The sequence below is a fragment of the Anser brachyrhynchus genome (assembly GCF_964034855.1).
Source record: "Anser brachyrhynchus genome assembly, chromosome: 4".
NCBI lineage: Eukaryota > Metazoa > Chordata > Aves > Anseriformes > Anatidae > Anser > Anser brachyrhynchus.
In genome coordinates, this window is record NC_137698.1 from 4,952,064 (window position 1) to 5,927,438 (window position 975,375).

Sequence of the window (975,375 nt, forward strand, 5' to 3'; positions counted from 1 at the left end):
TTTCATCAGGAGAGAAAGAATCCTCAACACCAAGAAATATTTCAGATCCATGCTAGAAGCTGCACAATTTACTACATCTTAAAACATCAAGTGTTTTATAACTAAAAGATTAGTTAGTGAAATAAACAATGAGCTGAGAAGCAGAACTTCTCTCCTGCAGCATGTCATAAGTATTTCAGGCTAGGCAGAGATAGCTTACATACTTTCTAGGTTAATAAGGTTTAAACAAATAGTTAATTCCATAGAAACCTGAGCCAACTAGGACAAGGTTCAGTATATTGTAAGTATCACAGCACTTTGTTCTCGTTTCAAGAACTACTAGCAATAGCTTGGAGGAACTGCTCACAAAAATTTAATAATTTTTTTTAAAAAAAATCTATAAGCATCTCTTACCCGATGTTTTTCTTGTAGGGGATATTATGGATGAGAACCAGTACAGCTGACAGCAGACATGCATCTGTACTGTTAAGCACTTCACTTTATAGTGCCTTTATAGTGCCTGTTACTTTCCAGTCGTACATTCTTCACAGCACTATTGCATGTAATTTAATTCTACCTTACTTGGAAGTTAACTGTAGTGGTAGCTCAATTTCTTGTAAAAAAAAGCAATAGTACGATCACTCCAATGTATTCATCTTCCTTACTTTTTCTTTTTAAGTACTACAAACGCAAAGGCTTTCTGTTCAGTCTCAGTGTCTTGGCACTCTTCTCTCCCTTGCACTGGAAAGCATCATAAAGTAACATAAGCAGCTTAACTTACAAGCAGAATTACTTCGGTGGCATGCTGGGACATTTTTATGTGCACTTAAGCAGCAACACATTTGAACAGTGGCCAACAGAAGTATTTATTTTTAAGATCCTTTTTTCAGTAACAGAATTTAAGTCCCATTAATTTTAGTGCCCAGTATGGAGAGCACTTCAACTTGGAATTATTCAGTCTTACAGTAATCATTTTAGTGTTGCGCACCTACAGAAGACTCCTAGGCAAGTCCAAAACATTTTGTAAAGGACAAGGTACCAATGGAGCTTTACAGCTGTGAAGCCTGCCAGAAATGAAAACTAGTTCCAAATATTTGTTCAATGCACCCACTAGATTGAGCAGGTTTGTAAAGTTACCCCATGAATCTTTAAGACAGCTTTGGTAAGTTAAGAAAAAGATGTGGGGAAAGTTCCTTTAATAGTAAATGGGCAGACTTCATCTTGCACTGAAATTAAATGGAGCTGATCTCCAGAGTCATAAGTTGTACTTCATGTCTGCTGAAAAGAGACAAAGGATTTGGTTCAGTACCAAACTTAGGCAGGATAAGTTATCTACCCAGATACTAATGATGGGAGAAAGTCAGAGTTTGAACGGATTGAGATTTAAGATGTGGGTAAGAGGATTTGCAGTGATCTAATTAACAGAATTCTCTCTCATGTCTTAGAAGTATTCCAGAACTCACAAGTATTACTGAGCTTTGTTTCTCAGTTATATGAAGGATGTATTATCTTAACATAAGAGTCTTGATTTTCCTCCCTCCTTTGAAAAAAAAAGTGCTACAGTTCATAGCAAATGTTTAGCACAGCTTTTTGTTACTACCCCAACTGTAGCTATCTTTCCAAGAACAGGGGGGAATGATTAGCATCCAGTACCGTTTACATCCACAAGGGAGTGCTAAGCACATAGCAGACATCTCAATTTACAGTGCTTTCAAGTGTTAGTCATTTCTGACATCGGAATTAAGCATCTGCAGCATGACAACATAGCAGCACATTTTAAATGCTGAGGTTACGCTGTTAAATGCAGTTTGGCATTTGAATTTCCAATTAACATTGGATTAAAGTTAGGCAGTGCAGAGCACCCAGCAGCATTCAAATCATGCTGATAAGCCAGGTGTTCAAGTGTAGCTTTTTGTTAAGTGCCTAGAGTTCAACATGTAGATGCTCTTCAGTAGAGAGAAGGAGCATTTTATTTATAGTTATAGTACAGGTGCAGCTCATGACATCTAAGATTATCATAACTCCAGGAAAAATAAATAACATACTGCTAAATAGCAGGGCATATATAGCCCAAATATGCCTAGAATCAAGTGACCAATAAGTTACATGAATCCCAAGATCCTCCTGTTCTTCTCACCCACTGCAATCCCCTTCCCTCTTAGAACTGCTTTCAGCTTCATACAGTTCATATACAATAATCACTATGTTCTTAAAGTTTTTATGTACCAGCTGTTTTGGATTGGATAGACTACTACTGCAGTAAGCACTACCATGTAGCATTACTTACCCCATTTCATCACCATATATATAGGCCCCAAAAGTCTTCAAGCACATCTGTGTTAAGTTTGCAAGAACAATTTAAAGCCATAGAGATAGAGGATTTTTTTTTTTGTAAATTAAACACACACCCTTTTGAGGTGTTTGATACAGCAGAGAAAAGTTGAGCACTTAAGGTGGGATTGAGCCAGAACAGGAACCAAGTATTTTGCGCTAGGGCTGCCACTTACTTTACTTCTGCATTACCATAGAAGTTTCTATCAAATTCAGCAGCACAATGAAAGCTCACGTTGACCAATAAAAGCAAAATCTTTTCATTCTATTATGTTTTCTCCTTCCATCAATAGGAGTTTCCTGTGCAAAAAAAGAAACCTAATCCTGCATGAAGAAATTCTACTTGGCAGATGTTTTACAGAAAACCCACTGAGACACAGTAGTGGCTATGCAGATGATTAGTTACCTATGTTATCAAAGCATTTGTTATTCAGCCACCAGATGAAAGCCACTGTTTAAGCTCCTTACTGGAATGCTTTGCATCATGTTATTTTCAAGGCATGGTTAACACTAGTGAAATTCATTCACGATTTTCTAGAAGATAGTATTACTAGACGTGGCTTAACATGAACATATTTAAGATATCAAAGCCTAGAGTTCAGCTTCAAAAAGATATTATGCTCTATGAAGTTAGTGATCCAACAAGCATCTTGGGAGATTTATAGACTGTCACTGAACTAATTCAGTGGTAAAATAAGAAAAGGACTTTTATGCAAGTGTTTTGATACCAGCCTTTTAGCAGCTCAAGATCTACAAGGAGCAAGCAAATGACTGTGTAGGTATGTCCATACACACGCAACTTCCAGGGGCATGCTAGAAAACTCTGAGAAGCTTATTTAAAGTAACAAAACCAAACATCAGCAGAATTTCTTTCTTAACTAAGTTTTGCCAAGGATATATTGTAAAGAACATTGTTTATTGTATTTTACTTTGATAACGCACAAAAATATTTGAAATGCACATTAATTCTCATGTACAACTTAGTTATTGATCCCCTTAACTAAAAAAATCATTTGAATACTCTGTATTGCGTTTTAATACTTCAACTGGATTCTTTTTAAAAACAAGTTGTCATTATTTAAACTATGTTCACACGTGTTACTCAGTTCAAGACATTCTTAAAATAAACACCATTTCCACCTCAACTCTTAATGCAGTTTTTGCTTTGCTATCAGGATTAATTGAAGACTTGGAAACGAAACTGAGTTAACTGCAGAAATGAACACAGACAATGAGTTGTTAAGCATGGTATGCTAGTTTTCTAGTTTGCTTTTTTCCCCAACAATACAAAACAAAAAGCAACAAGAACCAGGTAGCTGTTAATTTGCATTTTTGTTACATGTTTACACCATGGTGGTTTCCTACATTCTCAGCCAACAAGCTCATATAGCTATTTTAGTTGGACTAAAACCCTGGGGGAAAAAAAAAGGAATTCGCATGAGTTATACCCCAGTGAAATTTATTATGAAATGGTTTCAGGTAATAATTGAAGAAATGCTACTGTTGCTTTTATTTACCTTGTGTGTTTTTTTTCCAATTAAGTCACAGAAATATGTGCCAACAGGTAAAAAAATAAATTCGATGCGGAACTATGGCTCCCAAGCAAACTTGCTACATAGTTTCAGCAGGAAATAGCTACTAAAATTAAAAGTTCATTTTAAATATAGCCCCATTTCAGACCCGGTCTCTCAAGCAGATGAGGTCAACAGGACTTTGCCTGAATTATCAACAGTATGATCACTCTTTTCATATGAGTAGTTTTGGTTAACATGTTTAACTACACAGTGTGTGCTTTTGTGTATATGCATATACATACACCAACAGTCACTGTATAGCTCTATACACAAGGCCGAACTGCAGTTAGAGACTTAGACTTTGAAATTGCGTCCTTTCTAAAAAATAATGTTTTAGGCTCCTTGAGCTCTGATGTTAGCAGCTATTCCTAATTTGCAAAGTTATCCGGTAGCACAACAGTTTAAATATAAAATATTAATAAAAATGTAAAAATTGATATATAGTAGAGTATATGGAAGATAATAGTGGTAGTAGTATTTTAGGGTCGTAAGATATTCATGCCCACAGCATGTAGAAAATATTCAAGACTCGCCTCCAGCTCTACTAGTCACGTAAAGGTCTTACCTTCATTAGCAAGGATAGTGCAAACAAACCACTTCCCACAATTGTGTTATTTTTTGTATACTTCAATACACTGATATCGTGCTTTTACAGTTTAGCATGTGTCTGCCCTTACACTCCAGATCTCTGAAGATGACATTTTTGGGTGCTTCTGTGGATGAGCGATAGTTAGTAATGAAAGTGTTAATGTGGTCTTTGGCACCTCTATCTCATTAGTAAAGCAAAGTCCTGCTCCATTTTCTTTCAGGAAAAGTCCCATCAGTGGTGCATTCTACTAGCACTGAAGAGTAGAATAGATCTGTACAGCGTGATGATAGGAAAACATTACGAAATAGCAATATATTCATCTACAATTGTCTTTCCAATCAATTGCACAGAAGTTTGGTCCACTTCTTCAGTTAGCATAGTCCTCTTAAGAGCTTTGGTTACAGCATTAAAGTTTTGGTAAAAAACAGAGCAGATGCTTTTCTTCAAGTAGATTTTTCATTGTCTTCTCCCGTCTTCTGAACCCGTGAATACTTTTTGCATGAAGATTTGAAGCAGCTGGGAGGCCAAGATATTGGCCAGGAAAAGCTGCAAGGAACAGAGCCTTGCACATTCTTCTCGAAGAAATAAAATATTGGGTACCACCACGCTCGAGAGAGAAAGTTTGTCTGCGAAGAGACCTTTAGAGTCTGTATTGACAGAAGTAGGTAAGGAGAAAAAGGACACAAAGAAACAATCAGTTTAAAGCACTAATGATCATTTAAGACCAAAAAAGGCAATATTAACATGCCTTTGCAGATATGCACGTGGTCTTGCAAAAATGCAGGTAAATACATTGCATTTAGCATGGAAAAAAACTGATGAGTACTCAAGTAGGCTATAATACAAACATACTACAAACCGAGCACCTTTAAGAAAGGGATACTCTAATGCTATACAGTTTAGGGAGACAAAGCACTCAAGTCTTTTTGAAGGAAAGTCCTTTCAGGCATGTCATGTTTCCATTGATGACTAGTAGCTGAAAACCAGATTAAAATGTCAGTTCTCAAGCCCTTTTATGTTCCTACTTGAAAACACTGAAATAAATGAAAATATCTTCTGAATAATATACATTTAAATGACATTTACAGCAGAACTGCCAATGGAATTTCAAGGTGGTCTAGGTGAATGATATTTCTCTCACCAACCTAAATTATCTACCGTTGATTCATAAGCTTAAATAATCAAGGGCTATTCTGTACATCCACAACAGCAATAAAATATTAAAGTTCAAAAAAAAGTGTTTTTCTGCCAAGATATCAGGAATGTTTTTTAGAACTTAAATCCCAGATTAAAAACAGATTAACAAAGCATTAAATATTTACTTAAACCATAGTAAAGTCAAGCTCCTTGACAAACTCACTTAAACTTCAATACTGACATTCTAATTTTTATTTCAAAATTAAGTTTTGGCCAGTCAGCAGAATTAACAAATGCAATACATTGATTCTAAACTTATTTGCCACTCACCTTTTCATTAGCCATTGAGTGGTACCACCAGAAGAGCCGTGTGGTGATGTAGTAAGCAATGATGACATCTACAGTGTAGTGTTCATGAGCAACAAGGATACAAATTATGCCAGCAGCACTCATCAGCCAGCAGATTAAGTGATACCACCAGAAATGACGTGGTGAATCTGTAAAAACAGGGAGGTAGAGGGAAAACAAAAGCAAACATATTACTATAGCAATCCGCAGTGGGTTAAGAAGGAAATTAAAAAAAAGTAAGACTACTAAATTCTAAAGCATAAAATATCTACGATGAACTCAAGTGAACCAAATATAAGCTGCCACTAGAGGCAGACGGACCATCACCTGTTTTCTAGTCAATTTAAGTTTTCCAGTTAACACCAGTTCTATTTTCCACATATTCTAGAAAAAAGTTATTTTACTTGGCTGCTCTGAATCTCCCATCCTTTTTTAGTCTATACTTGAGGTAGCTTTCATTGAAGTCCAATGTCTAGAACTGATGTAAACTGAGCAGCAAATCACAGATGAAATAGGAAAAAGACACCTGTACTTTAACTCCTAGGTTTTAGCTACTTCACTGAGATGTCTACTTTGCAAAACACTACACAGTACAGGGAATAACAGTCCAAATTTACACTTTTTCATGAGAGATTAGTAAGTGGGAGCAAAGCTATTCTTCAAAATGTATTTAAGCCACTTCAGTGGCACAGTTCCCTTCCCTTTCTCTCCCCACTGAAGAAGGTCTTGGGTGTCACAAAGACCATTCATAACTTCTGACGGGCTAACAGGCTTCATTTCACTTGCAGTGGGAGGTTTTGGCACCCCTTCCCTTGTGGTCCTATGGTCAGTTTTTAATTTTACACATCAGCAGACTAGTTATTGATCTCAAACCTACCCAGCTACAGTTTGATATAGGCCTGTGCAAAGCAGCGGCTGTAAGACTTGAATTTCGGTGCATATGCCAGAACAGTAAGCTTTCAAGTCCCCCTAAACATTACAGACAAATTCTTACTTACTGATTAAAAAAAGAATCGGAAGCCAATTCATTTCAATAAGTTGAAACTAGCCCCAAGCAAGACACACAAGGCTAGAAATATAAATCACTATTCTGGGCAAAAAAAGTTGGAGTATGGGGGAAATAAATGAGGCAACAGCAAAGGATAAAAAAATGCAAACAAATCCACTAAACTGGAAATAATAAAAGCCTCATAATGCATCTAATACTGAAATATGTCATATCAAAAGAATGAGAGAGCATCTCATTGAGAGAGAACCAGTTATAGAGCACAATCCCACAGAAATATGTGCTTAATAGTTAGGCAGCAAAGGACTCATTACAAGAATTTGCATGACACAAGTCTTCAACCCTTTGTGATAAAAGCACAAGAATTACACTATCACTAAATAATGTGTTATCTGCATCTGTCCTCGTACTAAATACATTGAAGGGTATGTGAACAGCATTCAGCTGCAGTTACATCCACAAACTAAGACAAATTTGGTTTTAGGCCATTTTCCTAATACTGTACTGGTAATTTTGATGAGTTACATATGCCATTCCCTCAGTACTATTCACTTTACACAGATGACCAAGGCCTAAGAGTCAGGAGACTAATTAGTTATCCTAAACCTCTTATAAAATCTTATAAAACCATCTTGCATCTGCAGATTTCAAGTTTACAATATTAAACTGGCATTTTCAGATGTTTTTAAAGGCAGAACGCAGCATTGCAACACACCTCTCCCTCAGCATTTTAACAGAGGGAGGCATTCAACTGATGCTAGCTAGTCCTATTTGTTTCAGTGAAGAGTTATACATTTACATGTGCCAAGCTAGCATTTGTGTAGTTTGGGATGTGACACCAAGACGACTCCAGTTCCAAACATGCAAACTGAAAAGGAAACTCCTCACTACTCATTTATAAGCAGACAAATTACAAGGACAGACGTATTGCTTACCATATATCAGACTCCAAAGTTGGCGCTCAGTTCCACAGAACTTCAACTGATTCTGTGTGAGCAGCACAGATAGATTCCTCACCCTCCCCATGCCCAATAACACTATAAAGCAGAAGGGGAAGCCGTAACCCTATTATCTCCTGTGTGCTTGCCAAACTCTTATCAAATTCAAAGTCATGAGGAAGAGGCTCTAGAAGACAACATCCGAGGAGCAAAACAACCCACACCACTTTCCACTGTTTGATGTAACTAACATACTGCACGCTTAGAAGAACACTGGTTCTGTATGTAGAAGCAGTGTGCAACGACTGTATGCTCAAGCCACAAAAATCCCTTCAAACCCAAAGCAGTCAACCTGCACAGAGCTAGTCTGCAGCGTGTTTTAGCCAAAATTTGAATAACCTGTCAATGAATAACTAAATGCTGGCTTGCTTCAACCAATCAGTCTATATAAAGCTAGAAGTGAAACGTCTAGTCCCATTAAGCCCTTAAAACCCACGCCACTTTTACTATACCTGCATTCCAGTTCCATTTTCATTCTGCAAAGTCATGACTCGTATTTTCAAGCATCTAAGTGTACAATCTGTGTGGAGTTGACCAGTAACTTTTGGAGGGCAGTTTTACATGCACTCCTATCACGTGCTTTCCCAGTGCAACAGATATGAACAACAAAAGTGTATTAAATATGTCATAACTTACACTCCTTGATGAACAGGTAGATCAGTGTCAGCACTACAGTGTGACCACTAAACAGGAAGTCTCCACAGAGGATGTGAGATCCAGTTATGGACAGACCACCACCAGATATCAGTCGCAGGATCCTCTGCAACTTTGCCTGAGAATCTCCATTCAACTAGACCATCAAGAAAAGTAAAACAAAAGTTAAGATACAGTGTAAATTACCTGAAAACATTTGCCGATAAAGTTCTTATGCAAACTTACGTTGAGTTGGGGAGACAGGAAGAAAAGGACACACTTATCTTTATTTTCTTTACGTTCCCCCCCCCCCCAGTCTCTAAATTTAGTAAATATAAAATTGTTTGAGTTACAATCTAAGTCACAATTTACTCAGATTTAGAGGCTTTTTTTTTAAAAAAACATGCATTCAGATCAGGTCTTTATTTCACGCAAATATTTGGCAAATACTTTTACTCAGTTTCACCTAAGGTGAAGGTTAATTCTAGAGGAAAAAATAAAATAGCTCAAGGCTGAAAGAGACCGTAAAGATCATCTAGTTCCAACCAATAGTATCATAAAGATACGGGGATTTTCTTTTTTCAAAATCAGAGAAATATTCACATGGACAAAAAATCCTGAAGAGCTATCAAGTTTCTCAGAGTTTGAGTAAACCCTCGTTTCAATGGCAGCAAAGTGTCTTTGCTGAAAGAACGTTTAAGATTCCCTTTGTTTGCCTCTTCCCACCCTTTGATAAAGCCTGCAGGCAAAATAATTGTGCAAGCTATTAAAGCAATATAGATATAGTTGAGGGACTCTGCAACAGTGATGTAAATTAAACTTTTTCATAACAAAAGAACATAGTGGATGAACTATTTAAGTCAAGTTTTCCCAATTGGAAAGAATAAAACTGAATAGACTGTTTAAGGTTGATGAGATCCTACCCAAAGAGGTGACAAATTCACTTTAGTATTTGCTCTAATAAGCCATAATGACTCAGGCCGAAATTAAGACAAGAATTAGGAAGTAAGAGCTCTTACCTTTGGCGCACACTGAAAATGCATTCCAGGCACAGGTAAAGTGGTAACATACATAGTAATACAGCGGTACAGGTACAAAGTTCCTATTATAAAAAAAAACCTGCGTCCCACTATTGATCTGAAAGTAAGGGAAAAAAGGATTAACTACAAAGGCCACATGCAGGATACACATGTAAGAGTTAGAGCTCTAGCTTTATTAGATAGCTAAATACACGGAATTAAAGAGCAGCTCCGTACACTGCTCCTTGCCTAAGCAATTCTCTAAAGCACTACTTTAAGTCAAATACTAAAAAGTCTTTCTTGATCATAGTAGGATACAGCAAATACCACAAAGTTCCCAGCAAAGCTATCTAACTATCTTAACATGGCCTCAGTCTGATTTAGGCATGCAATTTAGGCGTGCTGTCACGTATAGTTTCCCTTGACTCAATGACCTTCTATTTTCTTCTCATATTTGGAAGTCGAGTACATGTTTATCTTAAACAAATCAAGACAAAAGAACAAGCTTCTAGTCTAGCTGTAGAAGACAGTGGCTTCTTCCTCAGATGCATAAAAGGTTTTTTTTTTTTTTTGCTTTTTAAAGTATCACTGATTTCCTCTGTTTAAATGTAGCCGTTTCAGTAATCACAACTCTGGAAAGCCCAATCCCGTAGTAAGTTTGAGGAGTGAAAGTACACGTCAAATTCCAATTTAAAAACACTACATGATAAACAGGAGAAAGCCACATCTCTGTATCCAGCATGGACACTGGAGCATCTTTCTAATAGCCATCCCTTCATCGTTTTCTGCCAGACCTATTTTACCATAAAGCTACAGATTCTACTGTAAGCTTTCTTCTGCTACCCGAGTTAAATGACAGAAACCAATGCTTTGGAAACAGAGAGAAAGAAACATAGCTACTTACTTATATCTAAGAAATAACCACTGGAATATCCATAATCCAACTAGTATCATTCCATTTATTTCTGATACGGAAAAAGCCCATTTCACACGATCAATATAATCAAAAAATTTATCAGGCAAGGGAGGGCTAAGTTCCTTCGGAGGTACTCTCTCATGGACCACAGTGATCATGACAGTTGTTAGAATCAAGTTGAAGAGAGCATAGACAAAGGCAATGCCTGTTTTCCACCATTCCAGAGGAAATTTGTTCCTTGACTCAGCAGGCATAGCAATCTGGATGTAATCGGGATATTTCTTTGCTGTTTTTCGCAAGCCATTGGACAAGCCCTTTGGTTTGCTATTGCCATTTTTGTTCTCCTCACTGACTGAGAGAGTAGGTCGTGTGTAGCCATTAGAAGCATCATTGTTTTGACCCTCCATATGGTCTTCAAGCTTTGCTGTCTCAATGGTATTCATTCCCAAGCTGTATGGCCCAAACCTGGGGGGGGCGTTCAGTAACTGTTTTCCAGGCTCTCTTTAAGGTCTCTTGCTCCTCAAAGTCCAGTGTTCTCGTTCCTAGATGATTTTTGATTACTGGTAAAATTCTTAAAATGAGTCCATTGTGCTGAAAAGATACTGTAAAGCAAGTTGTGGAGACAACTTTTTCTCTAGAGCTGTATCATCTGCAAAAAAAAATTCAGGACCTTCAGAACTATTAATGTGACAGTGAACAAATCTTAGAAATGCTTATTATACATGTTTACATCCATTTTACATATACAGTCAAAAAGAAACTAAAGGTGATACTGTAAAATAATTCAAGATTAGACTTATCAAGTTACAGTTTAGGCTTTTTCTTTTTTAAAAGGAAAAGATGCACAGACTTTAATCATCACAGGTCTCACTTTAGTTGTCAGAATTAAGACCAATCCACATGTGCAGCAATTCTGAACTTTACCACTCTAGGGCATTTTGTACAAAATAATCACTCCTGTTTGCAATACGGTTACTGTATATTAACACGGTTTATCCATATAGATCAGCCAATCTCGTTAGTTGAGGTGATGAGAAAAGAGAAAGCCACTACAGGATTTCATTTTGTAAGGCATAAAATCAGATTATCTAGAAAATTCACTCATGGATAGTTCAATTAAATATCCTTGGAACTAGAAGTATTTCAACCATAGCTGTTGTAGTACCCACTAAACATCTGGATTTTCAGAGAACTGAAAAATACTTCTGGATTAGATTCTTAGTTATGGTAATCTATATGTAGAATAAGATATGAGTGATCTGTATTTTTCCATTGGTTTACATAAAAAGGGGTCTAAATAGATGTTTTAAAAATAAATGAGTAGCAAGATTCACTATTGTGCAGAATTTATTTCAGGCTGTATTTATCAACTCAGGAAAATCCGACAGTTAAAGGCACCCATTAAAGTTCTCACTAGGTAAGTGAAAGCCATTTTCTATACTACTCTCTACAGGGAAAGAAAACGTAGTTCACCTCTACAGAACCAAAGTAGTTCTAGTTGAAGCAATAGCCAAGTTTTGTCTTTAAAGTTCTGTGATACTGCTTGCTTATAGTTGTAGCATGCAGTTTTTATTCTGTTCATTTCCCATTACAAAATAAATAATATACAAAGTGTTCGCTGTCTACCTGCTAATTTTTTTTATTGCTTCTCTAAGAGGAAAGCCCAACACCACCACCACCACCTCACACCTGCATGCCAAAACAGGCTGCTGCTGTAATGCTATGCTGTGTGTACAATTCAGTGATTAGGATGGTAACTGGAGCTGCCCATCTCCCCGTTCCGTCATAGACCTTGTTTAAGAGAAAACAGTCTGTTTAGAAAAAGCTTGTTTAATAACTCATCTCTTTATAGCAAAGAATCTAAACTCAAGACAGTCTGGAAACTTTTGGTTTGGTGTTTTTTTTTTTTTAAAGAAAGCTATTTAACATGGTCAGCACATAAATACTACTGATATTCTATCTACTCTTCTTACAGCCTAACGACAAAATGGCTTATTAATTGATGCCAAATAAGATTCATACAATTAATCCCAAAATATTCAAGAAGTATTTCTAAATCAACTTCTCAGTGGTGTCTCCAGAATTCACTGTCACTGGTTGGCTTTTTCTAAATCCCTATCAAGTGCATGAGAAGCTACACACAAAGCAAACAACTCCCCCACCTGCAAAAGTGACAACCTGAAGAAGACAAGTGATTATTTCTGATGCTTTTTTCCTCCCTCTTATTCTGACAGTAAGTTCTGCTTTCCTAAGAGAAGGGGATGCTTAAGCCAACAGCTGGGCAACAACTTCATTGTGGTGCTTGTCAAAATTAAGATTATTCTTTCAGAGCAGATGTTGAATCAGTAGTCATACTAGAGTAGAAGAGCATTTCAACTTTCACATGTACTCATCTTAACGCATTCCTTCCCCTGTCTGCTAAAGACAAGGATAAGACCCAAGACTTCAGTGATGATACAGAAAAAACACTTCTGCTGTAGTGTCACATCTACACACAGATAAATGGAGATACAGCTAGAGTTAAACCTTTAGCTACTTTAATTTAGCGTTCAAAAGTCTTACGCCATCGGTAATTAAATTATACCTAGAAAGTAGTACCCTTGCATAACTATTTCTTTAGACTGGTCAAATCTGCATTCATATGTATGTAACGGTACAGAAGCGTCCTGATGTTTTATCACAGCCACACAAACACACAGAAAAGCTCTCTCCTCAGTTCAGCTGTTTCCAAGAACAAGGCAAAGAGACATTTTACCGTTAACATTTAATTTCTGTGTAAGTCTTGTACTCTTCTGTATTCGAATCCAAATTCCAAGGAGAAAGAACAGTTTTTCAGGTTTTTGGAACTGTGTGTGAGCATTTGGAAGGAAGGAAGGAACAAAACCTGATCTTCACACACAGTCTAAATCCCAAATTGTAAGAGCAAGATCACTAGGGAGGAATCTGTGAGAGCATACTACAACTTTCCCCTGTTTAAGTTAACACTGTACATGTACTTTGATCAAGATACATATCACCTGTTGTTATGAATCAGTAAGTTTACGGGAACCAGCTGCAGTGAAAAGTTAAAAATCAAGCTTGAGAGGACAAGGGAAAACACAGCCTACTTGATGCCTATTTCAAGTTTATCGTTGTTTACTTTCCCAGTTTTAATGGGATCTGATTCCAGAAGCAAAGAAGCCTAGCTCCAATTAGGCTGGTCATCATACAGCAGGTTCCTTTCTGTTCACCTCCTACATATCTACCCTCTAATTAAACAGGTTAGAGACAGCAGTCCATTTCCAATGGCTAACACCTGAAGACCAGCAAGAGAAAACAAGCTTTTATATGCTCTGCTCCAAAAGGCATTATTTCATAGAAAAAGCAGTTTGAGTTTCATTAAATAAAATTACTGTGAGATAAACATGGTGTCGTTTTGTTCCTGCATGATTCTTGATTTAATTGCAAGCATCATAGCCCAAGCAACGATTTCTGTCGTGTTCCCAGAAAATAGATGGGGGAAAATGAGAAATCATGTGCCAACTGTTGCCCTCCATTCCAAAAGCAATGAAAAAATAATCTTCTCTTTTAATGAACAGAGATCATAAATCTCTCAGGCTCACACAATTTTTAATAATAGAAGTATACTGTATGATAGACTTATTATTCTATAGACAGAATAGTTAGAGCCTAAGCCTCTTCATTTATGAAATCTTACTAGCTGACCGTTCCTTCCTGATTCTCAACAGATGTACATACGTCTGAGAAGCATGCACATCCCCAACCTGAAAATATGAAGCATACATTAGCATTCACTTAAGACCATACAACATGCATGGGAAGACTGCGTTCCCCCCAAAACACCAATTTTAATCCTCAAAATACAACATTAGATAAAGCTCCTTTTAAGAAATGTAGTCAGTCATTCAGCACCGGCTTTTCCCTTCAGAGCTTTAAGGTAACACCAGACCTTAACGGAGCATTACACTAATGCAGTATTCATAAGTGAAGTCATCCTTTTGTTTCCTAACATTTAATCTTCATCTCATATACCTGTTTCAAGGATCACTAAATCACTGCAAGCAACCTACTCTGCAAGCTGCAAGAAGTCACGCTCCTTTTGATCACTGAAGATTAGAAAGAACATAATGTCTTGAACTCAATACATCGAAGAGAAAAATGAAGAGTCATAGGTCACAGAACTAAAAATTTAACTTGGCAGATTCACTTAAGAAGCTATCCTACGATGGAATCAGTCAGTTTAACAGGTAAATCTGTCATATCACAAAATTCTTAGAACTGAAAAAAGCACTCCCTGACTCAACTAAGAAAACATTACAAGCAACCTGTTTCATGGTACCTCTTCAGTGGTTGCAGCAAGAGCAGCAAGAAGAATGATGTGGCTGGACTCCTCGTTTCTCCTGAAGCCCACCTCCAAACACTTCCTGCTTCTCCAGAAGGGGTTAGTACAAGCAGGAAGCACTCAGATGTTCAGACATTCCTGTTAAACCTGTCTTGAGATTTCTCTTAACTAGCACCGTGGTGCAATACGATCCCCCAGTGGAAAGGGTACAGGGATACTCAAGAAGCTTCTCACTTAAAAGCAGGGGAAAAAAGGTTCTGCAAAACCTTGGCTTCCTATAACCACAGTCTGAGCTACAGCACACTTTCTGAGAGTTCAAAGCAGTGACTGCACGGTTGCTATACTAAGTCCTCTTTGTTTACTTTATGGATTAAAAACCCAGTATCGTTGAAATGTCTTCCTGGGTGAGGCAAAGTCCAGTTCCAGCTGGACCAACAGACACCTGCAGTTTCATTCCATTACCCTCACTTCCTGCAGAGACCAAACTAAGCTGTTGCACAACTCATTTTTGCCAGTGAATTACATGCATTTTGGGACTCTACAAGCAAGAGAATTTTTTTTAAAGAAGGAACCATCAGTTCCACTTAACTGAAAGAGAAGATAAAGGCAAAATATTCCACTGCCATGCCAGTAAAGGTTCTGATTTGTATCTTCTTTCAAATGTAACTTCTTGAAGCATCTTTCAACATCAGAAGTATCTGAACATAGGCAACATTATGACTCCGAGATTCAAGTCCACACAAGCCACCCCATTCTTTGTAGGCCTTCAGGTTTTGAAAATGCTTACCATTGTTGTTGTCAGCTGACACGACATAAATATTATGCTAGAACAGAAGACACTGAGAAAAATGTTTCTATTTCTGTCACACTCGTGGTTTATTTTCATCTTTTCTCCCAGTTTCAAGCTTGCTTCGCTTTGTGCCTGATGTTGCAGAACAGTTTACAAAGGAAAGTGTGTTTTCCGTTTCTCCTCCAAGTCAGATTTTAGCTTCACCCCTCCAACCAGGGGTAAAAAGATTTAGAGAGATGCAGCGCTCAAGGGTTTCTTTTAAAATCATACGTAAAATATCCAGTCTTGGAGAGTACCTAATTCCATTCTCCTACCACATACCTAACCTCAGATTTTTCTTTCAATTTTTATACTTTCAAATTATTTTTCCAATTCCTGAAAAAAGTCACTTAGATGAAAACACATTGAAATGAAAAAAATCAATTTTCTCTCAGTTAGAGAGATTGATTTCCACTGGATGGACAAGAGCCCCAGTTTAATTTTTCTATCTATAGACTTTCACAGAACTGGTTCATAATCAACTAAGTTTGTGCAGCCCTTCTCAACATGTGTCACAGCAGCCACTGATGGGGAGATCAGCAATCAAAACCAGATGCATTTTGTATCCTGAACAGTTGAAACATCTGAAGAATGATGCATTTAATGAAAAATATCAAGTGCTTCACAGTATGCAGTTGACTTACTTGTGGGCAAAAGGAGGAAGCTACTTACTACCACTAGTAATTTCAATAAAGGAAGACTATTTTCAAACATTTAATGACACCCACATAAGCCTTAAATATCAAATGGCATCTGAACAACAAAAGAACGATAACCTAACAACCTAGCAGCAAAGCAGCCTCCAGGTTTTTATATTAACTTATTAAGCAAAAGCAATTATACCTACAGCTTGCAGGAAAGAGCGGTGTTCCTTCCTGGTACTTTGACAGGACTGCAAGGCTTATTGATCCATCATTTCTGATGTCTCATCAGGATTATTTCCAGCTGAGTGCATGCTGTGGTCAAAACTTTGTTTACACTGAAAGCTCAAGGTGCTATATCATCTGGTCTGTAGGAACTCAAAGACTTTCTTTCCCTCACAGTGCCTTCTCAAGCTATTTTTCTCTTATTCTGAAAGAATGCAGAAGCCTTATCGATGAGGAAAACAAGAAACAAAACCAAAACCCACCCTTGCTGGAAGCTTTTGCTCCCTTACTGCCAAGCTGACAACCCAGAGAAGTAACAGAGAGGACTAACAGCGTAATCATCCTGTGATATTGGCTGTGAAAGGAACTCCTCAGAAGTACATAGTTTTTTCAGACCAAAAGGAAAAAAAACACAATTAGCCCCCTTCCCACACCCCCACAACTCTCACATCCACAACTCCCCCAAAAGGGGGTATTCCTTTTGGCTTCCACATTGTCCTTACACTAATTTAATTAAAATACCATATTCCTTCTATCGTGGAACCTGGGACTCCCCCTTATCAAGAAATAGGAGGTGCCTATAAACCACCTAGGGGTAGAATTAAGAGTACTTCAGTAGCTAAGCAGCAAGCACCTGCTTAGCTACAGGGCCATCCTGAAAACATTCAGCGTTTGGAGAAATAAGTTAAAAAAAACTAAACAGTTACTCAAAGCTACCAAACATTCACTGGGAGTGGAGGGGACATGACTCAGACTTGAAGACAGCCGAGTAACCCAAACGGATAACTGGAATTCCTGTGAGGCACACACCCAGGTGCTAAGAACAAGGTTTCTTTTTGGAACAAATTTAATATTTTCTAAAGATAGACACGTACCATCATCAAGCAGCACAGCTTTTCAACCAGAAACATTAGAACAGAAGTAGCAATTGCTAAAGTGAATAAAATAGAGTGCACTCTCAGTAAGTTTGCAGATGACACCAAGTTAGGTGCATGTCGATCTGCTCGAGGGTAGGAAGGCTCTGCAGGAGGATCTGGATAGGCTGGACCGATGGGCTGAGGTCAACGGCATGAAGTTCAACAAGGCCAAGTGCCGGGTCCTGCACCTGGGGCGCAACAACCCCAAGCAGTGCTACAGGCTGGGAGATGAGTGGTTGGAAAGCTGCCTGGCCAAGAAGGACCTGGGAGTACTGGTTGGTAGTCGGCTGAATATGAGCCAGCAGTGTGCTCAGGTGGCCAAGAAGGCCAACGGCATCCTGGCCTGTATAAGAAGCAGTGTGGCCAGCAGGGCTAGGGAAGTGATTGTCCCCCTGTATTCGGCTCTGGTGAGGCCACACCTCGAGTACTGTGTTCAGTTTTGGGCCCCTCGCTACAAGAAGGACATGGAGGTGCTCGAGCGAGTCCAGAGAAGGGCAACGAGGCTGGTGAGGGGTCTGGAGAACAAGTCTTATGAGGAGCAGCTGAGGGAGCTGGGCTTGTTCAGCCTGGAGAAGAGGAGGCTCAGGGGCGACCTTATTGCTCTCTACAGGTACCTTAAAGGAGGCTGTAGCGAGGTGGGGGTTGGTCTGTTCTCCTACGTGCCTGGTGACAGGACGAGGGGGAATGGGCTAGAGTTGCACCAGGGGTGGTTTAGGTTGGATGTTAGGGAGAACTTCTTTACTGAAGGGGTTGTTAGGCATTGGAATAGGCTGCCCAGGGAAGTGGTTGAGTCACCATTCCTGGAGGTCTTTAAGAGACGTTTAGATTTAGTGATATGGTTTAGTGGAGGACTTGGTAGTGTTAGGTCAGAGGTTGGACTGGGTGATCTTGGAGGTCTCTTCCAACCTGGATGATTCTGTGATTCTGTAATACACTGAGGAAAAATGTAAATGGGAAAGATACACAGCGAGCAGGGAATCTTAATGGGTTTTCTTCCTGGGCTTCAAATTGCTCCCATACCAGCATCTCCTTTATTTTTCTGCACCCACCCCGCAACCTCAATTATTATTTAAAGGAAATATTTGACTGAGGGTACAGCTTTAAGACAAGCGTAAGAAAGCTTGTCTACATTTGGCTCTTCCTGCTAGAGCTTAACAGGTAGTTTTATTTAGGTTGTTAGTCGCACGATTTTCACATAAAGATCATTTTCACATAAAGTTAGCTCACAATTACTGTCTCTCACCCAATGTTTGGAGCTTTTGTAACATCCATCAAAATATTTTAACTTCTGGAATTTATCAAGGACCGATTTGTCACAATTTCAGCAGGTTCTCGAAATAAGTAGTTCTTAATGTGCTGTTCCAAAACTGAACACTCATACTGAACAAGAGTGTTCAAAATAATAAGATTGATATACTCTATCATTAAAGATATATACACTCACGTACAAGATGCCAGTTTCTAGGTAGTAGTATTTTTAAACTTCATTCACTCTTATTAGGTTTGGCTCAAACATTTGATAGAGCTGCAATATATTCTTGTCTTTGGTAGTCACAATAAAAGGATCGGGAGGTAAATTACACCGGAAGTAAGTTAAGCAGCTGGAGATAACACAAGAGAAAGTTATTACATCATATTACTACCTATATCACAGTTAGCAGGAAACAAGTGTTAGTAGTTGATATTGTCTTTGGTCAACCAAATTTTTAGGATTACCTTTGGGGATCAGAACAAGAAAAGAAGCTGGGTATTCTCTGCTACCTTCATAGCAGTGATTTAAGATTTAGTTAGTTTTAAGCATTCCAGGTCTCCAGTTTTACAGTAGCACTTTCTCCATCCTTTATGTATGCCTCAAACTGCACATAGATCACAGAAAACACTCCTAAACCAGATCTGAGCAAAGTACACTTTGGTATGAAAAATAGGACTGAGCTTAATAGATTTACTTATTATACCTATTTTGCTACAGTAAAAATATTCCCAGAGCCAAGCTCATCTTTCAGACGTACAATGTTTATGCTTACACTACGTTAACACATGCAAAAAGTGGATTGCAGTTTGACAATCTGGAAGTCGGAAGCTTATCTACATTCTCTGATAGGCTGCCAACACACTTGTCACTCGTGATTCTGAAGAAGCATGAGATAAAGCTGTATTACAGAAGTACTGCTCATTCAAACACTCTCAGAACAGATTATCATATTGTCACTTGCGAGTCTATATCAGTTTTTCCTTAGAAGCACTTACCAGGACCCCAACGGCAATGCAAACAATGGAAAAACATCTGAGCTCTATCATTCTGAACATCACTGAGTAGGTTTGCCTTAATCATTTGAAGGCATCTTCAAGATCTTCAGCTGTTTGGTCCCCAGACTCCAAAGGATCCTACTTGCTGACCAAGATCTTGTTGCCCTTTAATGGATGCTTCTGGACAGAACAGCATGTTGAACTGAGTTGATAGTTAAGCTCCCAGTCAGCTGCTTTCAAATAAATACAAAAAGGTACTGAACGACTGCCTATTTTGTAACATTGCAAAGCAGCACTGGGCTTGCATCCTTTTTTCCGTTCATTAAATAAAAACTTTTTATAAACACTCCATAAAAAGTAGAAGCCACTGTACTACCTCAGTCTTATCAGGCAAAAGATAACTTAGGAAAAAATGCCAAAATAAGGCTCAGGATCATCATGCTCTTATGTAGTTCACTGTCTGAGTGTTTCAGCCCTCTCTGTGCTGATCACTTATTTTGCTCTAGCCTCCTGATGCTGTCAAGGAACCACTACCCAAAGAAAGATCCTTCCCCAAAGGACACAATAAAGACTTGTTGGCAGCCTAGCAGCACATCTGACGTCCCACATCTTCTCTAGATCGCAGGAAAGTTGCGGTTACCAGCCACCGGGAGCGACACAAGAGGCAGCAATGTTTCATAATGTTTTCTAAAATCCTCCACCCAGTTACCGAGGGTAAAGGTTGTGCTTCACCGTGGAAAGTCAGACAGAGAGGTTAGTCACCACTTTCATCACAGGGTGGTGAGCAATCACACTGACTAATGTGTGCTTTAAAGTGACACTGCTACAGCTTATCAGGCAAGAGGCAGTTAGAAAGCCACACGCTTAGGGGAAACTTATCAGTGATACATCCTAAAAATATTTCGGCAACTACTGAAAAGATAACGCCTGACAAGTTTTTCCCTTGTGCTACTCCCAAATAGAAGCATAGCACCAGTTGCAAAGTAAAAGGTCACATTTATGAGAACATTCCCAAGTATTCCCTGAGGCAATAAAAAACCCTCTTCCTAAGAGTTTAAAGAGGATAGCAGTTGCTTAAATCCACAGAGCACTTTACAGTGTTAGCAGGTAATAAGCCAGAAGCACATGCACAAGTTGTACAGCCCAGACAAAAGCTATTTTAGCACCTCAGTACAACACAGAGGCTCATCCCTCACAAGTCGTGTTTAATAAAGATGCAGTACAGATATTAGTCCTTGCAAGGCATATGACTTTAAAAAGATACCCAGTAACTACAGTCCTCAGAGACAGCATAAAGACACCACATCTGAGGACAGGACACATTTAAAACTGGTTAGCTTCATACCCTAAGTTAGTTTCACATATCCCTCAGTCCTCGTCACACGCCACATTACAAATTAGAGACCTCTCCATAAGAGCAACACTCGTAAAGGCCCAAGCAATGAAAACATCCTTTTTCAGAAACAGTAACATCCCACCTATTTTTCCTTCCCTATTTGAGTGTATCCCACACATGCATCCTGACACATTGTACCCCATGTGATATATCACACCACAGTGCTAAACAAATCTGGAAGGGTGTGTTTCACTGAATACCCTGAGCACCTTCTCTTTTCCCTCTCCCACACCCATACCCTAAATAGCTTTCAGTGTGATCAGCTCTGGTCCAGCTGCCTAGAAAGCCTCATGAGTAGTAACTGGGAGGGATGACATCCACATTACATCCTCTGTCACTAATGGTAAAACATGGAGATCAAACGGAGCAGATGATGAACCACAGCCTGCTCCCTGCTGCAGTCCTCCCTCTGTCTCCTCACTCACCTTGCCCCTACCACCAGGGGCTCCCAACCCCACCTGCCATCAGCAGCTTGATGCTCCTGCAGCACAACCAAAACTCCAGTGAGAGCCAGCAATACTCAGCCCTCTTTATCAAGCCAGGTCACCAGATGGAATCATAGAACCCTTAAGATTGGAGGAGACCTCCAAGATCATCTGGTCCAACCGTCACCCTACTGCCAACGTCACCCAATTAACTTTGGAGAAGAGGGCTTCGCCCTCACAGCAGCCCTCCAGCACAGGTCTCACCTCCCAGCCCACCTTAGGAGCACAGGGAAGGGGAGCAGCAGAGAAGGGCACAGGGAGGCCGCTATGACCGAGGGTGGGGAGCAGGAAACAAGAGAGCCTCGCATCAGCACGGAGATGGCGCGGCACAGCACAGCAGCCATTACACGATGCCTCCCACCACGTGACACCTCCTCCCTCACGCGGCTGCCATTACGTGACCTCTCCTCCCTCGCGCCACCTCCACTACGCGACACCTGGTCCCTCACGCAGCCGCCATTACGTGACATGGCCGCGCTTCTGTTGGTTTCCCCACCGCCATTTTCTTCTCTTACGTTTGCAACTTCCCTTGCCCCAGTATTTCAGGAGTAGTCATCTGGTTTTATTTCTAACGCAGAAGTTAAGACTACTGAACAACAAATACCACCGTTAATATACACAAATGTTTATGTAGGAAATTAACAGGAATCTGTGCTGTTGTGCTGATTTATCTTTCTAGCTGCTAGTTTGTCATAACTGAAGTTATAACTGCCATAACTGTTTCTGTTTTTTCCCCCTACCAAAATGCTACCCATCATGTTTAAGTACTATACAGTTAAAGTCATCATGATTTAAATTTTTAACCCAATCCCATGGTCTTCCTTAAACTTGTTCAACTGTTCCACTAGCTCAAGGTCCTCTATTAATAGAAGAACATACTTTCCACATTATGCTGACAAGAAAAAATAATTCCTTTTAATATTTAGTCATGGAAAATGACACTGTTTAGCTTTAAACACTTAAAAGTGCTATGTACTTCAACACTTCCTTCTTCATTTTTGTTTCCTCTGCAGACTGATGAACACAACATGCTTCCTTTGAGCTATCTGTTCTTCTGGCTGTCACACATCTCCCCACAGCACGGGGTAGCAGTGATAAAAGTTTCTAATGGATGGTAAGAGTGGGGCAGCAATCACAAGTGCCACTGAAATCTTTCTGCAATACCTTTCCCAGACATTTCGCCATCTCCATTTGAGGCACCACCCTAGAGGTGGGCAGGTGTTGAGAAGGCTGAGAGTACTATTAATGTGTTTTTACTGCCTCTCAGAGCTGTTTGCCTAAGTAATTAGACATCTCCAAAATAATACAAACCTCTCTCCATTATTCCTTGCTATACTGCAGCCTTTGATATGAAGTATCTTCTGTCCTCTAGCATTTAACAACCCCACGTTGAACATCACTGCAGTAATGAAATCTTTCTGTCAAGCCCCTCATGAGACTTTCATTTAATCCTTTCATGTATTTTCTTCCCCTTCTCACCTAATAGTTTGAGAAGTTTACTGCCTAAGGCTCTTAGAAAGGACTTAAAGAACCACGCTCATGATGCTCACTCTGAATCCCTATTTACTAGATGTGTATATTGTTCATTTTCCATTTCTTTGTTTAAAGACCTGGCCAGTAACATGACTATCACTAACTTGAGTCAAGATACTTTTTCCACAGTAGAAAACAAAACCAAGCTGGAACTCAAATCTCGTTCTGACATTCATCTTACTAACCATGAAGAATACTCCCAGTTCTGGCCAAAGGAAAATAGCAAGGTCAAGATAAAGAAATCTGTGACTGAGCAAACAAAAATTTGAGAAAACAGACTTGGAGAAGTATATTTATATCTATATCTCACCGTTCAGCCACATTTTCATGTGTGGTCCTAGAGCTCTCAAACTTGATTCTGAATAGAATTAAGTAGAAATAGAAAGCATTTTATAGACGTGATTCAAAAAGCATTTTAAAGCATCCTATCCCATGACCCACCAGACATCTAAATGTGCATTGATTTGGAAAGAAGTAAGAAGAGACTTGAAGGATTTTTTATGTAGGCTAGCTGAAACTTGGAAAGACAGTAACTATAAACAAGGTGACAAACATGGTTCTGGAAAAAGTTCTCCCCCAAAAGACACACTGCAGCAGCCAGAGCTCCAGCTGACAAAACTGTATGTCATCTCCAGACTCACCAAGACAAGTGATGTTGTGTGCGCGTGCCAAGTAACCACAGCGGATAGTAAATAAGTGGTGAATCTCAGCTGCGTAACAAGAGAAAGAACTAAGTGTTCAACTGGAAATTATTGAATCACTTCTTCTAAAAGAATAGAAAGTAGAACTTCAGCAAAATTAGGGCACAGTTAAAAAAACAATTATTCTGGTCTCCCAACTGGTGTCTTCTCATGAGGAAGCACATCTGCCCACATACTAACATTTCTGTTGTGCTCCTGCATGTCTTCCTCAAATATCTCAATTATGGCAAAAGATTTCCATGCATCAGCAAGGGCAGTCCAAGCGCTGCCTTGCAACTGGCCTTATAACTTTAGGGCAAGTCAAAATAATAAGTTACTGTCTGGAGAAGAACCTGAAAGCTAGACCCTGTAATGGCTTCCATTTCAGGATCTCTTGTCAACATAGCACTACAGCAATCCAGCCCACTTGCTAAGGTACCTACCTACACCTAACAGATGCTCGATGCTACACACTCTTGTGCTGGCCTACTAAAAATCAGCTGTTCCAGGAAATGCTGTTCTACAGCCATTTTGTAGCTACATACAGCCACTGCACATGCCTCTGCTCTTAATGAATCTCCTCAGGCAGGATATCTTGCCACAGGTAGGCCAGTGCATACAAATATCAGTGCAGCCAAAGCTACCTTTTGCATGCACACCTGTTCTGGAGAGGTGGCAAAGGGCATGAAGGAAGTCTCACACAGACTTGATCTAAAAGGTGGATCAGGATGACTTTACCTGACAGTCACCATTTCAAGAAGTTGTTAGCTTGTCAAATTTGTCTTTTGTGTTCCAGTTGTGTAGCTATAACACAACCTGGCAAGGATAACAACAAATGTGTTAATACCAACTGCCTTTCCAGGACAGACATTAAAAATAAGAAGCACCTCCACAATAGCAATTACAGTGCCACAAAGGAGAGGCAGAAGCTCTCTAGACTAGCAGAAACAAATTGGGAAGAAAACAAGACCCATGCACGTTAGACTGCAATCCTAGCATTTCAGAGTTGTACCAAGATGTTAACAACTGCTGGGCAGCCTAAGATGACAGCCTAAAGCATTCTGCACTAATCCCTGCTCATGCTCTCTTAAAACCATTTCATCAAGACAAGATACAAACACGGACTGGTTCAGGACTTGTCATACAAGCTGCCACCCACAAGAGCATCTTTTACTTAGCTGGAAGCAGAAGTCAGGCTGGGATATTAGCAAGTTCCACCCTGTGTTATGCTGCTCCACTCCTTTCAAAGCGGTAGTAATAGAGTTAGTTCCTGCAAGAAGTCTAGGCTATGCAAATTGAACTCATTGCAGGTCAGTGTTAATTCCATTGAACTGCATGAAGTACAGTTATCTCTATTCTAAGTCTGTATAAAGATAGTTGAACACAAATTACTCATGTGTAGAGTGATTTTTTAAGTAGAATTAGATCATCTAAAGGCACAGACCCAATCTATTTTTCCCCTTCCTAATACTTTGACTTTTAAGAAGTCAAAGAATCTGTGTTTTTATATATATGTAAATAACTAGAAGATCTTTTAATAGCATGCACATATGAAAAAAGTTTAAAGAAGCCATCTAAAAAAAAGTCTTCATACCACAAGGAATGCAAAATGCTGTACTGGCACAAGATACAAATTGAGTTAGAGTTAAGTTGCTTAGGTCCTCTAGAAAGCAGGCTCTATGCTCTACAGCAGATAGATAATCCATTCTTAGAACTTCCCAGATGACTTCCCATCTTTCAGTGTCCCGTTGAAGAAGGAAAAATACACAAGAAACAGCTCAAGTAGCAGTACTAGTATTCCAGCAAATACTGGCAAGCAAGTGAGGCCTGAAAATCATCTCCATCCCCTGAGCAAGACTGATTTCCTTTTATTTGGAATAATGCATATTGTGAGCTGCCTTAATTATTAGAGTAGTGCTGGTCATACACAGAAAAGGAGTGTCCCATTTTTTGGTGAAAGACATCTTCCAAAGCCAAAAGTGTTTCTTCCTACATTCCTAGTACAGTTACGCTAAAACATACACTCAAAAGAGTAGTAGCATCTTCAACATTAAAACAGTCCCATTCCAACAGAGTAATTAGCTGTCTTACTCTAAAAAGGGACTGTTCAGAGAAAGCTTTAGGAAGCTGAGAGCTCTCATGTCTGTCAGTATGACTTACGAAACTGAGCTGGGCAGAATAGAGGCCTGTTCACCTCTGCTTCTATGGGGCAAAAGCATAAGCACCAAGATCACACAGACTGCTCTCTTACTCTGCAAGAAATCGAGGCAGTCATCCCAAGGGGCCTGGCTCAAAATTCACAGTAAGGTATCTTGAGCACATTCAGACACCAGAGCACTGAACGCCCTACACAGAGACATTCTCCAGCAAGAACTCCAGTTTCTACTAAGCCTCAACATTTGAGCTGAAACATGGACTTCAGTGACAACTTGATCTAGCAAACAGGTTACTAGTCCGTTTAACTACAGGTCATCACCACACATTCAGGAGGCAGCACAGCACAAGACAAGGCATTCACACACAGATACTTTCCCTAAGGTGTAAATCCATCCTGAACTGTTTGGTAAGAGGCTAGTTGTTTCACATATACTAATGCAAAGACTTATTTGAAATTTAGCTTGGTTATCTGCAGGCATACTTCATGGACAGCCTGCTCTACAGTTGCTGCCTGGGTAAGAGGCAAATAAATGAAAGTGGTCTTCTCAAACAAGAAGAGAAGAATGGACTTAAGGGTATATATTTAATATCGGGACAAAACTGATCAGCCACTTCTGATGTCCTGACAGGCCCTGAAGAAGGCCCTGTTGAGCTCAAGTACAAATCAGTTCCAGAGTACACCTGGCCTACATGCCCTCCAGTCTCCAAACAGACCTGCTGCAGGTGAAGCATTTCACTCTGTTCCCTCAGACCAAGTCTGACACAAACTCATTATAAGCAGAGTGTCAAAGATGGTGAGATATAGTAGAGAAACAAGCAGTAGCCACTTCATAATTCAAAACTAAGAAAATAGAGGGAGGTTTTCTAAATGGACTTGTCCATCCTGTTCAAATACCTGAAATTAAAGAGTGACAGCACTAGCAAAAAAAATAGAGGCAGCAGAGGCGGCTTTTGCTCTTTAACTCCATCTACCAACTGCCTTAAACTTACAGGACTCACGAAAAGAGGAGGTGAGAGGGGTGAAAACAGTGCATGTTAAAGCCCTAGTCATAACAGCAACAGGACAAACAAAAGCCATTTAACAATACATTTTTCACCCCCTATCTGCTGCATCACACTGCTACAAATATACAACAAAAATACTGTCCTATAGTTTACAGGCCTTTTGATGAAAGGAGAAATGATTATAATGTGATTTTAACTGAAAACACTATAGATTATCACTACAAATGCGTATGTAAACAGATTTCTTTCGTGTTTCACTTTTAGCAACAAGTAACAAAAGCATAAGCTACATAATATCAGCCCAACACCTGCTGAGTAATACAACCTATTAAAACTGGATTAACTATTTTTATAAGTGTTATGGAAGATTAATCGAGGTAGCACTTATTTCAGCCCCAATTACAACATTGCTCTCGCATCTGCCCTAGTAGTTGCAATAGTTATATACGACTCAATGTACAATTACTTCCATAATTAACAGCTCATTCCTGTGCATTATACACATCAATCAAGTTTTGAACAAACTGTGTTGCCTAAAACACATGTTCTAAAAAGGCTTGCAGTGCTAAAGGATTTGTGCTTGATTTCACTACAAGAGGGTGTAGGGGGAGAATAGGAATAAATATTCATGACTTCTTGAAGTGTGTGTAAGGAAAAAACAAGGTTCAAGAGTTTGTCCTTAATGCAACAAGATGGAAGAAAGTGCTCATGCTTTCCTACAGCACCCCTCCCCACTACGTTCCTCCACTCCCCCTCCAGAATCTCCTGTCAATGTCTCAGTTTAACTAACACCACTCAGATGGAAGAGGGTTAAAGTGTTCAGTCTGAAACCAAAGATGTTGAAGCAAAAGTTTAAAATAAACTCTAAGTCCAAATTAAAGAAATAAAAATCAGAAACCACTTGTGGAAGCGTTCATATTGCAGAATAAAACTAAGCCAGACAGCTACTTATCTTGTTCAGACTATCCAACGACTAGAATGTGATGTACACTGGAAAGCATAAGCTGCCTATGATCTGTAGAGTAATTATTCTTTTTAAAAAGAAACCCTATATATAAGTGAAAAATATTTTTAGAGCAAGAACTGTAATTATTTAGCTTTTTCAATAGAGCTTCTTTAGTCTAACTACTTTAGCTTTGGCATTTGACAAGCATCATGCCTTGCCCTGTGACTGATCAGCTGAGGTGTAATTTTATTCATCTTTAACTTTTAGAAGCCAGTACAAGTTACTTTGACTTTTACCATAGATGAATACATTACTCCATCTTACTTTACACTGACCAGTACTACACCAAGGAAGTGACTTGGTCATAATTATGCCTACTTGCGCATATGGGAGCAGCTTATTCAATTTTTAGGAACTGCATAGATGAAACTAAAAACCATGGTTACCACAAAAAAAGCTACCCTCAGTTAAAAGGGCTTTCCATGCAGCTATATAGGTTGTGTAGTATTCAGTTTCAGTTGTTTGGTAAACACCACTAAAAACAATGAATTTTAGAAGCGTCTGCAAATTCAGGATCCAGTCACTGCAGGATACAGTAGTATACATCTGTAACACTCAGCTCTTCAGTAAGTTGTCTTCATACTGACATCTAAGTTTGCTGTGGCACCTTACGAGGAGCAGCGTCTTTAATACCCCTTGCTTCATAGCCAAAGGGGATGGCATGGCCCTTCCTCTCAAGACTGAAGTTCTTCATGGATGTTCACATATTTCTGGGAAAAACAGAACGCTGAAAAAAGTTTTTTTCCCCCCCCCGCTCCATTTTAGTACCTGATTGCTTTTACTAGTAAATATAGGATTCTGACTACTTCAGTCAATGTTCCTTCTCACAGGACAGGAAGACACAGCTCTACTTTGGAGGACCAGCTTTAGCATGCTGGCATGTTTTCTACATCATGCAGAGTTGTTTTTTCAAACATTTTCCAAATCACTCATAGCTGTGTGCACAGTATACATCAGGACTGTAACAAAACCATTCTGTGAAGATACAGCAGACTGAGCAGCTGCACTTCTCCAGTAACTGCAGCTGAAGAAGCATCTTAAGCCAGCCTCGTTACTTATCAAGTAAGGCCAAATTTTGTGCTCATAATGAGCCTCTACAAGACCAAGGTGGTATGCCAGAAGAGAGAAGTTAGTTCTTGTCAAATGACATACTCAAAACAATGTACAAAATCAGACTGAAATCAAATGAAGACAAGTTTGTGTGTCCAAGAAAGGCACTGTAAAAGAAGGGTAAGTTACAACACTCTTACACAGCATCCTCACAGATTAGTACAGTATTATGAAAATAGGAAAAAAACTTGGGTAGGAATTTTGTCAGACTCCTAAAACACAGCAACTAAAAGAACACATTAACTTTTTAAGCTAAGTACAAGTACCAGTGTAAGATACTGATAGCTTCTATATACACTTGAAGCACATAAGTTACCAAAAATACTAAGTACAAACTAATCCAAAATCGATCTATAGCAGTGAATTTCTCTCAACATTGAGCAACAAAAGTTGCCTTCAAAAATTCAGTTTAAGGGCTTATTTTTATATTGAAATTATAATGCATAAATTCAAACCAGAATAACTGGCAGAGGATCAGATGACAGAATCCTACAATACTACATCAAGTATGTTTTCAACACTGCTAAGACAGTAACACAGCATTCCAGCTTTTAAAGTGTCCTTTTGAGGCAGCAGCAGTGATGGGAACAGTTTGCCTCAATACAGTCTGTGTTCAGTCTCAAACTGAAACATGGGCAGTGGCATTTGGCACTTTTATAAAGCATCTACAAACAGCAAGTGCTGTTTCCCATTTACAAGGTCGATGTGGGGGAAGGACAAGAATCAGATGAGCTGTAATTACTGTAGAAATTTATTAGAACTATCAACCAGATATACAATGTATCATGCCCTCCATAATTAAACAATTAACAGCTATGAGGTATGACCTTCGCTACTGTTGTTTCTCTTTACCGAATTTTGTTACTTTAAACAAGGAGAATCTGTACAACTGCTCCACTAGCCAACTGTTCAGCACTCCAGTAAGCAGAAGCAGGAACTTGGGTGTGTGCATAAGCAAACATTTTGTCACCGTTAGGTACAGTTCACATAACTTACTGTGAAAAGTGAGTCACTCATCACGCAGCAGCTTAAGATCTTAAGAGACTTAGTGTAGTCACACTATACTACGTATAGTTGTAGAAGTAACTCAAACTAATATTTGAACTCAAAAAACAGTAAAAAGCAGATGACTTCTACAGACAGGTATTTTACTAAGGATATATTGGGGAGGTAATATGGCAAGAGACTTCTAACAACACTTCAGTAAGGAGAAAATATTACCTTCTACTGTGGCTTTAAGCTAGAGCTTACAGGACCTGTGTCATAGACAATCTCTGCCAGAGGCTTGTTCTTGGAGGCTGGAGGGAATCCCATACTGATTGAGTTACAAAAGCCGTTTAATTTTATAGGTAGCCAAGACTTGAAAAAAAGCAACCAACCAAATTTAAGTTCTACTTAGAGGCAAGAGTGCCAGAGATCTGTGACTGAACTCAAAAGAGTTTGTTTTACAAATGCAAACTGCACCAAGTTTTGCAAGTCCTGATGGCAGTGTTGCAGAGAGAAGACTGAATAAGTGCGCCTAAAGCACATCTAAAACATACTAGCATTTAAAACTTCCTTTTTGGAACATTTGTTCATGACTGTAGCAAGACTGACCTGGGCCTAAGATATCAGCAGAGACACTAAGCAAAAAGATCTCCTCTCCCAAAACACCGCAAGTTACATAGATTTATCTGGACAAAATGCTTTACACAGAAGGAACAGGTAAGCCAGCCCCTGCAATTTCATTTTTCACCAAGAGCATTACTAATCGCCAGGGGAGTTTCTGGAAAGTAGTGATTACAAACTGCTGTAGGCAGCTTGTAAATTCTCAGATGGCGGATTAGAATGAATGATTTAAGAGATTTGTTAGCTTCCTGCTTTTGTTTTGCTCACTTTTCTTTGATTTCTTTCATGATGTCCGCCTCTTTTGCCATTAATGTTACTGTAACTGAAGGCATACATTGAACCACTACTTGTACTCCCAGCTTCTCTATTCAGCCATAACATGCTTGGGTTGTATCTAGGCAAGTGAATTCAACCCTACACATTTTATTTCAGTATTGCAGATTTAGTACTGCTAAATCAAAAATAATTTTGAATGAATTTATTTTACGTTCACCCATTCTTAAGCAAGCATCCATAAATGCTCTGCGCCAGTTCAGTTTAAATCATTTAAGCTGATGCAACTTTCCAAAACATTCAGTGCTGTACCCAAGAGGCTTGGCACCTTTTCTCAAGGCCACACCAGGCCACTTTGTATCAGTAACCATAGACACAGAAACACTGCAAAGCCTTGCTTGAAGCTTACTGCATCGCCTAGAATTACGGTAAGATTGAGCCTAAGAAAGTCTCAATATATAGAGAAAACAATACTACAAGAGAGAGCAGCCAGAAGTTTAAAGTCAGCAGTATTAAGGCATTGCTTTGTGTGCCAGCAAAATTCACCCCCTGGAAGTTTCACAGTTCTACTGATAGCAGCAAGTGAGTTTCTGTTTACAAAGTCCATAAAGAATTAGTGGGATGTCCTTGAAGCAGACACTGCTGTGGCAAGTTAACCTACATAAACTGAGGGAAAGCAAGAGATCTGCAATTTTGTTCGGATGCCTTCAAGTGAACAGGATGTTCTTGGGAGTTACGCATCTGGGAAAGGGACAGTTATGCTGTTCAATATTACTTTATTTTTTACTATAATGCTGTCTTGCCTAAGCTTCATTACTGCAAGCAAGTTTTCCTCCAAGTAGTCATTCTGAAGAATTTCCTCCATGGAGGACTTACATCCAAGCAGTGTTTTATTACGAACCTTTCTATTTGCAATGATTAACTCAACAGCTTCAAAACCTCCAATGAGCTACTTAACTTCCTCATCCATAGAAGAGACTAAACTTTAATTTTCTCACACCATCAGGCTGCAAACAAGAGGACCCACAACTGATACTGCGTATTTTGAAAGGGACTTAGCACACAGTAAGACAGGAAGATTAACTCAGCTACAAGCACAGCCTCAAGGCACAGCAATTTCCTCGTTTCAGGCATATACTTTACCTAGAGGGCAGCAGGTTTTCCTGAAGCTGATTTGGTTTTATAAAGAGGTTCAGTCCTACTAGAATTCAATAAATATATGACAGACTTCCAAGCCCAACTATATCAGTAAGAAATACTTGACTCCCTGTATTACACATCCCCACACAGCAGCTATCTTGGGGAAGAGAAGTAGCGATAACATCAGCAGGTGCCCTGGTATGGGAGAGGCTTGCAGAGCCTTACTAAAACAGCAGGGTCCAGTATACAGTTAGGAGATGGCATTGGAACAGGTGCAAGGGAGATGGACAGAGGGATCTGTGTTACACTAACCCTTCCCTTCAGCAGCTCATAAGGTCCTCAGCATCTGCTGGGACAGTGGTGCCTGCGTGCCCGACACACTGAGCATCCCGCAGCATCCTCTGGGACAGTGGTGCCCATGGTACAAACAATTCTCCCAGCAGACAGAGAGCTCTGGAGACAGTGGACCTAGTGTTGCACTAGTCTTCCCAGCATCTGCTCAGACTACTGCAATACCATATCCATACTAAATAAAAGTGTCACAGCATCCGTATTGTCCACTCCCCACAAATAATATCAAAGAACAACGTAGGCTGACAGCCTATCAAAATTAGAAAGCAAATCCAAATTAAAAAAAAAACACATGCAGTATTATTACAAATATCTGCATCTTCAAACCCAGTTTCTATACTGGGAAAGAAAGTCATGAAGAGTTATTTCTTTAAAAGCCTTCTTGCACATTCCCTGGTCCTTAGGAAGGGAGGAACTACTCCTTTTTTAAAGCCCATTACTTGTTTTAATAACTTTTTCTTTACTAATCCTTAAAAACAAAAATCAACACAATATTTTTCAGTCTTTGTACTTCAATTAGGTACACTAGCACATAGGATTCAAAGAATTAGCTGCTTTTTAGAATATAAAATACTTTACATGAAATCTTATTCTGCTCTTCTAGAGACATGGAGGTGATTTTTTTTTTTTTAATTTATACAGAAATATGAAGTCTTTCTTAATACTGCATACATGACATAGTATTTCTGGTGTCTACCTAGAACAGACAGTTTTAATTCAGGGGGAAACTAGTTAGTTCATGAAAACGGGATTGTTAGACCCCGACAATGACTTCTGTATTTTACAGTTCCACAATCACAAAATACTTTCATGATCCACAAAACAGATGCTCAAAGTGCAAGCCATGCCTCATGATTTAAAATATAGGGGTACACAAAGTTACTCTGAATTCAGATTACCAGCCTCAGAGTAGAAGAAATTCTCTTTCCCCACTTCAAGTTCTCATTTCTCCATTGTGGGTATGTTCACCGCAAGGACAGTACAGAAATCAATCTCATTAGGGACCATTGTCTACATCCTATTGTCATCACCTTACAATTTTACTCAAAGCCCCCCCCCCCCCCTTTGATTTTCGCACACATTACACATTGTACCCTTGAACAATGCTTTCCAGAAGGACAGAGACAATTGTGTTTTTCTCTGTAATCACATTTTGATAACATTTTAATTGAAAACCAAAGTAAATCCTACCCAAAGGGAAAAAAAAAATGAAGCAATTGCACTGACCTCTAGTAAATCGAATCCTGGATCATTTAAGTCAAAATAAAAAAGTTACTGGCTTCACCCAAAAGTAACTAAGGCTATATGGTGTCAAAAAACACCCACCAACAAATAATAAACAAAAGCAACTTCATTAAAAACAAAACACCAAACAACTTGGGTTTTAGACAAACCAATTAATAAATGCAACAGCGTAAAGCTTGCCAAAACTGCCGTGAGCCCCCTAGACTCAGAAAGGAGCACAAACAGAAACAGGTGTACTTATGGCAGTACCACCCTGGAGCCATTCTCCTGGGTAACGAACAGCTACCCACTTCTACACAGTTAAGTAGCTTCAGGACAGATATTTAACTTGCTCAGGTCTTGTAAATAAAAAAAAAATAAAAGGATTAGAAAGGTTAAGCAGAACAACTGCTCACCTATACTGTGTTTTAGGATTTAAATCTTGCCAGAAGACTCATTTTCACACGGATTTTGAGCTAAATTCAAGCCAGAAGCTGTGCAAGGTAGTGGAAAAGTACCTCGTCCTAAGCAAAGAAGTTGAGCTGCACTTCAGAGTTTAAGGCTGGCTTCGATAAGCGGACATACGGCAGCGCGCCTTTACACCGCGATGACCCTTAGCGCAACCCTTCACCCTCCAGAGCCTTAAGAGCAGCCTGGAAGCCTCCTGCTCAGCGCCCTGAGGGGCAGGCTCCTGCCCCCAGCCCGGGGGCACCACTTCAGCAGCGTGCCCCCCGCACACACACACACACCCCTACCTGCCAGACAAACCCGGGCAGCGGCTGCTCTCCTTAACGACGCGGCCTCCTCAGCAGGAAAACGTCGCGGGCAGCCCGCCCACAGACCCCACGGGCGGGCGGCGTCGCCACCTGCACCCTCCCCTATCCCTTCCTCCGGAGGCTTCCCCGCAGCCTCGGCGGGCACCGGCGGCTCCCGGAACGGCCCCGCACTCGGCAGCGGCGCCGCCTCAGCGCCGGCGCTCCCCGGCCGCAGGGCGGCTCCGCGGCGGGGGCGGCGCTGGCTGCGGGCCGCCGCCGCCGCCGGCCTCACGCTCCCCGGCCGCCCCCGCCATCGCCGCGCCGTGACTCACTCACCCCTGGCGAGGCGAGGCGGGGCCGGGCGAACCGGCGGGGCCGCCCGCAGCCGCCTAACGGCCGCCCCCGGCCGGTAACGGCAGCCCCCCGGTGCCGCCTCTGCGCGCGCGCGGCGGCAACGGCCATCGGTGTCCGGCCCCCCCCCGCCGCGTTCTCCTCAGCTCCCCTCAGCGCCGTGAGGCGGCACCGGGAGGCGGCTGGTGGTGCCCCTCGGTCACACACAGTAACGTGTCTTTTCTCAAAATGCCTAAACAAATAAACACGGAGAGGTGCCAGAAGCACCTCGCTGCCCGTAACTGGTTACGGAGATGCACGCACATGCCTCATTCCACATACAGGGCTCTGCGGAATGGGGTTTGACTTGAAGATGTTATGCAAAGGGCAATGACTGACGGATGGAGGAAGGGTTAATGAGGAGGAGATGCAGCTGTGAGGGGAAATCGTTTCTACAGGCAAAGGCGCACAGCAAGTCGTAGATAGAGGGTGCCCACCCCACCCCCTTAAGTTCAAAAAAAGGTAAGGGAGTTCTGGCCATTTTGCTAGTTAATTCAGATACAACAGCCACCTGAAACACTCTCCTTCCTCTGTTATTTCTCTAAACACTACTCTGAAGCACCCTGTCTGAGGGCAGAAGATAGGACACAGCCAGCTCCGCTCAAGGCCCCTCATCCCACCTGCCCGACATCCCTGGCTCAGGCACAGGGCTCCTGGTGGCCTCAAGAGGCTCGCTCATGCAGAGCAGCTTGCAGGAGAGGGTCTGTCTGACATGACTCTTGTTTGCAGGAGTCTTGCTCCCAAAAGGTGGTCGCAACGTGAGTGGCATGTTCGGGATGTCACAAAACTCAGCGAGGAGTTGGCAGCACACCTCTCTGTTACATTGCTTGGCCATAACAGGGTAACCTTCACAAAGCTCTCTTTGGATAGGAATAAGAAGGAAGAAAACTTCAAATGGAACAGTTTCATGAGGGAAAAGAAACCTCTTGCACACTAAAAGTCCACGGGGAGAACAACGTTCAGATCACGTCCCTCCCGTCCCCCAGCAGGGCGACGGGAGGGAGGGAAGAGAGGAGTTTTGAGGAAAAAGTTACTGTTTGCCTCAGCTGGAACAAACCCAGCATCTTTTTCATTACTGTTTATTTTTTTCTCCTCTTTCATGAGATCAGCAGGGATATTATTGGAAGCAGTAATTCTATAAACGAACACAGCCAGCCCGTGCATTAAAATTCTCTTTCTAAAGAGACACCCAGGCAGTTTTCAAAGGCAGCTGCTACCAGAACCCTGCTCAGAGCCATGCATGGTACAGAGCTAAATCTACAGAAGGGAGTTCATGGGGCCGGGCAGGAATAAGAACCACTTTGGAATTTCTAGTTCAAGCTAACTTTGCAGTTTATAGGAAGAGCAAACACCAGCACGAAAAGAGAAAGCCTACTTGTGTACCCAAGCCGTGGCAGACATTTACACAGGAGTTAGATATACCAAACAGATACACAGCTCTTTCCTATCGAAGGAAGTTCTGGAACTACTGAAATACATGAATACGTATATACTCTATGCCAGGGTAACCCCGCACACTGCCTCTGCTGTTGTACTGTATGCCCTGGTTCTCACAGCAACCTCATGCCTCAGAAGGCACAAGCTAAGACTCCTACCTTGAAACAGGTGAAGCAACTCCTGAACGATTTGTTGTTCCCAACCAATTAGGAATAGATACACGAAAGCCAAGCACGTGTAAAATATCAGTGCTCAAAGAGATTCTTCAACAGCATTCACTCACAAAGGACTTAATAGAACTAAGTAAGTTGCATGGTTCTGGAATTAAACAGCTTTCAGGGATGACAAGAGTTCTGTTTCCACCACTTCTTAAAAATTAGTTCACTAGTTCCCATTTATCAAGGGGATTAGAAAAAGCAAAAACAAACAACAACAACAAAAACCTTTAGCTTGTAGGTTCACCATTAATAATATTATTATTTTTGTCAACCAAGCAAGTAGACCAAGAGATAACCCACGAGCAAGATTGTAAAACAAGTTTTTCCATTACTACTTACATCAGAGCTCAGAAGCACACCATACTGCCCAACAAATACGGTAAGAAGTAGTTATTTATCCATTACCATAGCTGGCACAACCAGAAGCTTAGAGAGCAAGCCCACCCCAACAAGCCAGGAAAGGCTGAACCCAAGCCCCACAAAGTAGCAGGTTACAAGGACAACCAACCACTCCTTTACTAATCACACAAGCTTCAGGGACTCCAACCACCTCCCAAGAGGACCCAGAAGCAAAGAGCCCCCCCAGAACTTACACAAAAGCCCCAACTCCCTCCTGGCGCTGCCGGCCCGGCCGTCCCCGGCTTTCAAAGGAGGCGGCTGGTGGCCGCCGGGGGCGGGACCGCGACCGGCACCGGGACCGCTCCGCCCGCAGGTGTGGGACGGCCCCGGGGCGAATCCGGTGCGAATCCGGTTCGAGTCCGGTGGGGTCCGCCCGCTGCCCTCAGGCGGCGGGGAACGGCCTCTGTGCAATCCCCCTGGGAAAACTCAAATGCTGAAGCTTTGCTGCCCTGCTAAAGCTCATGGGAAAGTGAGGAATAAACTGATTTAGAGTACAGGGATTTTGTTAGAAAATAAAGCAATTGCTTAAACAAACAAGCCCACAACCTTTTATGCTTTCTTCTCAGTATTTCAGCTACAAAAGCAGAAAAAGACATATCACAAAGTTACTCTTCCTTCGGACACTCCTGTGTTTTGTTTAGTTTCTGGTGTTTTGTTTCGGGGTTTTGTTTTGAGGGTGCTGTCTGCTTGTTCGGGTTCGGTGACGCTTTTAGTGTTCCGGCCATCTATTTAGAAGCTGTGAAATAAGAGGATTGTCTCACTTTCTTTAAACAAGTTCCCCTATGACTGAAGCCAAAAATTGATTGTCTATCTAAAAATATGTGCATCCAAAATCACCGGCTCCGGCTTCAGGCCACTTTCTGTACACAATACCACTTGAAGACACACTTTTCTTGCATGAAAGAAGGCCTTGGAAGAAATAGTACGATTGCAGGTACTTACTTGATAAAGGGTGTAGAGGGGAAACAGGAAACTGAGGAAAAATAATTCTAGTTTATCTTCTGTATTTGCAAGTCAGAAGATCAAGATGTTTCTAGGAAACTGTGTCAAGCAGAAGCGTAGGAAATATTCTCAGCCTCTTTAGGAGAGAACATTTTTGGAAACAAACAGTAGATCACAGGAATAATGCCAGGCAGCTGAAAAGGCTTATTAACGCTCTTCTCTAGCATCATAAGAATTTCTGGATATGACATTAAGTACATGAAAACTAGAAGAAGACTGTGTGGCTGTAACAACTACCGCTTAGTCAACAGGCAGCTCCATCAGACCATTTTCTTTGATACTCAGCCCTATCTACTTTATCTTCTCATTATGCTTCAGAGTGGTTCTCCTCTCTAACTCCTCTGATCTCATCTTTTCCATATAAGTTTCTTTTCATTTCTCAGCCTTAGGATTTTACTTTTTTTCCGCAGGCCCATCTGAAGCAGAACAGTTTTGCTAAAGCTTTCACTGCTAGCAACCATCCTCTTTGACAAAAAATAAAAAACACCAATTTTGTTTGTTTGTTTTTCCCCACAGTAATGCAAAACAAAAAGCCTCTACATTTTAATACAAACTAGCGGTAGCTGAACACGGGAGTTGCTATATGGTCTCTTTTTGTCCGTGTGTGTGTGGTTTTTCTATGAAGGACAAATTGATCTTATTCATCTAGGAAAGGAGAAAAAGAAAAGAGGGAAATGGAAGTAAGACTGAAAGGTGAATGAGCAATCCAAATGTGCTAAGCTTTACCACACTCCATTGAAGTATATAAGCTGTGTAATTTTTATCTCATTATCTTACGTCTAAGGATTCTATTAGTATGAAGATTATTTTTTTTCAGTAAAAATTATTTTTAAACCCCAGCAGCTGACACAATTGCATGAGGGACAACTGGCCTACTTAAAAAGATGTGACTGCTCTTATCAGCTGAGTGTAAACCCAGTATGAAACACACAGTGAGAACTATCATACTAGGGCACCCTATCTAATGTGCTGCCCTGGCTCTGATAGCAGGCAATGCAAGAAGCTTCAGAAGTGGTACAGTAATATTCTAGCTGCTTATCTATTCTAGCAGCTTATCTGCTTACTTTGAAAGGTACGCAATTTTTGTTTTCTTTCTGATAGCAAACCAGATTTTTTTTTTCCTTTTAAATAAAAGGACCAACAACCACCTTAATGAAGTTATGCACTGAACAGCAGAAGATTGCTGCTCTTTATTGTTATTTTGTGTGTGTGTGTAGAGTGTGATGCTCCTCAAAATGTAAGATGTTAACCCAATCCTATGCCCATTTCTCCAATAATTTTAAATGATGTGGGGGGAAATACTGGAAGATATACAAACACTCTGCAATGAAATCTTACTATTAGTTTGGGCAGACCTGTAGAATCTAATCTGAAAGTGAAGTAACGGCTAAAGACATTGTGACAGATATCCTTCAAGTGAGTGAGTCATGAATTGCAGAGATATGAAGAAGCAAAAGACAGAGCTGACTCATTTATCAGTTCTGAATTTCAAATATGACATGCTTCTTTTGATGTTATTCTATGGATTAACAGGCCTTTAACATGTCTTCTTTTGCAGAGGATTCAAAAGATATGTGAATTTAGTGAAAAGATGCACGAAAGCCTTTGTTCCATCATATCTGAAACATACCAGAAGTACTTTTGAGCTTATTCTTACATAGAATCAAAATGCCCTCATTCTACTTACAAAAAGTCATGGCCAAGAGATTTGGCGTAAAGGCCCCAGCCAAGAAAAAGTTGATTAATGGATGAGCTTCTAGACCGAAAAAAACCCTTCCTGAAGAGTCTCTATGCCAATTGGTGTGTATCATCACACAGATGTGACTAGATGGCTTATGGTGGGCATGAAGCCAAAGTAAAGGGATCTGGGTAGTGTTATGTCCTGACAAATGTACGTTTACTGTCGTAAAAACGTGTTCTAAAGTGTCTTTTCCTTTGATTCATATTTTTAAATCGTTTTCAAGGAGGATGCAGACAGGGTGAGTCATAATACAGGGAGAAGGGTTCTTCCTATAATCTGATGAGAAAAAAGACCAAGAGTAAATTAGTTTGAGAAGAGGGGCAGATCTTAGAAGAGATGACGGGGCTGACGGTGTTCCATGAAGCCTCTCAATGGAAAACACCATAGCAAAATCTTGACTTCAGGTACTGCAAGTCGATATTTAGGCAGACTTTTGGGATGTCTTCATTGTGAAGAGGGGAGATTCTTGTTCTTCTCCTATAAATAAATCACAAGGAGGCATAAATGGAGATGTCTCCAGGGCTGCACACACCAGGAAAGATAGTAGAAAGTACAATGGCAATGGAAGACTGTTCTGCAAGCTGAAGCTGATGGGCCTATTGCATCCAGTATTAATCTAATCAATACTGATAAATTATGCGTGGAGCTGAATTCGCATTGTGCCAATTCAGAGATTGGCATAAAAAGTATGAAAGTATGAAAGATCTACAGGGTGATAGGCTTTGAAGAAGGAACCTCATTGGAACAAGAAATATGAGGATTCTTAGCTGCCTTTCATAGTGTGAAGAAAGTTAAAGCACATTATGCTTTGACTGGAGATAGTGCTCCTTTCTGACTCAGCAATAATTTATGGCAACACTGCTGATTGGTAACCACTGTGAGAAAGTGCTGGCATCCACAGGCCTGACAATAATACGCTTAGTGAGTTATTGATCAACTGTAGTCAATGAAAAGAAGCTTTTTAACATATTTCCTTGAACCAAAGTAAGCCTCTTTTCAGCAAGAATAAAAGAGTTATGTTTTACATACCATAAGGGTGGTTGTGTTTCTTTTTTTTTTTTAAGTGTTAATGACAGTTTTATTTATTTTTAGTGTTTTCAATCCAACTTGAAAGATTAATGTGTAGTGGATATTCAGTTGATTGTTCTAAGTATTCAGTTATTAATAATATAATGTTCAGTATTTTTTATCTATATACATCCAGGCTTGTTTTAGAAAGGAAGGTATGTACAATCATCTGAGTTATAAAATTAAAACAAGAATGTACAGTGGTGACTTCTCCAACATTCGGCTGCACATCAGTAACGGGAGGAGGATTCCTGACTTCAGATCACTGATCTGTATACTGCAAGCCAAGGTCACACCATTTTCTATCAGTGGGAAGTCTAGAGTGTCTAGAATAAATAAATCTTGAAAATTCAAAATAAGCCCTGAATGCAAACATAGTAGTAGCACAGGGAGTGACTGTGTGAGCACTTGCAAAGATTCAAGATCAGACCTCTGGTATACAAAACAACAGAAGGAACCTCAGAATCAGAAAGTGCTGGAAAAATCCTTTTAACATGACCATACTAAAACATTGTTCGAAGAATGCTACAGGAGGAAAGAAGGTCACATAAGCCCACAGTGTTATGCTAAATTTCATTAGCCTGCCAAAAAAAAACAAACCAAACAACAAAAACCAGCCAACCAAACAACTGTATAGACTATTAGGAACGCTGTATGTCTAGTGTTTATCTTGGGATTTTTAAATAGAAGATGAACTCTATTTCTAGGTCTTCATTGTAACATTGGGCAAGTTGCTTCTAACTATATTTTATGCGTGTTCACTGGTTTTTGACAATGCAGTTACAAGGGACCTGAGATCAGCCTCCTCTGTCAAATATTTGGGGGATTTGGGATCGTATTTTGAAACCCTCAAAAAAGGTCAAACGTATATAAAAATGCTCTCATTTATCTTTTATAAATCTTTTTCTTAATCTACAGAAATTAACTGTGTATGAAAAGCTGCAGAGACCTCTTTACATTCCAACAATATATCCCCTACAGTTTCTAAAAAAATAAATAATCTTGACATCCCTCATACTAAGTAACAATAGCAGTAATAAGAGGAAAAATGTGGACTAACCCATAGTTCCTTTAGCTATTTAAATATTTCATAGGTTTCCATTTGAAAACTCATGTTGTTCAGGTGTTGCACGTGTTTCCTAAAATTCTATTGACAGAAGCACTGAAAAAGCGGAGATTCACCTTGCTAATGACCTCTGGTTTTGGCAAGATAATAAGTATGAGGAAAAGAGAAGATCTGTTCTCACTGTAAACAGGAAAAGAGGCTTTATAACAGCAGCATTTGCTAGCACCTCTAAAATTAACTCTGGGTCAAGCTTTCCATGATAAATGCTTATTTTAGAGTTAATACAGAGCAGCTGAGCCTATAAACACATGAAAAAATATATTTCAAACTAGTCAGTTTGGGAACTAAGTTTTAAAATAGTACATGTGGAAACAAAAATATAAATTTATACTGAGCATTCATTTCCTATTATAAATTGTCTGGCCTGCAGTATTTCCACCTCTTCCTGTGATTGAAATGTAAGGTAATTTAGGGCACAGACAGATAACTGCAAATCCTAGCAGAGCTTAGGTTAGGGGGCACCCCTGGCGATCATGCAGTGCAACCCTTTATCAAAGCAGGGCTAAATTCAAGCCTCTGTCAGGTTGCTTAGGGCTGTCCAGTCAAGTTTTGAACATCTCCAATGATGTAGATTCCATAACTTTTTTGGTCAAGGAGTACCACTGTTTAATCACTTCAATAGGACATTTTTCTCCTCTTATCTATTTGGCACTTCCCTCTCCAAATTCTAACTGCCCCTGTGAAAATGTTTATCACTGTTGACCATAAAATTGTGTTAGACAATATAAAGAATATTGTCAGGTAGTTAAAACTGAGAAAACAGCTCTGATAGACATTTTTGACATTTTATAACTGTTGCGTTGTCTTATTAAAGTTGAAAATACTTGTTTGGATTCCATGGTTTCCTGAAGTGGTCACACATCAAACAGCAAGAGAAGATCTTAATGAATAGAAAAAAAAGACACTGAAAGCAAGTATACACAAAGCTGTGTATACATTTAGTGTATAATTTGCATACAGGTAGTACAGGTAGAGAAAGGCAATTTACCTTCTAAAATTGTTCAGTTTTAGCAGTTATTATATACATTATAAATGTGATCGGTAAGGAGGTTTGCTGGACTTAGGCAAGTTTCTCAAGTTTTATCAGTTGTTGAAAATGTTCTCATCTCTAAAAAGTAGATGCAGCGTAAAGGTAAAAATACTTCCATTCTGCATTTTTTACCCTCAACTAAATTGACGGTATAGTTTCTGAAGGAAAAAAAAGAAGATTCCCATCTGCAGAGAACAAACAATGCTCCTAGTGCTGATGTCTGTTTCCATATTTTTTTTTCTAAATTATCAACTTTAGCCTTTACTGCAAGAGCATGGGTGGCTGAATCAACCCAAACTTGTCTTAGAGAGTAGAAACCCTCCTTCCGCCCACCACTTTTGGCCAGTGTAGGAAATTACATGCTGACCTCTTCTGTCCTCCTGCCCCCGTGCTTTTGTGCTGACAGGAACAGTGCCACAACTGTATGCCCATTAGGGCTTCGGATACTGCAGCCCTACAGCTATGTTGTGCCACAGTGCCTGTAAAAGGGGGCTCCTGAGATGCAAATCTTCTTATATTGATATAGAAACAGCACAGAAAACAGAAAGTTAGAAAATGTAGGAAATTATTTCTCCCTAATATTCAAGAAACAACATTCAACACTCTTATATGCATTGCACATAACTATCTTAGTTGAAGGTGGTTTAGCACACTGCGGTACTAGAGATAACACATTTTGTAATAGCTCAAGTGAGATATAAGGAACTTCTTGAAGGTCTATCAGACTACGGCAGTGTAAACTGAAGACTTCTCTAGTCTTTTGATATCTCATGTTTTAAAATATTTTACAGTTGTTATAATGGAAAAAAAAAAAGTGGGATTCTTTATTTTGGCACATTGGAAGGTGCATTTTCTGCCCTTAGAATAGGAGTTTCCAATGGCAATTTCTGTGGTATGTGCAGTGCTCTTGGTCAGTGAGCCATTCCAAAATCGTGCACAATGCTGCACAGGGACGAGAGCTGGCACTGCCAGAAGTAGACTGCCTTCGTTGCTGCTGGTTCCACAGCCTCTGATACCTCTGAACCCCAAGCACTGAAAAGGAAGTTAAAAAATACCTTCCAAAGCCATACACTTCTCCCATGACTTTGCAAATGAAACTATTCAGCGTGAAGAGAAGTGGGGTTGGGCTTTTTTTATTTTTCCCTCTGCTGTAGATAACAGGAAGAGTTGAAATTGAAAAATGATTCTAAAGGACATTTTTAAGTTTTAAAGGAAAAAGAACAAGTTAGACACATCACTAAATCCTAACAGTAGCTGCCTAGGTTTTAAAGCCCTGTACAGGAGGGTGCTGAGTCATTCTAACATTATACAGAGCAGTCCCCCATAAGGGTAGCTGGAGAACATTGGTTTTAATCCAGACTATAAAATGCACTAGAGAATCTCTCCGGAGCAGAGGGAGTGGAGGAATGTAGTTTAAAACACTGAGAGCAGGCAGGGTCAAACAAAAGTGTAGGTGCATATTATTTTGTTATTTAAATTTTAACAATAATGGCCAGACCTAGGAAGGGTACATTTGTATTATACTCCACATATTGGACATCACACAAACTGTTTACCCTGAGGGTAAATCCTGTGTTAATTCATCACTGAAAACAAGTTTGGAAACAAAGAACTAGCAGAACCTGTCAGACTTGGAGAGTCTGGCAAAATTTATGTTTTGATTATAAACTACGCGTAACTTCTAAATATTTATTTTCTCCAAAATTAAAGACGGAAAAGAAGATACATTTTATGTTATTTTTAGAACCAGGCAAATCTTGGCTGCTCTGTTATCTTGTACTGGTGGGTGGCAAACTCTGCGTATTCATATTCTAGAAAGCAATTTTGAGGTTCCACAGTAAAAACCACAAATGCTGGGTTTATGGAAGATGTTGCTGTTTACAGCAACCAACCACTTTCACTGGTTTCTGTCCACTTTTTGAGGTTAAGCATCTAGATTCCAGTTAGATATTAATGCCAATTAAAATTTCAGGTTAAACACCAGGGCATCGATGTACTGTAGATTTCCCTTAGTTCTGTTCATGTAAATTGCGTCAGGTACATAACTTAATTCTGAAATGCAGAACTTTCAAATCTGATCCAAATCATTATAGATGGAGCCAACTATAATAATTTACATCAATATTAGCTTCTGAAGCTTACCTATAACAGCATGAAGACCGATTTGTATTTTGCAGAACTTGGATGTTCAGACAAATGCATTTCTATTAGAAACCATAGAGCCAAATGAGCATAAGCCAAATAAATAACAGCACTTCCCGATGTATGATTTTTATTTGTGCATAATAAATTCCTAAAAGCAGGAATATGATAAAATATGTATCAAAAACCCTGCTGCCCCCATCTTGGATACACAGGTTCTAACTATCAACATTGCTCCTTATTTTAGCTTATCCTATTTTTTCCCAGCAGAAACTTTCAGCAGTTAGAGATTTTGTACACATTTAAAATAGAAATGAATCCTGAGAAAAGAATACCTATTATCGTTACCTATGCTGAGCACTGAAAAGCAACACTTGTGTTTTTTTCAGTTGCTTTTGGTTTTTGTTTTTGTTTTCTTTTTGGTTTTGGTTTTGGTTTTCTTTTTGGGGGTATCTGACTTTGTAATTAGAAGAAATGTAAAAGAACTAAGAATCACTCTTACCTACCAAATTAATGGATAGCTTGTATGATTTAAAGAAAATAATCTGTATTGAATCAGTGTATATGTTTGCAATTTGTTTTTTGAAAAGAACAGCATGGCATTTTGCAGTAGCTGGCATATACAGTAGTGGGTATGTTTTATATCTGTATTGATCCTTTATAGTGTCTCATAAAAGAAGTCTGTAAATTATTCATATCTAAAACAAATTAGATGCTGGAAAAAAAGCTCTACTGAAATCCATTTTAAGGGCAGCAGAACTCTAAAGTCAGCTGGCTTAGCTGCAGTGATTTCTAACAATCATTCAGTTGCTAATAATACCTTAATCACCATGTAAAAACTACCCTCAGACACTGAATATAAAAGCACTGGTGAAAAGTAAGTTTAGGTAACAGGCCTCAGAAGGCACTTCAGTGGGATATCTGTTTGCCCCAGAAATGCTGGCCTGTTTCTATTGCTCCAGGGCAGGAAACAAAACCATGTGAATATTAAATGACCAATCCTAGATGTTTGATACTAGCACACTTCAACACATTGCATAGTATCTTACCACATATATATTCCCCTGAACTGGGTCTGTGCTATAAAGCAACTTACTGAAATGGTCCAGGTTTGCAGTTTTCAAGAGGAATGGAGTCAGGCCTTCTATGAACACCCTGAAACAATCCTGCCAAAGCTACTATTCTTCTTGGACTCCTTAGTGTATCAGTGCGGAAACTAAAATGAGTTTGTAAAGTGATCGTCTGAATAATTGGATGAATATGTAAACATCTTGTTTATGGAAAACATATATATACAAGAAGCAGTACTATTCACTGGATACACGGGTTATGACTAGAGTAGTGGGGAAGGAAAAGTAACTGACAGCTCAAGGCTAGGCATAAGCAACTGTTACAGTCTCACACTTTTGACTAAGAGATTACCACACACATGCTTATAAATAACTAGTATAGGTTTTTTGTTGTTGTTGTTGTTGTTGTTGTTTTTGTTTCGTGAGTGCTTCTTGGCCTGTCATGCGAGGCACCAAGCAGCCAACAGGCACAGCGCTGCTGTCTTAGGCTGAGGCCTTCCTGAGTGGCACATAAGCTAGCTAACTAGTAGGACTGTTGTAGCACAAGAACTCTGCCAGCAAGTTGTCCAAATATTTACTTACCTTAACAGGCAGATTTTACAGCTGACGCTGAACTGCATGCTGCCATGGCTACGCTGCTTCCAGTAGCTGAGCTAGTTCATTTGAATGTAGCTCTTGTTTCTCTTCAAAACACCATAGACAGTCTATGGCTTGAGTTACCGACATATATACACATATAGATATTTCTGTTTACCTTCCATAGCATATAAAATATTGGAGGATTTGGCTATGTATATCAAACTTTGCATATAAAACACAATTACTCCATGACAACTGTGAAGGGATTACATGCTAAAGCATATGAAACCAGCTGGATTTAAAGGTGTTTCTCAAGAAGCCTTAACTCCATTAACTTCTCAGGAAACACTCAAGGCATTCCAAGACTTTCAATTGTGCTATGGGGAGTCTTTTGGAGGTTAGAGTCTGCAAGTAAAACCTGCGGTTTTTGTTTTGTTTTGTTTTTAATGTACATTCTTGTAATGAATTTCTCCACGTCTAGCATAACCTTTCCTACATTTAACACACTACAAGTCATGTTACTACAAGTAAAGGTGTGCTGTTGAATCAGTAAATTGATTAGATACTGGAAAATGGAGTTCAGTTTAGACTGTTTGGTTTCAGATTGCTACTCTGTACCAAATCCAGATATATTTACTCACCCTCCATTTCAGTGAAGCACGTCTGAAAAGACCTGTAAAGAGAAGGAGTCTAATAAAACCTATCTCAATAAATACAATAGAAACCCAACTGTTTTCTGTTGTCCCATAAACTCCAAAGGATTAAGTTATTTTTAAAGCTGTGTTCCAAAATTGTTAATCTTTGTATGACAGAGATGCAGACAAGTTTCAGATGATGAAATTCATTTTGATTGGTTTAGCTTTTTAGAACTTTGGTTGGTAATTTATATACATCACGTAGACTTTCTTTAGCTGATCTAAAAAGACAGAAATTAACATACCCACCAAAAAAAAAAAACCAACAGTTTTGATAAATCATTTCTCTTCTCTTCCTTATAGCTGTAGAAGACTAGACCACTTAGTTCTGATGTATAAACAACTAAAATTAAATGAGATGAATCTAACCCTATTAGACCATATGGACTTCTCTGAAGAACGTGTTAAAGGTAGTTTATTTTTTGTGTCCTGAAAGAGGCAATGAGGTACAGCTTGAAGTTAAAATAGTCTGACCCTGAAATTAGTGAACAGTAACAAACAAATTTTCACTTCAAATTTAGTGAGATTTTTCCTTCCTAATCTGTAGCACTCACTCAATTTTTGGTACATTTTGGGAGGAGACCTATGATCTGGATTGCTGTCAATGGTGTTTTTTGAAGAACCAATGCAAAGCCTTTCTCTTGACTGTTATTCAAGTGGTGAAGCCTGCACATACACACCACTTAATGTTTTGGTTGCTCTGATGACCAAGTCAAGAAGCTTTTAGACAGTAGTTTTTGGAGGAGTATTAAATGAAATTCCAAAAAAGTCACCTTCTTTGGGCATCTAACAAGGAACATTTATAGATATAAGGATTTTTTTTTTTTCCTGAAGCCTTTCTTTCTACTTTATGGAGCATCTTATTTCTTCTAACTTCATTGCTACCATTACAAAAGTTCAAATATTCTTCAACAATTTTAGGCAGTGAACTGATATGCTGTATTAGTAACATGCCATAATTACATTAAGCCAGTTTTGAGTCTAATATATGGTGTAGGGAAAGCAATGCAATGGGAAAATTATTACATGCTCTTCCTTTGAACCTTAGAGGTGAGAACATCGAGGGGTATGATGAATCCTATAGCACGTATAAGGCCCAAATACCCACACTTATGCCCTTGGGTAGTCTCAGTAAATTGCTCAAGTAACTGTAGTTGGCTTTGTGGTTTTAACTGGTTTAGCATTTCTCCCTTCTTGTCTAAAATTACAGAAGGCACAAATTGTGTATTCTTTGCTAACTGCAACTTTCCATTGCAGAAGCACTGAAATTCAGGTTGGCTTGCCTATAAATATTGACTTTCAAAAAATGTTTGTGGTGTGTTCACACAAAGAACACTTTACAGCTTCAGTTATCCCACTTCATACAGCATGCCTGGAGCACACACCTAGCAATACTGCTGCACACCTATCCATAACGCATTAAGATTAAGACTAATTCTTAGGTGCGTAATACTTTAATGAACAACTGCCAGAACTGTTTAAAATGAAACAACTTAGCTTCTATTAATATTAGGAAGAAATTATTACACAGCACTATGGAATTATATGCACTAAGAATCCCATCCACCACATAGTACCCACCTGATAGAAAGACTTGAAATGCACTGTTAGCACATTTCTGTAGAGACAAGGGTTCAAGCAGGCATTGCCAACCCAGTGTGGTTCCTACCATAATTAAAATATTATCATTTAATGGCAAAATATTTTTGTTCTTGTTCCAAGAACACACCACTGCAATACAGTTGTTAAACCAAATGTTTTCTTTTAGCTTTCCTCAAAACCGTAGTGGCCAAACTACACGGACTTTAGTGGATTCTGTTCAAGCTTTCTTATATAAACTGAATGGCTTTCTTGTAAGTGTAGCAAAGAAGAGAAGCTGCATTACATAGTAAAAATCAATGTAGTATGTCTACCTGCAACTTTGCTTAGGGTGGGAACATCACAGAGAAGTGCAGAAGAGATATACTTTGGAAAAACAGATTAAAACACATGGCAAGCAATAGAAATGGACAGATTCCTAACTCAAAATAAAGTAAAATAAAATAAAATAAAATAAAATAAAATAAAATAAAATAAAATAAAATAAAATAAAATAAAATAAAATAAAATAAAATTAGGTCTTCAGAAATAATTCCATCAGCTGCAGTTATAGAATCTAGTTTTGGAAGGCATGAGATGTAGATGATGGAGAATTTAAATAAGGAAATCATCCTAATCCTAAGTATTGCTTTGTTATATCATTTGGCTAAATTAAATCATCTGTACCAACAGCTGCTTTCTGTGCACTCCCTAATGAGCACAAATAACAATATTAATCTGTCTTCTTTTGTTTTGTTTTGTTTATTTAATGGGATCCAATGTCAAAATCATTATTTTTTTAAAATCTTGCTAGAATCATAGGAAAAACATTCAGTGGGAGGAAAATAATTAAGGAGAAAATAGGCATATGAGATCAAAGATTTCCTTCCCCCCCCCCCAAAATAGATTAAAAGCAGGTCTTGATTTCATCATGTAAGTCCAAGATACATTGTTAACAAGAATTTGCTTTAATTTAATGTTTTTATAATACAAATATCTTGAAAATACAACTCCCCTTAACCTTATGTACTTCTATGTAGCAAACAAACACATTTAGAAACTTGGTGAGGGAGTGGTAGCTGGCTAAATAAATACATAGAAACTCCAGTGTTTTGTCATGTAACAAACTATAATAACACTTCAAAGTTTTGGACAGATTTCCTTATATTATTGGTTTAGGGTGTAACTGTGTGGAAAATTGTAAATGTTGTCTTTCGGTATTTACTTTACAACCCTTTGTAATCTTCAGCTATATTTATAGCTTAAAGTGGGAAGAAATCAAAATTAAAGAGGCCTGCTCGAGCATCCTTTGTAATCAAATGCTTTTCCCATTTCTGCTTAAAATAAAAGCACAGCCTGCACGTTTGGCTGCCTTAGGTGACCACCCGAAGAGTTTACAAGTCATGACCTAGAGCAAACTATCACTGTGGAAGAGTATTAGCTTCAGGAACCTGCAGAAAGGAGTCATGGATAAACTAGGCCATTTTTGTGGGGAGAATGGGGGCTACTTTGTTTTGAATAGGAAGATTTAACCAGAAAGAAGAGGGAAATGGGGAGTTTTTCCGGCCTAGGGATAAAACATGAGCAATCAGCTGATCCTAAGGCACTGGGATTGACGCTTTCGTAGCTCACCAGTGCACCAGAGCAAGCCATCCTCACAGCCCGCTTCCAGCCAGAGCTTTCAGGCCTCCTTGCAAGGCCATGGTGGCCCCATGCCTGACTGTCCCCTGCTCCTGGTCCCCCCGCTGGCTCTGCCATGACCCCTGGGGCTCTGAGGGACTCCCACAGTGCCACACAGGCCTCTAAGAGGCCCTGTGGTGCCTGCCGCCATCTTACGGCTCCTGCCCCAGCAGGGCCCGCAGTGCTGCCCCAATGGCCGCCCCAACTGCCACCCAGGGCCTTTCCCTGTGGGAAGCCATGATATCAACCAGCAAAAGAGCAGCCTTGCCACCAGCAGTTGACAATCAAGCCCTACTGCTGACACCTTCGGCTTGTGGCAGAGTCATAGGAACCCCGAAAGGTACAGGGAGGCCCCGGAGCCCCTGAAGGCGAGAGCCTCAGAGCTGCTGCAGCAGGCTGTGGACCTGGCACAGGCAGTGGACCAAATTCAGCATGCCCCTGTCTCACCCGTGCTGGGGAGACAGGAGGAAAGTCTGTCTGATGGAGTTACTTCAGTGACATGCTCCATGGGAATGAGCAGTTACCGGCTGTGGTGAAGGCAGTGCAACTGTGCAAGTTTGGTTATGACCACAGCTGAGCAGCCAGGCAAACAAAGGAGCCAAAATGCAGAACCCAAGACTTGGTGTAATAAAATTGGTGGTAAGTTACTTTATTTAGACTTTTGAAAATTATTTCCACTATAAATAAGGCGGCCCGAGAATTGCTTTTAGGTTTTGTCTTTTCCCTGCTGTTTACAAGATGCTCCAAGCAAAGTTTTATAAAGAGAAGGGGTTTTTATTAGACTAACTGCTCACATTGGCAAAAGTAGCTAGGCTTTAGGGCACACAAAACCTTTAGGTTTGTGCAGCTGTAGAAAGGTGTCATAGGTACATAAATTACAAGAACTCCATTCTGCCGAAAACTCTTGGGCTACTACTTGAAAGCTGTTGCTACTGAGGGAATACCCCTGGGGAGCAAAGTGGTTTTGGGGATAGTATAGAGGAGCCTTACCAAAAGAGGTTCCGGCTCTAGTCTTTCAGTATAGTGAAAACAGGTCCTCATTTGCTGCAATAGAAACAAAAGTAGAACTGCACAGACAGGACACAGATCTACCTCCCACAGCTGCTTTGGAAATGTCCCAGAAGTGCTTGTAAGAGCAGCTGGGTATGCTGCAAAAGAAACAGAATAGTAAAGTTTTCCAGAATGTCAAGCTTATTGCTGGCTAACCTAGGCTCTGGTGATCAGATCACAGCTGCATTTCATTTAAATTTTATTTGTTTATATTTTGACTGAACTCTTATTGTTGCCGACTCATCTGCTTTTTCCTAGACAGAATACATCGTCATGGACTATGGAGTCCAGCTCCTGCCTGAAAGAGTTAAACAGGTCATATAATCCCATTTATAAATTTTTCAAACTTTCATCTTAAAAGAGTTTTTCTTTTCTTCCCTTCCTTCCATCCATACTCTTCTAGTGAAGCCATTGCAGTACTTAATGTCCCTAACAATTTGAAACTTTTCTAATTTCCACAATAAATTTTCATGGCAATATACTCAGGTGACCTTACCGTGATTTTGAGTTCTTCTTTAAGTAGCTTTCCTTTTGATGTTTTTCGTATCTTCCTTTATCCCCAGTATGTTTGGAGAGCAATGATACACCTTTTCTCAGATTTTTCTTAAATAAAAAAATAAGGTAATAAGCTAAATACATTGTATCTTTTTAATCTGTTCTATCAAGATTGTCACTCATATTATTTCAGAAAAGGTCATAACAAATTCTTACATAATATCTTGCACAGTTGCCTGTCTGTAGGAAATGCTAATTTTATTCATAGCTTAATCTCCATGGTAGTACATAATTCAGGTTCAACAGAGGAATATATATATTTTTTTTTTCCCCACCTAAGTTTCTTTTCTAAACCATGAACTATTAGCTGGTAGTAAAAAAACCCTGTTAGTAATTCCAAAGTGTACAACCTTGCACTTTGTACATTTTAACCTCATCCTCTTTCTGTAACTGAAGTTCAATGACCTTTATGATATTCCAAGCCTTTTCTAGTTTGACATTGCCTCCAAACTTTGTCATCAGAAAATGTCATAAGCACACACTTATGCTGTGCCAAAATTAGCTATGATACTATCCACTATTTTTAGTCTCCATATTAATCCTAGAGAATTCTGCTGGTAACTTGCCTCCAAACATACACTTCGCTTTTTAATGCAACAGGTTGAATCTTCGCATTTTTGCCCTGGTAATGAAGACAGTACAAACTATCCAAGACAATGGAATTTGTGTTTTTCTTTATAACTTTGATCTGATTCCAGTTCATTTCCCACCTCTAAATTCTTATTTTCTCTTACAGTGTAGGCTTTTTCCCATTGTAGGCTAATTTTTCATATATCAAATGGTTTAATAAGGTCCATCAAAGTTAGGCTTACTGTGTTTCTTTTAACTGGAAAAATAAAGAACTGTTTTGTATTTGTTTGAGAAAAGGCAGGTAGTTAGGTCTCACACAGTCTGCTTCCCATAACAGGGATTTTTCTTACACAGGATTACAGCATAACAGGATTTTCCTTACTCTTCACTTTTTTTTAAAATATACATTTTCCTTGATGTGTTAATTATTCCTTCCTATGCTGTGTTTTAAAACCCTGTATACTATCAAAGTCTGTTTAATAGTCTTGTAGTTTACTTGGTTACTTCCTCTTCTCTTCCCATACTGTATTTGCTGATCTTTAGTAATATTATACAATACTTGCCTTGTTTGCTTTATTAACCAGCCTTCTGCTTTTCAGTTCACTATTTAAGACACTGTAACAGTTTTTTTTTTTTTAATTGTTACTCCAAAAATAAGCTCTGAAAGTAGTACTATGCTATTAGGAGGAGAACTGAGCTGCCTAAAGAAACAACTATACAAGCAAATTATGCCAGCTAATATATGAGGAAAGATTACCTCACTCATAAGTGTACATGGCAGGAGAGAGGGAGGAGCAGAGAGATGAATGATGGTCTCAGTAAATGTCACTTTTTTGTTGTTCACATTATCTTATCTTTCTCAGACATGTTTTCTAATTAACGCATGCTGGTTTGTCTTGTTTCTACATGAAAACACAGAAGATGATTAAACTGCACAGAAAACAGGAATGGTAATGGCTTAGCTGGTTCAACTTCAACTAAAACAACCCAAGTACTGAATTGCTCTAACATCTTGCTATCTACAAACAGGGGAGGTCTTGCTTTGTCTTCCTTCCATCTCTTTTCCTTCTTCCCACTGATGCTGTCTTCTCTCCTTCCACCCAGCTGCTCACAGCCAAGCTCTGTTTGTCCGTTTCTTGTCCTTGTCCTAGTGCTAATTGGACTCTTTGTGAGCAGGTACTGATCACTAACATGGCACAAATCCATCAAGTACACTTTCTTCTCTGCCATACTTCTCAAAGTGGCGTGTATGCAGTCTGAGATCCAAGAGATTCACTTTTTTTTTTTTATTAAATTAGTTCCTTTTTTTTTTTTTTTTAAGGTGAATTAATTTCAAAATTAAATTAGAAAAGCTGGAGAAGACGTACCTTAATTTATAAAAACAGTCATCTACATTTTGGTTAAAGGTAGACTTTCTACCATTAATGGTAATGACATAAATGGTTTAAAAATGACTTTGAAACTCCTCTACCTTATTTAAAGCACACTGTTTCTTTCTGAAAGGAACTTAGGAAAGAAGTGCTCTTTTAAAATTAGTTATGGTAGAAAGTTTACTCTCTGTGAGTGGTAATAAGGACATAAATAGGACTAATTTGGCTGCTTGCCTAATGGTCAGCAAATCCACTGGCGCTGTATCTAAACTAGGGAATAAAAAGAGGAGGCTCGCTGTAACTGTATCTCATTTAAGTTAATCGCTGAATGCCCTGAATGCTTGTTTTCTTTGCTATTGGAAGTCACTTTGATTTACCATAACAATTACTAATCAGCTTAGTTTGAATCATTCTTCCCTGTCATACGCTATGTTCTTAAAAGATGTCACTTTTTTCAGTCGTTTATTATTGTCTTGACCTTCTCAGATACATTTCCTAATTAACGCGTGAGGTTTTTTTCCCATTACCTACCCCAAAACAAGACCGGAAAGATGCATCAGCTGCACAGTGTTTTACTGAACAACTTTCTGGAGACTGTTGTCAGAATTTGCAGAGAGCACAAGCAAAAACAAAGATCAGGGCATTCCCATAAGGAATGGTACAAATCCTACTGTGTAGCAGATATCTGGACTTGAATTTTTCCGTGTTGGCATAGCACCGGAGAACTGAAATCTCTAGGGCACCTGAAACTGTCTATATCTATTATTCTATGTGCATATCTATCTGCATATCTATTATTTTATGTGAAATATAAAACTTGTGTTTTAGGTCTTCACAACATCCACCTCAAGCTAATTTTGAAAATACCATTCCAGGGTGAAACAATAAGTTCATTGTTTGTCCTATGCTGTAGAAAGGGATCATGAAGGAGAACAGCAAAAATTTCAAGAAGGAATCTGAACTCCTGCTCGTCGAGAAAGGAGCTGCATTTTCCCTTGCTGTATACTCTGTAAATGAAGTCATTTAGCATTCCCCGTAATGACTTCAGGGGAATCTGATTTCTCCTTAGCAAAGAAGGCACTTCAAGGTAAAATTGCTGTAAAGCAACCATTTATCTGGAAATATGGAAGGCCTTAATGTTCCCACTAGGCTCTGACTCTCCCATGACTGTCTTGACATGCCTGTCAAAGCCTTGGCCCCAGATACTTTGGAGCAGTTTCTCCTGAAGCCAGAAGGCCCGAAAAGAAAGCTCTTCTTGTCTGATGCCTTCCCTTTTTAACAGTGGTATTCAAGGAGATACAGTGACTTATTCTACATCTTTGAAAACAATGTCTCTTGGATGATGTTTTTTGGTTAAATTCCTCCTGAAATGTGAAGAGATGGTCAATGTCTACCCTGTTTGCTATTTCAGGGACATGCCTATTAAGGCGGGAGAAGGTCTCTCTTTTCAGGGGCATCTGTTAGGCCGATCAAAAGGGCCACAAGCCTGTGGGTTTCCATATTGCCAAAGAATTCATTTTGCTTCAAAGTTTTTTTTTAAACCACAGTGAATCAAGGGCTTCAAATATAAGGTCTGAAGTGAGAGATTACAGATTCTGAAGGGAGGGCTGTCTTGCCTAGATACACCACAAGGGTTGCCGTAAATGTTAGGTCTACAACGGAGTCTTTCGAGCTAATGGCCTGAAAATTGTGGTCTTAGATGGAAAGGGTGAGGCCGAAGAGCGGAGCAAAGGAAATTATCCAAACCTGCCAAACTGTGTACTAACAAGTACCAAGTGTGGAGAAGTGTGTGTGAGCTACTTTGGATCAGGACTGCTGATCATCACCGTGTTTCCTTCAGTCAGAAGACGCATCACTCTGCTGTCTCAGAACAAGATCATTCCACTTTTAGTTCTCAGAGCTGCGACTCCTCTCCTGCGTGAAGCTGTGGAAAACTACCTGCTGGATCTCGGCTACATTTTTCTGAGTAAACAACATGAAAAGCTTGCATTGTTTGAAGTGCAGGGGAAGGTGGGAAAGTCTGTGAGAAGTTTGTTTGTGTTCTCCATGTCAAACAAATTGTTCTTCTGTAGGAAAGAACTGGCAGCCAACATTGTGCCTTGAGCCCTCTCATGACATAGTGTCTGTAGGGAAGAAATGACTGGTTTTATAGTTTGGTTGAACACAAAAGTTCAGCTTCTATATCTATACCTCCCTATATACGTAAACAGACATAGAGACGTTTAAAAGACAAGCATGTAAATTACTTATCTTGGCTTTCTCTTCTCTTTTCTTCTGTTTATGTCAGGTTAGCCCATCCCTGCTTAGTTACATCTCTGGGAAATTTTCCAAGAAATCGACAAAATTCTCTGAGGAGAATGTGTTCTCTGAGCTAAAAAAGCTACATTAAACTGTACTTCTACAATTTCAAATTACACAGGAAGATTGTGGAGGACATTGTCATATGTCAGATCACAATAAAGCTTTATAGGCTGCTGTGTAAATATACACAGACTGGTTCTTGATGTGGTTTCCCACAATAGTTGCACTAGGCTTTCATCTGGTGTAATTTTCGCTGAGTGCTGTAATGACAGGTTCTACAGAGCTCGCCTCATTCATTTTTAGCTCTGCAAAACCAAACTAGAAAAAAAAATCAGAAGAGAACAGCCAGTAGCTAAAAATGGACTCTGAAAAAAACAACTTTCGCTGCTAAATCCTCTATCTGCACACTAGGGACTGGTCACTATAGCTCTGCTGTAAAACTGTATGTATCGACAAGTGCGTACGATGCAAGTAGATGGAGACTGTTCCAGCCACATGAGGCAAGGTGAACGTGAGTGGCAGCAAGAAATGAAGTAATTTTGTGATACGGGTCAGCTGAACCAGATCAAAGCTACCAGACACAAAGGCTCACGATCACATGGAGCCACCCCCACAGCAGGTAGCCAGCTGTTCATACACAGCTTTGAAACCACGCTCTGGATGAAGTCAAGTAGCGGCTTTACCAAGCTAAGGAACTCAAATCAATGTGAGCTGAAACAGTCTAACGTGTTTGCTATGAAAATACTATTGCTCAATCAAAAAAAATTTAGCAGAACAGTAAAGATGCTCTAAAGAATAAGTAAAAACTTAACAAGCAGGATTAAAATGATTCATTTAGAAGGAGCTTCATTTCCATCTCTGTCTGAATGTATTTTTCGTTAATTAGAGGAGTCTGAGATAGTACATAACATAAATAAGAAATAACTTTATTGCCTGTCATGACCCTTGAGTGATAATTGCAGGTTTTTCTGTGAATTTTGCACTTCTGAATTTTGCACTTTTCTGTGCAAAATTCCACGTGACATTCCACCTCTCCCACTACCCTCCCAAACACCCTGTTTGTTGAAACATGGATAAAACAGTCCTTTGGCAATATTCCACCCTGTTCCAATAACAAGATCACGATCTTCACTCTATTGCATTGCCAAGCTCCTACAGAGGGAGCCTTACCTCAGTGCAGTCAGTACAGTTATTCAGACAAATTATTGGGGTCAGAGGTCAATGTAGAAGCACTTGTTTATTTCCCTAAATCATCAGTGAATGTGTTAACACTGGAAGTGTTGCAATGATGTTTATGGAGTACTGACACTTGTCTCTAAAATTTAGTTGGGAAGAACAATTTTCCTGGAAAGATAACTATATATGAAAGCCTACAATTCAAGTAATTTTCTCTTGATCATCTGCTTTGATTTCCAGACTAACAGAAGATGGAGATGGAAGGCAGAAGATGGAGATAAAGGAAAATTTGGATATGAATACAGTGATGATTCTGGCAGAGGTACACCTCACTTTACAAACTCAAAGCTTTCTTTGTTTTCTACCTTATTTAACTTCTTCCATTATGCTTCATTGTCCTTCCTATCCAAATGTTCTCTTTTTTCCAGTTACTCTGAGCTTTATTTTTCCTTCTCTCATAACATCTTGAAAGATGATTCTGCAGCACAATTTTCTAGAGAACAAAAGCATACTGTTGAAATGTTCTTTTTCTTGCATGGTTGTATTTTTTTCCTATCATTACAATCCAACTCTGAGTAATAATGTTAACGTGAAAAATTATTCATCGCAATAATAAACCTCCTAAAATTTCTCTAATTACTATTAAACATTCTGCTGCAAATTAATTGAGTCCTTTGTAAATTAACATGTAAATTAATATATTTTAAATGCTGAGCATGGATTTTAAAGGCCATATACAACTATAATCTATATAAGAATTTAGAAATGCCAAGCAAAATGCGGTCACATCTGTCAGGACCAACTGAAACACAATGAAATACACAAGGCAACGCTGCCACAAACCAGGTCAGTCTGCTCCTTGGACACTTACCAGACTGTGCTGTTTGCTCCCAGTCCACTGGGCCTGGTATGTGTTAGGTTTCTGGAGTCTGAAGAGACTCCAGGTCCTTCACTTGTGTTTGTATTGTGAGGTGCAAAGTAATGCTCCCTTTTGAAACTGAACATACAGTTCAGCAAACTGTCTCCTGTGCCTATTGTTGACTCTTCAGACTTCTTTGTTGTTTAAACAAACTTTCAAGAAGAATTTGTTTTGCACAGACAATTTTGGATCGTGTTTTAGTTCTTTGGGCGTACATAGATGTGAAGGCAAAATCTTAGTGAGCTACAAAAAGAACTAAAATATGATCTGTCATTACTTATAAGGTACCAAATTTATTTGTTAGAAAACAGTATCTAAATGCAGTGTGCTTTTCTCTTTCCCATAACTAGAAGTCTATCTGTTCATTGTGACTGGACTCCCTCCAGCAATTGCTCTACCTACTTTGGATCAAAATGCTCATCAAGTAGATTAGTTCTTCCTACTTTTTAAGCTCTCAACCGCTCTGTGATAAGACTTTTTGTCTTTTTCACCATCTTCTGCAACCAGGTGATATGTGGTTTAAATGCCCCATCCTTTTCTCCCTTTGCAGACTAGAAAGGGTGTATTGTCATACAAGCCTCTCCTTGTCCAAAAGATAATAGCCAAAATGTTATGATCTTATGCCAACTTCCCTTGGAATTCTGCTTCAAAATGCAGGTAACGAAATGACACGTGGCTTAGAATTAATGTTTGAAGTCCAAGATAAGCACAGCTCATAAACAGAGAGACTACTCAAATCCTTGTAACTGCTACATGAGTACAAACGTGCTCCAAATGGACATTGTACATTCATAGTGATGTTTAACAGTCATACAGATTATCAGATTGGATTCTTTACTAAAGGAGGCCGAGCTTCTTATTTCAGGCTGTATACATGCCCAATGGCTCTAGGTGGACAGTGAAACTGAAACTGAAGTTATCAGGCTCAAGCCTTCGTTATTTTGTCCTTTCTTCTTGGTATGAAAGTAAGTTATTGCATTTTGTGCAAATTGGCAGAGCATTTTGTTTGTTTGTTTGCTTGTTTTTGGTAAAAATCTGTAAAAAATGATTTGGTAAACTAACCTGAAGGCAATGAACTGAAAAATATGCTGCTTCCTAAGTTCTGAATGGTAAAAAGACCAAAAAGATCAACGTGAAAAACATCTCACAGTAGTTGCTGCCTGAATATTCATCAGGAAGCCAGAACTCTATTCTGAGTGGAGCCAGTGAATAATTTTGCAGCACAACTCTAACCATTTGATACTGGGGAGAAAGCCTGATAGAATCAGAAGTGGCAGGAAGGTTATAACAACAAAGAAAGGTTCATAATAAGGACACAGCTTACAGTAATGATTCATTCTTACTGAGATATGTTACAGGCTGACATTTCAGGAAAATTTTCCCACCAGCTATATACCGTACCTCTTAGTTTCTTTGCCTCCTTCTCTCTCTCCATTCTTCACACGGCAATGAAAGGAGCTCTTTTTACCCTTCTCCCATCTCACTGTGTTCTGTTCTGAAGGTCTCCAGGGCATCATTCCTGGGGCTATGTTTTTCAGGATTTCTTCCCCCAGTTCAAAACTGAAGCTTTGCTGAACAGACAGGTACCAGCCCGGAAACATAATCTGCTGTCACTGAATGAAATGTCAGAATCTGGATGCAATCCCATTTGGTTTGCTCACTGAATAGCTTGCCCAAGAGATTGCTAAATCTATTTCAGACAGTAACAACAACTCTAGATCTTTTTCCAGGGGTCACCCTTGTGATCTTGTTTAGCTCTATGGTTAGGGACCTCTAGTGACTCAACAGATTATTCCAATGTGATCTCAAAGCTGAAAAGGATTAAAAGGTCCCTGTTTCGGAGACCTTTATAAAACTCTCCTTTCCATTTTTTACCTTGTTTATAGCCGTAAGAGAGAACTTGTAAGGAGACAGAGAGGAGTCTGGGTCACTAGATAAATGGTTTTGACTAAAATTGACTGTGCCCTCAGGAGGAACTGCTAAACTGCTTGTGCTTATATTGTTGTTTTTCTGCAATTTCAGATCTGCTGGTGTGTCTGTCAGCATAGAAGCATATTGTTCTTGAACATCAAAAGGAATAAAAGGATATAGACGATTACTCCAGCATTTAGAGATTGATCCTTAGCTACTGGGCTGAAAGCCTCTTAAAAACGGCTAAAACCTTCAGCTCCTTTTGATTTGATTAAGTGCACTACTCATCTATTCCAACTTAAGTCAGGGAGAGATCTGGGTGCAAATGCTTCACAGGCTGGTCTCTGCCTTCCTCTGACCGCAATCTGAGATGAGAACCTGTCCTAGGCACTGAGGTGGAAAAAGTGGGTGTGAAGTAACACCACAACAGCCTGCAATGGTTCTGCCATAACCTGGGTTGGTAAAGCATCCTGTTGCAGACTGAGGCAGTTATGTTGGTAACATATGAGTTCTAAGTTCCCTAGTCTTGAAAAAAGACTTCCAGTTAAAGCTGCTTCAGACTTGCACATCTGGCAAATATTTTTTTTTTATTATTTTTTTTAACCTTTATGAAAATGTCTGCAGTTCGATTAAATATTTTAGAGTACAGGAGAGTTTTGCCTGTTCTTCACTTGAGCCTCTGGGATTAAATGCCTTATGAACTATATTAGAAATGTGTTTTGAGTCTCTGTTAGCTTTGGCCTTTGGGTGTTCTCCACTGAAATATATTTTATAATTCACTACTAGTAAATGTCATCACAGTGGGATAACTTTATTTAATGTACTTGACATAATAATAATATTTAGGATATAAAAAAATCTCCAATTTCAAAGCATTTTTCTCAAATTAAGGAGTTACAAAACAGTAAAAAGAATTATTATTCATGTGTTACAGAACAGGAAACTGAAACAGAAAGATAAGCTCAAAATCTTTAGAGTCAAGTAGTAATTTACAGATCTATTTGAAGTGGTCTGTTTTTCAAGGATGGTTAGCAGCTATGTGGCTTTATAGGTTCTAGATGTTCCTCCAAAATGTACGTCAAAATGTCTGATATTGGACAAAAAATAATGGAAGTATGATGTATAAATGTCTTTTTCCCTGCAAGTATGCATTCCGTGATCTTTGTCCTGTTTTCCCACAAGTTGATCGTGGTCTTCTTGAATCCTTTAATGTACTTTTTCAGTGAAGATTGTTATGAAGCTATCTTTCAAAGCCTAGTGGTTCTGTGGTAGCTCACCAATCTGTTACAATCCATGTGTAGAATGCCTGTAGCTGTGAAACTTTCACGCAAAATGCTTTTTCAATCTTTTAAAGTTGTTACGGGCAATATTTGATTCTGAATCATTTCGTTTCATGCTAGTTCCATTTAGGAATCATTAAAGTTTGAAAGTCTGTGTATTTGCCAAAGCTGCTAAAGACAACTATGATACCTTTCCTTAAAATTTCTTCCAAATAAATATTTTTTGGGGTAAATATCAGTTCAGTCACAGTCTTGAAATATGCCATTGTTTCCTTGGCAAACAGTCAGGCTGCTACTGTTGTTTCCAACAGGTGGGTATGGCTGTGACACAGTACTCTATTTAGCAGTCCAAAAATGTTTTCAAGTTGAGATGGAGATTTTGCTCCTAAACGTCTTATACTTAGGAGACGGATTTGCATGTGGAGAGTAATAAATTATTGAAAAGCGCTCTAATGGTTCACTCTCCATTTGCAACAAATCAAATGACTGGAGAAGAAATTATATTAAAATGTTCCTGAAAAAGGGCTTTACTCATTAAGAAAATCCTTTTGTATTCTAAAGGCAAGAACTATTATTAAGCTAATGATGCAGGTAGTGAGTAGAAAAGTGCTAGAATTGTTGTGGCTGGTGAGAAAACAACTCAGTTGCACAGAGACATAGGAAATTACTCGGCAATGTACAATTTATTTACTTTAGTTGAAAACCATCTACTAATGGGAAGAACGTCCCTTTCAACAGTACTGATTTGATAAAACATTCCTAGGGATATTATGTCCTAGGTTTGTTGGTAAGTGTGGAAGTCCTCTGTGTGTCCTCTTTCCTGTGAAAACAAGCTGTTCAGGTTCACTTTGTTTCTCAGCTCATCTTTCCTACTAGTCTCAGAGCCCAGAAGAGCTGGTCCCTTGGCTTTAGGGTAAGAACCACTGCATACCTTTTCTTTGTCTCTTGTAACTGCTCACCCTTCTCCCACTTTTCTTCCCTAAGCACATTCCTATCTTCCTGACCGATAACCTTCTTTTGCTCCATTCCTAATCATAGAGATCCCACCAGGTCTAGCTTATTTGCCGGATTACCACAAGCTTTTTTTTTTTTTTCTTTTTCTTTTTTTTCCCTCTGCATAACATCACATTCAGAGATGTGGGGAAAAAAACTCAAATTAACTAGCACCCCTTGAAAACGTGAAAATGTCAGCACTCACCTAGGCCTATAGAGTACAAGGAAAATCACTTCCAAAGGCAGTTATCTTTAGAAATCCATTCTTAGCTCTCCTGTAATGTTAATTCTTTATGTTGTTAACAGCAAAGAACAAAACAAAACAAATAACCCCCAAACCAAAAAATCGCCAAACAGGAAAGCAACAGCCTTAAGTATTTCTTATTCGTTGAATGACCTCTAGTGGCCATTCTCTAGAGGCGTTGTGTATTACTTTTTTTCCAAAATACGGAGCATGAGTATCAACTTTTCAAACCTGTGCACTATGCACTTTTGCTCTACACCTGGAAGGCTTCCTTGTCGTACTGTTAAAATTGCATTTCAACTTTTCACTGTACAAAGTGAGCACTTACTGCCCCTGTGGGAGTTTTAAGGCAGGTTCTAGTAGCTGTTACTGCCCCTTGCTAGCCAGTACCTCCCACCATCTACCTCTCCTGAACTTTGGGAGAGACTGCCTTCTGTAGGACAGCACAGAGTTGCTGTCTGTCCTGTTACCTTGTATGACATCTGTTTAGCTTCTCCTAACATCGCTGTATTATCTGGCACCGGCAGCAGCCGTATTCTCTCGCTGCTAGCCAAAACAGATCAAGGCTGACCACTTCATTCTGAACGCTGATGGCACATGGAGTGAGTTTATCTGTTGAAAGAGCAAACTCAGCAGAGGGCATACTGGCAACATAATTGGGCAGAGAGCTCTAATCCTCTGTATTGTGGGACATGAAAAGAAATCTCAGTTGAATGTTCAGCAGCACATCGGAAAACAAACGGCATTCTCATCGCCAAGGATTTTTATTAGCAATTCTGCTGATCTTTCTGTGGCTTCTTTAAAAAGCTGGGCTGGATTGTTCTTCTGCTGGACATACTCATCAATCCAAATACTAAAGAATTTATTAAAAGCTTTTGCTGAAGACAGAGAGCAGGTTCCCAGAAACATCTCTTGTATTACCATCTCTCTCAAGTATGGGAGTTATACGGGACTCCTGCATTTGTGTATTTTGTATGTAGGTGAACATATGCTGTCTGCAAACACAAGCTGCATTACAAATGAAGTACCCAAACGTTAATTTGGGTAATCTCAGGTAGCAATTTAAAGTTGGTTTTGGTTATCATCTTTTCCACTGCACAAACCTCGTGGCAGAAGAAAAACAGCACCTCCAACAGGAGACCACTCAATAAGAAGCAACATGGTTAAGAGCCATTAGAGGTTGTTGCTTCATTGCCCCACTTTCAGTGTTGAAAAATACTTGAGAAAAGCTTGAAAAAAGCACTTTATCTGTTTAAAAGGCATTCTGAAGTTCTCACCAGAATGGTGTCAAAGAAGAAAGGTTTTTGTGAGAAATAAAGTTTGGAAACAATCGTGACAGAACAGCAGTAAGTCTTTTCAATGTAGGCAGCATCATCTATATTAAAGGTGATAACTTTCTCAAATAAACTGCAAAACTGCAATCTGCCTGCAGGACTACTGAGTCACGCTTGAATATACGCATGTTTATGTGAACGTCATGTCATTGGAATCTGATCAGAATGCTTACCGGGGGGGGGAATTCCAATATTTAAGGAATTTTTGCCCTAATTGCTCATTTTATTGAAAGTGGCTATAGTAGGTGGATTCTACAGAACCCTTCATTAATGCTGTTTTCCTTCTTAGAAATAAGGTAATATGCATTTTGAAGATAATATTTCTAGCTAACACATTTCTGGTTTTGTAAATCAGTCATACACAAACAGATGATCAGTCTTTAACAGCAGAATATTTTGACTCTAGGCTGTAGTCAAGTCTAATTGAGACATTCCTTTTATATTATAATTGATGACTGGAAGCTTCTCAAAATACTTGTCTATTTCTGGACATCTTAAAGCCTGATTTAGCTGTGTTGCTTCAATTGACATATTGGGATAGTTTGCCTAGTGAAACACTGTATTAAAAATATCAGGCATTATAATTTTTCAATATTTTGAATTTTTTTTTTTCAGAAAAAAAAAAGCTGATTCTTTCTCCTGCATTTCTTTGGAATATAACCTAAATGAAAACAACTCACCTTTTTCCTAATGTTGTCAATAGCTCAAATTTCCTGACGATTAAAACTTTAGGGTACCTATATTTCTGTTACGGTATCGCGTATCTCTGTTAGATAATGTAGTACACACTGAGACTTATACTATGTGTTTGGGATTGATTGGTATTAGTATAAATGGCCATGCAGAGCCTGGCTATAGATAATTATTCTCTATGGCATTATTGCTATGTAAAATTAAAAGGTTTTCCCTATGATCTGCACTGGCCAGCATTTCCACATGTATAATTTGCTCTGGGCTGACAGTGGCATTATATGGGTGCAGGATGCTTTGCCTAAAACCTCACCTGTGCTCAAAGCCTCTTTTTCTCAACCTTCAAATCAGAAGCCAACAGGGTTTCTGTAACTAGCCTCTGTGCTAGACTCTAGTAATTACCAGATTCTAGTAATTTCATTTTAACAAATACCTTCCTTTTTTATATAATTTCCCTTTTTGAAATTAAGCATAACAGTGGTGGATGTTTTGTTTTTGTTGCTCCTGCAAGAACATTAAATTCAAATTTATTATGGCAATTTTACAGAGTAGCTCTTTGGCAGAAATATTCAGCATCACAATCAAATCAAGAATAACTAAATCCTGGTGGTTCTTTCAGAGAAAGAACCTTCTTTCCTTCAAAGTCCTTTTGGGGTCTCAGACTGGCCAAAGTTTTAGCCCATATTGTCATTTCTGCCCCTCGTTCTCTTACCAGACAACATTTAGCAAGGACACAGGTGTACTGCACATTAGATCCATAGAGAACAGTTGCAAGAACACCTGTTACCATGAAAACTGTTTTTGAACTCAAGCAGATTAAGAAATAATTTATCAGCAATTTATCAGAGATTGTTTGTTAATTTGAATTTCACTGAGCACTCCCATACAAATTTGCTTTTGAAGTCCTGGAAACACGTGGCTTGCATATCTAAATCAATCCACTGGGAAAGGTTTCAGAAAAGTGGAACTGGAACTTATGCCTTAATAGCCACACAGAGCTTACACATAACCTAACAAAGAATTCAGATGCTCTGCATTTTCTCCAAATCTTTATATAAATTATCACATCTTCACTTCCTATATTTTTCTCATCTCCTAACAGTTTAAGAAGGTTAAGAGGTTAGAGCCAAAATTCATGGGCCATTCTGGATGGACTTCTATATCTATCTTCTGTACATCAAAAAAAAAGTCTACGTTTTCACTGAAACAGTGTTGACAAGAACTGAGGAAATGTGGCCCATGCTTGTGCCATTAGCCTCAGTAAAACATGTAAATATTGGTGATTGCCTGATCTACCTAATCTACATGTGTGGCTTTATGATATCATTAATATCTTAACATACTATATACACATACATGGGTATACCTTATTTTACAATGTTAGCATAATCATAAAAGGTGATCTATTTTAAGAACTGTTCATAAATGTGTTTTTATTGCCTTCAGTATTATGTCATTGCTCTGATCACAAGTGTTTGTATCTGCAGTCACACCTCATATTTTACTACTATATGGTCCATTCATAAGTTTTCCTGCAATATATTGCGGAAGGGATCACGCAGTTCCCTGCCTTCAGCCTGTTTGAGCAGTATTGTGCATAAAGCTCGATTAATACAACTCCATTTTATTGTCTTGCGATTTTCCAGGCTGCAAATACAGTTGCCTAAAACTTAATCTGTGCTGGAAGCCTCCCTTTCTCACCCTTCAAATCTAATCCAACACAGTTTCTTTGTTTCTTTAGAAACTAGCTGGAAAAAAATACAATAAAAATCCCCTGATAGGATGGAGCTACTTGCCAGCAAACAGCTGGGCAAGGCAAAACCCCTAAGGAGAGCATTTAAAAAAGTTCAGTGTCTTGCTCCCAGTCACTATGTGAGTATCACAGGGGAGCCAGATGTAGCTGTAAGAAGTCATTTGCATCGTTAAGTGAGCTGCCTGTGTTTTCTGATTAAATTCACAACTTTTGCAAACTACTGTCTTCCCACTAGTGTCTCACAGACTGCAAAATGAACAGTACCAACCTGTATTAAATACAGTCAGAACAAAACAGCAGAATCTGAAACAAAGTGTGTGATTGCATACAACATTTAGAATTACTCTTAAGCCACAGAAAACAGTATTATGCAAAGCGCAGTTAACCAAGCCTGCCTTAAATACAACTGAATAGTCAACAGGGAGAAGCTCCCAACTCACTGTTCCACAGCAGTACACTAGTTCTCTTTCCATGCTTGGTAGAGCATTGTATGAGAGATTTTGCTAATTAAAATCCAGGCCCCGTCTCTGTCACTGTTTGTCACGGTCCGAATGTTCCTGTACAGGGACGGATCATCTGTTGAACGATTATTTGCAGGATAGCATGCTGTACAACCTTCCCACTCAAGTCAAGCCTGAGCAAATAACTGCAATCACCATATATCTTAGTTAAGTTGTGATAATTATATCTGACCTTCAAACTACCTGAGAGCATTTTTTTTCCTCGTATTTCAGAGAGGTCATTTACCTTGCACAAGGATTTTAAGCTTTCAATACACATTAAAAAAAAAAAACCAACACCATAGTATCTTTGGAAAGATGTCTTTCTAATACAGCAGTAGAAAAACATTCAACAACATAGAGGGCCTTTTAATTTCCTGTTTAAAACGTCAAAGAACAAAAAATCTACAGACTGTAAATGGGCTAATGTTTGTACAGTAAATGCAATTGGTGTTAGTCAGCGCAGCATCACTTCCACCTTGAGATTAGCACTTCAGTGCTAAAGCAGTTCCTTCCCTGAACTAATACAAATGGGGTAATATCTACACAGTGAATTCCAACTCATGTTAGTACGACATCATCTCCACCTGAAGCATCGCACCTAAGCAGTTCCCTTCCTGAAGTAAGAATCCAAGAACTTGGTGGTTGGCATTTCACATCAGGAGCCGTTTCCTAGAGCACAGCACAGCAGTGGCCTTTTTCGCTGGGGCATCCCTGTAGGGTGGGAGATTCAATCGAAACAATCCTTGCCTTCCAAGTCACTCATGGCTACATTGCCACCAGTGTCTACTGCTGCTGCTCAGAGTTCCCTTGCCTCCATGCCAAAGCTTTGCAGCAAAGCTGTCTTTCTTCAAAGAAAAGGAAAGGAAGGTGTGGGGAGCTGGGTGTTGGCCTCTTCTCACAGGTAACTAGCGATAGAACTAGAGGGAATGGCCTCAAGTTGCGCCAGGGGAGGTTTATGCTGGAAATTAGGAGACATTTCTTCTCAGAAAGAGCAGTCAGGCATTGGAATGGGTTACCCAGGGAGGTGGTGGCATCACCGTCCCTGGGGGTGTTCAAGGAAAGGTTGGATGTGGTGCTTAGGGACATGGTTTAGTGGGTGACATTGGAGGTAGGTGGACGGTTGGACCAGGTGACCTTGAAGGTCTTTTCCAACATTAATGACTCTGTGATTCTATGAAAGACAACAGACACAGCTGACACCCACCCTGTGCCCACTTTTCCTGATGGCTCTGGGGGGCTCCCACCCTCTTTGGCTGTTGGAGAAGACAGGGAGCTCTGGGTGCTGGCTGAGTACAGGCAAACAGCCTCTTCTTGCTGGAGTTTTCTAGGCTCCCACAAGAGCAGGACTTCTTGTGCAGTCTTGTAAGTAAGCACGACTGTACCGAAAGCATTTATTTGATTTTCAGTCACTCTGGGCTCGGACAGCCTGTGATATCCTGGATTTCGCCTGGTGCTGCAGCCAGAAGGCCGGGTGCTGCCTTCCCCATCCCTCACCACATCCCCACAGGGCCCACAGCTCGGCCCCCTGCAGACACAACTCTGCACCTCGGAGCCCCCCAAACCCCTTTTCAGTGTGTTTACAGATATTTTAACACGTAGAAAACACACAGCTCCTTTCCGTCTGTTTACAGACGTAGAAAACACTTTAATTTTTATTTTTTGGCCATTCAGTCACAACGGGGACGGAGCTGCCGGCGCTGCGGGTTTGGTTTATTTTAACCCCCAAGGAAAGCAGCACGGCAGGGCCCCTCGGGGCACAGCCCGGTGCCCGCCAGGGGCAGCCGAGAGCGGGGCCGCCCGTGCCGGCGGAAATGGCGGCGTCCCCTCACCGCCATCTCCCGCCCGTGGGCGCGTCATGGCGCCGCGCAAGCGTGTGGCCGGGCTCGCCTTCCCCATGCACCTCCCTCCTTCTCCTCCTCCTCTTTCTCCTTCTCCTCCTCCTCCTCTCGCTGCCTCCCGGCTCCTCCCTGCGCCACCCTCGGCCGGGCAGCGGCGACAGCGGCGGCTTGGTCCGCCTGGAGCATCCGAAGGGAACGCGCGTCCTCGCCCTCCCTCCGTCCTCTCGCCGCCCCCGCGGCCATGGAGCTGCCCGAGAGCCAGTGCAAGAAAGTGAAGCTGAGCAACAGGATGCCGAGCTGGGTGAGAGGGCGGGCAGGTGGGCGTGCGGGGGGCAGGCGGAGGGGGAGAAGGAGAAGAAGGAGCGGGCGAGCCGCTGGTGGTGATGTGGCAGCCGGGATGAGGGGCTGCCCCTGCCCCGCTTCTCGCCCGGGGCGGCGAGGGATGGGGAGGGGACGGTGCGAGCCGGGACCCTTAACGGGTCGACCCCGGGGGGCCGAAGGGGGCGGCTGCAGCCCGGTCCCCCCCGTCCCCGCCGCTGTCGCCCCCGGCGCTGCGGAGGAAGGAGGGCTCGGGAAGGCGATGTACAATGCGGGCTTTCATGAAGCCGGCGGGGCCAGAGACTGAGGTCCTTTGTGCGGCGGGAGTCGGGTGGAAAAGTGTCGAGACAGGGCTTTAAAAAAAATATAACCAAAGCCTTCATTCTTGTGCTTGAGGATGGGGGAAGATCGGTTTACAGTGGAGACCAAAATGAAGCTATTTAGAAGGCATGTTGCAGGCCTTTACTGAGAACATTTGATACTTTTGGTGATGCAAGGCAAGTAAGGAGGAAAAAAAAAAAAAGAGAAATAGATGTATGATCATTTTCAAACAATGCTGAGCTGAAGCAGACAAGAGATAAGGTCCGGAAGATGTATGATATGTAAGTAACAGTGCAGAACCATCTTTGAAGCCTTGCTGTAAGTCGTACAGGCCACAGCTTTCTTACTAAAAGACTAAGGAAAGAGTCACAACTGTCCCCTGAAAAATGGGGAAGCTGTTACCGTACTAAAAGTTGTTCAGTAGATACTGTGCCATGCCAGTCCTCTTCCAGAGCGAGCGAGTTCAAACTTGCTGACAAAAGAGTATTTGGTAAATTACATTCTGTCAGTTTCTGTGAGGAAAAGGTGACATCAGATATTATGAAGAAGATAGTGAAGTAAATCATTTCTGGGTGTAGGTGATGAAGTATATTCAAAAGATACTGTATATCGTTTAATTTGTCAGAGGCAAAGTCGTGATGGATTTGCCCAAACCAGGGAGGTGACACATTTAGAAAAGTTGATTAACTGTTTGCTGAGCTCATCTGATGCTAGCGAGCCCTGTAGGATACGTGGCAAGCAGAGGAAGTCTTCCACCTCTTCCTTTTTCTTCAGAAGACCTCAGCTGAAGTGCTCTTTTTAATCCAGTAAATTTACTGGAAAAAAATATCCTGCTGATTCACACACTCCATAGAAAAATGTTCAAATGTGCTGGCACTTCTGACTCCGCATCTGTTCGTCTGAGAGCAAAGTCAAAGCAACCTATTACAGCCCGATGGAATCAGCAGCCATTAGGGGAGCCAGCAGAGCCGTATCTTCTGAACTTTGGGCATCTGGTACTATTCAAAATGCCCCTCTCTGTGGAACCCTCTGCGTGTGTTCGCCTGCTTGCCAGGCCCGCCTCTGAGCACAGCATACCCCGAATTACAGAGCAACACACAAGAGCACAATGTCAGTGTTTGTGGCTAGCTTGGCTGCAAGACTTGTGGAACACATTCCTGAGTGTAGCTCAGACTGCTGAGGTGCTAGGATTTACCTGTGAAACGGGGCAACAAGAACTTGCTCTGTGATTTGTTTCTGCCTGTGTACCCAGCTGAGGCATTGCTGGCTGTCAGTGCTTCATTTTGGTCTGTTCCCTCTGATGCCAGCTAATGTCTCGACTCCAGCGGTGGTGAACAAACTGCTTGTGGTGTTGCTGCAGCAGTTTGCAAGTAAAGGATAAAACTCCTTATAGTATGGTTATCACAGAGTTGCTTATGTACCCAGTGCTTTAGAACAGTTTCTCTTTTTTCTGTCACTGGTTTTTGAAACTGTCCCAGCATTAGAACGTCTGGCAAAGAAAGTCTAGTGTAAATCAGGTCTGTGGAAGTGGCAGGAGAGCATGCGTTTGGCCAGTTGGGTGCTGCTCTGTGCAAAAGTGCTTAGATAACCTTACCGTATCAGCATCACTGTGGCAGTCCATGCTCTGGAGAGCAGTTATGAGGATAAAAGTAAGATTTTTTTGCTGTAAATGTAAGTGGGATAAAACATAACGCTGTAAGCCATGGCAAAAAATGGGTTGATGACTTAAAGTTTCTTAATAACTATAAAAGTCTTGTTGTTTGGGTATCACTTAAGACTGGTCCTTTGTTTCTAAGCACAACTGTCCAAATCAAAGCACAAATTTGCAAGCCAGAATTGGAGATGGTAGTTACCAGAAGGCGTTATTGGCAGATCTTTTGGCCAACAGGTCCTGAAACCTCATCTAGGTAGGTGAACTCAGGTAGACTCTCAGCTGTAGTGCAGTTGTTCTAGTTTTTGTAGTAGTAGAATTGTATGTTAGAACTGTTTCTGTTTCATTTTTTCATTTTTTTTTTTTTCATTCCTTCCTTGTGTTTCGATGTAGACAAAGAAAATGGGAAACGTTCTGTCTGCTTAAGTTGCTGCCTCTATATTAAAGTGAGTGGGTTGAAGGGAAGAAGAAAGACGCCATTTGTTTGAGTGCTGGATAAATGCTATAAATGTCTTAAAAATGCGTTGTTATCAGGGAATCCCTGACTTGTAAGGGACAGATGGCGGACAAGTACAAATGGCCTAGAAAATATCGGGAATGATTGGGAAATGGAAAGACATTAGAGATAAGATTGCGTTATGGAGGTGATGCTGAATGCATTGCTATTGTTAGCTTGTGGGAATTTTTAGCCTGGGGAATTCAGTGTCTTCTTAGAACAGAAGACTACAGAATTAGTGTGAGCTTCTTGAATATGTATGGTTTATATAGAAACTGCGCCTGTTCTTTATGCTGTTCTGATGTTTCCAGCCTCAAAGCTGATGGTCCGAAGTTGGTGTTGTAGCCCAGGGAGTCCCTACGTGGCATTGAAGCTTTGCTTCCTGCGCCAAAGGTCTTGTGTTGTGGAAAGTTAAATTTGCTGAAAGGTGGCTGTTGAAGCATTGTTTCATAATTGCTCTGAAGTAATGAAAAATAAATACAGTTTATGTCAGCGTAGTGGTCTGTCCGTTAACTTTGAAACAATTAAGCAATAATCTTTCCTTTCTACTGTCTTTTGGTCTTGGTGTTGCAATTTGGGCTTGCTCTTCTACATCTGGGTGTCTGATCAGAGCCCTTGTATCAAAGGTGCTTGGCATCGATAGTTGTAACTTGGCAAAACATCAAGAATAGGATAAGAAAAAAAAATACAGTTCCTGTCTATCTTAGCAAGTCTTTGCATAGAGAAATTGGCAGCGTTAGTGCTTCCTTTTGGTCCCCATCTTCTTTTTCTGTTCTGTTTCCGTAGTTCTTAGATGTCTGTATTTATTTCTCTGGTCAACTGCCTGTAATGCTGAAAGGCTATCCTTGTGCCGAAGAAAGTAAGCTGCAGAGTCATCCTTCCTTGCTCTCTTGTCGTTACAGCTCTTCAGTGCACATCCATGAAAGGCTTTTTATGTTAATACTCCTTTTTTTATCCTTAGTACAAAGATATTAGCCTGTTACGGCGCTTCAGATTTCATGTGAGAAACAAACTAGCACAGAGAGGGAGGAGAAAGGAAGGACATGTCAGCCTTCCCAGCTGATAATACTGTTACAACGCAACACAGGGGACTGAAGCATTACTTTTATTTAACGTGGTGGGCAGGGAAAATATTAAAACGTAGTGTTTTTAAAAGTAGTACAGAGGCACTTAATGTGTAACATGGGGAGGAAGAAATAGTTTTGTGGGCAAATCAGAGAGGAAATTCCAATGGATGTGGAAAAAAAAACCAGATAAGTGGACCTTTGAGATTGATAACCTTTTTTCATTACCCTCTTTAAAAAAAAACTGGTGTGTACTTTCAGTAGAGATTATTATAAGGAAAGTAATTAGGCTAAGCGGTCTAAAATAGCTTTTTTTTTTTTTTTAAAAAAAAAGTACTTGCTCATCAAATTGAGTTTTGCTGTTACTCATTTTCTTATGTTTCGTTTCCTTTAACATTGGTTATAGAGTTCTCCAAGGTGAGCAGTGCTTTGCTCTAGTATAAAATGAAATGACTGCTCTTTATTTCTGCTGTCATTTTGGATGGCCATTACATGTCATCAGCTGATACTCACCAAATTTTATGTACAGGAAATTTGAAGACTGGTTAAATAACTTAAGAGCACAACTGATGTCAGCCGTTGGTTTCTACTCCTAAGTACCCTTCTGTGCCAGAGCAGTATTTGCAGTAAGTGTGTGTGTCAGGGACAGTAATAAAATTTAGATTGTTGAGGGTCGAGTGTTCAGTTTGTCTGCTCGGTGGTGGTAGTGGTTGGTAAATCATCTAGTAGGAAAGTGAGCACAATTAAGAAACACTACTGTTGCTTTTTTTTTTTTTTCAGCAACAGAAAATGACTTGTTAAATGGTTAATTCTCCAGGGCGCTTCTGTGAAAAGCTCTTTGCTAGTGGAGTATAAGAAGCATTTGGCTACAACCTTGCCAAGGAGTGGGACTGAGCTGTTGCATTTATGTGCTGAGTGGTGCTGCTGGGCATGGGAGTGTCTCTGAATGCATGCAATCTGTTTGGACACCTTAACATTAGTTTTTAGATGTCAGCTTGTTAAGTATTTCCTAATACATGTGCTTATTGTCCCACCACTGAGCTTGCTGGCTGCTCTGTTGCACTTGTGTGCCTTCAGTTCTGCTGGCCTTCTCGCTGCTGTGGTGTGACGTCTCTCCCATCTAATTCCTTACTTAATGCCTTTTTGCGTTTACTTCTTAAACTCGTATCTTTCTCATTATTTAATGAATAAACTCTGCCTGCTTCTTCAGGGCTTGGTATGTTTTGTAAGTGTAGTGCTAGTAAAATGCCTGGATCAGTTTCACTGCTGCTTTGCTACTTCTGGAAAACAAAGGAAACTGATGCAATTTACTGAATACAGGCTGGAAGAAGTCTTGCTGGGTGAGGCACTTGACCTCTAAAGTATTTGTGTATGATAACAGAGGTAATCCTGTGTGTCAGAAGCAAAGCGTGTGTTGTTTGTTTGTTTTAAATGTAAATTTTTTGTAGGATGCTTTCTTGGAAATTTTCTAGTTTTGGAAATCATTCAAGTACAGGCAAAGCTCTTGTGTTAGGCAAACTGAGATACCTAGTGTTTGAAGCTGGGGGACACGTTGCTTGTTACGAGTATACTGCAACTCTACTGAGACGGTGGCAGGGGAGCGGTGTTTGGAGACCTCAGTGTGTTACGAGTGGAATTAATGAGAGAGAAGGTTGCTATTAATGTATTAGTTTGAGTTGCTGTGTACATTCATTATACACAGTGTCTTTCCTTTCAATTGAAGGGTAAGTCCTTAAATTATTTTCCACGTTTTTAATTCCACAATTTTTGTTTGTTCACCACGATCTCCAATTTTATGTAGCATGTAATTGTTTCTACTACAAGAAGCCTCTTTGATTTTTGGTTTTAGTTAGCTTTATTGCACTGACTTTATCTGCAAACAGTATTGTAGGAGATAAGTTATTTGAAGATAATGCAATCGGGTGAGTAAGTGTGGCTATAACCTGTGCAGGTGGTGGTTTCTTACGGGTTGATTTTCAGTTTTCCTTTAATTTTAGGTGCTGGGCTGTCACCATGGAGTTAGAGTTGTTTTATTTAAAAATGTGAACATCTGTTCCTAACTTGAGTTTCTATCCATATCAGCTACAAGCCCAGCTGTGTACAGAAGTAGGGACAGATACAATTGCTCGTATTCACACATTCCTATTGAGTTATGGATAAACTAAATTTTGAGATGCTGTTCTACAGAAGAATGATACAACAGCATTTCTTGAAATTATAAGTAGATAACATTTTTCTGTTAACCCTACTTTTGTCTCTCATACAGCTCTCTGCTAGTACTCAATAGATGAATGCCCTTCCTCCTTTTTTTTGATTACGTGCTTTCCTTTCCAGCTAGCACTGATAAAATGATGGAAGAGAAGATAATGCAAATACCTTGCAATATGTTTGTAAGTGAGAGAAGTCAAAGCAGCATTACATAAGCAAACGATTCCACCCCCCTCCTCATTTTTTTGAAGACTTCTTTTCAGTTTGTTCGCTTGTTCGTGCTTGGTCTGGTTATCTAAGGTCTTGATCTTTCATGAACAAAGTTCATACAATCAGATACCAGTGAAACTCAAGGGAATGTTGGGGCTGATCTTCCTGTTCCTTTGGCTTAGATTATGAAACGCGCTTGACAGCAATGTCATCTTATGTAAGATGATACAGCAGCTTATTATGATGAATAAATAGCTTTAAGAAAGTCTTAACTGGATTTTTTTTAACAGAATTTTATCAGGAAAATCACATCTTTGTAAACATTTTCTTTAAAAAGTCACTTTAGAAATATTTTCTGTAAAGACTCAGAATATATCATAACTGTCTCAATTTTGGAGACTGAAGATACAGATAAAGGCAGAGTGGTTCAGAGGTGTGACTGCTGAACTGAAAGGTGGATCACATGCATAGTTTGCAATGAAAAGGTGTCTTTTTATGAGTTAAAAGTGAGCCAATGTTTGGCTGCTTATGACAGAAACCTTCATTTCTGTGAGAAGAATCCACTCGCTCTCCTTAGATTTAAATGACTTGAATAGGAATCAGGTCTAGCAGTTCATCTCTCTCTTTGGCTGATTTTCTTCAACTGGTTGTATATGAAAACAATTGACTAACCTGATAACCCAAGTTTCAGAGGAGGGGCACAAGGTATGTGGTTTGCTGTGGGTGTTTAATTTCCTTTGTGTCCTTTGACACTGCAGTAGATGGATTGGGTATTGGTTTTACTTTCCACTCACAGGTCTCCAAGTCCTTCTTTGTTCCTGTGAATAAGTCTTGATATACTTTGCCAGCTTATCTTTTCAGAAGTTAAAGACCTAATCATCTGCTATTTCTACAGGGAATGCAGAGGGCAACCAACGTTACCTACCAAGCTCATCATGTCAGCAGAAATAAGAGAGGCCAGGTGGTAGGAACAAGAAGTGGTTTTCGAGGATGCACAGTCTGGTTAACAGGTACAGTTTTGGATTTCTCAGGATCCTTGTGTCTTGTTTTAGTTTGTCTTCTGAAAAGCTGCTTAGCTGTAGCTCTGTTTTTCTTCCAAAGTTGAATGTTCGTGGCATCTGAGCCCTTGATGCAATTTTATTATTATTTTTTAGGCTGACTATCAAGAAATTGCTCTGGGACAGATAATAACTTGAGAATGCATTTTGTTCAGTGCTCTAGGAACGTTAAATTAATCACTGTCCACTGATTAATTCTTAGAGTGTGTTGGAGTGTGTTTTTTTTAACCACATTCTTGCTCTTCTTACTGTCCATTTCAACTGCTAATATATAAAACCTTTTTTATACGGTCTACTTTTCTGAAACATTTCTGTAAAGGTCCCCTCTTTATAATGTTCATATCTTTTCGGTTGAAATAACAATTTGTTGTAAACATATGCCTTTGGACAGCAATTGCATTTTGAGACAATGCACAGCAGGGCTTATTCTGAAGTCAGCGTGGTCTTTTTCCACTGAATTGTTTTGATTATAAAAAAAGAGTGTTAAGTAAATCCTGGAAGATAGCTTTGTTTCATAAGTGTGATTTTTTTGTTTGTTTGTTCTGGGCTTCAAAGTACTCTGAAGCATTAACAGACTAACTTCGGAGTTTTTTTAGTTATCATTGAGAAAAAATGCAGCCAAATTTCTTGTTTAATTAGTTTCCAAACCGTTTGGAATACTGTTATATTGCAATACAGAAGATCTTCACAGAGTATCAGAGAAACTTAGTACAAGTAAAATTTGTTTCTGCTAATGCTGATGACTTGTGTTAAAGGACTAATGATTACAATCTTAGTTACTAAGAAACTACTGAGAGCTGTTCCAAGCAGAGAGTGTTAGAGATTGAAACAGACCATAGGTATTAAAGTAGGTATTCTAGAACTGTGTAAAGGAGTCTTCAAAGCTCTGCTAGGTTTTAAAATAAAAGCTGGAATTGTGGTGGTACATTTCCTTCAAGGTTCTCTCCTGTTGTCAGCAATTATGGTATAGTAGTGTAGGAAAGGTGTATTCAGAGATCAATTTTCAATTCTAAAGTAAGATTTATTTGAGAGTGAAATTATAACGAATGTCTTCTGCTGTAAAGTTAGAGGCTCATAGTGGAAAACAACTGAGAAATGTATGAAAAATATGGGAAAGTGTTACTTTCATGTGTAAAATAATGTAATACAATTTTTTGAGTAAGTTATTTTAAAGACTTATCAGCTCAAAGCTGATTTTTATAAATCATTGTTTAATGACCTTAACTTTTACATTCCATTACATGTTGGAAACCAGATGTTACATGGAACACTGAACATTTCAGTGAATAGCAAGCTAGATGCAGGAACAAAATTACAAACCACAAACATGAGCAATCAATGAGAAGTAAATGGTGAGTAGCTGAAATCTTAGTTTGGGTGGCCATGCTTATCTTCTAGGATGGGGACTGCAAGTTGAGGGAGATGATTCTGCCCTTGTGCGACCCCACCTGCAGTACTGTATCCTGCTCTAAAAAGGCATGGTCTTGTTAGAGTGGCTCCAGAGGAGGGCCACAAAAGTGATCAGAGGGCTGGAACGCTCCTATGAAGAAAGGCTGAGAGCACTGGGGTTGTTTAGCCTGGAGTGGAGAAGGCTCTAGGGAAACATTAGTGTAGCATTTCAGTTTAAAGGAGGCTTATAAGAAGGAAGGGGAGAGACTTTTTACTAGGGCTTGTAGTGATAGGACAAGGGGTAATGATTTTAAAATAAAAGAGGGTAGAAACAGTTTAGATAAAAGAAAAAAATTATTGACTGTGAGGGTGGTGAGGCACTGGAACAGGCTGCTCAGAGAAGCTGTGGGTGCCCCATCCCTGGAGGTGTTCAAGGCCAGGCTGGATGGGGCTTTGAGCAACTTGCTCTAGTGGGAGGTGTCACTGCGCATGGCAGGGGGGTTGGAACTGGGTGATTTTTAAGGTCCCTTCCAACCCAAATCGTTCTGACTCTAATTGCTGCCGAAAGAACATTGTTCTGTTCCCAGCCTTGCCCTACTTTCACCCCACCCAGTCTGACCTTGAGCTGATTCAACTTGCTCAATCATCAGTGAACTTAACACGGCAAAAAAAAATAAAAATAAATAAAAAAGATTAGCAAACTGAGTTGGCTAATGAGCACCGGAGGTGGTAGAATAATGGAGGTAGGATGGTGTGAGTGAAGAGAGGCAAGAGAGCAGGACCTCCCCTTTTGGCAAGCTGTTTCTGGCCTAAGTCGCAACATTCAGCTTCATCATTTTTAGCTGTTGCTCTTTTCAAGCTAGACAAGTAAGCACTGACAAAAGAAACTTGAGTTGTCTGACTGTAGATAATTTTTATAGATGATAAAACATTATTCACACCTTTGCAGTCGTTTTCAGAGACTTGAGTATGAGCTAAGCCATGAAGAAATCAGAGATGGACAGGAGGGCTTTTATTCAGAGGGGAAGAGAGATACAGGTGTTGGCTTAGGTTCTTGTGTTGGTCTTGACCTGGGATACATATTTTCAATAGACTGCTCTGCATCTTGTGGATATTAAACTGAGCAAAGGATGAACCAGTACCATGACTCTTAATCTTTAAATTGCCCTAAACTATTACAGGTCTCAAGGTTTGCTTTGCATTTTCTTACTAAGTGCTCGTTTAGTCTGATTGTCATCCTTTATTGTAAAGGTCTTTGAAGTAATACTAAACTGACTGTTGTTTTGTGTGATTTTTGTTTCTTTCTCTGAAAACTAAAATAAATCTTAACCGTCACTAATAAAAATCAAAGCAATTTTATTCACTCAGTAGTGTTACTATTAGTATTTCTTTTTTTGTTTACCATTACCCTTACCATTTTTCTTACACAAAGGATTAAAGTTGCCTTATCAAGATTTGAGTTTGTGTCCCATTTAAGAATTGATTGCCCTGTATTAAGCTTAAGCACACACTTCATATAAACTCCTAGATTCTAGTCTGGAAAATTACTTAAATGCATTCCCAACTTAAAGCGAGCAGTAGACTTAGTGCAAGCAAGAACATTCTGCATTGTTTGAAGGTTTGTTGCCTAAGTTTCTGAACTGGACAGAAGTTTCATATTCAAATTGCCTTTGCTTGTTTTTGACGCATTCTGCTTAGTGGAGCATGACTGCTGTGTGTGAGTCTTGAGAGAGTGAGTTTTGCTCTGTGTGTGGTAATCTAATTCAGTGCTGTTACGCTGCAAGGGGTAAGAACAGTGTGACTTGGTCTGAGCCCCTTCTGTTGACTGAAATTCACTTGACCGTGAGAGCTTCCTCTTCTAATGTAATTGTAACTTCTCCTTAACTCTGTTTTGGATTTCTGAATTTAGCTTGCTCAGGTGGAAACAACTGCCAGCCACAGCAGCACTGGGCAATAGGTACCACCTCTGTGAACAGCAACAGCTCTCAAGGCCAGACCCTTTGTCTTTTTCAAACAGCACACTTAACTTTGTGCCTCATTCTCCCTGTATCTGTTGTCTGTGTAAAAGGCACTTAGCTTGTATTGTGGGTAAGCATCTCCAAAAGGCGGAACCAGGCATTGCTGTTGTTGCCTTTTTTTTTTTTTTTGTACTGGTAGTAGTACATGTGCTACAGTTCACCCCAACTTGTTTTTATTCTTACAATACCTATTTTAATTCAATATCTTAGGTCTGTCAGGTGCTGGGAAGACTACAGTTAGCATGGCTCTGGAGGAGTATTTAGTATGCCATGGCATTCCATGCTACACATTGGATGGTGACAATATTCGCCAAGGCCTTAATAAGAATCTGGGTTTCACACCTGAAGATAGAGAAGAAAACGTCCGTCGGATTGCTGAGGTTGCTAAACTGTTTGCAGATGCTGGTTTGGTGTGCATCACTAGTTTCATCTCTCCATATACTCAGGTAAATGTGAAAACCCTCTAGATAGAGTGAGGGAAAATAAAAAATGCAACATGTCACTCAGAATTTGGGTTACAAGAATCTGTCACTGAACTTAGCCAGGATGAAATGCTTGCTATTTTTTTTTTGACATTCATATTTTCTAGAGATGATTGTTCAAACTCCAGAAACACTAAACTTAAGTATAGAAGGAAGTTGAGATTACTTCTGAAACTGGGACCATGTGAAGATCTGTGAAAAAAATGATTTAGCTGGTGGGGCATCAGTTGATCAAATTGTGTTTCTTTTTTCAGACTTAGAGAATTTGCTTACATTTTACTATCAGCTTCTTTAAAATGAACTTCAAAAGCAGAAAAGCAATACCAATGTTATGTGGATTCAGTCTCTTAGTACTTTTTTTCCTGTTTTCTTTCAGGATCGTAATAATGCCAGACGAATTCATGAAGGGGCAAGTTTGCCTTTTTTTGAAGTATTTGTGGATGCTCCGTTGCATGTCTGTGAACAGAGGGATGTTAAGGGGCTCTATAAGAAAGCCAGAGCTGGAGAAATTAAAGGTGAACCTAAATGTAGTTGTGTCCTTTCTACATAGGTGAAATGTTGTAACTGGACTACACGTAAGTGGGTGTGCTCGAGTCTGTGAGTGTGTCACTTTTCCAAATGGCAGAACTGGGGATAAGACTGAGCAGAAAAATGGGATCAAATTCTGTCTGGGGCAGCTGACTATTATAAATGCATAGGACAGTAAAGGGGCAAAAGTGCCTATCCTCACATCGGAACTGTGTAATCTGCTAATCTGCTCAAGGTTTCTCAATTGCAAGCTCTTAGAATTGAGGAACAGTCTTACCTGCTTTGTGTACCTATTGACTGGTTGAGAAAAAAGAGCCTGATACTTTTCTTAAGTCTTTAAAGAATTGTATTAATATGAATTACCCTGTTTTCCTTCCAAAATGTAGTGTCACCATCTTTCTGTAAAGAGACTAACTTTTTTATTTTGAAATCAAGGTTCAGTGCTAGGGCCCATGAGTATAATTTCCTGTCTCCAGACTTAGTTAATACTCTGAAGTACAGCCTGCAATTACTTAAAACAAACAAACGAACAAAAAACCAATGTCCCCCTCCAAAACAACTAAAAGTGTGATCACTTGTTGAAAATACTGTTTAAAGAGCTTCTTCGCTCCCTATTATTTTATAGCTAGAAGAGGTTGATAACATTTTTCACCTGTATTAAGAAGCAAAGTAATTTTTAAAGGTTTCACTTTCATGGGTTGAGTTTGCACATGCTATGATGATGACATCACTAATAATCAAGACTGACACAAAATTCAAGAAACCTAAGATACTCCACATGACTTGGTTGAAGCTCAGTGCTTCTAGTACTACCAAATACGCAGTGAAGAATGGGCAATAAATACAGCTGTATTCACAGCTGTATTCACAGCTGTATTCAGGTTTGCTCAGAATCATAGCAAGATGTCTTGAGTGGGAAAGATGCAAGGATATTGTACTGTACAGAATCCTTGTTTGTGCTACAGAGCTTTCTTAATGTTTTGTTAATTTTTACAAAGCCCGCAATGGAATTGTGTAACTTCAGAAGTGGTAGTGAGGTATTCAGTGCCTACAAGGGAATCTAGCAGTGACTGTGTCTTATGAAATACTTGATACGAAGGCTGCAAATTAAATGGACATGCCTGTTAACAACAACTTCTGTTATCTTCCTTTTCTCTAAGAATGGTAATGGGACAGGTTTTTTTTCCTCCTATTCCCATTCCCCAGTCATTAGATACTTTTGAAGTATACAGGTTTTGGAACAGATACTGGCCTTTCTTTTTCACATTAGGTACTGCAGCAATTGGTATTTTTCACAGATGGGGAATAAAGCTACTAATTTAGAGAATATTTAAGTCTGAAGTGCAAAACTCGAATTACAGTGTTTGCATTTACAACTATGGAGGATGTAGGTGTCCAATTAATAGAGCCCAGCCAATGTCTCTGCTGGAGATGAGATCTGTAGCGCTACATGCTTTGACACTGAGCTTGACTTTCCTTTCTTCTTGTTCACACATGGTTAGTTAGAATCTCCTCTGTTTCAACGCAGATTGCTAGCTAACTAGGCCAGAACAGGTGCCACCAGTCACTTACATGGTCTGTGAAAATAGCCCTTACAACCATAAGGGTCACACATGTCTACCTTACTTTAAGTAGCTGTCTTACGATGGGTATGTGAGCTAAAGTAATGTAATAGATGATGCAGTTCCCTACTCTTCAAGGTATTGCTGGCATGGGTGTGAATTCAAATATATACTCGTTCAAAATCAGGCTTTGTGTTCACATGCAAAAAAAAAATAAATCATGGCTACTAATGAAAGACAGCTGTTGGATGTGTATCTACTAACTCTGTTGAAGTGCACAGCTCTTTTGCTAGTGCTACCTTTTTTATTCACAGAGTAAATCAAATAGCAACAAACGTATACAATGTACGTGCTGCAGAATGCTGAAGTTAGGTGCAGTAGTGTGGTAGGATTAGCAAATAGCCCAATGAAGAAAAAAGTAGGTGATTTCCCTAAGAAATCATCTGTTAAGGAAAGTAAAGCTTTGTGCTCATGCCTTGTTTATGTCTGGAAAACTGTTACGTGAACAATCTTAAAATGCAGTCATCTTTTGGAAGAAGTCATTTAAGATTTTTGTCTTCTGTTCTCTAGGCTTTACTGGAATTGACTCCGAGTATGAAAAACCAGAAGCCCCAGAGCTTGTGCTGAAAACTGATTCCTGTGATGTGAATGATTGCATACAACAAGTTGTGGAACTTCTTCAAGAGAGGGTGAGCAGCAATGCAGCTGTATCTTAGTAACTTTTTCAAAGCATTGGTGCATGAAATGTGAATGCATGTACTGGGAAACTCAGAATTTCTGGGTTAAAGACTTAAGCATTTTTAAATTCTAGCTTTTAAAATTGTCCTGCTCTCAACCTAAATATTGCAACAACGTTGGTCTCCAGGTGAATTATCTTTAGACAAGTAGAAAATTAATTTATATTCATTATCATAACTGATAACTTTAAGGGAGAGAAGTTGTCTCAGTTGTTACAGAACCAGCAGTGACTGTCAACTTTTAAATTGCTGACTAGCTTTTGTAAATCTCAATTTTTTTACTTTGTCTCTAAAGCATCTTTATTAATACATACTGCAAACATGAAGAGACAGGGATGCAGTACCACGGTAATCTGAGCTGACAGGGGCTGCCGTGATTGTGTCTGTCCTTCCTTTGCATTGTTTTTCTTACAGTAGTAAAAGTGATCTTGCAGTTGTGTAGCAACTGCTTCAGGAAGCTGATCTTCCTGATAAGGCTGAATTAACTCAATGGTGTATAGCTTCTGAAAAAGCAGGTCTATTTCCTCCCTCACGCAATCTACACCATCCCTTCTGAAGCTCTAGTGTTACTCCTGTTGTCTGGTAAGTGGATTCAGTTCATTACCCAACCTGAAAAACAAACACAAGCCCCAGAAGTGGTGGCAGTCATCATGAGAAGGCTTTATAGTCATGAAACTGTACCCCAGTCTTTTTTTATTCTCCTTTAGGTGGTGTTTTTTTTAATCACCTACACTAGTTCGTTGCATGAGACGTAATGACTTGACGACCCAGAAGAGGTAGTAGTATGTGGTCAGGAAGAAGGAGGCTGGTGGCATTTTGAGAATGAACAAAGTAACTACTGTCTTCAGCTCTCAGCTTTGATCTGTCAGCAGCTCATATCCTAACGGAGATGTTCCTTATATATGTCCTGAACTGCTGCCATTCTCATTCTAATGTTTTTAAGCTGTATTAACCGATAGTGTTATCTAATACGCTAATAAGCTGGCTTCTACAGACAGTGTCAAAGCCTTCATATTGAAAAGAAAGCAGAGCTTAAGGTTGGTGACTGGTGAATTTTATTTCTGGTATGGGATGGAATTTTATATGCCATTCTGCCTTCCCTGATAGGGTACGGTAATCACTCAGAGGGAGAAGGATCAACATGTCAGGGTAACAACAAGTTCAGCCATCTGGCTTTGGTTTGCCTCTTTTCCTTAGCCTTCACCTTGATAGGAAGGAGTTTGCTAATGTTTGTGCAGAAGGAGTTTGTCTCCTTACATTCTTACCTGTAGTCAGTGAGTAGCAGGATGCCATTTCAGACCGTGATTTTAATTTAGATGCTCTAACAGACAGTTCCTCATGCTCTTTGTGAGGTGGATGTACGGGAAACTGGAGGTGTATGCAGTAGCTTGAGTAAAGCTCCACCAAGTATTGAAGCTGGTACAAGCAAAAAGACCTCATCGTATAGTCAGCATTGAGTTCACTGTAGCTTTCTGTCGCCAGTACAGCTTCAGAGAGATTTGTTTTTTTCTAAATTTTCAAGAAAACTCTGTTAACAGTTCACTGCTTGATCCAGGTTGCTCAGGAGACCTGACACAGGAGAAAACCACATCAGAGTGCTAGACTTGTACCCTAATACTCATCTGAATATTTTTTGGAGGAAAAAAGGGCTCATACAGCTCTCTCCTATCTATGGGAGGTGGCAACTCCTTACTGTGGGAAGCCCTGAGCCTCCTGTTCAGAAAACCAGTTCAGATTTCACAATTCTAGAAAGCTGCATCATGGGTGCCAACAAGCAACTCTTGCATTAGTACATTTGGTACACAATGCTGAATGCTGGCTTCTGGCCCAGTCAGCTTTGCTCTGTCCTTTGCTTAAAGCACATTTTAACATTTTTTTCTTTGGAGAGAGCAGTGCAATGAATGGCAAGATGTCTTGGTGGTTGCTTACTGTAGGGAGACAATGAAACCAAGGCATGGCTGAACAGGCCACATATAACCCAATGGTATCTTAAGTATAATTCTAGTAGGTTTCCCTTAGCTGGAAAAAGCTGTGGTTTTGTTCATTAGTAATTGCACTGGGTTATTAAGAAAAGAACTGTAAGACAGCAGCATTATAAATATATTTTTTTAATAGCTGTGCAATGCACTGTAAGGAAGTCCACTTGATGTTGATAATCCTTGAGTTTCAAGGGCTCTTCTTCTATTAGTTCAGAAAGTAATGGTAGTAAAAGACAGCACAGCTGAAAAAATGTGTGTATATTGAGATAGATGCAGACAGATGGATATACACAGACATATATTAAGAATATGAAGCGTTTATTATTTCATGGGAAATGGAAACTTGGTTCTTAAAACTTTTTCATAATATTTGCAAAGAACTCGCAAACAAATTTTTGAGGTATTCTCCAGAAATATGTTCAATACTTTATGGAAGAAAAGGGAGGAAACTGCACGGAGGAGTAATAAGCAGCTGGTGAATCTGGAAAGTTCTTGTGTGGTGTAACTCAGTTTTGAGGGGCACCTGGATAGGTTTTTTTTGCATGTGAATGCAATAAATAAAACACTTCAAAGTTCTTTTCAGGGACCTAGCATGTGAGGTACTGTATCTCCTAAAGCTGCTGATCCTAAGTCGTATGAAAAGTTCCTTTCAATACTGTACAAATGAGTCCTTGCTCAATCCATAGTCAGAAAGGCATGTGTGGCTTTGGGCTTGATAAGTTTGGCTCTTAGTCTGCTGATACCGTCCAATATGCTGTCAAGCAAGCCTACTGCAGATGTTTGGCTATGGAGATTTCATTGTTTTAGTTGTTTTTTCCTGTCAACAAATGTAGCTGATCTCGCTAATGACACAAAGCTCATATTCCCCAGTAATGAAATTGGTTCAATATTTAACCAGGGAAATATTTTCTCAAGAAGTCACTTCTCAGGAATGCCACCTTTATTGTTAAGGAAGTGCCAAAGGCGTATAAGGAAAGAGTTGCATTTCTAGTACCTAACTTTCAATGTACTGAGGAAAAGTGGCTTTTAACTGCTTTTGTACAGAAGTCCCATTCTTAGGGGCATAAAATTACAGCAGCTCTGCAAATACCACAAAAGAAACCCACAAATGTTTGGAATTTGATTATGTACTTCTACTATTTAGATCAATCCATTGTGAGTGTATGTATAAACCTCTCTTTTATTCCATCTGCCACCCATCCTTCAAATTATAGCCAAAGGTTGAGTTCTTATCTAAGCCTGGGAACATTCTCTTCTGAGGCTCAGTATTATACTTGCATTTGGGGAGGTGGTCCTCCTGGTCTTTGAAAGCATTGATTTTTGTAACTATATTCACGCAGTTCCTTGCAAGTGTATTCAAAATCTGTATTTTGGAGCAGCGAGAATTTCGAGCAAAATAGAAATAGAGGGTAGCAGTTCCTGGCAAGTATGTGGAAATGGATTCTGCTGTTCTGTATAATCTGTACATATTTTTTTTCCCCTCAATTATACTGCACAGTTAGCATCACTGTAACCATAATTATTCTTTATGGATCTAGGACCTCAATGTTATCTAGGTCCTCACTGGCTTATCAAAACTGTGATTAAGTGATACTGTGTGATCGCCTTGGTTATAAGCTTGAATTGCAGCAGGCCCCAAACCCATCTTTCAATGTTTTTTTGAGAAGCCTACCAACATGGGAGATAAGTATTTTTAATATCTGTAACATTGATGTAGAACACGCATGGCAGGTCTTTGACCTTCTTTTTCATTATTTGACTGTAAATTACTCCCTCAGTAGAGTGTATTTGACAGTTGATTATACCCATCTGCTGGCTGGGTATTGAGTCATTATTTTACTTGCAACCTTGTTTTTTGTCTCCTTCTTTCAAAATGGCTTCAGCAGAAAATTTGTATGAATACAGCTGTTTACTTCTTTGTTTGAGCGCAGTGTCCAAACCAAATACTTACACCAAAGGGTGTTTGAATGGGACCAACTGGGATTTGTAAGACCAAGCGTAGACAATGAGGATTTTATAAATAGCTTGTGATGTTGCAAATAAGTGTTTTTGCAGCTGCCTGTGCAGCAAAGAAGGCCAATGGCATGCAATACCGTATTAGCAAAAGCAGGTTGAGGAAAGTGATTAGAACAAGTGGCCCAGAGAGTTTGTGGATGCTCCATCCTTGGAGTTACTTAAAACTTGATTGGCCAAGTCCCTGAGCTAGCCGACTGCAGCTGGTTCAGTTCTGAGCAGGAAACTGGACTAGATGGCCTCCAGAGGTCCCTCTGTGATTCTGTGATAAGGCTAATAGTTATTTCATGTGAGAAGCTGGGGAAAAAGCAAGTGCTGCATAAAGGCCATGCAAGACTATACTAGTAGTTTTATACTTACAGCAGTAAATATGTAAGCCAGAATGACCAGAAAACTTCATAAGCTTTTAAGTATAACCAAAAAACCCCACACACACCAAAAAAAAAAAAACCCTCAGTATTAAATTTCAGTCATTCCCACATCAATATACCACTGATTTCTTCTCATTGCTTAGAGAAGTAAGGAGAATTGTGTATTTTAAGGTAGGGATTTCCTGATTCTGAGGTGTGTGTGCTGTAGTTACGATTGTTGTTTTTTGAAAATATACTGCTGAATGGTATTACAGAAATGGATATCACCAGTTCAGATTGTTTTTTTTTCTTTCTAGAAAGCATGTATATTTTTGTGGTTATTAAAGAACAAACTCCAGTTACATTGAATTGTGTAATAAGATACAGTGATGGTGTCATTTTTGTTGCAGCTGTATGTCTTTTGCTTTCTTCTCTGTTTTTTACCTTCTGTAGTTTGGGAAAAGGGACAGGCAAGATTTTGGTTCACAGACATTCTGTGTTAGTCATGGAGACTCCGGTTGGGCAGTAATCACAGAACCACAGAGTCATTTAGGTTGAAAAAGACCCTAAGATCACCAAGCCCAACCATCCACCTAACACAAGTCCACCACTACACCGTGTCCCTAAGTGCCATGTCCACACATCTCTTAGATACCTCCAGGGATGGAGGCTTCACCACTGCCCTGGGCAGCTTGTTCCAACACCCAACCACGCTTTCCATGAAGAAACTCTTCCTGACATCTACTTAAACCTCTGCTGAGGCAACTCGAGACCGTTTCCTCATGTCCATCACTTTTCACCTGAGAAAAGAGACTGACACCCTCCTCTCTGTAACCTCTTCTCAGGTGGCTGTAGAGAGCACTAAGGTCTCCCCTCAGCCTCCTTCTCTCAAGACTAAACAGTGCCAGTTCCCTCAGCTGCTCTTCTGAAGTCATGTTCTAGTCTCTTCACCAGCTTCATTGCTCTTCAATGAAGGGGTTCAAACTTCCTGCTCCTCCAAGCAAGGTCTGTATTTATAGCTGACCTACAGTGGGCCACACAGGTGAACCCTTCCCTTCTTTACTTTGTGGATGGGTAGGTCATAGATAGGACTGAAACTTTTGATTAGTCCTACTTCAAGAATTTTTATTTCTTTTAACTCCTCCCAAGATGATGTAAATTTGTTTTGGTTTATACAGCCTTCTGGAGAAATAAGCAAGTAGCTTTGAAAGAAACTTCTCAAGCTCTATAAAAAAAAATATTAGTCCCACTTTCCAGAATTGTTTTTTAACTGTACTGTTTTCATTGCAATTTGAAAATTATACTGTTTCTGTCAATATCCAAACTCACAAACCAACTTAGAGGGGAAAAGAGCCTCAAACCCTATAATGTTTTGCTGATGAGCTGAAAGTAGTTCTGTAATCGATCATAGTATCATGTTGAATGTAGTTTTCATAATCTGTTCAATTTTTTTATTTTTTTTTAATTTTTACCAAATATAGCATCTTCTAGAAATACATTCATTTGAGAATTTCTCATTGTAGAGTACAGTTAAACAGATGCTTTAATCCAGTGAGATTTATACTCAAGCTGAGAATGATTTATGTATTTATTCTTTTTGAGGGTAGAGTTAGGATGTTTCAGCTTCATTCCAAATGAAGCAACTAGTAGTGCAAGATTTTATGAGGATGTATTTCCTTTAGATCACACTTGTTTTATGCCAACATCTCATTTTTCATACTGTATGAGTAGAGTGCTTAGAAGAAAATCTTTAACGTTGGTAGTACCATGAGCCATAATAATTTGTACTGCATATGCATGAAAGCTGTGATCATTGTTATATTATAGTTTTGAGAGCCAAGTGTTAGTTCTCTTTGTCTGTTCCTTCTGGTCCTATACCAAAGCAGGAAAAATCAACTGTGTTTTGTGCTTTAAGTTATATGCCAGTCATTGTTTTCTTTTTATTTGCATCATGGAAGATTCAGGCTTAAAGCCAATAGAACCTGAGTGCAGTGACATAAACAAGCCCTAATTAAGTTTGAGAAGGAGCTCATATCTCAGAGAAATAAGATGCCAATTAGCCTGAATGGTAATCCTGTCGCCACTGAACAACCAAATGCTGAAAACTGACAGTTTTACTTAAACTGAAGATGGGATGAGGATGGAAGATGAGGAATAAAGTTAAATGGCATGTAGAAAGAGGACGCTTAAGGGATTTCTGATTTAGAATTTTATTTCTGCAACAGCTATTCACATAATAGTGCATTTACACCCAATCCATTAGTTACATTACTTCAAACAAACCATCTTTCCTGTAATGATGAGGGTACTAAGCATGCTGTAATCTTGATGTGTCACCTGAGAAAATGGCCTCTAAAAGTATGAAATGTAAAAAAATATATTGTCAACCTAAAAGCAGTCAGAAATGTTATTTAATACACTTTAAAGAAAAGATCTTGAATTCAACTGGTTATAGATTAAGATTAATACAGTGAAAACAATTTATCAGTTTACTGAAAAGGTGATAGAACAGAACTGATGGGAAGAGAAGAAGCAGAAAATCTTACCTCCCTTTTTTTAAGATCATAACTGTCATTGCACTTTCCATTTTTTCCTTAATGTATTGACAAACTTCCTTCCCTGCAAGCTGTAGATACCAAAACATCAGTGATTACAGTCAAGCAAACACTGCTGTTTGCTTTTTACATATATAAACTATTTTGTGGCCTCACACATCAATTAATATGAACTTACATTACTGAATAACCGGTCTTATAAATCAGATGGTGCCTGTGAATGCTTATCTACTGGAAACTCGCCTGAGGGCCCCTTATTTACAGCCTGTTAAGGATGTTTGCATCAGCAAGGAACTGGCATCACAGTCTAAGATAGCACACGTTCCAATAAAGCATCCAGTTTATATTTTATTATTTTGCAGTTATTTGTTCAAATTTAATGACAAATTGTAAGCGTAGAGGAATATTGTGTAACTTGTCTGTTGGTAGAATGAATCTTTGATTAACTTTGCCGTGTTAAAGTGGTCACTAGATGGCCTGCTAGCCTAGTATTTCCCTAAAATTCATTCAGTTTAAAGACCTATGAATTCCTCTTGCTGCTATTTAAAATCTATAATACTGTTTTAAGTACCATTTTTGTGTCTGCTAGGGAGTCTAGATTTACTAATCCTACAAATTATCTAGATATTTAACTCATTAAATAATGTAATGTGCCATAATCATATTTATGTTGCGCTTTATTAAAAAAATAATCTATGAAACAACAACAAAAATAAGCCCATCTCAAGCCATACAATCTCTGTGGTTGCTCTAATAGGGGCTTAAATGACCCCAGATTAAAAGTATTGTCAAGCTGTGTTTGGCTGTTTCTTCCACTTGGGTAGAAATACCAATGCTTGTGTGGCCATGGCTGTGGTCGTCACTGTTTTCTACCAGATTCTTTAGGCAATGGTGGTGGGGATTCAACTGCTTTTCTAACAGGGCTGGATTGCCTGCTCTGGTTTTATGGTCTGCTGTCCTTCAGCATTGTCGGAGCTGCCTTCAGGCTGTCTACATCCCCATAGTGAGGCAGAGAGGTTGGTTACAGAAAATGCATCGTCAGACCTTTGTTGTTTCCATTGTTTTGCCCGTTAGTGGGACACTAAAAGCAGAATAATATTTGGAAAAAAAAAACTTTTAATAGCCACATTTATGTAAAGCTTTTGATGGTTTGTAGAACTTCATAGCATGGTAAGAAACTAGGGTCCAGAGCAGGATCTTCTGGGAAGCAGCATAATGTGTACCCAGTCACTATACTTTGCTTGTAAAGTCTGCTATTCGTAACAGCAGGCAGTGCTTTTCTGTGGTTCTGGGCTTACTGCTGCGGGGAGTTTGCTGCAGCACTCCTGGGCTGTAATTTTGCTTCTGTAATACAGGGCAGGTTTTGCCTAAGTTACTATCTAAAATAATAATCACTTCCCAGTTGAAGTCTGATACCTAATGGATTCAACTTTTCCTTATACAGCACAACTTCTAAGTGCTAGTTTATTTACTTTTATTTGTCTTTGGAGACACAAATAGGGTAAGAGCTAGCTAGACTCACCACCTCTTTACATTCCTGCCGTCATTTTGTCTCCCACTTCCTTTCATCGTCCTGCTTCTTTGACTTTCCACTGAGTTGGTGCCTAATGTCTGATAAGTGCTTGGATAAATGCTTTAATGCTCCTGGGCAAACTTTGCCTTTCCTATAGGCACACCTCTTTACTATGGATTGCAAATATTGGAAAAATAAAAAATAGCTCCTTGTGTTCTTGTTAAAGGTTTATGTATAATTTGCTCTGTGGGTGAGCTTCCTCCTCCCACTCCACTTCCAAAAGATTTACTTTACAGAAGTAACTTAAAACCCCGTTTTAAAAAAGAAATACGTCTGTCAGGAGACTCTTTAAAGTTTTGTCACGGATGACCTTCCCTTCTCTTCCCCTCTCCTCAGAAGTGTGCCTTTATCCTTATGAGGGGTTTAAGATCTAGAGTATAGTGAAATGAGAAAGTCTTGAGAAGGTGTTATTTAAAACCCAAGGAGGACCCCCCCCCCCCTTTTTTTTTTTCAGTATAAAACTGATATTCTGTGGTATTTGGGTTATAATTAGGACACTGGTGTTATTTTACTAGCTGTAGGTGACACATTCAATTTGTACTTCTGTATTAATGACTTTCAGTTTACTTCCCTATTACTATTGCTAACACATCTTGTATGATCAGTTACTCAAGTTTGTAAGTTTGTTCAGTCTCTACAACATTTTTTTACTTCTTTAGCATCTATAAAAGCATACGCTCATCCTTTCTGCTGTAGCTAATATAGGCATTAATCAGTCATGAAAACTGCACTTAATTCAGTAGTTAAATATTTACAAGGTAAATGTTATAACTGTATGAGGTACTTAGTTTAAAAAAAAAACTTCTTGCCAGAATGTTTCACTGTTATTACTCAAGCCAGCAGCGTTGCTAGCCATATATCATAATCTTGGATCAATGTTGTTTTTTAAATGAATAAAAATTGCTTAATGCACATATTCTTGGCACAGAGCAGTACAGCATAGAATTTTACTTCTTGACCTTGTGTTTAGTGTCCAAGAAGCATTTGGACCAAATGTTGCATTCTGATTATTCCTTTTATACAGGACATTGTACCAGTGGATGCCTCTTACGAGGTGAAAGAACTTTATGTGCCAGAAAACAAGCTGCAGTTGGCCAAAACTGATGCGGAGTCTCTGTTAACCTTGGAAATAAATAAGGTATTGTGTGTTCAGTTATCTCATTACTGAAGTTGAAAAAACAGTCTGCTGCTCGGCAGAACTGTGTATAGTCAAAATACCTGTACTAGTTACAGATTGTAACTTGATAGGCTTTTCTCTCTTCTTCTTGAGAAACATCACGGCATTTGTGTTTTCTTCGTTTGCTTTTTAGAAATAACAGTTGAAACTTCATAAGTAATGCCTGGTATTTCAAATAGTGTTACTTAGTTAATCCTAAGCATGGTGATTAAATTTACAGTGACTTTTTTCCACCCTCATCCACAGACTAAATCATGCCTTGCATACCTTCTACGGATAGTTGTTTCTAGAAGAATTTTTAGCTTACTTACATAAATATATATATTTTTAAATTGTAATGACCTAGAAATATGGTGGAAATCAGTTGCTGCTGCTTCACTCTCCTTGTTGGTAACCTTCAGGTTAAAGTAGTAACCTTATATATAAGGCTTATACAGTTGCAAACTTTTAGAGGTAACTGATCAGGTACTTACACAGGTAGGTGACCAGATCTAATTTATTAGTTTTTGTTTCGTTTTGTTTTCTGGTTAAAATGAGTTCATGCTACTTTCTGGCTTCCAGCAGAGAATACTTGGAAAAGCATGGATCGACTTAATTGACTCTGTTCTTACTTCGGTTAAATGCAGTATTTTCCAACTTGGAATTTAATTAGACAAAGCTGCTTCTGGCTGTTTATCTGTTCTTCCTGGTAATCTTTTTTTTCTGAAGAATTACGTCTAAACACAGATACAATGCATGAGTTTTTTCACTGACTTTAACAGTATTATTATGAGCCAGTGGTGTGCCTGGCAGCTGATGACACTTGGGTTGTCCAGTCTGGGGAAAAGGAGGCTGAGAGGTGACCTCCTCACTCTGTGTGCTTCTAGATTCTTTTCACGTGTATCTGTAAAACTATATATTGCTTTGCTGTGGAATAAATTTGTAGGGTCACCATTATTAAGTTTCTGTAGTGTTGCATTGTGAATTGCTTCCCATCTAGCAAAACAAATTCTTTCTTCCTCTACTCCTAACCAGTGTTTTGTTAAATATCAAGTAAGTATATAACATCAGCTAGGGAAGAAAATTTGTGTTATGCTTGTCTCAACATGTACTAAACAACGTAATAAAATTAGTCATGCTTTTTACAAGAGAAACTTGCACACGTGAAGTCAATGGACTTTGTCCTTTGTCGAAGACTCTTGACCAGGTCTTAGTAATGCACATGCAGAAATAATAAAGGCCACACACTAAGTCATAGTGTGACTCTTTAAATGGTAAGGAAGGAAATTCCCTGTAAGATGATATATCCTAAACTAAAATAAGTACTAGTCCTGAGAGAATTTTACTTCTGGATTTTTCTCATTACTTTCCGCAATAAAAACTTCCTTTCTAATATGTTTTAAGATTTGACCTGTTAGTATTCATTCGCCCCCTCCCCTCCTTATTCTGATATTTTTGTGGTAACTGTATGTGGTGTAGGTTTTTGTTGCATTTATTTTTTAATAAAGCAAGGTAACCAAGAGCTTAAAATAACTAGAGTTCCACTTTTTTATTTAAGTTGAGCTTTTTCAAACATTTACAAATGAAGCTTTTTTGTGTGTAACAAAATGATATTTGATGTTATGTGTGAGACTGGAAAATAGCTGAAGTCATAAACAGTGGTTCTTTTTTTTTCCGTCTAGAGACTTTGAACTTTTTGTGATTAAGACTATAACTCTGAGAAATCTTTCATTTACACTGTGTTTTATGGATAAATCATGTTCTATTATGATTAACATTAAATGTCAGTCATTGAGCAACAACTTTTATCTTCTCTATTTCTCTGTTTCTTTGCAAGGTGGATATGCAATGGGTGCAAGTGCTGGCAGAAGGCTGGGCAACACCCCTGAATGGCTTTATGAGAGAGAGAGAATACCTACAGTGCCTTCACTTTGATTGTCTCCTTGATGGTAAGATATTTCTGTTAGTAAAACTGAGGAAATTAACCATATTTCTGGAACATTGTTGATGCTTTGCTGTCTAGTGATGGTGTAGTGACACTTTTTCATGTTTGTGCACAGTCTGAGCTAAGAGAATAGGATACTAAAATTGTTACTTCTAAACTTAAGGCATTTATTCTTTTTATTCCTACCACCATATTAGTTTGAAAAATCAGTGCCTTACCTTTTTTTGCCTTTACAAATTATAACTTCTATTTTGGAAATGTTTTCGCTTTTGAAAACAAACCTGAAAGCCACATTTCCAATTTGTTTTGAAGAAATTAATTTTAGAACTTGAAATTGCAATTTAATTTCTGTTTAGCTCTGTGAGGAATAGCAACAGATTTGTCCTTCAATAGTGATGAAGGAAAGGACAACGAAGTGACTTGCATGCTAAAGTTGTTGCAAGTATGAAATCAGAATTTGAGAAGGGGGCTTGGTTATGTACAATTGTCACATGCAGTTGAATGACTCTACTGTAACAATTACCCTGTGATGATTTAAACAAATATATTTTATTTTGTATTAGTAATGGGCTAACAATGAACATTAGTTAAGGTAGCTGACAAGTGATAACATTAGGTTTTAAAATTTGAGTTTGATTCTGTCATTTATTTGATTTATTCTTCTTAGAAGACTGTTTTATTCAAACATTTAGGTTTTTTTTGCACGCTATATGAAAAAAGAGATGGTAAAGATTCCTGTCTTCCTGTTTCCTTCTGTGTTACTGTTCTCTTACTGGAGACCAAATAGCAGGAAAAAAATGTCACCTGTCTTTCACTTCTATGTCTTTCACTTCTTCTGTTGTCTCCAAACTTTTCCAGTTCCCCTTTTCAGAAGTCTCTGAGGTACTATCCTAGGCAACATGAGGGCATCCAGTTATTTTGGAGTATCTCAAGTTTGCAATAGCTTTTTGGGCTACTTGTTTGGTTTTCATTCCATGTGCTCTTCTGAGTGTCAAGCCAAATGCATTGTACCCTGCAGTTGCTATGCATTTAACTGCTAAAATAGCTTGTAGTTCCTGCCCTGTAATCTTCTGTAAATCAGATTTTTCTATAAAGCTTTTAAAGCATTTTATAGGTATTTCAGATATAGCAATATTAGAAATTTGTAAATTTCTCTTGCAGGTGTTTTTAATACCTCTTCTGGTGCTACAAATAAACTATGAGCTATGAAAAACAGATAACAGTAGTAGGTAATTTTTTCCTATGAAGGAAAGAATTTTCAGTTCTAGAATAGAATAGTCACGTTCCTCTAGAAGCGACCGGATTTTCTCTTCTCAGGTATCTACTGCAACATTCATGCATGAGAATCTTTTTAGAAAGATGTGATTGGCTTAAAGCTACTTTGCTACTTGAAGCCAGTGACAACAGTTAAGTCAAAACATCCTGCAAGTTTCCTTCCTGCTTGGTATGTTAGTGCTGGAGTGTCACAGCAGCAGTAATTTTCCGGGGTTTTGATTCTGAAGAGGGAGACAAAATACTGCAATGCATTTTGTCCTTTGAGCCTTAAATGCAATATTCACATGGATGGACTTCTGCATTATGGAGATTGATACAGGTGTGCTGATACTCTCACCTTAAAGCTTAACTTATCTGAAATAGTCTCAAGCTGACGCTATTTTCCTCTGACTTTAAATAAATAAAAATAAACAAAACAACAACAGAACATGTCACTAAACTACCTTATCTCCGTTTCCAGTTAGTTCATTGGATGAAGATGGGTGTTAGAGAGAGATACTTGTTGTTGCAGTCTCACAAAATTTTAATAATTAACCACTTGGAGATCTCTTCCCAGTTGGAAGTGTTTATTTTCTTACTGCTAAAGCAAGAGGTTTTTACTAAGCATCAAAGTTGGAGTGGCAAATTGCCATCCCTGTGACTGTTGTCAAGCTCAATTTTAAGATCCAGTTGTTTTGAAAATAACTCTGAATGGTGAGACTCAGTTTAGGAGAGGATATGCAGCACACTTTTTCCCTTTGAATTACAAAGGAAGGGAGATAGAAAGAATTACTTATCTTTGTTCTCTTATCCTTTTCACCCAGCTTCATTGTTTTTAACTTCCTATCATGCTTAGAGTATGATTAAGAGAAGGTTTTAAAATAAGTATTACTTAAATTATGGGCAAACCAGCCTTATTTAGAGCCTGTCTCCACTGAAGCCAATAGCAAAACTCAAATTACCTTCAATGGGCCTATGACTTTTCTCCTGGAGAACACCCAAGAGTTTTGCACTCTGTTGTTAAATCTGTTTTTATTATAATTCAAGCAATTGTATGATAGTTGCAGTATTTACTCCACTGGTTTCTTAAATCTTACCCTCCTAGTCAAGAAAAAAAGACTTCTAGCATCTAGCCGTGAAGTAAATGTTTAAAAACGAGGACCACATAACCTTTAAATTCAGATACATTGGGTTATTTTCAGAAGTTAGTAGCTGGTAAGCATTCAGTTGAACAAACTATGCAAAATGTCTGCCTGATTCAACTTTTTTTCTGAAATAGATGTACACTTGAGTCTGTTGTATGATAAACTTACAGCCTGGGCTGTAACTTTTTAGGAGGTTAGATTTCCAAAATATAATTGATGACCATTGCTATGGATAATGGCTTTTTTCTTTCTGCAGGTGGAGTCATTAACCTGTCAGTGCCTATAGTGCTAACAGCTACACAGGAAGACAAAGAGAGACTGGATGGGTGTACAGCAATCGCATTAGTGTATGAGGGTCGCCGCGTGGCCATTCTCCGTAACCCAGAGTTCTATGAGCATAGGAAAGAGGAACGCTGTGCGAGGCAGTGGGGAACGACGTGCAAGGAGCATCCCTATATTAAGGTGTGTGTTTAAAAGTTGAAAAGCTAGTCCTGTTATCTGTCCTGTCTGCGGACATTTCAAGTTGATGTCTATAATTAGTGTATTTTGACACCAAAACTTCTTGGAGAAATAATTAAAACATCTGAGTGGAAACAAAGGTGCTTTTTTGTTTAATGCAGCTTAATGAGTAGTCTGTACTCGGCGTGAAAATCTAATGTCAATAAGTACACATGAAATGAATTTAGGATGTAGAATCTGTGCTACAGAGGAGTGTAGTGCCTAGGAAATCTATTCCCCTGTGGACCCAGATGGGTCATCAAAGCTCCTTAATCAGTGGATACATGCATCGCGAAAGCAAGAAAACTTCTTTTCTGCTTGTATGTGGAGCACGTGAGAATTGCCTGATTTAAATGCCCTTGAAACAAGCACCCTTCCTGGAGAGTTCGTAATTTAACTCTCTGGGGAGTTACTTTCCATCCGTTGTGCTCAGTATGTTTTATTGTCTTGACCTTATGTGTATGTCATACCGAAGTATTTTAATTGTAACATTACTTCTTGTGTTGTTGAGTTTAGTTTTGAAAGATGATGTGAATGTTACATTATAGTTCTGTGGAGCCCATGAATATGTTTCTTTTCCCATTTCTGTCTCTATAATATCTCTTATTTTAAGTCGTATATGTAAACACAGATAAAAGGAAATAAACCTCAAATTATGAGCTTGTAATTAAAAGGGAAAACCTTCGGTGTTTTCTAAAAGCAGCTGTATGACTGATAGTTATACCTGTCTGAAAACTGTTTTTTTGAATTCTTAAAAATTTTGTTATTAATGTGTAATGACATCTTTCACTGACTGAAGCTTTACAACTCCAACTATACAGTTAAGAGTATATCTGGAAAAGGACATACCCTGCTAGATACAAGTAAGAGTATTCTGGAAGATGTCCTCTGTGTTCTGTGCTGATGAACGTAAGACTACCCTTTTATTGAAAACTTGAAGTAACACAAATGTAAGAAATGCTAAGAAAATCTCATGCAGAAAAGATTTAAATGACTTATAATATATTGGCAATATCAGAATGACACGGCTGATACTGATGTAGAAGATGAGAACCCATCTTCTTATGTCTGTACTGGTGTGTATAGTAGTATCATGACAGCATATCAATGAATATGTGTTTTGTAGTATCATGACAGCACATAAATCTTGTGGCTTTTCTGAATTCATCAGAAATCCTTGGGTGTCTGAGAGCTAATGTAGTGCCGATTTTCTCATCTTCATGTTTTTCTCACACTTTTCCCTCACACCTTGGTAAGATGTCAAAATCTGGCATTTTCTTGGGGAATGGTTTGGTGACCGCAGCATCATTTAACTCCAACAGCAGGTCCTCTATCTCAAAGTAAAAAAACAACAACCAAATAATCAAAAAAAGAAAAGAACAAAAATGACACTTAATTTTAACATCTTGACTCGTGGGTTTGGTACACACAAACTCTTCTGTTGTATCAAGGAAATTTGTCATCTCTAAATGACATCAGGCTGAAAAATGACTGGAAATGTATATGAAACTTGAAAGGCTTTTTTGTTCTTGTCTTCAAAAGCAATGTGTTGTCAAAAATCACTCGTTGATTTCTGTGGCCATTGATAGATTATGTTCGGCAGCTTGCTCTAAGTATTCTTTTGATAAAGGGTGAGGTGGTGTTGGAAGATATTCAAAGAATTGTAGTGAGTGTACAATACATGTTGCCTTGATAAAGTGCCGAAGTGAAACAAATCCAAAAGCTGTCTTACTTTAAAGATCTGATTTTATTCGTAAATTAAATCAGATGAGTAAATTAGAACTGTTTTATTTGATACATTATTGCTGACCAGAATCATGTGAACTGCAGCATAATACTGGAACTACGTTAGCTTTGACCAAAAACTGTAAAACATACAACTTCATTCTACTCAATGTATTAACTTTTCCAGCCAATATATTTTTTTGTTATAAAATAATGTTGGTTAAGAACATGGATTACTTGCTTTTCTATATACTGGAGGAGATGTTGGAAAACCAATAAGTTTTGTTCTTTTTAAAAGAAAGGCATAAGTGTGCCATGGATTAGTGCATCTCTTCTGCATCATGGCATAACATGTTTGGACTATGTTTCAGTGATTTTTTTTTTAATATTGGTGCTTGATTTCAGACTGTTAAATGCAATTAACTCAGAACTCTCTCCTTTGTAAATATTGTGCCCCCTTTGTAGTGGTTTCAATGCTCAGAACAAGCTGATAAGCAATCCCAGCATGGATTTTCATTTCTTTTCTTAGATGGTTATGGAGCAAGGGAACTGGCTGGTAGGTGGAGATCTACAGGTCCTTGACCGTATCTATTGGAATGATGGACTTGATCAATACCGTCTCACTCCAGCTGAGCTAAGACAGAAGTTCAAGGAAATGAATGCTGGTGAGTAATTTTTTCTTGTTTTGTTTCTTCCTACAAAGATTTATCCAAATGCCTGCTGCCTCAATACTGCAGGGGCAAGCCTTGTTACAAGGAGAGAGAATCTCAGTGCTCTTTTAAGTGGTATTCTTTGCCTTTTACTAGAACTAATTTTTATAACCTCAGATACTATCTTGCCGAAATGCACAAGAGAAGATGGTAACCCCTGAGGTTCTGATTTTATCTTTCCATGCACACTAGACATGTTATTAATGCAAGAAAAGATAAAGTTAAAATGTGGTAGAAAGTGATTTAAATATCATCAGATTCAACTTGATCTGTAGAGGTGTGGCTGAGTGCTGAGCTTTCATGCTCTTCTGTTTTAAGTCTATTCCATGCTGCTTCTGGGGAACAAAGCTTATGACAGCCGTGCAAGTAAACGGGTGCAAAGTGGAATGCATCACAATTAAAAACTGAGCTAGTTGCTAACTTTATATTGTGGAAGAAACAAAACAGTCTTTCACACTTAAGCAGTTGTTAAGCAAATAAATAAGAGGCTGAGTAATACCATAAAGCAAAGAAGAATTGATCATTACTCCCTTCAGTGTGGCAGCAATTGGCAGGCACCTGCAAACCACTTCTAAGTGTGAAGGAAGGGTTTAACATCAGCAAACTGGTATTGGTCCCGAGTTCCTGACTTTTTTCAGCATGGTCATTATTTCCAGGATCTGCTGGTTTAAGATACCAGTATAGCTTTAGCTATTCTCCTAGTAAATATATTTGATACCTGAAAAATATAAAAACCTGTTTTCTGGATTTCACAGGCTGTGTGAGGTTGGAAGTGACTTCTGGAGGTCATCTTATCTAATCCCGCTGCTGAAGCAGGGCCACCTAGAGCTGGTTGCTCAGGACCATGTTCAGGCAGCTTTTAGTATCTCCAAGGAAAGATATTCCACAACCTCCCTGGGCAACCTGTGCCAGATTCAATTCTGTTTGACTTTAGCTTTCCTAGCTTCATCCCTGAATGCTCAGAAAATGTCTGTGTTCTTTCCAGGTTGTGTGTCCTTGCTTCCATCCTCCCTATGCTTTTTTTTTTTTGGTGTTGTTTTGTTTGAGTTTGGCCAGGAGCATGTTGTTCGTCCACACAGGCATCCTGGCATTTTTGCTAGACTTCCTACTCATTTGCGCTTGAGTTCGGAGGAGGTGATCCTTGAATATTAAGCAATTTCATCGGTTGCTTATGGGAAACCACTCAGTTTAGGCAATTTTGCTGTCTTGTAGGGTGCCTTTATTCATCTTAATTTGCAGAAAGGAGAAAACCTGTTGCATCTTTATTTTTTTTAAGGGTTTTGTAACACGTTAGGATGGCAGTTAATTTTGTTCTTACTGAGCCTAAACTCTTCTAATCCATTTGGGTGAAGGAGATTTAATAAAGCACATTAAATTCCCTTATATTTGTTTAGTTGCAAATATCCATTTATTCTCCTGATACATTGAGCCTTAAAGGCAGGTAACATAGTTAGGTTTTCTACTGCAATTTAGCTGGATAATAAGTGCTCATGCAACTGAAAAATCTGAAGAGATCATTGCTATTGGAGAAACTAAAGCAACTCTGCTCAAGTTTCAAAAGTGGAGGAAGCTGATTAATGGATTTTTAGTACCTTTTTTTTTTTAAGATTTGCTTATTGAGTATAACCATGTATAATAATGACCTGTGACTACTACTATTACACTTAATAGAATTGAGAGCAAAGATTATACCATCTGAAGATTTTTCTCTTGTTGTACAACTCCTGATAAAATAACTTGCCTTCCTTATCTTTTGTCTTTTTATTTCCTCTGTAGATGCTGTCTTTGCATTCCAGTTACGCAACCCAGTGCACAACGGGCATGCGCTTCTAATGCAGGACACTCACAAGCAGCTTTTGGAACGTGGCTACAGGCGCCCTGTTTTGCTCTTGCATCCGCTTGGAGGCTGGACAAAGGAGGACGATGTTCCTCTCATGTGGCGCATGAAGCAGCATGCTGCGGTACTGGAGGAGGGAATCTTGAATCCAGAAACAACAGTGGTGGCTATATTTCCTTCCCCCATGATGTATGCTGGACCAACTGAGGTAAGTACATCAGGAGTTTAAATCAACAGCAGCAAAACCAGAACCTTTTGCTGGTGTGCCTAACCCCTCTGATAGTGCGCTAAAATATTTTGTTTTGTGCTATGCCTGACATTCATGGGCGGTGCTTTTTTAGTGGACAGAGAAGACTAAATTTGTTGGGAAATCAAACTGTAAAAGATCCCTCTGTTATCAACCAGAATGTTCTATATTGAAGGATTTTGTTTGGAAAGGGCAGAAGACAACGTTGTTCTCGTGCTCGTTTTCCTTAGAGTTAGAAGGGCATGGCAATGAATTAATCTTTCCTTCTTTTTAGGACCTGTTTCAGAAGGAGTTCCAAGATCAATTACTGCATCTTAGAGTTGTCCTGAATGTTCAGATACTTGAGTTGATTACTATTAAGTGAAAAGTGTGTATGTTGGAGGGCTATACACAAATTAGGAAAAAAATAAAAGGCTTTGTTTATTTTTTGGCAAACTTAATTTAGAGAGAATTATTTCAAGGCTTTTATAGGAAATAATTCTTTGGCAACACTTTATTTAAAAGCTAGGACTTGGGTTGGAACCCCTAGAGTTTGTGGAAGTTCAAATTCTGACTAGGCTCAAGTGGTTAATTCTGTGGTAGCTTTGTGATAGATAGGAGATACCACTGGTGGAAATAAATTAGACAGAGGGCACTTACTTTCTAGTGGCTGTTTGACTGATCAAGCAGAGCTTGCAGTGCCTTTCGGTCCAAAGGAGGGAGGTATGTGAGTGAGTTACTGTAGGGAATCTTGCAGTGTTCCCCATAGACATTTTATGAGAATTCATAGAAGTCTACTTCAGTCTCATACTCAGGAACATATGAGAAGGAATGAAATCCACAGTCCTTGTTCTGGATAGAATAAGAATTTTCTCCAAACCTATACAGCATTACCAGTGACCTCAGAATACAGCCTGTCAATAATGTGTGTATCCAAGAAATAAGAGATTCTTCCTTTAATCATTTTCTGTACGTTATGTGAAAGACATTGATATCAGATTTATTTCTGTAGTGCAAATGATTTACAGAGCAACAAGCTGCTGTTAAGTCAGTATGGCTATCAACAGGATGGATATCACCTTTCAAATTGTGAGATTTCAAATGACATGCTTCATAAGCACCAATTTAGTGTTTTTCTGTTTTTAGCATTCCCAGTAATTACCTTGAAAGAAAAGAAACAGTTCTACAGGGAAAATCATGTATCAGACTGCAGTGAATTTAAATCCTTACTAAACCATTACAGGTAATTTAGTGTTGTTGAGACTGCTTTAGGATGGCAGGACCTAAATCCTCAGTTTATGCTGTTCCAAACACTAGTAAAGTAAGTAGTTTTTTAAGCATCCTACTATGCAAGTGAAACAGGAGCATGGTATGTCTTAGCTGTAAGTTTGGTGATTCACATAGTTGATTCTATGTTGTGGTGTGGCTCCGTAGTGAAAAGAATATCTGTTTGATTGGGGGGGAAATGGGGTAGTTACGCAGTGCACACATTTTAAAGGTTATATTTTTAACTGTTTTCTTTTAATTTTTTCCCTTGTATGTGTTCTAGGTTCAGTGGCACTGCAGATCACGGATGGTTGCAGGAGCTAACTTCTACATTGTAGGGCGAGATCCAGCAGGAATGCCACACCCTGACACTGGGAAAGATCTGTATGAACCAACTCATGGTGCTAAAGTGTTGACAATGGCCCCAGGCCTCCGAGCACTGGAAATTGTACCCTTCAGAGTTGCAGCTTATAATAAGAAAAAGAAGTGCATGGACTATTATGACTCTGAGCAGTAAGTTGTGTTTTAGTTCTAAAACATTTTGAGCAGCAGCTGCCTTTTCTTCCTCTGCACCCTCCAGTAATAAAAGAGTAGTTTTTAACTAATTTTATATAGCTAAAATATACCAGTCTTCAGAGGCATTTTTAGACCACTGATGCAACTTGACTTCAGCCATGATTTGGGTGCAGTTTCACAGCACAACTTACCTGATCCAACTTTAGTTGCCACTGGAAGCTCCCATTTTCCTCCCAGGTACTGGATTTTGTGTAACTCTGGAACAAACTGGCACAAGTAGCTAGGTCCGCATAAAAATATTGTTACTCGTTTTAATGGAAGGATTAGCTTTCTGCTGGTTTATCTTCCTAAATATTGCTTGCTTGGTGTCAGGTAAGCATCAGATATGATGCAAGAGAAATAATGGGAGACTGCAGCAGGGAGAAGATAGTGGACAATATACTGGCAACTAGCTGCTTGCTTAACAATAATGCAAAATGGTGCCCTAAATCCATTGTATAACCCAGGAGTTTTTGACTGGTTTTTGTTTTTATGATTTAGTTACAGGACAGTTAATTTCATCTTCTGACTATTCCAAGATTATTTGCATGTGGCATAACAGAGTCCAAAACTTACTGCAGGGGTTGCTGTGGTGTCAGTGAGTGGAACGGGAAAGGCGATTTGTCATTTTAGTTTAAACCTCTTTATTCAGATTATTGAAACTACTTTTAAGTCAAACTGCAGTTGAAGTTAGTACTGAAATAAAGAACTGAAAATTTTCAGCTGCTTATGCTACAGTTATACTGAGTATGTCTCCAAAGATGTCACTGGCTTGTGGCAATCAACCAACATATTTTATTCAGCATCTTGTGTTTCTCACAATTAATTAAACTTTAGTAGATGTTGTGCTGGCTTAGCCTTAGTCACAAGTTATGTGAATACTTTATATTTCAGCAGTAAATTCCAAGCACCTGAATTGGTCTGCTTTTATTTTTGAAAGCTGTAAAGTGTTATCTTCTCTTGCACAACTAAATCTAATTTTATGGTAAGTTCTTGCGTTGCTTGGAAATAAGAAGCAGCAAGACAAAGGCAAATTTGCTGAAACCTGACAAGAATTAAAATAGCTTTGCTGTGTGTTACTCTACAATGTCCATATGTGTTTGGAAATTTGATGATTTACTACACTGCAGATGTTTTGAAATAGAATCTAATCAGGGAGGCTTATTTAGCAATTGTAGTTTGCTGATGTTGTTCTTCCTTCCTCTTTCCTCCCATTTAGGCATAATTCCAGTATAAGGCTTCCCTCAGTGCTCTGAAGCATCTCTTTGGATAGTATTGCAACCGGGTGTCCTTTTTTCTTTTTTTTTTTTTTCAACCAAGCATAGCTTTGGGTAGCAGCATCAGACCAGACCTACAAAGTGACGCAGATGGTACTTTTATTAGGAGGAATAAAATCAGAGGGAAGGATACTCCTGACATATGACATGAAAGTCTTCCTACACTTACTGCCTCTTAGACAGCTAGCTGTTGAATACTTCACTACCTTTGTGCCATTCATTATTTGAGATGCACCTAGAAATCCTCATTGCTGTGCACAATAACTAAATTCTGATGTAAATTTTGCTAGTTTTGTCCCAGCTTGTATGCATTATACCATAATAGTCAAAAGGCTGTTGTAGTAGATACTACAGGTATTTGTCCTGTTTGTTTATTGTCCAAGTGATTAAATAGGTTGGTGTGAAAGATTACAAAATCACAGAATTGTAGGGGTTGGAATGGACCTCGAAAGATCATCGAGTCCAACCCCCTTGCCAAAGCAGGTTCCTTAGAGCAGGCTGCCCAGGTAGGCGTTCAGACGGGCCTTGAATATCTCCAGAGAAGGAGACTCCACAACCTCCCTGGGCAGCCTGTTCCAGTGCTCCGTCACCCTCATCGTGAAGAAGTTCTTTCGCATGTTGGTGTGGAACTTCCTGTGCTCAATTTTGTGGCCATTACCCCTTGTCCAGTCCCCATAAACCACTGAAAGGAGGTTGGCCAAATCCCTCTGTCTCCCACTCTTCAGGTATTTATACACATTGATGAGATCCCCTCTCAGTCTTCTTTTCTCCAGGCTGAACAGACCCAGGTCTCTCAGCCTTTCCTCATAGGGAAGATGCTCCAGGCCCCGTAACATCTTTGTGGCCTTCGGCTGGACTCTTTCCAGGAGACCCCTGTCTTTTTTGTACTGGAGAGCCCAGAACTGGACACAGTACTCCAGGTGAGGCCTGACCAGGGCCAAGACAAATACAACAAGACCAAAGTGAAAGAGTTCTACTGGTGTGTCACTTTTTACTATGTTGAAATAGAAGGGAAGTAGCAATATAAGACACCAGAATTCCCATTGCATGGAACAGAAAACTTTTAAAGGATGTTGATTCTGTAATTATTGATACGGTACTCTTTGCAGGATAGATTTGATTTAGATCCAGGGGACTAAAAGTGTACCTCTGTCATTAGCCAGAGTAAATGATTAAAAACTAACTAAAACAAACAGAAAAACACACCAAAACCTCTGGTAAGAGGTTTGCCTTTAGTTTGAGGCATTTTTTTCTGTCATTGTCTTGGAAAAAAGTTCATACTGCTGTTACCATGCAGCTTTACCTTGCTGCTGTCAGAATGCAGACCGTTTGTCCTGTCGTTCTCTAAATGCTGTTTGTAAACTACGGGGTAGACTGGAGTGTGGCAATAAACCTCTAGATGGCAATGCAGATGCATGCAGACTCCTTGAAGAGAAAACCATTCTTGTTCCTGCTCACCATAGACAGAACACTGTGGTAGGCTCCAGACAGAATTAGAGCTTGGGTGGGTGCAGCTGGCTGCATTTCAAGATAGTCTGTGTAACGCCAAAAACATGGTAGACTCCTGGACCATGTGGTGTTCGGCTCTGTAAGGAGAATGGCAGGGAACAGTGGGTTGTCTGGAAACATTATAGTGTCAGTGCTGCTGGAGCACCCTTGGGTATGAAATAGTCATGTTCGTGTAAGTCTTTCCTGAGCTCACCACTTATGTGGTGAAAAACACAATGTGAAAACGTGGGGAAGAGGGTTGTATGCATAGAAGCATTGCTCTGGCTTGTTTTGGAAATGGGTAACTTGATTTCTATCGCGTCTAATTCAATTCCTTGAGGCTTGGATAGTTGACACGCAATAGGCAGTTCAAGAATTTACATCACTAACAGAGGCATGGAAGTTTGCATGAAGCATTTATTACGTGGGTTTCCCCCAGACTGAGCTGTAGGTGAGCTGCATGTCTTAGCTGCTGCCCCCATGACCTCCCAGTTTTACAACAGCTATGTGTCATGATGCAGACTTTTGAAGACCACCACAGATTTTATATCCTAGCTTCGGATCTGGGAGACTTAATCTTCTGAGCTCACAGTTCTTGTCCTACAAGCGAGAACAGTTGGTACGCTCGGGCCTTGAAATCCCAAGTGCTGCCCTGCAGCCCTCAGCTGCCGACTGTCCCTGCCCCAGAGGAGTCATCCACCAGGAATCCGGTCATCTGTAGGGCCACATCACTAAGCAATAGCCAAGGGAGCTTTTCAGAATGATGCGTGACCTATGCATTGGTAACTGCAGGCAAAAGGCTTAAGTCTGTCGTTTCTTTGTCATTGTTCTCTTCACTGTGCCATTTCCACAGTCTTGGTAAATCAAGGGAACAGATCTCAGAAGGCTGGCAGCTGGGTTCTGAGGTGGGGACTGCTGTGAGAACAGAACTCGTTCCGGTTCCTGGGTTTTCTAAGATCCAAATTTGGTAACTCCTTGTGCCTTGGTAGTCTAAATGCAACCACTCCTGAAACAGAACTGAGTGTGGATCAGTAACTGAAGATGACCAAACATGTTTTGGAAATGTTTACAGAAAGAACTGTAGTTACAATGGAGACCTTCCAATAAACATCTGATCTGAGAGCCACTATCAGACCGAAGTGTAAAAATTAAAAACAAAAACCCCATAAACAAATACCTAATGCTGAAATCTGTTCAGAAAAAGTTGGTATGTTTCTTCAGCCAAAAAGGCCTCTCAGTTACCACAAACAAGTGTAATTTGGGATTGGTGGCTTAATAGTTGTTTGGGTGAGCAACGATTCCTAATTCTTTGCTGAAGATCAGTCCTAAAAATGCAGCCACAGACTGCTGCTGAGGAGAAAAATTAAGAAAGGAAATTAGTCTGACAATTCAACACAAAACCCAACAAAATACCCAACACACATACAGCCAAAAAATAATTAAAAAAAAAAAGAAAAACCTCCCTGCAGTGTCTGGAAAAAATAGCTTTTTTTTTTTTTCATCCTTGAAGAAAACCAATGAGATCACTTCAGCTAAAAGGAACCCATAAGTAAGGTTAGCGTAGCAGGCTGTTCATGCTTTCTGTAAAATGCGAATGAAGCATGGGTATCTGAAGAGTAGTGATGATTTTGACTTTAAAAGTCCTGGGAATAAACTATGAAATACGGTTGTCACAGCTGCTTGTATACTATCAAGTCATACTTACAGGTAGCAGTTTCAGGCAAGTACGTACTGTTCCGAACTTGTTTGATGTGATGTCTGATTTTAAAGTGGCAGCAAGAGGTTGAAATAGGCACACTTGATTGTACGCCTTAATTTAGTTACGTGAAATATTGTTTCCCAGTTAACATTAGTATATCATTTAGGATACATTAAAGCACCACAGCAGCTCAAAATACCTGAACCCTTCTGCCAGTCAGAAAGGCAAGGAAAGGATTTGCTTTGCTTACGATGATATTAAGCGCATAGGTTATGTTTTGCTTTCCCGCAGAGTTTTTTCATAACTGGTTCGGTTTTGAACCTAGTGGATACTAGCTGGTTCACTCAGAATGACAGGGTGTTCCCAAGACATTAATGTAGACTGACATGACAGAGGCTAACACTGTAGGGAACAGTGCTCTGTCCCTGTTGAAGTTCTAGTGTAGGTCACGACTTGATACTGCAAAGGCAAATTTCAATCCAGTAGAAATCCTCCTGAGAAGCATTATAAGGTTGGATTTCACCTCCTGACAGATTATGTTCAGGGCATAAGAAGGTGGAAAAGGGGAAGTGTTAAAAGACAACCTGAGATAAAGAGGTCTGTGAATTGTCTTAGGAAGTAATTGGATCTGAAAGTTTGCCAGCTGAGTAGAACGTGTTTTGAAGTCCCAACAGAGCGAAGTCATGTTATTGCTCTATTTCTATATGTTTGCTTCCAGAAAAACTTTTTTAATGAATAAGTGAAACTGTGAGTGCATGGGTCTTTACTGTTGTCGTCAGTCTTGATTTTAAGAGTAATTTCTTAAGACCCTCAGATTGCCACTAGAGACATTGCCCTCTGCAGGGAATGGGAATTTCAGGAAGGTCATTTGCACAGTGCCAGATACCCTAGGAAAAGGTTAGGATTCCCAAGAATCAATGTGTTTGTACTCCATCTGGCTGGAATAGCTGGTACAGAGGTAGTATAAAGAACACTTATTGGGAAGAGACTTTTTCCCAATAAATGATAAGCGAAAATCAGCTGTATAAAGTGCACTATACTTTGAGTAAACCTTTAAACCTGTAGGGAATAATTGCTGAAGAGGAGAGTTTTTTTTTTTCCCTTCGGTTACTGTTTTAAAGTACTCTATGGACACCTTGAAGACGCAGCAGAGTCGAGAACCTACAGGTTTCCTATAGGACTGTGGGCACCTACATGCAGTTGTTTCCTACGTGCAAACTGGTGATAGATAGCTTGCTTGTTTTGTCATAAGAACTACGAGCTTGAAATCTTAGCCTCGAGCACTGCTCTTAGCGTTTAAGCTCATAATGAAGCTTTGAGAAAGCTTTTACTTGTGTAGGCACCAAATATTACATCAATACTAGTCAAACTTGATTGATAGTAAAAAGTGAAATCATTTTTACAGGCATTTACTTGTTTACAGTGTGGCTCAAAGAAAGCTACTTCCAGCAGCTATTGAATACAAATCTGAAAGGCACTTAAATCCCATGCTCAAAAAAAGGTTGAGTTGATTTTCACTGAGATTCATTCTAAATTTCACTTGAGAATGGAATGGCTGTTGCTTTTAATTCCATAACAGTTTTGATGGTCAGACATTTCCCCCCACACACTTCCTGTTCTGCTCAAGTCCATTTTATGCTGAGAAGCTCCCAGTTTCCTCAAACCTCACCGGACAGAATTATTGGACTCTTCATTTTGTTTTCTTTTGTTAAGAAGTAAGTTACTCATAGTCACATTTTGTTTCAAAGTGCTTGTGTTTCATATCACACTACAGCATTTCTACATAGTAGACATAGCACTTTCTGATACTCAAGAGATTTATTTTTGCCATTGGTGAAGGCAGTATTTAGGTGTTATCTTAATAACACCTAAATACGGTGGAAATTAAGCTGGAAACTTGAACAGAAAATTGAAAAGGAAGGAATTTACAAAAAAAGGCAAAAATTACTGGACCATTTCAATGGACAGTGTGTATTGCCAAAGCTCCATGTGAATCAGTTTAGGGATTACTAATTAATATAATTTTTAAAAGTAAATCCTATTTAACAGAAGTTTGGGAAGGTGTCACTTAGTACTTCTGTACTTTAGAAATGATTGAAAATGACTACTTAAGAAATATTTTTATATCCTGAATGTAGTATGTTTCTTAAATGACCCTTATTAATGTTTTCCTGTCCTTTTTCTAAGGCTTATCTAGATTTTCGTAGTGGATTTTTCTTTTTTGGGTGGTTCTCTATCTCTGATTCTTACAGCTGCTTCTTGCACAGCCACAACTAGGGGTAAGAGGAAGATGAAGGAAATGGGGTCCTTATTGAAGCAAACTTCTGTGGTGCATGTAAATTTATTGCCTTGGTACCGTTATTTCACTTGTAGGCCATGGAGGAATTTGAGTCGTTCTGAAATCTTAACAGGCAAGGAGGGAATAAAACAGACAATGTATTCTTGGTGTTTGGAGTTTGGTGTTGCAGAAAGCATGGAGAAACTTTATAGCACTTGCTTTACTCTTATGTTCCCAGTCATCTGAAGACTTAATTATTTTTTTCTAGAATATTAACCAGGCTTCTCATTTCACCACACAGGTTTTGTAGAAATAGTTCCTAAAGAACTCAAGATAACTTCGAGCAGTGTTAGTGAGTATTGGGCATCTCTGTACCAAGGAACAAAATTTACAGGTTCTTAATGGTGGTGACATTATTCTTTCTCTGATGGGCTTGCATCAGCTTAAAGTTTTCATTTTTGTGTAATTTATATTTTGCAAAATTGAAGCACAGTAGGGTTTTTTGCCTTGTTGTTGCACTTCAAGAACCTAATTCAGAGATTGCTCTCTGAATTAAGAGCAATAAGAAAAGAGCACGTATGGCATTGCTGCTGTGTAGATGCATACAATCCAAATCAAAAAGTTATGGGGTTAGTGGTTTTGTGAAAGGGAACTGTGGAATGCTTTCTGCATCTTGCTAACTTCCATACCCTACTGAGCATAGCTCAGCACTTAGAGCCAAGTTCTGCCCTCTGATGCACACACTTGGCTCTTGTTTCTGTCTAAGGCATGTGCATCTGAGATCAATACTTGGCTTTTATTTCAAACAGACAAGTAAAGAATGAGTAATGAATACATGTTGCAAATTGAACAAATGGCGTAAGTAAAATTGCCATATTTAATTTAAGAATAAATCATTTTTCTTTGGAACACTTGGTAGAATTGTGGCATTCTTGTCTTGGTTTTACTGTTTCACTGTTGTGAGGAGTAGGAGTTGAACTTGACTGGAACTTTTGCTGCTTATCACCACTTACCTGAGAAGTTGATTTTAATTTAGATTGTCATGTTAATGATGATCAGTAATCCTGATCTGGGTTCATTTGTAAATCTGTCCAGATTAATTTTTATTTTTTTTTAAGGAAAAACATCTTTATGGAAAGGTATTTTTATTATGCTTCCAGTTGAGGTTATGCTTTTTTCTTTATTTTGAACTGTACGTGCCACGAGTACTCAAATGCACATATATATATATGTATATGTAAGTGCATGCAGAGTGGCTTGCAGTGGCCCAACTGCAAAAGCTATGGAGCCTGCCTCCAAGGCTTTTACTTTTTGTTCTGCAAATTGTCCTTCATTATGAGATTTTCTGCCATGTTGTTCTTCCATTCTCTAGTGCACTGAAATGATCTTCTTTAACTAGTACTGCAACGGCTACCTTCTACCAGCATGTGGTGCTGGACTGCTGCTGGGGCAGAGAGGATGAGGGTACAGAATAGGATGGCGGCTGTTGTTGACAGAGAACTGAGACAGGAGGTGGAGGAGAGAGTTGTCTCTCAGCAGAGTTCCTCATAGAGAGAGAAAGCCAGGCTAGATGAAGGCACAGACTCGATTCAACTCCCAGAAGATGAGTTGGACCAAGCTGCTAAACCTCAGGAGTTACCTAAGCTCGATGTTGTAGAGGGTGCGTAAAGATGTACTGGCATTGATGGACAAATGTCTGGAAATAACGATTACTGTCAGATTATACTTCCGAGAAGAACTTTCATTAAATTATCAAAAAAGCAGAAGAATTGTGAGCAACTTTGCATTCTTTTTAAATATATATTTTTTTCTCCCCCTACCTGTTCCTCTCCCTCTCTACCCTTACTCCCACCCCTATCCTCTCAGCCACGAAGACTTTGATTTTATATCAGGGACCCGCATGCGCAAGCTGGCTCGAGAAGGACAAAACCCACCGGAAGGCTTCATGGCTCCTAAGGCTTGGACTGTGCTGACAGAATACTACAAATCCTTGGAGAAGGCTTAGGCCTCTTATGAACCGCAGATCAACGTTTGACGCCTGATTTATTTACAAGAAGGGGACCACACAGTCACCGTTCATGTTACTTTGTTGTGGTGTCGGTCAGGAAGTTCTTCTCTGAAAACAGACTCTTTCTCCCTAACTTAGCATCATTCTTTGCCTGTCCTTATGGGTTCTATTATGTCCTGGCACCTAACTAGCTGCTGGTTTTAATGTCTTCTTTTATTACAGTTAATATTCTTGCAGTAGGATTTTTAATTCTTGTCCTTTTTTTATATATTTTACTGCCTCTGTCCTATGAATTCTGCAGCTGTTAAATAGATGCAGCTTTTTTCATGTTATTTAAACTGATGGATATTTTCTGTTTTTAGTAGTTTGTAGGAGAAAATGTAATAATTAGACCCTTAACTATGGATAGGTGCTCAAGAAATGGAAAAAGTAACAGTTTTAAAATTACTGTAAAAGTGTACTCTATTATTCTCCAGAAGCTTTTAACATTAATTTTTCAGTATTTGTAATTAAAAAGCAGAGTTCTTTATGCAGCATAATTAAACTTTTTTGCTTTCTTTGTTTAGTTTTGGAGTTCATTGAGTTATCCAATAGTTTCCTTCTGCTGTGGAGCTGTAAAGATGACCAAGTAATGAGTAAAAAGAAAAACGCTTTACTCTTTTAATTGATAACTAATCCATATTTTTATGTGCTTGTTGCCTTAGGTGTCAATAGGGAATGTTTTATCCCGTTTGATTTCACTTGCCAGTGTTTGGTTCCAGATACAGTCATTCATCTTACTTCAACTTAAAGAAAAAAAAAATTTATGGCACACTGACCTCAAATTCATGTTTAAGAATTATCGCAAGAAAAACTGAAGTCTTTAGATCTTTGCAGTTCCTGTGGTAGAAATGCTTAGTCCTGAAGGTTAAGTATCTGTTTTTCAATGTCTCCAATGGCAACATAAGGGTAACGTCGTTGTCTTCCTTGACAGACAAGGCATATTTGCTTCTACTAGGATTCCTCAAAAATCCTGAAGGTGGTTAATTCAGTATGTGAAACATTAACTGCTGAAGAAAAACATGAAAAATAAAAAGTAAAATACTTCTCTAAGTACACAGTAATGGGATCTTTACACAGTAATGGGATCTAAGTACACAGTGGGATCTTTTCAAGTATTTGCAGGTAATCAGTGGAACAGTCATAACTGTTCTTAGCCTTTTCACTAGGAACTTCCCATATCCTTCTCATAGAAACTTATTTTTCTGTTGTTAAGAGGTATACAAAGGACAAAACAGGTCAAAATATTTTTCAGAGTGAGGAAACTGGCCTGCTACAGAGCCTGGATGAGGCATGTTCAACTAGATTTTTTTTTTGGATGGTGGGAGGCTGTGATGAAGGGACCTGTATGATGAATGGGATGAACACTGCTTGCAGTCTTTGTTTACTTGTTCACAGTAATATTTAAGACAAATGCTTTGAGAATGACTTCCTTCTCTTTTCCTCCTCTATTTGAAGAGACACAGAGAGTAACTTCTACTGGGATTTATATGTCTGTAAGAGGCAAGAAAGTAAGACGGAGTTGTGAAAAGACAAGAGGCATGTTCACCAGTGAACCATGACAATTGAAACTGTTTTTGTAGTGTAAAGCTTACTCCTCTAGAATCGCTGAACAGATTTTCTTCAAATTTGGCTTTCTTTTTAGATTGCATCAATATATAGGACATGCAGAATCCAGAAGCAGAAGTCACTTCCTGTCTATGCAGGTGTACGTGCAAAATTTCAAGCTTAACTATGAAGGTGGACAAGAATTATCAGCTGGTCAGAAGTGATTTGCTGTTGAAAGTTGGAGTTGAGACTCTTTGCTGTCAGGTTTGATTCTTAAAGTAATTAGGATGAAAGATACAAAAAATGTTTTGGCAGAATGGCAAACATGGGTGGAAGTGTGCAGAAGTAGATGTTTTATAAGTGCTGCTTGTGCTATATGAAGTCTGGACAATATGTGGAGTGGTAAGCACGAATGTTGAGTCATTCTGTAAAGTTAATTTAGAAGCAGGAATGTCTGCAAACAAATTAATACAGTGATAAAAAGCAGATCTAGTTTTCATACTTAACTCTTTTGATGCTGAGGCTCTGTTGTTATAGTGCTTCTAGAAAGTATTCCTTGCAATGCTTGGTATTAAAGAAGCCTTCAGGTTTATTCTAACTTATTATTTATTCTACAGCATTCCCAGGGGAATTTCCTGACAAAGAACAAGAGCATCTGGTCAATTTGTGGGCAGAATGTGCTCTGTACAACAGCAGTTTTCCCATATCATGAATGTTTTCATTGTAGAATTCTAATTTTTCCTCTCCTGTTAGTGTCTTCTGTAAGGAAGTTGTATTTTACACGAAAAAGCTACTCCAGAAATGTTTCCAAAATGTTCCCCTTCCCTCCCACTTTCTGCCTCTGCATTGGTATACATTACAAGTGGTTCTTTACCTGCTGCTCTCACACAGGATAATTTATGGATATTATCCATTGCTTTTTGTATGGTCCCAGGATGATTGCTCACTTCTAACTGATCATTTTGATGTATTGGGCGTGTGAGATACGAAAGCAATAACACCCATCCATATGGCTGATGCAAGGACAGTCTGGACCCAGTTTTCCAAAAGAGATGGATTAATGAGGTAGTTGGAGATTACCAAACCCTAATCCTTGGAGTTAAATAAATGCTAGAAAATTACTACCTGTCCTAGGTGAACTGATGAATTCCAGATGTTTTTGATTCCTGCAGTACATATGAGCAACTTGAGAAAAAGGCAAAAATATTTTTTTTTGTAAAGAACCACACAGCTGAGAATTCTGTTTTCCTATGTGAGATCCCATATGCCTGTGTTCAACTAACGTGAATACTTGGGATGACTTTTCAAGTAAGGATCTGAGGGTCACAATGGAAAAATACTGGATATCTGCTAAGGGTGCTGACTTTTACCTGATTTTGTTCCTTTCAGTAGGGGATCTAAACACTAACAACTCAGTAATGCATTAGACACACAAAATGGAACGTGTAGAATAGGTCACAATTTTTTTTAGACACAGTTTGGAGATAAGCAAGCTTCTCCATCTGGAATAATTCAGTAGAAGTCTGCAGGGGGAGGATATGAGTGGATGTCTTGGCGTGGTGGTGGTGGAAATAGAACAGGGCTACTGTGGACTGTGTAGACGGTACTGTAAGTGGCTTGAGTTTGGACCTCCTTTGCATTTCGTATTCCCTTAATTTCAAGAAGTTCCACATGTGGGTCACACAGAGGGTTAAACTTACTGCCTTTCCATGCTACAAAAGCAATAAAAATTACTTTGGGCATCCTGACAAAATACTAACAAAGTAGTCCAGATGCTTTCCCTTCCTGATGGATTAAAGGTGCTAATCAGTATATTATAATCAGTATTTTACTCCCTTTCCCAGTAAAAGCTGGCAGCTTCAAAGGCAAGTATATGTGTGTGTCTGTTACTGTATTTACACACATGGCATCCCTTGTCATCTCCAGTCATGAACCTTTAAGCTTTTGTGCTGTGCACTGTAGGAACACAGAAAGAAGCTCTCATCTCTGTTATAAATTAGCTTTCCTGTGAGTCAGAAGAGAATTTTACTGCGTCTATGGCACCATCTCCAACAGCAGGGAAAGGAAAAGCTATTCCTTCTCTTATGTAGGAGAATTCACAAGAAAAATTGAGATGGAAAGTGACTTTTTTGTGTAACTTTGCAGGGATGTCTGTTCATCTACAGGAATGGGATTTACGGTGGTACCTGAACACTAGTCAGGGGTGTGTAGGAAAGGTATTCTAGTCCTCAAACCTGATGCAGAATTTTTCACCGCTAACCATAAAAAAATAGGAACTTCAGGCTGGAGAGAGTTGGCTGAATTGACATTTCAATGAATGCAACTGATAGCTCAGAATTAGTGTTTTTTTTTCTGGTTTATGAATTGGTCTCAGAAACTTAAAACTCAAAACTCTTAATTTAGCTGCTGTGAAAGAGAGCGCTGCTAGTTCTGTTTTTTTCATGTTTAATGCTGCAAGCTGGACCTGATAAGCTAGGTTGCCAAGGGTAACTGTAAAGCTTTCCATGTCCAGTTTATTGGATATGGGAGTTCCCTGCCAACAGCGAAGCAGGTGTTGGGTAAACATGTGATTTAAAGGAAGTCAGTGCTCAGGTTTCTGCTCAGTTGTATTGTTTTACCTTGAAGAAAGCCTGAGGGCTGGAGTAGCAGGGCCTCTTTTAAATTTGCCGTCTCCTTTCATGAAAAGTTTTTTGATTATGAATATAGCTCGATTTTTAGTGGTCTTTTGAAGTGTCCATTGAGGGGTTTTCTTTGTGTCTCCTGCAAGCTCTGTGTCTGCTCTTGTGATATTGGAGAATTTTTTACCTGTATCCCTTTTCATTATTTAGTTTTTATTAAAATCACTTTTTTCTTTATGGGAGGGTGTATATGTGCATGAGCCAGAGTCATGCCTTCAACATTTCCAGAACTGTTTGCCCTAGAAACCTCATCTTGATATCATTTTGAAGTTGAAGGGGGAAGGCAACTACACTGAAAGCTAGAAAACAGTGCTTTAAAACCACATCTGGAATTCTTAGACAATAAATGGCTCCAACTTAAAACAGAATGCAGAGATTTTAATATGTCATAAAACTCGAGGAGCCTTGGATTCGGTATAAGGACTGTCACCCAACCTTCATGTTAAAATCCACTACACAACACTTTGAAGTATGACTGTAGACAGAATGCTACCTGTCTGTGTATAAAAGGAGAAAAAAAAAACCAACATATTTTTCAGCATAAACTTCAGTGGAATGGAAATAGTGCCTGCATCTTTCTTTTATCCTCTGCAAGCAGAGCTGTTTCTTCTGTTGGAGTCCTACACTTACCAGTCTAAATTTCACCTCATGAGAAGAATAAGCATTTTGGCCATATCCACATATTTTCATCTCATAACAGCAGTTACGATGTCAAGTAAAAGGCTTGCAGTCTGGGCTGTGAGTTTTCAGGTTTTCCTGAGCACCTGCAGCTCTCCGGGCTTTCCACCCAGATGGCGTTTGTCCAAATTTCTGTGGACTAAATCAATTATTTCTGTAATGATTGATAGTTAAGTTTGTTGCAATAATTATGATGAGACAGAGAGAGAAACCAGTATCCACATGTTAACACTCTCTGAACAGTGTTGTTGCATTTGATTTGTTACCAAACATGACATTTCAGGAGGACAAATCCACTCCTCTAACTTGGAAATGTTTCCCTGATTTCAGGAGTGCTACTCAGAGAAAGAGAAAAAATTTAGGCTCTCATACTATTAATTTGATTTCATTGACAGCTTTCTCAAAGGCTTAAGTGGAAGCAGAAGAGACTCCTTGATCCTTAAACATTGGGCTCAAAAGGGCTGCCTGCTGGAATGGAAAACTACAGTCTGATAGTCTGTGGAAGGTTGGTTGCAGAACTGATAATGTGTCATCAAGGTCTGCTTTGTTTCTAGTTGATGAACACAATATTCTACCACCTATGAAAAGCATTATTTTGATCATTTGATTAATTTTTTTTCTGGACAATAAAGACAATCATGAGACAAGGTCATGTTTATACATAACTTCCCAGTAGGAAACAGTTTACCACTATTATAGTTTATATTTAAACTATGATACAGTCTGAAAGAACCAGTGTTATAATTATGTGAGCAAAAATTTCCTATCGTGCTATGTGACAGCAGAGCAATAAACGTGCCATCAGTGTCAACATCAAAAGTACAATGCAAAATGCTAAATATTATTGACACTTCTTCATTAGGGACAGTTATTTATAACCCCTTTGTTCATTATTTCTTCAGGGAAAAATACTGCTTCTTCCTGAAAACTGTAAATCTGTTTGCCTTACTTGGTAGTTAGACACTCGGAATGACGGTGGCTCTTCATAATTTTTACTATTTTACTGTATTTTTGAAGGCGTGCTTCTGAGCTCCATAGCAAAATGGCTTTCTAAAGAATATTACAGGTTTATAGTTTTTCTTTGTAAACATTCTTGGCTATTTTACTTACTGTACTTCAGATGTTTTTCCCTCTGTTAAATTAAAAAAAAAAAAAAAAAGTCATATAAAGGTCAACTTATGTAGAGTTTGGGTACACAGTTTTTTATCAATTATTAAAACTACTCTAGCTGGCTTCCTGTTCATACAAACTTTTGGTTCAGGGTTGTCCTTTGTGTTGTGACGATTTCTTGTGAAACGTTTGATACGCTGGAGAAAAGTGTAATTTGGGAAAGATGATGAGTTGGTGGTTGACAATCCCAGGATATTATCCTTCAAGCACTGATAATAAAAGACTATACCTTGTAACATGTAACTCTTTCAAAAGAATATTGTGCCTTTTCTATAATCATTGTCAGGATATAAATGGAAATTCAAAACAGCATGTTCTGTCTGAAAGGTGAACAGAAAGAGATAAACATTCTTTGGTCAATTGTTTTCTGGAGGTAAATAGGCAGCTTCCTTTTCACATTTTTAGTGTATTTAAAAAAAACAACACATAAAACAAAACCACATGAAACTCCTGATCTTTCTATTTCCATAGATAAAGATGTCTCTTGGTGAGGACCAACTTGTTTTCTGAGCTTCAAACAGTTGCATTGTCTTCAGTTTGAGGATTTGCTGAATATTGGTAATGAAGTGCAACTAATGGCCTACTTAGACCCATCTTACAATGGACAACTTCAAACAAGAAATCTCATATTTTCCCTTAAATTTACTTTTACATAGGTGAAAAAAAAAAACCATACAGCTTGAAACAACTCCTCATTTCAGGTTTTTCCCCATAAACACCTAACTGATGAAAGAAAGTTGAGCCTCTTTATCCACTCTTGATTCAATTATGATCCTACATGTGTCTGTAGATCTTGGAACTAATGCTGAGGATGTAGGTGCCTTTCCGCATTGATTTTATGAAATTACCTTTGGAAAACATTTCAAAAGGATTAAAGTTAAGCTAATGTGAACTTGAAGAAATATCTGGCTGGCTATGGAGAAATCTGGTTGCATTAAGAATCTGCAGAGTACGCACTAATTCTTCTCTATTTAATCCGTGACTGAATGTTGGAATGCACAATCTTTTATTGTGGTAGGAAAGAAGTCACTGTTTTCTGAAATGTGACAATGCAGCTTGCAAAAACAAAACAAACAACAACAACAAAAAAACAACAACCCACAAACTAAAACTTGACTAGCCAAGTAATAGCACAGGCATAAGGTAGGAGATTTCTAGCCAGTGGCTTTCAAAATGGTTAATACAAGTCAAAGAAGGACTGCCCACTGAAACCCAGAGATCTGTGCCTGTGTATTTCCACTGGGAGACTACCACTGCTGCGAGGAATTCCAGCGTGGAAGAGGAATCTATGCAGCATAATTTTTTTATCCATTTCATGGTTTCTGTGGAATTTTCAACGTCTGCTCGATCTCCGCGTGTAATTTTAATAAAATATGTGCTCATAGTACATTCCACTCAAGTATCTTTTCTTCCGTTTCTCATAAAAGTATGCTCTTTTTGTTTCAGGCTGAGAATCTTCTAGACTTGAATGTGAGAAGGAAAGCATCGCAGTTTGCAAGGGAACTCATGCAGTTTACGCTTTCATCAGTCAGCTGTGAAAACTGTGAGAGAAGGGGCTGGAGAGTGTTGTGTGGCAACGGAGCTTCTAGTTCTGGTCAGGGCCAGTATAATACAGTCCTACAGTCTTTTTCACTTTGTAAACCACTATAGTTTATGGGTGATGTTATTTTAGTAAGAATTAGTCAGACTATGATCTTGTTGTCTTCTGAGTTTCCCTTAGTAGCCTGTGAGCTTTTCTGGGAAGTGCAGCTCACAAGTTTAAAACCATTGCTCTAGTATAGCAGCTAATAAGTTATCATTAATTTTATCTGTATAAAATTATAAAGTATAGAAGCATTCAAAGAAACAAGAATTAAAGGGAAATAATTTTGAAAAGGTTTATAAATGAAGTAGGCGATTACCGAGGGGCTTGTGTATTCCTGTTCAGGCCAAACTCCATTTTACGCCCATCACCTACAAGAAAGATGATGGTGTGTGCTGGCACTCTGGGTTTGTTTACTGCTACAAATGCAGGTGAGAACCCAGGGAAAGCAAAAACAGCTCAAAACAAACAAACAAACAAAGCCCCCCAAGCCTTAGAAGGCAAGCATCTGAAGCAAAGAAGTGAAGCAAAAGAGGAACTGAGACCCTGAAATTTGGGACTGCTTCTCTTGTGCAATGGATATGGAGTTGGAGCCAAGGCAAATGCCATTTGTTTATCTGGTGGAATGTTAATCTAAATAGGAAAGTTAACTCTGTCCCAGCCAGACCCAGTGTACCTTTGCTTCCTAACTGGAGCTGAGAAGGCTGGAACAGCTGCAACTCCAGAAGTATCAGCTGATTTCACATCAGGGAGAAACAGCTCTTTTGGTGTAGCCAAAGAGATGGTAAAGATAGTTGCAGTTGCTTGTGACTGCTCCACTTCTGTATGTTTCTATCTATGGAACTCCAAGTGGGAATGTCAGTGCCAAGGATGCTGAAAGAATTTGTGCCAAATCTGGAACTAGAGATGTGGAATTATCTGTAGGAGGTTTTTTCTTTTAGCCATGAGATACCACTTTTTTAGTACAACTGTCAGAAAGGCTGTATTTCAAGGTAAAATTTTAACTTCTGGTTGTGAGGAAAGCCTCCTTGTTTGCAGTGTGACACACTGGAGCTGCATCTGGTAGCACATCCTTTGCAGGATGTTCACAGAGCTGTTCTAACAACACCCATGCTGCTGATGGCACAAATTGGGAAATTATCAGAAAGTCATATTTGTTACAGGCTTCATTGGAAAAAAAAAAAAGCAAAAGAAAAGCCCGTTGTTCTTCAAGCAGGAACATTACTATTCGGGGTTGGGGAACACTAAAACTTCAGCACCGGAAAAGACTACAGGAATTAAGTGTTTTCACTAATTTTGATCTTATGCAGGGGTCTTTGCTGAAGAGCTGACTGTATGAAAACTGCAAAACCAAGCTCATTCTGAGCATCACGATTTCTTGCTTTAAAACTGAATTTCAGTTATCCAAGAGCTGCTAAATCTGTTTTAAAAGAACTTTTAAGCTTTGAGAGGGCAGGAACAGGAAACTTCAATTGGAAAGTGGTAAGTTTCTTTGTTTTAGAGTTTCCCTTGTCTGGTACAGTAAGTGTTTGCAATCCAGTGTGAAAATACAAAGCTGAATCCTGCAGATTGATAGTTATCATATGTAAGTACTCTGTCACAGCCTCTCTGGGGGCCAGTTGACCTTGCACTAATTAGATGTCATTCCCAATGGGATAATGACATATTTGCCTTTATAGCACGTGCTCTGGGATTAATTTAATGGGTCCAGTGCAAAATGCTCTGTAGGCTTCTGTGAGAACAGGCTGCTGTGCTTGGGCCTTCTTTCTGCAGCAGTCGGCGCTGGCAGATACCCTCTTGTGTTCTGAGGTGAATCTTGTCCCTGGCAAAGTCATTTCGTAAGTGGGCAAAATAAATAAATAAATAAATAAATAAATAAATAAATAAATAAATAAATAAATAAGGCATCGCACAGTTTCACTGCAGGAGTTGGACCTTGATCTTTTCCTGACGCTGCTGAACAGGCTTGCATACTAGAATGACTTGATTGCAATACTGTCTGAAAACTTCAGCGGTTACTGAGGGATTTTTTACTCCCCTTCTGTCCTATGTGGTAAGAACGAAGGTTGCCTTTAAATCTGTGCGGAAGGGTAAAAGGCTTCACTTTGCAGAGTTCTGCTGAACAAGCAGGACCGTAATGGTCTTCCTCAGAATTAAATACCAGCCAGTCCTGCTGTTCATATGTGACACACTTATTTGCATTTGCTCTGATCTTTTGCCCAAATAAAAAAGCAGGAACTGAATAGAATTTAATTACAGGCTTATTTAAGCTTTCTTCTATGCAGACAGTTGTGGAGTGTATTTATCTGAGTTGAACTGAAACACTGTCCTTCCTGCTGCCCATTTTCTCTTTTTAAGAAAGAGATGGCCAGCCACTGATGTTTGGTTTGTCGGTTTTCAGTTTAGTTCCTTCTGATGGAAGCCTACATTTAGTGTAATGACATCAGGCTATCTTTGCCATAAAGAAAATAATGAATTAAATGATTAATTTTTATCTCACTGTAACTCAGTAGTAAAAAAAATTGCATACTGATTTGTTTGCTTCTGAGATACCTAGCTTTACAGAGCTCTGTTTCATCTTGAGGAATTCTTTTTCACCAGAGCATGAGGGGCATAAAATTAGATTATATTCTTTCTATTGTTAGATTGGGTTTTTCGTCCCTCCTCAGAACAATTTGTCACATCTGACTTCTATCACTTTTCTTATTTTTGGATTCTCTGGATTTATACCTAGCAGATTCTTATCCTTATCAGTAATAAAATTAAGTTTTATGTGTGCCTTAAATAGTTCAATTAACATTAAAAGCTGATGTATATCTTCAGCCATCTTAGAAGCACTTTTTTTTCAAACTGAATTTGCATTCATTTTTCATGTTGTGATGATTTTTTTTTCCATTTATGGGGAATGTGCGTCAGAAGTGCTAGCCTGTTTCCACAGGACAAGTTGCCTGATGGTGAGCAAAGTGGACTCAGTATGATTAAATTGTGTTATTAGATGAGTTTTATCCTAATTTCTGATCAGGAGGTGAATTACTGATTCTTTCTCGCAGAATTAGTTCTGTAGTGTAAATGTTTAGTGGGAAGCAGATCATGGGAAATATAAAATAACTTTGAAAACTCTGCTTGTAAAAAAAAAAGTATCTGAAAATGAGGTGACTTTGTGAAGGACATTTTTCTTTAATATTCAAATTCAAGAGATAATAAAGTATTTTTTTTTATAAATACATGCATAGATGCAGAGAGAGATGTGAAAACAGAGAAAGTATCTTAACCACGACATATGTTTCCATTGAATTTCATCTGTTTTCTTCAGTGACAAAGCCACATGATTATCTTTGTTGGGATTGCAGGCTAGCACAGATACGGAAGAATGAGCCGGATGCCATATTGCTTAATAAGCTTATTCAGGTTGGTTAGCGCGGTTGTTTTGTGCAGAGGACAGGTGCATAGCCTTAGGCAGAAATAATATGTGATTTTTCAGATCTTTTGTCATTCTTCCTCTGTTACCAGTTAGGAAAAGATATATGCCACACAGCCAAGCTTTGCATATTGAAAGTCAGTAGTATGAAAACCAACGAGGAAGAGCAAACAATATCTTTTCGAGGCTTTGAATGTTTCTTTGAGGTTTAGGTAGTATGCAGGATATTATTTTAAGCGCTTTCGGGTTACTTACTTTAATTGTAAAAGTTACCTAGCCAAATCTTCATGTCATCAATAAAGAAGAAGAGAGAGGCACTGACTTCTCTAAGTGGTGATCCAGAATGCAAGCCCTGCTTGGAATTGCCCTCTGAGCGAGGTTTGTATTCTTGATGACTTTATAGGAAGAAAAGGTGTTAGCTGACTAATGTGACCTTATAAATAGGTACCTCTAGGTACCTGAAGTTGGAGAAATGTCTTTAACAAGAGCTCTTTGTTGTGTCAATGAGTAGTAATATTTCCAATGTCAACACATAGCACATAAATAAGCTTTTTGGAGTTCAGCATAATAATCTCCCTGCTCAGAGAAGCACACTCTGTGTGTCTTTGCAATACTTTAATGGCACATGTACAATAGCAAAGAACGGGTAGTTAATACCAACCACCATGAAAAGTTTTCCTGTTAAGCCACAGATGAAGAGATTTTCGCTGCTATTAGATTTTATTGCTGTTCAGGATTCCACAAAGGCTGTTCTAAATTTGAGCAAAGCTGTTGCTTTTTTTTCCTCTTGTAATACATAGAATAGAAAAATCATGGTTTTAATTAGCTAGATATTCACAGAGAACATAGTGAGAAAGAGTCCACTGTTAACTTTCCTTTAATCACTTGGTGAAATTCAGTTTGTTGCCATTTTAAGAAATTAATTCTACTCCATATCACTGAGGAGTTCTGTGGAAATTAACCTTCCAAACAGATACAATTTTACTCAACATTTAGACATTTTTTTTCTATTTAAACCATTGGCAAGTCTTGAAGACTATGTCCCTGAAGATACAAACGTATTTTTCTGTTTCCATTTTTTAAATTGAGCTACAGCATAAATGAATGCTCAAGACTTCACAGGTCTTGATTGTCCATTTCTCTTCAGCAAGAGAATGTGCTGGCTATATTAATGAGAAAATGCTTCATACCTGAAGGAAGCAGTAAATAAAAAAATGAAAGACTGCTGCGAAAGAAAATTCACAAATGTACACAGTCTTTAAAAAGAAGAAAAAAAAAGCACAAAAAACAACAGCAACAAAAACCCTGTTCTTTTGCTATATAACAAATTAAAAATAATCCATTAATTGATTTGGCAGCTCACCTCTGGAAAAAGAAATCAACTTAGTTTCCTGGAATTAGTTTAGTTTTTGATACTAACATTACTCTTCTGGATAAGTCCATCAGTGGCTCTTTTCCACCATATTTTGTTGATACTCTTCTGCAAACCCCACTTCCCATTTTATTTTGATATATTTTGTTCTAATGATTCTGTGTTTAAAACTATTGTGCTTAACAGATAGGAAACCTGTTCTTGTGCATGGAAAAAAAAGTATTTGCTGAAGTAGTCTTTTGTATTTGTTTAAGTGCTAGCACTTAATGTCCTTAATCTTATTTTACTACTTTAAAGGATTAGAGCATGTTATTTGAATACATAGTTTTTGCAGCTATCTAATCCCTTTATTAACTTTTTGTCTATATGTTAATCTCTGAAACTGGATAATCTCAGAAAACCTTATTTGTTTAGCAATGATGGCAACAGAATATTTTTGGAACCGAAGTGCATCGTGACCAGTGGGGGTCAGAAGGGAACTTTTCGCTTAGCTGCATGGTGTTTCACTATCTTCAAGCACAAAAGTAAAATCTAGCCCTGTACAGAAGGTCAATGTAAGGCTTGTAAGGCGCTTGATCAGAAAGTCCACGCTGATGGAAATGGATGTTCCTCTGCTGACTTCTTGGGAGCAGTGCAAACTTGCGCATTTGGATTTGGCTCAGAAACTTGCAGTGATGCAGGTCCTTGAGAGTTCAAGTGGAGAACAGGCCTTTTTGCCTGGTCTTTTGCATAAGTCTGAATTTTACCACGGTATATGGGTTATCCTACATAAAAGGCCATCCTTCATCAGCTTTTACCATATGGTTAAAACATATATACATATTTTTTCGGTTACCTCCAGGCACTGTGAAGCAGCTGGTATTAATGAATAAAAATAGCCAGCAAAATCATGGCATGTGGTTGCTAGAAGGAACAATTTATAGCCAGGAGTCTTGTAGGTTACTAGAAAGAAGAAGAAAGGAACAACCCCAAAACACGTGACCCCTGAAAGCATGTATGAACTCTAAATATCATCTGTGTTTTGGTCACCTGTACTGCTCAAGGCAACAGAATATGGGAGTGATTAGAAGATGGTTACTCTATTCCTACTGCTAAAAATTACAGGGAAGGGAACTGGAGATTTGGAGGGTGTGGTGGTTTTTTTTTGTTGTTTTTTTTTTTTTTAACACCATTCCACCATTCCTGGAGTTTGTCTTCTAATTGACCATTGTATCAAAGTATTTGAAACTTCATGGAGAGCTTTGGAATCAAAGAGGACATTCGTTTTGTCTCTCAGAATAAATGAAATATACCTTAAAAGATAAGCATTGGAAGGTGGATCTTACTGTAATGCAAAACTGAGCTGTAGTAATTTGGTTCATAGCTCTAGGTTAGATTTTTACCTTTTAAAAAAATAAAGCTGATCTGCCCTCGTATACAAAGAGCAATGACAAAATGCAAGATTGTGTTTCAGAAAGTGACTCTTTAAGAGGTTTTAGTGTTTCATAACTAATAGTTACCAAGTTCAGTGAATGAGCAGCAAACTTTCTTTATACCTTCATTGAGGCCCTGCTTGTGTTTTGGTTTTGTTTTGTTTTGTTTCCATGTGGGCCAGGGACTTCATCATTTACTTTCCCTAAGGGCTATGGTTCAGACAGTAGGAAGGCCAATACAGAATGAAAATTCTTTAGGGTAGGAAGGCTGAAAAGGTTTCTGGTGGTGTAGTAAGAAAAACATTGAAACTTAATTTGCGGTGAGACTCTAATGGCTAGTGCAGTTCTTGATTGTTATAAACGAGGAGCAGCAGCAGGAAAAAGCAGGGGAGTGATTCTGTTCTACAGGACTGGAAAGGGTAGCATCAGGTGCCATCCTTATGTTTCCACAGGAAGAGGTGGGGGGATGCCGCATTAAAGGGGACTCAGCAGAGTCCAGCATTTGCCTGTTTCAGAGCCCTGCTAAGGGCTTTCTCTGAGACACTCTCACAAAGTTGAACGTGTTTAGTAAGGCGACAGATATATCAGATTTGGAATTGCTGCTGAGAAATCCACTTACTGCAATAATGCTGATAGATCATAATAGTGCTAGCAAAATGCTTTTCCAGGTATTCCTCACCAAAAGGTGAAGGCACAGAGCTTACCAAGAAGGTGGCCCTGCCTTGGTGGAGAAAAAGCACAGCCTCTTATAGGTTTCCAATTTCTTCTTTCTCCCATAGCTCTTCTTTTTCCTCACTCTAACTTCATCTTCTTCTTTTCTTTTTTTTTTTCCTTTTCTTCTTCTCCTATAATTTTATGCTAAATCCTAACACTCTTCTATATCCTAACCTCATCTATTCCCTCCATGGGGTGACATTTAGCATGATTTGGGTGAAGAGTTGAGCACTATAGCCATATATATTTCGCATGTACTTCTTTAAGCTCATTATCATTTTCGGGAGTGTGATAGTTAGGTTAAAGTTATTCCTCAATCTAAAGAGAAAAACAGCAATGACCAGTGTCTCAAAGCTAGTCAAAGAAATTCAGATGAGATACAGGGCTGTATTTTGTAGGGGGCATGACTGCCAGTTGGAACAAATTACCTACAGAAGTGAGGGTTTCTTTCTCTTGTTTTTGCAGAAAGGCCATATGACTTTGAAAGTTGTTCCAGCCCAAACTGGGCATGATGTAGTTATGTCCAGGTAAAATATTATAGGTGAAAGGAGGGACCGTACAGACGTGTACAGTTGGTCTGCAGGAAGGACCCTTCTACAGAATATATTCATCTGTACTCTAATTTGTCCTGAATGAGAAGTTCCCAGATTGCATATGGCGCTCTGACACTGCACTGACAAAGGAATGTGACTTGCACAAGGATTCATCTGTAACCAAATTCTTCTCCCTTATAAGGCTGAGGGGAACATAAGTAGGCCAATGATGTCAAAAGAGGAACAACGTATTTCCTGAATACATCACTTGATGGATCTGTGAACTACAGAAAAGCCAATAGGGGTAAATGCCTGGTGGTTTTGTGGCTTCACTGCAGAAAAATTTTTGAAACATGGAAATAATAAACAGCCGTAGTTGGGGTACTGTGATTCTCTTGGCAGGCGAGCAATTCTAGCGAGAACTCCGGTTTCACAATTAAACTCCTAAACTATTTTAGGTCTTGTAATTTATTTCAAAAGACTGCTGCTTACTATTGTTAAGTTTAGATTTTTGTTTACCCACCAGTGTTGGTAATGGCATATTAAAAAGTTGGAAATATGTGTATTATTAACTGGAATTATCCCTTGCGCCTTTGTCTGGCAAATGGGAAATGCATAATGTGTGCAAAGTGGTTCTAATCCACTGCTTTGACTTGGAGTTGGAAAGAGCTGATCCCCTACAGTTTTTGCTGGCTGCCAGTGACTAGTGTCAGTAAACATTTGCTGTGAATATCAGGTGAACTTCACCGTGGGAGGAACAGTGACCAGGAGAGGCATACACTGATTTCATCAAGGAATATATGAAGATGGAAGGTGCCTTTAGTTTAGCACTCTTCAAAACCTAATTATAAAAAAAGATACAGTTGCAAAGAAAAAAAAAATTAAGTCTATTAGCCTTTATTGTAACAGGATGTTAGTACAAGCCTTTAACAAAAAATAGTTTGTAGCTTATAAAGATGGAAATAAAGATCCGTGGTAGTGCGGGACTTTAAAACCTCTTAGAAAAGAAGTGTTTGCAAAATTGCTGCATTTTTGCTAAGCAAATTTAATTCCTCAGCTCCCACATGTGAGGCATTTCTAATTATACCCAGCTGGAATTTAGCATGCCAGCTGCCAGCCCTGATTGCTATGTTTTTTGTTGCTGGGGAGAGGGTTGGAACTTCTCATTTTTGGAAAATTCTTGCCCATAAATCGCAAATTATTCCTCATTGTGGTTGTAAAAAGAAAGAAAAGGAAAAAAAAAAAGGAAGAAAAAAGAAAAACCCTTCAGTGTTTTATATCAAACAGTGTGATTCTTCCTCTCTTAATATATTATTGGTACTAATGTTTTTAAGTGGAACTGCAGCTACATGACAACTTGTAGTATACAAAGTGTTTTCCGGAGAAAAAGATGATTCACTCACCGAGGTCAATGGTGCAGATTCGCAAGCTGGTTGTGGAAAGCAGGGATGTTAACACATAGAGCAAGCTGCCCTCTGGAAATTGCTGGTTTGCAAGTTCTTAACTCACCTGCTTCATGGTAAGTTACTTTTCTTTCAGAAGAAGTACCCTGTGTTAAGTGTTCTTTTGGAGTAGCAGACTTGTTTTAACCACATAGACCAGCCCCTACCAAAATAACCTTGTTATCTCTGGTAGCATTGTAATGTGTAAAAAGCGTACTCTCCTGTGCCCATATGATGTTATTGCTTGTTACACCAAGAGTTTTAACAGTATAAAATAGACAAAAGTGGGGAGCAAAATATCTCCTGTTCTTGGCATGCTCACAATACTTTTCCTGTTTGATCAAACCAAAGAGTTCAATACATTCTTGCATTGCAAACACTGTTTACAAGGAATTTAAGTATTTGCATTGCTGACCTATAACTGTGCTTTGAAAAAATTGATATTTAGTCAGAGTCCTTTATCAAACTCCCAAGAGAGTTCTGAAGTATGGATTTGATTGTCACTGTAGGTGCTACTAACAGGCCAAAGTGTGTGCATGTGCACACACACACACACAAAAAAAGAAAAAAAAAAGGGCAAAAACACTGCACTCCAAATACACCCAAGCTTGAAGACAATTATTTTTCAGATGGTTTCAGGCCTCTTGTATGTATTTGTATTCATGCATACAAGCCCATGCATTCACAGTCACAAGGCTGACATTTAAAGAATGGCAGCTGATCATCAGCTGGCCAGAAATGAAATATATGTAAAATCACACAGATATTCTCATCAAATGGATATAGTATCACACCATTCCCTACATATAGTCTCCTCACACATGAATTAGTATTAACTATCCTGTTCTGCATGCTTGCCCAGAAGTGCTACAGTTGTACATACATGCTGCTAATTCTGAAAAACATGAGCTTATTTAGAATATTCTATGCCATCTTTGAAATACAGAGTATTAGGATAGATATAAAAATATAAAAACTCTACATAAAATGATGTTAAAAATCTATATGGCAATTAAATAAGCTATGGTACAATTTTTAAGTACATTAACTTAATATCCCTCTTTTTTTATTTTTTATTATTTGATATATTGGGATATCCATCCGGGGTATATGGGATACTATATCTATTCATGCTTTTAAATCAACACCTGAAGATGATATTTTAAAATTTTATGGTACAAGGCATGCTATTGTTACATCAAATTGTTGAGAGTGATAGGAGTTACAGAAATCTCTATGGCTGTTCTGTTGCTGGCATACATTGCATATTGCCTGCTGAAATGAGAACAGTGTAGGCCAACCTAAAGAGATCCTACAAGAAAGCAGGGGAGGGACTCTGTCAGGGAGTCAGTGACAGGACAAGAGGTAATGGCTTTAAACTAAAAGAGGGTAGGTTTAGATTAGATATTAGGAGGAAATTCTTCACTCGGAGGGCAGTGAGGCACTGGAACAGGTTGCCCAGAGAAGCTGTGGCTGCCCCATCCCTGGAGGTGTTTAAGGCCAGGTTGGATGGGGCAACATGGTGTAGTGGGAGGTGTCCCTGCCATGGCAGTGGGTTGGAACTGGATGGTCTTTTAGGTCCCTTCCAACCCAAACTATTTTGTGTTTCTGTGATTTGAGTTAACTGGGAAGCAGTCTGTCAAGAGCTTACAAAAAAATCCAATGTTAATAAGACATCCTGTGATGAAAAATAAATGCTGAGTACTTTTGGTGTCCCATCTTCAAAACTATAGACTTTTTGAATTCTTCCAGTCTTTCAGTGCTTGCAACGACTGCACTGTCATTGACCCCAAGATCAAGGTCTGAGAAGGTGATTTGTTTAGCCTTGACAAATAATATTGTTGTTGGAGCTAGTCAGACATTTACATGAAAGGCATCTTGGTCCATTAGTTTTACTAAAAAAGCACTTTTTTTTGTTGATTTTTTGTTCTTGTTGTTGAAAATATGTAGTCTTCTCTGATACAGGAATTTCATATAATTAAAATGTTTAAAAATACATCGCAAAAACTTCTTAAATCTTCTAATGACTAATAGAAACTTCGTTTTTCTTTTTTCTTTTTTAGTTTGTATGGTGAGGGCAACTGAATCCTTTCCCCAGAAGGCCTTTCTTTTAAAAGAGTTTCCTGTTAAATTCCTCCTGTGTCTTGGTATTATGTAAGCTAATAGGTCCCTTGGCTATAATAAATACTGGTTAGCTGACCTTTTTAAAAAACATTTTAAATAGTTTGGTTTCAACCCAAAGTTATTTGTAAATGAAACAAATGCAGCTATTGCTTTTATTTATTACTCACATTGAGTCAATTCATTTTTCCTTAAAAATGAGATTATTAAGATCTGACATTAGACTGAGAAGTAAAAATAGCAGATTCATTATTCGTCATGCAATGTTATGGTAGCGTAGCCCAATAACACACGCAGCAATGCTAAAATTGTAGTTTGTATATTCTAAGGATGTTTGTAAGTCTCTGAATCTTTACCCAGTCATCTTTTTACAATTTAAGACCCCCGCATCAAAATCCAAGCTCTTTAGGAAGAGAACCAATAGAGTTCTAAGACCTCGGTAAAGCAAAACACCAGGATCTCTCACCAGAAAGCCTATTTAAAATTACAAATAAACGTTAACACTTTTTTTGTTGTTGTTGTTGTTTAATTAGGGTTAAGTGACAACTATGCCAAAAAGAACCTGGGGTGCCTGATGGACAGGGAGAAGATGTGTCGGGCGGTGTGGCCGTACCTTAACATATTGGGGCAAGCCGAGCAAGCCCAGAGTGGGGCCACCAGGATGGTCAGAGAAATGGAACACAAAGCATAAGGAGAGGCCGAGAGAGCTGGCTTTTTTCAGTCTTTAAGAGAAAGCTGAAGGGAGACCTTGTTTCTGACTTCAGAAATGTAACGAGAGGATTTGGAGAAGAAAGAGAAAGACAGACTCTTCTTGGAGGTACATAGCAATAAATAAGAGGCAACAGACACCAGTTGCAACAAGCGAAATTGTTAGTTTTAAGGAAAAAAAAAATCACAATTAGGGTTGTCAAATATTGGAAAAAGTTGGCCAGAGAAGAAGAGGTGGAATCTCTGTCTTTGGGGGTATTCAAAACAAAACTGGACAAGGTCCTGTGTACGCTGCTTTGAATAGGGGGTTGGATCAGGTAAACTCTGGAGGTCCCTTCCAACCTAAATTATTCTATGAACCGTGGAGGAGAAAAGGGAAGAACAAAATGTTTTAATAACAATAAAAAAATCTGATTGTTCTGATGAAAATTGATCGCTTGTTATAATGTTAAAATTGACCCATGAAAGAAAATCTGGACACTTCTTGCAGGACATGCTTTGGAATAAAAATGCTTTCTTTTCTTTGTTCTAAAAAAGCTGGATGTATGACTTACCACCTGCATTAGACAAGACAAAATATTTATCTTTGTATTGTATCACCTTCCTCATCTGTAGAAGAACATCTGTTCCATATGAGTTACTATCTCTTCATTAATCTATATCTTCAAGTGGTGAAAAAAAATGAACTTCGAGAAAAGCTAAAGAAATAATACTGTCTTCTCAATTGTTTTCTCACTGTGGTCTTTTACTTTAAGGAAGAAAGGTATCCTTGCAAACTAAGAGAAGGGAAAAGGTTTTGAGGATTTTGAGGAAGATTGCTCAGTATTAGCATACCTTATACCTCCTATTATTAAAAAAAAAAAAAAGTCTCAAATGACTTAAAGCTCAAGGCTAGGTTTTACTACAATAAAAATTAGATTACTCAGAAAGTCAGTTAAAGTAAATGAGAAGTGATTAAAAGGCATGTTAGGTTTGAAATCCCCCCCAGTTCTCCTGCCTGCTCTATTTTTGTAGGCTGGACTTTTTAAGAAGGCTTAATTGTCAATTCAGTGACCACCTCCTTTCTGAAGCTTTGTGCTGCAACTGTTCGACCTGCTGCATTTTGTAATCCCTCTGGCCTTCTTCCATCAGTCTCTCTTTGTGTCTGCCAAGAACAATCTTTTACACTCCTCTCCAAGGTGTTTACCTAATTTCTTGGAGTAGTAATGAAATGTTTAAAATAATAACAATAATATATATATATATACATATATATATATATATATATATATAGCTTGTCAGAGGTTTTAGGGATAAATCCAATTTCTTTTAGCTTTTTTTTTTTTTTTTTCTGTAAAGAAGAGCTTGCAAGAGAGCACAGCACTGTACAGTTCCCATGAAGAGAGAAAGGACGTGAGTCTACCATCTTGATTTGTGGGCAGTGGAAGGAACCTGAATTTGAGGAGGGTTTACTTTGGCTGCTGGACAGTTGACTTTATGTACCTGTAATTCAAAAAGAAGTGAATGTTCTGCTACTTGACTCCTACTATAAATTCATTGTATTCAGGGAGGGGAAGAATAGAAGTAACTCCCTTCACCGATATTCTTATTTTTACAGGACAGTGAGCATCAGGTGTATTTTGTATTAGAGCCCAACTGTGTTGAATAACTATACCCAACATTTTATTATTTCATTTTTTTTCTCTTGCCCCTTTTTATGATTCTATTGTTTCCAGATGTGTCCATTCCAAATAAGTATTTACCAACTTTCCTTGGAGCAGTCAGAAACCTCTAATGAGTTGTTATATATCATGTATGTCAGACTACTACCTGTTTTCAACCAAATTCCCAGCTCTTCTTATTGCATTTCTTAAAAAGCATCTAATCCAAAGCGGCACTGCCTATTTTTGACTTCTGATGAACTCAAAGATAGCTACTCAACATCGTGCAGAATCAACCTCTTGAAGATATCCATAGGCATTTACTAATATATCTTCAAAATGTCTCTTAGAGACACATTTGTGGCACAGAACAATTGAAGGCTTAAGTCTTGCCCCAGTTCATGTTGTAGAACAACAGACAAAACCAGAAAGATCACATCCTAGGATGACTACTCTGGGTGAGGATGCATTTTTTCTTTTCCACTTATTTCTGTTTCTTTGAATGTCAGAATTGGTCTCTTCGCTGGGCTGACTTTGACTAACTTCTGTCATGCATATGCTCTTTTCACTGCCACTTTCTTCGCATCCCACAGGCGGCTGAATGGGTTACATGCCAGAAGCTTATTGGGAACTGGAAAGAGCATGAAAGTGTCCTTTCTGGCTTTATTTCAATATCTTTGCCAGATCCTGATGTTGGGTGGAACCCGGAAACTATTCACATAGAAAAACAATTAAGAAAATACTGTGAACAGTATTAATTTGATTTTTTAATGTGAATTTATCTGACTTATTTGAGCAATGTTTATTTCAGAGACCCTGAAATACTATTTTTTTCTTAAACTGAGTAATGAAAATGTTCCACTTGCCTTTTTTGTAGGAGCTAAGCAAGTTGGAAATAAAAACTTCATAATTCCTTAAATTCAGTAGGATGAATTTGGATTCAGAGTAATGAAACTGGTCCTGTGTTGTAAATATTGTTTTCTTGTTTCTTATAATGGGGTTTACATTTTTTCTTTGTAATAAAATATGTACCAATAACTGTTTTATAACAACGTATTAATCTATGGTTGAATAAATGCTTCAAATGCACGTTGATGTAGGTGAATTGGTAACTTCCAAGGGTAATCAAAAACCTCTGACTGCTTTGACTAAGACTGATCAGAAAGGGATAAATAACGTGTATGGGTGTGTTGGAGACTGTAGAAGCACAGCATTATAATAGGTATAGAATTCTTTATTGTAGGATTGCAGGGCTTGACCTTTTTCAGGTGTTGCTCATCTGCCTTTGCCTTTGTGACAGTTTTGTATTTCCTTCATTTCTAGCTCCTCAGCTGTTAATTTTCTTTACCTCATCTGCTGCATTTGCCTTACAAAAAAGCATTTCCTACCAATTGTCTCACCTTTCAGGCAAACGACAAAGTTCACCAATAATAATGCTTTTTGATTCATTTTAGTTATGGTGAGTATAATTCTTTCTTAACTGGAGAACTTAAGGTTGAATTTTGCTTAAGAAGGCTTCTCTTGAAACAGGAACAGTTTGGCTGAGTAACGCTTCAGTCACGGGGTAAGAACATAATAAAAATGTGAATAGATTAATCAGATCTAACACTTATTGTGGTAGTGCTTAATACAGTCGAATTTACCTTTTCAAGATTCTCTATATTTGTTATGAAAAGCGTAGACTTGTGTCTCAGTGTACAGACTGGGAATTCTAAAACTAAAGGCAGACTTTGGTGTCAGATTTTTGTCAAAGGAGAATTTACTGTCTTGACAGCGCTCATATTACACAGATTCCAACTGCTAAAGGTGACAAAATGAACTAGAAACAATCGCCCCAGGAATGGGAATGTAAAATGCCATAGATCTATTTCTTTTTCCAGAAAAGTGAGTTCTTTTTAGAAAAGGTAAACCTGCTTGTTCATTTTCAGACAAGTACGTTGCAGAAGCATGAAGTCCAAGTATGATCTCATCCCTTCCTGAGGGATTGTTTTAGCATATATCTGGTGATTAATCCATTTTCTTAAAAAAATAAAATAAAAAAAAATAAAAAAGATGTCTTTAATGGGGCTTGGGGGGCCATACTTGAAAACTTGGAGATGCATTAAGTGAATTCACAGAATAATTTTATTCTCACTTGGTTTGGCTGTTGCTTCCTCATTTTGGCTATTCTGATATATCATGTCTTTTACCTTCCTGCTTGAATTTTGGCCAGGTGAGCCATAGTGTAAATTGAATTATGTCTTGGAAAAACACCTGTTCAGCATTTGGTGTCCTTAAAGTAAGGCAAAACTAAATTGGTGTTACACGTGAAGACTGAAAATACAGCACTTCAGCTATCAGTTATTCTGGCATTAAGTGAGAAATCATTGAAAACACGTTGTGAATGCTGTTGCAAATAATTTTAGGCACCATTTTACTGAGACAGAAAACATGCTGCTGCTGTAGGAGGATTTAAATGTAGAAGTTGTGCTGATAAACTTTTCAATATAACTTAGAGCAAGAAAGCTGAAAACAGAGGGGAAGTGAAAAAAAGTAAACAGTTTCCTAAATAGTGAGGTACAGATTGCTGTAAACAAGCTTTTTGGATTAGTGCTGATAAATAGTTATAAATTACGTTATTACGCTATTTTGGCAAAACGTCCTACTTGTTCCACAGTGACTCGTGGGGACCAAACCATTTGCTTTTGTATTTTGCCAGGAAACCTACTTACCCCAAACCACATCTATAATTATTTTTCCACTGACAGCAAGACACTGTCCTCATCAGTTGCACTGAGTATTGTATTACTTTACAAGTAATATGGGGGAATACTAATTGAATAAAGAGATAGAATTTAGTGAGTCACATATAGTTCATAAAGTTATTGTGCAAGTTATAGTTGCACAAGACTTTAGGTAACTGATACCATATATATTGATAAAGTAGTAACTCCCATTTGCTGGACAATGTGCATTTAACCCTTCTGAATAGTTTGTACCGAGTGCCTGAATGGTTTTTGTCAATGTGTGTGAATGCCCTATGTATTTACCACAACTGGTCCTTAGGTGGTGTTTATTTGTACTATTAAAAAGATGTGAAAAATAGATGTTGTTCAAGAACCAGAAGGTTCATCAGTTATCAAAAAACTGTTCGGAAAGTTGATGACTTGTAGCCCCAGAAAGCCACAGTGTTGTCAGCGTTTGAGATAAGGCAGATAATCCCCACTCATTTTAACTTGATATGGATCCTAAGACCAGTAACAAACCCGATACTGAACTCCTTTCTCAGTCAAAGCTTCCACTGGAGTCTCTAGTAACTTTACCTGAGTGAAGGCCAGAAGACGTGACATCTTTCTGATCAAACTCAAGATTTATTTAAAAATCTCTCCCCCCAGTCTTTGTTAACTTTACAGTTGGTCCAACTACAAGATTTTCCTTTTAATAATTTGCAACACGACAGCTTCTTTTGGATCATTCATACCATTGGGGAAAGGTTATAGCAGTGGATGTACCTTACTGGGGTGTTTTTGTATCCTTGGAGATTTGGAAAATTAAATCTTTTTTCATCCAGAACAGGTAGAAAATATTGGAGGAACAGCAGTCTTTTTGTGGGAGTGGACCTGCGTAAAAGACTCTCAACTAGCCAGCATTGCACTAAAATTGTATGTTTAAAAGAATTAACGTCAACGGTTTGTGTTTTTTTTTTCTTTTAAATATATGTAATAATCTAAAATAATCTCCAGTCAGAAACCCAGTGCTTAGCTGTGGAACAAGAACAAATTGCCAGACAATCAGCTGAAGCAGGAGGTTCCAATTTTGCAGAGCTTTGGGGGCTCCTGGCAGAGAGGAAAGCTGTGTTATATACATGCTGACAAGTACAAGATAAGCAAGCTTCCCGCTTGCTGCAGTCTTGTCAGTTTAATTACCCTCCAGTGTCTATTTGTGATAGCCACTTGGGAAGTCAGTACTGAGGATACAAGTTTGTCAGATTCCAGTAGTTATCAAGTAATTGCACGTTTTGGCAGAAAAAAATAGGGCTTGGCTTAAAAGGGGTGAAAACTACCACAGCAGTAACATACAAAACATTTCCCTTTAAACTTATTTCTAAATGACCAGCAAAGCTCCAAAACCAAAATACCTCTGTGCAAAGGGAGTCAAAACTACTGGAGGTGTAAACAACTTTAGGTCATTTGCCTAAACTTAACCAACAGCAAAGTTTCTTGCTATCTGCTTTCATACACATAAATATACTTAAGGATCTGTATTATGCATTTAAAAATTCAACCTTATATTAACATAACCTCATTTCTGATTCATGTAAGTTGAGATTGAGGCAATTTCTATAACAATTTGATGATTTTTTTTTCCTACAGTGATTAAGTTATATGAGGAAATGCTACATATTTGGTGAAGCAGTTATAATTTCCTATTCTTGGATATGAAGTATTTGATCTTGTTATGCAAGAAGAAAACAACCTAATTGCTACATTAATAGTGTACATTGGTATGTTAATACCATAGAGTTTTGCCCTTGAGGATAACATTTTATTCATGTTAATTATACTTAATTGTTTATTCGCTACCTTTCAAAAGTACCTCTGATATTTTCAGTTCAAATTTCCCAAATTCCCAAGTTTTAACTGTGCATGTTTGAGAAGACCTTTGCCTTTGTTTTAATTAAATATTAAAATGCCTTTACTATTTATCACTCTCAATTTTTTGATGTAAATTCTCCCGAAGTTATTGTTCAGTCTCAAATTTGAATTTCTTTCCCATTTCATGATATTATTCCCAACATATAACTGTGAAGGGCATGGAATAAGAGGGCACTGTTAACAGCTGTGACTTTCTATGTAATTAACAGCAGAGGACCACCTCGTTGGTCTATGACATGATGTAACTTTAAGCCATGTTTTTCTGATTTGTTGTCAGGGAAGCCTTTGGAGACTGGACTCTAGCTGTTTTTTACTGTTGTTGATATTTGCTTGTTCATTTTAAATTTCTTTTGTTGTGTTCTATGCACTGCCTAATGCGGTAGGGCCATGATCTCAAGCAGGTCTTCCAGGCACTGTTGCAATATAGATATGTAATAACATCAACTCTTTTTGACAATACATTCTTCTTCCAGTTGACTATTGGTGTTATGAATTACATTTTCTCCAACTGTACTGTTCCACACTCCTCCACCCCTCTGTATTTTATTTTGTAATTTGCAACTTTGTTAGGAATTTTAAAAGTGATTTTTCTATTGTTAGTGGGGTTCAGAACATGACCCAGATTAATATAGTCTTCAATGTTTTTCTTTATTGTTGTTAACAAGTAAAAAGACAAGTAGATTATTAAATATAAAATTGGGGTATAAAACATTCTTATCCACTGTGATACTTTCTGTAGTTGTGGATTTTTTTTTTCTTTTGTTTTGTTCTTCTGGTTCCTTGAGGAATTCTGTTTACAGCGGTAGAGACTTGATTAGGATGTCATACAGGTTGGCTGTTATCTGCCTGAGATTAACATGCATTTGACCGCTTTTGGAGAAAGGATACTGGCCTCAAGGGTCAGTTGATGTGACCTGGTCTGCTCTTACTTTCTACCAGTCATAAATTTCCTACATCTGCATATCTGTGCGAAGGAGGGAGAGAAGTTTAAAGGATAGTATTGGCATATTTCCAAAGACTACACTTTTCTTAGTCTGCATTAAAGTTCACATGAAACAAAGAGGTAAAAGCAAGCAAGAAAATAGAAATGAGAATATAGAATCTTCCAGACTGAAAAAAAGTGAAACTTTTCTTGAAGAGAAGAGTGAGAGAGAATGAGCATTGGATGACATTTCTCCCAGAGTTTTTGAAAAAACTTACATGAAAACTTCATGTATAATACCAAGCTTTTGTAATGTCTGTCTAGTCAGATTGTCCCCTAAGAATATTTCAGGAAGCATATATGTTTGAAGCAAAGCAAAAAGGGAACTGGGAATGATTATGAATTTCATTGCAATGTTTTTAAGTATTTTGAAAAAAAATGGGAAAAATGAAAGAATAATTTGAAGACAAATGGAGTACAGAATTAAGTACAAAATGGGTTTACTACATGTAGGTTGCTGGCAACTAACCTGGTAGAGTATTTTGGAATTGTATTACGTGCCAGTGCTACAAACTCAGAACCCAGTAATGATCTTCCTGAGGTCAAAAACTGAAAAGTAGACATCAGACTGTGTTGGCTCAGCCCCAGAGTTTGTTTGACAATGATCGTGCAGTTCTTTCTGTTTGTCATTAACAAAAATAAAGTTGTCAGGACAGTTTGCTCTTTTGCTGCTGTTGGGTTTATTGGCTTTCCACTGTTATGCTAATAAAACCTTTTGTCAGCAGATGCAAATGAGACCTAGTTTAGCAACAGCAGAACTTTTTAACACAACTTTTTTTTTTTTTTCCATACAGAATTACATTTTAAGGGCTGAATGGAAACCACATGAAGAAGGCAGATATAAATGTCCTTAATGCAAATCTGCAATACTGTTTTTGCTGACTTATTTTCCCCCTGCTTTCATGTCCAGCCAGGTATGTCCTATTAATGTAAGAGTCTAGTCTTCTACAGATCCTTAGAAAACTCAGATGGTATCTGAAGGATAAAAATTTGTCATTTTAATTTGACTAAGGTCAGTTGGAAAGAAAATGCAAATGATTCTAAACAAAATTAGAGGATCTTCCTGCACTCAAGATCCAAACTTAATTGCTTGGGCCCCTATTTAAATGCCCTGAGAAAGGTTTGGAAGATATGGTTTGTTAAACAAAGAAAAGCTTCCTCTTTTTTTTTTTTTTTTGGATAACTAAATCTCTTTTATTATGTCCATAAAAGCACAACATTACTGAGATTTGAGATTGAAATTCTAGGAAGCTATGACTGGGTTTGGTTACAACTGCATAGCTATCACAAGCTGCCAGGGCTTTAGCCTTTAGCTGGAGGGCTCAAGGCTCGTACTTCAAGAAGCAAGTCTTATATATTGTTACCATTTCATTATGAAGTTCTGCACAATATTATTCTTGTTTGTATCTCATTTATTGCAATAAATTTACTGAACCCATGTTGGTAAATATAATACGTAGAAAACTGTCATGAACTGCCTGTTTTGTATATGAAGGCATGGTAAAAAGAATAATACGGTTTAAGTGTCAGAAGCTGAGCTGACAATAAGAAACATATATGAAATGAAGAGCTGGACTGCAGTCACTCCTGCTTTCTTCTCTTCATTCAGGCAGGAAAACCACAAGTAACAATGTTATCTCCATTTCATTTGATTATCTTTATAATCTGTCCTGCACACTGAAAGCACCGGTTGTATCCTTTGAAAGACCACCTAAATTACACTAACATATTTCTGTTCACAGAGTATGAAATTGAAATGTAACAGGCTTCAATGTGAAGAACATCAGAAAAGCTGAAAAATAAGTAGGACTGCCACTAGAACTGACTGAATGCACTGATATAATGGCAAATCCTAACAGAAGTTGTGCCACAGATTGTAAAAGAATTATGCCAAACAGTCCATATGATCCATGACCTGCTAACCTTTTCCATTTTACTTTGGAAAATCAGTCCTCTAGAGACTAAAAATTAATCCAGAAAACCCCCAGACATTTTATCATTGCTTAATTAGAGCATTCTTTAGTTGTTACATCTTTAACCAGAATGGATGCTTCTGGTCTTATTTCTTTTGCTCTCTTCTTGTCAGAAGTCAAATCTTTTAGGGAAAAAAAAGGTTTTATTAAAGAAAATGCTTTTGTGTTCCTTAAGATTCTTAAGTTTTAAATACATATAGGAAATGTTTTTCATTAGATGAAGAATAAAAGTGGCAAATGTTATTGTGCATGCCCATATTTGGCATTTGATGATAAGCAGCCAAAAAATCAATGTGACCCATATGTCCAAACAGTATGCCACTGGGGCGTGTTTTCTGTAATACACCGCAAAGGAGATCATGTGTTGTGTAGCTAGCATATGCATTTATTTCTCTCTTATTTGCCTTTGTAGAAAATTACAAAGCAACATTTTTCAGAGTAGTGTAATTGTTTTTTCTTCTTTGTCTGCATTAGTCTTTTGCACAGAGGTTGGAAGTAATGCGATTGGTCCCCTTCCCCTTCATTGCAGCCACTGTTGGCAGGATGGATGAGAAGTAATCATTGTGAATTATTATCTTGTTTCAGATTCTAGATTATGAAAATAGAAACAGCTGGTGGATAGCAGAAGAGATATTCTATGTGTGGCAGTTATGTCATACCTCTTAGTCGTTATCTCTGTCATGAGTGTTTCTCAGGAAGATCTTACCTTTGAGAAGAGCTCGCTGATATCTGCTTGTAGAAAAAGTGCGAACCTTCAAACTACAGGAGAATGTGAGAGAATTTTTAGGTGGTTTGTTTGACAGAAGCATCCTTTATTTCATCTTGGTCTCTGTTCCCTTGCAACCCATATTTCAACAGCCATGTTCAGCAGATGTAGTTCAGGTAGAGAAGTTTGCAGAGGCAGTGGCCATTTCTCAAATGTGACCAATAACATTATACATTTTATCTTTTTCAGCAGGTCTTACTTCTTGCTCTTCTATTAGTAAGGTTTTACTCTAATTCAAGTTTAGATTAGTTAGTGACTAAGGAATTAGGTGTTCTATGTGTGGAGAAGAAAAACAGGTCTGGAAACCCACACTTGTGTAGTGAATGAGTTGAAGCAGTTGTTGGTAATGCTGTTTATGAAGTTTATAGTGACAAATTGTATTTTCTTTTCATAAAGTAGGTCAGAAAGTTTAATAATTCTATTGCCTTGGATAATAATCAGGGTCTCTATGATAAGATTCAGGCGTCTAATTCAGAGGTTTAATTCTAATTTAAGTTTACCTAGTGGATTTGAAAATAGAGCCTTTTAATTAAATGCCTTAACATGGATTTGTACAAACAGCTTTTTTCTTTCCTGATCAAACTTGATGGGCATTTCTTGAACTTTGTCTTCTGGCACTTTGTGTTACGTCATGAGTATATGTAGTTGTATGCCTATATACCTGTGTATGTGAGCTGTCCCCTGTATAATCCCTTACTGTTTTGCAACGATTAACCATGGGATTAAACATAAACATCAGGAACAAAGATGGGGAGGATTGAAGGTCAGTGAGTCATTCACACAGCAGCTTTCAAACTTAGATTGAAAAGAGCTTAAAGTGGGATGGAGTGAGATCTCAGGGGACAGTGGCTAGAAATACTGTACGATGCACTACAGTTGGGCATAAATCTTGATATATCTCTTTAGCTGCATTTGATTTTTGACAAGGAAGAAAAAATATTGCTTTCAGTTGCGCAATTTTGAAAAATTTTGAAAAAAAATAAAGAAAACACAGAAGCCAGAACTGGATGACGTGTTCCCTTGTGCTTTGTTAAATACAAAGATGAGATCCTTTCTTTTCTCCCACTCATCGTTCTCTTGTTTTATATTTGAAAGGCATGGCAATGTCTTAAGTCACAACATATCCCTGGGAAGTTGTTTGTTGTTGGTTGCTTTGGCTCCTTGTTGTTGGCCCTCATTTTGTAGGTGTGGCCTCCACGTTGTGTTCCCAAATACTTTGCTTTGTATTTCACAGAATTGAAATGAATACTGTCTGAAAACCTGCAGACAGCTAGGAAATTCAGATCAGTTTATTTTACAAACCTGTCTTCCTTGTTATCTCAGTATTTCACTATATCTACTGTAATTATCATTAATGACTTCTGGATGGTATAGAAAATGGTATATTGTGTTCGTGATTTAAACTGAATGTGATATGGAATGAAGTCAGAGGTCTTGTAAAAGTCTGTATCTGTTACATCTGCACAGTTACTTTCTCTCTAAAAACCCTTGTGAATGAAGTCAGGTGTCTTTGATAAGACTATTCCTTTATAAAACAGTATCAAGTGGCATTTATGTTCATAAATTATTAGTTTCAGTAGTTATCAGCTGTACGCAGGAGTCTAATGACTGAGTCTGCAAAGACAGACTAAGAGGAAATTAAGTGCATTGTCAAAGGGCTTAAATGCACTGTTGAGGAGTCTGAGAAACATTGCGAAATATGTGTGCATCTGGAAATTAGGAAAGACAGAAGACTACTCTTTAGCTCTGTATTAAGTTAAATCCACATACAATTTTTCTTTATTGTGTCCAGGAGTGTTGTCAAGCTTCTGGCCTGATGGTACCTTGTTGTATTTGGTACACTCCACAGAGAATGATTTTTTTTTCTTTTTTTCTTTTTTTCTTTTTTCTTTTTTTTCTTTTTTCATTTTTCTGTTTTCTTTTTTCTGTTTTCTTTTTTCTGTTTTCTTTTTTCTGTTTTCTTTTTTTTTCCATTTACAAATGTTTCAAGATTAATTAAAAATATATTATCTCAGCATCTATCAAAGGACTCTTGTAAGAAATCTCTCTTCGTTTTAGTACTTACTGGTTACTTCACATTTTCGTTGCTTTCTGAAGCACTGGCTGATAGAAACACAGCAATCTAAATTGCTGATAATTTCTTTATATCCATCTTGGAAAAACTGCACTATTTTCTTTTGTTCTTCAGCTATGGCAAAAAGTATCCTTTACAGATTAACCTTACAATTTTGCTTCCAGAAACCTTGGTTACAATGGTTCAATAGTTTAACAAGCAATATTCTTTTGTTAGAAAATATTCAGCTGTAGTTGCGTTCTGTTTGACTTCTGTTTTTGAATCTCGCTTGAAGATGTTTCAGTTTTCTTTTCTTGCTTCTAAATTCCTGTTTTGATGTTTTTATGACTTTGTAAGTATCTAGCGCAAAATGCTGGGAAATATGAGTAGATAGTCTTAAGACTATTACTTTGATTTTCTGCATATTAAATTGCTTGGTTTATTCCATCCTAAATGATATATATTTCCAAGTTAAATGCTAAAATATGAACGTGATGTTTAACTGAGGACTCAACAAAATGTTTAACTAGATAAGTTTTCAACTGCTCAAAAATGTGTGAAAAACTACTTCATGTTCACTAAACTGTAACCCTTGGCAATTTAGTCCAATATATCACTGAAAATAAGATCAGATACTAGTAGATTTGTTTTGTTTTCTTTTTCTCCTGCTAGATCTTACTCTCTTCCTTATCATCTCATTTTATTGCTTTCTTCCTCTTTATTGTTTGGCCTTGCAATTCCAGAAAACTATTCCTTAGGATCACTGCACTCAGATCTTGTGTGTCTGTACTCAGATTCTTGTTTGCTGAGGTTTGGACTGGAGGAAGCTGCTTAAAATAGAATGTTCTTAGGTTAAGTTCAATGTAGCAGATGTAATGTGTAGCTCGGGGAGAAGGGAGTAACATGGCAAGAAAGGATATAACTGTAAGAGAGAGAGTTGAAGAAAGATGAAAATGTGCAAAATCTGAAAATAAATGTAACTGTCCTGAAGTGGCAAAAAAAAAAGAAAAAAAAAAAAGGAAATTAATGACAGCAGATCCCATAAAAAGATAAGGTTTGAGAGTAAAAATTTGCACCTAGATCCTGGCTGAAATCAATGCCAATTGAGCCTGTGAGCCTGCTCACTTATTCAGGTTCACATTTCCACATTTGAGGCCAGACATAGACAAGATCAGTCATTCAGAGCCTTTCAAAACTGGTACCTCTGGCAAAACTTGAACAGCCTGTCCCTCCTTCCTCACCAGCAGCTTTCTGGTGCAGCTACCAAGTGAACCATCATGTACCACAGGCTTCCGTTCTGCTGTATCTCCTGCTTCAATTTAATAGTCACATAATTTCATTATCTTCTCCAGATGTGGCTTCATTAGGTCTGGCTAGAATTCTGTTTGGCATAAAGTTCTGAGATTTTGGAACTTTTGTTCATTCAGCATTGGGTGAAGACCGAAGGGATGAGGACTTAAAAAAAAGACTCTAAAAGAGTGTCATGATAGAGAATAGACAAATACGCCACCTTCTGCAATAGAGGGAAGATGTACTTTGCAGTTTGGACTTCCCAAAGGTTGCTTTATAACCCTTGGCTGCAGAGTTGGTTTGATAAATTGATGTTTATTTGCACAAAAAGGAGTTGCTCTAGTAGAGAAGATGAACTCCATAGTGTAGGTCCCTTATTTTAAATAAAAGACAAGAAGATCCTGGGAGCCATTTCCCCAGCAATGAAACAGCTTTCCAACAGTGAATGGTAGGACCAAACACATGCCTCTGTTCAGGCGTTTTTTTGTTGCTTGATATTTAGTTTAGCCAGTATGATACTAGAGACATCACCGTGACTTTTATTACTTCAAATCCCAAATGAAACTATTAAATAAGCATTGACTTTGTTGCTGTTCCTCTAAACGTTGTAGTTTATTTTTGAAATATAATGGTTAAACAGGGTGTAGCATTCTTTATGGCCATCTGTTTTTTAAATGTTCTGGCAAAAATAAAACAGATATATGTATATAGCTAAATAGTAGAATCAGTGTTAACTAAACATCCAAAAAGATTCAAAGGCCAAAAAATTACTTTTATTTTCTTCCTGTGGGTGAGTCTGCTATGTCTCCTAGAACATAGAGGGACAATGTATTTTTCTATATCATTATACTGTAGATAAACACCTGTTTAGGCAGCCACTGTGCAGTGTTTGTCAGGTTGTTGTAACCCAATCATGAAAAAAATTCACTGCACCCTTCCTTATTTAAAAATAAATAAAATTTGTATCTATAAATACCCCTGAAAAATATATATGTTCCCAGTTTTACTTGGACATTCTCCTAAGACTTCTGTCTTGTGAAGATTGTGTTTCTTCATTATTTAAAAAAAAAAAAAATAAAATTGTATAGAATGAGGGAGTTTTTTTCCCTATACAAACCACAATAAAATTGGAAGGATGTCCATTCTTATTAAAGCTGTTTCAGGCAAAGTAATTTATTACAATCACAAAAGTACTATTGATACACCAATTGTTAGAAATGAAGTTTTAGAGACATCTCAGGGTTTTTCACCAGCCACAGAGTTCAGGGGAGACTAATGTAGTGCTTTCACTTCTTTTGGAGGAGAAAAAGAAAATAAAAGTAAGCTTTAATATTATTATCATTGCTTATCTGAGAAACTGAGAAAAATTATGCTAAGCCTAAATATCATTGAATTTCGCTTTCACGGGATGAAATCCAACTAGAAATTCTATTTTCTCAGCTGATAATGGGTAGCTCCATGTAATATGCAAACACCTCCAAATATTTGTCTCTATTCATTGTGTTTTTAATTTTACTGAAGACTTAATGCAAGTTGATGACTTGGAAAGGAAGTGTTTGTAAAATCTGCATAAAGTTATTGTGGGATGGCAATAGTTGTATTACATTCCTTTCACAATAAGGTTAAATCTGTAGTTGTTTATTTTTTATGGCCCTCCTAAATTTTATTTATTTATTTTAAGGTCTAAACCAGTCTCATTTGCTTTCAGTCCACTTTTACGATACATTCAACACCTCAGAGTCAAACCGATCATAATCACCAACTTTAGGGAAGGTAAAACGTGTTGTTGCGCCTGCAGTTACGACATTCTTTCCCACGGTCTCCTTCCACTTTCTTTACCAAAAGCCTCAATGTCTGATCCAATAAGCATAAAAATATATGTCAACTTCTGAGCCATGAGTACTTCAATGATAAAGAAATATCTACCTCACTTTTATAAAGGCTTTTTTTAGAGCCTTTCAGAGCCTATTGCATTTACTTACTGTAAAAATACTTTCCTAAGCTCCAGTCATTTTTATCATGTTGGTTGGAAACTGAAAGAGGGTAACAAACCTCCGGTCAGTAACACTTTAAGTGCAAGTGGTGAGCAATTAGAACAATATCAGAGGAAAAAGGAGGAAGTCTGGATCTCAAACTATTATGGTTTTAATCAAAACAGATTTATGTAATTCTTGGTCAGTGTAAACTGACCCTGCTGTTTTGAAGTCAACAGACCTAGACCATTTAACTTAATACAGGAGTAGGAATTTATTGCTTTCCATATATGAAGTGCCATTTATAAAAAAGCAAACATCCAAAAAAAAGCCCTGATCCCAAGAGACCATCCCTACCATCCCTTTTAAACTGCTGGTTTACTTCTGAAGTGTTCTTCAGTCCATGTCACGTATTAGCTGCTTTCTATCTGCCTGTACTGTGAGGACAAGCTTACGAGTGGCCTCCGACCCAAATGCACGTGCATGGCTCCCAGTCTTGGTAGCTGCATCGCTCCAGGGACTTCGCCGTCAAAGCAGGGAACAGGACAACCTATCACCTCTGCTGGTGCCGGGTGAACCTTGACCCCGTATAAAAGAGAGAAGTTGGTGGAAGAACAATTTAGGTGCATTTGGGTGATGACCAGACTGCCATGCTTTAAGCCAAAATGTTCTGATGTGGATGGGCTTTCGAGCTGAAACCCTTTTGTCTTCTAGTTGGTAGGACATGGAAGACTGCAGGATGGGGTTAGTGAGTTGATTAACATCTGTACTCCCTTCTGGGGCCTTGTTCTGGTTTTGAGGCAAGAGTAACTTGGTGGCTATTCAGCTGTGCTTTCCTCCTGCCAAATCAGGCTTCCCTGAGATCCATGTCTTACTTACTCATCACATTCTACTTTGTGTTTGTGCGTTAACATTCCTTGCTGAAGCCATGCAGTATCGCATCCCACATGTCAACCAGGGTGTTGTTCTCAGTGTGGGAAAATAATGGAAAATGATTTTTTTTTTTTTTTTTTGGCATTCAAAGTTTATAGCTGAGAAACCTGAGGTAAATGGTATGTTACTACTGGGCCAAGGGGTCACCCTGTCTCCATAAAACTGCCTCTTGCAATGTGATATGAGCCGTTGTTCAACCCTTGGGACAGACAGAGAGTTAAAAGGTGAGGCTGTCATCCTCCTTGCGTCCCCTAGGTGCAGAGTGTTACAGAGACAAATGCACATGAGGGGAAGATTTCTGACCATGAAAGACAGAAGGGTATTTCAATGTAATTAGAGTTCATCAAATCTGTCAAAACTGTGTAGACCTGTGCAACTAAAGTGAGTGCAGCTGTGCTCTCTGCATTGCACTTCATGTTGTATTTCATGGGTAGCCATAACTGTAGGTTACAAAGCTTGTTTAATTTATACTGGCAACGCTGAGTGTCTAGGAAATAATAGTATAGTGGTGATGTGTGAATCTCAAAATATTCAGAGGTTTGTTCTGGTTTGGATAGCAGTAAAAAGCACAGATGCTGATCTGAGCCTATTGGATCTCTCAAAACAGGCTGGGGACCCCAGTACAGAAGAAGTCTCCTAAGTTTTTTGGCCACTGCTAGATTTAATTTTGAACTGGATGGACCACTGCCCAAGGCAACTGCAACCAAATGGTAGCAATCAGCAGCAAAGAGAGCCAGAGAGAAATGCAAAAGCTACACAAGTAATGTAGCCGGGTTTCATTTCAGTTGAACTCTGGCATGCTTTTTCTTATTGGCTCTGAAATGTCTTGGCATGTAGATCAAGATATCCAAGTGTTGCGGGTTAACCCCAGTAGGCAGCTAAGCACTACACAGCCACTTGCTCACTTCTACCCATGGCCCCCCAGCCCCAGAGGGAGAGGGGAAGAGGAAAAGAAGAGGAAAAGCAAGAAAACTTGGGGTCACGATACACATTGCTTAACAAGCAAAGAAGTGAAGAAAAAAAGAAGGAAAACAAAAGAATTGATACAAAGCAGTCACTCACCACTTCCCATGGGTAGACCAATGCCCAGCCAGTTCCCAAGCAGAAGATGTCATGACATTATTTGGCCTTGAATGTCTCTTTGGTTAGTTCAGGTGATCTGCCTGCTCGTGTCCCCTCCCAACCTCCTCTGTGCGCCCCAAGTCTGTTCATTGAAGGGCAGAGGGAGAAGCAGGGAAGGCCCTGCAGCAACAGCTAAAGCTTGGGTGTGTTATCAGCATTGTTTTGGTCGCAAATCTAAAACAGGACCATACGAGCCTTTATGAAGAAAATTAACTCCATCCCAGCCAGACCCACTGCACCAGGCAATTTGAGCAGAAATTTACTTTGTCTCTTTGGAAATACTTTATGCCTGCAGTTCAGGAAGTTCAACAGAAACCTGCGTCTTCAAACTGAGGCTCCAATGTCAAGCTAATCTGTTCCCACACATACCAGTTCCACCGGAGCAGGTCTGCCTTCAGATAGGTCTGCCTTCAGATATTTTGCTCTTTTCAACCTTGAAGGCACTGAAGGAAGGTAATCTGCTGACCAGTGTGGAAGGAAGATGCTGGGGCAGAGTCATCTTGTCTTCGTAGCCAAAATAGTTGGCATAAAGGGTTTGAAACGAGTAAAAGTGAAGGTACTGGATCAGAGATGAGGAGCTTGACTACAAATTTCTTTTTTTTTTTGGCATTTCAAGTGCTTGCATTTTATAGAACAATATATCCCCAGCTTTAATTCTGTTTTACATAAGCACTTCTATTTAAGAAGTGCCTTTACCTTTACTAAAAGGGCAAAACTAACTGAATAATGTACACTTCTAGGTGTAGTGAGACCTGTATTGCATCTGAAGTTCGCCGGAGAGTGACAGCTCCTACGAGGCACCACATTTAGTTCTCAGGAGCTTGCCAGTTTGTAACCAGCATGAAAAAAAGAAGTACTGGGGGCCTCACAGAAGTTTTTAAAATTTGTTGGCATATCCTGTGGGGCTTGCAACTTCTGTGAGTACCACGTTTCATGCTTAGATAATGAGGCGTAGAGGTTTTTGGCAAAACTTGTGCCTAAAAAACACCCTAAAATAGTTTGCATGTGGTCAGAACCTGGGGTCCCTAAAGCAACCACTAATCAATTCTGTGATTCTGTGGTCAGAGAAACCCTTTTTTATTCCACAACACTCAAGGAAAACATTGTTATTTAGATACGGTATCTTCTCTATAACAGGAAGTAGGACCAGGAGTTCATCAGAAATCTGATTGTCAGTCTTTATTCCTGTATAGCTTTTGCTGGCGAAGTTATTTGGTGTAAAAATCCTGTTGTTAATCCCTGGCTGGATTAGATTTATTTTTAAGTGTCAAGTAAATTGATCAACCCTTTCTTGTTTTTATTACTGAACTTTAAAAATTGCCAGATGCTGCTGTTGAGTGGTGGTTTATGAGGCTTCTTGTCAATAGCCTGAGGCAGGGCAGAAATAGAAGGGCAAGGAGGTTATTTTTGGAATGTACAATGTGATATTTTATGTTGCACATTTATTTTAAGAGAGGCAATGGGCTGTGAAGGCATTTTAAGTTTGCACCTTTCTCTCCTGATAGTTTTGGTTTGTTGTAATTAGAGGAAAAATGGTGACTGATGATTGTCAGAAACTTGTCATTGGTCCCCTTAGTGCTATAGATCGCATAGCACTGGATAGCCCAGAAGAAGCGAACAGGTCTGTAGGGCAGTAGCATCACTTCTGGGGGTGTATAGTTAAAGAAACACGTGGCATGTTTACAAGTTGAGTGGCTGGTTATATGTTCTAATTTACTTCCAGAATGAAAAGTTAACAGATCACATGCCTGAAGTTAGGCCCCAAGTATATAAGTGGAAATATATTTTTTCAAAGATGCTGAGTACGCAAATAGCTACCATGATTTAAGTGGCGCAGGAGTTGACCAGCAGCTGTACAGAAGCAACGTGCTACTATTCACGTAAGCAAACGTTCTTTAAGGTTAAATGTGGGCAGGTAAATCACAAATAATAAAAATTCACATAAGGCATGGCAAAGTCTTTAATATTTGTCAAATATGTCAGGGAAGCTCTTGACCCCTGTGCCAATCATGTCATACATCCCCATTGATTATTATTTTTATTATTTTTTTTGAAAATAGACCTTTGTGTTAATTGAGGGCTGGTTTGCAAAGGAAGTTTTTAATCTCTGGAATTCTTTGTCCTTTGAGTAGGAGAGAGGGGGCAAAAAGAGGAGTAAGGAAAGGAGTGCAATTTCTAAACGGGGAAAAACAAAAGAAAAAATGTCCAAACTCCAAAACTTAGTATTTTTCAGTGTCTCATAACTACAAAATGGTTTGTTTGATTGTTCCACGATAAATATCTTCCTCTGTGTATGGTCTAGACAGCAGATATTTTAAATGGAAAGCTGCTTTTCTTTCCCTCTGTTACAGGAATTTAGTATTGGGATTATGGTTTAAAGGAAACTCTTACCTTGACTATGGAGTAGTTAGTATAACCTCATTACAGTGTGAGGGAAAGGAATTTCACTAGTTGTTATATTCAGGAATTTTTCTGGTCCCTCCACTTTAGGGAAGGAAGTCAGTTGCTCAGGAAACCTGGTGACTGCAGTGCAGAGGCTGGTGGGGATAGTCCTGATCTAGTTATTCTGGCACATATGTGAGCAGTAAGTGATGCAAATGAGACATTCCAAGAATAAGTGATAAATTTGGCAACACTCATGTGGCAAGTCCCAGTGAGGGAAAACAGACATCAAAAAGCCAGAACTGCTTTATTTAGTTATGATGAATCTCAGATAAGAATCTTCTAGTTCCCCTAACTTAAATGCATTTAAAAAAAAAAAGTATGATGTATACATATATGTATGTATGCACACACACACCCGTTGGAAATGTAAAACCAACGGCTACATTTCTGCTTCTTAATCAGATTATATATTTAACTGAGGGATGTTACATATATAAAAGCTCATCTGTGTTAAGTTAAAGGGGCAGAATTTTTCATTGCCTTATTTTCTATGGTATAAGCTGTTAACAATGCCAAAGGAATTATCTGTATTTCTGAAAACAGGAGAACGGTTCTGCCTCTCTGGCACAGGAGAAGATGAATTACTTTCTGCCAGTAAAGTTTGAAAGATAAAGTTCCTTTTAAAAGTGTCTCATCTCCATTGAGAAATAGCACCGGTGGTATTTTGTTTCTCTTCACAGCTACCTGCCCTATACAGTCGTGGTTTATTCATTTGTCTTTATTGCAATGTGGCCATGCTTTACCTATATACTGTACATCCATCTTGATTTAAAGCTGTGTATCGTACTTTTCATCTAGGATTTGATATTCTTAACTTTGCTTGGGAATATCATTTCAGAGGGAGGACAAATGCTCTTTTATGAAGATTTCTGGTCTCAGAATCAACTCTGGAGTGCAGACTGACATCTCATTGCCTTCTCTTTAAGTTCTAACAACTAGGTAGCAACTTCACATTGAAGCTCAATTCAAAACCAAGTCACTGGAATAAAGAATTATCATTTTAGTGAAAATGTCACCATCTATTAATCTATCTATTAGATTTAAAAAAAAAAAAAAAGAGCAGACCAGTTGTTGATTTTGGTTGTTCCTATTTGGTTGAAAACTTACGAAATTTTTGTTTAGTGTTTCACACTGCCATTATTTATAACTGCGACTCACTGCACTTTAGTCGCTTTAAACAATCTGGTTGCTAGAACCAAAGACAATTCCAAACCATACAGATTTAAATGTTTAAGCAAATCAATGACATTATTAATTCATAAATCCCTTGTTAGCAATCTGTAGAAAGAATGTTTGCTTTACCACATGCAACTAAACGATACAGATGGATATGTAATTTCTGCTAAAGCGTGATCCTCGTTCAAGTGGAGTTTTAGCATTTTTGTGTTTATCTTTTGTCAGCACATTGCAGAATGAGTTCAGTTAGTTCACAAATAGCTGAAGTAGTAGTAGTTCAAGCATCTTTTTAAGGGATTATATTTTTATTGTATGGTCAGTAATAAAGATTTTGACATTATATACTGTTCAGACCTATGTATGTTCAAAGTCCACAAGTCCACACTGTGAAATTCTGCTTTTATTCTATCTTCTTTTCAGTAAGATTTCACTGAAAAAAAAAAAAAGGAAATATCTCAGTTACAATATCAATAATGTCCATGAAGCATGATGTGTATTCTTGCATTTGTCTTTGAAAAGGGAATGGTCAGGTAGGACTTTGCATACACACCTTATGAAATAGTTGTTAGCAGCTGTTGAATGAGAGTGTCGGGGTGCAGATAATTGCCAGTAGGGACAGAACTAAAATTTGAATTTGGAGACATTTCTTTTCTAAGTATTGCATGCTAAATCATAGACTAAGATGACTTATGAAGATAAGTTTTCTCTGAAGGTCTTTATGGACAAAAAAATGTAGAGAAGAAACAGAACATATTGAAAAGGTAATCAAAACTATCTCTGTGAAGGTTCTGTTAATATGAGGTGCTCATCTGAGACTACACAAACAGGATCAACAGGTAGATGTTTACTGAAAGCAGAAGGTAAATGTACAGTTACATATGTTCTTTCTGCATTGTTTTTAGGAGAAGAACATTCCTGGTTGTAGATCTTGAAGACAAAACAAAAGGCTGATACTATAGACTGTTTGTCCAATTAACATACCTGTGACAAGAAGGGAAAGGTAAGACTAGCCACAAGCAGCTGTCTTAACGGAATTGTAACATGCTTTTGATCAAGATCTCGTAAATCCTCATTGTGTTCATAGGCAGTTGTATTTTGGCTTGAACAAACCTAAGGCCTTCATGTACCTAAGGTGAGGGAAATAGGATTTCTGTCCCACATTATTCTCCTGTGTGGCACTGTGTTGGCCGTTGCCACCCACGGTGCACTGCTGCATAAATAAAGTCTGAAGAGGAATCCCCCAGAGTTTTGGTTAGTCCATATAATAAATCATATACAACGAAAAGAATATTCCCTTAAGCCAAAGGGAAGTGATAAAGAGTAGACTATGTGGGTCCATCTGGTCAGAATCTCATAAAAATGTGTTTACTCTTCATTTTACGTACCCTCTATGTGTTGATATGACATAATTCTCTATAAAGGTAGGAATACTTTGCACATACAACCACGAGTTTGTATGAGATACAGTGAATATCCCATGAGAGAGGGAACAAAACATAATTTAAAGTTGGAACCAGGAGTGATTTATGAAGATCATTGTCTTACTGATTCAGATACTTTCCATATGTTGTAGAAACCACTTTTTGCATGGTATGCCTAAAACATGTAGCATATCTGCCTCCTTTAAAATGTTTTTCTTAAAATGAAATTATTATTATTTTTTTTAAATCTCCATTCTGTGGTATCCCACCTTATTTTTATTGAAAGGACACTTTAAAATGAAAGAGATTGTGAGGTGGCTGCTGAAGTTTGGTATGGTTGACAAAAAAACTAGAAGTACTTTTGATGCTAAAACATCCTATTGCACTGTATTTATGGCTTGACTTCTGTATCACGCTTATCTGATACATAATATGCCCTGTATTATGCTTAACACCCTGAAGGTACTAGCCTAGTATGGGAGGAACAAATTTATTTATTTGTTCTTACAGCTGTAGCACCTTATAATTATATATCTCATTTTATTTTAGAAATTATTTAAAGATATGGACCTAGTTGTATTTAAATTATGTGATGGGAACATGATTACTAAAAATCCATTACTGTTTGAGGCATTAAAACACTCCATTGAATTTATTATAATGCATAAAATAATTTTATTATGTGTAGACTATTTCACTGGTTGCTTAGTGAATGAAGGGACATGTATTAATCACATAAATCAACACCACCTGTGGCAACTTGCCCCCCTGAAGTACCTGCCAAGGAGAGATGGATGAACAAAGCATGAGGAAAAAATTATCTGGTGTGTGCTGTGCCTTTTTGCTTGCGATCTTCTAGAATGTATTTGTTTGTTCACCAAACAGTGCCTGCAGAGTAGTTTGGCTTGTAGCTTGTTTGGAAGCGATTTGTAGTGAGTATCAAAATATACTTCCAATGAAGATTATTTATCACTAATGGAGGGACCCTTTTTTTTGTTCTTTGTGTTTGATCCCTTCCTTACTTAAAAAGTCCATGGATCACAAATGAGACATTGCAGTGTTACTGCTGTACAAATTAATAACAGTATGAATCACCTACAAATACAATAGCTTTACTTTGGACCCTTTGTAATGATCTCCACAGACTTCAGGGATATTCAGAACAAACCTTAGAATCAATTTCTCAGCACGGACATATGGGACTGCCACTTTAAAATATATTAGGCACACTTTCTGTAGTCCTTTTTTAAAATTCCTTGTTTCAGTGGCTGTCTCCCATTAAACTTTTTGCTAGGGAATCTGTGGAAAGTGAATTATAAAGAAGATGCAAAGCCACTTGAAACTAATAAAGTACTTGAACAAATATAATTAAGAAATTGTGAACACTGTTTTCCTGTAACTGTAATCCAGGGTCTATGTTTTTAGACGCTTTCCCCCATGTTCCTATTTTGTAAGTCTTATATGTGTTCTACCATGAGATAGCAGAAGAGTTCTAGCAGAAGAGTTGCATAAGATAGCATAAACCGGGCTCATCAGTACCAAAAGCTCACTTTGAAAGTGTTTAAAATGTTTTCAGAAAGATAAATCAACATCAGTACTAAAAATAGTAATAAAAATTCACTTTCCTTGATTAAATGAATCAAAAATAGGTGTGCAACTTGAGCAAAGATTGCATTTATTTATTTATTTATTTATTTATTTATTTATTCTTTGCTTCCTTGATGTGCAGCCATGCACATCTGCTCAGTGCACAGAAGGCTTGTCAGGAGCACGCTGGTGAGTAGCACGGTAGCAGGCCTGTGGACATCCTTTGTTGTGTCCTGCGCACCCTGTACGTATCAGTGCCACGTTGTTCTCCAGACTTCCGTGCTGTGCGAGCTTGCTGCTGGGAGGGGAGAACAAATGTGTCTATAAAGCTTTAACATCTGTTGTAACCATGAGTTTTTTGCTGGATGAGCTCACCAGCAGGTAGGACAGCTCGTTCCTCTGGTCTGCTATCATTAGCTAGCCACCGTTGCTGACCCTTGGAGAATTGTTAATGCATCTTTTCAGGCTTGAGAAAAGGTTAGTCAGCCAAATAGGTATTTTCTGCATGGCCTAAAGGGAAGGACAAACAACTCTTTCCAAAGCAGCTGTGAAAGCAGCTTCTGCATGTATAGGATAGAAGACAAATGTGCTGGACAGGATTTCTGTTACTTATTTTCATTTTTATATTTTCACAGAATGAATTTTATGCATGGGCAGGGGACTGAAGAAATGTGTGTATGACTGCTCTACCCTCAGAAGAGGATCTAAGGTGAAAATGAGAGGTGAGTGGACAGAATACTGGCTCTCCAAGCAAGAATTAATTGTATATTATTGTCATGTGTTACTCTATTGCACTTGCCTACAGGGGAGTGGTAATGAGTCAGTGTTTGTCCATAGATTCAAGATTTATGAGCATGTTGGCAAATTCAGAACAAGTCCACAGTTGTCTGTTCCATGTTTTTCTGGTTGCTTAAAACAATTTATCATCAGATGCTTTTTGCTGCTTGTAGGATCACTGGAAATCCCATCCCACTCTATTGTTCTCTCTCTAATGTCAATCGGTTCCACTTCTTTTCTTTCACTGGTGATATGGCTAATTAGAGAAATGGGAACGTGTACTTCATAGCACTGGTACAGCCTCTTCCAGAATCTTTCCTAGGCAAGGACTGCTCTTCTCATCACTTGCTTGGACTTACCGTTTGCCTGTCCCTTCTCTGCTTCAAAAAGCTCTGTGTAACTCTCCCTTTTTCTTTTGAGACACATGGGCATGCATCAATTTTTCTGACTCTGTGATGGGTCTGCTTAACTAAGTTCATTTAGGTTCTTCATCAGGAATGAAAGTGGAAACTAAATGCATCCTCAGGATGGAATAACCCCAATTGTCCCAGCTGAAAAGATGATTAATTTCTTTTCCTTGAAGGTGCACTGTTCATTCATGAAGCTGGTAGCCAAGCCTGAGGCAGGATAGTCAGAGATTAACGTTTTCCTTTCCAGAAATGCAGTTTGTATTTAAGTGATATACAGCAGAATTGTCTCTAAGAGCTGCAACGCGTGGAAGATATGTAACACAATCTTTCCTTCGCTCATGTATCATCAGCTGTTTACTAGACTCTGGTTTCAAAATCTTTGTTAGCCACGGTAGTGTAGGGGAAGGAACAAATAGCTTGAGCTTCAAATCTGAAGCTGACTTTACAGCACTGACACTTAGGTATGCAAACAATTACAATTTTTCCCCCTTTGCTTTGACAGTTTGTCTATCGAATGATAAAACAGTTGAAGCTGGACAGGCCTGCAGGAGGTCAGTTTTTTCAACCCTATGGTCATATAGATAGATAGATATTCGTACATTCAGAAGGACAGCTGTATTTTGGATTATTTGCTTCCACAGTGTGTATCGCCCTCATCCACAGCAGGTGGCGCTTGAGCCCCTGAAATGCACCATTTATTCAGCGATTCTTGTGGTTTTACACCACAGGTTCTGGACAAACTGTGGAAGACGCTCTGGTAACATCAGTATCCTCTGATACCGGTTGCTTAAAATCAGAGTGATAGCCCACAAAACAGGATACAGGGTGAGAAGCAAGAAGGGAATTTTTGGAATCAGTTAAATTAACTTGGGCATAAGGACAATTAATGCTGCAGTTTTCCACTCCTTGGAATGCCATGATCCAGGAAACGATGTGATTGCTGTTTGGAACATTGTATTCTTAGTAGGAAGCACTTCCCAGAATTGGGAACTGTGTAAACAGCAAATGCATTTAAATATAACAAAAATGTATATTAACCTGAATGAAATCAGCATAAGGAAATAACCGGTTCACAGACGAGCAGAAACAGTGATGCTTTTCTTGCACAAAAGCCAAAAATGTTATTTGATTACAGTCACATTTTTGATACTTTTTATCTTATGCAGGAAAGGTGTTTCAGTCTGCCTGTGCCAAGCACAACAGAATTTCATGCTGCTAACTTTTCAGTTTAATCCTGCAAAAGCATGACTTCAGTTGTTCCTATCTAACAGAACACAAGGATTTTGGCAGAGGTTTTACACTTACACTGGTTGCCTACTCTAGGGACTAAAACAGAGTCAGACAACTCTAATATTTAGGACTGTAATGTACAGTTTGGAGCGTTAATAATGCAGGCATGATAGACTTTGGCTCCCTGTGCAGTTAATGGAGGAAGGAGATGCAATTCCTCAGGTACAGGACACCGTACCATGAGTGCATATTACAGAAGCATCTTTTTGTGCGTTTTTGTTCTCTGAACTAGTGGTCAGTGCCTTCCAGTGCTTGATAATCCTTCCCCTATTTATTATAAAGATGTTCTGTTGTTTTTCAATATAGCCAGAATCAGAAAGGAGAAAATGTGAATGGAAAGGCTTGAAAAGTTTTAGGAAAGTGAGAATAGACATTTAAAATCATGATGAGGAAGTAAGATCTGTCTTTCTGGATCCCAAAAAATCCAAAACACTACAAAACATTTGCAAGCAGAGCTAGTGACAAAAGTACTGTCAGGACGGGGTTTCAACTGGTGTTAAATCGTTATGGGACCATCAAAGGTCTCTTCTGTTGCTGTTCTGCCTGAGTGCTTACAGAGCCCCTGTAACTAGGCGCCACCTCTGTGGTCATGAAACTAAGGGAAGTGGGAAGGTTGTGTGTATGATGAGGATACTGACGATGAAGTGAGTTATATGTCATTAGCCATCATAACAAGTGGGATTCCAGGCAGACTGTAAATCATCCACTGAAGCAGGATCATTCTTGTAAATCTCTATATAAAAAAGGGTGACGTGACATCGGACACGCTACTGAAGGGAGCCAATCTGTATCCTGGTTATGAATGTTAATTGTTAATGAACCTGCACGTTAATGAACCTGCCAATCCACTGAAAACAAGTTATTACTGGTCATTCCCCCTTTAGAGAAAAAGGAGCAAATAACTTTTACTTTGCTTTTCCTATATTCAAGAAAATGCACTTAATAACTTGGTATGGCCTAGAAATGCTGGGCTCAACTCTCCCCTGCTCTCCATTCTGTGTAGATACTACCCCTTGTGCCAAGAGGTTTTAACATACTGATGTGTCAGAAACAGTGGCATTTTAAATCTATTTGTCAAAAGAATAGATGGTGGATAAAACATATCTATTAACTTTGAAGATGGCTCTTGCTCAGTAAGGACCTCACCCAGAGCCATAATATTGAATTAATGGTGTAAATACAATTACAGGACAAACAACCCCCAAAACTGTGTTCAAACATACAAACAAAAGTGACATACTACATTGATGAGTCACTGATACATTTGCTGAGCTGAATAATCCTTTGTACTACCCTTGAAGGGAAATGAAGTAAAAAGCCCTATCTGTGGCCATTGTGTGTTATCAGCATACATTGCTAGTCAAAAATGGCTTTGGTATAGAGAAGAGTCTTAGAGTAAGTGTTAATAAATTCCAACTTAAATATAAACGCTGTGCCAAACAAATTGTATGCTATGATGTACAGTTGAAACTTTGAGCCTACCGCAAATCCCAGTGGCACACATTCCCAAAACAAGTGCTTTCCAGCAAATACCAAACAAAAATAACTTTTCAACAGAAGATGTCTCTGGAGTATAGCAAAATACCAGCCCTCTTAGGACAGTCATGCAGGAGAAAGTAAGTAAGTAGTCATCATAAACTCCAACTTCTTCTGTGGAACCAGCCAATAACCATCATGCCTGCGTGGTGTCAAGAAGAACGAGATTATTTTCATCTTCTGTATGTGACAAATTCCTCTGTTCTCCAGATTAAATGAAATAAAGGCCTTCACTGCATCTGGTGTAATAAAGTTATGCCATTTCCCCCTTCCATTCCAGATGAAGCAATCAGAAATGAGCATTTCTCCCTTACAGCTGCTGCTGCTGCTTCTTTTGATCAAAATTGCTCTGTGTTCTTAGTAACTGTAAATCTGAAGGAGGAAGTGTTTTTAGGAGATGGAATAGACATGAATTACCCTCTTTGGTAAGCATTCAAGGCTTTCTATTCTCTAGGGACTGCAAAAAAAAAGTTCTGTGTATTTCAAGGTCTCAGATGTTGTTCCTTATTTAAAGGATTTTCCATAGCAAAATCTACAGGCATATCATGAATACTATTCTTCCCAAATGAATTCACAATTAAGAGTTCAGAGTAAAACCCGGGATTTTTTGAGAATCTTAATAGATCTCACATTACTAGGTTCTGTTGTCAGGCCAATCCACAAGGGAATGAATAACACTTAAACTATTTAGGCACCAGAGTTTTTTAGGAAACGGAAAGCATCCATCCTATCTAAGAAATCAATTCCACAGAATTTGTTCCATTGTCAAATGGTCTGGGAAAGCAAGTCTGTTAGGGTTCTTTTAAGTTAGCAATATTTTATCAAGACAGCTACCATTTTAATTGTATAATATTACGTAAATTATTTCAAAAGAAGTTGACCTAAAACATGGATGTATTCAGGGCAAGTGCTGGTACATAGGCTTCATTCACAGATAACTACATTCTTGCTTCTAAATAATTTGTGGTCATGACCCTTTCTTACTACCTACTGTAATACCAACTCAAGCTATTTTTCTGGATCTGAGATTCTGGGTACATGTTATGGTCTGAATGAAGATAGAATCGCAATTTGGCAGGAACCTGAAAAGAGGAAGATAAGAAGAAAGCACTCAGTATAGCCTTACAGATTCATACTGGGTAGCTTGGATTTCAGAAAGTCCCAAATCAGAAGGTAATTTAGATTATCTTGTCATTTCTCTGGTTTATCACAGGAGATACGCTTCACCCAGATATCCTTTTTGAAGCTCACCCACTTTGTATAAAGCATTTCAGACTGAGCAGGAGATTAACTTGGGCCAGGGAAGAACAATGTTTGAGGTTCTCGTAGTGTTAGGAACCCAAGGAGATGTTAGGCTACTTGTTGATCTGCAAGGCAGAAGAACACTGTGTTGATCTGTAAGGCAGACACACTGTGCATTCACTACAAGAAGGTTATTACCTTGACAATCTAGGCAGAATAGGTTTTGTTTCTATTTTACAATGAGGAAATTGATGTGTACAAGTCCCTCATCCTAGATCATATTTGAAAGCTGCATGTGCATCGTAAATACATGATATTTTAGAAACTGCCCAATTCCATATCCAAGTTAAGAAGTATTTGTCTTCCTTCTACTCAGGAAATAGGTAGTAAATCTCAGTGATTAGCACCGATGAAATGATTTCAGTGATTATTCTGTGATATTCATGGTTCTTGTGTCACTTTGGACACGAAAGGCACTAAAGTGATCTCACCAGTTTGCCAGAAGTGAAAAGTCACAACTCAAAAAGATGACTATAAGAATTTTGCAATTCGGGTCTGAATCCAGACTCTGCAAAGGTGAGGGGTCTGTGAACAGGAGTCTTGGTTCTGACAGTGAACAAGAGGTAAGCCAAGAGTAATTCTGTTGAGCTCAGTGGGACAATGGTTATAGAAAAAAAAAAAGTAAAAGAAGATTCAAGATATTTCCATTTATGTAAAACAATGAATTAGTTATTGAAGTGATTAGATGCATTGTTTTCATACAGAATGGATGCTTATTCTCTTGTCTCAGTTCCTTCATCCTGACCTTAAAGATCATCTAGTTCTATAATGTGGATAGAATGCCAAGGAGTTTCCTCCCTTTTCTTTGATAAGGAGAAAAATATCAGTGATTTATACCTGTGCTTTCAAGGGAGCAGAGTTAAGTCTGTACCTTTCCCTCCTTGGTGTTCCAGAAACTAGCAAATTCATGCGTGCTTTTACTCCAGGGCCAGCAACATTGCTCAGGGTTTTACAAGAAAAAAAAAATATATGATGGCACAATTAACAAATTTTGGAGTAGTTTTGTGGATGGTTATATTACAAAAAGGAAACAAGAAATCCATACTCAATTTTTGTTGTTGTTAGGATCTCCTGTAGAGTAGAAGAGGAAAAACATTTGTTGAAAATGACAGGGTAATTGTACAAGAAGAAAGAAAAACTGGTCTGAAGAATCAGGCAGGTAGACCAGGAACTAAGTTTATCTTCTCCAAAGTATTTATTAGATTTTAGGGTTATGGTGACTATCTCGATTCTGTCCAATGTATATGGTAAATGAGACACAAATGCAGGTACATATATTTATTTTGTTGCATCTGATATAAATGTATGTGTGCATACATACTATAGGAAAGAAAGAATAACAGCTTCCTTACTATATGAGTTGTAAACTTTGAGGCAAAAATCATTATGTTGCCTGTGTGTTTAATGGACTGATTCCATGAACTGGAAAAGTTTACATATCTTTACATGAGGAAGTTTTATATTTTCTGTGGTATTTGCAAACAGTGTAAACTAAATAATTTAAACACTTAGATTAAATTAATCAAAAATCCAAAATCCCCAAATGAAGTCTTTTCATAATAATCATCACAATGAAGATTTCAGGCAAAACATTTACAGTTGGCGGCAACATCAAATTCTAAATGGATAAATCATCCTGCAAAGTGCACTGCTAAAGGTCTATCTTGAGACCGCATAACTTTACATAAAGGCTACTTATTTTTCCTCCTCAGACTAGAGCAGGAGCTCCTACTGCTAATATAAAACACTCTTCTGTCTGTTTCAGGGAAAATGATGAAAAGATGGAAAGCGCAAAGCCAGTTCAGATCAGCTCCAACTGTATGCATCTATGTGGTCTTCTATGTAAGTAATAGTCCTCTGTAGTTAAATGACCTTGTGTCCCAGGAAACTGAGCAAGGAGGAGGCTTGTAATTAATAATGAAATCTGCACAAAAATGGTTTGGAAAAACCATTAAGGATGACAGATAACTGCACTGGAGACATAAAAGGAAGGTAGTGATTCCTTTCTTAGTGACTGGTTGTATATCTATAAGAACCTAACTTGTCCTGAGTGCTTAACATGAGAGTACTTCTGGAGTGCCTGTGTATTGGGGAGAAAATGGGAAAAATCCATTGATTTTCCAGAAATGGCATTTGAGGAAGAATGCACCCTCTTTTACTGTTGCAATGTTTCAAACGAAGGAAATGACAATTCCAGTATGATCTGGAAGGCAAAATCATCCTAGATTTTGACCGAGACTCAACAAATGACATTCGTATGTTATGAGAGCCTTTGTGATAAGGAGATGTTCACGGCCATAGAAAACTGAATGTGCAGGCTGAAGCAGGAAACTTTAGTCTTTGAAAAAAAGGGAATAGTTTTTGCACCAAGCCACAGGTAATTTTTCAGTGGTCTAATCTGAGGATTATTACTGTGCAGGAAAGAAAACATGAACCTTTCAAGCATCTTTACTTTTAATTTTTTGCTTTCTTGTGCCATTGCTTTGTATTTTTGCACAATTGTTGCACAATCTTTTCCTTTATTCTAGAACATGAGTCCTGGAGATATTACTAGAATGACAGGTAGTCAGGGACATACATCAGAGAGGTTTTCCAGCCTGATTTTCCAAGGCAAGCAAATGAAAAGGTAGGCAGTAGTTTACGTGAAGACAATCCTGCTGAAGGCAGTAGGTGGAGGCAAAGTGCAATAAAAATCCCGATGTTGTACTATAGCCTTCAGCCCAGGGGCATCCGTGGCTATTTGAAGACACACTGCTGTATGCTTTGTAGAAAAAAATGCAAGTTTGTCCCAGTGGCCAAAAACAAATGGAAGACTAGTACTGAAGTGTTTTCTTGGATAAAGAAAAGGGATGGCTTCCAAGTTGGCTTGCGGTACCTGCTGTCTACACATGCCTCTCGGAAATACAAAGAAAATAGAATTTTGCAGAAAGGGAGAGATGGCTGGGGTAGTAAAAAGTTCATGGCCCGGCTGCCTTTTTTCCTATGACTTGACAGCGGAAGATCAAGCTGGCTGTTGCATCTGCGGAATGATTTCTGGGGTATTGACAGTTACTGGAAACATTGCTGGGACACGTTATCCAGCAAATTAAAACTAGGAAAGCATAGGGTAACCTGTGTAATATGTGTGTTTCAAAAATGTTGTCTTGGCATATATGTTAAAAAATGTATTTGACAATGCATTGTAAATGTGTTCATAAACTTCACATTTTACCCTGATTTTGCAGATAACAGAAGAGATATTTGGATCAATTCAAATATAGTATGTTTTTTAGTCAGAACATCTACAGAGCAAAGGAAACAGAGGGTTTCTCAGTCTAGCCAGGGGAGGAAGAGTTTTCATCGTTCTCCTTTTGCCAAATAGCTCATAGGGTAAGGAATGCTTTGAAGATATTTTCTCCTGCAAGTGTGATGTAACAAGCAAGCTGAAGTAGGCTGACCAGATTACAAACAAATAGCTCTGAGAAACTGTGGTTTCTGGAGAGTAAGAGTGGTGTGACAACTCCTAGTAGGTAATACCAGAGATACCCTTGTAATGACCTGCTTAACCTTTATGTTCATTCTTCTCCTGCTGTTGGGAATGGCTAAATCCCAGACTTGCAGGTTTGGGTTAGGAAGATCAAACCGTTGGGGAAGTGGAGAAAACGTCCTAGGCTGAACATCCAAATAGCGTCCCCAATGTTTGCAGAACAACAGCTAAGGCCCTGTGGGGCAGCTTACAGGTGAGAATGGGTAGGTTTCAGCTGGCAAGGGGAGACCAGCTGTTCCCCATATCCGTTCATGGCTTTCAGCTGCAACCAGTGCAGTGAGTGGTGCAGTGTGGGAGGCTGAGCTGTGAGGAAAGGCTTCAGATGCGTGCCAGGAGAGGTTTGTTGGCTTTTACTTTTGCTTTTCTTTAGTTCCTCTGTGACTCCTTTGGGTGGTGGAAAGGCGTCTGTCTCTCTTTATACTCTGGAAATGAATTAGGAAACTCTCCCTAAGACTTGTTGAAGCAGGATGGCACAAGAAGATTCTCCATTAGCAGGGGCTTGGGTCTGGTCTAAACCTGGGCTTTGCTATATGTTTCTGAAGGCCAGATTCTGTGCTCTTAGATCTGTGGAAATTATTTGGGTCTTTCCAGTGTTTGAATAAAATGGAGAGGGGAAGCTAGCCAGACATTCTATTTTATTTCCCTTCTAGCCCCATGTTTTATTATTTTTAAAGTGATTGACTGGAAGGAGTTTAAAGAGGATATATTAATATTTAACTGTGCTGCAACAAATAATTGATGTTTTTAAAGTTTTCTTTCATTCAGACTTGTCTGGAGCTCCCCAGCCTAGTTTATTTTTGATTATAGAAATTCATTTCAGTTAAATCATTCCTTTATCGGCAGGATCTGCCCACATTTGGTTAGACTAAATAGCTCTAGAAACCACAGTGTTTTTTTCTATTGCTTTGAATCAAAGTTGCATTAAGGCAAAGAAAAAAAAAAAAAACACACCACACCACTCTTTTGCTGAAATTGGGCTGGATCTCATTAATACAGAAACAATTATATTAAGGAGTCTTTAATGTGTAGCTGTGATGCTGTGCTAGTCACTTAAAGCTTCATCTCAGTTTTGAGAACAGACTATCCTGTTTCTTGAGTTTTTCCACTTGCAGTTGTGTGTGTGTCCATGACCTGGAAGCTTCCACCTGCCCTGTCCGTTTGTGACTCTTGATAATCAGTAGTCTCCATTAGTTCTTTTGATGCCTTATAAAGCCTTATGCTTTTGGCAGGTAGAGCTAACAGGTCAGAAATGAGGAAAATAAATCTTATTTTGCTAAATAGCCATGTTTATGTTGTTGATACATCTGCTTTTATTGAATGGCTTCCTGCTGATACACAAGGCAGGTTGTTTGCTGTTAGCAACGATTGTTTTATGAATCCTTTACTGGGCTTGTCTGATCTTATTCATAATTGTACATGCTACTGAACACTGGGTGTTACTGGGGAGGGGATTGAAGTTGCATGGTTGTAAAATAGGGTGACTTTTTTTGTTTTTGACGGTAACGTTTTTTGCAAATTGCTCCAACAATAGAAAGGGAAGTGCAAGTTCATTTTAAGGCCGTTTTAAGTATAACTCTTTGTCAAAGAAATGGCGTGAGACTTTAAGGTTTGTGAGATGGATGTCTCAGTGAGATTTAAAAGCTTTTTAAAAGGTACTCATAATACCACAGTCCTATATTACCACCCCAATATATGAAGAAGTGATATAAGTGTTCCGTAGATTGATAGGGATATTTCTCAACTGCAGGCTAGCTTCTGAAACCTTTTGCTCCTGCCAGCAATTGCATTCAAGTATTAGGTGACGGATTTACACAATTGCATTTTAGCTCTTAAGAACAACAGCCAGATGTCATAAGACATCCCCACAGACATTTATTAGCTTATTTCTTTCTAATTTATTAGCCTATTTATTCTCAAGTGCTTTTCAAGTTTTGCATAAATAAATGCATTGACTATGTTCTTTTGCTTACAGAACTCACATGTTTTATTTGTGTATCTGACTAGTTCCTCTATAAGACTGTATTCCTAACTCACATCCCATGTATCTGCTACTGGTTCTAGTTTGGAACTGCAGAAATGCAGAAACATACAACTTCATGGGACCACAGATTATTTATTAAAATGATTCCTCATGCTTTTGTAACACGCTCTCCTGTTCTAGCCGATGAATACATTGGCTAAATTCCTGAATTACACACTACTAATTCTTAAAATTTATTCCAGGTAAGAAAGGATTAGAATTTCATGAGTTTGAGACTGATTCTGTAAAGCGTTAATATATCAGTAGAGTGAATTCAGGAACTCACTCTTCAAAATTTGTTTATAAAGGTTTCGAATTCACTTTATGGACTTTTAGCATGAAATATTTCTTCATATTACTTAACCGCTGTGTCTGGTGCCCAGAGAGTGGGGAACACTACATGGAAAGCATTCAAGAGAAATTCTGAAAAATTTATTGAATCATATGTGGCTAATTTGAGAAAAATCTCAAATTATTTTCTTCAGACAGGATCTTCTGTGAAGCTATTTTATTTTGCGATTGCAATGGCGGACATCCTGTCAATTAGGAGCACATTTTAGTAAACAAATCATAACTTTTTATTCCCTATTACCCGACACCTGATCGCCTCCCTTTTTTCCTCACTGGCTGAGTACTACAGGTTCACAAGCTACTCAATGCTCCTCTATACCATATATGTACAATTTTTCTTTTTTTTTTTTCAACCCTTTAATTTCTCCTTTTTCCCTTTTTTCCCCTTTCTTATGTTTAGAGAACTTGTGATCTTTGTTTTACTGTTCTCACACTGCTCATCCTATTTTTCCTCAAGCTTCCACCTTATTTTGGAACAGTGAGGCCTTCTACTGTCCTCTTACCTACTTAGCGTTTCTCCTTATTATGACTACACAACCACCTTTGAATACAGAAAATTAGTTCTCTACCGCAGAAACACAACTTAGTTTCTCACACTAAGTACAGCCCTCTTATCTTTTATTACCCCTTTTAACATAGATTTCAAGTTGGGAAAAGGAATAAAGAATCATCACTCTGTGTACTTCTCACTGAGACTTAGTTTTGCAGGCATTGGCTCTGCCCTGGGGTAACAGTGCAGTCCCACCGAGTCACAGAACATCCGGAGTTGGAAGGGGCCCTCAAGGGTCAGTAAGTCCAGGCCCTGGCTTGGGGCTGTGACTGCTGCCCTGGGGAGCCTGGCCCAGCGCCCCACCACTTCTTTTGGTGAAGAACCTTTTCCTAACATCCAGACTGAACTTCCCCTGATGCAAATTCTTGCCATTGCCTCAGGTACTGTCGCTGTCCCCAGAGAGCAGAGCTCAGCGCCTGCCCCTCCGCTCCCCTCGTGAGGGAGCTGCAGGCCGCCATGAGGCCTCCCCTCGGCCTGCTCTGCTCTGGGCTGAACAAACCAAGGGACCTCAGCTGCTTCTCATACATCTTCCCTTCTAGACCCGTCACCATCTTTGTGGTCCTCCTGTGGACACTTTCTAACAGTTTTATGTCCCTCTTATACTGTGGTACCCAAAACTGCACGCAGTGCTCGAAATGAGGCCTCACCAGCACAGAGTGGGGCAATCACTTCCCTCAGCCAGCTAGCAGTGTCATGCTTGGTGCACCCTAGGGTGCAGTTGGCAATAACATGACAGAATTAGTCTGCTGAGTGGTGGGTCCTCTTGCAAAACAGTCCTTTATTTTGTTAGCCAGATGTAATACTGTGTAAGAAGCATGTAAACCGCAAATTTCTCCCTTGGTAGTCTTAGCATTTCTAAGAGATGGGCCATTCAGGTGGAGGAAGCAGAAATCCTTGTGTGTGAAGAAATGTACTTGAGTATAAGAAGGTTTCTTGTACTCACCAGCACACAAAGGGTTGCGATTTTACTGGGAGTTGTTTGAAATGGCAGTATTTCACAGGTGAGCCAGATCTGAGTCTAAATGGACTGCTGTTACAAGAATATACATGGCACCTGTGGAACATTGCTCTTAAGTGTTGTTTTTTTTTTTCTTTTCTTAGTTAAAAAGATCAAAACTGGTATCCTTTTGTTTTAATATACACGTACCTATTTCGTTTGTTAGTTTGCACAAAGTATATATTAGTTTCAGAATCTCCATCCATTTACTGCACACTAGAACTCTGGATCCTTCTATTCCCTGCACTAACTTCCTCAAATCCAGTTTTGCATCTGAAACTCCATGGATTAGAGTCACCCTCAAATCTGAACCCTAAGTCTATGCGTATAAAAAATGTATATATATGAGTTTATATAATTCTATATACACACATACAATTCTCATACTCTAAGAGGAAGAAACAAAAAAATCTACATTTTCAGCTAGGGCTGGTTATACCCTGCTGTGATCAGAGGAATGATTACAGCTCATGACGTATCTAAGCTATCTAACTAAAACTGGTTTATACATGCACAGCAGTAGATTTGCAGCAGAGTATACGTTGGCTACTGAATGTATGCTGGGACTTAATCAGTCTGCTGCACTATTGCATTTTGCTACCCTGGCTAAGATAAAGCTGGCTGCTTCAGGTGCATCTAAAGCAGGTTTGTCACAGCACAGTATTAACATGCTATGTTGAGGTTTCAATCTTATAAGCTGTTAATATTGCATTAATTCTTGCAACACTGGGTTCAGCCTTGAGTTACAGTGCTTTTAATGCCCAGCCCCTCCAAAATACATCCAGATCTGCGTTCTGGATATTCAGTTTTCCTCTGTTTTGTGAATACCTGTTCCTATACGATCAGCCTCTAAGATATCTGCTTTCTCTCCTGTGATGCTGACCCTCTCCTTCAGATCTCAGAACCATCCATCATGTAGGCCTTTTTTACCAGCCCATACATCATCGGTTTCCTGTGTGTCAGCCATGTGGAAACTACCTGAAGTAGTTAGGGTTAAGTGCTTCAAACCAAGGGGATAAATTGCTTTGTTGTTTGTTATTCCTCATAACCAATCTTCTGTCTACGAAAATATTCTCCTAGGGCAGTTTTGAATGAGGCCTAATTATGCACTTAGCTGGAAAAAAAATTGGATGTTATCTTAGACCATCTTCTTCCTTGCATTTTTTGATCTTTACTCTCAAATACAGCCCGTGAAGAATTAAACATGCTCAAGAGAGTGGAAGAACATGTTAACGAGGAAAGATAAAAACTGAGCATGGAAAGTTTGGCCAAATAATTTCCAAGACGGACCATGATGACTGCATTTTTTATGTGCAAATTACAAAGAGGGCAAAAACTCCAACTTGAAAAAAAGATGCTATAACTGGGAATAGTGGATTGAAAAATAATGAAAAAGTTTTAGACAGAACATCTGGGAAAAAAAAGATGTCCTAAAGGTGAGACGTATTGGACTGTGGAAGTTTCTACTGATTAATGGCATGTATTAACCCACCAGCTGATCTGGATGCTGAAGTGAGAATTGCTTTCTACATTTTAACAAGAAAGATTTATTTCCATAAAAAAAAAAAGTCACCTGCAGTTAAAATCTGTAGTGTGATCTTTCTGAAGATTTGGTTCAGGAAAACAAAATAAAAATAATTAGCTGTCATGGCAATAAGAGAATTGACTTTTATAGTAAGGAAAAAACACTCTGTGTCCACATTCTTTGGGCTATTTTTTTCTTTTTTCTTTCACAGGCATGACTCCCATGCTACATACCACAAGCAGTCCAACCTCACTAACAAACCACATTTTGGGATTGATCTAGGAGTTGACTCTCCAATGTTATGTACAATAGGAGCAATGTAATAAAACACACTCTAATCACTATCTGAAATTGGCATCTCTTACTCAAAAATCCTTTCATTTTACTTTGGACCCCCATGAAAGTCAAGTTTATGGAATAATGAACTCCAGGAAGGAGCTGGAGCTCATTTACTATTTGAATAGTACAAAACCCTTCATAAAATGTTGACATTATTCAGTATGCAGCAAAATGCAGCTGGTGTAAAACTTTTTTTTTCCCTTTAAATAAATACTTCAGTTGTTTGTTACCACGAGAATAAGAGATTAATTTACAAATTGTTCATCTTTCCTGCTCATCGTTCCAGAACTGCTAGTCCACTTGTCTCTAGCTACTGTGTGCAATTACTGTGCAGGCTGCCAGGAAGAGAAACATAATGAAATAGTGTGTTCTTCTATTAACAATGGCAGATCAAATGGAAAGTATTACTCAGAAAACATTTCTTAGTGGTTCTTCTCCAGAACACACAAAGTACGATTAGGAACAAACACAGAGACATCCTCTCTGGTGACTATTGCAGGGCATAGCTGCTTGAAAGAACCTGTTTAGGGTAAGAAATTATCCCTATAAAATAAACCCCCTGCTGGTACTTTTGGTTCCCAATGCTTTATTATTTAATGTGCAACTTTTTGCGTACTTATCCTCCCAAGAGTGCCTAGAGATAATGAAGTGCTATTTTTGAAAGCCTGTTGAAGAAGATAGAGAGGTGCAGAGAGGTCATAAGGGACTGGGAGAGCAGGGAATGGGAGCACAGCAATTCCTAGTGTAACAGCTCAGAGCCATTATCGGTTTCACTCCTCAGCTCTCTTCTCTTTCTCCCTGTGGAAATGACAGCACAGATAACATGGGGACTTGGGTACTCTGCATCTAGGTAAAGCTGCGGATTTGTGTAATCCATATCCACCTTGAAAAAACAAACCAGCTTCATGTGGAATAACGGGTCTGTTCTAGGATGCTGTAGCCCTGTAGACTGATAACAGTGTTATTTGTATGTGGTGGTTTGGGTCTCTCTTGGTATAGCTTGGCTATATATGCGCTGTGGTAGCTCTGGCAGTAATGCAGGAGAAAGTAAAAAATGCTTCAAGAACTGACTCTGGAAGCTATGCAAATTAGATTTTAAATGACGAATACCAAATACCTGTAGACCTTTCTTCATGGGCCAAAGAGTGCTGTCATGGAGGCACGTTAAGGCTCCTTTGAAAGGGCAGGAAAGTCAAAGGATCGCAGCATAGTAATACAAAGGCTATTCAACTTCAGAGTCAGGAAGAGACCTTTTCATTCTCTGTGTTCTCTGCTGGGTATTGCTTCCTCTTGCATAAAACATAACGTTAGTTTGCTATAGTTTATACAATTGTCTAAAACATAGGCTTAAGGCAGAAAGTGAAGATATTATGTCTGCGAGAGAAGAAACAATAGCATAAGCTTCTACTGCCGTACCCATTGACTCAGGATCTGCTACGCTCCCTTCCGCCTTTCCAATTTCACACGCCTGTCGTCTTTCATCTCATTCCAGCTTTCAGGGTGGTGGTCTGTCCTCCTCCTTCTGATTCCCTCCTCTCTGCTGGAACTGAAGCTGTACCAGAAAGAAGAGTCTGAATACTCTCTGGGAGGGATCTTGAATTTGTAGAAAAGACATCTTTGTTGCCTTTTTTATTTTCTTCTTATTGTAGCTGTCTACTTTAGAACTTGCAAACATGAGTGAAAACAGTTTGGGAATGACATTTCTGTTCTGTACATGAAACTCTGTGTATTTGGTATTATATTATGTACAGAGCCCAGAGTCTGCTGGTGTCCTGTGGGACATTTCGGAAAGATAAGTGGTCTATTCATGTTTCATGTCTCTAAAAGCTAAAGCTAAGCATGTCCTTCCAATTGTCATGTTTAGCTATTGTTTCTCCTTGTGACTGTCACTCCTATGTGACACTGTGTGATCTGCTTTATGTGAATTTAAAAGTGAATGAGATGACTTTTTTTGGATAATATTGGGTGTCCGTATGAACCTATACACAAATTTCATGGGTAGAAAAGGTAACTAACAGTATCTTTGTAGATGAAAAGTTTGTATTTGTGATTACCCACCTGCAACATAAAATGGCATGTCAGCCATGGAAAATGAAATCAAAACAGTGCCCACATTGATTTTCCTAAAAATATCTTACAAGAATCTTGTCTTCCATAGTTTGATTAAATCCCTTATTCTCTGTATAAGAAAAAAAAAAAAAAAAAAACACAAAACACAATAATATGTCATTTCGTAGGATAAGAGTAATCCATTTGATTTTTTTAGAATCTGTTTTTTAAAGAATTTATTTTAATCTGAAGTACAGAAGATGATCGGGTTTAGCATCCTTGTGGTTGAATGAGGTCATGTTTTAATAATTTCCTTGTTCTAAGGTTCCCTCAGTCTAATGACCTAGTTTACTGAAGTGAATGCAACTGTAATAATCTCTAATTATTTGTTGTGTTCCTTTAGCTACTTCATGGGATTTTGTTAGATTAACTGATGTTCCAGTTTGACTAACACCTTGTGTGGAAATGACAGTGTTTCAGTTCTTCTGAAACAATTTCTTAGCACTGTGATGCTTGCCTACCTTTACTCACTGAATGTTTTTATTAAATACTTGCAAATGGCTTATGTGCAGGTTATACCTTAGGTTTATTTTAAAACATCTGATCCTTGATGAAAGACTGTAGATCAACTTTGCTATTCAGAGTACATCATTTTGATCAATGCCACTGGCAGTTGAAGCTAGAAATGATTCATCAAAAGACTTTTAGCAAAATAAAGACATTACAGTGGCTTAACTCCAAAAGTTTTCACTGTCCTTGCAGCTGTTGTTTTGCTCCATTTCATTTTTTCAAAGACCCGTTCTATCTGCAGATATGACGCTGTTAGGTTCAGGAAGAAGCGACACCTCATTTACTAAGAATGTCTCTGCTTTTCCGTTACTAAATATTATATTATCCTCAGAGCTGCAGGAGAAAATCTGCTTGGATGAATATACATCAGAGCATATGATTAACGAAAAGCCAAGGACAAATGTGGGTGCTTCCCCAAGTCTGACAAACTTATCTGATTTTTTCCTACTCTTTATCTGCTGGGTCTAAGATATGATTGCTTACAAATCTGTTCTTCTGCTTGGCTATGGCAACAGCGATTGGTGATTGAACTAGGGATTGTTTATCTTGTGCATGACCAGATTGTTTGTAATTACTCCAGGGAGACTGTTGGAAGAGTCAAGGGTTTTCTAGCGTCATCATTACTCTGGGAACACTCCCATGGATGGGCTACAGATGCCCAAGGAGTCCATGCTAGAGCTCTTTTTCTGTGGGGCTGAATTGCTCCTTGGGTACCAGGCTGTGCACCAGAAAGACTTATTGGGCAGGAAGGCTTGAACAGTGATAGCAGATTTCCTTCTAGTAGTCTTGCAGGTATTAAAGTATGTTGTGTGTGAGGAAAAACACAATGTAGTGGTGACAGATAAATGCCAAGTTCAGACAAAACCCTAGTTTGGGAGTGCCATGAGGGCCTTAGGAGTACCAGCTGGGCCGTGCTACTGATGGACAAGCAAGGGGCTCAGGTGTTACTGTCAGTCCTTCTGTACTTCAGTCAATACCGGTAGTAATAAAATAGATGCTACTTATAACATTAATGTTGTTACTAGAATTGGCATACTTCAGACTGTATTAATTATTCAGGCTTTACTGCCCATGCTAAAATCAATGCTTAGAGTATATACATTGAAATGTTTTCTCTGTTACAGTATCATAGAAAGTAGGCCTAGAAAGCACATGAAAAAGTAATCTACAGATTCATGTATTCCAAAACAAGGTTGGCTATACCCTGAAATGTTCATTACATATTCATCCAGTTCTTTAAAGCCTCCAGGGATGGAAATTGTACAGCCATTTCCAAAAGTCTGTTTCAGTTGTACACACTATCCTCCTGGCCTGCACACAAAACCTCGTAGGTCAGGTAATACTCACAGTTATAGATGCCAGTGAGCTTCCTTGTTGTGGTCTTGGCTCATCAGAATTAAAATTTCAATTGTTCTGATAAATCATATTGTAGAGAAGGATTTCTCTCTTTAGACGTGAATTTATTCCATTGGAAAATTTCCCCATATCTTGAAAAGGCGTTGATACAAATGTAAACACATAATGCTGAGCTAAATTTAGCTCTTGGTGATGTACTTGTTACGGATACCTATATTCAGCTCCAATTCAGCTTTCAGTCACGTTTGTGACCCAAAATTTCAGTTCTATCCACTGTGTGAGCCTGGATTTCCAGCTGTATAGCTCACTATGTTTTCCTCAAAATATTCCTCATGTAGGGTTGAGCAATTGTCCTTTTACCAAAACTACAGGAATTATTCAGTGTATTTCTACAATAATTTTTTATTTTATACAAAATGTATGCCAGGGTAAAAGAAGTCTTTCTTTTGTTTAGTGGTTGGTGTTCTATTTTTTTTTTCTTTCAGCTTTTTGTTTATAGATTTTAGGCAACTGGAAGCAGCACTTAAAATTTTGCATGTAAACAAAATAAGACCCAAATATCCTAGGATCCAAGTTTATATCACATCTTGTTTGTCTTTCAATAATCCTAGAATGAAACTTTTTCCTCAAAAAAAAACCACCCACAAACAAACAGAAAACCTAGATGGTAATGTTGCAGCCTGTTTTGTTCTGATCAATTGCATTTTCTCGACCATTTCTTTCCCTGCCCCCCCCCCCCCTTTTTTTTTCTTCACTATAGCAACAGTTTCACTTAGTGTCTGAGTGGGGTTTCATTGTTATGTGAAATAAAATAATTAGACAGTTCACCTCCATCGGTGATACCAGATTAAACCTTGCGATTAAAATCTTTTACTAAATGTGATGGTGTTTTTGCATGGCTGAGGTTTTGTGTACCAGTGCACATGTCCAAGTTATCAATGCACTATTTAATAAATTATGGCTTACTCATCTTAATCGTTTGATATTTAGCATTTTGCTCTGGTTTCCTAATTTCACCTATCAAAATTCTATTGCAGTTAATCAAAATACAATGGACTAAAAAGGCTTTTTGAACACATCAGTTAGAAAAAGAATGAATTTCTCTAAAAATCTGGCCACAGATGGGGCAGTGGACTCCAGCTCTTTACAAAAGACCTGTAGTTTTTCAATTACTTCTGACTTCTTGTTCTGTATTATATAATATGGCAGAAAAAGAACAGAACAGGGTGCCACCAATCTCCAGTGTCACCACACAGAATTTATTGGGCGAAAATGTTCAGATCATTATAGACATTTATTAGACACTGCCATTCTGTCGGCGGTGCAGTATTAAGAAACGGCTCATTTTAAGAAGGACTCAAGCGTGCTCCATCTAAAGACTGAATAAAGGAGCTGGAACTGGAAATGCTTATCTGAGAATATTGGCTGGTTGTATCTTTAGCTGTACTGCATTTGTCCAGCATACCAGTGTTGGGCCATAGATAATGCAATTTTTAAGCTTTTTAATAATAATTTGGAGGGAGAAAGTACACTAAATTGTAGCAAGACATTTAACTGTTGACTGTTTTGTGTAGCAGGGTCAAGTCAGGTGTCTGACATGGTGATGGTTTTGTTTCAACAGGAAAAGAAAATAACACCTGGGAACAAAGTGATCGGTGCTGGTGAGTTATAATTTTAATCATTTTTCTGTAATGACATTTTTTCTTTGCCTTTTTGTTTCTTTGACATGAGTTCTGCATTGCAAGTGAAATTTTAAGCAGTTTCATCAAGGTTATTGTTATGGTTAGGAGCATCTTCCACCAGATTCACAACCATTATGTGTCAAAAGCACAAGCAGGTTGTATAATCTTGGGTGTTTTCCAGGAAGGTACTGCACACTATTTTATTAAATTGCACAAGGGAGCAGTCCAGCTGTGCTAAATAAATGATTCGTTACCAGCCGAAAGGTTCATACGGCAGTGATCAGGTTTAAAACAAAAGAGACTGGAATGTGACTTGGATATACAGACTGCTGACGCCTACTTTCACAGCTATCTGAAATGCACAGCAAATACTCCAAAGCAGCAAGAGATGTTGCTCCTTCTGTCAGTTGTTATCACCTCTCTTTCCGCTAAGAGTGCCTGAGTGTTATTGTTTGCCATCTTTTGGCACGGATTATGACATGACAAGGATTTTCCTTTAATGTTGACAGAGGGAGGCCACTCAGGCCAAAACTGTCGGAAATAATTTGGGATGTTACTCTGCTTTTGGAGATCCCTGCGCGGTGAACCAGATTTGAACCTGGTTTGAGGGAAAGGTGTGGATGTTCAGGGTTTTTTTCTTGATTCCTCACGCACGTTACAGCAAAGATCTCTCAACAATTTGCCATCTTTGAAAGTTAAAACTTAAAATAGTATTTACTAATTCATTGGTTATGTTGTTACACTAACAAACATAGGGTTACATTCACACTCACTATGCAGTATAAGTAGCCATAATTTCGAGTCCTCAGCAACATTTGTTCCAAGAGTGTAAAACGTATAAAATAAAACCGTAACTTGGTAATATCGCAGGGCTGATATTTCTCAAAAAAACCCAAAGCAGTATCTATGTAGAGTTGAAATACTGGAGATGAATTAATTGGGTGAGCACTCTAGGGGCACCTTTTCTAGCATTTGCTAGAACCCAGAGAAGTTGTTCAGCATGGCTCTGTATCGTAGTACTTTTCTTAGAGAATGTTCTCCCCATTATTCAGGACAAATCTGGTGCTGAAGACAGTGGGAAATTTACCCCAAGTAGAAAAAACAGTGTTACAAACTTTATCTGCATGGCACCTGAATAATTTTCAAGCCTTAGTTTCTCCCTAATAGCTCGTGCTGTTACACCCTTTGTGTTGCATTAATAAATTTGTCTGTTAGGGAGTAATTGTTTCCATTCTGATAAAACACCATGACTTTTGTTGTTACTTTTGGTTCGTGAAATTACTGTTTGTATGTTTCATAATGGGAGAAGTGGTGACAGTATGGTGCTCTTTATAAGTTGCTAATATTCACTGAAATATCCATATTTTAGGTAGGCTAAGGGTACAAAAATCTGAGTTTCTTTACAAAAGAAATCCTGAAAAATGTTTAATTTCAAGATGTGTCTGAGTGTTCTGTGATGAATATCTTGTTAGAGACGGATCTGAGCATCAAATCTTATGTGTATTCCTAAATGCTAGGGAAACTATAGTCTGATTTTGGCTTTTGCTGCAGAGGTCCAACTCTAGTCAAATGTATTGAAAAAGTTATGGTCTCAAGGTAGGCTTTATGGTTGATTTATATTTAGGTTCTGAAATGGTCTGATTTTGGCCAGTACTGAGCTTGTAACAATAATGTTTCCTTGAAATATAGCTGATTAATTAACATCTGTTAGTGAAGAGTAACGATGAAAAAATAAGCAAGCAAGCAGTTAGGAGGAAGGCAGAAACAGGATGTGAAACTAGAAACAGCAGTTGCAACACATCACAAGCGTACTTGTATGTGCTCTAGGAAAAAGTTTGAAAACTGAAACTTTACTAATACTGATAATTAGGATAGGTTGATTAAATAGAGCTCAGGACCAAAGCATCAGTTATTTAGTTTATAAACCTAAGCCTGCTCTCTTGCCTAACTACAGTTTAAGACTAGTTCAGATTGCTATTAGGTAGCATAGATAAATTTGAACATATTCTTGTACCGTGTCTAAGTGTTTATCTAACTGAATACATTCTCTTCGCCTCATCTTCTTATTCATCCTCGTCTTATTTTACTTAAATTTTTTAGTGGTTTCATTTAATTTGTAAAGTAGCTTACCTATATGCCAGATGACTAACCACTTCACATAGAAAATAACATAGGTAGAATCTGGTTTTAGCAACCTACACAAGCGATGTTTTTCCAGTGGTTCATATTGTTAATCCTATCCTGTATGGTTTCTTTAGGTTCCAAAATGGCACATTTACTATTCTGAAGTAAGAGAATGAGGTTTTTCCTGAGGTTTTCATTTTAATGTTCAGTAACATTTATGGCTTTGTAAATCTCATCAGTTGGCTATATTTTTCTCTTACACATCTTTCCCTTAAATTTTAAGAGAGTTCACAATTTGTCGGGTAGGTAAGGAATGTATCATTTGGCACAGAGGTTAGGAAGTCCTCTTGTATGATGGCTGTTCTAGTTATTCAGAATTGTTGGGCACAGACTTGACTGTAGGATAGTTGCAAAAGCATAAATTTATTTGTGTTTTTGAGAGGATATAAAAATAGCATGTATGGTTATAAGACAGTGATCTGTAATGTTCACTCAAAAATTCTGGCTCCAGCCAGAACTGATACATCCTCCCAGAAATTCTGGCTCCAGCATGCTGCTGGTTTGTGAGAGGTAGCGTTAGCAACTGAAGCGAGACATATAGCTAATTCCTCACTTTCTTTGTAGTTTTTCCTCAAATGTTTGTAAAACTTGCTGTTGCAGTAATACCGAGATTTCACGGTTACCAGTTCTAACCCAGAACTCTCATCGATCACCACTTAAGAACATCGCAGGGAGTGCAACATACTGCTTGTTTTCATTAGGCATTTCTTGCATGGTTGTCCATGACTCTGGAGACTAGTCTCAGCACTAGTTCCTTCTGTTTCTCTTTTTTCTGAACTCTAGGAATATATTTTCATTTTACACCTCCTAAATATCAGTCAGAACCTCTTTTCCAAGGAGCTTTGTCAAGCAGCAACAGTTCAGGAAAAAGCTGTTGTACTGGATTTTGATTCATTCTCTGTTTTGTTGAATGTGCAAGTACCTGTTGTTCCCATATTTTTGAACATGCAATTTCATGAATGTATTTTTCACAATTTATTCGCCTGATTCTTTGTGTAGTTGCCCTGTTGCAGAGAATCTGCAAACACAACGACAATGGCTCCTGAGGAATTTCTTTGACAATGGAAAAATTCCCAAGTGACACAAACCCTTCTCTTCCATCCTTCAAGTGCTCCTAGTCTGAGTGTTTCCAGTGCAAAGGGAACACAGTCTATTACCTTTGTGATTTAGCTAGTCTGTCTTCTGGAGCAACTTTATTCCATAGCAAATTTCTTCTTTTATTCAGAAATTTGCAGTCTACAGACACAAGAGGATTAAATGACCATCCTTCCCTTTCCATTTACACCTCCTAATGGTTTTATATGCAATGTAGCAGTCTGAAAGGATGTTTTTTCAGTTGCATTGGATGACAGTTCAGCAGGCAGAGTGTAGTGGTATGATATAGAGTGGTAAAAACGAGTTTCTGAAGAGATGAAGAAAACTGTAGGCACGTAGGAAATTTAAGCATAAATGGAATCATTAATGAATCCAATAGACTACTGAGTATTTTCTGTTCTCCAAAGAATTATAGCAAAGTGTAGCTGCATTTAATATAGATGTTAATAACTTGTGTTGCTTGGCCTAGGGACATCAAGATGTTGCTGTAGACAGTTTAGTGTGCAGCTGTGTTTGCAATTGTAAGCTATACACTACAACATACAGGAGTGAAGGATCATATGGAAAATATTAAATGTCTTCATAGAAACCTACTATGCTGTATCATTTAGGATAATGCTTTGTGCTAGTTATCCTGTGGAAAATTGTTCATGCAAATAAAAGAAATCAAAAATGAAAAGGCTAGGATTGTTTCCTGTAGACAAATCTTCTAATTGCAACTAAAAAGAGCTGCAACAAAACAATCAAAAAAGAGGGGTTTCAGAGAGGGTCATGCAACAAGGGCACATTCATGAAATTTCAAGGAAGCAAGTTCAAAACTGATGAAAAGAAATACCAATATAATGTGTGGTTCGCCTGGAAACTCCACCATATGAGTCATGGAAGGCAGGAATTTAGTGAGTCAAAAAGTAATTCGATATTTTATACAGATAACAGAATGACTTAGAATTATCTGAATTGATTTTAGTAACTGTGGAAGTTCTGTTCCCTGTTCAAGAGATTATTTACAATTTTGCATTAAATAGTAAATGGATGAAAAAATCCTGGGAGCATGAACCTTGACAAGGACAGCACTTCTAGCTATGTGCCCAGCTATTGTTTTTTCTTTTTATATGCCACCCTTCTGGATGCATTCTTTACTAGACAGAGGACTGGCTTCAAAGAGATGGCTGGATGGCTCCCAACTTAGGTATTAGGGCACTTTGCTGGGAGGAAGGCAGTGTAAGTTTGAATCTTCTTAGACTCAGGAATGGATTTAGGGTAGGTTTCCCAACTTTTCGATAACCGCTTTAGTCTCTTTGCTCTTTTATGGCAATTAGATAACTCTCCTGTTTTCTTTATGGAAACTATTTAAAAATGTTAGGATAAGTAAAATTCTCTAAAACAATATTTGTTGCAGCAGGAGTTTTGTGGATGAAAGGTCTCTCTCCTTGATTCAGATATCTGAGTCCAGGAGATGAAGAAAAAAATTTAGTGTGGAAACAATCTGTCCTTCATAACTCCTAATTTTGGATTCTGTCTTAGGGGTGAGACAGAAGGGAACAGATGCAGAACAGTATATTATTTGTGGGTGTCCAGAGACTTCATGTGAGCTGGTCCATCCTGTGGGCAGCTGGTTATCCTATATGTAATTTCTTCAGGGCTTTGGACTGCTCGCTGCTCTATCAGCTGCTGGTGACTGCAAATGTTAGGATGCTAATCAGCTAGATTTTGGAACCAATCCTACACTCCAATGTATTTAAACTGCAAGTCACCTGCTCAGTATAAACTGCAGTATAATTTAATTTAGCGTTTTGATGTGCATATACCATGACACTAAAATCTGACATGAAACCAAATTCAAAGCCAATTCTTTCCTCTTAATCTAAATCAAAATGAGGTGAAATCCTTGGTATGGGATCTGATCCAACTTTCAATGTACTCACTGCCAATCTTTCATTGATTTCAGAGGTAGTTGTGCGACATAAGTCTACAAGAGTAAGAAAAACAAAACAAAACCTTTTCCTAGTTAAAAAGAAAAAATGTATTTTAACATTTTTTTCTGTGTCACGGACAAAGCAACAGTGAAAAGAAAATGAATTAAGATTTTCTTATTACATTTTTCATTTTTCATTCTTTATTTATTTCTATAGTTAGTTTTAAGCTGTTAAGAATTATAACTTAGTTATAAAGTACTTCCAACCAAACAGTTTAATTTACAACCATAAGGTCTTTTATAGAAATGGTTTCTACCATCGGTTGATAATTTTCTTGTATAATGTTATTCCTTAATGGCCAGGGTTTTACTTTAAGCACAAATACAGACTAGCAGCGGACAACAAAAAGAACCTAATAGCAGATTTATCAAACAGCAATGTGGATAAAATAAAATCTCCATTTGGGAGTTTGCACATTTCTACAGCCTTGGGGCTGCAGTATACATTTCTGTCAGCGCTGTTTATGTGAAAAATAGCATTGACATAGTGTAATTGGTACAATAATGTAGCAGTAACACAGTTATGTACAATAACACACAATCTTACAGCCATATTCCTGTGAAGAAATGAAATGTAAAACAAAGATACTTCATTTGACGATCCTGTTGCAAGTTGTGCGTCAAGTACTTTCATGTAGACCTAGGTGTCTATATCTGTGCTCACCCAAGATCAGCCTCATGTTGTCAGCCTCTGCACTTTGTCTGCTAAAGAACACATTGGTTGTAGGTTCATCAAGAGCAGTGTGGGTGAGCTTGTGTTGCTTGTGTCAAAGATTTTTAGTCAGATTTCAGAATTTCATATTGTTCACCGTCTCAGCAGGAAATCGAGTGGGGGGAAAAAGCCCATGCCAAAATTTTACTCTTTGATACAGAATATTCAGAAAGTATTGCTTTCTTTTGGATGAGTTTGTTACCAGTTTCTTTTGGTTTTGTTTTTCAAATCGAAATGTTTTAATGTAGAAAGTGGCATGCTCCAAGATGGGAAAAGTGGGGCAGGTGGTGTAGTTTTTTTTAAAATTTAATCATAGCTGACCAACATGCTTTATTCCTTCTGTACTAAAAAAGTCAGCTGTTTAGTACGGTTAGCTGCACTAAAAAAGTCTAAAAAAGTCAGCTGTTTTTCACTTTTTATCAGTATTCCAGAAGGCTTTCATCCATGTTAGTGCTTTGTTCCCCCTCCCCTCCTTATTTTTTTTTGTTTCCCAAGTAGGTCGGTAGCAAGGGAAAAGACCACCAAAAATATCAATGAAATAAAATGATGTAAAACTTGGCACTAAGTAAGACTGTTGATGCTCAGCAAGTCATCTCTTTTCTGGAGGAGGAGGAACAAGAGTTGCTTATTTAGCATTTTTTTTCTTAATCTCACCTTTTTTGGCCTGCAGCTGGTTTCTGAAAAGAACCATCGTCTTTATAAACCACAAGACACGGAGCTTGGAGAGGGAGGTGTAGGTGTGCACCATAACTGCTTGTGCTCAGGGCTGGCTGTCCTCATTTATTTTTAATCATCGCTTCCTACATGTAGATTTTGGGCTGTAGTTTACCACTCCATTCACATGCTTTCCAGTCTTTTCATTCGTCAGCTATTGTCTCAACACCAAAAGAAATCGTGGTGCGCTGCATGGTCTGTCTCATCCAGAACATATTACTTTGTCCACCTTATGTTGCTTATAAAACATCTAACCTGTTTTACACTTCATTCTCCACTCTTTCATTAATCTTTATAAAAATGGGCTCACCCCCAAATAGTTTTCCCACTGTTCCAGAAAAAAATATATATAGCTTTCTTTTTATAGAATATCACATTTCTACAGATTTTTATTTTTAGGGTATTTTTTTGAAATGCACATACATTTTGGTTTCATAGGCTACTTTTGCTAAAAGTTATGCATTTAAATACTGAAACACTGTAGAGATGGTGAGAATATATGCGTGTAGTCATACATTTTGACAATTATGTCAATATTATTGAGTACCCACGTAATTCTTCACAGACAACAAGTGTATGTGCTTTCCAGTTCTTTATTGATATTACCTACATATACCTGCATATTGCTATTTTTTGTCCAATCCTGTTCCACTGATGTCAATCATTACTTGGCCTCCACATATGAATAAACTCTGATACTTGACTATAATTTGGCAATATCATAATTATGCCTGAATCTTTAGAAGCGTTTTGGAGGGAATCAGGAAGCTATTTCTCACTGAATTTCTGTGGGATTTTAATGTCTAATGCCTTGTGGGCTCCGCTGAAAACCTCAAGTTCTTTCACAATCATGTCATGTTTTTCCAGGTATTGAGAGAATAGGAAGACAGTTAAGACCATTTGTCAAATACATTTTATTTTCATCTACAGAAAGCATATGTGCTAACCAGCATTCTCCATATATTATTCGTATTATTTAAGGGTGGCAGGTTCATTATACTTACAATATATTGTAACTGCTGGAAATGTTTTTAATATGCAACAATAATATATTGCATTAAAAATACATATTTCTTCCACATGCATTTTTGAGAAGCTAGTTGGACACTATACATCAGGATTCATCACTGTCCACACTGTGGTGTCACAGCCAGGCAAATGTGCCTGATTTGGCTGTTTTCTGCAGCTGCGCTATGCTGAAACCGAGTGAGGTTCGTATATATCTAGTTTGATGTCACATTGGCATTAACACAGGTGTGAGCCTGCAGAAATGTATCTGTTTCTACTTAGCAGACTGTCTTAGAGCCTATCTGAAACAGCTTCTGTATGTATGTGTTTTTTCTGCATTCACACAGACTGATTTTTCAGTGTTCCTTTTAGAACATGATCCTTAGTACTTTTTACTTATTGTATACAAATGTTCCCTTGTTCTGCAAAATGGAGAAAGAAACTGGAAAGGCACAATAGGTCAGTTTACCCTTAGCATTGCAAGAGTTTCATCAAGAGAAGGGTGATCCATTTTATAGCAAATAATGTATTCAAATGTTACCCTTTTTTTGGTTTGTGGTCTATTTAAGTGCAAGACCTTTTTTTTTTTTTTTTTTAATGAATTTGTTCTTTGTTTTGAAACTGCTGAGAGAACATTTCAAGCAAAAGTTTCCGGCCTGTAATTTGTTTGCAAATAATTTATTTAAATTGTCTTTCACTATTCATTATTTATGAATTGGTGTAAATTCATGCCTTCATGGATAAAGCTTCCATAAACTCTGGGAGGGAAATCGGTGACATTTCCCAAGGGGACACAAGCACCTCTGGGCTGAACTTTCCCAAGAGTATGATTCTGATGACTTTGCCGAATCTACGAGTAGCTGGTGTATTCTAGTTGGCTTCATTGTGTTATAAGACTTCTTGATCGTCTTAGTTGTTTATAAATCTCTTTCAAATGTGTTTCGGCTGCTTCTGACCAGGGTTTCACCACATTCCTCGCAGACCGGGGATACCTTTTGGAAACTGAGATGGAAATAGTTTGTGACAGTGGGCTGAGAAACCTAGGTTTTATTCTTCCTATCCGGAGGCAGGAGGTTTGAAGCAATGGAAAATTAATAAAGACAGAACAAAGAGGCCAGATGTTGTAAGGCGGACTAGAGGAGATTCAAAAAGTACTTTCAGCAGGAGTAGAGAAGATACAGGCATGCTTATATGACAGGAGATGGTTTTGTCGACCAAGGTCAAAGACTGTGAGCTCAGTTGGGCTGAACAAATTCTTTCAGAGAACAAATCCTAAAATATTTTAGGTTGTTTCATATCATCTGGGGACTTTCTCAAAAATACTGCTGTGTAGAAAGTAAAGATGAATGATGTTTGAATCCTGCTTGAAGCCTGTTTATACCTCTGGCTGGTTACACGTGCAAGGCCATCTAAAGGAGTAAAATAGCCCAGAGGAATATAATCCAGATTATTCCAGAAGTATAGGGTTCTGGAAGAAAGTTAGCTAAAATTTCAAGGGTATCTCTAGGACCTTCCTAGGATGAGATCTCAGAAAGGAATCCATGCCATGGGAATAAAAAGGTGAATGCCACGCAGAAGCCTACCCTACACCTGGGGAGTCTTAAAGTATTTACAGCCTTGTGGACTGAAGAATTTCGCCACGTTACAGATAGAGTCCTTCAAATTTTCACGAGTACCCATGTAAACGTTCACCTTGCTTGGCACTCTGTTTTGGGGGAAAATTAATAACAAGTGTTACAAGCAGACTAATAGTGTATAGTTTTAATTAAACAGCTTGTGAGATTTTTGGAGACCATGTTTTGCTTTTCAGTGCCTTAGCTAAACCCTTTGTTTTAGAGTTTTTTTGCTTGCCATTTATTATGGACTGAAACTTTGCCTACAGGTTAGCTTTGCCATACTGCTTAGTATCACAAACACATTTCTAGGTCTTCCACTCATTCCCTTATCTTTCCTAATTTGAATCACTTCTGGTGGGAGGCGGTACTTTGAACATGTATTATGCCCACAGGAGTTAGACAAAGGCTGCAATATGGGAGCCTGTCAAAGCTTAGGTAGCCTTGCAGCCTTCTGTCTCTAATGCCTTATTATTTTCTAAGGAATTCAAGGAACAGCTTGAATTGTAGTTGTAGTTGCTGCTGGTCATATGTGCAATGTGCTCATATTGAGCTACTTAGGTTATGACTAAGAAGTCCTAATTCCGGAAGCCTATGAACTCCACATTCATCGCGATAGGATTCTGGTTTGCTTTTCTCAGAGGTACTGATCTTTCTTTGGGGCTTTCTGTGCTTTTCTTTAGCAGTTGTTAATACCTAATCAAATGATTTATTTAGTTGTTCTGCAGGCTACTTCTGGCCGGTCTCCCTTACTGCATGCATCTTTTATGAAACTTCTTGTAGGCCAAAGAAAATGTAGTCACATGAACAATATTTGAGCTGTACTCAATTCTGAGAGCTATATGCAACCTGGTGATCCCTCTAGCATTTGAAGGATGTTGCATTGTTAATTCTATGTTACTTTTTATAGAAAAATATTCAGGGGACATCAAGAAATCAGTGCAGTTTAACTAAGACCTTCCACTCAAATTGACAAAAGGACTTGAACCATGGAAAGGACTATTTTTAAGCTGTAATCTGTTCAAGCAAAATTAAATTATTTCATCACTGAACAAAGCATTGATTTTAGATAATTTATCAGAGATGATGCTGTAGTTTTGGAATTGCAAGCAGATAACTTCTACTCTCAGCCCTGCAGATCTTGCAAGATATTTTACTTTGACATATTAAGCTAATCCTGCTGGAGAAATCCATGTCTTTGGGTCAAATGCATCATTTTCATCAGGTGGATAAAATTTGCTTGTATTAATTACCTTGCGATTGAGTAATTTTTCCAAAATAAGATGGCTTCGGGAACTTCTGAGGGTAACCCGGTAATAATATGAAAATGAACAACATCTGTAAGAATGCATAATGAAGACTAAAAGACCGGCATAATGGCTTGTCTTTACCATCTCTGATATAATCATTACTGTATTTAGCAAGTGAAGGGACCCAGGCTAAATTATTCCTTGTTAAAGCTGTAGTTTCAGTGGGATTTCTGTGGATTCTTACAGATTGTGATGTGAAACCAGTTTTTGCCAGCTGATACTAATAGAGATGTATTGAACAGTTTGACTGCTCTACTTACGTTTACATGTGAATGATTTTTTTAATCAATGAATTATTTTCTCATATACCTTGCAGAAAATGGAAATAGTTTTTCAAGCATGTATTTGGACTATAATATGAAAAACAAAAGATACATTTAAGAACCATTTACCTTTTTATTCCAATTGGCTATATTTGCTACCTGGGATTTTTCTTTATAATAACTAATTCATTCTGACACTAAATGTATGTGTTGAACTATTTTGTACTCTAATCACCTTAAAAATGTCTTCTGTCACTTAATAGGGCACCTGGAAAAAGAATTTAGTTTGCTGGTAATATTTTAAAATCTCCTTTCTTTTACAAAAATTATGTTTATATGCAGATAGGGACTTACAGTTTAACTGCCTGTGTCCTGTTGCTTTATTATTTGTGATGTCCAAAGAGTACTGATGGAATACAAGATACCCCAAGGGCAGTATAGTTACTTTTAGTGGAGAACGAGCAGAAGAAACTGATAGTTCAGTTTAGACAGAAAGTCTGATTTTTAGAAAAGGACACATTTCTTTCTTCTCTTGTAAGCGAGTACTGAGGAGTTTGGGTGTTTAAAAAGGGGGGGGGGGCAAAAAAAAAAAAAGAAAAGCAAGGGATTATGTCCTTTTGAGAAGTGCTCTAAATCAATATAGTTTGTATACTTTTATGATGCCTTCTAGCATATTTATCAGCCTTCCAGTGAACAGCCCCCCTCCAATCCCTCTTTTTGGTCTCATGTCCTTGCCATGCCCCTGGTAACATTCTGCATGCTGTGCTTTGTATTGTGGGGTCAGATGCAGAGTGCTTCTACAACGCAACATAAAAATGTGAATTCTTTAAAATACTAATTGCTAATAAGCTATGGGAAAAGGGGTGAGGAGAAAACACGAGGTTAGTATTTTTGTACTTTTCCAAATCAATTACGAACAAGAAGACATTCAAGGAGCATTCAGTAGCCATAGAATGTCAGCTTGAGACGTTTCAATGCAAAAAATGTTGCTTATTCATCCATGCACAATGAAGGTATTCAGCAAATTTGGTTTTGAAAACATTCAATTATTATCCTGTTTTCTTTCTTTGGTGAGCTAGCAAGCAAAATATGAAAATACAGAATTGAGTCTGTGATACACAAGGATTTTCTGTGTTTAGATGTCACTGTGTTGGCAGTGAAAGAGTCCCAGAGCCTTCTGTTGCCATCACCATTTAACAAGCATCACTTCTTGCTCCCCTTCCTCCCTCCAAAAACCCTGAGTTGTGAGAGGCATATGAATTTGGGCTCTAGTCCCTTTCAAATGCTCGTCTTCTGACTGTGGGATTTCTCTAATAGCAAAGCTGAAAAGAAAGCCTATGAAACTCGCAACTGAAGGATAGGGACATCAAATTCTTAAAATGATTTAAAAAAGTGTGAAGCATTTACATGGTTAATAGGAACAGCAGCAAGTGTATTAACAAGAATCAAATAAGTAAGGAATTGAATTATTTTTCTTTATGACAAAGGCTAAAGGCAACAACAACCTGTGGGCTGACCTTTTACCAATGCCACCATCTGAGACATGTCTCCAAACTATTTCCAGCTTCTTGCTTGGGTCCTGCTCCTGACTATGCAGCTATAAGAATCTGCGTTGGTTGAATTAAAAGTTAGTTTGGTTATTTGTACATGGAATGTAGTCTGAATGTGAATATAGTATGAATTTGCTCTCATCCCATTTTCTGCTAGGTCTTTGAGTTCACCAAACAGCATCACAAGGGAGATAACCGTCAGATAATTGTTACTTTGAGTGACACGCTGGGGTTGTTCTGAATTGAAGGGGTATAGCTTGAGCTCTAGCCAGTTCTTTGAGTCATTCAATTACTAATTTCATTAGCAAAAAGCTAATAAATAAAAAGCTTTGAAATAATTGCTAATTTTTGGAAGTTAGTAGGCGACAGAGTTGTCAACATGTAACTGCAGAAGATGAAGAGTGTTAGAGGACTACTCTTCTGTTAATCCCCCATTGCCTGCAGTTAGGACAATGACTAATTACAAGTTTCTGGACTAATATGCTAGCAGTAAAAAATCATATGTACTTTTCCTTTTGGGCTAAGGACAGATATACTAGTTTGTGCTTATTAAAGAATTGACTTCTGTGCTATGCATAGTTTTAACAAGCTTATTTTATTTATTAACCAGGAAGATAAGGCACAAGCTCTTGGTAAAACTGTTACCAAGTTTTAATCGTGAAAATTACATGAACCCATATAACTGTCTTTTATTCCATTAAAAAAAAAAATACAATGTTTGTATTAGAACTACTGTATGTTGGGTATAGAAAATTTCTTCCCTTCTTTCTTGTGTCCCAGGACTAATATTGAAAGAAAATCAATTGCTTGGGACTTAGAGTAGTAGCTAAATCTAGTTTTCTATCTTTCTTGATAATTTGTGTAAAAAAGAAGTAATGGGGAAATAATATTCCATAGTCATTTCTTAATTGCCAAGGTATGATAATTTGGGTAAAATGCTCTCTAAAATATGTGGGCCTAGTCTTTAAAATACTTTTATGTGAAATATTGTTCTTTTGGTTTGTGATCTGTAGCTGATAGTATCTGTATCAAATCTGTGCCTTGAACTGATCCTTACTTTGAATTTTATAGTTAGAGATTGACTTAATTTTAGTCAGTGCCCTCATCTAGCATTAAAAATGGTATGAGTTCAAGGATAATCTGTTTATCTCTATATATTTTTTGTGTATGTTTGCTTTTAAATTATGTGTGAATATGCGATTAAGGAATAGAAATGAGAGGAGAAAATGGAAATGAACTACCACTTCTCTAATTCTTAGGGCTCACGAATCTTAGGTAAAAGTGCAAAGGAAAAGGATTCACAATAAAGAATATGATTAAAAGGTCTGGTTTAGATTGCTGTGTAAGCAGGAAATGATGAATCTTGGCAGCCTCTCAACTGTGAACCAAAGCAGTGAAGAAAGCTGATGCTGATAGTTTGGATAGACAGGAGGAAAAAAGGAGACCCAGAAAATAGGAAATTGCAGACATATTTCATTTTGGCAGAGCCTGAGAAATTGGTTATCTTTATCACCATTGTATGAACAATTAGTTATTATTTGTCCTGAAGAAAAACAGAGTTAATTCTCTAACCAATAGGCTGAAAATAAAGCCAGTGATGTGGGGATTGAGTGTTAGCATAAAATATTGCTAGACTGCCTGTCCTCTGCCTGAAGAAACATAATTTTAAGGGGGAAATCACATACATGTTATTAGAAGTAAAAAGCTCGGAAAGCCCGTAGGGGTTACAGTAGGCCAATTTAGCAGCTGATGTGCCTAATCTGAGTTAATCATCATCCTTACCAGTGGAGAGACACTCAGAATGAAATACTTACTTCTAAATCTACTAAGCGTTATTTTTCTCTCTTTTTCCTTTGCTTTTAAGAAAAAATGAGGTGGTATGCAGATTGTTCTCTTGATTATTAAATAGAGGTTTGTTGCTGCAGACTAAGGAAACTCCAGACACTCTCAAAATAAGGAATAGCCAATGACTCCTCATGACTTCAGGCCAGCTCCAGTGCTTGCTGAAACCAATGGAAGAAGTTTTTCTGCAAGCAGTAGGAAATGTCGGAGTTAAAGTATTCTAACAACATTTTTTCTGTTTCTATTACATGTGGAGGTTCAAACTGGTTATGTTCAAAATCAGACGATGAGCTATGTTGTGAATCTGCTGTTAGATGGGCAAGCTTCACGCCTGAAGCTGCGCACAAAGTGAGGCATACCTGAAAATATAGCTGTAGAATATTTATTCTCTGTCTTGATGACATTCACTACTACTAAAAACCTCACTTTGACATGCTGTGTTTATTTTACAATTTGTTTCTGAATGCAGTCATCTTTTAATCTATACTGGATGGAAGTGGCTTGATTTTATTGGTCATTACACACACCCTGTGTGAAAATGTGACAATTTTAGTGCTTGTTTACATTTTTTGACCTAAAATATCCTTGATGTATGTAAGAGAGTATTTTCAGTTTTGTATCTTATGTTCAGGAGCTATGATTTCCTTAGAGGACATTTGTTGACATTCACATTTTGCAGGAACCACCATTTTTCATCTTTCTATGAAACACTGGGCTGAACAGTTCTATCCCATTATGCAGGAGTGCTGGTTTGGGATAAATCTCTGAAATATGCGGAACCTCCTTGTATGTGAGAAATGAGTGCTGAATGAACCTTGGGAAAGTCCCATCTTCATCAACAACCTCTCAAATGTTGAATACTCATCTCTCTCAGCCTAGATGCAAGTGCTTCACAGATCTGTAGAACAGACCTGAACAATCTTGCAATAGCCTTTCAACTTTCCTGTGAGGCAATGGAAAAAAGCGTGCTGAGGAGATAGGGAAAGAAGTCGTTTGAATGTCTGGTGTGAGCTGTGAGGTGAAGTCCAAAGGAGCTTGGACTTCCCAACTGGCTCGTGTCCTATCAGCTTATACCCCCGGTGCCCACCCCCAGTGCCAGACTGACCCCTGTTACTCTACTGCTGCCTTCCAGCCTGGATTTTGTTTGTAAAAGTATTTCAGCTAGATCTTATTTATTTATTTATTAGTCTTTCAAAAATGCAAGGGACAGACTTGTAAAGCTTTCCACCTAAAGGACACGGGTGTGATTTAGCCAGTCAAAACCTAGCTTTGATAGGAAGCTGATGTATTTACTGCGCTGCCTGGAACAGTCTTTGGTTGTGTCGGCATCACAAGTGACTAGACTCTTTTCAGTAATGAAGATACAAGTTTTTCATTCCTCCTTGTTTGTGTTTTATGAAGAGTTTAATGCTGAAAACCTCTGTTTCTTTTTCTGTAGAAGCCCTTTCTCCCAGCACTGTGCTTGCTGATACTCTCTTCTCCCCCACACAGGAGAAAAGCTCATCAAAGTACATATGCAAAGTTACCTATCCCTAGTGCAAAGCTCTGTTTGCAACCGACAACCCTACCCACCCAAAATTCACACATAACAGGAATGTTTCCTTTAGTCACAACATGAGCTTGGCGAGCTTTGTTTAGCATTTAACTTCTTGCTTCTTAATTGTTTCTGCCTGTTATTGTATAGTAACTGTGATTTGCTAAAAACTAAGAGAGGTTAGAGTCCTTGGCAAGTCTTCTCCTCTTATTATTTGAAATCTTTGGATTGGTGTCATTTAATAGGAATTTTAGAGGGCCTAGCCTTGAACGTGGCAGTGCTTTGGAGCAATTGATCATTGTATTCCCACTATTGTCTTAATGGTGTTGCCTTGAGCTCTGTTACAACAGAAGCCAACTGGCTCTTTAAAAGAAAGAAAAAAGTTCTTGAATTCAAAAGAAACCATACCAGCTCTTTACAAGTCTCTCAGGGATTTTATGGTTTTATGTAGAACCCTTAAACTGTGTCTTTGAGAAGCAGCTGCACTTGCCACACTTAGAAATCATTCCTGTAATTTCACTACTCATGCCAAGCTAAAATAAAACACCTCTGGTGCTTCTTCTGAAACTTTCCACTCCAGATAAGGCCAATAAGTATTTTTGGAAATGTTTCTTAGAAAGGTTGGTATAATTAGGCTTGCTTTCTTTTTTCTTCCGTCTATTTATTTGTTTGGCAAAAGACCATTTTTCTGCATTGATCTGAGAGGGCAGTATTCCATCTGGCCTCAGACTCGGCATTCACCCCTATCATCGATCTGATCTTGAGAAACTGTCTTGTACTGAATGTGAAAAATGAGCCTAATTCGTCTCTATGTTTATAAATAGCTGCTTTCCAAGCACTGCCTTGTAGTGCGTTTACAAGTACAGCAGGTACTTGCTCGAGAAACAGATTTATTTACCAACTCTTCCTTTGCAAGCTCTTGTTGTTGCCCTTGTTTGCTGGTTACTCTTGACATTAGGGCAGCTGAATCTGCCACCTGGTGATGTGAGCATGGGTGCTGATGCAAGTTGAGCTGATGTCAAATGAGTGACCTTTTAGTGCCCCTTCTGCTCTGGCTGAAGTAAAAAGGGAAAGTGAGCATCCTCCAGGCAGTACAAGAGGATGTACATTACAAGAAGGTTACCCAAAAAATGTCCCTCAGGGATAAAGTTTTCATGAAGTGTAGGTTTTGGGCAGCAGCAACAAATCCTTGTGCCGCTTGAAAGTAGCCAGGAAACAATGTGACTCAAAAAGTCAAAATCTGCCTTCTGGAATGCTCTTGTTCTATGATTTCTGTACATTGTCCAGAGCTGGCTTTCATGCAAGCCAGGCCATGCCTCACAAAGCGTTGCCTGTTATGAATCGGAAGATACATCTTGTCATAGTGCTGGCTGGGTTTCCCTTAACTGATGCTGCAGTGCTACATATCGTGGTATAAATGGAGGATAGATCTTTCCTTCCCCAAAGCTGGGTGAAAAAATAGTCAGATTACCAATTTGTCTACTTTTTCTTCTGGTGTCCTGTGTAATTCACTGGCCTTCTACATGCCTAGAAGGTTTCTCTATTCTACAAATTTTCATGTAAGCAGTTGTACTTTGTGCTGTTCTGTATAACTTCATAGCTTTCGTCTATGGCCCTCTCAAAATAACATTTTTAAAAGAAAGGAATGAGCGATTGGGATAGTGAGGGAGGTAGGTAATATTATAACAATATGGCTTTGATTTTTCTACTCTAAAGTTGTTTCTGTTACCTTTATTTTGGGAATGGGATTGGCCTAGCCAATTCTTTCTTCCCCACCTAGACAGAGAGGAAAACAAAGAAAGGAAAAGTTAATGAGAAAAGGTAAGGCTGAACAGTAGAGGGAATACTACTAAGATAGTAGAGGACTTTGTAATGAACTTGCATGTTGCCTGAACTCAGGGTTCTGGTCAAAAGTTTCTTGTGAAATGACATTTTGGATCGTAAGGGAGAATTACTTGCCTTTTATCAGTTTTTTTTGGAAAAATGTGTGGAAAGAGGGTGGGTCAGTAATATTTTGTAGCCAAGTAACTGCCTCTCCATATACATTTAATTCCAGCAATTTGAAGCAATTCCCCTTGGTAGGAGCTGTAAGAGAAATTAAGACCTTTGATTTGGTGCCTGCATGCAGATTGAGGTCTCTAGTGTTAGTTGCCCAAGTCTGAATATTTTGGATTAAGGATTCGATCTGTGAAAACTTTCAAATGGAAAAAACCAAGTGTATTCTACTTGCCTCACCAAAGAGCCTCTTAACCTACCATCCTGAACTCTGAATTTTGTCTTTGCAACTTCAAGAATTCCTCATTATGTCATTTTTCCTTCACCTTGCCATCTGCAATCCTCTTGCCATCCTTCCTCCTCTCTTGTCTTTCCCTCATTTCCCATTCATGCAGTCTGCTCATGCTCACCAGAAGGTATTGCAATGTGGGTAGTGAGCAGGAGATGAGATGGGCTTGACCAGTTGTGCAGTGCTGGAGAATGGAAACAGCTGGGAAGACCTGACAGTTCAATTTGCTTCTCTCTGCAGAACTAAGCGAAGGTTGTATTGAATAGTGCAAGTCACTCATGTAACCATCTGGGTTTTCCTTTTTGAAATCACATTGCCACTAGTGAGCAATAAGTTCTCACAACAGTGAATTCCACCTCTTTTTCCAAGTCTTTTTGCTTACTGTGGATGGTAGCATTTCCTTTTTACATGTTACTCTTACTTAGTTTATACTGAAACGATTGATAATGACATGCCTTACCTGTATTGTCTGAAGTGGCATAATTTAGAAACACAGAAATAAAACCAGAAAAACATCAGCTTTGATTTTTGTTAGCATTTGTGTGGTTGAAGCCATGCTCAAGATTTGATAACTCCTATAAATCTTGTTGAGCTAAGTCTCTTTGACTTATTTACCTTTGTAGTTGTGGCTTTGTTCTTTTCTTTGGTGAGGTATTTTCTACATCATGCACTCCCTAGTCTTGGCAGATTAATCCAATCAAAGAAGATACTCTATATTATGATTACAGCAGCTGCTCTGCAGATACCTATTTGTCCTGGCCAAAGTAAAATCACCAGTCATGAGCGAGTAGCATCAAGTCTGGTTGTTTTGTAGACAACATGAAGCTCTTTCATATTCAGTGGTCGTATGAATGATTGATAGACCTCATTATTTTGAAGAACTATTGCATTGTAATGTTTCCAGATGTTCTCCAGTGGAAGCTTGTGTTATTGCTATAGTGAAGTATTAATCAGTAAATAACCCATGTCACTCGTTGCCCTTCTATGCAATCACAGTGTTCTGATCTTGTGGTTTGGCTTCGTTTACAAAAGAATCATCGATTCAAATGGATTATCATTCTGTATGTTACAATTCAGACCAGCAGAGGGACAGTTTGTGACATGATCAACATGATCAACCTCCTATGAGCCAAGTGGAGTCAGCTGTGATCAGTACTCAGGTGAAGAGTCATCAGGGAAAACCCAAATGCTGCAAAAACCCTTTCTTGTGAGTCAACATAGAGGACAGTAGACCATCCATTACTCAACATTTGCTCCATGTTGTGCTAGAAGGCATTCTGCTGTCAAGGGCTCTTCCTTTCATAAAGCAATTGTAGTGCTGTAACCAGAAGATACGAATTTGATTTCAGCAGCTTTTCTTATTTACTAGAGCTGGCTTCGATACTGTGATAGTGAATGTAATTTGATTGCCAGAATGTTCTGATGTAAGCCAGAAAAAATGGATGGATGCATTTACCCTCAGAGTAAGAAACAAAGGCTAGAGTTTTTTGTTGTTTGTAGAACATACCACATTAATATGGACTTCCAGGCTGCAATTAATTCTAATAAAATCAGTTAAAACTGTTGCTTTACAAATTTTTGTTTAAGAACATGTATAAACAGTAACACCAAACCTAAATGATGATTTCATCCAAATTCATTCAAAACATGGATTGATAATCCTTGCAATTTTCATGCTAAATTGTGTGATATTCAGTGATTTTTTTTTAAACCTTTGGTCTTCAGAGTCATCTTTTAAAAGGACATCTGAAGATATTTTATAGAAAAAAAAAAAATCAGTCTACAGTATCAGAGAAAAATGCCACTTACATTTTCCAGTTACCTCCAGGTTCAAAACCAAGAAAGAGAAGAAGAAATTGAAATGTGCTATGGTGAGAAATCAGATTCATTTTCCCAGTTGCACAGTTCAGGAGAGGAACCTGGCTTATGACTTTGCAGCCCTTGGAACTGGCCTTGCAGAAACTGGGTGCGGGGCAGGGATCTGCATGGGCTCACGAAGCTTCCTGATGGAGCTGGTTCCAGGCTTCAGCTGTTCTGCTGGCTGAGTGCCTATGCCAATAGTTAGCATCCTCTACAAGGTGCAAAGAGATATGAGTGAGCACTTCTAGACACGGTGTAACTTTGGATGCTTTACTATCTTAGTTTGCCACTTGGCTATCTCTGGGATTTGCACAGTGTGAAGCTTTTTTAAAACTTTTTTAAGTTGCACATTTTATAGTCATATTTAATAACCTATGCTAAGCAATTTCCTTATTGGGCTGATGTGTATTTCTTTAACGTTGCTAGCATAACTTTGCTTGGTAGCACAGTTTCTGACTAGAAACAGCCTTTTTGATCAGCCTTTTTTTTTTTTTAATACAGATTTGTCAAATTCCCAAGTGTCTGAAATTAATACAGTGATTGTATTTACTTAGGCTTTTGGAAGGTCAATTTTCAATGTTAATCTGCCTACCTTTATCTCAAACACATCTGTACTTTGGAGGATAATGACAAGCAGAAGAATGGCATAATCTAGTATCGAGGTGTAACTTGGATGTGTTTGAGCACAGGGGCCAGGGGATATACCTGTAGTTGGAGGATGACATACCCTAAATCTGTTAAAGACTGTACTGGTGAGACGGTAGGGAAAGTAGAATATTTGGTCTTCCAAAATTGTAGTCTCCACCCTATTTTCCCCCAAACTTAATGTTTTTCTTAAAAAAAAAAAAAAAAAAAAAAAGAAAGTCTGGGGCCATTGATGCTCTCTCTCAGTTGCAGGTTCTTGCTCGTGCTAAGAAGTGTTGACTGATAAGATGTTATCTGGATTCATTCAGCAGACAAAATGATTCTCCTGCCATGTCTGTTCTTCACCAAACTTTGTCAGTTCATCATTGAACTCGATTGTCAAATGCAGCTTTTGTTACATGAAGTTTTCACAGACGTATAAGAGTTGTTGTTAGAGGGAATTTACATATGCACATGCTGAGGACTGAGAACTAATGTGGGAGTGCTTGAGTATTTGGCTGTGTTCAGTATGAATGTACGAAGTCCTCTTTTTTTTCTTTTTCATTGCTTTTTTATGGTTTACCTCAAAGGAGCTCAGCCTCCTGTGTGTTGGGAAACAACTGGGCTGAGAGCAGCGTGGCTCAGAACATAGGCAGTTGAAATGGTCGAGGTGACCTTACCTATGAGACATCTGTCTGCATCATAAAAACTCTGCAACATCTGGAGCGCTTGTTTTGCTGGACGTGGCTAGATTTAGGAAAATTGAAAGATGTTACAAAGGCTGAGCTCAATAAGAAGAATTTTCATTAACAATAATCCCTGAACAAATATTAGTGTATGGGCACAAACTACTTGAAACTCCATATAAATGTTCCTTTTCATGAGACCTTTTCCTTTTCATATTGCCTTTGAAGTTTCTTAATAAGTTTAGAACTTTGTTCCCTCTGAACCAACTGGGGGCAAATGCTGATTTCATTTACACTGATTTACTAATATTACTTTGAACGAAACTGATACACCATGTTTCTTTCGCAAGAAGCGTTTTCCTAAGGTATTTCATTACTTCCAGAAGGGATGAAAGCCAAAAATTAAATGGGTGCACACACGAGCAGCCCAATCAGCTATTCAAATATGTCAGAACCTCACAATGTTTTAGCTTGAAAAAAAAGCAGTGTGGGCTGTTTCTCAGAAATAATGGTGCTTTTGTTTTCCCTAAGTTGATTCACATTTCTGTAACGAATCTCTTTGTTGTAACCCTGCACTGGGTTATCATCCTTCAGTTGCTTCTTGGGAAGGTTTTATCAGCTTGTTGATTATTTATTTATTTATTAGGTTGTTTTACAGAAAGCAAAGTATTTTAACTTTCCTACCACAAGGACCTTGCTGGTTCTGACCCTGGTTTTGTTAGCTGTCTTTTCTGTATTAACTTCTGTATTCCCATCTTGTCACAATCTCTTTGGTCCTTGGCAGTGGCAATATCTTTTCTTTCAGGCATGCTGACCTCTCCCGTTCCCTTTGAAGCACTTATGATCATATCCAAGAGCTGCATTCCAGCTGTGGCGCCTTCTGAGGTACTGAATATATTAAGATAAAAAGAAATAAGCTGAGCTATATTAATAAGAAGCTTAAATGTTTATGCAGGCATAAGCTTTGAGAAATTAGATACCCAGAAATAAGGCTTTAATAGGAATGATGAAGTAGCTAAACTGGAAGTCCAAAGAATGATGCTCTTTTTCAGTGTGTTCTGGTCCAGTCGGTGGTCATTTAACATTTATTACTATTGTAACTATTTTACTGTCTAAGTGAAGGACACTTTTCTTACAGAACATACCATGAAAAAAAATCAGATTCTTTAAAGCATCCATCCTTTGTCTTAATTTTTAAGTTCAGGAAAGTAATTGTGACTAACATCTATTCTCATACCTCATTTCTCTTAATATTTCTCTTATGCATTATAGAAACCTAGGTAGGGGTAACCTTTTGTATAATCATAAAAACAAGGGGAACTTTTTTTTATTTTTAAAGAGGAGGCAATACAAAGATTGTACACTAATCAGAGTCATCTGGCTGCAGAATTGAGGTAGATACGACACCAAGGAGGAGTGAAAATGGAGTGGTTTAATAAGATGGCAAATCCAGTGTTAGAGTACATAGTACAGGGTCAAATACGTCATTGGTAAGTGATGTCAAGGATCAAACAGAGGATCATTTTGCTAGTTGAAATGTGGTTGGAGAGGGTAGCTTTGCCCTGGTGGGTTTTATATCAGAATAGGTGTCATCTGTCCTTCAGTACCCATCTCGAAGTGTGTATAATTTAGGCTCTGGCTAACTTGGGAGAAGTGTAATTTTTGTGCTCACGTTGATGGTAGAGCAAGTTTGTGCTGTTCTACCAAGTGTTATTTTGTGATCTGGTATAAAATGTAAGAGACTCACAAACATCCTCTGTCTATAACCTTTAGGGTGTCCCATGGGGAAGCACAGGGTTTGCAGGTTCTTTGGGGCTGTTATTGCTGACTCTCTGGGTCCTACTTTTGTATGTTAATGTTTAGAGAGAGAGAGAGAGGTGGAAAATTGCCTGGGGCCCATTTTTTTTCTTCAGCATCCTGGATGGCTAACAGGAGGCTCACAAATGGTCTTCCTCCAGTACAAAGCAGTGCTCGAGCCTCCTTTTCTCAACGCTGCATACAAACACTGTTATTTCTACAGTGCAGATAAAGGGCTAAAACAACAAGAAGTGCTTCTGTGCTATGGCTGACTTTGTCATCTTTGGCCACCTTGGCAGATATCATCTTTAATCACGTTTGTAATTGTATCTTATTAAATTGGTCAAAAAAGATTTTTTTTTTTTTTTTTTAACTCAATGCAGAGGAAAGTTACATATACCCGGAGTTCTTGTTTGGGGATAATCTTGCATGAAGTCAGCAGAATCAATTCATATCCTTAATGTTATGTACATGTTTGGGTGCCTCAGCAAACTGCAAATTTTCAGTATTTCTGAAACAGTTTTCAGCTGGAACAGTGTTCAAATTGATGGTGTTTAGTTTCTATGCTTACAAATGGCACTGTTATATTTTCACCCTAGCAGAAGTGAACAAAACCAGAAATGGAGACTCCTCTGAAATCAGTTGAGAGGTGATAGGCATATCAGTGGGACATGCCAAAGTTGTATTCCAACTCTGTTTGACTTGAGAGAGGATGATTTTCACAGTTGTTTCCTTGGCATCATATCTGTTCATAGACGCTTAATTAGATTTTTTTTCTGCCCCAAACATTCGTTCTGGGAGCTCAGCTAGATGGATGTTAAGAATAATTCCTTCTATAAAAGGATCATAAGCATACAAGCAACAGGTGAAATTCAAGTAGTGTATAGGCCAGTACGTACCTCTACGTCTTTTTTAGCTTCAGGTAGACCCTGTCTTGGTGGTGTGAACAATGCCAATGGCCTGAACGTTTCTGTGAATTTTCACGTAAATGGAGCATGAGCAAACAGATAAGGGAATTGAGCAGAGAACATAAAACTTAATAAGAAATAGGTTTGCATATTGCAAAACAGATTTATATGTTTTTTGTCTGAGAGAGAACTTATTTTTTAATTCTGTTTTGGCCACAAAGGACTTTGTGCTGTGGAAGAATGAAGACCTTAGACTTCAGATGTTGCCTTCTTTATTTCATTAATGTTAATACAGGAAATCAAAAAAGATCACAAAAACACTATGTCTCATTATCAGGATGTTTCTTTTGATTCTGAACATGCCAGCAAAGAATGCTTGATCCAGCAACATCAAAAGATGAAGCCATTTGTGCTTAGTTGGTTTGCCTTAGATTTTTTTTTTCTTCAAGACAGAAGGTTTAGCTTTTTTTCCTAAACTCCAAAGCATGAGACTGCAACTGTACATCTCTTATTGCATCTGTATTTTATGGGAATATCTTACTCAGAGCACAACAGATGGACTCATTTTAGCTGAGACACAGAATCTTCAAATGTTATAGTATTAATATGTAGATACATAGGCCTATACTTTTATTACTGAGAGGCAGAGGCTGTTGATTTTAGTGCTTCTATGCTAGGAAAAATAACTAGCAGCAGAAAGCCTGCAGCATTAAATTCTTTATAGCTTTTTAATACCAAAGATGACTACATGAAGAATAGTTGCTGAATCAATTATTGACTATTTTTATATAGCTACTGTGTGATATATTTTTTTTCCAACTGATCATATACAGGTCACTTAAAATTGTTTTGATGATTCTAGCTGTGCAGAAGTTGTCAAAAATTCCCTGTTGGGTTTCAGCCAACACACACCCCACTGCATTAAAACATAGAAGAAAATATTATAACTAACACATTTTAATTATAGCAGTGACTATGTTTTACTTCAGACCAGAAGCCAGTGGCTGTGTTTCAAGTTTCAGTCAGAGCAGCCTTGACATTACTGTAGATGGAAATATGTTCGGTTTTTACACAGATGGCATAACAGACCTGGGAAGTTCCATTGTACAGGTTTTGTTGATAGCTTGTAGTGAATTTGTGTCTTAGAAATGAGCTGATACAGTTTGGTTACTTTAACTGCCCACACTGCACTAAAAGATGCACTGCGGACTAAGTATATGGCATATAAACAGGCAATAGTCTTACTGCAAAAATATGTATTTTATAACACCAAATATATTGAAATGCGTGGAATCTTTGTTTGTGTGGTTTGACCCTCGATAAAGCATAAAACCCTTCTGACAGGCTTGCTCTAGATAACTTCAAGTCAGTGACAGCTAAACTGTACAGGGAGACACCTGAGAGCCAGTTAAACATGATGAAGTGTTGTTTTGCATATTTTGCCAGTTTGGAAGATATATATTTCACCTCTTGAAAGTTTTCCTATAATATTCCACATCTGATGACAAATCCAAGGTGACAGTTGGAAGGCTCTTTCTATTGTTTCATGCTTTCCAGTATGTTTGGAGTGGATCAAGGTTGTAATGAATTCCAGAAAACCAAGAGAATTTCCATCCTGCACAATATCCAAATGTGGATCTGTACTCAACAATAAATGCAATAATGGACGAGTCTGTGGGGCTGGAGAGCACGGGGGATTCACAATTGGGTATGGACCCTCTTGTTCACCTTTTCAAATTTAGACCAGGTGAGCAGCAGCTAATGGATTTCCCTGTTAGCTCCTGGGTGGTCTTTGTCAGAAGGTAGCTGCAAGGAAGAAACACCCAAGTGGTGAGACGGAGGATCCAGGTGATCTCAGACATATGCTGCACGCTCTTCTGTTGGTGGACCCTGAGGGTCACAGGTGGTTTTGTAGGGACCAGTACTACTGCGCTGCACCCTTCTCTGCCAGAAATGGTTGTTTAGGAAGCAGCCGGTCTTCTGTCTCCCATACAGCTTATGCAGGGCTGGCTCCAGGTGCATACAAGACAAGAAAAGGGATGACTTCCAGCAGCTCCAGTGCATCTTGTTGGCCCGCACCATGTCCCTGGAAGTCCTGAGGGTGATGCTAGGGCATGCAGGAGGCAGCTACAGAGAGGGGTGTGGAGGGAGCAGCGCAAATGTCTGCGCAGCAGTCAGGTACAGCTCCCACCTCTTTCTGTAAGCAGGACTTGCCATCTCAGCTCTCCAGTGCTTTTTGTCCAAATTACCCCTCTTTCTCTTTTGCCCCTTCCTTTTTTCTTTTCTCATGAGTGCTTTCTGTACCGATCATTTTCTTTACCTCAATATTTTCAAGAGGTGTTTATTTAGAAGTGAGGTACCTTATAGGCTCTAAAATGAAATAATGTTTATCCTGTCTCATGGATGTTTAAGCTGCCTCCTTAGAAGAGAGTCAGCCAGCACATTAATACAACAGCACTACAGAGAAAAATTCAAAATTCACTTATTTGATAATGTTAAAAATTTGAGCCACCATTTTTGCACTTCATGTGCGTATAGTAATTTCCCCAGCTTCTATGAAATAGCTGAGGATTTTCACCTCAGTACATGGTTTATGTCCCTTGAGGTGCATTTGTAGTCTTTCTATTCAGGCAGCACCAAAAGAGTGCTTTTTTCAGGCCATTTGTTCTTCCTCTAAGGAAAAATATTTACTGGAACTGTGTGAATTACTCAAAGTATGAAATACTAATGCTTTTAAACATACTACAGACCAAAAACTGAAGTGATTTTGTCTACACTGTGAACTTGAAGCACAGGTCTAGCTCCAGAAGGACCAGTGTAGACACATGCTGCCAACTAAATATCTTGCTAGGGACTCGGGACCCCAAAACAACATGGTCTTGTCCTCGTACTGCACGAATATGTTTCAGTTGTTAATAGAACTTTTTTCAGGTGTTGTGTGCTGACTTAGCTGTACTTGTCTGAAGCCACCTTTTAGTCCATGCTTTTTTGAATAATCTCAGATTACTCTGTGCTTCCACGTGAAATCCTATTCAGTTCACATGACTAGGTGGCTTGGATGTCAAAGTAGGTAAGATCTGATGTCTCGGCATTTTGAATTTATGAGGAATAAACTGCGAGGTGAAACTTTTTGAGGGAGCTGCAGCAAGGTGTGTGTGAGAGATGATAAAGTTACTTCTGCAAAGACATGACCAAAGAAAACATTTGTCTGAGCCTGTATGCTGTCTTGCACAGTTGTGGTTGTTACAAGTTGAACAGTTCTCAACATAATTTGAAGAAGCAAATAGTTATCAGTTGTATTTTTGTGTTTATGCACTGTATTTTTCTCCATTTTTTCCCTTTCTGAAATGTCTCGATAAGAAGCAGTAAATGTAGGTCGGGGTCACAAACTTCTTATATTCTGGCAGCAGATAGCAGTGTGAGAGCAAATTTGAAAGAAAGTGTTAAGCTTTAAAGGTCTGCAGTTTGACAGGCTGTTATCTTTTATCCTTCCAGCACAAATCTTTATGCTGACTTCTCCTGTATCCCTCCATTCCCTGGGGGAACTTGGGTTCACTCGCATGTTGCTGGACAAGAGACAAAGAAGGTCTGTTCAACACGTGTAGAGCAGATGCTCAGGGGAGGATGGGGGAATTTTCCAGTGCAGTTACTGTAATATCCATTGCTGCTGTCTTGCTCCCTGTGTAAGCACTGCTGGGCTCTGCAGAGCTACTCTTGAGGATTTTCCCATCTTGGAGATGGGCCACCCAGAGAGCTGCCCCTGCAGACATTTGCATATCAGAAATGCTGTTGGAGGGTGTCACCTGCTTCCGCGCCCAGGGAGCACTTTTGGAGAAAGAAGAATAAAATAGACTGAAACACTGAATGGCTTGCGTCTCAAAGATACAGCTCTGGATTATGTGGGAGCATGGGGCCAGGAGAAAACATTTGCCACTCCTGCCCCTCATAGCAATAGTAATGCAAGCAGGCACCCCTTTTCCTTGCTCTGTGATCAAGCAAGGACGGCAGGAGGTGAGGGGGTATTATGAGTCACATAGTCATCTGAGGTAAGTAGGTATATTACATAGTCATGTAACATAGGCAGATGGAGCTGAAAATACAGCTATTTAAGAAATACAGAAACCTCTTACGGAGGTACTTGATCCTGCAGAGCAGGGGCACGGAAAGGCACTAAGATTGGGATAACAGGAGAAAAGACAAGGTGTGGAGAAATTACTCTGAGGCATAAAACGGACATGATGAATTTTTATTCTGTTTTCAGCAGCACATGGGATCTCAGCAAAAATATACATGGGAGAGAATTTGCCCTTCCTCATCAATTTTTTGTAATGTTAGATTCCAACCCAGCCTAGCTAAAGCAGCAAATAATTGTTCTGCTACAGCTCACCAGAGGATCAAACATGAAGTCAAAATGAAAATATAGTCTACTGCTATACATCACTGTTCCCCAGGCTCTGCAATGGCACCTGACCAATGGAGCAAGCAATCACACTTAAAAACAGCCCTGTGCTAGGCTGCTGCAGAGCTGTGTGACTACTGAATGGCTTCATCATAGCGCAATATGGCTCAGTTACTGCTTACATAAATCAAACTTGGGGACCCCTGATTAGAATGAGGATTTGGGGACTCACTAAGCGCCTTTTCAGGTAGGACAAACGTTTCAAGAGGGAAATACTTGCAGCACGAAGTTCCCAGAACAGGGAGGTGTTTCTCCAAATTCAGAAAATAAAAACCTGTGCCTGGTCTTGACAGAAAACAGAAATGTCACTGTGACATGTAGCAACCTGCCAAAAACGGGGAGTGTGAAACTTTACCATCCAGCCTGGAAAAGGGTCCAGGCTGCTTCTCCTCTCTCTGAGGAAAGCTGTGCACAGCTGTATTTTTGCATGTGTACAAATACATACAATAGGTTAATGAGTCTATTTTGTTCTCAAGAAATGATGGAATGATTTGCTCTACATAGTGTGTTTTGGCTCCCCTGGGTCATCTGGGTTCGTGATTGTCCCGGGACGGCTGTGACATAGGCTAAGGCAGATGAAACATTGCCTTGAGCTTATTAGTTGCAGCATATAATTTTATTTAGCTGTTTGAGACTGGAAGAAAAGCATTCAAAGCACTTTTCAGATGGGCAATGTCTTCCTAGGTGGAGAGGATCTCAGCTGTCTCGAAAGAATTTCTTGTTTTTTGTCTGTTAGTCCTACCCTTTTACAGTAGGTTGCTATGCAATGTCGACTAAGGGGAATAAATGTGATATGCTTGATAGTTATATCCATTTCTCTCTGAGATATCCCAGAAGACAATGTTGGATACCTTTTCTGCTACCTCTATTCTTATTTGCTGCCAGGTTCTGTCCTGTTACAAGCAGAGTTACTACAGGTGACAAATTCTGCAAAGTAGCTACGTTCTGGTCATTCTCTTTCAACAGGCTGGAAGGATTGTTTTTTGGGATATGATCTGAGGTGGAATATCATTCCCTTGTGTTAGATTAATTACTGCAGCTTCCCAACTGATGTGCAGGAGCACCAAAGTGCAGAAGCGCTCAGGTCGGATGTTTGGCAGTCAGAGCAGGCTGGCAAAGCTGACTTTTCTCAGGTTAAAATTGTAGCTGTGGCAAGCACAATTCTATTTTTTTAATTTTTTTTTTTTAATTTATTTTTGTGGAAGTAACAGAAACTCTGACCAGGTAGGTTACAGTCATTAGGTGTCATAAATAACAGTGGAAGAGTTTCAAGAAATATGACGTTGCTTTCTTCCTTCAAGTGACTCAGGACATTGAACACATGATGCTGAATGGAACTTCAAAATATTTCCCCAATTCATTTGAAATGCTTTAAAACTGCTAGGCTCAAGACAGATGAGATGTATTCTTTTAAAGTATCGTGATGAATGTCAAAAATATGAACTCCCTTTACACAAATTTAGTGACACAACAACAAACCTGCTTTGAACGCTGAGTGTCTTTAATGACCTTGGTAATTTTCACTCACTTTAGGTGAAGTTGTTTACCTTCTTTATTACTGAAACTCCTAGAAATTAAATTAGTTTTTTTATGACCTTTCATAAAACATTTTCAAAAATTACCCTGTAAATGAAGTGGATAATAAGTAAGAGAGTATCTAACGTGTGGCAAAGAAAACCAAGAGACCATAGTGGAAAGAAAAGGTGTAACATAACCGTCACCTCCAAGTTCAGTAAAATGGGATGGTGGGAAACTTGAATTTTGTAGAACATAAAGGATCATAAAGATGGCATGGAAATGTGTGCATGTTTGAGGTGGGGGGTTTCTGGAACATATTTTCATAAATCAATAACATGGTCAAGTGGCTTTATTTTTATGGTTTCCTGAGGCTATTGCTATTTTATAAAGATTAGTCCACTGGAAATCCAGAGTTTCCTGTTTTTATTATTCACAATTTACACTGTGGTTTAGACTAAACTGTCCTTGGCAGTTTTAGAAGACATGCTTTTTACTGTGTTGCTGCTTCCTTATGCTATTGCTCTATTACATATCACAGTGAGTTTAATTTTTAAAAACAATAACCTAAATGCAGGGTTTTCTTTTTATTAGCCTGGCTTCTTATTTAAACATGCATTCTGCTGCTGCCTCTTATACACACACATATATATATATATTTATTTTTACATACTAGAATCACAGTGCTTATTATTTGTTCAGTCTGCTTTCAAAATAAAAGCATCTCTACTTCAGATAGAGAAGCTGTCTTTGAGTCCTTGAATTGGCAAGTAAAGCACTTGCCCGGTTGTAATCACATCATCTGGGTTTCAGCTGAATTGTTTAGTGCTTGAAGTTCCTGTGTTAAAGCAGCTTGGTTGCAATTTCAGTATCAACTTAACACTGTCCAGAATGGTCTTGCATTTAAGTACCATACAGCTTTGGTTAGAAGGGATCATTTGGACCTTTCGTCACATCAGCTGCCTTTCTGAGGGCATGGTGCTCCTAGTTTGTCTAATACAATGAAAATATGCAAGTCACACAGCTGAGGTTCATACAGAAGAATTCTAGGTTGCCAATAGTTTTACAGGATGGTTTTTGAACTTTTTGTAAGTGTAAGCCTCTCTCCCTTTTCCTGCGCTCTGTGGTTGGATATTAATATATATTAAAATTTAGGAATTACTTTAAATGTTATTTTTGAGTGTGATGTGAATACATATTCCTTAGAGGAGATTTGGTATTCTCATTCTTTTGGTATTACTACTTTGTCTCTCTTGCCTACCAAAAAAAAAAAAAAAAAAAAAGGAAGGAAAAAAAGTTCATCTGACCCTGAAATTCCAGATGCCTGAGATTAAAAGAAAGGGCTGGGTTATCCCATAATCTATACTGGCACTATAGCTGCTAAGTAATTTAATGTGAATGCTGTGGAAATGATGATGTATGCCATCAATTGCTGTGAACACAGCTGTGTTTCATCAATCTCTGTTTCCCATAATGAAACAGAGAACTATCAATGACTCTTACACATTTGATGTCAGCATTAGGGTAGGTCTGAAGTTTAATTATTTTATGGGGTTTGGTCTCAGTCATCTTGGGTCCTCCCGTTTTCTTATTGTTTTTGTTCAGTAGCAAGTGAGGCATCATTGCTTTAATAGCTAACAAAGAGAAAACTCAAATGAAAAAATTCCGCTTTGTTCATGGGAACTGAGATAGAAAGCGACAATATCCCACTTTTAGACTGACTTTGCTGTTCTGTCATTCATCAGATGACAGTTAAATCAGTTTCCTTTCTGGCTGACAAGATAGCCCGAGTCAGGGTTGATCAACCACTACACCCTTCCAGCCTAACGTTTGCTTAGTAGTGGATTGTCGCTTCTTTATTTTTCCCCTGTGTTTGTCTCTGCTTATTCTCTTGTTGTAAGAGATGTTTCTTTGTGTCCATCCCTTTTTACCTTGATACCGTATTCAATTAAGTTCCAGTAATACTTTTCCTCAAAATCCTCCTTATCCTCACCTCAGGCTGTTGGGGAACGTTCTCTTGGGCTTTAGCTCACTGATGAATAATGGCAAGGCTCTAAAGTTGCTGTGCTGCACTGCGCTGGTGGAAAACCTCAGATGACATGGTTCTGGGATCCCTATATTGTGTTTTTCATAGTCGCTAAGCCAAAACGGGGTTTGATTTACTGGGACTTAAGTCAGTAGTGCCGGCCATGACATGGGGCAAAAGCCTCGATCCAAATGGTTATAAGACAGTGAGTGGATGCTGTAATACCCTTTTCCCATGTTACTGGTTTTATGTGGGAGCCTCTGCCAGGTTGTCGTATGGATACAATATACTACAAAGTATGCTAGCAGAACTCGTTATCTGGGTCAGGCAGTGATTTATCTTTCCTGCATGATTTAAAGGATTTGATATACTTGTATATGTCACCTTATTATAGACTAGCTCTGTTTATATTTATCAACTTCTCATACATACGGAAATAAAACTTCCGCACGCTTCCCGTAGCAGCTTTGCAATGCATGTCATGAATGTAACAGAATTTTGGCTCAAGTCAAACATGCTTCTCCTGTGTTTTATTTACATCTACCTATCAGTGGTAAAAGTGTCTTCATTTATGAAGTCAAAATACAATGAATTAAGACTTCATAAGCAATGTGGAATCTCCATATATAACAGAAAAGGTGCAAGCTGTGTACATAAATTTGTTCTCAGTTTAATATTAAAGATCCCTATCTAGAGCTGTCTTTTCAGGGACTGGGAGGGTAATCCTCAGGCTACATTTAGACAGTCTTGATATAGTGCAAGTACAGAAATTCCCAGTTCTGCTATCTCGGTGATAATTTTTAATACCAACTGTGCTGTAGAAATGATAGTTCCTCCCTCTGTTTTTTGACCACTTGTACTTTAATCTTTCATCCTCTCAGTCCAGAAGTACTTAATTTTGTCTACTACTTGAGGGAAGAGTGCTTTTTTTTTTTAATAAAATACTTTAGTCTGGGTATTGGGCTGTATTGTTTGGTATATCCAGGTGCAAGTCTAATGAATGGTACTAGTGGGATGATACAGTATGTACAATCATAATATAGTTTTGAATCTAGTCAGAAATTACCTAAATAAGTGCCATAATGTGGGTGACTTTGCAAAGCACGTCGTGCTTCACAGTTGTGATATTGCATCACATTGGTGAAATGTATGGGAGCAGAGGTGGGTATTTCTAATAATAACATCAAATTTTATAGCATGAATTATAGACTTGAAAAAAGGCAATAAACGTTATTCGTCCTAGTATGTTTTTGTTTTAGTACCTATTACTATTTTTTTTAGTATTGCTGGGCGGCGGTCCAAACACTATGTATAATTTTACCAAGCCCTTTGTAAATACATGCCTCAAAAATAATTACTTCTTCTTGTCTTCTGCTAGAGCATAGATATATGTCTCCCCAAGTAAGCCCAGAAAGAGACACAGAAATCTCTATAATATACTTGGATTTAACTTGCAAGGAGAAGTGGGTTATTAAAAGAAATAGAAGAAAAATGAAAGAAAACCTATGCCTTTATTGAACAGAATAAAGGAGGAAAGAGAAGGTTGATTTAATCTATTGATTTGCTGTGAAGTAAAAGAACAGATGTTTTCAGTTAGGTCCCTGGATAAAATTCAGTAGGCGCCACTAATACTTACGGACTGGTGACTTCTGATAAGATTTTGAAAATTGATGTCTTCTGCTGTTACCAAATGGATATGGCAGGTTACACTGCTGTAGGTGACTCATTTCAGAATACTTTAATATAGAAGCAATATCTCATTTTCCTAGACTGAGAGAAAAACAAGAAATGTTTTGCCAACAGTTTTCAGCTCCAAAGACATGTCAGCCATTAAGAGTTTAATGCCTATGGTAGGTAGTGAAACACACAAAGCTCCTTTGTTGTAGGTCTGCATCCTTTTGTGTGCCTAGAAAAAGGATATCTGAGGTGCTCAGGGAGATGTGATTAAACTGTGGAGGTGCTGGAAGCAAGTCATTTCAACATTGGTCTAGTTTATTCATCTGCCTCGCCTTCGACAGACCCAAACAAAAGTGAGGTGACTGGAATCTTTTCTTCACATTTCTCAAAAGAGGAAGACCAAAGGCCTTCAGGTTATTTTTGATGCGTAGCTTCTATGCATTTAAATATATGCACACATGCATGAAGTGACTTCTAAATCCACTTTGCCTTTGTTTAGCTTTGCAGTGTCTTTTCTTTCCCTTTCTGTTCTTTTTTCTTTCCCTTTCCCTTTCATGCAGGGTGCAGTGGCCTAAAAGGACAGTTCAGGTTTTGGTACCACACATAGAAGGGCTTGTGGCAACAGTGGAACTCATCTGTAAGACCTGGGCTACAAAACACAGCACTGGGATTCCACGCTGGGGCAGGCTAGTCATTGGGGGAAATTTCTGGAGAATTCAGAAAACCTATACAAGGCACTGAGGCTCTTGATGAGAGACTTCTGTAGCATGAAACGGCTTTTTATGTCTGATGGAAGCAAGAAAGAATTTGAGAAAAAGCATGGTATTATTTTGACGTGGTGTGATTTCTTAGGCACCAATGAATCAATATTGTTTATAAAGCCCCTTTTTGTGATGCATCAAGTTAAAAATTGTACGGACCTCCAAAATATTGCTTGCTTCTTAAAATAAGTCTCAAATATAAACCATCTGATATGTAATAGACGTTACAGACTTGGAATGGAGTCAGATAAATTGAAATACAATTTAATTTTCCAAGTTTCTTTTACTTTCAAAGAATTTTAAATGTCTGATCATAACAGATTCTGTAAAGAGAAGTTGACTCAGCTGTTACGCAGATCCCAATCTCTAAGGAGGTTGTCCAGAGAGGGGTAAAAAAAAAAAATAAAAATTCAATTTGCATTGGGTAATATTATTTATTCTGCTTGAGAATGTTGTTGGGCTTTGAATGGCCAGATGATCAACCTTTGGACAGACATCTGTAACCTCCAACAGATCGTAATCATGGTCTTTTGTGAGTATTACATGTAATCCCATACTTAAATTAAAGGTGTTCAATTGGCCTGTTGAAATCACTGCAATTAGCAAATGGGGAAGGAATTATTTACATGCTCAATTTGGTACCATATATGCATAAATTTTTAAGGCCAGAAGTTGTTAAAATCATCTAGTCAGGCTCCTTGCATGGTTCAGGCCATAGGTTATTAATCCATGATTTCTATGGCATGTCAGGAACTATCTGAGACAGTGTATGTATTTCTAAAGAACATCCAGTCTTGAATTAAAGGCTTCAAGCCATAGTCAATACTGCCCTTGTATTGGCTGGTTGAATGGCTAACCTTCACTCAGTAAAAATACCCTTCTGATTTTTCATCTGAATTTATTCACTGTGCCACTGTGTCTTGTATTTTATCTGCTTTGTTTCAATAGCCTTTATCAGTCTCCTTTTCTTCTCAGATAGGCATATAAGGTCATCCATCTACTCCTCTCTAATCTTGCTTTTGAAGAAAGCGAATGAACTAGATTTAAGTGAGACCTAGCATCATTCTTGTACTTACTTTGCTAGTCCTTTCCAATTTTGCCGTACTTCAAATGTGTTTACTTACTCTTCTAAATTCTAAATTGGGAATAATGTGCCTTGTCTGGAGAGACAGCTTCCTGAGGAGTAATTAATAATGCATGAAGCTCAGAAGTATGAGCACTTTGGTTCGGATAAGGACATTTAACTCCAGACACATAAACAAACCTCATTCCAAACTCCTCACACTATTTAAAATATTCAGTATCAGGCTAGTCTCTGCAGAAGAAAAGCTCCCTGATGTTGCAGCAGAGATGCAATAGGAGATACTGAAACAGACAACAAAATACATGGGAATGACAATAGTTGCACATACAAACCCTCACTTTATAGCTTTATATTGATGATATGAACTCAGTTGAATGACTTGGCTTCAGTCTTATACTAATCTAGTACAAATTGCAGCATCATCTAAGTTCCAGTATCCAGTTCTCTACAAGCAGAAGCCCTGTCCGCCAGAACTATCTTTAGAGCTTTTTCCATGGGGTTCAGATCAACCACTCATATCAGATTTGCACTAGAAACTAGCTGACTCAAGTTTCCTGCCAAGAATATAAATATGCTGTCACGAGGAGCTTGCAAGGATGTTGATCTAGCTGATGGTCATGATTAGAGGTTTGATCATCTTACCATTGAGTATCAATTCATGCTTAAGCTACCATCTTTAAATACATCATTCTATTTTATGTTCCCTGCTGTGCCTCTGGAAATATAGGGCTGTGATTCTCCTAGCTGCCACCAGATGCCAGTGTTTACTGTACACAAGCACTAGTGCACCCAGACCAGCAGCGTGGCAGGAAAACGTCCAAACTCTCGCAAGACCTTCGTGGTGCTAAAAAGTTGGTTCCTCTTGTTTTGGGTGAGGAATGGGCCTGCTGTGGTGATCAAGCTGAGATGATGTATGGAATGAGAATAGCCTCCCTATGATATATTAAAAGTAGGTAGCATCCCTCTGTCCTTCAGCAGAGTGGAAAAATTGGAGAGCCCTATCCTCATCAAATGAAGTCAATGAGACCACAGGTAATGTCAGGATCCTGGCTGCTTGCCTAGTGCAGGAAAAGGCTTGGGGAAGGCTCCTGGCACACTGATCCCTTGGCAGATAGGCCAAAGAAAGGTAATCCAGCATCAAAGAGTGAGAGACGTGAAGAGCTGTAAGATAGCTTTGCAGTCATAGAAATACCAGAATTCAAACCATCCCATTGCCTTTTTAATGTATTCCTGTTTAAAGAACCATGAAAAACAATAACCGCAGAATGAAGACATTATTGGGCAAATTAAGGGTCAGTTCCCCATAGGGTGTTTGTTTTCTCTGAGTGAAGTTAAATTGTAAATTTGGTGTGCATATAATTATTTATGGGGAAAAAAAGTGTAAATGTAGTAAATGCCAATTATCTTTAGCCTGCGCACTTGAAAGGTGTTATGTTTTATTCCTGAGGAATGTATGTGTCTGGCTTTGCAAGGCTCTGCTCCCCCAGTCCAGTTTGGGAACGTGTATGTTGAGTTTCTACCTAGGTTGTGGAGCTAATAGGTGATAAGATTTTTGGGCTTTCACATTTCCTTGATTTTATAGATGAAAAATTATCTCCACTGTGGAAAAAAAACTCATACAATTGTTGTAGAAAATCCTTGCTCTAGGACTCTTTATTAAGAAAATGCAGTTTACGATGACTTGTACTTGTAATCAGAAAACAAAAGACACCAGAGCTTAACCATGGAAGTGGTTAACTTACTGTTTGCTTTAGGAAAATATAGTAAATGCCTATTTAAACTCTTTTAATTTCCTTTTTAACACTTTATCCACTCCTGTATTTTTGGTAGGCGTATTCCAAGCAAATTTAGATACGAAATTATGCAGCTCCCTTGCATATTACTCATGGGCTTCTATTTAAAAAATTACTGCCTCTTTGGTTAATACTGGTACTGGAAGGAATATAGATTAAAAACAAAAAAATCAGAATATGGTTGCATTGTCGCAGGGTAAAAGAGATTTTTCTTCTTCCTTATTTTCCTGGAAGGCTAATAATACAAAACACATAAAGTCCCAGCTCAGGCAAGGTGCCTCTGCAACAAGTTGCTCTCATCAGCAGGGAAAAAGAAGAGACAGTAATGGTTGTGAGACGTTCATAGAAAGCATGCAGGCTGTGTGTAGAAGAGCCAGCGTTATTCAGCTTTATTACCCCCCTAAGTAAGCTGGGGTGGTATAAAATGTTACATGATATTTCACGTTATGATGCTTCCAAGTTGTTTGTGTAGGATGGCATAGCATGAAAACCATATCTTGGATCAGTAGCGGTGGCCGGGTGAGAGTATTATCACACAGGAATTTTTCACTGGCAATTTCCCTACACCTGCTGCCCATCAGAACAAATGTCCACAGCCCAAGCTTTCAGAAATGGTGTAAAATTGTTACTGTATTCATAGGTCTGTTTTAAGGCTGCACTGAATCGCTACAGCCCTACAGTTTTTTTTTTCCCAAAGCTATCCATTTACTTTATTGATTTCAAAACACAAAGATACTTTCCAAATATCATATCAATTCAATTTGTAATTAGCCATAATATCTTATGCAGAGAACATCTTTAGGTATCCTTCTGGTTTGCTAACGTGAACCAGCACAACATTTGGTTTAAGCAGCTTAATCCCTTTAATGAAAAGTAACAAGTAAAAGGGAGAGCTGACTATTCTGATACAGTTCTTGTCATTGACTGTGACGGATTAAACTGGGAATTGCTGGCTGGCTATCCCTGGGAATCACCCTCTCAGGAGCTATTTGTCTGCCCTGGTCTTTGAGCTCTTATTAAATGAGATGATACGTTCCTTTCTAACATGCACTTTAAATTAGTTGCAGCTCACACTCGGAAGAGGAATATCTGCAACTGAACTTTTTTCCCCTCATTTCTTTTACTGATTTGTGAGGCTTTGATTGAAATCTTCCATATTGTGCTTTCTACCTTAGCAATTGTAATGAACTTTTTAATGTGATTAAGGCAATGGTGAGTCCCTGGAGGATGGTAAGTAGGATATTGATGTCTTTTTCACAGAAACAAGGTGTTCTGCAGGAAAAAGCACCATTAGAGCAAGAATTAGAGCCTATGTTCTAAAATTTCTAAAGGATATCTTCTGCAGGAGGTCAGGCTGTTGGGGAGGGGCTTCTCATGGAGGGGTGAAGGCAGTTGCTAGGATCTGTCCCTGTTGATGCACGTTGCTTTATCGTTCGGAGCTGAAGCCACTAATCCAAGTTCCCTTTTTTATGCTCTGCTGTTGCTACTGCACAGAGCTTTGAAGTATCACAACTTGAAATACCACAAAGCTTTTCTGTGCCAGCCCAGATTACTTATGGGAAAGGGATCAAATAAAAAGAATATAGATAGTGCAGTTAGCAACACTGACATCATCACTGGTCCCCTTTCAATTCCTCTGTCAGCTTTGGTTCTCCTCCTTCACTTTATTATTTGGAAATGGTATTAAATGCTGATAAGGCAGCATATATTTCGTGTCATCAAAGCACAGTCAGTCACTCCTAAACAATCAAACCTTTTTGGGGGGTCCCTGATATTAACTGCTTATAATAAGGTGCCTGATCAGGGCCTGGAAGCTATTTCCATACTGCTGCGTTCCTGCTCTGTGGAGTTGGGCAAGTGACAATATTTTTCATCCCTTTCTCCTAAATGAACCACAAACCAGGTTTTTATAACTGTAGGACACAGTGCATCTGAACAAAATCTTAATATTGGTGTGTTCTTCAAACTGAAGGGTGTCATGGCTTTACATTTCCAAATTTAAATCTCATAGAAGCTGAGGTATGAGAGGGTCAGCGATTTGGATACTCATCCAGGTTCTCGCTTGCAATTTTTTCTTAATCAGAGTTGCACTTCTTGTGTAGTAGGGGGTAGACGATGATTACAGCAAGTTTAAGAAAAAAAAATACAGAAGGAGACAAATGTCCTTCATGTCCCTTTTTCTGTAATAAGGGTGAAGGTGTCTGCAAATTATGTTTGCATAATCCATTTCTATTTGCACAAGTTTGCAATAGGATTGGTGGGTAGCAACTCTGACAACATTTGCTGGAAACTTTTATTACACTGACTCTCACAGATACCTCTGCATTCACTTTAAACATCCTTTGAGCTGGAGAAGAGTTTTTTTTTTTTTTTTAAGACCTGAGATGAAAATTGGTAGCAAGCAAGAGTATGAAACTCTAGCCCTTTTGTAAAATTTGGACCTAACAGCAGTTACAAGTTAAGAAATTGTAGGCTTTTAAATATAATACTTTGCCTTTGGATTATTGCTGTGTACTTCTGCCAGATTTTCTGAACACTAGCACTATTTCTTGGAAATAAAGAGAAGGAAATAATGGTTATCATATTTCTTCAATCATACCACCCCTGATTAGTGATCTATATATAGCACTGGAAGAAGATGGAATAAGTCCAGTCAATACAATACATTTGTATTGTATCTTCTATTCAGTTTAACACTTGAAGATTTTTGTTTTGTTTCTCCCCACTCACCTAACCTTATTTTTGATTGTGAAGCACTTTCTTCCTTATGTCTATAACATTAGCCTGGATCAGTGGTTTTTTTTTTTTTGAATGACTGTTACACTGCCTCCTATGCCACTCTTTTACTAGAAAAAGTTAAAAAAAAAATCACAAAACAACAACAAAAATTCTTCAATAAATTTGCTATGTAAGTCCCTTTATTAAGAACTAAGTCACCTTATTCAGAAATATCTGTCCCAAGGTAGATTTTGATCAAGATAACCAAAACCATGAAGAGAAACTGATTTGAGGAAGTAAGTGCAAATTTTGTCTGCAACTAGTTTTGAATACTTTGGGAATATGTTGCCTCAGAAATCACCTCATTCCATCAGAGGAATGAGTGACTTACTTATCTCTGAAAAGACCAAAAGCCGTTTTGGATGCGAAGAGCGGGAGTGCAGAGATCATCTCACCCATCAGCACCAGGTTCTTGTTGTTTTATGTTAGAGCTATGTAATGTTTAAATAAAAATAAATTAAGTGTTAAGTGGAAAGTCTTCCTGCCTTAGCACAAATAGCAACATACTCCTGGCATGACAATATAGCAGTTGTTTGCTCAGTGCTGGAGATGATCTCATAGTTGGTTTAATCAAAAAGGGACATTCTCAGTTAGAGGGCCATAGCTATGGAAATTGAATCTTTTATCGTTTTGCCAAAAACTTTCTTTGTTGTCCTTTGGGTCACATTGCAAGGCTCATTTTGTTGCGCTAGGATTTTCAGAGTGAGAAAATGCACAAAGTTTTGATTGTGGAGCCTCTGAAGGCTTTTCTCACGCAGGCTGGGATGCATTAAAGAAATGAGTGGACTAGCGTCGTGATAATATATGCCTACTTTCTCCTTTGGCTGTCTGTGCCTTTTTCCGACCCCTTTTCCTTGTAATCATCTGAGCCTTTATTTGAAACTCATAAAATGGAACAAGCAGCTGTGCTGTTTTGTACAGTGTGTTTTGGAGTATATGCAAAAATATATTTTGATATGGAATGTATCTGTAGTTTATTTGGTAGACAAGATGAATATTGTATTCATGTGGTTTGAATACTAATAATTTAGCAAGTGCTCAGTAATTTTTTATTTTTTTTTTATTTTTTAAATATTGGAAAACCGCTGAGGAATCTACAAAGTCAAAAGCTTGCTTATAAATATCTCAAATTCCTTCACTTATATGCTCATAACTTGTAAACACTGCATGTTTTTAGAACAACGGCTGTTAATGAGTAGGCTTTTCTAGTCAGTTACGAATAGCATACTGAAACATGAAAAATAGACCATGGTTGCATTTTTTTTTCTTTTGAATTCTTATAACGCTTTTTATACTGTACATTTCAAGGCATTTTCTGTTTCTGTGTCTTCTAAGAAACAGATGAAATTCTGTTAAGCAAAGGCTATTGTTTTAGTCTATAAGAATTCACTTTCAGATGAATAAGGAAAAAAGATGCCCAAGTGGGTACCTCTATCATCCTGTGTTCTCTCAAAATATGAATGAAATTCAGTGTGATCCAGCAGGTACTACCAAAGAAACTAAAGAGGAAAGGAAGAATGTTTGAATACTTTGGGAATATGTTGCCTCAGAAATCATCTCATTCCAATGCCAAATGCAGTCTTGGGACATAATGTGTACTGCAGGAATTAAAAACATCCACAGGTGTTGTAGAAAATCCGCTCACTGAAGTCCAAATCTGCTTGTATTGTGTTCAATAGCAAAACTCCAACAGATTTTGAAGGTACCGTAACAGAGCATTATTTCATAGCCCATGGGGATGAATCCTCTTCCTTAAAAGTTTTTTATGCATTTCTGTGTATGACCTGAAACTCTCTTATTTATCATGCAAATGGCAATGCAAGGCAACACACTGTAGAAGTAATTTATATAAAACATTTTATTTTGCTAGACTACGAAGTTCACCTCAATTTGGTGTTTGGTGTCATACAGAGACTCAGCAGATTTATGGCTTCACTGCAAATTGTGATGACATACCCTTGCGCTACTCTGCTCGCAGTGCAAGATCTGGGCCTGCCTCCAATACTTGATAACTAAGTTATCCACAAAGCGATACAAAACTCATTTTGATTTACTGCAAGAGGACATTCTTATGTCAATTAGTATAAGTTAAAGGTCCATAGGTGCCCTATGCAGCCAGACACTCAGGCGTTGCTTTTATCTCTTAGTGTGCAGAACTGGGTGAGCCTCGTGCTCCCTTGCTGTCCATGGGACTCTGCACAGGTACAGATCTCTGAAGCTTATTAGTGCTTTCAGGAGGTGTAAATAAAAAAAAATAATAAAAATAGGCATTCAAACAAACCATGCTAAATTTCATTTTCACGCGCCTTCTTTACTCCAGTAAATATATTTCTTCCTATGCGTTGCTTGTACCTCCTGATAGAGATGGACCATATTTCACTTTCAGAGAGCTGGGAGTATAATTACATCTCTTGGGCGTACTTTTTCCCTCAAGTGCCATGCTAGGAATGTATTAATATGTCTTTGATATGCCAGAGGAATGTGGAATGTGCATACTGAGAGGGTTTTCTAAGCCCAGTGGGGAGGGCAAGTGAGGAGAGAGACTGGGCTGTTGGAAACCTCCTCCCTGGGGGAAGTAGGAGTGCTGGAGTCTGCCGTGCCATGCTTCCACAGAGAGCCCCTTCTCTGTTTCTCTAGCAGCATCCCTACACAACGTTGCATCCTCTGTTTCCAACCATTAGCCAGCGCCACTAACTTTCATATGGCCTTGGGGCAATTCTGGGTGAAATGTAACTGGAACAGGAAGAAGAATTTTCTTCCTGAACTTTCAAGACATAAAAACAGGCTTTAAAAAAGGAGAGAGAAAAAGAACTCAGATACCTATTTTATGCCTCTTTACTAATGTAATTTTAGCTGTGACTCATGCTTTCGTGTTGGCATTTTTCTAGTCCTGCCTGAAGCCCCATGGGTTCTCCCTATTTAGAAATGATACATTTTTGTCTTTCTGGATTTTTAGGCTTCTTACATTGCGTGGCCTAACTATGGCTAGTCTTTATCAGCTGTATGTTCTTTCATGTGCCTTTTCTTTCTGCTAAATGAAGGAAAGGATATTCATCTACAATTCATACTTTTTAGTCACAACCCTATGTCTGTCCTTTTTATATATTTTTTTGAAACACAGATTATTTCTCCATATTATCAGTATTATTGTGAAAAATGACCGTTTTGCCCAGTGTCATTGCAGTCCTTTTCCACTTAGGACATTTATTTAATTCCATGGGTAACATTATAATTCAAGCTGTTATAAAAATACTGGAAATAACCAATTAAGGACAGGCTCCTTTGGAATGTCTCTGTATATACACATCTGTATATATGTATTTCCAATTAGTCATTAAGAAGAACCCCTTGAATATGTTGTTTCATCTAGTCTGTGTCTTCCTTGGTGGCTTATGAAAATGTCAAGGGAGACGGTATTAAAAGATTTGCTCTGCTGAACCTGTATGACATTTACTGCGTCTCTGCTATCTGCTAGGCATGTATCCTGTTACAGGAGAGCACTTTGGTTGGACATGACTTGTATGTGTCTTTTAGGCTAACTTAATTTTACTTCTGTAAAATACTAACCTTTCCATTTTGGTAGCATTACACTCTTTTTTTTCTCCAGTTCATGTTAAGCCTTCTGCTTCAAACATCCCATGTCTTAGTATTTGTTTTATCACTCAGTGCTTGCTTTTCAGTCCTGCTCAAGTATTGTGATAATACTCTTCCTATTTCTGGGTTGCTGGGTTTGTGGTGTTTGGGATTTTTTTTTGTTTGTTTATTTTGGTAGGGAATAGATTTGGCTCTTTTTAGTATGTTGAAAGCATTTACTACTTGCAGAGTTACACTTTAAATATGAGTCTCAGCTCTTTATAGGAGGACCTCAACGTGTTATATCTTTGTGTAGAACAAAGATGAAGATACATAGGGTCTTTGTTCTAGACGCTAAGAAAATGGACAAACCTCTCCAAATTTAAAGCTATATGGGTGATATTTGATCTTGCTGGAGAGCATCCCTCGTATTTTTTTAACGTCTGTCACTAGTAATTCAAAGCCTGAAGTCCTTGCTAACATCCTATCATAGGCAAAATCCCATTGGTGTCCCTGGGAAATTTGCCTTCAAAAATGAGCAAGCAATTAAGTTCAGGATTTCTGTCTTAATGATTGCAGCTGAATGCCAACCGGGCAGAGTGCTGTTCGGGCTGTTAACCCTGAGTTTTTCTCCCTGCCCAAGCCAGAGAGCTGCCTGCAGTTACTGCCACATAAAGGAGCTCAGCCAACTGTGGGATGCTGAACACTCAAAAATCCCATTAATTTCAGAAGGAGTTGTAGCTCTTGGCCTTTCTCTGGATTAGGCTGTATATGTTTCTAGCTGGATTGCTCCAGAGACCTGGCGAAGAGTCTGGAGGGCATTTTCCTAGGCTGTTACACAATGTTTTGCTCACAAATATGCAGAATATTCCCAAAGGACAAAATGTTGGTAACGCAACACACCCTCCCACCCACCCCCAAAGAATATTGTGTGTTAAACCCTTTTCATTTGTTATGGTATTATAGATCCTGAATAGCGCATATTCACGAAACTGTTGTGAAGCCACTGTCCTATCCTGTTTCTCCCCAAGAGGCCTTTGATGCTCTTGGTCCTATTCCGTGGCTCACCAGTGTTATTCAAGTCATTACTTGGGCTTTGCAAAACCTACCCTCAGGCTCTCAACTTCTTTGAACATGCCTCAGCTTTTCCAGTCTCCAAGTCCTTTCTTCATACTCTGTACCATGGCAGGCTGTTGTGAAACACATTTTCTGCATTCTTGCCCCTTCAAGGGCTTCCATATTGAAATGTTCTCCGAAACGCATTATTGAGGATAAAGCTCAAAAGTTCTGAAGGCTCTGGTTTTATAGGCTTGAGAGGAAAACCAAGACAGACCTTAAAGGGAATCATCCTCAGCAGAGTTTTTGAAACAGCAGGCTTTTGGGATGAGTTAAAAAAAAAATAATAATAATTCCAGTTACATGGATGTCTTAAATGAAGCGTATGCCTCTTGTGACACATGCAATAATTCATTGAAAAATTGTGTTTCGCATGCCATCTCATTTTGGATGTTTAGACAAATATATTGTAGATATTATTGGTGGCAGGGGGACAGTTGGACCAGATGGAGGTCTTTCCCAACCTTAATGATTCTACGATTATATGTTCTTCTGAAAAATTGACATTCTGTACAGCTCCTACTTATTTGATCATCCCTAGTTCTGAGGTCTCAGCAAGAGTGAGGAAAGGAGAGTGGCATGTGAGGGAGAGAAAAAAAGGGTAGCTGAGATTTTTAGTGGGAAAGGAGGTGAGGCAATGGCTGATTAGGATGAGGAGCCTGCAACTTGACTACTTTCAGCCACAGAAGTCTGAAATGGGAGGGAGTCCTTTCCAGCTGGAAGGCTCAAGAAAAAGATGAGGGTTTAGCTTCAGTGGAAGACAGACTTCTGAGGACTGAGCTAGCTCTTCAGTGGTAAGAATAAAGTACATTTCCTGTTTATCCTTAGTGTTTCTGTTTTTTTTTTCTTTTTTTCTTCTATTTCCTTCTCTTCACAAAACAAAACAGAATTACAGCAGGCAAAAGTTGAATTTACCTTTAAAATCTGATTTGGTGGAAGGATCATCTGAATGAAGAATGTTGAAGCTGTTGGTCCCTTTCTACATATTTAGCAGTACAGGAGGCATGACCATAAATGCTGGGCAGCTGGGAGCTGTTTGTTTTTGGAGAACTGGAAGCTCTTTGAAAACTGCAGGAGTAGATATGTTTCTGAAGTTTTATTTCATTGTTTAGCTTTCTGTCATCCAGAAGTGCAGTGTTTACTTAAACGTTATACAAGCTCAGTGTTGTAAATTAACAAGTACTGTTGTAAATTAGGAGTCTTGGCTTTAAACTGCTGGACTTAATGTTGTAATTGAAAACAGCTCTATAAACGCTCAGCTGTCGAGTCCTAACTTTATAGAAATACCTTGGTTTCAGATTGTGACATTCCCAGGGAGTTCTCAAAGTTGCGCTGAACCTGAGGTGTATATTTGCATTTTGATGATCAAAGCGAACCTGCCACCTGTGTCTGAGGAATTCATGCAATCAAAGGTTTGATGCTAGCAATGCCCTCTTACTGTGGAATAGGTCCTGTGTAGCTCCTATGTAGGGTCTTGTTATTAAACACATACACGGTCCCAAGAATTAGATTTTAATTTACCAGGCATAATTAAGACTGTTTTTCCTTTCTGAAGGAACGTTTGTCCTTAGACAATTAAGGAGGGGTGGTTGGCTGCCCTGCTGTGAAAGATGATTGGGTCACGCTAGTTGTGTTGGCATTCATATTTCAGGTTATAATTCTCCATCATGCTGCGTGAAAACACAATCACAATAAGAGGTGGAAGCTCAGAGCATCCATCTCAGAGTGCAACTGCAGACAGAACCCAGCAAGTGAGAAGATACAAAACAAAGTATAAAATGAAAATATATATATATGTGGGAAGGTCTTAAAAGGCAGGAAAATCTTCAATGCGTACTCTTCTCCATACACTGGTCTCTATTCTCACTTCCCTTATAAAAAGAATGTATACATTTAATGCATATTTGATGGGGGTATTTATTTAAGAAGATGGCAGAACATGAGCAATAGGAGTGGAAATGACAGAGCAGTAGCAGGACAGACATATACCATATGGTGATCTTTACTGCAGAGTAGGCTAGGCGCTTACTGTAAAGAAAGGAGATTTCAAGAGCCATAAGAGGTTGTTTTAAATAACATTGCCTCAGTGATGGTTTTCCAACTCATCACCAAATAGGTGGACAAAACCTGGATCAGCTGGATCTTGACGGGAAGAGAGCTCCTGTAGACATAAGATTTGGTGAGGGTTAATAATCAATACTTAATAAGATTTAATTTCTTACTTTGGTGTATAGAATTCGAATGTCAGTTCCCCAGTCTACGGCTGAGAGTAATCTTCTTGTCTCAGGCATTAAGCATGAGGCATTACTTGGTACCCAACACATTTCAGAAAGCATATGTGCTCTTTGTTTCTCTCCATATTATGATACAGTGCTAGTTTCTGAGGTTACTGAGTTTGGGTGGGAAGGGAGGGAGCACACCGTACGTCGCTTTATTAGGTTAAAGAGATGACTCATGTATGTTGTGTCTGATTCCTGCAGAGATGAGTTCCCACAGTTGCATACATCCTGTCATAAGCTGGAGCCAAGTTCTGGGCAAAAGTGCCAGTGTTGGGAGCATTGCAGTTTCACAAATCACAATTCATTTTTGGTTTCTTTTCTGATACGTGAAATTACAGAGGCAGTTGTTGTTTTTCTGTTTATATACGAAACAACAGCCGGTATGCCATGTTACTCTTGGTTTTCCTCCTTTTCCTGTTAGGAAGGACAGCGTGTTCCCCAGCTGTCTCCTGCCTTCTTCTTTGCAAAAGCAGTCAGCCCCTATCCCATATCTTGCTGCAGGATGTGGCTGAGGCCAAAACCACCAAGGGTGATTTTGCAGCTTGGAATTTCCCCAAGGCTATTGTGTCCATCTCCTAAGGACAGCAGAAGAAAAGGGTTTGTTTTGGCAATTGCTTTTGTTCAGGGCTAATTTTAAATGGTGAGCACTGTACTGTAAACTCAGCTTCATGACCTTGAAATGATGCGCTATTATTTGCTTGCTAAGCAACTTCTCACTTCGCTGGCTTTTGCCAAGAGTTTTGTGTGTGACATGTATCTTTGGGAGAGTCTGTGCAATCTGCTGTACGCTGTCCTTTAATTTTCCATGGCAAATAAAATCCTTGTTAAGCCACAAGTGTCTCTGCTAGAATGAAGTTACACATGGAATTATGAGGCAATATTTACACAAACTCTTAATATGAGTGAATTTGTTGGTGATTTTATCCCAATACCAAATAAATTCAGGACCTCTCAAGTGTTAGCCCTTGCATGTCAACAGACCTTTCCGCATTAACACAGAAATCCTCTGCAGTCTAAATTCTAGCAAGTACAAAGGAGAAAGCATTTTAAAGAAGAACAGAAGAAATCTGCACCATTTTTTCCAGCCTCAGTTTAAATAGGTTCCTTGTTAAGAGAAATGATACTCTTCTTGGTCTTGTTAAAAGGAGCTCTAGTCAAGTCATTCTGTTTTGGCAAGAAGAAAAGAAAAAGGTTAATGCTCAGCATTTAAACACTGCGCTTACTGTTCGTGAAAGTGTTCCTCCACTACAGCAGGCTGCAAAATTGTTCGTAATGCCAGCCTGGCAAACAATACTACTTAGGTATGGCCACTTCTGCTGTGAGCCCACCATGCCTTAAGAAATTAATTTAAACCTTTTTTTTTGTCTCATTTTTTTTTTTCTGTAGTGGATTAAGTGCAGTATCAGCCTTCACTATCCCATTGTTTCTTGTCCTCCTGACTCCAGCAGTTTGTTCCAGTCCCACGCTGACCCACAGTACTGCTGATGCTGCTGTCGTGTGGCGTGGCAAATGAGACTGCTTGCCCACTCTGGGTTAAAATAACCTTTTTTGATTTCATTTGTATACAATTATTTTTGTAAATTTTTGTGCGTTTGTATTTGTGTGAGATTAATTCCTTCCCCTGGTTTCCCACGTGGCCCAGCTCAGCTGAGAGGTGGTATGGGAAGAAGGGAGCGAGGTGAGAGCTACCAAAGCTGACCCTGCTGCTCACAAAGGGAAGGCTGAACTGCAGCTTCTATGTGTAGGTCTACAGCATGCTGGCTTTGGTGGCAAAACCGATTTCCTTGTTCCTGCTTTGTCCCGCCAACTTCCCATGACTTCTCTCTCTCTCTCTCTCTCTCAATGCTTGTTTCCTATTGTTAATATTGACATTGCTACTGTGCTTGTAGACTTTAGAGAAGAGCATATAAAACACATAAAATTGTGCTATATTCTTACAACTTCCTATATGTGAATTCTCTGTCTTAAATCAAACTGTCATAAATACTGGAGCTCAACACAAAAAATACTGGAGCTTCCTGCATGTTATGTGTCTAGCAGTCATCTTTATATCTCTACTTATTTAACATAATGATGATTTTGCTTAAGAACTAGAAAACAAATGCATTTTGTCTGTACTAGGGGGAGCAGCAGCATGTACCTGAGCTCCAGGAAGCAGTGTAGGCATTGCCACCTGGAGCCCTCCAGGAATGGATTTACCTTGCGCTGCCGCAAGAGATTTGCACTCTCCTGCCTCTACCCTCCACTTAGCGTGTAAAGCAGTGCTAAACACCAACCTTAGCCATTTCCGCTTTTTGTCAGGCTTTGTTTATGGCTCAGAAGCAGCCTATGGAGGGTGGGGGAGCTTACATTTCTTCATACTTGTATTAACCACTGGCTCCAGATCAAGAAATATGCGAGCAACATTTATTAAATATGATCAATTGCAGACCTATAAGTTCATGTCACTTCCACTAACATTTTTCCATTTAAACTTTTAATTCTCCCTCTTAGGACCTCAGCGTAGTAATTTATCACAACCTGCTAGCATTTGAGCATTTCTGATGTTATAGAAAGAGATTTGTGCATGTCCGGGGCCCACATGGTCTCGGGCCAGGTCAGCAAATCCCAGTCTCCCAGCTCCTTGAACAGGGAACTTTAGGGACTATTTTTACAGAAGGGACCATTCAGTTCAATAAAACCCAAGTCTATTGTCAGGGTTAGAGGCTGGAATCTGTGCCTTTATTGAACCGCGTAGTGAGCAGAGCACGTGGGAACTTACAGTGAATAAGCCCGAGCGAAGGGCAAGCGAAGCCTCAGCTCCAGCACACAGGATGTCGATCCGGCAAAGTCAATTCTCTCTCTTGTGCCTATTTTGTAATAACCCGAACCATATTATGCCTGGTGATTTGTTAAATTTGCATTTGAATTCGAGTCCAAAGCTGAAATTGTGGCCAGACTAAAGTCATCTGGAGTTTTGCCTTTGACTTCAAAGGGCTAGGCTTTTTATCCAGATCTACAAATGCATGAGTGATTTGAAGGAGCGCTTTTTCAGCTCCTCTGCAGAGACAGGTCTATTTGATGTACAGCTCTCTGCCATGGCAGCAGAATCTTTTCTCTCTGAGATTTCTGTGCTCCTCTTGCTTATTTCTTGAAGTCATAAATCTCTATTTAGGGCACCAAAATCCTTCTCCACAACAGCTGGTATTAATTGTAAGGATGCTCCAGGTAAAGAAAAAAAGTCAGTGGAAGGAATATAAGTCCTGTTGGCAGACATTTTTCCCTAGATATTAAAAAAAATAAAAATAGAGAGAAATGGATTTTTCTCTTTGTCATGCTTATTTGTTAGGAGAAAAAGCATTCAAGAAATCTCTTCCCCTATCCCCAGAGCAGTGACCAGAGATCACCACTGCATCCTGCTGCTCAAAAACCTTTCTGAGGAATATAGGAGAGGTAGAATTGCAGAAAAAGATAATGTGAGAGGGATGCGGAACTCCCGTGAAGAATGATAGGGTAGGATCCCTTTCTTTGTAAGCTAAAAAGAAGTTGCTCCTAGTAACTTTTAGAACAATGTCATCCCCCTGCAATCTCCGTGACTGCAATATCTGCAAATAGGCAGGTTACTTAACTACTTTCCTTCTTCCTTCCTCCATTCCCCAAATTGTCCTGGAGGCCCTGGCTGTTCTCTTAGCTCAAATAATGTTTGACAGTTCAGTAATAAGACAAAAGACAACCTTCTTTTTTTGTCTTTTTTAATCCAGATAATTTAATACAATAAAGAAGCGGAGACATCAAAGCAAAGAAACTATATACATTGTACAAAGCATCAGGAATCTGTTCTCTTTTCAGAATTTTGACATGTGCTATGTAGTGTGGTTACAGCTATTAAGAAAATACAGACATCTTTCCATGCAGTCCTCTTGCTATTTAAAACAATCATGTGAAATCTGTTTTGATGCTGCACAGAGACACATACGGCTTTATTACTGGCTTTCAGTGAAGGTGGGTAGAATATGTTGGCCTTGTACTTCATTAGAGCAAGAGCAGGGCAGCTAATTCTGAATGAGAGACATAGATTAGATTTATGACATAGTACAAGTTTTATGTACATAGACTGCTTTCTTGTTTGGTCTTCAGAGCTCTGCTTAACTTCTTCTGAAGCACCTTTGATTATCCTTTATTGCCTGGGAGGGTGTTTTCAGAGACTTTCCTGTCTTACACTGTAAGACTTTGGTAGGACTGCTTTTGAGACCTAATATGGAGATGCACAAGATCTATCGTATGATCCCTCTTATTTAGAGGGCAGTATGTGAGCCTTCGCCAGCCAGTGCCACCCCTAATCAGAACAACAGTTCGTGAAAGGTAGGGTAGACCAAGGTTCTAACATTGCTTGTAATGTCTCAGAAAATGTACCTCTTATTGACCATGTCCATAAAACCCCTAAGTCCCTATTTACCTTCAAGCAGTTAAAATACATATGAACTCAAATGCAGGAGGCAACATGAGTTAATCACTCCAGGAGGAGGAGATGAGCACTGATGCCTGTCTTCTACCGGCACTCCAAATATAACCCCAACTCAGATTTTCAGTTGTGATTGCTCTCTTTGAATGCGTTGGGTGTCAGAGGAATAGCACACCCTTCTTGAAGGCAGGTGAGCGAGCTGCAGGGGGGCAGTAGCTCCAAAATCTACATGCAAAATTCTTTAACTTGGGCATGGACAAACAAAAAGAATGAATAAAAAAAGAAACGTTCAGAGGAAAGTGTCCAACTTTTCTTTTTGAAAGCAGAGTCCAAATTACCTTATTGCCCAAGATGATTATGCTTGCCAGACTCGGGGGATTCTGACAATTACCATCCCTAAAAGTGTTTTACAGCAGTGGGTTGATGGTGCTAACAGATTACTAAATTAACGAGAAGGGCAGGGATTCAAGATTTTAGATGGGGGAGAGGTGAAGGGTAGTTTCTGTGCTGTTTTATTCAGAATTTTGTAGATTAAGTGTTTTGCCATACTATGTTGCCTGGTTGTAAGTTTAGGTGAAATTATGCCCTGGGTAAAGCAGGACATGTTATTTCTATGCTCTTTCCCCTTAAGGAAATGTGAAGAACATTTTTTTGCACAGAGAAATTAATAAAGAGGCAGCGATGAATTCCGAAACTCTGCTTCTCGCTCAGGTGGGAAGGCGAGACAGCAGGCCTGATCTTAAAAATAAACACGCATTTGTAAAAATAATGTCTGCATACACCAGGTCAAGGAGCCCTTGGCAAGGTTTCCAAAAGCAGTGCATTATATTCGGATCGTGAGCTTTCTAGTTTGGCAAGAACGCCAATGGGAAATTCAGCAGACTGTTGTCTATACAGAAGAGATGGTCTTCCTTCCTCACAAGTTAGATTTGTTTTCCCAAGTATAAATGTAGTTGTGTCTGCCCACACATCTTGATCTATACTTCTGAGTGAAAGCTTTGGAAATAAATGTCTATCAGTTATGAAGGCTTCTAATTTGAACAGTAAAAGTTTGTGTTTATTTTCCTTTGGTTATGACCAATGGTGGACTCTCCAAAGAAAGGAGACCATATTTGATAAAAATCAGACTTTGTTGCTAACAATTACGTTTTCTTCATCCAAACAGTGTATGTTATTGCTATAAAGTGTTGGCTAAAGATCCAGGCTAGACATTAGCTGAAGAAAGAGGCATCCTCCAAAGACAAAGCTGTGAACCAGACTGAAGGGATATAAGCAAAGTAACAGCATTGTTTTCATCTTTAATCTTTGGATAGATTCCTGAGATTATTTAGTGCTCTTTTAGCCACTGAAGTTCCCAGTGGAGTCTGATGTGTCTTGATCTGGTCCGGTCCAGACATTATTACTTAATCATTTGCATACTCCAGAATGTCACTTGGATTACTAACCAGACTCTGCTGTACTATCAGCCATAATTTCCCCTGGAATAACTACCTTGCAGTGTCCAGATACGTGTCTTCATGTGGAGATCATTTGTTGTTGCCCAGCATGGAGAAATTCCAACTACTCCGGTTGGGACGACGAGGTTTTCAGACAGCACTAGTAACTCCTACGTCAACTCCTACGTAGAGGAGATGGGGTTATGTTAAAAACATGTTTGTAATCCAGCAGCTATTTCCTACAGAAACGGGGATTTTAGGGCTGATGCATCTCTGTAATTAGGTGAGCCTGTACAATCAGACTAAAATACATCTAAACCACCAGCTAAGTGCACAGCTGAACCTAACGGAGCTGAAGAAGGACTTAATGGAAGTGTGCAGGTCAAGAGTTAGTGGCTGGAAAATATGCCAAAGCCCAAGGATTGGAAAATACATTTGCTATGCTGCTTTTTTTTGTTGTTTTTAAAGCTGGTAGTGTGGCAAAGTAGTGAATTACAATCACTTGTACCACATAACTTGGATGCAACAGTTTCTCGTCTGTTAAAAAAAAAAAAATTAATTAACATTTCCAAAGGATAGTTTATACTTTTCAGATGTGACTGGCATTCCAAACGTAATATTTAATCTGTCAGCAGCTTGTTTTCTTGATGTGTTATGTCATTTTCTGAGTATACCTAGAGAAATGACATTAACTCTAAACGTATTCATATTTTGTATACCTCTCTTTATTTTTGTTGTTTCCTTCGGAATAAACATAGTGCAATTTTTATTAATTATGGAGAATTATAATCGTTTTCATAAGATAGGAATCATGTTTTCCATGCATTTGTATCTTGTATGAAGTGCATTAGGATACTTTATTATTACCGTTGGCAATAGCAAGAACAATTATTCTTTTAATATGAATCAGTCATTATTACTATCAAGCCAAATACTATGTATTATGACAGAGTAAGTCTTTTTAAGGATGTGGGTAATGATGCACTGGGGGCACAAATGAGCAAAAAGGAACAGTGGTAAGCTCTGAGTAAATCCTGTGTTTGAATCCAATCCTTTCAAGTTTTAAGAGCGCGTTAAAATTCAGTTGTGTGAATGGTGAAGCTGGTGACTAAGACCTGAATTACCTAGCCAGGAGAGAGCATCGCTTTGAAGTGGGAGCTGCCCAGCCAGTGCCACAGAAGATACATGAGGCTCACGAAGGATCTTGATGTGTTTGATGTGAGCCCACTGAAGATAGAGGAAAAATATCCACCAGCCAAGCGATAGCATAGTATAAACCTGCTGTGAGCACTGTTTCCTCAGCAGTCATGACATTTGTTCACTCAGCAGGGCTCCATTACCAAATGGCTACTGTCTGAAAGTGGACGGATGATCCAGTCTTACAGGGCATAATACAGAAGATTCTTGTTCAGAGTCTCATCATAGGAGATGTTCGGAGAGGTGAAGACGTTCTTCACAGGGAACACACTTCAGTCCTCTTCACTAAGCAGCATGCCAGTAGAGAGGGCATATATATAACAGTAGCGTGTGTATTGGTACAGTTACTACAGTTTCTGAATCGGTAACACCATGTGCCTTTGTTTCTCAAGTTAGATTTTTTTTTTTTTTTTTTTACCCCTCAGGATATGAAATATCTTATGAAAAAGTTCCTGAAACACTGAGCTGTGCCTTTGATACTTAGCTACCGTGGAGCAATAGGACTTCCACAGTGCCAGAGTTAGCTTTGCTTTCAGTGTTGCTCAATGGAGTAGGTATTAGTGTTCCCTAATTCAGGATACTGCATTATTTCAGTATTTGGCCTTAAAAGAGGGACTCACAGAGAACTCCATGATTCAGGAGGCTCGAGCTCAAGGCACGTTGAGTACCTCCGAGAGAAAAATAGTGCGGGGCGTTGCAAAGAAGCAACTCTTGGACGGCAGCTCTCCACCTAGCAAGATGCAAGTGCTGTGTAGCTCACTAGAGGGCGCGTGACCGTACTGGATAATCCTGAAGATAAAGAAATTTTGGTGTAAGAGAATAAAGCAGGTATAAATCAGATATAGATGCACTGCAACCAGAGAACTTGCAGTCTGCTTCTTTCAATTGCTGATTCGATTAAAAAAGGACATTTAGACCAGTCTTGTAGTATGTGTGTGGTGCCTTTTCTTTACTGGCAAACTGAGGCGGAGGTATGCTCTGTAATCAACTCTGAATTCGTTTTATCCAGTTCTTTGTTCTTACTGTTTTTTCCTTAATATTTCTCCGGGGGGTGGGGAGGGAAATGCAGATACCATACTGATCCACTTCCTTATGGAAGCTGCCAGAATAAGCAACTCAGATATTCCCCATAAGTATTTCAGAATATCTAGCATTTCTATTTGCAACCACTTAATCTTGTACACATGTTAAAGGAAATCAATTTTAAAAAACAATTATATTAGATTTTAGTTTTCTGTAGGCAATCGAGCCTAGAGGGCCTGGTTACTTTTAATATATGAACTATTCTTCTACCTCGGAGCTTTTAAATGTAGAGGCATTTGGGTGAGTTGTTTTCATCTGCTGTATAAACAAGCTTTAAATCTCCTGAATTCCTAAGTATTTCCAGTTGCTTTCAATTTGGGGGGTTAAAAAGGCATAATCCAGTAAGCCTAGCAGAACTGGTTTCCCCCTCCTTTTTCTGTTGCATCTCGTATTATGCCTGAGTGCAAAGCCATTTGTCATCTGCAGCTGTGACAACTTCCAGTGAGGGGATGCAGGTATTGCACTGATTGGTAAAGAAAAGAGTAAATAAAATATGGCAGAAGACATTGCTTTGGACGTCCTGCATCAAGTCCTGGGCTTCTTCACCCAGGTTTTGTTTTTAACTCCAACTTGTACTGGTGCAAACAGAGCTTGTTTGAGCGGTAGCCTGTGTTGTTCCTAAATATTGTTCTTCATCATCTCCTAGCTCCAAGAGCTACATCTGAAAGACAGCAGACAAAAGATGACCAGCAATTCTCTTGGATGTAGCAGCGAAGACTCCTGCGGAGGGACTCTGTAACTTCATTGCTTGCTGAGGCTGTTGCATCTCCCTTTGGTGTCCATACAGGCACAGGGTGAAATGTTTGTGTGGTCTGTGAGTGACCAGTGAGACCTGCCAGCTCCAATGTGACATGCAGCTCAGTTGAAATAAATCTGCTAAATTTGCCTTCCTGACCCATGTCTCTGACTGTGGCGTTGCACAGTGGAGTTCTTCCTTTGCACGCTCCTGGTACCACCATCTGGCCCTACCTGAGCTCCCAAAGCTCCTCACTTTGCCTCCCATTGCTGCTACGTGTGCTTTGATTTCTTGGAGCTTGCCTCTGCTCAGCCCCTGAATCACCCTGGTGCTGCCTGCAGATCGTGTAGCTTGCATGGCTCTTCTCTCCTGTACCGCTCACGTTCCCTCTGTGAACCGATAACCGTAGGTTTTACGGGGAAAAGAGCATTGTGCATCTGCACAGATAACGTTAAAAACAGGGGGGAGATGAAAAGCTGTGCTTTGGACATGTAATGGCTAAAAACCAGAAGAGGTTATCTTTCCTAATCGTTCCTTGAGGTTCTCTTTGCAACTAGAGCCTATAAAAAGCCTCTGAAAGATGATACGGCTGCAGCAGAGGAGACTAGATAACGCTATGGCTTTAATTACAGAGCAAAAGACGTAAAGCATAAGCATATGAAAACTAAACATACATCGACTATCTGCTCCTCCCTTATCCCTCATCTGTAGATTCAAACTCTCTCTTGTTCGGGCCAAAACTGGCAATGTGTGTGCCGCAGGCTGCAGCCTAGTGCGTGGAGGTGGCGGTGAGAAGGGAGCGCACGAGTGTCAGGATGGCGCTGGTGGTGGTTGAGGTGGGGCACGCCACAGCACCACGTGAACAGCAGGGCAGTGTAGCCTGCAACAAGCAGCCAGCCAGCTCGCTTAGAAATAGCTCTGGTGGCTTGACATCGCACCGCCGTGTCTTGGCTTAGCCACATTCACCGTCTGGAGAAGGGTCGTGAACCTGTTCAGTGCATCCAGGTGATGCAGCAGCAGCAACGTGAAATAAGAGCGCTCTGGGAGAGGGGGACAGGCGCCACAGAGCCTCCAAGCAGCTCATTTCTCGTGTGACAAAAGCCTGTGGGCACGTTCTCCCGCTCGTCTGCACTAAGACAGAAACCAGCTGGGTTTAAGTTGACGCATTTCAAGACCGTACTGTAGGGCGGGTGGTTACGTGAAAGAGGGACTGGTGCCAGCCACTCCCTAAACTACCTTACGTTTTGACTCAGGAAACACAGCAAGCTTAACTCTGTTCAGCCTTCATTAAAAAAAAAAAAAAGGGAGGGGGATGGAGGGAGGCAGTTGGCTCTTGACTGAAGAAAACCGAACAAGATGTATCAAACAATTTTTTCCAATATTGTTTCCCTTATTAAAGAACGGCCCCACTCTGCATCTGCCATGAAGATTTGAATGGTGGGTTGAGATCACACTGAAAGTCAGGGTGGCCTACATCAGAAAAGTTGCATTTCACAGAACATTTGCTATTGATATGTTGGGAAAGTGTCAGACTTGTGGGAGGACTGGAGAGTATTTGCATGATACATTAATAAGAAACAGTTTGGTATACCAGATTACTAAAGCATGGTTAATTTTGAAGCCAAAACCCACACATTCTTAACTTTGTTTCCCAGCTTAAGAGCCAGTATACTCGCGTATTGTACAGGAACTGGAGCGGTATTCTTTGAAAGCACACCCAGCGTTCAGAAAATCCCCGACTGAGCTAAGGGCACAGCATATAGGCGTCACGCGGATGTTATTTTAAGCCCTAATGCAGAAATGTCAGTGCGCTTGATAGCTTTATTTGCAGCACGTGTGTTTGGAGAAAGCAGGTTACATACGTTCCTGCTTTACGAGTGGTGCGGAACTGCGATAGCTTCATTTGTCTCGGGGAGCTGGTGTCCGACAGGCGGACAGGGGGCCTGCGAAACAGCTCGGGGAGGTTTCAAGAGACACGGGGACATACACTGCTCCCCTTCAGTTTGGAGAGGGAGCTGCTGTTTGGGAACGCTTTCCTCATCCCAGGAGCATTTTGAAAGACAAGTTAATTTCTGAACTACGGAGTTTAACTCAGTTTAATCGATGTGATCAGAAAATGATGCAGGCTCCACGTCAAAACCCGGTGTGACATCAGTGTTGCTGCAGAATAAGAAGGTTATCAAATGCTGCTGCAATTGGCTAGGCATCTGTAAACTCAGTGTTTAGGATCAGAACGGTAACTTTTATAATATTATAGTCAATTTGTGCACGTGTGCGCGAGAGCTTCTAATCATCTTGATTTATTTATTTTTTCCCAGGAGGGAATTTTCTCTCCTGGGCAATGACTGCATGGTAGCAGGCAGTAGCTTTCACTGAACAAGTACCTACCACTGATAGTAGCCACCTGGATTTCTAACTGGTTTGTAACTGACACTGCTGAGCGTGGGTGGTAGCAAATGAAAAGTCTTTTAGTCTGTACACAAAACAGTCACAAAATAGTACCGTGCAAATTGGGAAGGGGTTATTTCCACAAAGACGTTTCCTGCTCCTGTCCCTGTAGTGCTGAGTTGCTGGTCATCTGTAAACCAGTGCAGACAGAGATAACAGAAAAGATGTGAAGATCTTTTAAGTACATCTGCTAAAAATAATACAGATATAGTAACAGTAAATCCGTATTAATTTCACTTTGCTTATAGAATCCCCATGAAGGACCTTCTCTCGCTCAGAGTTTTAGGTAAAGTAGTATGGGTTTTATCACAAGAGTATGCTTGTGATACATGGAGACGTGGATATAATTTTTTTTTCATTACATTTATATCAAATTAGAAAATTAACATCAGAAATGATGCCTTGGTTTAATAAGAAACTGTATGTAGAAACTAGCACTTTATTTTTCTTTCTTCATCACCTCCTCCCTATTCAGTGTTGTAGACTATTTATTGCTGTTTTGTGAAAATCCCTCACCAAGAAAAATTAAGAACATCCATCCTAGCAAGGCAGCAACTAATTTTTATTGTAAAATTAGGAAGATAGCGTTGGCCAGACATAAGGCATGGGATAAAAGAAGTGAGGTATTCTTTGTACATAGGCAGTCAGAGCCAAGCCTAAGCAGATACCTAGAAATTTAAAATTTGAGTTTTTAAAATGAAAATGAAATGTTCAAAATTCATCAGTGTGATGAATGAAGAAAAAAGTCATTGTAGTAAGCTGCAGGTTTGAAATCTTGGGGTACTAAAACCTATTATAAAATATCTATAAAAATCCCTAGATTATTATCTCATTTACTTCTTCCTCTTGATTCTACTTGCACCTTTTCCCTTTCCCTATTAATTTTTGCTCTGTTTCTCATCATGTGAGTTCTTCTGTTCTAATCATTAACCATTCGTTCTCTAATTACTGGTACTTTATACAATTCTGAGGTGGATAATAACACCTTTTCTTGCAGTGAAATGTTTCTACAGGGATTCAAAATCATTATTGAATTGGGCAATATGAGCCATTTCAGTACCTATTATGTCAGGATGCAAGTTAATATGGTGAACTATGAACTAATGGTTCAAGCCCCTAGGGAACCCAAAAAGGTCTAGCCTGGGCTGAAGGAATCAGAAATATGAAATGAGAGTCATCCTAAAACCTAACATTTCAGAGTTTCCATCAATTCATTGTGTTTTTCTTTGAAAAGAAAATAAAAAAAAAAAAAGGAAAATCAAATTCCAAGATCAAAGTCCACATAGTTTGCTACACACAAACTAGCATTTCATCTAGATTATAACATGTAAATAAAGTTGCAGCTTGCTCCTAAGACATAAAAAGCAAAGGTCAGATGATGGAAATAAAGGGAAAAACATGTAAGTCTGTTTGTTCTGCATTTCTTGGCAGCTAATACGCTCAGTATTCTGGTACTTGTTATGCAGAAAAATAGAGCTGCCTATTGTGGATACCAGCAAAAAAGGCAAAGGACCAGTTCTGTTTCTCTTGTAACTCCATCAGTGTCCATGGACTTTAACCAGAAGTTCCTTTGGCAGGGGTCTTCGAGTCACTGCCTGAGGTTCGGGTGCTAAATTCTTCCAGTAAGACCCGGAGGAGTTATCTGCTGAGTAAGGCTGGCAAAAAAGTCCCATTAACTCTTTCGGCAGGAAGAATCTGGGCCGCAGCAGGCCCTGGAGCACAGCGCTAGGAAGAGCCAAGCTTTGGGATGGAAGCTTAGGCTGAGGTTTACATAGTTATTGTCTTTGAATTACCAAACACCAGAGTGGGAATAAATTTAGATGCTCCCTGGGGTATTTGTGTTTCGATCAGTGAAGCAGGGTCCCTTCTCTCTATCGCACTTGGCTGTACACCAAACAGAACAGGATCTCCTTCCTTCCCCTTCAGATCATTTTTGTCTTCTCCTTGTGCTGAGGGAAAAGTGGGAAAACCACTGAAACCAGAAAATGGAGAATAAACGCATGTGCAAGAGAAAAACTGCAACACATTCTTCTTATCTGTAGCTACTGAGCTTCACAGTTGCTCTCCATCACTTGTGCAGCTGGCTAGGAATGCAGTCTGCATAGCCCATTGAATGGCTATCCTAATTTTGCCCTCTCAGAAGATTATATGTAGAAAAAGATAGTGCCATAATTCTTGACTTTGCTGCTATTTTATTTGCCAGCCTTATAGGCAGCACCATTAAACCAGTGTGGATTGGACTTCTTTTTTTTCTGTCCACTTTCAACAACAGGCAGAGCAAAGAGATGGGTTGTCTTTGACACTGTTTCGAAGTTCGTTTTGTCTGCCATGAATGAGTGGGATACTTTTTTGCTCTTTTCCCACTTTTGGGAAAACTGCATATAGAATGTTATTTTTCTTCACGACAGCCATCACATCCCCTGGAAAGCACACCTTTATAGGTGATCAGAAACCAGCCTCTATGTCAGCATTTCAATGGAAAAACTGTTTCAATTGAAACAAATCAGAGAGAAAAAAATAACCCAAGAAATGAAACCCACTTGCAAATATCAAATGCTTTAAATATTTTTTTCAAAGTTACTTATTGTTTAGACTTTTTTTTTTATGTATTGTTGATTATTGTATACATGTGAGGATAAAGGGATTACATTGATCAGAAATGACCTTTAGAACATTATTTCATTAAGAAGAGAAATGGGACATCCCTTATTTAGGACAATTGTTTTTAAAGTCTACATTTTTTTTTCAGAGAACACAACCCAGTTGGAGAGACACTTCAAAAGTGATCAATACCAGACTCTTATTTTATCAAGTAGAGTAATATTAGGCTGCTAGCAGGATTGATTTTGACTCTATTTAATGAACTGAACATTCAGCTTAAATTTTTGTATTGTGGCTAAGGATTTTTTGATGTATCATGTTATCTCCTCATTCTATGGCAATATACTAGAAAAAACTTGCAGGAGTATGTTCTGGAAGACTTTTCTCTTTGTCTTTGAGTAGTTTTCTTAAATAAAGACAAGGAGTAAAACAGCAATCGTACAGAGAAGTATGCAACCTTCCCCATCTCACTTTTAGGCAAAGCAGAGTCTACTCTTTTTCTGAAAGAGAGATTTTTTTTACACCCTGTAGATACAATGTCCTAGCTCCAGAAGCATTTGCTTAAGTCAGGTTTGCAAGCCAAAGCAATATGTTTACAACTGCTGTTTTATATGCTTGACAGAGTGTCCTCAGATGTGACTGCATTTATCAGAAAGCACGAGATAAACATAATAAATAGCAATCAGCTTTCTCAGTACTTATTATAGCTAAGGTTGCACAATGATTTCCATTCTAATTCCCTTTTTGACCTCAAAATTTTCTGCTGCCTTCATTCCTGAGAAGGGAATTTTCCTTACAGTTATTTTTCTTCGGAAAGTTTGAGTAATTTGGCTCCAATATTGCCAAGAATATTGCAAAGAAAATGGGTGTATGTAGAATTGCTAATTATAAGTATTTTTATTGTTTTAACAACTCTCCAACATATGCAGCTGCGGGGAGGGACGCTGAAATTTCAGCTATTTCCATATCAAGGCAACCATCTTTCTGGGCTACCACAAATTCGTGCTTCTGTTTGTGCGTCGTGATCCTCTGGAAAACCACGTGCTGAGCACGGCCGGTGCTGTTTGCATTGTGGTGTGTCGTGCTGGGTCCAGAGTCTGACCTCTGCTGCTCCGCATGCATGAGGCCCACATCTTTTGCAGCTTTGCTGAAACCTTTCCGTGTGGACAGTGCCTCCTTCCCTCTGCTTGGTGCCAAAACACCTGCTGCTTCGGAAGCGTGGTCAGACGGAGTTCAGTGCAGTGAGGCATCGAAGAGTTTTTGGAGAAAATAATCGAATAGCTTAAAATAATTGTAATCGACTGGTTATTGTGTTTGGCAGTGCTGGTCAATAGTTATTATTTTTGGTGGTCTGGGATTTGTTTCCCTCTGCTTTTGTCATCCTCTCAAGAAATTGGTGATTCCCCCTCCGAAGGGTTAATGGTCATCAGAGGGGCTGATTGAAATCCTGAACCGGCAGTGACCGAGCCAGTCACACGCTGTGTCATTAATTAACTGTGACACTGTCCTGGACTGTTTTAATCAAGAAAAGGAGTTATTTATGAGGAATAACAATAACATTCAGTACTCATCTTTTTGGAAAAAAAGAATCAGCAGGAGAAAAAATCATAAATATGGATTTCAAAACAGTTTTATGGCATCATTCGCCTTCCTGCGCATGACGAGCATGGCATTAGGAATCAGACCCAAAAAAGCAAGTATCAAAGGTGGTGATATTTGTCCCTGTTTCCGTGACCGGGGCTGCACGCTGCGAGCCTGCCTCTCTCCGGGCTGTGGTCGTGCCTCCTGCTCGGGCTGCAGCTGGGGCCGCCCGCTGCGGCTCAGCCGGGCCAGGCGGCTCTTGCACAAGCGGTCGCACTCGCTGACGGTTTTGGGGAGACGGTAACCTTTAGAGGGAGAGGTGAGCTGGGGCCTCTTGATGTGGCTGGGCTAGGCAGTCGAGACGTCAGTGCTGGGATGCTCTGAAAGCGGTGTCAAACCCCTGCTGGGGCTTGTTTGCGGCGGCAGCCCAGCGAGGAGCGATGCTGCGGCCGTGCTGCTGCTGCCAGCACCTCGCTACGTTGCCCACAAACCATGCTGGTAGCGCGTGCTGCGGTGCAGTGCTCGGGGATGAAGGCTGAGGAGGAGGAGGAAGAGCTTCAGCCGCCTTGCGGCCTATCCCAGTGGCTGCAAAAGGGGCTCCTTGGCACTTTTGGCTGTGGCTCCTGATGCTGATGCCCACGTGGGCTGCCAAGGAGGGAGAGAGGGCTGCATGGTGGGCTGAAAGGGCTCTGCCACATATGGGCTGGCTGAGCTTTCTTGTGTCCTCCATCTGGAAGGATCAGGGTGAGGAGCAGGCCGGCTCTCAAGGCAGCAGATCTCACCCTGGCCTTAAAATGCTGGTGGAAACATGGCTTAAGCTCTACAGAGTGGTTCCCCTGTTGCTAATATGGAATTATCACCTGTGAAGAAGGGCTTCGTGGTGGCCATAGACTGCATTAACATGGACTTACAGAGCTGACAATCATTTGTCGTGCTTTTGGGTATTGCACACTCCAACATGTCCTCTGGGCACTTTTCTGGGACTGCAGGCCCAGCACATGAGGCGTTCGGTGGAAATGCCGCAGCGGGGGCTCCCCTCGCCCTTTGTCCCCACCCGAAACCCAGTTCCTGCACCCTCTTGCCTCCGTGTGAAGCATCACAGTGCGAAGCCTTCTCTGTGGGGAAGAAGGAAGATCTTTTGGGGTTTGCTTGTGTGCTGAGTACAAAGGCGGTGAAAAAAAGAAAGAGGCCAACCAAAAATGGAACCCTACAGAGAGATGAGGACACAGGGGAGGAAGGAGCTCCTTAAATGTGCTTTTTAAAATGAAATGATGTACTGTTGAGCTACAGTCTTAGAAAAACTAGCTATTGCTTGATAGCCCTGATAGCATTTTTTTTTTTTTTTTAGTAAGAAATTAAATAAAGCACAGAGTAGGCCCCAGGGGCAGTGCTAAAGGAGATTTGGCCATATCCAAGCTGTGAGAGTTGCTGTAAGGGGCAATGGAAATTCAGTGCAGCTGGTGAACCTAAAAAATAATAACAAAAAACAATACACCTCTATGTTAGAGAATGTCTTTCATACAACAAGTATCCCAAAATGCTTTATATAGAATTAAAACCAGATTTAATTTGAGGAACAGGTAATTTTGTTTATTTAACGGAAAGGAAAACATAGGACGTTGGGCTGAACTAAGGCTGGTATAAATCAAAACCAGTTCAATTGAAGTCAAGTGGCTTAAAATATAGTTGCTGTAAAGTACGCAGGATTATAATCTGGCCTCTAATAGTTTGCAATTACACTGTACAATTTTGGCCCTTTGGAGGAAGTCTGGTAAAGGATCTCATTTTATTGTATTTTGGTTTTGCCCTTAAATTGAATATATTAATTTCTTATGTTCATTTATTTCTTGCTTTTATCTTCATTTCTGCTAGATTTTTTTTTTCCAAGCAATTCCTTTTAAATAAAAGTTTCAGAGGAAAAAGGAAAAAAAATAGAGAGGAAAAAAGAAAAAAACAAAGGTTACTCATCATTTCCATGTCTTTCCCACCCACATGAAATCCCCTCTTCTGCCTCCCAAAAAACATGGGGGAAAAAAAATGAAAAAAAGGCTGCAATGGATCTAGTTGAACTTCCTGGACAAAATATAAAGGGGAGGACACAACTTCATACAGAAAAATGTTTAGCAGAAAATCAATTAAAATTTTGATAATTCTCAATGAAAATATGAACACATGGAAGTACTTTTTTTTGGCTGTTTTTGATTTTGTCAAGAGTAAGTGTTGAAACTGGAAGAACTATATGAAAATTTTTGTTTGTTTAAGGCCACTCAACTCTTTCCATTAAATTTTTAAGTTTAATTAAACACCAAAGCATTTGTAAATCAGAAATGTGTTTAGAGCACTTAAACCTCCAACATTTTTTCAGGGTATGAGTGTCTATTTTGGCTATAAATACAAGCTTTTTTGTGTCTCTCCTCTTTATGGAAGCAAATAAGACAAAAGGCAAACCTCCTTTTCTTGTACAAAGCACGTTAATTTATCTGAAAAGAGATACGAAGGCATAGTTGCATACTTCGATACATCTTACTCATTACTGGTAACCGTTATTTTAACCAGGCTCAGCGAGGGAGCTCTCAACGTTTGCAGCCGGCAGTCCCACTGCATGTTCGTGTTAACGGAGTCAGGGACAAGAAGTCCAGGAGGGCTCACGGCCACGTGCTCAGGGCAGGTTTGGCCTCTGCAGTACGGCACTTAGAGACTTCTAGTGGCCACCCCGTGTGTCTCGTAGCATTTGGTGCTGACTGCAGGTTTGGGGTAATGCTTCTTCTGTTTGGGGCAAAAGACTGCATTGCTCAGAAGTGTTTGACCAACCACATGCATACGCATACATGGGCCTTAGCTGCTCCAAAATGGGCACCCAAACTTAGCGGCAAACACTCTTTCTGCCTGATCTTCAGTAGCAGGTCAGCCTCTGCTTCATGCCCTCAGCAACCACTGGGTTCTGTAGGTGCTTCCTCTGGTAGATCCCATTTGGCACTTAACGTGGTTTAGAAGTTGTTCATATCTCTGAAATTCTACGTCATAGCACATAGTAGTCATAAATCTGGAAAACAGGGATGCTTCTTCATATTTTTGCCTCCATACCATTTTATTTGAGTAGATATTGTGAAGTAATTCTGTTGTTAAAGGACACGACTGAGGCAATGAGGAGCGTAAGAAATAAACAGCTAAGTCTGAAAGGATGAATTTGACCAGTTTGAAGCATGGGCTAAATGCTGATTAAAAGTAAAAAATAGTAATAATAATAAAAAAAAAAGCAAATATCTTGTTTCTCTGTGAGTACTATCTATCCTTACCACACAAGAACGGTGGTAACGAACATGAATTGTAGTTACCATCAGGGAAGGGAAGGGCCCCCCCTGACTGATTAACTTCATCCTTAGCTGAATCCAGACTGATTGAAGGAATGAGTTTGGCTATCTGCTTTTAAATATCTGACAACATGTGATAATTCCTACCCCATTTTCTTCAAATTTCTGTAGGGCGTGGTTTTTTGGGGACTTTCTGATTAATGTCAAGGGATTTGGGATGCAGTTTGCTATTTATGTTTATTAAGTAATGTTAATAAGTTATTAATAGATATTATCTTTAATTTAGACACAGTACGCTTACAGTCTGGTCCTTTTAGGTGCTGCGTGGCTCTTTTTAATACCACACATGTCCATTTATTTCAAGAAGAGCTGAATGATACTCGCATGAGGTCATCATATTGTGTTTTTTATTGTCATGGATTCTCTTTGTGTGTCTCATCAGCTTATTTTGTTCTCTTTGTAATCCTGCCTTAGTCAAGGCGACTTTGGTGGTCAGTACTCCATTGCTGACTTACATATTTCCGTTGCTTCCTCTGTAAAAGAAACACGGGTGGATTTTTTTATTTTTCTTATTATTTTTTTTAAAAGAGCATCCATCGCAGCCAAAATACCAATACAATGTGTGGTCCTGCAGCCCATAACGAAGCAAAACCTGCGGATGCTGTATTTTTGTGAATTTGTTACCAGCCGTGAAGCAGGACAGGTCAACACTAAGGCTCCGTTGTGACACGTACAGAGAATGCCAGGAAGAGATGTGAATTACAGCTTGTGCTATCCCCAGCAAAACACAAAATGTGGCTCTGTCAGTCAGTGATAACAGTAAGAGGAAATTCAGGATTGATTAGTAATCAGGGAGCTGTCACCAGTTTGTGTCTCTCCATCTCGGCGTGAGCCTGCCTGAGCGGGTGGGTGCATGCACGTGTGTGTAGGCAGCTCACGTACGTCCGCGTGGGTTGGGTGTTGCTCTGTGGATGCACTTTTGCAGATTGCGTGCGCATGGTGGTTGTGTGGATCACGGCCAACTCTCAGTGAAATTATCTGCTGGAGCTTTTCCTGCAGCCCTGCTAGCGGTTTGCGCTGGCTTTGGGGCTTGGCGGGGGTGAAACACAGGGAGGGCTAGGTGTCAAAGGCCAAGTCAAAAACAATCAGAAAGGACTGGCTTTTATTGCTGTCTTGTGTGATTGCAAATTGCTTTCTGAACTTCTAGAAACATTCCCTTACAGGATGTTGTCAGGAATTATTAGAGATGAAGACAGAATTTTAATTTGCTGAAGGCTGCATAAAGATGGAAAAAGGAAATGGCTGTGAAGAAGACAAATGCTATAACTTTATTTAGTTAGTTGTCACTTCTTGCTCCTTGCAAATATGAGTACAGGAAAAATGTGAAATTTAAACTCAGAAATTTACATTCTTTCAGAAATCAAGGCTCTAATAAAATTGTTTCTAACTTCATAACCAGTAAAGGTGAGCTCATCTGATACAGGAGTGAGAGCAAGTGTCATACTCTATAGAACAATTTAAAATCCAGTGCTGGGGACTGGTATGTCGTTTTAATTGCTATTTAAAAAAAAAAAAAAAAAAAGTTATAATCTCCTAAAATAACGGATGATAAGAAAGATGCTAAAAAAAAAAATCTTCCCTGTGAGATGGAAAGAAATCGGTTTGCACAAGTCCAAGGTTTGAGCTGTGGATGATGTTTCATGCTAATCTGCTCCATAGAAGATGCCCTGTGTGGTGTAACGCAGGCCCTAGGGTTAGGGCTGGCTGCTCTGCACAGCCCGGGGAAGGACACGGGCTTGTGGCTACCCTGCCACTGGACAAGGCTGCCCCGTGGTGCGCCCTGTGCGCCGACGCTTTGGCAGGTAATGGAAGAATTGAGAGCTGGGTTTACCCCCGTTCTGCTGGTTTTGCCCTCTGTGTCCGTTGCCTTTCTTTTCTTAAAATCAGGTGGTTTCGGTGCTGTGGCACAAGATAGAAGTGCCTCTGAGCGTGCGTGCTGCCAGCAGCACCTCTGTGTTTCACGAGCAGTCGGATGTGTGGATGCGTGCCTGTGCCGAAGACGCTGTGAAGGTGCAGGGCGGTGCCGTGTCCGGCAGCAGCGAGGGGCCTGTGGGCGGCTCGGTGTGACAGCCGCCCAGGCGATGGGGCCTGGGGGTCGGCCACCAGCTCTGGCAGGGCTTGCTCGCCAGCAGCAGGCTTTCGAGGTGCTGCAGGGCTGGTGAAATCTGGGGAGCCCGGGCAGAAGCCAGCTGGGTACCCAAGCATCTGTGGGCTGCACATGTGTGTCCGGGGCTCTGCGTGGCCCTGCAGGCCCCAGCTCCCCGCCAGGCTGAGGTGGGAGCTGGGGGGGATGAGGAGGGTGCCCCCCCCCCGGGCTGGGGGCGGAGGGAAGGAAAGGAGCTGTGGGTGGCTATAAAAATCCAGGGGGCAGCGAGCAGTTGCCAGAGCCCCCCATGGGTACGAGGGGAGCACTGGGCAGCGTGGGCGCCTGCCTGCCTGCCCCCAGCCCCGTGGCCCTGCCGTGGGTGGGGGCCAGCCCCAGGGGTCTGCTGCCTGCCCCGGGGTCCCCTGCCTGCCCCAAGCCCCTCGTCCCACAGCGGTCGGGCTGGAGGAGGAGGAGGAGGAGGAGGAGAAGGAGGAGACCATGCGCTTTCGCTCCCGCTGTTTGCAGAGGCTGAGGCAAAAGACAGAAAAAAGGAGGAGGGGAATAAAAAGTAAAGAGAGGGGGAGAGAGAGAGAGTGAAAGAAAACGAAGCCCAGCTTCTGCCGGTGCTGCTCGGATTGGATCTGGTTTGAGTTTCCTCTCTGCTGGCTTGTGCGGCGAGAGAGGAGGAGAGGGGGAAGTCACTCGCTCGCTCTGCCTCTGAAGCTGGAGCAAACGTGCTGGTGGCTGCGCTGGCGGGAGCTGCCCGGGTGCAGTTGCCTCACAGCTTGTTGCTCGCTGTCACTAAAGAATTGCCTGGACTTCTCAAGAACCCGGAGGAAAAAGCCACCACTTCACAGACCCGATAGATGCTCAGTGCCTATAGACTTGACACGTTTTTTGTTTTTTTTTTTTTCCTCCTAGGGGAGTCTTTTTTTTTTTTATTGCTTTTCTCCCCTCTCTCTCAGAACAGCAGTTCCCTGAGTGTGTGGCTTTGAAACCCGTTGCCTTATTAACAGCTGTGAGAGATATTTTTTCGAACCTTTTTATGCCTCTCTTTTCTTTTACTTTGCCTTAAAAAAAAAAAAAAAAAAAGAAAGAAAGAAAGAAAAAGAAAGATAATCCTTTTGGGGGGAGGGGAGATGATCATGCTGATGTGGAATAAGTGCTCCTGCTGTCTCCTCTTACTAGCCGCGGTCCTGATCGTGGAGAGCTCCCAGCTAGACAGCTCCAGCGCCAAGGTGAACTCCATCAAGTCCACCCTGATGGGGGAGGCTCCAACTCAGGCAACCAACAGATCCACAGGCATCCACCAGGGACTGACGCTTGCTAGCAGTAAGAAGGGCAAAATGCTAGAGCAGATGAGAAAACCTCCCAAACACTATCACCGGCAAGGAGAGGTAGGACATCGCTTCATTGCTCGAGTGTCTGTCCGTCTGCGTGCTATATGCAAAGAGTTGCTAGTCCCCCTCTCATGTTGCTTTCAAAGTTTTACTGTATTACGTTGATTAATTTACTTCATCCGGGTTGTCTGGGACAAGGTCATCTCAAAAGAGGCATTGGGAACTTTGCAAGTGGTAGTTGGAAGGTTTAAAACCTTTAGTTTTTCTCTGTAGGATCAGTAACTGATGAAAAAAAGAGTAATCTAAAGAAAATCATCCTCAGTATTTCTTTGTTTGGATCCTTCAAAGGGTTGCTGGAAGTAAAGGAAGAAATTCCTTGTTAACTCTAAGACACTGAATAAATTGAATTCGAATAGGTGAGGAAAATCTGACCATTAAGTGGACATGGCGTTTCCAGTGGCAAAAGAAATTTACTTTTAAAAATCCCTCCTAGCAAGTTAATCTCTGATGTCTTTCTCCATAGTGAGAATGAAAAGTCATGCTGTCCCAGTGGTATAGTTTAGGGCATATTCATTTGCTTAATATGACAGAAAATAAATTCCGGGTTTCTTGTCTCGAATACGCTCCAGTGGTTTTAGAAGTTTTGTGCGTTTATATCCAGATGAGATAAGCAGCGAGTAACAGCCCTGAATGTGAAGTCTGAGTGTAAGGAGAAAATAAAAGGTTATGAGAACTTTATGAAAAAGAGACCCTAACATGCTTGTGAACTACAGAGGCTTCTTTTCTCTTTAGCCTGCTTTGAAATTTGGAAGTCTGATAGGAAATGTTCTTTCATCTCTATTTGTGCTAACCTATAAAGCAGTATTTTAAGCCATCAGTCCTCCAATTTTCTATCAAGCCTCAACTTGGATGGTATGAATGTTGCTCTTGAAGGAGGTAGGCTACTTCAGAAAATATAGACTACTTACTATCGGGTATTATTGGTACCTCAAAATACAGCTGCTTTTCATAAGCGACAAACAGTGTTAGCAGCAAGGGAGCTGCCAACATTCAGCACTAAAAAGGCAAAATACTTGGTGCCTTAAGGGTCTCTGTCTTGCCTACATTTTCCTTAAAGTAGCAGAGAAGCTTCAAATTCATGCAATCCCCTAAATTCATTACAGTGCTTCACATCAGCTTCCTAATAATTGAATGTTATCATTTGGTTTTGTGTGCAGGCGTAGTTACAGTGGTGGTAGTTTTGGGGCTTGCGTGTGAGAAATTTGTTTTTAAACTTCTCCAAGTTTTCTTTTCCCTAGCCACTCAATTGTTTTATAATTCACCCAGAATTTGGTCGCCTCTCCTTACCTCTGAGCAAAGTTTAGTAACAGATGCTGCGCTGAAGTTTCATGTTACTAAAGTACTGCGTTCTTTCTTAGTGCACGTTGTAATAATTATTATGCTAAATCACCTTGAGGAAATACAGGAGCATGGTACACTTTATTGTATGTTCTCCTTGGGTTTTCTTTTGTTTTCTGTGTATTCACAACAAGTCGGCGTGTAGGACCCGTTTTCCCGCTGAGCGTTATCTGTTCCATGAGTTTCTGTGCAGGTCGCTGTGGGGCTGTGCTGTACAGCCCCAGGCACGATAGGTACTTTTTGCCTTTTGGAGAGGTCTTGCCACCTTTCCCTGTGTACAACATCCTTCTTCCCTCAGTGTGTATTCGGCACAATGATGAGGACGATTGAGTATAACTTACCAAGTTCCTGGAAAACAGGTTGCACTGCCCATGAGTGGCATTTGCAAGATTTGACCCTAGCTTGCCCATCTGAGTTGTTTGCAGTGGATTTCTAGTTACCGGCATGAACTCACAAGTCAGAGACAAAACTGCAAGTTTCTGTAATGGTAGAAGAGTTGGCATGCATGGTAGGACATCCTGTTTGTAGCACTTGCCATGATTTCACCTGTGGGAGCCTCTTTCTGCCATCCCCCCTTGAGCAAACCCCCTGAAGGATCAGAAGTCTCACCTCCTGTCAAGGGCTGTCAGTGCTGGTTCCCCTCTCTCTGTGCTGCGTGGTCTTACACCAGTGTGCACCAGGAAAATGACTCAGATTCACTAGCAATAATTGTAGATATTATTTTTGACCCTAAACCTGAAGCAAAATAGTTAACACAGAATTGCAGTAAAAAGAAGGAAAAAAGAAAGTAGTTACTTTTGTGACAAGACTTTATCTTTGGCGATGCTTCCAGTTGCAGGGTTGGTAAGCCGCTGCGTTTTTTACAGTGGTGTCACAAGTGGTTTCAACCGCTTAAGACATGACATTGTGATAATTTTTATAAGTTGCTCTCTTATTAGGTTAGTTCTTGATTTGTTAAGGTGATGGGACTTTGTGTTGAAGTTTTGTATTGCCATTTGTCAAGAGTAGAGCTGCCTATGCTTTTCTTTCCAAAACAATCTTTTGCATTAATGGAATTTATAAAATGTCAAAAATGGAAGTACTTTTCCTATCGCGGTACCATGAAATAGTGAGTTGAGTGCCTTGTACAACTAGGAAATAATTTTATTAAGGACCAGGGACACGCAGCTTAAAGGCAAGTTAATAGAATTTTGCAAGGGCTGTTGTGACAGCTCTGAGGTGTGCATTGAGCTCTCTGCTGATACATGCGGTGGGAATCAGAGGACTCTCACCGAAACTGCTGTGAGGACCAGAGGATCATCAACCAGAAATCTGTTTACTTATTTAGTTTGGTAGACTAACACGCTTTCAAAGTGTTTCTTTAATACGTTAATGCAACATTTTCAATTACGTTAATTTGTAGGACTAGGAGCAACTTGGGAGTCTTTAATCAGCAATAAATCAACGGATACAATAGTTCATGGCTTATCTGGAGTGTTGATGTATTTCAGCTGGTGGTTACAGTGCTTCTGCCCAGAAAAGGAAGATCCTGCGCTCCTTTGTCAGGCAAAGTTCCAGTTCAAATTAATGAAAATACTTGCGTGAGCGAAGCAAGCTGATTTGGCTTGCTGGAGGGACCAGCAGGGCAAGTGTGGGTTTTAGTAAGACTTGCATTTTTATGTCTTTCTGAGGAATATTATTTATTTTCTGTTCTTATTCCCTTTACTACCTTGGATCAGCAGAGAATGAGAAGCACTGACGTGCTAAATCGGTGAGATTTCACTGTCTTTGCTGTTCTTCACCATCACTCCTGTTTTCCCCTTTCCGCAAACTGTTAATGTTTTCCGATTTTCACAGGGAATCACAAAGTGTCTACAGCCTTTGCACAGGGGAAAAATATGCTCAGAAATAGGATCGTACAGTGCATGTTGTACTGTTACTTTTCAGGGGGGTCAGCACCGTATACTGTCTGCCACCAATTTCCTTTCAAAGCTTGATTTAGAGGGGCGGCTTCCAGGAACAGCTAATATTTCAGTAGTTAGCCCCTCTAGAAAATTGTTTCGGATATATCATCTCTCTAATTAAATAAAAGGCAGTGAACAGAGCCATAAATAACAAGGCCAGATCAGCAACAATGGTGTGTTAATTTACTGCGTGTTAGGCACAGCTTCTGCTGCGTTAGGGCAAGCTCTCCTGCGTCCTCGGGACACAATGTGAAAGAGAAATTCCCACGTGTCGCAGCTGGGATCGACGGTCACTGCCGTTCATAGGTTTCTGCATGAAAGGCTCCTCAGCTCCTTTGATTCACGTCACCAACTTCTTGATTTCTTGCCTCCGGGTTGTAGTCCACCCTCTCCTCCGCGGCCTGCATCAGTGCTGGGGTTTGCACTCCCTCGCGCTCAGCATCCTTCAGTGATTTGGTAGGGAGAGAGCTACCAGGCTTTCCTTCCAGCCACCTTCCCTCTTCCATCTGCAGGCTCTCTGCCCTTCTGCCCTTCCCAAGGCCCAGCTAAAAGCTGTTCTTTTGGCTCTTTTTCCCCAGCAAGTCATCTCTCTCGTTCCCCTTGCCGCTGAGCAGCTCGCTGGGTTTGTGCTTCCCGCTGGGACCGTCCCTCCCACTTCCCCCACGCGCACAGCGGGAGCAGCAGCAGCGAAGGGGAGAAGCAGGACGGCTGCGAGGGGGGCCTGGCATGACCGTGGGGTGCCCGAGAGAGAGAGAGACCACGTTTGGAGCACGGAGAGAGGAGCGGAAAGCTCGGGCAGGTTATAACACTGTGGAGGCATGATAGATACCAGTTAAGCCTTTGTGTTTCAAATGCACTTGGTTTAATTTTTAAAATGTAGGGTTGTTGTTGTTGTTGTTGTTTTTTTTACTCTATCCCAGCTTGAGCCAGGAGCCGTGAGCCCACAGAAACCAAACCAGAAAGGCATTAATCAAAATGTCTGCATTGACGCTGATCTCATACCTATCAGCGTGTGGACACGCATGTGTTTCTCAAACAGGACATAGTTACCCACAAAAACTTGCTAGAAAATGCTTGGATGATGCTTTGGAGCAAGTAAAACAGCATGAGATTTAGTAATTGACTGCAGCGCCCTGAGAATGTTACAGTAAAATGTACCAAAGACACCAAAAATGTAACCGCAATATCTTGAATAGCTAGAAACCAAGACAGTATGAATTATTTCTCCACTGGATTAAAAATAAATTAATTACAATACCTAGAAGTTACATCCAGCAACAGTTTAAAACATAAATAAATGAAAAAATAAAACAGAACCCAAAAAAGCTCAGGATTGCTAAATCTGCAGAGGTCACCAGAAAATGTATTCTTTGCTCTTTTTTTTTTCTTTTTCTTTTCTGTTAGGAATCTGGGAGACACTGGTTTACTGGCAGCAGTCTTGCTAAATAGTTGAGTGGCTTGTCTCTGGATTGCAAAAATATAGGATGCAGGGTATTATCTCCTTCCCGGGTCATGCTTGGAGTCCCCGTTACTTTGTTATTACTGTTTGACTTCTTAAAATAGAGTAAAAGCTTCTATAAAGTGGCTTTACTAGGACTCTTTCCTATTAAAGTTGCAGCAATGCCTAGAAAATGTCCAGGACCCTGATGTGCTATCGGGTGTGCAAATACTTAGGAAAAGTTAGTGTCTGTCGGAGTCTAAGGACAAGACAAAAGATGATGCATGATTACGTTTTGCCCTCAGAAAAATGAGTCTGATTAACTCATTATGTTTGATTAACTGATGCTTCACAGATGCAAGTAGAGCTCAAGTTTAATTTTGATTTTAATTATCTCAACACCGGATGCGTCTTGCAAGCACTTCATATCTCATGGTTTGTCAGTTGAGCCTTGGTCCTTTTACAGTTGTACTTACAAATGCCTCACCCTGGAAATGTCATTCAGGAGGAATTTAACTCCGCAAAGGAGGAGTCCCATAAAGCTCCTGCTTCTGTTTGTTTTGCGTGCATGGCTTTCCTCTTCGGTTTTGTCTTTCTGGGATTTTTTTTTTTTTTAAGTATATCCTAACAATCCTTTTTTACATATGTAAAAGCGATGATTTGGAGAACTCTGCTTCAAGGCAGAGACCTTCCCTTCCCACCTGGGCTTGCAGAAGCCCCCTGCCGGGGAGCTCCGTGGCACGGTGCCTGCGCTACAGTCCCTGGACGTTTGTGACAGATCTAAGGAGAAGAGGTTGCCGTGATCCTTCAGAACAGGGAAGAAAAACAGAAACTGCCTTTCTGCTTTTGCTCCACCGGTAATGCTCCTTGTGTATTTAGATAATAGGTTAGAAAACTGAGGATATATTTTTTTTAAAATCCTTGCATTTCAGCTGTCTTAGGTTGCATTTCTGGTGCCTTTAGGTTGAAATCAAATTCTATGAGCTTTACGTTAATGGATGTGCAAGGGCTATACAAAAGCCAAGAAGATTTTTTTTTTTTTAATTAATTTTGCCTAAGATCAGGTTGGCTTTGTATGTTTTAAATGAATTTTGCCTGCAAAAGTCTTTATTTTCATTAGAAAACATGTACATTCATCTCTTCTTTTTTGGTCAAGTATAGGATGTACGCTGACAATGTGTCCCCAAACCATCACTTTTCTTCAGTACAATTTTTCTGTTTTTGATGAAGGGCAGATTTACTTTCATGTAAAACTTCATGAAAACCAAGCAATTTTCAAATTGCAGTGAAAACAGGTGAATTTGCAGGTCTTCCAAACTGTGGAATCGTCTGCTCTAGAAAGAGCTACAAAAGGTAAGGTGAGAAAGAGTATAAAATGATACATATGGCTGTGCTAAATGACCAAAGCACAGCAGTTTTCAAACAAAATAATGAGTTTTGTTCATTTAAGTTACAGTTTTCTTGGGATTGACTCTAACTCCATCTATGATTTATACATCTGTGTTTGCCCAGAAACAGAACCTGAGTTACGAAAATAGATGGATATAAGCAGTGAGAATGTGGAGTTCAGTCATTTAGCAGCTATTTTGTTCTTACTAAAGGAAAATACTGGAATAATTCTACAAAAAAAAAAATAGGAAAAAAAAAAGAAAAAAAAAGTTTAAGGGTTGTTGTTTTTTTCCCCCCTCAAAGTGCATAAGCACACAGTTCAGCCCCTTGGGACTTTCTTAAAGCTAAGCTTTGATATGATTGAATTTTCATATGCACAGTAATGAATCTTGGAGACATGCATGTTGCACATATGTACTGCAAATGGCATTGTTTTAGTGTTTTTAGCAGCAAGCGAAGGTGGACTGTTATGCACATGCTTGGGAATGAGGTGTTGCTTTGCTCTGCAAGCCCTCTGCCTCATTCTCCGTGCATCATGTAAGTGTGAACCAGGCTGTGCATGCTTTTAAAAGTGTACTCGTCAGGCCAGTGAATGGGAGGACCGGGCTCCGGTCTGTGCGTTTTGGCAGCTTGCGCTGAGCGAAGCAGTGACTTGCTGTCACTGTGACCTCTTCCCTCCAAGGCTTAAATGCCGAAAATGGAGATCTCTTGAAAGGAATTGCAAACGGAATATGTTTGTGTTGTAGCAGGAAACTTTTGTTTTTGGAATCTCATTCATAACTAGCCATTGAATCATTGAAAGTAATGCGTCTTATGAGGGAAAAGCTCCTTCATTTTGCCTTTATTCACAGAGCATGGTAGCTTTTAGTAATGATTTACTGTATGTAAACATATAGTAATTTTTTGCATACAGAAAATGGTGCATCTCTTCAGGACAGCCTGCAAAGATCCTGAAGTGAGGCATTTTGGCATAAAACAAGGTCTCTGGAAAGGGGATCGAGAATCATATGTAAAACATGTAAATATGTAAATATGTAAAACCAGTCACAGAAATGCAAAATGTTAAGCCTGACTAATCTAGTTGGAGTTAACCTAGTTCAGTTCATTCTCACAAGCATCAGAAAGGTTCATATGGTGTCAAAAAAAAAAAAAAAAGCAATGTCAGATGTGCTACCATCTTGTATTTAACATTTTTGCTTTCGTGTGACTTTCTCCCTTCCTATTTATTTATTTTTTAAACAGCAAAACTGTAGTGTTTCACAGAGGACAGCCCCAGTGCTCTGGTGGCCAGTATCAAGTATTCATGTCAACTCAGAGGGAGCCATCAAAATCTAGGTCTTGTGTTTAAGTGGGTCTTGGCTGCCATCACAAATATCTTGGGTTTTTTTCTGAAGTCACTAATGAAAGTAGCTCTGGGACTTCCTGATGCTACAAAGAAGCCTCCACCTGCTCTTACGGTGGCTAGATTTACTGGTGCTTTCCATAATTTTTTTACCATGACTTTGTTCATGCAGAGTATAACACAAAGTGCTTTTGCTTATATGGTCCCTCTTCAGGGTGAGCTCTTACAGAGCGTAGATTTTAAAGGAGGAAAACCTCTGTCCAACATGACATAGAACTGCAAGCAGGAGCTTTGGGCTTGGCAGACAGTTTGTGTCCTGAGCAGCAGCTGGGTAAAAAAATGGCTAAATGGGGTTTCTGTTGGCCTTAGCTGGCAAGGTTAGCACAGGTCCGGGCTGCAGAACTTGCTGTGTTTCTATCTCTTCTCTTGTGGCTTGAGAGCAAAAGAGCGGAGCCTGCCTCCCTTCCAGTTCGTGGTGACCTTGCTTGGGAGATGCTCATCTCTTCCATGATAAAAAAGAAAATTTTGTGTATCTCTCTATAGGGGGGCATTAGGTTGTCCAGCACACAGAGACCGAGCTGTAAACCTCCCACTTCTCCTGGGTGGGAGGAGGGCTGGGTGGGGACTTCTTTCCTGTTCACACCAGGTCTCCCGTGACATTTTTTAGGAGGGATGGAGGGGGACAGGAGCTGATAAATGAGCATCTCCTTGTTTAGGGGTGAAGAGGACGATGGCATTCCTTACCGAAGAAAGAGTTACAGGTTGTGATTAGATTATTAATATACAGCTTTCATGTGTAGGTGGAGGGTATGGTGAAAAACATGAAGGGATAATAATAACTGAAGAAGCAGGAAGGTGGTGAAAAAAGCTGCTACCATCCTGGGTTTGCATCAGTGAACAGGGTGTCCATCTGACAGACTAGAGAAGGCTGGTGTGTTACCTGATGATAAATTTGTGAGTGTTTATAAACAGCCTGGCATAGTTCTTCTTCTCTTTGTGGGGAGATCACCTCATTAATGGCCCGGGATGATGGGAACCATCAAGTAAATGTGAAGACATCAGTTGTTTCATGCATTTAGCATAGCCTGAAAGTTCTATCAGATTTGTCATCCTGAGATTTCAGTCCAGTTTCATTCTGAAAGTTCAGTTTCATCCACTTAGGTAGCAATAATGACACCACCTAGGCCACAGAACTGACCGTGCGCCATAAAGTGTGAGCTAAACACTACGGGGTTGCTCAGTGCCACTGGAAGTTGTTCCTCCAAACCCTTTCGGTCCCTGTTACTCTCAACAAAGCTAAATTTGCTGTATATATTATTCATAACAAAGCAGTTCAGTCAGTTTCTGTGGCAGGAAGAGCGAGGAAGTGTGGGTCAGTGCTGCAGAAGGGAAATGTTGGAAGCCATGGGAGGACTGGGAAACCAGGAGATCATATCCTTCGTCCACACCTTCTCTGTGGTGGGGCCAAGTGTTAATGCTGCTGCCTGTGTCTTCTCAGGGACAATGAGGAAAAATGTCTATCAAAAGCTAGGCTTAGAAGTCTGTATTTGGTGGAGAGGCTAAACTGCTCAGCTGCATAAAATGTTCTTGTAATTGTTTGAATAAATACAGGGTTTTTAAAAAGCTCTTCAGGAATGCTTGTAAACTTCTGTGCTTGGTTTTGTCCCCACTGCTATCTTCCAGACACCCCACTCCTTGCGAAGGAAATGGTTTTTTAACAAGAAGAATCCTCTGGAAATTGCTTTCCAAGAGGGTCCTTGCCACAGCAGCTGCAACAAATTGCAACTGAACTTCACTCTCAGTTGTTTTTTATTGCTAAAAGGATAAGTGACCAAGTGAATACTTGTATTATAGCTTTGAGAGAATTTATTAAGTATCAAATTGTAGTGTGTGGTGTTGTCTAACCAGAAGATTAAGCTTTTCTCTGTGGAGGGAAATTTCTCTCAGACTTCGTACCAGTGCTTAAGCTAAAAAGGACTGGGAAAGCTTCGCAGATCCCAAACCATCCTGTGGTTAGGCCGACTTGGGGTTTTCCTTCCTCTGAGACCTCGGCTCTGAAGCCGGGGCAGCGGGAGCAGAGCGTAACCTCCACAAGGCAGCCGAAAAGAGAAGTCATGGCGTGGAAGTCTGATGCGTGCCGATCTGCTCCACACTGTGTAAACAAGTCTCCAGGGGGCATTTTCTGAGCAAGCTGTTTTTGAGTAGCAGCATAGCTGTAGCATAGCTCAGATTATGTTAATTGGGAAGCATTGTTGGCACGATTTTCCAAATAAGCAACACGGAGTCCAGGGAGCTCAAGGAAGGATGGAGCAAGACCTTGGGATGATGCAGGCTTCTTCCGTGCGTCTTTGAGCCTGGTCAGAGGTCACAGGTCTGCACGCCTTCCCCACGGCTTCTCAGCTCCCACTCCTTCAGTTCTCCTTCTCGGCCAGGAGGAGGGATAAGGATGACTCCATCCCTTCATTTCTCTAGGGAATTGATTTGAGTGGGAAAGAAGGTGCCTCTTCTGTTTTGTGGGGAAAAAAAAGAGGTTCTACTTCTTGGTATGGCACACACATATAAAATGTACTAAGTTGTGCAAATTTTGTAAGGATTTCAGATGCAGGAACTCAGGCTTTCTTAGCCTATATGTTTGTCTATATGCATATGAAAATCTTGGTGTAAGTACTGTCTAAACAGCAGTGGTAGACAGAGAGAAATCACAAGTTGAAAGGCAATATTATTATTGTTAGTGACTGTGCAAGAGCGGATTTTGTCTTTGGATTTCACTTGAAGCGTAGGGTGGTCAACTAGCAGGAGTGCTGAAACTTTGGGCATTTGGAACAATGAATTTGAAAGTCAAAAGTTTCAGGATTAGCTTTTCCCCACTTCTCTTCCTAATTTTTCCAAACTGGGAAGCATGATTTTGAATGAATCGGTCTGGATAGCTTCATTAAAAAACATTTGTAGAAAGTTTAAAGACCTTAATGCATGGAGATACTTGACAGGCAGATGTTCATTTGAAATGCAAGTGGGGATTTCTGTTATTTCTGCACTTCAATGAACTCAGGTTACGGAGAGTTTAAATACCAGAGTGCCAAACCAAGGACACCCCTACTACCTTGAAAAACAGATTTCTAAGGACCTTCATGGGTCAGGTTCCCTCCTTCCCAGGCACGCTGGCCTTACTGTCGCTGCTGTAGGTTTGGGTTTGGTTCTGCTTATCACAGTTGCAAGGACGGTGCCTTTTCTTGAACACTGTCCTCTTAAGTTATCAGCACAGGATAGATAAGAGAGCCTTTATTACAGGCACACATGTGCATCGCAGGTGTGAAGGGAACTCTTAAACTGTTTATGAGCACACAAAGCCCCACGAACAAAGAGGGCAGAAAAGAATGTTGTCATTTTAAGGAAAAATATGTTTTAAGGCCCTGTTAAAAATAAAGCCAAAAAGGAATAGCAAATGGGCTGCAGATTGCCTGTGTAACGGGGATTAGCACTGTGAAAATCTTTCATTTTTCAGAACAGGCATGTACCACAGGCAGGACAGGCTAGCCGAGATACCATTCAGCACTGGAGGGGGGATCCACTTCCAGGCTCTTGTCTCAGTGAGTTACCCGCAGAATCCTCCTTCGATAGGACCAAACAGATGAAGAGCAGGATAACGCTGTCTTGGCTTTGTTGTAAAGATTTTAGATAAATAGAAGCCAGAGTGTTCATTGTACGAGCAGGTACGATGGCAGCGTGTGAGTTCCAGGTCTGGGATGTGGTGTCACTCTTGACTTCAGTGGGACTGAAGTGGTTTCTCACCCGCGATGCTCTGCAGCTATTTTACAGCTGAAGGGCCAGAACAGATGGGTCAAGGTTGGGGAAAAGGAGACCAGACTGCTTATCCTCTATAACAGCCACACGATGGTACCTTCAGTCATTCAGGAATAGCTTTCAGGTCCACTGAGGGGTGCGACCGCAGCGGTGACAGTTCAGTACCCAAAGAAGTGGTGTAACTCACTTCCCTCCAGCACCGTTTCCCAGCAGATGCACCAAAAAAATGTGGCCACAGAAAGAAGCTCACGCTGCCCATAAATGCCATGCGAACACTCCTAACTCTGCAAAATGTGCCATCTGACCCAAGAGGTGAAACACACTTAAGTGTAGAAAGCCACCTCAGAGGTTAGTCCCCAGTTTACAGATGGGATGAATCTCAAGGGTGTTTGTGTACCTAACATTTCTGAGTGTTTCCAGTGGGAATTAGGTTGTGGGGGCCTTCAGGGAGAGGGGTTGTGGCCACTTCTAGGCAGTAGAGAAATTCAGCTCAGAGGAAATTGTTAGGTTGAGACTCCCTCGCTGCAAAGTATGCTCATGGAGAAGCACTCTTGTCTTTCATCACCTATGTAAGATGGTCAGAATTTGGTCACTAGAGTACTTTGTTATAATAATTACTACACAAAAAGTTAAGTAAGAATACGTTATTCCATCAACAATGAAATAATGATATGAAATATTAGTGAAGGATCTGTATCTAATGTACCAGACGTGGTTCATCTGGCCATTCTGGATGGACTTTAGTCTCCATCCAGAGTAACTCTTTTCTGAAAGCAGCGTGATTTTTATTTTTTGGTGTAAAACCGGACAAGGATGCAGAGATGTTGCAAGCAGAGCTGTAGCTTTTCTCTTTAATGAGCCTCTTCCTGACCCACCCTATGTAAAGCAGTTGACACATCATGTGTTGTGCAGCTGGGACAGCTACCCTGGCACATGTATCTGACACATGAACGTCTTGACTTCGGCCTTTTGGAAGCACCGGACCCATGCTGTTCTCCAGAGATGTGTCTAGGCCATTTCCCAGATACCATGGATGTAGCGGTGGTAAGAGCAAAAGCTGATGTGCAATTCACTAATTCAGATTTAGCTGATTCTGTGAAAACAGATTGCACAACAGAATCTGACACTTAGTTTCTGGATTTGATTTCCTCTCTTTCCCTGGTTTGACCTCCAGTGCTCCTTCTGGCTGTATTGTATTCTGTACTGGTCAGTATTTGGGTCTCAATTTCTGTGTGTGTGTTTTTGTTGTTTCTTCTTCTTTTTTCTTTTCTTTTCTTTTCTTTTTTTCTTTCTTCCCCTGACATGCAAGTCCTTTGAGATGTAGCGCTTTGAATTTGAGCTTTACCCATAGACCGGTTTCTAGAGGAGCTGAAGGCTGCTTAGGTGGTGCAGGGCTGAAATTCAGCTGGGATGAGCCATGCTGCTGAAATGGCTCAAGCAGACAAGACCAGCCAGGAATGCAGTTCGTGCACTGCCAGTAGTCCAACACGTGTCTGTATTACCGCAGGATCAGGAGCTCGGCTGCTCCTGGGGCTGCTGACTTCACTGGAAGTCTTCGTGCTTGTATGCTGGGAAAACTTAGCAAAGTTTCACACTGCTTTTACTTTTGATCCCCTCCTGTCCAAAATGACCCCATTGGCAGGAAATTAATTTAAACGGTAGCTGCAAGAAGACATTTTGTGAACATTTGCTTCTTCTAAAGTTTATTTTCACAGTATGTTTCACCTGAATATTTTCCAGAACAAAAAACCTCAAATGCTCTGCTGTCCTGATAACATGTGTGAGGCTGAGGCTTCCCTCTTCCTTCCAGCCTGCCTCACAAAATGCTCTCTTAATACTCAGCCTTAATCGTATTTGTAAAGATAACATTAAGGTTAATGTTTCAAAATAGCACTCTTTTACAAGGCTTAATGACAGATCAAAATCAAATGATGCTGTTTCTCGCAAAGCAGTTTGCCACTGCTCTTCAAGTTGTTGTGTGAACGGAGCTACAGCTGAAGTACAGAAGCTTTAAAGAAACTGAGTTGCCAGGAGAGAACCCATTTCAGACCTGATTAGAATAACTAATAACTGATCAGGATACAGGAAGAAATAAGCAGGACTAAATGGCCAGCTTTCACAATCCAGGGAGGGTGTAAGTGAAATTTTACACAAATCTTTTAGAGATTGGTGCTGCTCAACGTATTGGAAAATTATCTGGAAAACAGTGGATTAGTGAGGCACATAAGTTTTTGATGAAATATATTCAGAACAATAAGAACGTAAATGGTCCACAAAGAGTTGCAGTAAAATCCAGTGTACTGAGCGTCTGGGAAATAAAACCCTGGGTGAAATTCCATTTCTGTAGGTATAACAATGTACACAACGTAATGTGACCACAGTTAGACATGCAAAGCGATAACTTCTAAATTAGAGTCAGTCAGTTAATGTTGAGGTAGCAGCAAAGGGAGACGGGGGGGAAGCCAAGCAGAATAACAGCAAGTGAGAACAAAACAAGCACATTTTTATACTACTTTTAAGCTTGCTGTGCTGCTCTTCTTGAGAAACTGCATGCATTTTTATAAAAAAAAAAATAATAATAATAAAAATGTATATATATATATATATATAAAGCAGTTTGGGTTGGATGGGGGAGGAGGACAGCAGGGGTAATCAGAGCAGAATAACTGCTTCAACACAGGAGATGTTAAATGGGGCACATCACCCAGTTTGGGAAAGAGATGCCCGTGGGAGAACAGGACAGAAAGACGGAAAATAATGAATGGCATGGAAAAGGGCGAGCGGGGAGCTATCACTAAGTATTTTTCCTAGAAGAACCAAGAGCGGATGGTGTGCACTTATCAGAGAGCCAGGAACTACTATTTCATATGGTATAGCTTGTCGCCCTGTGATGCTGTGGGAGCCATATGGAACTGCTCAGAGATGAGACAAACACAGAGAAGAGGGATTGCACTGGTAGGTACTAAACACAATAGTAAATTACCATTAATTTATTATTAATATTAATTTCATAAATTAGTATCAATATGTTATTGATATCATTAATAACCCTGCCTGTTACCTCAATTTATCAAGAAGCTTAGGCATATCTGGTTCAATGTAAGCATTCATGTTGTCTTACTCACCAAATTTAAGATGCGTGTATATAAACATTAGTTAGGCAAATATTTAAATACTCTGCTGGACTGGAACTTTAGGTCCAGGAGTGTCCACTGAAATCAGTGTGAATACTCCCACAAACTTCAGTGTGGGTTTGTTACCCAGAGAGACTTCTAGACTACGCATTAATATTCCAGAGAGATCACTGCAGTGAATGGAAAACATGACTGTAATGAAAAGGAAATGGAAAAACGAAGCAGTAGACAAAGAGGCTTAGGACAGATTTACAAAGTATGTAGCGCACACAAGTGGGGGTAGACATTTCAAACAATTTTGCTACCATTTGGTCAGCTAAAGGAAGTAAATACTTTCAGAAAGGGTTCAGATTTTCAAACCATTCATCACTCAGAATGAATGTTTTTGTTTGGGGAGGGGGAGAGTCATTCGGTTGCAGGGGCTTTCCTTTGTTACTTCCTCAAGCTCTTTTGTGCTTGTGAGTAAATTCTTTCCTCCCAGATTATCATTATACATAGGGCTGAGTATCTTCATATTTTATAGAAACTTCATAAACACATCCTGTAATTTTGTGGGGAGCCTCTGTGGCAAATTCTTTGTAACTCAATGAATTTAGTTACATTTGCCTTCAGAATCCATCTTTGTTTTTCTGCTCAGATCTCTGAAGGCAGAGCTCACCATAGATAAGGTCAACAAACCATAGATAAGGTCAGCAAACTTGGTCTCAGCAGCAGAGTATCACTTCCTTGTGAGTTCATAGCAAAGGCTCCATCTACAGATAGACACAGGCAGCTGAGAACAAAGAACGGCTCAAGAGAACAAAGAGCAACTCACGATGGCAGTCAGCCCAAGAATCTCCCACTTTATCTTTCAGGTCCGTGTCACCAGAAATTGTAGGGAGCCTAACTAAAAGTCACTGCGTTTTAAGTGCTGGGGTGGTGGGGCTGTCTTTCCTCACTGTGATGCTGATGTCACCAGATGTCCATCTGCATCACACAAAGGTGGTAATTCGCACAGCCTGAAAATACTGTGTTACACATGCAGCATGTGATATTTGATAGATGTGACCCAGTCCAGTCTGCTCTCTTCTTTAAAGCAGACATGCAAAGGAACTTGCTATCCTGAGCTTGGCTACTTTGATTTTAACACTTTTTTTTTTTTTTTTTTAAAAAGAAAATCCCAACTAGTGGTGTATATGTTTATTCTGCCGGTTTTGTGCATACATACTATATTGGTTATCTGAGCACGCTGTTTATAATGGGCATGTGATATAGTATTTACAAGGGCCACAAGTGCTTGGCTGGTTGCTTGTTTGTTGTTGTTTTGATTGGGTTGTTTTTGTTTTTTCTTCTGGCTAACATGGGGCTGTCAGGTCCCTTTTACAGTTTTAGGTATGCTGGCTGATTTTTCAAATTGAGATTCCAGCAATGATTACATGTTGTAGATGGAAGGCACTAGGTGCTTAATCACTTTTGAAAATCATCCCACCTATTTAGATGTCATAGATATCTAGAAAATGAGATATAAGAGGAGTGGCTGAAGGAACTTGGGCTAAGGGGAGACCTCACCACTCTCTACAACCGAGAGGAGTGAGGAGGGTGTTGGTCTTTTCTTGGGTGACAAGTGAGAGGACGCGAGGCAACAGCCTCATGTTGCACTGGGGATGTTTTGACTGGATATCGGGCAGAGTTTCTTCATGGAAAGTGTGGTTGGGCGTTGGAACAGGCTGCCCAGGGAAGTGGTGGAGCCTCTATCCCTGGAGGTATTTAAGAGATGCATGGACGCGGCACTTATGGACATGGTTTAGTGGTGGACTTGTTGTGTTAGGGTTGAACCTGATGATCTTAAAAGTCTTTTCCAACCTAAATGATTCTATGGTCCTATGTCTACAGAAAACCCAACCCATCTGTTCCAGTCCATTGTCTGTGTCACTTCTCATGTCAGCATTTTCAAAAACTAATTGAAAACTCCAAATTCTTCCAATAGGACAGTGGTATTATGCCTTTGCAAGATGGTATATTTAAAAGCAAAGAACTGTTGTTAAATAATTATTTATTTAACATCTTATTTAAGTCTCTTCTTGGGATTCAGTAAGGCTTCATACAATAGTTAAAATAGTTTCTTATAGCTTCCAAAGTGTTGCAACATCTGCAAAGCATTGCATTACCAGTATTAGAAGGTACATATGCAGAAGTTCAACTGCAATAAAAGAACCGACTCATTCAAACAATTCTGGGTGCACAAAGTATTGGAGAAACAGCAGGGGTTACCTTCCCAGAAGGTCTGCTGTTTTGTGGGTGCAAATGAAACTGAATGCTGTGAACCTTGCTCCAGGAGCTGCATTCAATTGATAACCACCTCATTCAAAAGCACAAAGGACCACTTAATTTGCCCATGAGGGGAAGCCTATCTTTTTAAGTCTACTGCTTGGTCTACTGAGTCATCAGTTATACTAAACTTTTATGGGGTTGATTCCAAAATCTCATCACTGTATGCCATCTGAAATTCCCCGGTATGTGGAAATGCTCTTTTCTGAAATAAATTCATGTTTTTAGGAACGCAAAACATTTGGAAGATGATAACTTAGATGACCAATCCAAACATTTACACAGTGGTAATCGGGGTATTTTTGGAGAAGAAAGACACAGATGAAATTAATACAGAATGGTGTTACATGTCATAAAGTATAATAGGAAGCACAGTGGTTGAAAATGATACTGTTTAAATAAACAGCTTTTCTAAATTTGCCTTGGAAATATTTGTTTTTAAAAGATACATATCTAATATATTCTACTTTTGGAACTCTATTTTTTGACAAAATATTCTGGTTCCAGTATTCATGGAAATATCAGAACTTAGTGCATTTAATTCTTAAGAGGAAACAAAAAAAAAGTAATGGAAAGAGCAAGATTCCTCTGAGCCTGGTCCATTTTCCCATAGAAAATATTGGGATAAAAAGCTTCTTTTTTCTTTTTAATCCTACAATGAAAAAAATGTGCAGTACAAAATTTTTTTTTTATGGATTCTAAGCAGAAGCCTTCTTCTACACCACAATTTATCACAGATAGGAAAAGTATTTGCTTTGGGAACCTGTATTTGCTCTTTTATCAGCAGGTTACTGCTGCATTCATTCTTCGCAGCTTTCATGCTGGTGTGTTTAGTTCTCTCTCATCCATCTCTTTGCGATGTTACATTTTTCAGTTTTGTAAACTCCTTAGCGTATAGAAATCTAAGTTCCCAGGACTCTGAATTAGACTGGAACTCAATTCATCTGACAGACATTGGAAGCCAGGGCCGCAATTCCCAGTTCATTTCAATATGTAACAACCATTTAACCTCCTGCCTGTACTTCTGCTTGCTGACAAGGTGCTTTTTAGGCAGTACAAGTCAGTCAACCTTCAGATCAGAAGCATGTGGTGCCCCTCCAGCAGGCAAACATTTTCCACCAACATTTTGAAGAGAAAAAAAAATCTAAATAAATAATCTCCAAGGTTGAAAAGAGCCTATTCACCAAACACTGGTAAAGCAATTCCACAGTAAAAATAAATGTTCAGCAAAGTGATCTTTCATTTGAAAATTGGATCCAGATTTTACAAACTGAGAGGGGTGAACAACTGCGTCAAATGCAGGGCAATGCAGTTTGTCTACAAAGTGTGCTGCCACAAAGTACTCATGCTCTGCTTATGGAGAAATGCAACCTGGCAAAAAGTAATCACTTTGTTTATCAGCAAACTGTTGAAATCACCGTACCATGAACTCTATCCCTTATGTAATATGTATATTCCTGTATATGTACCATCTCCCAGCTAGTTCAGAATAATACAACTCACTAGAGATTCATTTGGCAACACATGGTTTTGAAAATGAAGAGTTCTGTTCTTTGAAAAAAGCTGGTAAAATCATTGTGCTTGGAAGGCTACAAAAATTGATCACAAAGGGAGATCCATGGAAATCAAGCATTCAATTCCCTGTTTATCTTTTGCTCTAACATAGTTGTTACATGGTAGAATTCATCACTATTGCCTCACACACATTTAAAAAATTAAGCTTCAGCAATACAATATTTATAAGTTTGTGATATTTATAAGAGCTAAATCCAAAATCTTTGTGCTCCAGGCTAAGGGGAATTTATGCTGCAATTGACTTAGAAAGTGATCAGTCAGGCTGTGGAAAAAAGATTTTCAGAAAGTGACTAAAGCATTTCTAGCTTTAAAATCTTCTAAGAATTTAGCCAATGACTTAATTTTAGCAATGGTATAGAAAGGAGAACGTCTGTCTCTTCCACTGGAATAGTTTTTTTTTTTTTTATACACTACAGCTGACTTAAAACTTTATGGTCATATACATATATATGCAATATATACTATTTACAGTCTATGGATTAAGCAGGAAGGTTATAAGTTATTTTCTGGTTCTTATCAATTCTCTGATGTTATTAGAGGTTCTGCAATCTCTAGTGCCAGGAAAAGGAAAACTCATAAAAGGACATATTCTTGGGAAGTTTGATAAAGACATGAAACCTTTGGATTTTGTTACGAGGAAAAAAAAAAAAAAACCTTCCAGAAATTAGATCTCTTCAAACTTAAATTATTCATGATTCTAAACATCAGTATTCAGTCTTATTCACTGATCAAAGAATAGCAATTTTTTAAAACACCGTTAGATAAGAAGATAAGTTTGAAGTTTGGAATTCAAGTAAAATTATTCTGAATCATGTTTCTTGAAAAATGGCGTAACCTGCTTTCATGTGAATTGTTTCCCAATGTCTAAATTTAGTCAGTTCACCAAATAGGATGAGGATGATTTCATCTTCTGGAGATTAAACCTTTCCTGGGATCAAGCTGTGCACTTTTGCTGGTTCAGTCATCACCAGTAATAATAATTCTGCAATTGTCTTTTTGGTCAAGAATGTTGCTGGTGCTGCACATGCCAGAAGTGTTTTCAGTTACTGGAGCTGGATGCAGGTTCTCAGGAGTGCTAAGTGTGCGAAATGTTTATTGTACTAAGAAAATTCAGAACCCTGCTGATTCTGGATAGATCTGATGGGACAGTTTAACACAGCCCCTTACATCAGCAACCTGATTTCCGGTAGAAAGGCTAATTAAGACTTAGAGGTTTCATACCTCCAAACTAGTGTTTCTTAAGTTAAAAACAAAACAAACAAAATCTGTGATAACAGTTTTGTTTACACAAACAGTTTAAAGAGAAAAGCTTTGCTGTTAGCATGATGTCAAGAGGGAAAAAAATATTTGCCCTTCTCTTTCCCCTAATACCTTTGTCTTTGGCCATCTCTCCCTGCTTTGTGGACTGGGCTTGTCTTGCTTCTATAAGGCGGTTTTCCTGCTATCGTGTCTTCAAAGCAATGGGCACCTTGTCATTGTCTTCTGTTACAGCCATAGGCTTCATGAGGAGAACCACATACATGAGTCTCTTTGGAGAAAGGTGATTCTCTCTGCATTAGGACTTGGAGGAAAAAACAGGAGCAGTAAAAGAATTTCCTGAGCACTGTTGAATTGGAATGTGATTCCTGTAGAATTGCAGCTTATCATGCTGCCTTCTTAGAGGAAAGCTAACTCAGGTGAGAACAAAGATAGCAAAAATACACATGCTCCAGCCCCAAACCTGCTGAAATTAGCCTAGCTTCAAATGATTGCAGCTTGCAGGGACTGCTTTGACTTTGACTAAGGTGTCCCAAAACAAATAACTACAGTAATAATTAATGTAACATTGCCATCATATCACTATGCAAGAAGTACAGTCTGACTACTTGGTGTAATTTGACACATGCCTGTGGAAATCAGTGGGTGATTGCCAATTGCCACCAACAAAAAATCTGGCCCTGCAAATATCTTCTTTCAACTTCTGTCATTCCCAAACTGTAATGCCGCAGAACAAACCTGCATTAAGTGCTTCCTCGTGCAAGTGTGTATCTTGGCAGATCTAGTGCAAAACAGTAGCTGGGGATATCAGCCAGCCTTCAATGGCTCCTTCTAGAAAGTTGTATGTCTGTTGAACTTGCCATGCCAAATGCGTGTTGTCTTTGTCCTACTCCTTGGCTTTGGTGCCAAATTTTAAACCATGGCTATAATGCTCGTTTGCTTGTTTAGCTCCTTCTAGCTGGTGTTGTTTCTGACTCATGTTCATCATGAGAACGCATCGGAAAACACAGTCGTCAGTTGTATGGAATTATTTCTCAACATCTTCCCATTTGGTAAGACAAGGATGGGATTGATAAAACAAAGAAATGTCCATTCCTCACGCGGTGTCGTGACCCACAGGGTGAATTTGTGTGGTGTGACATCAGTAGGTTTTCAAACTAAATCAAGGAGATATTTATCAACACAGCTGTTTTTGTGATACTGAGAAAAGGATAAATAAGTGTAAAGGAACAGCTTTTTAATATTCTTCTAGGAGAATCTAAATCCCGTATTTTCCAACAACGTGAATGCGGCTCCATTTGAATGCTAAACCAGAAAGGTTTATAGTGCATATGGTACCTATTTGAATTTTTTAAATGTCTAATTTCTGCTGTGGAAATGGAGGCCAGGTTGAGTTATTTATTGTGGGATGCAGAAGGAAATCACGACCCTTTGCAGGGACACGTTAGGATCCCTGTGCCATTCAGCCAGTTTTCTCCTGTCACACCTACTTAAATTTTCAAAAAGACGCTTTAATGTATTGAGTGTGCTCTGGATCATACTAGTTCCTGAGCACTTATGACAGCTTTCAGAGATTGCTGGTGGCTCCCAGTAGATTGTAATTCTAGAAACAGGAGCCTGATGCTAAGCATCACCACCTGTTCCCCATTATTTTCCTTCAGAAGAAAACAATGCAAGGATAAGATTACATACTAATGGAACCCATTTTCACTAAATAGGTACATTTGGTCACATGTAATTTGGTGGCCCATAAAAGAAAAAAAGAAAATAGTAAGCTGTTTTCAAAAGAGAGAAGCAAATAAAATTTAAATGAAGAGTTTCCTAACTACGTTAACCAAACCCAGTTCTCACATGGCAGGTATGCCAATGTGCGGTATGTAAGTACATACAGATCCCTTGTTGGAATAGCTGTGTTTTCAATTTGATTTGTTGACATACCCTTAAAGACTTTGGACCTCATTCAGCTCTTTGTAAATCCACTACAGAGCTAGATTTGAACCCTTCTGGCATTTACACTGGAATTCCTATTCCCACTTTGCTTAGGACAATGCAGGTCTTGTCTGAAACTGAGGTTCCTCAGCTGCCTCTCAATAGACAGAAATTGTAAATGTAAATAATATTATCAGAATGATACTTGCAAATGTTGTAGGTTTGTTGTATTTTGTTGTTATTTGCCATATACCAGTATGGTCCCATGTTATCTCTCTGCTATATGCTCATGTCATGTATATATAAGAAAGGAGTTTTAAATATGAAATCATCAGCCTAGCTATGTATAGGCTTTAGCATGTGCATGGCATAGGTGGTACAGTTTTCAAGCATGAAACCATGTGTATGTCTCCCTCCCTTGAAATCCTGAATGTGGTAGATTTAATACGGAGCCTGTGACACACTGACTCGTGTTAAATAGGATTTTCTAGGAGAAACTCTCCCTTGAAGTCACCAGCCCTGGTTGTGGATGCAAACCAGTCTCTAAACAGTATCTGAATCTCATTCTTAGCACTTTTTGTTGTTGCTTTTCCTTTTGCTGATATGATATTCCTAAAGCTGTTATAGAAAAGCAGATAAAAAAAAAATGTTTATTCTTGCTTGCGTTGCTTCGTGATTCTCTTCTGAGAATCCACATCAGACAGTTGGTAGGTAGCCTTTCAGTGGTACTGCTTCTTGCAAACTCTTGGGTAAGGTTAAATGTTCAAAAGCGGTTAAAATATTTTCTGTGTGTTAATTCCTGAATTTTGAAAACAACATCCACTCCCTCATGCTGAATTTGGTAGTTACTTGAAAATTGAAGGGTCGCTGTACCTTGCCAAGAGTTGAGGTGTTGTTAGCAGCAAACACTGGGTGCAGGCATGCTCGGGAGGTGCTGCGCCCCACTGCATGGGGGCTCCACAGCTCCCTTAGCAGCAAGCACCTGGCCAGGGGGAGACAGGGTTGGGTCTGCCTCCTGCCAGACAACGGCAAAACTTTTACCAGTCATACTTCAGGCCACTTTTTTGGGGGGCAAAACTTAGGCAGAATCTGGAGCACTAAAAGGCTCGTTGCCTGGACTTCCTGTGGGATCTGTGGGATCCAGCAGTGGCCCATGGAGAAGCGACGCAGGGCACCAAAGTCAGAGCTGTCATAGTGGGCAGAGATCCAGCACCTTTCTTGGCTGGGACTTGACTATAACTCTGCAGGTATTTTCTATTTTGCCCCCAAGGAGCCTGATATTCAAAGCCCAGAGCTCCCATATTCCCTCACATAGGGCAAACCCTTCAGCCAGTGATCCCATCAGAACTAACGGGGCCATGCGTGCACCAGACGCTTTGTAGGTCTTTGGTTGTTTTCTAGAGTAGGTTTGGTGGCCGCATGGAGCAGCCGAAATGTAAGCGCTGCATTAGTTGTAATTGCAGATGGAGAAAGGCTCAGGATCAAAAAGTAATCTGGCCTGTTCTCTCAGATGTGTTTGTTCTGTAGTGCTGAACTGAAATTGAAACAGGTTCTGCTCAGAACACGCAGAAAAAGTAGATTTATGGAGTGCTGTACAGCTGCTTTTTCTGAACACGGCGATGTTTTTAAAAATATTTTTAGAGTTGCAAATGTGTCTAATGACTTAAATATTTATGAGCTTGGTTAGTCTACAAAAGCAGATTATTTAAGCTTTGAAAGGGTTTCATTTCGGAAGTACAAAATGGACTTTTTGAAGGCATTGTCAGACCATGACATTGCTCCATGCACAGATGAGTGGATGTGGGGTTTCAGAAAAATTGACGCACATAGCCTGAGCTTTTCTGTGAACAAAACAGACTGTTTGTTTGCATTTTTTCGAGAGTTTTTCCAAGTTGCTCCGACTTAGAAGTGAATGCTTTCAACTAACACATCTACATTGCATAATATTTTTGTGCTGCCATGTATTTATGATCTGCTCTTCACATCTTAACTCATGTGTGAAGTCTTTAATGGGTAAATCCATTGTGAAGCCTGGCAAAACCATGAGATTACATATGACAGCAAGGACTGCTCACATTCGGAAGAGATTGCAAGATTATGCCTTCTAGCTTTTGATTTACTTAGTAAATTAAAACCTTTGTTCTGATTTTGGCTGGGAAAGCCCCTTTGTTGGCCAGCCACAAAATTTCCATTAATTTGCATTAGTTTTTTTTTTCTTTTTTTCTCCCAGAGCAGATAACAGCAGTGCTGGATTGTACATCTAAAAGAAAGCGAGGGCTTCTTTTAGAAAGAGTGGGAGCCTGCACCCGAGCAGCGAGCGCCGTACAAATAGCTTTGCTGTTATTCATGTAGCGTGCTAATGAAAACAATGATCTGGGTGAGGCATGAACAGAGTTCTGCCTAATGGAGCCTCATTAAAACAATAATTTGCTGCTTTTCTTTTGAACTTTTCAAAAGCCTTTCTTGAGTTACACCCGATAAGGATGATAAGGGTACTACTGCACGTTCCTCGGCAAATCTGTAACATGCAGGCATTTTCCATCCCGACGCGTGTGTGTGCGCGTATTTACATGAAAGACAGGCCTAAGACAGACCCTCATTTCCAAACCATATGTACTTTGACTTGAAGATTTTAAGATAATTAACTCGAATATTTTGGTATACAGTAAACAACTGTGGTTTAACCATAAGTAAAAAGAAGCTGGCGCTGAAAAGAAACAAGGAAAGAAGGTCGGCAAAGGTCTGTGTAAATAGCTGGAAGAGGCACTGGGGGGGGATATTTTTTTATTTTTCTCCTAGCGCGCATTCTCTTCTGGCCATTACTCTACAAACTGCTGGTTTTCTGGGTGTGACTGATCGTAGCACTGCTGCTAATGCCGACGTTTGTCAGTGCTTTCAATCGCTCTTCACTAGGTTGTATAACTAGGACATGAAAATACAGGAGAGAAATATTGAAGCTAATGGTTTTGAAGGGGTGTGTGCAGACAGGCTTTCTCCTGTATCTAAAGAAAAATGGGCTAACTGCATTACTGTGTGCTTCTTCCTTTGTTTTTCCAGATCCCACGATCAAACATGGTAAATCTTGTCAATATAAGATGGGGGAAAATGAGAAAATATTTGTAAAGGGGTGTTTTGGAACAGAGTGTTTATGTTCTCTCAAAATGTTCTAGAAAAATGCCGTAGCAGTAACGTGGTAGCATTTTCATGTTCAGTTAATATCCTGCAGCATGCGAAAGCCTAACTGATGAGCAGTACTTGTATGATGGGGCTTACTGAAGGGCTGCTCTCAGTATCTACACTGCTATCAGTGATCCCAATGCTGATGTATACATTCAAGCTGTAGATTTCAGCATGATTGCATTGGTTTAACAGAGAAAAAGATCTCTTCCATTGAGTAAACCTGGTTAAAGATATTTAAATTATATCAAATCTTGATATGCACGCTATATGCTATCTACAACATATGCTGAGTTTAAAGTAATTCATGCATATCGATTCGTATACTCCGTGGCAGCTCAGCAAGATAGCCCGACACCCTCAAACCAAGAATTCTGACTGACCATTTTAATTATGATGATGAAAATGATTTCTGTTTAGTGACAAAGCACCTCTCTCCATTGTATGGATTTTAATGCTTAACCTTTTAAGGTTAATAAGGTAGAGCACTGTCTTGCCTCTGGGCCAGGTCCAGAGAATGTTGATTAAAATGAGAACAGTGCACCAAAGGGACAAGTACAGGTTTTCAGGAATAAAACCGGTGCTTGCAATATAGTCTGCCCATATAGGTCTAAAAAAATGTAACAACATAACTCCAGCAAGGCCTCTGAGAGTCCAGACACTGGAAAGGGATTTGCAGGAGTGTTCAGAGCAGCAGCTTCCCGTTGTGGGAACTGGGATTCTGCAGCAGCAGTTCCTTCCCCTGGGACAGAGGGAGTTATTCCTGCTTCCTTTAGCTTTTGCATCCACACTCTGAATATGGAGAATTGGTACTTGTAAAGCAGGATGCAGTAGAAGCTGATACCTTTGGTGCCACTGATACTACCAACAGCAATGAAAATGGCAATTTCAGTGTTTCCAGGGATGGGCTTTTCTACTCATGCTCATCTGGACAGGATTCAAAATGCTAAGCTGCAGAATTAAAGCGCCTGATTTAGAAGATGCTCTAGCATTTCAACAGCTCCGTTACATTAGTACGATGGGCTGATTTTCCTACTTGGAAAATCTTGTAAAGCCAGAGGGAACTGTGTCTGTTTCAGAACTGAGTGGTCTACCTGCAAGGTCACGTTTTCTGTTTGATTGTTTGTTTTTCACAAAACACATAAACAGGTGAATTTGGACTCCTGCAAATGTGAAGAGCTGCCTGGTGGGTTCTGCAGCTCTTCCAGCAGGGTGGGTGCGCAACCACCACCAGCAGAACTGCCAGTACGGTGCAGGGGGGGGGAGAAATCTTCAAGCCTGAGAGCTCGTCAGAGCACAGTGCTAAGGACATGGCACAGCAGAGGGTGCCCTGCCATGGAACTGTGCCGTCTTGCTTGTTTCAGGTGTGAACTATTCTGTGCAGCCCTGTCTTCTGGAGAATTTGAAGAGCAGGAAAATGGAACGGAGTTGCTTGACGTGGGAAAAATACCCTTCCCATGACCAGGGAAAGCCATCTAGCATTACTTCATTACTTTTCAGTGATGAAGTACTTTTCGTTCTTGTCAGTCTCGTCTGCTTTTTTGCCTCCTTGCAATGTAACAAGGGAAATAATCCATTGCCTAAGAGGTGAATCATGCTCTGTGTATAGTTAGCTATTACAAATATGCATATATTCTCACAAGCATAAACAGATAAATAGCATTCAGCATTTGAATGCTGAAGTTCCATTGCTGCTAGTTGAACTACCCAGGACTCAGTTATAAATACTTCTATCTGAAAAATTACAACATTATTAATTATTATTATTTTATTTTTGCTGTAGTGACATGTGTAGCACAAGGGAAATAGTAAATCACATCTCCTTTATATCTTCCAGCAAACACTCTAGCAAGAAGTGAGTAAGGAAATCTTCCTTTGCCACAATCACATAGCCATGGTCAACAGTTCATTTCAGCATGGAACTTAAGGCAAGTTGTGCACATATCCATGCTCTAAGAAATGTACGGCAGTTTTTAAACTGGTTGAATATGTTCAACTGTAAAATATGCTTTAGGTAATCAATTTATTTATGTAGAATACACATTGTGGCTAAGACTTGAAAGTAGGAATTTATTTTTTCATACTTGGTTGGTAAATGTGGTTGCCTTGATTTGTATTTGTATCCCCTTATAAAAGCGGTAATTGTCAAAGGTACAGAATCACTTCTAATTTGCACATCTGAAAGGAAGGGTACAAGTTCAGAAAAAGGAAAGAATCTTGCAGTTAATTGGGTGGGGGCTGGAAAAAAATTATTTGTGTATAGTTGACTTCTTATGTGGCCTTGGCATAGCTGAGCCATTTAATCACCTCTACTGTTTCCATCTGTGTAAAAGAAAAAAAAAAAAGAAGAAGAAAAGCCAACAAAACCAACCAACCAACCAAAAACCTTAATGTTTTTTCTGCCCTTGTTTGGTCTTGCTTATGCAGACTACCTAGCAGTTGAAAAGCTGACCATACAGAATTATGGGGAAGCACAGCACCTAGACACTGCCTCTGGGCATGGCTGTAATGCAAATAATCCCAACAAGAGTAGTTCAGGAATGGCTTGACTCTTTTGTTTGCACTCTGGGGCATCTAAATGCAAAAATGCTTGCCAGTGAAGCATGCACTACCTTGGAGAATCCAACTCATGCAGAATAAAAGTTGTCACGAAGGTGGTGCAGTTTTGCCATGGTTCCTGTTTCTTTGGCTTTCCTAACAAGTTTCAGATATACGTGGAACTTTTCATTACAATAAACTTGTGTGAACTGAAAAATCGGATCAGGTTGCTGCATCTGGCTTAGCTTCAGAAATAGAAATATAGTAAGGGGATAAATGAAAGGGCCACCCACTATAAAATGTGGGTGACCAGTATAAGGAAAAAACAAATCTTTAATGGATATTTATTCCAAAGACTGTTACAAAGAAACTGCTCGCAGTCTGATGTTGTGCCAAGCATAGGGGATTAAACTTTTTAATGACTTTATGTTGATTAACATCCAAGACATCTAGGAACAAAGAAGAGATTCCATAACTCCACATAAAGAATATTATTTTCAGACTAGAAGAGAGTGCTTGAAAACATAAGTCCAGAAAATATGGCAAAATGTAGCAGGGAAGAGGACAAATAGCAGTCTTAGCTGCAGAGTCAGCTTATTCTGAGGATGGGGGCTAGACCTATAGTTAATTCAATGCTATATGCCAGAATCCTAGGTAATTGTGTGCTGATCACTACTAGAATAGCACAGTGTCCTTTTTGACTTGATCTATAAACTGCATAGGATTAATCCTGTTTCTCTGGACTTTTTTTTGGTACCTTTATCAAGAAATGACTGCCACTATTCTGCACCCCCATACCCTGCAGATACAGAACCTGAGTCTACTTTTTTTTTCCTTTTTTTATCGCATGCCTATGACCCTAAGGGATTTCCACATTTTTGCCCCACCCCCTTTGTGTTATGGTCCCTAGTGCTGAGAGAAGTCTTGTCTGAAAATGGAAAGGGGCCCGTAAGAGCGAGAAGAGGGCGTAGTCAAGAGTGCAATGTCTGGAATGAAAGATGGTCCCTCGGTGGCTATTGCAGACTGAAACCAAGAGCAGCCCCTACTAACTCAGGGGCTGCAGACATAAATGTAGTCTGAAGCCACCCTGTTCTTGCCTCCTGGACTGCATGTGCTGAGCTCTCTCTTCTGAGAATTGGGGCCTGGGTTTGTTTGAATTAATAGTGAAGTCATTACACTATGTAAATATGTTAGTGTTCATCTGGTTTTACTCACAAGTTATTCTTGCCTTGCTGTGTTGTTCATGCTTTCTTGTTTGTGCAAAATTAACTAGGAGCATTTTAAAAGAAAAGGAGAAAAAAAAAGGGTAAATAGTGTTGAAACCTTGATTGCTACGATTTTTACCACAGGCTGAAGTCGTCGAGTAGGCCCCTCTAACTTAATCATATAATGAGAGCATGATGACTTTTTAATGACACTATAAGGGTCCTTTCCTTTTCTGCCATCTTTGGTCTCCTTTGTGTCAAGTGTGATAATTTGCCTTAATAGCCTAGCATTACATTTTTTCCTTTTCACTGTTGCTGAGGAGCCAGCCGAACAGGAAGCAACCCAAGACTCACCACTCGACAGGGGGTGCCTGTGTCCTCAGGGGCTGTGCCCCATCCCTTCCCCGGGATGGCTGTTCTTCAGGTTGTCCCAGTGGATGAGCACTGCTGGCCCTGGTACAACCACAACTGATGCTGGAATGAGTCAGGATGAGGAGCTGCGGCTCCTGTATTGTAATTTTTCCTGTTATTGTGATGGGGAAAGCCAGGTTGCATTATAGGTTCCTCCTGTTTCTCAGTCTTATGCAGACCAAATGTAAGATCTGAAGAAACATCATCCTTCTTCTTCTTCTTCTTCTTCTTCTTCTTCTTTTTTTCCCCTTAAAACCTGTGAACTTTTGTGGCCAAGTCTTTGAATTCTGCCATGCTCAATACTGGTGAGAGGGAGCCGGTGAAGATGCCCAGCGTTGTTTTTTTGTTCTGATATTAAAGCTGGGCTGGCTGACTTCCCATGTCCGACTTCTATTTGCTGTAGGTACTTTGGAGTTTGAGATTCAGGGCTTGGTCCCTCTCAGTTCCCCTGGCAATGGAGCGGTCACGGCTATCACATTGGAGAGGGGCTTGTGTAGAGTAAGAAGAGGCAGTGAAGGTGTTTTGAATCTCAGATGACTGTGGTGGTTTCTGATTTGTAGAGAAAGAACCAGGGACTGAACGAGAGGCATATGAGCCATGTGTTCCCACATAAATGACCATCACAGAGCGAACAATGATGCTGACATTCAGTAACAATGTTAGATTGCAGTCAGCGGTCTGCTGAGGTGGAGACTGCGGTTCATCCTTCTCAGACATACTGCTTCTGGCTGTCTCTCCAGCTGACATGAACTCTTGTTTTCTTCAGGGCTGTCCTTTTAAACAGGAGGGCCAGAGAAACTGCATTTTGAAAACTAGTGTCTTAAATGCTGTGTATTCTGCAGTGCAAAGTGTATTCTGCAAGGAATACCTAGGAGTCATTTCCAGGATGAGGACTGCAGACACTGCACAAATGGTTATAACTTGGAAGCATTCTCTCTCCAGGCTCTGGAGCAGACAAATGGAATTTTTGCACTGACTTCGATATGACAGGGTTTCCCCCTTGCTTTTCCTAGATTTTGTGAATGTTTAAGAGCAAAAGAAGTTTATTTCCTCAGTAGCTGTACTTTGGAAAGTAAAGCTGTCGTTTCATCTTTCTTGCTGAATGCACGTTTGCAGGGATGGTTCCCAATAAAAGCTCCACCTTGAAGGTGTATCACAATTTGGGGACATTCAGATGCAGGTGTTTGAACAGTGACTTGCTGCCAGTTCCCAGCAATGTTATTCTACTCCCAGTCATAATATCTGAGTATCTACCTGCAGTTTAGTGCCTGGTGCTTTCTGTGTTACAGGATCTGCTAGCTGCTTCCATCTGGGCAATATTCTTAGATGAATAAAATAACCCATACTTCTAGAGTTAATAGATCCCGAGGGAAAACTGTTTTTGGCAACCTACTGTTCATCCATAGCAGTAAACATGCTGATCAAAAAGCCAGAAGAATCCTACTCTGGAACAGATGATAAATAGCCAATTAGAGACAAAACTAAAAAGCAAAACCATTAGAAAAGGGGTGGGGAAAACGCAGAGATAAAAGGACAAGAACAGTCTGCTGAGAAGGCTGGACATAGAACAAAGTGCGTGTTAACAAACCTTTATTCTTTGAGCAGTCTTTGGTGATGCAGTCGAAAATGACATAAAATCAAGACCTAGAGGCTTCCTGTCACATTGATTTAGCACTACATTGTTGGCTTCAAAGATTACCTAACGTTGTTTTGATGCTGTCTGTTGTAGTGCTGTTGCTGGTAGTTTACCAGGCAATATGAACCACATACACTGAGACAAAACCCCTGAAATGTAGGGCCAAACTGACTCTTCCCCAAGCTTTTGAACCTTTTTAGTCATCTTTTGTAAGGTACCAGTTTTATGGAACAGGAGGTCTCCTTCAAACTCAAGATTTCTGTTTGCGGTGTAGGAGGTTCCTGGTCTCTCCAAAAGTTGAGATGGAAGCATTGCTGTGTAGTCCTATGGTTGTGATGCAAGGGAGGGAGGAGAAACTTGAGCACCTGCATGCATAGTGCAGGAAACATGGTACGTTTCCTTTGAAATGGGAGGATTCAGCAAAGTGACACCAATATGAGTCTGAGGCTGGTGACTTACCTTAAAGGTGTGATAGAACTGAAAGACTCATAGCTGTGCTGCCTTGGGAACTATGATATATATGCTGCATCCTGGCGGTAGTTTTATGCTGTTTTGTGGTATAAAAAATATATATCTGAATATGTTTTGGGCATAGTGTGCTGGCCTTTAAGTCATTTGAAAATAGAGCTCATTCCAGGTTTTATCTAGATGGGGAATCGAAGGAGCATCAAGTTGAATAAACTTTAAGGTGTATTAGTTTAAGTGTCTTAAACCTATGAGTTTATACTTTCACAGCTCATGTAGAACACACTAAATTAAGGCCAATACAATTCAAATAGCAGTATTTATCCAGGCATTCAAATGAGCCACTTTAACTTTGCACCTCTGTGACTCTAGAGTAATTCAGTTCAGCGCTACAGTCTTCTAGTTTAGCTTCTCTGTATGTCCTTCTGAAGGCAAGGCCAGCTTTAAAGAGACACCCCATTTACCTCTTCCCAGCAGGACACAAAACAGAGGTAGAAGACCTGTAGAACGCCTGTAAGAACAGGTGTTGAATTGTGAGCTGTTGAATAAGAGGTTGTGCTGTAGACCAAAAACGCTAGTAGACCACCATATGGCTGGGAGATCGCATCAGATCACAGTACGATTGAGACTTCATTAGATAAAAGGTCTTTGGAGGTCTTCCGGCCACACTGGAAGAGGTACCGTTTGTGCTGGAGAGCTGTGTGCACAATAGGGCAACACAGCTCCCATATTTATTTTAAGGTGTTTGACTCTTCTTTCCCCAGGTACTGTAGCTACACGCTTCCTCCCTAAGCACATCTCCCCGTGCAAGTCCCTGTTGCTTGCCGAGCAGGAGGTTGTTTTCCATGACATTTTGTTGGGATGAGGAAAGCCTGAGTCAGGACCCGCATGAGTCCTACAGCCTTGCCGGTTCAGAGAGCCCTCAGTGAAGTTTGTTTTTTGGTTGTTAAGATCTCAGTTTTCTTTGGCTCTAGCAAATTGTGAGAGCTGGACTACTGCATGTTTTAGAAATGTTCTTCCCCTGGTGGTCTAGCAGTGGATTGAGTATTACTTTCAAACACGAATATTTATTGTCTTAATAATGCAGGCTTCTGGGGCCATTAGCCACACAGTTTGAAGGAATGATCTTTGGAGGCTGCAACGTACACATCCGTGATGTAGCACTATGTCAAACTGAATCAGACCTCATAAACAGCAGTATTGTTTTAAGCTGAAGAGTTAAAAATAAGTTATTGCTAGAAGAAAGTGTCTGTGCTTAATCTAGAGGCAGAAGATGGTGCTTTTCTCTCTGGGTCTGGCAGAGAAGTGGGTCAGAGATGTTTGAACAAGAAAGAGGCTTGGGGAAAAAAAATGAATCGTTAAGCTTGTCATGGCAACTGAATGGAGTAAATCTGTTTCACTGCAACTACTGTGAGTTTTGCTTTCAGGAATGGTCTGTGCCACAGCAGTCACTGAGAGTTGAGAGTTTCTGATGAGATCAGTCTGAGACAGGATCCATGTCTGGAGCTGTCTGAGAGCACAGCGTGATTTCCTCCATGGGATAAATTAACCGTGGCTTTCTGCTTGTGCACAGTGAGGTCCCTCGCTATCATCTATGCTTGTGTTGAGCTAAGAATAGAAAACAGCAACATCAGCAGTGCTGTGGGAAAACTGCACTGCTCCAGATGGCTGCTGATAAGCTCTTTTCTCATTTGGGATTAAAAACAAAATAGTAGTAAATGACGGTCGTTTCCCATCCACATCTTAATTTACATGCTTGCTTCACAGCTAGGAGAAAGCGAGGCGAAGTATGTCTGTTAGACATGGATTTGTCTGAATACATTTGAGAAGCTATCAGAAAGAGTTCAGTCGCCTTGCAGGAAAAAAGCTATGGGAGGAGGTTTTTCTTGTTTTGTTTTGTGCTTTATTTTTTTCAATTTTGTTTTATCCAATTTATGTGGTTCTGAGCGAAGATCTCTTATTTCCATTGTTACAAAGGTTTGTGTCCTGTGAGAGCCCATTAGGTCTTTTCATTGCCTTGCACAGAGAGGATCTTCGTTCCCTCTCCAAAGAGGTGACTGGGACAAATCCATTGTGCAATGTATTCATCTAGCTCTACAGGCCACGTGTTGCATGCAACTGTCCCATCAATTCTGATCTGCTAAAAAACAAAACAATTTTGAGATCTCTGCTCAGGATCAAGCCTAACCCAAGGAGTCAAACAGTGATTTGTATTCTTTGTAATTATTCTTGACATCGGGCTATTTGGTGAAAGCATATGTTTGCATTTCCTAATTTGTTGGCATGCTTTTACTTTGGATTAATTCTCAGAGAGAGAGAGAGAAAAGCAAAAGCAGACCTGGCACCCCTGTGGCTATTTCATGCGTTTGCTCTATGAGAACAAAGTCCTTGCTCAGAAAGAGTTCTGCCCTGTCCAGAGCAGGACAAGAGGGGAGGCGCTCAGCATGATTGAGCCGGTTGGTTGCTTCATCGTGCCTGATGGCTGTGGAATATTGAGCAATATGCATAGTCCTGAGAGTAGAGACCAACGAGATCTATTGTTCGGGTCTTATGTGGAGGGCGGAAACCCTGTTCTCTCACCTACAGTTCAGTTCATGATCAATAAATTATGTGATCATCCAGTTAACACACTGGCTGTAGAGAGGTCAGCTTCCGCTTCTTTAACAGCCATTGTTTTAAATTTTATAAACGTATGTAATTAATTGAAATAAGGAAAATAACCTTTTCTTCTTAAGGAACAAGTGAGGAATAGACTGAGTTGCAGTACCAATTCATTTGTGGTAAGCTCACAGACACGATGTGAATATAGGTGATATGGAAAAAAAAAAGGTCTTTTGACAGCAGAAAAATATTTCTGCTGGATGTGATAGCATAACCTAACGGTACGGGTGTTCGTGTAGGGTATTAATAACTAGGGATTACAGGGGATGTACAAGCCTGTGAGTAGTTGCCTAAATGTGATTGCTACTACGCTGGTACCTAGGAACCAGGGTTATTCCTAGGATAACGTATGTATCCATTTCCTGGTGCCCTTTGTCTCACCTTCACAACAGCTACTGCCTCTTTGCTGGTTGAGTGCAATGAAGGCTTGACCCGGTAGCTCCGCAGCACTCTTACTTTCCAGCTGTACTGCTGACAGAGGCTTTTCTCCAGTTCTTCAGGTCAGTTCCCAGTAACCAATGTGGGATGTTTGTTAGAGAGAATCTGGCCAAGTGTCTGGTGTGGTAACCAGAGTGATCTTGTCATTTATGTGGTACATGAGACTAAGGTTCTCGAGTACTGCTCAGGATCCACGGTAAAAGGGTAATGAATAACCTTCTTGCTGTTTCTTCTGCTGGGAGTGGTAGTAGCCATGATCATCTGCCAGGACTGACTCTGCACTAGGACTTTATGATGTGTTTAAAAAAAAGAAAAAGCTTTAACTGCTTTTGGGGGAGTCTGTACTGGTATCTGTTACACTAAACCACTTATTTAGGTACAGCTCCTCTCAGTGTTGGAGGTGGGTCTGAAGCCAGCGGTGTCTAGGACTACTTGTGCTGGGTAAGTGATGACACAGCTTAGGTAAAAATGCCAGTTGCTCTTCTTACTTTTCTCTGACATAGTTTGCTAGTACAGCGTGGAGTAGCTTCAGCATAAAAACAAATGAGACATCAAAATATGAGCAAATGAGAGCCTGGTGACTAAGACACTGGCCGGGAATACTGTCTTCAAATATTTGCTGGAGGCCAAGCTGAAACTCAAGCCCTTATCTCCCACAGCTCTATAACGTGTGCCTGCCATCAGACTATTCACTCACCCTTCAGCACATTACAGCATCTGTCTTATTCTTCCGCTGGAGTGCTTCTGCATTACGTTTTATAGTACCAGACAGAGAGACTCAGGCTGACTGACTCCACAGCACAACGGCCCCACCACTCAGTGTTATTCCAGCTTGTGGTGAAGCTCTGTGGTTCAGGGTGACCACATAAAATGTGCGGGATAGTAAATGACTCCAGCAAAAATATCAAGAAAGCCTCATTGCAAGTTAGCTCAGAAAAGGTGCTAAGTTAGATCTCCTCTGGCAAAAGGGGAAGATGAAAGTAGAAATAAACCTCACTCCTGTACACTCCTCAAATTGAAGGCATGGTATTAGCCACTTAGTCATGGACACTAGATAGTCACTTGCTTCCTCAGCCTCACTGTGAATTTAATACAAAAGGAAGAGCCTCAGTAGTAGTTCTGGAAGGACTTTTTCAACTCTGGAGGAAAGAAAAAAAAACAAAACCAAAAAAAAAAAAACTTCCCCCTTTATAAACTGCATCATTTTCCTTGAATATTTCTATCATGTGGTCTTGGCATTTTGAATACAAACTCAGGAAGGACAGGAATGGAGATTTCCTCTGTCTCAAAATAGAAAAGGTTAATGTTTATGTGTTGCTATAACTTAGTTGGTAAAAGTTTGTCTTGGTGGACTGATGTAAGGGACATCCTGGCTCAGAAAGAGTGGCACCCATTTAAATACCTAGCCTGAAACCCCCAACATAAAGAAAAAAAAATCCAGTACATCTTTGCTGTGCATTTTGGACAGATATCCAACAGTATATTTTATAGGAGGATACAAAACTAATTGGAATGTTTGAGGAGAAAACATCTCAGCAAACAACGCCCTTCATCAGAAAACAATCTGAAAATGTGATGCTATCACAGGCAAATCTAGGTTATACCATGCTATGAGTGACCTGATTGCATGTAGTCTGGGCTAAAAAAAAAATTAAGTAAGATTGTTTAAATGCAGCTTCAGGGAGTGCCACATATTTTATCTCAGTTTCATCTGGTTTCCCATAATATCAAAGCCGTGTTTAGTGGATAGAGATTTACGACCAGAAAATGATATGTATAGCTGAAGAATGTGAAGGGATGAAGTGCCTTGTAGAATTAGTTATCATTGCTGTGGAAGTAGAGCTGGTTTACAGCTTGCTTTTTCTCTCTCCATCTGGGACTGATTTGTGTCTTCGCATTGTATATAGGAAATGTTCTCTGCTATTCTCTAAACGTAAAGACTGTGTTTTAGGCACTGTGGTGTAAGAGTTTCTGAAAACTTTGACTCATGCATGGTCTATTGTTAGTATGTATGTTTTTACAAATATTTTTTCTTTATCCTGTATCTTAAAATATATATACATATTTATACTTAGATGCTCAGCTACTGCTGGCAATGGGACAATTATGAACACATTTTTCTTTCCCTCATGTTAGCCAAGGCTATGTACATACTATATTATTTTATTTTTGTGTTTTAATACTGAGCACTGTGAAGACAGAGAAATAACTTTGCGGGAGGCAGGAGTTATTCCAATGAATGTCTAGTGACTAGGAGACAAGGCTATGTAGACATTTTTGTTTCAAGCTCCCAGTGATTGATAGCTAAGATATCAAATGGATGGTGGTTTTGGAAGAAAGATCAAGGCAACTGATGGCATCAGGCATTTGCAAGGAGGCTTTTCACAGAGCTGGCTGGCAGCTGGTCTTTTGGGGTTTTGAATGGACTTGCCAGTTGTTGTCCGAGCTTCATGTAACACAAAATGATTTGTGGATGTGTTGCAGTCATTGGCCTTTGGTAGGTGAATGCTTTGGCTTATTTTTAATTTCAGAAATGTCATCTCGGTTTAGGACAGGGCTTTAGAGTGGGACTAAAGGCTGAGTTATGTCACTTCTCTTGGAAATTTTTAATGTCAAAATTGCCTTTTGTTACTTTTACCATTCTTAAAGATCAAGTTGAGAGTTGGCAATCAGGCATGTATCTTAAATATCTTTTAAATGTCAGTCATCCTAAAAGCCAAAAGTAAAACAGACACTAGATATGGTATGCAAGAGCATTCATTAGCACCATTCAGAATCAGGGAACTCTTTTTTTTTAAAGTTATTTGAGGAACCAAAAGAAAACTGCAAGTAGGCTTCTTGCTGACAAGTTGCAGGTGTATACCACATGCCCATATTGGAAAAAAGATGCGGTTATGAAGGTCTTGATGACAGACAAGGGTCTAAAATGCCTTCATCTCCAGGTTTTAGCTAGTTCATCTGTTTTTTATTTGCATTTCACCCTGCTAGCAGTTTTAGTATTTTCCAAACTCAGTAAAACCATGCACAGATCTATGCAAAATTACTTTTCTGCATTTTCAGTTACTTAGTTTAGTAAGGTCTTACTTTAGCTATATCATAATTTTTAGTTAATTATTTCTTGCTGGAAAACCGAGAGGAAGGACTGATAAGATTGAGGGGAGAGCATTTTATCTAGGTCTGCTTTGCTAGAATAGGTAGAACCCACTTACACCTTGAGTGTACCATGCAGGTGAGCATTTGCATTTGTCTCTTATCACTACTCCTAGCTAAAAGATCTGACCTTCTTTGATGAATGAGGGTGAACTTGAGAGGAAATGCTTATTCCTAAGGGAGAAAGCCTTATTATGCATACATCTAGTTACTCCAAACAGCTGCACTCTAGATTCGCTCTTCAAAGATGCATATATTCAGAGTAACAGAGCAGCAGCACTCTGGAAATATCCAGCCAGCTCTTTTGTTACTGTAAAATAAATTTTGAAAAAGAAAACAACTAATGAAATCACATGGAAAATGGCATGGGTCCACCCAGCTAGAAAATCTTGCATGTTTTTATTATCAGACCTCTTTCTTCTCCAGTTCTCAAGAGAATGGCACAAAGACAGAGAAAAAGGTAGTTCTCCATGTAAAGAATAGTTTTCACAGCAAATTCTCAACAGCCCCCATGTTTGTCTTCCCTGAGAACAATATAATCAAGTCTTGATTAAAAATATTTTAAAAGTAATCATTCTACATTGAAAATTAGTCAATTGAGCTTTTTGTTTGTGTTGAACAAATAATTGCAGGAGTCATTTTTAAAACAATAAAAGCAACACTTTGATTCATTTAAAACACTGGAGAAAATTAGTTGAGGAAGTGTAAACATCATTTTCCAGAAAGTGCCCAAAATTTATTCTCATCTTTTTATCTAAACAAATTCCTCAAGTATAATTTTGAGGAATGGAAAAAATCTATGATTAATTTAATAGGCAGTAAAATTAGATGCAGACAGTGAGCATAGTTTGTAGCTGTGTGGGAGTCAGCAGAAGGGATCCTGGAATGTGATGGTGTCATTATGTGTCCTTAAAGCATCGTGTCTTTTCCTTTTGTAGGAATAAACTCGCCCTTCTCTCTTTTTATAGGAGAGTATAGTACCTTCTCACCCTCCGTTTAGGAGGCAGTTTTCCTGTAAGATAATGTTGTTTTTGATGAAAATGGGAAAAATTTATACGTCTCTCTGCTTTCATGGAATTATATGTGCAGGAGATTTTGTGCTGTATAATATATGCTGTGCTGTATACTTTTGGGATGTTGTCTAACAGTTGGCAGGTTTAAGGAGTATACTAAGCACATACATGAAGTAAAGGTTATCAAAGTGAAATGCTGAATAGAGATATTTGTTTTCTTCCAAATGGTGTGGGTCAGTGCGGATGGTGCAACTGCAAAGGAGTTTGTACCAATGTGGTGTGGACACTGACTGTAAGAACAGTGGACTTCTTACTATCCTACCTGACACCTGTCAAAGCAAAATTCCTTCATGGAATTAAGACTCAAATTCAAATGTTACCTGTTGCAGAGTGTGTATCAGGACTTCCAGCGACTGAGACAAGTTTTCTGGCTCTGTTTTTTCTTCACCGTAGAGTTTTAAGTTCTTGTCTATGAATCAGAGGCCTGAGAACTTGGAACCCACAGAACTACACGTTCTCTTGTGCCAACATATGTTTGAGGCAAGAAAAGAAGAAACCACCAAGGGATCTGGTTGTATTTTTGTAATTCTTGAGGTTGTTATACAGTTCTACCAGCAGCTTGAGCTTAAGGATTGCTGTAAAGTGTCCCTACCTGCATCTCCTAGTCGAAGCGAATGGTATCTCACTTGCAGGTTTCTTCATTTTTATTTATTTTATTTGGAAATGGACTATATACATACCTTGTACACTGCTTCACTTTTCGTTTTACCCACCAGGCCTATCCTTGCACCAACGATAAGGAATGTGAAGTTGGGCGGTACTGTCACAGTCCTCATCAAGCAACATCTGCATGCGTGATATGCCGGAGGAAGAAGAAGCGTTGCCACAGAGATGGAATGTGCTGCCCTGGGAATCGCTGCAACAATGGTACTTCTTTGGTCATTTCTTCTTTTCCCTCTGTAAGATCAGCATTTTGATAGTATCTACTGAAAATAGATTTCCAAATGTTCTCAGCAGAAGTATTTGTTTCTGGGTAACTCCAGTTTCTTTCCTAAATCAAAATAAAATCCCTTTTACTGAAGGGATTTTATTCAGTATTTTTACTGAAGCTGAAAATAACATCAGCTATAAGCTTTACTTGTCTTTTTCTTTTGGCTTAGAAAAGATGTTGAATGATCTTCTTTCTCTTCTAATTCTAGAGAAGTGCAAGATCTAATTTTCAAAACTTCATAGAAAACCAGTCTAATCTGTGACTCAATTTTATAACTACATATCCATTGTGTGGTTGGAAAGGGGAAGTTTTATGCAGAACTAGCCAAGAGAAATATAGACCATTAAAGAGTAAAATTAGACCAACTGGATTCATGGTTGTCATATCAATGCAGAACCAGATGGTGCCTAGCTTGGAAGGGGAAGGGAAGAGAGGCAAGAAGGGAAAAGAGGGACAGCTGTGACAGTACAGCATGAGTTGAAATTCAAAAGTTGTGCCAGGCTAGAGGCTGGCTGTTCAATCTCCCCTGCCTCTTTCCCCTTTCTCCCCCTCCCTGAAGCATGCCCATGCATGAAGCCACAGTTACCATTTCCACTACTCTAATATCCTCCATTGCAAGGAATATATGAATGTATTTTTAATGTATCTTTAAACCTTTTCTCCACTTCATTATCTGTAATGGTATTTTTACGTTTAAGGCTTGTGTACAAGCAGACTTTTTCCTCCTTTGGGCTGGGGAAACCCCCAGATGATGAAGCCACTGACAAAAATCACAGCATCTTTTCAAGTGCTACATTCAATGTGGCTTGATTTGCCGGAAAACTGCAAAGAACCCATATTTTTAAGGAAGCAGAAGAGACCCAAGGAATCCTAGAAATACTTTCCCTGGGGGGGTTCTAACCGTACTGTTTACATTCCCATACTCTCCTCTTGAGATCGGAGAGAGATGTCTCCAAGGCAGTCTCCAGATGCTCAGACCATAAAGCCAGTGTGACAGCAAGACTGTGACAGTGAGTGAAGCGCTGCTGTGATGAAATTAGGGGCCAGGGATCAGTGACAGAGCCGTAATTAGAGCTGAGAGTTGCTGAAGCTGAGCCCAGCACCCCCTCGCTTTCACGGTTCCAGTCCCAATCCTGGTCCAAGTATGTTCCTCAGCTGCTTTTCCTCCTGTTGAAATCTATGACTGACTGACTTTTCCTCACAGGTATTTGCGTACCTGTAACTGAAAGCATCCTTACGCCTCACATCCCTGCTCTAGATGGGTCCCGCAACAAGAAGAATGGTCATTATGCTAGCAAGGATTTGGGATGGCAAAACTTAGGGAGGCCACAGTCCAAGCTGTCACACATAAAAGGTAAGAGCACATTTGCACTACGCTGTTTTGTTAGGAATCCTGTTATTGCTGTTTAAGTACAGCAATGCAAAGCAGCAACACACAGTAATTTCCCAGGTCATGAATCTCTATCGTGAGAATTCAGAGCACAACTCAAGAAGTGATGTAACATCAACCAACAATTCCTGTGATTGAAATAGCATCTGCCGTCTTCTCTGTATCAGAGGGGACTGAAAATTCATTTTTCAGTTGTGCAAGACTGTACACATCCTCCTCTTATAACAGTCATGTAATTAAGCACTTGTCATTGTGCTTACAAACCTGTAGTCTCCTTCCTAAGTCTTGGGACAGTTTGCACCAATTACCCTCCTGAACCTTCCTAATTCATCTCTTCCCTTGTGTTTACGTCCTTCAAATAGTCACAGATGGAAATATCATCTCTCCTTTTTCTGAGCTTCATTTGCATCAGTCTGCACTGAACCTGTATTTTCACATTTTCCCCTGAGGTAAAATAGTTTGCTTACTCTTTATAGGACATGAAGGCGATCCCTGCCTACGGTCGTCAGACTGTATTGAGGGACACTGCTGTGCTCGCCATTTCTGGACCAAAATTTGCAAGCCTGTGTTGCATCAGGGGGAGGTGTGCACCAAACAGCGCAAGAAAGGCTCCCATGGACTGGAGATTTTCCAACGATGTGACTGTGCCAAGGGGCTGTCTTGCAAAGTATGGAAAGACGCGACCTCCTCTTCTAAATCACGACTTCACGTATGTCAGAAAATCTGAGTGAGGACTGGGAAGATAGCATTAAGTGACTGTGGTTTTATGTATGTAATGCGTTACAGCATGGTGGGAAACAAGGACTGCACGTGAAAGAGGAGTGGCTTAAGCAACAGTTAGGATAGGAGTAGAAAGAAGTCACAAATGCATTTCTTTTGAGCTGGCGGTAAACGCAAGAGCAGCTGGAGATTTCCCAGTGTGCAGTTCTTCTGTAAATAACTCCTACAGGTTGTGGAAATGCTAGTATGCAAACAAGTACGGTGGAAATTAATGCCACTTACCTTGCTGTGTTGTCCCATGATGTTCTGGGGTTCAGTATATGGGCTACAGTGGTTTTCCAGCATCACAGTGCCTGCTAAATAAATTGTATACATTGTACATATAGGAAGCAGTGCATTCCAGGAAGGCTTGTCTGTCAACACATTATTGGTCACTAAAATACACATTGCAGGTGTGAGAGAGGGAAATACAGTTACTTGAATGTCCATACACTCTCGTCATTCAGGGCTGACACTTCAGCAAAGTGCTCCTGCAGGACAAGAGTGCTACAAGAGTGCGAAATTTTGCAGGCCCTCGCAAAAGAGGTGAAAACTTGCCATCTTGCGATTCCAAGACAGCAGCAATTTCTCTAATCAGAGGCCTTTAAACAGGGTTTTATTTCGTATATTTAGGTAAACTGAAATGCTTTATGTAGTTCAATGTCATAGTATGGTACTTAATCGCTTGTATTTGTCTCGGTTTACTGCTAGTATACATTGGACTGAACAGATGAAGCAAATACGTGCATGCTGAATCCAGAATTATATACAGGCAGTTGCTCGTTAGTCCTAAATATACTTTCTTTGCCTAAACATACTTGCATTATAGACATTTCCAAAAGAGACAGCAGAGTGTTGAAGTACATAACATTAAGAGCTATAAAATTGTGCCACTGTTGCTGTTGTGACAGACAATATAGGCACTTGTTGGGGGATTTAGCCCATAGTGCTATAAACTCAAAGTTTTACATTTTAATAGTAGCAATGGGCTACAGTTTGCTATTAGTGCTCAATCTGGTTGCACTCTGCAGAAGCATAAATGGATTTGTTTCTTAGAGGTAGAAAATTAAAAAGAGTTGGCTCTTGTGAGCACCTTCTCTCCGGCAGAAGAGGCTGCAAGAAGATGGTATGACCACAGTGACTTGTTAAGCATCATGGGATGTCGCAGCACACCAGTCTTGTGTGTATCCAACCTGAACTTGATCTTTTCTCAGTCTGGACTGTTCTGCCAGGAGTGATGGAAGTACATGGACTGTGGAAACAGCTAACAACTCTACATTGTTTGTGTACTGGTTAAAAAAGGACAGTCTACATCGTTTGATTTCTATCACAGGTCTTTTCAAACATTTTTTTTTTTATTTTTAATTTTACTTATTTGCAAGTATTCCTTTGTATAGACATGGGTAAAGAGACTAATTTTTTTAAAAAAGTCCAATTCTATAACTGACCTAATGCTAAACCGTAATTAGCTGTTTAAAATTACCAACTGTCATGTTTTATAACACAAGAGATCTTTCTGTTTAATCAGTTCTGAAAGCAAGGACACCAGTATGTAGTTTTAAGACCATGTCACCCATACTTTAGACACCTTTTCCACTGACATGTCTCTATCAGTGGTTGTTTTAAAGCTATAGCTTTTATACACCCCGACTCAGATTTCCTAATTAGAACACAGACCTCAGCTACGTTACCTTTATCTTTTATAAGAGTATAAATAAGAGTAGTTCACAAGCCTCTTTCCCTACTGGAGTTAGTTTTTATTGGCCTAGAGGGACTGCTCTGAGATAGTTCCTTCTGTTTTTAATAGTCTCAGTCAGACTTTAATCTCACAGTCCTACCCATTTAACTCTGTTTATTTCAGAGGAGTTTTTCTCGCAGGAATAAGGCTTAGAAATAGCATCATTTCAAATATTCAAAAAATACAGGAACCAATTCTGCAAGTGTTGTTTACACTGACAGCACATCCTCAGCAGAGGAGCTCTACTGCCTTAATTGTGATGACATGTAAAAGAAAATGTAACCCAGCTTGAGCAGGGGGGGTTGCAGAAATGGGCTCTCAGCAATTTTTATCTCTTCTTATCATTGGCCTAGCCCCCTCCCTTTTCTTCTTACAAACCGTAGTTATTTCGGATAATTTATTTACAGGAAATGTTTAATGAGATGTATTTTCTTATAGAGATATTTCTTACAAAAAGCTTTGTAGCAGAATATATTTGCAGCCTGTTGACTTTAATGTAGAAAAATGTATAATAAGATTAAATATATTAAATGTCCTTTCCTGTTCTTCCCCAAATCTTTTACCCACATTCTTTTCCTTACCTGCTGCTTAAGAAGAGTAGTTCTTTCTGGAAGGCTATGCAAACCTGTTGGAAAAAAGCATATATACTTTAGCTGTACAAGAAAAAGCATCTGATCATACTCGTGTCTCAAAACACTATGTAGGCTAGGTTTTGGTAAAACACATGAAGGTCATCTTAAAATCTCCATGTGTCATTTCCACAAAACTGGCTTAAGTGGCAACTATCTATATGAAAAAAAAATATATCTCTTGAGACAGAATTTCTACCTAAACATGCAAGAATAAGTTTTGAAAGTAATGCATCTGGATGCATAATGTACAATCAATCAGGCTAAATAACAAAGGTGCTCAGATACATTCCCTAGATAGTGATACAAACCCGAGAGACTCACAGAGGGTACAGCTAACATTCAAATTACACAGCATTTTGCTATAGGTTTTTGCTATTTGTACAGCATACAAATACATTGCTCCAAGATATATAGCTAGCAATTCCAAAATGGCAGATAACAGCATTCAGCTCTAATAAAACGAAACAATTCATATGACACAGCTGAAAATATTGCTACTAAAAACAGCCAAGTTTTGAGCCCAGGAAAACCCCTGCAGATCTCAATAACTATTGCAAAATAAAAACCGTGGTTATTGAGCAATGGTCTCAATATTCTTGTTACTTGTTTCTGGGAACCCTTTGCTCAAACATATGTACATTTGGAGAATGGAATGGTCTCCCAGAAGCACTGGTGTTTGTACAAAATGAAAAGGTTTTGCTACTGTTACTTACAGTATTTGGTGGGTAGTCCTTTGAAAATTATTATTATTATTATGGTGTTGTTTGTTAAAAGGGTTATAAAGTTGTGAGCATCTTCAGATCCCAATGACTTCAACAGAGTTTGAAACTGCCAAAGCCTTCAGAGATTTAATCTGGGAACAAAAACAATAGGCACAGACAGTTCTTCGCACACCACAAATACTGAGCAACATAGCTGAACTGAATAGCATGCAAGCAGTTTCGCAAGGCTGAAGTTTGAAGTGTTTAGAAGCTATTCAGTTAATATTTTGGGGAACTATACATCAGTTTAAGAATAAAAGAACAGCTAAATTTGGGGATAATTGCTCTCACTCACTGGTTCACTCATCAAAGGAATTAAGAGTGACTTTGGCTCAGTAACATTTCAGAAATCTGCTGTCATGACACAAATACTGAAGCGATTATTGCTGAACAATTAAAATACTCTTCCTATTAGCCTAGAATAGCCTCAGCAATGCAACATCTCTTTGGAAAAACTAACTTTCAAAAAATAATGGCTTTCTACTGTCTAGCAGCATATATTTGATTTACAGTATATACGTGGGCGTGTATCTATTACTGTACTATTTGCTTTGTCTTGTGTTGTTTGAAACCTATAGTATTTATGATTTTAAATTTTTTTTTAAATGCAAGTAATTAAAATAGATTTATGCACTTACTTTCAACAGCATACACCGATCTTACACCAAAATACAATTCACTGGAATTCCATATATCTTCTATATATCTTCTTTGTTTTCTGCCTTTTTTTTTTTTTTAAATTGGCACAAAAAGCAGAAAAGACAAGAACAAGACACATGACACATGACCCTTCTTGGACCGAGACCTGGAGGGTAAGAAGAGACATTCCTGAACTTTTCCTTGTCAACAACCTGCCAGCCCTTTCTGTTTTCGCTTCAGAGATCTGCATCCTCACCCCCAATCAGAAAGTTAAATTTTATCAAATAAATTTTTTTTTCATCCCTTCCAATTGTCTTTCCTTCTAGGAACAATACTTTTAAAAAGTATCTTGAAGGTCAAGGCCAACAGAAACTCATCATATAGCAGGTACACCAAGCCAAGGCTTTTAGGAGCCTTGAGATCCATCCTCTAACTTTCAAAAATTTCCTTTCTAAAAGAGCTATGTAGACAGTATCACCTATTTAGGTTATAACATTTCACTCTCTGTTGAACAGAACCTTTATGCTCAGGTGCTCCATTATCTAATACATTTTTAACACATCCATGGCTACCAAAGAGTGCCTGTGGTTCAACGCAGACCCTACACGCATTCTTACATGACATTTAACTTTTAACTTTAGCATAATTATTACCATTTGCTGAAAAATTGCAAAGGTCTGCTGTGGCCCCTCTCATGGTTCTGCCAGCTTTTCAGAGACCTGTTGAAGGCACAAGTGCAGGAGGTAAGGAGAAAGCACAGAAAATGGTGGTGGGGAGGGTGGACTGGAGAGAGCCAACCAAAAGCCTGAAATGTGGGCAGAAGGGGACTCTGCCTCTAAAATTAATTAAATGCTATTGTAAAAGCCATGTTTTCACCATATCCCCATGCAATCTTCAAGAATGGAGGAAGGACAAACACGTCCTGCACTGCTCCTGAGCCTTTTCCCCTAGGCACTGTCCCAGAGGCCCCGGTGAGTGATTCTGTTCCCTCAAAATCCCAAGCCTTGAGCCACTGTGCCCCAGGCAGCAGCACACGTCTCACCTTGGTTCTCTGCGTATCCAAATCCCAGTGATTCCAGAGGTTTCGAATTTGTCACCAACCCTCTGAACCACTGTTCAGACAACATTGCTATAGCTAGGAGCCTGCCCATGCCTAGGAATCCTACTAGAAAACTGCAGAGAGGGAAGAAACAGACAAAAACAGGAGAGGGCTGCTGCGTTGCAGAACTCCAGCTGGTTCCAGAGCTATTATTTTGACCACCACTGATGGGACTGACCCTGATGGATATACAGCATTGGATGGAGCTCAGTGCAAACTTGTTTATTCTGGCAGCTCCCTGTTTTTTTTGGACTTGCTTATTGTTATAGCATGAGTGTCAATTACTTATTTACAAATGTCTGGTACCAATAAACTCTTTGTTTTTTTACAGTACCGGCTTGCAGCTTGATTTAGAAGTGGTTTGCTGCATGCCAACTTCCTGAAGCAGAGGAAATAATCTTTTAGAGGAAATTAACATTTGAAGAAGCATGCTTTTTTTTTTATTTTATTTTTTTTTCTCCCCAGGAAAATTCTATTTAGAAAAGCAGTAGGAAGGAACACACAATTAACACAAAAAGACTCCCTGGCACAAATCTTAGTCTTAGAGTCCTTGGCAAACCTCATAATGTAATTCTCCACTGGTGTTATCAAATTTGGCTGAACAGTGGTCAACAAATCAGAAATGCATACCTATGCGACTGCTATGACATGTGCATACCTGATTTCTATTTCTTACAAGCTATTCTTTATTTCTGAGTATGCTATTCATCAACATTCACTCAATAGGTTTGCAAACTTTTTTAAAAAATCAATTACAAATCAAACATTCCATAATTCAGTAACATTGTAAGCTTAAATTGCACAGATTTTTTTTTCCCTTAGTGACAGTAATTTTTAATGGAGTTGTAAAAAATAAATATATATATATATATATATATACACACACAGAGAAAATAATGAATAATAAGGCTCTGGAAGAAATTTGCAAGGAATTTTGGAATATCCCATATTAATGAATCCAATGACTGCCCAAAGCTTTGGAAAACTTTAGAAAAATCCACTCCCAACTGATTTGGGTAGTGTCTTCTTTCTTTATCTGAGCAGTTATGGATATTGTAAGCAATGGTTCTTTAGAACAATAGATGATGATAAAAGAAAATATCTATGTGTATGCTCTCAAAAAAGCATTGACTCTTCTGTTTCAAAAGATATATAACTCTTCTATAGGGATAAGTTCAGAAGGGGCAACATCGTCTTTTCCTAAAGCAGCACGCTGTTAACTGGCAATATTGCATTAAATTTCCAAAACTATTGAATTAACCTATTCAAGTTTTGAATTACTTGAAAGCTACTGTTGTTTATATCCTGGAGCTTCCTTCTAACCTGTGTGGAGGTCAATGTCTATAGGAGGCGCAGTCTACAAGTCAAAAATGGTCCCCATTAGAAATTCATCAGGATGACTGTAAATAACTACTGGTTGAGAGGCCTTCCCTCTATTACTACAGTGTCCAGTGAGATCTCAAAGTATATCATAAACTGTGAATTTGTCAGATTATTTTTCATCTCTCTGCACCTCTGGATTTTTAGTTCTGGCATAGTCTGATGGGGAAACACCAAAATACAGTTCTCATATTATCAGTGGTTTGACAACTAGAATCTTACAAAAGTAATTCCCATTGAAGAGCCTGTTTTCATGAATTTTACAGCTCAAAATCTATACTCAGAAGGTTTAAATACTTCAGAGCAGTATCCAGAAATCTTCATGTGTATTCAAGTATCAACTTCCAAACATTTTGAAAAAAATCACTTATTAAAACCTCTTGTAGAAATGCATGGTTCTACAACTGCAACTACATACCATATCGTGCAATGCACAGAATAAGTACATCTTCAAAAAGCAGAAGAAATCAAAAGAAGAAAATTTCCACCTAAAGATAATGCTGAAGCCTAAAAGTGAACCATGACAGATTGCAACTGTTTAGTATTGGCCTTGTATTGTACAGAGTCTATTCTAATGACTCAAACTAAAACTACATAAACACTTTAGTACAACTCAACTGAATGCCGAAGTGACACCAAGGCTATTAAATCACCATCAAGGTATGCATTCCACTGCTGTATACCTTTCAGCATTTACAGCAACACAGGTTCACTCTGGGTGTGCCGTGATAATTACTTCTTGAAAATAAGTAGTTATATAAAAAGGCCATTTCCATCACAAGACCATAAATCTCTAAGTTCTTAGCAATATAATTTATGTTTTGATGGTCGTTATCACCGCTGGTGAAACACTTTTTCAAAATAAGCATATAGGAAGATGCTCACATGAAGAAACCTTGCTTTGCATAAAAACATTTTAACAAAAGACCGAATTACTTAAATTGTGTCTTACCTTTAATAAGAGTCATCTTCCCTGTCATTGTCTTCCCCACCCAAGCAAAGAGGTTCATTTATACCAGTCATGTATTTAATGGGCTCCTCTGCTGGCAAACACAAGTGTCAGAGAAATTTTACGTGTCCTAGAAACAACACAGGAAGGTAATTTTTAATCCAAGAGTCTAAATTTATTTTTGGATACTGATTTGCACTTCTGCCTTTAAAAAATCCTGCTAGAATTTGCAGAATCTTTCAGGAATGTTCCACCTCCAACTGCTTAATTGCAGAATTTAAATCAGCATAATTGCATGAAATATAGAAGAAAAAGCAGATCTGTTGTTTCTATTTTATACTGAGCACTAACAAATTGAGTAGACGAACAGCAAAGAAAATGTGAGGTGAACTTGGAACAGGTCATTTTGAACTAAACATTAAAATTCTTGTTTCTTTCAGTATAGCCTGACTATTTTTCCTACAACACCTCTCTGAAACATAAACACTTACAGTATATAGAGCCTGACTTACCAATGATCCAATAGATGTCAGTGGGAGCAGCTGAGGTGCAGCACTTGTGTAATATTATCCAATGTCCTCGTGTCACCATGTGGCGCAGGTCACCTTGCCTGAAAAATATAAAACCAGAAAACAGCCACTGAAGAACTGAAAAGACTTCAGAGATCAGCAGTAAGAACATTGCAGGGATGGAAAACATTTGCAGGAAAAGAGATTCACAAGAAATAAGGAGATCTGGGCTTGGGTGTTAAGGGTTAACTGGCTATTTTGGGAAGAAAACTACTGTGAAGATGATGATGAAGTGCTATAATATAACAAGACAGAAAAGGTAACCATCATAGAAGAATTTAAAATTCAGAGTGTTGGAAGGAAATGTTAGGTTATCACATTATTCCCATGCATAGTAAGCTAACATATTTCACCCGCTTAGCCCTTCTAAGTACAGACATGAACATATTCCTAAAGCACAATTTGTGCATGAGCTCAAATAGTATTTCCTTCAACGTCCTCTCAGTTGGAAGTCACCAAGAGAGGGGGTGGCTTGCTCCTTACTTAAACACATCTGGCTTGTCTCCAGTTGTTTTTATTTGGACTTTTTCTGCCAGATTAAGGGAACATCTAGTACCTCCTAGTTTCTCCTCATCAAGGTACTTCTGCACTGAAAGCTACTTGCTTCTCAATCTTCTTAACAGTCTTTGTAATGCAGTCCTTTTTGCTGAAAGGACATATTAGCGTGAAGGAATAGCTAAAGAGAGGTAGCAGGAGGTTTTTGACATCTGTAAAGAGGATACTGGAGGCTTTTACATCTAGGAAAATCAGTGAGACTTTGGCATTTGGGATAAGCATGGTAACTGCTAAAACGATCAGCAGTTAAATACTTGTATCAGCATTGGTGACATTTAAACCTGTGCCTGTGGAGACACTTAGATACGCGCTGCACTTTAAAGCACATCAGAGGTAGAGCTGGTAGGAAAACCTGTGCAGATTAATTATTTTCTTTCATTACTTCCATTTGAAGGTAGAAGAAAGTTTTGATTGTGGACTTTTATGTTTCCTCAGCTCTAGATAAACATACATTTTATACTAATAAAGTGTTCATTACCTATGCTGCATCTGTTTTGCAAAAAATAATACTGCAACCTTGATACTTAGAAAATTTCTTCAGGTCATAGCAGGAACTGTAAACTTTGGTTCTCCCTGTCTAAGCTTCCATCTCAGAAATAATGTTATAGTTCTGAGGGTAACATCAACAATGAGAAATGGAGTATAATTTTCCTTCTTCTGTTTAGTATGAGGGTCAGAAAATATTTTATCTCTAGAAACAGTAGTTTTGGCTATCCCTGGGAATTTGAAGTTTCACTACTTTTTTATAGTTGTTATTTCTTATGTTTCAAAAATGTAGATACTAAATAAGGGATTTAGTCAAAGAGGAGACCTGGCACAAGATTCCTTTCAGTTAATTTTAACCATCTGAAAATTAATGTCTCAGCAAAATTAGCCATACAGACAAGCCTTCCCCATGCTAGAGGCTGCTCCTGTAGATGTCTGTCTGCTGCTTGCCTCTCTTTCTCCACTGAGTAAAGGTAGAGCTTCAATGCTTATTTTACATCAGACCTATAGCTTTCAGAGGGGTAAAGGTATGGGTAAAGTAGACGAATTGTACACCTGGTACACAAAAGGGAGGGAGGTTTAAGCAGCATATGGAGGACAGCAGGAAAGAAGAGAGGGTCAAATACTAAGAAAAATATTTGGAGATCTAGAGCCAAGGACCGAGCAGGATCATTATGTTCCTTATTCCTAAAACAAAATGAAAACACAGCACTGCCCTGCCTCACATGACAGTAGGTTTCAGCTTGTGGTCCACGAAACACCCATGTTAAGGGAGCTTAAGCCAGAAAGCATGCCTGTTGCCAGCAGTAGAAAAAAAGAATATTAGTTCACAAATTAAAAAGAGGATAGAAATACACTGAGCTAAAACAAGAGTGAAAAATCTCATACTCTTTGTAAATATGAGCCTGTTACAGGCTCTGGGAAGTTATTCTACGTTTTCAGTGGGAACAAGAACCAAACTGCAGGTATCAGAAGATACACACCCTGCAGATCCTAGCAAGCTGATGCAAGCAAGTCCTTCGGTGTGTCCTCCCAGAAAGGCAGGATGGCTGGTTCTGCAGCTGTATGCTTCCACCTCCAACAATAATGCTTTAAAGCATATCTTGCCATTACACTCGACATCATTTCTGCTAACTGCAGAAACTCTGATTATCTGCTGTTCCCATCCCATGAAAAACCAAGGACTTTGGTATACTGGGATTACAAACTGCTCCTAAAGCAACGTGGTAATTTAAATTCCATTTCTCAGATAGGCAAGGCAAACAAGCAGGAGATGGACCTTCCAGTTAGTTGTTTTTTCCTTAAATAAATGATGCATGACAGTCATATGCTAAACTCATTTTTCAATCTCATTTTCTAATCTATTGCCTGGAAAATGCAGCAACCTAACCCTGGACAATGGAAGGGCGACTCCGGGGCTGTGAATTAAAAACAGGCTGCTAGGGGGAGCGAGGACAGGTGCAGGCTTTGGCCAGCTACAGCGGCGGAGCTGATTGTGAGAAGGGTCTAGACAGGACCATTAATTAGGACAGGGTAAGAACAGGGTGCTTTGTCAAGCCAATTTTAAACCCTGTGACCTTACACCTGAAGCACCCTGGTGCAAGTCCAGCCGCCACCAGGGGAATCCAGCTTGTCCTGATGATGTGATGGTAAAACGCTCTACACGCACGGTGGTTGGTGGTCTTGGACCCCTTCCCGGAGAAGGAGAGTTCCCAGCTCCGCTCAGCTTTGGTCCAACTGGCAATCCTCGTTTTGTTCTAACGAGGCCCACGGTGGATATAAGTTAGAGAGATGCATTCTTTCTTTCCTTCTGACAGGTGCCTCTCCAAGGAGCTGCTCTGCATACCAGAGTTAGGCCGCAGGCGCCGCTGAGTGAGGTGGCACGGCCCAGCAGTGGCACGGCCCACGAGGAGGGGTCTCCTCAGTAAAGGAAGGGGCTGTGTGCTCCCACACTCCTATCAAAACCCCCCAAAAATCTGGGAACAGAGCGTGTCCATGCTCAGCAAGGCAACGTGATCTTGTTCACAGCCATCACACACAGCCCTCGGGTAGATGTGATGGGCCTGCAGGCCCGTTGACACCTCCTGGGGGCAGAAGAGCTCAGGCCTGCCACATTTACATGAGGTTGTGCATCTGCAGGTGTCTCCCTGCTCAGACAAAGGGATGACCCTGAGGGTGCCGAACCCATACGGGTGTCACCCTGCACGAGTTCAGGGACGCTGGGCAGCCTGGGGCCTGTTAGCTGATGCCACAACACCTACTTGGTGCCGTGCATGCCAGGCTGGTTTGTATGGTCACTAAGAGACATTCATCTACCAGCTCAGGGAAAGAATGTAAGCCAAAATAAGCTTTGTAAAACAGGAACTCATTAAATTATATGGAATATAACGAGGTCTAAAGGAAGCCAGTATTTGCTACCCATAAATGCAGTGAATGCTATACAGCTTTTGACCATAAAGTGATGCCAGTCTTTAAAAACTCAAGTTGGACACTGAGTACATTGACACTGAAGACACTGACATCTCTTGTATATGACTGTCATTTTCCCCCCTTCTAAGTAGAATAAAAACTTCACTCCTTAATGTTATCAGCCTTTTCTGTACTAGCAAAAACCATCAGAAACTGAGAAGTCTCACCAAAACAATCACTTCACTCTTTCCTCTAAAGGGGCAAGATTTCTCCCCAGGGTAAGCTTTTCTGCATATTTTTCTTTGGAATTGCTATATTTTAGTTTTTGGAAAGCTGCTTTGCCTCGGGACAGTTTTCTTCCCAGTGTTTGGTTATTTTGTGGTTGAAAGAGAAGGGGGCCCAGACTTGTGAACAAGGAAGGTTGTAGCCAGGGTGGAAGGGCCTTTCAGGTGTTTCCTAGAAAATCACACTGTATCCGCCTACCTACCGGCTTTCGTTTGCTGGTATTTACTGACTGAGCCTGGAGCTCTGGAACAAAGCTGGACCCAGCTCTGCATGGACAGTAATGGGAGACTGAGCTTTTAAGTAGGGAAAGACAGTCACTTTAACATAATATACAAAAATAAAATAAAATTATATATATAGAGAGAGAATTCTGTTACTTAGCAGTTCTCAGGCAATGCCTGAGATAATCTGCCATAATCTAAAAATACATATCCAACAAATAAATATCTGTATTTAGCACTTAAAAAATCTTAAACTTCTAAATGAATTAAACTTTATATACCAAATGTCAAGGGCTAGATTTCTACTCTAGTTTTCCCTATACATGCAGTAAGTTGAACTAATCTTGACGTATCTGAATGAGATCATATTAAAATGACTATAACGATCTAATTGAATTTACAATTCTAGGAAAATAAACAGTATTTTTAAACAGATCCTTTACGCTCAAAAGGCTCAGGCTTTCTCACTCAAGCTGTGAGAACAGCTTCTCGAGGGCTTAGAGAAGGAAAGCCCAATTCCCTGCCTTGCAGCGTGAAAACCAGGCACTTGGACAACACAATGTCAAAGGAAACCTGTGTCCTGCAGAGACGGTCTACTCTAATCCAAGCTTGTATCACTCTCACCTCACAGTCCCTTCACCTCTGCTTTACTCCACAGCTGCCCTTCTTATCTTCCTCTCCTCCCCTTTTCTGTTTTCCACAACTCTCCCCTTTTCCTTGTCTAATCCCTAAATAACAATTCCCTGCCAAAAATGGAGTATTAGCATATCGTTTATCATCACAACATTGATAGCTATGTTCTACCCCTCTCCCTTTCCTTTTCATTTTGTGTATTTACATAAAATCTCCTCAAGGCAGGGAGATTGTCTCTTACTGTATGTACCATTCGTATACTGTCCAGCAAAATCAGGCCTGGCATTGGTGGGTTTCTCATAAATAACACAAACAGTGAAACCTCTGCAAGAAGAAAGGCACAGAAACTTCCTCTCCACAGGCTTCTGGCAGAAATGAGATATTTTCTCAAGCTCAGCTCCTATAGAAAGTACCCTGATCTCACCACGTAGAAACTTTATACTGTTAGCCATTTGACTTAAATGGGATAGATGTCTATACACCTGGCACAGGCTGTAAGTCTTCACTCATGGCCTAATAAGATGCTTCCATTTCTAATGTTTCCTACTTTTTTTTTTTTTATTTTTTTAAGCTTTGAATTTCTCCTTACTATTGAGATAGTACATCTACAATAGTTACTTACAAACCTAGAAAATAAAACATAACCCAGACATCCATTTTTCCCATATTCACACATTTTGTTGCTCAACAGCGCATTTAAACTGAATGACACCAAGATCTAGATAACCTTCGCAAAATAATTACAGCAATACCTCAGATGATTTCAGCTGTGTCAAGGATATGCTTATCCACATATAATTCTACAACAGAAACTTTAAAAACACCTTTTTTAAAGATATGTGGGGAAAAATCAAAGATTACCAGAATGCTACCGAGTTTTTGCCCCCAAAAGCATCAGAGTCTGCCAGAGAGTTGGAGAAATCTCTGGTTTTATGTTCAGTTGTTTGTAAGTCAAGGAAAGAAAGATGCACAATGAAAAATCAGACAGCATGAGAAGAGTACAGCATTCTGGAAACCTGGAAAACTTCCTTCAGTAAAGCTATTAAACAAACTCCCCGCAGTGTTTGTCAGGTTTTGTAATGTTCTTACCCACTGGACTTCTGAACGGGTACTTATGGCTTTCCAGGGCTTCCCCTAGCACCGACCACTGTTCTTCCACACGTTCTGATGCAGCAAAGACCGAGGTGCCTGGACCGGCAAGTCTCGGTGCAGATCCATCACTTGGTGACCGTGCTTTCCCCAAGTCATGGCCAAAACATGCAAGAACCCTCTCCCACCAGACCCCTCAATCTGCCTGTTCAAGTCTTCTGGTTTCGTGGTTTACCCTGCTCTGGATGGTCTCTTTTACCCTCCTATGGACACAGTCCCTTTGTTATTACCTGCAAGAGCCACAAGCCCTGTGGGTTTTATTCTCTTGGCCTGGTTTCAAGTTTCAGTGCTTCCCTTGCTTTTCGCCCTCCATGCGCTAATCAGGAGTTCCCCAGCGGGGTCCAGGATCTAGATGCCTGTTTAACTTCTGTCCTCAGCATTTCAAAGTCATTAGTCAGGGCCTGGATTGTGGCCATCAGAATACGGCTATTGTAAGGCAAACAGTTACTCCCATATTTTCTTCACCCCCTGCATCTGGAAGACAAATAATGAGTCCCCCGGTGTATTGCTTATTCTCATCCCATATTAATTTTAGTTATAGTGATAAGCTAATAGCTGCTTCCTGGCTATTAGGTAGAGTACAGAGAGGTACCACAATGCATGAAGGATATACCCTGAGACGGGAGGATGGTAGGACCTGTGCCTTTGCACACTTCACCATATTCTGAATTTTCTCTGCAAATAAGAAGCCTGCTCCTTGTCACTCTAATGAGTTACCCATTACAGTTTGTATTACCCGTAAAACAAATACTTGATCGAGGCCAAATCATTGTCAGTGCAAACTTCTGTGAGTAAAAACTCATTAAATCCCCAGGTGATCGTGCCTTTAGCTGCATTGCTATAAATACACGTCTATGCTGCTAAGTAGCCCAACTGTTAAACTCATCTGCAAGTACCATGCCTTCAGCTCATCGCTGCTAATTCATTCAGGCTCTTCTTCATTTTAGATAATCTCAGGTTTCTTCTCCCATGGGTGAGGAAATACTCAGTTTACTAACTCCCAGTTTGTGGGAAGGACAGAAGACAACATGAGCCTGTAGAAGACAGACAGCCAGAGAAAGCTTGAAGACAACCTGCAGCTCTCCTGTCAGTCTCAGGCTTGAGATACTGGGGTCTACTGATTTGCTTATATTTGTTTTCAGCAGCAGCTCTTTCCTACAGGGTCTGTCATATTGTCTGATCATTATCACATCACTTTGCTTTTATATATGTAAATTGTAATGTTTTCCTTAATTTTAACTTGTCCCTTTGCTTACCACCATTACATTTTATTGCAGATCTACTTTTTGCTCTGAATTGTGCTTACCTTCAGACTATATAAACTATACTATAGTTTAGTAAACTATAGACTATTCAAACTGCAAAAATTTTAATAAATATTCAACAAAGCTTTAGGCTGTCTTGTATTCATATCTGTTTACCTAGCTCACCCACCCACCTTAGACGCATGTCAATTCTTTGCATTTTGTCAGTGTAATAGCCAAGTTCTGGTGCACATTAATGGTCATCATCATTCCAAAAACCAGTGAACATGTGAAAATGGAGACAGATGCTTTTCTAATAACAGTAACAGAGAAGACAAATTTACAGACTAGAACTATTTGTTTCCGTTATTGACAATGATGTAGCAGATCATGTATCTTCTGCCATATGGTACAAAGAAATGCTTCCTTCCTTGCTCTATGATAAAGGATGTGGCAGTAACCCCAGTGGTCAAGGAAAGACCAGTGAAGGAATTGTGCAGGAAAGAGAAGATATCACAGCACGAAGATAAAATTATTAGAATAAGATGAGAGTAATTTCATTAGGAAAGAAAGACAAGACAGACGTAAAGAAAACCACTAGGAAAATAAAACTTCTCTAAGGCAAAAAGGGGTGTGTCTGCAGCCTTCACACGCACATACATCATGTAGTCTGGATCAGGAGCAAGCTTTTGATGCACTTACCATGCTTCAGTTCACATCCAAGAACAACCTCGGAGAAGTGTATAAGCTGGACTCCTTTTGGATGGAACTGAAGCAGCACATGTGCCCCAAATGCTAATAGAAGCAAATTAGAGCTTACCTCTAAAATGGGGCCATCAGATCCTCAGCACCATTCTGTTCTACAGGTCAATTCCTACTGGATACACTACTTGGCAGTGCAGAAAGAAACAGAGATGAGAGAAACCTTGCAAGGGACTAAGATCAAATTCAGTTCAGTTCATATCAGTTACCCAAGAGGCACTCTTCATTTTCACTGTTTCAAGGATGAATACATGTCCACAAAGGAAGCACACCTTTTCACGAAGCCAAAGAAAATACCAGTGTGCACTTAAGTATGATGTAGATGTTCAGTTATTTCATTGAACAAAATATGAGTACTAAATTTTTCTGAACTAAACCTCCTAAGCAGCAGTTCAGAACTGTGTATTGCACTTTGGTTACCCGTTAAAAACAGATCTTTTTTTGGTTTTATGCTTACATTGTTTTCAATGTTTAAGTTTTGTCATCTACTTGAAAAGAAAAACAAAAGCAAAATGCTATAGAGAGTGAAATCCTAGCTCTATTGAAGTAAGTGGGAGTTTTGCCACTGACTTTAATGGGGTCAGGACTTCACCCAGAGCGTTTGTACTAAATGACTTTGAAATAAATGGGCAGAAATTTCATGCACTACATTTAACAGTGTTTTGTTGAAATTATTATGGCAGCAGTATTGACCACTGAAAGGAACACACATTGTTCTGCTAAGAGAGCTATGTTATTTCAAGAAGTACTGAGGCACTGCATCCTTTCATCATCACTGAGTTCTTACGTATTTTCATCGTACCTCATTATTAGGGACTAAATTTCTTCTTTCATCTCATACATTCTGGGTCTTTGTTCTTGAGCTTGTCTAGATTAGCCGATGTTTTTTTCCCAATCAAGTGCCCCAAAAGGAATACATCGAAGAAAGAGAGCTGTCATACATAGGATCAGACCTTATGACATCAAATGGTATTTTTGACTATATCTGTCTCTATTATAAAAGTTATAAATCATAAAAATCTTTGGATCTTGTTTCATGCCAATATACCATGCTAAAGATTTCCTTTGATTGTAATGGGCGTAGATTCTATTTTAGAATAATATTTCCTTATGGACAACATGTTCATTTTCATTATGACTTGACACTGTGAGTTGCTTTTGTAGAAAGTCAAAGAAAAAAAATATAATAGGAGCAGAGAAACATAACTATATCTAGCATTACACCAAGATTCAAGATAAAGATTTATGCCTTGAAACACTGAAATTGAAAAACTACTGTCACATCTCATTCACCAGACAAGCATGCAAGAAAACCAAAGAAATAGGAGCATCACACCACAGATGAAAACATTTTTACTGGGAAAGTTTTGCACAGAAGAAAGTTGCTTCAAGGAGATTTGAATGACACAAAGACAGCTCCTTGGTCTTTGAGAAAATCAAAGTGCTGGGAATCTCATGTGATGGCACAGTATAGTTGTTAATCTACTAAAGAGAGAAAACAAATCAGAAAAATTACCGAGGAAGGCCAGCAAGGAAGAGTGAGTAAGTACTCCCTAGAGATGTGAGACCTCCAGCCCCTTGAAGTTGACAGGAGATTAAATTAATCTCTGTGCAACTGTAGCATAGACTAAAGCCCAGTAATTTATACACCATGGCATTAGGTCAACAGAAATATTGCCCATAGCTTCAGTGCCACCAGGATTTCCGCTTGTGTCTATGCATTTACAAGCCCAACAATAAATTTAGCCTTAGTGGTAAACTGATCTGTCCACGCTAGCAAACATTATCCCCAATTAAACCTGATACTGAGCTCTGCTGATTTACTATGCGTGTATGGATCCACCAGTTTCAGACTCAAACCTCTGGCTCAGAAATATCAGAGGAATCCACACTTCCTACAAGCTTCTACAGCAAGCGCTTACACATTAGGAAGCTGGGCTCCTGACAGTCCTGGGAGCAAGCTCAGCCCTTAATTCAGGTGGTCTGAGTCATCTCCTGGCAGGTCCCCCGGCTCTGCAGGAAGCACTGGCACCGAGGCTCAACAGCCCCTCCGCCGCATCCTCCAGACAGCCACAGAGGCAGGAGAGCATCATGCGGGTCCTCAGGTTTTGCTGAATGCCTTCGCTTTTCCTCTGAAGATTACTTTCTCACACTCACACCATAAAATTAAAACACATTATTGAAGAAACCTACATAAATTAATTTAATATGGAAGAGAACTGAAGTCAGCGCTCAACTGTAAGCTTTGAGCGTTACGTAGTTTATGCACTGAGCACAGAACAACTCTGGCACAAGTGTTTCATTGGATTTCCTCCCCTAAGGAGCAGATTCACTCTCTCTCTACTCGTCCCCCAACGGATGTAGCAATGAAATAAACTATCCCCGGCCAGAAAATGCAGATGTGCTGCTCTGCGTGCTATTGACACCCAACGCCGCGTCCACCGAGAACAGAGCCAGAAGTGTCCACCACACCCAAGCCATCTCTGAAGAATTAGACAGCTATGCCCTTCCTCCAGCAAACAGAGCATGTAAGAATACTAGGTTTTATTTACCGCTTTCTCTGTTTTCTCCTTTCTTCCCTAACAGCCTCTTTACCTGAATAAAGCCTCCACTGAATATTGTTTCTAGTGAAAAATACTCTCAGAGACACTTAACATCTTTTCCAAGTATTATGCTTTGGCTACTGCATAGTCCATCTTCTGTTTCACACACTGCTTAGCCTAGAGTAAGCAAAAACCAACAGCGGTTGTGGGGAAAGGAATGCTAAATAGTAATAATAATAATAATAAAGGAAGGAGTGACTTCCAGAAAGAAAAAAAAATCTGTTTCATGAAGTACAAGTCCAGCTCCCTCTTCCTCCCTGCCTGCCTCTATCTCACAGGCATACATTGTTTTTTGGGTAAATTGCAAGGCTTTACGCAGAATAAAGAACAGTTATTCTTACTGACAGTACTATCTGGAGCCAGTAACTGGGAGTACCTGGGGTCAGGGCCTTTGGGAAAAGGCCAGCAGGATTCCAAGGTACTTTTTCTTTCAGCACTAAGCAATCCACAGGGAGTCAGAATTTATCATTATACTGGGCTCATGCTTGAACCCCTCAACTTTTTCTTCCAAGAACTTTGGTCCATGTATAAATACAGACTAAACATACTCTTACATGCTGAAAAGCTTGGCTTTTGCTTTTGCCACAGGCATTCAAATACAGTCATAAGAGAAAGAACATGAGTAAATATGTACGGACATATGAGCAAGAGTATATAAGACACACATTATGCTCTAAGAAAATAAAATTTTCTCTATGTGTAATAGAGCATGAACCTGATTTTACTGAAAAGTTTTATTTGCACATTTGATATATGCATGCAGCATTATAAATTTAATCCAAGTTTATTTATAAAATAATTATTCAGCCATAGGGCTCTGTGAAAATAGAAGTTATGGAGAGACAGGGAAAAATCAAAGCTCCGTCCACAACTGTGCACGTGGTCAAAAAGCTAGAATTTACACACAAGCCTTCATTACTAATCAAATAACATAATAATGATGTTAACCTTTTGCTTTCCTTTTCACAGAAGAGCCACAGAACAGACAAAAGCTAAACATTTGCTAAAATAACCCAGAAAACAATTGCAACAACCCCATGACACACACGTTCCCTTGGTGTAAGGCATTCAGTTCTCCTTCAGCTGCCCCTCAGCTTTACCCTCCAACTTTTCTCCCCCCAAACAATAAAACTTTCTTCACTACTGAGTTGCTGGAAACATAGAAACACAAACAGCCAGCACATCCTTTCCCATTTTCAAAACGAAATTGATAGCCACCACCTCTCTCAACTTCTCCAGCACTCATTCTGAACCAAAGGCTGGCCGTTTACTTCTCCTTCGGCATGAGGCCAGCAAAGCACTTATGCATGCAGTTAACTAAGCACGTGAGCAGTCCCATCGATTTCCATGGGACTTCTCACAGGTTTGATGTTAAGCAAGGGCAGAAGTGACTTGCTGGACCAGTGCCACTGACTGACAAGCCCTTACCACAGAGATGGAGTATTTTCAAGTATGATGTGCCTGTCCCACTTTGTGTGAATGGATACTTAAAGATAATCATCATCACAAGAAGCTATTTCAGGTATGGTAGAGGATGGAAGATTTTTGTTGGACAGAAGAGAAAACAATCATCTATCCATCCAAACTGGTATGACAGCCACTATCAGGTGTTGTTTCTGTGTTTCCTAGGACAACCGAAATAACATTATTGTGTTCCCACAGCAACGCAATGCATTATGTCATGATGTGAAATACATTCACAGTACGCAAAGAGAAAAAGGTCTTATATATAGTAACATAACAGATGAAAGATTCCTATCCAGCTCAAGAACAGTTTTTTCTCCCAGTAACCTGCATATTACATCAGTCCAGAATTTATACTGGTCTGTCCCTGCGCAGTGCACTCTCACAGATCTACTTCATGTCAATGAAGCAACCCACGATTTGGTGGGTTTTGAGCACAGGTCCTTTGCATTGTATGATTAATCACAGGTATGAGCCAGAAACTGCTTTCTTCCTCTGCTTGCACATGTTGCTTGGAAATGTTTTTCTGACCTGCTCACTACTTGTTATTTGATAAATATGTAGTACTACAAAACGGACAAGAGAATGGGCTTGAAATTGAAGGTCCATTGGCGTTCCCCTTCTAGGACCAAGGAACCTTGAAGAAATTTGTTTGGAGAAAGCACTATTGATTTCATTTCAGAAAAAAAAAAAATCAAAGGAAAACTGTTTAAGTTAGACTTTCTAATCAATTGTTTTTTCCTAATGACTCCTTCATTGAAACTACTTCCTACTTCTCTTTCATGGAAAGTTTAATACAGCATGAAACAATTCATTCTTCCTGCATAAGATCTTTCCAGCATATAGGTGCCAATCAGATGTTCTCTCCCATTTGGGATAACACATTTCTGATCTTGTCTTACCACCCCACTAACTTCCATCAGTGTGTTTCAGCCAGATCCTGACAGCACCAACCAGGCAGCACTGCACCATGGTCCTTCATGATCTGCAGCTTGGCAGACCAGGTACTTGAGAAGTGCCACCAGCTCAAATGTGACCTCCACTACAAACAGCTTTTTGGGAACACAAAGCAGTAATGCAGAACAACAATATTGCTTCTCCTGAGCTATGATTTTAACCGGCTCTTGTTTTCAAAGTCTGCTCTGTTCTCTGGTTTTGCTACAAGTCTAAAGAACCTTCCACATCATTCAAGGAGAAATTAGGGTTTTGTTTTAAATAAATTACATTGACAAAAAGGAAACAACAATTCTGCAACTCCAGCTGTGGACAAGTGTGTCAACATAGCAGCAAACGGTTGCAGAAGAAAGACATTTCCATGTTCATGCCACCAGAAATGATTCTGCCCTTAACCATGCTGAAAAGTGCATTTGTTCCAAAAGCTGTCATACGCATTGCTCTCTGCAGTCTGGTACTCTGCACAGTCTCAGCTAGCAGTGAGACAGGCAGCAAGCATGTAGGAAACACATGGATGTTCTCTGCCTGCTTCTTAGTGGATAGGCATGTGGGACAGAGCTACCTTATGTCCTGGCTTTCCAGCATATAGCCTCTCACCACCCAGAAGACATCAGATGTTTGCTCAGGGTTTGCAGATGTCTGGCAAGCTTGTCTGAAGTCCTGGCTCTTGGCTGTCAAATTCAGTCCTAACGAAATCACCACTGCTTACGTATGGACCAACACTGCAGCTCAGGTACAGGTAACCTACACCAGGTGTGCTAAAGTTGATGCACCAAAATCAACCCCACACAGTGTGCACAGATTCAGTCCCAGGCTGGATTTGGTGGGCTCACCAGAGCCACCTTCTAGGACCGATTTACACTGCAAAGGCTGCGCCATGCACATGCAGTAAGTTTGATGTATGTCAGAGACACAAAGTTGGCTGTTCATGTCCCACGTACTGCAGGCATACACTTTTCTGTTCGTAAAGTCTGACAGAGATACAAAATCATCATACATCACAAACAATCACAACCAAAACCGCCACTCACTCAGCAAACCTCACAAAGTAACTGAAAGGGCTAGAAATGGAGAGAATGGCTTTCCCTACAAAACTGTGGAGGTGGGTGTTGGTTCCTGGAATTGGGCCAGCCACTCTCCCTCCAAAATCTAAGACCAGAAGAAACTGTGTTCAGTACTACCAGTCCACCTATGGGTCAATGTATCCTTCAACAGGACTTGATCAAGAGAGAGAGGCATGAAACCAAATTAACCTTCGCTTTCATGAATTCATAGCCAGCATCTTGCTGGAAGGAGTGAATTCTTCATAGCTGTGTTCTTCGTTTTACTGTAAAAAGTCAGCTTCAGTTTACAGCAAAACCAAAATAGAACTGGTGGGACAGTGTAGCAAAGGTTGCCTGGCTGACCTGTTTGAGAAATATAATTATTTCATTTTTGATGAGAAAAGAGAGATCAGGGTCACAGATACAAGTATTTACAAGTGCAAGCTATTATCTTAAGAACTCTAGGATTTAGCTAGGGAAAAATACATTTACTGGAATGAACACTGACAAGTAAAATATTTAATCCCCAAAGTTTTATTTCCCCCAAACATAAAATAATATTACTTTGAATGGTCCATAAATAACATTAATGGGGAGATTTTGAATGGGAAATCTCTAATGATATATGAGAGAAGACTTAAATAGGTTTAACTGGGCTCTTTCTCAAACTTGGCAACTCTGTTATAAACGGTTTTGGTTTTTTTTAAGCAACATTATAATCTGTTATCTGTTTGGATCAAGTCCTAAAGAAGCTTTTTGTTCCAAATTTGCAAGCGCCTCCAACGCAGAAGCAACTGCAGGAAAAAATATTTGTTACTGCACTTACAAGTTTAAATAAAAAGGTGTTTTTAGTGCTCTGTGCTGTGATGTGTGCTGTCTATATATGCCAATGGATGATTATGCTAAGCCTCATTTGTGCTTTAACATAATGTACGTAAAGGAAGGCTTTATAACAAAGTCATGTCTACAGAGCTTTTATCTGAATCTACTTCCAGAAGCCAAATGGATTAAATATTGTGTTGTTTTTTTTTAAATTACTTTTCTAATGCAGTGCTACTCAAAAAAAGTTTGAGATGGGTAAGTACTATTAATTCCTTTTTTTTTTTTTGTAAGTTAAAGGAGAAGCAGAAAAATGGACAAGTTATCTATCCAAATTTGCATAGGAATGTTTTTTCCCCAGTTGTGGCCTTTCTAGTCCTCAACTTTATGCCTCAAGCAAAAGTAGCAATACTGGAACATAAACCACAGGTCAAAATTTAAGCTCATGTAAACTGACAATATTCCCCAACATGCTAAACTTAAGCAAAAGAAAAATTCCACTAATGATGAGTCATTGATACAGATTCAGTTTGGGACTGGAAACAGGAATAAAATTATTGGTGGGGTGAGAAAAGAGAGAGAACCTCTCTTTTAAAAAACATGCGTGGGATTTAAGAGATAAAGACTTTAGCCACTCATTTTCACAGCAACGTTGTGCATTCCTCTGCATGCTGAACAATTTTGAACTCAATAAAACAACTATTAACTTTACTGACCTGTGATATATGTATGCTGCAGCTTCCCCGTTCAAGATATAAATTTGTATCCAACGTAATTTAGACAATTCAGGAAAAGCATGTACACCATAAGTAACAAATCCAAATCCATCTAACTCTCAAACATTTAAGCATATACCACAAAAAGAATTGTTCGAGAGTGTAATTATGGGGGGAAATATTGGTTACATATAACTAAAAATAACAAATTACCGAAATTGCTTATATTTGTACTTAGCATGAATTATTTAAAATGTCAAATGCCAGATTTTACTTTGTCAACCATTATGATGCCTTAGGTCAGCATTAGTAAAAAACACTGTTAAAGAAAATTCATTGAAATTACTGGTCCGCTATAAAAGTTTTCAGTTACCTAGATTTTAGAAGAAATATTTTATAAATATTTCAACACCGTGAATACAAATTAAGAAATAATCCCCAAGCAGCAATTCCTTTGCTTCCCCTTCCTATAACTTACATTTCCAGAGCTGATTTTCTTTATATTTGTAGCAAATTTCGTACCCAAATGTCTTTTCTCCAAAAAGGACTTACATTTTCTGAATGGCTTCTACAGCGTGACTCTCCAAATTGAGCACTCTGTTCACTTTATGAGTGTGTGTGTTTGTGTGTGTTAATAGCAGTTTTTACATATGAAACCCAGAAGGATACGAGCAGTTGTAATATATCCATGGCAAATGTGCAGTTAAGGAAGATGTTGATTTAAGAATGCCTGAGAATACAAGTCTATCCATAGTGACTTTTAAAAAGAAAGTGATAAAAATCTGTACAGAAATAACCCTTACATTTTGGGGTTTTATTCAATACACTTTGTAGCCTAAGATTTTTTTTTAAATGCCGAGATTTTGCTTAACATTTGCAGGTCTGAAGGTCTTATATTTGACTTGATATTGTTCTGAAATTAATACAAAACGGTAATTGTGGGAAGTTAAATACAGAAAATCTTACATCCAGGAAAATGAGCATCTTTAAAGAGCAGACTGCTTGTTCTCTATTATTTTTATCAAGTTTCTCATAATAGGAAGATTTTCGGGGAGTAAATAACAGTCATGATGTAATAAACTTATAGAACACATATATGTAAACTAGTTAAAATCTCTTCCTATGGATCATATTTTCCACGAGATATAGGAATAAAGGATTTTGGAGCAATATTTCTGACTGCTCAAAATTATACTAAACTGAAGTACATGCATTTAGTGCAACTAAGCATGGACATTATATTAAGGACATAATTACTCCTTTCAAAATACTAGGAATAAGGTATATATCTATAATTTGACTGTTTGCACAATCAAAAATACAGTATTCCTATACAAATCAAACTCCCGTGTAACATATTCTGTAACAAGAATCAGACTAACCAGCTCAAACCAGATCTACTTGTACTTTTATTGTAAAGACCTTTTCTCTCTCTCAGTCAATAACATTTATTCTTTTTCTATTTCAGCGTAATTCATCATCTACAGAATATTTACAAGACAGATAAGCTACATTCTGTCACTGACTGGGAGATCCAGAACTTTATTTGGCGGATCTGTTTCTCCAGATGCCTGCACTCATAAAAACTAAGATTTTTTCCTCTGAACAGTTACCTTGGTATACGATCAGCATGAAAAAAGAATCCAAAGCCACTGTCTGAACAAAATCTTACAGGCTATTACTGCTGCTGCTTTTTCTCATATCATGAACTAAACTTTGCAAGGTTTGTTGTTTTCTAACAGTCACTATAAAACGAAGTACCTTCAGCATAACTTTTTTTATTTTCTGTGCAGAATGGAAGAAAGTGAAAAAAATATATTGGACCTTAATTACAACTGTTAGGTGTCATATACAATTTCATATTCATATATTATCTTCACTACACAAGATTTCCTATAATTGGAACACTAATGACTAAAACAGTCTTAACAGCCCTCCCCAAAACCAAAAACATTTCTCAGAAGCTAAGTTTAAGGTATTGGAAGTGCGTAATATAAATCTAATAAAAAGAAACTCTTTCTATGCAAGTTTTAAATATTCTTGTAACTTTTCAATCTACTTTTCACTTTAATTTTCACAAAGTTTGTGTATTTTCTGTGATTTCATCAGAGCTCTTCTATTGACCTTGCTGTATGCAATGGCTGCTTTGCTTTCAGTTAAGAAAAAGAATTAAGCATTCACTGAAAATTTACATCTCTACATCAAAAATGCAGGCCTCCCCTACAAAAAAAGGTATCTGCAAAGCTACTCAGGTAAACTGATGTAGAGGGGGAATTATATATGGCAATGCTGAGCAGAATATTTGAAAGGAAATTAGTGAGCATGAGGTTGTACATTTTTGGACAGGGAATGAAGAGTGCAGAAAGAACGTGTGTGCATGGAGAAAGAGAGCAATTAGGCACACGATGGTGAATGAAAAAGCCATAAAGATGAGGAAGAAAGCCACCTGTTGTATTTCTACTTCAGTCAAGGAGACTATGCATCCTATGGTCGTTTTAAATCATCACTGTTGCTTCAAAAATCAACCTACTACATTAATATTCTCTCCTACTTAAGGCAACTTGTAACTTTTTTTTTCCCCCTTAACTGAAAAAAAAAAATTCTAAAATTAAAGTGTTAATATGTTATACTCATGTTCTGGTATTTACATCTTCAGATCCTTCTACGGAAAATACTGAAGCAACTATTCCAGTGACCAGCACAGTACGCTCACTTTTATTTCCATTTCAATGAAAATAGTTAAACAAAAGCAAACTATGAAGAATTAGCTGGACACAACTTATGCCATTCAGACCTTCTTGAACCACACAGTCATTCCCTCACAAGCCCTATGAATGGTGTTTGTGAGACTACCCCACAATAAGAAGTGATACGATTAAAGCAGCTCCACATCCTTTCATAGAACAATGTCTTGCTTACAACTCTGTAAAAAGAAATACCACCAACCTTTGTATTAATTTATGGGACTTTGTTACAATCCTGACGTTAATACCTTGTTTTATGGAAAGTCCCATTAAAGTCACTTTTTGACAAGTAAAGAAAATTGCTCTGCCTGAGGAAAGATAGCAGCAAATCACTCTTAATCCTTCTCCCATTTCCAAGCCACCACAAAATGCTTGCCGAAGGCTCAGTTTTGCAATACCTTGAGTCTGACTCGGTCGGAGCTAAAGTCTACACAAGTGTACCCCTTACTTCAGTTAAGCTTTGGATAGCATCCTGTCACAAGATAAATTATTCACTAGGATCAGTACTTGGGAAACAGAGCTTTGTAGATGCTACAAAAAAAAAAAAAAAAAGTGCAAAGGATTGAAATACTTTCAAGATGTCAGAAGTAAAATAAATGCAGCTTCAAACACTACGAAGATAGCGTTGATCAAATGTATTGTACAGACATAACCTTATTTTTGTGTGTTTGTTTTGATTAAATCAGAAATACCAATCTGGTATCCCAGAAGATTAAAGTTTCCTTACGTCTAACAATGGCAATAAATCATCCATATTTTTAGCACAGAAATGGTTTTAAAAAGTGTTGAGTTCCCTCTGCCTCGGTCACAGAAGTTCAGAATTTTCTTGCATTCAAATTAAGATCTTTGTCATTTCCAGCTTCCTTCAAGAATCTTTTCTCACAGGTCAGATTAAGATGTTTCTAGCGTGCCAGAATCATCATCTTTTTTTGTTTGTTTAAATGAGCATTCCTGTAGGAATTCTGTAAAATGTCAGAGTATAAAAAAGTTTATTTCTGTCCTTTGACTTAAGCAGGGCAGCCTGAAAATTCCTAGATTCAACCGCAACCAGCGATTCTCTTCCTGCAGGATTCCTGCTGCTCCTCTATTCCTTGATTTCACTTCAATTTTAAGCTGTTACAGACACAATTTTATAAACTGATATATCTTTAGAAATATTTTACGTGCATTTTATGCTTCAGAATATTTTATAGATTGAATCCTCCCCTTTTTCACTCTATCTCAGAAGTTTCTCACGTCTTCTTGCATATTAATTTTGTCTAGCTTTCCAAATGTATTTTCAAACTTTTTAATAAAAAGATAAATAAAAAATCACAGTGAACTAGAATTTGACCTAACTCACACCCCGCAAATTATGTGTAATGGCACCAGCATTACTGCAATGAGACCAATATGAGTTCAGCTGAATCAAAGTTGAACTCTTTGTATGCTTGGTTTAGTTACTCTGCTTGTTTTTGAAGATTTGCATGTTGGCTGATGGTTCAATACTTCACTGCTGACTTGTCTTTCAAGAGAAGCAAGGCTGACAATGCAGACCAACAAAGCCTTAGTGGCACAGGTCTGCTCAACCTGCTGATTTTTGCTACCAGTCACGGAGGTACAACATCATTATTCCAAACCTGGACTATTTGCCCCCCACTTGGAACCAAAGACTTCATTGTCTGGTCTGAAATGGTCAGCCCTTCAAGAGGTATTAGTCATAAAATGAAAAAGCGGAGAGGGGCTCACAGCACCCAGGTTTATACCCCAGTTTGGACTCGGGACCACGGATGCTCCTGTCGAGCTTCTCTCTCTGCCAAATCACCTTGCCTCTGATAAGCACCGACGTCCTGGGTGAGTCTCCCTCTGCCAAGCAATAGAAGTCTTTCCAAGGACACTGACAAGCACTGGATCAGCCCATTCACAAGGAAAACTACTAAAATTGCTACAAACGTCCAAACTTCTACTTCTAAATGAAAGCACTCTAATTGAAGGTACATTTTCTGCCTTGCAAAGACTTGCTCAAACTTGTCTAAATCAGCACAGTCCTTGGCTCACACCATTTTAATAAGACCCATGTGTATTAAACCAGATTATATGACACATGTTAAGGTTCATGTTTGATATCAAATTAAGTATCCGGATGATTTATGGAAAAGAGTTCACCTCCCTTTCCCCCACGTGAGGTTTAAGACTAATCTTCAACCAGATCTTCCAACACTTTCTGCATTCAGGCCTTCCCCACTTGAAACCTACAATGTTGTTTTTATTATCACAAGAGACCGATACCCAGCCTAGCATCTGTTATTATTCCCTTGCCTTCTCTCCCTGGGAGAATGCATGAACCTAGCATATATCACTCTGATTACTGGATGCTGCTAAATTCCTAGAAGAAAGCAGCATTGCCTTACTCTGCCTCGTAGAAGGATTTGATTGCACTATTACTCTGTGCACTAATGTGCTGCTTGGCTATAAAGGGAATTGTCGAGTAGTTCCTTTAAAAAAAGCACATAGCAATAAAACCCCCACAAGTTCCATAAAGTAAACGAACACCCACCATTAGCTCTTACCCATAAGGATCAGCATGACAGCTGTATTGATAATGACAGACATTTGGCTGGAATCACTTTGGGAAGCAAAAGTGTGAGCTGCGCCTCCCCCTATCCACCAGGACGCTGTGCATTAGCATCTGTCACTGAAAGCAAAGGCAGGTGATGCTATAGGTCACTCACCCCCTCTTGTCATTTCCACTGACAGAGAAGCTTCACAGATCACCAGGGACGTTATCAGAACCAATCTGCTCAGGCTGGAACAGGAACTCACTGCTTCGCCGGATAACCCTCAGACTGCCTGGTTTACTCTTTCCATGTAATTGGTGCTGTGCTTTGAAATGCACTTATCCGTTGTGACCCTAAAAACTCATTTCCATTCGTTCTTCCCTTGGACGTTGCAATAATCTACTTTCTAATGCCTTTAATAAGGGCTTCCCACTGTCAATTACACCCCATCCCTGCTCCCACTCCCTTACTTCTTTTTGCAACAAAAAAAAAGAATTGCGGTTCTTTATCTAAAAAAATAGAAATAAAATTATAACCTAAAAAAATCTTATCTTGTTTTAGCAACATATGCATCACTTTTGTGTACATGTTTGGTTTCCCACTGTTTAGCATTTTCTTTCAACATGGAAACCAGTCTGGCAAAAACCCTGAAATGCATCTCTCCTCCTTCCCTGGAGCACGGTATAAATGGGCACAGAGAGGTACATCATAAGCTCCCATAGGCAACAATCCTATCCAGAGCAAATATTTCAAGACAATGAATACATCTGAATATAAATACACTTTTGGGCTTTTGTGATGAATTTGAATTAACAGTAGACATGCACAGACCTGACATTAATTAGCCATGCGCCAGTAGTACAACAGACCTTGTCCTCAGCAGCTTTCAGCAAACCCAAGTCCTACTCATCTGAGCTGTTACAAGTGGTGTTCCAGTAAGATTTATTGCCCGAATAGCCATGCTGCACTAAAGTCTTGGTATTTACACAGGATTTCAGTATGTGTGTATCGCAAGGCTCATATCCCTCTTTTACAGATGGCTCTCCCAAAATAATTTCACAAGGGTCAAGTTGCCTGCATGCTGAGACCACTTGCTGTCCTGTAGACAAATATTCTTTTATTACTCTCCTCCACTCTATGCATATGTTTTTCCTTGTCTAAAGCAAAGATGATAAATTCTTAGGGTCACAGACAGTCGTTTTGTTCTGCATTTTGCTGTACATCAACTGATCGTAACATACTGAGTAATTAGGGCTTACAGGCCAAACAGATTATGAATAAATAGGAAATACATATGACTTGACTAAAAGCACATAGGGAACACCCAGCAAAAAGGCTGTGACAGCAAAGCACCTTTCTCTGTGTTGTATATGCCCATGAACTGCCACTGCTGTATCCATCCAATCCAGAGATCTGTCTTTTCTAGGCAGCATCTTGGACTCCAGTCTACTTCATGAGCTATCAGTAGCCTTTCAACCTATGGAACCACTTTAAAGTGGAATCCTGAGCCCTTAGTTTTATCTGCTGTACAATTTCTTCAGATATGTTAGCTTAAAAGAAGTTAGAAACACAGTCCAACAAAATTTTAGGAACATTTATTACGTGAGTGTTGCTTGCATATCTCCATTAAAAGCAGCTGCCCCATTAAATACTATTTATTCCTGCCTTTCATTTGACAAAGTCATTTTAGAACAATGTTCTGTTACTGATAACAATATTATTCTATATGCTTTACTGATAAGACTTTAAACAGAGGACGACAGTGTATATTACAGGCAATATATCCAAAGAATTACAGATGACATTTTATCTGTTCACAGAATGCTGTGCACATTTCTTTAAACTATCTTTGAGAATCTAGTCATCATCTAAGTATTTTTCAAAATCTTATTTTAATGAAACACATTTAGAAGCTCATTTTAATGAAACACATTTTACTTTTGCATGCACTGAAATAAAGAAGAAGCATGCTGTACTGCATGCTCTCCTTAAAGGAACAAAGGCAGAAGACAGTTTCATCACAAAAGCAGTAAAACCACCTGCACTTCCAGTTGTCTATCTCATCCCTCTTTCATTTCCTCTGCCTGACAGCAGGCTGCTTTATATGCCCCCCAGATGAAAAATAAAGGTAAACTCTTCTCATCCTTTGAAATCAGGACTTAATTTCGCATTCACTCTACGGCACTGGACTTTCAAAGCACAGCCTGCTTGGCTAACAGAAGGTCGCCTTTTGCACTGATGCCCTCCTAGCCAACTGGGCAGCAATTACATTACAGGAATTAAATATTTTTTAGCATAGTCATGTGACGAAGCCGCCTTTCTGCTTTGAAACCCAGGGAACTTTCAGCCACAGAAGAGCTGTTGCCCTTGTCTTCTCCACAGCAGAGGAGCAGCAGTAAGGACAAGAGCTGCCCTCCTCATCTGGCAGCCTCCTAGATGCACCCACAAAGGCAAGAAAGATGAGCCCTAACTCTGCAAATGTTTTAGGACTCATTTAACTAACCAAAAGCAAGTAACTGCTGAGGAGCTGATCGAGTTTTCATAGGAGTCCAGCCTTTTTATGGTCCAAAACATGATCACAACCTATTGTATTGTATTGTATGCACTGTATTGAGCATAGGACCAAACTTACTGCCATCGGAACGCTGCCCTTTGATTTCTCTCAACTCCTTCCTCAAGTACAGATACAACACACGGTTTCTCCCTTTATAAAGAGCTTGATTAATCTGTAATGAAGGTCAGAGTTTTTATTTCAACAACACATTTGAAACTTCTTGTGCCATTAGAACTCCTTCCTGTTCCATTTGCAATTTATTATGGCTGCAGACAGAAAAATTCTAAATAAAAGTAGTAAAAAGATTTAAAATACAAAAGCAATGAAAATATTTCCAATCAAGCCCAGTGTCAGCCAGAAACATTTTGTAAGTGTTCTTGTAAAAATCTTTTTACGGACACTTTGCTAAACCAGAGCATTGCCTTCACTTGCCATTACTTCTATATTGAAACGCCTGCAGCAAATGGACCTCTGCTTCTTAAAAAGCTAACTGCAAGTTATAAAGATCTACAAAAAACACCACCAACAAAACTTAATCAAAAAAGAAAAAATGAGAAGAGATATATCGCTGACAAACAGGAACTTTACAGGATGCAATAAACTAGAGACACGCTGTTGCATTGCTCTGACAGGACTTCCACAAAGAGCACAACGTTATCATTGATTTAAGAGGGAATAAGATTAGACCAGCATTCAGAATTTTTACTGATCCCACCCCTCGGCAGAAATTTCAAGGAAAATTACTTCCTTCCTAGGTAGGAAAGTGATCTCTGGTGAACTGTATATAGCACGTCTCAATCTGGGACAGTTCTCTAGTATAATCTTTGCTTCCAGTCTCCAAATCTAAAAGATGGATAGATCTTATTTGTGAAGGTTACTACATTTGTTACGCCCAGACTTTAGAATATGCAGCCATTAATTTTATAACAAGAATATTATGATTACAGCTCCACCCAACCTTCATTACAAACAGCCTTCGGGTTCTCTTATTGTAGATCCAGAGGATCTAATCAAACTCCAAGAAAGTTATCAAATGATTATCTGTAAAGAATTTGAAAAAACAAAACAAAAAAAAACAACAAACAAAAACACCAAACATCCAAAAGCTCACTGCTGAACACACCGAATGAACTAAATAATGGGAAACACATTTACAACGTCCTTTAATGGTAAGCCTATCCAATTTGTGATTTAAGAGGTCAAACTATTGGTTATTTTTGCATTCCTGGTAATTTAAGGAGAAGCAGACTGGGAAATGTGCACTCACAGGCCTTATAAAACTGCCTCCCTTATTTTGAATAATAGACATCTATTGTAAAAAGCTCGCTAGTGGAAAAGCCCCCCTCCATGTTTACACACTTTGGCTGGAGACCCCGCTGCCCATGAGGCTCGCAATGAAGAATGAGCGTTTAAGGAGACAAAAGAAATCAGCCACAGAAAATCCCGCCACCCAAGTCTCTGGAAAAAAAATGAATTGCTCCAAGAGTTGGGACGACAAGAATTGCTGACACCAGATGGTAACGTTCCCCGCGAGAGCACCGCGCCACGATCTTGCCCTGAGAACGAGGGCTTTTCTCAAGGGCCCGAGGCTAAGCCTAGCAGGCAAGCAAGGGGAAGGAAGGGATGAGATGGGAACACAGCTATGGCCCTTGGCCGGGGCAGCCCCAAAGACTTCTGTCCCCATTGCACCAGCGCAGGCTCCAGCCAGCCCACCCACAGACACCACCAGCCTGGTTTCACCCAGGCAGAAGCCAGTATTACAAGACCAGAGGACTGTTGCATTGACTTCTTCTACATAAAAGAAAGTAAATGGAGACAAATCACAACGCATTTATAAAATAAATGATAAAAGCATGTGGTTTCTGCTTGTTTCTTTCCCTGCTCAAGGAGGACAACAAAAATAACAATAAAGAAGCATACCTGCTACTTCTAAAGGGGCAGTCACAGGCCTAAGGAAAAGGTCAACCCCCCCCTGCACAAATCATTCAGCTGTTTTTAGGGAATGCAAACTGGCTGGTGAGGTCAAAGAGAAATTTACAGATTTTAATCAGCTTTCCACTATCAGTTTAGGGACACAGTCTGAGTTGAATCATTTCACAAGTTGGTGGGCATTATCGTTCAGTGAATAGTACTAGCTGGAACATTTCTAGTTACATTTCATTTGGTCACAGCCAAATTGGACATTGCCTGTTTGAGGTTTTCCACTCCAGCATGGGCTTTTAATATATGTGTAGGCGAGTGGTTAAGGTGCTAAGTTGAGGTGTGGAACAGTGAATTTCAGCTCCATGTGCTGCCTACTTTGGGTCAATCCAGCTTCAGAAGAAACAATCTGCTCAAAATTAGGCAGAAGAGGCATTCTGAGATCAAAGCCCGCACTGCAACCATCCGGCTGCAAAGAATCCATTCCCCTAAACCCAAGAAACTCAGGTAGCAAAACAGAAAATGAGACACAGACACACCGGTCGTTTGGCAAGGAAGGGTTCACTTTGGCAAGTCGGAGACTGAAGCTGATGCCCCAGGAGTGCCTCTAGCTGAATTGCCGGGCTGCTCAGCCAGCGGTTGTTCTTCTGTTAACATGGAAGCCACAGCTGTGTATGACTTACGTGTTTTTTTGGAGTGTTGTTGTATAAGCAAGTAGAAACGGCAGGAAATTGAACTAAGTTCACCCTGCATATATGCAGTTACAGATTTAAAGTCAATTTTATTCTTCAAAAATAAAGCCAATAGATTCTCCATTTGTCTCTGATTTTTAAGTAATTTCCAGGCCGAGCCACAAGGTTATTTTAATGTAATGGTTGACAAAGCTGAAATTTGAGCACAAGGTAATTTTAACAATTTCAGAGTCACTCAGACTCTGAAATCTTGTTAGCGATTTTGTCCACAAGAACGTAAGCCAAAACAGAGCCCACATTTCTTCCTTCTTGGGGAAGAAGAAGAGGCAAATAGCCATACATCCTTCACTCAAGCAAATGCCATGGTTGGTACTGATGTGTTTTAAACCAGGATCAAACAAACAAACAAACAACACAACATTTTTCATTCAATTTTTACTATTCTGCTTTAACCTTGTCCTTTCACATCAACCACGGCCTCTGTGAACTGTGCACCCAGACCTGTTTGTTTTTTCTAACCTTATTTGCTCATTTACTGTTACCTTTCCCTACAAAGTCAAACTTGCTAAAAAGCAGAAACAAAAAGCAAAACAAACCCGAGTGCTCTCCTGGCTGTCTGTGGGGATCTGTATCTGTGAATGGCAAAGAACACCTGCTTGGGTTGTGCTTCCTTTACTTTTAGTAGATTACACTTGGGCTGAGCCTGTCAGCAGAGAAGAAAACTGTGATGATGCACCCATTGCTTTTGCAGGGGATGAATCAGGAACAAGTCTTTCCTTGGCTATTCCTTTAAGCCTAACCAGAAAGCCAAGCAAGAAAAGTTTCATATTGCCACGCTTATCAGACAAACGTTAAGAAGCCCCTAAAGACATTTCACAGCTAAACAAAATACATAAATTGTTTAGGCTTTTAGCACAATGCCATTGTGTGTATGCGTGTGTGGAGACAGGTACACTGGTCTCAGATCCAGGCAATCAAAACATATCCCAGAGAGGTTAGACAATCTGTCAAGACAAAGAGATGCTATAGTAATTTGATAGGTAACAACCTAAATGTATTATGAGACTATAAACACTTCAACTACTCATACCTGAGGTAGATTTCTGTGTTACACAAGAAAGCGTGAATAGGAACTGTGTGAATAATGGGAAAACTGTATCAAGGCAAGGAAAAAAACGTTCACCTGTATTTGCCCAAATCATGTGTGAGCTGCTCTTGCAGTAAAAGCCCACAACAGGGAAATAAGAATGTCACCTGTCATTAGCCTGCTGTATACTAAACTGCACCCACCGACTCCTTTGTGTGCATCTGAAGGAAAAGGAGACTTTATCCTTGCTCCTTCCACGCAGTACTGGCCAGCCCGTGTCAGGCCATCGGTGAGCAATGAGCAGAGGTTTTACCCATTATTTCCAGTTGCAAGGAAAACAGTCAAGAAGTGAAGAGACCTATGCTTTGCATCCACTACTGATTTCTCTGGTAAAACAGAGCACACAAAGGCAATGTATCAGCTGTTCAACCATAGGCAGAACAAAGTATAGTCCATGCCTGCTCAGTGGAGAGCTGGCTCTCAGTACACCTGATCTAGTCCAGTTTCCCTGATTCTAGACAAATGTACAGCCTAACCCAGCACAACTTCAGTCAAGAAAACTTTGTGCAAGCTGCATCTGCAGAAATGAAATTAGCAGCAATACACACCTTGCCTCAAAGGACTGCATTGCGTCTTCGTTAGCGGAGTTTGTACAGGGTTGGAGATCACTGGATAGGAGATCTGCACAAATGCAAGGCATTATGACATTACATACTGCTAAACTTTGTTGAGCTACAATTTTTGTGACAACCTGGGGATTGTCATGGTCAGAATCAATTATGTCACTCTGTACTTTCGGTTATGAAGTAAAATAAACAGATCAAACTACATGATTTTAGCAAGGTGTGCAAATTTTACTAGTCATTTTGTTCACCCCTTCCTTGCTGCCCCTCTCTCCTCTCCTGTCCTCATTTGGGATCAGAGAGCCATTCAGGATAGAAAGACGTATGGGAGGCTTAAGGAGCCTGGTGGCATCTCCCCAGTAGCTTCTTTCTAGGCATTGGGGCTGCCGTGGGGTCCCCCCGAGATGCCTTTCTTTCTGGGTGAACGAGCCCAGGTCCCCCAGCTGCTCCTCCTGGGGCACTTGCCCCAGTGCCCTGACCATCCTGGTGGCTCTTTACTGAGCTCGCTCTAGTCTGTTTACATCTTTCTTGTCCCAGAGCCCCAAAGGAGGACAAGGTATCCTGGATGTGGTCTAATGAGTGCTGAGTAACGTTTTTCATTCTTCTCCTCAAAACCAACCTGACATTTCCAACATTGATGGTCACTAGCTTCAAAGTGAGAATCACCAAGAAAAACAACAAAACATTTCCACTAATAGAGTTTAAAAACATTTCAACCCTTTCATGAACTTATCCCTGGAAAACGGTTTCAAAGTCAAGAGGCTGAGCTGCAGCAAGAGATCATTTGAAGTTAATACATTATAAAAAACCTAAAACACATTCATTTCATTGTACACAAATGCATGTATGCACAATGACAGCTATTCGACAGGTGCTAGAACCAGATGATGAACAACACTTTCATACACTTTCCGACCAAGGCACATGTACTTTGCCAAGTTGTCCTTGCCAGCTAGGAGTCCCTCTGCCTGTCCTGATTCTTGAGCAGCTTTAGGCAGTCACCATTTCTAATATCCTGTCTGATTTATGGTTTTCCTCCAGGGCAAAGACTTCAACAATTGACTTTGGGTTTGGGCCTACAGTCTGACATATGTTAAACATTACCTAATTTTCAGGTGTTGTGGGCTATAGGAACTGTGCAAATAATTACTTTGTTGGATCTGTTACTGAAGTTATTTTTAATAAGACTTTGTTTGATTTCTCAGCATTTTGGACTATTTGTTTTCATTATGCTTGTAATACATTTCTGGCAACTGCACACACCTTCCTGCATATGACAGGAAAATTATGAACGGTTTGATCATACGGAATGATTTATAAATCTGCTAATTAGTATCATGGATCACTTATTTTAATCCTAAGGCTTAGGTGAGCTATATATTGGCACAGTGAACAAAGGGAACAAACGTGTCTGTAAATAGTAGTTACGTTATTTATTTAGTTTTAATAGAAGCTGAAGTTAAATTCCTGTCTGCTCCCTGGACGTCATTTTAGGACTAATAAGGGTGGGACGCAACTGTGACCTGCAAAAAAAATGTACATATCTAACTCCCATTGATTTCAAAAGGTATTAGGCACTCTTTATGGTTCAGCCCTCAACTTCTTGCCCAATATCTGAGAATAACTTTTTAATTACGTTGGATCCATTTATGAAAGTCATTTATAATTGCAAGGGTAGCAAAGGTCTGCGGTAATATGTTGTCACACTGATACATCTACACAGCAGCCCCTTTCCCTTGCTGAATTACAAATGCACATTAAAATTTCCTGCCATTTAAAAATAATCATTAGTAGGAACAGAGAGAATATTCGTATTATCCAGAGACTCTGTCTCTGTCTGCCCCCCCTGACTTGTCTGGGCTCCAGTACAGCAGTTTCCACCTTCGCTGCCAGACTGCCTGGGTGTCAGCAGAGAAAGCGTTTGATAGTTCTGCTTTCGTTTCCTACGTCCAGTGGTTTCTTGAAAGATCACCCTCCTCAGCAGCTCGGTCAGCAGCTGAATCAGTCATTTGAACAAAAAGCAAACAATGAGTTTTACTTTAATTCAATCTTGAAATGATTCAATCTTTATCCAATCTTGAAATTCTTGAATGAAATTTTGGAACAAACGGATTCATTTGCCTGAAATTTTACTCGTGATTAAGGAGGATGGAAGGCAAGAAATAAGGAAAAGGCTGGGAACTCAGAAGTCTTAGGTTCAACAAAGAATCTCTACTAAAAGCACCTTCTGATAGGAAGTGTTAGGCAACATTAAGCAGAAGGGTTATTTCATCTTTACAAAACGAAATAGAGGAGCAGGGAATTGGCTGTATAGGCTACTTGCGTTTTTGGTTGCTTTTTTGTTTTGTTTTGTTCTGTTTTTCAGTTTCTGCTTTTTTTCCTTGCCCTAATTCTCCTGCAGTCCTGCAGGAGCCATACAAATGAAAGTTTCTTTGACGCATTAAATTTCATATATAGTTAATACTAAAATATAACATTAAAAACGATTTTCTCATGTGGTTATTGTCAGCAGAAACTGGCTACAAACAGCCTACTTGAAAAGTAGGCACATCTCCCTACTACCATTAATATTACACTGGGAACATCTTTTGTACCATTTGAAACTGCCTAATTTATTTCCGAAGTACGAGGAGCCAGTGATGAATACTGATCATCAAAAAGCCATTTAGCATGCCAAGTAGTGTGGTCTCTTGCTTTACTAGGGGAACACCTGGAAAGCACATTTTGTCTTAAGTTTAACTTAAAAAAAAAAAAAAGTAATACATGGGTTAATGCTTCATCTAATGCTTGTTTCATAGCCTGTACAATGTGTAAAATTCTAATTAAATTTTCTAGCGGCACACAAAGGAACAATGTATTGGGAACACTCAGCGTTACCTTCCAAACAAGACAACACTAACCAATAGCATCGAAAGCTTTTCTTGAAGCTGTGAGAGCTAGCAAAGGGCTACAGGCATCCAAAAATGAGGCATCTAATCTGGCATCTGTACAAAAAGAGATTACACAGTCACACCAAAGAGTGTATCAATCATAACAATGGAAATTTCACAAGTTTACTTCTTAAGTCACTGCACATGAAGCCTCTTTATAGTGTGTTTCTTATCACTGCTTCTCATCCCAATTATCAAAAATCCTTTTTTTTCCTTATTCAATATAAGCATGAACACTCTACCCAAAACTGCAGGTGTTTGCCAAAGAAGTTACTTCATTGTGGATATCAGTTCATAGTTTCAAGATTAATATTTACTTTGGCTCGCCTTAGGCTTTTGTTTTTATTTTTTTTCCCTGACCAGTTAAGACAGACTTGTACAGTGTCACCTCAAGACAGCATGCAATGCTGGTCTGAAACTACAACAGAAAAAGAAAACCCCATCAATGGTAATTAATTTCACCTTGTAAAGAGCTTTCAAGTTTTTCTTTTTCTTTTTCTCTCCCCCCGCCCCCCACCCCCCCCCCATTTGTCCCAAATCAGTTCTTGGGTAGCTCTTAAAGTACAGCTCATTGATATCTTCATCTATATATTAAGAACTAAAAGCTGAAAAACCTTCTTGACTGACATTACAGGGTGGTTTAAAGGTGAGTAGATTTTGTTTTTTTTTGCTTAAATCTATGGTGTGAGAAATGATTAGGAATACAAAAACACAAAATCATAAAACATTTTTTCTCTAATTAAAAGAGGTGGGTTTTTTTACTTTTTTCTTTTTTTTTTTTTTTTTTTTTTTTTAATTCCACAGCCCATTTGACAGCCACTGCATCCACAAATTATTAGTGGCATCAACGCAATATTTCATGGTTTCTCTGCGTGATTTTCTTATTTTTCAAACACTTTCCTCTCCAATTTATCAATTTTAAAGGCATCAGCCACCTGCTAAACCACCAACATACCATTAAAACTAACAAATTGCCTTTCACCCACGTTTCACCTTAAACAGGTCAATTAATTTGATATTATTGCTGCATATAAATCTCTTCAGTGAAGATGAAACACCAGGTGAAACCACAGAGCAAGAAAGAAGCTGATATAGCTACATACAGTGTATGTCAGATGGTTGAACAACTGGATAAGGCCTTTTGGTCGTATTGCTGCTGTGTGATCACACAAAGGAAGCATCTCTTCCTGCACCATCATCAGAAATATTCTGTTTGGTCATTAACCTTTTGCCTATTAGGTGGCATTTCCTGATGAAGGAGTGTTAATGGCTCTCACATTAGCACATGCAGTGAGCACCCATGAGTGACGGGCGAGGAGAGGGTTAAAGCGAGTTTCTCTGTGCATATGGTTCCTGTCTCAGCTGTGAGATCAGTTATAGGTCCCCGGCCAAAGATAACAGCTAAAATATAACAGATGCTGGTGCTTCCACAGCTGAGGTGAAGTATTTCCTTTCATCCTCACTAGTCACTGATAATGTCCCAATTCTCTATTCACTGGAAACGTCAAGGGCACGAGCAGGTTATTACAGCGTGAAATGAATGAACTGTTTAAATTGAGCCCACGCCTGCACTTGGTGTGATGTTTCTCCATGCCTGAAAGACTAAAACTCGGAGTGGAGAAGTCAATGCTGCACTCACAAAGGCTTTTGGATGCCGAAAGCCAGGGACCCACCTAATAGGGTACCAGCAGAGAAGAGGGGTCAGCTGTCTTCATCCAGGCCTTCGAGGCAATGCCATCAGCACAGGGCTGCTGTACAAAGCCGTCCTACCTGTGGCTATTGCTACTCCCTGCCGACATGCCACTCCTTCAGCCCAGCCAAAACACAAGTACTTGTGTAAGTAGCCACCCAGCGTGTCCATAAATACCGTAAGAGGAACTAAACCAGCTTCACAGAGTTTATACTTTACAAAATATTTTCAACATGTTTTATAACATGAACAGGCACTTGATCATATTTTGCGTTTTTAAAGCCATTTGAATACATCTTAACCTGTAAGATTGTGTGTTTTTTTTTCTGTGGTCGAAACACCACCACGAAATTTTTACACGTCTGGAAGCTGTTTTACATAAATGTTTTCCCAACAAAGTTAACAAGCTTAGGGATGTATTATACCAGCAGTTAATTATACTGGCAATCAGGTTGCTCTTCATCAGTAGAGTTTAAAAAAATTTATAAGACACAGTGCTGGCAATAGGAGCAAATGCTTGCTCCCGTCCAAAGAAAGCTGAATGGTTGCACGTATAAACATATTCGTACATCAGGGGATCTAGGACATACATAGCTACACAAATTTGGAGATCGATTTTCTTTACTGCTTTCCTGCATAGACGTTTTTGTAAGACCATCTTGTCCTTCTTCCCTTCCCCTCCCGTAAGATGAACCAAATCAGAACCGGCAACATTGCTACATAATTTAAATAAAATTAATTAAAAAAAAAAAAAAGCAAAGTGAGAAATGCTCCACAGTGAATGAGCACAGAATGGACATGCACATTTCTGTAGTAACAATATGCTGTGAAAATGTGGTTTTCAGTTACGTTCATGCATGGAGCTCATACAGAGCTGCTACACCAGGAATCAGGATGATATGAGAACACCAAGGTAAAAAATGGTTCAGTAAAACTAATTTAAAGAGAACAAAGAGTATAAAGAAACCAGCAGAATTAACAGATTGTGATGTCTATTTTTCATGTATCAAAGAAAGTGTATTTTTAGGAGGAATACACACATTATAAAGCCTGGACTTCAGCCTAAGGGGTATTCCACCCTGAAATCATCTTGCCAAAAAGCCACAGTGATGCAACCACGATGTGTACAACTCTGGATTTCTCAAACCATCTGGCCCCAGGTTTTTGTATGCATCCCATGCTCTACTTTTGTTAAAAGATGTGTCTTGATTTCAAACCCAAAGTAACAGACAAAAGCTGCATATCCAAATAAACCAAACAAACTGACCATCAAAAGTCACATAAAAAATAACAATCAAGGAAAACTACCATTCGCTAAAACTAAGAAAGTCATACAATACTCCAAATGTAGCATTCTGTTTGTTGGAGCAAGCTGTTTGAGCTATACATCAAGATGGTGCTGTCTGGATATTCCTTGTCCTTACCCTTTAATTTGGGATTACCTTTGTAGACAAGCTTCAGCCAGCATAAAATGTAGCTATCTATTCTGGTGGCTGACTGCCCCAAAGACCAACATTTCCAATGGAAAAACATTCATTCAGCCTTAAAACTCTCTCTGACAGAAATTTGTTTTCCCAACTAATGGATATATTTCTGCAAAAACTATCGGCTTTCCATGGGAAAATACCAATAGGTCACTAGAAAACATAACAAATGACAACCTAGAAGCAAATCTATGTTGGTAAAATATTAGTTTTTGTTCATCTGTATGCAATCGTGCCTTGTGGAAGTCACCAACCAGTACTCTTCTCTATAGGCTGGGCAACATGTCACGATACATCTGTTCTCCTGACCACCAAGAGGGTCCCTGGCTTATTTTGAACATTGTCCTATGACCAAGAAACACAACCCACAGAGGAGGGGGAGAGCATGAGCCAAAATACTTTTTTCCATTTGTGAAGTGGGCATTATTTCAGAAAAATATGTTAGTCAAAACATGAAATATTCTCAGGTTTGCTACTTAGTTTTATTTTTTGGCAACAAAATTATAAACCTCATTTTTTGGACTTTGAATTACTTTTTATAGTTTTAGATTGACTGCACTGGAGGACATGATATGTGATCTGAAGGAAATTTTAATTCAGAAGAGTAAAACTTCACTACTCTTTAAGGAAAAGATTATCTTTTAAGTTACTCATTAGAATTTAATCTGGGGGACAGGAGTTCTGCTTCAAAACTTAGAATTTCTTAAAAACATATTAAAGTAGAAGGAGGAGGAGAGGAAAGAAATACAAGTGGATATTAATGACAAAGGCTGAATATAATATCAAAAGCAAATAAGGTCAGAAGGAGCATTTCTTTGCCTGCAGCATTTAAACCACCATCTAGAAAGGAACAAGTTGTGAGCCATTCCGTTTATAAAAAAGGTACTTTAAAGGAAAGTATCTATTTGAACAGCTGCACTGAAGTCTACCTGAACCTGTAGGAGAAACAAAGCTCTAATAATAATAATAATAATTAAAAAAACTTTAGCTACTTATTTCAACATATTTTAGCTACAATGGCCAGTAACATAAAAAAGTCAACATTTTTATTCAGTTCTTCACTGGAGCAAGGCAAAACAACACCCTTGCAGCTGTAGCAATGCTGTGATACATGAGGCCATGCAAGCTGTTATATGTCATATACAGTTACTGTGTCACTACAGGATATTTGGTTGATACTATCCAGCTATCAGAATGGGAACACTATCCAGAAATTGCTCAGAGGAGGTGATGATGACATGGCATTTTGCTTTCTAATGGACTGAGCAAAGCTGAGGAGGTGAAACACCTGCAAGTCCAAAGCTGGCAGGGGAAGCTGTAGGTATTTCAGATTCACGGGAACACTGTCCAGCCACTCTGTTCAGGAGTATTTTCTATCAATTGCATACATGCCCAATAAAAGTACCAGAAGATGGAATTACATTACATCCTGGCAAACACAATTACATCCATTGCTTCATCAGGGGCAATCCCTGACGGGCAAAACACAAAGCATCCTTTCTGTCTTCCCAGGGTCACCTTCTCTTTCCCCCGCGAGTGTCAGTTTGTGAGATGCTTCTTCTCAGAGTGAGCCTATTCAGAAGGGCTCCTTGCTACCTTACGGAAAGCTCGGGTAAAACCATCTCTTTCCAAAACTGGGAGAACAACTGGAGGTCTTCTAAATTTATTTTTGGTAGAAGACTGTTGTGGCAGACAGAGGTGAACAGTCTCCCCCTGCCCCACTTTTTCTCAAGCAACATGTGTTAAAGGAATCATTTCATAAAATATATGTTTACTATGCAGTTATCTCAGCCTGAAGGCTTATGGCTTTCCAGCATGTATAAAACAGTACATAACTATAATCCATAGAGACTCTGGGTTTATTTAAGTCCCCTGACTCTCAGCAAAAATACCAAAATAGCATAAAGTAACTAGAAGGCTGCCTGAATGTAATAATCTTAAAAATAAACAAAGACACCTCGTAAGTATGCAGAGCACCGCACTGCACTGCTGTCTAATTTAAGTTCCAAAGCTTCCTATCTGTATCCAGATACTGGTAAGAGCTATTCACATAGCTTTAAACTCACTAGTTCCAACCATGCTTTCTGAATAAATCATGTAACCATATAAAGATATTTTAATAGCCAGATGTACTTTGGTTCCTCAATCATCCAATGTAGCAAGAAACATCTGGTAAGGAACCTGTCCAGAGGAATACAATTTGCCTCCCCATAACAAACAAGCATACACGTACATACAGAAAGATACCTTCCAGCCTCAAATATGCAAGTCTACCTCTAAGTATTACGTCTTCTCAAGTTTAATGATTCTCTATGGTTCGATATTTTAGCTTTCAGTCACATGGACAAGTGCATGTGCTTTTGTATTCAACAGCCTACCACTAGGAATAAATGATAAAGAATGAGAGTCTTCACCAATTGCATCTCAACCAAGCTCACAGTCAAGGAACCAGAACAGATGTCAGCTTCTGAATCTCAGGAGGTGTACAGAGGGGGAAACTTCTGCAAAAGCCAAGTAGGTTTTCACACTAAACACTTGTACAAGGAGCTTTCAATGCTCCCATTGTTGAAGCTGATGCACACGGAGTGTTAAGGACCGTGTTTGCGAGGATAATTCTATTGCATTCAATTTTCATCCCCTGCACAAACCATTAGCGCTTTCCCATGAAAATGGGAATATTACTCAAAAAACTTGGAAACATTTTGGAAAATCTGATAGTCTTTTGAAAAGGAATCCAGCAGCTTGGACCACACTATACCACTTCGTCATGGATTAAAAACAAGAGAGAATCACTGACATCTAATTTATCCAGACTAATATCCACCAATGTAACAACTGGCCCCGTTCTTCAGAAAAACCATCCCTGAGTTTTGAATATTAGCCGTATCACAATGGTGTTAACGAGCAAAGGCATAATTATATTTGCCTCAGAAAAATGTAAGGTTTATAGTGACAGAGGTGACTTTTAGCTTGTGGTATTATTGCCATATGACATAATTTACCTGGTAGCCATTTGTTTACCAGAACTCTTATTTTGTTCCCTTGAAGTGTGACAGGCTGTTTTCTGTTCTGTGGTTTTATATATTCCTAGAAGAAAGGATCAATAAACTAGCCATATTTTCTTTATTTGCTTTCATTACACTGATGCAACACTGTTCAGACCTACATGAATAAACACTCATTTTTCCAAGAATACGCAGTATGGTATTCCTTCTAGAGGGAGGTGTCCCTGCCCATCACAGGGGGTTGGAGCTAGTTAAGATCCCCTCCAACCCAAGCTGTTCCATGATTCTATGATATTTGGTTACCATCAAGCTGGTAACTGCAAGCAGCTACTAAAGATTCACAAATACACAATGGAAACATTTTCTCTTAAATTTTCAATATAAGTTTGTCTCTTTTACTGAGTCTTAACAGACTGACATTCCCTGTTAAAAGACTGAGCAGCAAAGACTGTGCAGCTTCAGGACAAGTAACTGCCCTGCTCCTTAATAAACACTTCAGTAGTAAATTGTAGGGTATGATGACTAGACCAGATGATGCAGAAGTTTTCACAGACCTCATTTTTATAAAGAGTATCAGAGAAATTAAACCAGGAGATTGGAGCCAAGTGGTTTTTAGTAGTTATTTTATAGTCCAAGTAATAATAATAGGGAACTTTTCCTGCTGTACAGTAAACTGAAGGAAATTCATCTAAACATTTAGCATATTCTTCCTCCACTCACACAGTAGATACTATCACATTGCCAGCAGTTATCCAAGTTTAATATGGAGTAGACAAAACTCCATGAAAATGAACTTCAAGAGTTTAAAAACAATGTTAGTAAGGATAAAAATTTAACAAGAAAATAAAAGCAAGCTACAGGTAACATTTAGGCAATAGCAACAAAAAAGGCAAAGCATTCTATCTGAGGTGCTTATTAGCACAGCTCTTATCCAAGAATCAGTAAGAACGCTCCAACAACAGTAAGTCATAATCCCACAGATGGTAGCACCGTCCCTTTGGATCCTTAGCCAAGCTCATAAACATGCTTCAGACAGCTAGCACTCTTTATCTTATCTGATAAGGTAATTCATTTTCTAGACAAAAGAACCACTGAAAATCTAATCCAATGGACTTCACTGAAGCACTTGATGTGGTGCCATACGGGAAGTTATTAATTCAACTGGTAAAAATGGAGATTAGCACCAGGATTGAAAAGCAGATAGGGGACATGACTACTAATGGGGTGGAAGTATTAAAAGTATTAGGCTACCAGGAGGTTACTAGAGCAACTCCTCAAGAGTTCAGCCTTGAAGCCAATGGGTTTTCATTTAGCGATATTTTCACAAACAGGAAGAATTTGCTAGTGAGTTTGCCAGGAGCATAAATATAGTGTAGGGCTGAAGTATACAATGGGGAAAAAAAAAAAAAAAACAGTAATCTTAAGGAAAGACATGATACAAAAAGTTGATGTAATAGACCAGAAAATCAGGAACAGAATTAGTGTAGATTCCTACTATGACAGCTCCTTAGATGGAAATGAGAGAGGCCAGAAAAATCTGGCTACATTTCCCAGACAGAGGGCAACCCTCAGCCATTTATGCCATCTGAGACCGGACACGTTTTGAGGAATTTCCAGCAGGAACAAACATTAGTGTCTGGGTACGAGACACTACCAAGGCCTCTTCTGGAAGACTGCATACACTTACGGTCAGCCAAGCTTATAAAACATTTATTTAAACCAGAACAGAGCTACCAGAACAAATAAGAGAACAGAGGGTTAAGACGTTAAATCAGGGTGGCTTATTTCAGCCTAGTTGAAGGGGAAATAAAAAAATGATAAAAAAAAAGAAAGAAAAGAAAGGTTTAAAGGAATTCCAATTTTTCTCTGCAAGCAGACTGATTAACACTAGCACGGGAGAAAAGGTGTTCGTGACACTGCTGGTATGGGCACAAATGGGTCCTAACAGCCCTCTCCTGGTTTTTATTCCTCCACTCCCACATGAACAGCTCTCCTTCAGTTCCTGCAGGTCTGTTTGATCTTGCATGCTTTATCACACAATACTCTGCCCAGTTAGTATTAGATTCAGGTGTCCAAAGGGTGCAAAACCAGTTCAATAGTATGTACCAGCTTTCTATAATGGCATCTGACCAAACTGGGACTTTCTCTTATTTTCAGAATGGATCAAGAACAACAAAAATGATTTTTGGAACGTTTACTCGAATAAAGTAAACAGCTTCAATACAAACAACAGTTTAAGCATGCATAAGAATGTAGATCTAGTGAGCCAAAGGGGACCCCAACATAACAGTTTCTCAAGGAAGTCACTGAGGGATGCCAGTGCAAAATGATAGGTAGAGTTCTCTAACGCACATTTTCAAGTCACTAACACCCATACTTGTCTGAAAGAAAGCTGAGTTAACCAAGGTGGACTTTAAACTTTAAGATGGAATCCCTCCAGATAGCGGTGCCACAGGGATTAAGACATTTTTAAATACTAGGAGTAAATTTGAATTAAATTTAGATTTCTGGCTAATTAACTATTCAAGATTAATTGCTTAAAAATGTAAATACATCCCAGCAGACAATGAATAAAGACTGAGAGGTGGCACGCATCAAACTGAAAGCCCACATAATCAAAATCAGTTCATCTTTTGTTCCATCTACTCAGAACTGAGTTCAGTTTTTTTTTATTTAACTGCCTAAGAACACTAAGCTTAGGAGCTAATTATGATATAACCTGTCAGATGAGAATAAACGTTGATATGGTTATCTTTTACACACACACACACAAACAACATAACAAAATGTTTTTTGTGGTCATTTTGGGTTAGACTCACTGCTACATGAATTCATTCTCCATAATTTCCAGGCCTTTGGGCACACAAAGCAGCCATAAACCTCTCTTAGCTAGACTGGCTACGACAACACCAAGAGCTGGTTTTGCAACACTGAGCACGGCAAATCAAACAGAGCACAGTAAAGACCCAGTCAGGCAGCCTCTCCCATCATGCGGTCATGCCATGGTTCCTACACCAAGGGAAAAAGTTTTTGCAGCTCCAGGAATTTGTAGAGTAGGGAAGATCACCAGGAAATCTATTTGGTCACAGGAGCGTTAAGATGGAAGGAGTGATTGCACAAACACAGTCACATCATCCTGTGATTTTGTGGTGCATCTGGGTGCCATTAGATTGGCTGCTTTGGGTCTGATTATATCATCAGCCACGCGGTTTCCACATAACCTGCATTAATGAAGCTCTTTTGGCAGATAATTGCCACAAACCAGACTCAAAGTATCAAAACATGGCAATCGGTCTACTTTTTTGCCCATTACACTGACCCAATTACCAACAATGACATAAAAGCAAATGATGATGAAGTATCATGCCCTTATTATTTTCATTACCACTGAGCCCTGGAGCCCCACCACTAGAGTGGACCCCACTGTGCAAGGCATTCAGAGTAAAAACTGAGTAAAACAGAGTAAAAACAGCTCTGGACAGAAAACAGCACTCTGTAGAAAACCAGAGAGGGCAGTTAAACAGTAATAATTACATTGGGTTGAAGCAGACCCCAAAGTGAGAGGCAGACTAAAGACAGGAACAAGCAAGGAAGAGGCTGTAGAAAGAAAAAAGATGTTGTACTATATGGAGAACAGGAGAGGTGGAGAAGGCGACCAAGGGAAGCCCAGAATTATCCCATAGTAGGTCTTCCAAACATTCTGATTTTGTCCACTAGTCCTATATACTCTGCTCTTACTAGTTTGATTCCATTATTGTCCCTCTTAGGACAGAGATAGTGCCTTAAGTTTTTGGGTGAGCAGCCCTGCTCCATGTGGGTGTAATTCCCTGTAATGGCCTCTTCGGAGCAATGTACCTTCCAGTAGGACATAGTTATCCGTGTGACTAATGCTAGTCATGTGCAGTTCCCTCCCTCTCTCATACTGCTGCTATGCTGGGAACAAACAAGCGTGCAGGGTATGTTTTGTGTCAGCAGGATTTGGGTTTTCCCACCCTTGCGTACAATGTAAAATGTATTTCTTCAACTGGCTCTGTCTTCTAACATTTGCCACACAAAACGCAGAAGCTTATGAAAGTTTTATGCTCCTGTATATCTAAAGGTCATGTCCTCACATAAATACAGATCACTAAAAATTCTGGTTTTGAAAGTGGTTTCACTGCTTCATTATCTCACCTTCTCTACCTCCGAGAGACGTAGACCGACACGAGCTAAACCATGGCAGATAGGAACCGAGTAAAACAAAGAGAAGACAACGTTTTCTCTGTGTGCATGTACCCAAGTGATCCAACGAGGAAAAATACCTGAATTCTATTTCTCACGTAGCCAGTAAGGGAAAGGTGTCATACAAATGAAACCAGGGCTATAGACAGGCCCTCAAAACCAGCAGAACCACTGCTGGTTGCTTTCAGCAGACAAATAACCCTGTGCTGCATCAATATGCCAACGCCTGCACTCTCAGCAACCTCTGCAGCAGGACAGAGCACACAGTGATGGCCCACAGGCCCCTCAACTTTGCCTACAGTAAGTGCCTCCACCCTCTATGAGCACAATACTAATAATGAACATAAGTTAAAGCGACACCTGGGCTTAAAGGCAACAGTAAGCAACAACAGGCATGTGATGCTTCTGACTGGTACAGTAAGTTGAGACGCTTGCTCAGGTAACATTTCTTTCACTGTGCAACAATCTCCCCCCAAATCCACCTCCCCACGGGCTTTCCATTCACCACATTCTTCTCACTGTGATGAGCTACGGATATAAGCAAGGCAAAGTATCTATGGAGAGAGGTACCAGCAACATTTTCATTAAACCAGCTGATGTAGCTGGATACCTTATCTCAGCCATTCTTTCATTTCCTGTTGTTCCCCTCTCACAGCCTGTTTTGATTTAACACTATTCATTCAGGCAGAAGTACTCCACATAGGTAATGTGAGGCTTATAAGGCATAAAATGTGTGTGTGCACGCACGTGTATGTGAACACACATGCACACTTGCCCATTATTCCCACACCATCCATATCTGTAGTCTAGACAAAGCTACAAGAGCCAGAAGTGGGGAACAGGAAAGGAAAAAAAAGGTGAGGATTGCATCAGTGTCACCAGAGCCTAAAGTGGGGGGGGGGGGGGGGGGGAGCGAAGTAAAAACCTGCATGTTTCTCACTGAGCTGGGATATGACCTTCCATCAACCCTGGTCCACATAGACTCAGAAGGTATTAAATCACCTCTGTGGCAGGAGCCCAGTAATCAAGAGCCACAATCCCATAAGAATTAAGTTGATGGACTAATTTGCCTTTGGGCTGCAGAAGGGCATGCTTTCAACTGCAGGGGCTGAGCAGTGGCTGAAGCTGTGCCACAAACAGCTGCGATGAATCTACCCAGGAATGAGGGGGTGCTAGCAGTAGTGAGAAGGCTTCCCGTAGAACGGCTAAAAGTCCGCAAAACGGACTGGCCCCCATTTTTCTGCCTCTTGGAAACGGGACAGCAGCAAACTGCGTGGGGGGTGGAGGGCACCTTATTAAGATATGCTCATAAATTACTCCAAGTATGACCTTGGTAATGGAAAATGATTTTTTTTAATCACTTATTTGCTATTTATTTCTTTGATTTACCCTGCTGGAAAAATAAAATATGCAGTACAATTTCCTAAACCACAAGACTTCACCACAGACCATCTCATCTTTGTGCTGGTATCCAAACACAACAGGCATGGGATATACCCCTTCATCTCTTTGGGTGGTAAATTGTTACTCAGTCCATGGAAAATAAAAGGAACAGATGCAAAGAAACAAAATCACGGTCCTCCGTCTCGCAGGTTGGATGAGGCAGTCCCATCTCCACAGCACCACTGCGAAGCCTAGGGAGTGGGTCCTTGCCATGAGGGTGTTGGTGTGAGCGATTGACAACTGCACTGCGGCAAATCCACATTAACACTTACGGGTTGAAAGCAGCCAGGTTGACAAGAGCCTCACAGCAACAGATGAGTCAGATTTGAATGGATCTTAATTGAAGACAGCAGCGTGGCTGGACATTTTGCACCAATGTGCTAGCCACCTGCTCGCAGGGTAGGAGAAATGCTAGGCATGGCTCCATTCATCTTGAAAGGAGAATATTTCCCAGACGCCAAGCAAGTCTGTGAACTGACTGGCTTCGACCAAAGGCAGCCGTAAGATCTCAGGCACATTTTAGCAGAACATCACCAGGGTATAAACACCAGCGTTATTACAGAATACGTAATCTATTACGTATGGGCTTACGCACAGGGGATAAAACTCTCTTGAAACCAATTTAAAGTCAAGCCAACTTGTAGCTAGAAACAAGCCATTACTCCAAATTTGATTGCTTTTATTTGAATAGGACTTAAGAAACGGTAACGACTTCAGTTTTTTGGTGGTTCTTCATTTAATGGCAGAAAGAATTGGACTAAGTTTGACACAGTGCCTTACTGTCTTGTTCAGCCATTTGTAGTGGGACGTTATTGGTGATAATTGAGACATCTTCCAGATGTGAGAGAAATGTTCTCTCATTTCTAGGATTCCTGTTTTACACCAAATACACGCAAACAGAAGTTCATACCGGAGGGGGCATTATTTATCCTCTTTCCAGTCAAATACGCAAGAAAAATGACAGACATTCAGCACAGACAACATGACATACATGGCCAAGAGAAAACACATAGAGTTAGTCATTTATGAGTGTGTTTTTCCCCACCCCATACAAGGACAATTTTAACATTGGTGATTGTATCTACTGTAAGATTTTTTTTTTTCCATGAACTTAATTATTGTATGCAGTATAAGCATTCTGTTAAGGCTTTGTCTTTTAAATTGCATTTCTGTTTGACTGCATTATTAATTTGAATTCTGAGGTCATTTGTGTGCACAAATGAAGTTTCATGTCAGCCTGTTATTGCATACAGGAAGAGTAACATTACGAGAAAAAATATACAACAGCAAATATTTTTCCTCAATTACAATCACATTTAACTAAAAGTCCAATAAATATATTCAGCAAAACAGGAGGAAAAAGGGTTCCTGCTTTTACCAGCTGAAAATCTTACAAAAATGATACAACTATTCATTTCATTTTCCACCTCAACCCCCAAGGCTGATTGAAATACAGTACTTGAAACTGGCATCTCAGAGATATTTTTTTAGAGCTTTGCAAATTTCTACCTCTATTAATGATGGGGTTTCTACAGACGCAACTGACATATAGATTGTTCTCCCTAATCGCTACCTCTATATCTCACCTGAATGCTTCTACATTTGTCACTGTCACCCGCAGACAAAAAGCTTCAATTCTGGCATCTGTTTGAGGTGACAGTAATTTAAAATATCTATGAAGTACGAACCCAAAGATAATTCATTTCAGAGCTGTACGCTTGCTGTGCATAGATTTTCTGAAATACAGTACTGGAAGTTTATTTGAAAAAGAAAAGGCAGGCTGGGTATGGGGAAGAAGACAAGGAGAAGGCCACGGATTTTTACCTAAGGGCAGTGATTTAGCTTTTGTTTTTCTTAATTACAGCTGGCAACTTTAACTAACCAAGGATGGTTTGAATCCACTGATAATTCATAAAGCTAAAGCCATAATAGCATAACAGATGGCCTTTTTGTGTGCTGACACACAAGACTTTCAATGGCACTGAGCTTAAGTCCACGCAAAATTCAATTTTCTTCTAAGATTTCCAGGTACCACCCTCCCACTTCTGCCCATGCCCTAGCACTTACTGGAAGGAAAAAGATGTTGCCCAATGAAAGTATTTTTGGGTTTCTGAAATGCACCAGAAATCCTTGAAAAGATCATTATAATAATAATCATTATACTGATCCACCCAAGGTAAATTCTACTACCAATCATATCTGGAAAATACCACACCTTTTAGAATGAAAATGTAACCAAATCTGTTGATCCCAGATCCTTGTCCATATCCCTGCTGCCACAAACTGTCACCTGCAAGTATAAGGTGAGGAGTGTGCAGTTCTGTCACTGAACAGTCCTCTGTCACTAAACTGTTCAGACGGATACAGCAGCTGCTGTGGGAAGGTATCTGCTGCTCTGAATAGCTCAGGTATCGATTTTCAAAATGTACTACAAAAAAAAAATCAGAGATGAAATTAAAGTTTATGACCAATTTCCATGAGGTCATTCAATTTATTTAAATTGAGAAATTGTCAACATTTTATGATGTAAAATGTCATTCTGAAATACCTCCAGAACTTATTAACCTGGACTTCAAGTATCATTGGATGACTGTTTTAATCATGTGTGATTCAGAGCAGAAGCACTAAATCTGTTGTCAAAAAGTTTATCTCACAGACCAAGATGTTTATGATAACACGGAGCAAAAATCACATTAAATGACCCCGATTAAACAAATTACTTCAGCATTTGTCTGTTCTTCCTGTACCACTGAAGAGAGGGGTCAAGTATGGCTATCAGAGAAGGCAAAGAGAAATGAACATTGGAGGCATGTTTATCTGTACACACCAGGTATCACCTAAACTATAACTAAGCTTGGGGGTTTTCTTCAGACCTCCATCTACTGACCCCCAAAAAGATGAAGTTGCCCTTCCCAACAAGGTGACAGTTGGCAGCTTAGCACCTCACTGGAGACATCCACCTCCCCGATATTTTGATGCTGCTCTAAGGTACTTCACCCATGGGAAAAAATTATTATCTCTTTCCTTCCTCCATAGAGCATTTGTAGGAGGGAATCTGGGATAATACGCCCTGTTTCTTTCCACCTGATCACAGCAGATATAAGGCTATTTCTGTTTTGTATCTGCCCTTAGCTTTCCCAGATTCCAAAATATTTTTTCTACAACTTTTCAAACCTAGTTCATACCTTCCAACTTACATTCTCCTAAAAGCTTTATTAAATGTGAATCTGACAGAGAAATGTGAAAATATATGTGCTTTTAAATTCAAGATCTTCTCTTAAAACTGCTTACAGCTTCACTAAAATTTAAACATTCAAGTCAAAATAATGTATAATTGTTTTTAAAACACTAAAGCCCTGATATGCAGTAGCAATGGTCTGATGTAATCCCAAATCAGCAGTACTTGCACCAGCACAAAACCAATGCACGCACTATCAGAATCCACTTTCACAAACAGTATTCTTTGAAGTGTTCATTCTCCTCACACTAGACACACTGAACTTAATGTTTTAATAATTAGCATTAAAAGGTCTGGACCTTAAAAAAATATAATAAGCAACAAATAACATAATCCACATAAAAGACAAAAAACATTTTTTTCATTAGATTGACTTTTCCTTAGATGCATGTAAAATATCACATCATAAAATGTATGTGAGGAGACCTTTTACTGCATGAACAATTAAGGAGTTTTCTTTTTCTCCCTTTATTTATATAGGCAACTGGCTACCACGCCACAAACCACTTGGCCAAACAACCTGTTGGACTCTTTCCAGGAAGTCATTGAGACATTCACCAAAAATCAAAGGCTGTAATTACACTTTCATCGTATGTTCCAACTCATCCAAGAATAGTCAAGACACATTAAAGACAACAATCTCATCTGAAGCTAATTACTGACAACTAGCTCAATACTGCCTATAGAACTCATCATCTTTGATTTTCTTCATTAAAGAGCAGTCTAATCAGTTCCCATGTTGCTCAAAGTATTTATTGAAAGCGGTATATAATTTAGTGGCAATGAATTCCGGTTCCTGGATTTCTTGAAATTTTTGAACACCACCATCCCACTAGGTTGTCCATCGTGAGTCAAATTTTGGTCATAATTCTACCAATGCAAAGACTGGTCAAGTGAGAGAAAATAAAACAAAATGCAAACACAAAAAGAAGCACTGCTATGTTCATAAAAAGATTTTTTTTTCCCCACAGATAAAAAGATTTTGTAGTCAAACGTTTTACAGATTCTTTCCTCAGTCAAATGCTCAGAACATTTAATAATTTTATTTTTCCTCACAAAACCCTGGTTGTAAAAAAGCACTGTTGCTCTTAGGCAACTGAGGCACTTAGGAAGTCTGGGGCCGAACAGAGAGTTTCAGCCAGGTCTCCAGAATACGAAGATGGTCTTCAAACTACTGACAATCCTTTCCTATTGCTATTCTCAAACAGCAGCTGCAATAACTTCAGGCTAACCACATTCTGGCTGAAGCACTGTTGGAAACCAGACTGATTAAACCAGCACTGCTGAAGAGATTTCCCTAACCAACATGGTCAGCTAGTTTTCAGGAGTTTTTTTTTTTTCCCTGGGAGAGGTGCTGGGCAAGCTATGGAAAACAAATAAATGTACAAGATACACAGTTTATTTCTAGCACATTTTTTGAGTGTGGCCAGCAGAAAAAGAGGATTTAAAATCCCATGCAATATGCAGTTTGATGAGCTCTTTCTGTGCACTCATTTGTCCATACTAGCTCAGCAATGTGCTTGCAGTGTTCAGAAGAGATTTCTGAGTGGGCTTCTTTCTCTAACACCAATCCCAAAGCTTTAAATATGCGTAGTACCTTTTGTATTTGTAACAATACTGCCTCATATTCTGCTTAGTGTTTTACGCAAGGCAGGGGAGATCCTGGCACACAAAGAAATTCTTTAGACTGAAAGGTTTTCCTACCAGAGCTACCTGAGCCATCCTCAGTTTGACCAAGTAGGCATACTTTCAAACCCTCTCCCAAATGGCATTTTCAGGAGAAGCTGTCAAACCCCACTCAGTTTGACAGTTCTCTATAGCTGTGCTCTGAAAACAGCTTCTAAAACAACCACTTCCAGTTATTTCATCTTTATGCCATCACCAGTAGGAAACAGCAATCAGTATTTCCTTTTAACGAACTGCATCTTAGTGCTATCGCACAGCATGACTGACTGCTAAATGAAATGAGATATCATCCTCTGGCAGAAGGGCTACTCATTTCATATCCTCTGTGCACATGTGTGTGCATGTGTTTCAAGGGGACTTATACACATGTGTATTCATCACATTTTTGATGGAAATCAGTATTCTGTTCAAAACAAAATAAATAAAGAAAAATAAATAAAGAGCCATAACACCCAGAGGTCACACAGGTGTGAAGTGCTTTGTAAGTCTCACTTGTTGCCTTGGTTAAAGTATTTCACTTCAGCAAAGTGTGCTTTTTTGGCATCACTGGTGAGCAGAACCTGTGGGGATTGCTCTCCCTGTCCAACTCGGAGGAAGCCTCAGCAAACCCCAGGCCTGCTATTGCCTCCCACAGAAAACACAGGAGGAGGCACTCCAGGAAGATCTGGGTGGCAGCAAGGCATGCTGAAGACAGATTTTAAATCTTCAGAAAACAGCTGTTGCTTCGTAATTGGTATAAACCACTTATCCACATGTAGGCCTACATCCTGCTAACCCAGAGTCCTGCGACGGAGATATATCAAACATTCTGTTTGCTAAAACTAAAGTCATACCAGAAAAGCTCCTACTCTAAGGTAATTCTCAATCATATCTGTACCTTTTCACATCTGAAGACATCCAAAAACAAATGCTTTATTTCTTTCCTCACGTTCGTGTGTTGAAGTGGCTGCATGCTTCTTCCTCCTCACCTGCCCCAGCTTTCCCTCAGTGATCCCAGACACCAGTTACTGGCACTTGCCAGCTCTGTTCTGTAGGTCCACTGCTCAGTAAATATGCTGTTGTCATTGCTTGTAACAGGTCACAGGTTTTGTGTTATGCCAACTGTCAGTCTGGGCCTGGTGTTGTCTCGGCCTGCCTGGAGCTGCACCCAAGCTTGCTCTGTTGTAAGAGCAATTATCTAATGACTGGTTGGTGACCATTACCTACTTGGCTTCACCTTTATCTTAAGTCTGTAAAATCCTAAGGTGTAGGGCTTACATTTAAACAGAAGATGGCAATAACAAGTACTACCCAGGAATCAGCACTACAACACAGCATGGCGGGCACAGGATAGCAGCACGGGCACAGGGTGATCCCAGGGCCATAAGCTGCTGGTAACCAGTGGTCTTGGAAGATGGGCAAAAAGAGATGTAGTGGTAACCAAGAGATAAAAAGAACATGTCTCTGACATAAGTCAAAAACATTGTATACAGTAAATTCTGATGTCAAATGGAATTACAGACCAATGAAGAAGGAGCAAGGTGTAGACCATGTTGGCAAACAAAAATACCTGCAAGTTGATCCTAAAGTGAGGAGAGAGAAACCCTCACTATCGTGCCAAACTCTTCTGAAGGAGGGACTCAGGATGCAGACAACTCACCAGAAACCTCCCAAGGCACCAAGATTGAAACCAATGACCTTAGGACCCAGAGCATAAACGTAACATTAGAGAAAGGGGCAGATACTAGAAAAATTGGTGCACACATCATTGTAACTGGATTTAATTTGAAGTTCAAGAGTCAGCATTACTGTAACTGGAATAATAACAATCCTCTGATTAAACAATTACGACTTCAATTATTCTAACAGTAAGTTCTTGGCTTTGCACATCAGGAGTGTGTTTTTTGCCTGGAACAAGATCTTGAGTGCAACATACTGGTGGGAATTCAAGGAATCTATTAACTGGGATGCAACAATTTAGTAACAGTAACATGCTCAATGGGTCATCAAACTGAAACTAGTTCCTCTTTCAAAAAGGGGCCAGAGTGCCTTTGAAGAGTCAGAGTACTTAATAGGGAACAGCAGAAAGAACATGATACTTAGAGGAGTAAAACTGTTGACACCAACATTTTTGCTGCTTCACAGCCTCAGAAACGGTGATAGTTCAAAAGGGAAAAATTGCAAATCAATACAAAGCACCAATTCAAACGGCACCCAAACCCCAGGCAGATGACACATATCACAGAGCACCATTAACATATGTTGCTCATAAACTACACCACTACCAGCTCATACTTGGAGAGGTTTATGGTTTGTTCTACACGGAGTTATCTTGTCTTAAGGTATCATATGCATAGATCACAGTAACAAGATCCACACCTAAGAGAAACCATCCATCTCAGGGCCAGCTTCAGCTGTAATGGTAAAGAAAGAGTGCTATTTCCAACTCATTCAAGCTCCAGAAGAAAGGGCTCCACAAATTCCTCAAGGTTGTGCCTCTGAACAAGTGTCACACTCTTGCAGGGAGAGATCAGCCATTCCCATGGCTTTTTTTGCATCACCTTTGCATGTTTGGGGTTGAACATTATTATTAGCTTTTCCATCCCCACTCTCCTCCAAACAGGGCGGGCAGTCAACCTGCACAGCACCAGAGAAGTTATAGCAGCAACAGAATCTGGCCAGACCTAGCACCTCTAAGGTGAAACCCTGGTCAGTAAGTCAAAGGGGATTTGCCATTTTGCCTAGATTTTACACCACACATCAGATGCTGCCAATTAAAAAGTCAAAAAAGTGGAATTCTTGCAGTTATATGGTTGGCAGAAAGAATAAAGAAGCTGAATCCATAAATAAGAAAGTTTGTTGGAAAAAAAAAAAAAAGAAGAAAAAAAAGGAAAATATGGCTCTGTAATCCCCAGAAATAATAAAACCTAATATTAGTGGAAGCTAAATTGATATCTAACATGAGTTTTAGATCTGATTTTAGAGCAGGAGCCCTAAATCTTGTGGTTTTCTTAGAATAAGACTTTATTAATTGCAGAATCAAATTCTCTAGAAATCACTCATTTTGCTTTTACCCTGTTTTATTGTTGGACTAAGGCACATCAAATTTTGCCAAGAAAGGGTAAGATCCTGTGTAATATAGCTGCTCTAGGGATGGTAAGAGACTGTATAAATCCTCCCAAAGGAAGGGATTTTTAGTTTTGTAGAACTATAAATATAAAGTAAATGGAATTGCTTAAGATTCCCTATTTGCCCTATTGGTTCTTGTTCATCTTATAAACTAAATGCAATAAAAGAACAAAGACTATTTTCCATTTGTAAGGATTGTTTCTCCATCAGAGCTGCTCAGACAGAGTTTATTTTCCAGTTGGTGAATTCAGATTGAAGACGTTTCTTTTTCTCATTGCTGTATTTGGCACAACTTCTCTAGTTTTCAAAAATATAGTATCATGTCAATGCTTTATGCTATAACTTTAATGCGAAGTAAAGCCCTGAGCTTTGTCTGCTCACGAAAATAAACATGTTCTTAGAAAATTGGGAAAAAAAATGAAGTCATTTATATGCTCCTTTGTGGGAGCTCTTGATGAAATATCTAAAATAGCAAATATGATGAAGAAGTTTAGTAAATGTTCAACAGTTCATTCCTAATTTACCCAAGCCTGCAAATATTTTTAAAGGAAAACAGCAAACTACATGACAAATAATCTGTAGGAGTTGCTGAGTGCTTTCTACCTGGAATAGAAAAGGAAGTCAAGTTATTTATTTATGTACTGATTTATGGATCTGCTAAAATCAGGATGGGTTCCTATTTTTCAGATTTTTACTAGGGTCTTTTGCAATCAGACCATGACTACTTCAGGCCATTGTATTTAAAAATATGCGTACAAAGTTATTAGATCCTGTCTTCTTTTTATATGTGTAGGGACAGAGTGAAACTGAGTTAGTGAGAACAATTTTACAGTATTTCAGTAGTAACCCATGTCAGCTCTGAAAAAAATGGTGAATGTTAATCATGCATTTCACTCTCCTGGGTCCTCTTGGTTTATTTTTACTGAGTACACATATTGATGGCAATGGAGAGGCTGTAGAGAAAGGAGGCACAAACTATGCAAGAGCAATCCATCATGCAGAACTGGAGGAAAAGAAAATTTTGCTACTCATGAGAATTTAACAGAAAATACATAGAAAATCCTTCATACAGGTTGGAACACACACAATCCCTGTTCTTGAGAAATACTTGAGTATTTGAGTATGAGTAGAGGAAAAAATACATTCGAGTATGAGTAGAGGAAAATAACTCAAATTCATCCTCACTGGCATATACCATTGGTCCTTCATCTATTTTTCAAAAATACAGGTGATGAAACTTAGTAAATATAGGACTATTGAACGTGGTTCTACACAAAACCACCCAGGAAGACTTCTAGCTGTTATGAGTTCCACTATATCCCTTCATGAACTCATGCAACAGTCTACATAACATCACATATGTATTTAAGCCATCTGAATCATGTATTCTAAGTCATAAGTTGGAAGATTTTCACAACCCACACTACTAGCCACAGTATATTTACATACTACTTAGAAATGAAATGCAGTGGCACTCCTTTCCCACACATACGTTGATAAAGGAAAAGAATTTTGGATTTGAGTAGCTGCAGAAACATCTTGCAACCTCTTTGCAACAATTTGTTATGACCTCTCATAAATCAAAACAGTGTTGTTTAGCAGCCAATGAAAACATCTGTACAGAGGACAAAGAAATTAGTCCACACTCACATGCAAAGATGATTAAAATCAAATTCAGGCATCAATAATTGATCCCGGGTGTCCTTCTATTCTTTGACCCATAGCTGTCCCTTGTCACTGATGTAGTTAGACAGTTAGAAAACTTTGTTGTTTTTTTGTTGTTGTTGTTTTTTTTGTTTTCTGAGGTGATTTGGCAGGTTTCTAAAAGCTTTTGAGAGTCAAATCTAGGAATTCATGCAATAAATATCATTTTTGTAGAAGCTGTAACAATTAGACTTGTTTTCCAAGAATCTTAAATCATTTGATATGGAGCATTATAGACCAGGAAAATAGTAATCGTGTGGGGATAAAAGTTGCTTGCACTTTTTCTTTGGATGCTAGCCGTAAGAGCAAAAATTTTTGTGACAGTTTTGAAAGAGAGTTGGAGGTACATTGTAAAGTCAGCAATATACTTTGATCATTCACATATTATGCAGAGGTGCAAATAGTTCAAGATGACAAGCCTTTTTCCTTCCATAAAGCACAGGCAGTTGCAGTCAAAGGCCAGCAATGACTGAGTTCTTCAACTGAGAAGCACAACAGATCCACAGCAGGCTTTCTTATTTCTTGGGCTTATTTGCTTGTTTATTTATTTCTGCCATTTCTCTTTATTTTAAGAAATTAGATCGATTTGTTTTACACAGGGGTTACTAATACCTACAATTGAAATTTCCAGCAGCAACCCCCAAACATCATATGGGGAAGGGAGAAGAGAGGCAAAATCTGTAAGGGGTCTCCGCTTTTGTGTCAGTAAAGACCCAGGAATGATTAAGCATTGCTCTAGTTTTGGCAGTTCATGTCGATAAAGAATTACAAACTGATGACTAAAATGGAGACAAAAATGTTACTGGACATTACAGAAAGATGTACAGATTACCAGTCAATTAAGAGTTGTCAGAATATTCTCATCTTGCTTTTATTATTCACACTTAGATGAACATTGTTGACACCTAGTTAGCAACTCAGGACTGCATTTATTCTGTTAAGCACACATAACATTTTCATGTAAGTTTTTCATTTATTTGCACTCCATTTGTTAGACAGGAATAAGACAGAGAAATACTGTCTTAAATACTTACTTGCTAAGCTAAAACAAGGATGCTACAAAGACAGAAAGACAACTGGTTACTCTGAAAGGTCATATTATTTTAAGCAAACTTAAGTAATGATGGCCTGTGATTATGAAGATCTATAGCCTTGCTGTAATCACAAGCCTAAAATTAATCTACAAATCAAATACGTGCAAGTGGCTGATTTCTCATTCGCTTCAAAGTGGAGGTAGAGGTAACATTTCTCATTATCTATTTAACGGCAAAGAGCCTTTTAAAGGAGGTCTCAACTAAAGAATAAAAGGATCAGAATTAAGCATTTAGCCTCTCCCAAATTCCCATCTCTTCTTTTCCACCCTAACCCTCAATCTAACACAAAATGTACAAAAATTGGAAAACTAAAAAAGAACAGTTGTGGAGCTCCCTTGGCTGTCAATATCCTATCAATCTGCTCCTGACCTGTATCCCTCCCTTTGTCTGTTTCTTGTACTTAGGCCATAAAACTCCTCAGAGAAGAGAATGAATACCTTCCTCCTAATTTTAGGAAACGCTTGGCAAGATTCACAACCAGGATGGTACCACGCTAATTAAGAATCAAAATTAAGACACTTGTTAGAAAAGAGAATAAACTATAGGGCTCAGTACCTTTGCAGCCAACCCAGTAGAGAACCATGTGGTGGACCCTTACAGCGATGCAGGTCCTGGTTTTGTTTTGCAGCGCATCATCTATTCAGGGTGTGTTATCAGTCCATAATTTAAAAGCAGAGTTTGTAGAAATGAGACTGAAAAGCTCACTCCTTTGTGAGGAAGTCTTGCAGACCTTCCTGATACAAGAAAAGCACGCAAGTGGAAGACATTGGTTGAGACAAAAATGGTGGTCCTTAACACACAGTAGTGCTGCAGTAAGACTTAAAGTCATGTAATTCTTTCCATTGTCACATTACCGGCTGTAACAATTTCTATTTTCTCATTTTTCCTAGAATGCTTCATAGGAAACCTGCAACCTACTATGCCTGGGAACAGCAGGCTGAACCCAGTCAAAATAGAGAACCAATAATGCTCCAAATTAACAGCCAAAGGCAAGGGAACCAAAGCTTCTACACAGCAAAAAAGGAGTCACGCTTGTGTCAAATGTATTCAAAATGTTTAGTTTATGTTGATAGGACAAGAGAAGTTCTGCTGATGGGTGAACATTAATATTTCTGATGTTTCCTTTTGCCCCAAAGGCCACATAACAGAACCTCATACAAGTGCTCCAGAAAACAGTAGCAGAAAAGCCTTGCTGTAGGAAGCACTCTGTCACACCAGAAGCCACTGTGGCTCATACAGGAGAGAGCGATACATTTCTTGGTGAAAATACTCCATTGCTCTTGGTATAAAGGAGTAAGTGCAGGGTTACATACGAGTTTAAACTCACAGCCTCCTAACCTTGCAGTCATGACTGTGCTGGGAGATTTCAGACTCTTCCGCTTTTCAATATCCAGTTGGAACTTCATACAAAGAGGCAAATTTTCATGAGGTAATTAAAATCTTGCTGGAAATGAGATTTTTCACTGACTTCATCAATTTAAAAGCAGAGGCATTCAAACATACTGCATGTTTTTGACTCCTGGACAACATACCGTCTTTTCTTCTACAAGCTCTCATCATTACCCATGCAGAAGTCCCCTACAATTTTCATTAAATTAGATTAAGCCCACAATATTTATGCTATGATCAAAGTGCATGCAGATGTTGAGATTGCAGGAGGCGTGGACTGCAAAAAATGGTATGGGGGGAAAGGGAGAAATAGTAACAGCATTACCAAGTAAACCGGGTTGTTTACTACCTGGTAGTAAACCAAACCTAACACAATGAGGTTATATGCTCTCAAGACACTATCATTTCTATCTGATTTAATTTCCTTTGTGATTAACCTCACAAAAGAGAATACCTTAGGTGTCCTAAAAACATTTCTCACCATTTTATGCCTTTGGAAAGAATGACCCAAACAAATATTGCTCTTTTAAGGTCATATTCTTCTGAACAATATCATCGAAAACACATTACTCCTTGACCTCTACAGCCTACAGACCTTTACATGGTACTATCTAGGAGAGTCTCATTATACTTTTCAGTACCTGGGGACAAGAGGACAAGATTTTTCCAGACACACCACTACAATTCATTAACCTTTATTTCTTATTTTAAATGTTTAAGTCCAAAAGATGCCTGTGACACAGCATGGAAGTATTTACCATGCACAGAAGAATTAGGTAAGACTATTTTACCCTTTTTCCTTTTTAGTGCCTAATTGTTTTCAAACTCCTGACAGAGTTAATTAGACAGAAAGAAAATTAAGGAAAAAAAAATTGTACTGGCATTTGGCATTCTGAAGGCCCTGTTCTTAATTTCCTCCATTCTTTCATGTAATAATAGTTTTGGTTAAGCCTCCGGATACATGGTAAATTGGACCGAGTTTGAGCCCTTCCTCTTAATAGCTTTTCTTGTAAAAATGTCCAATTTGAATAAATACAATAGGTCCCTTTAGCACATAAGGTATTTGGAGGGGAAATCACAGAGTAGAAATTGATTAAAACTTTGACAAAAGATTCCTAGCTTTAGAAAAAAGAAAAGGTTCATTCGGCTCTCTGCTCAACTCCCCTGTGATGCACTGTAATGATTCAAACCCACCAAGGTGTGCACAGGGAGTAAAACAGAGCTGGATCCCCTTCCTTTTGGCTCGTTATACTTGAGAGGTAATTAACTCTTGAGCAGCTGTGATTAGATAGGCAACTGATGGCATTACATGCCTTTCTGGAGCAGGGCGTAGCTTTGCAGGACAGGGTAAGAATGAGAAACAGCTTTCCAAGGCTAGCAAAGGGAGCAGGTAGAAAGCAACGTAACGCCTAAGCATGGTCAAATACTTAGAAGCTGGTCTGAAATTTGAGTTTTCAGAGGACAGGAGCTAAATTTTATTGCATTTCCAAATAAGTCTGTAATTGTTTCCAATTGCTGTGCTAATGTAGTCACTTTTAACATACCATGTTTACAAAAAAAGAAAAGACCCACGCATGTCTACAAAGCCTCAAGAACATTCTAATTCCCTCACACCCAGGAGCTCTCTTTGCAGAACTGATCAAGCATGGATTATATTCCCTACTTTTAACCTCTGTTTTCCTCCCCTAATTATTCTTTTCTTGCCCTACCCCATAATTTTATTTATCTATTTCCTCTCCTGCCTGCCCTAGTAACCCCTTACTCATCTCCTTTGCTTTGTTTATAAACATCCATAGCAGCTGTTGATCCATTTAGGATTTCTTTCTTACTTTTTTTTTTCTTTTAAGTACCGCTGCACCTGAAGAAGTTACTGTCTCCCACAGCTTGCTGCTGCTAGAAGCTATCCTCCCACTGATTGGCCTGTTGGACTCTTCTCCGGCTACTTTCAATCAAAATGAGACAGGTTACCAAAGGCATACAATTTAAACTAATTAACCTAGCCTAGATCCTTTTTTGCTTAACCAGGTGTGGGGTCATCCACACGACCAACTCAGCTGGCAGCTGCGAGGGGATGAAAACCTCTGGGAGGAAGGATATGATGAGCAGCCGGTAACCATCGCACTTCCTCTTCCAGCTGCATCCACAGCTCTCTCCCTCTTAAAAAACAGCCCTGATCCCACTCGCAGAGGGTCATGCTTTCCTCTGCAGACTAACCGAACACGCAGTCAATTACTAGCAGGCTGAAATCCGAGAAGAGAAACTCCAGTACAGCTCTTCCTTACGCTGTCCCAAAAGCACTTACTACTCTCTGAGGACCTCCTCTGGCTACAACTTGGCATTTGTAGGCCATCCGTTTTCTTCCCTATGCATGTACCCTCAACACCATTTGCTCGTTCCTCTTCCTGATGCTGGGTCCGCCCCAGGCTTCTACAACCTTGTTCTCATCCTCTTCCTCCCTAGGTGCTCCAGACCTGTTCCAGCTAAACCATGTCGAGTAAATGAGCTCATCTGGTGGTCTTCACACAGCAGTGCTTGGGCACTCCCAGCGACCACCCCCTTCACTAGTTCAATTAGACCAAGAATAATTTGAAATGAGACTTGTGTTGCAGATGCTTGTAAAATGCTGGCTGCTCCAAGGTTCATAATTGTTAGGCATCCCTGAAGCATTACCGTACCTACATTGGCTGAAATAGCCTTTGCAAATAGTCTCCCTGAAGTTTTCTTGTGTACCTTTGCAACACCATATTTTTATCCATGTCTTAGTACATATATTCATTGTGTTCCAAAAATTACCATGCTAAATTTTTATTAAAAGATCCCTTTTTTCTACTTCCAACTAGGTAGAAGTGCAAAAGTGTCATTTTCCCATTTACAGAAACCCCTACTTTTGCCTCGATTTCTAAAAACAAAACAATAAAACAAACAAAAAAAAGCAACACCAGAAACGTCACAAAGTGTGCACTAGAAGTGTCATCATCCAATAAAGCTCCACATGTGCAAAAAAACAGCCTTAAAATAGAGATTCTATACTGACAAAATTATAGCCAGCAAGAGGAAACAAAAGGTAGTTATGTACAACTTATGAATACTGTTACTAGCCACCGAAGGAGAGCCCAGGGTATATTTCAGAAGTTCGAGAATGAAATCTCCTGGCCAATATTATAATAGCATTCCCAAACACGTCCAAATGAGTTTTTATTTCATCTTGAGGAAGCACTGTGACTGTGCCTCTTCAGGTCCCACCACAGGACTTTCAACAACACAAGGTATGTGAAAACCTTTTGTTCTGCAAACCAGGGGAGGAAAGACCTGGAGTGTATCTATGTGACACGGGAGCTGGGAGGAAACCCAAGCAGGGTGAGCTGTGCAGGAAAAGAAAACACTCTTTGGTGTGTTTTGAACTAGCACAGGTGTAGTGGCATCAATTCCTCATGGGATTTATGCATGTGTAGCTCAGAAGGTCTTAAAGAACCAAATTTAATTATCAAATAGTGTAGAGGAAGACGCCATTCAGCAAAACATGTAATTACATAGACCGATATGGTTTACAGATGGTGAAGAACTGCAGCACATTGTCACAGACTTTGCTAAGCCAAAGCCGAAATCCCGCTTGTCCTTCCTAACATGTCAGAAGTGAGGACTAACACCTCTACAGGAAAATAGTCTTAAGGGTTTAAGACCCTACCTTCAGACTGGTCATCTTGCCAGTTGAGAAAAAAAATCAAGTATCCTCAAATCAGCCTTGCTGACAGAAAAAAACAGGTAAGGCATACAGAACAAGCATACTCTGGAGCCAAAGATCATGGTGCTTTAAAGCTAAGTTCTGTAGGTACCAACATAAATGATTTCAGCTAGAGGAGCAAAGGGGAGCCAAATCTTTCTCCAAGTTTGCTCCTCTGTTCAAAGCGGCATCTTCAATAGGTAGGAACTAGTAGGAAATCATTGGTGTAAGTATTTCTCAGGAATAAGCATATGGAGTAAGCATACATTAGCAAGTAGCATAGCATAATAGAAGCGGATCTACAGAGTGAAGCTACTGGTGATGGAGACAAAATATCCCCACTGCTGGTCCTTCAGGGGCTTTTACTTCAAGAGTAGCCATAGCCTGGTCCCATGGGTTGAATACCCACTAGCAGGTTGAACGTACTTTTGATTTACTTGCAACTGAAGGAAATCCAGTTCACATGCTGCTAAGACTGCTCCACAAAGTGCACCAGTGCATGGGAAGTGCAGATGAGCCGCTGATGCATGCCAAAGCTCACTAACACACACCAATGTAACTGTTAAACTCATAAGAGCATCTACCTAAGCCTTCTTCAGGACTCAAAACCTCCTGGCCAAAAGATATTCGGCTTTCTTCCTAACCAGTTAGTGATCACTAAAATTAAGCCGCTTTTAAGCTTTAGAACCCCGTATCTGATAATTTTTATTTACATGTTTTGAGAAATGGTAAAGTGTAGCTGAGGTGAAGACACGTGGCAAGACTGTTCCAGATGGCCAGAGCTGCAGAGAAAAGAAACTGGATAACACTGGTGTGTTTCAGACCTCATGGGGAAGAAATTAAAATGAGTAAGTTAATGATAAATTATGAAAGAAGTATGTGCCATGAATATTAACCACACACACTGTACTTTGTGAAACTGTCTATCTCTGAAGGAAGAGTGTTGTAGCCACAAGAGAGCATCAGTTTATTTAGGGAAGATGGGAACACTGTAGGGAATAGGGATCCTACAGAGCTAAAGAAATTGTCCGGTGTTGTGAAAAACAGAAAATTATTCCTGACTTACTCAGCACACTAAATAACAAAGACACTAAAATTTTATGGCACTCCTAGGGATGGATAGAAGCCCATTTCAATAGCAGATTTAATTCTCCCCAGTTATAAAACAACAAGATTTACACTAACTTAGGGAGGAGAGAAAGCCAGTGAGATACACAAACAGCATCACATCCCAGTACAGCATTAATTAATAAATAATGGAAGTGTCCTGAGACTCCAAAAAAATGTGGGTAGAAGTATTAATGTCAGTGAGAGATATTTTTGGAAAGGACACCTATGTGACTTCAGAATGATGTGTGTTAAGCTTTGGAATGAAACTTCCACATGTCAACAGTAAAAATGAAAAATAAGTTGTCACTTTAAATTTGCCTCGCTAGGCAAGGGCCTTTGTTCAGACCCTGTTAGAGGAGGAAGAAACTTCTTTTGGAAGTTTTTGGGGATGCACAACAGTGAGCACAGGCAGTTCTTTAGGCTGTAGTTCTCTATCCCTTGATAAAGGTTATAGAGCAGCATCAGATAGGAAGACTGTGCTGGCACGAGTCTTGAACTGGGAGTCTGAAAGCACAACACTCTGGACAGCCCTTCTGAAGACTCAAGCGTTTGTGGTCAAACACTTCCTTACACAAACACGCAACTTCCCAGCTTCCCACCATTCTGGCACATGTACACAGTAAGCAGGATGACACAGCCTTGGAGGTCCCCACTGGCCAAGGGAGAGCAAAGAAATCACCCAGAAACATCTGCTGGTGCCTTGGCTCTGGAACAGGGTTGTTAGCTGGCTTCCCTTTTTGTTTGTTTTTACAGTAACACAGAGACCGAACCAATGGTGGTCAGAGGACAAGGTGCCCAGATTAACAGTTGTGAGCAAGTACAACAAGCCAGGCAAGCAAGGACACAACCAATACCACATGTTTTCCATTGGGAGGACGGCTGTGCTGCTGATGGGGTGGAATTGCAAGAGGTAAGAAGTAGCTGAGATGTAAGACAGGGTGCGGACCTGACAGTACTGGCAGACAGATTCCAGCAGTGAGAGAAATGAAGGCCTTGTTAAAATAGCGAGGGTTCATTGAAGCAAGAATAATGTTTAGTATGTATTTTTGGCTTTTATTTTTCATTTTATTTTTAAAAGGACTAACTTGCCTTACTTTGCATTAAATCCTTCTTTGAGGCATCCAGAAGACTCTCCAGTACAATGCCTGAAAACATCACGCATACGAGCCCACTATCAACTTTATTCTGCTACAAAAGTCTTAGTGTGAGCAATATCACTTCTGAGGCAGAAACTGAAGCAGAATCACAGAATATCCTGAGTTGGAAGGGACCCACAAGGATCACTGAGTCCAGCTCCTAGCACCACACAGGGCCACCCCAAAATCAGACCACGTGTCTGAGAGCATTGTCCAAACGCTGCTTGAACTCCGGCAGGCTCGGTGTCGTGACCACATCCCTGGGGAGCCTGTCCCAGTGCCCGACCACCCTCTGGGTGCAGAACCTTTCCCTAACCCCCAGCCTGACCCTCCCCTGTCCCAGCTCCATGCCGTTCCTCGGGTCCTGTCTCTGTCCCCAGAGAGCAGAGCTCAGCGCCTGCCCCTCCGCTCCCCTCATGAAAGAGCTGCAGGCCACCATGAGGTTTCCCCTCAGCCTGATCTGCTCTGAGCAAACGAAGGGACCTCAGCCGCTCCTCACGTGTCTCCTCCTCTAGACCTTTCACCATCTTCATGGCCCTCTTTGACACTTCGTACAGGGCTGCCCTCAAGCCTCTGGCCCCCCAGTCTGTACCTGTTTACAAATACATAGAACGTTATGCAAGTTATAATCACTGGCATAAAGGGATACGAATATAAAATATTAATGTTTACTTAAAGAATGAAAAGACTGATTAAGTGAGGGTATGTATAGCTTATACAAGGTTGTCAGTCATGCAAGAAAAGCCTATATAATGTAGTATAGTGGCAATAAAATCATACGCAGTATTAAAGAGGACTAGTTTCCTACCTTTCTTTAAAAAGAAAATTTTATCTAGTTACATAGAGAAAAAAAGTTATTTGGACATAAGATGTGAATTTTATTCTACTTTGCAAACACTCAATTTTTTTTTTCCTTGTAACTTACATTTGGAAATGGCTAGGCTATTCTGGCATCAATTCATTCAAAAGGTCTGCTTAAGTATGGGAAGATAATCTTTTTGGCTGCTTTTTGTTATTGTTTATGCTAAAAAACTTTTGCAAATATTTTATGGATTTGCAGAGACTATTGCAACTCTTTGAAGAAGGATCTCAATTCTGAAAATGGAATTGCACTAGTACGAAGAAAGCAACATCATAACCACTTGGTAGCACACTGTGTCTCTCTTGAATACTATTTTCCACTCTGTATACAACCAGAAGGATGGTCATAGAATTTGCTGCTGTGATAATTTAATTTAGCTAGCAACAGCACTGATTCAGCAGCACGGACTTCAGCACATGGCTGTAGTGCCTTAGAAACTAGTGGTGCTGCACACGTGCTCAAATGGTCAGCAAGACCTGCAGCCTCCGTCACGGCATCCTGAAGCCAATCTTCAGGTTGCTGTAGAGACATAGGAGCCCTGGAAGAGACCAACCAAGATGCTGCCACGATACACTTTCTAAGCATCTGTTGTGTGGAGCTATTGTTATATCGGGGGGGGGGGGGGGGGGGGGGGGGGGGGGGAAGAGAGACAAAGCGAGGAAAAAGAAACAGATTCTTAGGCTGGCAGGGTTTTAATACCATTCAGTCCTACCAGCCTGAAGCTGTGAAAGTGAAAGCAAGCACAAGTTCAGGCAGCAGAGCCAGGGTGAGCAGCAGGGGAGGTTTGGCTGTGTGGCAGCCTGACTTTGCTGCACCCTGCATCTGCCCAGGGAGCCCGTGTCAGCAGCCTGCGGGGATTCAAGTAGCTCAGAAGGCCATGCATAGCTCTTACTGGATAAGATTTATGGTGAACTGTGCTCTCTACTCCGTTTTCTGGGGACATCAGTGCCTGTTAACTATTTAACTTTTCACCTGTCCACTTGTTGTCACCTTTCAAAGAAGTCCTACTGTTATCTCATGCGTATCAGGTAGCAGCTATAGAGTACGTAAATCCTGGCAAGGGTAAGTTAAGTGAATTGAAACAAATGAGGTGTTGCAGTCTATGACACAGAAAAGCAAGCAAGTGATTAATAGTCCAGTGAAAGATTATCCTCATCTGATATTTCCACACTTGTGAGAAATCCATCCCAGCTGCAATTTGACACAACTGTTGTTGTAGACAACAGCTGAATGAATAGACATTCAGAGTCCTTACCAACTTGAGTACTTTTTTAATTGTTCGCATCTATGTTCCACTAGTCTTTAAAAACTTATACACAGATACCTCAGAGACCTTAAAATATTAAGCTGAAGTGTTTAAAGGACTGAGAAAACAAAATCTAGATGCTACAGAACAGGATGGGAAAACCCTCTAGACCACATGACTACAAAGCAACCTGCCAAATGACAGCAAAGAGAAAGGTGGCTGCTCGAACAGCACAAAGTTCTACTTCAAGGCTTGTCCCTTTCCTGTAGTTTAACACAGAGCCCCTGTTTATGATAGCTGCCCATGGCAACAGAAAATGAGCATCAGTCAGACTGGGGAAGGGAGGAAAATCCCTTTCTTATTCTCTGCGCACTGCCTCCACAAGGGAGTAAAAAAAAAAGTGGATTCATTCCACTAGCTTTCCTACAGTAGTGGGATCTCCTGTTGTTTTTTTTAATTGCACAGTCATGTTCTACAGGATACACAGATACACAGCATCCAGGAAACCAGTGCATCATATCCAAGGAATTTTTCTTAAAAATAAACAAATACATACCATGCAGAATAAGTTGCTGCCTATGAAATCACACAGGCAGCTTCCAACATATTGCACATTATGTCTCATGCTTTCTGAATGAAGCTTTCCCAAATCCTTCTCTGCAAGGGATTGTTACTTCCATGTTTGTGGACAAATTTAGGGCTGTAATTAGCATGGTATTGAGGACCACATCCAAAGGAAGTTCAATCATGACACAATATACAAAACCACACCAGCATATTTTCCTTTCAAAATAAAGGCTAAAAAGTAACATTTTAAAAATGAGTCAGAAGTTTGATAAAACTGGAGGATAGATTAAGCACGCAAGTGGACAGCAAAACCATTTAAATTCTAGAGAGAAATAAAAAACAGATGAAAGATATGAAGTCTCTCGCTTGAAGGCAGCGGTTAATGGCTGATTTGGAGGAATTAGGGATAAACTCCCCGTGACAGACTTCCCAGTGATATAATCTCATTCCCAAACATCAGAACTTCTGTAAAGATGGACACTTTCCAATGTGTAACCGGTGATTTACTAGATTAATTATTAAACCTTTTTCTATTCTCATATCTACAGCAACCAGAAAGTCTTCTGTCCTAACTTATTTTCCTCCACTCATTTCTTATGCTGTTTCAGGTAAACCTCTGCAAACAGATTGGGAATTCATACTAAAACAAGTTTTTCTGTAGTTTTACATTATTTTTTTTTACAGAAAAATAAAAATGCATGAAGAATCACTGTAAAAAATCCATTTACAAAGAGGGTACCATTGTAGTATAGAAGGAGTAACCAAAAAAAAGTGTCTTTAGTATATCCTCATAAGAATTTTGGATTCTTGTAAGATATATGACTACTTCAACGAGATTTTCCATGTTCATCTCCCTTCCCAGAGTTAGAATAATTCTGCTACTTTCTAGTATTAAAAGGGGAGGAAAAAAAAAAAAAAAAAAAAGGAAAGAAAAGAAAAAAAAGAGTTCCACACAAGGAGAGTGCCAAGATCTGGTGAAGTTCATCTAGTACAGGAAGTTTAGAAGGTCAGAGTTTAAAGGGACAAATGGCCCCTCTCCAATAGAAAGCCCCATTTCTAGAGAGGGGAATCAACTGACTGCTCCATCAGTTATGCGGGATGACAGATCAAATCTTCTCTCATTTCCTTCCTCTTTCCATTGCACTTTGTGTACCTTCTGATATATTGCTATTGTACATAATAACAGGTGTCCTACCTTACAGTAAACTTGTTAAGGAAGAGCCCAAGGAAAACATCTGACAAACCTGAAGACAAAACATTTCTGGTACCTTTGGGGAAGAACCTTAGGGGAAAACACTTTCAATCTGTGCCTCCCACCTCTCACTTGAGTGGAAAGACTCAAGGAGAAAAGACTTCAAGACAGGCTTCTCCAGGGAGCAGGAGTACTGCACCTGCAGTGAGTGCAGAGAGAATGCTTTATGTCAGTGCAGTTATTAAGACCTTTGTGAACATTCCTGTAACCACAGTTCTGGTACGATTTTCGTTATTTTTTTCACTATCCCTTTACCCTTTTCCTTTGGATTGAGTGGGCCACGGGTGCAGTAAAACAATTACCTTGGTGTTGACTGGATTTAAAGGTAGGCTATTAACAGATAACAGGGAGAAGACTTGGACTTAATACCAAGAGAAAGTACTGAAGAGGCACGTGTCCTTACGAAGGATGGGAGGGGGGCTCCTTTGACAAGCATTCCATACTAATCATTTCTCTCAGAGTTAAGGAAATGCAAGTTAACCTTTGAACCTAAATAGCAATCACTTATTCCTCCGATTTCTTTGCCTGATCTTTCAAAAACCCAGCCGTATATAAGAGTAGTAGTGATGCACACTGTCATGGCTGGGAGTAACAGGGATAATCCCCAGGGTCACTACCATGCTATTCACAGACTATTTAGTAAATTGGTCTCCTGGAGGAAAAAAAAAATAATAGTAATCGTACAATATCAAAGCATTTTCTTGGAAATTTTGTAACATTTTGTTTTCTGAGGTTTTGCATTAACTACCAACAAAGTCAAATGCAAAGTTAGCAAATAAACATAACCAGTAAATCTGACCATTATTCGTAGGTTCTGTCTTATGACTGGGTCAGTCTTTAGTTGTTATTGTTGCACTACATTCTTTTGCACTACATTCTACTACATCATAAAATGTCTCCTTCTGTTAATGTTCCCGGCTTCCTTTCAGTAATCCAGCTTTGCTTTTTACTGTGGAAAATTAAGTTTTCTTAAGCAAGTCAACACAACCCTCCATTTTCCTCGAGTCTTTAAAACTTTCTCCACTCAAAGTCAGATAGAACTACCAGGTCTCCAGATCTGATTTCAGCAAATTGTGGGTTGGATATTTTCTGAACAGGGACTTTAACAGGTTGAACACAGCTGAAGAAAGGAAGTTCTATAGACTAATATTTCAGCTAATGCCTTCTTCATAAGGCATTCAGCCAAAACATTCATCTGCTGAATTTCCTTCCTAGTTATAGTGAGAATTACCCTTGAGTGTTTGTAGTGATAGATATAGCTTTCAAGAGACCAGCTCTCACTAACAGTCTCATATGTAGACAACAAGAAGTACAAACAATATATAGCCTGCACCATGAACATCTGTACCCAATGTCTCTGCAAGTTTTCATCATTTTGTCTGACTGCTCATCTTTTTGAATCACTTTCAGGAAGCAGCCACCTTCTGCTGCAGAATTCCCTCTCTTCTGTTCCTTGCGAAGCCCTCAGCTGCAGATGGAAATGACAGTATTTAAGTTCTTCAGGGATTTTGACAGTGAGTGTTCACAGTTTTATCAAGCTTGAGGAAAACTTGTTTAGGGTTCTATTTCATCATTTTTGGTGCTTATTTTGGGGAGTAAAAAAAAAAAAAAAAGTGTTCCATCTCAGCTGATATTTATGACAAGTTTTCACTTCAAAAAAAGAAGGCATTCAAAGTTTACCTCACCACACGACTTCAACAAATGACTTCTAAAAAGTGTTTTCTGGTTTAGGTTGAAATGCATGAATTTTGACAGTTAAAGTCCAGTTTGAATCCTGCAGCAAGTTTATACTGAAGCAGTTCTTCAGGAATACTGACAAATATCTAGATTTTTTTCTTTTGTATAATTAAAGTCCATATTAATAAGCTAATTTCCTATTTTAAAATTTACCCCACCTAGATTAGATCACAGATGGTGACTGTTTTAAACAGAACATGCTTTTTTTAAGCAAACATCTAATACTGCGGGTAAGGCAGGATTAGGTCGGAGACACTGTTAATTTAAGTGTCGAGTACTTTTAAGAGTTGAAAGTGTTCACTCGCAACTGTTATGAATTCAGCATATGTTATAAATTATACGCACATAATGTCAAAAAACAGATGAATTCTGTGTAATGTCTTTTCTTGATTAAGATATTAATTGGCCAAAAAAAAGTCAGGATTAGGATAGGTGAGGCTGCTCTCCAGTTAAAAACAAACAAACAAAAAATGAGTTAAAGGAATCAACCAAAGAATTCTCTTGCAAAATCACTAACTGTATTTGGAGGGGTGGCGGGTGTCTGTTGCTTGATGCTTCAAAGTCATCTATAAATTACACTTGCACTGTTTGTTCCCCCCCCCTCCCCCCCAAAAAAAAAAAGTGTTGACATTCTTGATAGTCTACAGTAGCTGAAAATCTCACGTTCAGATGGAAAGTCACAACCTCTCCTTCATGGAAGGGCTGGACAGCAACTGGGTATGTTATCTCAATACATTTTACTATCCTGCTATCTTAACACTTTTTACAATCCCATGTAGACTGTAAAACATTCAAAGCACATAAAAAAAGGGCAATGAACTTATAAGGTCTCCATTCTGCACCCATTTCTTACTGGTAAAAGAAAAAACACACACACACACAACGCTAGTTAAGAATATAAACTGCATCAATTTTGAGTGTTTTTACTTTCCAAGCAAAACAAACACAACAAAACATGCACACAACAACAACAAAAAAATCATGCAAGATTACACCAGGGAACCCTTCAACTGATCCAAGCAGCTTCTCTGCGGCTACAAGGGTTTGGCAAAGTCCATTTGGCAATGACATTTCCTGACAAAAGAAAAACTGGTCAAGAAGAACAGCATGGTGGGGAGTAGTACTCTGATTCAGACTCAGATAAATTGAATTACAAGTCTGGAACACCAAATAACAACGATCTGTAAATAAAGGTCATAAATGTTTCCCATCAAGATGCACACAAAGGAGCTATAAAGCACTGCCATGAACACACTCTATTCAAGCGTACATTGACTGAGCACTAAGTCTTGTCACAGTGCTTTCCAAGGTGTTTAAATATATGAATAATAAGTAAAAACAGATCTTTCAGCCCAAACGAGCAAGTAGGGTAAAGACTCATCTAGTGACCACGCAAAATCCAAGATACCTCCCTCTTCATTCTCCCACCCCCCAAAACATCAAAGGAGCTTGTTTATCTTTTCCAGCTGTTTTCAAGTGTTTGTGAGTTACTTTTCCCTCCCCAGAAGCTGAAGCAGAGATAAACCACAAGGGGCAATCCTTCTTGTGATACTGTTGACTTTATGGAAACCAGGAAATGCTGAAATATTCACATGACGGCTCAGTCTCTTATGATCGCCACACCAAGGAACTCTGCAAAGCACTCAAAACAATTGCTGCCTTCTGTGGTCTGAACCATCCCACTAATGCATACTTCGACAGCCGCTAGCAATGAAGCATCTTCTGGGAGATGAGATTAGGCCTTCATGTCTTGCTAAATGCTTTATATAATTATGGATTAGAACTTGAAAAGAGCCAAGTGCTCTCTTCTACCGAGGAGATCACAATGAAAGTGATCAGGAAGAAAAGAAATGCCATCAGAACAACACTTGGTGCAAAAAGGTTAACAGTCACCTTACTACGGTTACATGAGAGAAAACTGAAACTAACTTCTCTATAGGTCTAAAACAAGCAAAAGCTAAAAGCAGCAAAACCTGAAAAACAAAGCCCAGGCCTTCTGATTCTCATTCCCCTATCCACAACAGTAGGTCTCAGTTATCTTAATCAGATGCCTCAAGGAAAGGTCAAACCATGGACTGCTTTTCATTCTGAGATACACTAGAAAAATTTGAAGCAAGTGTCAACCTGAGCACAAACAGCATAACCAGCTGATGAATTAACTGTTTTTTTGGACCTCAATTTATCTGAACAGACCAAAAATCTCTTTCAATGGGCTTTGAATGAAACCCCAAGAGAGAAATCCTAGTTCTGCTGGCCTGAGTAGGAGCTTTGAGTTCCTTAAGCAACGAAGTCAACAGTAAAGCAACGTAGCAAAAAGTCCAGAGTTTACTGCAGAAAATACTCAGGGCTTCTCACCTCCCAGTTCAGCTTTCGCATTTAAATTCTACTGAGGATAACTGCTGTAGCCTGCCAATTTCAATCTGCAAAAAGGCAAGCGGAGTCAGCCAGACTCCTTCTGTGCAATCTACTGGAGACAGCATCAGAAACCTTCTGTGCCTTGCTTCACATCTTCTGAAGTGGCAGACCACCACATCTGAGTCACAGGCACAGCACAGGAATCCCTCCAGTCACATCGATGGAGGTGCTCAGACTGCTATGGTAAGGACCACAAAAAAAAAAAAAAGAACCAAACCAAACCAAAAAAAAAAAAAACAGAAATAGTAAGGAGAAAAAAAAAAAAGGGTGTGGGAAGTAAACTTCACATAAACAGAAGACACTGCCCTGCTCCCAGAGAAGCCAATGGTAAAACGCCTGCTGACGTCAATGGGAGCACATTCAAACCTCAAGCTAGGTTAAATTGGAGAAGTGTTCAAGCAGTAGTTTGTGTCTTCCCCTTTACCCTCTATAAAAGTGAACAACTCCATCCTCACTAAATCATTCTTGTGTTTGTCAGCTTCCTGCCTCTCCCTGCATGGTGGGATCCAAGCAGCCAAGCTACTTATAGATACACACAGGCATGTGTATGATTTTAATTTTATTCAACTCCAGAGGAGAAGAGCAAGACTTGCCAGGGGTGGTTTCTGACACTATAGGATTCACTCATTTTCTTCATTCCCTTCATTTTTGCAAAGCAGTGGTAACACATTCAAACCATAGGCCTCCTGTGGGTGTGGCAGGAGATACAGTCCATAAATATTTGTGAGAGCTCCTACAAGCACTCCTTCCATTTTTAAGAATTTGAGTCAAAGACACTAAAATACCTACAGATACTGGAAGGGATCTCATCAAACCCTTAGAAGTATTAAAGCAGGTAGATATGTATAACCCCCACTGATTTCAATAATATTTAGGTATGTAACCTCTTCAGGCAGAATTGCTAACCTCCTGCTAGCATAGTATCTGCATCAATACCTATTAACTGCACTGAAAACGTAGTTTGAGGATCTTTGCTCTCACTGACTTTTGCTGAAGCATAGGTGGGCTCTTAAAAGTTTCTATCAGTGGCAGACCAAAAGCATTGATGTGGAATAGATTGATGTTACTGAGATACTGAATGCAGAGGTCAAAGTCAAGAGGCTAGTGCTCACCTTCAAAGTTTGATTTCAGTTCAACAGTCACAGCTTCACAAATTTGTTCCCCAAATGCATCAGTCCCATGTATATTGACCTAGAGATTTCCAGCCCCTCAGCAGGTTTCCACCAATTGTCTTATTTCCTTTGACTTATGAGTCTCTCTAGGAGGCAGGAGTTGAGACAAAGCCTGAACACCTGAGAAAGTCAGAAGGGATATGATAAATATGCTTAAATCCACTCCAGAACATGGCATTTGCTGCTCGTTGAGTGTGTGAAAGTCTCAAGGACTACAGTAACTGGAAAATGAACAAAGGAAGCACACAGGGAACAAGGCAGCTACAAGCACATTGACCAAATATCCCTGTTCTTTCTCACACATACGCACATTTGAGAATAATCCAAGTAAAAGATAGGGTTTACGCATAAAGTGAATTGAGTCTCTCCACCTTTGTTGTTTAGTCATCTTTCTGCTCAGGGTGACACAACTCTGAGAAGTCGCTTACTGAAAATGTTGGTATTTGAGCCTAACATCGCGACCAAGTTGTCTAAAATATATTACTTCCTGAATAAGCTGCACATAGTTCTTTGAACGCATTTTTGCCTCACAGAGAAGTTACAGGGGTGGGCTCTTCTCCCCACCCCCCCAAATATTTCCTTTATTGTGATCTGAACTTCAGAGAAAGATGCAGGAGAGTAGCTGTGCATCAGCCAGGCCCCACGCTGGCTCTCCTCAGGGGTGGGGAGCAGGCACTCCAAAGCTATCCTGCATGGCAAGTGGGGTCTGTCCTAATTACTAGCAGGCTGACTTAGCAGTCACCAAGCTATGTGGGGATCTGAAGATGATTAAGTCTCCCCTGACATCACTCCAAAAGACAGTAACTCAGCCTCCAGCTTTCCCTTCTTCTGTAGGTGAAGAAGGGCCACAGCTAACATCACTGCCTCTATAGTAAGGCCAAAAGCTAGAGGAGAAAGTGATGGGTAACCACACAAGCCTCACGGTATAAACTTCGTTCATGAACATAAAGCATTCCTGAAGTACAATTAACATCCGCTGCTCCCAAAACTGCCAACATCTGGTGATTTATCATTTAGTTTACTCACCACCATTTCAAAGCCTTATCTTCAAGAAAACAGGGCAGATGAGCACAGTGTCTGTTGTCTCAGTTCAGTACTTGGCTCTAGGTGCCTTTGGCCTATTCTCTATTAAAATCAAATGTGTCATTTATCATAGCACTGAATTCAGTCTACACTTGGGGCGAGCTGGCTTCGTTTGCCAGGACTCCCCGTACCGATAATATTGCTGGAAGAGAGCAAGCTGGAAGCCCCAAACATAGCAATCTTCTCAGGCATATTAGTACAGCCTTGTTCACAGGTAAATGAAATGGACCTGTCTGATACGGGCAGACCATCACTTAGATATCTGGTAGGGACACCTGTTCAGCAGAGAAAACAGGCAAAAGCCGAGAATGGAGAAGACTTTAGCACACTGGATAAATTCTGTACAGTCACATCAAAGAATATTTCACAGGCAACCCAAAGGAAGTCAGCAGAAACTCCAGTAACTTAAAGAGTGGGAAACCACAATATAAGCTGTTGGCATTTACGGAAATTGCAAACATAAATCAAATACAGAAAATTGCACTTTTAAAAAGAATTTATTTATTTTTTAAATAAGCCATGCTTCCATAATCTAGACCATATACATGGCATAGGCAGAAAGATATTAATTTTCACCTTCTCATTCAGGGCATACAATTTATGATGTCATATTAAAAGGACATGAAATGAAGATAAGTGTCTAGCGCATGGCGCATTTTCTTTAAAGAAATAAATAACCATAGATAAGTCTCAATAAAAATAGCTAAGCAGAAGGCAGCGAAGAGGGGTTCGTCAAAGGTCCATAACGTTGCCAGTGAACTGCTGGTTCTCAAACTTTACTGAACATTTTCCAGCAATGTACTTAGCATGTGACCTTTCTGTGGCTCCACAGTTTCCCCAACTGTTTTCATAGCTCATAAAATGTTTAGGAAGTGTTTATAAAAACTGCTTGAGGAAACCGTGCCACAAAGAACTTGAGCTTCACGTCTCAGCAGTCCAGCTTTGATTTAGTTCTCTTCGATGGGATTTAATTCTGCAAATGCCCCACTAACATCTGCATGCAGGTCCTCTTGGGACAGCACTGAGACATAGTCCAGTTTTATGTATATTACTTGGCCAAGTTTCTCCAGCATGTGATGGTTGACTTGCCTCCCTCATGAAATCACACATGCGAGCGTTCCCCCCACATACACTAACTGATAGTCATTTTCAGAGATCTGACTGTGTTGGGAAGAGATATTATGTCATAAACACCATCTCAACATCTGCAACGGATCCTTTTGGAGCCTGACACATGAACCACCAAATCCAGAGAGCGCTCTCGCATCAGAAGCCCACAACTGACGGTGCTTGACCTACTGCCTCGTGAGTTTGCCCTGGCTCCTTCATGCATGCTCAAGCAGCCTGTTTGGATACACACATCCAGAGAAGTGTCACAGACGAGCTCTCAGTATACAGCTCTCTGGAGAACTTGGGGAAAGAGCAACAGTGAAACACAATCACACAAGAACAATGAGGTTTAAAACCAATATTTGACTACGCTTAATTGACTGAAACCAACATTCACGGTGTTCTGGAGGAACTCTAGTCTTCAGCCACAGCCTTGTGACTTCCTGAGTCTCAGATATTAATAAGTGATTATTAGTAATTAATGAATATTTTTTGGATAGGGAACCTGTCCACAGGAAGACCCTCCATGGATTTCCTATGCTTTAGCTTTCAAGTAAAACATGACCAAAACATTCTACCAAACAAGAAATTGTTCATAATATACTTTACTTAGAAATTAGGAAGACATCTCTGCTGACAAACCATTAATGCTCCAGTTCGCTAGTTTTAAATATAGTCATCTTTACCCGCTTGTCAGTATGAATAACAAATAGAACATCACCTTGCAGCCTGATGGGCTCATCCACTACCTAAGCAGCCTTCTTACAAGAGTCAGTTAAATAAAAGGCGTTTAAGACTTATTCACGTACCAACATCCATGACCCTGAAGTAGTAACTAGGATAATTTGCAAAAAACCATCAACGCTATGCAAAAAAAGTGCCACCAAATACGGCAAAGATTTTGTTGTATTTTACTGGTAGAGATTCAATATCCTCCTTAAAAGAATAAGGGAAGCACTATTTGTAATAAAAATAAATTATTGCATACACATAAAACTTTTAGCACATACTTTTGACAATAGAGCTTTTCCAGTTCAAGGCTGTTTTATGACACTAAAAAAAAAAATGTCATTCAATTCCAGGAATCACCTATGCGATTTCTGAGTGTCTAGTCAAGCGTGCACATTCTCACCCCTGTTAATTAATTATCCACTCCTAAGCAGTAAATAAGAAGCAGTCGTTACCCTGGAGGAAAAAGCATGACATACATATCAGGTGTTAGACATAAAAAACAGCTTCAACTGGCTATTTGGTTCCCAGGCTTAGCTCGGGAATTAAAATGAAACAGTCAGTGGAAAACAGCTACCCTGTTCTAGCTCTGAGGACTGCAGGGCTCTTTCGGAGTTGCCAGACAACAAAATGGTGTATCTTTCCTTAGACTTCAAGGTCTCACACCACTCCAGTCATTTGAGTTTTGACTACATTTAGACAGCTAAAAAAGGAACAAGGAAAAGTGAATGCCCTTTCTATGTAGTTTTGACTACATTTCAGAATAATGAACAATCTCTGCTTGTGACATTCAGAATAAATTGTGACATGCCCTGTAAAACCTTTTTTTTTTTTTTTCCCTCCAGAAACCTGTTATTGGCTACTTTTCATCAACAAAGACCTCCCTGTAGTGCACACAAAGCTATTTTTTTTTTTGGCACTCTTATTTGCCAAGCATCACCTACTTTATTTCGTTATTTCTTCCCCATTAAAGAAAGAAACCCTACAATAATGCTCTAACTCCTCTCCACCTTAACTAGATGACCCAATCCAAATATTTCTTATTATCTTGATGGCTAAACAGAGACAGAAGCCCTGAAGATCTGAGAAATAGGATCAAATGAGAGAGGTCTGAACTGCAGCAAAGCATGACTTTTATTACTTATATGACTTGTAACTTCTTTCTCCAAGCAATTAGCCACATACTGTGCTACAGGTGGTTATACATTATTACAGTCTATATATTTGAGTACATCCTACAAATAACTTGTTTCACTTCACAGCTCTGGCTTTTGTAATTGAAAGGGTGGCCAGCACACCCTTTAACAGCTGCAACACAAGTTATAGGTTCGGAAAATGAGTTTTTGTGTTCTTTGCAGTTGATAAGGGTAACCACAAAAGCATGACATAGAACGTCTATTTTGCAAGTACAGAGGAAAACAGAAAATAAGCTGAAAGAAGGCTTCAGGATACTATTAAGTCCTTACTTATGGAAACCACAGAGAGAATATAACAGCTGATACATTAGTATGTACAAATATTCATAAGCTGATGGTCTCTATGCTTAACACCCTTGCTAAACAGCAACCCAGTCTCAAGAGCCTTATTTCCTAATGGACAAAACACAGGCAAAAATCACATCTGCCTTCTTCAGTGGGATAGAATGGAAAGTCACACTATTTTCCAGTAATTGAAAGCCTTAGACACAATTCCTTGGGGGGGGGGGGGGGGGGGGTCAACATAGAACCTTTAAGAAGAACAAAACCCAAACCAACCAACCAAACACACAAAGAAAAAAAACACCACCACCACCAAAACACCACCACACTAACTGCTCCATAACTTTAAAACAGGTATGGACAAAAGCATTCAGCAGACTCCTGTCTTTAGAGTAACAGTACAAACCAGCACAAGCAATGATTCCCATTAAAAAGGACCTCATTTGAGGTGGTAACCCACTCTGTCCAGAATCTATTGCAGAGGTGTTTGCTTTGCTGCCCTCCTGTTTCTAGAGGACAGCATTGTCCAGATGTGTACATAACCGCACTCTGGAAGTCTGTACTCACCACATCTTGTGAGTTAGTGCGGTTTTGCTTTTTAAGTCATGTAATTACATCATAGGTGAAAACACTGTAATACTAGCATCCAAGATGATGCTTACCAAAGCAATACAGCCTAATTCCTGATTTCTTAATTCAGAAAACATCTATTGGCAATGCTACCTTCCTCCCCCTATTACCCAACTCCAGTGCTGGCAGTCACCGAAGTAAATTGAACGTCACCAATTCCATATCACCATCACATCACTGTTTGTTCACTTTACTGAGGATTAAAAATCTTTACTAATATAAAATTAAATATCACCTTCTATTTAAACATATGTTTGCTTGCAGTAGTTTAGATATCTGAATTTTATCTTTATGCTTCCTCAAAATACAGATGGCTTCAACAAAATATAAGCCAACCTAAAACTGCTGGAAGGCAGAAGATACACAAAGCATGCAATTTACTATGCTCAAGAGGGATAATTCCCTCTTTGTGGAGTTAAGCTACAGTCCTTCAATCATTGTCAAGCAGGAACGAAAGAGGCCATCAGCAAGAAACATTGCTAGACCTGGACAGCAATTCAGAAGAGCAAATGCTCTAGGAAGGCTCTTTGATAAAAGACGTGACTTTACAGTCTTAGTGAGATCTTCACACTGCTCAGTAAGTTCCTCACTACGCTAGGGCAGATCAGTGATATTTATATAATTATTCTTATTGCATGAGAAAACCAAGGTCTGTTTAAGAAATCCCCCTTTATTTAGCTTCACAACACATTTGCTTTATTACTTGTGCTGTTAATGGTGTAGGCACACACACACACCCCTACAAAATTAATTCTCCGTCATGCTGTAGCTACAATAATAAGCTGTAGCTGAAGAGTTTTCTTTTAGAGGTAAAACAGTTGGAAGAAGATTTGCTTAAAGCAAATCAAGTATGCGAATAATAAGTGAAAGCTTCTAAACAAATCTTTTTCCAGGAGGTTAAAAACAGTATGGTTGAACAAAGATTGGAGAACGAGTAGTCTGGCAGAGCCAAAGCTGCCTGGGGTGCCACTCAGCAAGCAGCATTTCTGCAGAGCCAGCAGGACGAGCATGAACTCGGTTCCCCGGTTCACACTCAGCCCCATGTTCCTTTCACTCCACCCTACCGGGGACCTGCACTGCCCCTTAACAACTCCTGCAGAGCACGTATCGTTCCTCCACCTAATTGAACTGGCCGGCAGAGCAGTCCGAGTTGTTGGCTTGTAGTCTGCCCAGTCGAGGAGCCTGTGACTGTGCTTGTAAGAAAGGTCTTTGGTGTCTTAATGAGACCAAACCACCTTCATACCACCTGAGCTGACAACAGGACTGATGTTGTGCACTTGAGCAGAACTCAGAGCATTTTTTTTTATTTTTCAAAACATGCCATTTCTCAGCTGCGATGCATTTCTGTCATTAGCTTAGGAATCAACTTACAATTTTCTATCCCATAAAAGTATGACATCGCCATTGATGTAGAACAGGGTTACGTCTTTAACTGGATGGCAGCCCACTACTTAAAAGGCATCTTCCCTGGTTGACGCAGTTATGTTTCTGCCAGCCTTGGAGCACAGACAGCCCGGTCTCATGTGGTTTCACTTGTGCGTTTGTTTCCCCCTTTATTGCAGATTCCACACCTGAATATGTAATCTTCAATGGTGTTGTGCGTGCTTGGCCAGAACTAAAAAATTTTATGCTTCAGCCTCGCATTTCCCAATACATAGATGAATATGAAGGATTTACACACACACAGTACTTCTGACCTCCTGCTGTGAGTGGTATTTCAGCAAGATGTCCTTTTTTTGGCAGGAGTGGGGGAGAGGGGAAAGAGGGAATTCCCACCTTGTTGCAGTGGGTCCAGAACCTCAATAATTTAAGGTAAGATGACCAAATGACCAACAGAAGTGTCCCACGTGTAATATTTTTGCCAGGCTAGATCATTTTATCTAAAACTCTTCTTGCTGTGACTTCCACATATTTTATTATATAATAAATCACAAAAGGATATCCAATTAAAAAAATATATATGTTTTCTAGGATTAGAGAGTACTTATATTTTTAGGAAAAACACAAAATGTCAGTGAAACTAAAAGGTCTCTGCACACTGTTAAATCTAATACAATACCTGGAGAGCATCTCTCTCTCTCTTTTCACCAGAACAGAGTTCTGTCCAAGCACTTATGAATATAAAGCTGTCAGGCCAATAAACAAATTTAATTATAAAACAAGTCCAATTCCTGTTCTCGATTACAGTGGTATCAGAACAGATCAAACCTAACTTCAGTAAGTACTTAGTAACAAAAACATCACCCATACATCCTCTTTCTACATTCCTGCGAGCTACTGAAACATCTGATCTTTTGACTATACCACTGTGTAATCAAAGAAACATCATGCCACTGATTTCAGTATTGTCAGCCCTAATTAATTTATGAATCAGTTATTCTGGCGGGGGACTACAGGCCAAGAAAACATTCTCCTTACACTTACTTGTATCCCTATCAAGCTACGTGGCAAATCCAAAAGCAAAACTTCATGGGATTTTATGACTTGACTGTATGTTATACAAAGAAAACTTAAGTCACCTTTTATGAGTCCTCTGCCTGTAGAGGGGAAATGTTGTGTGATACTGGCTTACCTTTGCTGGAGTCATTAAATGAAAGGCTACAAAAATCCAGAATAAGTTACAAGAGCTTTGAGAGAAGCTTCTCCCCAGAACAAAGAAGAGTTTTCTGATAAACCCCTCTGTCCTGAACAACAGAACAACACTACATCCACAGTGATTTACAGCACAAGCTTCAGTGTGAATATGTATAAGAAGTCCCAGTTCCGCAGTTACTTGTGAGGCTTCAAAAACAGGATCCCACAGAGCAAGCTTGTTCAGGTACAGCCAGAAATTGGAGTGGTGTACAACAGCCGAGGCTTTGAACACCTGATCTCAGCATATTTGTGCATTCCAAACGTAGCAAGTTATTGCTTCCTGGCTGATCGCTAATACATCTGCATCTTTGCAGTGTGCCTGGGGGCACAGTTATAGGTCTCCAGCAGCATTTTAATAAGCTAGTCTATACACATCTTTTCTGAATTCCGTTAAGAAATTTACCACAAAAGACACTCCCAGGAAATTACAGAGGGAGTGGGAAAGCAAAACAAAACAAAACAAAAAAAAACAACTCCCACAGATGCTCCGCTGAGTCCCCTACTGTCAACATAGCATTAAGGCTACATAGGATTAGCTCACGCTCAGGAAGGCTGAGACCCACACCCAGTACAAAGCTGTGCACTGATGGTGATTTGGTCACCTTACACAATTTCTGCAAAAATAAAAGCCTCTTTAGGTAGAAGCCATGGAAAGCTGAGACAGTAAAGCAGTCCCATTTATGCCCACTGCTGGAGCTTGGCTGTTGTTCCAAGTGGCCCAGTTCAGCATTTTCAGACACACAAAACAACATCAATACGCTCACTAGTGCTCCACTGCTCCTGAGCGTTAGAGTCCCACTGGCACAAAGGTACCTGCAGATTACATCCAGGGAACCCTCACTGGATAAGGAGGATTGTTCTCCTGCATTCACCTGCTCACAATGCTGACACTTCACTGACTTGAATGCCAAACGTGCCTCCTGAAAGGAAAAGTTGGAATAACCACCAGGGGTTGACGTATTAGTCTTTTACTTGAATAAATGTAAAAGAGGACCCTATTGCAAGACATAAACATGTTTCTGAAGAAGTGTCTGTTCACCAAATGGTTAAGACAAAAAGCTATGCCAAACTGAGCTGTCACATCTGTCAGTGTTGATATTCAGGCACTTATCACCTTGTGACAATTGCCTTTAATTCAAAAGCTGCCCACACTTCTTGCAAGCCAACAGGAGGTCTTAAGTTGGAAGAAAACACAAAGCAGACATTTCAGAGCAATTCTGGAAGACCATGAGCATATCTTCATTTCCACATCCACCCCGAGCTCACCTGCAACATGCTGAACACATGGCCATGTCTGATGTTATAGGATGTCAAACCTGTCTCCCCCACCAGAGCCTCACCTGCAAGGCAGCAGGTGAGCACACAGCTTCTTCACCTAAACACAGGCTAAGTCACGCGTGGGCGCCAGGCTTGCCAGGGGAGCAGGGAGGCAATAAAGAATGGATGTTTGCTGTTTCTGGTCTGGGTTCCTCCTCCTCCTTTCCCCAGCGAACTCCATAGCTGGAGTAAGGAATTAATTTGGGGGTTAGCACAAGGATAACTGTCTTGTTTATTGACCGAAGAGCAGGATGTTTTCTTCGTGTATTCAGAACAGTTTGCTTGTAGTGAAGCACACAGTAGTCAAGTGAACGTGAGCTGCCAGATGAGGAACAGCTCTCTCGCTGAGGACAGAAAGCAGCGTTTCTGGATATAAGACTGATTTGCATGTTTCGGGGCTAGGAAAATCTGCAAGTCCTGCCCTCCCTGCATTTTCAAGTGCCCTGTTACAGCACAGGCCAAAGCAACTGAGAGTTAGCACATACACTTAGGACTAAGACACTGAAACATGGGGGAAAGCTTTCCCCAAAATCTGTTACATTAGAGAAGTTAAAGGATTTTACCAGCCGAGTGCAAAGAGATACCTGTACTTGTACTCAGGTGCTGTACAACTTGATCCTCACATCACCCTAATTCAACACCACATTGCTTCCTTGCTGTCCTGTAAGGGGTGAATTTCTGCACATTAGACAGGTGCAGTCCTTTAATGCTAAACTCAAGACCCAAGCTTCCTACGATGGAAGTGGATTCTTTTGTTTTCTTGAACATAATTAGATTTCAATTTCCCTCCCTCAAAACCTAGAGGAAAAGAAAATACAGGTCAGAGAATCAGACTTAAAATATATAATGTGAGTGGGGATTTACTTTTTCCTCACAAAATATAACTAACAAAGATAACTATCAAATCAGAAATGAATTTTTGTCAGCCAAAATAAGCTTTCTAATGTTATAACCAACTGAAAGTAGCAAACTACTGTATACTACCTTTGCAGGTAAGGAGAAGTAAAACAATCCTCAAGGTCCTGCTGGTGCTCAGGGTTTTGTACCCTTTTTTGCTGTTGCTGCCTTTTGACATAGGTATTTTCTGCATTAGTCTCCTAGAAGGCCCAGTCACAAGCACAAAACAGCTCTTCCTCTGGGGACCTTCCTTGCACATGGTGGCAATTAAGTAACTTGCAGTTCTTTGCTTTATTACTTTCTCTCAATCCACCGGCTTATTTTCTGCCTCCTGAACTGTAGCTTTGCAGCTGCTGGTATCACTAAACCACACTTGGCAAAGCTGGGGGAAAACTACTGATCACCAAGAAAATAATCCATAGTTCCTCACCTAATACCACTTCTGAAATCCATCAGAATTTTTGTTTTCATGTTTCATTTCCAGGACCCTTAAGGCTTCTCTGTAGCAGTAGGTAGAGAACTTCTAGTTCAGCTTGTACCCTTCCAGGTGATGGAAGTCTCTTCAATTTACCAGTGAAAGTCTAATGAAGTGCTGGCTTCTGTTGGACTCTGGAAGTAAGGAGTTTTGGAGTTTGTGGATCTAGCTGGGAGGCAATAAATTATCCCACCTGCCTCTACCTTTGGGAGGCACCTAGGTGTTTACTTGGCAGTGCCCTTACCTTGGATCCCAAGGAACAGACAGGGGGGAAGTACCTGAAACTACAGACTACGTCGCAAATGACAATATTTAATATTACTAAGGGATCTAAGGGATCTGACTCATGGAGAAAAACAGAAAAAAAAAATAAAATAAAATGAAGCTATAAGAGAATAAAAGGAAACAAGTATGTTTACTCCATAGCAGTTACCACTAAAAGCATGGAAGTGTTACTTTTTGATGTACATGCAAGTTCCTTCTCAGTCTTAATCAAATCAAGTAAAGCTTCACTCCAGCTGAAAAATGCTGAACGATACCTGCAAGGGGAATGTTGGGACTACCCTAAAAAGGGATTTACTTGCAGAGATGCCATTAGAAAAACTATTATGCCCACATCACAAAAAAAAAAAAAAAAAAAAAAAAAAAAAAAACAGAAAACTACATCTCTGTTGCTGGGGAGGGGCTTCAAGTCAAGCTCAATTCAGAGTTCCTCCTATTTAGGAAAAAATTGTTAAGTGAAGGAAGACCCAACAGAACAGATTCAAGTCACTGAAGAGGAAGCTATGAACATTAAAAAGAGAGTAAAATCCATTCTAGGAATCTAACAATTCAGATGAGAATACTGCATTATTTAGAATATAGTAATGTTTGCCAATTCCAGGAACTAATGATTTTAATTTTTTTTCTTTTTTAACTTTAAATGGTAATGAAATTATCATTGCCCTAAGGATTTTCAGCTAATTTGTTCCTTTCACGATCACGTCAAGAATATAACACTTCTGAATAGCTTCCAGTTACTGAACACCAGCCTTTAAGATATGCAATTTTAGCCCTTTCCTTTGCGCATGGGACTATCAAATTGAAAAGCCAACCTGTGACTCTCATTCCTTTTCTATCCTGCTTGCTTTTCCTATAGTCCTCATCCTTCCTGTGGTCTTTTGTTATACCATTTTATTCACGAAAGAATCAAAGTAAAAACTGTAACAAAAATTAAAAAAAAAAAAAAAAGTAGGTACGCAATTTACTGGGTACAATATTTTCTTTTTAGTTACATAGCCTGGTTTCATGTTCACCCAAGGTTCTGAAGGAAAAGGAAACCTGGTGGTCTACCATCAGTCCCCATGGCAGAGAGATGTTACATCACCAAAGCAAAACACCTGATTCCACAGAATCTGAAATGTATCTGCTGCCTCTCTGCATAGAAATGAAAGTTGACATGAATGGAAATTATCTCCTTCCCCAAGAGGTGGTCATCTTCCCAGGTCAGAGGTAGGCAAAGACAAAATGGAAGAGTTCACGTTTCATTGCCTGCACCACAGCTGTGACTAGACAGACAATATCTGTTTTGCTTTTTCTTTTTTTCCCCTTCCCTTTCTGACTTAGATTTTCCAAATATTCTTCAGAATAGAACTATTAAAATACAGAGGGGAAAAAATGCAGATTTAAGCAAAGCATTAGTTGTGGAAATGTGCTGAAATTGAAAATTGTGTGGTTTTGTATGAAGGAAGAGAATACTGTCACATAACCTCACTGAAACATATGGTTTGCGTTGATTCTCAAAAACCATAAATAAACATTAGGAAAATCATTATGAAATTTTTAAGAAATTGTTGGTGGGAATTGGAAAAGAAGAGACATGACAAAAGAAAGCAGACTGCCAGACTTGCAATTGCAAGCTAGCTGAGAATAGATACTTCTAAAAACAAGCTTATGTTTCACAAATATTTACAGTAGATGAAAAGCCTAAAGGCATTTAAGAAAAAAGCAGGAAGACAGCACAGTTACATCATTAAGGCCACCATGAAAATTTCTGGACTTTAATGAATTAGCAAACCCTGCTAAGGCCCCTTTCAGCGATTCAATCAGAATTCAAGTTTGGTATTAACGTAGATGAGTTCTACTACATTTAAATGTACATATAAAACAACAAATGTAACATACAAACATTTTAATGCTTGGAATGTTAAAAGAATCTGACTTTTTTCCTCAACACTGTGAACAAACGATCTTCCAAATGACAAGTAGTATGTCTTTAAAATTTATGCCATTTCATAAGTATTCAGAAGCAGGAAAACCTCCACGATTTACCATGTTCCTGCTTATAAATTGCCCTTTTTAGTTCAATGAAGCTGCAGAATTAAATAGGTTGGCCTAAGATACTATGAATATGAATCCATTAATATTGTTTTATTTTTGCACTAGCCTAAGAGTACATCCACAGTCCAAAAATCTGCTGAGTAGCAGTAATTCACAAAGAAACAGAAATACAATCACTTCTGACTATCTGTATATGTTCTTCAATCATACTGAAATAGTTTTATCCTTAAGGATGTGAACAGATTCATTAAATATATTCATTTTGCTGACTTGACTAAGGCAGGTCATATAAAACAAGACACGAATGATAAGGTAGTGTACGGTAATTGAATTCTTCATCCTTCACAACATCTAAGAAACAGGCGCTATATTTAAACCATTTCGATTGGATAGACAGTACTGATATCTATTCCCTTTCCCTTTTGTTGCTTTAAATCTTGCCACTGATCTTTTAAAAGTACAAGTCTTAGAAGTCCTCAATGATCTTGCTAGGACCACCACTGAACAGGGCTGGCAATCCTAGCTCTGTTCTGCACGTTTGCATTTCAGTCTTACTATTCAGGAGAGAAGTTTTGCCTGCTCTCGTCGAAGATAATTTCAACTCTGTGTGCTGAGACTCTGTGACTGGCTAGCCTAACACTTGACTGCAGGGTTAGGAATACGCAAGCACATCTTTACAGGAGCTGCGTTTGGGAGACTTCTAAGTTAATGAAAAAACAGAAATGTAACTATGGCAAAAGAAATTCTTTCCTGGTAAAAGGTACTTAGTTTTAAAAGCTTGTTTCCCTGGAACCTTCATAAAAGAAAGGTTTTTGATAAAAGTGGTCAAAAGGAATTTGATTTTATTTTTCCTTTTCCTACAGAGTGCTAGGGTGAGATGAGAAGATGTGCAGCCCGTAACACTGAGCTCAGCTGCATGATTAGCTACAGTAGGCTTGTGATCATGTATGCAAACAGAGCCTGTCTAGCCATACATGCGTCTTGTCTTTGGGCCTTCCACGGAGAGAAGCTTGTGACAGCTCAGACAAATACATGTCATTTAACTAGGGACGCATTTTGCCATTCTAAAACTATCAGTAGCAATAATACCCAAGCCAACTGGAACACTGCAAGGGAAAATGAGCAATAGGCTTATCCCACCCTGAACTTTCCCCATGCAATGCCGAAACATGTCCAGGAACCACCTAGAGCCTCCACTTCTATGGCAGTATAGCTGCTGGTTGTCACGATAGGTGGATCTTATCCTTCTTATCCGGAATTTACTCTCTGGCATGAGATTGTTGATCCCGTGAGACTGGTTTTATGTTCAAAGCATTCTCAAAGCTTTGTTTCTTTTGTGGCACATTCTGTATCCATCAACATCAAGCCACAAACTCCATTTTTTCCTTGTTAATTATGCCTGTGCTGCTCTGCTCTGGCTTTGTTCATCACAGAGCTTTGATAAATGAGCTTTCTGCCCTCATCGTTCTGAGGACACAGAGAAAAGTCCCATCCACTTCCAACTTAGATGATGAAAATAAGGAAATGGGTTGGTTTTCATATTAGAAATTGATTAAGTGTGTGGGGAGGTGGGGAGAGAGAAAAGAAATTCCGGAATTAACCAGACCAGACCAGCAGCTCTGCCTTCCTGGAGCTGCTGGGTCAGCCAGCTCTGGCTATGCTTCCAACTATAAAACAACTTCTCAACTTGACTTTGGACCAGCACAGCTTTCCAGTCTGAAAGATGGTAAAGCTCCTCTTACTTGGATAACTTACTTCTTATGAGCACAGCTCACTTACAGTTTAGTAATTGCACATTGCTGCATTAGGGCCACAAGACCACTAGGAGATGTCCTGACTTTGTGACAAGTTAATAGCAAATTGTTTAGACCTAGAATTAACTTTCTGTTCAGTACTGTACTTTAGATAGCGCAGCTAGTCCATCTCAGCTCAGTCTACTTCTATTGAGCTCAACAGAATAAAAAGGCAGCCTGTAGCTTAGTATTGCTAAGAACAGCATTGTGTCCCTCCCTCCAAGTCCAAAGGAAAAATACAGAAGAGAAAGGAGGGGAAAGGAAAAAGGAGAAGAGGAGAGGAAAGAAAAAGAACAGTCCTAGAAACACAAGCTCATGGTTACTCAGTTACCAACTAACAGCAAAGTTGTCATAAGGGTGCCAGCACCTGCTCCTCATAGAGGAAGAAAACTCTGTGCTGCACTAGTACTAACTACTAAAATTACCATGGCTCGCACAGACTGATTGTAGGACAGCAAAGCAAAGAAAAAAAAAAGTGATTTCAAATTGCTTTATTTAAACAGCTAAGATTTCTGGTTTATGCAGGTGTAATAATGCAGGTGACAAAACATGTTTAAATAGCAGTAGTCACCTGACCACTTCTTCATACCGATTCCTCTGTCAGGGAGGCAGCACTTCTCATGAAAACACCAGGCTCAGAGGTCAGCTCTAGGCCAGCTCTCTTCAAGCAAGTACAAAATAGCAGATTCCAGCTCTCTGCTCATCAGAAGTGGCATTTGCAAGGCAGTCCTTTTCTGTGCTCTTTGCCCAGGGCATGCTCAGAACCAGGCGGCAGGGAACATCATATGCTGCAACACAGTCACGTCCAAAGCACAGTAGCCCAATACCATGGGCTAAGAGGGAGCACATTTCTTTCACTTCTGATGTTAATTCCCTCTTTTTGCCTGTTTTCTATCAAACAAAACATCCTTCACTTTTCAGTAATAAATTACAGTGAAATGTATCCAACGGTACCTAGAGGGATAACCAGCTGTATTTAAGTTCGCTTAATTTCTTTGTTCTCATGAAAACTTGTGAGTTTCAGGCATGGTCTGAATAAGGAAAAAAATAACTTGATTCAGAACCAGGACCTCAGTGTTCCCATGATTTGGCTCCGTTGTCCTTCTCCCATTTCTTTGTTTGCATCTGGTTTTTCAGCAGCGGGACGGCACGGCTTTCTCTTCTTTGCTAACAAAATCATCGTTACACGGGTTGAAAAAAATGCAGTTTTCCTCTACTCAAAGTTGCAAAGCACTTCTAGCTGCTGGCTTCAGAGTTGGATGTCCATTGCAACCAAGGCAAGAAAAATATCTTAAAGGTCAAATCCAAACTGCGTATTTTGGAGATAAACCTTGTGGAACAAATTCTGCACTGAAATACACATTGTATAATTTCTCAAGCCTAAACAAGCTCACCTGTACATGCACAGAGCTTGAGACGTGATACAAACTGTTCTGAAATAACTAAGAGAAAGATGTCGATTTATAGGGAGACCAGAACTACCATGAAAACAAATATCATTTCCTGCCTGACCAACCCTTCTGAGAGTGCACACTTTGGTCAGTAGAGCCCCAAATATGTCTTGCCTCTCTCTACCATTCCTCCTATACAATCACCAGTGGGGCAACCCTGCTGGCAGGGGCTAAGTGTTCTCTGCCTCTTCAGCATATGCATCAGTGCTCTCTGCACATGTGGACTTCTCTAACCTTATGCTTCACTCTCCTGACATACGTTTCTTCTACTCTCATAAGCAGCTCTTGCATTCTAGATTTTAGTCATCTGCATTACCCGTTGTTTTGGGACATTCTTGTTTCACTTTCCCTGCTTAGTTTTACGAAGCCAATATTAGCCCTGCTTATTTTCATGTTGGTGATGCTTGGCTGCTCTCAAGCTCTCCTCACCTATGGTGTCCCCACCATGAATGGGACATCTGAATATCCATATTTGGTGAGAATTAGCTAAATTGATTAAAAACGCATATGAAAAAATTAACAGGCAACAACAGATTAAGCTGATAAACATGGTGTCTGCTCAGCAATTCATCTTGTCCCATTGCTTGTCTTCACTAGTGTATTAGACACACCTATTAGATGCCTATTCCAGGAGCAAGTGAAGAAGCAAAGCTGGAAGCTAGAAAATTATTACCTGTGCTAACATGAAGCTTTGCAAATTTTCTAAGAGTGTGGATAGTTTCAGGATGTCTTATACTTACTTTTGAAGGCAAATAAATATACTGCTATTTTTTTCCCAAATATTTATTTGGAGGTTTGGCATTTCCTTATTTCACTTGAGCTCTGTCTTTTACACGTGAGAGAACTCCAGCAGTTGAACAGCCCTTTACAGGTATCACTCATACATCCACAGAGCATAAAATCAGCTAACCCATCAGTACAGCTAATCACAGGACCATTGGAAACTGCATAAAAAGTGAGAGCATTCATGTGCCTAAGCACCTATTTAAGCATCTTTCCTGGTGCTCATGTCTTCTTTTTATATAGATACCTCAAAGGAAAGCCCTGGATTCACCCTACGCCTAAGAGAAGTGAGTGGAAAAAGTTGAAGGGAGGGTTCTTCCAAAATAAAAATAGTTTGCAGAGTGTGGTGACTTGTGTAACATGCCTTCTGTTTCACTGACATGCAAGCCAGACACATCTGATATTCAGCTGTTTTTTTCCACACAAGATAGTAGGATTATATCAAGCACTGTGTGGCTTGCCGCACCAAAAAGGGAGGTGTGCCACATGACTTTCATTTGACCAACATGAATAAACATGTCACTAAAAGCTTTCTTAGGAAACATAGACTTAGTGAAATAAAAAACATATTTTGAAAGATAGCCCACAACAGAAGTCATAGAATCAGTGGCCTTTGCATAACATGGAACATTTTCTGGAATAACCATCACGGTACAGCCGTCTTCAGGACTGCCTAGTCGTTGGCCTTCAAGCTACAACATACATGGGTTTCAGATGCTCTGCCTTTGGCAGCCGGAGTAAGGTACCTTGAAAGCTCAACAAAACTGAAGTTCAGATACGGCAACTAGCTATTACTTTTCGTGCTGGCAGTGGGCCAAATTGCGTTCATTTTACTCACAGGAGCCATCCAGCTGAGGTCAGTGTGATGACTCACACGAGCAGAGTGCACAGGACTTGGCACAACGCGTTGCAGAAATGCAGATGTGGAAACTACAGCCAGAGACAAACAACGAGACTCACAAGGCAAGAAAGGATTTGAGCTTGTTTCTGCTGACCTGCTTGTGCACTGAGACCCAACCAGACTATCACAACTCCCTAACGGTAGACTTTATTGCTAGCGTGTTATTTATGGTTTCAATAACCTCTATCTCAAGAACTCACCAGTTCAACAGGACCCACTGACATTTTCTGAGCACCTCCTGCAGCGTAGATCCAATTGTTAGGCCTTGAATAGCAAATGTCATTAAAGATTCATGCTTCTCACAAACACACCTTGATATTAGTATTTCCCTACACCTGAGTACAGGAAACTCATTTTCCCTAAAATATAACGCAGAATCCCAGACAGTTTTGAATAAAGGGTAGCCTTCCCATGCAATTCCAGTTCTATTCCCTCCTATACTATAAATTAGGTATCAGATCTTTTTATTATTTTATTTATATATATATATAAGCAGCAAAACTGTGGAAATACTGAGCAGATGTATAAGTTTCTAATATTTTTGTCAAATTCATGAATCGCCCCTCTTTGAGCAGATATTCTCAGATGGCTCAGCTTCATGTGTACTATGAAGGACCTGGAAGAACTGTATGCAAAAAAAAAAATATCTGAACAACTGCAATCTTAAATGAGTTTGCATTCCATTTGGAATAACTCATGGACAGCAGGTTGGAAACTCCACCAGTTTTGACTTGTGGAGTGTTCCTGTGATTTCTCTCTCTGAGGGCACATTTGGCTCTCCCCAAAGAGACCAGGGGTCCCACCCTACTTCAGATGGAACACTAGATGCAAAGGTCACCTGCACTATAGCTAGCTATGTCTGCTATTCCCATGAGCATACACTGCTTAAGTACTCCTTCCAGGTTCTTCCTTGACTGTGGTTTTTCCAGAACAACCCTTAGATGGGAGCTTCCAAACCACAGTAAAGGAAAACATTACAAGCTAGTGCTGACTATAGATTGCACTGTCAGTCTGGGATGGAGAGAGAAAGAGAGACAAAGAGGATAAAAAGAAAAAGAAGAGAACTTGGTACAGGGACCTTCCCAGTTTCTACACAATCTAAACTCCAGATATAAAATACAGAAAAAGAGCATGAGAGTAGATTTGGGAAGAATGAACACGGCATTTATGGTATGAGGAGGAAAAGCCTTTTACCTAAACCAGAAGACTCAGTTGTAAATTAGATCAACCACATTCTCATCAACATATTCTGACTCACCACAAAACTGGTATTCTATTCCATTTGAGGTTGCTGTTAAGTTTCTTCCATATAGAAACAATATTGTCCTAGTTCTAGCAGGGGTGTGATTATTAGCATCAAAATAAACAAGACAATAAGATTTTTGTGTTTATATTTCCTTACCACTAGACAAACTCATTGTAAGTTCTGGGCTTTCTTTACATGATTACTTCAAGAAAGTAGTGGCATTGCTGATTTCGCCCACATATCGTATCCTTGGGTGAATTTGGCCATTAGTTCTTTGTCATCATAGCAGCAACCTTAGCTGGCTTATACCATTTTGCATACCGCAGTGATGTGTTTGATGTCTGAGGGACTGACACTTAAATGTTTCACTGTAAGCTAACAAATGCTGGTTCAAGCAAGCAGAAGCAATAATGTTTTCAGCAATTGAAGGTACGCAAATATGTGCTTCTGAGTATGTCCCCATTCTCATGTCCTCTTACTCCCTGCTTCCCCTTTCAAACCTCTCTAAATGACTACTTTCTCCTGACTCCAGAAAGAACAAACCTGGGTTCCCAACCTTCCTGTCTTACTCTGAATGAGCCAGCTCTCCATCTGACCCTATACACAGAGCCTCCATGACCAGCTTATATACGATTCACTCATACATTTGTGCACCTGCATCATCATCTCTCACCCTCGTTGCCTCAGAAATCAGGGATGCTACAGGTGGAGTTGTACATTTCTCTGGAGACCACCGCTGGGATGTGAAACCTAGCCGACCCTGCCCAGGTTCTCAGCATGTCATTTGTTCCCGTCTGAAGGCTGTTTGGCACCTTAGGTGAGATGCTCTGGAGGCTGCCATTAACACCAAGAAGTACTGGAAATTCTTTTCAAATCCTGTCCCACAATGGCGCAGCCTTTCTGTCCCTAGCCCAATGGGGCTGCACTCACAGGTGGCAGAGGCCACCTTCTTCACCATACAGCGAGGGGCTGCTTCGTGTGTTAGCCACAGATAAAAGGAAACAAGTGTTCATGCATTAAACAGGGCTGAAAGCCTTTCTAATTCACTATTTTGAACGTGGATCAGAGGTTTCCTACCTTATCTCAGCTTAACGACAAGACAGTATATTAAATTAGAGGGGAAAATGGTTATGGCATTTCCCTGAAAAGTGGACTGTATGAATTATTCCCTGTCCACCAAAAGTATCTCTATGCAGACATACACACAGATATTATAATTTAAATTGATTTTAAATACCTATTTTAAATTCCTGGAGCACAGATTCCCTCCCAAACCATACACACACTTGGAGAAACTCAGCACCTCAATCAAGAAATGGCTGGTAGAAACTGCTTGGATTTGACCATATTACAAGTATCTGAGAAACTTATTCGTGTCTGTGAAGCGTCATCAAGATCATCTTTTCCCATTAATTTCTAGTATTTGGTATGGAAGCTGACTCTGCAAAAAGTTTGCAGCAGTCCGTTTGCATTACCTGAGCAAGTCTGGGCAAACCTAATAAATTGAATTTAAGTGGACTTCTGAGATGCACGCTGAGTGAGGTGCAGTTCTGCAGATGCTGAGTTACTCGGAGCTTTGTATCAGTAAGTGCAGGCTGGTTACAGGGTAATACAGTACAACACTAGCATCACACATCTTGCTCGTTTGATGGTTCAGCTCTTCTTTTGCAGCTGTAAAATAACCAAAGCTCATCCTACCAGATTTCTCATCCTACCAGATTTGTTACAGGCCTCCTGCTTGCCATGTGAGGTCCGAGGAAGAGCCTTGAGCTAGTCCCAAAGAGCACTCCCGTAACCTAGCCCTAAGCAAAACTTATGCTGATTCTTCACACTGCAATCAATCCTTGTTTAGTTTTGTAGTCAAAGTACAACAGTGTCTGCCTTCTGTCAGCAACAGAAAGCCATATGTGACATTGGGCACCGGAAAGCAGACAAGTTTTGTGTTTTCATAAGAAGCTACACCAAGTACTTCAGGACATCACAAAAAGACAGGTTGGCTTAATGTTAATCAGGGACAGGGTTACATTCAGTTACACCAGAAGTTTAAAGAGTTGATTTAAGCCAGTCACTACAACACTGCTTCTTAACGTTTGACTCAAGTCCTGCAGTAACAGCACTTCTATTCAAGTGCTAAAGACTAGAAAGCATGTTTTGAATGTACAGAAGAATTTACCAAAAGTGACTTAAATTTTTGCTATTCTGTTTAAGGTTTCTCTGGAAACCATGACTTTCCTAAATATTTCCTTTTGTGCATCTGTGAAAGAAGACAGCAAATATTTCTGTTAAAATGGCAACGTTAATAGCCATTTGATCACATCTGCAGAGCTGGCAAACAGTTCAAATAGAAATAAAGCATCTTGGAAGGTCTGCAGGACCAGAGTCCTGCCAGTGACCATGCTAATACTTAACAGCATGACTGCTCTCGTGTCAGCACTTGGGTGATCCATGTTAGCATTGCTGTTGCCACCTCTGTTTCTCCAGAGCAGTGCAATTTTGGCAAAGACAACTTTGCCAGCTTTTGTGAGCTAGTTCACAAGTAATTTAGGGAGAGCATTTCCAGCAAAATCCAGCGTGATCAAATCAGCTCTACTTCTTGGCATAATTAGCTCACAGAGCTAACCTTCCCATCCCAGGCAGCTTCAGCTACATCAGCTCCAATACCTGTGCAACTCCATACCAGCGCATTACCACCTTATATTAAGCCATCCTTTCTAGGGCAACCATACTTGTAACACTTCTTTTTCTGGTCCAGAAATGTAGCTACGCTTGCCGTTTTTTATTGCATGTAAAAAAGAAGTGCCATTTCTTCTTCCACTAACTGTTCTAAGAAGTTCGGAAAGTTCTTTTTTTCCTCCACAGACATCTCCACCTTCTAAGACAAAGTAAAAGAACAAACCCTTGTAAATGTTGCCTTTCGTATTCATTGTGCTGTTCTAATTATCACAAACATTCTTCCCAGTCTTTCAAACACGCTCTATATACCTTGCCTAAGAGCCACATGCTGTTGCTGACATCAGCATAAATTACATCTTTCTTGGTGGGAAATTACGCTATTTAGAAATAGAAGGCAACAATAATAAATTCAAGGAGAAAAATGCAAAAATTCTCCATGACCTTCCTGACAAAGTGCTGTAATGGTCCGAAAACTGCAGATGTTTTTCCACTAAGTTTTTACAATGTTTATTTTGAAATGATTTTTATTTTTTTTAAATCATGTTGTTTTCCTGTTGTAATTTCTGTAAAGCAGATGTGACATCTTGTGCTTAAGGGCTTTAAGCTGATTTTGATAGCTTAGTCTTGACACTGTTCATACAGCACAGAAAGGCCTCTTGCACTGGAAAAAGGTCCACTGTGTAAAGTGCACGATTACCTGGGAGGAAAGGGGTTGTCCTCACCGTGTCGAGCACGGGACATGGACCTTGAATTTAGTAAAGGGGTCCATCTATGGCTCAGTCCCACGTGGCTAATCCTCTGCAATTGGAAGAACATAGTCAGCCATATCAACTGGCCTTACACATTTCCATTTCAAGCAGCCTAAGGCCACTTATACACACGCACCAGCGTTACAGCAAAGTTGGGTTTGAGAACTGCAGGAACATGGATTCCACCTGAAAGGTTGAAGAGCTATATCTTCCTCCTAAAAATCATAAATCTGCAGAAGAGTTACAAACTGGAGCAGACAGGTTAGCCTCTTGGATAGCCAAGTTACAGTCAGGACAGAACTACAGCTTTTTCCCCCATCATAAGTCCTCAGAACAGGACGAGAAAAGCCATTGTCTGAATGTCCAGCTGGTGAGAATGATCAATGATCTTAAACGCCTTGTCTGCCTGCCAGTTAAGTTGCAAATGGTTTCAGTGAGGTGCTGAACAACCTCTTGTGTTTTTTCCATTCTGCATTCCCACGTTTCACCGATGTCTACACAACAGGCATGTTGCACAAAACCAGGTGGATCTTACCCAGTACTATGAGAATAACAACAACGATAAAGAAGCCGATTCTTTCTTCCTTTAAGGTCCTCCCCTCTTCTTCAAGGCCCTCTCACAGACTCCTACCCTTCAGAGCAGCTCCCCCCATATAGGGGATTCTACTCATGGCTGCTGTCCAAAACCTTCTGTGATGAGGACAGGTGTGATTTCAGAATTAGCCACAGAGGTTTTAGCCAGTACCTAAAATTAACATTTACCTGCACCTTCCATCTCACTCACCTCATCTGTGGCCCTTCAGATTACACAAAAGCACCATGAAAGCCCACCCCCAAGGAGACACTCATGTCAAAAGCATTCAACAGCTACATACTGTTGACTTGCTTAGGTGCTGGGAAATTCCCCATTTACCTGCAATCAAGCCAGGAAACTTCTCCATTTTCCCAGGAACTTAGATCTCTGGACAAAACATGCTCAGCTATTTTTCTCCTGATTCCTAATTAACTTTTGGAAAGTCACCTTCCATACTTAATGATACCTTGCAAGCCTACGCATCCACAGAAAGTCTGTGTTCAGAAGTCCCAAAGGGAAAAACAAAGCTGCATACTATGCATTTATGTTTTCAGATTACTATGCTGCTAGAAGGTAGACAGGAAACCAAATACTTCAGAGCTCATGAGTAAACGCTGCGAGATGTTTTAAGTGAAAGGAGACTGCCATTTAGTGCCAGTCACATGCTGCTCATAAAACGAAATACATTTAAAAACACTCATTAATCATTCCCAGCATTCTGTGAACCTCCAAACAGATGTTCATTGCAGGACAGATCATGTGGTTCAGATGTCCCTCAAACAGTCATCTGTTTTGGCCTCTTCACGGAAAAACGTGTTGTTTTATAGCGCTGCCTCAGAGAACTTGGGAAAGGGGAGTGAACATTACTACATATTAAATACAGTTCCAGAAACAGACTTACGTACCTTATGTAGGCAAAATAAAACACAAATAATGACAGATATCTGTCTTGGGCCCTCAGGCACTCATCACTATGGCATCTTTTCTCAACTAAGATAATGAATAGTACAGAAACATTAAGAATGAGAATTTCAGAGCTGCCTGGATGATTTAGATACCAGTTAATTTCTGAACTGCTGGGCAGCTCAAATGTTGCCCAGAAATTCCTACTGATGGCTCAAAGGCCATACAGAAAGCTAAGACCTGCAGCAAACTATTGCCATAAGAAGGCTCTGGGAACTCAAATGGCAAGCTAACCGAGGAAGGTGAGCAATACACCCTGAATGAAGGCTTATTTGATTTTTCCAGTATAAATCTAGCTTTTAGTCTATCACTCCTCTTACAAATGTTCACAAGGAAGCTGTGCAGTGTGGGATGGTGAGACCATGCCTTCTGCTCTTTACTTGACTAAATGCTACCCATCAAATCTTTTGCTCAAAAAAACACTCTTATCGACGTTTGGCTACCCTAACTCAAATCTTTATGACAGTATTTTATTCCTTTTGCACCTTGAGTCAAACAGAGAGGAGCCAGCAAACAACGTAGCCCTACAAGGCACAAATAAGGCAATTCTACAATCAAGCCAAGCCCTCCATCTCCCTGAAGGCTGTTCTCTCCGAGCTGTTCAAATATTGAATAACCCCAGAATATAATTACCCCTCGTATCCGATCATGTGCCAAACTTAAACTAACCCAAGCATTGTAATATAATATAGTTCCTTGAACCAGCTAAACTTTCCAATTGTTTATATCTCTGCCATATGGAGAAAGACCTCCCAAACACAGTAGCAGGTAAAGGTTAATGTCACTGCTCAGCAAAAAGGAAGGTCCTAGAGAAGATGCTAGGTATAACATAGCAGGTAAGGTGGTTTAGTGCCACACAGGTGTCAGGAGATTTGTGCTTTATCTCGTTCTGAGCCTCTGGCAGCTGTATGAAAAGCTGTCACATAACCTGTTTGGCCATGACTCAGTACTTTGTTCATGAACTGGAGGTGACTTCACTAAAACGTATGTGTTGCCTGAAGATTTTCTGTGGTTGGAAGAGAAACGCAATCCTTTACTATAATAAAACTGGATTTTACTTTCAGAGACTGGAATTTTCTGTACTGAACATGACAAAAGGAGAACACTACTCCCAAACAGTCACAGATATTTCACTTGTGCAAAATGTAACCTTACGGCTTAAGTTTAAAATTTGAAAGATTAAATAAGGGAAAACTTTCCATTCACTAAATCTGATGCCAGTAAATATTCTTATATTTTACAAGCACTGAATAACATTTCAAATCAAGAGATGTTATTTGAACCTGGGAATACCACCTGCTATTAAAGACTTTGCTTTCCAGATAAACATCCAACTTTGAAACATGTAGAAGTAAGAAAACACTAAATAATCTATTCAAACAAAAAAAAAAGTTACTTTCATAGATACCTTTTCAGAAAGTGTTTTAAGACCATGTGGGGAACAGCTGATGAATTTAACAGGCTATTTTTTTAATATGGGTCATATTAAGGACTAAGAGTCTCTTAAAAAAAATGTCAGCGCCCACTAAGCTTAGAATATGGTATTTCCTGGCTGTTTCAGTTCAGATCGGTATCAGAGTCCAATTTTCCCTGCATTTTCCACTCTACAGCCTTTCCCCAGCCATTGTCTGGAATACAAGGTAAGACAAAGCGTGAAATGGGTTTTCCATATGGACTGAAAAACACACCAACAACCATTCAGTTTAAGTGAGGGAAGTGATGTTATCATTTACCGTTGATAGACAAGAGAGAACCAGATTCTCCCAACTTCTGACCCTGGTGGTCTAGAAACACATTTTCAGACAAGTCGGTCTCATGTTGGTCCCCCAAAAGTAGTTAACTACCAAACTTTCAGAGTAGTTATGGGTTCGCACTGTGACCCAAAAAGCACATCATATTATGTGGCTTGCTGGTCCAGGATTTTAACTTTCCTGCTTTATTTCCAGACTATGAAATCTGGACAGAAACACGTAACAAGAGGGCAAAACAAACTCCTGTAAGATCAGGCATAGGATTTCCCAAAATACCTTTTCGGTGTTTAAAGCGAGGTTCCTAAATACCTTCTGTGCAACTCTGACCTTAGTTTCTTTTTAAGCTGATAGGGACTGAACTTCAAGTTTGGTTCTACCAGCATTTTTTTTTTTTTTTGGCCATTCACTCTGAAGCACTGAGACTTTCTAGGGATCCTTGAACTGTTAGGAGGAGGACAGAGAGAACCAAACGGTAAACCCAAACGACATCTGAGCCAGCAGCAAAAATCATCTGGTACAAGATGGGGCTGGGGGAGCCTCTGCCTCTTGGCTCAAAGAAGTACTTTACCAGTACTGCACTTGGTACTTCTGTGCAGTACTGGTCAGCAGATCATGCTTCTGAAAAACCTGTAAACTGGTAGAACAAAATCAAGAGGTTTGAGGGGAATTCACGTACAAGAGCGTATGCTCAGGTTTATCACACTGATACTGCCAGGTAAGCCTCAGAAGGATCCTACACATTCTTATTATTTCAGCCTTCTAGAGGGAAGAGAAATGACAAATAAGGTACGTTCAGCAGAATAAGTCTCAACCTATCTACATGCCTGACCGCATCCACTGTAGAGAAGACATTATTACAATAAAGAGCCATCCCACTTGGACAGCTGATGAAGGGATACTGGACTGAGTTAAATAGAGGGAGGGATTATCCTACACTTTGCAGGCTTTTAAGTCGCTAAAAGCACTTTATAAATTCCTCTGGCACCAGGAGCTACATAAGGAAAACATAAGATGCTCTGTACGAACATAAGGTTTTTTAAAGCTTTCAAGGAAAGCTCAAAATCAGTGCTTATAATACGTTTTCAATAAAAGGAGAGATAAAAAGAGGAGAAGAGATTTTTGTATGCAACAGCCCATACAACAATCCTCTCTAACAGCTCATTTCAAACCAGCTGTACCCTCTGAAAGCATTTGCTAGGCTTACACAGGCTATTTTTCAAAGGCCACGTAACCAAGTTGCAGGTGATGGGATTGGCAGTTGGTGTAATTTCACATCAGGGCATTATAAAACAAAAATCCCAACAAAGCAAAAACCCAAAAGATCCGCACTTATCTTTGCAACAAAGAACCTCAGTTTTTTGGTTCTACCTTCTGTACAGCCCTCGGTTGACTGCACTACCTCAAACATCACACGCCATCAGAGAGCTGACAAATGCATTTCTGAAGTTTGCAAAAATAACTGAAAAAAATAAAATAAACAAGTTATTTGGATTTCTGCAGGACAGTTCTAATCTGACATTTTGTTTGCCTGCTTTTTGTCATACAAAATAAGCCTCAGCTGCCACCACTGACTGCATGTAACAAAGAGGCTGTATTTTGCTTTGTTTAAACACAAAGTTACACCAAACTGCTTTAAGCCACTCTACAATTTAGTGGCATTTATTCTCTCTGTGCCTGTTGGAAACACATTAACGCCACAATTAGGGCTGTCAAATGACTTGCTACTCATTAGCTAAGAGAAACAGAAGCAAATTTGAATTGTATTTAAATTGACTGCTTGTTGTGTATTGAAGGTAAGCCAGCTATTCTCACCAGTGGGAGACCATCAGTGTCTACAGACATAAATAAATATGCATAGAGATGTTTATTTAGGAGCAAATGCATCAACCTTGACACAAAGATATCTCTGCGAAGGTTGCTGACAGATACTAACTATCCTTCTCACCCTGAAAGAAGCAAACCCTGTGGACACAGTGCTATTTTTAATTCTCCATCTTCAACACTGCCCCTAGTTATGTGTTTGTACAGATGTGATTAGGTTTAAAATTTAAGAAGGAAGATAGGTATCCCTCAGAGCCAAAGCCCAAAAGATTCTTAAGTGGCAACTGAGGGTGAACTGAGCTAATATGGCTCTTCAAAATAATGCATCCACAAACAGCAGTAACTTAGTAGTAGTGCTGGAAATGTCAGTCACTTGTTTTGATGTAAACACTCTACTTAAAGAGGCACTGGATTTCTACTCAGAAGAGAGCTACGTGTGGAATAAAGAGCATTCAGACAATGTGTGATCAAATAAAAATCAATGAATAAACTAGAACATCACTATTAATGAAAAAAAATAAACCCTGATATGCAAGTAGGTCATCTTTCACTCATCTTACAAATTTCTCAAGCTGTCATCCAAACAGCACATAATCAGGAGCACTCCGTTTTAGAAATGTAGACTCTGAGAGAGAGGACATTCTAATATTTCAAAAACCGGCCAAGATTTTCAAATATGGGTTTGATTTCTTGCTTTCACAAGGGTTTCCAGTGTATCTTGGATTATATTACCAAAGGGATTCCAAAAAAGTCAAAAAAATCAAACTTGGTAACAAATTTAGCATCAAATTTTCAAAGAGCGGCTGCTTAACTTGGAAGCATCTAAGCCCATCAGCATCTGTGTTTTCTACCTTCCAGTTAATGAAATAAGCAGCTCTCTGTTCTAGAGTACGACCGCAGCATCTCAGCCTTACTAGTGATGAACGGCGCTCTTGCAGCAAGCTTCGATGGTGAATCCCGGAGGGACTCCCTGGCTGGAGGCTGGGCAGCAGACTCCAGCTGCAGTCCCCGTTACCCACTGTGAACAGCACTCCAGTTGCATGCTCTGGGGACAGGACGCACACATACAGAACTGACTTGCTACTGACATGCAACAAAAGCAAACTGTATGCATACTTGGACTGCAATTGCCACATCAGCTCTCCTGCGTGTCCCTTGCTTTCACACTGCTCTCTTTGAGAAAGCAAGAGCAGTCCAGATGACATGCTTAGTAGCCCCTTTGGTAAGAGGGCCACGCTACGCAGATCAAAAATAACCCCCATTTGGGACCGTCTAGAGGTACTAAAAGGCCTTGTACGGCAAGCATTTAAGAGCTTTTCTAGGTCACAGACCATGGGCAGAACAAGCCCCAGGGACTGCAGCTTTTTCTAGCAAAGGAAAACCTATCCATTACATGAAAATGTCCTGACAGTTTGGCACACCTGTACTTAAGGTCTTTAGTGAATAACACCACCACACAGTGAAATGTGTTTTCTATTGTGTTACATAGGGCCAATATTTAGATTAATTTTACTTGACATTTTCCACTTTATATCATTACTTTTTTTCATCAAAATGGAAAAAAAAGTAATAAGAGATTCCCCTGAGAAACATTTTTCTAGTGTGAAGAATTCGTATCAGGGATCCCAGCCAACGTACAAATTTAGTATAAAACAATCAAATGCAATTTCACCTGTAGCTTTCTTCCCATCCCATCCCTAGTCTGCTGAACACAGTCCTGGTTTTCCATTTTCTCCTCATCTGTGCTGTTGGGGGTGTCCTGTGACCCACTGTGTTAGGGGAACGAACGAGCTCCTGGTTTGATTCGGTTTGCTTTTCTGCCCTTCAGATCTTGTGAGGCTTTAACTGCAGTTCACAGAGAACATAAACCTCTATTGCTACCCTGTTCCAGTTTTACAGTTAAAGTATTAATACAAATAAACAAGAAGATGAAGAACTATAATGAAAATAAGATTTATCTTCAATTTCTATCATTATCTAAGGACTCCCTTCATTACTGCCAGCGTTGAAGCCTCTGTAGGAAAACTGTTAACCAGCAGCTTTTTCTTTATGTGGAATGACCCTTTCCAATCTCCCCTGCTATCTGACAACCACAAAAGGAAATCTTGCTAGGCTAATTTTGAAGGCCTGAATGTGGATGTGCAGTAGTAGTGGAGGACTCTGAGGAGCTAGTAACAGAAATGCCAATTAAAGACTGGCATTTATTTCTGAGTCACTGAAACTCCAATGCAACTGACTTTTTTTTTTTTTTTTTAGGTTAGTTATTGATGACACTAATACCATTTGCATGGAAAGGACAAAGGATACTGATTTTGGTTTTGCTCACTTAAGAGTAAATCCAGACACACTTTGCACACCTAAAGTCTGGTCCATGTGCCTGGACTCCTTTGGATGGAAAGGAGTGAGCAGCGATGGCACCACATCTCGTTCTACCCTGAATTGACATGAAACCAGTCAAAAACATGCTACTGTATGGTAATTCGAAGGCACTCCAAAGGCCTGCCTGCAGTTTAGATAAAGATTTAGCACTGTAGAGGAATAATTTCATCAACAAAGAACCTGTGCAACCATAACGAGCCACGCTCAGAAGGGCTACAGATGATATAAGTAAAGTTCATCCTCGCTGTTCATCCACAGGTGAAAAAAATATAGTTATGAGCTGATAAAATGATTGACTGGATGCTTTGACATTTCAATTGAAGTGCTGCCAGCAGTTCACCTTTAACATTCAGTTCCCACTGTTTTCATCTATGCAGTTTTATGTCTTAAGACAAGTTAATTTTTCTTTATATAATAGTGACACATCCTAGTGCAAAATACATCTCAGAATAATGTTATATACTTAGAATAGATTTTGAGAAAGGCACTTACAGCTATTACAGGGATAGGCAACTCCTCCGTAAACTCAGATTGAAGAAAGGTTGAAAGTTTATGTTGAAAGAGAAGAGGAAGAAGAAATACAATAAAGTTTTCAAAATAGCACCTAAACTACAAAAGAGACTTAAAATTAGTTAGTAGTACCCTGCTTCAGAGCACAACGGAGATGAAGGCCATGGCAAGATGAAGGCACTCATGCCCTACTTTAACATGCAATAGAATTTTTTTTTCATTTTACTCTTAGTCTGGTATTATTCATGAATGCAGACAAAATATCAGACTACGGAGATCCCAGGTCTATTTCTAAGTCAGGTGGCCATTTCAAAGTGCTTCTGTGTGACAGTTTTCTACAGCAGAAAAAAGCATTTGGTCATACTTTTGTACATACACAAATCATTAAAATTTTTACTTACACTTTATACATACTAATTAGCCACAAACAGTCCCACACAAGCCATGATCAAGAACAGAATACTCTCACTTAAAAAAAAAAAAAATCTCCTTTGAGCTATCAGCAGCTCAAGGACATGCCAGGAAGTGGTTATTTAAACAGTTTCCTGATCTTCACCAAGAAGCTTGCTGCTAAGTGAAAAAGAATGTACGAGCACAAAGGCAGCAGTGCTTTGTGTTACGGTTGTGAGAAGGAATGGACCTTCCCATTCCTTCCTTTTCAGTGAAGCATTGTCTACACTACGTGCAGTCCAGAAGGGAACGTCTCTGGCATTGGTGTGTTAAGGATCCTTTCCCACAAATTATTCCCTTACCTGATTCATCCTATTTTTGAAATGCTGCTTATGCTAGTCTAATTTCACTTTGAATTTTGGGGAGTTTTTCTGCCTGCCAATTGGACTCGTTGCTTTGCAGCACTACTTGAAACTCAGCCCCCAAAATACAAAGAGGGTTCCTAAAATAATCCATGAGCTCTTGCAAGTCAGTGACAGAATGAGATGAGATCTCTCTGTCCTCTTCCAACTACTCGATCAGCTCTCTGCTGAGAAGGACCCCCAAAGCTCTATCTATTATGCTTCATGTAATACCTGGGACCCCAAAAACTCTATTTGTTTACTACGCTTTCTATAATAGCTGGCTGTTCAGAGATAGGCTTGGTGCATGCATCTGTGCTGAGAATTCAGAGGTAAGAGGGGAGGACCAGATTATGAGGGTTCACTCATTTGAACACTATCTTTATGCATCACCAATCAACAGATTAGTTCACGGGAAAGAGTGCTTCATAACATGAGAAAGTAAATACACTCTGCAATGAAGATGAATGAAATAAAAGCTAATGGTTTAAAGCACATTATCCGCAGTTGCTGAGAAAAAAACATAGAAAGACCAAATCTTAGAGAAAAGACACTATTCATACCGGATCAGATCCTACTGTTCTGATGGTGGGTCAACAGGACAATCCTTTCAGCTGGGCACCCCCATAGGAAACAAAACAAAGTTACGCCCTTTTAGCTGAATTGTAACAGAAGCTTGGTTTTGCTTTACATACGTTTTAAACTATGAAGATGTTCTGAAGCAAGGGGTTATGAATAACTAGTTCTGGTCGACTTCCTTAATTCACGTTACTCAAATAGCTAATCTAGTGGCTGTGTTTCAAAGATGTTTGTGTGAGCACAGCTTTATCAAGGGTAAATTTCCATAGTGTCACTAACATTTGGCTATGCTGCAGGATAAAGAAATAAAATATAAGCAAAGAAAAGTCTTGAGAGCAAACTCCAAGTTAAAGTCAGTAGGTATGATGCTAATAACGATGTTCTAAACAGCTCATGCAGCCACAAAAGGGATACAGAAAAAGTGAATTTTTGAAAGATGCAACATCTGGTATAATTTTTGGAATCCACACCCGTCCTCCCCCCATCCACTAGTACAATGTGTAGAACAAATAAAAATATAAAGCTGGGGCAAATATTTGTTGAAGAAGAAAGTAGCACCACACAAAGAGATGAGTTCAGCTATTCAAAACTTTTACTATTAAATGTTACCTTCAGATGACTTGGATTTCTTCAAATCAGAATTTTAGGAGTTCTTGTAATTTTAATAAAGTATCTTTAACAATACTCTCTTACATCATTACATAACTAAATGAAAATAAGCTGCATAATGTCAAATTTCAGTTAACTGCTGTATCAAGAGTTTGCAAGGCTACCTTTTAAAAGCAATCAGGAATTCCTTTTAAGGTTTTCACTTGAAGCTTTGCTGCCTTTTTGTTTCTCAAAAGATTTAAGAAAAGTGAGTGATGGTCAAAGCGGGGAGGTAAAGCTAAATAGTGATGCAGTAATTCATTTTCTCTCAGCTAGGAAAGTTGCCTGGTGAATCTTTCAGCAATACGGGAACATTGGCACAAGTCTTTCTTATCCCGAGAGAGTCATCTGGATTATATCCTTTCTAGCAGTGGGATTAAACCACTTGTAAAGAAAGAGATCCCTTTTTATTAGTTTTCTTTATTTATTTAAAGAAAACAACTTTAAAACTAGCCCCATAAAAAAAGAGGAACTTTTGTGTGGGTTTCTCAGGGCTCAGAATGAACTTTACAAGTTCTTCAGAAGAAAAAAAATGGTTTGCTTTATATTTTCAATATGTTGCAAGAGTCCTACTTTTCCGCAGGCCCGATCGTGACACTCCTCTGGTGTGAAATTACTACAGGGTGACTCCACTGATAATTTTTCAAGTACAAAGACAAGAACAGGGGGCCCTATATCTGAGGTCTCCCAAAAAGTTCTTTAAAGGAATGCACTGAAAAAGGGTCTTAGCCCTAATCAGTATTACTCCAGCACAAGAACAACACTAAAACCAAATAAATCACCGCACTGGAGATTTCCTCAAAAGTGATCTGTCATCAATATCAAGAGAATTTTTTTTTCCACTTCTACAACTTCAAGTGAAAAGCAATGATTTTGGGTACAGTTTAAGCTCACCTTTGAGTAGGCTTTGGGATGTCTATAACCGTGGAAGACGGAAGTTTATTGCTCCTACTCTGGTCTTACTGTCGGTTTTCACAGGGCCCGTGGGAGATCCTTTGACAGCAAGCAGGTTGGAAAGCAGCTCTGATGCTCTGAAAGCTCAACTTTGAGACTGCCACATACTGCACGTGGGGTGAGACAACGTCCCATTCAAATTTTTGGTGTTTTCTGCCACCAGAGGTTTTATGTTTTGATAAATAAAAAGCACAGGATTAAGACAAACAGCATGGTGCTTGGAAAAAAAAAGAAAAAACAACCCAAGGTTGCTCCTTCAGCGGCACAGTGGAACTGAGGGCACATATACTAAGCAGCCATGTGAAGAAACTATACAAGAAGTTTTGGATACACAAGACGCTCTAGTTACAGTGATGGTTAGGAACCTAGCAGTGGTACAGGGACCCAGGTGTGCAGAGTACTTTAACTCAGAGCATTACAGCAAACTTCTCAGAGCAGTTCAAACACCCATTCTTTACAGACTGACTTTTCACATCTCTGCCTCCTCTGGTAGATGTCCCTGCACACCCTCTTGGCCAGCAGGCCACCAACAGCCACAACTGCTCTGAAAGCAGTGCAGCAGCTCGCACCGATGCCGTGCACCCAGCAGCCTCTCCGGATCTAACACACACTGCTTGCAACGCAGCCAGCAAGGCGCTCGGCAGTCAGCTCAGCCCTTTGCTCTCCATACAGACCAAGTGATTGAGACATTTCTGAGCTACATTTGGTACCATTTTCTGAGTACATGCAAACCATCCTCCCCACTGCTCCAGACTGTATCCTGACATTCGATTAATTCCTGACACAGCCGTCTGCTTCATTAATCTCTCCTCCTGTCATTATTTTACAGCCATCACATATCTGCATGTCAGATAATTCAACACTTTCTTATGAGTTACTTGTGGACTCTTCTCCAAAATTATTTCTTCTCATTTGAGCACGTTCTGTTTGCTCGTATTGAACGGGTCAGTGAAGGGTTTCACGTCAGTATCAATGAGTAAACAGATGTGCAAATGGAGGGCTAGTTGTTTTCGTTTGCTTCTCACTGTGTTTGTCAAAGGATACTGAGTCAGTTTGGAAATGCTGTAATCATATTTCACATGCAAAATGTTAGAACAAGTTAGCCCCCGTTGTTTTGTATCATTTTATTTTACCTTAATATTTTAGGATGAGATTTATGGTAATTTATGACAAGATTATTTGTAAGAATGAAAGTTATAAAGATAAGGAATTAATCCAGACATTCTATATTGAAAATTAGGTTGCTGGACCCAGTTTTAGATGTATTTTAATTCCATGTAAAACCCACTAACTCCTTTACTTTCTTCTCAGATATTAGCTGCCAAGCAGTCGCTATTATCAAAATAATTGTATTTTAAGTCCTAAAGAAGTACGCTCTTGGGCAAAAATGGAAAGGAAGACAACACGTCTCTGTTCCACCAAAGTTTGCTTTGGATGACAAGTTGTCATGTTACTTGCAACCACAAACTTTTATCACTGTAATTTTTTTCACTGAAGTTGTGAAATACACTGGGACAGAATTCTGTATTGCCCATGGATGTTAAGATTGCCTGCTTGACAAAGTAACTGGGGAAAGGACACACAAAATATGCTCACTTACTGCATTTACCACAGTGCACAAAGCTGAATTTAAGTGCCAAGTCAGTATTCTTAAACTACAGAATTAATGCCTGCCTTATGATTTTTATTAGAGTAGAACAAGTCTTTGAGGCAAAAGGCTTCCTCCATCTGTGAAAAAGAGAAATTCCTCTTTAGAGAGACAGCCTCTGTTTGTGCTCATGCACTGGGCTTCAGCTTTGATACAGCTCCCTATCTTTTTACCCTAATGCAATGCTATTCTAATTAATCTTTGATATAAGTTTAGAAGCATGCATAAAATGGATAACACTACTTATCTGGTGAGCAATGTTTTTGCATCTCTCAGTACCTCTCCAAATATCATTATAATATTCTGGTTACTCATGAATTAAAGTACCTTGAAGTAAGGGGAAGGGAGGCTAGATCCAAGATGTTATACACACCTGTCTCAAATTATCATACACCATTTCTTAAGCGATGAACACAGAGTGACCTGCTAATCAAACTAGCATTAAAAACACCAATACAATGTAGGTTAAAAAAAATAAAAGTCAGGAAATACCAAAGCTAAGTTCAACCATGCTACCTTAACACATCTTTAATATACTCCTCATCTGGAACAACAATGAATGTTGATTTTTTATTTTTTTACTATTTGTTTGGCAACGTCTTTCATTCTTTTACCTCTCTTAGTGGTGAATGCTTTTGACAACAGACACTTGGCTGAGAAGCTAGAAATCAAACTTTGAGTACTGCTTTAAGAGGTAACAGACAGCATCTTAATCTTTCAACAAAAGAATATTCTATCTTTACAGCGCAGTACAGGATCTGCCTCTCAGAGCACGTCTCATCCTTTGTGCTGGTTAGTATTTTGTACTGTTTCAGGACCCAGCATTCCCACCTAAAGCCAAGTTGTCTACAGATGAAACCAAACTACAGCCTGTAAAGTAAAATCAGCAGGGAAGTTAGTCCTTTGTCTTTCAGGATAATAGAAGCAACTCTGTAAGTCATCAGAAAAGACCTTACTTTTCCTCTGCAATGAAAAGGCTACACGCTACTTGGCAGTCAGGTTGCAAACACCCATTTGAGCACATGCACTTAGAAAAGTGAATAAGAAGTTAGAGGAATCCCAGATCAGTTTTGTTAGGTGGCCAGATTAAGTCCTGGTTTCCACCAGACAAGTCAAAGTGAGCTCAGAAACAAAAAAAAAAAAAAAAAAAAAAAAAAGTCAGCCTGGCTTATATGCCAAAAAAGCATTCTGCTAGTCAAATTATTGCCTTTGTTGTGATTCCATCTCCATGGTTGTTCTAAGAGTTTATCCTGCTGCACAGAAGTGAGTGGGCAGGCGTTGTAGCAGTTACCACTCATAAACAGGCTAGAAGCTGCTTCTCACCTGTCTTTGCAATCTCAGTCCTCTAATGTCTGAAAACATTTTTTAAAAGTCATAAAAGCACCATCATTTTTGTCATTGCGGCAGTCAGATCTGAGTACAGATGGACAGCAAAACCTCCATGACGTACCAGAATTGCTATTAAAACACTTGAATTTTAGAATTTCTCAAAGATCTACTAAACTTGAGGTGGGACAGGTACAGTAACACATTTGTCTTTGCTTCCCCCTTCAGGCAAGCTGTGAAGAAATCCTTCTAAGCATTTTTCCTGGCTACCTCATATTTGCCAGAGATGGCAAGCTGTCTCCTATGCACAAGTGTCCACAGTCATCCTGAGATCAGGTAGCTCTGTAATCAACTCACAGTTCATTACTACCTGCCAACAACATTATCCTTGTTAGCAAAACACTGCTGAGGCACCAATCACAGCAAAAGAGGTCTCATTAAAGCCCTTAAAACAGTAGTGAAGTAATTGTTTAGCATTTGTGTCCTGTCGATCTTCACGTTTTTGTACAGCGAGATATATTACAGCTGGCTCCTCTTCTCTGAATATGCAGGGTGTCCAACATTCTCTTCATAGCATGTTTTCCTAATGAGATATCCAATTAGTCTTGCACCTCATTACAAGTTGCATGCAGTGGTTTACTCATGAAAGCAATAGGTTTCCAGAGTCTGACAATAAGTAAAATGTTTTCTCTCAGTAAGTGCCAGACCATCCCTGGAGGTATGCATGCCACGCAGAACAGTAACATAACTTATTTATTCTTTGCTCTAATCTGGGGGTGAAGACACCTTAATTATTTCTAGAGATGATCAGGACTTAATACGCTCTTCAGAAATAAAATACGGGTCAATTCATGACTACGAGGCCACAATTGGTACCTTCTTAACAACTTTGCTTGAACTCTGCTGTTACATCTGATAACTTCAGCTCACTTTTCTCCTGATATATAACACATACTGCTTTTTCTGGTTGTCATGCTGTGTTGGCTCTCCGAGTCCTGTATACGTTGTATACTGCTAGTTATGAACTCATGCTAAGATTGTGAAATACATCAAAGCAAGGACATTCAAAGTTTCTTCAGGCATTCTCATCTCATTTCCTTCTTTTCTGCCTTAGCTACAGTTTGTGCTCCACTAAATTCAGGCATGAGCCTGAGATTCTGGTAATCCATCAAAAGAATAAGATGCAGACTTTACGCTTTTTCAGAAGTACCCTTAGTGGGTGAGCCTCAAAGGCATTGCTGAAAACACCCAGTAAACCTCATGTCTTTGTGACAGTCTTTTAGGAATCAGATGGTATCTTGCCTTTCCTTCTCCCAAGGAATAGAATATGAAGTATTTTTTTGTTTTGGAAATTAAAATGCAGGGTTAGTGGTTTTTTTTGGTTTTGTTTTGTTTTTTATTTTTACAAGGCAGATGTAACTCCAAGTGGCTACACCTACTTTGCCCAATACTACTTGGGGTATACATTTCTCATGAAACTCACATGTACGTAGATAATGCCAAGACAGTTAAGAGTAAGCTTCAGAATTTTTCTCACATAGGTTTTTCAGTTACTATTTCAATCTTTCTCACTTACAGCTCATATGTTTCTAAAGAAGATCTTTAGGTCATGCCACTGACCAGCTCACACAAAAGCCATGGTTAAAACTGTTCTGCTAAGATTTCTATTATTTTTTTAAATCTGTCTTGTTACCAGCATAAAGAAAAACATTATTCCCAATATCATCATTTTTCTTCAGTAGTTAACATTTAATTTGATGTCAAGCTCCTAACTAATCCCCTTCTCTTAGCATCAGAGGAGAATGAGAGGCCTCTGAGATCTAGGCGTTTAGAGTAGAGTTTGTCTACATGCTCCTATCAATTTGCTGAAATAGCGTTGTTCATGGTCTCTATTTCCACAGTAACTCCAAATACCTCATGGGCTGCTATCCCTTCCTTCTAGAGACAACTTGGGTAATGCAAAATCTGTGGCATTTCTTTTTTTTTTCCCCCCCTTTCTAATGGAGTGGGTCAATTCCCATGCATACATAAACTTATCAAAAGAAATATTTTTGTTGAGTGCATCAACAGCAGAACCACATTAAAAACAATGCCAAGAAAGCAGGCTTGTGGCGAGGACACAGTATGCAGATTAACAGGGCTGATCAGTACTGGAGTTCTGGATACTCCAGTTTTGATCTCACTTGTTACAAGCAAGATTTTCTCCAGCTCACATTCTGTAATGGACATGAAGAATTTGCTAGCGACAACCACCATGAATTTAGTGGAACTACAGGAATGACTACTGCCATATAGCAGTGCAGCTCTCCTCAGACTTTTAGATGGATCCAGCAGTAACTCAATATTCCACTGTACCTCATAACGCTGCCACACAAGGCAATGATACTGGAAGTCTTCATCCATTTGCTTTTTCAAGGTTTTCAGATGAAAGAGACATTACAATACTAAGCTGTTATCTGTAGTTATGCTATGGGCTGGCAAGCAGATTCATATTTCAGTGGAAAAAAAATACTTAAAAAAAAAAAAACACAACAACTTTAAAACCAGAATACAAAAAATGCTACTGCAAAACCCACAGGAACACAGGAAGATTCTTTGCAGAATTGGGACAAATGTTTAACTCCAGTTTTTCTGCATACTAAAGTGATGTTAACTTTGTCCATTATTATTCCTCTCTAAATACTAACCTGCTTATAACCAAGCACAAATGAGCAATTGCATGAACCAAGTATTACCAGATAGCTCACAGGCACCTGCCTCCCATTTCCGAGCTCCTCTTTTCCTGCACACCCACCCTAGTAACAGTGGCAACCATTTCCTGCAAGTACCCTGTCACGCAAAGCAGTTAGTACTCAACAGGTGCAAGCAGACATCTGTTCTCTACCATTTTCAAAAGGCCATAAGTGACCCTAAATCCCAATTTATAAGCAATGACCGAAAACAATAACTGCTCCTGTTCAATGTGTTTCAACGTGCACAAAACTTTACTTTGTAAGGGAAAGGACAAACGCAGCCAAAGCAGTGATCTCACAGCATTTTCATCATGGAGATAGGGAAGGCATTTGTTCTCTACTGATAAAGGTATGCTTGGGACCTAGTCATGCAGTACAGTGTAGCTGTCTCTTTCAGAAAAAGATCAGAATACACTTTTGGTTTTACTAAAGAAGGCTTCAAGAACAGCAAAATTACCACCTTGCCTTTTTATTGGTAAGTGTTTAACTGCTGAGCTAAGCTGTCCCCTCTTCCCCAAGTGCCAGCTGCAGGATTGTTTGACGTGCCTGGCTAAGTCAAAAGCCTCTAGAGCACAATTTGGGGTTGGAGTGGAGAAAAAGGATAAAGAAGAGTTTTCAGAAGTTAGTAGTAGATCCATATGCAGAGAGGACCCTCAGTCAAGAATCACCTTTGATAAATACTCTGGTAATTTCACGATTCTCTAGTATTTATTAAAAGCCTATGATTTTAGTCACACCTGTGGATTCTCTGAGCATTGAAAGGAGACAATTTCATGACGTTTTTTACTTTTCAAAAGTCCTTGAAGGTGTCAATTTTGCAGATGCATCAAGTCTGTTATTGGAGACATTTTCTGCAGCAGATGAAATTACCCTGAAACAAGTTCAAGACCTGGAAGAGGCACTGTTTCAGAGGGACAAGGCTTGTAAGAGGTTTCTAATGCTACAAAAAAAAAGGAAATGCCCGATAGAAACAAACGTGTCTTTGTAACTTTGATTCTCATTTCAGATAAATTGAATACAGACACCAATTCACAGCCAGAAGGTTCCTGTACACAAACATGAACTCCCCTACTACCTCAAGTCCTAAGGCTACTTGCTTGCAATCTCTCAGTCCACAACTGAAACGAAGTGTGCAAGGAAAAAAAAAAATCCGTAACAAAACAAGGCTGAAAGTGACATAAAAGGTCTGTAATCTCATGGAAAAGCTTGCATAAAAAACAAACGGTACTACAGTGAACTTGAAATTCAGAAACACTTAAGCTTCCATTAATAAGACAGTTAACATTAAGAACTGTTTTGGTTAGAGGCCCTTGCCAAAATGACTCAGTAGCTCTGCTTTTAATTCCTCTTCTGCCATGAAGTGTCTTAGGATGCCTAGTTTTCTGGAAGTTTTTTCTACAGAAATAGAGCATCACAAGTGGCTCCTACTTAGAACAAAACCCCACAACAGTTTTTAAACACAACAATTTTAAACATGCTTTTGTATGCAACAAACTACAGATTAAAGTCCCAAGAATATGGCGAAATATAAATACTTTAAAAAGACCGTTTGGGGAGAAGAATGCCCAAATCACTCACTGCTGCAGGCTTCAGAAATGGCAACCCCACTTACAGGCTGACACCTCAAAACTTGTACCATGAGTAAGGCCAGTCCCAGGCACGTGGAAATCATGCACTCAATCCAAAAAGAGAATGGAAAAAGTAGAGCACTAAAAAAAAATGTTTTTTTAAATTGCTTGTGAGAAGGGTTGAGCTACCCATGAGGTGTGGGGATGGAGCAGAAGGAAGCAGAGCACCCTGTGTATCAGGCACAGGTGGCACCCAGCAAGCGTTTTAGTTCTGAATTCAGAGGGCATCTGGTAAACAAGGAAACACAGGGCAGAGATCCAACAGTCACATCGATACTGATCGTAACAGGTAGGTGAAACAACGGAAGAACTATCCTTAAAATATGACTATTGCTTAAACCAATCTTCCAAACACTTCCAAAAGAGCCTTATGGTGTTCCATGTGGATGGACAAGGGCTCCAGGAAAAATACAAACAAAAACTGCCCAAGGAGCCTGGGACCAACCAGCAAGTTTGTTCTCAGTTACTTCTTGCATTTCTTGGATTTCTTTCTCTGCAGTCATGCAAAAAAAAAAAAAAAAAAAAGGCCAGGAGGTCTCCTGGTTCTTGAGGCTGCATTTCCTACAACATGTACATTATTATTCATAGGGATCTTAATGGATAAACAATGCTAGGCCAGGAATAAAAATATGTATTAAGTTTGTTTCAATTCTGATCTGTAGAAATCAAATAGTTAATGACTTTTTTATTAGGGAGGTCTGTAGTTTCTCATTCTTCACATTTTTTTCCAAGACCAGTACTGGCTTGTTTATTATTACTGTTCATTTGTTGTTTGAAAGAACAGATGAAGATGAAATTAAATATTTTTCTGATGTGTTTCCAGAAATTAATTCCCACATTTCATTAAATTAATAACACTGGGCAATTAGCTTACACCTCTCCCCTCAGCATCAGGAGCTAATTGAGCAATGAATGCGTGTTAGAATTTACACTAAAAATATCCCTGAAAGGCACAGAAACAGAAAAAAGCAGAGTTTTTGTACAATTTAAATTAAAAATTAAGTGGAAAAAATCAAAACAAAAATGATTCCCACAATTACAACATCACTGGAGGCACAAAGTAAATGAAGAAATTATTATCTGGGTTCTAAGGGCATTGGGCGGGGATCAGGTGCTGCACACTGCAGCAATACAAAGTTCATTATAATGAGTATTTAACTATTAACCTGTATTCAGAGTCCATGTTTGTGTTCAGATTAATCAATCATTTATTTATTACTACTATGAGCACATCTCCTTTAATGACCAATTTTAACGAGTGATGCTGAATTCAGATGAAAATTTGAGCTGCATTATTTAAGACACATCAGTATGGGATTCTCTGTATCTTAGGAAAATAATAGTAAAACAGAAGCATAAAACCAAGCAGTAGGGTAAAAAGCTCCTAAATAAGTTCAAACACCTTGCTGTGTGATATTACTTAAATGGGGCTTCTCCTGATCATGAGTTGTACAAGAAAAACCTTGTCACTACTGAAAGTGGCACTGGACACTTGCCAATGGGCTCGTGCACCTATGCATCACTTTTCTGAAGTGGCCTTCATTTAGAAAGCCTCAAAGCGTTCCCCAAGATTATCTGTATTTTCTTAACACTTCTTCAGGTCTAGGCTATATAACCATCCCTTCTAACACAAAAAGCAAACCTTTTGGTGGTGGAACAGGGCCACTTTAAATCAGTAGGTAGCAGCTAGCCCATATAACTAATTAGAATAGGAAAAGATGACAGACTATTAACACAACTCACAGATTTTGCAATCTCTCAAGGAATGAGAGCAGGACTTCTGTCTCTCATGCAGCCTAGCCCTGTTCTTTCAAGGAAAGAGCTGTGCAGGATCTGAAATGTTATAGGGTGGAAATTGACCGAGCAGCTAGTAGTAGCTCCACTGCAGATAGATTATGCTCCCTTAATTGAAAAACGTTAGACTGGCTCTGAATTCAGCTCCTTCCAATCTCATTGATTTTTTTTAGTGCCATCAGGCTGTCAGGATCACAGTGGAAACTTTTTCTTTTATTTTTTATTTTTTACAGAAACCACTTCTGCCATTGCAGCATCTCCTGAAATAAAAAGCATCTGGTTCTACACACTGTTATGCCCCAGAAGGTTTTCATGTTCAAGATCTAGCCCTACCTAGCTTTGAGATCAGATCTCTATATTATCATTAAGCTCCATTCTTCAGAAACATACCTACCACGCTAGCCAAGTCAGTCAGTCTTAACAAAATCCACGCCAGCATATTTGAAAGATGACATGTATGATTCACTCATTTAATACAATTACTATGATGCTTTTATTGGAAAACTCTTGCATTCCTCAGATTCTCAGGGCTATTCATTATAAAGAGACCTAGGAACACAGAACGTTGTTTCTTTTGTGCTTAGGTTGGTAATGTGAGACAACCACCTCAGTGAGATCTTTAGGACATTTATTGAGAGTCGAGGCAGGGCCAAACAAGTTATCTAGTAAAAAGCAACAGTCACTATGTTTACCGTGTATTGCATGGAAGAAGGAAAAAAAAAAAAAAAAAAAGGTCCCCCCCAGTAGAACAGCTCTCTGAAAACTACCAGCTGAACCAAGGAGAAAGCTACACAGTGCATTAACCATGTGGACTATTAATTTATGTTGTCCAAACATACAGATGTGCTTAAAGCAATCTATGCACCCAACATCCCTCAAGAACGTGGCTGTACGTGATATAACTGTGTCCGTGCCAGGGTTGCTGCAGAAACAGCAATATCTCCAGCCCTGCACTGGTTGGAGTGGGGAGAACAACACTCAAGTATTTAATAGCAGTTCAAAAATTTGTTGAGTGTGATTAGTACATTCCAGGTAATAGATTAAAATGACTTCATGCTCCAGGCATCTCGGAGTGTTTAAGGGATTACAATAGGTAAGTATTACTTTAAGGAAGCCCCACATGGTATCACTTATTATGAACTCAGACCTCAAATTAAACACATGGAAAAGAGAAATGCTTTGGTAATTTACTCTACGCCTATCTCTAAAGCTCCCTGTTTCATCTTCTGCGCTGCCTGCACAGCTCTGTGTCAAGTTGCCTTCTAATGTGCTCCTAAGTCCTGCCTGTCTCTTGTTACGGCACAGGCGTGTGCCAGGCAGCAAGCCAGCTGGAGGCACACATCCCCATGCTAACTGGGACCAGCTGATGCTCTGCCTCCTGCAGTTAGGATGATCCACTGATGCAACGGAGCCACGCTTTGCTTTCAGACTCTAATCGCCACCACACCTGCCTTATGCCAGTATCCAGCACTGGCCTTCCAGTTAGTGCAATTTTATCCTGAGTAAGGGCTGTTTCAATGGTTAGACTAGTTCACTTCGACTTAGAATTTCACCAACTCAAAAAAAGTTGGTATGGGTAATTTTTTCTTCCTCATGAGAATGAGGAAAAAAAAAAAAACACTTGTGGGGCCGACATATTTGCATAAACTCAAAGCGAACAGAATATAGGAATGAAAAAACACAGCACTTCAACCAGTTCCCATCATATATGGCATTTTAGGATCAACATGAACAAAGAAGAGGAACCTCTGGAAAAGCTCTAACCTCTACATGCACCAGTGTGATTTTGTTCTTGGTTTTGACCTCTTCTCCAGCACCTCCATCTCCCCTGATGGCCAAGATGGACCGTGACCAAAGAGGACTACAGTGGCAAACACTAACTGCTTTCATTTAAACGATTTGGACACAGCATCTCCAGCCTTTTCTTCCCTACACACCAGCAGATACAAAACACTACAGAGGTGTGTATACCCGTGACCACAAAGCCCAACCCAGGACAAACCTCTAGAGACTGAAGGTATCTGGTAGGAGTGAGTGGCTGAATTTCTTAAGCATGCGCAGAAACAGCAATAGTTTTCTAGAAATGCTTCATTAATATGCTCCCAAACCTTAATAAGGACTAGCTTTGCTAATTAGATTTAGACTGCCCTGAAAACAGCAGCAAGCTCTATAAATTTCAACACATCCATCGGAGCAGCAAAAAGACACAGACATTGACATAAGCAGGTACAAATGCCTCTTCCACAAGTAAGCAGTAGCAAGAAATACTAAGACTGCTACAGAGCTGCCCAAACCCTTCTGCATACCTATAAATAAGGAACAGCATTTCATCCGCTTAGCCTACCACACGCTACCCTTTTTCCACTATTCTAATCTACCTCCTCTTTTCCCCATCCACCATTTGGAAATCGCCTTGCTGTAACTTAATTAATTAACACCCCTCGCTTCCCTTTGGCAGCCAGTCACTCACCTCCATTACGCAGCACAGGAAACCACACGCTGCTGCTCATCAGAGGTCAGCTTCTCTCTTAGCTTTGCAGTGTAGGAAAACTAAAATAACCACAAAACCAAGAACTAGCATGCTGCTTTGAAGAAAACTCACACAGAGCAGACCTATGCTTACCCCCACACATTCTCAAATGAGGGAGCAAAACCTTCCTATGGCATGCAAGCAGCTCACAGGTGTTCCCCCTGCTTGGATGCCATCACCTGCATAGCACAGGTGCTACAAATCAAAGCCTAAATCACCACTCACCACCAGGTTTTGCCAGTTCAGAAAGATAACAGCATCATACCAACAACGCTTTACAGCTGTTACATCTCCATGCATCTCAAAACTTTTTCTTTCTACTGTTTTATTTGCAGGAGTACTAAAAATGCTGTTTCGTTCAAAAGTGAAGAGAGGGGCTTTTCCTCTCAGAGCTCTAGAACTATTCAACCTTTACTTGAATTGTCTTGATGCGTGACCTAAAGAAAAAATAAAATAAGGCTATAGTTTTCCATGTGAGAACCAAGTTCCCTTCTCTGTCAAATCCTTTCTTCTACCTTCTCTCCACTATTTGACCTTAAGGATTATCTCAAAAGAACAAAGCTAACTGCCCCTCTCCTTCCTGCATTCAAATTCCTCTCCAGCTTATTTGGCCTGAGCCCCACTGCTTGCAGGTTTCTATGCTTTCTGATGTGGAAAATTACAGTGAAGTAAGAATTTCAGATTCTCTTAAAGTGCATGTTTTGTTGGCATTGATGCTTTTAAACAACAAGGTGAAGATGACATTAACATTTGTTGGAGTGGGAAATGCTGCAAAAGCAGCACTAAAGAGGACGCTGAGCGCCATAGAGCAGCATTTCCCCTTTTCTCTGCAGTTCTAGTCACATTACAGAGAGTGGATGTTTCTCCTTGCTTAGATGTCATAAGCAAGCATACACTGTGCTGGGCTTGATTTTTTTTTTTTTTGGAAATTCTCTCCTGGAGTGAGTGAGAAAGGAAATTTTTAAGATGATTGCAAACAGTCAGTGTTTTACAGCTCCAAAAGAAATGAATAGTCTATCAAGAGTCAGTAGAGTTATTTCCATCAGAGATCAGGAATGACATTAATAGCATTTTGAAAAGTACGAGTAGAATCCCGTCTTCATTACCTCAGTAATCCTGGAAGGACGAGAAGCCAAGAAACTTGTATGTTTAAAATTTCAGTTACATAATTTCCTTCATGTTTCACAAGAGACAATTCTGCTTGCCCTTTTCCATGTATTGTGAGAGCCAAAATGTTCCCATGCATTTCATTCCAAGTTCATTCTGTATTTTATACCTTCATTAGTATATAACCTTTGTGGTTTTTTGTGGTTGTACAGTACAGTCCATTATAGCCAACTGTGTATTCTCACATTTAAGACCATCTCATGAAAAAAAGGTTACGGATCAGTTTTAAAATTGTATGCTGAGCTGTGGACACAGACACATGATACACAGTTCAAATAAGAGGCATCCTATGCTTTGTTAGCAAAACTTTTCTTTGCTGAAGGTTCTCCTTTAAACAGCAACAGAAAGTTTCTGAATTTAGCTCTTCACATCTACCTTTTTTCTGTCTATATGCTAATCTCATTAACATATAAGTTATATGGTTGAGCATATACTCTACTTTTTCGTTTTTAAATTAAGTTTTTGATACATGGTCTAGTAGGAAAGACGATGGAAGTACCTGTGTGTAAGGCTGAGAAACAACGGGGTTTGGGCTGGCTTCAGCTTTTTCATTCAGAGCGCTTTGCCTCAGGAGCTGAAGACCTGCAAGGCCCCTTTTCTTCTCCACAGACTGAGCTCCTCTTGTAGTGTTACTCCTTATATATATAAAAAAACACAGGTCTATTCCTGAAAGGTAGCCACCTTCAGAAGGAACAAGGGTGCAGCTAGAATACAGCAATTCACGATAGGAAAAAAATGTTGGAGCAGACCCTTCTCTATTAATGGTTCATACATGTGATAGTTCAGCAAAATGGTAGATTTCATGCAAACATCTTTCAATTGTACTTCATAATCGGCTATACAGACCTTGACTGGAATTTTAAATTATTCTGTCCTTCAAATTCTTTGATATATTGACCGTTGCACCTTTGTCTTACCTTGTTTTCTTTACTGTTTCTAGTATCACTGTGTCTTGCTTGAGCTCTGGATCTGCTTGCTTCCCCGGTGCATCCTTCTGTCCCACACATTCGGCGTCCTTTAACAAGTGATCAGTTGCTCACCATCTTGTCATTTAAAATTCTGAAGTCTCCTATTTTCTTTCAGCAGAATTGAAGTGTGAGATGTGACTCGTCATCCCTGTGCGGCGACTTTTCAGAACTTGCCCCACTCTTGAAGAATTCCTTTTATTTTCAGAGCAGAAACGGGAACTCATTCCATTATGAGAAAATTCTCTAATATCAATTTAAATGTGAGCCTTTTACCACCATGAATATAAATATTTACATTCTTTTATAAACCACTGTTTCATGATGGCGTATGCCCATCCATTAGGTGCTTCCAGGTCTCTCCAAACTACACTTCAACCTAATTTACTTGACTTTTTTTTTTTTTTTTTTCTTTAAGCACTGCACCAGAACAGGATGTCCTACAAGAACTGGCAGTGAAACCTTAGATCATTAAAAGTCCAGTACTATATTTTGCAACATTTTTGATGAATCACAGGATAAATATTTGGCCTGAGCACAATTTCTGCAAGCTTGAATTGACTTTTCTCACCCTATTTTCTTGTCCCTTGATGCTTTGATCTAGTGTAAAAGGAAGAATGGACCATAAAAACACTTAAGACAGATATTCTGGCTTCACAGAACATGTTTTTTCCATTTTGTCAATTTTTAATAAGGTTTCTGATTTCTTGAACAACTGTAAAAAGAGAAACTGTGATTTAAAAAAAAAAAAAAAGAAAAGAAAAAAAATGAAGTAAATTGAAAAAAAAAAAAAAGAGAGAGAGAGAGAGAGAGATCCAAAAGAGTTATAAAAGAGATTTGAGGATATTCCAGTTAAAGTCCACCAAAACAAGTAGCATAAGACATATGTTATAAGATGGACACAGGCTCTCCAAAGAGCAGATATAATTGAACACTGAAAATGATTTTTTTCTATACTACCATAGCATTACACTTGGCTAACGAGATCTACTATGAATCCTGAAAGTTTTTTCCTGCAGGTGAGGGAAAATATAGAATATATTAAATAGAATACAGCCAAGATATAATTTTAAATTTAGGAAAATGGAAAGACAGGTGAAACTAAGAGGAAAAGCACCGTGTTGCTTACAAGTCATAGAACTGTTAGTTTTCTACTAATACCGTTGTTGTCCTTCTTTTTCTATGTAGAGTGCCAAAATTTTATTTTTTTAATTGATGACTAAACTATCCAAAGACTATATTGCTGTATCACAACTAACTTATCCATTGTGCACTAAGAAGTTTTCTAACTGTGAAGGTAACAGCCTCAGTGAGGACTAGCAAGGCAGCAAACAAAATATAGCTTAAGTTTTCCTCAGATATTTCTTTTCCTATTGAGACACACTAAAAGGCACGTTGCCAAACCAACATCTTAGAAACGTCTCCCACATTTATATGCTCTTCCATAATGACATTTAATGTGGCCAAATGATCATCAGCGTCTCAGAAAAAGTGCATAACCAACGCTTTCATGCACAGTTTGTGTTTTAAGTTTCACAGTTTACCTTTGTCAAGAACCTTCAGTTTCTTTCCGAAGTAGTTTGGCCTTCAAGTTATGTCTGAGGATCCTGCTTTTAATACACACCTTTCCAAAAGGATTTTCAGTGAGAAGAATCAGACACACACACTGACCCGCAGTTCTAAAAAAGAAGCAACTTTTCCCTTGATATCTATGCATAACCGGAACATCGTGTATCTTACAAGTTGTACAATCCCCAAATGAAAAACATCGGGATGAGCGTTCAGATCTAGCAACTACTGGCTCCCTGTTCTGGCAGGTAGGAATCTCGGGATTTCACAGCTGCAGCTGTCTGTCAAGCAACCCAGAAAGGCCACTGCCTTTCCCCCATCGCATATCCAAAATGAAACTTCTGCGATGCAAACCATATCCTTTGGGCCTCAAGGTGAAACATCTGAAGTTGTTCCAACACAGCGAAATGATCATTTTTAGCAAGGATTCAATGTCGTCAATTGCATTAGTCTTAACGAGATACAAGGTAGGCATCGGAGAAGTCTCTAGAAGACAAAGGCAACTTAAATTTGCTGAGAAAACCAGTACCCATCGACATATAGAAACCTCAGGACACAAACAGCACCACTTGATTTTGTGTAACCTCAACTGCAACTCTCAAATAAAGCAGGGGCATGGAAGAATGCCTTTCCTTGGCACCACCAACCAAAATTAAATCCCTGACTGGAAGGGACAGAACAAGAACTTAATGAAAGAGGAGAAAAATGTTCTTTCTTGAAAAAGCTGTGAAATTGCTATATCTTACCTGCTATGCTCACTTACAGAACATCCTCACTCCTTGTTCTTTTGTAGACAAAATGCATGACCTGGGAGAAATGAGTACCAGGGGCAAAAAGGCACCTAACAATTGCGTCTTTCTACGAGTGACAAAATGCTTGTCTCCCCTTTCTTGAAGAGGGCCATTTAGAGAAGTGTTGCTTTTTATCCTTTCAATAAATATTTTTCTCTCTCTCAATTCCGACTATTAAAAATAATAAGAGAAATATAATACAACTTTAAATGAGAGTTTATATATCACATGCTTTATGACAGCTGCTTTTATTTCACTTTAGATTAACAAAGCCTTTATGTTGAGGCTTTGGAGCTGACCTTACAAAGCAGCAATACCATTAACCCTGAAGCACATGTTTCCCATTTAATGTTTCTGAGGTAACATTCTTTGTGAAAGTGAGAGAAAGGAGAATGCAAACTTGCAGGAAAAATAAAAGTCTGAGTGTCCTTCTTTTGAACAGAATTAAAGTCAGTCTGGACACTGGAAAATATGAAGTGAGAGGCTACGGCCTTACAAAGAGCTTCTCAATGGGATCCCAAGAGTTACAATGCTCAGCTTTCCTTTAGTATGCCATAGCTCATTGTCATTTCCTCTCAAGAGGCTGAACATATTTTGCCATCTCAATTTGAAGTGAAAGGTCCCGCTTACATCAATGTTATTTCAGTTTTAACCAGAGTAACTCAAATGATTTATAAGCACACCCAACCAAAAGAGCACTGTTGTAGTTTGAATGAACAAAGCCAACAGAGTTGTCCTGGGGTACAGCAGAGAGAAATCTGATCTGCTGCATTTGCATGAGTCATGAGTTACTGTTATTCATGTAAATCTAACTAGTCCTAATGGCATTTTACCATTGTCATGTTCTAGCGGCTCAATGCGTGAGCAATATATTCGCTTTTTTCTAGGTTAAGCTTAACAGTGCCTACACACAAGTCCTCCATCCTGTTTTTGTTCTCGTTAATACCTCCACATATTAAAGCCTGCTCAGTATTCTTAAGCTGCTTTCACAATTATGGTTTTGTGCTTGAAACTCTTTCTACACTCTTTTCAGTCAGTGAATCTGAAAAGCTGCAAACTACAGTCTACAATGTTCAAGATAAACTCAAAAGAGACAGACAGATCCGGGAAAGAGGTGGAAAGAGACAGTTTGGTCGCCATTATATGCTTATATCTGGGACCTTGCCAAAGAAAAGAAAAAATGAACGCACAAGAAAAGGATAAAAACTGCACGATTTGGATGAGAAACCAACAAATTCGGTGCTAAAATTCCCATCGGTGCCAGTGGAAGCTGGATCAGGGTTCCTGTAAACATACAGACTTTCACTCTTAGATCAAGCCTCCTCTTTGAAACACTCCTGCAAAGCCTTCCAAAAGTGACGACGCAGGATTTGCTGGAGCTGCAGCCGTTATCCAAAGCCCAGAGACTGTGCCTGCGCTATCTGTGACCAGTATAAAATTGACAACTTTTTTTTAAGGACTTGGAAAGCTTGTTACATCAATGTTTAAGCACTTAAATTTATAATCCTAACTCAAAACTGCAACACTTGCCCTTTCCTACTGATTCAAATGAGAATTCTTGGATGCTGAACACTTCTGGAAATTAGAGCTGTCATCTAGGGGGCAAGGCAACAAAGGAGCAGCCTGCTTGAAGTATCCCTCTGTGATACTCTTGTCCTAAGCCTCAGAAGATCCAGATGCTTTTTGTCCCAAGACCAATGTTCGTTTTCAGAGAGACCCATCAGCAGCTGCACAATCCCCTTTCCCAATCTTGCATATAGTCTGGATTTACATTCCTGATGCATCAGATGCATATAGACACAAGGGTTTTATAAGGTTTCCAAAAAAACCCCAAACGTGTTACCTTTAACTTGCACAGGAACCTTGGCAAAGCTGTACAATCTTACTATTTGTTTCACCAAGTCTATTTCATCACTATGATATGTTCTTTAGACTCAGCTTAGACTCCTCCAAACAATAAACCAACCAACCAGTCATTCTCCCGCATCACCCAATCCAACCTCAACTTTTAGTTCACAGTTTCTGCCCTACTTTGTGGTGCCTTTTCTGCACTAGTGCAAGGCTTTGTCCTTTTCTCCTGGGCCTGTACAAGCGTCAGTAGTCTTCCCTTTCAGATTGGGCATGTTCCCCCTCATCAACTTTTTTTTTCTCCCCATACTGGTTAAACCCAGTATTGATCAAGAGGGCACAACAAAAGCAGGCTGAAACAACATTTTAGCTAACAGACAGCTGGTATGCCCCATTCCCATCCCACATAAGACATTACCCTCTGCCTTTACAGTCCCTCAGAGTTTCCTGTGATATATTTAACTTCCTACTCTAAAATGCTGGTTTGCTGTGCTTCACTGGAGGCACCGCTGCAGCTAAGTGACTCCCATGTCTAAATTTGTGTTTCAGTAAGGTTACGGAGAGAGATCTGAGAGGTGAAACACTACGGAAGTCACTCTGTGCAAGAACAGACTGAAGTACCCAACGTCTTATCCAAACTATTGTCTAAATTACCACATCATCCTTGTACTGAGATCCAAAAATACTAATTTCACCACTTTGTAGTCCCAATTACAATTTTTCAGCCAACTTGTTGTCCTTTATAAATACAAACTGTGGGCAAGGCCCCCTCTCCCTTTTTCCCTCTGTTTTCTGTAACAGCTGGTCTTGTTATCATTAAAGGTATAAAACAGGCCAATATTCAGATTTCTGTTGTTTGCTGGTCATTTTGACTTCATTATCTTTGATGTCTAGAAAACCATCTTTCTTCATGCTGTTTGCATTCAAAAGAAAAAAAAACTGCAATTCTTTTGGTGTGCTATGAATAAGCATGAGCATGCTGGGACAGGAAATCAAATACATGCCACTACAATTAAAAAGGACTAATTTGTTAGCAATTCTGTAATATTCCCCAAATGCAGAAATTCTAAACAGTGTGAAGTCATCTGCATAACTCCTCTCTTCAGCTGCCAGGGTCCATAAGCTGAGTCTTCCATAACAGTGATTATCACGTGTAATAAGATAGCATGCCAAAAGTTGTGGACTGAGTAAAAAAACATACAGTACTGCTCCATGATATATTTCATGCAGCTACTGAACCTCCCATCTACTAAACAGACCCCCCCCCCACCCCCCCTTTTTTTTTTTAATAAAAGCTTCTTCTCTATTATTTTCCATGCTTTCTCAGCATGCAGGGGTGGATGTCTGCCCTTCTTGGTACATCCACTTACAAAGCCTGTCAGCCCCACGTGCCGCCAGTTGAACTTCGGTGCTTATGGCAAGTTAAGAGCTGCAGTTTTAAGAAGCTATTTCTCACCATTTTGGAAAAAAAAAAAAGTGCCTATTTTATCTATTCCTACCATAAAATACTAAAATATTGCTCTGCTTAGAGCCCTTACTGAATGACTGAAGCATGCAGTTAGCATGCATTTCACAGGACATGACTACAGGCTTTCAGTGACCCCTCAAGAAGCACAGGATCAGACTGTCAGGAGCTGGTCTTTTCTAAGGAAACTGATAATTTAGCGACTGAATCCAAGTTGTATATATGCTAAAGATAGTACTTCCTTGAATCAGGATGGATTTATCCTTTTGCTAGAGTAAGAACCGTCAGAACCAGTTTAAAGTCCCACACTTGTCACAAAATAACACCCAAAAGAAGGTGACAGGAAGGAACTGGAGATGCGGATCATGTTAAAACATGTTAAAGGCAGCACACCTCCTGCCCAAGTGCAGTGTATATACAAGCATCCAGTTATTCAAATTTGAAACAGAAAAACAAAAATGTGTTTCTCCGTACAGCAAGATTATAAATTAAGACAAATCGGGTCTTGTGAGGTTACGTAAATGCTGACAGCTGTGAGTTCTCATTCCCACATTAGTTTTTAGTGTTGTTTTTAAGTAAAGCTGTTCTCTCATTTGAGACAAATATGATTTCTAAAAAAGAGCTGTGGGTGTAGAGTAGGAGTTAGTGCTCGTTTGCTCTTCAGAGCCCATAAATGATATTGCGCTGACTGAAAAAGGTTTTATAAAATATTAACTGATGATAATGGGCAAGCAGAGTTTGAACTATGAGCAATCTGATGTGAAAACATCAGCTCACTGCATTAGTTTTTAACTGGAAAAAATAAACTGCACTTGAAACTCCAATTTCTTGTTGTTGGTTCACTTAACTGCCAGGCAGAAACTTTTGTTGCCGTACTGGGAGTCAGCATTTAGTCTCTGCTACACGGCTGTTGTTTATGTACTGCTGGGTCCTGCACGCCTCTATTCTGATAAAAGGCATATTAAACATTGCATGACAATAAATTTTAGCTAGACTTCCACTGGCCATGTTTCATTTGCGTTGGGCTAGAAATGGAAAAGTCTCATTTCTCCCACAGAAGTTAGCCACAGCACAACACAACGTTTTAAACTCGTCACACAGTCTAGTGCATCATATAATAAAATACACTGGGGACTTAGAACTTGGATAAAAACCAAGAGAAAATGCTTTTATTCTAAATTACATCATCAGTCCATGAGCCTGACAGAGTGTGAGTAAGGCCACAATCATCAGCCTGCTCTTCAGCCCCTAGTCACCCTCCTTTTTAGAGGGGGGCCAGGTTTGCATCAGAACTGGAAGTGCTGGCAAGAAACAGCTTTTTCCAAGATGCCAGATATCGGATACAGGAGGAAAAACAAGCAATCTTTGGGGCACAGAGGCTGCTGTCAGCTAAGGAACTGAATGGATGGAAGCTGTACCCAGCTCCTCCTGGCTGGAAAGACATGGAGAGGAAAACAGCTGAAGTATAGAGGCAGAGTAGACGAGAGAGGACAAGGTCTCAAAGTCCTTAAGGAGCAGAGTGTGTTCCCTGAATTTGCAGTGGCTATTTCCAAACCTCAAAGTCAGCAACAAACAATGTAAACTGACTTCTGAAAACTTTATTCTAGTTCCTATTTGTTTCTTCACATGTCATTAACACCCTTTATGATTGCCAGTCATTAAATTTTGGTGTCTTAACGAGGTAAGACACAACAAGGAACCAGGTTCACATTCTCCATGTGCCAGTGTTGACTCCTTACATCTGTAGATGCTCTGCAGAAGGCTTCAGTGCTTACTGAGTCTGAGTTTCAGGTTGGTAATGTTTCCATACAGTTTTATTTTTCTTCTCTATATCTACAAAGCCACTTTCAGGAGAGCAAGCACTGATGCAGTTCTGTATTTTATATTAAACAGGCAGATTTCCAGCCACCGAATAAGATCTATCTTAATCTACAAATCTATATCTACAAGTCTATCACACTTCAAGTCCTAAAAATGAGTTAAAGAGTCTGGGGCTCACAGTCCTAATCCACACACCAGCTTTATAACCACATACCTTGCACCCCCCTACAAACTATTCAGAGCTTTCATAAACCAGAAACAGCAATTACACTTTCCTAAACAACTGCATTGCTAGAGCAAGCCCCAATGGCTTGTAGAACAACTTTTACAGCATAATACTGACGTTACGCATTCAGTGCTTTGACATCATGAAATATATTGGAAGATACCCTCAGACTCGGCTTGTTTCGAATTTTTTAGAATATAAAAAGCATCTGTTCAGGCTTGATGTTTAAAAGCCATCGTGATTATCAGAAATAAGAAAGGGTAGTAGTACTTTTAGTTGGTATTCCAGTTTCTTAAACTTGTACTTTTAAGAAACAATCCTTGCAACTGAGCAGTTTGCCCCTAAAGCGCATGTATATAGACAGAAGACAAGAAAGAACCATAATCAGAGTATAAAAAAGTATTATATTGTTCGGTATTAGGTATTTTAAGAGAAGTCCTCAACATGTGTTGTATCTTTATACCCTAAAAAGCCTGGAAAATAAGAAATGAAGTAACTAAAGCTGTCCTGAATACACACGGATATGTTATTGAGTAGAAAAGTATCATTTTTACATTCTTAAGTAGTAACTTTATATGCTCTGTATGCCTTACATCCTATGAAAAACCACTTAAGGATTAGAGTGCATATGAGTAGCAGTGGGACCAAGCCATCTCTGTGCATAGGTGCAGCTTCTGTGGTTATTGGGGTTACATCGGTTATAACCTTTCCAGCATTGTGGGAATATTTTTGGCAAGTAAGTCTCAAGTTATCTGTGTCCCTAGTGAACACTTTGCAATAACGATAATACTTTTTTTTATTATTATTATTGTGATCAATGCTGTTATTGCCCTACAGAAATCTGTTGCCTTCAGGTAAATCAATCCCACTATGTACTGTCAAAAGAAGTGAATACTCCCTCTGCTATTTAGATGAGGAAACTGAGAAATTGTGCAGCTTCTCCGAATAATGGAGTGAGAGCTACAAAACCGGTAGCCAGATCCAGGTTTCCTGAGCTTCCATGAATTTTCTCCATTCACAGGACATACAACAGAGGGGCAAAATACTTTTATTTATGAGGATGAATTTGAGACTAATCACAAGAAAGTGAATGAGTATGGTGCTCTGACTTGGGTTGTCAATACAGAAGATGATGTATGCAGCCAGTCACAGACTTCATCCAGATAAGTGTGTGTCAGGGAAACAGGATTCTTAAGTCTGTATTTTCATGCTTTCTGGATATTGCTTCTTTCTCAAGTATCTGCCTTTAAAATCAACAGCTAATGATTTAATCAGATTTCATTTACTGTTATTTATACAAGTGTAGTCTTAATTGTAGCATCACCTCTTACTTGCTTTGGCCAATTTGTCTATTTCATGTGAAGCAGTGAACAGAGACAAACATGTCAGCCTTGCTGCACAGTCCTATGGCCAATCCTGTGCACTAGCAACTTACATCCAGCCTTCATACTATAGAAAATGTATCCTGGAAACATGGGTGAAAACAAGACAGCTTTAATATCTCTAAGTAATCTGCTTAAGAGACAATATAGCACAGTAAGGTATATTAAAAACATTCTTTCTATATTAAAAAAAATTATATGGTGCCATGGAGGAAGTTGTTAGTTAAACCAGAGAAGGTGGGAATAAGTAAGAGCATTTGAAATTGGAGGCCTGTTGCAGCGTGACATGCCCCATTGTACAACACATCCCCCTGCCTTTCGAAAAGCCATGTCATACCAAACCATGCTAAGAGGAAACAAGAAGAGAACATGGTCCTGTGCCTTGTTACAGAGCAGCACTCTGAAGCCAAGTGCTTCGAAGAACATCATTCCTGCCAACTAAGCAGAGACAATACTTCCACAGCAGAGACACCAGATCAACATGTCAAAAACACCGGCTTCTAGTACGAAGGTTTTTGCAGGGGATGAATGAAAGGGTTATCCTGTGGATCCTGGTGATCCAGTGGGAAAGCAGAAAAACAACTTCTGGCAGATGCTTTCACTGTGCTGACAGACAGTTCAGCTCAATCTCCTCCTAAACGCAAGGCAGGCCCTTGATCTGCCTTTCTGCCAACTGTATTTGCCATGACCCCATATTCCACTGTAAGGAGTACAGTGGGAACCTGAGGAGCTAGTTTTGCAATTGTACAGGTGTAGTTAGTCTGCAGCTATAGCCCATCTCGTTTCTTCCTGGCAAGATCAATCCACTTGCACATAAACTACACACCGCCTATACTGCAAAGAGAAACATGATCTTGTAGGTTGCTGCTGATTGCTTACTGCAAAATACCGAGAATAAGGATAGGATTAAGCAAAGGGAAAAAAAAAAAGACTGTGTTAAGGTAACAGTGTATATTCCAAGTGCATTCATTTAGGATCAGTACAGATGTCATTGTGAATGTATTCCAAAAGGAGTACAGAACCATTAGTCTGTCCTATCTTTGTCTCAGCAGTGACTTGTGTGGCTTTCCTTTGAAATTACGTGTCTACCGGAACTGAAATCCCCAACTACATGGACTGCATACCTTCCTGGATTTCTAATGTTGTTTGGGAAGGCTAAAAGCCTGCCTCTGTGTGTGGCAATCCATCAAATGGCCTCACTGGGTTTTCTCTAAGAGAACTTCATCAAAGCACATCTTAAATTACTTATTACGGCATCATCTTGGGCCCAAATAAGAGCCCACATAGGAAAAGAAGCTGTAAGGGATGGGAAGGCGTGGGAACTGAAGGGAGACACATGGTGAGGGATGTCATGTGCCTAAAGAGAAGCTATGGCATTTCAGTTTAGAAGATGGAGCCTGCTTGGAACACACTAAAAGGCAGGGTGGAAGCTTGCTCGGGGTGCTTGCAGACCAACTGGGTGATCACAGGAATACAACAGCAGCTGACAGGGTAATGTGATTAAGATGCATTGCAACTCTAGTTAACTCTGTAAATATAAATAAATCCAATAGCCACTTGCTAATTATTTTATCATTGTTTTTTTCAAAAACTGGAGAAGTTGCACACCCAAACTCCAGTTATTTTCAATCGGATTAGGGTCCTTAATTCCTTCAATTCTTGGCAATCCCTTACTAGACTTGCTTGGCATTTCTGTTGGAGCAGTACGAGACTCATTTATCAATTACAGGAAGCCTTCTTGCCTGCCAATCCATAATAGACTCAGTTTTATTTTTAAAATGGCAAAGAGAAAAACTAAGTCTTAAAAACACAAAGGAAACCAAGCAATAGCTTACCCACAGGCAGTGAGTAGTGCTAAAAAGCATCAAGTGCGATTATATTACATTCCGTACTCGCTCTTTGCAAATTCATATTCTGACAGGAGACTCTAAGATCTCATATTCAAAGCCCCATGACAAATGTCACCAACTAAACTCAAAAGCTAGGGAAAACAAAGTTCTGTATTAGAAAAAGAATCATGTAAGGGACAGCAAACAAAACTTCTAATTTCTTAACTGCTACCTTGTGTTACTGCTGTTCAAACTCATTAAGATCTTGTGCTGTATTTTTTTTCTATATACACGTATATAGAAAAATATAAATATTCTTATTACACAAATATAAAGGTGTGTTTGTTTGTTTTTTTTTTTTGTGACAAAGGAGAGAAAAATGCTTCTTACATCTTTGTTATTTTACCAGATGTTTGAAGGCCCCTGCAATTATTCTGTATCTTCTAATGATTTAGCCCATTTCTGACCTGGTATTTCATTTCAGCATTGGACTTCAGAGCAAGGGGACCCCAGCTGAGTTTTACAGTACCTGTGGAGCAGGCTGATGCTGCCACCTTGGGGAGGATTCCTTCCATGTACTTCAAGGAGCCTAAGCAAGTGTCATATAAATCAGTTTGATTTTTTCCATGCTATCCTCCCCTGAAGATGACTTCTTAAAATCCCCTGCCCATGCTGACATAAGACCTTCCAGATGTGTCCCAACTCAGACTATGCTACACTCATAACAATATTAACAATATTGGAAAAAATGTGTTTTTTGTTGTTGTTGTTGGGAAGAGTGCTTAGCTAAGTTTTAAATAGCATTTAAACATTGCCTTTTTTACAGTGCTCTAAATTTTATAGCCATTTTGCCCGTGTAAGAGCCCTGTTCTGCCTACAGCTGGACAAGCTGTATTTTGCATACACCACTCCACTGCTTCTGTGATTCTAGCTTTCTTGATATTTTGAATCCCTGTCTATGCACAGCTTAAACCCTTTCCCTGGCAGGCTACAGGTTCAGCTGGATGCAACTGCTAGGACACATACTGCCTCAGATCTAACGAGAGGCATTACTATGCATAGGAACAGTCCAACAAAAGGTGCAGAGCTGGACTGTGACGATTTAACCAAAGGCAAGACTTCAAGGCAAATTAAAGTGAAGCATCTGGATTTTATCTTCACAATATCCAGTCTTACTGACCTACTGTTTTGCTTTTCAAGTGTCACCCCTATCCACTAGCTGATAAAGAAGCCTTGCTGTACACCTTATATATATAAACATATGAAGAGATAAGGCCTGCACAGGACTCGAGTTGTACACAATCTGCATGGTGTTGACCTTCAAGGCTTTTCATGGTAGAAACTAACAGTACGTGCCTCAGCTACGTATACAACACAAGAAAAGATTGAATATCTCACCTCCCACCAGAACAGGCAGGCTCAAGAGCAGGGAGCTATCTAAAGGTAACTGATTTGCTACGTGCTCCTAAAAAAATACAGCAACAAAATTGCTGCACAGCTGTTGAGAGCCAAGCAACACAAACGATGAACTCGTGAATGAAGAATAATGTGAATTTACACAAGGAGGCTGTGAAGGCACCATTAGCTCCTACCTTCTGCCAAAGCACTGGCTGTGCTTGTGGCACCACACTGGGACACAAGAGGCTTCTGGAGGAACTGAAGTCTTCACCCCAGCGCTGCAGGCAGGAGCAGCCTGGTATTGGGGTAAACCAATATGTCTGAGCACCCAAATAGAGCTACATTTTGGATGACGATGTACCTAGCAGGACTGGGCTCTAGAAAGCACCCTCCTCTTTTCCACCCACCACAGGCAGCCTATGTACCACTCTCATTCTCAGATTTCCAGATTATTGGAGTAAACATATGCCTCCACCCACCTGGGATTTATGGTCACAGGGGAGGTATAGCTAAACCTTTCCTTGTGAACGGACAAGCAGACTTACTTCACCTTTTTGTTCTGTTACCAGAATCCAGACATTAAAGCACGCATGTAGATTTACTTCCTACTATGGCACACAAGTTCAAGTTAGTCGCTTACCCACTTGTGGCAAAAATAAGCAAGTGGTAGGACTTTTCTGTAAGATGATTTTACCTTTGGTTTTAATACTATTACAGTATGGCAAAGAATGATGCTTGCAAGACAAACTTATCAAGCATAGCACACGATCAAAGCTATCTAGCTAACAGTGAATGCACATTACTGGCACTGGTGCAAGCATTCAGATTTCTTCCTGAGTCATACATGATTTCTGTAGTTTTATCCATTTGGGGATTATCTTAATCCATCTTTGTTAGGCAAACAGCCTTATATCTGCATGAAGTTTACATGGTGCTTCGAAAATATTGTGGTTATCAATTAATTATAAGAATAAAAGAAATTGCATATAATCACGACATGCATACATGAACACATATTCAAGAACACGCATCACGACATGCATACATGAACACATATTCAAGAACACGCAACACTGAAAGTAATCCAGTACCTCCATTGCCACTCACATTATACTGCTGGTAGAACTTAAGTAACTTGAAAAAATACCAACTTCATATAATCAATAAAGTGATTGCAAAATCCACATTTGCATCTAACTTGCAAAAATTCAATAGACACCGTCAAGCGCAGACCAAATATATCCAATTGAATGAGGATCTATCAGTAATAGATTAACCAGATTAATGTGTACGTAACAGTTTCAGCATGGTACGTTGCTGCTGTTAGTTTCAAAGTTCAAGTATGAACGTCTTTTTTACTCAGCACACATGGATTATAAGACAATGAAAGAAGAATTTCAGGGAATATAAGGTAAGCTACATACCATGAATTTAAACTAAGCATTTGAGTATAGACTGCATATAGGAAAAAAAAAAAGAACAAAAACCTTTGGTTATGACTGGGGGGAAAAAAAGGAATGCATGAATTCATGTCCTCCGTATCATATTATTATGTTACAAAAAATGTATACAATACCCATCTAGATTGATGAATAACTGACAACGACCATTTCATAAGGTGTCTTTTTTAAAGGGAATAGGTAGATATTCTTAAGAAAAAAAAAGGAAATGGATCATGGAAAAAATCACAAAAAGCTCACCATGAATTCTGTAAGGAAGATCATGTACAGAACTCAGTGCTGTCTGTAACAAAAGTAATGTTAACATAATAGATCTTGCATGTTTGGCTTTGTACTGAATTTATTTCAAAAGACTGATTTGGGCATGGATTTGATATAAAGGAGAAAGCCTGAACTGCATATGCAAAAATCTAAAATTAAATGCAGACAATTCCACTGTGAAGTTACCCACAATCTGAGTACATAAACACAGTACATTAAAAAATAAAAAAGAAATACAAAAACTTTAAATTCAGGTGTCACTGATAGCTTGAAATCAGCTACTTACTTACTAATTGCTTTTCCATCTGAAACATCTCTGAACTTAATCAACCAATATTCCTCTGAGACAATTAATGTGCATCAAACCCCTTTGGACACTGGATTACAGAAAAGAAGAAAATGAGATGGCTTATTTATGAACAGTTATATTAACTGGAAACAATACTTACTCATATCTTCTCTCTATCCACTAGCTTACACTTTTCTTTCCCACTGTGCTGTAAAGACTGTATAGATTTCCTAAGTTTCAATTTGACTGGAGTTAGAATCTGCAGCATTAGCTATTTCAGCCCTTCTTTCTTCACTAAGACATACTTCCTATATTTATTTACCTGTATCAGAAAGCTCTTTTGAATTATTGTCTCTTACAGCTTTAGTATCAGCTGATGAAAGACATATTCTAAGCTGCTCTCTGGTGTGGAGAAAGTGCTCCTTTTAAAGCTACTTTTTCCATATCACCCCTTTTTTTTCCCCTCTTAAAAGTGTGTGAAGATTTACTTCTTGAAACAGTCACCTAGTATCAGCTGCACACATTTGTCACTTCTTCCTCCCCTAATTTTCCTCCTTTTCATAATATATTCTCCCACAACAGTGTTTTCCACGGTCGTTTCTCAGCTCCTGCTCTCCCTCGTTTGTTTCCTCTCCTTAAATTTATCTGCTTTATTTGTTCCTAAATCTCCTCAGATGTGACTCTTTCCCAGTTCCTCAGTCTCCACCAGCGTAGGAGGACAGCCCATCAGGCTGTGCTGCTAGCTGTGGGAACTACCATGGGGTCTCATTCTTTCCGAGCAGCAAACTGGAGAAGTACAAAGATGTGTCCTTAGATCAGAGGTATGCGTGTGGTGTATTGAATGTCTATCAACAGTACTCATTTAGATATTTCAGGCAGTGAAGGACACTCAAAAGACGCCAAATTTTGCCATTTTTGCTGGACTGTTTTTAAAGTTGTCATCTGAAACAGCTCATGTTATTCGTTCTTCACTTAATGACAGGTTTGTGGCTAAAAGCATAAACAATGGCAGACAGCAACGAGATGACAATCAACCTTGTTGTCCTTGGAAGAACTCAGACTGGCAAAAGTGCTGCTGGGAACAGACTGCTAGGCAGTGATGACTTTGAAAGCCAGCTCTCCCCCAGCTCTGTGACTACATGCTGCAGCCTGCGCCACAGCTGCCGCATTTCGGGGATTACACGACGGAACGGCTGCGAGCTCGCTCTCCGTGTTCGAGTACTTGACACTCCAGGCTACCCCCACAGCAGCCTGAGCAAGGAGCGGGTGAGAGAGACAGTGCGATCAGCCCTGGCTCACCACTTCAAGGAGGAAGGCCTGCATCTAGCTCTTTTGGTCCTGAGGGCTGACCTGCCTCTGTGTCCGGAAGAAAACGATCACACAATTCAGTTCATCCAGGTAACAAATAAGTAAATAGGTAGAAGCCTCTGCCCACAATGCAGACTCTGTCTGTGGCTGAAAATAGCTATGGAAGAGTTCACTGCAGAAGTGCAGCCGAGAACAGGAACATTTTCCAATCCCCTATTTGAAATATACACCATTCCCAATTCAACACTGTAAACCATAGCTACGCTTAACACACTAAACCCGAGAAGAGAGGTAAGAACTGCTGTCTGCTGTACTTGGACTCAGCACAACAGGATTTAGAAACTAAATTTACCTATCAAAGCAAGCTTCTCTCTCAGAAATGAGTTAAAGGTTTACTATGACAGATCTAGCTTGTTAAAGAGAAACATTATATGAAGCAAAGATCTGGTTACCTTACTCTTCTGCACTCTGTACAGGACAGAACACAGCCCGAAGCAGAAAATGACAGGTCCAAAATCACGCAGGAAATCTGACTGACCTAGGACAAGGATGCTCAGCTCTGTCCTGCACTGTTATTACTGCTGTGTCTGTTCAAGAGAAAATAACCAGTTACCCTAAATTTACTCTAGGTAAGGAAAATTTCTAGCATAACTGGCTTGAAGCAAGTATTTTGAATTTCTCCTCTGGGGGAGAAAATTTTTGGAAGTAGGTAAGGTAAGTGGGAGGAAGAGACACCGAAATGGAATGGCTTTCTTTTCTGTGGAAACGTTTTAATTACCATGCATATACTTCATTGAAAAGGAGACCAAAGGGATATTGCTCAGTTTATCTATCTGATCAGATCAAAGAGGTTTGTTTACACGAGTTACAAAAAAACAAGGCTTTCAATTATTGTCAAAGTCTGTGTATTACACTTCCCATCTATCTTACACAAATTAACTTTCTAAAAATCTTTAAGACTGAAAGGGACTTCCTGGTGCATCAAGCATTATCACTTGCAGTAACGACATTGCCTAAAAATATATATACACACACAAGTTCAAGTTGTTCTCACTTTCCTCCTGATTACTCTGTACTGCTAGACTACTACTCACTTTCCTAGTAGTTTGAGAGTTAGTTGTTAAATTTTCACAGCACTTTTACTCATTGCCAGATTACATATATATTTGTTCTCAGCATTACCCTTTTTCTTTATTCAGTTCTCCCATTCCTCTGTACTTCAGATGACTCAGTATTTTTCTCTAATATTTTTACTCTAAGCTAATGAAAAATCATCTTGAGATTGTTTTGGATCAAGTCCATGTGGGCATTAAAAGTTTAAGAGACGCCAGGATACCCTTCTCCTTTAATGAAGCTATAAAACCCCCCACTGGAAATGAAATAAAGCATGTTATAAAACAGTGAGAAAGCAACACTTACTTCTGTTTTGTGATTGTAAGTGACTGTCAGCTTATTTTAGTTATTAACCCCTTAAAACACCAGGTGCTATGATTTCATCAGCCACTAACAAATAGGGCAGGGCAGCTGTCTGAGTGCTGGGAATACAAACAATAATCGTATTTTGTATGTCACTGCAAGAATAAATTACCATAAAGACTACCTTTAGCATTCAGTTTTCATAATAATCCTTCACATATTAAGGATGGTATATCAGTAACTCATATAGAAGACTATTAGAATTTAAATCTCTTTAGATTTCTATTTTGATAGTCTAACGAATTAGGAAAGTGGTAGATAATGATTTGAGAATTAATGTTAGCACCAGTTCATCTGAGTACACAGAAAATCAAGGCACTATCCTCTCTCCCTAAAACCTATACCTCAACCCTTCCTAAGAAAACTTACACCAAAATACAGTAAGCATCTATTTTGCAAGAGTTTAATTTTTTTTCATTCCTAATATCTAAAATAGATTAATGACTATCAATACACCTTGTGTTGTTCCTCCTCCACCCCAATTCCCTGTTTATCTTAGGAATGCAATGGTGTCCTTTAAAGTACCTGTATACACTTAGACACCTAGGCTACAGAGTTGTTGAGATCAATGCAAAGTGACCTCTGTTACTGAAGTAAGCTTCTTTTCACACACACAGGAGTTAGCATGAGTGCTCTAAAATTGTAATTTTATTTAATTTGTAAAGTAAAGCCCAATCTCTTATTCATATTACTTTATTTCACATTAACAAAAAAACATTTTCTCCATTCCCCTCCATCAGATGAACCACCATAGTTAAAGACAAACTCTCCAGCTGTCATTTCAGTTGATGCATTTGATTTGTATTTTTTTCTGAATTGTTGAGAACAGCTCAGTTTTAGGGGATAAAGCTGTTACTGAAATTAGTGTTATATAAAAATGAGTCATTTATTTCTTCAATGCAAGGTGATTTATAAAAAATTTTCCAAAGAGCTTCTACAAATAGTATTAGAAATATAGATACGTAGAAACTGCTATAAACTACTTGAATTTTACGTGTTATTTATGCTGATGTGTGCTGTAGCTAAACCACCATTTTCCTTATTTACATATATGCACTTTTTAACTCTATTAACACCTGTAGCAGGAGAACAAAGAACTGCTAGCACTGCATGACCATGTATTTCCACTAGAAGGGGACACCATTTTCTTCAATGGTCAAAACCCCATGAAATTTCAGCAACTCAAATAGCATGAACTGGATTATTGCCAGGAAAAGAACATATTCTGGTCTGTTAATACATAAGTATATGAGGTGGGATTGGGTAAAGTGAACAAGAAAATATATCTATTTGAGATTCGTTTTTCATTACAGGAACTTCTGGGTCCCACATGGAAGGATTTCACTGCGGTTTTACTCACTCATGCAGACAAGGCAAAAGAAGCTGGATTCAGTGAGGAAGCATATCTGCGCAGTGCCTCAAGTACCCTGTTGGCCCTACTGAGCTCAGTGCAGCACAAATATGTTTTTCTAGACAGCCAGAAGAGCATAATTAAAGAAGAAAGAACTATTGTATTAAGAAAGCTCTTGAATTTTATAAGACAGAATAATTATCAAGTGCTTCTATTTAAACACAGCAAAGAATAAAATTAGCTTTCGGGTACTCGTGTCTATTCTCTATAGTTTATAACATTTAATGGAAATAAAACAGTAGAAAAGCCAGCAATTGGAACATTTCACATCCAATACCATTCCATACCAAATATCTTTGAACATACGGTTGGAAATATCTCTTTAGATTCCCAAACTACATGCCTTTCATAGAGTACTTCACACTACTGCATCCAGAATCCTAGCTTCAACCACACAATCAGACCAAACTAGTGCTAATATGTTACGTATGTAAATGTAGCTAATATACTAATAGTGCTAATACCTAATGTGCACACAGTGAGGAGTAAGATTTTATTCTACATCTGATTGTATATTGCAGTTCATATAAAACAGATCTGGAGAAAAAGAGAAAGCAAAAATGCATGAGTTCAGGCTGTAAGGAATAAAGAAACTTCTCTGCTCAATTTTTGGAGCTTTCAGAAGCTCCTCTGAAATCCGGTGTTTGTAAAAATTTTCCAATATTAAAAATTAAGATTTATCTACTGCAAAGTTATTTCCTTACCTTGATTCAAGAATAATTAGAACTGAGATTTTCAGCTTCAAGAATATTGTTTAATAGGATAGTATCAGATATGTAGTTTACAAAGCAGTTAAAATAGTTCCCATATGCCTAATGCTGTTCAGCACATTTAAAATGTGCTAATTACTACCGCTTATTCCTAGATGCATAGAAAATTAGCACAGTTAAGTGTATAGGCACATACAAAACGCATCCAAAAAAGAAACCTGTTCATCTTTTCTTTTGTGCCTGCTCCTTTCAATTTTGTATCATCATCATTTTGTTTTCGTCTCCCAGCTTATGGGATGAAGTTCAAAGCCTGTGAAATTCAGGTTGGGTAAGTTTTTTTGTTTTTGTTTTTGTTTTTTTTTTTATTTTCGGTGGTTAGAAGAGTGCTCTTTGAGTAGTTAGGCTGTAGACAGTTAATTAAATAGTATATGCTCAAACATGTAATTACCTCTAAATAGTTGCTTAAAAGGTTTAATTGTGAATTGATCTAAAATGGTTACTTCAGAGTATTGAAAGGCAAGAATTAAAAGGAGTAATTTGAGGATTTTCCCATAGCAGTTCTGACTGCTCGTTATGTATTATGGAGTAATTCAAATGGTAAAACCTGAAGAAGCCATTCCTATTAAAACCAAAGCATATTCTGTATAAAATATTACTCAAAGATACATTAAAGCAAGAAATAAATTCATTTTATATGCATTTCAGGCATTGGAAACTTTTTTTTTTTGGAGGGGGGAGAGGGTATTTGTCTAACATTTTTTGGCCATCTATTAGCTATTCATTCTTTTGTAGTATTATCTGTCATTTGGAACTATCCAGTTAGAAAAGATGAAATTACCTAATACAGTAAAACAACATATTTGATGTATGTCAACATGTTTGTATTAGGGCATAAAGAGACAGTTTTATATTCTCATTACAACTGCCCACAGACAGCTCAGATGACATATCCAAAACCAAAATTTGCAGAAGTTTATAACATATCTGAAAAATTCTTGAGAGGAGTGAAACCTCTGAAAGACAAGAAGAATGAAACTAATTATGGTCTTCACTGACCAACTGCTCATGCTGTACCTCTTGAATTGAGCTTACCACACAAGGAACATGACAGAAAGTATTCCTTATTGAGATGCTCGTGCTTCATGGATCCTCTAAAACTTTCAGCTGTCTAGAAAAGATGCTTGCCAGCCTTCAGTTCTAACATGAACAAGCTTTGGCAATTAAGTCTTGAACATTGTGTGGTTACTGACTGCTGAGAACACAACCTCAAGGACAGTAAATATGGAGAATGAGTGAATTGTTAAAGTATTACAGGCAGAACATTCTGTATCTCTGGTAGAGGAATCAAACAAAAAAAACATATTAGCCATGCATTTCAGAGGGGTTATATATTGATGTTTTTATTGTGCTCTCGTTACTTTCCATTTCAACATCTGAACAGGCTAATAACCACTTATTTAATTCCGCTGTTTGCCATGGTCTCTGCCCTGCAGACACCTTTGCCTTTCACTTCAAATGGAACTCCTTTGTAGGTAGCAACACACTGGTCATTGGTATGAAGATCAGGTTGGATTTGCTCCCACATCTTCTTCTTGGGATTAAGTTCCTTCTCAGGATCTCCTGTTTGAAAACAACAAATAAAACTAATAGCACCCAATACAGAAGACAGAGCAAGAGTTCTATTTATGCACATGTGCATAAATATGCATTTGTGAAAGCTCACATAGTATCTTTGTACAAACTTTTAAGGGAAAAAAAAATTACCTGCGAGTCCCAAAATGGAAACTTTAATCTTAATTAGGGACTGTCTAGGAAATGTCTCCAGATCCTCTCTGAAAATGCTGGGCTTTCAGGGAAAAAAGCATAAGTAACAGACTACTACTATTATCAAAAACGAAGAAATCAAACTATTGCTGGTTGTTAGTTTACAAACATTACCTAAAAGCAAAAGGATTTCTAAGAATTAAGTAGATGTGGACCATAGGATACGATAGAGCAATATATTACTCACAAAGACGCACCTTAAGTATCTTAAGTTTAAGAATTACTGAATTTTTAGAATTTTATTTTGCCTTTATAGGTGAGAAATATGGAACATAGACAAGAATAGTCCAAAACTAGGATACTGACGTATAATTTTAGCCCCAAGTTTCAACGTTTTTCTGTTACTTTTTGTACTATTTAGGGATCAGCTCTGGTGCATAAAATAACAGTAACATTAAGGGCCAACTTGTATCTCAGCAATTTTGGCCTCAGTCTCTGTAAATCACCTCTATTTCCACGTGTATACCATGGTAAACTATGGATCCCCTATAGGGGGACAGCCTAACTACATTAGGAAATCTATTTAAAAATTTCTAATGACTACAGAAAAAGGTTCTTTTAGTAATATTTTAAAATACAAACTCATTACTCAGAAAAGTGAAGTATTCCAGAGTCAAATATTTCTTCCTGTTTTTTAATAAATGGGCATAAAATCCAAAATATAGGAATGAAACAACTACAGTAAATAAGATCCCCTGTGGTAAATATTCATACTGAAAAAGCTGCTGCCTGCCAATATAATCTAGATTAAGCAAGACAACCAATTCACTGTACCATTTATTTTCCAATCAAAGGTCAAGCAAATTTCATTTCTGAATTTTAATACAATACAGATCCTTTTACACAAAAACATGATTTCATTTAAAAAAGTTATTTAATCATAATGCTGTTGGGTACTCTTAACCTCTTGTGTGTAATACACAAGCAGGACAAAGGAAAACCCCAAGACTTGTTTCAAATATAATTGGAACACATTTAAATGCTGAAGGGGGTGGCATGCTATCTATAACCTGTTGATACTGTGCATGTATTTTTACTTGCTAAAAGATAGGTGTGCGATGCTGGTATCATTCAGCCCAGATAATTGAAACCTCTAAAGAAAACAAGACTCAAACAACAAATCCTGGAAAACAGATCTTCCCTGAGATCCTCTCAGGGGAGCAAGAAGTTCCTAAACGCAAAATGAAAAGTTCTCTATGTGAGCAGAATGTAAAGTACTCGCATCTTCCACTACTCAACGTCCCCAAAAGCTCAGGAAGAAAAAAACCCTGTAGGTTTATAGCACAAGTTATGTTTCTAGTAGTTGGATGAGTTATTACTGCTTGGTGTATTCTTGACTGACTGACCAGCATGAGTAAGTAAACTACTCTCATTCCAACCTGCCTTATTTTCTTCTTTAAATGTTTTCAGTAATTCAGTCTACTCACATTCTCAGTTCTTGCAATATTAAGTTATTTCAGCCTGTAGACAGGTCTAACTTCTGTAGCTTCTACATCTGCAACTGTGCAAGAGAAGCGTACCAGGCCAGACTTCTGTGTTAAGCAGGCTAGGGTTGCCAGAGCAGGATTCAGTAACGCAGTCAAGTTATTTCACAACTGCAGTGTACTTAATATTTAAAAGAAAAACAGCAATACCATTAATAACCTAATCACTTGGAGCCAATTGTGCATTTTCAAAGAAACTGAAATCCTACTCAATACTTAAGTTCACAGAGACAGACTTGGATTTAGACCAAGTGAATGCATACAAATTAATAAAATCATTAAACAGAATGTTAAATGATCCATTGTGCATTTCTTCCCCCCTCCTCAAACATAAAAAGCAAGTGATTATTTTTTTTCCCAGTAAGAACAAAACCTGACTTTTATAATAAAAAACACATTTTGGATGCTAATAAGTTTCTTTTCAATCCCATTTCAACGCTCTTGGGATCTGTGGTGAACTCAGATTAGCATAGGCACCAATTTAAAACACTACCAGAGTTTTAAGCTGTGTATTTTCCTAAGCTTTCCCCTCATTACATTTTTCCCCTCAGAAAATATTCTTTAGAAGGACTTTTAAAAATGAATTCAAACTTGTAGTGGTTTAACGAGCTTCCCACTCTACATAAAAAGAAACAAATAAAAGGTCCCAATTTTTGTTAAATATGTAATTTGGTCTAACAGTTTAAGTATTACAGAAGAAATTCTCATAATAAGCAAGAAACCTTTCCACTCTGGAACAGCTCATTAACTATTTAATGACTTTATGAAAAGTTAATACCACAATGCCCACCATGGAATATAACTACGCAACTGAAGGAAAGCACCCATACACCAAAGCTTTGATTAAAGAAATCTGTTAAATACAGACCAACCACTGAAGTGCAGTCTTAGCACTTTTTTTCTTTGAAGAGCTAGGTATTGACCAAAACGTCAAAAATTCTTAAACCAGAACTAGTATTAAATCAAATAATTTACATACTGGACTTGTGGTTCCTGTGGCATTTTTGCATTTCAGAATTTTGTCATGGCATCAATTAGACTGCTACTAGAAAGAAGATTTCTCAGTTAGCTGTGAAAACTCCAGTTAATTGCTGTCTCACAGCAATTACTGTGTGGGAGGGTATATTTACACACATGTGAAGGAATAATTTTACTACGGCTTATGAATCAGATCTTTCCCATGGAAGTTGGATATAAATTTGATAAAGTTCTTAATACAAAAAAAAGCCCAATATATCTTGAAGATTCATATATTAGAGTATGAAACGGTGTTAAAGTTCCCTTAAAATGCAACCACATTAAGTGAACAGGTGGTCCTCCAGACAGACGCATTCTTTAGCAAATCTTTCTTCACCTAAAATACTGAAAATTGTTCTAAGAAAACTCTCAAGTTTCTTCAGAAAAATGATCAACTAGTTTTAATGAGGTTGAAGCAAGATACTGTTTGCTTAGCTAAAAATCAACATGGAAAATTAGCTTGTATTTGATGAATATTTTGTATGGCACTCCTACCACGTAGGAGTGCTTTCCCTGCTTGGTTAACAGACATTATTAACAAGTTTCCAGTTTCTTAAAAAAAAAAAAAAAAAAAAAAAAACACCCTGTAAAAATCCTAAAATTGCATCACTGTTTTAATTTGTACCCTGTTGAGCTCTTGCATGTAAATTCATTCTTAAGTTTGCCCTGCTCTATTGCTGTTAGATTATAAATGCACGCAAGATCCCATCCATGTTGTATGCCACTATGCGCCAGTTACCTCATTAGAAGTCATGTCTGCTAAAGACCAACAGTTTAGGACGAAAGCATTTTCTTTAAAAGATAGTGCTTTACATTTTTTCTCAGTGAGTTACTCTAGCTTTTCCTCCCATTTGCTACAGGAATTCTAGGCGATACATCACTTTACTCTGTACTGTTAAGCATGAGGTATGGTTTCAAAGTCCATGACTCCCTTCCAGCTCATACGTGCTAATGTTTGTGAGCAACTATTTATTAATTAGGAAACAGCTGCCATATTTCAGACTACAATCCGTAGCCTTGGATACATATGCTTTTCAGATAGGTTGTAAAAGCCTTCATTTGGCACTTACCAAAGCTCCGTGTCTTTGGCTCCCTGTCAGAAGGAAATGGCTGTGAAGTGTACAAAACCTTATAACCACAGGCTACAGGTTATAACTTTAGAACTAAAGTACAACTTTTACACCACCTTTAGCATACTCTACATCTTTTTAAGAATCAAAATGTCAACAGAATATCAGTGTATCTTATACATCTGGCAATGATTGTAAAACAAATGTTCCTATAATTGTATTTTTCTTGGAAAAGCTTTTTGCAGCTCGATCAACAGAGTCAGTTTTATTATTTTGATAAAATCTACCTCATTAGTCCTGATGTGCAACAATAGATATGCTGGATAGCAGAATAGCACCACTAGCAGGTCTTTCATGATTTTCAAATGCCAGCTATATGAAGTTACTTGAGACATAAATTTAGAGTAAGGATATGTCTTAGACAAAGAAAAAAAGAGTCACCCTCCATCCCTCAAAACACACACACCCAGGCTGCCTTTTCCATTATTTTGCAGGTCTAAGCTACTAGCAGGGTTTACTCTGCAGCTTGATGTTGTTTCTTGCATGCCCATTTCCACAACAACAGAGTAGTATGAGTGGATCCTTGCATGTAATAAAGGACACACACTTACCATTTGATCTAACTTTACTCACAAATATGTGATGAAAAATTAGAGGTCACAAATATTCCTTCAGCTTAGCCAGTGCAATTGCTGAAGCCTTTCAGATTTCAGTATGCACTGCATACATCCGGCTTACCAATACCGCATCTCAGCTAGCAAGCTTGGTGCATTTTTAAAACAGAAAACTGAAAATGAGAAATGCTACAAGACTGATAGCCTTTTAAAAGCAGTATTCTTATCAAGTATTTTCAATCACAACATTAAATCACAGAAATCTGAGCTTTCTTCCCCATTTCCAAAACACCTGAATAGACCATTGCTTCCTTAATCACATGCCAACCAAAAATATGTATGTATATACAAGCAACATTTTCAATCCTGAGAAGTGTGTAAATATATGCACACATACACGTATGCACACATGTATTTATGAAAGGTATTTATGCAGATGTGTTTAAGAAGCATAGAGCTTGCCAAGAGGCTTATAAATAAAAATACTGCTCTGCATCTAGAAATTGTCAGACACAATAGTTTAAAAAGTTTGATAGGATCTGTACAAAACTAAAAGGTGTATGTTTTTCTTACATGTGAAAGAAAACTTCTTAGTAACAAATTCATTCTAAAAAGGATATAAACACTTCATTGATAAATGCATACACACACAAAAGTCCCCCAAGATAGGAAAACCTGGGAGCTACAGACCACTTTTTCTTAGAATAATGTCACATAGTGATCCTGACCAGGCCCCGACCTATGCTGTGCTGCATAAATTCCTTGGCCACGGTATAAACTTGGCCAGATAATTTTAACAGACGGGCCGGCAGGCAGCTCCTACTTGCTACCAGCAATTACATCTCCTGGATATCCTTGCTTTTATCAAAAAAAAAAGCACAGCACCAAGTTGGCATGTGAACTTCCTTTGTTTGATAGTTGAAAAACTGAACAGAGCTGTTTCTCATTGTATGAAAATCCTACAATAGCTCGAATGACCAAAAGGGGGAATCTTCTATACAGAGGGTTTGCTTGTGAATTAGAAACGTATTTTGATGATGTACTAACTTGGAGTTCCCACCATTTAAACAATGCAAAATTATTTCTACTATTTGTGTGTGCTAGATATTGATTATTTATTTGAAGTGGAAAGGAATCTGCTGTCTTTCTTTGGAGACCCAAGGAATCATTTCTCCCCCTCTTCAAACAAACAAAAAACCACAAACAAACAAAAAATCCACCCCCTTCCCATCCCATTTTGAATATTATAGGTTTCTCTCATACACAGGCATCACCCTTCCTCCCGCACAAAAGCCTAGCTCAAGTTCTGACTTTTACTAGGGAGAGGACCTGGAACCATCAACTTACTGCTTCATCACCTACACTGAGACACCGGGCAAGATACTTGATATTTCTACGCTTTATATTTGCTAATTGCAACTTGCAAAGTGCATTTATCTTTGCTCAAACATCTGCAATGCTGAAACACTTGAGAAACTAATATAAAATTGCTCGGTTTCTTAAAAGTACCATAAAACCTGTAGGAATTACAGTTATTTCTCTGTATTTTCCAACTTTTGGCAGGTGGCTAAATATTTTCAATCCTTTACTTACGCAATCCTAGCACTGTAATAAAGGGTTTTAACATAACTAATTCAGAAAATTTCAACCAGGAACGTAATGGGCTTTAAAATACTGTTTTATCTGCTTCAACACCTATGTCACCTTTGCAAAGGTCAGCTGTTTCCTAGTTCCTTCAAGTTCCCCATTTCTCAAATACCCAGTGCTTACCAGGAAAACCTTCAAAAGTGATTCTGTCCCCAGGTACTGCCCCAGGTGGGGGAGCCAGAATTTCCACTTTTTCTGGGGAGCTGGCACACATCACCATTGCTTGAGATACGACTCCTCTCATCTTCGCAGGCTTCAAGTTACAGAGTAGTATTGCCATCCGATTCTGCATCTTGAGGGAGGAAAACAGAAGGATTTGAATACTTAATTGCCTGATGACTTAAATTATTTCATTCTAACAAAAGAATTACAATGAAGCCACCTTAACTAATACAAGAGAAGCACAAAACAACAGATGCATGATTAAAATGGCTGCACACTAGTACCAAATAACATCTAAACCACGTAAGAATTAGTCTGAGAATACCCAAGATGTTATAAAGGGTGAATTGTGATACACTTATCATGGATACATAAAACGTGAAAAAAAGAAGTCCCAAAACCATATGATGCATTTCACCCACATTCCAACTTTACTCAATCTAAATCATCAATTCAGTCCACTTTCAGTATAGTACGATAAAAGAATATCCATTTGAAAAACACTCTACAGATTAGGCTAGCTCATAGATAAGAAATTCTTAGTGTCCTGGAAACATACAGGTGTTTTACACAGTTAGCTAGCTCACTTCAGTCTTATATTCTACCTTATTTAACCCAAATGTTTTGAATTTTTTGAACTGCTGAAAACAGTTGTACATACCGTACACTGCAATTTGTTAGAGCAAACAACTATAAAACCAGATTTCTTCTCTGTCCTTGAATGTTAGTAAAAATTATAACAGTAAATGAGAGAAAAAAAACTGATAGAGGGAATAGTCACACTTTAGTCTAGAAAACAAAGCACACTTTCAAACTGAAAAGAAATTAAACCCAGAACATCCTTGAGACAGAAAAATGTATGCCTTTAATCCCATACTCCTAATGCACGCAGTATATAACCATAAGTAATTCTAGATTTGACTTTGTGCGTTTTTTCCCAACATCCTGGTAGAATGAAGGAGAAAGCATGGGGGAAAAAGAAGCAAACAAACTAAAATAGGGAAAAGTTTCCTGATGCTTACTACACAGAAAACACAAGAGTTCATACTGGAAGTACAAGTGTTAAATTGCTCTTTAAGTAATCCTTGAAGTTACCTGTATAATTGATTGCTAAATAACTATCCCTCTATATCTCAAAATGAGATACTGTGACAGACAGGCTAATGAATGGGAATTAAAACTACTACACTGGTTGCTTTTAAGACAGAGTAAGTTGCAATGACAATAGCAACAAAAAGCTCTCGTCAATTTCTTCTTCTCTTTTTGTTATGTTTAAGATACTTGCCCTGCATCCTTAGTCCTTCACTTCTGATCATTGATGTGAGGCTCTTAGATCAAATGGGATTTAAGGAGGTGAAAATAAATAGGGAAAGAAAGAAACAGATACTTGAGAATTGTCTGAATTTCAAGAATGATTGCCTGAAACAGGCCTTGTTGCTAGGAGCACATGGAGATCCACTTGAAAAAGTCAAAACCAGTGGCAGAAATACTGCCAACTTCTGCAAATGTTTCAAAATCTTCTCCAATTCTCAACAGCTACTGCTGAAAGAGCTCAGTATTAGCACAGACCACTTCATGTTTCTGCACCGTATCCCTATTACTGATGACATGTTCTACATGTGATACCAGAAGGTGCAGCTTCCAACTTGCCTTGACCACCAGCAGTGCACAAAAACACACTGTACTGTACATAAATGCGAGAAATGTTCACGCCTACAAGTGACTTACACTGCGTACTGAAACATGAATGAAGATACACGTTTTGCTTCCCAACCTGAAGTAAAATCAGATAATACAGCCTCAAATAATGTTGCATTACAGTATCAAACACAACAATCATAAATAGCTTAATCTTTGGTAAATTATGTTTCTAATACTTGCTATGATGTATACGTTTTTAATTAAATATATGGCAATAGTCACACGCCAGGACTCCACAATGTTGTACGCTACAAAAACACAAAGATGGAAGCTCGTCCCAAAGAATTTACAGAGACCTGCTAACAGACACTTGCCAAAACAAAAACCAGACAGAAACTGTCCCTGATGAATGTGCAAGAATGACACCTAGTTTTCTGTTAATGAGTATTCTGGATTATTTATTTCATACAGAAAGCAGGGTAAAGAGAAAGGACTGCTACTGTTGCTACATTCTCTACACTTTGTGTACCTAACTTTATTTAGAAAAATTTTTAAGAGTTTTTTTTTCCCCAAATGCTTTCCCGAGAGCAGGCTGCTAAAAACAAGCAATTTGAGCAATTTGAATTTGTGCCTACTGCAAATCCAGTAATTGGATACTATTAGGTGACCAGTGCAGAATAGTTATCATATTCAGTCATTTTTTTCCGATCAGTAAATTTCTGTATCCTAAAAACCATAAATATAACTTTAACTGCCTCCTGCATTTGCAGCCTCACCATGGGGAGGAATAGGGCATGAATAGGGAATGAAAAGGCATTTGAGAAAGCGTAGCATTTCCACACTAACATCAATTCCTTCACAGCCAGTTTGCAGTCGCTCAGTACAACATTCCTTTAATTGCCAAGCTTGCACTTGAATGTAGAAGAAGCCTTCAGTCAACTCCTCCCTCCTACTAACCCTCTAGAAGAGGTGTGAAAGGAAAAAGAGATCTTAAGTCTCAGGTTGTCAAACCCAGAAGTGGACCAACTGAAAAAGAGGCAGACCCTATTCCTGCCAAGGGAGTAAAAAATATGGTTTGCATTCCACAGTTGTTTAAGCCACTTGCTGACAGGTATTTTTAAGTTAAATTTACCTTCCCTTCGCTTTCCTCTCTGCCAAAAATTTCAATGGGCTATAATGAGATATGGAAAGCAAAGGTTTCAACAGTCTGGATGTTGGCAAAACCTTCATTACAGATTCTCCACTACATACTAGAAAACCTAAAAGGAGAGTCATATCTGCTTAATTTATAAGTATAGTGTGTAGCAAAGGCATTACAGAGGAATCAGAATAAGATCCCAGGACAGAAGCACTGAAAGGAGAAAAGAACTAACTTGAGGGAGGAGTACTTTTCCTTTTTTTGACTAATGTTGTTAAGCCCTACTCTCACAATTTTATTTTTTTATTACTTTAAAAACCTTATAGCAGAATGAAAACACACTCTATAAAGAGACAACGATCACAATTCCTTTAGGAAGGGATAGGTTCTCAGTAAATAATGTTGTTAATACCTGATCCAGAGGAACATGCTTCACTAAACCACTGACGACAGTCCTTGGACTTGCTTCTCCAACATCCACCTTTTCAACGTACAGAGAGTCTGCATCCGGGTGCTTTTCAGCAGTAATGATGCAGCCAACACGAAGATCCAGACGAGAAACATCTACAGGCTTTGAATCACTACTTCCAGCAGCAGGCTGCTGTTTCTTTTCCTTCTTTTCACCTGTTGAAGGAAGTTCAGTTCAAGAAACAAAAATTAGTATAAAACCATGTATGCGACTATTTGCAAGGGAAAAGTGAGCTACCGTCTCAGAATCAAGTATAAATCCAGTGCAAAATGCAAATGACAAGTAAAGAGTTAGCACCTCTACTGCTAGTTTCCAGAAAGGAACCATCTTACACCTTCCAATTTAGATTGTTACTACACGTAATTTTCACTGTAGGACAGAGGTGTTTTCTTGCTTGTAAAATGAAGTCATCCTGACCTTAAATGTAGCTAAGATGTAAGTGACAAACATGCTCTGCCAAAGGCCATGTTGATAAGCCTAATAGTACTGCTTTAATAATTAGCAATTAACAAAAAGTCTTGCCTTGGTGTTTCACCAACAAATGAAACTAGACAGTCATAAGCCATCAGGTTACAAGCGCTTCACGAAAGCTCCTGACTGCTGGCACTGCCAAGTAACTGCAACTGAGGTGTTACAGTTGCAAGGCAAATCAGCAACCCTTCAAGATGACCTCAGCTAACACTATTTACTCCCCAGATAAACCAGTGTGTGAGTATGCTCATAGCTTATGAAATTCCACTGATGAGTCATAACTCCTTATCCAATTGTAACACAAGGGTTTGTTATCACCTATACATATACTGTACAACGTAAAACAGGAGTTAAGCAATATTCCCCATACATAGCTTCCTATTTAGACATTCCTTGAGATAATCAAGCTACTTCCAGTTTGTATGTAAGGCTGTCCTGCTTGAAAGACATTCATGATTTGCTTAATGAACAATAATCTGTAGGGGATAAAGAAACATGTAAAAAGTGCTTACTTAAAATAAGTATATTCTTTCATCCAGCAAAATGTATGTATTACCACAAACCGAATTCCCTTCATCAGCGTGAACTAAACTCCCTTTTCTAGGGAACAAAAAGCAAAAGTGGACACAGCAACCAATGTGGTTCACGATCATTGCTCCAGTATAAGTATAAAATTCATTCCTGTGCTCAAAGATAGAAAAGCAGCTTTTTTTTAAAAAAAAAAACTTAATAGCTCTTCAAAAATATTTCAGTTCATATATGATTAATTAAAAGTACTAATGACTGAGCTTTATTAATTTAAGTGTAATTATTGTGTATCCCTATGTTAAAGAGAAGCTGAAAAAAATGTCATCAATATAGTTGACACTTAATGCATGAGATCATTTTAAAGACCCATTATCTTTATTCTTTATGTCATTTCTAATTGTCCTCCACTTAACAGCATTCCTCTGCAATAGTCAGGAGCCAAACAATTACCTTCTAGCACCCTATTTCTCTTTAGGGAAAATGGAACCTGTCACCAAATAAAAAAAGAGATCACAGGGAAACATGTCTGTACCCAGCACACACACAGATGCACACAACAAACCCATTCCAATGCTGTGGCTAAGGAGAGAGCTGTTCTCTGGCCAGTGACAGAGTCAGCCCAGAATCAATCCAGAGAAGCATCACAGATGAAGGTTGTAAGAAGTGCAAGGAAGAACATGGAAATTACCAGAGAGGAAACAAGTGAGGCAGGTGACAGAAAACAAAAAGGGGTTGAGATATTCTGTAATTTTGTCATTTTCCAAGACTAAAAACCAAATTTTACATGTTAGCTACTTTGCTAGTTAATTACCATGTCTACAATAAGATGTTGAATTCCACAGAATTATCCTGTTCAGGGCTTCTATTTAACATTTATGCTATACTTCAACTTTTTCCAAATTCAGTATTGGAAAAAGAGAAGTCAAATAGATTACTTTCTAAATTTAAGCTGTTTACACAGGATAAGGGGAAATTCAATACAGGAAAGATTTCTTTCTCCTTTCCAAGCCAATACTTGTTCTGTAGACAGCGATTAGTAGCAAAGAACAGTTAATTGCCTGATTAACATGTGATCTCTGCTCAGCTTTCATTTTACAGCTACATAAAATATTGACGTGTCATATGCTGAAGTACACCAAAAAATATGAAGTAGTTTATAAGCCTGCACACAACTCATCAGGAAAAACAGGTAAATAAATCAAACACATACAGTGCCCTACCACCATAATATACAAGCTCTGAAAGGATATACAAATAAGTTCACAGCAAATTAATAATAATTTGCATAATATAATGACTTTTAGACATGTTTAATAAGATACGTACCTACACTTTTGTGCAAATGTAACATATTCTTATGCCTTTTTCTCTCTTAATAGAGTTTGTTAAAGAGAAGTCAATACAGACAGCTGAAAAACTAAAAGCCTCGTATAAGGAAGCTATCCAGTCTGCCAAAAAGTGCTCTGAACTTCGTGTCCTTGTTCTCCCTTTGGTTTTTGGGGTTGTGTTTTTTTTCTTGGTGGTAATGGTGGTATGTGCTTATAGTTGTTTTTTAAATAAAGGAGTTCAGTAATATTAAAAAAAAATTGGCACGTAACCCACCTAAGATTTTTCAGCTTGATGGCCTTAGATTCAAGTACTTCCAAGATTTTAAGAGTTAGCACATGACTCTTCCTACCATGTCTACATGAACTGTTTTTTTCAGTCCCCAGAATGATTTAAAAGTACTTCCATAAATTAAATGGCTCATGTCTATCACAGTTAAGAAAAATTAAAATACCTTTTTTTTCTACTTTTTCCTTCTTTTTCTTTTCTTCATCTTCACCTTTAACGTGATCTTTTGGGCCAGGAGATGATGTAACTGCTGTGGGTTGTGGATCACCATCTGCAAGCGAAGCTGTAGAAACAGCTGTACCAGGAGGAACTGCGATCTGTTTTACTAAAAATTAAAATTACCCAAGTTAGAAAGGGTACTAAAACTTGGAACAATGCAATATTTTAAGTTCCCAATGTAAATGAAAAAGTAGAGACTGAAAATTTTGCTTAAAATGCCTAAACAATCATAACTGCTGAGTAGTAAAGCACAACGTTACAGAGCAGATATCAGAACTCAATTTATATATGACTACTCTGATCACTTGCTATGACGTTAAGAACAATGTCTTCAACGACATACTTTTTAAACTGTGAAAAAATGCTAAATACAAGAAAATACAAGACTACAAAAAAGACTACAAAGTCTTTTTGTAGCCTACTTCAACATCTAGTTATCTTCACTACTAACTCCTTATTCTTTATTTGGGTTTCATAGAATCATAGCATATCCTGAGTTGGAAGGGACTCACAAGGATCATCAAGCCCAACTCCTGGCTCCACACAGGACCACCCAAAAACCGGATCATGTGTCTGAGAGCATTCTCCAAACACTTCTTGAACTCAGTCAGGCTCGGTGCCATGACCACTTCCCTGGGGAGCCTGTCCCAGTGTCCAACCACCCTCTCAGTGAAGAACCTTTTCCTAACACCCAGCCTGACCTTCCCCTGTCCCAGCTTCCTGCTGTTCCCTTGGGTCAGTTTTGTTTTTGTGTTTGCCTCATTTAGCTTTTAGCTATTAGCTCATTATATGTAAGACTACACGATAATTTTCTCCCAATAAAATTAAATTTAATAGGGTAGTCAGATCACTCCAACTCTTTCTTCTGATTAACTAAAGAAAATGAGCCTGAAAAAAAATCATTCTAAGAAAGTATCTGCAGCCTCACAATGATCTGTTGATACCACACCTTCTTAAATTCTCCATGCTTCGTTTATATTTCTTTTTAAATTGCTGATAGTAAGATGATTTCCAGATTTATATATCTCACCAGATGACAACTTAAGAATCACCTTCGTTCTACTTTCTACTCTTCAAAGGATATCATTCTATTAACCATATGCCTTCTATGAACACCATTTAACAAATCATTCTACTGAGTAACCATTATTAATGACAAGTTGGTTAATCTTTCTGGTATCACTATTATACTGTTCCACATTCTGCACACATGCTTTTTTTTACACCTTAGACATGAAGTTTTCTGAAGAATTGCACCGAGTTTATTGATACCTGCTCTCCAACACAAAAAAACTTGCACAAGTTACTTTTTTCAATCACTTCAATCAGATTTATACAAAAAATGCTTGCTGTTTTGCTTATTAGTTATAGAAAGACATTATTAAAAAAAATCTGGAATAAATCACTTGACTATGTTCTATGTTCATCAGATTTCTGTGCTCAATCGCTTAATATTGTCACAGCCAAAACACACTAATTTACTGCAAAATAAAAGATCTGAATTTCTACTATCTTTTAGATAAAAAAGATAAAAAGAGTAAGGAAATTAATATTTTGCTTGATACGTATCTTTCCTTTTTTATGTTCTATAAACCCATCTTGGAAAAATCTATGTACCCTAAGACTTTGCTCTCAGACATAGTAGAAATTTTGCAAAATATCTTGTCTCTGTCAAGAATTACTGTGGACTAACATATGATGGAGAAATATAAACTAATGGTTTGGTTTAGTACATGAAAGGGCTTTATTCATACCAAAAGGAGGAAAAACAAATCTGTATTTATTAAAATGTTAGTCTTTTTGAAGACTGAACGCGTTGTTTTACCAGTAAACAGTCAGTATGGTTGAATGCTAGCATCTAGATACACTGGGTACTATCTTACCATACTGACAGCTTGTGTAAACATAGTAATAATTGTTGAAGGTAGAAAAGGTTTTCTTTGGAAATAATTTTAAGGAAAGCATGCCACATCTGAAACAATTCAGTTTCAATCTTCCTTCTTTTTTACTACGGAATTATATAATGATGGTGTGAGCTCAGCAGAGCTACACAGAAGAGTGCAAAGAAGGAAAAATAATGCAATGAAAGGTTGTTCTTACCAAAGCATGACATCAAAATTCAAGACACTGTTTCTAGTTTTATACTGCCACAGATTTTCTAATAAATCACTATCTGTACATTGAACAATGGCTCAATTTTCCATAGGGATTTCAGTAGATAAAATTACACAACACTATCAAAAAGTGTCAAAGTTTCAGCCATTTTCAAGGTATTGTGAGTGCTCATAGACATCATTCAAGTTTGGGGCTCATTATAAAAGACACCACTACAAAAACATACAAAGAACCAGTTCCATGTCTGATAAAGATTTGGCACATATACCTGTTACACTTGCAGCTTACTAGAAAGTTGGAAGTAGGCAACTTCTCATAGGCATGGAATCTAGGAAAATCCAGAGTTTATGAGAGATGCCACAGTCACAAAAAGATAAAGAGGTAGTAAGATAGCACAAAACATGACCAAAAACTAGATCTAATTTGTGTCAAGATAGGACTTCTTTCCCCACCTCCATTTCGAATTTCTGCCTGAATCAGCTCTTGTTTCAGCCCTTCGATTTCTTTCTTCAGTTTAGCATTTTCCACACGAAGCTTCTTCTCTTCTCGGAGCGATGCCTGCAAGACTAAAGTTGACACTATATTAAAAACAATAGGCTTCAATAATTAGCATTCATTACTTGGCAAAAGGTTTTGTTTTTAAGAGAGAAATGAAATGTAGCGAGCCAAATACCAAAAAACTGGCAACTTTCAAGAAATTTATTACTACAGATATTTTTAGAATTTTTGTTGTTGCTGTTAAAATTGGCATTTTCCCCTTTTTTTTTTTTGGAACATAATATTTATTTACTCAAGTTGCATCTTAATATAGTAGTTTTTCAGTCTCCTTAGTTGACTCACAAGAGGAAATTCCAAGAAACCTACTAAAAAAGCAGCTTAAACATGTTTGTAATATGGAACACCTTCATTCACTGATACTGATCTGTGTAAAATATCAAAGTTGATGATATTCTTTAGAGAATCCCATAGTGGTGAAAAAGCAGTAACACATTCATGCAAACTGATAGTCTTATACCCTTCCCAAGTGCCTTTCTCCCCCTCTAAAGGAGAAGTGTCATATATTGCATTTTCATAATCTCTTTGTGTCATTGGTCTTCCCTTCATTCATGCTTTTTTATTTCAGAATAAGCAGCTTCAACAAACCCGCAAACCACGAGACAGTGAAAAGGTGCTACTATTACAAGCTTGGTCTTTGAGAACCCGAAACACACTTGAAATGCTGACAGCACGAATGAAGTTGTCCATGTTCTCATTTTTTCTGATGAGCATTTAATGTTAACCACCTGGCTAACAAGCTTATCATAAGACAGAGAATTCCTTACTAGCTTTCTCCTTGAGCAGAGCAACTTGCTGCTTGAGGTATTCAATAACTTGATCGGCCTCTGCACCCTTCTGCTCCAGTCTGTTCAGCACCGCATTGTTGGCTGCCATCTTTATCAAGAAACGGGATAAAAACCTAGACAAATAACAGATGGTCTAAAATTAATTACTTCTTTATGTAATTAATGTTACCAACCCTTACCACATGAAGCAGTTCTAAAAGCAGTTGCTGAGTAAGAAAATTTGCTAAGCGAACAAGCTGGGCTCCCACCTCCTAATGCAAAGCCTAAACAAAAAGCTATGTTAAACAGAATCTGATGTTTGACAGCTGCTTTCAAGTATTTTGGAAGAAAAGCAACTTTCTTCCCAGCTGCAGAAAACATGTTCTTGCTTCATGAAACAGAAAAAATTCCACCTTCTGAAAAAGAAAGGTTTAGAGAATATGTGGAGGTGCGGGGGGGGGGGAACGAAATAAAAGGGAAAAGGTTAGACTGAAGAACAATGTATCCTGGTTTTATCTGACAAAATTATGAAGTGTACCCAGAATTTTATTGAAGGTAAGGAAATAGAAACGTCCCACAAAAGTTTCCAAACTTTTCTAATGAATTGATTCAGAAGGTATGAATCCTTTACACAGTACGGTTGTGCATACTTTCACTGTTATTTCACTTTTAAAGCAGAATTCACCAGCATTTTTAATCCTCTCTGACTAATGTGACTTTTACTGCAGGTTTCTAGCTTCAGATTTATTTTAGCTCTGATTTTGATCATCTCATTTTGTTTCCACTGCAATGGAAGGTCAGGCACCCAGGTAACAAATTCAAGAAGCAGGAAATACAAAGTAAGTGTAAGAAAACAAATAAATGCTGTCTAATTTTCTTTCAGGATGTTCAGTTTCTTTTACTGGGTTCTCTAATATTCCAGAAACTAGCTATGCCTTGTGTACAGCCCTTATTTGTTCAATCCTTCCAAACATGATCCACTTTCTTCCCTGCAACATTTGCATCTAAACCTAAAGACTCAAGTATTAGCAACAGAATGATGAAATACAGTCACTCATATCTGCAACGTGGTGTTTCTACCCTCTGCCCAGGACCTGAAAGATAAAAGAATCCGTACTAACAGCTGCCTTATGTAAATCAACAAAGAAAACAGATTATAGGTGGGAAGAAAAGATGCCCTGCAGATCTTCACAAGTAGCAGTGAGGTAATTCCTGTGAATTTGCCCATGAACTGCAACAAAGGGAAGAACTGGTAAGAAACTAGTGATCCAGATCCACACGCTGGCTCCCAAACCTTATCAGAGCCCCCAAATGCCTCTTCTCATACCGAAATGGCAAGAAAATTTTTCATTTTATTGCAAGATTATTCTGACACTCTGACCTAAGTCTGCTTTAACATGCGAATGAATATACTCAGTTGGGATTTGCAACAAAAGTCATACTGATGACAAAACAGTTTTAAAAGAACTGAAAGGAGGTGAACAGATACGACACTCATCCCAGTGACAACACAGCACCTTTTGCTCAGTAGCAATTTATATTTCATGACTGATCTTCTACCACATTAGAACTCGGTTCTTTAGAGCTATACATCACCCCCCCTTCCCCCCCTTTTTTTAAATAAAGGATAAGAGCTGACAATGAATTGGGTATAGTGTAATTAAAAGTTCTTGAAGGAAAACTTGTAAAGCCAAAGAGATACAGTAGTCCAACAGACGATATATGGGCTATATTCTTCCTGCAAGTGATGAATGAACAACTATCTTGCCTTCTTTGCAATCTAAGACAGTGGAAGCCTGTTCGACACACATCAGTTTCCTAAAAGATGGAGGAAGTATTACTGTCATCACACCTTCCCCCCATCCACAACACGTTTTTCTTTTTAAAAGCAAGAAAATCTCATGGATAGAAGAGCAGCAGGAATCACCTTCATGAGACAACTAAAGTAATTTTAATACTCAAATTCATCTCTGCAATGAAATACATTTTTTTCCATGTGCAGCATGCAGGATCTATTATTTATGAAGTCTGAAAAATCCTGAGGGTTTTAGAAAGGAAAAAAGCGATTCCAATAAGTTACTGATTTAGATATCAAATGGAAATAAACATAAAAATATTATGGCACAACACAGCATAATATAAAGCCTGGGGTATTACTGTCTGCATACCAGTAAGATTTCTTGCAAGCTCGATAATCTCTCAGGGGAGCGCAATACTAACAGTGGAAACTTTGCCAACAACAACAGAAAATGCTACTAAAACTTCAAAGTGAACAGAATTGGTACATTTGATAGGTTTTAGCCAAGTTGGCTAATGAACTGAAGATCTGGAAATAAAGTTACATGATTACAATGGGTAGACATTTTCCCACTTGTCAAATAAATTTCTGGAGACCTAGTATTGTAACAATAACACAAAGGAATAGGTATTTCCGATGCTAATATAAAGAGCCAACAGGCTGAAATCACTGCTGCACAGGCACATGAACCCATAAAGCAATGTGATAAAAATGCATCCAAAAAGGGCACAATCTTTTTTTTGTTTGTTTCTAAGATCCATCCTTACTATAAAACACAAAACACATAAAAACCCATCAGTATTGCAACAATCAAAGGTTAGTCAATTTTTCCCTTTCCCCTCTGTTATCCTGCCCATACCACAAGAAAAACTAGTGGCGATACAAAAATTAAAAGAATTTAAAAATGGCAATAATATAGCGCAATGATTTTATTTATTTATTTATTTTTAACCAAAAACAACGGAAACTGAAGTCACTTCATACAATTGTGTCCCTTCTTCATATACAAAAGTTGTGGAAAAAACAAGTAAGGAGTTGCTACAGCAGTGGAACAGACCTTCTGAAAAGGGGGACCAACTGGTTTACAGCCAGAAAATCTGCTTAACCTCAGACCTCTGATTCCTGTTTTGTTATCTGCACTGCCCCAGACCTACTGGGCAGCAGTAATAGAGCTCCATTTTCAAACATTTGTGAAGTTAGGTATCAGTATGTAGAAGTGGTTTCATTTCTCATCATTCTATTTGCTAACTTCAAAGAGCTGCCCACCTTTTTCCAACAGAAAGCACAGCTTGCTGGGATCCTCTAAGTAGCTACAGTCCCCCGACATAAGAAAACAGGCATTTTTCTATGTTGTTTCCCAAGATCACCCAATGTGGAAGGGTCCCAAAAGTAGCAAGCCTCAATACTAGCCATATAGTACAAACTATCCCAAAACACCAATGTTTTACAAATACTGGTTTAGCGAAACTGGCCCAGATGTTAGACTTTGTCCAGATCAAAAAACGAACAGACCAAGACAGTAAAAACCTAAACCTTGGTGTATCTTACTCTTCAATATTAATATTATCTGCTTCTAAAAGCAACAAAAAGCCAAAACCCCAATAAAACTAATGACAAGATTTAAAACTTAAACTCTAAAAATTGTTTTTGGAATCTATCCCTAGTCCGAAGATGGAACCAATTACTTTTCACTTATTGGAAAAGCAATCACTTAACCAAAACCCAGGAATTGGAAGCCAACTGACTCCCCAAAACTAAAATAATTAGCTCTACACATTCCATCTTCCAGCTGCAGGTTTAAAAACAAGTCAGTACTTTCAAGTACTCAGCTTTTTCTTGCAATGCTTTGTTAACACCAACACACAAAGTAAGATTACTAACTGTATTCTTACCTGTAAGTCAACACGTTCCCTGTGTATGCTTTGAGTACATCTATGACAGTGATGCAGCTTTTGTTTTAGCATTTTTAAGTCAGTAAGGTTTTACGCTCTTTTCTTACAGCCATCTCATTTCTTGTTCTCATTCTTTCCTACAGGCCTTAGTGGAACACAACCAAACGCCGTGTGATCACCCTGGGCATGCACTGAGACAAGGAATTCATCAAGTAACATACAATGAAATAAAATCACCACAACTGCCTGCTTCTCCTCTCTTCCTCTGCCATTCCCATCGGGAGAAGTAGCCCATTAAATGGAAAGCCAAGCCAAGACCAACGATGAGGCAAGGAGCCACTATAGAAGAAAGTAAACGTTTATAAGAGCACATTCACTTTTCAGTTGAAATGCTCTGTTCATACTGAAGTTTGTCATTATGAAGCAGTAGCTGCAGGATTAACCTTATTCTTAAAGTTACCAACGCTCCAAAGATTATTCAGCATTTGAGAAATGTTATTAAGTTCACTACTAACAAACTATACAAAACTATTCATGGCAACTTCTCTCCCTAAGCTTTTGATCTTAAGCCTGAAGTAGCTCTCGAACGAAACCCCTTTTCTTCTTCCATGAGATATCTCGAGACGCACCATGGTTTTCAACTTGTATAGCAGCATGCTCTATTTTCTGTAAAAGACAGAAAGCATCAACCGCCACTTGGTTTCTGCAAAGAGTGTGTTCAAAGACTTCTTTCTGAGCATCTTTTTCTGGGATGGTCATTTCTGGCAGACAATCTTACAGAAACCCATAAATATAACAGAATGTGCCAGCTGTTTGCCAGATTCTGCTTCCCTGTGCTCTACACTTCTATGAACTGTCAGGACACAAGGTGAAGCAGATTTAAAAATCTCACATCACACCTTTTTATTCCGTAGAGTAAGGAACAGTAGTGATCAGATCAAAACAGAAGAAAAATAGAGTGAAGATAACTCGAAAGATCAGTGCAATGAGGAGATTGTTTTACTTGCCCCATATTCTCCTGCCTCCAGAGAGTCAGGATTCATGCTTGAAAATGAATTTTCTCGTCAAAGTTTCTCCTAGTTCCTGATAAACTATGCCAGACCTGATGCTGTAAACATTTTTGGATGAGATTTGATTCACGTTTTCGGTATGAGAAATTGGAGCTTAATTTTCAAAACTACACGACTTTAAAAAACTAAGGTAGGCCACAATTGATTACTTCTGAGATCACGTCTTAGTTTTCACTTGGCGGTCTCTCTCCTTCAGTCAAAGCACAGAAGATCAGCAGCAGCTTCAATCTGTCATTTGGGAGGCAATGCTCCATTACATTTAGCTGCACACTTTGCAGTAATGCACTTTTATTGCTCGCCCATTTTGGAAACCAGCTGTATTTAGTAAGTGCCAAGCATGTGCCTATTCCTATTGCTCCATTCTCTTCTCAAAAGGTTTGGGTCTTTCACTCGATTTTTGTTACACACTGAAAAATGCGGTCGTGGCGTTTACACCCAAATATTCCATCTCAGGAAACACAATTGTAAAAGACTGATTCTCCATCTTTTGAGGCCTAAAAATATTTAGAGGTATTTCTCTGAAACTGCCATGATCACAAATTTTCACCTGTGGAAAAATATAATTCCTCAGTTGCAAAATAAAGTAAACCTAGAAGCTGTTCACAGAGCTTTCAATCACAGAGAAACTTCAGAAAACGTGCCTTTCAAGCCCATATACGGGTAAGCTGAAGTATCAGTAAATACCAATGATACTGAGAAAGAAAGCAAGTATCTCAGATACTAGACCCATTTTTTGCATTGCTTGCAACTCCTTCATGATGACCAAAGCCCTGGTTTGCTAGTTCTAATACAGCAAGAAGACAAAACCCACCCCATTACACTTAAAGATCATCTCACCCACATTGAAAAGACAAACATGTATTAAGACTTAACTACCAGCTCATCTCTTTCAGAGCATATGTAGCTAGCTCTGCCAGGAAAGAACACAGGTTTCCCGAGTCTCACATTGTCAAAGTAAATTTGTATAATTAAAAATATGGCTTGGAACCCTAAACATGGAAATGACAGAAAAGTAGATGTTCACCTAGACTCTTCTCCACATACAGGAAAGGAGACGTGCAAATGATATTTTTGGCATAATGATAGCAAATACTGGAATGATAGCAAACACTAGAATGATAGCAAACACTGGAATAGCAGCAACTAGCAATGATAGCAGATTTAAAATAAAGCTGTACTTTCTTACGATGCCAGAATTCTGAGCATTATTCGTAATTTCAGTGTAAAAACTCCAAGTCTACAACTGATTATTAAATCAACCATTACAGAATCTCATTTTTGACTCACAGTACCAGATCAGTGATCACCTGCCAGGTACTAGAAGCGTGGCACTGTAAAACATAAAATGAAACTTTAACCATTATCTTGTATTTTGCTAAAAGAAAGAACACAGCTTTTGAGAAAAACAGAATTACAGCCTAAGATGTAAGAGAATATTGTAAAGTAAAGAAATAGAGTTTTGTAAATTTATCAGTGCAATTTTCCTTGTTCTCCCCAGACAAGTGATTGTTTTGACTAGGGCTTTAAACAGCCGAGCAGCCTGAGTATTGTTGTTGTTATTACTGTTATTTCTGGAGCACTTAACTACGCTTTTTAAAGTATTCATAAACTATAACTCCTGTGTAGTCAGTATTGAAAGCAATTTGCCAAGCAGCAAATTATTAATCAAAGTTGTACATTTCTGCCATATGTTATTTCAACTCTCATCTTTTGTACCGAGACTCAGAATAATTGCTTTGCAGATTTCCAAACAACTAACATGTCTAACACCGGCCATCCAAGAAGCGATGCCAGCCCTAGGAAATGATTTGCTGGCCCTGGAGACTACAGTTCAACCCTTCTGGCTGCCAGATAAATCAGGCTCAATCCCAGCTGCAGACAGGTCCTTTAGTAGTCCTAAGAGCCTACCCCTCCCTATTTTAAAGGGCTGTAAAGAGTAAAAACACACACAAGCAAACCTTTTCATATTGAAAAAATAGCACAGCATGAAAGCGTTTTTTTCTTTTTTTAATGTGATGGAACATTGCACAAAAAGCCCATCCACTGGCAGCAATTTGGAGGCAAGAGAAATTACTCAAGTAAAGACTATTTTTAAATATGAAGACAAGTCTTTCTTGAAAAGGAAGGATGTACCAAGGCCATGGGCGAGTCACATCAATAATGGGACAAGCAAAATCCAATCTATAACAAGGACTGCCTGAAGAAATGTGTCAGTTATTTATTATAACAAATGAAAGTAGAAGCATAAGATTCTTTAAGAGTATGGCGACAGATGTCATTTGAATTCAAATGCATCTTTTAGAACTGTATGGTAGAGAACATTAGAAACAGAAAAAAAGTATTTTAGTATTTTGCTCAAGTTCGCATTTCAGGATTTAGTAGATGCTACAACATTAATTAAGTACATCACGTCTAAATACAAAACAGCTATGGCATTCAAAGGCTTAAGGAAAGTGACAAGTACTTGCAACTTCATTTAGACTTGGTCTGTAAGCCTGTGCTAAATTTGTACTCGGGTTGATGTTTCTATTACCACTACTTGTCTCAGCCCTATTCCAAATGAACTTTGTGCTCCTTCCAACCTCTGAGAGGACACCAAAGCACTAAAAGCAGAGACGTGACTATTAGGAGTTCTGTCCAGGTTAAGGTAAAAGTCATGAGATTTGGATCAGGCTTGCAACAAAATTCTTTGTGGCTACCAAAAAATTGTCAGTAACAAAGACAGGATACAAAGCTACATGAAGCTTAATTTACTAATGGGAGAAGAGTGCCCAGTAATGCTTGGGTGGCTCAGAGCACAGCTGAAGAAAAGCCACTTCTGTGCACTGCTCAACTTCAGCCTCGACAAGCTGTGCGCCCGCTACAGCTGCCAGGTCTGCTGGAAGTTCACCAGGTTCATCTGGTTGTGCTTTACAGCGCACTCTGAAATTTAAGCAGCAGCTCCTATGCCAAAACAGTTGGCCAACCTCATGTATTTTTTCAGCAGAGTATCTTTTGGATCCCACTGCATTAATATTTTAATAGCACTGTAAGAATCGTACAGTAAACCATCACCACGTGCAGAAGGAATTCTTACATAACTCCTGCGATGGAAAAGATACACCACCTCCAACACGGTGCCTTGTTTCCTTGACCTTAAGCAAAGATTTCCAAACCCTAAATGCATCCAGCTATTTGGAACTAAAAGCTTACATCAAGTTCTTTTACAGTTTCTTCATTTATTTACAAAAGCTTAGCTTTCCAAAGAACGGCGTATCCAGTGGATACCACTGAATTAAAAAAAAAAGAGTAGCTGACACGCATGCCTCAAAGTATCCCTATAAAACTTCCTTGACAGGTGACAGACTTCACAATTACAGACACACACACTTGGCTTATAAGTTCAGAAACATAAGTGGACTCAGCTGCATCTGGACAAGTCTGCGGGGTCAGCATTTGCCACAGAAGAACTCGAAGAATCTGTACTGCTGTTCATCCTCTGGTGCTTTACCAGGGAGTGAAAGCTTTAGGTTACTGTCATAGCTACCCAGTGAACTACCCGTAAATCAGATGGATTTCACTGCAGTTCTGGTTCTTCTTCTGCCACCTGTTCATATCAAGTAGAACACCATTTCTTGGATATATTTATTGTTTTCTGTAACTTTATCCTAAAAGAGCAAGTGTTCACACTACCTGCTTAATTAAGAACATGAACAGCAGTCATAAAAAGGTAAAGAAAAAATGTTTATCCCCCCTCAAGATTAGTCTCACTTGCAGACATACACATTTTTAAAATACCTCTCAAAATCCAACCTTTTTTTTGGGGGGCTGCCTGCGCAATAAGGATATCAACCCTTGTCAGAAACCCCAGCCACTAAAATGTCAACTTAGAGACAGCCTTTCCTCAGAAGTCTGAAGAGTTTGGAATAAAGATATCATTCATCAATGTATTTCATGTCAGCAATAGGGTACAAAATAATTGTATTGGTTGGGTAGTGCACAGGAAGACTGACCCCCTTTAAATTTACAGGAGTCACATTTTAATTCAAAATACTCCCAGTGTCTGAAAGCTGCCTGTTAGTAATCTTACACAGTTCAACCGTGATAAAAGGGAATCTTGCAAATCTTGACTTTTAATTAGTGTCAGTTTTTCTATATGTAGAAGTAATATCTCGGAGCTCTGCTAAGACAAAGCAGGATTTAACTGTCCAGTGAACGCAAGCACAAAGGTTAAAAATAATCATTATTCATTCACAAAAGCATTCAGCAGACATCATGCAGATGGTACAGCAGGAGGATCAGTGTTCTCAAACTACAACTGCACTAACAATTGCTAGTATTTACTGAGGCAGAAACTTTAGCTCTTCTTTATGTGAGCCAAATAAAAGCTGAAGAAAATTATACTTGAAGATGTGCGTGTATGTGTGTGCACGTCTGTGTGTAATCAGCGCAGGAGCAATGGCAAACATCACTTAATGGGGAGCAAGAAAGCTGCCTTTAAAGAGAAAAGCAGTCCTTGCAGACCTTTGAACCTGCAGTCACAGGATCGCAGTTACCTAAGCTAAACCCTCCCACACATATTCAACTTCCCTGGTTCATTCATCACACAGACAATTGCACTTTCCAGAGCTGAATTTAATCACTTAATACAGCAGGACAGTATTTTAATGATGATCTTTCATAAAGATACTAACTTAACCCATGCAGAGAAAATTAATTATTCAGCTGTAGAGTGAAAAGCCAGAATTAACTTTTAAATTTGAAGCAGGCTGACAGCAACTAATCCCCAGCAGCAGTTACGTGTCTCTTGAAAAGTGTGTTCCCACAGCGTATACCACTTCACATTTTGGGCATCAGGGCCGAAACACAGGTGTCTCCTTTAATCACCTATAGAGAGAAGAGACTTAAAATTCCTACCAAGTATCTAAGAAATCTCCAAATATAGCTACTATGTATTGTAGCTAACTAACTATTCTCCCTTTTGAACCAATGATTTTAACTTATATGCAGTTGAAATCTACAGAGCATTCCTCCCTGTAGCAATGAAAGAACTCTGAAGAAGAGTTTTCAGTAGATTTCTATTTCTGCAAATGAAGACTTTGCTAGTTTGTGAAAGGCCTCGGTTATTTTCTGTATTCTAAACTGGAGGGGAACATCAAGAGTTTCTTGGAGTACCTTCTAGCTTCTCTTGTGCAACTCAGCTCTCACAGGACAGTGCCCCCATCTACTTTCCTCTGTCAATTTAATGTTGCATGTATTCATGAGTAGCTTCTCACAAAAATGCTCATGTGCTGGTACCAAAAAGATCTGAAGTAGGAAGGTCAGAGTTACTAAAGATCTGGTTTTATGAGCACTTGATAATATTTTTTCGAAGTAACTACACTCAGCAGTAACTACACTTGTCTTGATACAGTTCAGACCAACATGGTTTCTGAGTGAATAGTCCGTCAGTCTCAGTAAACTTCTGGACCATATCACCTATAAATATTTGAGCACCCTTTAAGAGAAAACACAGCAATATTGTATCTTTTAATGGTACCAAAAAAGTAAGCAGTCTTGTACCAAAACAGTAAGCAGTTTTTTAATTATTGCCTTTCGAGAGGTTCAGAGTTTTTAAGACTTTTAGGATGTGAATGACTTCTCCCTCTTAAATCCTAGATTTGCACAGAGCAAAACAAACAGAAAACCTTTTGCATTCATCGTGGACATGGAAGGCACTTAAGCCAGCTACTAAGTAAAATCCTCCAAGCAGCCTTCAGGGAATAGCTGTATTTCACCTATGGAATCAAAGCTGCTTTTGTTTCCAGAATTTACAACACATTGAGCCAAATGATGATTTCATTGTATTCCAGATTATTCTATTGAAAAAACTGCAGCTTAAAAACAATTATTTTCATGTAGAGTAACTTGTTTCAACATTTTCAAAGATGCAAACCTGCAGGTAAGTTCTCAGTAAAATTTCGTTATGGAGAAGAAGGTAAAGGCTATATGTGCAAAGGAAAACACCACATCTGAGTTCTTATCGTTAGCGTTATTTTATAGATGGTCATATGGATGTGAAATCACTTACCCACTGCGATGGAGCAGGGTAATTCAACCCCTAAGACCAGATTAATTTCCCTGATGTACAATTCAGTGTCATATCCTAGTTGGCAATGGAGACTTCCTCAGTGTGCGACTGTTACCAATTACCAGACCACTTCACCCAGAAGGTTTCAAAGCTTCCAGGAGGACAAGCGAGTGCGTGAACTTAGGGCCGCTGCTCCAGAGCAGCTGCTACTAAGCCCAGCCCGGAGCCTCCTCCATGCCATGTGCAAACATGTACACTCCTGCGGGACCAGCAGCCCCAAGCTGCCGCGGCCAACTGAGCTGCTGAAGCAATTTGCTCACTTATCTTCAGTCTGAAATAAGATGCCACTACAAAGCTGTATATTAAACTGTAATTGAGAAACACTCTGGGATGGAAACTAGATCCAATAGCCATGGATCGTTTCCGAGAGTGTCCCGAAGTAAGAGGCTAATCTTTAAACTATCAATTCGGACGCAGTGGAGGTTACGTTGGGAAAGCTCCTGATGAGAAGGAAATGGAAATAAGTCTCCTGTAATGGGAAGTTTTATGCCAAAACATTGTACCAAATGATCTCAAGAAAAGATTTGCTAACTCAAGGCAGTTTTTAAAGATGTTTTATGCATTGCCAACTGCTTTCAAATGTAAAAAGCATCTCAGAATCTGTCTGCTTTCAGATAATTAGGATGTGAGACAACACACCAGGGAGGCAGTTATGAGAGGAATTCAATTTTCCTCTAATCCAGCACAGAATCTGTCAGGTTTTTGTCCCCAGGATTTTGCAAAAAGAAGAATGGGTTTTTATACGTGAATTGGGTTTAACCAACGGTGATTAAATACGGTATATGTTACTTTCCAATAACAGTGCTAGTTTAAGCTTCCCCCTATAGGGTTTTTTTGTGTGGTTTTGTTTTTGGTGGTTTTTTTTTTTTTTTTGGAGTGAAAGAGGAGTTTCTAGGCTGTTAAGTTACATAAAGTTAGGATAAGAGCTTGAGAATTTTATACAAAGCTATGGAGTGTGACAAAATGTAAAAGCTAGGTTAGCAGAAGATGGCTTTTCTCTGGAATTTCTCTCTAAAAAGTGAAAGAGCATAGAGGGGTTCTATGAAATTTTCATTTCATTAAGGTATCTACGTCACCTTCTTTAGAAATGGCAAACATCAACAAGTGATCATAGCTGCTGTGAAGGACCTCCACTGATGTGTTAATCATCAAAATAGAACAATTTCAGACTATAACAACTCTCCAGGTTGTAAACATCACTTAAGAAAAACCTTATCCTTTATCTCCACAGGCAGATATGACTGCCTCACTAATCCATTTATTCGCACCGTTATTGAGAATGGTCGCATTAAGTGTGGGCACCAAAGGCTTGCTGGATAAGCACCCCCTGCTCAGTTTCTCTGTACTGAATGGGTGACCCAGCCTTAAGAGGAGACAACTGAGGACACCTTGACAAAACTGAATGAAACAGGACAATTTGCAAGCACACAAGCAAAACACTGGGAGCGAAACACTTGCTTTGGTGCAAGACTTCAAAGGAAAGATTATTCACGAAGATGACCTATTATATCCCAGCTAATTTTGATGACCTATTATCTCAGCTAATTTTATCTCCCTGCTCCTGCCCCGATCCCATCTTAGGAAGCAAGATTTGCTGAGTTACAGAGGACGACAGGAGCCAAGGACATTCAAAAAGAATACACAACGTGATGCAGAAACTAATTCCTCGGTGGTCACACTCTGCTGCTAATGCAGCTCTATATTAGCCTGTGAGCAGCAGCATTAGAATTGGTGGAGATTAATTGTCATAGCAAAATAAATAGTTCAGGAAGGAACAAACAAGTGATTGAATTGCTCTTCTTCAGTCCCCATCTGTATCACTTAAGCTGGCCAAGTAATCTAAAAGTGCTGAAAACTGAAATTGCAAACTAATCTATGAACTAGTGATACCAAAGTGAGAGGACGCTAAAATCTGAAACAGCCACCACCTGTTGGTCCTGATGGTTTCTTTAGAAAAGTATGTCAAAAAAAAAGCATTTAGAAAAAAAATGTAAATTAAATTTTTTTGTGTGTATGTCTGTGTTGTCCCATTACGTGATATTACAGAATATCATCCAGGAGAAGGTCACGACCGGCATTATAAACAGCTGTCCCCTTGAAAACTGAGCAGAATTCTGCATGCTGAATTCTCTCAGCAGGAGTGGCAGTAATTGCCGTGCCTAAAACCACAGTGATAAACTATCGCAAATACCGAACTGTGCTTTATTTATAAGCATCTGGGAGAAGTACAGAGCATGCTGAGACAAGGAACTTGGTCACTTTAGCAGTGCTCAGACCAACACGGTGACAATCTCAAAGTACTCAGAGCAGAGTCATACTATCCAAGAAAACCAGCAGCACGTTTTTATTATGTTGAAAAAGTGCTTTCTCCTGTTCTGTTAGACGTATTTCATTGATTGGAACCACACAGGTTACATTTTCAAGAGGGAAACACCTGCTTGAAAAGCGTTCCATGCCTGTTACTGACTTCACCATTAAATGTATTTAGGGCTCAAAACATAGAACATCAACTAATGAGTACATTTACTTAAGACCACACCACAAATACGCTAGGGAACAAGTTCTTATCTGGGAATCTATTCTCCTGCTGTGTTCCTCAGTTTAAAAACAAAAATCTCTTCAAGGCTGTAACTTCCCTAGAAAAGAAGGTTCAAGGAGACAGGAAAGGAGAAAGGAAAGACAAGCCAGGAAAACTTTCTAGCCACACTTTATCACAGACAAAATGTTTCAGCTACTTAAGAGGCTTCCCAAGCAATATTCCCACGGCCCTCACGCATACTGAAGACCCCTCACAATTGCCACAGATTTGCTTTTGGTCAGGTTCTCCTTTCCTGTCCCTCAACTTTTTAAAGACACTTCAAAGGAGATCAAAAGGTTTGGAAGAAGTTGAGTTGTTTAGTCTGTAGAAGAGAGATGGAAGACTGGGTCTCATTCTTCAAACACAAATAGTCGGTATGAGAACAGGACTAAACTGTTCACCAGGTCTACTGCAGACAGGAAAAGGCAAGGAAGATTTAAGTTGGACATTTGGAAAGCTTTCAAGCAAGAGTAAAGGACTGAACAGATTGCCTATGGAGGTTGTGGAACATCCATCATTGGAAGGTTTTAAAAACAGGTTAGGCAAATGTATCAGAAGCAATTTAGGTAGAGTAGATGAGAATGAGCTTGAGATCTTTTGCTCCCCTTCTGTTAAAGTCTTTTCTTTATACCCAGCATTTAAAAAAAAATATATATATATATATTTTCCTCTTTTATATCCCTGTGTTTTAACTTTTAAAAATAAGCAGCAAATCTGCCTTTGTAACTATTTTTCAACATATTCAAGTGCGATAACCTGGAAGAACAAAACACAAAGATTTGCTAACTGTGAAAAGCAGGAAAAATAAACCACCTGTGAAATAAAACATCAATATATTCATTTTACACTCATTCTGAAGAAACTGACATATAAATCAATTTGCAAAACTGACCAAGTAAATAACTATTTGGAGAGATCATAGGAACTTTAGGGAGAAGTTGCACAGTCCTTGCACCAAGCATCTTCTCCAGACCTTAGTCTGATGGAGAAATTGCTTGGCCTGGACCAACGACAGCAGTGCTAGAGGCCCACCCAGCAGCCCCCACTTTGGGGCACACCAGAAGAGCAACGTACCTTTGACATCTGATGACAGACCAGCTGAAAATAGACTAAACCGAAGAGACATCCTTATTGGAAAGATATTCCACACCAAAAGTCCTTTTCTTAAGTTCCTCTTAATCTATATCTTGATTGACGTCTTTATTATACAACATATTTTTTAACCCAAAGAAAGAGAAACAGGTTGTAAAGTTCATGTTAGAGCTGTAGCAACTTTATCCATACAAGTGTAGTCAGGGAGAGGAATGCTAACTCACTCTTGGTTTGGATAAGACAACTATTTTTCATAGATTGTACTGGCTAGTAAAGAAATAGAAGATAGAGAGAAGATACACAAGCAAGAACTGAGGACAATCTAGGCCACCAGTTATCATTTGTATCACAGAGCAGACCCCGTTAGGCACAGTTTTAGTGCCTTTAATTTCTTCTGGAATTTCACCTGGATTTTCTTCAAATGGGAACCTCTCAAAGAGAAGGGTGCAAGTAAGATTACAGCAATATTGTGTCATCTTTATTGCTACCTCTTTTAAGCATCACCACTATTCTCTTGCCAGCTTCTAGACCAACAGAAGACAGCCTTACAATACTAACGTAGTGACTCTACACAGTACCTACTACGTAGCAGAGAAACATATGATGATGGATGACAAACCAAATTCCTACTTTATTTTAAGTTACAAATTAGGAATACATTCTTACAGTCTGAATAACTAAAATACGGGAACAGACTGAGATCCCATAGTCTCCACAGACCATCACCAAAACTGCAAAGAACTATTAAAATAAGCATCTGCCAGGAACAGCAGAGGGAGATTTTGGGACATGTGAAAAGAACTAATAACATCAAGGTCCTCTTAAACCATGTTTTTATAAGTCTAAGGCAGCAGTAGGTAGGTTACAGTACTCACACTAATTCTAACCAGATGAATCATTGGCAATGTACCTCGAAATTCCTAACGCAGCGGTACTCTGTTTTCTTACTCTCCAGGAGAAAAGAAATTGGGAAAACTCACTGATGACTTACTGATCTGTGGTCACCAAGTCTGGTCAGTAAATCAATTTTCAGTTTTTGCTCAAGAAATTTATTTATTTATTTGAAGAAAAGCATTTTTGCCAAGCATTAAAAAAAAAAACAGTTATGTTCATCAGGCTGCTTTGAGACTTGAGACTGTATTCAATAATAGGTAGAGATGGCTTTGGCTACACTGAAGAGAAAAAACAGCTATCAGAGGAACATTCTTGCTACTATTTCATACTAAAGTAACCATGGAAATGAAAACTAAACTTTGATCTCCCCCCTCCCCAGCTCCCACGGGCAAGTACAATAGAAAATCTAACAAGGGAAATGTATGTCGGTGACGTTAACAAGAACCATACAGGTAGAAGAGAAAGGTTTAGAAGGTTTAGAGGGAAAACTAATGGGTTACCAAGTTTCTCTGTTGGACTCCAGTCACAGAACTCATATCAGCAAAAGAAACAGGAGAAGCTGTTTGCTTTGCCCACATCTGATGTTCCTAGCAGCTGCCTTCCACGCTGGCCACTCCTTTTATCTGTGTTGCCTAGCATTTGAAATTCTTTACGTTTTAGAAAACACTCCCATAGAAGAGACAAATGTCAATGAAATCTCTACATGGCAGCTGCGACATGCAGCCATGAGAAAGCTCAAAAACTTTGGTAGAAATCAGATTCCTCTTCCTGCACACTTGATCATTTCCCCTTATGACAACTGCTTTACACTCGTTTTATTATGCAGACATTTCTCATCCTGGTTTTAGACATTTATTGGGCTCTTTCCATCTTCCGAATTCAGTCACATTCTCCAATTGATCTAGAATTTACCCATTTGTCTTCTACTCATGTCACTGAGTATCTACCCCTCCCAAAATCAGGATTTCTACAGTGTACTGAGAAGAAAACCTAATACATCTTCCAACTAGCTAATCCAACACAGCACTCGACCTAAAAAAGCTAGCAAAGTGTTGGCTAATTATTCACACCAGATAGCTATTTTCCAAACAAACGGGATGAAATGGAGGCCAGAACAGAAGTGAGATGGTTTTTCCTTGCATGAAGCATGAATTCATGTCACAGTCAGGATTATTCATTGCTAAGAAATATTTATAGGTCAAAGGATTTCAAAGCAAATCCACACGGAGCCCCATACTCAAGCCCAGTACCCTGAAGAAGACTACTTGTTAAGTAGGAGGGATTTAGGCTAGACAGGTCTTGATAAAACTTCTGTTTTGCATCTGAATTCATTCTCATTCTTGCCAAGTTAAGATCCATTCTTCACCTTGATACCATTACTTTTGAGTTCTTGTCCTCCAAAACATACGAGCTACTTCTGCTGCTTTCTTAGGCCTTTTTCAGATAGAAACAGAGTAACATAATCTGAAAGCTTTTTATTCCACTGAATTGGGGGTCAGAGCTGAGAAAGCAAAGCTTGTCCAATTTGATTCTCCTGCTAATCAGCAACGTTACAAAGAACAGTGATTTTAGAAGTGGCCTGTTGCTTCAGAGAGAATACACAAGTCACTTCAGGTGATTATTTCCTTACATTTTTTATATTATTACCTTACAATACAAACTAGCACAGTGCTATAGGATAAACCATGCTGTATCATGAACGTACACACACTTTGAAGTATTTTTATAATATTTCTATCAACTGTTTTGAAAGCTACAGTACAACTGTTTCAGTTGTCCTGAATCTCAATATACCACAGAATAACGAAAACTTTTTTTTACTTTCTACTTTAGTCCTAACTTTAAAAAACAAAAAACATTTCTACTTGAGTTTATGGAAGAAAAACATCAGGTTAAGTGACAATCTGGAAATCTTAATCAAATTATTGTGATGACATTTCATTTTAGTTACCAATTCTGATTATTAATCACATAGCATGAAATTTTGGTGAGAAATATTGCACTTAAACGTATCTATTTCAACATTCTCTAAATTAGAAATCTGTTCTTCAAAAATGCAATTCTACCAAATACAGTACGCAGACAAATTCTCGACCAGGAAGAAAGGAACGCTATCGATACACCTCACATCACATAGCATTATTTTTTCATTAACATTTTGTTGTTCACTAGGAAAAGAACATCCAAGTCAGTATAAAGTCAAAAACTACTAGACTAAAATCCCTTGACTGAGCTTCAGAAAAAAAAGAAAATGCCATGAATTAAAGGATATTAAGTATTTTTTTATAAGTAGTTTTAGGACTTTGGTGCTGTTTTTACAAATTTGTGGTTTCATTTTCAATAGGTCTTCAAATAATGTATAACTATTTAAACATAACCGGGGAATAACATAGTAAGTGAATGAACAGGGTCTACAAAAATGGGATGCTGTATTTGACCAGCATTGCTTTGAATTAATACAGAATTCATGTCAAGCGTACCCTGAAACACAAATACTTGAGAGAGGAAAGGAGTACATTGAAAAAAATAAAATAAAATAAAAATCAGAGTTCAAGGAATAGAAAGAGCAGGAAACACTAGGACAACTTCATACTTATTCTGCAGTCAGTTTTTCCTCGTTTTGCAAAGTGTTAAACTCAGCACAAAGATGCAACGACTGGCTGGGGGCTGCTAACGTAACCTACGGAGCAATAAACCACCAGCCCATCCCTCTCACCCCATTGAGAGACACGAGCTGTACATCAAGCCTGTGAAGAGACCAAAGGCATGGCGACGCTAGCTCTCACTCAGTGAAGCCCATACACCAAAACACCGACCATATATTCATAGTATATCATTATGAATACCATGGTTCCCCTCCAAACCCCAACCCCTCGCTCAAACGAAGCCATGGCGAGCCCAACACCACTTCCACGACCCCCCGCCCCAGCAGGGCGACCTCACCCCTCCCCAAAACCCCCCAAACCCCAACCCCTCGGCCCCCCGGCGGCCCCACAACGCCGCCCCCGGGCCCGGCGCCATGACGCGGCCCCACGGCGGCGGCGAGGAGCGGCGCCGGGGGCGGCTGGGACCACTCTAAGGACACGACGCCACCTTTAGCAGGGAAACTTGGCCGTGCTGAGCCAGCCCGGCTCGGCAGCACTCACATGAACCGCGCCGAGCCGAGCCGAGCCGTGCCCCCAGCGGTGCCGCCGCCGCGCACCTCACGGCGCTGAGGGAGGAAGGCCCCCGCCGCCGGGCTGCACGAGCTGACGCCTGAAGCCGCCCCTCACACCCCTTCACCCCCCCCTCCCCCGCAGCCCAGTGTCGTGACGTTCTTAGCGCAGCGAGAATCGACGAAACGGGGAAAAAAAAAAAAAAAAAACAGCGCTTTATTTATTTTTTTAAGGTTACAAGGAGAGGAAAAGTCAGGCAGCGTACAAACAGCCTCCGAGTGTGGTCCTTCGGGGCTGGCGGGGCGGAGTGTCGCAGGCGGGCGCTGAGGTGCCGGCACCTGCCCCCGGTCGGGCTGGGGCTGAGGGGGGGGGACCCGTCCTGAGGGGTAGGGGGGCAGATTTAGGGGATCCGCCCCTGGGTTGAGGGGGGTCCCCGCTAGTAACGGGGGGGCTAAGGGGACTGCTCACACATCTGGGGTTCGTTTTGGGGCCCCGTGGGGTGTTGGTGCTTGTCAGTGGGGCGGGGTGGTTATAGGGTTGTTTTGGGGTCGCTTGTAGCCGGTTCCAATTAATTTTTCTTCTCGCCAGAGGTCATTCCCCAGCTTACGTGTGTAAGCGACACGGCAACACGGCCGGCTTTATGTGCACAGTGGCAGGGACCCAAATTGCACGGGTAAGCGGGTAAATGTAACGGAGTTAAAAGAAATAGCGGGTTTACACCTGCTAAAATCTCGCCTGGGCTGTCAGAATTAGGCTGTGTGCCTCCCTGATGTGCTCCAGGCGTTGGATTTAGGGGGTTTGTTGGTTTGTTTTCCTGTTTTCCTAAATGTTCTACCTGCAGATATGAAATTCCGGTTGCAGCTAAGCCTCGCTGTTACACCTGCCCTTCACAGCAGCAATGGCTTAATCTCCCTGCTTTATGTAGTTGCACTATAAATGCCTTGAACAATGGTATTAACCCTTATTACACAACTCCCACATACAAGACAGAGGCTATGACAAAATTTTTCAACTACCGCTGAGAAAGAACGCTTTTTCATGTTTGTTCATGGCTGTATTCCACTTGACTGAAGTGATGCTTGAATATCCCTGCCAGAGTAGGGAAAGGAATTACGATTTCACATCTTCAGGAAACAATTCCTCAAGTATTCATCAATCACTTGTGCCAAAGTCACCGTGAAATTTCTCTTTCTTTTCCCCAAAAAGTTTTGTAGTCGTAAGAGACAAAATAACGACATTGGAGCCTTGACAAAACATGTTTTGTATTTTCCGTTAATCTCAAATTGAGTAACTGTTAAAATGAAAATTTTGACACATTTATTTATTATATAAATAGATGTGCTGAATTGCTGTAGCTGGAATCTGAATCAAAGTGTTTAGGCAAAGTGTGCCTACGCTTACGATTTTGATACAGGAAATAATGCTGCTTGTTGTGTTGTGTTCTTGTGTTTTTGTTTTTTGTTTTAGTTTAGACAATAATTTTAGGAGGAAAAAAAAAGATTTAAATATGCTAAACATTCTGTCACTATTTCCTCTTGATTCTATTGTTATTCTTTATTTGTAGATGGAATACTTCTTACTTAATGTCAAAATAGTTGGTACATTTTAAAAAAAGGGACATACTGGTGTTATTCCCAAGGGGAAGGTGTTTAATAAAAAACAATGCTGTTTACATTTAGAATCTTTAGGCAATCTTATAGAATGTCTGTAGTACAACAGTGTTGTTCGCAGTAGGTATTTGTACTGCAAACAAAAACAGATTTGTGAGGTGAACTAAACGTTATCTGCTGTCCCTCTACCCTGCAAGAATAGAGCTGATAGGTTAATATTTTTGTTGCTTATTTTTAATTACTTCTGTGAAGCAAACTACGTCCCTGGTCATTGTTGTGATTGTCCTAACAAACTCTTATCTAGGTATAAAGAATTAGCACAAAACATATTTTGTGAAATTTTTTTGTGAAATATTTTCTTTTTACAAAACGTTCTACTATGTCGAAAATGCTGGAATTTCATGAAAAGCGATGTAAGCATAGGATGTTCAGCTGCTCATCTGAAATTGTTCCTGATTGTTTTAAAAAATAATTCCTTAACAGGATTCATTTTAATTATATTTCGTTCTGAAAAGCTACCTTGATAAGCATAGGTATATGAACACCCAGGTACTCAGGAGGCATTTAAATAACTAGCCACTTCACAACACATCGCAAAGTGTTGTTAACTGTATTTATTCCTGCACACGCACTCTCTAGAAACTACAGATACATTTCACAGGATGGATTAATTCTGGCCGGTCTGGCTGTACATGCAATACCTGCTTCTGAGAGCCAAATGTTTGATGGTGGTGGTGTGTTTTTTTTTTTAAGGACAAGGTTCTTAGTGTTCATTGACTCAATTGTCTTACCATCGCTTCACGGGCAAAATGATGACTAGACAATGCTAAAACTTGAATAAAAAAGTTTGTTCTCTGAGAGCAGTAAGTATTCAGAGGAGCAAATAAGGAGCTCAGTAGATGGGGGGGGCTACCATTTTTTTGTGTTTTATTTGTTAATGTTTGGCATGGCAACGCTATTGAATACAAGATCAGCAAAATAGTGCTAATTTGCACGTGAAATAGGTACTTATAGACATCTGTTGGTGGTGGTTTTGCTGGGAACATTGGTTTGTGTTTCTGTGTACTGTAAAGGTTTCTAAGGGAGATTTGGATGGGGGTAGTGAGGCAGGGAAGGTCATGCAGAGGTGGGATGCAAACCAGGCTGCTTCTGGACTTCTAATCTCTATGCCAGACATCTTTTGCAGATGTGGTAGGCTGTCTCTCATATACTCAATAAGCAGAGCTTTGGAGAGGACTCAGTAATTTTAGATGACACTAATAAGACAAGTCATCGCTTCTTCCTCCATCCTCACTGTTTTGGATTATCAGAATTGAGTTTCCAGAATTCAGTCCTGGAATTGAATTTGCCTTAGCTGTTCCTGATGTCAATTTAAAATAACAAACTCTTCTTTTTCTTCTTCTCTTTTTTTTTTTTTATTTCACAGTAATTAGGAAGTTCTGCAGAATATAATTCATTCCTCCAAATTTTAGAATTAACACAATACATGCCTTTTCTATGTAGAAGAGGTGAATTTCATGTGTTGAGATTAACATGAGGAGAATGCCCTGAACATGAGGAGAATGTGTAGTACTCTATATTTTTATAGTTGTACCTGACTTTGTTGTGGATTTGGATAAAGTTTAAAATACAGTTACATGAGATCTTTTTTCAGGTGAATCTTTAAAATGTATATAACACTTATGTTTGAATTTAGAAATGTCTGTTACTGGAGAAATAATTAGACTGCAAAAAAAATTAGTTTAAAAGAACCTTTCACTTAGGCTGTAACTTGTGGCCCTTTTTAAAGGTGGAAGAAGGATTAAGCTTTTAGTTTCGGGGTTACTTGGTTTATTTTTCTATTCAGTCCCTGGGATTTATGGAAGTTGAGAGTTAAGGATGGAGATCAGAACTTAATTGTAAAATTACCTGTTGACAGTACTAGCTCTTTTCCAGTATCAGAGAGAACTTATTTATGTTTGTTTTTGTGAATTCAATGGAATTAACTTTGTAATTAGAACTCTTTTAATGCATACCTTCTAAAATTCTTTCTTGATTCCTTTTAGTGGCCGGCAGGAAAGACTGTTTGCTTTTCTTTTTTCTTCTATTTTGTCTATGTGCTTCCCAATCAGATGATACGTCTGCAGTTGTTTTGTTGAAAACATTCCAAGTGGTCTAACTCATCCTTGTAGGCAAAGTGCATCTAGAATGGAAGAAAAGTTTAATCTCTTTAGATGGTTATTAAACTTTTAATATTTAACAATTTTTTAAATTAAAATTTCCTTCTAAGTGTCAGCTGAAAGCAGATATGATATATTAAGGACTGTCTAGCAGATTATTTTTTCCACGTTAAAGAAGACCTTTCTTACCTGAGTAAATATGTTTTAGACAACATATTGAAGTATTTATATACATATATTAAAAACAAAATACATCACATTGTTTGGTATAAATTTACACCTTCTGCACGCCTCTGCCCCAAGGCTCTGGTTATATTAACGTTTTTTTACTCTAAAGTAGTTATTGGAGGACCAATGTGCCAAATAAGGTTATAACTCACTTTCTAAATCAGAATTCTTTCTTCATGGTTAATAAATATTTTCTTTCTGAAGCCAGGTAGTTCCCTTTGGCACAATGTTTTTACAGGAATCTGGATATTAACTTGTGGTAAATACACAGTTAAAGCTTTCCTATTGGAACTTGCTGTCTGACAATAAATCTTTTTGCTTCCACTCAATCCCATTTTTGTTTTTCAGTGGTACATTCTAACTGTTAGTTGCTTTATTGGCATCCTAAAAAATGACTTTCCCAAAATATTAAATATCCATGAATATGAAAACATTGTATCTTAACAAAGAGGACTTTGGATACAAAAATACAAATATAAAAACAACAGTGCCATTTTGTATTTTTCTTCTGTATTTAATACAATGATCTATGCTAGAAATTAAAGGACCATATCTCACATTTTTGTTTCTTTGGGCAAAATCCCACATGCACAGAAATATACAGCAGTCTTATATTTACTTTGTATCTTAACTCAGACTGTACTAGCGAAAACAGAAGGTATGCTCTGTAATTTCCATTTGTATAGACTCGGTAAATGTGTCTGGTGTAGGAGGATCTCTGTGCAGCCTGTTAAGGAGAATCCTATCTCAGTTAAGATTCACAAAAACTATTTTTAATGGGATTTTTGTGCAGGTTACAAGGTTGTGATGTTGGCCAAGAGGCCAATAAAATGGTAGCATTTAGCTTCGTTAATGGTCTGCGTATTTTTTGTACCCATTTTTTATTTCTTGAAGCCCCTAAGATGATAAAGAATTATCACATCTGGTTTGAAAGAATTACGCTGGTTTTGTACTTTAAGCTTTTCCTGTTACTTCTCTTATGGGCTTCAAATCCTGCGGGTTCTTCTGCCTCTCCAATTATCCTGGTGCAGCTACATACCTGTTTCTACTCTTTAGAGCTTAGAATTACTGTTCTTTATCTGATGAGAGAGTTGGATGTGCTTTCCACATCAGATGGTAGACTGTTTCTGTTGATTACATACACAGGGGCCTCTGGACTCTGGAGATGAAGTTAGCTGGATGGTACTCTTCTGCGTAGGCTTGTTGATGAAGCTTTTTTTTGTTCTGAGGCCTCTTGTCTGCTGTTACATGGAAATGCACTTCACTGTCACAGCTTGCAGGCCAGAGCTCACTAAAGAGCACTTAACCTTGGCCTTTTTCTCTCTCTTTATGTGCCCTTATACGCAAATTTGTGTGTGTTATGGAAGCTGACATACAGAGGAGCCATACTGTCTCATGACAGCTTGCAGCATCTTGATTCACGATCTGGGCAATCCAGAAATGGGTTGAGCAGAGGCTTGATTCCGTTTTTGGATTTGGGTACCTGGATAATCAAATCTTAGCCTGCTGGTAGAAAGAGGCCAGGAGGTTTTATCTGAGGTCTAGCTGATTGTGGAGGTGTCTGCTACTTGTACATGTTCTAGGTTTTTATATTCGTGAACTGCATAATAGTTGGTTACGGAAAACTGCAGAGAAAATATTTAGCTCACATTAAATGGAAATGCGTAGCTCAGAGTAGTGAAGGTTCAACAAGGTTGTTCCTGCTGGGGAGAAAAGTGGTCATGAAGCTAAATGCTCCTGGAACTGAACTGAAAGCTAACTTCTTCCTCGTGTCTGTCCCACAGAAATATTTAACATCACTTCCCTGACTTGTTATTGAGTCAGTGTGGGAGCTAACGATTTACCTATTGGCATGGAAGGAAATATTGGCAGGACAGAAGACTTGTTACTTTCTAGCTTTAAATACCTGGAACGCTATGGTATATAGATGCTGGATTATTACTAAAGGTGTGGCCTGCTGGTACAAGGTGGTATTTTAGAAGAGTGTTTTTCTCTTTAGAGCCTTTACTGTTTTTTGAATAATAACCTGCTGTATTGCAGTAGTCATCTGAAGATTGCTTGTGTTAAAGCATTTGTCTGTTCCTAAACAGAGTTTTGATTCTTACCTCTGTGTTTAGAACTAGCACTGTATTTTCATCTTTAAATGTAGTGCTTATGATGCAGCTGCACTGTATTATTAATATTATTGTGTTCATTATTCAGAAGTGCCTCCCCAATGGAGAAAAGAAGACTTAATTTCATTATTAAACAACTCATAAGCCGAGTCAGAAGAATTTGTATCTTTTGTGTATAAATTTTTAATCTGTGTTTTCTTTCTAAGGAACAGAGGTCGCTTGGAAGGGCGTAAGGTCGTGCAAAAGAGATGTTTCCTTTAAAAGACACGGAGATGGGTGCCTCCACCTTCTTTGCCTCAGCTCTTCCTCATGATGTTTGTGGAAGCAATGGCCTTCCTCTGACTCCCAACTCCATCAAAATTTTGGGGAGATTTCAAATCCTTAAAACAATGACCCATCCCAGGCTTTGCCAGTATGTCGATATTACCAGGGGTAAACATGGTGAGTATCTGTTTAATGAGGATATTTTATGTTTGGTTATGGTTATATTTTTGTGGAAAAAAAATATCTGAAGGTGCCCGAGCAGAATATTGCCTTTATGGCACCAGTTAAAGAAGGTGGATGGTTTTCAGGCCCAAAATGACTGCACACCTTTGCTGTAACAGGCAGTATTAGTGCTTTTGTTTCTTTTCTGCAGAGTTAAAGCAGAGGTTATTGTCTGTGTTCTCTTTTGTTACACGTTATGCTAACTGAAAAAAGCTAAAAACTTTCTTTTCTTTTTTTTTTTTTATTCCTTACTGTAAAATTCTGGTACTCGATTACTGCACCATGTCTATGTAGGATACTGAAATGCATGCATTTGTGATGCTGAGCCCCTACACTGTGTTTTTGTGATCAACTTCAATGTGATCAATGCTCAGGTCTCTTGTACCTCATTTGCAGCTGTTCTTGGTGTCTCAGTTACCTTGTATCTTGGCTGCAAGCTTCTCACATTTTTATTTTTTCTGAATTCTGGCTGCTTAAGATCTTTCCCACTAACAATTACTTTATTTTAGTGCAGAGGGTTTTATAAAAACTGTTTTCACATGTATTGTTAGCTCAAATACTGCTTCAGTTGTTTTTTATGCTCCAGATGATCTCACTCTGTTGCAAGCTCAGCAGGAGTACAGCACTTAATTTCCACAAAAAGTCTGCAACACCTGTGACAGAATGTATGTGGTTACCAGCTTTAACTGTTAAACCAACGATGTTCCAATATAAAAGTGCATTCTATGTATTTGAGTGGTTACACTGTCTCATAAAGTAGAGCAGGTAATATATTTCCCCTGTAATTCAGGATGATAGGATGTTTCAGATTTTTAGAAAATTGTGATATCGCCAACTGAAAATGTTCTGAAGTATTCCGGGGTAGGGGAAGGTTCTTTTTATGTTTTCTTTTGCTCTCAAACTTGTAAATTTTTAGCTTTCTGCAGCCAGGAGATACTAGAAATATTACTTGTTTTCATCTTAGGTTGGCTAGTACCCCTTGAAACAGAAAATGGGGTTTTCTAATAATACTGCTTGAGGTGAGAGGTTAAAAAATATTAGCTATCATAACAAATACGAGAGGTGGTTAAATAGGCAAGCTTGGCCTTTTTGACAGTGAAGAGTCCATGATGTGAAGGTTTCAGTGCATATAAATATGAAGGAGAAAACATCTTATGATCATTAAAGTAGCTTGCAGAATAGCAAATGAAACGTCTAACTTGAAGTCAAAAGACTGTCCATTTATAGTGGTTAGAATACCAATTAATCACTTTCAAATAATACCGTTTTTCTTACTAACACACTGATAACATTGATGGGAAAGTTTATCATTCTGATACTGACAGAATTCTTCACTTGTCAATCCGGACATAGTGATTTAATGTTGTTTTTCATGCAAATGTCAGTTTCTCTCCTCATGGAGAAATACCATAGCAGTCTAGGAAAATGACGCAAGGAAATTACATGTATGCATTCCCCACAGAAAACCCTCAGAAGAGTAGTGTGTAAATAATAGAAAAACATTCAAATGGAAGTCTTTTTTCTTTGTGAAATTAATTTATTTGTAAACCTTAGATAGCATTATAGAAGGCGATCCCTGAATTGTTTATTCCAAAGAAAGTGTAAGTGGTCCTTTGATTTCAGGAAGGATAAGGAAAGAGTTAAGTAAGCATTCCAGCTTTAATGTGTTACCACTTGTATGCCTCACAGTGTTTTCCATCTTTGTTATTGTAACAGTCTTGTAAGAATATTTTGGAATAGCTTAGTTTGATTTGGTTTTGAATCTGAACATTCAGTACTTGCTGTTCTGTGAGTATCAGAAGTAGCAAAGCCGCCTTGTTCTGTAGGAGTTCTCTCTCCCCCCTGCACACTGTCTTGCACTATCACCTTCCCTTTATAGTTACCATCTTCAGTGCAACAATCGTTTTGTGGCTCTCTCTTTATTCAGAGCCATACCTAGAACATGGGGGACTCGTGCAAATCCTCTGCTATTTTGGGGCAAAAAGTACTACAGTTAGTAATGTGTTAGCTGGTCAATCGGGACTGAAACTCCTTTGCTCACTCTGAATCCTTTTCCTCAATGTTGATGTTGCTTTGATTCTCTCTCTCTCGACTCAACCACAGATTTCTGTAAAGTTGCAAATACTAGCCTTCTTTGAAACCTCTATTCTTGAGTCAAATTTGACTGTCATCAGCCTTGGGGCTCAGAATTTAGTAGGTTACTGGCTGGATGGAATAGCAGTATTTTTGCTTAAGGAAACAAAAACAAGAAAGATCTGCTTCAGTCATGTAATCTACTCGATTTCATAAAAGAAACTGATCGTGATATATACAAGTTGTACATTATTACTTGTATACAGTTTCCCATACAATGTATGTCAAAATACATTAACATCTGCCAAATAGGTACTGAGAAGTCTGAATTCCCATTGTCTTACTTGCATTCTAATCCTCATGTCCTTTTTTTTCAATTAGAGAGGCTGGTTGTGGCTGCTGAACACTGTGAAAGGAGTCTGGAAGATTTGCTACGAGAAAGAAAACCAGTCAGGTAAGGTGTCAAGTTAACCTCAAATCCACTTGACAAAGTTTCACATATCATCTGTGGCTAATTCCTAGCCTCTTTTTTTTTTTTGTCTCTTTAAACTTTTATTGGTTTATATAAATTTTACTCTGTTAAAGCTGAACATAAAACATTGTTTATCAGACAAACATATGCCTGGAGTACTTACTTCTGTACAATTCAAGAAGCTGGAAAATATATGGGGAGCTTACAACTGAAATACTTCGTAGCTCATAAAATCCTGTCTTGTAATAGCAGTTTTGGGGTGTTTTTTTTTTTTTTTTTTAAATATTATCAAACCTGTTACAGAATCATTATCTTCCTTAGAATTAATTTGAAAATTTTATGTCTACCACATGATGAAATGCAGCTTTCACTACAAGGGATGGGATTTGGTGCGTGCTTTTTATATGCAGAAATATATGAACTTCTTAACTAGAAAAGTGGACAGGATGTCAGATACATATGCCAGGCTGCTAATAAGTGGTTTGAATTTGGGTTAATACAGTCACTTCAGCAAGGCTTGGTCAAACCAAGTCCAAAGGCTAGATGCTAAGATTACTGGCTTTCATGCTAAGATGTATAGAATAGTTGAGCTATATCTTTAAAGAAGCAAACAAACAAACATACTCCCCATCAGACTTGTTGATGTTAAATGTAATTTTAAATGAAAAGCAACTATCACTATTAGCTTTGGGGCAAAGTCCCTTCCCCTGAAGAATATATAACACAGGAAGCATACAGAGTTGAGAAAGAGAAAAAATATTTGTATTTGGGATAGCGGGGCATTGTAGACTGGTTATTTCTAGAACACAAAAATATACAAATTTGCAGCATGCTCGGAGAAATTCAGTCTCTTCATTCTAGTTTCTGGCATTACGTTATCTAAATTTATAACAAGCATTAGATCTCATACTGTTTTGACATTCATGGAAGTGTAGAAAATATGCTTACTCAGAAAAATGTTTGGCACGTTTTTGTGTCTTCCCAGTTAACCGCGGTTAATGTTAGGCATCTCAGGTGGGCTATGTTTGATAAAGTACTATCCGGGTAGAATTCCTGTTACTTATCCCAAATTTGACTTGTGTAGAGAAGTAATACTGGAACTGAAGCTTTTTGAGCCTTGCAGCCCTTAAATAGGATGCTAACAGTGTTATCAGGCAGAGAGAAATCTAAATGCAGAATGCCCTGTGCCTGTACGTTAGGTTTTTGTGGACTCCAGCTTATATGACGTTATATGTGTTGCAGAGGACAATGTCTTGAGGAATGTAAGGCAAATATGGCTTCCATTTTCTCTTCAGATAGAGAGGTACTTAAAGGGGATGTGTAAAGGGCTTTTCATGTGTGATATAAATTACAGCCCTTCACACAGTTTTGCATCAGGTTCCTATTGCGCCAAGTTCCAGAAATTGTGAAAGCATCAGAAGCTCTTTTCTTCCCTTTTTCATTCAGTTCTCAAACTGGTTTTTGAACATGTGTGTCTTGGTGTCAGATGAGAAGCAGCCCAGACTGTCTACTGCCTCTTGACTGTTTTTGCAAAAGCATGCATGTAGCTATTTTAATTTGCTTTGAATTGCTTGATACGTTTCTTATGTGTATTCTGTTGCTATGAGAAAGAAGAAAATTGTATAAATGAAACTTTCTCAGATAACAGTTGTGGCCTGTATGCACATCCATCATGCCCCTCTATATCAGCATGGTTTTGTGGCATCAAGAAAGATTTTTTTTTTTAGACATTTTTAGATGGTTTGCTAAGGTACACAGCTTTGGTTTGTTGACATGCTAAGAGAAGGTACTTCGCCAAGATAACTGTCTCAAACTATTTTGGCTGTTGGTCTATTGAGAGTAGATGCATAAAGCCAGACTTTACTTTTTCCTCTGGGCTTGAGATAGTAGAATAACTTATTTCAGTAAAAACTGTCTGATCTTTGTTTTAATGAGCCAGTTGGGATTTTTTCAGGAAGTTGTAACACCTGAGGCATAGGCTAAAATGTAGCCTGTCAGTATGTTTCTAGCTTTGAGAGATGTTAGCGTACACATACTTACTGTAAATTACAGCTTTTGCAGTAGTGGCTAAGAGATGAATTATGTTCACTTCAAAGGAAGTGTCTTGCAAGACTGACTTTTTCCCTCTACTTTTTTCTTTTTTTGTTTTGTTTTAAAATTAAAACAGACGTTTTTGTTTCTTTTGTGAGACCCATAAATTTCCAGAAATAACTTGGATGAACCAATTCCCAGTTATTGGCTATCTGATCTGTCTATATTAATTACCTTTGGAAGAAAGTATTTGGCTTTTTCCATATATTTTGATTGCATGTGTCAGTGATAGTAAAACTGGTTACATATCTGGAGTTGATGTGTGTGCTATTGCAATTAATTTTATAAACTGTTTATGGAATGCAAAAAGCTGCTCTTCTGGTTTCTAGATTAATTCTCCTTATGCTTGCCAGTAACTTAAGTCCTTTGCACCTGTACCACAAGCTGACGTAAAATCAGCAGGAAATCTTCTATTATGCTAGTTCTGAAATTCAAGACGTAACATTATGAACTGTCTATCTTTCCATACATACTGGAAAACAGGCCATACAGCTGTCTGGTAGTTATTTGCAGTTAATCTTGTCTGAAGTCATGCGTCAAGAGTAGCATGCATTCCTTAATATATGAATTATTTAAAAAAAACAAATGCAGCTGAGTAATTAACCTCAGACTTTCATTGGCTTTTATAATTCTAATGAATCACTTATATATAGGGTCCAAATATTGGATATTAGTTCTGACCATTTACCTAACTCGCTCTGTCACAGCGCAGTAAGTCGTTTTAGTGAGCATATGACCAAACAATTTCTAGAACCTGGATCTGTGAATTCACCTGTTACTTACCAGAACTGTGACAGAGCTCTCCAGGAGCAGAGATGGTTTGCCATTTTTCTCAAAATTAACATGCTCAACTTCAATTTCAATGCAAGTCAGTGTTCAGTAACTTGTGGCCAGATTATTTTCTGAGTCATGCATGTTTGGGATCCTAGAAGGAGCATGTGCCATGGTTGGAACTCTATCAGGTAAAATTCAAGAACTCTCAAATGGATGAAATAGGTAGGCTTTTTGCAATTCTTATCATGTGTAACCAGAAAAGGAATTTAATAGCTCTTCATTGTCTTCTGTGCTTTATTCGGGTGGTAGCCATGTGGACATTGTAACTACAATTAATGCTTCTAAAAGAGACATTAATTCAATTGTCTTTACTATACTTCCATGGAACATCACAATAAAAACAGGGGAGCTCTTTTGGAGTTGTGTGCCGCACGGAACTCAGGCTGTAACCATGGGTAACAGTTTTAGGATAGAATATGGTAAGTTTTAGGTAGTCATGCCCCATTATTTTCCAGAGCAGTCTCCACTGTCTTCAGTTTGAGAGTTTGTATTCTGGGTCATTACTTGGTTTTTGTTTATTCCTGATTTATTCTCCTGTTTGTTGTTATTCTGAGTCAGAGCAAGTATGCACTTAGCTTTAGCTAATAATTTTTGCTATTGCAAAATCAGCTCTCAGATATATGTTCAGGATTCAGTTATTTTCGTAAAGGGCTACGAATTTATGTGCACAGTGAAGCACAATAGTAAATACCCGATTTAAGCACGTAATAGTTTGAGACACATTTTCGAATCTCTAAACAGCATTAAAGTCTGGCTGACTTCCTCTGTGTCATCTTGTGCATGCAAGGATTTTGTGAATGAACAGAATGTAAGTCACAAAAATTACGAAGGATAAAACTATTGTACCTCAGAATTCTCACTAAGGGTAGTTTTCATGTTTGTGGCAGTCACAATTTTACAAGACTTGCAATGTTACTAGTTCTTTTAGCACTGTTGATATCACAGACCGGAAAGTAGGATGTGAACTTATTTTTAAGGTTCTCCGTCTTTTAAACACATTTAGAGCCATTCCTTTGGGATACCTTTTCCAGACAGTGTTAAAGGAGTTATTTTCTCTGCTCCTGTGCTGTTATAAGAGGACTTGTGAGCTTTTCCTTTTCTGTCACGCTTGAAGTGTGTTCCTTCTTTCAAGAAGCAGGTCTGCACTTGTATTCATAATAATAAAAATGCCAGCAAATACTGACATTCAGCAGACTTTTGGCACCTACAGTAGAGTTTCTGGATTGGTCTTCAATTTGTGGCTTGGGCAGTCTAAGCCTATTCCTTTCTTCAATAAAATATAGTTGTCATATGTTTTGAAAGTTATGGTTTTGAAAAATTACTAGTGAACCATCAGAGATACAAGGTATGGTTTGTTATACATGGAACATTTGATAGGAAGCAGGCTGTGTCTGCAGCTGTTTACTAGTTTGGAGAAAACATGATCTGACTGATTCGGTTGAGTACATTTTATTTGGCTGTATTAAACAGTTGTCTGCGCATTGATTAGATTAGATTTCTTTATGCCATCTTTGCTGTTAATGTACTTTTGGCAAACCTGAAGTAAAGCTACATAATAGAAGGTATTATTGGATGTTGGGGGGGGAAGCAATTTCTGGGTAGCCAGGGATTCTTCAGGAATATTGTAAGACAGGTGCAAGTCATCAAAAGGCTGAAGGTTTTACATGATTTGACTTGAAGAGCTGCATGTGAGCAGAACTTCAAGGGCAGAGTGTACTCTGCTTTGAATCAAGTCTGTGTTGGAATTTCACATGAGAAATCCATATGTCATAACGAGGTTCCATTTAGCAAGGATAAATGATGAAGTAGTAAAATGAAGTAGCGTTAATAAATAAACTTCTTAAAATTAGTTTTTTCCTAAGCATGTGTGAGAATCTGTACTTTGGCTGTTTAGTGGCTGTAGAGTTTTCCTTTAGTTTCTTGCCAACGGTTTGTTTCTGAAGCTATGATGAAAGACCAGCTATTAGTCCTGACTTGCTTATATGTTATCCAATGCTGCTTTTCTTAATATTAGGAGTATTTTGATTTCTGTAAGTTTTAGTCTCACTGCAAATCTTACTGTAGCATTCCTTTTAACATAGGGTATCTCATGTAATTCACAAGGGGAAAAAAGACTTTTTGGAATGTTGAAGGGGTATAGTTTTCATGAGGTAGTTGAGGAGAGCATTATTCCTCTTCATGTCAGAGTGAGCTTTTCAGGTATGGAACCAAATTCTATGCTAGTGCAGTTGGCTGTAGTGTTGGAGCACAAAGATATCTCAGGGCACATATGCCCACATCTCTGTTGCATGTGAAACATTACAGTGTACACACTTGTTTTCTTCTTCTCTTTCAGGAAAAAAAAAAAAAGAAAACAGAAGAATCCCACTCTTTGAAATTAAGATATTTGCTATTAAAAACTAGTTCTAATGGCTGTATACAACATGAAGTCTGTACATGTGGAGAAAGTGCATAATTGTATTTCTACCCTTTGTCCTGCTGTGCTGCTCCTATAGCTGTTTGTATGTGCTTTGTACAAATTTCCATTCTTAAAGCAGTAGCAAAGATCTTGAGCTGAAGATGAGTTGTGCTGTGCTATCAAGAACAAAAGTAGTGGAGAGCTTGAGCCTTCAGTGGAAGAGAATGCTGAGTTTCCCTCTAACAGATCAAGCCCCATCCTCGACAGGATCGTGGCTTTGTCCTGCAGGGGGATTTCTGTGCTAACTAACTAATGGCTGAGCAACCAAATGTCAAGTTTTTGTTGTGCAAATATTACTAGATTTAAACCACGTTACTAATTTTAATGTTGATTTATGATAGTTGTGTTTGTAATAAGTATTGTTCATATACTTGGAAGAATAAGATGTGGTTAATATATGGTTATTCTTACTTAAAGCAGTGTTTGACACTTCATCCTACTTATAGCGGGGGGGAAGGGAAGAACTAACACTCTTTAAACTTGTTATACAGTGCATACTTCTAGAAAGGGATTACATTTTTAAAATGTAAACTCATACATCTGGAACTACTGAGCGGTGTCTTGAGGGAAGCGTTTGTCACTAATTAGGGATCAGACAGCTGGTTTATTTAGATGCATTGATATGCTTGCAAACATCTCTAACGTCATTGTGGTTTGAGATCATTCCTTCCGTATGTATGGATGTTTTCTCCTTGACTTCAAACTCCTCTGTTTTACAGAGCAAAAGACCCAGACGTGGGCCTTCACTCCAGGCTAGCTGCTTTCCTGCTTCAAAGCTGCATTAGTCCCGTATTGCATACCTACATCAGTGCAGTGCCAGGCTCAAAGTGGTAGATTTACCGCATATGGTCTTAAAATCAGAGAAACATTACGATTGGAAGAGACCTTCAAGATCATTTGGTCCAACCATCGCTCTACTATGAATGTCACCCACTAAACCATGTCCCTAAGCACCACATCCAACTTTTCCTTGGACACCCCCAGGGACAGTGACCCCACCACTTCCCTGGGCAACCCGTCCCAATGCCTGACTGCTCTTTCTGAGAAGAAATGTCTCCTCATTTCCAACCTAAACCTCCCCTGGTGCAACTTGAGGCCATTCCCTCTAGTCCTGTCGCTAGTTATCTGCGAGAAGAGGCCAACCCCCAGCTCCCCACACCTTCCTTTCAGGTACAGCTCCCTTCTCCCTGCCCTGCAGTTCTGTGGGAACCACAGCATGAGCACAGCACTAAGTTAACATCATTGCTTGGCTGCTGTTCCAACGGGACTTTCCGATGGACAAATACTGGCATAGGCAGACAGGGCTTGGATTTCAGCTCAGCTTCTATGCGTGCATGTGTGTATATGGCTAGGCAGATACCAGGGAATTAGAGATTGCCGTCATTCGACTGTTTAAAACTGGCCTGATCTGCCAGGCTTCTAGGGTTTAAAGACATTAAGTATATTCCTATAGCACATATGTTGCAAAACATTAACTCGTTCATGTTATTAATCATCACCGTGTACACAAAACCATTAGTCTTTAACACATACCCTAAATTAACTGTGAGTATACAGCAACATGCAGCTGATGCTGCACAATTATCTGTGGTAGCTGTGGTTCTTGAAAATAAAGGTGATTAGGCTCGAGAGCTCTTTGAGAGAATTAAGAATCGAGGTGGACTCGTCTCTCTTCTACTCTTACCCTCACTGATGTCTGATATTGTCTGTCTCCACCCACAAGGAGTGGTCTCCTCTATTCCTGGTACTGTTTATTTTGTTTTATGTTTTGCCAGTCATCCTTTAATGGGTTTGGGACTGTCCTACACATTTACATGCATTCTTTTTTTTAGGCACAGTCAGCTGTTCTTTTCTTGTTCTCCTGTCTGGCAACTTTTGTTACGTGGATCTCTTCTACATGCAACTACATCCATCTCTGTCCCTTTGATGATGATTCTCATGTCAGTTTGAAAGCAATTTGTTATTAATTATATGCTGATTAGTACATTTCTTTCTAATTTTTATTCACAGGCATCTGCTTTGGCTACTTAAAAGTTTATTGTTACCTCTAGATAGGTGTTTCCTGCCTGTTGTGGTGACACACAGTGGAATATAGATCAAAGTGATGCCCTTATAATGCCTTTAGGAATATTAGTTGTGAGCTAAGAAATTCCTAGCAGCACCATTGCTTATTGGCCTAGTTGCAAAGTCCCTTTGATCACCTGCATTTGCAGACTGTTCTGTGCTTGGAGCTTTCCGTTCTGTTTCACTTTTTAGTAGCATCTGTACCATTGATATAAGGATCCAGATTTTTTTGAGCTAACTACCAAACCGGATCTCAGCATGGTTTTTAACCTTTAGATACTTAGTTGAGAAAAAAAAAAAAACCACAGTATGGCTAAACTGTTAAAAGGACACTGTTGTAAAGTCTCCTGATTCACAGGAAATACCTGGCTTTAAGGGGAGCTGTGTGCTGCTACAATTTTTGTTCATAGCCTTAAAAATTGTGTTGCACCTTGATAAAACATGTAGTTGTGTGTTTGTTTTTAATTAGGAATGTGACTTGTTACTAGTGCTTGATCCCGTCATGCAGAGATGGAAAAGTGCCATTTTTCTCTCAAAGGCTGAAAATTTTGTAAAGAGATTGCTTTAGTGCAGTTTTACAAGGTTCTGTGTGTTTTTCCTGCTATCCAGTAACTCTCACAGAAGAAAACATGCTCAGTTGTCATTCTTGCTAATTGTGGTACTTAGTTAGTGGTTGTATGTTCTACTTTGATATTACCAGTGCTGCTTGCACTAGATTATGTGTGCAAGAGGACTGTTCTGCTCAGAGAAGCTAAATCCTTTAAGGGAACTCAGTCTTTCAGTGTTTAAGTTTTCAGAGACGAGTGCTCTGTTTTTTCATGGCTTGAGTGTTTTCAGATTGTTCTCTTGGCTTTTTGTGCACGAAGCAGTGATTTTTGGACTCTTTTTATTTTTCAGTCCTGAAACAAATGGAAAGAGTCTTAGATTTGTCAGGAGCAGAAAGGAAGATACTAAGAATCCCACTGTTACTAACATTTTCTCTTCTTACTGTGTGATGTGGTCAAAGCCGCTTTAATTCATAATGTACAATCTCTGAATTCAGACAACATTGCAGCAGTTGGGAGCTCGCTGCTTGGAGTGCCTGAGAATGAAAGTTGGATTTCCAGGAGCTCGTCTGTTCTTCTCTCTTCCCACATAGTGAAGAACGGCACATCTGTCCAAGCTGGGAGAGGTTCAAAAATAAGGCAGACAGTATTGTGCACTACCTGCTTGCTCTGTCGTTAATTTATGTTTGGCTGCCAGACACAACTGAAATTTGTGCAAGTTTATGATGAAAATATAAAGGCAGATGTTAATTCTTTCCTGCCTGCTATCAGTAATATTTGGTAGTCTCCAAAAGAAGTCATTCAGTTTTAAAACTTGCTAAGGGAAGTTTAGGCTAAAGGAAATCTTCAGAGACCTGCAGATGTAACATGATGGCAATGAAAAATGAGACAAGGTTTGGAGTTTCTTTACTGTTTACAAGTTTCTTTATTTAAGCTATGGTTAGCCATTTGGAGCCTTTTGTGTAAAATTTCCCTCAAATCCCAAGCAAGCAACCTTATCTGTTTTTGTTTTTGTTTTGTTTTTTGAGACAACTCTATCCCACTATTTTCTGGTGAGATCTTCGATCTTCCGCCCTTAAAATTTGAGCAAACACGATAAACAATTGGTGTGAGTCAAGTAACCATTTTGTTAGTGGGATATTTAAAGTCATAAAATGTTGGTTTTACTTTTCTTCATGGGGGAAAAAAAATGTGCATCAGTCTTGTATAAAACACTATTAAAACACCAAAACTTCCTGATTTTTAGCTCTGAACTTCTACTATATTCCGTGTTTTTTTGTGACCTGGCAAAAGTTACCAGATTTTTCTTCAAGCATCTTAAAAACTTCCTTAAATATCACTGTTTAGTTTTTGATGTGTTACTGAAGCTGGAAAAAAAATGTTTAGCACTGTAAAACCAGTGTTACAGTCAAAGAATCACAGAATCAGTAAGGATGGAAAAGGTCTCCAAGATCACCTGGTCCAACCATCCCCCTACCACCAATATCGCCCACTAAACCATGTCCCTGAGCACCACGTCCAACCTTTCCTTGAACACCCCCAGGGACAGTGACCCCACCACCTCCCTGGGCAACCCGTTCCAATGCCTGACTGCTCTTTCTGAGAAGAAATGGCTCCTCATTTCCAACCTAAACCTCCCCTGGTGCAACTTGAGGCCATTCCCTCTTGTCCTATCACTAGTTATCTGTGAGAAGAGGCCAACCCCCAGCTCCCCACACCTTCCTTTCAGGCAGTTGTAGAGAGCAGTAAGGTCTCCCCTGAGCCTCCTCTTCTCCACACTAAACAACCCCAGCTTCCTCAGCCACTCCTCACAGGACTTGTGTCCCAGGCCCTTCACCAGCTTCGTAGCCCTTCTCTGGACACGCTCCAGGGCCTCGAAGTCCTTCTGGTAGTGAGGGGCCCAAAGCTGAACACAGTACTCAAGGTGCGGCCTCACCAGAGCAGAGTACAGGGGGACGATCACCTCCCTGCTCCTGCTGGCTGCACTATTCCTGATACAAGCCAGGATGCCGTTGGCCTTCTTGGCCACCTGGGCACACAGCCAGCTCATGTTCAGGCATGATCTTGTAAGCAGAGAAGCTAATAAGCAAACAAATTAGCTTAATGGGATGATGTTTTTTCTTTAAATATGAAAGGCTTAAAGTAGACTTGGAATCATGTTGCTATTCCCCAATTAACTTATTTCTATTCATACGTTTGCTGTAAACCAAGGGCTAACTAGTATAGGAATGAAAGCTCCTGTTGAAAGACTCAATCAAAAGCATTGTTTCCAAGTAAAATCTTTAAAACTTATTTTTTTTAAGAATGCCACTGTAAGCAACAGATTATTAGAAAGCACCCTCTTAGTTACTGTATCTCAAAACAATTCATCTGCTCAGTTGAGAGTCTGACAGGACCTATAGTCTCTTAAGAGCGTGGTTGCAGAGTTGCAGCAAATGTAGATTATGACCCAACTCCCTCCCAGAGCGAAAACTTATGCAGAAATCTTGCTGTGATACAGATCTTTGTGGAAGAGAGTCCTCAGCCCTAGTAAAACCACAGTAAGGTGGCTATAGGGTGGATATAGGTTTACACGTTCTGGTTATGGGGCTCGGGTTCTGTCTGCATTGAGCTAGGCCTGAAAGGTGGCGTGGGTCAGAGTGAAAAGAGGCTTAGGATCTGAAAGTAACTTGGCTTAAGCATATGAACTTCTGTTTTATTAACACAGCATTTCAAAGGTACCGTCTAAAGTGACTTGCTGATACTGTTCTTTCACATATACCTGCCTGTGCCTTTTGATTAAGAAAATGTTTTCTCTCTGGCCTTGATCTGTAGAAGGAAGCTGCGCTAAGTTAACTGTAGCACAGTATGACAGCTCTGGTTACATCCTCCCATCTACCCTGCTTCCCTTTCTTCCTGGCAAAGATGATACTCGCTAACTCTGCGCAATACTATCTGTTCTGTTAATTGGAGGAGAGAGAGAAACGGTGATTAATTTCATCAGACGTATCCTGTCAGCAAACCTTTGGAAAGCAGTCATTTTGAGTGACCAATGCAAACAGTACTGATACTTGCTGATTTTACAGAATTGCCACTCAACAAGCAACGTGGTAGTGTCTATTGTAAGTGTAACACTGGAATCTCTGAGAACCTTTTGGATATTTGTAGAGTGGACTAACAGCACAGGACGGGAAGTTCTTGTTAATTACTATCATTTCCAATAGCTCTGTTGATTCAATCAGAAACTAATGCCTGGAAATTGAACAGTCTTTATTTTGGTTTCTTGGTGCTGATTCAGCAACCATTAAGAATATCATTTCACTGGAGACAGGGAGAGTGGAAATAATATATGTATTTTTTTTAAGTGCGTGATTGTAGTGACTATAAGAATAATTTTACTATACTCTTCCCTTTGAAAGAACGCTTTAAACATACAACATATTGTTGCCGTAATTGTCATTATGTAATTACATACATGACACAGTGTCAGCAATTTTTTAGGTAGATTTTTTTCTTAAATCATGCATATATTTTGGGGGAAGAAGTGTGGAAGAATGTTGCTCCATAAATTTCACCTAATTGAATGCATGGTTTTCTGTTAATAAGTCTTGAAACTTCTGTAGCAATAGGAAAGAAGACGAGGCCAAATTATGCTCTTGTAGGTGAATGCACCACTAACATGAGTAGAGATCAGCAGTTCAAAATAGGATTTTTGCCCAGAGAGTGCATTGACTGATGCCTGTATTTGATAGGCTAACAAGCTAGTTTCAGCCATCAAAAACAATGTATTTACAGACATAGGAGAACTTTACCTTTCATTGATTTGAAAAGGGGCTGCAAGGATTTGACCCTCAAAATGACTGTGCTCTCAGGTATGAAGGATTCAAGATCCCTGCAGCCTTCCAGCTATGTGGAGGTTGCTAAAGTGATGCTAAAAGAAGAATACTTCATGGTCGTTATCTTTGCTTTTCACATTCCTGTGTTCCTCAAACTTTTTCTCATAGTAAAGTTTCCTTGACTTTTTTAGTGTTTTTAACATTACAAAAATCCTCAAGCTGTCAAGCTGTGGATCAGCAAAATTTCTCATCAGCACAGTGCTGCAGTGACCTGCGTGAACAGTAGTTGGCTGAGGGGTAACGAAAATGTTTTGTGGTGCTTGATGCCCACCTTCCCAAGCCCATAACCACCTCGTAGGCTGACATTTATGCTGAAACCATGTGTTATCACTAGTGACAGTTCACATGCACATTGAAATGTATAGTGTTCCTTTTCTGTTAGTTTTAACTACAAAGTCAGTATTGCCAGTTCTCGCCACTGTATTGCAACATTTTGTGTTGTTTTTTTAAAGGCTAAGTTAATACAGTATGGTCACGTAAGTGTGATTGCTTGAGAGTATTTTCTATATCTTTGATAGAAAAATCTAACCTATGTAGCTGTAACCTGAATTTTTGTAACCCTTTCTAGCTCACCCCTTGTAAATTGAAGAACTGTTCTTTTTTTGAAGTCAGTCTTGTGAGTGTGTGGACCTGGTGCGTTTGTTTGTTAGTCATTCTGAATCTGACACTTATCTTTTCTAATAGTTCCCATGGTATGACTTTTGGGGGAGGTGATAGTGTGTTTGTATGCGTGTTTGTGTGTGTCTTGAATAAAAGCTGTGGTGAAAAATCCCAAACCATGATTTCGTTTCACACTCAGCTCTCCAAACTGAGATAATTTGTGTATGATCTTTGCTAGATCTTTTACTCTTTGTCATCCATTTTCTATTTAAGCATGTAATATTAGGTGTTTAAATCTAAAAGATTGTCAGGTAATGTAACAGGGTGATTGTGACAGATTCATGAAGCAGGTGGTTTAATCTACAGCTGTTGCTTTCAGACTTCTGAACCAAGCTGGATCCAGAAGCATGGGGACTGAGCCAGATACTGACATTTGGCATTTCAGGATGCACTTAGCAATTGTTTTTCAGCTATGTTTTTTTATTTTAGCATAGAGAAAGGTAAGGAAATAGGAGGTGCCTGCTGTGCAACCATTTATCCTGCATCTTTGGAAGTCACTTTTTCTTCAGCAATTGTGTGGTTTAAGGCTCTGGTGTTACTGCTGGTTTTACCTTTTACTGCATAGTAGATGTTTAACAGAGAAATATCAAGATCTCTATACTTTGGAGAGCTGAAATTTAATATATCCTATGCCTTAAAGTTTAGATGCTGGTGCTTTCAGATGCAAAAAGACAGTACTCCTTGCTTAGAGCATGGGGTTTAATGTCAGGTTTGAAACAGGCTTGACAAGACATTTCTGAACAGCCGAAGATCTGATTAGTGCCTTTTATGTTATTAAAGGAAGAGTACCTGACCACAGTTAATTCCTTTATTTCCTTTTTCTGTGTCGTCCATTTGGTTTCCTGTGTCTTTTGAATTGTGATAGGTCTTGCCGGGACTGTTGATCACAAAATGTGATCAACGACTTTCAGAAGTACTTGTATTTGTTCAGAGGAAGTCCAAAAGAAAACAAAGATTTTGTGTGATCCGTGCCAGTTACTGTTGGCTGCACATCTTGTTCTGTTGTGTTATTTATCTGAGAATGTGTAGGCTGTGATCAGGTTCTAAGTGAGGGACTGCTCTACCAAATCTTACCATGTGGTGGGTGAAACTTTTTCTCTGTACTGTTTTGTCCAATTGAAAGCATCATTATTATACTTTTTACATCTGAGGCAAAGATGAAAAAAAATTACTTCTCACATGTTAGTTAATTAGTGGCAAGATCAAAATCTGGGTATTTGTGTGTCTTTCCCCTTCTGAGCATTAAAGCAGAAGGCGCTACAGGTTTCATTAAGGTTGTGCTTTATAAGATGTGCTTATTGTTTTCTAAAGGACTTTGTTCATTTACTCCCCCCACTTATAGGATGAGTGCTGGATATCGTAAAGGAATTCAAGGTGCTATGTTTTAAAATTTTTGCTTTCTGAGGAGGAGATGCATTTAAAACATTCAAAGTGAAAATGATCTGAAAAATCACAGCCATTAAAATTTTTTGTGTGCAATATGTTGTATATATGAGGTTGTTCTTTTTTATCTATGCCTTCATCCACTGTTTTATGAATTTTTTTTATCAGACATTACGAGTTGAGACCTTCATAAAAATGTAACATCATTTGTGTTGCTTTTAAAGTCATGCTTCCAGCTTAAAACTTTGAAAGTGGAATGGAAGGACTTACTGAGTTTCCTCAGACGAGCAATACAAACTTGTTGAAGATATCCTGTGTGAAATACCTCTGTGCATGAGTTAGAGACTTCCAGAGAACTTTGTCCATAAAATCCATGCTTTTCTGACTTGTACTCTCTGCTTGTTGCATTCCCTTTCCAGTTCATTTCATTCTGATAATATGAGTGCATTTCCAAGTAAATTGGCAGTATTTACAGTCTCAGTCCCTAGTGCCATTTTTTAATCAAACACGTAATAAAGTGCTAAATAAACCATTCCCACCTGCATCAAACTCTTTACGGCCTGTATAGGGTATTTTGTAATTTATTTACCCAGGAAGACCCAGTTCATCTGCACATCTGGTTTTCAACCCAGTCCTGCTTTTTATCCAGTTTTCCAGCTGGTTGATTGAGGCATAAGGAGGTCAGATGGCTTTCTTGAGGTCAGTGTAGTGGTTGTCTCAGCTGGGATTATACCCAAACTTTATCCCTTGCTGTAACCACTTGGCCATACCACTCCTAACCAGTCTATCTGCATTGTTGGCTGTAATAGAGCTAACTGCAAATGTCATTTTCTTTGGTTTATAGTTTTGCTTGTATTAAAATACTGTCACTTTTATGAGTTTGGAAATATTACATCTGTTCACAACCTGTTCCGTTCTACTTTGAATAGACGCAGTTTGTTGTGATGAATCTTCTTCCTGAATTCCCAGTGCTTGTTTGTCTCGCTAGGTCTGGAGTAGTGATTGATGACTTTGCTGGTTTGTGTCACTCTGGTGTGCTTCCTCAGGGCTGACCCTGGCTGACACTCCTCTTTGGAAGAGGAACCCGTGTTTTTGCTCCTGTGTACCACTGCCATAAGCTTCCTAAGATTCCTGGTTGCTGAGGTGTTCTTCCTCCAGTTTTTACTTCTTTTCATCAATAATATGAGGTTAAAACAAGATACACAGATTGGATGAAGGACTTCTTAAGCATGCATTGCTATGTATGTGCCCATGAGTTTCAAGTCTAAGGAGAGAGAAACTCCGGAGTATGGTATTATGAGCATAACCGTATTCTACTTGGTCTTCTTGTGCCTTCCTGAGGGAAGTCAAAATGGTTCTAGTTCCAGGTTTTGCTATAAGCTTCCTCGTGTTTTGAGTTACCGCTGCATTGAAGAAGCATTGCTTCTAACACACATTAATGTGTATGTCTCAGGTAGGTACAAAAACTACAGGGCTCTATACAGTTAAGTAGATGATGAGGAGGGATCTCACCAAAAGGGAGATCCCTTTGTTCAGGAGAAAGTAGAACTGGGAACAGTAAGCAGACAGGAAGGTCTCTTGTGATACTTGATTGCTCTTCCATGTTAAACTATTTTCTTGCAGCACCAAAAAAGTGTGGAGAAGACATCCTAACGGGTAATACCATGAATGCATGTCTGTTACAGATGATGAATACAGTGAATTCATGTGTAGATTGGCATTAATTTTCCATTCAACTGGTGGAAAGGAAACCTGTGTGAATCTGACTTCTGTGATACTGTCATGAATGCTGACCTCTACCTCTTTTCATTATTCCCTTCCTCTTTTTGGAACGCTTTTATTCCAACAGTTTAATAGGCCACGTCTCCTGTGTCCACCCACCTCTGATTTCCAACTGTGTGATCTACAGTCCTCTTGTTCCTAAGTATTCAAGATGTCATTCATAAAGTAATTTTTATTTTCCCCTCAGTAATCTGTGGTATGCACAGGGACTACTGCTGCTGGCTGTCAGATGCATTTTTCCAAAACCTCCTTTCCTACTCTGGAGTTTGGCAGTCATTTTCTTTGCTTTGAGCTGAAATTTAAAATTAGTCTTCTGGAAGTTAGAGCAACAGAGCAACATGAAGAGAACCCCGTGATAAAATAGACAGCAAGGAATTCTTACCAGCAGAATACTTGGTGGCTGTGAATTTCCACAGTAACTGACAGGTCATTTGCTCTGAACATGGATGAGAGACTTGGAATAATGGGTATCCTGGTAAGGGAGCTGCTGAGGCTTGCAGGGGTTACCTTATGTTCAGACATTATCAGATGTGATTCTCAGGAGGCAAACTGTGTGTGTGTATACGCCTGTGTGTGTGTTTTGTTGGTGGTGCTTTTGTTGTTTTGTGTGGGGTTTTTTTGTGTCTCTGTGTGTTCAGTTTGGAAGCCAGGCAAGTACCAGGGTCCATGCATTTCACATATGCTTGTCCTGTGTTCCCCCCTCTCCTAGGCATCTGCCTATCATCTTTTTAGGAAACAGGATATTGGTCTCAACTTTAGTTTAAGGTCTGCCCTAGTAAGCCAATTTTTAAGGTTTGGAAGGCCATTCATTTTACCTAAAATGGAGATAATCAATTGCAGAAAGTTGTTTGTTACCACAGCATCATATCTTGGAGTTTCTGATCCAGCTTCTTACTTTCACAAGCAGTTTCATTATCACTCCCATTAATAATCAGAAATAAATTAATAACTGTTCAAGCTGAATCGTATGTAGTTAAGATTTTTGTTTTGTTTTGTTTTTTTGTTTTTTGGCAAGAATTCATAATCCTGCCTTTAAGTCATAAAGTTTCTAATTTCTGATCTAAATGTTTGCAAGCCTTTTTGTTTGCTCTCGTGCTTATGCTGACTTACAGCTTGGGCAATTCTTCATGTATGTTTGTTCCCAGGCACTGCTCTGTCATTACTGGCTGGTTACAGTCACTCAGATCTTCATTCCACTAATTATTTTAGGGTTTATTGTCTTTAATTAGTTCCCGATAATCTCTCTTCTATTCTCTCTCTGTTTCTTAATAAACGATCCTCTGAAGAAGGCAAGGATCTCAGTATGCTACTTTCTATTAGTACAAATTTTCCCTTTCATCTTGGCCCAGATGCCATTTTCAGTCATACGGAAGATTGCAGTGGGCGCACAAAGAGTAACATTTCTTTTTCTTCTCTGTCTGAGTCCAAAAAGTGACAAGTGACAAGAAATCAGATCATCTTGTCAGTGACTTTGCAGCACGATAAGAGATCGAAACTTTGCTGGCACATCTGTTTCCTGTGACAGATTGGGTTGGTTGCTCCTGAAGCAAACTTCCAGAAAGAAGCTACACGTCCTTAGCAGTAAGAATTCAGCAGGCTGGAGATCAGGCTGACTGCTAAATGGAAAAGTTAATTATTTTTTTTGGTGAGGGCTCAGTGCAGCCACCTGTGTACTATTAGCGTGTGGAAATTAGTCATTTGTCTGGTATAGCTTTTGGTCTGACAAATTCTGGAGGTAATAAAACAATCCTCATTTTTGTGGGTTTTTAAGTCTTCCCTTCTCTCTTCCCCCACAAATGCCATGCACATGCCTCTTTAACCATGCTGGCTTTCTACTGATGACTGAACTTGTTCGTATCAGCTTGTAGAGATTTTTTTTTTTCTCTGTCTACAAAATTAATTTCTGAGGGAGCAATTCAGTTACTCCTTGTACTTCCTTTACTACAGTTTTATACATTCAAGTTTCAAATGTAAACCCACTATTGGATTAATCCATATATTATTTTAATTCTTTGTTTCTAAAGTGAAGGAATATCAGAATAAATACCTCCTTTCACAGCTACTTTTCTTCTCAAAACCAAGGAATTAACAGAATGATTAAATCAAGCAGTTTGATTTTATACCAGTGTTCAGTCCTCTCACTCAAAGATAATCCTTTCTTAAAAGTCTATTTGAGTAGATTATAACTGAGTAGATTTTTTGGTATCCAGACTGAGGATAAAGGAACTGGAAAAAGTGCTGGTAGTTGTAGAGAGATGGTATCTTTTTTTTTTTTTTTTCCCTGTCTGCAGAGCGTTTCTTTTGCAGATAAATTCCTGCATCTTTACAGTTGCTCCTGTTGATAAAGAGAAGAGCCTTAAAACGTTTGCTTTTAGGAAAAGTAGGAACCTGAAGATGATTGGTGCCCCTTCAGATCTTCAGGTCACTTCTTGAAGTGGATCTCAGATTTTATGCTTAATGCCTCCACCATATCTGCTTTGAGCAGTGGAATAATTTCCTTCACAACAGTTTAAAGGCATAATCATGACCACAGCTGATGAGATGCACGGAGTATTTCGCATCACACAACTGGTTTTGCAGCCCTTACTAGGTCAGTGGTATAGCAGTGGTTGGCGTCAAACCTGCTATGCCTCTGTTTTGTCACCTTTTTCTCCGGGTGTAGATTACAGTGCTTTTGCTTTTTTTTTTTTCCCTTTCATTTCCTTTTTCTTTTCTTTTATTTTTTTTTCTCTTTCTACCTCCTATTAAAGGAGGATGCTGAAGCTCCTCCAGTTTAAGAGCTCCAGTGGCTAAACATTCCTCTAGATCTCTCATAGTTATGATGCGAGGTAGCCAGTTGAAAAACAGGCTTCGATATTCAGGAAAAAGTTTCTGAATCAGCTCAGACCTTGTCCCTGACATTTGGTGCCCTAAATGTCCTCCTTGGATTTTGTGGTTTTATTTTTAATTATGATTGTGGTTTTATTTTTAATTATGATTTATTTATTCTTTAAAGGTCACCATGCCTGAAGCCTGGAGGCAGCTTCAAGAGTGCACCCTCTGCACTTCCCGAAGCCTGTTTCAATGCTTGCAGTGTTGACAGGGGCCATAGAAACTGAGAGAGATGGGCCACCTGAAGCTAGGTGATAACTTGGTAGCGATCTCCAGTGAGGCAAGCGACTGCTGTTGAACTTGCAGTTAAATGCAAAGCTCATTAGTAATAGCCACAAACCATGTGTTGTACATGATAAATGAAATAAGGACTAGTTAATGGGCAACAATGCTATGGAGAGCTTGTTACACAGAATTCCTTTTCGGCTGGGGAAGCGTGCTTGGTTTCCTTGGAGAGTGAGATATTTGGCTGAACACTTCTGCCTATTAGGATGGCACTGAGAGCTTGAGAAATATGCGTAATTTAAAAATACTTTATTCATGTGTTTCTGGTCATTGCAGTGCCAGAGAGGATTTATCTTAAATGGCAAAGAATCCAAAACCAGTATTCTCGTGCATTTGCCTGATTTTTTTTTTAAGGATTGTAAGGGAACATGGAAAATAACTGGGTAGCTGAGGCCCCCTTGTGTCCTCAGATGATACTGCACATCAGGCACAACGGCGTCAAGTGCACTTTATTCACGTTTTAAAAATATATACAAAGAAACACTTTTTAAGCCAGAATAAGGTGCTGACTTTTCACATGCAATGGTTCCTTACTGCAAACTTGAATTCTCCATCAGTTACTTTTTGCAGTAACAGGTTTTACAAAGCTGTGCAAAAATAAGAGGGTATTTCGTTTGCAACAGTTATCAGGAATATATGCGATGCAAACAAAAACTGCAGAAAATCTGAAGGCCTGCAACATTAATTTTTACCGTGTTTGCATCTCTGCTTAAGAATGACTGTGGAAAAACTACATAGCCAACAGCTTTTAGTGCTGGGATGTATCATGTAACTTGAGGATAGGAGGGATGGGGAAGGGAAAAAGTGCCAGCAAGGGAGGTGTGAGGTGGTTGTGGGGGGTTGTTTTGTTTTTGTGGTCATTAGCCATGTGGTTTTGGTTCAATTGCTAAGACCTCGAGAATCACTTCCAAATGCTGTGATCCAAGTTACAGCAATGTGGACATATGTTAGAGTAGATTTCCTTTGTGCTTAGCATTTAACTTAGAAGTGTATGTTCACAACTAGTGCAAAGTAGTGCAGAGGCTTTCTTCAAGGAAAAGGTTAAAGACCGGAGAATAACCCCATGTAAAATAATTTAATGATCTTAATAGACTACTATTAATAGAACTCTTTTCAGTATTTCCGTGTTGCACTACTCCATGAGCATTTGTTGGACTTGTGGATTTTGTCAAAATGTAGCTATTTGCTCTCATGACAAAGTTTTGGCTTTTGAACAGTAGTGAATAGTAGTTAATAAAACCTTAATGAAGAAATTCATTTGGGTCTTAGGTCAGCTAACTTGGCTTGTCACTCATGCCAGTCTGTAATGCAACCCTTCATTCTGCTGTTGAAACAGATTTTTAAAAAGCAAGAGAAGGAGGTGATTAAAAAAAATAAAATAGGATAAAAAGGATTTTTAAAAAAATTAAAGGAGTCTCTCTGGGTGACATTGCATCTGTGGTTTATTTTCTTCTTTTGGGTGCACATTGGAAGCCTAAGACTGATGGTCTCTGCACAAATTCCTGTTCACTTCTTGAGCTTTGTCATGGTTATGTCAAAATGGGTTGGATGGTAAACATTTGTTTTCAGAGAAGATAAAGATGATGCTTCCAAAGTTTTAAAACAAACTTTGCAGAAAGTGAGGTTTTCTGCCCTTTTTTGTTTCTTGTTCTAGATGTCGAGATGACAGAAGACGATAGGTATGATACAGCAGTGTGTCTACACTGTCCTCCAGATAAGCTCTCATTAGCATCTGAGTTTCAAAGCTTCAATTCAGTTAAACTCTTCCATTAACATCAATAGCAGGTTTAGGAAGAGCAAATAAAAACCAAGTAAGGATTTTTTTTTCCCAAATGGAGATGTATCTCATAGTCTATGTCACAGAGAGTATGTCATACTTTGTCTCCGAGATAAGTTTTCTGTTGTTTTTAAGGACCAGTTCAGGGTGAAGAAACCTACTTGTGGGATTTTGAAGAGCTGTATATGCTACTGAACATATCCTACCTTTTTCAGTGTTGATCCATTAAACAATTCCGGAGTTGTAAAAATCTCGCTTGTGGAGTTCCAAACCTATTCCAAACGCTTTTTTTTAATTAGAGGGGAAATATTTGGTATAACATGTTCTTCTCTTTTGTTTTCAGCTCCTCAAGGATTTTATGCATAGCCTATGAGGTTTTACAAGGTTTGCAATATATGAACAAACATGGAATGGTCCACCGAGCACTCTCCCCTTGCAATATTCTTTTGGATCGAAAGGTATGGCTGCAGGAATGAATCTGTTTTTTTCATTTTTTTCTCTTGCTGCCAGGTAGCATGCTGTGTCATACTTGGAGACTGGACAGGAGCAGACCTTTGGGGGGGAGGGAGAGAGAGGGACTTGCATATACAGAAAGTGTGGGTTGTTTGTTGTTTTTTACTATACTTTTACCCCATTTCCTGAATTTCAACTATGTTGCAGAATTTTTTGTTCCCACTTTCTTCTATCCCAAATCACTTTTTTCATCCTTCTTAAAGAAGTGGTCTAAGTCTACTTGACTGTCATCATTGTAAATAGTTACAAAGCCTTTCTGTTTAGTAAGGATATATTTTTTTTAGCTAGTGAGTAGTTAATAACATTTCCTGTGTTTCGTGGTGGTCTGATATTTGACTTTTAAGATATCAACATATTTCTTTGTTCGTATTAAATTATTAAAATTCCAGTCTGTCAATTCTGTTGTCAGACTACTGAGTTGGCAGTGTGGAATAAAGGTTTCCCTCAAAAAAGATGAGAGAAATTAATAGCTACTGCTACATTCAGAGCCATCACTTTATCTGAACTAACAGCCAAAGAGCTCAGTTTCTGTGGACAACCCCTCTCTCCTTCCCCTTCTTACTTGATTTAAATAGAATAGCTAGATCTTCCCCCTTGAAAGGTAGAAAGAAAAGAGAAGGAAGGAAGAAAGGAACACTTACTAATATGTTCTTGGGTAAATTACTTGTAGAGAAATGAACATCGTAATAATGCTCTAACAAGCAAAAGTACTTAGGATTTTAAGATAGCCCTACAATCAGTAAAAGAGCAAAGGGAGCCATGAGACTATAAATTTCAAGACTTTTTCCCTGCCCTCTGAATTGTTTGCTGATGTAGCCTTCACTGTTGCACCACCTGCAGAGTAGCTGAGTATAATTCAAAATCCAGCAGAAACTATTTATCAGTTTAACTTCTATGCCTATTTTTGTTGTTGTTGTTGTTATTTTGGTTTTGGTGTCACCTTTCTACCTCCACAGAATAAAACCAAGCACCTGGAAAACTTATTTGATTGAAATGTATGTGGATACAGTTAAAGAGAGCAAGATAGTAATGAGTTGGTGAGAAAGACTGGAGGAGCAAGGCTGGGTAAATGGCAGAGGTGAGAGAATAGTGGGGCTGCTTAGGGAGCTTTAGGATTCAAACAGGATTGCAAACAGTTTTTGAAACAGGAAAAATGTTCAAGAGAGTATTTAAGCCTTTTAATTTACTGAAAACATACTGTAACTGTACAAAGTTCTGACTTGCTGACGTACCCCAAAGTGATTACACAGTGCTCTTGGAGAGTAAAAGTATTAGAAATAAGCACCTTACTAGCTTTGAGTGGAATTGTACTTAATAGCTGAAACAGAAATGTAAGAGGCTGGCTTCTTATGAGTATCTGCCTTCTGACAGCTAATACAATTAGCATAAATATATATAAACACATACATATTTGTAAACTCAAAGATTCTTGTAATGTCAGGTTCTGCTGCTCTTGATTTTTATTTTTATTTTTTTCAGGGACATGTCAAATTGGCTAAATTTGGACTCTACCATATGACTGCTCAAGGCGTTGATGTTGATTTTCCTATAGGGTAAGGATGGAGCTGCACAATACAAATATATTAAAGATATTTGCTTGGATGCACAAAAGTAGTAGTGATATTTCCCTTTGAAAGTTTTCAGATTTTTTTTTAATGTATTATCATGAATGGTTGAAGGAACAAGTGATATTGTTACTTTTAAAATGATTTAACAACAGGTAAACCTTTTGCTGTTTTTTTGGGGGGGGGTATTTATTTATTTATTTATTTATTTTGCTAATTCAAAAGTTATTTGATGGGAATCCTGACAATGAACGAGACCAACCCCCTCCACCCCTGGGGTAGATCTAGGTTACATTTATTTAATGTACTACTGCTGAAATTCAACATACATTTACTTTGAATAAATATATTGCATCTTTACATATATATATACATGTATATATATATACACACACATACATACACATAATATTGAATCCTTAAATAGATAAACTATTTTGAAAGGTGCTGTTATTTACTTTCACAAAAAGACAGAGCTAATAATTAAAATTTGACCTTTCATGTACTAGACACTACTTTGTCATTGGACTGAAAAACTGCTGCAATGTGTACGTTTTGGCTAACAACCTGCATTGGTATGAATTCAGGTTTCTCAGAACACAAAATTAATTTCCTTACTGTAACTGAAAAGTAGGTTTTTGGACAGACAGGTTATTACTTAATGTTGCTGCATCTTTCTAGGTACCCATCGTATCTGGCACCTGAAGTAATTGCACAGGGAATAGTCAAACCAAGCGACCATACACAGTGTGAGAAGCCTCTGCCTTCTGGCCCTAAATCAGATCTGTGGTCTCTTGGCATAATACTATTTGAGCTTTGCATGGTATGTAAGAGGGTTTGATTGTGACTCTTGGGGAATAGTTACATCAAGTTGATTGCTCTTGCTAATGGGGTTAATGACACTTGTCCAGCACTTGACTCCAAATATCAGACTACATTTTGCATTCCCACCTGACCAGTACTGGTGGTGGTGTTCAAGTTACTGGATGCATGTTGGCTTGGGCTGAGTACAGGTGTTACCGTGAAGGGCAGCTGCTTTTATAAGCCACAACAATGCAATTGCGTGATCTAATTCTTAGTAATAGCTTCTAAACCAAGAAGTCTCTCTAGGTAACTTTTTGTTTTAATTATGCTTATAAGCATGAAGTAACTATTGCTGTCATGCCCTCATTCACTTCAAAAAGGATGAGAAACTAATAAAGTTTCTTTACTATGAAAGCAGTACATCTGCCTTATTTTAAAGAGTGTCAGTAGGGAATTAAAGGTTTATTTGAAAAATACTTATTTGGCTTTGGATGTTAGAATAAATTAAGACAACATAATCTTTACCACTTGTACATGTTAAACTTGACTTTCAATCAAAGACAGCAACATTCTGTACAGAAACACGATCTGGCAAATATACCAATACTAATAGTTAGTTTCATTATACAATTAAATGGTCTGACAGTTACATGGTCAAGAACATGTTTTAGTTAGCGAATACATCAGGGCACTGGAAATTCTTTTATGTATTCTGTGAATTCTCATAGTGTTCACAGATCATTATTCCTCTTTTGAATAAGTACATTTTCATAAAAATATTGTTGAAACATTTTAGAATTGATATTTGGATGACTTTTCAAAAATAGTGTGCCATACAAGCTATGGCTGTCACCAGGTCAGGACCATGAACATCACCTTTGTTCGTGCTCGCCTTGGAAAAAATACAGGTTTTTGAAAGCTTGTTACTGAACTAATAATAAACCTGCAGCTTTGCTGAGGCAACCTGGGGATTCGTTTTGCATGTTTTTTGTTTGTTTTTATTTGTTCCAGTTAAGAGACATTATAAATGATACGTTTCTTTCTTTATGATGTTATGAAACTGCTTCTGGTATATTTGGGGGTAAATAATGTTTCTAAATGTTTCTAAAAGTATTCTGAAGAAGCTTACTTCACTGTTTTTGTATATAGATGGATGTGTGTGCTATCTAAATATTTTTATGTAGTAGCATTCAAATGTTGATTTAATCTTATTTATTTAGGGGAGAAAATTATTCCAGAGTTTGGAGATAGCAGAAAGATTAAAATTTATAATTATGTTGGGTAAGTAGCACAAAATCATATTTTTTAAGTTTCCTAGTAGTGTTATCATTAGAGCTTCACAAACTAGTCAGCTTGTTATGCTCAGACGTAAGGTACTTTATCTTTTGTCTGCTTTCATCTCCAGAACTTAAAATGCATTTGAAGCGTGGTTGCTTGCTTAGGGAAGCTGCAGAGATGGCTGCCAGGTAAAATAACGTTGCAGAAGAGCCATGAGTGTGTTAGAGTAAGGGCAAGCTATGGAAAAACATGTCCAGGAAAGGTGGTCTTTGTGTTGGTTATTTGTTGTTCTGTGTTCCAGGAAGTCTCTGAAATGAGATAGAAACTGTACGACACCAAAGAGAACTGTCCCTGCAGTAGCAGTGTGATACCAAGCAGGGAGAAGCAGAACTCAAACAGGAAGACAGAAAATAGAGAGCTGAGGAGCTTATTACTAGGTCTAGGCTTTTGTTCTGACTTCACCTATGAAGTCTACAAGCATTAAGCAAAAAATCCGTGTCTACAGTAATGTAAATGAGTGTGAAAGTAGGACTATTTTGTGGCTTTTAAAATTTAGTTTATTGTGGGGGTTGTGTATGAGCCATGAAGAAGGGCACAGCATGAGTTTGCAATTTGAAGGTTTATGAGCAAGTTATTGAATTTATCCAGAGCAAATAGTGATACCTTTAAAGATACTGTCAGTACAAACATCTTTTTATTGAGTAGTTAGTACTCTGGTGATGAAATTCTGTCTGTTTTGGCATGTGGTTTATTAGCAAAGCTTCCTGAAGGGTTTGAGTCCCCTTCAAGTTAAGTGCAAGTTATTATAAACCTTCATCCACTGAAAAATGCCCGTATTCTGATTTGGGAGTTATTTTCTCAATAATGCATTGAAAACAAATTATAAAACACTTGCAGTATAATCTGCAAGTAGCAAATAAAAAGTCCTTTGAGCTTCTATATGCAGGCATTTTTTAAGTTCTTTCAATTTCCTTTTAATAAATAGGCTGTTGGAATTTATTTGGCAGAGACTGACGCTCTAGATTTACTAAGCCTGCAAAAAAGACTTTCGCTGTTAAATTAGATGCACTACTTAAATTTTCTAGGCTTTAATTTTCTGTCTGTGTTGGGGATATTACTTTCATTTCTAATTTTGAGAATTCACCTTCAGTTGATGTGGCAACGTCAATAAAAAAAAAAAAGTATTCTATGCTGTGGTGGGATTTCATCTGATATCCTGTTTAATTACTATCACTTTTTTCATGGTCTTTAACTTTTTTACTGTTCTGTTTGTTTTTCAAAGGCTGTGTAGATGATATTGTAACAGTATTAGCTGAAGAACACGGTTGCCTTGATATTATTAAGGTTTGTGGAACTAGTTTACTCTTCTATGCTATCTTATCCAAAACATTTTATTATTGTTGTGCTGCATAGGATTTCATATATACATATGAAATATAAGTTTGTATTTGTTGATATACATAAAAACTCATACATATAAAATATATTTATATAAAAGTAAACTTATTTATTCACTTGAATTTATTGCACTATACTGCAAATACATATTTAAGATCCTTTCAAGTACCCAGTGCTGGTAATGTTCATTGTTTCTTAAAATTGTTGTCAATTAATTTAATACTTGCTGGATAGTTCAGTCAGTTGTTAATTTTCTTTACAATGTTGGGGGTTAAGGATTTTTCTTCTAGAAATGTAGCCTTTTACCTAGTTTGCTTTACACATTCTGACAATCTTGTTATACAGTTCAACTCCTCCCTGCACACAGAATTAATCAGTGAATTTTAGTGTTTATGTTTTGAAACACTGTGTAAAACAAATTCTGACTTTTATCAGGAGTTCCCAGGTATTGTATTGTTTCAAGCTGTGTACAGAATATTTAGACTAGAAAAGTAAAAATAAATAACTGCATACACTGAATTTTCTAGTCTTCTTTTCCGCATAGTAAATGTGGGTGATGAAATTACTTCCACACAGCATTTTGATCTCATGCAGCTAACCTCATACATGTGGATGTCAAGTTTTGTTGCTTTCAAAGGATTAGCCTGTATATTAAAAGCTAAGTACGAGCTAAGTGGCTTGCTCAATTAGGACAGTAATGACCAGAACCCCTACATATTTCTCTTATGTTCCAGGACCTTCCTGAAAATACCATAGATCTACTGAAAAAATGCCTTACGTTCCAGCCTTCTAAGAGGCAAGTATTCACTCCAAATGCATAATAAACTCTGTTAGGATTCTGTGAAATTAGACGTCCAGTCGCTGACTGTTTTTTGGAATACTGATGGTTTGTGCTACCTACAATAACTTCTTGGTTTTATTACTTTGCAATATTTGAAAGTAAAGAGTTCGGAAAAAAAATAATGAAGTGTGCAAAACCTTGAGATTGATGCAGAGTATTTTTCTGGGAAAACTATTTGGTTATTTTCAGTTTTAATTTCACAGCTTTAGTGATTCCATAACTGGATGTCCATGGTGGTTACTGCAGTTGTGCTGTAGTGAGAATTAGGACCGCTTTCTTCAAATCTCTTCTTTCAAAAGACATTTTTGTTATGGCAGTCCATCACAACTTTCTTCTGAAAATGGAATTAGGCTTCTGTTCTTTAATTGAAGTTTTGCATTTGCATTTTTTTCACATTTGCTTAGAGGAATTAAAAGGGAGTTAAAATAGTTGCTTTATATATTAAATGAAGGTGAGATCTGAACTTGGGCTATAAACAGACTGCACAGTGTTATAAATTATGAATTGAACAAAATTGATAGTTTTTTTGGTAATAAAATTTCTGAAATTTGACATCACTTGTTAATATTTATTACTGGGGACATTTCTTACTGAAGTGTAATATTTATGGAAGCACTTTATTCATAGTGTTGTATTCTCTTTTCTTACTCAAGGCCAACTCCAGAAGAATTGCTGCATGACAGTTTGTTCTGTGAAGTATCCTTGGCATACCCTCCCTTTCACAAACCTGCTGGTCTGTTCTCATCTTCTCCAAGGTGTGCTAACTTAACACTTCCTGAAGACATAAGTCAATTATGCAAAGGTAAAAGCAGGTAGTGGGATGAATGTCATTGAAAGGGGAAGAAAAATAAAATGTTTTTGAGTTTTCTTTGAATGCTTTGTTAGAGAGAAACTATTAAATGGTATAAAACTACAGTTTTTGTAGTAAGTTTTTTAATGGGCATAGGTGGAGGCAGACGTGATTTTGAGGGATGTGTTCAAATCAAAGGATGGCATCTTGATTTTTGTACATTGACTTCAGGGAATAAACAGTTATCATTACTATTCAAGTGTACCTTGGGATATCAGTATCATTTTTGCCTTTTTAATTTGAACACTTACATGTACAAGATGGTTTGTGGTGGTGGTGGTTTTTTTCCCCAGTACGTTGTGTTGTGAATTGGTAACTGGATTCTGTTGAATCATAGCATGAGATTATCTTTGGAAGTACTGAAAAACTAAATCCTTGTGAGAGAGGTCATATTATCCAGAATAAAAGAAGGTTAGAAGTTTCTGAGTTTAAAACTACAGTATGCAGAAAGTTTCAAGTCCTCATTGACATTTTTTGATGAACTCTGAGATTCCTACATATACAGAAAAATCTCACTATACAATTCCTGGTGACTACTATTTTATACCTAGTTAATGTATACGATATGTGAAAGGAAGATGAGACAGTATGAGTCACTAGTTTCTTTTTTGTATTCTTAGCATTGTTGGGGACAAAATAAGGTTTTTGTTTTATTTAATTTTTTGAAAAAAAAAGATGCCCAGAAAGCAAAAGTCCACCCTTTGATTTGTTTATCTGATTGGTTCTATTTTCTATCATCAAGGCAAACTGCAAAAATATTTGCTTTTTTTCTGATCTCTGCCCATCTGCTCTTTCTGTAAATTTTCCTAAAGAGCAGTGCAAAGGGTACATCACTTTCTCTTCTAACCTCATATTATGGTCTAGGACTTTTCTAGCGTAGTAACTTTTCTTCCACAGAATGTGTTTAGAGTGATAGGAAGAAATACAAGCTGCCTAAAAAGCTGTAACTCACTTTTTATGTGGTTTCTCCTAGTAGATGAAGATAGTGATTACCTAGCAGAAAGATCAATTGAAGAGGTTTATTATCTCTGGTGTTTGGCTGGAGGAGACTTGGAGAAAGAACTTGTCAACAAGGAAATCATTCGATCAAAGCCACCTGTCTGCACGCTTCCCAAGTAAGGAAAGAGAAGCGCTTTAAGGGAAGGACAATGTATGGAGAGGTGATGCTGAGAGAATGTTTTGGTTTGGTTTTTAGTTTCAACACCTGTGTATATGTGAAAAACAGTGAAAATAGCATTCTTGAACAGCAGAAAATCATTTCACATCCCATCTTACCAAATCTGAAGTGTTATTTGAACAGTTGTATCTGTTATCTAGCTGCGTTTCAGCTTGCTTTCTGAAATTTGAGAAGAAATTTAGGTGAAGTGCAACATAATGAACTGGAAGTCCCTAAATTTGGCATGCATTCAAATAGCATTAAGTTTCAATTAAAAAAAAAAAAGTTTCACTATGCTTGAATACCGTATTTTTAATTGGAATTTAACTCATTCTGTAGCAAATTCTCACAATCTGAATTCTCTTTCACAGAGCAGCAGTGCTGAACGGTCAGCTCATTTCTTCAGATCAGCTGATTTATTTATTTATTTTTAAATGCTTGGTTTTACTTGTAATTCTATAACAGTGTTACTGCCTTTATCTTATTGCTGCACACATTGCAATTTTATGTAATATATTGATGTCTTAATCCTGCAATCTGATCTTAATAAACAGAATTTTGTGTTCATACAAATCAGTTTCCTGGGTCTGTGATTTAAAAACATATGAAATCAGCATGTACAGCAAAAGTGCAGTAAAAAAAAGAAAAAATCTAGATTTTAAGTGATGGTATGATAGCAACAGTAGTGTGACATTTTGAGGGATTGCCTATTTCTGTACCCGTACGTGAATGTTTCTGCTTTCAGGTTATGTGGGGAAAACATTTTCAGTCATGCTAACTATGATGGAGATGAAGTGTTCATTCAAAAATGCAATTTGACTCTATTTCCTAAGTCATAGTGAGGATGTTAGCTTAATTTCTAGTGATCAGTTTGATGCTGTCTACTTTAAAATATCACCAAACAGGCAATTCTTATATACTCTTTCTTGGATGCATTTGTTAATCCCTTAGACTGCAACAGAACAGGTCTGCATCGGATTTTTGCTCGGTTTTTTTTTGTCATGGTTGGAAATGGCTTTCAAATGACAGTGCTGTTTTATTTTTGCTTCTCCCATTAAATAGCAGTCTTGGTCTGTGCCAGCTCAAGGAATAAAAGGGAATATTAATCTCATATCTCATTAGTCTTCCTTTGTGTGCAAACCAAAGTCGTGGAAAGCCTGAAATGTGCCTTTTTACACAAAAAGCTGTTTGAATAATTTAAGGTGATTGTACATTCCCTTGATAGCAGGTTTCATGCTTTGCAGAGTCAATGCAGTATACTTCTAAGAGCTACTGTTTTGTTTTAAAGAAGAAACTGATTGATGTAAGATATATTTTTTCTAAATCAAATCTTATGTTATAAAATGACCTGAATTATATATTTTCTCTCCCTTTTGAAGCTTTTTATTAGAAGATGGTGAAAGCTTTGGGCAAGGACGAGATAGAAGTTCCCTCCTAGATGACACAACTGTGACTTTGTCGCTGTGCCAGCTCCGAAATGTAAGAAAAATTCTGTGCACAGGTGCTTATGTCTTTGCTGCAGAAACATTTGTTTAAAGGGAATATGGAACAGCAGCTCCTACTGCTGTTTCTACAAAAGGGCAATGTTAATGATTCTGAAAGAAGAGTTCTTGGTATCTAAGTTAGATTCTGATTTATGCTATTAAGTTGCTTTTTCTGTAAAAGCTTTCTAAATGTGGTTTATCTTCCCCCTTCTCTGTTCTAATTTTTTTTATCACCTGTGCTTTGTTCTGGTGCAGTCACAATAATTTTGTAGCACCTGATATTCTGCAATATTGCTAAACTAATTGGGACAGTGAGTGTCTTTTTGCATTCTTTAATTCCTGTCTGTAGGTGGCTCACAATATTCAAAAGAAGATCAGCTCAATTCAGTTGCAGCTCCTTCAGATATTTATCCCTTAAAGTTGGATGTCAAATTTCTAGTAGTTTAATACTAACCTTTGGAATACATAGCTATTAAACAACTACTTTGAAAGAGCACTTCAAAGTATTTTGCCAAAATGCAGTAATGCAGTTTTCTCTCAGTGGAATAATAAACTTATGCGAACTTATTTTACCTGCTGTAGCAATGGGTTACAAGATTGACTGCATACATCACTGAAGTGTTTTAATTGTTCACGTATCTTCACAGATGTAGAGCTTTATTGCTATAGAATTAGAAATTTACGATGCACTGTTTACAACTTGCTTTTTATAGTAGCAATTGCAATTCTGTAGCAGTCTTTATAAAAATCGTTTCCATATGACTATGGAGGTTAATAAGGAAAGTGACTCCTGAGGTCTTGATGTCTGCCACCAAAAAAACAAACAAACAAACAAAAAAACAACCTTAATCTGTAATTTTGATTATTAGTGCCTATGTGTATAAATGCAGCAGCATTCAGGCTTGTATCCTCCCCAAATAAAACTGCAGTAAATGTGTACTGCAGTTTTATTTGGGGAGGATACAAGCCTGAACCTTGCAATGTTAGTTGAAATAATTTTTTGAACTTACACAATTCTTCAAACACTTTTCATGGAGCAGAGCATGATGCTTGAAATCAAAAGAGGATCAGGTCTGAACGAACTGAGAGTGAACTGTTCTGTCAATCCCAGGAGGAACAGGCTGTGTGCTGTATGCCTTTAAGTTGGGGATTAAACTGCAAAACAGAGCACTGCAGGGAGGATGGTATTAAACATTAATCATGATGCACCAAAGATGTCTGAAAACTTCAGGCAAGAGTCCAGGCACGCTTGTCTGTCACCTTCCCAGCAAGTGTCTGTATTTCTGTGCAGCTTTAAGATGCTGCTCCTAAAAGGAACTCAAATTTACGTAACTTTTGAACTGATTAAAAAAATAAAACCAAGCTCTGCAGTTGCTTTGCAGCTACTTAAATAGGAAGTCCATGTCGAAAAGCAAGGAAAAGAAAATAAAATAGTAAATAATATTGATCAATTAATCCATGGTCCATAGAAGCTTTTTCTGTGTGTGCATGTGTAAATAGGTTTATGTGCACAATAACAGAGTTCTCTTCAGGCAGAAGGATTTCCATTATCTCTTAAAAATAATAATAAAATAGTTTTTATTAGTAAAACTTTCTAGTGTTAAAGGCTATATGTTTCTTTGCTGATTGAGAGCTGAGCTAATGCTTAAGACAGATTTCAGAGCAAGCTACTAAACTTGGTAAATGAATTGTAAAGTAATAGTTTTCAGAGCCCACTAAGTATTTGTTTGTGAGTTCTGAACGGCTTTCTGATTGTGAATTGTCTTTATTCTTCATTTCAGAGACTGAAAGATGTTGGTGGGGAAGCATTTTATCCATTACTTGAAGATGAGTAAGTGTGTGTGTAAATCTGTATATATGTAAGGGACTGAATTTTGAGTTACTAGTTTTGAGTAGCACGTTGTACAGCTGGACAGCCGTCTTCCAAGAGCAAACCTAGCATGTCATGCTTTAGCTCTTAAAGTTGGTCAGAGCTGAAAGGCATTCTGCACCAGTGGCTTTAGGGCCCTGAATCCAAACTGAGAATTCTAACCTGTTTTCCTGTTCAGTAAATCAACTGTTTGTGCTGAATATTTAAAAATATCCATTTATACTTGTTTCTGACTCAAAAATGCATCACTGGGTATTCTTTTTTTTCACAATGAATTGTGGTTTTTGCTCTTTATTACTACTATCCTAATTCTTTTTCCAGCCAGTCAACTTTACCTCATTCAAATAGTAGTAATGAGCTGTCTGCAGCTGCCAGTCTTCCTCTGATCATCCGGGAGAGGGACACAGAGTATCAGCTAAACAGAATTGTCCTGTTTGACAGGCTCTTAAAGGTATGGAATCTTTCTGATGCTGGATAATTGGATTTGGTCTGTTAATTAGAGGATTTTTGAAGGACTGAGTAATTGAAAAAGGAAGCAGAGATGCAAGAGACCACAAAGGAGAGGAGCGAGAATGCCTTACAAAAATATAACAAGATTGAAAATAAAAATATGAGAAATAGGTCTCTTTATTAGTGCTGAATATAAAAGTAGCCTTTAAAGTATGCACATAAAAATAGAGCTGCTGCTAATACCTGCTATTTACTGAAGAAACTAATCCTGCATCCTTGATTTCCTGACTTACTATTCCAGTTATTCCTGACTGATTCCCTGATTTATAACTTTTATAGGGTATGTATACCTAATATAGGTATAAATACACCTGTGCATATTTCTGCATTTCCAAGCAGTACTGTAGTGGAAAACAATAGCAGTCTTAACCTCGTTAACAGGTACAGTGCTTAGGAAGGCGTAAACTAGAAATGTTAAATGAAACAAAATTGGATATATGAATATAAACATATAATTAAGAAAAAAATAATAATTAGTATCACTAAATTTATATATCAAAAATATACCAAAGCACATGAATACGTTTATGAGAAAGAGCAGGTTTTTTAATATCTAACCATACTTTACCATCCAGGGTTTCCTTTTAGGAATGAAACTTGCTTGTTGTAAAACTTGCATTCTCTGTTCAGACTGACACAGTTTGTCGTCTGTAGAAAAAACTTCCCAGGATTGGGATTAGATTCGTTTCAGTTATGTGTTAATGTTTTTGCTATTACTCTCTTCTCTTTGAAGGCCTACCCATATAAGAAAAACCAAATTTGGAAAGAAGCCAGGGTTGACATCCCTCCTCTCCTGAGAGGCATAACCTGGGCTGCCCTGTTGGGTGTTGAGGTAAGAGTAATGGGAAGCCATTTGTGGAAATTCCAGTGTTGACCAGGGAAGGAAAGGGATAGGAATAGGTTGGACAGGAAAGCCGGAAAGGATTTGAAGATTTGGCAGGTAAATTAGTGCAATTTTAAAGAAAATGATGCATGAAATTGTATGAGCGAAGACAATGTTCAAGCACATTTCTTGCCTCTGACATTATTTGATTTCAGAGAATATTGACTTGAAAGCCTTTATATTTCATTTTGATTATAGGTTGGAAAAATAGTACCCGTACAATAAATCTTGTGAGATTATTTAAATACAACTGGTAGTTAAATTTTTTTTTTTTTTTTTTTTTTTTTTTTTTTACTATTCTTGGCAAATGCAGTTCTTCCCCAGTCAGCGACAGGTGGGCAAATCAGGGTGAAAAATATCAAATATATCTTTTTTTTCACCTGTTAGCCAATACACATCCTCCAAAGATTGGAGAATAAATAAATGAAGTGTCCTTTGCCCAAAAGGATTACTAGAAAGGAACGTCCCAGAAATGAGGACCCCTCAGAGAGATTGCTCAACAGCTCAGCTTTTGCATCTATTCTGCTTGCAGTCTTCAGTAGTGCAGCAAAGAGATTCTTACAGATTACATATCTCAAGGTGTGGTTTTTTTTAGGAAACCTAGCTTAGGGTGTGATCAGCTGAGTGCCTTATAATATGATGAGAAAAAAAAAAGCTGTAAAGGAAACAAGTAAGTGCTGGTCAGGGGCCTGGCCTGGCCCCTGCTTGGTGAGTTCATTATGCTTCATCAGCTTACCATGTGTACAATGAAGGTAGTATTTCCCTGTCCCATAACATTAAAATGCACTTGTTAGCATACCTGTTCCAGGATTTAGGCATGTACTGGCTACTTAAATGTTGTATATATTGGTAATATCAATAGTAATTAATAGGAAGCCTTTACGCAGATGATGGTGAAAGTCACTTGGCAGTGTCGAAGGTAAATTACTTAATTTAAATTGAAATCTTCAGTTAACTTGAAAATGGAAAATGGATCAAGTATATTGCTTCTTATGTAAACAACAGAAAATCACTAAGGGTATTGGGAATGTCATAGAAAGGTCTATATATCCTGAATTATAGCAGGATACAGATGCTTTTGTTAAAATTCAGCAGTGAGAATGTTCTGTACTTCGGGAAAGTATATATTTTCAGAAAAAAGTTGCCAACTAAAGTATTTGACAAAAACAGTCAGCTTTTGTATATGTGTGTACGTTATAATATGCCTTTACATTAGTAAGGGCTTTCTAACTTCATATATTCTTCCACATTTAGGGTGCCATACAAGCAAAATACGATGCCATTGATAAAGACACACCAATTCCTACAGATAGACAGGTAAGAAGACTTTGTTGTGACCAAATATTGTAAGTTGGAGTAATGCAAAGATCTTTTCCACCAGTGGCTGTCATTTGTTTGTGATGGCAGATGTGGTTGATCATACTACGAGGTTTCCCTTGTCCTCTAACCTTATTCATGCTGTAGCAAGAATCTTGCAGAACTGATAGGAACAACTAGTTTAGCTCAATTTGACTTATAACACCTGGTAAGTGAAAACTTCTTTTACTTCAGAACCTCTGTTTCTGTAGCAACAGCAAAGTGTAGCGAACAATTTTACTGATGTGTTGTTGAAAATTCTGTTTTTATTGAATATTTGTTGTGCCTTTTGGACCTGATGCCGGACTTCACCACGTACCCTGAGATCCTGTGAAGTAAAATGTGCTTCACAGAAATAGGTTTCTTGACTAATTAAGTTTTCTAAGAAATATTACCAAATGTAAATAGACACCATGAGCAACAACTATTCCATCAGCTGGCTGAATACATAGTTTCCATCAAATTGGGTACAGCTTTCTGAGAACTCTGATTCGATTACCCTGTAGAACAAAGTGGTGGTAGCACCTGAAATGGGCCAAAGGTTGGGTCAGAAAAAAAAAATATAGATGTAATCTGTTGTTTTTTGCTTTCAATGTTTAGAACCCTTCTTAAAACGTGAATCTGATTTTTATTTTTATTAAAGAACAAACCAACAAACCCTCTCTGTTTTTAATCTTTAAGTGCGGCTGTCAGTGTCCTGTCCCCTTTCAGTTACATTTCTGAGAGTGATGGGGGAAGCAGACTGTGGTTTTGGTGGCGGTCTGACCTATAATGTCTGGCTGAGTTCCACCTCTAGTGTTGAATGATTGCTGTAGTACTTCCCCACTTATCTTGATTCCTTATATGTATTTCTTTATATTGTATGCTTGGCTGTGGTACAGATTGAAGTTGATATTCCTCGTTGCCATCAGTATGATGAACTGCTGTCATCACCAGAGGGTCATGCAAAGTTTAGGCGTGTATTGAAGGCCTGGGTTGTTTCCCATCCTGATTTGGTATACTGGCAAGGTGAGTTTGACTAGTTAGCAAGTTCAGATAATTACCTGGAAAGCTATGGTTAACTTAAGAAAAAAAAACACCTTATTTGGATTTTTTCCTTTTGTTTCTTTTGAAGAATGAATCTGTGGGTTATTGCAAATTTAGATCCTATATTGCAAACTTAGATCTTAATAATTTATATTTAATTCTTAATGCAAAATTGCCCGCCTCATTCTTATGCTCTCCTTAAATTTCAATCAATTCATTTTAAAAAAAATCTGTTGCTTATTCCAGTTCAAACACTGAAGAACTTACTGGGCAAGTTCTTCGGAATGTAAATTGCATTTCTTGAAAGCCAAGGCAGAATAATCAATTCAGTGCTATAGTTTTAACAATTTTAAATCCTCTTTGTTTTCATGCACTGGTTTCACGCTTGTTCTCAGCATTATGCATGAAGCCTGATGTTGAAGGTATTATAATCACTATCAAGTATGCAAATTTTCATGGTAAGTTAATGAATTCATCTTACGCAATACAATAAATGAGATAGATCTTCATGCTGTTCTTTTGTGGCTCTTCTCTCTTTAGGTCTTGATTCTCTTTGTGCACCATTCCTGTACTTGAATTTTAACAATGAAGGTGAGTACCTTTTCTACTGGGGATGAAGGGAAGCACAGTCTGTTATCTGTATCTAGTTGTATACGGATGTGTGTGCACCTACTAACAGACAATAGTTTTCTGTAACTATGAAGGAAGTTTAAAGCTCTTGTTGCCATGGGTCAAAAGAAACGGTCACTTTTTAGAAAGAGTGTGTGGTGTGCTACTGTTCAAGCAAAGGGTTCAAACACTGTATTTATTAATAAACGCAATAAAGAAAACGTAATACAAAGTACAAATAACTATAGAAAAACAATAAATGCTTCTCTAGTACTTGTGTTTTTCAATGAACATGTTATTTGTTAACTATTAACCTGTCAGACTAGGATCATTCAGAAAAGCTGATAATGGATTTAAATTCCTAAAATCAGCCCACCTTTAGATACGCAGCCTTTATCATCTTAGAATGTGATTTGTTCAGAATAGGCCTAGTCCAAATTTCTATTTTCTTGCACACAGCTTTTTAATAAGATGGGGGAGAGGGGAAGCTAGTTTCTCAGGACAGTAACTCTTATTATGCCTACTGTGTACCTTTACGTATTTCTGTCAACAGGTTTTTCTTGCTCTTGGACATTTTCCTATAGTTAGATTGTAGAACCTGGTTTTCTTTCCATTGCAGCAAACTATAATAGTGAAAAATGCACACTTGCATGTTCTAGTTTACTAATTTAATTGAATACATCTGGCTCAGATACTTAAATGGTGGTTTCCATGCCAGAAAATTCATAAACCAGAATTCATTTCTAATGTGATCCTATGTCACTTCGGTATAAACTTCATGTTTTGTTTATCTATACTATATAAATATATATATAATAATATATAAAATACTATATATAAATATATAAATTTATATATATATTTATATTTATATAAATATATAAAATACTATATAAATATATATATATAATAATGTATAAACTATATATATTTTCTTTGGATAATTTATGTCAAAATCATATTTCTAACTAAGGTTCCTTTTAAAATCTCTGATCTACCACCATTGCCAAGAATTGTATTAAAATAGGTAGACTGTCTCTCAGCCAAATTCCCAAGAATTAATCAAGGGGTAAACATTGGGAGCTTTTAAAATTCTTAACAAGGAATGTGCCCTTTTTATGTATCTGTACAATCATTTTTGTTTATTGATTGATTTAAAAAACTTATGCTTTTTATCTGCTTGATAATAAACATTTTTAGATATACATACCTTTTTAGATATACTACCTCTGTAGTTGCATCCTTTTCTTTTTCTTTTTTTTTTTTTTTTTTTTTAGCTCTGGCATATGCCTGCATGTCTGCTTTCATACCCAAGTATTTGTATAACTTCTTTCTGAAGGATAATTCTCATGTTATTCAAGGTAAGTAAATCTCTTTAATTTTTGTATTTCTTCTAAGAGGCAGAATTAAGTCAGCGTTTCTACATTCACTTTTTCAAGTGGTTATAAAATAAGTCTTTCAAAAAGTTTATTTAAAATAAAACAAGAAAGTGTGCAAGAGTAATGGGAACACGATAAAGTAGGTAAAGATTCATGCGAGGTAAAAAAACTATAAGCTGCACAGAAGAAAAAACAACAAGTACAGCTCCACGTACTATCCAGGGTAAGAGTCAATTGATTACGCAAAGTTGTAAAATGAGGAAATAAGCTTTCCAGTGTTAGATGGTAAAGACTTACCCTTCAGGTGGTCAAAATCATATCGTTACAGAAGCTATCTTGACAAAGAGGCAAGATGAAGAGGAGGAACAGTACAAAGTACATACTACTCAGGAAATGCGTTTTACAGTATTCAGAGAGCTTGAGACATGAGATTTTCTTACTGAACTAATAATGTTTATCCACACAGGACATGACTTAGAGAGCCATGGGGAAAAATGTTCTGTAGTTCAGTGTTCAGCTACATAGGTGTCTCAAATGAAAACAACAGCTGGGTGTTAAATGTCTTACTTTAAAATTAATTGTAAATTTCAAGGAGACACAAAGAAGGAATTGTGCAGACTTAAAAAGCTACCTTGGCACTGTCCATGATGACAAAGGTAATTTCTCTTGTAAACAGTTTTTTTAAAACAGAAGCTGTTTGAAAAGCCTTTGATAGTTTAAAAAAAAAAAAAAAAAAAGCAGGTGGTAATGAATGTTTTTAGATGCAACCAGTTATAAGTGTTTGTTGAATAGTGGGTTTCAGCATGGCTTGCTGTCCTTGTGTTTCTTCATAAGAAGTTCTTTTTTCTATGTAACTTCTGAAGCTTCTTGAGAAACAATGTCTGTCATTTCTTTGTCTTCAAAAAAGGAAGGAAATTAAGAACTGGTCAACAAAAAAAAGGTTAGCCATAAAAGCAGTTAAATATTGGATGGTAGAGGGAGAGCTAACGTGAGGATTGAACATGGTTAGGAGAGTCAACATATGAAGGACAGTGGATCAGAGACACTATGAACTGACTGTGTAAAATAGTGAATAGTTTGGAAAAGTGATTCAAGACAACTTTTTTGCGTACTTTTTTCTGTAAAGAAAGAGTGCATGCTAAAAAAAAAAAAAGTCTGTAAAGGTCTAAAGTTGAAAAGAGTATACTGTATCAGTTGTTCCTGACTTTAATAGCTTGGTAAAGATTTTCTCAAGGGGGTATACTCTTACATAAAATAATAATTTCTCTCTCTAGAGGTTCCCTATTGTGATACCCACAGGAATCAAAATTTTACAAAAGTATCAGCTGAAGTTATAAGTACGGGTCAGTAGGATTCCATAAAATAAAGAAGTGCTTGAATTTCCAAGTTGTTTTGCAACATCTTTTGTCATCAAATACTCAGACAGACTGGACCTCTTAGGATTCTTTCAAATATTCTGATACAATCCTTTCCAGGGATTTAAGTCAAACACCAGAGTTTCACACAATTTCAAGGGAAAATTCTTTATAATTTTCCTGCTTTACTGGGTAGGAAGAAAGCATCAAGAAGTGTCATTTGACTGCCTACTGCAATTTTAGCTTTTAGCTGCCTTGTATCTTCCATATAGGGGTTGAGAGAAGAAATTGTTTAAACTGCAGAGTTCAGCATTCCTCATGTCTGACCAGTTCTAAACAGTGAAGATAGATGTTTTTTCCTAAGCTTATCAGATGGATTTCCTTACATTAAATAGGAAGCAAGAGCAGTTAAAGGTGTTTGGATATGGAACACTTAATTATGCAAAACAAACAAAAAAGTCATTTAATGAAATTCCAACCAGCAGCAATTGGCTGGACCCAATTGGTGAGTTTTTTGTGAAGGCTCATGTGTTTTACTAGACCCTTAATTAACCATGTAATCCCACACAGTAATTATATTTTGTGAGAGAAGCTGGTCAAATGAAGATGGTATTTATCAACTTGTAGTATATCTGCAGAGAATGACCATGGGCATGAATTTTCGTTTTAAAATAAATGTTCTTCAGGGAAACTAATTGTGAAATTGCTTTCATCAGCGCACAACTGAATGTGTAGGATTGTGTAGAATTACTGGTTTGCTATTACCTGTCTGGTGACTGGTTGTTTAATGGTGCAAAACTGATAAAAGATGCACCTTACAGATGAAATTTTTAATTATTTTCATTTAAGGTCAGCACATGTAGCGGTATGAACTTCAGGCATAGTTTCCGTCATCTCCCCAGTTTGTGTGGATGTGAATAAGAATTTCTTTGTCTTGAGACTGAGATAACATGGTGGCGAAGATGTAAAAACCTCTGAAGCAGCCTGGCCTTGGTGGCACAAAACTCAGCATGGGTCTGTTAACCCACTTAACTCACCAGTGGTTATGCTGACAGGTCATCTGCACCCTAACAGATGTAGCTTCAGGCGGGAGAGGCTGGCACTCCTGCGATGCCCAATTTTTGAGGCAGTAATACCACAGTGGTTTAGTGTACAGCGGTTTCTGTACACTAAACACTACACTTTCTGGATTACAAAATCTACTTTTGTTGAAAATAAACTACATAGAACACAATTAAAGGAGTATAAACTTTGTATTTCACTCGGATTGGGTCTTAAAAATTCTAGAAACAGTCTTGTTCTACTGTGTTTCCATCAATATCCTGTGGCTCATATTCATACTGAAAAGTCTTTAACTTTGCATTCCAAGTATACATCACAATTTGAGTATGAGTCAAGTAAAGCTTTGTTGAAAATCCAAATTAATATTAAGGAAGACAAATGTTTCTCCATCTGTGTTGAATATAATGGTGATAAGGAGGACAGTAGTGGTATTCACTTGCAGTTTTATTTTGTGTTTTCTTTTTGTTTGTTTGTTGTTGTTTTTATTTTTTTTAAAAAAAGCTTTTTTTTAGCTCCATTAAAATAACAAGATGTGCTGGCATGTATTTTTTTAGTGATGTTGAATTTGCTTGTCATTTCAGAATACCTGACGGTGTTTTCCCAGATGATTGCATTCCATGATCCAGAGCTGAGTAACCATCTTAATGACATTGGTTTTATTCCAGATGTAAGTGCTGAGCATTCTTAAAAATATTGTTCAAAGGAAGTAAAAAATGGAAAATGAGGGCAATTAGGCTGAGATGCCTTTCAAAATTTTTGATAGTTTGTTAGGAGACTTGTGTATTAATGGACCTTGTTGGGTATGTGGATAAAATGGTGAAGTTTTGATTATTGTTTTATATACCTCAGTCCTTCCCCTTGTGTTAGCATGGTAAATACAATAAAATTACTACTAATCACTTGTTTTAACTTACATATACATTTTAAGATTAATCAGTAATTTTATCTTTAAAATGTGGATTAGCATGCAAAACAAACCTGGCCATAAATGACTAATAGAAAACTTTCTACAAACTAATTAAATGCTTTTGGTTAACACAAAAGACAAATCAATTTGCAAACAACAAAGAATATATATATATACAAGTGATGGTTAATCTGTAGATATGTCAAATCTTGGAAAAATGCTTAGCAATCAAGAGCGTAACACGTGTGTAAGGTGGGTCCTTTCACTGGAAGAAGCCTGTAAGATAGAGAAAAATGAAAAACAAGACTGTATCATGAGCAATATAACAGAAATTTTGTTAATTATAAATTAATCCTAAGACTAGACAATGGAAACAATTTTCATTGTCAATAAGAATTCCTCTCCAAGAGTAGAGAAGTGAAAATTGAAGAAGGAAACTGAAGTCAGAGGTTGATATAGAAATTATTTCATAAAAAAGAAATATATATGTGTTTTGTTTGTTTTCCTGTCAATCTAAAGGTTCTTTTATCAGTAAAGCATTATGCTTATTAGGAAAGGCTTTAACTTAAAGCAGCAAGGCCAAGCCTATCAAAATCATGGTATACACAATTCCTGGTTGAATTTGCTTGTCTTTGGGACTGGCAGATACTCATTAGCACTATTTACAAAGATTGTAGTGAGGAAAAAAATGCTTTCACATCTAAAGGTGTTATTAACCTAATAATGTTATTTATGGTACAAATTTAAAAGATAATGTGGCATTAAAATAAGCAAAAGATAAAGCTCAGCTACTGCGCTATAAACAGATGCTCTAGAAGGCCACGTGTACTGCTAATAAACCACATCTGAAGAAGGAAGGGATGAAGATGAGGGAAAGTGGGAAGAAGGAAGGATATTCATCTGCAGAAAGGCTGCCTGCATGGGAGGGAGATAAAGGACATGGGTAACATCAACATTTAATTTCCTGTGGGAGAATCAAGTTAGCCGCATCACTGTGTAAATGCACCCAATATTTATTTGCTGTAGCCTGTGGGGACCAGAGCAATTTCTCTGTATTTCTTGTTGTCCGGGGCACTCATTTCCATTGAGGATGTGTAGTTGTAAATTCCCTGACCATCCTACAGGTCTCCGTTTCTACTACTAACCAACCTGTCGTGGTTGTTTGCTGCCCTTTCAGCAGCTGCTGCTTTATGCCGTTACAGTTCTCCACACTGAAAACTTTCAAAAATGCAAGTCAAACGGAATAGTTAAAAATCACCTATTTTTGTATATTTTAGTTTTTGTGTTGTGCTAGTCATCAGAGAGCACGTAGCCAAATGTGAGCCTTGTATTTAAGTGTTACAGTCTAGAACAGGAGATGAGTAGGTAGTGCAGCAAATAATTACAAAATCGGGGTGTAATTAAAAAAAAAAATCCAATTCTAAAATTAACAGTAACCTCTGAAGAGAGGTTGTCCTTTCTAAATCATGTCATTTGGGAAAAAAAAAATAAATTCTGCTTTCCAGATTAGTGAGAGAGGTGTTTTTTTTACCTGTAACAAGACAGCACAAGATCCATCAAAGTGAAGAATATGCACTTTAGTAATGAGATCTGAACCAGAGTTTCGTGCTTGAGTACTAATCCTATCAAAGTAAACCCTGATTAATCTTTCATCATTGAAACGCAGGCTCCCGCTGCAGGAAAGATTGTGTTTCCTGGCACCTTTCCTATTTGCTTCAGGTTATGTAGCTCTCCGAATATTGAACACTGCTGAAGGTTCAATAGTTGTGAATATAGTTACCTGATGTGGTACCTGGATTAAGTACATTGCTGTGGCTATGTGATTTACATGTAAATAGAGAGGTATGTACGGTGAATCTTCTAGTTCTTCTTTGCTTGTTCTCCCGAAGTTTATAATCTCCACCACTCTCTGTAATGTTTTATAGCATCTGTTCTCTGTTTTACTGGATAATTCTGACATCAATAACAGACCATTTTGAGCTGAAGAAAAACAAGGAGGTGTGCTATGTTACTAACGGGGCATAAATTATTCTAAATAGCTTTCAGCTGCAAATTATGGAAACTAGATGCAGTTGTCAGCTGGCCAGTAAAAGAGATGACAAAGTCTAGCTGCAGTTACTTAATACCATCTTTCTGGAGCTGCTGTCACAGGTAGATAGATACCTTAGCTTGGTTTTGGTGATAACTCGGGAGGTGTTCATAATAGGGCTTCATCTAACTAAGAATTAAAAATCCTGTGATTGAAGTGCTTTATCTCCGTTTGTCTCTTCTGTTGCATGATTACCTAGTGGTCAATTTGGGGGAGAGGTTTCTTGCTGATATTTTTATCTTGTGAGGAATGTGATCATTCTTCAAATTTTCTGTAGGTGCATGTAGGTGGGTAGAATCTGAAGTTCAAAATTGGTCTCCATTTCCATTCTTTTTGCATCCCCAGTCCTTTAAACATTCTTGCACCTTTATGTAGCAGTTACGCATAGAATTGTCTAGGCACCTTGTAGGCTTGAGGTATATGTGAATTCATTTTGAAGACAGAGCAGTGAAATATGAAGGTGCAAGATCAGGGTTTTATTCCTTTTAGCTGAGGATCATTGTTTTTACCACCCTTCTATACTGCTATGTCAAATGGTCTTTTAGTTTGGGAAGCATGGGAAAAAAAAGATTGGTTTACTTAACAGATTTTCAGTATCTGGGATACTGAAGCATGATACTTTTTGTGAGTGCTTTCTGCTGACATTTAAGGCAGTGCCTGCATAAAATATGTAGAAAGCAGCTTAGAATGGCAGACAAACTATTTTGCAATTGTCCCTTGCAGCATTTTTAGCATGTTCTCCTGAAGCAAACAAGCAACCTAACTGTTGGAGGTAGAATACTTGCCCCATGTTGCCATTAATTGTGGTAGTTCCTTTGTAAGTGATGAGCATGGAGGAGGAAAAGTACAAACATATCAAAGTCTGAGCACTGAAAATAGCATGAAATACATACCATAAAATAGTTCTTTATCCATCTATAATTTTTTCTTATTATGTGTGGAGATATGACAGGTGCCTTATCAGTTTAAAATAACATATTGTATTGAATGACAGATGGTCAGATGAGAATTCTTCTATAAAAGATTACGAGGCTGATGATTATCCCTATTGTGTGTGTCTGTTATCTTTAAAATGGTAGATATTTAACCTTGATCTCAGCTCTGTAGTTCTGAGGTGTAGAGAGTGAACTTCCTTAGAGGTTTACGGTAAACTTGTTTGTTATGCATATACATATCGTTTAAGAACTTTTGCAGAGTGTTGGCATTTTTGATGCTTTGAAAATTCAGATCTTCAATAATAAATAATTCATTTTCATTATCTTGTAGCCAGGTGCACAGCTTCACTTTAGTTGCCTTGTGATGTTCATGACGTGCACCTGGTTCATACAGGTCAACCACTTTATTGTTGCAGACTTTCAACAGAGCAAGATGCTTGTGTATGCTTGTTAATGCTCCGTACCATCCCCATCAACAAAAATTAACACTCATTTTCAACTTGCTATCCCTTCTAAAAGAGTCAAAAGCCTTTTGAATCAAAAGCCTCTGAACATAAGTATTTTTAAAACTATTGTCTTTACAACAGAAATCTCAAACTTCTGTGCAAGTCTTCTGTATCTCAATCTCAGCTTCTAGAGAAGCCAAAAAATGAAATAATGCAGGCAGTAATAACAGGCAACAATAAATTTCTCATGGAAGAGGTTCTCATCAAGATTTCAGTCAATGTCTCTGAGGGGTTTGAATTTCTAATGGGAAAAAGACTGTTGTCAAATATGTGTTACCTAATTAGGGGCAAATGAAGGTCTTCACCCTGTTGAAAAACACTGAACTGGGTCTTCAGTCTCAGGTATTGAGCAGAATTTGTCGTAGCACAGCACTGTTGGAGAAGTTTCAGCTAGGAAATAAAATATAGAATAGTGGAAGGACTGACAATGAAACAAAGTGGAAGGACAGAAGATTTCAATTTTAACTAAAAAAAAAAATGGTGGTTTTCTTCAGCTTGTTGGTAGTGATGTTAGGGCACTGCTGTGTTCTTTATATCTAAGAGATGTCCAACTTCTTACTTAAAAGCATGGAATTGCTCCTACATTACTAGCAAAGCAGAATGATAACTATGGCATTGCTGATCTCAAGCTCAGTCTAAAATCGAAGTATTGGTTTTAAAGGCTTTTATTTTAATGTGACTTATCCCCAGGCTGTTCCAGCAGTTCAAACGCTACTTTGAATAAAATCAACATAGTTATGAAGCATACCTAATGTTAAGTGTGAATAAAAGACATAACCCCATCACATTCCTTGGTTCAGTAGTAAAGGGTTGAAAATCCAAACAGCAAGCAAGCAGCTTGTTAGTACAGAATGGCAAAATGCTGTTCTGGCCAGTGATTGCTAGAGGGCAGTATTTACTAATAATATATTAAAAGTGAAGACGTAACTAAAAGGATTTGGTAGCCTGTTTATTTGAGGACTTCAAGTCAGTGCAGTTCTTTTTCTCATCTTTGTTTTTCAGTTTCACTTGTATGGTGGAATAATAATACCAGTGTTGTCTCTTTGCTTCCTTATTAATAGTAATCATAACCACTTCAGGTTTACCTGGACCTTCTTGTCTTAGAACATTACATTTATGAAAATTTGAGAGCAAAATCTCTTCAATAAAAATTTGACTGATACCGTCTACTTAAATAGTTTGACTTACTTTTCATGTTATTATTGATAGGCTTGGTGAGGATGGTTTAGATGGTTTAGATGCTTTGCCTTGTTACCTTCCAAAAATTTGTTTAATATTTCAAATTTTGTCTTTCTTGTATATTTTTATGTATATGCATACAAGATACAGGTGTCTGTGTATGAAATTAGGAGTAAGTGGATATGCTCTGGTAAAACATTTTAATCAAACGTATGAGAAGGAGGAAGTAATTGCTTTTAAATACTGAGGAAGTAATGTAGTTCAAAAAATGATGTCTACATAATGTGTACCTCAAAGCAAAGAGGAGCCTCAGGCTATTAGGAATGCTTATTTTCCTACTGCATAGAAAGCAATATATCACATACAAGTAAGCAGGTAAACAGGTATTAGCTGATCACAATCACTGCAGGGGATATTTCAGGGAACAGGGTGTTATTATTCAGCAGGGAGCCATCCACTGAAGGCGTTGAAGAGAGATACTCAGGGAAACAGTATGAATGTACAATGAGGCTGAAATGGTGACAGGAGATGATTTGTTTTTGTTTTTGAACACTTAAAATCAATTGAAGGGTTGGAGGCCAAGCTTTCTTTAAATTAAAAAAAAAAAACTCAAAACACAACCTTGTGAATATTGAAAATGCTAAGCAGTCATCATCAAAACCTTTAGTTTTATAGACAGTATATGGTTCAGATGCGATTAAATACTCAGATGAAGGTGTGGGAATAAAGTCTAGAGAGAGCCTTGATAGACATATTTGCCTTTCAGCAAATGCGTGCATCGTTTTGTCAGTGCCATAACCCAGTTTAAGAGTTTATGGAATAAGTAGTCATTTATTAACATAATATTGATTATGCTTTCTCTTTTCATTTGCTTACTTCCAGGGAAAGCATAATAGGAGGATTAATTTGCACTTTTTATGAGCTAAAAAGTAATATATTAAGCTTTATGTCTAACTGTAAATCTTCAGAAATGGAAAACAAGAGCACATGAGCTATGCAGCTGAGTAAAATTTAACAATGGTAGTCTTGCCTTTGCATTCCTAATTTGTAGGGACCTTCTGTAGAATTTGATGTTTCATGAAAATAGATTCTATTGCCTTCAACACACAAAGTACTTCATTAAAGATTAAGAATCTCTCAAGGTGTCATAAATGGGTAGCTATTCTAAATACATACTGAATCGTGTGTGTGTGTGTGTGTGTATATATATATATATATATATATATAATGTCATGAGTACATTGACCGAAAGGTTTTCTGTATCTGTTACAGTTCTTAGTCCCAGAGTAATAGAAGCACTGAAGCAGCCTCAAATTCTTGTGATGACACCTGTCTTTAGGGGTCACTTTAGAACAATGTAAATGCTCAAGGTGTTAGTAACTGGGAGTATTTGCTTAAGTGACTTACAAGAATGAAACTGTTCTTGCTGCCTTTCACTGAGAAGTATACGTTATAATGAATATCAACAAAGGCAAAAGATGTAGATACCATAAACCTATAAATTCTTCTGTTGGAAATTGTGATTTGCACTTGTAATTATTTATATAAAAATATTTTTTTCTATAGTCATAAAGTTGTTTTATGCTTGTTCAAGCACCCTTAGTCATATTTCATGCAGCACTATATGATGTAAGGGGAGAAATGAGACAGTTTACTATAGCAGGTTCTTGAGTGCTTTAAGACTTCAGTGGTGGGTGGGTGGGTGGGTTTGCTGGTTGTGCTGGTGTTCTCTCCAAACGTAAGCCTGCTAACAGTGATGGTCGTCGTTGTTTCCAGTACAACATCACAAAACAATAATTTGGAAGAGATGAGAATGGGGGTTCTGGGCATGGGAACACCTTTTGGCGGCTGAAAGTTGTATCATAGCAGTTTGGGCCCTGCAGTTATTTCCCATTTAAATGTGTTCCTGCCAAGCTGTGCAATTTTTAATATAGTTAAAAATTGATCCAAGCAAGAACTTTAGCTTTTAATAAAACATGTTTTTTGTCTTTTCTCCTCCCCCCACCTTTTGCAGCTCTACGCGATTCCTTGGTTTCTTACAATGTTTACACGTGAGTATGGTTTCTTTTTTTTTTCTGATTAATTGTTCTTGTATTTCTTAAGGATAACTTTTCTCACTTTTTCAGCTAGAGCTTTCCTAATTGATTGTGTGTGTATGCCATTTAGCAGGTCACTTGTAATTTGCAGGGATGTGTGTTGTGACTTGAGTCTCAACAGTGTCTGTCACATTATACTTTCCGCTCTTATTTGACAGTAATTAGTGTTTTCTTATTTCTGAAAAAAAGAACTGTATTAAACTTGATCTGGATTATTCTGTGCATGCAGTACTGAAGGAATGCAAAAAGGAAGCTGTTATACTGGAAAAAGTAATAGTAATAATAATAATTAAAACACCTTCCCCCCCACCCTGTTAACAAAGAGTAACTTCATTTTTGAAGGCCAACAAAACAAGCTTTATCTTATTGCGCTTTAACATATCGTTATTCTGCTTTACTGCAATATTTGTGCATGTATACTTGGAACAAAAAGAGCTTTCTGATTTGGTCAGCTTTTAATGAAAGACAGAAAAGTTAGTAAAGCAAGTCTAGAAAGCAATTTGTAATTTTCTTTCCTCAAAGATCTTTGATTTTTTTATTTTTTTTTTCATTTCATGTCAATATTGGCACACTCTGAATCCAAAAAAAAAAAAAATTGGCGAGATGAAAAGAGCTGATGGGTTATTTCTCTAAAATGACAAAGAATTTCACGTGATTGCAGTTCCTAAAGATCTTGATTGTAAAGCATTGGCTGTTGTCCAGTCTTCTAAACCTTTTATGAGAATTTGGAATATTCACCTTTGGAAAACTGAGAAGATAGTTTTCTTGGTAATGAATTAAAGTGTTAGAACTATTTACTTGAAGGATAATGTATTTTAGGAGATCCACCTTCAGCTTTATATGTAAAATGGTGCTATTTTTAATAGGCCTTTATTCCTCTCTGCCAATTTTTGCTCTATTCTGCTCATTTTCTTGTCTAGTTTAAGGTAGTTGAGCTTATTGATTCACTCATTAATGTCTTCATGCTATTGGAAATTACTGATATGCATTTCTTCATGCATAATTATTCTGTACCAAAAGAAGAATAAATTGCCTAATTTTGTTTGTGTTTGAAATCTGAAAACCTTCATATTTCAAAGTACTTAATAAGGAAAGAAGGTACTGCTTACTTCTAGAGTAGTCTATATACATACAAAAAGAAACATATTTAAACAGGTTGAATCCTGCTTGCTCCCAGATAAAAAAAAGAAATAACCCTAAGACAGGAGAGAAGAAAGTATGTCTCCTTTAAGTGTGTGTATGTGCATTTATATTAACTTACAACTTTTATTTATTTATTGTGGTGCCTGTTTGTCATGCAGATGTCTTCCCTTTGCATAAAATTTTTCACTTGTGGGATACGTTACTGCTTGGAAATTCCTCCTTCCCATTCTGTATAGGAGTGGCTATACTTCAACAACTGAGGGATCGTCTTCTGGCTAATGGATTCAATGAATGCATTCTCCTTTTTTCAGACTTACCAGGTATAGAAAACGCTTTCTTCCCTTTTTCTGTTTTCCCAGGTGCATTGCTGAAGAAACCATGTGCTTTCATGTGAATATGTACTATAAATCTTACATGTGTTTCAAAATAATGTTAGATTTAGGCCCTGCACAAACTGGCAAGGAGTTTACATAACTATAGCTTGGTGAAGTTAATAGAAGTCCTTGTGTTGTCATAGCAAGAATTGGGTGAGTTCATTTTTATTTCCGTGTGAAGGTTGGAGTACTTCCTTGTGAAATTTAGAATAATCTTAAATAATTCATGAGTGACCGTTCACAGACATGCCACTTCTAGAAACAATGCAGATGGCAGGGGCTTTTTAGCAGGAAATAAGTGTTGTTCTATATAGTGCTGTCTCACTTTGCTGCTGGTGCTAGTCTGTTTTCCTTCCATAAAATTAAGCTGTTGCTATGAAAACAACTAAGGTAAAGTTAATATACTATGAAAAGTGGTACAGATACCATTAGAATTGCTTGATGTTAGATCAGTTCATTTGAAACTTACAGCTTTCAAAAGAACCCTCAAAATCAGATTGGAGGCCACATAATCATTCAGAAGTTCTGCCCTCCTGTTCAGTGGGAAGTTGTTGACCTATCCATATAAATAAGTCTTACATATTTTGAAAAAAAAAAAAAAAAGGAAAAAAAAAGAGGCAGTTAGCAATGAAGCTTGGCTCTTATTTCTGAGTGTATTTCTAGGGAAGCAGTAGCATGCATTTGAGCTGAGTAAATAGTGTAAACTGGAAGATGTTTCCATTTATGATGGACTAATATTTACATAATACACGAATTGGAAGTCTAGTGCACGCAGAACGTGCTCATGATCTTATATTTCTCCCCTCTACTCAACCCAGGATCTCACTAACATGATATAGGTTTTGGTTAAGAGGTGATACGATTTTAGTCATGTGGCCTTTTCTTAACAGAACTTTAACATTTGCTTATTTCCTGGGTCATTTATAAATTTAGTAGGATGTATTCTAACACCATGTGTGTAATTCAAATAGTAATTCCTTTAAACAGAAGTCATTCTTTTCCTGAAGAATTGAATGAGAGAATCAAGTTTGGAAGAGCATTGAATCTTAAAAATCTCTTATTAAGTGTGGCGGTCTCCACAACTGCAGAGTTCAGGGGCTAGCAGTAGCCTACAGTGTGGTAGCAAACAAGCTGCATCTAAGTTCATAGCTGTGAAGTCAGTCTCTCAGAGGTTCAGCAAGTTCTCACTGGTGAAGCTCTGTGGCTTCTCTATTGTCACAAATTCTGTCTCTCACTGTATACCATTAAACAAATGTCCAGATTTCAAAATTTTGCTTCTCTGCTACCTTTCAGCTTAGTTTCTACTACACAATTGCTATTTTATTTTTTCAATTTATAAGAAAATTAAATAGGCCATTCCATATAGTGTGGGTTCTTTCCAGTTTTGGTCTACATGCTCAGTCATTTCAAATTCTATTATAAAATTTAACGGGGTATCTTCAGGTGGTTTGAAAGGTGAGTGCTAAGCTAAAAGATTGTCTCTGTCCTCCCCCATGTATTATCTTTATCTTAGTTAAATACAGGTTCATTAATATTTTACCTATTTTCTTGCCTAAGGTCATATCTTCCTATTTTTTTCCCCTTAAGTGGTTCTAAATTATATATTCCAATTTATCTTGAACCAGCTGATTTTCTGACAGCTGATGTACTTTATGCTGAGGTCAAGTGTAAGAACACATTAGTTCTCATAATATATATCTATTTATATAGTAAAACTAAATAACTAAAACCTGTAGTATTACAATGTGTATGCTTTCTGCTGATTATTGTTTGTCAACTTTGATGTTCCAGTAGGAAACGTTTCGGCAGGATGGTGTTAATTTCTGAAAACAAATATTTAAAGTGTTTGTGATGTCTGCAATGTTTTGGATGTCAACAGTGACACAGTTGAATGTTGGGAGATTAATCCAAAGCACATCATAAATTGACTGCTAAGGGAAAAAGGAATAGGCATGGATGATGACACTAGCATGACTTAAAAATGAAATGTTATTGGTCTAGTTGAGACTTCTGTAATCAGTAACCTCTCTGAACATAAAATTACCATGGCCTTATGCTTCTCTTTCTTACCCAAGTCTTATTTCCTATTATGTCTTGACTGCTTTTGCATTTTGTCACCTGTATATTCCAAACAGGGTTTCCGTTATTTTGGTTAAAATAAATTCTGCACCATGCGTGTGAATTTTCTAAAAGTAATTTGCAAACAACCTTTACGTGGAATTGGGTCACCCCAAGGAAGAGATTATGTTGTTCTAAACATCTGCAATAATTTAAATCTAAAATCAATTGTTGCTCAACAGCCTGAAACTCCTGTGGTTTTTAAGCTTTCCATGCACCAGAATGGCTTATCTCAGGCTGCCAGTGAAAGTGACTTGCTTTCCAGACTGATAAAGCTACTTTACCTCTATCTTGCAAATTTGTGAAATGTTTTTTTTAACATTTCTTGTTTTTACAGTACCTGTCACTAAAAAGATACATTTTAATTTAAAAAAATAACCCACAAATTTATTTTCAGTTCACTTGGTTGCAGTTCACAGTTGAGTTCAGTGCACATAACACAGTTCTGATTATTGTTTAGAGAAGTTAATGATGTGGGGAAAAAGAAGGGGCACAGTGCTGGTATTGATTACTTGATTCTGAAAGCCCTTTGCAATGCTTCTCTCAAAGCCTTGACTATATTTTATCTGTATAAATGGATATCACTTCCTATTTTTGGAATCTGTAGTGGAAATCTCTATTTGTTAATATTGAAAACAGATATTCCTTCATGACTGCCATACTTTGCTTGTGGCTTCATGTAAAAATTGAACTCCGGCCAGGAAGGGAAAATTAAAAGTTAATTAAAACATTACACTTCAAAACTCCATGTATCTGAATTTCTCTGAATAGAGACGGTGATGCAGGGAACCTTACAGTTTTATTTACTTGTTGGAGGGACAGTTGCACTGAATTTGAAACTGGATAAGGATTTTAACTCTTGCCTAAGTTTAGGTACAAAACTTGGGAATTTCCCTAAAAATCTTCAAAAACAAACAGTTCTAAAGAGGTTTTGAAGTGGCTAGGGGTATGATTTAATTTTATGAATAAAATTAGACTTTGATTCCAGAATTGATCATTGCTGCTGCTCTCCATAATCTTGTAGTTGCTAGAGTTGACAGTTATTCCTGGCTCTGTGTATAAGGAATTCAGTCAGAAAAATAACCGTACCGTAGCACTGAAGGTGTTTCTGTAGTGAAAAGCCATGTTAATAATTAGGTTTGGCAGTGCTGTCTTCTGCTAGTGGAGCCTGTAACATTACAGTTTTTACATCAAGGAAAACACTGCAAACTGTTCCTCAAAATGCTTGTTCTTACTCTCTATACAGACGGAAATAAAAAATGGTCCCGATTCTGCTTTTTTGTTTTTCTTTTTCCATCAATAGTATTCTCTCATCAGGTGTTTTCACCTTTTCAGAATTTCTTGGCTTACAGCTTCTGAATGGCAAAGCCTTCAGTGTTCACGTGTGCCCCTTTCCTCTGCTTGTAAGTTGCTTGGTATAGTCATACCTCAACATATTTCAGGCATACATTCCTATGTTTGAGAACCATAGTTTTAACCAAGTTCTCCTGTAAACTGTTGTCTGTACCAATACTTATAAGGGGAACAGAAACTATACATGTCACTGTGCAAAGGAGATTTAGTTTTCTTCATTAATCTTGTGGTTAACATTATTATTCCAAATTATAGGAATATGCCATTCAGAATTCTCACATGCTTTAGTAGTATTTAGTTCTAACAATATTCTCGTATACTAGGAAACCTATTTGAAGGATTTGACATAAGAATTGGTCAACTAAAACACCAGAAAATCCCTTTGCTGTAATACCAAATATCCTAGCCCTTGGTGGGGCTGCACAAAGAGGACATTTCAGCAACTGCTAAAACTTGCTTAAATTAGATTGTTTAGGAAATTATTGCCCAAAGGCATGTGTTTTGTTTGTTTGTTTTGTTCTTTCTTCTTTTTTCTCCTTGTGTTTGACGAGCTACTTTGAGTATAAACTCTGTTCGAACAATGTGATTACCAGGGAAGATTTAGAGGTACTATTTGACACAAACAAATAAAACCAACTCCAGAATCATTGCTAATTCTTTGTGTAGTTCTGAGATTTTCTAAATCTTATGCCATTTAGGTGATGTGGAGAGAGCAAACACATTGTGCATTACCTTTGTTTTTCTTTTATCTAAGCCTGACATACGACAGGAGGATGTGGCAGGGGAAATGAGAATGGTAAGGGTGGCACTACTGATTTGGTACCAACAGAAGCAGCACTTTGCTTTCAGACCAGTGCTGACCTACACTAAACCTATTTGGTTGTCTGCATCTTTCGTATCAAGAAATCTACGACCCAGATGGCCATGCATTGAGTGCTGACTGTACAAGTAACTTTACCTTAAAATGTGCAGTCTTTCTTATAGCATAGTTGTTAACATCTTGATTTCAGTATGTATAATAGTTTTTAAGTTGCATAATATACATGGTGATTGCTGTAGCTTAAATTGATTACTAAATTCATTACCCACTGTACAAGTAGTGCAAAGTCACTGGCACCTTTTGTTAGAAAGACAGACTGAGGAATGAAGCATCCAGATACAGACAACTCTTTGCAAGCAGTTGAAGACCTGATCAATTCTACCCTGAATCAGTGCAGTGTAGGGCCTGACAAGCAGATATTCTTGCAGAGATCCACGCTGATATCATCACTGAAATACAGCTATTCATTTGGGACTTGAGAAGAGATACACCAACTTATAAGGTGGGGAACAGATGCTATTAGAGAATAAGGAAACACCAAGCCTAGACATGGGATAAAACGTGTTCTTATATGTAGGTTAGTTTCTGCAGTAACCTCATCTTCTGAAACTTTAGGGGGTGAGGAGCGTTCATATGTTATTTCTGTGCAGCTTAGAAAGGTGTCTTTCTGCTGTCTTCAGGCTAGTCAGCACCTCCAAAGAAAGAACATCAGATACAAAGTCCAGAGCGCTGGTGGTGAAGAAGTGGTCCAGTGCAATGAGGAGCTATAGTAAAATTGTTGAAGCGGAAATGTGGAGGACTCTGCTTTGTGAGATACAGGCATGTGGGTTTAAGATGCAATGTGTAGTTGAAGATGTAGCTATTGGAAAACCACAAAAGTAAATGATTCTCCAAGGAACAGGGTTTCTCTAGTGTGAGAGAAACAATTATATCTGTTTCTATTGTAGCAGTGTACCAAAATGATTAATTCTGTGATGATGAAAGTTGTATAAATGCTTAAAAATATTTCATCCAGCTCACAAATGGACTAAACATTAACAAATAACAGAAATTCTACACTGAGATTGCATGGTGCAATTTTAACTGATGTTTCTGCTGACAGCAGCAAAATTAAATGCACATCAGAGAACTCGACTTTAGGTACATATTCAACCCCTAGATAGCTACTGTTCTACTTTCCGCTGTTTTTTTCATTCTGAAAATACTTTGCCTACACATCTGCAATTCATACTCTTTTATCTTGACAGAATTTCTGGTGATTCAGTGTTTAGTTAATTAAGATTTGGCAGGTGAAATAAATGGCACTTGGCCACCAAGCCCACACTGAGTTTGTGGGTGTATGGTGCCAGTTTCCATTTGTTTCACCACTTCTTGGCTAAAAATGTGAACTTGGAGGTCAAAACACCAACTGTGGATAGACTGAAAGGGATGCGATGGGGTCTTCCATCTGTGAGTGAGCAGTAGAAAAACCAAGATCGTACACCGTTTTGAATAAGGTTTGACTTTTTTTCATACAGTTTTGAAAACGTTGTATTGCTCAGATTAATCCTCTGGGGAAGAGAAATCATAATAGCTCTTCTAAAAGGAAGCTTTTTTCATAAATTCAACTAGGAAATTTTGACATGTAGCTTTGTAGTTTGCCTCAGTTCAAAACTATTGTCCCCTGTGGAAGGTGACACTGCAAGGTGATTTATCATGGCATTAGTGAAGCTGGGCTGCTTTTTCAAATTACCGTATGTCTGAAGAAAAACAATTTGGTCTTTGTCATATGATGTACATAATAATAGTGTTGTAACTATAACCAGAAAAAAAAAAGATTGGAAACATCAAGAGGCATCAGAGTTTAAAAAGGAAATCACTTTTTTAGTTTTCTTTTCTTGAAGGATGTAGGTCAGACTAATATATATGGAAACCTCTTTTCAACGTATTCTTCATCCTTACATTAAATGGCTTTTTTAGATGCAGGTGGCAGGTGTATTTTATAATGCAGTTCGTGAAGATGTATTGTCACTAGATGATGGCATCTGTGAAGCAGAAACTGCATAGCTGCTAGTAACTGTTGGGTTTCTGTGTTATTGTTTTGTTTTGTTTCTTAATGGCTTACAGCCAAGTGTTGGCTGGGAGCTGGCTTTGGTACAGAAGCAGAGTAATTTGTTCGGGCACACCTGCTCACCAAGGCTGTTCTATTGTGTCAAACTGTAAGATTGATACCATTTTACCTGAAGCCGTGAATTCTTTAATTATTCACGTTTGCCACTTGTAGCTACATGAACAGCATGCACTTCTATTTATAGATTCCACCTTCTTGAGACTAAAGAGTAATGCTGGGATGGGTGAAACACTAAAGGAAGAAAATTCCTTCGTTTCATTCATATTAGTGTTTTTGCTACTCTGTAGTTGTCAGTGGCAGAAAAAAAAATAGAATATATATCCTTTAGTAAAGGACTATCTAAAGCTGTATTGTTTCAAAGAAGGAGGGAAACTGAGTTCATCAGTAAAACTTTCCTAGTGTCTTAAAATCAACGTGATGCACAGCTGATGCCTCCTTTTTCTTGATAGAAGCTGTAGGTACCCTTCATAGCAAAAAGGGACTTCAGAGAATAGAGTAATACTTTTGTTAGTCTTATAGGATTTTGTACACCCTTACCCTGGAATAAAATCAAAGTAGAAACAGTCAAACTGTCAAATATACCAGCATTTCTAGGCATGGAAAGACAAGTTAAACTCCTTTTATTGGAGGTTTGCATCTAAATGAGGTGAATATATTTATATATATATTTTTTCTTTTTCTTTTTACAAAGATGTCTTTGGAAAATCTTCCCCTCTTTTTTGGTTTCACTAAAATTGTGAGCATAACAACTGCTTCGGGATCAGACTGTTGTTTAGAAAGCCAGAGCGTGCAGTAGATTTTTTTTTCTTCCACAGTTATGGGAAATGTTGCTGACAGCAAGGTGCCTGGTAGGGTATCTGTTCATATCTTCATTATGCTGAATGTGTTGTTTGTATGTCTATACAGGTATAAATGATCTTCCTTATGACCTTTAGTTCTCTACTTGTTAATTGAGAAGACTTTTAAAATGAGCTGTACAAATAACATTAACCAGCAGTGGAAAGGGGACTTGCCAGGAAAAATGAAAGTACCAGAACTATTGGTACCATTTTTCACTGTGGAAATGGTAGGATTTACGCACACAGGTTTGTTGAGTTGGAGCTGAGTGGGGTACACTCTAGGAGGTGCAGTGTTGTTAAGACTCCTTGATTAAAATGTACATTAGCAGCACATCTCCACGTGATCATAGACACGGTTGCTCTGTGTGTTTAGATCCAGTGCTGTTAGTAGATACACACATAACTGCTTAAATACAGAGTGTAGTCTGAGAGCCAGAAAAATCTTTCTGCTAAAGTAAGGGCTGAGAAACAAGGCGTCTTTAAAGGAATTCTCAGCTCTCTCACAGTTTGGGATAGCTGTTAGGTCCTTTTGGTTTACTTCCCAGTATTGAAAGAATTTAAACTCTTGCCTTTACATCTGCATCAGGCTTTTTATTCTGTCTATCCAATCTTCGTTCTTAATGTATTAAGAGCTAGATTCTAATAGAAATCAGCAGAAAGAACAAAACTAATCGTGGAGAACTAGAGCAAGGTTTGCACATAAAGCTAAGACTTTGTTCATGTTGCATGCTCAGAATAAATGTTGGGACTGGATCGCTAGCATTGAAGGACTAAACGTGTTTAGGAAGGACAGGTATCCCAACTGGGCTCCCATTGTATGTGAAGAATGTAGCTTCTATTTTGAAAATGGTGATAAATGGGCTAAGTACACATCGGGGGTGTGTCAGGTGAAACCTCTGTTGCTGCAAAAATCTGAAAAGTCTAGACAAGTGTCTGTAGGGCATGGGGTAGTCTTATTATTTGGCCTCAGAGCAAGGCAAGGAGCTAGATGATCTCTTGCTGTTTCTTCCACCCTTACACTTAAGCAGGAAAAAAAAAAAGCATTTTATTTTTTTCTCACCAGCATCACGTCATCTGGTTCGTATTTTTTCCAGCAGTGATGCGCATGCCAGCAGTATCACCTGCAAGAAACTTTTTCAGTTCATATTTCAGCTTGGGGCAGAGCTGTTTGAAAGCTCCCAGCCGTCTCACTCAAGCTGTCGAAGTACACGAGTTAACAGTTGTAGGGCAACTGGATTCAGTCAAAACAGACAGTGGGTGGGTTTTCAGGGGCTGGCCACAAAAATTAAAAAAAAAAAGAAAAAAAAATAATTGCTAACATCATGGCAAAATTCTAAAATAGTTGTGGTGGTTTTTTTGGTAGTTTGTATCGCATGGTTCAGGACGTTCTTCAGGCAGATGTAGATACCTGTATTAATTTTTACCTGAAGTTTTTCAGTTATTGGTCTAGGAAACAACAGGTTAAATTAGAGACTTTGATCCTATTCCCATGGCAACAAGTAACCCTTCTTAAGGTTACTTGAATATTTATCTTACTTCAAAAGCAGAAATGCTAAATTACTTCCTATTAGTACCTTGATATTCTCCTGAAAGCTAACAAGAGGAAAACTATGCTAATACAAAGCTCTTCTGCTTGTGACTCTTTAGACATTGATGCATTCTGTAAGCATTGATCTGGTCAGAGTTTCTGACTGTAGGGTTTTTCACTTTACACGTCACATCTGGGAAGCAGACCTGTTGATGAAGTTTTAATGAGTTATATTTATTTTGCCTTTGAATTTTTTTTTCCTGAGATGCATTGAAAGGGGTGCTGATGTAAGAGCAAATGACTATCCACAAAACAGTAAAATAGCACAACTGTCCTGTAATGTGTGAAATAAATTATATAAAAAGAATAATTTTCCATTGACCTTTTCATTTATTAGTAACCTTTTAGCAGTAATAGATACAGAGCTGTTGGATGGAAATGTTACCTCTCTTACTCAATTTGTCCGTCTGATTATCTAGGCTTAGTGAATCTTTTTGCATGTTGCGAGAAAATCCAAGGTTTATGGCCTTTCCACCCCTATTTCTTCGGAGAGCAGGAATGGTGAGATCAAACTGACTGACCTATTCAGCTTCCCTGCCTTTATTAGGCAGAGGCCTGCTTCGCTATTTATGTGGCTGTGTGGTGAAAACAGAGGGTGCCAGGACGGGTAGCCATAAAGTATTTGTGATGGAGAGGTCAAACCGAGCCCATAATTCTGGGTTGCATCCAAAACGCAGAAGTTTATTTTGGCCAAGCTTCTTAACTTGTGCCTTGTTACCCAAGGAAAGGCCTCTGGAATTGATTAACTCTGCACAAAGACTTGGTCTGTGTACGTTTTCATTAAGGAGGAGCCCTTCGTGTTATGTTTTTCCCCATTCATTGCTTTCCCTTGGTGTGAAAAATATTTTTACATCCAGTTTTACTGTAAAAATAAGGTTTTTGTGCTTTTCTTACAGGTGCATCGCCTTTAAACTGATGTTTTCTAATGTTTATTTCAAGGACAGTCTACTTCTCTGCTGTATTTATAATAAAAATACTAAAACAGAACTTAAAAAGCAGATCTGTCGGGTGAGACAGTGTTTTCAGATGAGACTGTTGACAAACGAAGGCAGCATCTCAGTACAGAGTGATGTTTTAGCATGAGCAGAGAGAAATGAGTGATATCTTAGAGCAACAAGAAAGTTTATTTCAGAAAATGGACAAAGTATTTCAGCAGGCTTAACAGTGGGATGGGGCCATGACAAAACCACTAATATCCATTACATGGATACATTACATTAATATCAATTACATGGATATTAGTATTAGATTACTATGTTTACTACCCCCACACGCTCCTTCCTTTTTCAGTTCATGTATTTCACATATTTTAAAAAATCATGGAAAAAAGGCTTTTGAAGCCGCACAGCAAAGATGTTACGTACTGCCATAGGATTATTTCCTCTAAGGCTTAATTGCTACTTGACTGTGAAATCCTTGAGCTCAGTTGATCTAGAACTCCTAAGACCAGTGTTATATAGTGAAACTGGCCATTTTTAGTTTTTAGGTACTTGGGTGCCAACTCTGACTTTTTGAAATGCAGGTGCTTTACACTGTGTGAAAACTAAACTGCTTTAAGACATACTCAATTTTGAAATAACTATTTTTTTTTTAGTATTTTATTATGTTTAAAGCTGTGCTTAACTTTTTTTTTCAGTGCATGCTTCAAAATTAATGGCTCAATGTTATGTTAACACATTTTGATTACAGATTTTCCAGCAAAGTAACTTGTATGAATAAAAAGGGAAGGCGCATGATTTTCTGACCACAAAACACACCAGTGCTGGGACTTTAGAGAGCACAGAGATGTTGTCTGTACATCCCACAAGCAGGCCCTCCCCATCCTTTCTAGGTGTTTCTGTGTACTTCATGCTGCCACCCTGAGATTTATTCAGAGCCTTCTCTCAGAAGGATGTTCTTCTAAATTGTTTGTGTATGACAAGTAGTCTGGCATCCTCATGAAGTACTCTGTTCATTTGTTCATTGTCCTGCTCAAGGATCTCAGCACTGACTTCATATATTTACACTTCTGATGTCCTGACGGTATGTGCTTAATAATGTGTAAGCTTTAGCATTGACTCACTCGTAACACAAAATACTACTTGAGAGCAGGAAGAGTACAAGTAGGATTAATATTGTGTGGGTACAAAGTCGTGGCGTGATTTAAATTTTTTTTTGAAAGGGCATTTAATGCAGACTGAATCGTTTTTCAGTTATTTGAAAGGGCGTGGGAAGAAATCAAAATTGAAGTACTGCAGTAGACCCTAATTTATTAGTCAAGTGGAAGGGAAAAGATCTTATCTAGTGGGGCCGCAAAAGATTACACTGCATCTTGTTCACTGACGGGAAGTGATCTTTCTTAAACAGAAATTCCAAACAAAGGTTGAAGACAGGCTAGAAGGCTACTCCAGTCTGAAGCTCCTTCACCCACTGTGACTAATTACATATTCTGTAAATGATTTACCCACTGTAATGTCTTCTTAAGTTCCACTTTCATGAAGCTAATCACTTTTAAAAAAGGAAAAGTGAATAAATGCTTTTGCTTCCAACAGTCTTTTCTCCCTTGTGGGTGATAAATGTTGATCTTCCCAAATGTATGCGTGCATGTACCTATATGTGTGCACACGCATATTTGGTTATCTGTTTGTGGAAAACACCATCTTATTTTTATATTTTGCATTACTTGGAAGCCTATTAATCAATTAGCAGCCTGTAAATTGCTGCTATGTTTTTGATGGCCTCACAAGCTGTTTAAAATTCCCTCTTGTTCCATGGAGGTTCATTTCCAGGCATGGCCACTGCCTTCCAGAAATGCTGCTTGGACAAAGGGAGAAGCCACGCAGCTGGGAATCACAGAACAACAGCCTCCTGAATTTTTGACTCGCACTCTGAAGGGGGAGAGATGGTTATCTTTTTCAAGGAAATCCAGTACTGAATTTTGCATTTATCAGCATGGGCTCCTTTTGGAACTACGGGGCTTGTTTCTAGGAAAAATATTTTGATAGTCTGTCTCAAGGTTTAACTCTCAATGTTTAACTCTGTCAATCTCAATTCCCACCTTCATCTTTTTCTTAACTTCCTACAGCATAGAAAATTCCTATTCTATTTCCCAGTTCTCTGTTTTCAATGCCAGATATTTGTAGGCTATTATGCCCTCTCACAACTGAAAGCTCCTCATGCTATTCATCAGTGTTGGTCTTTTTTTTTCTGCCGAAATTCTGCTTTCAACTCAGTACAAAAGTACTGAGAAAGGGCTGTAAGTCGCTCTAGAATAAAGTAGAAGAGCAAAAAACATGTATTTATTACAGTCTTGAACTAAAATTGTCATGTTTTTATGATTAGCCTTCAGAAATGTAGAAAAATGTGACTAATTAATGTTTTGGTGTGTATCCTGGACTTTAGGAATAATAACCAGTGAAAAGGGATCTGCCGTCTTTCCTGAATTTCAAAGTTGTGTGAAATTTGCCAGTTGGCCTGGATTTTCCTTGGGAATGATACTAAATACGGAAGTTCTATTATAGCATTTTCAAAATGAAAAATTTAGTATGCTTTCGTGACAGAATAAAAAGTTGTTAATTACTGTGGAAGCACACATTGTCCATCTATTTCTGGCAAGTATTATCTGAGTAGCTCGGGAGCCTGATATGGTTAAGGAAAATTGTGATTTAATCTTACACATAAGCATGTTGTCTTCAGTGGAATTAAAACACTGAAGGCTGTATCCTGCCTGAAAATGGACAGCCTTTTGAATGGGAAATTAATAGATGGCATCATGCGTTCGGTTTTAAGCAAAGTAAATAACCTCATGCAACTGGAATATTCTGCCCCAGGCTTCAATTTCGTCCTCTTTTGCTCACCGTGCTAATGACTGAAGTTTCTGGTGTGACTTCTTCATTGATGGTAATGCATCAAATCTATTCGTGGCAATGTATCAGGTCTGTTTGAGTTGTACAGATAAAGTTTGACTGCATTGTCTCTATTTTTTCCAAAGAAACTCATGCCCCAGTCATCTAAATTGTGACTCATGCAATAAGTTATCCGGGATGCTTGGGGCAGACATGAGAAGTACAAATATACTTGTTGTTTGTCTGCACTACGCTGGGTTCATCATAAATTGCAAGTTGGGATGATTTTTCTCTTTGCCAAACTGCAGACAGGAGATGGATGTAAAACTAACCAGTCATTTTGCAGTGATAAAAAAGGAAATGGTTTTTATGTTATACCTTGTTAGAAGATAGATACGTGAAGGATGCTCAGTGTTGCAAAAATGATGTTTATAGTAGGTGTTCTTTTTTTATGTATGTTTTTCATTATGCTTTGGTCATTTTTCTTTGACCATAGCTTATTTTAGGATGCTTCACCTTTAACGGGTGTCCACCTTCCTCCTAACTGAGTAATATTGTCACATTTGGCACTTTGTTTCTTTGACCAGGGTATTCTATTGTAAGTTGTGGTTGGGTTTTGGACTCCTCAGCTCTAAGAGAAATCCATTTTGTGCACCAGTGTGCCATCAAACACGAAGTGACATTGAGATTCCCTGTTTTCCACCAAACAGACAGTGTATAGCTTTGTCAAAACAGCAGGCCATGCAAGGTTTGACAGCACTGAATGCCTTCAGCAAAATCATTTGGCTTGTAGCAGATACATAACTGGTAAATAGGATGATGAGTTGATCCAAAAATCCCAATTTGCATACACTGCATGAAATACACTTTTGATGTACTGCATACATCTATATTTGTGTCAAGTCTGATTCGCAAAGGCATTTTATGAAGATGCTTTAGAGTGATGAGGCTTTGCTTATATTCATGTCATTGCATTGATTGAAGTTCTGTTGTATTTCTCTTTAATAAAAGTTTGCTGTGTTTTCATGCATACCTGGGGATAAAGCTAACGCTTAAAACACCTTTGCTAGTTTTTTTTATAGAAGTTGCTAAGTGCTTTTTGAATGGCCAAGTATTTTTGAAAACTACTTTTTAAAAGAGAGAGACAGAGGTGTATAGATGGATATGTGTGTATTTATTTAGAAACGTCATAGCTAGTTTAATCGGCTTTACTGACTTTTCACACTTGCATTTGTTGTTCTTTCTTTAAATCCTTGATCAGAGATTGACATTGAGCGTTGTGTTCGTGAGTCAATCAACCTGTTTCGCTGGACCCCAAAGAGTGCTACGTACAGGCAATATGCACAGCCTCCTCGACAAGCCGGCGAGAGCAACGGCACGAGAAGTTCAATGTCCTGCTTTTCAGCAGATTATCAGGAAGCACCTAGAAGCGACCTGGTAAGTGCCCTGGCACATGGAGGGGGAAGACAAATGATACACAGGCATGCACTATTGTCCATTCTTGCACTGTTTTAATGCAAAGCTTTATTTATTGCGTACATTTATTTCTTTGCTGTAGCTCAGAGAACTCTAAATCCTATCGTCAAAGTAGTCGTGAGTGATAATAATTGTACCTAGCTTATGGTGATATTTTAAAATTTTGAAGTTTAAAATAGTGGGATATGTCCCTACCTAAGTAGGTAAGAGGAGGTAGAAAGATAAATGGATCGTTTTAGTTATATAGCTGCAATGTTGGTTGTTGAAATACCAGCTGATGAGTTTATTGTTCATCTTGTTTGAAAATCTAAAACGATGCTATTATTCTCTTTCTTGCATCTATAGGATTCACATGAGAATTGCAATGGGTAGGCAGATTTCAAACTGCTGTAGAGAAGAATTGCAATTGCCATTCAGTTAGGGTACTCCAACTCAGTGCAAGTTTGAGGAGTCACATTGATGCCAATATTGTGTGCGTGCGTTTTGAGGGAGATTTTTTGGGTGAATTTTTGTTTGTTTTTTGTTCTTTTTTTAATCAATGTCACAATTTTACTTTTGTCTTACAGTTTCGTAGCAAAGGCCCTTGCATCCGCTAATATGTTGTTGATCTGGACAGTAGAGCCATCCTATAGCTGGCTTTTTACCTTCCTTGCACTGCGAAGTGGTTACTTTCAGCCAGGTTCAAGTTAGTTGCTCTAGGACCTTCTTAGTTATGTACAAATTTTCCAGCTCTTTTGATAGTCTGTGCCACCCCATCACAGTTTAATGAGGTGGGGCAGGGCGAAGAGGCTTTTTTGTTGTTGTTGTTGTTGTTTTCTTCTGTTTAGTGCAGTAAGAAAATACCCACCAAACCTCAGTCCCTGGTAGTTGTCACTACAAAGCACAGGAGTTTGACACATTCATCACACAGACTTGCTTCTTAACTACTGCATGGTGTTAGAGCCTGTGCCATGGTATTAATTCTGAGGAAGAATCAAACGCAGTTAATGAGGTTTAACTGCTCTGAAATGTAGCTCTTTATTCCCTGTATTTTTTTTCCTGAGCAGGAAGTAGAAAGTTTTTTTTGGTCGTGTGGGATTTTTTGTTGTTTTTTTTGTTAAACTACACTGCTTTGAACTTAAGTTTCTTTGATGTACATGCCAATAAAATTATTTCTTTTTGTGCTGGATCTCTGCCTCTCTCCGCTCCTGCTCTTCCAGCTCTGTGGTGTTCTTCGTTACCGCAACAGACCACTATCCAGGTCATACCTGCAGAAGAACAAACAGGCTTTGTCTCAGGAGAGAAACAATAAAAGAACAGTTTACCAGTGAGAACTGGAATTTTTAGGAAAAACTTCTCAGAAAGAGCAGTCAGGCATTGGAGCAGGTTGCCCAGGGAAGTGGTGGAGTCACTGTCCCTGGAGGTGTTTAAAGACAGGGTAGATGTGGTGCTTAGGGACATGGTTTAGTGAGCAATATTCGTGACAGGGGGACAGTTGGACCAGATGATCTTGGAAGTCATTTCCAACCTTAACGGTTCTGTGATTGATTGAAAGAACTGGGTAACAGGAAAGTGATGCAGGTAGCTCTGGCTGTTTTTTCCATCTTGGCATGCCAGGTTAAAGGGTACGGCTCAAGCAGTTTTGAGAGACAGTATGTTAGTTACACCTGCATTTGCCTTGGCAAAGAAAAGCTGGTGAATAAGAATATATTTGCATAGCTATTCAGTTGAGGAAAAAATACCCCTTTGTCTTCCTATTAAAATCTGATGATTGGTTTTTGTCAGCTATACTGTCTGAAGGGTGCTGGTGATTTGAAGTGATTCTGTTCCATCCTCTCAGCAGTATAAATCTAGTCAGTCTTTATATAAATAAAATTAAATGGTATTTTTTTTCTTCCATTTTCTCCTACAATCAAAATTCATCTATTACTACATTACAATAGGAGGGGAAGAATATATATACACCTGTCCTATCTATTTGGCCATCTGCATTAGATTTTAGACTTCTGATCTGTTTTTCTCAACTACTAAGAAACTAAGCTCTGTATTGCCACTTCAGTGTATCTGAATACTTAAGTAGTTCTTAAACCTGAGTATGATATTCAGTCATCATCTTTTTTAATTTTTTTTAACTGTATTTTTTTAATATTACCGTATTTTCTGTAAGCCTTGGGCACAAATCCAGGACTCCAAGAGCTAGACCTGCAAATGCAGAACAAAAGGAAACTAAAGAGTTTATAGGATTTAAGAAATAATAGGTAGGAGTACAAAGGCAACTGGGAAGAAAAATGAAATGACACAAGAATACTGGTGGTTGTCATACAGGAATTTCAGCAAATACGACTGCTGTGCTGGTCTACAGATGCATAGAGAAGCTTTCTGAAGGAGCCAAGGACTGCAAATTCATAGAATAATTCTGATAGGAGGTCATCTGGTACAAATTCTTTCAGAAAACAGACAGAACCCTGAATTCAGATGAGCTTGCCAGGGGCTTTGTCCTGTCAGATCATGAAAACTTCCAAGGAAAGTGATTATGCAGTCTCTTTTTGCAGCCTACTCCAATGCTTGACAGTGAAAATGTTTTCATGTATGTGCTAGCTTTTCTTAATGTATGACAAGAGTAAACAGCCAAGTTTCCTCAGTCCTGAGGATGTGCTCATGCTTTTCTGTGTCCAGGCAAGAGTAAAGAGGCTTGGAAGCAGTAAGGAGGGATAAGGGAGAGAGCAACAATGATGTGCTGAATTAGTAAATAGAACAAAGATTAGTAATTGTAGAGAAAAAAAACTATTGTTTTGGGTCAAGCAAAGTTTCTTCCATTTCCTGAGAAATGTGTTGGGTCTTTTTTTTCGGTAGTAATTTTATTTTCATACCAAAAAAATATGTTTATTTATAATGCCAGTAACTAGGCTCATCCATCCCATGGTTTCCGAGAAATTAAGCTAATGTTTTTTCTAGAAAAAAAATAAATACCACAACTTCTATTGCCTTCTCTTTATTTTCTGTTTCTTTCTGCTTAACAGTAAAACACTTTTGATTCACTGCCACGTAACTGATGGTTTAACTTCTTTTGAAGCTCAGGGATGTTGGATCTACTGTGGTTGTGTGGGTTTTTTAGCTCTTTTTATGGAGGAGGACCCTGTGATTTTTACAGAAAATTGTGAATATACTCAGTTGTTGTTTTTTTCTGTAGGAAAGAGAAAAGTCATCTCATGGAGACTGGCAAGGAAGCAGATTCATATGTGAAGTTCTAGTGTACAAATGTGTTTGCTCTCATGTGCTGTACTTGTGTGTCAGATTTTGAAACATATATGTTATGGTATTGTTGGGGGCCGCAGTCCAAGCTTCTAAAATCCCATGTGGGGTGAGCCACTAATGAGTCACCTGTCACTTGTAACCACTTCTGCACTTTTAGATATTTGTCTTAGCAAGATGACACTTCATCATAGAATCACGGAATGATTTGGGTTGGAAGGGACCTTAAAGATGATCCGGTTCCAACCCCCTGCCATGGGCAGGGACATCTCCCACTTCTCATGGATTTGAGCAACATTGCGAAGAAAAATTTGAAATTGTTGTTGAAATACTGTTTATGCACAAAGATGTTTTTTTTTTGTCTTTGTTTTTTAACCTTAATCCCAGAATTGTCTGTTTCTTCAGTCGTGTTCTCTGCTAGTGTTTGCTGCCATTGGAAAACTTTTTTCCACTTGAAAGCAGTGGGAACTGAGTTCAGTCTTCAGTACGTACTGCAGTTTTTCTAAAACTCTGTTGTGTCCTTGCTGGTCAGTCTAGCTCTTGAAAACATACTTTTTTGTTTCCCTACCTATTTACCTGGTTCATGTGGAATAAGCACTACATGCTACACTTGTATCTCCAGTTTTATCTTTGTGGATCACATCTGTATTTAAGGCTGGGAAGAGTAGGAAACAATTCCTTTGAAAACAGAGTTGTGGGTTTGCTTCTCAAGGTAATTTATGACTTCTTAAAACATCAAGTGTTTAGTGTATTTAATTCTAAACACCGTCTGTCTCCTACTTCCATATTTGTATTTTCTTTCTAAGCTGTTTCAGTTTGTCCCTTAAGTGCTTTTTATTGGCTACTCAAATATTTGTGTATATCTGCATGTTACAGTGCTTTGGTTAATAATAACAGGAGAAGTATTTGCCCCTGGGTGAGCACTTTTCATCCTAAATCAGCAGCCAGTAGAACAAACTGTTTTGACTTTTTATTATTAGCATTGCTTAGTTTTCATTTTAGTGACATCTATTTGTAACTTCATAAATAGGCTCGGGTGCTCTCCTCCCTCCCAGCCTTGTGTGTTGCTTAATCTTTTACTCTTTCAGCCAGTAAGCATATTTCTGCTGAGATAAAATCTCAAGGAGGAAATAGTTTCAGAGAGAACGAATGTGCATCTTACGTGAATTAGCATGTGTATTTTAAGAGAGATAGAAAGTCCAAAATAAGAATTAAAAAACCCTTTGCATTCACCGCTGAATTTTAATAGTAGGTTACTCACATTTGTTTCTGACTTTTTCTTGACCAGTACACTGAATTTTTTTCTTATTTATCCTGGTGCATGAAATTTACCGTCATGCCCTAGAAGCACACAGAGTAGTGTTCTTGAAAGTCCAGGAGTCAGACACTAATACTATTTATCATGTAACAATTTTCTGTGATTCCCCCATCTCCCTTCTTACAGACATGGCAGATGTGCACACCCTCTCCAGCTATCTGTGTGCATAAAGAGGGAGCGCGTGGTGCAGTTCCTTTACCTCTGCATACGCCTGCTCAGTGTGACAGATGGACTCCAGACATCCCTAGGCTGGTACAACTAGGCCTTAGTCTTTTTCTTCTACCACCCATCCTCTTTTCAAGGGTGGGAGATCCTGGTAAAATGTTGGGGAATTGAAGCATTCAGATGGAGAAAAGCTGCCACAGGATTATTGATTCTTGGGCTGATTTAAATGCCCTCAGTTCAGATTTTCGTTTTTTGATGAAGCAGAAGGAGAAAAACCTTCATGGAAAGGTGACTTAATATCTTGATGAAACACTACAAACAGGAAAGCTGCTTTCTTATCAAAAGCAGTTTGAGAAGAGTTTCCTGAGGGTAATTTCTCTATGCATGTAATCAAGGACAGCTTGCATGACAGACTTCTTACAGATGGGGATTCAAGCCTATTTGCTATTGACTAAATTTGCCAAAGCTTAGTTGCTTATAACTTCCTCCAGTATGCACCTAAGATATAATTGTCCATATAAAATGGATTGGCTAGGTTTATGCTAAGTCCTTGAAGAACTAGTGCGTACAGTCCCTCTATTCCCCTAAGAGGAGCACAGTGAGTAGTGCACACCATCTCTTAGCTTCTTTGTGCAGGCTAGGAAATGTTCAAGTGCCAGGTCTGTGCTGTTCGTAACAGCCATTATATATATTCTGCCTGAAGAGTCTTCTGCCATTCCCAGGTTTATTTTGTGTTCTGTTTCTATAAGAAACTTTTTTTTCCTTCTTTTGTAGATCAAGACAACAGCATGTTGTTCTTCAAATTTATTTCAGGTTGTACAAAATGTTAACCAATCAAGATATGAGTTAGCTTCTAATGATATAAATTGTATATATAGGTATAAATTATAAATTTGAGTATGCCTTTGATGCTTCTGTTTTTCTGACTGTATCTGCTAGCTTGAGTGAGAAACTGTGTTTATTTTTCATTTTCAACATGCTTTTGTTAAAATACACTTTTTATGTCACTCTACTTCAAGAATTATTTAATTAGGAGAGCCACAATTAACTCATCACATTCTGGCAACTATTTTTTTGGTGTTGTTAAAGCATCAAAACCTTCTCCGTGTATTTAGTAGCTTTTCAAAAAAATTTTGGAATGCATAAGCCAGGCAGGCTGCAACCAAAATAGGGAACGTCATTGTAAGGAGTCTTCTGCTTCCAGTGCTTTGGTTTTGCAGATTAGCTTAACTGAAGGAAGCCTTGTAGCACTTTTTTTTTTCTCTGTTTGGTTTTAGAAACATGAATGTATTTTATTGTGCTTTAGGACTTTTTCCAATAGCAGATAAGGCATTACATCAATTAGCAAAGTAAATAAATAAGAAATATATTGACTTAAGAAATAAGTGATGGTAAATGTTAATTTTAGAGTCTCTAATGAATGTTTTATTTGTTTATTCAAGTTATAAATAGCAATCGTTTTAATTGAATATAAGCTGATTGTAGCAAATGTGCTGTGTTTGTAGCTGAGGCAGAATGAGTGTGTTTATGATAATCTAATTATTATTTAGATGACTTTAATAGTTTCTTAGATGCTTATTTAGATCACATTCAATTATTGCAAACATATTTTGTACAGACTTTGGGTTTTGAGTCTCATTGGGATGTGTTTGTCTGCTGTGAATATAAATGGGGCAGTGAGGGCAGGCAGAGCACGCTCTGCAGCCTTAGCGTCAGGTTCTGGGTTCACTGGTTGCCCATCCCCTTCTTCCTCACAATCCTTCACCATTACACACCCTTTGAAGTTGAAAGCTGGGTGCATTTGACCTTTTTGACCTCTCATAATTGGGATTCCGTGATTGATTAATTGCTAAAGAAAAAAGTTTGTTATACCTGTAAAAAACAAATAATGTTAAACAGCCAGATCTCTCCCTTTGCATCTTGTGGGCAAGTTCTTTATATTTAACATCATTATTGTGTCATGTTTTTCAAATCATTGTTTTAAAATCAGATTTTGGATATGATAACTATTAATGAAATATTAGGTGTGTTTTGTGGTTTTCTTTAGCTTTGTCATGTTACTACTTAAATTTGTAAGCAGATGCCACTGTATGGCAGAATTAAGAGTACAGCAACTATTGTCAGCATCCTTTAGAGTGTGGAAGTTACTGAATTGAGAGAGTTGTTAAAGGATTGGACCCATAATAAAGCAGTGAACAGAACAGTGCAAAAGAGTCAGGTTTGCTACTGATGGCAAAGAGTTTGGATTTGAGCCAACTCCGTGTCCTGTTCTGTGCTCAATTGCAGCCCCTGTGGAGTGTATCCTGTGAAAAGACATTGCGTGAGACACGTGGTAGCACTGGCAATGTAGTCTGTGGTCTGTCCTTGCCAAAATAAATTATTGGAATATCAAAAAAAGAGGAATGGAGGAAGACCAGAATTTCCAGAGTCTCTCTGGCCGATGTTACCTCTGCCCATCTGTGCTCAACACTCAGCTGTAGCTGGCACTTCCCAAAGTGGCACTGTGATTTTTACCTGTGCTTTGTCTGCCAGCCAATTTTCTTCACTGATTATTGGTGGGTGATCTCTGTGCTGTGTTGACTGGCATGGCTCCGTTCTTGAAAATTTGGCCTTGTGCAAACGTTTCTTTCTACAAGTACAGCTGGAGCAAAGCGTTGGAGTATGACTAGTTTTCAGCAAGGAGGAATTCTTTGTTTTGTCTCACTGAAGAGTAGTAATAGTAAACTGTTTTAAACACTTCCTCTTTTTTTTAAATACACATCCCTTGCTTGAAGAATATTAGGAAGCAGTTACACAAATCATTGTTTTAATAACTTCACTGCTAATTATTTATCAGGTTTCTAACAATATGAGGTAAGCTGACATTTTCTGAAGGATACTTTAGAATTTTCCCCTGAGAAATGCGTAAGGAGTCAGCTTGCGAGTTCTGAAGGAGAAAATGATTTCAGGCTGTAATTGTCCTGAATTGCAAGCTGTCTGTCTGAAGACATAGTTGTAACTTCTTTTTCTTTTTACGTAGTTTAGCATTCACCCTGGTTTCCTTGGAGAGGAAGGATTCTAGTGGAAGTAAGTCCATTTGGCAACCAGTATAAATACTTGGTGCAGTTTCCTGGGTAGCGGTTTTACTTCATACTTTGTTAAATAATCCATATTTTATAAATAGCAGCCTGTGCTTTTTGCAGTGCAGCATGCACGTGAATTAATTTTAGGAGAAAGTAGCTTTTAGAGTAAAGCCACTGAGTGTGCTAAAAACATGCTTTAGGACCAACATTGTTCTTAAAAACTTGGTGCTTTATTTGGTTTCTGATAAGCTGGTAATGCAAAGAGAAATAGTCCACTTGATATGACTTCCTTGCATTTGTGTGCTTGCAGCATTAGAAGGCAATGGAGTTTAGGAGAAGCTTTTGAAGCCAGGTTTTGGAGGAGAAGGAAAGTGAAGGATCTTTTTTTTTTTTTTTTTCCCCCACACACACACAAACACACTGAAATGCACAGGCATAGCTACCTCCTGCTGGTCACAGCAGCACTAATTCCATCTTGCACTAAATTCTGCGTATGCCGTATATCAGTGCTGTGAAAAGTGATGTCTTAGACCATGCTGCTGTGTAACAGTGCTATTGAGAAAGTGTAGTAAAAAGGAATCTTTTGGATATGGGGACCAGATGCATTATGTGGGAGATACATGCGTTTATAACAATCAAAGGCCTAAGATTTGATTTTATTATTATTTTTTTCCCTCTACTCCCCAGGTCTCTCCTACCCTATTTTTTTTTTCTTCTCTAAATGTCCCAGAGCTGCGCTGCCTTTGTTAATACTCATTCAGAAAGTCTTGGATAAAAAGCAACTACAGCTGAATCCCAAAAAAGATGCAGTTTCTAAATTGAAGGTCCTTGACCCCGAGTGACATATGTAGTCATGTTGTAAAGAAGAAGGAATTTCTCTTCCAGTTACAGTTTGCATTAAGGTGTTATATTAAATTCCCATTGCTTTTGTTTTAAAAGAGGGCAAGGTTGTATCTGGCAGTTGGTATTCTTTAGATTCTGCAATTTTATTTATTTTTTCCTCAGAGTATTACAATTTCTTGTCAAGGAGGCTGTAGTTATCGAGCAAACTGGATGCACTGATGGAAAGCGGGGAGGGCAGGCAAGATTGTTCTTGCTGCTTCTAGTTTTATTTCGTATTGAAGCTTCTTGTGGGTGTTCTCAGGCACAACTGGATTACGGCTCAGCTCTGTAATTTAAAGGGGTTTCCTGCAGTGGTGAGAAGAGTTTACCTGTTTTATCATATCAGAGGCAATAATAAATGAGACCTTGCTGCATGTCTGCCTAGCTGCATGCAGGGAATAACTTGTCTCTTTGCTCTGCTGACTCAGCTGAGTCACTCAATTGCATTATTCCAGGGAGACAGAGAGAGGTTTCCATAATAATCAGGCAATTAGGCTACTTAGGCAAGCAGAACCCACTTACATGATATTTTTGTAGACTGCCTGCGACTGTGTATGGAGACATTTCGAGTAAGCTTACAAGTAAGAAGTGGTCAACCATGGCTGTTTGCACCCTCCTTCATCTTCTTTGGCCTCTCTTCTCCTCTCCTTTCTGCGGTATTACCTCAAGCAAAGGGGGAGAGGAGATGTGAGGTGTGATGTGTGGCCGGGCTGCAAGGTGGGCCGTGGCTTCCTAAAAATGCCCTTTGCAATGCAGAATGCTGCAGATTGAACTGGCCACAGAACAGCACAGCTGGAAGCACGCACCTTGGTAATTTTTGTCTCCAGCTCTTTGTGGTGCTGGCATGGGTGCCGGGAGCGTGGTGGGCCAGAGGTGTGTGGTCTGGACTGGGGAGCCCTGCAGGAAGGGGAGGACAAGTGCAGCTTCCAGACCCAGGAATGGGGGCAGACTTAGTGATTGGGAAGTAGAGGGAGATGGGGAGCATAGTCAAGGGTAGGATGTTGGTATCTCGACTTGGAAATCTGAAGAGCTGAGTATGATGGCAAGCAAAGACTGAATTCAAGGCATAACAAGGAATTTGCAAGTGAGGTTGTGTAGAAAACAGTAACACTACAGTGTCTGCAGAATTTTAGAGAACAGTTCCTAATATCTGGAAGTTTGGCTGCTCCTCCTTTTGTAAGTAGTCCTGACTGAAAATCAGGACTCCTTGCTAATAATGATCATAAAAATGGCATTGGTTGCGGGGCTGAGGGAGTGGAAAATCAAACCTTTTTGGTTTTTATTATTATTGTTGTTGTTATAATATTTCCCTGACTGTATAGGCCTCTTTCTGCCAGTAACAGTGGCTCCATGCATTATTCTTTCTCACTGGGTGCAGGAGTAAAATAGTTTTTGCTATCAGGCCATCAGAATTCAAGGGAGCAATGGGACTCAGTCTGTTTCTTTGAAAACAAACAAAAATAAATGTGCAAAGGACAGAGATACTAGGGGATTAAGTACTGCCTTCATCTACTCAATTACAAAGGATGTAAAGAAAAACATTTGCATGGAAAATGCTAAGTAGAAACACGCTAGCCATGATTGGTTTCATAAAACCTTTTAAATTATGTGACTAAAATCCATAGTGTTCTTCCTTGATCTTGTTTTCAGATGCTTCCTGAAAACTGTCTTTTTCTGTCATGAACACTGCTTTTGATTTTAAACTGGAGTGACAACTTTGCCTGCCTGCCTGGCAAGGTGGCTATAGATATATCCTGAAGTGTCCAATTCTTGCTTATTCTCCCTCTTCTTTCTACCTGTTTTCATCTGACTGCTATGTTCTGATTTATATAAAATAGTGTTACTCTATACGAATATATTTGCCCCCAAGTTTCTTTAGGACCATGACCTTGAATATTATGTTTACATGGAAATCACTTTAACGTTACCTAAGCCTTCTTCCATTACTGATACTTAAAACCAAGCATAAAAGCAACACCTTTGCTACAGACTGATGTGATGTTTGATTCAGAGTTGCATCTGTTTGTGGTTGCTGTGTGAATCCGCATTCGTCTGGTTTTGTTCCATCAGTTCTTCAGATACCTTTTAAAACTTTTCTTCTAAGCTGGTTTGAAAACGTTATTTACTACTTATTCCCAGTTGTACATGCGTACACTGATTTCAGAAGCAAAATGTTACGTTCCAGAAACATGCAATGACATTGTCTATGAAGAATGTTTCCTTATGAAGAACTTGGGAACTATGAAAAGAATATTTTGCTTGAACCCCAGATTTTAATCATACTGACTTTCAGGCTGAAGTTCCTTCTGTATTAGATTTGTTGCAGCAAGCTATGCCAACTTCAAAGACAAAAGCGCAGGAGCCCTGCTTCTATTTAGATAAAGCTATCCTTTCCATGGATAAAAAGTTGCTTTATAGCTCCTGTGTTTATCAGATGGGACTGTTAAGTTCAAGTTCAGCAGAACTAAAGATACTTGCTTATTTTCTCCAAAGTGTGTATCTTCATTTAATAGCAAGGGTGAAAAGTCTGTAAGAGATTACAGGCTAATGGAAAAATAGATAGGAGCTATGATTGCACCAGCCACATGTCCTGGAGTGCTTTAATCTTTTTGAAGCTTGACTTCTAATTTGAGAATGTATAAGCAGCTTTAGTTCTAATATTAAAAAAAAAAAAAAAAAATTAATTCATAATGCCTATTTCTTCTTATTAAGAGCAGTAAGTGCACATGGCTTAGCAATTCCCAGGCCTATTTAAAAATTAATGAGGTGAGAAGAGTAAATTCTTTACTTTGCAAGTACTTAGGGTGTTGTCAGGGAAACTTCTGGGAGACAACGAGATCTCTCAAACTTTGGTTGAAGTGCTCTTTTCCCTGTATCATGCTGGTCTTCTCTAAGGAACAGCTTCGTATACCTGACTAGTCTAAAGTAAGATTCACCCCCAAAGGTAAGATATGCTGAAGTCTCTGTGTCAGCCACCTTCTCTTGCACCTCCTCTTAAATGTTTGGCTGGGCTAAAGCAAAGAGGGTAATCCCTGAGGTAAGGTAGGCCACAGCTTGAACACTGATGTGGAGAAGAGCAGGGAAGGTGCGAAAAGTTCAGAAGAATCCACAAAGTTTGGGTGGTTAGGGGCTGAGACAGCCTCAAGTCCAGTGCCAAACTGCAGGTGTACATAGCAGGATGGTGGTATGACGAGGAGGTGTGAGGAGGCCATGCAGCACTATGGGCTTGGGGGAGAGTGGCTCGAAAGCTGTGCAGAGGAAAAGGCTCTGGGGGTACTGATCAGTGCTTGCCTGAACATGAGCTGGCAGCGTGCCCAGGTGGCCGAGAAGGCCAAGGGCATCCTGGCTTGTATCAGGAATAATGTAGCCAGCAGGAGCAGGGAGGTGATCGTCCCCTTGTACTCTTCTCTGCTGAGGCCACACCTTGAGTGCTGTGTTCAGCTTTGGGCCCTTCAGTACAAGAAGGACATTGAGGCCCTGGAGCGTGCCCAGACAAGGCTACAAAACTGGTGAGGGGCCTGGAACACAAATCCTGTGAGGAGCGGCTGAGGGAGCTGGGGTTGTTTAGTCTGGAGAAGAGGAGGCTCGGGGGAGGCCTCATTGCTCTCTACAACTGCCTGAAAGGAAGGTGTGGGGAGCTGGGGGTCGGCCTCTTCTCACAGGTAACTAGTGATAGGACGAGAGGGAATGGCCAGGGGAGGTTTAGGTTAGAAATTAGGAGACATTTCCTCTCAGAAAGGGTAGTCAGGCGTTGGAAAGAGTTGCCCAGGGAGGTTGTGGCGTCACGTGACACCGTGGTGTTAGCCTTGTTTAGCTTGAGCTGACTGACAGGAAGGTAGGGAAAGTGTCTGATATGAAATAGAGTTGTTACAAGATACCTCAGATGAAGTCATATTTTTAAATATAATTAGGAAGTATGATCTTATAAGTGCGTGCATGCATGTATTTCACTTTGCTATTTCAATGAAATAAATTAGTCTGATAAAACAGCTGTTACTGGAGAGAATTGATTCAGCAGTTCTCTTTCCCAGAAGTCTGTCAAGGAGCTTTAGGCTACAGCTTTGTGCAAAACTTATACAGAGATATTGTAACACAAAATAGACTGTATAGGCAGAACTGGACACCCTAGATCAGGAGGAAAAAAAAAGGCAAAATTATAACTAAAATTATGACAAAGACAGTTGTAAGGTTCACAGCTGAATGTTTCTCCGTACTTATGACCCAGTTAATGGGAGAAAAAAAAAAAAAGCTTGTCCTAGTTATTAAAAACTTTTTCACAGTACAGATAGTGTCTGCCTGTAGAACCCTTCTTGTGACTTCACACTTTGTAAACAGGGGGAAAATGTTTTTGTGTTATCATAAGGGAGTTTTTTTTGACAATTTTGCTTTCTGTTGTAGACTTCATAGACTTCATGCTTTCTTCATAAACTTATTATTTCCTGAGGTATTCATCCTATATGTGGAATGAGAATTGAATAAATTAAAGTAGGAAGTGGTTGTGTAGTTAGGGTCCATTACAGTGTAAATGTTTCTCCAGAAGACCCAATTCAGGTCATAACAGCCAACTTCACTGGCATAATCTGCTTATATAACTCCTGACTTGGCTACCTGAATGTTTGTTGTTACCAGCAACCATCAGTTCCCCCTTCAAGGCTTGAATTCTTTTTGCAGTGGACTTCCTTACTTCCCTTCCTTGGTATTGCTCCACAAATGTCCTCTTGAAGCAGAAGCTGTTGCTTGAGGAGGGTGTAGTGATGCCAGCTAGCTTTAGTCATCAGACAAATGAAATGTATTTATGTAATCACTACTTTTCTACATTGCTAAATTTCTTGCATGTTGAAAACTTGTCTGATGCAACTTTTCTAGACATGGACTGTTGAATTCCTTTGACAAGTCTGAAGTTTGTCTAAGAGTTTGACTGTGTTCCTCTTCCTCCTCCCCTTTGATCCAACTCTCTTTCATGGACTCCTCCTGGGGAAATGCAGGTGCACCCTGGCAGGTGGGATTCTACAGCAACTGGGAGGCGGCTGTGTCCTCTGTCACACTCGTATTTTTGTTGAAACAGGTCTCCCTTGGGTGTTGGTCTGTTCTGTTGAAATACATAATATGTTATCTAGAAACTCAAGCATCTTTCTGATTATAAAGCATTGTGACCTCTATTATCCTGAACTTGGGAGGACGTTAGGTGCTGAGACTAGCAATTTGGAAGTTCTTGTGTTTTAAATATGTTTGTGTACAACAGAAAAGCCAGTTTGGTGGGCTGATACATTCCCTGAAGCATACCTAAAGATTCTGTCTGTAATTTTGAGTACATTTTGATAATCTGTGTTACAGTAAAGTTGTCTATAACTGCACAAGGAGCGTCTAGGAAGTCTTTTGCTGGGACATACCTCAGAAAAATGTGTACGCCTGTGTTCTCCTTAATATGTTCACGGCCTTCTTCTCTAGAGTTGGAATAGTCCTCAGATTAAATGTGAAATTAATATTGTTTAGAACTGGAAGAAAAAAAAAAAAGCTAGAGCTAATAAGTTAGTTAAGCTAATGCTAATTAGTAATGCCTGTTTCCCTCAGCACATTACTCTCTTTCTCTTGAAATTTTTTATGTATACATAGTTTCTTGAATCTGTGTGACTGCTGCAGTCTAAAACTAGGTGACATGGAATTGTTTTTTCAAAGGAGAAAATTTGGTACTGTCATACCAGAATATATTTTGACTGTGCTATATGTACTCATTCTCAAAAGTAACATTATATTTGTAATTTCTCACTGTAACATTATATTTGAGGCTGTCCTCTTTTTTTTTTTTTTTTTTGGCTCTCCATAGTCGATCTCTGTATGCCTGTGCTCATGTTCTGAACAACTATGGAGTGTATGAACAGATCTTTATGATGAAATGATTGACTATTTCGTTTGTCGTCTTCCTCAAGAATAAGACAATACAGTCTGAAGGTCTTTCAGAAGATGCTCCCTGTAACATATCCTAGCTATTCTGTTTGTTCCTGTCCGTTGACAAGCCAGAAAAACTCACTGGGAACAGCTGTAGACTTGGTTATAAACAGCTTTTGCCTCTGTTTGACCTTCTGCACAATAGGAGCTTTTAACAGTTGCACAAGACAAACCAGTGGTGTTTTAAGATGACAAAGCTCTATAAGCCTATCTTTGATGTACCTAACTCTCGGAGTAAGTTGAGTTCCATAATGTTTTTTTGTATACATAGCCAACGTGTTAACTCTGTATCTGCTGGATTAAAGCATAATGAAAATAAGCTGCTTTAAAATTTACCTGTGATTTTTCAGATTGAGGCAATGGCGATAACAGAAAATAAAATCTTCCTGCAGAAGACTATAAATAAGTGCAATTTATTAACTCCTTAACACCATGGCGCATGCTGATGTATTTTTAATTGCATAGTGTATGAAAGTTTTCAAAACTTGCACTTTCAACAGTTAATGAAGGATCTTCTAGTTCTTTTGGATGCAAGTGTAATTGTAATGGCACGTAGTTTCAGCATGTAAAACAACCTGAAGGAAGGACAAAAAGTTTCTTCAAACACTTTACAACGTGGTCATCACAAGATGTATTTTTTCTGTTGCGGTTCAGAGTTTTGTATGTGTTGGCAGTTATTAAAGTACAGGATATCTACATTCTTTATTATTTACAAAAATAAGGGGGATAATATTTTTTTTGCTTTGTTTAGAAGTGTGTGAGCTTTTAAGAACATGAATTGAGGAAAGCACTGGAGAAATGTTACTGTTTAGGAATATTTCTGAGATAATTCACAATGAAGGTTCTCTTATGAACAACAATTTAAGTATTATTAAAGTAGTTGTTGGAATATTACCGGGTGTGATACCCTACTAAAGAAAAAGGAACAGATTTTTTGCTTTATGATGTTTTGTTGTTTCTTCAAGTTTGGTTTTATTCAAAAGTAACTCTATATGTTTTAAACAGGGGAAATTCCATGGTATTTTAAAATATACAGTGAAAGATTTAGGGCATTTTGCATGTCTGCCAAGACATGGAGACAGAAGGATCAAGAAAGGTTATATAGGACTATTTTTAATATTTCTGGTGTCCTGATCTTGGTCTGGTCTTTGGGCTGAAGGTTGCACCTAATGCTTAGATAGTTCTGTAGCTTACAGTGACGTTCCTGCAGTTTCTGTGCCAAGTCTCCAGGTGCTACCCTTCTTTCATTCTCTAAGCCTTAGCCATTTCAGCTTGTCTTCTCAGAGGGTGCTTCATAGCCAGTTTGGCTATCACTTCTTCCGATGCTGAGAAATGTTCTGTGAGTTTTCTGAGCCCCTCAGCCTTGGTGAATTTTGCATTAACAAATCACAAAACAGTTTGCACTGATCATTGAAGAATTTTGTTTTCAAACTACTTCAAAAGAAAATAGGGCTGTATTTCTTGGATGGGCATTTTGCGCTGCTCTGGAGCTTTTCTGTATGGATAGTCCAACTCTGATTACTTCAGAGTTTCTGTCTAACTGGCTTGTTATACTCTGAGGTTGTCAAATAAGTAGGGGATTCAAAGAATGTTATGTCTTTAATTATATCACCTTTAATATTATTTTTCTCCTTTTAAAGTCTAGGGATTCTATCAAGCTGGATGACCTGAAAGCAGAGGTGTCACCACGTATTTCAGCAGAAGACCTGATTGACCTGTGTGAATTGACGGGACCTAGTCATTCCAAAACACCTGTAAAGAAAACAAAGCCTAGCAAACCAAAGCTGCTGGTGGTGGACATTCGTAACAGTGAAGAGTATCCTTCAAATCCAAGTGCTGGTCTTGCCAAATCATGCTTGCATCAATTACCTTCTCTTTGTCTGCAGGCAGTGTAATATTGGAATGGTAAAAAAAATGGGAAGGGATGTGTCCAGGTACAGTGGAAGGACTGAAGGCTGATTTTTTTTTTGTCGAGGGGAGTCCTGGTTTGTAGAGAAGAGTACGGATGTATTTTTACCTTCATACTTGAAGCTGTGGTTGTAATGAAGCCACTTTGTACCAATAGGTATAAAGGTGCTGATAGGTGTTGTTAGCAGATCTTCCTCACTGAACATGACCAATATTTTGGAAGTGTGGGAGACTTTCCAAGTTAGTGGAAGGGAAGTGGAGAAGAGTTGATAGGGACTGGCAAAGCACATGAGCTCAGTGGAAAGTCAGTTCTCTACTGAGTGCCTTCTCACTACTGTCAGGTAGTGTAGTCCAATGACTGTCCTAACTTGTCATCTAGTTTGCTTATAACAAGCTTAAACATATCTTGAAGCTGTATTTATATCAGGATTGCTACCCTGTCTACACCGTACTCTTCTGTTCTTTTTCAAATACATAGTACTTTGCGTGTGGAGGGATTTTTTAATTGTTTTTCTGTATTGGCATAGTTAAGGGGCTGGGTTCACTTGTTTTTTGGAAGGGGGATTCCTTCTTAGCAGATGTGTTTTGCCAGGAACACACATGTTCATCAACATCCATCTAAAAGTGGGAACAATTACATGTTTTTAATTAAGGTAACTCTCAATGTTCTATGGGAGTATTGAGAATATACTTGTTATTGTTTATATCATTTTTAAGTACTGCTCCTTTCATAATAGTAAAGGTGATGTAGATTGTTGCTTTTGCCAGGAGGTGTAGTCTTAGTTTGCTGTGTAACAAACTGTAATTTGTAAGGATCGAACAGTTCTCAGTAGAAAAATAATAAAAGAATCAGGAGTCTTAGTCCAACTTCTGCTTCCAAAAAAAGGAGGACCATTCATATTACTGATGTCTGGCTTATTAAAGATCTCCAGTGACAGATTCAGCCACTGGGAAAAAACTTTCCTGTGTCTGATAACAGACTGCATGTGTATGAGAAAAGAATAAATACTAGACAATGAAGTGAAGGTCCAAGAGTTATAAGCTTCCATACTTTCTAAAAGGAAAAGTATGGTTACTGTTGAAGTTCTTAGATGGATCATATTATTTCCCTCTAATGGTGAATCAATGCCAAATATTTGGGCTAAAATATATAGTAAAAACTTAAATACAATTTTTACTGTGTAAATAGGTGTAAATATATTATTTACATAATAAAGAGAATAGTATAACTTGATTATTCTAGATAAAAACTCTTATTTTCAGGGAGTTACAACTTTATTGTAAGCCATACTTGAACCTGTAATGTGGTCTGCTGCATAGATAAAACAAAGTGGTCAAAGGAATACAAAAAAAAAGTTGGTTTTTTTTGTTTGTTTGTTTGGATGTAATTATTTCATTCATTAGTTAAGGTTTCCAATTAAGTAGAATGTCATTAGTCTGACTATTTTCTAGACTTCTGTGGCCTATTTTTCTCCCGGAATTAGCCTGTTGAAAATGTGATTCTCCTGGCTTTTTGTTCTTTTTGAGTCTGTGTTCCAAGAGATCATTTCTCTATCAAGAGAAAAAAAGTTTAAAAGAGAAAGCCCTGGAATTAAAAGCTCTGAAAGGTTATTGCTACTGTATAAAAAGCTTTGATACTACTGAGTTAAATAATGTTTTTATTACAACATGCATCATTGTGGTGTTAATTATTTAAGCTGCTTACTAGAAATCATCAAGGAGAAAGCAGGTGGAAAGCAAGTAATATAAAATGCCTAGACTATAATCATTGTACTGAAAGACTATTATCTGTGTACAGTAATGGATTTATTTGTATTACAATCAAGATCAAAGGCAAGGTGCTTGTTTAAGTGTTTCTGTAGCCTTCCTAATAGCTTGATAATAGGTTTTACTCTACTGTTGTACTAATCCTATTCTATTCATGTGGAGTAGATTCAAAATTTCAATTATTTGAAAATCATTTGACTGCTGTGAAGTGGTTTTGTGAGCTAATTTTTCGTATTACAAAACTTTAATCAGTCTTTCACTTTATATTTCATGAATGAGGAGGCATGCTGGAGAGAGAAAATCTCTGTAGTTCAAACAGCACATTTTAATCACTGCTGCTGTTGTTTCAGCATGGTTGGAGTCTGTGGTGATAGAGTAAGGTGTGATTCAGTGCAGAAAAACTCACTTCCTTCTGCTTGTAACCTGCCTTTTAAGTATTGGGTTGACTTGAATCTTCCAGGTGTTAGGAGGTTGGGAATGTCATTTTAGAAACATCAGCCTGGTCGGTAGTAAAATTACCCCACAAATGATTTATTTTTTATGTCAGTTGTAGAAGAAACTTACGGTGTATATAATACTATTAAACTGGCATCAATTCTGAATATACATAGGAAACCATAGGAATAATGTGTTCACTGTCTTATTCTTGCAGTACAGAAACAGTCTTTTGTCTTCAGAAACTATCAACAAACTGTGCAACAGGATCAGACAGGGTGTATTTTGCTGTGGTAGTTGTTTTCAAATGTGACAGACCACTTTGAGCCATTTCAAAAATATGATCACTTCTCATGTTTTGTTGTTTATCTTTTTCAATATCTATGCCTGTCATGCTAAACTTCCCTCTTCCACTTCGGTTTCAGTGTGATTTGAAAAAAGCATGAGAGAACTTTCAATAAGTATCAAACATGATTCATATTTTATATTAGGATGAACTTGAAAGCTACGGCATTGTTTTATAATGAAGCTCATATTACAAGACCAACAGCTAGTGACCCTTTTTCCCCGTGGACAGCTTTGTAACAGAAGACTTTCTAATGAAAAGGTAATATGCTCAAAGCAGTGTTTCTGGCCAGCAGTTCTGTCTAAGCCTCATTTTATTAAGTATGTTAACAGAAATACTGTCACCTTTTCGTTCCTGCTATGAAAGTTGTAGTGACATACTTTATGGTCTCTAAGTCTGTAACACAAAATCTCGGTCTTTTTGTTAGTTAGTAGCAGAATGTTTAAGATGGTCACTTAAGATTAAGGAGAACATGAATGACAACTACAGTTTGGACCTATCAAGTTAGGTGATAATGTTGGCAAATGTATTTCTTTTTTTTTTTTTTTTTTAAAAAAAAGAAGTTAAGTTTCTCTGAGCATTTAGGCACACTCAGTGGCATGAGCATAAGCTGCTAAGTATATCCACAGTCACATTCTGTGTAAATAAATGTCATTTCAGACCTTTTACCCTGGTTAGTAGCTATCAGAATGATGCAGTTATAAATTAAGGGTGGGGAGGGATGTACATCTGCACCCCCGAAATGGTGAAGGAAGGGATGTCATAATTTTCCCTTACCAAACAGTAATAAACTGATAATATTAATGGATGGTATGTGATTGTCTTTGTTGTTTCAGATGTTTTAACAGAGCTGTGTTTTTCCCCACATGATAGTAATGATGAACATAAAGCTGAGACTTACAGAAATCACTAGAAATGAATATTAGTATTAAGCTAAGTCAGCTAAATCTTACCTCCATTTAAGGCTGCTCCTTTAAAAACAGGAATTCTAGGATTTATAATCAAATCTAGTAGCTTTCTGCAAGTATGGTAATAAAGGGTGACTAATCTGGATATTTGACATTGTGTATATTTTCACAGAAGCTTGCAGTTTCCCAGCTCTTCAAAGCTTTTCTTATTTACTGTTGGGATAGGAAGTATTCCATGAATGTGCATACAGTCTATAAAAGTAATTCAGAGGTTTGTTAAGGTCTTGACACTTTTTGGAAATTCAGTAAAAGCTAAGTAGTAGTGATCCAGCTGTATTTTTATTGAGGAGACTTTCACATTCATTACTTGTTCAGAAAATCTCACTGAACGATCACCCTCTGAGAGTAAAGCACAATTTAACTACATCTCAGCATTGCTGGCATTCATGTATTAACTGTTTTCTGTGTAAGACCCAATACATACTCACTGGTATTGGGATTGCAGGTAAATATAAATGATTCTCTTTGGATCAGAATCATAGGGGGCTTGCGAGGAGTTGGCAGGAAGTTTAAGAAAATTTCCCAATAATCCCCATTTAGTAATGGTTCTCATTTTAAGTAAATTTGCATAAAACTCCTTTGGAAAGGATGCTCCAGCTGCTCACTGATATTTGGTTCCTGTGATAGGACTAGAGCAGCTGGTTTGAAGTAAAACCCCCAGAAATGTGCATACTGTAAATACTGGGTCCTTAGTACCGTTGCATTTAACAGATCAGTTCCTGTAGTGCCATGCTGTATCTTTTATGAAACAAACTCTTGATTCTCTCCATTTTTCTGTGTAGTGTCAGAAATTGTTTTGTCTCTGTGTAAGTAGTAATAGAGGTTTGTCAAAATATACCAAGACAAAAGACCAGCATTGTTGTATCACATCAGCTAGGATGAAGAGCAGGTTCATCCTACAGCTGTGCGCGTGCCATGCATTTCTCTGCCTTTCAGATGTCCTTAACCGTTCTTCCTAAGCTTTAACCGTGGCCACATTTCTGGCAGCATCAATGTCCCATTTGCATCAGCATTTACTGCGGAAGGAGATCTCATCCAGTGCCCAGCAACTGCCACGCTCCAGAGCTTTAAAGGAAGAGTTGTGGTGATCGTAGGAAATGCAGTGAAGAACACAGCTGCTGTAAGTCTGTTGCTATAATATATATGTTTATATTTAGAAATACATCACAGGAATTAATGCGTACAGTAATCATAAATACTATAGTCTGGATAATTTCGGCGTTAGTAACTGGATATCACCACAGGATTTGGGGCGGGGGGGTGATAGGTTCTGCTTCTAGACAGAGATATTTACAGTGGTCAACATCTGAGAAAGTTAACATTTTGAAGTGAATTTTGTAGCATTTTTTCACCTTTAAAATCTTTATGTTGGAATGTTATGAAAGTGACATCACTTCTAACGCGCATCAGTAAGATCTGTTTTTCAAAAGTGGCTTGGGTTTAACATTTACTTTTTGCAGTGTTATTAAGCATATACAAGGTAAGTAGGGAGCAACATGCATGTTGCATGTGAACTCCAAAGGAAATAAGATACAGTTCATATTCTCCAAGTAAGAAATAGCATATTGATTAATTTTATAGAATCATTTAGCTTAGGTAATTCTACTCAATTAAGAGAAGAATGGTTCATACAGCGATCTTCCATATGATACTTTGACTAGATGGTGGAGGATATTGGGATTTGCCTGCTCATTTCTATAAATTTTTAATGGTGTTGTGAACCAGCAGAATAATAAATAGAATTATTTCTGTTGCTATTCTTTGTCTCCGGTGAAGTGAACATATTTTTCTGCAAAGGTGTGCTTTTGGGTTCAGTATACCTTTAGTTCACCACAGTCTCTTAAGCTTATTTACTCAGAAGGCAAGAACTCATCTGCATAACAAAAGTTTTGTTGTGTTTTTTATGCATATAGGGAGTTGTAAGTATCATGAGAAATTTCTTTCGTTAACCTATGTTTCATCATTTAGAAAATGAACTAGTGATATTGAGAGAGGGAGTTAGGAGAATCTTATCAAGTAGAGACGGAGCACTGACGGCATTGAACTAGGATGCTACTTAGTGTCTTTGCTAACTATGGTGCATTGTGCAAATTAACTAAAGCAAGAAGCCTTGGGCCCCTTACCAAGGTCAGTCTCCTAATAAGAGAGTGAGCCTATCTTAAGAAACTGGTAGAAACTGGTCCTGCAGATGGACAAGAGCCAAGGAGCAACTGAGTCTGTGCAAAGACAAGAGGTCAACTAGCGGTGACAAGGAAGAGTCATCAATCTTCATCCCCACGACCCCCAACGACCACCACCAGAATACACTGTGCAAGCGCAGATGGGAGGAGTTTATGGAAATGACTCCTTGGAACTAATTTTAATATGAATCAGGGACAGGTTATGAATATGTATAGGTTATGTATAGGTTATGAATATGTATATATATTGTGAAACTTCATGCATATGTAACTCTTTACTGCATATAACCAAGGCAAGTTGCCACATCAGGCACGCACGACTTTGGCGGGAGTACCCCTCGTGCTGCCAGCACTGAATAAACATACCTACTTTACAATCTTACTGATTGTGGAGTCCGTTTTCCGCAAGTCAATATGTATCATATTTTTTAAACAGTAGCAGAGGTGGTATAAAACAGACTGTACAGCACATCAAATAAATAGTTTCAGTCCATGAGTATCTAGGTTTCTGTATTAGACCTGGGTAAGTCCATGATAAATATTTCAACGTGAAATCAATCAATTTGAATAATCACAATGGCTCACTAAATGCTGAATGCATAAATTGCCCCTCAGCGGAATAAATACAAAATGCATAAAATGCTAAGTGCCAAGTGGAGATGATTTAATGGACACTTGACACCTTTGATGGTGGGCTATGCAGCAGCTTTCAATAATTACATTTTAAATCACTGAACATCCTAATTTATCTCACTAAGAGTCTTACTGTTCGCTAACCTCCAGAGGAATGGGAACAGAAAAAACAAAATGCATTCATTTTCAGTAATGACTGTCTTTATGAAAGATAACCCACATACTAGCTAGTCATTTTCTGGGCGTTTTTTTGCAGGACCAGTCAGAAAAGTTGAATCTGAAACAGAGAAACACTGTAAGTGTTATGTCTAGAACAGAATGGAGAAACAACCTGAAACAAGTATCTGCAGGAAAGGAAGGACAGAGGCTTTACAGTATGGGTTGTGGGTTACACTGTAGCTAAGAAGAGCAGATTTTTTTCTCGTATAACATAGTGACACTTCTAATGCAATCTTGGATTTGTCTCAACTTTTAAATGTTTCATTAAATGGAAAATCGAACATTTCCTTTGCTATGCACTTCTGCAAAACTTTGTGTTCTTAGTGAGTCCAAGCACTTCAGCCATGTAAGAGGAATCTGCCTTATCATTAAACAGTCTTGCTACAACTGAGACAATCGTTACCACATTTGCATGCAACTGTAAATATATATATATATTTACAGTTATGTGTGTGTGTGTATATATATTTATATATATATATAAAACAACCTCAATTGAACTGTGTTGCTAGAACTTAGAGCTTCTTACTTTTGTAGTTTTTTTTTTAGGCCAGTTTCAGTTTTACTCTGCACAGGTTGCATGGAACTGTCTGCTGCTATTCATGAGCGTAACCAATCCAAAAATACCTAGCTTGAGACTAGACAAAAATAATAACTATTGTTGTCTTGAATTTTTGCACAGTAATCTAATAGTATGAATGTGTGGAAACAAAAACAGTATTATCCAAAGTAACACTAAAAGATGTTCAGCATAAAATATACCTTTTCTAAACAGAATTATGTATTTCCAGTCGAAAATGAATTAGCCACAAATTTTTTCCTTCACCGTAAAGGAGAATTTTTCAGAAGTGTTGACCGATATTTACTCTACTAAAAATACAGAGATTGACTCCTCCAAATGTGTTGCTTAAATTTATGCAGGGCTGTGTGGGTGTCAAAAGTGTCCAAAAAATGTTGTTGATTTATAAGGATATTTGTAATTAGGAGGTTGAATCTTTCAATTAGATTTCATATTGGTAACCTGCTTGGTACCATTGAAGTAATAAAAGAAAAAAGGCAACGTTGAGTGTATTGAACAGACTTGTAGAAATCTCCTTTTTTCCATTTTCACACTTCTTTTCTGTCTTGTGTATTTGATTTGGTGCCAGATGATAAAATTTTTAAATTGGAAAGAAAAAGCTGTCTAGAACTTGATAGGCAAGAAGGGAGAAGAGAAAATTTCACAGTGGCCCTGTTCCAGAAGGAGACAAAGAAGCCAGCAGTGCCCCAGACTGGCTTTAGCAGAACACTTCCTTCGGACAGAATTAAGACAGGGTAATCCTACTTGTTAAGCAACTTAATTTGCTTGCCTTGAAAGCTAAATGAATAGGTTGTCTGGCGCATGAGAGCCTTATGAATGCACAATGGTATTTGCAGAGAGGCACTTGCACTGGGCATCGTGCAGCGGTGCTTGGCTGGCGCTTGCGCTCCGCAGCACGTCTCTTCCTTCAGGCTGGTTCTCCCGTTGTGCTGGCCTTTCTTCTCCTAGGGGATTCCAGGCACTTGTTAGCAGAGCAGAAACTTGTTCGTCTCTCAAGACGGTATAAAAGGTGTTATGCTCGAATTAACCAGCCAGATTCTATTTTGATTGTTAACTTAAATACATTAAGCTGCAGCATCTCTTAAGTGAATTAAATTCCCCTTTCCCACATCCACTGATATGAGTACCTTGAAAATTCCAATCCAGACAAAGAATCACTACAGTTGGCAGTATAATGGTCAAGTGCTCAAGAGGAACACTTTTTTTTTTTTTCCATGCACAGCAAATAGCATTTTGGTGCTCATTAATCTGTCTCTCCTGACTTTTGTCATTTTTGAAATCTGAGATACAGTGTGTGAAAAGGTAGATCATAGTTACAGACACGTAGGAAAGGCATTAGTTTGGGTTTTGGGGAAGGGTGACATTACTTCTTCATTTCCCATTCCTTAGCCAACTTTGAGGTGGTATTTTCTGCTTCCATTTGCAACTTTTAGACTGTATTATAGTGATGAAAACTGAAACTAGGATGGGAGAAATAACTTATCTGATATTAAGTCATGCTGCAGCAGCTCAGTTTTGACCCTGCCTTGTTGTTTCTTGTGTGGTACAGTTAAGATAAATCTGTTGTTCTTTTTTTTAATTGAAACGGTTTAATAGAATAAAGTTTATAGGACTCTAATATGTGTAATAACTAGAAACTCATTCATTTCTGGCCATCAAAAAAAAAAAATGCAGGCAAGCAGTATGCTGAAGCTTAAAGAAATCTGTATAGTAAGGTAATAAATTCTAAATGGGAATGTTTTAACTTGTGATTGTTACTTTTGTTTAAAATCTGGGTAAGTTATGTTGCTATAAATACATTGTCTAGACAATTTCTACAAGTAAATGAAGCAAAGTTGTCTGTCTCATTGTTGTCACGGAGTAGCTAATACTTAAAATATATGAACTATCTCCAAAGCAAAGGCAAGTGGTGCAGGATTTCCATGAGATCTTACTGACCTTTTTCAAGGCAAGAGGGAGAGGGTCAAGTTCAAGATTCTTTTTGTATAACACAGTCCTAGCCTGAAAAAAAAACAACAGCAGCTCTTTCTATGTGGAAGTAACATTTTTCTCTAAATGTAGATGCTGATCTATTAACGTAAAATCTTTTCTCTTGCTTAAAAATGTTGGGTAAAGAAAAAAAGATAACATTTATTTTATGGTACTTGGGAGACTGATACCAAAACAATTTTTTTCTGCATATATAATTTAACAGTGAATATGAACTGAAAGTGTTTTTTTTAAAAAGAAGTCTGGAGAATGTAAAACTAAAATGTCTTCTCCATCCACTCATACATTTTTTTTCAATTTTAAAAGCTGAATGCAGTAGAATACATGTTCGGACCCATATTGATGTAAAGTAGTTCCTTGTGCTTGTGTTCTTGTTCCTGATTGTCTCGGCACACTGCAGAGATGTGTTTCTTGTTTCTTATTATATGAAGGCTGAGATGCATAGGTAAAAGTGTCTAGTTACTGCTGTGGTGGTTTTTTGTTGTTGGCTTTTTTTTTGTTAACTTTTGTGTTTTGTTTTGTTGTTTTTTTGTTAAGGCCTTTTAAAGAAGCTTTTCCAGAGAAGCAAGTCCCTGCATGTTCAAGCTTGTTTCTACTTATAAACCTGTCTTAAAAAACAAATGGAAACCCATGAGATTTCATAGGGTTGTCTGAAAACTAGGTGTCACATAGAATACTAAAGGGCAGATGCGTTCATGCTTCTGAAGACAAATACAATTACTTAGAAGGGCCCACTGAAAATTTTGGAGTGAAAATAAATAGAAATTAGACAATTAAATTCTTGCGATGTTTTCACTATCTATCTAATGTATTCTGCGTTTCCTTGTAAATGTTGCTTAGCAGAAAAGCAGTTGAGCAAATGGGATGAAAACTGAAGGTATTTTCTCTTTGCAGAGAAGGAAGGGCTCCTTACGATTCCCAGAATGGCTTTTTCATCTGGTTGAGTTGTTAAGGCAACACCCTGCACTCTGGGTTTAGATTCAGAGCCTAGTGGCATCATCAGGTGTCTTTTTGCCACCTTTAAAGAAGAGATAGGCTTCATTAATCAGCAGCAATCCTGCTGGTTGTCTCTCTACCTAAGACATGAGGTATCTTCCTTATTTTATTCTGTAAAGTCTGTATTTTGTCTAGTCTGGTTTTGTTTTTGTAACATGTATACATGTTTGGTTTTTTTCTTAAGAAAGAAAAAGAAAGTTAGCCCAGCTGCTGTTGCCAGAACATTGCTCTTCACACAGCCCAAGAAAGGCACTTGGGCTGCAAGCCAGCAGTTGTGCTACGCTGTTGTTAATTCTGCCCCTATCAGTGGCTTTGGTTAGTTTGCACGGCGTGCCTGAAGTACAGCAGAGAATGACCTAAATATTCCCCTTTTCTCATTAGGTATGAAAGAGGAAGAGGGGAAAATGAAAGATGGAGGCTCAGGAGCAGAATTTGAATGTTCCTTTCCCAGTTCTGAAGTAGGTGCCATGGAAAGACTATTTCTAAAACTCCCATAGGTTCTGTTCTTTAATCGGTATTGAGACCAATGGTTACAGTTATGGGAAATTTTAGGTGGTTTGTTGATGTAGATGTTGTTTGGCTCACCTGTCTGTCTTACTACCCAGAGGTTTGGATGGTTCGGAGATGAGTGGTTGTGGGGTCATCAGCTTTTCCTATCAGAACATGTCTGACTTCTGGGAGATGCTGGCAAGCAGGATCTCAACTCTTCTCAACCATCTAGAAGCTCTGTAAGGATTGGAAAGGTGGGAGATGGTAAACCTAAATGCTGGAGTGGGGCTGCCAGGCTCCAAAGTTTCTTCCACGCATGTCAGTCTTGGCTGTGAGCATACTGTCTTTGTGGGTTGCGCCTCTGAAAGAGCACCCTAGTCCTTGCGTGAGCTTGTGTGGATTAGGTCATATCTGTAGTATTTAGGGCTACCGCATAATAACATAGATTAAGCACTTTCTGCAGCTGTTCTATAGTCTGTTTTATATTTCCTGGTATTTTGGTTCAGAGAATCAGAAATAGTGATAACTGAAATAGAGACGGAAATGAACCAAGGGTGTGTTACAGCTCCAGGAGACTTGAATGAGAATATTGCTAGCTAGAGTTGTATTGGTGAATTGGGCACTTCCAGTATCTATACAGCTTGTCTGGGGCAGGTGTTTTGTTCTTCTCTAAACTTTTTCTGAACCAGCTTTTGAAGAGAACTGGCTGCCTGCTACAGGAAGGACATGTGCATTTGGAGGGAGGATCAAGGACTTACATCTTGGAGTTTAAGAGGAAACAGGCCAAAACTGGCAGTGTAGGTATGCCATCAATAATGTCTAAGAGCTGGTGGTTTTTATATGGATTTGCTGTAGGCTGCCTAATCGGCTGTCTCTCTGGTTAAAAAACACAAGACTTCAATTTGGCTAGTGTTACTAAAAATTAAGCAAAGTGCAAAGAAAGGTTTTGTCCTTCCAAGCATTTCTTTGACCATTTCTCCACATCTAGGACAGACTTTAGACGATTTTACAAAAAAGCCATCCTAAAAATGAAGTGAAGAATAAAGTGAAGTGAACAGAATTTCTTTGGACATATAAGGGGGAAAGAGACTCATGCTCTCTTTTTTATGTTCAGGCCCTATGTGTTATGCGTCTCTTCACTAACAGCTTTTCTGTTTGCTGCTCAAAAAATAGGATAGGTACGCTTTTTGCAGTTTAATTCTACAGTCTATTCAGCTGTATTGGGTGCATTGCTTATATTTTGGTCAGTATAAGCTGTTAACAGCAGCTAAAACTCTACAGATGAGTTTTCATTTTCAGGTTCTCACTTTCAGCTGTTTTGTGTGTTTGTGTGTAATATTACATTTCTAAATGGAAGATTAAAAATGCAGGTGTTAAAAAGTTTCTACTTGGAGAAATGTGAGTCTTTGCTGTTACTTTCTCAGTAAAATTTATCCCAAAACCAGCTATTAAATATCTGTTTGTCTAGGCTTGTTTTCAAATCTTTGCATGTAAGTGCTTTAAGTTTCTGCTGTATTTTTGTACTGATGGAACGGAAAGTGTTCCTTTTTGGCCAGGTCTCTGTGGGAAGATTTTTTTCTTGATCTTGTTAGAGTAAGTTCTCTTTTTTCTTTTTTTCATTTTTTTTTTTAATCATAGTATGCGTCTGCGTAAAGTTGTGCTCCTTGTGTTTTGTACTTCATACCATAACTGTTAGCCAGGAACTGTTTTGTTGGTTTGGGAATCTTCAGGTGACTCTCTCTCACCTTGGTTTTGAAGTGCCTTTTCACTTACCTGAAACCTTTTAATAGAAGAAGAGCCTGACTAAAATTAATCTTGTGCTGGGTCTGCTTTCTGACACGTGGAAAAGGTTGGTTTAAATAAATAATAATTATAAAAAGCTCTGACCATGATGCGCTTTCAGGTTGGCTAACTCTTTACTGAAATCATACAGCAAAGCAGACTGCACTCCCTGACGGGTTTGTCCAATATGTGATTACAAATGGAAAAAAAAAACAATCTTATGATAGTGGATGGCAATACTACAGAATTTGGTTAATGTCTCTTCCAGCTTCTCAGGTACCTCCCTTTCTTCTGACTCCTTTGGTGTACGATGTTACATTTATACCCTGATAACATGGGTCACAGCAGTCCTTTTTGATAGCCTGGTACAATAAGTTACTCCTCCTTCCCTCCCAGCTTGCCCTTTAATTACTACCTGTCACAGGAATGTCTGTGAAAGTGAATAATGTGTACGTAACAACCCCTGTGGCTAGCCTGAAGGGAGCTGGGAACAATGCTGCTCAAGCTGTGTGGTGTTATTAAGGCTCTTTGCTGCAGACAGTCTGAAAGTGTGATGTGCCTAGTGTAATACGCCCAGCACACTTGAAAGCTGTGATTTTACTGCTTGGAACAGAGTAGTAGAAACATTTTGATAAATGCTCCTTTGGTGAATATCAGTTTCCCGTTTTAAACTGTGCAGATTATTAAGGTTCTTGATATTTAATGATACTTAACGGAGCGGTCCTGTCATGCTGTTTGTATCAAGAGCAACACCCATACAGGGTAAAATGCTTAATATTTACCCAGGTTTTGATACAAATTTGCTTTGATCTTGCCTGTGTTTTTGAAAGCCTGACTTTGTGAGTGAAAAAGTCTTAGCTTACTGCTTTCATATGTAAATTGTAATTTTCTGTCTCAGTTGTACTCACCAGGATGTTTTATGTGGAGGTGATTGATGTATTATGGAATAGGGGAATGGTGTTTCCAAAATCTTCACCAAAGCCGGGGCATAGGAGTTGTTAAACACATCGCTTACGTATTCATCCTTCCATATATAATATTTTCTGTGAAAACAGCAAAAGGAAGTTCAATTTAAATTCTAGGTGCAGCCAGTAAAAATACAGTAACCTAACTTTCTTAGAAACTGCGTTTTGAGGAAAGGCCACCCAGGACAGAAAGGAAAAAGCTTAAAGTCTTGTGGCATCTTTCTAATCCTCTCCCGCAGATAAGCAGTAACACCGTTTCCCCAAGAAAAGGGTCCAGTACTTCGTAGTGTTGTTGTCTAAATGGAAACAGAAGCGCTACAGAGGACTGTGATCCATTGGTGGTATGGGGAAACAGATCTCAGAAGTGATGTCAGTGCAAGCACTTTGTACAGCTGAGAAAGCATAATCACCTTCTAAGTGACTGAGGTTCGTTTCTTTTTAAAATCAGCCTGTATAATAGAAATCTAGCTGTGAACTACATTTATGTGTTTCAATAAATCTCTCTTTAAAATGTAGGTGGTTTACAGGTTGCTAAAGTTGATGTAACTCACTTCCTCATCTCCTCATATTATCTTCTGTCATAATAGCACCTCTGTAAATCAAGTTAGTTAGTGGAATAAAACTGTATATTCAGGTGCCCGTTCTTTAGTTTCTGGTTTGATGCTTTAAGATAGCACTCCTAAAGGAAATAGAGCCCAGGCGTTAAGTCCAAGGTGACAGTTTCTGCTTCGGAAATAGTCTGTGGTATAAATTCAGAAGAGCACCTTGGGCTTGCTTTCTTGATTCTTTCATCTTTTTGGGGAAATACCATTTTTTTTCCTTCTCTCTCTCTCTTAATTTCTTGGATGTAGGTTACTGATATTTCAGCATAAATGAAGAACATGAAGGGAGGAAGTCTGTGTAGCTATTTCAGATTGTCCTTCCTCTCATGCCTCTACATCAGTGCACGTGCCAGACATAACACTTTCGTGTGTCCTGAAAATACTGGCTTCGGTTCTGAAAATACTAGCTGCAGTATTTTCAGAATTCAACAGGATATTTTGGCAGGGAAAGATAGCAGGTGGTACTGGAACATTTTGGAAACATGGTGAACAAGCTCCTCTTCTTGTCTGCGAGAGACGGACTCCTCCCTCTGGGAGGAGAAGGCACAAACATATACTAGAACAGAACTATAAAAAGTCAAAGCTTTAATTAGGGAGGAAGGCTGTTACACTAGTTCGATTGCTTCTTCTAAATCTACTCTTTACCAAAAGTTATTTCTATTTTGTGTAACACAGTGTAGGAACATGGAAGTTGAAGTGTGAATGTCTTTAATTGGATCAAATCCTATTAACCTGTGAGCTAAATCTTGACTCTTCTCTTCTTTGCATTGCGGAGCCACAGTGCGTTTTCAGAGGCAGATGTATTTGCAGAGTTCATGGAGGCTGATATTTGGAGTTTGATGGCAGCTCTCAGCTTATAGCAGTTTATAAGCCACTGCGCCTCTGACTTGCAGCTAATTCTCACAGTAGTGAGGTACCAACAGTACTGCAATACTAATACGTTTCCTGCTCGCTGAATTTTCCCCGTCTGGATGTTCAGATACAATATTTTGAGCTGCGTTTGCTGTATTTCTCACAGAATACGTGTGGACAACTGCAGACAGTTCTGTGACAACTTAAGGGGAAAAAAAAAGCCAGTTCATCTTGTGGTGTATCCTCTTATCATGTCTCTTGTGCTTTCTACATGCCATTTGCTAACAGCCACAGATTCTGCAGTGCTTGCTTCGTGGAGCCTGTTTGAGAAAGTGACAGACTCTTCACCATAAGATTATAAAGAAATCTTGTCATGTGCAGTAAACAAAAGTTATTTCTACCCATACCTTGGTTACTAAAGCAGTTCTAAAATATGGTGGGACACAGGCCTTAGTGTGTCTTTAGGCCTTAAACCCTAAATATAAAATAATTATTTGCATATTTTCAGATTACATGGAATGGTAATTATAATATGGCTAGAGCCTGGAACGATTTGGAGGAAAGTTTACAGTTTATTTTCAGAAATGGAATCTCTCTACTGACACAAGGGACGTTGTACTCTGCCAATAACATACTGCCTTCTGTCAGTCTGAACGCTTGTTGTCATTTTTCATTTCTGCCAATTGTGAGCGGCATTGAATGGAGTCCAAGGCAGAGCATTATCCATTAGTCACAGGTGGAGAGCACTGCGAAGTGACAGATATGAATGTATGAAGCAGGGATGTGCAGTAGGAGTATTTCACTGTATATACTATTTTTGGAGCTCATGGCATGCACAGCTGAGCACTGCTCTTGACAAAGGGAAATATATTTGCCTCTAACTGTACACCACATTAATGGACTGTGGACTTTCCTAGTGCAATGTCTGTGCAAATTACACTGCTTCTACATCAAAGAGCCTCTGTGAAAGCATGGCATTTACTTTTCTCATGCAAAATGGCATCTGTATATGAATTAACTTTAATGTTAGCTGTTTTGATTGTTTGATGGTGTTGTGGGGATTTTGTGTTGTGTTTTTTTCCCCCCATTTGATCCTTTGAATCCTGAGTTGACTGACCCAAACTAGTAAGGGAAGAGATGGTCAAACCTACTTTTGGTCTTCCTTAGGCAAGTACTTCAGACAGACATGACAGCCAAAATGTCCTGACTGATCCACTTCAGTCTCTTATTCTGCCGTGAGCTCTTACTCTGCCACAATGAGTCCTCATTGATCACAGATCATATACTGGTTGCTCACTGCCTGGTTAAATCTGTCCTGAAACATAAAGAAAGGAATACAGTAGCTGTTTTGACATATAGATGTACAGAAATTAATTCTCTATATTAAATACCTTCAATGTGAAGCAAAATTTCTGGCTATGGAAGGAGGTTAAAACTTTGCTACTGTGAACTCTTACCTTTTAAAGAGATTATTTCAGTTGTTGTACTCAATCAGGTAGTCATGTAGTACATCTTGTTCTGCCTTAGTATCTGTTACGCTATCACAGCTAATTAGAGTGAATGTAAGAGGAAATCCCTTGTACCAAGTTTGGACAGGGTGCCTACTGCTGTTCTTTAGTTGGTAATGTTGTTTCTGGAGAGGTAGTTCTTTTGAACATCACACTTGCACTGGGTTCTGCAATAGTATCATGAATCATTTTAAAGAGTCGAAAAGGGAAGTATGACTGTTTTACATGGCCCATTTGGAAGCACCTACTGTTTTTACAAGTGGTACTAATTTGTCAACCTGGTATAAAGCAGCAATTTGCAAGACTGGAATGGCAGGCCAGTCTTTCTCGCAGCTATTGGAAATAAGGTAAAATTGCTGTGGATTCTCTCCAATTAATCCATTCTTAGTGACTTGCTTTTTAATGTACTGCAATCAGTATTTAGAAGGCAAGTTTGACATGTGATGAACGAAATAATGTTCTTTCAGCGGTGTAGCAATTTTTCACCAAGATGCTACATGGAAACTGACAACTGCCGTGTTCGGTTTATAGAATGAATTAACTGGGGAGAGGGTTTCAAGGACTGCGGAAGGTGGGGGATTGCTCACCCCATGTAACTTGCCTAGGGAAAGAGTGTCAGTTAGTGTCTGACATCTGTGAAATCAAGTCATGCTGGACAACTTTGACAGGTAAACAAATGACTATACCATCAAACGGTGGTGCTTGTACATTTGGGAATATCCAGGAGTTAGATTGTCCCAGAGGAAAATACCTGATATTTCACACTTTGAGAGGCGGTCCAGAGATTACTCCAAGATTAAACAATTCTGTAACAATGAGGTAAAATCCTGCCTGAGCAAAAATGAGTAAGGTTCAGGTATGACATTTTCACAACCACCAAATTATTTCCAGCTGTTGCAACAGACAGGCCTGGATTCCTATGTGGGACTGGTTGGTGCAAAAAAGAACCTCTAGAATCTTATAAGCTTGCTTTTGTTTAACTCGCTTTTCGTAACATAAAGCATTTCATTTTGGCTTACGGTCTGTGATACACAGCATGTTAATGATATATCTGCTTCAGTTTGCAGCTCATCTAGTGAAGAATAAATACCCACGAGTCTGCATTCTAGATGGAGGAATCAACAAGATCAAGCCAACTGGTCTCCTCACTGTTCCTTCTCCACAAATATAAGTGACTGTAAATGTTTGGGACGATCTGTCTGAATAGGCAAGTCTTACAGTTCAGCATGCATATCCTGAACTCAAAGGGCATTATGTTTTCCCTATACAACCTCTCTGGATGATCAGTTGTCTTAGCCTGCAGATCAAGAGCAGAGGTGTTTTACACTTATTCTTTGATAAAGAGCTTCAGCTGGCACAGATGGAAAATGTGAATCTTAAGGTTTTCTACAAATTCTTTCAGCAGTGATGTATTACGCAACTGGCTGAGCTCATCTGCACACAGAAAGAGAAACTCAGCTGGCATTTGGTTTCTTAGAAATTTTTCTGCAGAATGAAATAAACTGGCAAGTGGTGGCTTGAAGCTGCACTTATATAGGTTATTTTTCAAAAGTATTTTACTGTGAATATTGAAAATAATGAGCTGAAGTTGTGTCCTGTGTATCAAAGAAGAAAAAAGTGTTCTCTTTTATTTTGTAGAATAATTGCTGTATCTTGTGACCTACTTTTTTGTTGTTGTTGTTTTGAGAAAGCATTTTTCATCTGGATTGGAAATAAAGGTATGTCCTAGATTGGAGATCACTGTAAGAGCTGCTGCTAAGTCAGTCCAAAGTGTATCATATGCTGCAGAAGTGGAGAAGGCATACTCCTATGTGGAGAATTTAACATCCAATTTCCTGAAACATGGCAAATGTAACTGTTTCTGAAAAAATTATGTGTACCCCAAACATTTTTTTTACAATGCTATCTTATGACAATAGATCTTTTATTCATCAAATGCTGGTGTTTATCCATGTTATTAGCTCATGCCTTAAAAAGAAACGATGTAGTTGTAATTTTCATATAAAAGTAGTCTAGAGAAATTACTGTTTTATGAATGCACTCTCTAATTGGAGGTGTGAAGTTCTGTTTGGTTTATTTGCAATTCTTTCAGCTAGTGGTGCAGACTTTTTGGAGGCCTGTAATTTTAAAACTGACAGATGAAGACAGCAATCCTGTTTCCAAAGTAAAATGGATCCAAGTGCTGTAGATGAGTGAAAACAGGGTTCTGCAAAGGGCATAAGGCAACAGTCCACTAGAGGATGTGGAAATTACTTTGCAAGAAGAAGCTAAAAGTATTGAAAGCACCAGTAGGGACAGGAATTAACATCTCTGTTGCCAGTAAGCTAAGAATAAATGTGATTCAGACAAATTTTCAGGAGATGTTTTAAAACAAACAAAAAAACACCACTGTATTTCTCCCCCTCAAAATCCCAGATTAACTTTCCTAGCATGTCAGCTCCGTTACTCCAAAAATAATATGGGGGAGGTGTGGAGGGATTCTAGGAAAAGAAAATAAACTAGTTCAAGAAGGCTATTTGAAAATAGTATCTTTAATCCAGGAAAAGCAGTTCTTATAATTTAAGACTGACAGGATGGCTCTGACATGAAATGGGAAGTTGGAAGGATTTACTTTAGACAGAAGGGAAGAAGAAGCTTTTACATTTCTGTTTCTACGTTTTTCAAGTTTAGAAAACGTTGTGACATTTGGGGTATAAAATATATTTTGTAAAACAAACAATGACAGAGACCTGCTCACCTGGTTACAGTCACACATTAGTTTTTATTGTAAATTTGACACTATTTTTGCTCTTTGTTAGAGCATAGCCTGACACAGTGGTTTACACAGTACGACCTCACTGTTAGGGTAACAAGGATCTGCTCTGGAAGATACGGTTATCATATGCCTTACTTGAGGATTTTCTGTCATGAACAGTTTATAGTTTGGCAAATAAGATCATTGCAGCAACTAACTTCATTTTGTTTTTCTTTGTCACAAGAGATTTCCAAAGCTGAGGCAGTTGTGAGAGGAGAGAAGAGGTCTCTAAGAAGGCTGTGAACCCAGGTCATGAATATTCTCTGTAGATCACAGGCAAAATGATTTCTTGTTTGATTTTTTATCTGTTATTGGTTTGTTGTTTTTTTGGTTTTTTTTTTTGAACTGATATTGCGGAAGATGAGACCTTGTGGAAGGTGTTGAAAGAAGAAGTCTTTGTTTTCATCTGTGTGATGGCCAGAATATTTCATTCTGAATTTTCAGAAGCTAGCCTCTCTGGAGCTGATGTTATCTCCAGCAAGCTTTAGTCTTACCTTACCGCAACTGTTATTTTGAGAACATTAATGGGAAAACATGATGAGTGAAAAGAACATGGGGAAGGAAAGACACCATTCAACTCCCTTTATCTTAGTTGTGATTTGTCTTTAAAAAAAAAAAAAGCAAAAAGATGGAATTACAATTTACTGGTATATGTGGCTTTCTTACATCTAATGCCAGCATACTGTACTGAAGTTTTCAAGAAGTTTTTGACACTAAAAATCTAAGAAGTTTGATAGGGTGACTGGATAAAAGGATCAGAAAGAAAAACAGGTCTCTCTGCTAGCAGAGCATTTCTACATAAATGTCTGGCACGGCCTATGATGCTCAGGTGACTTTAAAAGTGGTGCAGAAACAGAGAGGAGTGGTGAGCAAACACCAGCATGCTGATAATACAAAATCACCCACTGTGATCCACCTTTTGCTTGTCTGCTTGGCTAAAGAGAAAGACATTGCGATACTCAAAGACAGAGAAATTCACTGTGGTCACTGTGGAAGGGTGCACATGGGACCCTGGAGAACCAGTTTTAACCATATTCAGTGGTGAATTCATTGATTGACAAGACATCGTTCCAAAACTTAAGAGCAGCCAGATAAGCCCCACAGAGTGTTGGTGATTGTAAGGGAAGAAATGAACAAAGGAAGTTCTACCGTCACAGAAATAACCTGTATGGTACATTTTGAATACAGTACAGATGCTTTATAGTACCAAAAAAGATGCACAGAATACAAAACAGAGTAAGATGTTGTGTTGACTGAAGATCTTCGGCATGGAAAAAGAGACAACCAAAACAGAACATACCCTATTTTCACAAAAGTGCATCCTTAAATTGTGGAATTTGTTGCCAGAAGAGGCCAAAAGAGTAAAAATACTCATAAAGAAGGATTTGTCTAATCCTTCTTTATGGAAGCTTTGTAGAAGAGTTGAGTTTCTGACTATTACCACAATGTATGATTAACAGTATTGAACGCATGGAATTCCTAATGTATTGATTAAGAGAGGCTGAAAGAATACACCAGAGATGGATTACACCGTATTTCCTGTGCTCCTTTTTCAAGCATCTGTCTTTCATTAGTGGATATTGGGCCATACCCAGTACAGCAGTTTGGGTGATGTTATGTATTTAATCCCAGCTTAATGGTTCCTTCTCCTTTATGCAGGTACTCAGAAAAGGACTGTAAGCCCAAAGAATAGAATGCCTGTAAGAAAAAAAGATTTAATGTGTCCCTCGCTCCTCGTTCCTCTGGTAGGAAAGGTAGGAAGTGTTCAGTATCTGCTGCAGCTAATATTTAGAATGAGAAGCCAGGTCATCTTTCAAATTAAAAATACCTAATACTTAACAGGTTCAACACTTCCTTTTTGAATAATATAGCCTTTTTTAGTATTTACATATTGCACATCTGTAGATTTCAGCTATAATGCAGTTCAGTCTTACCTTTGAATTTAAATAGTAAGATTCAAGTCATATGTATTTGTGTATGGATATATTCTTACAGCAAACTTAAAAGCTGCCATTAAGTAAGAGTTTACATGGTAAAGTGATGTTTATATGTGTTTTCCATGAGAAGTCATGGGAGAGGATGTGTGTAAAAGCAGGAAATGTCAAGAATTGCTAAACAACACTGATTTTTTCCCATTTACATAGAACTACATGGAAAGTTGTGTAGCTAACAGCTGGATATGACTGCAAGTCACTCGTATACCTGTACTTAACTACTTCAGTCAACGTTTTTGAAACTGTGCCTATAAATTGGCATACTCTGTCTAGATTCAAGCATGTAGGACAAGTGCTCTGTCACAAAATTAGCTCTTGATCTCCTCTTCCCTATGCTAGGGAAAATCTTGCATTTTGTGGTAATTTTTCATTAGAGAATTTATCTCATTTTTGTAGTGGTTGCCCAGTTTAAGAAATGAGTAACAAAACATATTTGCTTTGTTGTTCTGCCAAGTTTGGCAGTGCTCTGGTGGAGCAAGCAGTTGTCAGATTTCATAGAGTTCTTGAGAGATTTTTGGAGGCAAGGGTTTTTTAGCATATATATTTCTGTCATTTATCCAGCAGTGCCAGAGTCATTCTCTGTTTTAGACTGTAACTGGATATCATGAAGATCTAGTAGGAGAAAACCAATTACTGTTCTTCAGAGCTGATGTTTTCTACTGCTAGAATAAAAACATTCCAACTAAAAATTTCCCACTGTTTAGTCTGGAAAACATTGCCTTTCCCAGTCTGATTTTTTCCTACAGGTTTAAAAACATACTGAATTTGCCCCAGCTACGTGTGCCTATAGCTTCCTGCTAGGACAGCCAGGTTCCCCATATAGTACCCAGGTGGACACCTAGGGAGAAGCAAGCAAAGGAGATAAACCCTCTTAGTCTTCCATCTTTAATCATTGCAGACTATCAAATAATTGCTGTTAAAATAGAATGTCTTTCTTTAGACCAGACATAGTGTTCTGAGAATTTTAAAGTAGATATTTGTTATTTTTAAGATGTATCTTTTCCATTTAGATTCATGGTCTCCCCTCTGTCAATATAGGGTATTTGGTAGACAGCCTTTCTAATATTTCTGACGTAGAAACAGTAACCACAGCAGCTAGGCGGAGAAAGGTATGTCTTCTTTTACTTAAGTGATTTCTTTTTCTGATCTCCTAAATAATCTGTAGAAGTATGAAGAGCTAACTAATTTGTTGGAATGGGCAAGGGGTTAAATTTAAACAACGTCCTTTCCTTGTGTCTTTTTCCAGGCTTTAATCTATCATTAGGCTAACTGATCCCTTTGTGTCTTTGTGTAGACAGAATTTGTGCAGGCGTAATAAGATGATGCAATGTTTTTTCAATGACCTTCTGGATATCATTAAGTATTTATCGAGTTATTAGATCTGCCATCCCTTTTTTTATAAGTATTACCTCTCATATGAGGAGGACTCAACTTCTCACACCTTCCCTGTCATCCTGAGAAGAACCTGCTCTAAGAGCGCCCGTGGTCAGGTACGTAAAAGATAGTTGTACATTACAGTCAGTTAGCAAGACTTCCCATGCTGCCTTAGTGAGCTAAGGAGGATGGTTATCGGATTCAGTCTTAGCTGGACTTCAGAGCTGCATTGCACACAGCTCAGAGGATAAGGTTATTATTCAGAGAGGTACTGTGAGAGAGTCTGTTAGTTTTGTGGCCTGAGACATACTCGCTGTTCCTATTTGCAGGGCATGAGTGTCGTCCACAGTATCCATTCTGGAGATTTAATTTACGTTTTCAGTTTGGGTAGTGAATTAGGCTTCTTTGGTGAAGATAAAAACTGTCTATTTCATTCTTTAGCTTTCACAGTGTTAATATTTTGCTATTTTGGTCTGGGAATTGTGTGGGAATAAGTGTGGCCTTTTAGTCTCCCATTTTCAGTTATCTTTTCTCTGCTCATGAGTCAGACTGACCTCTCTCACTGTTATGTTGGAAGCTTAATTACTGTCATCAGTCTTATCTTGCTATTTTTGATTCCTTGTCCTGGTCCAACTTGCAAAGATTGACTGAAAGAATTTTTATTCCTCCCAAAAGAGTGTTTCTTTCCAGGATAAGTAGTGAAACTTGATCAGTGCTGACTGAGCAAAGACTAGATTTGTATAGTTGACTAGATAAACTGCAGATTTTCCTTTTTCTTTGAATCCCAAGCTGTAAAGCCAGTATCATATTAAAGCATTCTTTTAAATTTCTAGCCTCAGTTGAGAGATGATGCTAGAAAGCATGTTCTGTTTTGGAAGCAGTGTCCCATTTGCTTTTGAAGTAACCATGAGGTTTAAAGTTTGCTGGTGGTGGTGCTTTTTAAGCCTTACCACTAAAACACCTGTTGGACAGCAGTCTGCGTTCTATGAGAACAGTCTGTATTCTGTTAATGTAGGTTGACAAATTTATCTCATAGTACTATAATCATGTTGGACCTAATTCAATATTCCAGTGTGGCTGTCCCATTTTATCAGCAGTTACTAAACCAGTGTAATGCTGAGTTTAAAGAAACTGGTTGACCCAAAAAAAAAAAAGATCAGCAGAGCGTTATTACCAGTGAATCAATTTGTAAGTATTTCTTGTAAGGCTTTCTCCCAAATTGTGTTTAATCATAATGTAAATACATCTTCAAATTAACCTCTGGTAGTGGTCTTGCATGTGATGGTAAAGTGACATCAGCGCATGCACTGTTGTAATTCACTTATTCTATTACTCTAGGGATAGATCCTAAGTGCCTTAGGAGCTGTATCCCATAATGTAGACACCAAGTGGGTTGCCAGACACAGTAATCTGTGTGAAAGAACAGATACAGTAGAGCAACTCAGAGGTCAATCTGGTAGTCATTGTATTCAGTGGGAATAACCCAGAGAAAAGTTGTTCTAAGTAATACTTCTTAACTAAAGCAGTATTAAATTTGTCTCTTTCTTGTCAATCTAAGGTTATCTGGCATTATATCATTTTAAAGAGTCATAGCATCTGATGATATCAGCTCTCCCAGCTCAGCTGGCCAAAGAAGTCCTGTGAGTACAGAACAGGTACATGGAATCTTTTTTATTTTAGTAAGAAATCAAATGATTATGGCAGTAGCTTGAGTTATTGGGCTATTGTTGCCTGTCTTGCTACAAACTTTCAGTGTGTCTTGCACAATTGTGGTGACTCAGACCCCCTCACTAAAATGGGATTAATAGTGCTTTCTAATTTTACTTGATGTGGGAAAAAGAGCTGTAGTGAGTATTGTGACCAATTAAAATGCAAGAGTATGAGGACAATGCAGAAACTTAAAATAACTTCTTTTCCTAGTAGTTTCACTGGGAGGCCAAAGATAGATGATAACATGAATTCTGCATGACCAGATTTGTAAACTATCCTTTCCCTAGTAAGTACTACTAGTGAATGGATGCCAGCATTCCCACAAACTATTCATAGCATCTATCAGCAATGTAGTATTCATGATCAAGAAGCCCTTGTATTACAAAGCTTGTTATAAATGCTGGTTAGTTACATCCAGCAATCATGTTAATAGTGTATACTAAACATTCTTGTGCAGTTAGGAAATAATAAAATCTGATCTATTTTCACTGACTAAAATACTTAGATTTTTCTTTAATGTTAATCAAGAGGTCAGAAGGGTAATAAAAATATTTTTTTTTATTTTATTTCTTCTCTTTTAGCATTTCAAGTGAGTTTGTGTTGCATGCAGGGAATTTGTGTAGAAGAGAAGTATCATTTTACATAGTTCTTCCATGTCCTGCTGTGGCTTGTTAAGGTATAAAACCTCTTCCTCAGCAGTAGTGAAATGCCAAATTCTTTTTGCTAATAGTTTTCTCACAGCTTCTCAGTGGGGAAATACTCTTTTTGGATCTCTGTTTTCCTGTCCTGTCCACATTTATCTACTTCAGATCTCTATTAAAAGGAATTTCTAAGGAACAAACCATTTGTGTTTACAGAGATAAATCTAGACCAGAATTTTGGAACTACGTGTCATGGAGTCGATCACGTGACATTTAGCCTTTGCTTAGATAAGTTAGTATGTGATATCCTACTATTATTGAGTCTTCCGCAGTTCCAGGCTGTCAGTGTTCATATACAAATTGAATACATTCATCCTCTGGGTATTTCTGACATGTTCTAACAGCTGTTGAAAGACAGGTTTTTGCCTTAATCTTTTTTCACTTGGCATTATCACAGCAAGCTGACTCAAAACAAGTCAGAGCTATAGTTTTCAATCTTATCCATAGAGAGGACTTTATCTTGTTTGGGAGGTTAGCTCATAGTTCTGGCACCAGTGAGCTCAAGAGTAGCACAGTATATCTTCTGCTATGCCGTTATAATCGCTACGTTAAAAGAATTGTTCAATCCTGGGGTTGCAGAAACATACTTTTATTGAGCACACAACATTCAGCTTCCTCAAAGGGGCTAACTTTCTGGCCATTATGTCAATTAATTTGATTTGCCTTGGTTCATTTCCTACCCTAAATACATTTTTTCTCAATCTCCTTGAAACTTGAATGAGCTCATATCTCTGATCTTAATTCTTTATTTCAAGTAGAGCTGTTCTTACAGGTGACATTTCTCCAGCCTCAAAGAAATAGGTGACATCAGTTTCAGGATGTTAGAGAGGAACTTGGTGAATATCTTCAGTATTTCATGCCCTCAGTGTAGGACTGGTTCAGAGCTCTGTGGCTGTAAATCTTCAGGAACTGAGACACTCCTGCCCCTGGAAAGACACCCCATTTGCAATAAGTACCTAAAGAATGAACATGGAGAGTTTGCTTTACCATAGTTTACAACAATATAGTTATCAAACAGCTTTCCGTATTCTGACAATGCTGTTAAAAACTTCCGGCTCTTTTTGCAAGCTCCTCTGAACCCAGCTAGAATAGCTAGGAGGAACTGGAATAATAACAATACCTCTGTGCAATATTTATATAGACAAGTAGTGCATGCAACATTTAAGATTTATTTTATACATGACTCTGAGTGTTTTACAAAAGTAGATAACTCTTACCATTTCATGCAGACAAAAATTGTGCTATGAAACGTTGCAATTACTTTTGAAGGAGAAAACACCTAAACGCACAGTTATACTGTATCTGTAATAAATGAGTTGTTCAGACTGTGCTCACTGCTTTTGAAATGCCTTGTGCCTCTTGGTACTGTATATGCGCATATATATTTATCTTGCATTTCTTCTTAAAGTCCCATAGGTAGACAATATTTGTCCAGGCTTCCTTGTGCTCTTTCACCCTGCCTGATAGTGTTTTTACTGTGTGCTTTCCAGGCCCGCCCACTCACCCTTCCAGGATTTAACTTTTCACATGCCCTTACCTTTTGCTCACCTTCCTTACTGGAAGCATGTGAGGGGTTCTCTTTCTCAGAAGTGTTTTTAATGCACGCATCGTGTCTCCTGCTCCTGGAAATTGCTTGTTCCTTATTAGCAGATGCCTGAAGGCAGTGACATTAGCATCCTGGGCTTGTAATGAAATGAGATTGCTGCCATGCAAAAGGGGAGGGAGAGAGAAGTAGAAAATTCCTCTCAGTGCCTCCCTTGGAAAGGCAGCCCTCTCGTAATGAATCACCGAGAGAAGTCTTCATGATGATGGATGGGGACCAGTGGGCTGGCAGGAGAGAGTTGAAGGCAACAGGGAGTTATTCTCTAATTACTCTTTCCTGACAAGATAGAATAACAGACACCTAGGGCTGTGCTTCAAACTATGCCTCCTGCACGTGCTCGTTACAGGAGCACCAACGTCCCTCATGGCCAGGGGCTGCTCTTGGATTATCACACCCTGAGACAGTGGCATGAACTGTCACCTCCCCCTGTGACAAAGACAAGGTGGCTGCCTTTTTTTTTTTTTTTTTGTGAAGTAATGGGAAAGAAAAAAAAAAAAGCAGTGAAAATAGTAAAGTAGTCCTACTGTGTATGCTACACACAGAAATTATGCAATAAGCAGTCACAGTAGCTAGTGATTTAAATGTGAGAGTTAGTCTTACATTATACTGAACTTGAAGATTTCCCACGTTTCTGGTGCTTATTGGGTAAATGCCAAAAAAAAAAAATAATCCTGAAATCCTCAGTCTTCTACCTCTTTCACTTAATTCATGTTTCTTTTATGCCGTTTAATCTCTTCTGCATGGTACCCCTCCATGTGGATAAATCCTTTTAAGGGTGTAGCAGAACAGACTTCATGTGCTCAACAAACTTGCTGTGAATTCCAAGTACTTAAGGCTGAGTAAATATTGTACTCTGGTTAAGACAGGTCACCATGATGCCATCTTATAAAAACGGATTTTACTATTTTGGCAAAAGGAAATGTTGTGTGTTATGGAGCCCTAAAAGTTTTTTTTGCCTTTGGGCATTGTGCAAATATAAATACGTATATATAAATAGTTCCAACCCTTCAATATATGTATGTATACATATGTTTATATAAATAGTTCCAACTCTTCTTCTCCAATTTCTGTGATGAGTGACCCCAAACCAGACTTTTTGTCCTCCAGGGTGACAGGATTAAGTTTTCCAAGAGCGCTGAGAAACCTTTAACTGGTGCATGTAGTACAGTACGTGTATCTCTCCCTTTTTTCTGTAAATAATAATTTATATGTGTACATAGGATATCCCAAAAAAATGAGGTGAGGTCAGTCTAGGAAGATTGGAATAGGCATTAGTCCTTTAGATTGCAGTCCTTTAACTGTTTGGTCTAGGTATTTACAGGGAACTGACAAGCGAAGACAGAATACATGCAAGAACTGGAACTTAAATCAGTTGTTAAACATGTAAGAGTTTCTGAACTTTTCAGAACTATCCCTGACCCTTTGCTGTTGGCACATGGGACCCTAATTTCTTTTTCAACACTACTGTAGTTGCAACAATAAAAACATTTCATAGTTCTGAGTTACAAATTACAAAAGAACATGCCTAACAATTTTTCTTAGATTTTGGCTTGATGTTTTCAGATTTTATTTTTAACTAATTGCACAGGCAAACATGTATTGTGAGGACAAAGTCATACAGGAGAAGCCCCTAAGCATTGTATTCCACAGTTTTTGAAGGTGGTTGCCCATCCATAGCAAGCAACTCAGGTGAAAGTGCAGCAGTGGATGGCTCACCAGTTTGAATGGGAAATGGCAGGAGGAATTGTGAGTTTTGACTTGGCGTGAGGAACTTTGAGGTTCATTTTATTCTCTGTGTAAATTCATATCTAAAACTTGTGTCAAGCAGACAGCCCCAAAGATCAGAAAGTCATAATTCTCAGGCTCATATATTTAGCTAGGCGTAAGCCTTTTCTTGCTTGAAGTGCACAGAGGACTTCACCTTGTAAATTTTCATACAGTTGGCCAAGTCTTTGCTGATGCAGGGAGTAGATGAAAAGGACTTAATGCTTGCCCCAGCCTGTTAGTGGACATCATTGCATGTTTAATCCACTGTTCTGCACTAAGGGTTAGTGCAATCTCTGCTGTACACCTATTAATTGCTATAATGTTTTGTTGTCCTGTTGCAAAGCCTCACCTGTTTGATGTATAACATCTTGATAGATTATTACGGCACTGGACTGCTGCAGTTTTGTGCAAAAACATGCCAGTGTTCTGTGTACCCTGCTTGGTAGGACCTAGGTTAAGTAAAGGTTTCTTCATGCAACAGCAACTGCTTCTTGAAATGTAGCCAATTTTCAGAAGTTTTCAGTTACTTACACAAAGGACTTGTAAAAATCTGAACCTTATGTTAAATGAGACTCAAGTTCCTGAAAATCTGGCCTTTGCATTGGGTGCTAAACACTTAAAAATTTGGACTTGAGCTTGGAAAATTTGTCCTCATAAAGTCAGGATTTACATACAGCCTGTTTGTAAATGGTTTTGGTGGGAAATGCTGGCAGCGCCATCCCTCTGGTATTAATTGTTAACCTGTTTTGCAGACCACCCACTCTGTGCAAACCTAAGTGGGTCACTCATTACCGAGATTTGTCCTTACTGATTTCATTTAGTTGATTAAAAAAAAAAAATCTCTCCTGCCTCTGTTTTCCTTTTGAATTCTCAGGCTGACTACAAAATCCCTGTAAAGTCCCTGCTGCCCCTGTTTCAGATTTCATTTACAAGGGAGTGCTTTTTAGGAAGAAAGTTTAACAAGTTCAAATATTAGCAGGCATGAAGATTGTTTTACTGATTCAGCAGGATACTTATGCAGGTGATCAGAAGCACAGTCAGGTTGAAGATAATGTCATGATTCTTAGCTCTAAGTTAGGTGTAGGCCTAAATACCCTAAATACTTTATTCTGATCTGGCTGGAAAAAGTTATCAGGCAAGACCAAAACATCAGGCTTTGCCTAAATCCACTCAGAGACCTGAGGGCTTTCTGCTGTGTTGCTATTTTGTTTTATTAAACCAAAATCAAAAATACCTCCTGTTGCTGGAGAGCTTTAATCAGGCTAATGGATAGCAGTCAGAATAATAAAAGTGATGGTGCTACTTTGACAGAAAGAGGAGGGGGTAGAAACAATAAAAAAGCAAAGTGGAGAAAGGCCACCCACCAAAGATGTGTTGAAGGGATGTAAACAGCCGTGAGAGTATGCAAACAGAGCCTGGAACTGCTGGCGTTCAGATAACACATCCCACTTGTGAGCAGTTACTGTCAGAGAGAGGAGGAGCCTTTCTTGGCTGGAGCTGCTGAGTTGCCGTCTGCAGCTAGGTAATGTTTTGTTTTGGGGGCCTGCTCTGTGGGAGGTACTGCTTGTGCGAAAGCTGCCTTTGCTCTTGGATTTAGCAGTGGCGTAGCCTCCAAGGAGAAAAATTATCTCATTAGCTCTTGGCGAGGAGGTGGTTTACAGCCAGAACAGTCCACATGTGCACAGCATGGTCTTTGTCACACAATACAATTTGTAATCGCTGATTGCTTTTTGGCTGATGCTGAAAGCCTGCCTGTCAATCCCCACCTAGAGTGCAAAGCAGTAAGTTATCATCCTCCCCCATCTCCAGTCTAGTTCAGCACAAGCTCCACAGTAGAGACAGTAAAGTCTCACTGCAGGAGAGGTTCATAACCTTTGGTCATATACAGCTCTCCAAAACTATAAATTTTTCTCTTTTTTTTTTTTTGACGCTTTTTTGAGTGGCCTCCTTTTTTTCTTTTTTTTTTATGCTAACCATGGAGTTTGGACAACAGTGGAACTTCTCATACATAGGTACATCCAGTGTAGTGCTGTGTTTGCTTGCAGTAACAGTTATCCAAGCATACGTTGAAATATTTAAAAGAAAAGAGTATTTGGACAGAGTATTTGGACCAAAAGCTATTTTTTATTATTTTTTTTACTTTTATTGTGACTTTTAAAAGTGAAGTTGAAATTACATTGTTTTCATCAAGATGATCAAAAGCTTGGAAAGGTCATGTCAGTGAAAATGATTGAGGGTGAAGAAGACAGGTAATAAATGTAGATGTTATACCCAGATTTATCAGTAAGTCAGTCAAATTTGTGAGATTTGGAAAAGAATTATCATTCACCGATCATTTCACTCAGCTTCCAGCCCTCGTTCCTTCCCGAGCCTGTCCTGTAAGCTCCCAGGTTTTTTCTTCATATACATACACAGCCTCTCTTTACCTGCCTCCCATGCCTGTCTTCCTAGGTGCACATATGGTCCTGAAAGCAGAGGTGGTGCTTTTAGGAAGGCTGCACAGTACATTGTGTTAGCTGTTACTCCAAGTAGGTAACTTTTTTTTTTGACAAGTGCATACTTCCAGACATAATAACAATTAACTATAAATGGCAAATTCTTTGAAATCAAAGGACTATTTGAAACTCTCATGCAGGAGAAGGAGGAAGGGAGAATCCAAACTTCAGATCTCCTGCATTTCTTCAGGTTGTCCCGTCAATGCTGGAACTCCGTTTCCTGGCTGAACTGAAGAATGTGAACCTTGCTGATCTCTGATAATGCCAGTGTCCTCACCAAACCAGGTAATGGTAAAAAAGATTCTCTCTTTCTGTACATTTCCTAACACAATTCCTCCTGAGACGTAGTAGCACAGCCATGGATGGCAGTCTCCTCTAAAACAACTAGCCTTGCACACACAGTCCCGCTCAAAGATGCTCTCACCTGCATGGATGGCAGCTAATAAGAGCGAATACTGAGCAGATCAGCAGTAATTCCTATGCTTTTTTGGAGCACACATTGCTACAGGGAATAGTTACATTATTATGCTGCTATGCCATGTGAAATAAACCAAAGACTTACTTTGTGGGAAAATGGTTTAGGGTTATCCAGAACTCATGACTCAAGAGGCAAGAACAAAGAATCGTTTCAGCATAGACCAAAGTTAATTTCTGTTTATCTGAAGAAGACATCTTTCTGGAGGTGTCTGTCCATCTCTTGTCTCATAAAGATCAGCTACTGAGGAAACATTGTTTAAGGGAACTGTGTAAGCCTCCGACTGTGCCCTGTGTGCACATGTCCAGCTTTGACTGCAGGGTAGACAACCTAAAAATGCACAAATGTTTGGTGCGTGGCATGGGCTCAAGACCTGAGATGACTTTTTCTTTATTTTAGATTTATTTCTGAATTATCTTTCTCCTCTGGTGCAACTGTTATGAACACAGCAGCAAAACTGGGAGGGCAGGTGTTGCTTCATGAAGTAAATCCCCAAGTTGGTGCTACAGTAGAGGACTTCTCCTCTTCCCTCAAGGTAAATTAAGAAAGCTGGTGCTCAGGTGAGCATCTCTGCACACACTCTGTTGCACGGCTCTAAGCGTGCCAGGCAAAATCCTGCACATACTTACTGAAAGGGGAAGACAGCCTTTATTTTATTAGATAAGAACAGGACTTAAGGAATGGTTTTCCAAACAGGGCAAGTCTAGGAAACAAGGCTGCCTACTCACTGGGGTTGCGGTTGAGTTGGCTTGTGCGGATGATTTCTGGATTGCTGACACACGCGAAACGCCAAAGCAGTGAATGGAGAAAGCCTCAGCGATGCTGACAGATTGGCTGTTCAGAGCGTCTTGTGTCAGGATTTGTTTTTGCTTAAGGCTGGGATTCGTGTGTATGCTGTGTATGGCAGCGTTTCTGTTTTGATTAGAAGGAGTGTGTGGGAAGCTCTTTGTACTTGCAGGCTGCATTATTAAGGTACGATGATTTATAACGATAGACGTTGGCATCACCAGAACTGTAAAGCTTTTCTCAGGGGAAATCTGAGATAGCAAGGAAAATTAATGCTTTCTGTATGGATTAATTATACAAAATTATGCTTAATTAAAGGGGGTAGTTTATTGTAGCTTAATCCTAAAGATGCAGAATTTTCAGGCTCCCCATGGGCCTCTCGAGATATCAGTAGGGCTGGAGAATATTGGCAGGGCTGGTGGGAGGTACAGTTGGGTATTCCTGGAAGAGTTTGACCTTCAGACCCATTCAAAGGGAAAGAAGGGCTAAGGGAAAACCCGAGAGCTGCAAAGTCCAGTAAAATGTTTGTGTAGGCATTCAGAGTGTACAGTCAGTATGGAAGGTTCTCTAACATAAAAAAAAAAAAAATACCTGTAATAATAGACTGGTGCCCGCAGTCTAACTGTTAACTGTGGAAAACATATGGGAGCAACTTAATATATACCAAGAACAAAGGGATTAATGTCAAGTGTTGCTGAACAAATTTGTTATCCAGAAACTCTCAACTGAGTGCAAGTCTGGAATGCATCCGTTCTCCCAGTATTGCGCCAGTGTAATTATTTGTTTAAGAGGTATTCCTGTGTTTACTGCCTTTGCTGAAGCTGATGTTTGCTTTGCAGAGACCCACAGGTAGGTATGGCCTCTCTGTGAAACCTTGGGCACAGTCGTGCGTGAATGAGGCACGCTTTTCACTCGGTGAGCCAACAGCTTGGATTCTCAGAAACCATTCAGCAAAACCCGTGCAGAACATTTCATGCACAAGAAAAGATTATCAGATACGTACTTATGCCTGTGTGGACAGTCGTTTAATGTGAGGAGTGTACCGTAGCGCACTCATTACATACGGATGTCTTGAGGAATAAGCAATTTATTTGATGTGGTGTAGCATAGTCTCTCTTCCAGTTTCTTTGCCTCCATTTTTGCAACCATCGACTATTTCATTTATTATTCAGTTATTATTTTTACACATATAAATTATTATTACCAGGTGTATCACAGACGGCAGCATTTTATTCTTGTGTCAGGCCTAGGGTTCTTGGTTTTATCCAGCTTTCATATCCTCCTGTTTCCCTTACCATCTCTGAGACTCATATCCAACTCCTGAGCAAGACTTCAGTATTTTCTGGTAGCAGTGGAGCTGAAAGCCAGGTGCTAACTAGGAACGTGGGAGGTGCAGGTCTCCAGTTTTCACCTGAGCCTCAGATTCTGTTTCCAAATATGCGAGTTATTTCCTCTCTTCTCTTCTTTTGCCACCTCTGAGGATATAAATGTGGTTCTCGGCCTACGATCAGGCTTGATAATTTGTTTACAATTAAAATTGAGTGCAGCAAATCTTCTGTCATTTGTGCAGCAAGCTTGATAGTGAATAGCTGCAAAAATGTTTACAGTATTTCTAAACGAGTTCGTTCATTCTGCTACTGAAATATGGAGATAATCTGATGGTCTTCCTCAATGAAGATAATTACATGTTTTTAGCTGAGAACCAAATCGGTCACTGTCTCCTGTTGGTAAATGCTTATGCCAAGCACAGCAGCATAGATTTGGACCCAGAAGGAGAAAAGGGAAATGAAGCATTCCTGACTGGGATTTTTCTGGATGTGCCTCATTCCCTGTGTCTCTTATGAGCATTAATGGTAACTAAAAAATTGTCAGACAGAAAACTGTCTGAATCTGATCTGCCCCTGTATGAACACTAGGAGATGAGACTCTGAAGCTGGTAGAAAATAACTGGGTTTTGCCAGAAACTTCAGGACTGAACTGTAGGAGGAAACTTGACTACATGCTCCAGTGTTTGATTTGTCTCTTTCCTGCTTTTTTAATACAATGATAGCAGTCATGTTTGTTCTGCATGACGTCTGTACTTTGTTAGGACTTGATTTTCTGTCATTGCTCTGATAAGCTGCTGCTCCTGTGGTGAATTCTGCTATTGTTATCTCCTTTGTTTTGTTTCCTGGGGTTATTATTTTTGTAGCTTTTGGGTACACACATTTATGACGTTTCTTGAATACATTTCAGGGAGTGTATTACAGTGCAAGTCAGTGGGAAGATGTAATAGTTTGCCATTTGATACCATGATTTTGACAGAGCTATCTGAGCCTGAAATATAATGGATTGGGTATTAAAGAGCAATGTTGAAGTTTCCTTATGTGCTACGAACTGATGTTTGTGTGAGCTGTGAGAATCCTGTTTTTCAAGCTGTGCCAAGCTGGGGATGGTATGCTTCACCTCCATCCCTTGTAACTAGTGAGGCAACATGAACAAGTGTTTTGGGGAGATGGAAAGTTTGTTCTGGCCTCGGCCACTGAGTTGAGGCTGCTCAGTTGTCTTCATTAAAGTTTTGTTTCTCTTTCTTCCATGTGTCTGATTTGACTCTTCAGCATACCATTTGGGAGATGGATGTGTTTTACTGTTTGTTTAGGCGAGATTCAATTGTAATTGGTTTTGTAGGTGCTACTATAATTCGAATAACAAATACAGTACAGTTTCATGGTGTCTAATATTTGAAAAGCCTTCACTGAAAGGTGTTCTTCACAGTGTTCTGCTAAATGCAATGCATTATTTTTTTCTGGGATAAACCTGTAACCTGCAATCTTCAGCAAATGGAGAGTGTGAGCACTGTCTACTCAGTACTCTGCAAGTATCATGGTTTGTAGGCAGAGAAATGGAGTACTGCTAATTATTAAATCATCCAGTGGTTTCTGTGGGGATCCAGAACTATGCATCTACCTGTGTGTTAAAATATCTGATGATATAAACCCAGTACCTAACTGTAATGGTCACAGAGTTGCTGACTGGTAATCTCCTACATCAGAGGTTCTCCTGGAGCACTTTCCTTCAAGGAAGACTCAGTGGGAATCTGTATACAATGACAGACAGGTTTTATTCTTGCCATGTGTCTGTTTTAAGATGTTTTAATTAAATTAAGAGCCTCTCTTGGAGAAGAAGTTAAGTATCATTTACGCATTGGGCAAGATCAGTAGCCTCTCCCTGCAGAGAGAGCCTTTCACTGCAAGCAGTGGCGGTGTCAAATGATGTCTGGATGCTCGAGAGCTCGTGCTGACCACCTGGTTTCCTAAAACAAGAAAATGACTAATTGATCCAGCTTTTGCTTTAATCAGGTGTCAGGGTGGAAGCGTGTTGATAAGTACATTTTCTCTGTGGCTGTGCCAGTACTTCCTCGTCAAAAAATACACCCACTCTGACTGTAGTAATAAGGAGGAATCGTAAATCAGAGATACAGTTAAAGTGAAGCTGAGTTTAATTTGGCTGAGAGACAGGATGCAATGGTTTTGTACAAGTGGAGAGCCTTCCTGTGAGACTGAGTTACTTCACACTAGAAAACATCTTGTGTTTGTTTTTTTTTTAAGTGGATAGTCAAAAAGTGGAGCTCTAGCCAGCTGTACCACTGCTGTGTCAGATCCATGGATTTAGTTTCCTTGAGAATTGTCTTTTGCACCTTTAAAGTATGCTTGTTTTGCAGTTTCTCTTGAAAGGGGAATTATCAAAGGTGACAGCTTTTCAACATTTATGAAATGTTTTCTATGCAGGGTTTCACTTCCCTGTGAAATGTTCTTGGGGGTAAAAACACTTCATCAATTACAGCAGAACAAGGAAAACTGCAGCTCTCTTGAAATTGGAAGAAATGAGTTCATAAGACCATGAACTCAGGGAGGAGCTCTTTCAAGACTAGGAGAATATACCTGCTTTATATTTCAACAGAAACCTGCAGTCAGAAGAGTGCTGACTGCACACAGTGCAAAGGAGAAATGCTGTAACCCCCTTTGTGATACTAGATTAGCAACCTGATGCCCTGCCAGTGCATTGCCCTTGTCTGTTAGAGGTGTGGAATAACTTCATGAGCAGAAGAATGGAAATTAATAGGTGCTAAATTTATTTTGACATGGATGATGTATGTGATTCACAGAGAAAATACTGCAGGCATAATGTATTCAGGAAATACAGCAAAGCAGTCAGAACTCAGAGGCATATGAAGCATATTTAGATGTCAGCATCTCTGTCAAGTTTCAATAACATGTACTGTAGCTGAAAATGAAAATGGGCAAGTTCTTCCCTAACTAGAGGTTTGTTGGACACATTGAGGACAGGATTCGGAGTTTGCTAGACACAATTAGTCTGTTCTAGCTATGCAGTGCAGGCAGCAGTAGCTGGACCAGAGGTAGTGATGGTGAAACTCTAGAGAGTGACAGAAACCTCGACAGACACAGTCCAACTGAGGTAAACTCACAGCGTCTTTTCATGCCTGTGTCTTCATGTGTGTCTTCAGATAGTAATTTTCTTCTCTGAGTCTAACAGATTATTTCTGTGGGCTCTCTTTCATTATGAACTTACCTGAGTAACAAAGGCTTTTTCAGGAGTATGTAGATTACGGAATTATAAACAGTTTCTACTAGGAGATTCCACCTTTTTGCCAAGTAAAATGTGCAGTAGTTAAATTTCCACAAAATATGTTGTTGCACTTTATCAGGGCAGATACTCTTTCAGGCCAACCACAATGAAAATTTACAGATTCGTTTGGAGTGGCCCAGAGTTTCCCTGGCAAAGTGATAACAAAGATAAACACTGTTGTTGTTGTTATTAAATATATATCCATTTTTAAGTGAAAAATAATTCTTAGGGAACGTATTCTGAAGGATAACTTTATGAAAATTAATCTTAAAAAAAAAATTAGTGGTTAAGTTTTTCTGGGAGTGGAGGGTTTGGGGTTTTTTTCAGCTTTCTCTTCATCTTTCTCTCCTTCTCTCTCTCTGTCTCTCTCCCTTCCTTTTCATTTCCTGTCATTTAACCCTTCTTGGAGGAGGTTGGTGTGACATTACAGGTACATCTAAAACTCTGCTGACAACTCCACTAATACTGACTTCTTTTCTCTAGTATCTCAAGTCAAAGTGTCTCAGGTTTACAGAGGATCACTCCTCTCCAGGATCAGAGGAGGGTAAGAACAGTGAACAGCTGAAGTCAAATCCTGCTTTCATTCTGAAGACTGACATTTAGCATATGGTATGTCGGTTGTCACATTTTCCTAGGTATCACGTAGCAAACATGAGGTGCTTAAGAGAGTTCCCACTAGGCCATGAGTGAGGAGAGTATTTATCCTGCCTATTAGCCTTAGCAGGTCCTGAAATAAAACTTCCACTCTGGAGACAAACAATTCTATAATGATGAATGAAGAGAGCGTTACCTTAAGCGTTGTCAGTAGTCTATGCGAAATTTGTCAGAGAGAGAAGTTTCATGTGGATATTTTGCTGTTATTTCATGTGGATATTTTGCCACTGTTAGGAGGTTGTTGCAAGGTTCAAGTAGTTTCTAACACAGCTGTTTGAGGAGGAGCCTGTTCAGGTGAAACATCCTGAGAAGGGATGAAAACACAGTGTGGGGTTTTTTGTCTGTTTAAGCAACTGACGTAACAAGCGGGATCCCTCTGAATAGAAATCTCTCTGTCTGTACAGCAGCTGGTATAAGGTAGCTCATGGATCGATATGACACAGTAAAAGAGTTTATTATAGCATCATCTATTTGGACATTATCGACTTTTCAAAAGCAATTGGTATATTATAATGGCACAGGATTTCCTCCATCATTTTTTTTAGGTGTTTTCTAATTTGAGAGCCAGATGACACCTCTCCCTCTGCTGTGTGCCATCACTTGCAAAGGTACTGTGAAACACACCCTGATCCAAAACTCAGCGTGTGGCATTTAGAGCGTGCTGGTGCTAACAATAGGACAGCGATGAATAGTGTGCAAGAAGAGCAGCCTAGAGGCACCGCTCAAAGGCAGTAATCCAGGGCTACTGTCAGACTTTGGCACATTGTCAAAACACTGCTGAAGTGTCACGCAAGAAGTCATTGCCTGGCTAGTCGTTGTGCAGTCTGTGACGTTCTGTTAAATTATACGGTACCAGCCGTGATACGATTTACGTTACTTTTTTTAATACAAAATGTCACTGTGCAACTGTATAATAATAGGGGAAATTGGGAAATTTCACATTTGGAATATGTGAAACATGTCTAACGAAGAGATAGGATACTGGTGGTGATGGTTTACGTGGATTAACTGGATGTTGTTTGTCCTCTGTTTCTTGTTCATCTTATTTTTCTTCCTGCTGTAGCAGTCCCTGCCTCTGATTCCCCCAGGCTGTGGGAAACAGATTGATCACAGGCTGAAAGGGGAGCGAGGGATGTAGCTGAACGGACTGGCTGTGGGCTTTGGGTGTGCTTAAACCCTGAGACATTCAAAGTCATGGTGGAAGCTTTTGCAGGAGGGTACCGTCTGTGCCATGAAGAGAGCAGGCAGATGACTGTAATATGATGTCTGGGAATGGATTTGGTAATAAAACAGTGTGCCCATGCTGCAGCACAGCACAGACAGACCTTATCTAGTTGAAATTTCAAAAGCAATAGCCACAGGGAACTCAGACAGGCACCTGTCCCCCACTGGTGATCCTTGTCTGAGCACTGCACTGCCTTCTTGCCCGACCAGCTTGTTTAAAGCTGGCCCAGCCACGTCTCTGCATGACAATACCCTGTGCTGCCTGCCCTCCTGCTCTTATTAGTGGTGGCACCTCGCTACCATCCGTGATTGTAATGCTGCCGGGCGCTCTGCAGCTGGCTGCAGAAGGAGGAGGTTGCTGTATGTGAGAGGCATTGAAACGGCTTGGAAACTGAGATGTTTGATTAACTGGGGGAGATCAAAAGAGCTGCAGGAATTATATTTGGCCAGACTATTACGATGGGACCCGAACTGTATAAAGTTGTGGTCTCCCAGGAGAACGGGCTTCAAATTAGCTGAAGCAAAATTTCTGGCCGAGTGTCAGGACAAGTGCTCCTGTGTGAGCAGGGGGGACTGCACCTGCGGCAAGGGGGAAAGTGCTGCAGGAGGAGGTTGCTCCTTAGGGCAGTGCTCCTCCAGCAATCCTTGAGCATGGGTAAGGCTGCACCGTGCCGTTCTGAAGAAGAAATTGCACATCCTGGCATGTCTGCTAGCTGCCAGAGCAAGCCTGCCCTCCTTGCCCTCACATACATGAATATATTTAAGTCATTTTTATGCAGTTCCTTCCATACAAATAGAGATGCAAGAAAGAGGCACGTTCAGCTTGCCGTCTGCCGTACCTCACTGTAGCTCGCTCAGAGGGGCAAGAGATGATTTGGGGTTTTATTCCCAATGTCCAGGAGAACAAATAAAGGGTCTAGAAATGTAGACAAATCACAGGAAATATTGTAAGCAATATTGACTCAAGGAAAAAAAAATGTTTACTTCTTTCTCTTGGAATTTGGGGCTTTTTTGTTGAATGAAGTCCTTCCCTCATGCCCTCTGAACCCCGAAGTTGTAGACAAGTTTTTGTTAGTTTGTTGTTTCCTCCTGCAGCAATTACTAATGCTGAGTTTTAGAGAGCTCTACAACCCTATTTTCACCTTAAGTCTGGTGTGGAAGAAACAGTAAATTTTGTAATTCTAATACACGTAGGGATTAAATGTTACTTCTGAGTAAAGGAATGAAGCTGGAATTCATCAACTGATGAAAAACCAGCAGAGAGCCATTTGAACTAAAACCTGTACAGTAACTCTGCTAATAGCTGAATGTATGTGTTTTCTAGCACAGCAGTAACACGAAGCTCAGTCCTGCCGTCTCTGAAGCCAGTAGCTGAGCTCCAGGAGGGAGGGTGAAGTTCTGATTTGCACGGATCCCACTGTATCTTGTTCTGCATGGATCTCACTGTATCTCTTAGGTCAGGGTTTGAAGATGGACTCATCATGCGAAGGGAAAAGAGCAGTAACGTGCAGGAGATCTCTTAACTTTCCAAAATACAGATGAGCACTGCACTGTTTCCAGTTGCTGTGCTCGTTTTTGTGTCAGTAAGTTAGGTTTTGACTTAAAAGAGGCTTTTTGGCTCCCTTGCAGTAACAGGAGGAGCGTGGCAAGATACAAACCAGAGCCAGGAGGGGCTGCTCCGGAGCTCGCGCATCCCGTGGCCTTGCTCCAGGAGGGCAGACAGCTGCAGACATGCTCTGGCAGGTAGCAGCCACGGCAGGAGGCAATTTCTTCTGCATAATGACACGATGCCACTGCCTCTTCTCGTGGCTTGGGCAGCAAAAAGCTGAAAATGGGCAGGAGGCCGGGATGCGTAAGAGGAGGGGAGAAAAGGAATGGGGTCAGGAGTTGGGAGTGCAAGGTTGATTGCTTGGGAGTGCCCTCCCCAGGCAGAAATTGTGGGCAAGCAGAAATAACTTGTGCTCATGAATAGAAAATAGATGGGGTCTGACCTTGCTTACTGAGGAGCTTGATGAGGGTTCAGGGGGCGAAGTCAGTGGAAGGAGATATTTGTCCTAATTTTCATCTTTATCTTTACATATTCTTAGAAAAATTGTTGGTCTGGGTTCTAAACCAGGGAACAAGTACAGAGGAGAGGGAACAGCTAGCTGTTCTGTGCTTCTGAACACCGCGCTGCAGCAAGAGGCCCCCAGGCTGATAAGGACGTCGTGCTTTCATTAGAATTACAAGCAAAGTCACACGCCCAATTTGTCTGCCGTCTCCTCAGATGAAGGGAACAGCATGATTGTTGGAATGGCTGATGTTGGTGCCCCTTGCTCATTTTACGTAACTAATGTTATCCTTTCAGGTACAAAAAATGTTATCGTTACATGGATGGGCAGCAGTACTTCACTTGTGCTTTGGCTCACTGTGTTTGCTTGATGAAGCACTGGCAGGAGATACAAGTTTTCTTTTCTTTTTTTAGCATGCAGAAGGTCCGAGTTGCAACACACGAACACACAGGGCTTGGACATTTCCAAGATGTGATGGAGCCTCAAGGCGAGAACTGAAGGGTGGTCCTCTGCCAGGCCGGAGCTGCTGCCCAGGGAAAACAAGTGATAAAGTAAGGCGTACAGAGTGAGGAACTTCTGCTTTTTTTTAATCTTCTTTTGACAGCTGGCTAATCTTTCTGAATTTGGAAGTAGTCAAGAGGCATAGATGGAGTAATAATAGCGACGTGTGTCTGACAGAATGCCCTGCTGCTTTATGGCTGTTAGGAAAATACCACAGGAATTATTTTTTTTTAAAAATAGCTCAGCGTTGGAGGCACGAGGGGTGTGACTGTGGCTGCAGGAAAAAGTTCAACTTCGTAGTTCCTAAAGTCAAAAAATTCCTCTTTGCTTAATATTTATCTCGAGGAGTAAATTGGCCTCTCGTGCCAGAGAAAACAGTCTTTGGGTTCAGCAGGTCCTGAGGCAAAGAAACTTTATTATTGTTCGGGCAGGATCTGGCAAACACTGCCAGGTGCAGTACTTTATACCTAACTTGAATCTTCCTGGTAGATGGGGGCCTAAACCTTAAAGTATGCAGCTGAGGATAAAGACTTTGAGAGCCTGTTTTTCATCAAAAAAAAGGTGTTTCAGGTACCTACAGTTAGGCTGGTACAGTTACTGGCAGGTCTGTTCAGGAGCTTTGCCTAAGTTGGTGTCAGTATGGGCTGGGCTGGAAGCTCTGCATCAAAACTGCTGAAATGCGAGGCTCCAGGAGCGCTCTCCTTGTCTCGTCCTGATGTCGCCCTGGTTTAGGGTTGGTGCAAGTGCACATTGTGAAAGACTTTGAACGTTGGTAAAGGTTGTCTCGTTGAAGGTAAAGTTGGTAAAGTTTGTCTCGCTTTGGAGCCTTGTAGAGAGTTCTGAGTAGTTGGTAATGGCATGTCATACCGGGGTGAAAAAAAAATTAAAAATCAGTAGCACAAAGCAGGACACAGTGGAGGAGGGAGGGACATTGCCTGTTGCATTTAATTTCTTATATGTGAGCAAAAAACAGTTTGTTCATTTTCAGGTGCAGGAGAAATAGGATTTAAACAACAGTTTCTACACCGAGTAAGAGCTCCATTTACTACATCTGCTTTGAAACGCTCTTGGATATTTGTTACTGGAGCACGTGTGGATCTTCTGCAGTGAGTTTCCTAACTGCTTGGCAAGGGAGAGGAGCAACGTCTGTTAAAAATTAACTAGCAACTGAAATAAACTGCACATAAACAGCTCCGGGAGCGTGGTGATTTCATCAGTATCTGATCTACTTGTTTGTCTCAGAGCTACCCAAGTTCTTTTTAATGTTTTAGGTATTCTCTGCTTTCTGCCCAGCAGCCTTCTCGATGCCCTGCTCAGCCGTTCCATCAGGACAGAAAGGCAGATGAGTTTCTCTGAACAGCTGAGAGGATTCACTGTAACCACAAGCAAGGTGTTTTGCATGGTATGAAGGAAGGACCTGATCCTGCTCTGCAGAAGCCATTGGCAGCAGGGTCCTGGTCAAGTAAATGGGGCTTACTTCCTTCTGGGAGCACAGTGTAAGCATTTCCCCGCTTCTCTCATCTCCCACGTGGGTGAGTTTACTTTCCTGATTTTCAGCAGTAATAAATACGGGTGTGGAGAGGTGCACAAACTCCTTCCAACAGCCAGTTTGTGCAGTCCATGTGCATCCCGTACGGGAATTGCCGCCCCATCACTGAGACGCGAGGCCGGTTCGACAGTCAGGACGCAGCCGTTATTCAAAGGATGCTTTCAATAGGCTTAAAAATCCCCCTCACGTGCCACTTTGCCTGGTGGCAGCGTCACGTGGTGTGGAAATGCTGTGCTCCTGAGCTGTCCCAGGGAGGCTGGTCAGTAGAAAACTCACCCGTTGAAGTGTCAGTTGGTGCATTTCAGGGCCAGAAAGAGAAGCCAGTTGTTTTCCAGACCCATGCTGAGGAATGCAGTTGCAGGCATTGCTTGCGTTCCCCCTTTGCGCTTTCTGTGGTTTCACCCCTACATTATCAGATTGTCTCTTGAGGGGTCACAAACGTGGGTCAGATTTATCTGCCACGTGCTCAGGATATTGCCCTACTTGATTTTTTGTTGTTGTTGTTTTCATGCAGTGCTGGGACCTGCTGCAGTCTGTAAAGGATTTCCTTCAGAGCAGCACAGAGGGTGACGCTGAATAGGTCGCCTCTACTGAAGGTCCCTCATTAGGAAAGCGGGCTTGCAGTGGTGACATCAGGTAAGAAAAATCTCCTCCTTACCTTCCTCAGGGAACCCAGTACAGTGTGTGAAATTGCCTGACGTCTTTAGTAGCACAGCTCACAGTTCTTGAGAGAAAAATGAAGAGTAACACGTGCTACGTGTCATCTGTGGGGTGTTTGCTGCAGTGCTGAAGGCACTCATTAGCCCAAGAAGTGTCCTCCTGTGGGAGGATGGATGAGCAGAAGGTGGGAACAGTGCTACGGAGAGCCCGAGCAAGAGGTCTAGACTGGAGCTGTGGGGCTGCGCTGTATTTAACCCTTGCAAATTTTTGTCTAGCCCTCTAACCGCCTATTTAAGTGATCAAAGGCCATGCGATGCTGAAGGCATCCCTTGATGTACCATGTACTTTCTCTGCCTGCTTTTTGTATTAATGAAATGTTTTTTTTCAAGCCCCACTCGCACATCTTCATTTGGAAAACAAATTACTCCAATAAAAGCTGGCAGAGTAGCTCACAGCAAGCTTCACAGTGAGCCCGTGCGTGTGCCAGGGCTGCTTGCTAATACACAGCTGAGCTGCCAGAATGCTGAAGTCTCGTAACACCCCACAAAACTGCCAGTGTACCTTGTGGGTAATTAAACGTCACTCAGCTTTAGTAATCAGCCTTCGGTAATGGAGTTCAGCCAATTAAAATATCATTTTTTATAAGCGGGATAAAACTGGTGGCATATGACAGGAGGGTGACCGAATTGCTCACAGTTTAATGACACCTCTAACCGTGCCATAAAGGTGTCTGGTTTCTATGTAAATTGTTGCACACCATAGAATCGTTGGTTTTAATATCAGCGAGCAGTTTTTGTGTCATAGAGCCCTGTTTATACACTCCAAAGCGCAATGACTAAAAGGATCCCTCGACGGTAACATGAATCATGCGTGTTTGGTATTGCAGAGAGAGCATCCCATCTGGGCATGGAAACGTTGACGAGCCCGGTGGGATCCCGTCTCCTCCTGTCCTCCAGCTGGTCCCAGAAGCTGAGGTAAGATGCCAACGTTTCCTGAGCTAACTCAGAACGTCAGAGGGATGGAAGCCAAAATGTTCCTCTCGAACACCCCCACTGAATCCCAGTGATGAAATGTCTTGCCTTAAGCAATCTTCCAGTTGTGTTTTTTTTCTTGTCCTCGTTTAAAAGCATACCTGGCACTGCTCGGTGCTCGTTTGGGTTGAGGTCCCTACTCACATCTCACGTATGAAAGCGGTCCTTGCTTTCAAGAGAGCTGTGGTGTTGTCATCTCGAGCCAGGGTGGCGTGTGCTGTGTGAGCTCCCAGACAAGGAGCTCTTGCTCTTGTGCTGCGACTGAAGGCGGGGAAGTGACCGCGTGTGTCACTGTGCCACCCTTCATGTTGTTGTCTAGATGGAAGAGCCTGGGAAAAGGAGAAAGTTTACTTGTGCTTGGCATCTTCAGTCGCTGATATTAACATCCAGTGAATAAGTTCCAACATTTGCTGGAGCGAAGTAATAGTCAAGAGACTTGTTAAGTTAGCCAACTTTTCTTTTTCTTGATTTAAAGTTTGGATGTTGCCTTTGCTCTGTTACTGATCACGTTTCAGGGTATTCTTTTGTCTGCTTATCTTCTTCTCTGAGCACTTGTGCTGCGTGTGTATGACTGTGCTCATCAGGGAGCAAAGTCATAAAAGCACACGTGAAATCGGCAGCCTTTCTGTTCTTGGTAGAACCTCTGTGGAGCTGCAGCGTGACAGCCCGAGACCAAGGATGTGAGGAGAAAGCCTTTCAGGGGTGGACGGTGCAGCTCTGCCTGGTGGTGTCACCAGGTGAAACCTGAGGGTTGTAGCCAGGCATGTGAATTGGCTGCGAAAGTGGTGGCCTTTGTAGGGTTTGTGAAGACTTAATTTATGCTCAGTGATATTATTACAAATTGAGCCACTTTGAAAGAATCTTTATTAAACCAAGAGGAATATTACGTGGCTGTGCCACTAGAGGCTTTATAGAGGCTTTACAGTGTCTGTGGAAGCTCAACATTACCACGTGTGTAGAGAAGACAGATGGACGCTGCTTAAGGTACACATCCAGTCCTTTTTCTGTGTCCTGGTTTTGGCTGGGATAGAGTTAGTTTTCTTCCTAGTAGCTAGTACGTGTCCTTGTTTTGGATTGGGGATGAGAACAATGCTGACAACACACTGAGGTTTTGGCTGTTGCAGAGCAGCACTTACCTAGAGCCAAGGGCTGCTCAGCTCCTTACGCTGCCTGCCGGGTTAAACCGCAGCAAGCTGTTTCAAAATTGGTTTTCTTTAAAAGGTGCACTTCTTTATTCTTTTTTTTTTTTTTTAACTATTGTTTGCAGTAAGAAGCCATGGTACTGTACCGGAGTTGATGCATGCCACAGTAATGCTGCATCATACATGGGGAGATTCTGCCTTGGACCACCCCAAGAGGGGGAGAAATCTGGTGGATCCATTTCTTTGGCTTTTTGACCTAAAGGAGGGCAGGGGCAAAAGGCAAGGGAAGAGGTCCCCCCTTTTGCTGGGGCACCAGTGGTGTCAGAGCAACCGTGGTGTCTCCCTCAAATCCCCTGTAAGTGGCAACCCCAAACTCTGGTACTGATGCTGCATGCAAACATAGTAAAATCCGTCTCTCAGAGCACATGCTGCACCTTGGTGTTCCAGGTGTTTGCCAAACGTGGACTGAATCGAAAGGATCCTGGATGGAAGCCTGAAATGAGACACCGGGCTGCTGAAATGCACCGTGAGGAAAGACTCGGGAGAAGAACGTGACGGCTTCCTGGCTTGAACAGAAGGTAAAATGTCAGCAAATAGAAGGGTAACAAAAGTCACTGGAGAAGTGCCAGTGGCTGTATCACACAGGAAGGGGCATCCTTATTCTGTGTGCCGGACAAATACCTGGCTTGCTTTCTTAGCCTCGGCCTATGGGGTGCAGCAGGCACATGCTGTGTACATTTACACATAATGTTCGTGGTACAGCCTGCGTGGAGGTGCCTTAGAAATGTCCCTTTTGCTCTCTAACTGTGGTGTCTGCAGAAGGGACCTGTAGAAGAGAGGTTTGATAGCAATGGAAACTTGTTTCTGGGTCTTGGGGAATTTGTAGTGGCTGGATTAAAACAGGAAAGGGACAAAAACCTGCCTGTGTACTACAGAAGGAGGTTAAATATTGCTGAGTAAAGAAACAATTGGTTGATTCTTAACAGACACAGGGAAGCAACATGAGGAGAAGTAACGATGGGGAGTGCCTCACGTATGGAACAGGGAATTATTCTCTCCAGAAAATTCAGGCCCGCTTTGCTTCATTGCTTGACATGTTTTTTAAGAAAATGAGGGCTAGAGCTACACGATCCATGTCTATCAAGCATGTGTAAGCATGATATCCCATCTGACTCTCCGGAGCTAAACTGGAAATTTCTTGGTAGACGAATGGGAACCTAAGGGAAACAGTCCAGTGAGAGCTCAGATGCAGTAATTGGGTTATTTGCTATGAAAATAAACCACTGCCCTGATCCCAGCAATGTTACCCAGGTTGTTTGGCAAGTTTAAGAAGAGAGAAAAATAAAACACTAAGCCCTTCCTTTTCCAAAAAGTAGGCTATCCCAAAGCAACCAGCACGAGCACTGTGTAGAGGACAGTGTATTTCAAAGCAAGGGAACAGTCTGGGCTGTGAAGAGATCATAAAAGTTAACAAGAAGTGGCAAGAGCAGTACTGGAATGGGATTTGATTCATTTTGATCTCAGAGCTGGTGTCTGAACTCCAAAGGTGCCTCATTATTCATTACTAAAGTTGCCTCTGTGTCCCCTGAAGATCTTCAGTCAGGTGGCATCTTCCTCTCAGCCAAGTAAAGCGTTACGGATGGTAAAAATGCATTTCCTCTCCTATCACTAGGGCTGTCGGATGCAGTAGGTGTGCTCCGAGAACGCATGAACTTCAAAGCAGGAGGATGTTTCTGTGCTCTTCTAAATCACCGCCGGAGCCTGCCACTAAAAGTAGCACTTCTTCCCAGCGCTGCAGGTTTACTCCCGTGCGTGGTGCTCAGCTCAGTCTTCTTTAATTGGTGTGGAAGTCCTCAAACCTGGCGTGACTACAGGATGTCAGGATAAAGCAGCAGGTAAGCAACTGGGTTTTTAACTACCAGGAAAATTTTAATGATTTTGTGTTTCAGATATATGCATATATATTTACTACATTTTACATACTACTATACACATATATACCATTATACATATTTACTATCTCTTAGTTTATGTATAGTTAGTTTTACACATGTATGTAAATGAGAGTAGAAAAATTGCATAGAAGTTAACTGGGCCTCAGCTGACAATTAATGACTCCAGCTTTCTAAAATCCATGTCTAAAAATGCATTTTCCTCTTCGAGGACAGAGGAGGAGGATGGAGGTTGCTGGCACAAGCAGTCTTCTGCTCAGGGTCGGCTTCTCATGGCTAAGCTGAGTGGGGTGAAATCTTATTAGGGTGATTGTTGCAGTCTCCAACTATGAGAAAAATAATGCTTCAACCTCCACCTCTAGGACGATTTATGAGGGAAACCTAGGGAAGCTCTACACCAGAAGGAATGGGGTTTATTGAAAGCACTCGCTAGTGAGTTAATGACATGGCTTTGATGAAACGTGAGGCGACAGTACAGCATAGAAACAGGACACAAAAATTTTGGATCTGTCCTGTCCATTGTACTTACTTTAGTATCAGCAAATGCAGAAAATGCACGCTGTCACTGGGCATGGTATCTGTAATTTATGAATAATCTTTATTTTTAATACTGGGGGGGAGAGATTAGCATGTCTTTTTAACGCATAAAATTGTAAGTTGGTAAAAAGCTGTACGGTACATTTGATAACTGTTTTCATGTGCATTTAGTGCAACTTCTCCACTTGCCTAAGTGTTTAAGCAGGCATTTTTTTTGGCACAGTTAGTTACCTATTTATTAAGCTCTAAGCAGAAGGGCAGTTATAAATCACCGTATAGGAATACCTCAGGCCATGTTTTGATCTTTCTTGAGGCTCGTGTGAAAATGGCAGCATCTGCTCCATCCTGGCTGAGGTGTCCAGCGGGAGCTAGCAGAGGAGTATCGCACCAGCCCCACAAACCAGCCTCACCTTGTTGGAAACACCGCGTGAATGTGGAAGAGAGGAGGGGACGCACACGGTGTCACTGCATGACCAGCTCCAGAGGTGAGTGACCGACAGCCGTGGCAGCTAGTGCAGAGCCAGACTCCCAAAGGCCATCCCAGTGCCACCGTCAGTGGTTACAGGGCTTTACGGTGTTTGTCACCCGTCAGATTGTGCAGATGAAGTGCAGGCCACCAAATCCTCCTGTTGCCATCTGAGTACTTATTTCTGCTTACCATCTGTATTCAGTGAGATTCTGGGTTCTAAGGCCTGTTTGTAAAGGGGCAAAAACTGCTTTGTCTCACTTAGAAGGTTTTTGTTTTAACCAGGGAGTCTCACTCTAAGAGAGCTGTGGTAATATAAGAAAGACCTTTCTTCTTCCACTGCATATGAAGCAGATCAAAATGCGTTAATTATGGTAGATGTCACAGAATACAATTTGAGCAGGCTCAGTAGTGTGCTGTGGTTGCTGGTTTTTCTTCTAGAAAGGACGTTTTATATCTCAAACTCTTGATTTACCCATGAAACTGTTCTAAAAGCTATTTTGAAAATTGTCACGCTTCGTTTCAAATAATATATATATACTTCCTTTTGAATAATATATATATACAGCTCTTACCATATTATAGTCAAATGCACTTTTAATTTTAAATTTGATAATAGTTAAATAATTGGCTACCTCATTGTTGTTGACTTGACATATTTTGGTTCATTTCATTGCACTAAAAATGAGACTTTTGATCCAGAAATGAAAACAAGATATTCCAATTAGTAGTAACAGCCTTCTTTACTGATTACTTTAAAATAAAGACAAGGCATTTCAACTATTCACAAATACTTCTGACATATTGCAAAGTAACATAAGAGAAAAAAAGATCATGATCATATCTGAAGCAAAATAGTTTAAAGAATTTTTACAGATGCATTGTTTTTCCATTTCAAGATTTTTGCAGTATCTGGTGAAATCTGTTATACATACAGTGCTAGGGGACAAATTGAAAAAGTATCCTCAGAAAGGTATTTTGTCAGAACCAGGCACTCAGAACATGGCCTCTCATCTCTGTGGACTGTCTGCAAGGTTTAATTTATTTCTTTTTAATGGTATATTTATAGATTGATAGAATGATAGAATCATAGAATATCCCGAGTCAGAAGGGACCCATAAGGATCATCAGGTCCGACTCCTGGCACCACACAGGTCTGCCCAAAAGTTTAGACCGTGTGACTAAGTGCACAGTCCGATCTCTTCCTAAATTCAGACAAGCTTGGTGCAGTGACCACTTCACTGGGGAGCCTGTTCCAGTGTGCGACCACCCTCTCGGTGAAGAACCTCTTCCTGATGTGATATCCTGATGATATGAAGCTGACATTTGTTTTACATTTTATGTAAGTATTTAAAAGATCCAATACCTATTTCTCCTATGTATACATTTTTGAAGCTTTAAGACTGTGCCACTAACAACACTTTATCTGTCTTTTGTCATTTTCTGACATGTTACTATTACTTTGTCAAATTTAGACTTATTAATGGCAATGATGATGATGTTCCTTAACCAAAAATCACAAACGAAATCGAACAATTCCCTGGGAAACTGCAGACCACATGCATGATATGCAAGTAAAAAATTAGTCCAAAGTTCTGATAAACATTTAGTGCCAGCTAGAGCTAATATTTGGTCTAGTTCTAAACAGTAAAATGCTTATTATATACAGAACAGTTGGATGGAATATGGACATTTGACAAGGGTGGCTCAAGGCATTTCGCGGTCTGAATTGTTTGCACGGCCATAAGGCAGCTGCCCTTTTTCGTTTAGGCATGGGCTTGTGCCAGGCATGGGAAGGGAAGGGCCCTCAGCACTGCAGAGGGCTCAGACACACGAGGTACAAGTTACCTTCTCCTGGCTGCGCAATCTTCAGCTCAACCAGGAGTTTCTTGCAGGACTGAGAGCCCGTTAGGGCTTGCTCCTGAGCTAAAAGCAAACCTGGACAGCATGATCAGATGCCAGTTTACGTCAGGTAAGGATTTGTTTTTTTGCCTTCACCGTATTACAACACAAAGAACTGTACCAGCATTTCTCAATGAGCACCATTAACTGACTTTGGTAACAGATCTGTTGGCAGGCCCAGTAGGATCACACCATGTGCTGAACTCCTGTCCCGTGTAATAGGAAAGCACAGCTGCCAATTACCTCGCAACTAGAGTCTGTAAGTATTCAAAACATAAATATGTTCATAACCATACACATATACACAAAACACAGCAGTAGCAATATTACAGGATGCAGCGCCTACTCTATGTAACTGCTTTTTAATACAGATGCAACACCCACGTAAATGCTATTTAATATGAAACAACCCCTCCTCGAAGGTCAATGGCAGCACGCCAAAGGTCAGGTCCAGGCTTCAGCCAGGCTGAGCTGGCTCTGCAGCTAGCTCAATCCCACTGTCTGTCAACTCTAATTAATAGAAGAGTAGCACTATGGGAAAATAATGAGTATCTGTTAACTTTCTGAGCCGGAGATTTCTTTTCACGCCATTTGTAATTATTTCTCCCTTTTTCACAAGTGCTCTTTGTGTGAGCGCTCATTAGGCTTAAGAGAGGATAAAGTTATCACATACAAAATATGATTTAGGAGTAAGGCTTAATAGAAGCAACCAGCAATTGGGTTTGGAGCTCCTGAATCCCGGGAGGTGCTCTTCTTGTTTTTAAGGGAAGTTTCAGTGAGATTGCACTTAGCAGACCACTAAGAAGTTGTCACTGTCCAGCTGGTTCTTCTTTTTCTTGCAGCTCTGTTTCAAAGCTCGATAGGAATAGTACGAGAAGGGCTAGAGGAGATGACTGTGCTAGTCCCCTGTCTTTGCTAATGTTCTTCAGAGCAGCGTCCTCGCCTCAAGATCACATCATCGAGTCCAATGTCCCCAGTTCTTCCTTTCCCCTTTTCCCCTCTGAAAATAACCTAGGAAAAGAAAAAGAACAATTGTAGTGCAAGAATGAAATGAAAGAATCTTTGCTTGTGTGAGTAACTGGGTAATGGTAAGAAAGCAAAAGCAAGTGCAGCCAATCTTAACTGACTCAAAAATGCCTATATAATTCTGCTCAGAATTATGGATTTTTTTTCTTTTTCTGATCCTCTCCTTCTTTCTTCACTTTAGCAGAATCTTTGTGACGAGCCAGCAGTTCAGGATGGAGTTACGGCACAAATCAAGGTGGTGATTAAAGCTCTGCTCCAGTTGCCAGATCTGAGGTAAGAACTTCCACATAGGAGAATCTGTTGTGCTTTCTGTAGCTCATTCCTGCACTGTTCTCATTGTCCCTCACAGCAAACACACAACATCCTGCATAGTCTAACAAAATCCTGTCTAATGGAGGAGCTTTCCATCCCTAAAACACCGCACAGCTGACTTGGTCCAAATGCCAAACATAGTTGGAACTGAAAACCCCCAACTTTTACTTAACAAATTCTGGCTCCTGCAGAGCTGCGGTAATCTAGAGAAGCACTGACTGCTTGCAAAATGGCAGTGGAAGTTTGGGCATGGATTTACGGAGACCGTTAGCAGTCCAGATTTAGCCTGCATAGAAGAAACTCATCAAACATAAAGCTCGAGTAGAAGACCTATAGCATAAATCAGGGCAGGGATGATTTACAGAACGGCCAGCTGACTTGCCATAAATCAGTATCGCTCACCAGTATTACTGCCTTACAAGCAGAAGCCTGAATGGCTTTAATATGGTATTTTTTGACCAGGTTTTAAAAACTATTCAAAGCCTACAGCAAAACTTTGTAACCGTTTGTTGTTATCACTGAGCTGGAAAGAGTTAATACAGACTTACAGATCAGAAATTCACCTGTGTAGTTAAAAAATAGTTTGGATGCTTGCTGAAAGCAGACTTTTATTTTAAATAAAGCATAGTAACAGGGGAAGTCAGAGAAGCTATGTTGAATATGCTGAAATTCTTGTTTAGAAATAAGTGATTTTGGATGTGCTGTAGAAATAGTTTACACAAAGCAAAGTCATCAGAAAGTCTGATAAAGGATTCCAGTCTCTATTCATATTCTCAGGTTTTCAGAAGCCCCCCCCCCCCCCCCAAAAAAAAAAGCACTAGTATTTAATTGCTTTTGCTTTTTAATTAGCTAGAAAATTAAGTGTCCATTTTTCCTACACTTTTCTGTGGCTAGTGCCTTCCCTGCTTATCTAGCGTTTTTTCTCATTCCCTGATCCTTGGAATAAATGTCACAAATGCTTTAGGTCAGCAGCCCGGGCTACCCAGCCTGGCTGGAAAAATTCCCAAACTTGACGATTCTGCAAGGTCCTGTGAGGCAGCGATCAGTTACGGTTTGCAAGCCACGCTGACAGCTACTGCTGAGGCAGAGGACAGTGCAAAGGGGAGCTGTTATTCTTCTTTAAAAGCTTTGGGGGGGGTCCCTAAAACTCATTTACTTGTCTGCCAGTAAATACGTTAGTAATACATATTTACTTTAAAAGTGTTCTTATAGAGACCATGTTTAACATCGCACCCTACTTCTGAGGGTCAGTGTTAAACTTAGCAAAAAATTGTAAGAATGGGATAAATATATTGTTCACCTGCTATAAATGTCCACATTCTCAGTCTGACATTCGTTTACAGCTAACAGAACACCAGGCATCTTTTTTATTATTGCTCTGCTGAAAGCAGAGACTGAAGAAAAATGCCGAGCATTTGATGCATCATTTTAATCACCCAATGCTTCTAAGATTTCCAGGTATTAAAAGATTCTCCATGGTACTTCATACAGCTGCTTCTGATTATGTTAAACAATTTTGTGATACTGGCATACCGAGATCATCAGTTACCTCCTCATCCAGATCAGCTGCAGGTGTGCTGAAGAACGTAAAAACATGTGCAATAACACAGGTAACCTCCCTGCAGTGTCAGAAATGACTGTTCTCAATATCCCATATATATTAATATATATGGGATATTATATATATAATAATATGTAATATATACTATTATAGTATATATAGCATATACTATACACTGTATTATATATACTATATAGTACATATTGTATGTATACTATATATTACGTGCTATAGTATATAATATAAACAGATACTATATATACTAAATATATACACTATATACTATATATACTATTATAGTATATATATACACTATATATTATATAGATATAATTTATATTAGTATAGTACAGTATATATAGTATATAGTGTATATATACACTAGTATGCTATAATAGTGTACTATTATAGTATATATATACTGTATAGTATATAGTGTGTGTATATAGTATTGTATATATACACTAGTATACTATAATAGTGTACTTTTATGGTATATACTATATAGTACATATACTATTATAGTATATATACTATTATAGTATATATAGTATATAGTGTGTGTATATATATAGTATATAGTATCTGTTCATATTATATACTGTAGTATTTAATATATACTATATATACACTACTATATATAATAGTATATATACTATATAGTATAAATATACTATACTATAGTATAAATATAGTATATAGTGTATGAATTATACACTATAAATTGCATATAAATATACTATATAGTGTATATATATACTATTATAGTATATAGTGTGTGTATATAGTATATATTATATACTATAGTATATAATATAAACAGATATAATCAATATCTGTTTAACCACTTCTTAATCCACAGGGGATGATCCTTCCTATTGCATGACACTGTGTTTTTTTTAAAAGCATATTTCACGACCAATCTTGATACGGGCTATTTGGAAAATTTGTACTTGCTTTTTTTTTCCAAAACAAGTCCAGTATGCTCTTGTCCTTTAGGTTGCTCTTTCCTACATGATAAGTGAGTCCCTGATGAAAAGGCTGTACGAGGTAGCTCAGTACAAGCTATTTTGTAGTTTTCCGTCTGTCTATTACTATGGGTGTTGTGGTTTGTTCTACACAGAACTAATTAGAAATGTGATTCCATTGGCAAGGATAAATGTAGAAGTAAAAAACAGGCAGAAATTGGACCCGGAAGGCAAACGATTGAGTGCTACACCACCTAAGTGTCTTCAGAGTCTCATGCAAAGAAAAAAAAGGCAGTAAATGCAATTGTACTCACACTCTTGGTGCCCAGTCCTCGCAAAGTTATGTGTGTCTGCCTCCAGCCATGGCCACCGTTTCTCCCCCAGACAGCTGGGCCGTGAGCACCGTTTCTCCTCACAAAGACTTGGAGGGCACCAGAATGCAGGCCGGGCACCTTGTGCCGAAACGACAGGCATAAGTCCCCAGCCTGAGCCGCGTGGCCCAGCGGCAGGATAAGATGCGCTGCTTTTCCCTCTTTGCCTTCGGCTTCAGAGATGGTCAGGTACTGTCCCCCTGCAAAAGGGAAAGCAGTGACTTTGGTAAAGTTCTGCTGTTTGATAATGCTTATGCATTTGGTCCTGAAATTTTAAAGAAATAAAAAAAGACCATAAGGTCCAGTGAGTCGTAAATAAAGCATATTGGTGCTGGACTGAGAACCAGAACTGACACATCTCCCCCTGTAAGGTAAGATTCACAGTGCTGGGCTTCTATTTACAGTGTGCCAGGTTAGGGCTTTCTTATCTAATCTCTTTTTTACACAGCAAATACTACAGCTGTTGAAAATGAAGTTCATCTGTTTCTTCATTTCAGACATCCCCTTGGTGACTGATTTTAAACCCCAGTGACATCGAAGCTACCGTGTAAATTTATGTATCTTGTAAGCTGTATGTTTGCTAGTAGAAGGCCAGCATAAATGTTACGCTGTAATCGAGCTACAGCTCTGTACATTGCTTTTATCTTGGAAACTGCGTTAACAGGTTAAGTCTCTAAGTGTATCTATTTGCAAATAAGACCAGCCTTTTCATTTAACCATAATTTAAACTCTTAATCTATCTGAGATACAGAAAGTTAGAAACAGTTAGTTATGATTTCCAAACAGCTAAAGTCTTCTCTAACAGTAGTAAGCTGCTACTGAACACAAGCACTTAATTCAAAACTCCATTATTATCTCTGATCATGTTTGAAGTATAAGTAAGTACCTTCATAAAAACACCTAGTACATGAAGTAGAGGATCTCATGGATATAGCAATGGCCATTAAATCTTTTTTAGAAAAAAAGAAACAAAATTATACATCCATAAATCCCATACACCTTTTCATGTAGGTACTTAGAACTACAATAAATGGAACTTCAAATCCTGCAGAAAACTCACACCTGTCTTTTATCTTTGAACTTTTCATTAAAACATTTTCAAGGTGGATGATAACTTTCAAATTTAAACTGACCAAAGGGGGGGGTGGTACTCTTAAAAGAGAAAAAGAAAGAAAAAAATCTTATTTTACTCTTAACCTAAGAATCTATTTTTAATATATGAGAGCAGAGTATCAAAGGATCTAAGTTAAGGTAAAGGGTCCAGGCAGCCCTCGTAATTGAAACCAATGCTGTAGGTTTTGATATTTTTTTCTAAATACCGCATATTAATAAGAATATATTCTTAACAGTTAAATTGTTGCCATGCTACTACCAGGACTTGTCAATCACTTAGAAGTAAAGCAAACGATGTCTCCAATTCACTACTTCTACACGGGTTTTAAAGTTCCTTTGGCCTCATTGAGAATTAACTAAGCCAAGTATTTTTCTGCTAAGGCCTCACGTCTGCATTTGGGCGTGAAGTGGGATCCATTTGTCCAAGTATCTGTTAAAGCTTTCTTTTTTTTATTAATGAATTGTTTTTGCCTCAAAGTCACTAACTGCTAAAATAAGAGAATTCAAATAGCTGCACCTGTTTGTTGTAGATACAATTATTTCACTCTGAAAGTACTGACCTGACTCATTACCTGCATGTGTTTCAGATAGTTACAGTGACTGAACCCAATCAATAGGAAACAGATTTAGTAAGCACAAAGCCAACATAGCTGTAGGCATGCCCCTACAGGAAAAGGTCCCCTCAAAGCAGCATTTTCCGCATGCGAGATAAGCTTATAAGGCTTCAGCGTGGCACCTTTCAAAATACAGATTCTGATAAACCAATAAATGCCAAACTTTGAAAGGTGAAAGCAAACACTCCGGCGCAAGCTGTGAAAATAAATCTCTGAAACAAGGTATTCCAGACAGGAGGGAGCGGGGTGGGTGACTTCAAGGGACTAGTTTTAACAGGTTGTGTCAACAGCAATAGAACAGGCACAGGAAACAAAAAGCTGAGTGTCCCTGACTGGAAAGCAACACCAAGGGAAAAAAGGTCTAAGAAAAAGCCAGTTAAAAATCATGGTTCTGGAACTTAGTACATATTAACAACAGTTTTTGAATACAGATAATTGATATCCTTTAATAACGTACTTTCTCAGAAATACAGTGGTTTTTTGACTCCATTGTTTAAAACACTGTGGGAGTTATGGGTGGTCTTTTTAAACACGCCAGCCTGCATGCAGGACACGGCTCCATTTTCTGTCCTGCAGGAGGAGGGAGCTCTGCCCTTTGAGTCATCCATGAGACTCTTGAAGTGTCATAACAAGCTACAGAAAACAAGAGCATGCCCGTGAGCAGGAGGCACTTCCACTTAGCCATCCAAACAGACTGAAAAAAGCTGCTGGGCACACCTGCCCTGGTGGCAAACGACTGCCCCATCATGGCAATGTAAGCACAGACTTCTATGACAAGGTGGGATGTAGGGAAAATGGGTCTCGGTGCCCTCATCCTCCCTCAACTTAACCTACAGCATCTGAGAGCGTTTCCTTCTGAAGCCGGCCATCCGCTCACATAATGCGAGCACTGTGCGCTTCAAAGGCTGCTCTTCAGGGGATGAAGTAATCCCTTCCTTACCTTACAAGAAGCCAGAGACGTGTGGTGTGTCTGATCCCCGGGGCTGCAATGCGGGCACTGCAAGGGGCAGGGTGCGTGGACACGCACCCCTCAGTGCCGCTGGGTAACACCTACAGGGGCCTCACCCAGCTCACCAGTGGCGTGGCGGAGCGGCCCTTCTGCTGGGACCACAGCCGGAGGTGTGCGACTGAAAGGGTCTCACCTAACGGTGCCACTCCCCTGTCCTGCAGGTGGCTAGCGCACGCTCCCCTCTAACAGTCATTTCAAGGTCACTTTTGTCCACCCCAAGCATACACTTAGACACACGCAGAAATTGCTGCCCATTACCAGCCTAGTCTTCCTTCCTTCCAGCTACTTAACAATTTTCCTATACGCTGGTTTCTGTAATTTAGCGTTGAATTTAATAAAATGAAGCTGAGAGACTGAACTAAACCAAGAACATTATATTTGGCACCAGAACAAAGACTAGTCCCAACACTTTCTTTAATTTTACTACTAATATGGAAATAATTATGTCCGTGTGGTGATTTGAAAAATAAGCTTTGTTTCTCCATAAATAAAAGTTGTTCTCTACTCCATATTTTTGTTCTTTCTGATCCTTTTTGATTCTTTTGAGACATCTTTTACTAAATACACTTATTACTCTTTTAGATACATTTGTAAAGATAGCAGCTAAAATTCCAACACAAATCATCTTTCAATGTTTTTTTTTTTCATTTTGATTTTGTACACAGAAGAGGTGTGCTTGTGAAACATAGCCTATAACTAAAGGGATACAGAATCTGTGCAAATGAGGGAACTGTCACCAACCTCAAGCCTGGGTAGCTCTTCAGCTACAGGATATGCTCGTACACGTGTGTCTTACCTGATGCATCTCTAATGGGTTCCCAGTGCAAGTCATCATCTTTGTCCTTGATCCATCCACACAGGCCACTATCAAAATTACAGCTGTGTACCAGCACACCTAGGCAGAACAGAGCAGGAAGGCAAAAGAAAGTGGTTTTAATTCCATTGGCTGAGGAACTATAGCAATTGCCCTTGTGGCTGACACTGGCACATAAACAGGGAAATAAAATGCAGCAGAAAGAGCACTAGAAAAAGAATACGTAAAATTACTAAAACAATAAAAGGGCTGCTCTTATTATTACTAACAATTCATGCTATTTTTGTGCTTAGTCTGTTAGGAAAAGAAACTATAAAGGTTCACTTAGGTGTTTTTTGTTTTCTTTTTAAGAAGCATAGCCTAAACAAGGAGCATAAGGTGCAGGAGTCCTGTAAAATGTATAAATGCACAAAAAAAAAAAAATCAAAATAAATCCTAAACCCCAGGCCCCAAACGGGAGATGTGATCTTTACCTGGGTCATCGTTGGCTTCAAATTCATCAGCGGTAATCCCTCTTTCAATTTCAAGTATTTCAAACAGATTATTGCTCACTCCAGGCTGGCGTGGAACTGTGAGAAAAGTAGTTTTTTTCAGAAATGAATGAGATAAAGCTAGTTAGTGACCTACTTCCTTATCTTTAATAAAAAACGGCAGAGCAGCTCTGGGCATTGTGCTTTTCTTGGAAAATTCAATATACTTAATTATAGTTGACATGAAGATTCATAAACTTTATGCCGAGGTGATTTACGTTGTAACATTTATCTGAACTCCATAAAAGGTGACTGCAAATCTGCTAAAGGCTCTTCTAACAAAAGCTGCTTTTTCAACCAAGGAAAAAAAACGTTTAACCTTGAAGCACACGTTTGGAGAAAAACGCCAAATGCACTTTTTAAGCTAGTGGTTTCTCAATAAAATGAAGCCACATTAAAGCCCTTCCTCAAATTTTCTGAGGCACTCACCTTCCACAGCTGTTTTATAGGAGGATGTCAACACAAAGCACTGGTACTTGGAAGAAGCCCCACATGAGATACCCTATGCAGCCAAACTCAGAAACACAGCTGAGGGTATTACCATGTCCCTGCAAAGGATTAGAGTTCCCTGAACAATTATCAGGATTAGACTCAAGTTGAAAAGGAGGAGTTTTCTATTCAAGTGTAATTCAATTTTTTACTTTCCGATAAAGTCTGTCCTTCAGTTGTTCTCAGCTGCAAGGGGAAGGAATGCTCTCGGTCGTTTACAGGTTATTAGACACTGAGCTGCAGCCACAACAGCCTGAAATTTAAGAAGTCTTCGTGAGAGCCACGGCTGCAGAATTCAGGGGGCTACAAAGACTTCCACTTACTTCTGAAGAGTGCCAGGCTGTGTACGTCTCCAGAAATAACACTTGGGTGTCAAACCTGAGAGACAGCTCAAACTAGATATAAAGAGATTGCGCTGGCTGGAGCTGTCTGGGAAAGTTCCTCTCTGAGAGGCAGGTCTCCTGCGTAATTAATAACAGTAGCAGCGGGTTTCAGGCGCGTCCTGAGATGTTGCAGACACCTCTGACACCTACAGTATTTGTGAGAGCCTTATCTCTTAAAAACTTGACACATTTTCCATACTCGGCGCTCAAAGAAGTATCTAAACATCTGCATATGCTTTTTAGGCAAGTGAGAACAAGAATTGAGAAGATTTATAATAAAATAAACAACCATGTTGTTTTCAGGAAATCAAAGATAAGAAGGAACTTCTTTTGCACTAGGACAATACGTAAATAGGATCTTGCAACGACCCCTCTAAATCCAGAAGACAGAGCAAAACGAAAAATAAGAATGAGGTAGCTTCCTGCTTTTCACAACTGGGACAAAATAAGCAGCCTGATAACAGGTTTACCAAATGCAAATGTATTTTTAAAGTAGTATTACATGCTACAAATTTTGTATAGCAAAATGAAAAAGCTTGAAGTCTGTATGAAGCTCATTAATTCCTCAATATTGCAGTCATTTTTGGAATTATTCCTACTTTTTTTTTGAAACATTTGTAGATTTTGGAATACGTCTATTTGCAGTCTAGGGTATTAACACACAAACAGCCTCAAGGGCTTCAGGTTGGTTTGGGGAGTACAGGCCTGTTAATTTTTACATAGTTTGTACTAATATTTTGGCTATTTCAATAAGCCCCCGCAGTGAGGATCCACTTCACGTTACAGTCATGCTGCACCCCGCTCATCCCTAGGCACACGGCAGTCACCACGCAAGAGGCCCATCCTCAGCCCCAGGTCCCATGCAGCTGCCAGCAACCCCAGCCCACCTCTCCTCTAGTTCAGTAAAATACCATTTCTAACGCACTGTTAGTCTATAAACATCCGAGTTACACCTGTGCGCACACACAGGCATTCTCCAAATTAAAGTTGGTATCACTGACCAATAATTAAAGCTCTACAAAGGATATTTTTTCAAAACTTTTCTCTAAAGTCCTCTCCAAACACTGTTGTCATGGGTTTCTAGAAAAACAGGTTGCAGGGCTTTAAAATAGTCCTTTCAGTGCTCAGCCCCCATGAGAGGAACGTGCACTCGGTATGAAACGAGTTACCACAGGAGATGCAGGACTCCAAATACGATCCATGTGTACACTTCTTTTTGCTACGACAACTTGTATGCCGAGTGGTGATCCTGGGAGAAAGTATTTGGCACAGTTATTTTCTGCAAGCTTTCCAAGCCCTTTCTGTGTACTTTATATAGCATATCACTGTGCTTTTCACTTTACTCCAATGGTTTGATAAAGCTTGTTAAATATAAACTTGGCTTCTTTTTCTTGGAGAATGCTGCTTGCTGTGAGCGAGCCAATACATCAACACCACCATATTCTCAAAGTTAATTAGTGTGAGTTCTTCATGGATGCATGTATGTAGGGGGGAACATTTAATAACTGCTTAAGACTGACTTCTTTTCAGCTTTTTAATCCCTGGGGAAACAGTAGGACTTTTTTTTTTTTCATTACTTGTTAATTGCTGAGTTTGGGAGTGTAAGAGATGGTGTGTGCATGCCAGGCTGTTTATAATTATAGAATAATCACTGTTTTGGTGTTACAAAACCAAAACAAACCATGGAGTGCAGCTCCACATCACTAATAATTTTTATGACTGTCAGTAGTACAGTGCTCTGCCTTACAACAAACGTTGCGCACTTAACACAATCCCATTCCACACAACGAGCATGACCGAGCTTCCCACTTCTGGTCAAAGCAAAGCGAGCAAAAAGATTATTTTTTTTTTGACTGAGGAGTTGCTACGATTAAGAGTTGTTAAATTCCACTTCTAAAAATCCCCACAAGTGAGGAGCTCTCATGCAGAACTAGCAGAGAGCAGCTAAGAGAAAGGGTAGCCCAAAGGTCAGCCAGGCTCCTCAGTCATTTAGTACAGAGTACAGCCTCTTTTCCCCCAGGGAAGACTTAGATTCATGCTGGGCTAAAAAGAAGGGGCAGCAGAGAGATGCACTTCACCCTTTTTATTCGGATACCCCCAGTGTCCTGGCTGTGTTGCCTAAAGCTCTGCAGATTCCACCTTTGCAGTGAGAATTACCTGAGGAATGGCTTTGGTGGGCTGTCCCACCTCTAAATATCATTTGCATAATGGTGAGAGACGGTGCTCGAGTGTGACTGCTCTGAAGTCCAGTCCTGCATTCTCAGGCAGTGAGAAGGCTCATTAACTCCGGCCTAAGTCGAACATCTTTTTATATATGTTTCCGTAAGATCCTGTGAAAAGTAACCTGCTTTTCTATGAGGAGAGGTGCAGTGACAACACAGTTTGCAGGAAACACAGCTAAAATAACTAGCATACAGCAGCTCGCACATCAGATCTGGGGATGTAGCTAGGTGGAAGATGGATGGAGGGTATAATTTGTGAGACTCCTAAATCTTAGGGTTGAGCTCCAGAGTACAAACAGGAACAAAGGGCCTCTCTTAAATGCTTAAATATGAAAATGAATACATTTTAACAGGTGCCAGAACAGTGAGGACAAATTAGCTGCTACTGCAAAATGATGCTGCTCCAGTGATAGCAGGGAATAACAAAACCCACATTCTTGCTTTTAGCACTTCCCTTACTTCAGCGGTTTCGAGGATCATGTAACTGCATTTACTGCACTAAGGACTTCTCAGCCATTGAAAGGGGCAGCAAAAAGAATCGTTTTACTCCTATCTTTAGATCTTTTTAATAGCTGTTATGAGAAAAGACTCCCAATTCCAATCTCTACAGCTCCACTAAGGAGCTAAGAAGGAAAATTGCTGAACTATCTTTTAATGCAGATAAGGGGTTTTGTTCTTGCTCTGCTGATACCCAGAGTTATGCGTTGTCTTTAAGCTTATGCTTTTAACGCTTGTCACCCAGATCCCAATGGTAGCAGAAACTCCTGGCCTTACTGAGAAGTATGTTCTCTTTCTTAGACTTTAGCCATCTTAGTAAACAGAAGAGATTCCTCTGTATTTCACTACAGTTTGTATGAGCCCTGAAATAGTTAAATATTAAGCCATCGCTGCATTCCTCCCTCATTGCCATTCCCCCCGTATCCGTATCAGCAGATTATCCTTGGTGCCAGATTCCACTGTCTGCATCTCACAGAGTGGTTCAAAGGCCAAGTGTAGGAATTCCATTTTAAAAAATACTCATTTTTTGTTCTCTGAAAAAGCAGCTCGGCACACTCATTACAGGCACTTTTAGAAAAGGGGTAAAGCATCTAAGGAAATGCGACAACCCAGTACCTGTCAAAAACTGCAAAGGTATTTAAATAACATTATCAGCAGAGTGCTTTGTGCTCTTTGTTACCACTGAACAGACCAATCTCCCTGGTCCCCAGCTGATTTCAAGCTGAGCAGCACATTCAAGAGTGTTCAGAAGTGAAAGCTTAGGAGAGGTTTGCCCGGCGTGAGATGACAGGTCAAATAACAACAAAGGGCGAAAACTGAGAGCGAGTCACCAAGAGCAAGCTCTGGAAAATGTTAAGTAATGAAAAATTAATATTTGAAAGATGCTTGCGGAAAACAAGTACACTTGCCCAGGCACATTTCCTCTCCTGAACTAGACCACCAGAGCGTTTGCAGGATTTGGTCCTGTGCACGAGGCCATCTACCAGTGTACAGCACACCAACCACCCCTTTTGCCATGGACTGCCTAAAAGAAGTATTACACAGTCAGATGGCTAACCAAAGTAGCGGTTACTGTCATGCTACTTTGTCAAAGTCAGGCTAAGGCTTCAGAGCCTGACAAAAAAGAAAAATAGAAGTTCATCTATCACAAGGTTACCTCGTTTAAAAACACAACTTTAAAGATGGAGGTCATATGCTAAGGGCTGGAAGCTCTGAATCAACAGTGGTTGTTGGCTACACCGCTCTTCGTGCTGGGCTTTGCCCCTCCTCGTGATAAAACACTACCTTTTGCGACTCGTCAGGATACAACAGCCTGCAGTGACAAGCAAGGAAGCGGCCATTGAAACCAAGGTTAAGTTCTACCTGATGCTCTGAGTGGATCTAGCATGAATTTCCTCCTCCATTGTCCAAGCCAACAAGTGTTACGAAATGACTGAACAGCTGCCTGCATTCACCCCTGGGAAATGAAGGCAAGAGCGTGGCTCTCTCTTTTCATGCTGGCACATGGACCAGAGCACAAACTCCTTTTTGAGAACTGGTTTCTTTGCTGCCTCAACTGCAGAAGTAGAAGATGTGCGGGAAATGAACCTCAGGAGCCTCAGTACAAGCCAAATTAAATTAGCTTAAGTCCACGATCCAAGAACATTGCAAAGATGTCTGATACAGATGAGGTTAGTAAAGTTTAAAGAAGGTGAAGGAAGTAGTTGTAAAAGCCCCTTTCCCTGAGGAAATACAAAGGCTAGTGAAAAGAAAAAGATATGCACAAACATTTTTGGAGGTGGGGAGCATCTGGCACGTTCACATGGCAGATAAGAAGCACATCAGAGGTCAGCTAAACGTTACTAATTAGTTCAGTTTAAAATTCTGTACTGTGGTAACATTCCAGCCATTCATGTTGTGTTTGGCCAAGAGGAATACTTTTTGAGAGGCCCTGGCTTGTGTGATGTGGGAGCATTGCTGTCCTGAGCTCGTGGTGCCTCACACAGAGCAGTTCAAATCAGGATGATCCCTGTGCTGCAGCCTTGCAGCTGAGTGCTGCTCTCCCACGGGGCTGGCCGGCAGCACAGCCACATAACTTCTCCCCTTCCCCACAAAATCCTACAGTGACAGGACTCGGGAGGCGACACCTTACTCTGCAAGAAACGCTTGCCTTTATGAGGCAGCACTAGAACTGTTTTGCACTTGACTATAGGTTTCCAATCCTAGACAAACACTTTTGTGCACTCACTGATTAAATCTCTTTGGATAGAGGGAAGGTGGGAGGGGACATCAGTGTCTCCCACCTAGATGACTGCTGCAAAGTAGCATAATTGGGGAAAAGAAAGGTACCAGCTTCGTTAAGGATCATGCTACTAGCACCACGCAAATTCCTACACCCTACAGCACATCTAGAGTATTTCAGCCACTCAGTTACGTACGTCACGCACCAACGTGTATCAAGGATTTCTTTAGCAGGGGATAGAGCAAGAAATAACATGGGTTTAAAGACACTGACTTGATCTGTCCCTATATTGCCTGCTGAAGCCAGTAACAATTGCTGTGCTTGATGCCTATGGGAATCCTGCTTACTGTGCACTCAAGCCTTTGAAGCTGTGTATGGACACCACGGACCTCAAAGGATAGCAGCTAACTTATATAAAAAACTAATAAATACTTTTCAAAGATTAACTTTTCCTTCTCCTATGTCTGTTATATGGAAAATAACGTAAGCTTATAGTTAGGAAACAGACTTGAACATTCTTACTTGCCTACTTTCAAAGCTCCTATATCCCAAACATTCATATGGAAAGCACTAGCTTCTAAATCTAGCCTTTGGAAAGATTAGAGCAAACACTAATTAAAAATACTCTTTATGCAAGTGATTGTTTTTACCTCATGTAAATAGCTGAAAGTTATCCCCCAACTTGGGAATTCCAGAGAATACTCGCAGCACAAGACAGCCTGGGAAGCACAGCGCTATAGCCTAGACTAATTTCCAGAGAACCCAGTATTTTTAACTATTGCTTCCATTATATTAATGTTCAGGAGCCTTTACTCTTTTTTAAAAATTTTATATTAAAATATTATTTAACTGAATATATTATTTGAATTGTTTAAAAACAATCTGGAAAAAGCCAGAACAGGATTTATCTTCCCAAACTCTAAGTCGGTTTTTGTCTCTAGTTTGAATTTATCAAATTGTCTACAGCAGACAAAATACCAACAGAGAAAACAAAACATTTTTTATAAGGAAGAAATTATTTCACTATGTCATGGTCTAAAGGAACACAGCCCAACAAGTTACTTCATAGATGCCAAAGCAACCAGAAAAAAACTCCCACATTGCTTGTACACCTTCTCTGAGACAGCAAACTTCCTCCTCCTCCTCCATCACTCCTGCAGCTTCATTGTACGTCAAGCTGAAGGAAAAGGGCTGATCCAACACACCCTCCCCATCTCTAAAATTTGCAGCAGAACTAAAGATAAAATTGGGTGTTGAATGTTTCTTGGCAGCTGTATGCAACTCTACATGTGCCAGTAGAGTCATCTGAGGCACTCACTAAAGCTGGCGTAGAAACAGTGCTGTGTCTTTCAGAGCAGTTCTTAAAATGACATGTCCTCATGCTAGGGGAATCTTTAGTATCGTCACCTTTTACGTATCCACTTTCAGAGATGCAGTCCATAAAAATAGCCTCCACAATATTTTCATGCAATTCTACAGTTGCTTAGTCATAAGCATCCAAGACTATTTGGATTCATATAATACGGGCAACATAACAGAGCCTTTAGGAAATCAGACATGGTCCCATTTTACCATTACCATTCTTAAAGCTAAGGAAATATGCTTTCTGAGAGTGACTCTCAAATCCCTGATTTTTGAATCTTCTGAGTATAAGTTATGTTGCATTTCAATTATTTTTCAATAAAATGGCTTTCCTTTCTCCCTCCAAAACTTTCGTCTGAAAATGTAAATAGGTTAAGCACTTACACAGGACAGTATACTCACAAATAATTCAGGAAGGAAAACTGAAATTTTTGGTTGAATTCATCGAGAATTTCTTCCCACGTTTTTGTTATGTCATAGAAACAATTATTTGTGCAGCTTTACCATATGACCAGTTTCAATTCCATGTCTTTGTTCTCATTGATAAAATGTTCCAAAAAAAACAACAGAATAGTAGAGTGAATGCTTTCACCTTCCCACATCTACAGTTCCAATAAATGAAAGGGTATGTAAATTTACTTACTGAACACATCTCCTCGGGGTTTCTGAGGATCTATCTGGATTCTGTTGTCATCTGTAATTCCTTGGGAAGATGTTGTTTCAATGGGAATATGTGAAGGATATTGGGTTGTTATCACAGGAGTTCTTTGTGGTGGTAGCGTGGGTCTTAACATTGTAGGCTGAGGTGGTGTTGGAGGTGGAGGCCTCGTCACTGGTTTTGTTACCGGCCTTGTCGTCACAGGCACGTACCTCGTGGTTGGCTTTGGCGTGGGTCGAGTTGTTGGCCTTGGCGTGGGTCGAGTTGTTGGCCTTGGCGTGGGTCGAGTTGTTGGCCCAGCTGTTGGTTGAGTTGTTGGCCCGGCTGTTGGTCGAGTTGTTGGCCCGGCTGTTGGTCGAGTTGTTGGTCTGGTCACTGGCCTTTCTGTAATGATAGCAGATACAAATGGTGGTCTGAGGGGTTGGCTTGTGCCTCCAACATCAGGAATCCTATTGGCTACACCAGGGCCTCCCTTAGGAAGCATGCTGTTGCCCTTGAATATATGATATGGACCAGGTGGCTCAATCATAATATTAGGAATAACTGCAGAGAGAACCAAAAAGGGACCAAAATGCACATCTGAGTCTCTCGCTCCAGAAACTTAAGAATATAGTTCATTGACATGAAGAGTCTTTGCTGAAATAATTTCTCTTCTTCTGAATGTTTCTACTAATTAGACACATACTTTAGCATTAACACTAACGAATTTTCTGTACTTCTCATTACAGTATTTTAGAGATGATTTACAATTACTGAAGGCACACAGTGACTTCCATCCCCACCTCCTCCCAAGCATCAACACTTTCAGAATTGGCAAAACGTACCCAAAAGAGCTGGAGGTAAAAAAAAGCACGGACAGGAAGGGTAGATCTTAAGCCACGCTGTAAAACTGGACAAGTTTTTACTCAGGAGCAGAGCAAACTTAGTAACACTCCAATGTTACCACCATTTTGGTCATGAACAGGCACATACCTTTGGCTTAAGAAAGTATCTTTCAGGCCTCTCCACTTCCTCACAACACTTCTCCTTGTCAACAAGCATTAATCACATTACAGACATTGAACCTAAACCAACTAGCTTTCATTTAAATCCTTCTCTTTGCTGAACACCGGGAAAGTAAGTAAATGGGTTTTTTTCAGCCTACACAAAAAAGAAGAGGTGAACTGAGCACCACCTACAACACAGTGGCATTGCCTGCTATTAATACCACCTCCCTAATATTTCATAAAGAAAGGACAACAGATTTTAATTTTGTTTCACAAAGGGAGTTTCTATAGACACAAAATGCAATAAAATCTGTTTTGTTATTTATAATTTACTCTTTGTTAATAAACCTTTATATCTCACTGGAGTTCTTAAAAGCCCCAGTAAGAATTCAAGTCACATATTGTGTGTGCAAGTGTTTCAAGTATAACAGAGTTAAAATGAAGAACGACTCTTTGTTAAACAATGAACTGTTTGATGATATCAGGTAAAAAAGTTTTCTCTTTGGCCACCTGCTTACTACTATTGTTTCGAATAGCCTGCAGATTTTACATTACGGTGTATTAAAATATCAAATGCACCTTAGGACTAAGCGTGTCCACATATAATTGTAACCATTCAGGTTGTGAAAGATCACCTTAGCAAGACCACAAAACCATGATGGCTAAAACCGTCGCAGTTTGCAGTGGTACTGCTCTCTAAAGAGATGGGTGAGTCACCAACGACCAGAACCCGCATACAAACACAGGGTCCTCAAAAAGGTTCTGCAGATCTATCATAGAGCTGCATAGTCCTGAGGGAGGACTGGGGAGAGCTCCAGCAGCCTGTTCGGTACCAAAGGGGATGACTGCTGCTCCCAACAGGGACATGAGGATGGGAATTCTCTTGCAGGGCACTCTTCTAAAGAAATCCTCTCGGCTGTGCTTAGATCTGGGGAGCAGCGGGGAGTGGATGTGGTAAGCTGCTGAAACGGGCATGTTGCAGAACGAACATAATAGCAGCGTATGAGTAATATGCACTGTTTGACCAGACCTACCCTGCTTACTCACTTGTCCTCATTCTGAAGCAATCTCTAGAATGAAGCTGTGAATAGGGTGAGGTGAATTTCTTTCTAATTATGAAAATGTCTCAGAGAGAGGTATTTTTATCAAAGCATGCGAAGACTCAGAAAACTCAGACTACATTCCCTGGCCTTTCTTAAAGTATTAAAAATAGTTGAAAGAAACTGAGCCTGATAGTGTTATATCTCAAAATTTACAACACAGGATTCATGGACACATGTGCTTTTAGAATTGTTTTTTTTAAAGCAGTGTTACATACGTATGCAGTTTGTTCCGTTGTCTCTGTACCCTTCTTTGCACTTGCATTTGTACGATCCTGGTGTATTGTAACACCGTGAAAAACTACCACACTGATGCTGGCCAAGGGAACATTCATCTATATCTGCAACAGAAAGTTACAAAAAAAAGTAATAATTTGCATTAAAGAAATCTGACTTTCTGCTTAACCCTGCAAAAACAGGAACAGTAGTATGATCATTAGGAAAAATACAAATTTCAGAAAATTCAATAAAACTGAATTGACGGTAGAAAAAGGAAACCAGCTGCAAATTAATGTGGTGAGTTTAGGAATACGCACATTCTCAATCACCCAGGTATTAAAACGTTTTATTTTTTTCATAAAATATTTATTCCTTATTACAGATCTAGGTAGAAACTGCTTATACGACATTTCCGTATTGCTAGTAGTATAAGCAAAATCTCCAAATTCTAGTGCTCTGCACAGATTTCTCTCAAAACAGCATACTTAAACATAAACCAATACCTCATTATCTCCACATGATCCTTTTTTCAGTGAAAGGATCATAACCATTGAGGCTATGGGAAACTAAGACAGTGGGATCTGGGAACACCAGAATTACAAGAATTGGGGCCAAATACATGCTTTCAGTTTCGCATTCAATCTATTTCTATGACCCATTCTTTCCTAAAATAGAGATGCAGAGCAACCTAAAACAACCTGCTTCAACACTTCTGCCATAATAAGCAAACATTCCTCTTTAAACCATTAATTTCTGTTTAGAATATGTGTCTCTGTTACATGCACATAAGAAATACATTATTACCATGGCATTGGTATTTGCCTCCGATGTACATTAGATCAAAGCCTTTATGACACCTGCAAATGTAGCTTCCAAAAGTATTGACACAGTGCCTAAATCGTGGGCAGATGACTCTTCCAGTAGCACATTCATCAATATCTGTGGAAACAAAGGAACTGCATTATTTTTCATAACAGTTAAAATACAATCTATAGTATCTATATTAAACTGGTTTCACGTAACAAAAAAAAATGAAGAAGAATAGCCAAAGAACTTCTGAGAAGGTCATTCTGGCTGCAGGCTGGTCAGCCAGCAGTAACACCTGAGCACTTCTGGCTGTGTCACTTCAGCTCAGCTCCTGGTCACATGCCCACATTTTTATGCTTCCCATGCCAGAAGCCTTTACAAATGCTGTGAATGACAAGAGAGGCACCATGAGCATCACCACCGAAGTCTCAGCACTTGCTCTGTAGTCTTGCATCCTGGTGCCCTTCCCCTTGGAAAGGAGATGTTCTCTAACTCCCCACAGAATGCCTTCTTCAAGGCTTCAAAGCACTCATCCTTGGAACTGTGCTGACATTTGCCTGAAGAAAAGCTATTTCATGCTACCTGTATAAATTTCTTTTCTCCCACTAAGCCCTGCAAAGTTATAAAGATAGAAATCTGGATTTACAGGTGAGGAATAATAAAAAATACCCCAGTTATTCTTTTTTCTGAAACATGCCTGAAACATTGTTCCTGTAGCACAGGTCATGTGTTCCCACTCAAAATAAATTACCATGCAGTAGAAAGTAATTTGCTTTTATAAAAATCTCAGTCATCCCTAGTCCATGACCTGCACACTGAGCCTACCAGAAATCTTCATCTGTTCAGGACTTGCTCTAAGCAAAGAGGGCAGGCTAATGCCAGGGATGCAGTATTTCTGGGTCACCTACGCGTAGTCACGACAGGCCGAATGCTTTGCCAGTACCTGCCCCTCTGCAAGTCCTTACCCTGCAGTACCTGCACCATAGCTGACCCCTCTGTCATGGGGATGTTGGCTACGTAAAGTGACCTTCAGGTCTCAGAGGTGCTGAGGTACGTGGCTCCGTTTGCCCTGCCAGGGAGATGAAGCAACATCCAGGCAAGGAGAAAGGACTGGGAAGCCGTGTGATGCTCAGCCAACGTCTGATGCCTCTCAGCTCCCTGAAGCTGCTGTTCTTCATGCCAAGTATGCCGGGCTGAGGCCCGAGGAGCAGCCAGCACTCACCCAGGTCTGCTCTCGCTGTCTGCAGAGCTCTCGGCAGGAGATCAGGCTGATACACAAAAGCCACACACAGCCACTCACTCTGTAGCCCTTGGAAACCGAGCCGCAGCCTGCTAAGTACTTGAAGCTTAATTCTTCACTGAGGTAGGGACCTGCCATGCACAGCTGCCTCTGACGCACACCGCTTCTGACGTTCGTTGGTTATCTGCGGGGCACAGTTCAAGCCTCTGCTCCGCAGCTCTATCGGGCTCTTCATCTATGGGAAAGCAAGATTTTGCTCTCCACGCAATTCTTTTTCCAAAAAGGAGCACTTCAGCAGCAGGTGTCAAGAGTGCAAAACAAACTCCGAGTGATTGATGCCTTGCTGCTTGTGAAAGAGGCCTGAGCAAGGCAGAGAGAAGCCTGAATCTCTTACACAGCACAGGAGAAACGTTACCACTGACATACGGTTGCTCTGACACACTCAAGTATTCATGATTAATAAAGAATGGTTCAAACAGGGAACTAATAGAAACAAATCTGCTGGTTATTTAGGGCAGCTACCTGGGACAGGCGAGATGTAGCTTCAGGTTCTCTGAGCTGTTTCCCATAAGCTAAAAGTACCCTCAAGCCATGAATTACTGCCCGGATGGGCTCTCCCAGCAGCAACTGCTGGCACCATCCCACCCTGCATAAGGAATTAGTGAGGACAGAAGGATGCAGTCCTTCAGCTCCCACCCTCCTGGCCCACCAGACTGCTCTGACACAGCTCTGCACTACTCTCAGGCTGGAGCACTCCTGCAATGCTTCAGGAAAGGGCTGAACGGGAAAGAAAATGAAGCCAACACAGGGCACACGCCTGAACCTTCCTATAGACCTGCCTCTTGGTTTAAATATATTATTAACATTCTAGGCTCTGAGGACATTATTAACATTTTTACAAATGCTACCATGTTCCTTACCAGCATTTAATTTACAAGCCACAATTTTCTACCCTTTGTTCAAATATTATTTCAATGCTGCATATTTCAGACTCTTGATTACTCTGATGATTTTTAATTATTATTTATTTTTAAACCACAGCTTCAAAAAACAATTCAGTAGGAAAAATATTAGTCACTGAGCATATTTCATGATGGCATGGATTATGTTCTTTAAAACCTAATGGAGCTTGTCCTGCCTTTCTTTCTGTACAAAACCATTTTTTTTTGCAAATTCACATAAGGTAAGAAGCGTGCTGAGAGTGCTGTAGTCGTATTGTTTAATTTTCTAGGCAATGATACAACCTAAAGACATAGGACTGAACCGCTCATCGATACACTATTGAAAACTGACACAAAATTAATGGGAAAACATTGCAAATGTTTACTACTTACGTTTAATATAAGAAGTGGGGTGGATGCTCTTTACTGGTGGGAAAAACACTTTTTGATCATTAGCTAGAAGATGGCATGTAAGTGCTTACGGTTAGTCTCCTCCAGCTCTCAAACAGCACAGACTGTCGCTTCCTTCAAACCGACAGACCTGTGCCAATTCACACCTGGGCCAAATGGTGCAGAGGCTGTTTCCCTTTACCTGCTGCAACGCCCTGTGGCTGCTATGCTTCCTATGAAAACCAGGGCACGAGGGGGTGATTTGCATTCTGATCAGCCCGGTCTGCAATGGAGGCGCGTGCCCAGACCTAGCATCAGGGAGCTGCTCCAAAGGCAAGTAGTGCAGACAGAACCTCATGACTGTCGTAGTCAGAGTTCGATAGAGAAGCAGAATTACAAGCTGACCTGCTTCGATCCCGCTGTGAATAAGGCCATATTACCAACCCAAAAAAACTATGAGGCTGATTTTAAAAGAATTTGATTTTTAGGTTTATAAGGGTGTATTTTCAAGATCCTATTCACAAGCAAAGCAACTAGAAAGACTTTATTTTGCAGTGAAAGTTATCATTTTCAGTGCTCAAATAACTACAGACCTTCTAAAGCTGAAATGTATATATTGTTAATTTCATAAAATTAAAAACCCAGTCAAAAGAGCTGACAACATAGTTTGATGACTGATTTATTGATTCAAGAATCCTTAATTAGTCAATTAATCCCTAACTTCACTGAACATTTTGCTGAATTCTTTTTCAATTTGTTGTTAGTTTAAGTGATTTACCTTCATAGGCAAATTGTTCGGTTGCTCTTTACTGTCTGGAAGGAACATTTTAACGAGAGAATGATCAGCATGGGTTAAACTAAGAATAGAATAATGCCTAGAGGAATTTCCACCTGTGCTAAAAATAAGCATTAAATTCCCAGCTGTCTTTCAAATTCCATTCAAACTAGGATTTCACAAGCTGCAGCCAATAGACGCTTCAATTTTCTTACTGTCATCTACATCGTTATTTCCTTACTGCTTCTACACTGTGGTAGTATCTGTACGCTCCTTGGAACTGATGTGCTCCCCAGCAGTGATGGGGTTGTACACATATGAGGAAAAAATGAAGTTCTAGCCCCAAATAACTTTGACTCTTGGTGGTATTTACTGGTTTAGTGCAACTCGAACTTGACAGAGAAATTACACTTGAATGCATGTCACAGTCATTTGTTACCAAAAAAGAGCTCCACATCGTGCATATGACCCATGAAGGACATAGGTAGTCAGTCTTTTTGCTATGACTACCTTCTTTGCATTGTGTAAGCCTGCTCTGAAATTTTTGTAGATTTTAAAAACAGGATACAAGATCAATCTGAATGATGCATACAAATTGAAATGTGGGTACACAGTTCTTCACCTTAATAGAAAAAAAAATGTTTTTGGGTTTTTTGTTTTTGTTTGTTTGTTTGTTTGTTTTTTAAATCTACACTAAACAACTGATATCATATTGCTGGTCAGAGTATTAGACTTCTGGATTACAAGTGTATTTTGTTTATTTCAAAGTAAGTATGAAGTTTGTTTGAACTTCTCATAGAAATGCACCCACTAGGAGAATCTCAAGTATTTTTTTTTTTAGCAAATTTCTACATTTGGTACAATTTGCTTGAATTCCTACTTACAATCACTCAGCTTACTACGACATGGTACAAGTCTTTTGCAAAGATCTCTATCTGCCATGTCTACAGTGAGACTAATCACAGTACAATCTCTTTAGCATGTGACAATGTGTGTTTGGTTTTTTTTTTCTGATTGCTATACCCATTCTTTTGCATGCATAGACGTGCCAATTACACTCTTACAGCTGAGCCTGCTCCTCACATCAGAAGATCTAGATTCTGTCCCTTGCTCTGCCACCAAGTTCTCGGTCAGCATGGGTAGGTCACTTTGAGAAACACCACCCCTGTGGACAGCCATGACACCCAATTGGATGATTAGGGCATCCATACTCTCTTACATTCTTTCAGTACAATTCTGCATGGTTGTTAGAGGTTACGAAACAGTAGCACTGCGTAGGATATAAATAGCAAAGTCACTGGAGCATCATGCCTACTCGGGATGTATAGTTAATGACTAACGAAATCACGTCACGCTGTTCTTCAGACCATAGTAACGTGTGGCACAATACAGTCTGATTAACCACGAGCACCTCTTCCATGTTCAAGAATGTGAGAACAGTATATTTCATTTCCATACTGTACGAATTCCTGAGTTTAACTTGGAGTTTTCACAGTTAGGCAAGAAAGACAGGAGCCTAAATCCCATTAATACTGAGAGTGTACAGAGACCTTTACCTTGGTTATCCTAATCCTTATTAGCAATTTCTTTAAACTGTATGGATAATGCTTTCAAAATACACCTGATAAACTCTTGAAATGCATTTAGGGTAAGGCTGAAAAGTCTCTTGGGGAAAAAAAAAAAAAAAAGAAAAAAAGAAATGTACATCTGATCACCTACCTATGCAGGTTCTACCATCAGGCCCCAGCTGCAGTCCTGGAGAAGGACAGCGGCAGCGCACTTCTCCTTTCAGCACATCACAGCCATACTGACAGTTTGCCATTGAGCAAGAAAGGGCATCTAGGGAAAAATAATTGAATGTGTTAGATAAGGGATCTGACCGGAACCAGAAAGTCACTGAAATCTTTGGAGAAGTAAGACACAGTATAGATATAATAGAAATGGAGAAACACCTGTAGAATTTGACAGGTATTCATTCATGCCTTAAAAGAGCAACTGCAAAAAAGAAAGACAAAAACCAAAACACCACAATTGTAGTAAGTTGTGTCATGGAAAGTAGCGCTCACGAAGAAAATAAATTCCATTGTGTACAATATCAACATTTCAAAATAGAAGTACCTTTAATTAAAGGTCATCTCTCCCCTTCCCTTTGTCCAGGCACTCAAAATATCTACTTTTATGTGATGAAGTAGGAACCTCATCTCCAGAGAGATGACAGTACAATTTTATACCAGTCAGACAACCAACATCTGCAGCTTTAATGATTTTACATTTATAAGGACATAATACAACAGAACTGCAGGTGTCTTGCTGCAATGAAAACAGCAAGCACTTGTCTCTGAAGGACAATTATCAGTGATTTACAGCATTGAAGAATGCTTCTGGGAAAACTTGTAATAAAACTAATAAAATCAAACTATCTGCTCTTGTTTTGTTCTGCCTAATTTCATTAGGAAAAAAAATAAAAAAAAGCAGCTCATTTTATGCAATTGCCTGATTTCAAGCAAGATTAATCTTTTACTGTAGGACTCATCTTAATTTCATAAAAGTTTCCCAGGGAAGCCCAAGCAGGGATCTTGAGGAGACTGCAAAAAGAAAGCAACAAGCCTTGCCGTACTGGAGCACGTTCCATCCGGCATCAGCATGTAGCCGTTCAGGCAGTAGCACTTGTAGCTGCCGTAGGTATTCATGCACCGGTGTTTGCATGGCCGGGGCTTCAGTCCACACTCGTTTAGATCTGCAACAAAGAGTACAAGGGAAGGGGACAAGAAACAAAAACATAGTGAGGATGTGTGAAAAGAAATACGAGATCAAATTCCTGGAGAAAGAAGGAAAAATGCGGCAATTAGCTTTTTAGATGCCGTCCAGCTGATAGCAAGTGTTCAGAACAAACTGCATGAAGTGCTGTTCAGTCCTCCTGCGAAGTGGAATATGTTTTTCTGTTTCACAGATACCCTTTCAGAAAAATGATTTAAAAAATCGCAGTACTAGCATTAAATTAAGCACTGACAGAAGTTTCATTAGCAAGTGTACAAGCTCAGGCTGCCCAGATCTTGCCACTATCCATGTTGATCTGATGACTTGGACCAGCCAGAACTCCAGAGGAGGAGAAAGAAAATTTCACTGCTGCAATCGCTATCAGCAAGTCTGATAGTGATTCAGTGATTTGCTATCATGCTTCAAAATTAGTTGCAGAGGAAGGCAGGAAAACCGATTTGAAGCCACTTAAAACAATCTCATGGAGAAAATGTTTTCCTTACCATCTACGAAATACTGAAAAAACTACCTGACACCAGTGATATTTGTCAAGGACTATGCCTAAGGGCTAATATTTCAGATTTACAATTTAATACAGAATTCATGACATAACTTGTAAATATTCAGCCCATGATTTTCATATCAGTTGACAGGGCTTCTAACAAGATTGATCTGGAAACCCTTCAGAATTCTCTCCCAAGAATATGTTAATTTTATTGGGTACAACGGAATAATTCTCCACAGAACTTAGTTATTTGTATATTGACAAGTAAGGATGAAAATATAGGTGAACATAATAAATGTATTCACAAATCCAGCCAGCAAGTACTTAACTGAATTACGGGCCCTCATCTCCAGTATTGCATAAGGCTGCCTGGAGTGTTGTTACAGTAACAGAGAGAGTGGTATTTCCAGGAACTTTTCAAAGAGCCACCTCCACTATTAAACACATTCTCATGAAGTGTCACCAACGTAACCCAAAACCATCCTCAAGGATTTTGCTGGTACCTGTAAATGAGCACTCTACTATGTCACGGTTGTTACCGAGAGCTCCACAAGTGTTAGAAAATCAAAATCTATCATCTTCAGAGTTACTTTGTTTTCATCTTCATGGAGCCAAGGAAGAGCAAGCATCATCATATATGCCTCTCCCCACAACCCGTCTCCTAACTGATTTCATTTTCCAAGGCCTTGGGAATGGCAGCAGGTTAAGGGATAAGGATACCTTCTGCTCCCTTCTGCTGGGACAGGGTAATGGTAAGGGATACAATTTTTCCCTTCTTCCTGCAAGAGTTCTGGAAAAGATTTTCCTAGGAAGCCCGAAGGAGAATGTTCACTCCTACAGCTGCAAGGAAGACCAGGTGAATGTAGGCAGGACTTCAGAAAGGAAAAGCTGCCAAAATGAGGGCTGGACCTGTGCCCTGGAAATGAGGAGTGATGACCTTCTCTGCAGTCTTTCTGCAGAGCACACGTTGCAGAAACAGCATCCCCTTCAAACTCTCTCACTCTTCAGGAGGTTAAAAACATTTCTGGAGATGCTCAGAGAACATACTTCTCCCAGCAGGCACCAATACCAGAATCATAAAATGCACCTGCCGTGTTAGAGAGAAACAGCTGTAGAAGAGACGGACGTTTTCTACTGTGAAATCGGGACCTTCAGCTAAGAGTTCTGAGTATCAGTACAGTATGTGCACAGGCCAAACTGGAGAGCAGATGATGCTGATGCTGAAGGGGGAGGACAAGTTATTATTGTGAAAATCTTTATAGAAAAAAATTATATAAAATGCTTAATAATAAACTGGTAAAAGGTTGGATTTTGGGAGGCAAACTTCTCTAGGCAACACAAAAGGCTTTTTTTTTTTTGAATTCTGTAAAAATATTATCTGTTAAAGTATTAAAATTATTATTATTATTAAATAATATTATTATTAAATTATTAAATTAAATAGTATTATTATTAAATATTATAAAAATATTATTTCTGTAAAAATATCCTCCTGATAAATATTACAATTGCACTAACATATTTCCTACATATCCAAAACTTCTGTTAAAAAGTTATTACTAAATGGAATAATATTGCTAGAGTTTGACTTACAGTTCATGGAAGTATCTGCACTGAGCCTACACCACTGATTGAGGTTCAAGCTCAAGAATAATTTTGAATTAAGAAAAAGAGAATTTCTTAAGTCTAAAATACATACATTTTTCCTGCTTTGTACAAAACCCATTACTTCACAAAATAAATACATAACAGAGATAAGTATGAAATACTTTACTCGAAGTCGGGACAGGATGAGGAAAGTAATGCTGAAATGAAGCTGCAGGGCAGGATTTTAATAGTACCTGTATGATCTGCAAGTGGTTACATCCCACTGCACTTCAGCTCTAAGTTGAGAAACTCCCAAAGATGCTGCCTTTAAGAACTGTCTCTCACTTACACAGCTATTACCACAGATTCAGAGTTGCAAGACGTAAGTATTAATGGCTGTTCTCAGTTTAAAATCTGCCATCTTCCATGAAGTATAGATCACATTATAGCCCTTAAATAACTGGAGTCCCACAGTACTCTGAATGCTATATAATTTGGTACAAAATATTCTTAGTACAGAAATGAAAGCTCAGGTGTTGACAAATAGATGACTATTAGTAACATACTCTGGGAATAAGCTGATCTGAAAAGGTAGATGCATCAACTGCATTAGGATATCACATCGCATGCATTTTGTTTGTGAAATTTTGACTAAATTATTTGTTCACTTCATTCTGTTTCTGCCTGTAAATAAATGCTGTCTGATCAGCTTTTTACTCCTTTGATTCAGAACTTAAAATACATGGCTGTGAATAAAATGCCTGCACCTTTAAACAGTCAGATTTTTTAACCTTGGTTGCCATCACAGAAAGCTAAGGTCACAAGGCATCAGAAATAAGCTGCTAGCACAGCTCCATGCTAAATCTAAAACTCATGTGTCATGGGGTTTCACTTCTGCCTTTGACATTAGCTATTGAGAGGATGACGTTTTTAAACTTATGGAGTCAGAAGAAATGCTGCTGTTCAGGAAAACACGTACTGGCAGCGCTCTGGCTCCTGAAAAGCAAAGCCAGCCTCCAAACTGGCTGTGTTAAAGCACACTGCTCAGCCCACTTTATTTTCCCCGAAGTGCAACTTGTCTTTTTCTCCTTTTCAGCAGCAAAGACAGGCACGTACTCTGAAAGCACACAGTGAGCACTACTCAGTTTCCAGCAGGCACACTTATTATATAATTACTGGTAGGTCTTCCTGGTTCTCTATAAAGGCCCGTGTGAACATGCTGACAGCTCCCTCCATCTACCCCCGTGCTCCCATAATCCGTGACAGCGTGCTTCCCGCAGAACAGTCCGGATATACTGCACGTGGATGGGGGAGCACTGAAACATTCCTGCTATTAATATACTCTATCTGCTTCAGATGTGTTTCTTGCTCCTTAAAGAAGGTCTCCTTTTTTCAAGAACAGGTTCAGGCTAATGTTAGCAGTCAAAAAGCCAGCTATAGCAACATACCTCTTGAACATATGCTGGTTTTAAAAAGGTCAGGTTACTTACCCAAAGATATTGATTGCATACTTCAAACAACACATATATAAAGATATCTCAGTACAAATGGCCATGCATCAAAAGAGGAAAAGAGAAAACATTAGAAGTTTCCTCTAAAGAAAAACAATTTGGAAACTAAAATGTATAAACTCAAATGTATAGATCAATTTTCGCACTGGAATTTAAAACATAAAGACCAACACTATTGAAGCGTTTAACAAGTTCCTTTAATTCCTTTGCAGGAATACACCACCCTGTTGGCACTATGGAAAGCAGGTCCATAACAGAAGCACAGGCAGCTGAGCACAAGTATTTCATTTTTAAAGAAAAGAAAGAAAAATGTGAATGCAAGGAAATGACAACATATCTGTGCTGGAAAATCCAGATGGGACTTCTCTGACAACTGCGTCGCACATGATCTTGGATAACGACCAGCTTTGACGCACACCCAACACTGGAGTGCATAAGCATATCTTCCTAGGAAGACACAGCACGCTCTGCTATTATCTTTAATTAGTTTCCGCAGTAGACTCCAACACTTGAACCTTCTCTCTGCATTTTTCTCCCTGTTAGCTAGCTTGAATCAGTAAACACAGAAGTCAAGTATTCGATACCAAGTCTACTCAGGCTGAGACAGAAGAAAGCCACTGGCCAGAAACAAAGTCAAAAAATAATCTGTCGCCCATACTACAGAAAAGTAGGTCAGCTTTCATTCCCAGCAAGTATCAACACACTACCACATTAAATGTCTTTATGACAGATTTGTGTCACTCTGAAGGGTTTTCCTCTCATCTCTTAGTCTGATTAACTGACAGCTGCCAAATGCAGAAGTTAACGATTCCCATTTTCTTCAACTTCTAGCCTTATATAAATCACAGTTTTGTCTTTATCTGACCTGATAAACATTTTCCTTCGTTCTCAGTTTACGAAGGAACTTAGAAATAAATTTAAAAGTGCAGGTCCTGAAAGAAGAGCAGGGGAAAGAAACAAAAGCAAGATACAACAGTGAGTAGAGTGGAGAGTCAAGCCCTTTCAGACTACAGGCATGCAGTATCAAGGAAATACAATCAGTTATTTGCTCTGCATGCTAATGACACGGCAGGTTCAGCTTTCGCATCACAGCCATCGGTCTGTCAGCCTCCAACCCCTTTGCAAGAAATTCTGTTATTGTTGCAAGCCGTGCAGGGAGAAGGAGCACGCCGCCTGAGATATTGGGACCATCTCACCCCTTGAAGGTGTATTTCTTGCATGCTGATCCAGGGGGCGGAATAGACGCGCTTCACTGCTCTGAGCAGGTGGACTTGTATATGGTTGCTCATCTTCACAGGGTGGGAAGAAGGCATAATAAAAATGAAGTGACCAAATCTTTGTCATATGCATTACTTTATCAATAAGGGGAAAAAAAAAAAAAAAAAGGAAAAGGAAAAAAAAGGCAATGACAAGAATTGCTTTACAAAAAATACAAAGAAGTAAACTTTTGCACTGTGTTCCTGGAACAAACAGAATAAGAAGATGAGAAGTTGCAGAACAGATGCTTTATATTCTTTATTTAAAGACAACCTTTTCCTACCACAGGAAGTAACCTACACATGCTTCCAAACGCTAGTAAAAATTGCAAGTTTTCAACTGTTCATATTTGTCTGTGAATACAGATCTTATTGAAGAGTTGGTATTACTTTTCTGGTGAACACATTTTGTAAGAAGTACTAGTCCCCCTGTTATTACTACAAACTAGAGAGCTGGCAGAGGGTATTTTCTTTCAGAATGCTCAGCTTTTTTCTTAATTGGTTAGAGCTGTTAACCTGGGATTAAAAAGCTAGAAGGGAAACACTGAAGTCACTTAGATTTGAAAGCACTGTGGTGAGAGCGTGGTTATCTATTGTACAAAGTCACTGCAATAAATTGCTGACAATAGCAATGTAATAAGAAAGATGATCCTAATTCCTGAGTGACCTAAAGCGAGGTCTAGATTGCCACTGGAAAGGGACAAGCCTTCAGGCACCATCACACAGTCCAAGTTCAACAGTCCTGCTGTGAGGCTGCGTAGTTCTTTTGGGTTGATGCATGGAATACGGCTTTATCTTTGAGGCCCAAGCCTGTTCATCAGCACTCATACTCAAAGAATATCTTTCACCAAGAATCTGAGCATACTTTAAAGCCCAATGCCACGCATATCCTAGAAAGATTTCCATCTCTGCAGAACTCCAACATTTCTTCTGCCAACACCCTTACTTCCTGTTATTACTAATTATTATTCTAGAACAGAAATGAGAAAGATATCCCCCAGACTGAACAGGAGAGCTGCTATATGAAGGTATAATAACACAGGTCACGCTTACCCTGTATGTAAGTGGGCTTCAGGAGATGCCCACACTTCTAATCCACCCAGCCATCCAGACTGTGCCATGCTCAGCCCCCCTCCCAGGCACACATTCAGATTTCCTCCCAGCAAAAGCAGACTCTGCATCAACTGTGCACATTCGGGTCTCATCTTAATGTGGAATTAGCACGTGGCAAGAATGCATACCCTGGCCCCAGGAACAGCCATGTAATGTAGAACAGATGTAGGCTGTAGTCACCTGAACTGATGTACCTTTGGGACAACACCATCAGCAGGCATCTCAGAAATCTCGTGGACGTATGTCATGGCAACTTTGTCACCAATAGCATGCAAGAATATTTGATCAATACTTGCTAAAAGACTTACTTTAATCATTTATCACATTTTTCTGTCTTTGGCATTTAATGGAAAGTGAATAGTTCAAGCCTACACAGTCCACCAATTTGCACAGCATTCTTCTGATATTGTTAAAGCAATCAATACATATAAAAATGGTTACACATACATGTAACAACAGCAGTTTTCTCAAAAAGTTCCAGACTGACCAAAACAGGCATAGAATAAAATCATATAATCCTATCCTTTACAATCAGTCCAGAGTAAAGGGAAAAGGAGATAAAATAACTTGATGGATGACAAAATAAATGAATCTTCAAATAATAGTTTTTTGAAGGATTAGTAAATCTGAAAACAAACATACATCTATTTTGAAAGAAAACAATTCAATATAAAATCAACACACCAAAAGAAGGTTAGCAACACCAGGGCACATTTTTAAACAAACAAAACATTTTAGTTCTTCAGGTAAGATTATTCTACCATACATCCTAAGCACTGTCAGAAAACATATGAACATTTTCTGTAGGCTGGAACAAACGAAAAAGAGAAGTGTCTTAATGAGATAACTGTGTATGCGAACAAGTCTTAGGCATCAAAATCTAATTCTGTATTACAATTTTGCTTTATGCTATGTGATCCTTATACTGCTACATGTTTTAATAATCAATTTTTGGCAAAAAAAAACAAACAATGAAACTAAGGTGATAATTCAATAAGATAACATTTCATCTTTCCAACTTTTATTTACACAATGCAGTTTATTGCTAGCTACCTAGTTCAGGATTAGAAACACAAAAATGAGAATGAATCCCGGAAATTGTTTTTAATTAAAGAAATATTATTTCACTATCCAAACCTGAGCATTGTGACCTCATGAAATAACAGCTCTGAACACAAGATTACCAAATTACCTGATTCAGATTCAGGGCAGCAGGTAGATACATACTTGATGTTAATCACATTAATTTCACCTGAACAAAAGCAATTGCTTTCCTTGGATCATCCCACTGCAGATGCCATTTTCTCCACAAACATAAGCCCCGTATCAGAAAACTACAGCAGTAACAGGGCTGGTGTATGAGCTTGTTACCCTCTGCCTGCAGGCAACACACACAGCATTCGTGGGGGTGGGAGTCAACAATACCTCTGTGATTTCACAAAGAAATTCTCTTTCTTTGACTTCACTTTCTTACCTTGATTGCAGGTTTTTCCAGTGTATCCCGGGTGGCACTTGCACTTGTTTGGCCCAACGCATTCACCATGTTTGCACCCTGGCTGGCATATAGCTGCAAACAGAAGAACACTCATTACTCTTCCATTCCAGTCCCGACTGACAGTGCATTACTTTAAAACAAATGGCAATGACCTAACAAAAATTGTACCATTTATGTTCCTCCCTTAAGCATCATTATGTGTCTCAAATACCACTGTTCAAACAACAGATGCACATTCAAAAATAATTGCCACCCCAATACACGTGGGAAGAACGAGATCCTCATTAGTATTCTATTTTTGTACAGCAGGAGGTTGTGCTCTTTCCAGGATATTAAACTCTTTTAGTACCTCATCAGCTAGCAGACAGCATGCCTTCACTTGTGCTGCGTGTTTGTGTGCTGTGATTCACGTCACTACATTTGGTAAAGCTCGAATATGCCCTGGCTATACAGGAATGTGTGCATCAATGTCATAGCTGACATGCAAACTGAGCCACAGTTCAGTCACCAGTAGCAGCAGTACAGGTCCCAGTATTCACAGGTTTCTTCTGAGACTTCTAAGCAACATCCTTTGTCCACTTACTAACAAATGTTTTGCCTGAATCTGTCCCTCTCAGGTGTTTGGATTCTGGCATGGGAATTACTTTTGTTTTTCTTCTTTTGGAGAAAAAAATGGACTGGGTAAAAGCAAAAGCAACACTATAATATGCTGCTTTATCACTGCATGCATCCAAGTCACTTCCACTCAGAACATTTCATGCATTTATTACCAATCCTGCTGTACAGATACACTCACAGAATGTGAATTTATGTTCTATTTGCTTCCAAAGTCAAGTTTGCCAGGTAATTTCTAATTCCCCAGATGGAGCACAAATACAGAACTCCATGAAGCAATAGTTATGAAACCATCTTTGGTACCTCCCTCAACATAACACAAATAAAATGCTTAAACTTTTAAAATAACATAAGCACTGCTTTTGAAGAAACATAAGAATTCATCCACAAATTTATTTCTACTGAGCTAGGATTATTTCTTAGATGCTAACAGGAATATTTACAGAGTGCTAGGAATCCTGCATAACTCTGGAAACCATTTCATAGCTGAAAATTTTAGACAACATTTCCAAGCCTTTTTTACTAAACTTATTGTTTCAACCTAGTGGAAAACTGAAATATTTAATAAGCTCTAAAATTATGTTTATCATTCTGTGACAGAATGCAGATGTACAATTCTAGTGAGCTTACTGCTTAAGCAAGACAGACACAAATTAGAAAGAAATCAGAGGGTGGCATAACTCAAGTACTCTGTAATTAGGAGTTATTATTTACCCTGGCTTTACATTCATTTTCTAAGCTAACAGTATCATTTGGAATTTGCAAAGTAACTAACTAAACCCAGCTGTAATATTCATTAATCTGACAACAGCCTATATCATAAAATTGAATGTATTAAGGATCTAATTTAATAGAAATCTGTCAGAATGCACTCACAAATGCAGCTTGCATTATAGCCAGGCTGTTCAACAGGGTTGAATTAAGCAAAATTAAAACAGAAACAAGAGATTAGTTATGGTTATGAAAAAACTATGCAAATACATCTCTGATGTTCTAAAACCTTTTCCATAAGATGCAAAGCATCCAGAATCAGCAGTTCCCACAACTGCATCCACAGAAGCAACTGTTAGCACAGAATGAGCTTGCTCCAGTTTCAGGACTGCATTTGTCCTCTACTATTATCAGGGCTTTTTTTTTTTTGTTTAAATATTATACATATATAAACAGTCATATCCTGAGAACACAAGGCTTTGTTTTCAATCTTTAGCACTGCTCTTTGTGGATCTTCCTAACACTGCTGCAGTTTCTTCTGTAAATCTGTCTTTAGGAACATCTTAAAAGACAACAGAGCGGGATGTTTTTAGTTACTGCAAAAGCTTTTTTCCTATAAACACTGGTCAGAAACAAAGAAACAGAAACATCACCCAATTAGAGAAAGTGGCTGTAGTAGTTTAGTAGACTGCTAAATGTTCTGTTTCAAAAAGTGTGCCCTCGGGTGATGGGCAGACAACTGAAGAACTACTGATATATCATGAAAAACTTCTAGAGCATTGTAGTTGGAAACAATTACTGGTTTTTTAATCATTAGTCATAAACAGGAAAAAAAAAAAATATGTGCACTGCATTAAGAACTCATTTAGACCCAGTGACTCTCGTCTTCCTGACATCATCGGCCCTGGTCTAACTAGAGGTAATAATGGCAAAATGAAGACTATGAAGACCAAGTCCATGCCTTTGAAGTCACCAGGGAAAAAACAAAAAGATGTGATTAAACTAGTGTAGAAACAAAAATGACTACCAATATGTTTTCCATGAGATTTCAACCATCCTTTAAAACAAATCCGTATTGTGAAATGGGACATGGGTAGGTAGTAATTAGCCTTTTAAAAACACAGAGCACCATGAGGTCAGTTTGGTATGAAGTGTTACAGTTCCCTAAATGAACCTGTGGCAACTTTAGTTTAGCTGACATTAAAAAGTCTTAGTGCCCCCTTAAATGTATAAAGCATACATTAGTAGCAGCTCAGACTGAGAAAAAAGATCTTACACTTAAAGACAAAAAGCCTTATACAATTTAGAAATGGAAATTTTTCATCTAACTCAGAAGGTCTGGTATCTTTGTACTAGACCAAAAATTATGTAGCAGCATTAATAAATAATTATAATTATGAATAATTAGCTATTAGCATTAATTAAATGTCTAAAGCAAATGATATAGAACAACTATCCACAGCTAGAAGACGCAGGCTATATTACTAAATCAAACAATGGGATCTGTGGCATCCTCAAGAAATCATTAGTTCGATACACCTCAATCAACTTAGCCCCATACTAGGGTTCCATTTGCACAAAGTCAATAATGAAATCCAGGTATAAAACCAGACCTGAGCCTGACTTTCAGCATTTCATTTAATAGCAGGCAATTATTTCAGTTCTCAGGTAGATCTCTAGACATACGTGACATAGGTTGATGTAACTTGTTTTTTGTTTGTTTTTGTTTGTTTTTTATTTTTCCAATCTATTTATTTTCTTGCATAATTCCAGGTACTCTGCTCACACATGAATAGACTGAGTGCATCAAATTTTTAATACAATTAGACTCATAAAGAGTGAAAAATAGCATCTCCCAAACTAATATTCTCTGCATCTTGACATGTAAAAGATGCAGAGACCCCCACAATCAACCAAAATAAAACAAACGGAACATTATTTCCCTCAGATCAACTCAAACTCATAATGACTGTTTTAAAAAGACTGAAATAAGCCATGTCCATGGACTTCAGACTGCTACTTGACCTAATTTCCTTACTGGCCAAGGAGGAAATGTCGACATTGAAGAGCTACACCAGGCTGACAAAGTTACACTCTCACAGGCCTACAACAATAATGCCCAAAAGACAAGGGTCTGGAGAGGTTACCAAAGAGAAGCAAACTAGTCTTTATAATAGCAAATGTTTTAAACAAAAGCTAAGAGGACATCGGTATGCTTGTTGTATAGACAAGCTTGCCACTGAAAACAAGATTGCTAATTTATTATTGATGCTTATTCAACAAAGTTGGAACATTTCTCCAAGTCCTCTCTGAAAGCATTTAAACGGGCACTCCTGTAGGATAGTAATGTGGATTGAGATGGAAAGAAATCCTAAGCACAGCTATCTTCATAGTCAACTGTTGCTTATTTATCTAGGCCAGAAAATAAACTACAACTAAACTTTGCATTTCACTTTGTTGCCTGGTTCATTCAGGAGATATCAAAAAATGAACACTGCTCTCGTGATCGTTCATTTCAGTCTGAACACTTTAAATCATTTTCTGAGCCAGATAAAAAGATTTGCTCTGCCTCAGTTCCCACTGATTTCAATGGCAGTCAAGGATGTACGTATCCTAAAGACTTTTATCTGGCCATAAATCTAACCAAGTACCTATTTTGATGGTTGGCAAGAACTATTTTTTCCTCCAAAATAAGATAAATACTGTGCATTTTAAGTTTCACGTAAATTTCAGGACAAATTAAACTTCCTGTAAAAATAACGGAGAGAATTGAAACATGAGTGAACGGTTTGGGTTTAGGGTCAGAGTTTTTTTCAAGTGTGGGAGAAAAAGAATTTCTGGTGAAATGCACATGCTGTCAGCATGTGTTACACTTGTGTAAAAGCTAGAAGCCACCCATCTTTCCAGCCACTACTAACAGCTGGTGGTGTCTAAGCATGACTAAATCACTCTGAATTATTATTTTTTAATTGCTGTGCAAGTATACAAAGCGAAATATCCATTCAATTAATTCGCTATTGAACAGCAATGTTCAGGGTTTGGGTTTTTTTGTTGTTGTGTGCTTGTTGGGTGATTTTTTTGTTTGTTTGTTTGTTTGTTCCATCTGTATATTCTCCCTGCAGACAGTTCCCTCACTCTCTGGAAGTTTCCCTAAGGTTTTGTCAGCTCTCCACTAAACCAGCCACCTTTCGAGGGCAGTGGTGTCTGCTGTCAACTCTATTCCCTCCCATCTACAACTGTGATGTTAACGATTTACTACTCTATTACCAAGCACTGCTTGGTGGAGTCCTAACCAGACAGTTGTACTGCCTGGTTCCTACCTAACTCCTCCTCAATTGTGGTCAACAGTAGAAATTCCTGAGCTTCCTTAGTGGAGTTATCTTTACCAATATAACTCCATCTGGTTTTCCAACACTTTTAGCTGTCTTCCATCAAAAATAACCTTATGTATAATTCTCTGAGACATTCCCAAATACTACTTTTCTTTTTCTCTGCTTTGCCTCTAAATTTGTTCCATAATAGTTATTTCTGATTTCACATGCCTTCTTTCTTGAGTGATGCCCACAAGAGGGTTTCATTGACAGAAGTTGCCCTCAGAGTCTTTAGTTGCTCTTTCTGCATCCCTCCACTCAAATCTGCCTCAAAATGCCAGATGTTCAATCTGTCCTTGAATGTATTTTCAGCTCTGAAGTCTAAGAGTGCTTAAGAATACCTGCATCTGAAACTGTATTGATCACCTGTCTTGCTTCTGTTCTCTCTTCCCAAGTAACATATAGACCCTGATTTATTCTGACCCTAAATCCCAGTTCCTTAAAACTCGGTTTGCCCAAACACAGAAAGCAATTAAAGTATCAGACCAGAGATTATTACACACCATTGACCTTCACAAAACTCTACTGGATTCTCTTACGCAGACGAATGCAGAACAGGCTTCCAGTCTTAAGATCACTACTTATGTTCCCACAGTGCCGACTTAAAAACTAGACTTGCACGTTGGTGAAACAAACTTTCTTCCATGCTCCCTCCTTCACGTGAAACTGTCTTCCTTTTTCCTGTGGCATTAGCAGACCTGAAGTTCAATAATTCTCTGCCTCAAAGCCAACTTCAGCTAGTGTCTGCCTACTTCTATTTAGCCTTTGTAACTCAATCTGCTTCTCCCACAGGTATAGGTAGCAGTGTCATAAACACACAGTAAAATAAACCTACGTCATTCACAGTTGTTTTGATCTAGAGATTCCTCCAAGGTATGAGCTAACTCGCACAATAAATCACTGGAGCTCTTTCAAAGTTACATGTTTCTTTTTTTCTCTGCCACACACAAATGCAGAAGAATGCATAAAGCTTAACGTACCACACAGGTATCAGTAGGGGCTACAGATGTGTGATTACCATAACTCACATTACAGAATTACTTCTGAAAAAACTGCTTCCCAGGTAAGTGTGCTTGCAGTCACAACATGCATCTCTGCAGAGTTTCATAAGCTTGATTAGGGTAACTGGGGTTTAACTTTCAGATAATTTCATATGTAAAACATTCCTTAATCTAGTTTTTGAAAGACAAAAAACGTCCTTGACCAACTTCAGTAACCAGAGACTGACGATACCGTCAGATAAATTGGCAGTAAATAATGCCTGAGTATTTTTCAAAAAGTGATTTGCATTTATTTGTAGCATTCATGGTAACACGTTAAATAGCACGCAGGAGCTTCTACCTGAAGCATATAGTGCTGTTAAGTAAGCGGCTCCTAATTTTACATGCAGAACTACTACCTTTGCCTGCATAAATCAGTTACTCAATTTGCACATATGATTGTGGTAATGGCACATTAACATGACAAACTGCAACCAGAGGGGGCTGGCTATTCACGCAGTGAATTCTTTGCTTGCTGCCAAATGTGTTTCTCAACTGCATATGCAAATCCAGACCCAGGTTCACGAGTGCCTTGCTATTAAGAACAGCGCTTAAAAGTACACACAATTTAAGCTTGGGTAACGCTGAAATCAAAGGGATTTAATGAAGTCAGTGAAAGTTAATCTAATGCTTATGCACTTAAACACTTTTTAAACGTCAGTGAAAAATCTATCTAACACAATGCAAGTTAGAAAAGCAAGAAATATTTCATGTTTTGTCATGCTTTTCATGTTTGCGTTTCCACTGGCTCATGACACCTCCTTAAAGAACTGCACTTTATCATCTCAAAAGCATGGTTGTTACCTGAACCTTTCCGTGTGTGTACTGAACTCTAGCTGGTAGAAGCAGGCTACCACGGGTGTCACTATGTGCGGTGGCAGAATAGAAATGGTGCCCTAGTGCTATTTTGGTGATAGCAATATAACGCCCAGTGGCTTCAGTGGAGTAACCTCTGTATCACAGTAACACAGTTGACTTTTATGCCCAGATGAACAGCCGATTGCTTTGCTCCCCTTCTGAAGACCGGTGCTCCCACCACAGGGATAAGCAAACAAGACATATCAATTCTTAAGCAGCAAGCGCTACATCCCTGAGGATTAATCTAAACTGATTTCATTTTGCTCTAATGTGCCAGGCCGTACACTGCTGTAGACCAGGGGCCGTGACATTTCCCTGTTGTGGGAAAGCCAGCCTGTAGTGGAGGTGCAAAGCAGACAACAGGGGGGCAGTAAGTGCTTCAGCCATCCCAAACTAACCTCCCACTGCACAATTCAATGCTGGGAAAGCAAAATCAGGCCTCGGAAATCTGGCAGCTTGTAAAGGTGATGCTGGGAGTATAAACAACTTTCAGGAGAGAAAAAACATTGCTTGGAGTTTGAGAATAAAATAAAGAAAAAGGATAAGAGAAAGAGAAAAAGGGAAGCGTGCAATAGGTTAGAAAATAAGATTCTCATTAGATAGGTGACTGGGATAAATAAAAACAAAAAAAAACACCCTTTTCATTTCCTTCCACCCTCATCTTCCCCAAATCAGTGTTTTAAAAGAGAGAGAGAGAGAGAAAGAAAGAAAGAAAGAGGGGAAAAAAAGAAAATCTACATCTTCTTGTCATGTATTATAGTTTTCATAAACTTATGACTTAGAGGCCATAACTCCAAGTCATAATCTTGCCAAAATTATTTCAAGAAATATGTTCAGCTAACCTTTGGGCTGGCACCTTAGGCTGGCTATTCTCTGCCTTAAGACGTAGAAAGCTGCAAAACAAATATCCAAAAAAAAGAAAATCCAGCTTTTTTTTTTTTTTTTTTTTTTTTCCTGTATGGAGGATGGACTTGGCTGGGGCTTTTATCAACTTGTTACATTCCTGGAGACTTACACACATTCAACATTCAGAGCTTTTCTGAAATAAAAAAAAATTCTGGTACACATTTAAAAATGGAAATACCTTACATCAGACTTTCATTATGAGAATTAGCAAACACATTCTGATATATGAGAGTAATTCAATATAATGACGTGATGCTATTCTTATTCAGTCAACTAAGGAGCTACATTTTGTCATGTTTCATAGGGTACATAGTTGTAAAAATTCTCATGTTTCACAATTTATGTTCCATGTTTCCATCAACAGAGCATAAATGTTTTTTCTTAAAGAGACAGTATCCTTTCATTTAAATACATGTACATTTTCAATGCTGCATCTCCACAAAACAAACGTAAAGGGTTGCATCTGGATGCTAATTTGAGAATAATTAAAATTACACCCATTTTAAAGTATCTGAACATCTGCAACCAATAAATACGGTGTCGTATAAATTTACTGGTCATTTTTATAATGTTTAAATTTTCAATGTCAGCTAAATGAAAACTAATGCTTGAAGACCTTTCCAGCTCCTACTACCATATGAAACTAAATACACTACAGAAGTTAAATAAGATGGAAACAGAGATTTATGTTTCGGGCTCATATTCAATCAATTTACTTGCCAATAAAATGAAAGGTAGCAGCACAGCTTGTTAGGCTACATAACCTTATTATAAAAGATGGGGACTTAGGCAACAGTAGCTCTTTGTATTTTACGTAATGTGTGTCCAACACTTAAAGGTTTGCTGTGACTGCAACTTTTATCAATTTAAAACAGTTTTCAACAGAAAGTCCCTTAGTGTTTATTATAGTGGAGGGAGGTTCCCCAGGTTACTGACGGACTTTGAGAGAAGCTCCACATGCAAATAAGATCAAATCATATTACTGGTGATATTTCCCTGGGACAAACTGGACTGTAAAACTACAATTCTATGCAGGAGGGATGCAATGGGGGAGTGGAAAAGGATACTGTAACTTTAACATAGCAAAGTCATAACTGTTTAAGACCATAAAGCTTCTAAAGTGAACACAAAAACTGAATAAAAATAGCAAAACCTCATTTTATTTTCTTGCATGACAGTATTAAAGTGGTAGTGCAATTCTGTATAAATGTCTTTTCTTTGAAAAATATCTAAAGATGCACAAAGTTACTGGTCATACCGTAAGATCTGTGCATAGCAATATTCATTAAACATTGCCAACACGATGTGTTAATGTAGACTATGTTCTCACAACCACAGATTTAGTAACAAAATTCTTGCTGGATTTAAGGAGGCTTAAGCCAGTGGGCCAAACCCCTGGAAGCCGTTACTGTCAAGGTTCGTTATTGACAAAATCATGGTTTTATTTTGCTAAAGATTTGTGCGGCTTGGACCATACAGAATTGCCATTTCCACTTAAAGCATCATTACATACAAGAAACACAAGTCCTAAGCAACTCATGGCCTCTTCTCCCATTGATGTATGAGATGATTTATATGAGTAAACTCCCACCAACACTACTGTTGGTTATACAAAATCTCCTTCTAGGCATCAATGAGAGCACAACCACCTCTTCCCCCTGCCCCTCCCCACCGCCTTGCATCTCTGTAAATAGATGGCACAGCACAGATAAACAGTCTTTAAGCTCATTAAGACAGAAGCAGAAGCAAATACAGTGCAGATTTCTCCACAACAGTTGCAAGAAGGCAGCAGCATGCACAATTTCCAGCGAAGCATCTGGTTATGCCTGCATCGGCTATTTCAGCTTGTACAAGCTCCCCCCTCTTTCTCGCAGGTCACCCAAGAACTTCCTGCAGCAACATGCATTTCACTAGGCTGGACTAAATCTAAATGCTAATCTGTCATCTTCCAATCGACATTTCTTAACGGCACAATGCTTAGACAAGGTGTAAACTGATGGCTTGACTTCTATTTTTAGTAATGGGCTATTGGACTGTATAGCTTCTTGACTGCTCTGTCCCTGGGCTTTTAAAATTCATTGTGGTTTTATTGTAAGGCGGTGGGAAACTGCTTTGCTGACCTATTCTGGCTCTGTTCTAGGGAGAGAAAACTCAAACCTCAGCACAGGCAGATAACCAGACTGAGTTACAACAGATGGACTCTCTAAAAGAGCACACTCATCTTCTTGATCCCTTTTCAGGATAGGCTTTATTGACTTTGTTAATGTTTAAGGAGAATTCAGCAATGAAATGTAATCAAATAACAGCACTATTTGTTAAATCCATGTTCAGTGGGATTTTGTTCCTGTTAAACATCTATTGCTGGTCAAACTTTCTGTCCACTGGACAAACTCTCAGAGTACCCCTGTTGACCTCAACAGTCATGCAGACTCATGCCAACAGAGGATCTGACAGTAAGTCAGCATCAGTTTATAGATCCAAGCTTCTATTTTGTACATGTGTGAATGCAGGAAAAGAAACCACATTCACCATTGCCTCCAGCAAAGGAGTTGTCCAAACTGTAACCCAGAACAAGAATTGGAGTAGTTTTCCATTGTTTTTCTTAAAAATCTTACTCAACTTTTTAACGCTATGTTAAAGAAGTAGTATTTCTTTCTGCCAGGTCTTATTTAATAAAATGAGTTTAGTTCTTGGCTGTTAAACTGCAGGTGAAATTGTGAAGCAAAAGGCAGCTTACATCTTTAGTTCAGCTTGACTACATATAACTAGCACACAAATGACTTACAAACAGACATGCAGCCAAGTACAAAGCAGGTGTATTTTGTCCATGAAAGGCATATACACGTGGAAATATATTTATTTTTTATAGCTTCTGAAAGAGCTACAGCACTTCTTGTAAGCCAGCTAAAAGCAAGGCAGGTAGGCCACTAGTTCTAGGAATGACTTTCAAGGAACCCAGACAGATCAGTGGCAAAAACATCCACGAAGAACTAAGATGTTTCCAACAGCCCCTAGCACAGCTTCTTGGAAACTAAAGGGAAGAACTTATACTGAAAAACAAAAAGTATCACATTCCTTCTCACATACACCTCTGCATGAAATCAATGTCTCTATTATCCCGTATTTTAGTTTCCTGATACGCTAACCAGGTTCCAGAGTCCAGTACATAAGTGTGTGTGTGTGTGGTGTATGTGTGTGCATTCCCAGCTCATTTCTCTACAGTGGACTGGCAGCCAGGGTCAGTCGAGCAGTAGTCCAAGGATTTTCCTGCTGTTTGGCCCACCTCTGGCCTGGAAGACGCTTGGACAACAAAGGCCCGGATTATCCTGCCCTTGAGAAACACTCAGGGAGAGAGCCATCCCTACAGAAAACTGTCACAGACATTGATTAGGGGGACGAGATGATGGGCTTCAGCAGACCTCCTAGACTACAGCAGCTAGAATACTGAAATTACCAAGGACTGGTTTTTATTCTGAAGTTGACATTTCTCATCTGTCTCAAAGAACGTGAGCTTCAGCCCTACCACTGCTGGAAATTCTCTTCACCCGGGTGTTTCAAACCATGAAAATTACTGCTGACTAACACATTAAAAAAAAAAAAAAAGTTGAATTAACTTCCCAAGGCATTTTTTTTCTGCTGCTGTGGGGGAAAAGTGCATTCGTACAAGATACATACAACGATACATGTCCCAGTTTGGTTTTCCCCTACCCATCCGTATACTTTAAATGGGTTCTGGGTTATTTTATAACAGGCATTTTATTGACATATTATTTTTCGTACAAGTAGGCTTTTGTGTGATTACTCCCACTTACTGCTATTACCTCCACTACTATTTATGAAGGTACAAGTAAATCCCACCAGCTGGGCAACAATACGAGATTTTTGGACTAATTTCAATGGGGAAATTTAACACCTGACTTTAACGCACTGATGACGTAAGTCCGATGGTGTACAGAATCAGCTCTACCAATGATGATGTTTCTTCACATGAACTAAGAGTTGTTGCTCAAACAAATTGCTGCTGCCTCCAAATAAGCCTTTTTACGCACCAGGTTTAATCGATAAACCCGATCAAAATCTCAGAAAGGCTACTCAATTATGTCATAGAATATATGCACCGTTCTAATTCTAGTTTAGGCCACTAAATAAGTGTAGATGTTTTTTCAATTTACAAGGACTTAGAAAACCCAGTGAATTTATTTGAGATATATTTTTTCAGCACCTTTGAAAATATGGCTATATTTATATCAATCTAAAAATTGATCTAGCTGCCTAAACACAGATCTCACTTGGTGTTCATAACCCACAGGAAGAAAAAATCCAACACGTTTCAAAATTTTTCATTATTTCAGTTGGAGGGACACCTTCTAACTGCATTTGCTGAAGCTGCAAAGAGCATTTGGGAAGGCATTTTTATGTCACCATAGAGACAGTATTTCTATGAGCTGTTACAGCTGATACTGACAGGCTTTGGGAGTGAGTTAGAGATCAGATCTACATGCACTTCCTTACACGTACAAGTCTTGACTGGTATAATTTATTAACAGGAGAGAGAATGTTTTAAAGGTAGAGTATAAATTGAAGGAGGGGCCTGATTTTGACTTCTTCCTGCATGTTTATAAGAGTGAAAAAGACAGCTGAGTTATGCTGACTTATGTTACTAAGCAGCACTAAGCACAGTTACGCTGTATGTACACCTATATGTCAAAGGGACATAAAGGGAATTATTCCAGCCTTCACCAAAGCAAGTTTGGCTAGCACGATTCGGTTTCCATTTGCAACTTTACAGATGGGTTACAGATCACGAGCGTGGCATTACCATGGCTTAATTAATGAGTTACCACTTGTCAGCTGAGCCACACTCCTATCCTGTTAGAGCTGCTGTACACAGACGTAATCCTCCTTCACAGTTAAACCATCACCTTAAACCACGCGGCTGCTCTAAGCTAACAATTTTCTCCTCAATAGCCGTGGGCATGAGGCAGGCCCACGCGTGCCTGGTGGAGCAGCTAGCACGGCTCAGCTGGGCAGCAGGAAGTGTGTCCAAGTGTGTTTGCAACTGCTCACCTGTGGCTCCTCACAGCTCAGAGGCCATGCGGTAACTCTGTAATCTGGGACAACTCCGCCACGTATCAGGCCTCTAATCTTGCTACTCGCTGTCTTCAGCACAGCTTTCACCTTACATTTGCTCTTGGTAGGATAAACTCAAAAGCGATTGGGGCATACGCAGCAGATCATGAATGACTAAACAGGTGAGAGTGCAAATGTGCTGCAACACTTGCAGGTGTAACAAGGATTCAAACCACTTAGTTTGATTATAGCAGTTCAATCCCACTAATAAAAAGCTCAGCATTGTTGCCTAAATATTTGCCACTTCATTTTTGGACTCATTTTTAAACTGGGTCTCACTAATCATTTTTAAGTCTGATTCTATACTTATTTTCATTGCATAAATACTATTTATTCTAGAAATGGCAAAGGAAACATATACCTAGCAAAGAAAGTCTAAAATTTATGCCATTCATCTTTGGGACAGGAATGAGAGGCTTGCCTTTCCCCATAGAGCAGGAGAAACAACTGTGTACTTGGATTTCTGGAAAACTTTCAGCGATATCCCTTTGTACAGTAAAACACTCAAGGCTGCCTTTGAGGCCAGGAATGCCGCCTTGCGTGTGAGGTTAATCCTTCACACTGAATGCCGCATTCCCAAGGTGGAGAGCTGACTACAGATTTTCTATTTGGCTGCCAGCACTAGGAAGATTCACTTTCATTTAGTGTAATCTCCCACTCTGTGATATGACTGGAATTTTCACCACCCACAACTGGGACAGACTTCCTTGCTTTATTTTTCTAAGAGCTTGGCTCCCATTTCAGAACTAGAATGAGCAGCTAAGTTTTGAGTAAGGTCTTCACCTAGATGTCTAGGACTCCTCTAAAATAGCAAGTTCGGATAAAAAAAATCTCAGCACCCGGGTGAAAAAAATGAAAAAAAAAAAGATATTTATACACCTAAATGACAACTGTATTCCTGTCAAAGTCTGGTCCTGGCTACTGGAGATGACCACATAAAATCCATCTCTGCACTCCTTGGAAAAGTGCATGGAGGACAAATCTGTAAATAATGAACTTAAGCACCGTAGAAGGAGATGAGAATTCACTTAGCTTTAGCCTTAAAAAAGGAACATTTATGGTACCTGAAAAAGCTGGAAATCACTACAAGTGATCTTACTGAGAAAATTCAAAGACTAAAAAATAATAAATAAATAAAAAGACTCTCTGGATGTTATGTCTCAGTTTTGATTTTTAGTTATGATTTTTTTGCTAGTATCACTTTATGCTATTCCCATCTCCCAAGACTACAAAAACTGCAACTCCAAATCAGATTTTGTAACAGCGAGAACTTAAAGGACAAGTACACCTGTAGTTGACTTCCAGCTAAATGTGAGTTTAAAATTATGGTCATAACACAGGAGAGGACTTGTCTAAGTAAAAGGCCACAATTAGACCTTTTCTTTTTGTTTGTTTTTGGTTTTTTTCAGTGCAAATTATTGATACTTGTCAGATACGTCTTTGTAGCCTCAAACATTTAAATGCTCAACAATTTTCAAATATGTGTTATAATAGACAGACATAAATTCTATTATCTCTGGACCAGCTTCAATCAACCTACTTCACATTCTCCTTCCTTCTCTATAAACATTCATCCCAGTGAAAGGACTATTTCTGTTACCAACCCCAGCTCTAAAAATCAAAATGACTCATGAGACAGGCTAAAAGAGAATTTCACATCTGAAAACAGGAGCAGGTATGTTATATTCCAAAAGTACTTTCCCTAGCTTTAATTTTTTTTTTTTTTTACCAGTCATCTTGTATACCTATTAAACACTGTGGGCTTCTAACACACTTGGGAAGGAAGGAGACGGTCTTGCTATTTACAGATTTGAACAAAACCTTTGCTGAGAGTCTACATTTGCATTGCCAATGCTACTTCTGTCTTTTGTCTTTCTATCTGCCGCCTGCCTATAATCACTGTCCTGCAGACTACGCAGCTAATAATTCAATACCTGTTTTACTTTAAAAATGGCTTGGCAGAAAATCATCTAGTTAGCAGACAGTTGAATCTTAATCAAAAAAGCAAGAACCAGTATTTATAGGTTCACTCCTGCAAAAGCTTTGGGGAAATCACTCATGTATGTACTGTTAGACACATGAGCCAGTGTTCCCAGAATCAAAGCCTATAATTTTAACAAGCTGAGGTCTCTGTGACAGTCCTAACACTTTTAACTTCTACACAGTGCTAGCTGCCACCATAGAATACTTTTTGAAGACGCTGTTAATGATGAAGGCTTATCTATTTCACTATCCTGCAATTATACTGAGGATTCTAAATAGATGTGAAAATCTCAGAGATGTTCTCTTCACATGTGACCCAATAAAAGGATGCTGTCAGGCTGATTTATATAGGCTTAGTTGGGGGTTACCGAAAGAACATTTGAACTTAGCATCAATTTGAATATTTCCATTGACTTTTTAAATGAAATGCCAATTATTCAGATTTCTTTCTCGGATATAAATATTCCTGCCTGCATTGCTTGTAACATGACACTGTGGTGTTACGTCATGCTATTAGGCCAGAGGACAAAACAAAACAGAAACAAGATAAAAAAATCACAAATTCTCATTGCCTTAAGCAAAGTTTACTTTCCTTGATTGCAATCATTTTTAGAACCGTTAATAATAGACTGAATTTTAGCCTGACAACATCCTTTTAAGTAGATCAGACTCACACATGCAAAAGCCTATGCCCTGCAGTATAAAACGGTGTGTGAACATGTGAAAGATAGGACTAGGTGTGTACAAGCCTTTCCTACGAGTGTCTAGAAGCCCCAGCAGCAACGATACTCACGTTGGCAATGTCCCCAAGCCAAACGGGCCCAGCCCCAGCAGCAGTCAATTCTACTTCCAAACCGGCACAGTCCTGTGGAAGAGACTATTTGTCTGGGCCACCTGAACAAGACATTTCAAAAAAGTCTGGTGAAATGTTTTGAAACCATTCCATATTAAGAAAAACAAATGAGAAAAAAAAAAAAATCTTTCCCGCACAGAAGTTTTTGTGGTAAACAAGAACTGCTCTGGGTTGAGTCTATGATATTCCTGTCATTAAAACAGCATGCAGGTCGGAAACTGTAAATAGCTATAGGCAAAAAGGGGAAGAGATAATTAGACTAACTTTGTAAAGCCTGAAACAATTGACGTGCTTTGCAACGTGCTCACTGCTGCCGCTCGCAGGTCGGCATTAAACAGTTCCAGAAGTTTGGAACAGAGGATCTATGATGGGAAATAAAACACCATCACAGAGTGTCAGCATTGATTTTTTTCACAGCGTATCACCACATTTTCTCACTGAAGGAAAAAAAAAAAATAAATAAATCAAAACTAAAGCTTCTTGTACTGTTAAAGCATATAAATACAAAAGGAGAGCTAGTGCAAGAGTGAATAGATGCAAAAGGAAAAAAAGAGAGCGCGCGGTCTTAGGCAGTTCCGAAGTATTGTCGGGAGTTGTTAATGCTTCTTAAGGACAAACTAGAGTAAAGCAAGCAGTTCAGCGGAGCAGACCCGAGGGAGCAATGTTGGCAGAGGGGCCCCGGAGCCCCCGGCACGGCTCTGTGGGCACCCCGAGGCATTCCGAGTGGCACCGCCGCTACACCTGACGCGGCTCAGCACCGGGCATCGGGCGCAGCCTCTCCAAGCGTTCCCTTTCACCTCGCTTCACGTTAAAACTTGAGCTGCGAGCCTCCTCCGCCTCTTGTTTCAAGTGCCTCGAGGCGTCAATAAACCGATTTTTATTTCCCCAGCACGCCAGGCGCTTCGGTTTTAATCCCGGCTTCGGGACGGGGAGGACGGAAGGAGCCCCCCGCCGCCATTTCGCACCCTGCGGTCCGGCTCCCCTCAGGGGTCCGGCTCCGGCTCGGCCGTGCCCGAGGCGACCCCCGCTCGCCGCCCCCTGCCCGCCGGGCTCCTACCTTCTGTCAAACTCCCCGGCAGCCCCCAGGGAGAGGCAGGAGGCCAGCAGCAGCCGCAGGGAGAGCTCCATGGCCGGCGGGGCTCCCCGCCGCGCTGCCCCGGGACCGTGCCGCTGAGGGGGGGGAGCGGGAGCGGGACCGTGAGGGGGCTCCGGCTGCCGCCGACCCCGGCTGGACTGCGGAAAGCTGCGGAGCGGCGGCGGCGAGCCCCTGGGTGCGGAGGAGGCGCCGCTGAGGGGCGGCGGCGCCGCCCGCAGCCGGTAGGGGCGCCCGGTTTCGGGCCGCCCGCCTCCGGGCCGCCCGCCTCCACGGCCCGGCCCCGGGGTCTGCTGCCCCGGGGGGACCCGCAGCCCCGGGGGCGAGGGGGGGGGGGGGTTGGCTGGGGAAGAGGTTCGTGCTTTTGGGTCCGGAGGTGAGGCAGGCAGCCCTCCCGGGGAGCGGAGTCCGTGTGGGAAGGTAAAAGGGTTACGATGTGGCCTTCTTTTGCCCACCGGAGCTCTCCCAGTATAACGCTTCCCAAGAGAATTAAAGGTTTGCGTTGTTTTGTTCTGGCTTAAATACTTTTAGTATCTCTCTGATGTTGCCATGTGACAGCATCCCAGCCCCTGGCCTGACAAAAAAGCAACAAGTTTCCACACGACCCACGCACCACTACCACCAGCGATGACTCCAGCTGTGTGCTACACTAAAACCCTGAAATATGGCAGCCAGTTCCAGTTCATTTCTCTGAACTTCTGGGACTTACTGAGGGACACTTTTAAATAACTTGTCACTAGTTTAGGGTCAAAGCTGCTCTGAGGTCTCTCTGATTACAGACAGATGGGCCAACAGCTTGGACCACGTTGCAGCATTGGTTTTGATTTGTGCCCGAGTCAGGGCTAAGTCTCATCAGCTGTTCTCACAAGGGTCAGGCTACAGCTTAGACCCCGAAAACAAAGATCTTCCGCTTTGCGCTGTAACAAAAAGCCAAACCCTTTACAGAGCACGGAGAAGCCAGCTTCCTGAAATATGATTTCAGGCTTCAGGGTTGAGCTGGGAGTTCTGCTCAGAGCATTTTGCACCTTCAAAATGCTCCACAGATATTCAAGCAACATGGCAAAGGCAAAGACCTTTTGCACAAAGTACAAATTGTGCTGGTGAGCTTTGTAAAATTACACCTTCTCTCAGAGCAGTTTTACCGCTTATCGCTGAAGTTTGCAGCAGAACGCCCTCCGCTCCTTCACTTAATCTTTGTCATCTTTTCAGGACCATACCTTCCCTGTGCTAAGCTTTCTGTCCACAGTCTCAACCCAACACTGTTCAGACAGAGAAAAAAAAATTGCCAAGAGCTGATGATTCTGCAAGATGCTTGTTACCTGTGCTTGGATAGCAAACCCCTGTGGACGACTTAGCTAGAGACAAAAACTACACCAGAGACCAAACCTTGTTCCCTTCATCCACATCAGGAGAAGCTGATAACCAAACACTGAAGGCAATAATGCAGTAGCATTTGGGAAAGACAGGAGAGCATCTGGCTGAGATTAGATTCTTGCTGAAATATAGAGTTGATTTCCAGCTCTTGACTGATTGATTACATTTTTCCCCCACTCACATACGTGATGTGGGATCATCCCACAGCCCTTGCAGAATAAATTTAGTGTCAAGATTTTATGGGCAAAAGGAATAAATCCTACATGTGATAGCCACAGGGATTTCTCTCTGGTACCAGCATCTGGTTGCACCTCTCCAACACACAGAAGGAAAATGCCCACAAATTACACTGCAGCCACATTCAGGACAGGTGCCTAAAGCAACATTTCAACTTCATTGTGAATAAAGGTCTAGGGCAACCTGACACTTTCCCTCGAATGTCCAAAAGGACATGTCAAAGTCACATCCATTCACACTACTCTGCATTTTGTAGTGGTACTTAAGTACAGAGCAACTTTTAAGCACATGCTGCTCCTTTAAAGCACATATACTCACAAATGTAATAAGATTGCTTAACCTCTCCAGCCTGCACTCAGTATTTCAGATTTCCTCTGCAGTGTTTGGTATTCTTGTATGTTAATACTAGTGTGCTGGTTGGACATGGTGCCTACTTCAATTAGGCATGTCTGCTGTTGGTTAACTTCTGCTGTCTTTAAAATTTGTTTTGGAATATCAGCCTGGAAAAAAAAAAATAAATTACCAGACACTGGAAGACCACATATTGCACTTCCATACCCATCAATGGGACTAATATCCAGCCATTTCTAAGTTCATTTATTTTGGCAATGCTTTATCTATGTCAGGGGAGTTTTCTTAACAAGGTAAGATACACTACATTGAGAGCAGAGGAAGAGTCTGATGCACTTGGTGATAAGAAAGCAGAGAGTGGAGAAATGCTCTGAAGAGTGGGGCTTGCTAGTCCTGCTGCAGGGAGGGTAAAGGTGGTGGTGACAACCGCTGCTTCTGGGATGGTAAGCATTACTGTACTGTCATGCAAAGCATGCAGGAATATGTTTAATATACCACTTAGTAGAGTAGCTGGTATTTCTCCCCCAAAAGTACACCACAGTGTTAAACTTTGTTATATAAGTTGCTTACAACATTATTTAACTGCTACTATAAGTACCATCAACTAAGAAAGAATGTAAGCAACAGGAAACCCAGGTTATAATTAAATGATGCTCACATAGGTTCATTTCATTAGAGGGAACTTCCTTCTATGCCAGGGAATTGTTCTGCACGAACACCGCTTTCTTTTAATTCAGTTGGAGAAGGACTATGTCCAGGCTGTCTCAGTGTTAAAAACTTCAGCTAAATAGAGGTTTCTAAGACATCCCTTGTGGATGGTTTTTCTTGGGGGGAATTCCTGGAATACTCTCTAGTATTGACTGGACAACCAATAAAAAGAGAAAAGAGAAAAACAGAAAAGAGAGCTGAAAAGATACCAGTGGTAGGTATTTTAGAATGACAAATATTGGTAGAGATGATGAATGGTAGAATATGGTTGATATGACAAGTCATACAGAAGCAACTTCAAATTTCATCTTCATTGTTACAGGCAGCTGTAAATTAGACATAAATGCAATAGTAGCAGACACCACCTTTGGCCAATGTACGGTCAAGTAACTTTTCTTTAAGGGAGGCATTAGTTACCTCTAGCAAAATGCCCTTTTAAATATTAATTTTCTCTTTTGTGTCTTAAAATGCATTACAAATATTAATAAAGTCCTCTATTCAGCTGAATCAAGCAATACTTTCTGTGACTCTCAGTGTACATAAGCAGACATTAAGGAACAGAAAGTGATGTTTCCCACAAATCAAGTCATCTGTCATCAAAACAGAAACAGACCTCCTGTTTTCCAATTTCATATTTAAACCACAAATCCATCCTTCCGTCTAAGTATTCCAGCCTCATTGAGACTATGGTAACCACAAATACCATGCTATCCCAAGTCACTAAATCACACTATGACATATGTGTAAAATATGGTGTACTTGGTTTGTAGTTGATGGCATACATTATCATATTCTCCACTTTGATGCTAAAACATGCCTACTTTTGGGAAAAAAAAAAAAGGAAAGAACCAAACCAAGTCCAAATTATCTATGAAACTTTCGATGTCATTACTTTTCTTCTGGGTGATGAAATTCTGCTTTTCAACCAACTTAACATTGGTAAGTATGATAAGTACTTAATATATTTAAAAGTAGTATTTATTGAGTAATTATTATCTCAAGCATATGCTAGGTGACAACCTCTGTCAGTGCCACACTAATAAGAAAACTGTGAGGCATCAAGAAGACCCAGTAACTGCAGCTAAATCTAACTTGGTACTCCACCTCCTTGTCAGTAAATTTACCTAAAAGGGTAAAGTCATCAAAACTATCAAACACTGTAGTATCAATCAATTACCTTCTGTACAGATGAACATCATGCTTTGGAAATACTAATTCAAAGGCTCCCAAATGCTTTTTCTGCATTTTCTCTTACTAATTATTTGCTTTTTGAAACAAGCTTTTTCTACACATCCTTCTCACGTTTCTACAAAATCCTTCTTTAAAACTGTGAGTGATATTTGTGTTGATGTTTCCTGCATTTCATTACAGTGCGAGCTGCACTTCTTTTCCCCTGTAAATAAACAATAGTTTTCCATTCAAAGCCCAGTAAAATTCCCTATTCCTTTCTGTATATATCTTTTGAACATACAGCTACTTGATCAATTCTTGTATCAAAGGTGTTTTTCATTGAGGACGAGAATTATAATCCCCCAAACTTAACGTTACCCTATTTATTAGAAATTTGTTCTACTTAGCCTCACTTGAAGCACAATCATTGAATACAGAAAAATCTGTGCTTGATGTAAGAGACGTCTTCATCAGCACAGTGAGGGACAGCATAGCCAGCTTTACAAAATTATGGCAAACTGCCTGCACCGAGAGCAGCCTCGTGCACCCTGCTGCTCTCAGTAATGCTAGCAATGAATGGGATGCCACTGTTGGAGAACATGGGTTTGAGAAGGTTTTTTTTGTGGACAAAACTACAGACTACCTTCCATTGATCCAGACTCGCAGGCTGTCACAAAGGCAGAACTGGGATGAGTTCTGCATCCAAGAGAAACAATTGTGAATGCCTTCACAGACTGAGCAGAAAAACGTGCATATGACCTCTAATGCTGTCTGAAAAACAGAGAAAGAGAAGAAAGTGTTCCGAATCTGTTGAATAAATGATTGACACACTATTTTGTTCAGTCAGCACTGAATAAAATGCCTCCAACAGTACATTAGCATCATTACTGTCTGCTCCAGGTTGGTCAGCTCTCATTCACTGCTGTAGTTCAGTCAGCCTTTGGGAAAGCCATCACAACAAACCAGCTGGGCTCAGTGATAAGGATGCAGGGCTGTTTCCTAAGGAGTATAGCTTTGTCATACTTCTGTAAAGGGATTTTCCAAACAATCTTTGTAAGGTCCTACTATTCCCTTAATACGATGAATTCAACACAACTACTATAGCTTTATGGCCTATTTTGCAAACGGTACTACAGCTCCCCATAGAATCATAAAATATCCTGAGTTGGAAGGGACCCAAAAAGATCATCAAGTCCAGCTCCTGGCACCTCACAGGTCTACCCAAAAATTCAGACCATATGACTAAAAAGCACAGTCCGAATGCTTCTTAAACCCCGACAGGCTTGGTGCTGTGACTACGTCACTGGGGAGCCTGTTCCAGTGCGTGACAACCCTCTTGGTGAAGAGCCTTTCCCTGATATCTATGCTTGGTTTTAAACTCTGCAGCCAATGTCTGATACTGTTTCCTTTCCTCTGGAAACCAAACACTTCAATGCAAGAAAACTGTTCCATGCCCCACTAATGCATCATCACCTAAATAATTTCATTATCACCTCTATGGGCTATATGTATGCATACTTGGCAGTCAAAATGAGAGAAGAAAACTGAGGCACAAGTGAGCCGTTTAGGATGATAAGCAATTAACAAAAAATATTACTTACACGGTAAGAAAATGCACACACTCTGGTACAACCCTAATCAACAGTTTACTGACTTTTTCATGGGCATGAAGTGGATAAAAACTTTCTGTTTAACAATATTAAAGGCTGATGACAGATTCTTAAAGAAAAAGCAAAAATCAAGTCATCAAATTACTACCTATAACTAAGTAAAAATATAAAGCATAACACAACGGGAGAAGAGTCACATATGTCCTACAGAAGATAACAATTAAAAAGCTGTTAAGAATCCAAAAACCACAAGGACGTGAGCTGAAACCAAACTTAACCTCATACTTTCTGCTGTAACTTTAACAAAAGAAAAAGGCTACATTAACTGAAGGGATCTCCATGAAGTCATGTTCTCAACCACAGTTCTAATGTAAGCTAATTTAAATCAAGCAGGCTGTTTTGTATGTTACCTGAAATAATTACGGACTTTACTTGAGTTTTCTCTTTCTGCTCAACCTTCATATGTCCAGACTGCAAACCATAGCTTCTTCGGCTGCTTAAGAACTTTAACATAAATGAACAGCCATATATCAGCATGAAAAGTTATCAGAATCGTCTTTTGGACAAAAGAAGAAAATGAAATCAATCTGGCACAGCATGGATTCAATTGATTCTGCCCATGAAATACACTCCTAACAGCAAGAAATACAGTGGTCGATGCAGAACCAGAAGGAAATGATTTACAGTAGCCTAAGAAAACAGCCTTGACTACCACGCTGTTTTTATAACTTTGTTTTTCTCCATGTCTTAGACTCATTGCCAATATCAGGAAGGGAAAAAAAAGTTGCAGAGCCATACACTAATACAGGTATGCTGCCTGACGACGCCTTTCCAGGGAAAAGTGATCAAGCACTATTTTCACCTGATTCTTTGGATTGTTTTTCTTTTTTCATACTGAACCTGAATTGCTGTGTAAATTCCGGTAAAGATGGAATAAATTAGGTTAAAATATATAAATCACTCTGGGTCCTGATATTCCTTCTGTTTCAGTCGGTTTCAGGCATTGCAACTTCGCTTGCCTGAGCTGTAGCTATGTAGCGAGATGCATTTTCTCATACTGGTTGCTGATAAATTGACTTAGACCTACCGACATGAATGAGTTTATGTTGCTGCTCTCAAGAAAAGAATGGGCTTGTCTAATTCATTGAATTGCTTATTTAATTTCCATCTTGTTTTGCCATACAGGTAATTCCTAGTACATTCTGAGATGTGGGGCAAGTGGGGGTAGTAGGCTGGAAAGCCTACTCAAAAGGAAAGCTTTCAGATAATTACAATAACAATTGACCAAGCTCCTCTGTTCAACTGTATGCAACTGTAATCTCCAAAAGAACTTTTAACAGTTCAATTAAGATGGACAGTTGATAATTTCTACTGCTGTTTCACAGAATGGTTGAGGATGTAAGGGACCTCTGGAGGTCACCCGGTCCAACCCCCCTGCTCCAGCATTGCTGCATAGGTCTGTTTGCCCAGGTCCATGTTTGGAGGGCTTTAGAGCATCTCCAAGAAAGGAGGCTTCACAACCTCTCCATTCAACCTGTGCCACCTGCTCAGTCACCACCTTCGTAGATTTAAAATAATATAGTTTCCTGACAGTCACACAGTACCACCTGCATTTCACTTTGTGCCCACTTCCTCTTGTCCTCTCACTGGGCACCACTGAAAAGAGCCTGGCTCTGTCCTCTCTGCATCCTCCCTGCTCTCATTTGGGCTGTCATTTTTCATTCAGCTGTAACTACTTAAATACCGTGGAGACACCTTTCAAAACCCATCAAATACAAGCAGAAACACCCCAGCAGCTGTTGGAGCAGCTGCCCCTGCCAGCACAGCGACTTCAACCCAAACAGAGCCTAGGACAGTGGATGCAGCTCTGGAAGTCCCAGGCCGCAGGGAATGCCCCAAGGCTGGGAGAGAAGGTCTTCTTTTCTGCAGGAGGTGTGTGGATGCTGAAGAGCTGCACCACCAAGTGGAAGAGTTACCATAGAAAGTCACAATCTGTGTGATATCAGAGGCAGTGAAAGAGATAGACAGGATCCTCTCAGATATAAAAGAGCCCCAGGCCCCAGCTGCAGTGGAGATCGGCAGAGTCTATCCCTCACATAAGATAAATAGTTCAATATTATGTTAGCAAAGATTTTTAAATGGTAATGCACTGGGACAATCCTGGGTCAGGTCCCCAGATTCTGTAAAATAAATAGCTCTGCTAACCTCAGTGGAACTAACAATTTATATCATTAAAGTTTTCATATGTTTTCAGTCAAAACCAAAAAAAAAGATCCAATAGAAGTACAGTCTAGCAACAGTTGCATACAGCACGTGGCTGGTATGATGATTATTGTACAGCTGCTGCAAGCCTTTTAATGCCTTTCAGCATTACAGGGTTTATTTGTGGTTTTCATTAGGTAGGATGTGAGAGACTTTAAAATGTCCGCGGAATTCCCGTCTTCAGAATACACTATGAGAGACAAGAGGATGGAAAAGATTTAAGATGGGTTTAAGTGCTTAGTATGAAAGGAAATGAAGCAGTTTCTGGGTTATCTACAGGTCTGGTAAAGAGTTACTGACTCCACTAAAACACTGCAGTAGCATTCAAATATACTTCGTACTATGTTCTTGAAACTGTATATTCAAAAACAGTAACTCTAAACAACACTTCTGAACATTTCTACAAGTTTTTATTGATACTTTTGGAAAGGAGACAATAAATCTGGGGCTCAGTTTTAACATACAATTGGACACGTGCCTCAACTGTCTAACTAAGCCAGCATTCTCCTTAACTGAGATTTCCATAAGCTAGAGAAATACAGTAGTTCTGGCTGAGATGGACTGGGAACTGCAGACTAAGTTTTTTTCATCAGCAATAAAGATATCCTGCAGCAGGAAAAGTGAGAAAATTTCAGGAACAGAAAACAAAATGTGACTGCTTGCATGAAAGGAGAGGGAAAGCCTAAGAAAGAGACTGGAGCAAATCTGCTGACATTTTTTAGAACTGGCTTGCAGACCATATCAAAATGTCCTAGGCCAAGTGAAAAAAAGTCCAAATTTAGAGGGCCCTGTAAAGCTTTAAATAGCAGAATCCACAGGTAACAGAATTAATGACACAATTAGTGGACAGGCAGAAGATGGAACTAGCACAAAGGGGTAAGAGTTGAATCCTGTCACATTTAAGAAAGTACATTTCGTTCTTGTCTCTTTACTTCTAATACATAAATAACTGACTGGTAACCATGCTTGGTCAAGTAGGGGAAATATTAGAGCTGGAAGACAGAGAAGAAAGTGCCCATAAAAAGCTCTACCTTCTTTCAAGAACTATAGCCTAAAATACTCTAAAATATTTTGCAATGATCTGAATAATGTAATCGTTAACCTTCGAACTCACAAACTGCCAGCTCTCAACGGCAGAGGGAAGCTATAGAGATAAATGAGCTGTCATTTTTCCTGTGAGTGCAGATAAAGAATGTCAGCTGCCCACCAGAAAATTAGACTGGCAAGCTTGCATAGGTCTCAGTTTCTGCTTTTAATGAAACTAAAAGCAGCGATCATATAAAGAAAAAAGAACACATTTAAAGCATCTTAAATCAGGAAGCAATCAAATTAAGTCCACTTAAAACATCAGATTTGTTCGTACTGTATATGACATTAAAAATGCTAATCTCTGGTTCTTCGCTCCCAGAAGGTTACCATTTTAGGACTCAAACCAACAAATGTTTGAGCCCAAACCTAGCTGTATCGAACTTTTAGTTCATTTACTTTATGGATCGTTTCTCCAACACCAACAACATTGCTGACTTGAATAAAAAGTGAGGTGGGCGCACATTTGTAGGACCATTCTACACATTATATGCAATCCCAAAGAACACTGCATCAGTGCACTGCAAAGATGTTTCATTAAGCAGACAGGTCATGGGGATACTATAGAGCCCTCCTGCATGTAGGAGCCTGACTGATTTTCTCACTCTTCACGTAGTGACAGCACAACAGGCTCTGAAGTCCAGCTTAGAATTAAACTAGCATCTCCTGGTTGTTTCTCCTGGTCTGGGTTATTTCTTTCTATTCAGCTTCAAGGGTGTCAATTTCAGCTTCAGATTTCTTGGTTCAAAACAGAAAATTACTAAACAAAGAAAGGTATTTTTTAACCTTCCTAAATATGTGGAAAATGCATACACATAGGGGAGACAGACAGCACTTACAGAAACCCTGCTATGCTTCATGTAAGGCAACAGTCTAGTGGATTTGATCATCTAGGCATAGAAGTGCTACTGTTCTAACAGAGCCTGAGAGCAATAGCTAACAATCTCTTCTTACTGCTTTCTGCACTGCATTGACTCCTCTCTGCAGATGGAGGCAGGTATTAAATCACAGCAATTTTGTGCACATGTATGCCTATATTTTCATGGTTAACAGGTGACCTTGAAAAAGACAAAAGCATTTTTCAAGATCAGATGCACAAGACTGACTACCCTGAAAATTTTTTAAACTAAACTTTCTGGTGATACAGCAGCAAGTTTTGAATAAGGATGCAGAGTGGAGCTGTGTTAACCTCAGAACTTAAACATTCCCTCTTCTTTCACGCAAGGTAAGTGCTAACATTGAATGAATTACAAGAGTTATGTCCTCCAGATTGACAGTATACACGTCAATAGTATTTATTCTTGTAACAGGAGCTGTTACATTTACTAATTGTGTACAGATATCCTGCTAATATAAGATTATCAGGAGCTAAAATCTGCAATCGGAAATTCTCCCTGTAAGGGTTATTCAGCTGGAGCATGTTTTATTTTAGAGGGCCTTTTGGTATTTATTACAGAGCATATAAAAGTAATCCAATTGTAATAAAGATTCATAAACTAACTGAAGGTTTCAAATTGCATAATTGCTTTAAATCACTTTTAAAAAGATTCTCTTCCAGATTTCTACTTTGAACATGAAATGTTACTCCAACACGGATGAGACATGCTTTTATAATCAAATGTTTGTGTGTAATGGTCAAATGCAAAAAAGAGGAATTAAATGTTTATTTTAGTCTTGATTTTCATCCAATACCTTGGGTAATTTATCCTGAAATTCTAATTATATCCCCCAATACAAGCACTGCAAATATGAAAACTGGGAGAAAAATATATTTACTAGAGCTTTTTTCCTCTGCTTTTTCCAAAGTAAAGAGATGGTTGCGGTCAAATTACTTAATGAAAAGAATTCAGTGTGTCAGCAATCATCCTAACAAAGAAAACATGCCCATTTACAGTATTGTTTAACTATTTCTATAGTTGGTGACCACATTAAACAGGTATTTGAACAGGAACATGCCAGATTAATAAAAACAACCTTCATGGTGCCAAGCACTAGCTATTTCTACGAAATTAGCTAAAAGCATGCAAAATCAGTGTGCAAAAATACATACACCTACTACAACTCCTGGCCTCAGAGGCAACTTACGTGATTTTGTTTAAGAAAGCAATGTCAGTCAGATAGACCAGGAGTTGTCAGCTCACGTCAGCCAAGCAATACATACGTATTATAGCTCAGGAAACATAACACAGCATGAGCATGAAATCAAGTATCTATTCATGGAAGAAATAAAGTTGAAATAATAAAAGTTGATTTTAAGAAATCTCTGGAGACCTCAGGTGAAAGGAAGGCACCCGGGATTTGCAACAGGGATTCAGAACTTTGATTCTTCTGGTTGCCAATACTGGTCCAGACTGGAGGCCTCAGAGAAAGGAGCGACAATGTTGTTAAATGTGCAGCAGTTGTCTCAAAGTTGCTGGCCTAAGTTCTAAAACATGAGGTTTCCATCCCCCATGATCCTTCACTATTGTCTATTTTAACTATGGATAACTTCACTATCTTAAAAAAGCTATTTAAAGCCCTGATTTAAATCTTGGCTCAGTAAGAGTCTGTGATGGGGAATTACACTGGCTAAGCAGAGATGCCACAAAGAAACACACACATTACAAAAACACTTACCTCGAAGCTTGCAAACTGACTGGTACTCTCACAGTTCTACACTAAGCCCTGAATTGGTTACACTACCCTAGACCACCACTTTTGTATTTTCTTTGCAAAACAATAAGATTCTTTGTATGTAAGCTGTTAAAATCACCTACATGATTTTCTTGACCTCCTGCATGTGTTTAGTATGTATTTTTATATAAACTTAATGCAACCAAGGAGTAGGTCAGCTTGTCACCCAAAAAAACCCACAAACACACACACACACAGGCAAACAAAAAAACACAGGCAGCTCTTATATCTATCGGTTCAAAAAGCCATAGGTAACCCAGAAATGGTCCACAGTCCAGGAAATAGCAGATGAAAAACCTCTCTAGAAACAGGCGGAGGGGGAGAGAGGGAGTGAAAATTGCTAGAGGGAGTGAGTTCCACAGCTGGAGTATCTCAAATAACCATCCTCCATTCAGCTCACCCTTCCCTTTCCACATTTACACCCCACTGCTCCTCTCCACATGCTTGCACCAAACGTACCCTGGCTGCCTTGAAAATATTAGGCTAAAACATCTAATAAAAATCAGATGTTCTTCAGTGGCATAGCTACTCTGTGGTGGTTTTTTTTGTTGGTGGTAGTGGTTTGGTTTTTTTTTTGAATGAGTAAATTAAAAGTGAATTCAAGACTTGTTCATGTTTATTTCATACACCAGAAAATTTAATTTCCTCCAGGTTTAACATTTCCCATCATACCGTAGCCACAACCTGTCTCCCCTTCTTTGAAGTTGTTCTGTAACCCATGCAAGTCTATAGGACTAGATAGGATGCATCTGAGAGTATTGAGAGGCTGGCTGAAATCTTTACGAGGCTGCTCTTCGACAGGTTGTGAAGCGAGAAGAGGGCTGGCTTCCCCAATGACTTCAGAAAGACAATTCTTACAGCAAGAAGGACAACACAAGCAGCTCCAAGCAGGTCACCCTCACTTCCATCCCTGGGAAAATTATGGAGCAAGGCCTCTTGGAAGCCTTCAAACCTGACAAGTCAATAATTTCCATTTAACTTTGTAGCCTCCTTAAATAACAGGTGTTGTCCTTCAGCACAATTTCTAAAACCACCCAAATTCTCTCTCCCTTTTCTTACCTGCCGCATTACTTTAGGAACAACTGTTCTGGCATATCAATCCTCAACCATTCCAAAATGCCTGCCCGGTACACCTCTAACTGGAGTCATGCCAAGGTCTTTGATATGCTACTGTGTTGGGGTCAAGAAAATCTGACCCCATTTGAAATCACTGAAATCAAGAAAATTACTGAAATCCTAAGGAAAAAAACACAAACTGGGAAATGCATCAAAATCTGGGCATCAAGACAATGCTGGGGATAAAGGAAAGCTAACTTAAGTTTTCTGTTCTATGGCAAAGATGAATTTACTCTCACATTGTTTTATCTAGATATGCCTTCTCCTCTTTGTTGCTTTCACATTATGAAGCTGACTTCGCCTCTTCTGTCCATTACTGGGCGGTTGCATCTCTTTAATGTAAAAGAGAATTATATTGCAATATTTGAAAGCGTTTGAACTCCAAATACAGGGTGATACTCATAACGGTTCATAGTAATTTACTTTATCTTCATAAATTTGGAAATAAATTTCTTCCAAAACCCCCCAGTTTTAGTTATGTTAAATTACGGTTACAACCCTAAATGCAGCAAAAGCAACCAAATTCTCATAAAAATGTTAAAAATTACAACAATGACATACTAGAATAAAGGGCACTAAGTACACTAGCATGTTATTTCAAATTGACACTTTAATGCTCAGAAAAAGCAGTTAACAATTAAAAATATGCACGGAATGCTGCTCCAACACACCCAGAGTAACAATCTGGTTAGAAAACTAGCACTAAAAGAGGGGGGAGAAATAAAAATGAGTGCTATAAAATAGCACATTAAGAGAAAGATAAAATGATAATTACTTAGGAGTGAAAGAAGTGTAAGCATTTTAATGTGAATTCATGTTTTTGATGAATTAGAGTTCACAAAAATATTAATAACAGTTTCTAAAATTAGACCTTGGCTTCAGCATATGAAAGAAACACAGCTAAGAAGTGAAAATGCCTTTTCGTCTGTATGCTGAATCTCTTTCTAATCCTTTTACAACTAGCCTGCAGTAGTTCACCCAAATTTTACAGCCACATATATAACAACATAATTATTGAAATTATTTTAGTTTTCACATACGTAAGATTCTCCTGACTTCAAACTCATTTAGTTGCACTCTGATTCTGAAGACAGACAGAACAGAGATTTTTTTCTAAGCTTCAAGAAATGTAACTCAATCCTCAGCAATTTAAAAATACCATATTGGGCACTAGTGTTAATAAATGGATTTCAAACTCAAAGACACCCATGGAAAAGAAGGGATAATTTTAAAAAAGGCAGTATCAGCTGTGATACAAATTGGCAAAAGTTATTTCTGTGCTCCCATGTACTTGCTGTGAATTAAACAAACCATAGGCGGCAGACCTACCATTGTGTGGGTACAGCAGATTTGAAAAGGTGAACAAATGATATCGTGCTGATGTGATATCACCACATCAGCAGCATCATCCAACATTCAGATTTGTTAAGTGAAAAACAGTAAAGGTTGGTCTCTGCAGGTGGCTTATCCATGTATTTTGATTAGGATGTAGCTCAGTTTTTATTTTTATTTTTTAACATTTTTGTGGTAGATCTGATAAAACTGGGTTGCAATACATCTTACGTGTTTTTGTCCCATATACATGTGCAGCATCTCAGGCCCATGGAATGCTTCCTTAGTGCTAAAAGGATCATGTTTCCATTGCAAACATGCTTCCTGTTGGACTGGGGACACTTGGTACACCTCTTCAGGACATCATTGCTTTATTATGCATCGGTACTTACATAAACCATGACCCATGCCACTTGCACGTCTGCTCCGCTCTGCATCTACCAGCTCTATCAGTCTGTGAAAGAACAAAGAGCTCACACTGGATATTTTTTTCTTCAAGTTCTGCATTCTGTGCCCATTTTCTGTTCTGCTGTGTGCATGTCTACTTTAGCAACTTAGAGAACTGCAAAAGATTTCTGCTGTTGTTCAAATCCAATAAATGTAAAATAGGTCAAGAGCTTTTCATTGGGATGTCATGACTCCAATATAGTCTACAGATTCTATTAGCCAAATCTCAGTAAACCTCAGAACGTCACTTTAACCCCCCACAAAAAAGATTAGTATTAACATATAAAACTAGCTCAAATGTTCTTAAAATAGAAGCCTCTTAAAACTTTGCAAATACCCACAATAGTGAGGTCTAAATATAGAAAGGTCTCAGTACGTAAAAATAATAAGTCAGGTGTCATGCACATTAAAGTCAGTGGATGAAAATCTATTATCTTGGAGATGCATCATGGAGAGTTACCATCTTCAGCGCAGCCGTGCCTTCAGCCCTCATGTATCTTGAGTAAGCATCAAAGCGTCATCCTAATGCTTAAAATTCAAAGGAACTCTACCACTCAAGGAAGAATGATCAATTTATCACAATCAATGTGATAGTAAAACTGCTGGAGCAATCTACCAGGCAAAGACAGAGGCAGTGTCACTTCCTGGAAATAAGATTTAATGTACGAGCACTGGAGATACAGTTACTCTTGGGCTGTCACCAATAAACAAGACTAATTCAAAGTAAGTTTCATTTGACATATCAGGTTCATGTTTCCACATGATACTGAAAAGCTTTTTCCTTAAAAAAAAAAGCACTAAAATTAATATTTATATTACTTATTAGTATAACTGTATCATTTAGCAGACCTGTTTCAACGGCTTCATCACAGCTGATGCTGTACGAACTTATGAGAGACCAGCAACTGTCATGTGAAATAGTCTAAAGGGGAAAGAGCGCAGCATTAGCAATAATTTCATCTCTAAAAGTCACTGATTATTTAATCAGTTAACAAGGAAACCTCCAATAGTATCACTCACTTTGCAAAAACTGAAGAGTTCCACAAGCACCGCTGAAAAAAAAGTGAGAAATTCAAACAGTCAAGTAAAATAATTTTGAGTTACAAGTTAGGAAACATATCACTTGACACATATAAAGTATAAAAATTGTTCTGTTTTCACTCAGAAATGTCCTGAGTGATTCATTATACAACTAGCCTAAACACTTTTCCTTACACACAAGGCTTATCAGAGGAATTTTGAAAGTCTAGGTGTTTCACAAATTCACTTTTAGAAGAAGAGTGCACAACAAGACACTTCATTATTCATTTAATTTGTGTGTGAATAAAAGCTAGAATCAAAGAAAATGAACTTAGTTTCAGTTCTACCATTTGCATATAATCACAATATATTATTCATTTAGGAAATGCAATGTATTTTAATGATAGTTGTAGGAAGCTGAAGTTTGCTAAGAAACAGCCACTGAACTGAAACCATGACAGGTAGTTTACACGCAAGTCTGAGCACAGAAAGTTCTGAGATCGGCTTCCTTTTATTGAAGAGGCATAGAACATTTTCTGACACCAGGCATAAGTAACATTTTTGACACCAGATACGTATGCAGGTACATGCTTGAGATCTTGTCCCACCAACATGCCTTTTTTTTTAAAAAAAAAAAAAAAGTAATGAAGTGACAGGAGTTTAGGTTGAGACTGTACATGAGGAGCCTGGTATTACAGTCAAATGCTCCTAGGCAAAAACACTGAAAGCAGTACCTGAGAAGGTTTAAAGGAAAATTTGAATTGTGCTTTCTGCAGACAAATACGCTATTTAGTCTGAATGCTTACACCAACACTTCAGACATTCAGTTATCTTTTGTTAAGTAATGCCCCTCTAGCTTTTTTTTTTTTTCTTGATAGTGTCTAGCCAAACTATTATCCATGTAAACTCAAAATTAACTGTATGCCATTTTGCTGCAGATTACTTAGAGCCCACAAACTTATACAGGCATATACATGATCACACAGTTCTTTCTAATTATTATTTTCAATGAAAACATCAATATAGAATGTCACCTAGGAATGCAGCAATTTTAAAAAAATCTGATTGGCATTGCCTTTTCAAACTACAGATCCACCAGGCAGCTGAAAATCAAACAACAGAAAACAACCATCTAACATTCTTGTTGACCTTCTGAATTAAGCATTTTACGCGCATCTTTGCAAGAACAATAGATGGGTAATACTGACAACGTGTAACTTTAATTTAAATAAAAAAGACTGGTTTAGCATAGTAATAACAACACAATATCTTTTTTTTTTTTTTAATTAAGATAAAGCCACAAAAGGAATTTAGGGGGCACAATGTACCTACCAGGAGTGCCCCTTGTATACTGCCACCTCTGCCAACAATAGCAGTTCTAACACCTCTTGGAAGAAGACCAAGGAAACAGATAATACGATAAAGACAAAAAGGAAAGAACAAAGATAAAGATGCATGTACACACAGATGACTAACTTTAACATACAGATGAGATCAGTGCAGTCTGGTCATCAGCTTCACATTACTAACTTGCCTTTTCCAGCATTACTGGCTCCAAGGGTAACATAAAACAATACAGGCAAGACAACAGAAAATTATGACTATGTTAGGACAATACTTTGTTCACCATACAGCTGGTCCCAGTGGGACCAGACACATGAGAAACAAACAGTATTCAGGCCTGCATCTTGGATATCAAGCTAGCTGTGTGTGTAGCAAGTTGTGGGAAGAACAATGATTGTTCACTTCCCAGCACTGCGATGTCCAGTCATGCTGTTCAGGAAATTCTTGGCTTCTGTTCATTTCATACCTTTTATGTATATGGAAACGTAACAAATCAATGTACCTAAAAACTAATAGGAGTTTACGTTTCTAGAGCAAAAAGATGGCACTGAGTGGCAATTTAATCTGTGGCAAAATACCTGTTAACATCTGTTAAAAATACTTTCTGCTTTCTATACTTCTGTCATCTGCTTCTCTTCAGTTTTCAATAAACAAAACATCAGTTCACCTCAAGCATAGATCAGACTTTACTAGTCGTAGTAAGGTAACTCCATCCTTAGAAATGAGGAAGATTCTGTCCTCCTGAGAAAAAAAGAAACAAGAGCCCACTGATGCCAGTAGTGGTAAGGTCACACAAGAACGTCACGTTACATATAAACACAACACTACTTTTATAGAAGAAAAAGGAGAAAGAACTGCAAATCTTTTTATTATTATTATTATTTTTCCCCTCTGAAGCTCAGTTCTATGTGGGCTGGCAGATTTTCACTGCATCAGTGGGATTTTTCCAGTCTGCTGTCACAATGTTAAACAATTCACTTAGGTTACAAGTAAGCACACCTATGGGAAATTATCTAATTAACATGAAAATAGGCATTAAAAAAAAAAAAACAGCGATTGGTACTGGGATTCTTGTTTAGCTTTAGCTATTCTTCCCGACTGACCTAAGCATCTAATAACCTGCTGGACACCTGTCCAAATAAAGCTCCTCCACTACCTCTGCTTCCAAGAAAGACTTTTTGCCTGTTTAAAAAAATCCATTTTTTTTCCCATCTTGTATTCAGTGGCACACATTTCCTACGGCACATCTCAAGTGCATTCCTTTTCTGATTTCTGGTAGATCAAAAAACTATTACAGATGATTGAAATGGGTATTGTAGAAATTTCAAAGCATGTAACAGCACAGTTTTTTGCTCTACTGAAAGCTAATTATTATTGTACAATAATAGAACACGTCAAATACACATCACCACCATACCTAAAAGACACACATTAGTATCCACTGCCCAGAGCAGAGTAAAGCTTTGTGAAAATCCTTACCATCAACAGCAAAGATTCAATCACCTATCTTACCTTGATAAGTTCTTCCTTCTTCACAAAAAGGTAATGAAGAGATTTTCTCACTCCAAACATACTATCTGGATAATGTTCAGATTTGACTTACTTCTGGCTTAAAAACCTGAGTTCTCTTTGAGCAAGTGTATCTCTGGGCAAAACTTTCAGGAACACCTGGTATTGCCATATATTTTATATTTGCTATGCAATCTTCCAACTCCCAGCTCCTCCTGTTAACTAAAAAAGTTACAGGAAAAGCACTACATCGTTCTCAAGGATTCAGGTTAAAGGTACCATTTAATACAAACTTGCTTACCTTTGTGCTTCCAAATAAGTGTGCAGCTTCCTTCAGTCTTCACATTTAAACAAAAAAATAATTAGATCTTTCAGAGAGAGAACTTTCATGAAGGATAAAACATTTCAGGATCCTTTTTTTTTTCCCTCCAATACCCATTGCTGTTTGTAATTTTGTGTCACACACACTGACCAAACTTCAGATACATTTAAATTAATCCATGGCAAAATTTGCAAATGTTTGAAACCCACAATCATACAGGAAAAATACTGTTACAAGCTCTTTTCCGTTGTACTAGTGTCAACGGACAATTTTAAACTAGGGTAGGAAACTGTTTACTAGTAAAAGCACAGAAGAACATTTATTTTCATTTTACAGTAACAAGTCTGTTGTTGATCTTTTCAAACGGTTCCACAACCGCAACTTCGTTCAAATTTAAATTGAATATAAAAATAAACGAAGAATATGTGTACAGACACAAGCTGGTCTTAAAAATTCCATCTGACAGCAAGTCTCTTAAGAATGGAAAGCAATCCACTTCAACTAGTAGAGGTGGCAGTGAAGTAGCTGTTCGCTGACATCATCACTAGCTCCTGTTATCTTGTCAGTGGAGAAAGAAGGGTTTTCTTTAAATATTCACTTTCAATTGTCTGGTTACAGAATTACTGTGTAAAATTCAAAGATAAAATTTTAAATCATTTTTAAAAGGATTATTAGGTTAGAATACATTTTTTCTATATGCAGAATGATGATCAAAGTATTCTGAAAATCTTTTACTAAAAATAATCTTGCTGAAGTAGTATGGAATTCTTTAGCGAAATCAAGCCACCACCTGTTGCAGAACCTTCTTCACTAACACCATAAATTCCATCTGTTCCTCTAGTGATCTGCATAACTGGCTGATAACTGCTCTGCCCATGAGCACAAATGAAGGTTACAATTCTGAAGCAGCTAAGACAGCTTTACTGCTAAGAGAATCACCTTCCCTTCTCTAAGACCACCTTTCTTCTAAACCTCTGCAGACAGATGTGATACCATCAACAGTTGTAGAGACTTCTCAGTAAGAACCACCAAAAGTTGCCTAATGACACATTACAAGCTACAATTTGCAATTCTCTGCATGCAGTTCATTTTCTAAAACTTTTCATGCTGCTTCCTTTTCCAAACACAATGGGTTCAAGATGCATGATGTCTGCTTCCCAGCTATGCTTGAATCTGCTGGATGTTGTTATGCACCGAGGATTTATGTTCCACTTCAAATCAAGTATGAGCTTCACACTCTAAGTTGGGATGCCCACAAACATATTGTTCTTTGGGGAACAGCTCTCTGGCTCCATAGATATAACTTGGACAGAGTAGTGACTTCCTTCTGCAGCCCACGCCCGATCGAGATCCACAAGTCCCATACACTGCTTTCCTAAAATGAGAGAAAAGGAGATCATGGAAAATCTAAAAATACAGAAACATTACCAGAAACATGCACTTCAATGTTAGGAAAACGCATCACTAAGTTACCTACAGAACAAGTTCCAAATCTACTTAAAAAAAAAAAATCTATGTTAATCTGTTTTACTTCAAATAGGCAGTCATTTATAGCCCTAAATCACATCTGTGTGTTGTAACCCTCATTTAGCAATGACCCTGAGAAAAAATATTAACTCTTTACATACATATGGAGAAATAAAATAGACACTACTATTTTGAAGTATTCCCAGAACTTACAGAAAAACTTGTGCATTAATGTAAAAGTGACAAGAAAAAAATGGCTAGTTTTTCCCTTAGCTCTCAAAATTGCTAAGCATTTACTTCCTTTATAACCGTAACTGTTTTCCTACTGTAGTTTCATCTAAAATCTTAAAATCTTTGGTTACTGATTATCAAATGAAAGAATAAAATACAGAACAGTGATCCAGTTGATCTGAAGACACACCAAGGTCTCAAAGCTTATAGACAAAAATACTAAATTACTAATGAAAATTAATCTTATCTCAGATTTATCTGCAAAAAAATGGGAAGGAAAAATTCAAGGTTTTTTTCTGCTTAAAAAAAATTCATATGATACATGATAAGTTGACAGGGCCATTTGGTTTTACCCATTTACTCATTTTAATTGATTTCTATGTTTTGAAATACAGAATTTGTCACATCACATTTTCAGCAGTTTGAAACTCTTCCAAGAAAAATTTAGCACTTCCCTGAAACATTTTAATTGCTGATAGTCACACAGTCTTGAGTCATGAACAAGACACAGTCCTGCTTCAGACTCAAAGCCAATGTTTCTGTCTTTTCTTTTTCTTGAAAGAACTGCACAATTAAATATAATTTTTGGTCTGAGATGAAGATAATAGCCAAGAGTACTCATATCCTGTTCCTACCCTAAACTACCCTGTGTAATCGTGTATTTCTCTCCCTTGAATTTATATAGAACTTGGTTGCATGTATCATTAATAGCTCTGATATGCACCTGGTAAGCGTCTGTAGAAGTTTAAGGTTTAGGTTTTGAAACAGCAGTTTCAAATCTGAAACAGAAAAGTAGATTTGCAATGGTCTTCAATGAAATGTAGTGTTACGTGGAACTAAAAAAAAAATTACATTCTTTAGAACAGAAAAAGCAATGACATTTCCTGTATAGAAAGGGAGAAGAATAGGATTTATGGTTGTTCTTTTTTTGGTCTTTTTTTTCTTTTGTTCTTTTGTTGTTGTTGTTTTTTTTTGTCATTGAAAAGCACATCAAAGTTGTATTTGTGATGAAAAATTGCAGTTTCAAAGACAGAATAGGCAAAAGTTACAACCTTTCAAAAATGTTTGAGTCCTCTTCCAATTTTCAGTACACCTGGTAAGCATCAGGAAAAAACATGGGGTGCTACACTGGTAACTAAAGACTGACATTTTTTTCTTGTTCACAAATATCGTGATGATAGCAAAAGAGCTGACAAGTTTGTTGTAAAATAGATATTGTTATCTCAGTACCTGTATTATTTTCTTTTTGTGCAGTGAATATAGGAGATAATTCAAATTCTTCAAAAGAAGTTTAAAAAAAAAACAAAACACATTGTGATTATTTGCTCCTACTGCTTTAACACACTTAGAAAGTGTTTCCTGTGAGCCAAGGATGGCCAGTTACATCTTTAGAGTTACCAGCCCCTTCTGTCTTTTCTGACCCAGAAGATTTTTTATATTTTTTTTTCTAAAATTTCTACAAACGTAATGAGGTGGGCCAAATAGGCTTGTACGCTCTGAAGCCTGTCTGTACCAAAGGTAGCCCACGTTCTGCAGTGCAGCTTTGTTGTTGCCAGCTTGCATGGATGTTTGCCCTTCTAAACAAGTTATCACCAGCGATTACAAGCAGGACAAAGGGTTCAGACTGCAAATCACTACTACAGAAGTGCTTTTAATGCAAGATGGACTGGCAATAAATAGAAAGACTTCAGTAAAGTTTACAAAAACCTCACCCTTTTTATAGAATGATTTGGGGGTGGAGGAGAAAGTGGAAAGGCAATGAAAATCAGTAAAACGCAAACCCACTAGCTCATATTGATAATTCTGAATGAAGAAAATATTTTCAGTATCACAGTTCAGAACAGCATGGAGAGAAATGTGAAGAAACTCCAATTTCATAAATCATTAAACTATTTTGTCATAAAGCAACATAAATAGTAACGCTGCAATAGTCTACATAACGGCTGCAGAAGTTCATACCTATTAGCCTGCGTTCAGGTGGAAGCTGAACAGCTGTCTGATCTGCAAATCTGCAAAGGATCATGTGCTCCTAAAAGAAAAAGAAAAGAACTTTGGTCCAGTAGCTTTTCTCTCTTTCAAGTAAGAAAAATCTAATTAAACGTTTGTAAGTACTAAGAACCTCTGTCCCGTAGAAGACTGTTTCCAGAAGAATAATGCCTGTAAATCTTAATTTTGATACTGCTTTGGCTTGTAAAAAAAATTTGTAAATCAAGTGTTTGTGACCCTAAGCAGATTTCTACTTAGGAGGGTTTGTTTCTTGCTAAAATTCCTCCAAATGTCTGCAGCAGCAGAACTGGATGCAACGTATGCAAGACAGCATTTTTCAAAGGCATATTTCAGACTTATTTTGCCCTCAGCTACTGAAGATCAACACAGCCTTCTTTTAGCAAAGTCATCACTGGGCAGCATGTCTGCATCAGTGAAGGGTCAAGACAAAATTCTTAAATAGGTGACTTTAAATATTGGATGTTTCTCCTAAGCAGCAATTCTGAATCAAAGAATCACCACTTTGTGGGGACAAACTTCCTTTGCTCTGCCGAATCCATCCAGGATCAACCTAAAAGATCGTGAAGGAGAAATTGATCCTGAAGGCAAAGGTACACCTGGCTGAGAACGGGAAAGCTTCCTACCTCAAGATGTCTACAATTTACTGTCACACTATCCTTGTTCGACTTAAAAGTTTCTGCAGAGGCTTCCATAATAGCTGCCACTGAGTTTTTCCTGTCTTGACGCTCATGGGTGTGGTGCAGTAGAGGGTTAACCCACCACCTTGCTGTCTGCTTGGATGGGGCCAGAACCCCATCCTCAACTGCCTTCAAAGAAATGCCAGCTACGCTAGCAGAACGGTTTCTCAGAGATAGCCTAGCTAAGGAAGGTGAGTTAACCAGATGGTGACAGAAAAAGCCTTGAAGGTATAGCACTGAAATTAATGCTCTGCTGACAGCTGTGCTATTTGGGACAGCTGCAGTATTAAGTATAGGACAGAGTAAATCAGAACCATTTGAGAACTGCACAACATTCCCAAGTCTCCTGTAATGTTCCAAGTCTCCTATGATGGTACGGGGAGAAAACAGACAACAACAGAAAACACACTGCTACGCAAAGCTTCCAGTGCTACATTTCTGAAAATGAACATGTGTCTTGCATCAAAAGGGAAATATTTTTTTGATTCTTGACTTATACAAAAAGGTGACTTTAAGGGCTTGGCTGCTGTAACAGATGGAGAGAGAGACTTCACCTAAGGATACTTCAGCTTCCTTCAGTATCCTGAAGTAAGGATACTTCAGCTTTTTACTAAGGGGGACATAAACATCCAAAAGTTTTCATTTCACACACACAAAAAAAAACTAAATAAAATCCCATCTTCATATTAAATCAAGATGGTAACTCTCTCTACAGTGCACTCCATCCAATTCATAATTACAGACACCTGACCACAAAAAAGTTTGCTTGCAGATTTTCAAATAAAATACAGCAAGACATTATTGCTACTTTAAACTCAAATTTTACTTATTTAAATAAACACTCAGTATCCTGACGCAGGGATGTTTGTTTCCTACTACAGCTAATTCACATGAGGGTTTTCAGCTCACAGCTCCATAACAAATTTGCAAGCAAAATGAGAACATGCTGTAACATATTTAGGACTCAACGTGTTTTATCAGTCAGTGCAGTTTAAATATGGCTATTTCTGTAGTACGAAAGAGCTGAAAACCTTTAACCCAGATGTAACTACTGGAGAGCTGAGGAGAAGTAATGCCCCAGGCAACGTGGCTGTTCTTAGGAGAGACAGAACAGGGGTAGGCAGCTTGAGAAGAAAAAGAAGGGTTTCACAGGAGAGGAAGGAGGTCAGAGATAGCACAGAAGCCTTCACCAGTCTTTAGGCACTCGGCACAGCCTGGCTCTTTGCAACAACAGGATCTCAGCTCATTCAGCTAGACCAGAGCCAAGGTAAGACTTGCCGCACAACCTGGAAATCTGGACTGACTCTAGTGCCTTGGCTTCCTATAAGAGATGAACCTTAAAACTAAACTAGAGTCTAAGGCATAACCACATCTTTTTCCCATGATATAACCAGTAAATTGTCACATTCCCTGTTGGCAGAAATGAGGATAAAAGTATTTCTAAAGTAACAAGGACAATAATTATAAACTGCATAAACGTTGGGCATGTATAAACAGTTATTTTGCCTTTAGAACACCCACAGAAATGCCTAGTAAGTTTTCAGAGCTGTATGTCCAAAGTAATTCGTTCTTACTTTCCAGTTTTCCTACATGGACAGTGTCTTGAAAAACAGAGTCTCAAAACGTATCATGGTAGACATCTACAGCTACCATCACCTTATTCTTTGTAGCTATAAACTAATGAATTACAGCACGATGTTCTCATCAAAAACATTTTGGAATTGCCAGACTTCTGGATGTCTTTTTAGATCTCACTAAAATGGAAGATAAGAGAAATGAATTTAAAATGGGAACTGGGTGGGGGTGACACAGACAATGTCTGGCTAACACATGGCAGCTTTGGCGACTAGCCAGTAACCTTTAACAGTTTATTAATATGAAATATAAAAATGCATATAGCTAGCTGTATAACAAAAGTTATTTATATCTAGGATTACTTGAGGCACCATCGAGCCTAGATCATTTGTATAGACTATTATGTTATTAAGAGCAGAAATATTTTTTAGTATTGCTATTGGCCCCTGTGCACTTCTGCTACACAAACAATAAGACACTGGAACTTCTAAAGTGGTGATAAACCCTGTGATCTAAATGTCCATGGATTAAAAGAAAAAAAGAAAAAAAATCAGAGCTGCAATAAGATTACAGACACTATCCTAACCAAGGCTTCCTTGATTTTGTATGTCACCTTGTCCCTCTGTACCGTCCACAGGTCTACTTTTAATAATATGTTGGCAAATAAACTTTTTCTAAACTCAAACCTGAGTGCTTGGTGATTATGTGTTAGGAACATGTAAGTACATGGAAGGAATGTTGATCAATGGAAAAATTAATTCCAGGTCCAAATCCACTATGCCACTTTTATCATCTCAATCTACGCAAATTTATTTCCATGTAAATTAGTAAAGTGTACATAAACCAAGCTGTCATGAAGATAAGATTATAGTAACTGAAACTCCCTCTACAAGGTAGCGAGAAGTTTTCTAATGTTTTTAAATGACCTCCAACTACAGCATTTAAAAGGACAATCTCCATTTTTCTGCTAAATACACAGCATCATCAGTATGCTCACTGTCCCCATTACGTTTGGCAATTAGAAATAACATCCTTCTCACATATTTCAGTAATAGAGGGTTATTCTGCATCTCCAGAATTCATAGACTTTTCTGGATTCTAAACACTGAGACTATTATCTAGGATTTGACATGTAACCTTAGCAAAGTTTCCATATATCCTTTCTTCTCTTAAATGCAAATATTCTCTTTCCATGCCACATTAAGTGCACCTAACCATCAAACCTCTGGCTGCTCATCAGTAACAAGTTTAAACACACCAGACGAAGCTTAATGAATTGGTACCAGTTGTCACCTGACCACTTCTCTGCTCTTGTCCTTTTCCACTCCCCAGTTACCTTCATTCTGTCAAATCTGCATGCCTCACTGCTTCATTCTCCCACTTTTCTCTCAAGTTATCTCCACACAGACTCCAGGATCAAAACACATTTGAATACTTTTAAAAGAATTTTGAATAAAGGTTTTTAAAACAATACTGAACTCTTGATGAAGAGTATTTGTTCTTCCTACTCATTATGCTCAACCTTCTAGACATAAATTAGAGGGGGAAATCTGAGTTTGTCATAAAATAATATCTATAAAAGTAAGCATTTTACCTAAAAAATGATTGTAAGTTTCTACAGTATAAGTGTTAGTATTTAAAACATAAATTGGTATCCTGTAATTGTTAAGTGTTGAAACAGGTATATCTTAGGAATGGCTCTTTTATACCTTATGATGAAAAAGAATTATCTGGGGGAGATACCATGAAACTTTATAGAAGAAAAAAGCCTTAAAAAAATGGATGGTGGAGAGAAAGCAACACAATGATGTCTATATTACTAATGAACGTTTCACATAACACATGCACCCCCTCACAATTAAAAGATAAACACTTATATTTCATTTGATAAGACTCAGTGAAATGCATGGAACAGCCCCAAACCCCCTCCATCCACTATCCACAGCTGTTTATTTTACATACCTTGTAGGATAAAATTTCTTTGAACTGATTACTGAAAAAAAAAAAAAAATAGACCAATTCAATTAACATCTAAAAAAGCCAAGATGGAAAATAGAAGCAATCCTTACATATCTGACCACATTTTATGCAAAACAGCAGTATCCGTAGCATACAGAAAGGCATTCAAAAAAACAGAAACCATGACAGTTTGTTCACTAATAAAGGAAAAGCACGTTTGATGTCTTTTACTGTTCTATTGAATTATTCATACAAATCCACTCTTTAAACCATCAAAAATGCTAATGCGGATTTACTGGGTTTTCCACATTTTCACATACTTCGGTACACAACCTCTATACACACACATTTTCTGTGTACCACAAGAGTGTTTCTAGGATGGAACTGAATAGGGAATATGGGCAGTATAGGGATATGGGAGGTCTATCATGTTTCATAATCTTAAAAATTAAGGGAAAAGAAGTAAACCCTAAAATATAGCTTGAGCCAGGGTCAATATGTTATGAACCACATCATCTCCTACATTGGCTTACACTCTCAGACTTATAATTTTAGCAAACACAAAACCTCAACTATTTACTTTTTTTCAGCATCTACAGCAACAAAAGATTCCTAACGTAGTGTGCATTTCTGGACTTCATGATTTAAAATATAACTTGGCAAAAGTTAAGAGCATCTAGTCAATCTTACAACAAAACAACAGAGAAAAGTTATATGTCTGTTAACTTTAGAAAGCCTAAAATTTTTTTGCTTCTTCCTTAAAAATACTTCTACGTTTTACTCTGTCAGAGCAGAAGACAAAAGGGACACTTATAAAGAGATGGAAGAATCAAACTGACTAAGAAAGGACTGTTAAATGCAAAGTTTAGCAAACTGACAAAGTTTTAAGTATTTACTCTCCAAGCACTTCTGTGACAGCACACCTCAATAACAGAGAAAGTTATGGAAAATATTTAACGTGGAAACATTTTTTTTTTTAAGATCTGTTGATTCCTTTTAAGACAGCATGTTTCAGCTTCCTATTCTAGCAAATATATACCTGAGTCAATGCTTTAATTTCTAGTATAATTAAATCTGATTCATCTTGGACATCCAAAAGGCAAAGTTCAGCTTTATGAAAATAAAATGAAACAAAATAAAACCTCTCCCCCATCTAGTTCTGCCTTAGAAAGCTGTTAGCCTCATATCTTCTGCTACTTTTTGCCAAACTTTCACTTTTATTTGTATAAAAGGCATTAAAATTCTTAAGCCTAAGATAAAGAAGCATTTCCAACATGGCAGATCTGGAGAAACAAAATACCTACACAGTCCATTGAAAAAGTATTAAAAATAGGAACCAAAAAACAGGAGAGCTCGTCTACTTGGGAATAAATCAGAACAGCTTCACAAGCAGTAAACTGTGGCATAAAGCAGACCCATTTCTTTAAACTGATTGCTTACATCTTTCTGCAACATTAAAATGTCAATTCCCCTTCTTACATTACTTTTCATGAGTTTTCTATTAACTTTGTGATTTCAAGGTAAAAGGTCTGCATATTACATAGATTCCCACATACTGTATCTAATGTGTTGAAGGTATAGTCTTTTTTGAACTTCTGTGATTATTTTTTTTCCTGGATAAATCCAGAAAAAATAACCCAGGAATTACCCATCTGTCTCCCTTTCAAGATGGATTTGCAAAGAGAAAAAGGAGGAGACAGTTGCACTCTTAAGTATGAGCCAATTGAACCTGGACACTTGCAACGATCTTGACCTTGAGTTGATTAATTTTGTACTCTTCTAGCATTTTCTTTTTTCACTTGAATTGTTATTTTAAAGTTTTTCTTGTTAGTCTTAGTTTACCTTCGTGGATATTTAAACTTCACAGTGTTCTGAATGAAGCCATAACAACACGGGGAGATGACAAAGGCTGCCCGCGCCTTGATGCAATGTTCGATCACCATGTCTGTTGCCACACCACATGCATGCAGAGCCACCTACAATGTTAAAAACCGAAAACAAAGAAACAAGCAAATTCTTTATAGCAATATTCTACATACTATCCTGTTGTAGTATTTTTGATTGATTGAATTAAATCCTTGAAGAGAGTTTAGCAATGAAGCTGTTATGCCAAAGGCCTGGTCCTTAAATCCTTGGTTTTGCATTTCTCTCTTTCATCTCTGTGCTGAGGAAACTTTATGACCTAACTCCACTTAAGAAAGGAGTCATCAGCACTGAACAAAGGTCACTCACCAAAAGTACTCAAAAGATAGGTGCACAGGTGAACTGCATTGCCATATCAACTCAACTGAAAATGAAGCTCCAGAAAAATATTAAAAGACAAGCTATCATGGTGATTAGTCACAAGTTTTTGTTCAAGCCAAAAGGACTTAGAAATACAAAAAAACCCTCTCCTTCCCATTTGTACCTTATTAGATACCAGACAATCCCAAACATCAAACAAAAATCAAGAACGCACCTCCCTCAATGTGCTTCTACAGCCTCTCAGCCCTGGAGGAGAAATACAGTCTGCCTTACCCCTAATTGAATACTGTGCCTGCTACTTTATGCAGCAGTTCAGATTTGTAAAACTGCATTGTTTTCTATGTTTTTTGTTCACTGTAAATTTAAGAAAAAGGTTTAAAGCTGCAAAGCTCACATTTCAAGGTTCAAAGCTGTTTTTCAAGGTACAGCAACTGGAAGATAAAAACTTTGCTCTCAGATGTGGATTAAAACAAAGACTTTTTTGTTTGCAGACTGCTTGATGTAAGCTCAGCTGAGCAGACCATTAATCAGCAGCTGAACTATAACTGCATACAGATGGTAACAAGTACTCCTGTCTCAAGCAGAACATTAAAAACTAATATATGTAGTCATTTCACAATGCAATTTTTCTGTCCTTATGAATTTAACAACAAAAATAAAACTAGTTTAAGACCGGAAAAATATGAGATTATCATGGAATATAATTATAGTTACTTCCCTTTTTATCCAAGCAGAAACTAACAACTGCTTTGCTTGCATGTTTGGAAAAGATACCTTAAACCAGTACTGGATAAAGCACAAGTAAACAAACAAACAAAAAACAGTAGCTTTGTTGAGCCTGTATGAACTTTAAGCCATTTGATTTATTCTTTGTGTTCCTCAGAGTCAATTTAGTTAAGGGAAAAATCAACAAATAAAATTGAAGCAAAGTTTTCTCAGGATATCCTATATGTCAAACTCAGTATTTGAAACAAAATAAAAAGCGAGGACGAACACAGTTAATGCATTTCATTCACAAATTCACACATCTGTAGACAAAGGAAAACAAAGTGTTCCCTGAGGAAAGCCACAAAGCTAATTCAGTACGAGACCATTGACCCGTAGTAGTCCTCTGGCCTTTTGGCAGAATAAAAAAGGAACTGGTTGACACATTCTTCTGAACTTGCTTTCGAACTCCTCACAGATAGCACTTAAGAAAACAGCTAAGTAGTGCAGTTTTTTATTTCATAGTAACTAAAAACGCATATAAACGTGTTTTAAATTAATTCCAAAAGTAGAGAGATGAAGACTTGTCGGGTTCATTTTTCTAGATCTCTTTAAATTTCACGTACTATAGCCAGTGAATGTCATGTTCCCCCTCACATTTATGCTGTACTATTTCATTGAAAATGACACAGTCATGCAATGAGTGAATAGCTTTACGAGCCTCAGAAGATGGGTTTAGAAACGATACATCACCAAACTTTGTACACGTCTATGCATCAATATATTGCGATTTTTGTATCAGACCAGCGTTTATGACCTAACGATACAAAGGTAGCTAAACTTTACATTATTTACCTTCCAATGTACCATCAAGCACTTGTACTACTATTAAGTGAAACAGCTAGCTCCTGTCCTACGTGTGGCTGCAGAGGAAACAGGAGTTCATCCTGGAGAGGGAACCATTATATGGGACAAACTAATTCTGAGATGAGATTAATGTAGGTCTCCCAAAAAGGGAAAGCTTCAGGTTTGTCTGTGGAATAGACCACAGAATCAAGCCAAAGAAACTGAAATCACAGACCTGAAAACGAAGAGTTTCCAAGTGATTTTTTCCAGACATGTACTTTAGCATTTTACTTGTCATGAGATTTAAGGGAGAATATAACACCTTTTTATTAAACAAAAACTCCAAGGAGATATTTAACTTAGTATTAACCTTAAAAACAGACCAAAAAATTAAGAAAAACTCCCATGACCACAACACAGGAGACTAACTTCACTGACAAACCACTACACATCTCACACACAGCATTCACTGAATTATTCTGGAGATTCTGATTTTTTGCAATAGATCTCTGGTTAATCCAATAAGATTTAAACAACTTAACGCAGAAAATAAAGCTAGAGAACTACAAATTTACACTTAGAGGAGAATAAATTATTTTAGCACAGCCCTTCCTTCTCCTGCACTATGCTTCATTCCCCTTATTAAATAAACAAACCAAACAGTTAAACAGAACTGGAGGATATGTGCCACAAACCTTCAGCATTAAGCACCCTAAGCTACAGCCAAACAGGCACTTGGATGGATGGTTTAGGGAATAGTCAGACTTGCATTGAAAGTTAGGGACTTGCTGCAAAAGTTCAAATGCTTTTAACATAAAATCAAACCAGAAGAGAGGAATCTTTACAGCATTAAAAGAGACTATTTATGCCTTACTCTTCACTAGATCTGCAGAGTTCGGGACACTTGGAATCAGTATTCAAATCATTTACTTTGCTCCTATGGAACAGATTTCTGCTTTGGTCTGCTCATTTACAGTCACCAAAAGTCAGAACATCACCCACTGACTGCAATAGGAGTGCTCAGTACGAGTCCTACAAAATTGATATATCATTCTGCCTTTAAAAATACAGCTCGAGTACACCCTTCACAAAGAATACACATATAAATCATTAGCATAGCATTCTGTCATTAAAGTTCCTTCTCAGATTTGCATTGTGAAGTCTTGAGTTGCTTGCTGTATCTGAAAATGCCTTTACTGTCACCTAACTACACCTCTGATCTCACTTTCCTGTACCCAGGCTTACTTTGACCACAAGCTGCCTTTTTCTTCCTGTCTTCAAAACCCTCCCCAGCATACCTCCACCAGTGAATAACTAATTTTAAAATAATATGATGAAATCAGGAATCTACCACACTATTTTTCTTCAGCACGGTCAGGCAGCACTCATATTTTCATATTTGATTAGAACAGATGCTGCTTCCTTATTGACTCATATAATGACAGAAGTGATGCCAGTTTGCAATAATAAATACAAAACCAACCTAATATTGGTTAATATAACAAGGGTGCTTCATGAAGCATCAGAAATAACTGTCTGTATAAGCATAAAATTTCCTTTTCTCAGATATTTTAGTCAAGTAGCTGTAGAAAATAAAGTTACAAACACTTACCCCAATGTTAAAAGTCCCATTAAAATAGTCCAGATTTGCTTGAATGAAGGAAATGTTGTTTAAACCTAGTTCATCGCTTCTGTCTTTAGCACGGATCAGAGATAACTCCTTATTTTCTATGAGCACCACCTAGATTTCATACACAAGACAAAGTAAAGCAAAATAATACTGAAAAATAAAAGTAAAACGTTACCAGCATGCACAAAACTTTAGAGAAGTTTTCTCAACTAAGCTACAAGTTACTTATAAGACCTACAGAATGATTAGCAGGTGACAAAACAACAATGAAAGGCATTAAAGACTTGCCAGTACCAATCAGCTGGCAAATTTATTTATTTATTCATTCATTGTCTTAGGTCTAGAACTTCCCTTTTCTCAGGCAAGCACCTCACACATCTGTGATTACAGTAAAAATTTGCACATTTCAAATCTCTGCTGTAAAAGATTTTTTTTTTGCAGAAATATATTTGATGGAAGTCTGGGTCACATCAGTGAGACCAGATAGCTCAGTTTCTTGACTTCTGCATCCAGTTTGCTATGAAAACGAAGAACCATTTTCCCCCTGATCAATGACAAGAATTAAGGTAGAGTTTACAAGGATGGTAGATATCCATCATGACAGATCATGACCTCTGAGGCAAATGTTTCCAAACAATTTTTCACTGCACTCCAACAGTAATCCAAATCTTTTGACTCAAAACGTTGTATTTTAAGGGTTAAAATAACCTAGAAAATTAAATTTTTAAACAAAGACAAGTTAAAGTAACTAGATGAGACAGAGAACAATGAGACATAATATGTAATAAGTAACTTTCCCTGTCCTCTGTGTCATTTCATGAGGATGCTTGCTGCCAGCCAACTCAGTAACACTGAGTGAGACCTCATGTTCCCTGAGTTCTTGCTCTCCTCCTGTTAGAGAAGGTTACTCCCTTACTCTTTCTACTGGTTCATGGCCTTAGTCTGTAAATGGATGTCCTGCCCAAGCCAAGCCTAGAAGCATACCCAGCAGCACACCTATGGAAGGAGCCAGTCTCTCACTCCTTTCATTGGATTCCATTTCACCCAGTCATTTCTCAAAGCAACATAACATAATTCGGAACATAATTAGGAACAGAGTGGAAAAAAAAAAAAAAAAGATCATCATATTGTTCAGTGTTGGAAATAGGAAAAAAATGTTGTAAACGGTATTCACATACGAAACCTTTCTTCTAAAAAAAGTTTACCTCTACCAATTAATTCCTTAATTTGGCGCAATTGGCCGCAGACAGAGCAAAGTGTATGTGTACAAGTATAACAATAACCTCTAAGATTTCTAACAGCAAAAAATGCTATCATATTATGCCTACATGTTTCCTTACTTGGGGTAAAATACGGCAGAGGTACTGGCAGACCTTCTTCACATAGCAAGGGCTTCATGTCTATACACACTTTACAACACAAGCTTAAATGCTTTATTAGAAAGCAGTAAGATCATCTATGCACCTTAGCACGGTAATTGGTTATTTTGCTGAATCAAAGCATACCCAGGTGAATGTTTGTACTCTAAAGTTACATTTTTTTTTTTCCACTCTTCCTTTTTCTTAGGAGGAACTTTTTCTAAACTTTCCTTTCCAGGAATGACTTCCACCCTTTTCCCCCACTAATATAACGTGATAAATATCTTTACAGGTACTAATGAAACATCTCCCTCTAGAGCATAAGTTTTCCCCAAAAGTAACAGTTTTGTCTTCGTGTTAATTTTTCCTAGATACACATCATTTTAAGGTAATTATCAGAGACAGAAAGCTCATACCATTTGTACTCTTCATTTAGAACTTACCTGACATGAAGGCAGCATGTAAGCCAGAACAATTCCGACATGTCCCTGTGAAAACCAAAACAAACAACAAAATCTTGTCAGGGTCCCCTGTTGTTGACTCCTTTCACATTGAGAATCCCCTAACCACTGACACAATCTTTGAAAGCAGAATTTCAGCATATGCACTTTTGCTTTGCTTTATCATAGAATCATATCATACAAGGGCTCAGGTTGGAAGGGACCTCAAAGACCATACAGTTCCAACCCCCCTGCCATGGGCAGGGATGCCACCCACTAGGCCAGGTTGCCCAGGGTCTTGTCAAACCTGGTCTTGAACAATTCCATGGACGGGGCATCCACAACCTCTCTGAGCGACCAGTTCCAGTGCCTCACCACCCTCTGATTGAGGAATTTCTTCCTAATGTTCTTCCTAAGAATTTCTTCCTTCTCCCCTCTTTTAGTTTAAAGCCAAAAAAAAGTTTAGTTTCCCCCTTGCCCTGTCATTATCTGACTGAGCAAAAAGTTGCTCTCCATCTTTCTTATGAGCCCCTTTTAAGTATTGAAAAGTTGCAATGAGGTCACTCCAGAGTCTTCTCTTCTTTAGGCTGTTTAGGCTGAACAGCCCCTGCTCTCTCAGCCTTTCTTCATAGGAGACATGGCAGCATCTATCTACAAATCCAAAGATGAAAGCCAAAAGAAATTGCCTTATGTAAAGAAAATACACCTTACCCCTCCACTGCAAAAATCCACAATGACATCTCCAGGCTTAGCGAGCTTTTTCACAGCTGCTACCAAATTATTCAGTTGCTGCTGTTTCCTCAGAGCCCGATCGCTAGACATCTTTCCTGGGGATGACAGAGAAAATGCCTGAACAGTGATAAACAGTTCTCAACGTTGATAATTTTAAATGTGTAACAGCTAAGCATTGGAAATCTGAAATTTATGACTGACACTAAAAAACGAACACTTGGGCTTCCAAAAAAATCCATTCTGAGCTAAATTTAAAAATATTAGATAGAGTTTTCTTAACATCTTTAGCACAGTTAAAGCCTTCCAACTCTTGCTGTTAATGTATCCTTAGGAACAGACCTGTGTAAACTGGAAGAAGCGTACATATAAAAAAATCAAATGAGCCTAAGCTCCAGCATGATGATATTCCAAACCTGTGAATCATGCCCAGAAAGAGAGCTCAAACCCATTCACAATACTTGTTGCCAAAATAAATCCCTACACTACCCTTAAGCATCTTGTTTCAAGAAGTCTCACTCTTTCTCCTGTTAACTTTCGTATTAAGCAGCTCAGTTTATTTAAACGACTATCTGTGCAACAAGGTGCTTCTTAAAATGGCCACTCCTGTACAGCTTTTCATAGCATCTGTAACACAACCAGAAATGGAAAAAACATTAATTTCTTTCAAATGTGCTTGATAAAGTCCAAAATGCAGTTTCTTAGTTGTAATGAAATGGACTAGACAGCAGCAAGAGGTGGGACTGCACCTCAGGCCGGTAAACCTGAGCTGCCCAAACAGCTCGGTGTGGACAGTGACACCAGCACTGCTATGACAGCTCTTTATTTAGGGCAAGCTAGCCTTCCAAGGCGAAGAACGGTAGCAGGGACATAGCTCCTGGTCAATACCGAATCAAATTTCAAGTTCAGCTAAGAACAGAATAGGTTTTCCAAAAGCATGGTAAAAGTATCGGAGTATTTTGTTTGACAGAATTCAGTGTGGGCTTACCCTTTGAACCTCAAAGCACACAGTCCCTTCCTTAGAAATACACCATGAAGATAAAAGGTCAGCTCTTGTCCTCCCAAAGGAGTTTGAACACAGCAAAATTTCCCTTATAAGCCTAGGTGGCTTCATTTACATTCGGCCTGTTTTAACAAGGGTTGGTTCTTACAAACATTATCTTAAAAATAAATAAATACATAAATAATAAAAATAAATAAATAAAAAACCCCACACAATCAACTTTGACATTCACAATTTTTCTTTCCTTCTTTGTATTTGGTGAAAACAAGCAATGGAAGTACTTAAAGCTCATTCACGATACAAAGATGCAAGTCCCTTGATGGAAAGCTTTCAGAATTCAACTCACCCTGAGCTCAAGTTAACTCTGCAATTAAAGTAATGGGGTTCATTGTAAATGCTTTTTTCCCTTGGTAACTTTTGTATAACACTGTCTTATAGCTGCTTTCAACTTTAAATCTTCTTAATTGCCAGAGAGACCAGGGAGACAATTTCGCTTCCAGTTTCTGCGTCTCAACACACATTAGCAGAAATGTTCTGAACCATTTTGCTGCTGAGACTGAAGGACAGACCACACCTGTCAAGCAACAAACAGCACAAACATCCAGGCACACAAAAGCTCTTAATTGCCTTATCCAGCTGCTCTGTCCTTATTCCCTGACCCCAAAGGTTTTCCTGAGGGGCCTGGATTCATCAGTATCAAGTATACCTCCTGAAAAACACCACCAAATTTTCATACCGCACAAAGTCAGCAATTAGGCCCTGGTGTCACTAAAGTCAAAACCTAAAACGCTAACAGGTTTCATCAGCAACAGATCCATTACCTAGTCTTCAGTTAGATGACCTCCTAAGCACTAAGTTAATAAGAAATAGGTTTAAAAATATCAGCCTATAGCCTTTAAAAACTCCCTGAAAATCAACTCTTCATGGTTACCAACAAACAAGGCTTCATCCTAAGTCTACAAATTCTTCGCACTAAGTAGAATACATTCCCTTGGAAGACAGAAAACCAAGCTCCAATCAATAGGCCTTTTGTCTACCTCTATATTTCGAACGCGGTAGCTAGAATTACAGCAAGCCAGCCAGCTGTGACATGGCCTGTAGAGAAGGTTAACATGGGCACACTAGTCCTTCGTTTTGGCAAACACGTAATAAATTCAACTAAAACTTCTATGTCTAAAAATACTATAACTCAGTGTGTATTTCTCAAGCCCTGTAATGGTAAATAATGCTAATCGCTGTCTTCAAGAATAATAAGAAAGAAGGTATCTTGACAGTTTAGCCTGACAAGGCGAAACCTTGAACAACGTGACCTTTTCCTACAATAAAGGCCACTGTAAAGTGCTTTGTTCCCTTTGCAAGAACTCAACTGACATATTGCCATACAGTCCCAGAAAGATTTATTTTCATTTTTGATTAATTGTCAAGATGAAAATACTTTATTTGAATTCACAAATCCAGCATTACCCTTAATTCAGCCCTTGTCAAGCAGGGCATTAAAGTGTCTACGGCACGTACAGGTCTTACATTTTGGCACACAGAAATGTAATTTTTCAGCAGACAAACACTCCTCTATTTTTATATTACCTTTTGTCTGTGTTCAAGTTCATATAATCCTTCAGCCCTCATATAATACTTCCTTATTTCTCAAGTTAAATTTGAAAAGCCACTCAAGTTTCCTTAAACAAGCAAAATCCAAGTATCATCTCTAAGGCCTTATCCTTATTCAGCTTTGAAGTCGTAACACAGCACAACATAATATACAGCTACCAAAACATGGATATAAACACATAATGCATAGATTCCATTACATGTAGCAGAATGTTACATAGTTCTCATTTTAGCACGTTCTTTTAATTGGGTTTTCCACAAACCTCAGCTAACCAATTCAAATGATAATGTGAAAATCTACTTTTCACTGAAACGCAGTGAATAGAGCATATTTATTGCTATATTGCTTGGCTAGACTTGATTGTAGTACAGCCAAAAGGCTCAGTAACTATAAAGCAAATACCAACATAGTTGTTTGTTTTTTACTAACCAAAATGAGTTTTTCTGAAACCAATGTTGTTGTTTTTCTTCTGTCAGTTACTTATGATAATTCAGCATATTCTAATTGTTTCTTAATACTCAGCTCCTACACCCTTCACCTTGATGACGCTATCATCTCCTGCTATACTATTTTTGGTTCCTGTTGGGGGACAAGTGGGGGCTGTTTGCTTGTTTGTTTTGGGGATGCTTGTCGTGCTGTCGCATTATGTTTTTTTTTCCCTTTTTTTTTTTTTTTTTAAGTATAGTACTTGTAAGATTAATATACTGTATAGTGGTTTCCATGCAACTCCTAGAAAAAGCAGAATTCAAACAGATGAAGGATGCCAGCTCAGCTAATATTTATTTATGAAGAAATATTCTTACTAGCCAGAAATAGTAATAGAATAGTATAGAATAGTATTATAGTACACAACAGTATTAACCTTATTTAAAAGAACTTGCCAAATCCTGCAATAAACGCAATCAGTAAAGACAATAACTGTGCTGGATAGTGACATAGAAAAACAGTCAGATACTCAAAAAAAGGTTTCTGTTTTTGAAGCCTCACAAAGTATCAAATAGGTCTGCATCCAAAGCTGGAAATGGTGTTTTATTGAAGGCAAAACTACAGCAAACCTTAGTATTTTTTTCCATTTCATTTTTCTGATCTTGCTGCCTTTCCAAAGCAGTGTGCAGGTGGGGACATGCTTTTGGGTTCTGCAGAACATCTCAAACTATAATTAGATATGAAGACAGATGGGCCAGAGATCTCCACAGACTAGGAGAACTAAACGCGCTGTTTCAAGAGGCACGTCCATAAGTTGCAGCAAAAAGATGTAGTTATACAAGGCGATGCCACCTGAACTGGCTCTTGAAGTGGTAACAGCCCCATACTGCAGCAACAAACCCAAGCTACTTTGTCTCTAATACTGCTTTGGGGATCCTCAGCTAGTTTCTTTGTCAGGTGCTATACTGCACCTTATTAAGCAGTGGTCTCCTTTACTGCTTATTCATGCATGCCCTAGTGGTGCATCCATGTTTACACAGTACAGGAATGCCTTGATTCCTCCTTGACTTTCTCTAGGCACTGTGAAAGCGTCCCACAAAGCAAACGAGCATTTTAGCACAGAACAAAATGGTCTCGTACTTACAAAGACTGCTGCTTGTAACCATTCTTGCAGTTTTCCTTACAGCTATGACCAAAGTCCTCAAAGTGTAAATCACTTCCTCTAATTAACCAGGTAGGAATTCTTACATAAAAATCAGACTAGGAAAAAGAATGACTTTACTACTTTTACCACCAAGCCATAACATTGGGTATCCTTTTCTCTAATTCTGGAGATAACATAAAAGAATCGTAAGGTACAGCCAAAACGGAGATTGCAGCTGAGCTGACAACTTTTGCACTGAACAGTTTTTGATACAAAATGTTAGTAAAGCATAAGGTTTATAGCACTTCTCTATGTAATGATGGAGCATAATCTGTCGCTTTTTTTTTTTAATTCTCAGAGAAATATGAGTCCATTCTATTATACTTCATTTATCTTGCTTGTTTAGAGGTTAAACCTTATGTTTAATCAGATATAAGATCAGATAGCTTGCGGTTAATATTGACTCATTTGCTCTTCCAAACAAACATATGGAAATTGTTATTCTGTTTTTTCTTACCACTCACTGGATACATGTATGTGTGGTATATACATGTGTGATATTTATATATAATATTATATATATATATATAAAGCAAAATAATGTAGACATTCAACACTGGTTAACAGAGGTACACTAGAAATACTCCAGTGTCTCATGCCTTTTCGGCTTGGACTTCCTGCATAGGCTTAACTTGATTTCCTCTTCAGATAGTTTTCCCATTTATTTAATTTCAAAAGTTAACTGAGTTGGGTCAAGTAATAATATTTAAACATAAAAATAAAATCTGACTGACTGCACACTGTCATAAATTCTGCATCAGAATTTTAATGCATTAATCCTATCAGCGAATATCCTAGGAACTTCTTTACCACAGACAAGCAAAACAGAGAGTGAGTGAATAATAAGAACTAGTAACATTCACTGAAAAACTGAGTTTTTATTACTGTTTTACATACCTCACCTTCATTTCTGAACTCTCTCTCCATTCACACTTGGAAAAATAAGCTATGAACTAAAAGATTCAGGGTGAACACTGTACTGCAGATCAGGTTGCAATGGAAGAAAAACTCATTTTCCTCTATTTTTAATATAACATTTTTATAAATTAACTTGTTCTTCAATATGCCTGTTTCAAACACACAAAGTCATCCCACTGCCCAGAGTGTTTTTTTTTTTTTTTTTTTTTTAAATCAACAGAAGTAATCAGCAGCCAGTGCTGATGAAGGGTTTTGGTTTTTTTTTTTCCCTTTTTTTTTTTTTTTTTGTCCCAAGTGAATGTTTATCAAAACATATTCTGGATCTATGAAGTTTGGGAACACCCCGTAAGACTTGCATGCCTTTACTTGCTGGTAACAGGGCATGTCAGTGCTTTCTTTTTAAAAGATATAACAGGTATATATGCTGCTTCAGCACCTTCATGCATTCCTGAAGGCAGCAATGCATGTTAAAAGGAAGAGAACTGCTATTAGGTAGTCTTGGCATACTGTTTATTTAACTTTTCCTATCAGATCCTGGATATTTTCATTGTTACTTTGTGTCTTCGCTTTTCCAGTTCATCACAACAGTAATCAGCTTTTCAGGAAAGTTGTTGGGTTTTTTTTGTGTGTTTGTTTTTTAAACTTTCGAGAAGGATGAGACTAATAGGTTGACAAAAATCAGTATTCGTTGCCCAGTCTTGCTGCTGTCATGAGTAGATAGCTGGTCTGTGCTGTGCAGTTTACAAAGTGTCACTCTTCCTTCTGCAAAGCCCAGACTTTGCAGGCTTGAATGTCCCAGGCAGGTCCATGAGAACTAACAGCATTCATGAAGTTAACTAATGTGCACACGTGTACAATAGGGCCCTCAGCATTCACTGGAAAACAAACCAAACCAAAACCAAACCAAACCAAAAAAGAAAAACCAACATCAATCCCAAATGTCACAAAAAGTCTACAAACTATCCTCCTGGATAACGCATAGCATGCACTTTCAGTCAACAGATGAGGCCAGAAAAGATAACCTCAGAGTCTACATCATTTTTCCACTATAGAAACACTTTTATGATCAAGCATGGTGATATCGTAGCTACAGTCAAGGGAGTAAGAGATGAGAAGGCAACAAAACATAGTTTAAAATATTTAGATAGAGAGCAGTGCAAGAAGGACAGAAAGGCAGCTGAACTCCACAAGAACATTTTATTGGTTTTTAGATAAGAGCACCTTCCTCCTGATCTTACTAACCTATCTGCTCTTTATTCAGGCAAGCTTTGTAAAACAGTTTTATCATTTCAGGCATAAAAAAAATATTTATATTAAGTTTTTAGATATATATAGGTCAACAGATGTCAGTAAAATGAAATGAAAATTAATGCAGGGCTCTCCCTGCACGTTGCAGTTCTATTTATAAAAGCGCTGTGTGTGTGTGCATGTGTGTTTTTGTTGGTGTTTGTTTTTTTTTTTAGTGTTTTTGTTTGTTTTTTACCAATTGTGGAAGGATTTTGTTTTGTTCTTTAGCAGTTGGTATATTTAAAACTGATGCCCTGAGTATTCAACTAAAAGGAATCTAGACACAGACAGCTAACATTTTACACATCTTATCTAGGATTTACACTACTTAAAAACTTTCATACTGGATTATGAAGGCTCTAGATGTACTCAAATTAATGAATGTTATCCACGCTAGTACGTACTTGTTAGAACCATGCTTACCACTAAGTTTTTCATACTATAATATTGCCAACAGCATGCTTTAGAAACACCATGTATCACTGCCTCTCCCAAAACACTAGGGCAGTTCTAAAATTGTGAGCTACTACGCATTTAAGCTAGCTGACTGTGCACTCTGTTCATCTGTTTACTCATTCTGAAGCCTTGAGATTCATATTTTCCAAGCTATTTTTCCAGAATCCCAGAGGTTAGGAAATTGCTTTGTTTTAAAAAGAAAGCAGGCAATTTTATACAAACCATGGGATTTTAAGGAAGATGCCAAACACTGTGTCATGACAGAACTGTGAGAAGATGCACGGCATTTACCCTTCCTCCACTTCCTTTTCTCCCTCTTTTCTCTCCTTTCCCCATATGTTGCTTCTCCTTCACTCCTGTTTTCTCCTTCATCTTTCTGCATTACATTCACTTCTTTAGCATCAAAATGCTATAAAGAGAACTCAGTGTTTTCCGAATTCATCAGCAGTTCCAAGACCTTGTAAGCTTCCCCTGCTGGACTGCATAACCTCCTGAGTCCCTTCCAACCTGACTTACGCTACAAGTCTATGGAATAGGTATGTCACAGGCAGTAGCAATGCTAAATATCTTGCTCAAAAAGTGGGCTTCAGAGCAAACACAGTATGGCAGGCAGACTTGTAACAGCCTTACTTTAAATTTACATCTATGCAAATACAATCGGAACGAAATTAAGTGACTCTGGGATGCAACTTTCATATCAAGACCATGTCCATCTCTCTTCTTATTTGCCTAAATTTTGTAGGATCTTACAACCAAGATTGTAAAAGTTAACAAACCAAGTAATCCATAAACTTGTGTGTGCAGGGGTTACTCAAAATTGAACGCACATGTCACAGTAGTTCCAAAGTCATAAATAATCCCTCCACGGCACATTTCTTTTAAATACTGAGAACGGTATTAGTTTTTAATAAGCTTAAGCTCTAGGAAAGAAAGCAAACTTTTTAAAAGAGAGACCCATAAACTACTGGGACCTGCAATAACATGTTCAAGCAAGCAGGCAAGCAGAAGTAACTAACACTGAAAAACTATACATATATAAGACTTATTAGTTGATTTTTGGTTTAAAAAGTATGAATGAAAGTATTCCAAATATTATGCTAAACAGCTGCAAAACGTTCACGTTCAAATGCACTTACAAGTGTAACAGCTCTGCGATAGAATAATCAAATAAAAATAAAACTGAAAGATACCTAGCTCTTCAATTATTACTATTTCTTAAACCTTTTAATTTAATTCTTCTTTTTAAGAAGAAAATTCAAAGCCCATGGTGTAAGCAACCTCTGCTGTAAACAAACTGCCAGTCTTAAGAGCAATACACTCGACTGTTCTTTTCTTTTTCAACTTCAACCACCGGCAGAACATTCTGCATGAAAAGGTGTAGCTGATCTGGACAAAAAAAAAATAGTTGCAAGAAAATATGCTTTTAATACTCTCATACTTACGGTGAAATGCATCTGTATGTATACAAAACCTATGCAGTAATCATGCCCTACTTAGCAGTGTATAAACCTCATGCTTCCCTACCAAGCTCTGGTGAATCCACCCCAAGTTTAGCTAACTTAATATCAAATATATTCAACTTTTTTTTTCCTGTTCTTAAGTGTAGACTAATATCTGACAAGACTAGGAATGCTGCTATGTAATTTTTCACTGAAGGAACAACAAAAAAAGTTCAATAATTTGGTATTACTTTGATTGGATATATTAAGAAAATATTATTCTTCGAAATTATTGGATGACCTTATTAGCTTCACTAATAAGTTAACAGCAGCTTACTGCCTTCAGTGATAGAAAGAGCAGGATGGTTCGTATTTGAGGCACAAACAGCATTAACCACTTAAGTACTATCCCATATAAACTTGTATAACCCGCAACTTAACTGCTGCTTTTATGGAAGGCCAGAGGTGTTTTGCTAGTAACAGCAATAGCAGCAACATTAGGAAACAAGCAAAAACAACCAACTACCGCCCCTAAGAGTAAAAGCAATAGAAAAAAAGACACTTTTTTTTTTTAAGAACATCCTAATTTTTATGCTGTAAAGGTTACAAAACTGTCCGAAGTTGTGCATGACAATAGCACAATCTGAAGCTAAAAATCAAAATTTTTGATGATTAGAACCAAACCAAACTCTATGCACCTTACATACAGCATTTGACATGCAGGTTATTTGCGCTAGCTACATCTCCTCTGTTTACTCTACTCACTCATTTCATATTTAAACTTCCACTGTCTTCCCCTTCTTCCACTGTGCGTTACTGAATGTCACTTCTACCAAATGGTCTCCCTTTACCCACCTTTCCTCAGATTTTTTTTCCTTACCCCTTTACCTTCCCTAGTGTCTTCAACTCACCTGCTCACATCACGCAGCATCTCATTTTATCACATTTCTCCTGTCCTCACTGTGCCTCCCCTGTTGCTGCTTTCTTTTTCCATTCTCTTACTACTCCTAAGCAGTCGGCCCTTTTGCCTTTACCTTTCACTCCTTACCTGTCTAAACCACATATCACTTACAGCAGAGAACTTGTGTAAGAGACGCGACAAGGAAGAAAAGCACATCGGTACAAACCTTGAACTCAAAGATGATAAAACTTTCAGGGGAGAATAGAGGAAAGGGAAAAGCAAACTCTGCTTTGCTTAATAGTGTAACTAGGTCTCTAACCTCAAAAGGAATGCTGGTTTGCCTACACACAATCTAATGTCAAATCTCAGCAACATCTAGGCCTATGAGATAGGGGCTGCTTGCTTTCTGCAAAATTTCTTCAGATTAAGTCATCACTGCCTGACAATAAAACAAGAATCAAGTGGTATCTTTATCTATCGCAAGCCTAATATCCTGATTGGCAGCTACCGTCTCGCTGAGAAGGGGGAGCTGCTAATTCCTGCTGAATTCAGCGCTCAGCAGGGGCTAAGAGTGGCTGTCTCTAGCAGAAACTGGAGAGCTGCTTCCCCAGCAGGAACCAGAGATGGGCCCCTGCCGAGGTCAGAACGAAGGCCAGAAGCCCCTGCCGTTCAGCCTCACAGCTGTTCCGCAGGATCTTGCCTCCGGGGAGCCAACTCTTGGATGTTAAGTAGCAGCCTAGTCACGGTGCATACAGGAACACAGCGGATTGCCCTCTCTGAGCTCCTTATGCTGAATATTGGAAAAGGTAAGAGCTAAGTGGCTCTGTGCCACTTAGGGAGCAGTGAATCACAGGTACGTGAAGCATAGACTGAAAGACACCTTCTGATATGTATTGTGTCATTAATTACCACCGTAGCTTCTAAATAAGCACATAAATATTATTTGGATGCTTGTCTCTGATTTGCCTATCACTAAGAGGAGAAAGCCTGAACTAATAATTCAGAAACAGGAAAAGTTGGTTTAAGAGACAGACGTGATTCATTTGGCCCCTTTGCGGCAAGCAATTCTGAACAGCTGGCTGCTGGACAAACAGCATTACTTCTAGCTCAACTTTACACATCATGCCTGTTTACTGAACAGAGGTTAATGTCTGTAGGAATCCCTCCAAAACACTTATCCTGGTGATAAGGAATTTCCCATACTGCAAAGGGTTTGATGACCAATTCATAACTCATTGACATTTTAATAAACAAGCAACCACATTTCAAAACAACTGGATCTGAATCCTAAATGAAGCCATTCTAGTTGCACGTGGAAAGGTCAAATTTATATTTCTACCTTGTCTTATCTACACTGCAATTATCATGGCACTTACAGCTTGATCCTATATAAATCTGGAATTTATGAAAAATTTAGTAAATTCAATCCATTTTACCGCATAAAATGAATGCCTCTGGTGTTCATGTGGTTTATGTTAGTTAAAAGGGCTGAAAAAAAACATTCAAGAGTTCATAGGAAATACAGGAATTACACTACTCCATCATAAGGTTTTAATTCAGTAATTGTAACTTTTTGACCACTTAACTGTTTTCCTTTCATTTCTCTCTCTCTCTTTTTTTTTTAAACTTCATTTTTCTTAGCCCAGTTTGGGGAAAAAAATCAAAATGAACTTCAGGTCAGACAGTAAGCACAACTAAATTCGTTGACTAACTACCTAATTAGAATGTTTTCTACACAGCTTTAAAGTGGATCATCAGACTTGGATAAGCGTTCTTTGAATCTCTGGTGTCTAATGTTAGTATCTGCTTTAGCCAGGTTACCAGTCTGTAAATTCTGACCATCAGCATTCAAATTTGTATAACCTCCAGAACTGCATTCTATAAGAAATAAACTTTTGTTGTAAGAAGTACGTCTGACGGACTGTGGGGAAAAAATAAATAAATGTGTTTTTCAATTAGCACTTCTCTTTCCATAGCCTTTTCCCTCCACTCCTTTCTCATATAAAGAGCTCAAAGTAAGTACACCAAAAGCAGGTGGAGATGCCAGTCCTTTAGCCATGACTAAGCTCTTGTCACCGAATGCGAGCAGCGCAGCTTTGAAAGTAGCATAGCACATCTAAGTATTGTTAGCCCTTCCATACCATTATGGTACTCTTGGTAAACAGCCTGGGTCAGAATGAACACATACTTCAGCACTGTCAGCTTTCCCTTTGGGAAGCTCTGTATCGTCTGGATTTGCATAGTTGTAGAGATAACACCTGGCCAAACAATAGAAGTTCATTAGTGACAAATACTATTTACTGAACACTTTATGATAAAAGGATTATGACATTAAACCATCCTGTGGGGGGGGCGGGGGGAAATGTTTTTCCCAAGCGGTAACCAACATGCAGACAGTAACACTTTACATCAAATTTAGAAGAAAACGTTATAATTTATTACATTTTAATGCATTCTGGAAGTACTACACATCAGGAAAAATGCCTCTCTATTAACATAGAAGTAGTGGGTTATGCTACTTAGCACTTATACACAAATAGACGCATCCTTAGAAGATTTTCAGAGCAAATGTAAAATACCAGTTCAACTCAGACAATTTGGGTATATCAATTCAGAAAGCTGCCTGAAGATAGAATATATTTTAACTCCAGTTAATCCAGTGTAAGATCACTTCAGAAACACTGCTGAAGAACTAATTGCATACACAGTTCTCCAATAAAGCATAAATGCCAAAATTGAGATTTGAGATTTTGCTCATTGACAAATGAGCAAAAAGAGTCTTTCCCTACTGATTTTAAATGGGGCAAATGCAACTGCAGTTTGCAAAGGCTGTCACAGTTAACTGATTTTCCTAAAATCCAAAGCAACAGCAAAATAAGCTTCCAAGGCAATGAATGTTTGCAATAGGCGCTTCCTGCCCAACCAATGATTCTAATAACAAAAAACAACTCCATTTATTTGTGCATTAAGCAGCTTTTTGCAGGGTGGCCTTCTGTATTATTCTTTCATAGTTTATGAAAGCAAATAGCCAGGAAAATCCATAAATCCCTTCAACCACCTCTGAAACGGAGACCGCAATTTAAATGGAAAAGGAAGTTAATGAAACTGTGGGCACCAGCCCAGTAGTCTACTACAATCCCCTAGGCCTTACTTTTAAAGAACATCAGGAAACAAAGACATGATTCATTTGGCCCTTGTGTAGCAAGCAACTCTGACCAGCTGGCTGTTGGACAAACAGTAGTACTTTCAGCTTAACTTTAGACTTCATGTCTGTTTACTGTACAAACTATCACCATATTTAAGGCCATCAAACTAAACACTAAGGTCATCCATAAACTTATCTTCAGCATGGAAACTCTGTATTAATTAATTTAGAGGAGGAAACATACGATAGTATCTTCCTGCTCTTTCTGTCAACACCGCATTCTTTGCAGAAGTGAAAACATCAGTGCGTTCCTTTCCTCTAACTCCCGATGTATTTTAATTACTTTATTATACTTGAACAAAATGAGACAAACGGTTTTAAGGTGATGGAAGGAGACAGAAAATTTAGATAGCATGGACTGTAGGCACTCAAACAGCTTGCTGAATTTCTATAAATACTTTAGGACTTGATCTGAAGCCAACAGAAACTAAAAAAATTATAAACTCTTTTCCAGCAGAAACTCATCAACTCAGACTTCAGTCAACTAAACAAAGACCCAAGCTAAGGTAACATCTGCCTTCAAAACCTTTAAAAGAAAACATATCTCCAACTAATTGCCAGAAGGCAGGTTCACCAAAACATCTGCCTTACTGAACAAAGCATGTATGATGAAAATAACACGTGTAAATAATAAAAATGTGAGATAGTTCAAGAGCAGTATAGAATATAAAACTAAAACATTTGAAAAACAAGCAAATCTTTGCAGGGAGTTGTGTAGAAAATGGTACGCTCATACAAACTTTATAAGTTGGTAGAGTGTCAAAGGAGTCAAAGGCTAGAAAATGCACCAAGAAAAGAACACAACAAATCATCACAGCAAAAGATTTTTGGAAGAGACCTCTGGAGGTCTTCTGGTACAACCTCCTGCTCAAATTAGAGCTGTCATCAACAGTTGGTCAAGCCAAGCCAGGTCTTAAAAGAATGGCTCAGCAGTGCCTCTGCTAAGAAACTAATTCTTAGACATAAAATCTCATATATATATATACACACACACACACACACACACATAAACATACATATTTCTGATAATTGTGGCAATGCTTTGCATCATTCACACATGAAGATCCTCAAAAGTCACTATATAGAAGTGGAAAATAAAAGATACTATTTGAAGCTATTTAACTTTTAAAGACATACGGATAACTTACACAAAAGTAAAGCCACTTTGGGCATCACTTCCTCCTTAGAATTTCTTCCTTTATATAAAATGTTAAATTATTAAGTTTTTATTTTCTCAGGGAAGCCAGTCATCAAATATTGATCTAATACAGTTAATAATATAATACCCAGCTACTTATAACTATTCGAGTCAAGGAAACAAGTCACATTTTTGTCAGAAAGACGAGAATACAAACTACTCAGAATATTCAATCTCAACCGTGCCCCCACTATCACGGCTAAGATCAAGAAAAAAATCCAGAGCGATGGCAACATAAGGCTTAAAAAAGCTGCCGTAACATAGGGACGCTTTACTTCTGCATGGACATCTATGGGAGCATTTCGTTTCGAAAAGACCTCTAAGATCATCTAGCCCAACCTTTAACCTAGCACTGCCAAGTTTACCCTTAAAACCATGTCACTAAGCTCTACATCTACACATCTTCTGAATACCTCCAGGGATGGTGACTGAACCACTTCCCTGGGCAGTCTGTTCCAATGCTTCACAACCCTTTTAGTGAAGAAATGTTTCCTAAATCCAACCTAAACCTCCCCTAGAGCAAATTAAGGCCATTTCCTCTTGTCCCATCACTTGGTGCTTGGGAGAAGAGACCAATGCCCGCCTCACTATAGCCTCCTTTAAGGTATATCACATTTAACATCACATGCTCCCATGATATTTCTGAGACTAATTCTCCAAATGCTTCTGCCCTTGTATACAAAATACAAAGCAAGCATTGAAAGGAGAGTGATGTAAATAGACATCGTGAGCAAAGTCCCCTCAAGGCCAAGGACATAAAACTGTCTGACTGTAACTGCTACAGACACAGCGTGGCACAAAGCCTAACCTACAGAGGAAAGTGTCATTGATCAGATCAATACTGTTATACAGATAAAATCCTTTGAATGGGCACTTCTGGTATAAGAGTTAGATCATTTTGATATTATTTTATCGGGACTATTTTATTTAGATTTAGCAACTTCTTGAGTAAACCAAACTGAAAAGGCACAAGGCCAGAACAACCAGCTCTATAGTGAATTAGTTCGCAACTATAGGAAAAATGTTTGTTTTTTTTTCCTTACAATATGACAAAAATGTCTGTATGTAGAAGCATCTATGTAGAGATAAAGAGTTTATCAAAGCACCTGTTTGCATTTATACAAACTACTATGTACTGATTAATATACAGAAATGTGAAAAGATTATTCATAGGGGCATGTCTGTGAGACCAGGACCCTAATACTTTTTTTTTTTTTTTACTTAATAATTTAACACATTAAACTGAAGTGACTAAGATAAGTGATGTCCCCTTGCTCTCACATAAGCATTAGACCTTGCATTCAAGGCTCAACTATACAGGGCTCAGCTTTATCTGAAGCAATTCAGTGAAGCACTTTTAATTCTTACATACCTCATATTTCTAAAGAAGAAATTATTCAGGAGTTGGACCCTGTGATCTTTGTGGGTCCCTTCCAACTTGGGATAGTCTACGATTCTATGAACATAAATATTTTGAAGTATAACTTCAGTAGCAAACATTTAATCCCACATATTTCTGCTACCTATCCAGAGAAAACATTTCCAAGTTTAGATTTGTATAATGGTTTCCAATAAATATATACAATGATTTTCCAAATCTATTCACTTTTTCTATAAATTATTTCTAATAACCCATGACACAACTTAAATAAGCTTAACCAATAAACATCTTTTGAAACAGCATTTAAAGCTGTAAAGACTGCCAGGCAAACTGTCAAAACACTAAAATCAGATGAAACAAAAACAAAGCAGAAATACATAGTTGGCTTGAATTGTATTTATAAAGAAATGCCTAAAACAACCTATAAAAGCAATTCAAGGGCTTAATCTAGAGATATGGCCTAGGAAACGCAATTACAAATTAGGATTTCAAAGCTCTGCTGCACAGACATACATGCTCAGAACAACCTTGAACCAAGCTTTATTGTTTCACAGTTTGCCATACAGTAATTTTAGTTTCCATTTAGATCAGTCAGTCTCTTTGCAATCAAATCTGAGTCTGTTATATAGCACAAACATTTATTCAGGTGACATGTGGTTTAAATGGGAAGTTCTTCTGAATGAACAATGCCAAAAAGCCACCTCACATTTTCTGTATTGATTTATTCTTTGTGATTATTCAGAAGTGACAGCACTTCTGAATACCATAACCTTCAAAAGAGTTTTCCCCTCATTTAGACATCCAAATAATCTTAACAGTTTTTTTTTTAAACTATGTTGAGAATCTGGCTACAGATTATTCACTCCTTACAATCTGTGCTCTTAACGATAGACACCCAAACTTTTGGAGCCCTTTGAAAGCAATTCATGTGTTCTGACTTTTTTGTTCCTATTTTAAAGAATTTGAGGGGGGTTTATTTCATCAACAGTCTCTACTCACTCCTACTTTCTTAATTTTTTAACATTATCATGCTCTCTGATCTGTTTAAACAGGGAAAGCAATCACCTTCTTTCATTACTTTCAATCCCTTTCTTCTGTTATTTTGAATCATCAGCATCTTTTCTGTGTTTAGAATAAATTTAGCTCTTTAGATTCTTGAGTGCTGGTTATCTGTAGTACCTTAACATGAAAACAGTTGAAGACTGTGAAGTATTTCCCCAGATCCACCAATGATGATAAAAAGGTTATTAACCTAGGGAAGACTAATAACTTTTTACCTTTTTCTCTGAAAGTGGTATTAAAAGAGTCTTTTTAAAGTTTTTTACCAATTAAATTAACGGCAATAAAAATACATCCCATAAAAATACTGGAACCCACAAAGTTTCTTCTATATCAGCTTTATTTCTGGCTTCATGAAAATATATATCTGCTAGGAGTACAAATAGACTGACCCCTTAGTGTTCACAGGAAGCTTCAAGGATCTTCACAATAACATCTAACTTTTTTTCCCATTTGGTATACTGTCTAGCTTTTCTGTAGAAAACAGGAATTGTATATTCAGAAATCTCTGCTCCCAGCAGCTGTTTTACGTGTTTTTGTACAGCCACCTTTGCTGAAGGTTGACCCATGCACTAAACAATACTGATTTCTAGGGCACAATTACATTATTCAAGGCCAGCTTGGATGGGTCCCTGGGCAACCTGATCTAGTGGGTGGCAAAAACTTGGGGTATCAGAATGTAGTTATTCGTACAAAGCAGAGTATGGGTTTCTGCTCCAGCTACTGTGGGTCCCAGCTCCAGCCTGAATGTGGAACAAAGGAAAATATTTTGAAATGAGATACACGAAAGACAACAAAACTTCGGTAGAGTACAGCAAATTAGAAGAAGAAGGCCAGCGATTACTAGATGCAATTGCCAGGGGAAACCCTAAAAATGCTTATTAGTCTCACTTAATTGGCTTGTTTGTGCCACTGTAATTGGGACCTATTTAATCTCCTGATTGTTTTTTCTGAACCAGTTAATCCCACCTCCAAGAACATCTATCTCTGGGAAAATCCACATTTTTTAAAAAAAAAAAAAGAATTTTAAGTGATTATCACTTTGTTGATCCAATTAAAATAGTTCCTATCCAACATAAGAAAAACATTAAAAAGATTTTGCATAATCACTCTGAGAACTACGTTAATATAATGTTCCAAATATAATTGAAATCTACATGCAGGAAAGAACAAGTTCCTTTTTAAAAGAACTCAGAACAACTACAATCTTAGAAAAGCCAAGCAAAATAAAATATATTTCTAAAACCAGGAAGGCTTAATACTTGTAATACTTTGATTTCATTTCTTCTTATCTTTATGTTGAGCAGAAAAGTTTGAAATACTTCACATAAATTAAAGTCTGTTATGCCAATGTCTATCCCCATTCCCTTTTATACCGAAAGGAGTAAAAGGAGATAAATGGGCATTTTATTACCATGAGCCATTTGTTAAAAATATAATAATGAAATATGATTCCAATTTTATTCAAGCAGCAACAGCTAGATGTCTTACAAATGGGCTACAGAACTTATTCCTACAGATTTGACTTCCTCATAAAACTGTTTTGAGTTCATGACTAAGAGATTACAGGGTTGTTGCATTTCATTAGTTGTTATTGTGGGGTTTTTTGATTTGTTTTTTTTTCATTAATTATTGCTGAAAATCCTTCAAAGAAGTAATTGAAAAAAAATTAACTGAGCACTATGCTCTTTCCCTCTGACACATGGAGAGGTTAAATCAAAGTAGAAATTAATACTCTCTACAGAACACTCTACTATACAGCACATTTGTGATACGAAACTGAAAGAATACGCTAAATAAAAGAATCTTAAAATTTATTTCAGTGGCCTTGTTTACATTACACAACAGCAACTTGAGCAGTAGCAACTAACTGAAACACGTTAATGAACATCATAAAACTGAAGCTGTGATTCTACTAAAGTTCTTATTGCTCAGTTTTTACACATGACCTCAAAAGGACTACTCATACATTTAAATAAGCAAGCTAGACACATGGTCACAGTAGGGAAGAATAAGCTCTGCAAGTCACTGTTAGAATAAAATTTACTAAAAATAAACAAAACCAGTAGGAAGTTTCCTTATATCTTTTTTAAATAAGTTAAGAAATGACTTAAGAAAATAAGGAAGTATTTCCTTATGGTATTTATCAAAACGATGAACAACATATGCAAAAAGAAAAATGCCCTGATCATAAAATGCCTTGAACTAGATTCGAGATATCAGCTAATTATTAGAGATTAACTTATCCTTGCAGGATCTTCAGGAAAAAATATAGTGTAAAACCTGCTCGTATCTCTGACAATACAAACACGAACACACATGTGCGTTGACCTGTATGTTCTAAATTCAACAAAGAGCCAGGTGATGCTGAATCCACAAACAACCAATGTGTTTTGAGGAAAGTTACTCCAGTGCCCTACTGTCTGGCATTACAATGGCTACAAACCAATTTTTAAACAAAATTTCTAACATTAAGGCTCTAATAGGAGTTCAGCATTCATTAATCTCTGCCATGTGTTCTACTTGCTCCTGACAAGCAGGATTTGGCTGCAGCTATAATCTTATGCCACAGTTAAAAAATATAGAAAGAGATGTAAAAAGGATGCATTAACCATAAAACAAGAAAAGCTTGGGGGATGCAAATATAGGAAGAATATAATCTAACCTTTGTTTACAAAGCAACCAGGATTTAAAATGTTAAAAAAAGTCCTGGAAGATATGATTTATTTTTGGCATCATATTTTACTTCATCTAAAATAAATTACAGAAAACTCATAATTCTAATATCCATCAAACAGGATCATGACTGGGCTAAAGCATCCAGTAACAAGCAGAAGAGGAGGAATGTCAAATACGTGCTGCAGATACAATGGAAAGTAAAACATTTGGCAGATGTTTTTTGAAAAGCATAGAACACAGGATTAAGAATTGTTCTGTCAGCTCATATTGAGTTTACTCTTTTTTTCTTCTTTTTAAGAGTAACAGATTATTTTAATTAATAAACCATTTCCAGTCTTTCAAAAAAGACTGAAATTGGAGTGAAGAAATTATGGCATGCTTCACAATCAACTTGTTTCACAAAAATTGCACAGCAATAGGTTGTGCTCTGAAAATAAATTAGAGAATACATGGACATCGACAAATTTTGAGTACCAATTTATATTGGCTTTCATATTATAGATCAGACAAACTAAAAGGAACCATATGAACAAACATTTATTTTTATTGTCAAAATTCCTCAAAACCGATACGTGCCTAGCAGAGGCTATGGTTACTTCACATAAAACATATAAATTTGAAATACATTTTTGGTTATTGATTAACAAATGTATTTATTTATTTGAAGCTACCAGCCTGAAGTAACAGGACTTGGGTTTAAAACTTGGTGTTTGCTTCCACATTTCCTACACTTGAAGCACAGTGATATTTATTTTTGCTTACTTCCAGCCCACTAGAGAAACCACCAAAGAATGCAAATAACTTCAGGATTAGTACACACAGAAAAGCTGTGCAGCTACTTTATCGTTCAAGTACATGACCAAATCAGCTACAAGTATAAATTCAGAAGTTGTTCAAGGGTAAACAGTCTTTCTTAACCCTTTGTCTTGATTCTAAAAGTTGCACAGGAAAAAGTAACTCTAGAATCCCTCTGGCTACAAGACCTTTGACAGTACTTGCCTAGCTTTTTATTTCCATGATAAATAAGAAACATCCATATGTACTGAACAACAAACATAACTATTTTAAAGCATGTCATAAACATCTTGAGATACACTTTGGTACTAGAAGTTCTTCATGCTTTCTCAATACAATACCACGCTGGTTAGTTATAAGTTTCTGGACTACAGGTAAAGCGGGGCTGACTATATGTTATTGTTTCTTCCTCCTTCCCTTAAGCTTTAAAAGGTGAGAAAGTGGGGAGAAGGGACAAGAAATACTATTGAAGAAACAGTTAAAACCCACAATCCAGCCCAGGCACGATATTCGGAGTCCTGCGTGATTACAATGTATTCATGCCTGCATTACTACAAATCACACCTGAAGTTTCAACTTTATTTGAGCATAAGAAGATGGGCCATTGGCTAGGACACTAGCATGGAAACAGAGTTGAGAGTCGGGCTATTGCACTTTTCTGCTGTGGACCTACTTAGGCAGATCAGCTAAGCCCAGTGCCTCAGCTGTTACATGGGTATTACTGCTGCGCCATGTCAGAAGTCCGCTCTGACTTGGAACAGCTGAGAAACTGTAAACTAGATAACCACAGTAACAGCAGCAACATAAACATCTGAGATAGAAGAATACAATTAAGGATACTCCCTTTTCTGGAAGAAATTTTGAAAGAGCTATGATGAAAGAAATAAAAAAAAAAATGCCAAGGAAAAATCATGCTGCAACAACCCATTCATCTGAATAGATTTTAAGGTACCAACAGTGTAAAGCATTTCAGATGCTGCAAACAAGAGGAAGAACACAACAATTTCACTCCACAAAGCAAACAGGAAAAGAAATTAAGATGAACGTTACAAATGTTTCTTGTGGTGCTTTTGTTTTTATTTTTTATTTCAATGTAAAAAAACATATACATAGATTGATCCACTTCATTCTCTCCTACCACTATCTCCTCCTCCTGCCATAAACATCATGAACTACTGCAAGGCCAAACCTAATCAAGACTTTCAAGAAAAACAAAAATCCAGCAATGCACAATGGCAAAAATGTACATCGCCACAGTTATATTAAATTAATATGTACAGACATATCTCTGTAATTGTCTTGCAAACAATTACAACTACCTGAATAAAGACAGAATGAAGACCTGCTGCTTTAATACATACACTTTATTAAAAAAAAAAAAATCAATCCACATCCTTTGTATGACCTTGGACTTGGTAACTTACAGTGATCAGAGAGATACAGTCATCTCAACCAGATTATTCCAAAAACAGTCATACCACTGAATTTACATCAAAACAAGTTAGACACCACCTCAATTCTATGTTAGTCCAGAGTTGGGTTCAAAAGGTTTTCATAGTTTGATGAAGAAAAAAAAATTTGATAGTAGTAAGAAGGGGAAATTAACAAAGACTGGTCATACATCTCTTCAGATGGTCAATACTTGCTGTGAAGAAGGACTTGATATTAGAAGTAAGATACCTCTAACTCTGCCAAGTTCTACATCCTTCTATTTTCTTCTTTAGGAAATTACTCTGGAAATGAGCTAAGTGAAATCTAAGTGCAACTCAACATATGGAGGAAGTGGCAGACTCGGACCATCTGAGGACAAAAGGCAGACAGACTCCAGACAACAAGCTCCTCTGGGACAAGGACACTGATTAGGGGTATATGCAGTATTAAGCACAACCAAGGATTTCAGATCCGGTCAAGGCTAAAGAAGTTATTAAATCATGCTTGAGCACTTCTAGTACCAGACCAAACTGCAACTTCCTCATACGACAGAATACTGACCTAATATTACCCTGAGGGCTTCAAACAGCACTTTTTTTCCTTTTTCTTTTTAATTTTTATTTATGACATTTAACTTGTATTGGAAAGTTTTAATCTAGGTAACACACTTTCTATCCATAGCACTGAGCTTTCAAGCCAAGTCAGGTTTCAGGTTAACATATCACAGCGAGCATAGCAGAATTTAGGCAAAAATTCCAAATTGTGTGCTGATTTGTCACAGATACAGTAGCATGCCAATGTCCAGTTCAGATTAGACTTGTACTGCAAAGAAATCTGTCGGTGAAACCTTTCCTTCGGTTGAGAAATTTAATTACATAATCACAGAATCATCAGATTAATTACATAATCACAGAATCATCCAGGTTGGAAGAGACCTCCAAGATCACCCAGTCCAACCTCTGTCCTAACACTAACAAGTCCTCCACTAAACCATATCACTAAGGGCTACATCTAAACGTCTCTTAAAGACCTCCAGGGATGGTGACTGAACCACCTCCCTGGGCAGCCCATTCCAATGCTTAATAACCCTTTCGGTAAAGAAGTACTTCCTAACATCCAACCTAAACCACCCCTGGTGCAACTCTAGCCCATTCCCCCTTGTCCTGTCACCAGGCACGTGGGAGAACAGACCAACCCCCACCTCTCTACAGCCTCCTTTAAGGTAACTGTAGAGAGCGATGAGGTCGCCCCTGAGCCTCCGATGAGGTCGCCCCTGAGCCTCCTCTTCTCCAGGCTGAACAAGCCCAGCTCCCTCAGCCACTCCTCATAAGACTTGTTCTCCAGACCCCTCACCAGCTTTGTTGCCCTTCTCTGGACTCGCTCGAGCACCTCAATGCCCTTCTTGTAGCGAGGGGCCCAAAACTGAACACAGTACTCGAGGTGCGGCCTCACCAGAGCCGAGTACAGGGGGAATACAAACAACAGAAAAGTCCCTGGCCTTAGAACTCCGCAGGCTAATGTCCACTACGAATAGAAAGCTCAAAATAAGAAAATACTCACAAACGGGCAGTGAAGGAAGTCACACCAAAACCACCCACGCCTAACATCATGGTGACATGGCTAAGGCAGTCTCTCTTATACTTATTTACCTGGACTGTTCTGCAGCATTATACTGTAGAAGTACATTGCAGTGCTCTTTTCAACAGAGGATACTTCAAAGCAACGCATTCAAGAAGATGCATAAAACAACAACAGAGAGCTCACTGAGAACAAGAAAACTTAGACATTTCACATGCAGCAAAATCTGTGAACCTCACGGTTCCATGAAATAGAATATAGAATTAAATTAACACAACTAACCAAACATCTTTGGTGTAAGCACTATTGCTTCAACACTTTTTCCTTTTTGCTGAACACAGAAGTAACCTTTCAAGGTCGGTAGGATTCTCTTCGTAATAGACTACTAAGAACAAAAAAATTCATTTAACTTCTCAATGCAGAATGAACTACACTCTTTCCCTCAGTAAGGAGAAAAAGTACTGCTTTCAGAATTAAAAGAATTCAATTCCATTCAACAAGCAACATCACTTGTGAACAGCCATTTTCAAGTATTGGAATTTTATTCATATTAATGACAATTTTTTCATTAAAATCCACACAATTTAGCTTTTGTACTACGTCTAGTTTCTCAGGTTTTCTTATGTATACGCGATAACCTGGTTCATTCTCATAGTTACTACTTCTGAAGAGAGATTTACAAACTGGGAAAACAGACTCTTTTCCCTGTATGAGGGAAAATGAACTATAAATACCAAATCCGTATCAACATTATTGAAACATGCACTTTGATAACAGATAACACATATATGAGTAAATTCTGTTGATGATACAGAAACATAAGAACGATATAAACAGATAAAATTTTAAGCAAAATTACTATAAAACAGAAATGAAATATGGGACATGATTCAAAGTATTATATCTACAAGTTTCCTTCTCTCATTCAAGTAACAGCACCGTCTTCTTTCCTAAAGACACTGGCTAGTTAAATCCCATTGCACATGCACACCAAAAGATGCGAATCCATCTAGGATGCCATACAAAATGTTAGCTCATGGAAGCCCGTGACAGACCCTGGTATTTGCCAATGTCTTTAGCTGATGAAGGATAGCGAAAAGAAGCTAGCTTTCATATGCAGTCTTTGATGTCACATATACAGCCTAGAACCACTTACAAATTCAGCTTACTTTCAGTGAGCCTTCCAAAATATCAGGTCCAAAGTCTAGGACAGCAAGCAGTGTTTGTCTAACACTGAGAAGTTTAAGAGTTCACTTTTATGTTTTCCAGTCTACTCTTCCTAACAAAAGGAGGATTGCAGAAAACATGCAATGCAACTGAAAGCTGAGGTTAAAAAAAAAAAACAAAAAAAAAAACTGTCCAACTTACCATTCCTTTATGGAAGTGCTTGGAACAGTTCTAAGTTTATACTGCTAAAAGGTACTCCACTCTTTGGGAGGGGAACATTGTTTTGTTTCTTATCACTAAAAATGCAAGAATACAGCAAAGATCTGCAAGTGGGATATCCAAAAAACTTTAAGCAGATTTAAGAGCACTTCAACAATCAGACACATCAGAAGACTCCAGGTAGGGTGAGTTTGTGAACTATTAAGTGAATACTTTCTTAACTGGTCTACTCCCAACACTTAGAGAAGCAAGTAAAAGCATCAACACAATGACCGACAACTCAGTGAGAGATCTGCAACAGTTTTTGAAGGAACCTGCCAGCACAACACCCACACGCACTCCCTCCCTCCCTCTCATCAACATTCCACAACAACAGGGAACAGGTTTTATTGTTTAAGATTTAATTTGACTGATTTTAATATTGGGATTATTCTCCAATTTTTCTACACTTACAAGACAATTCTACAAACAGCTGAATTTCCTACTTGCTTTTGCTTTTCAGTATTTTAAGTTTTTAAAGGATGCGAATTCCTTTTGATATTGCTATGATAAGATGCCAGAAATTTGACAAGAGACATGCGCCAAAAATTAACTTTTCAGAAGCTATTCCAGACCATCTGGAGAAAATTCATTTCAAGTACAAAATAATTAATACCACCTTCACTAAAATACTAAACATACAGTAGCCTGGTCTTTCCTCCAAATAATTAAAAAACTTAGAAAGTATAAGACCATTCATAAGAACAGGTTATGAATTGCTCATAAAAATACTTTTTTTTCCTCCAATCTATTAGGTTTAGTTTGTTATTTTTTTCCTTAATTTATAGCAGTGCTGTCTTTCTCAAAATTGCTGATTAAAACTTCAAGTGCACAACTGTAGCCTAAAAACTCACTTTCAGGAAAGCTAAAATGAAACTCCTGTCATTATCTAATGTGGGTCTGTATCCAAATCAAGCAATGTGTTCATGCTTCTTACATGGAAATCTAAAAACCACTGCAAGTGCAGATGGAAACAATAAGCAACTTCAACAGACAGAAAATAATCCTTCCTGTCTCATATTTTGTCACAAATGATTTATGGATTGGATACAAAACCTATACCTCAATTCTACAAAAGATAAAGACTGGGGGATGGATGAAGGCATGTCCAGCCACTTGTACAACACTTACCTTTAAGAGTGTACACACTACTGTGTTTCTAAAAGAAATATTAGTTTCAAAGTATGTTTTACATACACAAAGCTATTGCACTGCCATGATGAAATATGTCGTGATCCATAAACTCATCATAAAATGTCAATAAAGAGCTCACAGAAATCCACTAACACTGCACAAAACTTGACAGTACCTCAATAGCAATAAGCTTTTTCTGTTAAAATGAGTTGGTCCTCCACCCCCATCCTTACCACACAAAACTCTTACGCTGCAAAAGAAGGTTGTTCAAAACATGTTTGCCCACATTTCTGAAGGAAATTCTCTAGTTTAATAACCATAAGATAAACATCCATGTTATTTAGTGTGATCATTATGAATTGACCTAAAATCTAGGCAATTACAAACTTTGGAAGCAACCAATAGCCCTAGCAATAAGGATATTTATCATTAAGGATATTTAATTCTCTTACATAGAGTTTCATGAATCTAATGCAGAGCCCAGCAAAATAAAAGACTATGGATTTAGAAAACTGTGATGGTCTGACAATTTTTAAAATTGCTTTCTGAAGTTCTTTTACTTTGATCTAGGAAATCTAAAAAAGCCACCAGAAGTCTATCAGCTATTTTAAGTTCAAATGATACAGTCTGCTGCATAAAGATGTGTATTTAGGTATGCCATAACAAGTAACCGGCATCAGCACTACATTTTCCTCATGGTTTTGAATACTTCACTAATGTATCTAACAGAGAGGGATGAAAAGGGAAGTTCCAAGGCAAGAATAGACACCTAACAGCAGTTATCTAACAACTTGATGTGTTAATCTTGTTAAACAGATGATGGACAACCTTCTAAAATGGTGGGTGAAAGGTTATAAAGCCTCAATCAAGCCTCACAACTTTTTACACAATGATCACTTACTCACAAAGTCAAGTCTACAGTTCTTTAGCTCCTGCTCTGCTGTGGAGCTTGATACTTAATTTAATTATGTCATTTAGCTTATATAATTAATGGAAACACAGCAAGTGTCTCTTAGAATCAGAACAGTCACTAGTTCAGGCAATCTAAAACCATAGTAAATTTCAGAACAGGCACTGACATTTACCATTTCTCTTTGTAGACTGCAATGGAGCTTCCTTCCAACTTTCAAATTACTCTCCCACATCCATGCTTCAGTAAGATCTTAAAAGAAGAAAACAAAACAGCTAGAAGTATTGATTGCTAATTAAAACACTGACAGCTGTGCTGGAATTGCTCATTTGTATAAGAAATTTTTAACATTGTTTTTAAAGCCTCACTATAAGATAACCACAAACACTACTACAAATGCCTAATACTATAAATGACGGCACTTGTCCTCGTTCTCCATTGCTGACCTCAAAGAGAGAAGACCAAGCTACAAACTAACAAAAGGGCTTGGGTTATTTTTCTCTGCATCTACAAATAATTTAATAGGATCTCTGAAGAACATTACAAAAAAGATAATGTAAATCATCTATGGAACATTCCAACTTCCAGCAACTCCCCTCCTCTTTCCCTCCCAAAACAATAACAAATAATGTTTTGTTATTGAATGAATCTATCCCCAGAATGAAGTATGAATGAATGTCAATAAATTTAAATGAGAACAACATAAAAATTATTTTGGTATGTTTGCAGTGTTTACTGACAGAGGAAGAGAAGAAAGACAAATTCCTCCTCAGTTTCAATTGTTCTTTGGGCTGCAGTCTTTTTTGCACCCAAGCACAGAAACTATACCTTACTTTTCATGTCTAGTTAATCTCCTGATCTCAACTTCTCAGTGCCTACGTTTCCTATTTTGGAAGCAGGATTGTGCTAGGAAAAGAAGTTGTGAGAGGTCCAATTAAGAGGAAAGAAAAACTTTTTTGACTTGATTCTGGGGAATGTTTTCAAACACTTGCATAGGCTAGGCAGCTCTTTCACACTTTGACTGTTGCTCTCCCTTCCTAATGAAAAGTCCTGCCACCAAAAAAAAAAAAAGACAGGCATCAAGCTGTTTAAAAATTCACCTCTTTGCATCCTTTTTGTCTGTTTTTTTCTTCCATCTTATCAAACAAGCTATTTCCCTTTCCTCTGAATTCCAACCATAGTTGTCTTTCCACGATACCATCTTCTTCAATTACCAAGATGTTGGCTCTTGAACTATTCAGCACTTATCAATCAATTAAAAAAAAAAAAAACCTTGCACAATTCTTCTCATGTTAAACATACACTGAGACAAAAACTTCCAGAAATTTCTATTGAGCTACTCATTGTTTTGCAAGTATATTCCAGCAGTCTCCTGTATAACAAAAAAAAACCATACAAAACTCCATCAGAAGAGGTTGAGCTGATCAACTTTAGCCCTCTGTCACCCCCTGCTCAACTATTCTCTTTTCTTTCTTAGCCTTGAAAACACTCAAGACAAAAGGTACTACTGGGCTATGTGTTTACACAGCACCTAGTAAAACAGACACTACTCTGTACTTACTTACAGGTTTTCAGTCTGACTGCAACACAATGAATGTTTCAACAGTTAAAGTGTCAAATCTAATGTGAAGGTAAAAGTGTTTTAAAATACATTTTCCAACTGGTCATCCCCACCTTTGGAATCAGGGGTTACAGGGCTGAGAACTGCCACATAAAAATGGTCTCTTTCACTTGGGTGACTCCTTAGTCCCAGGGCACAGGTACAGTTTGTTATCCAAACAGATTTTGCTGCCCTCCTGTGGCCAGTGAAGATTTTATGCTCCAGAAGTCTCTGACACACACCAGCAGACTGGAGAAACAGTTACGAAACTCTGGTTCAGCTCTACCAGTACACTTCTGTCTTGAAAGACAGATTTGCACAGCTCAACACTACACTTTAAATAAAGTAAGAGAGCCAAAATGCTGTTGCAGAGGTAAGGAAGGCCTCCTGACACCTCTGCTTGAAAGAATTGCTATAGGCTTTGTAGTAGAAATACAGGGATCAGTCACGCTCACTTAAAAGCTAGACTGATAAATTTAAAACCAGATGTCCCTCAGCTAAAATGCTGAGAAAACAATGTAAATGAGCTAATAAAAATACTGCAAAGAAAGGGAAAAACAACTTTAAATCCTTGTATTGATTACACTGTATAGCTATGCTAATCTATAAATCATGAACCTTCATATTCTCATGTGTGGCAAGTGGATGGCACATGAAATGGCTAAAGGACATGAGCTGTACAGTGGTTACACCCTATTACAGATGTAGCAGGGATTTAAGTCTAGTAAGAAAACTTACAGAACAATTTTCAATGTAGCAGCAAAGACATTTTACAGTACGGACACCAAAGCAGTTGAAATGTCTCATTTAAAGACAATGCTGGTACTACAATAGACTAATTTAAAATGTACAGCAACTGGAATACTAAGATATTACTATATTCTAGAAAAAAAAAAAATGAAGGCTAATTTCATCAGTAATTTTACTTCTTTTTCAGCAGCATATTCAGATTATTTGGAGACAGAAAAAGGGACCAATTCCCTCTCTCCCTATATCTTTCTTGTTAATATAGATACACTAATGCATACGGATTTCATTATTACAACATTTGATTAAATATTTAGATAGTTAAAAAAATCTTTCAAAAAGGAAAATATTGCCCCTGAAGAAGTAAAGGCAATCTTTCCACTTATGCAGAAATAGGACAGACTTTTAGATATCCAAAGTTTGCTGTGTTGTTTATTTGGTTGGTTGGTTGTGGTTTTTTTTTTTTTTTTAAGGAATTCACATTCCGAAACTGTGTACAGTATTAACTAAAGAATTATTGCAAAATGCTGAAAATCAGGAATGTACAGATTTAGAATTGGACAAGACACTAAAACAAATTTGCTCTAAGTTTGGACACTATACGTGCTCTGTAGAAAAGTTGACATGTACTAAGTACGTTGAGCAAGATTCATGAAATAGGCAATTAGTTATTATTCAGCAGCAGATAAAGTCTATTCTGAACTACTCAGAACCAAGCAAGAAAAAACAAATGGAACACGTACAACAATAACAACAAAAAAATAGCATTTTCCTATCTAATTATCTGTTTACATTTTTGCTGAAGTTCTGAAAGAGGCAAGCATTTTTGATAACTATTTATCCAGCTGCTATGAGAACCTCATGAGGGCCAGCAGTGCATGAATGGTCTGCATCCAGATAATTCTCAATGCCATTTAGACTGGATGGTATGCATGGTGTCAGTTAGCATGAAATGGAAACACTAGGAACGGTACTCTCAAAAAAAAAAAAAAAGGTTAAAACATGTATTTTCAAGACAGAGAGGAGGAAACAATGTGTCACCACTGTCTTCTCTGCAAAGCGTCACTGTGTACCACAGCATCACTCTTAAATACACCTTTACTGACTATCAAAGGTGATAAATTTCTATATATTCTGTCTTCCCCAAAAATACCCCTGCTTATGATTTTGAGCCACATCTTTCTGTATCACATTAATCATCTGTCCTGGATTTATGTTGGCCTTTGTCCCAGGCAAAATTTCTAGAACGGATCATCAATCCTTCTTTCCTCAGTAGTAATACTCGGTAAAGAATGACCTGCAATTCCATGCTATCAACTACATAGCAGACCCTTGTCCTTTAGACCTCTGGCTTAAGAGATAAATAATTCAGGGACTTTTCTATGCCATGAACATGGAACATGGGAATAAAATCAGGACAAAGAAACAAGTACACTCTACTAATATGATATCAGGAAAAGCATAAGACCAAACAGTTTATGTGAAACAAAGGCCAGAGTTACTTAGCAGGCCATTTAATTTTCATGACAGATTTCTGAGGAAGACATGGACAATTAATTTAACTGTTATGTTAATAAAATACCTGATAGTTACCTACGTATTAATGTTTTTGCTTTTTATGTCCTTCCATGTGTCAGAGAACTTTAGATGAGATTAAAAACACACACACAAAAAAAAATCACAGTCTAAGAAGCTACATATTCTTTCTAGGGCAGATCACACCCAAATTCTACTTGCACATACCCAGTGACTGTCAAGTGCAGACATTTCGCAGAAGTTTACTCTTGTTTAGTCAAGAATATGTTTTAATTTAACTGTCAGAACTGAGGCTACTGTGAATTTACAAAAACAAGTCATTAAAAATTGCCTTCAGTTCCCACATCGTAAATCCCAAGAACATTTCAACTGGCAAATTGCAACATTTAATTCTATTTCTCCAGATATGTTCAGTAAATAAACACAAACCGCAAAGGGGCTGAAAAAAAGCCTCTACTAAACTTTATATACTGTTCTCTATAAAACAAATCTCTCAGAAGCCTAATTAAATCGCATTTAAGAAGGACTTGTGAATTGTAAAACTATACCTCTAGGGATTAAACTTCATCAAAAATTGAACTCGTGTTCCAGGGGATATTCTATACGAAGGGCTAAGGCCTCAGGAATTCTCGGAGGGTTTACACTTAGTCCACAAAGCATGCCACAAAGGTGACACTTTTCAGTACCTCACACTGCATTTATTAGCCTTGTGGAAAGCCTGTCAATCACCTGCACCATAACAACTTCTTACCCATAACAGGATCAAGATACAGCTGTGTTGGTATTTTTTCTTTCTAGTATGATTTTTAATAAGGTGCATTAGCAACGGCTGTTTTTTTTCTTTGCAGGTTTTGAATGTTTCAGAGGATGTTAAGAATAATATCATTTAGTTCAAAACAGCACTTATAATACAACAGACTTTGAGCAAACAAACGTGCCAAAATTTTTCAAAAAGTATCAATTTCAGTGAAACATTGTACTCAAAAGCTCCTAATTGCATATTAATTTAACTTAGCCATATATTAGCTTTGCCTCTTGTCTCCAGGTATGCTTCTTAATAAAATAATTCATTCCTTTCCCTTATGTAGTTTGGCAACCAAGACGAAAAGAAAAGAAAAATGGAGGAAGAGCACAGTAGTAGGAAGAGTACATATTGCCACAGACAAATCATCTGGTTTAGTGGCACGGGCAATTTATAATTGCCAGCTACATAAAGATTTTTTTTCTTGGTCTACAAATTAGTTATTGAACTCAAACTCCCATCAAAATTGTAGAATGCTATACCCCAGAGCAATCAAAAAGTCCAGAAAAGTCACACATGATGTCTAAAGTTTTGCAAGAACAATCTTATTACGATAAGCCACATAAAATAGTGAAATTGCAGTAATAAGCTTGTTTTTCATACACTTATCACCTCAGATATCAACATTACCTATATTCTAGCCTACACCTCTTTGTTTCTCAAAATCATTCACTTCTCAATTATTTATTAAGAATATGAGACAACATAGCTCCATGACCATCCCAGGTTTTCCAGATCTTGAATTGCAAAGTACGAGGCCAACATAAACGTGGTTCATAAACTTTTAAATGAGTGCAGCTAAACTATAGCTGTAAGGAGAGGTTAATGAGAAGCAGCTTCAGCTGAGCTTCACTTGGATTGTTACCCATGTGGCTTGCAGGCAAAGAGCTGTCTGATATGGAAAAATCAGTTGAAGAAGAAGGATGAGTTCCTGCTTCAGGATGCTTGAGATACTGAAATAGGCTACAAAACTATTTTAAAAAAATCTTCAAAGTCTTTCAAAAAGTTCTGACAGGCTTGGAAGGGAAATAGAGAACTTTAAAGTGTTTCTTTCAACTTTTTGTTTTATGGAATAAATGACTGCCTGGATCTCATTTTAGAAATGCTGTTGCTTTTAACATTTAAAGTAAAACACAGAATTTGCATCTCTTGATTAGTAAGAATTTTAATAAAATATCAGATTCCCCAAAACAGCTTTGATTTTTAAGCATCACGTATTCACATCTCAGAAGCATCTCTCGAGACTAAAATAGTCCAAAGGTAATGCCAATATAAAAGAAAGAACAAAACAAAATAGCTGTGACCTACCTTCACAAAATAATCCTAGAAGCAACTTGGATATATTGAATCAATCTCGCTAACAATTTCAAAACAAACAGCTCTGCACCTAATAAAGCATTTATTCCACAAGTTAATGTTAGCAAGTTTTGCTCACAATTATACTTTTAATATGGATTGAAGTGAAAAACTTAAAATGGCTAAAAGATAATGACATCACTTCATGCTGTTTCCCTTCAACATAGGTAAAATTAAAAAAATAAAAAACAGCTGCAGTTAAAACATTTTAGTACTGTCTACTCAAAATCCAATTAGAGAATGACTCACATTTGGTATAAGCATAAAACTGAAGAAAGCATCATTTTGTCCAAAATACAGGGAACTCAGCGGGAAGCTAAGCTTTTCGGTGGTTGGTGGATCAAAATAAAGAATCTCATCTTAGCTCATTGATGTTTCCCCCTTTTCATTAACACTAATTTTGTAAATGAAGCCTGAACATTTTTTGAAGTTTTCTTCGGCTGAAGAGTAAACCACCACCATCATCCTTAGTTGGTTATCTTTCTTTAACATAGTGTCTGCAATTAGATAAGTATCTTTTACTTAATATCAGTTCTGGAAGTGGAAGGTAACTATGATCCTTCAGGATTGTTGCCTGGTATACCACTAGGACTGCCTAATCAAAACATCAGTTAATTCCACAGAACTGTAACACCATGTTATTGTTCTAGACTGTGTTGTTTAAAAGTACTTACGTTTTGAAGAAGTTTCTAAAGTTGTAAACAATGTTTTGTTCTTGTCGGCCCACCCAATGAGTTGAATCAAAGTTCTTTTTTAAAGCTGCTCTCCTTCACAACATACTCTTTCACTCTTGAATACCTAATTTATAGTTTAATCTCCATTTCGGAGAAATAAAATTGTACTGTGAACACAACTCTGCCTTCAGCTGAGTGTCTTCCTAAAATTATTATTATTCAGTGAACTATTCAGCATGGTCCAAGCAATTACAGATTTCGTTTATAGTCAGCATCAGGCAGCAGACAGGTGTAGATGATCATACTGTCTTTCTGGCCTTAAAATTTACGAATTGATGAATTTCAAGAGTCTTACTGAGCTAAAGAAACAGAGTGCAAAGCCATTTCTTACTCCATTAGTATTTCAGATCCTGTCTAGATGAAGAAAGAAGAGTTACTGAGTGGTGTAGGGGATGGGGGTACCTGGCAGGAGTTTTGAAACCTGGGAAATCATTTTACAAAGCAACTTCTTAGCAAATAGGTAAATGAATTTTACAAACAGGATCACATTTATGTGCATATATTTAGTCTTCAAAGACCAGAGGGTTTATCTCGAGTGTAGACACCAAAATACCTGATGCCTTAACTCATGAGTTACGCACATTGGAAACCTAGACTACAGATTGCACTGAACAGTATCATAGATCAAACCTGAAGAAACAGCACAGAATCACAGAATCACAGAATCGTCTAGGTTGGAAGAGACCTCCAAGATCATCTAGTCCAACCTCTGCCCTAACACTAACAAGTCCTCCACTAAACCATATCACTAAGGACTACATCTAAATGTCTTTTAAAGACCTCCAGGGATGGCGACTCCACCACCTCCCTGGGCACTCCATTCCAATGCCTAACAACCCTTTCAGTAAAGAAGTACTTCCTAACATCCAACCTAAACCTCCCCTGGTGCAACTTTAGCCCATTCCCCCTCGTCCTGTCACCAGGCACGTGGGAGAATAGACCAACCCCCACCTCTCTACAGCCTCCTTTAAGGTAACTGTAGAGAGCGACGAGGTCTCCCCTGAGCCTCCTCTTCTCAAGGCTAAACAACCCCAGCTCCCTCAGCCGCTCCTTGTAAGCCTTGTTCTCCAGACCCCTCACCAGCTTTGTTGCCCTCCTCTGGACTCTCTCGAGCACGTCCATGCCCTTCTTGTAGTGAGGGGCCCAAAACTGAACACAGTACTCGAGGTGCGGCCTCACCAGAGCCGAGTACAGGGGGACAATCACCTCCCTAGACCTGCTGGCCACACTGCTTCTTATGCAGGCCAGGATGCTGTTGGCCTTCTTGGCCACCTGAGCACACTGCTGGCTCATATTCAGCCGACTATCAACCAGTACTCCCAGGTCCTTCTCGGCCAGGCAGCTTTCCAGCCACTCATCTCCCAGCCTGTAGCTCTGCTTGGGGTTGTTGTGCCCCAGGTGCAGGACCCGGCACTTGGCCTTGTTGAACTTCATGCAGTTAAAATTATGCCGTCTCCTTCGAGCCGGAATCGAACCAGCGACCTAAGGATTCCCGCAGGCAGCACCTCTACAGTCCTCCGCTCTACCAGCTGAGCTATCGAAGGGACCTAATGGGTCCCTTCGCCTCATGGGGAAACCTGTTTTGATTACGTTAATTTGTTAATAGACAAAGATTGCAGCTCCTAAGCCTTGTATTATGGATCTGTAAATGGAAAAAAATACTAATTTGTGTCTCACAGAAAGCAGATGAAGTAAGCTATTGAAATAAACTCTTCTGCATACTTTGCTTTCTAATACTTTCTAAAAGCCTAATGTAAGTTTCTTACAAAATGTCCTATAAAACTAGCATTTACAGAGAGAAAAGCAGAAGAGAATAGGTAAGGGGAGAGAGTATCCAGAGTAGCAAATTACTTATAGAGTACTCGGTATTTGCCAAGCACTTCCATTGATCAGTAAACACAGTCCTTGACAGCTGACCTCAGAGGACAAACCAAACTGCTTTGAAATAATAAACATAAGTGGGATCTCCAGGATCAATGGCTGTCCAGCTATAAAAAACATCGAGATCCACATTCCAATGAATTTTTATTTAGCAGATTTTTGCCAATGAAGGAAATCACTCTTGCCTTTGCAAGATATATTTTAACAATGTCAGTGCAACAAAGTGTCAGCCAAATATCTGTAATTCATTTTGCTTTCTTCCAGAAAAAAATGATTTGTATTGCATTAACCATTAGGTTATATTGGGCAGTATGTTAAAAACAAAACCTGGTGTGCAATTAATTAATGACATAAATGTGAGCAACAGCTCTATGGAATAATTGTGGAACACAGAGATTCTCCTTCTAAAGGGAAGCAACTTTCACTACCTAGGGTTTTTAATGATATGTTTTTAAAGAGGGTAAGACTTTGACAAACAATTCCTCTGCAGGAATACAGTCAAGCGTAAAATATTTTTTTCAGAGAGACATATAAAGATAACAGAAATTTCTCTCTTTCCATGTTCTTAATTTGTAAGGAGTTTGTTTAAAAAGAATTTTAAGAAAGTGTTATATTCTTCATCTGATCATAAATATCGTGATGTCAATTCTCAAATCAACGTGATAGATAAACTCATAATTTCTTATCATACTCAAATGATTTGAGATAATCAGTCATCAGAAATCATATTCGAAGTGTTTCATTTATGTTTTTGCTTCATAAAAATAGAAAACGTGATACCTCAAAAAGAAAAAAGGAAAAAAAAATGGAGCAGCATTTCCTCCTAGGAAAAAATGATCGTTACTACACTACCAAACAAAGAAGGGTGGCACAGTAAGAGCAGCTTCTTTCTCATGTCACTATTTTTTCTTATAATTCAGACAAGCACTCTATTTCTATTGTGAACAATCTGTACTCTGTATGTACATAAATAACTGAATTTGGCACTTTTAGTAAGATTTATATTCATGCAAATATTAAAATATGCCTATTAATAAGAGCAGACCCCTCAAAGTAAAAACACTAAGGATCAGATTCTGGGCTGACATAAATTGTTAAGGTAAAGAAGACAACAAAGGCAACCTTTTAGATATTATATACATGTATTTCCTGAATTCTGTTTTGTGGTTTGTTTGGGTTTTCCCCCTCCCCAAGAGAAACATTTACAGCATATTATGAATTATTCTGTGGCTTATATATCAAGGTAACGTATCTCTTTTCTCAGTAACCATGTCAGGGACAGCGTGAATATTGGATGTTGTGCTTTCCAAATTTGTCCTTTACAAACTCAGTAAGTTTTCTAAAAATCTAGTGACTTCCTCAAATGTCTGAAGATTTGAACGCCAATGGAGGGGCAAGTATCAAGTGAGTAAGTTTTATATAGCCATTCCCATTAGGCCATCAGCTTGTCACTGATCACAAATCAAGCATAAAACCAACAGACTCGATGAGAGTCACTCTGCACTTCACCCAGGCCAGCAGGCATTGCCTTGCGATGGATTGATGGCCTCTCCTATCGCTGTGAGCTGGACACAGCAGATGTGAAAGGCCTTTTCTTTTTCTGCATTGGCTTTTTAAAATTCATACACAGAGAACTTCAACTCTGTAAGTCAAGCACTTGTTCAAATCAATTCAACACTAGGAATCAACCAACTCCTAGCAAGGAATAAGGAAATACATACAATAATTAACATGCTTCTCTGGGTGTCATGTTTATAAACAATCCATTAAAATGCACTTGTTTCAGAAAATTGGCCCTGTGAGTAGGACCAACTACACAATTAAAGGGCTATATGTCTCCCATTAATTGGAAAGAGCAAGCTTCACTTGTAAAATGCATTACGTTTATTTTGATTTAACTTTATTAATTTGCCTACACTTTTTAAATTAACATCCTCCACCTCAAACTCTTCCCAGGTTCTGTAACTGCCCCCTCCACCTTCTGCTGTGCATGCGCTCCAAGTTTTTAGTATACTAAAAGTGATATCAGGTGTCCCTTCACATCCACCTAATATAGCAAGTCGTCTTTCAGCTAAGGAGCTCTTTTCTGACCTCCTAAAATTCCTTCATTTAAGAAAAAGCTCATCAGAAAGACAGCATTACTGACAATCCTACCAAATGCAGTTTAATACATGCTATGTTCATACTGTGATCACCTTCACACTTAGGAAAGAACAGTCTGAATTTTCTCCCAGCTAACCACCACCTTTGTAAGTAAATACTATTACATGCACGCTCTCAGTCCAGCTGGTAATTTCAGAATGAGGTCTCACAAATAAGGCATTTTTCTGTTTTAAATACTTCCTGCTCTACAAGTATTTGAACTCATGTGAGAAGAAGTAAGAGTTTGTGACTGTGGGTCAGTTATTTCTCACTTTGAATTTCACAGTTGGGTAAAAAAGCAAAATAAATAAAGAGATGGTTTAAAGAAAAAAAAGATTCAAAAAGCATTCTCTTATAAAAAAATCATTTTTCTCCTCTTTGACAGTGAACTCATTATTCGGTGGAAAAAAAATGACAGCACCAAAGACTTACATCCTCATAAATCAGCAGAATAATAAAGCAGAGACAAGGGTCATCACTCCCACACACACATACACTCTCCCCTTCCCCTTAACGTGCTTCGGGTGAACCTAAAGGAATCTTCTCTAATCATAACCAGGCAAAGTGATCTTGATATCCACCACCAAGCCTTTGCAGATAATAAGAACTTAAACTGAAGACAAGGAACTGTTCCACACATACACAGCACCAGGAACACAAACAAAGACTCCAGTGTTGACTGAAGTTCCAAAAAGGAGAGAGAATTTTTTCTGCTGCTGCCTAGTAAGAACTATGAAACCACAGAAAGATGCTCTATTTCTTTGTTGGTCACAAATCTCATCAAATACAATCTACCTCCTTTTTCCCAGACCTCACATTTAATTAACACTAGCACATTACTTCTATTCAGCAGTCTCATTTCAATAGCCCCCTCCTCCCCAGATTTCAGCCACCGCTTTTTTAGGGGAAAAAAAAAAAACAAACATTTGCTATGCTGACACACATCATATTATTATTCCTCATTACTACTGATGCAAATATGTCATTTTCCTTCACTCTGCCATTGTACTTTTACACTTAGACCTGCCACCCTCTTCTGTTTGTTCACATTTCCAACCATAACAACCTTTACCTCTCTGTAAAGCTCAACACAAGCTTGGTTAGGACTCCTAACTCGTGTCTCCTGTCAAATGAAGCCATTATTGCAAACACTGCAAATTATTTCACAATGTATTTTAATGGCATGAAAGCATCCGGTATTCTTCTATCCCTCTATTCCTCTATCTACCTTAGAAATACTGCATTTTCTTTCAAGATTTTGCAGAAATTATTTCAATATTGAGACATGCAATTAGGCAGACAGACTTGGTTTGGGAGCTTGAAGAAATATCTTTATACACTATATGGAAGAAACAACAAAGTGATGAGAGGTTTTTGCTTCTGTATGTAATATTGTCTGTAGACAATATCAACATATTTCTGATCTAATCACAGATTTGGAAAATGACCTTAGAAAATATACAATTAAAAGTAGCAAGCATTTATGCAGTTAACTAGAACAGAACCAATGTTTACAATACATTTTAAGATAAATGTTTCATGTTAAACTCCATCCAGAAAAAAAAGTTTGCAAGAAGTACAATATCCTTGGATATCAACAACTACAGAGGACACCAAGATACTGCATTTTGGGACACTTGCAAAGTTATAAATACAGAACGAGGTGTTCACAAAGGCTTATGGATTCACACATTTCAAGGTTGATGCACACAATTTTTGAAGCCAAATATTTTAGAAGCAATTGAGATAATAGCAGGAATTTAAAAAGCTGGAGGATATAAAGAATGTAAACACGAGTGCATTGTCATCAATCAAATACTATTAAAAACTGGAGCAGGTAAACCACTTAGTTCTAGTCCTATCTCATTTTGCTTCAGAAATACGACTAAGTAAATGAAACGCAAATCATGATCCCATAATCTGTTGTTTTGCCACAATAAATAACCCCTACCAAAAATACTGAACGAAAAAATTTATTTATGTGACTACAGTAGAATGACAATCATCAGTAATTCTTTTCTGTAGTGAACAGGTGTGACAGCAAGGTGGTCTAATTAGTCTTACAGACAGGCTGAACTATTCAATCCAAGAACTTTCACATACATATAACACAAATTATGACTATTTAGTCTGAGATAGAACAAAGAAATAGTGTCATGTATGATACTAAATTATTATTTGCCAGCTAATCAAACTTACTGTAGATAAAAAACAATGCGAGTTTTAACTGAAATATTCATTATTTTGTCTCAACTTCTATGAACATCAATAAAAGGTAATTTATTTCCCAATCATAGAGGTAATCTGCTTGAAAAACTTGAACTGCATTACTCAAATCCATTTTAAAACCCTGTCAGGTTCAGTGACTATTTTCTTAGCATATCAGGCAGGATTTAGTAATAAAACACTGAGAATTCAATTCATGCAATAATAATTACGTTTTACTAGCAGAAGAATCAGGCAACAGAGAGCAGTCCCATGCGTAGCAGAAGAGGTAAGCACATAGATGTATCCCACTGAAAAGCGAAATCAATTATCTTATCGGGAAATTTCTTTTTGCTCCATGTGACGCTGTTGACCCTGGACTAAAAGCACAACCATTTGGAGTTTCCCTAAATCAGTGAATGGCACCAGCATCATTGTGGTTGGGATGGGGTGGGGACGAAGCCTCCCTCTCCTGCCACCCTTGTTGAGCCAGCAAATCTTCCCTTGCCACATACTCCCAAAAATTGAACTGAAAATCAGTTTTAGGTATCGATGTCATGAGTAACTACTTCAGCAAACATGAAAAAAAAGAGAGTACATACACACACCTAAAGTCTGAAGAAGCATGGTATATTGTTGACAGATGCAAACACAAGTTATTTTTTAATTCCATGCTAAAGGATAGAATGGACCAGTAACTCAAGCAGGGTGTGCAGCTTCTCAGTAAAGAGTTCTCTCAGGAGAAAACCAGGGAAAAAGAGTTCACATTAGAAGAACTTGAGAATTTCCATATAAAACTATAAACCTACTCACAGTACACATGAAGGTTGTCACGGTTTTGTGAACAACACACAGATACAAAACAGAAGAAACCAACTTCACATTTGATTTTACATTTATAAACCCTGTATCATAGATGGGAATACACGCTTGTTCTCACACAGTGGAAAAATAAAATAAATAAATAAAAAGTATTTTGTGTAAGTATGGCTAAAGAACACAAACCCTTTTGTTCCTCATAGAAAGGAGTTACTGTCCACTAACTTCTTATGGTCTGGCAGTATCTACAAGACCTTTCAGAGGCAACTCTACTGTGTGGTAGAAGAGGTATTCAACATTCACAACACCAATGAAAACAACAAATGCTGTGGTAAATCTCTTTGTTCTCTGTAGAACTACAGCCACTGGGCAGCATACTGCTCTGCAATTCAGCAAAGAAAAACAACCCCTACAGGGCAAGGAACGCTGCCACAAAAGGGAAGACTGATATGTATCTTCCAAATTTTTCTAATTAAGATTATTTTCATCATAATGAAATCAGCTGCTACTGCTTTGGGAGATGTAGTCCACGTATAACATTCATGCTGATTATATTAACATCGTGTAGCCAGAATTTACTGCCCCAGATATGAAGAAAAGTTCAGGAAAGGGGTGAAGCAGTGAGGAAAAAGCCGAGGATTCAAGGTCAAGCTTTTATTCCCAGTTTGGTCGTTAGCTGTTGATGACCTAAGTCCTCTCACCATGTGTTATAAACAGCCTGCATTCTAAAACAGATTTGAAACTACTTACCTGTTCTACATAGCTTTGAAATACACTGATGAGAAGTGACATACATTCCTCTGAAACAGTGAAGTAGCTACACCAGAAAAAGGCACTGTTAGACACACGCATACCTAAAAACCCTTACCTTCTCCAGGACTGACTGCTGATGGGAGATTGGTCCAGTCTATAGTCCAGTTAGGGCAGGGATGAGGAGAAAATTTTGCCTCAATACCGCTTTCCTATGTGAAAGGGAACAAAAAAATAAGGCTCTGATCCTTTATCTACTGAAGTAGATAAAATTCACACCAAACTTAAAGACATCAGATCAAACTGCATCACTTTCAGCCTAGGTGAAACTTAATAGGCAGATGACTACATTATTTGGGATTCAAATTATGTATTTCTCTCATTTTCACAGGAAAGCCCTGTTCATTTTATTTAGAAGAGGCTGACAGCCTCTATACAAAGAAATATGGAGAGTTAGGGAACACGATGGAGAGTTTTCTTTAACAAAACTCATTATGGATCTCAGATGTTCAAAGCTCAAAGGAAATAGCAAAAAAAAAAAAAAAGCAGAAATGATAGAATACTTAAACCAAACATAAAAGCAACATCTTTTGTCATCTTTTTTTATATATTATCTTTAAAAGAGGAAGATAATATCACAATTTAAACAAAAGCTTACTTTGATTCCTGAGAATTATTAACATAGCCTCCAGCATCCTATGTTTGCTTGATTCCTGAACAGTCAAATATTGTTAACTGAACAAAAAAAGTAAAATCCCTTCTAAATCAACGCATATCAGACAAAATTCATTAAACTGTTCAAGGCTGTCAAAGACAGCCTCTGCAATCCATCTACCTTGAATCAAGCTGAATACTACCATGAAATTAACTCATTAAAAAGTCTTAAATTACCATTAACTTAGTCATAGTTGGCCTTGGACCACCTATAAAATGACTGTCTTCATGCTCCTCTTCTAATTCATCAGGAACTGAAGAGAAGTCTTGCAGCTGTTCCTCTGGAGCAGGCATCAACTCTGGAAGCTGGAGAAGCTGCATACTGCATTTGTCAGCAGCTTTCTTTACTCCAGGTACTTCTTGAACTCTTCGATACCAACTGGATATGAGAGGCAAGTTTGCCAGATTTTTTCCTTGTTTTTTGCTGTGAACCTAGAAAAATAAATGGAAAGATAACTTACTATTGTACAATTTTCCTATAAGCCACAAACAGAAGGCATGAACTATGGAAGTGAGCTTAGTTCCATGCTAAAACCCAACATGTTCACTCATAGCGTGCTGCTAATGAAAACGCTTAGCTAGTTAAGAACTCTGGCCTGCCACTGGAAATGCCAGCTGGCCATTTAAACGTCTGTAATTCTCATGTGCTTTCTAGAGCGAAAGTCCTTACGTGGCCAATTTTAATCACAATTTAAGACGGTAACAGGAAAACAGCATTTAAAATAATATTCTTAATTATCTGATATTTCCTAACAAGGGAATGATTCATTTTTGTTGGTAATCACAAAATCCCGTAATTTGCAATGAATGCTGAACTTAAAGCAAAGTGGCCTTCAACAGAAATTGAAATCTTGAGTGTATCCTAAAGTGTAAAATCATAAGTCTGAATGTGATAAACATATTACAAAAAAACAAAAAGATAAATCACAATTTTTAATGAAGACCATCTAATCTTAAAAACGATGCATTCAGTGAACTGAAGTAATTTCTGTTCACATTCCCAAATGTTTCAGAACAGTGACGATCATCCTCTTCACCTTTTTAAACTTCTCGTAATTCTCTTCAGTACAAGTGAAATACACAGCAAAACTGGGAATATTCTCTACACACCTACTGCCAAGAGCTGGCTTTACCAAGTTCATGTGCTATGTGCTAAGTCAACAACTTCCTACACTCCAGTATTTAAAATTTGCACAGCAAACAAAAATTTATATTCAAAGACAGCAAAATGATGGTATCCTATATATATAGAAACAGATCTTTAATAAAATGTACTTAATATCACTATTTAACTATTCTAAAATAATTTTGTTGTGTAATCACCCTGGAGACATCTCAGAGCTGCCTCACAGCTCTGAATTTGCCATGACAGTTCTTTGTTGGTAGCGCTGAAGTATCAGTTTGTTCATTCTGAAGAGTGAAAAGGAAGAGGAAAAAAACTTTAAACGGTAGCAGTAGCTTTGAAATGAAAGGGCCAAAGAGATAAATGTTTGGGATTCCTCTGGTCCCCACCTTCCCTCAGCTGTAATAAAAAATCCCACACACCTACCTGTATACATGACTAAACTGAGAAAAAACAATTGAGAAATGTTATTTGTTTAGACCTTTGCTGGATCAGAGAACCTACAACCCACACATGGATTAACTAAAACTAAAGTTACTGCTGGACATTAAGAGTATTTTAATCAACATATCAAAACAACACTCCTTTACTTCAAAAATAAGGAAAAAGTTACCTTGTGCAGTGAACTTCATTCTGCAAAACTTTAGGAGTATAAAATGATTGTGCTGAAATGAAAGCTGAAATGTAGGTAAGCTTTTTTCAGGTTATCTCCATCCTTGGAGGTAGTCATAACCTGATTAAACGTGGTCCTGGGCAACCTGCTCTAAGTGGCCCTGCTCTGCGCAAGGGACTGGACAAGATGACCTTCAGAAGTCCCTTCTGACCTCAACTATCCTGAAATGTTGTGCATGCTTCGAAAACAAAATTGCAAACCATGCTCACATGAAAAGTCAGAAAAGGCCAAGCAAAAATGGTATTCTTCCACACATCTATCTGCACAGCGTGGAAGCAGAAATTGGTAGAGAACACTTGACATGACACAAAATTTTAAGCAGCTTTCTTGCATTCTGTGTTTATAATGTTCTTAGGGTAATCATCAGTAATTAGTAATACCTAAAGGAACAAAAGGAGGATGAACTGTAATTTTAATATCTAATTCAATATCACAATAGTAACAGAGGCAGAAATACATTCATTCAGTTAAGGAAGAAGTCTTTTGGAAAGCAATTCTAAGAGGTACTGTTACACTTGATAACGAGTGTTCTACATTGTATTTTAAAAAGTGAATAGTGGTTTCTCCCAGATGGAGAGCCGAGCTTTTGTTATTCTCCTATTAATTTTAAACAGTTACAACTAATAGGAAGCGTAACAAGGCTAACCTCAGAAAGATAACAGAAATGGAATGAGGTAATGAAAAACAACTCTTCAGCTTCATTATCTTACTTTTGGTAATTACAATTACAATCAGCTATGGGTTTCCTCACATTTATTGCATGATACTTTCCAGACATATACCCATTGAAGACTTCATTATTTAAACCCTTAAAGCAAAGTGAAGTGCAACTATAACGATTTTTTAAAGACAATCCAGGAACAGAACAGTTCAGTGGAAGGGACCTTCAAGCAGAGATGAATTAATAATCATTTCTGTTAAATAATTAAACATCTTAATCCACAGGTGGACACGTTGATCTGGACTCCCACATTAGTACCATCATACAGAAATCATACAGAAATCCACTGAGGATAATGACCTTGGTGAAAGAAGTTATAGGGGACATTTAGCACATAATAATGTTTGTTAGTGATTGTCTTGATTTTAGAGACTTTTTTTTTTTTTTTTTTTTACCTCTGAGAGACCGACAGCATCTTCTCCAGGAATTCCATTTGTTTTTTAACACCACAAGGCAAATTTGGCAAAACAACTTGTATCAAAATGCAAATACTAAATTCATTCAGAGCTCTTCTTGGCAACAGACACCGTGTTTCGCTATCAGTCTTGTACAGTACCTGCAGGAATAGTGGTCGTAGGCAACTTCATTGCGTCCTTTTATTATCATATGAAATAGAGTTGTCATTTCCTTAATTCTTTTCTGTGTTTACATCCTCATAAACCCAAGTACACAGATTGTGCTGAGCAAGACCCTCACGCAGTTTTGCAGCACTGTAAAATTGGCTCCGAAGCTGAACTCAAGTCACTTGCAGTACTAAGCTTCTTTCCAGAGATGAGAAAAGGCTGGGGCAGAAGGAAGTGGGGGGAACGTAATCAAATCTCTTGGCTTTACCGGGCTATGCAATATGTTTTCCAAGGAATTTCTCCTTTCACTGCAGTAAACAAAGGACCTTCCACAAGCTGCCGAGACCAGTTTAGCAGCAACAATACCATGAATGACAAAACTACAGATTACTGAGGTTTGAGGTGCTGAGGCACGTCCCAAAGAAGCTGGATCCCTAGACACAACATTTCCCTTCTGAGCAGGGTCACAGTGATCAGACCTTACTTGGAGAAGAACACAGACCAAGCTTTATAAAAATAAAAATAAATAAATAAAAAGCCCACAGAACTGCATAGAAGAATAAAAGGTTTGCTGATATGAAGGTATTATACTGTCCTATGCGCTCATCTTTATCTACGGATGTGGAAAGAAGCTGGCTTGTTTTATGGGAGAGCCTGATAAAAAAAAAGGATTAATTTGAGACAGACTAAAGCAGTGCTGTCTCCATAGGAATGTTTCATCCCAAATGAAAGAGTCATTTCTAGGAACTAGAAGAAAACAACACCAGAGGTTAAGGATGTCAACATACTATGTAGAAAATGAGTAAATCAGAAATCATTGCATCTATTTTAAAAGGAAATATGTGCAGACAAAAACTCTCTCAAGAGAGCCTCAAGAAATTATACACCAGTCACATAAACAAATGAGTTTTTGGAAGTCTACCCTGGCCTATACCTGAGTGTCTCCTCAGCTCCTATATATGTAAGGAAGTCAAGGATTTACAACTCCAAAAAGCCACCATAGTCTCTGAATCTCCTACTCACTGCCTCCCCAAAAAGCATTCTATTTCAAGATAAAGTCATGAAGTTTCAAGTCAAAGCTGAAAATAATTTCAATTCAGGTAATATCGGTATAGCAAGAACACATCAGTATGGCTAAGAACTCACTTTGCCTTGCCCCTCAGTATGCTAACCAAAATCACAATAGGTTCATGCTTACCTACTTCTGTTTTATGCACATTACAATTTACTTTACATGTCAAGTTTATATCTTCTCATGCAGGAATTTTTTGAACAACTTCCTGCCAAAGTATTTTAGCATAATATTTAAATAGCTAGCAATGCTTACTAAGTACCAATATGCTGTGTATTTACAGTTACTGTTGTTGATCTCGCCAGTCCCTGACTTTTCTTTGTACAAAAACAAAGACAGGCTGTCTGTTTTGGTTTAAGCTCACATTGCAATTGCTGCAATAGATTTTAAATGGACGCATCGTACAATTCTTACAAAAATACCTATACACTACTTAATGTTTGCAGAAGCAGTTGTCTTACCAAGAACTGATGGATGCACGGCAGAAGCACTATATCTGCCAAGGTAAAATAAAGCCCCTCTGCAAAAATGTGGTCCAAAGGCGGAAGGTCAGAGGTTTTTGTTCTCCTGATGACAGGGTCCTCTCGGACCGCATTTGAAGCCTCCTGGACATGCAGCTTGGAGAAAGCTACGCTCAGTTCCAGACTTGGAAGCGGATGATCGTGTACCTCCACTGTTTTTCCTTCCTCTGTCGCTTCTTTACTGAGTCCAGGCACCGCAGCCTCGGCACCTGCCTTCTGTTGTTGAAGTTTTTGCCTTCGAATTTTGTCATCGTTGTGCACTCGGACAGGTTCTCCAAGTTTTCTTTCAAGATGTAAAATGTCAGCAGGGACAGCCTGACAGTGCTCAGGAGATGCTGTCAAAAATCCTTCAACAGCCAGAGGTATGCTGATCTCACAAAGTCTGGTCCACTGGCTAACCTGTCAGATAAATTTACATAATTAATGTCTCTACAAGAGGAGAAAACAAAATCCACGGTACATTTTTGCCCATTTGAAACAGAAAAACTCTAGCCAAATGTGGTAACTCCAGCTTTAAATACATCCTTTGATAATCTTAGAAGCTGGGATACTCCGTGTTACTTTTGCAATAGCAAGTTAGGAAGCTAATTTTTATATATAAAACCGAATGAACAGTTATCCAGTATAGCAGATTTTTATCCCTTATTATTGGCATAAGATTAGGGTGGCTGTAACTCACGAGAAGCAAAGCTCTGAGCAATTTCTAGAGGTCATCTCCAACTGCTGGTGATAGAACCAGAAGATGACACAAAACAAATTTTGAACACATCTATTTTACAGAAATTCTTTATTGGCACTCTTTTTTTTTTTTAGCATGCAACATCAAGAAACTTTAGTCTAACCAAACAATACCCCATTTTTTTTCACATTATCGTTGTCCTGTTTTATGTCTTAGTATCTGTACTTAAAGGTTTTAGAACCATAAATTTTTTGTCTTATTCAGTTTACCCACTTAGCAGCAATTTGAAACATGGAACCCAAGTTTTCTAGCAGTCCCAGGAAGAGATCAGAACCAGAGGTTTGTGAAGGATGCCAAGGACAACTTCCAAATGCTAGTGCCCAATAGACTAACATGGGGATACACTCCCCGAGATCTGCTCCTCACCAACAGGGACGAACTGGGTTGGAGGCGCAGCGATCAGATGCAATCATGGACCTCAGTGATTGTGAAATAGTGGGGCTCAGCCCCCTGAGGGGAGTGAGCAAGGCAAGTCTAGAGAGATGAGCAGACTGCGAGGTGATAAATAGGCCGAAATGTCAACTCAAGGAGTAGCGGCTAAGGGTTCACACTCTACCTGAGGGTCAGGGATAGGTGGAGCTCTTCAGGGGCCTATGCTGAGGCTACGCACCCACTACCAGGCTTCTACTGAGAAGACAGAAACAGGCTTTCTGTGGACCGCACCGCAGGAGAATGAGAGACAAATGTCACAGACTGAAGCAGAGAAGGTTCCAGATTGGCACAAGGAAAGTATTTTTCACCATCCTGAGCGTTAGACCTGGCTGCTAGGAAAGGCTGTGCAGCCTCCATCCTTGGAGGTTTTTGAGACTGACTGGACAAAGCCCTGAACAACCTGCTCTGAATCTGGCGTTGATCCTGGTTTGAGGTGTAGGTCCCTTCCAGACTGGATAATTCACAAGTACTGTTTTATCATCTTCATTCATGGTAATTTTAGCCAGTCACACGGAATCAGCTGCACAATCTTACATCACAACATGTTTTACACAAGAACGCTACTGAACTCACAGACACAGTCAGTATAGTACATCAGTGTTGTAAGTTAAACTAAATAACCATCTTTAAAAAACAAACATAATATTTGTAGTCAGAATCTTTATTTTGCTTTTCCTGTTTTTCCCCAAACAAGCATAGTTCAGTTAAATCCAATTTCCCTTTATTCTTCAAGGAAACACTAAATGTTGGCAAGATTCTTGAAGTCAAAAGATGATTATTCATAAGATGTAAAACAAGCATGGGAAGGCAATAAATACAGCAGTGACTATTGTCAACAAATTTATATTTGTAGGGCTGTGACAAAGCTGGCATCCAGGGCAAAATTTTCAAAAGTGCTTTACTAGTTTAAGCTCTTAATTGCCTACATTAATGTTAATAACAAGACGTAAGTACACCCGAAAACCATCTCAAACTTTGCAAAGTTACAATTTGATTCTTGCACTCTCCATAAACCCAGAACTGCGACTTACTTAATTCTCAAATTCCACATTCTTCAAACAGAATTAATAATGTGCAAAGTACACAGGATCAGGTCCTTATGACATGCTTCAAGAACTTGTATTTGCTGCAAGAATAGCCACACCCATGACTCCACATAACACCTCACATTCAGAAATCTGACCTGAGTAGATAAAGAACGTGGCATTCTGTGGAAAATTAACACTACATTAGGTATTTTTTAAATTTACTTCAAACTGGAACAGCCACACTGCATAACTCATTGAAACTACACTGACAAAAAAGAAGGAATTCATAGAATATTCATAGACTAGAATATTCATATTCAAGCAAAGGTCTGCCCCCGTTTGAATCTTAAGGTTCTTTTTGTGCTGCTAAATAGTTATATCTTTAAAAAGAACCGTTCTTCGCCCTTATGCCAAAATACAGACACTTCTCCAGTGAGCAAATCTCATTTACATCAACACTAAAAGTCTACTTCAGAGTATTCTGTTCTTTTTCAAAACCCCAATAGCATAACTAAGAGAAAGAGACGAACTCACCTCAGCACAGGCTTTTAAGCAGGTCTTCTTAAAGCCCAGGAGTTCCAAAACATACTTTTTAGATGGATCTGCCTCGTATGTTTTCTGTATTATATGCCTTAAGACAACGGAAAGCCCAGCTCGACAGAACTTGCCGTCTTTCGCGACAACAGCAGGTAAACAGCAGCTCTGCACGACCATAGGAAGCTGGCATTTGGAGATTAAATGGACCTCGAGATCGCCAAGGAGGTTTTTTGTCACAAACTGATTGTCCACATCTTCACCAGTCGGCACTAAGAAAATTTTGAATAATTTGCAGTCACAGTAGGACAGCAAAAACAGCGAAATAGATGTATGAAGAGGAAAGATACTATCTTTGTACTCATGGGACAAACCCAAATATAAATGTTCTTCAGGGACGCTATCTTTCATCTTCCTCCTGAGCTGAAGTTCCTGAAATAGAAATCAGAACACAGTCATAAAAGAATACACATTTGAGAACAAAAAAGAGGGTTTGAAACAGTGGTCATTCCACTATCTGCTAAAACTTATTTTAACATAAGATACCATTAAAGACATCCTGCCTGAATAAATGGACTGCAGGACCTTCTTGAGAGGAAAAGGTTTCACATACACGGTGTCACTTCACATACAAATCACTGACGGGGAAATTATTTCTGATACCAAGCAAAATATACAAAAAGAAAAAAAGATCTCCTTTTAAGCTTTTTAAGTGTATAAACATTTTATAACAAGCCTTTTTTTTTTTTTTGAACAATCTCCCATAACATTAACCATACATTATTGGAAAAACATATTCCTGAGCACCTACCTAAACCAGTCAGTTTTATAAGACACACACGTCTTTCTGTAACTGTTAGAACATGTGCACACAGGCTATTTAGGCCACGGGAAATAACATTGCTTTCTATATCAAAAATCAACCTAGCCTAGTGAGATATTAAGTGAAGGTCAAGAGGACATGCAGGAAGGAAAAAAATTCAGCACCTCAAATACAAGACTATTTTAAAGCAGTCAAATACAATAGTAACATAGCTGAAATTAATGTCTTGTCATTACATTAAAAGCTTAAATTCAGTTTCCTTGTACTTTGTTTAAAGTTACATTTTTCTTATTAAACCATTCCACACCAGTTTAACATAAAACAATGATGCAATAATTTTTCTGCTCCACCAGCTTATGAAATTCTCCATTGACTTATACACCACAGATCATATTGAAAAGCTTTAGGCACTAGGTGGCACTCTTAAAACAACCATATAGAATAAAGCTTTATTTTTATATTTTTAATAACAGAAAGATATCTGAATGTTGCTAAGAAATGCCAGTATATTTTATATATATATATAATTATGAACATATAAATACATACATAAAAAGCACAAGTGACATCAGAACAGAATCAGTCTTTCAAATAACGGTATAGATTAATAAGGTCTCTGTACAGTTACATGAATGTCATTATTTATGTAGCAAAAAGTTTTTTGTTTTAAATATTCAGAATATCAGATTTTTTTTCCTGTAGTTGTGCATCAAATGTATTATTTCATATCAACTATCACCGGGACAAACCAATTGTTCAAAGACAGGCAGTTGAAGAACAAAATCAAGTCCACCTGACGCTAAATGAAAATCATAATAATGACTGTTACATAGAAGGATTTTTCATCTGCTCCATCACATGACTTTGTCTCAAAACAACAGTGGCTCAACATAAAAATCCTGTTGCTTGTCTTTAATTAACACACCTGCCACAAGAAGAATGCAATACATAATTAAATATCTACTTTCCTAAAGGCTAGTTTACTTGGATAAACCTTGCCAGCATATAAATCGAGATGGATTCAATATTGTAACCAACTCTGTGGAGAAAATGGTATAGTGAAATAACTGTTGAGGAGATGAGAGAAGAGCTATTCTTACTTGCTAAATCCATAGTTACAACCATTTAAACTCATATCCCTGACTATAAAAACTTCTTTTATTATTAAATGGTACCCTTGATATGCATTTGGGTTATTTTCATTTTCCATGGGAACTCACAAAGTATACAAACCCCTTTTTTTCCTGGCCACTCTAGCCACTCAAACATACACATTCACCTTACAAATCACCTCTCCTATTTCATTTTATTATTTCTGGTTGACCTTACTGCACATGATCCTTCTATAAACTCTTACATAAGTTTTTTTGCTGTATAGAATTGCTAAATATTTTGGTAAATTCTGATGATGTTTCTAGTTCCAAAGCAGTATTCTGTTATTTTCTTCTGTTCTTGTAGAACTGGTATTTCAAATCCAGCCCTAAGGACTTCATAAGTAAACCATCAGTGTATCGTAAACTGAGGCCCTTGCTCATTTACCTCCAGAGCAGTAGCTCTGAAGCACTGTTCCCCCACAAAATGATAGAAAGGTTTGGGTTGGAAAGGACCTTAAAGACCATCCCATTCCAACCCCCTGCCATGGGCAGGGACACCTCCCACCAAACCACGTTGCCCAAAGCCCCATCCAGCCTGGCCTTGAGCACCTCCAGGGATGGGGCATCCACAGCTTCTCGGGGCAGCCTGTGCCAGTGCCTCACCACCCTCACAGTGAAGAATTCCTTCCTAATATCTAATCTAAATCTACCTTTTCAGGTTTAAACCATTATCCCTTCTACTATCTCTACGTGTCCTCGTAAAAAGTCTTCCCACATCTTTCTTAAAAAAGGATAATATTAGACTAAAAATAAATACTTTAAAGATGCAAAACTAGAGGTACTACTAAATCAGGCTACCGATTAAAATGACAAAGATGTCCTGCTTTGAAAATTGGGACGAATGGGTTAACACTGTCAGAGTGAATTCTCCTCCAGTCCCTTGAACAAAATTACTTCTACCCAGTAGCAGTGAGTAACAGATAGCTGCTGTCAGTCTGTCCGAGAGACAGCAACTGATTGGAAATAATGACTTGTTGGGTATTGGGCTGCTCTGTATTCAACCCTGTAAATGCCACAGCTGACACCATCCTATTAATCCATCTGTCTCCTTGAAGTTTGAAATGTAACTTGAAATTTGACCCGTCAAATTCAACTATTCTTACCCTCAGGTACAGAACTATTAGGTAGAGAAGCCACACAAACCAGATAGGCCAACTCTGGTGAACCTTGCTGAAGCAGGATAAACAGACACCATCCAGAGGTGCCCATTCCGTTCTCTTGACATCCTTGGGACAATGTCAGAGAAGGGGAATATGCACGCAGCCAATCTACCTTAATCCACAGGATTTGAATTTAGTCATCTTCCCTAACCATTTGAGGTAAAACTCTGGATTTTGTGCTGAAGCAAAGGTATGCTCGGGAAAGGTGTGCTTTTCTGAATGCCTTGAAGAGGATATCTCTGGACCAGACAGCTTGAGGGTGGTTATTAACTTCTTCAAAACTCAACAGAAGCAACGTTTTTATGAATATCCACAGTAATTTATTCCTCAGTGACAACACGGTGAACTATATCAGAGACTGAACTACTTTTCTGAACCTAAATGAACTTTTATGACGCCAAAAAGAACACAGATCACAGAAACTATGATGCTCATGATCAACTTAGCAGCACTGTGCTCAAACTGTAAAAACCAGAACAGTTTGCTGAATTGACTGAGAAGAAATCATTTTGTGGAGGGCAGAAAGGAAGGGCCAAGACTTTTCTTCCCTCTCAGACAAAACAGTACATTTACTGCTTTGAATTTTTACATATAAAGCTTCCAGCTGGACAGGCAGTTGTTTTAACAGGTTTTCTAAAAGACAGATTCTCCTTTAACTAGGTTTTGTGCATGTGCTATAGCTGCATTTATCCAGAAAAGCAAAAAAACTTTAAATACCACTCATTCATAAAAAGCATATATTAGCTTTTTTTTTTTTAAGTAGTTATAAAAAAATCGGAGAGATTCTCGTATCAAGTTTTTGGGTTGTTTTTTTAAGCTAATTCGACTGTTTCATCTAGTTTGACTCTTCTCATGTGGGAGAAGTAAAATGAAAGACAAAGATGAAAATGACAGTCAACATTATAGCTTAAGGAATAATTATTATTTTATTATAATATTTTAATGATTATTAATAATAATTAATATTAACAAATTAAATAATAAAAATAATAAATTAATAATAAATTATTATTATTGTGAGTATATTAAGGAATAATTATAGCTTTAAGGAATCACATCAACAAAAAATGACAGTAACAATACAGCAACAATTAATCATTCAAGTTGGTAATTCAGCTAAAAGCCCTGATGCTGCAAGTACTCACAGTACCTGCCCTAAGGAGCCTTTACAATATACGGTCCTGTTTTTTTCAGATATAGTCCCAGCTTCTCACATACCACACTCCTACAACTTTTCATACCAAAGTCCCTTTTTCTTCTCAAACTGGAAGTATTGAAACACTGACATTGGTTTCCCAGAACCACACTCCCTGTTCTGCTGCTGAGATGGTCAGTTTACATCTGAGTTATTAGACCTATTCCGTGGAGTGGAACAGATTGTGTTTCTAATTATGGTCCACTTAGGACAATAACACTTCCCTTTCTCTGCAGCTAACCTTCAAGGGATGAAATGATGAGCTCTACACAGCAGGAAAACAAAAGACGTATTGGACCTAGAGCTTCTGTTTGCATCCACAAAACAAGATAGGGATGCAATGATTGAAACAGAGGTTGGTCTGACTCAAACTCTCCATGCCTGCACCTGGAAAAGGTCTGAGGAGAGTCACTACAGTGAGAAAAGCAACAAGCACTGCCTTTGGCAACTCTTCTCCTTTCTATTCCATTTCAGCACTAGGTTTCCTGAAATAGCTGGAAAGTGCACAGAAAGTTATCATCACTGATGTAATGAATACTTTGTTCTCACGCTATTATCACCAGTCAGATCCTGTCTATTCGCCAGCTTCATCATTCACAAGAGCCACATAAATTTCATTCATACATTAAACACGGAGAGTTACTCAAATTATTTTGTCAAACTACTGCATTTGTTTCAATCTTAGAAGATCAGCTGTCTCCAGAAATAAATGCTAAGCTTTTTCTTTTCTTCCCGTCTCCTGTGTAGTACTGAGTATACTATGGGCATTTGTCACTTATTCTACTCTCTCTTGAGCTGACAGCTGGCCTCATCAGCCTGGTCTTTTTCAGTCCACTTTCCTAGAGCTGTATCAAGAATAAAAGGCAATAGATGTCCTCCCCTTCCGTGCATCTAGTCCCTTAAACTCCTGTTTAGCTTCCTGCTTTTTCTCCAGCTGCACTACATCTCAAATTCTCCAAGCATTGCCCTACAAAGGAAACACTCATTGAGAAAGACTGTAGTAAGCCAGAACTGGATACATCATGAAAACGCTCTTACTGCAACAGGCACAGGTATGGTGGGGCAGAAAAAAGGAGCTACTTATAAGTTATTTTTTTGCAACCATATTAGTTAGAAGTTGTTTCTAAGTTAATTCTTAACACCTACAAGATCCCAGTGAGCAAAGGACTTTTCCTCTAGTCTTCCTTTAAAAACAGTCAAAAGCTTATGGGGATTTTGGTTTTTTAAACCAAAGGTTCAGCCTATTGCACATAAGATATTTCAGGTGGCCAAAAAACAACAATTGAGCTAATTTTGCTCATAGCTATGTGAACAGCCAAATGGCATTCTGAATAAATTAAGTCTCTATTAGATTCAGTTTCTTTGCAACCACAGAGCTCACCGTGCACGGGGTAAACACAGAAGAAATGCTAACCTTCTTGGAACTTCTTACTTCACCATGAAGAATAAAATGGCCTAATTGGTGAGGAAATCGTTTGTAAATCACCTTTTGCCATTTTCTGACTTCTATACATAGGTGTATCCTTCTACCAGCTTCAGAAAACAGTGCTAAAAGTTCCCTTATTTTCCACAGAATGCTTAGCTGGAGATGGACAGCGTAATTTCTGGACTGTCATGCAGTCTCTGCAACTGCCAAATAACACACCTAGCTTGGTACCTTAGAAATATTTTTAATTCATCTTTAAAGTTAAAAGATTTAGACTAATTCAGAAGTTTCTCTTGCTCTTAGTTTTCTAGACATCAAAAAAAAAAAACCACAAAAAAGATCACTCACTGACTACCTCAAACATTTATCTAGTAAATTTTCTTTTTCGGCCTCAGACATAGAGTGACCAAAGACAAGCCACCTGCTTGTTAAAGGGCCTATATCTTCTGTTATGGGGTTCAAGTGGAAGATTTCCTGTCTCCATTAAATATTTTCTAGAATTACTAAGATGAAAGCAGCATTTTTAAAACATTAGAACAGAGATGCTTAAGCAACCATCAAGACTGTCAGCATTCCCATTAGCCAATACCAGGAACCAGAATCCTGTTCTGGAAACAAGCTTTGCCACACAGGCAGCTGAACTGCAGGAAGCATTCACTACCACTACTGAAAATCTAACCGTCAAAGCCTGCCCTAGTCCATTCTCACATTCAGTTCTATATGATGCTGCAGATGCCTACCATAAACACCTATAAATTCCAATTTATTTATATAGATAGTTACTGTAAAAACTTCTACGTCCCATCATCACAACAGTAACTGAATGTCTCAGACTTCCCTCCCAATAGCCTTGTAAGGTGGAATTTTCACGTATTCCCATTATACAAGCAAAAAACCTGGAGGATAACCAGCTCGTAGCTCAACGTCACATGGGAAATCCGTACTAGAGCAACCCTAAGAAAACAGACGTTTTTCTTAAAAGATTTTTGTTTTGTTTTGCAGCCCAGTCTTATGAATAAAATCAGGCGAAATTTTATTCCAGATGAGTCTCTCACAAGACGTAAACCCTAATAAATCTGTCTGGACTCCTGTGACTTTACCTGTGTTTCCTTAAATTGTTTCTTGTGAGAATATACTCAAGGCCTTCTGCACAGTCACTTCAGAGAACTGTAGACTCCTGCACTGCCATATCCCACCCCCTCACATCGTTTATTTTAGAGAATTCCTCCTAACATCTTGTCTCTAAGCACAGACATTTATAAAAGCCTTGTTTCCTATGTTATTTTGTTTCCGAGATGTTTATCTGCACTATTTTAGCTCTGTAGAGTGTATCTTCCTTGTCAGTTTAGGTACAACCTTACCTTTGAAGGACTCGCTAACCCACCTGGCTGCCTGTTCCCGCTCATTTTCACACGCTGACCACCTGTACATTACATTTAATTTATGAATCCACTAGCAGCTTACTAAGACAGAAGCATCCACAGACACACGCAATAAAATAAAATGTTGTACTTACAAAACCTACAAGACATCACGCTGGTCGCTGACTGGAAAATAGTTTCTCCTGCCACTTTTCCTTCTCTGATTAGACTGTAAATTTTGTGAGAAAAGATGGATTTCTATTCTATACTGGCCTTATTTACAGCAGCCACTGTTAAAAGAGAAGAAGGGAGAAATCAGCTGAATGCAATAATGAATATCATGAGTTTTGTAATGTCACTTATAGATAAGAGAAATAATAGTCTACCTTTGCATAAGAATCACTTTTAGCGTTTAAAAATAATAAATATTAAGCAAGCATACTTGTCACTAATTATACTGTCTGTTACTATTTTCTCTACCCTTTCAACATGCGCTAAATAACAGTTAAATCAGTTTCACTCAGCCTCCACATTAGCAATACAATAAAGTGCTGGCTTCAAATGACATTTCCCAGGAAAACAAAAAGTAAATAAACCCATAAACATTTCGTTGCTGAACAAGATCTCGTTTATTTGATTACTATCACATGGTAAAACACTTTTAATAACTATGTCAAGATCTGAGAAACGTTCAGCACCGCGAGGGACTTAAAACCACGCTTTTCTCCAGCAAGCGTTTAGCTTGGCACAAAGCGCCGGTGCCTTCAGGGAGAGGGTTAGGGAAGCAGAGCTAGATTTACAGCTCAGTCGTACGGGTTTGCTGTGTATTTAAGGCCACCATTCCACCCCCAGGTGAGCCCGCAGAGCCTCCATACACCAGCCCCCCGGCCCCCCTCAGGCGGCCGCCATTAAGCGCCCGCCCCCTCCCTCTCCCCCTCCCGACCGCCGCTCACCCGGCCTCGCGCCCGGCGCGTTCCCGCCCCCCTCCCACCTCCCCGCGCTGCGCGCGCAGCGGCCGCGGCGCGCGGCCTCGCCTTCCCGCCCCCGGCGCGCGGCGGCACAACGGCCGGGCCCTGCGCTCTGACGGGAGGGCGGGGGGGAGGGGAGGCGCGGCGGGGGGGCGTCCGCACGCGTACCCCGCTCCGGCCTCCTTCCCTTTTTTTGGGGCCCTCCCGTTTTTTGGGGTGTCGCAGGGATCCCGGAGAAGGAGGAGAAGAAGGGGGGTGTCTCTAGGTGCTGCTGGACCGGCCCCGGTCCCCGGCAGGTAGGACTGGGGTGCGGGCGCTGTGGGGTAGGCGCTTCAGCCGTGGCGGGGGGGAGGGTTTATTCTCTTAAACGCTTCGGTTTTAGACGCTAAGGGTCGCTGAGATCCCCTTCTTTCCTTAAGGGAAGGTGAGGGAGAAGTTTACGGTGCGGAGGATGGGGCTGCAGCTTCAGTGGAAGCGGTGCGGAGGTTGGGTTTTAGCCAAAGTTTGGCTCTTCCACTCAGAGGTCACCGGGAGGATGGGTATCTGTAAACCTGCTGAATCTCGGTGAGCAGGGATACAGGAAAAGGCAAAGACAATAACAGAGTTATAACCAGTATGTCAGCAACTTAAATCAATGAGCAGTGGCATCTGTTTAAGCAGCCTCTTCAGGGCTGTTTCTGCAGAGCGTTGAAGCCTAGTGGTAGCAGGGATGAACATATTTCAGTTGCATAGGTATGGGTATCTCATTTACTTGAATAAATGTTCTGATAAAATTGATTCTTGTGGCAACAGAACTATCCTGAAGAACAAAAGCATTCTGTAGAAAGGTAAGGTACAACAGGAGAAGAACTTTAAACAGGGAACTCTGTCATGTCAATAGCTCAACTGCAAAAGGGAAATTACAGGAGGTAAATGTGGAGACAAGCTACAAAGGAGGAATATAGAAATATTGCCGAGGTGTGTGAGAATGATGCTAGGAAGGCCAAAGCTAAACTAGATTCAAAACTAGGAAGAGATATTAATGGCAACGAGATGCTTTTGCTGGATTATCAGGAAAAGAATGCACAAGTTAAATATAGTGCAGTTGCTGAACGGGGCAGGTGACTTACTGACAGCAGACATAGACGAGGCAGAGGCATCAATGTCATCTGTGCCCCAGACTACAGCGAGGCCTCCCAGGCCTTTCTGTGATAAGGCAGGGTTCAAGGAGAAGAGGAACTACAAGAGGATTGAAGTGTGGGCTGATTGCCTGACAAGTCCATGCACCTGGATGGACTGCAGTCAGGGGTGCTGAGAGCTGGTGGTATCATAATGAAGCCACTCACTGTTGTCTTGGAAAGGTCGTGAGACTGGGGAAGATTCCCAAAGACCGGAGCAAGGCAAGTCTTATATTCATTAGCAAAAAGGGCAAGAAGGACAATTCAGAGGGCTGCAGGCTGGCCAGCCTCGCTCCTCCCATCCATGGAAGGACCATGGAGGAAGCCAATGTCTTGGGTGAGCTGCTCTGAATTCATTGTTGGAATTGCTTCGAGCAGGAGGCTGCACAGGGTGGCCCCATCGGGCCCCTTCCAAACGGAATGATTGATTCCATTTTGTGCTTGAGCCCACTAGGCAGCTGAGCACCACCCTGCTGCTCGCTTGCTCTCCCCAGGTGGGATCAGGGAGAGAATCAGAGAGGTAGGAGTGCAAGAAGTCACGGGTTGAGTTAAGGGTAGTTCACTAGGTAAAGCAAAAGCCTTGCACGCAAGCAAAGCAAAACAAGGAACTCATTCGCTATTCCTCATCGGCTGGCAGGTGTTCAGCCACTTCCAGGAAAGCAGAGCTCGTCAAGGGAAACGGCTTCTTGGGAAGACAAACACCGTCACTCTGAACATCCCCTCCTTCTTGCTTCTTTATCCCAACTGTTACTGCTGAGCGTGGCACCACGTGGCAAGGGACATCCCTTTGATCAGCCTGGGCCAGCTGCTCTTGGTGCACCCCAGCCCCTCGCTGGCAGGGCAGCGCAAGGAGCTGAACAGCTCTTGGCTCTGGGTGAGCACTGCTCTGCAACAACTAAAAACATCGCTGTGTTATCGCCGCTATTTTAATCAAAAATCCAAAACAAAGCATCATAAGAGCCTCTACAAAAAAAATTAACTCTATCCCAGCCAAACCCATGACATTCTGTTTCTTAACTGATGTATCGTTTATGAGAAGTAGGAAGCAGCAAATATAAGGCAATAGGTAATCATAGAAATGTCAGATAAGCAGGTTACTGTGATAGATCGAAATATTAATTTAGAAGTACAATATAAAACACACTGTAGAATATAATATAAAATGAAAGATCACAGTACTAGTAACTCCATAATGGAAGATTTTATTCCAGCCTTCTAAAATTCTTTGGATAAGATGTCACACAAATAAGAACTGATTAATCCAAGTGTTCTGATTAATACAGTTGTCTGAACTGCTAAAGTGTGTGAGTTGTGAAATACCCCTCGTGGGAGATGACTGTGAAATTATGTTGTCATGAATCAAATCCTGATTAAGATACTAAAACAAAAACCGAAGATAGAAGTTCAGTTTTTCCTGCTTTCCTTGATCTACTTCATCAAGAGCTGCATTAAATCTGAGAGAGATCTGAAAAAAGCATTGTTGGTGAATATGCAAAACCTGCCGCTGTCACAGTTGTTAGATTTCTCCAGGAAGAAAGAAATTCCTGAGGAACAGAAAAATCCAAGGGGGGGGAAGGAAGGATGCATTGATGTTTTGGTGGCGAGTGAAATTAATTATTGATAAACACAGAGTAGCACACTGAAAGGGATTTTGTGCTGCTGCTCCATATTATTGGATTTTAAGTTAACTACTGCAGGTGTTGAAGGTAGCTGAAAAGGATGTGAGTGAAAGTCCTCCTTTTAGTAATCAGTGTCAGTGGAAAACGTAAATATAGCTGAGTTTACAAAGAATGGAATGAAAATACCGTTGCAAAATGAATTGAAGGTGTGTACTTTTTTGGAAAAGTGTGCTCAATTTCTTAGAAAATAATAGAAATAGGAGTTCAGAACAGACTGAAAATAAGGCAATATGACCATACCTCAAAATGTCGTGTAGTCGGATCCATTTAACTGACAGTGACGATGAATAAGATAATACATGTGTAGGCACGCAAAATAATAGGTGGCAAATTAATGGCCAGAGAAGGGCTGTAATACCCTGGAAAGGTTGGCTGTTAAGTTGAAAGACCACACATTCTGTACAGTGCTCAATTAATTTTGTGTGATTTTTGGCATAAGACAATAATTCAGTCAAGAAATGAGAGATCAAAATATTCCTAGACAATGAGAATAACAACCTACTCAATTAACATTTTTCCCATAGAACTACTTATTGTAGTCCACACTGGGACATTTTCATTGATTATCCTTCTTAGAAGTGTTTCTTGTATCTCAGGAACTTAGGAGTATGTTTTTACTGTACATTTGGTCTTCTCCCATCTGTCATCAAACAACTCTTACCAGATAATGAGACCTAAGTTGAGACGGGTGGTTTTAGGGCTAGACTAATGGTGTAATGCTTGCTTGCTAGAGGGTGCACTCAAGCTCTTGACCCTGCTCCGCAAGTCATCTACGTGTTCTGTTCAGTTACTGCTGCATGTGCAAAACCAAGTCTGCCCTGGGTCCAAGGATTTTAACGTAGCCCTCTGATGTTGCAGCTGCATAATCAAACTGCTATGCAGTGTCATATTTACTTCTTTCCTATTGCTTTCTCCTAAACAGCATTTTAATTATTTTCTGTACAAAGATTCCACTTCAGCAAGAAAGTCAGAGCGCTCTTGCGCAGAATCACCTATGGCATCATTAATAAAACACTCCATTTTACTTGCTCCAAAACTATTGCATTGCTATATACTGACTTCACCAACAGTTCACGAAAGAATGAATGAGTGTAATTGGATCTGAGCTTTATAAATATCGAACTACTGATCTTGTCTGTAAATAACTGGAAAAGGCTGCTTTCAAAGCAGATTTTTTGAAATCACTAGTATTAGCCCTTGATAGTTGTTATCCATTTGTTTTTTTCAAATTATGCCTTTTTAAAGACAGCTATTGATGTGTTCGTCTTTCCATTAGATACACTTACCATCTGTAATTTATAAATATACATTTTCAAATTTAAAAATCTGCCTAAACTGAATACCAAATTTCAAATTACGGCATATTTGAACTGTTTAATAAGCCCAGTTCCCTCCCTCCTCCTTAAGAGAAATTTCTCTTGATGTTTTGGTTATAATTGCAGTGGCCTGTGATGTTGTTATAATTTACCCTTGAGAACAGAGAAAGAATTGCTGCAATTTCATGCACAGATAAAAGAATAAGTACAAGGAACACTCTTAAACAAATCTGGTTTTCAACCATTTCTTAACAATAGATGTCTTTAAAAAGCTAGTGCTCAAAATAAATTTGGGAAGCATTACCTTCCAAAAGATAATAATGGAATTGTCTTGCTTACGCTTGTTCTCTAAATTCTACAAGCTTACTGAAATGGCTGCTAATGACTCTTGAGGCTACATCTTCCTTATGTACATGTATATATTCCCATAAGAAGCCTCAGAAAAGTAGCTGAAGGTTGTGTGGGGTTTTTTTGTTTTTAATCGGGGAATCATTCTAATTTTCTGTAATTGGTCTCTTAATTCTACAGTTTTTGTACAATAGAGGGTGTAGCAGTCCTAATTTAAGACTGTGGTACTGAAACTTGGAAGCCATATTCACAGAGCAAAGAAATGGAACAGATAACTTAACCGCAGAGCTCAGGAACAGCCAGAAATTTTAATAGAGGTATATGCATAAAAAAAAAAAAAAGATACATGCTTTCCACACACTGATTTTGCTTTTTGTAAGCATCAGAGAGAGACTGAATTGTATCGATGGGACATGTACTGTAGTCTTTGCTAGATCAGTGGAAAAACAGTTACTGGTGTATAGTACTTTCTAGTAGAAGTTCTGCGGCCACCGGAAAATGATTTGATAAGTAGATTAAGGAATAGAGAACAGGTTCTTGAAGAGGATTCTTAACTCTCTGCTGGGTCCATTGATAAAATCCCTATGAAGTCTACTGTATGTAGACTCCTTGATGATCTCAGTAGAGTGATTCTCTGGTGTCTCGTGAAAGCCCAGCATGAGATAAAGGTTCCTGGAGACTTCTAGGCAAGTGCTGAGGAAGCAGACTGCCGCTGCTGGTGCATTGGCCAGAGAGGTAAAAGTTCGCTGCCTTGAATATCAAAAGGAATTCTTCACTCAAAACCTTGGAGGCTTCAGCTGAAAAAAATGTCCAGGCACTGCTTTTGAGCAGAACTGGTGAAAATTCTTTCAAGAACGTCTTCTAGATTACTGTATAAGAAATAAAATACCCTGACAAGTTTTAAAGTGAGATTTGAAGGGATTATTAAGAATTCCGCTTATCTGTTTTGCAAAACAGCAGGAAACTTCTCTTCCCATGTTTTTCTCCTCAAATCTATGATTTTTAATTACCAATTAAGTTAGTGAGCATCTTTCTTTGTAGGGAGAATTTCTGATGCAAATGCAGTCCCCTTAGACCTTTTGTTAGAGAATTTGACAGAGAAAGCTCCAGAGTGCAAGATACTATTGCTATGAAGCAAATGGTTTTTTAATTCATTCTACCCTTTTCTTCACTTTATTCCATTTACATAGGTACTGTGGTATCATAGAGCTCTGGATAGTTTCTTGATATGAAAACCTAGGCTGTCACAAGGGAACTTGGATAAGTCACAATTTGAGTTTATATTTTCTATCTGTTTCAACTAAATTTAAAAATCAGCAATATATTTTTCAGACTTTAGTAAATACATAAAATTGCATACTAGCTATTTTATATTTCTATGTTGTATGTTACAGTGAGCTATTCTCGGAAGTTTCAGAAGTGAATTATTCTGTAAGATTTTACTTTGCTCTTAAATGAGCAATTAGATAAAAATCCCTGTATATGCATCTTCAAATAAGAAGTGTAGTAATTGCTTTTCTTGAAATTTGCACTTATTTTGCATTCATTTCAATATTCTGCATGTATGGAATATGAAGAATAAGGAATACTTGCTCTATTTGTGTAAGGATGATGAGTTTAGGTTTTGTAACAGATATGGCAAAGAACAAAATCTAACATCACTTCAGATGTAAATCCAAAGTCAAGTTCTACAACTCTTAAGTTCACAATCAGTCATCTTCTAATGATAATTAATTCACATATTCCCCTTGCTGTGTTTTAATATAATTTTATTTTGAAAAAGTCTTATGCAACATAGTTAGCCACATGCTGTTTGACTTATACTCTGTATGAATAAAGTTCTTTTTTTTATTTATTTTTCCTTCCTACAAAGGCAACATTATGGCTGCTACAGTGAACCTGGAGCTTGATCCTATTTTTCTGAAAGCCCTGGGCTTCTTGCATTCAAAGAGTAAGGATTCTGCAGAAAAGCTGAAAGCGCTTCTTGATGAGTCTTTGGCCAGAGGAACTGACTCAAGCTATCGTCCATCTCAGAAGGTATTAATATTAGACAGCATGCGTTGTTTTTATATGCCTTGTAAAAGCTCCAGCTATTCCTAGTTCACCTTTTATAGCTGAAGAGTAAAAAGAGAATCAGCAACTAAGGAGAAATTAAGAGTAATTATATAATTATATGTTCAAATTCATTGTTCCCTTTTTACACAACATAATTCATTTAATTAATTGCAGTTAATGAAAAAAGACCTCTTTACCTTGTTGGTGTATCCAGATTTGTAGAAGGGCTATTCCATACTACAGTGCAAGTGTCATGACTTTGTAATGGTATTTCTTGTATTTACTTCTATGTTGGCTTTGCCATTTTTCATGATAAGCTATTGCACAAGCTATCTAAGGTGAATCAAAAGTATATTTTTACAGTTATGATCAAAGTTAAAAGCTCTTTAAAATGCAGACATTTTTGCAAACAGATAAATATTAAACGAAAAGCTGTGTACTGATAAAACTGGATCTCTTTTCTCAATATTATTGATGAAGTCATATGAGAATGAAAAAAAAAAATCCCAAACGGTTTGAAGTGTAAATGATTTACTGGCCAAAATCATCACCATCCTATATAAAAGCCTGATTTTTCATCTACTGAAAATCACTAAACACCTGCTAGAGAGAATATTTGAATCTGAGATTAGCATGTGAAAATAATCAAGTGGGGGCATCCTACTGTCGCATTGTACTGCCATATGGATACTGAGGGCATGTTCTCCCCTAAGATGCCAACAAGTCAACCTGGAGTGTTCTAGTGACTGTCCGTATGCTGATACATTAGGAATATTTTGTTTCTACATGTACATGGTTCCAAAACATCTAAAAGGCACTATTACTGCTACAGCATATGTTGGTTTGTAGTTTTAAGTGGGAGCAGGGAGCCAAATAATCACAGAATCACCTGGGTTGGAAAAGACCTTCAAGATGGAGTCCAGCCACCAACCTGATGTACTGGGTACCATCCCTAAACCGTACCCGTTAATGGCACATCCACCCATCTCTTAAATATGTCCAGGGATGGGGACTTCAACGCTCCCATGGGCAGCCTGTTCCAATACTGTAGATGGGGTTGGAAAGCCAGTTCTAATAACAGCTCAACTGGTAGTCACCCAACATCAGGTGAGACTGGGGCTCAGCCCAGAGAAAGAAATCTTTTGTTCTCCTCTTTTCCTTGTGCCTCCAGTGTCAGCTGGACTGCAAAGCTCAGAAATGGAGAAAAAAAAAAAAGTACAAGAATTCCTTCCTCTGCATTCTCAGGCCGTAGGATTAGTTTCTGGTTGACAGTGGTGTCCAAGAACAGAGCCAGGAGCGTGGGGTTACGACAGACAGAGGAAGACCATTTCTGACTGCATGCAACAGAATGTCAGTATGCTTTGTGGGGCTTAGGCTCAGGGCTCATCCCAGCGTACAGCGGAGAATTGTTCACTTCTCTCCAAGCTGGAGGGATACCTTTCTCATACACATTGCTGTGATTAATCACTCATTTACAGGCTCACTTATTATCCATCGCTCACACTAAGGCATCACTAAGAAGATCTATTGATTTCTGTTGAGATCTAAATTATTAGCCTGCTAGGTGAATATGAACTGAGATTAAGATTTTCCTTCATCAGGGAATGAAGTATTGATATCCGGTGACATCAGATGTCAGCTTACATTTTCAGCATATATTCAGTTTTGTCTTCAGAACTATCTCAAATTTTGTGTTTGTTGTCCCTTTGAATTTTAAAAACAGAAAAAATTTTAATTAATGTTCCAAAGAGGATCTGTGTTTAGATAAGAAGCATTTCTTCCTCTGGAAGGTGAGTGGTTTAGTAACTAACTGCAGCTTAAACACTAATTTGTGGCTGTGATATAAAAAGATTTAAGATATAGCCAGAAAAATTTTGTATAGGTGAACAGCATTGTGTGATACTTTGTTTGCCTAACTGGTGATGTAACTAACTGCAAACTTGCAAGTAACTTGCCTTCAACTTTTGTTTCTGTGTTTAGGAAGTAGAACAACCAAAAGTATCTGTTACCAAACCTATTTCCAGTAAGCAAGAGCCTAAAGCTGCTTCTAGTTTGCCTTCTGGCAACAACAATGGCAAGCCCACTGCATCAGAAAAGGTGAAGAAAGAAACAGAAAAGAAATCTTCTGATAAAGTGAGTCTGATTTTTGTTTTCTGTTGACATAACTCCGCTAACAAATTTGAAGTGTTTTACATGTAAACTCCCTTTTTCTGTGTAATCTGTGTAACTCAGCTCTCACTAATTGTGCATAGCTAGGAGCCTAGGAGCTGCCTTATCCAATTATGTTGTCACTTAGGCAATTCAGCTTAGGTCTTGGGACAATTGAATGTTTTAAATATAGCAATAATAACAGGTTAATAAAATGTGTCAACCCGAAATGGAGGTTTCCTGAGGATTTCTTGAGGATTTTGAGGTGAAGCACAAAAAGTGGGCTTGAGCTCCTAGGTCATAAATATTTTGGAGAAAATGTATCTAAGGAAAAGATGCTCTGTGTGTGTGCTGTATAAAGTACCCCATCTTATACTGCTAAGCTAATTGTTCCAATCATTTTCTCATTTTAATAAGATCCATTAGCTTTCTGCATTTTCACATTTTCTGTGTGTGTGTGATAGGTAAAAGCAGATACTGTGGAAGGAGCTGATATGCCAAAGAAGCCCAGGCTTGAGAAGCAAGAGGCTCGTTCCTCTCCTATTACAGTTCAGACGAGTAAAGATTTATCCATGCCTGACTTATCTAGCTTTGAGGAAACCAGTGCTGATGATTTTGCTATGGAAATGGGTTTGGCCTGTGTTGTTTGCAGGTAAGTCAACACTGCTTCATTGCAATTGTGTATGTGCTTCTGTTTGTTTGGTTTTGTCTGTGTACTCTTTAGTTAATGCTATCTGTAGGTTTTGTTCTGGAAATCGCTTAAGCACATATGCAAAATTAGTACATTTAAGCATCCTTTATGAACAAGAATGGTTGCTTGAAAATTAAGCCTTTAATGAGAAACTACTTTTCTTCTTCGGGAAACAGGACATGAGAAATAACAAAATTAAACAAGATACCAAACCTAGCATAACAAATACTGATTTTTAAGTATTGGAAAACAAGTTCAAATATTAATAGCTAATAATAAGCAACATTCTAGAAAATCTGTTCTCTTCTGAGTGCATTTTTGGTGGTGTTATTATGAGTTCTGTATTGGTTGCTCCCATCTTCATAATCGTTTGGCATTACTTTACACATGACCATGTTTTTCAGTTAACCCTGTAAATATATCTTCAATCCTGCAATCAAGATGGGTTCTTTTCACTTTTCAGCAAGGGCTTATAAAAATGGATCATAGCAACATTCTCTTAACAAGACATCTCATGTTAACAAATATTAAAAAATACACTTTCAAATATTCACCCTGGGATCAGATAACTTGGATCAGGATTTGGTTTCACAGATGATTTATGTCCTTGTAAGTCCCCACTGCTGCCAAAAGGAACCATTTGGCTCTTCCAGTTGTACCTCCTTCCTTGTCCCAGTTAGGGGTGTATCACCAACACGGTATGTTATAAATTGAATCAGCTTCTGGATCAGCTCTCCACTCAGGTTCTTCGGTAGGTTTACATTTCAGTCAGCTTAGTGAGCATACTTATGCTGACACACGTGGATACAAAAACATGGGGCCAGGGCAGGGAGGAAGATGGGACTGGCCAGACTTCTGGTAGCATTACTAATTACTATATTCTAGCTCAGCTTAAGCCAGTTGGGAAGCCATGTTCTGTTTAACTTTATCCTTCAGTCATCTCCGTGGTCATTCCAGTTGTGCAGATAAGGAGGTGCATCCAGTCCATGCAGGATAAATTTCCATTGTCACAGCTAATTATACTGTTAACCAGTTATGCAGTGATGAGATTTCACATTATTCCCATTTGTTAGTTCAATTTTTTTAATCTTTTTATTATAGACACTGAAAAAGGAAGAACAGTTCAAACATATGAAGTATGAAATAAATCTTTCAATTTTACCTTCCTGCAATAGCACTAATAAAATAGCTCCTATTAAGGTGATGCCAGAGGGAGGGAGAAGCACAGCAGGAACAAAACAACCCATAGAAAGAGGATGGCAGCAGTCATCCAAGACTTGGGATTTGTTTTCATTTTATGTGAAGCCTACTGGAACTGATGTCTTCTGGTTCTTGATTTCCAGCTCAAGCTGGGTAGGATGTTTTTCAGAGCACTCACACTTCATACTTTCTAAATCCAACATTTGTTAACACCGTATTCCACTACTTACTTCTCAGCTGTCAGTATGGGGGCCCTTACTGAGGCTGTGCATCTTGAGTCGAAATACTGACATCCCTGTACATATGAAATATAAAAAGCACTGGATACTTCTGTAAAATAACTCTGGTATGAATAGTATTTGGAAACTGACAGCTATTAATATTTGTGTGCAAATAGTTGTGAATGAAAACACCGTGTCCAGTGGCTGAGTACATGGGGTTCTCTTCTTATTCTTAGCCAAATGTCTTATATTGCTTAAGAAGACAAGTTGACAACAAGACCCCAGCTGTGAGTTCACAAATGCAAAAGAGTGCATTTGAATTTTAACTATTCCTTTTTTTAGTAGATGTAGAAACCAGAGTAAAGACATTAAATGTTTCTCTGGGATTTGCTAATGTAAAATGTGTTTGCACAATTATCAGGGGTATTGAACTTTGATGCCCATGGTGTTTTTTTTCTTGTTCTGTTATACCAAGGTAGGCACAAAGAAGGAGAGTATTAAAATAACTTCACCCTTCAATGCTTGCAGATTATAGAAAAACAGGGCTCAACAGTTACAAGGATCCTCAGTTATATGAAGTAATATTATAGCAATTTGCAGATAATACTGAACTTTTTCTTAAAAAAAAATAATTAAATGTTATTGAAAGAACAACCTTATTTTTACGGATACTTGTTTGTTTTCTGAAGGTAAAAAATCAATAGGCTTGTTTCACAGCTGTCTTTTAAAAACAAGGCTGGTTTAACTTGATTCTGGGAATGAACAGTTCAGGCTTTTTTATTCAGTCTGGGATTACCTTTGTAAGTTTTAAATAGGGTGAGTCTCATCCCTTGAGACATGGGGTTAAAACATCACAGCTTTGTTCCGACCCAGTTTATTTAGGAACAATAAACAAACAAAATGGCTTTTGAAATATCCTGCATCTAAAATAATAGGTCCTGGAATTTCAGAAATGTTTCTTTCTTTGTTTTTTAAATAGCCCATTTTAAAGAGAAAAAATGTTTAGAAAACATTCTAGTGTCCATATGGACAATGCCTTCAGGCTTCATTTTCCTGTTATATAAAGAAATAAGGAATTACCTTTCTGTACCCATCTACAAATAGAGTTTCCATGGTTACCTGGGTACCTGCTCCTCAGGGATATGAGCAAAAGCAGCTTAGCAATTAAATAGCCTGATTTGTCATCTGAAAGAAGAAATCATTAGGAAACTGGTATTTGGCTAACTCACAGACATACTTCTAGTCATGTGTACATCACTAATTTGTCATTTATATAGCGTGATTACTTTCACCAGAGACCCACGCAAAATTAAGTCCTCATCACCAGCTTACGTGTTTGCTCCAAGGCAGTGCTGCGCAGTTAATCCTCTCTGTTCCATCTTTCCATGATTCTGGTATTATCTCAAATCCCAAATGTCTGTCTGTAGGGACCAAAAGGATGGCTAATAAAACACCTGCAAAGTAGTATATTTTGGATGGTGATGCTTTAAAATCCTTCAGCAGGAAGCATTCTTACATGCTTGTCAGTGCAAAATTATTTGTTCTTTATCTGTATTGCTCTACGGTTTGCAACAAAATTATCCAAATGTAGGCTAGGCCTTCGGATGCTACTATAATAAAAAAGTCATAATTGGTAAACATTGAGTTATCTCTAAAATCCCTAGGTGAAGAAAACCAGATGAGACTTTAATTTCTAATATAAAAATGAAAAAAGAAAACAAGAAGTGTCATGTGTGCATGTTTAATAATATTGGACTTTTTAATGTAAATTCTCGTGTGAAAATCTAAAAATTCCAAATTTCTAAAATATTATTTCTCATACACGGGGAAAAGGTGATGTAGCTCACTTGCCACAGGCACAAAATATTTGTGAAAGTAAAAATATTTCTAGTTTTCGTCTTAAGCCTTGCAACATTTGCAACAATTGGATAATCCTTTAAGTGTTTTCTCCAATAATCTGTTCTTAACTATTTGCTCTGCAGGCAAATGACAGTTATTTCTGGGAATCAGCTAGTGGAGTGTCAGGAGTGCCATAATCTCTACCACCAGGATTGCCATAAACCTCAGGTGACGGACAAGGAAGTGAATGATCCTCGACTTGTGTGGTACTGTGCTCGCTGTACCAGACAGATGAAGAGAATGGTAGGAGTCATTTATTTGTTAGTATGAGCACTATTTGAACAGAGCAGGTTATTTCTTATACATGAGGATATCTTATAGTCTGCAGATGTCTTTGGAAGCATGTTGGAGAACCCAAACTATTCTACTATCATCAGGCTCTGAACTCAGCAGAGTATTTGCTTGAGGTCAGTTATTGCACAGGCTAGCCTTTGCAGTGACTTAAACTTTTCCTTCGATATGCCCATTTCCTTTTTTTTTTTTTCAGCATAAATTCTACCATTTTACTTGCAAATTCTTAGACTGCTACAGCCTGCATCCTGATACTGCTGGATCATGTCCATGTCTTCCTCAAGTTTACCCTGTCTTTGCCTTCTTTCTGTGATGGCACAGTGCTTTCCTGTTCCGTAAGCATCAACACTGCCTCTCTCCCCGCAGTAAAATAGAAAATCCTGTTCAGTAGGGCTTTTTGACTGAACTCTGTCCCCAATACCATATTCACCATGTCCTCCACAATTCTAATCTGTTACCTTACTTCTGAGGCACTTTTCAACTTGAAACTGTAAAGGCTAGACTGCAATATGATAATGCTGGTGTTTTTTCTTAGAACAGTCTATGTTGTGGAGCCTATAACTAGCTTTTGTTGCTGTTTTTTTCTACACAGGCTCAGAAGACACAAAAACCACCTCAAAAACCCGCTCCAGCAGTGGTTTCAGTTGCACCAGCTGTGAAAGATCCATTGGTCAAGAAGCCAGAAATTAAGTTGAAACTTGAGACCCCATCAACTTTTCTAGCATTCAAGAGAACAGAAGTCAAGGTAATGCAGTTTAAATTTTTCAGAGGGAGAATTTGTATTCCACTGCATAATTACATGTATTTTTTTTGAAGTTAGACCCATCTTTTCTCACAGGAACCATGAATGAAAGTCTGCTATACTGCATGTACTGAGGTGGTACCATAGCACAGTGGTTTTGCATTAGCCCTAAAAGAGCTGAAAAAAAAAAAATCAAGTCCCTAAAACATCCAGCTGTTGACTATACTTTTATGTTAAAAGAGAGTGAACAGAATTTATTCCAGGATTTTTTTAATGGTATTTTATACAAGTAGGAATCCTCATAATTCTATAAAAGATGATTTGCTCTTTGTGGTCAAGTAACATTCGTATTTTTTGTTAGTTAGAAGACTTCTTGTTATGGTAACAGGGAAACCCAGATGGTTTTGTGAGATCTAATTTAGGAGGCTAAAGCATGTTGTCCCATGTTTCTAATTCCCCAAGTTATTTAATAAATGCTGTTGCAAGCTGGTTAAGGGTGGTAAACCAGAAGAAGCATAATAAATAACAAATCTAACAAATGATGACCCTTACCTAGGAAAACACATCTGTAACTCGGAATCAAAGCAATTATTCTGCGTTTGAAGTTGTATTTGCTGTTGTGCTGCCTGGATGGGAACACTTGTGAAAAAAGTTGGGGGATCCCAATGCCATATGATAAGCTGCTAGCTTTATTAAAAAAAGAAAAGGGGGGGATGGGGGGAAGGTATTACTGGTTTTATTTGGCTGGGAAATTTGAAGTTATCTGCATCCTTTCCTTTTCCTGTTAATGCTTTTTAACTGTAGTGACCAGTGATAAAATAATGTCCACTGGGTGTTCCTGGGAAAAGAACTGAAACAGGTTCAATCTATTCCTGCTGTGATGTGTTATACAAATAAATGCTACTATAATAAGAACGATTTCTTTATTTTAGACCTCAGCAGCAGTTTCGGGGAACACAGCCAGTACAAGTGTTTCCTCTTCAGCAACCAGTGGCCTTACAGGATGGGCTGCCTTTGCAGCCAAAACCTCCTCTGCCAATCCATCAACTACCAAACTGGGATCAACAGCACAGAGTGCCAGCGGGAAACCTGCAGCTTCTTCAAATAACCAGAAACCCGTGGGTTTGTCAGGGTTGGCAACTTCTAAAACGGGACTCGGGTCAAAAATAGCTTCTGGTAACAACAGCACAAGCCCTGTACAGCTGAAACCTCCTCCACCTTTGACGCTAGGGAAAACCACTCTTAGCCGTTCGGTAAGCAGCGACAACGTCAGCAAAGTAGGGCTTCCTAGTCCCAGCAGTACCACGCCGAGCACCAGCAGCCAGGTGAGCGGTGGGAATGGCAACAGCGGGACTGCGGGTAACAGTGGGAGCAGTGCAAGCAAAACCACAGCAGATACTGGCAATCAGTCAGCCTCCCTGAAAGGCCCGACTTCTCAGGAATCACAGCTCAATGCCATGAAGAGGCTACAGATGGTCAAGAAGAAGGCTGCTCAAAAGAAACTCAAGAAGTAGTGCCACTGCTGGCTGATTCTGTTGGCTGTGTTCTGTGAAGCAGCAGCATTTGTGTTTCTCTTAAAGAAAATACCGCAGTTACTGGACTGAACCAGTAATTAAATCAGGGAAGCCCAAAAGCGATGTACAGGAGGCCAAGCTTAGGTAATCCTAGTATTCCTTCTGACTTTACAAATTAGGAATTGAATATGCTAGAGGGATATTTGCTATTACATGCTCCTGTTTTATAGCTCAAAGCAATGAAATGTGAAATTGTAAACATTGGGTCTTCTGGAGTATTAAAAAAAAGATTTATGTGGATACTTAATAAATTGGATTTAATGAACCTGTCATTCTTAAGCAGTACTATTAATAAAAGTATTATTAATCTGGGAAATCACTACCACTTCTCTTTCACCCTGTTTTCTGATATTTAAAATGCTTCAGCTCTTCAGAGTTCTGTGTTGTGCAGTTAATGAAGTTTATCCCAAATTGTACAGTTCATTAAGGAAAAAATAGATTTTTCTTTTTACCGACTTCAAAAAATTAACTCTATTTTATATCATGAGAATTTTAAGTGGTGTATTTTGCTTTTGTGCACTGAGAAACTTCATCTCTTCCCTCAGAGAACAGCAACAAAAGGACAGGAAAGGGTAGAAGATAAATGGTCCCTAACTTGTCAGAAGAGTGGAAGAGAGCCAAAACAGTATTTTCAACCTGTAAAAAACCTTAAGGTTGTCCTGTTATAATGTGAATGGAAAATGTGTTGGGCAGTGTATCTTATAATTAAATCCCCAATCCCATTGAATCACATTGTTTTGATATGAGAGAGAAGGAAAAACAGAAAAGCATGACGGGAATCACTGTGTATGTCAGTGTGTTAGCTCCCTTTTTGGTGCACCTTTGATCATGTTGTGTGTATCAAAGTAGTAGTGCCTGCTAACCTATTTTGGAAAATGAAGTTTACGTTCTTAACTGTTCTAGCATAGCCTGTGTGATTACTATTTGAGATCACTGCCTTTTGATACAAGGAGTGAGCAAAGGCAGAAGTAATAGTTAATGACAGCATTGGTCACTGTTCAATACTTCGTATGGATAAAATCACTCTCTGTTTGTTACAGAGTTATAGCATGAGTAGGAAAATCTTTTCTAGTAATTTCTGGGGGAGGTAGAAACAGGAGAAGATGCATATAAGTGCATGTCTTTTTACATGCTACTCAAAGTAGCAAATGGATCACATACATTATGGAAGTTCAGTTCCTTTTCCCTGTTCCACTCAGTGATTTTGTTTTTAAAAGGAACGCTACTCAGGCATGCTTTCTGCTGGAAAACTTTGTGTTTGAATTTGCTAGCAAATGTTGCAGGTTTTTTTCCTAATAAAATATTGATGTTGGATCTTTCAAGGCTTATGGGTAGATGGGTTTATGTCTGGGGAGATGTGTTGGATTTGCAGGTGCAGTTTGGAGAGAGGTACCAGGGTATGTTGGAGATGGAGAAGAATCTTAAGCTTGTAGGAAGTTGATTGCAATCTCCTGGCTGTAGAAGTGTATTCACAAAGAAATGATAGGACACAGGCCTAACCCAGCTATCCCAGGGCATCTGTTTTATCTTTAAAGTATAACTGGAGGAAAAACTACAAAACAACCTCCAGTTTTGGTGTGGCACAGTGTCAGATTTGTATTAATGTCAAGTCCCATGGCAACCTCGCTGCTTGCATGTCAGGTTGGCTAGCCTGCCAACGCTGTCTGAAGGTGCAAGGGCCCGACCTGGAACTCAGGAGGCCAAGTATTAGGACCCATGTAATCAGGAATAGAGATCTTAATATGCCATCCCACTGTCCATCTCATAGCATTCATGAGACAAAGGGTTTTTTGTTTGTTTGATTTGGGTAGGGATATTCAGAAACCTTTTTCCTTTCTTCCCAACTCACAGACTTGCTTTTTTTTCCCCACCCTAATTCACTTGTGTATTTAGAAGTGTCTAAAATAGTGATATATGGTATTTCAGAAGTTAAAATATGTCCAAAGTATTTCTAATAGCATAGATTTTCAAATAGAAGAGGTTATTCAGAGGTCTGAATGTATTCCTTTAGTCCATCATGGAAGTGAATGTTCATATTTTGTTTTCATAAAGAATAATGAAAAAAATTAAACTCTGCATAGGGAAAGTTTCCTTGTTATAATGAGTGACGTATTCCACACACCTTTCATGAGAACTGTCATATCTGTGTTTACCTTGCATTGTTATTTAGTGTCTCAGTTCCAGGAGCAAAGGAAGCAGATGCTGCAGGACTGTTGCAAGAGAGAAGCTGGGATGCATCCAGGCACTGGCAGTGTTAGAGGTGACTTGTATCCTACAAGCATCTTGGGGCCTATGCCTACCTGTTAATAATGCTGAGAGCTTGAAAAAGGTGTGGGAGGGGGAAAAACAACAAAAGGGGAGAGGGGGGTGTATTTGTCTCTGTTTGGATATTCTTTAAGTTCAGCATGGTAAATTCCCGCTTCCAGAGCCTTAGGTGGGATCAGCTTGGTCTCTCTTCCCTTTGCAACATGTAAGCCCCCACCAGCCCCAGTGCAGTCTTGCACTTAGCCTGGCTGCTGTTACGGTGAAGGTTTGTACACACTGTGACTGCTTCTCAGGAGCTTCTTGCCGAGACATTTGTGTCATTTTCCTGACTAGACCCTAGCTCTGTCACCCACAAGCTTCCCTTCGCGCTTTCATTTATCCTGCTGGATTTTGTTACACTTCTTTGTTCCAGCCACATGCAGGCAACACGTAATGCTTTACATGCTGCTACTAAGACACAGGTACTTGAGAAAGCATCATATCTTCTGGCTCTCCACTCGCACCCCTGAACTGTTCTTCACAGCTGTGCTCCCTCTGTTTGTCCCAGATGATCCATGTTTTGTTCAGCTCTCAAAAACTGGAAAAGGATCTTGAGTCTTGCTGACTGTGATCAGCCTGTGGCAATCCCCTCTCCATACCCTCTGTTGAGGGGAGCATCTCTAATTATGAAAGCACCTCAGAGTTTAAGAGGTAGGTGAAAACTACAGCTTTTCTTACCCATTCTATGTTTCAAATACGTGTAAATAGCTGTAGTATGCAGATACTTCCCTCACCTCCTTTCCCCTCTCCACAATTAAGATTTAGGCTAAGATTCCTTAAATATCTAAAGGAATAGCTTCACTTACTCAGGGTAGCCTTAGTTACATTGACAACTTTTGTTCTTTTTTAACTATAATTTCCTGTGGGGTAAAAAAGAAAGGTTTTGCCTTTGTAGTGCCTGCAGCTTCCAGGACAATTTAAAAATAACAGCATTAGGAGGAGAAAGAATCCAGAACTTCTGTTGCTTTTTGATCAGCCCATCTTTCCTGCTCCCTATCACAGGAGGTTTTTAATGGTGGTATAGTAGGAAAAGACATTGAACCAGTTTTCATTTGCAAACAGGAGGCATATTTTCTTCTGAAATGTTAGTCTGAAGAATGTTGCATATGCTGTGAAGCAGAGTATGAAGATAGATTCTTTTAACGGCTGGAGCGCTACTATGTAAAGTATTCACTCTAGTGGTATAATTTGCTCCCACAGGAAGGTTCAAGACATAAGCTGCTTCCGTCTTGCCTCTGAATATACATACAGTTTTGCTTTTGAGAGTTCAGGAGCTTACATCTGAACTCTGCGTTTCTCTTTAGGTACATTGTACGGGGTGAACAAAAGCAGAAAAAATCTTTGTTTTCAAACTGTGGTAGCTCGTGCCATTCAAAATGCCTCTGAGACCTGATTCAAGTGTATCCTGAAGTTTTTACTTCTAAAACCCAGGTATGAGTTGGCTGTAGGTCATCTCCTATTCATTTAGAATACAATAATATATGTTATACCTTTTATGAATCCCCATCATTTCCTTCTAATAAAGTCAAGTCCTGCTGGACTTGTTGATGCTGCTCTATTAGCAAAATCTGCAGTGGAGCTGCAACATGTATCAGCAAAGGACTTTTTTCTCGTAACTTTTCCAGATTCCTAAATGAAATATAAAGTCTCCTTCTGTTGGTATAAAAATGTCAGTTAGGATTGTGATTCTTTGAAGTATTAGGTCAGGAGGGATTTACAGCATAGACCTTGTCTTTTAAGTCAAGTGTTTAGCTTGAATATGTAAGATAAGCACTGTTGAAAAACAGAGTAGATTGAAGGGAATAGTTGCTTTCTGCCTTTAGTTATAGTTAGGATGGAATTAACAACTGTATTTTCAGTAGAGGAATCCGTTCTACAGGACTGTTAACTGAATTTGCACTTCAGATTGGAGAATCTAGTGTAGGGCACAAAGAAGGAAGGTCCTTTGGATTTTGGGAAGTATATCTCATATTTATTTAGAAAAAAATAACTGGAAAACAGTCCAGTGGTTTTCTGTCCCTAAACCAGATTGCTTTGTGATTTACTATAAGAATGGCTACTTGACTTTTCTTACCAATTTTATAAATTGGTATGGTAATACTGTACTTCCACTTAAATAGAATGTTATTCATAGATGCCCAAATTTTGATATCCTTAGTAATGTGAATGAACTTGCTCTGGTTGCATGAACATGCCAGGTTGAGGTCAGGTTGGATGGGGCTTTGGGCAACCTGGTCTGGTGGGAGGTGTCCCTGCCCATGGCAGGGGGGTGGAACTGGATGGTCTTTAAAGATCCCTTCCAACCCAAACCATTTTGTGTTTCTATGAGCACTTCTTCTGGCTAGACTAGGGACTGCTGGTGGTATCCAGGTCTAAAAGGAAAGATGCTGGCATCTAACACAAAGTTCTCTGTTACGTTAGTAATACACCTCTTTTCTATTACAGCTTGTGACGGAACTCTGGCTGGATGTGACAGAAAATAATGGGCACAACCACAGAAGTAGCTACAAAAGAACAGAAGTAATGTGATATTTGCAAACTTGGACTGTATTTTGGATCTCACTGCTGTAAAAGTACTGAGCAAGTTCTAACATATTAATAGATAAGCTAAGATGTATACCAAATATGCAGCATGTTGTTTGAGGCAACTGTTTGTTTTCTCTGCTGTGCTAATTTTGCAGTGACACTTTTTATAGTTGACAACAGAAGGCAGACTTTGGGTAGCATCTAAAGCTCTTTGCTCCTAGAAAAAGTCTCGCTGATGTTTTTAACAAAACAAAAAGACAACATATCTTTACAAAAATAAATTTTTATTATTACAATAATTTAAAAGAAGATTTTTCACCATTTATGAACAGTACTGTAAGAGGAATTATCAATAATAGATCTATAAGCACAAGCATTGTTACGGCTGTGTTTTCTTTCAGAGTTCTAGTTCATTTCTCATATCTGTATTTTTACAATCTCTTTTAAAATGACAGCAAAAGTGTATTTTACTATTTGAAGGTGCTAATTACTCAGTCACAAAGAAGGAATAATTCTCCAATCTGTGTTTGTGCTGAAAAGGTGACTCCTTAGTAAAGGTACACAAGCAGAGGGAAGGCAATGAAGCACACAGTTGCCAAAGACTCTGAGCTGTTCGTTGGCTTGTACGTTTGCTGGGTTCCAGGCTATCAATGTCAACACTTAAAGTGAATTGCCCCTGATTTGAGAAACACTTTAGCTTGAGTGGACCCAATCTTGGAAATTTTTGCACATGCTTACTGTCACAACCGTTCAAGTAAGTAAAATGCATATTTGAATATATGCAAGATCAGTCTAATAAAACTGTAGCCTGTTCCTGCTTCAATCAAAATAGATTAGTTTTGTCATTAATGAGAACAAGAAAGCTCTTAGAATACTGTAACCTTCTTTACGTGAAAGAAACTGCTGCAAAAACATTACACAGTTCTTAGGAATTTCTGGAGACCTAATATATCTCAGTTCCTAGTATTTAAAGCATGACCTTAACAAAAATGTGTCTGAGCAAGTCTCATTTGAATTGTTGTAAATCTCCTTAATGTAGGAAGGCTTTAGATTCAAAGAGCATCTCTTCATGTTTTGCAGTGATTGCTGTTTGCATTAATTTGTTTTAAAGAAAAATAAAAGCTTGCAATATATCTGTAATATCAAATCATAACACACAAAACTTTGACTTCCTGAGATGATTAAATAGGCCAATCTACCTCAATACCTAATAAAGTGATTATTAGTGAAATTAGCAAATCCCAAGATACTGTAAAGATAAAAAGAATATAATAAAGTCATATAAATTAGCCCACAATATAAAATTAAGGGTACTAACCATAGGCTGGGATTTCATAGCCTACTAGGAGTTCCCAAATCCCATAAAAATTCAATGAAATAGAGGTGGCCAGCTACATTATATTTCATCCTTCATTACTTGTTACTTCAGGATCCTTAGTAAACATTTTGGAAAGCAGCATTTGAATAGACTTTGAGACACCTTCACAGAGCCTGATTTTTCATGGGGAATGCACATAACCCTCAAAATCAGAGCCCTCCGTATGACTCAAGCTGAGTTCTCAGAACTAACACTTCAGATTTTTTTTTCTGACTCTGTCCCTTAATTTTCTTGTCTGAAATGCTAAACTTCTTCATTGTGCTTACATGACTGCACTGAGCCTATTAAATACAATTCAGTCATTTCTAAAACTGTTTCAGCTATTGCAAATAGGTCATCTCCAAATAAAATATTCTGAAATGTAAGGCATGCTGAAAAGCTTCTTGTGTATATCTTCCCCGTAATCTTAAAATATCAGCACCGAAACAGGGAAAACGCAGTAGGGCAGAATCAATTGTAGTCTCAATTCATTCATCCAAGCTGATACTTGCCCTCCTGCACCCCAGCTTCATTTTTTTCCATTTAAATAATAACAAGTTTTCTGTAAAAACAGCTTCATCCATTAATAAAATGGATAGGAACCTTTTTTGCTTGCAAACAGCGAGACTGAAGTGCATAAGGTTATGTACAAGTTAGGCAAAACCACATGATATCTATTATTACTGGTCATTGGATTGTTCACAGTGTTTCACATACTGATTTCTGGATGTCCATCTCAGAGAACTCAAAAAGCTTCTGTCATGTGATTTAATCCAGCACAGATTTCAGGATCTTATCTCTGCGATCTACATTCATCTGAGCAAAAAAAAACTGAGAACTTTACCTTTTCAGCAAAATGAAATAAAAATACAGGACTCTAAAGGAAATGCAACTAGATTCATTTGTGCAGCAAAAACTATTTTTTGCATCAGCTACCATAATTTCTCTCATCCTTTCTTTGCTGACAGGTTATTTCCTATTATATCTCAGTAAGGGTTTGGGTTCATTTTATCTTCATACCCTGCACTTCAGCTACAGGAAGTATAAATTTGCACAATAGCTTTAGAACAATTTCTTTATCCACACACCCTTGATCAGCAACATCCCCCCATCAAATTTAATAATGTTGTCACTTTAATGGTCAGCCAGTAATAAGCAATTATGAAGCAATACAGAAAATACCTGACAGGAGCTTTATCTTTCACTTACACTAACTGCTTTAGGTCTAGTCTCTTGCTTCTTCCCCCCCTTTTCGCAGTGCTTAGCACAATAAGGTCTTCATTCATCACTAGAGGGGCTAGGCATTTCTGTATTGAAAGAGATTGTGATGAACGCTCAGTTACCAATGGTAATAGTAATGACGTATCGTGAGATCACCATTCAGTTTAGCTCAAGTGTACGGCACCAGCCTGACCTAAGGATTGCTGCAGGCAGTGAACCTTAAGAAGTACGACTTGAAAATCATGTCATTCCTTGTTTGTTTTTTTTGGTTTGTTTTCCCATGCTCACTGAGGATATGATGTGAACCATTTTAACTTATTGAAATAACCTTGACAGTTTTTAAGATACCTTAGCAAAATACACGGGTTTTGACCCTGAGTTTTGCAAATAGTAAATCAGCTCATCAATACGTTCTTCACTCACTGTTTACTCTAATGTTCATTCACTTTCAAAATGAGAATGTGTTTTTTTTCTGACAGAGAAATTTTGACACATCTTAAATCCTCGCTTATTCACTAGACAGTATGATCTCTGTATCTGACCTAGGGAATCAGATAGACAGTAAATATTCATGGAAAGGCACTGATGATTGACTTTTTTTTCCCTCCCCAAAGCTTAATAAATTCCCAAGCCTAATAACACAAGTTTTGTTTCACTACACAGATCCTGCACTATAACACAGTTAGTCTAGAGGCATGTAATTTCAAACCTAGAGGCACATTCATATCGCTACAAATTATTGCCTATCATATGAAGTAGTTGTGAATTTTTTTTCTGAGAATTATAACTTATTTCATGTTACCTGTTTCTTGTGCCTGCTATTCCTCTCCCCGCATTTCCATATTTAACTAAATTTACCTTCTTCCCTGAGACCAGCCACTGGCACCAACATACTCAGTATGTTTTAAATTGAAATGTTTCCTATGAAAATGAAACCGTTTTTCTTTTCCCACTTCAATATTTGTCACTGAGAAAAAGGTTCATTACAAAAGTCGCTGAGGATAAAAACAGATAACCCAAAAGCTCTGAGTATTGAGATTTGTCTATGTTCATCAAGGTAGGGGCTTAGGAATAATTCAGTTTGAACTACAAATCCCTGAAGACTGAATTTGTCCTTTTTCAAGGCTATTTGTCTTCATCTTGAATATTATTTGCTGAATATCATGAAAGAAAAACATAACTTTAGCTGCAATGTGTACTTGTAGGTTGACTTTTGACGTAGGACACTGACAGAAGAGAAAATTATGGGGTAATAGAAAAGCAAGCTCTTCAAGATGTTAATCAGAATCAGTCTTCCTATTAAATGTTTTCTCCCTCGGGTCTTGACAAGGTGATGGCTTTTGGAGAATGGAGGTTCTCAATATCATGTGTGCACTGTACCAGATGCCATGGCTTCTGTCAGTCAATTGTGAGTTTGCCTTGCTTTCTGCAAACTATAATAGATTATTATTGTCTACTTCAGAGAAACTCGCTGAATGGACCTTTCTGTTCCTAAGCGTATGTCATCTTGCCGAGATAATTAGATGGTACGTATCCTTTCTGACCTTTGGCTTCTGCTAGCCACCATTCTTTATTGCCACTCAGGTCAGAAAAACGAAGTATCCTAACCTTCTGGTACTCCTCAAGACTGAGTTCCTGGTCATTTCTTGCTTGAAATGCATAAACAGCATAGAAGGTCTGAAAAAGGAAAGCCACAGAAAAAGAAAACAAAACTTGAATTCAGAAATGTAGCCACATCTTATCCTGTCATTCTGTGTTAGCATGAATTCTGTATATATAAATGTGTAATAACGTATCTGAGCCACTACGTAACTGCATGGTCTGTAATTGCTGCACAGAGTACAAAGAATGGGGCCAAAACAAAAAGTAAAACTGAAGGATCTGAGGAATTCTGCGTGGGAAGGAACAAACCAAGCTCTGAGGTATCAAAAGAGAGTGCTGCGTCGGTACGGTTTTCGGCTCATACCAAGTGTCTGTTGCTGTCACACCAAGCAGCCTTGAACAAGCCCAAGAATTTACAGCAAGGTTTCCATGTAGAGAATCACCTCTCCTAAAGCTCCCGCACTTAAATGTGGCAGCTGCTAGGATGGATCCCTCAAGCCATCCTCTCAGCTGCCAGAGATCCTATCTGCAGCAATCTGATCTGGAGACAGTAAAAACAGGGGGTACTTCTGTGCCTTGCTGATCAGCTTTGCCCCAGATGTCTTGTTAAAGTTAAGTGGGAAAATCCCCAGACTGATTGCAAAGGGAGAACTCTGGGACATTGTATGTGTGGTGAAGTGATGCAAAGGCGTGTCTTTTGTAAGACAGAACTATGATTCACAGTTTATCTGTGTATCTTTTCCTACCTTGTAGCTATTGAAGAAAGCCAGAGAACAGAGGATATCAAATCCTACGTCATACTGACAGATTAGTGCAAGTCTTTTCCAGTGCAAAAGGAAACTATTTAAATTATAATCACTATAATTCTGGATTTAAAATGAGAAAAACAAGAAGACAGGCACAATAGGTATTATACTTACTTGCTGATCATCCATATCCTGAAAAGTCCCTGTGCCATTAGTTGTCAGATTTTCACAGAAGTGAAGAGATGAGCTGCTGTCACTTTTCTTGTGCCCTGGACTTGTGCTGCTGTCAGAGGATGGCCGTGAAGAGACAAAGAGGCTGATATTATCAAAATCATCATCACAGAAGTTGTTCTCTGTTACATCCTTCTGCACTTTGGCTGGATTGTAAGGCCTCAGGAAGGAGGAATACACGTACCCCTTAAGGTCTACATATCAGAATAGAAAGAGAAAAAATAAACAGCAAAATACAGTTAAATGATTTCAAAACCAACTGTTTTATGCAGCTGTCAGTATGATAGAGGCAAACAGATGGGGCCGAAAATGAAAAGAAATCAATAGCCCAAAGGGAAGCTGTTATTGGGATGTTTGTGCAAAGAACTTACTTCCTGTGTCAACAAGCCATCTGCTCGTACTTCCGAAGGGGTCCTTTTGCTCCACGACAGCCACCAATTCTCCTTCATGCAAATCAATATCGAATTCCTGCGTGGCATTGCACTTGCGCTTAGCTTGATACAGCAGTTCCGTGCTGTACGTAGACAGCAGCTTGGACCTGTCAGCTTCTGTTTGGCGTGGGGATTCGAGCTGAAAAGAAAAAAATTATTCACTAGGAATAATGCTGAAGCCATTTCTAGAACAGCACAGATGCATAAAAGGAACTAGTGTATACTGCATGTGGCAGCTGACTACTTTCTTACACACAGATCAAGGAGTTAGTTACACAGCTATAGGTAACCAAATCTCCTTTGCATATGCAGCAAGGGCCTGCCCAACTGTTATATTAATAGCTGACCAATAAAGGGCAGATTTCAAAGAAAGAAATAGAGGAATATAATGAAATATCTCTTAGCCAGTACTTTACAAGAGCCAGTGTTCTGTATGTGAACTGTAACTGGTTTAATTGTTTTTACTAACAATGATCTTTGATTTCCTATGTAAAATTGCAAAAAGGATAATAAAAAAATTAGCAGAGGTGTGCTAGGGTCATATAACAACTTGCATGACAAGGCACTAGGCAAAAACTCCGTAGAAACTGAATGGTACAAAATTACTTTGCTATATAAGGGCAAGGTGCTATTAACTGCTGGAAGCATATTCGGTCAGTTTGGTTAGAGGGCAGAGATGGAGGCACTGCACATCAATGTGACTCCAACGTACCACAGTCGCAAGAGTATGTGTGCCTTACTGATGCTAAAATGAATCCTCCAGCTTCCTTGGCTTCTCCTGTAAATCTGCAGCTGATATATTTTATATTGTACTGTAAACTAGACGCCTGAAAGCTCTGTAAATGTCTGATAAGGTTGAGAACCACAGGCATGCAGATTTCCTGGTGGACTTCATGTGTCTTCTGCTGTGGGGGTGTATGTGTGGGCATACATGTGTAAACACAAATATAAACAGAACTGCAGCTAAGAATCAGAAAAAGTTCTAAATTCGAAGAATAAGATTCACTGCAAGAGCGTTTAACAAGAGAAATGATCCAGTTTTGCATACGCAGCCTTGGACTTAACATGTGCTTAAAGACCTAAGGATAATCAAAGGTGATTTCAAGCGGATTTTCAAAATAACATGAAGACAGCATCAAAAATCTTGCGAAGCTACTGGTCAATAGAACAGCTTCATTCCAATAACCCAATTCAGATTCCCAATGAAGGGAGCAAGCCCTCTAAGTGGCATAAATATGGATTTGTCTCTAAAGTGATCAAAAGAGGATGATTCATATACAATTCAGATGTATGATACTCACTGGAGAAGGGACAGGTTTCTTTTTTTCAAAGCTCAGTTTTCTTTCAATAAAGGTTGTGCTGCTGTTTTCTTTTACAAAATTCAGCTTGTGAACCTCCTCCATCAACTGATTCTGCACTTCACAGATGCTTGAGGAAGACAGCTGCAAATACAAAGGTGGGTTAGATCTCATGAACAAAATGGTAAGGAGATTTGAGACAGCAGATTTGGTTTAATGGGCTGAACACTAGGAATCACAAAACCTGACAAGTTACTGCAATTTCCTGCGGATCCTATAGTGTACTAGGCACAAGGCAGAAAGAAAAGAAAGATCTGTGCTTAAAAAAAGTTTTCAATGATTACTATTAGAGTTACAAGACATAGTGATTTAAGTTAATCATTAAAAAATATTCTAAACAGCAACAAAAATGTAAATGAACAGCCTTGCATTTATGGTACTGAGCCACCTGCTTTCAGATGCAAATGCTCATCTCAGCAGTTATCAGCAGAGTGGCCAATGTGCTGTAAGGCTTGGAGTAGCTTACCCCACAGCTGTGCATTTGTGCAACTGTGTGCTGCTACCAGATTAAAGATAGATGGGTAAACTGAAGCTCTGTGGCACTGGGTAAGTGCTTTTGGTCTATGCCTAACCCCAAATGTATTTGCTGATGTAAACAGAAAAGAAAAAAAGGTAATTTTGTAGGAAAAGCATCATAGAAAGCAACGCTTGATGCAATAGTGTGTATTCCAAAGCATGAAATGGCCAAATTATAGGGATCCAATTTTTTCATGCAGGAAAAGCCTTCATTTTCCAATTAAACAGTGCAGCTCTATCTTTTGATCCTGACCTCGCTTTCTCAATTTTTCAGCTGCCCCTGACTATAAAGTGCTTTGTTCATTCCTGGGTGGAAAGGGATACTCCAGAAGGGCCTCAGTACAACGTGTTTCATATGCAGAGGCTTATCCAGATACAGTTACTAGGCTCCAGTTCAGGTGAGTGGATTTGGAGGGGGGGGGCATTGTCACAGATGTGTTTCTAAGAGGGTTCAAGTCTTTCAGGGAAAAATACAACAAAGCTGAAACATTGTGTAATTTTCACACAAATTAAGAGTAATTTCACAATCTTAAGGTAATGCTCACACTGCACAGAAAGACTCGAGTGGGCTGGAGGAACTAATGCACTGCTGTGTAGCTCAGATAGGCATCCTTGCCTTGCTGTGGCTTTGACTACATGAGTGAAACGATTGTAACTTTCTAAAAATGTCAGCATAGATGAAGCTATTCCTTTCTGCCTATTCCTACTGTGCAGGAGCTTCTGCAGCATATTTGGATTTAAAAGTAATTTGGTTTTCATAGAAATGATTTCATCAGATCTCCTAAGCCACTTCTCTGCAGTCATCAGTGTGAGTCTGCAGATCCAATACTACCAGAATTGTTCATGAACTTCCTTAGAATTTCTCTTGCCCTGTTTTCTGGGCTGTTCAGGGCAGAGCCCCCTAAAAAACAAGGTTAAATGCTAGAGACTGCCTCCATTTTGCCTTACTGTCATGTTCTCGCCATTACCTTTACTACAACAGCTGGAGCAGCTGCATTAGGATCATTCTCAGCAAAAAGTCCAGGCTGAAAAAACTTAAGCTGCGAACTTAAACTTTGCTGAGCTTGCAAAAAAAGAAATCCCAAAGTCTGACTGCTTAGCAGAACAAGTAAAATTGGTGTAGCATGTAGGTACATGTCCTACATATCTCTACCCAAATCACGCAGAAAGAAAAAAGAGACATATACGCAGAGCTATGCCTATTTCTAATGTACTTACTGGAACAGGCACCACCACAGAAGAATTTGATTGAAGTGCTGCAGACATAATATTCCTGAGGAGGGTGATGAAGCAATACAGGCAGTTCAACACAATCTTTTTGGCTGCTTGGTTGAATACCTGAAGTTCCTCCACTAGCTGTGCATTTAAAGCCTCATAGTCTTTCTTTGCCAGGTCCAGCTCTTCTCCTGTTGACCTCTGAAGGCAGCTGTTGTAGTCCAACAACTTGTCGTAGCGCTTCTGGATGAGCTTCTGTGGGCCTGCAAACAAAGCCTGTAGTGCTGAGAGAGGAATCAAAACAAGCTTGTCCAGTTGAGCCATCTGGAAAGGTAATAAAACAGAACTACATATTATTTCATTCAAACAGTTCTTCAGACCCAGTAACAGGTTAAGCCTGACTGCAGCCTAACAAGCAATCTGTTACTGGCTCTTCACAAAGTATTGCTGTCAGAGGCAGCTTCACACAGGGTCTAGCATGAGTTAGAAATTCCTTCGTAACATCATACATAACATAACAGCAAAGGATGGGTAACAGGTTTGCCACTTAAAGTCTCTGATAATGGAAATGGTCCCTTGGAGCATGCAGCTGGTGATACTGCCCTTTGTGTTACCACAGAGGAAAAAACGAGGCAAGAGTCAGTGCAGGAATGAATACTTAAGTTGGAGAGTAGGTGAGTGTGCTTTTTAGTGCCTAGTAGTGTTACACTCCAATAAAACTGAGATTTCCAGCCCATGTAAAATCTAGAGACAATGACATCTTGTTAAATGGCAGTCTTTGTTTTGAATGATATAAAAGGTTTCTTTTTTTTTTCTTTTTTTCTTTTTTTTATTTTTCCTAGAAATAGCCGTAACTCTATTCCTTCTTAAGCAAACACAATCACTTGATTAAGCTGTGCTATGCTTGTTGGTTTTATCTCTATTAATCAGCAAAACTAGATAACTGTAAAAATAAATCCTTCTTAGATCTTTCCATTAGCCTCTAATTGTCTCAAAGGATTAATATTGCACTAAATAACATTTATTTTTGATAGCCATGTGTTCAAATATAGAACAGGCTTTTCCTGAGTAAACCTCATCATCATGTTAAAACACTTGGATGTTCTTTGTGAAATAACTTTTTGGGTTGATTGTGAGAATAAAAGAGCAACCATCCCTCTTCCCCTCTGTAGTACCCCATGGTTGAGGGCACATCCATATTAGCACCAGAAATGCTCTCCCAAGGCCAAGATAATGTGTAGTTTCCATTTTATTTCCACTTGAAAAACTAGGCTGTGTTTAGTGAAGCAATTTTTGATGTGTTAAGAAAACAATTTTTCCAAACTGCTGGTCCTGATTTCTGGAAATGAAGAGGCTATTGTGGATTTCTGCCCTTAAATTTTCCCTAAAACATGAGAGGAAGATATTCATTATGGACAAATGCACAAAAGATAGAAATATCATACTCTGAGCCCAGTGCTGAGATCTCCATCCGTTCAGGAAAACATGCAAATAGCTACTCATTATGCAACATCAGGACAATAGGTTTTTGTTTGTTTGTTTGTTTTAAATATACATAAGATAAAGACTTTTAAATCCAAGACACACAAACAAATAGAAAATAAATAGAAATAAACATGGTTAAAAACAATGGCGCAGTTAAATACTGTTAAAATGTTGGTTTCTTTTTGTAATGTACGAAGACCTTCAGGCCAGTTGGGTTATGAGTCAATAGGAGTTACGAAGTTTAGTTTTGAGAAAAGTTTTCTGTTCTACCTCTTGTGGAATTTCTTCTGCTTTTCTTTGATGGTTATGTAAAGGGAGGGGTGGGGCGGAGAGGGGATAGGAGCATTTTCCGTTCTGGACACACTCATCATTGCAATGATAGAGGTGTTCCTCTTCTTTACTTTATGCACTCATTCATTTTAAAGATATCGAAAAAAAAAATCTAATTATCGCGACTAATTTTTGAGTTTCTTTTTAAATTCTGGAACTTCAAAGGAATGGAAATACAGCATCTCACTTCCCTGTGATTATCTGGGAGGATGTGGTCTGTCAAAAATCCTTTTGGTTTTTGGCAGATGCTGTTTTCATTTTTTTGGAAAGGATTGAATAGCTGCATTTTAGTCAGCACAGACCTAGGAAGGCATAAGAAAACCTCCACCTCTGAATTTTTCCAGCTTGAGCTGTTTGAAGAGACATTTTGGTCTATCTTAGTAGAGACAGGCATTAACGTTCCTTTGGACCCTGAAAGCCAGAGAATATGTGAAAAATCTTACAGTTTATTAGGTGATTTGTTTTCTCTTTTAATTTTTATAGTCTATATCCAGATTGTTCAACTTTTCTCTATATGAAGCATGGTAACTTACTTGAAAAAGTAATAAAACTGAGATTTTCATGGATCTATGATTCCAGGAGCTAATAATAATTCATGACTATAATAAAGATTTCAAAAGTCACTGTGAAACTCTGAGTATTGGTAACAAAACTAGTAAAGGCAGAGATCTGCTGCTCTTGTCTGAAGCTCAGAAGAAACATGCAAATTTAGCACAAAGATTTTAGCTTCAACACAGGAATTTAGCTTAAGAAGTTTTCTTTAGCTCTTTCAGGGAAACACAACGTACTTGAGCTTAATTTTATCTGATTTCCTATAGAATTAAAAAAAAAACAAACTTATCTATCTTTCCTAATGTATTCCTATGGTTGTTTTTTTTTTTTTCTCTTTTCTGTCTTGAGTCTCTCTCACATACACTTGTTCTGTCATGGACAGTTAGTTATCTGTGTGACATTGGGCGTTGCATAAACTTACAAGGTCTTCACAGAGATTTGCAGTATTGTTTAGTTTTTTCGAGTGGTTCTTGACTTCATCTTCTTTGTCTTGCAAGAATTCCTGAAGCCCAGTTATGTTCTGTGCAGCCAGATGTATGGAATCCTAAATGAGAAGATGGTAGGAAGATGAAAATACATTACAATTTGTTTTAATGTGCTGCATTCACTCATGCAGATACTGCAATAATATTGATGGAATCAGAAATATTTTCCATCTCACATACCTATTTGTTTTTTTTTTCTGTGCAGTTTCCAGCCGTTGTGGGATTGTTTACTGTGAAAATATTTTCCTGTGTTTTCCCTATTTTCAATGCAAACTATTGAAGAATAAAGTTGTTAATATTCAACTGAAAAAAACTGTGCCCCAATCTAATGCAAGTCCCACTGGAAGTTAACTACTTCTTGGCAAGACACCAGCACTCTGAAAGGCCTATTTTGGAGGACCAAGTAGGTCTACAGTGTGTTTCACTTACGGTGAATTTTAATCTTAATGAAGTGTGCATCCGTTTGGATAAGGAACTGTCAACACCATTACAGGCAACAACTTTTGTCGGCTGAGCTCACAGCCCTTCCCCTGTTTGCTGAACCAAACAAGGTGTGTTTGTGATAAGCTCTGGCCAGCTGGCTATCGATCTTGCCTACCTCTCAAACAAACTCCAGGTCCAGCTTGGGCACACGTACACCTTGTGGCTTCTACAAAGTTGACAAGTTGCCCACGAGAGGGAAAAAGCTGGTAAGTTACCAGCCAACCCACATCTTCTGAGGGGTAGATTAAAGCAAAAACATTTACAGCACTTGAAAACTCTGTCCATCTAATGCTAACCCTCGACACCACCTAGCAAGAGAATTAAGGAAGGAGTCCTTATGTCCAAAACACGTATTTTAGGACGTTTTAATTCATGTGGCTGCAACTCATTTCTGCCATTGTTTATGACAACTAGTTGGTGCTCCACTACAGGATTTGTATGTGATATATATGATGGATTTGCACAGTGACTGAAAGTAGTAACTGTGCTACCAGACAGCACTTTCTTTACTGCACTGTACCCATGGGTTTCTACAGAGCCTGGTTCCTAATTATGTGAGGAAAAAAAGGCAGAAGAATGGGCTTCATAACTTCTTTGCCCAGTAATGCAGCAGAAGCACAGCTGATTTATTTAACAGTGTGATGTAGAAAAGCCTGCTTATAAATAATTTGGTGTTGCCTAACCAGGGGCAGAAATGTCTGCTAAACTGGTTATGGACGTGGTTTGTGGCCACGGATTTCATAAAGGCATGTACCCACCTGTAGGTGTTGTGAGGAGGATGAAATGTTCTTCACACACAATTTCACAGTCTTCTCTAAACTTCGAAACAGCTTTTCTTCCCTATTAAAGGTTTGATCTTTCACCTAAAATAGATGTTTCCACTGTTATTTTGGAGTCTGGCTAATTAAAGAAGTGCCTAGGGCTCTGCTGGAAAAATCCCAAACCTTCCCTGAACTCCTCCCTTTGAAAGCAGAACAGATTGGTCCCTAATTCTCCCAAACTCCACTTTTAATCCAAGAAAAGTCAAAGACACTGGGCAATATGACAGATTTTAATTTTTGCCAAACCGAATGGAAGCAAACAGTTGCTTCGTTATAAGCACATCTACATGTATCAGTAAAACTCTCAATTTTTTGTCTATTGTTGCTCCATTTGGGGGAACAATGGTGATAAGATAATATAGTTTTATGCCATAGCATTATTTCCCTGCGTGCTCATTCGGGTGGGTAATGGAGAGATTTCTCCCAGGCAGGCTGTAGGTGGAGCTGTTAGCTCTAGAGCCACGCCAGCTCTTCAGCTTGTAACCTCAGCAGCTGGAAACGAGCTTCTCTACTTTTCTTATTCTGCCTGAAAATACATTTATTTCTGCCTACCTTTTAGTTAAGGAATTTAAGAAATCTCAAGTCTGTTTTTCAGGAGAGTTGCTGTAAGGGTCACAGCATTTTTCAGAGATGTGAATTGAAGACTTTCTTTACTTAAGCAGAAGAGAGGGCTGGATCTTTACACATATACACACATATCTCCTTATTCTAAATTCTCAAATATTTTAAGGTTAATTAAAAAAAAAAGTCATCTAAAAAAATCACACCTTCTCTTAATCAAGTCTCATTCCATAGTTTTCTTTGATTGTGTAGCCTTGTCAGTGTTCTACTCTGCCATGGGATTTGGTGGGAAAACCAGTGAAAATACAAAAATTTCCATTGTGCAAATAAAAAGCAGAAAAAATAAATGTGGGTAGTTTGTGTCAGAGAAAGGGGGAAACCACTGATAAAAAACAAAACAGGAAAAAAACGGCACAAATCTTGTAAAGTCACGTCTAGAAAGGCGAGTGACCTTGCCACAATCAGCTATCTCATGTAGAGAGGTGCACCAGATACCATTTTCAAGGTCAGTTATAATTGATTTTCTTTGAGATTTAGATTGAAGCTTTTCTGAATGTGTTTATCCTGGTAGGTTTTGAATCACAACCTTGAAATTATGAAAGAGCATTTTGGTTTTGGCCACCCAACCCCCATTGGATTTATCCCAGAGTTCTTTGCCTCTGGTAATTTTGATGGTTACAGATCCTTATGCATGTGGAGGCAAAAGCCGTGGCCTTTACTAATCAGGAGTATTACTCATCTTCTTTGCAGGACTCAGGACCTGAATGTTAGGTGCAGAGTAAAATGGCCAGAACTTGTTCACAAAACCAACAATAAGGATTGCCAGTTTATCCACAAAGAGCTGATCAGAGGCTGATTTTCACAAAACTACCGGTCACTTCCTCTCTGCTAAAGATCAGAAGTTTGAGAAACTTAGATAAAAGAGGAAAAGGTAGAGAATACATTATGTTATTTTCTGTTTCAATCACAAAGATCTTTCCTGTCTTAATGTGACACTCAGAAAATGACTTTATAAATGATGCAGGAAAAAAGCAACACCACAAACTGTATTTCCAAAATGTCTTTAAAAATGCCCAGTGCAAAAGCAGAACTGAAGCCGTCAATGCAAATCTGCAGTTGGATGAGTAAGTACCTGAGGTTCTCCCCCCGTCAGTATTTTCAGATGGCTGGTGACCCTCTTGGATTTCTTGCTAATGGAGTGAATATTCAGTCGGGAAAACTTTTCTTTAAGGGTTTCATCATCATCATTCCTCTTATACTTCAGCACTGCAGACAGAGAATTTCATGACACTAATAGTCTGTATTCACAGGGCTTTTCACAGGGATGGGGATACAAATATGAAACCATTTGAGACCAGACACTTTGATGTCACTTGCTGTAATCTTGTGTGAAAATGATGAAAACCCTGTTATCAATGCTAGCCTTGAGAAGAGTGAAGTTAAGGCTTCAGCATGGCAAGTCTATAAGAAATAGTGCTATCACAGCGTCTTAATTATTAGCAGTGTTTGCAACTGCATAACTGACGATGAACATGGATATGACATGAATTCTTTCATCATTTTCATGTTTCTGGAGTCTGCATCCTTTGTCAGATAACATAGCTGCTGAGGACAAGTGACATAAAGGGATCTGTTACTTTCTCGAAGCCCAGTGTACTATACAAGTTAAGTATAAGCTTACAAAACTGTTGTGGCAATATGACTGGAGCTGAAACCTCTCTTGTAACTGCCAGCCCAAACCTACAGACAGAAGAATTTACTGTGCCTTTTTCTTACCTAAATCTTTCCTCCTTTTAAGTTCATTGATGTTCACATTAATGTTTTTCATAGCAAAAAGGGCCTCTTGTAGAGCCTTGTGGTCAGGGTGAGAAGCAGGAGTTGAATTCAAGAGTTCACAGAGTAACAAGGGATATTTCATCACCCGTTGTACTGGTTTGATCATCAGGGATCCCATATCCATTAGATTTGGCTTTCCTCTATAATTTATACCAAGAAAAAGTCACATAAGGAGAAACTCCTTGAAGACAAAAAAAAATCTTATTACTTCTGTCTAGTCATTGAAGCTGCTGCCTTTTATATCCTTCAGTTGAGCTTTCAACTACAGAAAATATCAAAACCAGAGCAATGCTTTGCACTGAGTCATAGAAGTGCAATCACCACTTAAGTCAAAAAATAAGATACATCTGTCAGGGAACATGGGCCGTTGTAAACGAAACCATCCTCTCGCCCCCTCAGTGAGAAATACACACCAGGTCTGAGTTTTCTGTATTTTCAGCAACTTGCCAGACTATTGCTTAGACATTACCTCTGAAACTGGCCCACTCAGTCTGAGGGGCGTGTATGGTACAACTTGCACACCACAACACCCAAGAAGGGAGACGTAGGTGGAAGAGCAAATAACAGGAAGTTTGAGAAATGCATGTGACTGAAGCTATTACATCCTGCTCTGGGCCTTCAGCCTTAAAATTGCAACATCTCCATGTTGTGAGTAAACGGGATGCCCTTTCACTGCTGCATCCCTTCTCACAATACCTCTCAACTTGCCAGTGCAAGCTCTGCTATTTACCTGCTATTTTTCTGAGCTGGCTTCCAGTAGGTGACATTGCATGATGCCTGAGCCTCCAGGTACCAGGGTACCAGATCTGGTCTGGGGGAACACTGAACACACAGGGCATTCACCCAGATGCAGTCTGTCCTGTTGGAAGTCAGCAGAACAGGCAGCTGCCCCGGGTGGCTGAAGGATGTGGGGACCAAGGTCGCAGCTTCCAGCACGGGCACAGGGCTGGCACAGGGCACTACTGGTGCTGCTGTGAACTGCCCCTGCCTCACAGACCCCCACCTTGAAACCATGAGTGAGCAGTTGGTGACAGCGTGAAGGACAGTAAAGCAGTGCAGGCCTTCCATCTGCATGCCCAAAAAGGCTGTCTTGGAAGGAAAAAGGTTGTCTGACGGCAACTGTGCAAGAGGTAATGCTAGGGGAAGAAGGATTTCCGAATATGGGAAGATGGAATATTACAACATAGAAGGAAAGTATAAAAAACAGGGAACATCCACTCGGTTTTGCAGGCTGACATCTATTGTTCTGTGCAGCAGAAAGAGTAAAAGAGAAAAAAAAAGCTTTCCTTCCCACTTTTATATGTATAAAAAGTACAACAGCCAATCCTTACTGCTGACTAATTAACAAACAATTTGAATGCCTTTTAGAAGAGACATCTGCATATTTAAACCATCTCTCTTGCACAGGCATAATCTGTGAAAAGTTCTGCATGAAAAAAATTAACAGTAGATGCCTTTTAGAGCTTCTTGATGTCCCCAAACCTTCTCATCATTTCAATCCCCCTCATTTCCCCTCTATCCTACATTAAATATATAGAGCTATTTTGCCTTCTTTCAGCTTCTGGCAGCAATAAGGAGAAAAAAATCTTAAATTGTTATTGTTTTCTCTGAAAAGCCCCATGAATGCAAATCTATAAAAGCTGCCTCATGAATGGAAAAATCTTCAAGTGTCTTCTCTTTATACAGTTGCACTTTGGACAGCTGCCCAAGTGATAAACAGCCCTCTGTTTGCGTATCTGCATGACACAGTCTAGCAATATGGTTTGAGAGATAGTAGGTTTGTTATAAGATAATGACTCCCTGGGGCACGAAGTGCCACAAAGTTCGACTCGTCTAATTCTCCCCAGCAAGATTATCTGATGATCACCTCTCTCCCTGGATGAGCCCCGTTTCCAATGTCCCTGTTAGCATGCACCCAGCAGCCAGGCAGGATGTGGCCTTGCCACACGACTGAAACAGGCTTGTGACATCCATTGTGCAGAAAATTAAGTTGATAATTCATTTGCAATGCTGCTCCAGCCTCTCCCCCATCTTATCGTGAATTTAGCAAGTACTCTGGGTTGTAAGTAGCTGCTCTAATCTCATCGCAAATTATCACCATAGCTCTGCAGTAAATGCAGCTGGCTTCACTGCGGTGAGCTTCACAGCGTGCCCTGCCTCCCTCCTCACAACAAAGCAAACTCACAAATACAGAAAGACTGCCACCGCTTTAAAAAATACATGGTGGTGAGCTACGCAAAGAGAGGTGATTTCAGGATTAAGTTTCACATGCTCTCAGTGTCTTGCAGGTAGGTCCAGTGGTGAACATGATAGCCAGTATGGTATCACAGGGCTGAGGACAGTGTCATATTTGGCTTGGCAGTTCTGAATTTGTGTGCGTGCATCATGGGCCGCAGCATGTCCTAAAGACTTGGGCTTTATGATTTACTGTGTGAGAGTTAATCTTAGTACAAAACGTGCAGGGCAAATAATGCACTCTGCCGTAAGGCTTTCATGCAAACCCAGGGAATTCACTGAGGCTGCACAGTTGTTAATCCAGGCAGAATTCAGCCCATCTAGTTGATAGCAAAGGGCAGCATTGTCTGTTATGTATGTAATTGTTTTCTTGATCATGCTTGAATGAAAAGCAATCTTGGAGATGGTTTGGGGTGAGTTACACCGTGCTTTCCCGTTCACCATTAAGCAGATTTTCAGGGGCAGTCCTGCCCAAGGGCTGCTGCAACTCCGCAGCTTCCACACTGAATCGCAGGAAGTGGCATTTCTGAGTGCCCTGCCCTTCAGAGGGAAACAGAAATGCCACCATGCCACACAAGGTAGCCAGCATCGCTCCTTGTGCAGCTTTACAAGAGCCAGTTTCAACTCAGCAAGTGGGTTGTAAGCTATGGTCCACTAGAAACTGTTCAAAGTAGAAAACTGGATGTTAATTTCTGATAGAGTTATTAGAGCAACCAGTCTTGCGTTATTTCGACATGCATTGCTCTCTCACATGATCTTATTGTTACTCTCCAGGTATGTTGTGTTCCTCTTAAGAACCCCGCTCCTTTTGAGAAAGGATTATAGAACATCCTTTATCAAAACCAAATGGAGGAAAATTATTTCAAATCATAGAATAAATCTTGAAAACCCCAATTTAGGATTTTAATATGCAAATCTTTCAAAGTCTATTTTACACTGACTTTATTTATGATGTCTGACTGACTGTCTGACTTTAGAGATGTTCCTCTCCTACCTGTATAAAGCATGCCCGCTCCTCTTTTCTCCCTTAACATTTCAGTCTAGGTTGTAATCATTTTCTTTAGTTTAGCTAACCCCTTCTCTGACCTCTCCCTGCAGGTAACTTCAGGAGTTGTTGCATTTCAATGATCCTGACCTGCTGGATGTCCAAAACTGCAGAAGTGATAAACTCTACCTTAAACTTTTCAAAGATGTCACGTTAAGCATAGAAGTCCCTTAACCACGAGGTTTCAGAGGCTGGGTGAGTGTTCTGGCAAAGTGTTGCCATGGGCTCGTTCTTTTTTGATGACCCTCCAGCCACTGCCAGAGGAAAGCTCTGGAGAAAGACAGATTTCTTACATATTTAGGGCTACCAAAGGTGTTGTCACCTTAGGAATAGCTTTACCTGTGAGCCTAGTGTGTGTTGAGCAGGTCCACAGGGGCCTAATGCAGAATGATTTAACGGTGTCTGGATTTTCATGTTTGACATTAAGTTGTTGACAAGCACTCTTGAGGACCTCGGAGCTCTCTAAGACATTTATTAGACAACAAGGTGGTAATAAAGGGCTCTGAATGAGTTGGCAACCAAATTAAGTAGCTTCATCAACCACAAGTTTTGAAAAATAGTGCAAAGCTGGTGCAGTAGTAATTAGAAAACCAGACAGGCTTAGAGAAATTAAAACTGAGAGTCTTTATCACACATGTCCTGTAGAAATCTATACATTATACAGAAACAGGTTTGTTTTCTTAAAATTTCCACGTGTACAGTTTTAAGCATAAGATAAATAAAAGGTATTTTCAAGATTATTTTACATAGAAAAAAGATACAGTACTTACTCTTCCTCGTACATCTTTCTGCAAAAGAAAAGAAACCAAAACATATATTAGCTTCCTCTTAAAAGGATTTATACAGATCATGGGCCAGATTCTCAGATACACTTCAGTGACACAGAGCAGCTGTAACTGGCCAGTTAACTTAGGTTTATGGCTGCTGTGTGTCAGCAGAACTGCACGAAACAGCCAGAGGGTACCAATGAATCTGGCCCTATATCTTTTTGAAAGGACAGCCCCAAATGAAAAAGGATTGTCAGAAACCTGGCTTTAGCTGTAAAGCCCAGTCATCTTCTAAAACTGTTAGAGAAGGAAGTTTGGGTCACTGTGCTAGTAACAGTAAGTATCATCAAGTCCTTAATACAGAAAGCAAAATTAAGCATGTTATTCTTACACTTTAAATACATCCCTGTCTACTTTCTTTAAGTAAAAACATATTTCTAAATGCAAAAGAATACATTTCAGCCTTTTAGGATAGAGAATCAATGACATTATTCTATTTTTTGGGAGGCTACATATCAACCGAAACCTCTTGAGAGTAGAATAATGTCGATATATATACTGAAAGCAGCAGGGACATACGATTGTAGTTTGGAAATATGCGAACATGCCCATAGAATATTTTCCTTCTGGTACGACTGAACTTCAAGAAGTTCACCCCAATGCAAGGGAACCAAAATGTTGCTTCATCTCTGCATTCGGCTTTTCTGATACGGAGCGCTGACATCACATCATCAGCCACTGCTTTCTGCCTGCCTGCACTCCTATCTCCTCGCCCACCAGTGGCTAACTGAGCATCTGGAAGCTGCCGCTTTCATCGCTTCTGCACCATCAGCTCTTTGAGTGCTCGTGACGTCCCTCTGCCCCTGTAATAGTTGACCAAACTACTTCAGACTGAAAGCAGAGCAGGTAGTTGCCAGCATCCTTTCATTTTTACCAGCTGCATTTCTTTGGCTAAGCTAGCAAACAACATCCCCGTTTTGCATAATTGCTGCTTAAACATGGGATTCTACAGAATTTGGATTTGCACATGTCTCCAAGGCAGACACCTACATTTTGGGATGGAATTTCTCCTCTGCAGTCAACAGGAGGAGTAGGAATCTAAGCATGGTTAATTAAATCTGATTTGTCTGTACAGATGTGCAGAGTGCCACTTTCAAATTACTCCTGATATAGAAGTCGTTTTTTGCATGGCAGATATTACTCAGCTGAGGAACAGAAGCCTCTAGTCAGACTTTTTAAATGTTTTAAAATGTAACAATATTCTTCCTAAGGAAAAAAAAAATATTTAAGAAGTAAACATTTTTCAAAAATAGCAGTCACTGCCCCCCATGTATCTTATCTCTCACATCATAAAACAGTCTGCAACTTATTTGGTAAAAATGCTGCATAGTTTTCTTCCTAGGACAAGTGCTCTCTAATAAGAAGTAAGAAGGTTTAGGTGACCACAGCTCCACATCTGAGTGTGCGCTTTCAGGTCTTCTTGTTTGAATTGGCAGCAGTCCCTAGCTACTGGGAGAAAAGCACAACGTAGTATACATGCAGTTGTGTTTTTTTCATTGGTTCCTGTTTAAAGGCTACTCAGGAAAGAACAAGACAAAACAAGGCTTCATTGTGAGGAAGGTGTTGTCACTTCCTGCTACCAAAGGCTACAATGGTTCAGCATAAAATATCCTTTCTCTTCACAAATCCCAGCTGTGATGATCGAACAGGAGCTTCTCTTACTGCCTCTGGAATTCAAGTGGCAACTTCCACCCCAGCATATACATGGACACTATCTTTTATCTTTACTTCCTTCCATATCCTCTTGGCTCAGCAGTAGGGATGAGTGAATGACAGTAACAACTTCTCTTGATTAGCCGGAAAAGAATATCGTAGGAGTCAGCAACTAAAACACCCCCTTAGGGGATGTTACCTGGCCATCCGTTAGCCTGAAAGCCTGAGTTTATATGAAAATCTATTTCTTTTAGCTTCCAGGGTGGTTAAAGCCTCAGTACCCTGCACATATACTTTGCTATCTATTTAATAACTGGACATGTTGCACAAAGTAAGACTTATTTTCAGTATAAACTGTCTTCAAAGGAAACATTTCTCTTTTAATTTTGATAATGGTTTCTTCTGCCACTATTTCCAGATTTCACTCCAGCATACTTCCCATCTCCTAAGTCTTAACGCATCTCTGCCGACTGATCATTAGCTGGGGTATAGTTGAAATATCTGTTGCTGATGTACACTCCATTAATTATTTGTGATCGCTTTACATCTCTCCTGGAAGCATGCAGCACGGGCCTTTTCTGGAGCTGGAGAGAGACCTAAGAGACCTATGATCTGAAGGACCATGGTATGCTCCCTCTTGACAGCTCTGTGCAAGATTTTTGAGAAAATGAGGGAGCAAGGGAGCTTGTGGGTGGGAAAAGAAGCGCTCCCCATGGAGAAAGTGAGCTGCTTCTCGTGACCGGGTGCAGGAGGAAGCCACATGGAAGGAAACAGAGAGACATTTATTGTGCTTCACCCTGAGGTCTCAAAACATTTTCCTGAGGGGCTGGAGCTGGCGACGATGGCACGAAGCAAATTCCACTGGTGGGACCTGACAGCTTGCTTCAGTACTGACCGCTATCAAATATCCCCATCACGAGGCTCCAGATCCCTGGGGCCTTACAGCAGGGGCCCAGAAACACCAGAGTGTGTGAACAGCTCTAGCGCACGCTATTTTAACTCGGGCAAGTGCTGAAAATGGGGGCAGTATGTTTCCTAGGAGCCGGGCAAGGTGTTCCCAGCAGCCCATTATATGATGCAGCATTTCTTCTGCCAGTATGGGGCACTGAAGCTAAGGGAAGAGAAACCTTTCTTGTTCTATTTTTGGCCATCCTAGAGAGAAAGAAATCTAATCATGGCCCCTGGCTTGTCATCTTTTCATGAAAGCAGCATAAGCCAGAGCTCCCAGCAAGCCTCATAAAACTCTGGATTTACAGGGGACCTTTCATCTACATCCATTTAAAATGTTCCCTGCTAGGCAACTGACTATGGACGGAAATCATCATTTGAAAAGATCTTACTTTAAGGACTGTACACAGTGTCTTAAATGCTGCTTTAGTTCTTCATCCTTTTCATAGGATTCCAGCATGGTGTGTGCATCATCGTGGCGATAGCAGTAGATTTTATATGTGTCTTCTAGTGGGCCTTTAATCTGCAAGAACACTTCCCCTGTTAAAGAGAAAAACAAAGCGTGTCAAGCCAGACAACAGCATCTCAGAAGGAGTTTTATTATTCCACCACATTAGCTGTGAGCTAAAAAGGCTGGCTTCCACTTTACTTCCCTTAGAAACGATCTTGCGTGTTTATGTGCATTATTTATTACATGTATTTCTCAGCTGCTCATCTTTGTCATAGCCGGGCACCATTATATCAGTGTTAATGCACAAAAATTCCCCCTGGAAAAGGGATGAAACCTCTACACCTGCACCCTTTCATATACAATCCCCTAATTCACTGCCCCACCTTAACACCCCTTCAGTGAAAACCAAACAGGAGAGCTTCGCTGTTAAGGGGAGAGCATTGTGGTGGTGTGGGCTGGCAGGAGGAGTGCGTGTAACCATGTTAATTTTCCCTTTGACTTTTTTTTCAACTGAATATGAACTTAAATGGGTTATAACGGGAATAATGACTCCATCTCCCATTATCCATTTCACGTTTATCTGTTTTGCAGCATCCTGAAATGGCAGTTGTTATGGCCTAGAGTAGAGATTTTTCTTTACGTGACACTGGAACAACCTCCACCCCTCCCCTAATGAAATAAAACCACTGTGGATTGCAGCCATTTCTATATAGCCCTTAGGTTTATATACAACTGAAAGGGGAAAACATTTACATTTCCAGTCCTCTACGACACCATTTTGCCCCCAAAACAGTTGGGAATTTTAGAGGCACTGAAGTAGTCCTGCACTCATTTCCCATTTAATTCTGGTGCGTAATTCTCTCAGCCTAAAGCCCCCCTTCCTGTTTCTGTGTACCTAAGAAATATTATCCGAATGGAGAAGGCATCCTTCATCTTTTCTGCTGAGATATTCATTTGGCCCTTACACTTACGCAGCAGCACCCTGATCAGCATCCTTGGCAATACACACTATAAACAATAGTGATGGTGTAAACTACTGTCTGGGGCATTTACAGAGAAATAATATCTACATGGCAACCAGTCAGATGTTTTATAAACATTCCTGTTGAGTTATAGCAATGATTATTAAAGTTAAAAGCCGAACACCGTGTTAATTGGGAGCTCTCCGTTCATTCACAGCAAGCACAAAGCTGTCAGGCATCCTGCATGTTTCATCCTGACCGGAGTGGGCTGTTTCATAATACATTGCATTGAACTGCTCTGTCGTAAAGTGAAAAATGATTCAGTTACCACAGTAACACAGCTCTGGGTTTTTTCCCCTAGCAGTGAAGGTTAACTGGGCTGTCTAATGCATGTTGGTTTCAAGGTGCGAACAAGGGAACAACAATGACTGAGTTAAGACCACAGAAGTTCATTTTAGTTACTGTAAGGCCACAGTCAGAAAAGCACCAGCATCCTCTACTTGAATCTTCTTCAGGTTCTGTCATCCCTATTTTCTCTATCTTGTGTTAAATGCTGATGCTGATGGCTGACAAGACACGTTGCCTCCTGACATTCCCATGAACTCTCTATACTGGCCTTTACTAGCCAACAGTGTGAGGGGAAACCTTAACAAGCTCTCTCCTGATTCTGCACCCTCGCTGCCTGCTTTACAGAGATGCTGAGCTCTCACACTTTTCACTAACTTTAAGCAGAGCTCCAAGTGCTTAGCACAGCCTGTAGCAATGCTAAGCTCTCAGGAGAGGTTATGTTTTCTGTAGCAAAAATGCAAACTAGAGACTTATAGTTCCCTTCAGCATATACTAGAGCCTGGAAATGATCATTCTGTCTTCCAAAACAGAGATGACCAAGATCTGTTCATTGATGTACTGCGCCATAATGACAGGTATTTTCACTGATGCTAAATGATGAGAAAAAAATGATGTGCTGATTTCATGGATGGTATCTTTTAAAAGCAGCCAAGGTTCCTAAGCTTAAAGCTCTTCTTGGTTTTGAGTTGTATGGATTGAATCAGTTGATCTTTGAGCATATCACTGTGGGAGCTTGCTTTAGGGGCCAGAAATACATATTTGGGCACAGGTTTGAAAATACTGAGTCTTTTGTGCATTCTGACAGATCCAAATCTGTCATCAAAAGACATAAATATAAGCAACTACATTGTTTTAGTTTCAAACCAGTGAAACAGCAGTTCTCTTCAACCTCACTGTGACTGGGTTGCCTTCCAAAGGAGGATGTTTTGATGGAAGATCTTTAAATACCATAAACACGGTAGAACATAATGGATGTGCTAAAGAGATTCTCATCCTGTTTTTTCCACAGACTGGCTTTAACAACTTTTACACTGAATATGAGGATCCTCAAGACACAATTATCATCTGTTCTACTTCCAAAGGATGGCAAACTTACTGACTTATTGCTTATAGTGATGCAATTATCCTCCCTGCTTTTCTCTCAGCCTTTGGAAGAAGTGCTTTCACCTTACATTCCATCTTTTTCCGTGCCATAATTAAGCCAACCCTCTGATCCAAAATCCCATATATTTTCATGTTTCTTTGTCTGATTCTGGAGAAGTACACCCTAATAGATGGATGAAATTGTTTGTCTTTACTTCTGGATATGGCAGAGAACTAAAAGGATGATTCTCCTTGCTGTGAGAAAGCCACTTCCTGCTAGAATAGAACATTGCTTATTAAGGGTATGACTCATCATGATGCACTTTTATTGAAATCCTGCCAAACAACACAGTCTCATCAAACTACGTTAAGCTGTTGCCTTGGCAAACCAGATTGAGACATACTAGGATTAATACTTTTCCCAAGCCTCGTATGCTTTAATACCATGTTTCCTAGTCAAATGTCAACCGATAAGTTTTTACCCCATTAGTTGTGAGATGTTTTTTTTTCTGTAACTCATTACCTGTGGTATGTGGTCAGTTTCGGGAAAAGAGAACCTCTGAAACATAGCTGAAAGTTTTTTAAACTAAACTGGCTGACTTTGCACTGAAGCTAATTAAGATTTCTCACCTGATCCCGTAAGCTGGATCACCTACTGCCTCTGCACTGAATAAGCAGTTACAGAAGAGCTGATGAATGGAAACTTCTTAATTTTTTCCAGCTGTGCCAGAAGGTCAAGTGAATAGATCACAGCCATAACAGTCGTGGCCTGAACTGCATGACACATGATTGCTGTGATACATCCAAGGACAATCCATTTGCTAAAAATACTTGTGATCCCTACAAGCATTCCTACACAGATTCCCACAAGCTCTGTATCAATTACAGCTTTCTTTCTTTTACTGACCATGTCCCTGTTAATTGCACTTAATCACCTCTTACGTGGATTATATTGCCAGTAAATATGCTTACAATGTGTTTTTTTTTTTTATGTATTTATTATTCCAATCAATTTTAATGCTTTTCTCAAGTGGTATAAGTATGAGCATGCAATATAAGAGTTGGTCTAAGCATGAGCAGTTAGGTAACATTAAGCTAGATGAAAATTAAGTTATCAATAATAGCATAACTCAGTGTTGTGGTATTTACTCATGCTAAACTCACTCTCTCCATCCTTTCTTCCCGTCAACATCTGGAAGGATGGAATGAGGGCACCATGACCAGGCCTGTTACGAGCCCAGCAGAGCCACTGGACAGGTTTCACATTTCCTTTTGCCTGCATTACCGTGGACAGCTTGTAGCAAGTTAGCCTCTGGGAGCAGTACTAGTTAAGTCTGACGAGGGTAGAGGACAGGAGAGTGTTATGTTTATTCTTTCACGTGGCTTTGTAGAACTCAAGAGGACAGTAAACATACCGATTACTTGCATGGGTGGTTCCACATCTGTCGTGGCTTCTTCCAACAGTGACAGCAGTTTGGCTGATATTTGATGGACCGATTCAATGTTGCTAAACAAGCCATCCACGTCAAAGTGAACAATCTAATGGAATACAAATATTAAGCAGCTACTAAGGAAGGATAAAGAAGGACATTGTATTTTACAGACCTTCTCTTGCTAAGCCCTGTGTGTTCAACACTCCAGGAAGCATCGCTTCTGTAAAACCTCATATAAACATCCTCCTTGTGACTTCAAGGATACATATACAGTTTTTGGATTAGTATAATTGGGTTGACGCAGTTAACAAAGGGCATTTTATCAAGTGTTTTTAACCTTATTTTGAACTGTTCGTTCCTAATCTGAAAGTGTTTACCTAGGAAGGAAATAAACATTATCATCTGAATAGAGGAAAGAGCTTTAGCTGCCTTTAAAATGTTTGTTTATTTTCCCATTGAGAAGAAGAATAGTTGACAGTGGTTTTGATTCCCTGATTTCCAGTTGCTAGCAGAGGCTGCTACATAAACCGGGACCTTGATGCTTTGGTGCTAGCTGTCAGGTACAAAGACTTCCAAGTGGTGGCACCATTTCGATTTAGTAGTCCTATATATCTGAAGAGTGAAATCAAGATCATATAAGTTCCACTAAAACAAACACATTTACAGTTCTGGGTATTCAAATAATCAAAAATTATTCAGATAATCAAAAATACTTTCTACAGAGTCTGGGAGCACACCATTGACTTCAGTGAACTGGTTCAAATTACATCAGCAAAATATTTGGCTCCGTATTCCTACTCCTTTTAGAATAAGAACAGAATTTTAGAATAATTTTTTTTATGAAACATAAAAAATTTCAGGGCACATACTTTTCATACAGCAGTTATTTACGCCCTCGCACAGCAGGGCAAGAGTTAATATTCAGGAACAATTAGAGATAGACAGTGGTGATATGCTAACGCTGAGAACAAAGGCAAGACTGATTTTGACATCCACATTGATGCTCCCTGAATGTATCTCTCCATTAGAAGTGGAATTGCTTACTTACATAGCAGCTCACCAGATGCTGGGAGGATCAAATTGAGTGCTATTGTAACAGAATCAGCAATATACTCTCAGTACTAACATAGTTAATTTTTTTTTATAATTGTTAGGGGATAAAGCATTTTTTATCCATTTGGAAATATGAAACAGATTCATTGCTAGGTCAATTTTCTAAATGTTATCCTTCTCTAAATGCATTACAAACTTTCAAATATGGTAGTTTATCCGAGAAGTAGCCTTAAAACCATATAACATTCTTGAAAGCCTTTCAAAAATGCAGAGGTTATTAAATTAAGACAGTTATAATTTCTAAATTACTTTTCCTGTATACATCTATCACAGGACTTCTGACCTCCGCTCCAGCGCAATGCCTGCATTGCGTTTGGAACTATGCTGTGCCTGGACACATGGTAATACAGTGACAAGGGACAGAATCGAAATGTATGTTTCCAGTTGGCTAGCAAGAGGAATACAGCATGCTTATTAAAAATCTTGGTGAGTTTGACCAGAGAGTACTCTTGCTGAGTGTTGGCCCGGCTGAGGAGGGAGCCGAGTGGAGACCACTTGTAAGCAGATGAATGACTGGGAAGAGGAAGAAGTCAAGAACTCCAAGAAGTTACACCAGCTGATGCCAGCTCTTCCAAAAATGGGTTGGAACAAACTCTGACAGTTTTAGGAAACAAAGGGATGGTCCTGCAGGAGCTTAAGCAGCACAAGTTTCAGCTGGCCACAGAGTTTCCCAAAGAAGCAGCGTCAGTGCTATTTAAAAACACTTTGGCCCCTGCACCCGTATTATGTGACCAATTTTGTAAGGACCCATATATACAAAACACAGGGTTAAGGTCTGTTTAAAACTACTTCTATGATATATTAGCAGTGCATATCATTTGTGCAGCCTCTGTGAATGCTATGTTGCAGGCCCCATGAATTTAAATCTTTCTCTGGACAAGCTCTTCTATTCCCAGCTTGAGACTGCACAATTTTTCTAAAAATTGAAATATTGTTGAGGAAAAGGTGCTCTTTGAAGTCTCAGCTGAAAAGGAAAATGGGTACTATTGGCCTAATAAGATCTTTTTGCCTGAAAGATAGTTTATGAGCCTTCCTGCTTAAATTTAGCTTTTCTGCGTAGAATGCAAATTTCTAAAGTGCTTGCTGGGCTGTCATGCATGGTGTTTCTCCACCACAGCTGTCAGAAAGGCTGGCTGAAGTCATTTTTAAGACAGAATTTAACCTTGATGGGAAGGTTCAAGCCATTCCAGACTGTTACCATGGAACATACTTGTTGTTGTTGTCTTTTACTGCTTTTAGAGGTGCCAGTAAAGGTCTGCCAGGGCATGTACCAGGGGTTATGTGCACAGCAGTACGGAGAGGTGGAAGCTGCCATCCCAGCCCAAGCCCGGGAGCAGGGATATAGCATCTAAGCTGCCCTCTGGGCAAACACCCTGGTTCAGGCTTTATGCACGTGCAATGCCAAGTGCCAGAAGTGTATCTGACTTCCCACTCTGCTCACTGGAGTCCTGGCACGTCCCCTTTCCAGAAAGCCAGCTCTGGAGCTGCTCCTGGCACCATGCCACTCTTCAGGCTGACATTTGTGCTTGCCTTGAGATGATCTGCAAACAGACCGTGGGTGAATTTGGACCTTGACGTCACCCCCCCCCCCATCCTCCACCCCCGGTGCTTACCTGCTTGTTTCTCAGAGGCTGAATCACTTCCTTGATGCAGAGATCCAGGTCGCTGATATAGTCCCTCTCTGTCTGCATGAGCTCTGCGATGATCTTTACTCTCTTGGCCATCATACGTCTGGTAGCTTCTTCATCCTCCTGGGGCAAAGTGGCCGGGGATGAGGATCCTGACTGCGGGGCCATTTTTTCTGTTTAAAAGAGGATGGGGGGAGATTAGTGAGGAGCATGGTCTTTTCACTGCCCTTGTCATGCTTCCTCTGATGGCTGGCACACCAAGGCCCCAAATGCCCCAGGTGCTTCTCCCAGTGCTCTGCCTTCCCCACTGACCACAGTCCCATGTCATCCTGGGCACGCCAAAATCCAAGTATGGCTGATGCCCTTCTGCTCCTCTGAAAACATGGTCTCAGCCTGAAGTCTAGTAAGATTTGGGGAAGGAAAAGGCTCTGTTTTTACCATAAGTTTCACTGGAACAGCCTTTGTTCCGTACAATGTAAAGCTGTGCTCTGCTCATGGGAGGCTGAGGGCTGTAGGTACTGGAAGATGAACTTTCAAATGAAGACGGTGTTCCTAAGGATGATGATGAAACACGGAATTCTGTTTTAAAAGAGTTCTTTGAAGGAGGCAAAGGAATTACAGGGGAATATGGGAAAACCTTTAATGATCAATAACAGACATTTCTTGGGCCAACAGAGATCACTGGGATCAGGAGATTCTTACCTACTTTACCGTATTTAAGACCTAGACTATCCGATTATTTCCAAATACATGGAAATCCAAGGGAATCTTCTACAGACAGGTTAAGTTGTGTAGCTACAGGATGTGCGCACAACCTGCTTATCTGTAGTGATGGTCTTCCTTTTGCTGGTTCATAAGGCAACCTGCATACATTTGTGATAGCTGTACAAAGGGCACGGAATTTTATCTGGGTCTGTATTTTTCATTAGGAAAAACACAAGGGAAAAAATATAAAAGTGGAAGATTTCAGAGGGTATTCTGATGTTTTTCTGCTAGCCACAAGATGGTGCAGAGTACCAGCAAAGACAGACGTATCATTACTGCACTCATCTCTGCATTACCCAGGTCGTGGCTTGACAGCATGGGATTTTCTCGCTCAGCAGCAGAGGACAGGAATCTCTGCTGAGGATCAGGCTGTTACACCTTGATGTCAGCTCCTCGCAGGAAGCGTACTGTCTAATGAGGCAACAGCGAGCAGCATCTGATGCTTTGCTAGCTGATAACCAACACTGAATATATTGCAGTTGTTTGAAGTGATTGTCAAGGGCAAGGTCATGAGCGCTCAAGTGAGCACCAGGGTCCAGCTCATCCGTACAACACAGCTCAAGGCTGTAGAAGATAACCTGGAGCTGGACTTGTGAGGAAACCAAGCAACTTTCTGGGGAGAGGACTTTGAGCTGTCTTCCACTAAGAGATGTAAAATTCTACAACTGCAACGCATCGTCATCCTCAAGCCCTTCTACAGTTATGCTGACCGCTGATATTCGGAAAGAACAGTTTTATTATTAATCCTTCTCCTGTCAGACCTTCTAGTCAGACCGATGTGACAATAACATAGTTATTGTTTCAAAAAGCTGCTTTTGGGACCACATCTCTGCCTCTGTACTGATAGTTCTGCACAGGGAGGGCAAAGAATCAGAACAAAGCTGGGGTGGGCTGTTTCTCCAGATTTTTTTTTTCCTATTCAGATGTACTTCCTTTCTGTAAAGCAACTCCTGCTTTTACCTTTGAGTTTTTACATTTAAGTCTCTGCATAGCACAGGCATAAACATTTCGTCCTCCTGTTTGTACACAGACAATGAAATGGAAACAAGCAGGATGTCTCTCCTCTCTAAGGCTTAGGCTATTGGAAGAATTTTAAGCCAAATTCTGCCCTAGCAAACCCATGCTGGTGCAAGTGCATGTCTTGCACAGGAGTTCACCTCACTCAGTGAGAAGGAGAGTGGAAGAGGCCCTAGTACCTCTTCATGGCTCCCTCTGAGCAATTTTCTGCTAAGGTTGTGGAATAAGACCTCCATGGCTTCTGCTTATGTGCCTAAAATGGCAGGTACCTTTTCCTCAGGAAGATTAAGGTATGTGACCACACATACACATTCGCAAGGAACCACACGAACAATCCGTTTCAGTTCCAGTTCTGCACCAAACCAACATTCCGTTCGAGACTGGGCGAAACAGTCTGCGTGTGTGTGACTGTACGGGAGAGTTCAGGACCAGGCTTCCTGGAAGAGCTTGCTTAGAAATGTCGTTTTGTCTTAGACACAGCACTATTATAGTATCAGATGGAATTTGAAGGTAAACACGAGATGCTCTGCAGAAGAACTTCCTAATCTTTTATACTGGTGGCAGGGGAAGGCATTATTTGAACAAAATAAAGCCACTGTATCCCACCTCAGGCTTGAAGTCACGATCCCTAGAGAGGCTGTTCTTTCAGTTTATGTCATTAGATTGCCCTGATCAAATTTGATCCTTGAATTATGTCAGGGCTCATCTATTATCCTTATTGCATGATAGATAATAATGCCAGGAAATAAAAACTATTCTCAACAGGAAGAAATAACCACGAGAAATATCAGGTAGATGCTGTTTCCTTATAGAAAACATGTTTTTTAATAAATGTATCCTTTGTTAAAAGTAATATAATTTTCCATTTTCACTCAATACGTTCACTTTTTCATTTTAGACAAGTCTGTCTCTGTAGAATGCAAGAGCAAGATACTGAAGAGATGATTACAGCCCAGACCTGTGAATTTATGTTCAGCTGATTGCTTTTGACCAGTTTGAGAACATTAGAAGCCTGCTGGAATCCTTGTGGAGTAAGCAAAAGTTTAATGAATGCAGAAACAGCAAGTGCACATATAAGCAGACTTGTTTCTACCTGGTAATGTGTACCAGCCCTGGAACAGTTTGAGAGAGAGGATTAGCAGGATGAGACGTTGCTGAGGATTAATAATTACAGTAAGAATTTGGCTCATTTGTCTTTGGAGATGCCAGGTGTAGAAAAAAAAAAAAAAAGAGAAAGAAAGAAAAGAAAAAAAAACCTGCCTCTCAAAGGGCTTATTAGACAGGTATGTTTTAAGACCAGTTTAAGATCAGTTTACAACAATGTAATTGGTACTTTTAGTAGACATAAAAATGTAAAGTGGAATGTAGCATTTGCAACTGTTGCTTTGCAATGCCAGATATCTGCAGGAGTTGCCTTCCTGGAGGATTTTGCTGCGGTGAGGAAGGCAATGACTTTGTTTTTTCAGCTGAGCGACTGAAGTACGCTCTAGTCACACCGCACGAGAAGCTCACTGTGCTGATGCCACGGACAAAGCAGCTCCATGTGTAACAGAAGCAGTTTCCTGCAAGTGTGAAGTCTAAAAATATCCCCCAGATGGAGACATCCAGCAATGCTGCGAGAGCCTGCAATGGGCAAATGCAGTAGCTCTCTTCTAGGCCCATGGAAGGTGACTGGAGGAGCAGGCGAGGCAGGCTGACAAGCTGGACGCATGCAAATTTCCTGGGCTTTTTCCCTCTATAGAGTGAGCAGCTCCCAGAGGTCTGCTCCATCCCTCGTTCCTCCCAAGTGAGATGCTCAGGTCGGATATTATGTTTCCCCTTGGGGCCAGGACCCAGATTTCTCCACATCTAATGTGAAGTAAAGGTAGAAGTGAAGGTAGAGGCACAGAAAATACCAACAAGTACAAAAATGTCAATGCATGGAGTGGGTAAGAGGCCTTTCCATCGCTGAAGCAGCATTCGGAGGACTCCAAAGTAAGTTCTACTCCCACTCTGTGCAGATGGGGGAATTTTGCCTGGCACAAGGGAGCAGTGAAGGCATAAGTTATCACGGTACAGCAAACAAATTACAGCATTACTGTATTTTCATGTGTGAAACCTGAACCTCACACCACCTTAGATAAAATTATTCTTCTGTGAAAGCGAGCCCTCCGATAGCTTGTGCCCTCAGATAACCCAGAGATTGCACACAGGAACCTACGCCGGCTTGTATCAGCTGGATTCACGAGTGAAACACAGGCAGTTTAGGCACGGAAGCACAGCACGACTGGGAGAGGGTTATGGAGAATGCATTTCTGTTTGCCTCACACACGCACACACACAGCAGCATTGCTCTGGAGCAGGTCTGTTGCACACAGGCTGCTACACATGCAAGAAGCCCCTGAGGTGACTGAAGATGGGGGGAGAACGCTGCAGGACCACAGTGACCCCACACCAGGCTTCCTGGGCAACAGGTTTGCTCCTAAACTAGTATCAGAGACTTAGGTGCAATTAGGTCATTCCGTCTTTGATCATTTCATGTTCCATAAGGTACAGAAAATATTTACATTCAATATGCAAGTTCTTTCTTCAATTCCTTGACAGCAGACTGCTTTAATTATATGTGTGCTGACAGGACTACAGAGGGTTCCCATGTGACCGCAGTGGAAGGGAAGAAAGCTTATCATCAGGTGACAGAAGAATGCCCTTATTGTTAGCACCAATACTTACAAATAAACCTTTCCAGTGTGTCATACAGTGATATAAATACACCACTCCCGTGGCATCGAGCTCATATGTTAATAACATGAGAAGTGAGGAAGGACTGCATCTGAACTGCTTCCCCTGCGGCACGTGCACCTCGAGATGGGTCGTGGATTAGCTGTACGAATCGTGAGCCCTGTAACCCACAACGCAAGGTATTCCAATTAATAAATGTCAGATAATACGCTCAGAAAAGGATCCATGAGCCTCCTCAGGTCCTTGTCTTCCCTCCCTTATCCCAGTTCCTAGTTAGGCTGTAGCAGCACCTCGGAGTCCTGAGCCATGCAGCAGGACTTCACTGTGCTAAGTGCTGTGCAAACATAGCAGCACAAAATGGATTCTACTCTGAGAAGATGAGATCACTTCCCAGCCTGGCTGTCACTGCAGTAAGGTCAAGAAATAACTCCAGATTTATTACGGTGCAAGTTAACAGAATTAGATCCTCCGAGCTCAAATTTGCACATGAGAAAATAACGTATTTGTTAGATTGTGATTTTTCCATCTCGTGGCACCAGGGGTACATTTTCATCAAGCCACCTCCTGCACATCAGGAAATAATCCAGACTTCTACTCTGTACTGTACTTCAGCCGCCCAGCTGCTCCAAAGATCAATACATTTTGCAATGAAATAGGATATCATCTGCATTGTAGCACACGGAAAGTTAATCAGTAAGTACAGGGCAAAGCAAATAAGGAACTGGGGAGGATCTTTACCACTGCCAGGAGATGCAGAGGCCGGGCAAATGTGTAGCCTGGGCGGGAAGAAGCAGCAAGCCAAGCAGGGAGGGGAGGTGGATGGGACAAAGGAAGGTTGTGATGGAGTCCACCCTGCTCATGATGAAGCAGGGAGGGGATGAGTTTCCTCCTGCTGGGCTTCAGGGTACCAAGGGGTAGCAGCTTTCCAGGCATGCATGCAATTTTGCGGGTTTCTGCTTCATTTGTGGTGGTGGTTATTTCTCAGAAATACACCAGACACAGGCAAGATGCAAGATCTGGGGTTCAGATAGGAGATCTGAGGCAATACGCTGAGTGATTTGCATCAGTGTGTTTAGTACAGGTATGCCACTGATATACCTGAAATTAAAGCATGTGCAAATCATTTGATAGCGCGGTTGACCCGTTCCCATCCAGAGTTAGGAGGAAGTTAATGTGTAATAGATCTGTAATACAAGGAGCATTATCAAAGCACATACTATCTCGCTGAACACTGCAAATGTTGATCTCTGTCTCTTTCTGGAAACCCACCGTTTTCTATAGCTCATTTTTCACACCAAGCACAAGTTTGGCATACTATCATCCACAAAACAAAAAAAATCCAAGTCTGTCCAAAACCTAACAGATAGTGAACTATGTTTTAAATCCCTTTTTGGTTGATAGGGTCTATCCTCACGATTCACCACCTCTCAGCCTGCCCTGATCTTGCAAACATTTATGTGCCAATAACTACATCAAGCAACCTCCTCTACTGAAATCGGTACTGTCAGGATGGCAGCTTCAGGTTAATTCACAGATTGATCCCGACATTAATGCCATACACAGATATTGATATAGTTACTTTTCCAGCCGCTACTGATGGATTTTCAACTGTAGGAGAGACCAGCACCTACCAGCTAAAAAGCTATGATAATACTTTTGAAAACAGAGCTGCTAAATACCATTTTGTGCCACTTAGGGATAGTAGCAAGTTCTTGTGTCTGCCCGAAAGAACATATTCGCAGGACAGAAACCTGCACTATTGAAAATAGTGAAGGTAGAGCAGGGCCCTGCATAGAAATACCACAGGAGCTGGATCTGAGCTCTTAAAATGACCTTCCAAATTATTTCTGCATCAAGTGCTAGCAAAATTATCTTCCTTAACCCCCTTCTTCCCTCTTTGGGAAAGCAATGCTCGCTTCCAGCTGATGCAGTGCCAGGGAAGAAAGACCCACACGGCTTGATCGAGGTGTTCCTGGACTCACCCCAGAACACGAGTGCAAGCTGAGCTTGAGGTGGCTGCATGGCTGAATGGCCACTTGGAAGCAACCCTTGCTTCCCCCCCAGCTAAAATGGGGCTGGTGGCACTTGGCTATCTCACAGGATGAGCTGAAGTAGGCACATTCACGTTTGCCAAACTCTTGGAGAATAAAATGGTTACTTTGCACCTTGCTTCCTTTTCAAAAGAAGGAAGACCGGGAGGTGTTGCATGTGCATTCACACCAGATAAGACATTGAATGGATGTTACTCTGGATAATAATCAACCACGAAAATGCTTACTTGTGTTCTTAATGAATCCTTAATTGTAAAGTGAAAAAGCCTTGCAAAAGCTTTGTGCCTTTGACAATGCTATTGTTGTTCTCACGCTTGCAGACCTACAGAGCAAGCCACCTTGATTGCCTTGGAGAACTGGGTGGTAGGCTCCTTTTCTCACCCTTTTTAGAAAACAGTTGGGATTCTGTATAAAAAAGCAAAACTGAAGGGAAATCCAAAGGTGGAAAGTGAATTCTCAAGATTTTTATGTCAGACAGCTTGTTCACTTGTTGTTTTTTTGCTTGTTTGTTTGTGTTTTTTGGGGGGGGCCATGGGCTTTTATTTGGGACCCGTTTTTCTAGCGTACCAGCCACACTTTGAGCTTGTACTATAGAGCTGCTGGAAATGGCTGGGGTGGGGGAAACTGCCCGCTTTCTGCTCAGGGATCCCCATAAACTACACAGAGGGCTGAAAGGGGCCTCGGGAGATGATCATGTGCTTCGCCTTGCACAGATGTGCTGCAGCGCTGACGCACGCATCGTGTGTCACACACCTGGCTCCCGTGCTCCGCCTGGGTTGCCTGTCACCAGCGGGGCCCTGCAAGCTCTGACCGCTGGCTTCCCGATGGAAACCTGTCCCGCTCATGGGAGATTCCCGTCTGCACGCTTTGCTCCCTGTTGCCTCTCCCCATCTTCCACATCCTTGCTTGTGTTAATAGGGGAGCAATTGAACAGCAGAGCTCTCAAATGTGTGCCTCCAACTCATGGGGGAAGCAAGTATAAGTTATTACCATTTGAATCTTTTTGCAAAACATTCACCATTTCAGGGCGATCGGAGACTCCGGACCTGGCGATACAGACTGTTTGCATCACCAACAGAGCTGTTTTTGTTTTTACCAAGAAAGGAGAACTGGAAAGTTTTGTGCCAACAAAAGCACCTCCCTCACCTTGGAGTAAGCTGCTTCGCATTCCAGCACTGGTAAGAAAAATGAAGAATATAAAGGAGTACAATCGTAGCACATCATCGGTATTGGAGAGTAACTGGTTAGGTCTGGGACCCATGATCTATTAGATCCGGGCACATCTAGATCACCAAAATTCGATCCAGATCAGGTGTTGGTCTGCAGCTGCATCTCTATCGATACTGTAAACACACTTCATAGGAATTTCCACCCACTGTCTATTTTTACTCTGAGGACAGGCACCTTCTACCCAACATAAAGCCTGCAGGTACCTCGTTAACCCAGCCACATTTTTCTCGAGCAAACACGAGCGTGCAGAGCGAGCCAACCCCAGGCGGGTGCCTTGCCACAGGTGGCCGCGGCCATCCCCGCTGGTGGCAGGAGCTGTAAAGCTGGATTTACCGTCCTGCTGGCCTGCTGCCATCACATGCTGCCGTGCCTACCGAGGCTCCCCTGCCTCCCTCGCTCCTGATTTCCAGCAGGAGACACTCTGGAGGGGACAGGAAGGTGCCGTGCACTTTGCTGGGTATCGTTGTCACAACCCGACCTGGCCTGGGCAGCCCCTCCGCACGCAGAACCGCCGCTCTGGCAGCACGCGTGCACACGTGCCTGGGGCTTGCCGGCCCGGCCGCATCGATCCCTGCTCGCGCCCTGAAACACCCCTGGCGGAGCCGTGCCTGAATTAACCGAACATTTTTCATCTTCCCATCGATTAGCTATCACTGGGAGGGAACAGTGTAATCAATGGGCCTCTTTGTTGTTGTCAGCGTATGCAGCCCCCATATAAATCCTATTATTTTCTGGTTTATTATTTTATTTTCTGCTTTTATTGTCTCTCTGAAGGAATACTGCTTCCTAATTAAATGCATCAAAACCATAATACAGTAACCTAAAGTATTTTCCTATTTTATTTCCCCATAAAGGATTACTGCCACAAGAGTGATTGCCATAGGCAGTTATATCAGTATTAGTAATAAATGTTTATATTGTAATAATACTCAAACCCCACATTTGTGATGGGATCCTGTTGTTCGAGACCCTGAAAACCCACAGAAATTCATCAATTTGTGTTCCAGAGCTCTCCCAGAAATAGCTATGCGCATTTTCCATGCTTTTCCTCCATTTGTGGCGGTGCATTTAGTTTTTGATTGACAGGCCCAATACTGACATAATTCGCCAATTTCTGGCCCAGGTGCAATTCGGCTATTTGAAAAGAAACGCTCTTCATAATGGTATAATTTGAATCAGCATACCCATCAAAGCACGTATTTGGACGTATTTCAGTTCAGGCTCGCACAATCCAAGCAACAGATAAACACATTAAAGATCCTGATAATCTCAACTGGAAGAAACAACTGCCCTTGGTGCTTCGAATTATTTAGCACACGCCCCACTTCGTGCAATAGGAAAAGGCAGAGAGGATAGAGGCATCGTCTTTTCACACCACCGCTTGCACCGCAGATGCGTTCTGCTGGAAAGGAGGAGAAAGATCCCGGCCGCAGACACGTTTTGCAGAACACGCCCAAACCCCGCTCGTGGCCTCGATCGCGTTTCGCCTGCTGTGCGTGCAGTGGGCTTTAAAAAAATTGGGGGGCAAAAGGGGGCGATTGCTGGGTCCTGCTGTGGGCACAGAGGGCTGTGCCCTTGCCCAGGGACAGGCTGGACCCAGCCTGGAGCATCGCCAGCAGCACCCAGCACGGTTCCCCGGGGATACCTTGCAGTTTCTGGCTGTACTCCGTCCGGTCGGACTGACTCCTTCGCAGGGCGCCGTGCTCCCCAGCCGCACTGCTCTCCACCACGGGCTCCGTCCTCCTCCTCTCCCCCATGTACAGCTTGTGCCGCAGCAGGGCCAAATTCCTCCTCCGGCCCCCTGTGCTGTCTGTGCTCGCCATGGCTTGGGGCAGGAGGGCAAGGGGGTGATTTTAGGGAGGTGGGCTGCCTGCCCAGGGGAAGGCAGGTGCTGCAGGGTCCGGAGCAGGGCTCCCCAAGCGCTGTGGGGCCCGGGCTCGGCCCTGCCACCTGTGCCGGTGCGGCTCCACCTCCGGGAAGCTGACGCCCCGGGCGGTGTTTGCATTCACCCGGTGTATGTGCGAGCCTTGCGGGGCCGGTTTGAAAGCCAGCCCCACGCCACAGGCACTGTCAGGCCCCTTTCCCCGGCTTCAGGGGACACTCCTCAGGTACCGGCATCCCAAAACAGAGCTGTGTCTTTGGCACGGCATGGCCACATCTGGCCACAGAGAGGTCACAACCCCTGAGGCCACCTTTGCCCCAACCCAGGCTGTGCCCTGCTGGTACTCAGCAGCGGTACTCGTGGCTCTCCGCAGTGTGGGCACAGGCAAGGAGGGACGCTGCTTTGGGCCCAGGGGCAGAGCGGGGAAGCTCCTGCGCACACCCGGGGGACACCGAAGCACGTGCAAGACCCGCAGGGGCTGTCGTGGCAAATTGCTGTGCTCTGATGGCAGTGAAACAGCTGCTCACACTACCCCTGGCTCAGCCCCCGGGAGAGACCTTATTATCCTATTTGCTAGCAGTGGCCCCTGGCACTCAGGCACTGCCTGGGGATGCTGCGTCGCGCCGGTCTAATCAAGCTCATGTCAAAACAGCAGGAGCTGCTGGCATCTCAGCTCGGACCGCATTTATCCTGGCAAGAGCCCCAGCAGCCGTCAGCAGCCATCGCGGCCGCTGCGGTGATGCCAGGCCCCGCAGCCCCCTCTGCTCTCGGCAGCGGCGCAGCGGGCTCCCCACGGCACAGCTGGACTGCTGCGGCTCTGCCACACGCTCGCCGCCGGGTGACAATGCTCACGGACACCTGGCAGCCCTGGCCAAGCGTGTCACTGCCACGCAGTGTCCCCCTGAGGGCCACGTGGGAGACAGCGGAGCAAGGATGCAATGCAGCGCCGTGAACTCATCTACAGGTTGTGTTTTTTGGGAAGGGGCTCGCTGTGGTGCTGCCTCCTGATCAAAGCCCTTCATTTCTACCCAGCAGGGAAAGGAAAAGATGAGGAAACTGTTATGCAATTTACTGTGTCAAACTGCAGCACCGTGCCAGTGCTGCACAAAGTGTCCGCTCCGAACACAACCTGGCAGAGGACTAAAGCAGAGACGGGGATACCGGGAAGAGCTCGTGCAGAAAAGTCACGAGCTATGTGGGCGGTCCCCACATTACGTCCCCTTTCCTCTTTGCTACTCCCCAAGAAACCCTTTTGTTTTGCAAGACAGACCACAAAAGCTCCCTGAGAGGCACGGCAGTAGTGGGGAGAAGAGCGCCCAGGGAGCAGTGGCACCCCGTGACACGCGTCACATCACGGCAGCGAGTAAACAGATGAAGGTGGGAGTTGAGGGGAATCAGCTGCCCTGTTCCCTTACGGTGGGGACTTCCTGAGCTGTTTTGTTTTTCCTTACCCAAGCGATGGCTTGACGTTCAGCAAGGGTGGTAAAACTGGTTTAAACAGTCACCACCCTGACTGCCCCCCTCCCCGGGGGAATCTTGTTCCCATTATTTGTGGCAGGGAGCATCTGAAGCTGGATGGAGGAGCTGGTCGGGCTGAAAGCCCCCTCCCTTCCCCCTGGGCTATTTTCCATCTGGATCCGCTCTCCTGCTTAGTTCGTCACGCAGCTACGCCAGCAGCTGCGGCAGGGGAGGGTGCAGGGGTACATGTAAGCAGCATGCCCTGAAAAACCCTTTACCTCTGGTAGGATCTTACCACGTCATGCTTCTCCAAAGACACAGATCCCATCATTTCTATGAGACTTTATTATGTTTATTTAAATTAAGACTGCTTTTGGGGAAAAGTGGGGAATATACTTTGGCTGGGTGAAGGTGGAAGAAGAAATTCTATTAAATTCTGGGCTTTGTAGGCTCTGTGCCACATACGCAGAGTTGCAGCCAAGTTAGGATAGAATAGTTTGTTCAGGTGTTTATTACAACTGCAATCTACCCACGTGCATAAAGTTGTCTTCCTCTAGCTCCACCCTACACTACAGGGACTGACAAGGTTTGTGTTCATTCAGCAAGGATGTGGTTTGCTGTTGTCTTTGTGCTTGTAATGGTTTGCCCACCTTCAGGCGGCAGCAGTGTTTCTGGGGCAGCCAGAAGCCCAGAGCTAGCATGCAACGCAGACTGGAAATGTGGAGTCCCTTCTGGAACCTCAAAATAACTCCTCTGTGCCCCTCAGCGTGGAGAAGGCTGAAAATAGCACACCTGAAGTCATATTCCATGTGAGGTTTAACGCACATCTTGGTTTATCTGTTTTCACATTAAAGCCAGGGAGAGCTTACACAAGTTGACTGTGCCAGTGCAGTTAGTAGGAATAGGTAAAGCCAACCAGATGCAACCCCTGTAGGCTCTTATTACTGTTTACAGTACTTTACCTGGACTATAACAAAACGCCACAGAAAGCCTTACCAGAACTGCACGTGGAGTCTCGTCTGGGGCTGGCAACCACCTTGCGATCCGCAGGCGGCTCCTGTTCCCTTCCAGCCATGGTAACAACTTAGAGCCGAGCTCTATCGGAGTTACTAATCCGTAAGACAAGAGGGAATATCTGGCATCTGTGCATGCAAAATGCTCTTTTTACAATTACCGCAAATACCTCTTTGACCCCTGTACGCTGGGCTGAGTTCAGTCTCCTAAGCAAATCGGAAGCCAGTGCATGTTAGCACTCACGTACGAGGTATTTACATGGAAGTCCCTCCACTCAAGGGACAGAACAGGTGCTGGTGTCAACACGGAAAACATCGGCTTTGTGTTCCCAAGCAACTGTAGTAGACACACAGAGGAGGTTATTGTTAAATGGTCAGTGCTAACCTTTATCTCGATCCTGAGCTATAAACGAACCAGGAACGCCATCAAGACTGATGGCCATTAAGCAGGCAAACAGTTGTTTGTTTTGCTGCAGTTCCTCACAGCTGTTATGGAATATTTCTTTGTAGCCGGGTATCCCAGAGCCCATAGGCACAGTGCTGGCACAGGCTGACTGTCGTGCTCATCCCCGCTGCTGCAGTCCCGCGGCAGCGACACCAGGTGCCACCTCAGGTTTGCTCCGAGCAAAAGGCAGCCTCCTTACGCGGCTGCACCGGGATGGCACCAGCCGGCAAGAATTTCCTGAGAACTGCCCAGGTCCAAAGTCTGCGTGTGCTGCAGGAGCACTGGTGGCCAAACCGCCCAGCAGAGCGCACGCTTTCCACAGCAGAGGGAAAGTAAGGCCTGCTCTGGTGACTTAAACAGACACTCGCATTAACCTGGAAGATGAAGGGCCCGATTCTCCACTGGCTTTGCTTTACACCTGCATCTCACCTGGAGCTGCTCCAAGCACAGGGACACAGGCAGGCAAACCCACGAACGCCCACGGAGTTTCACTGCACCCCTTTTGAGGCTGGTAAGACATAACTGCTACTGAGGGAGAAGCAGAGGATGCGTTATTAGCGCAAGGCCAATACCAGAAATCTTTCAGGATGGAGCATGGTGTGGCCCCGTTCCCTTCTGGGCCCGTATGCTGCTGGAGAACCATCGCTGTCATTAATGGTAGATTAATCGCTGTGTTTAGTGACCTGAGTCCACAGGTGCTCTTCGTCCTTGATTCCTTGCATCCTTGGAATCCGCACAGTGAAGCTACTACAGCCAGCAGGTAGCGGAGGATCAGCAGGGTACAAGGGCACTGCTGCAGAAAGCCGTCCCACCCCCTCCACGGGAGGAAGGTGACAGTGACAGGCGCAGACGTCTCTATTAGGCTCTCCCCACAAGCACACCTAGGTGCATACAAAAGCAAGCCTGCACCTCTTGTCGCTCTGCCTGCACGCGTTGAGTCATAGCAAAGATATCTTTTGAGAGACAAAACGTGGAGGCTTAGATAGTGATAAGAGCAATCACGTGAAAGGCCCACCGAGGACTTTGAGCACTGGGAAGTTGCGAGTATGTTCACCCTATCTGTCTGTGGCTATAATTGTAAGATAAGAACAGAATGACAGATGAGGATAAAAGCAATAAAAATGGAAGACTTCAGGCTAGGTAAAACTGGAGCCTACACATTGATTTTTCACAATGAATGATTCAAAATTACTTTGAAATATACATAGGAAAAAAAAAACTTCAAACACCTTTCCACAGTATAGAGCGAGAAGAAAGCCTGTCTTGTAGGTGGAAAGTTATTTTGTGTGGCAGTGTCACCTTCCCTCTGCCTGCTGATCTTGCCAGACTGGTGATTCCAGTAGAGAAACAGGTCTTTGGAAGCAAGTGCACAGCCATCGTTTCTTTTAGCCCTGTCTCTAGTGTTTCTTGTCTAAATATTTGGAGGAGAAATTAATAAAGCGTACGCCTCCACAGGCTCAGACTAGGCTGTTGTTTTTTTTAAAGAGGGGATGGCTCAACCCACCGGGCTACGCAATCCTTTGACTGCCACGAAGCTTTCTTACTCCAAACAAATCCACTGCCCCAGTTTACAAGTCCAAAGGGCTGATGTGCTTTCTGTGTACAGAGCGGGACCCGGCTTTCAAACAAAACACCTGTCAGGGAAGAAGAGAGGTCAGCGGGGCTTGAATTGCTCTCAGCATGCCCCTGGATCCGTCGTCGTCCCACCGGGGTGTTTTATTAGTTTGCAAAAGATGCTCGGAGCTGGGCCAGCCTTCATGGGCAGAGAGCTGATGGCATCGCTCCTTTGAAAGGGCTTGGAGGGGTGGAGGAGAGGCAAACTGGCCACGAAACGGAGCAGCCCTTTGATTTCTTCAGGGTTACAGCCCCGCAGTGGTTTTCGAAGGAAAATAACCTGACTCTGTTGATCAAGTAGATGGCACTGTGATATCAAAGCTAATGAGGAAAGATGAGAAAACGAGCGAGGCAGATAAAAGTACAGGAGGATGAATCTTCATTATTATTATGTTTTAATGTAAAATAGGGGGTGTAGAGATTACCAAAGATAAAATATTTTCTGAGGAATCCTTTGAGAATATTACATCTGACAATTCAAAAATTGAGAGGGGAAGGGAGCCTTAAGAAGACATAATTTTCATTGTATTTTGAATGCTGATAGACCTGCAGCTTTGCACTAGAACTTCACGTTTCCTGGCAATGCTTTTTGAGCTTAATTAGAACATTTTTTTTTCTGTCTCTCCCTTTTTTTGTACATGCACCTATGTGGAAGAACAAATGAAAAGGAAAGAAGACCATTTGGTGATTTCTCTTTTGCAACAGGGAAGTTGCTCTGCAGTAAACAAAGATAAATTTTAAAAATTTTAAATCAAGTTTCAGTCAATACTTGCGAACACGTTTGGGTGGAAGTTACAGTAGCTGAAAATCCACGCTTCACAGGGCGTAACAAGAACACAGTACAGATGTCTAGGAAGGGAGAAAGGGGCGCATCCAGCAAAGCTTGACACAGGCACAGCGTCCTCGCCTCTCGAGGACTTGGCTTTCTAGGCACAAGTCCAGGCAGAGCGGTGGCGTGCCTGTCCGGCTGGCCTTGGCCATCAGCACCCGCTGCAATTAGACACCGCTGGCCAGATGAGTGCTGCCCGGCTGGCAACCCTGCCCACTCACAGCGACAGTAATCTGCCATGTGAATCCTACGCTCCGTTACAAGCAGCCTAACAAAAAGCACGGTTAAAAAAGAAACAAAAACTAGCAGCTCGGAGAAACAATTTATTCAGAAAAAAAAATAGGCTGAAAACTTGTCATCTTCCCACACCTCATTGTGAATATTATGACTAAAAACTAATTTTGCATAAATGTTGAGGATCAGCAATAGGGTAGCTGAGGTGAGTTCACAATCTGTCCCAAACAGTTTCTTTGGGTCTTTCTTCACATCGAGATGGAAAGTAATGTAACCTAATAAGTCTCACTCTGTTTACTGAAATACACAATTTCTTCCTCTTAATTAGACAATGTAGTCTTTTGCTGCTATCAGGTATTTGTCAGCATGCACAATGCAAGTGCTTATGTGACTAGGCTGTGCGCAGACATCCTCTCCCAAATCTGGCTGTGCCCACGAGAAAGATTACTGACTCCAACAACGTGCCATCCTCTTCCTGCTGGAGACTGTCAGTGCAAAGATCTGCAGGTAGGCAGCGGTGTCCGTGCTCCTTCACCTGCTGCAGCCAAAAGTCAGCATGACAGCCCGTGTCTTTGTCCTGTCTCAGCTGGCCTTGCTCAGCGTGACCTGAGTAAGGGAGCACTGCTGAGCAAGTGCAAGCAGTTACCTGCTCCACCAGGGTGGCTGGAGCACGAGGACAGCGGTCCGTGAGCGCAGGCCTTTCGCACATAGGTAGCAGTAAAGCAGAAGGCTGACAGGAATTGATTCCTTCAGATTAATGTTTTTATAAGCAATGGAGATAGAAGTTACATTACAGCAAAGTTAATGAGAGTGACGTAATCACCAGTCAAGAGCAAACACACTGAAATAGCACATAGTGGTACTAATGACATTCTTCAAAGCCTTGTTAGCTGAAAAGATGAAAATGATTTTCATTCAGGAGGAAGGGAAATTGTTCTTTTTATGATTATTTATAACATAATAAACTGTTTTCTGCATTTAATTTGCACGGCATTTTCACTGGCAAAACATACGCACGGTTTCATAATACATACATGAAAGAAAGAAATGTAAATGTACACTGCAGAGTACAAACTTAAAGTAAGGGTGTCCTTCAGGCTTAGGTGATTATACTGCTGCTGAGTCTTTGCTATACTCCAGTGGTATTCTGGTGGAATGAGATTCACCCCTGTGCAGAGGGCAAGCATAAAACCTAAGTACCATGTAAGCCCTACTTAAGTCTGATGGACCTGATTCTAATTCCATTGAAATAAATAGCAATATTTTCATCATCTTTCAGTGGAAGCTGTTTCAAGGTCAATAAATGGGATCGGCCCTATATGCACCTTTTGCTGGCCCAATTGGAACAATACTTGAAGTATTTGGACATAAAATGCTTGGGAATAAAAGAAGTGAAAAACGACCTTGGTAGTAAAAACCTTAGTAATTTAAGAGAATTTGAGTCATGTAGGTACCAGAACCAAAACATGTATTTGTTTCATAGATTTAAGAGTATGAAGTAAATTTATTCTAACAAGGAAGCTGCAATATCACCTAAATCTGACTTTAGGAGTACTGCGTGTACTTCTGCCATGTTCTGTGTACCATAATGCATAATACTGAGAAACACAGTTAAATCTGTTCAGGGCTTTATTGTTATTATTTCTGTAAGGAAATTTAATTAAGAGAATTTTAGAGTACTAAAACATCAAGTTCTCTGCTTTCACAACGTTTACAGGGTTTGTGCATGTTTTTCCACCATATCATCCACCCTTGCTAGGTAACAGGATGGCATCTGTTTATGCACCTAGAAAGTGCCTGCACAGGAGCTCATTTATATTTCATAAATTCCAAGTGTTTCACAGCTGATTTCCCATTACAGATGAGAAAGCTTTAGATAAGACCACACTAGGCAAAGGAGAACTCTGCACTCAGACTTTGTGCATCTTACAGTGACTCTTGACCACAGCTGCATATTTCACTTCCTAACTTGTATGAGTAAATAAATATATGTTGGGTTCCTCCTAGAAGAACACTACAACCAACTGCCAACTTTGCAAGAATAAAAATACTGCGAATACTGCGTGTGCACTCAGTAAATGATTTTCAAAAGCTCTGAACTTCCATAAATGAAACCCACATTCCTCAGACCCAAGCAGAGGTGGAAGGCTAGGCCCATGACACATTTGTTTTTAACCTTGCATGTTTCAGCAGCAGGCCAACTCAAAGAAAATGCTGAATAGGGTTTTTAAAATAGAGAAAGTTTCTCTACTTTTTTTTTTTTTCCCACGTGAAAAACTGATGATTTGCCCTCTTACATACTCTAAACATTAAGAACTTCAAAAAGACACATGAAGAATTTCAACCCCCAAGTGTCCCATTCAGGAAAACCTTGCATTCGGTGAACTCGGGGATGAAAGATGCCAACACCTCTGGCAAAACACCAACAACTATTTAGCAGCTTCTGTGGAGGTGGATAATTGGCCTGCCATTCTGTTCTCCTGGAGATAAGCCTGTTGTGACAAATTTAGCAAACAATGGCTCAGAAAAAGAGAAGGAAGGAGACCATAACTTTTTATCCAGAGCCCTTACAGTAGTGCAAAACCCACCCACTAGCACACAACTCTCTCTGAGGTCTTGAGTAGCTACTAACACGTTTAAGGAGTACAGGCAGGAACAGTGATGGAAGCTGTCAGGGAAGTCTCCCACTCCATTGTAAAATACAGCTGGGTCCTTAGGACGCACACAGAACAATCCTGATGCTTGTAAAACCTTATCTACCCAATAGTAAAGGGGGCAAATAAAGAGCAAAAGAAGTTATATACCTTTTAAATTCGATGGAAGAGATTGTCTAAGCCTTAATGCTGCAATTGAAAAATTCCCAATAAAGTTTTAAATACCATATAAAATAATCAGGGGAACGTGTAGTTATCCCACACAAATCTTCCACAATAATTCAAATCGGAGTTAAAATTTAAAATTAGTATCAATCACCAAAGACATTGGTTTGGGATGTATGAGCAACAACAGCAACAAAAATTGGTCTGCATCAGTTTCTCCATCAGTAAAATGAATGCAGTGATTTCTGCCCCTTTTCGGGGATTTTTGAAAAATCCATGAAGAGAAGCAACACTCCAAGAACCCATATTGGTAGGCGAAACTCATATGAAACCCTCCTCAAGGATCAACAGAAAGAGACAGGTGTCCAAAGCCACCAGTTTTGCAGGAATTGGATTGTACATAGGGAGGTAAGCTTCAGAACCACTACAACCTGAATACAGACAAGAATCTAGTTTGTGTATTTGTAAGGTTCAATATAAAAATATTATCTACCTGTGGGAGCCCATGCAAGTCGCTCATCTATGGACGGCCTGGTGAGAATTGTGTGTGCTGAGAAGAAATGAACGCTTTTTTGCCAAGGAGCGGGCAGGGGGGTGGTCCTCACACCTCAGGTGAGGGTGGCACCGCTGCCGGGGTCACCCCTCATTTCGTGTCCCTGCCTTCCCCCGTGTCCCCCTCTTCCCTGAGGCTGGGGACAAGCAGCCCCACAGTGAAACGGGGCAACTCCCAAGGAAACGGGGGGCACCGTTTGGGCTCGGCAACAACACCCCCTGAGGACAAGCCGCCCCTTCCCGCCTTTCCACGGGCCTGGTGCGGGGCCGCGCCGCCATTTTGGGGCTCGGGGCCATGCCTCCCCTCAGGCGGCGGCGCGGCTGGTGGTGGCTCTCCCCGCTCGCCCGCAGCTCTCCCTCCTCGCCGGCAGGGCAGGAGGGCACCAGTACCGGCCCTGGAGGCTCCCTGCCCCGCCGTGCCAGGGCTTCCAGGCGGGGCGGGGGGCCGGCGCAGCCCCGACGGCCGCAGGAAGGGGAGGGAGGCGGCCGCCGCCATCATGCGTGCGCTGCCGGGGCTGGGGCGGCTGCTGCTGGCGGCGCGGGGGTGGGGGCGGCCGCCGCGCCGCTGCCTCAGCGCCATGGCCCGCTACGGCACGGAGCAGCGGGGGCGGCCCAACTCTCCCGATTACCGCCTCTACTTTAGTAAGTAGCAGCGCCCCGGGGCTCCGTAAAACCCCCTTCCTTCCTTCCTACCCCGCCTCGGGAGGGGGGCACGGTGGGGCGGCGGCGGTTCCCCGCAGAGACCCCTCAGGCTGGAGGAGGCATCGCCCCTCAGCCTCCCCTTGCTTGAGGGGGGAGATTTTGTGTGGAAAATAAGGGGTTTTCCTGTCATGTTTTCCTTTTAGAGGGGCTGCTGGGCCTTGAGGGCCGCTGTGTGCTGCGTGGCCGGGCCCTGGCCCCTGAAGCCCCACAGAAGGTGAAGAGGTGCTGGGGGTGCCTGTGGTAGCCTGGCTGGCGGAGCCCAAGGATGGTCGTAGCCACGGCAGCCTCAGCTCAGCAGCCGGGTAGCGTTCCCTGCACCCTGTGACAAAGCCAGCCCTCTCTCAGAAATGTCAAAAAAAAAACCTCGGGGCTCGAGCCCTGAGAGACCTCCTAGGCCGGCAGCACCGAGGGGATCTGGGAGAGCACCCTCAGGAGGCTTCTCAAAGCCCAGTGAAATCTGGTGGCGTGCGGCCTCAGCGTTACGCATTTCAGTAATAAAGCTGACTGTTCGAATGCCACTTGTTTCGCAAGCACCCTCTCGGTACATCTTTGGTCCATTAGCTTCTCGGGAGTTACATCTGACGTCCGCTGGCGTCACGCACCCTGGCTGCAGTGCCCTGCTGTCGTGCGAGACGTGGAGGTTTCGTGTGCTCCGAGAGCTGTACCCTGCCGGGGCTCCCTTGTGCTCAGCCCCAGGGGGCTGCCTGCGCAGCAGGTCAGCTGCAGAAAGTCACGTTCCTCAGTGGAAGGAAGCAGCCCCTCACCAAACTTTGTTTTATTTGGGAGGAACATCTGGGAGGCTTCCAAGAGCTGTGAAAACCACCATCGCGTGTTCCTCCGTGTTGAGGTGGTCGAAGTACAGTCCAAGGCTAAAGGAAGTCCTTTGCTTTTCCATTTACTGTGACAAGGGGTGCTAACAGAAGGGGAACTCCTTGAGATTAGTGTTAGTACTTTGTATTGCTGGTGATGTTTCTTTTTATGCATAGATTTGTTGCAGTACTTCAGCTTTTGGTACATTGAAAAGTTTTGGAGTAATTTGAAATGCTTAAGCATTCACTCCAGTGTGTTTTGTTTCTCCCTACAGTGGAAGCAAGGCTAAGGTGCAGACCAGATCCCCATTAAGCATTAAGTTAATGTCAATTTTTTCATTTTTTTAGGTATTGTTTCATTTCTAGGGCCTGTGCAATTATCCTATCCCTCATGTATTCTCTTGGTCAGACTTGGGCCTAATATGTCGGACAATTGTCTCTTTGTGATTGTGAAATTTAGTTTAATAGAAACACAGTGAAGTTACTGGGGCTTCACTGCCAGGAAGCCCAGGTAAATTCACTGATTGCTTATGGAACTTATGGAACTTCACACTTTTTTTTTTTTTCTCCACCTGTTAATGGTTCTGTATTGCCAGGGAGAAGGAGAAAAGAGAATAAAAGGTTCTTCTCAACTTTACATAGCTTGTATTGCCAGGTAGTAAGAACAGAAAAGTATGGCATTGTATACTGAAGCAATAATTCTCATTCTAAAGAGTCATTGTCAAACAGTCAAATACATTGTCCTGCATGGAGCTTATTTTTTGGTCTTTGGAACTACAATTCAGAAAAAAAGTTTAACTGATGCATATTGTGTCACTCCGTATCCCTGTATAATGCATAATAGTTCTTAGCAATGCAAATGTCTTATGGCATGTATTTAGATTTGTAATGCTACTTTTTCGTTGTGTTTTTCAGAGAATGCAGATGGTAAATATATTTCCCCATTTCATGACATTCCGCTTTTTGCTGGAGCTAAAGAGGTATGTATATTTGCCTTGAGACAAAATTCATTTCTGAAAGGATAACAGCTTTGTTGGTACTCTCTAGGTAAAAATGCACTTTTAAAAAAGGATTTTTAGAGCATTTGAGACACAAATCTGTAGCATCAGAAGGGGCCATTTTAATCCAGGCTGATTTCCTATGTAACACAAGAAATATAACTCCACCAAATTTTCTCAGCTGAGTTCAGTAACTTGTAGTAAAACGTAATAATAACTGTGTAAATGACCCTAGGTGTCTTTTTAAGACTCCAGGGTATTGAGAGTGGGGTAAACCCTCATGGTATTTTGTGATAATTCTCCTCTGTTTAAGGCTTGTGTTTGTGCTCTAGAACTCGCTTTTTATTGTTACTTTTTTAAAATGGCATTTTCCTACAACTGCAATTAAATGTATGTGTTTCCCCGCTGTAGGACATGTACAGCACATACTTGTGTGACTTGTGGCGTATTCTTTTTTTAATTCCCAAAAGGGGGAGTATAATTGGAAGCCAACAACAATGCCCAAGAGAGAAGTGGTAATCGCACCTTTGGAGAATTATAAGGCGTGAGGTGCAGCTGAGCACTTTCACGTCTTGTTAGCCACACTCCCTGGAGTTTCATTATAGCAATAATGAAACGCCTGTTTTATATGTCACCAGTGGGAACTGCCAGTCTTTGGGTTAGACTTGGGTTTGCTTATTATGGTCTACTTGTTACACAAACAGGTTGGGAGGGTTTGGGCCGTTTTCTTTACGTGTTGCTGGGACACTATGGGTGACATGACTGGTGTGAAAGGTCAGCAGCTGTACTGTGTTTAGATTTAGAATTCTGAAGTAATGAACCGACCTCTTCGGTTACTTAAACTGAGAGCTTAAAAGTATGGATGAAACCTTTTTGAGCAGCCGATCTAAGCATGGTAGTCAGTGGAAGATACAAGCCTCGATCAGAGTCATTACCAAGATGCTCTGGTCAGCTGGTGCTATTGATGGAAGAGCAATGGGTATTTTCACCCATGTGTTATGTGGTGGCTGACCCCACGCCCAGAGTTTAAGGTTTGGAGGGATGGATTATGGTCTGTGACTTCTCTGTGGATTAAATTATAGTACAGCGATGTCTGATCAAGGCATAGAGCCTTTGATTTTGGCTGTGTGAGCAAGGAAAGAGCTTTCTGTGGGACATAAGCACCAGAGGGGGGGAGAAAGAAGGGGAGTCATCATGAAGGTCTGTGTAAATTTTGCTTTCTTTGCAGGAGGAGGAGGTAAGGCCTTGTGTGTTACATTCTTTCCCTCCTCTGATCTAAGCTTTGTGGACTTTAATTTTATGGTGGATAACTCCAAACCCATTTTCCATTCTCTGTTCTGTTTTTTATCTTTTTCAAGTGAACAAAAGGATGACTGATGTGTTTTTAACCAGCTGATGCCTAAACTGCTGATTGAAGTTTTTAAGTAGCTGGGAGAAAGTGGATGTGTCCATGTGCGTTTTTATCTTCCTCTGCCAACATTGGGAAGGTTATAATTCACAGTCAAACAGGACCAACTACCTGTTTTTAAAAGTTATAGTTTAGGCCTTTATACTTGAAAGAGGGATGTTCAATTTGCATTTAAAACTAGTGGTGTCTGTATTTACGTGAATACAATATTGTTCTCTAATGCTCTTTATTCGTACTTTCCCTACAGGATAAAGAGATTCCTGCAAAGAGGTCAAAAACTACAGCAAACGAGGTACAGATAAGTTCTCCTTTTCTCTCCCTCTTTTCTCTCCTCCACATCATTTTGCTGTTCTGCAAAGTGATCTTTCACTGAATATAGTTGACATATCTTCAAATGCAAGTCTTTTAGGCTTAAAGGGATTTAATATTCTCCCTTTGAATGGGCCTCAAATGTCAGAATTCTTTTATTCATCAAGATGTTCTCAAAGACAAACACTTTTATACCACTCTCTGAAAGGTTCATTATGACTATTGCAATGTAGATATGTAATTTTTTTTTTTTTTTTGCAAAAACATTTGCAATGAAAAAGGTCCATTAATGAAATATTCATTATGCTCTGACTGGGGTTTAATTTTGGTATGTATACAAAACTTCAGAGATGGTAAGTATGTTAGGGCAGAAATGAGAATTAGTATCTGCTTTTTACACCTGAGGGTATGTCGTTTTCTGTGCTCGTTTAGAAAGCCCAAAGAGAGAAAATCACATCTGCTAATGGTTCAGCATTAACCAAGTGCTAAAGCTGAGCCTAGGAGAAGCCCAGAGAACATGGCAGGTCTGTTCAAGCTTTTTCTGTGAAACAAGAATTGTTTATGCAAGCGTCCTTTCCAAAATGTAGCAATTTTTTTCTGCAGTGTTTGCCTTGCCCCCCCCGCCCCCCCTCCATCTTCTCAATATCTGTTTGGCCAGTCATATTGCAAAACTGTAACTGCCCCTCTAATGTGAAAGAAGTGTCCTAACTGTCTGCATTCCCACAGTTTTGCAACTACTGTGTGGCACACTGCTTCTCGTACAGTACGCCTGTCCCCAACACAATCTTGCTCTGTGCATTTCCTCTGCCTTTGCCTCGTGATTCTTTCAAACTATGGTGCTTCCATAACACTTCAGTTTTCCTGCTGCTTGGTGCCCATTAAAGTGCTGTTTGATAGATGTAGGATCATGCCTGATAGATGAGTTGTTGAGGAGAAAGAGTATGTCCCAAGAGCCTTTCTTAACAGCCTTGCACCATGAATTCCTAATTACTGGCCTTAAATGCTACGTCAGTATCTGCTGGTTGCAAAGATGCAAAGCCTGTTCTGTGCAGTGTCTAAAACTGCTTCTCTCTGTGTAGTGGGAAGTACGATGGCTTGTGTAGAACTGTTTCTAGTTCCCTTTTTCAGATCTCTGGATCAGTCTATAAACAACAACAACAACAAAAAAAAAAAAGCCTGTGAAGCTGAGAAGCTCTTCTTTCCCGGGCTAGTGTAGACACACCATAGTTGCTTCACATAACTCCTGATATGAGAGAACTCTGGACTGTGGTTTAACAGAACTGTGGACAAGGAGCAAAGGCAAATCATAGAATCATAGCATCACTTGGGTTGGAGAAGACCTTTTAAGATCATCAAGTCCAACCATTAACCTAGCACCACCAAGTCTACCACTCAACCATGTCCCTAAGCACCACATCTACATGTCTTTTGAATTACCTCCAGGGATGGTGACTCAACTACATCCCTGGGGTAGCCTGTTCCAAAGCTTTGCAACCCTTTCAGTGAAGAATTTTTCCTAATGTCCAACCTAAACCTCCCCTGGCACAAGTTGAGGCCATTTCTCCAGAAGAATGCTGTAAGGAACAGCGTCAGAAGCCTTACTAACATCTAGGTAGACCATATCCACAGCCTTTCCCTCATCAACTAATTGGGTTTACTTCTACTTAAATGCCTTGGAAAAAATTTTAACACACTCAGCATTATTTAGTATGATTTGACTGTGGTCCTACTGCGGAAACACTTAAGTGGATGAAAGTTAATACTTTCTTTTGTTAGAAAGAGTCACGGTATTGTATTAATACTTCAGTTTCGGTCTTGAGGCATCTCATGTGAATATGCAAGCGAACGTGCAGTTTATAGGCTTTCTAAACATGTTTGGTCTTAGATGGTAAAATAGAAGAATGCAAATCATTTAGAAAACCCCATTTCATCATTATCTTCGGGAGGTGGGGAGAAAAGAGAGGGATCTTCATGTTCAGGAAGGTGTTGTGTCTTACGCTGGGTTCTTGAGCAGCTTGGGTCACCTTGGCCTGGTGAGAAATGTATCAATGCGTGCTTGTATTCAGGGAAAACGTGGCTTAGCCAGGGCATAAAGGGAAACGAGGAATTTAGTGCCATGTACTGATGGCTAAAGATCTTCGAAGCACTGTAATCAGTACCCTGGTCTAGGGATGCAAAAGCTACTGTTGCTCCTGGATGTTCAGTTGATCCTTGCTGAATTTGGCCAGAATTCAAAGGTGATAGTTCCTCTTGCCCTAGAAACCAAGTGGCATCTTTAAGACTTGTGCTTTTAGGGTGGCAGTTAGTTGTTACTCTCCACCAGGGCAGGCCCTCTTAAGAGTGGGTGTTAAATTGTGCTGAACTGGTATTCATCAGATGGCAGTTTAGCCGTGGAAAATGACAATAATTCTGCATGAGTCTCCTCAGTCTCTCTAATCTAACTTTAAATTGTTCTTGGCATTTCTTATGCAGAAAAGAAGGTCTCAAAAATTGGAGTCAACATTCGTGGGAATGCACATCGTAGAAGTTTGTTAGCTGTTTTGCAGTCTCAGCTTATAGTTGGAGGGGAAAAGCTGTGATATTTCTATATGAAATGTTCTCAGGAACCTTTCTTCCTTGCAACATTTTAGACCTTCCAAACTCAGTTAAATTTAGCTTTTCAGCCACTGTTGACAACTGAACTTCTGTGTTTCATGGACTTTTTTGGGTTAAGACTCGAGAGAAGTTACTTTCAGGGAGAAACTATGTTGGAAGAAATCATATTCGGCTTCAAAATTGTTCAAGTTCAGTCTCAAACTTGCTGTCAGCTTGCAGTCTGAATCTCTGCTTTGTCTTCAGCACTGCAAGCACTTGAGATCCGCACTGTCCAAGCAAATCTCTCTGAAAGGCATCAAAAGTTTCCCATTTGTGTTTGAGAGGCTGGATGTTCCTGCTGTGGTTACAGTCAGAACTGTCAGAGGTAGATTGTTGACCGTGGTCTTCCACGTCTGGCAGCAAGAAGGTTTGAAGAGGTCATGGTTTTCTTTTCAAGACAAATGTGAAGTGTTGCTTCCCTGCTGTAGTGAAAGAGTTTCTAATCCACTTGTCATGTATATGTCTTGGGTAAAGTATTCACGTTATCTCATTCAGCGGGCTCAGGTGTTCTTGAATACAAAGGTTTATTTAAAATATTGGCCTTAGGAAGGAATCTGTCCAAGCATGTAGAGATTATACTCCTAACTTGCAGACACCCACCAGAGCAGTTGATAAAGAATAGGAGGAAGTAAGACAGTGCTGGTTGTTGTGTCCTGTGGATTGCACAGTGCTGGAATGCCCCTGTGGACTTGAATTCTTCCTGTCAGGCAAGAGCTTTTGATAGATCAGGCAGTCAGGTGAGGTACAAGTGGTCATCGCAGTGGTCACGCACTCTGAATAAGTGATCAGATGAAGGGCCGCATGCTGGGAACACAGTTCAAAACTGTGGTGGCAGAGTGGTCTTATGATAAAGTCAGCATGTTCCGTAAGGAGGGAAAAGCTGGCATTGTTTCCCGTGTGGTACAGGTGCAAACTCTCTATTCTCTCCTAACTACAGCTTTTGTAACCTTCAGTCATTAGGCGCTTTTTGGTACGTGTAACCTGGGCTGTAGCGTGTCTGTTGTGCATGTTCAGGGATTTGTGTGTTGAGTACTTCAGATGATCAGTGAAGGTTTCATCCTGATGCATGAAGTCACCCAGCCTTTTTCTATGGATCTGTCCAGTAGCTGCAAATTTTGCTTTGTGTTCTTGTAGATTACTGCAGGTCTTCCCGGTGTTTGTTATTCTTCACTCAGCTCTCCACTTAAAATCTACCGGAGTAGCGTTGGTTTACTGTGAAAGCTGCGTCAGTGATTTGATGAGCTGAACATCAAAGAAATGGTTCCTTAAAACTTGAGAAAGTCTGCGTTTCGTTTTCGTCCTTGCCAAGGCTCTCCCCTGTGTAGTTGTGCAGGTAGTGTCCAGTAATCAGTTTATCAGCATGTGCCTGACATCAAGCCGTATATCAGGAATGCTTACGAGACAGGCACTCATTTTATAAGCAAGCCCCTCATCTTGTATTTCTCGTATTTCATGTCAGTCCTTCTTTTCCTTCCTTTTTTCCCCCTTTTTTTCCTCCCTTCTTTTAAAGTTCTGTTAATGAAAACATCATCCTTTGTTCAGACTGCTGCTGGACTGCAGATTGTCCTTTCAGTTCTCGTTAGTCCTTGCATGCCTGCTGCCCTATGTAGTGAATGGCTGGTGAGATTCCCTCTAACATTGCAAATGAGCAGGTAAAAAATAGAAATTATAGGGTTTTTGTTTCTTTTCTCTGTCTTGTGAGTTCAGTTTCTCCAAGAGGAGGGTCAACAGCCCCCAAATGCAGCTTTAATACTTTCAGATTTTTTTTTAAAGCACTCTGCTATAAAAATGGCTGAAGGAACTGTGAGCTTTGGCTTACTGCTCCCTGTCATGCAAGGCTGATGGTGAATGGCAATCAGGCCTTAAAACGTGACTTTTAAAAATGAGATTATGTTGACTTTCTGTTCCTCTCTTCGTATCTCTTGTTTTGTCGCTCTACTCACTCTCCATAGCTTGCTCCACTTCTGCTTAAAATTAGCTGAAACTTCAGAGTTGAGCTTTACCTATTGCAGTCCTTGGGCAGAATCATGCCTATTTAAATCCCTCCCCTCAAATGTACCACCTGGGGAACTTGGGAAGACTGAGAAAAGAAATAGTTGAATAAGGAAAGCATAAGTTAGGTAAGAAAGAACTGTTTCTGAGACAGATGCATGGGAATCCAGAAGGGCAAAAATTCAGTGTCAGAAATGTGCTTCATCGCTTTTTTAGTGACACGTGATGTGCAAGTTTGTAATAAGAAGCTGCCATCAAAATGAGCTATCTTCTATAAGAATCTGTACAGCCAGAGCCAGCAGTTATTTTTGGCCGCTGGTCACAGCGGAGAGAAGTGTGACTCACAGTTTACCTGGGTACAACAGGCCGTATTTTCCTTGCTTTTCTCAACACTTGCTGCGTGAGCATGCTGAAGTGTATTTCTAGGTCTTTTTTATCTTCCTGTGGTTTTCTTTTAAAAAAAGAAAAGGCAAAAAAACCCCAAACCTTGTTCCTGTTGTCTGTATGAGATATCAGCCAAAATGATTGTTATGTTAAAAATTGTTTAATTCAGATGGAATGCAGTAAGTTGCCAAAGCTTGTTTAAAAAAAAAATAAAAAATTGCTAAAGCAAACACTTATTTACATTCTACGTGAGTTCCCATGTGGTGTAGAGTGTCTTTCCTAGGAGATAAAGGATACCATTTAGAGAGAGTTTCTTTTTTCTGATGTCATTCCCTGTTCATTTTCATATTCACTTTTAGGAATTGGGAAGTACACTTTTGACCTCTCTGTGTTGACCAAATGGATTTTTCCCCCCCCCCACCTCCTCCAGGTATAACAGAGCAAAAGTACAAATGTCTGTCTTCTGCTCACATTAACCCCAAACCAAACAAGGTACATAATACCCTGGGTTAGACATCCCTCTGGGCTCCGTCAGGGCACTTTTCCTAGCTCCTGAGTTCTGTCCCTTTTTCTGAATCTAGATGAAGTCTGGACTTTGGCAAGCAGTGGTCTCCTAAGCATACCGGTTGCCTGCTGGCATGTTAAGGCAGTTAAATGGTAAATTTCCTAAAGACAGAGTTCTAAAAGTAACGTTCCTAAAGTAACGTTTTTCTTAATGAAAAATTAACTTTTGGGGTTTCTCTTTCTGTCATTGGAAGGTGCGTCAAGTGGGTTGTTGGAACAGTCTCACCATGGCTTGAGGGAGTAGAAGCGCTCACTTGGGTTTTTGGTGAGGTGAATTTTTTTTTGTTTTGCTGATTGAAGATAAGATCAATTGCCAGGTGCACTGACCAGCCAAAACTCACCACTGCTTCGCGTAAGCAGTTGGTAATCTGTGGAGACGTGATGGACGGCACATTTCCGTTTGCAGCGGAGGCGAGGAGTTTTGCAGCAAGGACTTGAGGGAGACTGTGCGAGTGGACAGAAGGAATTGGTGCCTGGCCAAGTCAGCGTGATGGAAAAAAATGCTGGATGACATTTAGGCAAGGAGGGAAACAAGATAGGAAAGCAGAGGAAAGAAAACCTGGAGAAATATACTTCTCTCTTTCCATCTGTCAAAACTGTCTAATACGTGCTCTCCTTTCCACCCCAGTGAATCCTGCCTCATCACCGTGAAAATGTGATTAACCTATAAATAAAACTTTTTATTTTTTAATGTAAGCACTGCATGAAGTTACTTAATCTCTTGTAGATGCCTGTGGCAGCTTAGCATTAGAAAGAGTACCTCTTTTTTTTTTTTTTTTTGCATACGAATTAATCTGTCAGGCTGTCACATTTAAGACTCTTGACAATTCACATTTGACTGATAACACAAATTATGGAGGCCTGGTCTTAAAGCTGAGTTAAATCCAAGAGATTCGTTTTGGAAGAGCATTGTGTTCACTTCAGTCCAGCCATTGTCCAGTCCCGAGAACTGCTCTGATGAGGACCTGGAGTAGTTCTTGGCCAATTAAAGTTCAAAACAACGTTTACAGGTCGTTGTGTTTGACGTGGTGAGGAAAATGTGCAGTCGCATCTTCCCAGCAAAAACCTCGGCCGTTGTATTTAATTCCAGGAGTAGTCTGTAAGGTTTCTGCCTGTAGCTACCAGTCAGAACAATTCTTTGACCCGCTGGCAGTTCATTAAGAGCTTCTTGTCAGCACTGGCTTCTATGCCGTGCGTTTTTTTTTTTCCAAATGCTTCTGAGATGGATGTGCAAACTTTATTTGGCTCTTTTCCAGCCTTTCCCATACCTGCTGCTGCACGTACATTACTTTGTTCTGTGTCTGCTGCCTTAGCGTTGATGTCTTTGAGCTCTCTTTTTGAGTACTTGTCTGCTTCAGCTGTGCTTGTATACATAAGGTGTGCCTCGTGCAAGTGATGTGAAGCACCTTTCTCCTTTTTGTTCTTTCCTCTTGTTTAATGCGTTTGGTTATGACCTAATAGGGAAAAGTGATTCCATCTTACGTGCTTAGATGCCACAAATTACGATACAGGCACAGTACTTAGGGATGGCAAATTGCATTTACATTTCCTGGAGTTTGCCATCAGGATTGTGCGTAGCTTGTGATCTCATGGGGAAAACCGTGAGTGACAGCTGGGATTTTCCTCTGCTTTCTTGCTTGTTGCATTCCAGTTGGGAGGGGAGGAGATCGTAGAACCATTGGATTGACATTAATCAATTGACTGTGGCATTGACCCTCCTAATTGTGTGTTCCTTGCAGCTGTAGGATACAAAGAGAAAAATCCAAGTATTTAAGTGTCTGCTACAGGCTTCATTGCAGTGTAGTTCAAGAGTCAGCACCATTCTTCAGTTAGTTTGGTTGTATTTTTTCTACTTATGTCTTCAAAAACATATTTTGTATTTCCTGAGCTGGTGCCATCTTTAATACCAACACAAGTTTTCTTTCTGTATGGAGAGATGTCCCAGGCAGTGGGATATTTGGGATTATTTCAGTAATTGTGAAGAAAACAGGTCATAGGCATTGCTGGGTGATTTGGTCTAGTTACCCATTTTAATACTCTGTCCTCCTTGGTAGTGCTTGGCCCTGACAGCTTCAGAAGAGAGCTTGCAGCAGTTACACAGTGCTTTTCTCATGTCTTGTTAAGAACTCTTAAACAATTTTCATTATATTTCTACTGGGAAGAAGGCTTATGCAAACACGAAGTGCCTGTGTCCATGTCCTTTCTCTGCCATCACTTCTGGATTCATTTGGCCTCACTTCAACCAGATTGGACTGAGAATTGTCAGTGGTTGTTATGTTTTTTGTATGGTGACAAAAGGAAGACCTGAACAAATAAATCCCCATGGTGGGGGAAAACACTGCCCTTACCAGTGCCTGAGGGAAGCTGACTCCTTCCTATAGAAATGTCCAATCCTTTTTGCCTAGTGGCCTGAGCACTGCCTCGTCGCGAACCATTCCACAGGCTTATTGAACACTGTGTGAAGGGTAATACTGATACTGGAATAAAAAGCATCACGTGTATTTCCATCACTCCTTGTTTGCATTCTCAGAGGTGAATGGGGGTGGAGGATGAACTGGGGAGGTTGAGTATTATTGTGAGGAACTAAGCGAAGCGTGCTTTATGTAAAAGCAGCTGGAATAGTGAGATTTGGTGCAGCTGAATGCAGAAGAGAGAATTTCTTACTGCAAAACGTTAGTTACCAGGTGGGTTTTATTTTCAGTTCTTTCACTGTTTCTGTTTTAGGTCCTGTTTAATATGATCGTGGAAGTGCCTCGTTGGACGAACGCAAAAATGGAGGTAAGTAAGAAAAATACCTTGAATATATGGGCATTGATGAAAGTTACGGCAGCGCAGTGGGTTTCAGTATTCAGAGTTTAATCGGTGTGGATTGCTCTTTATACGTAAAATTTTCAGTTAAAATATTAAGTTGTGCATACAGACGTTTCCGTTGCCATTAAAGAAGGTGCTGAGGTTGTAATTGTTTCCCCTTTGCAGGTGAGCACTGCTTCCTGCCAGCCCCAGACAGCAGAGCGCAGCGCACCTGCAGCAGAGCCCTAGAGTGCTGGGCTGCTCAGTCGTACTGCTGCTCGCTTGTAAAGCATTTGGTTAGAGGCTCTAAGTCCTCTCAATTCCAGCATATAAACGGTAGTGTGATAGGCTGTGCCCTGACAAATGGAGTGGCAAATGAAAAAACCTTTCCTTGTGACAAAAACTACGTCAGGGCCTCACTCATTCGAAGTATCTACTCCTGCTGGAAGATGTTTCGAAAGGAGAGCCCAGTGGTTGTTCCTCTGCTCTTACAATGTAGAAGCTGAGTAATGCTTCATTCGTGGAGTTGGTGAAAACAACAGATCTCACCAGGATGTTTCTTACCTTCCTGAACATTTGTAATAGTTTTAGGAATGCTTTCCAGATGCTTTCAAGGAATTTTGTGGTTGAGATGTTAAACTACTTCAACTACTAAAAATAACACCAAAGAGCCTCCTGGCCTCTTGGTTCAGAACTTTTTCTCCTTTCCCTGATGCTGGAGTACCATTTGAACTGCGTTTGTCGCCTGAGTTTTAATTCTAGAAGTAGGGCTACTTTGGATAATTGCCTTGTATTTTAGGATGGTTTATTGTGGAAGCTGAGCTCTCTTTTTCAGAGTTTCCCTTTGCCACTGAAGTCCTTGCTTAAAGCACATGTTGCTCTCCCTCTCCTTTTCTTGGCACGTTACGTTGAGGGTAGAGAGGTTTGCTGTCCTGTGAGGTTCAGAAATCAGAGGGTTTGGATGTTTTCTGGCTTGGTAGGAGCTCAGATGTAATACATAACTTTTAAGAGACCTGGAGGTTCCTCTGTTAAGTAAGGCAAACAGTTGTCTTGCCTTGTCATCGTGGCCTGACAGTCCTTCAATGCAGACTCTGTTATGGTGCCAGCACCAGCTCTTGTCTGCGTCTTTGTGCTGAGATTCCCTCACTTGGAATGGAGACTGCACGAAATTAAACCTCGCTGGAGGATGAATGTGTTGCATTTCTCTTGTCCTTCCATAGATTTTATTCAAGGTGCTCTTTATGGAATTTTATTGGTCCCTGCCCACTGTTGTCAGTTAATCTTTGCACCAGTTCACATCAAGAGAAAACAGTGCTGAGCTCCGCTTCTGTCAAAATCCCAGGTGGCATATTCAGAGTCTTTACCATTAACTTAGGAAGCAGGTAGAATCAGGTGTGAAAACAGAAACGTTGGGGGGTTACTTACGGAATAACTGCCTGCTGTTGACAGGACAGTGTGGTCCGAAAAAGAAGAATTCATTTGGGATGACTTTGCTTCTGGCATTCTAGCTAAACGACAAGGGTGTTAAAATGGATGTGAGCACAAGCTGGTATGGCCTGAGCCAGTGTGTGCTCAAAACCTGTAACAAATGTGAGCTGGTTCAGGTGAGTCAAGCTACCATGGGTTTTGTTGTGGTGAGGAGTGGCAAAAGGACAGTTCAGGTGAATTAGCTAACGTGTGGTAGGTAACTCACGGCAGTGGGTTGGTATTTGAGGTTTTGGGGGGATGATGGCAGTAATAAACTGCTTTGCAATAAGTAGCTAAGCTCAGTCCTTCTGGGAGCACTACTGCAGGAGTAAAAACACCTTCTAATGCTAATTTAACTTGTTCCAAGCCAACACAAGTTGGCCTGTGGTAGCTGTGCAGAGCTTGTCCCTACTAAAAAAGCATTTGTTTGCTGAGAGGTATGGAGAGAAGGGGTGTATGCAGTAGGAGAGCAAAGAGCGGGGGGTGGGTGAGATGACGCTGAAACAATTCCCCTGCTGCTGTCAAAGCCCCTGTTGTCTGAAGAACTTTCACCATTTGTATCTTTGTTGAATTTGTACCAAAGTTCAAGCGCAGGAGCCTCTGACTTAGGTTTCTTTCGGTATTTGTGTTTGACTGTGACGGTCTCCTCATAAATTCATGACTTTCTCTTCTGGATTCATTTTTCTTGCATACTTCACAGCGTTATTTAAAACCTTAATAAGCAGCTTTTTGAACATGGCTCTCGAGATTTACAGTGAGGCCATCATGCTTTTAATACTCCTCAAACAACAAGCACATGCTCCCAGATGGAGCTAACTGGTTGGGTACGGAATGAATTGCTTTCCATCTGACACTTCTTTCTTTCTCTCTGTCTTTCACGATCTGTTTAGATTGCCACCGAGGAGCCGTTGAATCCCATTAAACAAGATACAAAGAAAGGCAAGCTCCGATATGTGGCAAATATCTTTCCTCACAAGGGTTATATATGGAATTATGGTGCCCTCCCTCAGGTAACATTTTTGTTATAATGGTGAAAGTTTTCTGTCTTCTGTGGAAATTGCCTTGTAAATCCTGAGTACTGCCGGAATGCAAATCAGTTGCAAGAGAGATGTTTCTCTTTGATAATTTGTAAATTAGGATTTTTTATGTAGAGCTTTATTGTGTCTGTAAATTTTGATCAGAATTCGGGTGTGGGTATAAATACAAGCTCAGTTTCAGGAAGGAGTTAAATGACCAAGAAATCTTGAGTCTTTAGCCTGCATCTGTGTACCATAGTGAAAAAATTAAACTTTTGTGGTCTTGCATTCAAAATACTTGTTCAAGTAGCCCCTTCCTGTTTAAGCAAGACATTTTTAAACTCCATTAGGATCTTCATGTATTGCAGCATGAATGTTAATTGGTATTATTTCTTAATATCTTTAAGAAAGAGGAACACAAGGACTTTTTCTTTAGATTAAACCTCAACTGCCTTAGTTAACTTTGCTCTGAACTCGGAGACTTTACTGATCATGGCACTTTCAAAACTTCGTTTGAGTCTTGGAGAAAAAAACAACTAATGTCTGAATTTTTTAACATAATTGAAGTTTTAAAACTTTTTTTTTTCATTACTCTGAATAACACATTGGATTTAAAATAGTATTTAAGATCAAGATGAAACTAAAAAAAGATTTCTTTACACTTAAATGCATGAGCAGTGAAAGTTTACTCCTGAAAATCTGCTTACATATTTCCTCCCTGAAGAGGAGATATCAGGTAGGTGGTGGAGGAGGACAATGAAGTCTTTATCCAGTCAGCAGTCTGAGTAGTCCGAGTTTCCAAGTAGGCATTGTTGGGAACCAAGAGTTCCATTTAATATTTTGAAATTTGTTTGTGCCGTCGTACAAAGCCAAAATTGAACACTTAAATATTTTCCTGCACAAAGTGCGTTATTTTGGACTGATGACACATTCCCCAAGAGATGCATTCAGCTCCCCTTACTACCTTGTCAGTCATACAGCTGGAGATAATTGTCTTTCCTTTTTTTTTCCCCTGTAATGACTTTAAAAGGTCACTTGGATCATTATACTTGTCGAAGTCTCAACAATACTCCAGATTCTTACTAGCTACTCTCACAAACCCTGGGCCTGATCCAGTTCTGGGTCTCCACTGTCTCAAGAGGACTTTTCATCAGGGTCAGCAGTTGCCAGAAATTCAGCCCTAGCATATAGCTAAAAGATACATATTTGTGGCTGCTGTTTTATATTCTGGAACAGAGAAGAAAAGTTACTCCAGAAGTGTAATTGTTGCAGGAATTGCTGTGCTGTCTAGGTAACGCTACCATTCCTAGCTAGCTTCCCTTCTGTTCTTACAGAAACTACAGGTGGAGAGGTGCAGCGGGGCTAGAGAATGGCACTGATAGAATGAAGCCTTAAATAAGTGCTTTGGAAGAATATTGGAAAACTAAGTTTTAGGCTGAAATTCTCTCTTGACTCCACTTCTGTCATTTTTTCTGGTAATGATGCTGCTATCTAAATACCTGACCATTTATTTTTCACAGTTGTAGCATCAGTCAAGTTCTCAAGAACAAGAGTATGAGTTGGAGGCTTGACCGTGGACAGCTGGAGCTAGCAGTATAGCTCCTTGTAGATGGTTTTCTAACATCTTTTCCACAAAACCTCATTGGTCTTAAAATTCTTACCAGAAAAACCTCTCAACTGTAGAATGATGTCTTTCGTTCCAAGCAAGTAAGAGACAAAACATGTACTGGCCTTTTTATAAAGTTATACTAAGCTGGCTGTGATTCCTTGCTCATATACTGCTTAGAGTAGGGATTTGAACTTACCTCTCAGGGAACCTTGTTTGGTCTCAAGCTGCTGGCAGTTCTTGGGCTTGTGCACATCTTTGTATGCAAAACTCAGAAATGTTTCAGACCTAAATTCAGAACCTTACAGAGTCAGTTGGATGCTGACAATTCCATACCCAGGAGCTTGGGCAGCTCAAAGTCTAGATGATTTTGAAAGCAACTTACACTAGTGTGGGTGTATCTAAAGAGTATAGTAAAAATGTGGTTGTAGAATATAGTTTAATCCCACAAGTGCTGGTAACCAGAAAAATGTATGTTCTGGCTCCTCTGATGACTTGATCACTGCAATATCATAAAGTGTCTTATGTGTCTTTGATGCAGTTGATCCATTTGTTACTGTTATCCATCCTCAGTCCATGGTTTGTTAGGAGTTTGTTTCTTTTTTTTTCTTTGTTGAGCAAGTCCGTTCTCAGCAAGCTGACATTTTTATTGGTGTTCTTATTAATCTCAGTAATTTAGTGGTTAGATGAATTGTAATTGCAGACCAGTTGGTAACTCATAATTCTCTTTCCTTTGACAGACCTGGGAAGATCCAAACCATAAAGATGACATTACAGGATGCTGTGGGGATAATGATCCTATTGATGTTTGTGAGATCGGTTCAAAGGTTGGTTTTTATCAAGATTAATTTAATGATTTGGTAATAGTTTTTGAAAGAGAATGGCAGGTGGGAAACAAGAAAAGGTAGCAGTAGTCAGTCTTGGGGTGACTAAAATATGAGCAGAGGGTCTAAGAATAGATAAGAAAATGGTGGATTTAAAAACAACAGCAAAAAATGGAGGGGAAAAAAAGGATCTTGTAAAGTCTGGGTGCTGGATAAAAGAGAAAGCTGGAAGTGAACACTCTGAAGTTGTATAGCTGGACAGTGAGTTTTGGATGGAGGAGGAGAGGGTTAAGATTTTGAGGAAGGAAAAAGAAGACTTCTTTTTCCCCTGCTAGCAGCACTAAAGATGAGACTAGTATTCTGAAAGATGAAGAAATATGGCAGTGTCATGCACGTAAGATTATAAGGTCAAACCCAACTAGGGGGTAGGTTTAAGTTTTCTCATGGGTGCAAAAAGAAGCAGATCCCTCTTTAGAGGAGAAGAAGAACCTGTTGCAGTTAAGAGATATGGAGTGGGTGGATGAAAAAGAGGCACAGCAAACACCAATAATAGGTGTAAGGGAAAGGTTTAGCTCACTGAAAGAAAATTCCATGTATCTGGAGGCAGCAAAAAATGTGACAATTCTCTGTGGTACCAAAGATGGGGTAAATGAAATTAATGAGTTTGGATGAGGGATCTCTTGAGCTATCTAAGGTAAAAGGAAATTTAACTGGTGACCTTAGCAAAGGTGGCTTCACTTGAGTGAAGGAACCTAAAGCTGAATTTGAGGGGATCCAGAAAGAGTTGAAAGGAAGTATTACCTGGTGTGAAAAAGGTCCACAGGAGAGTGCAAAAAAGAGTTGTGCTCATGTTTTTGGGGGTGGGTGGGTGGCTGTGTGTGTGTGTCCAAGAGACAGATGAAAACTAACAGTTGAGAAAGCAGAGAATCAACAGGCATGAAGGAGCTAGAAAATGAATAAGAGATGTTTTTGACTCGCAGATTGGGGCAAAGATCAAGAAAGTGCATGGGGAGGTAGGGTAGAAGAGAAGAAAAAATATTGTAGCTTCTGTTGTCTTCTTAACTAAACGCTGATGGGAGAAGAGAAGGTTTAAGAATAGAAAAGGTAGGAGAAAGGCTGTTAACGTGAAGGTGATGTGTATCAGGTTTACAGATTGATCTTGTAATTCTGTTAGCTGCTGGCATGATCAGGTAGCAAACCATTTTGTCTGCAACATAAAAGATGAATTCCGTGTAGCATTTTCCAAATCTTTTTGAGATTATGTTCTGTTTTCAGGTTCGTTCTTCTGGTGAGATTGTTAAAGTGAAGGTGTTGGGTGTTTTAGCACTGGTTGATGAAGGAGAGACAGATTGGAAGATAATTGCCATCGGTGTGGATGACCCAGAAGCCCAGAATATCCACGGTAAGTATAGTTTTACCTATCTTATAGCAAGTTGTGTCAGCAACTTCAACAATTGTACCTGAATTTGAGCCATGCAGGAGAAGAAGAGGTAGATAGTCAAGAGGCAAAAACTTTCTTTTTTTCATTGTTTAAATTCAGATGTTTCCTTCAAAAAGGGCATGTGTATTTTCATTTTAAAGGTTCACTGAGGTTTTCAAGAGGGCGTGTCAGGCAGAAAGTCTTTTGACTTCGTAAACACAATTCCCTTAGAAAGTGACCTCTTAAAATTAGCCTTACTTCCTTTGTAGTAGTACATATTTACTCACTCAGATGACGTAGTACGCTGTTTTCCTTGCTGAAAGTGTTTTTTTCCTTTTGTATTCGTGGGCGTTGTATTGCATTCTGAGAAGGGCTGTACATTTCCAACGTTTTGTCATTTGTAACTGGGTTACTTCCAGGGATTGTTGCCTAATAAGAGCAGTTAGGTTTCACCTTTTAGCTTGGCAATTTGCAGCGTAAGCTGCTGAAGCAGATCACCCTAGTACCAGCCCTGATGATGACTAGTTTTGCAGGGTGAAATAATCCGTGCAGTGCTCCCTGTGACCTTGCTTCTGGTATCCAAATGGAACTCAAGAAGTAAAATGCTTATATGCAGTAGTGTGAATAGAGTGTGAGGTATATTCCTTTTTTTTTTTTTTTTTTAAAGAAAAAGATACAATTATGGTAAACCTGGAGGGAGTTAGGTTTTTACAGCACAGGTAAAATGCAACTCTTCTCTGGATAAACAGAGGTTCACTTTCTCAAATACAGTCATACTGGGAATCACGATAATGAAGTGAGCTTTGGCTGAAAGTTAATGATTGTTATGAGACCAAAAATCTCATATATAGCATTAGGTGTGTATGGTCAGAGCCTCTTCTTTGTTGGCAGGTGTCTCCGAGGCACAGAACGGCCTTTCCCTAGGAGTAGGGGTATCCTGTAGTTTTTGGAGGAATTATGTTTCTCAGCCATTGGAACTTTTTCCCGATTTCTGAATGTAAAGCGTATCACTGGGCTGGCCCTGCATTCGGTTTTCTTGCAGGTTGCTTTGACGTGGGGAATACTTGAGTTGTGGGGAAAGAAAGGGAGAAGAGGCAGTGAGGAAAAGGAAACTCTTGGGCTGATGCTGATTAAAATAGTGGGGTAGATGAATTGTTAAATAACGTTTATGATTCTTTAATTTGGCAGAAAGTAATAAGTTCAGCTTAAGGAAATAGTAAGTAATAGTTTGCTGTTAATGTTAGTTTCAATTTAAATCTCTATAATGTGGTATAAGCATTAGTGGTTTAAAGATAAGCAGTTAGCATCCTATTTCTGTGTGGTGTTCTGCTTACTCTTACCTATTTTTCCTTAATAATTTGTGAGAGTTTCATCAGAAAACTGGATTAGAGAATTTAAAAGGAAAAGGAGTCCAGTAGGTAGAAGTAAAACTGAGACAGTTTCTATCACTGGGTTAAGTAACTTCATTTGAAAGCCCTGGTTTGTGTGTTATGTTTTTTTTTTTTTCTTAAGGTAACGACTGATTTGTGTTAGCTATGATACAGCTTTGGCTGGTTCTTTGGTTTGTTTGGGAAGGGAGTAAGAGTCTTGTTAATTTTTATTTTTTTTAAATGCAAACCCTTGCCTGTGGTTGTTGTGTGCATCCGTTCTTATCAGATGCAAAACCTGAAGAAAAGAGCTGCCTTCCTGAGCTTCAGAACACAGGAGAAATATTTATCCAGTTTAAACAATTTCCCTTCAGGGTTGGAGTTGTTAAAAAAAAAAAAAAAAAAAAAAGAGAGAGAGAAAAGCCCCCCTCATCTGCTCTCCCAAAACATGACTAGCTTAGTGTTTAACAGCAGTCCTTCTTCGCTCTGAAAACAAACAAATCTGTTGAAGTAGGCAGTACAATATGTCCCTTTATACTTGTTTTTTCCCCCTTCCTAAAGATGTTAATTATTTCAGCAAGAAGGGACAGCAGCTACGGATAAAACCGATACCTCCGTCAATAATTGATGTGCTGCTATGTTACAGTAGTGGCCTCCTAGGGAAAGATGAGGCTAAGAGTTGCCTTCTGTCTGTCCAGTCGTTTTTATATCATTTGCTAAACATTTTGAATTGGACTGAGAATCATCGCATTTACTTTCAGCTCAGTATGTGCACAGCCCCCAGTGAACATTTGGAAAAGATAATTCCGAGGCACCAGAGTGGTGATTACTTGCAAACCCCATCCTGAGCCCGCGCAGTGTGTTAACTCCTCTTGCTGCTTTAAGCACACCCCAGGTACTCTGTATATTCTCCTTCTGGGATTGTGATCGTTCTTGTAAGTGCAATTGATTTTTCTGAGACTTCACAGAACTTAAAACTGAGCAGTCCCAACTTCTGAGCAGCCCTCATTGTTTATTCATCGCACTCCGCTTTACTGTGTCCTGCAGGCATTTATTGATAAATACTGTTTTAAATTGGAAACCCTGCCTAGAACTGCCTCTTTCACGCAGAGCAATGAAAAACTCTAGTTTATAGTGACGACCCAGAGGAACGATAAGCAGTGCTCAGCGCCTCCTCGAGTGGGAACGGTGTCATTGGTGGGAATAGCAGAGACTTAGTGTCTTTGGGCCGACTTTTGGAAGGTAACCTGTTTTTTGTTAGAGCACTTAATATGGCTGGGTGCAGGGACGATCTCCAGATACAAGCTGTACATGAGGTGCAGGTGTCTGGATGAGAAACCTCCTTTTAGACTGATACCTGGACATGTTCAGATTTATCTCTTTCAATAAGATCTGCCTTTGTATCTGCCTGAAAACCACTGCGCTGTCTTTCTGCTCAGGCAGTTGCTAGCCAGATGGCCAGCAAAGTAACTTCAGACCAGGGTCTAGGAGAGGGCCTAAAAGCTCCCAGCATACTGAAACACTAAATCTTGGCAGCATAATAGGCCTGGCTTTTTCTTTTTTTTTTAATGTAGCATACTGGCCAAGAGAAGAAACAGATTCTTGGACTGGAAAGGCTGCCTGTCTGCTTATCTCATAATTTGGATTGAATTTAAGGCATTGAAATTCACATACATCTCTGATGCGCTTTGCAAGATTGGGCTCAGGAAGGGTGAGCAATATTTTGGTGCTGTAATTTGGTCTAAATGAGTGCAGCATCTTTGTGTCGGACAAGAGGTTTTGCAAGTGACCCGCAGTTGAAGCAGAAAGACTGAAGACTGGAAGGTCTGACTCTCAAAAGGTCATTTTACCTGCCTGAGGTGAATCGGGCAAATCCCGAATGCTGGATGGTATTTCCGAGATGATTTACCTGCCTGGTGTTTTAGCAACCATTTTACGCCACTGCTCACTGGGAAGAGCCCTGAATATGTTCAACAGCAGTTGGCGATTTCTGCCAGCTTCGCTGGCAGTGGTATAGTTAACTGTGCTCCATTACTATGCTGCTTTGCCAGTGTACAACTCCAGATTGGCTCTTTGAGTTTACGTGATCAAACCCTCAATGGCAAAAAAGTCTCTTGCACACTTTGTCCCGTATATTGTTATATACCCTTGCATATTAGTGTATTTATATGCAGAGCAGCAGCAGAGGCCCTGAAAACCTTTGATGTGGATTTGTGTAAGCATTAAATATAAAGGAATTAATTATCTGTACTGGGGCTCCCCTCCTACTCCCTCACACCATGCTGCACAAAATACACCAAATGCCTTTATATGGAATGTAGCTGCTGCTTCCTGTAAATGTTTATAAGATGTTATTAAAAACATATGTCCTCCCTTCCCACAGACCTTGTTTAGAAAGCTTGCTGCAAGCATGTTGTTTTAGCTTTGCTTGCAAGAAGCAGCATCTGTTGTACTAAAAATGGTAGTTTTGTACAAATGCTTTTGTTGCTCCCTTTTGTAAAGCCTGATAGAATTGGGAGCCGCGTTTGCATTGGCTCGCTCTCTTGACAGAGAGCTAGCAGCAGTTGTTTGTGCCAGCCTCTTGAGATTTTCCTTATTGAGACTCAACTGCAACCCTTCAAGTGATTAGCCAATTCTTTTTAACCCTTGTTGCTTAACTTTGGTGCCCAGAAAAATGGGATCTATGGTCGTGTGTAGGCAATATAAAGAAATTGCCACGCAGAGCTAGCGGATACATGTTGAAAATGTACCTGCAGGAGCCTGACCTTGCTGGTCTCTGCCACTCTGAGGGCTTGCCTGCAGAGATGAAACCATACTAGACTAGGTACGTGCTTGCTGCTTCCGTGCATGCTTAGCCTCCTTTGTATCAGTGGGAGCTCGTAGCTCTGAGGAAAGGCAAGCAGTCAGGGTCACTGTCTGCTGCAGAGAGGACGTCTAACTCCTACCTGTTTCTTCTTCCTCATAATACACAACTGGCTTCTGTAGGTAGGAGTGCGGTATATTACTATACTGCTTATCATTATATTTTCTTCTACCTTTCTTTGCTTGTTCTTCTGTTATCTGAAGATATTTTTCTCTTCTTCCACTTGATGCCCCTAAGATGCTTTTTGGATTTCAAAGGAAGTGTCTTTCAAGCTGTCTTCTAAGCTTTTCTATGGTGCCTTTTAATAAACTGAAGAGGTAGCTGTTGAATGATGGCAGAGCTGCTGTTTTCCTTGTATTTTGTGCTGTGTGCTGACTCCACAGCAACAGGATTGATTTTTTTTTTTGGTTGCGCTTTTTCCTGCTGCTTGCCCACCAGCTCCCATTATAATGCAGTTTCCTTTTTTTTTTTGTCAGCAGCGTAAGCTTCACTTGATGTCCTGTAGCTGGCCATCATAATAAGGAAAAGTGAAGTGAAGCATGGCGGGTGAAGGAGAATAGCTTGCAAGGAACCAGGGAAACATAAGCAACCACTGTCCCTCTTCTTATGTCCTCAGAATACACAGCAGTCAGTAGTTTAGGGGCCATATAATGCTACGGCACTATACCTGGCTTAGGTAAACTGAATCAGACCTATATTTTCAGTAGTGAGAACGTGAAATTCACAGAGATCATTCTGTCCATGGAGGTGATTGTCCCTGTCTTAAGGAGGTAATGAAAACCTGCCCCGAAGCCTATTCTGTTAGTTGGGTCCTTTTAACAAAGATAAATAAAGCCTATAAATAAGGAATGCCAGATGGGGAGGGGCTCAAATGTCACTTAGAAGACAGTCAAGCACTTTTGATGAACAATTTTTATGGGAATGGGAGGCAAATAGCCAAGTAAAAGGAATGGAGAAGCAGAGTTAGGTGAGAGGTTTATTGGAACAGGAACCAGAAAAAAAGAGCAGCAGTCTGAGAAAGTATGCTTGAATTTAAGCAGTGACCGGAGACAGAAACCTGGAGTTCATCCACCACTGGGAGTCAAGGAAATTGCTGCGGCAGCCTGGTTTGCTTTACAGACTTGAGGAGATACTGTCTCTTCAGCAAGTACTTGAAATCGTGAGTTCAAACCTCACAAGAGGAGGAGATCACAAGGGCTCGAGATGGGAGGAGGGATGTTCCCTTTGCTTGGAGAGAACAGGATGATACACTGGAGCCCTGCAACTGATTGGAATTGGAGCTGTAGTTTTATTAGGGTCCAAAAGAAGCATCCTGCCTCTGACCAAAACCACCCTTTTCAAAGTCATTCCTTCTTTGTTGGTCTCCTCTACCGACCTCTGTGAAAGGCTTCTTGTACTCTTAAATCTGCATTCCAGCTAAAAGACCTGCCTTCAGCACAGCCTTACATGCCCTTGCTTTTTTTTTTTTTCTGGGATTCTGCCAGTGAAACTCCCTAATCTTCTACAGGCAGATGGCCAGCAGCCAAGTTCAAACTGTGTTTTACTCCGAGTCCATAAACACGTAGCTCTATTAAGTGTGTGCAGAAGCAAAAATTTACGTAGGGTTCTTCAGGGTTTTATGCTTTATTCTGTGGGTAATGTATGATCCAGTGGAATTCGGGAGTGGCATCTACAAGGTGTGTGTGTGTGCTCAGCCTATCTTCTCATGGACGTTTGGTCTCACGGTTGAGTCCACAAGTCATCTCCCTCAGCAGCCTCTATGGAGTTGAGCGGTGTCTAGTAAGAGAAGGTAAAAAGTCTTGTGCTGTTCTCTGGAAATACTTGAATGTCCTTGTTTGGGCTCAGACTAGATTTTGAGGAGGCGTTTAGGCACTTGAAGATGGAAAGGGCACAGATAGGTGTTAATCCCACAGACTAAGCACCTTTGGAAAATCTCTAGCAATGAAGGGAGCTGGGTAGACAGAAGACCATCCATCAGCAGTCACACTGGCGACCAGGAGCTATCAGTGAGCAAGGTATGTCTGCTGGAGAATAGGATGAAACAGGCGAGCAGTGTGGTGAGAGACAGGGTGAGATGCTAGGAAAACAGGAAGGGAGAAATGAGCAAGTAACTTGCGAAACACTAGAGAAGGAGAAGAGCACTACAGAAGGTGGCCTGGGCAGAGTGAGGTTATATAATAAATGGAGGACCTCATACAAAGCATAGCAATAAAAAGTCAGCTCCCATTTCTGTCAGAAATGACTGTTGGAGGGAAATAAATGCAGAGAGAAGGGTTACACCAGCTGCAAAAAGTACTTGGCTTCTAGAAAGGGCAAAATGCTTTATTGTATCAGAATCAGGTAAGATTGCACTCAGGGCTTTTCCACATAAACGTAATGCCAGAGGGTTAATTTGCCAGGGGGCTGATACTCAGGCAGTCGAGGACCACCTTACTGCAGGTGACAGGAGTGGTGGTAGCCTCCTCACAGGATGACCAAGTAACATCGGATATGCGCAGCAGAAGGAAATGTTTGAGATCACAAAGTGCATCTTTGCCTCGGAAGTACAGCCCTCGAGCAGTGTTACTGTGAGCTTTTAATCTCCTTGCACCCACTGGGGCAACGGGCAGCGCCGCCTCCCAGGGGCGCCCCCCACATGGCGTGAGTTCCTCTTTGTCTCCTGTTCCATCTTTGCACAGGAGGACTGCAGAGGCAAAGGCAGAACTCGCTTATCACTGTGCACGGATGCAGATATCACGGGGTTATCAGCAAAGTTAGTGCTTAATGCCCTTGGCACTTAACTTTCATGTATCTAATGGGTTGAATTTGGAATTAAAGAGCAGAGGTATGCCTTTAATACAACTTTTGAAAAGTCGAGCCTGTATTTAGTTTTGAGATACTGGTTTAAAATCCGTGTGTTGAAATTGTTTTTCTCTGCTATTCTTCCATTATCAAAAAATGCCTGTAGAACCTACAGTAGCCGGGGAAAAAAATCTTATGGAATAATCTAAGTATTGCAAGAGGTAGCTATTGAGATGAAAGCCTATAAATTTGGAACTTTCTTCCTTTTCCTGCCATAACTATGGCCCTTTTATTCATTGTCCCTTTGGGTTTTAATTAATGAAGAGCAGGAGGCAACTGGTTTACCTGGGTAGTGCGGTGGTGAAATCATAAAATATCAGCTATGGGCAGCTAATGTAATAAAGTGAAGTTCCCCAATGACTTTGAAAGTACTCAATGAAACGAAATTGCTTGCAAATCCTTTATGAGACTTTGAAAAATTAATGTTACAGAAATTGTGAGTAAAAATGACCTTTTTTTGTTGTTGTTTTGTTTTTTCAAACCTGCAGATATTGATGATGTCAGGAAGCACAAGCCGGGTTACCTTGAAGCTACGATCGAGTGGTTCCGGTTATATAAAGTTCCTGATGGTAAACCAGAAAATCGGTTTGCTTTTAATGGAGAATTTAAAGGCAAGGTGAAGATAATTCAAAATTAAAGACGCGTCTTTCTCTCCTATGGCCTCTTTGATACATTGTAGAGTTCTTGGATTTGGAAAGGAGGAGAACCTTGAACAAAAAGAATTTTTAAATGAAGCATCTTTTAATACAATGTGTTAGGATATGAATAAATAATGTGTACTATCTTTCACTTTATCGGGGAAAATACATACGGTATTAAAGTCAGTAAAAAAAAAAACACAAACATGCAGTCCCAGTCCTGACAAGACTTCCATGTGCATCTGTAGCTTTGTAGTGCTTGTCACAGCATTTTCATTCTCCCTGTCAGAGGAGTGAGCAGAGAGTCTTTTCAGATACTTTTTTTGAGTCTTGATTGATAAATTTTCTGGACATTTTTCAAGGCTGTGCAATTCAAGATAGACAACAGGCTGCAGATCTTTTCATATTTGGTATTTGTTCAAGGTATAGTTTTTCCCAGTAATTCTGTTTTAAGACCATTTTGAGCTGTTTTTGGCTTGAAGGCTAAAAAATATTTTTACCTTTTTTAGAAAAAATGAATGGCTTTTTAAACATGCTACAGGAAAAATGGCCAGTGTTTGAAAGTGGGCCTGGGGATAGACCTTGCCGAGGAAAATGTCAGGATTTTTCCAGAGGAAATTGTGTGTGATCTGTGTCAAAATGCTTTGCAAATCATGTATTGTACACTGTAGGCTTTTTTTTTTTTTTGGCGAAGAATCACAGGTTCCTAATGAATGATGTTCATGTGTCAGCTAGTTCAGCTTGCAGCGTGCTATCAAAGTTGTAAAATGCCTTCTAACCAGCACAGACAACTTTGCATGTTTTGTCTGGTTAAAGAGATGCCCCAACTCCCCTCTGCACTAAAGCTGTCTTTTAAATCAATCAAATACAAAGCTCTAAGGATGGATAACCTGATCTCTTCCTTGTTCTCCCAGGAACTACTCTTTCAAATTTTCCTGCTCTGTAATTCTGCTGTAGTGACAGTTTTAACAGGGTATATCCCATTCAGGCTCGAGGCACTAAATGCCCTGACATAGCTGGTTGGGAGCACTTGAATAATTCTCAAGCGTTTCTGGAGACCCAGGATGTGGTGAGGCGGCTGTGGCTGTGCTCCAGCAGCTCTGGTGAAGTTCACAATGTTCCAGGGGCGCTTTGCCAAGTCACTCCTTGTTAGGAAATGTGAGTGTTCTGCTGGCAGCTTTTTGCAAGCCAGTCTAGATATCATCATCTGGACACTGAGGGCTCTTTTTTATTTTTATTTTTTAAAGCTTTTTTGTCGTTGTCCCCCCATTACTTTTGTTTTTAAGCAAACAAAAGCTATTAAGCAGCTGACATGTTATGTTGTTGCAAATGCTCAAGTATATGATTGGGCAATTAATGAAGTAAATGCAGATTTTGCCACTAGAGGGGAAACCTTAACTCTGACCCTGATGTGCACATGTAACAGAAGAGCACAGCTCACACACTTTGTCCCATTTCAGACGTGGTACAGTTTTCTACAGCTGTAGGTGTCTGTTTAGCATCTAGTGCTGGCTTCATTTTTTCATGCAGGCTTCCTGTTTTCTGGCTGCACACTGAGGAAAAGTCCTGAATGTGTTGCCAGTGTATTTGACAGATAGTGAAGTTCGTTTCTTTTCATAAAAAAAATGGTGTTAGATTTTCCAGAAATTTAATGAGGCCTCGAAGGAGGCCCCTTAAAGTAACACATGAAACAGTGTGTCTTAATAAACTAGGTCTGTTTAATAGCCTTTTAAATCATATTTTTTTTTTCCTTGATGTAAACTAGGATTTTGCTGTTGAAATTATTAAATGCACTCATGAATACTGGAAAGCTTTGCTTCATAAAAAAACTGATGGAGGTACTATTAAATGGTAAGTATCCAGACACATCTTTCCTCCTTGTATTGTGCTAGACTGTTGGTATTCAACACGTGGCAGCTGTGCAAGAACTGCTTAGGTTTTACTTTGAGGTAACAGGAATACTCACGTGTTTAATTGATAATTAATTGAGTGTAGTGGACTAATTACACCTCGTATGATGATTGTATACTGGTAAGCAGTTCAGAAAATATATTGGTTGTATAAAAGTGACACAGATCACTTAAACTTCATAGCAATGGCCCCAGAATGTTTGGTACCATTTGGGGAGTATCTCAGAATCCCATGCAAACCTTGTCAGTGTTATTTAGTAGTTTTCAGGAATGCCACATCGCTGCTCATTACCAGCTTTTGGCCTCATCTAAATGGAAGTGGGCTTCGTGAAGCTCTCTGGAGGGGCTTGCATCAGCATTTCTGGCACCAGAGGCCCTGAAGAGTGGGCAGGTGTCTGCGTGGTGCTTTCCAAGGGATGTGGATTGCCATTGACTAAACCAGAGGGCAAAGGCTATGGGGAAGGCTGCGTTCAGACAGTCACTTTCCTCTTCTACTGTGCTGGAAAAATGTGACTTGCAAGCGTTTGAACACCTTAACAGTTGCAGAGGTTGGTAGTTCTGCTGTAGCACTGCAAGAATACTCCAGGATAGTACTCAAACTTGGCTCCTGATTGTTTCAGGGGTACTTTGAGCTTTATGTTGATGCAATCTAAAAATAATTAAAAACTGAGTCTTGCTTTGAGAAACTGAACTTCATGCCATTTATTGTGTAGAACCCTAAAAGCTCATGACCAAACTCACTTTTGATGTGAAAGGATACATATCCATAGTCTGTAGGGAAACTTACCTGCAAAGTATTTAGTCCTGGAGTTCCCTCTGTGTGTTTTTTTATGTTTGTTTGTTTATTTTTCTTGCTAAATGCTCCAGGCAGGTTACTGTAACACAAGGGTGGCTTGCTGTAGAATGTAGCCATCCTTTAAAGCACGAGAGACAAGGGGATATTCATGCCATCCCTGCTAGCCATCTAGGTGGTGTTCAACTCCTACAAATGTTAATCTCGCTGTTGACTTTTTGAGGGGATTTAGTTTATTAACTGTGGTCCTCTGAACTGTACCCAGGTGAGCTGCCAGAAGTAACTGTGAGTACTGCTTACATTAGCATAGAATTTATAGCCTTAAAAACACCCCAAACCCAAAGAAACAAAGAACAGCACTGGGAACACTCATTCCCTTCCAGCATTACTTGTTACTTTGTGTTTTTTACTTCCTTGTTTCATGACAGAAATACATATATCTGAGCTCTGTATGTGAAGGTGTTTTCTTTCCATAGGTACTAATTGTGTGCTGCTGCTTTCCACTGATGGATAAAATGTTTTTTAATTTTATTTTTCAGCATGAATGTTCTGGTGAGTGGCAGCCCGTTTTGTTGCAGTGAGGAGGATGCCCGATCAATTGTGCAGTCGGTAAGGATAATATCTACTTTTTTTTCCACCCTTTTTCAAAAGTGATAAAAAGGAAAGAAGACTCAGAGCTCCATGACTGAAATGCTCTTTAATTATGTAAGAATTTAAGCTGTAAAGTAAAAGGAAAAGCACAAAGGTTGTGAGGAAAGTGTAAGCATTATAATATAAACCTTCTATTGCAGTGGTCCAATTGTATTTTCTGGCAGGTTCATTACCGTTCTGGTGTGGTTTTTTTTTTCTCTGCAGCACTGTTTCTTCTGATCCTGAATAGCAAGATGGACTGCTATTTGTATCTAGCCTGCTGTCTTCTCTGTCTCCCCTGTTGCCATGAGTTACCACCCAGTGTTAGAACTCATTGACTAGCTGACTGTAGTCCCTAATCACTAAAGGGATCCTTTGTTTGTCTACTTGCATAATTAAATGCATTGCTGTAAAAGGGGGGGGGGGTGCTTTTTTTGAATGCGTCTTAAAGAATGCCTGTCATATTTTGCAAATTAACATAAAATTAAAACATGCAGGTTTTCTGTTCAGGCGAGAAAAATGTCCTGCAGATCTGATGCTTTCATGTGCAAATGCTAGTGGAGAAGAATTTCTTCCGCTTTAAAATTTGCTGTTTTGGATGATGGAATTTAAACAAAGTTACCAGAAATTACATGGAGAAAAGTACCCCCAAGTACTACTTTTCTTTTTTTTTTTTGTTTTCTTTTTTAACATATACTGTGATTCTGTCTGTGCTCATGACCCTGTCAGCATAGCAAGTATTTTGCACATGTGCGTATCTGCCTGGGTAGCTAATTGATGAGGGCTGTACACAGTTGGTATTCTGCCTTGGTAATCACACTGATAGTGGAAGTTCAGGTGTTAAAGGAGATGGCATCTTTCTGTGCAGGTAACATTCCAACAAAAAACTTCTAATAAGAATGTTGTCTTGAGTGGTATTCTGCCACAAATAAGACTCAGCTGCAGAAAAGTCAGTTTGAGTCATAAAGAAGTGTCAAACCTAACTTCTGCTCAACTGACTTGCTTTCAGCATTTCTTTAAAAGTACATTCATGCACTTGTACTTGTAAATGTGTTTGGACCCATGTTGAATAATGGGACTGTAAGCTTTCAATGAAAGAAAAATTGATTTTGGAATTCAGACGTGTTTTTAGACATGTCTGTCACAGCTGTAAGCAAATACTTGCCTCTTATACCAAAATTTACAACAATGTTTCATGCGTGTTTGAAATGCAACTGAAATTTCAAGTGCAAATGTACTTTTAGTTTGGATGGTGACAAACTTTCAAAGGAATATTTTTGTTTGATTTCTGTGCTGTTTGTACTTCTGAAGCATGTAGGTAAATAATTATCTGTCCAAATTAGCAGTATCCTTTATTTTGTCTCTTAATTAAAAATAAATCTTTTTCCTTGTTGGGGGGATGAGGATAGTAAAACCAGTTTATAAAATAAGTACTCTATATCAAACTTTAATGTCTTATTTATTTTGAACGCTTGGCTTTTTATCAAATGTTATCACTTCCTGGCTTTTTGTGCCTCAACATTGTTTTTCTTTAACTGATACTGGTTTTTGAAGTCATCACATACTCCTTTCCATCATTCTGTTTCAGTTTCTTCTAAGTATGTTTTTTCTTTTTAGGCTACTGTCTCTTGGTACTTTTCAGACAGGGAAAAAAGATGCAATGCTGGTTTAAATACTGGTGTTACTACATGCAGCTTCCAATCTCTGGTAACTAAGAAAAGTAAAATGCTCTTGAAACATGAATGGTGGACAGTCAAGCTCTAAATACAAGCGGGGAAGTTGACTTGCATATTTTAAGCAGATACCCTTTTGTCTGGTACACTACTCTGCCCACTTTGGTTGTCAGGCACTCATGTCTTTCAAACACAAGTGAAAGTACGTGAGCGTTGGCTGCAGAATTTTAATGGCTGTGGTAATTTTAAATGAAAGCTGCCTGTGTCTGGTTTTTTTTTGTTGGTTGTGGGTTTTTTGCTTGTTGTTGTTTGTTTTGTTTTCAAGCTAAAAGCAGATACATTTTCCTTCTAATTTATGTCCATTTATTAACTTCTGGATGAAAGCAGAGGTAGAGATTTTGTATGCGATTACAGTGAGAAAGATATTTTGCCTACTGCAAAATTTCTGAGTTACTTGTGCAGCGAGGGCAGGTTCCCTACACTTCTGTTTCCTGGGTCAGACTATCATTACGACATTTTTGTGTGGGTGATAATTGCCCCAAATCAGGTATATTGAATTGTAAAACAACAAAAAAAGCAGAAAGTATTGTAAACCACTTTTTATGATGAGCAAGAGAACTCTAACTCAGAACCAAATAGAAAACAAATCCATACCAAGTGCTTACCGTGGTAAGGATTAGTGCTCTATTCAGAATTTCAGATATTTTTGATTGGGCAGTTTCCAAGGTAGCCCTGTTCAAACCAATAGGGTTTATTTTGCTGTTATTTGACCTTTCATTATTTTTACAGGTGTGGGACTAGAATGGTTTGGCTTTGGGGAATTTCCACTCCACCGACTTAGTTTCCAGACAGGGGGCATGTGTGCTGTCATCTGTATTGGTGGCAAACTAGGAATAACTCTCCGGCTGCTGAAGTTGCTGTCTAGTCAATCCCAGAGAGATCAGAAGATGATCCGTGCATGTGGGAACACATTCAGAACGTTTGAGCCAGCCAAAATTATACCAGCCCCCTGTAACTACAAACCCATTGAGTAGTAACACTTTAGGTGATGAAAATTTCTGGTGTTCCGTTGCATCTGAAAATTGTTTCATCTTTCTCAGCTTCGCTGTTGGTACGTGTTGAAAACTAAACCCAGGAGGAATAGAGCTTTGTAGCTGCATGTGTTAGTGCTAAGATGTACTGTTTATTTCAGGCTTTTAAGTGTTGCCATCTGTAAAACTGACCAGGACAGCCAAACCTTTGTTTAACATTAATCCTGAGAACTGCTTGCTCACTTGCTCTGTGAAGAAGCCGCTGAGGACTCTTTAAATTGGAAAATCTCCAAGACAATCTATATATAGTTAGTAGTGCAGTGTTTCTCAGACTTATCACATAATTCTTCCCTTATAATACTGGAAAGAAAATGAACTAGGAAAGCTTTGCTGGATGAGGTCTCTCTTGATAAAATGCAGAAAAATGTCTTGCAAGGGAAAATATTTGGCTTTTCTTGGTAATTTAAAAAATCTCTAGCAGAATTTGAACATGTGTGTTTAGAATAATTCAGATCTAAGCAGGAAAGTCTGTTAACTGCCTTTCTCCCTACATTTTTTTTTTTGTCCTTTGAGGGCTTTTCCATTTGGGATTTAGTAGAAGCAGAATTTTCTGTTCAGCGCCAAGTTGTGAAACAGATGACTGGGGGGGGGGGGGGGGGGGGTCCTTAAGCAGTGTCCCAGATGGAAGCGTTCTGTCATGAAGAGGTTCCTGGTACAATCGGGTGAAGCTTTGAGCTGTTCTTGGTGGGAAGGTGCTGAGTCCTTATCTTAAACTTTCTGAGCAGTTATCTCAGAAGTGGCAAGCTCCTGCTTGCACACAGTGACCGCTGGTTCTCCTGAGATAAAGCTTTGGTTTTTGCTGGGAAGAGGTGGGGTGGTCTGGTGGTATGGCCTGGAAGTCCTGGGTTACATTTGTCATACGGACACATCCTGTCAGACCAGGCGCTATAACCCGTCTGTGCACATAATTGCCCTGGGTAAAGGCAGAAAAAGAATGCTGTAGGTTCCCTTTTCTCCTCGGAGGATTTGACGTGCTGCTCAGCAGAGTGGGCCCTCCGCCTGCTTGGAGGCAGCCAGGCCTGCAAGACAACTTCACCTTAGCGCAGCGCAGTTTGAGTGCGAAACTGTGCACAGCTCGTGGGTCCTCCAAAATCCTGCAAGAAGTGCTTCTGAACGCCTTCTCATGCTCTTAGTCAAGGCAGGAATTTCTGCTTTTCAGTGAAGAAGGTGTGTTGGCTCTGCAGCTTTGTTCTCCTGAAGCTTCACACACACTGCTTTGGCTCTCTTTGTTGCGTGGCTCGCCCAAGTGACTAGTCCAGGGCTTATGTGCTTGGGTAAGCCGAATTTGGGTGGGCTTCTGTCATGGAAAAGGCCAACGTCCTCCTGGTTTTTCATTTCACTTGTGTGGGTGAGCGTTGTGGTATTGCTGGTGCCCAGATGCTCTCTTTCTTCTCCATCAGTTAGTTGGAGAATTTGCCTGTTTGTGAGGAGCTGAGGGATGGACAGTGGAGGATGGTTACTGTAAGAGTAGCTACAGCCTTGTTGTGTGGAACATGCTTCCAGCTGGTGTTAAAACTGGCTTTAATCTCGTCCTATAGGTAGTATGACAGGACATGCTGTGTAATACTGTTACTGAGTAGTGGTGTGTCCAGCTTTAAAATGGACCTGGAGTGAGAGTGACAGACTTCTGTTTTAAAACAGTTTCTTGCTCTCCACAGAACTGACTCTTCCTCTGTTAAAATGTAGCTGTAAAAGAGTATAACTATTGATTTAAAATGTTTGCATGCATGTAATGTAAATTCTGTGTGTGTATTCTCTTATTTGTACCTTATAATGAAACACAGAGTAACGTAATTGGAAAGGCATTTTTTTTTACTCTTTAGTATGTAAACAGAAAATCCTATTATCCTCAAAGACAATGCAGTAGGAGTATCCCCTTTATGTTAGGTAAGGTATTAATCTGTCGCTCATTATTATTCTGTCTGATTTGCCAGTTATGAGCAACAAATAAATTTGTACAGTAGCTATTAAAAAAAAAAAAAGTTTGTAAGGTAGAAAGTTCTCCTGTGAGGGCAACAGAAAGATCTGGTTTTATCGGTACCTCTTAGCTTCAGCAGTAAAATACCTTTGGGTTTGGGTGCTACCAGTGAAACAAAACACTGATAAAGTTTTTTGTTTGTTTGTTTGTTTTGTAGGCACCAGTGCCTGTGAATGGAGATCCTGTTTCCCCAGAAGGTATATTCTTTTTTCCCCAAATGCCATATGATTCCTCTAATCATTTGCTATAGAAATTAACATAGAAACCGTACTGTTGAAAAGGGTGTTTTTATGCACATAAGCATGATGATAGTGGTTTGTCACTGTGATGCCTGTCCTCTGTTAAATATTACATGGACAGAAATTCCTGGGTTGTTTGTGGGAGGAGGTTGATTTTAAGGATAAGTGAAAGTGTAGTTCATATAAAAAGATGAGAAGACTAAATATTTTTTTCATCACTTTGATCGTGGAAGGTAGATGCGTGTCATTTATTCTCTCTAAAGGAGAAAGGTTGCTTTGTCTTACTTTTGTCACTCTTTACACTAGCCAGCTAATCAGGTAAACAGCCCCTTTTCCTACAGGTGTCATAACCACAGCTCTCAAGTGTGATTTTTAAAGACAAAATTCTTTTTACTTTTATGACCGGTTTTCATTTTAATAGAACATGTGTTTTTACTCAAGAAATAAGAATGCATCCTAGAATTTCATTTTTGTTAACTACTTTAAAAAAAAAAAAGAAAGAAAAGAGATTTCTCCACTGGCAGGAACTATAGAGAAGACATATGCGCTTTTTGAGATGGAAGGAGTTACGGAAACACTAAGAGAAACTTAGTTGTGAGTCGAGTTCCAAATTGTTTGCAAAGTAACATCTGTGTAGTCCATGTCATGGGAAAGCAAGTTGCATTCCATTTGCCCTTATATGGCTTGTCAATAAATAGCATTTATTTACTGAAGTATTGCATCTCAGACCTTTGACAAACAACTGAACAAACCTTTGATTTTTTTCCAGGGATGGTTCAGTCAGCGTTGAAGCTTGTTGCAAAGTTGTTTCAGCAGACTCTTAAAGTTACTGTGAGGACATGCTTTCCATGGGCTTTCCATAGGCTTTCCATAGGCTGGGGAGAGAGCTCGCCCAGAAGTATTGTTAGGAGGGGAGATGGTTGAAAGGGCAGCATGTTGCTTGTTGAAGAGTGTGTGACTGGCTAGTCGTACAGAATTAATGTCATCTCGATGTGTATTTTTCGTTTTAGTTGATTCCTGGTACTTTTTCCCCAAGTGATCATTGAAGCGTTCTGAAGCCGCATCTCCAAATCTTAAGCCATCCCGTTTTTGAAGACAGGCAAATGCACTAATTGTTGGTTGAAACAACTTTTCAAATTGTGTAAACCTTTTCTCATGTAAATAAACATTGACATTATAAATTAATGTTTCCTTTCTATGTCTGTCTTTGTGTAGGGTGGAGCAAGGGGAAGAGGAGGGTTTGCTTGCATGTTTGTTTCTGAATCTCAGACCTCCAGGATTGCTCTGATCCATTCACGGAGTAGAGTATCGAAGGAGATGGGAGATAAGGTGTCTTCAACCTTGCTCTCCAGGTTTTGGAATAATCCAGTCATCAGGTGCATAAAAGACTGTGTTAAATGGTATCTCAGGGCTTGTCTGGCCACCCTGACTGTAATCCTTTTCAAGTAGACAATAATCTTTATGTAATAGGCTTAGCGGTTTACCATGTTCTTTAGTACGCAGCTGTGCACGATTTCCTGAGTTGTATTCGTTTTTGTGACCAGTTGTTTCTGCTTGCTTCACACAGTTATGGACAAAGCATATTTGCTTTGAAAAAAAAAAAAAACACAAAACAAATACAACTGCGCTCCAAAGAGTAATTCAACTAGGAAGGGGTAACGCTATAACAATTGAAGTAAGGATGCACATGTGCTCTGTGTACTACATCCTGTTTTGATAAGTTGTGTGTTTCATCACACAGGAAGGACTTTCCTTATGGAAAGCTTCCATTTTTAGAATTGTGTATGCCTGAAGGCTTTTGATAATTCCTCATTCAGTGGGACAAGATTAATAAATTGTATAGAACCAAGCTTTGTGTTTTCATGTTAAAAATATCTGCCATGTTTTTTACTGCAGGGTTAAATCTGACCAGTCTGTATCCACGGTGTTCTTTAAAAAAACAACAACAAAACAACCACAAAAACAAAAAGCCAACTGTTAAGTAGAAAGAAAGGAAATGATAATATAGACAGACAGCTTTATCCAGCTTGTTACTGAGACTAAAGGTGAGCATTGTCTGACTTGAACAATGACTGAAACAAAACGTTAATGTTGCTGACATGATGAAACTGCAAGATAGAGAACTGAAAAAAATAGTCTGTGGCTTACCATAGAGGGCTAACTTTTTTATTTACAAAGAATAAGTTACTAGTAAGGATACCTTCACCTTTGGGAATATCCCTTTGATTTTTAGGAGATAATTTTCTTGGTTTAGAGAACGTGCTGTAGAATGTTGTCCAGTATGTAAACGCCATTCACTTGGAAAAATCTCAGAATCTCAGTTTGTGCCTCAGCATTGTGCATAGGTGGATTTCTCCCATCTGCATAAAGTTTGGCACTGTTTTATACACATGGTTTAGGTAAAAGCTGTGGTATCAAGAAATGCAGCGTAAACCTCATATACTTAGAACTGTTCCTTTTTTACAGTTACATTTACAGTACTATTTGCTGTACTTTAGAATTTAGAATTCTAAGATACCGTGCTACATTATACCTACAGATACAGTGTCCTTTTTCCTTTTTCCTTTTTTATTTTTTTTTAATAAAGTAAACATTTCCCTGTCCTTGGGTTCATGTGCAGCCTCTCAATGTGAAATGAATCTGGTTACAGGTAAGCTCTTCTCAGAATACAGAGCAGCTGCTGTATTTTTCTGTATGGTGGTACATCTAGAAGGCTTGTTCTGTGAAGTGCTTAGGGACAGCTGGGCAATGAAAGGCACTGTGTAAAATCAAATTACTTTCCCTATACATTGGTCTCTGCTGTGCTACTTTTTGATTTTTGAGATGTAGAATGAAAAGCTGTACGTGTGAAAAATGGGTATTGATTACAAACACACCCATGCTGAACTATCAAAAGTAGATCAGAAGTTACTTCATTTTTTACTTCAAATAATCTTAGTAGTGTTTTTAATTTATAATTGTATTGATGGCATGTGGTTAGGAATTAAGCAGAAATAAGTGTCCAGATCAGATTAGACTTTGTGCAAGAAAATAGCAATACAGAGTACTTGGGAAAGTTAATTGAAATGTTCAGTACTACAATAAATTGGAAAATGTCAAAATATTTCTTTCACGGAGAGTATATAAACAGATGACCATCTTGTCTTCACACTGCTTTCAACATCTGCTTATGTACATTTTCTAAAGATTTTTCCCTAGTGGAATAAAAGTTGTACACTTACGTGTAACCTCGCTGCTAAAATGTACTGAATGTTACTGACTTGGGTTTCAGAAATGAAGCGTAATTAAATAGCAGAGAAAATGTCTGCTAATAAGAGGATTTGGGGCTGGGACAGAGAAACTCAAGTATATTTTTCAGATCTCTTTAGGAAAAAAGTCTGTGCAATAACTCTTGTTCTGGCTTTTTTAACAGGCTGGGTCTTCTGTTTGTTCATATTTATATTCCTATATTTTGTATTTAAAACTAGTTTCATTGTAGTGGGAAGCTTAGCATAGCAGTGTCCACTTCTCACTAGTTTTACGAAAAGAACTTGTTCATATCTGATACTAGCGTCTCCTGGAAAGATGCCTTGAAGAGAAGCTTTTTCCCATAAATACAGCCTAACTGGATTTTCTGTGCTGAATGTGTAATACACATGTATATAACTCTTTCAAGGATAACTTTGCATCTCAATTTCCTCTTCTTTCAGATTTGGAGAGAAATAAGAGGTCACTTTTTTTTTTCTCTTTTTTCTCACTGCCGTGAAGGTTCTTCTTACATAGGTAAATCATTAGCTGCGGCTCAAAGTGTATCTTTTACTGACATGGAGCCCCACACTTCAGTACCCCAGCCAAGAGTAGGGCTTGAGTTTTACCGATGTGGAAGTAGTGGACATTACTCTTTAAAGTGGGAAATCAATAGGACTGTGAAAACAGTATGCTGTTGTCACTGCTTATGTTATTTTCATGCTGTTAGGAACAACAGCCAGCTTCTGAAAATCCACAAAAGAACAGAAAGTAATTCCGAAGTGCATTTAGGAGACCTGTTCACTGCCCTGTGTGAGGGCAGTGCCTTACCGTAACTTGTCTGTGGTTGCTATTTGTATTAACGCTTGAGAGTTAGGCATGAAGCTTTCCTAAACTGATCAAAGCACTATTTCATGCTTCCCTTTCATTTTGCTGAGAATGAATCTTTTTTTAACGGGTTGTATTTCCAATTTTAGTTGAGTTCCAAGGCAAAACCAATATTGAGTCAGTAGAAGCAAGATTTTTTTTTCTGCCTTTGCCGAAAAGTTTAAGGTGATTTCTTACCAGATTTGACAACTTGGGTCCTACCCCCTGAGGATAAGACTTCAGGGATTTAGAGAACAAAGAGGTGAAAAATTAGCTGGAGGAGAACAGAAGTGAAAGCCGGACCTAGAAGGCTCAGGCAAATGCAAGTAGTGACTAAATCACTAAAGATGAGTAACTGAAATGAAATGCTCTAAAACAATTATGCCTAAATACTGCAGCAGTACGTAACAACGCTGATTTCATGTGACTGGAGGGGTCAGTAGGATGTGTATGCCAAGGAAGAAGGACGTTTACCTCCAGCATAGAAGTTGGAATTACTTCCCTGAAGTGCCCGGAAGTAGGAATTTAATCTTCGGTTCCCTGGGTGGGGAGAAACAATAGAAGGCAACAATTGCAATTATTGTTGAATTGACTTTCTTTTGGGTCACGCAGAGATGACCTGGACGCTTAGTACAGGTTGACTGACTAATCCACACACAGTCTTCAATTCCTCACAGCTGACTTTTCTGTGCAGCAGGGTGCTGGGTGTATGCAGTGCTCTTCCTGAATCTGCAGGTGGCATCTAGAGGGTAGACCATAAAAAGCCACCTTCACTGCAGTGGATTGCCACTTCATGATTACCTCTTTTCTTTTTTGGCTCAGTAATTCATAGGTAATTCTTGTGGCAAAAGCTTTTAGGTGTTCTAGAGCTGGAGGCTGAACTGAGATGGTGCTGCATGTTTTCACTCATTCTTGATACGATACGTTATAACTGGATCAATCTTAGCAGTGATCCATTGTGCCAAGTCAGAAGGAAGATTTTTGGTAATTTTGTCTATTTCATGGGTCAAGAGGGGAGTTCTTTTTGTAAGGGGAAATTGTAGAAGCCAAAAAGGATTGTGCTACTTTGTGCATGAAGAATACGCCTTGTGTGCCAGAATACAGCCTGAATAAAGCCTGTTAGCTTTTTTCCCCAGAACATCCTCATAAGACTTGTAGATTCTTTACAGATGTCACCATGTTTAATAGTAACTTTTTTGTTTATTGTCTTTGGAAAAATATGTACTTGCGCACTACCCAACTATTGCAGCACATACACAAATTTGCATGTTCAGTTGCATTCCTTCTAGTCGTTTGCTTCTGTATTTTTATTATGTTTGCCTGGAAATAATTCTTTTTTTCTGTCCAGAGATGAAAATGTGTTCACACCTGAGAATCTTAGGTTAGCGTGCAGTGTTCAGTGCTCATAGATTACTGGGTGGTCTCTCCAGCTTCTATTTCAGGGTGAAGAGAGTAAGTACAGTCATTGAAATGGCTGCATTTTGTAACTTACCAGCTTTATGCTCATTTTTGGTGCATATATTAGAACCAGGGATGCTGGAATGTTATGAAACTGCTTTGTCTGCTCTGTGTATCCGACTGCTACCTGCTGCTGCTATCTGCAGGTTGTTTTTTTTTTTTGTGTGTGTGTTCTTTTCAAAGCATTTTCTATTTCAAATTTTAAATATGCTGGAGAGTAAACATCTATCTGTTGTCAGAAGCCTGGGTTGGAGTACTGCTTTTCTTCAGTGTCTCTTGTGGGCTTGCACACAAGTTCTGCTTTTCTTTAGTGTATCTTGTGGGCTGGGGCAGACCGCATAATCTTTATGCTATCCATGAAACAGAAAAGTTTCTGGTCTTGTTTTTTACCAAACACAGACCTGACATGTCTCCAGTATTGAGAAGAATTCTTACCAATGTCTAGGAAACTGTAGGGCACATTCAGCTTTGTTTACTGCAGAAAGATTAGGTAAGCTGACATGCTTTCTGAAGGACCTGACTGAAGATGTGTTTTTTGCTAGTCAGGCTGATCTGCCCGAGGGCTGTCTGATGGTGTAATTATCTTAAGAGCGAAGGGAGCATCAATGGTGGTGAAAGTTCGAGGTGTAAATTGGCATCTTGGTCCTGCAAATTCTGTGGGAGACGAGATGCAGTTCTTAAGCTGGTCTTTAAGTCCCTTAATGGCCTGTGCGCAGTGTGTCTGGAGTGCAGAAAAACCAATTTGGAAGTGTAACGCATGACCACCTGGGAGTTCTGGGCGTTTTAACTCTAAATCATAGGAGGCCTGGGAGCAAAGCTGGTTTAGGAGTCAAAGTGAAAATATCCTGCTACTGCTCGCTGTTTCTAAGTCCTGCTGTGTGGTGAGGAGTCATGTCTAGCAGAGTGGCATTTGGCAGCCTGCAGTCCCTGGAGAGCTGAGGTGAGAGGGGAGGCACAGCCAGGTTAGGACAGAGTTCCACTGGCAGAGGTGTCCAATGAAACTTAACTTCTTGCCTCTCATTACTGCATTCCTTTAACTGGATTTGTTCCTTGTATGTGATAATTTGGGAACCAAGAATTTAGGAATTGCTAGCACTTGGACAATTTTGTGGCTGAGACAAATCACATAAACCTCTTTCTCTCTCCTGTGTTTACAAATGGGACAGTGTCCATTTATGTTACAGTAATGTTGTGGGCATTAGTTGCATGAAAACTTTAAACGTCAAGGAAGGCTTATTACTAACAGATGTCTCTCTGACCCCATAGGTTGGCAGCATAAAGCCTCTAAGCTTGCAGATGAGGAGTTTTGGAATCACGTCAAAGCAAGTTTCTGTAGCTGAGTGTGTGTGGAAGGGAAGTCCTGCAAGAGGAAAGGAGTCAGGGTAAGAGCAGGGCAGCTGAGCAAGGTTCGTTGTGAAGTGCACGTGAAAAGAAAGCAGTAGCTGGTAGGGAAGCTGGGAGAACAAGGACAGCATGAGGGGACCCAAATGGGGGAAAGGAAATGTCACCTCTTATTGTAATACTAGAAAAGCTTTGGGCTTCTTGTTTCTATGGAACCCAAGTGTCATCTGAACGTCTTGGTCTGTTACCTACAAATTGTTTTGGTTACCTACAGTTGTTTCTCCTCAGTTACGATACTCTGCTTTATAAAAGTACCTTTCTGATTCACTTAGCTCTCTATCTTGAGCTGGAATAGTTTGTGGGACCTCTAACTGAAATGCAAATTAGCCTTAGATGTCTCTCTTCGATTCACACTTCTTGGAAGAAGTGACACAATTCTTGAAAATACCATAATGATGTTTCTGTGACATGCGAGCTCTTTATTATATGTGTCGTATAGCTAATCTGAATCATACCAATATGCGCATGGTCTGCCTGAAAGTGTAATGTGTGCAAGTTGCATTGCATGTGATATTTGTCACTGAATGATCTTGTGATCTCATGTAAAAACAAAAGTGGGTTTTTGAGAGAAGGGAGAAAAGGGGAGGGGAAGGGGGGAAGTGCTCTTTACCAGGAAGGAACCAAGCTAAATGCAGCAGTTAATGGATACATGCATACCAGTGCTTAAAGCTTACATTTTTTTTTTCTTTTAACTTAAAAGCCTAATCCCTTTCTAAATATAGATTTATTAAAAACAAGTTCAGCAAAATTGTTTCTGATGATTAGTTGTGAAGTGAATAGAAGTAGCTGACTCGTTTTCAGTTTTCTTCAATAGAATTGGTTATTACTCTCTGAATTTTCCATGTAATTTTCAAATTGCAACTTTTCCTATTTAAAAATTCACATTTTTAAAATTTTCATTCTGAATCAATGTTGCACGGCAGTCTTCTCATCCATCAAAAGATAGAGAGTACCCAGAAAAATTCCCTATAACAACTAGGAAGCTATTTTTCCTGATTTTTAAAGACACAATTTTTCAGAATATGAATAACAACAACAAAAAAATAATTTTGCAGCTGTAGCCATCTTCTGTATCTATTAGGACTTGTAATCATGATCAGAGACCATTGTAGTAGGTACTTCATGTATACATAGCCCCTCAAAGAGAAAATACTCTGAGTGGAGGCTACAGATAAAAGGTGGGAGAAGAACTAAATGCTATTCCTGCTCTACTCTTGAGGGAACTAGAGGAGCACTCAACTTGAGTGGGTTACCCCGGGACAGCGAGGGCGGTGAACCTTACTGAGACTTGTCCTGACTCCTCAACCTGTGTTGTATAATAGCATGGTGTTATTGTTTCACAGAGTTGCGTGGGGCACTGGTGGCTGTTTGCAACACAAGACAGTTATTTAAGAAGGACTAAAGGTGATGAATTTAGCATGCCTTAAATAGTATAAATGTAGGATATTGGGACTTCACATCCATGCTGCTGTATGTTAACATCTCACTCGTCTAAGCACCACATGTTGCTGAGGCCCAGAAAATGAAGCCTTGTATTCACAAAGGAGATAAAAGTACACGAAGTGTGACTCACCTTGAGGAAGGACTTTTCCCTGGACTGAAAATTACCCATTGTGTCTTTCTGCCGGCTGAATCCTAGAGCTTCCATGAATGAGACCAGCCAAGATATATTTCTCTAATGTGCAGCCAAGCTGGGAAGAGTTACTGCCTTCTGTGAGTTAAGCTAGTATCCCTTGATTGTTTTTGCAAATCGTTTGAGCTGGCATTTGGAGATTACTGACCTACCCTGCGTTGCTGTAAAACACTTTCACACTGTTGGCGGAGAGCTGTCACCTTACACCTGGTGCCGTGAGTAGGAGGTGAAAGGCCTGTGTTACATGAAGAAACTTGTGCATGTAACGCAGACCTATTGGGGCTGGTCTTTCGTTTGCTTCCAATCCTGCCATGTTGATGGAAGTGTGCACCAGAGGCAATTCCTTCAGCGGGGTGACTGAAAGTGTTGGTGTGCTGGGACCGTAGCCATTTTAGTTGAGCTCTTCGTACGGTCACAATAACTAGCCACATTTGTTAGTAGCTTCCCATTTATTAGGGATTCTGGTGTATATGCTGCTGTCTCTGCATTTGGCTTTTCATTTAAGCTGACGATGTTTGTTTCACTAAAAGTGTGGTGTTTCGACCATATGCTCAAATGTTAACATGTTTAATGCCAGCAGCAGCAGCATATTTACATTAAAAGATGTGGAGCCAAGTTAAACTTGATTGCAACTTTATTAACTGGATTATAGTATTATCAGCAAAAAGCAGCTGTGATAATCAATTGAATGACCTCTTGCTTTTTTTTTTCCTCTTTTTTCCAAACAAACTCAGGCAGATCTGCCCTTGTTGGAAGTTGTGCTCTAAGTACTGTCTTAGGTCCTCGTGCAGCAGGGTAGAGGGGGTTCCAAGAGGCATTCCAGCTGGGCCCGAAACCCTGGAAGGGGAGGGACAGGAAGATAAGCATATCCAGGGTTTCATTCCATACTCCCTCCCTTGTGTCAGGGGAGTAAGGAGATGTTCCGTGTTTTCTTTCAACAGGGCACTATTTAGCTGTGTTAAATTAAGCAACAGTTCTGGAAGAGAGATATTACAGGTGAGGCTGAGGCACTTGAGTGGACTGTCCCCAAAAGGCTGTGGGTGCCCTGTCTGCCTATAGCAAATGCCTCGTGAGGTTTCTACCTCTCAGATCAGGCTTGCGAAGATTTGATATTTTGATTGCGTAAGTGAACCAAGGACGTTCCTTGGTTCAGAGAAACGGCTACTGGACAGATAAGCAGGCGTTTCAAGTCAGCAAGTTTGAGGAAGTGGTCACAGCAAGGCGGGGTGTGAATGGTTAGTGGTGGACATCTCTTCTGCAGTGCTGCAGCCAGGGGAAATGGCCTGTTTCTAGACAGCGTCAGAACTGGGGCTGTAAAGCAGGGCTAAAATCTCTCTGCTTTGTGTTAAACAGTAATGAGCAGGTGGTTGCCTCTCCAGTGAGTTACAACTAACTGGTGCCAGGATCTGACCATGAAGCTCAGACTTTGCGTAAGCATTCAGCCTTCAAAAAAATAAATGCCCTCACAACAATCTCAAACCCTGGATCTTCATCTAAAAAATGTTTGATGCCAGTTTGGAAAGAGGATGAGAAGAGTCTGTCTTTTTATAGTTCCCCTTTCCATCTGAAAAAGAGAACCATCTGAGGAGCACAGAAAGGAGAAGTTCAACCAACTCTTTTATGGTTTGCTGGCAACCACTTGGCCATTTTTCTTCCTCCCCACCCTGTCTCCCTTCCAAACTTGTTAATTCTAGTTAGGCCCACTCTAGATGATCTTGGAGAGGAGTGACAGGGAGTTAACATCGTGGTATGATCCAAATACAAGTGATTTCTACAGAAGATGGAGCTTCTGCATCCCATATGCATTTTGTACTCAATATGGCTTGCCCTCAGGGGAGTTCTGCCTCTGTCGAGACAAGAAGGCGATGGATGGGGCACGTAATTAGGAGTGAAAAGCTGAGGAACTTGCAGAGAGGAAAGATGAATCTGCCACATGGCATGAGGCAGAAATAGAGACTGCAGACAGCTTTGTCTTTGCTGAGCTGATGTTTCTGAGGCTGGGGATGGTGACCGTTCAGACGACGCGAGGACTTGCACGCTCATTTCTGGAGTGCACAGATTTGTCGGAGGGGGCGTTGGGGCTGGACTTGTCTGGGTACACAAAGCAAGAGGAGGTGGAACGCACTGCAGTTCCTCAGCTCCCACCGTTATTGTAGGCACCAGCCACTTCTGAAAAGAGGACAAGCTTAGGGGGAACAGTTGATTGATTTACTTTGTAGGCCATCAAGCTCTCAAGTCATCTTGTCTTATTTTCCTAGTTAGCGTCTTCTCAAGAAAAGATCCTGTCTGATGCAGGCGCTGACCCAAGAAGGAAAACATTAGTTGGAAACGTCAGGAGGAACGGAAGAAGTACTTCCACATTTGCAGGAATTTTAACGTTTGGTAATGCATTTACCATGGTTTTCCGATTTTCTTTTTTCCTTTTGGCCTGTATTTAGTGACTTGGTCCAATTTCTTGTAATGAGTTAGAACAGACAATGTTTTCTTCATTAAGGTGATTACATCTGAAAGTCTTCTGGAAAGCATGGCTCAGTGATGCAGGCAAATGAAAATAAGTTCAAACCTTAAAACATGTCTTCCCCTCCCCCCAAAACATAAAGATTAAGTTAAAATGAAAGTGTTATCCAAAGCAAACAGTGGGCTTAAGTCTAAGCTGATTTTTTTTCCTCTTGAAGTAGTTGGAAAATTGTCTCTTGCATTGCAAATTCCAAGCTGGAAGTGCGGCCGTGCTTTATGAGACTCGATTCCCAAGACTTACTACAGATGTTGATTTCTATATGTGATTCAGTGGTTATGGCAAGTGACAGATTTACAGCACGAGGACTTTCAACTTTTATTGCAGACTGAGTCATTTAGTGACCTTTGGGTGACTCTTGGTTAAACACCTACATAAGAAGCTCGATCTGCAGTGAGAAACTGCCACGGCTTCCCAGCGCTGCGCTTCGGCGTGGCCAAGACCCACGCAGAGGGGCCGAGACGGCCGCCCCTCGCTGTTGTCTGCCATCAGCAGGGGCAGCTAAGCAGCTGCCTTCTCTGGCAGTCCTTCTCCTTCCCTTTCCTCGCTTCTTGCCTCACAGAAGAGCAACCACAGAGCTTCTCGCTGCGTGCACGGAGACAGGGACGGGAAAGGGGAAGTGGGGCAGCGTGGCAGCTCAGAGGGCTGCCTTCCTGGAAGCATGCTGCTTCCTAAGGATGTGTGCGTGCACGTGGCAGTTAAGGCATTGCCTTTCTTTCCCTGATGCAGGACACTCGGTTGAATGTTCTGTTTGCTTTCTTAACTTCGAAATGAGTTTGTGGCAAACGTTTCAATACCCTGAGTGGAAATAAGCTGCTTGGATCTCCAGGAGACTCACAGGAGGTGAGGGAAGAGAAGAAGGGAGTAAGATGCGGAGAACTGACAGCTTCATCCAGGTCAGCTTCCCAGTTAGCGCTGCGTGGCAGTCAGATGACTGAGTGCAGCTGCACGGTCGCAGTATCCACATCCCCACTGGCTCAGTGCTTTGTTGGACTTCAGCACGACCAGCCAGGGAGGGCAAAGGCAGGGGCTTCTGGGACCCACTGCCAGGTCTCTGCTGCTGCTTCTCGTGCTGAGACACTGGAAACAGTGAAATCCCTTCATGTGCCACAAACCACGCTCCCTGAAAACCCAGGCTTACAGGGCAAAGGACGAAGAAGTCTTGTGCAAGCAAGTAAATGCTCAAAGGTTGCTAGTTTCCACCTTCAGCATTCTCTTTCTTATACAAAAGGACGTGGTGGCAGATGTGGGGCTGCTGGTAGTCACAGGAAGAGACGTTCAGCTGCATGGGCAGTATTTACTGTCTCCATTTCCTCCAGAGAAACAACTGTAGGCGGGCCTGGTTTTATCACCTATCACTTTGAACTCGCTTTGCACCTCACGTAAGGCGTGCATACCACAGTTTGGGAAGTCCTGACCTAGATGAAGGGACTGCTCTCAAGCCTCTTTGAAACTACCGTGCCAAAAGTGAATGTTGCTTCTAAAAGGAGCCATTGCTGGTGGCATGCAGCAAATCGACGGTGGTGTTACTTATAACCAGCAGCACTTCTGAATCAGACCCAATATTTTGCTTTCTCAAAACTTAATCCAACACAATGGAAAAAATAGGCAGAGGAGGGAGAAGCAGACGGGGAGGTGACTGATTGAGTTCTGCTGCTGTAATGCTTTGGCTTCTCTGAACACATCAGAGAGGGACGGGAGAGGTGCTCGTGGCTGGATGTGGCGAAGCAACTCCTGGAGAAAGTGTGAATCTGAAAGCCTTGGAGCCGTTTGGGACATGAGCCTTGTTTCACTTGATGACAAGGAAGGAGGAAACTGGAGCATAGGAAGTCAGACCCCAGCTCAAGTCGAGTCCGTCTCCTATCAGGCAAAGGGTATCCTAAAGGGCTGGCAAGGCTGGGCTGGCAGCGGGGCAGGGTGCTGCTGCCCCACCACTTCAGGGGTGGCCTTGGCTGCTTCTGTGGAAGGGCGGGAGAAAGAGAAGCTGCTCTTCACTACCGGCTACAGTATTTCTTTGCTGCTCTGGAAACGCTCCAAGGCTTCGGTACCTTGTGTTGAATATACTTAAAACAGCTTTGATTATGTCTTGGGGCTGTTGCAACGTGCCTACTCTACTATTTTCACAGAATGCTATGTTTTAGTAGAAGAGGAGTGGGATTATATGCATCTGAGAGATCCTGGACAAGCTGGTTGTGAGCTTTGCAGCTTTTTCTTCTTAAAACAAAAACAAATGCTGCTTTTCCATTGGGGAATTTTGAAATGTTCACACTAAGCAGCTGGGTTTTCAGCTGTTGCAGGTATTAGACAACAGCAAGAAAATCTTCCATCGTGACCTGTCACAGCCTTTCTTGAACATGTTGAGCAGCTGGGTTCATTGCTTGTCCTGCAACAGTAATCCTCAGCTTTTTGACTTGTTACCTGCACAATGGCTCGTCAAAGTTGTAAGCTAAGAATATCAAAAACTGAAATAATGAAATTGCAAAAGTCTAAGTGCATCTTTGACATTCACAGATTATGGGAGCTACAGTAAGTTGCTGTTGGGAATGAATGGGTGTTTGGAAGTGACCTATTTGGAAGATATTTTTCCTTTTTAAAAAATGCTAAATACTTTTTTCCCCATTGCAATGCAAGTGACTGCTTAATAACACCACTTTAAATTGTAGGGGTTTTTTTGTGACTAGTAACACTGAAAAATATTTATTGAAGTATGCAAATAAAATTCTTACTCGCTGACCTTCTCCACTCTGACCCGTGACCTTTTTCCCCCTGTTACTTGACCTTCTCTGACCTATGACGACGTCTTTTGTCTTTTCTGGCCTCTTCTTTTTTTAATCTCACCTTCTCTTACACCCTCTTTGACCATCTGTGACCATCTCTTCTCTGACCTTGTCGGACCTTCTCTTGTCAGACCTTCTCTTGTCGGACCTTCTTTGAGGTTAGAAAAAATGTCTGGGAAGACAAAGGAGGAGAAGGTCAGAGTGTGCCAGAGAACGTCGGAGAGGATCAGAGATGCTCACAGAAGGCCAGAGAGTGTCAAAGAAGCTCAGACAAGGTCAAAGAAGATTGCAACTTACTCTTTAATAAACAGGGCAGGGGAAAGTCAATGATGCAACGGGGGAAGTGGGAGCGGATACATTTTGGGTCCTCTGCTTAACTGTCACTTTAAGAAGCCCAAAAACCATGGCCTGTGTAAGTGTTAGGACTTCTTCAGAAACCCTGGTTATAATTGCTATGGTTTAGTTTGTTTTTGCTGTGGTCAATAAAGGGGCTGTTTGCAGTATCGGTGGAACCAATCCTGAAAAATTTGACTCTGAGAATATCTTGTAGGCTTCCTTTACTCGGAGGCTAACATGTCTATTTCTGGCATGAATCTGCGTATTGTTTAGATTAAAATCTGCTTTGCATGGTCAGCATAATTGAAAGCCTTCTGCCTCCAACATTATCAACACAAAAATAATTTTAATCACAAATAAAAAGGCAGGAAATAACATGCATTACTTGAAAGAGAACACTCAGCTTTCGTGTTCAGGTTTTTAAGGCTAACAGTTACTTTCCCTTCTCCTGCTTTCAAATCAAAACCCTAGCTCTGCTTTTATCTTGGTTTTTGGTGCCTTTCAAACCTCCCCCAAAGCTGAGAAGCAGGCAGCTGTGATCTGTAATTGCTCGGATAAATAAAAGTGGACTTCTGCTGTGTCTAGTCAAGAATCATATTTGAGATTGGAACCGTGAGTGAATTGTTGCTGCATTACAGAAATACAAGCACGGGGACGGTGTGAAGTGGAACTGCCAGATCTAGCCAGGCCAGGGACCTGGTGCACTGCAAACGTGCAAAATTCTGTGTGCAACAACAGCAAGTAATTCCTGGGTGGGGTCTCTACTCTCACACGGACAGCAGCCAAGGCCATTTCGGCTGGCCGATTGCATGGGATGGGTGTCTGGAAGATGACAGAAGTGGAGACAGCAGAGTCAGGAGGAAGGGATGCGGAAGGAGAGTACTGCCTTGCGCCAGCTTGTATACATTGAGAGTAGTACGATAGCCATAGCCAAAAAAGATGCATTTAAAAAGAGAGTGGATCTTCTGTCATGCTTGTCCCTCCCCTTTACGTTCCTTCTGGCGTTGTAAGTTTTTATAAAGAAAGTTGTGATGTAAGGGTGAGACACCTCAAAGAATTAGTAGGCGAATACCAGCTCTCTGAAGACAAGTACAGTCTGTCTCGGAGGACTGGTTGATTATCCAACAGCAATTTGATCTCATGCTCTGTTGGTTCAGTGATCTGACACACAGTGTTGGCATTGTTATTTAGGGTGTTTCACGTAAACCAGCATGAGCTGGTTTATCCTGTTTAGAGTGTAAGCTAGTTCTCCCTCTTCCCGCAACTGAATCTAATGATTTCATTACAGTGAATGCTTTCCTTATTTGTCTCTGAGCTCTTAACTGTGGTCATGAACAAAACAGCCATGACCTCTGTCTTTGACGTGAGGTTGTCAGGCTTTCCTTCATATAAGACAAGGGCTACTGCCTTGTCTTGCTTTGGGATAGCTGCTCCCCATTACCTTTGGAAATGAAGTCTTTTATAAAGGGTGGCGGTGTCTGAAGAACCTTTGTAACATCGGCGTTTCTCAGGCTACAGTCCTGGATTGCTGCTCGGCCATAAAACATGGAACAGTGTCCTAGGGAGGCTGGAAAACCCTCGCCTGGAGCACAGGCTGCTCTCTCCCTGTGCTCTTCTTATGTGCTGCCTCCAGAGGTTAGAGTAGTCAGACCTCCTGTTTCTGTGGAAATTCAGCCCCTGTGAAGCTGAACAGGTGGATCCGAGTCCCAGCAAGTAGGCAGGGAGCAATGTTGAATTCCCACATCCTGAACGAATGAGCGCTCTGACCGCTGAGGAAGGGCACAGAAACTGCTGCTTCCTCTGGCCGCACGGTGCAGCAAAGATGTTGCCCTCCCTCGGTTTCATCAGAGCAAAGGGGCAGGCAGGGCAGAGCTCAACGTGCTGAACTGCAGACAGAAGGAAGGGCCTGCTGCTGCCCTGCATAAAGAGCATGAGCCCCAGAAGAGGTGGCTTTGAGGAGCTTCTCCTTCCTCAGTCCTCCCTGGTGCTGTGTTCACCAGCTCATCACAGTGAGCCGTTTGGTGAGGATCTCGCTCTGAAGCACCAAGCTTTTCCTGTGCTTTGCACGGGGAACCTGCTTGCTTAAATCCCAACTGTTGCTTCTGCTGCAAAATCTAGAGGTTAAAATCGTTAAGTGCTTTTGTGCAGCCCTGCTGTGCAGAAATCCCCTGTCCACAGGTAGGTTAATAGCTTGTTCCTTAGGGGGCATTAACGCCACAGTGCTCTCAAGGGTAGGAAGCGCTCATACAGGGAAAAAGTAACATTTGGTACTGCTTCCTTTCCAGGCCTTCCCCGCAGCAGCACGTATATCAGATACACACAGCCCCACCCTGCACGCTGGCTGCACAGTTGTGACAGTTGAGCAGAGCTAAAGGAGCCAACGTAACGCCCGGCCCCGCGCCCCACCTGCGCTGCGGGCTGCTCTCAGCGCCTGCTGGTCGTGAGATTTGCATCTGTGCAAGGGTTTCTTCCCTGAAAAAAAAAGGCAAAGCAAAGAGCAGGCAGCCTTCCAGCCAGCCACCCTGATAAAGCTTATCAGTCACAGCGGCAGCGAAAGTGGGGTGAGGATAGCTCGTAACGCTTGCAGCACTTTGCTGTTAGAGGCGATGAGATGACGCAGGGCTGAGAGTTGGTTCCTTCCATTTCGGGGCAATTCTGCTGCTGGTGGGGCATCCTCCAGCAGTTAGATAAAAATCCAGCCGTAGCGTGTACAAAGCCCGCACTGATGTTTCCATGGGCCTAACATTCAATTTCTCAGTGTCCACTTGCATATAAAGCAATTTAAAGAAATATTGGTGCAGGAAAAACCAGTCCAGTTTGTCTAGAGTGCTCTAAGGTGCCAGGGGTGGTCTGACACCTGGAGTCCTGGTGCCTTACGCTTTACTGTCATTCCAGAATGGATGGCACCTTTCTCTCGAATACGCAGCGTGCTTAGCAAGAGAAATAAGGAGAGAGCACCTCTCCCAGTGGCTGTGATAATGTGCTGGCATTTTCTTAGGTAGCTCTGGACTTGCAGCACCTGCTCAACAACTGGCGGCCCCGAACTCTGAAGTTTCTGTGTATATTTAGCATTCCCTGCTCTGGATGGATGCCTTCTTTCTTTCTAAGCTAAGACCAAGCACTGAGGCAATTTAGTTTCAAGATAATAATGCCTTTAGTTAAATAAACCCAAGACCCTACCATTTTTTTCAATGTATCTCTAACCCATTTACCACAAATTATGGCTTTCCATGTTTGCACTGCTGTGGCTGTGCTGGTTCCTGATGTGGGCTCATTAATAGATTATTTCCTTGTTAGCTGCAGGTAGAGCTTTGACCTAGAGCTGATTAGGGAAAAGAACTTCTGTATCTATTGTCTTTTCTCTCTCATAATTAGTATAATTATGCTTCTGTGTCCCAGACAGAAATCTCAGCCAGCCTGCTGCGGAGCCACAGAAACAGTCTGGACTGCAGAAATGGGAGATTGCTGCTGGGCAAGGGATGGACGGGTTCTGTAGTGTCAGAGAAAATCTGAATTACAGCATTACAAAGAAAGCAGCCAAACCAGTGGTGAGAGTTCCCTTCCTCCCCGCCCAGTTAAATCTAATTAACCAGGAGGAATGCAAAAGCAGGTTCTGTCATTTCCACTTTTTTAAGATAAATTGGCGTGCCTACGAGACGGAATTTTTTTAAGGGCACAGTATTTCAAATTTGGAGGTGGAAAACACAGGCAGCGCCGGGGAGGAGAGCACCCCAATGAAACCGCTCTGGGTTTGACACGGCGGTACAGCTTTGTAGTAACGTGCTCGCACGGGGGCCTGCTCTCTGCAGACTTGTGCTGGCTGGGAGCGCTCACAGCTGAGTCCAGTGGGCGGCTCTGGCACCAGGTCTGGCTTTGGGGGCTGGTTGCTTCCCTGCCTTCCACAGGTGTAGGGGCTTCCCTTCCCAGGGTGCAGCGGCAGAGGCCAGCTGCCTCTGATGTCAGGTTACAAAACAAAGACAAAGAGGGGAGAGGACTCTTTTGAAGGTAGATCTTAGCAGCCTGTAGGGAGGAACCAGTTAATGAGGTGAGTTTGGTTTTGTATTGGGCTTTTATGAAGCTTCAACATTTTTGAATGTAACACTGAGTTCCTAAAGATCTCAGCTGATATGAAGTTAAAGCTTGCTTTAAAAAGGGGGAGGCTAAACTATGAGCGTGCCTGGAAAGCGTTAAGAGGCTTAACTGGCAAGAAATCTCAGTGCGCAGGAGTTTAAGTGTACATTTGAGGAGACTAACAGCTGTCTTTGTTGCCTCCTGCCCTTCCCACGTGTTTGCAACTCAGAGTGTGTGCTGCTTTTGCTTGTAGTGCAACTGGGCAGACAGGATTTAGCAGGACTGTAGTTCTTTGTGGCCTTCTCACAGATTGTGGCTGTGGTACTGTGGAAGTGTGATTCCTCTCGTGAAAGGACAGCTGTACCTAGACAGTTCCCAGCAGGACCGAAATGCAAAGCTTCGTAGGAGAAAGGGGATTGCAGTACAAGGTAACGGTGAGGGTGCAGCAACTCCAGGTTCTGCCTTGGGCTCAGGGCTTGGATTCCCCACCTCAGGCCTTGCAAACGACTTGCTCAGGGAGGCAGAAACAGTTTCAATCCATCCCGCTGTGTTAATCTTGCAGCCTAGGAGAGTGAGAGTTGTAGTCCCAGTACCTGTATCTGAAGAGGAAAGCAAGGCTCTAGGGTTTCATGCTCTTGCCCACATTGTGATAAATGCATGAGCAGCCCTTAGAAGAGGAGAAAGCACAGGCATTGGATGCTGTTAGCTCAAGCCTTAGGATGCTTTCTTGGGAACTAAGAACGATACATTTGGATTGACTCCAAAAAGGAAGGAGATTTAAGGGCTAATCTACCACCTTTCAGCTAAATGCCTCATGATTTGTGGTCTGAAGGAAGCAACTCCTGCTCTAAGAGTAGGACTGTGGGTGCTTGTTCTTAACCTGAGGATGTGTGTGCTTCATTAACCAGTGTTTAATAAGCTCCTGAAGGCCCAGGGCAAGCTGTAGGAGCTCTCTGCCAGGAGTCCTGGGTTGTGTCACTTGTCCCCGCGCCTCTTCTTGAGGTACCTAGTTGTCTCTGGGCTTTGGGTGAGCTTAGTGATTGCACTAACACGGTCCCGGGTTGTGCTCCAAGCCTGGTGATCGCGTTGGATCGTGCAGTGCTACCTGTGGAGCTGCTGAGTCCCTGGTTGGGCTGAGCCGCTTGCTGGTAGTACCAGCTTTGCCAGGAAATACATCACAAACTTGTGTGAGTACTTGGTGTACTGGAGTACCTGTCAGCTGGCAGGGGGTGGTGGGATTTTCTCGTTTGTTTTCACTATACGATTTCAAAATAAATCCCTAAATGAAAAAATAACCCAGTTAAAAATGGAAAAAGCACTCGGGGTTGTGCTGCTGCATCCCGTGGTGTAAATATCCATTTTCTCTCTGTGCCCCACGAGTGGTAAAATAACCTGGGAGAGAGTAGGGTGTCTGTAATCCCATGTCCCTGGCTCCCAGCCTGAAGGTGCTCCATAAGCAGAACCGTAGATGAGATGAGATGAGATGTGGGGTGTGCAGTGCTTTTATGTGGCAGGGGAATGAGCGTAAGGCTGCGAGCAGGGTTCTTGGGATGTGCTGTGAGAAAGTAAAAGGCTTGTGTGGTGTTAGAGGAACCACAAAAGAAGCGCCTTGATGCTTGGAGGAGTCCGTTCCTGCACTGCGTGGTTTTCAGGCTATGAGTAAATGTTCTCGCAGCTAGCGATTGTCTGAATTTTTAATATGCCATTGATAGGACTGTAGTGTTAGTGTAATAATTAACACGTTTTGGAGGTAATTAAGCACAAGAGCTTGTATGCCTAAACTAGGATAGTGGCTCGAGGCCCAAGGAAATGGGTAAAATTTCTGGTCTAGTGGAATGATCCTGCTCAATCCTGGAGAAATCCAAAGAGAAATTTGAGATTTTAAGCAAAGGAGAAACTGCCTGCATCTGGAAACACTTTAGGCTTCAGCTAGGTTTTACGAATTTTAAGAGACCGAGTTCCAGCTAGGAAGTGTGAATTGGTTTATTAACCGGCGGTTGGTGACCTTTTTCTCTGTTTATTTATGCTGCTAATGCTTTCTGTGCATTAAATAAAGCAAGAAATCACAGCTCTCGTTTTTCTCCTGTGGAGCTTTACTTTGCCGTGTGAAACCTCTTTGTGTAGCTGATAAGGAGCAAGCTGTGTTAGAGGTGTAGCTATTCCAAGCAAGACAGGGCTCCCGAGGTAAGCTGGGCTGGGTGGAGGCTTGGGAGTGCCCACGAGCAGAGGCTGCCTGGGTCCACATTTCGGTGGGGACAAGCCCCGCAAGCAAGGCTGGCGCAGCACAGGAGGAGGAACTAGGTGATGCTAACCTATTCAGACAACTTGCTGACTGTTTACCAACCAAATAAATAAACCTGCCTTTCGACCGTATCCAGATTGAGTCAGGTCATTTTACGAGATGTCTGTTTTGGTTACACAGGTGCTTGTGTTTTCTTAGGGAGAAAGATAATGAAGAGGAGGGAGACCAGCTGACTTGTAGTGTGTGTGAATGCTCTCGTGTTTGCTCCTGGGCTTTCCTTACCTCCCGTTTGCTCCTCTCCTTGAAGTGCAGTATTTTTTTTTTCCTAGACTTTCTGACTGTAATTTGTTTTTATTAGTGATCCAGTCATCGTGTCACCTTCCATCCTAAGGGAATTAGTCATCCCCAGCTCCTTTCTTCCTTTCTAATTTCCAAGGTGCCTTAAAATCAAATGTGAAGCCCTGCAGTTTGGGTGTGGCTCCCCTGGGTGAGTACTTGCAGGTGGTGTGGCTGATTGTTGCTCACCAACTTTCCTTTGCAAGTACCAAAAGTGAAGGTCCTTGATGTTCCTTTTTTAATGCTTCTTTTAAAATCAAGCAGACAAAAGGGTTGTTCCAATTCCCAGCCGCTTTGTGAAAAAGCCTTTCTGTTAGTGCCTTTACAGGTTAGAAATAATTTTGAAATAACTTACGAAATTTTCTTTGAACAGAAATAACAGTGACAAGTAGAAGTCTCCTAAAAATTCTGGTGATACCTTTCCTTTTTTCCCCAAAGATTCCTTTGCCAGCTGATGGCTTGAGTCAGTTGGGGTGGCGAGCCTGTTAGAAGAGTGGAGAGCTCGAAAAAGGCACGATGGCTGCTGGAAAGCTGCAGTCAGCACATGGTGGGGTTTAAAGTGCTCAGATGGCTGAGGGATGACTTCACAGTATAAAGAAGAGTCTGGGCATCCCAAACAGGTAACAACCTGCGTAATGGTGCTCGCTGAAGACCCCAGTTACCTTCTCTGTTAGGGTGATTCTGTTTCTGACACGTTGTTAGATCCCTTCCGCACCTAAAAATGGATGTGGAGATGCAAATCTGCGGATCCCTGCAGGAATTTGGAAACTGCAGCAACTAGTGTGGCCCCAAAGAGGCCCTTCATGGTTGTTATTGACCTCTTTGTGGTGCCAGCTCTGAAAGCTGCATTTGGGCTGCCCCAGCTTGATTTCTCTGCCGTTCCTGGGGGTTCGCTTTACCTCCAGCTCCTTGCGCTCTGTTCCTGGGCACGTTCTGTCAGTAGCATTGTCTGCGTAGGGTTTGCATTAGGGTCCCTGCATGTGGAGCCTATCAGATGGAGGCCTCTGTTACAAACGAGAAACCTGGCACTTAGCACCTTACCTTCACTTCATCAGTGATCCCCTTTGGCTTGGCCTGACTTCCTGCAGCATTGCAACAGGCGGCTGTAAAATCGCATCCACAGCAAGAAAGTGTTGCAATCTCTCTCCTCACTGTCCTTCCCCTCCTTCCCCCTTCTGTGTCATGCCAGGATTGTGCTGATTTTCACTATTTCTGTTTTTTTTCTTTTAAGGAGGAAATTGAACGAGACAAAGCTTGCTCCTCTCTCACTCTCAAGCCAGTCTTTTCTCCATCACGTGTGACACGTTCAGAACTTCCCAGTCCGTGTCTTCCTTTAATTGGTAGCAGTTACAAGCTGGTGCCTCCTGTTCGATGTCACTTGTGTACATCTTGGAGTAAAAAGTGTATTTGGCCTGGTTGGAGGTCAGCAAAAATTGCTTGATGGCTGTATTGCTCCTAACAAATAGGCGAGAGTGAACGCAGTTCAGTCAGTTTTGGGTCATTTCTTGTACCTTCACAGCTATTCTGTGCTCTGCAGAATGCCCGTGTTGTCTTGAGCTTTCCCACAAGCCAGCGTCCTGTACCCGTTGTAATCTTAGTGCTCTAAAACTTTACAAATTGCCTTTTGGGAAGGACCTTTGAAGAAGCAAGCTGTTGTGAGGGTTTCTGGCATCTTGAAAGGGTGAGAGGCTTGGCACAGCGCTGTTCTCAATAGCTCTTGCAGGCTGAGCTCAGCCCTGTAAGCAAGGCCCTGTTTATAGGGAAAACTGTGCATTTCCTAAACTGTCTCCCTGCATCTATACTGCTTATATCCCAGGTTTTGCTGTGTACCAGAGACTATTTCAGGAGCATTCAAAAACTGTATAAACAAGATCTGCCTTTTGTAAATCTGTAATTACAGGAGGAAAAAAAGGTATTTTAATAAGTATTGAAATAGGTGTTTATGTAGCGTGATCTACAGTTGGTCTGCACTCCTACTTTTCAAAGTGGCTAGCTGAGCGTTGAATGGTTAATGTGAGACATTAAAAAGAAGCTGAAGTACCTGCCTATATTCTCATAATCAGGGGGCTTTAAAAGGTTTCAAGCTGTGCACTCTGAAAAACTTGGAAGGCTCCAAGAGCTTGTAGCATATTTGGCTACGTACTTTCTATAGACTTCAAGATGTCGCTTCATTCTTTCCCTTAGACCCTGGTGATAAGGGGTGTGTGTGTTTGCTTTCCACATGTATAGAGTTAAACTAAAGGAAGAGAATTTGAGTATCTTTGCTTCAAATTACCTCACCCCTAGAGAGTGCATTGGAGTAGAAAATGCTCCTTGCCCTAGTGCCATTTGCGGTTCCCAGCAGCCCTGTAGAGCTCAGTGCCGGTTAGTCAGGGTGCTGCCCTTCTGTAACACAGCACGAAGATGTGCCCGAAGCTTTACAGTCGGGCAGCTCGCTGAAGAAGGCTCGGACAAGGTTTGTACAGCGAGCTGTTTTGTTCAGCACTGCGTGGTTATTTCCGACCAAGGCAATACAGCATGCCCGTGATGCTGAAAGCCGGTCCTTTTACATCGCTCTGAGACATCCAGAAGCATCCTTGTTGAACTGTGCAGCACTTCTGTAGCTGGAAGTTGATTTTGTTCTCTGTTTTTCTTCTTTTTTTTTTTTCTCTTCTTCTCAGCTAGCCGGTTCTTGATGTGGTATGATTAGAATCAGGAAAGAAATCATTTTGTATGGATTTCTACTGGTAAAAAACAAATAGTCAGCAGATCTGCATCTCTGGGGATTTTATTTTTTAAAATTTTTTTTCCAGACATGACAGAATCTTTCCTGTCTCTTGATGATGCAGATAGGATTTTATGGGTCATAATGAAATATGTTATCGATCATATTATGAAAAATCAATGGAAAAAGTTGCCCTGGCCGTCAATTCTGTGGTGCCTACGATATATGCAGTGACAGGTTTGACTGCTCACCATTGTGGCTGAGAAGAGAATACCTTGGGGTGCCCAATTATAGCAGCAGTGAGAGGAAATTCAGAAGAGTAATTTTGGCTTCCTTCATTGCCTTTATGTTGGCCTCTGAATGAGTGGCCGTTCCACTCCTTTCAGATTTCACAGCAGCAAGAGCACTAATGGCAACTCTGTGCAATTTTGACTTCTCATGTCCATGAGATTGAATCAATGCTTTTCCTTCCACATTTAGTAAAACAATTTTCCACGCACGCTGAGCAGCTATTCTTGTCTATACCTGCTTTGAGATGGGCTAGATGAACTGGAAGATTTTATAGAAAGCGCTCTCTTCTTTCTTTCTCTTCTGCTCCTGCCACCCCCCCCCCTTTTTATTTTTATTTTTTTTTATAAACTGCAGGTTGACAATGGAGCAATTCTCTAAAGGAGGTAGTTTTTAAGGGAAAGAAGTGGAAAAGCCAAGTGTTTTAACAGGGCTCATCTCATAAAGGGTGGAAGTTTAAAGCAGGAAAGAAGAATATTAACAGAACCAGAAAAGAGCAGCTGAGCTCTCTCAGCTCAGGGAAGGATAAGCACTTCAGGCCCTGTTACCGTAGCATCTGAACACCTGGATTGTTAATGTGTCTATTGCTATAACATTCCTGCGTGTCTTGGAGCAGAATCTTTTGCAAGGGAACTGTGACCTAGAAACCCAGTAACAACATCAGGTACCTAAAGGTGGTTCTGAGCAGAGTTTAGGTGCTGAAATCCATTCCTGCAGTCAGTAAGTTCCCTGTTCAGCTACCTCTGGAGGTGCTGCATCTATGGACAACTGGATTTTGCTTTTGTATTGCCGAGGACTGCTCAGAATTGGAGTCCCACTACGTAGCTCGTAAAGAAGCGTGCCCTGACCCCCAAAACAAAGCGTTCCTCTGCCCAAGTTCTGGCCAAAACGTGCTGTTTTTTCAGGGGAGCTGAGCTTCTGGTGAGCATCATTTCTCTGTTTTGGCCAATTTTAAAGCATAGCTGGAAAAGGAGGGGGGGGCTAGTGGGGAAGGTGCTTCTTGGTGAAGACAAAGGCTGGGGTCAAGCACTGTTGCTGAGCACTGTCTCTTAGTGTGCTGTTTAGCGTGAAGATCGCATCCACGTGCAGAAATGAGAACAGGCAGCAGAGCTCTCCATTCCCACACCACAAAGTCGTGCTTCCCCTTAGGCATAGTTCTCTCCCTCTGGTCCAGCAAATTCATGATTATAATTTAGGCTGAGTGTCAGGAGCAACTCATTCCTCAAGGACAGGGACATCTTGGGCTCTCTTGCTCCTTCTGTACCCCCTGTACCAAAGGCCTGAATCTCTTATGGCAGTAGTTTAAAAATGGTGACCGTGCTTCCTAAGAGGAACCCGGCTGCATTTTTGGAAAACGTCTGCATGTTTGGTGGGCAAGAGATCTCTTTCCAGCTTCTGTGGCAAGGGGTCACGTGTAACTTAAAATCTCTCTTAACTGTAATTGACTGATCAGAGTTAGCTGAACAAGCAGGGACTTTGTTTGCCCTTCACCAGGGGCCGTTTGGGAACAGCCACGAGCAGGAAGAGACCCTCCACGGATCAGACAGTGTCTGGGCACTGCTTAGTCTGTGCTCCAGCAGCAAGGAGGCAGACATCAAATAGGCAGCAGATCTCTTTGGTTTGTTTTTTATCAGCACAAGGTGTAACGCATAAGCCCTTCTAAAAGAGGGCGGTGGTTTTCCTAGTGTGATATTGTGCTGCGTAATATCATAGTAGTGTGATAGTGTAAATTTTTTCCTAGCGTAAATTATGCTGCGGAGATCTACCTCCAGAAACATCTAACAGCAACACGCAGTTGGTGACTATCACCTGGCAGTGAACTCCTCTCTGGAAGAAAACAGCTCCAGTGTTCCCAACCACTTAAGACCGGCTATACCTGGCTATATGGCTACTTAGTTATGTGTTTATGTAGCTCTACAGCGTCGTACTATCAATGCACAGATAGAGAGCACATACAAATATTTGTTGGGCACACAAACTTCTCAGGTCTCCTTTAGACTTTTCTAACACAGTTCTCCAGCAAGGTTCCATAAGGTTTTCTTTTTTTTTTTTTTTGGGGGGGAGGGGTCTAAGTACACCTCTCTGCTTGCCTGTGTTCCCCAAGGAAGCAGCTGCTGCCGTGCAGGACGTGGTGGAGGAGGCACTGCTTTCTCCGTGTAGCAGCTGCAGGAGCTCTGAAACCTCGTGGCTACACTTGACCTGGTTTCCTCGACAAAAGCACATCTGGTTTTCAGTTCGATTTAACCTGGAAACCATGTCTGTGTGCTGGGGCTGGGATTCCTGAATTGCACACGCTTCTTTACAACTCTGGTGTGTTGCTGCTGGGCAAATTACCAAGATGGCAAATCCAAAATGTTCCCCGTGTGCTCTCCCAGTAGTCCTATAGGAGAGGCCCACCTCCTCACAGCGGTCGCTGTTGATACAGGTTAGTTCCCTCTGTGCTCCTGCTAGTTCAGCTGGTTTTTGTTGCCCGGGGTTTTGGCCAGAAGAGCCCAGGGTGTCTTCCGTGAAGCTGGTGTGTGATGGTCTCGGTCCCATCTTCCCTGGAGCAGCTCAGCTGAGGAACTTGTGCAGCGCGCCCAAGGGTGCTGCAGGAACCTGGGTGAAGATGGAAATAGGCTGCTCTTTTTTGCATCCGAGTGCTCCGATGTGAAGGAGCAGTCATCTTCACCTTAAATAAGAGCTGGGAGGATAAGTGCCTGCAAACTGCAGCCCTCTGACAAAGTGCACGCTTGTGGTGTGGTGAGCGTTAACAGCAGAGTGACACACAGAGGCGAGATTTGCCAGGGTTACTGATTACAAGACACTTAAATTCTGGAAGAGCAGGCAAGCTTGAGGCTTTAAAATTCTGCCTGATACGGTCCCTTCCAGTCTCCTGTCCCTCTGCCTCGGGGAGGCTGTGTGGGTGCCACAAAGGTTCAAACGCGGCCGTAATATGGAGCCTGGATGGTTTCAGCGAGGGCCCGGACTGAAGGGGCTGTCATGCAAAACAAATGTGCTGGGGGTGGTTGGTGGTGGAGGGAACAGCTAATAGATGTTTTCCCTTTGCTGGACATCTGTCACCTGCCCCCACGCCAACCCTCCCTCTGTTCCTAGCAAAGCATTTGCTGCCATTAATGAGGGCTGAATTCCTGCCGTCTGACCAGCTTTATACCCGTCCAAATGTCAGCAGACCTCGGGCCGCGCAGGTGGGGAGAAGGGCTAGTCACAGGAAATCTGGTACCTCTCTTTGAGGGGGGAGAGATGGGAAAATGCCACCCCCCGTCTAAATCAGGCACGTTCGCTGTGACGGTAATTGGAATGCAGACTGGGAGCCCCAGGATGCCACTTTCCCCATCCCTTTTCAGAGCAGACTGCACTTTAAGCCATCCCCTCCAGTTAAATCTCTTTACCAAAGTGGTCTCTGTGAAGGCTTACATACAGGAAGATAATGGTGCTGTCATTTTTACAAATAATCACAACAGGAGCAGAAAAATAAGAGGAAGATGATTATGCCTGAAAATCCAGCAAGGTTCCACTCGCTAATGCGGTGCAAGCTAAAAGAAAGCTGAACCACCGTTGCGAGCTGCTGCTGCCAGGCACCAGACCAGCTTTTGTGTGGTGACTTAGGAGCGTGCAGTTGTGTTTCCATGACATTAGGAGGAAGTGTGCTTACCCTGGGATGGGTTTCCTCGTGTAAAGTACTAGGAAGACAAAGCGGTTAATGTGCTAGTTGAAGCAAATCCTGAGTGGGAGAAACAGGTTAACCTTGATTAGCTTGGCTGCCTTGTGAAGGAAGAAACTGTGAACCCTCTCATGGCCTCCTCCAGCAGCGACGCTGCTTGTATGCTGAGGATTAAACCCCATCTTAAAATGAAGTGGAACAGCAGGCTCTCCCTCCCTCCCTCCGCTCTGCCATATAACGATTTGAAGTGTTTTGTGGCATGGAAGAGCTTTGAGAGGACGGGAGTGACGTGCCTGTACATACAGCCAGAATATTTTAAGGCGTTTGCATCCTGTATGCTCTGAATTGGCTCAGGGAGGACCTGAATATCAAAGTGCTCAAAGCACTGGCCTAATGGAAAAATGGTCTGGGGGGAAAGTGGTACCATAGGGCTCCTTCCTACATCTGAAAGGAACAGGGACAGACTCCAAACCTGGAAGGAAGGCAGCCATGTCCAGTGAAAAATAAGGTAACGTCTGAACTTAAAGACTTGGGGTACGTGTTTACACCACACAGCGGGAAGTGTGTGACTCCTCTCCCGATGGCTGGCATCTGGGCACCCCTCGTGTGCTCACAGGGGCTCGTGCATGGTTTGGGGCTGCTGGCACCCCCCTGATAATGGGGTGGCTGAACTGAGCATGCTGTTTGGGGCTCAAGTGCTTTGGGGCTCAGTATGCGAGTCTAGCACGCAGCATCAAGCCCCAGTTTCCTCTGTTGATCAGAAAGGGTGGCAGGATAGTAGGTCTTTAATAGGTATCTCCCTGTTTGTTACTTTCTTATTCCAGTGCAATTTTTTTCCTCTCCCTCTAAACAGGAGGATTTTTAATCAGCAGCACTTTCTGTGCTAACTTCATACATACCAGTGACTCCCTTTGCAGGTCAGAGGTGAGGCAAGTAAAACATGGAGCTGATTGACTTCTTTGTGAGTTCTGCAAGAATTGCTCCTAGTACAATATTTGCCCTAATTAAACCAACTTAGGGAATCATTTACAGGTTGAAGTAAAGGGACCCACTTAATACATAAGCTCAGCTGGAAAACAGAACGTCTGGTGCAGTGATGGAGGGAGAACAGTTGCTGTAGCTCATGGGAGGAGCAGGGGCTAAAGCTGTCAGTCCTCAGACAAAATGGTCAGTTGCTGAATGCCTTAAAATTGTTAGTTACGTCCACACTAGGTAAGTGTAGCTGGGCGTAACAGAAATTTGACAGATGCATGTTCTTCAGGAAAAAATGTTACTGCGCCAGTTAAACAGCAGACTGTTGAGTTACTGCCGAGATGTGGTGGGAGCACCACCATTAAAATTGGTGGATGCTGGACTGTCAGCAAGCTTCAGTGAGGTTGGCGTGACACTTGTCACATGAGTGTGCAAGTCACCAAGATCCCTGCCTTGCAGCTCTGTAGGTAGGCATGTTGCTGTACTCTTCTGAGCAGAGATACAACAAACCAATTGTGTGCTTCTAAAAGCTCTGCTTTGTGGCTAGGTGTCAAGCACGGGGTTTGCCTTTAAATCCAAGGTCTTGTTTCCGTGCTCTGAGACCTACCTGAATGAGAGATTTGGCTTTTTAAAATGTCATAATTAGTATTTTAAGGTACTGGTGAAAAAGTGCATGCAGGGAAACCACCACTTCTTAATCCATGCCTTCTCTTGTAAGATGATTTATTTTGGAGAGGTAAAGCCTTTCGTTCATTTCTTCCCCACTCCTCCACGCTGGCTACCTTTCTGCGTCTTTGAACAAACCAAGTGTTGCTCTTAAATTTGCCTGGGGTTTGTTCATGCCTGGCTTGGCTTGTCATAGCCATTTTGGTCATTCCCATAAAAATATATATATATATATATATATATATATATATAATCTTCTGAGTCTCTGAGGTGTCGAGGCAGGAAACAGCCAGACAGAAGACTAAGAGGAGGAAAAGTAAGGCAGGAGCTACCTGTGGGAGCTGGATGCTCAGCTGCGTGCCCCCAGGTGCAGCTCATTTCTGAGGGCTAGTCACTGCAGTCTGGGGACTGAGGGAGGTGGTACCTTGATCGCAGCCACCTGAGACACGAGCAGACTGCCCCGTGCCGGGGAGAGCGCGTGTTTGTGGGAGCAGCGCGGTTAAGCAGGTACCATTTGACTTTGGCCTCGACCAGGGAGGGTTACGCATTGTTAGCAGCGCCTCTGAAGCGAGATCTGTCAGGAACTGCACTGAAGAGAGCTGCTTATGTGAAAAGGCAGCCGGTGGGAACGTTCATTAATGGCAGGACTTTTTCCTGGGAAGGCTAAAGGGGTGATAGACCTTTTGTTAAAGCTAGTGCATCTGTCAGTTCCAGCTGTCTAATGCATTAAAGTGCACCTGCACACAGAAAAGAGCAACACTTGGCTGCCGCAGTGGGTTCGCCTGCCTCGAGACGTTCCCATCTGGGAATATGCCCAGAGCCAGGGGTGAACATCACAGCTTTTCTGAGTTTTAAATCACTGATTCCCCAAGACACTTAGCCATCTAAATGTACGGAGCACGGAGGCTTTCCCAAGGTGCATAGCATTGATGGATGGGGTAACCGGGGTTGACAGCAGACCTGGGGTCTTTAAAAAAGCAAGCTTGAAAAGCATGAAAGTGCTGATTGTCACAGCGCTGTTTTGCAGCCACAGAGAGAGCAATTTCTGCCTCTTCTCACAGGAGAGAATATTGCAGGTTTCTGTCCTGATATCCCTTGAAGTTAAAAGAAGGGGCTGTGAAAATATGCTTTTGTCTAGTGCCCGCAAGTGCAGGAACATGTATCCTGGTATTTGTTTAGACATAATTTCTTACTGCTTTTTTTTCCCTAGATTGTTTGATTTAAATTATACATGAGATTTTATTTTATCATTTTATTGTTTCTTAATACTGTCCACTGGAGCATCCTGACATTTGGAGTAATTAGAAACCAACTGAAAAATGCATAAATGGGTAGAAATAAACACCCAAAAAACCCATCCGAACCCCAGATTCCCCCTTGTCCTGCCTCTCCCCTCTGCCAGGTGTGTATCCGTGGCTGTTACTTGAGCAGTAAGCAAATTCCAGCAGTGAGTATGCCACATTCACCTGTGTCCACAGATACCAGGAAGAAGCCAGTGGTGATGCCCTACAGCCTCTTCCTGTCCCTAAAAACGCCTCCCTCCATCACTTCAGACACGGACTTTATTTAGCAGTAGCCTGTGCTGGGTAGTGCCCGAAATCTTTAAAGGCTAGAGTCAAAGCAGACCTAGGAATAAGCATGGTGTCTGGGTCTCCTGGTTTGGAGTCTCTTATGATGTGTTTCATTTAAGCTTTTCAGTCGAGGAAGATAGAGGGGGGCTGAAACAGTGTGGTGTGCGTGGATGCTTTGCTGAGAAGTTTGGGCCTGCTTCTTTCCTGCTGCTTCTGAAGCTCAGGGAAGGCTTTATCCCCATACAGCAGTCAATGCGCTCAATTTCTAGGCTGCTGAAGTATGCGGCTTCCTCTGTTTCTCATAACAGCTTTAATTTCTCCAGCTAGCAGCTTCCCCAGCCCTGTAATTGTCACCTGGTCCCTACAGGGCTCCTGGCCTGTGGTTGGCACTAGGGGTCCGGTTTTGGCATGCTGCTGTTGTTGCTAACTGATAAAAGTGATGGGGAAAGACAAGGTTCTCCAGGACAGACTTAGAGTGCATTAAATAAATATAAATTTTATTAAAAACACCCACATCTCAGCGTTATCAGGAATGATATAATAATAAACAGCTTTCAAATAACCTGCATTACATTACAATACTTACAGTATTTATAACCATCCTCAGATTCTTTTTATAGACATACCAAACATTTCATGAAAATGAATGAAACTAAAGTAAAAAAAAAAAAAAAAAAAGTAGAACATAAGCATAGAAAATGCACACAGAAGTTCATTACCTTAGTGTCAAACTGCTAAAGTTTCCTACACAAGTTAACCACTAGCTTTAGAAGTGAACTTTATACCACTGTGCGTCAATCAAGATGAAAAATTCATTCAAGTAAAGTTGACACCACTCAGAAGCATCTTCAAGTATGGCTATAGTCAACCTGATAATCCTATACAAGCAATTTTATGTCTGCTTTGTCATTCGATCCAACTGAGGCAGGGTTCTGTACACCAAAAATTACAGTTCGGGTATTTACAATACATAACTGATTCACCAACTAAGCTTCCTGCTCTTGCTGCCAGCAGTTTGGCAAATGACAGTGCACGGCATGTTAACCAAACGTCTACTGTGGATCAGATGAATAATACAGGACTTAAAACATAATCACCAAAAGATGAAGATTAGTAATGATTTAATTAATCTGACACATAACCATCATTAAATTTTTCTTTAAAAAGGCGAAACTTTTGTTTCAATGCAGTGGGTAAAGTCACAGACTGAGAATTAAAAAAACAAAATTGCCATAATAAATATTTGACCATTAAACCCAAAGGCCTCCTTTGATTTACTCGAGTTAGGTTGTGATTCTGTTAGATAAAATTTCTTTTGACCAAACTTAATCTTACAGTATATTGCACAAGATATATCTGGGACATGGAGGTTTGCATGTTTAGGGAAGCCCTTGTACAGACTGTACCTTTTTATACTTTATTTTATTTTATTTATTACAGTATCCAAGAAGCCTTGTTTAGAGAGTGACTTGAAAAACTCTAGCAAACAGTCACTTGCCAAACCCCTGCCTTACATTTTTCCCTTTAATCAGCTCAGTGCATTCTACTTTCTTTTGTTTATTCGTTTGAAACAGGCAAAACATTCTAAATCTCTTAAACACTTTCATTACAATAAAAAGAGCTAACGAATTTACAAAATTAGTTTTAGTTACATCAATACATGTACAAGAAAAATTAGAGAAGGGATTCAAAAGAAAAGCATTAAATCCCTGAAGAAAAAAAGAAAAAAAAAAACAAAAACAAAACAAAAGAATAATATATTTAACCTACAACAGCTTTACATACACACAGGTGACACATTGGCATAGGAGAACATGAGCTGAAATATCCCTGAATTTTTAGAACCAAAAAAAAAAAAAGTTGAAGTTCAAGTTATACTTGCTAAAATGTCAAGTATTGAGAGAGTTTTTTTTTTGTTTTGTTTTTTTTCAAAGGCTATTGGGGGAAAAAAGATGGTATACAATATATAAACTTTCACACTCAGTTCAATATCCTATTGCCAAACTAGTGTTGAGGTATATGACAAGTAGGAACATCACTCAAACCTTTTAATGTATTTTTAGCTCACATTATGATATATTTGTAGCAGGCTGAGTAGCACCATGATGTGAATTCAGCTCAAAACCCAAATATATATAGATTTAATATTTTTACAGTACTAAAATACTAAAGCATTGCGTTAAAAAAAGTTTTGTTTACAATTTAATTTACTATACAACTCTCCTGCTTTTTTTAATAGAAATTAATGTTTTAAAACCACCACAGCAAGCCAGCTGCCTATTTTTTTTTTCTATTTAATCAACGGAATCACACAGAACTAACCCTGTTTCATTCATCTTGTGTAGGCATCGGTCTGCTCAATCTTCCTGGAAAAGAGGACACTTGCACCGAGAAATGACTTACACCACAATGTACATAATTATCAACACAAAAGCAGTCTGCCATTCAATAGTTGAAGAGCATACAGATCTTTAAAAACAGCAGAAGCCCAAGCTAACTAGTTGTAGTCTGTCGCATGCTGCTAATTATTACCTGTGGTTAATATAAAATTCTTTCCTTAAAACTGTACATATTTGAGCAATGAACTTGTCATAATTGTAGAAAACAGTTTACAGTATAGCTGTGTGAGATGAGCACCAGAAAAACATGTGTTTTGTGTACTAAAGTATTCCCTTATATCCAGTAAGCCCCATTTTTACCATAACTGACTGTATTAAAAATGGATATGTAGCCCACTAGCAGATGCATGGCTAAAACAAAAGTATTTAAAAGCTTTTTTTTTTTTATTTTAAAAAAATTATCTTTGCATTTTAAAATCAAAGTAAACTCTTTTTTTTTTTTTAATGTCTTAGTACCTTAGCATTGTTCAAGTTGCCAAGCTTAGGTAGACAAAGTGCTTTTGAAACACTATTTTAAAAAAAAATATCTCTCTCTATATTTTATTGTCCTCTTCTAGGACTTGACTGGATGAGCAAAATCCAGAGGTCTTTGTAATTCCCATATGTTAAAAAGTAAGCTTATTTTAACACCAGGTAAATTCAATACATACATGAATGAAAAGGTCCTCCCTGTTGTTGAAGAACATTTGAATACATCATTGACATTTTAATCGTTATAAAGGCATTAACTGTTTGACTGTTAAAATAAAGACACCGTTCTCTTAGATAGCACCATGTTTTTAGAATATCCAAACAAATTCAGTGTTTTGCTGTCTATTCATTATGTTTTATATGTATCTACTTTGTTAAATAAAATCAAGAGACTAATAAGATTACAGTAAAAACTGCATGTTAAAAAGCCATAATTCCAGTATTTCAGTACATCATAGATTCAGCACCAGATGTTATTTTAAGATTCCTGCAGTTGTAACACTACAGTATTATTTTTTAGGATTTTTTTTTTGCTCCTGTTCCATGACTATGCAAACTCAATGACATTAAAAGTGGTCACAGATGTGCAAAACTGTAAGAAAAAAAAAATCCATTTGCAGATTCTCTCTTTCAGTAATGGAGCCAGTGTTTTCAAATGTAAATTGTGAAACACTTTTTGTTTTGTTTTTGTTTTTGCATAGGATGCTTTGGTCTTGTTTCCTACATGCCATCTGTGACCACTTAAAAACCAGTGGAAAAGAAGTGCGCTAGTGAGATTACCTCTTTTTGCTGGTGTGCCGAGGCTTTTTCCACCGATGAGTTTAATAGAAACACTGTTTTCTCCTCCACCCTTGCCTTCCCCAAAACCTAAACGAGAACTACCCTACTGATGAGTTGTTTTTTTCAAATGAGGTAACCAACGAAGGTGTGAAGTTAGATATATCTGTTGTAAGGCCCTGTAACCCGTGTAAAGGCATATGGAGATGTTGTTACTGTGGAGTCTGTGGTGACCGACAGCGTCCGTTGTGCAAGAGACTTGATGAAGCGCACGTACGTTGGCTCCGAGGGTTCATGTGGCTCAGCAGGCTCCCGCTTTGCTTTTTTGCCATAAGATTTCTGAGGCACGTAGTCTGGACCGTATTTTTCACATTCCTCTTCTTTCTCTCTTGCCTTCTCAGCCATCTTGGCCTCCCACAGAGCCAGACCGTGTTTTGGCTCGTTCATACTCTTGTGCTGGTAAAAGACAAGGGATATTCTGGTGGGATGGTTCCTGTTGGGATTTTTTAGGGGGGTCGTTGCATGGAGCTCACGCTTTGCACACTCTATGAGAATTGACCCATGAGATGGAGCAACTGCCACTCCTCCAATTTCTGGATCCAGGAAGCTCTGTTCACTATCTGACCAGACTTCATCAGGATCCTCTGCTTTTTCAGGATTCAGCACATCGGTTTTATCTAAACCACCTTGGGGAGTAGTCCTATCATGGTTTTGACCTGGAAGCATGCTAGACAAACCATTGACTGCATGTGAAATCATTTCGCTATCCTTACTTTGGAGGTGCAACGAATTAGGAGGACCACTAAACATACTTGGAGCAGGATGGTAGTCGTGTGCTAAATGTGGAGGGGGTTGCACATGGTGATGTTCAGTGTTTTTATTCATGGAGGCATAGTCCATGCTTGGATTACTCAGATTAGATTTTAACCTCGAGGCTACCTCCAAAAAATGACCATCAGCCTCGTGGGTGGAGTAAGAGGAAAAAGACCCTACGTGGTGTACATTTGGTCTAATGGTGCAATTACTGAAGGAGTCTACCTGCATATTTTGGTTTCCATAATTCAAGTATTTGGGACCAAAACTCTGGTTGTTCCCAAACCTGTGCTGGTATAATGTTTGAATGGGTGGCAGGCTTAGTTTAGACATAGGGTCTTGGCTCTGACAGCTATACAAGTCCATGTGCTGATGCTGGGAGGGGTAGGAGCCCAAGTAAGAGGGGCAGTTGTCCATCGGCATGTTTCCATTGCATGGGTAGGGTGGATACTGGTTATTTTGACTTAATGATCCTGAATAAGGGTTCATGGGACTGGAAGAATTCAAATAAGACCCCGCAGGCTGTGATGAGGTGGTGTAAAGGTTCATGGGACCGGACCCTCCATAGGGATCTGAAGTGTATGAAGAGCTTGGATAACCACCAGCTGGATTAGGCAACCTTACATACAGATTTGCAGAACCTGAACCCGAGTAAGAGTTAATAGGATTTGACTGAGAGCTGTTAGGGAGAGTGCGCTGGGGATGTTGCTGCTGCTGTTGTGAGGCTGGTCCTGAAAGGCGTAAAAGATCTGTAGACGTGAAAAGAAAAGAACAAGCAAGCTTTTTTCTTCTTTTTTTTTTCTTTTTTAAAATGCATACTTTATAGATTCCTTATGATAAGTATCTGTGAGTTTTCTAAGAAAAGTCTATCATATGATACATTAACAGAGGTTCCCTTTCTCATATCTCAAATGCCATGCTTTAAGAAGCTGAATAAATACTAAGGCTACTCTTCCTTTTTGGCGTGCATCCAGCGAGATCAGATGCTAGCAGCAACGGGGAAGAGAGGACAGTGCAATCTGTTCAGAGTCACATGCACAAAGTCCAAAGAGTTGAATCATCATTTAAGTAGTCCATGAAATGGAGCATCAAAGTGCTCCCAAAAAGCCTCCCAAAAAGGTCGCACAAGGTGACCTTCTTTTCCCTGAGAATAAATAAATAAATTCTGCTACATCTGTATTTATAGAACTGCCTCAAAAAAATGGCTTAATGTTAAAAAAATAAATAAAATAAAGGTGACATTCACTGATAGAGAGAACATTTCAGTACCAACTGAGATTAATTGAAGACACAAGGGAAAAGCCATCATTCGTTAAAGTGCAATGGCATAGTTTAATGGTTAGAGCCCCAGCCTGGGTCACAGGACAGCTGACTTCTATTCATAGGTATCTCGGTGACCTTTTGGGCAGCCTTGGAGGTATCGCTTTATTCCTGTCTGTGGAAGCTGCTGTAACAATAAAATAGTCATGAGGGAAGAACTCCTTTGCCCAGGATTCTAAATCTACTGATGAGAACTGTCAGGGATTGTTAAATGGATTTTAAACTCTTACTCCACTATGGAAAAACCTCTGCTCTGCTTTTGGTCTTGAAGCAGAGTATTTGTATATATAGTGGTAAAGAGGCTAGGCTAGAATCCGCTCAGATTATGATGTTCTCTGCAACAGTGGCAGACAGTGAGTGATGTGCAGGTCACTTTTTCTTCAGCAGCAACATCACACACTTCTCTTCATAGCTCCTAGCACCAGTAGTCTTTTAAAGGTACTTTGCAATACACTGAGTTTGTAGAAGCACCTGACTTCTACAGGTGTTAATTATCCAGTCATGGATTTCTCATGTCTTTTTTTTTTTTTTTTTTCTTCTCCAGAGTTGACCACAGTTTGGCATTCTAGTATTTATAAACATACAATATTGATATTTACATTCAAGAATTCTCTTTGCTTTTTGTTTAAAATGTTCTTGTGCTGTGAAAAATGTTTTTTTAGAGACTCATTGTAAATGGCCTCAGTTTCTAGGAAGCTTACCACTTGATAAAGATCCTGATCAGACTCATGTGTTTACCTGCTAGCTGCTTTGCGTGACCTGCCGCTTCAGAGTTGCCTTGCTTGTTGCGTGCTGCAGCAGACTTGTCTCTTTCAGCTTTGCTAGACCCATTCTCCAAGGAGGAAAGCTTTTCTGCAGCTGCCTTCTTTGCTTCTAGCTTCCTTTGCCGGCACGTCTTAACAGGCTCTGCTAACATCCTTACTTTCCGGCGAAAGGAGGTAAGGACCTGGATGCTGCCATTCCTCTTCTTCTCCTCCTGGCCTTCAGCGCTTCCAAACTCATCCACATCAGAGACTTTGTATAACGGGAGCACGTGGAGCTGCTCATCTTCAGGTGTTTGGCCAATTTCACGATTGTCTTCTCTAGTTAGTGTGCAAACCTGTCAGAAAGGTGTGTTAGAGTAACTCTCTCAAACCAGTCTGAGAAGAAGTTGCCTGAAATACTAGCTTGTGTGTTTTACCTTGCCCTGACACTGTCAGCATCTGGAAAGTTGCTTGGAAACTTTTAAGTTTCTGCTCAGTTTAAGCATTATCACAAGAAGTCTGCAATTTCATTTCTTCCATTGCTCTGTTGGACAGTGTAAATAGAAACACAAAGTATTTACATCTATGTTTTTTGTACCTGTACTGAAATGAGCAGTATAGTTGGGTATCACCTAAAGTGAAATGAACTGTGTGGTCCATAGCACTGCATGGGCAGGGAGCTAAAACAGCGAGAATTGGGACTTTGTACCCAACTGAACGTTTTGCTATGATAGATTATTAGCCAGGTACCTATTTGAAGTAGTGAGAAATATAACATACTGCCATTGTATTTCACACCCCCTTACAATGGCAGATTCCAGCACTTTGCAAAGGAGCAAGTCATGTTAATGTGCACGAAGATTTCAGGAGGGTTCTGTTCTGTCTTGTAGCATGCTCATTGTGTTAGCTCCAGCTAAAACAGGCATTGGGAGCATCTCAGTGGAGAAAAAGATGCTGATACAGACATACTCTGCGGCAGAATCATTGAATCAGCCAATCTTAGGAAGAAAGCTCAACTAGGAATATGTATTTGATTGGTGGTGGTTGGCTTTTCAACTAAGTCAGACCCTGGAAACAGGGCAAATTTTAGTTGTTACTGGATTGTCACAGAGAGAGAATAAGCAGGGAACAGAAATAATCCAATACACATTGAAAAAAAGGCTAGTTTTTCTGATATCTTGTTCGGAAGTGTTACTGCAAATGCAGTGTTCAGAAGAGTTCAGAATGGAAAAGGGTCAAGTGAGCACGTACATTACTAAGGGTGGCAAGGCTTGCAGACTTTATTCTTGTCCCAAGCAGGAATGAAATCCACAACTTTCTAAACTCTCCTCGGAAGAAAGTTACGGAAAGAAGTCGTCTGTTTCTGTTTTTATTTTATTGGAAGATATATAATCCAAAATAGTTATAAAAAAATATTTCAAGACGACAAATATAAATCATTTTGTTCCAGGAATGCTGAAACAGGCATTTCAGCCCTGCTGGAACCTTCCTTCCATTGTCTCCACGGTTTCTCTTTTACCAGTTCTATATTAAACCTTTCTTTAATACATCATAAGTCTCATTCAGTTGAATGAAAAATTGTGTAGGGGGTAATAAGTTAGCTCAATTACTGCTTAACATTTCTTTTTTTAGCAATCTACGTTATGCAATTATAAATTTAAACAGACTGAAGATAATGAATTAACTATATGCAATTAGCGCTGGAATAAGGAGGCTCTGTGCATCGCTGACTTACCAGTGTACTCCCGTTCTGCATATTGTGTAAGTCTCTGTGAGCATGAGCACAGAAATCCAGGCAGGCAGTGACCCCTGAGAATGGGCGACCTTCTTTTAACCCCAGGCGACACTCGGGTGCTCTGTGTTCGTACTCGATCTGCAATCAGACAACAGGTATCACTGCAACACACGGGCTTAGCACTGAACAACAGGCAGGGCTCCTAACATCTTCGGGGTGGTAACATACGGCTCTTAAAGGCAAATAAAATCAAGCAATTTTGTGGCAGTTTTATATGCCTGCTTCACTCCTTGCTGCTTTCTTCCCTGTTACCCTGTACTTGTCTTCCCTGTCTTTGCTGTTATTGTGAAACTGGCCAGTAATACTTTTCTGTGCATATTACTTCTGATTCCCTGCCAGTGGTTTGTGTTTTTACATGACAAATACAGTGCATGGTTTCGGTGTCTGGCACTGTAAGAGCGATGTGTTTGTGTAGTCTGGAAATATACCAAGCTATTAAGGGAAAATGACTTTAGAAAACTGACTTCAGAATGACTTCATGAAAAATAATAATTTGCTTTCAGATTTGTAATATTTTGGCACACTAAAAGCCTATTTCATTAGCTTTAGTGCAGCACTAACCCCTGACCAAAATGATAATTCAGTCAAGGCAGTATTTTCTATACATGTACTCATTATTAAGGAGCTTTGCAAAGAGTTTATAGTGCAACAATAAACATTACACAAAAAGAAGGGATTTTGTAATGAAAGATCAAGCCTCACACAAATGGCAGTTTCATATTATATTTAGAAAATCAAAAATGAAACCCCATTCGTAAAATGCTTTGCTGAAATTCCTGTTCTAAGTTAATGGGAAATTAGAAATTTTGCCAAGTCTTGATCCAGGATCACTAAAAAGATGTCTAGTTTGCTCACAGTAATTTTGCTTTTAATATTTGGAATATTTACTTCACTGGAATCTAAAAACAAAAAATCAGAAGAAAACTTGAAACATGGAGACTCCTTTGAAATCCAGTGAGAGTGGTTTGAAATGTTATCCACATGATAATTTGGTTAGACTTAAAGGGTGTGTTTAAAATGTATCTCTGCAAAGGTTCTATGAAATGTTCTGCTGGGTCCAGTTGGATAAACAGACGCTTTCCAATTCTAGATGTTAATGCTGCTGCAGTCCCGACATGGATTAGAACAAACTTTGGAATTTGGAAGCTCTTCTCAGGATTTGTAGCTTGGGATATTCTACGATTCAAAAGGGGACTGGCTTTGGTTAGAGCTTTGGCTTTTTATAACCTGTTACTGCAGCCATACGAATTAGGTCTTGCTCATCTCCCTTTGAAGACACTGACAATAGCTTGATCTCTGTTTCCCCACAAATTCAAGGTTTGTATGGAACTCCTGAAATAGGCCACGCTATACACATTGCTTATTATCTAAGGTAAAAGTTGAAACTTGCAAAAGCATGTATTTTCAGCTAGTGTCAGGCTTACGGTTTATATGAAGAACTTTTATGAGAAAAGAAAAGCAACCCAAGCAAAGAACCATTTTATTTTTCACCACCCCCTCATTTTTAATTCTTCCTCTTCCTTTTTTCTCTTGCAGAATGTCTCTACGATATTTGGAGAGATAACCACAGCTAGTGGGCACATAGCCACAGTTTCCTCCATAATGAGTCTCCAAGCGTTATCTGATCAGGTAAGTGAAATCGGATCAGTCTGTACTAAACCTGCTTACCCTGTCTAGTTGCTAGTAAATACGCAGTAAAGGAGTGAATTTAACTGCAAATATAAATGGAGAGTTTCATGTTAGCTTACTGTTTGCATTACAGTGGAAAATCTGTTCTGTGCTGATTGCTACAGCAAGTAAGTGTTTTGACTGGGCTTAATGTTGTCAACAGGAATGAAAGAAGATGTCATAGTTTGCAATGGTGCTGGTAGTCAGGAGGCTGTAAGTTCTGTGAGTGTTTGTAATGGTAGCAAGCCTGAACAACAAAAATGAAGGCCAATAGTTAACACATTTCAAAGGGTACGGCGTCAAATTTTGATGCAAATATCTGAAAGGTGTTTGGCGAAGGAATAGAGGTGAAAGGTAGCCACACCTGGAAGCCTCATACAGCTTTGAATGTGCTAGCACCTGTGAATGCTGACCAACAGAAAGCTGCACGCACCACCTCCTCGTGCAAGAAGGCTGGTGCAGGCACTTGCATGCATATACAGGGCTGAGTGTATTCAAATATGAAGCTTTGTTTTAAAAGCATGTCTGTAATGGCCACTTTGGTGAAAACTGTCACTTGAGAGAGCAGAACTGGAACTGTAGTTTCAAGACTCAAGTGCAATATAATTCACTGCCTGATGACACTGTTACCAGTCTTGAACCATCTCTGTGGCTGTTTTGCTAGTTTGGCTGGTGAATCCAGAAGCCTTGTGTTGTAAAGCTGGATTTCTGCTCAAGTGTGAGGTAATATTGTTGTGTTTATGTAGGTGAAAAGATTAGCTTTATTTAGTGGATAAAATTCTGCTAGTTTTACTTTTGAAAGCATTTTAATTGGCATTGAGGATTTCCATTTGTCTTTAGCCTGATGTCAAAGGAACGCTGGTACAAAATGTACATGAATGGTATGGCTCAAAGATAAAACATTGGGGAAAGTGTGGTAAAAATCAGATTCTGTGGCTGTTCCAGTTCCCTTTCCCACCACCGTACCTGGTTGTTGTATGCATCGGGTGCAAGCTTCTTGTAGGTGGGCGCCATCAGGGTTGACAGATTCTGCAAATTGGATTCTAGTTTTTCTTCCTGTTAGCAGATGAAATAGAGTTCAATGACGTTTTCCATACTGTATGTATGGACCTAAAAAGTTACGGTCTGTTAAAATGCAGTGATAGATATGTAAAGGTCTAAATCGTGGTCATTCTGGTTTAGACAATAACTATTGTGAATCTCCTTTTAATTATATTGTTTCACAGCCTTGAAAGAGACGTAATAGTAGGGTAGTGTGATCCTTGTGAGAGGATATCACAGACTATAATCTTAATTTGGTTCATATTAAAAAGAATTTATAATTTTTCAATATGAAGATGTTTTAGGTCCAAGCATGATGACCCTCATTATTTTCTCTACTGGAGTTTTGGGAAAATAATACTCTTTAGAAAGCTTGAGAGAAATAATATCTGAATGCTCCATCAAGTTAATCTGGCCAATTTAAGGGTTTTACACACTGTGATAACAGCACTTCAACATATTTAAATTGTCTTTTCATGCAGCAATTTAAAATTATTGTAATACATCAGACTTCAAAAAGTTCCCAGTGCTTAAGCAATCAAGAATTGTGGACATGCCTAGGAGTTGGTGCTATGCAGGTAGGAGTGACCACATTTCATCTTTCTGTAAGGAGATGTACATGCTCTCAAAATGAAGGGCTCTTTAAAAATGAAGTACTCCAGTAACACACTCCAGAGTTGCTCCCCATCCTCTCAGGAAGAGAATTCCAAATTCAAGACCTTGCTTATACGAGGCCCTTATTTTTCATTTCAAATACACAGAGAACAGTGGCATAATGGAGCGGTGTACTTGCTTTTAGGAGTTTGTATATTTCATGGAGGTGTGAAAAACCTATGGGTTTGACAGAGGGACGTTTGGTACATTAAAGTTTTGTATCTCCTCCTAAAACTGAAATTTGGGACTCCAAAATGACACTGTGAAATTGTCAGAGAACATCTTGCTGTGACCTTTTGTATGGCCTGCAGGTTACCATTTGTAAGCATAACTTGGAGCATTTATTGGTGAGGATCCTATTTGTGTTGTCTGTACCACCTATAAACCGAGTCTATGCTATGAGACCCTTGTCTGGATGTGTGCCCCTGCCTTCGGGAACAGGACTGGAGGGTAAAACCATCCTCTCTGCCCAGCTCTGGCTTGCATGGAAGCAAATCCAGGAATGCAAGTTGGAAGAGTGCCCTGGTGAGCTCTGGCCAGGTATCCAGCTTAGAAAATTTAGGGGGTTTAGGATTGCAGCTATGATAAAGAAGGCTTTGTACCACAATATGATTGAAGGAGAGCTATTTTGTAATTCTGGGGGACACAGAGGAGCAGCAGGGAGGAAAAACTATATGGTAATTACGATGATATTCTAAATAAAGTGTGCTATTTTCAGCACAGGCCATAGCATGCGGGCATGCCTGACTCTCTGATCATGTACAAGAAATGTTTGGGTTTGCGTAAGATCCCAGAATATAGTGAAAGCTCTGGACCTATGCATCAGTATATGAGCAGCAGACTAGGGACTAAATTTGCACGTGCATGCCAAAAACCAAGCTAGGCCATTAGAGCCTCCCAGACACATGAATAACCAGGACTCGCTGCAATCATACCTTCAGAGATATCCTGTGTCCAAGCTAAGGTCGATGCAGTTTTACTCTTGACTCGTTTTAAATGGTTGCCAGTTTGCTGTAACACAGAGCCCGGTCTGGAAACTATCAGTGGGGCAAGACTGTATGTAGAACGAGGCTTCCTATCCTCTTATTCCTATTGTACTCTCAGAGTTTCGCCACATTAGTCTCCGTGCAGTCTGCTCTGGTTCCCAGTTGCAACGTTATACGCCTTCAGCTGGTAAACCTTCCACTCTGCCACTGGGGAATGCCCGATTGCAGGCCTAATACGGGCACAATTATTCAGGCCGTGCCCTTTCTTCTAATTGTGAAAGCCTGCAAACATGGTTTCAAGTCTCAGGGCTTTTACCAGCTGTCAGAATTTGGACAGTCAATTCAGCTGGCTCAGTGACTGGAATCAATCAGCTCTGACTGGCAGTTATTTAATGGCCCTACATGCATGCGATTCAAGCAGGGCTCTGCCCCCCTGCTCTCTTGCACTGGATCTCTTATTTGCAGAGTGACAGAAAACATTTCCTTGCAAATGAGGCACGTTTTCATTTTAGAAATGGACACCAACCTCTTTTGGATCATCCCCCATCAGCTTAAACTTTCTTGGAATCTTGCTTCTGGCAAACTTACAACCATTGTAGTACATGCTCCAGGAGCAACCGAAGGAAAATGAAGCACCACAAGTTTCAGGGTCCAGCCCTTGACATGCACAGGTCCGTCTAAAGAAGAAGAGAACACAGTTGTTAGCAGCAGAAGGGTCACCCCGGGGTGCTCCTACAGCGAGTGTTGGCGTTCTGCCAGTGATGTAGGGAACCACCAGTCCTGGATCTTCTTCCATCGGTAAATAATGAGGAAATGGAAGAGGGAGTCATACGCATTGTAACAGAGGAATTTATTGCAACGAGTAGTTGCGTGGTTGGAAAGCAAGTTTCCTATATTTATCTGAGAAACCTGGGTTAGCTCAAAAGAGTGTATGTCTGCATGGAGCCTTCGCAGGTAGTTCACTAATGGTACCTGGAAGGGCGTATGCTGCTGGCACTGCAAGACTGGAGCTCTCTGACAAGCATTTGGCAAAGATTTCCGAAATACAACTGTACCCAGGAAGCCAAAGCATGTGAAATGCAGTGATAGCTACGTTATTTTGATCTAAATGTTCCTTGCTGTCAGAAAGACATGGAAAAAGAGAGTGTAATTTCTTTAGATTCAGGCTAGCTTCTGTAGGCATATGGTATGATTTAGTGCACCTAGTTTTCATTTCAAGGTGTCTGCTTTCCTGGGCCCAGCTGCGATCTTCTTTTAAATCATCTTCCTTTAAATACACAGCGAGGCTTCACAACTCTGGGAAGATGTTTTTTCCCTACTTTTTAAAAACATTTGCTTTGCTCTCCTCAAAAGGTTCGTGGGTTTTCCGACTGTCTGAAACGGTTTGGAAGCTATGTGTGTTTATGGGAAAAGAGCAAGTGGAGATGCCAGGTCCCCGGCTGAAGCAAACCCTTTGTGTCACTTACTCTTCGTTCAGGGCACACCGCCGGTTCGTGAGCGTGCCATACTTTCTCAGGGTGTCGGTGAGTTCAGAATACAGCTTGTCGGCCAGGCTTGTCGGGATTCCCTCCCAGACCAGGATGAGAATCACGATCACCGCCGTCTCGCACGTGTGGCCTGCTCGCTCGCGCACCAAGCAGAGTAGCTTTTCTTCCTGACTGCTTCTGCGGACTACCTGCATGCACAGCAACACACACCCCCGGAGCCCCAACACAAACAATGCATTTCTTAATGTGAAGAGTAAGAGAATAGGAAACCTCAGCACTAGTGTGCGTGGGGGGAGGTTACTTCTATTTCCCTCTTCCTCTTTGTTTCTGGCAACTTGCACCATTCGTCCCCTCTACTGATAGGGGCCAGGGCATGAACCCCTTCTCTCTAATGAAGCTCTGAGTGTCTTGACTGATGGCATGGCGGTGGAAACCAGCTGTGCGCGGTATCCCCCATGCTCTGATTTAGCAGAAATATTCTTCTGAATCTGCACTATGGTATGAGTGACCAAGCTGGATTAGGAGGCAAAAGGAACGGAGCAGTGAGGTGCCTACCTGTGCAGAGCTGGCTGCTGGACACCTGTACTTAATGCAGGAGCCATGCAGGGAATGGAAGGCAGCTGAGGAAGAGACTCAAATGGCTTGACAAGGGAGCTCTCTCCCTTTTCCTACCATGCTTAAACAGCTAATCTTGTCACCAGCCACTCTGTTTTGTGGCCTTGCCTGCCCTGACTCACAGAAACGTTATGGCAATGAGAGGAAAGCAGTACACGGCTCAAGTAAGAGTGTCCCTGCTTCTCAGTGCTTGGGCTACTGCGGGTATTTCTGTACAAAGGTGCAGTCTGGCATGCATAAACACTTATAATCATATATCAGTTTTTCCTCATCCCGTCTTTCCCCAGCCTACCCAAACCACTCAGTACTTTGTGCCAAAGTAAGGCAGTGTTTGCTAAGAGGGTGTACTAATACCTCTCTCCAACTGGGAGTGCGTTTTAAAAACATCACCGTGGTGTACTTACTGCACTTATTTGTAGGTAAAATTAAACAGCAGAGAGAATGGCTGGAGTCATGGATCTTAAATCTAAGTTTAACTGCCTTCCTTCTCAGGTTTTCATACCTTCAGGCCAAATTTTATTCTTGCTGTTTTCCATGCAGCTCAAGTAAATGGAGTGTGAGAGACAGTGGTGGGAACGGGCTGCGGGCGCCCTGTGGTGAGCTATTTTAAGTTCCCCAGTGTCAACTAACAGAAGGACGTCACTGCTGGCTGCGTACAGGAACCATCACACTGACCTAGATTAGCATTAACGTTTGTGGACATCACTTACCCATTTAGCAATAGGACATCCTTGAGAACTTTTGCCTTCTTTCCCAGTGTAGACAACCCTCTCAATCCTTATAGCTTTACCCTTCTGTCCAAATCTTAAACAAACAAAAACACGTACAATAAGCAGATTCATTTGGTTCTGCACAAACACTTAAAAGATGGAGTACATTCACCAGTCTTATCTTAAAAAATAAATACTAGGAATTACAGGGAAGGGTGTGCAATGCAGTTTATCTGGCTGATTTTATTATGGTGGTGAATTAATATGTTAAAAGAGGCAAATGGCTTTAATACATCACAGCGGAGTGAAAATTATCCGTAACACATTAATATCCCCAAACCTTTTAACTGTTTCTCTGGAGAAGTTGTTATAGATGACATTTTGAAAAGTGGACTTGAAGTCTCTCTGTTTTGGGAAGGAAACTTACATTTTTTCTTTAATTTCTGGGTTAAATTTTAAGTTATCACTCTGAAATTTATATAATTAAGTTGTCATGGAACAGCTGGCATGCAGTAGTCACACTATTAATTTTCTGTGCTTGTTTCTGGCTTAGATACAGTGTGAATCAGTTAAGCCATGATTAATTTGCTTCATATCTATTTCCTTTACTTTGTCATCCGGTCATAAATTGTTACTTATTTACTTCTGCCAGACTTCTATACTGAATTAGGATCACGAGGTGCCCTCAAATGATGCCATTTGTGTGTGTCTTTTTGGGATAAAGGCAGGCAAGCTCGACTCCTGCTGTAGCATTGAGTTGAGGTGACGATGCAGTCAGGGCAGAACCGAGCCCCAGAGCTGTTCAGAACAAATGAGATCCACTTCCTATGTCCTCTGATGGACCAGGTGGAAATATACGGCAAATGCTAAGTGAAGCAAGTCTTGAATTAACAGCAAGCATCAGACCTGTTGAGCTTTTTCTGAGCTTATTCTCGCCCCAGGGCTGCTGCAGCTGGGGGTGCCCACCTGCTGAGCCAAGAGCATGCCGGGCTGAGGTGAGGCTGCTGCTCGAAGCCTGCGTGTTAGAGACCTCAGTGGCTGCAAACTTGCAGATCCAGCTTCGGTGCTGACTTGGCTGCGTTTCAGGGACTGGGCAAATTCCACCTCCAGCTCCCTTTCGTGTATCTGCTGCTCTCATTGGTGTTGCTTTTTTTTTTTATATATATAACCAAGCATGGGGACTAAGTCACAATGTTCCTGCTTTTTGCCTGTTACCTATGGAGCAATCAAGATAGTTCCTTCGTGTTACACAGCCATTTAAAGCTGCTTTGAGAACTTTTGACCTTTCATCCCTCTTGTTTTTGCACTAAAATCTTGGTGACATATTTAAGAGCAAATTACTTGTATTTAAAACTTCTGTCGTGTAAAGGAAATGAAAAATACTTTTAGATGTGATCTCATTGTGAAATTTCAGTGTCACAGGAAATTATACAAATAAAATCAGGTCGTACTACACATGTTCTGCAGGCAACTGTTAGATCACTTTTTCCTACTTAGTCTTGGATGTTAGTATACATTCGTTTCTTTAATTAGCCACATAAACATTTTTCAATCTTAACATTTTCTATCAGTCTGCTGATCTGGATTGCAGGACAACTGTGTGGATGCCACTATCGATCTATCTTGAGCACTGCAGATGAAATGGACTTTGTCTCACATCTCTTCAAGTGTCACAGAAGAATTTGTGCCTGATGTTTGTCATGCTTGCTTTCAGTCCAGAGCTCACTGGCTTCAAAATGGGAGCAAAATTCACTGAGCATGAAGTAGGGACTGGGAGAAGGAAGAGGTAAAAAATATGTATCCACCATGGATTCTGCAAGAAACTAGTGTAGCTAAAATATCAACTATGAGTGTCAATTCAAATCCTGGTTTGTTTGGCAGTGCTAATACCTTAAAAGTCAATTCATGTTCATGGGAAGATAGTTTAAAAGTGCTTAGGTTGTGATTAATGTCACCAACTGTACACACGTGCTTGAGAATTTCTTTAGAGTGTTTTTTTTTTTTTTCTTAGGGATACAAAATTAGCTAACAAGAAGGAGCTCTGGAGTTCTTCTGTCCTGGGATCACACAGTTCATGCAATATGAACAGTTGTAAGCTTGCCATTGTTCAAGCAGTTTCTGTTAGACTCTGCTGAACGTGGCTGGCTATACGTATGTTATCTGTAATCTCTCAGGATTTCCTTCTGCCAACATAAAATGAAATTAATGGGACGGGAAAAGGAAAAAAAGACAAGGTCGGTATTAAGGATGGAAAATCACATTCCTAAGTCAAGAAATGACAAAAAAGTTTCATCTCTAATAATTGACATGATGACACAAATGACTTTCCTGTTTCATGTACTATTTGTGAATATTAAAGAATTAAACAGTCAATTAGAGCCTTGGAGGTAAATTGTAAGAAGCTTCTCAGGAGGGTCAGCGTTCACTCCCCCTTCCCAAGAAGCAGCTGATTTGTGCAGCTTACATGCATTTGAGCTGCTCACAAAGCTGAAAACAAGTAGTGGGGCAAGCCCTGCCCAGGAGTTACAGGGAAGGAGGTGCTAAGAGAAAGGACCTTAGGACTAATCACTTAGAGATAATCCTAAGGATTTAATATGCCATTAATGGTCCATGGCCGCACAGTGATGAGCACAAGCTGGCAGACCCTGCTGAGAAACCGTTCTCCTTAGCTCAAGACGAGCGCTGCACAGACACCTATTTGCTTTTGGTGTTCAGAGTTTTAAGGTATTAACAAATCAAATTCCCATCTGTCTCAGACTTACTGGGGAGCTTTTGTTTGCTTGTTTGTTCAGAAAGGAACTGAATTCCCAGATACCACTAAAAACCTGGCCTTTACTGTCCATGCTTTACAAAACCTGCAAGTAATGCAGAATCCACAGTGCCAAAGTCACTTTTGTGTGAAGAGTTTTTAATTCATATCTTAGAAATGCTGGTGGATTTTGCACTTTTACATTTGTCTAAATAGCGTAGATCACATATCCATTCTGAACCATTCAGAATCCCTTGCTGGGTTTGACTGTGGGTAACATATACATTACAGGATGCAACGCAATGCAGGAATATCCACAGCTGAGATAAGGCTGGTTTTGTGCAATGCTCCGAGGGAGAGGGATGTTTTGTCACAAACCTAATTCTTGATTCTTGGGCTGAAATCCTATCTAGTAACCTTGTTCCACACCTCTGGAAGTGACTGAGTTAGGTTTAGTCCTTTAGGGTTGTACTATATACTTAATAATTGGCGGGCGGGAAGGAGAGAGAGAATTTTGGAGTCTGGTATTCTGCCCTCCGTCCTCCTCCCACCTTGGCGTCCTTGTATGCAGAGGGAACACCAGGTCCGTGCCTGCTCTGAGAGCCATTGCCAGCTGCCTTGCCTTGCTTGGCAGCCTGGTGAATACTTGTTCCTGCTCGGGTTTGCTGGCGTCGGTCTCAAAGCGCGCAGCCCGTGCCAGCCAGCTGACTATTAGCCCTGTCAAATATTGTGACTCTCTGGTGAATAGCACAGCGCGTCATGTTGGCAACACGGGGGGAGCTAAGCCTACAAGTAATTACTTGATTTGCAATTGTTTATTTCTTTATGTGCAAAAGCTGGAAAAATTCTGACATCCACAAAAGGATAAACGTTAATCTGCCCTGTGCCTTTGCACTAATTACCTTTCTTCCATGATTTCTCTAATAGCTGCCACATTAGGACCGGCTCCTAGATGGGTATAGAATGGACCTTCATCTTTTTCAATAATTTGCTCTGTTTAAAACAAAATAAAAGTTATTACTTTGAAGCTTAATTCTTTAACGTAAAAAAGTCACATTGCAAAACTTACATCTAGCTGGTTAGAATACTGCTGTTGGGTCTCGGGTCAGTTTTCAAACACTTATGTCTTAAAGTACGCCCACGAAATTTGTACAAAACATGCAAAGCACGTGGCTAATTCTGCAAATAGCCATGATATGGACTGTGTGCTTTGCTTTTTGCTAGCACAAACAGTTGTTTCACATCTCGGGCTTTACACTGAAATTCAAAAGGCATTTTCCCGTTATCACTGAATGATTGTTTCTCTTTCTCCCACTTCCTCCTCTCCCAATATCTAGAAAGGAGGATAAATGGGATACCAATGGTAAATATTGACATTAGTGAGCTGTACAGTACTTGTTTTTCAGCAGATACGTTATATAGGAACCTACAGCTTGAGAAAGTGGCTGTTAAGGTTGCACAGAGAATTTCTGCCACCCACAAAAAGACTCTGTGAAATGAAAAAAGCAAGTTTGCCGAAAGAAATCCTGCACAAGGCCTACTCAAACTGCTTGCATGCTAAGAACGTGGCCTCAGTTCTGTGTGTGTGTAGGTAGGACCATGGCAGCATTCACAGCAGATGCCGTGCGTTTGTTTTGATACGGGGAGGCAGGCTCCTGGAGCACGAGGGGAATGGTCGGGCTCTGCTGAGGTGCAGGAGAGCAGGTGGGGCTGTGCTGACGTGGCTGAGGGCCGGCTCTCTGGGATGCTAACTCCAGAGGCTGACAGAGGTGATGCTGCTCTCGGCGTACAGCCTCTGGAAGCATGATGAAGGCATGCTATAAACCTGAACGTGTCGATGGAGAAATGGTTTAACTTGCATCTCCTTAAAAAGTAATACTGACAGGAAAGAACAATAAGCTCTATCAATGACTCTGTAGCAATGGGGTCTTCAAAGAGGACAGGATCTGGGTTTCATGCTCCTTTATTTCCTAAAGGGTCTGCTAAGACCGAAGAGTTAAAACGTGAGTGGAAAATAAGCTCTTCTTGCTTAGTTAGCAGCTGCAGTACTGGCTACAAAACAAAACAAAACAAAAAAAAACGAAATCATTGCCTGAAAAAAGTTTTGCCAACTGCATTGGAGAATGGTCTTAAACCAAACCAAAACAATTTTAGGGTTAAAAAAAAAACTCTACATGTTATAGGTTATTTCTTAGAAAAGAAAAAGGAACAGCAAGGAACTGGCTTCTAGTTTCCTTCCTGGGAGCTTTGAAAATCCATTACTTTCTCTTTTTGCTCCCATGGAGCATCTCTGAGATACAGCCCCAGGCATTTGAAAAGACAAAAAGGTCCATTTTGCAGTTTTGGAGGAGCATTGCTTCAACTCTCCTTTTTTAGTTGGTGTGAAATCCCAGGCTGTTAGGGCCAGTAAGTGAAACTTACAACAAAGGTTTTACTTTTCTCTTGGTTGGTGCTGAAGCACTTGCACCTTTTGCTTCAGTCTGAATAATTTATCCTGTGGTAGAGTCTGAAAATGCCTGGCCACGTGTGGTGCCAGTGTATGAAAGCTTGGGGTACAGGGCCTTGCCTGATGCTGTGCTTTTCTTTCCTCTGCTCAGTTCTTCTGCTTCTGGGGAATGGGTGTGCTGTGAAGAAATACCAAGGGTCCCCCTTGCTGCTTGTATGGCTCCTCTAAGAAACTGCTTAGCCATGCAGTAGACAAGTGAGTCAACAGGGCGATAAACTTGCGACAAGTGAGGAATAATCTAGCATTCCTTCTTTGCTTAGGTTTTACTGAGGCAAACTTCAACAATCTCACTGCTAGAGCAAAAAATGGAGTAAGGATCGTAAGTTTTGGACCCAAGACGTGGTTTATAAACACTATATCTAGCCTTGACAAATACATTAGATTATAAAGTTGTGACCTACTTTTTATCAGCGTGTTGTTATTACATGTCTGCTGCTTAAGGAGAATGGGAGTGAGGGGATATGTTACCGTCCACAAGCTTTCTGACTGTAAAAGCAGGTAGGTAACTATGAAATACCGAGCAAGGGCCCACGTGTAGGGTTGGCTAAGTGGAGCAGGCGTAAATGTAGAAAAATTGCTGTAAGTCTTTACTAGTTGCTGTTCTGAAAAACAAAAAGCCCAACCTCCAAGAAAAACACCTGACTAACCCCTGCAATCTGAACTCAAAGGCTAGTTTCCCTGCTGTGAACTAGTATGCTTTTAGTACACCTCTCAGCACTTACCAACACAGCTGCAAGATGGGAAGTCATACTGGGTTTTGGCAGGTGTGTCCAATAAATTTTTTACAGGAGTATCCAGTAACTTGGAAGGTGAGTCTAAAAAATTATTGAGAACAGTTCCAGCTGTTCTTTTGGTCGGGGTTTTCTCAGCAGACGAGTTTGCTTGTTGTTCTGAGATTGGGGTCTGAGTGTCAAATTCTGCAGCACAGGTGTTTCTCGATAGGATGGTAATAGGGCCTGCTGTTTCAACCTTCACATGTTTAGGTGATTTGACAGTAAAAGTCTTGTGATCAAACAGTGATTTGACCTGTATCTGTTTTAGCTGCTGTTCCATTGTCTCAATGATGCTCTTTTGTTGCATGTTCTCGCAGCCGAAGTGCTGATTCTCTTGTTTAATTGTTTTTTTCCACATTTTGTTTTCTAGCTGTCCAGTTGATGGACGCATGCAGACGTTAGGCTTTGTGCCAGCCTCAATTTTGATAGGCTTGCGTGCTGTGCTGGGGCCGAGCTCGGGTTTGGGTTGCTGGTACGCCTGTTGCTCCTGTTTTTGTAAGAGATGCCACCTTAGGGCAGCGTGCTTTTGAAAATCCTTCTGGGTTTGGGTCTGCAGATGACAGCCTCTCTGCTCTGGGGCGTGCGGGGGAGTTTGCTGGCTGTGTGGTAAGTACCGCTGGGGCATCTGCGGGGCTTGGTGGCTGGGGAGCTCTTGATTCAGGCTGCCCCCGTAGCCTTGTGTCTGCTGGAGCGGCAGCTGTATCACCGAAGCTTGTTGTGTCTGTTGCTCTTGTTCTTGAAAACAGTGATTCACATCTTGCTTGGGGGGCAAGTTGTTTGAAAAATACTGCACGTGCTGCAAGTCCTGCATTTTCTTGGCCCCAAAGCGTTCGACATTCGCGGCGTTTTCCTTCTTCTCAGAAATCAAGTGCACGTTGTTTGGGCAGGGGTGCTGCAGACCGGCGTTTGCTTTCTGACTGTAGAGGGGAGCCTTGTTGTTCACGCTCTGTACCTGCTCTAGCCCCAGCTGAGGGCTGTGCAGCGGGAAGGCAGCCGGTTTCATGTACTTATTCCCAGTTTGAAAACACTCATCTGCTTTAGGCTGGCTGAAGGATGTCCTGTCTAGCTGCTGCTCCAGGGTGCTTTGGGAATGGGAGACGGCTTGGGGCGGTTCTTTACTTCTCACTTGCGGAGCCTGTTGCTGGCTGGGGGTTAGCTGCGGACTGCACAGCAGCTGGGTCTGCTGTGCCTGCTTTTGGAGCATCTGTTGCAAAATGTGCGAATGCAAGAATTGCTCGCTTTCCCCTGGCGGGGGATTCAAGTGCTGCTGTTTCAGCGGGGCCCCTAGGGGCTGTTCGGCTTGTTGTTCAGGTCTTTGCTGGAAATGGAGCTGCTGCGCAGGGTGCTGCTGCACTTGGGACTTGCGGGAGGGATCCATCTTGGCGAGCTGGGGCTGCGGCGAGTGTTTTTGGAACAGCAGCTGGGGGTCAGCTGTGGGATGCGGCTGCAGCTGGGAGGTCTCGCTTTTGTACAGCGGGGGAATTTGTTCCTGTTGCATTATCTTTTGGCTCTGGGGCTGTCCCGACGGCCCCTTTAATGCATCAGGACTTCCAGCATACTGCTTTGTATAGGCTGTTTCGGGTGTGTTTGCCTGGAACTGAAGAATTGATCGGAGTAACGCTTCGCTGGGCTTGTGGGGAGGCTCTCCCTGGCGGAACTGCGTGGAAACCAACTCGATCCAGGCCGGCTTCGAGTAACGCTGAGGCTGTTGCACAGGCTCTTTCGCTTGGTCCTTCTCTTTGTCAGGAGGAATCTCGGGTTCTCTCTGTCCTGGGAAATGCTGACAGCATTGCGGCAACTCACCGTCACTTCCGCACGCCTGCAGGCTTTGGAGGGGAGGCTCTGGCGGTGGCGGCATTTCTTCTGGGTGCTGCTGAATCAAGGCGGCCGCAGCAGCTCGGGGATTGCTTTCGCTGACATCTTGTTGTGACGTTGGCACCTGCTGCGGAAGTCTTTGCGGAGGGTGAAGTTGCTGCTGGCTGAGGTTGGGACTCTCTGGCACCAGTCCCTGCTGCTGCCCTTCGTTCTCGATCTCTCCAGGAAGAGTTTCCTCGCCGCTGTTGTCATAGGAGTGGCGTCCTTCTCGCGCCACGCCGGACAGCGCGCTGTTCATTTCTGGAGCAGGAGGAGTGGAGGAATCTTTATGAAACATTGAGTTCTGTTTAAAGAAAGCACCATTATTTTCTGCTTGCTCAGAAAACCTTTCCAGAGCGGTGTTCTGAGCTTGCAGGTTACTGCTGGAACTTAAAGAGAGGTCTTGGTTGGGAACCTGCCCTACACTTCCACGAACAGTACTGTTTCCTACAGATAACTGGTGTGTATCATAGCCTGGAATCTGTTGCTGTAGCTGTAGTTCTGGTTTCTGAAGCGAACAGCTACCTGGCAATACAGGTGGTTTACTGGAGTCTTCTGCATTGTAGACCTCAGTAACCACTACAGCTGGCACTTGAGGCAGCTCAGAGTTTGAGGTCTGTGGGGAAGTGATCTGCCCTGAGGTATGGGATGAATGCGTTGTCTCGTAGGACAACTCATTAGTAGCCTGACTGGTAATGGCATTGATATGAGATGTGTTCTTCTGCATTGCTATGGAAACATGTTCTGGATAATATTGAGACAGTGTTTTCTCCAGGAGTTCACCATGCATGCTTTCCATGGAAGAGGCAGAAACTGTAGCACCATTAGGCATTGGCACCGCCTTGTTCTTAAGTAGTAAGACAATGTCCCTGTTGTGGCAATGAACATTTTCCCGCTCCTGCTCATTCTGAATCAGGAGGTCATGAGGGTTTTCAGAACCACCACTGTTGTATCTTGTAGACGGTATCAACTCTGAGGCTTCATTTTCTTGTCCTGTAAAGCTCTCGGCTTTCTTCTCACCGTAACAATTGGAGACGCTTGGTTTTTCATAGTTATCATCTGGCTCAGCTTTTTCTCCGTTCACCTCTTTGTCTTGTTTCACTTTCTTGCTCTGATGAAGTCCATACAGAGAGGGCTCACTAAAAGTGCGTTTAATCCCACCGTTTTGCATATATTTGGAGCATACTTTCATTTCTTGTAAAAGGTCAGGGCTAACGCGGTGGTTTGGACTTCCCTTCACGTGGGGCGCTCCGTAGTTGCTTTTAATGAATAGCCGCTTGTGGTCTCCATTTACTTCGACTTCAGGCCTCTCTGTCGCCGGACTTCCATTCTGTAGCTTCACTGCAGAAGGCTCTGCCTGGCACACGGGAGAAGATTGCGGTATTAGAAATGGACTCAATCTATTGCCGTCAACATGGTTGGTTCTGTCCTGTTCCATCTGGCCTGCTCCGGGGCCATCCACAAGGCTACCCTCTGAACGTATCTGCGAGAGAAAAGAAAGAGGAGAGAACTAAGTCAGGTCTAGTTTCACTCAACAGATAGCAGATTACTGATTCCTGCACCCGCCGTCCCGACCGGTTTCTACATGCAACAGCAGCTCACGGGCGCACCTGAGAGGAGGCTCACTGCCCTGTTGGATTTGGCAGCTCCATGCGTCCCCCTTATTGCAGGTTTATTCTTCAGGATGAAAAGAGTGTGAAAATACAGACCTGTTTCTTACCCCCATTGAACACACAAACAGCTGTTTTGCCAAAAAGAGCTCTCATAATGGTGGAAAAAATACTCTGCTTTTGAATGATTTGCATAGGCTCCCCTGTCGCCGCTTTTTCTCCTTAGTAAGGCAGAAAGTCATGCAGAAACCCTGGTTCCCAGACTCGGTGCTAATCCTGTTATTTGATTAAGTGTGCCAAACCCCTTTTGTGTGACTTGAAGGATTATTGCCACCAAGCTTGCCAATTAGAGGGGAAAACCTCCTTTTTTTCAGTCTTCAGCTGTCTGACAAGGTCTTTTAAAACTGGCATTCCAAAAGCCCATGCAAGTGGCACAATCCACACATGAGACAAAGCCTCGCCTGATTGCCATCCGTAGGAATTCTTACACTTAATCAACATCTTGATAATGTTGATAGAAACAAATTAAGAGATTTCAGAAAGGTTTGATGGAAATGGTATTTTTTCAGGTGTTGGTATTCTTTTAAATTTAGACTATAGACATCAGGCGTGGCTTAAACTCTGCATTAGGGTTTTGAACTGAGCTTCAAAGCTCCTTCTTTGTTTGGAGATGGAGTCCTATTTTCTTCTTTAACCTTTATATTTTATTTATAAAATTAGTTTTTTCTTTAGCTGAAAGTACTGACAATGCGCAGTGAACAAATGCCATATAGCGACAATCTAATTCTGTTCACATGGATCTTCCCAAGATCCCGGTTAACGGAGATAATTCATAGAAAATTCACAATTCACAGAAAATTCACAATCCTGATTAACATAAAGCCATTGTTTGACTCTGCTTGTAATTTATTCTTTGTTGGCTTTATGGTTCTCAAACAGTTGCGAATGACAGAAGACAGACTGGCAGAGGGTCTTCCAGATGTGAGATCACACAGAAAATTTGGACTCATGCATGTCTTTGCCCTGCAGGCTTTATTTTTAGTTTGTGTAAATGTGAATTCGAAGGCTTCCCCGTTACCAGGCTGTGCCTGGCTGGACTGCAGATTCAGCACCAGCACTGCACGTGGCTGCCGTTGCCACTACACAGGAGTTACTGCTACACTGGAAAAACTTCTGTCATCACAGTTGCTCTGCTTATGTATGTATCCTACATTAATCTTATGAAAAAAAAAAAAAAGAAAAAAGATACTAAGGAACATCTAATTTATACAGTTTTTAGTACAGTATTCCCTTACTCAACTAAGCAATACGATTCTAAAACGCTTTTTAAGGTAATATTAATGCCTGATATTCATTACTTCTGGCAGAAGCACATCTGCTTACACCTCTAATTTTGGTATCAGGACAATTCAAACATAAATTTTGACTGGCAAGCACCTATATGACAAATTGGATTCACTTCATCCTTATCCCAAACTAGGTCTTAGATTTACTTTTGACCTCCTGAAGTTCTTTACTTTCTGTACTGAATTTATCTTGTGTGTGACGGAAGTAGAGAAGTTCTCTCTGCAAATATCAGGACTTAAAAAAAAGAGTTGTTGAAGTGAAAGCTAAGAATATGGCAACGGAAAAGAACGTTTGTCCATCTTCTCTATGTTCTTGACAAGGTAAGGCAAGCTCCTTCCCTTCTATGTATATTTTGGTATATTTCCCAAGCTTGCTTTAAAGCACCCCAATAGATGAGCCTTTGCAGCTTTCCCAGAGAGACTGTATTCCACTCTATAGAGAAAGCAGTGTGAGAAGGATTCCTCTGATGTGTCATTCTAGGCTGGGCGGCAGAATTACGCTCCCAGAGTGTCTCAAAAAATAAGATCTCAGCCTAATTTGAAAACCATTCTTTGCCTTCACACCTTTCATTCCTAGAAACTGCAGCTGAACCACAGCTCAGACATGAGTGTGTAGGCTGCTCTATTTCACAAGTAAGAAATGAAATAAAAGGAACCGTAGTAATTAACACTGTGCTGTCAAACTGCTTCTAAAATATTTCTTCAAAAACAAACAATAAAAATTAGTCTGTGTGGTTGAGCCATGAGAAACTTCCTTCAGCCCTCAATGTCTGTCTTGTTTGTCGTGTTCTGATGTAGCAGATGGGTTACAACTTAATTCCACCTAAGAATTCCCAGATGATCTTTCTTCTTGGCTTCTTACAAATAGGTAAAACCACCTTTTTTGTTTAGAAGCGGCGGCTGTCTGACTTGTCTAATGTTAGCGTACCCCTTGAAGGAATGCATCTGGGCTTTAGAAAGAGTCTTAGGTTCACACTGCCCTTAAAAACCACAAGGTTATTTTTGCTGCGTGGCAAGGATTATTATTCACAGTATTCTCAAAAACCTCATGGTGTGAGTCAGCCGATTCCCCTGAGTTGTGATCAGCTCCGGTGTAAAAGGCATTGGTCTTAGGCATTGCAAAGGACAGTCACTCAGTTCTTCAAAATACTAAGTTAATTCATTGATTAAAAGTGCCAGATCTACGTTCTTTAAAATGCAGCTAGGGTTGTGGTGACTTTACGTTACACTTTGGTCTCTCTGCCTACGCTCTGTTATTCGCAATCCTCTTGAGTTGCATCTTAGCACAAATGTACCTCAAGCAATCACAGTGCTTATTTGTAATTTAAAACTGGCAAAAGGCAAGTGGCAGCCATGCCTTTATTACTGGTTTTAACTAGGGCACTGTGAAGGTATTCTTGATGCTACTACTCAGCAGACCTGGCTGGGCCTTATGAAGTCTCTGCATTCATACGAAGTCTTTGCATTTCATCATTGTCGTGGGATGATATGTCTGTCCCTTAAAGTAGATCTGCCTTTCCCTAAGTTAGCAGTTAGGCATTTTTCTCTTTCCCATAACTGTATTTTATTCAGACCATTTAGTAGCTCTGCATATTCTTCCTCAGCTATAATTCATTAGAAATTCAAGTCACATCAGCAGCATCTGTGAAACAATTACTGCATCTAGGACTGACTCTGCAGTCTAATCCATCATAATTATGACTGGCCTCTTTGAAGATGCCACGATGCGTGACTTAAATATAGCACATTACTGTGCAAATGGATCAGCATCTCATTCCACCAATATGCATTCAGGTTATAATTCAGTCCACCGCTGTTTGACTTTCGCAAATACAAGCCATGTATGTACATCTATTTCTCCCCACATATGGGGCACAAATTGGAAACCAAGCACTGAAGGAGACTTGGAGATTTTTTTAGGTTTATGGGTGAGTTTGGCATATTCCTGCCACCTCTAACAATACAGGAAAACGGAAAGACTGTGGAGGGCACTGTTATCTGTGTGACAAGCAGTCCTATGGCAACAAAAGTACTTTTAGCTATGGTTTGTTGTTTGTTTGTTTGCTTTCCCCATGGAAAATCTTTCTTTAATTTAAGCCAGTTCTAGAGATTCATACCTCATTTTGTACAGCACCCATACCTCGGGACTTTGTGAGTGCAAAGCGGCTCGGATGAAGGACTGGACAAACACCTGCTGCAGGGGAGCACCATCTTTTCAAAGCTGGGCGAGAAACCCCACAGAAAAAGTAGGTAAGGGAATGCTGGGTTAGGGTACTCATGGCCCCGAAAGGACTGAAAGGTGGGATGTCAGACGGTGGCTCCCCCTTCTAGGGTTAGCTGGGTTGGAAGTACACCTCCTCAGAGGCTTTTCTGCCCTGCAGAACTGCACCTCTTCTCTCCTCAGAAGCTCGTGCCATTGGCAAAGGGGTCTAAAGCCTGAACTGCTGTCCTTCCTAAGTAAGGACGCTCATACACAGCATTATCAGAAAGCTCCACTTGCAGACAAATATTGCAAGTCTCAAGTTTTAACTCTAAGGTCTCTCTGAGGAGCAGTCTGTAACGCAGAGCTCTGTCCTGACGCCTGCCGAGCAGTACTGAATCCCTCCGTAACAGACCAAGCGCAATTCATCAGAGCACAGGCAATTCACTGTAAGAACTTCAGCACTAAAAATTGAAATCTTCTGGACTTACTCACAAAATACGTGATATTGTTTCTGGTTAACTCAGAGTCAGTGTTCTCTTTTTAATTCTGGAAGAAGATGTGTAAGCAGTTACGATGCTCAACACCAGGGTTTACAGCTGTGTGGTTATCGTGGCATGTCATTTTTCTCTGGTCTATTTTAATAAATTCTGTTTCAGCTGTGCCTTGGGTTAACACCTGTAGGCAAGAAGCTTTCTCCTTTAGTCACTGGGAGAAAAAAAGTCACTACAGAGAAAAGATGTTAACTCGGATCACTAGCTGGTGAAGTAATACATCAAAGCTTCTTATTAGTTAAACATTTTCATTATTGTTGGGATAAAATGTTGCACATATGGAAACCGTTGCATAGTTTAAGCATTTCGCATATGTTTCGGACTGAAGGTGCTTCGTGCTTACCCACTGAGAAACAAAGCAAGCTTCCCCATGGAGACCAGCGGGAGAGGCAAAGCCAGGAATATGCCTGCCCACGCTCCGGGTGGCTTGTCCTTTGAGGACAGCTTCTTCCCAAGCCAGGATTGCTGGTAGGTTGTAATAAATACAGTGCCGTCTAGCCCCAAATCCCACACTGGCCTGAAAGAAGTTCCCTATAGTGGAAGTGGAAGGGTATGGCAGCGAGGAGTGCAGACTGCCTCACGTGATTCCTTCGCTGGAGATTCCTGTGGCAGCTGCTCTGTTGTTGTTCGAAGCAGAGCTATCCTACAAAATAGAGATTGCTTTCGTGCTAAAGGTGAATTGAGGCTCTGAACCCCACGACATACCCTAAGGATTTGCTCTCTTCCCCACCAGCATCACTGCTGCCCCACTGCAAGTGTGGTGGCTGAGGAAAATGCAGTGCAACTGCATTGCAGATTTGAAGGAGGGCCCCAGAAGGACAAGGACACTCTGTTGTTAGCTGGGCTCTGTGGCTTACAATGGGGTCCTTCTGCACTGCATTCAGCTGTCTCTTCATTTGGATAGTATATTTATTCAGTGCATTAGAAATGGAAAAAAAAGAAAAAGAAAAAGAACTGCATAAAGATGCAGTGCATTCTCTGTCGCTTGAAGTCCTTAAGTTAAGATGGTATTTTTTTCGTAAAATGAATATATATCTTGTTTTCTTACTGTGGCTTTAAATAGCAGTTATGGGGTTAATGTAGAAACTACTGGATGAGGCTCTGTGACTGTATTCTGCAGGAGGTCATATTACATGAATGTAATTGTCTTCTCTGGTATTTAGATCTATGAATAATCTGTGTCAAATAGGAGAGAAAATGTGGGATGGTTAAAATTTGTTACCTCATTTATCCTTAATTTACAGGGAAAATGGTGACTAGTGAATATAGATATAAGCAGACATAAGGGAATGAAGGGCATGGGATTTGTGAAATATGAGGATTAATAATTCATTAAACCTTATCCAAGCTAGAAGCCTCATAATTCATGCATTTTTAAACCAACTAGTGCTCTCCCCCCTTCAATTTATTGACAGCACTGCTTGCATTTCAGTGATGCAATGATCTAATCGCAAAAGCACTTGAATCAGTTGATTTTTGACCTTAAAGCAGAGAGCAAGAGAGTAAAGCTGAACTGGTCTGCCCAGTGGTTTCCCCTTGCTGCATTGTATAACCATCAACAAGACCAGGTCCTGCAGAAAGCCTACACAGGCATGAAAAACTGCACTACCTGACAGTTGCATAAAATCAAGGAGAGTGACAATTAAATGCTTCTACAGGATGGGTGGAAAAAAACAATTATGCGAAGGGAATGAATTCAGGAATACGAAATGCGAGTAAATAGGAATTATAATGTCACCTCACAAGCTCTGCAGTTCCTATTTTTTCTCACTTACACTTATATGACCCAGGCTTTGCACCTAACTGTACCATGCAGCACTTGTAAGAGAAGAACCCAGCTCTTCCAGTCACTCGTCATGCCGCCCCAGTAGCACCAGACTGGAAATGCTTCTGGAAAGCTCCATCTGCGGAAGCAGGCTGGATTTAAGTGATAAAAGACCTTCCTGCTGCAATAACCAGAACGTTCAAGACAAGGTTAGCACCTACTCTTGTTCTGGCTGGTTGTGAGCTCGTTTCTGTGGCTGAGAGTTGAAGTTTGTTGGATCCAGGTGGTTTATACCAACAGGCCATCGCACATAGCTCTAATGCTTCCCCGTCACCCTGTTTGGTGTAACCTTGGGAGTTGGCATGCAAACGTACTCTAAGACCAGTATTGCTCAATTTCTTGAGCACCACTTTGACTGTTTTACATCTTTCTCAAAGCCAGGGCAGCTGACCTAAAACACCTTTTTGCCTTTGCTGTTTGCAAGAGCCACCGCAGTTGGTAATTGTAATAGGGAAAGTGTGGGGGTGGGAGCTGGAGCCCCAAAAGCTGGGGATGCTCCAATAAGCATGCTTTGAGAGAGATGTTTCTATGCCTGGGCAAAGCCAGAAATGTTTCTTCTCTTGTATGCCTGCCTGTGAAGTCTGTACCAGCAAAATCGTTTCAAATTGCGAGCCAAGCAGGGCATCACCGTGGCAATTCACCAACAATTGTGGATTCAACATCAGGAAAAATGTTGGAGGAGAAAAGCAAAACTAAGCCACTGTTTTTCTTCATTTCAGCCAGCTACGTTAGGTGTAGGTGTGTCAAGTAAAGGCTGGCAAGGTGGAGTGGGCAGCGTTATCTGGTGCATAAGCACCGAATCAATACTCAGACCGGTTTATTCCTTGAAAAATGGTGGAATTCAAGGGGTGACTTCCTCTTGGGTACTTCAGCTACCCCATGTGTCAAATGGTAATGATGAGACTGGTGGCTGATTAAAATCAGCTATCTGAAAGCAATAGCTAGCTGCTAATGTTCTGGCTGAGCTCTGTAGTGCTGCGTGCCTCTTTGGGAGCATGAGAGCTTGCCAGAATAAGCAAGCGTTGGTGGCTGAACCATTCCTCAAGACACACTTGATGTTATCAACCTGCCATTTAGGGAAGGTTACCAAGAGGTCAGTGTCATCATTATCTTCCAGTTTCTGTGATCTTTGTCCATCTGGCTTCAGACCTGGATATAGCACGGATTTCTTGGGTTGATCACTTCCTGACACCAGTCGAAGGTCGGTTATCCGTGATGATTTCATCACAGCTGCCGGCAGAGTTGAGCAATTCATGATTAAAGAGTGCATCCTCCTTGGGAGCTAGAAGCAACGGGTGAGATTCTCTTGCCTCTCTTCAGCCCTTACTATAAAGAAGTAAGGGTCCAAAGGAAGAGCCACTGGCAGACTTTAAGACTTGCTAAAAGATTTCAGCGTTTCATCGTGTTGGGTCAGTAATATTAGAAAATGGGGACAAAAATGGTCCTGTTTGGCATCTGGATGGAAGAAAAGCAACAGAAGAGAATGAAGTGTTGTAGGCAGCAGCGTCCTCAGAAAGCCTGTTTCCACAGCTCTGTTTTCTATTATCCTTTGAACTTCAAATAGGAAATCCTGTTGGGTCTCCCAGTTCTGCCAAAACCAGAATTTTGGATGAGGTGCAGTTATCTTAACATTTCTTCTCCAAAAGTTGAAGGCCGAACCGAGAGGAGACAGGGGCTGAGGAGAACACAACTGTCCCAAGCGCCAATTACTGCAAGGATCGCTCTGACTGATGCCCCCAGCTGACAAAGCATAGCTTTCATCCCCTCTGCTGGCCTCACTTACAGTATTAAACCCCTATACACACTCCTCCTCTGTTTTTTTTCCATGCCTCCGCCACACCTAGGCTGGGACGCTGTAGTAAAACTTGATTTTCAGCTGCGATTCCTGCCTGTTGAGAAACAACAGGCATCTCCCGCGCCAGGCAGCGCGCTGCGGCGTGCCCGAGGGGCAGGTGCTGGGGATCCCCCAGGGGCGGCGAGCCGCGAGGTGCCCGCCTGCGAGATGCTGCCTGCCTCGTCCAGGGGATTTTACTTTCAGATGGCGAAGATGGAGGAGTTGATCCAAAACAAGGGTTTGGAAAGAGTTGCGCTGTTTTAACCATTGCATGATTTGATTTAAAAAGGGGTTTTCATGCCCGCTTGTGACTTTTTTTCTTTCTTTCTTTCTATTTGTGTCTTGTATGACTTACAGACCAATAGCTTGTAAAGAAATGGGGAAAATAGGTTTGTGAGGGGCCTGAGGAGATGAGCCAACCTGTTTTCAAAGGTCTCTATTGATGAAGGTTGCATGATAACCCACAGTTACACGCAGTGCTTCATTAACCTTACTTATTAGAAAGTTTCTACCATTCAAAACAAACCTACATCACCTCTTCCTACCACTGACTTGCAGAGCCATGTTTTCTTCTGTGCCATGTTTTTTTTCCACTGTATAACTGAAGACTTACGAATGCTCCCCTCTCAGACAGAGTAAACAAGCCAGTCTGTGACATCCGATCTCCTTGCTGGGTGGATCTCTGTCCACACCATTTGGTCCTGGACCAGATGCACCGAGGTCACAAAGCAAACGTGAGGGTCTGCTCCTCAGAGGGCTCATGCATACACCGCGTTTTGCTGAATTTTCCCTGGGTTAAGACGTCTGATATACAAGCAGCTATGATATGTGCCTGTAAACCGCTCTAAATCCTGTGTGAATTAACTTGGCTCTCCCCCAGTACTTAAAGTCACAGTTTTATTCCCTAAGTTTGAGAGGGACGGTGTAAATCGCATTGAAATCAACAGAACCAACTTACTACTTTGAGCAGTACTTTACAGTGGAGGCTGTTCCCTTAAAGACTTCCCTTGAAGCCTCCGACTTCAATATGTTTAAGTCTGCAAACTACTGGCACAGACATCTCTTCTGACTTCCACTGTTGCTGAGGCACCACAGAAGATAAGAATCTAATGCATTTTTAGAGGTCTATTAGAAGATGCTCCCTGGAGCTACAGTTGCCATTCAGCTTCTTTCTGCGTTTGTGTGTGGTCTTCAGGAGAAGTTTTAATGTGGGTTATTGCAATCTACACGCAACAATGGCGTGGATTATCGTGCTGAAATCTACATCTGAGAAAATAGTTACAATTGCCTCTCCAGATGTACATGAGATGAAAGACAAGGTGTTTTTGATGACCAGAGCCAGCTGACGACCCAAGAGCAGTGGAAGATCTAACCTCGATAAAAGCACAGCTCTGGGAGAGAAATGTGGGAGTTGGCGCTGCCTCACCACGGCCCTGACCGAGCAAAATGCGCAGCACGGATACTGCTGCCGTTCCCTTTGCTTTTAGGTTGGAGATGAAGATGTGGGGCTAAATTTTCTTTTTGAATACTTGACGTACTAGTTTGAAAAGAACTTGGGCATCGACCAATCTTAGATAAAATGGCCCGGGGCCCAAACAAATCAAAAGGCAAGAGACACCCACTTCACATCATGCCAGTATTTATCAAGGAGATAGAGCCTAGCGTCTTAAGGTTGACTTGAAAATCAGATTTTCTGTAGTTACTTTCCTGGCTACAGTAATTCCACTCCCACTTCCCCATCCTTCTAATTTTATCTTTTTATTTTTTTACAAGAAAATTTTGTTTTTTCTTTACAAGAACACGATTAATCCTGATCTGGGAATCAAACTACAGGCTGAAGTTTGTTCTTCCACAAAACAGAGGCAATTTTAGAGCTCCTTCTTATCCTGTTACATCCTTGCTTCCAAATAACTTGTATTATACCTACAGCTGTTTAACATTCAAAAATAAATGGACAGTATGGGGGTGACTTTGCGTATTTTGTGACAAGGAGCATTTAGTTAGCTCCTAGAGAAGAAGGCTCATTGCGAGGAGGCTTGTAGCATTTGCTTTTCTGAGGAATCTCCCTTCAGCGTTCCATAAAATGGAAACCAGGAACAAGTTGAGATTTCACGAGCAGGATTCCTATTTAAAAATACAGTCCTAACTTGAAGGCTTCTCCCTTCTACCACATGACAGGACTGGATAAAAATTTGGGATTACTGTGCCGAGAAAGGGTTGGAATCCCAGAATGAGCTGCCATTCCTACTTTCCTTTAATTTCCAATAATTCAAAGCACATTCTTTCTCCCGTTTAAATTTTCCTCTTTATGGCAAGATGCAACATGAAGAGACAGAGAATTCACTGCCGCCAAGCTGAAAGAGCGGGGAAAAAAACGGCAGATTGTGTTTTAAGTCTCGTTAAGACTTTTAAACACCCGCAGCTGACACTTGGAAGAGCGGTATTTGAACAGTCCTAAAGGGAACTTCAACACTCCTCTCTCTGTCATTCCTTTTCAAATATTTTCAAAGCTTTGAAAACAGTCGGTTGTTCTTCGTTCTGGCAACTCGCCACCACTGACTGCCGGCTCAAATCAGTTCACGGTCTCCCGAGGTATCCGGTAGCCCAAGTGGGCTTGAGAGAGTTTGAAACTCTAATGAAAGACCTTTGATATTTGGGGATATTAAGAGACGTAGAGGGACGGGTAAGTTAAAGGAAGCGTTGTCAGTTCCTGCAAAGCCTGCTTCATGTAGCCAGTCACGAGATAGCGCTTCACCAAGCGGTGGTTGTCCATCCGTAGCGTAGTCATGCTTTTGGAGCACAGAGCAGCAGTGTGCACAGAGCTCGCCGCTGTACAGTACGCGCCCGACTTCATTTAGAGAGCTGGGAAGTACATACAAATCTGAGATATTGGACGACTTTGAATGAAACTCATTAATCATAGCTGGGACTTGTTTCAGCTTAGGTAAACATCTTTACTACAGCCAGTGACAATTACAGGAGCATTTTAACTCTTCGCTGTTCCTTGGGAGGGCAGCAGGTGAGCTCGCCTCCAAAGGGTCAGGTGCCTGGTTTGGGGATTTAAATATGCACCTCTGCGAGGAGGACCTGACCCCACAAGCTCACACCTGGGAAGATCGTGTTAAGTGTTTGCCAGCCCGGTCCTTCAGCCAGATGTCTAATAAGCACGGTGGTCTTGGGCTGTCAGGAGTGCAGGTGAAGGGACAAACGCCTTGCAGTGCGCTGGTCAGGTTCCTGTGGGTTCGCCCGAGCCCTTGCACGTGAAGCGTGATTGCAGCTGACAACAGAAACCTGTGCTCCTTCCTCCACCCCCTCCCCAAAACCTGTAGGGGAGAGGACAGGGCTGGGCACAAAGCCAGGAAGGCAGAGCCGTGCGTTAAGCTCTGCTGTACTCAACTGGTTTTGTTCAGAAGAAAACACAACACAATGTGTGTTCGGTGGTAATGCTTCTGTACAGCCTTTGGGGGAATAAGCAGCTGCTTTTCCTCTAAAAATCAGAAAGTGGGGTGGGGGAAAGAGACAGCAGTCGGGATACTAAGAGTCTAATGCAGTTGTCGGAGCTAGCATGCATGCCAGTGTCATGCATGTAGGACATGTAATATTTGCTTTAACAACTTGAGGGTCAGCCAGGTTGATTATGAGAAAACAAGCTAGTCCTTCTGCTGTGGGAAGGGTGGGGGACGATGATAAATGACAGTTTGTCTGCTCATTACACTCCCCAGCAAACAACCCCTCCTAACAGCCTCATCTAGCTCGCAGGAGCTTGCGTGTAATTGATGTGTAATAAATCAGAAGCGTGCTTCAACTCCCCAAACCAAAATGCTTTTAAAAGTTTATGATAGGTATTGATGATTAAGCAAGTGTTCTGGAAAGTTAGTTGCACCTAAAATTAGAACTTAAAATGAGATTGGGGGTGTGGGGGTAATATGACAGGTGACTTGTACGATCAGGATGCTGGCTACTGCAATGTGAAATATTTGTTGGCTCTTTTGCCTCCCTTCCCTCGTACACCACAATATACCCCGGCAGCATAAAATCTTAGCCTGTGCCTTAGCTTTGCTGGCTTCATTGGAAATATTCAATGTCTCAAAAACAGCTGCTACTACTTAATGATCTTTGGGTAACTAAGGCTGATTTCTTTTGTTATGCTCTCTGAAGATTAAATTTTGCTCCGGACTCCCTTGCCTGAAGGAGGCTATTGTAAAACAAGATACTCAGAAACCAGCAAAAAGATGTTAAAGCTAAACCAGAAAACCAAAACACTTTAACTCGAGCAGTGCTGCTGCTGCCAGCGAGTTCAAGAAGAGATGCTGAGATTCTGCTAAAAGCAGTGTTGCTTTATAACAAGCTGCGCAGCCTTGCAGAAGAATAACATCTGCACGGTAGAATAAGAGACTCCTCTTTGATGCTGGGTTTTAAAATCTGATTTGATCAACCCGGCATCAGGCAAGTAACTAGATGCTGGTACACATGGCTATTGCTTGAGATGGTGGGAGGGAAATGCAAAGCTGGAGGATTTGCGGTCCCTTTACAAGAGACCCGTTGCGGAGAGCTTGCATCTAATGAATGCTGAAAAGCCTGATCAGGATTGCAAAGGAAATTGCTACAAAAGATTAAAATATGTGGTCAGCAGTAATAACTCTCGGTCTGTTTGTTGTCTCAGATTGTGTTTGTGTTGGAGGAAAGTTTGCTGCACTCCAGATAGCAGCAAGGAAGAAGGAGAGAGGTTTTGAGAGAGATTTTCCATGACAAGGTTAACAGGAGGAAGCGGATGGGGACAGGGGGAATGTGCTCTGCAGAGCTGCAGGAAGCTGAAGCCGAAGGAAGGCAGCACAGTAACTAGAAATTACTGCTTGAGACTTGTCATTAGGTGGCTACGAACACCAACGTTAGTTTTGGGGGATGCAATTACTGAGGGCTGCCAATGGACCCGGACTTCAAAGGGGCCTTTGCTGGGTGTTTGGTGCCGGGGCTCCCCCCTTGCTCCGGAGCTAAAAGTGATGTGAGCTCCGAACTTAGAGCATATCTGGGGCTGACTGCAGAACTAAAAGCTGCCGCTATTCCTGCAGGTTATAAAAAGCTTCCCTTTTGCAAAGCAACAAAAGGATGCCTACAGAATAACATTGTAAGCGAAGGAGTCAGAGGAGGACTGTAATGAAATTCTGGCTGAAATGATTGTGGCGTTTTATCTTCTATGCTCTGTGTTTGTCTACTGCTTAGAATTTTAATAGTGATTCAAAGGCCCAAGGAAGGCAGGAGAATCCAGCTAACTCCCGCAGATACGGCTGATGAGAAAAGCCTCCCTTCTTAATTGAAAGTTTGAGCTCTTGCTTTGCAACTACTGCACTCATTTCCAAGTAATTGAAATACTTTGATTCAAATCAATCTTTATAGGAGCTTTCCCACGTGACCCTCCCTATCTTCCAGCACAGAGCAACTCCACGTTTCCCTGATGCTGCCGACTTGCACTGAAATCCTCTCCTCAGATCTAGCCTGGTACCAGGAGACATGCTCATCTGACCCGAGATACCAGCTGCAGGATTTATGAAGCCACTTCTTTGAGGCTGGCTGTCTCTGGAGAGCCCTCCTGCTCCCTGCAGCGAGCCCTGGGTTTGTGAGCGATGCTGTGGGTTGCACATGACACCACTTAGCCTGCCTTTTACATTCCAGCCAAAACAGGGAGGGCATCAGCCCTAGACAGTCATTTTGCTGATACAGGTCACAGTCACGGATACAGATTCAGAGAATTACTATAACCAGTACGTAGCAATGTACAAGGCTTGGGAAATGCACGTTTGGTAGGCATATAAATTGCTCGCTGTCACCTCTGTCAAATGTGCTGATATACATTTATAATATACAGGACTAGATCAATCAAAGCAAACAATGCCCACATTATCATTTCAGAGGAGATTTGCATTGCGTGCCCAGGGCACGCAGACAATACCTAGTATAGAAGCTCATAGTTTCTCTTACAGCTTAGAAGAGAAATAGCTATAAGAGAAGAAATAGCTGTAAGAGAAATAGCTATACTTCAAAGTTTTAAATGAACTTCTCTGCCTTGAGATTTAGTGGGTTTTCAATAGACAGACTGAAGAGAGGGGCAGCGGTAACAGCTCTTGTTAACCCTTTGGACTTCACTTGTGGCCTCGTCATCACTTTAGATTTAGCTTTAGGCAGTTTTCACATTGCATTCAGCTACTTAAAGAAGTACAAAGTAATCTGTTACTTTATTTATGCTGTCATTTGCCCATACTATGCGTGGAAAAGCTGAGCATAAAATGTAGCGTCTGTTGCAATGGATAGGAAAACTCAGCTAGACCAGAGGTGGCATTTGCCCAGAAACATTACAGACTCTAGTACCTTAGAGGTGCTACTTTCAATAACAGGAAAGTAAGTCGGTGGTATTTTGTATATTGGTCATGCCCCAATAACTCCCACAGTGCTCTTCTTTTGTAATACTGAGCCTTTCTTTGCTTGACAATGTTTATTTGCATTCTTTGTGTTCTTTGCTCGAAGGGAAACTCTTCTGTGAGCTTTTCTTTTTTTTTTTTTTTTAGAAAAAAAACACCACTAATTTCAAAGTCTTTCTTCTGTATTCCTCATCTTTTCAAAGGGAAAAACAGATTTATAATATCTGAATGAAGAAAAAATGATGGATAATATTTAGTACTCGATGCGTCCAAAGAGCAAAGATCATCAACTTTCTCTTTCATTGTTGTAGTTAGAAAGTATATTTAATGAAGTTATGCTGTCAAATAGACCGGGAAGATCGACCAATTCCCTCACTTGCTATCTTGTAGTTATGGCACAGAGCTCAGTTAAAATGAAGTCACTGTATACAACAAATTAGAAACTGCATGTTTCTTCACTGAAAGCCTTTGGTGCTTTTAAAATGCACTGAGAAGCTGCGTTGTAGGTCCATGCCCTGTACACGTTACTCCTGAATGTGTATTCCAAAATCCACCCACTGACCCGTGTGGCTGCTTTACTGCTTATAGAAGGAATTATTTGTTTACTGTCTTACAGAAGAGGGCTATTTCTAGAAGACCCCCCAAATCCATAAAAGTGTGTATTTTCATATCCTGTACAACTCTGGACCACAGTCAGCATCTGTCTTCCAAGCAGAATTGCAAAATGCTTTTCAGCTGGAAACCGAATCAGTAATGGAAAGGCAGAAATCTTTCTTTCCTCGGTTCCACAGTCCTCACAGTTGAATTGTTTTTATTGTTTTCATTTCAACATTGAGAGTTGCTGAGGAAGGAGGAAAATCTCGGCAAATCCCTCAGTTCCACTGCCTGTCCTACAGAAAAGGTTCTATATTCATGTTTCTTTTATTCTTCCAAATTTTAAAACAGAGTTAAGATTCTTCCTGACCATCTTTAGGGGGTGAGGGAAAGGGATTATTGTTTAGTTTTCAGTGGTGTTTTAGAAGTGTAGAAAAAGAAACAGTCATAATGAAGAGCGGTATCTTCTCCTAGTAGTAGGCTACACATACAAGTGGTGTAGCAAGATTATAGTTTTCCAAGGCTAAACTCTGCAAGCAGAGTGTAGTTCAGACAGAAAGCGGGAATCTTTTGAGATTAGGAGCAGAGGAGTTGCAGAAATGTAGAGTCTTCTTCGCAGTTGACCTTTCCTCTCCTTGAGCCCATGGGTGTTTGTTCAAGAAGTAGAAATTCTTGTTCTTGCTGTGCGCCAAGGAGATAAGGACAGTATCACAGGGGGAGGGTGTTGTGTTTTCCTAAAAGGTAAGTTATTTAAGAAGGGAGGAAGAGAACAGACAGAAACTGTTTGGGGGAGATGTTTTGCCTAGGGGAAGGAGAAAGTACACAGCATCACAGCTGAGATCAGTTACACTGAAAAACTGTAAGGAAAAGAGATGGGCAGTGTGGAGGGACCCGAAACTGGGAGGAGGGAAACGCACCCACCCAGGCTGCAATGGCAGAGATCAGCATTCAGGCTGAAACTCACATTTTCAGAGAAAGAAAGGGTTTCTTTTTTATCATCTTTAATGGAGAAGAAAAGAAAAATGCAAATGTAGGAAATCTTCTCGTGCCTGGGTTAAGAAATCCCTCAGAGTCACTAATGCACTGAATAAATCCTGTTTTAGGCAGGTAATGACTCGAAACTCCCTGCTGAAAACAAAGGCGATTCGCAGCGATGCGTGACAGCTGCAGAAGCAATGTGACTGAGATGGCACAGTTATTCCCGTTCCAGGGCCGACGGGAGTTTATCTAAGGATAAAAGAGGGAGGGATTCCCTCCGCAAGGTCAGGGCGGGAGAGGGACCCAGGGGGAGGCCAGCTGTCTGCTCTTACTAACCTCTAATCCAGGAGGACAGCTTTGCTCTGCTGCTGCTCTGAAGGACAGGTTAGACTGAACGCCGATGAGGTGTCAGCCATCTAGGAAGTCATCTTCTGTTTCATTGCTTTTGCTTTTTTTTGCTGTTGTGTTTTTTTTTTTTTTTTTTCTCCTCTACTTGCACGTGAAACAAGCATTCGAGGAGTTCCTGAACCCAGGCTGCCCGGCTCCTCAGCCTTGCAAGCAGCTCTGCTGCTCACCCAGGGGCTTCCCAGCACTTCACAAAAGGCCCTGATGGTACCTAAACTCAGATGCTCACCAGATAGATGATTTTATGTGCTCCGCAGAAGAATAGGCCTTTGTCAGAGTTAGATGATAGCTGACTTTGTTTTGCAGGGGGAGGGGAGTTTTCTCAATTTCTCTGTATTTCTATTCAGCTGCTGCAGAAACATCCCCATCTGCTTTGAATCTACATTTTAATTCCAAATCCTAGCAAGAAATGAGGCAAGCTGGCTTGCTGTGCCTGGCAAAGCACACACACAGCAAGTTGCTGAACCCAGAGCTGTTCCAAAATCCAGGAACGTAACAAACTCTAAAGCCAAGTTACCTGGCTTTGTGCTCTGTTCAACCATATGATGATGATAATCAGAAAATGGGTTTCATCAGTATGTTCTTTACATGTTGCCAGTTGCTCGGCAGTACGCGCTTTCTTTGTTGTCTTCTCTGCCAGGGCAATTTGGAGTTAGGAAATGACACGGTAAAAAAAAACACAACAAAAACCATTTAATTTCTCTGGAGAAAGCAGGCAGTGGGCATTTGCCTGCTCTCCCGCGATTAATGGATAGACAAAACAGAGGACGCGAATTAAATTGTTTAGCCTCATTTGTAACAGCAACAACATGTGGTGTAACGTGATTTTTGCCACTAACAGTGGAATCTTGCATGTGTGTATATATATATATAAAATATGAATGCTCAAGGTCTTTTTTTTTCCTTTACGGTCTGCACAGTTTGAGTTTTTGCTTGCCTCTGCTAGTGCAGGAAATTTTATCCCTAACTGTCAACAGGTGTCAGAAACAGAAGCAGCTGGAGCCAGAGCCCTACGAGATTTCTGTTCTGATCTGATAAACTTGCAAATAAACCACATGCAACTTCTGTTATGGACACCCAGCGAAGGCTAATCGTGATGCAGACCCTCAGTTAATTTCTGTGCCTGTTTCACAAGCTGTAGCAGGGGGATAGTGAGTGATATACAGGCTAGCTCACAGGCTGATAAGAAGCAGAACTGCTTCTTAAATTGCTCCTTGCTGAAAGGAATCAGAGAAATGCGAGTTATTTGCATCACGTTCTAGAAAGAGTATAATTTAAGGGAATTTTCTTGTGATGGAAAGAAAATGGACAAGTGAAACTGTTGAAGCAAACCTAAGCTGTTAGTTGTGGGAAAAGACAGAAAAGGAGAAGAGGGTTTACTGTGAGCTGAAAAGAATTGAAAGATGCCCATTCAAATGCTTCATCTGCCTGCTAATTTTAATTAAGACTCCTCCTTTGTAACTATGCCACAGAGCCTGAGTCTCTTAAAAAAAAAAAAAAAAAAGTTGTCACTAGGCAGATTTCTGTGAGTCTCCTGATTGAATCATCATTTTAATCTCCTCGCTGCCACCCCCCTCTCCCCAGCAGAAGCTACCGGCTGCATTAGCTGACAATTAACATGCTAAGAAATGCTGCTGCGCTCCTCGGGGACTTTCAGCGATGCAAAACACTGTTTTGCTGTGTAACAAAAAAAGCTGAAACCTGCCAGGGTTAAACCATCCTGTGCTTTTTGAAGCCTGGATGCACGTCTTGTTTCCAGCAGGAAAAAAATGTTCTTCCTAAACTTCTTTTGTGGAGAAATAAATATTCCTTTCCTTCAATTCCTCCCCTCTTGTCCCCGCCAAAAATAACCTCTCGGACTTTGGAGAACTTGATAAATGCAGTGACCTTTGGGAAGAAAAACCAGGCGGTGACAGAACTGCTGGCTGGGTTTGTGTTTGCTTGGTGTCCTTGTGCTTTCTGGGATCCCTCCTTGTCCTGGTGCGACTCGCTGGTGTTTTGTCTCTCTTTGCTAACACAGCACTAGGAGCAGCCCCTCGCTCCCCGCCAGGCGGGGTCCTGCCCTCCTGCGCTGCCCTGCTCCAATCCCACCGCAGCCCAGCCGGCCTCACGGAGCTGGGGCACTGGTCCCAGTCAGACGACAGTCACTGGTCCCAGTAAGGCAGCACCCACTGGGCCAGGCTACGCGAAAAGGAGAGGGGAGGGAAAAAGGCAACGAACGGATCCCCCCCACCTTCTCCCCCTGCCACCTTTGTGCGCCGCGGCTCCAGCCCAGGCGAGGTCTGCCCGCAGGGACGTGCTAATTGAGATGCTGTTTGGCAGCAGGCTGTGTCCCTGCACAAACGTTCACAAAATGACTAATTAAAAACAAGTCTCTTTGCCCCGCTTCCTTCCCTCGACGAGTTAGCGTAGGCACGTTTTTCCTTTCATTATTTTATGGACAACAATAAAGGACACGCTAAGGAAAGAGCACTTTGGAACGGTTTTGTCTGAAAAAATACCAAGGGTGGGTGTCCCCTTCTTCCCCCCCCCCGGCCGAATGGCAGCTCGCCTCGCTGGGAAGATGGAAACCAGGAGGAGGTCGTGCAAGAGGGGATGCATGGGGAAAGGTGGGCTGCTCCAAGCAGCTTTTAATTAGAGCAAAAAAAGAGAAACGCTTAATGAAAAAAGAAGAAAAGAATGCTTAAGCATAGGAGTTCTGTTTCTGCTGTCCGAAAGTACTTTGGGAACTCAATTTGAGAAGGACCAGATTTTCTGTGAGCTGACAGGAGTGCAGAGAGTTAGGTCTGGGTGAGGAAACTCCGGCTCGGCTGCTCGGCTCTGCTGTCCTCCCACAGCCGCGCTCAGGACCGAGAAGGCACAGGACAGGAGCGCGGAGTGCCGTGCTGCTCCAAAAGGCACACGTGATGCCAGGCAGAGCTCCTAATTACATCACAGATAGTCGTGGTGTAATCACGGAAACATGCGAGGAATGGGAGTAGCTTTAATTCAGGAAAAAGAACTAAGCGGGTTGTGTAATGGGGAAAACCAGCGAAAGCAGGAAGAGAAAGCAGCAGCGAGGTGACTGCTGCAGAACAGGCAGCAGGATGATTCCCACGTCGATCTCAGCTCGTGGAGCAACAGGCACGAAGAACAGATTTTCATCTAGCTATTGTGCATGGCGAACATGTGCTCTGTGCCTAAGGAAAACTCCGAGGAACTGCTCTCACTGTTACTCCACAGAAGGCGAGTTCCTCGCTCTCCGAACGCGGGACTAATTGCTGTGAAACTCTGAAGTGCTCGAGAGCTTTCCCGAGGCTTGTTTAAGCAGAGGGCTTTCTCTGGAGGCACAGCAGGCACGTCCATGGGGAGAAAGGAGTCGGCTGCTCGTGAGGACCTCGATCTCTCGGGTTGGAGAGGAGCAGCACTGCCGTGCTGGAAAAAGCTGCGTGCACATCCATCCACGTGCTCTGGAGATGCCGAGAGGCAGCACTGGCCATGCCAGACGAGGCTGGAAGGGACCGTGGGGTGGTGTAGGTTGATGGCAGACATTATTCTTCCCAGCAGCTGCTCGGGAAGCCTTAAGGAAGCTCAATACAAGAAATGAGCAGGTGGGACAAACCACCGAGTGGTGTTTAACCGCAGTCATGCAGATCTCGGGCATCTCATGGGGATTCATGAAACCAATTTGGTAGTTAATGTAATTAGAAACTTCACGGGAATTACAGAAGTACCTATCTGAATCTCAAGAAATCTAAATGTCCCTGCAGAGACAGTCCTTAGGACCGGTTTTACCAGCAGTGGGGTGTGCAGGTTCAGCTCCGTGTGGATCAGGTGCTGATCCATCTCCTGCAAGGGACCTGAGCTCTGCTGTGCGGTGCTCGTGGTTTGGGAGCCAGCTCTGTGACACGTCTGGCACTGATCAGCTGTCCCATACGCACTCTGTGGCACTGCTGCTGACCTCCATGCGATCCTGTCAATACGTGGACCATCGCCAGGATCGGCCTTACCAAGCTTACGTCAAAGCCTTAGGCAAAAAATAGAAAAGTGCAGGAGCAATTCCACCTCGAGCTGTGATATCAGACCTCCCCTGCTAAGCAGGTGAGCTCATTTTAAAAAGTTCCATGGAACAGCCAGATACTGCAAGAAGCAGGGCTCGTGTTTTCTTATGTTTCTTTTCTTATGTAAAACCATCTTCTCCAAACCTTGGTGCAGAAAGACAAACTAGCTTGATTTACACACACAAAAACCTGTCTTGCTGTGAAACAGTTAACTACGTTTTTGTTCAGAGCGAGGGGAGGGCAGGGAGGGAAAGGAGCGATCTTTATATGTTGGGGTTTTATTTGTGTAAACTGAACAGAACACCTTGACAAGCTTCGGGATACACAGCGCTATATATAGCCATGTGAGTAATTGTATTAGTGAGCGTGATGCCGTGTGCAAGCCAGAATATTCCCCAGTGTCTGCGACCATGTGCTTTCCTTCCCCCCTCCAGCCTTACACAGGTCATTCTAAATCACTTCAGCATTATCTGAAATAATTTTTTCTTCCCTTTTATGGTAGCTCTTTCTGTATGAACACTATGTCCTCCTGTACTGTGTGCTCAAAGCCTCCCAGTTTGTCCCATGGTTTTTACTGAATAAATACCTTCACTAGGGCTTTGCAGAGCTGTATCTATCCCATTACCTAGGTCATTCTGCAATGAGGTTATACAAAAAGCCATTGCTGGAAGAGAGACGAAGTATAATGACGTGAGAGTCGGTGGATCGATACACCACCAGGCTGATGATTCCTCCAGAATTGGTACCTATCTGTTGTTGTCCTGAATTACTTACAGAGCTCGTTAGTCCCAACACTGACCTAAGAAATAAAGTCTTTCCAGCTGAGGCAGTCACACAAGGGGTTTCGCTGCTGTTGCTTGTATTTTGAGGTTTAAGAACACAGTGCTGAGAGCTGGTATTTCTTATTCCTGAGTTTAAAAGCAAATGCTAAGTGACACGGACAGGAATGTGACCGTTCCTGACTTGGGACCCGCTTTATGCTTTCCAAGCAGGTAGTTCTGTGAGCAGCAAAACGCGGGGAGCTGTGAATCCTTGGGGTTTCCTTTTCCCGGGCAACTGCGAGTTGCAGCAGAAGCTTTTCCCATGGCTGGAGCATGTGTACGGGATCTCTCCCATGAGGATTCTCCGGCATTTAATTACGAGTGAAGTTATGCATTTGCCGTTCCCTCACTCGGGATGCTTACAGGGCTTTTTCCCTTTACCCGGCTTCCGATCTCGCAGCAGTTGGAGCGCTCACCCTGTCACGCCACTGAAACCAGCCAGTTGACTCAGGCTCCGTCTGTGGGGGATGCACAGGCACACATGCACAGCATCATCACATATTACTCATTTTGCTGGGAAACCAGTTTAAGATACATATATATTTCTAGCCACAGATGGACGTGTGATGGTAGCAGCTTTTGATAGCGAGGTGAATGGTCACTGGGATTAATGGGTCAGAGAAATCTGCGCAAACCAAAGAGCAGAAGGCAGAACTGCAAGTCAGGGGAAGCCAGGGAGAGCACTGTCTGCAAGAACTGGAAGCAGAGACAACAGAGAAGGTAATTTTAAAGCAATTCTGGACAGTAGTTCCTTCCATCGAGCCCTGGACCCCGCAGGGCCGTTGGAGATTGTGTGAGGGGATCCTCTGGAGGCAAGCGGAGCAGGTCCATGGGAGACTCTCACCCTCTGAGTTCACCGAGACAGGTGAGAAGTTAAAAGTTACAGGTAAAGTTACTGCGTTGTGGTACTGGCAGGAAGACAGGGCTTTGGATTGGCAGCTTTTTGTTTTGTATGGAGAGGGAGAAACGGGGCGACACGTTTTGGGGAAAGCATGTCAAGGTGTTTGACAGTGGACCCAGAGCAGTGCTGCAGAAAGGGACGGCGCAGAGAGGTGCTGCAGCTGAGAAAAACTCGGTGTTGTTTCAATGCAGGTTAAGCCATGCAGCTGCAGGATAAGGGTTTTGTGCTGGGCACTGTTTTTTCCCAGAGAACAACTTCACACGCGTTAAAATGAAAGGCTTGGAGCCTCTGAACGAAAAGGGACAGGAAGCTGGGAGTATGTCAGAGGAAGTCCCTTCCTAATTTCTAATTTGGGAAGGGAACTGTTTTGGAAACAGCTGAAGGTGGCTGCAAAGTTTGGTGACAGGAACTGAAGAGAGAGGCTTGAGGGATGGGAAGGGAAATGGGGTAGTCACATGAACAGAAAATGTGTGGGTGCTTTGGAAGGAAGCAGGCTGCAAAGAAATAAGTCAGGAAAGTGCTGTTCAGATCCAGAGACAGATGCAGAGCTTGGATAGATTAGAGAAATCAAATGTATGGCCTTCTTTGGGCATGGGGAAAAAAGCAGTGAGATGAAAGGAAGGATCTCAAAGGAGGGCAGGAACAGATGAGCAAGAATGTGGAATGGGGAAGGTTAGATAGGAAAAAAGAGGTTATGGATACAGTGGAAGAAAAAGCTTACGAAAGCAAGTTTTGAAATAAAGCAGTGATGCTTCTCAGCTTGTAGAAAGTGAACAGAACAAGCGAGAGGTGAAACAAAGTTGAAACAGCCAAGAAAGGAGACTAGAGAGAAGTAAGACTTTCTGTTTTCTTCCTTTTAAAGCCATGCCAGTAACAAAATTGTAAGGTTTGGTGTTCTGGCAGCAACGACTGTTACTCTTACCCACTTCCAGAGCTAGTGTGGTGTGACCAAATGGTAACAGCGATGGGCATGACGCTATCAAGGTCTCCTGTGACTGCCCGGGTGACCCAAGCGAATGAGTTCGATGACTTCATGCATCTAGCTGGTTTATAATAGCCGCAATGAACTTCCCATTCAAAACGATCAAATGGCTTATACGATATCTTTCCTGTGACCCGTGGAACCGAATCTGTGTCACGGAGTAAGGTCACTACACTGTCAGCTGGGTGACAAACCTAGTTTGAGCATTGACTCGGGATTGCAGGCCATGGGCCTCGGGCCAAGGGATGTCGAGCGTGCCACAGAGGTGACGCGCTTACTCCTGGCGGATGGCTTCCAGCCGACCGGCACGCGGCCACGCCGTCCCCACGCCAATTCATGGAAAGGCAACTGGGCACCTCCGAGGGGAACGGCTCGCCTGGCTGCCCAGACGGACGTGGAGCCGTGCTGCTAAAGCCAGCAGAGGAGGAAGGGAACCTGTCGGGTTGCCGCTGGCCGCCCGTACCCAGCTTTCTAAGGACGCAGGCCGTGCGCGGGAGACACCCTGTTTGCTTTGGCCAAAAAAATCGGAGAGTTTTGCAAGAAATGGAGAAGCCAAGGGCAGATGTCGTGCTGCCGTACATCGGGGTAGCTCCACTGATCTCAGCAGAGCCATGCTGATCTACATCTGTTGAGTTTTGGCTCGAGGTCTGAACAATTGCGTTAGCACAATGAGGCTGTTTCACCTCCGCCGCACCAGGGTACTGTTCCAGCTATTTCTGGTCGAACGGAGACGTGAACCTGCCCCCTCGTGCGTTACTGCTAAGATACGTTGGCGCCGAGTGTGCTTGGGGTTTCTGCGTTGCTTAGAGCAGGTAGCAACCTCGCTGCTGCAGCTTAATTCTTCAAACAGTGCCATGACAACTGTACCGCACGGTGCCTGCCGGGTTCAGGCAAGGACAGAGCGGAGCGCACGTCAACAGTGGAGCTGCAAATGAGGTAATGTGTTATCAGCAGGCAGGTCAGGGCTCTATATATCAACTCCTGGAGCACAGAGCGACTAAAAATAACTTTCTATTGCAAGTGCCCATTTCCCGAAGAAGGAAATGCCCTCGTTTAACACCTCCCACCCCAAACAAACCAGGAATGACTTATCGCAGTTCCTGCGTCCCTTGATATCCCAGTGGTCTGGCTGGATGGCTGGCCCGAGTGCTCCGCTTTCACCTCCAGGTGACCAGAAGTCAAGAGCAATATTAAGACCTGAGCAACACCGGCCACATCCCCATCATCTGACTGTGCCCGTGGGTAATATTACAGCTATGTACTGGTCTCTCTCAGCAATGTGTGTCTGGAGCAAGTACGGGACTGAACTCCTCCTCGTGCTTTTTGAGGCACACATCAGCAGATCGAGACCTAGACTGCTAAACAAACTCACGTCAGCTCCCCACTTGGATCTCGACTGCGAACAGAGAAGCACTTGGCTTCTGTTATTAATCCAGACTTTGTACCTGGACACAGAAACCAGAGAGATCCCAAGCAAATAATATTTCTGCTGTGTGTTTAAAAGAAAAAAAAATCACTATTCACTTGTAGCTTACAGTGTGCTCTAGGAGGTTTATTTCAGTTAAGCTGCAGTGGATGTTTTGGACTTAGCCTCGTATGAAGTGGTCTGCAGGACAACACCTCAGTGTGAAGGGTACGAGCCTGATTTCCCTGGTGCTCTGGAGCTGGACTGGCTCAAGTCAAGGGAAGAACTGCATGAGGTCCAGTTTCTTGAGAGCGTTGGGCAAAAAACAAAGGAAAAACAACAACAAAAAAAACCTTGGGTACTCAAATTGTATTTATGCATCTTCATCAAAAAATGTTTATCTGATTTCGGTTGGCAACAAGTTTCACTACCTTGTACAGCCCTGGAACATGATGCTCTTATTACTGGCTGATTACTGCTCCCCCTCCCCACCTAATTATTACCTTTCCAGATGTTTACATGAGTAAGTCACGGAGTATGCTGATTCTATCTAATTGTAGTGGCAGATTTACGGTTGTGCTACTACAGGCCAATATAATCTTCTGAAGATACCACAGCTTTGAGAACCCTCAACAGAGGACAAAAGTTTGCAATAAGCAAATAAATAAATGCAGCCTCAAAGAAATAAAAAGTTTTTAAAAAGCAGTTGCTACTAGCTACACAAGAAGCAAGCTTTCCTGAAATAAATAATCCGTGGCCCATATCCTAGTGACCAAAACCACAGGTGTTTTATTAACACACGTAACAAGTAATGAGCTTAAAAGGGCCACTGGACCAGGCAGGCCAAAACTCCTCTGCATTTGCATTAGTTGACTCAGGACCGGGTTGGTGTTTTTTGTTTTGCCTGACTACAGACAGTGCACCGCGGCTAAAAAGGACAATTAAGCGCCGCTGCTGAGCATGTCTCTTCTTCCCATGCTGCACACCCTGGCAACAAATCAATTTTGTCTTTCGCTGGGAGACTTTCTCCCTCACTGCCTGCTCGGAATTACTCTCCCAGAATCCTTTCGAGCAGCTTTTCTTCCCTCCACAGTTCTTCCTGCCAGTTGCCACTTTAGTAAATAGCACATTGCTAGCAATAACTTTATTTTTTCCATTCCCTCTAAAGGTTAAATATAGGTGAATGTTTTATTCTTTATAACAAGTAATTGACATGCATGAGCCAACTTTCTGTTCAGAACATAATTTGTATTCTTGAGAGATCTGTGCGTATTCTTGTTCATATTGCTTCTTCCCTGAAGGGATCTGGAAGGGGGAGGAGAGGGAGAAGCTTTTAAAGTTTGGCTCACAAAAGTTACAGAGAAAGATCTAGGCTTTCAGCTCCATCAGATAAATGGTAATGTAACTGCACAATGTACAGTACTGCAGCACGTACTGATAGGAAAAGAACAGAGTAAATAAGGGGGAGAGGAAGGAGGGGGAGAAGGGAAGTCAGCAAGCAGAGAAAAGAGATTACTGCTCAGTGTCCAAGCCAGCCTGCTGCTACAACAGAAATTGTCGGAAATGTTGATCCAGAAATTTGGTGGGCTTACTTTCCTCATCGCAGATATAATTCAGGTGGAGTGGTAGTGGGAACTTTCTAATTAAGTCAGTGCAGCTCTTCGTGTCTGTGCACTTAGGAGGCTTTTGCTTAATCAAACTTAATGATTTGATCCCAAGATCCCTGAAATCAGATTTAGTTCATTGACTTCAGCGGTTTAGAACAGAGTTGTAAGAAGCGCTGTTTTTAGGGGGGTGCAGTGGGGGTGCTTAAGGAGTGTGCTCTTTTTTTTTTCTGGTATAATTCAAGAGCCTTCTCATGTGGTTGCATCTTCTTGTGAGAAGGTTTTTTTCAGAATTTCTGTACAAAAAGAGTGTCAGCATATATGCAGCGCCTGTAATTTAGAACATAGCTGGCGGGTTGCGGTCTCCTCGGTCGGGCTGGTGGGTGTGGTGGGTGCAGCTGCGTAATCCTTACCATGCCGTAATCTGTCAGCTGCCACTTCAGGCCTTTAATTTTACCCGATGAGGGCAAATCTTTAGTTTGTAGGAAGGATCTCCAGCCCCCTTGCATATATTTTTTTTCACGACTAAACAAACGTACGCATCGCTTTAGCAAACATGCAGCAGACTGCAAACTCAATGTGAAATTGCATTTAAAGAGCTGATATTCACACTTTCGCTGTAAGGGTAGGTCCTGCCTATTGGAGGTAACCCCATTAGCTTGCAACATTCAAATTTGTGGTTTCAGAAGAGTGAATAGTGTATTTTTACTCAAGAAAATACAATTTACAGAGTCGACACAAGATCATCTACTAGAAGCATGTTAGTGTGGCAACTTCAGGAGACTTAGCTAGTGGATAGTCTGTCTTCATGCTCCCTAGGTTACAGTGTCCTCGTGTAGCCCCTCACTTCTGCTTGCCCGCTGCACCCACTAGTAAGCACACATGTGCTTGTTGTCTAGCAAAAAATTACTCTGCATACTAAGTACCGACAACTTACCCAGATGCAGCCACCTCTCTGGTACAATGAAAGCCCAAAAGAGCACCACGAGGTTGTTCTTTCCACTCAAACTTTATTTCAAACAGGTGTGCAAAGGGAACGTATCAGAGAGATTTAAATAGAAGGTGAAGCAGACTGTAAATTTCCATCTACGCTTGGTCTAATTAAAGCGATGAACGTACTCGAGACTGAGAATTTTGTTTAGAGTAATCCCCTTATCAAAATTGTCATATGCCAGGAAATGTTAGAAGCAGAATTTCTCGTTCCCTGTATTCTCGAGCTACTGTGTCTGCCATTTAAATATCAACATTTCTCAACAGCTTTCGGTTTAGCCCACAAAGGTTTCCCACAGCAGCTACAGGCTGAGTTATGAGCCCCTTACTCATACTGGTGATTAGTTAATTCCACAAATAGCTCCACTGACTGCGATGGGATCACATTTAATTATGACTGCATCAACATAAAAGATTTCCAGCCCTTTAGGACTGATGCAGATAGTGTCATGAGATAATCACAACACCGGTGTTCACAGAGGTTACGGTCATCAGACTTTTTTGCTGCTTCTGCTAGGGTAAGTGATAAGCCCTTGCACAGCAGACAAGTGGCAATGTGTTGCTCTTGCAAGCCATGCTAAGCCTGGCTTCCTTGCTTTTTTTTTTTCACTGTTACTTCCTACAAAGAGCCCTTTGCCTCTTCTCTGTCTTCCATTTACCACAAAAGCAGTATTTTAGCTCAAGGGTGCAAGGGTTTTTCTCAACTGTAAGCTGTCTCGCTCAGTGGGGTCCTGAGTTTTGCACCTCCAACCAGTATTTGCATTTACAGATGATTAACAGATCATACAGAAAAATGATTTTCCTGTGCTATTTATGTACTGCAGCAATGTCGTCAGGGCTCAGCTGAGCCAGGAGCCCCCTCCTATGGGCCACTAAAGGGACATATAATGTGCTTTGATTCCCCTCACTGTTGTCTGTCTCTTCCCAAAGGGCTACATTGTGAGTTGCTTACATGGATGCAGTTAAAACCACATGCCATCTCACTGCAGTCGATGAAACTATTTGTGAGATTAACTAATCATCACAGTGGAAAGGCGCTCACGTTAGGTTTATCGTTGATGGAGAGAAAAGGAGAAGACACTTGTCAGTGCAGGGACTACAATCCTATGCAGAGCAGCAGCCCCAGGCAGGGACTGGGAACAGGTGCTCCGGGATGGAGGAAGCCCTCCCGAGGCTACCGAGGGCCAGATCCACGTGTAGACCTCTGGGTTGCCCATTCCCCTTGTGGTCCTTCTGCTGGTGTCCTCGGGATGGGTTTCCTGCTGAGCTTTCGCTGCCTGCTACGAAGCTTTCTTTTTTGAGAACTGCCATGCAATAGCCTAAAATAGCCTGCCCCATCCATCCTGAGTGCAGCTGGGCAGAGTTCCTTCATAATATCTGTCATGCCTAAAAATATTCTTGTTATGAAAATAGAGACAGAGATACTATGTCTGTTTTCATGTGCTGAGCTTGTGTTTAGTGTACGTGCAAGTGCACGCGGAGTAAATCTGAGGGCAAGCTTCCTGGTCCACGGAGCGTGAGTGCTGTCCTGAAGAGTTATCTGAAACAGCGAGCTGAGGAAGGGCTCGATGTTCATGTTTCAGAGTATTTGTCCATAGCCCTACTGCTGCGCTACAGATAAACCTAAAGCAAAGCAGACGACGTAGAAGGCAGGACGGGGAATACCTCTCTAACTTCTAGAGACATTGAGCTTCCCCTGTGAAGCAGTGCTGTTCATGGGAAGACTGCAGGGGCAAGAAACACAACCAGAAGTGAGGCAGACCAAGCCTCATGAGCAAGGTGAAGTATAATGTTTGAATGCTTCCAAGGAAAGGCGCTACAGATGGCACAAAGTAGGCAAGGTGCACTTTGGTTGCTGTGTTGAGGATGACAGGGGTGAGGGCCATGGTGACAAAGCAGAAAGGTGGGAGGTATTTTTTTAGATCATATGTGGTTTTCCTCCTCCGAAAGTTTTAAGTCACAGAAAAAGCCCATAGAGGAATCAGATATGACCGTAGAGAAACAGGAACTGATTAGACAAATTCAGTCTCAGGGTAGAGGAAAACCCTATTAGTTGAGTGTTTCTCACGGCCTTTCTCTCTCACTCTCTCCCCTCCCAGCCCCCACCTTCCCACCCCTCTCTCTCCCTCCCTCTTTAAATGATGATGTGTTCAGGTTCCTAGAAGAGGCAAAGCTTGAAACTGGGCCTGCCCAGCTTAGGTGAAGCTAGAGGCTGTTTTAAAGTGTGAAGGGAGGCATATGAAGCACAAACATCTGCTGGGAACAGAAAGAAACACGGGAAAGGCTGAAGCAGAGAAAATGCCCAAGCTGTCTCCAGTTCCCCCTGAACCTAGCCCAGGCCAGCAGCACTGCTACCTTGCCATGAGGTGCAAGTTCCAGCAAGATGGCCAGATTTTATGAAAGATGGGTATTTCTCACAAGTGCTATCTTTACATCAGATTACTGTATTTCCATGTTTGTTTGTTTGTTTTTTAACAGTTGCTTTGCAGCTTTCCTTGTTTCATAGTTTCTATGGTTCTGCAACCACTATCTCTGTATTCTTGCCCTCTGTGACTTCTGAAATGACTTCTCAGTTCCCTGGAGGGAGAGACATGGGCAGATGAGGCAGCACTTCCCTGTCCAGTTCTGCTCTGGAGAACCAGTAACCCTTCCAAACAGACTGCCATTTCCCCTCCTAAACACCCTGATTTAGTGCAAACTCATATTCACATATACAATTAACATTTTAAAAGGATTTCTAAAGTCTGTATCACAGCCTATAAGATTTTTTGCTGCATGCAGAGGAATGTAGGTACTTTCAGGCTAAAACAGTTTTGGCAACACAAAGAAAACCAGAGGCAGTAATGAAAAAACAAAATCCCTGAAAGTACATGTTGTGTCCTTCCCTGTGTTTTAGGCTGCAACAACTGTGTTGATAGGCAACGTGAGATATGCAGGGATGAAGTAAACAAAAAGCATGCCGATTGCAAAGTAAATATTTGGGTGTTTTAGCTAACTGTTTGTGGGTGTTTTGTGCTTTTAAATTTGTTTGTATTAATGTCTGAGTCCAACTCACCTTCCAGAAGAGAGATAACTGAAATGATCTGTCTCCTGCCCAGAGTCATCTCCCCCATCAATACTTGTGCTTATCTCTCTTCTCATGTTTCTTGTTGTTTCAAGCAGCTCTTTAGCGAGCCACAAAAATGTTAGCTATCCAGCCAGCTTTGAGTGGACCCCGGCTGAAGTAAATATTCCACGCAGGCATACTGTCTTCATTTTCCATTTCTTGGTTCGTCCTCTTTGGGCCTGCTACATGTAGATCAAGAGCCTCTAAAATGTTTAGAGAGGAGACCATGCACTACAGAAACTATGGCTTTCACAGCGCTGTGTTTCTATAGTAACCATCTTATTAAAGCACTGCAGCCATCTGCTTTAAATATTAACTTCACAAGACCATCAGGACTAGCTTAAAACAGTATCACATGTTCATTAAATATTAAAACTCGAAACAAAAGGAGAGAACTACAGGAGAGAGCTTTTTCCTGTTCCTTCTATCTAATCTTTGAGAAAGAAAAAAAAAACAACACAACACTGGTTTGCTGCTTTTAGATAATTTAACAGCTCGTCCCACTGCTTTAGAAATGACGCTTTGACCACACTAGCTGCTGGTGGCATGAACTACAACTTTCGGGGTGCTGCAAAAACAAACAAATGGAGAAAACAGCTTCCTGGGATGGGTGATCACTTTGTACACACACGTTCACCCCAATGTCAGATCTTCTTCACCCCGTTTTGGTAGCGGAACTCTCTTAAGGACCGTGGCAGTCTTCCGAGGAGACGGCCAGCAGCTGCTGAGGGCCACGCTGGAGCCAACAGCTGTCTGGTGCTCTGGTTTTATCAGTCTGCTAAAGGGCAGGCGCCTGGGAGAAAGGTATAAATGGTAATTTGTTAACCCCTCCAGGCTGTGGCTAATGAGCAGGAGCCTAGACGCTGGCCTAATTCATAGAAATGCCTGCTGCTTCCAAAAAACCTGCACCAGCAACAGGTTGTGACAGCAAAGTCCTTGGGTTAAGTACACCAGATCGTATTTGTTCCCTTTTAGCAATCTGAAATATGTTGCCTTTTGCTCTCTTTCTTCAAACTGTGCTAGACAGCTGAAGGTGAGCTCCTGAGAGCCCCTCTCTGCCATTAACACGTGGTACCTGGAGCTCACCCTCTCACGTTATTTTCTCTGTGCTCCTCTTGCTCCCCCCCTAGCTCCCTGCTACCCGTTTTAAGGCCCTCACCCAGAACAGGCTCTTGTGATCAAAGTGATGAGGCACGGGAACGTGCATCGTGTGCAAGTTTCACCCGAAAGTTTCACTGGACCAAAAAGAGGAGAATTCAGATCTTCCCATGGCAAAGCCACAGACCGCTGGCACTTGAACTAAAGAAAACTATTTTCTAGTTTTTCAGATTCTCTGAAACACGCTTCTAGCTCCATCCACTACAGCTTAACGAAACCATAGTTAATACTGTGATAAGTACCGTCATCGTAACGTAAAGCCATCTGGTTTTCCCACCTCTCTTTACTGGTGCCCCACAGTGCCAGTACCTACACTAAGCTGCTCCTGATGCTATCTCGATCTTCTTCGGTGCGAGAGAACTCTTTGTGCTGCGCACAAAACAGCAGCCATGCACCCAGGTAACAAAGACGTGGTCCTTGTCCAAGAAATTCACACTCTAGTGGATCAACAGACCCTCACACGAGTGCGTAATTACTGATTTTACAATTCACCCAGTATGCGTTTTCTCCTGCTTAGTGACACTGACTTCTCTGTTCTCACACAGTAACCTTTTTTCTGAAGTTCTGGTGTTTCTTGTGTTGGTAACTCAAGAGCAACGTCTCAGAAGGCAGGAAAAACCTCAGGCACAGACACTGAATGAGGAACAGCTGCCTAAGTTGCTGTTCTGGGAGCTACAGCGGACGTCCAGCTGAACAGCTGGTGTCAAAACTTTAGAGAAAAAAGGCAGTTTTAGTCCCGTTTGTGTGACTCTGTCAGGCATAAAGTTACCTTTCTTCTCAGGCTCAGTGAGGCCTCAGCTGGGATGCTATATCTTTCTAAAAAGAGGAAAGTTGATCAAAAAGAGAAGATTTGGAAGAATACAGAATCTCTACTAGCAGATTCAAGAGCAGATTGTCCAAGTATTTGTCATAAGTGACAGAGTTATGATTGATCTGGCTTGGGGGAAAGAGTGGGTGAAATGGCCTCCTCCAGGGCTATTTCATGCACCTTTTGGGAACAAACTGTCCACGTTTCGCACTGTTGTGCACTGGTATGGGGAAACTCCCTTTGGTGTATCCTGGTGAGAATTTTCCTGGACAAGCACGCAACCAAACCTGCACGGTCACAGGCCTCAAGGGCTTCCCAGAGAGAAGATGCTGACCACTGTTCCCCCTGGAGTTAAACAACCCCCTGTTTTCCACATCAAACTTCATGCAGGAGCATTACTTCCTTTTTACATGGAGTTTTGTGATGTTTGCCGTGCTTGAGACTCCTACCACAAGGAAAGACAACTGAAAAATCAAGCTGCCATGGCAGTGGAGTGTGAGTAAAAGACCTGATTTTGCTCCTTCTTGTGTATTTATATTGAATTCATAAATCAGGGTTTCTTCTGCTTGCCTGTTACATAATAAAGACTGTTTTCTTTCATTGATGTATAATTTGGCCTCTGGAAACGGGGGTTTCATCATATTTTGAAGCTTTGGAGGTTGGCCATGGCCAAAGGGTAAAGCACAGTAGCATTTCTTGCAGCACTGAACGATGTGGTAAGAAACATCAGCACCTCACTGGTTTAATCCCATGAACACAAAGAAGAGCCACTGGTGGGATGGTTCAGCCAACTTCTTTTTTATTTTTTTTTAGCCTACTCTGTAATGCAGGGTTTTCTCTTTCCTAAGAACCTCTCTGGGCAATTTTGCCTAATACGTTCCCTGGTAGTGTAAAAATCTGAAACACTGCTTGTTCCTTTCATTGCTTTTGTTCTTTTTGCCACATGTTGTAGTTCTTTTGACTTGAATTAACAGGACTACTTTGTATTTAAGAGGGTGATGCGAAGTCTTTTGTGCTGAGCAGATACTGTGCAGGTCTGTTGATGTTCCTACCTTGCCTTCCAACGCTACGGGCAGTTGTTAACGTAACTTAATGTGCCGTCCAGCAGGTGTTCTGTATGCTTTCCTTCCCTGTGCACAAAATGAGTAAGAGTTGGCCTGTTGCGGAACCATGTTCTGCTGAGATAGCAATGAGTAAGGGAGACAGAGGAACGATGTGGTCCCTGTCTGCCTACCTCCTGGGCCAGGGAGTCCTCCCTCTGACTCACTCAGTGCTGCAAATTTTGATAGGGCAACTCAGACCCTCTCCAAGACTCCCAGCTCCCATCCCATAAAGAGACATCAGTGGAAAACCCGTGAGGTAAATACCACAGGTGCTCTTTCATCTCTTCTCCAGCTGCCCCTGTGTTTTGGTAGATTGGCTGTGGTGGGGAAGAGGGGTTTGGCAGAAAGTCATAAATCAGTCAAGAATCTCTCTCTCATACGCACCCATGGCAGAGAAAGCTATGGCTGGGGACAGCCATTGGTTATGCCGAGGAATTCATTTCCCCAGCTTTGTACTGACCCGATTATTGATCTGTTTATGTTCCATGTATAAGAAAAATTAAGAGTCCCGAGTCTGTTCCCTGGTAGCTGGGCAAAACTCTTTAGTAAGAATTGCACTTATGCATCTGAAGACATAATTAAACTTTAGGTGTGCCTTTTGCTGAACTTGTTGAACAAGATTTCCATTACTTTTTTACCTAGAGGACAAACCCATGACAGAGTCTGTATTTATTTTGAGATACTCATCTAAACTGACACAATGGTGGTTATTCACCCTCTAGCATGCAATGGTAAATTTTACAGTATTTTCTTCCATCCTGTCTCCAACTTAAAAGCATGGAGTTAAATAATCTTTATCATAAGCAGCATTTCTTTCATTACATTTTGTTCATTGAAAGAGTCTGCTCTTATAATGTAAGAAGTCATCATTAATGGTCGTAATGAGAAGATTCTGAGTCAAAGATGTGCTAGACGCATCATTTGTGTATCTGTATAGATCTTCCCCTGGTTAAGTTAAATGTTCTGGTAAAGCCCGCAGACATCATAAATACTAATAAACTAGTCCTGGTAAGCCTCGATACTTTCTGATTCAGAACATTTTCAAAAAGTGCTTCGGGACTACTGGAGAATGACTCTAGAAGCTGTACTATGATGCACCCAGTAAAAAAGCTACACAAATTCGGAGAAGATGAGATTAAGACTGTTGGTTCTCCTTTCTCTGAGGCTGCCCATACTTGTACAGATTCACTACGGTGGATTTGCTTTCCACAGGCAGAAGAATGGCCACAAAGAACACAAAGACCATAGCAGTGACCCATTTTCAGTTCTTCCATTCTTATTCCTAGGTCTATTATACACACTGTAATGAACACCATAATGAACATTCAGCAGTGAAGAGACATCAATAACTGATGGAAACACATTTGCTCACATGCCGAAAGCAACATTAAAACTGAGCTGGGAGTTGGGACAAAACCAGTGTGGGGCTGAGCTGCAGAGCTCTTCACCTTCTCTGGCTAGAGCTATCTGACCACATGAAGGCAGCTGGTGACCAGCTCTGGCCTCCCTGCCTCATGTTGTTTAAATAATAAAAGATATCTGCAGCAGCTTTGGTGACTCTTAATGCAGAACTGCCATGGATATGGATGGAAAAGGTGAAGACTCTGGACTAGCTCTATGCTTGCAGGAGTTGCCTTCAGTAGTGGGACAGAAGCACGTTGGGAAAGAGGCACGGAGAAGCTCGTAGCGTGTCTTTCCTAAGGGCTTTGCCATTATGATATTTACAAACACCGAGATGTATCATAGTAACTGGTATAAAATAGAACTATGATCTTTCTACTATCTTGTCTCCCTCAGAAAGGTCAACCTTGCTGTCTGGGAGGAAAAAAAAACAACCCTTCACCACTCAGTAGGCTTTTGCAAAGCTGGGAGTAAGTAAATTGTTTGATTTCAAAAGTAAAAATTGGAAGTGATTTATTAACAAGCATGGGTTATTTTTTGCTAGTTTAGCAGCTTTTTCAAGAAGGCTGTGTTTATCTTTGGCAACCAGTCACGGTTGTATAGCCTGTCTTCCTCCACATACATGCTTTTCTGAGAAAACTTCAAGAAGGCTAGAGTCTGTCAACAACCAATCATCAGACCACGTACTTCCATTTTACAATAAACTGCTAACTTCTAGGAAGGAAACTGTTTTAGGGTAATTTTAAGTACAATACAAACTTCCTTGAAGAACTTCAAGCATAAGGAAGAGACAAATTGATTTTTCTAATAAGCATCTAGTACTTCCAAAAATGATTAAAAAATACATATGGAGAAGTGTGGACATCTGACAGCTGAGTGTAAGGCCTGGTTTGCTAGAGGGACATTTTTTTTCTTGAGGCCCATGCCAAAAAGTACAGTGGTATTCATATTCTGTAGAGAAAGGTGTGTCACTTGAAACTACTAAGCTGTCTTTTTCCTAACCGGATGGTCACTATCCAACAGCGAGGTATTCATTAGCACCTGATTGCAAGTGTTAATAAAGGAATAAAAAGGGAACTGTCAATCAGGAAGCACACAATCACAGAGTGTTCTTTTATTTTAGCCAAAGTAAGCCAGCTTTGCACTTCCTTACCACTCTGAAAATTTTATGTACTTTGAGTCAGTTCAGCAAAGAAACAAACTCATGGTGACGAAGAACACAGTCACCTTTATCCCCGAGCTGCTGAATCACTCACCCGCTCCTGCTAGCTAATAGTAACTATTTTTAGGTTAGGGTGGAAAATTCTCTCGTGGTGGCAATGATATTTCAAATGAGTTTGGAAGCAAAATCACCTTCCCGAGCGCCTCGATGTGTGCTCAGAGTCTGTGCTCTGCTCACCCGCCTCGTACTCGCTCCCCGCGCTGGCGATCTAGGTCAGCCTCGCGCAGGAGATGCGGCATTTGCTGGCTCTTTCATAACCGCCCGTAAGAGTTCTGGGGTCATGTTTGTAAACACTGCAGCCATGTGCGCGCGAGCACGTGGCGAGGCATCAAACCGATCCGGAGCGCCAGGTGGGGAGGTAAACCTTGGCGCTGGTATCGATGTCGCTAAGCCGGCTAGCGCCAACTCTCTGGCCGGCACATTCCCCTCGTAGCCGCGTGAAGCGCGCCGGCGGGTTGCCTGAAGGGAAAAACGGGAACCTTTTTCCTGCACGTGGCACACGTGGGCGCGTCTTGGTGTCGAGGCAGGTTCCTTCTCTCAGCCGTAAGCAAATGGCAGCACTTGGAAAGGTTCTCAAGGAAAACAAAACTCACTTCTGCCCTCGGTCAGCAAAACTGGAGCCAGCGTGGTCCCTCAACACAATGCCAAACTATGGCTATTAGGAGAAAGAATTGTATAAGGGCATGTTGCCAGGGTTTCCAAAATGACTTCAAAGACAGATAACCGAGACATCGTGTCTGTAATAGCTTTTTGCTGGCTTTGCACTGATGAAATTAAGACCACGTTTCAGGCATTTGAGGAAGTAGCTCCTAAATTATTCCTGTTTATCGGCAGAAGTTGCGTGAAGCTAGATATGGCCAGTACAAACAAAAGTCACAAGTCTTTCATTTCCTCTTAAAGAGGAGCTAGCAGATACAGCCACCCAAAGGCTAGGGAAAGTTTCATCTCACCCTGGCCATGCACTTCACATGCTTGGAGACAAAGTATGCAGGAGGGGGGAACAGCCTGCGCTCGCCGTCCCTCCCTCTCTCCCTCCCTCCCTCTCCGACCATTCTGTTTCAAGCGCAGCTGTAAGTCTCGTTTGCTTTGACCTTTGCTGGGAGAGCTGAGAATAGGACAAAGAGTTAAAGTGTTACCAGTGCCTGCTGAGTTTGCACTTCTCAGGCCCTGCGAGCCAGAGGCGGCTGCGAGAGGGTGTGCATGCAGCACTGCGGAGGGCGAGCAGGAGGGAGAGTAAAACAAAAGGAGAAAAATAAACAGTGCACACCCCGAAACACAACAGGGGAACATGTACAGAAAAATGCCTGTCTTTGAAGAACACGGACTTCTCTGTTTGTTTCTCTTGGTGTAGTTGTATCTTGTTATCTGAACTCAAGGTACAGTAGATATAGGAGTCCTTGAACTCTGAACTCATGAGGAGAGCAGCAAAAAGTAAGTCAATACAATTTTAGCTGAGTGCCTGGAAATAAGCATGCTTTGTCTTTTTGTGCCCCGGCTATGGCAGGCCATTTAATACAGCAACGCACAGCTGTCCAAACCTCTTGCTTGCTGTATGCCAATGGCCTGCCAAAACAAAGCAGAACCGAGGCAGTCCTCTCCTGGTGATAACGCAACTGTGGCCCCGAACACTGGCTGTTCCGAGCGTCTTGCGTTTCACTGAGACTTGTCTCTTAAATCTGGACAAAAAGGGTTCCCTGGTTTGTCAATGAGAAATAGAAAAGGCGCCCATGCACTTGCACAGGCTTTCTGAAATCCTGCCCTACTGTAAGCGTTACCCAGTTCCCTAGCAGCGTCTCTGGAAAGCAGAGAAGTACCCTCCTCGCTGTTGCATGTCTGTCTAGCTAGCGCTCTCCAGCGCTGCTACTCTATCGAGCAATAAAGTTTCTATTTTTGACTCACCGTGGACGACCTTGCTCTAAACCCCGGGCTGAATATCGCTTAAAAGTAAAGCGAGCAAACCCTAGCACGCTAGCGGGCTCCGTCAGCTCAGCCTTTTGCCGCGATTGCCGCCAGCGGCTGCAGCCGTGGGTGACAAACGGGCTGGCGCAAGCCGCGGCGAGGTCCTGCAGCGTGGCACCCTCTGGCCCGTCACACAGCGCCCTGGGGAAGCCCGGGACAGTGTTTGTAAACACCGCGGCCACGTGCGCACCAGCCACGTGGGGACCCGGCTGCCGAACCTCCAGACTGCCAGGGGACCGGCGAAAACTGGGGGGAGCCAGGAGGCAAGCCCCCACGCTAGCTCTCGGTCCTTCTGCGTTGTGGTTTGCAGCGCTGTTGGATCTATAAACATGGCAGGGAAAAATCCATCTGTCCTTCACGGTCAACTGCCTCTGTCAGCGTCCAAGGGAATGCTGCCCGAGCTAAATTACCCATTGGATTTTATTTCTGAATGCATTTCATCATGGATTGTATCACGAGTCTCTGAACCTGCTGAAGTTACTTGGGGTGGGCTCTCGGTTATATGCATTAAGCACCAAAACAGGCAGCTCGAGCTACAGCCACCTGTGGCCTAAGAATCCCCAACAAATCCCAAAGACACCAAAATTCACTGTCTCCGATTGAGGTCTAGGAGACTGTTACATAGAAAGCTACGAATGCTGCCTGGTTTGTGTCACCTGCACAGGTCTGTACATCCCAACTCCAGCAGAGAGAAGTTTTGGCAGCAAATTAAAGGTTTTTTTTCCTTTTTCTTTGAGCTCCGCTACCAAGTATGACATCAGCGCGAGGGTTCGTGAACCCTGACGAACCTTTAATTGATAAAACAGATCAAAACAGGAGTCGTGTGGTAGGTTTGGGCTGGCGTACAGAACAGTTTGCAGACTGTGGGAAATCTTGCCTGAATGAATAGGAGGATCAAGGGTATTAAAGGTTAATGGGAATTATTGGAGTACCTACTTACTGAAATGACATTACACAACTCTGTCCTACTCACTGCAATTAACCGACACAACGTACTGTTTTTAATTATAATTAGCTCATTGTGAGATTCTGCTTGTTTGTTTGGAGGTGCATGGAGACATCTGCAGCACCAGTAAGATCGAGATAATACCCTTCCTTCCCTGCACCTTTTCTCACTCGGAGTTGAGGGTTTCAGCAGTGCCATAGTCCAAGCAGTACACAAAAGCAGTCCTCTTCCCTGAGGAGACAAACAACAGAATTTGAGGCACAATTTGCTGGCTTATTTTGGATGAGCACTGCTGCTTTAAAGGTCCTGAGACTCCTCCAGAAGGGGAAGGAGACAAAAAAAAAAAAAAAAAGCTACACCAAAAAACCCCGATGTGCTGTCAATTAACAGAAAATGTTACTGAAAAACAGCTTCTGAAAAAAGTGAAAAGCTACTCGTTTCTGATTCTAGTTTCTGTTTCTTAAAATTGATACTTCTGTTATCTTAGTAAGCAGAGAAAACTATCTGTAAACTTCTGAATGAGCAGGAAGGAGGGTATCATGGGTAAAGCACTGGGGCATAAGAGATATGGGTTCAGTTCCCAGCTATACCACAGCTTTCCTGTATGTCTTTTAGTTTAGTTTTGTTTTGCCTTTAAAAAAAAAAAAAAATAGTACTGAAATGAATGGCTCCAGCAAGGTTTGCACCACGTTTTGTGATCTGTGTGCGCTTTGGCTCTCAGTTGTTGCTTATTAATTTTCTACCCTTTCTCTTACTCCCCGCGTGTTTTGCCTGCTCATTAATACGAGCACCCTAGGGAAAAGGCTGCAGCAGTGCTGGTTAGGAACTCCTCTGAACTCACACAGAGCAGGTAGCAATAGCAGCTTTGCTTTATTTACTGCAAATATTTAGTTTTTTGGAAGGCAGCTGTCTGCCTCTGCTTTGCGTTATAAACAAGAGTCACTAACACTCTAGCCCTTGTGTGCTGCCAGGCTTCTTTTTTTTTTCTTCAACTGTCTCCTTTGCTGCATTAAATAGCAAAATGGAACAGAAATGGCTTGTGTTTGTACAGCCCCAAGCACAGTGGGATTCTGTTTCATGGCTGGGATATGAGGTGCCTCCTAATGCGCAATAATTAATTTCACTCTATCCACTCCTTATATTTAGAAGCATCAGAATTGCCATCCCAAACTAGACTCATGCTACGGCTTGTCCCACAAAGTATCTCCAGCCAGCTAGCAGCAGTTGCTTCAAGAAAAAGCAGCTGTACAGGAGGTAGTTACAGACTCACCCTTCCAGAGGCAAAACTTCTTTCCAATGCATCAGCTAGGCTTTGTATTTTCTAGGAAATGTGCTAACTTGCAACTGCTTCGAAAACTTTTTTTTAAAGTAAAAATCATTTTGTAGCCTCTAAACTCCCCTCTGCATTTTTCTACCTATTTCCTTCCTCTTTCCCCAAAAGAGGGAAAAATGCCCCCCAAACTATTTTATTTTTTTCCAGTTGCTACAAAGTATGTGGGTCTGAGGAGGTGTCTCTCTCCTGTGTCTTCCCACAGGCCAACTGCTTCTGTTCCACGAAGGAACAATCAATAGGGCTTTGTGAAAATGCAGGGGCTGCCATCAGTTTGCAGGCTCAAACGTCAGCTGACAGCACCGGCGAGGGGGGCACCTAATATATTGTCAACTGCACAACACAGGCATGGTGGAAAGATACATAAAAATATGTATTTTCCCCTACCTAATCTCTTCCACTTGTCAGGCACTACATGTAGTAACACAGAGAAAAATACATCAGCCTAATTCTTCTCCTTCCCACTACTTTCTCACACCTTCCAAAGCTGCTTCTCTGCATTAAGGATCACACGGGAGCAGAAAAGCTCAGGTCCAAACTTACTTAAAAAGACCAAATGCGCTGTGGAAAGCATGGAGAGTGCCACAGAAACAACAGAGAACTGAAAGACTGCGTTTTTCTGTTTTGTGCATTTTTCAGTTTTATAAATACCAGGAGTGCATTTCCCCATTTGCTCACTGCTTTCAGCTGTTGCTGGGTCTGTGCTGCGTACACTTACAAACTGACTGTGTGGAGTGGGTCTCATTAGCATAGATTTTCTCTCCCCCAGATGTCTGCCGGCTATATGAGATAAACAAGGGTTAAATCCAGCCCTCTTCAGTTGCTCAGCTTTCATGCTTTTGATTTTTACTGTTGCCATTTAGTAATACTCCAGACCTTTCGGGGCAGATCAAGTTGAAAGCAAAACAGGCAAGGTAGCAAAGGAGCACAGTGGGAACAAAAAGGTTGCCTTTTAAAAATTAAAAAATAAAAAATGTGAAGGTCTTTAATACATACACGCACCCCCACACAGTTTTCCAAATCCCAGAGAAAGGCAAATCCAATGTATCTTCCAGCTTTCATATGTTCTCTTTCAGGGATAAACTGCATTCTTCTTCTTAAGCTATACATGCACTTTAAGCTTCAAGGAAATCTCTCCCTTCTGTGAACTTTAGTAACTTGGGGGGAAGGGAAGCAACTCCTGCCTTACTGCAACAAGTCCTTTTCCTCATTTTACTGTGAACAGAACAGTAATGCTACTTTCACACAGGAGGAAACATGCAATCATTCTTTTCTCCTTTTTGCTTACATAAGGGCTGAAGGAGTTGTGTGTCCTTTGGCAAGTAGAAGAATTGTATAACTTCAAAGTATGTGACTTCAAACACGAGTGAAGTAGCACCGAGAGAACAAACAGATTAAACAAAGATGAAAAAAAAAAGTATCAGGAGCATGAAGATGGGGGTGAGTGCTGCACGGACAGTCGTCAGCTCTCGTGCGAAGGAACGAATACAGAGGGCGACTGATTAAAGGACGCTGAAGTTGAGGGCAAAACTTTCATGTCAGCATCAGGCCCAGGGTTAACGTTTACCCTTTGATCTCTGTAACAGCACTAAAAGTGGCAAGAGGAGGAACAAGCACTGCAAACTCAGAAATGCCTTTTTCGCATATTCCCTTACGTATTCTTTTATTCTTGCTTGTTGCCTCCTGCGAGAACAGCTGCGGCAAGAGTAATGGGAACCATGGGTCAAAGAAGTCAGAAGGACATGAAAGGAGGTGTAGAGCTTTGTGAAACAGCAGCAGGTTCTGGATCTGACACAAGCAGCTGTGTCGAGCAAATGAGAGGACAGGTGAGAAGGAAACTGCTGGAGCACAGGAACAAAACGCAATGGTTGTAAGCGCAGTTCATGTAAAATGGAAGCAACTGGTGTGAACATACAACAAATGGCAAAAGTCACAGGTACAGCAAGTGCACTGGCCTCCAGCCACCGCTGCATGATAGTGAATGCCATGACTCATGCAGACACATTCAGAATAAGGAAGAGGCCAACTGCTGCCTCTCTGTACGGAAAAACCAGTTCTTGGGACTCGTTTTTCAGACCGAGCGATGTCCTCCGTACGCAGTCCCAAGGGAGCCTGAAAATCGTGCCCGGGTCTCGAAATGAACGTTTCTGGAAGAGGAGCAGCACCTCTGCTAACAAGGCCCCACGGAGCACATGGCACGGGCTCAAAGCGTCTCCTCCGATGGGAACCTGTTTGACAGCTTCGGCTACAGGGGGTGGCCCGAAACCCGCGCTTCTGGCCAGCTGAGCCGCCTTTTCAGCTGAGCTTCCTGAAGCCATCTTGGCAAGATGACCCCAGTAATTACCAACACTTCCCTCCTCCCCCCTGCTTTTTTAACAGCAGGTCGGTGGCATTATTCTTTGGGTAGAGCAAGCACAGAAATCTCCACTGAGCTTCTTGTGCCTCGTGGAGATCTACAGCTTGCCTCCCAGCGCACGGTATTAACTTTCGTAACAGCAACGCCTCGTTGTGTCAACATGTCTCATTAAGTAATAAAGACTTTCAGCTATTTGATTTTACTTAAAGTTAGCAGCCTTCATGATTTCTTTCTTGTTTGTTAAAGAGGGAATTGTTCTAGTATTCCAACAGGCAGTGAGTCATGCCTAACGAAGGGAAAAATATATTAACAACTTACGGTGGGACCCTCGTATTGCAAAGAGCTGCTCTTGTAAACGTTGGGGATTGGATTCCTTACACGTTTTTGAAAAGGGCAAGGGGCGGAATCATTCGAAACCTTTGCAACAATTCCCTTAACGGTGTCTCACAGCCTGGGTCAGCCCATTCCAAGCAAACGTGTCGACACAGACGGCGGAGGGGGAAACAGGGACGTCTGCGAGAGGCACCAGCGGCCTAGGATGGAACACAGACGCAGCAAGCCGAGCCAAAACCCCAACGACAGCCCGCTTCCTTAAGCTCCTCTGCGTGCTGGATTTCTTCCCCCCTCCCGCGAGGACCGGGCCGTTCCTAGGACTCCAGCCTCCTGCTCCTCGCTGGCTGCGTGGAGGCAGCTGCCGAGGATGCTGGGACACTGTTTGTAAACACTTGGCCACGTGCGCGCGACCGCGTGGAGAGTCATCGTCCTGAGCGCAACGTCTGCCCGCCCGGGGAGCTGCGGTGCGAGCGCGCTGCCGCCAGATCCTTTTCCAGCGCGACTCGACTTCAAGCAGCCCGTGCCAGGACATTTGGAAGACAAGGCTTAGACTGCTTATGCGTTATTAGAAAGAAGATTAAGCAGAAGAGTTGTTTGAGTTTTAGTCACCAACGTGAATTTGGGGATAGCGTAGCTCACAAGGAGTAACAAACGCAGAAGTCGTTACTCTCTTTACATGTCTGCAAAAAATCCTGCTCCAACCTGGAAGCTCCTCCTCCCCCAGACATACACCGGTGAAACTCATATTCGTACCCTGGGAACCCACGTGGAATATGGTCAAGGTCAGAAGCAATAATGGGGAACACATGAAGATATTTCACGTTGCTTAAATTGCATCATAGTAATTAATTACAAAATGGCAAGGCCACTGCCCTGTACACATGGAAAACACTTCCAAGGGGTGCCTCTTGCTTATGTTACCTGTCAAGCCACTCACCTGCTGCTCACTGCTTTGCTACCGCACGCAAAAGAAACACAAATGCTTCTTCCAAATACAACATGCATTTAATAAAAAAATTTCCCTTTTCATTTCTCATGTAGAGATTCTTTTTGGATCTGACAGCCATGTTCTCATCCAGGACTACAGAAGCTTTTTCACAGTGCGATCTTGATAGGAAAGCTTGGAAAGTTTTCCACCACTTTTCCGGTAAGCGGTGGAGCGGGACAGCATCGCACAGACTTGTGGAAGCACTGGCCTTTACCTCATCATGGAATTTTTACTTGTTGCTTCAGCAGTCAAACATGTTTCTGAAGAAACATACCTTTTGTATGCAAGGTACATGGAGAAACTGTCTTAAAAGACATGCTTTACTTGGTTAAGATTAAAATGCTGAACTTTCCTGTCTTGTTGAACTTGAGTATAGGACAAGTCTGTTCCTCTGCACACTGCGATAGAAATGCTGCATGGTAGTTGCTGTTTTTAAAAGACACGGTTAAAAAAAAAATAAAGGAAACACACCAAGAATTAGGTCAAACTGAAGCCTCGATACTGCAAGCCTTTATTTATTTGTCAGAATAATCTTACTGGGATTTCTCGCCATATGTATGCTACAAGGCACTCCAACTTGGAACCCACAACTCCACAGAAAACTTTCGTTTTGAAGGAGAGCCTGAATTCTACTCAGGCTGCTAGGATGATTCGGCTTTTTGGAAGGTGTTTGACAGAGGTGAACACGCCTGCTTGAAAAGATAGACAGCAATTTAAATCTTTAAGTCTTTTAATTGTTGAAGCGTATTGCGAAGCATAGCAACTCTGTTTGTGTTGTCCCCTGATTTAAAACCTTTTGTGGTGAACAACTAGTAGAGCTTTCTGGTCCCCTTGTGAGGCAGGGCATTTCTGCTCCTTCCTTCCATCCTATGTGGAAGGAATTAGCTGCTGGTTGTTCCTCTGTTTCAAACCTTGTTTTGCTCCACCTTCCTTCTGTTAGCCCCTGCTGTGTAATGTGAGACATATTCCCAGCATTTTAATCCGAACAACTTTTCGTGCCAGTCATCAGCTGTCCTTGGGATTAGTCCAGCTGATGCTGGAGGCTCGCAGCCTCACTCCTTAACCCCACCACCTCTGCCTCCACACGCTGAGCAATGCCTTGGGAAAGGGGTGGGTTTTTTAAGAGACTTGCCTACCCTAAGGGAAGGCAGAAGTGATTTCTTTTCAATGGGTGACTGAGAAGATGATTACTCATGGTACTTTCCATTTCTAACATTTTATTATCTAGGATATTGGGACAAGCTATGCAAATTGAAGACGCAACCAGTGACGATCTGAAAGTGTACTGGCTTGAACTGTAGCAACTTGTTTCTAGTTACTTGTTCAGTGTTTAAAAGGATACATTTCCTGCAGAATATCATTAAATGAGTAAGAAGGTATTCACTGCCTTACGGAGAATGGGATCAGAATAATGCTGCAAGTGTGATTGATTCATATAATTCCCTTTTTGGCTTTCAGCCATGATGCAGTCATATGCTTTATCTCCGTTCAGACTACAGCTTTTTTTTTTTTAAGTAATGAATCATAGTACATCCCACTCCATTTCAGAACCAGCACATTGCCTTTCAAAATGATGTCACAACACTTTGCTGCTGCTGGCTGACTGCCTCAACAGCAATCAGGGAGCTGGACTAAATAAATACCGTATATTATTTGGCAAAATCATTTGTGGTTGTGTTCTCCAGCGCCGTTTCCAAGATAACCACCAACTCTACTTGAAACTTGGCAACTTTGTTCTACCACTTTCAGGCTCCAGTTGTGAAGCTGGCTTACAGATGCTGCTACCACGCTTAGAGCTACTGTGTGGCAGTCAAGCGAGAGCGGTAGAAGGGTCACCGTGATAAGCCAAATTTGACAGCTCATCTGAAATCCCGCCGTGAAAAGTGGACAATGTAAAAACAACTTGTGTCTCTTGCTTCTGCAGGAGCCAAATATCTACCACTCAGAACGAAACAGAGCGAGTGATTTAAAGCCACCGCTTCAGCACGCGCTGTGAAAGCCACTCTGCTGCCATTTATTCACAAGTAACTCGGAGGCAAGCTAGAAGTGAAACACTCCTGATAGTCCCAAACAGGGCCGGTAACATCGTTCCAACCCAAACTTCACGTTTTTCAACATCTGAGCAGCAGGTTTGTTCCAAAACATGTTTTTTCCCCTATAGAACCATTTGGCTATTAACCATATGTGGGACTGCATCCCCCCAGCACCTGAAGAGCTTGGGGTGAGAGGATGGTCCCTTCAGCCCTGGCAGCAGCCGGAGTCTCCCGATCCTGCACGCAGAAACCAAAACGTTTACAACCTCCCATTCCCGTTACCCAATGCAGCGCTAGTGCCAACAAGAGACCTTGGAAATCTGTCCGTCATAATACAGCTCCTCAGCGGGCACACGTTTCGTGTTCTTTAAACAATGTTGACATGCCAAAGTCTAGGACCATGCGCACTCTATCAAAACAATGCCAGTCTCCCTGGCCAAAGGCCAGGACTCAGCACAATGCTGAAGTCCTCGTTCAAAGCCTTACTACGAGCGGTGATAGTTTGGCAAATTCAGGAGCCTCAGTGTCTCCAGCGCAACCTCTTCTTCTTTTGAATATTTGTTAACAATTAATTCTGAAACAGGCAACACAAAACCGGTTTCTGAGGTCCCTGGAAGCGTTTGCAAAGCTTCTCGATGTCACTCCCCCAAATGAGACAACTATTTCCACTGAAACGTGACTTTTGAGTGCTTCATTTGGTGAACAGCAGCTTAGTCCCACCACCTAAACACCGTGACTTTTCACTCCTTTGCCCTCCCTTTTTTCTTTCCCCTGCACTGTGAATGCTAGATTTAAATGTCTTCTGACTTCCCTGGCAGGGTTCACACTACACTTTCCATGACACCGAGAAAGAGTCAAAATATTGCCCAACAGCAATTTATTTACATTGGTTCCAAATTGCTGTTTTTTTGCAGGAAGATATCCAAGATGCGTACGTTCTTTCAAAGCATTAACAGCAGCAAGTCTGGCAGACCAAAAAGTTCTTGCCCTGCTAGATTTACCAGCGTTTTCAAGACACAATAGACAGGAGTATAAGAGAAAGAATATACTTTGGGAGCAGGAAAAAAAATACACAAATCTGTCACAGTTGCTACAGATGTAGCAATATAGTATCAATGTTTCATACCCAGCTTTAGCTGAGTCTTTTGAGGAGAAAAAAAGTATCAGACATTTAGCACCAGAGAACTGAAGCCTAGAAAGCCTTGGAGGACAGCAGCAACTGCTGAGTGCTGCCTGCTCGAGAGAGAAAGAGCTGAAAGAAGTAGCGTGACAGTCTATCAAAAACTGTTATGTGACCATTCTTAGTTACAGAGCTTTAACCATGATACACAAGCAAGCAGAAAACTATACATAAACAGCATAAGCTTACCTTTATTCGGAGGGGTGAGAGAAGTCAGTTTTTGAGGCGACGAGGAAAAGAAAGGAGAAGCCCACCAAGAGGGCGAGGAGTTTGGGGAAAGGTAACGACGGCTGAGGGGCGAGCAGCCCTAAGGACTCAGAGAAACACGTTCGTTTTCTGCGGCTACTGATAAAAGGGGCTAATGCGTTCATCACACATCACTTAAGCAAATTTGTCCAACTCCCAGAAGATAAGAGGCAGGATGATTTATAACCCACGGCCAGCCTGCCACGCCGAGGGCTTCTCTTTAAAGGACACCGCAGGGACCACGGTGTCGGTTTTGCCACCTTCCAGCCAGCCGGATCACCCCGCAGCTCGCCCTCCTACGCGGCCCCGGGCCGTTAGCATCTCACCGCCGGCGACCGCGTCCCGCTTTGCACTTCACAACCCCCGGGAGAAAGTGCCGGAGCGGAATACACACGAGCGAAGGAAGGTAACGCCGTTACTACAGCTCACCCCCCGCTGCAGCCAGCCAACCTGCCATTCACATGCAAACGGCGCGGCCTCATTAGCCGCCGAGCAACACCCACTGCCCTGCTTTCACCGGGGACACTGTCCGTCTCCTCACCGCCGCGACTCCCCAGCTCCCGAGGAGGAGGAGGAGGAGGAGGAGGAGGAGGAGGAGGAGGAGGAGGAGGAGGAGGAAGGCAGCCCGGCTCGCCGCCGCCGTGCCCGGGTGCCGCTCGAGGGCTGCGCGATTTGCATGCGGCTCATCATGGAAAACAAACCTTGTGATGAGGGCTCGCCGAGCGGGGCAGGGAGCGAAGGGGCTGCCGCCTCTCCGCGGCCCAGGGGGGCGGCTCGGGGTCCCCTCGTGTCTCCCCCCCACTCCCACCTCAGGCGACGTTTTTTTTTTGGGGGGGACGCGCCCCCCGCAGCCCGTTTCCCCGCAGCCACGTTGTGCAAGCGGCCCCGACGGCAGGATTTAGCAACGCGGGGCGGTGGGGGAGAGAAAAATAAGAGGAAAAAAAAAGAAGAAAAAAAACAGAAAAAAAAAAAAAGGGAAGCCTGGCGGCGAGGCTCGCAGCCGCTTCCCCCTCGCCCCCCAGGAGCGGGTTTCGCTTCCCCCCGGCCCCCCTCGCCGCCCCGCCTTTGTGTCGGCCGGGGCCGGGGAGCGCCACAAAGCCGGGGCCGGCCCGCAGCCCCGCTCCCGGAGCCCCCCGGAGGGGTGCGCGGCCGGGCCGAGCCCCCCGCCCGGACAAAGGCTCGGGGCCGGGGCCGGCGGCGCCCCCCGGCGCCTCTGTCAGGCGGCCGCCATGTTGGGGGCGCCGCGGCGACCACCCCCCGCGGGCGCCCCGCCGCCCCCCGTCCCTCTCCGCGTCCCTCTCCCCTCCCTCCCCACCCTCCTCTCCCTCCCCGCACGCCGCCGGCCGCCGGGAGCCGCCCTGACCTGCGCCGCGTCCCTCCGCCCTGCCGCCGGGCAGCCCGCACCGCCCCGCGCCGCGCTGCGCTCCGCTCCCCGCTCCTACAGGGCCGCCATCTTGCTTCCTTCTGCTCCGCGCCCGCCGGGACCCCGCACCCAGCGGCACGCGGCGCCCTGACGTCGGCGACCGCCCCGCGCGCCGCCCCGCGCGCGCACCGCTCCCCCCCCCCCCCACAACCAGCGCCGCGCGCCCCCGTGATGCGGCCGCGGGGGCGGGCGCGGGCACGCGCATGGACCCCCCCTGCCCCCCCCCCCCGCTTCCTTACCGGGCTTGTTCCGGCGTGAGGGGCTTTCCTCGGTTCGGCTTCTGTTTTCGTGATTTTGGGCGTTTTTTTCGGGCTTTTAAGCCTTTTTCTTTTTTTTTCCTTTTTTCGCCTTTTTTCCCCTTTTTTATTTCCTTTTTTTTCCGTTTTTCTTCTTTTTCTCTTTTGCTTTTTTCCTTTTTCTTTTTATTTGGCTTTCTTTCCCCTTTTTTATTTCCCTTTTTCCAATTATCTTCCTTTTTTGTTTTGTTTTCTTCCTTTTTTTCTTTTTATTTGGTCTTTTTTCGCCTTTTCATTTCATTTTTTTCCACTTTTCTTCATTTTTTCATTTGTTTTTTTTTCACGTTTTTATATGGCTTCTTCCTCTTTTTTTTTTTTTGCTTTTTTTCTTTATTTTATTTCCCATTTTCTATTTTTCTCCTTTTTTTGCTTTTTTTCTCTTTTGACTTTTTTTGCTTTCTTTTGTTTTTTAAAATTTCCTTTTCCCAGTTTTCCTTTTCTATTTTTTTCCTTTTTCCCTTTTCCTTTTCTTACTTTTCCTTTTTTTTCCTTTTTCTTTTCTTTTTTTCCTTTTTTCTTTTCCTTTTTTCCTTTTTTCTTTTTTCCTTTTTTCCTTGTTTCTTTTTTCCTTTGTTCTTTTTTCCTTTTTTTGCTTTTTAAATTTTTTTATCTCCTTTTTCTTTTTTCTTGTTTTTTCTTTTCTTCTTTTTTCTTTTTTCTTTTTTCTTTTTTTTGGACCCCTTTTCCTCCCGCCCCCCAGGCAGTCAGGAGCAGGGCACCCATGGGGGCTGTGTGTCTCCCCACGGCAGCCGCAGCCCCTCTGGGCAGGGGCTTCACCACAGGAGCGGGGGCCCCACCAGGTCACCTGAGAAGCGGGCAGTGTCGCTGGGTAACACGTTGGATATTGAAAAAAATGTACATTAAAAAAACCAAACAATCACACCCCAAACACCCCCCCACATAAATCAGCAGCAAAATCTCCCCCGCGTTCCTCCAAAGGAAGCCCCGTGTCACGACCCACGTGCCGCAGCCGAGTGGATGTCCAGCAGCACGGCTGCCTGCCTTTGCATGCCCATGAAACAGCGGGGCGATGCTGGCACTTGCGTTTCGTTTTTCCCTGCAGGAGAACCCCCCGGAGCAAGACCCAGCTACCCCGCATCTCCCCGGCCTCCTCAGCAGGTGACAGACCCCGGCTTCGCCTCCCCGCGCTGCTCCAGACAAGTAAGGGGCTGCCAAACCCACGCCCTCAGGCTTCCGCGCTCCCAAAACACCGCCTCGGTGTCCTAACTGGAGCAGCTCTACCTGGGCCGGCATTTTGGGGATGCGGAGGGCCTTTTGGGGCTGCACGGTGCTCCCACCCCACCCCACAGGCCGCTCTGCCCCCCGAGGCCGGGGGGAAGCCGAGTCCCCGGCCCTGGGAAAGCAGCAAGGCGAGCAGGGCAGAGCGCTTTTTAGGAAGCTCGAGTGGTCGCAGAAGTGATTTGCTTTCCGCATCACGGGTTGCTGCCCGGGTTTTGGTTTTGCTTTAATTTCTGCACAGCCTGCCAGGAGCAGCCCAGAGGTGTGAGGCTCCCCCTGCCACCCACCCTAGCTCGGCCACGCTGCCAGTGCCGTTTCGGGCCCCCGGCGGTGCCAGGGTTTTGGGGCTGCCTGGAGCTCGCCCTGCCCGGCCCAGGGAAACGTGCTGGCCCGCCTGTCCTGCCCCGTATGGAAATACATGGGTTTTCAACACAAAGGTCTTTGTGTTTGCTTCCGTGGACCTGAGTTCAGCAGCGTCTCGTTGACAAACCTGTGCAAATAAGCTTGGGCTGTCTCTTTCCAGAAGAGCAAACGACACAAAGAATGGTCGAGGTCTGTCTTGATCTTGCCACTTTTTTTGTGTGTGCGTGCCTTCACAGCACCTGCTTGCTTTCCAGCAGGCTTCAGTCAGCATTTCAGACTCATTTAAGTCTTTATGCACGTGAGATCCCGGGGTTGCTTTTCCCCCCCGGCGTGGCACATCCAGCTGACACCTTGGGTGCAAAGTGCAGCTCCCTGCACTCAGCGGGCTCACCGACGGCTCGCCTCCGTCCCCTGCTCCTTCTCCCTCTGCACGGCACCAGCCTGGCCTCCCTCCAGGTGCTTTTCCGCCGTGTTTGCAGTGCTGGGTGAGCCGACCCTCCCTGGCACAGCTTGAGCTCGTCCCAGCTGAAGGAAGAGGTGCCTGGTTTTGGCACCCTGGTTTCTGGACCCTGCCCTGCGCTGCTGGCTTCAAGCCCTTTGCACAAGCGAGCAGCTGCAGGGCTGGTGAGGTGAAAAAAAAAAAAGAAAACCAAAAACCCGCCAACCACCCCGAAGCCACCAGCGGGGTTTTTACGCCAGGACGGGATTCTTTGCTGTTTGCCCGTGCTCCTGTGCTCGAGATAAGAAAGAGACAACTCATGCATATCTGACCTGCACGTACGAATGTGGGAGAAGCGTGCATTTTTTAAATGCTTCCTGTCATAGGTGTGGTTCGCTTCTCTATTCTTTTCTTTCACCCACCTGTTTTTTTTTTCTTTTTTTGTGTTGTTTTGTTTTGTTTTGAACTTCCCTGCCCTAATGACAGCCCGCTGTAATCAACGGGCTGGATAAAACCCGGAGCAGCCCTGCTGAACCAGCCTCCCACGACACCGGGCGCGCTCGCCGAAGCCTCCCCTTCTCGGCGCGGTGCTGCTAAGCTCTCTTGACCTACAAGCCTCCTAATTGACCCGCTGCCCTCCCGTAGTCCTGCCACGTTTCAACAGACCGCAGGACCTCTTGGCTTCCAAATCAGCTGCTTTCTGCTACACACGCCTCTGTCAGACACGGCTCGCTCCACGGTGCGGGTTTCCTGCTATCTGGGAGCAGCCGAAGGGGAGAGCCGCGGATCCAAGTTCCCTCCTGGAGCAGCTCCGTTGACTTCCACGTATTTATTGAATGAGAAAATTTGACCCATTTTGTCTTGCCACGTCTCTGCCTATCAAACGGGGAGGAACAAATGCCTGAACTTGACCACAGCGACGAGTGACCTAAAACATCCCCACATCCTCACCCTAAAAGAGCTGGGGAAAAAGATGATAAAACAGAGTGGTTGCTGATAATGTCTAGGCTTAAAATCCTAAACCTCAGCCCAGGACTGGCCAACCTCCCAAGTCATAGCCCCCTACAGCAGGTCTCTTAAAATCCAGAGAAGAAAGCACGCCTTATGTGTCTATGTGATGGAGCAGCAAGCTCCAGACCATGCATCCACCAGACCTGCTCGCTTCTTCCTGCAGCGTCCACAGGAACTAAAAAAGGGAGAGAAGAAAAAGAAAGAACGTCTCATTCACCTCCTGAACGTGCCGTTCCCAGCCTGAAGCTGTGCGTGTGTTTCAAAAAAGCTGCAAAGGGAGAATGTGCAGCTTCTCTGAAAAGGCGCTTAAATCAGGCACCGCTCTGGAGCCGATTCTGCCAGGCAGACCAGGTGGGCTTTTGCCTCTGTAAGCAGTGAAAAGAAAAATACAGCAATTTCAGCTTCAAACGATTACATGCATGGAGTCAAGAGTCCTACCAAAAGGCAGATATTTGGGGGAGCATTTTCAGGTTATATATGAAATTGTGCTCCTTCTTTCCCCAGGTGAAACCATCCTTCAGTGCAAGGCTGGGACATTTCACAGGCAAAGTGTCAATTCAGAAGCATCCTGCCACTTGGCAGTGGTAGCGTTTGTGCGTGCAATTATGCATTGCACACACTAATTGGATTGACAGGTTAAAAACCACCTGTGCCAGGGGAAAAGCTTGCTCCCCATGCCCAGTGCCTTGGGAGCGAGGGACAGGCGGGCTGTGAAGGACTCTGGGGTGCCCAGGGTGCAAGCCATGAGCTGTTTCCTTCTAACTCCAAAGCTGCAATCAGCAAATCTGGCTGTAGCTGACCGACGGGGTATCCTGTGTTTGTCCCCCTCAAACCTCTGTGTGAAACACTCGGGAGGACGCACAGTGCAAAACACTTTTCACCCTGCACTGAAGAATAAGTGGGTTTATATTAACTGTCTGCTTCACGCAGTGGGCCAAATTTTTTGGACTTAATATTTCTGTGTGAAAACCAGTTTGACGCCAAAATTATTTTGTTTCTACTGAGCCTGCAGCTCCCCACTGTTTCGTGCATGCTGTCTTGGCCCTGCGAGGAAGGGTGAACATCTCCGTGAGAGGCTCGACAGCCCCTTCGCCTCCCGAGCAAACTGGGGAGCCTGGAGGACTGGCACGGTCAGCATGATGGGCCAAAAAAACCCCTCTGAAGGTCCTTTCTCTGTGTATGTGTTGATCTCTGTCTTCCACGGAGGGACGCTTGTTCTTCACAGGCCGTGTCCGGATCACAGCAGCATCCACCGGGCCCTGTCAGGACGAGGCGCTGCAATGCCTGTGGGAAAGGCAGCGGGACTGGTTCAGCAAACCATCATTTTGCTGTGCTTTGTACACACACACAGGGCTTTCTCGGGTCCCAAGACATCCGTTTGTGCGTGCAGGGTCCCACCCCGCGGCCCAGCTTCAAAGCTGACGGATGGGGCCGACACCATCCCGCCGCTGCCCTGACCCAAAATACGCTCGGGTGGGCTGAGCAGCAGCGGCTGCAGATGTTCTGGGGGCCACTGCCCTGTGTCCCTGAATGCGATTTTGGGTTCATAACAAATTCAAGGAGAATGACTAAGGGTTAAATCCCTGTGGGTGCTGTTCCCCAAGAGGTGCTTGGTGCGATTTCTCCCTGGAAACTGACCCCAGCTTCCTCAGAAAATGAGGGTAGAAGACAAATGTGGGGCTGAGCACTTTTCTCGTGCAAACTGCTTTTTTAAAACGGGCGCCTGAACAGAGACTGCAGTGCCTGTAGGGGAAAGGTGGCTTCTTTCAGGTAAGCTTGCCATCCACGGGTGTCATTAGTGGCAATAACAGAGAATCAGTAGTGCTCACTTTTATTTAGATCATTTGCAATACGTAGATTGAACATAACGACTGCGGATTTCAGGAATTTGGTCGTTTTATCCAGTTCATTGCACGAGGAGGGAGAAGGTCTCGCTATTGACCAGGACAAGGCAATGAGACCTCGTGTAGTGCAGCCTGAGAAGCCTGCCCAGATGGGTGGTGACAGCCTGCCCCGTCTCCTCCGTCCCATGGGGTGCCGCGGGACACGGCAAAAATGGTTCTGTGGAGCTGGTAAAAAGTAGTGGCAGTCGTAACAGGAATTGTAGCTGCGGGGACAATCTCTGCTTTGCTATTTATTTTTTTTTTTTTTGTGGAAAATCAGGTGTATTAAAAAGTGATTGCTGTGCAATGGGAGATCGTGGCCACAGGCTCTGAAGGCCACATATCCTGCGACGTATTTTCTTCTCGTCTGGGAAAAAGCTGTGGTTGAGCCCCCCGCCTGTGTGCCAGCATCCTGTTCTCTGTGAGGTCCCCAGACTGAAGCAGCTTAAGGGGCATGAGTTGTAGAGGGCAGCTTCAGAAAATTTAGGATGCTTCCAGGGCGCCTCAAGTGAGGGAATCTGCTGTATGAAATTTTTGCTTTCAGCCCCACGTTGCCTTGCTTTTCCATTTGCAAATAAGAACGACTAACGCCCTTATCGGCAGAGGGATTTAGTGAAGATAAACAGATTTGTTTTTAATTCCTTCAGAAACTGTGCCAGAGGTATGGAAAATAAACAGGAAGCGTTTGGAGCCCCAGCAGAGCTGCAGCAGCATGACGTGCCCGGCACTGCGGAGGCCTGGGGGACAAGCCACAGGTCGGTGTACAGGCGGAGAGGGGCACGGCTCACTTAGGGAACAGCGAGGAGAGCAAATGGGGGTCCTGTGCCAGGAGAATGATCTCTGGAGGTGGAGAGGAGGCTCGGTGAGGCAGAGGGGATGGCTCTGGGGTGCTGCTCTCAGTGGGGACGAGGGGAGCCCTGGGAAGGTGGCCGCAGCCTCCGTGGGGGCAGATCCAAATGATTCTGGCAGTTTGGAGAGGGTTCGGACCTGCCAGCTTGCCAACATTTCCTGACCGTTTTTGGCAGGTCAGAAAGACTTGTCTACCCCTGGGAGGTGCAAAGAAGCTCAGTCTATTTATTTCAAGACAGGGAAGGTTGAGTTCACCGTCCTCAAATGGACGCAAGGAAAAGAAAACGCTTTTAGTAGCTGTGAGTTCTTTGACCTGGCAGACAAAGGCAAAGCAAAATGCCACAGACAGTGACTAAAGGTAGATCCCTTCTAAAAGGTTCTCATTTTTAAGCGCAAGCAGAGCTTTTTCTTAATTCATTGTGGACAGGGGTAGTGGCAGAGCCTTTCTGTGGAGGCTGTGCCTGCAGGAGGCAGTGTGGCGAGCTCAGAGACGGCCGGCATGGTGCAGCCTAGTCCGTGGGTTGTGGCTGTATGTCGCTCGTGCTGCTGCTTTGGTTCAAGGGCGACACAAGGGGTTACCCCGAAGAGGTTAATTCTCAGGCAACAAAAATAATCGAGGCTGCTCAGCCCGAGGGAGGTCAGGGGAGCAGCAAGTTTATGGAAAGGGCAGGGCTCAAATTAATAAATGTGGGTGGGACAGAAACAGCGAGGTGCATTCGTCTTTCACATCTAGTCACCCATATTAATCGGTGCTAATTGCATTAACGGGACCGAACCAGCAACGTGGCTGGCTTTCCCCAGCGCAGGGAGCCAGGGCCTCTCTCAAGGGAGGGCAGCGACCTTCCACATCCATCCATCCATCCATACGCCTCTGCATTAGGTTAGTGGCACGGTAAGTGTGTGTACGTATGTAAATCTGTGTTATTTAACCTAGCTGATACTTTTCTCCCAACTCCATGGGGCTGCCACAAGGAAGGTGGGACCCCTGCCTGCATGCAGAGCTGCCGTGTGCTCTTGATCCAATAATCTCAAGGAATTTGTGTTTTTTAACCAATGCTGTAGCCTTTGGAGGGAAGCATCAGCTGCTGACATCAGCGAGGGATGAAGACCAAGTGAAGCACGGAGGGCTGGCCAGGCTGCAGAGGGGGAGCTGGCAGGTGGCGGCAACTTGGGGCCCTGCCAAAATAAGAAGGCTGTGAGCAGCAAGTAGGAAAAAACTTAAACACGGAGCCGGGGAAGGGGCTAGAAGGAGGGGTTGCTGTTTATGCTCATTTGTTGTTGAAGGAGACCTGAAGTCTTGGTGGCTGATGGCTCGCTGTGAGGCACCAAGTACTGTGGTGAAAGGTGGTGATGGGAGATGCCCTCTCCATCCCCACCAGCCAGCTCCAAGATCTCATTGTGACCCCTGAAATCCCAGCATGGGCCCCGAAATCCCAACGTGGTCCCAAAAGAGGCAAGCAGCTGGAGAAGAGAAGCTGAGGAGGGGCTGGCATGGTGCACAGGTTTTCACAGTCGATAAAAAGGAGATACGCTTCAAAATCATCATTTTGGAGCAGCTTGCTGTAGGGTGGAAAGGCTCTCCTTGCAGGGGGGTGTGTAAAATAACACCAGTGGGTAGCAAGGGATGGAAGAGGGAAGGAAATGAAGCTGGTTTTAGGGCAATGACTTGTGGGGGGAAGAGGAACTGCCCCTGCATGGGGGAGTTTCTGGAGTGCCCTTTGGGGCAGGCATTGGCTGGCTTTTTAAGATGCTTCTCTTCCCGGAGCAGATTAAAAATCTGCGCCGATTTTCATCGCTGCGAAAAGTTTGTGCCCGCTGTTGTGCTGATCCTGCTTTTCCTTGGCAGCTTCTGCGTAGCTGTATGTAAATTCAGGCATATAAAGGCACGTAATGACAGCAGTGGGGTGCTTGCAGGCACGCCGGTGGCCGCACCGCAGAGGCAGTCCCCGGAGGACATCGACCTGGGGCTGGCTGCTGCATCGCGGCGCAGCTCCTGCTGCTGTCGGGTTTATCCGCCGAATCCCAAGGGTGGAGAAAAGCTTTTAATTGAAATATCCAGGCTCTTTAAAGTCTGAGGAGAAATCTCAGAGGGGCTTTAACCCCTGTAATTCAGGAGGGCAGCGCGGCTTGCTCTTGCAGGAGGGGGATTTGGAGTGGGGTTTCCCCACGGAGAGATGCGGCCACGTCCTGCCCTCAGCGGTGCGCTCCGGCGCAGCAGGAGCCCCACTCGCCTTCTGATGCTTTCTGCTATATTTAGGCAGCACGAAAGCCTGTCGTGTCCTCGAGGTGCGTTGTGTCTCCTGAGGTAGTGCTGCTGGGTAGGAAATTGCCTATAAAATGCCCATCCTGTTGAATGTGCGATGTCAGGACTTGATTTTTTTGTTGTCGTCGTTCATTTCCTCAGCATATTTATTTAACATTAAGATGTTGAGAATATATACGTAGGGGAAAAAAAACAGCCATCGGATAATCTGTAAAATCACCGATGGCTTCTCCCAGTCCTATAGAGGAAGCGTTGCTCTCTGCATATCAAAGCCAACACAAACCAGCCCAAACAACTGCGAAGTCATCAGCCAAGGCTGTGGGTGCCAGTAGTTCTAATATTAAGCCTTCTGGTGCTCTCTCTGGAATCGCCTGCCTTGATTGCATCCCGTTACATTTGCAATCTGCTTTCTGCTATCGGCAGATAGGCTGACAGCCATTTAAATTCTCATTCTGAAAAATCTGAGAGTGCTTGGGTTAGGGTTTTTTCTTTTTCTGGCTTTTTTTTTTTTTTTTTTTTTTTTTTGCTCTGGCAAGAACGTTTTGATTCCCAGAGGGCAGGCTTGTTCTTCCTCCTTTCGTCTGTATCCGTCCTCTCTTGGGTTTGCTTTCCAAGGAAAGGTGGGAGAAAGTGATGCCTGGCCCTGTGTCCCTTGTCCCCGTGCTTCAGGACTGTGGGCTGGTATTGACACAGTCCCGGTGCTTCTGTCTGGCCAACGTGCTGAGCTGCCGTCAATATCGAGGAGGAATCGCCTGCTATTTTTAGGAAGGCTGTTATTGGCAAGGTAGAGGGGGAAATGGGAGAGGAAAAGGAAAAGCTGCAGAAATCGCATGGTTTTCCTCCAGGAAAGGAGCAAAGAACAACAACATCTGGAAAAGCGGAGGCAAAACTTCCTTCGCCGTCGGGACCGAGGTGTCCTGGTGCTGTTGGGGTGAGCCGTGGGCTGTCCCCCCGCGTTGTGCCCCGATGCTGGAGGGCACTGGCAGCACCACCGTCAGAAGCGAGGGAGATGTATGGGTACCTATATGGAAGTACTGATGCGTGTACGTGCAGGGTTTTATCCAGAACAATCAGGGTTTTATCCTGGGGCCACTCTGCCAGCTCTCCCCGTCCCTTCCCATCACTTCTGCAAGGGTGAAACAGGCTCGCTGTTCAGTTCATTTCATCCAAAAACAAGGAAAAGGATGCTCAACTTTTTTCAGAGGTGGCACTCAGCGCCAATACCCTCCAAATTATGGCTGCACGCATGCAGGCACCCAGATACAAATACCTACATATGCATATACGTAGCACGAACACCCGAGACACTTATTGGCACCAGTGGCACAGAGGTGCCATGTCCCCGTCCCCTTGGGAGGTTGGGTGTCATCCCTACCCCACTGCCAGCACAGGCACCCCCCGTTTCACTCTGTGCGGCCGTTTCTTCTCTGAGTCAGGGCAGGTGGAGATGATTCATCCCCAGCATCAGTGCGATGCTCATCTGCATGCTCTCGGGCTAGACGGCTTTTTTTTCTCTATATATTTTTCTTTTTTTTCTCTATTTTATTTTCTCCTATTCCCCAGATGATTCATCTGCTCATGCCAGCGCTTCAGAAGCGTCAGTCCCCAGGGCACTGACTTCTGCAGACGGTCTTCTAGGCGAACCCAGCCACCTTTCCCCTCCCTCTCTGCTGAGCAGTGCCGTTTTGGCTGTTTGTACTCATTGCTTTCTTATTTACTCACAGGTTTATGCCCCAAAACGAAGTGCCCCAAAGAGTTGAATGCGGTCAGCGCACGGCGAGGAGAAGGCAGCCCAGCATGGGGCTGCGGAGAGCCCCCTACTCTTCAGTAAGCACCTTTATTAAACACCTTGAAAAATAACAATGGTTTCCTAGAATACTCCAGCAGATGTGAGATCTGCCTTTCCTACTATTTTCACAGCTTGCGGATGCCCCCTTTTCCCCTCTGAAAATAAGAGTGCTGTAAAAAGCCTGCCTTCCTAATTGAATGTGTGTGTAGACTCTGAAGGTGCAATCTAATATAATTAATGCTAATTAATTATTACATGGTCAAACGAGCAGGAAATGCACATGCAAGCTCAAAAAAATTAATTATATGAAAATAAGATAATCGCCTGTGTGTTCAGATACACATTTATCTGAGCAAGTGTGTACTCAGCATTTTAAAAAGGGTTACTAAAGAAAAAAAAAGCTGTGAACAGAAGAAACCATTTCCTAAAATACTCTCTCCTGCATATTAAAAAAAAAAAAAGTTAGCAAAAATAGCCAAAGTTGAGAAAAAGAGGCTGGCTTCAGTATCTTCAGAGGGGAAAATATTGACATCACACTTGTGCAGCACACAGCAGCACTTGCTGTGTACACAACATCGATATATATATATATAAAACCAGAAAGGTCCAAAATGTTGCTAAGCATGCTTTCAGTGTGCGGTGGTTTGGTTTTTTGTTCTGCAAATAGGGGAAAGCAAGGTGTGAATGCTGGCAGGTGAGTGTCCGAGAGCTGCGGGACGGGGCACTACGGTGTTGTAGCATCGGCCAGATGCTGCCCTGCTGACCGCTGCAGCTGTGTCCAGACACATGCAAGTTCCTGAGCAAATACGAAAAAGCCTGCACGCGAAGTCGCAAGAGCCGTCGGGATCCAGGTTTTCCTCCCATGTTGCTTTTTCCCCACCGGCTTCTCTTCCATGTGGTGCAAGTGTAAAAATGACACGGAAAGGCTTGGCAGAGCAGGAATGGCATTACGTTGTTAACTCCCACCCCGGCGCTTCGTTTTGAAGAACGGTGTTATTCAAGGGGTGATGATAAACAGAGCTGCAAAGCGTGTTTGATCCTTTCTTCTTTGTTACTCAGGCTTCGGGGTTGTTTTCCCCCAGCATTATGCTTGGCTCTCAGGCAGACCCGTCTGTGCCTCTGGGTATGGAAAAAATGATGGGAGACCTCCAGCAGCTGGAGTTCAACTAGCAGCCGCTAACCCCAGAGCCTTCGCTTATGGCTTTCATCAAAACAGGACGTGCTGTCGGATGCCTTAGTTTTGATGCAGCTGCATCCCATTTTTTTTGACGCTGCTGCATCATCAGATGAGGATTTTGGCTCGCAGCAGAGGCTGCAGCAGGAGGAGGGTGGTGAGGAGCACCTGGCCACGATGGGACAGGGACCTGGGACACCCATTTTCTTACCAGACAAACCCATTTTCTAGCTGCAGACACAAAACAGGGGAGCAGAAGTGTGTACTCCGTGCACATTAGTGGCTGTGGTCGGTTCAGATGTTCAGCTAAAGTCTCCTCTGCTTGAAGGTATGCTGCTGTAGGAGCACCACCGCGGGTTGCTGGTGGTCTGCTGTCCATTCTGGACAATGCAGAGATGTATCTATACCAGGAGCTCCAAATGAGGGGAGGGTCTCCTCTCTGAAAGTAACAGCAATGCTGATTTGGGATTCATTGAATATTTCATCCCGGCACAGCCATCAGGTCGACCTCCAGGAAGTGGATGGATGGAAGTGTGAGGAGTGTGCGACCTGTGTTAAATTAGAAATAATCTTTAAAGCCAACAGTGGCTCCAAAGAGCCACAGCAGGCCCTTTCCAGTAATTGATTTTTCTGGGAGCCCTGCGGATAGAGCCTTTTTTTCTTATATATAATGGATCTGTCTCCCGGCGATTAACTAAGTAATTCCTCCAGCAATTACGTCCTCTCCGAAATGACAGCTTCGTGGCTTAGGACGTACAGCTCTGATCCCCACACCACGAGGTTCACCCCCTGGGCCAGTCCCAGCCCATCTCTCCGACATCCCTGCTCCTCCCAGACCCGGCCGCCCTCCACGCTTGAGCCCCACGCTCGATCCTCCGAGCTGCTTGCCTGGGCGTGGGAACCTCGCTGCAGCTTCTGCGTCCCGCAATGCAAGTTGCCTCCGTGCCTCCAGCACAATTAGCAGAGCGTAATCAGCCGCTGTCAGCCTGCAGTGGGAGCTGCACGGGCACAGCTTTTCCCAGGAGAAAGCTGTAAACCTGGGAGCGTACGATGGAGACAAGTCCTCGTGGCCACTGGCCAAGAGCAAACGATTACAAGGTAGCAGGGGCACCCACTTCCTTTAGCTTCTTATAAACCGGATAATTATCCTCTGGCTTTGATGCTGTATCATCAGCGCAGTGTTGGCTTGTCAAGTTGGCAAGACCCCATGCAGTCTTAGCAACAGGAAGTTTCTTCTGTGAATGCTTAAAACTTTAATAATTATTTATTGAATAGGTAGGACAAGAGCCAGGACATAGCAGAAATGCGAGCAGTTTCCCAGGAGACCTTCCAAACTCTTTGAGATACTCGCAAGTCCAGCTGTAAAGTTATTAAAAGAAAAGAAAATCTCTAAAGAGCTCTTGGCTGTTTTTCTTCTCTTTCTCTCTCTTGTTTACCTGGACAAATCTCTTCAATCTGCCTTTATTTAGTAAAGTTAAGGAAACCATTTTCTTTTATAAACTGAATCCTTCCTGAATGATCTTGGTGGAAGAGATAGAAGAAGGCAATACAAATCACAGCAGCAAATTTATTCCTAACAAAGGGAGCTGTTGCTGCTAGTCCTGAGACAAACAGATAAGTCCAGTAATTATAGATAAGTGCTTTTGTTTGATCTGTATAACTATTTCTGCATTTGCAGGTAATTTCCCTTGGGCGTTCACAAGCAGGTGAGAAGAAGTTCTTATACAGGCTGTATTTTAATTTATTTTCAATTGACTTCTTGATGAGCAAACAAACAACTTTCATTTTTAGGACTAAACCTTTTTCCCGAGACTCTTTATGAACTAAAGTTATGATTTCTTTTTAATATTATACTTTCTGAGTTTTGCTCTTTTCCCTGAGTAAGTCAGCAAATAAAATGAAGTACCCTCTTACTTAATTCTTGATTTTTCCCAGTAAAAAAAATGAAAATAAAGTAAAATAAAAATGCCCTGACATCTTGCAAGTCCTTATTACAAGTTAGGGGCCCAAAGCCCTGGTCAGTATTTGTCCTAACTCTGCTAGATGCTATACAAACTTCTCCAGAGAAGTGAGAATTGTGTGTGAATAACTGAAAACCTTCATTTTCCAGGTTTCAGATTCCTATGAAAACCCACTGGGACACTTTCCAGACGTATACACGAGGACACAAATGCCTTGCTAAACCCCACACATCCCCACACTTAACAAGCTAACACGCAACTGGGATTTTAAGGCTGCTGGCAGGAACATTTCCCTGGCCAGGAGTTTTGAAAGGGGATGCAAGCTGAAGCCAGCTCTATAACTAAGCAATGAAGTCAGTTGTTTGATATCCCAGCTTCCCTGAAAGAAAGTCAAAACCATGAGGCAGGTTGATAAGCTAGTGGTACAGCCCATGCATTTGTTGAGAAAATGCACTTTCTGGACAAAATCTCACCACCATCTTTGTGTTTCCAGGTGATTAAGAGAAATTTCAGGGGGTTCTGCTAGGGAAGGGTGTATTTCTTAACGAGCAAAGTGAGCACAATAGAAGGCTGCTTGAAAACACGATGGGAAATTGTTATTTTAGTGTTGACAGAGCAGATGTTCAAGAATACTTAAAGCAAACCAGATACACTGAGCTTTTTGTCTTGCTCTTCTTCTTCTTCTGCACTCTTTCTGGCCCCAAGAGCAGTGCCCTCGCTCCAGAACAACAGCGTTCACTCCTCCTGCTTTCAGGCTCAGCTAGGGCCTGATGGCAACCCCAAAAGTGGTGGCCAGGTGGTGTGGCTGAAGATGCGGGTAGCTGGATACTTCACCATTTATTTTGGGGTGCTGATGTTGGTTTAAGGGAGGAATGAATGGTGGCAGTGAGAGCACAGGCCAAGAAATGTGCCTGCTTTGAATAGTGCTTGGTGGCCTTGTGGTAGCTGCCCCCTCATGAAGGGCTGGACACCCTTTGGTGGCCCTGTTGTAGTGCCTCTTCATGAGGGGTGGCCACCCTTGGTCTGATGGCAATTCCAGGCCTCTTGTGGTCAAAGGAAACCTCAAGCTTGGCAGTGCTGTGACTGAAAGCCACGTCTGGACTTGTTGCAGCTCTGCTTCTTACGGTGAAGCTTCAAGGGTGGCCCAGCCTGTTATTGAACTGGCTGGAGGAAGGTCACTATGAGGTAAAATTGCTGCCATGTATTTGTTACCACTCTCCTGATAGGACAGTGAAGGGGTTGCCAAGAAGGGGAGGTTTCTCAGCCACCTGAGCAGGAGGTCTGTGGAGCACAGTCCATGCATTGTGACGGGGATATGTGTATCGTATAGTCAGGCCGCTCTGCTCCCAGCCTCCTGATCAGTCTCTCTCATTGCAGAGCAATCTGGCCCGGCTCAGCTGAGGAACATTGCTTGTTGGTGGGTACGGCACAAAACCCATCCCAGGAGGTCACACCAAGTGCTTGGCCTAAGTCTCAGCTCTTGTCTCTGCCCAACTGAAAATCCAAAACTTTTAGTGCATATGCATATGTATTTCATTCCTCCATGCCCCAGTCTGACTAAATAAAAGGGATTGGCAGTGGTGTCTCATAGACCCTAAAATTCACGTGTGAGTACTGTGTAGCCTGAACTGAAACCACGACTTTTTTCCATGAGTTTGTGAGGTCTTGTCCAGATATATTCTTAGGATTCTGCTCTCAAGAAACGCGCTTGCTAACACATTAAATGGGGTCCAAGTGAAGACTTGCGCACTGATCCATGATGGCCCACAGTATTGAATTGTGATGAGTTTCTTGGGTCCGTGCTCACCTGTGCTCCCCATGCTGCCTGGTGGGAAGGAGAGCTCACCTTGCGTGAGCCCATGCCCTTCACCGCGACCCATCTCCTGTGTTAGACCAGACGTCATCCCAGCATCTCCTCAAGAATGACGTGCAGCAGAAACCTCCAAGCCAACTAGGAGGATTTATTTATTTCGCTCTTTGTCAGTTTTGACACTGATCTTTAACTGGTTCTTCCAGCTACCTCTGGGCATGTCTAAGCCGGTTTGACCAATTCCCATTAGACTTTCCCGTGTTTTCTCCTTTCTTGAGCAGTTTCTAGGACCAGACAAATGGAAGATGACATCTCCTACTTAGGACCAAAGAATAGCTTCTGGGATAATGTTTGACAGCATAATTGTGCCTGGCAGTGAAGGAGCACCGGTGTCTAATTGTGGGCCGTGTTAGTGTCAGCTAGGTGTAGAGGGAATGAGTGTGTAATAAGTATTTGACACAGTTCATTATCAGTCATGGTAGATTAAATAACAAGACATACATTAACTCATTTAATAATTAGCTACCATCATATCAACTTGATAAAAGAGTACTATTAAATAAGTCTGACATTGTATTAATACAGTCTTTAATTTTTAACATGGAAGATTAAGATAAAGCAACTGCCAAGGACTGTATTGTAACACCTTCTCCAGCTATCTTGGGGTAAACATCTTTTGGACAGAGTTAAAGCCTCCTGGGGTTAGTTAATGTTAACTCCCATGTCTGGCATTTTTCTGAAACCTTGAGTATTTGTATTAATTGCTCGCATTCCTTTGGGAAAGAGCCAGCTAGGCTTGGACACCTGCTGCAGCACAGCCGACTGCGGAGAAGGGAAGGCAAGGATGTGGTGAAAGCACGCAGGGCACAGATGCCCTATGTAGGGCAGCACTAGGAGGAAAGACGGCCAAGAGAGCTGGCTCAGGTCTGTCTCAAGCTTCCTCTGTGGGGTTTGAGTTCTCACTTCACCTCTTTTTGCATCACTTCTCTGTATAAAAATATGAATATCAGGCTTTGTTTTTCCACGCTGTTTCATTCGCTGTGTCATGGCTAGCACTGCGGTGCTGGAGGCCATACCACATGTAAGGTTAACCACGTTTCCAGAGCTGGTTAGAGAGGTATGAGAGCGTAAGGGCTGCTGCCTGTGCTGCCCCGTTTGCGTTTCTGTTGACCGCATGGAAAGTCCTGGTTTACGCTAATGCAGCAACAAAAGCAGCGTGTGGTTTGTGAGTGGCTTGAGCTGGTTACATCTATCAGGTGTCCCCTTCATAGTGAAATACTAGTAGGAAGTGGGATGAGAAACAAACGCTTTGGTTATAACCGTGATGTAGAAATCGGTTGCATGTCTCTGTTTCCTGTGATTTCGCTTTCGTTGCCGCTGACGGGCTTTGTTCTGGAGGTGCTTTTTTGTGTCACTTGGGCAGCGCATATCCTCCAGCAGGACCTTTCATCTCGCCCTCGCTTGAACACGTGCACGAGAAAGCTGCTGGTGGGAATCACACCCAGCAGGAGGTGGTGGAGCGGGAGGTGCCAGGGTGCATGGTGGGCGCCCAGGGTAAAGTGGAGTGCCGAGGTGTGCTGCCCCGGCAAGAGCCTCCACAAAGAAAGCTGGTGACTTGCTATGGGACATTGCTCCAGGGATTTCTCTTCTATGAATTTGCCTGATGCTTTTGTAAGCCACTGTAAGCTCTCAGCACCCACGGTGTGCTCCCCAGTTAGGCTAGTCACCACGCAGATGGTTGTCTTTTCCATTTTTAGTGTGCTGCCTGCTAGCTCCTGTCCATTCCCTCTTAGATCCCATGTGAAAATGACAGTGAGCAATCCCTACCTGTTTTATGTGACATCGTTCATTGTCTTTGCTACAGCACTGGGCAAGTTCCTACATGTTCATGTATGCTTGTAAAAAACATTTTGTGGCATTCTGGTTAACATTTAGCAAAGCCAGTTTTATTTCAGAAGTTAGATTTAAGTTTTTTGTTTTTGTTGTTTGTTTGCTTTTTCTGGAAAAAATGTTAGAAGATAAGTATTTTCTTTGTAAATAATGCTAACTAACTTGAACATTAACTTCTGTCACTTATTTTTTGTGCTGATATGCAAGGCTAAGTGGCCATGCTGTAAAGAGATTGCAGTGGTCTTTATCAAAGGAACTTAAATGTTGTTACGCTGGTGCATTCCTTGCTAAATACTGCAGTAATGCCAGCGGACAGTATAAAAAATAATGGCGGGCTCAGAAAAACAAAAGTCAGCTTAAAATCATAGGAATGAGAGGATATATATTTATATCTGTTTGCTTCTTATATTCTTTCTGTGCTTTTTTTTTTTTCTTTTAATTATCTGAGACTGCTGTTTATGCTTGCAAGGGCTTTTCCTACACTCCTATGCTGTCTCAGCATTTTGTTTTTTGTTATATTGAAAACCAGGTTCCCATGATATTACTCAGCTGAATGGCCAATGCTTTAAGAAAAGCAAATATGACAAGATACTTGATGAAATCATGGAAGATGGCAAGCTACGGTGGCTGTATAAAGCACGTTTTCTAGTGAAGCAAGTTGACTAGACAGCTGGGGGAGGGAACAGGTAGATTTATTCTGAAAATCACATTAACAATGTTCACGCAGGAAAATGAGCTCTTGATGGGAGGTGCTAATTGATATTAATTAAACAACTTACAGATTATATGATTAGTATTGACCCACAATATTAAAACAGTAAATTACTTATAGAGTGGGCAAGACTACGATACGGGAAATTGAATAAGTTAATAAATCAAAATTAATGGATGTCTGGAACAATTATAGTCATTAGTGGAACTACAGTCATTCTAAATATGTAAAGGGAAGTCCATAAAAGCTAATAATGTTACTGTGGAAAGGGGTTTCTTGGGACACAGTGGAGATACTGGCAACACCAGAACCCACGCTAGGTATTGAAGAGGGGCCTCCAGTATGGGTACGCCTGTGGATGGGGGGCATTGCTCCCTGTGGCTTTCTTTAGGCTGCCTGGACAAACTGCATCCATGTTCCTCAGCCCTTCTCACGATGGACTAAAAGAGAAGGGAAAGACCCCTGCTAAATTCAACGGCGAAGCCTTCCTCAACGTGAGTGGAATGACACCCTTGGTATCAGACTATGAAATCTTACATATACCTAGGAGGTTTCCATCCGTGGAAGGGAGAAGGGCTTGCAGGTACAATATGAAATATTTCCACTGCTAAGTACAGAGTACCTTGTACTCAAATCAGGAGATCTTGCTTTTCTATGTGAAGGCCCAGGTCCTGGTCACCTCTGCAAACCAGAGCAGCTGGCTTCTGAACTGTCAGGACAGGCACCCAGGACATACCCAAGACTATTTCTGAGTACAGAGAGAAACATGAACCTGAACCTAAAACAGGGTAAAGGAGGTGATATGCTCTGCATTTGATCGCCCTTATTCATGTCACACCACATTGTTAGCGTATGTGAAAATGCAGTGAAGCATTAACACACAATAACCAGGAAACTGAAGATCACCAGCCATTTTGTGTCCAGAAGCAAAGTTGTATTCTGTTACTGAGGCAGATTTAATCAACAGGAACCAGTTCTGGAGGGCAGTAACAGATAAGCAAAGAAATTAGTCCCAGAGTCGTTGTAATTAAAAACATCTGGGTGATGTCAGCCTGCCTACAAGGCCATTTTCATGAAGAGTTTGTGAGCACTCCTAAAATCTTCTTACTAATTGGCAACATCAAGCCTCTGCATTACATGCCACACTTTTTTTTTTTTCTGCGTGTGTGTATCTGTGTCTGTGTGATATTTATGGGCTTGAGTATTCCCACAAATACTGTTTCCCTTTTTTTAAATGTTGGAAAAGCAACGCCACTTAGGAATTTACAAGGACAAATCGATGGCCAGACTCTAGAGCAGATGGAAATATTTAACAAATTTCTATATCCATTGGAGAGTCTTACCACAGATGTATCTTAAGCAGAGACATCAGCCAAGCCTTTATTTGGACACAGGGAAATGGTCTTTTATGTGAGATTTTTCTTTTTGCTGACTTGGTGGAAGCAAAGGAGCTGTATTTCTACTGATAGGTGGGCTACCTCAGGGCTAGTGGCAGGGGTGAGCACAGGATGGGACATCCAGCAGGTGCCGGTAGGAACTGGCAACTCTCTGCTCTTCTCCCCGATGGGGAAGTGAAGGGTTGGCTGGATTGGCCAGTGTGGGAAAGATCAGTAAGACTTTCTAATGAGGAAGGACTAATATCCTTAATGGCCAAAAGGGCTTTTTACTGTTGTTTTAAATTACTGTTTAATTGATGAACAGCCATGAATATTATCATTCATAGGTTTGGCAACTTGCATGGTCCCCACCAATAGGTAAACTTCACAGCATAGTGGCTTATTTTACAGTCTGAGTGAGAGTCATCTCCATTAGTATTAATGACAGGCTGTCAAATCAAAGAGAGTTGGGGTCTTTTTAAGGTGCTCTCCATGTTATTTTATGGGTTTCAATGTGGGGTTGCAGGGGAATGGATGCTTCAACAGAAACTTGCTGCTGCTACAAAGATTGGTATGGAAGGGGGCGTTAAGGGGGCCTTTGAGCAGGACATATTTTACAGCAAAACATTACCAGCATCTCTATTAATGGACTGGTGTGGGAAATTTCGGCTGCACTAAAATTAACCTGTATTGTTTAAGCATTTTATCAGACTGATCTAATCTTCATTGTCAGGCATTTATAACATTATTGTAGCTGTGGTATCTATGCATGCTGTGAAACTTTCTAAAACTGCAAATATTTTATGCTAGAAAGTGAGTTTTCTCTGAGTAAATGTGTCTCTGGAGCAGAGAGTACTTGTGCTGTCTTTGTTGTACAGAAGAATATAATTTTTTTTCTTTTAGGGTGAGGCCACTGTAATAAATCCCAAGCTTGTTTAACTGACTTTATGTCTGTGTACAGCAAACAACGTCATCCTTGCACCCAGCTCTTTAGGGAGCAGCCTCTGGTACGTGCTGCATACATTGCTCCCTTCCAGAGGTGCTGTGCTGTGGCTGCCCCAGCCCTGGCCACATCTTGCAGCTCTTCAGCAAGCCCTCCGGCTATGCACGCCAAAACTGCCGCAGGAAAAAAAAAAAAAAAAGAAAAAGAAAAAAAAAAAGAAGAAAATAGCTGCCTCTCTGTAGATGTTTTCAACAAAAGAGAAGAGCCATGCTCTGACCTCGCTGCTGCAATGTGCTCACCATATTGTTTCCATCAGCCCCAGTGAGGCTGTGTTTTATGAAGCGCGCAAATAGCAATCCCAGTAGCAGGGGCTGTTCTGGAGATACTTTTGGCTATTTTGGAGATACTTTTTCCTTTTTTTTTATTATTTTTTTTCCCAGCATGCAGTGTCTTGAAAATATTTTTTTTTTTTCCTACATAGAAAATAGATTTTTTTAAAAACAAAATGTGTGTCTTAGGAATATACTAGGAGTGAAAACTGGCCAGGCATTACTAACACCCAGCTTTACAAGCTCCGATAGGATCAGACTGTGTCATCCACACTCAGATCCTGCCCCTGCATGCTGCAGGAAAGCCATCTCCGTCTCTCCAGAGAAGCTGGAGATCTTCAGAGGATAGGGTGCTGACTGCCCCCTGTTCTGCCCGCTCCCAGTGCGTTTTTCTCCGGGTATCCCCATAGTTCGCTTGCTTGCTTTGCAAATTATTTTGTACTGCTTACACCACTAATAAAAGAGTGTTGTGCAAGGCCTGGCTTTTAGAAGAAAAGCAGACTGGCTTTGCAGCCTGCTGCCAGCCCTACCCACCACAGCACTTTCAGCTTTAAAAGACTTTATCCAGTCAAACACCACTGACAGGTCATATTTCGAGGAAGCGAGCCAAAAATGTTTTCATTGTTTGGTTGGGTAAATTCGAGCACCTTAACCCCCGGAGCACCCTCCTCACCTGCTCCCTCTGCCTTTTAAAATTGTTTCTGTGCAGGATGAAGCACAGCTCGGCTGTTTGTGCACTGAAACGTGAGTAAAATGCTACGTTTTCCATAGCATTACAAATAGATAAACAATCACTTGGTAAAGATAACTGGAAGGAAAGATGGACAGACCCCCCAAAGGTGATTTTTATTAGTATCTGCAGGCTCTGCTCCTACTGCTATCCCCTTGTAATAACACTGTTTAGCCAAAATGGAAAGGCAGGAGTCTGGTGCTACCCTCCACTG

General features: G+C 40.0%; 13 protein-coding genes and 4 long non-coding RNA genes across 65 annotated transcripts; 9 read left to right on the forward strand and 8 right to left on the reverse strand.

Annotated features, from left to right (window-relative positions):
• Window positions 1–371: 371 nt before the first annotated feature.
• On the reverse strand, window positions 372–37,238 carry SGMS2 (sphingomyelin synthase 2). 5 transcript variants are annotated; one of them, XM_080591055.1, is made up of 6 exons: window positions 37,093–37,238; window positions 10,519–11,179; window positions 9,615–9,732; window positions 8,599–8,752; window positions 5,941–6,107; window positions 372–5,120 (listed from the first exon to the last, which is right to left on the reverse strand). In XM_080591055.1, exons 2-6 carry the CDS (start codon window positions 10,971–10,973, stop codon window positions 4,917–4,919), a joined length of 1,098 nt encoding a protein of 365 aa, XP_080447181.1. In that variant the 5' UTR covers window positions 10,974–11,179; window positions 37,093–37,238; the 3' UTR covers window positions 372–4,916. The 5 variants fall into 5 exon arrangements, with proteins under 5 accessions (XP_080447181.1, XP_080447177.1, XP_080447178.1 ...); XM_080591051.1 differs by lacking the exon at window positions 37,093–37,238 and adding an exon at window positions 36,839–36,991; XM_080591052.1 differs by lacking the exon at window positions 37,093–37,238 and adding an exon at window positions 34,791–34,915.
• A 14,307-nt stretch (window positions 37,239–51,545) lies between these two features.
• On the reverse strand, window positions 51,546–60,513 carry LOC308194767. Its single transcript, XR_013950849.1, has 3 exons — window positions 59,952–60,513; window positions 52,156–52,262; window positions 51,546–51,757 (listed from the first exon to the last, which is right to left on the reverse strand). It is a non-coding gene; the product is annotated as an uncharacterized lncRNA (long non-coding RNA).
• An 8,523-nt stretch (window positions 60,514–69,036) lies between these two features.
• Window positions 69,037–113,232, forward strand: PAPSS1 (3'-phosphoadenosine 5'-phosphosulfate synthase 1). Of its 2 annotated transcripts, XM_080590666.1 has the most exons (12): window positions 69,037–69,397; window positions 76,260–76,374; window positions 80,040–80,275; window positions 80,688–80,826; window positions 82,972–83,090; window positions 92,633–92,746; window positions 94,602–94,713; window positions 97,365–97,570; window positions 99,861–99,996; window positions 101,818–102,086; window positions 103,654–103,883; window positions 112,534–113,232. In XM_080590666.1, the coding sequence occupies exons 1-12, from the start codon at window positions 69,338–69,340 to the stop codon at window positions 112,670–112,672; spliced, it is 1,875 nt and encodes a 624-aa protein (XP_080446792.1). In that variant the 5' UTR covers window positions 69,037–69,337; the 3' UTR covers window positions 112,673–113,232. The 2 variants fall into 2 exon arrangements, with proteins under 2 accessions (XP_080446792.1, XP_080446793.1); XM_080590667.1 differs by lacking the exons at window positions 69,037–69,397; window positions 76,260–76,374 and adding an exon at window positions 77,656–77,774.
• Window positions 113,233–113,380: 148 nt separating this feature from the next.
• On the forward strand, window positions 113,381–238,044 carry LOC308194588 (uncharacterized protein). Its single transcript, XM_080590704.1, has 14 exons — window positions 113,381–129,338; window positions 131,325–131,415; window positions 131,916–132,199; window positions 133,429–133,482; window positions 135,054–137,398; window positions 138,083–138,213; window positions 140,141–140,260; window positions 141,905–142,090; window positions 153,980–154,077; window positions 156,721–156,807; window positions 163,166–163,242; window positions 176,305–176,344; window positions 198,425–198,504; window positions 232,189–238,044. The coding sequence occupies exons 10-14, from the start codon at window positions 156,735–156,737 to the stop codon at window positions 232,279–232,281; spliced, it is 363 nt and encodes a 120-aa protein (XP_080446830.1). The 5' UTR covers window positions 113,381–129,338; window positions 131,325–131,415; window positions 131,916–132,199; window positions 133,429–133,482; window positions 135,054–137,398; window positions 138,083–138,213; window positions 140,141–140,260; window positions 141,905–142,090; window positions 153,980–154,077; window positions 156,721–156,734; the 3' UTR covers window positions 232,282–238,044.
• A 5,794-nt stretch (window positions 238,045–243,838) lies between these two features.
• On the forward strand, window positions 243,839–289,325 carry DKK2 (dickkopf WNT signaling pathway inhibitor 2). 2 transcript variants are annotated; one of them, XM_080590697.1, is made up of 4 exons: window positions 243,839–245,762; window positions 284,689–284,839; window positions 286,108–286,257; window positions 286,770–289,325. In XM_080590697.1, exons 1-4 carry the CDS (start codon window positions 245,505–245,507, stop codon window positions 287,018–287,020), a joined length of 810 nt encoding a protein of 269 aa, XP_080446823.1. In that variant the 5' UTR covers window positions 243,839–245,504; the 3' UTR covers window positions 287,021–289,325. The 2 variants fall into 2 exon arrangements, with proteins under 2 accessions (XP_080446823.1, XP_080446824.1); XM_080590698.1 differs by lacking the exon at window positions 243,839–245,762 and adding an exon at window positions 259,434–259,971.
• A 46-nt stretch (window positions 289,326–289,371) lies between these two features.
• Window positions 289,372–426,870, reverse strand: LOC308194598. 8 transcript variants are annotated; one of them, XR_013950707.1, is made up of 6 exons: window positions 409,366–412,271; window positions 294,742–294,860; window positions 294,254–294,380; window positions 291,865–291,995; window positions 290,136–291,541; window positions 289,372–289,415 (listed from the first exon to the last, which is right to left on the reverse strand). It is a non-coding gene; the product is annotated as an uncharacterized lncRNA (long non-coding RNA). The 8 variants fall into 8 exon arrangements; XR_013950711.1 differs by lacking the exon at window positions 289,372–289,415 and having other exon boundaries at window positions 289,462–290,905; window positions 291,476–291,541; XR_013950712.1 differs by lacking the exon at window positions 289,372–289,415 and having other exon boundaries at window positions 289,462–290,988; window positions 291,476–291,541.
• On the forward strand, window positions 350,066–352,100 carry LOC308194956. Its single transcript, XR_013951098.1, has 2 exons — window positions 350,066–351,652; window positions 351,772–352,100. It is a non-coding gene; the product is annotated as an uncharacterized lncRNA (long non-coding RNA).
• GIMD1 (GIMAP family P-loop NTPase domain containing 1) lies at window positions 421,954–431,504 on the forward strand. Its single transcript, XM_080590703.1, has 3 exons — window positions 421,954–425,297; window positions 426,879–427,294; window positions 429,994–431,504. Exons 2-3 carry the CDS (start codon window positions 426,902–426,904, stop codon window positions 430,264–430,266), a joined length of 666 nt encoding a protein of 221 aa, XP_080446829.1. The 5' UTR covers window positions 421,954–425,297; window positions 426,879–426,901; the 3' UTR covers window positions 430,267–431,504.
• A 670-nt stretch (window positions 431,505–432,174) lies between these two features.
• On the reverse strand, window positions 432,175–466,851 carry AIMP1 (aminoacyl tRNA synthetase complex interacting multifunctional protein 1). 2 transcript variants are annotated; one of them, XM_080590694.1, is made up of 7 exons: window positions 466,716–466,851; window positions 448,137–448,270; window positions 447,267–447,380; window positions 444,647–444,805; window positions 441,811–442,022; window positions 438,581–438,749; window positions 432,175–432,421 (listed from the first exon to the last, which is right to left on the reverse strand). In XM_080590694.1, coding segments are annotated over exons 1-7 (957 nt in total). In that variant the 5' UTR covers window positions 466,718–466,851; the 3' UTR covers window positions 432,175–432,254. The 2 variants fall into 2 exon arrangements, with proteins under 2 accessions (XP_080446820.1, XP_080446821.1); XM_080590695.1 differs by lacking the exon at window positions 466,716–466,851.
• Window positions 466,852–466,911: 60 nt separating this feature from the next.
• On the forward strand, window positions 466,912–614,086 carry TBCK (TBC1 domain containing kinase). 23 transcript variants are annotated; one of them, XR_013950671.1, is made up of 39 exons: window positions 467,037–467,110; window positions 467,313–467,397; window positions 473,042–473,276; window positions 475,776–475,848; window positions 496,835–496,949; window positions 498,484–498,557; window positions 499,251–499,392; window positions 500,594–500,654; window positions 501,934–501,995; window positions 502,784–502,845; window positions 503,544–503,692; window positions 504,714–504,855; window positions 506,276–506,375; window positions 508,162–508,211; window positions 508,572–508,701; window positions 509,494–509,592; window positions 510,898–510,960; window positions 511,881–512,007; window positions 512,566–512,616; window positions 513,912–513,995; window positions 517,012–517,097; window positions 524,061–524,097; window positions 525,444–525,605; window positions 539,573–539,748; window positions 556,032–556,207; window positions 560,776–560,935; window positions 573,671–587,081; window positions 587,189–587,333; window positions 587,923–597,160; window positions 597,278–598,897; window positions 599,429–599,550; window positions 600,461–600,548; window positions 602,195–602,325; window positions 603,420–603,642; window positions 604,550–606,863; window positions 607,447–607,674; window positions 607,812–609,552; window positions 611,340–611,506; window positions 613,146–614,086. XR_013950671.1 is itself a non-coding variant. In XM_080590632.1 (27 exons), the coding sequence occupies exons 3-27, from the start codon at window positions 473,084–473,086 to the stop codon at window positions 573,779–573,781; spliced, it is 2,685 nt and encodes an 894-aa protein (XP_080446758.1). In that variant the 5' UTR covers window positions 466,912–467,052; window positions 467,313–467,397; window positions 473,042–473,083; the 3' UTR covers window positions 573,782–574,353. The 23 variants fall into 23 exon arrangements, 11 of the variants coding, with proteins under 11 accessions (XP_080446758.1, XP_080446766.1, XP_080446760.1 ...); XR_013950674.1 differs by having other exon boundaries at window positions 607,812–607,903; window positions 609,286–609,552; window positions 611,340–614,086; XR_013950675.1 differs by having other exon boundaries at window positions 607,812–607,903; window positions 609,393–609,552; window positions 611,340–614,086.
• NPNT (nephronectin) lies at window positions 605,427–671,245 on the reverse strand. 5 transcript variants are annotated; one of them, XM_080590669.1, is made up of 14 exons: window positions 671,213–671,245; window positions 660,481–660,608; window positions 654,845–654,945; window positions 646,875–646,925; window positions 639,417–639,509; window positions 631,831–631,950; window positions 630,933–631,052; window positions 625,865–625,999; window positions 625,060–625,182; window positions 622,741–623,139; window positions 614,866–614,961; window positions 614,375–614,473; window positions 610,786–611,042; window positions 605,427–607,615 (listed from the first exon to the last, which is right to left on the reverse strand). In XM_080590669.1, exons 1-14 carry the CDS (start codon window positions 671,228–671,230, stop codon window positions 607,520–607,522), a joined length of 1,836 nt encoding a protein of 611 aa, XP_080446795.1. In that variant the 5' UTR covers window positions 671,231–671,245; the 3' UTR covers window positions 605,427–607,519. The 5 variants fall into 5 exon arrangements, with proteins under 5 accessions (XP_080446795.1, XP_080446794.1, XP_080446796.1 ...); XM_080590668.1 differs by lacking the exon at window positions 671,213–671,245 and adding an exon at window positions 670,309–670,332; XM_080590670.1 differs by lacking the exons at window positions 646,875–646,925; window positions 671,213–671,245 and adding an exon at window positions 670,309–670,332.
• Window positions 671,246–674,850: 3,605 nt separating this feature from the next.
• GSTCD (glutathione S-transferase C-terminal domain containing) lies at window positions 674,851–747,306 on the reverse strand. 4 transcript variants are annotated; one of them, XM_080590665.1, is made up of 14 exons: window positions 746,662–747,092; window positions 746,431–746,565; window positions 739,531–739,588; window positions 739,157–739,428; window positions 736,364–736,822; window positions 731,928–732,182; window positions 731,155–731,248; window positions 690,409–690,524; window positions 689,701–689,745; window positions 687,882–688,010; window positions 684,317–684,450; window positions 682,478–682,508; window positions 678,216–678,285; window positions 674,851–675,933 (listed from the first exon to the last, which is right to left on the reverse strand). In XM_080590665.1, the coding sequence occupies exons 3-14, from the start codon at window positions 739,565–739,567 to the stop codon at window positions 675,797–675,799; spliced, it is 1,779 nt and encodes a 592-aa protein (XP_080446791.1). In that variant the 5' UTR covers window positions 739,568–739,588; window positions 746,431–746,565; window positions 746,662–747,092; the 3' UTR covers window positions 674,851–675,796. The 4 variants fall into 4 exon arrangements, with proteins under 4 accessions (XP_080446791.1, XP_080446790.1, XP_080446789.1 ...); XM_080590664.1 differs by lacking the exon at window positions 746,662–747,092 and adding an exon at window positions 747,229–747,306 and having other exon boundaries at window positions 739,157–739,588; XM_080590663.1 differs by having other exon boundaries at window positions 739,157–739,588; window positions 747,089–747,202.
• Window positions 747,307–747,406: 100 nt separating this feature from the next.
• Window positions 747,407–762,882, forward strand: INTS12 (integrator complex subunit 12). Of its 2 annotated transcripts, none has more exons than XM_080590691.1 (7): window positions 747,407–747,539; window positions 753,617–753,780; window positions 755,779–755,931; window positions 756,411–756,598; window positions 760,041–760,200; window positions 760,841–760,993; window positions 761,923–762,882. In XM_080590691.1, the coding sequence occupies exons 2-7, from the start codon at window positions 753,625–753,627 to the stop codon at window positions 762,502–762,504; spliced, it is 1,392 nt and encodes a 463-aa protein (XP_080446817.1). In that variant the 5' UTR covers window positions 747,407–747,539; window positions 753,617–753,624; the 3' UTR covers window positions 762,505–762,882. The 2 variants fall into 2 exon arrangements, with proteins under 2 accessions (XP_080446817.1, XP_080446818.1); XM_080590692.1 differs by lacking the exon at window positions 747,407–747,539 and adding an exon at window positions 751,927–752,060.
• A 4,779-nt stretch (window positions 762,883–767,661) lies between these two features.
• On the reverse strand, window positions 767,662–814,981 carry ARHGEF38 (Rho guanine nucleotide exchange factor 38). 4 transcript variants are annotated; one of them, XM_080590660.1, is made up of 14 exons: window positions 814,919–814,981; window positions 796,336–796,523; window positions 793,592–793,715; window positions 789,725–789,872; window positions 786,675–786,692; window positions 782,565–782,764; window positions 781,921–782,054; window positions 780,165–780,269; window positions 778,860–778,982; window positions 776,075–776,395; window positions 774,284–774,424; window positions 772,923–773,121; window positions 772,495–772,745; window positions 767,662–771,649 (listed from the first exon to the last, which is right to left on the reverse strand). In XM_080590660.1, exons 2-14 carry the CDS (start codon window positions 796,516–796,518, stop codon window positions 771,464–771,466), a joined length of 2,133 nt encoding a protein of 710 aa, XP_080446786.1. In that variant the 5' UTR covers window positions 796,519–796,523; window positions 814,919–814,981; the 3' UTR covers window positions 767,662–771,463. The 4 variants fall into 4 exon arrangements, with proteins under 4 accessions (XP_080446786.1, XP_080446784.1, XP_080446783.1 ...); XM_080590658.1 differs by lacking the exon at window positions 814,919–814,981 and adding an exon at window positions 808,468–814,395; XM_080590657.1 differs by lacking the exon at window positions 814,919–814,981 and adding an exon at window positions 805,777–808,456.
• Window positions 774,337–793,476, forward strand: LOC308194605. The gene is made up of 5 exons (XR_013950730.1): window positions 774,337–774,438; window positions 775,131–775,254; window positions 776,249–776,403; window positions 785,958–786,099; window positions 792,103–793,476. It is a non-coding gene; the product is annotated as an uncharacterized lncRNA (long non-coding RNA).
• PPA2 (inorganic pyrophosphatase 2) lies at window positions 814,856–851,108 on the forward strand. Its single transcript, XM_080590689.1, has 12 exons — window positions 814,856–815,619; window positions 817,404–817,468; window positions 819,142–819,186; window positions 827,502–827,555; window positions 829,925–830,044; window positions 832,397–832,483; window positions 833,756–833,882; window positions 841,460–841,587; window positions 843,375–843,460; window positions 844,852–844,921; window positions 849,842–849,881; window positions 850,934–851,108. Exons 1-12 carry the CDS (start codon window positions 814,986–814,988, stop codon window positions 850,960–850,962), a joined length of 1,485 nt encoding a protein of 494 aa, XP_080446815.1. The 5' UTR covers window positions 814,856–814,985; the 3' UTR covers window positions 850,963–851,108.
• Window positions 851,109–881,119: 30,011 nt separating this feature from the next.
• On the reverse strand, window positions 881,120–954,205 carry TET2 (tet methylcytosine dioxygenase 2). Of its 2 annotated transcripts, none has more exons than XM_080590628.1 (10): window positions 954,045–954,205; window positions 902,106–905,493; window positions 899,780–899,870; window positions 896,129–896,222; window positions 894,783–894,991; window positions 893,843–893,993; window positions 891,602–891,691; window positions 888,908–889,045; window positions 887,168–887,528; window positions 881,120–885,858 (listed from the first exon to the last, which is right to left on the reverse strand). In XM_080590628.1, the coding sequence occupies exons 2-10, from the start codon at window positions 905,446–905,448 to the stop codon at window positions 884,453–884,455; spliced, it is 5,883 nt and encodes a 1,960-aa protein (XP_080446754.1). In that variant the 5' UTR covers window positions 905,449–905,493; window positions 954,045–954,205; the 3' UTR covers window positions 881,120–884,452. The 2 variants fall into 2 exon arrangements, with proteins under 2 accessions (XP_080446754.1, XP_080446755.1); XM_080590629.1 differs by lacking the exon at window positions 954,045–954,205 and adding an exon at window positions 952,625–952,760.
• Between the last annotated feature and the right edge of the window lie 21,170 nt (window positions 954,206–975,375).

What these genes read in the sequence shown, in the direction of transcription:
- SGMS2 (XM_080591055.1), bottom strand. Translation starts at nt 10,973, where the DNA reads ATGAATACCATTGAGACAGCAAAGCTTGAAGACCATATGGAGGGTCAA. An exon ending in TGGTTATTTCTTAGATATAA is followed by an intron (nt 9,733 to 10,518) that starts GTAAGTAGCTAT and finishes CCTTACTTTCAG; the next exon opens with ATCAATAGTGGGACGCAGGT. An exon ending in ACTCAATGGCTAATGAAAAG is followed by an intron (nt 5,121 to 5,940) that starts GTGAGTGGCAAA and finishes CTGTCAATACAG; the next exon opens with ACTCTAAAGGTCTCTTCGCA.
- PAPSS1 (XM_080590666.1), top strand. Translation starts at nt 69,338, where the DNA reads ATGGAGCTGCCCGAGAGCCAGTGCAAGAAAGTGAAGCTGAGCAACAGG. An exon ending in GCAACAGGATGCCGAGCTGG is followed by an intron (nt 69,398 to 76,259) that starts GTGAGAGGGCGG and finishes CTATTTCTACAG; the next exon opens with GGAATGCAGAGGGCAACCAA. An exon ending in ATGCACAGTCTGGTTAACAG is followed by an intron (nt 76,375 to 80,039) that starts GTACAGTTTTGG and finishes TCAATATCTTAG; the next exon opens with GTCTGTCAGGTGCTGGGAAG.
- LOC308194588 (XM_080590704.1), top strand. Translation starts at nt 156,735, where the DNA reads ATGGGCAGGGGACTGAAGAAATGTGTGTATGACTGCTCTACCCTCAGA. An exon ending in GCATCTATGTGGTCTTCTAT is followed by an intron (nt 163,243 to 176,304) that starts GTAAGTAATAGT and finishes TTGTTTCAACAG; the next exon opens with GAAAAGAAAATAACACCTGG. An exon ending in CAGCTGTGGCGCCTTCTGAG is followed by an intron (nt 198,505 to 232,188) that starts GTACTGAATATA and finishes ATCATCTCCTAG; the next exon opens with CTCCAAGAGCTACATCTGAA.
- DKK2 (XM_080590697.1), top strand. Translation starts at nt 245,505, where the DNA reads ATGATCATGCTGATGTGGAATAAGTGCTCCTGCTGTCTCCTCTTACTA. An exon ending in ACTATCACCGGCAAGGAGAG is followed by an intron (nt 245,763 to 284,688) that starts GTAGGACATCGC and finishes TTTACCCACCAG; the next exon opens with GCCTATCCTTGCACCAACGA. An exon ending in TGGGAATCGCTGCAACAATG is followed by an intron (nt 284,840 to 286,107) that starts GTACTTCTTTGG and finishes TTTTCCTCACAG; the next exon opens with GTATTTGCGTACCTGTAACT.
- GIMD1 (XM_080590703.1), top strand. Translation starts at nt 426,902, where the DNA reads ATGGCAGACAGCAACGAGATGACAATCAACCTTGTTGTCCTTGGAAGA. An exon ending in ACACAATTCAGTTCATCCAG is followed by an intron (nt 427,295 to 429,993) that starts GTAACAAATAAG and finishes TTTTCATTACAG; the next exon opens with GAACTTCTGGGTCCCACATG.
- AIMP1 (XM_080590694.1), bottom strand. An exon ending in AGCATGTTCCTCTGGATCAG is followed by an intron (nt 438,750 to 441,810) that starts GTATTAACAACA and finishes TCCTCCCTCAAG; the next exon opens with ATGCAGAATCGGATGGCAAT. An exon ending in CACTTTTGAAGGTTTTCCTG is followed by an intron (nt 432,422 to 438,580) that starts GTAAGCACTGGG and finishes GTTTTCAAACAG; the next exon opens with GAGATCCTGAGAAGGAACTT.
- TBCK (XM_080590632.1), top strand. Translation starts at nt 473,084, where the DNA reads ATGTTTCCTTTAAAAGACACGGAGATGGGTGCCTCCACCTTCTTTGCC. An exon ending in GATGTTGATTTTCCTATAGG is followed by an intron (nt 498,558 to 499,250) that starts GTAAGGATGGAG and finishes GCATCTTTCTAG; the next exon opens with GTACCCATCGTATCTGGCAC. An exon ending in TGTTTGACAGGCTCTTAAAG is followed by an intron (nt 508,702 to 509,493) that starts GTATGGAATCTT and finishes TTCTCTTTGAAG; the next exon opens with GCCTACCCATATAAGAAAAA.
- NPNT (XM_080590669.1), bottom strand. An exon ending in CGAGTCTGGATCAATGGAAG is followed by an intron (nt 654,946 to 660,480) that starts GTAGTCTGTAGT and finishes TGTCTTGTTCAG; the next exon opens with GTGGCCCAGACAAATAGTCT. An exon ending in ACCCCGAGGAGATGTGTTCA is followed by an intron (nt 614,962 to 622,740) that starts GTAAGTAAATTT and finishes CTTTTCTCACAG; the next exon opens with TTCCACGCCAGCCTGGAGTG.
- GSTCD (XM_080590664.1), bottom strand. Translation starts at nt 739,567, where the DNA reads ATGAAAGATAGCGTCCCTGAAGAACATTTATATTTGGGTTTGTCCCAT. An exon ending in GCTTAAAAGCCTGTGCTGAG is followed by an intron (nt 736,823 to 739,156) that starts GTGAGTTCGTCT and finishes TTTATCTGACAG; the next exon opens with GTTAGCCAGTGGACCAGACT. An exon ending in AGCAGTCAGTCCTGGAGAAG is followed by an intron (nt 690,525 to 731,154) that starts GTAAGGGTTTTT and finishes TGTCATCCCCAG; the next exon opens with GAAAGATGTCTAGCGATCGG.
- INTS12 (XM_080590691.1), top strand. Translation starts at nt 753,625, where the DNA reads ATGGCTGCTACAGTGAACCTGGAGCTTGATCCTATTTTTCTGAAAGCC. An exon ending in AAAAGAAATCTTCTGATAAA is followed by an intron (nt 755,932 to 756,410) that starts GTGAGTCTGATT and finishes TGTGTGTGATAG; the next exon opens with GTAAAAGCAGATACTGTGGA. An exon ending in TTGGCCTGTGTTGTTTGCAG is followed by an intron (nt 756,599 to 760,040) that starts GTAAGTCAACAC and finishes TTTGCTCTGCAG; the next exon opens with GCAAATGACAGTTATTTCTG.
- ARHGEF38 (XM_080590657.1), bottom strand. Translation starts at nt 805,954, where the DNA reads ATGGCGAGCACAGACAGCACAGGGGGCCGGAGGAGGAATTTGGCCCTG. An exon ending in TGACGGGGGGAGAACCTCAG is followed by an intron (nt 780,270 to 781,920) that starts GTACTTACTCAT and finishes CATCTATTTTAG; the next exon opens with GTGAAAGATCAAACCTTTAA. An exon ending in CTGTGGTGGTGCCTGTTCCA is followed by an intron (nt 774,425 to 776,074) that starts GTAAGTACATTA and finishes TTGTATTTGCAG; the next exon opens with CTGTCTTCCTCAAGCATCTG.
- PPA2 (XM_080590689.1), top strand. Translation starts at nt 814,986, where the DNA reads ATGAACGCTTTTTTGCCAAGGAGCGGGCAGGGGGGTGGTCCTCACACC. An exon ending in ATTATGGTGCCCTCCCTCAG is followed by an intron (nt 830,045 to 832,396) that starts GTAACATTTTTG and finishes TTCCTTTGACAG; the next exon opens with ACCTGGGAAGATCCAAACCA. An exon ending in ATGGAGAATTTAAAGGCAAG is followed by an intron (nt 841,588 to 843,374) that starts GTGAAGATAATT and finishes GATGTAAACTAG; the next exon opens with GATTTTGCTGTTGAAATTAT.
- TET2 (XM_080590628.1), bottom strand. Translation starts at nt 905,448, where the DNA reads ATGGAACAGGACAGAACCAACCATGTTGACGGCAATAGATTGAGTCCA. An exon ending in CGGTGTGCCCTGAACGAAGA is followed by an intron (nt 893,994 to 894,782) that starts GTAAGTGACACA and finishes CTTCTTCTTTAG; the next exon opens with ACGGACCTGTGCATGTCAAG. An exon ending in CCGATGCATACAACAACCAG is followed by an intron (nt 889,046 to 891,601) that starts GTACGGTGGTGG and finishes GTCTGATTGCAG; the next exon opens with ATCGAGTACGAACACAGAGC.